The sequence below is a fragment of the Dendrobates tinctorius genome, unplaced genomic scaffold, assembly GCF_039654945.1.
Source record: "Dendrobates tinctorius isolate UK_male_01 unplaced genomic scaffold, ASM3965494v1 ptg000069l, whole genome shotgun sequence".
Taxonomy (NCBI): domain Eukaryota; kingdom Metazoa; phylum Chordata; class Amphibia; order Anura; family Dendrobatidae; genus Dendrobates; species Dendrobates tinctorius.
This window is the reverse complement of record NW_027361737.1, coordinates 23,288,512-24,260,000: the sequence shown is the minus strand read 5'-3', so window position 1 is coordinate 24,260,000 and position 971,489 is coordinate 23,288,512. Positions and strand designations below refer to the sequence as shown.

At 44.3% G+C, this 971,489-nt stretch overlaps 7 protein-coding genes and 2 long non-coding RNA genes across 25 annotated transcripts in view; 6 read left to right on the top strand and 3 right to left on the bottom strand.

Moving 5' to 3' along the window:
- Window positions 1–10,795, bottom strand: part of KIF1A (kinesin family member 1A) — a 233,028-nt gene extending 222,233 nt beyond the window's left edge. For 4 of the 5 annotated variants that reach the window (XM_073581219.1, XM_073581220.1, XM_073581221.1 and 1 more), the window contains exon 1: window positions 10,528–10,794. The gene's annotated coding sequence lies outside the window, so the exon portion shown is untranslated. Of the gene's footprint in view, window positions 1–10,527 lie in introns of all 5 variants that reach the window. The other variant, XM_073581223.1, reaches the window with a different exon arrangement.
- A 79,817-nt stretch (window positions 10,796–90,612) lies between these two features.
- Window positions 90,613–147,333, top strand: LOC141095289 (allantoinase, mitochondrial-like). Of its 3 annotated transcripts, XM_073581224.1 has the most exons (12): window positions 90,614–90,896; window positions 108,531–108,685; window positions 109,322–109,473; window positions 120,564–120,678; window positions 122,994–123,140; window positions 126,586–126,634; window positions 126,991–127,084; window positions 132,958–133,144; window positions 134,141–134,279; window positions 134,377–134,549; window positions 140,276–140,308; window positions 146,328–147,333. In XM_073581224.1, the coding sequence occupies exons 1-12, from the start codon at window positions 90,875–90,877 to the stop codon at window positions 146,487–146,489; spliced, it is 1,428 nt and encodes a 475-aa protein (XP_073437325.1). In that variant the 5' UTR covers window positions 90,614–90,874; the 3' UTR covers window positions 146,490–147,333. The 3 variants fall into 3 exon arrangements, with proteins under 3 accessions (XP_073437327.1, XP_073437325.1, XP_073437326.1); XM_073581226.1 differs by lacking the exon at window positions 134,377–134,549 and having other exon boundaries at window positions 90,613–90,896; window positions 146,328–146,518; XM_073581225.1 differs by lacking the exons at window positions 90,614–90,896; window positions 108,531–108,685; window positions 109,322–109,473 and adding an exon at window positions 109,966–110,064.
- Window positions 147,334–231,094: 83,761 nt separating this feature from the next.
- On the top strand, window positions 231,095–276,753 carry AGXT (alanine--glyoxylate aminotransferase). Its single transcript, XM_073581218.1, has 11 exons — window positions 231,095–231,475; window positions 247,233–247,425; window positions 248,209–248,273; window positions 253,128–253,228; window positions 256,908–256,978; window positions 258,180–258,264; window positions 258,566–258,661; window positions 260,213–260,282; window positions 264,274–264,369; window positions 275,059–275,187; window positions 276,480–276,753. The coding sequence occupies exons 1-11, from the start codon at window positions 231,245–231,247 to the stop codon at window positions 276,585–276,587; spliced, it is 1,245 nt and encodes a 414-aa protein (XP_073437319.1). The 5' UTR covers window positions 231,095–231,244; the 3' UTR covers window positions 276,588–276,753.
- An 11,424-nt stretch (window positions 276,754–288,177) lies between these two features.
- LOC141095286 (uncharacterized) lies at window positions 288,178–292,054 on the top strand. Its single transcript, XM_073581217.1, has 5 exons — window positions 288,178–289,960; window positions 290,035–290,106; window positions 290,225–290,602; window positions 290,679–290,835; window positions 290,958–292,054. Exons 3-5 carry the CDS (start codon window positions 290,365–290,367, stop codon window positions 291,427–291,429), a joined length of 867 nt encoding a protein of 288 aa, XP_073437318.1. The 5' UTR covers window positions 288,178–289,960; window positions 290,035–290,106; window positions 290,225–290,364; the 3' UTR covers window positions 291,430–292,054.
- A 2,611-nt stretch (window positions 292,055–294,665) lies between these two features.
- Window positions 294,666–568,744, top strand: CROCC2 (ciliary rootlet coiled-coil, rootletin family member 2). 2 transcript variants are annotated; one of them, XM_073581213.1, is made up of 36 exons: window positions 294,666–294,887; window positions 351,467–351,620; window positions 357,099–357,244; window positions 366,936–367,094; window positions 376,013–376,096; window positions 405,599–405,705; window positions 407,661–407,826; window positions 410,462–410,568; window positions 411,098–411,310; window positions 415,117–415,192; window positions 423,883–423,972; window positions 440,241–440,429; window positions 447,916–448,106; window positions 452,017–452,199; window positions 461,196–461,340; window positions 463,530–463,676; window positions 466,886–467,116; window positions 467,740–467,933; window positions 468,014–468,141; window positions 485,588–485,757; window positions 485,883–486,062; window positions 491,548–491,682; window positions 491,932–492,075; window positions 493,868–494,106; window positions 512,425–512,584; window positions 512,754–512,921; window positions 514,853–515,204; window positions 516,323–516,489; window positions 522,190–522,310; window positions 551,218–551,381; window positions 552,003–552,443; window positions 552,633–552,782; window positions 553,245–553,424; window positions 553,865–553,996; window positions 563,384–563,563; window positions 566,293–568,744. In XM_073581213.1, exons 1-36 carry the CDS (start codon window positions 294,840–294,842, stop codon window positions 566,362–566,364), a joined length of 5,913 nt encoding a protein of 1,970 aa, XP_073437314.1. In that variant the 5' UTR covers window positions 294,666–294,839; the 3' UTR covers window positions 566,365–568,744. The 2 variants fall into 2 exon arrangements, with proteins under 2 accessions (XP_073437314.1, XP_073437313.1); XM_073581212.1 differs by having other exon boundaries at window positions 516,320–516,489.
- Window positions 524,903–624,278, bottom strand: LOC141095284 (uncharacterized). 2 transcript variants are annotated; one of them, XR_012233351.1, is made up of 4 exons: window positions 623,754–624,278; window positions 618,689–618,791; window positions 552,504–552,815; window positions 552,335–552,414 (listed from the first exon to the last, which is right to left on the bottom strand). It is a non-coding gene; the product is annotated as an uncharacterized lncRNA (long non-coding RNA). The 2 variants fall into 2 exon arrangements; XR_012233350.1 differs by lacking the exons at window positions 552,335–552,414; window positions 552,504–552,815 and adding an exon at window positions 524,903–525,077 and having other exon boundaries at window positions 623,754–624,273.
- An 18-nt stretch (window positions 624,279–624,296) lies between these two features.
- On the top strand, window positions 624,297–898,478 carry SNED1 (sushi, nidogen and EGF like domains 1). 3 transcript variants are annotated; one of them, XM_073581214.1, is made up of 42 exons: window positions 624,297–625,006; window positions 686,641–686,928; window positions 687,233–687,373; window positions 690,529–690,691; window positions 706,464–706,589; window positions 706,742–706,855; window positions 707,021–707,134; window positions 716,717–716,830; window positions 726,874–726,987; window positions 727,080–727,193; window positions 727,920–728,033; window positions 739,481–739,594; window positions 742,887–743,000; window positions 745,003–745,116; window positions 745,250–745,363; window positions 746,555–746,668; window positions 757,210–757,323; window positions 765,094–765,207; window positions 767,408–767,521; window positions 801,406–801,522; window positions 812,361–812,462; window positions 819,551–819,667; window positions 826,282–826,398; window positions 846,399–846,515; window positions 850,028–850,144; window positions 855,755–855,931; window positions 856,025–856,138; window positions 856,880–856,993; window positions 871,147–871,260; window positions 874,918–875,034; window positions 878,730–879,017; window positions 879,125–879,305; window positions 881,683–881,795; window positions 881,950–882,228; window positions 882,312–882,450; window positions 883,388–883,470; window positions 883,562–883,660; window positions 885,947–886,054; window positions 887,356–887,443; window positions 889,183–889,259; window positions 895,908–895,945; window positions 897,420–898,478. In XM_073581214.1, exons 1-41 carry the CDS (start codon window positions 624,809–624,811, stop codon window positions 895,931–895,933), a joined length of 5,316 nt encoding a protein of 1,771 aa, XP_073437315.1. In that variant the 5' UTR covers window positions 624,297–624,808; the 3' UTR covers window positions 895,934–895,945; window positions 897,420–898,478. The 3 variants fall into 3 exon arrangements, with proteins under 3 accessions (XP_073437315.1, XP_073437317.1, XP_073437316.1); XM_073581216.1 differs by lacking the exon at window positions 716,717–716,830; XM_073581215.1 differs by lacking the exon at window positions 812,361–812,462.
- Window positions 898,479–909,656: 11,178 nt separating this feature from the next.
- Window positions 909,657–940,471, bottom strand: MTERF4 (mitochondrial transcription termination factor 4). Of its 7 annotated transcripts, XR_012233348.1 has the most exons (7): window positions 940,245–940,471; window positions 939,996–940,041; window positions 931,798–931,912; window positions 930,759–931,546; window positions 927,812–928,002; window positions 927,640–927,725; window positions 925,803–925,976 (listed from the first exon to the last, which is right to left on the bottom strand). XR_012233348.1 is itself a non-coding variant. In XM_073581207.1 (6 exons), exons 4-6 carry the CDS (start codon window positions 931,516–931,518, stop codon window positions 925,972–925,974), a joined length of 1,128 nt encoding a protein of 375 aa, XP_073437308.1. In that variant the 5' UTR covers window positions 931,519–931,546; window positions 931,798–931,912; window positions 939,996–940,068; window positions 940,245–940,470; the 3' UTR covers window positions 925,803–925,971. The 7 variants fall into 7 exon arrangements, 6 of the variants coding, with proteins under 6 accessions (XP_073437311.1, XP_073437310.1, XP_073437312.1 ...); XM_073581207.1 differs by having other exon boundaries at window positions 927,640–928,002; window positions 939,996–940,068; window positions 940,245–940,470; XM_073581206.1 differs by having other exon boundaries at window positions 927,640–928,002; window positions 940,245–940,470.
- LOC141095281 (uncharacterized) lies at window positions 940,453–965,295 on the top strand. Its single transcript, XR_012233349.1, has 3 exons — window positions 940,453–940,546; window positions 956,046–956,185; window positions 964,931–965,295. It is a non-coding gene; the product is annotated as an uncharacterized lncRNA (long non-coding RNA).
- Window positions 965,296–971,489: the final 6,194 nt, after the last annotated feature.

Sequence of the window (971,489 nt, the reverse complement as noted above, 5' to 3'; positions counted from 1 at the left end):
CTAACAATTCTTCAGACTTGTTATAAGATATGCAATGTGAAAAATGTGATAAATACTGGGGACTCCAAATACAGTAAAGTCATATACATCAGTGATGTCAAAAACATAAGGAGGGTGGTAGTAGCAGTGGAAATGGCAGTAACTACACCTAGGTCCAGGACTGGTATTGGGCTACCACCTCCCTCAGGTGCTTCTCCTGCACTTAATTTCCTTATTAAGGTGCACATGGCTGCATTGTCCCCATAGACCCTTATGGGCTATGATCGGCTGCATTGTCCCCATAGACCCTTATGGGCTATGATCGGCTGCATTGTCCCCATAGACCCTTATGGGCTATGATCGGCTGCATTGTCCCCATAGACCCTTATGGGCTGTGATCGGCTGCATTGTCCCCATAGACCTTAATGGGCTGTGATCGGCTGCATTGTCCCCATAGACCCTTATGGGCTATGATCGGCTGCATTGTCCCCATAGACCTTTATGGGCTATGATCGGCTGCATTGTCCCCATAGACCCTTATGGGCTATGATCGGCTGCATTGTCCCCATAGACCCTTATGGGCTATGATCGGCTGCATTGTCCCCATAGACCTTTATGGCCTATGATCGGCTGCATTGTCCCCATAGACCCTTATGGGCTATGATCGGCTGCATTGTCCCCATAGACCCTTATGGGCTATGATCGGCTGCATTGGCCTCTTTTGCAGCACATCTATGAACATCTTTATTTACTCTTGAGTCCCCTGTCCCAACAATCTGTCCTCCTGCTTTCTCTCACATTGCGTGCAGGTCTCTTTGATGTGTGAGTCATTATGTCATTTATCCTGTGCACTGCCTTTGTGCTCAGCGGCCCAAGTGTATTACTTTGCATTTTTATTGCCTTGTTGAGTCAATTACCTGATTCGAGAGTAAACATAACTGCTTCATTTACTTGATTAGAGGAGAAAGTCGCTTTTCTAATGTGAGACACTTCTTGCTATACAATCACTTTTTTACGTAACGTTAATAATACATAAAAAATCATGGATCAATAATGTTTGTTATAAAAATTGAAGGCATTTTAAGGTGTACTTATTAATGTCAAAGAAGAATTAGGGAATTTAGTGCAATTCTATGGGGACGGCTCTCCTGGATACACGTCACAGTATACTGATCATGCAACAGTAATATCACAACATATGGATAATGTACACAGTGATGTTATAACAGATAATATACACCTCTCACAGTATGGGGATAATGCACACAGTGATGTCACAGTATGGGGATAATGCACACAGTGATGTTACAATATATGTATAATGTACACAGTGATGTCATAACAGTTAATATACACGTGTCACAGTATGGGGATAATGCACACAGTGAGGCTATGTGCCCACGTAGCGTTTTATTCCGGACACTAAAAACCGGACTCCTTCCCAGAAATCGCGCGTTTTTTTCCGCGATTATGATCGCGATTTTGCAGCGATTTTCGCGTGCAATATTCAAGCACTTTCCAAGCGATTTGAAGCATCGCTTGGAAAGTGATTGACAGGTTGGTCACACTCGTCAAATATAGTGTTTGACAAGTGTGAGTAGCTTTTTACTATTGAGGCCGCCTATGCAGCATCAATAGTAAAAGAAAGAATGTTAAAATGCTAAAAAAAATAAAAAATCGGTGTATATTTACCTTCCGACGTCCCGCGCTGCCATCCCGGGCCTCAGCGTTCCCAGTAATGCCTTGCGAGACCTGTGATGACGTAGTCTCGCGTTACTATAGTGATCTCGCGAGACCACGTCATCACTGGACCGTGCCGCAAGGCATTACTGGGAACGCTTAGGCCGGGAATGCAGCGCGGGACGCCGGAAGGTAAATATACCCCGATTTTTTTTTACAGGGGTATGGTACCCAGGGCCTGGAGGACAGTCTCCTCTCCTCCACCCCGTGGGTACCAACCGCACATGAGACGCTTAACTTCCCGCATGGTGGGCATAGCCACATGCGGGAAGTAAGCGATTCTCATGCATTCCTATGGGTGCGGAATCGCGGCAATTCTTTGCGATTCCGCACAAAAGAATGATCATGCTGCGATTTTTTTTTCCGCAATGCGATTCCGCCGCGGAAAAAAGCGCAGCATTAGCACAGCATGTGCGGAATGCCATAGGAATGCATGGGGGGCGTTCTGTACACGATTTTTAAACGTTTTCGCAGCGTTTTCGTGCCGAAAATCGCGGCAAAAACGCTTAAAAATCGCTATGTGGGCACACAGCCTGATGTGACAATGTGTGCATAATGTACTCAGTGATGTCATAACAGTTAGATAACGTACACATGTCACAGTATGGGTATAATGCACACAAAGATGTCACAATATATGTTTAATGTATACAGTGATGTCATAACAGATAATATACACCGGCCACAATATTGGGATAATGTACACAGTGATATCATAATATATGCATAATGTACTCAGTGATGTCATACCAGATAATGCACATATGTCACAGTATGGGAATAATGCACACAGTGATGTCACAATATATGTATAATATACACAGTGAGGTCATAACAGATAATATACACCTGTCACAGTATGGTGATAATACACACAGTGATATCACAATATATGCATAATGTACTCAATGATGTCATAACAGTTAGATAATGTACACATGTCACAGTATGGTGATAACGTACACAATGATGTCACAATATATGTATGATGCACACAGTGATGTCAAGACAGTTTATATACACCTGTCACAGTATGGGGATAATGCACACAGTGATGTCACAATACTGTATATGCATAATGCACTCAGTGATGTCATAATAATTAATGTACTCACATCACAGTATCTGGATAATGCACACAGTGATATCACAGTATAGGGAGGATGCATATAGTGATGTCACAATATTAGATAGTGTACACATGTCACAGTAGACTGCTGATGCATATAGTGATGTCATAATGATGGAATAATGTGTGCATGTTATTATAGTATAGGGGTAAGGAATATATTTAAGTCATAACATTGAGGCGATGTACTCATGTCACAGTACAGGGATAATGCACACAGTGATGTCACGATACTTTGATAATGTACACGTCACATTATAGAGATAGTGCACAATACTGGCATCGTCCACCTAATTATACCACAGTGCAGGGATATCTGCACAGTATACAGTGAAGTTTCAGTGTACGGATAGTGCATACAAGAAATGTCACGCCATTTCAACTGTGCAATCACAATATTGGAAAACCAATAATGATATCACAAGCAGCCAGGGGCGGACATATCATTAGTGCCTATGTATCCGCACAGGGGCCCGAGAGATAAGGGGGCCGCTACCACCTCCAAAGCAGCAAGCAACTTCTGTCATTAACAAAACTACTGGACGGCAAGTGGATTACATATTGTTCGAGCACCGGGGTTCCTTTCTGCGTCCGTGACTGCATGCGATGTCATAGCACAGATGTGATCCCAAAAGTGGTAAAGCAGAGAAGGGATCATGTACACAGCAGAGGTAACATTGTGGCTCAATGCTAAAATGTAGAATGGTGCAACATCCAATTTCCATTCTTTAGTTCCTTTCATTGCTCTTATGGAATTGATATGTCAGTTTGTGAATATCAACCATACTGGAAACCCACATCCAGTGCCAGACTGGGGTGCCAGGGGCATTGACTATGGGGAGCCACTTTTCACCTGCATACAAATATTACATTACCCTCGTTCACAAATTTACCTAAACCTATAATAATAAACTGGGTAGTTTGGTTAATGAATGATGAGATGCTGCATTTTTTCTGTACAGAGTGAATCAAGTGAATAATGCCAAGTACAGTGGGGTTGGGATTCCATATCTGCACTGGAGCCCACCGGGGGATTCCCCTGTTCCCCTATGGGCCAGTCCGAGCCTGACAACATCTATAGGTGTACTACTTGCATTAGAAACACTACACATCTCTCCTTATCCAGGAGCTACGTGACATTATCAGCAGGATTGTGCTCAGTAACCTACACACAGTGTCAGGTCGGCGCTGTTATACTGATTACAATGATCCTTGGGTGATGAAATCCGTCTTGTGGTTGTTGTTTAATCTTTATTTTCAGTTTTGAGTTAATGATATGCTCGTGCCCCAGGGCGGCTTGTGGGGGTCTTCATGTGGTGCTCTGATTAGGTATTCATAATGCAGACTGCTGACAGGTCACTGATTCCTCACTGACCTGCCCCCGAGTTTACATAATGTATATCTGTATATACGGTACTTAAAAAAATCAAAAACCTTCTGCAGGCGGGTGCTGGCCGTGACACCTGCTCTGCAGCATAATCACATGTTTTATGTCCCAATAATACATGATCTTGATGTTATTCAGCTAGAAAAAAAATCTATTTGAAAATTGCACCCGCTGCACCTGCGCAGTAGCCGCCATCGGTGTATCTAGCTGTGATCCGATAGCTACTATTGCACATGCGCCTGCGGCGCCATCTTACTGGAGAAGAGAGAAAACATTGCTCCTCCAAGATGGCACCGCCTATGCAGTAGCAGCTCTCGGAAATAGAGAGACTCATAAAAATATAATAAATACTATATAAATATGCAGGGTGCATTTGCAATATGTGAAGGGAACTCCATTTAGGAGAAATTTAGACCAGGGTAATTGTTATCAACTCCAACTTGTTGCAAGGAAAAAAAATCCCAAATATGAAGTCTCAATTCAAGAAGTGTCATAGTAATGTATCAAATAATCTCCAAATACATACTTTTGTTAGCCATTGATGTGGGACCTGACACCAGTACTAATAAATGAAGACTGACACCTATGCAGATATAAGTACCCTATATACTCGCGTATAAGCCGAGATTTTCAGCCCATTTTTTTGGGCTGAAAGTCCCCCCTCTTGGCTTATACGCGAGTCATATACACCTGGGGGTCGGCGGGGGAGGGGAGCGGAGATGTTGGATAATACTGACCCCCCCGGTGCGTCTCTGCAGCCCCCCTGCTTCTCCCACAGTCTCGGGCTCCTTCCTTCAGGTGGTACCGCTCATTAAAGACATGAATATGCGCATATTCCTGACTTTAGTGAGTGGTACAACATGACCGCTGAAGGAAGGGAGACCATGGGAGAAGCGGGGCTGCAGAGACCATGCCAGGAGGGGGTAAGTATATGCGATATTCACCTGTCCCCAGTCCAACACTGCTCGCCGCTGTCTGCCGCGTCCTCTGTCAGTGACATTCAGGCAGCAGAGGGTGCGGTGAGGTGGTTAGTGCACGCCGCGCCCTCTGCTGCCTGAACGTCACTGACAGAGGATGCGGCAGACAGCGGCGAGCAGCGATGGAACGGGGACAGGTGAATATCTCAGGTGCTGGGTCCTGAGCCAGCGGTGACACCGGCATCTGTCTCCCAGCGACAGAGAGGTAAGTATGTCTTTTTTTTATTTGCAGCAGCATATGGGGGCATAATCTATGGCACCTCTTATGGGGCAGCATATCGGGGCATAATCTATGGAGCACCTTATGGGGGCAGCATATGGTGGCATAATCTTTGGAGCATCTTATGGGGGCAGCATATGGGGGCATAATCTATGGAGCATCTTATGGGGCAGCATATAAGTCAAAATCTATGGAGCATTTTATGGGTCCATAACCTTTATGGAGCATCTTATGGGGCCATTATTAGCCTTTGTGCAGCATTATATGGGGCATATTTTGTATGGAGCATCTTATGGGGCCCATCATGAACTGTATGGATATTCAAAAACATTTAACCTACTGATGTCTCAATTAATTTTACTTTTACTGGTATCTATTTTTATTTTTGAAATTTACCAGTAGCTGCTTCATTTTCCACCCTAAGCTTATACGCGAGTCAATAAGTTTTCCCAGTTTTTAGAGGCCAAGTTAGGGGGGTCGGCTTATAATCGGGTCGACTTATACACGAGTATATTAGTTGTATGTAAAAAAAAAAAAAGGATGCGGCAGCTTAAAAGCTGACATGCCTAATCCCCCTTTCCCAAAACATCTACAGCTATACTTTAGATAGAAGACACATTACATAGTCTTCTGGTCCCTCCAAAATAAGCCCAAAATAAGGTTCAACCCACTATCACCTAATGCATAAGGACACCTTTAGGCTATGTGCACACGTTGCGGATTCTGCTGCGTTTCCGCAGGGGTTTTGGCCCTGCGGAAACGCAGCAGTTCCGCAGACCAAGTACAATACAATGAAACCCTATGGGTTTTCAAAAACGCTGTGCTTACGGTGCGTTTTTTTCCGCGCGGTTTTGCTGCAGTTTACAAACCGCAGCATGTCAATTGTTTGGGCGGTTTCCGCAGCGGTTTCACATCTTTAACATAGTAGATGTGTGAAACCGCAGGGCAAAACCGCAGACCAAACAGCAGGAAAACCACAGGTCACTTTACCTGTGGTTTTACCTGCGGTTCCGCGCGGAAAAACCCGCAGGTGATTCTGCACCGTGTGCACATAGCCTTAAAGTTAATAATATATAAACCTGAACTAGAAGCTGTACTGTGGCATTAACGTGGCTACTGAAAACCCAATTGCTATGTAGAGATTGCACAATCTAGTACATAAAACTTTAGATGATATATTTATCAGAAAAAAAACAGAACCCTTTTAAACTCCACTACCTATAAAAACCATGAAGTGGAAGAAAGTTTCATATTTTCTCTGCTCTTATAGTAAGGAATCCTCATCAATGATGAAAGTCAAACCTTCATATTTGTAGAATTAGTGGATGCCAGGCCTAAATATAAAGGATCATGATTATCTTTGTAATGTCCAATTATACAGTGAAGGAAATAAGTATTAGATCCCTTGCTGATTTTGTAAGTTTGCCCACTGACAAAGACATGAACAGTCTATAATTTTAAGGGTAGATTATTTTAACATTGAGAGAATATTGAAAATAAAATCCAAAAAATCATATTGTATAAATTATATAAATTTATTTGCATTTTTCAGTTAGAATATGTATTTGATCCCTCCAGATGATTTTTGTAGTTGATGAGGTTTGCGCACATGTCAGGAAAAATTTTGGTCCACTCCTTTTTGCAGATCATCTCTAAATCATTAAAATTTTGAGGCTGTCGCTTAGCCACTTGGAGCTTCAACTCCCTCCTTAGGTTTTGCTATGGAATTTAGGTCTGCAGACTGGCTAGGCCACTCCATGACCTTAATGTGCTTTTTTTTAGCCACTCCTTTATTGCCTTGGATGAATGTTTTGGGTCATTGTCTTGCTGGATAACCCAGCCACGACCCATTTTTAATGTCCTGGCGGAGGGAAGGAGGTTGTCACTCAGGATGGCTCCATCCATTCTCCCATTGATGCGGTAAAGTAGTCCTGTGCCCTTAGCAGAGAAACACGCCCAAAACATAATATTTCCACCTCCATGCTTGACAGTGGGGATGGTGTTCTTTGGGTCATAGGCAGCATTTCTCTTCCGTCAAACACGACAAGTTGAGTTAATGCCGTAGAGCTCAATTTTTGCCTCATCTGACTACAGCACTTTCTCCCAATCACTCACAGAATCATCGAGGTATTCATTGGCAAACTTCAGACGGGCCTGCACATGTGTCTTCTTGAGCAGGAGGACCTTACGGGGACTGCAGGATTTCAAACTTTTACGGCGTAATGTGTTACCAATGGTTTTCTTGGTGACTGTGGTTCCAGCTGCCTTGAGATCATGAACAAGTTCACCCTGTGTTGTTTAAGGCTGATCTCTCACCTTCCTCATCTTCAAGGATACCGCACGAGATGAGATTTTGCATAGTGCCCCAGATCGATCTCGATTGACAGTCATTTTGTATTTCTTCCATTTTCTTACTATTGCACCAACAGTTCTCTCCTTCTCACCTATCACCTTACGTATGGTTTTGTAGCCCATTCCAGCTTTGTGCAGGTGTATGATCTTGTCCCTGACATCCTTATAAAGCTCTTTCGTCTTGCCCATGTTGTAGAGGTTAGAGTCTGACTGATTGAGTCTGTGGACAGGAGTCTTTTATAAAGGTGACTATGTAAGACAGCTGTCTTTAATGCAGATAACAAGCTGATTAGGAGCGTCTAACTGGTCTGTAGGAGTCAGAACTCTTAATGGCTGCTAGGGGATCAAATACTTATTTCTCATTGCAAAATGCAAATAAATTTATATAATTTATACAATGTCATTTTCTGGATTTTTTTTTTGATATTCTAATTCTCAATGTTAAAAATTAACCTACCCTTAAAATTATAGACTATTCATGTCTTTGTTGGTGGGCAAACTTACAAAATCAGCAAGGGATCAAATACTTACTTCCTCCACTGTATATCTGTACAAGCTGTGTTTTTTTTTCCAAACTGAATGACACCAAAATCCCCTAATTCCTTTGGTGGCTCTTCTTTACACCTGTTTCAGTTCAACTATGCCCATCCTATATACAAGATCTGAAAACTGTATCTAGTGTTAGATATAGTCTTACTACAGATTTGTATAGAGGCAAATTTCTATTTTCCTCGGGTCCATTTTTGCCTGTTTTGTGACACCCTTTGTTGAATTTGCTTTGGCAGCAGCTGCCTGGCACTGGTTGCTAAAGTTAAGCTGGCAATACACATTAGATGGCTGTTGGCCGAATGATGCTGCAGCCGATCAATCAGCCGACAGCCATCTCAGCTGACTCTCCCATACACAGGGGGCGCTTGCTCAGCTGAGCGCTCCTGTGTTCTCTATGAGAAAGTTGACATGTCTGACGTCGGTTTATTTTCAGGCGAACAATGTGATTGGCTGTCGAAAATCAGACATATGCCATCGACATTCCCCCTATTAGACCATCAGCCAAATTCTTCAATACCTGAGGGTTCGGCTGATATTAGTCCACTGTTTATGGGGGTCTTTAGTGTGTTTTAGTCTTTGTTTAACCTTCAGCTTTTTTTACTTTAGGCTATGCTTCAAATATGCATCATAGGCCAATTATTTCATCTTATCTATCAGGGCTACTAAAATTATTTGTTGCCCAGGGCACAGTCATCACAGAATAGCGCTGTGCCATTTTATGGTTTATTTGAATTTTAATCAATTTTTTTTGGCTTCTCCAAAGAAGATTTTACATGTATATTTTTCATGTTTTCAAAGTATGACTTTACATATAACATCCCCACTGCTCCATGCTATGCCACTGAATTATCTGAGTAATTATCAGGCACAGTCATGGCCGCAGAGTACTTCACCAGTGATAGGTATCGGTGGCAAACATTGCAGGAGATTGCACCAGTCATCTAGATCTAGAAGCAGAATATTGCTTCCTTGTTAGAATGTGATTCATTGTACAGCTCCCTACCGAAGCTTCCAGCCATAACCGCTCGGCCAAACATCCACATATAATTTATCCCGGAACCTCTCCCCGTGATGTCTGTAAACACTATCTGCCAGAAACGAGAAGCAAGCGCAATGGGCGGGCTGATCTCCGGAGTTCGCAGTGTCATACCCCTATCGGATGGTTACTACCCCACCTTGTCCCACCCAGCTATGCACAGTTTATATTCATTCTGACCACACTGTTGGCCCAGGTCCGACGCCGCTTCATATTGTTACCAGCCTGAGATCAGCAAAAAATGGCGGGTGGGGACCAAGAAAAAAAAGGTGGTAACGTCAGCTGTTTGACAGGATACGTCACATAGACATCACCGCAGACACAAAGGCAAACACCTCATCTTTAAACATAAAATAGCATAAAACATCACATAAATATACATGTTATACATGGTAAGAAAAGCTGGATTCAGATCCTAGACAGAAAATATCAGTCTTTTGTTATTACGCTGTGCTACGAATGTAGAAGACAATATAGATGAGAATGTGCTAAAGGCATAAATTGATTAAGCTACATAAAAAGGCTAAAAAAGAATAATGCAAAAATCATCAGAAAATGTATCATGCAAAAACACGCAGCCAATTGCCCACCAACAACATCTGTACATGACCTACAAAGGCCTACTGTATTTATGATCCGTCACTTGGAATAATGACAGTCATCCATCAACGCATCCCCATAAGCTTGGGTTAATAACATTTTGGCCAGACATCATAGACACGAAGAGGTAGTAAATTCATAGACGGCAAATGGTGCACCAAGGGCCCATGCGATGGCGAATGGGTTAAATGCCTGGTGCAGGAATGTCCCATGGGAATGAGAGAAGGGAGGGAGACGGAGTAAAGAAGACGGAGGAAGGGAGGGCTATGGAAGAAGAAAAATAAGGACAGAGGAAGGAAAGATGAAGGTGAAGATCTCAGAAACAGGACGGAGGGATAATCCATTGGATACATAGAACGAAGTACAGAGAGGAAATGAAGGACATGCAAAGGATCAAGGATGGAAAAATATCTATGTATGATATCTATCACTGATGTGGTAATGATACCGGAGAGATACATGGATCTATAATGATGGAAGACAGAGGCATACATATAAAAAGATCAATGAGTATGTGACAGACAAGGGTGAAGGAGCCACAGCGGAGTAGGGCGGTACCTGGCTGTCTTGTCACTGCTTCCCTCTGCGGTAGAGCATCAAGACAGATTCTCTGGACTGACAGCTAGTGGGAATGCTCTACTGCTGTGTCACCGCTCCCAGTGTGGATGTGTGTGATGCTGTCCTGTGTCTCCTGGTTGTCCCTCCGGGTCCCTGCCCTGCCTGTCAGTGCTGGTTGGCTGAAGCGGTGTGGTGGGGGAGGAGGGATGGTCCGGCTGCTGAAGCTGGAATGCATAGAGCAGCAGAGATGGAGAAAAGAACAGGGAGGAGGAGGAGGAGGACGAGCAGGTGGGGAGAGGGAGGCATGCTGGAGCAGGAGGAGCAACGCTGCTGTCGCTGGTGGTGCTGATGAGAGCTGTGACGTCTGTGCAGATACTACACCATCACCCAACATAGACCATGATAAACACACTGGCTGAGAGATAGATAGCTAGATAGATAGATAGATAGATCAGCAGCACAGTGTATGCTGTAAAATGTATGAAAACAGTGACTGTGTGCTATAAATGCTCAGAGCCCCATCAGAGAAAGGTACACTTGTTTGGTGTTTGTTATGAGCCTCCTAATATAGCCTAACAGGAAGAAGATGAAATGCTGCAACAAATTAAAAAGGCAGCATATATTAATAGGGTCCTTATTATGGGGGATTGTAACTATCCAGACATTCAATGGAATATAGAATCTTCTGGTTTTGCTAAAAGCTGCAAGTTCTTATCTGCAGTTCAGGACAATGACCTCTCTCAGTGGATAAAGCATACAAGCCCTGGATCTGGTTCTGTCCAATAGACCAGATACAATTTCAGATCTACAGGTCAGGGAGCATTTGAGGTGCAGCGACCATAATATGGTAAGTTTCAATGTAATATTCAATAAAACATTTCAAAGGGAAATAGAAAAACCTGGAACTTTAGGAAAGCTGATTTCAATCAATTAAGGGAAGAGCTTAGGCCTGTTTCACACTTCCGTTTGTTTCCATCAGTCAAAATCCGCAGTTTTGCCAAAAAAAGGATCCGCCATTCTTTTTGGCAGATCCGTTTTTTCCCATTGACTTGCATTAGCGGCGGATTTTGACGGATGGTCATCCATTGGATCTGTTTTTTGATGGATCCGCCAAAATTTTGGCGTCCGCTGACTTGAGTGGACGGACAATGAAACGTTTTTTGTCTGCACGGATCCGCTTTTTTACACTGAGCATGCTCGGAAGAATTTGCTTGCCAGAAATTTAACCCCAAATCCCGTTCTAGCAGCAGGAAAAATGCTCTCTCTCTCCCTTTCTCTCTCTCTCTCTCCCTCTCTCCATTTTCCAGGCTGCGGTTCCTTTAAATTTCCGACTTCAGCGGATCTGTCAAAACAACAGTCCGATGGTATACGTTGGTGTCACCACGGAAACGGATCCGTCTTTTGCATTTTTTTACGGATTGCAACTGACCAAAAAAACGGAAGTGTGAAAGAGGCCTTAATTGTGTGGATTGGGAGGGATCATGTCATGAATGATAACTCGGATAGCCAACATAAATCGGGCATGTTTAAGGATATGCTACAAGAATCCTGTAGAAAATGTATACCCTCTGTTAATAAAATGTCCAGGAAAAAAAAGAAACCATTATGGTTAAATTAGACATTACAAAGCATAAAAGACAAAAAAAATAAAAATTACAGAATACATAAATAGCACTTCAGGAGAATAAAGATCTCAATAGGAAATGTGAAAAAGAAAATGAAGTTAGCAAAGGTAGCTACAGAGAAACAAATCGCAAGCAACATTAAAATAAATCCGTCAAAATTTTATAAATATATTAATGTGAAAAAGACAAACACTGATGACATCAGCACTTTAATTGGCAGCATTTCTCTTCTTCCAAACACAGTGAGTTGAGTTAATGCCAAAGAGCTCAATTTTTGTCTCATGTGACCACAGCACCTTCTCCCAATCACTCACAGAATCATCCAGGTGTTCATTGGCAAACTTCAAACAGACCTGCACATGTGCCTTCTTGAGCAGGGGGACCTTGCAGGCACTGCAGGATTTTAAACCTTTACAGCGTAATGTGTTACCAATGGTTTTCTTGGTGACTGTGGTCCCAGCTGCCTTGAGATCATTAACAGTTGTTTTCTTCTCACCTAGCATCTTACTTTGGTTTTTTAGCTAATTCCAGCTTTGTGCAGGTCTATGATCTTGTCTTTGACATCTTTATAAAGCTCTTTGGTCTTGCCCATGTTGTAGAGGTTAGAGTCTGACTGATTATTTGAGTCTGTGGACAGGAATCTTTTATAAAGGTGACTATGTAAGACAGCTGTCTTTAATGCAGATAACAAGCTGATTAGGAGCCAGAACTCTTAATGGTTGGTAGGGGATCAAATACTTATTTCTCAGAGCAAAATGCAAATAAATTTATATAATTTATACAATGTGATTTTCTGGATTTTATTTTTGATATTCTATTTCTCAATGTTAAAATTAACCTACCCTTAGAAATATAGACTGTTCATGTCTTTGTCAGTGGGCGAACTTACAAAATCAGCAAGGGATCAAAAACTTATTTCCCCCACTGTACGTCCCTCAGTACTCAATCCCGATCTGACACAATTTTTGCATTGTTCCATCTTCACCTTACACCAGCATGTGTCTCATATCATAACAAGACGCGTGCCTTGACCAACGCAGTTACTGTGAATGTCCACATGTGGACAAGTGTTTGTGGACAGGGACGTTTCTTTTACAACCAAATTATTATACACACAAGGATGGACAAAGCAGGGGAGATATAACCAAAGGACCCTAAACAGGCTGAGTAGCCTAAACCTGACCCTTATTTGTCCCTGCCTGATAGAGGGGGTTGCTTCCATAAATTTGCGTAATAGCGCCCACACTGAATGTCAGTGTGGTAGGGGCTGGGATTGGGGGGTGGACCACTGCTTACCCTGTCCGGATGACACAGATACCAGGCGATGCAAGGACGAGGTGGAGACAGATTTCAGTTGTAACAGTTCCGGATTTATTCGTCGTCCTCCTGACGACCACAACCACGCACCGTAGCCTCTTTACAGTTCTCTGTCTCCAGGCCTGGGTACCTGCACCTTTGCTCCAGTCGAAGTAACGTCCCTCGCGGATCTTTCGCTGGGGCTGTCCTAGACCAATCTACCGCCAGCGCTTCACCTGCCCGAGGTCGCCGTCCAATCGGTACCCCCGGGGCCTCGTCTGTCCTGCGGTCCATCGGGTCAGGGCCACCCCCCTGACTGTCTCTTTCCTGTCAGTCCCCTCGCCAAGCTCTTCGCTGTTCTCCGTCTTCTGCTGAGCTCCTCCCAGGACTAACCTAACCTGGAACCCCAACCAGTTCTATTTATCCCCTTTCTCACCGGGAATTCCCCTCCTGGGTTCCTATCTCCCCGCCTCCATGAATAAGCGTTTCTCAAGCCCTAAGCTGCTGTTGAGTCATGAACTACTCCCCCCTCCCATCTTGTGGATATTTCTCGGTACTGCACTCTCCTATCTACCTTTCCTAGCTGTCACCCTTCTATCCTGTCAATCTCCGTCCCTTGTGCACAAACCGTCCCCTCCTTACACCAGTCACGTCTGTCCGTCAAGTCACCTTCCCCACATCAGCTGGCCCATAAATTTAGGAGGGCCATCAGGTTGCCCACAACCAGAACTTTTGGTGGGCCATTAGGTGGCCCTCTACCATACATTTGAGAGGGCCCTCAGGTGGCCCTATACCAATAATTTTTATAGGACCCTTAGGCAGCCCTTTACCATTAATTTGGCCTTCAGTCTATTTTGGGTGGGCCTTTTTTTAAACAAAAATGTAAAAAGTTTCCCAGTGTTGCAATTATTATCGGCTTCATAGGCTTTTTGAAAAATGTTTAAACGTTTTGAGCCAACGACAAGACTGAAATGTTAGGAGGGGGAGATGGAGGGTCCTCCTCATTATAGGGACAGTGAAGACTTGACCCTTGGGACTCTACAGGACATGGCTAACTTCATGTACTGCTGCATTCCACGTGACCCACATGTTATATACAGTTTGTACAATATTGATTTCTGGTTGTTCACCCTTCTCTATTCACGCTCCGAGGAGAGCTCAAAAATAAATTCATAAAATTTGGTGGGCCAGTAGCCGGCATTTTTGCTGCATTTCTGCTTTATTTTTGCACTTTCTCATTGTTCTAACTGGTGAAAAACCCATCTCCCGGTAAATACAATTTTAACATTTTACTACCCTTTCTGGGCATTTGGTGTGTGTGACATGATGAGATACATCCTTTTTAATTTATGAAGGAGGGACTGTGACACACCACCAAATACATGCAGACAATGCAAGAACTGGCAAAAATTAGAAGGAGGATGACTCCGATACACCTTGTATTAGACATAAAGGAGGTCCTCACAGACATTCTGTTAAAATTGTTTAAACAGTCACAGACACCAGTCCAGTCCAGTCCCAGAAGAAGAAGTAAGCAGGCTCCTTGCATCTTCTCGCCCAACCACTTGCACCAGTGACCCATTTCCGTCACATCTCCTCCAGTCCCTTTCCCCTGCTGTCACCCCTCACCTAACCAAAATATTTAACCTCTCTCTCTCTTCTGGTATCTTTCCCTCCTCATTTAAGCATGCCATCATACAACCACTACTTAAAAAACCATCCTTCGACCAAAACTGTGCCGCTAACTATAGACCTGTCTCTAATCTTCCCTTCATCTCTAAACTCCTGGAATGCCTGGTCAACTCCCGTCTTATCCGCTATCTCTTCGATAGCTCTTCTTTCGACCCTCTCCAATCCGGTTTCCGCTCTTTACACTCTACTGAAACTGCCCTCACTAAAGTCTCTAATGATCTACTAACAGCTAAATCAAATGGTCATTACTCCATGCTAATTCTTTTGGATCTCTCTGCAGCATTCGACACTGTGGATCATCAACTCCTCCTCACTATGCTTTGTTCCATTGGCCTGAAGGACACCGTTCTCTCCTGGTTCTCCTCCTATCTCTCTGACCGCTCCTTTACTGTACATAAAATGTATTATTAAATTGTTAGGTACAGTGACTCCTCCACTCACAAAGCTGATGCACTATGTGCAAGGGCTAATAAAACATAAAAGGAGGCTCTCCAATATACCCTGCAAGACATGCAGGTGAGGGCTTCAGACGCAGTCATGTAGAGGAGGGGCTCTGAATCAATTTTGGTACAATTTTTAAAAGATTCTCCAAAACTGGCAAAGGCAATGCAGTCACTACGAGGCCTAGCTAAACTTACAAGGAGGCAAGCCAGAAAGATACGTAGAGGGGCAAATCTGAATACATTTTTTTATAATTTTAAAAAGATTGTCAATTGGATTAGGTAAAAAATACATTTTTGTGACGATCTGAAAAAGATTGTGAATTGGATTGCATTCTTTAGGGAATTTCTGTCTACACATGACCATAAATACAGGGTGGGTCATTTATATGGATACACCTGGCTGGGCCATTTATAACGTTGGATGCAAAATGGCTGACTTCAAAATGGCCGCCATGGTCACCACCCATCTTGAAAAGTTTTCCCCCTCCCATATACTAATGTGCCACAAACAGGAAGTAGATATCACCAACCATTCCCATTTTATTTAGGTGTATCCATATAAATGGACCACCCTGTAGATACAATTTGACAATGAATGCATAGGAAGAAGGCATCATACTGTGGACTGTGTAAAACAGTCCAAAACAAAGAAGGTGGTAGAACTTGCCTGTAAAAGAATATATTCTCAAGTCAGCAAATTGACCTCATCCGTTACAAAATCTATACGTAAATGTTCAAATAAAAAGTCACATACAGTTAATTACAACATCTAACTGAACTGAAAAGAAGCAAAGAATTTGCATCTGTTACAGCAAGTAAAGGTGCTGCTAACACTTTAGGATTTATGATGACCAAATTATCAAACATTTAGCAAAAAGTCTGTGAAACAGATTCCTTAAAAATCTTTACAAGACTGTAAACTAATGTGCCAGGAAAAAAAGTAAAAACTTAAAAATGTCACCCAGACAGCCTGGTGCACAGTGCCCACACAGAGGCTGTTTTACAGTGATACCCACAGAGCCTGGCACTGCCCTCACTTAAGCTGTCTCCTATCCCTACGCTAGCCAGAGTAGAATGGTGATCTGATGGTTACGCTTGACCTCCCAAAATTAGGTGTGAGAATTTTACAAACAGTAGGACTCCCTAGAGTGGTAAAACCAATGCAAAAATTAACGAAGCACTGTGATACACTCTAGAAGAGACATAGAGGACTGCCTCTGAGAAATTATTTACACAATTTGGAAATAGTGGGACTCCAAAAACTGGTAAAACCAATTGACTATGTGCCAGGGATGAAAAGCATTTACCCCTGGGGGTATACTTACTGTATATACAGGGTGGTCCAAAAGAAGGTGGACAGAAAATAACAACATTTATTTTGATTTATATATAAAATTATATTTACTAACACAAGCATAACATTGACAATTAAATTTTATTCTGAACAATAATACAAAAGCCCTTAAATTTTATTAACGCAGGTGCTCACACTGTTTTACATCACAATTTGCACAGCTTTGAAGTCTGCCTCTTACGCTTCGACAAACATTTTTGCACAAATCTCTTTGGGTATTAATTTCTTGAAATGCATCTCTTATGTAATTTTTCAAATCACTGACACTTTTTGGTTTTCGACTATAAACTTTGTCCTTGAGTACTCCACAAAAGAAAAAATCCATTGGGGTCAAGTCTGGTGAACGTGCCGGCCAATGACGTGGGCCTCTTCGGCCAATCCATTTATTAGGAAATGTTTCATCAAGATACTCGCGGACTACTCTTGAATAATGTGGAGGGGCCCCATCTTGTTGGAAATAAAGGTCATTTGAATTAGGCTGTTGCTGTAACTGGGGAACAACTTGATTCATTAGAATTTCGAGATACTTATCTCCTGTGACTGTTCCATCAAAAAAAAAGATCCAAAAACACCAAAACTTGAAATACCACCCCAAACATTGACACCAGGCTCATTTAGTTGTTGCTCTAATGTTAAATGCATGTTCTCATTATACCAGTAAATACAATTATGTCTGTTAATATGGCCAGATAATTTGAAAGAAGCTTCATCACTCCACTTAATGTTATCTAAAATTACTGGATTTTCTTCAATTTAGTTAAGCATAATCTCTCACTAAATTGCAGCCGCCTGTCTGGATCATCCTCCAATATACCATGAATTAGACGTGGACGATAAGCTTTCCACCCAATAGATTTCAGGATTCGCATGATGGAAGCTTGTGAAATTCCCAATTCTAAAGAGACTCTTCTTTCATTTTCCAAAGAGTCTGTGAAGAATGAAAAGTGGAATCTGATTGGTTGCTAAGGGCAATTGAGTCAGTTTCACTTTACACCATGTTTGATAAATCTCCCCCTTCATAACCCTATTACACATACTGTCCACATACTTTTGGACCACCCTGTATGTAAGATTATTTTACAGATATGCCATTAAAAATTATATAGTAGGCAGGTTCGGACTGGGGCTGAAATTCAGCCATGGCATTTGAATCACAAAGGCCCATACTGTCCCCTTCCCTGAGCACCAGATTGAATATATTACCCTGTATGGAGGAAAGCAAGATTTACTATAAGACCAACATTTTTAATGATACCCATGGCCTGCTGGGGTAAGTGACGGAGTCAGCAACTTTGTGCTCTGTCACACCTCTTAACAGTATGGATGTCTTGAGAACACCGATTCTGTTAACTACATAGCAGACAAGACCAAGACCAGACAGGCCCTTCTGGCATTTGTCAGAATTGCCAGATGCCTAGTCAGGCCCTGATAGTAGGACATCAGACAGACCCTTGAAAAATTAGGAGGAAGAGTCAGATCATGACCTTGTAGATATGGTGGAGGAGAAGGAGGACACTAAAAATTACCGAACCAGAAATGTATATCCTTGTTTGGGTGGGAAGGGGTACCTGGAAATACACCCTTTAAAAAGGAACATATTATTTGACTTTATGTTACACTGCTCATATCCCGTGTTGTTAAAAATTCTCGGTCAATCAATGCCTTGTTCATTTTGATGAGAGCCAATCTGTTAGCATTTTCAGTTGGCTGGCGGATGCGCCTATCAGTTATTATGCCCCCAGGAGCACTAAAAACCAGCTCTGACAAAATGCTAGCGGCAGGGAAGGACAGCATGACCAGGTCGTAGACAGACAGTTCATGCCACGTGTCCAGCTTGGACACCCAATAGTTGTACGGCACAGAGAAATCTCCGAGGATGCTGGTACCATCAGCTAGGTACTCCTTCACCATCTACATTAACTTTTCCCTCCTTGTCAGAGTACCCCTCAAATCATGGCCTGGGTGCTGGGAGGGTGTAATAAAACTTATGCAGAACTTTGACAGTGTTACCTTGCCTCTGTTGGACCTGTTGGGTGTCTTCCCCCTTTTTACTCCTTGGTTGTCTAAAGAACTTTGACCTCTGCCGCCATAGTTGTCAGATGGGAATTTTTTGACCAATTCTTCCACTAAGGCCTTCTGGTATTGCACCATTTTATTAGCCCTCTTCGCCACCGGAAGGAGAGATGAAAAGATCTCCTTGTAGCGGGGTCGAGAAGGGTAAACAATCTGTAATAGGTGGTGCCCAAAATGCGTATAACACGAGGGTCACGTGAAAGGCAGGGGAACATAAAGTCTGCCATGTGTGCAAGACTCCCAACAGTCAAGATTTCTCTATCCCCACCAGGAGGATGACTCTCCATTTCCTCATCCTCCTCCCTCTCCTCGTCTTCAGGACATCCACCTGACGGGAAGCAGGTGTTGGGCACTGGTGCTCAGGAAGGATATAATGGAACAAGAGTGTACAAAGGAGGGCAACAAAATTAATAAAGGGGATGGGGGTACTACAATACCCAGAGAGATTAGCAAAATTAGGATTATTTAGTCTAGAAAAAAGACGACTGAGGGGTGATCTAATAACCATGTATAAGTATATAAGGGGACAATACAAATATCTCTCCGAGGATCTGTTTATACCAAGGAAGGTGACGGTCACAAGGGGGCATTCTCTGCGTCTGGAGGAGAGAAGGTTTTTCCACCAACATAGAAGAGGATGCTTTACTGTTAGGGCAGTGAGAATCTGGAATTCCTTGCCTGAGGAGGAGGTGATGGCGAACTCAGTCGAGGGGTTCAAGAAAGGCCTGGAAGTCTTTCTGGAGCATAACAATATTGTATCTTACAGTTATTAGGTTCTTTAGAAGGACATTGATCTGAGGATTTATTCTGATGGAATATAGGCTGAACTGGATGGACAAATGTCTTTTTTTGGCCTTGCTATCTATGATACTAAAATGAGGTGAGGCAGGGCTGGGTAGTATCACCTTGTCTACTTTCTTCCTCCATCGCCACCTGGTCTACATGCAAAGTGTTGGGGTCATGGATGGGTTAAGCAGACTGTTACACCCAGCTATGGCAACTGTGGATTTGTGGACCCACTGTGCCACAGGAATGGGCCTACCCAGAAAGGGGCATAACTAAGCGGCTACCTTGGTGTTCACTGGAGACTCTAGTGGTGAGGTCAGGCTTGTGCAGCAGGTAGCCGCCAGGTACCACTCCTGGGCAGAACTCGATTCTGCAGCTACTGACCCCAGGGGTCAGGTATGCTGACACTGATTTAGGGTTTAGTTCAGGCATGCCAGTCTAGGATTCAGGATCAGGATTAGGCGGCCACTCGTGGACCATTGAATAGTGTCCACTGGCCGCACTGGGACCAGGGGACCTCAGGAACAGGACTGGCCGCTCCAGGACCATGGGACAATGCTCAGGCACTGTCCTTTCTGGGACCAGGGGACAAGTTTTATGCACTGGCCACTCCAGGACCAGGGAAAGAGGTTCAGGCACTGGCCACTCCAGGACCAGGGGATGAGGTTCAGGCACTGAGCACTCCGGGACCAGGTGATGAGGTTCAGGTACTGGCCACTCCAGGATCAGGGGACGAAGGTTCAGGAATTGGCCACACTGGGACCAGGGGACTACGGACACAGGTCTGGCCACACCTGAACCAGGGGATAACCTTCAGGCTATGGCCATACAGGGACCAGGGGACCTCATAATTCACTAGCAGTACACCTTAATAACTAATGATTCACTACGCTTCTTGCCAACTCCCTAGGGGAGAAGGAGTATTTTATACAAGATGCCTGAGCGATTGGCTGGGAGCCATCTTGCTAGTGTACTATTTATGCTAAATGCCTCTCAGCAACAGGCTGAGAGCATTTAGCATAATGCGCATGCTGACCCTTTAAGAATGGGGAAGCACGGGCACTTGCAGAAAGCAGGAAGTAGCAGAAAGGACATGCCAGGAGACAACGCCATGGTGCTGGAGCATCCCTGCATGGAGGGGGAAGGTAAAAGCATGCAGGGGGCTCTGGCAGCAGCAATACAGAAAGCTTCATCTTCCATTGTGAGCTGCGAGTGTGAGTACATACAGAAACTGGTCATGCTAAGATGCCGATTGTCATCACAACTTACCATCATGGTTGATTCCTTGATGTTTTGGATTACCGCACAGATGTCAGACATCCATGGCCACTCATCAGTTGTTATGTGCAGAGTCTGAGCGAAATACCCACGGGCATGTTGGAGCTGGTATTCCACTACTGCCCTCTGTTGCTCATAAAGCCTTGCCAACATGTGCAATGTAGACTTCCAGCACATGGGAAGGTGGCAAACCAGTCGGCGAGGTGGCAGTTGCAAGCTCTGTTGCAGCATTGCCAGACCGGTGGTGTCACAACTCTGTTGTCAGGTGTCCCAGGACCAGGGGCTCCTTCTGTGTCACAAATGCTAGGGACACACTGTCCCCCAGATTACTTCTGATGGAGAAGATGCAGAGACAACGTACCTTGCCTTAGCTCCTGAGTCTGCACTCAGTCTGTACCTTTCCCCCACATAGGGAAGAAGGGAGTCGTAGTGTACCATAATACAGTAACCAGACTAAAAAGGTAATACGAACAGGGATAAAGGAAAATATCAATCATACACATGTACACACAAACAATATAGGTAAACACCAGGGAGTGAAGGATAGGGTTAAAACAAAGTAGGAGAAGAAAGAGAATTATCACACACTAAAAACCTAGCAACAGTCACAGATAAATCCATCAAACCCCTTGCACAATAACAACCAACAGCCATGCACCAAAAGCTACTCTGACAATGAGTGCTAGCCACTGCCCAGATTATATAAGAAATGGCAGGGGCTAACAGTGCACACCTAAGAGCCTTAACGCAGAAAAGTGGCCAGGAGCTCTCAACTGAGCAGATTAACCCCTGCACTGCTAAACAAAACTTGCACCATTTAATATGAAGGTGAATTGATTCTAATCAGTGCAGAAATAGGAGAAATCAGACGCTGCGGTCTTCAGGCTCCTCTCTGTCGCGTCGAACCCGTGACAGGCGGCAGCTGTATTTGATTTGCAGAAATGGGTGCATAAGCAGCATACTTTAATAAGTAACTCAGGCAAATCAAGGTAGGTTTTTAGAAAGCGCTGAAGCGCTAAGTTGAACATAAGGGCCAGGCATGATACGTGTGCGAGATTACCAAGCTTCATAGCCACCAGGTTATGTCCATTATCATACACGACCATACCTGTTTGTAGGTTCAGCGACAAGTGCCAAAGATCTGTCTGGTCTGTTAGACCTTTCAACAACTCCACCGCGCTGCGCTTTGTCACCTAAACAAATTAATTTCAGCACAGCCTGTAACCGCCTTGCCGAGGCAGTGCTGCAGTGCTTCCAACATGCGACTGATATGGATGATAATTCTGAGATGGAGAATGAGGAGGAGCGGGAGGAGGTGCAGGAACTGGCATAGGAGAAAGGGGGAAACTAATGGAACTTGGGCCTGCAATTCTAGGTGTTGGTAGCACATGTGCGGTCCCAGGGTCCGACAACGTTCCGGCCTCCAAGCAGGTTCACCCAGTGTGTGAGGGAAACGTAGCGTCCCTGACCACAAGCACTTGTCCAGGTGTTGGTTGGTAACTGGACCTTCCCAGTAACTGCATTGGTCAGAGCACAGGTTATGAAATGGGGCACATGCTGGTGCAAGGCAGGGATGGCTTTCCAGGAAAAATAGTATTGGCTCGGGAATGAGTACTGAGGGACGGTTGCAGCCATGAAGTTGCGGAAATGTGGTAGTATAGTGTTTGGGCCTGTGGGTGGGTGGATGTGTGCTTCCGCGTGCGTTCCAAGGCCTGTGGTAGGGACAGCTGAACATTGCGCTCGGACAAAGAAGTGGACATGGTTGCTGATGGTGGTTGAGGACATGCAGCAATAGGTGCAGGGCGGGAGGCATCCGCGCCTGAGTCCTGGACAGTGGATTAGCAAACACGTAGCATAGCAGAAGAGGCAGTGGTGTCACCCGCAGACACTGATTGGGGACCCAGGAGTCTGCTCACTTAGTTGGGTGCTTTGATGACATGTGCCTGAACATGCTGGTGGTGGGCAGGCCCCTGCTAATCTTGGTACGGCACAGGTTGCAAATGACCGTTTTGTTTTTTTTTATAACTCTGTTTATTAAATTTTCAAAATCAAACTTAATGCAAAACATATTAGTAATACAGATAATCAGATTAATTAAAAATCTTTGCGCAGGTTTCTGGTATGATAGACACAAAAGGTCATATGTTAGATCATTCAGCCAGATATGCTGACTATATTAACGAAGAAAATTGTGATTATGAGGCCATTTTAAAATAGACAAAAAATATGCATAAATATAAGTATAAATACGTTAGAAATTACTTTAAAACATTGATAATAGATGCTCTCATAAAGTGCTGTTGTGCTTAAAGGTTGGGATGATTAATTCCAGTTAAGGGTACTTGTCAGAATTCCATAGTAGATAAGAGAAACTGGCGATTACTAGAGCATACATATAAATTACTTATGTGCAAAAAAAACTAAATGATTATAGGTCATTTCTTTCGACACTTTTTTACTTTTATAGTTTGAGCAAATAATATGAGTACTACACGTTACCTAAAATCCTATAGGTTAGATGTCCACATGCAAAGTGTCTTGTGTTTAACCCTCCGTCAGGCGCAATATAGATTCTCCTCAGTTCATGCGCAATGTGCCTGACAAGCACAGGTCAGAAAACCACCTATAGTAGCTACATATTTCAATTTCAGGACTATAGAAGTAGTCAGTGACCTTCATAGGAATGTATTAAAAGAGATTACACCAAATCAGATGCAAAAAAAAACATTTATTAACCATAAACTTATTAAAACTAAAAGTACCACTTTTCGGTAGTACCGCCAAATAGGCTCCAGTTATCTTTACTTAACTATTGCTTAAATATAAAATTATGGAAAAAAACTTAAAGGATATTGCACTTAGATGTTACTTAATTATTTTCTACTCATCTTCAGTGGTTTCAATTGCAGCAGAAGCAGCACAGGTACACTTAGAAAAGCAAGGCTGGCAGACGAAAGTTGCATGGGAAAGGCAGATTGATTCTTTACATATTTTGCAGTCATATTTAGAAAGCCTTCTGAAACCAGATACAAATGAGCAGGTAGTACAACTGCGTCTTTTAGAAGGTGGTAGAGTCGGTGTTTGTTCTGGAACGTCCTTGGGACGATATCTCTTCAACCGGTGTTGCAGGGCAAGGGGCATTCCAACCATCTTTGTACTTCTTAGGCTTAGCTCTCCACTCACCAGTTCATTAGCCAATTGTTTTAGGTACATTCTTCTGCGCATTTGTTTAAGTTCATTACCGAGGTAAATTACTTGTGAGTTGATGCCACCCACATTCAGCATTGTAAAGAAGATTACCATCGGCCAGCGTTTGGTATTTCGACTTACATTGAAATTGCCACACATTTGGTCAGCAGTGTCAACGCCGCTTTTGGTCAAATTATAAAAAGTTATGATTTCTGGTTTCCTTAGCTCCCCAGACTCTGGATCAATGGTGTAATCATTATGTAATGAAGAGACCAAAATCACATTTTTCCTCTCGCATGGGATGTAAGAAACTAAAATCTTTCCATTACTGAACCCAAACATAGTGCTATACTGTTGTTTGCCTTTTGTATATAGAAAATCTGGCGGCAACTGCCTTTTGTTTTTTCTAACAGTTCCCACATATGACAGCTTTTTCGTTTTTAAAAAATCATTCAGATCAAAGTCAGTAAACCAGTTGTCAGCAGTGATATTTCGACCAGATCCAAACATTGGCTCAGCAATTCTCTTTACCACATCACTAGGCTTGTTGCTCACATTGAAAGGACCTGGTGGCTGTCTTCCACAATAAACTTCCATGTTCATAGTGTACATCATCCTTGCATCAACCATGGCAAAAATTTTAATTCCATATTTGTTTGGCTTTGATGGTATATATTGCCGAAAACCACATCTTCCACGGAAACCTGGAAGCATCTCATCAATAGTGAGGTTTTGCCCCGGGCAATAGCTTTTTTGACAATTCATAATAAATTGTTGAAATACGTCCCGAATTGGTGCAAGCCGGTCATAACCTTTTCGTTCTGTCCGGGTACTTCGATCATCGAAACGGAGGCAACGGATCAGGACTTTGAATCGTTTCAGATTCATCACAAGGCTGAATTTTTCGATGCCATCACCGTCTGTCCCCCACAGCTCCTCCAAACTTTGCCTATTTGCTCTGAAAGCACCAGCTAGGTATAACAAGCCAATAAATGCCTTGAGTTCAATCACATCAGTGTTTTTGATGTCCCTCTCTCTGGAGAATTGCTCTTTGTGTCAATATACTGGTTAGTGAACCGAACAATAGTTTCCAACATGCTATCTGTAATTAGATTACTCCAACATTCCACTGCAGTTTTAGCTTTTCTAGCACTTCCAATAACTCCAGGAAGGTGTGTAATAATATTGTGGGATTCTCTGCGCTGTTTGTTCTTGGGTGCCTTTTTGTTCCACTTTGTATTTTTATCTTTGCCCAAATAATAAGCTAGATCTGTGTCTGTTTCCTCTGTATCAGTGTCATCACCATCCTGCTCTGTTCCAGAATCAGTGTTACATTCTGCTACCTCATCTTCAGATGAAATGTCACTAGATTCCTCTAAATCCTCAGTTACTGCTGGTTCTTCCTCATCATCTTCTAACAAAAAAATCTTCATTTCTTCTAAATGAAGGGGTTTAGATGAATCATACTGTTTTCTGGCCATTGCAGCAGAAAATCTGAAGCAAGAGAGAAAGAGTATGTGTTAGGGCGCAATGTGCCTTAGAAGCCACCCTCCTTTTGTCTAAGAAAACAGTACATATGTACACTAACTTAGCATTAATCCTTCACAAAACAAGCTAAATACACAATCGTGATGAATAAAAAAAGAAAATACTAACCTTTCAATTTGTGTTGAAATCAGGCGCAATGTGCCTGAGAAGACAAAGTGTTGATATCTGCTCACTAGAAGGTCTGCTGAGTCACTGTGATATCAGGTTTCACAGAGCCTGTAGAGTCAGGAGATAACTAGGAGGGTTGGGGTTTTCTGATAAGTGGGCAAGGAGAGAGAAGTGAAACTAATTACTGTGTGCCTGTCAGATCTATTGCGCCTGACGGAGGGGATAGGAATCAGCGGTTCCTTTTAGGTGCTTATCCAAGATAGCCAGAGGGAGAGGAATCCATTTATCTAATAGAACGTATTACAATTAATTATAAGGAGACCCTATGGGATAAATTCCACAGCTCCAGTGCCGAGCACTCCTGCATAAATTAAAACCTGGAGGTTGCTGCAAACGTTGGTCAGTCTTCTGGTGATATTGGTCAGTCTCCGGCACCTTCCACTGCCCCTTGTCCATATATTAACGTGGCTAATTAAAGGCACGGGCCACAGTCCTGTATGGGCCCAAGGTGGCTCCTCAACTATTTCCACTAGTAACGTCCGGTCAAAAATGTCAGGGCAACTATCTACTGACCCAGTCAGGGCGCAAGTGTCAGTCTGGTATACGGTCTCTCTTGTGCAGCACGTGTGCAGTACTCACGGTCACGTAGGGCATAGTCACTGGCCACACACTGTATGTCCCGCTGTTGGTGGCTGGTGATGGCGGACGCTGGTCCGAGTGGCACTGCTCCGTGTGCACAGCTCTGCACTCTCTGGCTCGGCTTCACATGGCTCTACACTCTCTGGCCCGGCTTCACACGGCTCTGCACTCTCTGGCTCGGCTTTACATGGCTCTGCACTCTCTGCACAGCAGTCCCTGTCTCTGTCGCTCTCATTGGGTGCAGCACTGCCTGTCACTGCCCCGGAACTCTCCTGTGGGAAAGGCAGGGCGTGCCGCTCACCGTTCTCCCGGCTGCTCTCAGCGCAGCCTTCTGTGCTCTACTCTGCCGGCGCCAGGCTCTGCAACTTTGTGCACTTTTTCCCTTTATCCTGTTGACACTGCATGCTCTTTTCAGCTTTCCCCCGCCCTCTTGTCACTCAAGGAAGCTCCGTCTCCCTCAAAATTCCCCCAGACTGCAGGGGAAGCTCCGCCTCCCTAATCCTTCCTCTCGGGGACAGAGGATGCAGCCTCTCAAGTTCCGGATCCAGCATGCAGGTACCTGTGGTCCGGTCCACCTCCCTACATTCCCCCTCTCTTTTAACTCGCCATTCCATGGGCGAGGTTTTGTCGTCCTCTCCGCTGTTCTTCTGAGTGCCGACAACTGCCCACAGTTTCCGCAACTCTTCCTGCCTCTCTGGCTCCATCTTCTCCCTGTACGGCCTGTAGAGGTCACTCCACCCCGAAGTGGTGGGAAAAAAAGGTTCATCCAGCTTCTCTGCAACTTCAATCACTTTCACCCCTTTCTTCTTCTTCTTGGCTTTGTTGTCAGCAGAAATCTGAGCAGTCGGCTCATCCTTTCCTTTGTCTTTTTTGGAAAAATTAGGGGCTTCTTGAGCAGACTCCTCAGCTTCCGGGGAGATCTCTAGTTTGGTCTCCATCACTCCCATGACTCCTTCCACCTCTGCAGCATCACCTTCAGCCTGGTCTTGGACATCGGCAGCAACATCTTCTCTGGAGTCTCTTTTGCAGCACCATTAGTTTCTGGAGCTTCACCTTCAGCCTTGTCCTGGATCTCAGCAGCAGCAGCCACTTCAGCCTCACTCGCTGTTTCACACAGCTGCTTCGCCTCTTCCAACCGGTCAAGATCTCCGGGGCTGTCAGGCGGTGAATCTTCCACTTCAGGGAACGAAGCCAATGGCTCTCCTTCGCAGTTCACCGCTTCCAGCAGGAGTACCTCAGGGGCATCTTGAAACTCTTCCAATGGATCAGGGTTCCTTGAGCTGACAGACAGCAAACTTTCCACATCAGAGAATGGAGCAAGTGATTGTTCCTCTTCACCGTCTGGTACCTCAGGAACGAGTGTCACTAGATCACCTGACGCTCTCTCCCCTTCTTCAGGACCTTGTGGTCGCAGAATACATAGATGGTATTCTCTGGGGTACATCCCTTCCTTCCCTTCAGACCAATGCTCACAGACAGAACCTTCGGACTCAAGTGGGAGCTCGACCAGACTCGCCTCCATGCGTTTAGCCACGCAATTGTCTCATCGTAGTCAGCGGTCACCTTCTCCACCTCTCCCTGGTGTCGAATGTCGTGGCTTCTCCTGGCTCTGGATGTAACTCTTCTCCTTCCGCTGTACCACTCACTCCAAGGACGACGCTCTCCAATTAGCTGAGACTTTGAAGGAATGAGCTAACTTTCCCCATCGTTTGTTTTGTGTGGGGCAATTTCTGGACAAGTGTCCCATCCTTCCACATGTCCAACACCCTCGCCTGCACCTGTCTGGTGGGCGCTTTGGCCTGGACCGTCGACCTCAGCGGAAAGCAAGTCTCACTTGCCTTTGCTCTTCACTCAGCGAACTGGGAGTAAATCATGGGACGACTGCTGGGACACTTCTGATACTCCGCACCTGTTCTCTGACTTCCTTTGGGCTTTGCTGTGAGTCACCTTGGGGTATCACATGGGACTCCAAGACACCCATAAGAGCCTCCTCCAGCTTTTCAACCTTTTCCCATATGTTCCGCATTCCCTGCCGTAATTCGCAGGACCACGTGGGCTCTTCCTCGTTCGGGCTACGTACTCAGCAACACCGGACCATCCCTATCGAGACTGCAATCTCCTGCTCCTGCTCGCCTATACACGCCTCTTCCCCAACTTCTGAAAAGTCATGTGTGGGTTAGCTCGCAGGCGCTCACGCAACGCCCGCCACAGCAGCACACCTCTCAGTCACTAACTGGTCTCGCAGCACGGTGTCTGGGGTTCCTATGCCTATGCAGTCTTTCCTCAGAATCACGGTGTTTAACTTCTGTAGCACGTTCACAGTCTCCCCCTCTCTTTGCATGTGGCTAAAGAAACGCGTCCTCAATTCCCCTACGTCAGTGGGGTCTCCATGGGTCTCCTCAAGTATTTTCAGTATATTGTCAAAGTGTCTCCATCTAGGGCCATCATGGCAACTTCCGCCTCTATCGCAGGAGTCGTGGGGTATATCCTCATCATCCCACTGACCAGCTCAGTCTAGCTCCATAACCGAACATTGCCGCCCTGAGAACTTGGGGAGACTACTTAAAATTGTCCCCAGTGGTATACTGGCCCTTAGAGCACCCGCAACCGCCTGGTCTGCAACCCCTGCGCCTGTAGACTAAATCCTGCCAACTACGCCAAGTGTAAGATAGCAAGCAGGAACGCGGGATGCAGTGACGGGAAGCAGGCAGAGCAAGGGGTAACAGGTTTATTTACAGGGGAAATTACTCCACGCAGGAAGATAAAAGAGTTAAACGGTATTTAAAGCACAACACGATGATAACGGTATGCATACACGACAATTTGCGCAAGAGGTATTTCAGGAAGTCCTTACTCTGCAGCTTCTGCTGTGTACTCAGTAGCGCCGACAACGGCAGGAGATGCGCCTCCTCCTGGAGGTCGCTGCAAACGTTGGTCTGTCTTCTGATGACAGTGGTCAGTCTCCGGCACCTTCCACTGCTCCTTGTCCATATATTAACGTGGCTAATTAACGGCACGGGCCACAATCAGGTGGCTCCTCAACTATTTTCACTAGTAAGGTCCAGTCAAAAATGTCAGGGCAACTATCTACTGACCCAGTCAAGGCGCAAGTGTCAGTCTGGTATATGGTCTCTCTTGTGCAGCACGTGTGCGGTGCTCACAGTAGCGTAGGGCACAGCAGTCGGTACTCTGGCAGTCACTGGCTCACACTGTACGTCCCGCTCTCCCTGGTCCCCGCTGTTGGTGGCGGATGCTGGTATGCATGGCACTGCTCTGTGTGCACGGCTCTGCATGGCTCCGCACTCTCTGGCTCGGCTTTACGCGGCTCTGCACTCTCTGGTCCGGCTTCACACAGCTCTGCACTCTCCGGCTCGGCTTCACATGGCTCTGCACTCTCTAGCCCGACTTCACATGGCTCTGCATTCTCTGGTTCGGCTTCACATGGCTCTGCACTCTCTGCACAGAGGTTCCTGTCTCTGTCTCTCTCATCAGGTGCAGCACTGCCTGTCACCGCCCCGGAACTCTCTTGGGGAAAGGCAGGGCGCGCCGCTCACCATTCTCCCGGCTGCTCTCAGAGCAGCCCTCTGCACTCCAGTCTGCCGGCGCCAGGCTCTGCAGCTTCGCGCGATTTTTCCCTTTATCCTGCCAAGGCTCCATGCTCTTTTCAGCTCCCCCCCGCCCTCCTGTCACTCCAGGAAGCTCCGTGTCCCTAAAGCTTCCCCCAGACTGGAGGGGAAGCTCCGCCTCCCTAATCCTTCCTCCCGGGGACTGAGGATGCAGCCTCTCAAGTTCTGGGCCCAGCATACAGGTACCTGTGGTCCAGTCCACCTCCCTAAACATACTGCTGATCTGTGACTTGTAATGCAGTCCGGGGGACCTACATTCTTGTTTTGAGACACATCCAAGGCGCATGCTTTAACAAAACATTTATACTCTTCCCCTTAGTGGTATCGAATGTGCTATATCTTAACAATTTCAAAACTAGAGAAATTAATATTAAGAATTTCCTCATGGTTACTGTATGGGGGCTTGTTATACTAATACTCGTAAAAGATCAAGCTAGTAAGTATAAAAAGCGACCTAAATACCCAACTCCAGCCTCCCCAGAGAGCAACTGTTATTTGTAATGGAGTGCATATAATCTCATAACAAAACAATATAATAATCAGCCCCCCAGTGTCCTGTCGCCCCTCACCCACCTCCACTTCAGTCCCCACAATACTCCCTTGGTCTCACTTTCACCCCCCAGTGCCCTGTTCCCCTCCCTCATCTCCATTTCAGCCCCCACAATACCCCTATGGTTTCACATTCACTCCCACTCCCTCACTTCAGACTTCACAATACCCCCATGGTCTCACATTCACCTCCCCATTGCCCTGTCTCCCCTCCCCCACTTTAGCCCACACAATACCCCCATCCTCTCACATTCACCCCACAGTGACCATGACATACCTGAATTTATTAAACCTAATGAATTCCATCCCCACTTACTGATTAAGTTTGCAGGCAGTGAGGCAGGACAGAACATGTCTGAGAAAAATGCAAGGTGGGCACTAGGACCCAGCGTGCCTGCCCTGAGTCAATCCAAGCATGCTCAGAGTGAAACAAACTGCAACCCGGGACAAGCTCCATCATCATGTCAGACAGCGCTGTATACTGCAGTAGTGAGACTCTGCAACTGGCCACTGTGCTAGCCAGCGTGCAGTCTCCGTTAGACAAGAGCAAGCATTTTAATGCTCTCCCCTCATGTGCTGTATTCTGCATCATCACATAAGTGGCAATGGCTCTCTGTGGGCCCCTTCATTTGACAGGGCACAGGGTGATGGACCCCTCTGCCCCCCAGTAGCTACGCTACTGGTGTGATTCCTTTATTCCTTAGGGAACATCTACTCTAACAATCCTATAAACGGCAAAGGACATTCAGGGTAAGACGCTGTTGAGTGGGAGTACTATTGCATTACCTTAGGATGACAACCTCCACGGTCAGGCAGGGACAGACCAGGGTCAGAAAAGGGCTTTTCCTAGCCTGAATAAGTACCTGTCTGGTTCAGGTATTTCTCTTCCTGGTTTGTACCTGTGTGAATGTGCTTTGGCAGTCATAACATTATCACCAGCCTACTCCATTTGTTGTGTGCCAAAAAGTCATCATGGATGCCCTGACCGCATAATTGCGGACTTTGTGTTTGGAAGTGGCAGTCATCAAGCAGCTACAATATCCTAATCAGTAATCTGCGCCTAAGGTAAAATTATTGGACTATTTTGATGGGTACCGAAATAAGTTTTCCATTTTTTTTGCTACATGTAAATTGTATTTTGGTCCTCGTCCTACCTTGTCCAGGGGAACAAGTCAACGCGTGAGTATTGTTTTGTCTTTGTTTCTTGGCATTTTCTTTGCCAGAAGATCTCCTGTTTTCCTGTGTTGACATTTTTTTTCTCTGCTCTGGGGCTCATTTATGACAACCCAGAAAAAAAATGGTGGTTGCTGAATCGATGATCCATAGGTTCGTTCAGGGAAATCTGTTGTGAATTCGCTTTCTGGCCTCCCTCTTGTTATTACTGAAGGTAGTGGAGCTGGTCAAATTGACAGAGGGGTTGCGAGTTCTCTTTCTGGGCTCCCTCTGGTGGTTACCGGAGGTAATGGAGCTGATCTGATTAACAGTGGCTTGCCATCTGATAATGAGGACGACAATTGGAGATCTGGGGTTTCAGATTGGGATTTAAGACAGCCGACTCCCTCTATCCCTGCTGGTGATTTTCTTCCTGGCTCCTCAGGTCTTTATTTCCAACTCAGTCCCTGCATGTTCAGCTAAGTGTCCATTTGCTATTCTGTTTACTTTTGATCTGGTTTTGTCTATCTCAGTTTTGTGTGGGTCAGCCAGCTCCTGCTGGGGTTGTGCTGAATCACCGTCCATATGTTACTGCTTGTGCCAGTTTGTTTTTGTCCCTTATTAGATTGGCCTCTTTTGCTCTGCTTTCAGAATATACCAGAGTGCTGATATAGTGGGCGAAGTCGTGCTACTTCAGTATTATTTGCATCATACGTGTTGGACATTTTGCAGGGTTTTTTGCGTGATTACAGACAGTGCCTTTCCTTTCCTGTCCTGTCTAGTCAGTGTGGGCCCCATCATTTACTCAGTCTATTTTCTTGCCTGCGTTTGTGTTTTCATCTTGTCTCACCGACAATATATATTTGGGGGCTATCTATTCCTTTGGGGTCTGCTCTGGGGCAGTTTAGATTTCCCCTTTCTTGTTTTAGACTTAGTTAGCACTCCGACTGTGCCGAGGCGTCTAGGATCATCGTAGGTACGCTCCACGGCTACTGCTAGTTGTGTGTATAGGATCAGGGGTCTGCAATGCACTTACTTACCAACCTCTCTGGTTTTCTGTGGCTTATCCTGGGCCTGCTATCCTCCTCGTTGACCCAATCATAACCGAAATCGTAAAATGGAGGACTACTGTTCTCAGTTCAGACACTGGACAGTGGAGACTTCCTAGCATGACCCAGCTTTCTGCAGTCAAATCTGCCAGTGTCTCTAGTAAAATATGTGATATGATGGTTTTTATTCCTTCTCCATTGTCCTTGGATGAGGCCATGTCTCTGGCGGTGTGCCTGGTCTGACATCTTAGGGATAATGACACATTTGAGACGGTTTCTGTGTTTACTCCCTGCAATCCTAGTGAGGCAGTTGAAACCATGCAAATTGGGCATGCAGAGAGTCCAAAGAGCGTGAAACTTCTGCTCGTTTCTGCTTATACTGCAGTCAAACGGGTCATGTAATGAATCAGTGTTTCAAATACAACAACAAATTTCTTAAATTAAAGAGGATATCTAAAAAAAAAAGCATTAAGATTGAAAGACACTGGAGATGGGGGGGGAGGTGAAGTTGGTTATAGTTATAATACACTGTCTAATGTCCAAAGTACTGTGAAAATCTGTTGGATCTTTTCTGATGTTTTTGTACAACTTTTGTACTCTTTGTTTATTGTTCAATAAAGACGGTTTATAAAAATAAAAAGAAAAAGAAAGATTGAAGGACACTCATCCTAACAGTTTGAAGTTATCTCTCATTCATACTGCTGGTTGTTTTTTACAAATATCTTTAGTTACCAAATCTACAGTTGTTGTTACCGTTGCATTTTTTGACTTAGGTTTCGCCTTAGATCTTATTGAAAGTGATTTTGCTATCGAGTGTGGGTACACAGTGTCAACTCTCAGTTATCCTATTCATGTATCAGCAATTGATAATTCTCCTCTTACCCAAAGTCATGTTACTTATAAGGTTGAGAATGTGTGCATCAGGGTAGGCGTGTAAAGCAGGGTGACACCTGCTGGCATATTGGCCAGCAGCTGCTTAGGGCCCCCACTGCTCCAGGGGCCCCCCAGCCAGTGGCGTGTTGCTATTAGCAGCACACCCCGCTGCTATGGGGCCCCTGAGTCAAGGGGGGCCCTCCCAGCCTGTCCCCGCTGCTAAAGAGAAAGTAATATTCACGTGTGGAGAGGTGAGTGAGTGCTGTGTGTGTGTCTGCCTGCCTGCGTGTGTGCGTATGTGGTGCGGTGCTATGTGTGTGTGTATGTGTGTGTGTGAGTGAGAGAGAGTGGTGTGGTTCTGTATGTCATGTCCGCCATGTCCGCCATGTCTGTTTTGCCTAAAGAACCCCTGGAGCGGTGTGCACGCGCATCTCGTGTCTGCTATCTTGCATGTTCCCTAGAGCAGTGTGCACACTCACCTCATGTCTGTTGAGCTGCAGGATGCCTGCATTTCTGCTCTGCCTTCTGTGATCATCTCGTCATGTCAAGAATCCCTGATCATGTGTCCTTCCTATGTTCCAGCATAGGCTGGTTCTGCATTCGTCTCTGCACGTCTGAAACCCTGATCATGTGACCTTTCCTAGGATCCTGCATTGTCCGGTTTTGCAATCGTTTCTGCATGTCTGAAACCCTCATCATGTGACCTGCCTAGGTTTCGGCACTGGTTCTGCAATCATCTCTGCATGTCTGGAACCCTGATCATGTGACTGCTCCCTGTGATCCTGGAGGATCTGAACTGGAAGTTCTCCGCTGGCCCTGAACCGGAAGTGGAGGTGCTATGCCCTATATCAGACCGCCTCTTCCTATGCTCAGGGCCTGAGTATTGTGTTGCTTCCCTGCATGGCTGCTTGGTCGCTCCCTCTATTCTGTGCTCTTGCACTTTGCTCTGTCGTGCGTCTCTGCACACGCTCCGTGCTCGTATTCCATCTCTTGTCTTGTGCTTTGTCTTGTGTTGTCCTCCGTGCTCTGTTTGTCCTCGCTATGTCTTCTTGTTATGTTTGCTCTGTCCCTGTCCCTGACGTGTCTGTCTACACGTGCAGGCCTCCATTCTGTACCCTGTCCCTGGTGTGTCTCCCTAAACGTGCAGGCCTCTGCTCTGTACCCTGTCCAGTCCCAAGGCTCTCCCTTGACCCGGCTCTGGGCTTCAGCCTACGCTCCGCTGCTAGACTCTGTCCTTGTCCCTGACGTGTCTGTCTACACGTGCTGGCCTCCGTTCTGTGCTCTGTCCCTGGCGTGCCCCTCGGTACACGCAGGCCTCGCCCTGTACCTTTCCCCTGGCATGTTCTTTGAATGCGCAGGGTCCTGTCTACTACTCTATGCCTTGTCGTGCGCTCTTGCACTTTTCGTACTAGGCTTTGCTATGCTGTCTGCACGCGTCTCTGTCCTGTATCTTTGCCTAGCCCTGCCTTGTGGCTCCGTGCCTCCGTGCACGTGCCTGGTCGCCTGTGCCTGCCTGGTGTGCCTCAGCCGTGCCGCCTCTAGCTGTGCTCGCCTGTGTGCCTCAGCCATGCCCCCGTCCAGTGCTATAGTGGTTACTGGCTGCGTGAGCCGCAGCGGTGCCGCCTGCTTATGCCACCGTCGATACCACCTGCCAGTGCCCCAGTCATGGTTTCCGTGCTCCCTTGTACGCACGCTGGTTCTCGCACTGTGCCTTTTCGTGCTTCTCTTGCACAAAGCTTTTTGCCTCTTTGCTCTGCTCTAAACCCTAGTTTGCCTGCCGGATTCCATAACCTGCCGACCGCTGCCAGAGGTCTGGACCTAGATGACTGCGGCCTGATGTCCGGAGCTGATGTCCGTAGCCTGATTCCTGGACCCTGTCGGTCGATGCCTGGACCCCGGATTCCGATGCCAATGTACCTGTCCCTGGCGTGCCCTCGCACGCGCAGGCCACCGTCCTTGTGCTTCTCCCTGGTGTGTCCTCACACGTGTAGGCCTCTGTCCTTGTACCCGTTCCTGGCATGCCCCTCGGCATGCGCAGGTCTCCGTTCTGTGAATCTGATCCTGGCGTGTCTCCTTGCACGCACCCTGTTTTGTCTCCTAGTTTGTCTCCCGGATTCCTGAAGCCTGCTGACCGCTGCCGGAGGTTTGAAGCCAGATGCCTGGACCCTGTCAGTCCTTGCCAGCCTTCTGGAGTCCGATGCCTCGCACCCTGCCTTGGACTTTGGCATGCCCTGGCACGCACCTTGTTATATAGATTCTGTGTGTTCACGTTTTGCACCTGTGTTACCTAGAAGAGTTCCTCATGCCTTGGACCTCGGCGTGCCCTTGCATGCATCTTGCTTTATGTTCTTTGTGTGTTCACCTTTGCACCTGTTGTACCCTGAAGTGTTCCTGAATGAAGTTTACTTGAACTAATGCCTTGTCTCATCTTGTCTTGCTTCCTGAGCCGGCCGTCTGGTCCAGCTGCCGTGGTGGCTCACCCCCTTGGTCTTGCCCCTGACACTCCCTGTAAAGGGGGTGGTTCCTCACTAGGTCAACTCGCCCTAGGTGGGAGGGTGCAAAGGCACAGAGGGTCCACTCATTCAAAAGGAAAACGACTCAGCTTAAGCTGACGCTCGTCACACTGTATGTGTGATATAGTGGTGTTGTATATGTGTATTGGAGATTGGCAATGATGTGGGTGATGGAGAGAGCAGTGATGGGGAGAAGGCAATGTTGTTGGTGGTGGAAAGGATGATGGGGAAGGATGCAATGATGGAGGTGGTGGGGGAGAAGGCAATGATGGTGGTGCGGGGAGGCAATGATGGTGGTGGTGGAGGGAGGCGATGATGGTGGTGTGGGAGGCAATGATGATGGTGGTGGGGGAGCAATGATGATGGTGGGGGAGGCAATGATGGAGGTAGTGGAATGGGCAATGATGGGGTGGTGGGGGAGAAGGCAATGATGATGGTGGTGGGGGTAGGCAATGATGGAGGTGTTGGAATGGGCAATGATGGGGGTGGTGGGGGAGAAAGCAAGGATGGTTGTGGTGTAAAGGACAATGATGATAGTTGTGGAAAGGACAAAAGTGGTGGGGAGGAGGCAATGATGGAGGTGGTGGGTGAGAAGGCAATTATGGAGGTGGTGATGAGGACAATCATGGGGGTGGAGAGGGAGAACAATGATGGAGGTGGAGGGGGGCTGCATTATACCCTTTTAGGGGGGCTGCGTTATACCCTATGAGGGGGCTACAATATATTCTGTGGGGGGCTGCATTATTCTCTCAGAGGACTACCTCATACTATATGAGGGGAGCTGCATTATGCCCTATGAGGAGGCTACAGTATATTCTATGGGGGGCTGCCTTATGAGGGGGTTGCATTATACTCTGAGGGGGCTACATTATACTCTCTGGAGGGGCTGCATTGCTATATCATACTATATGAGGGAAGCTGCATTATGCCCTATGAGGGGGCTACAGTATATTCTATGGGGGCTGCCTTTTGAGGGGGTTGCATTATACTCTGAGGGGGCTACAATGTATTCTGTGGAGGGGCTGCATTATACTATATGAGGGGGACTGCATTATATTCTGTGTTTAGGCTGCATTATTCTCTCAGGGGGCAACCTCATACTATATGAGGGGAGCTGCATTATGCCCTATGAGGGGGTTACAGTATATTCTATGGGGGGCTGCCTTATGAGGTGGATGCATTATACTCAAGGGGGCTACATTATATTCTGTGGAGGGGCTGCATTATACTATATGAAGGGGGCTGCATTATGCCATATGAGGGTGCTACATTATATTCTATGGGTGGCTGCATTATACCTTATGAGGGGATTGCATTATATTTTGTGGGGTGCTGATTTATACCCTATGAGGGGGGCTGCATTATATTCGATGAGGGGGCTGCATTATATTCGATGAGGGGGCTACCCCAACCCCTGCTACATAATTAAGACGTGTACTACCTTATATTATACCCTGATATTAGCGCGTTTTACCACACAATTAGTGGTCTTGAATTTATTTCTATGTAGCTGCATAGTGGGCCCCAAGAATGATTTTCTCTGTGGGTCCAAGGTGCTGAAGTCCGGAGCTGGTGTAAGGCTACATTCACACGTTCAGTATTTTACCTCAGTATTTGCAAGCCAAAACCAGGAGAGGGTGATAAATACAGAAGTGGTGACGTCTTTCTATTGTACTTTTCCTCTGATTGTTCGACTCCGGGTTTTGGCATACAAATACTGATGTAAAATACCGACCAAATACTGAAGGTGGGAACGTGGCCATACACAGAGAATCTATGTCTTTCATGGCCTTTTCATTTCAGCTAAAGTTAGTTGGTGAAGCACAATCCTTCCATCAATTGGAAGAGTGGCGTGTTTAAGTGCTGGGAGAACTTTTGATTTTCCAATTGTTTGTCTAAATCTCAAGTTTCTATGAAATCTCTTCTTACTGATTCCATTCAAGATTTTCATTATGTTTTTTTCTGAGACTGAATGCGAAGCCCCCCCCCCCCCGGCATAGCCTATATGATTGTGCTATTGAATTTATTCAAGGGGCCAAATTGCCTAAATCTCGTCTGTTTAATCTTTCTTCCAGATAGAGATACCTTGAAAGAGTACACTAACAGGGTCTCTCAAAGGGTCACATAAGGCCTTCCACCTCACCAGTTGCTGTGGAATTTTTCTTTGTTAAGAAAAAAGATGAAGGTTTAAGTCCTTGTTTGGACTTTATTTATTTTTATTTATATTACTCATTTATATAGCGCCATTAATTCCACAGCGCTTTACATACTTTATCAGCACAGTCCCCAACGGGGCTCACAATCTAGAATCCCTATCAGAATGTCTTTGGAATGTGGGAGAGAACCGGAGAACCTGGAGGAAACCCACGCAAACATGGGGAGAACATACAAACTCCTCGCAGATGTTGTCCTTGGTGGAATTTGAACCCAGGCTCCCAGTGCTGCAAGGCTGCAGTGCTAACCACTGAGAGACATTAATATGATTTCTGTACGTAATCCATACCTGTTACCTCTTGTTCCTGACCTGTTTAATCTACTAGCGGGGGCCAAGTGGTTTTCTAAAGAGGCATATAACCTTATAGGTGTTCACTAAGGTGATGAGTAGAAGACTGCCTTCAATAGTCCCAATGGTCACTTTGAGAATTTAGTGATGCCATTCGGTTTGGCCAATGCTCCTGCAGTATTTCAGAACTTCATAAATGATATTTTTCCTCTTTGGTTGGTAGATTTGGGGTGATACCCTTGAATGATATTTTGATCTACTCAGAATCTTGTGAGGAGCATAGGGAGCATGTTTGAAAAGTGCTTCAGGTTCTTTGTGACAATGATTTGTTTGACAAACTAGAGTGTCAGTTTGAGGTGCAGGAGATTCAGTTTTTGGATCATTTGATTTCTGCTGAAGTTTTTCAAATGGATCCTATTAAGGTACAGGCCGTCCTTGATTGGGTGTAACCTGTTAACCTTATAGCTTTACAGAGGTTCTTAGGCTTCACTAATTATCATTGTAAATTAATTAAAAACTTCTCAGTCATAGTCAGACCTCCTTCGGATAAGATGCTGACTTTACCTCTTGGTATTCATAGGCTGTTGATACTTTTACTGCTCTCAAGTTAGCCTTTTCAAAAACTCCAGTCCTCAGTCAACCCGATGTTGATTTGCATTTTGTGGTTGAGTTAGACACCTCTTCTGTTGGGATGGGTGCTGTTCTTTCAAAGTACAAAGATTCTTTCATCAGTGCTTTTTTTTCTCTGAAATCCTCACAAGCAGAGTCCAGCTATGATATAGGATATCATTTTGTTGCGGTCGGTGCAGTGGGCGGGGCTTAATGGAGGAACTACGCAGCCCTCCGCAGCTATGCCCTACGCAAATGTGAACCTAGCCTAAGAGAGCTTTCGAGGAATGCAGACATTGCCTTGAGAGGAGGCTAGGCACAGAGTAACAGTCTTTACTGATCACAAAAATTGTATGTTGACGCTGCTAAGTGCCTGAATACTAGACAGTGCCGGTGGGCTTTCTTTTTTGTTTGGTTTGATTTTTCTGTGACATATCTTTCTAGTACTAAGAGTGTTACGGCAGCTGCCTTATCACATAGTTTCGTTCTGGAATTGAGGGCCAAAAATCCAGTCAAAATTCTTAGTGAAGGGGTGATGGTGGGTGCTTTGAGCATTAATCTCAGACAACGCATTATGGAAGCTTAGGATGGGGCACTGGAGGGCTTGCCACTCGGCAAGTTTTTTGTGCCTTCCTCCCTTCGCATTGATCATCTTAACGAAGTTCATGACTTGGTGTTGGCTTGACATCCTGATTCCTCTGCCACCTGGAGAGCTGTTTCCATGTCCTTTTGGTGTCAGTGTGCACGAAAAGATGTGGGTGAGTTTTTCCATAAGTGCAGGATTTGTGCCAGGTCTAAAGCCTCTCGCCATGACCTGTCAGGGTTGCTTTTGCCTAATGAGGTTCCGTTTTGACCTTGAATCCACTTGTTTATGGATTTGCCTAATTTTAGTGGTAATACTGTGGTGTGGGTGGTGGTTGACCATTTTACCAAGATGGTTCACTTGGTTCCTCTGCCAAAATTGCCTACTGCTAAAGGTTTAGCTACTTTGTTTATCTACCACGTCGTTAAACTACATTATGTTTATAAAAACATTATTTCCGAAAGAGGGGTTCAGTTTATGGCTAGCTTTTGGCATAGCTTTTGCTCAAGATTGGAAACTAAGCTATTATTCTCTCTGGTTATCATCCTGATACTAATGGTCAGTCGGAGATAATGAACAAGGAATTGGAACAATATTTAAGATGTTGTCTCTCATCTAATCTAAGGGGATTGGTTGATTGTCTTCCCCTGGCTGAGTTTGCACTCAATAGCCATACCTCTACTGCTACCTCGCCTTTGTTCTATATGTGACGTCAGCAGTTGGGAAGCTCAGTGGGCGCAATGACTCTTCCATGAAGGGGTGGTACTGTCATACTTCTGGATTAGAACCCTTGGTTATGCGCTCTGTGGTCAGTGTCTTTCTGCTAAACCTCAACTGATACACCTTTTCTTTGTGTGTTTTAGTTATGTTATCTTTGTTTCTGTCCATTTTTGGTAACAAGTGTTTTTAATTTGCTCTGTTTGTCTGTCCTATCACCTTTCAGGTGGAGCTTTGTTGGATTGATTCACTGTGCTACTAAGTACATTCAAGGTAAGCCGTTGTGGGCGCCATTGCGCTACCTTAAAGGGAAGGTGCCGCAATTTTATATAATTTGCAAAAAAAGAGTAAGTAACAAAACATGTTGTTTCAGCAAATGTACTAACTAGGATTTATGGTTTGTTTGTAATAATGTTTTAATGTAGCCACTGGGCGCTGCCATCTTGATTTGCAGATCTGTGGAGGACTCATACAATCTGCAAATATGGCCGTCCCTGGACATAGGAGACTGCGGTCGGCTCCCGACCCCACATTGCAGCCTCATTAGCAGTGAACCGGGCACGCCCCTGTGGGCTGCACCATTCACTGCTGTAGGTGTGGCTGGGCGCCATTTTACTGTAGCTCAGTGCTATCTGCTGAGCTCCACTTTCTGCACCGTGCTTCCTGCTCCAGCTCCACTGTCCTCCTGCTCTGTCTCCACCTCCTCACTCACACACAGCCCCAGTGATCTCCGGTAATCTGACACCTTTGCTTTTATGACAGCTTTTATGGCTGTCTGAGGAGGACACTGACATATACAGCCCATAGTCTAGTGTATAATTGGGGGGGGGCAGTTACACCAGTGTGGGCATATCTGTAATACTGTCTCCTGTGATACTGCCTGCTGAGCCGTGTATCTAATCCTCTCCTGTGTGATACTGCCTGCTGAGCCGTGTATCTAATCCTCTCCTGTGTGATACTGACTGCTGAGCCATGTATCTAATGCTCTCCTGTGTGATACTGACTGCTGAACCGTGTATCTAATCCTCTCCTGTGTGATACTGACTGCTGAACCGTGTATCTAATCCTCTCCTGTGTGATACTGACTGCTGAACCGTGTATCTAATCCTCTCCTGTGTGATACTGACTGCTGAACCGTGTATCTAATGCTCTCCTTTGTGATACTGACTGCTGAGCCGTGTATCTAATCCCCTCCTGTGTGATACTGCCTGCTGAGCCGTGTATCTAATCCTCTCCTGTGTGATACTGCCTGCTGAGCCGGGTATCTAATCCTCTCCTGTGTGATACTGACTGCTGAGCCGGGTATCTAATCCTCTCCTGTGTGATACTGACTGCTGAGCCGTGTATCTAATGCTCTCCTGTGTGATACTGACTGCTGAACCGTGTATCTAATCCTCTCCTGTGTGATACTGACTGCTGAACCGTGTATCTAATCCTCTCCTGTGTGATACTGACTGCTGAACCGTGTATCTAATCCTCTCCTGTGTGATACTGACTGCTGAACCGTGTATCTAATCCTCTCCTGTGTGATACTGACTGCTGAACCGTGTATCTAATCCTCTCCTGTGTGATACTGACTGCTGAACCGTGTATCTAATGCTCTCCTGTGTGATACTGACTGCTGAACCGTGTATCTAATCCTCTCCTGTGTGATACTGTCTGCTGAGCCATGTATCTAATCCTCTCCTGTGTGATACTGTCTGCTGAGCCGTGTATCTAATCCTATCCCGTGTGATACTGTCTGCTGAGCCGTGTATCTAATTCTCTGCCGTGTGATACTGCTCTCCTGAAATACTCTGTGCTGCTGTCACCCTGCTGGTTTTATGTGTGATCTACATGGTGGTATTGTGTATGATCTATATGGCGGCATTGTGTGTGAAGTATATGGCGGTATTATTTGTGATCTGCTAAAAGGGGACCCATTCTGGGGTGGTTCTGGCTGAGCACCTGCACACGGGTCAGGGGTAATAGGTGCAGTCAGAGGAGGGCTGGGGAGGCAGCTGAAGAGAGGGGTCTCATTTTTATCGTTACTGTATGGCTCCATTCCCCCCCAGCCTGCTTCCCAGCGTCACCCTGGACTGCGCCTGTCGCCTCGCTTTAACACATCGCCAGGACAGAATCTGAGGAGGGGAATGGGGTCTTTGCATGCAAAGTCTGGATCAGAACAGGCCATCAATCAGCAGAAATGTTTCCTGGATTTCTGTGCTGCTGTCTCCCTGCTCCTCCCCCATATATCTCCCTCTGTGCCCCCCATAGACCAGCGCACTGCTCTCCTGAAATACTCTGTGCTGCTGTCACCCTGCTCCTCCACCATATATCTCCCTCTGTGCCCCCCATAGACCAGCACACTGCTCTCCTGAAATACTCTGTGCTGCTGTCACCCTGCTCCCAGAATCCTTGCTGCCTGCCATCCTCGGTGACCGAAGACCCCATTCCTCTCCTCAGATCCTGTCCTGGCGATGTGTGAAAGCGAGGCGACAGGGGCCTGATATATGGAGGAAGGAGCAGGGTGACAGCAGCACAGAGTATTTCAGGAGAGCAGTGTGCTGGTCTGTGGGGGGGCACCCTGTTCAGTGCCAGGGATTGTACATAGAGCGCTGTGTTTTATACACATGGATGGACCATCTTCTTGTCTGCTCCACAGAAATCCAGGAAACATTTCTGCTGATTGGTGACCTGTTCTGATCCAGACTTTACATGAAAAGACAGTCAGTAACTTTGCAGGCCCCATCAAAATGGCTGCTCACTGTGTTCCTAGATGTCATCCTCTCTTTTCCCTTAGCAAACACCCAGAAGGGGAGGAGAGGAGTGACACCACACCCATGTCAGCAGATTCCGCCCATACAGTGTCCATTTTAGGGCATGATCATATATCAAAATCAAACATCATGGACACTGTATGCCCATAATTACTGCAGGACAGTAATGTGAGCTAGTTGTACACTAGGTTTTTGTGCCAAATTTCAGTATCTGCTCCCCCTAGTGTTAACAAGTGGAAATGCCAAACTTTTTAAAATTATTTTTCATATTTTACAAAATTAAAAACAAATGATAATATTTTTTAAGAAAATGTAAACATTAATTCTTTACATTTTTTCAATTGCTGAAAAAATTTTTTGGGATGGCACCTTCCCTTTAAGGCAGGAACAGAGCAAGATCAGAGAAGGGCTCCTAGTCTGAAGAGGGACTTGCCAGGTTCAGGTTTTTGCCTTCCTGGTTTGTAAATTACTCGTGTGAATGTGCTTTGGCACCCATAATAGGTAGTAGCTACAGGTTGTGTGGAACCCCGCCCTGCAGTCAGCAGGTCATGGGTGTGTGTTACAGCCAGGACCTGCTTCTAACAATCGGGTGGTGGTGCGAAGCACCTCTCATGATTGCTAACTTGTTAAATGCTGCTGTCACACTCTGGCAGTGGCATTTAACATGTGTTGGCATGAGAGCGTGTCATTCTAATCTCCGTTTGGCACTCCCTTGACAAGATAACGGGTCGTAGATGGGTTGCTATGACATCAGGGGTCTGTTGAAGACCTCCATGCTTGTCATTACAGAGCTCCTTTGAAATCCAGTCTATGATTTTTACTATATACAGCAATGCTGTGGTATCAGACGATTGCAGCTTCAAGTCCGCTAAGGGGACTAACAAGAACAGTGAAAAGTAAAAAAATACTGTAAAAAATCTGAAAAAAAAAATAAATTAAAGTTCAAGTCATCCTCCTCTTCCATTGTGACAAATTATGAACCATAGGGATGGTCCTATCCTGTCTCTAGTAGTAAAATCTTTCCATGTGACAGCCGACCTCAATATAGATAACGGCAGAGCCAGTATTACCAACTTGACTTTTTATTTTTTCCGGACTACTTATCAAAAAATCAGGGACAGACCATATTTTTTTGAACACATTGTAAAACCATAAAAAATCATTGTGATTATTAGTGATATATGTCTGCAGCCCATAACTATGATATGAAGACATCAGCTACATTCACTGTGAACCGTAAAATGATCATTACAGTAAAAAAAAAATCTATATTAGTTTCTTCAGCTTAAAAAAAAAAAATCACGGACACATTAAACTTTTTTTCCACTAGGGTAAAAAAGTGCCCTATTTTTATGGATTGTCCTGGAGTATCTGGACTGTTGTTAACCCAGGGCAGGACAGATGAAAAGTCGTGCTCAAAAGGGGGGCTACATCCCTGATTGTACAAAGTACAAGAAGCTAGAGCAAAACCAAAGAAATTAGCCAAAACTTAAGTTGATATACATGCAATGTGTAGGAGCCTGTTCACATTATGGGCATTTCACAGACAAAACCCAAGAAAAATACAAAATGGCCTAATGTAATGACCAAAGTCAACTCCTTGCTTATACAGTTGTGGCCAAAAGTATTGACACCCCTGCAATTCTGTCAGATAATACTCAGTTTTTTCCTGAAAATGATTGCAAACACAAATTCTTTGGTATTATTATCTTCATTTAATTTGTCTTAAATGAAAAAACACAAAAAGAATTGTCCTAAAGCCAAATTGCATATAATTCCACACCAAACATAAAAAAGAGGGTGGACAAAAGTATTGGCACTGTTCGAAAAATCATGTGATGCTTCTCTAATTTGTGTAATTAACAGCACCTGTAACTTACCTGTGGCACCTAACAGGTGTTGGCAATAACTAAATCACACTTGCAGCCAGTTGATATGGATTAAAGTTGACTCAACCTCTGTCCTGTGTCCTTGTGTGTACCACATTGAGCATAGAGAAAAGAAAGACCAAAGAACTGTCTGAGGACTTGAGAAACCAAATTGTGAGGAAGCATGAGCAATCTCAAGGCTACAAGTCCATCTCCAAAGACCTGAATGTTCCTGTGTCTACCGTGCGCAGTGTCATCAAGAAGTTTAAAGCCCATGGCACTGTGGCTAACCTCCCTAGATGTGGACGGAAAAGAAAAAATGACAAGAGATTTCAACGCAAGATTGTGCGGATGTTGGATAAAGAACCTCGACTAACATCCAAACAAGTTCAAGCTGCCCTGCAGTCCGAGGGTACAACAGTGTCAACCCGTACTATCTGTCGGCGTCTGAATGAAAAGGGACTGTATGGTAGGAGACCCAGGAAGACCCCACTTCTTACCCCGAGACATAAAAAAGCCAGGCTGGAGTTTGCCAAAACTTACCTGAAAAAGCCTAAAACGTTTTGGAAGAATGTTCTCTGGTCAGATGAGACAAAAGTAGAGCTTTTTGGGCAAAGGCATCAACATAGAGTTTACAGGAGAAAAAAAAAAGAGGCATTCAAAGAAAAGAGCACGGTCCCTACAGTCAAACATGGCGGAGGTTCACTGATGTTTTGGGGTTGCTTTGCTGCCTCTGGCACTGGACTGATTGACCGTGTGCATGGCATTATGAAGTCAGAAGACTACCAACAAATTTTGCATAATGTAGGGCCCAGTGTGAGAAAGCTGGGTCTCCCTCAGAGGTCATGGGTCTTCCAGCAGGACAATGACCCAAAACACACTTCAAAAAGCACTAGAAAATGGTTTGAGAGAAAGCACTGGAGACTTCTAAGGTGGCCAGCAATGAGTCCAGACCTGAATCCCATAGAACACCTGTGGAGAGATCTAAAAATGGCAGTTTGGAGAAGGCACCCTTCAAATATCTGGGACCTGGAGCAGTTTGCCAAAGAAGAATGGTCTAAAATTCCAGCAGAGCATTGTAAGAAACTCATTGATGGTTACCGGAAGCGGTTGGTCGCAGTTATTTTGGCTAAAGGTTGTGCAACCAAGTATTAGGCTGAGGGTGCCAATACTTTTGTCTGGCCCATTCTTGGAGTTTTGTGTGAAATGATCAATGTTTTGCTTTTTGCTTCATTCTCTTTTGTGTTTTTTCATTTAAGACAAATTAAATGAAGATAATAATACCAAAGAATTTGTGTTTGCAATCATTTTCAGTATTATCTGACAGAATTTCAGGGGTGTCAATACTTTTGGCCACAACTGTACCTTTCAGCCTCCTTCACTCTGTGCACACAGTGACTCTGTCCAGCATTGATGTGTGCCAGGACAGCCTCTATCATGTCAGAGGGAGGGCACCCTACTAGCACTGATTTTATTGGGGTACAGCGTCTTCGCTCCACTTGTAACCAAATTGGTTCCTGTGTCTCAGGAATCCTGCTCATCCACCAGCTGCTGGACAGCCTACCCATGCGTCAAACTACATGGGGAGAAAAAACACTTACAGCTGGGCCAACAGAAGGGAGAGAGATCAAGATAGAAACAAGGTAGACAGTAGAGCAGAGATACACGGGAAGGGGCATATGTAGAGGCAGTATGCATATGTGACTGTGACACCCTTACTTACAAATTTTACTTACAAATTCGCTTCTAAACTCATTACACAATCTTTTTTTGGCTCTGTAGTGTGGGCAGTAGCCATGGGCAAGGTACTCTTCTCTTACGCCCTGGAAAGTTACATTTAGGTGGGGGGTCCTGGCGGGGTCTGTGGACTTGTGCTATGGGGTCTCTACGCCTTTGTAGGCCCAATGTAACCAATTACTTGGGTTGGCCAGGACCAGATGTTGGACAGTTCAATGAGTGAGAACGCCAGTCCAGAATAAACGTTTTACTAGGTTATAACTTGGAGGGGATTATATACAGTAGATAGCGGGCACACAACTTTATGAATGTTTCCTTCACAATACAGAGCATTTTCCACACACAATTTCAATTCCTTCCTCTTTAATTACTTGTCCTGTATCTTCACTGGTCCTCTCTACTTCACCACAACCCATCTCAGTACAACAGTCCAGTTAGAAATAGTCCTTTATTCAACCCGCAGTTCCACGTCCTCTATCCCCTCTAGGGAACTATATTGCCAGTATGACCGGTACTTATCTTCTCTGTCCCTGATGCTCTTGAACTGCCCGGGGAACTCTCTGCACCTCACATACTCTGTCTCCTCTTGGCCTTTACCTCTTGGAGTTATAAACTCCGGGCGTTTCTGCTAGGAGTCCTCTCCCTGGATCTGTCTCCAAATTATCAGTCTGTCTTTTGGTCACTTATCTCTACTTAATGCTACAATCTTGCGATCCACTGCCTTGGTCTCCTCTCACGCTATGGACACCCAAGTCATGCGGCACTGCTCACATCAGATCTTAGGTCCGCTTTCTATGCACACTAGGCCCTAACTGACCTTCTGACAGGAAACCATCTCTGTCCCTTCACCTTAGTCACTCCCCCTCTGGACTAGTTCCAAACAATAGCCCTAACTTTCCCTACTGTCGGGCAACACACATTATAACCAATAACATGTCATAATTGACATTACACAATGCAACAATACATTTGCTCTTCAAGAGGGAACGTAGGCATTATGTCCATCCACTTACAGCTCAAAGACACATTTCTGCATTATACTACTCCCCAGAGTCCTAAACTGACTGTATATTCCATAATATATGATAAATAAATGTTTTTTTTATCTCTAGGAATTTCCCTTATTAGCAGTCAAGGTGGACACACACCCAACGATCTCCATTGTAATGTATGAGCTTTACATATACAACCCAATGTTTCACATCATTCATAAACTACAATGAAGAGTGACACATTCGTGCATAGGCATCTTTTGCTCTCTGAAATACTGAATGAAGAGGAATCTTAAATATGGGAATATCTAAGATGGCTGGTGCTAAAAAAAAGACGTATGCGGAGGCATCTGCATTCATCGGCACGGCCTGCGTAACTAATGCTAAAGATAGGGTACGCAGGCCGACAGAGGCGGAGCAGAACGGAGGAGGCGCGGCCGGGGGCGGAGCTTCTCGGAGGAAGCCCGCAGCCCTCTGCACCTTGGCCATACGCTAGTGTAAAACTAGCCTTAATTCAAATTCAAAACTTGCATTATGCGTCTGCCTGCACCCAATACCAGAGAATCCTGACAGCGTGCACAGTGCGTATGAGGATTTCCAAGACTGCATGTCATGGTTTATTTAGAATTCAGGGCAGGTGGTGTAGGAGTTAATGGGGAGAGCCTCTCTTTGGAGCTGGGGAGGGTTTTTATAGCTTCTGGAGAGTGCCGTCCCCTGTCGTTTATACTCCTAGTTTGAGTGTGCCCGACCCTACTCCATTTGTGCTTCTCGCCTGTCCCTGTACGCTTGTTTGGTGTGTGATCTGGTTTGGCCACGGTTAACGTCTCTTGGATTCCGATTCTGTACCTGTATGCCCATCCTGTGTATGACCCCCTGGCTTTGTCTTGACCTCCCTGTTATCGCCCCTCTTGTACCTTTGCTGCCATCCTGTGTATGATCTTCTGCTACGTCTGACCCTTCTCTGATACTCGTTCCTGTACTTTATTGCCTGCCCCGTGTATGACTCCCGGTTCATCTGACTGCTGCGATTTCCTTAAACGCTGCTCTGTCTCCAACTCAATGACCGGCGCTGCTACAGCTCGGTGGTGAGCTCCACCCACCCCTCTGATGCGCGGTCACGTGGTTTCAGGTCCTGCGGACATCGAGCGCTTCTCTGTCGCTCCTCCCCTCCCGCAGGTCCTAGAGCAGGATTCCCTGTACCAACGCTGCGCTCCTGCCAGGCAACACTGTGAGTAAGGAGCCACTTAATTCTTACTGTCAAGGTCAGGGGCTGCTGGGTACCTGTCAGTCAAGCTGTCCCTGACTATTGTCGCCCGGAGTGTGACATTATAAACGACCCTTACCGTTATTTTCCTCTCCCTCTGAAGGATAGGGGTGTGAGTGTGAGAGGTTCCGCTGTCATCATGGACCCCATGCAGGCACTATCAGAGCAAGTAAAACAGTTGTCACAGATGTTCCAAAAGTTAAACGTGGAACAGCGTTCAATGGCCCTCACCCAGCAACAGCTAGTTAATACTGTACATGGGGCTATCGGTCCCGAGAACAGGGACGTGTCTCTCACTTTCCCTGAGTCTCCGGTTAAATTGCCGGACTCTTTTTCTGGGGACAAAAGGGAGTTCAGGGCTTTCCGGGAAGGGTGTAAATTGTTCTTTTCCCTGAGGCCCCGTACTTCTGGGGGAGAATTTCAAAGGGTGGAGGTGGTTATTTCCCTACTGCGGGGTGCCCCACAGGCCTGGGTGCATTCTCTAGCCCCTACAGCCCCAGAACGTATGACTGTGGATGCGTTTTTTGAGGCCTTGGGCCGCATTTATGACGAACCCGACAGGGTTCGCTTGGCTGAGGACATGGTGATGAGTGCACGGCAGGGTCGGCACTCTGCGGAGTGGTTTTGCTCGGAGTTCTGACGGTGGTCAGCAGAAGTCTCCTGGGATGATGATGCTCTCCGGGGACTTTTTCGCAGGGGCCTGTCGGAACGCCTTCAGGACGCTCTGGCCCTGCATCCGCCTCCTGACACTTTGGAGGAAGCCATGACCCAAGCTGTGCGAATGGATCGCCGGCTGAGAGCCAGAGGGGTTATGCACTCCGAAACGTCCTTGTTTTCTGGCAGCAAAGAGGTGGAGGCCAGTTCTGTTCCCATGGAAATTGGCGCCACCTCGGTCAGATAGAAAGAGAGGAAACGCCGCCGAGAAAAGCAACTCTGCTTCTACTGTGGGGAATCAGGACACTGGAGGAGAGACTGTCCATCATGTCCAGCATCTTCCAAGTCGACAGGAATCTACTAGGTCTGGGTAGTGATCGAGGAGGCTGCCCAGACCTCCAGGTACTTTTTTCCTCATGCCCTAAATTTCTGCTTAATGTCGAACTGGTAGTAGACAACTATCATTTTGTTTCTACAGCCTTGGTGGACTGTGGTTCGTCTCTTAACCTGGTCAGTTCCAGTACCGTCTCCAGGGTCAAGATAATGACAGTCAGGTTGGAGACCTCTCTGAAAATCGTGGCCATTGACTCTTCCCCTCTCATCCGTTCGGGGATTCATTACGTTACTAACAGTTTTGTTTTGCATGTTGGTTCCTCCCATGTTGAAGAGATGAAATGTTTCATCATGGACAACCTGTCCGAAGGGCTGGTATTGGGTATGCCGTGGCTTCAATGGCACAATCCAGTTATTGATTGGGAGAAAAGAGAAATTGTTAAGTGGGGCTCTAAATGTATTACCTGTTCCCATAAACCTGTGTTCTGTGTTACACCCGCAAAATATGTCTATGAGTCTTCTGTTGGTCTGGAGGGTATTCCGGAGTACCTTAAGGACTTTGAGGACATGTTCTCCGAAAGCAAGGCCGAGGCATTACCCCCACATAGGCCATTCAACTGCACAATTGACCTGATCCCTGGGGCCAAATTGGCCAAAACCCGTTTATTTAATTTGTCAGGACCTGAGTGTCTGGCGATGAAGGAATACATAACAGAAAGCCTCTGTAAGGGGCATATAAGACCCTCAGTTTCTCCGGTAGCAGCGGGGTTTTTCTTTGTCAAAAAAAAAAAAAAGATGGTGGCCTGCCTCCCTGCCTCGACTTCCGAGAACTCAATAAAATTACCGTCAGGAATACGTACCCCTGATTCCAGATTTGTGTAACCAACTCTCGGGGGCAAAATGGTTCTCCAAATTGGATCTTAGGGGGGCTTATAATTTGATAAGAATTAAAGAGGGGGACGAATGGAAAACTGCTTTTCTCACGACAGAGGGGTTATTTGAAAACTTAGTGATATCGTTTGGCCTCACTAATGCACCAGCAGTCTTTCAAAATTTCATCAATGTGGTATTCACGGACCTAATCGGCCGCTTTGTTGTCATCTATCTGGATGATATTCTGATTTACTCGACTGACGAGGATTCTCATTTGTTACATGTGAAAACCGTTCTTCAAAGACTCAGGGAAAATCAATTATTTGTCAAACTGGAAAAATGTACATTTTTTGTCCAGGAACTAACCTTTTTAGGGCTCATAATTTCACCACAGGGGTTTCGGATGGATCCCAAGAAAGTGCAAGCCATTGCGGAGTGTGTTCAACCTCAGGACCTAAAAGAACTCCAGCGCTTGTTGGGATTCGCAAAGTATTATCGGAGGTTTATCAAGGGCTTTTCACAGATAGTGAAGCCTCTCACCGACCTCACGTGCAAAGGGGCCAATATTAAAAATTGGTCTCTCCCGGCAAAACAATCCTTTTAAGTCTTGAAGAATTGCTTTAAGTCTGCTCCGATACTTGTGCAACCTGACCCATCCTTGCCATTTGTTGTTGAAGTCGATGATTCCGAGGTGGGGGTGGGGGCCGTATTGTCTCAGGGGCCAGCTACTCTGACTAACCTTAGACCCTGTGCCTTTTTTTCTAAAAAATTTTCTCCGGCAGAGAGAAATTACGATGTTGGGAATAGAGAGCTTCTGGCAATTAAGCTGGCATTTGAAGAATGGAGACATTTTTTGGAAGGGGCAGAGCATTCGATTACGGTCATCATGGCTCACAAAAATCTGGAATACATCAAAACAGCTAAAAGATTGACTCCGAGAGAGGCCTGGTGGTCACTTTTTTTCTCTCGGTTTCAATTCTCTATTATGTTCCGTCCTGGATCTAAGAACGTGAAAGCAGATGCTTTATCACGTAGTTTTGAACCATTGTCTGCCCCTGATCCGCCGTCATCCATTCTTCAACCTGGGGTGGTTATAGCGGAGCTCTCATCGGAATTGGAGCGGGAGATTGTGGGGGCTCAATCTTTAGCTCCAAGGTCCAAACCTGCTCATAAATTGTTTGTCCCGCAACACTTACGTTCTGATCTCCTGCGAGAATTTCACAACTCTAAATTGGGCGCTCACCCTGGTATTGCAGCCACGTGTGAGGCAGTGAAAAGAGTCTTTTGGTGGCCATTAATGTCTGCAGAGATTAAGAAACATGTCACAGCATGTGGGGTTTGTGCCCGTTCAAAGAGCTCTCATTGCCGGCCGGCCGGGGAATTGGTACCTTTGCCAATTCCGAGAGGACTTTGGACTCATCTGTCCATGGACTTCATCACCAATCTCCCTCCATCCCGGGTAACACGGTAGTTTAGGTAATTGTGGATAGATTTTCTAAGTTGGCACATTTCGTACCCATGGCCAAGTTACCGTCAGCTGAGGTTCTTTCGAAACACTTCCTTTCCCAAATTGTTCGCCTCCATGGTGTACCTACTAATATTGTATCTGATAGGGGGACACAATTTGTAGCGAAATTTTGGCAGGCTTTTTGCAGGAAGTTGGGGATATCTCTATCTTTCTCCTCAGCGTACCACCCAGAGAGCAATGGACAAACGAAGTGCACCAATCAGTCACTAGAACAGATCCTCCGGTGTTTGACTTCGACGTTGCAGGATGACTGGTGCAATGCCTTGCCATTGGCGGAATTCGCTTTCAACAACCAAATTAACCAATCCACTGGTAGGTCACCGTTTTTTATTAATTACAGATTGAACCCTCATTTTGGTGAGTTTTCACGTCTGGATTCAAACTGTCCGGGGGCCGAGGACTCTGTCAGCAGGATAAGTGATCTATGGTCAAAGGTTCGTGCAAACATTGGCAAAGCACAAGGGAAATATAAACACTTTGCAGATATTTGGAGGGACCCGGGTCAGACACTACAGTGTGGGGACAAGGTGTGGCTCTCGACATGAAACATAAGTTTAAAATTGCCCTCCGCCAAGTTGGGTCCCAAATTCATTGGCCCCTATGTGATAACTGAAGTGATTAACCCGGTGGCCTATCGATTACTCCTTCCCTCATCATAACTAGAGTTGAGCGATACCGTCCGATACTTCAAAATATCGGATCGGAATGGATCGGCCGATCTTTAAAAAAAGTATCGGTATCGCCGATGCCGATACCGGAAGTCCCATTCAAGTCTATGAGACTTCCGGTATCGGAATTGGAAAAACCCTTTCCTGCCCTTGTACAGCCTCTCGGGGGTCTGTACGGGCCTTCCGGGGGTCTCTGTCGGCCTGCCGGGGGGCTGTGCGGACTGCCCGGGGTCTGTACCGGCCTGCCGGGGGGCTGTGCCGTCCTGCCGGGGGGCTGTGCACCCTGTGGGGGTCTGTACCGGCCTGCCGGGGGGCTGTGCCGGCCTGCCGGGGGGCTGCGCTGATGTCCGGGGGTCCGTGCAGGCATCGTCCGATGGGACTACAAGTCCCATCGGGCGATGCCTGCTACCATGACAGTGATTGACACATTAGCCAATGATGGGACAGTAGTAGTCCCATCATCCGGCTAATGTGTTAAATGTAAAAAAAAATAATAAAAAAATAAAAAAAAAAAATACTACATACATACTACATACATGCTACATACATACTGCATGCTACATACATAGTACATATATACTACATGCATGCTACATACATACCACATATATACTACATGCATGCTACATACATGCTACATACTACATATATACTACATGCATGCTACATACATACCACATATATACTACATGCATGCTACATACTACATGCTACATACATACCACATATATACTACATACATACTACATGCATGCTACATACATACTACATGCTACATATATACTACATACCTACTACATGCATGCTACATGCATGCTACATGCATGCTACATACAATACATTCATACAATACATACATAGACATACAGTACATATAACAAAGTAACATACTTACCAATACTTGTCACATTGTTCCCCGAAACCATTGTCTTTTACGGAATAAATATTAACATAACAAACCACAAAAATACTCACCCATGATCCGAAGCAGTCCACGAGTGTGTCCCACGACGATCTTGGGTAGAGAACTGCAGCATCAGCTGATGCTGCCGCTCTCTACGGGCTGCAGGAATCCAATGACGGAAGGTAGGTATCCTACCGCACTGTATTCCTCCGCCACTTAAAAAAAAAAAAGTCCCTAGTCTCACTTTATGGTAAAAGCTGTGTGGGAAATTCCCACACAGCTTTTACCATAAAGTGAGACTAGGGACTTTTTTTTTTAAAGTGGCGGAGGAATACAGTGCGGAAGGATACCTACCTTCCGTCATTGGATTCCTGCAGCCCGTAGAGAGCGGCAGCATCAGCTGATGCTGCAGTTCTCTACCCAAGATCGTCGTGGGACACACTCGTGGACTGCTTCGGATCATGGGTGAGTATTTTTGTGGTTTGTTATGTTAATATTTATTCCGTAAAAGACAATGGCTTCGGGGAACAATGTGACAAGTATTGGTAAGTATGTTACTCTATGTTATATGTACTGTATGTCTATGTATGTATTGTATGAATGTATTGTATGTAGCATGCATGTAGTATGTATGTAGTATGTAGTATGTATGTAGCATGCATGTAGTATGTATGTAGCATGCATGTAGCATGTAGTATGTATGTAGCATGCATGTAGTATGTATGTAGCATGCATGTAGCATGTATGTAGCATGCATGTAGCATGTATGTAGCATGCATGTAGTATATATGTAGCATGTAGTATGTATGTAGCATGCATGTAGTATGTATGTAGCATGCATGTAGTATGTATGTAGTATGTAGTATATATGTAGTATGTATGTAGCATGCATGTAGTATGTATGTAGTATGTATGTAGCATGTATATTAGCATGTAGTATGTATGTAGCATGCATGTAGTATATATGTAGTATATATGTAGCATGTAGTATGTATGTAACATGCATGTAGTATGTATGTAGCATATATGTGGTATGTATGTAGCATGTAGTATGTAGCATGCATGTAGTATATATGTAGTATGTATGTAGCATGTAGTATGTATGTAGCATGTAGTATGTATGTAGCATGCATGTAGTATGTATGTAGTATGTATGTAGCATGCATGTAGTATGTATGTAGTATGTATGTAGCATGCATGTAGTATGTATGTAGCATGTAGTATGTATGTAGCATGCATGTAGTATATATGTGGTATGTATGTAGCATGTAGTATGTATGTAGTATGTATGTAGTATTTTTTTTTTTTTTTTTTTAAACATTTAACACATTAGCCGGATGATGGGACTACTACTGTCCCATCATTGGCTAATGTGTCAATCACTGTCATGGTAGCAGGCATCGCCAGATGGGACTTGTAGTCCCATCAGACGATGCTTGCACAGACCCCCGGACATCAGCACAGCCCCCCGGCAGGCCGGCACAGCCCCCCGGCAGGCCGGTACAGACCCCCACAGGGTGCACAGACCACCGGCAGGCCAGCACAGCCCCCCGGCAGGCCGGTACAGACCCTGGGCAGTCCACACAGCCCCCCGGCAGGCCGGCACAGCCCCCCGGCAGGCCGGCAGAGACCCCCGGAAGGCCCGAAATGACGGCGCATCATGATGCGCACACACCGCGCATCATGATGACGTCATTTCGGCTGTCAATCAACTTTGAACTTCCGATTCCGATGCCGATGCCCGATATTGAAAAAATATCGGATGTCGGTATCGGAATTCCGATACAGCAAGTATCGGCCGATACCCGATACTTGCGGTATCGGAATGCTCAACACTAATCATAACGTTTTCCGGAGGATCGGTCGTGGGTACCGGCCAGGTTGGTGCACGCGGATCGCCTGGTCAGAGCGTACCATGCACGATACCCGGAGAGACCTGGGGGTCCTGGGGCCCCCCGTTGAAGGAGGGGTACTGTCATGGCTTATTTAGAATTCAGGGCAGGTGGTGTAGGAGTTAATGGGGAGAGCCTCTCTTTGGAGCTGGGGAGGGTTTTTATAGCTTCAAGAGAGTGCCGTCCCTTGTCGTTTATACTCCTAGTTTGAGTGTGCCCGACCCTGCTCCATTTGTGCTTCTCGCCTGTCCCTGTATGCTTGTTTGGTGTGTGATCTGGTTTGGCCACGGTTAACGTCTCTTGGATTCCGATTCTGTACCTGTATGCCCGTCCTGTGTATGACCCCCTGGCTTTGTCTTGACCTCCCTGTTATCGCCCCTCTTGTACCTTTGCTGCCATCCTGTGTATGACCTTCTGCTACGTCTGACCCTTCTCTGATACTCGTTCCTGTACTTTATTGCCTGCCCCGTGTATGACTCCCGGTTTGTCTGACTGCTGCGATTTCCTTAAACGCTGATCTGTCTCCAACTCTGTGACCGGCGCTGCTACAGCTCGGTGGTGAGCTCCACCCACCCCTCTGACGCACGGTCACGTGGTTTCAGGTCCTGCGGACATCGAGCGCTTCTCTGTCGCTCCTCCCCTCCCGCAGGTCCTAGAGCAGGATTCCCTGTACCAACGCTGCGCTCATGCCAGGCGACACTATGAGTAAGGAGCCACTTAATTCTTATTGTCAAGGTCAGGGGCTGCTGGGTACCTGTCAGTCAAGCTGTCCCTGACTATTGTCACCCGGAGTGTGACACTGCAATAACAGAATAACTGCAGACTTGAGCCCCAAGCCAACACATCCTTTAACTTATTTTGCTTTTGCCATGTATTCTGTGTATAACTAAATGATAGTTTACTATAAATTTGCTCTTTTAAATGAGCTTTAGTAATCAAAGAGACTACACCATAAACTGGTCAACAAACGTATCTCCTAGAATTAGTGGGCAGGGTCATCTAGGGACAACTGGGATGACTTTCCTGTAATGTCTTCTGCTGCAAGGAGTGGTTAGGTGCTGCAGTTACTGAATTTTGAGTACGGTCTACAGGGAACATACAAAATAATAATAGTAGCCTTTATAATAATAAACTACCGTATTTTGCGGACTGTACGACGCACCCCAAATTTTCAGAAGGAAATTAGGGAAAAAAATTAAATGTCAAATGGGGGTACATCATACAGTACAAATTCAGGGGTGGGGATTGGCAGTGCTGGTGGTGCAGGGTCACAGGAGGTGTTCGGTGAATCAGAGATGATCTGACTCCCATACCAGGTTGGTGCAGTAGGTTCGGTAGTGCGAGGATTCCGCCGACATTTTGTGTTTTTCCTTAGTCAACAGTATTGAAGCAATAGAAGTGCGGGGGCTCTGGGCTTTCACAAAATGTTGGCGGAGCCCCCGCACGACTGAGCACTGCTGAATACTGCCGCACCAGCGTGGGATGGGTGTCAGATCATGACTCTGCAGCGTCGGACTGCCACAATTTTGGTAAGTACATTCGCACTATAAGACGTACCCCCGTTTTCCCCAAAAAATTTGGGAAGAAAAAGGTGCGTCTTATAGTCCGAAAAAAATATGGTAATTATTATAGGCTAATTATTATCTGGTAGGCTCTGGGCACATACAGATTTTTTTTTTGCATTTGTTTTGGCACAGGGTCTTACTTATTCTACTGCTATATTTATCATAAATCTGATATACTCAGAAAACTGTGTATATACAGAAGATACAGTGCTGAATACACAATGCCGAGCAGTGATTTATACAGCTGCAGATGCCAAGTCTGATAGAAGATTGATACCCAACATAGAAAAGATGAAGAAGCAGCATATAAGTAATGAGAAAGGGAGAACTGCTTACGATGATCGTTTCTTTTTTCTCCCATCAGTTCTAACACAGCAGATGGAAAAAAATAAAATCCTGCAGCGCTCGGCTTCAATGAGAACAAATGCAGAATTCTAACACAACGAGGCTATAATTAGTACATGCCTACTATTGTGTCTGGCCTGCAGGTGAGACATGCTGCCTAAGGCTGGAGTCAGACACAACGTATAAAAAAACGGACCGTATTTTACGGTCGTAATACGCAGAAATGTTCCCTGAACAGTGATCCATATGTCATCCGCTGGCGAGGCGTGGCTGTGTTTTTTGCACATGTAAGCATCCGTATGCTGAGATTTTCTCACAGGCTTGCAAAATGGACATATAATGGAGCCCAATGACAGGTTAAACCACAAACGAAAGAATAGATATATACACATAGAATACATACATAGGTATGTGCGACAGGAGACAACCAGGAGGCACGTTTCTTTTAAAAGTTCACAGGGTTTATTGCTTCATAACCCATAAAGCAGCACATAACACAAGGAATAGCCTTTAGCTCAGGCGAAAGCACGCATAAGTGTCCATGATTTCAGGCTCAGTCCTGGAGCCTCAGCAAAACACAGGAGGCTTATCCCTCCTCACATACGCCAATATACATAGGCCTCCCCGGGTCAGCAGCCTCAGCACATGGTCTACAGGGAGGTAGAACACCTTCTTCCACCTAGGCCTGCCGGGACCTTCCACATGGCTCAATCAGATCCATGCGCTCTCTCTCATGTGACTTACTCTGGTTACCTTATATGGTCCGTAGCCACGCCCCCCCGGGTCACATGGCTATGACCTTATCACAGGTCCTTCAAGCATTCATACACATATACTTTATTATGACACTCTTAAACACACCCCTGGGTGGGTTTGTAGGCAACTGGCCCGCCCATCTCCCTAGTTACCTGGAGACTTCTCTCTGACACATTAAAGCAGCACCTCAGCAGTATCACTGCTGATCAACACATAAGTCTCCATCTCAAAGCCACCCACTTTGAGATACATAACGGCTATTCAGTATTCTGCCATTCATCCATTCTCCTGGGACATCCACACAGCGCCCCCTAGCGGACACAGTGGTTACTACACCACAATGTATACATACATACATACATACAAATGTCATTGAGACACATATATACATTTACATTTCATAGAGTTCTACATAGCAGAATAGCCGCTAAATCAATTGCTGGCTTCAGTAAAAATCATTCCAAAACCCGACATGAAATGGCACATGGTTTACATACAGTAAACCATTTCATTTCATTTATTTTTTTATATGTCTCTGACTAATAATTAGATTATGGTTTGTGTGTAAAATTTGGAACATGTAAGTGTTAAATAAAGGGGTTAATTCATTGAAAAAAATTGTGTGGGCTCCCACGGTAAATTTGCAACCAGAGAGGGAAAGCCAGTGAGTGAGGGCAGATATTAATAGCCTTGAGAGAGATCATTGTTTTTGCCCCCCCTCCCAGCTACAAAAATCTGCCCCCAGACACCCCAGAAAAGGCACATCTATAAGATGCGCCTTTTCCAGCACTTAGCCTCTCTATTCCCATTGCCCTGTAGCGGTAGCTAATGGGTTAATAAGAATGGATTAATGTCACCTTGCTATTGGAAGGTGACATTAAGCTGGATTAATAATGGAGAGGTGTCAATAAGACACATATCCATTAGTAACCCTAGACTAGTAAAGGGTTAAAAAAAAACACAGATATTAATTAAAAATTATTTTAATGAAATAAAGACACCAAGTTTTTGACCAAATTTATTACTCTGCTAATCCATAAATAAACCATAGACCTGTAAAAAAAATAAATAAAACAAAAACCAACAATATCCTTACCTCTCCGCTGGTCAGTCAGGTCCCCCGCTGCAATCCATCAGAAGGGGTTAAGTGGTTTACAACGGGATCAGTGCTAATGCAACCAGCTCGCTGTAAAACACTGCCAGAAAGAATTATTTCATCTCTGCGCAGCCTCCCCGGCTGACCGGAGATGAACTAATGAGCATGGGAAAGTTTCTGCATTTTTTCCCATGCTCATCAGTTCACCTCAGGTCAGCCAGGGGACTCCACGTAGCCTCACTGATGTCCCTGGCTGACCTGTAAACCACTTAGCCCCTTCTGATGGATTGCAGTGGGAGACCTGCCTGAACAGTGGAGAGGTAAGGATATTGTTGCTTTTTTGCTTTATTTTTGTTACAGGACCATGGTTTATTTGTGGATTAGCAGAGGAATAAATATGGTCAAAAACTTGGTGCCTTTATTTAATTAATGTCTGTGTCTGTTTTTTTTAACCCTTTACTACTATAGGATTAATAATGGATAGGTGTCTTATTGACACCTCTCCATTATTAATCAGCCTCATGTCACCTTCCAATAGCAAGGTGACATTAACCCATTATTATTAACCCACTAGCCACCACTACAGGGCAATGGGAATAGAGAGGCTAAGTGCCAGAAAAGGCAACGGGGGGGGGCAAAAAACAATGGTCCCCCTCAAGGCTATTAATATCTGCACTCACTCACTGGCTTTCCCCTCTCTCTGGTTGATAATTTACTGTGGGAGCCCATGCATTTTTTTTCAACGAATTAACCCCTTAATTGAACACCTACATGACCCAAATTTTACACACATATCCTAATCTAATTATTAGTCAAAGACATATAAAAAAAGTAAAGGAAATGAAATGGTTTACTGTATGTAAACCATGTGTAATTTTATGTCGGGTTTTAGAATGATTTTACAGAAGCCGGCAATTGAATTAGCGGCCATTCTGCTATGTAGAACTCTATGAAATGTAAATGTAAATATATATATACAGTATATATGTCTCAATGACATGTGTGTATATACAGTATATATATATATATATATATATATATATATATATTCTATGTGTATATATCTATTCTTTCTATTTATTAAACATGTCAGTGTGATTTTACTGTATCGCAAAATGAATTGCCAGCTTTTGTTAAAGGACGCCGATGCGTATTTCTCGCAAGTCACACGTGTGGTCCGTGTGTCATCCGTTTTTCTCTCGCACCCATAGACTTGCATTGGCGTATTTCGGCCGAAATATGATGACAATCGCAGCACGCTGCGATTGTCTCGGCCCGTAAACTACAGATGAGAAATATACGGCTGATGGGAGCTGCCCCACAGAGAAACATTGGTCCTTGTGCAGGGCGTTGTTTTTACGCCTCTCACTCGTCCGTATTTTTCTCTAGTGTGACGCCTGCCTAATACTGAGGAACTGGCCATACAAGAAATAAAGAATGTGGTGTCTTTTATGCGTCATTAATACATAGGAAATATTACATCGTTACCACTCCTGCTGCTACAAACAGCATAGTCCCCAGGGGTGCAGCCAGGGTCAGCACCAGGTTTTCATGGGCCCCGGGCGAAAGAGTCTCAGTGGGCCCTTTAACACATACCACGATTCATGATGCAAAGATACAGCAGAGAAATATAGGTATAGTACAATGCCAAAGATTTCACTTCTTACATTACATGAGTGATATCTATTGTAAATTCTACAATAGGTTAGAAATCAGCGAATCCTCACAGTGCACAGTGCGTGCCCTCGGGGGGATTCAAAAGTGAGAGTGACTGCAGACTTATTTTAGACCAGACAGTATAGGCCTCCATGACGTGATGAAAAACAAGGGAGTATTACTGGAAAATTATAAATTACTCTTTATTAAATATTTTCAGCAAAAAACCTTAGGCACTAATTGATGCAATAATTTTTATTCATATTTTCAATATGGTGTACGCTTGGTGTAAGCAAAAAATCAATGTTTCGGCCATGCAAGGCCTTGATCACGATTTATCTAAACCAAAAACAATATATCAGTCACCATTTTAACACATATAATGCATATAGTTCAGCATCACAAGACAAAACACTAATATAATAATCTTACAGACAATTAATGTTCAAAGAGAAAAATCCTCAGTTCAGGTTTAACCCCTTCCTGACATCAGACGTACTATCCCGTCCATGGGAGCCGGGCCCCTATGCCCATGGACGGGATAGTACGTCTAGCGCGATCAGCGGCGCCCACGTGGTGAGCGCCGCTGATCGCGGCCGGGTGTCAGCTGATTATCACAGCTGACACCCGGCACTATGTGTCAGGGGCGGTCACGGACCGCCCCCGACACGTTAACCCCTTGCACACCGCGATCAAACACGATCACGGTGTACCGGGGGTTAAAGGGAAGCATCGGCAGGGAGGGGGCTCCCTCCTTGCCTCCCTGAGCCCCCCACGGCAGCGCAATGTGCAGCGCTGCTGCGGGGGACTCCTTTCCTCCAGGCCCCCGAATCCAAGATGGCGACGGGGGCCTTCGGGGGCCTGCAGGAAGCTGGCTTCCTCAGTGCCTGCAAAGCGCAGGCATGAGGAAGCCTTCTGCAGTGCCTGTGTCAGATCGCTGATCTGTCACAGTGATCTGTTATGTGGCAGATCAGCGATCTGTCACAGGACAGTGATGTCCCACCTGGGACTATTTAATAAAGTAAAAAAAAAATAAAAAAAAGTGTAAAAATAATTTAAAAAAAATCGCCAAATATATTAGAAAAAAAAAAAAATATTCCCCCAATAAATCCATTTTTTGGAAATAATAAAAAAAAAAACAATAAAAGTACACATATTAGGTATCGCCGCGTCCGTAACGACCCGCCCTATAAAACTGTCCCATTAGTTAACCCCTTTAGCGAACCCCTTAAAAAATAAAAATAAAAAACGAAGCAAAAAATAATGATTTATTATCATACCGCCAAACAAAAAGTGTAATAACGCGCGATCAAAAAGACGCATATAAATATCCATGGTACCGCTGAAAACGTCATCTTGTCCCGCAAAAAACAAGCTGCCACACAGCATCATCAGTGAAAAAATAAAAAAGTTATAGCTCACTGAATAAAGCGATGCAAAAATAATTATTTTTTATATAAAATAGTTTTCATTGCATAAAACCGACAAAAACATAAAAAAAGACCTAAATGAGGTATCGCTGTAACCGTACTGACCCGAAGAATAAAACCGCTTTATCAATTTTACCGCACGCGGAACGGTGTAAACGCACCCCCCCAAAAGAAATTCATGAAACGCTGGTTTTTGTTCATTCTGCGTCCCAAAAATCGGAATAAAAAGCGATCAAAAAATTTCATGTGCCCGAAAATGGTACCAATAAAAACGTCAACTCGTCCCGCAAAAAATAAGACCTCACATGACTCGGTGGGTCAAAATACGGAAAAATTATAGCTCTCAATATGTGGTGATGCAAAAACTATTTTTACAATTAAAAGCGTCTTTTAGCGTGCGACAGCCGCCAAACATAAAAACCGCCATAAATAGTAAATCAAACCCCCCGTTATCACCCCCTTAGTTAGGGAAAAATAATAAAATAAAAAAAATGTATTTATTTCCATTTTTCCATTAGGGTTAGGGCTAGGGTTAGGGCTAGGGGTGTGTTGGGGTAGGGTTAGGGCTAGGGTTAGGGGCGTGTTGGGGTTCAGGTTGGAGTTAGAATTGGGGGTTTCCACTGTTTGGGCACATCAGGGGCTCTCCAAATGCAACATGGCGTCTGATCTCAATTCCAGCCAATTCTGAGTTGAAAAAGTCAAATGGTGCTCCTTCCCTTCCAAGCTCTGCTATGCGCCCAAACAGTGTTTTACCCCCACATGTAGGGTATCAGCCTACTCAGGACAAATTGCAAAACAATTTTTGGGGTCCAATTTCTCCTGTTACCCTTAGGAAAATAAAAAATTGGGGGCAAAAATATCATTTTTGTGGAAAAAAATGATTTTTTTATTTTCACGTCCGAGTGTTATAAACTTCTGTGAAGCACTTGGGGGTTCAAAGTGCTCACCACACATCTAGATAAGTTCCGTGGGGGGTCTAGTGTCCAAAATGGGGTCACTTGTGGGGAGTTTCAATAGTTTAGGTACATCAGGGGCTCTCCAAACGCACATGACACCCGCAGACCATTCCATCAAAGTCTGCATTCCAAAACGTCACTGCTTCCCTTCCGAGCCCCGACGTGTGTCCATACAGTAGTTTTCTCCCACATATGGGGTGTCAGCGTACTCAGGACAAATTGGACAACAACTTTTGGGGGTCCAATTTCTCCAGTTACCCTTGGGAAAATAAAAAAATTGGGGACTAATTGATCATGTTTGTGGAAAAAATACGATTTTTTTATTTTCATGCCCTGGCATTATAAACTTCTGTGAAGCCCTTGGGGGTTCAAAGTGCTCACCACACATCTAGATAAGTTCCTTGGGGGGTCTAGTTCACAAAATGGTGTCATTTGTGGGGGGTTTCCACTGTTTAGGTACATTAGGGGCTCTCCAAAGGCAACATGACACCCGCAGACCATTCCATCAAAGTCTGCATTCCAAAACGTCACTACTTCCCTTCCGAGCCCCGACTTGTGCCCATACAGTAGTTTTCTCCCACATATGGGGTATCAGCATACTCAGGACAAATTGGACAACAACTTTTGGGGTCCAATTTCTCCTGGTACCCTTGGGAAAATAAAAAAATGGTGACTAAAAGATCATGTTTGTGGAAAAAATACGAATTTTTTTATTTTCACGCCCGGGCGTTGTAAACTTCTGTGAAGCACTAGGGGGGTCAAAGTGCTCACCACACATCTAGATAAGTTCCTTAGGGGGTCTAGTTTCCAAAATGGTGTCATTTGTGGGGGGGTTCCACTGTTTTGGTACATCAGGAGTTTTCCAAACGCGACATGGTGTCCGATCTCAATTCCAGCCAAAAACGTCAAATGGCGCTGCTTCCCTTCCGAGCTCTGCCATGCGCCCAAATAGTGGTTTACCCCCACATGTGGGGGTATCAGCGTACTCAGGACAAATTGCACAATAACTTTTAGGGTCCTGTTACCCTTGGAAAAATAAGAATTGAGAGTGAAAAGATCATTTTTGTGGAAAAAATATGATTTTTTAATTGTATGGCTTTATGTTATAAACTTCTGTGAAGCCCATGGGGGTTCAAAGTTCTCACCACACATCTAGATAAGTTCCTTAGGGGGTCTAGTTTCCAAAATTGTGTCATTTGTGGGGGGTTTCCACTGTTTTGGTACATCAGGAGTTTTCCAAACGCGACATGGTGTCCGATCTCAATTCCAGCCAAAAACGTCAAATGGCGCTGCTTCCCTTCCGAGCTCTGCCATGCGCCCAAATAGTGGTTTACCCCCACATGTGGGGTATCAGCGTACTCAGGACAAATTGCACAATAACTTTTAGGGTCCTGTTACCCTTGGGAAAATAAAAATTGGGGTGAAAAGATCATTTTTGTGGAAAAAATATGATTTTTTAATTGTACCGCTGTACGTTATAAACTTCTGTAAAGCCCTTGTGGGTTCAAAGTTCTCACCACATATCTAGATAAGTTCCTTGGGGGGTCTAGTTTCCAAAATGGGGTCACTTGTAGGGGGTTTCCACTGTTTAGGTACATCAGGGACTCTCCAAACGTGACATGGCGTCCAATCTGAATTCCAGCCAATTTTGCATTGAAAAAGTCAAACGGCGCTCCTTCCATTCTGAGCTCTGCCATGCACAGAAACAGTCGTTCCCCCCCACATATCAGGTATCTGCGTACTCAGGACAAATTGCACAATAACTTTTGCAGTTCAATTTCTCCTGTTACCCTTGGTAAAATAAAAAAAATTGAACCTGAAGTATTTTTTTTATGAAAAAAAGTTAGATGTTCATTTTTTTTTAAATATTCAAAAAAATTCCTGTGACGCACCTAAAGGGTTAATAAACTTCTTGAATGTGGTTTTGAGCACCTTAAAGGGTGCAGTTTTTAGAATGGTGTCACTTTTGGGTATTTTCTATCATATAGACCAGGGTTTCCCAACTCCAGTCCTCAAGGCACACCAACAGATCATGTTTTCAGGATTTCCTTAGTATTGCTCAGGTGATAATTGCTTCACCTGTGCAATACAAAGGAAATCCTGAAAACATGATCTGTTGGTGTGCCTTGAGGACTGGAGTTGGGAAACCCTGATATAGACCCCTCAAAGTGGCTTCAAATGTGATGTGGTCCTAAAAATAAAATGGTGTTGTAAAAATGAGAAATCGCTGGTCAACTTTTAACCCTTATAACTTCCTAACAAAAAAAAATTTTGGTTCCAAAATTGTGCTGATGTAAAGTAAACATGTGGGAAATGTTAGTTATCAAGTTTTTTGTGTGCCGTATCTCTGTGATTTAAGGGCATAAAAATTCAAAGTTGGAAAATTGCGAAATTTTCAAAATTTTTGCCAAATTTCCATTTTTTTCACAAATAAACGCAAGTTATTTGAATGAAATTTTACCACTAACATGAAGTACAATATGTCACAAGAAAACAATTTCAGAATCACCGGGATCCATAGAAGCGTTCCAGAGTTATGACCTCATAAAGGTACAGTGGTCAGAATTGTAAAAATTGGCCCGGTCATGAACGTGAAAACCACCCTTGGGGGTGAAGGGGTTAATATACCTCTAAAAAATTAAAGAAACAAAGTTAGAAAAAAGTTAGAAAAAAATCAAACTGTCTTATGTATTTGGATAAATGTATCTCTATATAATAACCAGCATTTAATTGGTAGAATATTTCAATCTATAAGGAGTAGGTACATCTATACGTAGGATCTTTATATAATACACTGAAACACAATCATGTGTTCAAAAAAGGAGGTCAGACAGGCAGCAGGTATGGCAGCTATAAGAGTAAGTGATATAAAGGTAAATTACCTTATAGTGAAAGCGAAAGTGATGAGAAACTGTGAATAAAATAAAGAAAAAACAAACCCACAGTATAAGTGGCAGCTATTATAAATATGCATACATACACCACCCAAAGATCGGGTGAAACAGAGAATAAAGGGTAAAATTATCAGTTTACCTATTTCTCAGGGAAATGTGTGCCGCCAGCGTGGTGTTGCAGAATGTGCAGGGCATGTGAATGTGTGTCTCTTTATAATAAGATAAATAGGATGCAGCTGTGGTGGGTATTGCGGTATGAGTAATTCAGGCATGCGCTGTAAGAGCCAAGGGTGGTCTTAAAGAATAAAGCTGAAGTGACTGACGCGGTGATGCCGAATGGCGCATGCGCTAATGGGCTAAGTGGCGCCTGCTGTGTTCAGTGAAAGTTGTCATAGAAACACTGAACTCACGCAGAGAACTGAGATAAATCACGCGATATAACAGTATCACGCAAGCATAATCGGGCTAGCAAATGTGTACTATGTGAGACAGGTAGTAATGAAAACTTAGAATAAGCGCAAAGATCCGAGAAGCCACCTTAAATATAAGGGAATAAAAATAAGTATACCAAGAATATAGGTCTGCGACTAAAAAGCTGTTTGATTATTTTCATCTAATTTCCATGTATTTTGGTGTGCTGAAAACAAAAAAAATATTGAAAAAAATCCTGGACGTAAGGATTTGCCACAAAATGCAAAATTCTCTTCAAATTTAGTAAATTTTTCTCAATTTTTTTTTTTTATCTTAGGGTTTTAAAAGTCAAAATTACTATTAATTCACATCAATGCATTGAAGATATACAATGCCAAAAAAATATAACTTTCACAGAAAAGAACTTGCAGAGTGAGCTAATGAAACCAGCATCAACATGTTGCAAGCTGAACGAGCGGGCTCTGACATGCCCGGGCTTGTTTCAATTGTTTTATCTTGGTTCTCGCCTGTTCACACTTTTTAATCTCAGTTCGTGTTAGCTTGTCATATCCAACCGTATTTCCCAAAATTAGCATTATGGCTCAGTGGAAGTGTATTAATTCGCTTGACAATTTCTATTACATTTGTGATGAATTTACAGTGTTGAAGCAACAGCTGAATATCACAGACTTTGTGAAAAAAGTATACTTTGCATATTTCGGACTAAAGCTTGGAGATCAAGATAAAGCTTGGGCGCCTCATAAAGTGTGCAAACGGTGTGTTGAGGACCTCCGAAATTGGTTCAAGGGTAAGAAAAAAGCTTTCCGTTATGGGATTCCTATGGTATGGCGAGAGCAAAAGAACCATAGTGACGATTGTTACTTTTGTTCATGCGATGCGAAAGGGTATAATTCAAAATGGAAGCATTCCATTTCATACCCCAATATTCACTCAGCAATTCGGCCCATCCCCTATGGCACAGATATACCAGTACCCAAGGCCCCTGCTACCTTGGAAGACATAACTAGCTCCGATGAAGGTGGAGTCATACCTGAACCAGAAGATGAATCAAGTCCTGACTTTGAAGATGATACAAGACCAAAATTGTTTTCCCAGGAGGAGATGAATGATTTGGTAAGAGACTTGAAACTTCCCAAAGATGCCGCTGAGTTACTCGGATCAAGGCTCAAAAGCAAGAATTTATTGTTGCCAGGAGTGTCTTTTTCATGGTTCAGACATCGTGAAGACGAGTTCGTTCCTTACTTTGCCCAGGAAGATAAGTTGGTTTATTGCATCGATGTTGAAGGTTTGATGGGTCATTTCAAAATCCAATATGATTCAGCGCAATGGCGTCTTTTTATAGATTCTTCAAAAAGAAGTCTCAAAGTAGTTTTACTCCACAACGGCGTTTTTTATGCTTCCATCCCTGTAGGTCATTCCGTACACCTCAAGGAAACCTACGAGAACTTGGAATTGGTTCTTCGTAAACTTAAATATGAAGACCACGGTTGGCAAGTGTGCGGGGATTTGAAAGTCTTGTGCATGCTGCTCGGGCAACAAGCTGGGTATACCAAATACCCTTGTTGTCTATGGGACAGTCGAGACCGACAAAATCACTGGACCAAGAAGAATTGGCAGCCGAGGGTGCTCACAGTTGGTGAAAAAAAATGTCCTCCGAGAAACTTTGGTTCCTCCCCATAAAGTTCTTCTACCACCTCTCCACATCAAATTGGGATTGATGAAGCAATTCGTAAAATCACTTCCAAAAGATGGAGAATGCTTCAAATACTTGGTCACCAAGTTTCCAGGCCTCTCGGAGGCAAAATTGAAGGAAGGTGCGTTCGTCGGACCAGACATTAGAAGGCTTACAGCTGATCAAGAATTTATCAATACCATGACGCATCCTCAAAAAGTAGGGTGGATTGCATTTAAAGAGGTTGTAGAGAAATTTTTAGGCAATAACAAAGACCCTGACTACAAAAATATCGTCGTGCGAATGCTGAAAGCATTTCAAGCTTTAGGTTGCCTGATGAGTTTGAAAGTGCATTTCCTCCATTACCACCTTGACAACTTTCCTGAAAATTTGGGAGCTGTGAGTGAAGAGCAAGGTGAACGATTCCACCAGGACATTAAAGAGATGGAAAGAAGATACCAGGGAAGATGGAGCATTATCATGATGGCAGACTACTGTTGGACGCTTCAGAGAGACATTACAGATGCTACTCACAAGCGTAAATGTACCAAGAGACGCCTCACAGGGAAGAAGAATCGATTTTAGTGTGTGTTAGTGAGCTCACTGCAGTTAAAAAAAATGATTTTCATGAAACATTTGTAATAAAAAATTAATTTTATGAGTCTATTTTCATTTATTTTGAGGTATTGTCTTATTTAACATAGTTGCTTAAATTGTCAGAAAACGTGATGTTCTATGACAAAATGGAGGTCATTTTCTGATTCAGAGCATTCAAAAACATAAAGATTACGTGGAATAACCAAAACAGCTCTTGAAAAATTTTTTTTTGCAGACCTGTGAATTGATAGTCATAGAAACTAGAGGATATAAGTTACAAAAGTCCAATTTATCAGAAAAAAGTGTTGGTTTCAATTACACTTGTAATCCCCTGGGGATTCTCTGGACCTTATGGTATTCCACCAAAGTAACATAATGTAATTCAAGTGCTGTTTTCTTGAGATTTTTTACGTGCGATTCCTCGTACGTGGTGTATATTATTACGTGTCCATGTGGTCTCGGTTATGTTGGGGAGACTACTCAGCATATCTGAGACCGTCCTCGATTCGTTGTAAAAAGGTTATGTTACCTATTCCGGCACATTTAATTGCGGCGCCTCATAATGTAGCCCAGTTGCGTTTTCAAATTATTGAGTCTGTACCCTTGCCTAGAAGATGTGGAAATAGGATATTAAAGTTGAAACAACGAGAGGCTTTTTGGATATATACCCTTAATACCATGGAACCATATGGCCTTAACCGGGAATATGAAGTGTTCCATTAAATTTCTTTTGAATATAGATCTATGTAAATTTCTTTGCTTAATATGATTATATATAGATATATTTATATGCATCTTTTGGACAGAGATTTGTCCTCTATCTGCTCATCATGTTTATTTGATTATTAAGAAGATTTTTCTTTTTTCATTTTATTTTAGGTCAATTAACAGTCCAACAGGTATACAGCAGCTCACGAGCGGACTTTATGGGTATTCTGTTTTTCTCTCTTTGTCCCTTTCTCCCCTTTTTTTCCCCTCAATATGTTTTTCATATCATTTGCGCACCTGTTACTTCTGGATAAGAGATAGGCATACAAAATGTGTTTTTTTTTTATCTGATCATAGGAGGTCCTTATCTGCCAGTTTTGGGCCATCTATGATATCTATATACTTAGTGCGCATATATTTATCTCCTTATATCTTCTAGTTTCTATGACTATCAATTATTTATATTCTTGGTATGTTTATTTCTATTCCCTTATATTTACCGCCACTTTCCAGATCTTTGCGCTTATTCTAAGTTTTCATTACTACCTGTCTCACATAGTACACATTTGCTAGCCCGATTATGCTTGCACGATACTGTTATATCGCGTGATTTATCTCAGTTCTCTGCGTGAGTTCAGTGTTTCTATGACAACTTTCACTAAACACAGCAGGCGCCGCTTAGCCCATTTGCGCATGCGCCATTCGGCATCACCGCGTCAGTCACTTCAGCTTTATTCTTTAAGACCACCCTTGGCTCTTACAGCGCATGCCTGAATTACTCATACCGCGATACCCACCACAGCTGCGTCCTATTTATCTTATTATAAAGAGACGCACATTCACATGCCCTGCACACTCTGCAACACCACGCTGGCGGCACACATTTCCCTGAGACATAGGCAAACTGATAATTTTACCCTTTATTCTCTGTTTCACCCGATCTTTGGTTGGTGTATGTATGCATATTTATAATAGCTGCCTCTTATACTGTGGGTTTGTTTTTTCTTTATTTTATTCACAGTTTCTCATCGCTTTCACTGTAAGGTAATTTACCTTTATATCACTTACTCTTATAGCTGCCATACCTGCTGCCTGTCTGACCTCCTTTTTTGAACACATGATATAGTGTTTCAGTGTATTATATAAAGATCCTACGTATAGATGTACCTACTCCTTATAGATTGAAATATTCTACCAATTAAATGCTGGTTATTATATAGAGATACATTTATCCATATACATAAGACAGTTTGATTTTTTTCTAACTGTTTTCTAACTTTGTTTCTTTAATTTTTTAGAGGTATATTAAACCTGAACTGAGGTTTTTTTTCTTCGAACATTAATTGTCTGTAAGATTAACATATTAGTGTTTTGTCTTGTGATGCTGAACTATATGTATTATATGTATTAGATGTGTTAAAATGGTGACTGATATACTGTTTTTGGTTTAGATAAATCGTGATCAAGGCCTTGCATGGCCGAAACGTTGATTTTTCGCTTACGCCAAGCGTTCACCATATTGAAAATATGAATAAAAATTATTGCATCAAGTAGTGCCTAAGCTTTTTTGCTGAGACTATTTGAAAACGTTACCTTAGTGGCATTCCTTTTTTTGCTATACACCCCTTTATCTACATTATTTATTCTTTATTAAATATAAACTATAAAATTGCATATAAAGACAAACATGGAAAACAGCATGACAGAGAACCAAACAAATCCCCAGTGGCATGTAATAGTATCCAACAACAGTGAGTCCTACCATAGAAAAGTAGGAATACCAAATCTATCGAGGGTAAAACACAGGTCAATAGAGTGTGATATAAAGATAATTGTCATAATGGACACAAAGTCATCTTTACCCAAAGTGCCTATACAGTATTTAAAGGGGTTGTCTGGGCTTTTCACATAATCTCAGTGCATATCTGGGCTGCAGAATGGTGACAATAAGTAATTTACCTTCTGTCACCAGTTTGCAGGGTTTTCTAGATATCACTCTCTTGCTTCTGATCAGAATGTCCAAGGGGGGGTGTGTTCTGGCATTGAAATGAGAACTGGTCGTTTCTTCCTACTCTACTAAAAACCTAAATCCTACCCTCTATAGCAACAACCCCACCCTCCATAGCAACAGGCCCTCCCCGTCAACATGAACAAGCCCTCCTCACACAGTAACAAATCCTCCCCCTCTAGCAGCCTCAGTGCAGAGAGCAGAACCACCCAGCTGCTCCTCCCCCAGACACTCACTGAACAGTGATCTATGGAAAGTGAAACTCTAGTGAGGAGGGAAAATCGTCCTGTATTCTGGGCCGCTCAATGATTACAATACATAACTCACTCATTATCAGTGATTCCTTCCCTCAGTGTCCCAGGCTGCTGGCAATGATGGGGCTCGGCTTCTGGCAGCAGTGAGAACAGACTGTGTGATGGCCAGTGATGGGGGTCTGCAGCTTCTAATCTGTAAAGGGGATGGCAGTCACTGATGTAATCTGTTCTGTGACAAAGCTTCTGCTGTGTGAATGAGACAGCTTTGTGTCACTGATGTCTTCACACAGCAGCAGATTTGGTGCAGTGTATGTGTGAGCATGTCTATTTGGTATACAGCCTGCAGCAGCCATCTATTGTGTATACATCCTGCAGCAGACATCTATTCTGTATACAGCCTGCAGCAGCCATCTATTGTGTATACAGCCTGCAGCAGACATCTATTGTGTATACAGCCTGCAGCAGCCGTATATTGTGTATACAGCCTGCAGCAGCCGTCTATTGGGTATACAGCCTGCAGCAGTCCCTATAGTTTATACAGCCAGCAACAATCTTTATTGTGTGTGTGTATGTGTAATATATATATACTATGCTGGAATGGAGGGAGAGCTGGAGTGGAGGATGGCGGCATCTCCAGGGGACCCGAATATGTTGTCAGTAAGGGACCCTGAAATTTCGAGTGTCAGCCCTGCAGGGGTGAGAGCATAGATGGAAGAAGACATCAAGGTGGAGAGAGCACAGAGGAAGAGCACACTGGGGGAGACAGCACAAAGGAGAGAGCACATGAGGGGAGAAGACAGCACAGGAAGAAGAGAGAGCGGACAGGGTGAAAGACAACTCCACAGAGCTCACCCCATCGTGACATCACTGCCCTCCTGATGCAATAGCATCGGGCCCACATCTAGTATATATATTATACACATATATCTATAGACTTGCATTAGGTGCTATACAGTTGTGGCCAAAAGTATTGACACCCCTGCAATTCTGTCAGCTAATACTCTGTTTCTTCCTGAAAATGATTGCAAACACAAATTCTTTGGTATTATTATCTTCATTTAATTTGTCTTAAATGAAAAAACACAAACAGAATTGTCCTAAATCCAAATTGGATATAATTCCACACCAAACATAAAAAAGAGGGTGGACAAAAGTATTGGCACTGTTCGAAAAATCATGTGATGCATCTCTAGTTTGTGTAATGAACAGCACCTGTAACTTACCTGTGGCACCTAACAGGTGTTGGCAATAACCAAATCACACTTGCAGCCAGTTGACATGGATTAAAGTTGACTCAACCTCTGTCCTGTGTCCTTGTGTGTACCACATTGAGCATGGAGAAAAGAAAGAAGGCCAAAGAACTGTCTGAGGACTTGAGAAACCAAATTGTGAGGAAGCATGAGCAATCTCAAAGCTACAAGTCCATCTTCAAAGACCTGAATGTTCCTGTGTCTACCGTGTGCAGTGTCATCAAGAAGTTTAAAGCCCATGGCACTGTGGCTAACCTCCCTAGATGTGGACGGAAAAGAAAAATTGACAAGAGATTTATCAGGAACCTGACAGCGCCGGCGTACAGCCTCCGCTGAGCAGGGACTCACCCGCACTGTAGGGACCCCTGGGGACCAGAATAGCCAGAAAGTATAGGTGCACAGGACCTTAGTGATGAAGTTTAGCAAGCTGGCACGGGACCTACGGTCATGTGACTGCAAGGTGGGGGGGCTTAGCGTCCTGCTTTCACAAAAGACAGCAAACTCAGAGTCAGGCAAAACGGAGGTCGTTCACAGTACGGACAGCGAGGTACAGAAGGGGTAAACAGACGGGAGGTCAGACAAAGCCAAAGGTCATACACAAGAGGGCGACACGGTACCAAGGGGACGAGCAGAGAGAAGTCGGGTCACAAGCAGAGAGTCATACACGAGAGCTAGCGCAGTACAAGAGGGACAGGCAGAACTCGTAACAGGGACAGAACCGAATCAAAAACCAAACAAGCAAGCAAGATATCAGGCACAAGGCACACGTACGCAGACGGTCAACTAACTCAGCTGAGGACAGGAGTATAACTGACACCGGACCTAGGTCCAGTGAGCATTAAATAGCCGCCCTCTGCCAGGGAGAGGCGGAATAATTAACCCCCAATCAGACCAGGACGGGCCAAAGCGAAACCCCGTCCTGGATCATGACAGTACCCTCCTCTCAATGGGGGGCCACTGGACCCTCGGGTCTCTCAGGGTACTTGGCGTGAAAGGCCCGGACCAACCGATCTGCATGAACCGATCGAGCAGGAACCCACGAGCGTTCTTCAGGACCATAGCCTTTCCAATGTATCAGATATTGAAGGGCACGAGGGACCAACCTGGAGTCGACAATTCGTTCCACCTCGTACTCCGACTGCCCATCTACCAAAACCGGTGTTGGGGAAGCTGATGATCCCCCCCAGCGGACCTCACAGGTTTCAAAAGGGCCTTATGAAAAACATTTGGGATCCGCAGAGATGGCGGGAGACGCAACCGAAAAGCCACCGGGTTAACTGCCTCGGTAATTTCATAAGGACCGATAAACTTGGGTCCAAGCTTCGCAGAGGGGACCTTGAGTCTTATATTCTTGGTGGACAACCATACCTTATCCCCAATCTGCAATACCGGTCCCGCGGATCGTTTTTTGTCCGCAAAAAATTTAAACTTGTCCTAGGCCTTCGTAATATTACTCTGGACCTCTCGCCATACCTCTCCCAACCGCTGGATCGTCTCATCCGCCCCAGGACACCCAGAATTCAAAGGGGAAAATTCTCCAAAATGAGGATGAAACCCATAATTGCAAAAAAAAAAAAGGAGATGTACCCGTAGACTGGTTAACACGGTTGTTAAATGCAAACTCAGCCACCGGTAACACAGAACACCAATCATCTTGTCGGTCTGGAGTCAAGCAACGCAGAATTTGCTCCAGAGACTGATTGGTCCGCTCGGTCTGCCCATTAGTCTCTGGATGATAAGCGGATGAAGGACAGACCAATACCCAACCTTTTACAAAAAGCCCTCCAAAATCTGGAAACAAATTGCACTCCTCTATCAGACACCACATTCAAGGTTACCCCATGCAATCGCACCACATGCTCAACAAACAATCTGGACAATGTTTCCGCATTAGGTAGAGCTGCCAAAGGTACAAAATGTGCCTGCTTACTAAACCTGTCCACCACAACCCAGACGATGGTATTACCCTTGGAGGGGGGAAGGTTGGTGATGAAATCCATGGACAAATGCGTCCATGGTCTCTCAGGAATTGGCAGTGGTACCAATTCCCCGGCCGGCCCGTTAGGGGGGGTTTTTGCACGGGCACAAACATAACAAGCAGACACATATTTCCCAACATCAGAGGCTAAAGCAGACCAACAGAATACTCTAGCAATGGCCTTCCGGGTAGCCGAGATCCCTGAATGTCCACCCAGAACTGAGTCATTGAACTCCCGGAGGACCTTAAGGCGAGGCTGAGTTGGCACAAAAAGTTTGTCCACCGGCTTAGCCGGCGGTGCAAGAGACTGGGCTTCCCGAATCTCTCATTCCAACATATTCGAAATACCTGCCACCACCACCCCAGGCTGAAGAATGGAGGATGGAGGTTCCGGGGGGGGACACAGGAACTAGACTGCGTGACAAGGCATCTGCTCTGCCATTTTTAGATCCTGGCCGAAAAGTGATCGAGAAGTTGAATCGGGGAAAAAAAAGTGACCATCTAGCCTGTCTAGGAGTCAACCTCTTAGCTGACTCAATATAAGCTAGGTTTTTGTGGTCTGTAATTACAGTTATAGGATGGACAGCCCCCTCCAAAAAATGCCTCCATTCTTCAAAGGCCAACTTAACGGCCAGAAGTTCTCGATTTCCCACATTATAGTTTCTCTCCGCAGGAGAGAATTTCTTTGAGAAAAAGGCACAAGGTCTTAAACTGGTCAAAGTGGCGGGTCCTTGGGACAATACCGCCCCCACCCCCACCTCTGAGGCATCTACCTCAGCAATAAATGGTTCAGACGGGTCCGGTTGAACAAGAACCAGGGCCGACATGAAACATGTTTTCAAAAACTGAAATGCCGCTACCGCTGTGGTTGACCAATTCTTGATATCGGCCCCCTTTTGAGTCATGTCTGTGAGGGGTTTAACCACCTGTGAGAACCCCTTTATGAATTTGCGATAGTAATTGGCAAATCCTAGGAAACGCTGCAGAGCCTTCAAATCACAAGGTTGAACCCACTCGACAATGGCCTGCACCTTATTAGGATCCATGCGATACCCTTCAGCAGACACGATGATCCCTAGAAACGACAGTTCCTGAACAAAAAACAAACATTTTTCCAGTTTAGCAAAGAGACAGTTCTCCCGGAGCCTTTGGAGAACTGCCCAAACATGACCAATGTGAGTCTGTTTATCAGGAGAATAGATCAATATGTCATCCAAATATACCACCAAAAAACGTCCAATAAAATCAGAGAACACGTGATTTATGAAGTTTTGGAAGACCGCTGAAGCATTCGTCAAGCCAAAAGGCATGACCGGATTTTCAAACAACCCTTCAGTAGTGAGAAAAGCGGTTTTCCATTCATCTCCGTCTCGGACTCAGATAAGGTTATACTCTCCCCTTAGATCTAATTTCGAAAACCACTTAGCTCCAGACAATTGGTTGTATAAATCAGGAATAAGTGGAAGGGGATACGTATTCCTCACAGTTATCTTATTTAACTCACGATAATCAAGGCATGGGCGTAAACCACCATCTTTTTTCTTTACAAAAAAGAACCCCGCCGCCACAGGAGAAACAGAAGGACAAATGTGTCCCTTACGGAGGCTCTCGGAAATATACTCCTTCATCGCAGCCCGTTCTGGACCCAAAAGGTTATACAAGTGGGCCTTGGGCAATTTAGCACCTGGAACCAGGTCAATGGCACAATCAAATGGGCGGTGTGGTGGTAAAACCTCAGCCTCTTTTTCGGAGAAAACGTCCGTATAGTCTATCAGGCACTCTGGAATACCTTCCAGACCCACGGACGACACAGACACAGTATCAAGACATTTCTCAGAACAATAAGGACCCCATTTAACAATGTCCCAAAATTCCCAATTAATTACAGGATTATGCAATTGTAACCAGGGGAACCTCAACACCAGTCCCGCTGGCAGGTTGTCCATCACAAAACATGAAATACATTCCTGGTGCAAGGAACTCACTTTAAGGAGAAACTCTTCAGTACGAAACATAATGTCATTTTTTACCAGTGGTGTTTTGTCAATGGCGACAAGGTGAATAGGAGTCTCCAACCTAACTGTCCCTAAATTACACCTGGATACCAAATCAGAGTCAATAAAGTTAAATACTGATCCGCAATCCACGAAGGCAGAAGTGGATGTGGAGACACTCCCACAACAAAGTTCCACCTGCAACATTTTAGAGAAGGCAGAAAAAGGTACCTGAGAGCCTGGGTGACCTCCACGACAATCACCCGGGCTCAGTCGCTTGGTTAGTGGACGGGAGGGGCACACCTTTCTCCAATGTCCAGAATCGCCACAGTGAAAACAGTCTTTTCCCATGCGCCGTGGTCTCCTTTCATTTTCCTTGAGGTCGATGGTTCCCATCTCCGCGATCTCCAAAATAGGACTGGGTCCCCTTCCTTGGGAGAATAATAGTCTTTCACTTTGCATCACTCCCCTCGCCCATAGCCGGCGATCCATTCGGACGGCCTGTGTCATAGCCTCCTCCAGGGAATCAGGCGGAGGGTGGAGAGCCAAGGCATCTTTCAGATATTCAGACAGGCCTCTACGGAACAAACCCCGAAGGGCGGCATCATTCCAACAGACCTCCGCTGCCCAGCGTCTGAATTCTGTACAAAACCACTCGGCTGAGTGCTTTCCCTGGCACACATTCATCACCATGTCCTCAGCCATACGCATGCGATCAGGCTCATCATAAATATGCCCCAGGGCCTTAAAAAATGCATCTACCGTCATACGCTCAGGGGCCGTGGTCGGAAGGGAGAAAGCCCAAGCTTGGGGGGCTCCCCTTAATAGAGACATAATGACCCCCACTCTCTGACTTTCATCCCCAGAAGAGTGTGGTCTTAAGGAAAAAAAAAGCTTACAGCCCTCCTTGAAAACTCTGAACTCTTTTTTATTTCCAGAAAAGGTATCTGGTAACTTCACTGGAGACTCAGGGGAAACTAATGTAATATCCCGAGCCCCCGATGAAAAAGCCCCCTGCACAGTGTCAGCGATCAGCTGCTGAGTCTGAGCCAGGACTCGTTGTTCTCCAAGGAGTTTCTGAGACATCTGAGTTAGGCGTTTAACCTGCTCAGAAAGAGTGTGCATAGGATCCATCACACGCACAGGTGAATGGAAGCAGAGAAAAAAAAAATGGTATCGGTCAGTTATAATATCAGGATCCTGACAGCGCCGGCGTACAGCCTCCGCTGAGCAGGGACTCACCCGCACTGTAGGGACCCCTGGGAACCAGAATAGCCAGAAAGTATAGGTCACAGGACCTTAGTGATGAAGTTTAGCAAGCCGGCACGGGACCTATGGTCATGTGACTGCAAGGGGGCGGGGCTTACCATCCTGCTTTGACAGAAGACAGCAAACTCAGAGTCAGGCAAAACGGAGGTTGTTCACAGTACAGACAGCGAGGTACAGAAGGGGTAAACAGACGGGAGGTCAGACAAAGCCAAAGGTCATACACAAGAGGGCGACGCGGTACCAAGGGGACGAGCAGAGAGAAGTCGGGTCACAAGCAGAGAGTCCTACACGAGAGGTAGCACAGTACAAGAGGGACAGGCAGAACTCGTAACAGGGAGAGAACCGAATCAAAAACCAAACAAGCAAGCAAGATATCAGGCACAAGTACGCACAAGGTCAACTAACTCAGCCGAGGGCAGGCGTATAACTGACACGGGACCTAGGTCCAGTGAGCATTAAATAGCCGCCCTCTGCCAGGGAGAGGCGGAATAATTAACCCCCAATCAGACCAGGACGGGCCAAAGCGAAACCCCGTCCTGGATCATGACAAGATTTCAATGCAAGATTGTGCGGATGTTGGATAAAGAACCTCGACTAACATCCAAACAAGTTCAAGCTGCCCTGCAGTCCGAGGGTACAACAGTATCAACCCGTACTATCCGTCGGCGTCTGAATGAAAACGGACTGTATGGTAGGAGACCCAGGAAGACCCCACTTCTTACCCCGACACATAAAAAAGCCAGGCTGGAGTTTGCCAAAACTTACCTGAAAAAAGCCTAAAACGTTTTGGAAGAATGTTCTCTGGTCAGATGAGACAAAAGTAGAGCTTTTTGGGCAAAGGCATCAACATACAGTTTACAGGAGAAAAAAAGAGGCATTCAAAGAAAAAAACACGGTCCCTACAGTCAAACATGGCGGAGGTTCCCTGATGTTTTGGGGTTGCTTTGCTGCCTCTGGCACTGGACTGCTTGACCGTGTGTATGGCTTTATGAAGTCTGAAGACTACCAACAAATTTTGCAGCATAATGTAGGGCCCAGTGTGAGAAAGCTGGGTCTCCCTCAGAGGTCATGGGTCTTCCAGCAGGACAATGACCCAAAACACACTTCAAAAAGCACTAGAAAATGGTTTGAGAGAAAGCACTGGAGACTTCTAAGGTGGCCAGCAATGAGTCCAGACCTGAATCCCATAGAACACCTGTGGAGAGATCTAAAAATAGCAGTTTGGAGAAGGCACCCTTCAAATATCAGAGACCTGGAGCAGTTTGCCAAAGAAGAATGGTCTAAAATTCCAGCAGAGCATTGTAAGAAACTCATTGATGGTTACCGGAAGCGGTTGGTCGCAGTTATTTTGGCTAAAGGTTGTGCAACCAAGTATTAGGCAGAGGGTGCCAATACTTTTGTCTGGCCCATTTTTGGAGTTTTGTGTGAAATGATCAATGTTTTGCTTTTTGCTTCATTCTCTTTTGTGTTTTTACATTTAAGACAAATTAAATGAAGATAATAATACCAAAGAATTTGTAATTGCAATCATTTTCAGGAAGAAACTGAGTACTATCTGACAGAATTACAGGGGTGTCAATACTTTTGCCCACAATTGTATATAGTTGTCATTACACAATATACAATTATCTACAAGGAGTATGGCATGGAACATGTAATGGCCATATCTATTACCATTGTGGATGTGATGTAGATTGTGCTTCTTTCACAAATACAGGATCACTGCTGTGTTCTTTCCAATGCTGGAATGATGATAAAGATGAGTGCTGGTGCAGTTTACTAACAGCCAATGAGTGGGCAGTGGGTGGTGCTGGTCACTGGAGCTTGGTGGGAGTTTGGTGGAGCTTCACACATACACTGCACCAAATCTGCTGCTGTGTGAAGACATCAGTGACATAGAGCTGTCTCATTCACACAGCAGAGGCTTTGTCACAGAACAGATTACATCAGTGACTGCCATCCCCTGTGCAGATTAGGAGCTGCAGACCCCCATCACTGGCCATCACACAGTCTGTTCTCACTGCTGCCAGCAGCCAAGCCCCATCACTGCCAGCAGCCTGGGACACTGAAGGAAGGAATCACTGATAATGAGTGAGTTATGTATTGTAATCATGGAGTGGCCCAGAATACAGGACGATTTTCCCTCCTCACTAGAGTTTCACTTTCCATAGATCACTGTTCAGTGTGTGTCTGGGGGAGGAGCAGCTGGGTGGTTCTGCACTCTGCACTGAGGCTGCTAGAGGGGGAGGATTTGTTACTGTGTGAGGAGGGCTTGTTCATGTGGACGGGGAGGGCCTGTTGCTATGGAGGGTGGGGTTGTTGCTATAGAGGGCAGGTTTTTAGTAGAGTAGGAGGAAACAACCAGTTCTCATTTCAATGCCAGAACACACCCCCCTTCTGCTCAGAAGCAAGAGAGTGATATCTAGAAAACCCTGCAAACTGGTGACAGAAGGTAAATTACTTATTGTCACCATTCTGCAGCCCAGATATGTACTGAGATTATGTGGAAAGCCCGGACAACCCCTTTAAGTTATTGCACCCTTACCCATGATGGATCAGATAGCGGCCACAGTATTATGGGCACCACATAGTCCTCCATACAGTATTATGGGCACCACATAGTGCACCATACAGTATTATGGGCACTACATAGTGCTCCATACAGTATTATGGGCACCACATAGTCTTCCATACAGTATTATGGGCACCACATAGTTCTCCATAAAGTTTTATGGCACCACATATTCCTCAATACAGTATTATGGGCCCCATATAGTGCTCCATACAGTATACTGGGCCCCACATATTGCGCCTTTCAGTATAATGTGCCCTATATTGCTTCATTGTGCTCCATACAATATAATAGGTCCCATATAGTACTCCATACAATATAATGGGCCACATACAGTGCTTCATATAGTATAATGGGCCCCATATAATGCTCCATACAGTATAACGGGCCCTGTATAATGCTCCAAACAATATCATGGGCCCCATATTTTACTCCATACACTACAATGGTCCCATAATTTATTACTACTTACAGTATAATGGGTCCCATATACTGTATACTCCAAACATAAAAAACAAATACTCACCTCTCCTCATTCCCTGACTGCTCTGTTCTCCTCAGTGTCGTCTCAGCCTCTGCACTGCTCCACACAGAGGGCACGCTATAGTGATGTCATCATGACCTCTGTGCTGAGTGAGATGTCATAGAGCTCAGACGCAGAGTAGGAGTGATGGGAGAGGGAGCATCAGCAGACAGGTGTTTCTCCCATCATTATTTTTCAAATGCATCGGCATCCAGGATGCTGAAACAGTTGACTCACGGGCCCTATAGTGTGCCGTGTCCCCGACAACGAGTGGGCCCCCCGTTTATCCAGGGCCTCTGCACTTGTCCAGGTATGCTGAGTGGTGATGCTGGCCCTGGGTGCGACCCAAGATCTACAAAAGTAACAGTCACACTAATTAATTGCACCCTTCTCTTCATATACTACTACTACAACGTTATAATAAATGGAAAACACCAAAAGAGCAAAGTGATCCGCACCGCCAATACACTATTAGTAATGTGACCCGTTGAAGTGCGTTTGTGCACGAAACGACTGTCATCATCTTTGCACCGCTGTACCCATTCTCCCGTTGAAGATTCTTCAATAAAGTTGTATTTCCCGATCGGTGAGTGCCGTCCACCCTCCTTTATACGCTATAATAAATGGCACAATGTACAGTAGGTGAAGGGCTCTGTTACAGGTTTTGATTTTGGGCACAAGTACTTCTAGCTTTGGTCCTGATATTCAACCAACTTCTCTAAAAGTCTCATGAATAATTTCTACTGCTATGAAAGCTGTCTGTTGCCAGTGCTAGAGAAATAAGGCTTAGGTAAATATTCTTTATTTCTTATGACTGCTCTTTGGTGGAGGGAAGATTATGAGCATTGGGAGAAACAGTTTTTTCCATCAACCATTTTTAGGGTATGTTGGTCAGGATTGGCTCAGTATTTGCTCAGGATTTGACGCAGGTGAAATCTGCATCTGAGGTCACTGGCAGGTCACCTGCGTTTTTTATGCGTTTTTTACATGCGTTCTTGATGCGTTTTTTTCCGCATGCATTTTTTCATTACATGCGGGGTTTTTTGTCACTTGTAATAAAGCTTATTGAAATTTGGCTTTTGGGAAGAGAAAAAAGTGATTTCCTGTTTGCAGATAGGATATGTGCACACAGTCAGTAAACGCTGCAGGTTGGACGCTGTGTACAGCTGCAGCGTCCAACCCGCAGCGCCCAGATGTTACAGCATAGTGGATGGGATTTCAAGAAATCCCATGTCCACTATGAGTTCAAGGACACAGGTGGCAGACCCGTGTAAACGGACATGCGACGCGTCTTTCCAGACCGCAGCATGTCTATTTACGATGCGGAGACGCTCAGTCCCCGCAGCGTAAATTTCCCATAGACTATCATAAAACAGCATCTAATTATTAGTCACATGTGTAATAACTGCGGGAACGCAGCTTACTATGCATATGTACTAATTTACAAATGTTGAATCTTGTGTCACATCCGGAAGTACGGGACAGGCCAGTGTCACACTTGCGAGTGTCATGTGAAAAACTCGCGTAAGTCTCTCGCATCAACACCCGGCACACGGACCGGCGTGTGCGGCTGCATAGAAGTACATACAGCCGCACACTCCGTTCCTGAGTGCCAGATGCTGATGTGAGAGACTTGCACGAGTTTCTCACATCACACTGGCAAGTGTGACACCGGCCACACAGGAAGTTCCTGAAAGCAAAGAGAGGAATACGTAATGTCCTTTCCTTTTTTTTTTAACTAAATAAATATTTTTTTTTTTTTAAAAATGGCGTGGACTCCCGCGCAATTTTCTGGGCCAGAGAGGGAAAGCCAGTGATGGGGGGCTGATGTTTATTGCCTGGTAAGGGGGTAGTACCCATGGAACTTCCCAGGTTATTAATATCAGCCCGCAGCTGTCTGCATAGCCTGTACTGGCTATTAAAATAGGGGGACCCCACCAAAAAAATGACGTGGGGTTACCCCTATAATTAATAGCCAGAAAAGGCTATGCAGACAGCTTCGGGCTGATATTGATAGCCTAGGAAGGGACCATGGACATTGGCCCTCCCTTGCTACAAACACCACCTCACAGCCGCCCCAGAAATGGCGCATCTCTGGGATAAGCCAATTCGGGCACTTTGCCTCTCTCTCCACTGCCCTGTAGCGGTGGCATATGGGGTAATAGTTGAGGGGTTGATGTCACCTTTGTATTGTAAGGTGACATCAAGCCCGGCTTAGTAATGGAGAGGCGTCTATAAGATACCTATCCATTACTAATTCTAGAGTTATTAATGGGCTAAAAAAGGCACAGCCATAAAAAAAAGTATTTTAATGAAATAAAACGCAAAACACAGTTTCCCATCTTTATGGTTCTGCTTATCCATGTTAAGCCATCGTTCTCCTGTAAATAAAAATAAAGTAATAAACTAACACAAATACTTCCTGTTCCAAAGTAGTCCTTAATAATGAGTGTCCCACGACGAGTTCATCTCTGCTACATCTGGATGCATGACATCCAGAAATAGCAGAGCTTGCAGATGACCACCGGAGATTTTTCCAGCCATCACCTGCACTGTAGTTCTCGCGGTCAGCGGTTTACCGCATCTACTAATGATAGTCTATGGGAAATTTACGCTGCGGGGACTGAGCATCTTGGCATCGTAAGTAGACATGCTGCAGTCTATAAAGATGCGCCGCATGTCTGTTTACGCCTCTGAACGCATAGAGAGCATGGGATTTTTTGAAATCCCCTCCACTATGCTGTAACACCTGGACGCTGCGGATGTACGCAGCGTTAAACCCGCAGTGTTTACTGACTGTGGAAACATACCCTTAGAATTACTACTACCGTAAGTACTTTAGTTGCCAATTTTTTGAACTGTCCCAATTTTCTCAAATATAATCTTTGAAAAATTGCCAGAAATGGGCTAAGGAATATAATCCTACACTGGAAAGGGTGCACAATTTCAGAATAGGCTTCACTCCTCATTGTGGTAGCAGCAGGTAGCATAATTATTAACCCCTTTACCTCCAAGGGTGTTTTGCACGTTAATGACCGGGCCAATTTTTACAATTCTGACCACTGTCCCTTTATGAGGTAATAAATCTGGAACGCTTCCATGGATCCTGGTGATTCTGACAACGTTTTCTTGTACATATTGTACTTCATGTTAGTGGTAAAATTTCTTTGATATAACTTGTGTTTATTTGTGAAAAAAACAGAAATTTGGCAAAAATTTTGAAAATTTCGAAAATTTTCCAACTTTGAATTTTCATGCCCTTAAATCACAGAGATATGGCACACAAAATACTTAAGTGACATTTGCCACATGTTTACTTTACATCAGCACAATTTTGGAACCCAAATTTTTTTTTGTTAGGAAGTTATAAGGGTTAAAAGTTGACCATCGATTTTGCATTTTTACAACACCATTTGAAGTCACTTTGAGAGGTCTATATGATAGAAAATACCCAAAAGTGACACCGTTCTAAAAACTGCACCCCTCATGGTGCTCAAAACCACATTCAAGAAGTATATTAACCCTTCAGGTGCTTCACAGGAATTTTTTGAATGTTTAAAAAAAGTTGTCCAATTTGTCCTGAGTACGCTGATACCCCATATGTGGGAGAAAACTACTGTATGGGCACACGTTGGAGCTCAGAAGGGAAGTAGTGTTGTTTTGGAATGCAGACTTTGATGGAATGGTCTGCGGGTGTCATGTTGTGTTTGGAGAGACCCTGATGTGCCTAAACAGTGGAAACCCCCACATGTGACCCCATTTTGGAAACTAGACTCCCCAGGGAACTTATCTAGATGTGTGGTGAGCACTTTGAACCCCAAAGTTCTTCACAGAAGTTTATAACGTAGAGCCATAAAAATAAAAAAATCATATTTTTTTCCACAAAAATGAAATTTTGCCCCCAATTTTTTATTTTCCCAAGGGTAACGGGAGAAATTGGATCCCAAAAGGTGTTGTTGTGCAATTTGTCCTGAGTAGGTTGATACCCCATATGTGGGGGTAAACCACTGTTAGGGCGCATAGCAGAGCTTGGAAGGGAAGGAGCACCGTTTGACTTTTTCAATGCAGAATTGGCTGGAATTGAGATCAGACACCATGTAGCGCTTGGAGAGCCCCTGATGTGCCTTAACAGTGGAAACCCCCCAATTCTAACTCCAACCCTACCACCAACACACCCCAAACCCTAATCCCAACCCTAACCCTATCCCTAATGGGAAAATGGGGATAAATAATTTTCTTTTAATTTTATTATTTTTCCCTAACTAAGGGGGTGATAAAGGGGGGTTTGATTTACTATTTATAGCGGGTTTTTATGTTTGTCAGCTGTCACACGCTAAAAGACGCTTTTTATTGCTAAAAACAGTGTTTGCATCACCACATTTTGAGAGCTATAATTTTTCCATACTTTGACCTACAGAGTCATGTGAGGTCTTATTTTTTGCAGGACGAGTTGATGTTTTTATTGGTACCATTTTTTGGGCACATGACTTTTTTATCGCTCTTTATTTCGATTTTTGGGCAAAAAGAGGCACTGTGGACGCCGTCTGTCCTGGGTTCCAGCTGTGTCTGTCTTTTTAGGAGTACATAAAAGTTGCATTGGCCACAGTTTTGTGCACTTCTGAACAGACGGACACCATGGAACAGAGGCCAGATGGAGTCCAGAGTAACTCTGCTGCCTCATAGTGAATGGATCTCTCGGGGGTTTCATCTAAATCGCGTCACTCCTCAGAGATTTAGATGGAAACCCCAAAGTAAGTGGTCAGCGTAAAGTGCCAGATAAATGTGATCCCAAACGTTATGTAAAATGTTCCCAATAAAAGCTTCAACTCAATCCACAAAAAAAGCAAGTCCTGTCTCTGATCAGTTATCTGTTAACGGAAATATGGGGTGCTTCCACGTTGCTGGTAGTACAAAGTCTCTGGAAAAGCGAAATGGCTCCTCATCCGCCAAAAGAAATTCAGCAAATTCTGTGCTCCCAAATCCAAATACCCCCCTCTCTTCTGATCCCCAACAGTGTACCTAAACCACACAATGCGTCCACATTTGGCATTTCTGAAGCGATGAGAGCACACTTAACTTACAGGTGCATGGATTCAGGAGCACGGACTGGGCATAACATATTGGTGACTGCAATGTACTGGTCAGCAGCGGTTTACAATTTTCACTTGGCAACATTCATTGCTGCGTGTTTCTGGAAAATACCCATGGAGTCAAAATTGTTATGATCCAGGTTGGATATGACAGAGAAAATGCACAAGTAACCTTTTTTTCTGTGAGCTGTTTGCTCAGGGTTGGTTTTGCCCCCCGGTGGCCATTAAGGGTTATTACACAGTGGTGTCTTTTTCTTAGTTTTACCCCCGGTGGCCATTAGGGTCATTGCACTTTTGTAGTTTCAGGTTAGTTTGCCCCCGGTGGTGGTAAGTGTCATTGCACATGATAATTAAGCAGGTGTGATTCCTCTGGCTTACTATAAAGGTGTGTCATGTGCTCTCACTGATTGTTGGTGATAATGTCATGGTCACGCGTGGCTGGACACAGCGCCTCCAGCAGGGCGGATTTAGATGACACACGTGACCCTGGATACACCGCCTCCAGTTGGGCGAATTTAAATAAAACGTGCAGCTGGATACGCCGCCTCCAACAGGCGAATTTCAGAAATACACATATGTCTGGAAACCCCTCCTCCAGTAAGGCGAATTTAAACAATAAAAGGGAAAACCTGGGTAGCAATAACAATGGTGGCCCTGCGATAGGGAACGGGGAAGTGGAGACCTCCTGCACTCCCCTGAGTCAGTGTCTCTACACTCCTAACGTTCCCTAGGCCGGTTCCCCACCGGGCGCTGCTCAGGATACCTTTAAACCCTAGCTCGCCCTCCACCTACCCCTTTCTAGTGTAATGGCTGGTGCAGAAACTAATCCCACCACTGCACTAAACACACATAAGGAAAAGAGACAAAACAGGGAAAGACCACTTAGCTTTGATCTGTTGCTTACGCTCCCAGCAACAGAGCCCACCACCTGCGTGCATCTTTTCCTCCGACCGGATCCAACACCATAGTGCAGCCTTGGAGCAAACAGAGTCCACCATATGCGTGCAGCTGTCCAGAAACAAAGTCCAGCATATGAGTCCAGCTTTCCAGCAAAAGAGTCCAGCATCTTGAGTCCAGCTTTCCAGCAACCGAGTCCAGCATCATGAGTGCAGCTCTACACCATAGCTACCACTCCACCAAGCCATGCAAGAACTCCTTGCTGACACCACAGCTGCAACTCCACCAAGCCATGCCAGCCCTCCTCGCAGACACCATAGCTGCCACTCCAGGACTCTCACTGAGCTGCCCAGGACTCTCCTTCAGCTCCATCCTTCACCAAGGCTTGCTTGTAACTGAGGACTATCACCAACAATCAGTGAGAGAACATGACACACCTTTATAGTAAGCCAGAGGAATCACACCTGCTTAATTATCATGTGCAATGACACCACCACCGGGGGAAAACTAACCTGAAACTACAAAAGTGCAATGACCCTAATGGCCACCGGGGGTAAAATTAAAAAAAAGACACCACTGTGTAATAACCCTTAATGGCCACTGGGGCAAAACCAACCCTGAGCAAACAGCTCACAGAAAGAAAAGGTTACTTGTGCATTTTCTCTGTCATATCCAACCTGGATCATGACAAAAATCAGCACTAAGCCTGTAGATAAATTCCCAAAGGGGTATAATTTCCAAAATGGGGTCACTTGAGGGGGGCTTCTGCTCTTCTAGCAATTAGGGGTTCTGTATATGGAGTCTGGAAACTGTTCTAGGAAAATGTGTGCTCCGTTCCTCCCGAGTCTCTCCGTATGGCTAAGTAGTACTGTTCAGCCACATTCAGAAAGTCAAATGATGCTCTTTCCCTTCTGAGCCCTGCCCTGGACCCAAACAGTAGTTTTCTCCCTTACATGAGGTATCGGCGTACTCAGGAGAAATTGCACAACAAATGGTGTGGTACAATTTCTCCTGTTACCCTCATGAAAATGCACTATTTTATGCTGAAAACATACAGTGCTGTGCAAATTAATTGAGACAAAGCATTTTTTAAGTAAAATCGTAAGTTGGTTACCAGTCAGTGATTCAAACCAGTTTTATCTGGTTTGAACAGGTGTGAGTGCCTGTTCAAAGCAGTTAAAACTGCTTTGAATTCCTGACTGGTAACTAACTTACGATTTTACTTAAAAAAATGCTTTGTCCCAATTAATTTGCACAGCACTGTATTTGTGGGGAAAATTAGATTTTTTTTTATTTTTACTGCTCAACGTTATAAACTTCTGTGAAGCACCTGAGGAATCAATGTGCTCACCACACATCTAGATCAGTTCCCTGCGGGGTCTAGTTTCCAAAATAGTGTCACTTGTAGGGGATTTTCACTGTTTAGGCACACCAGAGACTTTTCAAATGCAACATGGCGTCCGCCAATTGTTGCAGCAAATTTTGCATTCAAAAACTCCATCCCTTCCGAGCTCTGCCGTGCGCCCAATCAGTGGTTTTCTCACTCATATGGGGTATCAGCGTACTCAAGAGAAATTGCACAACACATTTTGGGGTCCTTTTTTTCTGTTACCCTTGTCAAAATAAAAAATGTTGGATCTGAAGTAAATTTTTTGGGAAAAAAAAGTTAAATGTTAATTTTTTTCCACATTCCAAAAATTCCTGTAAAGCATCTGAAGGGTTAATAAACTTCTTGTATGTGGTTTTGAGCAACTTGAGGGGTGCAGTTTTTAGAATGGTGTCACTTTTGGGTATCTTCTATCATATAGACCCCTCAAAGTGACTTCAACTGTGATGTGGTCCCTAAAAAAAAGATGTTGCAAAAATGAGAAATCTCTGGCCAAATTTTAACCCTTATAACTTCCTAACGAAAAAAAATTTGGGTTTCAAAATTGTGCTGATGTAAAGTAGACATGAGAAATATTATTTATTAAGTATATTGTGTGACATAGCTCTGTGATTTAAGGGCATGAAAATTCAAAGTTGGAAAATTGCGACATTTTTGCCAAATTTCCATTTTTTTCACAAATAAACGCAAGTCATATCAAAGAAATTTTACCACTATGATGAAGTAAAATATGTCACGAAAAAAAAAAAACAGTCTCAAAATCACCAGGATCCATGGAAGCGTTCTAGAGTTATTACCTCAGAAAGGGACAGTGGCCAGAATTGTAAAAATTGGCCCGGTCATTAACGTGCAAACCACGCTCGGGGGTAAAGGGGTTAGCTCTATTCTTTAAATGTCACAGCATAGCAGGGAATCTGACAGCCGAGTATAAATGATTTTATAGATTGTAGTGTCATTGCAAATTGTAAGTGATAGGTTTATTACAGTAAATTAAATTATGCTCCAGATTGTAATGTCCATGGTGGCCTTTGCTTCTGAAGTCAATTATTAATCTTTACAAAGGGAGAAAGAGCGGAGCGGGAGGGAATGAATATTGCAACAATTATTAGGGTCAGCAAACAGGACAGAACAAAGAAAAACTTTAAAAGAACTGACACAGAGAGCAAAGATTACAGGGGGAGTCTGTGGAACAAGAGTGGCACTGGCACGGTCAAAAGGTAGTCAGAAATCAGAGGAGAAAACACTCTCACTGGGGAAAAGTACGTGAGTTATCACACACACCTAAATATAGCAAAGAAATCAAGGGACACGGATGAAAGTGAACAGCGCTGAGAGATCACTATGTCTATGAGCACAAACCCAGGTAATAGCAGAGAATGGCTGCAGCTGCTAATCTAAGCAATCTATATGTACTTTTTCTCTATGTATCACTTTTCCATGTATTTCTCTATGTATATTTGTTTATTACATTGTATAAATCAGTAACACAATAATTATACAAATTCTCATGTATTTTTTTTAGTTATGTAAACATTACAAATCCATAAAGAGGTATCCCTATCTCATACAATGACATATCCACAAGATATACCATAAATGTGTAATAGATGTAGGACCCTCCAATGTGACCCCTGTTTATCTCATTGCGTGCTGATGTCAGTGGAGAATTTCCACAAATGAAGGGAAATTCTGACCCCCTCGACACTGATAGTGGCAAACCTTGGAGTCTGTTTCTTGAGATAAGGGCTCATACTCACATACGAGAAACTCGGACGAGTCTCGCACGTCAATCCCCGGCACTCGGATCGGAGCGTTCAGCTGCATGTATTTCTATGCAGCTGAACGCTCCAATCCGAGTGCTGGCGGCAGTGCCGGGTATTGACGTGCGAGACTCGTCCGAGTTTCTCGCATGTGAGTATGAGCCCTAAGGGTGGGACGTGCATCTACCTTCCAGTTAGCGAGTATCCTGTGCATATGTTCTAAATGGACGAGATTGGAATATCCCTTTCATGAGGAGAAATGAGTATTAGCTTAGGTTCACATTTGAACGTCTGTAAACATGTAATTTATGTGTCAGACATACATGGGAAAACCAAATGCAAGTGTGTGTGTGTGTGGTGCAGACAAGAAAATATACAGTATATCATTTAAGTGTATTTAAAACATTTCAACATTCCTCTTATTGAGAATAATTATTAAACAACTTTATTTGTCTTTTATAGTTTCTTGGGGACCAAAAGAAATTGGTCAATTATATTTCTTGTATGTCCAAAAAAACCGCCAAATTTGCCCATTATAGGCTCTGGATTGTAAGGTTTCTAGTAACTCTGTTGTGTTTGAGGTAGGCACAGGAAGGGGTTTCAGTAAAAAAAAAGTCTATGCTGGTTTACTAAAAAAATAAGAATGTTTGAGTTGGAAGGGACCTCAAGGGTCATCGTGTCCAACCCGCTGCTCAATGCAGGATTCACTGAACCATCTAAGACAGATGTCTGTTCAGTCTCTGTTTGAAGACTTCCATTGAATTAGCACTCACCACATCTCATGGCAGCCTGTTCCAATCATATCACCCTCAATGTAGAAAAGGTTTTCTAATATCTAATTTGCATCTTCTCAATTTCAGTTTAATTCCATTGCTTCTCGTGTTTCCATGTGCAAATGAGAATAATGATGATCCCTCTACACTGTGACAGCCCTTCAGATCTTTGATGACAGCTATTAAGTCTCCTCTTAGCCCTCTTTTTTGCAAGCTAAACATTCCCAGATCCTTTAACCGTTCCTTTTAGGACATACTTGGCAGTCTGCTCACCATCCTGGTAGCTCTTCTTTGAACTTGCTCCAGTTTTTCAATGTTGTTTTTAGAATGTGATGCCAAAAACTGTACAAAGTATTCCAGGTATTCCAGAGGAGGCCTGATCAAGAAGGACTAGAGAAGGATAATTACTTCACATTATCTAGACTCTATGCTTCTTTTAATACATCCTAGAACTGTGTTTGCCTTTATTGCTGCTGCATTACACTGTTGTGATCTATTAGTATACTCAAGTCTTTTTCACTTGTGCTGTTGCTTAGTTCTATTCCTCCCATTCTGTAGATGTAATTTCCATTTTTCTTGCCCAGATGTAGAATCTTAAATTTCTCTCTGATAAATACCATTCTATTAGTCTCTGCACATTGTTCAATCTTATCTAGATCCTTCTGAATCCTTTCTCTGTCTTCTCTAGTGTTAGATATCCCTCTTTAACTTTGCATCATCTGTAAATTTGATTAGTCTACCTTCAGTTCCCTTATCTAGATCATTTAAAAAATGTTGAACAACACTGGGGCCAGGACAGAGCCTTGTGGTACCCAACTTGAAACAATCTTCTAATTGAATGTGCAACCATTTATTGTGACTTGTAAGATCGCTACTACCAACAGATGGCGCTATAGAGTTCAAGTCCTCTTTTTCTCTGAAGAGGCAATTTGCAACCATTTATTACCACTCTTTAAATATGATTACTGAGCCACTTATGAATCCACCTAACTTAGCCTTGTCAATTCAATACTGGGTCATTTTTTCAATAAGGATAGTATGAGATAATTTATCAAATGCTTTGCTGAAGTCGAGATATACTATATCTACCACATCTACCTGATCAGTCAGTGATTCCATTGTTGAAAGAAATTAGGTAAGTCTGGTAAGACTTGTTTGCTACAAACCCTTGCTGGCACTGGTTCATTACTGTATTCTTATCCAAGTACTTACATACATGCTGTTTAATAATTTGTTCAAAGACCTTTACAGGTATAGAAGTAAGGCTCCAGAGGTTCTACTGATCCAGTTATCACGGAGAAATCTTTAACTATTGTAGGTCCTTTCCCACCTACCAGCTGACCTTCATAGCCCGTTAGTGCCGTTGCCCATCATTGAGGTTCCTTTTGATTGCATATCCATGGATTTAGTGGGACTCCTGGTCAAGTCCGCCAGAGGACATTGGTATATCCTGGTGATCCTGGACTATGCTATCTGGTATCACTACGAAACTCCTCCACCAAATGCATAGGTCGGGAGATTTGGGCCATATCTTTTCCAGTACAGAGTTGCCAAAGGAGATCCTAATGGACCATGGGACTCTGTTCATGTCAAAGGTGCAAATCACACATTCGGGACCTCAGTCTACCATCCCTAGATGGACAGTTTGGTGGAAAGGTTTAATAAACCTTGAAGGCCATATTAAATAAGATCGTAGAGAATGATGGACAAGACTGGGATTGTCTACTGCCGTACATATTCTCCATCAGAGAAGTCCCACAAGCTGCTACTGGTTTTTGGTTTTTCCCCTTTTGAGCTGTTATATTACCACCACCCCCCGTGGACTCAGAGACCTGTTCTCATAATCAACGGGTTGTACTCAGGTCATAGAGAATGAGGTTCTCACAGAGCCTCATGTTAGGAAGAACTTAAAGCCGTATTGGATTCCAGAAACCCGCCAAGAGGTGATCTCGAAAGAGGCGAACCAGATGCTGAGCCTGGGAGTCTTTGAAGAGTCCAAAAGTGGCTGGTCTAGTCTTGGTGCTGAAACAAGATGTAGAATGGCGGTTTTGCAATGACTATAGGAAGCTGAATGAGGTCTCTAAGTTCGATACATATCCAATGTCCTGTGTCGATGAACTGATTTGAAAGGTTAGGTCTAGCCTGGTACATTACCACCCTTGACTTCACGAAAGGGTATTGGCAAATTCCTGTGCCACAAGATGCCAAGGAGAAGACAGCCTACTTCCCACCAGATGGTTGTTTCCATTACACAAGGATGCAGTTTGGGCTGCAAGGAGCTCCGGCCACCTTCCAGAGAGCCATGGACCAGATTGTAGCTCCCCACAAGAAGTACACAGCGGCCTACCTGGATAACATCGTGATCTTCAGCCTGGATTGGAGAAGCCATCTGAGCGAAGTACAGGTGATACTTGATGCTCTACAGAAGGTGGTGTTTTCCATAACCCTGAAGAAATGTACCATGGGCATGGAAGAAGCTAAATACTTTTGCTATGTCATAGACTGGCGCGAAATAGATCCACAAATAAATAAAGTTGACCCAATCCAGAGTTGGCCATAACCTCTCAAAGAAGCAGATCAGGGCATTCCTAGGCATCATGGGCTAATACCGACAGTTCATCCCTAACTTCGCCATGATAGCTGCCCCTCTGGCGGACCTCATTAAAGGGACAAAGTCAGCATTGGCTAAGTGGTCTCCAGAACCTGGAACAGCCTTCCAGGAACTGAAACTAGCCCTGTGTAAACGGCCAGTGTTGATGGCACTGGATTTCTCTAAGGACTTTGTGGTCTAGATGGACGAGTCAAATGTTGGGCTTGGCGCTGTCTTATTACAAGAGGTGAATAGGGGAGAGCAGCCCATAATGTAATCTAAGTCGGAAGCTGTAATCCTGCTAGAAATACTCCATAGTGGAGAAAGAATGTTTGCCCATCAAGTGGGTCGGCCACTCTAAGGAACTACCTCTTAGGCAGGAAATTCAGGCTAGTCTCAGACCATGCCCCATTGAGGTGGATGAGGGAGAAGAAGGGGAACAATGTGCGAGCGACTAGGTGGTTCCTAGCACTTCAGGATTTTAGCTTACATGCAGAGCATAGGTCCGGGAAACTGCATTGCAATGCTGATGCACTGTTTGGGGTCCACTGTTTGATGGCGGAAGGTGCCAAGCCCTCCGTCTTTGGGCAGAGGGGGTTTATGTACGATGGCCACCAGACAGGTCCTTGAGGGGAGATAAGTATCACTGAGGTTGGTAGCCCTGGAAAGCAGGCTCCTGCATGTATAGTGCTGAGAGAGTTAATAGGGCGTATCAGGGCCGGGTTTATGAGCAGTCAAAGAGATGGGCAAGTTTGATTGCTCACATATTTCCCTGGGAGCATGGTATGGTAAATAAAATAGAGATCAGTTGTCTCATTCAGTGTCTGTGACTGGAGGTGTGCAGAACTCCAGTGTTTTGGTCCTTGCTAAGGACTCTAGTACTGGATGCTAATCCAAATGGGCATATTCGCAATACTGTATGGACTTTGTTTTCTCACTTTATGCTGGAAAAGGCTGTCTTTTTGTTTGGTTTACTGAGTGGTTTATAAAGTCTGCTATTAGAAACAGAAATAAATAACAGAAACAACAAACTGAATGAAAAAAGAGGAGCAAAAGATACCAACTACAAACTAAAAAGTGTCTATACAAATGCACAGAACATGAGAAATAATCAAGGAAAATTGGATCTGCTAACAGGAAGAGAGAGAGGTGTGATGTCATAGGCATCACTGAAACTTGGTGGGATAATACACATGATTGGAATACAAACCTTGAAGGCTACAACTTGGTATTTCATTGCATGTTGTTAAAAAAGTGTATCTCCACTGAGATCCAAGCTTCAGAGACTGGTAGCTCTGTAGAAAATGTTTGGGTAAGAATACAAGGAGAGAAGAACAGAAAGGACACTCTTGTAATTGTTTACTATAGGCCACCAGATCAGACTGAATATATGGATGAACTCTTTTTACATCAGATATCTCTGTTTTAAAAAAAAAGTACAACATAGTGATCGTGGGAGATTTTAACTATTCAGATATTTGTTGGGAATCTCGCTCAGGCAAAAGTAATAGGTCCAGAAAATTATTATCTTCTCTTGCTGACAACTTTAACTTTCAAAAGGTAGAAGAGAGAACAAGAGGATATACAATCTTGGACATAGGGGAGGAAATAGCTGAGGAAATAATGGTGCCTGGGAATTTAAGGGGCAGCAATTTTGGATTGCAAGACGAGAAAGACCAGCGAGCACTCAGACTGCAAAGTTGGATTTCAGAAAGGCAGATTTTAATTGACTCAGAAAGAGGGTAGGAAAGTTCCAATGACTGGATGTTCTAAAGGACAAAAATGTCCAAGAACGATTGGAGATTTTTCTAAATTAAATTCTCATTACACAATCGGTGACAATTACGAAAAGAAGGAAGAACTGGAAACATTTAAAGACAGCAGGATGGATGAACACAGGACTTAATCAATTGCTAAAAAGGAAAAAAATGTATATCAAATGGAAAGGGGGGGGCATATTTAAAGAAGATTTTAACGCTGTTTGCAGGGAATACAGGGCAAGCAATAGAAAAGCTAAAGCTAGTACTGAAATGAGGCTTGCAAGGGAAACGTAGAAGTAGTGAAAAATAATTTTGGGGGTATGTCAAAAGCAAAAGAAAAGTCAAAGATGCTATAAGATTTTTACAGGATGAAAAGGGTGAAGTGGTCAAAAATGATGTTAAGTAGTCTGAACTTTTAAAATCCTATTTTGCATCTGTGTTCTGTAAGAAAGCAATTATAACATCAACTGATCTTTATGTGCCATCGAAGGAATAAAAGAATCCACACTATCAATAAACAGAGAGATGGTGAGGGAACACTTAGCTAATTTAAATGAATTTAAATCTCCTAGTCCAGATGAATTACATCCTAGGATTCTGAAAGAGATAACAGAAGAAATTGCAGAACCATTAGAATCAGAATCCAATCAGAATCTTTGAAAAAGCCTGGAAAACAGAAGTCCCAGAAGATTGGATAAGGGTAAATGTTGTCCCTAGCTTCAAAAAAGGAAATTACAGGCCAGTGAGGATACATTTTTGAGTTCTCTCGACCCCCAGGCTCCAACAGGCACAACAAAGGGAAACCCATCAGCTGCAGTTTACAACAAGGGTTTTGGTTTTTTTTTTAGGAGCGACCTGGCTGTCGTCTGGAGAACCAGGCATCCTCCTTTTCCTCCACAAGTGCCAAAACAATGCAAAGTTCCACCCTATTATAGAAGGGTGTAATACAGTAGGTCCTTGACTACACCAACCTTATGGGATTTGGTGCCACAGTTTTTGTCTATGACCACTCAGGCCCCAGGGTAGTCTTTAGCACCCACCATATTCCCAGGAATCAGCCTGTAAGGAATTGTGGACCATAGTTAGGTTAACAAGCTACCCGAGTCCAACAGACCAGTCATTTGCACTCCGTTTATTGATTCGGGTAATGTTTGCAGTCCCTCACTTGGTTAAGGGACAGCACTGCAGTCAGGGTATACAAAATATTAGCAGCACTGTCCTACACCGCAATCCATTGGCTCAGTGGTCATGGAGCAATGGGTGGCAATGTGACAGCTTCAACAAAACACGTTGGGTGGGACCTTTGGCAACAGCTGAAACACCTCCTGGGCTCTTGGATTCTCACTAAATGTGGCTTTAGTTTCCCTCTTTTGGGTGTCAGTCCCCCTTTGAGGACCCTAGTATGAAGAAGCTAAGACCCCTTTCTTGCCCAAGGAACTCTTGACCGCCTGGAACCTTTCCACCAGGCCCACTAGGTAATCAGCATTCCGGAGATCTCTTTGGGCAATCCAGGATTCACTGGCTCAGAAAGGAGTGTATGAGCCTGTCCATAATGACCCTGCCCACCATCTGTGCTGGGGAGGAAGATTCAGGTTGCAACCACTTATGGACCAGGTTTAGAAGGTTGAACATGTGGGACTGGGAGGTTGTCACCGCAATAGGCCCAGTGGTGCACCTGTTGCGCCAGTCAGAGTCACTTTTAAGAACGCCAAGATCAAAATCTTCAACTTGGCATATTCTTTTGTGTTCTGCAACGCCAGGTCATAACAGGCCTTCTGCGGTTCTCTTGTTAGGTATGGCGCCAGAACCTGTGCCCACTGCTCCGGAGACAATTTTGCCACCTTTTCGAAAACCGTCCGGAATGCCTCAACATCATCACATGGGGTCATCTTTTGAAAGGCTCTCCTTACCGTCTTCCTCACTTGTGAGTCATCACCTTGACTTTGAGGTGGGGCCGTTGCCCTGCCACAGATCACCTCAGCTAGGAATTCCATCTGCTGCCTGTGCTGCTGCATCTGCTGCTTTTGCAACTGCTTCAGCTTCTGTTGCTGCTGCTGCCATCGCTGTTGCTGCTGGAGATAAGCCTGCAGCATTTGCTTTATCAACTCCTCCATGTTGTCAGCTTTCGCTCCTGCAGTAGCTTTTATACAGGGCATGCTGTACCTCTGGGGCAGTTACACTGCCTCTTAGGATTCATGGCTTTGCTTCTGGCACCAATTGTAAGGTTTCTACTCACTGATTTGAGAAAGATCTGTAATAGATCAAAACATGTCGCTTGCTCTCATATTTTCACACTGTCTGTGGAGTTTTTAATCGTGTGAAAACTTTTTTGGAATCATTAAAGGATTACATTTTTTAAAGGAAAAACTTTTTTTTTTCTCTTTCTACTTACTCAGTTGCAGTTTCAGTAAAATTTCCAGACTGGTTTATTAAGACTTCATAAACCTCTCTGGAAACCAAACAAAAACCCATCCTTTTCCCACACAAAGTGAGAACACAAAGTAAATAGTCATTACAGCGGGTTCACTTGCTTGGATTAGTGTCCAGTTCTTGAGTCCTTAGCAAGGACCAACACACTGGGGGTCTACCCACCTCCACTGAATGAGACAACTGATCTCCATTTTATTTGCCATACCACGCCCCAGGGGTGGGGATATGTGAGCAACCATTCCTACCCATCTCTTTGACTGCTCATAAACCCGGGAATGATACACCCAATTAACTCTCTTAGCACTATATGTACTGGAGCCAGCTTTCCCAGAGTACATCACTAAAGCTACCAACCTCAATGATATATATCTCCCCTCAAGGACCTGTCTGGCAGCCATCTTACAGGATACATTGGCATTTACATTTGAATAGAGTTTTTTGCAACTCAGGCATATATATGTTCAGCAGAATGTACTGTACAAACGTAAACATAGTCTAAGGCTGTGTTCCCGTGAGGAATTTTTGGTGAGTTTTTGACGCTGCTTCTTACAGGTCCAGCAAAGTGAATGGTATTTATAGAAATCTCCTGCCCACTGTGATTTTTTTTTACTAAGAGTAAATTGACCGGGGGTGCATGCTTCAAATTCACAACATGTCAATTTCTCTTGCAGGTACGCTGAGCTTTCTATGTACCATACATACTCGAGTATAAGCTGAGATTTTCAGCCTATTTTTTAAGGCTGAAAGTGCCCCTCTTGGCTTATACTTGAGTCATATACCAGGGGGTCGGGGGGGGTGCAGGTGTCAGATCATTCTCACCTCCTCCTGGCACGGTCTCTGCAGCCCCTGCTTGTCCCATGGTCTTCGGGGCCTGTGTTCAGCGGTCACGTGGTACCGCTCCTTAAAGTCATGAATATGCGCATATTCATGACTTTAATGAGCGGTACCACGTGACCGTTGAACACAGGTGCCGGAGACCATGGGAGAAGCAGGGGCTGCAGAGACTGTGCCAGGAGGGGGTGAGTATGACGAGGACAGGGGGAGCCATGCTATATTCACCTGTCCCCATTCCACCACCGCGTCCCGCTCTGTCCTCCGCGTCCCCTGGCGGTGACGTTCAGGTCAGAGGGCGCAATGACATAGCGTAGTTAGTGTGCGCCCTCTGCCTGAACAGTCACTGACAGAGGACCCGGAAGACAGAGCGGCGCGTGGTGGTAGAACAGGGACAGGTTTATATCGCCGGGGCCCTGAGTCAGCGGCAACACCGGCACCTGGCCCCCATAGCACGCCGGTGTCCCCACCTGCTCAGAACACCAGCACCTGGCCCCCAGCGATGAGAGGTAAGTATGTCAATTTTTTTATTTGCAGCAGCAGCAAATGGGGCATATATGGAGCATTTTATGAGGCCATAACCTTCATGGAGCATATTATGGGGCCATAACCTTTATGGAGCAGCATATGGGGCATATTATCCTATGGAGCATCTAATGGAGCCATAACCTTTATGGAGCAGCATATGGGGCATATTATTCTATGGAGCATCTTATGGGGCCATTATTAACCTTTGTGCAGCATTATATGGGGCGTATTTTGTATGGAGCATTTAATGGGGCCATCATGAACTGTATGGAGCATTATATGGGGCTCCTGATTCAATATGGATATTCAAAAACATTTAACCTACTGATGTCTCAATTAATTTTACTTTTATTGGTATCTATTCTTCTTTTTGAAATTTACCAGTAGTTGCAGCATTTTCCACCCTAGGCTTATACTCGAGTCAATAAGTTTTTCCAAGTTTTTTGTGGCAAAATTAGAGGCCTCGGCTTATACTCGGGTCGGCTTATACTCAAGTATATACGGTAGATTTTTCTCATACACTTACATTAGATACAGAAAATCCACAGGTAAAAAAACGCACATGAGTTTTTAGTGCTTTTCCATAGCGGACATGCATTAAAAACGCATGTAATCTGCACTTGACTATATCAATAATATTTTGTCAAAGCCAAAAACCAGGAAGTATCAAAAACAAAGCAGCTTTATTGGAAACATAACACACCAAGAGGCAAAAAATATGCAGCATCAAAAATGCTATAAAATCGCATGTAAAAAATGCAATTAAAAAAACGCAAGTAATCAAATTTACTTAATAGGTGCAGAAATGCTGCAGAAATAGATTTTCGACACCATTTCTGCACCTATTACACTGCGCAACAAATTTCAGGGAAGTTCTTGTCCCCTGAGAAAATTTTATTGTATCTTATAGATTTTGATATGCTGAACACGAATATGTGCTCCAAAAGTCGGAATCATGTAAGGTTTTTAACCCCTTCATGACCGGAGCTTTTTTCGATTTTCCATTTATCGCTCCCCATCTTTCCAGAGCCATAACTTTTTTATTTTTCCCATCAATATGGCCATATGAGGGCTTTTTTTTTGCGGGACGAGTTGTACTCTTGAATGACACCATTGGTTTTACCATGTCGTGGACTCAAAAATGGTAAAAAAATTCCAAGTGTGGTGAAATTGCAAAGAAAGTGCAATCCCACACTTGTTTTTTGTTTGGCTTTTTTGCTAGGTTCACTAAATGCTAAAACTGACCCACCATATGATTCTCCAGGTCATTATGAGTTCATAGGCACCAAACATGTCTAGGTTCTCTTTTATCTAAGTGGTGTAAAAAAATTCCAAAGTTTGCTAGAAAAAAAAATTGCGCAATTTTCCCAGACCCGTAGCGTCTCCATTTTTTGTGATCTTGGGTTGGGTGTAGGCTTATTTTTTGCATGCCGGGCTCATGTTTTTACTGATACCACTTTTGTGCAGATATGTTCTTTTGATTGCCCATTATTGCATTTTAATGCAATGTCGCGGTGACCAAAAAAACGTAATTATGGAGTTTTGATTTTTTTTTTCGTTACGCCGTTTAGAAATCAGGTTATTTCTTTTTTTTAATCGATAGATCGGGCGATTCTGAATGCGGCGATACCAAATATGTGTAGGTTTGAATTTTTTTTAATTGTTTTATTTTGTTTAGGGCGAAAGGGGGGGGTGATTTGAACTTTTATTTATTTATTTTTTTTTATATTTTTAAACACTTTTTTTTACTTTTGGCATACTTCAATAGCCTCCGTAGGAGGCTAGAAGCTGCCATAGCATGATTGCCTCTGCTACATAAAGGTGATGCTCTGATCACCTCTATGCAGCAGAATTACAGGTTTTCTATGAGCACCGACCACAGGGTGGCGCTCATAGCAATACGCCATCAACAACTATAGAGGTCTCGAGGAGACCTCTGGTTGTGATGGCAACGCATCGATTACCCCCGATCACGTGACGGGGGTCGTCGCTGCGCGTATTTACGGACCGACGTCCGGAAGTACATTTAAATGCCCGCTGTCAAAATTTGACAGCGGCATTTAACTACTTATAGGCGCGGGCGGATCGCGATTCCGCTCGCACCTATTGCGGGCACATGTCAGCTGTTAAAAACATCTGACATGTTGCGGCTTTGAGGTGGGCTCACCGACGGAGCCCACCTCAAAGCGGGGAATACTGCCAACTGACGTACTATTCCGTCAGCTGGCTGTAAGAGGTTAAGAAACAATAGTTTATAGTCTACATTATGACGTCCGAGACACTACATACATGTGCATCGATGTCAGTAGCAAAAGCAATTGTTCAAAAGTGTTTTGCAGATGACTTTCGTTTATAATCAGTGTCAGATGCTTCTCGAATAAGATTCCAGCAATAGTCAGCCAGCATTGACGTACTCCACTTTCCCTGGTACCTTTTCTCCATCAGCTTAATGTATTGGTGAAATCTTTCACAGTGTTCATAACGGCACCAAGATTGGCTGGAAAAAAGTCCAAGTGAGAATGCAGAAAATGCATTTTTAGTGACATAATGCATTTCATCAAATGATACGCTGTGAGCATGTTGTCCACGAGTTGTTCAAAGTTCGGCGCTCTTCTGGTGCCAAGGAAGTTGAAGGTCACATCTTTAAAGGCTCTCCATGCCACTTGTTCAGCACCTTGCAAAATACCATCAAAGCTACTGTCATTCATTATATCTCTGATCTGTGGGCCAATAAAAATACCTTCTTTAAACTTTGCATCACTTATTCTTGGAAATTTCTGTCGCAAGTAAGAAAAGGCTTCTGATTCTTTGTTCATTACTTCGACAAAATTCTTCATAAGCCCAAGTTTAATATGCAAAGGAAGGAGAAATATCATTCTTCTGTCCAGCAAGCAGGTTTTTACGGAGTGGCCCGTCCTTTCTGAAATAGTGCCTTTCTCGTACACGACTGTCCCACTCACAAATAAAACAACAACACTTGGTATATCCAAGCTGCAGTCCAAGAAGAAGTGCAACAACTTTTAGATCACCACATACTGTTCCAGTTATAATTGCTATTAATGTGGGTCAACAGTAACGCCATATTCTCATACGTTTCTTTCATGTGTAGTTCATTTTCCTCGTCCTCCATTGTCCATACTTTGGGCGACTTTGAAACACGAAGACTCATCGTGCAGCACTGGTCTTATGGCTTAAGGAAAATTAAGATATTCTATTGATTTCTTGTTCTTTGCTGAATATCCTGTTACATTTGTGAGGCAGAAATAGCAATCTGTTACATGATCTCTCTGCACTCTCCATACATTGGGACAGCGAACGGCATTGAAGGTCGTGATCCATTCAGCCATGCTCTAAGTATGTCAGTATTGTCTTTTGATTCCTCCCCTGCCCAGGAGATGCGGTATTCTCCGTACACGGTCAGCCGAATGATTCACTGCACCAGCGTGGAATTTGCAAAATAAATGCTTGCATATGTGTAGATCAGCGATTTTTGTTATTTCAGTGCAAAATTCAGAATATACGGTTTCAGAAAAAGTTCATATATGAGTTTTTTAGAATTATAACAGAATATTATGTTTCATATCATTTCTCAAAAACCTTAGGTGATAGGAAAAATCTGAAGTCATTTCTGAAATCAGCATGAAAAAAATCTATCAAGAACACTCAAAATTGTCCAAGGGACAAAACCTTGGTAACACAGTGTTATTTAAATTAGATTATCTGCGGTTTTTCACTGCTTTTTTTAACAGGCATTTTTATTGTATTTTTGACACAGCGTTTTTTGTCTCTTGTTGCTATGTCATGCTCTAAATAAGCTGCTTTGTTTTTGATACTTCTTGGTATTTTGCTTTGACAAAACTTTATTGATATTCTTAGGTGCCGATTACATGCATGCGTGTTTCCGCTGCAGAAATGCACTAGAAACGCATGTGTGTTTTTTTTCCTGTGGATTTTCCACAACTAGTGCTAGAAAACAATAAAAGCAAATGGTCAAGGTACAAAATTAAATAGTTCTAGACAAATAAATAATTCATTTGAAAAAAATTGTACCATCTACTGTACACTACCACTAAATAAGGTTCTACATATATAGATATGAACAAAACTGAACCAAAATCATGCACGATAAACCAAATAATGTTTATTACACATAAAGATAAAACATCGTGCAAAAATTCAAGTATTACATATACCAGAAAAATTTGAAGCAGCCAACTTGAAAGCATACATCACACAGTACAAAAACTAGCAAAAGCAACAATCCCTAAGTATGTTTGGATCGCCCGCCAGGGCAGTGGGGATACTTGGTACCGGGCCGCTTCTCAAAGGGGAAGTGTCACAGCGGCAGTGACCCGGTCCGTGGCCCTGGGCGTCCAATAAAACGGATAGTGAAAAAGGGATAATAGAGTTTATAATAAAGTGTTCGTAATGCCACCCGTGGTATTCGGTCAGGGGACAGACACTGCAATACAGGTCCTCTGGGGTGATGATAGGGTAGCAAGGATGTTAAGCTCTCCACGGTTAGAGCTGTGTCCCAGGGTAGTTAGGATGATAAAGTTGTTGTTGCTGGTGAGTGTGGTGTACGGCAGGAGACACAGGAATGATTCAGGTGACACAGGAATGATTCAGAAGACACAGCAGGGTGCAGTTTCCTTTACCTTTTACTGAGCAGTGTAAGTACAGTCCGGGGCTCAGGTTACAGATGGTCCTGGAGCCGGTCGGCCTGGAAGCAATTTGGGAATTTACTTTGTCAGGTGAGTTGTGAGGCCTACTTTCTAGCGCTATTCTCTGAGGTACTTGCTGCTGCTGTAAACTCTATTCAAGTCCCTCTTTCTGTCTGATGCTTAGGTAGAACTCCACTCGCATGACAGGCAGCTGGAGCCTGCTTCAGGCATCGCTCCTGTCTGGCATCCCCAGCTCACACGTGCTGCTGTGTCATCGAGTATCAGTAGGGGACAGAGGATCTGCAGTGCCCGGTCACTGGTGCTCAAGCCTGGGGTGAGCTCAGATGAAGCTCCTATCCCCAGCTCCTCTCCACTTGTCCCTTCTAAACCTTGTTCAGGCTCTAACACTCTCCACTAACTTCCTCCTCCTGACCAGAGAGAGCAGCTCCCCTGAAGTCGGGTTTAGAGCTCCCCCTGCTGGCCTGGAGCAGGAACTGTGTTGTATGCTGGAACTAACTGATAAGGGGATTCCTTCTTTGCTTCCAGGCATGACATCACTCCCCCCTGGAGGGAGGCAAGGCCATTGTGGCAACTGAACTTCTGGGGTGCCACATGATGGTTCTGCTAAAAGCTAAATGAGAAAACTAAAGCATCTAAGCAACACATTGTAGTTAAAGTTATGTATTTACTTAAGTGTGGGGTAAAGCCAAGGGTCCCCAAAATGTAATAATGTGCAGTAAGTAGGAGGTCATTTGTATGTACTTCTTCCTAGGAACCCCCTTTTTTGCATTTTGCTAGTTTTTATACTGTGTGGTGTATGTTTTCGAGTTGGCTGCTTCCCACATTGTTATTCTGGCATGTGTAACATTTGTATTTTTGTACTATGTTTTATCTTTATATGTACTGTAATAAACATTATTTGGTTCATATTGCCTTATTTTGGTTCATTTTTGTTCACATCTAATACAAGTCTATGGGGAAAATCTGCACCCAACAGTCAGCCTACCTGCAAGAGAAACTGATGTGTTTACACTGAGCAAAAAAGAAGCACTGTGGGCATGTGGTTTCTATAAATCCTGTCCACTCTGCTGGAACTGTAAAATGCTGCGTTTTTGACTCATACACAGCGTCAAAAACTCATCGTGGATACACAGCCTAAGAACTGTCTTTGGCAATAGTTGGGTTATCTGCAGGTCCTGTAAGCGCTACATTTAGGCAGGGATCACACTACCGTGTCTGATGCGAGAAACTCGCACAAGTCTCTCGCATCAACACCAGGCACTACCGCCGGCACTCAGGACCGAAGTTCTGGCTGCATAGAAATACATGCAGCATCAGCTCTGGTCCTAAGTATCCTAAGTCATGTAACAAGGCTCGTTAAAGGATCGACATTGACTTTTAGAATTGCTACTTCCAATAGGTGGTACTAGAGTTCTAGTCCTCTTCCTCTCTGAAGAGACAATTTGCATAATTAGCATATTTCCCAGAGGAGCATTGCGGCTTTAAGTCTCATCTCGATATGATTAGCATGTCATTCTCCGTAAGGAGAAATGATACTTCTTGGATATCGGTCAGACGCCTCTCTCACAGCCAAACCAGATATCACACTTTGCACTGATGATAGGCAGTACCCCGAAACACAGTGTCTGCAAATTGAGATTCTGGCTTGGCTTTTATCCTAAGTCATGCAACAAGGCTCGTTAAAGGGTCGACATTGACTTTTAGGATTGCTACTTGCAATAGGTGGCACTAGAGTTCTAGTCCTCTTCCTGTCTGAAGAGACAATTTACATAATTAGCATAGAATCATAGAGTTGGAAGGGACCTCCTGGGCCATCCGGTCCAACCCCCTGCTCAAAGCAGGATTAGCTAAATCATCCCAGTCAGATGTCTGTCCAGCCTCTGTTTGAAGACTTCTATTGAAGGAGAACTCACCACTTCTCGTGGCAGCCTGTTCCACTCTTTGATCACTCTAAGCATAGACAAAAGAAAAAACAGGCAATCAAAAAAAGTCCAAAAAACTAAATAAATTCAAAAGATAAAACATTGAATCTTTATTGTAATATGACCAAGGTATAAGGAGGATGAAAACAAGTCAAACATGACCATGAAAGGCCATTTGCCGAAACGTGCGTTGGGGGGTCATACCTGGGTGGACCTCCATTTACCATTCCAACAGGTAAAGATGTTTTCATCATGATATAGTGTTATCTTTATACTTGTATATCCTGTTGGGTTATGTATTTAATATGTATAATTTGGGGATGGGAGCTATACTTCCAATGTTATTAGCATAATTATGTTTAAGCAACCTGCTCTCCCCTACATTGTCCATAAGCCCTGTGTATGCCCCACTTGGTCGCCCTCGTGCTACCATGGTCATGTTTGACTTGTTTTCATCCTCCTTATACCTTGGTCATATTACAATAAAGATTCAATGTTTTATCTTTTGAATTTATTTAGTTTTTTGGACTTTTTTTGATCGCCTGTTTTTTCTTGTGTCTATGCTTATGCTGTTTGCGATTGTCCATATTTTCCTTTTGCATATCAACCCTCTACTTAATAGTACATATTAGTGTATATGGGTTTCTTATCCTTAATTTGGTTATTCTTTGATCACTCTGTCAAAAAGTTTTTTCTAATATCTAATCTGTGTCTCCTCTCAATCAGTTTCATCCCATTGCTTCTAGTCTTTCCTTGTGCAAATGAGAATAAAGATGATCCTTCTACAATGTGACAGCCCAGGAGATATTTGTAGACAGCTATTAAGTCTCCTCTCAGTCTTCTCTTTTGCAAGCTAAACATTCCCAAATCCTGCAACCTTTCCTCATAAGACAGGGTTTGCAGACCGGTCACCATTCTGGTCGCTCTTTTCTGAACTTGCTCCAGTTTGTTGATGTCTTTTTTAAAATGTGGCGCCCAAAACTGGACACAGTATTGCAGATAAGGTCTGACCAAAGAAGAGTAGAGGGCAATAATGACTTCACGTGATCTAGACCAGGGTTCCCCAACTCCAGTCCTCAAGGCCCACCAACAGGTCATGTTTTCTGGATTTCCTTTGTATTGCTCAGGTGAAGCAATTATCACCTGAGCAATACAAAGGAAATCCTGAAAACATTACCTGTTGGTGGGCCTTGAGGACTGGAGTTGGGGAACCCTGATCTAGACTGTATGCTTCTGTTAATGCATCCTAGAATTGCATTTGCCTTTTTTTCTGCTGCATCACACTGTTGACTCATATTCAGTCTGTGATCTATTAGTATACCCAAGTCTTTTTCACATGTGCTGTTGCTTAGCCCTATTCCTCCCATTCTGTATATGCTTTTTTCATTTTTATTGCCCAGATGTAGTACTTTGCATTTTTCCCTGTTAAAAACCATTCTGTTAGTTGCTGCCCACTGCTCCAGTTTATTTATATCTTTTTGAATCCTCTCTCTTCTCTAGTATTAGGTATATTTCCCAGAGGAGCATTGCAGCTTTAAGTCTCCTCATCTCGACATGCTTAGCATGTCATTCTCCGCAAGGAGAAATGATACTTCTTTCTCGCATTACACATGGTAGTGTGATCCCAGCCTTATAATGAAAGATTAAATACAATGCTTTAGGTAGGCAGGAGATATTAAACTTATGGTATTAAACAATCTGTAATTGTTTTGCCATAGGAAAAATGAACACGACATTAGGGTCAAAACTGAACATCATAAGAAGTAAAAGAGTGGTAATCGGTAACGCCATATCTGCTGCTGACATCATCATCACTGATGGCAAGATTAGTAATATTCTGCCTTGGGGAAAACTACAGTCATCTGAATCACAGGTAACACCCAGGATGTCTATGTCTAGGAAGTATTGATTGGGAGTAAATTTTGGGGGTACACAGCACATATAAACAGAACGGCAAAATTAACACAATACAGAGCAATACCAAAAACACATTTCTGTGCACACATTCTGTTTATGTCTCTTCTTTTAACTTCTTCAGGGTTTGGAAACCCTGAAGCAGTTAATAGAATTGACAGACGGCTTTTGCCCAGAATCCATCTGCTCTCTAAGGCCGGGTTCACACTTGCGTTTGGCTGGTCTGCGTAGGGCTGTGTACTTCTTCCCTTAAGCTGCGCCTACGCTCCGCCTACTTCCACATTCCATTCCATTTTTTTTTTTCCATCAATCGTTTTTTGAAAACCTGAAATGGGGAAAGAAAACCTCAAACCTCACGATATGGACAACAAAGTGGATTTCCCATAGAAATGAATAGTAAGCTTTTTCCAAGTTTTTTTAGGAAGATTTTGGAACAGCTCCAAAAACTCTTAAAAAAAACTCTGTGAACACAGCACAACTTAAAAATCCCCATATAAAATTATGAACCTTGAACAAAATAGTTTGTGAGTTGGTTGGCCTGAAGATATACAAAACCTTGAATGATCCGTATAACCTCCTACTTTTTCCTTAACAGCTCCTGGATGTTGGTGAACTTGTTGTCATGGCTGGCATCATAGATCCTCATGTTCACGTTAATGAGCCAGGGCGCACCACCTGGGAGGGTTACCGGACCGCCACATTGTCAGCAGCTGCCGGAGGAATTACAACGATTGTGGATATGCCACTGTAAGGAAACTACAAGCATGCTAAGAACAGCTTGCTGTCAGTGAAGGGAAAAATACAGGTTTAATATTTTTCACATTTCCGAGCTTGTTAAGTATGGGGGCATGGCAACAGCTTATTCCTCCTCTTAAAGGGATTCTGTCCCCCCCCTTTTTTGGCCTATGAGATGCGGCCACCACCATCAGGTGCTTATCTACATCATTCTGTAGATAAGCCCCCGATGTAACCTGAAAGATAAGAAAAACAAGCTAGATTATACTCACCCGGGGGTCCGGTCCAATGTGTGTCACGGTCTGGTCCAGCACCTCCCATCTTCATACAATGCCGTCCACCTACTTGCTTCTCCCTCGGCTCCTGTGCAGGCGTACTATATCTGCCCTGTTGAGGGCAGAGTAAAGTACTGCAGTGCGCAGGTGCCGGACCTCTCTGACCTTTCCCGGCGCCTGTGCACTGCAGTACTTAACTCTGCCCTCAACAGGGCAGATAAAGTACGCCTGCGCAGGAGCCAAGGGAGAAGCAAGGAGGAGGACATCATCGTATGAAGATGGGAGGCGCCGGACCGGATCACGAAACCCACCGCACCCGACTCCCCAGGTGAGTATAATCTAACGTGTTTTTCAGGTTTCATCGGGGGCATATCTACAGCATTACAGAATGCTGAAGATAAGCCCCTGGTGGCGGTGGCCGCAGCTTAAAGGCCGAAAATGAGGTGACAGATTCCTTGTAAAATAATCCACATTTGATCAAAACGCTGCTGGAAATATGACCCATATTATTGCATAATTTCCTCCCAATTATTGAGAGCGATGACATACAGAATAATATATAATAAACTTCCACCATTCCAATTTCAGATTCCAAATACTGCAATAATATTATTAAATTATATAGAAAAGCCCTAGATTTAAAATGTAATGAATTATATTATTCTATCGGCATACAGCCACCACTAGGAGGCGCTAACTACATTCTTATTTTTTCAGCTAGTACTGAACTGCACAGGAGCTGTATTTTATGTATGCAGTAAGCACCCCCTAGTGGTGGCTACATATATTCACTATGTTAGAGTCACACCAAGCAAGAGAGGCAATACAGTGCTGGGCCCCAGCATGTACAATCACAAAAGTTAATTGCTTGTCTTAGCCTCTTTTTTTCCCCGAAATGAATAGTCTAGGTCCACCAAGATTGTGGACAGATTAGACCCCATTTACATAGTCACAGCGTCTCATGTACGTGTTCTACAAAGAAGTGGGTTTTTGTTTGTGGATAGAGCACATGCCCATTATAATCTATGGGCCTTTTCACATTGCCATGGGACCATCAGTCCACAAAAAAAAAAAAAAATAGCAATATGGCATTTTAATACAACTTGCGGCTCAATCTCATCCTTACAAGCGAAGGTGTCAGAGGAGCTCTCGCCAGGGCAGTGGGGAATACTCGGTACCATGCCGCTTCTTAAAGAGGTGGTGTCACGGCAGCAGTGACCCGGTCTGTGGCCCTGGGTGTCCAATAAAAAGGGAATATTTACAGGGGAAAAATAAGAGAGTATGTTATAAAGTGTTCGTGATGCCACCTGTGGTATCTGGTCATAGGTGACCAGCGCTGTAGTGAAGATCCTCTGGGACTGATGGTGTGATGCAGCAGAGTTGGAATAGCTCTCCACAGGCAGAGCTGTTGTCCCAGGGCAGTAGTTTAAATAAAGATGTTGTGTTTGATAATGATGATAGATGTAGCAGTGCCGAGTGAGTGTTGTAGGAAGAATTCAGAGGACACAGCTGGGTGTAGTTCCAAAGCTTTACTCACAGTTCTGGTGCACACAGATGCCCGTTTGGTGCTGCTTCCTCCAGGTGAGGGGCCCAGTCAACTCCCAGGCAGATGTCTCACTGTGCTAGCTTTTCTACTCCTCTTCCTTCCCAGCACCTCACAGTCAGTGTTCCAGGCCAGCAGCCGCGGACCTTGTTGGATAACGTACTCTCTGCATTTCCTTGCTCCCTTATGGCTGCCTTTCCAGAGAAGATACAGTAACTGTGGTTCGTGGCTGAGGTACCTAAAGGTGCCTCTACATTCGGCTTACTAGTTGAGTCTGATAATATCACCACTAAACCAAAGGAAAAAACAATGTGGGTATATACCCTAATGAAAATAAATAAATAAAAAAGCAAGTGCATTAACTAACATAGGGTACTTGGTAAACACTATTTTGATCAAAAAAGTATAAAGCTGTCCCACCACGGCAAGGTGTACCCATTTGAGACAGTAACTACACTAACGGTTAAAATCTACCTAGTGTGAATAGTGGCAGAGTCTCTGGGTCCCAAACGGACACCCAGCTTCAGAGGGACTATAAGTTAACTACACAGCTCAGTAGAAAGGAGGCCACACCCTATTTGTACTAAATACAAAAATGCTGAAGAAAAAACAAAAAAAACTGAACTGGAGTAGAATTGAGTGACATGCATGATGTAAAAGCATATTCACACTGGCCATAAAAGCAAGCAAAACCAAAGGAAAAAACAATGTGTGTATATACCCTAATGAAAATAAATAAGTAAAAAAGCAAGTGCATAAAATACTTATTTATTTTCATTAGGGTATATACACACGTTGCTTTTTCCTTTGGTTTTGCTTGCTTTTATGGCCAGTGTGAACATGCGTCTACATCATGCATGTCATTCAATTCTACTCCAGTTCAGTTTTTTTGTTTTTTTTAATATCACCACTAGGCTAGGGGGCCGATACCCCTCTGCGACCTGATCCCTTCACCCGACGTCTGCTGGCATGGCACAAGCCCCACTGGCAGCATGGTCGCTGCACCGTGCCTCTAGCACCTTTTCCCACTACAGGGAGCTTCCTTCTATCTCTTTCCTTCCAGCAGCTCCTCCTTAATAGGAGCTGCTCCAGTACACATTTGTTACCTTCTTCCCCTATGGGAAGGCTGTTCACCAGGGTCGGCGTCAGTACCCGGCGCACCCGAGCAAGTGCCGGAGCCCTGGTGAGACGGGGGGCCCACTCACGTTGTCTGGGATACCATACATAGCTCCCCAGTCACAACCAGCAATGAGTCATCGCTACGGCTGTTCTCTTGTGTGCGGCATAGGACCTGTGATGAGGTCACAGGAGGGGAGGAGTCAGGGGTCACATGATCAGGGGCCTCTGTGTCTGCAGGACTCTGCTGTGCTGGTCGTCATCATGCTGTGTGTGTGTACAAGTTGTATGGAGCGGAGCTGGGTGTGTACAAGGTGTACAGAGAGGAGCCGTGTGTACGAAGTGTACGGAGCGCAGCCGTGTGTGTACGAGATGTACAGAGTGGAGCCATGTGTGTACGAGTTGTGCAGAGCGGAGCCCAAAGCCGTGTGTGTACGAGGTATGCGGAGCGGAGCCGTGTGTGTACGAGGTGTACGGAGCGGAGCCGTGTGTGTACGAGGTGTACAGAGCGGAGCCGTGTGTGTACGAGGTGTACAGAGCGGAGCCGTGTGTGTACAAGGTGTACAGAGCGGAGCCGTGTGTGTACGAGGTGTACGGAGTGGAGCCGTGTGTGTACGAGGTGTACGGAGCGGAGCCGTGTGTGTACGAGGTGTACAGAGCGGAGCCGTGTGTGTACGAGGTGTACGGAGCGGAGCCGTGTGTGTACGAGGTGTACAGAGCGCAGCCGTGTGTGTACGAGGTGTACGGAGCAGAGCCGTGTGTGTACGAGGTGTACGGAGCGAAGCCGTGTGTATACGAGGTGTACAGTGCGGAGCCTGGAGCTGTGTGTGTATGAGGTATGCGGAGCAGAGCCACATGTGTACGGTGTGGAGCCCGGAGCCATGTGTGTACGAGGTGTACGGAGCAGAGCTGTGTGTGTATGAGGTGTGCGGAGCGGAGCCGCATGTTTATGAGGTGTGCGGAGCCGCATGTGTAAGAGGGGTATGGAGCGGAGCCGGATGTGTATGAGGTGTATGGAGTGGAGTCGTGTGTGTACGAGGTGTACGGAACGGAGCCCTGTGTACGGAGCTGATCCGTGTGTTTACAGAGTGGAGCAGAGCCGGGTGTGTACGGAGTGAATCTGCATGGGTATGGAGCAGAGCCGCGTGTGTACAAGGTGTATGGAGCGGAGCCGTGTATGGACGAGGCATACAAAGCGGAGCTGTGCGTGTACGAGGTGTATGTTGGGGAGCATTCATATCTCCCAACTGTCCTGGATCCAGCAGGACAGTCCTGATTTTGAGAGAGAGACTGCCCCAGCAGGGAGCTTACATTTCCCGCGGACACAGGAATACACGGCGGAGCCCCAAGGAGCACTTTAACCGTGACGCACGTGACGTTCTACCGGAAGTGACGTGCTGGAAGCTGACCAGAAATGAGGTAATTTCGGGAGGAGAATGTGACGGAACCATGGAGGCACTTCAGGGAATGCTTCAGATCCATTACCGTGTCCTCCTCTCACAGCGCGGACAGCCGGATCGCCTTGGAATCCATGTGAGCGGATTATGATATGTCCTGCACCAGGAGGCTCAGGTGGGCACTACAATGGGAGTCGGGCTGCTATGGTATCTTTATAGAATCTTTCTTTCTTTCCCCTCCTTCTTTTTCTCTCTCTCACTGTTCTTTTTTTCTGTCCACTCTCTTTCTCTCTCTGTTCTTTCTTTCTCCGTTCTTTCATTCTTTCCCCTCTTTCTTTCTTTCTCCCTCTGTTCTTTTTCCTGCTCTTCCTTTCTTTTTTTCTGTCCACTTTCTTTCTCTGTTCTTTTTCTTTCTCTCTATTCCTTCTTTTCTCGCTTTCTTTCTTTCCCCTCTTTCTTTCTTTCTTTCCCCTCTTTCTTTCTTTCCCCTCTTTCTTTCTTTCTTTCTTTCTATCTCTGTTCTTTCCCCTCTTTCATTTTCTCTCTACCTCTCTGTTCTTTCTTTCTTTCCCCTCCTTCTTTTTCTCTCTCTCACTGTTCTTTTTTTCTGTCCACTCTCTCTCTCTCTGTTCTTTCTTTCTCCGTTCTTTCTTTCCCCTCTTTCTTTCTCTCTCCCTCTGTTCTTTCTTCTCCTCTTTCTTTTTTCTGTCCACTTTCTCTCTGTTCTTTTTTCTTTCTTTTTTCTTTCTCTCTATTCCTTCTTTCCCCTCTTTTTCTCTCTCTCTGTTCTTTCTTTCTTTCCCCTCTTTCTTTCTCTCTCTCTCTGTTCTTTCTTTCCCCTCTTTCTTTCTCTTTCTCTCTATTCTCTTCTTTCTCTCTCTAATCTTTCTTTCTCTCTCTTTTCTTTTTCTTTCTCTCTCTGTTTTTCCTTTCTTTCTCTCTTCTTTCTTTCTCTCTGTTCTTTCTTTCTTTCTCTCTTTCTGTTCTCTCTCTCTGTTCTTTCATTCTCTCTCTGCTCTTTCTTACGTACACTACTAATCAATAGCCTCCTTCACATGAAAGTGTTTTGCCACAGACCGAGTGTCCATGTGGATCGCATGCGTGTCTGTGTGATCCTCACGAGAGAAGTCCGTTTTTGGCCGGCACCAGTTTTTGGCTGGCACCACGGATGTCACACGGCATGAATCGTGGTATGTGTTAAAGGTGGGCCCACTGAGACTCTTTTGCCCGGGGTCCTCAAGAAACTGGAGCCGGCCCTGCTGTTCACACACGTCCTTCCACTTCTTCCCCTCCGGGAAGACTGACTTAACTCCCACTCTATTCTCCCGCTCTGAACCCTCTAGCTCCACCCACCTCCCAACCCCTTTACTACCAGGCAGGGTTGAAATCCTCCTTCCTTGGGGTCCTTCCAGGGTGCCCTGCTGCTATAGGGTGTGTGTTGGGTGCAGATGTTAGAGTGCTGTTAAGTGTCCCCAACTTACCTGGGAAGTGGGATACCACACCTCTGGTTGAGGTCCAGTAACCTCTGTGGTGACTGAACCCTCAGGGGTGCCACATCAGCTAAACAATAGACAGCCCTCTGATGCAGCCCACTGCTGTTGCTTTTTTACACCAAGATTTTGAAATATCCATCAGATTTATTTTATATGAGAAAAATGGATGACAGCAAAAATGGATGAAAATCAGATCCAACACACTTCCGAAAAGTTGTCCCTTTTTGTTGGAAATGGGAATAAAAACAGCCATGCAAATGAGGATAGAGACTTATGTATCCGGTATCCACTCTACTTGTCTTCCCTTAGATTACTGTGAAATCGTATTTTTCGAATCACAGATACTTTTGTTCTCTTGGTGCATACGCCACCCATTCACAGGTTTATTCCCCCCAAAATTGCCATTTTGCTCTGCTTTTGCAGATTTTTTTTTTTATTTTTATCCCTATACTAGCTGAAGAGTCTGGCGTTGCCCGTGCATAGTAAGTAACTAACTGCGGTTAGTTATAACAAATTATAATGATTATATCTATCTACTATATAATTGTCTAATTCTGTCTGTCTGTCTGTTTGTAACGGAAATCCCGTGTCTCTGATTGGTCGCAGTCTGGCCGCGAATTGTCGCGGAATTCGAACGACGCACGCCACCCCTACCGTCGGGATATCTGCGGCGCTAGCCGATCTCCCGACGGTTGCCACAGGTCATCTGCCACACGGAGGTCAGCGGCGACGCAGCCAGGAAATGACTGGCGCTAGCCTGATTGGTCGGCAATTCGCAGGCGGACTCCGCCCGCGAATTGCCGCGGCATTTGAACCACGCTTTTCTGATTGGTCGCGCCCAGTGACCAATCAGCGATATTGTCACGGAATTTAACCCTCACCCTCAGTGTGACACTCATCTTTACTGAATAAGTTCTGTCCGTCACAGTGTGATGTAGTTCAGTCACGTTTACTGAACAAGTTCTGTCAGTCACAGTGCCACATAGTTCAGTCACGTTTATATGTTATCTGGAAAATCCTGTTTATTCATTTCATTATTCTTAAATCTTCATAAATAAACTACATACATATTCTAGAATACCCGATGCGTTAGAATCGGGCCACCATCTAGTACATTTATATATATATATATATATATATATATATATATATATATATTTGAGTGTATAGCCACGCCCACTCCGCACAGCCACTTTCACTATAATATCCCACATCATCCCGTCAGCCAGAGCCACCGGACTACTACCCCTAATATCCCACATCGTCCCGTCAGCCAGAGCTACCGGACTACTACCTCTAATATCCCACATCATCCCATCAGCCAGAGCCACCGGACTACTACCCCTAATATCCCACATCATCCCGTCAGAGCCACCAGACTACTACCCCTAATATTCCACATCATCCCGTCAGCCAAAGTCATAGGACTACTACCCCTAATATCCAACATCATCCCTTCAGCCAGAGCCACCGGACTACTACCACTAATATCCCACATCCCGTCACAGCCTCTGGACTACTACCCCTAATATCCCACATCATCCTGCCAGCCAGAGCCACCAGAATATTACCCCTAATATTCCACATCATCCCGTCAGAGCCACCGGACTACTACCCCTAATATCCCACATCATCCCGTCAGCCAGAGCCACCAGACTATTACCCCTAATATTCCACATCATCCCGTCAGAGCCACCGGACTACTACCCCTAATATCCCACATAATCCCATCAGCCAGAGCCATCGGACTACTACCCCTAATATCCCACATCCTAACTTCCATACCGGGTATCCATTTAAGAGGGAAGATGTGCCTACGAGTTGGAGGATGTGTGATGGAGATATGGGCACGGGAGTGGGGATTCATTTCTGTCATGTGCTCTCTGATCCTTTCTAGGGACAGACAATGGCTGGGAGCTTATGTTCCCGGGGATATTAGATCTCTCCCACCATGGCAGTGTCTGCTGAGGTGTTGTCATGGAGTGAGAAAACTATTGCTCATAGCAACCAATCACAGCTCAGCTTCTTTGCTTAGTGATTGGTTGCAAGGAAAACTGTTGCTCATAGCAACTAATCACAGCTCAGCTTCTTTTAAACAGCTCTGGTGAAATTAAAGATGCTTCGTGATTGGTTGGTGATACACACACACATACATAATAACTTTTATATATATAGATGAAACACACTGTTCCAAAATATGCTGCTTTTTTTGTTGCTATCAGGGGCTTCCATAGCGGCAGCCCACATGGCAGCTATGGGGCCTCTCCCATCCCCCTTGTCACCACAATTTCAGAGGTATTCACATCCCAAGGATTCAGATACCATTGAATAGAGTGGTGTATCAGGGAGCTGAAGGTATCTTTAGTAGCATCATACTCTACAATGGCCATAAAAGAGGTATCGCTGGTGAGAACACTAAGGGGTTTCAATAGGGACATAATTTCTGTATACGGGCAGTAAGGGTGGTGGAATGTGCTATAGTGTTCCTACCTCTGAAGACTCTAATCGCATCATATATATTGTGTAATTGTGTTATGCGTCTTTGTATATATTGTGGTGTGGTTATGTACTAATATAGTAGTATTACCAGATGGGGAGTATGGGAATAGGTAGTTGATTGTAGTATATTGTAGGATGTGATAGGATATAGTTAATGTTTGGGACTAGCCCATAGTTGGACGGGCTTGGTGTTAGTACAAGTGACTGCTTCCTGTAGTTTTTCAGATAGGGTTTGGAGTGTGAAGAGAGCGGTGCTGCCATGGGATGATCTACAGTAGGGAAAACATAAGGACAGGAATAGAGACATCCTGAGGGGAAGTGACGGACTAGTCATAGTGGCCTCCCGGAGATGGGTCCTTGGAGAGGACGCTGAATCACAAGACCCCAGAGCTTGCAAAGCAGAAGATAATGGGCTTAAACAGGACTGAGTTTTAGTGGGACTAGTTGGGGTCACGAGTGGTAGATTCCAGTGGAAGAAATAGAACACGGAACTGCTGAGAGAGTAGAGACTCGCTGATCAGAACTGTGGTGTTGAACCTGGGTTGTGGTGAAGTAGGGCAAAATAGTGTGTCTCACTAGCCCTAGACTACACTAAAGAGGAAGGATACTGTGTGAAGGAGAATGCTGTATGCTTTATAGGAAACGACCTATATACATTTTATATAACTTATACAATGTGATTTTCTGGATTTTATTTTTAGTATTCTATCTCTCAATGTTAAAATTAACCTACTCTTAAAATTATAGACTGTTCATGTCTTTGTCAGTGGGCAAACTTACAAAATCAGCAAGGGATCCAATACTTATTTCCTCCACTGTATATACACATACATTCATTTTTGGGGGGTGAGCTAGAACTATGGGCCCCTGTGATTTCTATGTTCACCGCTGGACATATGCCCTAAAAGGCTGACACAATGGCATTTATTGCAGCTTTCCTCCCAACATATGATGAACTTGGCCTAATGTGTAAAACAATATTAATATTAGATAATACGCCTAGAAGAAACGTGCCAATTTCTGCCATCACAGCCTCAGCTCCTTTTGTAAAGACATTACCCTGTCCAGAATTCTCGGATACATTGATAATACTGCTATTTCCCCCGCTCATAGTCATTGGTCTGAATGCAGGCAGATCTCGAAGGCAGAGATTAGTATGATGGCGACTGCTGTGTGGGGGCAGTTTTATTTATGCCTCGGGCCTCATTGTATGATAATCAGTCTACAGAAAAGGCTGTATTATGAATATCTACAAAAGCTGTGACAAAGATCTAGATCTACAGATGATGTAACCGGATGAAAACCTATTCAGAGGCGATGGAAAATTCACATGTGCTGCAACAAAAAATAGCTGCTGCTTTCAGCCTAAATGTTAATTAAGGTCCAGTAATACACAGATCATATTTCCTATTGTCTCATTATAAAATAATAAAAGAAGTTTGTGCCCTCAATATGGATTTGGACAAGGATCTAACGGTAGTGAATGCCGAGGTTGTAATTGCACCTATGCTCAGGCCCTGGAGATTAAGGGTTGGACTAAGGGTGGGGGCAAATGGTCCCTTTGGGTTTTATGAGACCAGTGCTATCAAAAACCTGTGATAGTTGGGGTCTGTTGAAGATTTTGCATTTGGCCCTATGGACTTCAGATTTTGCACCTGGGTGTGGGTGGAGCATCAGACATCACAAACTGGTAACACCCAATTGTCACTTTATTCATAAATTTCTAGGAGGGATAACAGAGGAACAGCACAATGCAGAGTTCCCCTTCTAAGATCAGAGCAGGACAACATCTTTACATGTGTAGGAAACTACAGCTTGCCCAATTCACTTGAATGCTAGGTGACTAAGTGGTTAGTACTGCACTGTGGATCATTGGTTAGCACCGTTGCTTTGCAGCACTGGGGTCTTGCGTTCAAATCCCATCAAGGACAAGATCTGCAAGGAGTTTGTATGTTCTCCCCATGTTTGCAAAGGTTTCCTTCAGTTTCCTCCTACACTCCAAAGACATACAGATAAAAAACTTAGATTGTGAGCCACATTGGGGACAGTGATGATAATGTCTGTAAAGCGCTGCAGAATATGATGGTGTTATATAAGTGAGTAAAACAAATCAATTAAATACTGTAGATTGTCCAGGACTTTAGCATTGGTGAACTATCCTTAGGCTAGGTCCTCAGTATCTGATCTGTAGGGGTGCAACTCCCGACACCCCACCAATTGGCTGTTCACGGTATTGACTGGAACTGCATAGCACAGCCCCGTTGACTGTATAGTTGCCATGATGGGGTACTCTACATCCAACTACTATTCAAGTCAATAAGGGGTGGATGTGCAGTAGCCGGCCGTGGCTGTGGATCCGCTGGGAACAGGTGATCAGGGTTGGCACCAGGTTTTGCACCCCTCACCGATCAGACATTGATGACCTATCCTAGATACTATTCTGCTTGAACATTTATTTCTAGGTTAGGGTGCACAATTTTTTGCTTCTGTATTTCTATCGCCAATACTATGTACTGATTTTTGTGACCTTGTGATTTATTGCTTTTATGTATTGATGAATTTCTGTATTCAGTACATTTTCATATTTTTTTGAGATGATGGATTCTATTGATTCTTCTTGATCTGTGTAGTAGGTTACATGCAGTTACCATAAAATAGGCACGAGAGCCAAGTCTTAGCCAGTTGGAGAGTATGTGAGCACATCTAGGATTTAAGGAGAAATTGTTGGGATCCGGAGTCATACAGCACCGTAGATATAACATATATTTTGTATTGGCAGGAACAGTCTCCCTCCTACTACAACTGTGAGCAATTTCCATACAAAACTGGAGGCAGCTCAGGGACAATGCTATGTGGATGTGGCATTTTGGGGAGGAGTGATTCCCAATAATCAGGTAAGAATAGTATCATGTTGAAAAATTAATATATTTATGGGATTTTTTTTTTCTTGGGCTTGATTTACTTGAATAAATGTGCTTGAATTTTGGCCCAATTTGCAACCAAAATTGTGGAACGTTTTAGGTGTTTTAGACACTATTTTGTACTTTACTCTACAAGTGGACATTGGTTATCATAAAAACAGAGTGGCGTAGTGGAGAAGGGTGATGTCTTAATGTGACAAAATGCTCCAGAATGGTGTCAACATTTTGGCACAAAACATGGAAAGCAATAGGTGGTACAAAAAAAAAAAAACAAGTGTCTAAAGATGCAGCAAATTTCTCGTACAGCATGAGCCATGGTGATAAATTTGGTACACTTAGTTTACTAAGTTTAAACGTAACCTGACAGCTGATTCTTGCTACCCGAGCCATGGGCAACGTATACCAGACATTGGCTGTATCATTTCAGACAGTTGTGTTTTTCTTCTAAACACTGCCAGGTACAATTAAAAGCTGGCCAGGAACCAAGAAGCTCGGCTGACAAGTGCAAGAGGCCGATTCCTGGTGGCTTCTACACACCCAGATCCCCCTGAGTGAGCTGCAACGTTTCAGAATAAAGCATACCTCGCTGAAATGATACAGCCAGTGGCTGATCCATGCTCAGCATGTATTAACTGTCAACTTCCCTTTAAATATTAAACCAGATTGCAAAATCAACCCCAATATGTACAATTATCCAATAATATGTTAGACTATAACTTTCAAAATGTAATAACATAAAAGTGGCACCAAGCATAGCAAGGATGTCCATCCCTGGATACCATTTTTTTTTCCAAAGCCCAAAATTTTGTAATAATGAATTTATTTTAGCTTTAAAGAGGTCACATCTCTTTTTTTATTCTTTTATGCCTTAATCCCAATCTCTATATCGATTTAGAATAAAGGTTAACCAGTGATGGCAGCAGGAAAAAAAATTGATATTATAATTACAATAGAAGGGAATTTGGAGCACAGTGTCTGCAAAACAGAACTCTGAATCCTAGGGCGCCGTTAGACAGCAGTACAACATGGCCGTCGGCTTTCCTCACCCAAGCATGTATTTCTATGCAGCTGTCATGCTCAGTTCAGGAAAGCCGCCAGCCAGTCCATGCACTGTGATGTAATCATCGTCCATGTTATATGGCCGTCTGACTGCGCCCTTATAAAGAATGTTGGAACTATTTAGAATAGAATTATGTCTAAAGAGAATAAATATACACTTATTAACCCCTGTACCATCTTAAAGGGAATCTGACAGTAGGATCATCCTTCCTAAGCCATCTATATGGGCATAAAGGTCATAGGAAGCTGAATAAAATGATATCTTAATATCTGCGATCCGATGTCTTATTCCAGCGAAATCCATGTTTTTCTTATATGTAAGTAAGCTGTTAAGATCTATGGACCGGACACTGATCTCTTCAAGAATCTGCCTTCAGAGATTATTGTAAATGAAAATGGAAGATATCAGTGTGAGACATGTAACTAACACAGAACAGGAGAATTGAACTTAGTCTTCTTACAAACACATTCGGAGCTGGAGCTCTCACAGCTCTGCTGTATTGCAGCTCTGTCTGCCTGTGAGATGGAAGCTGAAGCTGAGGGGAACCTGCAGATGTGTCAAGTATAATCACACAAAGCTCTTCAGTGAGATCAAGAGAGCAAACTGTCGGTCATTACATGTCTCACTTTGGTAACACCTTCTTTCATTTAAAATAATACCTGGAGGCAGATTCTCAGGGAGATCTGTGTCCGGCTCATAGATCTGAACAGCTCAGTTACATATAAGAAAAACATGGATTTCTCTGGAATAAGACATCGGATATCAATGTATTATTTTATTCAGCTTCCTGAGGCCTACTTTACCATATAGATGGTTTAGAAGGATTGATCCTACTGACAGCTTGCCTTTGTTCAAAGTAAATTTCTAAATTACCTCTATAACATGAGAGGTTAATTTGCTGTCATCATTGTGGGTATTAATATGCTTGAAATCCCCTATAAAAGTCTGTGACTTCCCCAGCAATTTAAACAAGCTGATACTGTATATAGGGTTCATGTGGGCATCATTGCCCACTGAGAGGCGCTGTCCTCACGAATCAGACAAAGCAGGATGTTACACAAGATCATTGGTTTGTGAATTTCTTTATTATAGCTATATGGGTAAACTAACACAGCAATACGGTAATTATGTAAAAAGTCATTTGCCTTTGAACGTATATTGAAGATTCTTATTCTTTTTTTTGGTAAAATTATACATTTTTAATAATTTACCTCTGACTCTGTTGAAGGTGGAGTTGATCCCTATGCTACAGGCAGGTGTTGCAGGCTTCAAATGCTTCCTTATAAACAGTGGGGTGCCAGAATTTCCTCATGTCAATTTAATGGATCTACACTCAGCTATGTCTGAACTACAGGGGACCAACAGTGTCCTGCTGGTTAGTATACAATATTAAGGCTCTAGTAACGTATCAATTAACGTGAAAAGCAATGTATCCCAAATTTGATGATTCTGATTCTCGATCTGTCCTGCATCACTGCAAAATTAAAACAAATATTTGCTAGAGACGTCTTCAATATTTTATTGGTGGAGGTCAAAACCTAGCACCCCCACTGATCAGCTGTTTCCAGCTCCATTGATGGTCAGATGTAAACAATGAAAGTGTCCAAACAGCATAGCTTGGTTCACTGTGTAGGGTTCTTTCCCAGGATCTTGGGGTTTAGTTCCCATTTACTTCAATAATACCTGCAATTTTCAAACATTGATTCGAGAGCTTAAACGGAACTTGTCACCAGGTTTTTGCTCCCTAATCTGAGAGCAGCATAATGTAGGGACAGATACCTGGGTTCCAGCAATGTGTCACTTACTTTACTGATTGCTTCAGGTCGCCGACCCTACATCATGCTGCTCTCAGGTGGGGTAACAAAAGAATAGTGGCAGATTCCTTTAAGGTAAGACATTGGAACGCCTTTTAAACTATAGAATGCTTCCTATTTGTAGATTTATTGGTGGCTTTTGAGGATACAATTTTTATGGACAAAAAGAACTGAAGGAATTATAGACTAAGAGTTCTGTTGGCTTCTCCATGATTTATAAATACTTTCATTACCCAAAGGAAAAACAAACTAAGTGTCCAGTGGCAGACATATCATTGGTGCAACATGTCCGGCGGCACATGGGCCCAAGAGATAAGGGGGTCCACTTCTACCTCTACAGCAGATGGAAATTTGCATTATGAGGAGCTATTGGAATAGAAATGACCCATACATTGTTCTTGCACAGGGGCCCTCTTCTGTATGTGTCCGTTCCTGTAGGTGTCAATCACGTTAGCGTTTTTGACGCCAGAGGAGAAGACATGATGGGACAAGGTGTAGTCAATAAACTGGCTACATTGCAAACAATAATGCGGGTTTATGCCAAGTGATAGCATTGATATACACATGATTAGGGCCAGAGAAGAACATGTTCTGCAGAAGACGGGCGGCCTCTCCTCTAGTACAGAGTTCCCCAACTCCAGTCCTCAAGGCCCACCAACAGATCATGTTTTCAGGATTTCCTTTGTATTGTACAGGTGATGCAATTATCACCTGGGCAATACTAAGGAAATCCTGAAAACATGACCTGTTGGTGGGCCTTGAGGACCGGAGTTGGGGAACCCTGCTCTAGTACATGCCATCTGGCATTTAGGAAATCTAAACTGAGGAAGACAAAAGGGTCTTCACCTTTTATCTCGGGATTCTTTGCCAGTGGGCACAGTCCCTCATGGGTAAGCCGAAGAGTGCATAGTGTGTTTCTCACCTGCTTTGTTAGAATGTATTTTGGTAAAAATATGATTAAGAAGAAAATGTCTCCCATACTACAGTCTGTGTGTTTATCACATGCAGGATTTCACCAAGAGATGACAGCGATCCACTTGCATGCATATTAATGATCTCCAGACAATGCTTCTGTCACCGACTCCACAGCTGTCATGTAAATATAGAGCCTCATACCAAACTGTGAGAAGCCGTATATCCTCATTTATCAGCCGCATGTCACTGTCACATTCCCGCTGCATTTCTTGAATACTTACTCGTTACTTACACCCAGATGCTTATATTTTCATATCAAAGACAATTAGGGATTTTTGTGTCTATTTTTTGAATGTCTTATGGCACTAGTGTAAGAAATAAGATATTCTGTTCTACTGATACGAAAAAAAAACTTGTTTATCTCTTCTGTCATGAATGAAGGCACAATATCAGCCAAAGCAGTTGCAGGAAAAAGGGGTTAGGGGGAGACACAGGACCCTCACTGCTTTGAGCCACATAGCCAGAGACATACATGATACATTTCTCTTTTCTCCCTTGTCCCTAAGAGAACTCTTTACATTTAGTTTTAAAGTGGTATTCATAAATTACACAGGATATGTCATAAATGTCTGATAGACGTGGGACCAGTGCCGGACTGGCCATCTGGCAATTCTGGCAAATGCAAGAAGGGCCTGTCTGCTCATGGGCTGCCTTGTCTGCTACGTTGTTAACAGAATCAGTGTTCTCAAGACAGCCATACTGTTAAGAGTTGTGACAGAGCACAAAGCTGGTGACTTCGTCACTTACCCCAGCAGACCATGGGTATCATTAGAAATATTGGTCATGTAGTAAATCTTCCTTTCTGCCATCCAGGGTAATACTAATAGTAATATATCCCATCTGGTGCTTGGGGATGGTGACAGCATGGGCCTGTGTGATTTTAAATGCCAGGGGTGAATTTCAGCCCCAGTCCATACCTGCATGGGTCCTACACAGAGCGAAGGTCCCCTGATTCCTGTCCCGTCAGATGAGGCAGTCTCTGCATCCAGGCAGAGAAATAAAGGAGAGGTGGTCTCTAAGGGTCTTGATCCATTTCTATGGAGATTACAGAAACAGCCAAGCATGCTGTGTCTCACCAGGTGGGACGGTGGTTAAGGGATCCCCATTGTGGAGATGGATGCAACTACCACTTGCTGAAACCTCCTGAATAAATATATACTCACTTTTAAACGGCTGGACAGTAAAGTAATACGCTGCCAACATCCGCTGCGTTTTGTCATATATTGTGTTATACTTTATTCTTCTTAGTGTTTGTCTGATGAAGGTCTGTATTGTCACACGTTGATACACTGTTAGACCTCACTCACAGGTCCATGTTTCCAGTACGCGTCCTATCAGTTTTTTTTTTCACTGATGCCACACGTACTCATTATAATCTATGGGTCTATTCACATGTCCGTGTATTTTCATGGACTAAAATTAAATATGCAAATTGCCTCTTCAGAGAGGAAGAGGACTAGAACTCTAGTTCCACCTATGGTAGCAATCCTAAATGTCAATATTGAAACTTTGATTTTGCAGAGGAGCATGCATTGTGTAGAAGTCTCCTCACTCTGACACGACAGGTCAAGCTTATCACTCACCATAATGACAAATATTACCCCTAAGATCCCATTCTTAAGCCTCTCACCTAAACAAATCACATCTCATACTTTGCACTGACGAGGGGCAATGCCGCAAAACACTGTCTGCAAATTGAGATTCTGGTTTGGCTTTTTTCCTAAGTCATATGGCAAGGCTCGTTAAAGGGTCGATAGTAACCTTATCGATTACTATAACAAATAAATGTAGTTATTAGTGTGTGCAATTGGTGAAAGAAGGATTAAAACGTTAATGTTGGGGGTAGCAGAAATTTCCTAGAATCACAGCCTCAAATAGCGGTCAACTTCCAGCAATAACCCTCATAAACTGCCGTGTCTTTATACAACATTTGTGAGCAGGGAAAATAGTGAGGATTTGTCCCTCTGTATGAATAATCTCCTAATCTCCACATATATAGGTTTCTTATGAATAATTCTTTTGTTTTTAAAGTTTCATGCTGAACTTGAAGATACAAGAAGTGATTCACCAGTCACTGGAGGTAAGGAGCTATCATTGACATGCAATTAATAAATAAAAAATGTACTGAAAAGTAGTAAAAAAAAATTTTTAGCATGTCACTTTTTTAATGCAGCATACTCTGGGTATGCCATTTTTTACATAGGAATCTCTATTAAATTTAAAAAATAAGTCACTAAAGATGCACCTTATGTTTTCTACAATTAATTTCAACATAGTAATAAAATAGCCTCCACTAGTAAACCAAAGTGATAGTAAAAAAAGCCACTACTCTGTCTTGTAAAAGTTGCAGGAAGGTACAAAAGTCATGAAATGAAACAAAACCATTGTATTAATAATGTTATTAATAGTATTGTTCAATATGCTAATCTTTTTTAGATCCTACACAGTATGAAACATTTCTGAACTCTCGTTTAGATCACATGGAAGTTTCTGCGGTTGAGATGGTGGCTGATCTTTGTCTACAGTACAAGTTAGTATTTGGTAAATACGTTGAAAAAACAGATAAAACAATATATTTGGTGTTTTTCAAACTCCACATAGGAAACAAAGATGGTAAAGCATTTCTCCCTAAAAAAATGTGTATTGTAAACTTTTAATTTGGAGTGCTCTTGCCAGCGGCCCTGTACAGTGTCCCCTTCTCCCTCCATTCAGGGACATTGGCTTACTCACTGTCCCGGCATCTCCTGTCGCTGTGCACGCCGCACTGTTTCTCGGAGGCGTGCCTAGTGTACACACTCCCGTTCTTAAAAGGGTAGTACGCGCACATGGTAAATGCCTTCAGCTAACAGCTGGGTGGAATTTCGTAATGTGTTCACCTGCAAGGTGGCTCTCAGCCAATAGCTGAGAGATATCTTGTATATAAGGCACCCTCCCCATTAGAAAGGTGCCTGGGCAGCCCCTATAGTTTGTGTTAGGTGGTTTACAATGTGCAACTGTAAGTTTCCAGGTCCCTGTCCCGTGTATTATTACTATTCCTGAGTTTATTACAAAGTTATTTATGTTAATGCCCAAAATTCAAGCTCAAACAAATAATGTAGTGAAAAAATATGTACACTTTATTGAAACATATGCATGAAAAAATGAAGTGTATAAAAAATACAATAATATGATCAGGTTGCGGAGGCGACACAAAAGGAAGACTGATAGCAGCATCAATAAAATATTGAGCCTTGGTTCATAAAATAACCAACAAATCCCCAGCACAGCAATGACTCACTAGATAAATTGTGCCACAGTGCATTCAATCTGAATTCTAAGTAATAAGGTGCAAAACAGCGTACCATCTCATGGATACTGTGCAGGGCACAAGGAGACATGCATATCAAGGGTTAAAATGCTTAATGCAAAAAATGAGGGAAATGCTGTAATGATCATGCTTACCCGTGTGGGGCATACATCAGCTGCGTGTCAAGTCCCAAGCCCCAATGCACGTTTTGAGCTGGGCTTCGTCGGGGGGCTTGTGTGTGTTGCTGCTTGATGCACAGGATTTAAAAACATCCATCACAGCTGGCCGTAATTATCGCCACTCAAAAGGGCGCATGAGAGGCAGACCCCCGGTTACAGGTACGTCACGTCCGGCTGTCTCAGTCTGCGGGAGGGACAAGGAGAAAACGCTCTTCTCCTGATGTCACTGACCTACCCCAGACTGTGATGCCACCTTCAGGAATGCTCACAAGACCGTGAGTCTACCGCGCATGCGCGCACCGCAGTGGCCATCTTAGATACTGGCCAGAATAAGGGAATGGGTGAACATCATACAAATATAGGGAACATTGTAATCTAAAAGATAATTTGCAGTATATCTCATGAACCGCCATGTCACAAACCCTTCCTAAGACCCCATACAGATCTATGGGTCCATTATTCATCTATAAGTATATATATATACAGTATATATATATATAGCGGTAGCCATTTTAGATACTGGCACATGTGTGGGCAGGAACAAGGGGAGGGACACAAACAAAAAGGGAGACATATACATTTTATATATCAGTAAGTAAACATTAAGTATACAGTCCTCCTTATCCCATCCCCAGATTTATAATACTGAATATGTAGTGTGTTCCACTTCGTGGAAGAAAATACAGATATTCCGCTGGCTCATTTTTCGATATTAGTGTTCACAATGTCAAGCTCACACAGGTCCAGAAGATCAATATAGAGCACCAGTGATGGATGGATAGCCGAAGTGCACATTCGAAACATATCATGCCAAGTATGTTCTAAAAATAATGAATTAAAAACAGCAAAAATTAAAAACAAGAAAACAAACAACAAAGAACAAAACAGAAGAATGAGGCCAAAGGACATCCCAAAACCATTTTTCTCATTATATCTACCCAAACACTAACATCACACCTGCATCAAGGGGTGAGCTTACAGAAAGGGGGCGAAGGAAAGTTTTTCATTGAGTCCATGAGGTACCATGGAACCCAAAGAAACAATCCAGCGGCACTCAAGCTGGGCTAAAGTTTATTTGAGGTCACCACCCCTAATACCGGAATGCATTCTATCAATGCCCCGAATCTTAAGTGCACTAGGGTCACAGTTATGAAATTGCCTGAAGTGCCGCGGGATAGTCTTGAGAGTGGTAATATCAATAATATCCTTTGCTGCTTTAATGTCCCTCTTGTGCTCCCTAACCCTGATGCGAAGTTCTCTGGAGGTTAGGCCCACATAAATCAAATTACAAGTACAAATTGCATAATACACCACGTAAGTGGTACTACAGGATATATAACTTTTATTGCACAAAAAGGTCCTTAAGCAACCCCAGATAAATTAGTCCACTCAGAACAATTTATGTAACAAAATCAGATGCTTCAAAAAACTATCCATTTGTTTTTTTTGAAGAAAAGAGAGTGAGACATATATGATATAAAAATATAAATCTAAATCTTTATTAATCCATCCATATACATGTTAAAAATAAGAAAGGTTTAGGAACAAAAAGAAGAGGGACAATGGGTCTAAGATAATTTATGCCACCTGGTAAGTGCCATGTTCAAAAATAGTTCCATGAGTTCTAATTAGTATGTAAAGTAGCCATAGAGTAAATTTAAAGCAAAGTGACACATTTACCATTTAAAAATCTATAACAGATTAACATTAATCAGGTATCTCAATGCCTTGAAATATATTATACCAAAAATTGCATCATCGCACACTATTGGATGTCCATTTCTACTGTGCATTTAAATAAATTACTAAGACTCATGACTAACCGCTGTATCTCTCTTATAAACTAGCACATAAACGCTCCCATAAGCATGGGGGAATTAATGATCACGGACACATTACCTGGATCCTGGTGGCTAAATAATTGTAAACGAAAGCCCAGTCCCTCTGCCCCGACGCGCACGTTTCGCCCAGCTTCATCGGGGGGCGTGTCTGGGCAGAGGGTGAATAGCCCTTAAATAACAGTCAGAGGCTCTTAATTAGCGGTTTTAATTGTTCACCGGGTGTACATGATGTTCTATGGCGCAGGCGCAGATCACGCAACGCTCTTGTAAAAAGACACAAGCGCGCGGCCCGGTGGGTTACCCACAATCCACCTCACCAATCAGGTGATCAGTGGGCGGGCACACCAACGTTCTTGGCCGCGCGTTATGTATCGGGAGCGAGCGCGACACAGCACATGCGCACTTCAACAGTACACCCGTGAAGTAACATCAAACAACTTGCACAGAGGTAAGTACACCGCGATATCGCAATCAATACATATGACAATTAAAGCAACCATAGGAAACACAGGAAATACACAAATCATACCCTCCCAAAATCATGTAGTGTTATCCATAACAATATACATCATGCACAAATGCACAAAGTCAGCAACAATACAGTAACAATTTTCATCATAAATACAAACTACACTTATCATTATTACTGTGCAAAAAGTGACAAATTCCAATGTTTACATTTATTTATAGAAAAATATATTAATGTAAAAATTCTACATACAAAAATAAAAATAAAAAATATTAAATAATAATTTGCAAGTGTCATATACAGTGAACACTGTCCGATACCAAACGAAGGCCAGGCATCAGACCGTGTCCCCTATGCCCTAAACTTAGTATACATCAAAAATTACGTGATATAAGCAAATGAAAAATAAATTAACAAATAGTGTATTATACTCACATATACAGTCACATAATGGTCATATTTCCATGTATATTATTTTTTCAATCAATTTTTTAATCAATTTTTTTAAAAAACAGTGTCTAACATATGAAAGTTCATCTACTGAATTTCTTCATCTTCCATTGATATCTTTCCTCCGATCATTCTCCTTCCATATGTATATGATACAATCTTTCGCCCTTTATTTCTTCCTCTTGTGACCGCCAAACGAACAGCAGAAAAACTCCAATTGCTATGCAGAAGCAATACTCCAACTGCTAAAGGGCTTTCAAATTAATATATTTTTCTATAAATAAATGTAAACATTGGAATTTGTCACTTTTTGCACAGTAATAATGATAAGTGTAGTTTGTATTTATGATGAAAATTGTTACTGTATTGTTGCTGACTTTGTGCATTTGTGCATGATGTATATTGTTATGGATAACACTACATGATTTTGGGAGGGTATGATTTGTGTATTTCCTGTGTTTCCTATGGTTGCTTTAATTGTCATATGTATTGATTGCGATATCGCGGTGTACTTACCTCTGTGCAAGTTGTTTGATGTTACTTCACGGGTGTACTGTTGAAGTGCGCATGTGCTGTGTCGCGCTCGCTCCCGATACATAACGCGCGGCCAAGAACGTTGGTGTGCCCGCCCACTGATCACCTGATTGGTGAGGTGGATTGTGGGTAACCCACCGGGCCGCGCGCTTGTGTCTTTTTACAAGAGCGTTGCGTGATCTGCGCCTGCGCCATAGAACATCATGTACACCCGGTGAACAATTAAAACCGCTAATTAAGAGCCTCTGACTGTTATTTAAGGGCTATTCACCCTCTGCCCAGACACGCCCCCCGATGAAGCTGGGCGAAACGTGCGCGTCGGGGCAGAGGGACTGGGCTTTCGTTTACAATTATTTAGCCACCAGGATCCAGGTAATGTGTCCGTGATCATTAATTCCCCCATGCTTATGGGAGCGTTTATGTGCTAGTTTATAAGAGAGATACAGCGGTTAGTCATGAGTCTTAGTAATTTATTTAAATGCACAGTAGAAATGGACATCCAATAGTGTGCGATGATGCAATTTTTGGTATAATATATTTCAAGGCATTGAGATACCTGATTAATGTTAATCTGTTATAGATTTTTAAATGGTAAATGTGTCACTTTGCTTTAAATTTACTCTATGGCTACTTTACATACTAATTAGAACTCATGGAACTATTTTTGAACATGGCACTTACCAGGTGGCATAAATTATCTTAGACCCATTGTCCCTCTTCTTTTTGTTCCTAAACCTTTCTTATTTTTAACATGTATATGGATGGATTAATAAAGATTTAGATTTATATTTTTATATCATATATGTCTCACTCTCTTTTCTTCAAAAAAAACAAATGGATAGTTTTTTGAAGCATCTGATTTTGTTACATAGGATATATAACTTGTGATCCGGTAGTCCCTACTACCATATGCCGTTGTGAAAGTGGTTGCTCTGACAATATTGTTGCAAGCCATGCAAGAACCACATGATAACATCCCCATCTTTGAGGTCCTGCACCAAATGGATTTGTTGGTTTAGCCACATAGTGACTTCTCACAAGCAAGTCTTTTAGATTTTTTCCCCTCCTTGCCGTGAGGAGGAGTCTATCTGGCAATATTATTTGCAACACAGACCAGTGTTTATCCATGATTTCTCTGATTTTCTTCCACTGGTTGTTATATGTCGTAATACATCTAAGTGGTGGGTCCCTAGAGATGTTATGTTTTTTTGCCTCAAGGAGTTGATGACGTGGAGTCCTCCTCGCACGATAGCAACCCAGCCTAATGTTCCTCATGCTGTATCCCCGATCCCGGAATCGCTGGCCCAGGTCCCGGCCCAGTCCTCAAAGACCAAATCCGTGGAACAAATTCGTTTCATCCTCAAAAATTGACCTATTGGAATGGCACGAATAGTTGTTGGCGTGTGTGCAGATGTTACATGAAGTAATGAATTGACTGATGTTTCTTTACGAAACACATCAGTTTGAATAGTACTGCATATTTGACTGCAAAACACTAAAGAATAAAGTTCCAGAAATGTTATAGGGTAAATAAGTACTAACTCACACAGACATGGAAGAAGAGGGCAACTGCTCTTTAAAAATTAAAGTGATACTTTGCTTGATGTTTAAATATGTAACAAAACACTACAATTGTTTACCCAGAGTTCGCTGTCACATTGTACACCTTTCATCAGCACGATCACTCCCCGTTATCAGGAAGGCAAAAAAAGCAGGGGCGCCTATCACAGTAGAGACCACTCACCATTATCTGACCCTAAGTGCTGAAAACATTCCCCCTGGAGCTACATACTATAAGTGTTGCCCACCTGTGAGAGGACACTGCAATAAGGTATGCTTATTCTTTCTGAAATATCATTAGTTAACTGATAGACATATCATTTTCCTTTTATAAATAAAAATTAATCCAGTCTTGGTTCATCTCTAGTGTCACTTGCCAGTTACTTGATTTTATAATTTGCATATAGCCTCTGTAGAGAGGAAAGCAAGTTCAGCCTGCTAGATATAACAATACTAAGTCAAAATCGGCTCTTTAAAGAAGAGCTTTAGCCATATTTTTACATAATGTGTTAGTGGCTGCAGAGTCTGAATAAAACCTGCCTCTCAATACTTTAGAGCAGGTTTCTTAGTGTGTGAGCTGTAATGACAAGCAGCTCTGATCTCTTGGTCTAACCTCCTACATGATTAGAAAGTGATATGAGAGGAGAAGAGTGGATAGAAGGGTTTGTAATGTGACACTGCTAAACTCAGTTGACTCTCACTTCCACACTGCCAGGACCTTAACTGAAAGATGTTGGTCATCTGTGCTAAACTTCCAGCACTTTCTAATCATGCAGGAGGTTAGACCAGGAGATCAGAGCTGTATTATTAGATCTCACACACTGAGAAACTGACTCTAAGCTTTGTTGGGGGAGCGTTCATCTTTCTCTTGAGTGTTGCTACCTGCTTATGAATGGTCAGAATCATACAAGAGGAGTACACACCCCCAGTGAAAATTCTCTGACAACACCCACTTGGACTTAACAAAAATTAACTCATTAGGTGCCAAATATTGTGATTGCTATTATCTCCACCACGAAGAGGCAAAATAAAATAAATATATTTTCTGCTCTGCAGCCACTATTACATTGTATGTCCAGTTCAACGTGAAATATATGGTGAAAAGTCATCTTTAACAAGCCTTGCCACATGACCTAAGATATGGCATTAAAATTTAGTAAGTATGAATAAATAGTTTCAGTCGTCTCAGCGATTTGGTTTCATATTGTCAATAATTGACTAGTGTGTGCAAATAATAACTATATGGAATTCCTAACCTTACCACTAGGAGGCGCTGTGGAATGCACTTTTGCAGGGCAACATAGACATGGTGGTATCTGATCACTCACCATGCACACCAGACCTCAAGCATCTACAAGATGGAGATTTCCTAAAGGCCTGGGGAGGGATTTCATCTCTACAACTAGGTGAGAAGATATGTTATGGTGGAAGGTGGGGGTTGAAGAATACTCTACAGGTACAGTGAATAGCTTTAGATTTCTTATTTCACTGTGATGTACACAGGATTGTCCCTTTTTTGGACTTCTGCAAGGATCCGTGGGTTTTCATTGCCAGACGTATCTCGTATAATGAGCAGCAACCCAGCCAAATTATGTAGCATGGAAGATCGCAAGGGAACCATTAAAATAGGGTGTGATGCTGACCTGGTCATTTGGGATCCTGATAGTAATTTTCAGGTAAGTAAAATGGTGGGCACTAAAGACATTTCTGCATTTTCTGTATACAGTGGGGCAAAAAAGTATTTAGTCAGTCAGCAATAGTGCAAGTTCCACCACTTAAAAAGATGAGAGGCATCTGTAATTTACATCATAGGTAGACCTCAACTATGGGAGACAAACTGAGAAAAAAAAATCCAGAAAATCACATTGTCTGTTTTTTTTTCATTTTATTTGCATATTATGGTGGAAAATAAGTATTTGGTCAGAAACAAAATTTCATCTCAATACTTTGTGATATATCCTTTGTTGGCAATGACAGAGGTCAAACGTTTTCTGTAAGTCTTCACAAGGTTGCCACACACTGTTGTTGGTATGTTGGCCCATTCCTCCATGCAGATCTCCTCTAGAGCAGTGATGTTTTTGGCTTTTCGCTTGGCAACACGGACTTTCAACTCCCTCCAAAGGTTTTCTATAGGGTTGAGATCTGGAGACTGGCTAGGCCACTCCAGGACCTTGAAATGCTTCTTACGAAGCCACTCCTTCGTTGCCCTGGCGGTGTGCTTTGGATCATTGTCATGTTGAAAGACCCAGCCACGTTTCATATTCAATGCCCTTGCTGATGGAAGGAGGTTTGCACTCAAAATCTCACGATACATGGCCCCATTCATTCTTTCATGTACCCGGATCAGTCGTCCTGGCCCCTTTGCAGAGAAACAGCCCCAAAGCATGATGTTTCCACCACCATGCTTTACAGTAGGTATGGTGTTTGATGGATGCAACTCAGTATTCTTTTTCCTCCAAACACGACAAGTTGTGTTTCTACCAAACAGTTCCAGTTTGGTTTCATCAGACCATAGGACATTCTCCAAAACTCCTCTGGATCATCCAAATGCTCTCTAGCAAACTTCAGATGGGCCCGGACATGTACAGGCTTAAGCAGTGGGATACGTCTGGCATTGCAGGATCTGAGTCCATGGTGGCGTAGTGTGTTACTTATGGTAGGCCTTGTTACATTGGTCCCAGCTCTCTGCAGTTCATTCACTAGGTCCCCCCGCGTGGTTCTGGGATTTTTTCTCACCGTTCTTGTGATCATTCTGACCCCACGGGGTGGGATTTTGCGTGGAGCACCAGATCGAGGGAGATTATCAGTGGTCTTGTATGTCTTCCATTTTCTAATTATTGCTCCCACAGTTGATTTCTTCACTCCAAGCTGGTTGGCTATTGCAGATTCAGTCTTCCCAGCCTGGTGCAGGGCTACAATTTTGTTTTTGGTGTCCTTTGACAGCTCTTTGGTCTTCACCATAGTGGAGTTTGGAGTCAGACTGTTTGAGGGTGTGCACAGGTGTCTTTTTATACTGATAACAAGTTTAAACAGGTGCCATTACTACAGGTAATGATTGGAGGAAAGAGGAGACTCTTAAAGAAGAAGTTACAGGTCTGTGAGAGCCAGAAATCTTGATTGCTTGTTTCTGACCAAATACTTATTTTCCACCATAATATGCAAATAAAATGAAAAAAAAACAGACAATGTGATTTTCTGGATTTTTTTTTCTCAGTTTGTCTCCCATAGTTGAGGTCTACCTATGATGTAAATTACAGACGCCTCTCATCTTTTTAAGTGGTGGAACTTGCACTATTGCTGACTGACTAAATACTTTTTTGCCCCACTGTATGCCGCAATAATGTCACGATGACCCGTCCTGTGTGACGCGACCAGCAGGCCGGTAACTAAAACAACAAGATGTGGCACGTGATACAGTCCTGTGTGACATGGCCCGCAGGCCGGTAACTAAAACAACAAGACACGGGGAAAGGGGAAACAGTTACAACGGTGGGCCCTGTGATAGGGAAAGGGGATGTGGAGACCTCCTGCACTCCCCTGAGTCAGTGTCCCTAACGCTCCTAACGTTCCCTATGCCGGTTCCGCACCGGGCACCGCTCAGGATACCTGTCACCCTAGCACACCCTACACCTATCCCTTGCTAGGGAGCTGGGTGGCGCAGGCACTGGCCCCACCGCTGTACTAATACACACTAAGGAAAAACACAAACAGGGAAACACCACTTAGCTTTACTCTGTTGCTCTTGCTCCTGGCAACAGAGTCCACCACCAGAATTCAGCTCTCCTCCTGAATTGCTGCCACCAAGCTCTGTCAGAGTTACAAGGAAATCCCCTATGACTCCTTCCACAACAGGGCTAAGACAGTGCTGCAAGCAACGCTCTCCAGCTCCTTCCTCCACCAAGGATGGTTGAAATGAACACTATCACCAGCACTGATTGCAACACCTGTGACTCTTTTATAGCAGAGCCACACCTGCATTATAATCATGTGCACTTAACTAAAGAAACAAGAGTGCAATGACGCTCACCACCACCGAGGGCAAACTTAGAACAAACCACACCACAGTGCAATAATCCTAATGGCCACCAGGGGCAAAAACCAAACCTAAGCACAGCTTTAGAAAAAAGGGTTACCTGTGCTTTTTATCAGTCCTGATCCAGCATGGATCATGACAGTGCCCTCCCCTTAATGAGGGGCCTCCGGACCCTCAAGACCGCTCCTCATCAGGGAACCACCTACAGCGGGGACGCCCAGACCCAGAGTTCACCCCAGCAACTACCTGCACGTCAGGTTGATGACAAACGAGCCCGCTGGTATTGGCAACGTATGTTCTGGAGGCACCACACATCTCCGAAGCGCTGACCTGGGGAACGAGTTGTGTATGTGTATGTTTGGTATGAGCTGGTAACACTCCACAACACACATCCACTGGATGTTTTTTGGTGGCCACCCATACACGCTCATTCACACACAGGTCCGGACCTGAACGTTTATTGCCACTCGCTCGTTTGTCACCATTTGGAGAACTCTTTCTGGGATTGACAACAGAGGCGTCCCCCTGTGTCTCCACACTCACACCCCCGCACTTCACCAAGGGGTACACCACCCTCCAACCCCTTCCACCACGAGGTCTGCGCCTCCCAGGGTTGGCCAATGGCCAGGGTTGAGACTTGCCCCTACTCTGCTGCAGCACATCTGCTGCTCTCACCAGAGAGGAAGGGGTCCGTTGAAGAGAGACGGCAGAGACAGTAGTTCCTAGGCAGCAGCCCTCACACGAGTGCCCCCAGCTGACCACTTCCCTCGCCCGCCAATCTGTTACCGGGTTGTGTCTTTTCAGCCAAGGAAGTTCTAAAACAATAGGTACTGGCATTCCCACCAAGATGTAGCATGACAAGGACTCCTTATGATGTCCTATATGCAGATGGATACTCTCTATGACTTGGGTCAAGCTCCCCTGGCTCAGTGGAGCAGAGTTTATGGCCTGGACGCTTATAGGCTGAGCTAGCGTCCTACACCTCAGACCATGAGTCTGGAAAAAGCGAGCATCCACCAGACTGACTCCTGCTCCACTGTCCACAAGCACCGGTATCACCTCCGGTACCCTGCCAGACAAGACCTCTGCTGACATGGTACCTTGGGAGGGCAAAATTGAGGAAATGTATACTCCCTGGTCGCCTCCCTCCCAGCGACCAGGGGAATGCGGCTTCTCAGATGGCACAGATAATTTGGCGCGCAATGGGCAAGCCTTCAGGACATGACCAGTCTGCCACAGTACAAACATGCCGACACCACTCCCCGAACCGTAGGCAGCTCCGAATACACACTAGCTCCTCCTACTTGCATAGGTTTGTCTGGAGACTTGGCATGAACTGGACAGGCTCTCATAAAATGGCCAGGCTTCCCACAGGAAAAGCATACCCCACCACCACGACGAGCTGCAGACACCCCCTTTTTTGTATCAACAACACCGGGCTGTCTGGGTTCCTCCATCCGCACTGGTGTGTCCTCCTCCCTAGCGAGGACATCAGGGGGCACTTTTTGTATATGTCTTTCCCTAAGGCATCTATCCACCCGGATGGCAAGGGACATGGCGGCCTCCAGCAACCTGGGGCGTCATACTGCACCAGAGTATCCTGCAACTTTGGAGACAAACCCTGTACAAATTGACTCCTAAGTGCAGGGTCATTCCACTGAGTGTTAGTGGCCCATCTCCTAAACTCTGAGCAGTACTCTTCAGCAACCCGGGCTCCTTGTTTACAGATACGGATTCGGGATTCCGCCAGGGCGACACCATCAGGATCCCCATACACAAGCGCCAAAGCCGCAAAAAACTCATCCACGGACACCAATGATGGAGAATCGTCCGGTAGAGAGAAGGCCCAGGATTGGGGATCCCCTTTAAGAAGGGACTTAATGATTCCCACCCGTTGCTCTTCACTCCCTGATGAACGAGGGCGCAGCCTTAAATATAATTTACAGGCTTGTTGAAACACCAAGAATTGATCTCTCCCTCCAGAAAATCTCTGGGCAAAGGCCTGAACTGGGTCCATGGCTCAGCAGAAAAAAAAAAGTTATGGGTTGGTGATAATGTCACAATGACCCGTCCTGTGTGACGCAACCAGCAGGCCGGTAACTAAAACAACAAGAAGCGGCACATGATACAGTCCTGTGTGACACGGCCCGCAGGCCAGTAACTAAAACAACAAGACACGGGGAAAGGGGAAACAGTTACAATGGTGGGCCCTGTGATAGGGAAAGGGGATGTGGAGACCTCCTGCACTCCCCTGAGTCAGTGTCCCTAACGCTCCTAACGTTCCCTATGCCGGTTCCGCACCGGACGCCGCTCAGGATACCTGTCACCCTAGCACACCCTACACCTATCCCTTGCTAGGGAGATGGGTGGTGCAGGCACTGGCCCCACCGCTGTACTAATGCACACTAAGGAAAAACACAAACAGGGAAACACCACTTAGCTTTACCCTGTTGCTCTTGCTCCTGGCAACAGGGTCCACCACCAGAATGCAGCTCTCCTCCTGAATCGCTGCCACCAAGCTCTGTCAGAGCTACAAGGAAATCCCCTATGACTCCTTCCACAACAGGGCTAAGACAGTGCTGCAAGGAACGCTCTCCAGCTCCTTCCTCCACCAAGGATGGTTGAAAGGAACACTATCACCAACACTGGTTGCAACACCTGTGACTCTTTTATAGCAGAGCCACACCTGCATTATAATCATGTGCACTTAACTAAAGAAAAAAGAGTGCAATGATGCTCACCACCACAACCGGGGGCAAACTTAGAACAAACGACACCACAGTGCAATAATCCTAATGGCCACCAGGGGCAAAAACCAAACCTAAGCACAGCTTAAGAAAAAAAGGTTACCTGTGCTTTTTATCAGTCCTGATCCAGCATGGAGCATGACAAGTAATATGTCGGGAATTAGGACGTGCAAAACTGCTATTCTATAGAGCATTTAATATTAATAAAAAATGCAACTAGATGGAAAGACCAGCAACTCCACTAGGCTTTATTACATACACAGCAAACTATTTTTTTTTTTATTAATGAGATTTTTTTATCATTTAGGCCTATTAGAAGCTTACATCTATCTCAAGTATTTACGTAGCCCTTATCTGTCATCTGGAGAAATAGTCCTGTCCCATTCATTATTACCTGTTGACAACCTGCAAAGGACTCTATACACACTGTAACATGAGCAAACAAGGATGGAGTACTCATGGAAAAAGATAGGAACAACAAACTTCTGTCCTGATTGGAAGCACCCAACACTATTACCAGAGGCCCTCCCATTCCTAATATGGGGCTTACTTTGCTCCTTATCTATGCTCCTGATCTATCTGCATGTATATTGTCTTAGTGTAATTCTCGGTTGTTTTCTAGGTGCAAGAGAAGAATATTCATCATAAAAACAAGGTATTAATGTATGACCTTAGTCTCTACCCCAAAATGTCATCTAACAGATTCCTAGACTATGTTATTCATATGCTCTGTGCTGTAGTAAGGCCTCATTCAGGTCTCTATTTTTCAATGCATACAAGAAAAAAAATCATATACTGTAATTTTCCATCTTTGAATTTTCCACAAGCAAAAAAATTTCAAAGCTCCAGCTACCCATTATACATGTGGACATTGGGCACTCAGACCATCCTTATGGAGTCGGTTTCTAACCGTTTGTGCAGGCACATGCACATTTGTGGCCTGCTGGAGGTCATTTTGCAGGGCTCTGGCAGTGCTCCTCCTGTTCCTCCTTGCACAAAGGCAGAGGTAGTGGTCCTGCTGCTGGGTTGTTGCCCTCCTACGCCCCCCTCCACATCTCCTGGTGTACTGGCCTGTCTCCTGGTAGCGCCTCCAGCCTCTGGACACTATGCTGACAGACACAGCAAACCTTCTTGCCACAACTCGCATTGATATGCCATCCTGGATGAGCTGCACTACCTGAGCGACTTGTGTGGGTTGTAGAGTCTGTCTCATGCTACCACGAGTGTAAAAGCACAACCAACATTCAAAAGTGACCAAAACATCAGCCAGAATGCATTGGTACTGAGATGTGGTCTGTGGTCCCCACCTGCAGAACCACTGCTTTATTAAGAGTGTCTTGATAATTGCCAGTAATTTCCATCTGTTGTCTATTCCATTTGCACAACTGCATGTGAAATTGATTGTCAATCAGTGTTGCTTCCTAAGTGGACAGTTTGATTTCACAGAAGTTTGATTTACTTGGCGTTATATTCTGTTGTTTAAGTGTTCCCTTTAATTTTTTGAGCAGTGTATACAGTTGTGGCCAAAAGTATTGACACCCCTGCAATTTTGTCAGATAATACTCAGTTTCTTCCTGAAAATGATTGCAATCACAAATTCTTTGGTATTATTATCTTCATTTAATTTGTCTTAAATGAAAAAACACAAAAGAGAATGAAGCAAAAAGCAAAACATTGATCATTTCACACAAAACTCCAAAAATGGGCCAGATAAAAGTATTGGCAGCCTCAGCCTAATACTTGGTTGCACAACCTTTAGCCAAAATAACTGCGACCAACCGCTTCAGCTAACCATCAAGGAGTTTCTTACAATGCTCTGCTGGAATTTTAGACCATTCTTCTTTGGCAAACTGCTTCAGGTCCCTGATATTAGAAGGGTGCCTTCTCCAAACTGCCATTTTTAGATCTCTCCACAGGTGTTCTATGGGATTCAGGTCTGGACTCATTGCTGGCCACCTTAAAAGTCTCCAGTGCTTTCTCTCAAACCATTTTCTAGTGCTTTTTGAAGTGTGGTTTGGTTATTGTCCTGCTGGAAGACCCATGACCTCTGAGGGAGAGCCAGCTTTCTCACACTGGGCCCTACATTATGCTGCAAAATTTGTTGGTAGTCTTCAGACTTCATAATGCCATGCACACGATCAAGCAGTCCAGTGCCAGAGGCAGCAAAGCAACCCCAAAACATCAGGGAACCTCCGCCATGTTTGACTGTAGGGACCGTGATTTTTTCTTTGAATGTCTCTTTTTTCTCCTGTAAACTCTATGTTGATGCCTTTGCCCAAAAAGCTCTACTTTTGTCTCATCTGACCAGAGAACATTCTTCCAAAACGTTTTAGGCTATTTCAGGTAAGTTTTGGCAAACTCCAGCCTGGCTTTTTTATGTCTCGGGGTAAAAAGTGGGGTCTTCCTGGGTCTCCTACCATACAGTCCCTTTTCATTCAGATGCTGACGGATAGTATGGGTTGACACTGTTGTACCCTCGGACTGCAGGGCAGCTTGAACTTGTTTGGATGTTAGTCGAGGTTCTTTATCCAACATCCGCACAATCTTGCGTTGAAATCTCTTGTCAATTTTTCTTTTCCGTCCACATCTAGGGAGGTTAGCCACAGTGCCATGGGCTTTAAACTTCTTGATGACACTGCGCATGGTAGACACAGGAACATTCAGGTCTTTGGAGATGGACTTGTAGCCTTGAGATTGCTCATGCTTCCTCACAAGTTGGTTTCTCAAGTCCTCAGACAGTTCTTTGGTCTTCTTTCTTTTCTCCATGCTCAATGTGGTACACACAAGGACACAGGACAGAGGTTGAGTCAACTTTAATCCATGTCAACTGGCTGCAAGTGTGATTTAGTTATTGCCAACACCTGTTAGGTGCCACAGGTAAGTTACAGGTGCTGTTAATTACACAAATTAGAGAAGCATCACATGATTTTTCAAACAGTGCCAATACTTTTGTCCACCCTCTTTTTTATGTTTGGTGTGGAATTATATCCAATTTGGCTTTAGGACAATTCTTTTTGTGATTTTTCATGTAAGACAAATTAAATGAAGATAATAATAACAAAGAATTTGTGTTTGCAATAATTTTCAGGAAGAAACTGAGTTTTATCTGACAAAATTGCAGGGGTGTCAATACTTTTGGCCACAACTGTATATATTTGATACCACTGCGTTCAGAATCGCCAGATCTATTAAAATAATAAAATTTAACCCAATTGCTAAACGGCGTAGCGACAAAAAAATTAAAACCGCCAGAATTAAGGTTTTTTTGTTGCAACTACATTGTAATAAAATGCAATAACAGGCAATCAAAGCATTATATCTACACTAAAATGGTATCAATAAAAATGTCAGTTCAGCACACAAAAAATAAGCCCTCATGCAGCACCAAATCACGAAAAATGGAGACACTTCAGGTCTCGGAAAATGGTGCCTCTTTTTTTTTTATTTTTTTACAAATTTTGAATTTTTTTCACCACTTATAAAAAAGAACCTAAACATGTTTGGTGTCTGTGAACTCATAATGACCTTGAGAATCATAATGGCAGGTCAGTTTTAGCATTTAGTGAACATGGTAAAAAGCAAAACAAAAAACAACTGTGGAATTGCACTTTTTTTGCAATTTCACCACACTTGGAATTTTTTTCCCGTTTTCCAGTACACGATATGTTAAAACCAACAGATCATTGAAAAGTACAACTTTCCCCACAAAAGAACAAGAACTCACATGGCCATATTGACTGAAAAATAAAAAAGTTATGGCTCTGGGAAGGAGGGGAGCAAAAAACGTAAACGCAAAACCGGAAAATGGCACTGGGGTTAAGAGGTTAAAATGTTCTCAATAAAAGCTTCAACTCAATCCACAAAAAAGCAAGTTACTGGTAATACAAAGGATCTGGAAAAGTGAAATGGCTCCTCACCTTCCAAAAGAAATCCAGCAAATATTGCACTCCTAAATAATGTCCCCTCCCTTCTGAGCCCACAGTGTACCTAACCACAGTTGGCATCCATGTTTGGAATTTCTGTAGGGAAGAGAGCCCACTTTATTTATGCTTTCAATGTCTCCTGAACCACAAGCTGGGCACAGTGTATGGGCACTACAATGTATGGGCACTACAGCATGTGGGCACTACAACGGCAAACTTGCAATTTTCACTCTGCAACATCCACTGCTGTTTGTTTCTGGAAAACACCCATGGAGCCAAAATTGTCACTACATCTGTGGATAAATACCTAGAGGGTTGTAACTTACAAAATGTGGTCACTTAAGGGGGGATTCTGCTCTTCTAGCACTTAGTGGTTTTGTATATGGAGTTCGCAAACTATTCTACAAAAATTTGTTCTACAAGGGTCAAATAGAGCTCCGTCCCTCCCAAGTCTCGCTGTGTGGCTAAGCAGTACTGTACAGCCACATTTGAGGTATTGCCACGTTTAACAGAAATTGTGTGACGCATTTTGCTGCCATTTTTATTCACTTCCTCATGTGAAAATGTAAAATCTGGGGATAAAACAAAATTGTTGTGATAAAAATGTCATTATTTTTTCTTCAATGCCCAATGGTATAATATTCTGTAACACCTGTGGTGTCAATATGATCACTGCACCCCTAGATGAATTCATTGAGAAGTGTAGTTTGTAAAATGCGGTCACTTATTGAGGGTTTCTGCCATTCTGGCACCTCATGGGCTCTGGCAATGTGACATGGCACCCAGAAACCATAACAACAAAAATTGAGGGGTGCAGCTTTTAAAATGGTGTCACTTTTGTGCATTTTCTGTCACATAGGCCTGTCAAAGTGACTTCAAATGTGATATGGTACCTAAAAAAAAAAATTGGTTTTGTAAATTATATTGGAAAAATTATACATTTCCGATCAAATTTTAACCCTTCTAACTTCCTAACAAAATCAAATTATATTTAAAAAAAAATGATGCAGATGTAAAGTAGACATGTGGTAAATGTTATTTATTAACCATTTTTGTGTGATATACAGTAACTATCTGGTTTAAGGGCATAAAAATTAAAAGTTTAAAAATTGCAAAATTGTACAACCCTTGTATAATCAAGAAACATGATTGTGTAATAGTTTGAAAGATAAAACATTCAATGTCTTTATTACCACAAAGAGCTGCTCCATCAGCGAGAAATCATATTTTGAAGTTATGTCCGGCAGTGCATTGAGGCGTGATGATGCTCTCCTAGCTTCTCATTTACGAACTATCAACACCTTCCTAAGGCTGATTGAATGGCTGTTTTCAAAGATACAGGGCCACTGACCTGTCAGTCAGCCAGGAAAGAGTGCTGCTAGATAGAAAATGATGTGAGATAAAGGTTTCTGACAGGCTCCCTTGAGGTTTACAGGTTATCAATAGGTCTGAGATCCTTGAATCTCCAAACTGGCCACACTATGGCTCAGTGGTTAGCACTGTTGTTTTACAGTGCTGGGATCATATTTGCATGAGTTTCCATCGAGTACTGCAGTATACTCCTACACTCCAAATACATGGTGATAGGGAATCTAGATTGTTTGGCCCAATAGGGACAGCAGTGACAATATCTGTATGGCAATGTGGAATATGATGGCGCTATATAAGTAAGCATGATAAATAACTAGATATAACTAAGGCTGGGTTCACACAAGCATATTTCATGATCAGTATACAGACCATAATGCCCAGACTTACAGTGGGTCTCCGGAAGTGAGCTTACCACCTCATAGACACTTGGTATTGTTTTCTGTAAACGGACCATGAAATACGCTTTTATGAACTTGGCCTGAGGGTGGAATGGGACTGTACATGGTCACTTAAATGCCATGACTGGAGTTAGAATAATACAGTTAGGTCCATATATATTTGGACAGAGACAACATTTTTCTAATTTTGGTTCTAGACATTACCACAATGAATTTTAAACAAAACAATTCAGATGCAGTTGAAGTTCAGACTTTCAGCTTTCATTTGAGGGTATCCACATTAAAGGTGAATGAAGGGTTCAGGAGTTTCAGCTCCTTAACATGTGCCACCCTGTTTTTAAAGGGACCAAAAGTAATTGGACAATTGACTCCAAGGCTATTTCATGGACAGGTGTGGGCAATCCCTTTGTTATGTCATTCTCAATTAAGCAGATAAAAGGCCTGGAGTTGATTTGAGGTGTGGTGCTTGCATTTGGAAGGTTTTGCTGTGAAGGAAACCAGCGGTCAAAGGAGCTCTCCATGCAGGTGACACAAGCCATCCTTAAGCTGCAAAAACAGAAAAAACCCCTCCGAGAAATTGCTACAACATTAGGAGTGGCAAAATCTACAGTTTGGTACATCCTGAGAGAGAAAGAAAGAAAGCACTGGTGAACTCATCAATGCACATGTTAAGGAGCTGAAACTCCTGAACCCTTCAACCAATTTTAATGTGGATACCCTCAAACGAAAGCTGAAAGTCTGAACTTCAACTGCATCTGAATTGTTTTGTTTAAAATTCATTGTGGTAATGTCTAGAACCAAAATTAGAAAAATGTTGTCTCTGTCCAAATATGTATGGACCTAACTGTAGATGTAAATTGCACCCAGAGAAGAGACCTGAGCAAGCACATCCATTATGGTTCCATTGTCCTAGCCCTGTGATTTTTGTAACCTTAGTGGTCATAAGTCTGTCCAACTCTTATACTGCTTCTGTGTTTTTCAGCTCACACCTTACCTGGGATTCCTACTTTGGGGACAAGTTGTGGCAACTGTTATTCAGGGAACTCTGGTCTATTACAAAGGCAAACATGTCCCCCAACCTACAGGACAGCTGATTCTCATTCACACTGTGGACCTGCAAGAATCTAGTTCGCGATATTACTAAATGAACCACATATAAACTTGTGACTAGTTTATTAGTTGTTGGATCAATTATTGCATGTCCATCTACTTTGTAGTATCCACCATTTCACTATACATTGAGATGCCGACTTCAGAATATCTGTTATATGTTAACATTTGTCTACGCCATCTTCTAACAGTCATTTATCAGCATGGACATTTTGCTTGGTCTGTGATTTCTATCTTCTGGTCAAATGCTGAAAATCTTCAAAGGAATTTTCTAGATTCACAATATTGATGGCTCGTTTTTAGGATAGGCCATCAATATCTGATCATATAGTGTTCAACTCTTGGCAGCCTCACTGATCAACTGTTATCGGCGCCGTCTGAAGTTCTTGGATGTTGCCAGAACAAGGCAGAGCTGCCAAAACTATAGTAGCCGGCTGGGTACTATAGATCCACTCCTAGTACAAGGCCGCGACCACTATAGAAATGACAGAGCTGCTGTGTTCTGGCAACATCCAAGAACTTCAGACGGCGCTGGTGTCAGCGGATTGGCAGGACTGCCAGGTGTCGCACACCCACTGATCAGATATTGATGACCTATCCTAACGATAGGCCATCAAAAACAAAAGTAATGCTCAACCCTTTTAATACTTTGATCTTCTTATACCTCCCAGTGATTTGACCTTAGTAATATCAGCAACATAACCACTTTACCAAAAAATGAATTATTGATCTTAATAAATTGGCCGCTAAGAGTAATCTTGAACCTTATTGTTATCATAAGTCTCTAATGGTAATACATATACTATGTTATCAGTGTTGTACATTATTAAACAGAAATCCAACATATATTAAAAGAATTGTTATAATTTGCACTGTAACCTACAAACGAGGGAATTTCTTTACTACTGATTTACGAAACTAACTCTAAAGATATACAAATTCTTCACTGGATAATTTTGACAAAGCACCGAAACCAATCTGAATCGCTGTCCTCCTGAATAATGGAGTATGTACTAATACAATCCTGATTATGACCTTGTAACACAAAGTTTCATCTTGTGTAATCTCAATAGAGGAAGCACCCACTTTGTCGTTCTCTTTTATATCCTATTGAAAAGTATACAAATTTGTGCTCGGATGTGGACATAGTGTGCACGACAGTTACAATATTGGATAAAAATGATCACAGAGCGTCTAGTTCCTTATGCTGAATGTCATTAGTAAGGTTCAGTGCAGTGTGATCTTCACTGTGAGCAGAGCCCATGCCCCATAAGTACTGGGGGTCACAGTACTGGAGAGATACACATTACAGGTGAAGAAGAAATCTTTGTCCTAAAATTAAGCAGAAAAATAGAAACCCTACCTCATGATGGGAGTCCTCATCCTCACAGATTTGTACACCTGTTGAAGTAGCCATGACAGTGTGTGACTAATCCACACGTGACTACATCTATCAACGTGGAGCACACACGGGGCTTTCGTAATAACAATGGAAAATACAACACTGAAAACTTTCACATGGCCAGCAATAAAGAAAAGCTCTAATGTTACAATGAACAGAGATATAAAAAAACAATTATAGTTTAAATGGGTTTTACTTACCTTTAGCGCACAGAGATATTGTCTTTTTTTTGTTTTATTGCATCAACAATTTTGGTAAAAGTGACAGCAGGACATAGAGCTAAATGGGTAATCAACAATTCTAAAATAATTGAGTATCATTTTTGTAAATTTCTGAGGATATAAAATAAAGCTGACAATATATTTGCATGCACACCCTGTTATCCAGTATGTCTGTAAGTAATATAATTACGGTATTACCAAACTACTACTGCTATGTGGAGTCTGAAAGAAGTTGACCTATTAATAATACAACATGTTTCTCCACTCTTCAACATTGAAATTGCATCAAGGAAAAGATGTGGCATTCTGGAAATTCCAGGATTGATAGACATGTTATTGATATGCAAATCATGAAAAATGGAAACAAATTTTTAAAACCTGACCATTGGGTCTCCAGACCAAGCTCCGGCTACCACTCTATCAAAGACAAACACGGGACTTATCGCTGAAGAGGACAGACCTCCATTCCAGCCTCCAGTGCCATTTTGCGTTGCAGCATGATAGATTTTCAGGGAGATTGCATAAGGTCAATGAGCATGTGGCCAACACCAAGAGATTGCCTTCACCAAGTAATATCACTCCTGTCATTCTAACTGGATTATGGTGTGGGGCGGCATAATGTACAGTATCCAGAACCCTTTATTCCAGATAATCCAACAGCTCGACTTTACATTGATTTGGTCATGGAACTAGTTGTACAGACATAATAATGTTAGCATTTGGGTCTCATTTTAAACTTTTGCCTAGGGCCCCACTTTGCCTAAAACCGGCCCTGACTATGAGGAAGCCCAAAGAGTTGTCGAAGGACACCAGAAACAAAATTTTAGCCCTGCACCAGGCTGGGAAGACTAAATCTGCAATAGGCAAGCAGCTTGGTGTGATGAAATCAACTGTGGGAGCAATAATAAGAAAATGAAAGACATACAAAACCACTGATAATCTCCCTCAATCTGGAGCTCCACCCAAGATCTCACCCTCTGGGATCAAAATGATCAAAAGAACAGTGAGCAAAAATCCCAGAACCACACGGGGGGACCTAGTGAATGACCTGCATAGAGCTGGGACCACCATAACAAAGGCTATCATCAGTAACACACTACGCCACCAGGGACTCAGATCCTGCAGTGCCAGACTAGTCCCCCTGCTTAAGCCAGTATTGGGAGAATGTCATATGGTCTGATGAAACCAAAGTAGAACTGTTTGGTAGAAACAAAACTCGTCGTGTTTGGAGGATTCAGAATGCTGAGTTGCATCCAAAGAACACCATACCTACTGTGAAGCACGGGGGTGGCAACATCATGCTTTGGGGCTTCTCTGCAAAGGGACCAGCACGACTGATCTGTGTACGTGAAAGAATGAATGGGGCCATGTATCGTGAGATTTTGAGTGCAAACCTCCTTCTATTAGCAATGGCATTGAAGAAGAAACATGGATGGATCTTTCAGCATGATAATGATCCCAAGCACACCACCAGGGCAATGAAAGAGTGGCTTCGTAAGAAGCATGTGAAGGTCCTGGAGTGGCCTAGCCAGTCTCCAGATCTCAACCCCATAGAAAACCTTTGGAGGGATTTGAAGGACCGTGTTGCCCAGCGACAGGCCCAAAACATCACTGCTCTAGAGGAGATCTGCATGGAGGAATGGGCCAACATACCACAAACAGTGTGTGCCAACCTTGTGAAGACTTACAGAAAACATTTGACCTTTATCATTGCCAATAAAGGATATATAACAAAATATTGAGATGAACTTTTGTTAATGACCAAATACTTATTTTCCACCATATTTTTCCCCCACTGTAGACTGATGATACTAATGTGAAATATGGCAGCATGCACTACTTCGATCCGTATTCCAGATCAGACTTGCCCATTATAAGTCAATGAGTACTGTAGTACAGCGCTTACCGCATGTTTTGGGGGACACTCACTTAGTTGCGATATGCAGGCACACAGGAACGATCTTTCATTTAAAACAGTCTAGGCAGTTTATTATGCCATCATAAACCACTGAGGGACATGTTATACATCACATGGTCCATAGTATTTTACAAGATATGGCTTTAACTCACAGTCCCTAAACCCGCTGGACCTCTCTGTCCAGCTACCGGGGCGACCGCATGTCAAACAGTTCCTTAACGTTCTTGGAACATAACAAGCGCCAACGCCGACTCCTTGTCAGTTCTCTCTCTCGGGGAAGCTGCCTTGCTGGGATCACTGTCCTTGTGACCAGGGCACTCCTAACAGTCCAGACCCTCAGAAGGTCGGTATCTCCCCCCCAATGCAGGGCCGTCACATATTCTGCTCACCCATGGCCTCTCCCGGTACTATTCAGGACGTCCATCCCCCCTGGGACTGTCCAACACACAGGCCTCTAACACATGGCCTCTCCAGGTGCTATTCAGGACATCTGTCCCCACTTAGGACCATCTAACACACAGGCCTCCAGGTCCAAGGTCTCACCATGTGCTCTTCAGGAAGTTAGCAACTTCCAACACACAGGCCTTCCAGGACCTTGCACTCTGACCACTCAGGTTCAGACACTCCCCCATGTGACCAGACCTCAGTCACATTATATATCCAAAACCACCCATATATGTGGGCGGTGTATGTGGCTAGCAGATCCCGCCCAGCCCTCCGATCCCGCCTAGCTCTCCGACTAGCCCTATAAGCCCCCTTATAGGTAAATAAACTCATGGAACTACAAGTCCCAGCACAACAACATCATTTTTCGGCCTACAGCGCAGAGGGCCTCTGCGACACATACCGGCCTTTTACAATCATGCTGGTCACTGTTTCACCATGACAATCAAGGAAACGCCTACATGCATATTCTGAAGAGCACATACAGCGCCCCCTAGCTGTAACAGGGGTCACTGCATCAGTGCATAAAAAGCAGGTCACACATGAGTTAGCATCCACATGTCATGCACATTTCACAGAGGCATTATAATTCTTAACATAGGAAACTGTAATTGGTTTTGATTATTTAGTAAATTGTTCATGCAAAAAAAACGGATGCCACAAGGATATACTAAATAGGCATAAAAATAGTATTGGTACAAAAAAACAGACACATCAATTACATATGGATGACAATTGGGATGAAAAATTGTCAATTTTTGGGGAGATGTAAAGCGGATGATTTTGCAAACACTCATGTTAACCGGCCTAATGGTTGCAAACATTGTAAGTACAGTACTTGATGGTTATATGTCAACAATGTTGGGCAGCCATAAGTTGGATATCCACTGTGTAGAAACAAAGGAAAGAAAAAAAGATGGAAGAAATAGAAAACAAAGTGCTATGTAGGTGTAGTTTGTCAAATGGTGCATGACGGCAAAAAATAAAATTAAAACATGAATGTGTAAAGACTTACCGGAAGGAGTTTGTGGAAGCCCGAGGCACAACTTCATGTACATCGATATCAGAGTCAGATATTATTGCCTGCAGCAAAGACCATCCAATCTCGACATAAAAAAAACCAAACTAGCAATAAGGTTTCTCAAAGGATAAAACTTGAGGACACATTTTCATAACAATGCTCAATGTTATAATCCAACCTGAACCTAGTGGCCGGTATAGTGAAATATGTGATGAAGGCTATAACTAAAAACCAAAACGTTGTACAGTATATCCAATAAATAAGACTTTTATTTCACAATATCGGACATTTTAGTTAAGCTTTGGATCATAACATTAGCGAGCAACATCACAAAAAGATGTCCATTTTTTTTCTTTGTAAACGACAATATTTCAGCACAACCTTGGAAGTTACACAAGATCGGTGGTTATATTGCTCGAAAACATAGTGCTGCAGAATGACAAGAACAATCTTTTTGCACACAACAAACACAAATACCAGCAGTTGTGGAATTTGTAGACAGATATAACTGTATACCAACAATTCCCAATATTTTTTTGGTCCAAGGGCCACATTGCCATACTGAACAAATCCTAAAACCACAAAAAAAGTAATGGGGTAATTACGTGAATACATCACCAGAACGACCATTAGTACATTAATACATCACCAGAACAGAATTTAGAGTATTTGAGGAGGATTTGGAGAATTTCTGCTAAAACAAAATCAGTGTGAACATAGATTAACCCCTTCCTGACATGAGACGTACTATCCCGTCCATGGGACCTGGGCCCCTATGCCCATGGACGGGATAGTACGTCTAGCGCGATCAGCGGCGCCCACGTGGTGAGCGCCGCTGATCGCGGCCGGGTGTCAGCTGATTATCACAGCTGACACCCGGCACAATGTGTCAGGGGCGGTCACGGACCGCCCCCGACACGTTAACCCCTTCCACACCGCGATCAAACATGATCGCGGTGTATCGGGGGTTAAAGGGAAGCATCGGCAGGGAGGGGGCTCCCTCCGTGCTTCCCTGAGCCCCCCACGGCAGCGCAATGTGCAGCGCTGCTGCGGGGGGCTCCTTTCCTCCAGGCCCCCGAATCCAAGATGGCGACGGGGGCCTTCGCTGGCTTCCTCAGTGCCTGCAAAGCGCAGGCATGAGGAAGCCTTCTGCAGTGCCTGTGTCAGATCGCTGATCTGTCACAGTGATCTGTGATGTGACAGATCAGCGATCTGTCACAGGACAGTGATGTCCCACCTGGGACTATTTAATAAAGTAAAAAAAAAAAAAAAGTGTTAAAATAATTAAAAAAAAAAATCGCCAAATAAATTAGAAAAAAAAAAAAAATATTCCCCCAATAAATCCATTTTTTGGAAATAATAAAAAAAAAACAATAAAAGTACACATATTAGGTATCGCCGCGTCCGTAATGACCCGCCCTATAAAACTGTCCCATTAGTTAACCCCTTTAGCGAACCCCTTAAAAAATAAAAATAAAAAACGAAGCAAAAATAATGATTTATTATCATACCACCAAACAAAAAGTGTAATAACACGCGATCAAAAAGATGCATATAAATATCCATGGTACTGCTGAAAATGTCATCTTGTCCCGCAAAAAACGAGCCACCACACAGCATCATCAGCGAAAAAATAAAAAAGTTATAGCTCGCAGAATAAAGCGATGCAAAAATAATTATTTTTTATATATTTATATATTTATATTTATATATTTATATATTTTTTATATAAAATAGTTTTCATTGCATAAAACCGGCAAAAACATAAAAAAATGACATAAATGAGGTATCGCTGTAACCGTACTGACCCGAAGAATAAAACCGCTTTATCAATTTTACCGCACGCGAAACGGTGTAAACGCACCCCCCAAAAGAAATTCATGAAACGCTGGTTTTTGTTCATTCTGTGTCCCAAAAATAGGAATAAAAAGCGATCAAAAAATGTCATGTGTCCGAAAATGGTACCAATAAAAATGTCAACTCGTCCCGCAAAAAATAAGACCTCACATGACTCGGTGGGTCAAAATACGGAAAAATTATAGCTCTCAATATGTGGTGATGCAAAAACTATTTTTACAATAAAAAGCGTCTTTTAGCGTGCGACAGCTGCCAAATATAAAAACCGCCATAAATAGTAAATCAAACCCCCCGTCATCACCCCCTTAGTTAGGGAAAAATAATAAAATTAAAAAAAAAGTATTTATCTCCATTTTCCCATTAGGGTTAGGGTTAGGGCTAGGGTTAGGGCTAGGGTTAGGGTTAGGGCTAGGGTTAGGGCTAGGGTTAGGGCTAGGGCTAGGGTTAGGGCTAGGGTTAGGGCTCAGATTAGGGTTAGGGGTGTGTTGGGGTTAGGGTTGGAGTTATAATTGGGGGGTTTCCACTGTTTGGGCACATCAGGGGCTCTCCAAATGCAACATGGCGTCTGATCTCAATTCCAGCCAATTCTGAGTTGAAAAAGTCGAATGTTGCTCCTTCCCTTCCAAGCTCTGCCATGCGCCCAAACAGTGTTTTACCCCACATGTAGGGTATCAACCTACTCAGGACAAATTGCAAAACAATTTTTGGGGTCCAATTTCTCCTGTTACCCTTAGGAAAATAAAAAATTGGGGGCAAAAATATCATTTTTGTGGAAAAAAATGATTTTTTTATTTTCACATCCGAGTGTTATAAACTTCTGTGAAGCACTTGGGGGTTCAAAGTGCTCACCACACATCTAGATAAGTTCCGTGGGGGGTCTAGTGTCCAAAATGGGGTCACTTGTGGGGAGTTTCAATAGTTTAGGTACATCAGGGGCTCTCCAAACGCACATGACACCCGCAGACCATTCCATCAAAGTCTGCATTCCAAAACGTCACTGCTTCCCTTCCGGGCCCCGACGTGTGTCCATACAGTAGTTTTCTCCCACATATGGGGTGTCAGCGTACTCAGGCCAAATTGGACAACAACTTTTGGGGGTCCAATTTCTCCTGTTACCCTTGGGAAAATGAAAAAATTGGGGACTAATTGATCATGTTTCTGGAAAAAATACGATTTTTTTATTTTCATGCCCTGGCATTATAAACTTCTGTGAAGCTCTTGGGGGTTCAAAGTGCTCACCTCACATCTAGATAAGTTCCTTAGTGGGTCTAGTTTTCAAAATGGGGTCATTTGTGGGGGGTTTCCACTGTTTAGGTACATTAGGGGCTCTCCAAAGGCAACATGACACCCGCAGACCATTCCATCAAAGTGTCATGGTATGCCTAGGTTACTTTAGGCAAAACCCCTGCGATGTCCCTCAGACTAGGGGAACCCTGTCTGTCCCTCTACCCAGGGTTTACACTGAAGGTGTGCCTGCCTGAGCCTCCACCCTGTCCCTGTCTCCTGTCCAGCCCTAAGCTGAACCCACCACCCTCCACCCAGTGAGGGGACCAGACACCAGACCCCACAAATACGTATGGACAGGGGTAAAAGAAACACCACACAGTTAATACACAAGGGAATACAATAATGTGCAAGGGCAACCAAATATATATATAACAGATTGGAGAAAGAACCACTGAGGGATATACTGCACCAGATATCAGACGCTCCAACACCACCACTGCTGACCGGTATTGCTAGCACTAGGCTAAAGCTATAGTCGGCGACGCCCATAGTCAGGACGAACTATTTAAAGACCAAGGGCGTGGCCCAGCCCTCAGCCAGCATGACAACCTGGTTAACCCTATCCCGACTGGAACAGAATACCCAACAGGGTATTACCGCTGTCTGCCGGACACCCTGGTGTGAACAGTGTCCGACATGACAGTACCCCGCCTTCTACGAGGGACCTCCGGAACCTCACCATGTCGAGGACCTGGCTTGTCTGGATGGCGACGATGGAACATAGTAACCAGTCGATCAGCATGAATGTCAGAGGCCGGCACCCATGTCCTCTCCTCAGGACCATAGCCACGCCAGTGGACCAGGTACTGTAGAGTGCGACGCACAACCCTAGAGTCCACCACTTTGGACACCTCAAATTCCAACGCGCCATCCACCAAGATGGGAGGTGGTGGCCTGGGGGAACCATCCACCAAACCCACGACCTTCTTTAGCAATGCTTTGTGAAATACATTATGAATCTTATACACAGCCGGCAACTCCAAACGAAATGCCACGGGGTTGATCACTGCGGAGATTCTAAATGGGCCAATAAACCTGGGACCCAACTTAAGTGACGGTATCTTGAGCTTAATGTTCCTAGTAGATAACCACACCCAATCACCCACACACAGGTCCGGACCTGGCACACGTCTGCAGTCAGCCACCCGTTTGTACCTGGAACCCACCTTCAACAAGCGCTGCTTGACTCTCCTCCAAACAGACGACAATTGAGCTCCCAACTGGTCCTCCTCAGGGACGCCAACTGAGCACCCCTGACGCAAGGTGCAAAATTGAGGATGTTGACCATACACACAAAAAAAAGGAGATTCCCCAGACGATTCCTGGCAATGGTTGTTTATTGCGAATTCTGCCAGAGGAAGAAACGCTGACCACTCTTCCTGATTGTCGGAAATAAAGCAGCGCAAGTATTGCTCCAGGTTTTGGTTCATCCGCTCAGTCTGTCCATTCGACTGAGGGTGGAAAGCCGATGAATGAGATAATTTGATTCCAAGGCGAGAACAAAAAGCTCTCCAAAACTTTGCCACAAACTGCGTACCTCGATCAGACACAATGTCAGACGGGACACCATGAAGTCTGACCACCTCGCGAATAAATATCTGAGCAAGAGTCTTAGCATTGGGCAAAGACAGTAAAGCAACGAAATGTGACATTTTGGAGAACCTATCAACAATTACCAAAATGACCGAGTTCCCTGCCGAGGCGGGCAAGTCAGTAATAAAATCCATGGAAATCTCAGTCCATGGCTTACTGGGCACCCCGAGAGGCTGCAAGCTACCCGCGGGACGGGAACGAGGAGTCTTGGCCCGTGCGCACGTGGTACAGGCAGCCACATATGAGGCCACATCCTGCCGGATTTTAGGCCACCAAAAACGACGCGATACCAGTTCCAGAGTGCTCTTAACCCCTGGATGACCTGCCAGTACCGTGTCGTGATGTTCGCCCAACACTCTAGAGCGTAGATGTAGCGGCACAAAAGATTTATTAGCAGGCAACCCCGGCGGTACCACCTCCTGAGCCTCCGCAATCTCTGCCTCAATCTCTGTCGTGATGGCAGATACCACCACACCCTTTTGGAGAATAGGCACCGGCTCTTCACATAACTCTCCACCAGGAAAACACCTGGATAAAGCGTCTGCCGTAACATTCTTCGACCCAGGTCGATAGGTAACAATGAAGTTGAACCGGGTGAAGAATAATGCCCAGCGAGCCTGTCTGGAGGACAGGCGCTTAGCAGATTCTAAATAAAGCAAATTCTTATGGTCGGTTATCACAGTAATCTGATGAACAGCCCCCTCCAAGAAGTGTCGCCACTCCTCAAATGCCAATTTGATGGCCAATAGTTCCCTGTTGCCAATATCATAATTACGCTCCGCAGGCGACAGCTTCTTGGAGAAGAAGGCACACGGATGCAACTTGGCCCAAGAAGGGCCCTGAGACAGTACAGCCCCCACTCCAACCTCCGACGCATCCACCTCCACGACAAACGGTAAGGAGACATCGGGCTGCACCAGAATGGGCGCTGAGGCAAAACTATTCTTGAGGAATTCAAACGCCTGTACCGCAGGCTCAGACCAGTCAGAAAAGTCGGTACCCTTCTTAGTCATGTCAGTCAGTGGTTTGGCAATCATAGAGAAGTTCTTAATAAATTTCCTATAGTAATTGGAGAAGCCAAGAAATCGCTGAAGCGCCTTAAGATTATCAGGCCGATCCCAATGTAGTACCGCCTGCACCTTTGCGGTGTCCATCTTAAAACCTGAGGCGGAGATTATATAACCCAAGAACGGTAGCTCCTGTACAAAAAACACACATTTTTCAAGCTTGACATAGAGCCTGTTCTCTCTGAGCAACTGCAGAACCTGTCTAACATGCTCTATATGTGTATCATGGTCGCGAGAGAAAATGAGGATGTCGTCAAGATAAATTATAACGAACCTCCCCAACAACTGAGAGAAGACATCATTAATGAAGTGTTGAAAGACCGCCGGTGCCATAGTCAACCCAAACGGCATTACCAAACTCTCAAAGTGACCCTCAGGGGTATTGAACGCTGTCTTCCACTCATCCCCCTGACGGACTCTTATAAGATTGTACGCCCCCTGAGGTCCAGTTTGGAGAACCACCTGGCACCAACCACTTGGTTGAATAAATCGGGTATAAGTGGCATAGGGTAAGGATCATGGACCGTAATCTGGTTGAGTTCTCTGAAATCCAGACACGGGCGTAAACCGCCATCCTTCTTTTTAACAAAGAAGAAGCCAGCAGCCAGAGGAGAAGAGGAAGGTCTAATATGACCCTTGCTCAGGCTATCCGCAATGTATTCCTTGAGAGCTAGCCTCTCGGGACCTGAGATATTAAACATTCTAGCTTTAGGTAACTTGGCCCCTGGTTTCAACCTAATAGCACAGTCATAGGGGCGATGCGGTGGTAGTTCCGAACAACCCTTCTCAGAAAATACATCCGCATAATCCAGCAACGGCTCCGGGATACTGGGGGTCAAAGCGGAAATACATGTAGCCAGGCACCTCTCCTGACACTCCCTGCTCCACTGAATTATGTCCTGGGTCTTCCAATCAATAACAGGATTATGCATTGACAACCATGGAAAGCCCAGAACCATCTGAGCCGGTAAGTTACTAAGCACCTTACAGGTTACCCGCTCTGAGTGTAATACTCCGATGTGGAGTTGTATATCCAACACACACTCTGTGATCTCCCCTTGAGACAACGGGGAAGCATTGATGGTAACCACCCGGATGGGGTTCGGCATTTTCTCCACCGGAAATCCCGCTGTATGCGCGAACCTCTCATCAATGAGATTGGCAGCTGAGCCACTATCAATAAATACTGTAATAGAGAGCATTTGCCCCCCAAGTACCACCCTAGCAGGGAGCATACACTGGGAAACCATGACGGAGGATACACAAAGGCTCAGACTAGACTCCTCCAAACCCTCTGAGCCTATCAGTTTTCCGCCGGCGCGCCCTTCTTAGGTACCAGGGGGCAAGCGTTAATAAAATGTCCTCCTTTGCCACAAAAAAAACAGAGCCCCTGCCTTCTGTGCCAAGGACGTTTAGGCTTGTTACTCGGTGACTGTGCTATACCAGCGATCTGCATGGGTTCCACGGATTCACCCGCGGCAACCTCACCGACCACTCCCCCACCTCCCGGAGGCAACGAAACCAGCGCCCCCTGACGGAGACGTCGGTCTATGCGTACTACAAGTGCCATCGCAGCCTCCAGAGAGGCGGGAGTCTCGTACATCAGGAGAGTCTGTTTAACCCTTCCAGAAACCCCATGCAAAAATTGACTTCTAAGCGCAGGGTCATTCCACTGCGTGTCCACCGCCCAGCGCCGGAATTCCGTGCAGTAATCCTCAGCTGGTCGATCACCCTGTAGCAGTGAGCGTATCTTAGACTCTGCTAAGTTTAATCTATCCGGATCGTCATAGATCAAACCCAGAGCAGAGAAAAAAAAATCTACAGATTCAAATGCCGGTGAGTCTGAAGGGAGTGAAAAGGCCCAGGCCTGTGGGTCACCACTCAGCAAAGAAATCACCAAGCCCACGCGTTGAGCCTCATTACCTGAGGAATGTGGACGCATACGGAAATACAATTTGCATGATTCACGAAACACCGTGAACTTACCACGATCACCAGCAAATCGTTCAGGAAGGGGAAACTTGGGCTCAGCTGCCCTGGCTGCAGCCTCAGCAGGTACTGCAGGAGCTGACAGGCCTTGTTGCTGGACCGCCCCCCTGAGTTCAGTGACCTGTATGGATAGAGCCTCCAGCTGCTTGGTTAGGGAAAGTATAGGATCCATAGTAAGTAACCCCTATATTCCCTATCTATACCTTTTTTTTTTTTTTTGTCTCTCACTTTATTATTTGCGCCGACTATAATGTCATGGTATGCCTAGGTTACTTTAGGCAAAAACCCCGGGACCCCTGCGATGTCCCTCAGACTAGGGGAACCCCGTCTGTCCCTCTACCCAGGGTTTACACTGAAGGTGTGCCTGCCTGAGCCTCCACCCTGTCCCTGTCTCCTGTCCAGCCCTAAGCTGAACCCACCACCCTCCACCCAGTGAGGGGACCAGACACCAGACCCCACAAATACGTATGGACAGGGGTAAAAGAAACACCACACAGTTAATACACAAGGGAATACAATAATGTGCAAGGGCAACCAAATATATATATAACAGATTGGAGAAAGAACCACTGAGGGATATACTGCACCAGATATCAGACGCTCCAACACCACCACTGCTGACCGGTATTGCTAGCACTAGGCTAAAGCTATAGTCGGCGACGCCCATAGTCAGGACGACCTATTTAAAGACCAAGGGCGAGGCCCAGCCCTCAGCCAGCATGACAACCTGGTTAACCCTATCCCGACTGGAACAGAATACCCAACAGGGTATTACCGCTGTCTGCCGGACACCCTGGTGTGAACAGTGTCCGACATGACACAAAGTCTGCATTCCAAAACGTCACTACTTCCCTTCCGAGCCCCGACGTGTGCCCATACAGTAGTTTTCTCCCACATATGGGGTATCAGCATACTCAGGACAAATTGGACAACAACTTTTGGGGTCCAATTTCTCCTGTTACCCTTGGGAAAATAAAAAAATGGGGACTAAAAGATCATGTTTGTGGAAAAAATACGAATTTTTTATTTTCACGCCCGGGCATTATAAACTTCTGTGAAGCACTTGGGGGGTCAAAAGATCATTTTTGTGGAAAAAATATGATTTTTTAATTGTATGGCTTTATGTTATAAACTTCTGTGAAGCCCATGGGGGTTCAAAGTTCTCACCACGCATCTAGATAAGTTCCTTAGGGGGTCTAGTTTCCAAAATGGTGTCATTTGTGGGGGGTTTCCACTGTTTTGGTACATCAGGGGTTTTCCAAACGTGACATGGTGTCCGATCTCAATTCCAGCCAAAAACGTCAAATGGCGCTGCTTCCCTTCCGAGCTCTGCCATGCGCCCAAATAGTGGTTTCCCCCCACATGTGGGGTATCAGCGTACTCAGGACAAATTGCACAATAACTTTTAGGGTCCTGTTACCCTTGGGAAAATAAAAATTGGGGTGAAAAGATCATTTTTGTGGAAAAAATATGATTTTTTAATTGTACCGCTGTACGTTATAAACTTCTGTAAAGCCCTTGTGGGTTCAAAGTTCTCACCACATATCTAGGTATGTTCCTTGGGGGGTCTAGTTTCCAAAATGGGGTCACTTGTAGGGGGTTTCCACTGTTTAGGTACATCAGGGACTCTCCAAACGTGACATGGCGTCCAATCTGAATTCCAGCCAATTTTGCATTGAAAAAGTCAAACGGCGCTCCTTCCATTCTGAGCTCTGCCATGCACCGAAACAGTGGTTCCCCCCACATATCAGGTATCTGCATACTCAGGACAAATTGCACAATAACTTTTGCAGTCCAATTTCTCCTGTTACCCTTGGTAAAATAAAAAAAATTGAACCTGAAGTATTTTTTTAATGAAAAAAGTTAGATGTTCATTTTTTTTTAAATATTCAAAAAAATTCCTGTGACGCACCTAAAGGGTTAATAAACTTCTTGAATGTGGTTTTGAGCACTTTAAGGGGTGCAGTTTTTAGAATGGTGTCACTTTTGGGTATTTTCTATCATATAGACCCCTCAAAGTGGCTTCAAATGTGATGTGGTCCTAAAAATAAAATGGTGTTGTAAAAATGAGAAATCGCTGGTCAACTTTTAACCCTTATAAGTTCCTAACAAAAAAAAATTTTGGTTCCAAAATTGTGCTGATGTAAAGTAAACATGTGGGAAATGTTAGTTATCAAGTTTTTTGTGTGCCGTATCTCTGTGATTTAAGGGCATAAAAATTCAAAGTTGGAAAATTGCAAAATTTTCAAAATTTTCGCCAAATTTCCGTTTTTCTCACAAATAAACGCAAGTTATTTGAATGAAATTTTACCACTAACATGAAGTACAATATGTCACGAGAAAACAATGTCAGAATCCCCGGGATCCATGGAAGCATTCCAGAGTTATGACCTCATAAAAGTACAGTGGTCAGAATTGTAAAAATTGGCCCGGTCATGAACGTGCTAACCACCCTTGGGGGTGAAGGGGTTAACTTAAACTGTGTTTTTGGAGCAGAAACTCGCTAAATCATCATCATAATCTCAAATCTCTAAGAATTGAGGATTTTTACATTTTAACATAGCCATGATGCATGTTTTGGATTGCTATATTTGAAGATCAGAATCATCGTCAGCTCATGTGTATGGCACCAAAACCACTATTAGCTCATGAATGCAGTGCAAGTACCACCATCAATATATGAAACAAGATTTTAGGATGTATAAAAAAAGAGATAAAATACAACGATCCCAACATATTAATTCCACTTTAGAGATCACTGCTGAGGCCACATCTAGACTATGGGATGAAGTTTGGGGCTCCACATTATAAAAAGGATATTCAGAAGTTATAGTCAGTCAACTAAATTATTACAAGGGATGGAAAGCCTCCCATATGATGAGAGGTTTGAAAAGTTTACATTATATACAGTGGGGCAAAAAAGTATTTAGTCAGTCAGCAATAGTGCAAGTTCCACCACTTAAAAAGATGAGAGGCGTCTGTAATTTACATCATAGGTAGACCTCAACTATGGGAGACAAACTGAGAAAAAAAAATCCAGAAAATCACATTGTCTGTTTTTTTTTCATTTTATTTGCATATTATGGTGGAAAATAAGTATTTGGTCAGAATAGTTGAGGTCTACCTATGATGTAAATTACAGACGTGGTGGAACTTGCACTATTGCTGACTGACTAAATACTTTTTTGCCCCACTGTATGTGTGGTCAGTACAAAGGACTGGCACATGACTTATTCCATCCAAAGACCATACTAAGTACCAGGGGGCACTCATTACGGTTGGAAGAAAGGTGATTCACACAGCTAAATAAGGAAGAGTTAGAGCAATCAGAATGTAGAATGCCATACCTAAAGAGATAGTAATGGCAGACACTATAACAGTTTTTAAAAAAAGTGATTCACATAACATTGTGGGTTATAGCTAAATAACCCGACAAAATGTACAATTGGTGGAGGAAGATTTAACTTGTTGGACCTCGGTCTTTTTTCAACCTATGTAATTATGTAACTATATAATGTATGCTACAATGTTCTCCTGTAATGATACTGTACGAAATGATATAAGGTTCCCTGAGCATTACACTACAGATGAGACTTCTACCTGTCACACAGCTGCGACCCCTCCCTTCCTCACCCACAGCTCACACACACTGCAGCTCTGTGCCTGCATCTGTAACTGGATGCCAGGCACTTTCTGTGCCAACATTACCCTCTCCCCAGCTAAGGAATGTTAATTAGCTAAGTGGAAAGAATGTTCTTTGTTCTCTACCATGCGGCGATATGGGAGATATTAGCGAAGCCATATCTCGGACCTCGCTCGTGACAGAAAAATGAAATGAACTTTTCTGCGACGTGCTCCAATCCGGCTTCACTACAGTGGTTCTTGCTAAGGTCTAGCCCCGACGGAATCCGAGAAATGGATTTCTCCTAAATGGTGTGACATGATTACTGCATGTTTGGTTTTGAATTATGGCCTTCGACAGGCTAAAGAAAATTATACTATTGGCATGTTTATATGAGGTACCCTCTGCGAGATATAGTTATAATAAGTTTAGTCGTCAGATTCTAACTTCAAGAGCAGGGGGAGGACCATCACCCGCCCACCACTTTTATGATGTCAGGACCCAGGACTATAGAGTACACTCACTCAGTTGGGAGGTCATTCTTGCTGGAGATCCCATGCTGCTAGGATCCCAGATGCAGGGAGACATCTGGCCCCGCCTCTACACATGGTTAGCCTAAGTCCATCCAAGCAAATGTAAGTGTTAATCTCTATTTTAATCCCGTTTATTTTATATTTGCATTGTACATATCCAATGTCTCAATGTGTGAACAGAGCCCTGTTGTGAGTTCATTTTCCCCTTCACCGTTGACATCTGATGAACTCCCTCTGCTGGTGAAGAGAGGTAGTGAAATTGATTGGGTTGAGAAGAACCTGTCATCTGAACAGTTGGAGCCTGATTGGACACCCGGAATCACTGAGTGGATGTAAGGCAGTCGACGCCCTACAGGGGTGCTGGTGATCCTTTCTGCTCTGAGCTCTTGCAACCAGTTAGTCCTGTCTACTGAAAGCTAAGTTTTTGCTCTCTTATCTTTCCATGAGATTTTGTCTGTTTGCTTCGTGTTTTGTGTTCAGCCTACCTTTGTTGGGACGGGCTGAGCTCCATTTTTGTCTCTGATCAGTTTATCTCTTTGCTCTGTTTTCAGAATATACCAGAGTGCTGATATAGTGATTTTGAAGTCTAGCGACTTCAGGGCCTTTTTCCCTATCAGACGATTGGGACATTTTTGGTAGGGTTTTTTGCGGATTGCAGCCAGCATCTTTTCTGTCCTTTCCTATTTAGTTAGTTGGGCCCCATCATTTGCTCAACCTGTCTTTCTGTCTGTGTTTGTGTTTTCATCTGCTTTTCACCGACAATACATGTTGGGGGGCTGTCTATTGCTTTGGGGTCTGCTCTGGGGCAGTTTAGATTTCCCCTTTCTTTCTTTAGGCTTATTTAGTTCTCCGGCTGTGAAGGAGGGGTCTAGGACACCGTAGGAACCCCCCACGGCTACTGTTAGTTGTGGTGAATAGGATCAGGGGTCTGCAATCCGATAGCTACCAACCTCTCCGGTTTTCTGGACTTAGCTTGTATTTTTGTTTTTTCCTCCTTCGGTGACTCATTCATAACAGAGCCCGCTCTGCGCACTTCGGGTGAAGTTGAACCCGTACGCATTAAGTTGCCATATTGCTCGTCTGCCATTACTCAGCAGTGGTTGTAACACCTACTGCACGGTGGACCCCGAGCGGCGAACGCACTTTATTATTATTTTTATTTAGTGCATTCCGCCGTTCCTAACAGAAGGTCTCAGCGCGCTTCCTGAAGTACACGTGTGAAGGCTGTGTATAATGGCTGCATGTGTCTGACAGTTACCAGGAGGGAATTAACATCTGGAGTATGAAGCACATAAGAGGTAACCCAGACAGGGGAGATTAACTGAGAGACTGTATAGCCTGATGGCTGGATAAAGCACTGCCTGTGTGACCACAGGGCTGAGGAAGCAGAGCTCCACTGTGAAGATTCATTGTTATCTGCTGTAAAGACTGTTTTGTTTTCCTCATGCTGCTATGGCTTATGCTGCCTAAATAAACTTTGAACTTTGTTTATGCTGAAAAGCCTGTGCCGGACCTGGTTTTCTGCAGCAAAAATGAGTATCTTTAACCTGAATAACAAGCACTACCTTACATATGGTGGAGAATGCAAAGGGCAGTGTTGTAGCCTTGTTACTAGGGGCAACGGACGAGGACTGCAAAATTTGGTTGCTAAGGGCATTGGTTTCCAAAAGCACATGTTGCAGTGCTGGCAACGCTGAGCCAGGAGGGCGGACGGTCTTGAAAACTGTGTGATATGCTGACCGGGGTCAGAGTAAAGAGACTGTGGATAAATTGTGGATACCTCTGAGGAGAAGAGGCGTCCGAGAACCTGTGTGGCCGATATCAACAGGAACAGACAGGAGTCTGTGTTGTATTGACCGGGGTCAGTGAGAAAGACTGTCTACCTGGAGGGTTCAGTGTGCAAGGTCCTGGAGGATCAGTGTTGGGAGGTTCTGGGAGAAGAATCGGATCCCTGGAGCACGTGCTGTGACCTTGGACCTGGTGAGGTGTGAGTGTTGGACAGTCTCAGGTGGTGACGGATGTCCTGAATAGCACCCACTGAGCCCCTGGACCTGGTGAGGCCAGTATGTTGGGAAACCCTGGGAGGAGGGGCGGCTCCCTGAATAGCTCCCAGTGCGCACTGTGTGTTGGATGGTCTCAGGAGGAGACGGACATCCTGAATAGCACACAGACAGGACCCGTGAGTTTTGTGTTGTGAGTGTGTGTTTTTTTCTTTTCCCTCTCAAGTTAGCTTGCGGTGGCTCAGTGGGGTCAAGAAGGTGACAAGCGGCTTGCTGTAACCCGGCGGGGTTACGAAGGTGACAAGCGGCTTGCTGTAACTCGACGGGGTTATGAAGGTGACAAGCGGCTTGCTGTAACTCGGCGGGGTTACGAAGGTGACACCAGCAGCTGTGTGTGAGTGGCACCCGGAGATGTCAGTGATCGGTGACAGCAGGAGCTGTGGCAGTGCCAGCAGGAGCTGGTGTGGTATCGTAAAAGACATAAACTGTTTTGGTGTGAACTGTGGTCTAAGAAGGCTGAAAGGACATGGGGAAATACCGAAAGGGGGCGGTGACCCAAATCGGGGTGGTGACCCAAAAAGGGGTGGAGTCCCAGAGGGAGGTGGTAACCCAAAAGGGTGTGGAGTCCCAGGGGGAGACCAAGTCCAAAAAGGGGATAGTGGTCCAAAAAAGGGGCAGAGTTTTCAGAAGGGGCAACACTGGTTACCTCAGGGAACATGTCTGGGGAACAGCCGTGTGTGTGTATGACTTTTCCTGAGTGCAGGACATGCTTTCCGGATGACGATGTGCCGAAGGTGTGTACTGTGATGCTACACCATGTAGGAGTCTCTGGACGGCTGGATTCAAAGAGTCAGGTGACTCTGACAGGAACTCCTCTCAATGTCAATGATGTGAGGGAACAGTTTAGTAAGCTGGTCATGGGTAAAGCAGCAGGGCCTGATGGTATCTGTCCACGTGTCCTCAGAGTGTGTGCGAATCAGTTGTGCACTGTCTTCCAGCACCTGTTTAACTGGAGCTTACAATCACAGAGAGTACCAGTTCTATGGAAGACTTCTTGCCTGGTGCCGGTTCTCAAGACTACCTTCCCGAGCTCCCATAATGACTATAGACCGGTGGCCTTAACATCGCATGTGATGAAGTCCTTGGAGAGAATTGTACTTGCCTACTTGCGTCCGAGGGTGTCTGCTTTTACGGACCCCCTTCAGTTTGCGTATCGGCAGAGTCTGGGGGTGGACGATGCTGTAGCGTATCTACTACAAACAGTACATTCCTTTTTGGACAATGATAGAACCACTGTGCGTGCCATGTTCTTCGATTTCTCCAGTGCATTCAACACCTTACAGCCACTATTATTACGTAAAAAGCTGGTTGAAATGGCGGTTGATGAGGGACTAGTGAATTGGATCATTGATTATCTGTCGGACAGGCCACAGTTTGTGAGGTTGGGGGCGGCCGTATCGGATAGTGTGCGGAGTAGTGTTGGAGCCCCTCAGGGAACGGTGCTGTCGCCATTCCTTTTTACGTTATACACAGCTGATTTTCAGTATAAATCAGACCTTTGTCACCTTCAGAAGTACTCTGATGACTCAGTGATAGTCGGAGGTATTGAGAGAGACCGGGGGGAGGAGGAATACAGAAGGGTGGTTTTGGACTTTGTTGACTGGTGCCAGGCTAACCATTTAGAACTCAACGTAAAGAAAACCAGGGAGCTGGTGTTGAGTTATGGAAGGTGCATGAAGGATTGCTTACCTATCACTATTGATGGTCAGGATGTGGAGATGGTGGAGAATTTCAAATATTTGGGGGTTCACCTGGACAGCAAGCTTGATTGGAGGTGCCATATGGAGAAGGTTTGCAAGAAAGGGATGAGTAGACTTTACTTCCTAAGGAAGTTAAGGTCGTTTAATGTGTGTAGCAAAATGCTTGAAATGTTCTACCAATCCATTGTGGCGAGTGCAATCTTTGATGCAATTATATGCTGGGGTAGTAGTGTGCGCACAGCTGACGCGAATAAGCTGAATAAACTTATCAAGAAGGCTAGTGCGGCGGTGGGTCTACAACTCAGGACTTTCGAGGAGGTATTAGAGGATAGAATTACTAAGAAATGCAAGGCTATAATGAGCAACAATACACACCCGCTCTATGAACTGTTTGCGAAGCAAAAGAGCACATTCAGCAAGCGTCTACTCCAACTAATGTGTAAAAAGGAAAGATATAGAAAATCGTTTGTTCCGACAGCTGTGGGGATGTTTAACAAATGTATAAGTGTAAAGCATCCCAAGACTAAATGAAGTTCAAAGTGTATGGGGGGGAATTGGTGAGTTACAAGTACCAGTCTATCCGCATCTGCTGTCCATATAGACTTATTTTGTAAAGTGTGTATTGTTCTTGTAATGTTCTTGATCTTTGTTCTGCTGCTGTAATACTGTAATTTCCTCCGGGATCAATAAAGTTTATCTAATCTAATCTAATCTAATCTAATCTAATGTCTGTCTGACCGAGAAAAAGATCAAGGTTCGCTGCCACCATGGGGTCACTGTGGACTATACGGTGGACAGAGTGGTAATTGAGGGGTCCAAAAGGATTGAGTGCCAAGGTGGCAGTATCCCACCAAATTTAGTGTATCCCTTTGAGAGGGGCTGGGACTTTATCTTGTTGGAAGAGGCAGGGGATGGAAACTGTTCTACTGTTGAGCTAGCAGACATTGAGACGGTGATGCCTCCTAAAGTGGACAGGTCAGATGTAGAAGGGACCGGAAGAGGGGGTGCATCTTCCCAACCTACGGACCTGACGTCTCATGACATGACTGATGGTGAGCTGGTAGATGAGACGACTGGAGCAGACACACAGTCAGACGATGACTGGAGGGTTCACTTGGCTGATGGGGCTGACCCCGTGGTACCCGTTAAAAATATAATTAAAGCAGTAGTGGTGCGACACCTGCTGGCCAAAAGGGAACAGGACCATGAGATACAGCTGATAAAAGAGACAGTGGAAGAACATGTCGAAGGAGAAAGGGTCCTGAGACAAACGGCCGAGCACAGGGTGGAGGAGCTCGAGAAAGAAGTCTTGAAGCTCAGGAGTCACCTGTCCACCTGGCAAAGCGTGAACAAGACCCTTAGGGAAGAGATGGAAGAGCTCAGAGGCGCAGTAAGAGGTCTTCTGCCGGAGAAGTGGGTGGACGAAGACTTACAGAGGCCGAGCACGAGTGATAACTGTCACGTCTGCCATGTCTGTTTGTCTCAAGAACTCCTGGAGCGATGTGCATGCGCATGTTTTGTCTGCTGTCCTGCATGTTCGCTAGAGCTGTGTGCAGACTCGCCTCATGTCTGAGCTGCAGGATCCCTGCGTTTCTGCTCTGCCTTCTGTGATCTTCTCGTCATGTCTGGAGTCCTTGATCATGTGATGTTTCTTAAGATCCTGCACTGTCTGGTTCTGCAATCATCTCGTCATGTCTAGAATCCCGGATCATGTGTTCTTCCTAGGATCCTGCACTGGTTGGTTCGGTGATCATCTCGTCATGTCTGAAACCCTGATCATGTGACGTTTCCTAAGATCCTGCACTGTCTGGTTCTGCTATCATCTCGTCATGTCTAGAATCCCGGAAGTTCTCCCCTGGTCCTGACCTGGAGGAGGAGGTGCTATGCCCTATATCAGGCCGCCTCTTCCTATGCTCAGGGCCTGATTATTGTGTTGCTTCCCTGCAAGGCTCTGGGTCTGTGGGGTTGCTCCCTCTATTCTGTGCCCTTGCACTTTGCTCTGTAGTGCGTCTCTGCACACGCTCCGTGCTCGTATTCCGCCTCTTGTCTTGTGCCATGTCTTGTGTTGTCTCTCGTGCCATGTTTGTCTTTGCCTTGCTTTGCCTTGTAGTCCTTCTGCTGTTCTTTGTCTTAGTCTGTTTTGCTATGTCTCGCCTTAGCTATGCTTTGACTTGTAGTCCTTCCTGTGTTCTCTGCCTCGCCTGTTTTGCTATGTCTTGCTTTTGCTATGCTTTGACTTGTAGTCCTCCCTGTGTTCTCTGCCTTGCTATTCCTTGCTTTGTGTTCCTCCCTATGGTCTCAGTCTTTGCTTGCTCTGCCTCGCTCTCTCCTATGGTGCTCTGTAGTGCTCCCTGGCACACGCACCATTTCTCCTCTCCTTAGTGCTCGTTTCTTTGTCTAGTCCCAAGGTCTTCCCTTGGCCCGGCTCTGGGCTTCTGCCTACGCTCCGCTGCTAGACTCTGTCCTCTCTCTGACCTGGCTCTGTTTCTGCCTGTATTCCTTGCCTTGTTCCCTGCCTTGTCCTTGCATTGAACCCCGGCGTGGGTTCCCCTTGGCCGTCTCCTGTGCCGTGGTAAGTGCCACGTGTTTGTGTACAGCCGTGTGTACTGGCCAGTGTGGCGTGCCCCCTGCGTGGCTCCTAGCACGCAGCCCTTCCTTGTGCTTTGGCGTGGCTCCTAGCACGCACCCTGCCTTGAACCCTGGCGTGGCTACTAGCACGCACCCTGCCCTGAACCTGGCGTAGCTCCTAGCACGCAGCCCTGCTCTGAACCCTGGCGTGTCTCTACACGCACCCTGTCTTGTGCCTTGGCGTGTCTCTACACGCACTCTGTCTTGTGCCTTGGCGTGTCTCTACACGCACTCTGTCTTGTGCCTTGGCGTGTCTCTACACGCACTCTGTCTTGTGCCTTGGCGTGTCTCTGCACGCACTCTGTCTTGTGCCTTGGCGTGTCTCTACACGCACTCTGTCTTGTACCTTGGCGTGTCTCTACACGCACTCTGTCTTGTACCTTGGCGTGTCTCTACACGCACTCTGTCTTGTACCTTGGCGTGTCTCTACACGCACTCTGTCTTGTACCTTGAACCTTGGCGTGTCTCTACACGCACTCTGTCTTATACCTTGTACCTTGGCGTGTCTCTACACGCACTGTCTTATTCTATGCTTTGGCGTGGCTACACACGCACCCTGTCTCGTTTGCGAACCTTGGCGTGTCCCCTACACACGCACCTCGCTTTGAACCCTGGCGTGTCCCCTACACACGCACCTTGCCTTGCACCTAGCCTTGAACCCTGGTGTGTCCCCTACACACGCACCTAGCCTTGGACCCTGGCGTGTCCCCTACACACGCACCTAGCCTTGGACCTTGGCGTGTTCCCTAAACACGCACCCTGCTTGGATATCTGTCGTGCCTCCTTGCCTGAACCCTGGTTTGCCTGCCGGATGCCCGGAACCTGCCGACCGTTGCCAGAGGTCCGGAACCAGATGACTACGGCCTGATGTCCGGAGCTGACGTCCGCAGCCTGATCCCTGGACCCTGTCGGTTTGCCAGCAGTCCGGAGTCCGATGCCATCTTGCCATTACCTGTGCCTAGGCGTGCCATCTGGCACGTACCATGTTATGGACCTTGGCGTGCCCACGCGCGCACCTTGCACGTTTTGCTTGTTTTCTCTGTATGTGATCTTGTGTTATTCTAATGAAGATACCTTGCACCTACGTCTAGTCTCGTCTTGCTTCCTGCTTGTCGTCAGACACTCGTCTAGTGTCCCCTGAGCCGGCCGTCTGGTCCCAGCAGTCGTGGTGGCTCACCCCCTTGGTCTTGCCCCTGACACTCCCTGTATAGGGGGTGGATTCTCACAAGGTCAGCTCGCCCTCGGTGGGTGGGTGCCACGACCCAGAGGGTCCACTCAAAAAATGGGCTCAGCAGGAGCTGAGTCCGTCACAGTTAATCAGGCCATGGACTCCGCTGGTACCTCGGCTACCCGTCTGATGACCCGTCTGTTATAGAATCTGATCTGCTCTGTCTCCTGGACTCTCCTGAATATGGCGGTACCCCGGCCACTCTTCTGATGTAAATCAGACCTGGCCCTTGACCTCTGGACTCATTTGGAAATGATGGCAGCCAGAGTAAGAAGACTTGCTTGTCTAACCGCAGTCCTCCCCACTGGATCTTCATGTCTCGTTAGCGGCTCCTGTATCTTGACCGATGCAGGTGTCCGTTTCAGATGTCGGATCAACATTGTTGGAGTGGTTTGTACTAAACTCTGGTTTCTGCCGAAGAAAATTTTTTTTTTTTTTCTTCTTTCCAGCCCCGGTGAGAGGGGGCTTAAAGAGGGGGGTACTGTCACGTCTGCCATGTCTGTTTGTCTCAAGAACTCCTGGAGCGATGTGCATGCGCATGTTTTGTCTGCTGTCCTGCATGTTCGCTAGAGCTGTGTGCAGACTCGCCTCATGTCTGAGCTGCAGGATCCCTGCGTTTCTGCTCTGCCTTCTGTGATCTTCTCGTCATGTCTGGAGTCCTTGATCATGTGATGTTTCTTAAGATCCTGCACTGTCTGGTTCTGCAATCATCTCGTCATGTCTAGAATCCCGGATCATGTGTTCTTCCTAGGATCCTGCACTGGTTGGTTCGGTGATCATCTCGTCATGTCTGAAACCCTGATCATGTGACGTTTCCTAAGATCCTGCACTGTCTGGTTCTGCTATCATCTCGTCATGTCTAGAATCCCGGAAGTTCTCCCCTGGTCCTGACCTGGAGGAGGAGGTGCTATGCCCTATATCAGGCCGCCTCTTCCTATGCTCAGGGCCTGATTATTGTGTTGCTTCCCTGCAAGGCTCTGGGTCTGTGGGGTTGCTCCCTCTATTCTGTGCCCTTGCACTTTGCTCTGTAGTGCGTCTCTGCACATGCTCCGTGCTCGTATTCCGCCTCTTGTCTTGTGCCATGTCTTGTGTTGTCTCTCGTGCCATGTTTGTCTTTGCCTTGCTTTGCCTTGTAGTCCTTCTGCTGTTCTTTGTCTTAGTCTGTTTTGCTATGTCTCGCCTTAGCTATGCTTTGACTTGTAGTCCTTCCTGTGTTCTCTGCCTCGCCTGTTTTGCTATGTCTTGCTTTTGCTATGCTTTGACTTGTAGTTCTCCCTGTGTTCTCTGCCTTGCTATTCCTTGCTTTGTGTTCCTCCCTATGGTCTCAGTCTTTGCTTGCTCTGCCTCGCTCTCTCCTATGGTGCTCTGTAGTGCTCCCTGGCACACGCACCATTTCTCCTCTCCTTAGTGCTCGTTTCTTTGTCTAGTCCCAAGGTCTTCCCTTGGCCCGGCTCTGGGCTTCTGCCTACGCTCCGCTGCTAGACTCTGTCCTCTCTCTGACCTGGCTCTGTTTCTGCCTGTATTCCTTGCCTTGTTCCCTGCCTTGTCCTTGCATTGAACCCCGGCGTGGGTTCCCCTTGGCCGTCTCCTGTGCCGTGGTAAGTGCCACGTGTTTGTGTACAGCCGTGTGTACTGGCCAGTGTGGCGTGCCCCCTGCGTGGCTCCTAGCACGCAGCCCTTCCTTGTGCTTTGGCGTGGCTCCTAGCACGCACCCTGCCTTGAACCCTGGCGCGGCTACTAGCACGCACCCTGCCCTGAACCTGGCGTAGCTCCTAGCACGCAGCCCTGCTCTGAACCCTGGCGTGTCTCTACACGCACCCTGTCTTGTGCCTTGGCGTGTCTCTACACGCACTCTGTCTTGTGCCTTGGCGTGTCTCTACACGCACTCTGTCTTGTGCCTTGGCGTGTCTCTACACGCACTCTGTCTTGTGCCTTGGCGTGTCTCTGCACGCACTCTGTCTTGTGCCTTGGCGTGTCTCTACACGCACTCTGTCTTGTACCTTGGCGTGTCTCTACACGCACTCTGTCTTGTACCTTGGCGTGTCTCTACACGCACTCTGTCTTGTACCTTGGCGTGTCTCTACACGCACTCTGTCTTGTACCTTGAACCTTGGCGTGTCTCTACACGCACTCTGTCTTATACCTTGTACCTTGGCGTGTCTCTACACGCACTGTCTTATTCTATGCTTTGGCGTGGCTACACACGCACCCTGTCTCGTTTGCGAACCTTGGCGTGTCCCCTACACACGCACCTCGCTTTGAACCCTGGCGTGTCCCCTACACACGCACCTTGCCTTGCACCTAGCCTTGAACCCTGGTGTGTCCCCTACACACGCACCTAGCCTTGGACCCTGGCGTGTCCCCTACACACGCACCTAGCCTTGGACCTTGGCGTGTTCCCTAAACACGCACCCTGCTTGGATATCTGTCGTGCCTCCTTGCCTGAACCCTGGTTTGCCTGCCGGATGCCCGGAACCTGCCGACCGTTGCCAGAGGTCCGGAACCAGATGACTACGGCCTGATGTCCGGAGCTGACGTCCGCAGCCTGATCCCTGGACCCTGTCGGTTTGCCAGCAGTCCGGAGTCCGATGCCATCTTGCCATTACCTGTGCCTAGGCGTGCCATCTGGCACGTACCATGTTATGGACCTTGGCGTGCCCACGCGCGCACCTTGCACGTTTTGCTTGTTTTCTCTGTATGTGATCTTGTGTTATTCTAATGAAGATACCTTGCACCTACGTCTAGTCTCGTCTTGCTTCCTGCTTGTCGTCAGACACTCGTCTAGTGTCCCCTGAGCCGGCCGTCTGGTCCCAGCAGTCGTGGTGGCTCACCCCCTTGGTCTTGCCCCTGACACTCCCTGTATAGGGGGTGGATTCTCACAAGGTCAGCTCGCCCTCGGTGGGTGGGTGCCACGACCCAGAGGGTCCACTCAAAAAATGGGCTCAGCAGGAGCTGAGTCCGTCACAGTTAATCAGGCCATGGACTCCGCTGGTACCTCGGCTACCCGTCTGATGACCCGTCTGTTATAGAATCTGATCTGCTCTGTCTCCTGGACTCTCCTGAATATGGCGGTACCCCGGCCACTCTTCTGATGTAAATCAGACCTGGCCCTTGACCTCTGGACTCATTTGGAAATGATGGCAGCCAGAGTAAGAAGACTTGCTTGTCTAACCGCAGTCCTCCCCACTGGATCTTCATGTCTCGTTAGCGGCTCCTGTATCTTGACCGATGCAGGTGTCCGTTTCAGATGTCGGATCAACATTGTTGGAGTGGTTTGTACTAAACTCTGGTTTCTGCCGAAGAAAATTTTTTTTTTTTTTCTTCTTTCCAGCCCCGGTGAGAGGGGGCTTAAAGAGGGGGGTACTGTCACGTCTGCCATGTCTGTTTGTCTCAAGAACTCCTGGAGCGATGTGCATGCGCATGTTTTGTCTGCTGTCCTGCATGTTCGCTAGAGCTGTGTGCAGACTCGCCTCATGTCTGAGCTGCAGGATCCCTGCGTTTCTGCTCTGCCTTCTGTGATCTTCTCGTCATGTCTGGAGTCCTTGATCATGTGATGTTTCTTAAGATCCTGCACTGTCTGGTTCTGCAATCATCTCGTCATGTCTAGAATCCCGGATCATGTGTTCTTCCTAGGATCCTGCACTGGTTGGTTCGGTGATCATCTCGTCATGTCTGAAACCCTGATCATGTGACGTTTCCTAAGATCCTGCACTGTCTGGTTCTGCTATCATCTCGTCATGTCTAGAATCCCGGAAGTTCTCCCCTGGTCCTGACCTGGAGGAGGAGGTGCTATGCCCTATATCAGGCCGCCTCTTCCTATGCTCAGGGCCTGATTATTGTGTTGCTTCCCTGCAAGGCTCTGGGTCTGTGGGGTTGCTCCCTCTATTCTGTGCCCTTGCACTTTGCTCTGTAGTGCGTCTCTGCACATGCTCCGTGCTCGTATTCCGCCTCTTGTCTTGTGCCATGTCTTGTGTTGTCTCTCGTGCCATGTTTGTCTTTGCCTTGCTTTGCCTTGTAGTCCTTCTGCTGTTCTTTGTCTTAGTCTGTTTTGCTATGTCTCGCCTTAGCTATGCTTTGACTTGTAGTCCTTCCTGTGTTCTCTGCCTCGCCTGTTTTGCTATGTCTTGCTTTTGCTATGCTTTGACTTGTAGTTCTCCCTGTGTTCTCTGCCTTGCTATTCCTTGCTTTGTGTTCCTCCCTATGGTCTCAGTCTTTGCTTGCTCTGCCTCGCTCTCTCCTATGGTGCTCTGTAGTGCTCCCTGGCACACGCACCATTTCTCCTCTCCTTAGTGCTCGTTTCTTTGTCTAGTCCCAAGGTCTTCCCTTGGCCCGGCTCTGGGCTTCTGCCTACGCTCCGCTGCTAGACTCTGTCCTCTCTCTGACCTGGCTCTGTTTCTGCCTGTATTCCTTGCCTTGTTCCCTGCCTTGTCCTTGCATTGAACCCCGGCGTGGGTTCCCCTTGGCCGTCTCCTGTGCCGTGGTAAGTGCCACGTGTTTGTGTACAGCCGTGTGTACTGGCCAGTGTGGCGTGCCCCCTGCGTGGCTCCTAGCACGCAGCCCTTCCTTGTGCTTTGGCGTGGCTCCTAGCACGCACCCTGCCTTGAACCCTGGCGCGGCTACTAGCACGCACCCTGCCCTGAACCTGGCGTAGCTCCTAGCACGCAGCCCTGCTCTGAACCCTGGCGTGTCTCTACACGCACCCTGTCTTGTGCCTTGGCGTGTCTCTACACGCACTCTGTCTTGTGCCTTGGCGTGTCTCTACACGCACTCTGTCTTGTGCCTTGGCGTGTCTCTACACGCACTCTGTCTTGTGCCTTGGCGTGTCTCTACACGCACTCTGTCTTGTGCCTTGGCGTGTCTCTACACGCACTCTGTCTTGTACCTTGGCGTGTCTCTACACGCACTCTGTCTTGTGCCTTGGCGTGTCTCTACACGCACTCTGTCTTGTACCTTGGCGTGTCTCTACACGCACTCTGTCTTGTACCTTGAACCTTGGCGTGTCTCTACACGCACTCTGTCTTATACCTTGTACCTTGGCGTGTCTCTACACGCACTGTCTTATTCTATGCTTTGGCGTGGCTACACACGCACCCTGTCTCGTTTGCGAACCTTGGCGTGTCCCCTACACACGCACCTCGCTTTGAACCCTGGCGTGTCCCCTACACACGCACCTTGCCTTGCACCTAGCCTTGAACCCTGGTGTGTCCCCTACACACGCACCTAGCCTTGGACCCTGGCGTGTCCCCTACACACGCACCTAGCCTTGGACCTTGGCGTGTTCCCTAAACACGCACCCTGCTTGGATATCTGTCGTGCCTCCTTGCCTGAACCCTGGTTTGCCTGCCGGATGCCCGGAACCTGCCGACCGTTGCCAGAGGTCCGGAACCAGATGACTACGGCCTGATGTCCGGAGCTGACGTCCGCAGCCTGATCCCTGGACCCTGTCGGTTTGCCAGCAGTCCGGAGTCCGATGCCATCTTGCCATTACCTGTGCCTAGGCGTGCCATCTGATGAATCCAAAGGGAGTTTGTAGCTATATTCCGCGCTGCCGCTTTAGACAAATTCCAGGAGAATGCTGTATAATTGCAGTGGTTTTATTCTACGCGTTTCCTGATGAAGGGGGCATGAGACCCCTGAAACGCGTAGAATAAAACCACTGCAATTATACAGCATTCTCCTGGAATTTGTCTAAAGCGGCAGCGCGGAATATAGCTACAAACTCCCTTTGGATTCATCATTTCTTTGGTCACTGAAGACCTGTGGATCTGCAGCAGCCGCTACCTACACGCTCTTATCTCATCCTAACCAGGTGAGCATATTTCATGATATACTGTCTTTTGTAACGTGGATAAGACCCTATTGCGCTTTTTTGTCTCCCCCTTTTTTTGCAATAGGCGTGCCATCTGGCACGTACCATGTTATGGACCTTGGCGTGCCCACGCGCGCACCTTGCACGTTTTGCTTGTTTTCTCTGTATGTGATCTTGTGTTATTCTAATGAAGATACCTTGCACCTACGTCTAGTCTCGTCTTGCTTCCTGCTTGTCGTCAGACACTCGTCTAGTGTCCCCTGAGCCGGCCGTCTGGTCCCAGCAGTCGTGGTGGCTCACCCCCTTGGTCTTGCCCCTGACACTCCCTGTATAGGGGGTGGATTCTCACAAGGTCAGCTCGCCCTCGGTGGGTGGGTGCCACGACCCAGAGGGTCCACTCAAAAAATGGGCTCAGCAGGAGCTGAGTCCGTCACAATAACATGACAGAACTGCCAGTATCCATCTTGGCAAAGGATCTTGCAGAGGCTAAATCTCATAAAGATTTGGAGCCAGGAGCTGAAGAAGACAGTCACCCGGTCAGGACAACTGTAGTGAGGGAAGTGTCCGTGGTAAACCCAGAGCCTTCTGTCCAAGAAGAAAGCAAGAACACGACCTTCAAGTGTGTGATTGACGTACCCGAAGACATGCCAGAAGCCTGTGCTGAGGAAGGTGTGCATGATGCTTTCAAGGAGGCGGTCAAGGCGTGTAAGGTGCACTGGGCATCTGAGACTCGGCAGTTGGTGATAATATCAGTCAGGGAAGACACAGCAAAGCGGGTAGCTGTCCAGATAAACATGCATCTGCAATGTGTTCACGCCAAACAGTTGTTCAGGCAGAGTAATATAAAAGCTGCTCGATGCCTAGAGATAGCAAGGGAAGTGAAGAAACTGCTGGGCTTGGGGGAAGATATACCTGTACCCAAACATCTGATTGGGAGAATCATTGGAAGACTCGGGAAGGTAATGCAAGACCTTGTAAATATCTCCGGTGTGGCAAGGGTGAGGATCCCTCTGGATGATGAAGTCCAGGTATCAGCTGATGAGGACATGATTGCTGTCACGGTGGTTGGCTCCATGAAGAGTCTGAGGAACTTTTGGATGCTCTTGGAGTATCAGGTGAGGCACCTGCAAGAAATTGAGCAGTTGAGGCTGGACCGACTGCAGATCAACAAAGAGGTGCGGAACATCAGGTGGCGGCCGCCTTCAACCAACCCAAGATGTAAGGGTCCCTCCAAGAAGTGACATGGCAGGTGGCCGAAAACTAACAGCAAGGCAAAGATATCAAAAGGCTGCAAGTGGCAGTTCGACGGGCAGTACGAGGCTGAGAGACCTTAGTTCCTGTGAGACACTGAATGGGTCAGACTCAGGCCAGACAGTAGGCTCGACTAAGACTTATGACCGCACCAACCGGGAGAGCCGATCGGGGAACGGATAAACAGGGAGAGGATGGAGACTAAACAGTAAAAAAAATTTTGGCAACTTTTTGTCATAAGTGAACAGTTTTATTTGCAGTCACATATGTTATGAATGAGTCACCGTAGGAGGCAAAAACAGAAATACTAGCTAAGTCCAGAAAACCAGAGAAGTTGGCAGCTATCGGATTGCAGACCCCTGAACCTATCAACAACAACTAGCAGTAGCCGTGGGGGGTTCCTACGGTGCCCTAGACCCCTCGATCACAGCCGGAGAACTAAATAGCCTAAAGACAGAAAGGGAAATCTAAACTGCCCCAGAGCAGACCCCAAAGCAATAGGCAGCCCCCAACATATAATGACGGTGAAGCAAGATGAAAAAACACTAACACAGATAGAAAGATAGGCTGAGCAAATGATGGGGCCCAAGCTAACTAAATAGGACAGGATAGAAAAGCTGCTGTCTGCAATCCGCAAAAACCCTATCAAAACAAGAGCCAACAGACTGATAGGGAAAAAAGCCCTGAAGACGCTAGGCTTCAAAAAGACTATATCAGTGCTCAGGTATTTTCTGAAGACAGAGCAAAAAGGCAAAAAGGAATTCAGCTCACCCCAGCAGGGAATGGCAGAAATCCAGAAAAACAAGGCAAAACAAAACCAAAACACAAATGCAAAAAGCAGAGAAGAAAACTTAGCTTTTGAGGAGCAGGAAACAGACTGGTCTCCTAGAATCCCTCAGAGAAATCACCAGCAAGGCAGAAGGGCGTCGGCTGCCTTATATCCAGTCAGCAATTCCCGTCACCCAGTCATCATCATCCTGCTCAGGTGCTTGGTAATCAGCCTCACTACCTTCCTTCACCAAAATGAACTCACAACACACATATAAACGTTTCGGCTGTAACAGTAAGCCTTCATCAGTACACTGCAAGGTCAATAAAAATATATACAGACAAATCAGATGTTATAAATAGGATAAGTAACCAAATGAAAAACAAAACAAAAGAAAAAACTTTAATCAGTGCACAGTGCAGTAGTGCTTGGGAGGATGGGTTAAACAATAAAAGGTGAGGTTTGGACAAAGTAAGAGAAAGAGCAAAGTGGACCTACCAAGACTGCTCTTGTTCACTAAACTGCTGAACGTCTGAAAATAAATGTCAGCACAAATGTATCAAATATTTATGTCATCATATCTGAGATTTTTCATTTCTCCCGTGCCATTGCCTATGCTTTATTAATATGAAATAAAGTGAATCATTTCAAGAGAATGGTGAGTGCCATCCTGCTGTCTTTTTCTACTATCACATTAAGGATTTACCCACACATTTCTTACACTCAGGTCTCTAGGCCTCGTAATCCAGTGTGGATGGCACATTACTTACTCATCACTCCTATTACAGTGGCTCCCTATCTTAGTGAGTATATGTTGGCTTACCTCTGTATGAGCCTCATCCATAATCTCAGATATGATGACATAAATATTTGATACATTTGTGCTGACATTTATTTTCAGACGTTCAGCAGTTTAGTGAACAAGAGCAGTCTTGGTAGGACCTCACCTTTTATTGTTTAACCCATCCTCCCAAGCACTAATGCACTGTGCACTGATTAAAGATTTTTCTTTTGTTTTGTTTTTCATTTTGTTACTGATCCTATTTGTAGGACCTGATTTGTCTGTATATATTTTTATTGACCTTGCAGTGTACTGATGAAGGCTTAGGCTACTTTCACACATCAGGCGCGTTCCGGCGTCGTGCCGGAGCGCCGGATCCGGCAAATGTTTAGTAAAACTGGATGTGACGGATCCGGTTTTCTGCCGGATCCGTCTTCCGCTTGACAGCCAAAACCGGATCCGTCTCATCCGGTTCATCCGGTTTTCGATCCGTTTTTCGACGGATTACGCCGGATCTGGTTTTTAAAATCGCCCCTTGTGGCCTTCCGAAAGGATTGGCTACTGAAAAACTATATATAGCGTGTTCCTACAGCCCTTCTTTGACAGGTTGTAGAGGAGAAAGTGCAGGTTGGAGAGAAGAGCAAGTTACTGGCGAAGATGGATGTTGTGATTGGAAATATTTTGAAGAATTTGGCGGATTTTACAGCGGAGGCGAATCGTTTGAGGGTGATTGTTCTGGAGTAGGAGAGAGCGAGACAGCAGCGCATCAGGCATCGTAGACGACGTTTGTGGATCCACCCCATCACAGCCAAGAGAATGACGCGTGGGGTCTATTCTACACTCTGCATGGACCTTCGACGAAACCCAGATACATTTTTTGGCTATATTCGGATGAAAATGGAGAATTTTGATTACTTGGTGGAGCGCATTGTACACCTCATAAGAAAATCGGACACCTATTGCCGCTTCTCTGTTTCACCCGCAGAGCGTCTGATGGTGACTTTAAGGTAAGCCACATTTATTGTATGTGCTCGCATCAGAGCACACTTTCACTGCAATCTTGTTGGTGGAAGTTTGCATCTCCAAGTGTTAGAGCTGACTTTTGGTATGTAATGCTGTGATTTTAAACTAATTGATTGTTTTTTAATTCCCCACAGATTTCTTGCAACTGGAGAATCCCTTTCGTAACTGCGTTTCCAGTACAGACTCGGGATTTCCACCATATCTGGAATAGTGAAGTACACATGCCGTGCACTGTGGGACTCCTTAGCTGAAGAGTTTTTACCAGAGCCCACAACAGAGAGGTGGATTGAAATTTCAGAAAAGTTTCAACAGATATGTCAGTTTCTGAACTGCTTGGGCACTGTGGACGGGAAACATATCCGCATTGTAAAGCCAGCCGGATCGGGATCGGAATATTTCAATTACAAGAAATATTTTTCAATTGTCCTCATGGCCATCGCTGACGCGGAATACAAATTTATTGCTGTTGATATTGGGGCCTATGGCCGCTCCAATGACTCTCAAGTTTTCAAACTGTCTGCCATGGGGCGTAAACTGTATGGAAACACCTTCCAGTTCCCACCCCCTAGACCGCTGCCGCAAACATCTGGCCTACCTATGCCATTTGTCTGTGTAGGGGATGAAGCCTTCCAGCTGTCAGAACACCTTTTGAAACCGTACGGTAGCAGAGGATTGTCAAGAACAAAACGCATTTTTAATTACCGCCTCACAAGAGCAAGAAAAATGGTTGAATGTACCTTTGGTATTCTGACAGCCAAATGGCGGGTCCTATTGACTGCGATCAACCTCAAGACAGAAACTGTGGACGAGGTGATCAAAGCTTGCGTGGTAGTCCACAATTTTGTTATCTGCAAGGAACCCATTTCCATTGAGGACACCTCTGAAGAAACCACCTTGCAAGATTACCATGACATTACCACTAGAAGTTCTGTGACGGTTTCAGTAATGAGGGACAATTTTGCACTATACTTTATGTCACCTCAAGGCAGAGTACACTGGCAGGATGACAGAGTGTGAAAGATTTGTGCCCTTAACCAAACTTGTGTACCTTCTGTACCAACAGTATATACCTTTGCCAACCAAACTTGGCTATCTTGTCATGGTCTTACTATTTTTACCTTTAGGCCACAGGTGTGTACCTGGTTGTGTTTTATGCAAAGTATTTCACCTTTTAACAAAAGTTGTGTACATTGTTAGGAAATCACCAAGAATAAACACAACTTTTTAGGTGAAATACTTTGCTTCAAACACAACCAGGAACACAACTGTGGCAAAAAGCTATCATTTACCCACAGTTATACAGTGGGGGAAAAAAAGTATTTAGTCAGTCAGCAATAGTGCAAGTTCCACCACTTAAAAAGATGAGAGGCGTCTGTAATTTACATCATAGGTAGACCTCAACTATGGGAGACAAACTGAGAAAAAAAAATCCAGAAAATCACATTGTCTGTTTTTGTTTCATTTTATTTGCATATTATGGTGGAAAATAAGTATTTGGTCAGAAACAAAATTTCATCTCAATACTTTGTGATATATCCTTTGTTGGCAATGACAGAGGTCAAACGTTTTCTGTAAGTCTTCACAAGGTTGCCACACACTGTTGTTGGTATGTTGGCCCATTCCTCCATGCAGATCTCCTCTAGAGCAGTGATGTTTTTGGCTTTTCGCTTGGCAACACGGACTTTCAACTCCCTCCAAAGGTTTTCTATAGGGTTGAGATCTGGAGACTGGCTAGGCCACTCCAGGACCTTGAAATGCTTCTTACGAAGCCACTCCTTCATTGCCCTGGCGGTGTGCTTTGGATCATTTTCATGTTGAAAGACCCAGCCACGTTTCATTTTCAATGCCCTTGCTGATGGAAGGAGGTTTGCACTCAAAATCTCACGATACATGGCCCCATTCATTCTTTCATGTACTCGGATCAGTCGTCCTGGCCCCTTTGCAGAGAAACAGCCCCAAAGCATGATGTTTCCACCACCATGCTTTACAGTAGGTATGGTGTTTGATGGATGCAACTCAGTATTCTTTTTCCTCCAAACACGACAAGTTGTGTTTCTACCAAACAGTTCCAGTTTGGTTTCATCAGACCATAGGACATTCTCCCAAAACTCCTCTGGATCATCCAAATGCTCTCTAGCAAACTTCAGACGGGCCCAGACATGTACAGGCTTATGCAGTGGGACACGTCTGGCACTGCAGGATCTGAGTCCATGGTGGCGTAGTGTGTTACTTATGGTAGGCCTTGTTACATTGGTCCCAGCTCTCTGCAGTTCATTCACTAGGTCCCCCCGCGTGGTTCTGGGATTTTTGCTCACCGTTCTTGTGATCATTCTGACCCCACGGGGTGGGATTTTGTGTGGAGCACCAGATCGAGGGAGATTATCAGTGGTCTTGTATGTCTTCCATTTTCTAATTATTGCTCCCACAGTTGATTTCTTCACTCCAAGCTGGTTGGCTATTGCAGATTCAGTCTTCCCAGCCTGGTGCAGGGCTACAATTTTGTTTCTGGTGTCCTTTGACAGCTCTTTGGTCTTCACCATAGTGGAGTTTGGAGTCAGACTGTTTGAGGGTGTGCACAGGTGTCTTTTTATACTGATAACAAGTTTAAACAGGTGCCATTACTACAGGTAATGAGTGGAGGAAAGAGGAGACTCTTAAAGAAGAAGTTACAGGTCTGTGAGAGCCAGAAATCTTGATTGCTTGTTTCTGACCAAATACTTATTTTCCACCATAATATGCAAAGAAAATGAAAAAAAACAGACAATGTGATTTTCTGGATTTTTTTTTCTCAGTTTGTCTCCCATAGTTGAGGTCTACCTATGATGTAAATTACAGACGCCTCTCATCTTTTTAAGTGGTGGAACTTGCACTATTGCTGACTGACTAAACACTTTTTTTCCCCACTGTATACCTGGTTTTGAATACCTTTGAAATACCCTGTATTTAACCTTTTTTTTAAACATAGTTCGCCGCAGAAAGAAATGACAGACAACCATTGTAAAACGATAATTTAACTTTTATTTAAAATATTTTTTTTTTGTAAGATGTTTTTAAAGTGAAAAAAACTTTTTTAATAAATGTTTTAAACCAAATGACCATTTTTATTAAAAAACACATTAGAAATCTGTGTAGTGTGGGGTGGAAATACTGCTGGAGGGGCTGCGGGACACTTCGACACTGGGAGTGTGGAGAGAGGACTGGGATCGTGGTGGGGAAGGAACATTTAGAGGTGAAGGTGTGGAAAAAGCTACAGAATGGGTGGACATGTGGGAGGCAGAAGAGGTGGTGGGCAGTGGAGTGGAGGGTTGGGCAGGGACTGTAGGAGCAGATGATGTTGATGGAAAGTTGTATGGGGAAGGAGTTTGGTACGGGGCAGGTTGCTGGAAGTGGGGAGGTTGCTGGTACTGGGGAGGTTGCTGGTACTGGGGAGGTTGCTGGTATGTAATAGGAGGGGGAGGATGGAAAGTGGCTGGAGGGGGTGCAGGTGGAGGAACTACTGGGGTGGAGGAGGAGGTTGGGAGGTAACGTGCTGTAGAGCACCGTGGCACGAATGCATTACATGCATCTGCTGGGTAGGAGAGAGCGTTGCCATGCGCTCCACAACAGACCTGAAAAAGGTGTGGTTTGGCGAAGATCTTGCTTCTGAATGCATGGTTTGCAGAAGTGTCTTCACCTCCAGAATGCTGGAGTTGATCTGCTGAAAGCCTGCGGAGACTTGCTCTGACAAGACTTTTAGACAGTTCTGGAAAGATACATTCAGATGCAAGAACTCTGGCGCATAAGTCTTTTCCTGACCCCTCTGCCGCTGCTGCCCAGTACCCGCAGGTGTACTAGAGGTGGCAGGGGCAGAAGGGTGGGGTAAAGGGAAAGCGATCTCCTCACCAGCAGCTTCATGTAATGTAGGCGGCCATGATGCTCCTGTGCTGGTGGATGGGACAGATGGGTCGAATGTGTGGGAAGGCTGGGAAGGTGCAGATGTACCGGGGCGGTCGAAGTGTCCCTCGGTGCCGGTCTCCTCAGGGATCGCCTCAGAAGGGTCCAATCGTGCAGGCTCCCGAGTGCTGCTCACCGTGCTGTGGAATAAAGAGAAAAAAAAACAATTAAAATAGTGACATGGCATGGCCCTGGCTGAAAAAAAATTGTTACATCTAAACTTTTTTTTTCACATGTGGTGTGTAATATTTACCTTCTGGTGACCATTGTATCCCGGAGGAACGACAGGGCTCTTGCGTACTTGTACTTGCTCCTGCGTCCTCCAGATCCACTCGGGGCCCGCATCTCTTTATTGAACTCCTTCTTGAAACGATCCCTCACAGACCGCCACCGCTTCACAATTCTGTCCCCTGAAATGAGAAAGGACAAAGTGGTTAGTATACAACATCAGTGTTTCCCAAACTCCAGTCCTCATGGTCCCCAGGGGTCATATTTTCAGGATTTCCATAGTAAATAGAAATCCTGAACACATGATCCGTGGGGACCACGAGGACTGGAGTTCGGGAAACACTGGTTTACATCAAGCAACCGGTACTGTATATACTTACACTCTTTAATCTGGGCCCGAGCATCGAGGTCCTCCCAGCGGGCCACAAGGAACGAACAGATTTCCTCCCAGAGTCGTCGGGTAACGATCAGGTCAGCATGGCGGCGGTCAGCCATATTCCATAGCGGCTCCCTTTCTCTGACGAGATCGATGAGGTGGTCCACATCTATTCCTCCATCCTCACCGTCTGAGTCGGGAGCACGCTGTGAAGGCTGTTAAAGTAAAAGAGAAAAATAGAAAAATTAGTCACCACACTTAAGACATGAAATAAAAAGTGTACCAAAATTTCACTTAAATATTATACTTACACGCTGGTGACCGCCGCGTTGCTGTCGCCGACGACCCTGGGAGGCACTGCGAGGACCTCTTGGCCGAGCACCAGATTGGGAAGACTAGAGAAGAAAAGAAAAAAATGTATGTGTTTGGATGTAGGCATTTGTTTGCTGTGTGTGGTCTGCATAACATTGTTTTCTAGGTGTTGTGTGTAGTGTGATGTTGTGTTTCTGCGTTTGATGCAAAAAACTTACCAATTGTGAGCCCACTCCAGGTGTCTGTCCACCCCTTCCTTCTTCTTCTGGGAGCTCCTCTTCAGCTTGTGAATCCTGTTTTGAAATAAAAGGCAATGAATATACATATATTTCACAGATGATGGATTTTGGAAATAAAAACTTACCGTCAAACGCTGACGATGCGAGGGAGGGCTCCCAGAAGAAGATGTGCTGTCCTCTTGCTGGCCAGACTCCATGGCTGTGGGTGGTGCTGTTGCTGCTGCCAGTGCTGCCAGTGCTGCCACTGCTGCATCTCTTGGGCGGCTGTTGAATAAAGAGAAACAAAGGGCCAATGAATATCTTGATATTCAATGGCCCTAGTTTTGAGGAATGGGGGATTTGATAATTACCTTCTCTCATCTGCTGCTGGACTCCCCTCCCGTTGTTCAGCATGCTGCTCCATTTGGGGTGGTGGTGGTGGTGCTGATGGCGCTGCAGTGGTCTCCTGCCTTCTCCTGCGCCTGGTTGCTGTCTTGGGTGGCATGTTGGGTGTGGCTGAGGGTCCCACTGTCATGCTTTTATATATGTGGCTTGTGGGCAGAGCTACTGAGCATGCTCAGACCCAAAAAACCGGATCCGACGCATTGCGGCGCTTATAGGCTTTCATTGTGTGAAAAAGCTGGATACGCCGGATCCGGCGTGTCCGGCTTTTTCGCCGGAGACAAAAAACGTTACAGAAGCCGTTTTTTCCAGACGCCGGATTTCGACAGATTGCCGGATCCGGCGAAAATCGGATGAAACGCAGGGCCATCCGGCCCGATCCGGCGCTAATGCAATTCAATGGGGGGGAAACCGGATCCGGCATTGCATTTCGCCGGATCCGGTTTTTGTCAAAAGTGCCGGATCGCGCCTGACGGCGAAAACCTGATGTGTGAAAGAGGCCTTACTGTTACAGCCGAAACGTTTATATGTGACTGCAAACAAAACTCTTCACTTATGACAAAAAGTTGAGTGCCAAAAAATTTTTTCTGGTATCTATTCTGGTGTAGGAATCTTCTTTTGTGCACCAACACAGTTGTGCCACGATATACTTATAGGAGACTAAACAGTGTCTGATGACGCAGACGGACTGTGACTGGAAGGCCAAAGACCAAGGCCGATATTCTGACCGCTGGGGGTGGCCTACCGTAGATATGAGGCCATATGACAGACAAAACAGATGGAGACGGTTCTCTCGACCTGTGGGGCAAGGTGACATGGGAACCTGGTCTTGAGATCCTGGGGTGATGTTGTGTGTTCAACCCCACAAGCTTGAACAGAGGGGGGAGGTATGTGGTGTAGTGACCACTGTGTCCACTAGGGGGCGCTGTGTGGGTGTCCCAGGACGAGTGTACAGGCACATCCAGTGTGGTAACAGGAGTAGGGTGCTAAAGGACCGTTATGTATCCCAAGGTGGGTGGCCTTGGGATGAAAGCTTGATTATGTGCTGTTCAGCAGAGCTACTGCTGATGTTTTGCTCCAATGTGTTAGGGAGAAGCCTTCAGGTGATTGGTGAGATGGGTGGGATCAATCACCTACAAATCCACCCAGGGTGGGTGTTTAAAACACCATAGTAAAGCGTATGTGTATGAATCATAGAATCATAGAATCGCAGAGTTGGAAGGGACCTCCTGGGCCATCTGGTCCAACCCCCTGCTCGAAGCAGGAATCGCTAAATCATCCCAGTCAGATGTCTGTCCAGCCTCTGTTTGAAGACTTCCATTGAAGGAGAACTCACCACTTCTCGTGGCAGCCTGTTCCACTCATTGATCACTCTAACTGTCAAAAAGTTTTTTCTAATATCTAATCTGTCTCCTCCCATTCAGTTTCATCCCATTGCTTCTAGTCTTTCCTTGTGCAAATGAGAATAAAGTTGATCCTTCTACAATGTGACAGCCCTTTAGATATTTGTAGACAGCTATTAAGTCTCCTCTGTCTTCTCTTTTGCAAACTAAACATTCCCAAATCCTGCAACCTTTCCTCATAAGACAGGGTTTGCAGACCGGTCACCATTCTGGTCGCTCTTTTCTGAACTTGCTCCAGTTTGTTGATGTCTTTTTTAAAATGTGGTGCCCAAAACTGGACACAATATTCCAGATGAGGTCTGACCAAAGAGGAGTAGAGGGAAATAATGACTTCACGTGATCTAGACTGTATGCTTCTGTTAATACATCCTAGAATTGCATTTTCCTTTTTTGCTGCTGCATCACACTGTTGACTCATATTCATTCTGTGATCTATTAGTATACCCAAGTCTTTTTCACACGTGCTGTCACTTAGCCCTATTCCTCCCATTCTGTATATGATTTTTTCATTTTTATTGCCCAGATGTAGTACTTTGCATTTCTCCCTGTTAAAAACCATTCTGTTAGTTGCTGCCCACTTCTCCAGTTTATTTATATCTTTTTGAATCCTCCCTCTCTCTTCTCTAGTATTAGCTATCCCTCCTAGCTTTGTGTCATCAGCAATTTTAATTAGTTTACCCTCAATTCCTTCATCTAAATCGTTGATAAAGATGTTGAACAATACAGGGCCCAGGACAGAGCCCTGTGGTACCCCACTTGAGACATTCTTCCAACTGGATGTGCAGCCATTTACGACCACTCTTTGGGTCCAATCACTAAGCCAGTTATGAATCCACCTAACAGTTGCCTTGTCCATTCCATACTTAGTCATTTTTTCAATAAGGATTGTATGAGAGACTTTGTCAAATGCTTTGCTGAAGTCAAGATATACTATATCTACAGCATTTCCTTGATCCACCCAATCAGTGATTCCATCATAGAAGGAAATTAAGTTAGTCTGACATGACTTATTAGTTACAAACCCATGCTGACTCTGTTTAATCACTTCATTCTTATCCAGGTACTGACATACATGTTGTTTAATAATTTGTTCAAAGATCTTTCCTGGTATAGAAGTCAGACTCACCGGCCTATAGTTGCCTGGGTCCACCTTCTTCCCCTTTTTGAAGATAGGAACAACATTTGCTCTTCTCCAGTCTTCTGGCACTTCTCCTGTTCTCCAAGAATTTTCAAAGATTATGGAGAGGAGTTCAAAAATTTCTTCTGCTATCTCCTTCAGTACTCTGGGGTGTAATTCATCTGGACCTGGAGACTTGAATTCATTTAGGTTAGCTAAGTGTTTCCTCACTATCTTTCTGTTTATAGATATCCTGGATTCTTCTATTCCCTTAATAGGACAGTGAAGAACAGTTGATGTTACATTTCCTTTCTGAGAGAAAACAGATGCAAAATAGGAATTTAAAAGTTCAGCCTTCTCAACATCCTGTCTTACCATTTCATCATTTTCATCCTGTAAAAATCCTATAGCATCTTTGACTTTTCTTTTACTTTTGACATATCCCCAAAATCCTTTAATATTGCTTTTGACATCTCTTGCAAGCCTCAATTCATTTTCAGCTTTAGCTAATCTGATTTGTGCTCTGCAGGTTCTGCAGACAGCATTATATTCTTCTTTAGATATGCCTCCTTCTTTCCATTTCATAAACATTTTTTTCTTCCTTTTTAGCATGTGCTTAAGTTCTGTGTTCATCCATCCTGGTTTCCTTAAATGCTTCCTATTCTTCCCTCTTTTCGGAATTGTTAACAACTGTGCTTTGAGAATTTCATTTTTCAAGATTTCCCATCCTTCCTGGACATTTTTTTCTTTAAGGATATCCAACCATTGGATCCCTCCAATTCTCTTTCTGAATCCCTTAAAATCTGCCTTTCTGAAATCTAACCTTGACGTCTGAGTCTTCACAGGTCTTCCGCCTCTAGTTATCCAAAATTCTAAAATAGCATGGTCGCTACCTCCTAGGGTCCCAGCCACTTTTACCTCCTCAACCATTTCCTCCCTGTTTATAAGGATTAGATCCAAGGTAGCAGATCCCCTTGTTTTCTCCCCTACCTTTTGAAAGATAAAGTTGTCAGCAAGAGAGGATAAGAATTTCCTTGACTTGTTAGTTTTGCCTGAGAGAGATTCCCAACAAATGTCTGGATAGTTGAAATCTCCCATGACAACCATGTCATATTTTTTGGAGAACTTGGCCATTTGATGCATAAAGAGTTCATCAATATCTTCAGCTTGCACAGGCGGCCTGTAGTAAATACCTACAATGGTGTCCTTTCCATTGTTCTGTCCTTGTATTCTTACCCAAACAGTTTCCACAGAACTCCCAGTCTCTGAAGCTTCAATCTCTGTGCAGATATACGCGTTTCTAACATACAATGCGACACCTCCTCGTTTATCAAGTCTGTTTCTTGCAAATAAGTTGTATCCTTCTAGTCTTGTATTCCAATCATGTGTATTGTCCCACCAAGTTTCAGTGATTCCAATGACATCATATTTCTTTTCCTGTGTTAGTAGTTCCAATTCTCCTTGTTTGTTGCCCATGCTTTGTGCATTAGTATAGAAACATTTTAGTTTGTGATAGGTTTCTCTTTCTCCAATATTTTTATTAATTAGATTCTTTTGTCTTTGTTCTTCCTTTCCACTTCTAATAGCAGAGTTCTCAATAGCATTTGTCAGGTGTATGGCTTTTTCTGGTCTTTTGCTTCCCTTCCCATGTTGTTCTAGTTTAAAGCTCTCCTTACAAGTGTAGCAAGGCGACTTCCAAATACATGCTTTCCAGTCTTCGTAAGGTGCACCCCATCTCTAGCAAGTAGTCCATCGTATAAGTAATTCACTCCGTGATCCAGAAATCCAAATCTTTGCTGACGGCACCATCGACGAAGCTAGTTGTTCACCTGCAGAATCTTATTCCACCTCCTTGTTCCATGGCCATCCACTGGGAGGATGGAAGAGAAGACCACCTGCTCTCCCAGTTCTTTCACTTTCTTGCCTAAGTCTTCAAAGTCTCTGCAGATGGTTTCCAGGTCATTTCTTGCGGTGTCATTTGTCCCCACATGTAGTAGCAGGAATGGGTAGTCATCTGTAGGTCTGAAGAGTCCTGATATCCTGTCAGACACATCTTTAATTTTTGCACCTGGAAGACAGCACATTTCTCTTGAGGTTATTTCTCTTGAATGAATGGCTGTAGGACCTGCGATGAGGTCATAGCCATGTGATCCGGTGGGCGTGGCTATGGACCATATAAGGTGTCCAGGGTAGGTCACATGAGGGAATGCCTGGATCTGGTTGGTCCGTATGGAAGGTCTCGGCACGCTTCCTGAAGTACACGTGTGAAGGCTGTGGATAATTGCTGCATGTGTCTGACAGTTCCCAGGAGGGAATTGACGTCTGGAGTATGAAGCAGATAAGAGGCAACCCGGACAGGAGAGATTAACTGAGACACTGTATAGCCTGATGGCTGGATAAAGCACAGCCTGTGTGACCACAGGGCTGAGGGAGCAGAGCTCCACTGTGAAGATTCATTGATATCTGCTGTAAAGACTGTTTTGTTTTCCTCATGCTGCTATGGCTAATGCTGCCTAAATAAACTTTGGACTTTGTTTATGTTGAAAAGCCTGTGCCGGACCTGGTTTTCTGCAGCAAAGCAAGTATCCCTAACCTGAATAACAAACGCTACATATACTGTATATACTGCTCAAAAAAATAAAGAAAACACTTTTCCATTTGCAAGAGGCTGTTTGTGCTCCTCTTATTTCTTTGAGCAGTATATCTATATATATATATATATATATATATATATATATATATATATATATATACACAGTCATATGTTAAAGTTTGGGCACCCCTATTAATGTTAACCTTTTTTCTTTATATCAATTTTGGTTTTTGCAACAGCTATTTCAGTTTCATATATCTAATAACTGATGGACTCAGTTATATTTCTGGATTCAAATGAGGTTTATTATACTAACAGAAAATGTGCAATCTGCATTTAAACAAAATTTGACCGGTGCAAAAGTATGGGCACCTCAACATAAAAGTGACATTAATATTTCGTAGATCCTCCTTTTGCAAAAATAACAGCCTCTAGTCGCTTCCTGTAGCTATTAATGAGTTCCTGGATCCTGGATGAAGGTATTTGTGACCATTCCTGTTTACAAAACAATTCCAGTTCAGTTAAGTTTGATGGTCGCCGAGCATGGACAGCCCGCTTCAAATCATCCCACAGATGTTCAATGATATTCAGGTCTGGGGACTGGGATGGCCATTCCAGAACATTGTAATTGTTCCTCTGCATGAATGCCTGAGTAGATTTGGAGCGGTGTTTTGGATCATTGTCTTGCTGAAATATCCATCCCCTGCGTAACTTCAACTTCGTCACTGATTCTTGCACATTATTGTCAAGAATCTGCTGATACTGAGTTGAATCCATGCGACCCTCAACTTTAACAAGATTCCCGGTGCCAGCATTGGCTACACAGCCCCAAAGCATGATGGAACCTCCACCAAATTTTACTGTGGGTAGCAAGTGTTTTTCTTGGAATGCTGTGTTTTTTAGCCTCCATGCATAATGCCTTTTTGTATGACCAAACAACTCAATCTTTGTTTCATCAGTCCACAGGACCTTCTTCCAAAATGTAACTGGCTTGTCCAAATGTGCTTTTGCATACCTCAGGCAACTCTGTTTGTGGCGTGCTTGCAGAAACGGCTTCTTTCGCATCACTCTCCCATACAGCTTCTCCTTGTGCAAAGTGCACTGTATTGTTGACCGATGCACAGTGACACCATCTGCAGCAAGATGATGCTGCAGGTCTTTGGAGGTGGTCTGTGGATTGTCCTTGACTGTTCTCACCATTCTTCTTCTCTGCCTTTCTGATATTTTTCTTGGCCTGCCACTTCTGGGCTTAACAAGAACTGTACCTGTGTTCTTCCATTTCCTTACTATGTTCCTCACAGTGGAAACTGACAGGTTAAATCTCTGAGACAACTTTTTGTATCCTTCCCCTGAAAAGCTATGTTGAATAATCTTTGTTTTCAGATCATTTGAGAGTTGTTTTGAGGAGCCCATGATGCCACTCTTCATAGGAGAATCAAATAGGAGAACTACTTGCAAGTGGCCACCTTAAATACCTTTTCTCATGATTCGAAACACCTGGCTATGAAGTTCAAAGCTCAATGAGGTTACAAAGCCAATTTAGTGCTTCAGGAAGTAAGTAAAAAGTAGCTAGGAGTGTTCAAATCAAGAAAATGATAACGGTGCCCATACTTTTGCACCAGTCAAATTTTGTTTAAATGCAGATTGCACATTTTCTGTTAGTACAATAAACCTCATTTGAATCCAGAAATATAACTGAGTCCATCAGTTATTAGATATATGAAACTGAAATAGCTGTTGCAAAAACCAAAATTGTTATAAAGAAAAAAGGTTAACATTAATAGGGGTGCCCAAACTTTAACATATGACTGTATATATAATATATATTATATATGAGGGTAATAGACCCCTGCCAGATTCATCCTAGGGTGAATAAAGAAGCGGGTATGCTAAAATACCGGGTTCAGAAAGCTTTGATCAATTTTGAGTCCAGCTACAGAACGTACAGCCATTAGAAGCAAATATTGTTTTGTGTTCAGTGGTTAGCACTGCAGCCTTGAATCGCTTGGGTCTCGGCTTAACCCCTTCACCCCCAAGGGTGGTTTGCACGTTCATGACCGAGCCAATCTTTACAATTCTGACCACTGTCCCTTTATGAGGTAATAACTCTGGAACGCTTCCATGGATCCCGGTGATTCTGACAATGTTTTCTCATGACATATTGTACTTCATGTCAGTGATAAAATTTCATTGATATAACTTGCGTTTATTTGTGAAAAAAACGGAAATTTGGCGAAAATTTTGAAAATTTTCCAACTTTGAATTTTTATGCCCTTAAATCACAGCGATATGGCACACAAAAAACTTAATACATAACATTTCCCATATGTTTACTTTACATCAGCACAATTTTGGAGCCAACATTTTTTTTTGTTAGGGAATTATAAGGGTTAAAAGTTGACCAGCGATTTCTCATTTTTGCAACACCATTTTATTTTTACGGACCACATCACATTTGAAGTCACTTTGAGGGGTCTATATGATAGAAAATACCCAAAAGTGATACCATTCTAAAAACTGCACCCCTCAAGGTGCTCAAAACCACATTCAAGAAGTTTATTAACCCTTCAGGTACTTCACAGGAATGTCTTGAATGTTTAAAAAAAATGAACATTTAACTTTTTTTCATAAAAAAATTACTTCAGGTCAAATTTGTTTTATTTTACCAAGGGTAACAGGAGAAATTGGACTGCAAAAGTTATTGTGCAATTTGTCTTGAGTACGCTGATACCTGATATGTGGGGGGGAACCACTGTTTCAGTGCATGGCAGAGCTCAGAAGGGAAGGAGCGCCGTTTGACTTTTTCAATGCAAAATTGGCTGGAATTGAGATCGGACGCCATGGCACGTTTGGAGAGCCCCTGATGTGCCTAAACAGTGGAAATCGCCCACAAGTGACCCCATTTTGGAAACTAGACCCTCCAAGGAACTTATCTAGATATGTGGTGAGAATTTTTAACCCCCAAGGGCTTCACAGAAGTTTATAACGTACAGCCATACAAATAAAAAATCATATTTTTTACAAAAAAATGATCTTTTCACCCTCCATTTTTATTTTTTCAAGGGTAATATGACCCCAAAAGTTATTATGCAATTTTTACTGAGTACGCTGATACCCCATATGTAGGGGTAAAAAACTATTTGGGCGCATGGCAGAGCTCGGATGCGAAGCAGCGCCATTTGACATTTATGGCTGGAATGGAGATCGGACGCCATGTCGCGTTTGGAAAGCACCTGATGTGCCAAAACAGTAGAAACCCCCCACAAATGACACCATTTTGGAAACTAGACCCCCCAAGGAACTTATCTAGATGTGTGGTGATAACATTGAACCTCTCAGGGCTTCACAAAAGTTTATAACGTACAGCCGTAAAATTAAAAAATCATATTTTTTCCACAAAAATGATCTTTTCACCCCCAATTTTTTTATTTTGCCAAGGGTAACAGGAGAAATTGGACCATAAAAATTGTTGTCCAATTTATCCTGAGTACGCTGATACCCCATATGTTGGAGAAAACTACTGTATGGGCACAGGTCAGGGCTCGGAAGTGAAGTAGTGAGGTTTTGGAATGCAGACTTTGATGGAATGGTCTGCGGGTGTCATGTTGCCTTTGGAGAGCCCCTGATGTACCTAAAATGTGGAAACCCCCCACAAGTGACCCCATTCTGGAAACTAGACCCCCCCAAGGAACTTCTCTAGATGTGTGGTAAGCACTTTGAACCCCCCCCAGGGCTTCACAGAAGTTTGTAACTCCCGGGCATGAAAAGAACAAAATCATATTTTTTTCACAAACATGATCTTTTAGTCCCCAATTTTTTTTTATTTTCCCAAGGGTAACATGAGAAATTGGACCCCAAAAGTTGTTGTCCAATTTGTCTTAAGTTTGTTGATACCCCATATGTGGGAGAAAACTACTGTATGGGCACATGTCAGGGCTTGGAAGGGAAGTAGTGACGTTTTAGAATGCAGACTTTGATGGAATGGTCTGCGGGTGTTATGTCGCGTTTGGAGATCCTCTGATGTGCCTAAACTGTTGAAACTCCCCACAAGTGACCCTATTTTAGAAACTAAACCCCCAAGGAACTTATCCAGATGTGTGATGAGCACTTTGAACCCCAAAGTACTTCACAGAAGTTTATAACGCCCGGGCGTGAAAATAAAAAAATCATATTTTTTCCACAAAAATGATATTTTTGCACCCATACGGATATTGCAGCAACCTCCTAAAGGTCGGACCGAATAATCAGACCATACAGAGCCCGCCATTATCCACGCAGAGCCGACAAAGGGATATCACAGTGGTCGCCTAACTGTTGAATCATGTCTCAAGGACGAGCATCCTCTTTCAAGACGAGATCGCGAGTTGGTTCCTCCAAGACATCATCCATCAACAATGCCGCCGCTATTGCCCGCGCAAAAGCTGAAGCGGCAAAAGCAAGAAGCACCTTTGCTGAGCAAGAGATAGAATTGAAATTACAACAAGCATGCCTGGATGCAGAAAAAGCATGCCAACAAGCATGCCTGGATGCAGAAAAAACACACCAACAAGCATGCCTGGATGCAGAGAAAGCACGCCTTGAAGCAACATTACAGAAACTTGCTACTGAAAAAGAAACAGCAGCTGCCATAGCAGAAGCAGAAGCCTTAGAAGCTGCCATATATTCTGACGACAAACACAGCAGACGCAGCAGTGTGCTAGGCCTACAACAAGTTACTGTCATGATCTGAAGTGGATCTGACAGTTTTAAAAGCACAGGGTGAACGTTTTTTCCTTTGGCAAGGTGACGTGATTGCCCTCGGTGGCCTTTGGAATTATCACATGTGGTGTCATTCATTCTGAGTTGCCCCGGTGGTGGTTAGTGGTATCGCACGATAGTTTGGGTTTAATATGTACGTAATTATGAATCGGGTGTGGGGCTCTATAAATGAGTCTCAAGGTGTGCAATCACTGCTGGTGATAATGTCACGGTCACGCGTGTCTGGATGCAGATGTTACCGCAAGGCGAACCCAAATCACACGTGACCCAGGATACAGCGCCTCCAGTGGCGAATTTAAATAATAAGGGGGAACCTGGGAAACATTAACAATGGTGGGCCCTGCGATAGGGAATGGGGACATGGAGACCTCCTGCACTCCACTGAGCCAGTGTCCCTGCACTCCTCACATTCCCTATACAGGCTCCGCACCTGTCGCCGCATGCGAACCTTAAACCCTTGCTCGCCCTGACCCTAAACCCTCACTAGGGAATTGGGCGGTGCGGAGACTAATCCCACCACTGCACTAGAGACACACATGAGGGAAAGAGACAATACAGGGGGACACCACTTAGCTTTATGCTCTGTGCTTATGCTCCTGCAACAGAGCCCTCCACCTGCGTGCGTCTTCTCCTCCACCCGGATCCTTCACCATAACAGGATCCTTCACCATAGTGCAGCCTTGGGGCAGAGTCCACCACCAGTTGCTGCTGCTTAGTAACAGAGTCCCAAAGATGAGTTCAGCTTCTGCCACGAAGTCAAGCATGCTTGAGTCCAGCTCAGCAGCCAAGTCCCACATGGTGAGTGCTACTCTCCATAGTCGCCACTCCACCAGTCCATGCAGAGACTTCCTGCCGACACCATCACTGCGACTCCTCCACGCCATGCCAGCAATTCCTGCAGACACCATCACTGACACACGTCCCCCCTGGCTAAGCTGCACAGGACTCCTCCTCAGCTCCATCCTTCCACCAGGCTCTCACCAATTCAGAATCAATCAATGAATGAATATCACCAGCAGTGATTGCACACCCTGAGACTCATTTATAGAGCCCCACACCTGATTCATAATTACGTACATATTAAACCCAAACTATCGTGCGATACCACTAACCCCCACCGGGGCAACTCAGAATGAATGACACCACATGTGATAATTCCAAAGGCCACCGGGGGGCAATCACGTCACCTTGCCAAAGGAAAAAACGTTCACCCTGTGCTTTTAAAACTGTCAGATCAACTTCAGATCATGACAGTTACTCACGATCCATTGCAGCGTACTGCAGAGTACGTCCATCAGCATTCCAAATCAAATGGCGATCCAGACCCACAGGCGAAGACAGATCATTTTGTCAACAAGCCAACCAGATAATTCGGACCCCGAGAAAGCCAACTATCAGTCTCCCTACCAAAAGCAAGGAAATACACATTGGGATGATACTGACTACAATAATCTTTCTCCAGAACAGAAGATCAAGAATCTGTCCCGGCTTAAAGGGAAACCCTTCGCTTCAGAAAGGTACTACAGCAGTTGGACCAAACCAGAGACATCTAACAGGTATGATCGCACAGCACACATGTACTCTGACAACACTCCATCAGCTGGCAACAGTGCCAATCAAGCCACGATGGACTTTGGCAAGTTCCTTGCTCGACTTGAGTTGGTCACTAAGGGACTTGTAAAGTTCAGCGATTGCGCTGAAATCTACAGGGCTTGGCGAGCCTCCTTCAAAAATACCATAAGAGACATAGGTCTATCATGTAGTGAAGAAGTGGATCTCTTGGTAAAATGGCTAGGAAGTGAGTCTGCCAAACACGCAAAGAGAATCAGAGACATTAATGTAAATTGTCCAGATGTCGGCCTCAAAAGAATTTGGAATAGACTTGATGAATGCTATGGCTCAGTAGAGGTTATAGAAAGTGCCTTGTTTAAAAGAATAGAGGACTTTCCTAGAATAGCGAACAAGGATTATTCAAAGCGCAGAGAATTAACTGACTTGTTAATGGAGTTGTGTGTAGCAAAAGCAGAAGGAGATCTTGTGGGGTTGACATACCTCGACACTGCTAGAGGTGTGAACCCCATAGTTCAAAAACTCCCATATAACCTGCAAGACAAATGGGTTACATATGGTTCTAGGTATAAACAGACTTACAATGTACCATTTCCTCTATTCAATGTGTTTGTAGATTTTGTCTCAGAACAAGCAAAAATTAGAAGTGATCCTAGCTTTGATTTCATGCTGTCATGTGCCAATAACTCTGTTAGTAAACCTCGTAGAACAACTGTAGAGGTCCACAAAACTAACATTTCTTCCACAGGTTCAGTTCGCAAAGAGTTCAGCTCCGGTCAAGGAGAAGACAAATCCAAGGACCCAAGCAGGCAGTGTTCCTTACACAAGAAGCCACATTCCTTACTTAAGTGCAGAGCTTTCAGAGAAAAGTCATTGGAAGAAAGGAAGGCCTTCCTTAAGGAGAACCGCATCTGCTACAAATGCTGCTCTTCAACATCCCACTTCGCCAGGGACTGTGAGGTTAGTGCAAGGTGTACCGAATGTGACAGCACCGAACATAACGCAGTTCTACACCCTGGACCACCATTGGATGCTTTGCCCCAAGAGCATAGCGGGGACTGAATGACTCAAATACTGACACTCCAGCCATTACTTCTAAGTGTACAAAAGTTTGTGGAAACCTCACAGGAGTCAAGTCCTGCTCTAAAATTTCCCTAGTGAGAGTCTACCCGGCAGACGAAAAGGACAAAGCCATCAAAGTATGCGCGATTTTAGATGATCAGAGTAACAGGTCATTAGCCAAGTCTGCCTTCTTTGATAGCTTTAACGTCAGAGGACCCAGTGCCCCCTACTCTTTGAAAACTTGTGCCGGTATAGTAGAGACAGCTGGTAGGAGAGCAACAGGCTACGTAGTCGAGTCTATAGATGGCCAAATGCGTCTGCCCTTACCAACCATATTGGAATGTAACCAGATTCCTGACAACAGGTCAGAGATACCTACTCCTGAAGTGGCATCGTATCATCCTCTGAAGCGTATGGAACGCCTGATTCCTAACCTTGACCCAGAGGCTCAAATTATCTTGCTCCTAGGGAGAGATATTCTACAAGTTCACATGGTTAGACAACAAATCAATGGCTCACACAATGCTCCATATGCTCAGAGACTCAACCTTGGGTGGGTCATTGTAGGAGAGGTCTGTTTAGGAGGTGCACACAAACCGACAGTGGTTAACAACATGTTTACCAGGACTCTCAAGAATGGATGTCCATCTCTCCTTCAACCATGTGAAAATCACTACTTCATAAAGGAGTTGCTATACAGCACTTCAGCACCAGGTATCTTAGCAAGTCGTGCCAATGATGATTGCATTCAGAATTGCGACCAAGATCACCTTGGGTGTACGGTCTTCCACAAGACCAAAGAAGATAATCGTATAGCAATGTCATTTGAAGATAGACTGTTCCTAGAGATTATGGAGCAAGGAATGGTGCAGGACAAAACGAAGAGCTGGATTGCACCTCTACCCTTCAAGCCTCAAAGACAACGCTTGCCTAACAACAGAGAACAAGTTTACAAATGATTTGTCTCCCTCAAGCACAGCTTCCATAATAAACCAGAGATGAAAGATCATTTCTTTACCTTCATGGAGAAAATATTTAAAAACGGTCATGCAGAGTTAGCACCTACACTTCAAGACTCTGAAGAACGCTGGTACCTGCCTCTGTTTGGAGTGTATCACCCGAAAAAGCCAGGTCAAATCAGAGTAGTATTTGATTCGAGTGCTAAGTATGAAGGTGTTTCTTTGAATGATGTCTTGTTATCAGGCCCGGATCTGAACAACAAACTTTTACGCGTGCTTATCCGTTTTTGTAGAGATTCTATTGCATTCACAGCAGACATCCAACAGATGTTCCATTGCTTCTTTGTTAAAGAGGAACACAGGAATTTTTTGAGATTCTTGTGGTTCAAAGATAACGATCCTTCCAAAGAGATTATGGAGAATCGTATGAAAGTACATATTTTTGGTAATAGTCCTTCTCCTGCAGTAGCCATCTACGGGCTGAGACGCACGGCTCAAGAGGTTGAAGTACGGAACAGATGCCAGACTGTTTATAGAGAAAGATTTCTAGGTGGATGACTGTTTGAAATCGATGCCAACAAATGAGACCGCGATTAGTCTTCTGATAAGAGCCAAAGAAATCGACTGTGTAACCAATCAAAAACCAATACCAAAAGATAGTGTTCTGAGGAAACTCGACCCAGTCATGGATGGAGACGGTCTCATAAGAATAGGAGGATGCCTTAAAGAGGCAAAAATAGGTTCTGCAGAGAAACATCCCATGATAGTTCCTGGACAACATCACATAGCTACGCTGCTTGTTCAACATTATAACGAGTGGACAAAACACCAAGGTCGTATGTTCACAGAGGGAGCCTTAAGAACATCTGGTCGGTGGATAGTTGGAGGTAAGAGATGTGTGTGCAGATTCATCTTTAACTGTGTTACTTGCAAGAAACTTCGTGGTATGTCACAGATTCCGAAGATGGCAGATCTTCCATATGACCGATTTAGCACAGATCCACCTTTCACCAACATTTGTCTAGATGTGTTTGGTCCTTGGTCTGTGGTTCTCCGACAAACCAGAGGAGGCCACACAAATGGGAAATGATGGGCGATTATGTTCACTTGTCTATCCATTAGAGCTGTCCACATAGAGGTAATTCAATCTATGGTCACTTCATGCTTCATAAATGCTCTCCGGTGTTTCTTTGCCATCAGAGGACCCGTCAAACATATTCGTTCAGACCGAGGCACGAACTTTGTCGGAGCAGCAGAGAACTGCAACTCTCTTCTAACTTGGATATGAAGGACGTAGAAAAATACCTAAGTGTACATGGGTGTACTTTGACTTTTAACCCACCACATTCTTCACACATGGGAGGTGTATGGGAGAGAATGATAGGTGTCGCAAGGAGAATCCTCGATTCAATCTTCTTACAGGAAGGATCTGGAAGACTGACACACGAAAGCTTGACAACATTCATGGCCGAAGTGTCAGCCATCATAAACGCCAGACCGTTGACTCCAATTTCCAGTGATCCTGGTGACCCAACTGTTCTCACCCCAGCCCTGCTGCTTATGCAGAAGACCGACACTAATTGCTCTCCACCTGGAGAATTTAATGTTAAAGACCGTTACAGGAGTCGATGGAGACAAGTACAGAGACTTTCCAATACCTTTTGGGGCAAGTGGAAAAAACAGTACCTGCCTACTCTGCAACAGAGGAGAAAGTGGCAAACCAGCAAGCCTAACCTCCAGCCTGGCGATATAGAACTAATGAAAGACTGTCAGTCTCAGAGAAATGAATGGCCATTAGGTCTCATTACCCAGACATTCCCAAGTAAAGATGGAATCATACGTAAGGTGGAAGTAAAAATAGGAAAACAAGGCGAGACCAAATTGTTCCTCAGGCCAGTAGAGGAACTCATTCTGCTGTTCTCGTCCAATAAACACAATAGTGACGTCGGCTGACGTCAAGCGGGGAGTGTTCTGTCCAGCCATATAATTGCTGTTTAGAAAGTCTAGTCATTTTTTTTATGTCTCCGATTATCACAGACATGGTATTTTTGTGTGTATTAATCCTTCATATATTTCATATTGTAAGGTAACAGCACCACCTGCTGGCCGTTTAATGCATAGATTCTAGTTTAATTTGCAATGTCTTGTGGGAAGTTCCTAGGGCATTGTGGGATTGTTCCTGTTGCATCATGGTCTTATTTATGACACTGTGAAGGGAACAGCAGCCATTAATCCTCCATGTGTCTTAGGAGAAACTACACCATTCGTGTTCTTCATGCTCCTTAAACAGCCTGCTCTAAGCATAGTTGGTAAGCACTATCTAGGTGTTATAATCCTGTGTTTATCAATACGTTTGTTGTGCTAAGTAGGTAATCAATTTGTATATTACCTCATGTTACCTGTGTATTGCAGACTATTTGTGATTCATGCTCTGTGCAGTTATATATTCTGAAATGCTCCTGTTATTGCATTCTATAGTTTCACCCTTTCCTGTCACATCTGCAATCAATAAAAGAAGGTTACAATTTTACAGCCTCTTTTCTTAAAGAAGACAGGGGGTTTAGCTACATGTCTCATTGCACACCCTGCTAACGTGTATGAGGACAGTATAAGTAGTGTGTATGAGAGTTAGGCTGGAGTCACATCAGTGTATGGCATCTGGTACAAGAGCATTGAATGCGAGATGCTAATGACTCTCAGCTCCAGCTCTGCTGCAAGTGGGAGCAGAGTGTCCTGCTACTGTGCGCCGATCCTCTCGCATGACAGGATCACAGCACAGCTGCGGAGGAGGCGTAGAAAATAATTTCTCTCCTGTACTGGCGTCGGCGTATATTGCAGTGCACTTGGGTGATATGAGTGCAGTACAGTGTTTCACTTGCACTAGGGATGGGCGAATCCTGAAATACTCGGAATCGCTAGACTGTAACGAGTCCGAGTCGGAAACTCGCTGCTCGTTGCAAGTCTAGCGAGTCCAATGTTAATGAATGGGGATGCGAGTATTGCAGCGATTCCTGTGCTGGGGAGAGAGAGAGAGAGAGAGATATTACTACAAGCAATTCTAGTTTCTTAGCGATTTTGTGTCCCCCTGCTGACACAAAATCGCTAAGAAACTAGAATTGCTTGTATTAAACTCTGGAAAAAAAAAAAAATAGGAGTCTTAGCGATTTTGTGTCCCCCTGCTGACTAGTGTTGAGCTTTCCGATTGGCTGCCGAAATGATGTCATCATGATGCGCTGTCTGTGCGCATTCTTTCTGTTTTCTCAGTGATTGATCTAGGCTGCTGTTCACATTAAACGGCAGCCCTGCCCTGCCCTAGGCTTTATTTGATTACGCACCTGTATCTGGGCCTGGATCGTCCTTTATCATGTGGTGCTGGACAGGCAGTGTGGAGGTTGGACCTGAAATGTCTGCATGGACCTGGCTAATCTTTATCTGCGCTTGTCCTCTCTGGTGCCATAGGAGCGATTCTGAAATGCTTGAGGTACAGTGTGCATGTAATGAGGTCTTGCTTTTATACATTTAGGAGGCCGTAATGGCACAGCGAATATAAAAAACGTAGAGTAGGACTCCCCATACGAGACTGCCTTGACATGGCGGGGTAGCTCAAACAATTGATCAATTTTTTGCTAAATGTCTCATTTTTGAATACAGATTGAAACCTATGTGTGTTTTCACACTTCTTGTATTACGTTCTGACCACAAGCAGCGCTGGCTTCTCCCCCTCTTTTTTAATGACGGAAGGTAGGTATCCTTCCGCACTGTATTCCTCCACCACTGTAAAAAAAAAAAAAGTCCCTAGTCTCACTTTATGCCATTGCTGCGTGGGAATTTCCCACGCAGCAATGGCATAAAGTGAGACTAGGGACTTTTTTTTTTTTTTTTTAAAAGTGGTGGAGGAATACAGTGCGGAAGGATACCTACCTTCCGTCATTGTATTCCTGGAGCTGGTAGAGAATGGTAGCATCAGCTGATGCTGCTGTTCTCCACGCAAGATGGACGTAGGACCCTCGTGGACTTCTGTGGATCGGGGTAAGTATATTGGTGTTTTTTTATTTTGATATTTAACCCTCAGGTGACAATGGCTTCGGGGATCAAAGTGACAAGTGACGGTAAGTATGTACTCTATGTTATATGTACTGTATGTCTATATGTATGTATTGTATGTAGTATATATGTATGTTGCATGCATGTAGTATATATGCAGTATATATGTAGTATGCATGTTGCATGCATGTAGTGTATGTATGTAGTATGCATGTAGCATGTATGTAGTATGTATGTTGCATGTAGTATATATGTAGTATGTATGTTACATGTAGTATATATAGTATATATGTAGTATATATGTTGTATGTATGTAGTATGCATGTAGTATGTAGCATGTATGTTGCATGTATGTAGCATGTAGTATGTATGTAGTATGTATGTTACATGTAGTATATATGTTGTATGTATGTAGTATGCATGTAGTATGTATGTTGCATGTAGTATATATGTAGTATGCATGTTGTATGTATGTAGCATGTATGTAGCATGTAATTTTTTTCTTTTTTTACATTCAACACATTAGCCGGATGATGGGACTACTACTGTCCCATCATTGGCTAATGTGTCAATCACTGTCATGGTAGCAGGCATCGCCCGATGGGACTTGTAGTCCCATCGGACGATGCCTGCACAGACCACCGGAGCCTGCACAGACCACCGGCAGGCCGGCACAGCCCCCCGGCAGGCCGGCACAGCCCCCCGGCAGGCCGGCACAGCCCCCCGGCAGGCCGGCACAGACCACTGGCAGGCCAGCACAGCCCCCTGGCAGGCCGGCAAAGACCACCGGAGCCTGCATAGACCACCGGCAGGCCGGCACAGCCCCCCGGCAGGCCGGCACAGACCACCAGAGCCTGCACAGACCACCGGCAGGCCGGCACAGACCACCAGCAGGCCGGTACAGACCCCCGGACAGTTGGCACAGCCCCCCCGAAGGCCCGAACTGACGGCGCATCATGATGCGCACAGACAGCGCATCATGATGACGTCATTTCGGCAGCCAATCGGAAAGCTCAACACTAGTCAGCAGGGGGACACAAAATCGCATAGACTCCTATTTTTTTTTTTTTTTCAGAGTTTAACCCCTTCCTGACATGAGACGTACTATCCCGTCCACGGTACCCGGGCCCGTATGACCGGGGACGGGATAGTACGTCTACCGCGATCAGCGGCGCCCACGTGGTGAGCGCCGCTGATCGCGGCCGGGTGTCAGCTGATTATCACAGCTGACACCCGGCACAATGTGTCAGGGGCGGTCACGGACCGCCCCCGACACATTAACCCCTTGCACACCGCGATCAAACGCGATCGCGGTGTACCGGGAGTTAAAGGGAAGCATCGGCAGGGAGGGGGCTCCCTCCGTGCTTCCCTGAGCCCCCCACGGCAGCGCAATGTGCAGCGCTGCTGCGGGGGGCTCCTATCCTCCAGGCCCCCGAATCCAAGATGGCGACGGGGGCCTTCGGGGGCCTGGGGAAGCTGGCTTCCTCAGTGCCTGCAAAGCGCAGGCATGAGGAAGCCTTGTGCACTGCCTGTGACAGATTGCTGATCTGTCACAGTGATCTGTGATGTGACAGATCAGCGATCTGTCACAGGACAGTGATGTCCCACCTGGGACTATGTAATAAAGTAAAAAAAAATTAAAAAAAAAAGTGTAAAAATAAATTAAAAAAAATCGCCAAATAAATTAGTAAAAAAAAAAAAAATATTCCCCAATAAATTCATTTTTTTAAAATAATAAAAAAAAAAAACAATAAATGTACACATATTAGGTATCGCCGCGTCCGTAACGACCTGCCCTATAAAACTGTCCCATTAGTTAACCCCTTTAGCGAACCCCTTAAAAAATAAAAATAAAAAACGAAGCAAAAAATAATGATTTATTATCATACCGCCAAACAAAAAGTGCAATAACGCGAGATCAAAAAGACGCATATAAATATCCATGGTACCGCTGAAAACGTCATCTTGTCCCGCAAAAAACAAGCCGCCACACAGCATCATCAGCAAAAAAATAAAAAAGTTATAACTCGCAGAATAAAGCGATGCAAAAATAATTATTTTTTATATAAAATAGTTTTCATTGCATAAAACCGACAAAAACATAAAAAAACGACCTAAATGAGGTATCGCTGTAACCGTACTGACCCGAAGAATAAAAGCGCTTTATCAATTTTACCGCACGCGGGACGGTGTAAATGCCCCCCCCAAAAGAAATTCATGAAACGCTGGTTTTTGTTCATTCTGCGTCCCAAAAATCGGAATAAAAAGCGATCAAAAAATTTCACATGCCCGAAAATGGTACCAATAAAAACGTCAACTCGTCCCGCAAAAAATAAGACCTCACATGACTCGGTGAGTCAAAATACGGAAAAATTATAGCTCTCAATATGTGGTGATGCAAAAACTATTTTTACAATAAAAAGCATCTTTTAGCGTGCGACAGCCGCCAAACATAAAAACCGCCATAAATAGTAAATCAAACCCCCCGTTATCACCCCTTTAGTTAGGGAAAAATAATAAAATAAAAAAAATGTATTTATTTCCATTTTTCCATTAGGGTTAGGGCTAGGGTTAGGGCTAGGGGTGTGTTGGGGTAGGGTTAGGTTAGGGTTAGGGTTAGGGTTAGGGCTAGGGCTAGGGTTAGGGCTAGGGTTAGGGTTAGGGCTAGGGCTAGGGTTAGGGCTAGGGTTAGGGCTAGGGTTAGGGCTAGGGTTAGGGGCGTGTTGGGGTTCGGGTTGGAGTTAGAATTGGGGGTTTCCACTGTTTGGGCACATCAGGGGCTCTCCAAATGCAACATGGCGTCTGATCTCAATTCCAGCCAATTCTGAGTTGAAAAAGTCAAATGGTGCTCCTTCCCTTCCAAGCTCTGCTATGCGCCCAAACAGTGTTTTACCCCCTCATGTAGGGTATCAGCCTACTCAGGACAAATTGCAAAACAATTTTTGGGGTCCAATTTCTCCTGTTACCCTTAGGAAAATAAAAAATTGGGGGCAAAAATATCATTTTTGTGGAAAAAAAATGATTTTTTTATTTTCACGTCCGAGTGTTATAAACTTCTGTGAAGCACTTGGGGGTTCAAAGTGCTCACCACACATCTAGATAAGTTCCGTGGGGGGTCTAGTGTCCAAAATGGGGTCACTTGTGGGGAGTTTCAATAGTTTAGGTACATCAGGGGCTCTCCAAACGCACATGACACCCGCAGACCATTCCATCAAAGTCTGCGTTCCAAAACGTCACTGCTTCCCTTCCGAGCCCAGACGTGTGTCCATACAGTAGTTTTCTCCCACATATGGGGTGTCAGCGTACTCAGGACAAATTGGACAACAACTTTTGGGGTCCAATTTCTCCTGGTACCCTTGGGAAAATAAAAAAAATGGTGACTAAAAGATCATGTTTGTGGAAAAAATACGAATTTTTTATTTTCACGCCCGGGCGTTGTAAACTTCTGTGAAGCACTGGGGGGGTCAAAGTGCTCACCACACATCTAGATAAGTTCCTTGGGGGGTCTAGTTTACAAAATGGTGTCATTTGTGGGGGGTTTCCACTGTTTAGGTACATTAGGGGCTCTCCAAAGGCAACATGACACCCGCAGACCATTCCATCAAAGTCTGCATTCCAAAACGTCACTACTTCCCTTCCGAGCCCTGACGTGTGCCCATACAGTAGTTTTCTCCCACATATGGGGTAGCAGCGTACTCAGGACAAATTGGAAAACAACTTTTGGGGTCCAATTTCTCCTGGTACCCTTGGGAAAATAAAAAAATGGTGACTAAAAGATCATGTTTGTGGAAAAAATACGAATTTTTTATTTTCACGCCCGGGCGTTGTAAACTTCTGTGAAGCACTGGGGGGGTCAAAGTGCTCACCACACATCTAGATAAGTTCCTTGGGGGGTCTAGTTTACAAAATGGTGTCATTTGTGGGGGGTTTCCACTGTTTAGGTACATTAGGGGCTCTCCAAAGGCAATATCACACCCGCAGACCATTCCATCAAAGTCTGCATTCCAAAACGTCACTACTTCCCTTCCGAGCCCTGACGTGTGCCCATACAGTAGTTTTCTCCCACATATGGGGTAGCAGCGTACTCAGGACAAATTGGAAAACAACTTTTGGGGTCCAATTTCTCCTGGTACCCTTGGGAAAATAAAAAAATGGTGACTAAAAGATCATGTTTGTGGAAAAAATACGAATTTTTTATTTTCACGCCCGGGCGTTGTAAACTTCTGTGAAGCACTGGGGGGGTCAAAGTGCTCACCACACATCTAGATAAGTTCCTTAGGGGGTCTAGTTTCCAAAATGGTGTCATTTGTGGGGGGTTCCACTGTTTTGGTACATCAGGAGTTTTCCAAACGCGACATGGTGTCCGATCTCAATTCCAGCCAAAAACGTCAAATGGCGCTGCTTCCCTTCCGAGCTCTGCCATGCCCCCAAATAGTGGTTTACCCCCACATGTGGGGTATCAGCGTACTCAGGACAAATTGCACAATAACTTTTAGGGTCCTGTTACCCTTGGAAAAATAAGAATTGAGGGTGAAAAGATCATTTTTGTGGAAAAAATATGATTTTTTAATTGTATGGCTTTATGTTATAAACTTCTGTGAAGCCCATGGGGGTTCAAAGTTCTCACCACACATCTAGATAAGTTCCTTAGGGTGTCTAGTTTCCAAAATGGTGTCATTTGTGGGGGTTTCCACTGTTTTGGTACATCAGGGGTTTTCCAAACGCGACATGGTGTCCGATCTCAATTCCAGCCAAAAACGTCAAATGGCGCTGCTTCCCTTCCGAGCTCTGCCATGCGCCCAAATAGTGGTTTACCCCCACATGTGGGGTATCAGCGTACTCAGGACAAATTGCACAATAACTTTTAGGGTCCTGTTACCCTTGGAAAAATAAGAATTGAGGGTGAAAAGATCATTTTTGTTGAAAAAATATGATTTTTTAATTGTATGGCTTTATGTTATAAACTTCTGTGAAGCCCATGGGGGTTCAAAGTTCTCACCACACATCTAGATAAGTTCCTTAGGGGGTCTAGTTTCCAAAATGGTGTCATTTGTGGGGGGTTTCCACTGTTTTGGTACATCAGGGGTTTTCCAAACGCGACATGGTGTCCGATCTCAATTCCAGCCAAAAACGTCAAATGGCGCTGCTTCCCTTCCGAGCTCTGCCATGCGCCCAAATAGTGGTTTACCCCCACATGTGGGGTATCAGCGTACTCAGGACAAATTGCACAATAACTTTTAGGGTCCTGTTACCCTTGGGAAAATAAAAATTGGGGTGAAAAGATCATTTTTGTGGAAAAAATATGATTTTTTAATTGTACCGCTGTACGTTATAAACTTCTGTAAAGCCCTTGTGGGTTCAAAGTTCTCACCACATATCTAGATAAGTTCCTTGGGGGGTCTAGTTTCCAAAATGGGGTCACTTGTAGGGGGTTTCCACTGTTTAGGTACATCAGGGACTCTCCAAACGTGACATGGCGTCCAATCTGAATTCCAGCCAATTTTGCATTGAAAAAGTCAAACGGCGCTCCTTCCATTCTGAGCTCTGCCATGCGCCGAAACAGTCGTTCCCCCCCACATATCAGGTATCTGCGTACTCAGGACAAATTGCACAATAACTTTTGCAGTTCAATTTCTCCTGTTACCCTTGGTAAAATAAAAAAAATTGAACCTGAAGTATTTTTTTTATGAAAAAAAGTTAGATGTTCATTTTTTTTTAAATAGTCAAAAAAATTCCTGTGACGCACCTAAAGGGTTAATAAACTTCTTGAATGTGGTTTTGAGCACCTTAAGGGGTGCAGTTTTTAGAATGGTGTCACTTTTGTGTATTTTCTATCATATAGACCCCTCAAAGTGGCTTCAAATGTGATGTGGTCCTAAAAATAAAATGGTGTTGTAAAAATGAGAAATCGCTGGTCAACTTTTAACCCTTATAACTTCCTAACAAAAAAAAATTTTGGTTCCAAAATTGTGCTGATGTAAAGTAAACATGTGGGAAATGTTAGTTATCAAGTTTTTTGTGTGCCTTATCTCTGTGATTTAAGGGCATAAAAATTCAAAGTTGGAAAATTGCGAAATTTTCAAAATTTTCGCCAAATTTCCGTTTTTCTCACAAATAAACGCAAGTTATTTGAATGAAATTTTACCACTAACATGAAGTACAATATGTCACGAGAAAACAATGTCAGAATCACCGGGATCCATGGAAGCGTTCGAGAGTTATGACCTCATAAAGGTACAGTGGTCAGAATTGTAAAAATTGGCCCGGTCATGAACGTGCAAACCACCCTTGGGGGTGAAGGGGTTAATACAAGCAATTCTAGTTTCTTAGCGATTTTGTGTCAGCAGGGGGACACAAAATCGCTAAGAAACTAGGATTGCTTGTATTAAACTCTGAAAAAACTAGGATTGCCATTGATTTGTATTGGACTCGTTACTGTGCGAGTAATCGCTTGGAAACTCGCAGAGTACCGACTCCTGCGAGTCCCCTACTACTCGCAGAGTAACGAGTCCTAACGAGTAGATTCGCCCATCCCTAACTCGCACCCATAGACTTGTATGGGTGTGAGTGAGCCGAGTCTCGCTGCCAATCGCAGCACGCTGCCTTTGTCTCATACCGAACTGGCCTGAGAAAATAATTGCAGACCTGAGCTACCCCATGCAATAACACTGGGCAGAGTGCTATGTGATGTTTTATCGCATAACACTTGGCCGTGTTATACAGTAGTGTGACTCCGGCCTTAAAAATGTGTCCAGCATCCTCTGTTCCAGGGCTACAGAATAGCTTGTAAAGAGTACATTGTGTATTATACCAATTTATTGCTGAAACCAACACGATTGTTGCCTTTTGTAACTCTGTAACCACCAAGCTATTTACCTCTTCATAAAGTTTTTCTTGAACTGTCTCCTGTGTACTACTCTACCACAAAGGGCCACTGTATCCTATTAATTTAAAGGTGAAGGGGGAACAACATCAAACAAAACATTTGCACTTTCTCACAAATGGTCTGTTACAGCAGGATATTGTCTCCAAATATTTGGCCTCCAAATGTGGTAAGGGGCTAGGTAATTATTTTTAAAATGATATAGAATTATATGGGAAGGATTCAGAGGTGTAGCTAGGGGTTCAGCTCGGGGGGAAGCGAAACATTTGAATGGGCCCCTAACCAGTAACCTTATTACAACTAAATGGTTGCCATATGTTGACACATAGTGGTAGATAGATACCAGTGTTGTAGAGCATACAATTGATTACAGTACAGTTATATATAGTAACCTACAGATGACATTCTTTCGGATGGAGTCATTCATTTGCCCTGTCTTTTCCTACTTGTCCAGACCTACATGGCAACTTCTTCCAGCCAGGATTCATCTGCAGAGATTACAACAAAGACACATTTGACTTCTCACATTTCCAGCAACATGTCCATCTATTCCTCATCCTACTGATACCATAAGGCTGGGGTCAGACTTGCGTGTGCAATACGAGAAACTCGCAGGAGTCTCTCACATCAATATCTGGCACTGCCACCGGCACTCAGAACGGAGTGTGCGGCTGCATGTATTTCTATTCAGCAGCACACTCCAGTCCAGAGTGCCGGCAGCAGTGCCAGTTTTAATGTGAGAGACTCGCGCAAGTTTCTCGCATCACACTCGCAAGTGTGACCCCGGCCTAATAGTGAGCCACTGCTGTGATTATGTGTCCTTATCACTGCAACTGCTTTTAGGCAAAATAACAGCGCTCCTCTTACTGCCCCATATAATAATGCCCACCATAGTGCCTATTACAATCACATAGTAATAATGCATCATTTGTGCCCTCTAGATGGTGGAATTGCCCCTTAGAAAATATTAATGCCCTGTTTAAATGCCCTAGAAAACAGTCCCACATTTTGCCCCTTTAACAGCAACAGTACTGTGACTGCCCCTATAAGACAAATGCTTCCAAAATTCTCACTTAAAGGCATACTGCAGAGAGATTAAAAAGTGTTGCACTGTCCCGGCCTATACACTAGAAAGATGAGATGCCCAGTGCACTTCTATTAATTTTAAAACACTTGTAATTCTGTGTAACAGGAGCTGCTCCTCACTGCTCCCCCCTCCATCTGGGAAGTTAAGTCACACACCAGTGTGCAGCTCCCCCCTGTGAGAAACAGTCAGCCTGAGAAGAGGGAGTGTGACGTCCCTGAGGGTTCAGTCACCACAGAGGTACTGCACCTCATCCAGTGGTGTGGTACCCCACTCTCAGGTAAGGAGGGAGCGCCACCCTGGACTCTAACACCTGCACCCAACACACACAACAGTAGCAGGGCACCCTGGACGTACCCTAAGGGAGGATGGTCTCATCCCTGGCTGGGTAGTAAAGGGTGTTGAGAGGTGGGTGGAGTTGGTAGGAAGAGAGCGGGACAGAACAGTTCAGAGAGGGGAAGGAGAGTGAGAAGATGTGTGGTGAAGTAGCTCCCTCTCAGGAGGAGCTGCAGAAGGAAAGAAACAGACAGATAGAAGCTCCTGGAGAGCAGAAGGGGTCTTAGGGGCACAGGAATTGCGGATGCCACCCGTGGGGCGCGATCCAGTATTGGAGAGACCAGGTCGTAAGGGGGTACCGGCCCCCGAGCCTAGTGAGAAATCACCGGACTCAACTAGCAAGCCGGAGGCAGAGGCAACGGTAGGTGCTTCAGCCACAAGCCACAGTTATCTTCGCTGGAAAGGCAGCCAAAAGGGAGCAAGGGGACACAGAGAGGACGTCACCCGACAAGGTCTGCAGCTGCTGGCCTGGAACACTGACTGTGAGGTGTTGAGTAGGAGAGGCAGAAAGCCAACACAGTGAGACGGCCAGGATAGGCATATACTGAGAGGAGTCCTGGGAAGGTGTATCCTGATCTACCTGGGAGTTTGCTGGACCCCTCACTTGGAGGACGCAGCACCAAGCGGGTATATGCGCATCAGAACAGTGAGTGAAGCTTTGGGACTGCACCTCACTTGTGTCCTCTGATCATTCCTGCATCACCTGCCCTGCATCATATCTACCAACATCACCTTTAATATCCTAACTGCCCTGGGATACAGCTCTACTCATGGAGAGCCAAACCATCTCTGCTGCCTTATCATCATCCCAGAGGATCTGCATTGCAGCATCGGTCCCCTGACCGAATACCACGGGTGGCGTCACAAACACTTTAGAAACTTTATTTCCCTGTAAATATCCCTTTAATTGGACGCCCAGGGCCACGGACAGGGTCACAGCTGCCGTGACACATCCCCTTTAAATACTGGCCCAGTACCGAGTATCCCCACTGCCCTGGCGGGCGATCCAGGAGCGTGGCCACACCCCCTATTCTGTGCAGAGAAACAGCTATTATCAGGAGACTGGCATACTGCTGTAATATCCCGGATGGGAGGGGTGAACAATGCAGTGAAGAGTAGCTCCAGCCTCCTAATAATGTCTCCTTGTCTGCAGTTCCAGTTGAGAGAGCATGAAGGGGGTGTGGCCATGCAGTGAAGTAGACATTATCAGGGGGCTGGCTGCTGCTACAAAATGCCATGAGATGGCTTCGCTCCCTGTTGTGAGTTCATTTTCCTCTTCATTACTGAGGCCCGAGGAACTCCCTCTTCTGGTAAAGAAAGGTAGTGAGCCTGATTATCAAACACCTGAGGCTGATGATGATGACTGGCTGAGTGGAGTTACTGACTGGATATAAGGCTGCCGACGCCCTTCTGCCCTGCGGGTGATTTCTCTGTGGGATCCTTGGAGACCAGTCTGAATTCCTGCTCCTCTAAAGCTAAGTTTGCTGCTCGGCCTTTTGCATTGGTGCTTGATTTTGTTTTGCTTTGTTTTTCTGGATTTCTGCCATTCCCTGCTGGGGTGTGCTGAATTCCTTTAGCTCTGAAAATACCTGAGTGCTGATTTAGTTTTTGAAGCCTAGCTGCTTCAGGGCCTTTTTCATATCAGCTTGTTGGCTTATGTCTTTGATAGGGTTTTGGCAGATTGCAGACAGCAGCCTTCCTGTCCTTTCCTATCTAGGTAGTTTTGGGCCCCGTCTTTGCTCAGTCTATCTTTCTGTCTGTGTTAGTGTTTTCATCTTGCTTCACCGTCATTATATGTTGGGGGCTGCCTATTGCTTTGGGGTCTGCTCTGGGGCAGTTTAGATTTCCCCTTTCTTTCTTTAGGCCTAGTTAATTCTCCGGCCGTGATCGAGGGGTCTAGGGCATCGTAGGAACCCCCCACGGCTACTGCTAGTTGTGTTGATAGGTTCAGGGGTCTGCAATCTGATAGTTGCCAACTTTTCTGGCTTTCTGGACTTAGCTTGTATTTCTGTTTTTGCCTCCTACGGTGACTCAATCATAACAGAATCACCCGCCATACCGCAGATCCTATGGTACTCAATAGCAGGAAAGAATTTAAAAAAAAAAAATAAAAAGTGTGTATATTTTTTCCTCTATATCTCTGAGGCCGTAGGGGGAATTTTTTTTTCTCTCAATGGAGAAAAAGCAATTGTCTGATCGTGTGGAGCAGCTCGCTGCGGAAGTGCGGGGAATTTCCACCTACCTTGCTCATTCACATGCTGCTGAACCAAAGATTCCTACACCTGATGTATTTTTTGGGGATCGGTCTAAATTTTTGAATTTCAAAAATAATTGTAAATTATTTTTTGCCTTGAAGCCTAACGCGTCAGGGAGCTCCGCGCAGCAGGTTAAAATTGTCATCTCCTTGCTGCGTGGCGATCCCCAGGATTGAGCGTTTTCTTTGAAACCAGATGATCCTATTCTGACTAATGTGAACGCATTTTTTCAGGCCTTGGGGTTGTTGTATGACGAACCTAATGCCATTGATCAGGCTGAAAAGACCCTGCTGGCATTGAACCAGGGTCGTGATTCTGCAGAATTGTACTGTCAAAAATTCCGAAAGTGGGCAGTACTTACTACCTGGAATGATAATGCCTTGGCTGCTCTCTTTCGGAAGGGGTTGTCAGAAGCCGTAAAAGATACTATGGTGGGATTTCCTGTTCCCTCTGGTCTTGACGATTCTATGTCATTAGCCATTCAGGTTGATCGGCGTTTGCGCGAACGCAAAGCTGCACGAGAGGTGTTGCCACCTGTTGAACAAATGTCTGAACCTATGCAATGTGATAGAGTTTTTTCCAGAGAGCAGCGTCAGGAGTTCAGAAGGCGTAATAAGTTGTGTTTTTTCTGTGGAGATGCCTCGCATATTATTTCTGCCTGTCCTAAACGAGAGAAACGCTTTGCACACACGTTTTCTGTTGGGGGTGTTCAACCTAAGTTTCTTCTGGCTATTACTCTGATCTGCTCCCTGTCCACCTTTTCCGCCAAGGCTTTTGTGGATTCGGGAGCAGCCCTAAACCTAATGGACTTGGATTTTGCTAAGCGTTGTGGATTTCCGATGACGCCTCTGCAGACGCCTATCCCTTTGAGGAGGATTGATGCTACTCCTTTGGCTAAAAATAAACCTCAGTTTTGGACCCAGGTGGTAATGCGGGTCGCCCCAGACCATCAAGAAAATTGCAGATTTTTGGTGTTGCATAATCTGCATGATACTATTGTTCTGGGGTTTCCCTGGTTACAAATTCATAATCCAGTTTTGGATTGGAAATCTGTGTCTGTGGTGAGTTGGGGTTGTCGGTGTGCCGTTAGTGAGGCTCCGGTGTTTTCCACCTCTCCTCAGTCGCATGATGTTCCTGATTATTTGGCGGACTTTGATGATGTATTTAGCGAGAATGAGTCTGCGTCTCTGCCTCCTCATAGGAGTTATGACTGTGCAATTGAACTGAGCCCGGGGTGTAAATTTCCCAAGGGTCGGCTCTTCAATTTATCTGTACCCGAGCACGAGGCTATGCGATCCTATATTAAGGAGGCGTTGGAGAAGGGTCATATTAGACCATCCTCGTCACCCTTAGGTGCCGGGTTTTTTTTTGTAGCCAAAAAGGATGGATCATTAAGACCTTGTATTGATTATCGTGCCCTCAACAAAATTACTGTTAAATATCAGTATCCATTACCCCTGATTTCTGATCTATTCTCCAGAGTTAAAGGTGCTTGCTGGTTTACCAAGCTTGACCTCAGGGGGGCGTATAATCTTATTCGCATTAAGCATGGGGATGAATGGAAGACAGCGTTTAATACTCCGGAGGGACATTTTGAGTACCTGGTGATGCCTTTTGGGCTCACTAATGCCCCTTCTGTCTTCCAGTGCTTCATGAACGATATTTTCCGAGATTTTGTCGATAAATTTTTGATTATCTATCTGGATGATATTTTGATCTTCTCCAAGGATTGGGATTCTCATGTGGAACATATTCGGACTGTGTTCCGGATCTTGAGGGAGAATTCCCTGTATGTCAAAGGATCTAAATGCCTTTTTGGAGTACAGAGGATTTCTTTTTTGGGATTTATTTTGTCCCCGTCAACTATTGAAATGGACCCGGCCAAGGTACAGGCCATTTACGATTGGGTTCAGCCCACTTCTTTGAAGGCCCTCCAGAAGTTTTTGGGTTTTGCTAATTTTTATCGGAAATTTATAGCAAAATTTTCTAGTATTGCCAAGCCATTGACTGATTTGACTAAGAAGGGTGCTGATGTGTTAAATTGGTCTCCGGAGACTGTTTCTTCCTTTCAGGAGCTGAAGCGAAGATTCACCTCTGCCCCGGTTTTGCAGCAACCTGATGTCTCACTTCCATTCCAGGTAGAGGTGGATGCTTCTGAGATTGGTGCAGGAGCTGTTTTTATGAATCCCTGTGCTTTCTTTTCCCGAAAGTTCTCTCCATCTGAACGTATCTATGATGTGGGGAATAGGGAACTGTTGGCCATGTAATGGGCATTTGAGGAGTGGAGACATTGGTTGGAGGGAGCTAAGCATCAAGTCGTGGTCCTCACTGACCACAAGAATTTGATTTACCTAGAGTCGGCTAAGCGCTTGAACCCTAGATAGGCTAGGTGGGCCTTGTTTTTTACACGTTTTGATTTTGCGGTTTCTTTTCTTCCTGGAATGAAGAATGTCAAGGCAGACGCCCTCTCTAGGAGCTTCTTTGCTGATTCTCCTGTGGTGACCAAGCCTGCTACCATCTTAGGCGAAGGGGTAGTTCTTTCTGCCATCTCGCCCGATTTGAGACGTGCTCTGGAAGAGTTCCAGGAGGACAAACCTGAGCGTTGTCCCAGTGGAAAGTTGTATGTTCCTGACCAGTGGAAGAAGAGAGTGATGTCTGAAGTTCATTGCTCTACTTTGGCTGGTCATCCAGGTATTTTTGGTACTAGAGATCTGGTGAGTCGGTTTTTTTGGTGGCCCTCCTTGTCTCGTGATGTCAGGAATTTTGTGCAGTCCTGTGGGACGTGCTCCCGGTCTAAATCGTGTTCTCGCTCTAGTAGGTTGTTGATGCCTTTGCCTGTCCCCAAGAGGCCATGGACCCATATTTCAATGGATTTCATCTCTGATATGCCTGTCTCTCAAAGGATGACTGTTATTTGGGTGATTTGTGATAGGTTCTCTAAGATGGTTCATCTTGTACCACTCCCTAAGTTGCCGTCTTCCTCTGAGTTGGTGCCCCTGTTTTTACAACAGGTGGTTCGTTTGCACGGGATTCCTGAGAACATTGTATCTGACAGAGGAGTCCAGTTTGTGTCTAGATTTTGGAGAACTTTCTGTTCCAGGCTGGGAATTCAGTTGTCCTTCTCCTCTGCTTTTCACCCTCAGACCAATGGGCAGACAGAGAGAACAAACCAGACCTTGGAGTCATATTTGAGATGTTTTATTTCTGCTGATCAGGATGATTGGGTTTCATTTTTGCCCTTGGCTGAATTTGCTTTAAATAATAGAGCTAGTTCTGCCACTTTGATGTCACCTTTTTTTTGTAACTTTGGGTTTCATCCTCGATTTTCTTCAGGGCAGGTGGAGCCCTCTGCCTGCCCAGGTGTTGACACTGTGGTGGAGAGAATGCACCAGATCTGGGACCAAGTGGTGGATAAGTTATCTCTCTCCCAGGAAAAGGCCCAGCGGTTTTCCAACCGACATAGGACCATTTGTCCCCAGTTTAAGGTTGGTGATATGGTGTGGTTATCATCAAAAAATATTGCTATGAAGGTGGCTTCTCCTAAGTTTAAGCCTAGATTTATTGGACCTCACAAGATTGTGGAGATTATTAATCCTGTCTCTTTTCGTTTGGCTCTTCCTGTCACATTTAAAATCCATAATGTGTTCCATAAATCTTTGTTGAAGAGATTTGTTGAACCTGTTTTTCCGGGGGTGGCACCTCCAGACCCTGTATTGGTTGAAGGTAACATGGAATATGAGGTAGAGAAAGTACTGGATTCCCGTCTGGCTAGACGGAGACTCCAGTATTTAGTTAAGTGGAAGGGTTATGGTCAGGAGGATAATTCCTGGGTCTCTGCCTCTGATATCCATGCCAAAAGATTGGTGCGTGGCTTTCATCGGGCTCACCCTGATCACCCTGGTGGCGTAGTTGAGGGTTCGGTGACCCCTCCTCAAGGGGGAGGTACTGTTGTGAGTTCATTTTCCCCTTCATTACTGAGGCCTGAGGAACTCCCTCTTCTGGTAAAGAAAGGTAGTGAGCCTGATTATCAAACACCTGAGGCTGATGATGATGACTGGCTGAGTGGAGTTACTGACTGGATATAAGGCTGCCGACGCCCTTCTGCCCTGCGGGTGATTTCTCTGTGGGATCCTTGGAGACCAGTCTGAATTCCTGCTCCTCTAAAGCTAAGTTTGCTGCTCGGCCTTTTGCATTGGTGCTTGACTTTGTTTTGCTTTGTTTTTCTGGATTTCTGCCATTCCCTGCTGGGGTGTGCTGAATTCCTTTAGCTCTGTCTTCTGAAAATAACTGAGTGCTGATTTAGTTTTTGAAGCCTAGCTGCTTCAGGGCCTTTTTCATATCAGCTTGTTGGCTTATGTCTTTGATAGGGTTTTGGCAGATTGCAGACAGCAGCCTTCCTGTCCTTTCCTATCTAGGTAGTTTTGGGCCCCGTCTTTGCTCAGTCTATCTTTCTGTCTGTGTTAGTGTTTTCATCTTGCTTCACCGTCATTATATGTTGGGGGCTGCCTATTGCTTTGGGGTCTGCTCTGGGGCAGTTTAGATTTCCCCTTTCTTTCTTTAGACCTAGATAATTCTCCGGCCGTGATCGAGGGGTCTAGGGCATCGTAGGAACCCCCCACGGCTACTGCTAGTTGTGTTGATAGGTTCAGGGGTCTGCAATCTGATAGTTGCCAACTTCTCTGGTTTTCTGGACTTAGCTTGTATTTCTGTTTTTGCCTCCTATGGTGACTCAATCATAACAGCTCCCTCTTCTCGGATAGGCTGTTACTCACAGGGGGTAGCTGCACACTGGTGTGTAATGTATTGTCCCAGAGGGGAGGAGAGAGCAGTGAGGAGCATCTCCTGTTACACTAAATTACCAGGGTTATAAAGATAACGGTACTGCACTGGTCATCTCATCTTTATAGTTTATGAGGGCAGGGACAGTATAATTTTTTTTATCTCCCCGCAGTAACCCTTAAACATTTAATAATGTTCACGGAGTCCTCCAATGTACAGCTTCTCTATACACAGTATGGTGGGCCCACACCTCCCTTATACAGAGTATGATGCCCCCACAGCTCCCCGATACATAATATGATGGGCCCACAGTTCAACCATATACAGTTTTATGGGCCCACAGATCCCCTATATACAGTATGATATCCCTGCTGCTGCCCCAAAACACAGTATAATGACCCCACAAAAACCGTCGCTGTATAACTACCTCCACAGTAATCCCCACACTAGCCCCCAAACTGTATAATGTCCCACTTTAGCTCTCACACTGTATAATGGCCCCCACAGTAAGCCCCAAACTATATAATGGCCTCAACATGATATCCAATGCAGTATAATTGACAGAAAAAACTGACGGCACATCCTAGTCTGAATAGGTGCATACCAAAAAGCAGCTTACATATCAAAATAAGGAAATGGTTGCACTCAATTGCATTAAGGCATATCAAATATGAAATGTGAATAGCATAATGGCTTTTGGAATTTAGAAAAAGCATAATTTTCTGTCATTTGTATACCAGCTTTATCTTGTTATTAGCCAGTAGTTCACATGAGGCAGTTAGAATAGGGACCCGTTCAATGAGATCACCTTGACGTTGGTGAATGGGCTCACATCTTTTGGCCAAATTTTGTGCTAAGTATCTCATATGTTTTTTCTAAATTCCAAAAGCCATTATGCTATTCACACTTCATATGTTTCATATTTGATATGCCTTAATGCAATTGAGTGCAACCAATGTTGTATAATGTCTCCCACACTTTATGAGATCCTACAACAGTAGACCCCAAACTGTATAATTGCCCCCACCTTAGCCCCCAAACAATATAATTGCCCCAGCATTAGCCCCAAACTGTATAATGGCCACAGCATTAGTTTTCAAACTGTACATTAGCTTCCACACTATATAATGGCCTCAGTATTAGCCCCAAAACGGTATAATGGCCCTCACATAAGCCCCAAACTGTATAATGTCCACTGCAATATCGCCGACACTATATAATTGCTCCAGCATTACCTCCTAAAGTGCAAAATGTTACCCGCATTAGCCCCCAAACTGTATAATTGCCCCCCACATTAGCTTCCACACTGCATAATAGCCACATTAGCCCCCAAACTGTACAATGGCCCTCATATTAGCCAGAAACTATATAATGGCCCTCACATTAGCCCCAAAACTGTATAACGCTACTGCATTATCCCCCAAAATGTATAATGGCCCTCACATTAGCCCCCAAACTATATAATGACCCTCACATTAGCCCCCAAACTATTTAATGGCCCATACATTACCCCCAAACTGTATAATGGCCCATACATTAGCGCCCACGCTGTATAATTGGCACTTCATTCGCACCCAAATGATTTAATTTCCCCCTCCACTTTATAAGGGCCCCCACAGTAGTCCCTATAATGTATGAGCTGCCCCCTCCCTGTATTAGGGTCCCCCATTGTTTATGATGCCCGCACAAGTTTTAATCAAAATAAAAAACATCATATACTCGCCTAAACCAGGATCATGACGATTCCATCGGTAAGGCTTGGACAGACCAACACGCTGTCACAGCGCCCACGCTTGTGCAGAATGTCAGAGACCGGGCGTGTGTGCGTCAGCACCTGGGCCCTTCTGTAGACCAGAGGCTTAAAGCAACCTGCGGTGTACAGAACGAAAAGCAGTAAGGCAGGGAGACCATGTCTCCCTGCCCTACCACAGGGATTACCTGCATGGTACACCGATACAGTTAAGGGTAGCGTAGCTCCAAGTAAGTGGTCACATATTAGTTTTCCATGGTGCCCATACTTTGTTTAAGTGATCTCTATTGTCAGGCCTTTCATGTTTGCTGTCTGATGGAAGTGTGAAAGCTGCAGACCATCAGTGGCCATTGATAGACTGCAGTGCTAACATGAAATAAACAATATCATGAGATAGCTGAGAGACTCAACACCCGGAGTGAATTAACGGCACCAGTCCAAGAAGCAAGTACTCTTTTATGTAATTTTACTGGGCACATTAGGGACAATGAAAAGGGGTTGTTTGGTAAATTTAAGTTTGAAAGAAAGTACAAATCCATCGAGTTAAACTTACAGACTATTACTATGTATGCTCGTAGTCTCACTGTCATGTTCCATAGTCTCATTCATATAGTAAAGAATCGCAGTCTGTGATAATGATGACATTTTCTTTCCACTAGATGTAAAGTAGGGGTGGGCTATTAATTTTCCCAAGGGGCCACATGAGAGACCTGACTGTAGTGAAGGGCCGAATCAACCAACCAAACTTTCTGCACATTATTACTTTTATATTATTTTTTATCTCTTATCCCCTTTAACCCCGAAGGTGGTTTGTATGTTAATGACCGGGCCATTTTTACAATTCTGACCACTGTCACTTTACGAGGTAATAACTCTGGAAAGCTTCAACGGATTCTCGTGATTCTCAAAATGTTTTTTTGTGACATATTGTACTTCATGAGAGTGGTAAAATTTCTTCAGTAAGACATGCGTTTATTTGTGAAAAAAACGGAAATTTGGCAAAAATTTGGAAAATTTAGCAATTTTCCAACTTTGAATTTTTATGCCCTTAAATCACAGAGATATGTCACATAAAATGCTGGCCTCTTTCACACATCAGGTTTTCGCCGTCAGGCGCGATCCGGCGCTTTTGACAGAAACCGGATCCGGCGAAATGCAATGCCGGATCCGGTTTCCCCCCAATTGACTTGCATTTGCGCCGGATCGCGCCGGATGGCCATGCGTTTCATCCGGTTTTCGCCGGATCCGGCAATGTGTCGCGATCCGGCGTCTGGAAAAAACAGCTACTGTAACGTTTTTTGTCTCCGGCGAAAAAGCCGGACACGCCGGATCCGGCACGTCCGGCTTTTTCACACAATGAAAGCCTATGAGCGCCGCAATGCGCCGGATCCGGCGAAAGCCGGATCAGGCGGCCGGATCCGGTTTTTTGGTCTGAGCATGCTCAGTAGCTCTGCCCACAGGAGATATATAAAAGCAAGACAATGGGACCCTCAGCCACACCCAACATGCCACCCAAGCCAAGAACCAGGAGCAGGAGAAGGCAGCAGACATCTGCAGCAGCAGCACCATCAGCACCACCACAAATGGAGCAGCAAATGGAACATGCTGAGGAGGGGAGTCCAGCAGCAGATGAGAGACGGTAATTATCAAATCCCCCATTCCTCCAAACTAGGGCCATGGAATATCAAGATATTCATTGGCCCTTTGTTTCTCTTTATTCAACAGCCGCCAAAGAGATGCAGCAGCAGCAGCAGAAATGGCATCACTGGCAGCAGCAACAGCAGCAGCAATACCCACAGCCATGGAGTCTGGCCATCAACAGGACAGCACATCTTCTTCTGGGAGCCCTCCCTCGCATCGTCAGCGTTTGACGGTAAGTTTTTATTTCCAAAATCCATCATCTCTGTAATATATGTCTATTCATTGCCTTTTATTTCAAAACAGGAATCACAAGATGAAGAGGAGCTCCCAGAAGAAGAAGGAAGGGGTGGACAGACACCTGGAGTGGGCTTACAATTGGTAAGTTTTTTGCATCAAACGCAGAAACACAACATCACACTACACACAACACATAGAAAACAACGTTCTGCAGACCACACACAGCAAACAAATGCCTACATCCAAAGACATAACATTTTTTGTTTTTTTCTCTAGTCTTCCCAATCTGGTGCTCGGCCAAGAGGTCCTCGCAGTGCCTCCCAGGGTCGTCGGCGACAGCAACGCGGCGGTCACCAGCGTGTAAGTATAAATATTTTTGCTTTGTTTTTTTTGCACTTTTTATTTCATTTCTTTTGTGGAGGCTAATTATGTTATTTTTGTCTTTTTCTTTAACAGCCTTCACAGCGTGCTCCCGACTCTGACGGTGAGGATGGAGGGATTGATGTGGACCGCCTCATCGATCTCGTCAGAGAAAGGGAGCCGCTCTGGAATATGGCTGACCGCCGCCACGCTGACCTGATCGTTACCCGACGACTCTGGGAGGAAATCTGTTCGCTCCTTGTGGGCCGCTGGGAGGACCTCGATGTTCGGGCCCAGATTAAAGAGCGTAAGTATATACAGTACCGGTTGCTTGATGTAAATCAGTGTTTCCCGAACTCCAGTCCTCGTGGTCCCCACGGATCATGTGTTCAGGATTTCTATTTACTATGGAAATCCTGAAAACATGACCCCTGGGGACCATGAGGACTGGAGTTTGTGAAACACTGATGTTGTATAATAACCACTCCTTTCTCGTTTCAGGGAACAGAATTGTGAATCGGTGGCGGTCTGTGAGGGATCGTTTCAAGAAGGAGTTCAATAAAGAGATGCGGGCCCCGAGTGGATCTGGAGGACGCAGGAGCAAGTACAAGTACGCACAAGCCCTGTCGTTCCTCCGGGAAACAATGCTCACCAGAAGGTAAATATTACACACCACATGTGAAAAAAAATGTTAGATGTAACTTTTTTTTTTCAGCCAGGGCCATACCATGTCAGTATTTTAATTGTTTTTTTTTCTCTTTATTCCACAGCACGGTGAGCAGCACTCGGGAGCCTGCACGATTGGACCCTTCTGAGGCGATCCCTGAGGAGACCGGCACCGAGGGACACTTCGACCGCCCCAGTACATCTGCACCTTCCCAGCCTTCCCACACATTCGACCCATCTGTCCCATCCACCAGCACAGGAGCATCGTGGCCGCCTACATTACATGAAGCTGCTGGTGAGGAGATCGCTTTCCCTTTACCCCACCCTTCTGCCCCTGCCACCTCTAGTACACCTGCGGGTACTGGGCGGCAGCGGCAGAGGGATCAGGAAAAGAGTTATGCGCAAGAGTTCTTGCATCTGAATGCATCTTTCCAGAACTGTCTAAAAGTCTTGTCAGAGCAAATCTCCGCAGGCTTTCAGCAGATCAACTCCAGCATTCTGGAGGTGAAGACACTTCTGCAAACCATGCATTCAGAAGCAAGATCTTCGCCAAACCACACCTTTTTCAGGTCTGTTGTGGAGCGCATGGCAACACTATCTCCTACCCAGCAGATGCATGTAATGCATTCGTGCCACGGTGCTCTACAGCAGGTTACCTCCCAACCTCCACCTCCCACCACTGTAGTTCCTCCACCTGCACCCCCTCCAGCCACTTTCCATCCTCCCCCTCCTATTACATCTGCACCCCCTCCAGCCACTTTCCATCCTCCCCCTCCTATTACATACCAGCAACCTCACCAGTACCAGCAACCTCCCCAGTACCAGACATCTCCCCACTTCCAGCAACCTGCCCCGTACCAAACTCCTTCCCCGTACCAAACTCCTTCCCCGTACCAAACTCCTTCCCCGTACCAAACTCCTTCCCCATACAACTTTCCATCAACATCATCTGCTCCTACAGTCCCTGCCCAACCCTCCACTCCACCGCCCACCACCTCTTCTGCCTCCAACATGTCCACCCATTCTGTAGCTTTTTCCACACCTTCACCTCTAACTGTTCCTTCCTCACCACGATCCCAGTCCTCTCTCCACACACCCAGTGTCGAAGTGTCCCGCAGCCCCTCCAGCAGTATTTCCACCCCACACTACACAGATTTGTAATTTTTTTTTTTTTAATAAAAATGCCCATTGGGTTTAAAACCTTTATTAAAAAAGTTTTTTGCACTTTAAAAACATTTTACAAAAAAAAAAAAATTTTAAATAAAAGTTAAATTATCGTTTCACAATGATTGTCTGTCTTTTCTTTCTGCGGCGAACTATGTTTAAAAAAAAAGGTTAAATACAGGGTATTTCAAAGGTAAAAAGGTATTCAAAACCAGGTATATAACTGTGGGTAAATTTTAGCTTTTTGCCACAGTTGTGTTCCTGGTTGTGTTTGAAGCAAAGTATTTCACCTAAAAAGTTGTGTTTATTGTTGGTGATTTCCTAACAATGTACACAACTTTTGTTAAAAGGTGAAATACTTTGCATAAAACACAACCAGGTACACACCTGTGGCCTAAAGCTAAAAATAGTAGACCATGACAAGATAGCCAACTTTGGTTGGCAAAGGTATATACTGTTGGTCCAGAAGGTACACAAGTTTGGTTAGGGCACAAATCTTTCACACTCTGTCATCCTGCCAGTGTACTCTGCCTTGAGGGTCAATTTTAAAAACCGGATCCGGCGTAATCCGTCGAAAAACGGATAGAAAAACGGATGAACCGGATGAGACGGATCCGGTTTTGTCTGTCAAGAACAAGACGGATCCGGCAGAAAACCGGATCCGGCACATCAGGTTTTACAAAACATTTGCCGGATCCGGCATTCCGGCACGACGCCGGATCGCGCCTGACGCCGAAAACCTGATGTGTGAAAGTAGCCTTATAAGTAACATTTCCCACATGTCTACTTTACATCAGCACAATTTTTGAACCTTTTTTTGCTGGGTTCTAAGGGTTAAAAGTTGACTTTTAATTTTTCCAACCAAATTTACAAAAACATTTTTTTAGGGACCACATCACATTTGAAGTCACTTTTTAGGTTCTATATGATAGAAGATACCCAAAAGTGACACCATTTTCCAAAATGCACACCTCAAGGTGCTCAAAAACGCATTCAAGAAGTTTATTAACCCTTCAGGTGCCTCACAGGAATTTTTGGGAAAAAATAATTAACATTTAATTTTTTTTTCACCAAAAATTGAATTCAGATCTAACTTTTTTTATTTTGACAAGGGTAACAGGAAAAAATGGACCCCAAAATGTGTTGTGTAATTTCTCGTGAGCCTGCTGATACCCCATATGAGGGAGAAAACCACTGTTTGGGAGCACAAAAAAGCTTGGAATGGAAGGAGCACCATTTGACTTTTTGAATGCAAAATTTTCTGGAACAATTGGCAGACGCCATGTCGCATTTGGAGAGCCCCTGATGTGCCTAAACAGGGAAAATCCCCTACAAGTGACACCATTTTTGAAACTAGTTCCCTCAGGGAACTGATCTAGATGTGTGGAGAGCACATTAAACCCCCAGGTGCTTCACAGAATTTCAAAATGTTGAGCTGTAAAAATAAAAAATCAAATTTTCCCCACAAATATGTTTTTACCACAAAATATTGCATTTTGCAGAATGGTTACAGGAGAAATTGCACCATTCAACTTGTTGCACAATTTAACCTGAGTATGCCGATACCCAATATGAGGGAGAAAACTGCTGTTTGGGTGCACGGCAGGGCTCGGAAGGGAAGGAGCGTCATTTGACTTTTTGAATGTGAAATTTCTTGGAATCATTAGTGGATGTCATGTTCTATTTGAAGAGTCCTGATGTGCCTAAACAGTGAAAATCCCTACAAGTGACCCCATTTTGGAAACTAGACCCCTCAAGGAATGTATTTAGATGCATGGTGAGAACCTTGAACCCCCCAGGTGCGTGCTTCACAGAAGTTTATATCACATTTTCCTCACAAGAATGTTATATTAGCCGCAAATTTTGCATTTTCAGAAGGACAAGAGAAGAAATTGCACCATTCAATTAGTAGTACATTTGCTCCTGAGTGCACCAATACCCCATATGAGTGAGAAAACTACTGTTTGGGCGCATGACAGGGCTCGGAAGAGAAGGAGCGCCATTTGATTTTTTGAATGTAAAATTTCCTGGAATCATTAGAGGATGTCATGTCCCTTTTGACGGTTATAACGTTGAGCCATGAAAATAATAAAATCACATTTTCCTCACAAAATGTTGTTTCAGACCCAAGTTTTTAATTTTTCTAAGGGTTAATAGAAATTTTTTTTACGACAAACTGAGGTCCAGTTTTTTCCCCGAGTGCACCTATACCCTATATGTACCGTAATCGGGAAATATTTTTCAGGCACAGTGCAAAGCTCAGAAGGCAAGGAGCGCTAGATTTTACAATTATGGTTTGCAGATGCCATGACCCACTGGGAGAGCCCATGAGGTGCCAGAACAACAGAACCCCCCATAAGTGACCCCATTTCACAAACTACACCTCTCACTTAATTCATTTAAGGGTGCAGTGATCATATTGACACCTTGGGTGTGTTACAGATTTTATTTTACGGTCACACAATTTCTACTGAACGTGGCAATACCCCATATGTGGCTATACAGTGCTACTTATCTATAAGGAGAGACTCAGGAGTAACTGAGCACTATTTGCCTCTTGGAGTGGACTCCACTTAGGCTACTTTCACACTAGTGTTTCCTGGAGCTGTGGAGGGATGCTCACGGCTGCCGTGAAGCTCCGCCCATGGCCGCACCTCCTCCGGTCAGCTCCGCCTATGGGCACATGACGCTGCATGCGACCTGCGTACCCTATCTTTAGCATTGGGTACGCAAGCCGTGCACAGGTATGCGTTTGACGGTGCATGCGTCCTTTTGACGGTGCGCCGTGTGCACCAAAATGCAACACGGTGCGATTGGCACAGGACGGCGCACCGTCAAAAGGACGCATGCGCCGGCAAATGCATACCTGCACACGGCCTGCATACCCAATGCTAAAGATAGGGTACGCAGGTCGCATGCAGCGTCATGCGCCCATAGGCGGAGCTGACCGGAGGTGCAGCCATGGGCGGAGCTTCACGGCGGCCGTGCACATCCCTCTGCAACTCCAGGAAACGCTAGTGTGAAAGTAGCCATACAGAGCCCCTAATTGCTAGAAGAGCAGAATCCCCCCTCAAGTGACCCCATTTTGAATATTATACCTCTTTTAGGAATTTATCTACAGATGTAGTGCTGATTTTGACTCCATGGGTATTTTCCAGAAACAAGCACCAGTACAGTACATTGCAGTCACCAGTACTTTATGCCCAGGCCGTGCTTCTGGAGGCATTCTCCCCTATGTTAGATGGGCTCTCATCGCTTCAGAAATGCCAAAAATGTGGACACATTATGTGGTTTAGGTACACTGTGGGGTTCAGAAGGGAGGGGGGTATTTGGATTTGGGAGTACAGAATTTTCTACATTTCTTTTGGAGGGTTATGGAGCCATTTCGCTTTTCCAGAGCCTTTGTGCTACCAGAAACCAGAAACATAGAAGCCCTTTATATTTCCGTTAACAGATGACAAACCTGAGTGGGGACTTGCTTTTTTTGTGGATTGAGTTGAAGCTTTTATTGGGCACATTGTACGTAACGTTTTGGATCACAGCTATCTGGCGCTCTACGCTGAGCACTTACATTGGGGTTTCCATCTAACTCTGAGTGATGTGATTCAGATGAAACCCCCGAGCGATCAATTCACTATAATGAGGCAGCAGAATTACTATGGACTCCATCTGGCCTCTGTTCAGTCGTGTCTTTCCTTTCAGAAGTGCACAAAACTGTGATCAACAGCACTTTTATGCAATCCTAAAAAGACGGACAATGCCGGATCACAGGTCAGACAGCGTCCACAGTGCCTCCATCTGCTTCATTGAAGGGAATCTTCCCCATGCTGTACAAACTGTCAGCTCTGCACTGACAGGGAAAGTTGGTGATCATGCACTGCACATGATCAGCATGCTTCCTAGCTATGGTGACCCGGATGTTGTCATGACGACATCCGGTCACCATGGCAACCATCGGAACCCTGCGTCACTACGCGAGGTCTCTGATCCAAAGGCAGAGGGGCTGTCAGCACTCTGCCAGCTCCCGGAATGCTGTGATTGTGTTCGATCGCAACATTTCGAGGGTTAAAGTGCTGGGAGCTGTGCGTGACCGCTCCTGACACCTAGTGCCAGGTGTCAGCTGTCAGAATCAGCTAACACCAGGCGGCAATTGCCAGCACACCACTCTTGTGCGCGGGCGATCGCACAGACGTAATAATCCATCCGTGGTCAAATAGGCCCAGGTCACATGGATAGATTATTACATCTGATGTCAGAAAGGGGTTAATATTGAGCAGAAATAAGTCTGCTGACTTGCTTGTACTGCTAATACATGTCATGAAAGAGCTTATTGCAACCTGTATTCTTACCTGTAGCGGCAAATCAAAACCATGTAATTTACTGCTTTTTATAAAGTTATCAATAACAGTAAATCATACTGATCTGATTCTTCAGCCCTTGTACCTTGATAAACAACTCCCAACACAATGATTGCCTCACAATCCCCACACAAAGTATGATGCCATGTCCCCACACAGTTTCTCAAACAGCATGATGTCTCCACGCAGTGCTTCAAACAGTATGATGGCCCCTCACAGTATGATATCCCACGAAGCAGCCCCACAGAGTATGATGTCCCCACAAAGCCCAACACAGCATGACGTCCCCACAAAGCCTCCTCACATAGTAAGTTGTCCCCACAAAGCACCTCACACAGTATGATGTCCCCCACACAGTATGGTGTCCCTACAAAGTATGTCTCTCCACAGAGTATGATACACCCCCACATCCCCCCACCACCACAAAGTATGATGTCAACACACAGATACCCACACAGCATAATGTCCCCACAAAGTATTATGGCCCAGCACACAGTATGATGTCTCTACGTTTCTTCACACATTGTATGATGTCCCTAAAAAGCCACCTCATGCAGTATGATGTCCCCACAGTCTCCCATGCAGTATGATATCCCCATACAACTCCACATGCAGATTGATGACCCCGCATAGCCCAACACACAGTAGGACGTACCCACAAAGCCCCACATGCAGTATGATGCCTTCACAATCCACCCACACTGTATGATGTCCCCACACAGCCTTGCATGCAATATGATGTTCCCACAAAGTAACCCATGCAGTATGATGGCCTCCCACAGCCCTTCATGCAGTATGATGTCCTGAAACATTCCCACAAATACTGACAATTTAAGAAAATAAAACTACTCACCCAACCTTGTTCCCCCACTGATCTGGTCTGTGCTATACACTGAGGCTATGCACAACTGGCAAGATATAGTGCCGGCATGGTACTTGCTGCGCTCTCAAACGCTCAGGCTCAATGGTAGAAGGGCAATCTAACAACTCCCTCTTTCATCATTGTATTTACCATCCCCATGGTGCAGATACTGGTGAAATTGCGATTGAGGGCCGCTTTGTGGTGCAGGATTCCACTGTCTCCAGTCCTTTGGTTGTCCAAACTGAATAATCTCAAGTTTTATGTGCTATGTTTATATTTATTATTATTGACTTTAATAGGGAAAGACAGATTTTTTATGAATTTGTTTATTTTACATGAAGAATTTTTTCATACTTGGATTGCGTAATCAAAAGGCTTATTTCTTCTAGGACAGTTGTGGAACATGCACCGGGTATTCCATAATACCCTGTTAGATTTGTGTGGCTCCACTAGGGCCCACCTCTATCTCGAGAACACGGCTAAGTGACGCAGGCCAGCAATGGACAGGTGGGTGCGTATGAGCAGGTCCATCAGTTCATCTTTATGACACTTCAAAACATTGGCAAGCACACTTGCTCTTGAGGATAAATATTTCATAGCTGGATATCATGTATCCAAAGCAAGAAAATATCATTTTTCTTTGGCTTTGGCTCAGGCCTAAGGACATTGGTTACCAATCTAACCACCTACCTCGTCAGCAGTCAGTGATGCTTCACCTAGAACGCACTACTGTATAATAAGTAACTTGTTATTTGTCTGTTTTTATCTATTACCAAACCTCACACCCTGTCCTTTCAAATAACACATTTGGGGACATCATGGTGGTCCATGTCACCTACGCTTCTAGCTAAAACTAATATGTCTATTATCCAGGAATACAGATATTTTATCAGCAGCTTGGAGATAAGACTGATTTTCTCAGTCACTTATCAAATATTTTGGCTCACGAGTCCTTGGCATAAAATTCACTGTGACTGCACATTTCACAGTTTAAACAGTCTCAGCGTAGAAGATGCTTTGTTAGATGTGGTCAGGTGTAATGTCCCTAGTGTTACCGTGTACGGGTCAGACACCTGTGACACCGGGGTTAGTGGGAGTTACAGTGTGTGACAAATCCAGCGAGAGGGTGGGAGGAGGAAAGGTAGCATTCATGTGATGACTGAGCTGCGGAGACACAGAGACTGGGTGAAGGTTCACTGTGCGTCATCTTCCTCCGTCCAGTCAATGGTTAATAAAGATGCATGGGACAGTTAGAAGTATATCCTATTCTCTGCTTTATGCGGCCCGGCTGTCAGGCTCTGTCAGGATGTCTACTCATACAATCATACCTCCATCTCTTGCCCTACAGCAGCCTCTACATGTCCCTCAACGCCTAATGCTGGGTCCTGGCCCTTCAAATGTTCCTCCACGAGTACAAGCTGCTGGAGCTCAACAGGTCATTGGTCACATGCACCCAGAAATGTTCCAGGTAAGTCACTTAGTTAAGACTAGTAATCAATGACAACTTGCAATTCATCCTGTAATCATCGCTCCTTAGGGAAGTGTCAGACGGCCATGCAAATCATATAGTAGTAAGCATAAAACCTATCACTCAACTTAATGGCGTGGAAAGAAAATTTATCGTAGGACAGGAAAAAAGTTTCGGTCTAATGTGACCTTCTTCACTTACGTGCTGTACTACATGCCAAGCGACAATATAGTTACATCTGAAAAGGTACTGGGTAAAACTTCCCAAGTATTACAGAAATCCATATTGAAGCCTGAAGATCAGGTATGTTGCTTAATGCACATAGAAATAGGGCATACGTTCCACTGGACGCGGTGTCCACCGCTAGTCCAGTGGCACGTATGCCCAATTTCTATGCGCATTAAGCAACATACCTGATCTTCAGGCATCAACACGGATTTCTGAGCTCACACCAAAGTCAGAGAGCCGCCGAGCTGGCTTGTGATGTACCAGTACCTTTTGATGGCACCTTTTTGGGATGCATACAACTAATTGTGGACTATTTTTTTATGCTTTCTACAATTCTGACATTGTTTTTTTTACGTCATATGTTTTTCTGCACCTTAACATGCAGTAAAAAATATCACTAACTTAATTTCAAGTAAGGCAGCGATTATAGTTTACTATATGTTTTACAACTTTTGCGGAATAAAAGCACTTTGTCATGAAAAAAATTCTTATTTGACTTACAGACATGTTGAGTAAAGGCTTGCTTTTTGTAGGATGAATTGATGTGTTAATTGGTACAATTTTGAGGTACCTGAGACTTTTGATTGCTTCTTTATTCCTTTTTTAGCAGAATAAACAAAAAAACAGCAATACTGACGTTGCTTTTTGTGTGTGTTTTTTATATGTCATCTACTATGCAATGTAAATGGCATGTTGTGTAGGAGAAGCTGTAGTTTTTCTTGTATATTTTAAGGGTACATAAGACATTTTTTCACTTTTTATGTACGGTACCGTATTTTTCGGACTATAAGACGCACCGGACCATAAGACGCACCCCAATTTTCAGAAGGAAAACAGGGAAAAAAAAATAATAATGTGTCAAATGGGGGTCCGTCTTACAGTCCAAGATTTGAATCTCGTCCCCCGAGATCTCGGGACGAGATCTGAACCTGCGCTGCGCCGTCCCCGGACCGGCGGCCATCTTTCCGGCGTCGATGCTCCCGGAGGCCACCGCAACATGGCGGCGGCCAGCAAGGGATGTGCGGGGGCCTCCGGGCTTGGAGGAAATGCCGGCGGAGCCGCCGCCCCTGCACCAGAGCACAGAGAGCCGCTACCCCTGCACCAGAGCATAGCCCGCTGCCACCACCGCACTACAGATCCCCGCTGCACCTGCACCAGCCTCGGAGGTAGGAACATGGCGACCATAAGACGCACCCCCACTTTCCCCCAAAGTTTTGGGGGGAAAAAGTGCGTCTTATGGTCCGAAAAATACGGTAATTTTTAAATAAGGCAGTACAACTAAAATTGATATATATATATATATATATATACTGTATATATATATATATATATATATATATATATATATATATATATATATATATATAGGAAAAAGTTTCTATTGTTATGTATATAGATAGATAGACAGATAGACTGCAAAAAAGTGGAACAGCACAATACCATCGCAAACTCATCACATTTTTTGATTCATTCTCATACTTGCATTTCATTTCTATAACAGACGGTGTCTTCAAAAAGGTAGCATCTAGTGATGAGCGAGTATACTCGTTGCTCTGGTTTTCCCGAGCATGCTTGGGTGTCCTCTGAGTATTCTGGCGTGCTCGGAGATTTAGTTTGTGTCGTCTCACTGCATGATTTGCAGCTGCTAGACAGCCTGAATACATGTGGGGATTGCCTGTTTGTTGGAATTCCCTTATGTATTCAGGCTGTCTGGCAGCCGCAAATCATGCAGCTGCTTCGACACAAACTAAATCTCCGAGCACGCCAAAATACTCGGAGGACCCCTGAGCATCCTCGGGAAAACCCGAGTATACTCGCTCATCACCAGTTGCATCCCCTTCAGTACCTCCAAGTATCCGTTCCTCATCCTCTGTAATATAATTAAATATGCCCGGCTCCATATTGTTTTCATTCATGGTCCGAAAAAAGATGTTACAAACACAATTGTTGAATAAACATAGAAAAAAGTGAAAAAAATGAAAAAAGTTTTTCACATGCAAAAAATTTCTGGATATAAATATATTGCAAAAAAGTGGAACAGCACAATACCATTTGGCAGGTGTCCAGGCCTCCTCAGCAATGCATCCAATACTTGCCCCAATCCAGACAAAATCAAAATGGAAGGCAGCACTCCATTGATTAAAAGTGGATTTTATTCAGACTCACATAGCATGGCAACGTTTTGGCTCACACTGAGCCTTTCTCAAGCAGTGAGTCTCACACACACAGGTGAGTATATATACACATTACTTAACAGTCAATAATCATTCATAGTTATAATATAAAGTGCAAAAATGTACATAATTATTTCCAATTCATAGAGTTCATTTAATTGTGCGACAACCATATGTTGTATGTGACCATAAATAAGTGCTTTAGTGCATAAAGTGCCTTGTGATAACGTTCATAATAGTCCAAAATCATTATACAGATAATTATTATCAACAAGATGAGTGCAGCTGTGTTCATATTTACTAAATTAACTCAGGCAGGATTATTATTTAGCACATGGAGGACGCCATGAACACCGCATCCAGCATTCTAAGATACCAACTGCGCATGTACTGTACAAGCGCCTCATTACACATACAGAAGCTGCCGGCCAATGCTAGAATGTGTGTGGCACATTCTTTGCGCATGCGCACATCTCCATTTCCGGACGTCCCAATGCCATCTTGGATGCGGCGCAGATCAGTATATTGCATATCTTCCGTTCATGCACACAACTGACATATCAGCGCCATTTTGGATGGGATGCAATTTCAGAGAACCTCCTACAAATGCCAGCCAACCGCCCATTATCAGCCAGTTCTTCCCATCTACTTCTCTCATCTCTGGGAAGCATCAATGCCATAATATATGTGGCCAACTAACTCCATTGTAGTGTATTTCCATCAAGCCAACAATATATTCACAATGGTCTATTAATATTCTTATATTCTATAGTCATATTTTTTAATAAATATTTTTCCATATTATTCTGTGGCTTAGAATCAATAAGGGGACATTATATGCCTAGGGTGTATGAGACTCACTGCTTGAGAAAGGCTCAGTGTGAGCCGAAACGTTGCCATGCTATGCGGGTCTGAATAAAATGCACTTTTTTTTCACTTTTAATCAATGGAGTGCTTCCTTCCTTTTTGTCTAGATAGATAGATAGTTAAACATACACACACACACATTTCATCAGCACCACAGATTCCAGCACTTCTCACAACCTTCCTGATACGCCACTTTCCATTTCTTTCTTTGATATGTATATTAGCAATTGTTTATATTGACTACTCTCTATTTATACATCTTTTTCTCATTGCTTCTCTGACCTATCTCATATATTCCTCCCACACTCTTGTTCACACCTGGTAACTTTCAAGAGCAACTGAAGTAGTGTAAATTTGCAGCTTTGCAGCCACAGGTCCGTTCTGACCTTGGTCTATTTGTACACATTATAAATATATCAGAAATATATCAGATATGCACAGAGGGTAAAAGCAACTAAGTAAAATAACAGGACCTCTTATTTTTATAAAAAATCCACAAAAAAATACTTCCTTTAAGGAACTCTGTCACCCAGTTTTTCTACTCCTTCTGAGGAAAGTATAATGTGTGGGCAGAGAGGCAGAGAAACTGATTTCAGTGATGTGTCACTTACTAAGCTGTTTTGGTTACAGACTCAATGCTGAGCTCTGTATAGCCCCATCCTCACCACTGTGCATAGGCAGAAAGCTGCCAATCGATAATGGGAGTGTGGTTGGGCTACCTGGCATACTAGTCTTCTACTGATAATCTCCTGCTGATAAAACACTGATTTTATAAAAACTACACTAAGTAGCCTAGTAAGTGACATAACGCTGGAATCAGGGTCTCTGTCCCTACATTATGCTGCTTCCAGATTAGGTAGCAAAAACTTGGCGACAGATTCCCTTTAAAATGTTAATATATGTCCTCACAGTTATTGCTCCCTTAGTCCTTAAAGGCGTTTTTACACAAACAAAAGTTCCTTTTAACAGTCAGATCTTGGAATAATAGCAATTTCCACAATTGGATGTGTTTAAATAAAATGTTCCTGTGCTGAGATAATCTTATAAATGTGCCCCTGCTGTGTACTGTGTAATGGCAGTGTCTGACCGTGCAGGGACATGGTCTGATCATACCACAGCTCCTGGGCAGGGGAGGAAGTAAGAGAGAATACAGACATTACAGCATGGAATCACAGCTGATTCTTTCTTTGAAGTAAAACATTGTTTAAAAACAGGAAATGTTTTAATTCAAAGAATCATCAGTGATCCCGTGCTGTCCTGTCTGTATCCTCTTTTGCATCCTCCCCTGCCCAGGAGCTGTGGTGTGATCAGACCATGTTCCAGCAGGGGTGCATTTATAAGATTATCTCAGCACAGGAACATTTTATTTAAACACATCCAATTGTGGAAATTATTATCATTCCAAGAATTATTGATTAATATGATATTGTGTTCATGGGAAAACCCCTTTAATCGCCTTCACTTTTTTCAAACTCTGCAAATAAATACTGATCTCTTCATCCCTTTTAGCCTCTCATCTGACTTCATCCGTAGATCTGCTCCTAAAATTGAAGTGCCCAAATTATCATTGCATTTGCGTCTGTTATTCTGTTGAGCTTTTGGTGTTTTTTTTTTATTTTCTTCACCAAAATCATTTTTCCATTTGCACCTTTTTGACGTTTAATTAATACGTGATCAACTGTTTCTGTTTTTCTTGGTTTTTTTTTTAGTTTGCTATTGTGCATGTGGTTTAGAGTTTTCATTTGTTTTCTCCTGATTTATTATTTGCGACTAGTCAAAAAGTAGCAAAATTTAATGCAAATGTACTCCAGCCTTCTACTGGAATTATTTTATACACACCAGCATTTATTTGTGGCATTTTGCTAAACTTTTTACTCTAAAAAAATCACAAAAATAAAGACAAAAAAAAGACCAAAAGATCATGCACCTTGTGCTCCATTTTCAGCAATTTGGCACAAAAACATGCGAATTCCAGAAGATAATAAAGAGCATTTAAAAAAACACAAATGATGACTAGAGTCCTAAATCCTTCCTATTAAGACAAAACCAAACATGCATTCTCCTCCTAGTTATTCATCCTCTGCTTCTCCTCACTGCTGGTGATGTGTCTCCCAGTCCTGGTTCTCCTCGGCTAATGCCTACTATTATTTCCCCTTCAACAACCACCAGAAATCCCTGCAATCTCTCTAACCTAATACCCATTCTAATACCCCTCACTCCCTTTCTATGGAGCACTATGGAAGGCCAGTTCCATCTGTAACAAACTCTGTGTTATTCATGACCTCTATATGCAAGCTTATCTTCCTGGGTCTAACAGAAACATGGCGAACACCCTGTAACACAGCCTTCCCTGCTTCACAGCGTTATGGTGGCCATCACTTCACCCACACTCCTTGCCCTGGCGATAAACAGGGTGTAGCCTTCTCCTCTCCAGCAGTAGCTCTTTCAGCACCATCCCACTTCCAGTCTCTGTTATTCTTTTGAAGTGCACTCTGTCCATGGTCATCATATACTGACCGCGGGTGCGGCCATGGCCCTAATTGATCACTTCTCCATCTGGCTACTACACTGGCTGTCTGCTGACATTCCCACCATCATCATGAGTGATTTTAAACCACTAGTTAGCTGCCTTCAAACACTTGGCGCTCACTTCATCCTTTGGTCTCCACAATCACCCATAAAGATGGACATACACTAGAACTCATCGTCCCCCACCTCTGTTCCCATCTAAACTCAAATCCTCACCTCTCCCCCTATCTGACCACCATCTTACATTTTCAATCCTTCATTTCTTCAACTCATCTTCATCTGCCTAAAGACCCCTTTACACATAGCGAGATTGCTAGCGATATCGCTAAAGCGTCACTGATTTTGTGGCGCAACAGCGATATCGCTAGAGATCTCGCTACATGTGACACCTACCTCCGACCCGGCTCCCCGCTGGATATCACTGATCATGCGAGATCGTTCTGGTCCATTTCTCGTCGTCGGCTTCCTGCTGACGCCGACAAGTGGCTCCATGGACGCAGGAGGAAGCCGTCACCACAGCTGCCGTCTGACAGGTAAGTAACGACCGCCAACCACTGCTACGTCGCTGGTGAGATCTGCCTGTTTGGTAGCTCACTAGTGACCATTTAGCGATGCACCAGCGATCTTGACCAGGTCGTATCGTTGTCGGGATCGCTGGTGCATCGCTAAATGTAACGGGACCCTAAGTCCAGCAATTTGTACTCCCCGTAGAGACATCTGATACCTACACATTCACACACTCTCTGACACACCACAATCTCCTCGTTTCTTGACTCTACGGCCCACCATGTGCATGGCACAATGTGCTGAATAAGTATACCCTGGCATAACAGCGTCACTAAAAATCTGCGGGTATTGACGAAGATCAATGCAGGAAGAAAACACAACTGTAACAGAATGAATTTATCACATTCAAGCAAACGGTTTACAAATTCAAGCCATCCATAACATATTTCTTGACAATGAACTGCATTTTGTCTGAGCGTGATCCATTTTCCACAAGCACAGTGCCCTGACCAAAAATACGTTTGTGCGAACACAGCCTGACTGTGATTAGTTCTATTTATCCGAACATTTTTTGCTATGTATGAATAGGACAGTTGCAGAACTTACAATGGCTAATAGATGAGGGTCCTCAACATGAGCCCCCTGTTATAATTCAAAATCGTGATTCTAAACCAGACAGTGCCTTATTTTCTTGAATGAAAGCTACTTATAGAATAGATTTAATGTTCTAGAATGCTGCAAAGTAGCACACCGTTTTAATAATAACCAACGATTTATTATAGTCCACCAGATTGGTTGTCATGGTAGATCTTTGACTTTTTTAGAAACTACAAAATTGGTCTGTTATGTGATTCATCTGCTCATAATAGCTCGGATATGAACAGTTTGACCACTTAGAAAACATACCTGACTCATCAAATCCCTCGGCTCACTGTGAATAAATAATTAAACGTTTGTAGAATATGTTTCTAAGAAGTAGGTGTCAAGGCAGGATAGTCTTGATTGGAAGGCGCAGAAGGCTTGGTGAACCAAGATATGGTTCATTAGTTAACACAGGAAATTAACAGAAGGTATAAGAGACAGTCAGTCACTTCAGCTTGTTTTAGATTCTGGTACTTGAAAAGAAACATGACTTTCTTGCTATCTGTGAGCAGTCCAGAATCCCTACAGCTGCCTTTACATGTCCCTCAAAATCTCCTTCTGGGACCAGGTCCCGCAAACGTGCCACCTCGAATCCTGGCGGCAGGAGGGCAGGCAGTAATCAGTCCCTTACATTCTGAGATGTACAAGGTAAGGCCAAAAAAAGATCATTATCTCCATAATATACTGCATATTACAGAGTCCAAAGCTTTACCATTAGACTACAATATAAGCACAATTGTCTTTTCGAATGATCTTGGTCTTCTGTATAAGGTGGATGAGATAGTGTCAGTCTATTCATGACTTTTAGAAATATTTTACAGTACAATTTTGCAGTTCATAATTTATGGATACTATGGGTCGCCAACCTCTATCGCTAATCAGAGTATCACTAGGGAAACCACTGGAAGAGATATGCATTCAGTGGACCTTATAATAATTGCAGAAGAAGGCTTTCTGGAAAAAGAGAAGCGAGAATTCGGGAGAAGCTGTTATTATACTGTCTTGTAACCGTTAGTTAGCAATTAGAACAAATAGCTAAAGTAAATATTTACTATGGGGAATGGAGTCACGTCCAAACATTTCGCAATCCCCCTGTACATTATATAGAGCAGGCTTTTTCCAGCTAGTTCCTAAATGTACACCCCACCTCTTCATGACATTGGGTATTAAGGTCAAGTGGCTTCTCTATATCAACTCTGTGATTAATAATTTTTTTAGTACATCCTTTATGTATGGGCAAGGGGTCATATATAAGGTGATGTCTAATTAACAAAATCCAAAATTTACTGGTACCCCGCCACTACCCCAGCTATTATCAAGGCGCAGGATTTAGCGCAAGTTCTAACCCATCCGGCAATAATGGGTGTCAGTACAACCACGCAGTGTGCGCCCAATCATCTGCTACACATCATATAAGTTCCTATCTGGCCATTTTATTCTGAGCACATTTTTTTAATAAAATGGCATTAGAATAAATTAAAAATGGTCCACATTTTTACAGAAACCTTGCCACATTGTCTGGTAGGATGAAAATAAGCTGCAACATCAGACATAGCCCATAGATAAGAGTGGTGCTGTTTCTTAAACAATAGTTAACCCTTTATTCTTATCCTGGACAATTCATTGCTTTTATCTGTCTCTTTATGATGAAATAACTAATGTTGTACTGTGTGATGGGAGGATGACATGTGATTTATAAGAAAAAAATGTTTCAGCTCACCCCTTAGCGTCCTCCGGATAGCAGGAACCACACCGTCGCACGGAGCCGTCCTGGCAGGCGGATACAAGTCCAAACACACAGTAATCTCCAGCGATCTCAGGCAGGAAGGTAGTTATAAAAAATATTCTGTTATTTCTTTTAGTTAAAAGAACATGTTACAGGTAGTGGATACCCCAGTGGATGGTAAAAAAAATCAATTTTTTTTACCATCCACTGGGGTATCCACTACCTGTAACATGGTCTGTTAACGAAAAGAAATAAAGGAATATTTTTTATAACTACCTTCCTGCCTGAGATCACTGGAGATTACTGTGTGTGATAAGATAATAAGATAAGATAATCCTTGACATGACATGTGATATAGCCACTAATGCAGATTATTTGTTGTGTGACTGTAATGGCTCGTTCAGACAAATGTATAATAGGCCATGTACATTACGGACCATACACGGAGAGCACAAGGCCCTACTATAACTAGTATGCCAGTGCACATGGCCGATACTGCACGTGGACTGATAGAATGGTCTGCATAGAAAAGAAACAAAGCATGCAATAGTTTAGTCTATTTTATATTCCAGAAAACTGCATACAATTGTAAAGGCAGCTACAGTGGGGAAAAAAAGTATTTAGTCAGTCAGCAATAGTGCAAGTTCCACCACTTAAAAAGATGAGAGGCGTCTGTAATTTACATCATAGGTAGACCTCAACTATGGGAGACAAACTGAGAAAAAAAAATCCAGAAAATCACATTGTCTGTTTTTTTTTCATTTTATTTGCATATTATGGTGGAAAATAAGTATTTGGTCAGAAACAAGCAATCAAGATTTCTGGCTCTCACAGACCTGTAACTTCTTCTTTAAGAGTCTCCTCTTTCCTCCACTCATTACCTGTAGTAATGGCACCTGTTTAAACTTGTTATCAGTATAAAAAGACACCTGTGCACACCCTCAAACAGTCTGACTCCAAACTCCACTATGGTGAAGACCAAAGAGCTGTCAAAGGACACCAGAAACAAAATTGTAGCTCTGCACCAGGCTGGGAAGACTGAATCTGCAATAGCCAACCAGCTTGGAGTGAAGAAATCAACTGTGGGAGCAATAATTAGAAAATGGAAGACATACAAGACCACTGATAATCTCCCTCGATCTGGTGCTCCACGCAAAATCCCACCCCGTGGGGTCAGAATGATCACAAGAACGGTGAGCAAAAATCCCAGAACCACGCGGGGGGACCTAGTGAATGAACTGCAGAGAGCTGGGACCAATGTAACAAGGCCTACCATAAGTAACACACTACGCCACCATGGACTCAGATCCTGCAGTGCCAGACGTGTCCCACTGCTTAAGCCTGTACATGTCCGGGCCCGTCTGAAGTTTGCTAGAGAGCATTTGGATGATCCAGAGGAGTTTTGGGAGAATGTCCTGTAGTCTGATGAAACCAAACTGGAACTGTTTGGTAGAAACACAACTTGTCGTGTTTGGAGGAAAAAGAATACTGAGTTGCATCCATCAAACACCATACCTACTGTAAAGCATGGTGGTGGAAACATCATGCTTTGGGGCTGTTTCTCTGCAAAGGGGCCAGGACGACTGATCCGGGTACATGAAAGAATGAATGGGGCCATGTATCGTGAGATTTTGAGTGCAAACCTCCTTCCATCAGCAAGGGCATTGAAGATGAAACGTGGCTGGGTCTTTCAACATGACAATGATCCAAAGCACACCGCCAGGGCAACGAAGGAGTGGCTTCGTAAGAAGCATTTCAAGGTCCTGGAGTGGCCTAGCCAGTCTCCAGATCTCAACCCTATAGAAAACCTTTGGAGGGAGTTGAAAGTCCGTGTTGCCAAGCGAAAAGCCAAAAACATCACTGCTCTAGAGGAGATCTGCATGGAGGAATGGGCCAACATACCAACAACAGTGTGTGGCAACCTTGTGAAGACTTACAGAAAACGTTTGACCTCTGTCATTGCCAACAAAGGATATATCACAAAGTATTGAGATGAAATTTTGTTTCTGACCAAATACTTATTTTCCACCATAATATGCAAATAAAATGAAAAAAAAACAGACAATGTGATTTTCTGGATTTTTTTTTCTCAGTTTGTCTCCCATAGTTGAGGTCTACCTATGATGTAAATTACAGACGCCTCTCATCTTTTTAAATGGTGGAACTTGCACTATTGCTGACTGACTAAATACTTTTTTTCCCCACTGTACTTCACCTACATCTACACCCATGAGCAATCAGGACAAGCACCCGGAATCGGTCATGTCTGCAATGTGCGGACACAACTGGCACGATTTCAAATACGGCCATCTGAATCCGAGCTTCATGTTCATCCTCGTTACTTATGCTTTATTCTGCCTTGGAGCAAGTCGCAACTCAAGTGCAGCCATTTTGCTTCTGCTCACACCAGCGCTTCCCCTACTGTCACCCCATATTATTAGTTTAGGACAACCCTTTGTTGTACACTTTTTGGATTATACCAATGACTCATTAACTTTCTTATAATTCCATTGATCTGACATCAGTAATATCTGCAGAATTATCAATTCACATAAAGCAAAAAGGATGAATTTCTGATGCCTAATAACATTTCCTGCTTGCCATAAATGTGTACTTAAGGCTGGTTTTACACTTGCCGTGTTTTTTTGTGGCCCGTTTTTGCGGTCATTTTTTGCGGGCCCTATGGCCGTGATTTTTGCGGTATCCCACAAAAACTTGCCGCAAAAAACCTTCACGGATCGCCTTTTTCCCTGTTATAACAAATAGCAGGGAAAAAAACGGCGTTCCACAAATACGGTGTACCGCAAAAACAAGCAAACATTGTTTTTGCAGTACCATTGAAATGCATTGTGGCCGTGTCCATAAGCCGTGAAAAATATATTGTTTCATAGCCGCAAATATGGTTCTCACGGCCATACGGAGCAAGGCCCTCCTACTAATTTTTGCGGGCCAGCAAAAATACAGCAAGTGTAAAACCAGCCTAATACTAGGCAAGACTAAAGGCCCTTTTACATTTAGCGATGCACCAGCGATCCGACCAGCGATCCGACCCGGTCAGGATCGCTGGTGCATCGCTAAATGATTGCTAGTGAGCTTTCATACAGAAAGATCTCACAGCGATGCAGCAGCGACGCAGCGCACGATACTCACCTTTCACACACAGCGATCCTGGCATCCTCCCGCCCGCCTCCACGTGTCGCTCGTCTCACACAGCAGGAAGCCCAGCAGGAAGGAGACGACGAGAAATGGAGCTGCCCGATCTCGCGCGATGAGCGACAGACAGCGGGGGAGCCGGTCGGAGGTAAGTATCACACATAGCGATATCGCTAGCGATATCGCTATAACGTCACAAAATCGGTGACGTTATAGCGATATCGCTATGCATAAAACCCCCTTAAGGGTAGCTATGTTGAAGCCACCGATTTCGGTAAGACCAGCCAACCATCTTTTTTCTAAATGTCTGGTCGTTCTGCAATCAACAAATGTCAAGAAAAAAAAAAAGGTTTGGCATGTTGAACAAGAACGATAAAATGCCGCCAAAGAAATCTGGCAGTGGATTACCGTACATCCTTCTCCTCGCTCAGAACACATGCATGCTCAGCCGAAGTATGTGGGCACACGGGAGTCAGGAAGAATAGTGGCCAACTAAACAATGGTTCACCGACATCTTTTCAATCTACTCAATGTGCATGACCCCTTTTTCGAAGGACTATATATAGTCTGGTATCTTACCTTTCAACTATAACAATATTATTTCATGACTATAAAAAACTTCTTGGTCATCAAGAAAGACAAATCAGAACAATACGTTTGTAAGTCTCTTCTGAGGGCACATTTACACAGGGCACAAACACATTTTTCCATTTCTGGAATGCAGGCCCTTTAGTTTTGCACAAACCTAGACAACAGTAATGCTGGTAAATGTTAACTGGCAGAGGTTCATACAGTTGTGGCCAAAAGTATTGACACCCCTGCAATTCTGTCAGATAATACTCAGTTTCTTCCTGAAAATGATTGCAAACACAAATTCTTTGGTATTATTATCTTCATTTAATTTGTCTTAAAAGAAAAAACACAAAAGAGAATGCAGCAAAAAGCAAAACATTGATCATTTCACACAAAACTCCAAAAATGGGCCAGACAAAAGTATTGGAACCCTCAGTCTAATACTTGGTTGCACAACCTTTAGCCAAAATAACTGCGACCAACCGCTTCCGGTAACCATCAATGAGTTTCTTACAATGCTCTGCTGGAATTTTAGACCATTCTTCTTTGGCAAACTTCTCCAGGTCCCTGATATTAGAAGGGTGCGTTCTCCAAACTGCCATTTTTAGATCTCTCCACAGGTGTTCTATGGGATTCAGGTCTGGACTCATTGCTGGCCACCTTAGAAGTCTCCAGTGCTTTCTCTCAAACCATTTTCTAGTGCTTTTTGAAGTGTGTTTTGGGTCATTGTCCTGCTGGAAGACCCTTGAACTCTGAGGGAGACCCAGCTTTCTCACACTGGGCCCTACATTATGCTGCAAAATTTGTTGGTAGTCTTCAGACTTCATAATGCAATGCACACTGTCAAGCAGTCCAGTGCCAGAGGCAGCAAAGCAACCCCAAAACATCAGGGAACCTCCACCATGTTTGACTGTAGGGACCATGTTCTTTTCTTTGAATGCCTCTTTTTTTCTCCTGTAAACTCTATGTTGATGCCTTTGCCCAAAAAGCTCTACTTTTGTCTCATCTGACCAGAGAACATTCTTGCAAAACGTTTTAGGCTTTTTCAGGTAAGTTTTGGCAAACTCCAGCCTGGCTTTTTTAAGTCTCAGGGTAAAAAGAGAGGTCTTCCTGGGTCTCCTACCATACAGTCCCTTTTTAGTCAGACGCCGACGGATAGTATGGGTTGACACTGTTGTACCCTCGGACTGCAGGGCAGCTTGAACTTGTTTGGATGTTAGTCGAGGTTCTTTATCCAACATCCGCACAATCTTGCGTTGAAATCTCTTGTCAATTTTTCTTTTCCGTCCACATCTAGGGAGGTTAGCCACAGTGCCATGGGCTTTAAACTTCTTGATGACACTGCGCACGGTAGACACAGGAACATTCAGGTCTTTGGAGATGGACTTGTAGCCTTGAGATTGCTCATGGTTCCTCAAGTCCTCAGACAGTTCTTTGGTCTTCTTGCTTTTCTCCATGCTCAATGTGGTACACACAAGGATACAGGACAGAGGTTGAGTCAACTTTAATCCATGTCAACTAGCTGCAAGTGTGATTTAGTTAATGCCAACACCTGTTAGGTGCCACAGGTAAGTTACAGGCGCTGTTAATTACACAAATTAGAGAAGCATCACATGATTTTTCGAACAGTGCCAATACTTTTGTCCACCCTCTTTTTTATGTTTGGTGTGGAATTATATCCAATTTGGCTTTAGGACAATTCTTTTTGTGTTTTTTCATTTAAGACAAATTAAATGAAGATAATAATACCAAAGAATTTGTGTTTGCAATCATTTTCAGGAAGAAACTGAGTATTATCTGACAGAATTGCTGTGGTGTCAATACTTTTAGCCACAACTGTAGCTCCCAGCACCCCTGTCCAGAGAATGGCACCGTTAGGACGTCTGCAGTGATTGCTGTAAAAGCGAAAACAGCAAATGGCTGAAAATAGGATATCAGAAAAGCCTATTTGATTAAAGAGGATTATCACCCCAGACATATCGCTTTTTAGGAAATACCATACTTCCCATGAACAGAAATTTTGTGGTGTTTTTTTTGCATGGATAACTTAATAATTGGGTGTTACCAGATAGGAGTGTGTGCAGAGTCTGACACTGTCTAATCAATGTTGCTAATGTCAAAATGTTTAGGAACCTGCCCCTTCAAAATTGGGAAGGGTAACAACCAACGCTCATTTTTTTTCAGGACCTTAAAGGTGGAATAATAAAGGAATGGCACAACACAGAGTTATGAGAAAAGATGATCTAGAATTGATAGTTAATGGGGGAAACAGATGCTATGTCATCTTTTAAGTATCAAGATGGCAGAATAAGTCAAGGACATACATGTAGGCCCAAAGACAAACTCAATTATTAAAGAGTCCTATACAACAATAGAAGTAGTGATCTCTAATAACAGGAATAGCATAACATAGAACTGTGATAAAAGGTCCTACAAGCATTTAGTAAAACAGACGTATAACTGCTAAATAGTATTTTCATAGGTTTTGTCCAGTGGAAATATGTTCATACCTATCCACAGGATAGGTGATACCTAATAGATCAGTGGGGGTCCAACTGGTCTCACCAGCACCGATCGGCAGAACTTGGCACTGTTATCCCTTTTATACTGGAAGGGCAGTCTACATGCCCAACTGATGCTCCAGTCATTCTGTATGGGGCTGTAGCGCTCAGATTATTCTAGCAGTCCTACAGAGTATGAATGAAGCAACATATTTTGGCACCACCGCAATTGTCACAGCTCATAGATTAAAGCTTAATTATCAGTTATACCAAACAGTTCTGTTGAAAGTAAAAAAAAAAAAGTGGCAATTTTTTTCCCTCCAAACACCTCCCTCTGTCAAAAAATACCCAAATCTGTCAATACATTGTAAGTACCCAAAAATGACGTCAATAAAATCTAATACCTGAGATAATAAAAAAAAGAATGCATGTATCTACATTGGAGAAAAAAATTAAAAAAAGTTCTGGCCCTTGGGTGCATTAACACAAAAAACCTCAAAGAACAACACTAGAATGGTCAGTTTTCTTTTACATTCTGTCTCCCCAAAAATGTATAAAAACTAATCAATAAAATATATCTGCCCCAAAATGGTGAAAATAAAAAAATAGAACTCATTCAATAAAAAAACAAGCCATCGTACAGATTTATCAAGAGAAGAATGAAATGGCTCTTTGAATGCAAGAATGAAAAAAATGGAAAAAAAACCTTTTTTTTCTAATATTAACTTGGCTATTAATCAAAAGAACCCGTTCATTAAAGGGTTAATGCTATTTTAAAAGGGTAAAACAAATATGTCGGATGTATGTGACTGGGATTATGCACCATATGGTCATTTATGCATCTTTCTCCCCTGCAGATAATGGATGACATAAAACTTGGGATACAGTATGCCTTCCAGACACGGAACGCATTGACCCTGGCAGTGAGCGGTTCCGGACACTGTGCTATGGAGACCGCCATTTTTAATGTGGTGGAAAAAGGCGATGTAGTCCTTGTGGCTTCAAAGGGCATTTGGGGGGAAAGAGCTGCTGACATTGCTCAGAGGATAGGTAAGAAGGATGGACAAGTCAACTCGGTGCTGTGAGATGGTCAAATCCTATAGATCATAGACGCTGAAGTGCGTATCACCATGATCACATAAAAACCAGGAAGGTTTGGACTACGCTCCATACATGCCTCTGTCCTCACAAGAGGCTTGCTGCAATAAAATATTGCTACCAATGTATGATCACGAGCTCGTATTGGCCATGTTATAACTTATATCAGGTATATATCCAAAGTGACCCGAACCTGTAATTCTGTGCCCGGGTTAATTATTGCCATCTTCCTGTTGTCTAACACTTGCATCTGCTCTGTTCTCAGCACTGTTCATGTGGACTCTGCCCTTGCTGTTGTCCCTGCATTCTGCCAAATATTCACGATAAAATTTAACACTTTCGTAGCTTCATTCTGAACCAAAATAATATCTTTTTCAAACACAGAACAATGCGATGCAGAGTTTACCCCATAACACCTTATTTTAATCATGATAGACTAAAAGTTAATGATGGGATTATCTCTGCACTGCCGGGCTTTTTCTATGTCTGGGATTGAAAAGTCTGTGGATGCCGGTAGATGTCCGAGCAACCTAGAAACCTCAACACACTATCGGTGAACTGATTTTTGGCAGATTTTCATAAAATTATACCACTGTAATATACAAGTGCACCAGTTAGAAAATCTGTACCTTGGCGGCATTTCCCATTGGCTTGTGAGAACTTTATGTAAAATGTAATTATGGAAACAGAAATTGAAAGTCACAAGTACACTCATTTTTTTTTTGTGTAAATCAGGAGCTGATGTTCGTCTCTTGACAAAGCCACCTGGTGAGGGGTTCACCTTAAAAGAAATAGAAAAGGTAATGTAAATCCAGCACAATATTTTACAATGAGCAAAACGCCAGACAGCAGAAATCTGATTATCTTCATAGGTCCCTCAAATAGCAACTTCTGCAGAGGAACTTACCTAAAAGTGTAGTGTTCCACATTTCCACAGATAAGGGGACTATGACACAATATATTGTTGTATGTCTCTCTCATATTGGGTTAGGTCAGTGTTATACAAAATATCTTGTTTTGCTCTCCTACCCATCGCCCTGGTCTTCCATCTCTTTATAGGAGTTGCCTCTTGAAGTAAACCCACTAGAGCTAAGCAAAAAGGATTTGCAGGACCTCAGTCCAGTGGCCACATAGGTAGTCTGTGGCTGCTTTCTCAGAGCCCTGCGAACTTCATACCTGTCAGCATGATGATGCCCTGGGTCTAATTATCAACAAAGGCACTGGGATGCCGGCGGATAGTAGGAAGTTTGCTTTCATCTGGCAGTAAAAATCTAGCAACTTGGCCACCGCACAAGGGTCTTGCAAATCTTTTTACTCAACTTTAAAGCCTACTATAAGGACCTATGGATATCATAGAGGGAGGTCACCTATCAATTTGCACGATCCAGGCCATCAGCCATGTGAGTAATCTGTGGCCTCTGGATGAGACCCCGAGAACCTGTTACCTGATGGCATCCCAGGCTTCTCTGTTGATTAGCCGGCCTGGCACGACATCATCATTGCTGCATCATGTACAGATAATATCGCACCAGGCTGGCTAATCAAAAGAAAAGCTTTACATGCTATCAGGTAAAAGTGGTTCTCCAGGACCCTGTTCAGCAATCACAAATTACTGAAGTGGCCAATGTATCGGGTCTTGTAAGCCGATTTGCATCAACTCTATCCCCCTCCCTGAGAACAGAGAGACGCTCCATTAGAAATGGTCTGAAATTGGACATGTTGGGCTTTTGGGTTGGGTTTAATGCTTTTTTTTTGCAAAGCGCACCAAAGGGCAGCAGCATCTGACACTTAATTGTAGGGTCTGGGACCTAGGGTCATCTTTTGGGTAATTATTAAGGGATTTTGTGCTGAGCCTGAAGATAATCTTTTTTCTGTTGTTGCTAATATGCAGATTAAAGGGTGTCCTGCTCTTAGGATCCTCAGAAATCAGCAGTAATCTGTGGGGGGTACAGAGCAGCAAGTGCTCAGTTTTTATACATCTGCACTCCAATAATGGCCCCGATACATCACAGAATTTATGCCAGAAAACTGGAGTAAACCACAATTTTTTTTAGCACCTCTCAGTATGACCGGGACAGGCTGGAGTAAGATTTCTAGTGAGGATCACAGAGGTGAACACCACTTGTAAGATGCACATGATTCATTAAGTGGCATGCGTTTCTTAATGAACCAGGCACTTCTTGCGCCACCATGTGCCTTCATTAAGATCAGTGTGTACAAGGCCAGCATTAATGAATGAGGGCCAATTAATCACTACACAATTCTTATTTACTTCAGTGTGCTCTCCGTATACAGTTGAAACCAGAAGTTTCCATACACTATATAAAAAACACATCTGCACGTTTTTCTCAATATCTGACATGAAATCGGAATAAACCTTTCCAGTTTTAGGTTAATTAGGATTACCACAATTATTAATATTTGCCAAATGCCAGAATTGTGAGAGAATGTTTTAAGGCATTTTTATTACTTATTGCAAAGTCAAAAGCTTACATACACTAAGAACATTATGCCTTTAAACAATTCTGGACTGCCATATGACGATATCATGTGTTTCGAAGCTTCTCTTTTTTGGCAACATCTGAGTTAATTGGAGAAACACCTGTGGATGTCTTTTAATGCACACCTGAAACACATTGCTTCTTTGTGTAGCATCATCGGAAAGTCTCAATAAATCAGCCAAGATATCAGGAAGAGAACTGTGGACTTGCAAAAGTCTGGCTCATCCTTGGGTACAATTTCAAGATACTTGAAGGTGCCTCGTTCATCTGTACTAGCAAGTACAAACAAGATGGGAATGTCCAGCCATCATACTGCTCAGGAAGGAGACGAGTTCTCTGTCCCAGAGATGAACGTGCTTTTGTCCGAAATGTGCATATCAACCCAAGGACAAAAGTGACCTTGTGAAGATGATGGCAGAAGCTGGTAAGATTGTATAAATATCCACAGTGAAACGAGTACTGCACCAACATGGGCTGAAAGGCCACTCTGCTAGGAATCATAGAATCGTAGAGTTGGAAGGGACCTCCTGGGCCATCTTGTCCAACCCCCTGGTCAAAGCAGGATTCGCTAAATCATCCCAAACAGATGTCTGTCCAGCCTCTGTTTGAAGTCTTCTATTGAAGGAGAACTCACAACCTCTCGTGACAGCCTGTTCCACTCATTGATCACTCTGTCAAAAAGCTTTTTTCTATTATCTAATCTGTGTCTCCACCCATTCAGTTTCATCCCATTGCTTCTAGTCTTTCCTTGCGCAAATGAGAATAAAGTTGATCCTTCTACAATGTGACAGCCCTTGAGATATTTGTAGACAGCTATTAAGTCTCCTCTCAGTCTTCTCTTCTGCAAGCTAAACATTCCCAAATCCTGCAACCTTTCCTCATAAGACAGGGTTTGCAGACCGGTCACCATTCTGGTCGCTCTTTTCTGAACTTGCTCCAGTTTGTTGATGTCTTTTTTAAAATGTGGCACCCAAAACTGGACACAGTATTCCAGATGAGGTCTGACCAAAGAGGAGTAGAGGGCAATAATTAAGAAGCCATTACTCCAAAAGAAACATTAAAAAGGCAGATTAATGTTTGCAATTGCACACAGGAACAAAAACCTTAATTTGTAGAGACATGTCCTGTGGTCTGATGAAACTAAAATTTAACTTTTTGGGCATAACAACCATCGTTACATTTGGAGGAAAAAGGGAGAAGCTTGGAAGCCTAAGAACAACATCCCAACTGTGAAACACGATGGTGGCAGCATCATGTTATGGGGTTGTTTTGCTGCAGGAGGGACTGGTGTACTTCACAAAATAGATGGCATCATGAGAAAAGAAGACTGTGTGACAATACTGAAGCAACATCTCAAGACATTGTAACAACGTGCAGGAGTTGGAAATGTCACCACGGAACAAACGGACCAACAGTTAAAGGGGGTTTATTTACAAGGATTAACACTGGTAATATAACAGTGCCAGTATTGGAAATGTGAAAACAAGATCTTAAACAGGCAAACAGCATAAACAGTATTAAACGATATTTCATGGAATTAACTTAACAGTCTGAAGGGTACTTGCTTGTAGGGTCAACCTTCTCCCACGTAGGCACCAAACAACAGCGGCACTTGTCGTCTATAGTCTCTGTGAACTCTGTGGTCTTTAACAATCCCCAGCCAGCGTTTCAGGGGTTACTGTGAGAGTCAGAGGGGATGTGAGGCAAACGGGGTCCCCTCTGCCCTGAGTCCTTTGTTCCAACACTACAGTCTCTCCTGCAGAAGCAAAGTTCTGTATACAATTACGTCCCTCCGCCAGAATCAGGGGCTTTGCACTGACACCGTGGGTACCAGAACTTCGCGCGGGGGTCACTGTCTCTGTACGGGTCACAGTCTCAGCATGGGCCACAGTCTCAGCACGGGACACAGTCTCTGCACGGGAGTCAGAAAGCAACTTTACTGTTACTGCTGACTCCGGCTCCACATAGTCATGAGGTGCAGTCTCTCTGTGCAGTCCCCCGGTATTTGTCCTGAGAACGAGAGTTCTCTGTCCTCCCCGATGCACAACTGCGTCTTCACCTGATCACTGCCCAGACTGCTCTGCGTGCTGCGTGCATGCTTTTCCCCCTCTCTGCTCGGCTTCCTTCCTGTCCCAGCCCTTTTGTCTGTCCCCTGGGAACCTACTGTGCTGCTCAATGGTTCTGGGCATGGGGCAGAGGAGGCAACCCCGCCCCCCGGCTCTTCCTGTGTTTCACCCCCTTACATTATCGGCCAGGAAGTTAAAGCTTGGGCGGAAATGGGTCTTCCAAATGGACAATGACCTGAAGCATACTTCCAAAATGGTAACAAAGTGGCTTAAGAATAACAAAGTCAATGTTTTTGAGCGGCCATCACAATGCCCTGATCTCAATCCTATTGAAAATTTTTGGGCAAAGCTGAAAAGGCCGAAGCAAGCAAGGCGACCTGCAAATCTCTATCAGTTACACCAGTTTTGTCAGGAGGAATGCGCCCAAATTCTGACCAACTATTGTGAGAAGCTTGTGGAAGGATATCACAAACATTTTACCCAAGTCATTCAGTTTAAGGGCAATGGTACCAAATACTAATGAAATTTATGTAAACTTTTGACTTTGCAATAAGTAATAAAAATGCCTAAAAACATTCTCTCTCTCGTTATTCTGGCATTTGGCAAATATTAATAATTATGGTAATCCTAATTGACCTAAAACGGGAAAGGTTTATTCTGATTTCATGTCAGAAATTGAGAAAATCATGCAGATGTGTCTTATTATATGTATGTAAACTTCTGGTTTCAACTGTAATTAGTGGAAATGTTGCATCCTTGAGGAGCTCGTTTATACCTGTTCTCCAATCTGTTTTATAACTCTTAGAAAGTAGGACTCATTTGTTAACACAGATCTGCCCAACCCCTTTAAATCACCCCATGGTTACTAAATACGACATATGGAAAGGGATGACCCTTTTAATGTATCTCAAATAGAATTATCAATCTTTGGCTACAGTTTCTATTGACAACTTGCTGAATCCATGTTTTAGCTACACATGAGCACTCAACAAGAGAGAGTACTAGATCAATAGTTTTGATTTGATGCAAAGATCATGGTGACAAATACTCATTACCCAAGGTCATGTGTTTCCTCCTATTAATCCAGGGTCTAGCTGAACACAAGCCTTCTCTCTTCTTCATCACTCATGGAGAGTCATCCAGTGGAGTAGTACAGCCATTAAATGGCATAGGAGACCTTTGTCACCGGTACGTGTATTTGGAAAAAAAATCAAGCCCAAAAAAAAACAAAACTAGACAGGCTTTTATCATTTAACTGGAATTTCATGAAAGTTGTCTAACATTGGCACTGTGATAACCATAACTCACATTTTAATACCTACATTGCTCCAGTGCCGTCGCTCTGGTGGTCCACAGTAATGATTTGCACCCGTCGCTTCAGCAATAAATTTGACATCACCTCTGCAGCAAAAATAACAAGAGCAACAAAATGGGAAAGGCCGGGATTTTGAAAGCTGAATTTTGTCAGTAAGATCACCCCTCCTAAGCCATCTATATGGGAATTCAGAGCATAGCGAAAAAACGATACCTTGATATCTGCGATCTGATGAATAGTTACCGAGAAATCCACGTTTTTTTATTAATATGTAAATGAGCTACTAAGATTAAGATCTCTGGGCCGGTCAAAGATCTCCCTTGGAATCTGCATCCAGAGCGTATTTGAACGCCTTAAGAACCAAGCAAGTTTTCATTTTTACTCTTTGATTTTCCCTCTGCTTCCATGATCCATAACTTTATTTTCCTGCTGGCAAAGCCATGTGGGGGCTTGTTTTTTGAGGGATAAGGCTGGTTTCACATTTGCGTTTTTTTTCGCGGTAATTTAGCCCTAAATAGCGCATGCGGTTTTTTTTCCTATACTTTGCATGGGATGCGCTTATGTGCGCATACACATGCGTTTGTACGCGTTTTACCGCGCATGCGTTTTTTTGCGGTATGCGCTCGGGCGCACAAAATGCAACACGCAATGCGTTTTTTTACAGCAAGACACCCATTATAAGTCTATGGTGAGCATATGTGCGCATTGGCATGCTTATGTATGCGTTTTTTTGCACATGCGTTTTTTTTTTACCATTAGTTTAGACAATGGAATTTAGGGGTTTGGGTAAAGTTAGGGTTAGTTAAGGGGGTTTAGGGTTAGGGTTAGGGTCAGGGTTAGGGTTAGGGTTAAGTATGGTTTGGTTAAGGGTTAGGGTCAGGGTTAGGGTTAGGGTTAAGTATGGTTTGGTTAAGGGTTAGGGTCAGTGTTAGGGTTAGGGTCAGGGTTAGGGTTAGGGTTAAGTATGGTTTGGTTAAGGGTTAGGGTCAGGGTTAGGGTTAGGGTCAGGGTTAGGGTTAAGGTTAAGTATGGTTTGGTTAAGGGTTAGGGTCAGGGTTAGGGTTAGGGTCAGGGTTAGGGTCAGGGTTAGGGTTAAGTATGGTTTGGTTAAGGGTTAGGGTCAGGGTTAGGGTTAGGGTCAGGGTTAGGGTTAAGTATGGTTTGGTTAAGGGTTAGGGTCAGGGTTAGGGTTAGGGTCAGGGTTAGGGTTAGTAAAGTCATGGTTTGGGTTAGTGTGAGTGGCCACCTAATGTTGGAAAAAAACGCAAACGCGGTAAAAACGCATACAAACGCTTAAAAACGCTGCGTTTTTTTCATGCATGCTCATAAAAATGCTTGAAAAAAACGCAGCAGTTGTATGCTTTTGTATGCGTTTTTCAATGCGTTTTTTTGCGGGAAAAACACGCTGCAAAAAAAAGCAAGTGTGAAACAGGCCTTAGTTGTATTTTTCAATAACTTCATCCATTTTCTCATACAGCTTACTGGAAAATGAGAAACAAAAATCCAAGTGAAATGAAATAGCAGAAAAAAATGCAATTCCACAATTGTTTTCTTGACATTTATTCTCCTGTAAAAATTACCTGTAAATATGATTGTCCGGATCAGTACTATTCCGACGATGTCAAACTTACATTTGATGTTTCACTACAAGTAGTGAAAAAAAATTCTGAAATTCATTAACAAAAATGATCTTGAGTCATCATTTTCCAAAATCCATAATGTTTACTTTTTGGTTAAGAGCTCATTGTTTGCGAGGTAACCTGATGTTTTCATGTATACTATTTTGGAGTATAGACAACGCTTTGATCACTTCCTATTGCATTCTTTCTGGAGTTGCGGCAACCGAAAACCTGCAATTTGGGCATTTAAATTTTTTTCTCTCTTTACAGTTTTTACAGATTGGGTTAATTCATTTTACATTTTCACAGAGCGGACATTTCTGAACACCTTGATACTATACATAATTTATTTATTTTTTTTACACTTGCTTATTGGTAACTGGAAAAAAAGGCGGTGATTTGAACTTTTATATATTTTTTTGGAACTTTTTATAAAACCTTTTTCCTTACTTTTTACTCTATTTTTTAGTTCCCTTTGGAAACCTGAACCTGCAATTGTCTAACTGCTTCTGCTATACACAACAATACCACAGCATCGACGGGAAGGCCAACCCCTGATGTTAGAGGCAGATGTCAGCTTTATAATATAACTGGCTCCTGCACAATATCTACCACTCAGTCCCTGGTAATTGTTTTAGAGGGTGCACGGATAGTGGGGATACCCTCCACATATGGTGGACATGCCCAATAGTAAAGTCTCTCTGGAAAAATGTGGTAACACTAATTGACAATTTACTGAGTAAGAAATTGCCTCTGTCGCCGTCAGTACTACTGCTGGGAGACAGACCAATCAATGCTAATAATGGGACTTGCCGTCTTATTGACTTTATTGCAATGGCAACGAGAAACCACATAGCTAGCAGATGGAAGACTAGTACGCTATCAATAACGCAGGTGAAGAGAAGGGTTAATTTGATAATGTTATACGAGAAAATAGAAGCCATCAGATCTGATTCTCTCGACATTTTTCGAAATATCTGGGACCCCTGGATTCAGGCCCATGGGGGTGGCGACCTCTCCAGGATGATATCCTTATCCACATAGCGGGCTGACATGGTAATTGACTCTTACAGTTATGGTCTCTAAAACAAACTCTCTAGTACCCCACGTCTATTCATCTTTATTATCAACACTCATCATACACTCCCCTCTTTCCCTCCCCATTCTGTTAAGACTAGATTAGTCATGTTATATTTGTTTTTCTACAAATAATTAAAAATTAAGATAATGAAGTCAAGGATAACGTATGACATATTGTGTCTTTTCCTATGTACTTCCCCCCTGCGAGGGAATCCTTGTACTCTAATGTGAATGTATTTCATGGTTAATGATGCTTCCTTTTCAATAAAACCATTGAAACTATAATGTAACTGGCATCTGCTCTCTATGGAGCGGGCTTTGTTTCTGAGTCAGCTCCAAAGTCGCCAATATGTTCCGTGATAGATATATCTATCATATGGCTTTAGGAGTTGAATAAAAGGGGACATTTCCAGTGTGAGACATGCAGATCAGGAGAGCAGACTGTTTAGTCATTACATGTCTCACACTGGTAATGCCTCTTTTTCATTTAGAATAAGCTCTGGAGGCAGATTCTCAGGGAGATCAGTGTCCGGCCCATAGATCTTAACAGCTCATTAACATATTAAGGAAAACGTGGATTTCTATGGAATAAGCCATCGGATCACAGATATAAAGGTGTCATTTCATTCAGCTTCCTATGACCTTCATGCCCATATAGACGGCTTACCAGGGTTAATCCTACTGACAGATTCCCTTTAATGTTACTTTTATATGCCTAATGTTAGACTACTTTCATAAATTCTAGGACACGCCTTTTATCCAAATGACTAATCTGAGGATTTGGAAAACTGGAGATCCAACCTGCTGTAAATTAGCTTTGAATGTTGATATTTGATATCTGTCCTGTATTCAGGTATAACTGCCTCCTCCTGGTAGACTCAGTGGCATCTCTAGGAGGTGCGCCTATCTACATGGACCAGCAGGGTAAGCAATTTATCACGTATGTCTTCCTGTCAATCATTCTTTTCCAGCACTGTATCACTCCTGTGCCCTTCTATAAGGACATATATGGCTAGATTTCTTTAGATTACATAGGTGAGATCAGTGCAATATTAATCTTAAACACACCGTCACACAATATCTGATATTTCAAAGTACTAAATCATAACACAGAACAATTATGTCCCTTTATAAGATGACGCATGCTAAGGAATTCAACCATGTCAATAGCCCCCGGTTCAAATCCAATTCTGGTCTAATCATAAAAACACTGAAATCTCAAGACTTTAAAGGGGTTTTCCAAAATCCAAATTAATTTCCTTCCCAAATCCCTTTCTATACATACATTTTTATGACCTTTAGGGTAGGTTGACCTGAACATATAAATATCGTTCAGAGTTTCATCCAGAAAAGTGGGGAAAAACGTTTTCTCCCTTGTTATCTATGTGCAATATGCTTTCTTACAGCAGCATAATATAATAATACACAGGACCATTTATAGTTTCCTATGTTTCGGAATTGCAATGTATCCGTAAAAAACAGGTATTATACTGTGGTTCCTTATGACATCCAATTTTTTTTTACGCACTCATGGACTTGAATGGACGAGTCTCATCTGATATATGGAAGAAACCGCTGCAGGTTCTTATTTTTTCTACACCCACATATTCACTCAGTGAAAAAAAATCACTCACCTGCACTGCCCCATTGAATACCATTGGCCTGAGTGCGGTCCGTTTTTTCCATGTACAGTACTCGGACCGAAAATATGGTCGTATAAATAAGGCCTTACCGAGAGGGCATTGCTCACAGGGTAATAATGTAGTGCAGACTAAAAATGTGCCCCAGAGAATCAGGTGAACCCCACCCTTTTGGAAAAAAAATATCACTAAATGAAAATGCCCACATCTCCGAAACCATATGGCGGAATGCAAAAAAAAAATTACTCAGGGAAGCAGCAGGAATAACATAAGTGAAAAAAAATGGACATTGTTGTCCTAGTGACAGGTCCTCTTTAAATTATGTTTGTACTTGGTGGAGATGGTGCTCTTATAGTGCCACCTACAGGATAGATAGAGTTATTACACTATAAAGACAGTAATTTTCCAAAATAGAACTCCCGTATGACGGCGTTCATTGTTGCTTGCCCACTGTACATCTGTCCTTTCTATTGTGTCTCTGATAGGAATTGACATCCTTTACTCTGGTTCTCAGAAGGTATTAAATGCTCCTCCGGGAACTGCGCCCATCTCGTTTAGTGACGCTGCAAGGTAAGTGGTAAAACAAGTGCATGCATATAGATGTATTGTACAAAACAGTATTCCATCCATCCTCACAGGTTCGGCAATGTCCCTTGTTGGACAGGAAAGCGTTTGTGCTTCAATATTCTTGCTAGTTATGCCCAACATGGTTATGTACAGTAACTTACTCTAACTAGAAGTTTCCTTTTCTTGCCCTGCAAATAGTAAGTATGGATTGTAAACTGTAACATGAAGTGTATATGGATAAAAAGCTCAGATGTAACTAGGACATTTCCTGCTAACAGAGATGTTGACTTGTTTTCTTGGACAGTAAGAAGATATTCAGCCGTAAGACAAAACCGCCATCTCTATACATAGACCTGACCTGGCTTTCCAACTACTGGGGCTGTGATGGAAAGCCAAGGATGTAAGTTACAACCCAGCTTGCACCAGTTACCCTACATCAGCTGGACTAAAACTATGATAAAAGTGCTTTTCACAATCATGGAATACTGAGAACCCCCAACCCATTGCCCTAACATCAAAGGAGGCACAAGTGGCAGTAAGTAAGAGCTCTCACTCTGCGACTGACCCTGAGTGGAAACCACCAGCCCCTAAATAATCTACGCCAAACCATCTCCAGCTAATTGGGCTACTGCAGTGTTGGTATTACTTGATGGAATTGCTAATATAAAGAGTTGATTTATTTTTATTTTTCTTCAAGAAGCACTCCTCCGCCTCCCATCAAAATTTGTATCCTCTTAATATATTGCAGTCATCATATTATGTTTCGCTGTGCTTTTACAATTGCTCATTTTTCCTTTCTACCAACTTAATTCTTCTCTTTTCCATGAGGTCTATGACATCATATGATTAAAAACTGACTAACTGAATCTATCTAAGCTTCATGTAGAAACAGGAGGTCAATTTTCCCTGCACAAATCATGAGTCACTGCAAAAGTCTATGGCGGGGGGAGGGGAACGCAGCTCGGTCAGGAATTAAAGAGAGGAACGATTTATGAAGGGACAAGAAATCTCTTTCTACAAAGAAGAGAAACAATGAAAAATAACTTTGTGGAAAGGCAAAATTAGCAAATGTAAGTACACAGTGCTGTATAATATGATAAATGCAATATATTAAGAGGATAAAAACTGTGATGGAGGATGAGTGCTTCTTAAACTAAATTTATAGTGCACATGAATATAATATATCTTATTAAAGATACCTGATTTTTTCCCTCCTGAACTTATCAATCATTTTCAAAATCCTCAGTTCAATGCAGTGCAGTGAATATAGATTTTTCCACTACTCAGATAGGAAATGACAGTTGGTGCTCCTAAAGTTCTATGGAGAACTGTAACTGTCGTTTCAGGAGAACTTTCAGTAGAATGTCTGTGTCTTCCTATTCCTCCCCTCTCCCTAAATTGTTAAAAGCCTCAACTGCCATCTCCTATTTCAGTAATAGAAAAAAAATCTGCATTCTCTAAATACAGATATTCAACCTGAATTGATACGTTTGAGATTGACTGATCAATCCTGGAGGAGAAAGAAGCAAATTTCTCTGATAAGATATGTTACAAAGTTACTTATTTTCATGGAGACCAAATATTATGAAGGTTTCTTTTTAAGAAAAGTTAACTAGATTCACCTTTTTTTTTTTAGAACGCTAAATCAGCAGGTGGTACAGTAACTATAAAGCCTTATTTGGCTTCACAACAGGATCCCAAAAGGGAGACACCAGAAGAGAGAACCTGCATGACCAAAACTATCCTCTAATTTGGTGTACTATGTTTGGAATGTTGGGAGATAGAAATTGTGAGGTCCTTGCATACAGCAGCCTATATCTCTGCTTCCTGGACACTTGCCTCTTTATGGTGCCATATGATACGTGCCCAAAAATCAACTTTTTAGACGAGTTATAAATATGTGTCAAATTTGCGGTATATTGAATGAATTGTGAATGCTGCCGTTTTTCAGATACCATCACACAGGACCGGTGACCAATTTCTACACCCTGAGGGAAGGACTAGCAATCCTGGCTGAGAAGGTGATGTTTTATAACTCACATGTAATGGCGCATAATTGTCACATTGTACTGTTGTGTTCAGACCACAGTAGGGCAAGTTCACACCAGCAGAATAAAAAAATTGTTCCGTTTCATGCAGAAAAGTGGGACGATTTTTTTTCTCACTCGTCATCCGTGTATATTCCGTTTTTTTTTTGTTTGTTTGTTTTTTTATAGCAGCAGCTATTAATCATTTTCAGGACCATTTACAGTCTCCGTTGTTGCAGAACTGCAATGTATCCGTAAAACTCAGATTCTATACTGTGGCTCTATATGGCACCCAATTTTTTTCATGCACCCATACACTTAAATGGGCGAGTCTCAACTGATTTACGGAAGAAGCTCGTGCATGCTGCGGTTTTTTTCAAACGCAGATTCGGTCAATGAAAAAATCTCTCATCTGCACGGCCTCATAGAATAACATTGGTCCAAGTGCTGTCAGTTTTTTCACGGACAGCAGTCGGACTAAAAATACAGTCGTGTGAATGTGCCCTAAGTCTTTTTTGTTTATGATGCACGTCTAATGTATATGCCGTTGAGACTCCCGCCTTTGGCTTTTCTCAGAAAGGCAAGGTTAATTATGTACTGACACTTAGGGTATGTTCACCCAAGGAGTTTTTGCAGCGTTTTTTTTCTGCAGCCAAAACCATCACTCTTCGCAGGAAAAGCGCTGAGAATAATACGGAGCTACTTGCTGCCTTTTCAGGCTGATTACATGTGCGATTTGTCTATAGTACATGTGAATAAAGTCAGTTATATCCACCAAAAACCATGCCAAAAAAGCAGAACAAATGTTAGGCCTCTTTCACACTTCAGTGGCTCCGGTACGTGTAGTGACAGTTTTCTCAAGTACCGGAGACCAGAGGCGTATCTAGGCTCTCTGGCACCCGGGGCAAGAATTCGGTTCGGCGCCCCCCCAAGTACATATGCGATTTGCACACTTAGCCATGTACCCACGAGCTGCTCCTCCTAATGCTCTCAATGTTCAGTAAAAAACTGAGAGAAGCAGGAAGAGAAGCTCGTTGTCAAGTATGAAAATCGCACATGAGTGAAGTGTCCATGTGATGACTACTGGAACCTGCAGAGCTGAATCCTGACATTGCAGCTTCTGAATTCTCACAACGAATGCACTGCACACATTTAGGATTCTCCCTTGCCGATATACAGTCATGTCAGCACAAGTATGTGATTTATATACTTCTGGCCACATTCCGACTAGACGTACCCGGCCTCGCTCCGTTCACTTTCATTGAGTGAGGCCACACATGTCTAGTCAGCATGTGACCGCATGGATGTAAATTACCGGCATGAGAGAATCCTAACAGCGTTCAGTGAGCACTGTGAGAATTCAGACGTCTGCAGTCACATAGAATGACTGCAGACTCCGTACAAACCTGGACAACCCCTTTAATGTTCCTAACAAATAAAAACATGAGAATTAGTCAGTATCACAAATAACATTTACATCCAAGTACCTTATAGATGACGTCGTCTCTGCAGTCAGTCTCCTTTTCTTCTAGACCCCATGATGAGTTTTCTCATCCACAGCCGTCTCTGTAGACTTCCATCTTCTCCGGTCTTCTGCAGCAAATCTCCACACGACGCCCTAAAAGATAGAAGTGTCATTATATTGCTCCTAAATAAAAAATGTCTGCAATATACTGTCCCCTCACACTATTCCCCTCCCTCCTCATACTGTCTCCTCTAACATCCCCCCTGTTCACCATACTGTCTCCTCATATATTTACCCCCTCACTCTCTATACTGTCTGCTCACACATATCTCCGACTCCCCATACTGTGTCCACTTACATTAACCCATTCGCTCCCCATACTGTCTGCACCAATCCCCCATACTGTTTCCTCATACATACTCTTTATTTTGTGTCCTCAAATCTCCCCACACATTAAATCCCCCCATCCCCAATCCCCCACATACATTAAGTACCCCCATCCCCATTCCAAATCCCCCCACACATTAACCCCAACCCCACTCATTAACGCCCGCATACATTAACCTCCATCCCCATTCATTAACCCCCGCACACATTAACCCAATCCCCACTCATTAACCCCACCACTCCAAATCCCCCCACACATTAAATAACCATCTGCACTCCAAATACCCCCACACATTAACCCCCATCCCCATTCATTAACCCCCACACACATTAACCCCCATCCCCACTCATTAATGCCCCCACACATTAATCCCCATCCCCATTCATTAACCCCCCGCACACATTAACCCAATCCCCACTCATTAACCCCCGCACACATTAACCCAATCCCCACTCATTAACCCCCATCTCCACTCCAAATCCCCCCACACATTAACCCCATGGCATCCCCACTCATTAACCCCCATCCCCACTCTAAATACCCCCACACATTAACCCCATGGCATCCCCACTCATTAACCCCCATCCCCACTCTAAATACCCCCACACATTAACCCCATGGCATCCCCACTCAATAACCCCCATCCCCACTCTAAATACCCCCACACATTAACCGCCATCCCCTCTACAAATCCCCCCCATCTCCACTCATTAACTCCCCCTCATCTCCCATCTTCGGTGGTTCTTCAGCTCCACAGAGGAGCACACTTACCACCAGCGTTTGCTTTGGGAGCCGGGGAGTGACGTCAGCAGCGTGATCACATGACATGATCACGCTGCTGACGTCGCTCTGGCCCGGCGGTCAGAGCTTCAATTGTACAGGCGTCTGTATAGACGCCAGTACAATTGCTCCCTGGGAGCCGGCACGGCCTCCTTCTCTGCGCCGGCTGTCAGCTTGACAGCCGACACAGAGAACCGCCGACTCTCAGGCCGGGGGGGCGGCAGAACGCAGCCGCCGGGGGGAGACACTGCGGACCGCTGCATTAGGCGGCCCGACTGCGCCCCCCTGCTGGCTGCGCCCGGGGCAACTGCCCCGGCTGCCCCCCCCCAGATACGGCCCTGCCGGAGACACTGACACACGTAGACCCATTAACATGATTGGGTCTATGCACATGTCAGCGTGTTTTCACGGGCCGTGTGTCCGTATGCACAATACGCTGACATGTCTGTTTTAACACGGACACACGGGCCGCAACACGTGCTGCACATGAGAACAGTTCACACAGTCCTCCGTGCTCACGGATGGCCACCGGGAAGAAGCACTACTGTAAGCCGATATTGCCCGGCGGCTGGTGCTGAACGCCGCTGTCATTCCGCTCTCCTGCTCTGCCGGCAACAGCGAGCAGGAGAGAAAGAATGAATGAAAACCCAACGTGGGGTCCCTCTATATTTGTGAACCAACCGGACGAAACTTACAGCTGGGGGCTGCCTCCCTCAGCTGTCAGCTTCATCAAGGTTGGTTCTCAAGAATAGAGGGGTCCTCACGTTGTTTTTTAAATTATTTATTGACATGCTGCAGATTTACAAAAATGCTGCAGTACTCAAATTCAGTCAGAAATAATAATAAAAAAAAAAAGCTACGTGTTCACGAGATTTCTGAAATCTCCTTGCATTTTCTGGTACTCTAAAATGCAGCTTCTTTCCCGCAAGAAAAAAAAATGCCACATGTGAACATACCCTTAGACTTCTATCAGCCTGCATACTGCTAACCGTGTCTATAGTAATTCATTAAAGTTTTCAAAATCTCTGCTTGCTGTCATTGAGCAGGAGCCCGAGCCGCCGATCACTATCCAATCCGCACTACACTCATGTGATCACGATATAAGCAAAGATTTTGTATCCTCTGGGAATAAACAATGTTCCCATGTATGACAGAAAGGAGAGAACTGGTTTTCGTTTACTTAAACATTGCATACATTTTTTTAATATATCCAAAATAACACTAATTTAATCAGCATCCTACACATAAGAGGTTGAGGATTTTCTACTGCGGCACAATTCCTTTTATCTTTACGAGCTCGGGTATTGATTGAACAAAGCCGGCACTGCATATTAATTCGTGCCTATTTCCAGGGTCTAGAGCACTCTTGGGAAATCCACCGTGAGAATGCGCTGAAACTTTACAAAGGATTAGAAGATCTAGGACTAAAACTTTTTGTGAAGGATCCAGTAAGTAATACCATGTAACCCTTTTCTCTGAAGTCTTTACAATCAATGTCAACACTTTGTCAGTACTTACTGTGAGTGAAAATGAAGGACATGAACACATTTGGGTAGCAAATTTTATTGTATAATTGATTGATATAGCGCTGCAATAACTACAGAAATTCTGTACATTTAGTCAGGTGATTGATGGTAAAATCTAAAATACCATACATAGATAATATACATACTTAGAACTTCCAGAAGAACAAAAGGAGCGGCTTCTTGAAGGCCAAAGTGACTGTTTCCCCCATATTTCTGATGAGGGTCAGTCTAGGATGGCATATATGTTATCCACCCACATTAATCTAATGTCGATTGCCAGTCTGAGGAAATATGGAAGTAAAGAAATAAATGGGGTTTCTACATATTAAATGATTATACTGGTTTAAAGAGGTATTTGACTACAAGTGTGTAGTCACTATATGTGACTGCAAACTTGTGGATCTTCACAGTGCACACACTGCACGCTGTGAGGGTTTTCTGTTGCTGGGAGAGGGAGGTCATGTGACTGCAACTATGCGATTTGCATACTTCCGTCCACATTCCAACTAGATATGTCCGGCCTCGCTCAATACACTAGTCAGCATGTGATCACATGCATGCATATCACATAATTGCAGTCACGCACACGCCGCCGCCTCCAGAGAATCTCCACAGCACACAGTGCCTGCGATGTGAGGATTCATATGTCTGAAGTCACATAAAAATGACTGTAGACTTGTAACCTATGGCCGAACAACACCTTTAACCTGTTACTTCAGTGGACAACCCCTATAACCTGTTACTTCTGCGGGGGTAAAGTGATCTTCACATCTTAGTAACTGATGGCATATTGCTAGGATACACTAGCACTTAATTATTGGTTATTAAGGATCTGTGTGGTCCCTGAGGTTGGGCACTGGTTTTTAACTGATGCCTTATCCCTACTATATTTATTCTGTCCTTAGCTAAATGCACGGGGTTCATATAGCTTATAAGGGTAGCTAAACCGCTATACCGGGGGACCAATAAGAAGACTGTAGGTTGAATCTGTGTTTTATTGAACGTGATGGAATATAGATGCGCGGTGAATCTACAAATAAACACATAATACAATCAATGAGTATGGGTAAATAAAATACATTATACATTATACACATTACCTGTGCTAATAACTAGCCAGGGGAGAGCTAACTAAGGGGTGATCTAAGACAGGGATAAATGTGGGAGCGTGGTTACTCACCATCGATGCTGACGCAGGGGGAGAAGAGGGATGAGGTGTTTCCAGTATGCAAGCCTGATAGAAAATGGAAGGGAAAATGGTGGACTGGAGGGAAATGGGCTGAGCTAAGCCACAATCCCTTGCAAACCTACCCAGGATGCATTGGGAATTGGAGGGAAATCAAAGAAACCAGAAACAGAATAACACTGCAGTTATTAGTTTGGCCACTAGATGGAGCTGGAAACAATAAACATTAAAATGTATGGCAAACTGAGCATTATAACTGAATTTATGTTATTAAAATTAAACAGTTAAGAGTCATTAATTATGTCGGACACAGAACACTCCTCGTCTGGCATTGAACAGATGCCAACATTCTTATCCTCCAAAGATAACAACAGAACGAGCTCAGTCACTGGTCTGGAGAATGTCTTAGGTCCATCTCCTTTGGCCATCCTGAGTTCAACTTTGCGAACATTGTCATCTTTACTCGGAAATGTAGTAGTCACTAGTCCAAGTGACCACTGGTTCCGATGGGCCTGGCAGTCTTTAACAAGGACAAGGTCACCAATCCGAAGATTAGGCCTGGTAGATTGCCACTTTGTCCGTGGCTGCAGGGTAGACAAATATTGTTTGCGCCACCTGTCCCAGAATGTATTTGCAAGCCTTTGTACCTGTCTCCATTGGCGCTTGTAGAGGTCCTTGGCGTCGAATCCTTCTGGAGCGGCACAGGATAGTCCTGTTTTCTGGGTGAGGAGAGTAGCTGGAGTCAATAACAAGGGCTCCTCAGGGTTATTAGGAACTGGAACCAAGGGCCTTGCGTTGATTATAGCTGTGGCTTCTGCCATGAAGGTGGTTAGACTTTCATGGGTAAGTCTTGCTGCTCCCTCCTGAAGAAGAGTAGAGTCAAGAATTCTTCGTACTAGACCAATCATTCATCCCCAAGATCCACCCCTGTGTGAGGAGTGAGGTGGGTTGAATGACCATGTGCAACTTTGGTCACTGAGGAACCTCTCAAGAGTCTTATGGTCTAGATTTGAAGGTATGCCCAATTCCTTTGCTGCACCAATGAAGTTGGTACCTCTGTCTGAACGTATATATTTGATAGCACCACGGATGGCAATGAAACGTCTCAAAGCATTGATGAAGCTTGAAGTGTCAAGTGACTCAATGAGCTCTATGTGGACAGCTCTGATCGACAAACAGGTAAACTTAATGGCCCAACGTTTACTATTGGCTTGTCCGCCTCTCGTGTGACGAGTAACAACTGACCAAGGTCCAAACACATCGAGACCAACGTTGGTAAAAGGAGGGTCTAGGCTGAGTCTGTCCGCTGGTAGGTCAGCCATCTTTTGGGTTTGAGTGGAACCACGAAGCTTACGACAGGTAATACATTTGTAGATGACACTACAGATGAGTTTCTTTGCCCCGACAATCCACAGGCCAGCAGTTCTGATGGCTCCCTCCGTGAATAGTCTTCCTTGGTGTTTGACCAGATTGTGGTAGTGTTGTACGATTAAGTAAGCAACGTGACATTTTCCAGGAATGATAAGAGGGAATTTCTCCTCAAACTCCATGTTAGCTTCTTTGAGCCGACCTCCTACTCTCAGCAGGCCGTTGTTGTCGATGAATGGGTCGAGTTTTCTCAAAGAGCTGCTCGCTGGTATTGGAGCTTTGTTAATGAGACATTGGATTTCCACAGAGTAGGTTTCTCTCTGAACTGTGGAGATGATGTGGTTTCTGGAGGATTCCAAGTCAGAGGCAACATAGGTACTTTTGTAGAGATGCCAACCTTTACATTTTTCTGTGTCACGAGCTCTGGCGGTCTTGAATGAGCGAGCTATATGAGTCAGGTAGGTAATGGCTCGAGTAAAGGGCCTGTCACACTAAGCGATATCGCTAGCAATGTCGCTATAACGTCACTGGTTTTGTGACGTTATAGCGATATTGCTAGCGATATCGCTATGTCTGATACTTGCCTCCGACTGGCTCCCCCGCTGGTTATTGCTGATCGCGCGAGAACGTCCTGGGCCGTTTCTCGTCGTCAGCTTCCTGTGGCGCCGACAAGCGACGCGTGGACGCGGGCGGGAGGATGTCAGGATCGCCGCGTCTGACAGGTAAGTAACGACCCCCGACCACTGCTATGTCGCTGGTGAGATCTGCCTGTGTGGCAGCTCACTAGCGACCACTTAGCGATGCACCAGTGATCCTGACCGCGTCATATCGCTGGTCGGGATCGCTGGTGCATCGCTAAGTGTGACAGTACCTTAAGTGACTTCCAACTTGAGAATTTGTCAAATCTGTGGGATCCAAGCTGAATAACAGAAGTCATTGTATGAAATGTGGACACCTGAGGGCGGATTTCAGAATATGAGTCCTCTCCTATCAGTTCAAAGGTGTCTAGACAACGTTCCTCAGTGTACAATAGTTTTGGTCCTGAGAGCCATGTTGTGCTCTCTAGTCGACTTGCGTCAACTGCTCTAGTTGCATGATGTGCAGGGTTTTGGTCCGTGGGGATGTAATGCCACTGTTTTGGATGTACTGACCTCCTAATTCGTACCACTCTGTTGTTGACATAAACATAGAATCACCTGGTTTCATTGTGGATGTATCCCAGGACTACTTTGCTGTGTGAGTAGAACTTGGCTTGTGTCAGGTCGATATCCATCTCGGATGCGATGAACTCTGCTAACTCGACGGCTAAGACTGCAGCACAAAGTTCTAACCTCGGTATGGTGTGCTCTGGTTGTGGAGCAAGTTTGGCTTTCCCCATGACAAATCCAATGTGGCTTTGACACTTGGAGTCCACAGTTTTGAGATAAGCAACAGCAGCAATTGCTTTGACAGAAGCATCTGCAAATACATACAGTCTTTGGCTCTGTATCTCTGTAGACGGCACAGGGGTGTATGGCCTTGGCACAGTTAGGTTGGAAAGAGCTGCTAAAGAGTTCTTCCATGCTTCCCACTGGGTTTTCTTATCAGGTGGCAGAGGTGCATCCCAGTCCGAAGTCTCCTTGCTTAAGTCTCTTAGTATGGCTTTGCCTTGTATAGTAACAGGAGCTGCAAAACCTAAGGGATCGTACAGACTGTTGATGGTAGACAGGACACCTCTGCGTGTGAAAGGCTTTTCTTCCTGGCTGACCTGAAAGGTGAAAGTGTCTTACTGCAGATTCCAGAGAAGCCCAAGGCTGTGTTGCATTGGTGTGGGGTCTGACCCCAGGTCCAGGTCTCTGAGACCATTACACAAGTCTTGTGAAGGGAATGCTTTCATGAGTTCTTGGCTGTTTGAGGCTATTTTGTGAAGCCTGAGGTTGGAGCAAGCAAGCATCTCTTGGGCTCTCATAAGAAGACTGATGGCAGTCTCATTTGAGGGCATGGCTTTCAGACAGTCATCAACATAAAAGTTTTTTTCTATGAATTGTCTGACATCTGATCCGTATTCTGGTTCTCCTTCTTGAGCTGACCTTTTGAGTCCATAGATGGCGACTGCAGGAGAATGGCTATTGCCAAAGATGTGCACTCTCATGCGGGACTCTGTGACCTCTTTAGTAGGATCATTGTCTCTGTACCCGAAGAATCTTAGGAAGTTCCTGTCTCTCTCTCTCTCACAAGGAAACAATGGAACATTTGCTGGATGTCAGCGATGAAGGCAATGGAATCCTTACGGAAGCGTATAAGTACTCCTAGCAGTTTGTTATTGAGATCTGATCCTGTCAGTAGAACATCATTCAGGGAGACATCTTCAAACTTAGCACTGGAGTCAAACACCACTCTAATCTGGCCTGGTTTCTTAGGGTGCTATACTCCAAACATGGGTAGGAACCAGCATTCTTCAGAGTCTTTGAGAGTGCGAGCTAGTTCTGCATGGCAGTTCATAAATATCTTTGACTTGAAGGAGAAGAAGTGATCTCTCATCTCTGGCTTCTTTTGCAGATCTCTCTATGTTTGAGAGAGGAGAAATGTTTGAATGCCTGATCTCTGTTGTTTGGTAGACGTGGTCTGTGGGTTCTGAAAGTGAGAGGTGCGACCCAGCTGTTGGTCTCATCTTTTACAAGTCCTTTGTCCATTACCTCTAAGAACAACTTATCCTCTACCAACATTGCTACTTGGTTGTCTTGCTTAGTTCTTTGGAAGACTGTGCACCCCAACTGATCATCATAGCTTCCTGACATCATACTGCTGTCATGAGTAAAGTCTATTAAATGGTTGGGTAGTTGGATGCTGTGTGGCAGTTCCTTGACATGGAGCTCGTTGTTGCAAGGTTGAAAGAGAGATGGGCGCCCTTTCTCCAATGTGTTAGTTAGCATACTTCTCACGGAAGATGGGGCGTGCATGTGTCCCAAGCATACGTTTCCTATTATGACCCATCCTAGGTCTAGCTTTTGGGCATAGGGAGCATTATTGAGTCCATTGATATGACTTCTCACTTTATGAACCTGTAGGATATCTCTTCCCAACAGCAGTATTATGTGGGCCTGATGGTCGAGTTCCGGTATAAGGTGTGCTTTGCGTTTCAAGTGAGCATGATGGATTGCCACATCTGGTGTTGGGATTTCAGATCTATTGTCTGGGATCTGGTTACACTCGATGATTGTAGGTAGTGGCAGGCAGAATTTTCCGACAAGGGACTCAATTTGGTAGTCAGTGGCTTTCCTGCCCGCTGTTGTCACAGTGCCTGCACATGTCTTTAATGAGTAAGGAGTGCTTGGTCCTTTAATGTTGAATAGGTCAAAGAATGTTGATCTAGCCAGCAATTACTTTGATCATCCAAGATCGCATACAGTCTCACAGCTTTGTCTCTATGGCCCTTTGGGTACACTCTGACGAGGCATATTTTTGAACAAGACCTACTGTCTATTGTCCCTTTACAGACTTCAGTACATTGTGAAGTGATCTCTGGCATAGCTGCATCAGTGCTCTTTTCCTCCCCGTCATGCTCACTGTCGGCTGGCGTGTTCTGTGCACTCCATGGAGCTGGGCCAGGGTGTTAGGCAGTGTTGTGATCTGTGGTGCCACATTCTGTGCATTTTACACTGACCTTACAGTCCTTGGCGAGATGGGTGGTGGATGAGCAGCACTTGTAGCAGATACCGTTCTCTTTCAGGAAACTTCTGCGATCCGGCATAGATTTTCCTCTGAAGGCTCTGCATTTCAGGAGAGGATGAGGCTTCTGATGAAGCGGGCACTGCTTGTCAGGTTCTTGTACCTTTGTCTCTGAGAGCGGCCAGCAGACCTGTAATAGGAACTTGGAGAAGAAACATTAGTCTTGTGCACTGCCACAGATGTTCTGCGTGGGTTTGCAGCTGGTGGTGGTGCAGCATATGACATTGCAAAGTCAATGCTGGGATCATTTCTGAATGTCGCTTGTTCGTGTATAAAGTCGACAAAAACGGAGAAGGGAGGGAATGAAACACTGTGTTTGTATTTGTAAGTGGAACCACTTACGAGCCACCTCTCCTGTAGATTGTAGGGCAACTTTTGTACTATAGGGATAACACCTTTGGCTGTGTCAAGGTATGCAAGTCCTGGTAGGTCACCTTCAAATTTGGCAACTAGAACCTCTTGTAGCAGGTCACATAGCTCTCTAAGTTTTGGCAGACCTTTGTTAGATATTTTAGGAAAGTCCTCTATTCTTTTGAACAAGGCTCTCTCTATGACCTCTGCAGAGCCGTAACACTCATTTAGCCTCTTCCAGATCTCTTTAAGGTCAATTTGAGGGTGATTTATGTTAATGTCTCTGATCCTTACTGCATGTTTGACTGACTCTTCTCCCAGGTATTTGACTAAGAGGTCTATCTCTTCCCTGTATTGTAGCCCCAAGTCTCTAGTAACATTTTGGAAGGAAGCTTTCCAAGCTCTGTAACCTTCAGCACGGTCAGTGAATTTCATGAGTCCCTTAGTAACCAGATCACGTCGTGTGAAGATCCTAGCAAGTTCTGATGTGAACCGGTTGTCAGCAGAGTATACTGGTGATGGGTCACCCTGATAGTGATGTGAGGTGCGTTCATACCTGCTAGTATCCTCAGGGTGGCACCAGCCGGTGTCATATTGCTTCGGTCTGACGTGTGGTGTGTCAACTAGGTGATTCACGTTGGTTACCTGGTGAGGAGCATGGTAGACAGGAGAGTTCCTTTGCTTCACGTTTTCCTGGAGCTGGGCCTCATGATGACTCTCACTCGTTTCACTGGATGTGTTGTTATCTTGGTTATAGTTTGGATCAGGAAGTTCATTAACATATTGAGCTGTGCGTTGCGGTGAATCTTGCAGCGGCAACTTCAGACTTGACGCACTGCTACGGCTATGCAGCTCAGGGTTGTGCGCGGCTTCTAGTGCTTCTGCCTCCGCTAGTGCTGCAGCAGCCTACTTTTTTGCAGCTTGGCTATCTAAGGCTGCATCCACTCGTGCCTTTTCTAACTTAAGTTGCATCTCTTCTTCAGCATACTTTGCTCGCATTTTTGCAGCCTCAGCATTTGCGCGGGCAATGGCGACCGCGCTGCTAATGGATACAGTCTTTGAGGAGACGGATGTAGCAGATTTTGTCCTGTGTGATTTGTGGGGCATGGTATCTTGGAGGGATGCTTGGCTGTGCAGAGATTGCTGTAGCTGTGTTAGTCTCTATGTAGATGGTGACTTGAATCTCACTAGATGGATTTCTGCAGCATCACTAGTTCCTGCAAGCTGGATGAAGGGCTGTCTTTTCCCTGAATTGCACTAGCTGGATAGTTGCTGTTTACTGCGGTCTTGCAAGATGGAAGGCTCTTCTCTCTGTATTCCCACTAGCTGGAGAGCTGTCGTTTCACTACGGTCGTGCAAGATGGAAAGCTTTTCTCTCTGTATTCCCACTAGCTGGAAAGCCATCGTTTCACTATTCCGTCCTTAGCTAAATGCACGGGGTTCATATAGCTTATACGAGTAGCTAAACCGCTATACCGGGGGTCCAATAAGAAGACTGTAGGTTGAATCTGTGTTTTATTGAACATGATGGTATATAGATGCGTGATGAAACTACAAATAAACACATAATACAATCAATGAGTATGGGTAAATAAAATACATTATACAGATTACCTATGCTAATAACTAGCCAGGGAAGAGCTAACTAAGGGGTGATCTAAGACAGGGATAAATGTGGGAGCGTGGTTACTCACCGACGATGCAGACGCAGGGGGAGAAGAGGGATGAGGTGTTTCCAGTATGCAAGCCTGATAGAAAATGGAAGGGAAAATGGGCTGAGCTAACCCACAATCCCTTGCAAACCTACCCAGGATGCATTGGGAATTGGAGGGAAATCAAGGAAACAAGAAACAAAATAACACTGCAGTTATTAGTTTGGCCACTAGATGGAGCTGGAAACAATGAACATTAAAATGTATGGCAAACTGAGCATTATAACTGAATTTATGTTATGAAAATTAAACAGTTAAGAGTCATTAATTATGTTGGAGACAGAACAATATTCATTAAAAAATTATTAACCGGGTTTTCCACTTTTACAAAAGTGGTTCCCTAAATAATAGAACTTGCTTAAAATAACTTGTACTCACCCTCCTGAGGTCTGGAACCGGGTCTATGCTGCTGTTTCTGTCTCAGTGCTTTGGTGTCATATTAACTGCTCACATCAACAATGCCAATTGCCAATCATTGGGCTCAACTGCTCTAGACAGCGTAAATCGCTTGGCTCCGTGATTGGCTGGAGCGATGATGTACAATGTCGACATGATGTCCCTGCTGCAGACAAAACAAAGACAGAAACAGTGGCGGAGACCCGAAGTCAGACCAGGGGAGGGTGAGTACTATCCGATTTTGTTATTTTACACAAGACCTATCATTTGGGAACCACTTTTTTAAAGTGGAAAACCTATTTAAGCTTCATGAATGTAAGACTGGAAAATTCATTTAAAAGACATTTTATGCTAGAGCATTCATGAACTTTGTTGTGTTGAAAAAGAAATCTAAAAATTGGTGTTAGTGACACAAAGATTTTACATATTGACAATTGAGCACATCCGATTGATCGTTGCTAGACATCATCTGAATCTATCATACTAGGGAATAAAATCAAACTGTGTCCACAAGGCCTCACAACAAAATTCTGGATAATGTAATGTTCAACTTCACCAGCTTTTTGTCATAACTAATTTTCTTAAAAGGGTTATTCTCAAAAGAAATAGTGGATACCTTATTGACCGCTGGGGATCTGACCAATGGCATACCCAGCAATCTTCAGAAATGGACCCTGGAACCCAAGAATCTGGCTGTGAATGGAGCGGAGGTGCACATACTAGATCTCCACCCAATTCATTGTCTAGGAGACTGGCAGAAATAATGGAGCAGTCTACTTGGTTATCTCCGTCTGTCTCATAGACAATGAATGGAGAGAAGGTCAAGCATATGCACATCCGCTCCATTTAAAACGGGGCCTCTGTTGAGTCTGCTTCTTAGAATTGCTGATGGTCGCATTGGTCCCACCGCCAGTGATTGGTAAATTATCCCCTATCCTATGGGGTATTTCTTCACCTGTGATTAGAGGTAAAATCACAGCATCCCTGTAATGAACAATGATCGTGATTCTTGTAATTGCCACATAATTTACTATTCCCATATGGGGAAAAAAGTTAAGTAAATGTGTGAGTAATAGTATTGCATCCCGCAGATGACCACCTCCCAAATGTGTCCAATCACAGCTCAGCAGCTGATCTACCAGTCTGCCATTCTCAGAGGCTGCCGAGCTATGACTAGCAGGATCTGGGAAGGAGGAGTGAATGTGCACGTCCCCCAGGGGAGACTCTGAGGAAATCCACAGTTGCAATACAAGCAGAGATTTCACATACTGCGCTCCAAAAAGAAACAAATGTGAATATCTCTGCAATGGAGCAACACAGCGAAAAACTGAAAAGAGTGGCATAATCAGGGGAAACTGGTGATTTTTATAAGGTATTTAACTCAATATCTGTTGAGTAACTGACAAGTACACTTTACTTACAATCCTCTAATAAGCTCTGCAATGGTCCCACACTGTCCTACAAAAACATTAAAACCACAAAAAAAGACTGTACGTAAAATGATTTCCATTTTGCTTTTCCAAACTCCAGTACACTTATTTATGGATGATGCCATATTTCATGTCATTTCACATAGCTGGAACAGCTTTTACAATTACTAGTAATGATTATTTTGTGTCTTGACACTTCTACACAAGCTGGCTAGTGAAATGTGGCGCTAGTATGGCATAAAAATCTTCTGCCGTTCCATTATATGTTTAAAAGTTCAAAAGGAAATTGGTGTTATATTACCTAACAGTTCAGCTTAGCTTTTGTTCGCTAAGCGACTTTTCTATTATTTGACACCATTTACCAAGTTTGAACATGCCCCAGATTGACCATGTGAGAAATATTATTTGCTGCTCTGCTAAGCACTATAGCTTGTCAGCATTAACAAAGTATTCTTTGCAGGCTCTACGACTCCCCACTGTGACAACAATCTGCGTGCCCGACGGATATGACTGGAAAGATATTACCACGTATATAATGAAGAATCACAACATTGAAATCACCGGGGGGCTGGGGCCCTCTTCCGGAAAGGTATTTCCATAAAGTAAATGTAGGAAAATAGCACCTGCAGAATAGGTGCAGAATAGGTGATAAATGTCTGATGACAGGACAGACTCCTACGTCACTAGATTGAACAGAGCAACAGTCGCCACAGAATAAGTGATAAATCACTGGGGTCCCCAATCTCATGTGCCCCCATTTTGAATGGAGCATGCACACAAATAATAGTGGGGCACCAAACATACATGACCATTACTCCATTCGAACAAGGGTTCCTTTTCGATAGGGTGTCTGCACATATATCATACATTTATCACTGATTCTGTAGACACGTGATACATTATGTTACAAAGCTCCCACTAACAATAATCTACAAGTGAACATTAAGGGGGTTTTCCACAAAAAAAAAATGATTGCCAAATGATAGAACCTGTGTAAAATAACAAAATCAGAACAAACTCACCCTGCTTGGGCCATTTCTCGATCACAGCTTTGGTCTCAAGGTTTCAGTGAAAATAAAATTGAGAGGCCACATCACCGCTGCAGCCAATCACTGAACTAAACAGCTCTACCAATGTACAGTAGACAGTACAAGCCGCTGTGCTCAGTTATGGGCTGTAGCGGCAATGTGCGCTGTTAAAGAGAAGTGTTACTGCTGTAGCCAAAACACAGAACCAGTGGCAGAGACCTGGCTCAATAATATCTGATTGTGTGCCATCTACATCAGAGCCACTGAGTTCAGTGATTGGCTGAAGTGGTGATGTGCGCTGTCAACGTGACGTCACCATCAAACATTGAGACAGAAGTAGCCCTGTAGCAGTGAACAACTACTCAGTAATCAGTTATTTTTGACCTTGCAGTTGGACATCATGTAATTCCTAATTGCTCAGTTACCAACTAGTTCCCCAGTGACAAAAGCTTTTTGTCCCCCACCCATCTGCCATATAATTATTATTCAGGGGGTCTATCATAGACCAGGTTTAGATGTATTCGCAGCCCGTATATGGACTGCAATGCCCAGACTGACCGCAGGTCTCCTGACCCGAGCGAACAGTCTGATATGTGTCTATGAGGCTGTATGTTCTGGTCGGGACATCCACGGTCAGTCTGGGCATTGGGGATCATATCCAGACCGTGAAATATGCTCACCTGCCATACAGAAAGGAATCATCCAAACCTGCTCACTTCTTCAAAGTCTGAATCTGGGTTGTACCCCAGAGTTTTGTAACCTATCATGGATGAAATATTTACATGGCACGGCCAACCTTTGAAGGACAACCTGTGCATATACCTAATTCTCTCAATCTCCTCCAAAATTTCAGGTTCTGCGGATCGGTCTTATGGGATACAACTCAACAAAAGCAAATGTAGATCGTGTCTTGAACGCTCTGCGTGATGCTCTGCAGCGCTGCCCAAAAAACAAAATGTAAAAGCTCGCTACTGTACAACTGACAAGGAAACTCACTGCCAATGAAGCATCAAGATTTTTCACCTCCTTCACATTGTTACAATGCAACTATCCGTAATGGGACCTTATATATAACACATGTGATCATTTCTATCAAATATACCTGAATAAAGACATTTACACTATGATTACCGCCATCATTCAGAGTATGACATCTAAGCCAGAAGAGCATGTGACCCCCCTTGGCAGCGCTGTACTTCTTGTTATAGCTATGGACACCACAGGGGTCCAATAAGTTCTTGGCAGTATCCTCTATACCTTCATACCATGGATCCAACACCGCATTAAGGCTTCCATTATATAATGGAGTCATGATGCAGATACAGAAAAAATATATATGTACCGTGTTATCCGGTAGATAGAAAAATATTAAAATTTGAGAGTCCTCAGTGGTTGATAGCCATTAAAAGGTAACTGAAAAGATGTTAACAAATTGAAAGCTCTTAAAAGGAATCTGTCACCTCATTTTTGGCCTATGAGATGCGGCCACCGCCATCAGGGGCTTATCTACAGCATTCTGTAATGCTGTAGATAAGTCCCCAATATAACCTGAAAGATAAGAAAAACGAGGTAGATTATACTCACTCCGAGGTCTGGTCCGGTCCGATGGGTGTCGCAGTACGGGTCCGGTGCCTCCCATCTTCTAGCGATGACGTCCTCCTTCTTACTTCTGCCGCGGCTCCTGCGCAGGCGTACTTAATCTGCCCTGTTAATGGCAGAGTAAAGTACTGCAGTGCGCAGGCGCCAGACCTCTCCCCCATCTGCACAGCCCATTAATCCACCTCATCTGCACAGCCCCTCATTTTATTCCCCCATCTGCACAGCCCCTCATTTTACTCCCCCATCTGTACAGCCCCTCATTTTATTCCCCACATTTGCACAGCTCCTCATTTTATCCCCACCCCTCTGCACAGCCTGTGGGTTAATCCCCCATCAGCACAGCCCTTCAGTTTATTCCCCTCATATGCACGGCCCCTCACATCATTTTATTTCACTCATCTGCACAGCCCCTCAGTTTATTCTCCCATCTGCACAGCTCCTCACCTTATTTTATCCCCCCATCAGCATAGACCCTCACCTCATTTTATTACCCCCATCTGCACAGTCCCTTGTAAAGGGGTGAAGAGGAGGAACTTAAATGGGGTTACCTCTCCTGCTCCGTGTCCAGAACCACCTGGCCAGGCAGCAGCATTTCCTGGGGGAAGGTTATCGGACCTGGACTGACCTTTCCATGTGACAGCAGGGGGCGGTGACCTGTTAGAAGGGGCTGCACGCAGGAAGCAGAGCAGAGTCAGGGCGGGAAAGTACATTGCGCAGGAGAGAGCGCTGTCAGCTGCACCGCATTCCCAGAGCGTGAGGGCCCTCTGGCTGAGACAGACAGGCAGTACGCGGTGAGCGCCCTTTGTGTGAACGTGGACCCGCCAGCCTCCGTGACCGGCGGAGACTCCCCTGACAGGTCAGAGACAGTCGCTAGTGTGTGCAGGCCCAGCGTGCGCAGTGACAGACCTGAGCCCCTAAGTAGCTGGACTGACCGAGGAGCGCAGCATCGTTCCTGCGGTGACACGTTCTAAGTGTAATCTTGTGACTAAGAGTAATGAGAGCAGGACCCACTCTCATCGCCCAGCATCCTGTTTTCCCCGGAGGCCATTTCTTCATCGTGGGCAGAGACTTGAGTCTGCACATGCTTATGTTGACGGTGCCAACGTTGGAGAATTAGACCCTTCAATCAAGCCTTCTACAGACTGATTCGTTTATTCCTGCCTTCGTTTATCTCTTTAACTACCACATTACCGTTTACTTGTTGTAATTATCCCCTTTGTTGCCCCTCCCTGAATGTAGTGAATATCCCTGTAAATAAATCCTTAACTCTTGGTCTACCTCAGATCCGTGGCAGCATCCTCCGTACCTGCAGGTTATTACACCCTTTCCTCATTTTATGCCCCTCTACCAGTAGCATAGCTACCGGGGGGGCAGAGGGGACAGTCGCCCCGGGCCCCGCGCTGTGAGGGGGCCCACCCAGATTTACTTAACTGTATCTGCGGCAGAGAGGGAGAATCAATCATCTCCCTGCTGTGCCCCTATGTCCTCTTCTCGGCCACAGGACCTGTGATGAGGTCACAGGAGGGGAGAAGTCGAGGTCACATGATCAGGGGCCTCACTGACTGTATGCACTATGCAGGACTCTGCTGTTCTGGTTGTCATGGAGGGTTGGAATTGGAGCAGTAGTGTAGCTCTAATATCTCCTGGGTGCACAGGACCTGTGATATATAGTATCTTTATAGAATCTTTCTTTCTTTCTCTGTTTCTTTATCTCTCAGTTCTTTCTTTCTCTCTCTGTTTCTCTCTCTTTTCTTTCTTTCTTTCCCCTCTTCCTTTCTCTCTGTCTGTTCTTTCTTTTGCTCTGTTCTTTCTTTCTTTCCCCTCTTTCTTTCTCTCTCTCTGTTCTTTCTCTCTCTCTGTTCTTTCTTTCTCTCTGTTCTTTCATTCTCTCTCTCTATGTTCTTTCTTTCCTCTCTTTCTATCTCTCTGTTCTTTTTATCCCCTCTTTCTTTCTTTCTCTCTAATCTTTTTTCTTTCTCCCTCTAATCTTTCTTTCTCTCTCAGTTACTTCTTTCTTTCTCTCTGTTCTTCCTTTCTCTCTGTTCTTTCTTTCTGTTCTTTCTTTCTCTCTCTCTCTGTTCTTTCTTTCCTCTTTCTCTCTCTCTGTTCTTTCTTGCTTTCTCTATCATGTTGCCCCCTTCATATGGTATAATACAGCCCCCCCAAAAAATAGAATGTAGCCCCTTCAGAATATAATGCAGCCCCCCTCATAGAGTATCATGCTGCCCCCCTCATGGGGTATCGTGCTGCCCCCCTCATGTGGGGTATCATACTACCCCCCTCATACGGGGTATATCATGCTGCCCCCTCATACGGGTATTATGCTGCCCCCCCCATACGGGGTATCATAATCATGCAACCAGGACACTATATAAATTAAAAAAAAAAACTATACTCACCTCTCCTCACTCCCACGCTAATTTTGGCGGCGGCTCTGCTCTGATGTCAGGAGCTGCGTGGCTGTCAGACCTGCACACATCGGGGACACGATTAAGTGACGTCTTCGCACACCCGCTCTGATGTCAGGAGCTGCGTGGCTGTCAGACCGGCACACATCGGGGACACGATTAAGTGACGTCATCGCACACCCGCTGTGTGTCAGAGGAAGAGGGCAATGATGGGAGAGGGCGCGTCATGTGACGCTCTCTCTTCCATTATTGCGGTGCGCACTGGGGGGCTGCGCTGACTCCGCAATAAAGGAATATATATATATATTATTTTTGGCAACAGCGCGGTCATCTGCTGAGGTTCTCTGGTTAGGGGCCCACTCAGACGTTTCGCCCCCCCTGAACCAAAACCCTAGCTACGCCTCTGCCCTCTACACATTAATATAAGAATATAAATGCTCATACTCATATAATCCAGGCTCCTAGTCCACCGTCTCCTCTTCTATGAAGTGCAGCAGTGGAGACTGAATTCGTGATGACGTCACTTCACTACACTATCCAATGTCCCCTGCGTGCGCCTTCTCCAGCAAGGCGCAGGATGGATTGGGCCTGTGTCTTGCTGGATAGCCCGACTGAGCATGGGAGATAACAGCTCCTCTGCTCCTGTCCTGGACAGGGGCACACAGCAATTGTATTCACGTCTGGCAGACTTGAATACAATTGAGTGTGGGGAGGGAGGGACGGCCGGGGTGCAGGCAGAGAGAGGGGCGAGTGGTATCTGTGACTGACATTGGTCTCCTGTATGCATGCGCCCCAGCCATCACTGTGCCGAGTGTCTGCGGCTGCAGGAAGATGTCAAGCGACCGCAGACATTCAGAATTTTTTTTTTTCAAAGTGTGCCCCCTCAGATGGGCAGGAGGTGACATCCTAGGCAGGTTCCTACCCTGACTACCCCTCGTCCCAGCCCTGGCTCCAATATTTACTGCTACAAAGGTTTTTCCCCTTCCCATATTGATAGTTCTGCTTCACGTCACTTGTCTTAATAACTGTAACACTCCACGTCCTGTCGTGTACAAATATGTGACTCTTCAGATTTTATACTGAGCCTAATGAAGAGACCTACATTAAGTAGTCTGGAAAGCTTGCTATTTGTTACCAACTTTCCAGATAGTCATTAAAAGGTATAAACCACTAAGGACTCTCAAATTTTAATATTTTAATAGGAGGGAGATGTGCACTGGGCAGTTCTGCGTTCTGTCATTGGTTGTTGCATAGGACTGATATATATATACTGTATATATGTACTTTTTAAACTTTTATTTAGGTCATTGGAAGATAAATGTTAAAAAAATACTATGAAGTCTGATGCCGACTGTCAATTTATCAGTTTCCTCAGCATAACCAATGGTATTCAGTCTAGAGCTTACTGACTCATATGCAGGAATTATGCTGTCAGTTTGGGTCAGGAGACCCTGGTCAGGCACAGAACTCAAACTGTAAAATATGGCCACAGTGCAGTCGTTTGAGTAAGCCCTTAGGATTTCTTCACACCCATTTAAAGCTCCAGAAGCAGTTCATTCACTTATGACAGAAGGGACAAGGCAATATCCAGCACTATTAGCCCCTTCATGACCTATCATGCATAGGTACTAGGTACGAACACAAAAATTGAGCTTGGTTTGAGATGATACACATGCAACGTATAAATGCATGTTGACATTGGCCATAAAACATAAAACCTGCAAAAGACAAAGTGAGCAAAAACCCTGCTGTAACTAAATAAGTAAAAGCAAAAGTGCATCTAAATAATACAGAGTTTTTAGTAATACTGTTTTTGATCAAAAGTAGCATGAAAGCCATCCCACCACGACAAGGTAACTCTGTTCGGGATAGTCCTACACTGTCTAATATTAAAAACCTTGCTTTGTGTCAAAGTTGACCTCAATGTGTGAACAAGGGCAGACAAAAGGACTGGGTCCCAAACAGTACACACCAGTCTGGGGAAGCCTTATATACAATTTCCAGCTCAGGAGAGGGAGGCCACACCCCAGCTTGCACAGAATGCAAAAAATACAAAGAAAAAACACAAAAATTGAGCTTGGTTTGAGATGATACACATGCAGCGTATAAATGCATGTTGACATTGGCTATAAAACATAAAACCTGCAAAAGACAAAGTGAGCAAAAACCCTGCTGTAACTAAATAAGTAAAAGCAAAAGTGCATCTAAATAATACAGAGTTTTTAGTAATACTGTTTTTGATCAAAAGTAGCATGAAAGCCATCCCACCACGACAAGGTAACTCTGTTCGGGATAGTCCTACACTGTCTAATATTAAAAACCTTGCTTTGTGTCAAAGTTGACCTCAATGTGTGAACAAGGGCAGACAAAAGGACTGGGTCCCAAACAGTAGACACCAGTCTGGGGAAGCCTTATATACAATTTCCAGCTCAGGAGAGGGAGGCCACACCCCAGCTTGCACAGAATGCAAAAAATACAAAGAAAAAACACAAAAATTGAGCTTGGTTTGAGATGATACACATGCAGCGTATAAATGCATGTTGACATTGGCTATAAAACATAAAACCTGCAAAAGACAAAGTGAGCAAAAACCCTGCTGTAACTAAATAAGTAAAAGCAAAAGTGCATCTAAATAATACAGAGTTTTTAGTAATACTGTTTTTGATCAAAAGTAGCATGAAAGCCATCCCACCACGACAAGGTAACTCTGTTCGGGATAGTCCTACACTGTCTAATATTAAAAACCTTGCTTTGTGTCAAAGTTGACCTCAATGTGTGAACAAGGGCAGACAAAAGGACTGGGTCCCAAACAGTAGACACCAGTCTGGGGAAGCCTTATATACAATTTCCAGCTCAGGAGAGGGAGGCCACACCCCAGCTTGCACAGAAGGAAAAAAATGCAAAGAAAAAACACAAAAATTGAGCTTGGATTGAGATGATACACATGCAGCGTATAAATGCATGTTGACATTGGCCATAAAACATAAAACCTGCAAAAGACAAAGTGAGCAAAAACCCTGCTGTAACTAAATAAGTAAAAGCAAAAGTGCATCTAAATAATACAGAGTTTTTAGTAATACTGTTTTTGATCAAAAGTAGCATGAAAGCCATCCCACCACGACAAGGTAACTCTGTTCGGGATAGTCCTACACTGTCTAATATTAAAAACCTTGCTTTGTGTCAAAGTTGACCTCAATGTGTGAACAAGGGCAGACAAAAGGACTGGGTCCCAAACAGTAGACACCAGTCTGGGGAAGCCTTATATACAATTTCCAGCTCAGGGGAGGGAGGCCACACCCCAGCTTGCACAGAATGCAAAAAATACAAAGAAAAAAACACAAAAATTGAGCTTGGTTTGAGATGATACACATGCAGCGTATAAATGCATGTTGACATTGGCTATAAAACATAAAACCTGCAAAAGACAAAGTGAGCAAAAACCCTGCTGTAACTAAATAAGTAAAAGCAAAAGTGCATCTAAATAATACAGAGTTTTTAGTAATACTGTTTTTGATCAAAAGTAGCATGAAAGCCATCCCACCACGACAAGGTAACTCTGTTCGGGATAGTCCTACACTGTCTAATATTAAAAACCTTGCTTTGTGTCAAAGTTGACCTCAATGTGTGAACAAGGGCAGACAAAAGGACTGGGTCCCAAACAGTAGACACCAGTCTGGGGAAGCCTTATATACAATTTCCAGCTCAGGAGAGGGAGGCCACACCCCAGCTTGCACAGAATGCAAAAAATACAAAGAAAAAACACAAAAATTGAGCTTGGTTTGAGATGATACACATGCAGCGTATAAATGCATGTTGACATTGGCCATAAAACATAAAACCTGCAAAAGACAAAGTGAGCAAAAACCCTGCTGTAACTAAATAAGTAAAAGCAAAAGTGCATCTAAATAATACAGAGTTTTTAGTAATACTGTTTTTGATCAAAAGTAGTATGAAAGCCATCCCACCACGACAAGGTAACTCTGTTCGGGATAGTCCTACACTGTCTAATATTAAAAACCTTGCTTTGTGTCAAAGTTGACCTCAATGTGTGAACAAGGGCAGACAAAAGGACTGGGTCCCAAACAGTAGACACCAGTCTGGGGAAGCCTTATATACAATTTCCAGCTCAGGAGAGGGAGGCCACACCCCAGCTTGCACAGAATGCAAAAAATACAAAGAAAAAACACAAAAATTGAGCTTGGTTTGAGATGATACACATGCAGCGTATAAATGCATGTTGACATTGGCCATAAAACATAAAACCTGCAAAAGACAAAGTGAGCAAAAACCCTGCTGTAACTAAATAAGTAAAAGCAAAAGTGCATCTAAATAATACAGAGTTTTTAGTAATACTGTTTTTGATCAAAAGTAGCATGAAAGCCATCCCACCACGACAAGGTAACTCTGTTCGGGATAGTCCTACACTGTCTAATATTAAAAACCTTGCTTTGTGTCAAAGTTGACCTCAATGTGTGAACAAGGGCAGACAAAAGATCTGCCTGCCCTGCTCAGGATACGATTCCTGGGCCCCGAGCTGGAGAAAGTGAGAAAGTTGTGCACACTCTGCAGCTGGCAATAAGAGATAGTCTGCAAGAGTGACATGCTGGAAGTCTCATTGGAAAAGTGAGGATATTGGTTATTGCCGCCAGAACCCCTAAAATTGATTCCATCTTGAAGAGACGTCCTGTGAAGGGGCAATTGTCGATCAAGCCACTCAGTGGGGCAGTACTTATTTAATGATTGAGCGATTGCTTGAACTAAAACCTTTTTTTTACAGATATGGCAAACCCTCAGGTAACCCTAAATGAAGGTCAATGGACACAGGTGGCTGAATTGAAGGAAGTGCTTAATCATCCATTTACTGTGACTAAAAAATTACAAGCTGAGGATTTAACTCCTGGCATTTTCATAAGGGAGTGGAAGAACTTGCTATTTTGCCTGTCCCAAAGAGGAGGTTTAATCGCAGATGGCATTTCTGCTTCAATGAAACGGAGAAACAGCTATTGGAAAATAAAATTTTTCTGGCAGCTGTTTATGTGGACCCAAGTCATCGTATATTGCTTGATGATCAACAGCTTACTAAAGGAAAAGAAGCTCTGACTGAGGTAGCAGTTAGGATGAGTGGCCTACAGGAGGACTGCCAGGCGCAAGAAGACTTGGGTCCTGACAGTGCTACTGCTGCTATATTTTCATCCTCATCAGATGAGAAGTTTGACTTTGACAAGTATTTGGATGACATGGAGCAGGCAAAGCGTTGCCGCAAGGAAAACGATTTCACTCCGTCTCCTATAGCAAGCAGATTGACCATATTTCAGCAAAATGTTTCACTTGCTCTCAATTGAAATAGAAAAATTCAACCGTACATCAAAACTGACTGTGCATGAGGCAATTCCTTTATACCCGGAAATTGTTAGAGATGTTCCAATGTGGTTACGGCTTTGCCTCCAACCCAAGTTAGTGTAGAGAGGTTGTTCTCTGGCCTTAAAATTATTAGGTCAGATTTGAGGAGGATCTGATGGAGGCAATTCTATTTCTTAGAACAAATTCATAGACTGCACAAATGTTATTTAGTATGTTTTTGTTGAAAACTGTTTTTTTGCCACTTACATAGTTTATTACATAGTGTTATATATATATATATATATATATATACACACATATAATATATATATATATATGTATGTATAATATATATATATGTGTAATCGATATTACATAGTGTATTACATATTTACAATTTATTACAGTTTTTTGTGTTCTAAAGTTGTATTCCAATAAATATATATTATGTTCTAAATATCTTGATTATTGTTTCATAAAAATGATTAAACGTCTGATGTTCCCATAGTACTACAATAAATTTTTCACTTAAATATAAGCAATATATGTGGGAGTCGGAGTTGGTGTAAGGGAAATTGAGGAGTCGGAGTCGCAGGTTTGGCTGTTGTGAGTTCATTCTCTGGTTCCCCTTCTGAACTCCCTCTGGTGGTGTCGGGAGGTGGTGCGGCTGGTTTGATCGGTGGAGATCTGCCACCTGAGGATGGGGATGATGATTGGATCTCGGGATTCTCAGATTGGATTTAAGACAGCCGACGCCCTATTCAGTTGCTGGTGATTCCTTCTAGCTTGTCAGCTCTTGGTTTTCAGCTCTGTTCCAGTCATCTAAAGCTAAGTTTTTCTGCTAATGTTCACACTTGATTTTGTTCGTCTATTCAGTTTTTTGGTGTAGTCAGCCAGCCCCTGCTGGGGGCTGAGCTGAATTTCCACTCTTATTTATCAGTATTTTGCCAATTGGCTTTTTGTCCCTTACTAGTTCGGTCTCTTTTTGCTCTGTCTCAGAATATTTCAGAGTGCTGATATAGTGGGAGAAGTCTAGTGACTTCAGGGTTAATTTTGATATCAGAAGTGTTGGACATGATTTTTGTAGGGTTTTTTGCAGGTTGCAGTGTCTTTCCTTTCTAGTTAGTTTGGGCCCCATCATTTGCTCAGCCTATTTTCCTGCCTGTGTTTGTACCTTCATCTTGTTTTACCGTCAATACATGTGTGGGGGCTATCTATTCCTTTGGGGTCTGCTCTGGGGCAGTTAGTCTTCCCTCTTCTTGCTTTAGGCTCATGTAGTTCTCCGGCCGTAACGAGGCATCTAGGAACATTGTAGGCACACTCCACGGCTACTGCTAGTTGTGTGGTAAGATCAGGGTTCTGCAATCTGCATAGTTACCAACCTCTCTGGTTTTCTGGGGCCTAGCTTGTTTTGCTTTTTTTCTCCTCGGTGACCCATTCATAACATTTGGCTTACCGACTCCACAGCCCTGGTTGTCATGACAGCCGGGGGTCTGCAGAAGACCTCAGTGCTGTGCACCTCTTATGAACACTGGTGCGTGGCCGAAGTTCATAGGAGATTTCTGCTACACATAGCAGCGCTGAAGCCTTGCTATATGTAGCACAAGCGATCAGATGTTGGCAGCTTCAAGTCTCCTAAAGGTGCTATTGAAGCAAGTAAAATGCAGAAAAAAAGTTTTAAAACATTAAGGCTATGTGCCCACGTATGCAGAAAATTTCTGCATGAAAACCGGACTCCTTCCCAGAAAACACGTGGTTTTTTTCGGCGAGGTTTGCTTAAAAAACACGCGTTTTTTTCCGGAGCATCCCCAGTCTCATAGAAAATAGTTAGAAATGGGGATTTTTCCGCAAAATTAATGAGTATGCTGCATTTTTTACCGCGATGCGTTTTTTCGCAGAAAAAAAGGTATCAATTTGCACAAAAAAGTGCAGAATTCATTTGGGATGCTTCTTTTAAGCATTTTTGCCGGTAAAAACGTTTAAAAAACGTGGAAAAAACGCTTACATGCACACACCCCAAAAAAATATATAAGATGTTCAAATCACCCCCCTTTTCAACATTCAAAATAACAATAAAAAAACACATATTTGGTTTTGTTGTGTTCAGAAATGCCATTCGACCAATATATGTAAAGTAATCTGAACAGTAAATGGCGTTAACTGCAAGAAAAATCAAAATGCCAGAATTGTCTTTTTTGGTCACTGCAACATTGCAATAAAATGCAATAACAGGTGATCAAATCATTGAAGCTACCATAAATGGAATCAGTAAAAACGTCAGCTCGGTGTGCAGAAAATAAGCCCTCACCCGGCCTCAGATCATGAAAAATAGAGACAAATGGAGGCTTCAGGTCTCTTAAATGGTGCCTTTGTTTTTTACTTGAGAAACCGGAGCGCTCAGGCTAGTTTCAGACTAGCGTATCTTCACGCAGCGCACAGCGCCGCTAAGCCCCTGTGGTCATCTCCTCCCTACTATCGCACAGCGCTGCATGCGATCTGCGCACCCTGTGTTTAGCATAGGATGCGCAGACCGTGCGCTAGTAGGATTTTTGCGTGTGCTGCGCACTTTTGAAGTTGCGCCGTGCGCACCAAAATGCTACATGATGCGTTCATGGCACATCTTCAAAAGTGCGCAGTAGTGATGTGGCGGTCGCGAACGATCCGACACAAAGAGCCGGCTCTCTGCTGTGAATGATGGGAGCCGGCACCCCAGTGAGAGCCACTAAAATCCTTGACTGTCTCTCACTGGGAGTAAAATCCCGGCATTTGGCAGGCGTAACTCCGCCCACCCGAACAAAACTATGCCCACTCAGCAATGTATTTGGGTATTAGAAAGTGGGCTGGGCTTAAACGGCAGGTGGGCGGAGTTATGGACGCCTGAGCATGTAAGCAATAGGGATCCATAAAAAGCAGGCTTTTTGGTGAGCGGAGCTGTGAGAGCCAGATCACCAAAAAGAGCCGGACTGCCCATCACTAGTGCGCAGCGCACGCAAAAATCCTACTAGCGCACGGCCAGCGCACCCTATGCTAAAGATAGGGTGCGCAGATCGCATGCAGCACTGTATGATAGTAGGGAGATGACCGGAGGGGGTGCGGTGCGCTGCGTGGCGATACGCTAGTGTGAAACTAGCCTTAGGCTACTTTCACACATCAGTTTTTGTGCATCAGGCGCGATGCGGCGAAAAGTGTGAAAACCGGATCCGGCGCCTGTTGCCACCGGATCCGGTTTTTTCCCCATAGAGTTTCATTATTGCCGCATTGCGCCGGATGCCTATGCGGCGTATCCGGTTTTTGCTGGATCCGGCAAAAACAGCCAGTCCGGCGTCTGGAAAAAACGTTACATGTAACGTTTTTTGTCTGCGGTAAAAAACCGGGAGACGCCGGATCCGGCGACATACGGTTTTTTTTATAATGGTAGTCTATGTTTGCCGGATCCGGCGGCATCCGGTTTTTGCCTGATTCCGGCGCCGGATCCGGTTTTTGCACTGAGCATGCTCCAAAAAGTATCAAATTTGGGGAAAAACACCTGCCAATCTCCACCCACCCTATAGCAAAGGTAGAGAGAGGGCATTAATCACCCTTAATACAGAGGAGAAAGAGCTACTGGAGACACACACAGCCACTGGATTCTGCCACATATACACCAGCTAGACAGACATCCAGCAACCAACTGGATTTTTGACAGCCATCCACTATTGGACCTCCAGCGAGCAGGAGTTTGAGTGTGAGTATAAAAATTTTCTTGCAAGCATAGGTTTTCGTTTTGTCTGTGTGACTGCCGATACCTGCGCACCCATCCCCGTCACAGCCAGCGACTGTCTTGCCGCCTTCCCAGATAAACTTGTCACCACCATGACCCCCACAACCGCCACTTGAACCCTCTGCCGCAGAACCCCCATCACTGCTGTCACTGCTAGCCACCACGCTGGAGTCCCATGCTGTACCTGCTGCTGCCTGCCCAGCATGTATATGTATATATACACACACACACATGTATGTTGTTCATACATTGTACTATTGTTTTTAAAAAGTTTCAGGTGTGGTCATCAGTGTGGGGGGGATTCTAATTATGAAGGACAGTGTGAAGTAGTTTGCGTGGGTGGGTGTGTGAATTTATGTGTAAATACTGTAGGGGGAGGTACTGTATATACTCGTGTATATGCCAAGATGTTAGGCCCATTTTTGGTGCTAAAAGTCCCCCTCTTGGCTTATACACGGGTCATCTCCCTGTGGGTCAGAGGGGGAGCAGGGGTGTCACAGATCATCCTGCTGTCATATCTGTAGCCTTGCTTGCTTCTCCACTGTCTCCCTTCCTGTCTTCAGTGGTAACGTTACCATTCCTGAATCTGTGCGTTGCAAGCATAGTGATATCCACCTTTCCTGGGTCCATTGCTGCTCCCTGCGGTCTCTGCTGCATCCTCAGTGGGTGCGTTGATGTGAGAAGTGCGTGTCCCCCTCTGCTGGATGAACAGTCACTGACACAAGAAGTGGCAGACAGGGGCGATGGACCCACAATAGGTTTTTTTTTTTTTTTGGCATATGGGGGCATATTCTATGGAACAGCATATGGGGCCATAGTGTATGGGTTACACACTGGGCTTATGTGTTCCCAATTTTTGGGCCGGTGCGGCTTATACACGAGTATATACATAGTAATTTTGCGATGGTTTGTTGTCCAAGCTGCATTTTATAGCATGGTGAGAGTGGAATTCAAAAAATCTTATTTTTTACTATTTTTGTTGTTTTGTTTGATTGTAAAAATAAATGTTGCACACAGCACAAATCTAAACTACATCGTGCTTTTTTCATGCAGGAACTTGCCCAGGACACAGCTGCAAAATCCTAATTTGCAACCCATATTGTAAGTATACAGGCCTGAAAGCTTTGAATATGGTTAGTGTTGTAGGTAACAATTGTTTTCATTACAGAATTTCAGCCAGACATGTCTTCTTCTGGGAGCCCTCCCTCACATCGCCAGCGAAATGAGGTATTTTTTTTTTTTTATTATTGCCAGAACATTCTTGGTACACATAACCCTATATATGCATTCTTGTTTAATAGGAAGCTGAACCAGAGGGTCTCTCAGAAGGAGACGGGCGTAGCGGAGAAATGCCTGGAGTGGGCTCCCCGCATGTAAGTATCTTTGCATTAATTGCACTAAAACATGTTCTTACACATCACTGGACCTAAAAACAAGATCAACATAACAGCATTTAATTTTCCTTTTCTTCTTTTTTTTTTTTCATTATAGGCTTCTGAATCTGTGGCTCGTCCGAGAGTTCCTCAAAGTGCCTCCCAGAGTCGTCGGCAACCACGCCGGGGCGGTCGCCATAGAGTAAGGTTTTTTTTTTTAGGACTTTTATAAGGTTTGTACATAATGCTGTGATTGTTATGTTTACCTTTTTTGTCTTTAAACAGGCTTCACAGCGTGCTCACGATTCCGACAGTGAGGATGTGGCTATTGATGTGGACCTCTTGATTGATATGGTGAGAGATCGTGAGCCGCTCTGGAATATGGCGGACCGCTTCCATGCAGATGCTTGTGTTACTAGACGACTCTGGGAGGAAGTGTGCCAGGCTGTGCTATCTAACTGGGAGGAACTCCATTCTCGGGCACAGAAAGAACAGCGTAAGTATTCACATTTCAGTAATGTTTCCGGATGTATTGTGCTTGATCCTAATCATTTTGTGTTTTCAATTTTCAGGGGAAAGAGTTCAGTTGCGGTGGCGGTCAATGCGGGATCGCTTCAAGAAGGAGTTCAACAAAGAGATGCAGGCTCCCAGCGGATCAAGAGGACGCAGGAGCCGCTATAAGTATTCTGAGGCCCTGTCATTCCTGAAATCAACTATGGTGACAAGAAGGTAAACATTCCTACCAGAAGTGACTAAATAAAAAATGGTTAAATGTGTAATCTTTTTTTTGGCAGCCAGGGCTAATGAATATCATGATATTAATGTCTATTTTTTTCTACTTTTTTCAATAGCACCTTCAGCAGCACGCGGGAGCCTGCATTGAACCCTTCTGGAGCGATCCCCCAGGAGGCCGCCACCATGGACCACAACATACCCAACCCCTCTGCACCCTCCCTGCCTTCCCTTGTGTGTGATCCCTCAGCCCCATCCACCTCTGCTGGAGCATCTGTGCAGGCTTCATTACATGAAGCTGCTGTTGACGAGGTAGGCTTTCCTTTACCTCACCCCTCTGACACAGCTGCCCTCTATAGAACACCTTTGAGTTCTGGGCGGCTGCGTCAGCGGGGTCAGGAAAAGCAGTTGGCTGCAGAGTTTATGAATCTACATGCATCCTTTCAAAACACTATGAAAGTCATGACCCAGCAAATGTCTGCTGGGTTCAATCTTGTTACTAGAGAGGTGCTTGATTTAGGCACGCGTGTTGAAAGGATGCATCTAGATGCAAATAAAGCGCCGCATCATTCTTTTTTCAAAGCTGATTGAGCGGCTGGACAACCTAACTCCTGAACAGCAGCTACATGTAATGCAAGCCTGCCAGGTGGCCTTAGCACAGGTGACATCAGCAGCCCCTCCAACAGGCCCAGTAGTTGCTCCAGGCCCGGTCCTTCCTACCCCTCCTGTACCATACCATTTTACCCAGTACCAACCTCCTGCCCCTTTCCAGTCTGCTTCCCCGTACCAGTTCCCAACTGCATCCGTGCCTACACTCCCTTCCCAACCTACACTCCCTTCCCAACCTACACTCCCTTCCCAATACATCCAGTCTCCTTCCACATCCCAAATTCAAGCGTCCTTCACCCACAGTTTAGTTTCCCCCCGTCTATTGTTTTCTCCACCCCTTCATCAGCTTTATCCACCCCTTCACCTTCTTTCTCCATTCCTATACCTTGTCCTTTGCTATCTGACCCCTCACAAACTACATCCTCCCACAACACCCCTGTTGAAGTGGTCCAAACTGAGAGCCCCTCCAATACTATTTCCGCTACACATTACACCAATCTTTAATGTGTTTTGTTGTTACCAATAAAAAAGTTTTATTACAAAAATATAAAAGAAAAAATTCCAGCTAAAGCTGATAAAAATAAAAAAAAATTTTCAGTCTGTCAAATGTTTTTGTTTGTTTTACTGTTAATATAACATGTCGATGTATAAAACTCAATGAGTGTGTGTGAGTGATTGTGCGAGAGTAGGTGTGTGTGAGTATGTGAATGTATGGGAGTGTGTGTACAAGAACATGTATGAGTAATTACGTATGTGTGTGGCGGTGGGGGGAGGCCTGCTGGTGGGCAGTACTGTGGAAGGTCCTTGGATACCGCTTTATAGCCCCTATATTATTTTCTACACACCACACTACATGATTTAGTAGAAAGTTTTTAACTAAATGATCATTTTTGTTCAATTTTAAAAGAGCTTTGTCAGGAATTTAAAAAATGGGAATATTTTGGTACAAAAAATAGGTAGTAAAACAATATAGAATACTGATACAAAGGTACTAATACTTTACCAAAATTGAAGGGTACAGTAACTTAAACCACAGAAATGGTTTGGTACAACAAGGTTAAAAATTGGTTTTAACATCTCAGACCATGTCATCCTGCCATTCAACTCTACCTTCAGGTGACATAAAGTACTCGGCAAATGTGTCCCTCATTCTGGACACTGCTAGAGTACTTCGCACATTAACACTGCGATAATCATGCAATGTGGTTTCAACATCATTGTCTTCCTTGGCAATCTGTTCCTTACTAATAACCAAATTGTGTAGCACAACACATGCTTTTACCACCTCATCCACATTTTCTGTTTTCAAGTTAATTGCGGTCAACAGTACTCTCCATTTAGCGGTAAGAATTCCAAACGAACATTCCACCATCCGCCGTGCTCGTGTCAGGCGATAGTTGAACACTCTTTTTGTTGGTGTCAAGTCTCTGCTTGCGTACGGCTTCAGCAGGTGTTCTGACAGCTGAAACGCTTCATCACCTACGCAGACAAATGGCAGTGGTGGCCCAGAAGTTTGAGGAAGCGGTCTTGGAGGTGGGAATTGGAATGTGTTTCCGTACAAATTACGTCCCATTGCTGAAATTTTAAAAACTTGTGAGTCATTGGAGCGTCCATAGGCCCCAATATCCACCGCAATGAATTTGTACTTGGCGTCTGCAATCGCCATCAGGACTATTGAGAAATATTTTTTATAATTAAAAAACTCAGATCCCGATCCTGCTGGTTTAGTGATCCTGATGTGCTTGCCATCAACTGCACCCAGGCAATTCGGAAACTGACAGATGCTGTAAAATTGGTCAGATATTTCGAGCCACCTCTCTGTTGTGGGCTGTGGGATAAACTCTTCATGTAGACTGTCCCACAATGCGCGGCATGTATACTTGATGATACCTGATAATGTTGAAATCCCAATCCTATACTGGTACTGTAGCGACGAAAGCGATTCGCCTGTTGCAAGGAATCTGTGGGAAAAGTTAAAAAAATAATTAATGCAAAATAACTGCAACAACAGGAGGAGACACATTTCCAGTATACTGAAGTCTGCTTTGAAGGACAAAGAATAACAATTGCTTACCGGAGAGTGACCATCAAACGCTCCGGTGGTGAGATGGAGAAGCGGCAGTAGGTGTCACGTCTCCGGATCAGTTCTCCAACCCTGTCCAGCAAAAAATCAAAAGTTTCCACTTTCATCCTCGTATACTGAAAAAACTTCTCTGGATTTCCTCGCAACGACAGATATAACGTTGCAAACACTCCCAGTGTCAGCCTCTGTGCAGTTATAGGGTGAATCCAGAAACGACGTCGGCGCAGACGCATGATACGCTGCCTTTGTCGCTCCTTCGCCATGACAATTGCTGCCAAAGAATTGGCCTCAAAAGTGAAATCAATGTAAGCCTGAGCGATGTTCCCAATAATGGCTTCCATCTTGCTCCAAAACAACAACCTCTCAACAGGGTGTATACCAAGGTATATATAGGATTTTCTGTAAATGCCAGTAGCCAATGGTGGCTTTTGGGCGTTTTTTTAAAAACCGGATCCGGCAAAAAAACGGACAAAACGGATGGAAAAACTGATAAAAACTGATGCACCGGTTCCGGTTTTTTGCCGGATCCGGCATAATCCGTTGACCGGATCCGGTAAAAAAACGGAACCGGTGCATCAGTTTTTTCACGTTATGCCGGATCCGGCACGGCGCCGCATCGCGCCTGATGCACAAAAACTGATGTGTGAAAGTAGCCTTAGCTGCATAGAAATACATGCAGCCGCACACACCGGTCCGAGTGTCAGGTATTGAGGCGTGAGACTCCTTCGAGTTTCTCACAAGTGTGACCCCGGCCTAACAACAAACATAAAGTGTGGCCAGGAGAACATGGCCGTATTAAGCCGGGGTCCTAGGAAATGGGCCAATGTCCCATTGGTGCCAATGACAGCCCCTAACCATGGCACTGTAATGTGTCTACAATGGTGCGTTATTACTGCGGTTTTTTAGTCATGAAACGTTTGAGTTGCAGTCGCAGCACGTTCCCGGCCTTTTCCTCTAGTGTTGCAATGAGTTATCCGCCCGCAGACATGGTGGCCGCATCCTCTCCCTCCTTATCTCGGCCCTTTCCCGCGCTCTCCTTACGCCCCGCCCACCAGCGCTCGCCAGTTCCAGTATTATACACAACCACGCCCAGAGCTGCCATCGCCTTGGTTACAGCTGGAAAACCCCGCCCATAACTGCCAATCACTGGTCGCTTCCCTAGCCCACCGCTGCCGCCGCTTTCTGTTACCAGGGGAACGGCCGGATCCGCGGCGTCCGCTATTGCCATGGTAACGGTAAGATCAGGCTTCTTGGCCCACAGCAGACGGACAGAAGGTGCCGGATCGCGGGAACGTGCGGAGCGGACACTATGGCCAGCGAGGAGGGCTCCGCTATGAAGCTGGAGGCAGTGATTCAGGTGAGGGCCACGTCCTGCGCCATGCTGTCAGGAGTTCCTGCAGCCTCCTGGTGCTCGGTGTGTGGAGGTGCCGGCAGCAGAACTACAAATGCCAGCCTGACATTTCATTGTTATCACAGATAAATCACTTAGGATTTGTTAGATTGAACTTTTTCACTTTTAAAAAACTTTTTTACTTTTATTAGCTCCTAGGGGACCAGCGATCACTGGTTCTGTATCGTGCAGAGCCCCAGTATCCGGCATATAGCCTATAACTGAGCTTCACGGGACCAATATGGCAGCCATGGGGGGGCGTCAGCAGGACCCCGACTGTCAGCGGCCATGGCAGCCCATCAGCATCACAACTGATTCTTGGGAACGCTTGGTGCAAGAAAATGGGCTTCTTAATTGCCCCTTACTAGAGGCGCATGCTCCATATACCAGCCGCTGTGTGCGGAGGGGGCACCAAACATAGGTACCTGATGTATGACCTTTGTGTAGGTCACATGTTGTAAAGGGGTTAATATTGTCCAGACTACAGATGTGATCAGTGATGGGGACTTTGCCTGGACCCTCATCACTGCCTCCATCCCCACCAGCACTGTGGTGCTCCATAAACAGACCAGTGCCCAGGGCTGGCTCTAGGTTTTCATGGGCCCCGGGTGAAAGAGTCTCAGTGGCCCTTTTAACACAAACCACGATTCATGATGCACAGATACAGCAGAGAAATATAGGTATACAATGTCAAAGATTTCACTTCTTACATTACATGAGTGATATCTATTGTAAGTTCTACAACAGCTCTGAAACCAGACAGTATAGTCCTTCATACAGTATTATGAGCCTCATATAATGCTCCATACAGCATGAGCCCCATATAATGCTCCATACAGTATAATGAGCCCCATATATTGCTGCATACAGTATAACGAGCCCCATATGCTGCTCAAACAGTATAATGAGCCCCATATAATGCTCCATACGTAAGTGGTCAAATATAATGCTGTATACACTATATGATGGGCCCCATATAATGCTCCAAACATAATGTGCCCCATATAATGTTCCATACAGTATATTATGGGCCCCATATATGATGCTCCATTGTATGATGGGCCCCATATAATTCTCCATATATAATGGGCCCCATATGTTGCTCTAAACATAAAAAAATAAAATCCTCTCCTCGCTGGCTGCTGCTCTGCTCCGTACACGTTGGCGTCTTCCAGCTCTTGGCACTGTGACTGTTCAGGCAGGGGGTACACCCTAGTGACTTCATTGCGCCCTCTGACCTAAAACGTCACAGTCAGGAGACATGAAAGAAACTGCAGCGGTGGAATAGGGAGGGGTAAGTATCGCAGGTGCTGGGGCCTGAGCATGCGGGTGGGAGGCGGGCACTTGCACAGGGCCCCCATAGCTCGCTGGTGTCCCCAATGGCAAGTGGGCCCCCCTCCTGCTCAAGGAACAAAAACCGTTGGCACAACCCTGAAGGTTAAAGGTGGTGCCCAAGTAGGATCCCAATCCGTGAATCTGATATATGTAAGAACTTGGCACACACCAAGAGCTCTGATGCAGAAAGGTGATTTTTAATAGATAACAGTACATACATACACAGACGTTTCGGTCTAGGACCTTCATCAATGTACGATATATTGCACTGTGAGATTCTTAGTGACTGGGCTCTGTGAAATGGATCAGTCCTATGAGGAGGCACATATAGCTGTCCCACGTGGTAGTATGCAGAGTGTGGACGCGGTATCCGCCGCGTCCACACTCTGCATACTACCACGTGGGACGGCTATATGTGCCTCCTCATAGGACTGATCCATTTCACAGAGCCCAGTCACTAAGAATCTCACAGTGCAATATATCGTACATTGATGAAGGTCCTAGACCGAAACGTCTGTGTATGTATGTACTGTTTATTAAAAATCACCTTTCTGCATCAGAGCTCTTGGTGTGTGCCAAGTTCTTACATATACCCCTCCTGCTCAAGGCACCGGCAATTGCCCGGTGCTGACGCCAGCCCTGCCAGCGCCCATACAAGTAGCTGGAGCACTGTGACCCTCTTAGGGCTCAAGCAGACGTCCGTGCAAATTGGTCGCTGCCCTCCCAACTCCAATATGACAGCCTCATATGTTTCTGTGAGGCCATCACATTCGAGTTGGGAGGCTCGCAGCCAGTCTTTGAGTTAATGGTTCGTGCATGGACATCTGCATGAGCCCTAGCAGACCCTGTGCCAAGCATCCAACCGATGTTTAAGTCAGTGATTTCCATCGTTTGCCTCTCCAACCATCACAAAACTCAGCATGGCTCTCGGTAGGCTGTCCAGGCATGCTGGGAGTTGTAGTTTTGCAATAGTTGAAGAGCCACAGGTTCAGGTCATTGGATCATAGCAGCAGGACTCCAACCATCAGAACACGGCTTCAACTAGAGAATGCAAACTTATGTTCTGTACGGTGAACAGTGTTTATTCCCCCAAAAAACTACTTGTCCCCTAGCCTAGTTGTTGCAAAGGAGAAGGGATAACTTTCCAATCACTGGGACCCCCAGAGACCCAGAAGACAGGACTTGAATGAAGTAGAGGTGCCCATGCTCAGCCCCTTCTCCACTCATTGTCTATGGGACTGCCTTGTACAGCTCCTCCCTTCTCACGATCTTTGGGAGTCTGAGCAGCTGGACTGACAGTGATCAGCAAGTAACCTCCATCCCATAGGGACTCACTTGCTTATTTTTAATATCCCTTCATCTCTTTAACAATTTAGTAGAATATACGTGTTATTCACCTTGAAACACTATTACAATAAATATAAATATTTTAATACCAGTGTGAGTCATTTTGGATTGCTTTATATTTATGCTTGCACTGTTCCTAAGTTACAGTCATTTTATGTAGTCCAGCGTCACAATGGTGCTGGTTGCTATTGAAAATAGACAGGACAAGCAGATTTTGACAAAACTGTACGCGTGAGAATGTCCCTTTGGGCTTCCTGTATACGTCATACATCAGTGGTGAATGAGGACTTGCACACCCGTTCCTTCTGTGCGAAGGTGCTGTATACAGACAATGCCATTATCGTAGCTTCAGGCTCTAGATTTGGAAACCTTATTGCTATATGTGTAGACAAACAGCGTTGATAATCCGTCCTACAGACATTGAATGGAGGCATGGGTGCATTCTCACTGCGATCAATGGGCTCCTATCAATAAGATACTTGCCACCTATCCACAGTAGATTTATTAAATGCCTTTTGTGGGACAACAACAAAAATGTTAAATTTAGAAAATTTAAAGCATTCATGTTTATTTTTTTAACTTTCATGGTATAAAATGTTTAAAAATGTTTTTATTTTTTCAACTTTTGTTCCCATCGGGAAACAGTTGGTAACATTTGTCATGAAAACTTAGTGTAGTGCCAGCTCGCATTACGACTGCAGTAAAAAGAAGGGGGGAGGAGAAAGTTTAGGATACCAGAGTGTCGCCCTCTTCCTGGTGACTGCAATGTGATCCTGACCTGAGATAGAGACAGTTTTTTGGAAAAAATAAATATGTGGTCAATTTAAGGAGCGCTATGGCTATTGAGCACACTGCAATGGATTAGTGGTAAACAAACCTTTTATTAGACCACTACCTTCCTCAGGTGGATTTACAGACAGTGTAGGAAGTGACACATTAAAGGGAATCTGTCACCTATTTTTTCGTATATAAGATGCGGCCACCTCCATCAGGGGCTTATCTACAGCATTCTGTAATGCCGTAGATAAGCGCCCGATGTAACCTGAAAGATAAGAAAAACAAGTTAGATTATACTCACGGGGGGAGCGGACCGGTCCGGGTCCGATGGATGTCACGGTCCGGCGCCTCCCATCTTCTAGCAATGACGTCCTCTTTGCTTTCTGTCGCAGCTCCTGCGCAGGCGTACTTTATCTGCCCTGTTGAGGGCACAGCAGAGTACTACAGTGAGCAGGCGCTGGACCTCTCTGACCTCTCCCGGCGCCTGCGCACTGCAGTACTTTGCACTGCCCTCAAAAGGGAGAGTAGTGCACCTGCGTCAGAGCCGCGATGGGAAGCAGAGAAGAGGATGTCATCGCTAGAAGATGGGAGGACACGGACCGCGACACCCGTCGGACCGGACCGGACCGACCCCCCCCCCCCCCCCCTGAGTATAATCTAACTTGTTTTTTTTCTTTCAGGTTACATCGGGGGCTTATCTACAGCATTACAGAATGCTGTAGATAAGCCCCTGATGGCGGTGGCCGCATCCTATATGCAAAAAAAATAGGTGACAGATTCCGTTTAAATAGGGGTAGTGACCAATAGGATGGAAGCAGTCAATGATGTTGATTAACCCTTTGTATACAAGCGGTCAGCTATCAGGAATGCAGCCGTTAAAACCAAAAAACTAAAATGAAAAAATCCAAAAAATGAAAAAATAATCAAAAAATGACCCACAAGTAAAATGATATAAAATACAATCTAGAAATATAAAAATATGTAAAATATAGCGTATCACGATAAACTGAAATATAATACTTGACCTATAGATAATATATTTCATAGTGATTCAACCACCTAATCGCCTACAAAACTGTTTTTGCAAAATATTTATAAAACACAAGCTACAAACAATAATAACAGAGTAGACAATAGCATATAAAATTCTTATTTAAAAACTGTAAGACCACAAAGGGCATAGGGATTGGTCCCTTTTATTTCTTTATTAACGTCATAATCAGGGATTCCCAGCCCATCTCCCATGCCGGGGCTAACCTAGCCTCAACCTGCTGAGCAGCTATAATCTGACGAGGAAATGCACATTCAGTCAGGTAGATGAGGCGACCGAAAAATGGCAGTTTGGTCATTTTCTGGTCATAGTTTATCAGTTTTATATTTTGATAGATCAGACCTGTATGGATGTAGTGAAACAAGCTATGGGTTTTTTTTTCTTTTATTTTTAATGATGAAATGAGTGTGATTTAAATTTTTTCTTTATTTTTTATATTTTTACGGACTATACTGAATTCAGCAGTCAGATCATCACCGGCTGCTGGGCTCTGCTTTATCAGTGTAACTGCTGCCTCTGCAGATCGCAGTAGATGGGCTGACTTTGTCAGTGGCTGCTCTCTGTACACTGCAATCAAACTTGCAGAGCACAGGAGCCAGTGACAGAGTCATCGCGTCTCCTGCGCTCTGCAGAGGCAGCAGCTAGATGAGGGCTACATGGCAACATGTGTCAAGTGAAAAGGGATTCCCGTGGCGACATTGCGTCTAATGATTTAGGGACAGCGATGACGATGGGTGTAAAGCGCTGTGCAATTAATGGTGCCGTATAAGAGAGTAAAATCAATTAATAAATTTAAAAATCACACATACAGCAGTAGGTGCAGTTTTTTTTTTTTTTAACTAAAGCCAAGAGCCGGTGCAAAAAGCAGGAATTGTTTAAAGGGAATCACCAGGTTTTTGCTAAATAATCTGAGAGGAACATGGTGAGACAGAGACCCTGATTCCAACGATTTGTCAATTACTGGGTTGCTTGCTGTAGTTATGATAAAATCACAATCAGCATGTCATTATCATTAGAGAACTAGAAAACCTGCTACCAGGCAGCCCTCCATATTCATGAGCTATGTATAACCCTGCCCCCCACAACTGACTGTCAGATTTTGTCATTTTTATCAGGACATATAGCCAAGCATAGCGCCATAGTGACAGACCCCCATTATAGGTCAATGGAGTCCATCATGTACTGTAACAGATCTGTCCCTGCTATGAATTCATACAACTGTCCTAACAATGTGTCACCATATATTTAAAAAATGTAGCAGGGGCGGCATTATGTAACTTTAATGACAATACAATTACTTTTTTTATCCTGTCATTTTATGGCTCAGTCATATTCTTGTGCTGTGGGCAGCAGAAGTGACCTTCATCATGCCAGGCCCCACTTCCACCAGTAGATGGCGGTATTATCTTTGAATTGCTGCTGCCTGTGCCGCACTCTCCATCACATAAGCTGCCAGCTTTAGTTTTGCATTTAGCCATGTATCTATTATATAACTGGGGTTTATTTCTCATCATTGTAACTGTGCAGTCTACATATGTCAGACATTTCAGAGCCAGGTCTGTTGGCCTTCCAGTCCAATACAAACAGCTGTCCTCGTCTTGTTTTGTCATCAGTTAATCACTCATCTTGTAGATATAGAACTCCATTGCTATAAATACTTTTTCCTAAAAAATGATTTTTTTTTTAGGAAATTGAACTCCATTGTATATAATTACTAGTGGGCATTCTTGTTCTTATCCTAAAGTGTTTGCTGGGGCGTTGATTCCCTAAACCTAAAGGACTTTTCAACTCTTTTCCAAAAGTGGTCTGGAACTGATGACATCCTGTCCATAGAATGCAGTGACCGCGGAGGCCATTGATCTGCTGCAGGGTCAGGTCACTGATAGATGGCATGTCATTCCCCCATAAGTGATGCTGTTTAGTCCATCAGTCACCTGACCCTGTAGCTAATCTATGGTCAGGTAACTGTATGGACGGGATGTGATCACTTTCAGTCCTGGCGAAAACTACTGGCGCTGGAGTGTCAATGATCCCTTTCCTCTGACCACTTTTAAAATATGGAGTATTTGCACATTTAACTTTACTTATGAATTTTTGGAGAAGAAACAGCGAAAACTCCTCAAAACTCCTCCAGATACTTGTGGAGTTTCTGCTCCAAAAAAATATCAAAAAGACTTAGACTCAGGGATAGACCACCATTTTTACTTAGGTTTGCTCTCCAGTCCTGCCTATGATTATCCCTATGTAGAAACCGCATGACCGCCTTTGTTAACACAAGCACCACAGCTCCCCCCCATGTAGGTGGCTGTGCCCGGTACTGCAACTTGTCCCAGTCAGTCTAATTTCACTAACAGCTGTTATCTGCTGGCTTGATTACCGTAAAAGTAAAGTGTAAGGGTCCATTTACACTGCACGATTATCGTGAACAAGCTTTCATTTCTCAATAATCTCGCAGTCTAAACAAACTGCGACGAGCGAGCAGAACGTTTGCGCTTCTGGTAAAATGATCTTTTGCGCAGCACAAAAGGTCATCTTTCTCGGCAGCACACTATCCTTTGTAAAGAACTGTGCTGCCGAGAACAATGGCGGCCAGTGCGCACTGAACAATCTATTGCGGATCGTCCAGTGCGCATTGCTTAGAGTGGTCACTCTGGGTGAACATGTTGCTGATTGGCGGCCGTATGGTGTAAACTAACCTGATTTAACTATTTTAATCCTGGTGTATTATTAAATGTTACGCCCACACCTCCTTCCTTTTTATCCCCTTTGCAATAGAGTAGATTTAAACAATCAACACTGATTTCCTAAATTTCTCCCGATGTACCAGAATTATTTGTTGGTCAGTCCTCCCGGGATGCTGACGACAAGCTGCCACTTTGGTTCTGTGTCACTCGGGTGGTCCAATTGCGGTAACAATTGTGAACTTTTGGAGCACAGATGTTAGTGTCTATACACAACTGGAGTATTAGTTGGATTCCGGGCCACTGATCTGCGGTTTTTGTGATCTGATTGTGTGTGACCATGGACAGAAGCATTTGTCCTCTGTCCTGCACCGCCTGTAGTAATCTGGACCCTCTCCTGTTTGTACTATTCCCTTTGACCATTTCCTCTTGTAGGGTATTCATCCCTCCTCTCTCCCACTCGGCGTCTCCTTCCTCTCCCTCCTCCCAGCTCTCGCTCGCTCTTTTCCTCGTATACTGCCTCTCTTGTTCCTGGGCTGGCACCTGCCCAGACTGTTAAGGGAAAGAAAACAGCCCAGGAACCTGCCAAATCTTTGAGCTAGGCTCCAGAGCTTGCCTGGAAGGGGTGGGGTGGCCTCTTGAGTCAACAACAGCCACCGACAGGTGCGGAAGCGATTCCGGCTAAAGTGGGGGGGGGCAGAACCCCGAGAATGGAGTGAACGCCAGTACTGGGTTCCGGCCTGTAGCCGCTGCCTGCTCCCTAGGGATAGAGGAAGCTGGTGTAATTTATACATCGCTGAGTGCACACAGCGGATACACACGTCACAGGATAAATATACAGTAACACCTGCAGACAAGGTCATGCAAGAATGTAACCCCTGGGTGTACTGGGCAATTTACCACAGCAGCAGCTCCAGTCCCTTCACCCCAACATCTCCTTCCGCCAGGAGTAACACTAGTGCTGATTCTGGATTTAGAAGTGTGCAGCTCAATACATGACCGGCCTCCCGGCTGTGGTAAACCCGTGTGAATGGAATATGGTTCTCACAGAAACGACACAAACTGCTCTGAGGTAAAGCTAAGCAGAGCTCGACCTGATCCATGAACGTCAGCCCCGAGAACCTAGCAGTGAAGACAGGACATGACCTTGAGTCAACTGTGACCAAAGAAGTCCTGTCAATTTTATTAATATTTTATATACAATGGGGATGTTCACAATGAGTTTTTCATGTGGAGTTTTCTGACAGGATTTACCATGGCATGAAAAAAAATCACAATAAAGCGCCATTTATTGGTATGGTGAATTATTTGTGCACATTACAGTGGATTCAATGATAATTTTTGGTGCTTTTTCTCCCCAAGAATGGACAAAAACACTTTTTTCACTTGTTGAAAAAAAAAAAATGAACGGGAAAGTCACAGTATGTTCATTACAGACATGTTTTTTTATTATTATTATTATTATTATTATTATTATTATTAAAAATAATCTTTATTTTTACAATTGAAATCATTATGAAGCTTATTCAGAGATAATTTTAAGGCTAGGTTCCTGCACCGTTTTTGAGGATGATTTTGAAGTGCCTTCTCAGGGATTCTTTAATTACATTTTGAATACTATTCCTAGTCATTTAAATATATCAATTTTTTGAGCATTTTTACTGATGTTTTATAAAAAACATTTCTGGAGAAAAATAAGCGGCATGTCCAGTGAATCATAGAATCGTAGAGTTGGAAGGGACCTCCTGGGCCATCTGGTCCAACCCCCTGCTCAAAGCAGGATTCGCTAAATCATCCCAGTCAGATGTCTGTCCAGCCTCTGTTTGAAGACTTCCATTGAAGGAGAACTCACCAGTTCTCGTGGCAGCCTGTTCCACTCATTGATCACTCTAACTGTCAAAAAGTTTTTTCTAATATCTAACCTGTCTCCTCCCATTCAGTTTCATCCCATTGCTTCTAGTCTTTCCTTGTGCAAATGAGAATAAAGTTGATCCTTCTACAATGTGACAGCCCTTTAGATATTTGTAGACAGCTATTAAGTCTCCTCTCAGTCTTCTCTTTTGCAAACTAAACATTCCCAAATCCTGCAACCTTTCCTCATAAGACAGGGTTTGCAGACCGGTCACCATTCTGGTCGCTCTTTTCTGAACTTGCTCCAGTTTGTTGATGTCTTTTTTAAAATGTGGTGCCCAAAACTGGACACAATATTCCAGATGAGGTCTGACCAAAGAAGAGTAGAGGGAAATAATGACTTCACGTGATCTAGACTGTATGCTTCTGTTAATACATCCTAGAATTGCATTTGCCTTTTTTGCTGCTGCATCACACTGTTGACTCATATTCAGTCTGTGATCTATTAGTATACCCAAGTCTTTTTCACAAGTGCTGTTGCTTAGCCCTATTCCTCCCATTCTGTATATGCTTTTTTCATTTTTATTGCCCAGATGTAGTACTTTGCATTTCTCCCTGTTAAAAACCATTCTGTTAGTTGCTGCCCACTTCTCCAGTTTATTTAAATCTTTTTGAAACCTCTCTCTCTCTCTTCTCTAGTATTAGCTATCCCTCCTAGCTTTGTGTCATAAGCAAATTTAATCAGTTTACCCTCAATTCCTTCATCTAAATCGTTGATAAAGATGTTGAACAATACAGGGCCCAGGACCGAGCCCTGTGGTACCCCACTTGAGACATTCTTCCAACTGGATGTGCAGCCATTTACGACCACTCTTTGGGTCCGATCACTAAGCCAGTTATGAATCCACCTAACAGTTGCCTTGTCCATTCCATACTTAGTCATTTTTTCAATAAGGATTGTATGAGAGACTTTGTCAAATACTTTGCTGAAGTCAAGATATACTATATCTACAGCATTTCCTTGATCCACCCAATCAGTGATACCGTCATAGAAGGAAATTAAGTTAGTCTGACATGACTTATTAGTTACAAACCCATGCTGACTCTGTTTAATCACTTCATTCTTATCCAGGTATTGACATACATGTTGTTTAATAATTTGTTCAAGGATCTTTCCTGGTATAGTCAGACTCACCTGCCTATAGTTGCCTGGGTCCACCTTCTTCCCCTTTTTGAAGATAGGAACAACATTTGCTGTTCTCCAGTCTTCTGGCACTTCTCCTGTTCTCCAAGAATTTTCAAAGATTATGGAGAGGGGTTCAAAAATTTCTTCTGCTATCTCCTTCAGTACTCTGGGGTGTAATTCATCTGGACCTGGAGACTTGAATTCATTTAGGTTAGCTAAGTGTTTCCTCACTATCTTTCTGTTTATACATATTCTGGATTCTTCTATTCCCTTAATAGGACAGTGAATAACAGTTGATGTTACATTTCCTTTCTGAGAGAAAACAGATGCAAAATAGGAATTTAAAAGTTCAGCCTTCTCAACATCCTGTCTTACCATTTCATCATTTTCATCCTGTAAAAATCCTATAGCATCTTTGACTTTTCTTTTACTTTTGACATATCCCCAAAATCCTTTATTATTGCTTTTGACATCTCTTGCAAGCCTCAATTCATTTTCAGCTTTAGTTAATCTGATTTGTGCCCTGCAGGTTCTGCAGACAGCATTATATTCTTCTTTAGATATGCCTCCCTCTTTCCATTTTATAAACATTTTTTCTTCCTTTTTAGCATGTGCTTAAGTTCTGTGTTCATCCATCCTGGTTTCCTTAAATGCTTCCTATTCTTCCCTCTTTTCGGAATTGTTAACAACTGTGCTTTGAGAATTTCATTTTTCAAGATTTCCCATCCTTCCTGGACATTTTTGTCTTTAAGGATATCCAGCCATTGGATCCCTCCAATTCTCTTTCTGAATCCCTTAAAATCTGCCTTTCTGAAATCTAACCTTGACGTCTGAGTCTTCACAGGTCTTCCTCCTCTAGTTATCCAAAATTCTAAAATAGCATGGTCGCTACCTCCTAGGGTCCCAGCCACTTTTACCTCCTCAACCATTTCCTCCCTGTTTATAAGGATTAGATCCAAGGTAGCAGTTCCCCTTGTTTTTTCCCTTACCTTTTGGAAGATAAAGTTGTCAGCAAGAGAGGATAAGAATTTCCTTGACCTGTTAGTTTTGCCTGAGAGAGATTCCCAACAAGTGTCTGGATAGTTGAAATCTCCCATGACAACTATGTCATATTTTTTGGAGAACTTGGCCATTTGATGCATAAAGAGTTCATCCATATCTTCAGCTTGCACAGGCGGCCTGTAGTAAATGCCTACAATGGTGTCCTTTCCATTGTTCTGTCCTTGTATTCTTACCCAAACAGTTTCCTCAGAACTCCAAGTCTCTGAAGCTTCAATCTCTGTGCAGATATACGCGTTTCTAACATACAATGCGACACCCCCTCCTCGTTTATCAAGTCTGTTTCTTGCAAATAAGTTGTATCCTTCTAGTCTTGTATTCCAATCGTGTATTGTCCCACCAAGTTTCAGTGATTCCAATGACATCACATCTTTTCCTGTGTTAGTAGTTCCAATTCTCCTTGTTTGTGCCCATGCTTTGTGCATTAGTATAGAAACATTTTAGTTTGTGATTGGTTTCTCTTTCTCCAATATTTTTATTAATTAGATTCTTTCGTCTTTGTTCTTCCTTTCCACTTCTAATAGCAGAGTTCTCAATAGCATTTGTCAGGTGTATGGCTTTTTCTGGTCTTTTGCTTCCCTTCCCATGTTGTTCTAGTTTAAAGCTCTCCTTACAAGTGTAGCAAGGCGACTTCCAAATACATGTTTTCCAGTCTTCGTAAGGTGCACCTCATCTCTAGCAAGTAGTCCATCGTATAAGTAGTTCACTCCGTGATCCAGAAATCCAAATCGTTGCTGACGGCACCATCGATGTAGCCAGTTGTTCACCTGCAGAATCTTATTCCACCTCCTTGTTCCATGGCCATCCACTGGGAGGATGGAAGAGAAGACCACATGCGCTCCCAGTTCTTTCACTTTCTTGCCTAAGTCTTCAAAGTCTCTGCAGATGGTTTCCAGGTCGTTTCTTGTGGTGTCATTTGTCCCCACATGTAGTAGCAGGAATGGGTAGTCATCTGTAGGTCAGAAGAGTCCTGATATCCTGTCAGACACATCTTTAATTTTTGCACCTGGAAGACAGCACATTTCTCTTGAAGTTATATCCGGTCTGCAGATAGCGGCCTCTGTTCCTCTCATCAGGGAATCCCCCATGACCACCACTCTCCGTTTCTTCTTCACAACATTTTTCTTTCTCCATCCAGGAGGACTCTGAAGGCGTACAAGGTTGCTGTTTGTTGGCAAAGTCTTATCCTGATGTATTTCTTCATCGTTCTCCTGCGTGAGAGCCTGGTACTGGTTTCTGAGCAGTATGGGTGCTGACTGCCTCCTGATCCTCCTGCTTCTCTGGGTGACATGTCTCCATTCCTCTGTTTCTTCAGGTGCACTTCGAATTTCTTCTCTTTCTGTAACATGAAGAGATAATTCTGCTCTGTCCAAGAACTCTTCACCTTCCTTAATGATCTTCAACGTAGCTAACCTCTCTTCGAGATTTTGCAACTTTTCCTCCAACAGGGACACAAGCTTGTATTTGTGGCATGTGAAGTTTGGCTTTTCCACTGGTAAATCTGTGAACATGTAGCAAGAAATGCAGCTCACCAAATGGCTCCTGGCCTCTTCCATCTTGAGATTTCTTAAAAATGATGAAAGATGAGCCAAGGCACTGGGAATATGCAAATGATCTCCTCAAGACTCTTCCCCTGGTTTTTCCGATTTCCTCTTTTCAGCTGCAACGGCCAAAACCCAGTGATCGTTGAGCTCGCGGAGACTCTTCACTTATCCCAGAAGGCACTGGGAATATGCAAATGATCTCCTCAAGACTCTTCCCCTGGTTTTCCGATTTGCTCTTTTCAGCTGCAACGGCCAAAACCCAGTGATCGTTGAGCTCGTGGAGACTCTTCACTTATCCCAGAAGGCACTGGGAATATGCAAATGATCTCCTCAAGACTCTTCCCCTGGTCTTACTAGAGTCTGATGGGCCCCAGTGCAAGGTTTGGACCAGGTCCCCTTATCCTGATATATATGTCCCTCATCCTGGTATATATGTCCCCCATCCTAGGCCCAATTCTAGTATATATGTCCCTCACCCTAGCCCTCTCTTGGTATATATGTCCCTCGTCTTGACCCGATTCTGGTATATATGCCCCCCCATCCTGGTATATATGTTCATTATCCCTTATCATGAGCCTCAGCCTGGTATAGCTATCCCCATCCTGGTTTATGTCCTTTATGCTGGGCACCATTCTGGTATATATATCCTCCATCCTGGTATATAAGTCCCTTATCATGGGCCTCAGCCTGGTATATATATTTTCCATCCTGGTATATGTCCCTTATCCTGTGCCGCATCCTGATATATAGATTTCCCATTCTGATATATGTCCATTATCCTGGGCTCCTTCCTGGTGTATATATCCCCCATTCTGGTATACAGGTACTTCTCACAAAATTAGAATATCAATTTATTTCAGTTCTTCAATACAAAAAGTGAAACACATATATTATATGGAGTCATCACAAACAGAGTGATCTATTTCAAGTGTTTATTTCTGTTGATGATTATGGCTTACAGCCAATGTAAACCCAAAAGTCATTATCTCAGTAAATTAGAATACTTTATAACACCAGCTTGTAAAATGATTTTAAAATCTGAAATGTTGGCCTACTGAAATGTATGCTCAGTAAATGGATTCAGTACTTTGTCGGGGCTCCTTTGTCATCAATTACTGCATCAATGTGGCGTGGCATGGAGGCGATCAGCCTGTGGCACTGCTGAGGTGTTATGGAAACCCAGGTTGCTTTGATAGCAGCCTTCAGCTCTTCTGCATTGTTGGGTCTGGTGTCTCTCATCTTCCTCTTGACAATACCCCATAGATTCTCTATGGAGTTAGGGTCAGGCGAGTTTTCTGGCCAATCAAGCACAGTGATGCTGTTATTTGTAAACCTGGTATTGGTACTTTTGGCAGTGTGGACAGGTGCAAAGTCCTGCTGGAGAATGAAATTTCCATCTCCAAAAAGCTTGTTGGCAGAGGGAAGCATGAAGTGCTCTAAAACTTCCTGGTAGACGGCTACGATGTCTTTGGTCTTGAGAAAACACAGTGGACCTACACCAGCAGATGACATGGCTGCTCAAACCATCACTGACTGTGGAAATTTCTCACTAGACGTCAAGCAGCTTGGATTGTGTGTCTCTCCACTCTTCCTCCAGACTCTGGCACCATGATTTCCAAATGAAATGCAAAATTTACTTTCATCTGAAAACAGGACCTTGGACCACTGAGCAACAGTCCAGTTCTTTTTCTCCTTGGCCCAGGTAAGACGCTTCTGGCATTGTCTTTTGTTCATGAGTGGCTTGACACAAGGAATGCGACACTTGTAGCCCATGTCCTGGATACGTCTCTGTGTGGTGGCTCTTGAAGCAATGACTCCAGCAGCAGTCCTCTCCTTGTGAATCTCCCCCAAAATTTTGAATGGCCTTTTCTTAACAATCCTTTCAAGGCCGCGGTTATCCTGGTTGCTTGTGCACCTTTTTCTACTACACTTTTTCCTTCCACTCAACTTTCCATTAATATGTTTGGATACAGCACTCTGTGAACAGCCAGCTTCTTTAGCAATGACCTTTTGTGGCTCAGGCCTCTTTCACACATCAGTTTTTTAGAATCAGTTGCAATCCGTCAAAGTGTGCAAAAAGCGGTTCCTGTGCAGACTGTAAAAAACTGATGCACCGGATCCGTTTTTTTTTATGGATCCGTCGCAGCAGCTGTAGGAATTAAAGGACTAGAATTCTGGAGAGAGAGATTTTTGTTATATGTGTCAGAATGGAAAATATGTGCACATACCCTTAAAAACGGAATCCGTTGCCGGATTCGGTCTTTTGACGGACAGCGACGGATCCTGCGCCCATGGGCTTCCATTATAGCCAACGACGGACGGCGCTGGATCCATCGCTGTCCGATGTACACAAAAAACGTTCCTTTGTCCGTCGTCTCCGCCCGACGAACAAAGATTTTCCAACGGATGAAACGTGCGCCCATCCGTCACAATCCGTCGCTAATACAAGTCTATGAGAAAAAAACAGATCCAGCGGCATTATTTGCTGGATTTGTTTTTTTCCAAAAACGACGGATTGTGACTGATGGTAAAAAACAGATGTGTGAAAGAGGCCTTACCCTCCTTGTGGAGTGTGTCAGTGACTGCCTTCTGGACATCTGTCAAGTCTGCAGTCTTTCCCAAGATTGTGGAGCCTACTGAAGCAGACTAAGGAAACGTTTTACACACTTAGGAAGCCTTTGCTGGTGTTTTTTGTTAATTATTCTAATTTACTGAGATAATGACTTTTGGGTTTTTATTGGCTGTAAGCCATAATCATCAACATTAACAGAGGAACATTTGAAATAGATCACTCTGTAATGACTCTATGTAATATATGAGTTTTACTTTTTGTATTGAAGAACTTTTTGATATTCTACTTTTGTGATAAGCACCTGTAAAGTATGTCTCCCGTTCTGCCGCTGTTTTTAATGTATAGAAAAAAACAAACATTATACTCGCCTTCCCTCCTCTCCCCTGTCGTGCTTCGTCCTCTTGCGAAGCTGGCAGCTGACTTCAGCGTGCGAATGATGTCACTGCCATGTGCCCCAGTCACGTGCATGCTGACAGCTGCTGGCACACAGACCGACCAGTCAATGCACCGCAATGCACGTCAGCTGAATGTACATCCGAGGACACACATCCAGCTGAAGTATTTGCTGGCGTCCAGCAGATGAAGGTCTCAGTGACGACCTCTAAGGGTGGTTTCACATTAGCGTTTAAGGCCGCAGCGACGGCCTGTGCACGGCCACCGCTAAGCCCCGCCCCTGCCGTGCCTCCGTCGGTAGCTCCGCCTACAGGCGCATGACGCTGCATGCGTCCCCTATCTTTAGCACTGGGGACGCAGGCTGTGCACCAAATTGCACCAACTTGCGCATGGCCTGCGTCCCCAGTTCTAAAGATAGGGGACGCAGGACGCATGCAGAGTCATGCGCCTGTATTCGGAGCTGCCGGCGGAGGCGCGACAGGGCTTAGCGGCGGCCGTGCGCAGGCCGACGCTGCGGCCTTAAACGCTAATGTGAAACCACCCTAAGACTGCTGCAGTTACTCCCCTACGCATGTCATTACTTGGAGGATAATTTAAAGCTAGTTCTACAAGACCTTGGCTGTTTGAGGTCATTGTCTTGCTGCAGAATAAATTTGGTGTCAATCAGACGCTTCCCTGATGGTATTTTATGATGAGTAAATATCTGCAATCCTAAATGGAAAAGTCATGTAATTTTGAAAATGACAGGATAGACAGACATGTTATTATGCAAATTATGAAAAATGGAAGCAAGCGGTTCAAAACATTTATTATGAGTTTAAAATTGAGTTATTCAGTATCAGACATGTGCCACACATGCAAAAATCTCTGCACTTACAGCCTCGTCCGATAACTATGAGGTTGATAATTGTTGTCTGAGGAACGTTCTCCCACTCTGAATGCACATGTTCACAAATCATCCAAATCTGCTGCTGACAGCTATGTTTGAAGTTGATGACCAATGACGTCCCTGATATTCTCATTGTAATACAAGTTCCGAAGACACTGGAGGCCATGCCCGGGAAGGAGAGAGAGAGAGAAATTGACGGATTCGCAAAAAACGGATGGCCATCCGTCAAGATCCGCCGCTAATGCAAATCAATGGGGAAAAAACGGATCCGCCAAAAAAAATAGCAGATCCGTTATATTGCAAAAACGGCGGATTTTGACTGATGGTCAAAAACGGAAGTGTGATACAGGCCTTAGATGTAACATACCAAGCCTAAGACATCAAACAGTATCTATACAAATCATCAGAAGAGGTTTGCACAATGTTAGGCTACTAGCCAGATGTCTAGTTACAGTAGGGCCATTGACCTCACACCACCACTCTCAAAGGCTATAATGGTGCAGAGCAAGACAGCAGTGGAGGCTGGAATGGATGTTTATCTTCTGAGGCGATAAGGTTAGTTTCCCTGCGTACCTAAACTCTGGACGTAGGCGGAGCGTGGGCAGAGCTTCACGGAGGAAGAAAGGAGCAAGTGGCTGCCATCCTCAGCCCTCCTGAATGCTAGTGTGAAACTAGCCTAAGTCCCTTTTTTTTGTTGAATGCAATGATGATCAGAGATGAATCTGGAGTCCACATGGACCTTTAAGTCAAGAGGTGTTCACAAGGGTATGTGAAAGTGTCCTAGGAGCTATTTTTCAACATTGCAACACCAGGCACATGTCACTTGTGCTACTGTGAGCAGCCTGGGTGGGTTAAATGTACTACAATGGCCTGCAGTGTCTCTAGAATTGTCTCCGAACGAGTATATCTGGGACATCAGCAAATACACAGGAGTTGCCACCAGGGGATCTTGGTGATTTGCCCAAGTGCAATCATCGTGGCAGAATATTCCTCAGGCAACCATTAATAACCTCAATGATAGCAGTCAAGGCATATACGTGAGGGGATTCCTGCATGTGGTGCTCAAACTCTTTACTGAATACACTGAGATGTTTTAAAAATTTGGGTTCCATTTTTTCATCATTTGTATATCATTAATATGTCTATTCTGTAATTTCCATAATGCCGCTGCTTTTCTTTGTTGGTGTTGCAATTTCAATGTTGTGGAGTGTATATAATAACTATTTGGCCCGTGCAAAATTTTCGCACAGGGGTGCAGGCAATTTCAGAAAAAGCGAGCTGGTCAAATGTAAATGTATTTCATGAGATGATGAACACAGACAGGTATTTATATATGTAGATTGGTAATACAATGAATTGGTTTGATAAGTAGAGGCCAAAAAATGTCTACCGGTTGAGGTGCCACCTGCAGGTCATTGTTTCTCTCTTCAGGTTTATGAAAATGAATGTTTAAACTGTATTTAGTGATAAAACCATGAATGTGTGGTTTGTTTGGCTCTTTTCTTGCTGAAGGGGGCAAGTTTACTTTTCAAATGATGTATCATTTGTGTATGTGGGGCGAAGTAATCAGCGAAAAAGCAGTGCATATTTACAAATGTGTTTGCATATGTGACTCACCATTCGGGTTCGTGGGGTGAAGTAATCACCGAAAAAGCAGTGCATGTTTACAAATGTGTTTTCATATGTGACTCACCTGCATTGAAGTGTGCAATCCTCCAATGTGCCTGAAATAGACTGGGAAAGCACTTGAGCAAGCTGGAAGGACCCCAAGGCAAATGTTTGGATTTGTTTGTGATGTCTAAGCAGCTTTGTGGTAGTATGCTTTGGGGTAGTGTGCTGCCACCTGCAAGTCATTTGACCTTTCAAATGGTGTATCATTTGTTTGTGTGGGTGGAGTATGAATGGAGCAAGTGTGCAATTCAATAGGCAGTGCATGTTTACAAATGTGTTTGCATATGTGACTCACCTGCAGTGAAGTGTGCAATCCTCCAATTTGCCTGAAATAGGCTGGGCAAGCAGCTCGGCAAGCTGGAAAGCCCCCAAGGCAAATGTTTGGATGTTTCTGTGATGTCTGTAAGCAGCTTTGTGGTAGTGTGCTTTAGGGTAGTGTGGTGCCACCTGCAGGTCATTTTTCCTTACTGCAGGGTTATGAAAATTAATGTTTAAACTTTATTTTGTGATCAAATTGTGGATGTGTGGTTTGTTTGGCTTTTTTCTTGCTGAAGGGGGCAAGTTTACCTTTCAAATGGTGTATCATTTGTGTGTGGGGGTGGAGTATGAATGAAGATACAAAGTAATCACCGAAAAACAGTGTTTAGAAATCATAGAACAGATGGATGCAGTTTGTATTGTGAAGTTTACATCTATGGACGCAGACAGTTGGCCATATAACACGGACGACAATTGCATTGCAATGCTTGGACTGGCTGGCGGCTCTCCTGACCCTAACATGGCAGCTGCATAGACATAGATTCTGTCACGCTCAGTTCAGGAGAGCCGCTGGTCAGTCCAAGTATTGCAATGCGATCACCATATGTGTTATTTGGCCGGCCATCTGACTGCGCCCTATCTAGCAATACACAAATTAAACACACATCTACAGGCAGGCATTGTTCCTGGGATTAGCAGTTCAGGACATTTTGACCTGTACACATGTATACTACAATACTACCACCTGATAGTGTCCTGTCTATGAGGCCACAAACCATTTTGCTACGCTGCGTGTTTCCTGCACTTTGTGTTTCTTTACGAAGGCGTTATTAATTTTAGAAGCCAAATCAACATATCTCAGGGTCATGTTGGGTAAAGTTCTCTGCCGGGTGAATGGATGAAATTGTGTGAAACTAGAAACACCTCAAGATGAATTATCAGCAACACATGAAGTGCAGGAATGAACTTTTCCTTGTGAATTATAGTTGAGCACGTTTAGCTTTCATCACGGGAACTGGTATGGCCTATGCTGGGAATAAATTATGCTGCGGCTCTTTTTGTGATAAAGATGTACTTGGTTGACTCATAACCTAACCACATCCCCCTGATTCCATGATAAATAACATGTATAAAGTGCAGTACAGCTCTGCTGCTTAGCATATTGGATGCCTATTAATCTATGCACATAGGTATTATCTTTATACTCTACAACTGAATTATTTCTATCTTAAGTAAAATCATTTTTCTAGTTTTGTATTCACTGTTTAGGAGGAAACTCATGATAGGGGTCTCACACAGGCCTCATTCAAACCTCGCTTTTTTTTCACGTACAAGAAAAACGGACCAATTTTTCTGATCAGAGTTTGATCAAAGTGTGGTCTGATTGTCATCCCTTTGTCTCGTATGTGGAGAAATGAAAAAAAAATCTTCACCTCCTTTATTCTGACAGTTCATGGAAATCGGACCAATATCATTCGAGTGAAGTCAAATTTTTTTCAAAGACCAATTGACTTGCATTGCCAATTTTGATCCGACCCTTGCACGTCTCTACGATTTTCCGCGGTCCAAGCTTCAAGAACATGTAAATGGCCCCATAAACTAACACTGGAACAAGTGCTATCCATGGAAAAACATGGCTAGCACTTCTACACAAAAGTAACACATCTGACTGAGCCCTTAGGTTGGTTGTTTTTTTTTTTTTTTTTAAATTGCCAGTTTTCACCCAGAAAAAAATAGCAGATGATTTTTTTTCTTTATGGTGTTCTGTATGTCCCTTTTTAAATCCATACAAATGGTGTTAGTACGACATGTTTTTTATTTATATACCCATTGAGAAGTATGGTTGAGTATCCGAGAAATAAAAGAGGCTTCTGCATGCAGCGTTCCTTTTTCACACCGATGCTCGGTCTGTGTAGAAAAACGTTCATCTGAGTGAATCCATTCACTTAGGCTACTTTCACACTAGCGTCGTGTGACGTACGTCACAATGCATCGGGCCGACGTACCGATGCACGTTGTGAAAGATTTGCACAACGGGGGCAGCGGATGCAGTTTTTCAACGCATCCGCTGCCCCATTGTAATGTCCGGGGAGGAGGGGGGCGGAGTTTCGGGCGTGCATGCGCGGTCGAAAATGTCGGACACGACGCACAAAAAAGTTACATGTTACATGGATGCGACGTGTGGCCATACGTCGCAATGCGTCGCTAATGCAAGTCTATGGAGAAAAAACGCATCCTGCGGGCAACTTTGCAGGATGAGTTTTTTCTCCAGAACGACGCATTGCGACGTACGTCACACGACGCTAGTGTGAAAGTAGCCTTACTCATCTGTGTGCTGTCTGTTCACTATCTGTTTTAGGCCGGGGTCACACTAGAGAGGAATACGGATGAGTGAGAGGCGTTAAAAGCACGCATTACACACGGACAAATGATTCTCTGTGGGGCAGCTGCCAACAGCCATATAATTCTCGCCCGTATTCTACGGTCCGTGCCAATCGCAGCATGCTGCGATTGTTAGCATACTACGCCCGTAGTACGCCAATGCATGTCTATGGGTGCCACGCAAAAAAAACCGGATTACACACGGACCACACGTGTGACTTGCGACAAATACGCAGGTCTTTTGGCAGGTGACAGGAAATGGGCCAATCCATCATCAGGAAGCTTAGACAAGCAAATGAGCTCAAAAAGCGCTCCAGACATCCAGGAAGTACGCCTCCACGGAGTCCTGCAGCGTCATGGAGCCATATTTTCTCAATGTGGAGATGCTGATTGCCTTAGTGCAGGAGCGGCCAGAAATCTGGGACCAACGTGATGCCTATTATGCCAACCGGGCAAGAAAGGAGGCGTCATGGAGGCGCATATGTCGCCAGATGTTCCACGATTTTAGTGATCGGATCGGCCACGTGAGGAGCAGCAGCAACTGAGTAAGTACAACCCAAAAACTGTTTAGAATTACCTCACTTCAAAAAAATGCATTTAGAATCAGCCCCCCCCCCCCTTCCTGTGCTTGTACTTTTGGCCTCATGAGGCGGGTAGATTTTGATGTGACCCATGGTTTTACACTGCCACATTTTGGCCCAGCCCACAAGCTCCTCATCCTCCTAGCCAACTAAGGTATTAAGTGTAGTTACTTGATACATGAACTATTGTGACCCTGTGTATCTGGCCTGGATGCCCCACTTATATATGCCACCCTGGGTAGAAAGCACACGCCAGAATGCCACATGCCTAGGCTACTGGTAACAAATTTGACCTATCAAATATGTGAAATTGAGAATATTTCCTGTCACATTGCAGTGGAAGCTGTGATGAGACGCTGGCGCAGCATCCGCGACCAATACAGGCAGGAACGTCAGCAGCGGTCCAGGAGTGGTGATGCGGGCCTCATAAAGAGGAAATACATCTATTATGACTGCCTCTCCTTCCTCGCTCCTATTCTGCATCTGAGACCGTAAGTAGATACCTCACACCACATTACACAGATACTTTACAGGGCCAAAAAACTTGTTTTATTTTTGGCTCTGTTCTATTTCATAACAGAACTCAATCCAACCTTACGGAGAGAGGAACTGGCTCAGATACCGAGCCCATCATAGATCCTGGGTCTGTAGGGGATGAGGTGGCTGGCCCATCTTCTCCCCCTCCAAGAAGCATGGGTGAAGATTCCTCTCAGGAAAACCCAGTGCCTGCGCCATAAACCCCACCACCAGGACCACATCCACAAGCAGGACCGTCTGCTGCTGCACCATCAGCCATACAGGAGGAGCAGGGCAACATGAGCAGCAGGCCAACTGGCCAGATCCGGGGCTCCCCACAGCCTGCTGGACCATCCCGGCGAGGAAGAAGGCGCCATATCCCTGCCCAAGATACCCGTACCAATGTGGACACAGGGGTACTGAACTATGTGGCTAGAGTCAATAATGATGATGGCGAGGAGGCATACTCGCACAGCCTGGCCCTTTATCTTCGTGCCCTTTCCTGTGAGGTGAGGCTCCGTATTTGAGGATGTTTTCAGATCCTGCTTGATGCAAGCACACACCCCAATACCCCATATGAGTTATTTGAATATCTGGAGAGGTGGCAGCTTTCACCCAGAAATCTAATGCGCCTTAGACACCCCACACACATGCTTGCTCAAGCAGGCTCTGAGGATCCTCAAATACGTGGACCTACACCTCACCCCCTTCCTCCCCCTACCCAACCTTTCCAACAGCAGCCACATATTTCTGGCTCTAGCCAACCTCACCAATATGGCCACTTGTTCCCACCCAGTGTTGGAGGCTGGTCCCAACCTGGTTGGGGACAACATGGCTATATTGGTGGGTATGAGACACGGGCCTACCAGACCCAACAAGAGGCCCCTCTCCAGTATCACTCTGGCCAGTACCAAGCACAATTCCAGGAGGCAGTACACTACCCACATCATGGGCAACAGTATGCCTCCACACAGGGCGATGGCCAAGTTGGGCAAAGTAGCCAGCAGCAAACAGGCTGGTCTTCCGCCTTCTCCTCCCCCGACCTACCAAAATTTATAATATTGCCATTTTGTTATTGCCCAATGGTATTTTGTTTGTTTTATATGTCCGAAAATGTTAGTTGTACCCAATTTTCACATCTGCACAAAGGCCAATTTGGCCCATTGCCACATTTCTCATATGGCAATAATATGTTTTACTTAAAAAAAAAAAAAAAAAAAAGGCAAAAGTAAACATTTGTCTACTACATTTTACGTCTCTGTCTCAATTAAAAAAAACACGGTGTCAGCATACTAACATACGCTTACCAATGCAGTTAAACAGTCATAGAATCATATGGGGTTTAAATATATATATTTAGACAGACATAAACCAAATAATTATAACATAGACACAGCATGCTCTTGCCAAGAAGTTTCCCCCTCAGGTGACATAAAGTAATTTGTGAAAATATCACGCACTTTGAGCCCAGAGAGCGGTCTACGTTGAGGGTTGATAGGTGGTCTCGCCCTACGCACATTGTCCGACCCACGCACAACACCAGCAGAGGAGGAACAATCTTGTATCCTGGTGAAGTTATGAAGAACGACACATGCTTTAATTACTTCATTAACATTTTGTTCACTCAGCTGAATGGCAGACTGGAATACCCGCCATTTGGCACAAAGAATGCCAAAGGAACACTCCACCAGTCGCCGAGCACGTGATAGGCGCAAGTTAAAAATTCTGCGCTGGTGGTCCAGGTTGCGCCTGGGATATAGCCTCATGACATTCCACATTAACTGAAACGCCTCATCTGCCACAAGGACATAAGGGACTGATTCTTGAGTGGAGCCTGGTAGCTGGCGTGGTGGTGGTAGATCCAACTGGTTGGTGCGTAGCCGCCGACCCATAATGGAAGTATTGAAGACTCTAGAGTCTCCCGTCCTTCCATAGACCCCAATGTCAACAATTATAAACTTGCATTGAGGGTCGACCAGAGCCAACAATACAACAGAAAAGTATTGTTTATAATTGAAGAATTGGGAGCCAGAGTTCGGCGGCTTACGCACCCGGATATGTTTGCCATCTCCGTCAACAATTAGGAAACTGTCAATCCTCAAAGTCCCTTGATATCCTCAACCAGTCTTCCATCCTGGGCTCGGGCATGACGACTTGATGGAGTCTTGACCATATTTCACTACATGTCGACCAGACTATGCCAGAAATGGTAGATCTTCCAATGAGAAACTCGTGGAGGGCGGCATAAGACAGGCCAGTGGACAGGAAGCTGAAGAACAACAGAAATGTAACATTTTAGAATGCACAAATTAACTAAAAACCTGGTACATACATACCAAACTTGTTAATAATTCAGATCTACTAACACACATATATTTGGTCGCACAATGAATAAGTTATATTCAGTACATATTACACATAACATTCTGGTCTGTAAGTTTAAATATATCTGGAATAAGATGAGGGCATTAAACTTAGTCCAAGAAGCAAAAAATACATACTTTGGGTAACACATCATGAACATAGAGAATGTGGTTGTGTAGTACATACTGTAATGTGAGTAGAAGTCGCTCATCTGCAGATATAGCTTTGCGCATCCTTGTGTCCTGAAAGGTTATCCCAGGGCGCACTGTCTCCAAGAGTAGATCAAATGTTGCAAGTCTCATGCGACAGTATTGGTAGAATTTTTCCGGATGCTCCCGCAGAGAAGAATAGAGGCGGTGAAAATGACCTCTTCTGAGTCGTTGCCTCAAAAGTGGATGGACCCACATGTGTCTCCTCCTCCGCGGATCCACTATCACTGGGTATGGTTGACCAAAGCGGCGTGACAAAAGCCAGTTGAAGAGAACCTGCTCAGTTGTGTTGAAACTCAGACTGTCTGCCATGTTGCACATATAACAGCAACACACCTAGCCAAGGCAAGGTCACAAATGGACAGAATGGGGGCAGCCACCTGTTCCTGAGCCAATAAATAGGGTGCAGGCTAATGATTTAAATCGCAAGCCTCAAAACCGTTAAATGTCCATTTTGCAAGCCTGCGAAAAAATCTCGCCATACGGATTACATACAGATGCTGACATGCGCAAAATACGCGACCACACCTTGCTTACGGATGACATACGGAGCACTATTTAGGGGTCATTCATCCGTATTACGCATGTAAACTACGGACCGTATTTTGCATCGGTTAGTGTGACCCCGGCCTCACACAGACTGAAAATCGTAGGGTTTTTTGAGTAGCCTAAAACCTAGACAGTGTCGGTCTCAACTACTTAGAGCCCACCAGTAACAAAGAATACCAGGGGCCCACCCTATCATTGTATGTAAATATTTTTTACTATTCTTCAGGGCATGGCGTACTCAGAAGAACCATAATGTCATGACCAGGGGCTCCTTCCCTGTCCCTAACTCTAGGGTGCCCTAGCTTGCCCTGCTCCTCAGATTACTTCTGATGGTGAAGACGCCGGGGCCACTTACCTTGCCTTAGCTCCTGAATCCACCCTCAGTCGGTGACCTTCCCCCACCCAGGGAAGAGGGGAGTAGTAGTATACCGTGGTACACCAACCAGACTAACAAGGTAATACGTACAGGGGTAATGAAAAATGCCAAACATACAAATATACTCACACATTTAAAAGAGGCATCGGAGAGTGGAGGATGGGGTTAAACCAAAGTAGGAGAAAGGAAATTATCACACACTCAAAACCTAGCAACAGTCACAGATAAATCCACCAAACTCCTCCAATAATAACCAACAACAATGCAGCATAAGCTACCTCTGACAATGAGTGCCAGCCAGGGCCCAGATTATATAGGAGATGGGAGTGGCTAACAGTGCACAGCTGAGACCTGTACCACTCTAGGAAATCTCAACAGAGCAGATTAACCCCTGCACTGCCCAAAGAAATTTACATCGTTTAATATGAATGTGAAGTGCTTCTAATCAGTGCAGGATTAGGAGAAATCAGACGCTGCAGTCTTCTGGTTCCTCTCTGTCACACTAAACCTGTGACACAATTTTTATTAGCATCATTTTGAAATACATATTGACTGATTTCTAATTAAAGGGAATCCGTCAAAGTTTTTTTTTGCTCTGTAATCTATCAACAGCATGATGTAGGTGCATAGACCCTCATTCCAGTGATGTGTCACTTACTTTACAGGGTATAGCAGTTGAGATACAATCACTGTTTTCTCTGCTGCAGATCTAGCAGTGCTCGCAGTGCTGAGCCCTGTATAACTCCACCCACACCACTGATTGGCAGCTTTCTATGTACACTGTATACTGTATATACTCCAGTATAAGCTGATATTTTCAGCCCATTTTTTAAGGCTGAAAGTGCCCCTCTCGGCTTATACTCGAGCCATTGTCCCGGGGGTCATTGGGGGAGGGGGAGCGTGGTTGTCAGATCATACTCACCCCTTCCTGGCGCAGTCTCTGCAGTCCCTGCTTCTCAGATGGTCTCGGCGCCGCAACTCTTCCTGTGTTCAGCGGTCACGTGGTACCGCTCATTAAAGTAATGAATATGCGCATATTCATTACTTTAATGATCAGTACCACGTGACCGCTGAACACTGGAAGGAGCTGCCGGAGACCATCGGAGAAGCAGGGACTGCATAGATGCGCCAGGAGGGGTTGAGTATGACGGAGAGGACGGGGGCAGCCATGCGATATTCACCTGTCCCCGTTCCACCGCCGCGCGCCGCTCTGTCCTCCGGAACCTCTGGCTGTGACGTTCAGAGGGCACGATGACGTGGTTAGTGCGCACCCTCTGCCTGAAGATAGAGCGGCGCGCGGTGGTGGAACGAGGACAGGTGGATATCGCAGGTGCCGGGGCCCTGAGCCAGTGGCGACACCGGCACCTGGCCCCAATAGCGCTGGTGTACCCACCTGCTCAGGACACCGGCACCTGGCCTCCAGCGACGAAAGGTGAGTGTAATTTTTTTTTCTTTTATTCAGAGCAGCATATGGGGCATATTATTCTATGGAGCATCTTATGGGGCCATCAACCTTTATGGAGCAGCATATGGGGCATATTATTCTATGGAGCATCTTATGGGGACATTATTAACCTTTGATCAGCATTATATGGGGCGTATTTTGTATGGAGCATTATATGTGGCTCCTGATTCAATATGGATATTCAAAAACATTTAACCTACTGATATCTCAATTAATTTTACTTATATTGGTATCCATTTTTATTTTTGAAATTTACCAGTAGCTGCTGCATTTTCCACACTAGGCTTATACGCGAGTCAATAAGTTTTCCCAGTTTCTTGTGGCAAAATTAGGGGTCTTGGCTTATACTCGTCGGCTTATACTCGAGTATATACGGTATTAACTTAAAGCTGACAATAATAATATTAATGAAAACCTCAAAAAGAGGAAAAAATCCTCCAAAAAATTCAGATACAAACCAGAAAGGCCTAAATGCATCTGCACTAATACAGGGTGCAGCGGTCCCAAGTAAAATAGCAGCTGCACAGGTGCATAAATACCAAATTAAACTGCCAGCCTACAATCAGGGATTGGCCGTGTGGTACACCAGTGCAGAAGAAATAATCCGCATGTGGCAGTGTTCACACAGGGAATGCAGGGCTTCTGGTTCACAACCTCTTAGTAACACCATATAGGGGGGCTGCCCAGTGCCAACTAGAATGCATCCCGTGTGAACAGAGGCCACAAGTTTGCAGAATCATTTGGGCCCAACTGCACCCTGAAAGAAATATAAAAAGTGCACAAAAAACATATCAATATATGTAAGGTATTGGTTGATATTAAGGCCTTAATACGAAAGCTGGTAAACTGCGTCAAAGTTCCTTACACTTGCCAGTCCTACTCTAACATGAAAACCTCAAAAAGAGGAAAAAATCCTCAAAAAAATTCAGATACCAACCAGACAGGCCTAAATGCATCTGCACTAATACAGGGTGCAGCGGACCCAAGTAAAATGGCAGCTGCACAGGTGCATAAATACCAAATGAAACAGCCAGCCTACAATCAGGGATTGGCCGTGTGGTACACCAGTGCAGAAGAAAAAATCTGCATGTGGCAGTGTTCACACAGGGAATGCAGGGCTTCTGGTTCACAACTTCTTAGTAACACCATATAGTGGGGCTGCCCAGTGCCAACTAGAATGCATCCTGTGTGAACAGAGGCCACAAGTTTGCAGAACCATTTGGGCCCAACTGCACCCTGAAAGAAATATAAAAAGTGCACAAAAAACATATCAATATATGTAAGGTATTGCAGAAGAAATAATCCGCTGCACTCTGTATTATTGCAGATGCATTTAGGCCTGTCTGGTTTGTAATAATAATATTAATGTTGTACTAAGATATAATACAACATTATTTACTATTTATTACGTAAATTCCCTTCTGTTTACCATATAAGTACAATTTTATTTTTTATTACTTGCAGCTGTTTGCATAGGGTACTATCTACTATGGCCATATAGCAGCGGTGGTCAAACATACAGTGTTAGGCCACTTTCACATGTCAGTGTCTCCGTTACGTGTAATGACAGTTTTCTCACGTACCGGAGACACTGACACACGAAGACCCATTCAAATGAATGGGTCTATGCAGATGTCAGCGGGTTTTCACAAGCCGTGTGTCCGTGTGCAAAACACGGAGACATGTCCGTTTTAATACGGACACACGGCCCGCAACACGTGCTGCACACGGAGAACTGTTCACACAGTCCTCCGTGCTCAAGGACGGCCGCCGGAAAGAAGCTGGTGCTGACCGCGGCTGTGATTCTGCTCACCTGCTCTGCCAGCAGGAGAGCAGAATCAATGAAAACCCGACGTGGGGTTCCCCTCATTATCATAACCAACAAGACGAAACTTACAGCTGGGGGCTGTTAGGGTTGGAGCTAGGGTTAGGGTTGGGGCTAAAGTTAGGGTTAGGGTTGGGATTAGGGTTAGGGGTGTGTTAGGGTTAGGTTTGTGGTTAGGGTCATGGTTAGGGTTAGGACTAGGGTTAGGGGTGTGTTGAGGTTAGGGTTGGAATTAGAATTGGGGGTTTCCACTGTTTAGGCATATCGGGGGGTCTCCAAACGCGACATGGCGTCCAATCTGAATTCCAGCCAGTTCTGCATTGAAAAAGTCAAACGGTGCTCCTTTCCTTCCGAGCTCTGCCATGTGCCAAAACAGTGGTTTACCCCCACATATGGGGTATCAGTATGCTCAGGACAAACTGCACAATAACTCTTGGGGTCCAATTTCTTCTGTTACCCTTGGAAAAATACAAAATTGGGGGCGAAAATATCATTTTTGTGGAAAAAAATATGATTTTTTATTTTTGTGGCTCTACGTTATAAACTTCTGTGAAGCACTTGGGGGTTTAAAGTTCTCACCACACATCTAGATAAGTTTCTTGGGGGTCTAGTTTCCAAAATGGGGTCACTTGTGGGGGTTTCCACTGTTTAGGCACATCAGGGGCTCTCCAAACGCGACATGACGCCCGCAGACATTCCATCACAGTCTGCAATCCAAAACGTCACTACTTCCCTTCTGAGCCCAGATGTGTGCCCATACAATACAGTTTTCTCCCACATATGAGGTATCAGCATTCTCAGAACAAATTGAACAACAACTTTTGGGGTCCAATTTCTCCTGTTACCCTTGGGAAAATAAAAAATTGGGGACTAAAAGATCATGTTTGTGGAAAAAATATGATTTTTTTTTTTCACGCTCGGGCATTATAAACTTTAGTGAAACACCTGGGGGTTCAAAGTTGTCACCACACATCTAGACAAGTTCCTTGGGGGGTCTAGTTTCCAAAATGGGGTCACTTGTGGGGGGTTTCCACTGTTCAGGCACATCAGGGGCTCTCCAAATACGACATGGCAGCCAATCTCAATTCTAGCCAATTTTGCGTTGAAAAAGTCAAATGGTGCTCCTTCCCTTCCGAGCTCTGCCATGAGCCCAAACAGTGGTTTACCCCCTCATATGGAGTATCATCGTACTCAGGACAAATTGCACAATAACTTTTGGGGTCCAATTTCTCCTGTTACCCTTGGTCCTGAAGTAATTATTTTGTGAAACAAAGTTAAATGTTCATTTTTTTAAACATTCAAAAAATTCCTGTGAAGCACCTGAAGGGTTAATAAACTTCTTGAATGTAGTTTTGAGCACATAATCCCTTACACGGCTGTATCCATGAAAAAATAATAAAAAGTTATCCCTCTCGGGAGAGGGAAAAAGACGAAAGTTCAAAATAAAAATAAAAAATCACCTGGTCCTTTAGGAGTTTACAATAAACAAATAATTTGACATTCTTTTTTTGCAGCCACGCTTCTCACGTGTGCTACACACGCTCTATATGTAATGTAGAATCTTAACCTCTGGCATTTTATGTGCATTTTTTTCTGCCCACGCAAGACTTTTTTTTTTTGCATATTTTTACACACACAGGCACACTATCTTATATAAATACATCTACACAACGGTAAACAATGCCATACAAATACTTTCAAGACACATGCACACTTTCCCATAGAATACACATACCTCAACAAACACAGGCACACATTGCCAAACACACATTGCCATATACTGTATATACTTTGGCTGGGATCACACATGTGAGGAATACGGCCGAGTCTCGCATGTTAATACCCGGCACTGGCGCTGGCACTCAGTAGTGGAGCGTGCGGACGCATAGCAATACATGGAGTCGCACGCTCCGCTCCTGAGTGCCAGTGGCAGTGCCGGGTATTCATATGCGAGACTCGGTCGTATTCCTCGCATGTGTGATCCTGGCCTTCTACAGACACTACACACACACAGGCACACTATCCCTTACACTTACTTCTACACACACAGGCACACTTTCCCATACACATACTTCTACACACACAGGCACACTTTGCCATATACATATTTCTACACACAAACGCACTGGGAGGGGTTGACTCACTCCACTGCTTGACAAGGTAGTCACAGGAACAGTTCTGGTAGTAAGTTACCTGTTGGTTTATTGTAGACAGCATAAACCTTAGCAAAGTTCAGAAAAATAAACAGAGCCGTTCTGGCATAATGGTAAAACAAAGATAAAGTCTATCAGAGTCCTTGTTCTGCAGGCTTCACTGCAGGTAATGAACACAGCATCCTTAGCTCCTATTGGAGCCGTGTGGGAGTTCCACCTCTCTCCCAGTACACCACCCAGACTGAACCACAGGTTCTGGTATATATCACATGCATTAGTTGCGTGATCCTGACATCACTGCAGGTCCTCAAACACCTGCAGGTAAAAGGGGTACGGTGACCACCGTCTCACCCGCACTGCGGTTGCTCACATAAAACTGGCCCATTGAACTCTGTAACATGGTCTCTCAGCACCTAGTGTGCTGGAAACACAAAAACACTCCAGTTTCACATCACTAACCGCTGCATGCACAGTGACACATACCTCCCTTCCTCTATAAAGCCAGTGTCACTGCAGAAATACACATACCTCTACTCACACAAGCACACATTGCTATACACATTGTCATGCTCGCGCCTTGGCAGATTTGCGCGAGCGAGGGAGTTGTGGACCCACTGTGCCACCGACCAGACTACCCTGGAAGGGGCGTAACTAATACAGCTACCTTGGTCTTCTCTGGAACCTCTGATGGTGAGGTCAGGCTTGTGCGACAGGTAGCTGCCAGGTACCACTCCAGGGTGGTGTCTGGCTGTGGCTGCTGATCCCACTGGGGAACAGAATGCTAGGACAGTTGCGACTGACAGACAGGCAGGAGAGCACGGCAGGCACTCTGGCAGGCGGGCACAGCTGAGACACTGGCAGGCGGGCACGGCTGAGACACTGGTAGGCGGGCTCAGCTGAGACACTGGCAGGTGGGCACGGGTGAGACACTGGCAGTCGGGCATGGCTAAGACACTGGCAGGCGGGCACGGCTTACTGGGAAGGCACAGGGACTCGGGCAGGAAGGAGTGGTGTATGGAATAGGTAGAGACTTGTTCAGACAGGAGTTGCAGGTACCGGTACGGGAAAGCTGGAAATATAGATGGGTTCGAAGGCACAGGTTTGGACCTGTTCATACTAGAGAAGAACCGCAAGGTTCGGAGAGGAGCTGCAGTTAGCAGCAAGAGGTTCTGCAGCAGCAGAAGCAGAACAAAGCAGAACAACAGGAGTGCAGAGCACCGGCAGAGCCGCAAGAGTGCGGAACACAAGCAGAGCCGCAAGAGTGCGGAGCACAAGTAGAGCCGCAAGAGTGCGGAGCACAGGCAGAGCCGCAAGAGTACGGAGCATAGGCAGAGTCACAAGAGTACGGAGCAGGCAGAGCCGCAAGAGTGCTGCTTAGCATGTTAATCTCCACAAGGAGAAACGATACTTCTTGGAAGTTGAAGGTGAAATGCTCATAGTCATAAAGACATTTCATTGTCAGAAATGCATCAGGATTTTAACGCCTTCACGCCCGCAGGCCTTTTTTGTTTTTGCGTTTCTGTTTTTCGCTCCCCCTTCTTCTCCGAGCCATAGCTTTTTTATTTTTCCGTCAATATGTCCATGTGAGGGCTTGTTTTTTACCAGCCAATTTGTACTATTGAACGAACCATTGGTTTTACCAGATCATGTACTCGAAAACAGGAAAAAAAATTCCAAGTGAGGTGAAAGTGCAAAAAAAAAGTGCAATTCCACAACTGTTTCTTGGATTTTGTTTTACCTTCTTCACCAAATGCTAAAACTGACCTGCCATTATGATTCTCCAGGTCATTAAGAGTTCATAGACACCAAACATGTATAGGTTGTTTTTAATTAAATGATAAAAAAAAGCAAAGTTTGTTAAAAAAAATTGCGTTATATTCCGAGACCCATAGCGTCTCCATTTTTTGTGATCTTGGGCTGGGTGAGGGCTTATTTTTTGCGTGATGAGCTGACGTTTTTATTGATACCATTTTGGTGTGGATTTGATCTTTAGATTGCCGTTATTGTTATTGCAATTTAATGCAATGTTGCGGCGACAAAAAAAACGTAATTCTGGCATTTTGGCTTTTATTTTTGCTACGCTGTTTACCGATCAGATTCATTATTTTTATAACTTGATAGCTCGGGCGATCCTGAACTCAGCGATACCAAATATGTGTATGTTTGATTTTTTTAATTTTGAATGGGGTGAATAGTGGGTGATTTGAACTTTTAAATATTTTTAATTATTTTAATATTTGTAAACATTTTTTTACTTTTTGCTTGCTTCAATAGTCTCTATGGGAGACTAGAAGCTGCAGTTGAATGATTGCTTCTGCGCACAGTCGATGATCAGATCGCCTGTGTGCAGCACAAATACTTGCTATGAGCGCCGACTGCTGGGCGTCGCTCATAGCAATCCAGCAATGACAGCCACAAGGGTCTTCTGCAGAACCCGTGTTGTCATGCCATCCCATCGGCGACCTGCGGTCATATGACACAGGACCGGATTAGTGACGTGCTTCTGGTGCGATCACATTAAATGCCGCTATCAGAGATTGACAGCGGCATTTAACAGGTTAACAGCCGCAGGTGGATCACTATTTCACTCGTGGCTGCTAGAGGCACATTTCAGCTGTTCAAAACAGCTGACATGTGCCAGAAAAGATGTGGGCTCAGCGCCGGAGCCCACTTGAAAGTGAGCAACACGACATGCGCAGTACATGTGTGGTGCATGTTGTGAAGGGGTTAATCTATTTTTGATGAATCCACTCATTTTTAAAATGTCTCAATAAGTATTCCATTTTAATTAACAGATTACCTGGTGACTTTAACTTCCAATTGTGCATACACTGTTTGTTGTGCTTCAACAGTGGGATGGGCACCCACTGGCTACAGATCTCGTGGCCTCGAATATTAAGCAAATGTGGTGAGCTTCCATTTTTTTCTGTCCTAGTACTGTATATGTAGTGGAGGAAATTTGTGACCACTTGGTTGCCCCTCCATTGATGATTTGAGTGTGCATCACTCACCCTCTTGAAACACTGGAGCAAGAAGACTCTATCTATACAGGACAAGAAAAGAAAAATACATAAATCTGAGTTGCCACTGTCCTTGTCACTAAACTATAGTAAAAAAAAGTATATTATACTCATTTGAGCAAAAAGATTCACAGGAGCCTGGTTCAGCGGCCACTTGGGCAGTCTATGGCTATTGTGCCAGACATCCTTCCTGCCAACCTTCTCCTACCTGCCTACATTGCTGGCACCTTTGCTGACTATGACTAGTGCATTGTGCCATGCCAAAACAACTAAACCTGAAATTGAGCCTTCAATGCAGATATGCACAGAGCCTTACAACTTCCCTCCACCCCCACTCTACATTTGATTGCCTTTGAAATAATTTGACTACTATTGTCTACTTTAATGTTCCCCAGTGGCTGGGTGCCATATGTATACATTTAATAGCCTGCAAATGACTGCCTCGGTGGTGGCAGGTGGAGATATTAGTGAACACTAGGAAGTCCACACAAAACATTACTAGAGTTTGGTACTAGATTTAAAAAAAAAAGATTCTCTGATCTGGCACTATACAAAGAATAATGAATCTAGTAGCAAATGAGTATAATTCATTCTCCACTCTAAGTCACACTTGGGATCCTGCTGAACAGACAAAAGGTGACATATTGTACAATGATACATAATCTAACAATCCATCTGGTAATAATAATAATAAATTGTGTTTCTATAGCGCCGACATATTCCGCAGCACTTTACATTTCAGAGGGGACTTGTACAGACAATCGACATTACAGCATAACAATAATCACATAGATCATAACAGATAGATCATTGTGGGTGAGGGTAATAAGTTTGTACTGGATTCTGGAGTGGATGGGTAGCCAGTGTAATGACTGGCACAAGGTAGAGGCGTCGGTGTAACGATTGGCGAGGAATATGATCCTGGCTGCAGCATTCAAGACAGATTGGAGGGGGAGAGTTTGGTAAGAGGGAGACTGATTAGAAGAGAGTTACAATAGTCGAGACGAGAATGAATAAGAGAAACAGTAAGAGTTTTTGCGGAGTCAAAAGTAAGAAAAGGTCGAATTCTAGAAATGTTTTTGAGGTGCAGATAACAAGAGCGAGCCAGTGATCGTATGTGGGGGGCAAAGGAAAGCTCGGAGTCAAGTATGACCCCAAGAAAGCGGGCATGTTGCTGGGGAGTAATAGTGGAACCACACACGGAAATGGCAATGTCGGGTGTAGGTACATTAGTAGTGGAAGGAAACACAAGGAGTTCAGTCTTTGTTAGGTTCAGTTTCAGATATAGTGAGGACATGATGTTAGACACAGCGTTTAGACAATCGCTGGTGTTTTCTAGAAAGGCAGGCGTGATGTCAGGAGAAGAAGCGTATAATTGGGTGTCGTCAGCATAGAGATGGTACTGGAAACCAAATCTACTGATTGTTTGACCAATAGGGGCAGTGTACAAAGAGAAGAGGAGGGGGCCTAGGACTGATCCTTGAGGAACCCCAACAGTAAGGGGAAGATGAGAGGAGGAAGAACCAGAAAAAGATAGAGTAAAGGAGCAGTCAGAGAGATAGGAGGAGAACCAGGAGAGAGCAGTATCCTTGAGGCCAATGGAACAGAGCATAGTGAGGAGGAGCTGATGATTCACAGTGTCGAATGCTGCAGAGAGATCCAAGAGAATTAGCATGGAGTAATGACCATTTGATTAAGCTGTTAGTAGATCATTAGAGACTTTAGTGAGGGCAGTTTCAGTAGAGTGTTGTGATGTAGTGACCACTGTATCCGCTAGGGGGCGCTGTGTGGGTGTCCCAGTACGAACGGATAGCCTTGTCGAGAGTGGTAACAGGAGCAGGGTGCTAAAGGATCGTTATGTATCTCAAGGTGGGTGGCCTTGGGATGGAGGCTTGCTTATGTGCTGATCAGCAGAGCTGATCTTTCGTTCCAGTGTGTGAGGGAGAAGTCTCCAGGTAGCTGGTGAGACGGGCAGATACCTACAAACTCACCCAGGGGGTGTGTTTAAGAACGCTATTATAAAGTGTGTATGATTGGTTGAAGGACCTGTGATGAGGTCATAGCCATGTGACCCGGTGGGCGTGGCTACGGACCATATAAGGTGGCCAGGGTAGGTCACATGGAGTGAATGCTGGGACCTGATTGGTCCGTTTTGGAAGGTCCCGTCTGAGAGAGATGGGGCTGTTCCTGACAGCAAATGAGCGCTGTGTTTAATGGCTGCACATGCCTGATAGTTCCCTGGAGGGAATGGACGTCTGCAGCGTGGTGAAGCGGCCATGAGGTAAACCGTGAGAGGGGATAAAACTGTGAGGCTAAGAAGAGCCTGCATATGGCATAACCTGTGTGACCGCAGGGATAACAGAGGGAAGCTCTGTCATGGATGCTATGCTGTTAATATGAACTTTATGTTGCTGGTCATGGTTTATGATGCCTAAATAAACCGCATGGACTGTGATTGTTTTTATGGAAAACCTGTGCCGGATGTGATTTATTGGCTGCCAAGCAAGTATCCCCTACCCGAATGACAGCACTACCTTACAGTGTAAAGAGCGGAAACCGGATTGGAGAGGGTCGAGAAGAGAGTTATCTGAGATATAGTGATAAGACGGGAGTGGACCAGGCGTTCCAGGAGTTTAGAGATGAAGGGAAGATTAGAGACAGGTCTATAGATAGCGGCACAGTTTTGGTCAAGGGATGGTTTTTTAAGTAGTGGATGTATGATGGCATGCTTAAATGAGGAGGGAAAGCTACCAGAAGAGAGAGAGAGGTTAAATATTTTAGTTAGGTGAGCGGTGACAGCAGGGGAAAGGGACTGTAGTAGATGTGACGGAAATGGGTCACTGGTGCAAGTGGCTGAGTGAGAAGATGCAAGGAGCCTTCTTACTTCTTCTTCTGTGACTGGTTCAAAATCAGAGAGTGAGTTCGATGCAGTGGGGGAGGGAGGACAGTGCATGGTATGAGGTGATTGGGAAATAATTTCCTGTCGGATCTGGTCAATTTTTTCTTTGAAGTAATTCGCCAGATCGTCAGCTCGAAGCTCCGTGGTTGGGGCCTGTACTCTTGGTACTCTGGTCTTCTTGGCTTCCCATATGGACAACAGTATTAATTACACTTGTCTAGTCCCAGAAGTTGAGCTACTTTTCATAGTCATTCTTTTAGTTAGTCTAGTCTTCTAATACTCAGCACAAGTTCGGAGTCTGATTTATTGACACAGTTAAAAATTATTGAAAGACAAATTGGTTCCAAGCATTTTTTCAGATTGTAGTTATTAGCTTATCTTTCAGCATTCTCATAAAACATTTCTCTGGAACTAGTTAACTTTCCATACATCTCAGCTGTAAACTGAGCCAGTTCTTCCACTGACTTCTGCCTATCTTCTGCAGAAAGTAATGCATAATGTAAATGTAGGAACATATGGATTACAGATGCTATATATATTGTGGCAGGGCTGAGGGTCGTGTAATCGATGGGAGATATGTGTCTCATAAATGGCTTGTCTCCATAATGTAAGGCATAACAAATATTATTATTATTATTGTTTGAAGCACCTGTGGTGAGGTCACAGTCATGTGACCAGTCAGCTGCTGGGTTCGTGGGTGTGGCTACACCCTTATTATGTGGCCTGCTCTTGAACCAGGCAGCTGTGTGTGAGGGGGGTATACACCTCCTGTGTGCGCTGAGGCTCGCGGAGTGAGCCTGAAGGAAAAGACATTTGATGTTACTTTGTCTCCTGAACTGAAGGCTGTTTATTTTGGTGACGTGCTGTTTGGTTTATGACGTAATAAACCGCATGAACTTTAAGGAAACCTGCCTCCTGACTGTCTCCCGTCGCACCTAAGCGAGTAGAATCCCTACAGTATACACTGCTCAAAAAAATAAAGGGAACACTTAAACAACAGAATATAACTCCAATTAAATCAAACTTCTGTGAAATCAAACTGTCCACTTAGGAAGCAACACTGATTGACAATCACTTTCACATGCTGTTGTGCAAATGGAATAGACAACAGATGAAAATTATTGGCAATTACCAAGACACCCTCAGTAAAGGAGTGGTTCTGCAGATGGGGACCACAGACCACATCTCAGGACCAATGCTTTCTGGCTGATGTTTTGGTTACTTTTGAATGTTGGTTGTGCTTTCACACTCGTGGTAGCATGAGACGGACTCTACAACCCACACAAGTGGCTCAGGTAGTGCAGCTCATCCAGGATGGCACATCAATGCGAACTGTGGCAAGAAGGTTTACTGTGTCTGTCAGCGTAGTGTCCAGAGGCTGGGGGCGCTACCAGAAGACAGGCTCAACAGGACTGGATTTTCCAAATTTTGTTTTGCTGGTGCACGTATTAGTGTGGTGGTATGTCTAAGTTGAGCGGAGTACATCATGCTATAAATGGGTGCTGTGTTAACAGGGTAAAATCAAATTTTATCAATTCATGGGCGTGTGGTATGCTTTGAAGCAATCCTTGATGCAAGGGCCAGGTTTCTGGGGGCAGGTTTCAGAATTGTAAATTGTGTCCTTTCATATTCCCCTTTTGGAGCATACACTACTTGTCATGCCTTGATTTGGGTATTTGATCCAGTGACCTCTTGCTTCATGGTTGGTTCTCCTATATGCTAAGATATTGCCCTTTTATTCCTTGTTCTGATGCTGTTGGTTCCTATTGCCTGTATTTTTCCTTTCTGGGTTTTCTCCATGTGCCAAGACTAAGAATGCTATAGTGTTTGAGAATCTAGTGCATGATGGTATACTCAGACCAATTGTCATCTGCTGGCAGAAACTGCTGACTCCCCTTTCCGCCCTGAAATGAAGTGTCATCTGAGGGAGGGTGAGCTGGGATATCCCAATACTCCCCTTTATCTGTTGCCCTGAAACAAAGAGTCATCAGTGACTCTTGTTTCATGGGGCTGGTCTCTGCACTGTCTCCCTTGTGCATTGTCTACCCCAGTGCCCTGTGCCATGAGTGCAGAATTCGGTCTGTTGTCTCTTTAGATGAGTAGTAAGAAGCTGTCAGCAGAGCAGTGTTGCTGTACAAAGTGTGTAGGAAGACTTGCGCTGCCCCCGCAGGTGATGTCAATGGTCTCTGTTGGGTATAGTGACACCGCTCTGCTGCCGACTTATTAGTATTCATCTAAGCAGACAGCAGAACGGATGCTGCTTTCACAAGGGGGAGACACTGCACAAGACATGCAGGGACAGAATCCCCGAAAAGAGCTTCACTGATAACGCTTTGTTTCTTCATCTCAGGTCTGAAATGGGAGTGACAGCAGTTTTAGCCAGCAGATGGCGATTCGTTTAAGTATTCCATCATACACTGGGGATTCTTAAACGAATCATCATAGGAAGTGGGTAATACAAACTGAACTCTAAGGCTGCGTTCACACGTTCAGGTTTTTTCGCTGCGGTTTTTACTGCACGATTTTGCCGTGAAAACGCAAAAAAACAGCATCCCATGCATTCCTATGGGATTCCGCAATGCTGTGCTAATGCTGCGGTTTTTCCCACGGTGGAATCGCATCATGGAAAAATCCGCAGCATGCTCATTAATTTGCGATATCGCGGCGATCCCGCACCCATAAGAATGCATTGTTCTGCTTACTTTCCGCCTGTGGCTGTGCCCACCAAAGTAAGCAGAACATTTGCGGATGGTACCCACGGTCCGGAGGAGAGGAGACTGTCCTCCGGGCTCTGGGTACCATATCCCTGTAAAAAATAGAATTAAAATAAAAAAATGTGGTTATATTCATCTTCCAACGTCCCACGCAGCGTCCCCAGGCTTCAGCGATACATGCGGCAGCTCCCGTTCCCAGTAATGCATTGTGCTGACCTTTGCTGACGTCGCATCTCGCGATGCTATATTGGTCTCGCGAGACGCGACATCATCAAAGGTCATTGCCGCAATGCATCACTGGGAACGGGACCTGTCGGAGCATCGCGGAGGCCTGGGGACGCTGCGCGGGACGTCGGAAGGTGAATATAACCCGATTTTTTATTTTTAGATTTTTTTTACTACTAATGCTGCATAGGCAGCCTCAATAGTAAAAAGTTGGTCACACTGGTCAAACACTATGTTTGACCAGTGTGACCAACCTGTCAATCAGTTCTCCAAGCGATGCTACAGATCGCTTGGAAAACGCTAGCATTCTGCATGCTAATTACTTTTACAAATCGCTAGTTTTTCCGCGGGAAAATCGCGGGAATTTAAAATGCGATTTTCCCGCGGAATGCAATTACAGAATTCTCGCGGTAACTTCCGCGGGAATTCCACTAGGTGTGAACTTAGCCTAAGTAAGAAACTTTACCATAACTTCAATTCCAAAAGTTATTAGTTTTTAAAGGTTTATTAATAGAAATTTACTTTTGGGTTTCGGACTAACCCTTGAAAAAAAACACTCATTTATAGCTCGCCAATAGTGAAGCCAAACCCTATAACAGCCGGACATATTCTAAGGGGTACTTCACACTAAGAGAGATCGCAGATGCGACACCGATTTTTGTGACGCAACAGCGATCTCACCAGCGATCTCACTGTGTGTGGCACGCATCAACGACCGGCCCCCCCGCCGGGTATCACTGATCGTGCAGGAATGACCTGGGCCATTTTTTGATCGTTGGTCTCCCGCTGGCCAGCGCGCATCGCTGCGTGTGGCAGCGGGAGACCAACGATCAGCGAGCTCCCAGCGCTGTAAGCAGACGCTGGGAGCTGGTATCCAAGGTAAACAGCGGGTAACTAAGCGCCGCGCGTTTAGTTACCCGCTATTTACCCTGGATACCAGCGTCCTCGCTGGTTCTGATGGCTGATGAGTCTGCCTGTTTGACAGCTCACCAGCGATCATGTAGCGACACACCAGCGATGCTGACCAGGTCGTATCGTTGTCGGCATCGCTGTTGCGTCGTTTAGTGTAACGGGACCTTTACACAAGGAAAGGGCCCTTGTTAGTAAGAGATTGCGGACAAGATTACATTTCACCCTGTAGAAGAGACAAATTGATGATAAAAGGTCAGTTTAAAGACTTATTATTAATTGTTTAAAACTAGTTCATATTTTATTTTATAGCCTGATGATTTAACTATTGCACTATTCTTTTTAACTGTGACGTAATAATAAAAAAATTGTTACTTGTATATTCAAAAAGGTGTTAAAAAATAGACTTTTAATTTAGTATTAAACATATATGATTAGGATGAGACAGTATTCTGAAAATCACGCTTCAAATTATGATCCTACCGAGAATCCCAGCTTAAATCCCTGAACAAATGTAACCAAAATCACAAGTAACACATATGCATTTTTTGAAAAATTATGTACAATATAGTATTTCTGAAATCGCCCATCAAAATTTAGAATTTTACTCCTCAAAAACAAAATATCAACAAACATAGCTTGTAACATATCTAAGTCTGTACAATTCTGAACAAAATGGTGCTCCTCCCATCTCTTTATGTTAATTACAGCCCAAGATATGATAAAACAATGTAAGGTCATACAAGCACAAAATTCTCAGACTTTATCAAAACTTTAGAAATCTATACAAAATTAACTATTGAAGATACAAATTCAAAACTTATTATTTCTAATTCACTAAAGTACCACTTAAAAAAAATCATGAAAAAAATACCCTAAGATGTCAGGTAAAAAAAAATATTCAGACTTTGATCACTTGAAATGGAAAGACCCATTTGCAAATTCATGAAACCATCAATTAAATATTTCTTACCCGACACCAGCAGCATTCACAGTCCCACATATGGACACTGTCACCACCATGTTTCACTGCAGCCACCATGTTTTCTTTGTTCTCACCTTTGCGATGTCATACAGTTTTGAATCCATCAGTTCCAAAAACATTTATCTTGGTCTTATCACTCTAGAGTATAGAGTCCCAGTAATCATCATATTTTTTCCGCATTGGCCCTGGTAAATTGAAAGCGCGGTACTGCCAATTATCAGCTATAATAGCTGTTAAACTTACCGGAACGGGACAAAACAATAACCAGGTGATGTCTTAACAAGCATGTAAATCAAGAGCCGCGGAGACACCATCACATGTTTCTCAACGCAAGCAATGACTAGCCAGGTCTTTCACCGGGAAGGAACAACCACGGGAAGGGCAGTCTCCAATGAAGGAAACCACCTATGCCAAAACATGGTATCCATCCACTGACAGCTGTTTCGGGGTATTGCCCCTCATCAGTGTGGAGTAGGAAACTGGCTAGTAGGATGAACTCATGGAGATCAACATCCAACGTGGATGGATACCATGTTTTGGCATAGGTGGTTTCCTTCATTGGAGACTGCCCTTCCCGTGGTTGTTCCTTCCCGGTGAAAGACCTGGCTAGTCATTGCTTGCGTTGAGAAACATGTGATGGTGTCTCCGCGGCTCTTGATTTACATGTTTTTGCATATTTCCCATAAGGGATAGGGGCAATGCTCTAGCATCACTGCGTTGAGAAACGTGTGATGGTGTCTCCGCAGTGTTGGATGTTGATTTCCATGAGTTCATTCATCCTCATTTTTCACAGTCTTTTACTAGGCATTGCTCCTACTAGCCAGTTTCCTACTCCACACTGATGAGGGGCAATACCCCGAAACAGCTGTCTGTGGATGGATACCATGTTTTAGCATAGGTGGTTTCCTTCATTGGAGACTGCCCTTCCCGTGGTTGTTCCTTCCCGGTGAAAGACCTAGCTAGTCATTGCTTGCGTTGAGAAACATGTGAAGGTGTCTACGCGGCTCTTGATTTACATGTTTTTGCATATTTCCCATAAGGGATGGGGGCAGTGCTCTAGCATCACTGCGTCTTAACAAGCATCCCTTCACCGAAAGATCTGTCCCAGTTGGAAGCAGCATGCCGAAGAAAGGTAGCGTGAAGCTGCAAAGCAGCAGGTATCCGAGTACCCAAGATGCCTTCCGGAAACTCTAACGAAACAGGAGGTAAAAGGAGAGACACAGAAGCAAGGCTGCAGAAGTTTGCCCGGAAACAGGGAGCTGAGGCAAGTGAAATACTGGCTGATGATCAGGGCCAGAGAAGGGACGGACGGGCGACATGACAGCGGAGGAGCGGGAAAACACCATGAAAAAGTTGCAGCTAAAGATAAAGGACCCACTATGAGGGACTTATGATCGCTCTATCACATGGCAACCGGTCTATTAATGCAATGTCCTTGCAAGTGGGCAAAATAAGAGAGGCCTTCAATATTATCAGGCTAGATCTACAAAAAGTGTGCAAAAGAGTCAGTGCTATGGAAATCAGGATCTCAACTCTAGAAGATGATCTATATAAGGGGAGGAAAGCAGCTATGACATCTACTGGAAAGGTGACTGAGTTAGGGCCCTATCACACATAGCGACTCACCAGCGATCCCGACAACGATATGAACTTGTCAGGATCTCTGGTGTGTCGCTACATGATCGCTGGTGAGCTGCCAAACAGGCAGCTTCACCAGCGATCAGCACCAGCGACGACGAGCGCGCACATCGCTGTCTACCTTAGATACCAGCACGCTGGTGCAGGGAGCTGGTAACCAAGGTAAACATTGGGTTTCTAAGCGCCGTGCGGCACTTAGAAACTCGCTGTTTACCTTGGTTACCAGCTCCCTGCACCAGCGCGCTGGTATCTAAAGTACAATGCGGGTTTCTAAGCTCCGCGCAGCGCTTAGAAACCCACTGTTTACCTTGAATACGAGCTGGGAGCTTGCTGATCATTGCTCTCCCACCTGCCACACGCAGCGATGCATGCTGGCCAGTGGGAAACCAACGATCAAAAAAGTCCAGGGCTTTTGAGCACGATCACCGATACCCGGTAGGGGGGCCGGTCTCTGATACCTGTCACACAGCGATATCGCTGGTGAGATCGCTGTTGCATCACAAAACTTGTGTCACTGTGTGTGACGGGGGCTTTAGGTTCCAAAACAGACCACCTAGAAAGTAGGCTTTGCCGCAATAAAATAGGTGTATAAGAGGTGTATCCGACTACACAGAATTTATACCGATATGGTTAAACGTTAGATCTCGCGGAACTAGCTAAGCTGGAAGACCTAGTACACTGGAAAAATAAGGGTATAATAAACTTAATTCATCTCCTGACAGACAACACTCAAACTATTTAGCCAATAACAGGAGGAATATCGGTTATCAATAAGGTATTCTACCAATATCTACAGATACGATATGCTATAGAGGCTCAACACAGGCACAGTCCTATTAGAATACATAAAGATATCATGCTTTCTGTTATAGCAGCTAAAGGGCATAGGACTGATCTTATCTCAGATTTATGTAAACTATTGATTTGCAAATCTATAGTAAATATGCAGACAGTAAATAGGAAAGAGACATAGACCATATAGCATCTGACCAATGCAGTGATATTCTAGGGCCTCTTCAATCAGTATCTTTAAGTGAAAGTACGAGACTTTCCCAATTTATACATATTACACAGCGTTTAGAAAACCCTGGAGATTTGAAGAAAATTGGAATTAGACAAGATGCCACATGTCCCAGGTCTGGTATGGATCAAGCTGACACGTGATCCATATGCAGTAATCCTGTACGAAACTTCATCGGTTCTGGTCTACGATACTAGACCATCTAGATAATGTGTTTGATATTAAAGTATCCACACACCCTCAGACATGTATACTAAACTATGTAGAAGAATTAACAGTAGACTTGTTAGGTAAAACAACTATTGGACGTTTATAATATATATAGCACGTAAACTGATAGCTTAGCATGGGATTCAACCATTCCACCTACCGAGAGAGTTTATGAAGAAGGTCAATTCGGTTATAATATGTGAAAATGTTTCTCAAGAGAAGAGTGTATGGTAAATATGAAAAATTGTGGTCAATGTGGCTTTAATTTCCAGGCGTAGCACCATGTTTTAGGTTTTAGAACTGGGATAAAATAATAACACTAATTATTTCTGATACAAGATGTAGTGTGAAGTGTTCCAAATAATAGAGATAATTATAACATGAACACTTATATGTTAATTTGATGAGTCTTTCCATATCATGGCTTCACGACCACGTCCATGCAACCTTTTACGTATTGATTGTATTGGGCAGTGGGAATGGGTGTTATATAACTAGCTTTTCATCTTCAACTCTGCATTATTGTAAATTTATTTTCTGTAAATGTTTTATCTTGTGGAAAATTTATAAAAAATATTTTGAAAAAAAATTGAAAGCATGCTTTTTTGTGCATGGGCTTCAACCCTTCACGAATGCATCGTACATGTACTGCGCTTATCGTGTCCCTCCCTTTGTTGTACTCTCCGGCGCTGAGCTCACATCTTTCCCGAAACATGTCAGCTGTTTTGAACAGCTGACATGTGCTCCTAACCGCCGCGGGTGGAATTGCGATCCACCCGCAGCTGTTAACCCATTAAATGCCGCTGTCAATCTCATAATGTGTCAAATTAATGTGATCGCGCCGGAATTGTGACACTAATCCCACCCATAAACGCTCATGTCACATGACCACGGGTCTGGGTTGGCCAGAATTACGGTTTTTTTTGTTGCCGCAGCATTGCATTAAAATGCAATAATGGGCGATCAAAAGATCGTATCTAAATCAAAATGGCATTATTTAAAACGATAGCTCGGCACCCAAAAATAAGCCCACACCCAGTCCCACATCACAAAAAAAATGGAGACCCTATGGGTCTCGGAAAATGATGCAATTTTTTTTTTTTAAACAAACTTTGGATTTATTTTTCACCATTTAAATAAAAAACAACCTATACATGTTTGGTATCTACAAACTTGTAATGACCTGGAGAATCATAATGGCAGGTCAGTTTTAGCATTTGGTGACATTGTAAAAAAAAATCCAAAAACAGTTGTGGAATTGCACTTTTTTTGCACTTTCACCACACTTGGAATTTTTTTCCCGTTTTCGAGTACTCATGGTGTCATTCAAAAGTACAACTCTTCCTTCAAAAAACAAGCCCTCACATGGCCATATTGATGGAAAAATAAAAAAGGTTTGGCTCTGGGAAGAAGGGGAGCGAAAAACGGAAAAGAAAAAATGAAAAAAGGGCTGCAGTGTAAAAGGGTCAGTGTTCGCCATATTTTGTCTTCGGAAACACTCAACCCAGGTTAGCTTTCTACTTTAGCTAACTGCAGTGAATTTGTTTGTCTATTTTCTTCAACTCTTCTCATAAGAAAACGCTCCTGTTTGTGTTAACTTCCATGGTCGGCCTGAACGTCTCAATGACATTGTTGTTAAATTTTTGCTACAGTATTCTGACTTATAATATTTTGCTGATCTTGTAGCCATCACCTTTCTTGTGTACAGGAATTATTTACGTTCTCCGGTTTTGTGACTTTTGTATTCCATGCGGTGTCATTGCTGGCGGCATGAAATAGGAAGGTGTTTTCTTATACCCCTTTGTGACGGAGCTAATTTTTACCTTAATGACCAGGACACATTCTTAAAATGTTTTATCAATATGATTGGAGTATATTTATGAAAATATGGAAAATTTGACAAAAAATGAAAATATTGCACTTTTCAAAATTTACATTTTTATGCTCTTAAATCAGATAGTTATACCACACAATATAATTAATAACATTTCTATATGTGTACTTTACATCTGCATCATTTTTGAAACATAATTTTTTCAGTAAGTATAGAAGGGTTCAAAGCTGATCAGCAATTTCATTTTTGCAACAAAATTTACAAAAAAAATTATTTTAGTGACCACATCACATTTGAAGTGAATTTGAGGAGTCTATATGACAGAAAATATCCAAATGTGATACCATTCTAAAAACAACACTCATCATGGTGCTCAAAACCACATTCAAGACATTTATTAACCCTTCAGGTGCTTCACAGGAATTAATGGAATGCGGAAGAAAAATGAACATTTTATTTTTTCCACAAAAATATTGCTTTAGACCCAATTTTTTTTATTTTCACAAGAGTAACAGGAAAAATAAATGCACAAAATTTGTTGTGCAATTTCTAATGAGTACATCGATAGCCCATATGTTGGAGAAAACTACTGTTTCGGTGCACGGCGTACGGCGGGGCCCAGAAGGGAAGGAGCACCTTTTGACTTTCTGAACGCAAAAATAGCTGGAATCGAGGGCAGATGCCTTGTCGTGTTTTGAGAGCCCCTGTTGTGCCTAAACAGTGGAAACCCCCCCACAACAAGTGACCCCATTTTGGAAACTAGACCCCCTCATGGAATGTATTTAGATGTGTGGTGAGAACCTTGAACCCCTAGGTGCTTCACAGAAGTTTATAATGTAGAGCTGTGAAAATAAAAAAATCACATTTTTCCCTCAAAAATGTTCTTTTAGCCCCAAATTTTGCATTTTCATAAGGGTAACCAGAAAAAATGGACCATACTGTTTGCTGTGCAACTTCTCATGTGCATGCCGATAAGCCATATGTGGGAAAAAAATACTGTTTGGGCGCATGGCAGGGATCAGAAGGGAAGGATCGCCATTTGACTTTTTGAACGCAAAATTTGCTGGAATTATTAGTGGATGCTATGTCATGTTTGGCGAGCCTATGCTGTGCCTAAGCAATCGAAACCCCCCACAAATGACCCCATTTTGGAAAGAAGACCCCTCACGTAATGTATCAGGATGTGTAGTGAGCACCATGAACGCACAGTTGCTGCACAGAAGTTTATAACGTTGAACTGTGAAATTGAAAAAATACATTTTTCCCACAAAAATGTTGCTTTTACCCCAAATGTTTTCATTTTCACAAGGGTAACGGAGCATAGCGAACCATACAATTTGTTGTGTAATTTCTCCTGAGTACACCAATACTCCATATGTGGTTGAAAACTTCTTTTGAGGCACAGTTCAAAAACTCAGAAGGGAAGAAGTGCCATATTGGAGTTCAGATTTTGCTGGAATGGTTTGAGGGTACTATGTCACATTGGCAGGGCCCCTGAGGTGTCAGAACAACAGAAACCCCCCCCATATGTGATGTAGTTTTACAAACTGCACCTCTACATGAATTCTTATAGAAGTGCAATGAGCATGTTGGAACCACATGTGCCTCACAGAAATGTATACCATTGGGTGGTAAAGAAAGAATAATTACATTTTTACCACTAAAATGTTGTTTTAGCTCCAAATTTTTAATTTTTATAAGGGCAAATAGGAAAAAATGGACTTCTCAGTGTTAAGGACGGCGGAACGCACCAAATATAAATAATAGGAGGTGCGTTCGCCGCCCGGGGTCCACCGTGCGGTAGGTGACTAGACCGCTGCTGGACAATGGCAGATGCACCAGTAGGAGAAGTAGTGCGCACGGGTTAACGTCACCCGAACGCTAGGAGCGGCTCTGTTCAGACACAGAGTCGCTGGGCATACGTAAACGTAACGCCGCTAGCCCTGTTAACCCCACAGGAGCCGGCATGTGGCGTCGCAGCCGCGAACACCAATAGCTGCTGTTACTGCAGCGTAGCGGCAACTATAGCGGTCGGAGGAGAATGGGAGACCGCTGGATGTCTGGCTCTGGATTCCTGCTGTGCAGTGTCAGGAATCCGACGCCTAACATTACCCCCCTCCTAAGGCTCCCTCCCCTCTGCGCTTCACTGCGCTCAAAAGCCGCGATCAGGAGCGGTGCGTGGATATTCTCCACGTGCTCCCAGGTTCGAGCCTCGGGCCCATGACCCTTCCAATCCACTAAAAATAAATTTTTGCCACGGACAAGCCTGCGCCCTACGATGGCATTAACCTCAAACTCGTCAGATGATAAGTCTGACGACCCGGCCGATGACTCAGAAAACCGGGCCATGTGAACTGGTTTGAGGAGGGACACATGAAACACGTCCGAAATGGCTAAATGCGGAGGAAGAGCCAGGCGGTAGACCACTGAGCTAATTCGCTCAAGGACCTTGAATGGTCCAATATATCGCGGCGCGAACTTAGGGGACTCGACCCGTAGTTTGATGTTTTGGGTGGAGAGCCACACCATGTCGCCAGGGGAGAAGCTTGGAGCGGGTCGCCGATATGTGTCGGCGGACGCCCTCATCCTTTCCTTAGAAGCACGAATAGCATCCTGAGTGCGATCCCAAATGTCCCGGGCCTCCACTGCCCAGTCTGCCACCCTGGAGTCAGTGGAGGACACTGGCATCGGAACAGGAACGCGTGGATGTTGACCTTAGTTTAGGAGGAAGGGCGTCTGACCAGTGGAATCAGCCACCGCATTGTTTAGGGCAAATTCAGCCCAAGGTAGCAAGGATGCCCAGTCATCCTGCCTGGCCGAGACAAAATGCCGCAGGTAGGTAACCAAGGTCTGATTGGCTCTTTCGACCAAGCCGTTCGTCTCGGGATGGTAGGCGGAGGACAGATTTAGCTCGATGCTGAGTAAGCTGCAGAGCTCCCTCCAGAACCGAGACGCAAACTGGGGACCTCGGTCACTCACGATTTTGTCCGACATGCCATGTAGATGGAACACGTGTTTTATGAACAAAGTGGCAAGACCATGGGCGGAAGGCAGCCGTGCAAGTGGCACCAGATGCACCATTTTGGAAAAATGGTCGGTGACCACCCAGATGACCGTACTGCCACAAGACTTGGGCAGGCCAACTATGAAATCCATGCCAACCATCTCCCACGGTCTATCCGCCACTGGCAGGGGATATAACAGCCCCGCCGGCCTCTGTCTAGAGGGTCTGTTCCGAGCACACGAAATGCATGCCTGCACGTATTCCTTAACGTCTCGAGCCATATGTGGCCACCAATATGACCTTGCCAGGAGTTTGGTGGTCCGTTTATTGCCAAAATGACCACCTACCCTGGAGGCGTGTGCCCAGGCGAGGACCTCCGGCCGTAGCTGAGGAGGAACCAAGGTCTTGCCCGGTGGCACTGACTCGAGTGAAACTGGAGCCACGGTTGTAAAACTCTCCGAGGGGAGAATAAGCCGAGGCTCAGCCTCTCCCTCTTCCGCCGAAACCACCGAGCGTGAAAGAGCATCCGCACGGACGTTCCTCTCTCCGGAGAGATAATGCAGGGTGAAGCGGAAGCGGGAAAAGAAAAGCGACCACCTAGCCTGACGGGAGTTCAGGCGCTGGGCCGTTTGCAAATAGATCAGATTCTTATGGTCCGTGTATACCTGGAAGGGAAACCGAGCCCCCTCCAGGAGATGTCTCCACTCAGAAAAGGCCAACTTCATGGCCAGCAGCTCCCTGTCACCGATGGAGTAATTCTTCTCCGCCGGTGAGAAGGTCTTTGAGAAAAAGAAGCAAGGATGCTTCCGACCTTGAGCATCCCTCTGGACCGACGGAAGAGGCATCTACCTCCAGAATAAATGGCTTGTTCACATCGGGACGATGCAAGATGGGAGCGCCAGCAAAGTGGGATTTGATAGACAAGAAGGCCTTGGAGACCTGTTCTGACCAAGCATTAGGGTTAGCTCCTTTCTTGGTGAGAGCAACCAAAGGAGCCACCAATGTGGAGAAGTGCGGTATAAACTGGCGGTAATAATTTACGATCCCTAAGAAGCGCTGCACCGCTTTGAGTGAATGGGGTTCTTGCTAGTCCATCACCGCTTGAAGTTTGGCCGGATCCATAGCCAATCCCTGGGCCGAGATGATATAGCCCATGAACGGCAAGGACTCCTGCTCAAACTGGCACTTCTCCAGCTTGGCGTATAGAGAGTTCGCCCGTAAATGGTCGAAGACCCTGCATACGTCTCTCCGGTGAGTGGTCAAATCTGGCGAGAAGATGAGTATATCATCCAGATAGACCACCACCGAAGTAGGCAGCATATCGCGGAAGACGTCATTGACGAAGTCTTGGAAGACAGCTGGCGCATTACATAGGCCAAAGGGCATGACCAGATATTCATAGTGGCCATCCCTGGTGTTAAAGGCTGTCTTCCACTCGTCTCCCTCGCGAATGCGGATCAGGTTGTATGCCCCCCCGTAGATCTAGTTTTGTAAAGATCCGGGCCCCTCGCAACCTGTCAAACAGTTCAGAGATCAAGGGAAGAGGGTACTTGTTCTTCACTGTTATGGCATTGAGACCTCTGTAATCAATGCAGGGACGTAACTCTCCGCTCTTTTTCTGAACGAAAAAGAACCCTGCACCAGCCGGCGACACCGACTTCCTGATAAAACCTCTAGCCAGGTTCTCCCGGATGTATTGTGACATAGCTTCTGTCTCAGGGAGTGATAATGGGTACACACAGCCTCTAGGAGGTTCTGTGCCTGGCATGAGATCTATCGGGCAATCATATGGGCGGTGTGGCGGAAGCGTCTCCGCAGATCTTTTGGAGAAGACGCGTACTGATGGTAGGGTTTAGGAAGTGCGGAGAGATCCGCAGGCACTTCAGTGGAAGCCACCTGAAGACTGCCCTTCAGACACTTTCCCTCACAACTTTTGCTCCAGGCCAGTATTTTCCCTGATGCCCACTCAATATGAGGAGAGTGGCAACGGAGCCAGGGAAGACCAAGTAGCACCTGGTCAATACCATCTGGCAAAATGAGCAGGGATAGGATCTCTCGATGGGACGGAGAGATAGAGAGCCCGAGTGGGACTGTCTGATGGGTCACCTGGGTAGGCAAACGCGCCCCATTAACCACCATGATGGTCAGTGGTTGAGGCAGCAACACCTGAGGGATAGCGTGTCTCTGGGCGAAGGTTGAGGACATAAAATTCCCTTCGGCCCCAGAATCCACGATAACATCCGCCTCCCAGGTGAGGGGACCACTGTCTAAAGTACCCCGGAATACCGGTTTGGGTGAGAAGGGTTCCATGCTGGACTGACCACCTCCTATGTCCACCGGACGTGGGCGTTTTTTCCCCCGCAAAGGACACGTGCTGGCCGAGTGTCCAAGTTGTCGACACTGGTAGCAGCGTACATAACTACGCACCGGTGGTGACTTGGAGTCGGTGCGGGACACCTCCATAGGTTCGGAGGGTACAGGCTCCTGTGCGGGGTATCTCAGCGGCTCGGTGAAGGTGGGAGCCAAATTAACCCTTCGTCTGGATTGTGCACGTTCCAGCCCGCGCTCCGTAAACCGGAGGTCAATGCGTGTGGAGACTGCAATCAATTCCTCCAGACTTGTGTGAACCTCCCTGGTAGCTAGAGCGTCTTTAACGTGCTCAGACAACCCTCTCCAAAACACCAGGACTAAAGCTTTGTCCGGCCACTCTAATTCGGAAGCCAATGTCCGGAACCGGACGGCATAATGGCTGACCGAGAGTGACCCCAGTGTTAGGGAGAGTAATTGTAAAGAGGTGTCGTGCGTGATCCGCGGTCCTAAAAAGACCTGCTTCAGAGCTGCGAGGAACTGGGCAGCACCCTGAACCACCGGATCATCACGTTCCCACAAAGGTGTAGCCCACTGTAATGCCCGGCCAGACAAGAGTGACACAATAAAGCCCACCTTAGCCCGCTCTGTAGGGAACCGTGCAGCCAGCAGTTCGAGCTGAATTGAGCACTGGCTCACGAATCCCCTACAGGTGGCGCTGTCACCCGAAAACTTGTCGGGAAGCGGGAGGCGGGACAGTGTCGGCGTGGGCAAAAGAGTAGGCACACGTGAGACAGCCTCTGCGACTGTCTGAGCAGCAGCCAGCGTGGTATTCGCAGCTGAGTTGGCGCTCTCAATAGCCACCAACCTGCTCTCCAACTGCCGAATATAGCGCTGCAACTGCTGCACGTCAGCCATTACCAGCCAGACCCTGGCGCTAGTGTAATGTTAAGGACGGCGGAACGCACCAAATATAAATAATAGGAGGTGCGTTCGCCGCCCGGGGTCCACCGTGCGGTAGGTGACTAGACCGCTGCTGGACAATGGCAGATGCACCAGTAGGAGAAGTAGTGCGCACGGGTTAACGTCACCCGAATGCTAGGAGCGGCTCTGTTCAGACACAGAGTCGCTGGGCATACGTAAACGTAACGCCGCTAGCCCTGTTGACCCCACAGGAGCCGGCATGTGGCGTCGCAGCCGCGAACACCAATAGCTGCTGTTACTGCAGCGTAGCGGCAACTATAGCCGCAAGCGTCGGCGCCGAGAACCAGGCACTGACGGACGCTAGAGTAAGCGTGGAAAGCACAGTGGCGTGTAGCTTGCCACAATCTGGAGCTGACTAACCCAACACACAGTCACCATTCGTAATATCCAAGGGAAGGGGTTTCATAATAAGTCAGACACCAGTCCATGCATCCATCACCATACACACACAGCATAATATGCTACACTAGCGCATGGCCGAGCCGCCATGCGGGCTTTTTATAGCCATGCGCTTCCGGGACCTTCCAGTACCCTGGAAAGGACCAATCAGATCCGACGCAGGACCTGAGCATGTGACCCCTGCTCTCCAGTGAGAGGTCACCTTGCGGGCATGCCCAGTAGCACGGCATGAGGACAGCCTCTGGAGCGGTTCCCTGCAGAACAGGATGCGCTACCATTGCTGCACCAGAGGTGGCAGCAACATCCAGGCTGTCAGAGCAAGTCTGAGTAGCACGCCTGGCTCGCTGTGATTGCTGAGCAGCACCCGGAGCGGTCGGAGGAGAATGGGAGACCGCTGGATGTCTGGCTCTGGATTCCCACTGTGCAGTGTCAGGAATCCGACGCCTAACACTCAGTTTGTTGTGAAATTTCTCCTGCGTACGCCAATACCCTACATGTAATTGAGAACTACTTTTGGGGCACAGTGCAAAACTTAAAGGAGAAATTTATATCATTTTAAAAACCACGCCTCTCAAATACTTTAAAACTGTTGTCAGGAAATTTTTTAACCCTTCAGTTGCTACACAGGAATTAATGCAAAGTGGAATTAAAAACAAAATAATTTTACCTCTAATATCTTGCTTTAACCCCAAATTTCTAACTTTTGGAAGAGGTAAGACCAAAAAGTGAACCCCACAGTTTGTTACCCACTTTCTTACAACCATGGCAATACCCCACATGTAGTCAAAAGATTCTGCTTAGACAATCGGCAGGAGCAATATTTGAATTTTGGAACACAAATTTGGCTGAAAGATGGCAGGCAACATGTCCCATTTGCAGGGCCCCTAAGGTTGCTAAACAGCAGATAGCCCCCACAACTGACTCCATTTTGGAAACTACACCCATCAAGGATTTTTTTCCAGGGGTACAGTGAGCATTTTAAACCCAAAGGTACGACACAGAATTTGATAACATTAAGTCATTATATTGAATATGTCATCATTAATGTTGAGTTTGCACTGGATGGTTTGCATAGTGACATGCTCGAGTCCCCAACCTGCATGCTTCACGGCTGTTAGACACCCCCCAAAAAATGTGGGCATTGCCCATGTATGGCAAGCAATCCCCATATGTTTTTCTTGGCTGTCTATCAGCAGCAAAATATGCGGGGTGAGAACTCGAGCATGTCACTCGAGCACTGGAGATATTCATCGCATCTCCGAGCACCCAATGCAAACACGAGTAGCGAGCACTTTTGAAAAAGCTCCAATCCTGAGCCCAACCCAAACACTTAGCCCAACCCTAACCCTTTGCCCAACCTTAACCCGGACATTAGATTTTGGCGGGCACACTGTGTCCGCCATTTTTTTCAGGAAAACCAAATGAAGGGCACTCTCTCCTCTTACATGTATATCATGTTATAAAAGAAAGAAATTATTTTAATAGCGGACATACTTTTTTTTAATTGATCGCCATTATTCATTTAATAACGGCAATCACGTGATCGGGAACCAGAAAATTTGGCCCTGATCGTATTCTCCTGGGTCTAAGCTACCCTCTGTAGCTGAGTCCACGGAGGTTTTTGGACTCCGGGGGCTATACCCTTATTACCGATCAGGGAATATGGCACTTTAGTGGCCGTCGTTCTAATGCGTATTGGCAATCGTTAGGGGGTTAGGCTAGTTTCACACTTGCTTTTTTTTGCAGCGCGTTTTTCCCGCAAAAAAACGCATTGAAAAAACGCATACAAAAGCATACAACTGCTGCGTTTTTTTCAAGCATTTTTATGAGCATGCATGAAAAAAACGCAGCGTTTTTATGCGTTTGTATGCGTTTTTAGTGCGTTTTTACCGCGTTTGCGTTTTTTTCCAACATTAGGTGGCCCCTCACACTAACCCAAACCATGACTTTACTAACCCTAACCCTGACCCTAACCCTTAACCAAATCATACTTAACCCTAACCCAAACCCTAAACCCTAACTAACCCTAACCCTAACCCTGACCCTAACCCTGACCCTAACCCTAACCCTAACCCTTAACAAAACCATACTTAACCCTAACCCTGACCCTAACCCTTAACCAAACCATACTTAACCCTAATCCTGACCCTAACCCTGACCCTAACACTTAACAAAACCATACTTAACCCTGACCCTAACCCTGACCCTAACCCTAACCCTGACCCTAACCCTTAACCAAACCATACTTAACCCTAATCCTGACCCTAACCCTGACCCTAACCCTTAACAAAACCATACTTAACCCTAACCCTGACCCTAACCCTTAACCAAACCATACTTAACCCTAATCCTGACCCTAACCCTGACCCTAACCCTTAACCAAACCATACTTAACCCTAACCCTGACCCAAACCCTAACCCTGACCCTAACCCTAACCCTAAACCCCCTTAACTAACCCTAACTCTAACCCAAACCCCTAAATTCCATGGTTAAAAAAAAAAAACGCATATGCAAAAAAACGCATACATGAGCATGCCAGTGCGCACATATGCGCATCCATAGGCTATAATGGCCATTTTTAGCGCAAAACGTGCGCATATGTGCGCATGCGCTTTTTTGCAGGGCCAAAAAATGCAACATGCTGCGTCTGGAAAATACAAACGCACACCCCAAAAAAACGCAGCGCAAGAAAATCGCATACATGCGCTTACAAGCGCGCAGGTATGCGCACCCATGTTAAATATAGAGGAAAAAACGCATGCGCACATATGCGTTTTTTTCCAGCGCTAAAAAACGCAAATGTGAAACCAGCCTTAAGTAAAACTCTTTTATAATCAACTTTCTGCTGGACACTGGATTAATGAATATTTAGACTTACCTGTTTTTGAATGTTGTTGTTTATTACAATTTTGTAGTATAACGTTTAGCTTTGCTCCTACGACCTTCATTGGGGTGTACTTATTTTTGCACGGTCTTGAATTAATTTATTAGGAAAATTACTTTTTTGGGTGTTCAAAATAATAAATCTTATTTGCAGTCAGTGACCCACTTTTGCGGTTTTGAAGTATGGCATCCCATAGACAATGTTGATTCTGCGTGGAGACTATAGGTTTCCTTACCAATCTGTTGGGGTGTACTAATTTATGCTGAACACTGTATGAGTAGCTGATGACGTCACTGAAGAACTCATTTAAGTTAACCAAGTATTTTCAAGCTATTGATGAGGGGGCCTTTATTAAAGATTCTTTGCCAATGAGTCTTGTTCAACTTGATTTGGCCCAGCGGACTCCTAATCACTTAGCTATCTGAATATGGTGGGTTTCAACTAAGTTCAACTTTTCCTATTCTGTGTATTACTTCAGCGCCTGGAAGATACAGTCCTGAATCCAGAAATTGCAGCTGAAGACAGAATTTTGAGTGTTCGCAGTGTGGAGGGCGAGAGGGACACGCTCACTCCAGTGCCTGCTCGTATCCGAGAAATTATCACCCAGAATCTGAACGAAGACCCAAGCCAAAGTAAGTTTATCCTGTCATCTGAATTTGGACTGTGTATTCAGTCCCTGGAGGTTTTAGGGACACTTTTAAGAGAACCTCTCATCACTCCTGACATGTCTCTTATACTTGTATAACTCATGAAGTATGATTTCTGGAGCATCTTTTCTTAGAACACTGCTTTGAGCCATTCCTCTATTATTCCTCCAAAAAAATGTATTTATGGCGCCCCTGAGGCTTGGTCGCCACAGAGGTACTGCACCTTCTCCTATGGTGTAGTGCCCCACCATCCAGGTAAGGTGGGAACTCCTTTCCACGCTCCAACACTCGCACCCCACACAACAGGGTAGTTCTGCACAACCACATTGCGGCTCAGTGCTTAGAGAGTAGCAGAGCACCTCTGGTGGTTCCCTGCTGGGAACACTGGATGTGTTGGGAGGTGGGTGGAGTTGAGATATATAAAAGAGTGGGAAAGTGTAGGATTACAGGTTCAGTCTTGCGGAAGGTCAGGCGGGTAAGAAGTCACTAAGACAGGAGTGAGGATCCCTGGAAGAAGGGATGGAGGAAGGAGTGCTGCAGCTGCCTTAGTGATCTGAGCTAGCTGGCACGGGAAAGGAAAAGAAGGAGAAAGACATAGAACTGCCACTTAAGCTTCCATAAGAGAGAGAAAGATCAGTACGGAACGAAGGAGTAAGGAGAACAGAGAGGACGTGGGTTGGAAGAGGAACCCTGCCTATAGGTTCTCAGCGCAAGGCCGGGGCCCGGTCCCCGAGGTTGTATGGACACTTATGGTTCTGCAGCAGACACCGGTGGAGTAGTAGGCTGTAAATGCACTACTCCCATTTAAGACTTGGGGCACAACAGCAACTGATTAGAGAGCCGGGACTCAGGAGAAGGGAGTCCCCGAAGCAGGCTACAGCTGTCTGCCATACGAGTAGAGTTCTTGGGAACATCTGACAAGAGGAACTCCAGAGTACCACGGTACTGGAGCTCTTCACACTTTAAGGCGCAATAGAGGAGTCGTTCAGGAAAGGTACATGTTGGCGGAGTGTTGGAGAGGAGCTTTCTATCTGGCCTGGAGGTTGGCTGAGTCTCTGACTCGGAGGAGACGGCCTGGAGGCAGGCACCCTTGTGTACCGCAGACTGTGAGTAAAGTTTTGGAACTGCAAGCCTCGGTGTCCTCCATTCATTCTCGTGCCAACCCGCTCAGCACCACTACATCTGGGTACCATCCTTTACACTGCCTGCGCCTCTTGACAACCATTACAACTACACTGCCCTGGGACATCAGCCCTGCCTGTGGAGGGCTATACCATCACTGCTGCACCATACCATCTGTCCCAGAGGATCTGCATGCAGCGTCGGCTTAACACCTCCTTTGCCGAGCACCACAGGTGGCGTCACAAACTATTCCATTCCATAAACTACATTCATCCCCATTACTTGGGCGCCCAGGGCCACGGTCTGGGTCACCGCCGCTGTGACACATCCCACTGACACCGGCCCGGTACTGAGTACCCCACGGCCCTGGGAGGGCGACCCAACTTGGCGTCACGAACAGGATGACGAGACCCGATGCCATCGGGTTCTGTGTGCCTCAGATTTGTTGGACTTTGAACTTTTGAAAATGTGCAGAAGACCCAATTTAATAGACTGTGACATGGATATTGAAAATGGCCGCTGGCGCGGAGAAGAAGGGCGTGAAGAGATAGGAGGTCCTAGGAAAAGACCACGAAGAGTCTTGGGCCTCCCCTGCCTGAATTACTACGTGACAGCTACATGGCCCCCCCCCGAGGGGTTCGTATACTGGCTTGGTATGGAGGCGCTGGAAGAAGACGCTGCCCCCGGAAGGAGGGGCAGAAGAAGCCAGTGGCGGGAAAGGGGCTGAGGCAGGAAGAAGAACGCCAGAACACCATTTTGGAGAGTGAGGGAAGGAGGCCTGTAGAGCGCGCGGAGGTTAAGTCGGATCTCCCCGGCGCCATGGCTGAAGGCTCCGACCCCGTCTCTGAGATGAGCCACCAGCAGCTAGAAGATGACATCGTCCAGCTGACGTGCCGTCTGCGACTGAGGTAGGAGGCCTTATGGAGGCTGAGCAGGCCGCATGCCCAGGAGGGGCCTACACCACCGGCACCTCTGGACCTGGTACCTGCGACACCGGTATCTGCCACCGCTGAACCGGACTGTCCCCAGGCAGCGCCAGTGTATACCTCCACGCTGTCCATACAGCTAGTCGCGGCCTGCCCGGAGGAGTCACCGGAGACCCCGGGAGCCAAGGACGTGCTCTCGCCTGGACCTGACGCGGCTGCGCAGGTCCCATCGGAGGCCCCTGCGGACCCGAAGTCATCACCCGTTCCACCACCGCCAGCACCCGGACCCGGCATTCCGGTGGATATCCCTGCAGCGGCCCACCGTCTCAGGCCTGTACCGGAGCACCGCCAGGAGGTCCCAGGTATGACTGCAGCCCCTGCACCTGGGAAGGCCCTGGGGTGTACGCCCGTAGTAGCGGCAGGACATGTCGTGCTGGACCTTGTCTGGGACCGGGATGCTAGTCCCAAGGGGGAGATATCTGAACCCCTAACGGTGGTGCCGCAGGCCCCAGTGGGTAGGAGCAGGTCCCAGGAGGAAGAAGAGAGGACTGAGGCCTACTGTCAGCGGACCATTCGACAACTGGCAGCCTAACACCGGGAGAGGGAGCAGCGCCGGCTAGCGATATTAGGCCCAGATCTGGATGGGAAGGAGAAGGCCCGCGCAGGTCGCTACGGTCCCCGGGACTCGGCTGGATGGGGACAGGTCCTCAACGTGAACCGGGAACGGGGGTTTGGATTCATTGCAGACCCCCAGAGGATTTCAGATTTATTTTTCAGCCGGAGGGATGTGGAGTCTCACCTCCGGAAGGGACACCCAGTGCGAGACCTGCAGCCAGGGGAATATGTCACCTACACCCGGCATGAAGGACTCTGCGGCTGGTACGCGTTAAACATCCGCCGCATACCAGAGGACTTACTGTCCACCTACCTGAAGGAGAAAGCGCGTGTTCCTTCCCTGGTACCTGTTGCCGCCCCTGTTGTACCTCCGGCAGCAGTGAATCGGAAAGTCATCAACCCACCAGGAGGTGGTAACCCAAAGCATCTCCCCTGGAAGCAGCCTAAGCCAAAGGTACAGAAAACAACAGGCTTCACCCCACTAGAGGAAGAATATTTAAGGACTGTAAATGCCTTCTTTGCATCTGGTAGCGGTACCCAATCAGCTTCCAGAACCCCAGGAGGGGACCAGCACTAATGACTTGCAGTAACTCTCGTTACCCAGGAGGGTTTGTTTAGCACCGTTGTGCCTTTTTGTTTGCTCATCATGGTTTAATTTTTGGTTTTCCCAGAGTTGCCCTGTTTGATTGGCAGCGTTTCTACACTTGGAACTGAGGAGATCATGAACGCTGTATGATCCAAAACTTTTATTGTAAATTGTTGCACCTCTTTAGGTGCCCTCTCTTGGTTTTACATATTGACATTTTGCGAAGATGATGTCAAGATTTTACATAAGGACACTTTGCGAAGATGATATCTACCTCAAAGGACACTGCAAGAGATCCCGGCTGAGAGCGGTGTCCAGCACTTACAAGAATAATTGTTTAAAGTATTAATGCAAAGTATTTTTGATAATGATGTATCTTATGAGAGTATTAGTAACTAGGATCCATACATGCAACACAGTTTCACTCCAGGCCAGCAGGGGGAGCTCTGAACCACAATTCAGGGGAGGAGGGCTCTCTGAGGGCCAAGAGGAAGGAGTGGGCAGTTAGTAAATGGCTTTTATATAGAGTGAGAAATGTTTTGATATGAGAGATTTAAATAAAGAGTTGAAAATCTGAATGGTGAACCAGGTATCACGGTTGTCACTTGAAAGAAAGTAGAAAATGTGCACTAGAAAGAGAAGAAGAAATGTGTGCTAGAGAAAGAAAGATGAAGAATATTGAAGTGATAGTGAGTCACAGATAACAGCACTTAGAATTACGTAAAGTATGAACAATTGCACTTTTGACTTGAAATTTAGATAGTTAAGAATTGTTTGCAACGTTCAAGAAACAATGCCTCCTATATTAGGAAGTTTAGTATAAGAAATGTTTATGCAGCATTATAAAATTTTATATGTTCCTGTACGGTCAGTTTTGTTGTCTTGCAGCCCGCGGACGTGCTGTGTTTAACGGGGGGGTATGTGGCGCCCCTGAGGCTCGGTCGCCACAGAGGTACTGCACCTTCTCCTAAGGTGTAATGCCCCACCATCCAGGTAAGGTGGGAACTCCTTTCCTGGCTCCAACACTCGCACCCCACACAACAGGGTAGTTCTACACAACCACATTGCGGCTCAGTGCTTAGAGAGTAACAGAGCACCTCTGGTGGTTCCCTGCTTGGAACACTGGATGTGTTGGGAGGTGGGTGGAGTTGAGATATATAAAAGAGTGGGAAAGTGTAGGATTACAGGTTCAGTCTGGCGGAAGGTCCCACTCCTCTCCGAGTGGCTTCCTCTCTCAGACTCCCATCTGACTGACTCCAAATCCTAAAACCTTCCCGCTCTTTTATATATATTCTCAACTCCACCCACCTCCCAGCACGTTTAGTGTTCCAAGCAGGGAACCACCAAAGGTGCTCTGCTTCTCTCTAAGCAAGGAGCCGCAATGTGATTTTGCTGAACTACTCTATTGTGTGGGGTGCGAGAGTTGGAGCGTGGTCAGGAGCCTCCAACTTACCTGGATGGTGGGGCACCACACCTTAGGAGAAGGTGCAGTACCTCTGTGGCGACTGAGCCTCAAGGGCGCCACACATCCATCACCATTCACACAGTAGCAACTAGAGACTATACTAGCGCATGGCCGAGCGGCCATGCAAACCTTTTATAGCCAGGACCTTCCGGAAGCTTCCAGATCCCTGGGATGGACCAATCAGATCAGGAGAAGGATCTGGCCATGTGGCTCCCGATCTCCAATTGGAGATCGTCTCGTGAGCATGCTCAGTGGAGCGACAGAAGGACTTAGCCTCTGGAGCGATTTGCTGCTGAGCAGCCTGCATTGCCATTGCTGTCCCAAAGGTGGCAGCAATAGCCAGCCCCACAGAGCAGGTCTGGGTAGAGCGTCTGGGAAAGCGGGATTGCTGAGCAATCTCCTCTGCGGTTGAAAGACAATGGGACACCGCAGAATGTGAGGCTCTGGATTCCTGTTGAACCGCTGCAGGAACCCGACGCCTAACAAGTTTGTATCTAGTTTCTACGTTGTATGAACTTAGTGTGACATTTACATGACATATGTTCCCTCACCTGGAAATATTTTTTTTTTACATTTCCGTGCAAAGGTCTATATTGTCATGTGACAGCAAAGATCATTTGCAATTATGCATGACATGGCCTAGCTAAGATAAGAAATGAATATATTTTCTCTCTACAATTATTAAGATCGGTTATCACTGTGTGTCTTTAATGGTCTCCTTCACTCCTAAATGTTTTCTCATTTCCCAGGCTACTCTGGCTCATATGCTGATGTCAGCTTGACAGAGGAAAACAGATCTCTACAAGATGAACTGTTCCGTATGAAAGCCTTACTGGCACTAACCCGTGCTGATCGAGATGACCTGGCCATCAAGAACCATGCCTTGAGTGAGAAGGTAATGAGGATATACATATGTTTATATGGTCTGCACCACACTAAACCTTTGACAAGAAATAACTACATGTATCTGCCATTTCTCCTGACTCCACCATAAACATGGAAGTTTGACCAAGAATTAACAAGGTTTAAGTAATTAAAACTTCCTGATATCATGAAAGAGTCTTAATCTGAACCTTTTCTTTTTTACTTTTGTTTCAATACCTCACCATGGGTGATGGTGAAGGGGTTGCCGTCACTCCCGGGCCTTGGAGCCCAAAAGTTCCCTTTGTTCCATATGAAAAGACCAGTGCTAATTAAAGACCTGTTATAGTTAAGGGCCTTGTTGCCGATTTTGAATAGGGGCCTACAAGCTTCAAGTTATGCCACTGCTCCGAGTCCTCACCATTATCAGTGTTTGCTGTAATTGAGTGAAACATTTTTCTCACATCTATTCATGAAAATCACATACATCCAATCATTCACACTGCTGAAATTAGCTACAGTGGCATCCAATCCTTTGTGATTTAATCAGGATTGACTTGAGGCAGAAAAAGCCACCATAAACATTGGGAGGATTGGCCATCAGTCTTATGTTTGTGAGGTCCTACCGACTGTCACCTACAGAGGCGGAATGATCCTTCAGCCTACTGCTATCTCTCCCTAGTTCTCCATACGCAGAAACCCTCCGCTCAGTCCTGTTTTCTCTGAGAGGGTCACTGTCCGTGTCCTCTGGCAGCAACTTTTCTCCCCACAGAACAAAACAAAAGGATCGGCTTTTGAAATTTCAATGGGTGATCCTTTTGTTCTGCAGGGAGATAAACCTCTGCCAGATGGAACTGATAGCAGCTGTCAAATAGAGGAGACAGGAGAGCTCAGGCCAAGCAGCGCATTTTGGATACCGAGAAGTCAGGAGAGGTAGCTACCAAAATAAGCTATCTATTGTGTATGGGGGCTTTAAATGGTAAGAAGCAATTGCTATTTAAAAGCCAAAATCTATCAATACAAATTGATTAATGCATAATCACAAATCTGAAGAAAATATATAAAAAAAAATTACAAATGATATTGTAAACTAAAAAACTCCATAAAAAATACATCAATCTGTGTGATTTTTGCCCATTAATTTCTCCATCCACAGATTGATTGACAGTAGAGCAAAGGCATTATTACCCAACCATCATAGATCTCTACCTTTATTTCTGAGATCCTCTAGTGTCAGAATAAAGCCTAATGCTGTTCTGATGATCTGTCACATAGAAAATCTCTGCCTCTCGAAGTCGGAGAGGGGGGAGCAGTTGAGTCACCGCTCTTTGGATTAAACATTAGTCCAATAATAACTCTCTGATGTTTTAACGAGACTGGCACAACTCTTTGTAAGTTCCAAACTTCTCCCATAATGCCATCTGCTTGTAATACACATTAAGCTGGGGCTCAAATCTCTGATTGTGTGCTGTGTCAGTCTTTTGGCAGTCTACCATAAGCCTAGCACACTGACAACAGGGCCCTTGACTGCTTTGTGACCTTGTCCCTCACACCAGATCTCGCATCATCCCCTCCAGCTGCACCTCTCGGTTCCCCCCAGGGGACCAGATTCCCACCTTTCCGAGCAGAATTAACGCTCTCTCATAACAGCACTAAATAAACTGTCTGGCTGTTAACAACCCAGTGGGAACCGCTGCCCTCCCCACAAACACTTTCCCAGGGACGTGTGATCTCCGACTCCCAACCCTTCCCCCCACAGCTCCCCTCAAGCAACACAGGAGACGTCAAGACTTCACACTTTCAAGCAGAAATGCTTATATAGTGACACGTTTTATTGGACAACATAAATATTTCTCTACGGATTTGGTTCAACATGAATGTTTTATATCAGATTGAAAGCTGTCAAGCTAATAATTATTTCCAAATAGTTTTAGTGCCATTTAGCCACTAATTGACCCCCGCGGCAATGTTTTTGTATCCTCTGGCACAAAAAGGTTGCTGTATATGGCTCCTTTTGCGGGCATTTCTCTTAAAGTGGAATTTTTGCTGTAAATTGCCCAAAAGGGAGGTGGGGGTGGGGAGTTAAGGTATGATTCACTAAATATAAAAGTAACTATTGAGATCAGATTGTCTCTATGTGAGCATTAAGGAACGGCACAACGTCTGGTCCATGGCGCCAGCGAGTTACTGGGAAACAGCAAAATGGACCCTGATGGGTCTAAATTTATATGTAAAGAGAAACAAACCAACAGAGGTGTCCTGATGGGGTGTATTGAGGTGAGAGAGACATTGTAGACATAGATGCCAGAGATCGGAAAAAGAGTCATGTGGGATACACATCGAGCTAACATACAGATATGAATGAAAGTTTCCCCCTATTTGAAGGGTACAAGCTCTCATTTACATACCTCATGGATAATTGTTGGGAAACATTGGTGCCCTTTTTTGCTCTCAGCATATAATGGAAAAAGACACCTGACCTGACCTGTCGGGATTCCCGAGCTTTGTTTCCTTCATCTCGGTCCGCTGCCCTCTGTTGTCCCCCACATTGGGTTTTGCAGGTTTCCCAGAATGGCTCAGTGATATAATCTCCCTAATCCTATTTAAGTCCCATTAGGACACATATGTCATGTTGGACACTGTTCACACCAGGGTGTCTGGCAGACAGCGGTAACACCCCATCCTACCACTTTGTTCTCAGCGGCGCTGGTTGGTCTTCTGATCCGGCTTGGATTGGGTTAACCAGGTTGTCATTCTGGCTGAGGGCTTAGCCATGCCCTCTGTCTTTAAATTGTCCTGTGTGACTATGGGTGTCGCCGACTATAGCTCTTGCCTTGTGCTAGCGATACCGGTCTGGAGTGGTGGTCTAAGGAGCATACTGTTTCTGGTGTAGTATATTCCGTTGTTGCCATTTTGCCTCCCTGTGTTGTATTTTTTGGTTGCCCTTGCACATTATTGTATTCTCCTGTGTGTACGCGGTGTGGTGCGTTTCTTTTATCCCTGTCCATACTTATTTGTGGGGTCTGGTGTTTGGTCTCCTCACTGTGTGGAGGGTGGTGGGTTCAGCTTAGGGCTGGACAGGAGATAAGGACAGGGTGGAGTCCCAGGCAGGCACACCTTCAGTGTAAACCCTGGGTTGAGGGACAGACAGGGTTTCCCCTAGTCTGAGGGACACCGCAGGGGCCCCGGGGTTTTAGCCTATAGTTACCTAGGCTTCCCATGACAACATACCTGTGTTTTAGGATTGATACTCAAGCTTTCTTTGGTTTACTCCACCTTCAGTGCAACACCGTGCTTTAACTTGGTCCAATTTTTGCTGGGTTCAACTTGATCTGTCCTGCTGCTCACAAGATTCTTGAGTGGGTCAAGTCCTCCCTTCCTTCATACCTTCCTGCTTGCTGCACCAATGCTTGGGGTCGGTGTTCCCACCTGGATGTGAGGCTTACAGGATCCACCTCACCAGATGAGCCCAACAAGTACATTGCCGTAGGCCTCATACAGAAGGTTTATGTTCTTACTATGGACAAGTAGGCACTCCTTATTTTTTTGTATGGTGCTCAGTGGTGCACTACGTTGTGAAGTTGTTCCTCAATAAAACTTGTAGAAGAATCCCATGCACCACTACTGGATCTCTGTGCTTACTTGGTTCAGCTTCAAACCAGTTCAGTCAGAGATTTGTATTAAAAAATGATACGCACCAGAATCTCAAGAAAACTTAAATGTTTGGGCGAGATATGGCTTTTATGAAGCACAAAAATAAAATAAAAGGTAAAATACTATATTTTATTTTGTTTGTTATTTTTGTGCTTGATGAAGGCCATATGTTGCCATATCATTGCAATGCATTTTTAACTATTTCCAGACTGCCCATAGTCTAAAACCATCCAGGCAGTCCGAGTTCTACGCTCTCTCTTCAGTGATGTTCTAAAATTTCACTACATACATGGGGTAAGAAAGTATTTAGTCAGCCACCAATTTTGTCTTCCTTTATCTTATTATTGCTCCCACAGTTAATTTCATCACACCAAGCTGCTTGCCTATTGCAGATTCAATCTTCCCAGCCTGGTGCAGGGCTATAATTTTGTTTCTGGTGTCCTTCTCTTTGGTCTTCACCATAGTGGAGTTTGGAGTGTGACTGTTTGAGGTTGTGGACAGGTGTCTTTTATACTGATAACAAGTTCTAACAGGTGCCAATACTACAGGTAATGAGTGGAGGACAGAGGAGCCTCTTAAAGAAGAAGTTACAGGTCTGTGAGAGTCAGAAATCTTGTATGTTTTTAGGTAACCAAATGCTTATTTTCCACCATAATTTGCAAAATAAATCTTGCCAAACCAGACAAGATGATTTTCTGGATTTGTTTTATCATTTTGACTCTCATAGTTGTGGTCTACCTATGATGTCAATTACAGGCCGCTCTCATCTTTTTAAGTGGGAGAACTTGCACAATTGGTGGCTGACTAAATACTTGTTTTCCCCACTGTAGTAAAGAAGCTGCAGAAGCACAGAGGTTTGCATGTAAGTCAGATACAGCCGGACTCCTTATATAAAAAGGCAGAAGGAGTTTATTACTGTCTCTGCCTTCATCGCTGTGTACACACAGCTGAAAAAGTACTGTGTATACACTATAGGAAGTGCGGACAGCACTATCATATCCTATGGATATGATAATTAAGTGATCGCTGGGTGTAGGGCCGGAGCATAATCTGCTTGGTTCTAGGAGATCCAGTCAACTCTGCTATGGAGCCTGGAGGCTTAATTTTCACTTTAACTGGGGCTAACATACCAGCCCCACTTACAGGAAAAATTAGATAAAAAAAAAAATTAAAAAATTAAATGTTGAAATTCCCCCCCCCTCCAAATTTTTATTACTTTATGGGGGCACGATGGGGAAAAAAATAAATGGAAAACATGTAAAACGCAGACAAAAAAATACAAAAGTCAATCCATATCGCTGGTACTAGTCCCTCTCCCACTGAAAATAAAAACGTCCAATATATGAAAATGATTATTGCAGAAAAGGAAACACATTTTTAAATTTATTTTAGTGGTGCTTTGTGGTAAAAAAAAAAAAAAAAAAAGAGGAAATGTAAAAAACAGACATGCATCTCCATTATTTTCCCACAAATATCACCCAATAACTTCAAACATTTTTTACCACTTAACGAGTGCCGTAAAAGCAAAACCCCCCAAAAAACTATGGCGGAATTGCTTTTTTTCACCATTTTGGCACAACTGCATTTTTTTCCTATTTTTCCGTACATTTCATGGTAAAGTAAGTGGTTTCATTCAAAACTACAGCTTGACCCATAAAAATCAAGCTCTTGTATGGCTATATTGACAGACAAATAAAGTCACAGTTGTTGGAAGAAGGGGAATAACAAAAAAAAAGAACATGCAAAAACGGAAAATTACTCTAATGGGGTTAAAGAAATCTCCATATGCCACTATATAAAATGTAAGACCTGCTGATATACAGTAGTGCCCCATAAAAATATTGTCCTCTTTAAAGCTTAGACAGAACCATAATATGGCCATACACATGAGCCCGTACTGTCATTTACTGTCAGAACATCTACAGAGAAGCCTGAAGATTATAAGGAGAAGAATCTAGTGCAGATAATCTAAATCACTAAAGACAAATCCTGCCACAGAACTACCACCAGTGAATAGAAAACTCTTTGTAGAAGAGTGCTAAAAGAGGAAGGAACTCTAATATTGGGATACAAGTGGGTATAAGTATTTACTATGATTGCTCACTTGGTGGTTATTGCTCACCTGGCAGGTGAACCTTTTGCTTTGCCCAGCTATAGATCTGGATGAGCAGCATGACCCTAATATATTTGTTCAGCAAGGTACAGCAGAGTAGGGTAAGCCGGATGGCACATGGAACTGCAGACTTGAATATGCAGGTTGGCACCTGGAGCAATGTGAACAGTGGAGTTGGATAGGTTAATTGGCACCTGTAGTGGCATGGAACAGTGGAGAATGCAGAACTGAATATCCTTGAAGGCACATGGAACAGTGGAGCTAGATATGATAGAGAGCACGTGGAACAGAGGAGTTGAAAATCCTGGATGGCACATGAAACAATCGAGTCTGAAGGCAGACACTTAGGAACAGTCGAGTTGAGTGTGTGGACAGGCGCCCTGGAAAAGCATAGCTTGAGTTTATCAGGAAAGATACTTTGAGAGATATGTAGAAGACTGAGTTTGCCTTGTGGTAAACTGGGTTCAGGGATGTGGTAGGCAGCAAGGATGCTGAACTACCTGAATACTCAGGCCATGTACTGATTGAGCTGGCTTAAAAAGGCCCAGGGGAGTGACATCAAAGGCGTGTTCCGAGCTACCATGACAACATGATAAGTGCTTTAGAGTAGTGGAGGTCAGCCACCAGGGAATGAGGGAGCAGAGCGTGGACAAAAGTTTTTGTTGTGTTTTTTTAATTGAAAGATAACATGTTCTTTTACTCTGTATTTGACATGAACAGTCAGTATTTAATCCAGATATATAGCAAAGCTGTATACAACTGTGTGCATATCACTGCTTTTGCAAATGCCCCTTGGGAAAAGCAACATTTTACAGGAACAGTTCTGGTACACATGGTACAAGGTTGCTAGAGTATATTACACTCGTCTCAAATAAACCTGCCTGTCTGATCATTCTAAAGGCCCTTATCGTTTTTTCCTGTCTATTTCATGTCACATACTGTACACAATTATGTCTCATTTCTCTTAGGGTGTGTGCACACGTTGCAGATTCGTGTGCGGATTTTTCCTGCAGAATCTGCAAAATCCACAGGTCAAAATACCCACGCTTTTAGACTATGAGCACACGTCTGGAATTCCCGCAGAAATTTCCGCGGGAATTCCATGCCACGGGAAATATGCGAGAAATCCGCATTGTAAACTTCCGCATATTTCCCATGGAAAAACTAGCGTTTTGCAAGCATAATTAGCTTGCAGAATGCTAGCGTTTTCCAAGCGATCTGTAGCATCGGTACCCAGAGCCTGGAGGAGAATCTCCTCTCCTCCAGACTGTGGGTGCCATCTGCAAATTTTCCGCATGCGGAAAGTAAGCGAAACAATGCATTCCTATGTGTGCAGATTTTCCCGCGATTCCGCACAAAGAATGAACATGCTGCATATTTTTCCGCGATGCAATTCCGGAATGCCATAGGATTGCATGGGATGCTTTTTTTTTTTGAGTTTTCGCTGCAAAATTGTGCTTTTAAAAACGCAGCAAAAGCGCAAAAAAAGCGCTACGTGTGCACACAGCCTTACTGGGGATTTCCTGCAGATTTTCTGCGGTTTTTATGCGGATTTGCCCTGCGTTTTTACACCTGCGGATTCCTATAATGGAATGGGTTTGAAAGCGCTGTGGAATCCACACAAAGAATTGACATTCTGCGGAAAATAAACCGCTGCGTTTCCGCACTGATTTTTCCTCAGTATGTGCACAGCGTTTTTTTTCCCATAGGATAACATAGTACTGTACATCACTAGCGAATCTGCCGTGGATCCACAGGGCCAAATCTGCTGCGGATCCGCACACGAATCCGCAACGTGTGCACATACCCTAAAGCCTAAACATCCGTTTCCTTGTCTCAGTCATTTCAGTCCTTCAAATCTTTGCTTAACCTGTTTAATTCCCTTCATTTTCAGTGATTGAAGTGGATTACATAGGGAAAACAACTTTGTATTTAATAGTTTTCATCAGTCTATTGTATGCACAACATTGTCTTCATACATTGTAGGAAAGAAAACCGGCAAAATGTGCATCATAGAACATAGCGTAAGTTGAGTGTTAAAAGAAAAATATATAACCTACATTGGAAGAAAATACGAATAATATTTCCAAATTTTCAACAACAAATGCCACGGAATACAATATGAATATAGACCAAATAATATATTACAAGAAAAAGCAAAAACAATAAATATATATTCCAAAACTGAATTTTATTAATGAAAAAAATTAAATAAAAGACATGATAAATATTAAAAATGAGAGGAACTAGCTAAGCCATGAATGTATTAATCTAAATTAAATATCAAAATAATTAAATGGAGTCCTTGCGAACAATGCAATTGATTAAAAAAGGGGGAGGGGCAGAATAAAAATGTGCTGGCAGTAAAGTAATAACCCTTTTAAATACAATCAGTATTATAAAAAAATAGACACACTAAATATTGTAGCAAATCACCGATTTAAATCGGTGATTTGCTACAATATTTAGTGTGTACCATATCTACAATTTACAAATATAAAACATACCCTTTATTTATTAAAAGGTTATAAATCAGGTCAATTTCAGAATTCTTCTTAAAAAAAAAAAATATATATGTTTGACTCAAGTCTTAATTTTGTCTGCATTTCAAAGAGGGAAAGGTTTCCCCCTAACAGGTTACGTACTAGTGTCTCCCTGCTTGGCTGCGGAGGTTGGCACCCTTAACCTGCGCAGTGGCGCCCCCGCTCATTGTCGACTAACCCTCCCTCACCCTAAATGGCCCTATTTAAAGGATAGAGGGAATAGGAAAATGGAATAGTATGTGTCATATGGTTCATAGAGTTTGGGTAATATGGTATGTCTGATATATCATATGGTAAGTGAACTATATCAGACAAAAAAGCACCATATGTTGCAAACAACAGACAAAAAGGAAAATCACTCAAGTGTGCAGTTATACTGAAAAGAATACATACACTTCTTACTCCCAATGAATATAGGAGTTTGTTTTTAGGTTCAACGGTGTCGAAAATAATGATAAACTGTATAAATATAAAGATTTTGTCTCATTGTTCACTATATATTGATGCTATAATTATCCTCAATTTCAGTATACTACAACCCCAAACATTTTAGAGGTATAGGCAGGATGTCCTGATATCAGGATCTATTATTGCACATTTTCCCAAAAGCAATAAATAAAATATTCAAGTTCATACATCAAAGAATGTGGTCATATTCACACCAGATATTTGTGCACATAAGCAGCCAAAGATGCATATCCTCAATGTGTTTACCCGCCAGTCGGTTCGTCAGGAGAACATATTAGATTATCCCTCACATTAGAAGGAAAAGCATACCCCTTGGATCCTGGTCAGACACCTCTCACACAGCCAAACCAGATCTCACACTTTGCGCTGACGAGGGGCAATAGCCCCGAAACAGTGTCTGCAAATTGAGATTCTGGTTCGGCTTTTATCCTAAGTCAAGTGAGAAGGCTTATTAAAGGGTCGACATTGACTTTCAGGATTGCTACTTCCTATAGGTGGCGCTAGAGTTCTAGTCCTCTTCCTCTCTGAAGAGACAATTTGCATTTTTCCCAGAGGAGCATTGAGGCTTAAAAGTCTCCTTATCTAGGCACACATGACATGCCACTCTCCGCATGGAGATACAATACCCCTTGGATCCCGTTGTTTCACAAGTAAAATAGATGCTCAAATGCTGATCGTAGGTCATCTAGCGTCTGCCATTTTTAATATTTTATTATCGTATGTATTTTTGTGTCTTTTTTTTATTGTAGCCTTTTTCATTAATAAAATTATTTTTTGAAATATATAGTTATTGTTTTTACCTTTTCTTGAAACATATTTTTTGGTGACAAAATCAATAATTATCTGAAGAGGTTCATATCCAATGATATGAGATGGAGGCTTCATACAATTTTTTCTATATAGTATGTTTTCTTTTTATCCTTAACATATTTTATTAAACATTACAGCTGGAAAAACGTGAGATGCAAAGATCAGGAGAAAGCGAAGCCATGCTGGATTTAAAACATCGCTTCCAAGAGGAGGAGATGGCATATAAACGTAAATTATCTGCTTACCAAGAGGGGCAGCAGCGCCAGGCCCAGTTGGTGCAAAGATTACAGAATAAGGTGAGTTACACTGTGTATACCATATTTTTCGGATTATAAGATGCTCTTCTTTCCCCCAAATTTGGGGGGGGGGGATGTGGGTGATTCTTATAATGCGGATATACCTTACCGGCCATGGTGAAGCAGGGTCCCAGGGTCGCTGCTGAAGGAGGCAAGAGTGGCGCGTTGCTGCAGGCCGCAGGCTGGGATGAGGGGGTGTTCCGATATGCACCGCTGCTGGTGAAAACGGCTGCGGTGCTCTTCGGTGCCGGGGGGGGCTCCCCCGGCATTTTGTGAAAGCCCGGAGGCTCGCCCCCCCCCGCATATCCATCACTGCGATGCGGTGGCCTGGCCGCTAGGGCGGCGCATGCTCAGATTGAGATCTCGGCCCCCCACACCACAGAGCACTGCAGCCATTTTCACCCGCAGCAGAACACCCCCTCATCCCAGCCTGCAGCAATGCGCTACTCTTGCGTCCTCCATCAGCGACTGTGGGACCCTGCTTCACAGCAGCCACCACCCCCAGTAACCAATAAGATGCAGGGATTATAAGAGGCACCACCATTTTATTACAAAAAGTTTTTTTTCCTATTTTTCTCCAAAATTTTGGGTGCGTATTATAATCCAGTGGCATGTAAAAGTTTGGGCACCCCTGGTCAAAATTACTCTTGTGAACAGTTAAGCAAGTTGAAGATGAAATGGTCTCTAAAAGTCCTAAAGTTAAAGATGACAAATTTCGTTTGTATTTTAGGTCAAACAATAATATAAAAAAAACTTCCTTCTCACCCCTCAATGGGGGTGGTCTTTGTTGTCCTTTCTCATTCTTGGGTCTTCTACCAGAGGCCTGGGAGTTTGAGGGTTCTACGCAGGATCTTGGTTGTTCCCAGCATTGCACTTTTCTGGACAGAACTCAGATGTTGCTCCTGGGATCTGTTGTAGCCATTCTTCCAATTTAGGAGTCACTGTTCCAAGTGCTCCTATCACCACTGGAATCACTGTTGCCTTCACCTTCCACATTTTCTACAGTTCTCCTTTGAGGCGCTGGTATTTCTCCAGATTCTCATATTCCTTTTTCCTGATGTTGCTGTCACTTGGCACTGCCACATCTATTATCATTGCTGTCTTCTGATCCTTGTCTACTATGACAATGTCTGGTTGGTTAGCCAACACCTGCTTATCTGTCTGGAACTTGAAGTCCCACAGGATTTTAGCCCTTTCATTCTCCACCACTTTTTCTGGGGTCACCCACCTGGACTTTGGGGGGCTTAGCCCATATGCTACACAGATGTTCCTGTATACAATTCCCGCTACTTGGTTGTGGCGTTCAGTAAACGCTGCTCCTGCTTGCATTTTGCATCCTGCCACTATGTGTTGGACTGTTTCTGAGGTTTCTTCGCATAGTCTGCATCTTGGGTCTTGTCTTGTTTGGTAGATTCCTGCTTCTTTGGATCTTGAACTTAGTGCTTGCTCTTGTGCCGCTATGATTACTGCCTCTGTGCTGTCTTGGAGTCCAGCTTTCTCCAGCCATTGGTAGGATTTCTCCATGTCAGCCACTTCCATTATCTGTCGGTGATACATCCCATGCAGCGGCTTGTCTTGCCATGGCACTTCCTGTTCTTCCTTCCAGATCTGTTATTGTTGCTGCCTTAGGCTTTCTCTCAGCATCTCATCTTTTGGCGCCATTCTTCTGATGTATTCCTGGATACTCCTTGTTTCATCCATGATGGTGGCTTGGATGCTTATCAAGCCTCGACCACCCTCCTTTCTGTTGGTATACAATCTTTCGGTGCTAGACTAAGGGTGGAGACCTCCATGCATTTTGAGGAGCTTTCGTGTCTTCACATCTGCAGCTTCCATCTCTTCTTTTGGCCAGCACACTATGCCAGCAGGGTCAGGGCTGTGGAGTCGGAGTCGGAGTCGTGGAGTCGGTGCTCATTTTGGTGGAGTCGGAATAAAATGGACTGACTCGACTCCTAAAATATAGAATAAATTGGGTACAGTAGTTCAATGCAGAATGTGCTGAATATTTTTTCATAGGAATTTGGGAAAGTTATGAAATGTCCTATAAATGGCTGTTCTATTCCTGATTTAAGGCTACATTCACACACAGCGTTTTTGCTGCGTTTTTTGAGGATACTGTTTTCAGCTGCAAAAGCCGATCAGCTTTTTAAAAAACCGCATCACCTGAAAGGTTTTTGAGCTCATCGATAATGTTTTCAATAGCAAAAGCAGATTAGAAATCTGCTCAATCTATCCATTGGTGTTTCTCTGGAAAGAGAAAGTATTAGAAAATTAGTGATTGAAAAAGCCCTTAAACAAAAGGAAGATCTTAAAAAGACTCTCAAAAGACGCTTCATGTTTCTTAAAATGGATGCCTGCACACGTCACAGAGAGAACTATTTTGCCATCAATATTCGATATGTTTGTGACAACAAAGAAATTGTTACCAAGACACTGGCAGTAAAAGATACTAAAGCTCATCACAGCAGCCAGTTTCTCCAGGCTTTAGTGGAAAAAGTTCTGCAAGATTACGAATTCAAAAAAGAACAGGTTCTTGCTATTGTAACGGACAATGCTTCAAACATGATAAGTACAATTAAACTGATGAATGAGAGTAATGAACAACAACCAGAAGAAAATTTAGGATTCAGTATGCTGGAGATGGAAGGCCACAGTGCTGTTCATGTAACTGAGGAACAAACAGATATTACAACAGAAGAACAGAAAACTATACTGTAGAAATAGATGATCTTGTTGAGGCTGCTTCAAAACACTTTCATATTCATCACATGCGCTGTGTTGTGCACACGTTGCAGCTGGCAATAAGAGATAGTCTGCAAGAGGGACATGCTGGAAATCTGACTGGAAAAGTGAGGACATTGATTATTGCCGCCAGAACCCCTAAAATTGATTCCATCTTGAAGAGACGCGCTGGGAAAGGGGCAATTGTCGATCAAGCCACTGGGTGGGGCAGCACTTATTTAATGATTGAGCGATTGCTTGAACTAAAACTGTTTCTTATAGATGTGGTGAACCCTCAGGTAACCCTAAATGAAGCTCAATGGACACAGGTGGCTGAATTGAAGGAATTGCTTAATCACCCATTTACCGGTGACTAAAAAATTACAAGCTGAGGATTTAACTCCTGGCATTTTCATAAGGGAGTGGAAGAACTTGCTATTTTGCCTGTCCCAAAGAGGAGGTTTAATCGCAGATGGCATATCTGCTTCAATGAAACGGAGAGAGACACAGCTACTGGAAAATAAAAATTTTCTGGCAGCTGTTTATGTGGACCCAAGTCATCATATATACTGCTTGATGATCAACGGCTTACTAAAGGAAAAGAAGCTCTGACTGAGGTAGCAGTTAGGATAAGTGGCCTACAGGAGGACTGCCAGGCGCAAGAGGATTTGGGTCCTGATAGTGCTACTGCTGCCATATCTTCATCCTCATCAGATGAGGAGTTTGACTTTGACAAGTATTTGGATGACATGGAGCAGGCAAAGCGTTGCCGCAAGGAAAAAGATTTCACTCCGTCTCCAATAGCAAGCAGATTGACCATATTTCAGCAAAATGTTTCACTTGCTCTCAAAGAAATAGAAAAATTCAACCGTTCATCAAAACTGACTGTGCATGAGGCAAGTCCTTTATACCCGGAAATTGTTAGAGATGTTGCCCATGTGGTTACGGCTTTGCCTCCAACCCAAGTTAGTGTAGAGAGGTTGTTCTCTAGCCTTAAAATTATTAGGTCAGATTTGAGGTCATCTATGAAGGAGGATCTCATGGAGGCAATTCTATTTCTTAGAACAAATTCATAGACTGCACAAATGTTATTTAGTATGTTTTTGTTGAAAACTTTTTTTTTGCCACTTACATAGTTTATTACATAGTGTGTGTGTGTGTGTGTGTGTGTGTGTGTGTGTATATATATATATATATATCACACACACACACACAATATATATATATACACAGAATATGTAATCAGTATTACATAGTGTATTACATATTTACAATTTTACATATTTTTGTGTTCTAAAGTTGTATTCCAATAAATATATATTGTGTTCTATTTAAATATCTTGTTTAAGTAGCATAAAAATGATTAAATGTCTGATGTTCACATTGTACTACAATAAATTTTTCACTTAAATATAAGCAATATATGTGGGAGTCGGAGTCGTGGAGACGGAGTCGGAGTCGGTGTAAGGGAAATTGAGGAGTCGGAGTCGCAGATTTGGCTTACCGACTCTACAGCCCTGAGCAGGGTATCTGATAACTGGCAGGGCATATGTATTGATGGCATGGATTTTATTCTTCCCATTGAGCTGGCTCTTCAGGTCCTGTCTTACCCTTTGATGATATTTGGATGTTGCTGCTTTCCTAGCCTCCTCATCATGGTTACCGTATCCCTGTGGGATGCCGAGGTACTTGTAGCATGTCTGTACATCTGCTATATGCCCTGCTGGTATTCCACTCCATCGGTCTTGACTACCTTGCCTCTATTACCAACCTGCTGCACTTCTCCAGTCCAAAGGACATCCTAATGTCTTCACTGTATATCCTTGTCAGGTGGATCAGTGAATCGGTGTCTCGTTCGTTTTTCGTATACAGCTTGATGTCATCCATGTAGAGGAGGTTGCTGATGGTGCTTCCACCCTTGAACTTGTATCCATAGCCAGACTCTATAATTATCTGACTGAGGGGGTTCAAGCCTTTGCCTAACAGCAATGGGGACAGTGCATCACCTTGGTATATGCCGTATTTGATGGTCACTTGTGCTAGTTGTATGAATTGACTTTCAATGTTGTTCTCCATAGCCCCATTGAGTTTCTGAGGAAGGTTCTTAATTTACTGTTGACATTGTAGAGAGCCAAGCATTCACAGATCCATGTGTGTGGCATTGAGTCATAGGCTTTCCTGTAGTCAATCCAGGATGTGCTTAGATTGGTCTGTCTGGATCTTGAGTGTTGAGCGACTGCTCTAGCTACTAGGAGCTGGTGCTTAGAGCCTCTGGTGTCGGTCCCAATGCCTTTCTGAGCTGGATTCATGTACTCGTTCATATGGTTCTGTAGCTTGGTGGCTATGATGCCTGACAGGAGTTTTCATGTTGTTGTAAGGCAGGTTATTGGGCGGTAGTTGGATGGAACTGTTCCTTTATGATGATCCTTCATGATCAGCACTGTTCTACCTTGTGTTAGCCAAGCTGGATGGTGGCCTTCTTCTAGCAGTTGGTTCATCTGCTTTGTCATGCGTTCATGCACAGCTGTTAATTTCTGTAGCCAATAGGTGTGGATCATGTGTGGTCCAGGTGCTGTCCAGCTCTTCATGTTCTTGACCTGATGTTGGATCTCTGCTTCTGTAATGGTGACTGGTTCTTGCTCTAGGTGGTTGCTGTGTTTCATTATCAGGTCTTGCAGCCACATTGCACTGGTGTTGTGTGTTTTTTCCTTCTCCCATATGTCCCCCCCCAGTATTGTTCAGTCTCTGCTATTGGTGGAGTTGCTGCTTTTGTGCTGTTGTACTGTAGTTGGGAGTACACTTTGGATGGTTCTTTGGAGAACAGGGCATTTATCTTCTTGGCCTCAGCTTCTCTAGTGTATCTCCCTAGTCTTGCAGCGAGTACTGGGAACCTTTGCTTAGCAGTCTCTAGGGCTTCAGCTGGGGTCATGTCTTTGTACTTGTCCAGCTTGGTCTTATTCTTGATCTTTACAATGTATTTCTGTTGGCTGGTTGACTTCCATTCATGTCACCTTGATTTTTGTCTCCAGCCTTCTTTTCCAAGGGGGGCAAATACCCCTGTTGTTCTTGCTTGTTGTATAACCAAGCATTTCCATGATTCAAGCATTTGCATGATTCAAGCATTCAAGAAGATGCCAATGCAGTGCTTGCATCGATACCAACCTCCACTATATATATATATATATATATATATATATATATATATACACACACAATGCTCAAAAAGAATACAGGAAACACTCAAATATCACATCCTAGATTTGAATGAATGAAATATTCTCATTGAATACTTTGTTCTGTACAGTTGAATGTGCTGACAACAAAATCACACAAAAATCACAAATGGAAATCAAATTTATTAACCAATCAATGGAAGCCTGGATTTGGAGTCACAAACAAAGTTAAAGTGGAATGTAATGTCCTTAAAAAAAGTCATAATGAGGCTCAGTATTGTGTGTGGCCTCCATGTGCCTGTATGACCTCCTTACAGTACAATGCCTGGGCATGCTCCTGATGAGGCGGCGGATGGTCTTCTGAGGGATCTCCTCCGAGACCTGGACTAAAGCATCTGCCAACTCCTGGGCAGTCTGTGGTGCAACGTGACGTTGGTGGATGGAGCGAGACATGATGTCCCAGATGTGCTCAATCGGATTCAGGTCTGGAGAACGGGTGGGCCAATCCATAGCTTCAATGCCTTCATCTTGCAGGAACTGCTGACACACTCCAGCCACATGAGGTCTGGCATTGTCCTGCATTAGGAGGAACCCAGGACCAACCGCACCAGCATATGGTCTCACAAGGGGTCTGAGGATCTTATCTTGGTACCTAATGGCAGTCAGGCTACCTTTGTCGAGCACATGGAGGGCTGTGTGGCCCTCCAAAGAAATGCCACCCCACAGGCTCCTAGAGGGAGGGCTCAAGTCATGTAAAGCTATAAAAAAGCTTTTCATCAATGAGAAGCAAAGGAGAGCCAGGATGAAGTTTGCCAAAGACCATAAGGATTGGACCATAGAGGACTGGATTGGACACACAGCTAGGTCAATCAATGTGTGGATGAAGGACCACTACATCAAATCCCTGTCATGGCCAGCCCAATCTCCAGACCTGAACCCCATTGAAAACTACTGGAACGTAATCAAGAGGAAGATGGATAGTCACAAACCGTCAAAGAAGAACTGCTTAGATTTTTGTACTAGGAGTGGCATAAGGTCACCCAAAAGCAGTGTGAAAGACTGGTGGAAAGCATGCCAAGGAGCATGGAATCTGTGATTAAAAATCATGGTTATTCCACAAAATATTGATTTCTGAACTCTTTCTGAGTTAAAACATTACTATTATTATTACTATTATGAACTTGTTTTCTTAGCATTATTTGAGGGCTACAAACACTGCATTTTTTTGTTAATTTGACCATTTCTCATTTTCTGAAAATAAATACAAAATTCAGTGCTTCGAAATTTGAAGACATGTAGTTAGTAGTTTATAGAATAAAAAAGCAATTTATATTTTAGTCAAAAATATACCTTTAAAGAGAAAAATCAGACAAACCGAAAATTTTGCAGTGGTCTCTTCTGGTCGTCTTGCATGCACTGCTATTTTGAGGTCTAGCCACAGATTTTCAATGATGTTCAGATCAGGGGACTGTGAGGGCTATTATAAAACTTTCAGCTTGTGTCTTTTGAGGTAGTCTTTTGTGGATTTTGACATGTGTTTTCGATCATTATCCATTTATAGAAGTCATCATCTTTTCAACTTCAGCTTTTCTACAGATGGTGTTATGATTGCATCAAGAATTTGTTCAAATTTATTTGAATCTATTCTTCCTTTTTCCCTGTGAAACCTTCCCCTGTGAAATTGGCTGCAACACAACCCTGAACCATGATTAATTCACTCCCAATGCTTAATGGTTGGCAAGATTTTCTTTTTAGATCATTGTGGCCATAGAGTTCTGTTTTAACCTCTTTGGTCCACATGACTCATTTCCAATATGCATCATGTTTGTTTAGACGTTCTTTTGCACACTTCTGATGCTGAATTTTATGGTGAGGACACATAAGAGGTTTTCTTCTGATGACTCTTCCAAAACAGTCGGTATCTCTGAAAAGTAGAACAATGTACCACGACTCCAAAGTCTGCTAAATTTTTCTGAAGGTCTTTTGCAGTCAAGCAAGAGTTCTGTTTTGGGTCTCTAGCAATCCTACAAGCAGCTCTCACTGCAAATTTGCTTGGTCTTCCAGATTTTATCTTGACCTCCCCGTTAGCTGCAATTTTTTAATTACATTTCGAACTGAGGGAAGGGCAACTTGAAAACACTTTTCAATCTTCTTATAGCCTTCTCCTGCTTTGTGGACCTCCACCATTTTCATTTTCAGAGTGCTAGGCAGCTGCGTATACGAACTCATGGCTGCTGTTTTTTTTTGGCACAAGGTTAGATGAGGCAATGTTTTTATAAAGCTGGGTAATTTGCATCACCTGGCCTTTATTATAGTGAATTATAGCGATTATAGTGAACAAGCCATAACAGGCTAACTAAGGTCTAAAAATTTGGTCAAAGTTATCTGTGCACACAATTCTCCAAGGGTGCCCAAACTTTTGCATCAGCCCATTTTTCTTTTTTTTATTTTTAAAATGTAAAAGGCATGTGTCATATTTAACTTTAGCCCTGTTAGAGACCATTTAATCGTCAACTTGATTACCTGTTCACAGTAACAGCAATTTGACCAGGGGTGCACAAACTTTTACATACCATTGTGTGTGTGTATATATATATATATATATATATATATATATATGTATATATATATGTATAATATAATATTCAATGACCTGTCAGAAGCCATACTGGTGAATACCTAATCAGAGCATCACATGAAGACCCCCCACGGGGATAAAATGGAGAGGTGGCCTCTTATGTAGACAGCTCTTTCATTTCAGATCTTTGGGAGTTTCTTACTGTTACTTGCCTCATTAGGAATAGTCCGGGTTAGTGGATCTATATTCTCTACATAGGTGGGTTTCAGTGATATGAAATTCCGTCAGACATTTATGACATATACTGCAAATATATCATAACTCTAAAGTAGAAAACCCCCTAATATTTAATTAGTAAAATTTGCAAAGATGTTTGTCTAAAATATGCAATCTCTTTAACACTGTCTTATCCATCACTGTGTCTAAGCCATGTGCTTGTTCTGCAGGTCCTACAATATAAGAGTAGATGTGGGGAACTGGAGAAACAACTCCTAGAGAAAACTTCAGAAAGTGAGAAGCAGAAATTATTGGTGAGTGAGGGGCAGCCTCCACTGGAAAGAGTGTGGATCGCGTTGTTTGATTAAAAAAAAAACAACTTTAGACATTAGTCTAAAATATCATATCAAATTTCTCCTCCAGTAGATCCTTTGATATATTTAATTGTTTCACACACTAAAGACCGAGTGATAGGTTTGCCGTGACGTGCCAGTGGACTTCATACAGGACCCACTGAGAAGTTTGCCTTGAATTGCCAGTGGGCTTCATACAGGACCCACTGAGAGGTTTGCCATGACGTGGCACTGGGCTTCATACAGTCTGATCAGAATTTTAATGTCACGATTCTATTGTCGGGTGTCTCGGGACCAGTGGCGCCTTCCCTGTCCCTAACACTAGGAGTGCCCTAGCTCACCCTGTTCCCTGGATTACTTCTAATGGTGAAGACGCCGGGGCCATGTACCTTGCCTTAGGTCCTGAATCTGCCCTCAGACTGTATCCTTCCCCCACCCAGGGAAAAGGGGAGTAGTAAAGTACCACAATACACCAACCAGACTAACAAGATAATACGAATAGGGATAGCGAAAAATACCAAACATACAAATATACTCACACAGACAACAGAGGAATGCATTGGGGAGTAGAGGATGGGATTAAACCAAAGTAGGAGAAGAAAGGGAATTATCACACACTCTAAAGCAACAGTCACAGTTACAAGGTAATACAAACTGGGATAAAGGAAAATACCAATAATACAAATATACTCACATAAACAACAGAGGTAAACACCGGAGAGTGGAGAATGTGGTAAAAAAAAAAGTAGAAGAAGGAAGGGAATTGGCACACAATCAAAACCTAGCAGCAGTCTTAGATAAATCCACCAAATGCCCTCTCAAACAACAAACCACCTAACCATTCACCATGAAGCTACTCTGGAAATGAGTGCTTACCAGGGCCCAGAATATATAGGAGAGGGGAGTGGTCAACAGTGAACAGCTGAGAGCCTTAATGCAGGAAAGCTTGCAAGAGCTCTCAACTGAGTAGATTAACCCCTGCACCGCTAAAAGAAACCTGCACCATTTAATATGAAGGTGAAGTGCTTCTAAACAGTGCAGGAGTAGGGGAAATCAGACACTGCAATCTTCTGGCTCCTCTCTGTCACTCGTTTCTGGCTCCTCTCTGTCACTCGTAAACTCGTGACAGTTAAACTAAGAATCTCACGTTCAGTATTATATATTTTTGCCTAGCGGCATTAGATCAATGTATAATTTTTTGGAGGTGGGGGCTATGGTCTTTTTTTTAGCTTAACATAAAGACAACCTACTTTAAAAGAAACCTCAAACACCCCTATTCACCCTTAATGATATAAAGTGAAGTACAAAAAACATGATTTTATTAAACATGATTAAAAATGAGGAAAGAGTGCTAGGACAAGAAAAAGAGGGAACTAATTCCACCATGTGCAACAAAACCAACAGCAGTATGGCAGCTGAAATACCTCCTATACACAGATTTGATAAAAGAAACGTCTCTAAATAACACAACCAAAAACAAAATGCTATGAGATTTAATATCCCCAAGATCTGGATGGAAAGGTCAGCAAACCAAACCTGCAAAACACAAGCCGCGGAGACACCATCACATGTTTCTCAACGCAAGCAATAACTAGCCAGGTCTTTCCCCGGGAAGGAACAACCACGGGAAGGGCAGTCTCCAATGATGGAAACCACCTATGCCAAAACATGGTATCCATCCACAGACAGCAGTTTCAGGGTATTGCCCCTCATCAGTGTGGAGTAGGAAACTGGCCAGTAGGAGCAATGCTTAGTAGAAGACTGTGAAAAATGAGGATGAAGACCTGGCTAGTGATTGCTTGCGTTGAGAAACATGTGATGGTGTCTCCGCGGCTTGTGTTTTGCATGTTTTTACATATTTCCCATAAGGGATGGGGGCATTGCTCTAGAATCACTGCGTTGAGAAACATGTGATGGTGTCTCCGCAGTGTTGGATGTTGATCTCCATGAGTTCATTCATCCTCATTTTTCACAGCAAACCAAGCCTGACAGGACTTTACAACCTAGTTGAATAATAGATCTAAAGAACTCCCTATTGCAATACCCATAACCCTGTGACTGACAAAAGTCATAAGGAAGGGTGCGGGATAACAAGCTATATATTAACAAATTGCACATTCAATTCCTGTCTTGGCAGTGCTGCGGTGTCACACAAAGGGTGTCCCTCTGCCCCGACACGCATTTCGCTTCACTTCTTCACTTTGATTCTCCAGGTCATAACAATCTGGGGATGGATAAGGACTTATTTTTTGTGCACCAATCTGACGTATTGATTGATACCATTTTAGGGTATATATGATGTTTTGATTGCCTCTTATTGTACTTTATTTCAATGTTGCGCCAATTTTGCAGCGACCAAGAAAACTAATTCTGGCGGTTTGATTTTTTTTCTCATCATTCCATTTACCGATCTGATTAATTATTTTTTTATGTTATTTTTATATTTTGCGACGTGCATCCAGTTTTCTCGATTTAAATGCAGCTGTCAGAGATTAACAGCGGCATTTAACATGTTAACAGCCGCAGGTGGATAAAGATTCCACCCACAGCTGTTAGGGGCACACATGATAACAGATCAAATGTCATGTGCTGGGAAAGATGCAGGCTCTGGCCCAAGGGAAAGACACGTCCTATGATGTACCTCTACATCATAGGTCGTGAAAGGGTTAAAGTAAACAAGTAGCATGTTCAGGTTCTCTAATAGCTAATAGTACATCTGGATAGATAGATTTTTGAGAGTTCAGTGCAATAAACTGGGCCTGCCATTACTTAAAGAGGACCTGTCACTTGCCATAAGTACAGCTCTGGCAAAAATTAAGAGACCACCACATCAAAAGCCTGTCATGGGCAGCCCATTCTCCAGACCTGAACCCCATTGAAAACCTCTGGAATGTAATCAAGATGATGGTGGATAGTCACAAGCCATCAAACAAAGAAGAACTGCTTAAATTTTTGCGCCAGAAGCAGTGTGTTAGACTGGTGGAAAGCATGCCAAGACACATGAAAGCGGTTTTTAAAAATCATGGTTATTCCACAAAATATTGATTTCTGAACTCTTCCTGAGTTAAAACATTAGTATTGTTGTTTCTAAATTATTATGAACTTGTTTTCTTAGCATTACTTGAGGTCTGAAAGCACTGTTTTGTTTTTTTTAATTATGACCATTTTTCTTTGTCAGAAAAAAATTTAAAATGTATTGCTTGGAAATTCAGAGACATGTTGTCAGAAGTTTATAGACTAAAAGAACAATTTTCATTTTACTCACAAATATACCTAATAAAGAGAAAAACCAGACAAACTGAACATTTGAAAGTGGTCTCTTAATTTTTGCCTGAGCTGCATGTTATTTTTTTTTTAACCTGGAGTAAACGCCACTTTTCTCCTGAATCAGCCAATGTGTTTCTTTTGTTCCTGCATCTATGTGTTCCAGAGATATGGCTCACCCTTCACTATATATGAATATAGTCTTCATATCCAAGTGGGTGTTGTTCTTAACTCTTTACATCTTGAAGACCATGCCCAATTGGAAAAAAAGACTAGGAATATATGGAGAGAAGAGAGGGCCATATCTCAGGAACAAAGAGGCACGGAAACAAAAGAGAGAATATGCCAGATTCAGGAAAATGCTGTAGATGCCTTTACATAAGGTAACATTTACGTGAAGTAAAAATTAGATATTTATGACAAGTGAAAGGTCCTCTTTAAAAAGAATTTGTCACCAGGTCAAAAATGGCGACCTCTTGAAAGCCACATTACGTATTAACTCTATGTTACCGTATGATAGCTACACAACCATGACTCTCATGATATTCCACAGAGCATATATCTCCCCAGAGATCTAAAATGTCCCCCTCAGGTAATTTTCCTGCCCTAAATGCTTACATTCTCCTGCGGATATTTTTCATTGTTTATGGGACTGTCCAAAAATACGGGAGGTTTGGGATACACTCTCGGAGCATCTCAGTAATACCTTTGGTGTATCAATCTCTCTTTCACAAGATCAGTTGGTGAGGCTTTCTGCTCAGCAGCTCCACATTTTATTTGTTTAGGCGGCTGCCACCCGCAAAGGTATTTTACATCTATGAGCACAGGGTAATACTCGCTCTTTGAGTTTAATTACTAAGAAGGTAGCCGATCTCTTTAAGATGGACTGGATAGAGTCCATTTTGAATAAAGAGAAATACACTAAACGTTTTCTCCTTACTTGGTCTTCTTTGATTAATACCCAGACATTGTCGATACGTCAGGTGATTCGTGGTTGCTTCCAACTTACAGACTGGTACATGAGAGAGCATGATGGCAGAACTCCTGTTAGGCTTGATTGATGTTACTTTATGAAGATATGGATGTCTACCAGGGTGGGGTGGGGGGAGGGGGGAGGTTCAATAAAGATGGTTTATAAAAAAAAAAAAAACGACCAGTTGCTCCAGCAGCACACCTGAGTATTCTGTTTTCTCTATAGCAGAGGTCTCAAACACGCGGCCCACAGGCCGCATGCGGCCCCTCAGGCAGGCATCTGCGGCCCGCGGTGCACCACATGTCTCACTCCCTGAGGCAGGTGGAAGGCACGCATTCAGGAGCGTGCGATGGCTGTCAGTGTTCAGTGTGCACACACTGCACAGGACCTGGGATGAGGTTACAGGAGGGGGAGGAGTTAGGGCTCACATCATCAGGAGCCTCCGTGTATGGCTATGCAGGTTGTCATGGTGCTGGATGAAGGTAAGTTTATGTGTGGGATCAGCAGGGATTTACAGGGTGGATGTAGCAGTGCCGTGTGTGTGTGTGTGTACGTACGAGGTGTGCGGAGCTGTGTATGTGTGTGTGTATGAAGTGTACAGAGCGGGATGTACAGAGCGGAGCCGCGTGTGTACGAGGGGTACGGAGCGCAGCTGTGTGTGTATGAGGTGTACAGAGCAGAGCCGCGTGTGTACTAGGTGTACGGAGCGGAGCCTTGTGTGTACGAAGTGTACGGAGCATGAGCCGCTTGTGTACGTGGTGTATGGAGCGGAGCCGCGTGTGTACGAGGTGTGCGGAGCCGCAGGTGTACGGAGCGGAGCTGCGTGTGAACGAGGTTTACGGAGCGGAGCCGCATGTGTACAACGATGTGCCGAGCGGAGCCACATGTGTACAAGGTGTACGAAGCGCAGCTGTGTGTGTATGAGGTGTACAGAGCGGAGCCGCTTGTGTACTAGGTGTACGGAGCCACGTGTGTACAAGGTATATGGTGCGGAGCCGCATGTGTACAAGGTGTACGGAGCATGACCCGCTTGTGTGCATGGTGTGCGGAGCATAGCCGCGTGTGTATGGAGTAGAGCCGCTTGTGTACGAGGTGTATGGAGCGGAGCCGCGTGTGTGTGCGAGGTGCATGGAGCAGAGCCACGTGTGTACGAAGTGGACGGAGCAGAGCCGTGTGTGTACGAGGTGTATTAAGTCTGAAAGGAATGCGGTCCGCCAGCTCAATTTTTTTTAATGTGCGGCGCAGTTACTCTGCCGAGTTTGAGACCCTGCTCTATAGCATCATTGAGGGACACAGAAGACCATTGGTGTATGCTGTTGTCACTAGGAGGCTGACACTAGGCAAAAAAGTTGGCTCTTCCTCAGCAAGTTATGTAGGGGATTGAGTAGAATATCCCTTTAATGCCACCTCCCCTTTAAGGAGTTCTAAAATTAATATATTGTAAATGTTGTGCAGATATTATTATGCTTCGGTACTGCTGCACTACGGTGTATTACCTCTTGTCCATTGGTACTGCCACATTATGTTCTACCATGTTGTAGTATATTGTATTATATTGTATTGTATGCCGTATATTAATGTTTAGCTTAGGGTAAGCCAGTGCATACTTCGGGTTCAATAGTGGACGTTAGTATAGAGTTCATAGAAATGGGTAAGCATAGTGCTTTTGTGGGCCACTAGATGGGGGTATACTAGTGGGCTTTGTTAGGTATAGTTGATAGGTAGTTCACATAGGGGTTAACTGTAGGAGGAGGTGCTATGGGTTAAGCAAGTGTAGATTATAGGAATAAGTGAGAAGAAGAGCACGCCCGACAAGTCCACAAGGGCGCTAAGCCCAGGATGCCATAGCAGCTACGCAATATTGTTGAAAAGCAGAAAAGCACGAGCACAGTCAGACGGGTGCTGGATAAGACCGGAGTACCCGGGTAAATTGCAGTTTATGACAGCAGCAGAAACGGAAAGGAAGAAGTGGTCCAAAAGTCGTGCAGGGCGCAAAGTATTCACTATGTGGCAGATCTTAAATAGGGCTGAAGCCTGCAAGTCTGAGGCGAAGCGGATGAATGGGTTCCCCTATGTTCTGAGGTCAAACAGGAGTGATGCTGCGGTACCGCCAAGGGCGCTACTACCCCGTAATGCGTGTGAGGATACAGAAAGTAAGAAAGGGAAAGTGCAGGAGGAATGCTGTGTAGACTGTAATGTAACTGATGTGTCTGGGACCATTGAAGAAGAAAGAAAAGTCGTTGACTTGGTATCAGAACCAGTATCTGTGTCCGTTATTTCAACCCTAAGCACTGGAACCAAGTGTGCAGGAGCTGGGTTGCATCGCAGTGGAATCCTTGTCCGTGGGCCAGCACCCCAAACAGGTACGCTGGTAGAAGCTGATGGTTTTTCTGTGGGAGGTGGTCAGGACACCAGAGGCCTGGTGTCCTCGGCTGCGACTACCGTCCTGGACCCCTCTTACAGTTACAACCACTAACTGGCACGAAACTAATCAGATTTAGCTTAGCGCCATTAGGAGGCAGATTTTCCACTTTAGGTTTTGTGTGTTTTGTTAAGTATTTTCCCTTTTCTTTCAGATACAGCTTGTGACTAGGGTAACAGAGTGTAGTGTGAAAATTGTCACACAGTACCCTCTCTGGTCTCCCCAGCAGATCTCTAACCCCTATGTGTTTTGTTGACCAGACGGACGGTCCTTGCCTTCCCCCTCCTGCCCATTCGTCCTCCATATCAAGATATGGAATAAGGACGGTCCACGATGTCCCAGGAAGCGTCTCCAGAGGTTGTCGATATCTGTCTGCATTTTCTGTGTAGTAGAGCCAGACTTCATCCTCAGGGAGTTCAAGTTACTTGTCCCTGTCCCCTTGGGTTCCGTGGGCAGTGAGGGCTCTGGGTCCATTCCCTAGGACTTTCCGACTGAGCTCTGTTGATCCACATCACCCTGCTCCCACTCCGGCCTTCCAGAGTAATTTAGGCACCAACCTTGCCACTGCCTTGCCATTCGGTGTTGCCACACCCACCCTTCCCTTTCTCCAATCAACAGCACACGCGTTCTTCTCACGTGTTTTCTCAGCTCCGCCCCTGTAATCTTCCTATCAGCTTGCCTCTTATTACCGGCCAATGAGATTTGCGAGGACTAATCATGTGCCTTTTCTCAGCCCTGCCTCTTTAGTCTCTTGTCACCTTTGTTTTTGAAAACCGCACACTATGTCGCCTCACCGGGTCTTTCTGCAACTTGCCATGGATCCCCTCTTTGTTCCCGGATAGGATAATCTCTTCCTGCAGCTGTCATGGCTCTCTTCTTCAGAAGCTTGTTTTCCTCCAGGTCTTCTATTCCCTATCATGCCTAACTCTAAAGGTGAGCACTCTCGCCCCCCCCTGTTCCTCTTATAATGCATTTAGCTTGTGCGTCATGTAAATGCAAGATTTCTTAGGGTCAGTCATCTCCCCTTTGCCCCTATTGCAGTCCCTCATGCATGCTTCCCAGGAGCTTCCCACTGCCCATGAGGAGAATGCTCTCTCTCCCCTAATGTGGACCATGTTTCTTTCTCAGTCCATCGCTGACTTATCCAGAGTCTCAGACTTTGTCCTCCATTTTGGACTGTCTTCTTAACATGCATTTCAATACGGGAACTCTGATCACCCCTCAGTTTAAGTCGGACCCCTCTCCCACTCCTCATCTTTCCTTCAGGTGTCATAAGAGTTCCAAGAAGCAGACCTGTTTAAGTTCTTCTTATAAATCTCCCTCTCCTCCTCTAGGCTGGTCTCCACTTCTCGTTCCCTTCTCCTGAGCCACTCGCAGCTCAAGTCTGATCACGGTTCCGAATCTGATTCTGATCTGGACTCCAACCAGGCTTCAAAACTGAAGGACATGGTCAAAAGTCTAATTCTGTCCGTTAACCAGTCCTTGAATGTCACGGACATTGATTTCTCCTTCGTCTCATTGGGGGACACAGAGACTGTGGGTGTGTGCTTCTGCCGTCTGGAGGCCGACACTAAGTGTACAAAAAAAGAGTTAGCTCCTCCTCCGCCGCATACACCCTCGCCCCTAGGCCGGGCGTAACTCAGTTTTTGCTTAGTGTCTGATGGAGGCACACGCAGTCTGGAGTTCCAGACTAGATTTTTTTTTTTTTTTTTTTCCTCCCTTTTTTCTAATGAAGATAAGATAGGGGCGACGGATCCTATAGAGAGGATCCGATCTCCCCAAATCACCAACGGGCGACCACGTGTGAGTAACCCTCCACGTGTCCTCTCCCGCACCGAGGGACACATCTGGGACTTTTTTTCCAGACATCTATTTTTTAACGAAAGAGGGGCAACGCGTCCTGATTAGAGGACTCGGTTTCCCCACAACTTCATCAGGAGCACGTGTGAGCAGAACCAGGGGTCAGCCTCCGCGTTGCTACTCTCCTACAAACAGCAGTGTATGGAGGACCCGTCCACCCCTTGGTAGTGAGTCCAGGGGGTTGAATCGGAGGTGCAGGTGAGAGCGTACAGGGGGAAGAGGCCGCGAGTAAGACCGACAGAGCCCCCCCCCCCCCCCCCGCGCGCGCCTGCACGGCGGATGGCCCTGCTCACCTGTTTAGTATATGGGGGATCCGCTCCTGGAGCGCACCGCAAGTTGGCGCTGGGCGGTAGCCAGGGCGTTGCACCCGGGCTCCGCACGCCGCGTGTATCGCGGCCGGAAGCCCGCCGGCGGCCGCGGCCCCACTGCAGGAGGGCGCGAGTATCGCGCGAGGCCGCGCGCCGACTTCCGGTGGTAGCCGGAAGTCCCGCCCGCTGACTTCCGGTGGTAGCCGGAAGTCCCGCCCGCTGACGCGGCGGTGACAGCGGCGATGGTGGAGACGCGCGATATAGGGCAGGAGGTCAGAGGCGCAGATCCCGGAGAGACTTCCGCCCTAACACATCGCATCCACGCAAGGAGCCGGTGGGTGAGTGTAACTCCGTTTGGAGAACCACGCTGCTTGTCAGGGAAGAGGTTACCCTCCTCCTCCTTCTACTCTGCCTTCAGCCTGTGCAAGTATGTCTGCAAAAGGAAAAGCTCACTCTTTCCTTTACGCGGTTTGCGTGTCCTGTCGGGTCAGGCTGCCAAAGGCACAGGCGGGTAAATATTGTGAAGCCTGTGAGTCGGAGCGCGCCCAGGAGCCCCCCACTGTTTCTGAACCAAGGGGTCAGGACCCCCCGGAATGGGCGGTGTCCTTATCGCAGTCTATGCTGTCCCTTACAAGGGCAATTGAATCCCTTCAGGGCCCGGGCGGGAGCAGGGAGGGGGGTCTGCCAGCGGAAGAGAGCTCGTCCTCGTCTCAGGACCCTCCAACCATTAGAGGTCGCTCCAGTACCAGGCAAGCTCATATCAAGAGGGTTCGTTCTCCGTCGGCCGGACCCTCCGGGGCTTCGGCGGCGGGTATTAGGGCATCCCGTTCCCCGTCACTGAGCTCTGGGAGCGATCAGGATGAAGGAGAGGAGGAAGGAGCCTGGAATCTAGAAAGTCTGGGGTTCCAGGATTCGGTGGACAGTCTCATTGAGGCAGTCAACCAGACATTAGAGATCGAGGACGATGTGCCCACAGCCTCAGGTCACAAGGTCTCTTTTAAGAAATCCAGGCGACCACATAGAAGATTTGCCACGCATCCGGAGTTTGAGGAGCTAGTCCAGAAACATAGAGATCACCCGGATAAGCGCTTTGCAATGCAAAAAGCGCTACAGGCAAAGTATCCGTTTCCTCCTGAGCTCCATAAGGCTTGGGTAGAGTCGCCAGTAGTGGACCCTCCCGTGTCACGTTTAGCATCTAGGTCGCTATTGTCAATACCCAGTGTTTCCTCTATTAAGGACCCAACTGATCGCCTCATGGACGGGCTTGCCCGCTCGGTATATGAGGCAGCAGGGTCGGCTCTGGCCCCCTCCTTTGCGGCGACTTGGGTGGCTAAAGCCATGGTTTCGTGGGGGGAAGCTCTGTATAAGGCCCTCCAGGACAGGGATCTGCCCGCGGAGGTCTTAGAAGTGGCAAATCAGATGTCAGGGGCAAGTGATTATCTTGTCAGCGCCTCACTGGACGCGGCCGAGTGTTCGGCGGTGGCAGCGGCGAATGCGATCGCCATTAGGCGTGCATTATGGCTGAGGCTGTGGAAAGCGGATTCTATCTCTAAAAAATCCTTGACCTCATTGCCTTTTCAGGGCAATCGATTGTTCGGTGAGAAGCTGGATAGGCTTATCTCAGAAGCCACAGGGGGGAAGAGTAGTTTCCTTCCGCAGCAGAGAAGTTGTCCGGCATTCAGGCAAACGCAAAGGCGTTTTCGACCCTTTCGTAGCCCCTGGGGGGGGACTCCGGCCAGGACATACTCCTCCGCAAACGATGGCCAGAGTAGGGAAAAACAAGTCTCTTACAGGGCCAATCCGCTGGGTAGAGGCCGAGGCCATTTACCCAGAGCGAAGGGGCCCAAGCCCCAAAAGCCTCCAGCTAAATGACTGGAGGCGCTCCGTACCTACGGACGACAGGGTGGGCGGACGCCTACTAAGGTTCAGCCACGTTTGGGTCGCAGTGACACGCGACACTTGGGTGGCAGAACTTGTATCGTCCGGGTACAAGATAGAGTTTGTCGGACGGCCACCACAGCGATTCTTCCGTTCGCGACTTTCCAAGACAGATTCGCAGGCGGAGAGTTTGTTACAGGCTGTAACGACGCTAGAGCACAAAGGGGTTATCGCCCCAGTGCCGCAGGGCGAAGAGTCGCAGGGGTTTTACTCCAATCTTTTTTCGGTCCCCAAAAAGGACGGGACTGTGAGGCCGGTTCTGGATCTAAAGATCCTAAACAGATTCATCAGGGTCAGGCGATTCCGGATGGAATCCCTCCGCTCGGTCATTGCAGCCATGGATCCAGGGGAATTCCTGGCCTCAATCGATGTGCAGGATGCATATCTGCATATTCCGATATTCCCCCCACACCAGAGGTTCCTGCGATTTGCGATCGGAGGACGTCACTTCCAATTCGTGGCTCTGCCCTTTGGTCTGGCCACTGCCCCCAGAGTCTTTACAAAGATAATGGCGGTGGTTATGGCCATCCTGCATGCACGGGGCATAACGGTGTTACCTTACCTGGACGACCTTTTGGTAAAGGGGCCGTCGTTTCAGGAGTGCCAGGACAATGTCAATATTACCCTGGATACCCTGGCCCGTCTGGGCTGGCTGATCAATTGGAGCAAGTCGTCCTTGATTCCAGCCCAAAAAATCGTGTTCCTGGGCATGATTTTCGACACCTCCCGGGGGCTGGTGATCCTCCCTCAGGACAAGGCGCAAAAAATCAAGCAAGGGATACGGAACCTTCTACAGCCGGGCTCCAGATCCATCCGGTATGGCATGAGTGTGTTGGGCAGAATGGTGGCGGCGATAGAAGCAATCCCGTTTGCCCAGTTCCATCTCCGTCCGCTTCAGCATGCGCTCTTGACAGCATGGGACCGGAGGCTGCTGTCTCTCAGTCATCGGTGCAAATTGTCTCCGCTAGTACGGGGTTCACTCCGGTGGTGGACTCGCGACTCGTCTCTGGTCCAGGGGAAGCCCTTTCCCCCGGAACAATGGTTGGTGGTGACGACCGATGCAAGCCTGCAGGGTTGGGGAGCAGTTTTCCAGAGTCACATAGCCCAGGGGCGATGGTCGGTTCAGGAGGTAATTCTCCCGATCAACATTCTGGAGATACGGGCAATACGATTGGCCCTACGACATTTCCAGTGTTTCCTGAGACACCGGCCGGTGCGCATCCAGACGGACAATGCTACAGCAGTAGCATATGTCAACCATCAAGGGGGCACGCGCAGCCAGGCAGCTATGCGCGAGGTCGGACTGGTACTACGTTGGGCGGAGAAGAACCGCGTGGTAATTTCAGCGGTGCACATTCCAGGAGTCGAAAACTGGGCGGCAGATTTTCTCAGCCGACAGGGGGTCGCGGCAGGGGAATGGTCCCTGCACCCCGAGATCTTTCAGCAGATCTGCCAACGGTGGGGGACACCAGACGTGGACCTTATGGCATCCAGAGAAAATGCCAAGGTACTAAGGTTTGTCGCTCGATCCCTCGATCCGCAGGCAATCGCAGCAGACGCACTGGTGCTCCCGTGGAGCCAGTTTCGTCTCCCGTACTTGTTCCCCCCGCTGCCGCTGCTTCCAAGAGTTATCAGGAAAATAAGGAGAGAGAAGGTTCCAGCAATTCTGCTGGCCCCAGACTGGCCCCGGCGGGCCTGGTACGCAGATCTGGTCCAACTAGTGGTGGACGTACCCTGGCGTCTTCCAGATCGGCCGGACTTACTGTCCCAAGGGCCGATCTGCCATCCGAACTTAGGGGCCCTGTGTTTGACGGCGTGGCCATTGAATCTTGGCTGTTAACACAGGCAGGATTCAGACGCGATGTGGCGGCCACGATGGTGAGTGCCCGAAAGCCTTCCTCGGCGAGGGTGTATCATCGGACTTGGGAAGTATTCTTCCGTTGGTGTAGGGATCGTGAAGTGGCTCCTCTGGTTTTTTCGATCCCCAACGTACTGGCTTTTCTACAGGCAGGGCTGGACGCAGGGTTGGCCCCGAGTTCCCTCAGAACGCAAATCTCGGCCCTGTCGGTACTTTTCCAACGAAAAGTCGCTTCCGTCTGGCAGGTTAGGACGTTTATGCAGGGGGTCACACATTTAGTACCCCCCTATAAGGCACCGACGGAATCATGGGACCTGAATTTGGTGCTCAGAGCCCTTCAGGAGGCCCCTTTCGAACCATTGCAAGAGGTCTCCTTACCTTACCTGTCCAGAAAGGTCGTTTTTCTAGTAGCCATAACGTCTATTAGGCGGGTTTCGGAATTGGCGGCCTTATCTTGTAGACCACCGTTCCTAACCTTTTATAAGGATAAGGTAGTTTTAAGGCCAGCTCCCCCCTTCTTGCCGAAGGTTGTGTCTGCATTTCATATCAACGAAGACATCGTCTTACCCTCGTTTTGCCCGGCACCGGTGCACAGGGTAGAGAAGGCTTTGCACACTCTGGATCTGGTAAGAGCTCTTAGGAGGTATGTGGCGAGGACGGCGCCATTCCGCCAGACAGACTCTCTATTCGTGGTTCCAGAGGGACGGCGGAAGGGGCTCGCTGCGTCCAGAGCGACTTTGGCCAGATGGGTTCGCCTGACGGTCCAAGAAGCTTATCAAATCAGTGGCACGCCAGTTCCGGCAGGGATCAAGGCTCACTCGGCACGGGCAGTGGGTGCCTCATGGGCTCTACGACACCAGGCTTCAGCGGAGCAGGTATGCAAAGCAGCTACCTGGTCCAGTTTACATACGTTTGTCAAGCATTATAACGTACATACCCAGGCATCCTCGGATGCAAGCCTGGGAAGAAAGATTCTCCAGGCAGCAGTTGCGCACCTCTAATCAGGGGCGCAAATTAGCATGGATTGGGTGAGTTAAGATCCCGCCCAGAGGACTGCTTTAGGACGTCCCACAGTCTCTGTGTCCCCCAATGAGACGAAGGAGAAACATGGATTTTTGTGAGTACTCACCGTAAAATCCTTTTCTCCGAGACGCTCATTGGGGGACACAGCACCCACCCTATCAGCCAGTTGGCTTTTACTTATTTTGAGTTTTACAAATCCTTGTACAAGGTTTAGGGTGGCCCCTTTTTCAGACATATAGTTTCTTGCCTGAGTTTAAGGCGCGTTCTCCTACTGCTTATGCACTAAACTGAGTTACGCCCGGCCTAGGGGCGAGGGTGTATGCGGCGGAGGAGGAGCTAACTCTTTTTTTGTACACTTAGTGTCGGCCTCCAGACGGCAGAAGCACACACCCACAGTCTCTGTGTCCCCCAATGAGCGTCTCGGAGAAAAGGATTTTACGGTGAGTACTCACAAAAATCCATGTTTCCCTCCATCGGACCAGTCAGTCTCTTTTAAAAAGGTTAAGCAAGTCCCCAGATTTTTTGCTAACCATAAGGAATTTGATGGTGTCCAATCAAAGTAGTATGAGCACCCAGACAAACGGTACCAGAGATGGAAGCGTTTGATTATTTTGTATCCCTTCCCTCCCAGGCACCTCAATAACTGGACTGAATCTCTTGCTGTGGATCTCCTGGAATCCACATTATCCTGAAAACTATTCTCCTGAAAACTATTCTCCCTCTATCTAATGGAGCATCTCTTAAGGATCCCACCGACAGACACATGGAATTTCTGGCTAAGTCCACCTTCGAATTTGCGGGCTCAGTCCTGTGCCCAACTTTTGCCACTACATGGGAGTCACAATCGATTTTCGGACTGGGCTAAACAATTCTTGCTGGTGCTCCTCCTGGCAATATGGCAGACCTGACTGACCATATTGCGCAGACTGGAAAATATCTCCTTTCGGCTTCCCTTGATGCTGCCAGTTGTTGTGCTCAAGCCTCCAGCAACTTAGTAGCCATTCGCATGGTTATATCGCTCAAAGCATGACACGTGGATTCGACATCTAAAAAGTCACTCACCAGCCTTCCCTTTCAAGGTTCTTACCTATTCGGAACCAAATTAGACCAGATCATATCGAGGGTTACTAACTGGAAAAATACCATGCTTCCCCAGCCCAAACTCATGCACCATCCTGCTAGACATAGGACTTTTCCTTTTTGTTCCTTTCACCAATTTCCCTCGTATGAAGGATCGCACTGTTAGGGCAAACCATCCACTCCACAAGTAATGAAGAGACCTTCTTGCAAACCACCTCCCATTTGGAGACAGTACAGAACAGATTATCCATAAATAGATCCAAACAGATTTTCTTCCGCATGACGGGTCGCTTCCACCTGTTATCTCTATTAGAGTAGGTGGATGTCACCTTCTTTTTCAGGTCATGTGGCTTTCCACAGTCGAAGACACTTGGGTCAGAGAGATTGTCTCCTCCGGAGAGAAAATAGAATTTACCTCTCTGCCCTAGGACCACTTTTTGAGTCCCACCTCTCCCTCCTCCAAAGAGATCTCTCTTCATCTCAGAGTTTTTCAAGGCCATATCATCGTTTCTCCAAATAGGTATTATTATTCCCGTTCCTCCAGAAGAGCGCTTTATGGGGTTTTATTCAAATCTTTTTGTTGTCCCCAAGAAGGATGGCTCTGTCTGGCACATCCTGGATCTCAAGCTACTAAACAAATGAGTCCTTCTATGTAATTTAACAGTAATAGCCTCCATGAAACCCAAGGAATTCCTCTAGTAGGTGGATATTCAGGAGACCTATATCCACATTCCCATCTTTCTGGGTCATCAGATGTTCCTTTGTGTCACAGTTCACCAGGCTCATTTTCAGTTTGTGGTCTTTCCCTTTGGGTTGGCTACTGCACCCACGGTATTCATGAAGATCACTTGGACTATAATGGCCATCCTGTGGGACATGGGAATCCTAGCCATCCCTCATCTAGACGATATGTTCTTCACATCAAGGCTCCTACATGCTCATCAACTTTAGAGTGTCTGCAGATCACTCTCAATACCCTCTCCTGCCTCGGGAGGATTATGGACAAACCAAAGCCATCTCCAGTCCAGTTTCAGTGCTTGGACTTCCTGTAAATGTTCTTTGACAGGAGGCTAACAAGATTGTTTCTTCCTGAGGACAGTATCTCTGCCTTTCATCTCAGTATTTGCTCCTTAAGACATTCTCCTACACACTCTACATTTTTGCATATTTGTTCTGGACAAGATGGTGGCCACCTCCGAGGCGATACCCTTTGCACACTTTCATTCCAGACCTCTGTAGCATGCTCTGTTGTCCCAGTGGGACAAGACAGTCCCCTCCCTGGATTAGCTGATCTCCCTTCCGCTTTGAGTCAAACAATCTCTTGCCTGGTGCTGTTGTCCCCTCTCACCAACTGCAAACGGATTCATCCACCTTCCCCCTGATTCATTGGCAGGTCTTGATGCTAGATGCCAGTCTCCTCAGCTGGGTAGCAGTCTCTCAGAATATCACAGTCCATGGTCAATGGATCAAATAGGAATCCTCTCTCTTCTTCATCAACATTATTGAGTACAGCCATCCTTCTGTCTCTATTTCATTGGCAGGACCTTTTGTAGGGCCTTTCTGTCAATAACCAGTAGGAGAACCCCACAGCAGTAGCATGCATCAACCACCAAGGAGGAAATCGAATTCGAACAGACATGGCGGAAGTGTCTTGAATCCTCACCTGGGTAGATACCAGAGTCCAAGCCTTATCTGCAGTTTATATACCCAGGGTTGACAACTGGGCCACCAATTGTCTAAGTAGCGGGAGAGTGGTCTCTACACCCATCCATAGTTGATCAGATCTGTAGTCAGTTTGGTACCCAAGACTTCGACATGATGGAATCCAGAATGAACAACAAGGTTCTTGTGTTTCAAGGGCTCGCACTCAACTCTGATGCCCTGGCGATCCCCTAGTCCCAGTTTGTTCTCCCTTATCTTTGTTCCCCGCTCCCTCTACTCACCAGACTGGTCAAGAAGATCAAAGCAGAAGGCGTTACCAGTCATCCCCCGGACTGGTCAGAAGATCCTGGTAAGTGGAGGTAGTCAACCTGCTCACAGACATTCTGTGGAAAGTCCTAGACCATCCAGAACTAATTTCTTAGGGTCCTCTCTTCCACCCGAATTTGTGGTCTCTCAATATAGCAGCATGGCTGTTGAGGCCACAATGTTGAGAGCCTCAGTTTTTTCTGATCAGGTCATCAAAACGATGATCAACACTCGGAATCCTTCCTCTTCCCGTTTCTACCGTCGTACCTAAAAGGCCTTTTTCTGTTGATGCAAATCTAATCACACCACTCCCAAGTCCTTTTCTCTCCCATCACTGCCTGCTGGTCTTTCTGCAATTGGGCCTTGAGTACGATCTTGCCCTCTGCTCTCTCACGGGTCTGGTTTCTGCTCTGTCCATCCAGTTCCATTCGGTCCCTCCTTACCAGCCCCTGTGGACTCTTTGGACCTCAATCTTTTGGGCCCTCCTTTGAGCCTCTTCGGGAGATCTCTCCGCTTCTTCTCTCCTCAAAAGTTTCTCTTCTGATGGCCATCACGTCCATTAGTCGGGTTTCTGAACTGACAGCACTTTCTTGCCATCCTCCCTTCCTCATTCTCCATCAAGACAAGGTGGTCCTGCATCAAGCCCTTTCCTATCTTCCTAGTGGTATCGGCTTTCCATCCTAATGAGGACATTTTTCTGTCCTTCTCTCTCTCATCCTTTGGAACAATCCTTAAATAATTTGGATCTTGTTAGAGTGGTTCGCACTTAGCGCTTCAGAACAGCTCCATTCATTCTCCCTAACTTTTTAGTCATCATCCCTGAGGGTGCCAGCAAGGGCCTTCAGGCCTCTAAAGCTACTATTGATCATTGCATCCATTCTGCAACTTTGGACAAAGAACAGAACGCCTCCCCCTGGTGTTACGGCTCATTTCACTCTAGCAGTGGGGGCTTCTGCGGGTTTGCAAGACAGCTACCTGGTCTTCCGTTCACATGTTCTCCAAGTTCTTCAGTGTTCATACCCATGCCTCAGAAGATGCTAGCCTAAGCAGATGGTTTTACAGGCAGCAGTTTTATGGTTCCCGACCTGAAGGAAATTTGCATATGGCTATGTTCACACCTTGTGTTTTTTTTTCTCTGTGTGTTTTTCCACAGGCAAAACCTGCTCTCTTGGCAGTAAAAAAGCTGCTTACAAAAAGCAGGTTTTGCTGATTTTTTGCTGCATTTTTGCTGCAATCTTAGTATTGCATTTTTGTTGTCTCTTGTGCATGTTGATAAGGTTTAGAGTCCCAAAAAAGCATGATTTAACTTCCTTTGGTTTTGCACAAAAAGTGCAGCAAAAACTGCTACCTGCGTTTTTTGCTGCATTTTTGCACTTACAGTACTCATTGTTTCCTATGGGTGAAAAAACGCTGCAAAAACGCTGAAAGAAGTGATATGCTGCAGTTTTGAAAAACGTATCCGTTTTACAAATCAGTCAGGAAAATAAAACCAATCCGTGTGCATGAGATTTCTGCAATCTCATAGACTTTGCTGGTACTGTAAAATGCACCTTAAAATTTGCATTAAAAAGCGCTGCAGAAAAGCAACTTGTGAACATAACCTATATTTCTTTTTTTCTGGTTTTTATTTCTTCTCCCACCCTTGGGACTGCTTTTAGATGTCCCATTGTTTCCTGTTTCCCCTAGTGAAGCGATAGGGAGGCTGCTGTGTGCTCCTTCATTGGGGGACACAGCACCCTTCCTTTCTATGGCTTTGATGGTGTACTCTTTTATTTGTTGCTTCTACTGCTTTCTCACTAACTGATTAGCTTTGTGCCAGTTGGTGGGTGTAACCTGCTGCAGAGGAGCCAAATTTTTGTCTAGTGGCAGCCTCCTAGTGGCAGCAGCATACACCCTTGGTCTACTGTGTCCCCCAGTGACGGCTCCCAGAATAAGATTTTCCAGTGAGTAACCAAAATCCTCTTTCTTTCTTTTTTTAAACCCGTCATACAATTCAAGAGAATTGAGCCTTTGTATTTAGTAGACTTTCTATATATACATAATACTTAGGGAGCAGCAGGGATAAATTATGAGCAAAAACTACCAACTTTTGACCTTGTGACAAGTCTTAAAATTCTCAATCAGGAATACAGAATAATGTACAAAATAGCCATGATTATAATAGAGCTTAAAGAAATACTCAACGTGGAACATGGCCTATGGCATCACATGATTAAAGTGAACCTGTCAGTGGTTTTGGCCGATATAAGATGCGGCCACTGTCTTTCAGGACTTATCTACAGCATTCCATAATGCTGTAGATAAGCCCCCGGTCCGACCTGAAAGATAAGAAAAATAACTTTTATTATACTCACCTGGGGGGTGGGGTGGCGGTCTGGTCGAATGGGTGTCACAGGTCCAGTCTCGGCACCTCCCATCTTATGATCGCCTCCCTCCTGTTGAGGGCAGACCAAAGTACTGCAGTGCGCAGGCATCGGGAAAGGTTAGAGAGGCCTGTTGTCTGCGCACTGCAGTACATTGCTGTTCCCTCAACAGGGCAGATAAGTACACCTGCGCAGGAGCGTGATGCCGGGAAGCCTGTGAAGCAAGCAGGAGGGCGGCGCCGGACTCGGACCTGTGTCACCCATCGTAACGGACCGCCCCCCAGGTGAGTATAATAAAAGTTATTTTTCATATCTTTCAGGTCAGATCGGGGGCTTATCTACAGCATTATAGAATGCTGTATAGAATGCTGTAGATAAGCCCTGAAAGGCGGTGGCCTTATCTTATATCGGCAAAACTTGGTCACCGGTTCCCTTTAAAAACTGACTAGCTGAATCCTTCTAAGCTCTATGTAGAAACAGGAGGTTAGTTTTCTCTGCACAAGTCATGAGTCACTGCAAAAGTCCATGGTAGGGCCCACAGGCTTGGACTGGCCCACAGGAAAACAGGAGAATCCTCCGGTGGGCCCCTGTGCAAGAGTGATCCACTACCCCTACCCTCTTATATGAGTAGTACTTGGCACAATGTACTTGAAAAGTGGGGCCCTGGAGTTTGTTACTGATGGGCCCTTGGCACCCAGTTCTGACACTGGGCAGGGGGCAGGAGAAGAACAGCTGGGTCAGGAGTTGAAGAGGGGAATGAGCCATGCAGGAACAAGAGACTTCATTTTTCTACATAAAGCAGAGAAAAGAGAAGAATTAACTGGGTAGAAGAGAAAAATGAGCAAGTGTAAGATAGTAATACTATATAATATGATGATTGCAATATACTAGGAGCATAAAAATGTAAAGGTTTTTTCGTACATGAGCAAGTTATCACCGATCAACAAGGCAATTATTGGGCTCTGTAATTGTGACGACTCCTGAAGTGGACTCTCTGGGTCGTGGCACCAACCCTCCCAGGGCGAGCTGACCTAGTGAGGACCACCCCCTATACAGGGAGTGTCAGGGGCAAGCCCAAGGGGGTAAGGTACCACGACTGCTGGCACCAGGTGGCCGGCTCACAGGAGACACGAATGAGTGTGTCTGCAGGAACGTGTAAAGCGTGGACACAGGGACACGTGTACAGGACGATACAGGGTGTACTCGGGAACACAAGGCGTGTACACGGGAGTGCACTAGGTGCAGGATAGTGCAAGACGAGTACGTATGGCGTGCAGCGACTGGTACGTCCGGGTGTGAGCAAAGCAGGACGCGTGCAAAGGAGCACGTCAGAGTACTGAGTTAGGCAGCAGGTGTGCCAGGAGGTGTAACAGAGCACAGGAACAGAGTGTGTGCCAGGAGGCACAACTGAGCATAAGACAGAGTACAGGATCCGAGCGTGTGCCAGGAGGCACAACTGAGCATAAGACTGAGCACAGGATCAGAGCGTGTGCCAGGAGGCACAACTGAGTATAAGACAGAGTACAGGATGCGAGCATGTGCCAGGAGGCACAACTGAGCATAAGACTGAGCACAGGATCAGAGCGCATGCCAGGAGGCACAACTGAGTATAAGACAGAGCACAGGATCAGAGTGTGTGCCAGGAAGCACAACTGAGCATAAGGCTGAGTGCAGGTTCAGAGCATGTGCCAAGAGGCACAGCAGAGTACAAGGCAGAGTACAGGTTCAAAGCGTGTGCCAAGAGGCACAATACAGTACAAGGCAGAGTACAGGTTCAGAGCGTGTGCCAAGAGGCACAGCAGAGTACAAGGCAGAGTACAGGTTCAGAGTGTGTGCCAAGAGACACAATAGAGTACAAGGCAGAGGACCCGAATACAGCGCACAGCCAGGCAGGGACACGGCAGACCAAGCCAGGAAGTACAACAATAATCAGGCACCTCCCATAGGAAGAGGTAGCCTGATGTAGCACATGATCACTAGGGCTTCCGGGTCAAGTCCTCCAATACCATAAAGAGGACAGGCCTGGAGACAGAACTGAGAAGAGCGCGCGTGCGCACACAGAACCTAAGCACGAGAGGTGCGCACCCGACGGGACCCCCGGAGCGGCCGTGGCTCCGGAAGAGGTGACGTCGGGGCCGAGTTCCCGCCCCCAGGTGAGCGCGGCGTGACAGTACCAGCCCCTTTACGCCCCCTCTTTCTAAAGCTGGAGAGGAACTTAGACAAAATCTGGGGTGCGTGGATATTCTCCCTAGGTTCCCATGACCTTTCCTCAGGGCCAAAACCCTTCCAATCAATCAAGAACATGGTTCTCCCTCTTACCTTCTTCATGGCCAAAATGTCATTCACCTCAATCTCGTCCCCCATGCCAACAGGCTGGGGTGTGTGGCCTGGAGAAGGATGAAACCGGTTAAGTACCACAGGTTTTAGGAGTGACACATGGACATGGAAGGAATTGGGAATACGGAGCGAAGGAGGTAACTTCAGTTTGTATGCAACATCATTAATACGCCTGAGGACCTCAAAAGGACCAATGTAACGGGGACCCAGTTTGTAAGATGGTACCTTAAGGCGGATGTAATTGGAGGAAAGCCACACCTTGTCACCAGGGAGATATGGAGGAACATCCAGGCGTCTCTTGTCAGCTTGTAGTTTCATTCTGTTCCGTGCTTTCTCGAGAACGGTTTTGGTCTCCTGCCATACCCTGGAGAACTCCACAGACAGGGAATCGGCAGCAGGTACCACCGAGACAGGAAGTATCTATAGAGGCACACTGGGATGCTGTCCAAAGATGACGAAGAAAGGAGACTTGGAGGACGATTCACTGGAGTGGTTATTGTAGGCGAACTCAGCCCAAGGGAGTAGGCTGACCCAGTCATTCTGATGAGTATTTGAAAAGTGCCGAAGATAGGATGCAAGGATCTGGTTTGTACGTTCCACCTGCCCATTGGTTTGGGGGTGATAGGCGGAAGAGAAATCCAATGACACTTTTATGAGTCCGCATAGAGCTCTCCAGAACCGGGAGGTGCCCCTCTGTCTGACACGATGTGCAGAGGGAAGCCGTGAATTCTGAAGATATGGGAAATGAAGCTCTTCGCCAAGTCAGGAGCAGAGGGTAGTCCGGGAAGAGGAATGAAGTGGGCCATCTTCGAGAATCGGTCTACGACCACAGTACAACCGGAAGACCGAGGCAGATCCGTAATGAAATCCATGGCTATGTGCTGCCATGGAGCCGATGGTACGGGAAGCGGGAGCATAAGACCGGAGGGTGGTTGTCTGGGTATCTTGTTCTGGGCACAGGAAGGGCAAGATGCCAAAAAGTCTTTAACGTCCTGGGAAAGGGAAGGCCACCAATAGTAGCGAGAGATTAAGCCAAAACTCTTTTTGACACCAACGTGGCCGGCAATCTTGGACAAATGTCCCCAGTTTAACACTCGTTTTCGGTTATTCTCAGCCACAAAGGTTCTTCCCGGAGGTAACGTGGTTAACTTGATAGGAGCCACGTTAATTACTTTGGATGGGTCAATGATATGAGAAGGTTCCTCTTCTGTATCAGATGACAGGAATGATCTTGACAACGCATCCGCTCTAACGTTTTTATCGCCAGGCCGAAAATGTAGTTCAAAGTCAAAGCGGGCGAAGAATAAGGACCACCTGGCTTGCCGAGGGTTGAGCCTCTGTGCGGACTGGATGTACGCCAGGTTCTTATGGTCCGTGAAGACTTTGAATGGATGTATGGCACCTTCCAGTAAGTACCTCCACTCCTCCAAGGCCAATAGCTCTTTGTCGCCAATGGAGTAGTTCTGCTCGGTGGAGAAAAAAACTTTAGAAAAGAAGCCACAGGTACAAAACATCCAGAAGAAGATTTCTGCAGAAGGACTGCGCCAGCCCCGGTAGAGGATGCGTCCACCTCGAGAGTGAAAGGTCTACTATCCTCAGGACAATGAAGCGCCGAAGCAGAGGCGAAGGCTTGTTTCAACGACTGGAAGGCGTCTTCAGCCTCAGGGGGCCAAGCCTTTGGGTTAGCTCCTTTGCGGATAAGGGACGAGATGGGGCGAACCAACGAGGAGAAATGGGGAACGAACTGTCGGTAGTAGTTCGCAAAACCAAGGAAACGTTGGATTGCCTTCACCCCATTGGGCCGTGGCCAGTCGAGAACGGCGGACACCTTTGCCGGATCCATGCGAAGACCAGAGTCCAAGATAATGTACCCCAAGAATGGCAAGGACGTTTACTCGAAGGCACATTTCTCGAGCTTGGCATAAAGGCGGTTCTCCCTCAGGCACTGGAGGACTTGACGCACGTTCTTTCTGTGGGCAGAGAGGTCTGGAGAAAAAAACGAGGATGTCATCCAAATAGACTACCACGCAGAAGTGCAGCATATCCCGGAAGATATCATTCACAAACTCCTGGAACACCGCTGGGGCATTGCAGAGGCTGAAGGGCATGACCAAGTACCGTAGTGACCGTCTCGGGTGTTGAAGGCAGTCTTCCACTCAACACCGGAACGAATGCGGATCAAGTTGTAGGCCCCACGAAGATCCAGTTTGGTGAAAATTCGAGCTCCCACTAAGCCGATCAAAGAGCTCCGGAATCAATGGCAATAGGTACTTGCTCTTGACCGTGATATCATTCAGCCCTCGGTAGTCTATGCAGGGACGGAGGGAGCCATCCTTCTTTTTGACAAAGAAAAATCCCGCTCCTGCGGGTGAGGAGGACTTATGGATAAAACCTTTAGCAAGGTTCTCCTGGATATACTCAGACATTGCTTGGTTTTCAGCAGGGGTTAGCGGATATATTCTACCCCTGGGTGTCGTAGAACCAGGAACGAGGTCAATCGGACAGTCGTATGGCCGATGGAGGGGCAGAGTCTCGGCCTCCTTCTTGTCGAAGACGTCTGCAAAGGATCAGTAAGCCGACGGCAGACCTGTAGGTGCCGAGGACGGACAGGCAGATTTCATCGGATGGACGGGCAACAGGCATTTCTCTTGACAGAACGGTCCCCAGCGGAGTATATCGCATGACCGCCAGTCCAGGGTTGGCTCATGAGTCCGTAGCCAAGGGAGACCTAGAAGAAGCGTGTGAGACATGGTAGACATGACGTGGAAGGAGATCTTCTCCCGGTGCAGGGCTCCGACCTGCAGCTCGATCTCTTCGGTGGCCTGGGTAACGATCTCCTGCAAGGATGTACCATTGACCGAAACTATTGACCGAGGAGTCTCCAGGGATCTGACAGGAATCCGGTATTTTTTAACCGCCTCGAGTGTGATAAAATTCCCAGCCACGCCAGAATCTAGAAAAGCCTCCTCTGAATAACGCTTGGTACCAAGATTCAGTAACACGGACACGACCAGGGAGGGAGAGGAGTCACGTACACCTAGGGAGGCCTCTCCTAACGATCCTAGGCGGAGAAGTTTACCGGCTTCTTGGGACAGGAACGAAGGAGATGAGAGGAACTCCCACAGTAAAGGCAGAGACCAAGAGTAAGTCTTTCCTCGTGATGCTGTTCGGCCGACTTGCAACGGTCCACCTCCATAGGCTCTGAGACAGAGGTCGCAGAAGGCAAAGGGCGCGAGTGGAGAGGTCTGTGGGTAGTCGACAGGAGACGAGAAGGCCTTCTCTCACTGGCTGATTCACGGGCATGCTCCTGGAACCGCAGGTCTATGCGTGTCGCCAGAGAGATCAGATCCTCTAAAGAGGTGGTAGTATCCCGACCTGCCAGTTCATCTTTGATCCGACCGGACAGACCATGCCAAAAGATCCCTACGAGGGCCTCGTTGTTCCAACCGAGTTCAGAGGACAAGGTACGAAAGCGGATGGCATACTGTCCCACCGATAGGGTACCCTGATGGAGGTTAAAGAAGGACTCGGTGGTAGAAGCCAGACGACCCGGCTCATCGAACACCTTGCGGAAGGTGTCCAAAAAGGTGGAAAGCTGAGAGACGAGTGGATCATTGCGCTCCCAGAGGGGATTCACCCATGCTAATGACTCCCCCTCTAAGTGGGAAACAATAAAGGCAATTTTGGCACGCTCGGTGGTATAGTGTTGCGGCAAAAGCTCAAAATGTAACCGGCATTGGTTCAAAAATCCTCGACAAAACTTAGGGTCACCGCTATATCAGGGTGGCTTGCATAAGCGCAGCAGCAGGTGCGGGGCCGAGGACTGGGCAGAAACGGATTGTATGGAAAGGAGCCGATTATCTACCGATGCCATACAGTTGAGGATATGGGCCTGGGTGTCTCGTTGCTGCGTGAGTTCTTGCTGGAGGCTGGCCAACTGGGAAGCATTCCCAGGGTCAAAGGACTGGAAGGCAGATAAACGGGACTCCATGGACTTAAGAAATGACATAATCCTAGTCTGGTTTTCCCAGAGGAGCTCCTTTTGGACGGGAGCCGCGGTACCAGCGGGGTCCATGGCCTGATTATACTGTGACGACTCCTGGAGTGGACCCTCTGGGTCGTGGCACCAACCCTCCCAGGGCGAGCTGACCTAGTGAGGACCACCCCCTATAAAGGGAGTGTTGGGCAAGCCCAAGGGGGTAAGGTACCACGACTGCTGACACCAGGTGGCCGGCACACAGGAGAAACGAATGAGTGTGTCTGCAGGAATGTGTAAAGCGTGGACACAGGGACACGTGGTGTACAGGACGGTACAGTGTGTACTCGGGAACACAAGGCGTGTACACGGGAGTGCGCTAGATACAGGATAGTGCAAGACGGGTACACGAGAGTACGTATGGCGTGCAGCGACTGGTACATCCGGGTGTGAGCAAAGCAGGACGCGTGCAAAGGAGCACGTCAGAGTACTGAGTTAGGCAGCAGGTGTGCCAGGAGGTGTAACAGAGTACAGGAACAGAATGTGTGCCAGGAGGCACAACTGAGGATAAGACAGAGTACAGGATCCGAGCGTGTGTCAGGAGGCACAACTGAGCATAAGACTGAGCACAGGATCAGAGCGCGTGCCAGGAGGCACAACTGAGTATAAGACAGAGCACAGGATCAGAGTGTGTGCCAGGAAGCACAACTGAGCATAAGGCTGAGTGCAGGTTCAGAGCATGTGCCAAGAGGCACAGCAGAGTACAAGGCAGAGTACAGGATCCGAGCGTGTGCCAGGAGGCACAACTGAGCATAAGACAGAGCACAGAATCAGAGTGTGTGCCAGGAGGCACAACTGATCATAAGGCAGAGTGCACGTTCAGAGCGTGTGCCAAGAGGCACAGCAGAGTACAAGGCAGAGTGCACGTTCAGAGCGTGTGCCAAGAGGCACAATAGAGTACAAGGCAGAGGACCCGAATACAGCGCACAGCCAGGCAGGGACACGGCAGACCAAGCCAGGAAGTACAACAATAATCAGGCACCTCCTATACCGCAGCTCTGTTCATTGTCTGTGGGACTGACAGTGATACCGGAGTCCTTTAATAGTTCAGATAAGGGCTTGTATATATGACCGACTTTGGCCTTACATTTGGTGGGGTAAGAACAGGATTGGATCCAGTGCATAGGATTCAATAATGCCTTTCCCTGGAAAGTGTTTTCCTAGTCTCCTAGAACAGGATCCTATCCCATCTTTGGCGCTATATCCGGCTCTTCCATAGAGCTGTAGCATGAATCGTAACGGTTGTGTATTTGTAAACATGGCCACTTCCTGTTCTGACAACAATGAAGCAGCTAGTTCCCGTTGTCAGCTGTACGATTAGGGTATCAGTGAGAGGTGCAAGAGAATATTGTACTAGAAGTCTGTTCCACGGAGATTGCTGAGCTTATGTTTGCAAAATGCTTGGAATGTGAAAAATATTTAGCAATATTGTGCTAAGCAAGTCTGAATAGGTTTGTTAGCCAGTCAATTACCAGGTTAAAAACTATGTTTACGATTAGGCTTACACGTCTCTGGCACTGCGATCCTGCTCCGCCAGCTGCAGAAACATCAATGACTTTGCTTAAATCCTATCTCGCCTGTTCCACCGAGCACCTGCGGTGACTGAGGCCGTCCATCTTTTGTCTTCTCCTGTATTGTATATTCAGTTTGAATACCTGACTCCCCCCGCTAGACTACAGGTGCGCTCCACTTGTGTTTTTTGGCAGCCAAAAAAAAAATTGTCCAAGGTGTTTTCAAGTAAAGAATTTTCAGTTTGCAGCAGGAAATACGTGTTAGCACAAACATTTATTTAAAAGCCTTCCCACTCCAAAGTTAATTAATAGATTTAAAGAGGATCTGTCACCAGATCCTCAATATGTTTTTACTGTAGCACATACAGTGTTGCGGAACAAAAAGTATTTGCTCCCTTCCAGATGTCTTCCATTGTAGTACATTTGTCACGCTGAATGGTTTCTCGTCTTTAGACATAATGCAATATTACATAAAGTGATTGAAAAGATATGCTCAACAATTGTGAAGTATTGCTGAATTTAGTCATCAAAAGACGCAATTATTTGATCCCTTGCTGATTTTGTAAGTTTGCCCATTGACAAAGACATGAACAGTCTATAATTTTAAGGGTAGGTTAATTTTAACATTGAGAGATAGAATACCAAAAATAAAATCCAGAAATATCACGTTGTATAAATTATATAAATTTATTTGCATTTTGCAGTGGGAAAAAAGTGTTTGATCCCTCTAGCAAACAAGACATAATACTTGGTGCTTCTGATCAGTGGTAAAATCATCACCGCTGGTTAGACAGCCGCGGTTCCTGCAGCTATGATCGGAGGTATAAAGTTTACCTCCGGTCATTGGTATCGGCTGATGGGACTACTGCTCCCATTAGCCGACACCTGCTACCGCTAATAACAGTGAGAGTAGGCGGCGGCTGATAGGAGGATTCATCAGCTGGCGCCTGCGCTGTAAATAAATATTTTTTTTTTTAAAAACGGCATGGGTTCTCCTGTATATTTGATTACCAGCAAGGAAAAACTGACCCTCAAGGCTGGTAATCAAGAATAGAAGTGTCCTCACACAATAAATAATTTTAAAAAACCGGTGTGGGTCCCCCCCATTTTTGACAACCAGCCAAGTTAAAGCAGACATCTGGGGCCTGGTATTCTCAGGCTGCTAAGAGGCCATGGATATTACCCCCCAACCTTAAAAATAGCAGCAGGCAGCCACCCACAAAAGGTGCATCTATTAGATGCGCCAATTCTGGAGCTTTGCCCGGCTCTTCCCACTTGTCCTGTAGCGGTGGCAAGAGAGGTTCATATTTGTGGGGATGATGTCACAATATCCCTCACCTGTTCGTTGTTCTGTCCCACGCCGTAATACATGTTTGGGCGATAAACAGTTTTCAACTTGGATGGTGCCAAGATGCAACAGTCCAGGCTGAGAACCATTGAGGAATGAGCTGCTGCGAGCATCAGTGACTAGCGGTGACATCATTGAGGTTACTGCTGGTCACTGAGGTTGCATTCCCAGTCAGGCTGAACTGCGGTGACCTCAGTGACATCTCCGCTGGCATGGTGAGAAAGTCTCACAGTGCAGCGCTGTGCTCAGAGAGTTCACTGTGAGAAATTTCTCTCAATGAACTGCAGTGAACTCGATTAGCTCAGCGCTGCACCGTGAGACTTTAAATAAATTAATAATTTAAAAAACTGACGTGAGTTTCCTTGTTTTTTGATAACTAGCCAGGCAAAATTCAAAGCTGAGTGCAAACCCTCAGTTGTCAGCTTCAGCTAGGGGTAGAGGGGTGCCCACGCTTTTTTTTTAAATTTAAATAATTTAAAAAGAAACGACATGAGGTCCCCCCCCCTCCAGACAAGTTAAAGCAGACAGCTGGGGCTTGTATTCTCTGGCTGGTAAGGGGCCATGGATATTGTTCTCCCCCAGCCTAAAATAGCAGCCCATAGCCTTACAGAAAAGGCGCATCTACTAGATGCGCCAAATCTGGTGCTTTGCCCAGCTCTTCCCACTTGCCCTGTAGCGGTGGCAAGTGGGGTAATATTTGTGGGGTTGATGTCACCTCTGTATTGTCAGTAATGGAGAATCGTCTATAAGACACGTATCCCCCTTCTCAGACTATAAACATAATCAGCGCTGTGAATTTACTGTACATGGTTGAAGAAATGTTGGGTTTCCTATGAGATGGGTGCACATGGTCCATGTGCTGTGCGATTCTTTTTTCCTTGCACCCATTGACTTGCATTGGTGGGTTTTGGCTGTTTTACATGGACATACCCAGCATGCTGCAAATTTTTCCTCACCCCAATTGCAGGTGAGGAAAAGCTCACAGATGAACACTACCTCATTGACTAACATTGTAGAGGTTTTCCCTCATTGCACTCTCCGAGTTTAAACACAGATGTGATTGCACCCTTAAGTTTATTTTTAGAACATTGTTGATCAGAATCAATCTTACGATCTTGGTAAGTACTTTAGAAGGATTAACGTTTAACAGTATTTTTTACTGTGTTTTTATTAGTTAAAGTCACAACTAGATTCAGCAGAGTCTACTCTCCACAGAATGGATAAGGATCACAGCACAGAGGTTAAGAGCACCATGACAAGGCTGGAGGAAGAGCAGCAGAGGTATGGCCAGGAACAATTCACACTTCACTGCTACTCCCAAACAATGTAAAGATAAAAACTAGTTAGTCCAGGCTAATTATATTGATGATCTATACATGGTATAAATCAGTTTGTGTCTGACATCCAATGAGGTTGCTATACTTAAGTAAATGTCAGAATATCTGTATAATCCAGTATAAATCCTAATTTGTTTTCAGGATTAGAAAGCCATTCTGACATGGATTTTTACAGTATGTACATTAGCCTCATCAGGTCTTAGATTTCTATTTAGAAACTGCTGGTTACATTCATGATGGATCCTGGATATGTGAAGGCATTTTTAATTTGGAGTGTAACAGTGAGAAAAAACTAATTGGTGTGTGGCCAAAGCCAGATTCTGTTTTGGCTTTTATCCTAAGTCATGTGACAAGGCTCGTTAAAGGGTCGACATTGACTTTTAGGATTGCTTGATCCAATAGGTGTCACTAGAGTTCTAGTCCTCTTCCCCTCTGAAGAGACAATTGGCCAAAGCCATAAGGGCATTTAAGGGGCCGTAGCTGAAAGTGAGTCAGATCAACTTTGAATCTTGTCTTGGATGGTGGAATTATGGTACTATTTACTGTCCTAGTAGTGAACTGGCTACAAGTAAGGGCAAAAAGAGCTGATTGGCAATCCCAGGTGGGGCAGAGAGACAGTCATGCTCCCAGCCAGTAGGCCTAGGCACTGTTAAGCATAGGTTCAGGTTTGCTTTATGTTTGAAATAAACCAATTAAAATACACCACCACCATTTGCCACTGGTTTGTTTGCTGTGAGGATCTAGGATTAAGGCCGGGGTCACACTGGCGAGGAATACGGCCGAGTGAGAGGCGCTAAAAGCACGCATTAGACACGGACCAATGATTCTCTATGGGGCAGCTCCCAACAGCCGTATATTTCTCATCCGTATTCTACGGTCCGTGCCAATCGCAGCATGCTGCAATTGTCAGCGTACTACAGCCGTAATACGCCAATGCAAGTCTATGGGTGCGCAAAAAATACGCATTACACACGGACCACACATGTGACTTGCGAGAAATACGCACCAGGTGTCTTTTAGCAATGCCGGCAATTCAGTGCGCTATACAGTAAACTCACACTGACAGTTTTAATAAAGAAACAAAAGAATAGATGTAGACACATAGAATACACAAATATATATATATATATATATTCTATGTGTCTATATCTATTCTTTGGTTTCGGTTAGAAAACCTGTCATAGGGCTCCATTATATGTCCATTTTGCAAGCCTGCGAGAAAATCTCGGCATACGGATTCCATACGGATGCTTACATGCGCAAAATACGCGACCACACCTTGATTACGGATGACATAGGGAGCACTGTTTAGGGGACATTCATCCGTATTACGCATGTAAAATACTGACCGTATTTTGCGCTGGTTAGTGTGACCCCGGCCTAAGACTAAAGTCAGAACTAAAGATTAAAACTACAGTTAGGGTTAAATCTAGGGTTAGAATTAGAACTAGGATTAAAGTAAGGACTAGGTTTAGGGTTTGGGATAGGGTTAGGTTTAGGGCTAGGCTAATAAAATATTACATTAAAAAATATACAAAAATGTATTAAAATTATTAAAAAGAAATAAATCAGAAAGCATCTAAAGGGTTAAAGGGCAAACTATAATCTCATCAGTATTTTTTTTTTAATATACACATGTTTGGGGGACAAGGGATTCAATACTGAACTGGTGGAAAGGAATCAGGGACATACTTGTCTTTCCCCAGGAACTGGCAACTCACGCTATGCCATTGTATGTACAATAGAATTTCTGACAGAAACAAATCTGAAAAAAAAAACACATATTAACGTACTCATTACATGTTCGAGAAATCTAAATTTATTACATAGCCTAAACATGTTACACACATATTAGATGGACCTGATATATATGTCTAATTTGGGCCCACATTTTTACAGGAGCAACAGCCTAGCGGAGGTTAATAATTCCCTGCGGGAGCAGATGGACCAGCTAAAGCTAACAAATGAAAAATTGAGCGATCAGATGAGGAAACTGACCGCCGACCTGCACAGATCACAGGACGAGATGGAGCAGCAAGAGGCTGAGTTCAGGAAAGACAGAGAGGTGATTTTCCATTTAATTCTATCACCAGATCTCACGACACATTGTTAATTAGCCAAGTACAGTAAATTCACAGCCCGAACCATTAGAATAGATAGAATAGAACTATAGAATAGTATCAAGGATGACACAGGATAGATTACACAGATCCCACCGCTGCCACTGATTTGTCAAAGATCGCAGCCGGTGGTGAGGGGTCACGCTGAACCCACCTACGCTGTTACCTTGTTATATATATCTACCTTGGTGCAGGAGCCTCTGGTTTCAAAAGGAACTTGAATGGTTAGCTCTTTGTGTCTTAATTATTTTCTCTCACTACACCATATGTTCAATGTGGTTCACCTTCCAAAAGAGTTTTAGATTGTAAGCTCTTTCTCCTTCTGCAGAATTCTGTGTGAGGGGGAAGGGGAAAGCCCCCTCCATAAAGATTCCTTATGGATTTTATTTTTCTATGACAAATAGGTAGGTCAGATAGATACAATAGATAGATAGTTAGATATCATGTAGAAGTTTAATGTCAGAAGCTCTCTACATATAATAAACCAGCCCCCCTTAGTGCCTTTCATGTGCCACTAAAGGTTGTTTAGCTTATTTAACCTATTAAATAAATACATTACTGATAAAAAAACGACGTGGGATTCCCCATATTTTTAATAACTAGCTAAGGGAAAGCAGGCAGCTTCGTGCTTATATTATCAGACTGGAAAAGGCCCAATAACCATGGAGCTTCCCAGCCTAACATCAGCTCACAGCTGTCGGCTTAGCCTTTGCTGGTTATTAAAAAAGGTGGACCCTAAAAAAAATGACGTGGGGTCACCCTATTTTTAATAACCAGCAAAGGATAAGCAGTGGGCTGATACTAATAAGCTGGGAAGGTCCATGGACATTGGTCCCTTCCCAGCCTAATAAGACTAGCCATCTCAGAAATCATGCATCTATTAGATGCACCAATTTTGGCGCTTGGCCTCGGCTTTTCCCGATTGTCCTTGTGCGCTGGCAATCAGGGTAATGGGTTTGTGGGGTTGATGTCAGCAGCTGTCGCTGACATCAAGCCCTAGTCTGTCAGACATCCCCGTTACTAACCCCATAGTCAAATAAACACACACATTTTTTTTTTTTTTTTTATAAAAATCACTCCTCGACAATTTGCCTCTTTCACTCATTTATAAAAAAAATAATAATCCAGAGCAGTCTGCCATAACCCAAAAAATGAAGGTCCCATATCGATCCCCATCTTCTTTGTCCAGTTTATGGAGCCCTGTTCAGAGAACTAAGCTCCATAGACAGGAGCAGTAGCCAATGCTGTTTCACATGCTGTGCTCAGCGAGAACCCGGCTGCTGTGATGAGCGGTGACATCAGTAAGGTTACCGCAGTTCACAGCTGCCGGGCCACACAGAGGGCAGCGCGTTACCGCTCATCATTCCGGCTCTCACACAGCTTGAGACCCAACAGCTGTGAACTGCAGTAACCTTACTAACGGCACTGCTGAAACTTTGAGCAATTTTAAATAGCCTTTAGGCCAATACAGACAAGGATTTATTCTCTCATCCTAAGAAATCAGGTTCATTATGCAAATTACACTATGATCAAACTGTGATTAGAGTGTCAGCTCAATGTGATCCGATTCTCTTGCATGAGGAGAAGATAGAGAGGAAAATGTCTTCATCTTCTCCATTCTGTCAAACCGTGAAAATCAGACTGCACTCAGACATCATCCAAGTTCAGTCCGATGTTTTTCACAAAGTCATTGACTTGTATCGCCGAGTGCATTCCGAATATCAAATCAAGTTTGGCCACGCCGAGATTGTTTTCTCAGACAGTCTCTGTCCAAGGAAAAAATCGGAAATGTACACGTTCCCATAGACCAACATTGGTCCTAGTGCGATCTGATGATTTCTCAGATCACCCTTGGACCAATATTACGGTCAAGTGCACGAGCCCGTTTATAAATGTGGTAACATGTTGTAGCTTTCTACCATGTAAAGTATATATAACCCTCCGTCGCAGATCTAATCAAAAATACTGGACTTAAATAAAAAAAAAGCATAATTTTTTTCTGTAACAGACACCATGACAGAAACACTTTTGTTACACCAGTGTGTAGACCAGACGAGTGCTATCCGATTTTTTTGTGTTATTCATTGGGGCAGTGCTGATGCACATTTTTTTCAGTGACCGAATCTGTTGGTGACAAAAGTCTCACGTTACGCACTCGGATGACATCTGTGTGTAGTCGAATTTCTACGGACTCACAAAATGGAGAAATTTTATTCTCCATCTTCTCCTCACAGTGTGTTCTGATTCGCTCACCTGGGAGAATCTGATCACACTATGCTGACACTCAAATAAAACTCTGCTCAGAGTTTGATTGGAGTGTCATTTGCATTTTCGGACCGATTCACTTGGATGAGAGAATCTACGGCCTTCTGACCCTAGCCTTGAACCCTATTGCTCTCACTGCAGTTTTTTAAGCACCGATGGTGTCCATTATATGAAGTATCTGGTACTACCATTATTATCGTTATTCTGCTGCTATGACCAAGCAGAATAATGGAATTTGGAAACGCTGGTGTGAACAGAGCCATAGATGGGGCATTATTAGTGGTTCTCACTTTTTCCTTTTTTTTATGCTTTCAGACTTATACCTCATATCTGGGAAATGAACAGAACAGTATCCTGACCTTGTGGCGGCAGACGGCAACACTGCGCAGTCAGTTTCTGGACATGCGTTCCATGGCTGTGAGGTAAAGAACTTGCTGCGCTGGCACAACATAGAGGTGTACAGTGTTAGAGAATCGTTCTGACAGTGGATCATGGCACAATATAGTTTACACAGCATAATATTAAAGGGTTATTCCCAAAGTATGGTGGGTGTATCTACAGGAAAGGTGATAACTTACTGATTGCTGGCGGTCTGACCGCTCTGGCTGTCCACAATCCTAAGAATTGGGCCCTGTTGCCCCTTCTTGAATGGAGTAGAGTTGTCTATGCTTAACGTCACTGTCTATAAGACTGCAGGAGAAAACGGAGCACAAGAGTCCGCTGTTTGCCGTACTCCAATGGAAGCTGAATGGAGGGGAGGTCGAGCATGCATATTCAAGAACGGGCTGTATAGCCCTGTATGTTCTCTCCTTCCAGAACTCCATTCTTAGGATCCCTGAGGGTCCCATTGGTCAGATCCCTAATGGTTAATAAGTGATCATATTTTTTGTATAACCCTTTAAAGTATTGATATAATTCATTTTTTGTGCAATATTTATTTGCATATTTCAGGGCTCTTGCTGAGACGAAGACAGACATTTCCCGTAGCTCACGTCGTATGCATACAGCCTGTCTGAATTTGGACTCAAACCTCCGCCTTTCCCAAAATGCCGCTGGGGCATCTCTCCATACAGCGCGCCTGGAGCAGCAACTCCGAGACAAAGTGAGACAGATGATTCAGCTGCAGAGTCAGTGGGATGCTGAGAAAGTGGAGCTGAACTCCAGGTAGTAGCACCCGGTGACCAGACCTTCAGTAGAATATTGCAGGGCTCCTTGGTGATGTCCAGGCTGTATGGGGACCAGTTCTTAACGCTCACAATTAGAATTTAGCCAATTTTGAAAAACTCGGTTACAATTATGATCGATGGCGGCGAATATTGTTTTTGCATTATTCGCCGAACACAGCCGAATGTCATTGGAGTTAATGGGAGTAGAAATGACCGAATATGTTCGGAACCGATCTTCAGACATAAACTCGGCATTAATAGGGTACCAATATGGCATAAATATGGCAAATTCAGATTCGGTGACCAATTCCAAACATATTCACTCAATTGACAGTCTTAAAGGGAACCTGTTACTCTATCCATGCAGCCTAAACCACGGTCAGCATGAATCAGATACATATAGAGCATCTGCAACCTTATTGTTTTAGATCGGATAACCCCTTTAAAGAACCCTGAACAAGAATAATGTGACTAATCAGTACATCTATAGCCGTGTCTGTTACCCCCGCCCATCTTCATCATACTTTTTCAAATTTATAGGCATATTTCTGATTAAAGGCATCGTCCAGTACTTTTATTTTGATGGCCTATCCTTAGGATAGATCATCAATATTGGATCGGTGGCTGTGCGAGCCAGGCACTCCCACCAATCATCTGTTTCCATTGCCAGCAGCAGCCAGATGTGATCAATTTTGGAGCACAGCTCTGTCAACTGTATAGTGTCTGCAGCCGGGGGATGCCGAGCGACCCCCAATCATTGCACCCCCAGCAATCTCATATTGATGACCTATTCTGAGACTAGGCCATCAATATAAACGTACTGGACAATGCCTTCAATATAGAAAAAGTTGTACAATAGGACCTATATGTGTCCAGTAGACAAATCCAGTGATATAGGGGTCGGCGTTCCATATATTTCCATGCTTATTACTTTCCCAATATTAAAAAAGCAAAAATCTGAAAAAAAAAAGCTTTGTCGTAAAGTTATAATTTATAATCAGTGGCCCAAGGGCTCATGCACAACCTTATTTTTGGTCCGGGTGCGATCCAACAAAACACCTGATCACACTGGAACCAATGTTATTTTATTTTATTCCATTTTTTCCTTGTACCTTGTCTGTCCTAAGAAAAAAATCTCACCATTTGCATCTGTAAATCGGATCCACTCGGCCATTCAAGTCAATGGGTCCGTCAAAAAAAATCAGATCATGCTCAGATGACATTCGAGTGTGGTCCAGTGCTCACGGACTGACAGAATGGAGAAGATGGAGACCTTTTTTTTTTTTTACAATTTCCAAGAAAATCGGATCACACTTTGATCACACTCCGAATAGAATGTGATCAGCGTGAAATGTCAAAGAGGATTTGGGATCACTTTCTATTTAATTTATCTGGTAATCTGCACAATCCGACCACGGGCACACGGCAGTATTTTGGGGAATTTTTTACTTAAGTATTTGTTGTATGCCAAACCCATGAGTGGGTGATAAATCCTGAAGTGGGGACGTGTTTCTATTACACTTTTCCTCTGATCGTTCCACTCCTCGTTTTGTCTTACAAATACTGATGTAAAATACTGACCAGATACTGACGTGTGAACATATTATCAGTTTTCCATACTTTGACTTTTTGCTGAGCTTGTGTTGGGTTTGTGATAATACATAATAATCTTTCTGCAGTGTACAGCATGGTCGGGAGGCAGGACACCAGAAAGGCGATCTGAAGAGACGAATTAAATATGGCACCAGAAATGACACAGCTCCATACATTGAATAGTGGCAGTTCACATGTATAGGAGGGAGCTTGCATTACCCCTCATGGCCACTGCACATTGTATGGCGCTGTGGCACTTCAATCAGTCGATCGGAGGTTACAAAGCCTCTTTGCTATGTAAGAAATCCAAGAATAATTGCTTAGCTTTGACCTATATCTCTGTATAGCAGAAATGTTTATTATTTTCAGTATTAAGCATGACGTAAGGAATGGCTAGGTGATCTATTGCGTGTGACAAAGTAAGCTGTAATCCTTAGTTAGCAGCCAGGGGATTTGCCTTGTATAAGTAACAGCATTGATACTCACCTCCTGAACCCTACTGAGTGATGAAGACGGATACAGATGGGAGCATGAAGCCTTTACACATGTCTCAGCAATGGGATAAATAGATCCCTTTGTGCCCTAATCATAAACTGCGCTCCGAATCCAAGAGATGGTATTATGGTCTGGTGATTCATTGCTTTAGACTGTGATTTCCACGTCACCATCATTTGTTTAGCAAGTAGACCAAGCTTCTTAATCAGAGGAGGTTAATGCCGTCTTAGGCATTTTATTTCACCGGATGCTTGAAATGAGCAAAAAAATGTAGACAATGTGTTGGCGTCTGACATTCCACAAATACTTCTGTGCTACATACTACATTTCTATAGCCCCCGACACCTGCCACCTCTCCCTGTCCCCACAAGCCGTGGAAACTGAGAGGTATGAAAGTTATGCATGATGGTGAGTGGAGGTTATACGGTCACATATGGATGGAGATGACTTGGATCACCAGTGCAACAGCGGGCAGGTGAGCCCTCCAAGAAGTAAGAAACCCTTACATGGATTTAGTAAAGGGGTTGTCCACTATTCGCCAGCGTAAAGTAAATAAAGATGACCTCCTCTTCCGTTCCAGCAATGTTAGCTCCGGGTCTCATAGGAAATTGTTATGTCACATGTCACCCGTTGTTGCAATTTTTTTTACTTGTGAGTGGCTCACTTAAAAGATGCGCGGCCCCGCTGCTGCCCAACAGCTTTACTGTCACTTAGGCCAGAAGCTGACACATATCTACACTAGCTAGTAGAGATTTTGGTTTCTTGTGCACGGGCAGTCCAAAAATTCTGCTACCAGCATGCACCCCTTAATACATTTGGCACATCCAACTCTAGCAGGCATTTAATGAAGACTGGCATATGATGAATTCCCCCTTATGTCGTGGTGGAGTATCTGGATGCTAAACATTCCAAGTATAAAGAGGATGTCTAGTTTTAGTGCAGTGGCTTGCAAAAGTATTTCACCCCCTTTGGCTTTTTACCTATTCTGTTACATTACAACCCATGTTTAATATTTTTGTAATCCAATTTGTGTGTGATGCATCAGCGCTAAATAGTCTAAGTTGGTGAAGTGAGACAAATATTAAATTTATGGGATCAAATATCTAAAAATTGTCACGTGCATATGTATTCACCCCTAAGTCACATGCTTAGTGACAGGACGTCCCCCTGTGTGCAATCTAAGTGTCACTTGGTCTGTCAGTATATACACTTTACCTTATCTGAGAGGCCACAGAGGCATTAAGCAAGAGGCACCACTAACCAAACACCCCGAAGACCAAGGAGATCTCCAAACAAAGTGGGTGAGGAGAACAAGTCAGGATAGGGTTATACAAAATATCCCAATCTCTAATGATAAAACCCTGGGTCCGGTAATTGAGCGATTTATTTCCTTCCAAAAAGCGGAAATGAAAACTGACATGTGAACACAGCCTTAGGCCGGGGTCACACTACCGTGTGTGATGTGAGTCTCTTGCATCAACACCCGGCACTGCCGCTGACACTCAGGACCGGAGGTGTGGCTGCATAGAAATACATAGAAATACATGCAGCCGCATGCTCCGGTACTGAGTGCCGGCGGCAGCGCCGGGTGTGGATGCGAGAGACTCGTGCGAGTTTCTTGCATCACACACAGTAGTGTGACCCCGGCCTTACACAGCAAACACTACATATATAGGGTCATATGAACTGAATCCATTTCACTCTGTTTTCGGACAGAATCATGGAGCTGTCTACGAAGGTCGACAAGTTGAAAGAAGAGAACAGTAAGATGGAAAAGGAAAAGCAAAGACTGGTAAGCTTTTTGGGTCCAAAGTAAAACGTTTAGACATTTAACAGATTTTTTATTTCTTAGGCTGGATTCACACAATTTTCTTTTCTGTTCTGTAACGAAATTAAAAAAAAAAACCCACTCCAATAGTACATGTATCATACTGTAGTTATATTGCTAAACTTTATATCGTGAAGACCGCTCTTCTCTTCACTAATCCCAGGGATCATCTGTTTTCGTGGGTGCAATCCTCCTCTGACTGCAACCAAGGAGTAGTTGTCCATGTAATCCAGCGCAGGAGGCATTTTTACAGATTGGCTCTATGTTCCTGTTATAAGGGATTTCCTGAAACGGTGACCCCACTTTTTGACATTCGTTAGCTCCGATGGGGCATAAGACAAGGGTTACCTTCATAAAACAAAACCTTTAGGAATGATTACTATAAAATATTCATATGTTTCTTTTCTTTGCCATTTGTGCAGTCGCTTCACCCTACAGTCAGCAGTTAGGGGGTTAAGCACAAACGTATTTCATATACAGAACTTTTTACTATGTACCAGGCCATTAAGTTTCACCCCGTCAGATGCTTGCAGGTGTGTTCAGGACCCCTCATGGAGGGATCAGCTTATCCATAATACAGCACTTCACACACGCTCTAATGAAGCAGGAACCTCAAGATGGATTCCCTGTGACGTCCTGGGAGCGATCCTCAGAGAGCCTCGGTTTTCACAGAGCCATTACTTTCTTTTGACTGACACTTTCCAACATCACTCTCCAGGGATTTTCTGTTAACACTGTCACTTGCAGACACTTAATAAAAAGGTCATAAATCTAAGGCTGTGAGTGAGACGAGGTTTTCTGTGTAACATTAAGTCACTCAGAGCTGACATTTCTTTCCAGATGAAGTTGTACATGGTGACTTATTAGAATCTAACGCTGGCGAAAAAGGGGGGTCATGGGTCTTTATAGCCAAACTAAGGCCTGTTTCACACTTGCTTTTTTTTGCAGCGCGTTTTTCCCGCAAAAAAACGCATTGAAAAACGCATACAAAAGCATACAACTGCTGCGTTTTTTTCAAGCATTTTTATGAGCATGCATGAAAAAAACGCAGCGTTTCTAAGCGTTTGTATGCGTTTTTAGTGCGTTTTTACCGCGTTTGCGTTTTTTTCCAACATTAGGTGGCCACTCACACTAACCCAAACCATGACTTTACTAACCCTAACCCTGACCCTAACCCTGACCCTAACCCTAACCCTTAACCAAACCATACTTAACCCTGACCCTAACCCTTAACCAAACCATACTTAACCCTAACCCTGACCCTAACCCTTAACCAAACCATACTTAACCCTAACCCTGACCCTAACCCTTAACCAAACCATACTTAACCTTAACCCTATCCCTGACCCTAACCCTGACCCTAACCCTGACCCTAACCCTAACCCTTAACCAAACCATACTTAACCCTAACCCTGACCCTAACCCTTAACCAAACCATACTTAACCTTAACCCTAACCCTGACCCTAACCCTTAACCAAACCATACTTAACCCTAACCCTGACCCTAACCCTGACCCTAACCCTTAACCAAACCATACTTAACCCTGACCCTAACCCTGACCCTAACCCTAAACCCCCTTAACTAACCCTAACTTTACCCAAACCCCTAAATTCCATTGTCTAAACTAATGGTAAAAAAAAAAACGCATGTGCAAAAAAACGCATACATAAGCATGCCAATGCGCACATATGCTCACCATAGACTTATAATGGGTGTCTTGCTGTAAAAAAACGCATTGCGCGCATGCGTTTTTTTGAGGCAAATCGGACGCACTTTGCATTTTGTGCGCCCGAGCACATACCGCAAAAAAACGCATGCGCGGTAAAACGCGTACAAACGCATGTGTATGCGCACATAAGCGCATCCCATGCAAAGTATAGGAAAAAAAAACGCATGCGCTATTTAGCGCTAAATTACCGCGAAAAAAAACGCAAATGTGAAACCAGCCTAAGAGTACAAAAAAGAGCTATGTAAAAGATATTTAGATACATTCGTAAATGAAAAACACTGTAGTAAAATAATCTTAATCCTCTGGAAACTACAAAACAGAAAAGGATAAATGTCTGATTTCTTCTAAATCAGTGGACATTTGGACTACAGCTGTAACCCTTGTAAATTGGAAAGTTAAAGCAGTACCTGATATCATTTAGTTGTCTTTCCCAAAAACTATTTATAGAAAATATTTTCACCTTATTCACCATGTTCATCATTTGGGTTTCCTCTTACCAGTCAAAGAATTTAACCCCATTACACAGCCAAGTACATGTTCTATCTATTTTTTCATGGATAGGCCAAGTACCCATTTTAGTTTGCGGCCCTTTTCACATGTCCATTTTTTTTATTTTGCTAACAATGGGACTAAATTAAAAAAAGACATGTTTAAATTTTGTCCGACCAAACTCCCCCCATTCAAGTGGATAACTGAATGGGTCCAGGAAAAAAATAGCCAGCACATGGATGGCATTCATGTTCCATCTTAGTTCTGCCTGTTTTTCACTGAGAGATGGGCAGACACCTGGATGTTTGGGTCCGGAGGGTTCAGCCAAACACTTATAAAAACATCTGGTTCGGGTACCAGAACAGTACCTGGACCCGAACCTAAACCTAGACCCTATTCACTTAAATAGCGGGCCTGAACATCCAGTGTTTGCAATGCTGTAATGTATACGACAGTGTGGCAAACACCACTTCTGATCGGCGGTAAAATCATCACCGCCGGTCAAACAGCCACGGTTCCCACGCTGTCAAAAGACTGCGTGAGTGTGCAGCTGCGATCGGAGGTATAAAGTTTACCTGCGGTCACTGGTGTCAGCTGATGGGACTACTGCTCCCATCAACTGCCGCTAATAACAGTGGAAATATTCATCAGCTGGCGCTTGCGCTGTAAATAAATAATTTTAAAAAAAACGGCGTGGGTTCCCCTGTATTTTTGATAACCAGCCCGGCAAAACTCACAGCTGGGGGCTGCAACCCTCAGCTGTCAGCTTCAGCAAGGCTGGTTATCAAGAATAGAGGGGTGCCCATGCTGTTTTTTAAATTATTTAAATAAATCATTTTAAAAAAGTGGCTTAGGGTCACTACCATTTTTGACAAGTTCACCGCAGTTCACCAGAATTTCACTGTGGTGAATTTGAACTGCGGTGAACTCGCCTCTGCACCAGGGATCTCACCGAGGTCACTGCAGTTCAGCCTGAATGGGAACGCAGTTTCAGTGATTGGCAGTAACCTCGATGAGGTCACCGTTATTCACTGATGCTGCAAGCTCATTTCCCAGTGGTTCTCAGCCTGGACGGTCACATCTTGGCGCTGTCCAGGTTGAAAACTGTTTATCCTACAGACATGGATTTCGATGTGGGACAGAACGACAGAGACGTGAGGGATATTGTTGTTTTTTATTTTTGTTTTATTACAGGAGACGAGGGATTCAGTGGAATTAGGCGCTTGGTGAGTAGAACTGTGTTTGTTATTTTTAAATAAAAAAGTAAAAGTGTGTTTTGTTTTATTTCTAATAAAGGACTTTGTTCTGGCTGTGTCTTTATTTACCATATAACTATAGGATTAGTAATGGATAGGTGTCTTATAGACGCCTCTCCATTAGTAATCCGTGGGCTTGATGTCACCTGACAATACAAAGGTGATATCAACCCCACAAATGTGAACCCTATTTGCCACTGCTACAGGGCAAGTGGGAAGAGCCGGGCAAAGCACCAGAAACTAATAGATGCACTTTTTCTGGATGGCTGCGGACTGCTATCTTTAGGCTGGTGGGGGAGAGTGGCAATATTCTTGATAACCAGCGTTGCTGACAGCTGAGGGTTGCAGCCCCCAGCGTGAGTTTTGACTGCCTGGATATCAAAAATACAGGAGAACCGACACTGGTTTTTTTTTTTCATTATTTATTTACAGCGCTGATGCCAGCTGATGAATACTCCAATGAGCCGCTCCTGCTCTCGCAGTTATTAGCAGCAGCAGGCGTTGGCTGATGGGAGCAGTAGTCCCATCAGCTGACACCAGTGACCAGAGGTAAACTTTAAACCTCCGATCACAGCTGAGTACTCACGCTGTATTTTGACTGCTTGGTAACCGCTGCTGTCTGGCTAGCGGTGATGATTTTTACTGCTGATCAGAAGCGGTGTTTGCCACGCTGCCATGCACAAATAGTAACATGGAATTCCTGGTGAAGTTCATGTATGGTGTCTGTGGCCGTGCTAGGTGTTTGGTATGGATGCCGAACTTTACTGTTTGGGTTCACCCATCTCTACTGATAATTCTAGGAGTGCCTTGGGAAACCTTCATCAATTGTTTTTTTTTTACAAGAGCAATTGATGACACACAGATAATAAAAACAGACATACGGACCAAAAATGTGTGACAATTGGATCCTGCACACTGATAAAAATTGGTCAGATTTTTCTTGCATGCTAGTAAAAGAAACTGACTTCTAAAATTCGACCTCTTACAGTAAGATTTTTGGAAATTGGTGGCATAATTTTGTGGGAGCAAACTGCATTAGGATTTACACAGCTCCATTTGACTATAGTAGAATCTTTATATGGCTCAGTGTTTATAAACAGCCAAAATACAGTGACGAGCAAAAGGGTACCAATGTTTTGAACTTTTGACTTTCAGGCTTCATATCTAACCATCCACTACTACAGTACTTTGATCATGAGACTACCATCATTTTATAGACAATTATCTTGGCTATCTCATAAATTTGACTTGCACCTATTTAGCATATGATTTGTTATGCAGATTCTTGTCATGTCACTGTATTGTTATTGTTTTGCTCCTAAAAATCACTTGACTGTTGCAAGTCAATCAGTGGTCACTAGGGTGACCGCAAAAAATCGATGTCGGAATTTTGTCCGTCTGGACCCCACAAAACGATTCCCCTTTCCAGATATTGAGATAGCCAAAATTTGAGCTCGATCAAACGACGTTAACCCGTGCCGCTCGTCGCTCAAAGTTTGAAAAAATCCAAATTGAGGTTTTTTTAAGATTTAGGTATTTTGCATAGTCTGTTAGACTATAAAGAATGTGACAACAACATTGCAGAAATAGCCCTGACCAAATTTTCGAACCATTTTTGGTATTTGAATGCAGAGTTGGTGGGATTATCGTTTTTTGATCCCACCATTACAGACAATGAAAAGTTGTTAATGGCTAATAAATTGCTCAGTAGCACAGATGAACCATCAGAGCACGCTAGGGTTGTAAATCCAAAAGTTAGGAAAGAAAAATTAAAAGAGGTAGGAAGTAACCGACTTTAACAACCTTCTGACAAAAGATGAAGAACAAAAGCAATATGTCCTGCAAGTTGTAAGCAAATGCCGAGCATTATATTCTGATGTTTCAAAAACTACTTTAACAAAAGCTCTAGAATAGATTAGATAACTATGTAAAATTATCAACTCATGTAGGTTAGCGTGCTCTGATGGTTCATCTGTGCTACTGAGCAATTTATTAGCCATTAACAACTTTTCATTGTCTGTAATGGTGGGATCAAAAAACGATAATCCCACCAACTCTGCATTCAAATACCAAAAATGGTTCGAAAATTTGGTCAGGGCTATTTCTGCAATGTTGTTGTCACATTCTTTATAGTCTAACAGACTATGCAAAATACCTAAATCTTAAAATACCTCAATTTGGATTTTTTCAAACTTTGAGCGACGAGCGGCACGGGTTAACGTCGTTTGATCGAGCTCAAATTTTGGCTATCTCAATATCTGGAAAGGGGAATCGTTTTGTGGGGTCCAGACGGACAAGATTCCAACATTTTTCCCCCCCATATGAGATCCGGTCACCCTAGTGGTCACTGACTAGCTGCAGCCGTGATTACTGACATATTGCTCAGCAGCCGCACAATAATGTCACGTCACCCGCAGTGAACAGTGGCGCCAACATTGCAGGTGAGTATACGTTGTTTTAATTTAAAAAAAAAAAAAAAACACAAATTGAGCTTGTTTGAGTTGGTACACATGCAGCATATAAATGCATGTTCACATGGCCAAAAAGCATACAAAACCTACAAAAGACAAAATGAATAAAAACCCTGCTATAATTAAATTAGTAAAAAGCAAAAGTGCATTTAAATCATACATAGTCCTTAGTAATACTGTAATTGATCAAACATAGCATAAAAGCCGTCCCACCATCGACAAGGTGACTCTGTGGTCAGGGCGGTCCTACACTGTCTAGTATTAGTAACCTTATCATGTGTCAAAGTTGACATCTGTGTGAATAAGGGCAGACAAGGACCCATCCCAACCACTGGACACCAGGCAGGGGAAGCCTTTAAATACAATTTCCAGCTCAGGAGAGGGAGGCCACACCCCAGCTTGCACAGAATGCAAAAATACAAAGAAAAAACACAAAAATTGAGCTTGGTTTGAGTTGGTACACATGCAGCATATAAATGCATGTTCACATGGCCAAAAAGCATACAAAACCTACAAAAGACAAAATGAAAAAAACCCTGCTATAATTAAATAAGTAAAAAGCAAAAGTGCATTTAAATCATACAGAGTTCTTAGTAATACTGTATTTGATCAAACATAGCATAAAAGCCGTCCCACCATCGACAAGGTGACTCTGTGGTCGGGGCGGTCCTACACTGTCTAGTATTAGTAACCTTATCATGTGTCAAAGTTGACTTCTGTGTGAATAAGGGCAGACAAGGACCGGACACCAGTCAGGGGAGGCCTTTATGTGCACACGTAGTTTTTTGGGTGTGCGGATTTTGGAGAGAAAACCGCAGGTAAATCTGCAGGACAAAAGTCCTGCGGTTTTACACCTCATAATGGATGAGGTGTAAAACTGCAGTGTTTCTGCACAAAACAATTGACATGCTGCGGATTGTAAACCGCAGCAAAACCGCACGGAAAAATCCGCAGCATGTGCACAGCGTTTTTAATTTCCATAGGAAATAAAGGTACTGTACAACGCAGCAGAATCCGCACCGTGTGCACATACCCTTAAATACAATTTCCAGCTCAGGAGAGGAAGGCCACACCCCAGCTTGCACAGAATGCAAAAATACAAAGAAAAAACACAGAAATTGAGCTTGGTTTGAGTTGGTACACATGCAGCATATAAATGCATGTTCACATGGCCAAAAAGCATACAAAACCTACAAAAGACAAAATGAAAAAAACCCTGCTGTAATCAAATAAGTAAAAAGCAAAAGTGCATTTAAATCATACAGAGTTCTTAGTAATACTGTATTTGATCAAACATAGCATAAAAGCCGTCTCACCATCGACAAGGTGACTCTGTGGTTTTTATTTTCTATAGTGCCCTGAATTGATAAGGCAGGGGTTGCTCAATGGCAATGATCGTGGTAGACATGTCTATAAGCAACCTTAGTAAAGATATTTATATATGAAAGTAAAGATGGAATCACTGATTCAATTACAAAGGAAGCTGCAGAGATGACGGAATATTACAAGGAAGTTGTTGTTTGTCCTTTATTGGACATCCCATTATGGCCCCAAGGTACTGGGTCCGATTAGTAAGGGTCCCAGCGTTCTGCAGAAATTTAAAAGAATCTATAATTACTTTACGGACTGGCTCTGTCCTCTTCTCTCAGCCCTGTGTCCCCATTAGTCTCCTGACATAATGTCACAGGAACACTTCAGCCTTCACAGTTACGAACAGGTGGAAAAACATTGTTTCCTCCGCTTTGTATAGAATGTGAAGGCTGCAGCCGAAAAGCAGCCACTGTATGGCTGCAGTGGTCACATAACAATATTTCTGCTCAGGAAAAACGGGTCAAATTGAAGATGCGACTCCAAAAGGTAAGATTTTTTTCATTTATGCAGGTCCCCAGGGGCCAATAATAATCTATTTATGGCCAGCGGATGTACCCTTAGCTTTTTCTTTACATTGAGCTTTTGAATCTTGTTTGGGTCTTCCTAGTAGGCTATGTGTACACGTTGCGGGTTCTGCTGCGGATCCGCAGCGTTTTTGGCCCTGCGGATCCGCAGCAGTTTCTGCTGCAGTGTACAGTACCACTATAGTCAATGGAAAATGAAAAATGCAGTGCACATGCTGTGGATTTTTCCGCGCGGATTTGCTGCAGTTTTAAATCCGCAGCATGTCAATTCTTTGTGCGGAATCCGCAGCGGTTTTACACCTGCTCCATTGTAGAGTTGTCAAACTGCAGGGGAAAACCACAGGCTAATCCGCAGATAAACCGCAGGTCTTTTGACCTGTGGATTTACCTGCGGATTTTTCCAAATCCGTGCGGAAAAATCCGCAGCACAATCCGCAACGTGTGCACATAGCCGTACAATCAATTAAGATGATCCAAATATATGAGCTCCTAATAAAAGAACAGGACATAATGCATATTTTAATAGTGAAGGATATTCATTTATTAGAAAATACTATAATGTAAAAAGCAAGAACCTGTGCTGCTCCCTAGTACTAAGCCACCCAGGTATGCACTGCCATACTAGCTTTATAAGATTACTCTAGAGTCTAGACAGAATCTGTCTGGAAAACTGTATTCTTCCATTTGAAAACTGAGGTACAATGGCGGTCCGAGGCCCCCCGAGCCAATATATGGCTGCATGAATAGAGTGGACTATGAATTGTACTACAAGATGTCACCATATAACAGAAGTGATCTATGTCCTACTTACAGGAAAACACAGGCTGTGACACCTGGCAAGAGCTGGAAGGTGTCAGAGAGGAATGTGAGTCGCTGCAGCAAATCTTAAACACCATTACTCAGGTATGTCGCATTATGATGCATAATGTGCCAGATGCATTGTGCACAAAGACTCGGCAGATTTTAGCAAATAAGTCTTACAGAGGATCTGTCACCACTCTTGACATGTCTCTTTTACTAAATACTTGCACTCCCTATAATATAATCATTCTGGGGCACCATTTCTTAGAACTCTGTTATGTCATTCCTCTGTTATTCTTCCTGTAAATAAATTGGCAGGGGGTAAATTTTATTGCACTTTTCACTGTCCCCTCCATTCTCTGGCACTGATTGGACAGTGTAAGAGGGTGTAGGGTCAGACCCCAACTGTGTTTTAAATAACCATTATAATTTGAGTTCCTCTTTAAAGGGAATCTGTCAACAGATATTTAATCTGAGAGCAACATGAAGTAGAGAAAGAGACCCTGATTCCAGCGATGTGTCACTTACTGGGCTGCATCTTGTTGTTTCAATAAAATCACTGTTATCTCAGAAGGAGATTATTATTAGAGGACTAGTTGTCTTCTCTCATGTAGTCATCATGTTCTGCTTAAGCCCAGACCAATACTGATTAGCAGCTTTCTGCCTATGCTCCCTCTCCCTGCCGCTCCCTCTCCTCGGGCATTTTCCCATCCTCCTTCAAACACTCTATTGTTACTCCATTACTAAAGGAACCAGCTCTCGACCCATCCTGCACAAATAAATACAGACCAGTCTCCAATCTCCCCTTCATCTCTAAACTCTTGGAGCGCCTGGTCCACATCTGCCTTACCCGTTACCTCTCCACTCACTCCCTCCTAGACCCTTCACAGTTCGGCATCTGCCCCCTACATTCGACAGAAACTGCATTCATCAAAGTGACTAATGACCTTCTGACAGCAAGTTTAACGGTGACCACTCTCTGCTCATTCTTCTCGACCTTTCTGCAGCTTTCGACACTGTTGACCACCATCTCCTACTCTAAGCTCCATTCACTAGGCATTATTACACTGCTCTCTCCTGGTTCTCTTCCTATCTTTCTGACCGCTCCTTCAGTGTTTTGTTCTCTGGCTCCACGTCATCTCCTCTTCCACTCGCTGTCGGGGTACCTCAGGGCTCAGTCCTTGGCTCCCTTCTATTCTCTCTTTACACGGCCCCAATTGGACAGACCATCAGCAGATTTAGCTTTCAGTACCATATTTATGAGGATGACACACAACTATACACATTATCCCTCGACCTTACCCCCGCTGTACTACCGAACGCCATTGATTGTCTGTCCGCAGTCTCCAACATTATGTCCGCTCTCTATCTGAAACTCAGCCTCTCCAAAACTGAACGTCTTCTGCTCCCGCCGTATACTAACCTCCCTAAATCTGACATTTCCCTCTCCGTGGGTGGCATCATAATAACACCCCGGCAGCAGGTACACTGTCTGGGTGTTATGTTTGACACCAATCTCTCCTTCACATCCCATATACAATCTCTTGCCCGCTCTTGCTGCTTACACCTAAAGAACATCTCTAGAATCCGCCCTCTTCTCACCATGGAAACAACAAAAACCCTCACTGTCACATTGATCCACTCCCGCCTGGACTACTGCAACGCTCTATTAATTGTCCTCCCCATTACTCGACTTTCCCCTCTACAGTCCATACTTAATGCAGCAGCCAGGGTCATCCATCTGGCTAATCGGTACTCGGACGCATCCGCTCTTCGCCAGTCCTTACATTGGCTGCCCATTCATTATAGGATCCAATTCAAAGTATTTGTTCTCACCCACAAACCTCTCCACAATGCGGCACCCCCCTACATCTCCTCCCTCATTTCTGTCTATTGGCCTAACTGACAGCTGCGCTCTGCAAATGACTTTCGACTAACCCCTGCACTAATCCGTACCTCCCACTCCCGACTCCAAGACTTCTCCCGCGCTGCGCCATTCCTCTGGAATGCTCTACCCCAAGAAATTAGGACTATCCACAATTTGCATAGTTGTAGGCGCGCCCTCAAAACGCATTTGATCAGAGTGGCCTATCACATTCACTAATCTAAGTCATTTTATGTGTAAGTGTGCGTGTGTAGCCCATTCACCAGCTCCATCCATCCCTCAAGATGGCTGGACCATTATTGTAAATACACACCTGTACTTTGTATCTCCCCCACCTCGTTGTAGATTGTAAGCTCTCACGAGGAGGGTCGTCTTAGGCCTCTTTCACACTTCAGATTTTTACAATCAGTCACAATCCACCAAGTTTTGAAAAAAACGGATCCTCAATTTTCTTTTGAGGATCCGTTTTTTTTCCCCATTGACTTCCATTAATGGCGGATTGTGACGGATTGCCGTCCGTTGCATCCGTTTTTTTTGCGGATCCGCCAAAAGTTGCTGTCCGTCACCATCCTCAAAGATTTCAAAACGGAGCTTGCAACGTTTTTTTCTTTCTTTGGCGGATATCTCTCTCTCTCTTTTTCCAGGCTGCGATTCCTTTAAAATTCTTCATTTGTCGGATCCGTCAAAAAAACGGACAGGTGGCATCCGTTGTCATCAGTACTAAAACGGATCCGCCATCCGTCCTTTTGGCGGATTTTGACTGATGCAAAAAACTGAAGTGTGAAAGAGGCCTTATTTTGCTTTAATGATTGTATTGTTAACATTGTTAATTATGACTTGTGTTTTGAAACTGTTAACCTGTAAAGTGCTGCGGAATATGTTGGTGCTATTTAAATAAAGATTTATTATTGTTATTAATAAACACAGTGTACACCGAAAGCTGTCAATCAGTGTTGTGGGTCGGGGTTATACAGAGCTCAGCATTCAAAGAACTGGGGGATCTGCAGTAGAGAGAACTTTTATCAAAACTGGGACAAGCAACCCTATAAGTTAAGATATACATTGCTGGAATCGGATCTATGCCCTACATCATGCTGCTTTAAGATTACATGACAAAAACCTGGAGACAGATACCCTTTAAAAGCCGGGGTCACACTAGCAATGAATACGGACAAGTGCTATGCGATAAAACATCACATAGCACTCGGATAAGTATTCATCTATGGGGCAGCTCCCATCAGCGGTTTTTTTTCTTGGCCGTTTTCAGTGTCTTGGCTCACTCTCACCCATTTAAGTCTATGGGTGCGAGTGACAGCGCACATCACTCTAATGTCATCCGAGTGCTGTGCGATATACGCTGACCCTGGCAATGGAGGAGATGGAGAAATTAGTTTCTCTGCCTCCTCCGTAGCTGTGCTCCTATTCTCTCTGTGCGAGATGCTCGGAGCACAGACGCATGACACTCGGCTCCTGCTTGCAGCAGAGCAGGAGCCGAGGGTCAATAGCATATTGCATCCCATGCTCTCGCATCGGATGCCATACGCTAGTCTGACCCTGGCCAAAGTGTTATTCTCATCTTCCATCTTCAAGAATGCAATTGAAAGTTGACAGTTCAGAACTGCGACATTGCTCTATGTAAAACGAGTCGCTGTTCATTTGTTCAGTTTTTTCAGTGTCTTTTAACCTCTTCAGAATTCCAAAACGCCAAGCAGTTTTGGTAAAAACTTCCATGAATCGGGCATATGAGTCCAATTAAAAGGCATCGTCTTGATTTCAGCACATCTTATTCCTGCACACTTCTCATTAAGACTGGAGAGGGAAACATCAGCCTTAAAGAATCGGGCCCACAGCGCTGTTCTCTATTAAACAAACCGTGAAGTCCTATTGGTAGACATGTTACAGGAGAGGAGGACCTGAGTTATACAACGTTACTGTATCTGGATCTAAGTTGCTGATAGTTTGGGTCGGGAATCTTGCAGTTGGGCCTTGGTCACATATTCAGGATTTTGTCAGTATTTTACTTCAGTATTTATAAGCCAAAATCATGGTAACACAAGCCCCACTCATTGATAAATAATTACACATGACACCAATAAAATATGGAATAAAATGGCGGTGGCCTTTATTTTTGAGTTACTTTAGAATTCAGATTTAATCAACCATAACAGGTAAACCATTTAGATTCCGTAAAATGAATTAAATCATAACCAGCTCATCCAAATCCGCCCGGAAGCCGGGTGATTTTCCCACAAAATAAACGACACAACATCAATAAAGAAAACAGGGGAGGGAGGGATCTTCAGTCTTCTTGGGATGAATGAGAGGTAAATCCTACGAACAGCTGGTATTTATAGCATCAATCGTGCCGCACTTTTTGACAGGAGCCAATCAAATTGACAGAAAAAAGCGGGAAGAGGAACCAGACCAAACCAGTTTTAACCTGCTCATGCATAGCGCAGCTTACACAGGTCCCTTAACCCTTTGGATACCCAACCAATGATAAACACCTTACATAACCTATAACCAGAAAATGGGGGCTGTGTTATGCGACCCCCCTCATATACATTCAAGAGGAGGGCGTTCAGGAGTGAAACAATCAGAGCAAAAGTATAATAGAAACACGTCACCACTTATGTATTTATCACCCACTCCTGGTTGTTTTGGCTTACAAATACTGAGGTAAAAAACTGACCAAATACTGACCGTGTGAACATGGCCTGAGGCCAAGACTTGAAGTCGTCATACAAATGCTAAAATGCAGCCACATTTTTGTCTGAATAAGGCCTTGCTCATCTATCACTATATGTGCACTCATACATGGAAAGCTACTGCTTACTCCTACATGGAAGCTCCTTGAAGTGACTGCAGGAAGTCTGCTGGTATCCATCAAGTTTGGTCTCTGGTTCTATTTTGGTCTCCGTCAATAATTGCTTGCAAATAACCTGACAAGATACAGTGAGGGATGAAAGTGTTGGCACCATTGAAATTGTTCCAGAAAGTGAATTTCCGTATCTTGCGGACTACAAGATGCATCGGTCCATAAGATGCACCCCAAACTTTGAGTAGGAAAATAGGAAAAAAAAAAGTTTAGTGAGTCAGAAGGGGGTCCGTCATCTAGTTTGAATGTACCCTACCTGGGAGGTGGCAGCAGCGATGGAGCACGGTCACAGGAGGTAGGGTCACCACTGTAGGAAGTCGGCGGTGGCAGGAGTGGGGCAATGAGTCAAGCTCTCAGTCTGTTCATGCGCCGCCTCTGGTGTCCATTTTCCTGAAGCCCACCGCCAGGAGAGCATGCACTGCCGACATTTTGTTGAAAAAAAAAAAAAAAACAGAAAAAAAAGGCAAATTTGACATAATGTCACTCAAAACCCCCAAAATGGGCAGGGCAAAATTGCTGTCACTTTTCCAAAATTATGGCTAAACAACTTTGTTTCAAGTTCATGTGATGCTCGTTCAAACTCACCTTGGGCAAGTAACAGGTGTGAGCAATATGAAAATCACCTATTGTGCCCTAAATAGTAACACCGAGGACCGTGAAAGACTAATAACCGATAAGGAAAAAAAGGATCCTCCAAACACAAATAGTGTCTAAAAAGTATTGATTTTTATTTAACTATTTAATTATTTACTGTAATTATTTAAAAAAAAAAGGACATACCGGTAATTAAAAAAGGAGATGGCACCACATGCAAACAGAAAACAAAAAATACACTGTGCAGAGGTTATATTAAGAATCACTCCATTTATAGGGGTTTATACATATAGAGCGTGTACTCTAGTAAGACCCCAATATCGATGATGGAAATACACAGTATGCTGCAGTCCTAATCACACTAATGAACATCCAAGACAGTAAGGGTTAATATCCAGGATATCTATAAACAGAAAGATAGTGAGGAAACACTTAGCTAACCTAAATGAATTCAAGTCTCCAGGTCCAGATGAATTACACCCCAGAGTACTGAAGGAGATAGCAGAAGAAATTTTTGAACCCCTCTCCTTAATCTTTGAAAATTCTTGGAGAACAGGAGAGGTGCCAGAAGACTGGAGAAGAGCAAATGTTGTTCCTATCTTCAAAAAGGGGAAGAAGGTGGACGCAGGCAACTATAGGCCGGTGAGTCTGACTTCTATACCAGGAAAGATCTTTGAACAAATTATTAAACAACATGTATGTCAGTACCTGGATAAGAATGAAGTGATTAAACAGAGTCAGCATGGGTTTGTAACTAATAAGTCATGTCAGACTAACTTAATGTCCTTCTATGACGGAATCACTGATTGGGTGGATCAAGGAAATGCTGTAGATATAGTATATCTTGACTTCAGTAAAGCATTTGACAAAGTCTCTCATACAATCCTTATTGAAAAAATGACTAAGTATGGAATGGACAAGGCAACTGTTAGGTGGATTCATAACTGGCTTAGTGATCGGACCCAAAGAGTGGTCGTAAATGGCTGCACATCCAGTTGGAAGAATGTCTCAAGTGGGGTACCACAGGGCTCTGTCCTGGGCCCTGTATTGTTCAACATCTTTATCAACGATTTAGATGAAGGAATTGAGGGTAAACTGATTAAATTTGCTGATGACACAAAGCTAGGAGGGATAGCTAATACTAGAGAAGAGAGAGAGAGGATTCAAAAAGATATAAATAAACTGGAGAAGTGGGCAGCAACTAACAGAATGGTTTTTAACAGGGAGAAATGCAAAGTACTACATCTGGGCAATAAAAATGAAAAAAGCATATACTGAATGGGAGGAATAGGGCTAAGTGACAGCACATGTGAAAAAGACTTGGGTATACTAATAGATCACAGACTGAATATGAGTCAACAGTGTGATGCAGCAGCAAAAAAGGCAAATGCAATTCTAGGATGTATTAACAGAAGCATACAGTCTAGATCACGTGAAGTCATTATTTCCCTCTACTCCTCTCTGGTCAGACCTCATCTGGAATATTGTGTCCAGTTTTGGGCACCATATTTTAAAAAAGACATCAACAAACTGGAGCAAGTTCAGAAAAGAGCGACCAGAATGGTGACCGGTCTGCAAACCCTGTCTTATGAGGAAATGTTGCAGGATTTGGGAATGTTTAGTTTGCAAAAGAGAAGACTGAGAGGAGACTTAATAGCTGTCTACAAATATCTAAAGGGCTGTCACATTGTAGAAGGATCAACTTTATTCTCATTTGCACAAGGAAAGACTAGAAGCAATGGGATGAAACTGAATGGGAGGAGATTAGGTATTAGAAAAAACTTTTTGACAGTTAGAGTGATCAATGAGCGGAACAGTCTGCCACGAGAAGTGGTGAGTTCTCCTTCAATGGAAGTCTTCAAACAGAGGCTGGACAGACATCTGACTGGGATGATTTAGCGAATCCTGCTTTGAGCAGGGGGTTGGACCAGATGGCCCAGGAGGTCCCTTCCAACTCTATGATTCTATGCAATAAACAAAGTGCCGAGTGCTTAATACATGTACATGAAGCTGGAAGATGCTGGAAGGGATGCTATTACAGCCAGGGGTGAACCTAGCCTCTCTGCTGCCTGAGGCGAACAGCAAAATGAGCCCCCCCCGCACACAAAGTAGATTTTTATATCTATCCTGTAAAACTGAGTACAATAGTGGACATTTTGATTTAGATAGAAAAAAAGGTGTCCAAACACAAGGATGTCAGCGCCATCACACGCACATACAAGAACAACACAGAAGTATCCAGAACAAGGGTCATTAATTGCAATGGTAGGCCTGGCACAGGGCTGCACTGGGACAAAAAAGCAGCCCTGCCACACAAATCCCACCAGCCCACAAACTTTAACACTCCTCACCCCGATCAGTGAATTTTTGCTATATTTTGTCGTTCCCCTCATCACTCTCTTAAAGGAGTTATTTGAAGAGCCACATGTGAATGGCACCACAGAGCGTATGACTGACCACAGCTCCAGTTACATGGTGCTCTTCAAAGCTACGTGTCCCAGGATCTTGGGGGTCCCAGGGGTCAGATCCACAACAAACAGAAAGTCATCCCCTATCCCCACATAATTCTCCATACAGTATTATGGTCCCCATATATTACTGCATACAGTATTATGGGCCCCATATAATGCTCCATACAGTATAATGGGCCCCATATATTACTTCGTTACAGTATAATGGGCCCCATATATTACTTCATACAGTATAATGGGCCCCATATATTACTTCATACAGTATAATGGGCCCCATATATTACTTCATACAGTATAATGGGCCCCATATATTCATACAGTATAATGGGCCCCATATATTACTTCATACAGTATAATGGGCACCATATATTCCTTCATACAGTATAATGGGCACCATATAATTCTTCTCCCCATACCTTGCTGCTCTTGTTTCCTCCGTTCATTCTGATCCTCCGCACTGCTTGGCACTTTACGTATATAATTGTCCACTTGGAGTGATAGTAATAGTGATTTGTTTGTACCCTGTTGTCTGGGGCTGGCCCACTTTATGGGGGTGCTCAGAGCATATGATTATACACCAGTAAAAAGTATGAGAGGCTCAATGTGACCAGTGCCACCTAGTTTCCTACCCCTCTTATTCTACTGGTACTGTGGGCACACTGACTGGTACTGAGGAAAAAAATGAAAGAACAGAGACAGAGAGAAAAAATAAAACAGAGAGAAAGAAAGAACAGAGCGAAAGAAAGAAAGAAAGGAGAGAGAAAGAGAGGAAAGAAAGATCAGTGAAGAGAGAAAGAAAAAAAAGATTAGAGAAAGAAAGATTCTACAGTTGTGGCCAAAAGTATTGACACCCCTGCAATTCTGTCAGATAATGCTCAGTTTCTTCCTGAAAATGATTGCAAGCACAAATTCTTTGGTATTCATTTCATTTGTCTTAAATGAAAAAAACACAAAAGAGAATGAAGCAAAAAAACAAAACATTGATTATTTCACACAAAACTCCAAAAATGGGCCAGACAAAAGTATTGGCACCCTCAGCCTAATACTTGGTTGCACAACCTTTAGCCAAAATAACTGCGACCAACCGCTTCCGGTAACCATCAATGAGTTTCTTACAATGCTCTGCTGGAATTTTAGACCATTCTTCTCTGGCAAACTGCTCCAGGTCCCTGATATTTGAAGGGTGCCTTCTCCAAACTGCCATTTTTAGATCTCTCCACAGGTGTTCTATGGGATTCAGGTCTGGACTCATTGCTGGCCACCTTAGAAGTCTCCAGTGCTTTCTCTCAAACCATTTTCTAGTGCTTTTTGAAGTGTGTTTTGGGTCATTGTCCTGCTGGAAGACCCATGACCTCTGAGGGAGACCCAGCTTTCTCACACTGGGCCCTACATTATGCTGCAAAATTTGTTGGTAATCTTCAGACTTCATAATGCCATGCACACGGTCAAGCAGTCCAGTGCCAGAGGCAGCAAAGCAACCCCAAAACATCAGGGAACCTCCGCCATGTTTGACTGTAGGGACCGTGTTCTTTTCATTGAATGCCTCTTTTTTTCTCCTGTAAACTCTATGTTGATGCCTTTGCCCAAAAAGCTCTACTTTTGTCTCATCTGACCAGTGAACATTCTTCCAAAACGTTTTAGGCTTTTTCAGGTAAGCTTTGGCAAACTCCAGCCTGGCTTTTTTATGTCTCGGGGTAAGAAGTGGGGTCTTCCTGGGTCTCCTACCATACAATCCCTTTTCATTCAGACACCGATGGATAGAACAGGTTGACACTGTTGTACCCTCGGACTGCAGGGCAGCTTGAACTTGTTTGGATGTTAGTCGAGGTTCTTTATCCAACATCCGCACAATCTTACGTTGAAATCTCTTGTCAATTTTTCTTTTCTGTCCACATCTAGGGAGGTTACCCACAGTGCCATGGGCTTTCAACTTCTTGATGACACTGCGCACGGTAGATACAGGAACATTCTGGTCTTTGGAGATGGACTTATAGCCTTGAGATTGCTCATGCTTCCTCACAATTTGGTTTCTCAAGTCCGCAGACAGTTCTTTGGTCTTCTTTCTTTTCTCCATGCTCAATGTGGTACACACATGGACACAGGACAGCGGTTGAGTCAACTTTAATCCATGTCAACTGGCTGCAAGTGTGATTTAGTTATTGCCAACACCTGTTAGGTGCCACAGGTAAGTTACAGGTGCTGTTAATTACACAAATTAGAGAAGCATCACATGATTTTCGAAACAGTGCCAATACTTTTGTCCACTCTCTTTTTTATGTTTGGTGTGGAATTATATCCAATTTGGCTTTAGGACAATTCTTTTTGTGTTTTTTCATTTAAGACAAATTAAATGAAGATAATAATACGTAAGAATTTGTGTTTGCAATCATTTTCAGGAAGATACTGAGTATTATCTGACAGAATTTCAGGGGTGTCAATACTTTTGACCACAACTGTATAAAGATACTATAGCAGCCCAGCTCCCATTGTAATGCCCACCTGAGCCTCCCGATGAAGTACATATCATGATCCGCTCACATGGCTGTCATCCCCGAGTCCAAGGCAATCCGCTGTCCGTGCTGTTGGAGGAGGACACGGTGATGGATCTGAAGCATTCCCTGAAGTGCCTCTATGGGTCCGTCACAATCTCCTCCCGAAATTACCTCTTTTCCGGTCAGCTTCTATCACGTCACTTCCGGTGGAACCTCACGTGCAAATTTTAAAGTGATCCTCTGGGCTCCACCGTGTACTCCTGTGTCCGTCGGAAAAGTGAGCTCCCAGCTGGGGCAGACTCTCTCTCAAAATCGGGACTGTCCCGCTGGGAGGTATGAATGCTCCCCACCATACACCTTGTACACACATGGTTCCGCTTTTTATGCCTCGTACACACATGGCTCCGCACACACACAGCTCCACTCAGTACACACATGGCTCCACTCCGTAAACCTTGTACACATGCGGCTCTGCTCCATACACCTTCTACACACGTGGCCACGCTCTGTACACCTTGTACACACATGGCTCCACTCCGAAAACCTTGTACACATGCGGCTTTGCTCAATACACCTCGTACACAAGCGACTCCGCTCTGTACACACACGGCTCTGCTCCACTCCGTACACACACGGCTCAGCTCCGTACACTTCGTACACACAGGGCTCCGTTTTGTACGCCTCATACACGCGGCTCCGCTCCGTACACCTGTGGCTCCGCTCCATACACCTCGTACACACGTGGCTCCGCATGCACGCAGCTCGTACACATCTCTGCTCCATACACCTCACACACAAGCGGCTCCGCTCTGTAGACCTCGCACACGCGCGGCACGGCTCTATACACCTTGTACACACATGGCTCTGCTCCATACACCTCGCACACGCGCGGCTCCGCTCCATACACCCTGTACACACATGGCTCTGTTTCGTACACCTCGCACACGTGGCTCTGCTCCATATACCTTGTACACACATGGCTCCGCTCCGTACACCTCACACACAAGCGACTCTGCTCTGTGCACCTTGTACACACATGGCTCTACTCTATACATCTTGCACACGTGGCTCTGCTCCGTACGCCTCCTACACACACAGCTCCGCACCATACACCTCGTACACACATGGCTCTGCTCCATACACCTCGCACACACGGCTCTGCTACATCCACCCTGTAAAAACCCCCCTGACCCCACACATAAACTTACTCATCCAGCACCATGACAACCCGCACATCAGAGTCCTCCACACACCGAGAACTGTGCCACAGGACCTGTGATGAGGTCACAGGAGGGAAGAAGTCAGGGTTCACATGATCAGGGGGCCCTGACTCCTTCCCTCCTGTGACCTCATCAATTACAAGGCTCTGCACACTACCGCAGCACCAGTGTGCGGAGGCTAAATTATAGGTGCTGCTGGTAGCAGAGCGCATATTGCCACCCACTGAGCACAGCAGCTGGATGCCGCCTGAGCCACAGGCTCAACTCACCTCATTCTAGGTGTGGCCCTGATTACAGCCCTTTTTCTAATGTCCAAGCCGTCTGGTCTGCACCACACACCTGGGACAGTCTCCATCATCTCCCAGCATTATATACATGTGTTAAGCACTCCACACTTTGTTTATTGCATATTAACCCTTACTGTCTTGGATGGTCGTTTTGATGTATATTGCATTGCTAGTGTGATTAGGACTGCAACATATATTTCCATCATCAACATTAGGTTCTTACTAGTTTACAGGCTCTATATGTATAAACCCCTATAAATGGAGTGATTCTTAATATACTGTAACCTCTGCACAGTGTATTTTTTGTTTTCTGTATGCATGTGTTGCCATCTCCTTTTTTCAATATGTCCTTTTTTTAAGATAAATAAATAGTTAAATAAAAATTAATACTTTTTAGACACTATTTTGCGTTTGGAGGATCCTTTTTTTCCGTATGGGTTCTTAATATGAAAATCACACCTGAAACCAGATAAAATGGGGAGAAGTTGACTCAATCTTTGCGTTGTTTGTCTGTGTGTGCCACACTAAGAATGACGAACAGAAAGAAGAGAAGAGGATTGTTTGAGGACTTTGGAACCAAAATTGTTGAAAATTATCAACAATCTAAAGGATACAAGTAGAGATGAGCTAATTTGTTTGGATTTTGTCCCCGAATCCGATTTTGACATATTCGGGCCATATTCGAACACTATTTGTGCCGAATGTATGTCTTATGATGAGTTCCGAACTTATTAGGTAATTTCTACTCTCATTGACTCTAATGACGTTCGGCTGTATTCGATATTGCAAAAACAATATTCAATTCCTATCGTATTCAGAACCGAATCTGAACAAATTCGCTCATCTCTCTAGTTACAAGTCCATCTCCAGAAATCTTGATGTTCCATTTTCCATCGTCCGCAACGTAATCAAGAAGTTTTCAATTCATGGCACTGTAGCTAATCTCTGTGGACGTGGATGGCAGAGAAAAATTGATGAAAGTTTGCAACACAGGATAGTTCAGATGGTGGATAAGAAGCCTCAATCAAGTTCCAAAGAAATTCAAGCTGTCCTGTAGGCTCAGGATGCATCAGTGTCAGTGCAAACTATCTGTTGACATTGGGAGTTAAATAAACGCTATGGCAGGAGACCCAGGAGGGCCCCACTGATGACACGGAGACATAAATAAAGAAGCTAGATTGCAATTTGCCAAAATGTACGTGAGTAAGCCAAATTCCTTATTTGAAAGCATCTTTTGGACACATCAGACCAAGATAGAAATTTTTGTAAGGCACATCAATCTACTTTTTACCAAAAACAGATTGAGGCCTACAAAGAATATAATACTGTACATACAATCAAATAAGGTGAGGTTGTTTCGCTGCGTGTGGCACTGGGTGCCTTGACTGTGCCAGTGTCACGTCGGAACAAGGAAATTCCTGGCGTGTGGCACAAACGAGGGAAAGAAGGTAGAAGGGTGCCCTGACGGTAGGTAAAGGGGAGAAGAGACACCTGAGACTGCACCCTGCTCTCCCTATCTTTTCTAAACAGGTTCCCCCCCTTCCCATGCGCGATCACGTGCCTAAGCCCTGGCTGGCTCTGAGCTAGCTCTAACTAGTGAGTAGGGCAGCAAGATTCTTGTCTTATTACTAAAGTAAGGAAACACATAAAAGGGCTACCTACAGGGAGAAATCAAACAGCAACTGGAACTCGACAAGTTCACAACTCCACAAATCAGTCAGAACCACTCAAGTTAAACGCCGGTTGACTCCAAAGAGGACTTGCGATCTGCCAATCGCTGCAGGATCAGCAGGATGCAACACACTCGTGACAGCAATGCATCATGAAATCTGAAGATTACCAAAGGATTTTGGGTTGCAATGCAGTGCTCTGTGTCAGAAAGCTGGATTTGCGTCCTAGGTCATGGGTCTACCAGACAGACAATAACCCCAAAGATACTTCAAGAAGCACCTAGAAATGGATGGAAACAAAGTGCTGGAGAGTTCTGAAACGGCCATCAATGAGTCCGGATCTAAAACCCCTTTGAACAACTGTGGAGAGATCTTAAAATTGCTGTTGGGAGAAGGCACCTTCAAATATGGGAGACCTGGAGCAGTTAGTGGGTCGCCCCTCACACCCAGGGCAGCGTGGTACCCGGTACCGGGCCGGTGTCAGGGGGATGTGTCACAGCAGCAGTGACCCGGTCCGTGGCCCTGAGCGCCCAATATCAATGGCGGTGATGTTAATAGTGTAATAATAGTTCGTGACGCCACCCGTGGTGTTTGGCAAGGGAGATGGTAAGCCAACGCTGCTTGCAGATCCGCTGGGACTGATGGTGTGGTGCAGCAAAGATGGTGTAGCTCCCCACAGGTGGAGCTGTAGTCCCAGGGCAGTGTAGGTGCAATGGATGAGGAGAGGCGCAGAATGGTATAGATGCTGGTACCCAGATGTAGCGGTGCTGAAGGTGTTAACGGCGAAAGAATGGAGGACACCAGGGCTTGCAGTTTCAAAGCTTTACTCACAGTTCGTGGTACCCACTGGTGCCTGCCTCCGTGCCGTGTCCTCCGGGGTAGAAACTCAGTCAACCTCCCGGGCAAGTCAGGTTTCTCCTCTCCAACACTCCGCCAACATGTGCCTTTCCTGAACGACTCCTCTATTGCGCCTTTTAGTGTGAAGAACTCCAGTACCGTAGTTCTCTGGAATTCCTCCTGTCAGATGTTCCTAGAACCTCACTTGTATGACAGACAGCTGTAGCCTCTATCGGGGACTCCTCTCAGAGTCCTGGCTCGCGAATCGGTTGCTGTTGTGTCCCAAGTCTTGGATGGGAGTAGTGCATTTACAACCAACTACTCCACCGGTGTCTGCTGCAGAACCATAAGTGTCCATACAACCTCGGGGACCGGGCCCCGGCCTTGCGCTGAAAACCTATAGGCAGGGTTCCTCTTCCAACCCACAACTCCTCTCTGTTCTCCTACTCCTTCGTTCCGCACTGTTCCTTCTCTCTTATGGAAGCTTAGGTTGCAGTTCTACGTCTTTCTCCTTCTCTTTCTTTCCTAGTGCCAGCTGACTCAGATCACAGAGACAGCTGTAGCACTCTCTCTTCTATCTCTCTTCTAGGGAGCTCGTTCCACTAAGACCAGTCCTCAGCCTCTCCTGACTGCCTTCCTCCGCCTTGAGTTCCCCTCAAGCTGACCTCCTGTCAGCCTGCTCTCCTCCAGACTGATCTGTAATTCTAAACCTTCCCCCTCTTTTATACTAACTCCACCCACCTCCCAGCACATCTCGTGTTACGAAGCAGGGTTCAACGAAGGGTGCTCTGCTACTCCCAGCCTGAAGCTGTTAGGTGGACCTACTGAACTATCCTGTGTGTGGGATGCAGGTGTTGGAGTGTGGAAAGGAGTTCCCAACTTACCTAGTTGGTGGGGCACTACACCTTAGGAGAAGGTGCAGTACCTCTGTGGCGACTGAGTCTCAGGGGCCCCACATTAGCAAGGGAAGAGTGGTCCAAAATTCCAGATGAGAAGTGTAAGAAGCTTGTTGATCATTATAGGAAGCGATTGATTGCAGTCTTTTATTCCAAAGGGTGTGCAACCAAGTTGAGGGTTTGAACAATTTTGTCTAGCCAATTTTTGGAGTTGTGTTTGAAATTGTGTCAAATTTGCCTTTTTTTCCCCAGTTTTTTTGTGTTGTTCTAATACACACAAAGGAAATAAACATGTGTATAACAAAGGGCAGCTACCGGACACATAGTTGATGGGAGGTATGTATCACAGAGATGGTTGTCATCTGTGATGTAATCCTAGAGTGCACATAGCACTAAGAGGATTGTTTGGTGCATCTAGGCCAGGTTTTACAGACAGCCTGAGAGATGGGTGGGTCTGGTTGTCCACACACTCCATCTCTGGGTGTGGCTAATATGTTAAGATGAAGTCTGTTGTTTGACACATGGTCTGTGTGTGGAGGATGAAGGCCTCCTCTGTGTTATATCCAGACTGAGTAGGTGTACTAGTGCTATCCAGTCTGTGTGACCAACACTGGTTCTCAAGAGACTTTGTCAAAAGAACTGTTTACTTTGTTTTGCCTGCACTTATGGCTGTTTATTTTTACTTTTGCTTATGGCTGGTTTATGAAGCACCAATAAACCTGCCTGGACATTTAAATTGAAACGCTTCCTGTTTTTTTGCCTCTCGACGCACCTGAGTAGAAGTCCCACAGTGTGTAATTGCAATAGTTTTCTGGGAAATATGCTTCATTTTCTGGAACAATTTCAAGGGTGCCAACACTTTTAGCCATGATTGTATATGCAGACTTTGAATATTTTATTAGCTATAATTTGAGGTGCTGCCATATTTGTGAGACCATAAATGTGTTCAGATTATGTGCTCCAGGTATAGAGGAGCCCTGAAGCCCATTAATTACGGTACCATTAAAACACAAAGAGTCAGTGCTTAGACACCTCCTTCAGTGCGTTTTTTGCCGTGGTTTTCCAAAACACACCGCATCCGCAAAACGTGAATCCAGCTGTAATTGCTATAGTTTTTTTGTGTGTTTCTTTTTTTTTCAGGCTTGTCAAGCTGATACATGGCCTGGTACTGTGAATGCTGAAGGAGGCGGAAAATCGGCTGATGAATTGAGGCGTTCTATATCTCCATCCAGCAGAAGATCTCCAACTCATCTACGTTCACCTCATACACAAGACACAGCCCTTAAAGCTGTACAGAATGCTTTGCAGAGGCGCCAGGACAGAGAAAAAGTAAGGAGGATCATATACAAATTAATTATGGGGCAGTTTTACAAGAAAGCATTTTTGGTGAATAGAGATTTTGTTAATATAATTTCTTACAAACATAGATATGTCAGAGCATCATAAATGTGCAACCTTAAATGGCCATCTACCCTATGCTTATGTCTTAAATCCATTATTATACTGTATAATAAATATAAATCCACTAGTATATATTATATTAATATACTGGTCAGCAAACCTATGCCGAAAATACATGAGGCGTAGTCAAAGCAACAGAAAGTGTAAGAATTGTAATGTCAACCATATAATCACTGTAGCAACCATTCTCGGTGGTTTGATCATCTAGGGCAGGGGTCTCAAACATGCGGCCCCTCAGGCTGCTTCATGTGGGCTGCAGGCACTGAAGAAAGACCCCTTGAAGATCGTAGCCCGTTCCAGGTGTCCACCGACGTCAGCGCTTTATTTCAGTTGAATGTGCATCCTTGAACGTACATTCAATTGAAATGTATTGCTGGGCAGAGACATGGCCGCCGGCCATTCAGAGGCCAGCAGTTGACATCGGCGTGGCAGCACATGGTAGTAACGTCACAAGCCGCTGTGTCGACATGCCAATAGAATGAGAGAAAATCTCCAAAAAACTTAATTAGGCAAAATAAATGGCTTAGTAAAGATGAGGCTGGTTCAAGCTAACAGGAAGTTGACAGTAATTTAAACTGGACTCTGCCACATTCAAGAAGAAAATGCAAATGACATACTTGGAAGTGTATGTGTCAGCTAAAACTGGAATCTGGCCTGTGCACAAGTTCCAAAAACTGGACAGATGATGATTGGAAAAATATTGCCTCTGAAACATCTTATTTTCTGCTTCACCTCGTAGATAGTAAAGTCAGAATTTAGCATAAACCCCCAAAATACTTCTTCTGTAAATGATACTGGGGATGAAGCTGAAACTGTTACTAGAGAAATAGACTTAAAGAGGTACCCATAAGGGTCAAAAAGTATTCCACCAGTCATTACAATGCCCTCTTCCGTACTGAATGAATAATGGTATCTTACTCTGTCGCCTCATTGGGGGACACAGAACCATGGGTGTTATGCTGCTGTCCACTAGGAGGCGACACTGCATAATCTGAAAAAGATTAACTATGGCTCCTCCTCTGCAGTATACACCCCTGGACGGCGTCGGCCTTCTGCAGTTTTTGCTTAGTGTCGCATAGGAGGCACACCTAAAGATTTTTTTCCCTTTTTTATTTTTTTCCGTTTTTTTCCTGACGGACTACAGCTGAAGAAAAGCGGGTCTCCTGGCAGACCCCCCGGCATGGCTCCTTCCTCGGCCCCTAGTATAGGGTGCCCGGTTGAAGTTGAGGTGGCTATTCCCCATGTCGCTCCTTCCCCAGTCCCTCGGGTACTGGTTCGAAGTCGAGACCCCCCTCCTTCCCCAATTCCCTTGGGTTCTGGGTTGAGGTCGAGGCAAGGATGAAGCCCCCTGATGGTGACAGCAGCACCCTCCCTAATCCCCCTCTGTGGGCATTAGGTTGAGACCCCTCAGGTAGGGCCTGTACAAGGCAGCATTCTGCGGCTCCAAAGCCAGGGACCTCCAGCCCAGCTGCGGGCCCCTGTAGGGGCCGGGAGAGAGTGCACGCAGGCATAGCACACACAGACACAGGGCTCCTGTGCCTCTGTCTCTGGGGCAGCGCCAGCTCCATAGCGCTTCAGGGGGACCCCTCACAGGGCCCCGCTCCTGTTACTAGCCCAACCGCTATCCTGCCTTTAGATCCGGGGGGGGTCTGGTTCAGATCTGACCCCCTCCCGGACATCCACGCAGGTCTGGAGCCCTTCTGGGCATCAGACTTCAAATTTAGACCGAGGCTTCGGCCTAGCTGAAGCCGTCGCCTCCTCCCCACCCCCCGGATGACAAATATGACACCTTACAGTGTCATAGAAGCGGCGGATCGAGACAGAAAGGGCGCGTTTTTACATAGCTCTGCGCGCCCTTTTTAGCTCCACCCCCTTCCTCTTCCTCCTCGTCCTCTCAGCAGCCATTTCTGGGCAGAATTGCTGCAGGAGAAGGCATTGTGACATCAGCAGCACGTCAGCCAGTCTCCGTGGGCACAGGACTGTGAATCTACGGCGCTGGACCTAGGGGCACACTGGTGGGGTAAGATCACAGCTGGGTTTTCTTACTCGGCTGTGAATCCATATTCCCTATAAGGCTCCCCTATAAGTTTCCTCTGCATAGCCACCCCTGTAGGGCCCTCTACATAGCCAGCCCTTCTGCACTCGGTGCACTATGCCGGGCTCAAGGTACAAGAGAAACAGGCAGGACTGCTTTTAGGCATTCTGCACAGCCTGTAAAACCACTCTCTCCAGTGGCAGCACACACCCGCACTGCCGGGATTGTATCCAAAATACTGGGTCAGAACCCCAAGAGGCTCCTACCAATGCTTCAGCATCTGCTACCACGCCGGAATGGGCTACTAAAATGTCGCAGTCTATGACGCAGTCCATAGATAACCTGACCTCCACATTACTCCAGGCTCTGCAGGGTCATGTCTCGGCTATGAACGTTACCCAGCAAAGGGACAGCTCCACTCAGGGAGAGGCCGTTTCTGGTTCTCCCAGACGTAAGCGGACCCACAGGTCGCGTTCATCTGCGTCATCCCATAGCACACGGTCATCCCCCTCTAGGGAGAGACACCGTAGTTCCAGGTCACCTAGACCGTCCCCTACTAGGGACAGACAACGCAGATCTCCACAGCGATCCCCGACCACAGGAGACCTCCGCCCCAGTTCGCCCACCAGGGAACGCCTCAGCGATACGCAGGATTCGGAAGGCATCTGTGACTCCGACTCAGACAACGAAATGAAGAGGTCTCTGGTCCCCGGTACCCCTAGCAATGCAGCGCTAGTTGAGGACATTATCTCTTCCATCCATTTGGTGCTGGACATTTCTGATCCACCACCGGAAGCCCCAGAACACAAGATTTGCTTTCAAAGTATTCTGAAACCGCCTAAGGTCTTCTCTAATCACCCGGAATTTCAGACGATACTTACTAAGCAGTTTTCGCAGCCCGAGAAGAAATTCACCAATCGCAAAAATTTGGAGGCAAGGTACCCTTTCCCACAGAAGGACACCAAGGAGTGGACAGATCCGCCCGAAGTGGACCCTCCAGTCTCTAGGCTAGCAGCACAGACCCTCCTGTCACTGCCAGATAGCTCAACCCTTAGAGACGCAGCAGACCGGCAGGTAGAACGCATGGCTCGTTCAATTTCCGAAGTGGCAGGGGCCTCCCTGGCTCCCGCATTTGCTTCAGTCTGGGCGGCCAAAGCCATTCTGGCTTGGGCCAAAAATTTGCAGGATGGCCTCCAAGCTTCCAATCCTGAGCTGTTGGACGAAGCGCTTCAAATAGCAGTGGTAGCAGATTACATGCTTCATGCAGCTCTGGATTCCGCAAGAGGTGTAGCGGGAATAGCATCAAACGCCATCACAATCCGGCGTATCCTTTGGCTACGTGAATGGAAAGCGGACGCGGCCTCGAAAAAGTCCCTCACACACCTCCCGTACCTCATTGGGCGACTTTTCGTTGAAAAGTTGGACACAATGATATCCAATGTCACTGGGGGGAAGAGTACCTCTCTACCTCAACTAAAACCTAAACGCACGTTCAAAAGGCGTAACCAAACATGATTCCGATCCTTTCGGAATTCTTCAGGCTGGTCCATCTCGCGTCCAGCACAAAATCGTAACCGCTCTCCACGCAGGGACAACCCACGGGCGGCGCAGAGGCCAGACAGGACCTGGCAGCCGAAAGCAGGCCAGGCAAAGCCCAAAGGTGGAAAACCTCAGACTTTCTCCTCATCATGACTCGCGAACTCCGGAAGACACTCCACCCGTAGGCGGACGACTTTTACTCTTTCAGCAAGTCTGGCTGCCTATTACAGAAGACAGGTGGGTCACGGAAATAGTGTCTTCCGGATACAAGATAGAGTTCAGTTCCAGCCCACTGAACCGGTTCTTCCTTTCTGTTCCGCCAAAGCTGCCAGACAAGGCTCGTGCCTTCCGCCACGTGGTTTCCTCCCTCCTTCAAGCAGGAGTCATAGTACCGGTTCCCGCAACCGAGCGCTTCTGAGGGTTCTACTCCAATCTATTTGTAGTCCCCAAAAAAAGAGGCAGCGTACGGCCCATACTGGACCTGAAACAACTCAACAAATATGTACGGGTTCGTCATTTCCGCATGGAGTCCATTCGGTCCATCACTGCGTCCATGGAGCAGTGAGAATTTCTCGCCTCCATAGACATACAGGACGCATACCTGCACATACCGATTGCTCCCGCCCATCAGAGATTTCTCAGGTTCGCTATCGACCAGGATCACTACCAGTTCATGGCTCTCCCGTTCGAACTCGCCACGGCTCCCAGGACGTTTACAAAAATCATGGCAGCCACCATGGACCTTCTACACTACAGAGGCATAGTAGTCATTCCATACCTGGACGACCTTCTTATCAAGGCTCCCAACTTCAAGGACTGCAAAGTCAGCGTCTCAATCACAATCAACACTCTGAGTCGCCTGGGCTGGTTAGTCAACTTGCAAAAGTCATTGACTACCCCGAGTCAGTCTCTGACATTCCTGGGGATGCTATTCGACACCTCCAGGGGTCTGGTGCTCCTACCCAGGGACAAGGCACTGGCTCTCCATCTGGGAGTTCGCATACTCCTCCGCAATCCCCCCCGATCTATCCGGTTTGCCATGAGAGTCCTCGTCAGGATGGCAGCAGCAATGGAGGCGGTACCGTTTGCCCAGTTTCACCTCAGACCCCTTCAACTAGCCATCCTCAAGTCCTGGGACAGGAATCCTTTCTCACTCGACAGGGAGTTCCGGCTAACATCGAAAACCAGAAGGTCCCTGCACTGGTGGCTCAAGCCAACCTCGCTTGCAAGGGGAAAATCCTTTCTCTCAGGTCAATGGAAGGTTCTGACCACCGACGCAAGCCTGACAGGTTGGGGTGCGGTGCACCTACATCACAGGGAACAAGGCAAGTGGTCAACACTGGAAGCGACCATGCCCATCAGCGTCCTGGAGATTCAAGCCATCTTCCTGGCACTGAGAGCCTTTCATCACTTGCTGGCAGCCTCTCATATCAGAATACAGTCGGACAATGCCATGGCGGTGGCATATGTGAATCACCAAGGCGGAACCCGCAGTACCCAGGAGATGAGGGAAGTGGCACATATCCTCCACTGGGCGGAAGACACGAGGTTGGTACTCTCTGCGGTCCACATTCCGGGTGTGGACAACTGGGAAGCCGACTTCCTCAGCAGACAAGGAATGGACTCGGGGGAGTGGTTTCTTCATCCCGAAATTTTTCACCAGATCTGTCGTCGCTGGGGGACCCCGGACGTGGACCTAATGGCATCCCATCTCAATGCCAAGGTCTCCAACTTCATGGCCAGGACACGGGATCCGCGGTCGCTCGGAGCAGATGCCCTGGTTCAGGACTGGACCCAGTTCTAGCTTCTGTACATTTTTCCACCCCTCCCTCTGATCTCCAGAGTCGTGAGGAAGATCAAACAAGAGGGAGTTCCAACCATCCAGACTGGCCCAGACGTACATGGTACGCCGACATTGTACAACTTACAGCAGACGCCCCTTGACATCTCCCCGACCGTCCCGATCTTCTGTCACAAGGCCCGTTCTACCACCAGAACTCAGGGGCCCTCAATTTGACGGCGTGGCCCTTGAGACCTGGGTTCTAACCCAGGCAGGGCTCTCACCGGACGTCATTAAGACCATGATCAGGGCACGGAAGCCAGCCTCTGCCAAGATTTATTACCCTACCTGGAGAGCTTTCTTTACCTGGTGCGAATCTCACGGCCAGATTCCACACCCTTATTCCCTCCCAAAGGTACTTGGTTTTCTTCAATCGGGCCTGGACGCCAGGCTATCCCTAGGCTCGCTTAAGAGCCAGGTGTCAGCGCTCTCAGTGCTTTTCCAGAGGCGCATTGCTAACAAGCCTCAAGTAAGGACTCTTCTCCAGGGAGTTTCCCGATTAGTTCCCCCCTACAAACGTCCACGGGAAACGTGGGACCTCAACCTGGTCCTGACAGCATTGCAGGCACCACCTTTCGAACCCCTTAAGGAAGTCCCACTCCGCATTCTATCACAGAAGGTGGTTTTTCTGGTGGCAATCACCTCGCTACGCAGGGTGTCTGAATTGTCAGCACTCTCCTGCAGACCGCCCTTCCTAGCCTTTCACCAGGACAAGGTGGTTCTCCGTACAGTCCCATCCTTCCTTCCGAAGGTTGTGTCCAACTTCCACCTCAATGAGGAAATTTCACTGCCATCCCTTTGCCCGGTTCCGGTGCATAGAGTGGAGAAGGCTCTGCATACGCTTGACCTTGTCAGGGCATTGCGCATATACGTGTCTAGGACTGCACCCTTCCGGAAGTCTGATTCCCTTTTCCTTCTTCCGGAAGGCGTTCGCAAGGGTTTGCCGGCTTCCAAAGCTACCCTTGCCAGGTGGATCAAGTCCACCATACAAGAGGCTTACCGCCTTAACAATTCTCCTATTCCGGCCGGTATCTCGGCACACTCTATGCGGGCGGTAGGGGCCTCCTGGGCCATTCGGCACCAGGCTTCGGCACAACAGGTGTGTAAGGCAGCCACTTGGACTAGCCTACACACGTTTACGAAACACTACAGAGTTCATACCCAGTGCTCAGCGGACGCGAGCCTGGGTAGACGGGTTCTGCAGGCGGCAGTGCCCCAAGTTTAGGGACCTGTCAGCCCAATATTCGTCCATTGCTTCCCACCCAGGGACTGCTTTGGGATGTCCCATGGTTCTGTGTCCCCCAATGAGGCGACAGAGTAAAGGAGATTTTTGTGTACTCACCGTAAAATCTCTTTCTCTTAGCCTCTAATTAGGGGGCACAGCTCCCACCCTTTTGCCCTTACGAGCCGATGTTATGGTTGAGTTCTCATATTGTTCTTTGAGCTCGTACATAGTGGCCTTCTTACAGGCATGGTTATGTTGTTTCTGTTACGTTCCTCCTAATGCTTTTGCACAAAACTGGAGAAGGCTGACGCCGTCCAGGGGTGTATACTGCAGAGGAGGAGCCATAGTTAATCTTTTTCAGATTATGCATAGTGTCGCCTCCTAGTGGACAGGAGCATAACACTCATGGTTCTGTGTCCCATGGTTCTGTGTCCCCCAATTAGAGGCTAAGAGAAAGAGATATTACGGTGAGTACACAAAAATCTCCTTTTTTCCATTTTCCCAGTTATTTGTCAGCTGTCTCTATGTCGTTTATAATATATATATATACTAATATACTAATATATACTGTATATATATATAATAGTATTTTTAGTGATGTGTATATATACTGTATCTACATTTTTAAATGATTGATATGTGTTCACGTCAATATGATTTTTTTTTTAATAAAATTAGTGATTACATACAATTCACCAGACTTTCTCTTGTGTAGGAGCTGGTCTCTGAATTGGTGAGTGCTCTACAGTCTGTGGAGGAAACCAAGAGGGAACTGCTGGAGAGTATGGAAGACTCGGAGAGAAGAGGGCATGAATTAAAGAGGGAGAAGGATGAGATCAGCAATCTACTAGAAGGCATAAAACTAGAATCTCAGAAGTGTCAGTCCAGTCTGGAATCTCTAAACAGGTACATCGTGTTACGCTTCTACCGAAATCAAGAAGGCACAGATATCTCATAAAACAGCTCCAAATGCCTGCTCCTTTCCCAGCTCACTTTTCCAGCTCCAAACCAGGTAGTTGAAAGCATTCACTGGCAACAACTGAAGCTTAGCGGAGAGTATTTTAACTAGAGTGAAGTGATTAACTCTCCACAGCTGAGACATCTCAGGACAGAGCGCTTAACCCTTAACCCTTAATTTAACCCTTGCAATAACAGAGCAAGGAAAACCTGAACTGCTAATAGGAAAGTGAAGCAGGTCTAACCAGCGCAGATGTACGTGTAACCAGATGCCGCAATCTACTGGTCTTACTCTGTCGCGGCATCTCCGTGATACATTGGTTTGGGTTTGTGATTTTTTTTGTGTGTCTGATGTTCCCTTTGAATGAAGACTTTCTTTTTTACTTAATTGCATCATGGTTTTATGGGGTAAAGTTTCTCCTCGTGGAGAGCTCAAAGTTGACATAGGGACACTTATAGGGAATACAATGCTTCCCTGGCAATTAAAAAATTCAGAGAGGAAGAAAACTCGTGCCAACTATTGATAGTAGCAATAAAAGTCAATCTCGACTCTGTAAAGGCCCTTGCCACATTGCTTAGGATAGAGAAAACAAACCAGAAACTACATTTGCAGACAAATGTTTCAGAGTGTTTGCCCCTCATCAGTGGAAAGCGGGAGAACTGGTTTGGTTGTGTGAGAGGCTTTTGACCTGTTATAATGGGCAAACTTTCTCGTAGTGCAGAGTGCCAAATTGGCATACAGATACTTATAGGCCATTAAATATTATCCTAAATCATGTTGCAAGTTCCCTTAAAGTTTATCTTTCAGAAGGTTTTTGTTATTTAATCTGAGAGCAGCATACTATAGAGCAAGAGGTCCTTATTCCAGAGATGTCACATATTAGGCTGTGTGTTGTAGTTTCAATGCAATCAGTGTTTTATCAGCAGGTTATCACTGGCTGACTAGGTCTCATGTGCAAGCCAGTCCAGCTAATGTGTGTAACTTTGCTCCCACCATTGGTTGGCAGCTTGCCGACAATGCACAGTGTACACACGAAGCTGCTAATGAGGGGTGTAGGTTGGGTTATACACAGCTCAGCATTGTGACCACTGCTACATCTACTATCTACAACAGAAAAATCAGGGATTCTATTAAAACTGTACCAGTCGCCGGTGGAAGCTGTTGCTGGCTGGGCTGTGCAGTTTCTCTGTAGTGGCCACAGTAGAATAAATGGGGGAGTAAATGCCAACTATTCATATGAATGGCTGCCCAAGAAATATATGTGCAGGTCACATGCGCTGTGGCTCACAGAGTGGTCACGGACGATACCGTGTAGGACATATGGAATAGAGTTGTCAAGATGAAACAACAATTTTTATCTTCACGAAATCGGATGAGCTGGACACTTTTCTCCTTTTGGATTATACACGCTTGGACACAGCGGGTCCGTGCTCCTGAAGCTTATGAAATGCATTGAAGCGTGAGCTAGCAATATATTTTTCTTCTAAAAATGAAACAACCCAATTAGTGGCCGCTCGTCAGCTGCAGCTCATCAATATTTCATTAGACTGTATGTCCGCTCTGATGAAATGGTAAAGGCAGCAGCTGACGAGTGGCCTCACGCTGGCTGCAGCGTGCATGCGACACAACAATGTCACATCACTGACAGAAACAGCGGCACCAACAGAAGGTGAGTGTACTGTAGATTGTTTTTATTTCACAGGGGTTCCCCATTGTAGTAAACTGGAGCTGTCTGGTATTGGATAACTGGCATAAGTCTATTACTGCTGTGCCCATTTTATTTTCCTGACTGTACATTTTTTCTTATTATATGCTGAAAAAGGAAATAAAAGAGGTAAAATAAATGCAGTAAGAAAAAGAAATGCATTAAAGAAGAGGAACTATTGCTGGGGAAGAAAGGAATGTAGTGCAAGACTGGGAATATAGAAAATCCGATATCATGCTTTGCACTGAGGAGGGGCAACACCCCAAAACACGTGTCTGCAAATTGAGATTCTGATTTGACTTATATCCTAAGTCATGAGGCAAGACTCATTAAAAGATCAATATTGACTTTTAGAATTGCTACTTCCAATAGGTGGCACTAGAGTACAGGTCTTCTGTCTTCTCTGAAGAGGCCATTTGCATGTTTAATTTCCCAGAGGAGCTTTGCATGGCCTTTAAGTCTCCTTACACTGGCATGTCACTCTCCACAAGAAGAAATGTTACCCCTTAGACCTCAAGCTAGGAATATGGGATTTGGTCTGTCTGCTTGATAAAAGCCATGGTGTGAGAGCTTATTGTGAAACATTGCCTCTTGGAATTGATCAAAACTGAATTGTGGGATAGATTTGGAACAGTTTACGTTGTCAGTAGGTGGATGAGAGGAGAACTATGGAAAGAGTCCACTGAATGATGAGCACGTCTTATCCATAGTTTGTGTAAGCTTAAAGTGATATTGGATCGGGTCTAGTACCGGGTGCCAGAACTGATACATGATGCTTCCAGAGTGTATAGATAGAATTCTAGCTGCTGTAGAGACAGACTCGGTGTCTGCGTTTCTACTATATTGTTTGAGTCTCCATTCAGCCGTCCCTGAAGGAAGGAATGGTTATCTCGCTACATTGTTTCATTGTAAGTGCACTTTATTGTACAGCAGTACACATACCGTATATACATACGGCACAACGTGTTATCTTTAAAGTTAACACCACCAAAATGATTCTATGATACCAAAAACAACTGTCGTGAATAGGGAAATGTGCTTTTCTGTTTCGTGAGAGTTTGGTGACACATCTGCTTGTGTGTCCTGATTATATGATGAAGGAATGGTGACGGACTGTGATTGGTGTGATATATTAGCAGGGAAATATCATATTATTGAGTTCTTTATATGTAGAAATTGTGTATATTTTATTGTAGATGCACCGTATTCACGGGCAATCATTAACCAAGTTATAGTATGACCCATACGTTGACTGTGCTGCTTGTTCTGTCTTGTCAGCCTGGACCATGGGTACAGGCTACTGAAAATAGGAGGTAGACACTAAGCAAAAAGTATTAGCACCTCCTGCATTGGCCATTCCCCTCCTGGAGACTTTTTCCTTAGCACGTCAGAAAAGTGAGGCCTATCGCTGTGACCTCCATACACATGAGATAAAAGTTGGGATCGCCAACCATCTAATGTATGTGGGTGATTCCCAACTGTCCATAGACAGGTCATCTCTTCGGCGGAGAGATAAGCTGCTGTCAGATTATTCCGGTAATCCCATGTACCTACTGTACCTTTTTTACATTTCCATGTCCATTTATTTAAACATTGCAGAAGATTATTAAGCTAAATTTTTCAGAAATATGGTGCAATTTTATAAAAAAAAGCAAAAAACAAACTGGCCTTCATGATTTGCTAAATATTTATGTGCTTTAAGGTGCTTTCACACTGTGTTTTGGAACCCGTTTGTTGGTCCTGTAACGGCTTACGTCCATACCCCCTGCAAAACGGGATTCAGACATATGCGCCAACGGGGCCATAGACTATAATAGTGACGATAGAATGAATTTGTGCTCTGTCGGGCATCATTTTTGGGCGTATACGCCTACTGGAGGAGGACACTCAGATGTAGTCACTTAGAAAATGGCACACAGTCAATAGAGATGGTCCTCAGTTTCTTTGTCATTGTCATCCATATGGCGTATTCTCTGCTGACCACGACCCTATAAACATCATGTCGGCCTATTTCATGCTGTCAGCTGCAGTTCCCTTTTTTTAAGGCACCTTAATTTTTGTATTTTTATTTCATGCATTTTACACTTTGGTGCAATTTGAAAGAAGTTGTTAACTATAAGAAAGATTCATTATATGCACTCTTGACCTCTCAGAGAAAAGGAAGCCATAGAAGAGTCATTAGAGACAGCAAAACAGAGGGCCGAGGCATCCCTGATGGAGACTGAAAGGCTGAAGGCCGTGAATACAGAGTTACTGCGGCAGAGGGAGATCCTGGAAGAGCAAAAGGAAGAACTGAACCAGGAGCGAGATCGCAACCAGAAGGAGCTGGAGAGAGGGTAAGAAAAAGCAGCAATGTCTTCTTCTCCGTCAGTATTAGGTTCTAAGGGCTCATACTGGCGAAAAATACGGATGAGTGCAACCCGATAAAAAATCGGATTGCATTCGGACCAATGTTATTCAATAGCTGACATCTCATTTGCGATTTTTTTTCTCAGCCGAAAATCGGACTGAGAAAAAAACTGCAGCATGCTGCGTATTGCTGCTATTCTCGGACGAGACTCGCCAATGCAAGTCAATGGGTGCGAGAACAAAATCAGACAGCACTCGCACCATACAATTCTTATGCGGCTATACAGTAAATTCACACTGACATGTTAGAATACAAAAGATAGAATACATGTATGCACATAGAATAGGTGTGTGTATATATATATATATATATAATGTCAGTGACACACATATAAATATATGTTTATATTTCATAGAGAGATACATAGTAGAATACGTGATAATTCATTTCTCGGCTTTTGTAAAATCATTGCAGGACCCAACAGGATATGAGACATGGTTTACATACAGTAAAACCATTGTATGTCCGTTAGATTCATATATCTATGTCCCTCACTAATAATGTTAGTACTGTGTGTGTGTAAAATTTTGGAGCTGTAAGAGTTAAATTAAAGGATTAATTCACGGAAAAAACTTGCGTGGGCTCCCGCACAGTTTTCTCCGTCAGAGAGGACAAGCCTATGACTGAGGGCAGATAATAATAGCCTAGAGAGGGACCATGGTTCTTGGCCAGCCACCCCAGAAATAGCACATCTATAAGATGCGCCAATTTCGGCACTTACCCTCTCTCTTCCCATTGCCCTGTAGTGGGTGGCATATAAGGTAATAAGGGGTTAATGTCACCTTGCTGTTGTAAGGTGACATTAAGCCTAATTAATAATGGAGAGGTGTCAATAAGAAACCTATCCATTATTTATCCATTAGTCTGTGGTTAATAAAACCACACAGACATTAAGAATAAATACTTTTAATGAAATAAATAAACATACATTTTTTCCATCTTTATTTAACTCCCAATTCAATCGAAGCCATCGTTCTCCTGTAAAAAATCCAAAATAAAAAAGCAACAATATCCTATAGCTGTCCAGAGTACAGTCAAGTCCCACGCTGCAATACATCTGAAGAAGTTAAATAGTTTTCAATTGGGAGTGGTGCTAATGCAACCGGCCCTGCTGTAAACCACGGAAGAATGAAGGAAAAGCTGCCTGCGCAACCTCCCCGCCTGACCTGAGATGAACTCATTAGCGTGGGAAAGTTTCTGAACATTTTCTCACGCTGTCAGTTCACCACAAGTCAGGCGGGGAGTCTGCGCAGCCTCAGTGACTACTGCTGACGTCACTTAGGCTTCGCTGACTCTCCGCCTGACCCGCGCTGAACAAACAGCGTGGGAAAATGTTCAGAAACTTTCCCACGCTAACGGGTGGATTAAGAGTAGACAGGGCCCCGGGCTGTTCAGACTCTGTGGGCCCCCCGGTCATGTGATGGGGTCATGTGACGGGGTCGGGAAGTCACTAGTTTTCATGACGCATACGGTGCATCAAGGGGCGGGAAGGGGTTAAATACTGAGGTAAAAAGCTCAGCAAATACACAACGTGTGCACAAGCCCTCACAAATACTGAGGTAAAAAACACCAAGTACTCAGCGTGTCCATGAGGCCTTAAAAATACTGAGCGAAAAACTCACCAAATACTCAGCGTGTGCACGAGGCCTTATAAATACTGAGGTAAAAACTCACCAAATACTCAGCCTGTGCACGAGGCCTTATAAATACTGAGGTAAAAACTCACCAAACACTCAGCGTGTGCACGAGGCCTTATAAATACTGAGGTAAAAACTCACCAAATACTCAGCGTGTGCACGAGGCCTTACAAAGACCGGAAGGCTTCCACCCAATATCCAGTCCTGACTCACCTGTACCTAACATCGAAACCAGCTAATAGTCTGCAATCACCTGCTTACCTGGACCCATGACCTGTCAGACAAGTTACTTCACATGAGTCACACAGAGGCTTCTGCTTCATGAACTTCCCCAGATAGAAGAAGCAGCCTCCGGTGTGCTGCCTGTGGTCGGATACACAGCTCAACATGGCAGCAGAGGGGTTAACGCCACATACAATTCCCATCTCCTCACACACTTGACACGACGCTGCATCTGGCGACGAACAAGCGCACATTGCGCAGTGTTAGTCATGTCCCAGATGTTCAGCATGTGAAGGACCAAGGAGGGACAAAAAGACACCAGGATTGGAACAGGAGCATGGGAAAGTTGATGGCAGTCAGAGGGGCAGGGTTTATATAGAGGTTGGAGTAAGTAAATATAAACACACACACACATATTGCTACATGCGGGCAGCTCACACATGCACAATCCTCAGGTTGTATAACTTTCAACTGGTCAAAACATTTCTCTCAGTGGCCAAGAAAGAAATGTGGCAGGAATAAAGTACACCTCATAGTAACTTATGTGTGAGGCAGAGGTGACAAGACCCGCCATCTCGTGCCCACCTTACTAGAGGTGCCCACTGCCCACATATAACAAAGTTGATGGAAACAGACGACTTCCACTATGATGATTGGTTACCGGCCCCACCCATTTTCACAATTAGTCACACCCATGTCCATGCCCCAACCACACCCATTTAGCACTGCGGATCACACTGACTGGTACTGAGGGCACAGTGGCTGGCATTATGGGCAAAGAGGCTTGCATTGTGGGCACAGTGTCTGGTACTGAGGAAAAGAAAGAACAGAGAGAGAAAAAAGAAAACAGAGAGAGAGAAAGAAAGGAGAGAGAATGAAAGGAGAGAAAGAAAGAACGGAGAGAAAGAAAGAACAGAGAGAAAGAAAGAAGAAAGAAAAGAGAGAAAGAAAGGGGACAAAAAAAGAACAGAGAGAAAAAAATAAAGAGGGAAAAGAAAGAACAGAGAGGGGGAGAGAAAGAAAGAGGGGAAAGAAAGAACAGAGAGGGAGAGAGAATGAGGGGAAAGAAAGAACAGAGAGGGAGAGAGAAAGAGGGGAAAGAAAGAACAGAGAGAGAAAGAAAGAGGGGATAGAAAGAACAGAGAGAGAAAAAAAGGGGAAAGAAAGAACAGAGAGCGAGAGAGAAAGAAAGAGGGGAAAGAAAGGACAGAGAGCGAAAGAAAAAGAAAGAACAGAGAAAGAAAGAAAGAGGGGAAAGAAAGAAAAGAGAGGAAGAAATAAAGATTCTATAAAGATACTATAGCAGCCCAGCTCCCATTGTAATGCCCACCTGAGCCTCCTGGTGCAGGACATATCATGATCCACTCACATGGCCGACATCCCCGAGTCCAACGCGATCCCGCTGTCCGCGCTGTTGGAGGACATGGTGATGGATCTGAAGCATTCCCTGAAGTGCCTCCATGGTTCCGTCACAATCTCCTCCTGAAATTACCTAATTTCCGGTCAGCTTCCAGCACGTCACTTCCGATGGAATGTCACGTGCGATTTTTCAAGTGCTCCTCGGAGCTCCGCCGTGTACTCCTGTGTCCGCGGGAAAAGTATGCTCCCGGTCGGCGCAGTGGGGCCGGCTCTCAAAATCTGGGACGGTTGGGAGGTATGAATGCTCCCCATCATACACTTTGTAACCGCATGGCTCCGCACACCTCATACACACACGGTTCCGCTTTGTATGCCTCGTACACACACTGCTCCGCTCCGTACACCTCGCGCCCACAAGGCTCCACTCAGTACACACGGCTCCACTCCTTAAACCTTGTACACATGTGGCTCTGCCCGTACACCTTGTACACACGCGGCCACGCTCTGTACACCTTGTACACACATGGCTCCGCTCCGTAAACCTTGAACACATGCGGCTTTGCGCCATACACCTCATACACACGCGACTCCGCTCCGTAAACACACGGCTCAGCTCCGTACACTTCGTACACACGAGGCTCCGCTCCGTAGACCTCGTACACACACGGCTCTGCTCCACACACGTCGCACACGCGCGGCTCCGCTCACCTCGTACACATGCGGCTCCGCTCCACACACCTCGTACATACTCACCTCATACACACGCGGCTCCGCACACCTCGCACACGCTCCGCACACATCGTACACGTTCCGCTCTGCACAACTTGCGCACGCGCGGCTCTGCTCCATACACCTCACGCACGCTCCGCTCCGTACACCTCGTGCACGCTCCGCTCCGTACACCTCGCGCACACTCCGCTCCGTACACCTCGCGCACGCTCCGCTCCGTACACCTCGCGTACACACGCGGCTCGAGTCCTGCATACAATACTCGAAGGCTGTGCACACAGGACCTGTGATGAGGTCACAGGAGGGGAGGAGTCAGGGGTCACATGATCTGGGAACTCAGACTGAAGCCTCTGATCATGTGACCCCTGACTCCTCCCCTCCTGTGACCTCATCACAGGTCCTGTGCTCACAGAGCGGGGATTTATGAGTGAGGGGCAGCGGCTGCAGTGGCGCCGGTGGGCTTGTCTGGGAGGGCGAGGATGGCGTCGGTACATGGGTGGCCGTGGCGCTATGGTGGCGGATTATAATGGGGCAATTTTCCCTGGGCTGGTGGGCCCCCCCACACCAGTGGGCCCTGGGCTACCGTACAGATTGACCTCATTATAATCCGCCACTGCACGCTAATGAGTTCATCTCCAGTCAGGCTGGGAGGCTGCACTGGAAGCTTTTCCTTCATTCCTCTGTGGTTTACAGCCAGGCCGGTCACATTAGCACCGCTCTCGGTTGTAATCTATTTAACCCCTTCAGATGGATTGCAGCGTGGGACTTGACTGTACGGCGGACAGGTATGGGATATTGCTGCTTTTTTATTTTGGATTTTTTACAGGAGAACAATGGCTTCGAATGGATTGGGAGTGTAATAAAGATGGAAAAAATGTGTGTTTATTTATTTAAAAATCTTTAGTCTTAATGTCTGTGTGGTTTTTTTAACCCTTTCAGACTCGTGGATTAATAATGGATAGGTGTCTTATTGACACCTCTCCATTATTATCCAGGCTTAATGTTACCTTACAATAGCATGGTGACATTAACCCCTTATTACCCCATATGCCACACGCTACAGGGCAATGAGAAGAGAGAGGGTAAGAGCCAGAATTGGCACATCTTACAGATGCGCCTTTTCTGGGGTGGCTGGGGGCAGATTTTTTTTATCCAGGGGGGCAAAAACAATGGTCCCTCTCTAGGCTATTAATTTCTGCCCTCAGTCACTGGCTTGCCGTCTCTGGCGGAGAAAATTACGCGGGAGCCCATGCAAGTGTTTTCTGTGAATTAATCCTTTAGTTTAACACCTACAGTTCCAAAATTTTACACACACACTACTAACATTATTAGTGAGGGACATATAAAAATCTAACGGATATGCAATAGTTTGCTGTATGTAAACCATGTTTCATATCCCGTCGGGTTCTGTAATGATTTTACAGAAGCTGACAATTGAATTATCGGCTATTCTGATATCTAGCACTGTATGAAATAAAAAAAAAAAAATATATATATATATATATATTGTGGGAATAGATAGCTCAGCTGGGATCTTTGCTTTGGCACAAGCGTGTGGCTATGGAGTCACTACAGCAGACTAGCAAGTTCCACATGGATATGGACACGGCATATTTATTGTGCACACTTGTTATTCAATGTTACACATGCCAAACATGAAATAAAACATCTAAGCCCGTCTGGCCACTAGCTAACAATAGCAGGCTAACTACAAAATAAACCTATATAACAGCAAAGAAGTCCATGTAATCTTACTGTGTCAGCTCCCAGCTCAGCAGATGAGATAGACTGAGAGATCCCAGCTCATCCTGATTATATCAGCTGGACCAGTCAGGAAACCAAAACCTGGATTGAATTAGTGGAGGGGGAACTACCAGTCCTTTCCATGCTGATCACTAAGGAAACCAGGACTGGTTTACAGTGAAATAAACTGGCTTCATCATCAGTACAGGGAGACATATGAAATGAAACGGGGAGAAATATACCTGTTTTCTAGTACCTCTCCCCTTGGCACCTCAGAATATATGTACACACACACCTCATATATACAGTGGGGCAAAAAAGTATTTAGTCAGTCAGCAATAGTGCAAGTTCCACCACTTAAAAAGATGAGAGGCGTCTGTAATTTACATCATAGGTAGACCTCAACTATGGGAGACAAACTGAGAAAAAAAAATCCAGAAAATCACATTGTCTGTTTTTTTTTTCATTTTATTTGCATATTATGGTGGAAAATAAGTATTTGGTCAGAAACAAGCAATCAAGATTTCTGGCTCTCACAGACCTGTAACTTCTTTTTTAAGAGTCTCCTCTTTCCTCCACTCATTACCTGTAGTAATGGAACCTGTTTAAACTTGTTATCAGTATAAAAAGACACCTGTGCACACCCTCAAACAGTCTGACTCCAAACTCCACTATGGTGAAGACCAAAGAGCTGTCAAAGGACACCAGAAACAAAATTGTAGCCCTGCACCAGGCTGGGAAGACTGAATCTGCAATAGCCAACCAGCTTGGAGTGAAGAAATCAACTGTGGGAGCAATAATTAGAAAATGGAAGACATACAAGACCACTGATAATCTCCCTCGATCTGGTGCTCCACGCAAAATCCCACCCCGTGGGGTCAGAATGATCACAAGAACGGTGAGCAAAAATCCCAGAACCACGCGGGGGGACCTAGTGAATGAACTGCAGAGAGCTGGGACCAATGTAACAAGGCCTACCATAAGTAACACACTACGCCACCATGGACTCAGATCCTGCAGTGCCAGACGTGTCCCACTGCTTAAGCCTGTACATGTCCGGGCCCGTCTGAAGTTTGCTAGAGAGCATTTGGATGATCCAGAGGAGTTTTGGGAGAATGTCCTATGGTCTGATGAAACCAAACTGGAACTGTTTGGTAGAAACACAACTTGTCGTGTTTGGAGGAAAAAGAATACTGAGTTGTATCCATCAAACACCATACCTACTGTAAAGCATGGTGGTGGAAACATCATGCTTTGGGGCTGTTTCTCTGCAAAGGGGCCAGGACGACTGATCCGGGTACATGAAAGAATGAATGGGGCCATGTATCGTGAGATTTTGAGTGCAAACCTCCTTCCATCAGCAAGGGCATTGAAGATGAAACGTGGCTGGGTCTTTCAACATGACAATGATCCAAAGCACACCGCCAGGGCAACGAAGGAGTGGCTTCGTAAGAAGCATTTCAAGGTCCTGGAGTGGCCTAGCCAGTCTCCAGATCTCAACCCTATAGAAAACCTTTGGAGGGAGTTGAAAGTCCGTGTTGCCTAGCGAAAAGCCAAAAACATCACTGCTCTAGAGGAGATCTGCATGGAGGAATGGGCCAACATACCAACAACAGTGTGTGGCAACCTTGTGAAGACTTACAGAAAACGTTTGACCTCTGTCATTGCCAACAAAGGATATATCACAAAGTATTGAGATTAAATTTTGTTTCTGACCAAATACTTATTTTCCACCATAATATGCAAATAAAATGAAAAAAAAACAGACAATGTGATTTTCTGGATTTTTTTTCTCAGTTTGTCTCCCATAGTTGAGGTCTACCTATGATGTAAATTACAGACGCCTCTCATCTTTTTAAGTGGTGGAACTTGCACTATTGCTGACTGACTAAATACTTTTTTGCCCCACTGTATATATTATGTGTGTGTGTCAATGATATATATATATATATATATATATATATACACACACACATCTATTCTACTCGCTATTCTACTCACTCGCATGACACTCGCATAGCACTTGTCCGTTTTTTCGGTCCGGAAATCGGACCGTTTTTTTCTCGCAAATGGGTATGTGCCCTAAGAATGACATCATTATTCCTCACGTGGCACTAAGATTACTATGATGAAGTAAATATAAGCTGCAGAGAATATGCGGAGCGTCATGTGGCCTACCATGATTACATATGGATCTTGTGGTTGCAGTTTGTCATTTTCTCCATTTGCTGTCGGTATTGTAAATGTTACTCAAAACTGTGGCAAGTACCATGTACTGTTTTGTTGCACTTTTCTCAGGAGTTTAACATGACCTGGAACCTGAGCCATAAGACTGGAGTCACACTTGGCATTCATCTGATATTTTTTGTTTTGTTTTCGTTTTATGTTTAACTGCGTATTTTAATTATATTTTTAAGCTAGGTTTTACTTGAAATATTAAACACTTTACATAACATACAATGCAGCTCGATTTGTGGTGTTTTGGGGTTCAGTGGCATTTTTTTTTTAACGTAGCATGCTTTGGGTTTGGATTTTTTTTTTGTCTTTTTCCCCAATAGTTTAGAGAAGAAAACATAATGTAACATATTTATAAGTAGAACAGGGGTGGACAGAAATAGGTAAGGGGGCTCACTTTCATATCCAAAAAAGCAAACCGCTTCTATCACAGAGTAAACTATTATGAATTGGAGACCCTTCTCTCTGCTAACTCAGATTCATTAAAGGGTTATTCTCATATTGTTCAATTGGTGTGGTATGTTAGACAGCACTAAAATAAGCAAACTTTAAACTGACTTGCTTTTACTGTCTGCTGTCGTTCTCCTGCTAAGGGAACTTTTATCTTTCATTGTTTATTGCTCGTTAACAAGGGGATGACCACTAGAACCTGGCGAATATGTGACATTCTTTCCCGACCATTCATTTCTAAGCAGTTTTACACTGCTGCTCACTTCACCCTCCCTCTCTGCTCCTGACCCACAGCTATTATCAGCCCTGCAAAATCACAAGCTCCCAGCCTCCACCCGTCTATTGTTTAGAATGATCCATTCTGTCATCACTGCTCACTTTCCCTATGAGCCGCTGAGCAGTGCAAAGGCACTGTTATCTCTATATCTAAATGTAGAGATAACAGTGCAGACTTGCCAGTATCTTTTCAGTAGTGATTGCAATAAACAGTTTAGCTCTACCTTGGCTCAAGAGACCTCCTAATATTTAATGCTGTATACCAATATAGGCAAAGGACTCAGGAAAAGTTGGAAGAAAAAGTCTCACTGCTGAAGAAAGACCTGGTTACTGTCAGAGAGAGCTTAAGTCAGACGGTACTTGAAAGAGACGTTCTGCAAGGCGAGAAAGATGCTGTATCCAGTGCTCTCAGAAAGGTACTTGTGGATAGAAAAAGGACATGTTTTTAAAGTTATCTGTCATGCACTGTCACTTATACTATCTAGGCAAATATTATTTTTTGTAACTGTGTGCAGAAAAAAGTCAACAGGGACATAAACATGGTGTGTAACACTAGATGGTGTTGAGAATACAGTCATACCTAAGCTGGTTTTTGATGGCACTCCAATGGTTCCTCTGCCACATATGAGGACAGCTGCTTTATAAATGATGTTTGGTGCCCTGATACAGAAGCGTCAGGACAGAACAGAGTGCAATAAATTATTATATATGTAACATCTTGTGAATTTTGGCATTTTTGCGTCAGCTTCAGACAGCTGCAACAAAATGGGCACAGCTGGGGAAGAGTCATGGTGGACTGGGGCATGGTAACGCCCACCCAACAAATTAATTAAAAGTGATGGCGTTCCCTGATTAGAGTAACATTCCTGGGGACATGCTTGCTACTTAAAGGGGGTTGTCTACTACTAGGACAACCCATTCTCATTCCCCATGTTTAGCCCCTTAAAAATAAAAACATCTACACTCACCTCTGATGCCCGCGCTGTTCCAGCAGTGGCGGTACTTGCGTTCCCGGGGCTCTCGTGCTGTTGTTATGAGATATGTGAGCCTGGCGCCCAATCAGCTTTGGCCTCGCTGGCCCCACCTTCAGACAAATCGAATATCAAGAGGAAGTCACTCTCTCTCTTCCTCTTGATGTTCTAAGGTGGAGACAGTAACGTCCGCTCTGATTGGGCGCGGGGCTCTCGTGCAGTTGTCAATTGCAAGTACCGACACCGCTGGAACGGTGTCGATACCTGAGGGGAGTATAAGGTTTTTTGTTATGAATGAGTCACCGTAGGAGGCAAAAACAGAAATACTAGCTAAGTCCAGAAAACCAGAGAAGTTGGCAGCTATCGGATTGCAGACCCCTGAACCTATCAACAACAACTAGCAGTAGCCGTGGGGGGTTCCTACGGTGCCCTAGCTGTCAGTACTTTGATGGATAGCTTGGCCATCCAATCTGGTACAGAGGCTTGCTGAGCTGTCGGTGTTATGATGAGTCACCAAAGGAGGAAAAAACAAAATACCAGCTAAGTCCAGAAAAACCAGAGAGGTTGGCAGCTATCGGACTGCAGACCCCTGGACCTATCCACAACAACTAGCAGTAGCCGTGGGGGGTTCCTACGGTGCCCTAGACCCCTCGATCACAGCCGGAAAACTACATAGCCTAAAGACAGAAAGGGAAATCTAAACTGCCCCAGAGCAGACCCCAAAGCAATAGGCAGCCCCCAACATATAATGACGGTGAAGCAAGATGAAAAAACACTCACACAGATAGAAAGATAGGCTGAGCAAATGATGGGGCCCAAGCTAACTACATAGGACAGGAAAGAAAAGCTGCTGTCTGCAATCCGCCAAAAACCCTATCAAAACAAGGGCCAACAGGCTGATAGGGAAAAAGGCCCTGAAGACGCTAGGCTTCAAAAAGACTATATCAGCACTCAGGTATTTTCTGAAGACAGAGCAAAAAGGAATTCAACTCACCCCAGCAGGGAATGGCAGAAATTCAAAAAAACAAGGCAAAGCAAAACACAAATACAAAAAGCAGTGCAGAAAACTTAGCTTTTGAGGAGCAGGAATCAGACTGGTCTCCTAGAATCCCTCAGAGAGATCACCAGCAAGGCAGAAGGGCGTCGGCTGCCTTATATCCAGTCAGCAATTCCCGTCACCCAGTCATCATCATCATACCCAGGTGCTTGGTAATCAGCCTCACTACCTTCCTTCACCAGAAGAGGGAGTTCATCAGACCTCTATGGTGAAGGGGAAAATGAACTCACAACAGTTTTTTATTTTATTGACCCCAAACATTTAGATCAAGGAGAGGTTGTCCTAGTAGTGGACAACCCCTTTAAAACAAAACAGCAGTCTTAATGAATCGGAACCATAGTGTTCCCATTAAAGTATCCCTAATTAATAGAACAATGTGAATAAAAAAGGCTTGGTATTAGTGCTAGCGAATCTGTTATTAAGTGTTAATCCAAGAAGAGTTTTCACCAGGCCATCCCACATAGACTATCATTCTTGGTCCAAGAACTCTGCATGAGTTGCAAAATATTGATCTAAGCACAGTACACAGTGTATCTGGTGTTAATTGTGTGTTTTTTAACATGGATTTCCATGCCAGGCTGAGTCTAGCAGAGCAGAACTAGAGCTGGCAATGAACCAGATGCGCAGTGAACGGGCGGCTCTAAACGACTCGTTGGCCAAAATGGGTGCATTGAACGAAGGTTTAGCACAAGACAAAGTGGCCCTGAATCGGCTGATTTTACAGGTATTTCTTGCTCTTAAATAGTTTGCTTTAAACTTACATTCACTATGTTGCTTCTATAATATTTTATGCGATTGTATTGATTTATCATCCACATGTTTATACACTGAGTATAGAAAAGTCTACACACCCCCCTGTTAAAATGACAAATTTTCGTCATGTAAAAATCATATGAAGAAGAATCATTTCAGAACTTTTCCATCTTTAATGTAACCCATAATGTGTACGAATCCATTGAGAAACAAGCTGAAATCATTTTGAGGTGGAAAATAAAAATAACAAAACTAATTTAATGTTGTTAGTTATATGTGAGCACCCTCTTAAAAGCGGGGATGTGGTTGTGCTCAGAATCAACCGATCACATTTAGGGCTTGTGCACACAGCAGTTTTAATTGGATGAGTGCTATCTGTCGTTTTGACTGATAACACTCATACCCATGTTATTCTATGGGGCTGTGGATATGACTGAGTGGTCCGAGGAAAAAAATCACAGAATGGACGATTTGCCTCCAAGAATCCGATGTCAGTCGCCCATTCATGTCTATGGGTCACTGAGCAAAATCAGACCGCACTCAGATGACAAACTTTTTTTCTTCTCTCCACCTCGAAGAAAATTGGATCCCACTCTGATCACACTCTGATAACAGATATCGAAGTCTGATCAGAGTGTGAGTAGCACAGTTTGACCGATTTTCTCTGTTGGAGAGAAAATGTCCTTGTGACCCCAGCCTTAAACTCATGCTAAAGCGATCCACTCATATGTACCTATCATGCAATCATGGGATCTTGTGTTCAAGTCTTCTTGGGAGACTAATAAGTATTGTAAAAATAAAAAGGTTTTTAAGTGTTAAAAAGAAAGAAATTACCACCCCCCAAAATCCCAGTTTTCCCAGTAAAAAATTATTTAATCTGAAAAAAACAATCATCCCTAAACAAGACACATATTTGGTATCATTGGGTCCATAATCACCCACTCTATAAAACAATGTCATTATTTATCTCTCATGGCGAAAACCGTAAGTAAATCCGAGAAACAATACCAGATTTGCTGGCCGAAAAACTTCCTCTTGATTACTTATACATCCTAAGGTGGGGACGCCAGCGCTGATTGAGCTCAGGGCTCACTTGTCATAACAACCTCATGTAAACGCGAGCGCTGTCACCGCTGGAAAGTGTCAGGGTCCTGTCAGCACCAGCGTGCAGCCACCGCTGAGCAGGGACTCACCCGCACTGTAGGGGGGCCCAGGGTCAGGTACGGCCGGAAAGTACAAACAGGACCTGGGGACGCTGAAGTTTAGCAAGCAGTGAAGGACCTACGGTCATGTGACTGCAAGGGGCGGGGCTTAGCATCCTGCTCCCAGAGATGGCAGGACACTAAACAGAAATACTCAGAGTCAGGCAAAACGGTGGTCATACACAGAGATAGCAGTAAAGTACCAGGGATGAGACAGAACGGATAGTCGGGGTCAAAACCAAACAGACATAGAAGGTACCAACCAGAATCCAACAAGCAATGTCCAGAGAACAGACCGAGTCGTACACAGAGTATCAAGCAACCAGAACACAGCACCAACACACTCAGGGGTCACCACACTATGACAAGTGCGAAAGTATAACTGCCTAGGCATTGCTCCTGCTAGCCAGTTTCCTACTCCACACTGATGAGGGGAAATACCCCGAAACAGCGGTCTGTGGATGGATACCATGTTTTGGCATAGGTGGTTTCCTTCATTGGAGACTGCCCTTCCCGTGGTTGTTCCTTCCCGGGGAAAGACCTGGCTAGCCATTGCTTGCGTTGAGAAACATGTGATGGTGTCTCCGCGGCTTGTGTTTTGCATGTTTTTGCATATTTCCCATAAGGGATGGGAGCATTACTCTAGAATCACTGCGTTGAGAAACATGTGATGGTGTCTCCGCAGTGTTGGATGTTGATCTCCATGAGTTCATTCATCCTCATTTTACTCCTTGGTTTAATTGACATCCTCTCTCTTTCCATGTTATCTGTTTGTTGCAGGAAATCTCTTACATGTGAAACTAATAATTCCTGTCTGGGCAAATGCTCTGAATCCAGGTGTACTCTTCCTGGCTCCTGTGTTGCACTGTGCATGCCCAGGAGGAGTAGTGAGCATGATTCTGGATGTCAGTCATGCCCAGGAGGGCCTAGTGAGCCTGATTCTGGATGTCAGTCATGCCAAGAAGGGCCTAGTGAGCCTGATTCTGGATGTCACTCATGCCAAGAAGGGCCTAGTGAGCCTTATTCTGGATGTCAGTCATGCCCAGGAGGACCTAGTGAGCCTGATTCTGGATGGCAGTCATGCCAAGAAGGCCCTAGTGAGCCTTATTCTGGATGTCAGTCATGCCCAGGAGGGCCTAGTGAGCTTGATTCTGGATGTTAGTCATGCCAAGAAGGGCCTAGTGAGCCTGATTCTGGATGTCAGTCATCGTGTTTTTTTTTTTTGTCTGAAAGACAAGGTTAGTTGAAATCTTCCTCATTGAATATAACCATCGTTATCTGAAGCTATAAAATATTAGATTTAGACAATGAAATAGTCAGTGTAGGTATCTACTACTAGCACCCATTCCTATAAGGCTTATGAACAATCATCTTTTTCTTCTGAATTTTTATATACGCTTTTTACATAACTATGGCCATCTGTATATCAGCTAATCTAAAATTTGCAAGACCAAATACAGTTTTCTATGTAAAGAATTGTAAGGTATCCATAAAAATCAAATGCCATTTGGATGGATCCATATGGAATCCATTTTTTTTTTTGCACATCCATGCATTTGAATAGATGAGTGTCATCCGAAATATGGAAGAAAAATGTACATGCTGCAAATGGTCATCTGAATAGCTAAATAGAAGAGCTTAAGGCCAAATACTGTCCGTGTGACGTCAGTTTTCACGATGGTCAGCACTCGGACCGTAAATACAGTTTTGTGAAACAGTCCTAAAAGATTGAAGTAGCGCACACATAATTCTCAGCAAACCTTTCCAAAAGACTCTTCTTTGACAAGACCACCCCCTTATCTTATTTCACTTCCCTCTTACTTTAAGCATACTGGTTATTTTCATTGAGAAGACCATTCCATAGAAGACCACTTCCCAATACAATGTTCGGTGGTCATTGCACTGTATCATGTCAGAATGTTGGAAATATGTGGAACAAGAAGGATTTATTGTGCTCCCTTTATACCTCCTGATACAGCTGGAGGCTGAGCGCAGCTCGCTGCAGGAGGACAGGCGGGTGAACGAGGCTAGCTGCGCGGCATTGAGGGAGCAGCGGGAAGCACTGGAACTCGAGGTATCTCAGCTCCAGACAGAAAGAGCCGGACTGGAGCGGAGGTGCCGGGAAACGGATGAGAAGCAGCAAAGGATTGAGGAGCAGCTGCTCATTGTGCACAGGGAAAGAGCTAAACTGAAAGAGCAGCTCGCACAGGTAAAGGTGGACTTATTGCTACTGGAGCATAGCCATTGCAAATTAACTTTTGTCGTTTCTCTAGTTACAACATGTTGCTATATTATGACTAGTGCTTCAATCCGCAGTGTCAACCAATAAATCAATCTGAAAATTCAAAGGCTATACCTCAAAAACTTTAATAGTGGTAAATAGCGGGAATGCATAATAAACTCATTGCAAACATTGTTTTGGAGTTTGATATATACAGTACGTAGAACCTGGCACACAAAGCCCTTCCGCATTTGATTCTCCATACACTTTAATCTCTACACTCCCTGATTGTGAACCATCAAACCAGCCTCCCCCAGATTTGTAACATAATGGGAGGATGCTTTGGGCATCACTATTCCCATAGAACAGAGGGATAAGGTGCTTCTCCTAACAGTAGATATGGGGCCTTCTATAAAACTTGGTTCTATTGGATGGAGTTCCAGCACTCTCTGAATAAGGAAGTCTCTCTGACTCTCAGACATGATTGCCCTTGGGGTCTTGATAGCCTCATAGTTGTATTCTCATCACGAAGAGAAAACTGTAATTTGTTCACTCAGCTTTATGTCTGTATTCCTATTTTCTTTTTGCTCTGTCCTTCCGCGATCCATAAGGCCAATACAGTCATGCAGACACTTCAGGATCAATTGCAAGAAAATCGAAGGGAGTTGGACGTACAGGCTTCAGCCTTGCAGCACGCGGGGAAGCACATTGAGGAGCTGACCAATCAAAATGCAGAGTTTGGCGTTCAGGTAGCCGCCCTGGTGGCTGAAAGACAGGAACAAGAAGATGAAGTTGCTGAGTTGCGGTAAGACTATTTTTGCTGTTGGTCATTACGTCTTTCTACTTTTTCTCTGTTCTTTATATTTTCTTCTCCTGGTTGCTTAGGGGACAAAAGGAATCTCTAGAGAGCAGCTTGTACGATACACAGCGGAGAGCGGCACAACTGGAAGATCGCAGAGAACAACTGGAAGGAGAGATGCACACGCTAATGCTTGCTAAACAAAACCTTCAAGGTATAAATCACCGCCTGACCTGTCTGGATACCCCAGTAATGACTGTTATATGGGCACAACTACGGCTTGGACTGGATTCTTATTTTCATATAGTTTGCAGAGTAACCAAACTTTTTGCATGATTTTCATATTGTTGCATTTTAATTGCTTGCAGATCGGTGGCGGTCCAGTACCCTGAGACCCCCCACGATCGCTCAATAGACCACCGAGAAGTGCACGGTTCAGGAGACAGGAGAGCGCAGCTTGCACACAGAGCGGGGTATGGATTATGTAGAAGTATAGATTACAAAACCTATACTTTCTACTTAATCCATACTCCACTCTGTGTACAAGCTGCGCTCTCCTGTCTCCTGAACCGTGCACTTCTCGGTGGTCTATTGAGCGTTCAGTGGGGGTCTCACAACCCAGGACCTCCACTGACCTGCAGGCAGTTGAAGTACCTGATATACACTCACTGGCCACTTTATTAGGTACACCTGTCCAACTGTGTGTTAAGACTTAATTTCTAATCAGCCAATCACATGGCGGCAACTCAGTGCATTTAGGCATGTAGACATGGTCAAGACAATCTCCTGCAGTTCAAACCGAGCATCAGTATGGGGAAGAAAGGTGATTTGAGTGCCTTTGAACGTGGCATGATTGTTGGTGCCAGAAGGGCTGGTCTGAGAATTTCAGAAACTGCTGATCTACTGGGATTTTCACGCACAACCATCTCTAGGGTTTACAGAGAATGGTCCGAAAAAGAAAAAAAATCCAGTGAGCGGCAGTTCTGTGGCCGGAAATGCCATGTTGATGCCAGAGGTCAGAGGAGAATGGGCAGACTGGTTCGAGCTGATAGAAAGGCAACAGTGACTCAAATTGCCACCCGTTACAACCAAGGTAGGCAGAAGAGCATCTCTGAACGCACAGTGCGTCGAACTTTGAGGCAGATGGGCTACAGCAGCAGAAGACCACACTGGGTACCACTCCTCTCAGCTAAGAACAGGAAACTGAGGCTACAATTTGCACAAGCTCATCGAAATTGGACAGTAGAAGATTGGAAAAACGTTGCCTGGTCTGATGAGTCTCGATTTCTGCTGCGACATTCGGATGGTAGGGTCAGAATTTGGCGTAAACAACATGAAAGCATGGATCCATCCTGCCTTGTATCAACGGTTCAGGCTGGTGGTGGTGGTGTCATGGTGTGGGGAATTTTTTCTGGGCACTCTTTGGGCCCCTTGGTACAAATTGAGCATCGTTGCAACGCCACAGCCTACCTGAGTATTGTTGCTGACCATGTCCATCCCTTTATGACCACAATGTACCCAACATCTGATGGCTACTTTCAGCAGGATAATGCGCCATGTCATAAAGCTCGAATCATCTCAGATTGGTTTCTTGAACATGACAATGAGTTTACTGTACTCAAATGGCCTCCTCAGTCACCAGATCTCAATCCAATAGAGCATCTTTGGGATGTGGTGGAACGGGAGATTCGCATCAGGGATGTGCAGCCGACAAATCTGCGCCAACTGTGTGATGCCATCATGTCAATATGGTCCAAAATCTCTGAGGAATGCTTCCAGCACCTTGTTGAATCTCTGCCACGAAGAATTGAGGCAGTTCTGAAGGCAAAAGGGGGTCCAACCCATTACTAGCATGGTGTACCTAATAAAGTGGCCAGTGAGTGTAGATGAAAAAACATTCAAAAAGTTTAGTTTCCTTTTAAAGAATAACTATCATTTTTATTTATTTTTTCTTTCATTAATGAATAGTACACATGAAAATAAGAAACTTTGTAACATATCTTATCAGATAAATCCGCTTCTTTATCTTCTTCTTAAACTGATATTTAATTCTCAAATTTCTCAATTCATGGGTGAAAGCTGCATTAATTGAATACAGACTTTCCCGTTACTGAGATGTCAGTTGGAGCTCATAAAGTTCTATGGAGAACGGTAACTGTCAACTATTGTTTAATGACAACTTGTGTTGTGTCTGTCTGTAGCTCCTCCTTCCTTCATAGAATGTTATGAGCACCAACAGTCATCTCACTAATGGGTACATCTTTCTTCAATGAATATGGATTTTACCCATGATTTGAAAATGAAAGATTAATCCAGGAGGGGATAGAAGCAGATTTTTATGATAAGTTGCTTATTTTCATAGGTACTATTGATTTTTTTTTAAATAAAAATGACAAGGACGGTTATTCTTTAAATATATGTACCTCTGGTTTATAAAATCACTAAGGATGATTCCCATATTAGCGACTTACAGGAGCCACAGTGTGTACATATATTTATGGGAAAGGCTTTTAACAGGCCGGGCTCACCTATTGTCTGGCGGACAAACACAGCTATACACGCAAGTCTTTATAAATGCAGAATGGTCTCCAGGAAGGGTCATGTCGGGTGGACAGCCTGGCACAATTTTACTACATATTCTTGAGGATCCATTTACAGTGTTAAGCATAAGAGGTCATAAATTCTACAATAGATTCTCATAAAATCAGCCAGCAAAATATTACTGCATGCAAAATAAAAGGTTTTATATTCTAGACACAACATTAATATGAACTACAGTATGCTGTAAGACAGATAATCCGCTGAGTAGTTGGTGTAACACGATGACATGGTGCTGATAAGTCTGACATAAGCACAAATATACTCTAGCGTATCTGTCTGTATGGGCTGACATAGGCTTAGGAGTTTTTGGACAGTTATTTTAATGGATCATTTATGAGCTGCATAAAAGTTGCTGATAAGAGCTACCAAAGAATTGTCTAGATGAAGCCGCGCTAGCATTTTCTCTTAAAGTGTTTTTAAGCCCAATTTACTTTTTAATAGGTGTGGTTTTTGGTGTAGTTATTCTTGTAAAATTGTGAATGTCTCTAAGGAAGAGACGCATAAAGCCGGGTTCACACTTGAGTTTGAATGACATTTATTCTTTCCTTCTTAACATCAGAGAAAAAAGAATGTCAGTTTTATATTAAATGTCATTAAAGGAGGTATGATCACTTCTAGCCATGTACATCCCCTGCAGCATTAGATAGTAGCATTATATTGCCTTGAAAAAGTATTCATACCCCGTGAACTTTTCCACATTTTTTCACATTACACCCAAAAAACTGAAATGTATTTTGTTGGGATTTTATGTGCTATACCAACACTAAGTAGCAAGTATTTGTGAAGTGTAAAGGAAATGAGATATGTTTTTTTAAAATTATTTAAAAAATCTAAATCTGAAAATTGCGACGTACATTTGTATTCAGCCCCTTGAGTAAATACTTTGTAGGACCACCTCTCACTGCAAGAACTCAAGCAAGTCTTTTGGGGTATGTCTCTACCAGATTTGCACATCTAGAGGCTGGAGTTTTTGCCCTTTCTTCTTTGCAAACTAATAGCTCAATAAGACTGGATGGAGACGTCTGCAAACAGCAATTTTCACGTCTTGCCACAGATTCTCAATGGGATTTAGGTCTGGTCTGTGACGGGGCCATTCACCCACATAGATATGCTTTAGTCTAAACTGAATGGGTTAAATGTATTTTTTTTCATGTAGGCTATGGTTTTTCAGTCTATATTGAAAGTAAAAGTTACAAATCTTACAATTTTCTCAGAGGCCACTGGGGCTTTTTAAGACGCTAACTTCCTGTTGTTTCAGGAAATCCACATGTACATGAGCAGCAATGAATGACCCTATCTTTTGTACTGAATCATTTAAAGAGAATCTGTCATTAGGATCAACCCTCCTAAGCTGTCTATATGGGCATACAAGCCCTAGGAAATTGAATAAAATGATACTTTGATATCTGCGATCTGATGTCTTATTCCAGAGAAATCCTTGTTTTTTTCTTAATATGTAAATTAGCTGTTACGATCTATCATAGAGACATAGATCTCCCTGAGCATCTGCCTCCAGAGCTTATTTTAAATGAATGTGTTGTTACCAGTGAGAGACATGAAATGACTGACAGTCTGCTGTAATGATCTACATGTCTCACACTGGATTAAAAACACATGTGACATGCACACATATGAACAAGTCGGTAGGACACTGTTCATACCACCCACTGACTCAAACACAAACAGAGAGCACAGAATGACATTTGTGCAGAAATATCCTGCAATAAAACATATAACAGTAGTCAGCAAGTGCTGATGTAAAGATGATAACAAATACAGGGTATTTAGTCGATACGTTTTTTTGCAAAAAAAGTATACCAAGCTGCTTCACCGCGTCAAGGTAACCCTATCGAAGCAGTCCCTATCTAATGTATTTAAAACCTGAACATGTGAACAGTGTTTAAATGAACAGGATGAAGATAGGCCGCTTCCTAGTATGGGCACGTGGTGTAAGCCAGCTCCTTATGTGCATGTCACACAAGAGAGGGGTGGGGTTTCTCAAATCATGCATAGGCACAGAAAAACTGGATTAAAAACACATGTGACATGCACACATATGAACAAGTCGGTAGGACACTGTTCATACCACCCACTGACTCAAACACAAACAGAGAGCACAGAATGACAATTGTGCAGAAATATCCTGCAGTAAAACATATAACAGTAGTCAGCAAGACAGTGTTTAGACACTGTTCACATGTTCAGGTTTTAAATACATTAGATAGGGACTGCTTCAATAGGGTTACCTTGACGCGGTGAAGCAGCTTGGTATACATTTTTTTGCAAAAAAAGTATCGACTAAATACCCTGTATTTGTTATCATCTTTTCATCAGCACTTGCTGACTACTGTTACATGGTCCGTCCAGGCATCTCGGCGGACGCCAAAAAATTGACGGATCCGCAAAAAAACGGATCCAACGGATGGCCATCCGTCAAGATCCGCCAGTAATGCAAGTCAATGGGGAAAAAAATGGATCCGCCAAAAAAATGGCGGATCCGTTTTTTTGCAAAAACGGCGGATTTTGACTGATGGTGAAACAGGCCTAAGCTGGCTGGATCACTGGATCTGGCCAGTGTCAGTGACCCTGCACTCCTCTGATGCTACAGAGGCGGAGCTGCATTTATTTGAAGAGTGCACATTTCACTCGCACAACGCTCCCCTACCAGCAGAAAGCCAAGAGGCAGGGGAGTAGTGCACTCCTCAAACTAAATTGTGAGACAACCCATATAAATGTCACGTCACAGCTGTTGGGTGACCCAGGACCAGGGGCTCCTTCCCTGTCCCTAACACTAGGGGGAACTGTTATGATGAGTCACCGAAGGAGCAAAAAAACAAAATACTAGCTAAGTCCAGAAAAACCAGAGAGGTTGGCAGCTATCGGATTGCAGACCCCTGAACCTATCCACAACAACTAGCAGTAGCCGTAGGGGGTTCCTACGGTGCCCTAGACCCCTCGATCACAGCCGGAGAACTATATAGCCTAAAGACAGAAAGGGGAAAAACTAAACTGCCCCAGAGCAGACCCCAAAGCAATAGGCAGCCCCCAACATATAATGACGATGAAGCAAGATGAAAACACTAACACAGATAGAAAGATAGGTTGAGCAAATGATGGAGCCCAAGCTAACTACATAGGACAGGATAGGAAAGCTGCTGTCTGCCATCCGCAAAAACCCTATCAAAATGAGCCAACCGACTGATAGGAAAAACAGGCCCTGAAGTCGCTAGGCTTCAAAAGACTATATCAGCACTCAGGTATATCCTGAAGACAGAGCAAAATATCAACAGATCAGAGACAAAATTGGAGTTCAGCTCACCCCCGGCCGGAGATATCAGAACTCCCAAAAAACAAGGCAAAACAAAAACAAAACTGAAGAGTACAAAGAAGAGCAGAAAAACTTAGCTTTCAGATGCAGGAATCAGACTGGTCTCCAAGAATCCAGCAGGAAAATCACCAGCCAGGAAGAAGGGAAAAATGAACTCACAACAGTACCTCCCCCTTGAGGAGGGGTCTCCGAACCCTCATCCATGCCACCAGGGCGATCCGGGTGAGCCCGATGAAAGGCACGCACCAATCTTTCGGCATGAATATCAGAGGCAGAGACCCAGGAATTATCCTCCTGACCATAACCCTTCCACTTAACCAAATACTGGAGTCTCCGTCTAGCCAGACGGAAATCCAGTATCTTCTCTACCTCATATTCCATGTTACCTTCAACCAATATAGGGTCAGGAGGTGCCACCACAGGAACTACTGGTTCAACAAACCTCTTCAACAAGGACTTATGAAACACATTATGAATTTTAAATGTGACAGGAAGAGCCAACCGAAAAGAGACCGGATTAATAATCTCCAAAATCTTGTAAGGTCCAATAAATCTATGCTTAAACTTAGGAGAAGCCACCTTCATAGCGATATTTTTTGATGACAACCAAACCATATCACCCACCTTAAACTGGGGACCAACGGTCCTACGCCGGTTGGAAAACCGCTGGGCCTTTTCCTGGGAGAGAAACAACTTATCCACAACTTGGTCCCAGATCTGGTGCATTCTCTCCACCACAGTGTCAACACCTGGGCAGGCAGAAGGCTCCACCTGCCCTGAAGAAAATCGAGGGTGAAAACCAAAGTTACAAAAAAAAGGTGACATCAAAGTGGCAGAACTAGCTCTATTATTTAAAGCAAATTCGGCCAAGGGCAAAAATGAAACCCAATCATCCTGATCGGCAGAAATAAAACATCTCAAATACGACTCCAAAGTCTGGTTTGTTCTCTCCGTCTGCCCATTGGTCTGAGGGTGAAACGCAGAGGAGAAGGACAACTGAATTCCCAGCTTGGAACAGAAAGTCCTCCAAAATCTAGACACAAACTGAACTCCTCTGTCAGATACAATGTTCTCAGGAATCCCGTGCAAGCGAACCACCTGTTGCAAAAACAAGGGCACCAACTCAGAGGAAGATGGCAACTTAGGGAGTGGTACAAGATGGACCATCTTAGAGAATCTATCACAAATCACCCAAATAACAGTCATTCTCTGAGAGACAGGCATATCAGAGATAAAATCCATTGAAATATGGGTCCATGGCCTCCTGGGCACCAACAAGCCACTAGAGCGAGAACAAGGTTTAGACCGGGAGCAAGTCCCACAGGACTGCACAAAATTCCTGACATCATGAGACAAGGCGGGCCACCAAAAAGACCGACTCACCAGATCTCTAGTACCAAAAATACCTGGATGACCAGCCAATGCAGAGCAATGAACTTCAGACATCACTCTCTTCCTCCACTGGTCAGGAACATACAACTTTCCACTGGGACAACGCTCAGGTTTGTCCTCCTGAAACTCTTCCAGAGCACGTCTCAAATCGGGCCAGATGGCAGAAAGAACTACCCCCTCGCATAAGATGGTAGCAGGCTTAGTCACAACAGGAGAATCAGCAAGGAAACTCCTAGAGAGGGCATCTGCCTTGACATTCTTAGTGCCCGGAAGAAAAGAGACCACAAAATCTCGGAATATATCGTTCATGAAGCACTGGAAGACAGAAGGGGCATTAGTGAGCCCAAAAGGCATCACCAGGTACTCAAAATGTCCCCCCGGAGTATTAAACGCCATCTTCCATTCATCCCCATGCTTAATGCGAATAAGATTATACGCCCCCCTGAGGTCAAGCTTGGTAAACCAGCAAGCACCTTTAACTCTGGAGAATAGATCAGAAATCAGGGGTAACGGATACTGATATTTAACAGTAATTTTGTTGAGGGCGCGATAGTCAATACAAGGCCTTAATGAACCATCCTTTTTAGCCACGAAAAAAAAAAAAACAGCACCTAAGGGTGAAGAGGATGGTCTAATATGACCCTTCTCCAATGCCTCCTTAATATAGGATCGCATAGCCTCATGCTCGGGTACAGATAAATTGAAAAGCCGACCCTTGGGGAATTTACACCCCGGGTTCAGCTCAATTGCACAGTCATAACTCCAATGAGGAGGCAAAGACGCAGACTCATTCTCACTAAATACATCATAAAAGTCAGCCAAATAGTCAGGAACATCATGCGACTGGGGAGAGGTGGAGAAAAACAGGAGCATCACTAAGGGCACACCGACAACCCCAACTCACCACAGACAAAGATTTCCAATCCAGAACTGGATTATGGATTGCAACCAGGGAAACCCCAGAACAATGGTATCATGCAAATTATGCAACACCAAAAATCTGCAATTTTCTTGATGGTCTGGGGCGACCCGCATTACCACCTGGGTCCAAAACTGAGGTTTATTCTTCGCCAAAGGAGTAGCATCAATACCCCTCAAAGGGATAGGCGTCCGCAGAGGTGTCATAGGAAATCCACAACGTTTAGCAAAATCCAAGTCCATCAGGTTCAGAGCTGCTCCTGAATCCACAAAAGCCTTGGCGGAAAATGTGGACAGGGAGCAGATCAGAGTAATTGCCAGAAGAAACTTAGGTTGAACACCACCCACAGAAAACGTGTGTGCACAACGTTTCTCTCGTTTAGGGCAGACAGAAATAATATGCGAGGCATCTCCACAAAAGAAACACAGCTTATTACGCCTTCTGAACTCCTGACGTTGTGCCCTAGACAAAACTCTATCACATTGCATAGGTTCAGACATTTGTTCAACAGGTGGCAACATCTCTCGTGTAGTTTTGCGTTCACGTAAACGCCGATCCACCTGAATGGCTAATCACATAGAATCGTCAAGACCAGAGGGAACAGGAAATCCCACCATAGTATCTTTTACAGTTTCTGACAAACCCTTCCGAAAGAGTGCTGCCAAGGCACCATCATTCCAGGTAGTAAGGACCGCCCACTTTCGGAATTTTTGACAGTACAACTCTGCCGAATCCCGACCCTGGCTTAATGCCAACAGGGTCTTTTCAGCCTGATCAATAGCATTAGGTTCATCATACAACAACCCCAAGGCTTGAAAAAATGCGTTCACATTATTCAGAATAGGATCATCAGGTTTCAAAGAAAACGCCCAATCCTGGGGATCGCCGCGCAGGAAAGATGACAATTTTAACCTGCTGCGCGGAGTTTCCGACGAGTTAGGCTTCAAGGCAAAAAATAATTTACAATTATTCTTGAAATTCAAGAATTTAGACCGATCCCCCAAAAATACATCAGGAGTAGGAATCTTTGGTTCAGCAGCATGTGAATGAGCAAGATAGACGGAAATTCCCCGCACTTCAGCAGCGAGCTGCTCCACATGATCAGATAATTGCTTCATCTCCATTGAGAGAAAAATTCCCCCTACGGCCTCAGAGATATAGAGGAAAAAAATATGCACACAAAAAAAAAATAAAAAAAAATTCTGACACTTTTTTTTTTTTTTTCTTTTTAACAATTCTCTCCTGCTATTGAGTACCCTAGGATCTGCGGTATGGCTGGTGATTCTGTTATGATGAGTCACCGAAGGAGGAAAAAACAAAATACCAGCTAAGTCCAGAAAAAACAGAGAGGTTGGCAGCTATCGGATTGCAGACCCCTGAACCTATCCACAACAACTAGCAGTAGCCGTGGGGGGTTCCTACGGTGCCCTAGACCCCTCGATCACAGCCGGAGAACTATATAGCCTAAAGACAGAAAGGGGAAAAACTAAACTGCCCCAGAGCAGACCCCAAAGCAATAGGCAGCCCCCAACATATAATGACAGTGAAGCAAGATGAAAACACACAGATAGAAAGATAGGTTGAGCAAATGATGGGGCCCAAGCTAACTACATAGGACAGGATAAGAAAGCTGCTGTCTGCCATCCGCAAAAACCCTATCAAAATGAACCAAATGACTGATAGGAAAAACAGGCCCTGAAGTCGCTAGTCTTCAAAAGACTATATCAGCACTCAGGTATATTCTGAAGACAGAGCAAAATATCAACAGGTCAGAGACAAAAATGGAGTTCAGCTCACCCCCGGCCGGGGATGGCAGAACTCCCAAAAAACAAGGCAAAGCAAAAACAAAACTGAAGAGTACAAAGAAGAGCAGAAAAACTTAGCTTTGAGATGCAGGAATCAGACTGGTCTCCAAGAATCCAGCTGGAAAATCACCAGCCAGGAAGAAGGGAAAAATGAACTCACAACAGGGAACCCTATCTTGCCCTACTCCCCGGGATACGTCTCAAGGTGAAGATGCCAGGGTCTCCATCCTTGCCTTATCTCCTGAGTTCGCCCTCCATCTGTTCTCTTCCCCTACCCAGGGAAGAGGGTCGCTACTGTGCACTGTAGTACGCCAACCGAACAAACAAGGCAACACAAACAAGGGTTAACAGAAAACGCCAGGCATACAAAATATTCACTCACATATAACAGATTAATGCACCAGGGAGAGGAGGTAGGGGAATAAACCAAAATAGAGAAAGCTAGGGAAATGCCACACATGCAAACCAAACAACAGTCACAGATAACTCCTCCAACTCTCCTTCTCATATGAATTCCTCTCCCTCCATTAGCCATGAAGCAAATGCTATCTCTGACAAGGAATTGCATTAGAGCCCAGCTTATAAAGGGGAAAGGAGTGGCTGACCGAGCTCAGTGTCTAACCGAGCACAGGGATTTCCAACATGGCCGATTAACCCCTGTTCTGCCAGAAGAAATAAGCACATTTAAAATGAAGGAGAAGTGCTTATTAGCTCCGGAGTAGGAGCAATCAAACACTGCAGTCTTCAGGCTCTACTATCGCGGTAACCCTGTGACAAAAAGACTATGTTCGCATTGCGTTTTTTGTTGTTTTTTTTCTAGTGGTCACTATGCATAATCTGAAAAAGATTAACTATGGCTCCTCCTCTGCAGTATACGCCCCTGGACGGCGTCAGCCTTCTCCAGTTTTTGCTTACAGTAGTGTCGCAAGGAGGCACACCTAAAGAATTTTTCTTTTTTCCGTTTTTTTCTTCCTGATGACAGATGAAGAAAAGTGGGTCTCCTAAGTGAGACTCCCGGCATGGCTCCTTCCTCAGCCCCCTATTATGAGGTGCCCAGTTGAAGTTGAGATGGCGGTTCCCCATGTCGCTTCTTCCCCAGGCCTGCGGGTGCTGGTTCGAAATTGAGACCCCCTTCCTTCCCCAATTCCTTTTGGTCTTGGGTTGAGGTCGAGGCGAGGAAGAAGCCCCCTGACGGTGACAGCAGCACCCTCCCTAATCCCCCTCTGGGGGTATTAGGTTGAGACGCCTCAGGTAGGATCTGTTCCATGGCAACCTGCACAGTATCCAGGGACCCCAGCCAGCTGCGGGCTCCTGTCGGGGCCGGGGGGAGTGCGGCCAGGCATAGCACATGCAGACACAGGGCTCCCTGCGCCCCTGTCGCTGCGGCAGCATCAGTCTATAGCGCCTCAGGGGGACCCATCACAGGGCCCCGCTTCAGATTGTGGCCCCACTGGTAGCCTGCCTTTCAATCCGGGGGGTCCGGTTAAAATACGACCCCCTCCCGGGCTACCGCGCCGGCCTGGAGCCCTTTCTGGGCATAGATATCTAATTTAGGTCGAGGTCGCCGCCTCCTCTCCACCCCCCGGCCTACCCCCCGGATGACAAATATGACACTCCACAGTGTCATAGAAGGGGCGGATCGAGGCAGAAAGGGCGCGTTTTTACATAGCCTTGTGCGCTCTTTTCAGCTCTCCGCCCCCTTCCTCCTCGTCTTCTCGGCGGCCATCTTCGCTGCAGCAGACGCCGTCTGGTACATCAGCAGCAATGCCAGCAGTCTCCGGGGGCACAGGACTGTGAATTGGCGGCGCTGGACCTAGGGGCACACTGGTGGGGTAAGATCACAGCCGGGTTCTCTTTACTCGGCTGTGAATCCATATTACCTAGAAGGCGGTCCTCCGCTAGCCACCCTCTGTGCACTATGCCGGGCTCAAGGAAGAGAACCAGGCAGGACTGCTTTTATGCTTTCTGCACAGCCTGCAAAACCACTCTCCCCAGTGGCAGCACGTACCAGCACTGCAGGGATTGTATCCAAGATACTGGGTCAGAGCCCCAGGAAGCCCCTACCATTGCTTCAGCGGCCGCTACCACGCCGGAATGGGCTACCCAGATGTCGCAGTCTATGACACAGTCCATAGATAACCTAACCTCCACATTACTCCAGGCTCTGCAGGGTCATGTCTCAGCTATGAGCGTTACCCAGCAAAGGGACAGCTCCACTCAGGGACAGGCCATTTCTGGCTCTCCCAGACGTAAGCGGACCCACACGTCGCGTTCCTCTGCGTCATCCCATAGAACACGGTTATCCCCTTCCAGGGAGAGACACCGTAGTTCCAGGTCGCCTAGACCGTCCCCTACCAGAGACAGACAATGCAAATCTCCGCAAGAAGACCTCCGCCCCAGCTCACCCACCAGGAAACGCCTGAGCGATACGCAGGATTCAGAAGGCATCTGTGACTCCGACTCAGACAATGAGACGGAGAGGTCTCTGGTCTCTTATCCCCCTAGCAATACAGCGCTAGTTGAGGACATAATCTCTTCCATCCAACGGGTGCTGGACATTTCCGATCCAACCCCGGAAGTCCCAGAACACAAGATTTGCTTTGAAGGTGTTCTGAAACCACCTAAAGTTTTCACTAACCACCCGGAATTTCAGACGATCCTTACTGAGCAGTTTTCGCAGCCTGAGAAGAAATTCACCAATCGCAAATATTTGGAGGCTAGGTACCCCTTCCCACAAAAGGACACCAAGCAGTGGAGAGATCCACCCGAAGTGGACCCCCCAGTCTCTCGACTAGCAGCACAGACCCTCCTCTCACTGCCAGATAGCTCAACCCTCAGGGACAGCAGACCGGCAGGTAGAACGCATGGCTCGTTCAGTTTTCGAAGAGGCAGGGGCCTCCCTGGCCCCCGCGGTCGCTTCAGTTTGGGCGGCCAAGGCCATTCTGGCTTGGGCCAAAACATTGCAAAATGGTCTCCACACTTCAAATCCTGAGCTGTCGGACCAAGCGGTTCAAATAGCAGTAGTAGCAGATTACATGCTTCATGCAGCCCTTGACTCCGCAAGAGGTGTAGCGGGGATAGCAGCAAATGCCATCACAATTCGGCGTATCCTCTGGCTGCGGGAATGGAAAGCGGATGCGGCCTCAAAGAAGCCCCTCACGCATCTCCCGTACCTCAGTGGACGGCTTTTCAGTGAAAAGTTGGACACAATGATATCCAACGCCACTGGGGGTAAGAGTACCTCTCTCCCTCATCTAAAACCTAAACGCACGTTTAAACAGCGTAACCAAACACGATTCCGATCCTTTTGGAATTCTTCGGGATGGTCAGTCTCACGCCCAGCACAAAATCGTAACCGCTCTCCACGCAGTGACAACCCACGGTCGGCGCAGAGGCCGGACAGGACCTGGCAGTTGAAAGCAGGCCAGGCGAAGCCCAAAGGAGAAAAACCTCAGAATTTCACCTCATCATGACTCCGGACGAACTCCGGAAGACACCCCACCAGTAGGCGGACAACTTCTACTCTTTCAGCAAGTCTGGCTGCCTATTACAGAAGACAGGTGGGTCAGGGAAATAGTGTCTTCCGGATACAAGATAGAGTTCACTTCCAGTCCACCGAACCGATTCTACCTCTCTGTTCCACCGAAACCGCCAGACAAGGCTCGTGCCTTCCACCAAGCGGTCTCCTCTCTCCTTCAAGCAGGATTCATAGTACCGGTTCCCGCGGCCGAACGCTTCAGAGGGTTCTACTCCAATCTATTCGCAGTCCCCAAGAAAGGAGGCAGCGTCCGGCCCATATTAGACCTAAAACAGCTCAACAAATATGTACGGGTTCGTCATTTTCGCATGGAGTCCCTTCGGTTCATCATTGCGTCCATGGAGCAGGGAGAATATCTCGCCTCCATAGACATACAAGACGCATACCTGCATATACCAATTGCTCCCGCCCATCAAAGATTTCTCAGGTTCGCGATCAACCAGGACCACTACCAGTTCGTGGCTCTCCCTTTCGGACTCGCGACGGATCCCAGAGCGTTTACCAAGATCATGGCAGCCACCATGGACGTTCTACATTCCAGAGGCATTGTAGTCGTTCCATACCTGGACGACCTTCTCATCAAGGCTTCCACCTTCATGGACTGCGAGGTCAGCGTCTCAATAACAATCGACACTCTGAGTTGCTTGGGCTGGTTAGTCAACTTACAAAAGTCATCGACTACCCCAAGTCAGTCCCTGACCTTCCTGGGGATGCTATTCGACACCTCCAGGGGTCTGGTGCTCCTTCCCAGGGACAAGGCACTGGCTCTCCGTCTGGGAGTTCGCATACCCCTCTGCAATCCTCCACGATCTCTCCGGTTTCCATGAGAGTACTCGGCAGGATGGCACCAGCAATAGAGGTGGTACCATTTGCCCAGTTTCACCTCAGGCCTCTTCAACTAGCCATCCTCAAGTCATGAGACAGGAATCCTTTCTCCCTCGACAGGGAGTTCTGGCTCACAGAGGGAACCAGGAGGTCCCTACTCTGGTGGCTCAAGCCAACCTCACTTGCAGCGGGAAAATCCTTTCTCCCTGGTCAATGGAAGGTCCTGACCACCGACGCGAGCCTAACAGGTTGGGGTGCGGTGCACCTACATCACAAAGCACAGGGCAAGTGGTCACCAGTGGAAGCGAACATGCCCATCAACATCCTGGAAATTCAGGCCATCTTCCTGGCATTGAGACCTTTTCGTCAATTACTGGCAGCCTTTCATATCAGAGTACAGTCGGACAATGCCACGGCGGTGGCATATGTGAATCACCAAGGCGGGACCCGCAGTACCCAGGCGATGAGAGAACTGGCGCATATCCTCCAATGGGCGGAAGACACGAGGTCGTTACTCTCTGCGGTCCACATCCCGGGTGTGGACAACTGGGAAGCCGACTTCCTCAGCAGGCAAGGAATGGACTCGGGGGAGTGGTCTCTCCACCCCGAAATTTTTCGCCAGATCTGCCATCGCTGGGGGACCCCGGACATGGACCTAATGGCATCCCATCTCAATGCAAAGGTCCCCAATTTCATGGCCAGGACACACGATACGGTCGCTCGGAGCAGATGCCCTAGTTCAGGACAGCTTCTGTACATTTTTCCACCTCTTCCCCTGATATTCAGAGTCGTGAGGAATTTCAAACAAGAGGGAGTTCCAACTATCCTGATCGTACCAGACTGGTCCAGATGTACATGGTACGCCGACGTCGTACAACTTGCAGCAGACGCCCCCTGGCATCTCCCCGATCGTCACGACCTTCTGTCACAAGGTCCATTCTACCATCAGAACTCAGGGGCTCTCAATTTGACGGCGTGGCCCTTGAAACCTGGGTTCTAACCCAGGCAGGGCTCTCACAGGATTTCATTATGACCATGATCAGGGCAAGGAAGCCAGCCTACGCCAAGATTTATTACCGTACCTGGAGAGCTTTCTTTACCTGGTGCGAATCTCGCGAACAGGTCCCACTCCCGTATTCCCTCCCGAAGGTACTCGGTTTTCTTCAATCGGGCCTGGACGCCAGGCTATCACTAGGCTCGCTTAAAAGCCAGGTGTCAGTGCTTTCAGTGCTTTTCCAAAGGCGTATTGCTAACAAGCCGCAAGTAAGGACTTTTTTCCAGGGAGTTTCCCGATTAGTTCCCCCCTACAGACGTCCACTGGAAACGTGGGACCTCAACCTGGTCCTGACAGCATTGCAGGCACCACCTTTCGAGCCCCTTAAGGAAGTCCCACTCCGCATTCTGTCGCAGAAGGTGGTTTTTCTGGTGGCAATCACCTCGCTGCGCATCGTGTCTGAATTGTCAGCACTCTCCTGCAGACGGCCTTTCCTAGCCTTCCACCAGGACAAGGTGGTTCTCCGTACAGTACCATCTTTCCTTCCGAAGGTTGTGTCCAACTTCCACCTCAATGAGGACATTTCTCTGCCATCCCTTTGCCCGGTTCCTGTTCATAGAGTGGAGAAGGCTCTGCATACGCTTGACCTCGTCAGGGCATTGCGTATATACGTGTCTAGGACTGCACCCTTCCGGAAGTCCGATTCCCTTTTCCTTCTTCCGGAGGGCGTTCGCAAAGGTCTGCCGGCTTCCAAAGCTACCCTTGCCAGGTGGATCAAGTCCACCATACAAGAGGCTTACCGACTTAACAATTCTCCTCTTCCAGCCGGTATCACGGCACACTACACAGGCAGTAGGGGCCTCCTGGGCCATTCGGCACAACAAGTGTGTAAGGCGGCCACTTTGACTAGCCTACACACGTTTACGAAACACTACAGTGTTCATACCCAGTCCTCAGCGGATGCGAGCCTGGGTAGACGGGTTCTGTAGGCGGCAGTGCCCCAAGTTTAGGGACCAGCTAGCACAATATTCATCCATTGCTCCCACCCAGGGACTGCTTTGGGATGACCCATGGTTCTGTGTCCCCCAATAAGGCGACAGAGTAAAGGAGATTTTTGTGTACTCACCGTAAAATCTCTTTCTCTTAGCCTCTAATTTGGGGACATAGCTCCCACCCTGTTGCCCTTACGGGCCGTTGTTACGGTTGAGTTCTCATATTGTTCTTTGAGCTCGTACATGTAGCCTTCTTACAGGCAGGGTTATGTTGTTTCTGTTACGTTCCTACTAATGCTTTTGCACAAAACTGGAGAAGGCTGATGCCGTCCAGGGATGTATACTGCAGAGAAGGAGCCATAGTTTAATCTTTTTCAGATTATGCATAGTGTCGCCTCCTAGTGGACAGCAGCATAACACCCATGGTTCTGTGTCCCCCAATTAGAGGCTAAGAGAAAGAGATTTTACGGTGAGTACACAAAAATCTCCTTTTTCTTCTGGAGTTCTATAATCCTGAAGTGTCTTTTCCTAGCATTTTTTTTTGGCGTCTCATGAGTGCTTTTTCAACATTTTTTTTTTCAGCTGTTTTGTGAGCATTGTTTCGGCATCTTCTTAGTGGAGTTTTGAAATCCATAAAGCAATGACAAAAGCGCTTGCAGTTTTTGCAGTAATAACTCAGACAAAACCCAGGCATTTTGCATTGTTTGCTTTCCTAGCAGAAAACAGCTGGAAAATGTGCGTAACTTCTTGCAGTTGCTTGGCATCTTTAAAAGTCTCAAATGTTTAAAATGTTCAAAAGCCTGCACGTATGACCAAGAAGTCTTTTTCCCATACAAATTAATAGGATCATTTTATTAGCATTTTTTTCTGAGTGAGACCATTTAAAAAGAAAAAGATGCATTGTGTGAAGAGTGAGATCACATGGTGGAGCCGGCTGTAACTCTGCAAACGACAGTCACAAAATCGTTCATTCATTGGTCACCAGGGGGAGTTTTGGTTGCATGGTCAGCAACACCGTGTGATCTCATCCTTAGGACCTGGATGTCAATTTTTCTAAATTGACCTTATTACCCATCCGTCCCAAACCTCCTGAATTGAAATATCACTAGCCATGGAGTAATGTGTTCCACCTGCTGCCATATAGCTACAGTATTGCTATAGGGTCTAGAACCCATCACCCAAATACCGACCCCACTGTTGTGATTTCTGTTACTTTTTATGTACCATTCTAATGAATTGCTGAGATCATTTGATCTTCTATGATAGCTGAGGCTCAACACCAAGCCCTGGATGCTGAAGAAGCCATGGCTGAGCTGCGGCAGCAAAAGGTCAAGGTGGAGCTGCAACTAGCAAAAACGGAGCAAACAGCACAGATTTCCCTCAATAACCAGACCCAGCAGCACCAAGATACTTTAGAGCGGCTCAAGAGGGAGAAGGTGGGTGCAGACATTAGCTGCTGATCACTTTGGTGAAGTTAGTTCCCATATAGATTGTCCTGAGCATTCCTCTGAACACTCTACTACATGGTCTATTACTTCTCCTGCCATGTTTAACTTTTTAGGAGGCCCTGCTGCTGGCCTTGATGGAGGAGAAGCAGGAGGCAGTCCAACGTATGGAGAAGGAGAAAGAGGAGCTTTTGTCCGAGTGTGAGAACATCAAGCAGAAGCTGAGTATGGAGATTGTTCGCTTGCAGGAAGAGAGGGAAGAAAGTTTGCTACGAGTGGAAAATGAGAAACAAAAGGCAAGAAGATAAAGCCATACCAATTTTAATGTTGCCTCATGCTGTTGGGTCCGGGGTTGCTTATTGTATTGTAACAGCGCTATAAACCTCTTAATGACCAGTCAAGTTTTAAGAGCCATACCTTTTTGTTATTTTTCCATCCATATAGCCGTATGAGGGTACGTTTATTACGGAATAACTTGTAGTTTTTGAATGATACCAATCATTTAACCATGTAATCAACTTAAAAAATGGGGGGAAAAATACCAAGTGAGATGTAACGAGGAAAAGAAAATGTGCAAATTGTTTTTGGGTTTGGTTCTTACGGCGTTCATTGTGCAATTTGATTTTCTAGGTCAGTACAATTACAGTAATAGCAAACTTGTATAGTTTTTATATATTATACAGTTGTGGCCAAAAGTATTGACACCCCTGCTATTCTGTCAGATAATACTCAGTTTCTTCCTGAAAATGATTGCAAACACAAATTCTTTGGTATTATTATCTTCATTTAATTTGTCTTAAATGAAAAAAACACAAAAGAGAATGAAGCAAAAAGCAAAACATTGATCATTTCACACAAAACTCCAAAAATGGGCCAGACAAAAGTATTGGCACCCTCGGCCTAATACTTGGTTGCACAACCTTTAGCCAAAATAACTGCGACCAACCGCTTCCGGTAACCATCAATGAGTTTCTTACAATGCTCTGCTGGAATTTTAGACCATTCTTCTTTGGCAAACTGCTCCAGGTCCCTGATATTTGAAGGGTGCCTTCTCCAAACTGCCATTTTTAGATCTCTCCACAGGTGTTCTATGGGATTCAGGTCTGGGCTTATTGCTGGCCACCTTAGAAGTCTCCAGTGCTTTCTCTCAAACCATTTTCTAGTGCTTTTTGAAGTGTGTTTTGGGTCATTGTCCTGCTGGAAGACCCATGACCTCTGAGAGAGACCCAGCTTTCTCACACTGGGCCCTACATTATGCTGCAAAATTTGTTGATAGTCTTCAGACTTCATTACGCCATGCACACGGTCAAGCAGTCCAGTGCCAGAGGCAGCAAAGCAACCCCAAAACATCAGGGAACCTCCGCCATGTTTGACTGTAGGGACCGTGTTCTTTTCTTTGAATGCCTCTTTTTTTCTCCTGTAAACTCTATGTTGATGCCTTTGCCCAAAAAGCTCTACTTTTGTCTCATCTGACCAGAGAACATTCTTCCAAAACGTTTTAGGCTTTTTCAGGTAAGTTTTGGCAAACTGCAGCCTGGCTTTTTTATGTCTCGGGGTAAGAAGTGGGGTCTTCCTGGGTCTCCGACCATACAGTCCCTTTTCATTCAGACGCCGACGGATAGTACGGGTTGACACTGTTGTACCCTCGGACTGCAGGGCAGCTTGAACTTGTTTGGATGTTAGTCGAGGTTCTTTATCCAACATCCGCACAATCTTGCGTTGAAATCTCTTGTCAATTTTTCTTTTCCGTCCACATCTAGGGAGGTTAGCCACAGTTCCATGGGCTTTAAACTTCTTGATGACACTGCGCACGGTAGACACAGGAACATTCTGGTCTTTGGAGATGGACTTGTAGCCTTGAGATTGCTCATGCTTCCTCACAATTTGGTTTCTCATGTCCTCAGACAGTTCTTTGGTCTTCTTTCTTTTCTCCATGGTCAATGTGGTACACACAAGGACACAGGACAGAGGTTGAGTCAACTTTAATCCATGTCAACTGGCTGCAAGTGTGATTTAGTTATTGCCAACACCTGTTAGGTGCCACAGGTAAGTTACAGGTGCTGTTAATTACACAAATTAGAGAAGCATCACATGATTTTTCGAACAGTGCCAATACTTTTGTCCACACTCTTTTTTATGTTTGGTGTGGAATTATATCCAATTTGGCTTTAGGACAATTCTTTTTGTGTTTTTTCATTAAGACAAATTAAATGAAGATAATAATACCAAAGAATTTGTGTTTGCAATCATTTTCAGGAAGAAACTGAGTATTATCTGACAGAATTGAAGGGGGTGTCAATACTTTTGGCCACAACTGTACCATATATAACCACCCTCTGCTTTCTATCACTAAGCCAGTTACTTACCCACTTACACACATTTTCCCCCAGACCCAGCATTCTCATTTTGTGTACCAACCTCTTGTGTGGCACAGTATCAAACGCTTTGGAAAAATCAAGATATACCACATCCAATGACTCACCTTGGTCCAGTCTATAGCTTACCTCTTCATAAAAGCTGATTAGATTGGTTTTACAGAGGCGATTCTTCATAAACCCATGCTGATAAGGAGTTAAACAGTTATTCTCATTGAGATAATCCAGAATAACATCCCTCTGGAACCCTTCAAATATTTTACCAACATTAGAGGTTAGACTTACTGGCCTATAATTTCCAGGTTCACTTTTAGAGCCCTTTTTGAATATTGGTACCACATTTGCTTTGCGCCAGTCCTGTGGACCAGACCCTGTCGCTATAGAGTCCCTAAATATAAGAAATAATGGTTTGTCTATTACATTACTTTGTTCTCTTCGTACTCGTGGGTGTATGCCATCCGGACCCGGAGATTTATCTATTTTAATCTTATTTAGCCGGTTTCGCACCTCTTCTTGGTTTAGATTGGTGACCCTTAATATAAGGTTTTCTTTGTTCTCGGCATTTCATCTAGCATTTCATTTTCCACCGTGAATACCGTGTGGAAGAAGGTGTTTAATATATTAGCTTTTTACTCGTCATCTACAACCATTCTTTCCTCACAATTTTTTAAGGGGCCTACACTTTCACTTCTGATTCTTTTACTACAGTATTGATATAGTTGAAAAACAGTTTGGGATTAGTTTTACTCTCCTTAGCAATGTGCTTCTCTGTTTCCTTTTTGGCAGCTTTAGTTTTTTAGATAAAGTATTTTTCTCCCAATAGTTTTTTAGACCTTCAGCAGTGCCATCCTGCTTTAGTAGTTTAAATGCTTTCTTTTTACTGTTAATTTCCCCTCTTACTTCTTTGTTTAGCCACATTGGGTTTTTCCTATTTCTTGTCCTTTTATTCCCACAAGGTATAAACCGCTTACAGTGCCTATTTAGGATGTTCTTAAACATTTCCCATTTATTACCTGTATTCTTATTTCTGAGGACATAGTCCCAGTCAACCAGATTAAGGGCATCTCTAAGCTGGTCAAACTTCCACAAAATTCAGTGTTTTTGTGACTCCCTGACAAGTCCCCCTTGTGAAAGACAGTGAAACTGTACAATATTGTGGTCGCTATTTCCTAGATGCCCAACAACCTTCAGATTTGTTATTCTGTCAGGTCTATTACATATTAGGTCTAAAAGGGCTGTTCCTCTGGTTGGATTCTGCACCAATTGTGAAAGATAATTTTTCTTGGCTATTAGCAGAAACCTGTTGCCTTTATGGGTTTCGCAGGTCTCTGTTTCCCAGTTACTATCCGGGTAGTTAAAGTCCCCTATAACAAGGACCCCATAGATGAAGCTGCAACTCATTATCTGCCTTAGTAGTAAACTTTCCATGATTTCTGTTATATTTGGGGGTTTGTAACACACCCCAATAAGAATTTTGTTACTATTTTTCGCTCCATGTATTTCGACCCATATGGACTCAACATCCTCATTCCCTTAGCTAATATCCAACCTTAAAGTGGACTTTAGACAAGACTTTACATAAAGACAAACCCCTCCTCCTCTCCGATTTTTACGATCCTTTCTAAACAGACTGTAACCCTGTAATTTAACTGCCCAGTCATAGCTTTCATCTAACCATGTCTCGGTTATTCCCACTATGTCATAGTTACCTGTAGATATTTCTGCTTCTAGTTCTTCCATCTTGTTTGTCAGGCTTCTGGCGTTTGCGAGCATGCAGTTTAGAGGATTTTGTTTTGTTCCAATCTCCTCCATGTGGATTTTTTTAGGAATTTTACCTCCCTTCGGAGTACCGGTCTTGGGTCTTTTTTGCCGCACCTCATATCCTTCATCAGTATATTTTCTGGCTTCATGTTAGTGTCTAACATTTTTCTTCCCGTCCCCTCTTCTTCTAGTTTAACGCCCTCCTGATGAGTGAGAGACCAGGATGGGGACATTACTATAAGATGGGACCAGGATGGGAACATTACTTTAAGATGGGACCAGGTTGTGGACATTACTACAGGACAGAGGAAAATATTATTGGCTTAGGGATATTATTTCAGGACAGGTAGACTATTACAGGTTTGGGGACATTATTACAGGCTGAGGGACATTATTACAGCACAGGGGATATTATTACAGGATTGGGGACATCATTACAGAATGGAGTCCAGAATCACTATATGGGTCTAATTGTAAAACTAAATTACGTTATTGGGCCATTTTTGGGTCATAAAGAAGGAAAACATAAAAAAATAAATGTAAAATAAGAAAGAAAAAATTATGGAATAATATTTGGCCACTAAAAATGCTTTATGTTAAAACTGAAGTAAAAGCGAAGACCTGTACAATAATCTATATGATAAACACTGGAGTTGAGCAAGTCAATGGGAAATAAAAGTCGGCATTGAGTGGATGACATTCATCCACTCAATGCCGACTTTTATTCCCCATTGACTTGCATTGGGGTCGGGTTTCGGACGAAACTCCAAATTTTTTTTGCCCTAGTCGGACCAGTTTCATCTAAAACAAATTTTGTTTCATGAAACCCGATCTGACCAAAGTCGCTCAACTCTAAAAAACACCATTAACAAGAATAAAAACACACCCCAAAATAAGATGATGATCAAAAAGGCTTATGGACCACTTTGATTATAATGGGGTCCCTTGGGTATCCATCACAGTGGACAAAACTGAAGCAGAGGTTTCCTTCACCTGAACGGTATCATTCTGTCTAAATGCCTTGGACCCGAGAGAGGGTTGTAAGTGCCATCTCCCTGAAAGCCAGCAAATGCCTAGTTTTGCCCCTGTGGTGCGCTGTCAATTTAACTGGTATAATACTATGCTAATTTGTTCACCATTTTGGTGGAGTTTGTGAAAGAGGCTGCATACTGAATCTTGAAGAACATCTACCCATTTTTTGCCTCCGAGCCCCCGACACATAGCTATTAGTGACGAGTGAGTATACTCGTGCTCGGGTTTTCCCCGAGCATGCCCGGGTGTCCTCCAAGTATTTTGGCGTGCTCAGAGATTTAGTTTGTGTTGCCGTAGCTGCATGATTTGCGGCTGCTAGAAAGCCTGAATACATGTGTGGAATGCCTGTTTGTTAGGGAATCCCCACATGTATTCAGGCTGTCTAGCAGCCGCAAATCATTCAGCTGCGTCGACAAAAACTAAATCTCCGAACACGCCAAAATACTCAGATCACCCGAGCAACGAGTATACTCGCTCATCACTACTAGCTATAAAAGTGTAATTTTACCGCACTCATGATAAATAAGTAAATGTGGTGCATTTGCATGCTTGTGTCTATTTTTGAGAATTGAACTCTCTTGGTAATGACTCATCTTTATTTTTTTTTGTTCAGGCTCTCCTCCAAAAGGAAACCGAGAAGAATACTGTGAGTGAGCGGCTGATGCAGACCCAGAGGGAGCTTTCTGACACCAAGCTGGAGGCTGAGAGGTTTAGACGGGAAGCTCAGATCAGGACAGACCAGGACAAGGTCCATATTTGTAGCGCACACAGTACACAATTACTAATTGTATTCCAAAAAGATTATGAGCGCTCATATAATGGATGTGATGTATAGATGATTACAGCATAGTCGTGTGATATTATTTTTTTTTTGATACATTATACACTGGAAATATATTGCAGCAGTCTTGGCACATGTTACTGGGCATATTATAGTACGGGGTGAATAATAGGATAATGCTTCAAAACTGAATCCGTGTCTTTGTAAATCGAGCAGGCAATGGTGGACGGGGTCTCCTCGGAGCTGAAAGCTTTGCAGGCTGAGTTTGAAGATGCTGTGTCAGCTCACGCTAAAGAGAACAAGGCTCTATGTGAGCGTGTCAAACAATTGAGTCAAGACAGGGAAAACTTGACCAAAGAGGTAAGCTAGAGTCTTTGCACTTAATGAATCAGGTATTTATTTCCATTACCGCTGTGCAAAATGATATCAACTGTAGTCATTGGATTTAATCGCCATTACCTCATCTATTAATGATGTGAGGGACAAAAACAACTAAAGACATTTTGGACTTATTCTAAGGTTGGTTTCACATGTCTGGACATTACAGTCCAGTTACAGACCGCAATGTTTGAACCCGCCATAGATCTCCTGACCTGAACCTAAAAGACTCATATATGCTTATTCGGGCAGGGGCAGAAGAACGTATTTCCAGCCCGAATGTGATCTGACAAAACATCGGATTATTCTCAAACCAATGTTAGTCTATGGGGCCATGAACATGTCCGATTTTTATCCTTAGACAGGGACAGTCTAGGAAGAAATTGCTGAACACCTGAGTTTGATCCAATATTCAGATCACTCTTGACCATGCAAGTCAATGGCTGTGTGGGTAACATCGCACAGTAGCGTAATTGATCTGATTTTCTTAGATTACAAAAAATATGTTCATCTGCACCAACCCTTAGGTTGTTGAGTTTGGGTCAGGACTCAGAGGAGACCCGCTGCCAGTTCAAAGCATGCACTGTGAATGTCAGATGTCGGCCTTCCTCCTTTTTCTTTATATAGAACGTTAGACAAGACCTATAAGAACACAGAAACACAAAGCTAATGAGTTGGATGCTTAGGCACCTAGGTATCGATACATTTAAACTAGGCTATTCAGAAGCACATCAAAAATATTAATGTGCAATAAATAATTCTAGAGCAGTCACATATAAAGGGATACATGGCATCCAGCCAAACAGTGGTGGACAGCATCAAGGTTTAGCATCAGTGAAGGTCACTTTCTGCATAGGGCAGCAACATGTGAAAGTTGCAGGATTATAGTTTCTGCACCAAAATTGTGTTACCTATATAATGTTGTAGCCTGGACTCAGCAACCCCACAATATTACATGTGTGACAAGCAGGAGCTTTGGCTATTACAGACTACAGATTTTGTTCCTATTCTTTTACTCCTTCTCCGTTGAGTATTCTTTTTCTTGTCTGTTTGTTTGTTTTTTACCCATCTTATGGTTTTAGTTTTTATTTTGTGCACCCAAGCTAACTTTTATGGTCTCTACCAATGGGACGTTAATCACTGGATTCTCTGGGGACGTGTCTTTCGGTTGCTCCGCATTATTACCCTGTGAACAACACCCCCTTAAAAACCAGAAAAAAATTGTGTAGTAATATAAAAAGACCCATATCTCTAAATCTGTATGGCGGGTTTCAAAAAATAAACAGAAGCAAATAATTAAAAAAATATTCAGGGGAGAACGGGAATAAAATAAGAGCAAATATTAGAAGATATTCTGTAAGCCAACTATATGAGACCCGTGTGTTGCAGCCACGCTACTCATCTTTCACACTTGGTGTTACATTTGTGGTGTGTAATTATTCAACCCCACACATTAAAGATGTTCAGTTCTCCAAGTACTGAATCACCTTTCCAGGGTGGGATGATATGTGCAGGGTCAGTAGGGTATTTGCCAGCATGTGGACTGGAGTAAGTGATCCCTGTTACCTGCTGCCCAGAATCTGCTCGATCGCCTTACCTGGTGCCCAACCATTTTGTTGCTAATGTTCCAGACTCATATCTGCCCATGTTTTCACCTCTAATCATTGGTAATTATACACATTTTGGGACCTTGAGCAGCATTTCCGGTTGCTTGCTAATTATTAATGATAACAAAGAGAAACCAATTTTTGATAAATAGTTTTTCGCCATGCAGGTGGAAGAACTGAGAACGCAGCTGCGGTTGGCAGAGGACGCCAGAGATGGGTTGCGAAGGGATATCATTGAAGTTCAGCGCCTGCTGCGGGAGACAGAGGAGACATGTGAATTGCAGAGGAAGGAAGCTTTAGAGTTGCGGCGAGATCTTGGCGATCTGACACGTGAGAGAGAAACTCTGCAGCGATCGAACACTGAACTGAGAGCATCATTCAAGAAAACAGAGACAGACAGGAGCAGGTGGGTTTCCAACAGTGCAGTAGATTGCTGTTGTCCACCATCAAACGCTAATTTGTTTTCTTACGTTAAGTAAATCAAAAATTCTGTGCTGTTTAACTTCCTAATATACTGTATCTTTGTATACAGATTTTATTATATAAGAGCTTGTCCTGCATGCACAAAAATGACAAAATTCTTGTTGCCATCAGCCACTATTAGGACTTATTCGCACGCTGCGTTTTTGCCTTGTTTTTTTCTGAGCGATTTTCAAGAGTAAAAACACTGCAAAGTACCAATAAAGTGGATGAAATTTCCGAACTCTCATGCACATGCAGCTTATTTTTTCTTGCAGATTTGAACCATCAAAGCATTTTTTTTATTCAAATCTGCAGCACATTGATGGTTTCAGTGTTTTTGCAGCGTTTTCTTCTATTCAAATGAATAGAAAAAAAAAACGCGTAAAAAATGCACACAAACAAAACATATCTAACATGATATATTTCCTGCCTCGATTTTTCTGCAAGCACTGTTTTTTTTAATGCAGATAGATCTGTTGCAAATACTGAACGTGTGCAGATACCTTTAAGATATTTTTAGGAGCTTACTGTATACTGCTTATACTGGCGGTCCGCTTGGAAAAAAAAACATGTTTAGTTGTTTTTGAAATATAAATATCTAGAAATTACTAACTGTACATGTAATAACGACGGTGCCCCAGTCTTCAGATGTCAGCGTTGGTCACAGGAGAGGGCTTCATGTGTCAATCCATCTATGATGTGTGTGAAGGGGGCTGGCTGACTCGCTAATTTAAATAAATAAGACACACTGTCATCTCTCCAAACTTTCCTTTTATTTTAATTTTGCCTCTCTGTTGCAGAGATAATATATGTATTTGGCACCTAGCCAGTAATTTTTTTTTAAGTCCTATTAGGCATTACCAGAGCAATTTCACTGGGGGCGTGTAATTCTTCCTATTTCTAATGCTGACCAGTCATAAGCAGGCAGCAAAACTCTTGGGAAAGAAGTACATGCCCCCATAATAGCCCTACTAAATAGTCTCTAATTACATGTGCTGGAGCACAGCAGATCTGAGTATGATTAACTAACATCTCTCAGCTCCCATCTCTAGCAGTCAGTGTTTAGGGGCAGTGTGCAGCAGTTGAGTCTCATTACAAACACTTATAGTAGAATTCCTCTAAAACTCAAATAAGGTTTATTATCAGGACGAAACAGAGATCAGCATTGTCAAAGCAAGTGTAGTGCTGCCGTCTCTGCTGCACTGCACCTCCCCCCATACTGACTGTTCAAGATGAAAGATGTTAGCCACAATCATGTCTGCTGTTCTGCAGCACATGTCAACTCTCTGCAGTGAAGAGAGCGAACTTTGTCAGTAACTCTCACACAGAGCCAGGGTCTTCTGGTTCTTCTTGAAGGTTTCCGTTTTTGGTGAGAGTCTGATGTGTTGCGGCAGAGAGTTCCAGAGTATGGGGGAAGCACGGGAGAAGTCTTGTATGCGGTTGTGGGAAGAAGAGATAAGGGGGAGTAGAGAAGGAGATCTTGAGAGGATCGAAGGTTGCGTGTGGGTAAGTACCAGGAGACCATGTCACAGATGTATGGAGGAGACAGGTTGTAGATGGCTTTGTATGTCATGGTTAGGGTTTTGAACTGGAGCCTCTGGGCAATAGGAAGCCAGTGAAGGGCCTGGCATAGGGGGAGGTTGGGGAATAGCAGGGAGACAGATGGATTAGTCTGGCAGCAGAGTGTAGGATGGACTGGAGCGGTGCCAGTGTGTTAGAGGAAAGGCCAGAAAGTAGGAGGTTGCAGTAGTCGAGGCGGGAGATGATAAGGGCGTGCACTAGTATTTTTGTGGTTTCATGGTTGAGGAATGCGTGGATCCTGGAAATATTTTTGAGTTTGAGGCGGCAGGAGGCAAGGGCTTGGATATGTGGTTTGAAAGAGAGGGCAGAATCGAGTATCACCCCAAGACACCGAGCGTGCGGGATTGGGGAACGCGAGCAGCCATTGACATTGATGGATAGGTCTGGTGGAGGGGTAGAGTGACATGGGGGAAAGATGATGAATTCTGTTTTCTCCATGTTCAGTTTGAGAAAGCGAGTAGAAAAGAAGGATGAGATAGTAGACAAACATTGTGGGATTTTGGTCAGTAAGGAGGTGAGGTCAGGTCCAGATAGTTAGTTAGATCTGCGTGTCATCAGCGTAGAGGTGATACTGCAAACTCTGGGATTCTATGAGCTGTCCCAGGCCGAAAACACGTTACATGCACAAAAGTGAACAGGTTGGTTGGACAGTGTTCACACCACCCAAAGACTGAAACACAAAGAAAAAACACAGTATAACAAAACTGCAAAAATACTCTGCTATAAAAAAATATAAAAGCAGACAGCAAGTGCTAGTAAAAAATTGATAACAAAAACAGGGAATTTAGTTGATACGTTTTTTGCAAAAAATGTATACTAAGCCACTTCCACCAATGTCATGGTATACCCAACTCGGAGCAGTCCTATCTAATGTATTTAAAACCTGATCATGTGAACAGTACCTATATGAGCAGGATTCAGAAAGGCGCTTCTTGATGTGGGCACACTGCGCAAGACTGCTTTTTATGCATGTCACACAAGAGAGGGGCGGGAATCTCCCAAACCTTGCTGAGCAAGAAACTAATAGATTAAAAACACATGTGACATGCACAAAAGTGAACCGGTCGGTTAGACAGTGTTCACACCACCCAAAGACTGAAACACAAAGAAAAAACACAGTATAACAAACGTACAAAAATACTCTGCGATAAAAAATATAACAGTAGACAGCAAGTGCTAGTAAAAAAAACCGACCTGTTCACTTTTGTGCATGTCACATGTGTTTTTAATCTATTAATTTCTTGCCCCTCTCTTGTGTGATATGCATAAAAAGCTGTCTTGCGCAATGTGTCCACATCAAGAAGCGCCTTTCTGAATCCTGCTCATATAGGTATTGTTCACATGATCTGGTTTTAAATACATAAGATAGGACTGCTCCGAGATGGGTATAGCAGGACGTTGGTGGAGAGGCTTAGTATACATTTTTTACAAAAAATGTATCAACTAAATACCCTGTTTTTGTTATCTTTTTTTTCTTACTAGCACTGGCTGTCTACTGTTATATTTTTTATAGCAGAGTATTTTTGCACGTTTGTTATACTGTGTTTTTTCTTTGTGTCCCAGGCCGAAGGTGTAGATTGAGAAGAATAGGGGTCCTAGGACTGAGCCTTGAGGAACACCGACAGACAGGGGACGAGGTGAGGAGGTGGTGTGTGAGAGGGAGACACTAAATGTTCAGTCTGTTAGGTATGATGAGATCCAGGATAGGGCCAAGTATGTGATGCCAAGAGATGAGAGAATCTGTAGCAAGAGGGAATGGTCCATGGTGTCGAAGGCAGAAGAGAGGTCCAGCAGAAGGAGGACAGAGTAGTGTCGCTTGCTCTTGGCGGTTAGTAGGTCGTTAGTGACTTTAGTTAGGGCAGGTTCAGTTGAGTGATGTGGTCGGAATCCAGACTGTAACTGGTCAAAGAGGGAACAGGAGGAGAGGTGGGAGGACAGTTCAAGATATACATGCTGTTCCAGTCGTTTTGAGGCATAAGGGAGAAGAGACATTGGGCGATAGTTAGACACAGAGGATGGGTCGAGGGAGGGCTTTTTGAGGATGGGTGTGATTGAGGCATGTTTGAAGGATGAGCGAAAAACACCATTTGTAAGTGAAAGGTTGAAGAGGTGTGTAAGAGTTGGGTTGAAGACTATGGCAAAGTTAGGGATGAGGTGAGACGGGAGTGGATCGAGGGCACAAGTGGTGAGGTGTGATCTTGACAGAAGGGTGGAGAGCTGATGTTCTGTCATGGTGGAGAAGCTGGTTTTGGAAGAACAGGGCTGAGCGGCTAAGAGGGGCATTGGGGGCTGCGAGCCGAAGCTTTCTCTGATCGTATTGATCTTCTGCTTAAAGAAGGAGGCAAAGTATTCAGCAGAAATGAGCGGAGAGGGAGGAGGTGCTGTGGGACGGAGTAGAGAATTGAAAGTGTTGAAGAGCTGTTTAGGGTTGTGAGACAGGGAGGATATGAGAGATGAGAAGTAGGTTTGTTTTGCGGCAGAGAGCGTGGACTTGAAGCTGGCAAGGGACTGCTTGTATGCATTGAAATGCTCTGTAGAATGAGTTCTCTTTCATCTCTGTTCAGCAGCCCTGGAAGCCCATCTTAGTTCTTTGGTTAGACTGGTCAGCCAGGGCTGCCTGTTGATTGTACGAGTTTTGCTCTGTGTGAGGGGGGTGGCCGAATCAAGTGTTGCTGTTATTGTGGTGTTATAAAAAGTAGCAGCAGCATCTGTGTCATGAAAGGAAGCTATGTCTGTAAGGGGGAGAAGGGACTCAGAGAGTGATTGTAAATTGAAGTGTTTGAGATTTCTGCGAGGGTGAGCGAGTTTGTGGAGTGGGGATTGCAAAGTAGGAGAGGAGAGGGAAGAGAATGTCAGTAGGTTGTGGTCAGACAGGGGGAGGGGTGAGCTAGTGAGATCAGTGAGGGAACAGAGACGGGTGAAGATAAGGTCCAGCATGTGACCATCTTTGTGAGTGGCCGCAGAGGACCATTGAGTGACGCCAAGGGAAGCCGTGAGCGATAGAAGTTTAGAGGCAGCCGGGGTGGAGGCATCAATGGGGATGTTGAAGTCACCCATGATGATAGAGGGGATGTCAGCAGAGAGGAAATGGAGTAGCCAGGTGGTGAAGTGGTCGAGAAAGATGGAGATGGCTAGTTCTCGGGGGCGGTAGATGACAGCCAGTTGGAGGTTGGAGGGGGAGTAGATGCGAACGGAGTGCACCTCGAATGAAGGAAGAGTAGCGGAGGGTGGGAGTGGAATAGGGGTAAAGGAGCTGGTATCAGACAGGAGCAAGCCAACTCCTCCACCACATTTGTTGCTGGGGCGAGGGGTGTGAGAGAGATGGAATCCGCCATAGGAAAGCGCAGCTGGAGAGGCTGCGTCAGAGGGAGTGAGTCAGGTTTCAGTGATGGCAAGGAAGGAGTTTGTTGGTGATAATTTTATTTATTATTTTTTTATAAAGAGGTCATGGATAAGCGACAGCTTGTTGCAGACAGAGCGTGGTGTGTTCCATAGTGCTCCAGGTAAGGGGACCAGAGGAGTGGGGGCTGGATGAATAGGTATGAGGTTGTTATGGTTGCAAAAACGCATAGAGGATCGTGGCAGGATGTTAGAAATGAGTGTGAGGATGTGTTGCGGAAGGCCAGGATTTGGGGAGACGTCGCCAGCAATGAGGAGTAGCAGACAGAGCTTTAGAAGGTGGGAGCAGGATAGGACATGATGTGGCCGTGTGTGTCTGGAGAGAAAGGATTTTATGTGGAGGAACAGTTCTGAGGATGAAGTGAGATGGCTGGGGAGGATGGAGGGGGAAATGACTAGTGCCTTACTAGGTGAAGGGATGGCCGGAGTTTCGGAAAAATATAGTATGGGGGTGATAGTGAAAAGAAGCTGAAACATTGTGGTGGTGTTATAGTCTGTTACCTTGCAGTCAAATTCCAATCCAATTCTAGTCTAATTCACAGTAGTGTAATTATAAATTTTAGTCTAACTCACAGTAGTGTAGTGTAATTAGAAATTCTAGTCTAATTCACAGTAGTGTAATTAGAAATTCTAGTCTAATTCACAGTAGTGTAATTAGAAATCTGTAATTTGAAATATGGATTTTGAAATAGATGGAGCAGACTTCGTCTAGGGCAAACCCATGGAAATGAATATATGTGCAACTAAGGACAATCAGGTGTGAATGAAAAGTGGGGTGTGACTGCCCAGGCCAGATGTACCGAATTAAGCTAAGGTCATTAAAGGGGGAAGGGTTACACAGACCACTCAGATGTGTGGTACAGTTAACAAGAATGGAGTACAATTATGGGTGCAAGAAGGTGGGTACTGCAGTGCATACCAGAAGACAATGCAATTCATATGGTGCATTCTGGAGCATGGGAAAGCAGTGGAAAGACAGCAGTGCATACCAGAAGACAATGCAATTCACATGGGGCATTAAGGAGCATGGGAAAGCAGTGGAAAGACAGCAGTGCATACCAGAAGACAATGCAATTCGCTTGGGGCATTCAGGAGCATGGGAAAGCAGTGGAAAAACAGCAGTGCATACCGGCCTGCGCGTACAGCGCTCCTCTTCCACACTGCCATAAACTGGCGACCACACTCATGCTGCAAAGCCTTCCAAAATGCTCCATAATTGTTTTTCACGAGAAATACAAATATTGTACTTACTAAATCAGTAATGTGAGGTGAATGGACAGGTCTACATGTCATTGCTGCATGCTTGTTATGGCACCTCCTGCTTTAATTTCTTAGGGCTTATACTCACTTGGGAGCTGGTATCAGACAGGAGCAAGCCAACTCCTCCACCACATTTGTTGCTGGGGCGAGGGGTGTGAGAGAGATGGAATCCGCCATAGGAAAGCGCAGCTGGAGAGGCTGCGTCAGAGGGGGTGAGTCAGGTTTCAGTGATGGCAAGGAAGGAGTTTGTTGGTGATAATTTTATTTATTATTTTTTTATAAAGAGGTCATGGATAAGCGACAGCTTGTTGCAGACAGAGCGTGGTGTGTTCCATAGTGCTCCAGGTAAGGGGACCAGAGGAGTGGGGGCTGGATGAATAGGTATGAGGTTGTTATGGTTGCAAAAACGCATAGAGGATCGTGGCAGGATGTTAGAAATGAGTGTGAGGATGTGTTGCGGAAGGCCAGGATTTGGGGAGACGTCGCCAGCAATGAGGAGTAGCAGACAGAGCTTTAGAAGGTGGGAGCAGGATAGGACATGATGTGGCCGTGTGTGTCTGGAGAGAAAGGATTTTATGTGGAGGAACAGTTCTGAGGATGAAGTGAGATGGCTGGGGAGGATGGAGGGGGAAATGACTAGTGCCTTACTAGGTGAAGGGATGGCCGGAGTTTCGGAAAAATATAGTATGGGGGTGATAGTGAAAAGAAGCTGAAACATTGTGGTGGTGTTATAGTCTGTTACCTTGCAGTCAAATTCCAATCCAATTCTAGTCTAATTCACAGTAGTGTAATTATAAATTTTAGTCTAACTCACAGTAGTGTAGTGTAATTAGAAATTCTAGTCTAATTCACAGTAGTGTAATTAGAAATTCTAGTCTAATTCACAGTAGTGTAATTAGAAATCTGTAATTTGAAATATGGATTTTGAAATAGATGGAGCAGACTTCGTCTAGGGCAAACCCATGGAAATGAATATATGTGCAACTAAGGACAATCAGGTGTGAATGAAAAGTGGGGTGTGACTGCCCAGGCCAGATGTACCGAATTAAGCTAAGGTCATTAAAGGGGGAAGGGTTACACAGACCACTCAGATGTGTGGTACAGTTAACAAGAATGGAGTACAATTATGGGTGCAAGAAGGTGGGTACTGCAGTGCATACCAGAAGACAATGCAATTCATATGGTGCATTCTGGAGCATGGGAAAGCAGTGGAAAGACAGCAGTGCATACCAGAAGACAATGCAATTCACATGGGGCATTAAGGAGCATGGGAAAGCAGTGGAAAGACAGCAGTGCATACCAGAAGACAATGCAATTCGCTTGGGGCATTCAGGAGCATGGGAAAGCAGTGGAAAAACAGCAGTGCATACCGGCCTGCGCGTACAGCGCTCCTCTTCCACACTGCCATAAACTGGCGACCACACTCATGCTGCAAAGCCTTCCAAAATGCTCCATAATTGTTTTTCACGAGAAATACAAATATTGTACTTACTAAATCAGTAATGTGAGGTGAATGGACAGGTCTACATGTCATTGCTGCATGCTTGTTATGGCACCTCCTGCTTTAATTTCTTAGGGCTTATACTCACTTGGGAGAGACTCGCCCGATTCTCGGGCGAGTCTCTCGCATGAAAACCTGGCACTGCCACCAGCACTCGGAGCGGAGTGTGCGGCTGCATAGAAATACATGTAACCGCACGCTCCTGTCCGAGTGCCGGCGGCAGTGCCAGGTTTTCATGCGAGAGACTCGCCCGAGAATCGGGCGAGTCTCTCCCAAGTGAGTATGAGCCCTTAAGAGGATGTTCAGCTAACGTCTCCAGAGCAGAAGAAGCGCCATTTAATGTGCTGGTGATAATGGCTGGCCTACACAATCGTAGAAATCACACACCACCCGTGTACACAAGGACCTTGGTGCTTGGATGGACCTATTGTACATGTGCTGCCACTATTACTGGACACATTGGGTGGATGTTCTAAAAGTGTGTAAAAGCAATATCTAGGCTCAAGAACATTTTTTTTAACAATGACAGATACATTTTGCATGATTTGAAAGATTAATTTAATGGTGAACTAAAAATTGTATTTTTTATAATTTTGCCCAGCATAAAAAGTGGTGAAACTTTGCAATAACTTTGTTAAGACATTTGTCTTCATTTCAGTAAAAAGACTACACTTAAGTGACTTCCACAACCCCACTTTTCCTAGTCAATTTGCCTGTCTTAGCTGCATTGAATGAAAACATCACAGTGTACTCAATTGAAGTACAGATGATGGCAGTGATGGGTTAGCACCTACCTCCTCCTCCCTCAGCACCTGCCTCCTCCTCTGATTGTTGTTTATCAGAACAATCTCCTGCCACAGCTTATCCCCAGAGATGGTCAGCAGCTGTGTCTCACTATCACTGCTGTGTTCTGTACTCCATGATTTGTACATCTATTATATAAAGCTCAATGTGTGTATGTATGTATGTGTGTATATCCGGGATTGGCTTCTGCACTGTCGCAGCTGCAGCCACAAAATTTTAGTAGAACAAAGCAGCAGAGGATTATATATAAAAATGGAAAATTATATATACATATAAAAAATTCAAATGAGATTGATATTCCTTTAAATAAAATATTCTTCTGCTACAATAATTGAATGGCAAACCATTCGGTAATCATATATAAAAAAGAGCTAAATCCATAGGGGTGAAGGTTTAAAAAATGGGACGTGAATCATAATATTGATAAAAGGCCTTTATTAGTAAATGGTTAAATAACACTGTATCCACAAAACGACACCAAAGTATAAAACGGATATAGAATAAATAAAGATTCATTGGACCCACTATAATAATAAATATTTCTCCTGTTAAGTTCCTATTCACTGTATAACGCACAAGCATGACATATGAAAAAAATAAATAAAAATGAAAAAATCAGCAGAAAGCAAAAAAAAAAATTAAATTTAAAAAAATTCAAAAATATATATGTCAATAATGTACAAGTATAAAGTGCTAAGTGCTAATTTATACCAAGTGAATACATGCCAAAAAATAATAAAAAATTCATCAAATATAAATGACCGATCAGAAAACAGTAATCAAGGTGCAAAACATATAAAGTGCAACGTGAAAAAAGCTGCTCCCAGCTGACATAAATAAAGAATCACTCCAAATGGGAGAAAAATAAATATACAATATATAATATACTCCCAGCTGGAAAAAAGAAAAAATCACTCCAAATATGTATTATTTAAAGTGCTATTGTGCAATGTACTTGCCAACACAGGCATTAGGGGCGCATACGGCACCATTATCATCTGTGACCCACTATCCAGGTACTATTGTGGACTAAATTTAATTATTTTTTATTTTTTTTGCTTTCTGCTGATTTTTTCATTTTTATTTATTTTTTTCAATTTTTTTCATATGTCATGCTTGTGCGTTATACAGTGAATAGGAACTTAACAGGATAAATATTTATTATTATAGTGGGTCCAATAACTTTATTTATTCTCTGTCCGTTTTTATACTTTGGTGTCGTTTTGTGGATACAGTGTTATTTAACCATTTACTAATAAAGGTCTTTTATCAATATTATGATTCACGTCCCATTTTTTAAACCTTCACCCCTATGGATTTAGCTCTTTTTTATAGCCACAACATTTTGGACAGTCACACATCTGGACCCCGAGAGCGTCATAGGCTATGTTGTGAGGTGAAATTTTAACCTCGCGCATTCCAATTCACCAAACAATTTTGCCTATTATTCTTATCATTTCTATGGTGTTATCGTCCTTCTGTAAAGCTGGAAATAACACAATTTATTACCGTGCCAACACAGACCACCCTCTTACACAGACTGCAGCCTAGTATCACACAGGATAGGATTAGATACACGGCTCAGCAGTCAGTATCACACAGGATAGGATTAGATACACAGCTCAGCAGTCAGTATCACACAGGAGTGGATTAGATACACGGCTCAGCAGTCAGTATCCCACAGGATAGGATTAGATACACGGCTCAGCAGTCAGTATCACACAGGAGAGGATTAGATGCACAGCTCAACAGTCTGTATCATACAGGATAGGATTAGATACACAGCTCAGCAGTCAGTATCACACAGGATAGGATTAGATACACAGCTCAGCATACAGTATCACACAGAATAGTATTAGATACATGGCTCAGCAGACAGTATCACACAGAATAGAATTAGATACACGGCTCAGCAGTCAGTATCACACAGGATAGGATTAGATACACAGCTCAGCAGTCAGTATCACACAGGAGAGGATTAGGTACACAGCTCAGGAGACATTATCACACAGGATGGGGTTAGATACACAGATACACATGTTGTTTATCAAAAGGCTTTTGAATGAGTTGAAAATAAAATACTACCAATACTTGGGTAATCATTTACGGTAGTTAATGTGTGTTACAAATCTGTAGTGTTAAATATATGATGTGAAATGTTTTTATGTGCAATATAATCATTATAATTTGTTATAACTAACCACAATTGGTTACTATGCCCGGGCAACGCCGGGCTCTTCAGCTAGTTCTGATATAAATGCAGCTGAAGACAGGTAACTAGAGGGGAGAAAAGCAGGGGTGTGGAAGACATGTGTATGCAATAAAGTGATTTGGAAAGTTTCTCAACTTTCAATGCTGGACAAAATTATTAAAAAGAAAGTAGTTACTCTTTAAAGGGGTTATCTCTGGTGCCGGCGCCAGGAGCAGCAGGCACGTGGCTTCAAGTATGTGATCTGCATACATGCAATCATGTGCCGACTAGATGGGTGCGGCCATCACAACTCCGCCATACTGTGTAGCGGCCGCTGTTGGTTACTGCAGATCAGCTCCTATTCAAACAATGACAGAAATCAAGGACTGAATTTTTTTTTTTTTAATTCGTTTATTAAACTTCAAACAAGAAAAGGATGTAATGTACAACATACTGTACATATTTGCTTGTGGTTGTGAACATTGTACAGAGCATACACATTACCATCTTTTTATTAAATACTAAACAAAGATAAAACACTCTTATTAATATACGAGTAATCTATGCATAATTCCACAATCATATACAATGAACAGTAGGCTATACATTATGAGCATGTGCATCAATCATATCTCACAGGCCTTTATTATATTGTTCATATAACGTAGATTGATTAATTATGAGTTTCTAAACTAAACTACAACTACGTCAACTATCTACTAATTCGCAGCCTACTACCTTGCACTATATAGTCTCATATGCAATGTCTCCATTCTACAAAGTGAGATGAGAAGAATTCCACTTCTCCCAGATTTTTTCAAATTTACCCGGGCATCCCCTGTTCTGATATAATGTGCGCTCGTATGGGACAATCGTGTTTACCAAATCAATCCAAGTTCTAAGAGAAGGACGTGAATTCCCCATCCACCGTAATGCCAATACTTTCCGTGCCATAAACAGTGTCTCACGTAGAAAGATCCCAACGTGGTGACCCCATATCTCCTCCTCCCATACCCCAAACAAGCAGACCAATGGTTCAAGAGGGACAGGAGCTTGCACCAGTGATGACAAGAATAGCGTCACCTCTTTACAGTACTGTAGGATAGTGGGACACTGCCATATCATGTGGATAAAGTCTGCATCTGGTGAATGATATCGCAAGCATTCCGACGACTGGAATCGACCCATCCTAAAAAGTCGTATCGGAGTCAAATATGATTGGTTTATTATATACAACTGTATCATTCTATTATTAATAGATGGTGATACTCCGATCGGAGACTCCAGGATCTCTTCCCACTCCTCTCCCTGCATATTAGGGATGAGTCGTTCCCACTTCCTTTTAACAGAACTTATGGCAGATTCCTCTCCCACCGACAGCATGTACGTATATAAAGAGGAAATGAGGGCTTGGGGACCCTGTGAGTTAAGGACGAAATGTCATGACCCCCACCTGTACTCCTTATGTGTGACTGAAGAGCAGATCTTAGTTGCAAATAGCGGAAAAATTGAGATCTCGGGACATTATGTCTAGCCTGTATCTGCTCAAAAGACATTAAAGTCCCATGATCATACAAGTCTCCTATCAAGGAGACATTATGTTGAGTCCAAAATTCAGTGGACGGGTGACTTAGTAATACCGAAAAATATACATTTTTCCATAGGGGCATTTCAGCTATAATGTCCCTATATCCAATCACTTTCTTAATTTGCCTCCATACTAATCGTGCCAGACGGTACAGTAGTTCAGTGCAGAATGTGCTGAATATTTTTTCATAGGAATTTGGGAAAGTTATGAAATGTCCTATAAATGGCTGTTCTATTCCTGATCTAAGGCTACATTCACACACAGCGTTTTTCCTGCGTTTTTTGAAGATACGTTTTTCAGTTGCAAAAGCAGATCAGCTTTTTAAAAAACCGCATCACCTGAAAGGTTTTTGAGCTCATAGGTAATGTTTTCAATAGCAAAAGCAGATTAGAAATCTGCTCTATCTATCCATTTATCCATATCTGTCTATCCATATCATATCTGTACCAAAAAGAATGAAAGCCGGATAGCATACAGACTAACACTCCTTTTTTTAGCACCAGTCAGGTACACCTCATAGCTGCCCAAAAGGATGCCCAGGACAGGCATTGCTCGTCTTCAGTAACATCAATATCAGCTGATAGTTGGAATAAATAGACTGCATTCATCACCACATCTTCTTAAGGTGCAGGCCTTATTTTCAAGTGTAGGGGTGTGAAGTATAAGGTTCTGCAGCAGCTGAGGTGTGCAGTATGAAATTCTGCCGAACAGTACGAGATTCTGCCCCCCCCAGGTTTGATCCTGGCCACGCCCATAGTGTGAATGTAGCCTGAGGATCTAGGCTTTATGTTAGCCGAGATAAGTCATAGTGTGTGTGTATGTGTATATATTATATATATATATAATATATATATACACACAGTACAGACCAAAAGTTTGGACACACCTCAATCAAAGCGTTTTCTTTATTTTCATGACTATGAAAATTGTAGATTCACTCTGAAGTCATCAAAACTATGAATTAACACGTGGAATTATATAATTAACAAAAAAGTGTGAAACAACTGGAAATATTGTATGTCTTATATTCTAGGTTCTTTAAAGTAGCCACCTTTTGCTTCGATTTCTGCTTTGCACACTCTTGGCATTCTCTTGATGAGCTTCAAGAGGTAGTCACCGGAAATGGTTTTCACTTCACAGGTGTGCCCTGTCAGGTTTAATAAATGGGATTTCTTGCCTTATAAATGAGGTTGGGACAATCAGTTGTGTTGTGCAGAAGTCTGGTGGATACACAGGTGAGAGTCCTACTGAATAGACTGTTAGAATTTGTATTATGGCAAGAAAAAAGCAGCTGAGTAAAGAAAAACGAGTGGCCATCATTACTTTAAGAAATGAAGGTCAGTCAGTCTGAAAAATTGGGAAAACTTTGAAAGTGTCCCCAAGTGCATTGGCAAAAACCATCAAGCGCTACAAAGAAACTGGCTCACATGAGGACCGCCCCAGGAAAGGAAGACCAAGAGTCACCTCTGCTGCGGAGGATAAGTTCATCCTAGTCACCAGCCTCAGATATCGCAGGTTAACAGCAGCTCAGAATAGAGACCAGGTCAATGCCACACAGAGTTCTAGCAGCAGACACATCTCTACAACAACTGTTAAGAGGAGACTTTGTGCAGCAGGCCTTCATGGTAAAATAGCTGCTAGGAAACCACTGCTAAGGACCGGCAACAAGCAGAAGAGACTTGTTTGGGCTAGAGAACACAAGGAATGGACATTAGACCAGTGGAAATCTGTGCTTTGGTCTGATGAGTCCAAATTTGAGATCTTTGGTTCCAACCACGATGTCTTTGTGCGACACAGAAAAGGTGAACGGATGGACTCTACATGCCTGGTTCCCACCGTGAAGCATGGAGGAGGTGTGATGGTGTGGGGGTGCTTTGCTGGTGACACTGTTGGGGATTTATTCAAAATTGAAGGCATACTGAACCAGCATGGCTACCACAGCATCTTGCAGCGGCATGCTATTCCATCCGGTTTGTGTTTAGTTGGACCATCATTTATTTTTCAACAGGACAATGGCCTCAAACACACCTCCAGGCTGTGTAAGGGCTATTTGACCAAGAAGGAGAGTGATGGGGTGCTACGCCAGATGACCTGGCCTCCACAGTCACCAGACCTGAACCCAATCGAGATGGTTTGGGGTGAGCTGGACCGCAGAGTGAAGGCAAAAGGGCCAACAAGTGCTAAGCATCTCTGGGAACTCCTTCAAGACTGTTGGAAGACCATTTCTGGTGACTACCACTTGAAGCTCATCAAGAGAATGCCAAGAGTGTGCAAAGCAGTAATCAAAGCAAAAGGTCGCTACTTTGAAGAATCTAGAATATAAGACATATTTTCAGTTGTTTCAAACTTTAATTATAAATTCCTCATGTGTTAATTCATTGTTTTGATGCCTTCAGAATGAATCTACAATTTTCATAGTCATGAAAATAAAGAAAACTCTTTGAATGAGGTGTGTCCAAACTTTGGTCTGTACCGTATACATGTACATGTATACAGTGTATTACATATTTACAATTTATTAGTTTTTTGTGTTCTAAAGTTGTATTCTAATAAATAGATATTATGTTCTATCTAAATATCTTGATTATTGGATCATAGAAATGATTAAATGTCTGATGTTCACATTGTACTACAATACATTTTTCACTTAAATATAAGCAATATATGTCGGAGTCATGGAGTCGGAGTCGGTGTAAGGGAAATTGAGGAGTCGGAGTCGCAGGTTTGGCTTAAAGATTCCACAGCCCTGCATATAACGACTTATAATAATCATAGAAGCAGCCAAGAATCTCCTCAGTTGAAGACACCAACGAATCATCCGACTTACGGATCTGTAATATAGTATTAGAAGTATTATGTTGGCGCACCAGATAGGCCAATAGCTTACTTGCTTGGTTTCCCAGTTCAAAATAAGACTGGCGAGCAAAGAATAATTTGCGCTTAGACTTAGTGTCTATGTGCTGGGTGTATAATCGTTGGGCAGCCAACCACTCAATTCTATTGCCATTGGTTTGGTTAGATATGTACGCAGCCTCTGAATCCTTCAATTGCCGTTCCATCACATCATCCTCTCTTGAGGTTACCCGTTTAATATAAGAAATTGTGGAGGACAAGCAGCCCCTCAGATATGCCTTAAGGGCATCACAAAATAAAATAATATCTTGAGGTTCCTGATGGGACAAAATGAAACAACGCAATTGATCGATTGTTCTATCGGGGGTCACTATTAGTTTTAGCCAGAAAGGGTTCAACTTCCAAACTATCCTATTATTTAATTGCCCGAACTTAAGTTTGAGGATGACCGGGCTATGGTCTGAGATCCCTCTATTGCCATGCTCTACACTATCCACCCACATTGCCAGACCACTGGTTCCGAATATGTAATCTATCCGCGACAGGGAGCGCCTAGTGGACGAGTGGCAGGTATACTCTCTCAACTCAGGGTGACGTACTCTGCACAAATCTAGCCACCCACTACCCCCCATAAATAGCGACAGTTGGGTTGCCGTCGGCGAAGGAACCCCCCAGCCACTCCATCATCCAGTCTCAATTTATCAAGATGATTGTTCATGACCATATTGAAGTCCCCCATACAGATAACATCCGCATCCAGATAATTTAGAGCGAAACTCAACGCCTTCTGGAGAATGGACATATTAGCCAGAGGTGGATTATAGACACATAAAATCACATATTTCCTGGCATTTATTAATGCATAGACAAAGACAAAACGACCCTCAGGATCCCTCCGGGTCTCCCTGGCTTCCCATCTGACATCTCTATGCACCAACAGTGAGACCCCCCTCGAGTAACTACAGTAGTATGGAATGCGTGAACAGACCATTGTACCCAAGGCTTCTGCACGCACCGAGCTGTATCCCTGGTCAGGTGCGTCTCCACCAGGGCCACAATGTGAGGGCGGTAATGTCTAATCTGCGAGAAAACTTTGATCTTTTTCCGGGGGGTTTTTATATCTCTCACATTCCATGTCATACATGTCATCTCAGACCCAATATTTATTCCGCTGGATATGGCCTACATCAGTATCCGGGGAAAATTTAGAGACACCACACGTAAACCGAAATTGCTGTTGGCTGCGAATTATACCTAAAAAAAAATAAAACCAAAACCACTATAAAAAAACATCAAAGTGGAGAAACAAACAATACGGGAGCAAAGACCTGCTCTCCCATCATGGAATAAACACAGGGATACCATCACTGAGCTCAGTGTCCGGTATTGTTGGTAATCCAGGCGTCCGTGGAAATGGCTCCAATCAAACCATCAATGGAAAAAAAAAAATTCTGATTAATAGTAGAAACATTAGGATTCCTTCTCAGCAGACCCTTTGCCGGACCGCAGCCACTCAGCCGCCTCCGCCGGATCCGTAAAAAATATGGAAGAACCCCCGTGGACCACCTGGAGTCGGGCCGGATAGATCATTGAGTACACGATATTCCTCTCCCGGAACCGCTTCTTGACCTCCATGAATTGTGCTCGTTGTTTCTCAAGTTCCATGGAAAAGTCTGGAAAAATTGAGATCGTGGCATTGTTGAACTTAATGGGACTCTTATGTCGAGCTAGACGTAGAATCCTATCCCTGTCCCTGCAGTTGAGGAGACGCGCCAAAAAAGGTCTGGGTGGGGCTCCAGGAGGAAGAGGTCTTGTAGGGACCCTATGGGCCCTTTCCACAGCAAATGTTGGGGAAAATTCGTCTCCCAGAGAGGTTTTGAGCCAATCTTCTAGAAACTGTTCCGGATGTTGACCTTCTGAGCATTCCGGCAGACCAATAACACGGACGTTATTCCGACGCATTCTATTCTCCAGGTCATCTGCTTTTTGCCTCCATGTGTTTACCGAGCCCGCCGCTCTCGTAAGCTTGGCTTCCATGGGTGCGATGGTATCCTCCACCTTGGAGACCCTTGTCTCCACCTCCGTAATGCGCCCTCTCATGGCCTGCATATCTTGTCGAAGACGCCCCACCTCAGTATACACGTCCTCTATTTTCCCCGTCAGTGATGTTCTGGTTAAAGAGATGGCCTGCATCAGTTGTTCATATGCTTGCTTGAGGGTTAATTCCTCCTGCTCACTCTCCTCTCCACCCTCAGAAGGGCGGTTTTTACGCTGAACCTGTGAGGGGTTATTCCTGAGGGACCGTGCGGTGTGAGAATTGTCAGGTCTAGCATACTCTTTCAATTTTTCGGCCGCTCCTGCCCCCTTGGAGCGATTCATTTTTAATAGCAATATGGCACAGCTGGGCAACTGAAGTAATATATCCAGGAGTTTCCCAGGTCCAAAATATAAGCGCAGCAGCGCTATAATATGAAGTTGACAAGTGTCCCAGGGGCAACACAGAGCAGAAGGGTCACCCGGGAGGACAAGATTCGGCTCTGTATAATAACCGAGAGGACCACAGAGACAGCAGCCTTATAATAGCACTGACCAGCTGGGTGACTTAACAGAGGGGATTGCGGGGCCCAATTTTCCAGAGCACTCACCGTTTCTCCCTGCCAGATCCACAGAATAGGTGATCACTGTCCTGTCAGCGCTGTGAGGAGAGGACGAGCCCCGCGTCTCTCACAGCCAGAGCGCGCGCTTGTGAAAATGGCTGCCGCCCCCTGTAGGCCCCGCCAGCCGCCGCAGCCTGTACCGCTGTCTGTACGCCAAGATTCGGCCTCCCACGGGGTTCCAGAGGTGCTCCACGGTCCAGGGGGTCCAGTACCGCCAGGTATGTCACGGCACCACGGGCCCACTGACAGGATTGATGTCAGGATGCGAGGAGCTCTCCCTAAAGGCGTCCTCTCACCGCCGCTACATAGCCACGCCCCCAAGGACTGAATTTTTAGTTTGTTTTTTTCTATTTTTTTTCTAATGAGTATATTTCATCACACCGGAATTAATATATAATATAATCATTTCATAACCATTACTCCTCCAGCCTCCAGGTGGCAATAGAGGAGAAACAGCAGCGCTTAGCCGTGCTACTGGAGGCCAAATCATGCGCTGAGCGGGAAGCAGCACAACTGAGAAGCAGTCTGCGTGAGGTGGAGCGTTCACACATTGAGGCTCGTAGGCAACTGCAAGAGCTGCGCAGACAGGTACACGTCATCTGGCCCAGTTTCTACATTTTACTAATTCTATCAGATATTGTGCACGTTTAACGGTGAAGTCGGTAAGTCTACAATAACTAAACAGTGTAAGCATAAAAAATACCGTATAATAATGTGTTCTCTGCCAGTAACTCATTCTCCCTTCACATGTACACAGGTAAAAACACTCGGAGGAGAAAGCAGTCAGAAGGAACAAGAAGTGGCGGAGCTTCAAGCTCGGATACAACAGGAGGAGCAGAGGGAGCAGCAGAGTCGCAGGGAGTCGCTAGAACTGAGACAGCGCATAACAGAGAGTGAGGCTGAGCGAGAGGCCGCCCGCCGAGAGGTGTGTATCACCAATGAGATCACGGGGTGAGATTGTTCAACACCAGTGGAAAGGAAAAGTGGCAGCAAAAGTGCATCTTGTGAGCTGGAGTCAAATTGCTTGTCAAGGGAATTTCTTGCTCGAAATCTCTCCTATGCTAGGGCTACGTTGGGATTTTGGTGGCGAAACAGTCAAACAGTGCTGTATACCAATGCTGCATCGCAACTTAAAGGGGTTCTCGGGGAAAAAAATAGTTATCACCTATCCACATGATCGTTGACGGAGGGAAGACTGCTGGGAACCAATCGGCAGAGCAGGACACTTTTATCCCTATTAAAATGGAGCGGCAGTGCACATTTACAATCACTGCTCCTTTCATTCCCCATGTGGATGCTGAGTGCTATGCTAGACTTTTTCCGACAGCCTCATAGAGAATCAATGGAGTGGTGTTCGGGCGTCCAACCTGCTCCTCCATTTTGTAAAGGGGATAAAAATGCCCTAACCAGGATAAAAATTCTCAAGTCTGCTGATCGGTGCAGGTCCCAGTGCTCAAACCCGCAAAATTCAGCAAGTTTTCACCTATCTGGCAGATGGCTGATAACTTGATTTTACTGGACAACCCCTTTGAAGGGGTTGTCTGGGACTTTAACTTTGATGGTGTATCCTTAGGAAAGGTCATCAGTGTCTGAACGGCACCCCCGCCCGTCGATAAGCTGTTCCCGGTATTGGCAGTGGCCAGAACTGCTCAGTTATTGAACTTTACGCACACCTCCGTCAACTGTATAGTGGTCACAGCCAGGTACTGCAAATGCTTCCCCTATTCCGTCAGTAGTGGGCAGATGTGCAGAACCTGGACATGGCCGCTATTCCATTGACAGAGCTGTGTAACTGAGGAATTCCACCTGCCACCAACACAGAGAACAGCTGATCAGCAGGGGGGCCTATTTTCGTAGGATACTTTAATCAAAAGTGGTTTGTCCATCGTGGACGTCCCCTGTTCCTGTCATCTGAGCTGTCACGATGCCCGATGGTAACAGGAAACCAGCAGAATGCTGAATGCAGCTGTGGATGTGAATAGAGCAGGTAATCAAAGGACAGTTACTCAACAGTGCAAACAATAGATTACATGTCAGTACTATCTCCATAGTACATAATAAAAATGATAATTTCTTGTATTCCCCCCCATGACATGGTCCTTCAGTGGTAGGTTCTTTCATCTTTTATACAAAATAAATGCATATATTTAGGGCTTCTTTCCATATGTTGCAGGTAGCCCTTTCCAACAAATAGTTTATATATGATTCATGAATAGTCTGTGTCCTTTAAAGAAGCACTCCTACTCCGGTCAAAGTTTTGATCCTCGTATATTGTAATCATCATATTATATAGCACTGTGTAGTTACAATTGCTAATTTTGCCTTTCTACCCAGATTATCCTTATCTTTTCTTGGCTGTATATAGAATCAGGAAATCTCTTTTCTCTGCATGAGTCATTCCCCTCTTCAACTCCTGACTCCGCTGCTCTGCCCTTCCACCCTGCCAGGGACTTTTGCAGTGACTGATGGCTCATGCATGGAAAATATACCTCCTATTTCTACATAGAGCTTAGAAGGATTCAGCTATAGTCAGTTTTTAATCACATTATGTCATAGACCTAATGGAAAAGAGAAGAATTAACTGGGTATGGTGCTGTATAGTATGATAACTGAAATTTATTAAGAGGATAAAAAAATTTAATGGGATGAGGAGGAGGGCTTCTTTAAATTCAGTTTACTCCAGTGGACACCATTGGTGTTACATAGTCATTTGGGAAGTTAGTAAGAAGGAGTAGCCCCAACTACTAAACTATACAAAGCAGTAAAATCCACACTGTGCTTCAAATGTCAACCAATAGCAATGGCAGATTTCTATAAACTGAGGGAATACGCCTAAAGCACGTCCACTTTTCTCAGATTGTGTCTCTGCAGCAGCGTCTTTCAGCTTTAGAGTCATCATTTCGCCAGCGTGAGAGAGAGTTTGAGCAGAGGCTAAGTGAGAGCCGAGCAGGAGAGCAACGGCTGCAGGAAGGATGCAAGACACTTCAGGAGCAACTGCAGCGGGGAATCACGGAGGCGGCTGATCTTAAACTTCAACTGGGAGCTTGTGAAACTCGGGTGCGAGCGCTAGAAACTGAACTGAATCGGATCCAGGCAGCACGTAGGGAGGCGGAAACCCAGCTAAATAGCCTGCACTCCGCTTTAAGGCGAACTTTAGGGATCAGAGGCCGCAGCCCCTCACCTCTCAGAGGCAGGTCTCCCAGTAAAGGTGAGAAAGTAACCCTCAGCATTTACACTTCATATTAACAATTTAGCTGTAAAAATAAATACGAATATTTTACATTCAGTTCTATTCTCATATGACATTACTGGGTTTGGATTTCTGCAGCATTGAATCTTAATGATGTTTATTTTAGGTATTATTGAGTGGAGTCTGTAAGCCTACAGCTTGGTAAATGTGTAGAGAGTGTCTGTGGTTTTAATTTTTATTTGGTAAATCAATAGTACACACAGTAAGAAACATTATAATATATATGAGAAATCTGCTTCTTTCCCCTCCTGTCTTCAGTGAATACAGATTCTCCCAATTCTGAGAGAGAAGATTGCAATTGGTGCTTATGAAATTCTATGGAGATGGGAAGGGGAGGAGCTAGAGGCAGACACAGACATTCTGCTGCAAGTTCTCCTAAAACTTCAGTTACAGTTCACCAGAACTTTATGAGCACCAACTGTTATCTGTCTCAGTAATGGGAATATCTGTACTCAACTAAAGACAGATTTTACCTATGAATTGAGAATGACAGATCAGTCCAAGAGGAGAAAGAAGCAGATTTATCTAATACTGTATATTACACAGTACCTTATTTTCAACTATCAGACAAAATTATGATGCCCCTCTGAGTTCAACGATATCTGGGCTCCTTCATGCATAGGGAGAAATCGGACAATCAGTGTTTTGGGGACGTCGAATATTATGAATAGTATTGAACTTCTTGCTGCAACGCAGCCTGTGCATTAGGCCGGGGTCACTTTTGTGAGAATCTCGCACAAGTCTCGCACTTCAATACCCGGCACTGCCGCCGGCACTAGGGACCGGAGTGTGCGGCTGCATGTATTTCTATGTAGCTGAGCGCTCTGGCCCCGAGTGCCGGCGGCAGTGCCGGGTATTGAAGTGCGAGACTCGTGCGAGTTTCTCGCAAGTGTGACCCCGGCCTTACACTGTTTTACATGCAAGTTCTCAAAAATGACCTCACATTGACTCCTAAGTGACAGACACCTTTATCTTTAATATGGTCATAATGTTTTCATGTGTATATATATATATATATATATATATATATATAACTGAGTCATTTCTAAAGCAACACACATTGTCATGTACAGTAGGTTTGGACGGCTCCATAAGTGCCTTACTAGATGGAAGAAGGACACCATGTTCGCGAGGAGGGTCTCCTGATCGCGGTCGTTCCCCATACCCAGAAATCGAACCTGAAGGAGTGGCTGTAGCTCTTAAAGATTTTCTGAAGGAACTAAGAGAAACTCAGAGGGAGAGGGTGAGGATCTAAGGGCATCGTCTCTGCTACAGTCTGTATCCGTTTTCCTATCATGTCATAAAGGTGGAACTCTCAAGAAATTAACTTGCGGAATATGTTTTGCAAGATTACTGGGAATTTTTATTGTTCAGTAGAGCACAAAGAAAGTGTACTTAAATAAATTGCAGTTGAGCGATAAACACTTTCTATAAGGTTAATAAATAATAATTCTCCCTAATATTTCCTGTAAGGAGTAAAAAATTAGATTTAACATGCTGGTATACAGCTATTTATTACTAAGTAGTTTATTTAAATGGCTATTCCTTAAATAGTAAGGGATGACCCTGGAATAGGGGATCTGCAGCAATACTGAGAGCAGGGCTCTGTGACCCGGTCTTGAATAGAGGGAAGTGCGCATTCTCCACCTCTGCTCCATTATTGTCCATGGCACTGCTGAAGATAATATATACAGTAAATGTGCATGCCCGACCTCTGCTCCATTATTGTCCATGGGACTGCTGAAGATAATATATACAGTAAATGTGCATGCCCGACCTCTGCTCCATTATTGTTCATGGAACTTCTGAAGATAATATATAAATGTGCCTGCTCTACCTCTGCTCCATTATTGTCCATGGGACTGCTGAAGATAATATATAGATACGCGTGGTCCACCTCTGCTTCATTCATTTTCCATGGAACTGCTGAAGACAAATGGGCAAGCTCAACCTCTGGTCCATTATTGTCCATGGGACTGCTGAAGATAATATATAAATGTGCCTGCTCTACCTCTGCTCCATTATTGTCCATGGGACTGCTGAAGATCTCTATACAGTTGTGGCCAAAAGTATTGACACCCCTGCAATTTTGTCAGATAATACTCAGTTTCTTCCTGAAAATGATTGCAACTTCACAAATTCTTTGGTATTATTATCTTCATTTAATTTGTCTTAAATGAAAAAACACAAAAGAGAATGAAGAAAAAGCAAAACATTGATCATTTCACACAAAACTCCAAAAATGGGCCAGACAAAAGTATTGGCACCCTCAGCCTAATACTTGGTTGCACAACCTTTAGCCAAAATAACTGCGACCAACCGCTTCCGGTAACCATCAATGAGTTTCTTACAATGCTCTGCTGGAATTTTAGACCATTCTTCTTTGGCAAACTGCTCCAGGTCCCTGATATTTGAAGGGTGCCTTCTTCAAACTGCCATTTTTAGATCTCTCCATAGGTGTTCTATGGGATTCAGGTCTGGACTCATTGCTGGCCACCTTAGAAGTCTCCAGTGCTTTCTCTCAAACCATTTTCTAGTGCTTTTTGAAGTGTGTTTTGGGTCATTGTCCTGCTGGAAGACCCATGACCTCTGAGGGAGACCCAGCTTTCTCACACTGGGCCCTACATTATGCTGCAAAATTTGTTGGTAGTCTTCTGACTTCATAATGCCATGTACACGGTCAAGCAGTCCAGTGCCAGAGGCAGCAAAGCAACCCCAAAACATCAGGGAACCTCCGCCATGTTTGACTGTAGGGACCGAGTTTTTTTCTTTGAATGCCTCTTTTTTTCTCCTGAAAACTCTATGTTGATGCCTTTGCCCAAAAAGCTCTACTTTTGTCTCATCTGACCAGAGAACATTCTTCTAAAACATTTTAGGCTTTTTCAGGTAAGTTTTGGCAAACTCCAGCCTGGCTTTTTTATGTCTCGGGTAAGAAGTGGGGTCTTCCTGGGTCTCCTACCATACAGTCCCTTTTCATTCAGACGCCGACGGATAGTACGGGTTGACACTGTTGTACCCTCGGACTGCAGGGCAGCTTGAACTTGTTTGGATGTTAGTCGAGGTTCTTTATCCAACATCCGCACAATCTTGCGTTGAAATCTCTTGTCAATTTTTCTTTTCCGTCCACATCTAGGGAGGTTAGCCACAGTGCCATGTGCTTTAAACTTCTTGATGACACTGCGCACGGTAGACACAGGAACATTCAGGTCTTTGGAGATGGACTTGTAGCCTTGAGATTGCTCATTCTTCCTCACAATTTGGTTTCTCAAGTCCTCAGACAGTTCTTTGGTCTTCTTTCTTTTCTCCGTGCTCAATGTGGTACACACAAGGACACAGGACAGAGGTTGAGTCAACTTTAATCCATGTCAACTGGCTGCAAGTGTGATTTAGTTATTGCCAACACCTGTTAGGTGCCACAGGTAAGTTGCAGGTGCTGTTAATTACACAAATTAGAGAAGCATCACATGATTTTTCGAACAATGCCAATACTTTTGTCCACCCTCTTTTATATGTTTGGTGTGGAATTATATCCAATTTGGCTTTAGGACAATTCTTTTTGTGTTTTTTTCATTTAAGGCAAATTAAATGAAGATAATAATAACAAAGAATTTGTGTTTGCAATAATTTTCAGGAAGAAACTGAGTATTATTGGACAAAATCGCAGGGGTGTCAATACTTTTGGCCACAACTGTATATAAAAATGTGTGTGTGTGTATCACCAACCAATCATGAAGCATCTTTCATTTCACCAGAGCTGTTTAAAGAAGCTGAGCTGTGGTTGGTTGCTATGAACAACAGTTTTCCCACTCTAGAAAACACCTCAGCAGACACTGACATGGTGAGAGAAAGCTAGCATCCCTGGGAACATAAGCTCCCAGCCATTGTCTGCCCCCAGAAAGGAGCAGAGAGCACGACAGAAATGAATCCCCCCCTCCCGTACCCATATACACATCACACATCCTCCATCCAATAAGCCCATCTTCCCTCTTAAAGGGATCATTGATATTCGAAGTCAGTGCAAATCCATCCAGCGCTTTGGTTCTAACCCCAGGTCTCTCTTAAAGGTATGGAAGTTAGGGCAGTTCCACTCAGCGTTCTGGTTCTGACACCAGGCTCTCTTAAAGGGATCCCCGGTATGGAAGTCAGGGCAATTGCCTTCAAATGCTCTGGTACTGACCCCAGGTTCTCTTAAAGGGATCTCCTGTATGGAAGTTAGGGAAAATCCCTCAGCGCTCTGAATCTGACTCCAGGATTCTATTAAAAGGATCATTGGTATGGAAGTCAGGGCAAATCCACTCAGCGCTCTGGTTCTGATCCCAGGCTCTCTTAAATGGATCCCCGGTATGGAAGTGAGGGCAAATCCACTCTGTGCTTTGTACAGACCCCAGGCCTCTCTTAAAGGGATCGCCAGTATGGAAGTTAGGGTAAATCCCTCAGCCCTCTGATTCTCACCCCAGGCTTCTATTAAAGGGATCCCTGGTATGGAAGTTAGGGCCATTCCTCTCAGCACTCTGGTTCTGACTCCAGGCTGATGGGATGATGTGGAATATTAGGGGCAGTAGTCCGGTGGCTCTGGCTGATATTAGGGGTAGTAGTCCGGCGGCTGTGACGGGATGATGTGGGATATTAGGGGTAGTTGTCCAATGGCTATGGCTGACGGGATGATGTGGGATATTAGCAGTCCGGTGGCTCTGGCTGACGGGACGATGTGGGTTATAAGGGGTAGTAGTCCGGCGGCTGTGACGGGATGATGTGGGATATTAGGGGTAGTAGTCCGGTGGCTCTGGCTGACGGGATGATGTGGGATATTAGGGGTAGTAGTCCGGTGGCTCTGGCTTATGGGATGATGTGGGATATTAGGGGTAGTAGTCCGGTGGCTCTGGCTGACAGGATGATGTGGGATATTAGGGGTAGTAGTCCGGTGGCTCTGGCTGACGGGATGATGTGGGATATTAGGGGTAGTAGTCCGGTGGCTCTGGCTGACGGGATGATGTGGGATATTAGGGGTAGTAGTCCGGTGGCTCTGACTGACAGGATGATGTTGGATATTAGGGGTAGTAGTCCGGTGGCTCTGGCTGACGGGATGATGTGGAATATTAGGGGTAGTAGTCCAGCGGCTGTGAAGGGATAATGTGGGATATTAGGGGTAGTAGTCCGGTGGCTCTGGCTGACGGGATGATATGGGATATTAGGGGTAGTAGTCCAGTAGCTCTGATGTGGGATATTATAATGAATGTGGCTATGCGGAGTGGGCGGGGCTATACACTCAGCTTTATATATATAGATATAGTCATTATAATTTGTTATAACTAACCATAGTTAGTTACTATGCCCGGGCAGCGCCGGGCTCTTCAGCTAGTAATATATAAATGTGCATGCTCGACCTCTGCTTCATTAATTTTCCATAGAACGCTGAAGACAAAATTCATAGATAACATCTTCAGCAAGTCAGGACAATGAATCAATGAATGAGGTTGAGCATGCACGCTTCCTTCTATTCAAATTAGAGATAGATAGTACATATTAACATTTTAATTTCTCTCTGCCATGTCAATGAGGCTTTAAGGCCCCATCTCACATAGCGAGATCGCTAGCGAGATCGCTGATGCGTCACCGATTTTGTGACGCAACAGCGATCTCGTCAGTCATCTCGCTACGTGTGACACGCCGCAGCGACCACCCCCCCAATCCCCCCCCCCCCCCCGCTGGATATCGCTGATCGTGCTCGAATGTCCTGGGCCATTTTTTCATCGTCGGCGTCCCGCTGGCCAGCATGCATCGCTGTGTTTGACAACGATGAGCGACCACGTTGGCGATGCAGAACTCAGGGACGCAGGCGTGAGTCGTCAGAATAGCTGCTGTGTGACAACGCACCAGCGATCCTTACCAGGTCGTATATCGCTGTCGGGATCGCTGGTGCGTCGCTATGTGAACCGGGACCCTTACAGGGAATATGTCAGCATGATCAACCCTCCTAAGCCATCTATATGGGCATGTAGGTCATAGAAACCTGAATAAAAGGATACCTTGATATCTGTGATCTGATGTCTTATAAGAAAAATGTAGATTTCTCTGGAATATGTAAATGAGCTGTTAAGGAATATGTAAATGAGCTGTTAAGATCAATGGGCTGGTCATAGATCTCCCTGAGAATCTGCCTCTAGAGCTTATTGGAAATATAAATGGGGCATTACCAGTGTGAGACATGGAATGACTGACAGTCTGCTCTCCTGAGCTGCATGTCTCCCTCTGGTAATGCCCATTCCATTTAACATGGTTGCCCGATACTTTTAAATTGATGGCCAATCCTTAAGATAGGTGATCAATATCTGATCGATGAGGGTGCAACCAGCACCTCCGCCAATCAGCAGTTCCTGGTACCGGCTGGATGTGCTGAGTTGCAGAGCTGCACAGCTTCATCATCTGCATAGCAGCCATGGACAGTTACTACACATCGCTCCCTATTGATTCAAATAAGAAGTGGATCTGCAGTAGCGGGCCGCTGCCACTACTGCGTTGACAGAGCTGTGCTGTGCAGTTCCGCAACTCGGCACATCCGGCCGACATTGGGAACAACTGATCGGCATGGATATCTCTGGAAAAAGACATCGCCTTGCAGATATCATTTTATTCTACTTCCTATGACCTACTGTACATGCTCATATAGACGGCTTCGGAGGGGTGATCCTACTGACAGATACCCTTTAAGGTAAATGTTCCTAATATAGAAGTTACTTTATCACTTTAATCTTCATTATCTATGTTGCAGAAATGAAAACAAGTTTAATACAGATAATTTCATATAATGGCTAAGTAATGCCAAAGATTTAGTAACCTTTGAAGACACAAATGCCCCTTGTTCTGTCAGCGATCTACACGTCATCTTACTATTTCCTCCTGCGTATTTTTACCAAGCACTAACATTTTTTTTTTCCATTTTCAGGATGAAGCTGGCATACAAATTGTGTCTCTACGCAGACAACTAGATGACAGCTCTAACCATACTGAGAGATTGCAGAACCAGCTGCAGAAGCTGCAGAGACAGCTGACCGAGCTCCAGGAAGGTATCGCTGTTGTCCAAACCTAACATTACAACACGGGATTGGCTGCCGGTCATGAATGAAACTGCTGCTTTCATACAAGACTAAGTGATTGTACAGAAGAGCAGTAAATAGTCTGCAGCCGCAGCATGGCCGCTATGTGTGACCGCAGCCTTAGGCTTGGGTCACACCAACGTATTTTTTCTCAGCCAAGAGAATTGGGGTGATTATGCTAATCACACTTTGAGTTTGATCAGAATGTGATCTGATTTTCTCGAATGTGGTGAAGGTGTGTGAACATCTGTCCAATTTGTTGGACAGACCCATTGACTTGCATGGCCTAGTGCCAGGTATGGGCTGGGCATTTGAAATCACACAGGACCATGTTGTCCCTGTCCCCAAGTACCAGATGGGATGTATTACTAATATTACCCTGGATGGAGGAAAGCAGGATTTATTACAAGACCAATATTGCTAATGATTCCTGTGGCCTGCTGGGATAAGTGAGGGATTTGGCGACTTTGTGCTCCGTCACAGCTCTTGACAGTATGGCTGTCTTGAGAACACCAATTCTGTTAACAACATAGCAGACAAAGCAGCCCATGACTAGACAGGCACTTCTGGCATTTGCCAGAATTGCCAGTCAGGCCCTGCCTAGTGCGATCCGATTTATGGATGCAAATCATGCATACTGCGATTCATTACTCGGATAGACAAGGTCCAATGAAAAATTGGACATGTGCACGGCCCATAGAAAAACATTGTTCCAAGTGCGATCCGATGCTGTGTCGGATCACACTTTGACCGAAAATATGGTCATTTGTCCAAGCCCTTAATTTTAGTAATATTTGCCCAGAAAATAATTTACACAATATGGGTTAAAGAGAATTAAAGTGTAAAAAAAAAATAATTTCTATGTCGTTTTACATGAGCAGTAGAAAAGTAAATGCAGGTCATACATAGAAAGAGGAACCAAAAGTAAAACACAAACACTTAAAGGGAATCTGTCACCAGGTTTTTGCTCCCTCATCTGAGCAGTATAATGTAGGTAAAGAAACCCTTATTCCAGTGATGTATCACTGGGTTTACTGGGTGAAAAGGTTGTGGCACAATCAAAGTTCTCAGATGAAGCATGTAGCGGAGCTGAGACAGCTAACACCACCCACACCACAGCTTTCTCTGTACATTGTCTATTTACAGTGAGCTGCTTATCAGAGGAGGGGGTGGAGTCGAGCAATTTGTTAGTTTGGTCAGGATAATCTCCTAGTGATGAAACCTTCATTGTATGTAAACAGGTCACAACCTAATAAATGACACATTACTGAAATCTGTGTTTCAGCCTTTACACTGTGCTGTTCACAGATTGCATAGCAAAAACCTGCTGACAGATTTCCTTTAATTTAATATAAAGCTATGAAGACCTCCTCCACATGTAATATCTTGAAAAGAAATCTGACATGAGAAAATACAGCCAAATTTCATAATTGTTTATGGACAGATTTTGGAGAAAAGAAGGATTAGCTATGTTGCATTTAAGCATACCTAAGGCTATGTGCACACGCTGCGGTTTCACCTGCGGGTTTTTTCCCGCGGAACCGCAGGTAAAGTGACCTGCGGTTTTCCTGCGGTTTGGTCTGCGGTTTTGCCATGCGGTTTCACACCTCTACTATGTTAAAGGTGTGAAACTGTAGCGGAATCCACAGAAACAATTGACATGCTGCGGGAAAAAAAACGCAGCAAAACCGTGCGGAAAAAACCGCAGCGTGAGCACTGCGGTTTTGAAAACCCATAGGGTTACATGGTACTGTACCATGTCTGCGGAACTGCTGCGGTTCTGCAGGGCCGGAACCGCAGCAAAAAACGCAGCGTGTGCACATAGCCTAATTTGTTGCCATCTCAGGTACAATGGGAAGGGAATCTGTCCCCCTGCCTCGGGAGGTTGGAGCTAAGTCTCGTCTTTCATTCTCTGTGTCTGTCTTGTCTTCTGCTGTGTAGACTTCACTGCATGTGTTACTGAGTCCATTGCTTAATAGTTCCTCTCTCTGTGCTGTTCATACATTCATTTAATTTACTCATTCTTCTCTTGAAGTGTGTTCTTATTTCTTTTCTTTTTTTTTACTTGCTTATATAGCACCATTAATAACACAGTGCTTTACACACGTCATCTTTACGGTCCCCACTGGGGCTCATAATCTAAATTTCCTATAGTAGAAACAACCAAGGCACTCAAATATAGCAAAGTCCGTAAAGGTGCTCAAGTACGGTCTCCAGCCCGTATTACAAATGAGAAGAAACTTGGCACTCAAAATTTGTGAAAAAGATGATTCTGTGTTTATTTGGCATCCAGATGGATCCAACATTGGATCTTCATCAGAGAATCTCTAAAAGTTTGCTGAAAGAACATGTATAAAGAGAACAATAATTAATCTCAATATTGTAAGAATTACAATCACAGAGAATTCAATATCACATGATGTATGAAGAAAATAACAGCGCATAATTGAAATGAACATGGTCCGTCGATTCAGTGTGTTATTAGCCGGAATTCTAGAGATTGATCCATAAGTGCACGTGATCTGGGAGGAAATATTTCAAACGTATATGGATAAATCAGTGTCAAGGAACAATAACCTGTGGTTAATCTTTAGTGATGAACTGAGGAAAAAGAAGATCTCCATGAAATAAAGGATACTAATGCTCCCAACCATTAGGTGTAGATAGTGCCTGGAAGATATATAGTGTGCTTATAATATATGTAGTTCTTATACGTAGTTTGAGTACGTTGGTCCTCCTAGGAGGAAACAAAGAGAGGGTAGCATGAGATTACATATAACATTGCTGTATATCTAGTGATTCCATGTGTGAAGTTGATGCCCAGAAGAAAGAAAATGAGAGGTTGGTGAGAGTTTCAGAACGGGTCCTCATTTCCTATCAGTATATCTTTGGAGGGTGGGAAGAAACACATACAATGGGGAGAACATACAAACTCCTTGCAGATATTGTCTTTGCTGAGATTTGATCCCAGGTCCCCAGCGCTGCAAAGCTGCAGTGCTAATGCTAACTATCATTCTTCTCTGGATTATGAACACCCAACATTTCGCATTTGAGGCAGCAGCAATTGGTATGAACCACAGGTTGCACTGCATACTTCATATGGGAGAATTTTATGTAACTGAATGTATACTGGTAAATAGAGCTAAATCTCTATATACGTGTGCATTTCTATATACCTGTATTCTAGGGGTAAAATAAATGTCAGATTTTTTTCTTCCTATATAAAGTTACTAAAAAATATGAAGAACAAATACAATAATACAATTTTTAATACACTTATAGAAAAAGCACAAATTGTTAAAAATAACATAGATATATTATGTATCCCTTTATTCACAACAAGCCTTATGCTATGTGCCCATGTTGCAGAAATGCTGCGGAAATGTCCACAACATTTCCGCAACTCCCTGCCGCGGGTAAAACGCATGCGGAATTCACATGTGTTTTCCCGCAAAACACAAGCGTTTTGCAAGTGTTTTTAGCTTGCAGAATTCTTGCGCTTTTGTCACACTTCTCAAGCATAGCGCTTGACAAGTGTGACCAACTTTTTACTAATGATGCCACCTATGCAGCATCAACAGTAAAAGATAGAATGTTAAAAATAAGAAGAAAAAAAAATAGAGATATACTTAACCTCCGTCGACCCCCGCACTCGTCTCTCCCCTCATCGGCGCTGCCGTCAACTTCTGTTCCCTGGGATTTCTTGCGACAATGACCTCTGATGACGTAGCCTCATGCGGGACTGCTTTGTCATCAGAGGTCATTCACGCAATGCATCCCTGGGAACGGAAGATGCTGGCAACGTGGCTGAGAGGCGGGAGAACTCCGGGGGCCATCAGAAGGTGAGTATATCCCTACTTTATATTTTAATTCTATTTTTTACAGGATTATGGTACCCAGGGCATGGAGGAGAGTCTCCTCTCCTCCAGACCCTGGGTACCATCCGCACATGAAGCGCTCACTTTACGCATGGTGGGCATAGCCATATGTGTAAAGTGAGCATTTCAATGCAATCCTATGGCGCCGCGATTCCGCAGAAATAATGGACATGCTGCGGATTTTACCACTATGCGATTCCACAGCGATAAAATCCGCAGCATGGGCACAGCAACTGCGGAATCCCATAGCATTGCATGGGGGTGCGTTTTATTAGCGTTTTGTAAGCGTTTCCGCTGCGGCAAAAAACGCATAAAAACACAATGTGGGCACACAGCCTAAATATACGATGAACTGAGTATGGTGATCCGTAAAAAAATGGCGTAATTGATTTTTACATCTGCACTCCATGTCTTCTGCAGGTATCCGCACCACACTACGTAATAACAATCGTCATCATTAATGTGTTTTTGGTACAGATTTGATGCAGCGTTTTTAATAGTACACTATAACTTTGATTCTGCACTTGTAGAAAAAAAAAAAAAACAGTTGTGTTTGTGTTTTTTTTTTATTTTTTATTTTTTTCATTTCAACCGCATGAATTCCCACACAGCATGAACTCCGTGAGGTTTTTTTTCGCTTTTTTTGTGCAGAAAATCTACTTCATGTACGGCCTCTTTCACAAATCAGTATTTTTGATCAGTATTTCATCAGTATTTGTATGCCAAAACCAAGAATGTCTCCAAAATAAGGAACAGGAGTCAGTCTTTCAATTATATTTTTTTCTCGGTAAGTTCTATTCCTGGCTTTGGCATACAAACACTGATGCAAAATACTGACCAAATACTGACGTGTGAATGAGCCTTAGGCCGGGGTCACACTAACCAACGCAAAATACGGTCAGTATTTTACATGCGTAATACGGATCAATTGCCCCTAAACAGTGCTCCCTATGTCATCCGTAATCAAGGTGTGGTCGCGTATTTTGCGCATGTAAGCATCCATATGTAATCCGTATGGCATCCGTATGGCGAGATTTTCTCGCAGGTTTGCAAAATGGACATATAATGGAGCCCTATGACAGGTTTTATAACACAAACCAAAGAATAGATATATACTCATAGAATGCATATATATATATATATATATATATATGTATTATATGTGTATATATCTATTCTTTCATTTCTTTATTAAACCTGTCAGTGTGAGTTTACTGTATCGCACACTGAATTGCCGGCTTTGCTAAAAGACACCTGGTGCGTATTTCTCGCAAGTCACATGTGTGGTCCGTGTGTAATCCGTATTTTTTGCGCACCCATAGACTTGCATTGGCGTATTACGGCCGTAGTACGCTGACAATCGCAGCATGCTGCGAGTGGCACGGAGCGTAGGATACTGAGGAGAAATATACGGCTGGTGCGAGGGACCCCATAGAGAATCATTGGTCCGTGTCTAATGCGTGCTTTTAGCGCCTCTCACTCGGCCGTATTCCTCGCCAGTGTGACCCCGGCCTTACCTGTGCAAGCAAAGTGGATGGGATTTCATGAAAACTCCTGTCAACTGTGCATCTAAAGACTTTGTGGAACTGTGTAGTTTTGTTGTTTTTTTTATTCCTTTTTAGGTTACTATGGGAGCCTGAAAAAATGCATATTAATAAAAAACAGTTGTTTTTTTAAGTGCAGAAAAAAAAATTCTGTACCATGAAAACCACATTAAAAACGCCACTCCAATTCAGCAATCATCAAATAAGGGGAAAAACAATGAAAAATGCAGTAACTAGAAATGATTGTTAGTGTAGTTTAATGTGGACACCTGTAGAAAACATGCAGATATAACGCACGGCCTTACAGATTTAATTAGCAAAATAGCGCTATGTGCACATTAAGGGCGTATTTTTCGTCCGAGAATCGCATCGTAAAACTCGCACTGGCTGTCGGCTCTCCTGACCTGAGCTTGACAGCTGCATAGTAATCCATCATGCTGTCATGCTCAGGTCAGGAGAGGTGCCGGCCAGTCCGTTCAGTGCTATGCGAGATTATCGCATGAGAGTGTGACTCCAGCCTAAGGCTGCTACAAATATGAATGAATGAACAAAAAATAAATCAATAGGTCCAAACTGTCCCAGACACAGCTGGACAGTCCTGGATTTGGGTCTATGCCCTGCTGTTTCGGGCAGTCTGCTGAATGTCCCTTACTGCCTTCATGCCCCTTTGCTAGTATTGCTTCCTGCCTGAGTAGATTGGAATGGTAAATGAGTGTAGCTAGGTGTGGTTAGAGGCTAAAATTTGCTGCTGTGCATTACGCACTCCAAATATACTATCCCTCTTTCTGTTCTATAAAAATTGGGAGGTATGTGTAAGCTATTGTAAAAGATGTATTGAAACAGTTTTTTTTCTCCTGTCACTATTAAAAAAAAGGAACAAACAGGCAACGCCTAATCAGCTATTTAAAGGGTATCTGTCACCAGGTTTTTGCTATCCTGAGGTTTTTGTTACCTAATATGTGAACAGGTTAATGGGGGCACAATTATAATATAGCTCTTAAATATGGATTACTAGTCCTTTAGTGATAATCTAACGCTGACAAACAGTGATTTTATCAAAACTATAGCAAGCAGCCTAGTAACTGATACATCGCTGGAATCAGGGTCTCTGTCTCTATATTATACTGCTTTCAGATTAGGTGACAAAAATTTGGTGACAGATTCCCTTTAAGGCTTAAAGTGAACTTGTCAGCAGGATTTTGCTCAGGAAACTACAGATACTGTCAAGTTGGCACCGTTATACTATTTAAAATGATACCTTGGTTGATGAAATCCGTCTTGTGGTTGTTGTTTAATCTTTGTAGTTTTCAGTTAATGATATGGTCGTGCTCCGCGGCTGCCTGTGTGGGGGTCTTCAAGTGGTGCTCTGCTTACACATATTGATCTTTATGGCTTATGATAGGTCACTGATCCCTCAGTAACCTGCCCCAAATATTACATAATACATATACTATGGTGTTGTAAAAAAAAAAAAAATAACATTGATCAAAATGGCGCATGCGCTGTAGCATGATGCAATGGCTAATATGCATATATGCATTTATGATTTAGCCATATAGTGTAGGGGGGAATGATCTTCATACTGTAGGTCATACACATGAATACCTTATCAGAGCACCACATGAAGACCCCCACAGGCCGCCCCAGAGCACGAGCATATCATTAACTGAAAATAAAGATTAAACAACAACCAAAAGACGGATTTCACCAACCAAGGTATCATTTTAATCAGTAAATCACTGTCTGTAGTTTACTGAGCAAAATCCTGCTGACAGGTTCCATTTAATGCCACCTTTAGTCACAGAGAAACCTTTTGTACATTGTACTCTGCCAGATGTAAGCTTTTGATATATTTTAAAGGAAACTGTTACAGCCGATGCCTCCCAGTCTCAGATTGGATAGTCGACCTGTCAATCAACACACTGACAGCTCAGCACGCCCCTCTACCAGATTTGATGGATAGTGACAGCTTCAGCACCCCCCTGTACTGGAATGGATGGCCGAGCTGTCAGTAACTGTATTTCAGACACACTGAGGGGTGGAACCGTGCCAGTACCCCCACTTCTAGGGGGGGCCACCCGACCCCCAACAAATTTTAGATTGAAGGCCCTGACTAACCGATTGGCCTTCACATCTTGAGAAGGGACCCAGGATCTCTCCTCTGGTCTGTATCCCTTCCAGTGGATAAGGTATTGGAGGGAATTATGGACCCTCCAAAAATCCACAACCCTCTGAACCTCATACTCCAGGCCACCACCTACTGAAAGCGGAGGAGGCGGGGATGAGGGAGACAACGCAGAAGGGACATACTCCTTTAATAGGGATTTATGGAATACATTAGGGATGGAGGAAGCTTTAATCTAAATGCCACAGGATTGAGCACTTCTAGGATCTCATATGGACCAATAAACTTTGGATCCAACTTCGCCGACGGCACTTTAAGTTTAATGTATCTCCAACAAAGTTTTAATCCGCACAGCCGGGAAGCTCATTCATTGCACAAATAGCTGCGTAAGCTGGTACTGCAAATATGCGTACTATGGGAAGTGCTCCATAAACCGGGGTGCCACTCCAAAGCAATTAGTCACAGCGGCTACACCAAAAAAGAAAACGGATGGCACTCACCGGTTAAAATCTTCCTTATTCCAATGCTTTAAAACATCGGCATAGGGAGGATGGCAGCGGGAGTGGAAATGACGACAGCAGTTTCGCGCTGTAGTAGCGCTTCTACTGGTCTCACTAAACCTTATCACTAATCTTAAAAATAGGACCCACTGAACGTCTTCTATCGGCCTTTTGTTTTTTGCGAATTTACGCAGTCCCAATATTCTTTTGAACCTCCCTCCAGACATCCCCAAGTCTCTGCACGGCGACCTCCACCCCAGGGCATTCAGAACTAATTCTAGAAAATTCACCAAAAAACCATAATTACAGAAGAACGTTGAGGTTCTGGTAGATTTACTCTACTGTTAAAAGCAAATTCAGCGAGAGGTAAAAACGAAGTCCAATACTCCTGTCGTGCTGCCACAAAGCACCTTAAAATTTATTCCAAAGATTGATTTGTCCTCTCAGTCTGACCATTGGTTTCAGGGTTATAAGCAGATGAAAATGACAAGTCAATCCTTAGTTTATTGCAAAAAGCTCTCCAAAATTTAGAGACAAATTGTACTCCCATATCAGACACAATGTTAAGAGGGATCCCATGTAACTTTATAATATGAGAAATAAACAATTTGGAGAGTGTTTCTGCATTAGGTAATCCTGACAAAGGAGCAAAACGAGCTTGTTTGCTGAATCGATCAACTACCACCCAGATAGCTGTCTTCCCATCAGACAGAAGCAAATCTGTAATGAAATCCATGGACAAATGAGTCCATGGTCTTTCTGGAATTGGCAATGGAGCCAATTCTTCAGCCGGCCGGCTATGACTGACTTTGGTGCATGTGCAGACTTCACAAGCAAATACAGAATCTTTAATATCTTCACTATCATTATGAATGGATGACCACCAAAAAAAGTGTTGCAATGGCATTTCTTGTGGCAGTAACCCCAGGATGGCCACTTAAAATGGAATTATAAAATTCCTGTAACACTCTCAGTCTTGGGTACACAGGCACAAATAATTTGAACCCTGGGAAAGCGGAAGGAGCCAACGACTCGACTTTACGAATCTCCTCTTCCAATTCCAAGGTTACCATAGACCCCACAATACCCCGAGGAATAATGGAGAATGAATGTTCTGGAGGAGAAATGGAATCTAGACTACGACATAAAGCATCAGCTTTCACATTCTTAGAACCTGGTGTGAATGTAATAGAAAAATTAAACCGAGAGAAAAACAAGGACCATGTGGCCTGTCTAGGAGTTAACCTTTTAGCCGATTCAATGTAAGCTAAATTCTTGTGATCCGTGATCACCGTAAACTGGATGAACCGCTCCGCTCCCTCCCAAAAATGCCTCCATTCCTCAAAGAAAAATCCAGCAGCTATAGGGGAGGAGGAAGGACGGATATGACCCTTCTGTAAACTTTCGTTAACATATTCTTTCATGGTGGTCCATTCAGACCCCGACAAATTGTAATGGCAAGCTTTTGGAAACTTGGCGATAGGAATAAGATCAATAGCACAATCATAGGGACAATTGGGGCTCCATTTCACAATCTTCTTATACCAATCAATAACTGGATTGTGAATCTGCAGCCATGGAAAGCCCAGTATCAATCCAGCAGCTAAATTATCCAACACAAAACAGGAGATGGATTCAGAGTGCTCCCACTTGGAGAGTGAAATCCATTGTTGCTCTCTTGTGAGCTAACGTTGTCTTGTCAAGGGCGATGACTTGAATGGGTCTTCCTTAACTAACTGTCCCTATCCCTAACTTCAGAACCAGTCCCAAATCAATAAAGTTATCAACAGACCCACAGTCAATGAATGCCAATGTTGATCACCTGGTTCTTGAAAGAAATCATCGTATTAATCAGTACTTTATCAGAGGAAGAAAAAGGTACCTGGAAGTCTGGGTGACCTCCTCGGCCGTCACCTAGACTCAGACATTCTCCTGATGGTTTGATAACTTAAGGACGAGGTGGGCAATTCTTAAAAAATCTACAGAGAGACCACAATATAGACAGAATTCGAGATCTTATCTCCGTCTTCTCTCCGCAACAAGAAGACTGGCAACTCTAACCTCGGGTAAATGGACCTGCTCTGGGCAAGTATAACATGTGGCCTGCTGTTCACCATGCCTGTCAAGAATTCTGCGGTCCATTCGTATGGCCTGAGTCATGGTCTCCATCAGAGAGCAAGGAGCGTCATGGAGTACCAGAGCATCAATGAATGTCTTGGAAAGGTCTCTTTGGAACTGGCACCTGAGAGCAGCATCGTTTCATAGAACTTCGGTGGACCACTGCCAGAACTCAGTACAGTAGTCCTTAGCTGTTTGACCCTTCACCCCCCCCCCCCCCGTGCCAGGTTCATGATCTTAACCCTCAGTGACCTGAATACTGTTGGGTTTGTCGTATATCAGACCTAAACTGTTAAAAAAGGCATCAACAGAAAACCGTCCTGGGGCTTGTGTGGACAAAGAAAATGCCCAGGTCTGAGGATCCCCTCGCAGTAGGGACATGATTATTCCCACCTGTTGAAACTCCTCCCTGACAACCGCGATTGCAGGGTAAAAAATAACTTACATCTCCCCCTAAATACTCTAAACTGGTCTTTATCTGCAGAAAATTTTTCAAGGAGGGATATCACAGGTTCCGGAGAGACCAACTGTACATCATAGGGTACTGACGTTACCGCCACTGCCGGCAGTGGGGGGGCTATGGGGGGGTGTTCATCAAGTTATTTATCTGACCTTGCAACTGATATTGTGATGAGTCCAGACTCTGGCAATCCTTCAAGAGTGGTCGTAAGAGTAAGAGTGGTCGTAAATGGCTGCACATCCAGTTGGAAGAATGTCTCAAGTGGGGTAACACAGGGCTCTGTCCTGGGTCCTGTATTGTTCAACATCTTTATCAACGATTTAGATGAAGGAATTGAGGGTAAACTGATTAAATTTGCAGATGACACAAAGCTAGGAGGGATAGCTAATAAAAGAGAAGAGAGAGAGAGGATTCAAAAAGATATAAATAAACTGGAGAAGTGGGCAGCAACTAACAGAATGGTTTTTAACAGGGAGAAATGCAAAGTACTACATCTGGGCAATAAAAATGAAAAAAGCATATACAGAATGGGAGGAATAGGGCTAAGTGACAGCACATGTGAAAAAGACTTGGGTATACTAATAGATCACAGACTGAATATGAGTCAACAGTGTGATGCAGCAGCAAAAAAGGCAAATGCAATTCTAGGATGCATTAACAGAAACATACAGTCTAGATCACGTGAAGTCATTATTTCCCTCTACTCCTCTTTGGTCAGGCCTCATCTGGAATATTGTGTCCAGTTTTGGGCACCACATTTTAAAAAAGACATCAACAAACTGGAGCAAGTTCAGAAAAGAGTGACCAGAATGGTGACCGGTCTGCAAACCCTGTCTTATGAGGAAAGGTTGCAGGATTTGGGAATGTTTAGTTTGCAAAAGAGAAGACTGAGAGGAGACTTAATAGCTGTCTACAAATATCTAAAGGGCTGTCACATTGTAGAAGGATCATCTTTATTCTCATTTGCACAAGGAAAGACTAGAAGCAATGGGATGAAACTGAATGGGAGGAGACACAGATTAGATATTAGAAAAACTTTTTGACAGTTAGAGTGATCAATGAGTGGAACAGGCTGCCACAAGAAGTGGTGAGTTCTCCTTCAATGGAAGTCTTCAAACAGAGGCTGGACTGACATCTGACTGGGATGATTTAACAAATCCTGCTTTGAGCAGGGGGTTGGACCAGATGGCCCAGGAGGTCCCTTCCAACTCTACGATTCTATGATTCTATGATTCACCAGATCCTGAGTCATCTAAGTCAAATACGCCACCTGGTCACAAAGCGTGTGAACAGGATCCATTCTGACGAAAAAGAAAAATGTATCGGCCAAACGTAATGTGACGCTAGTCACTTCTTACGGCCAAGTTGTGAGTCAGAGTGATCAAGGAGTCCAAGGTCAGAAGCCAGGAGGGTACATCATAAACAGAAGGAAGAGACAAAATCGTAGTCAGGTAACCTTCCGAGGTCAACGTACCGAGAGGATAACGGATCAGAGCTGAATGAGTTAAACAGGGGGATGGTCAGAACAAAGTCCAAGGTCAGGCAACAGATCAAGCATATAGAATTCAAGGCACAGGAGAGCAAACCTCACAGGCTGAGTGTACGTCTTTCAGAGTTCTGAGAGACACAGCTCAGTTAAGAAGTATGGCAATTACCTGGAATAATGAACACTTGGAGACAGCCGATGTCTTCCAGTCTCAATCAATCAACACACTGACAGCTCAGCAAGCCTCTGTACCAGATTGAATGGCCAAGCTATCCATCAAAGTAACTGTATTCCAGACACACTGAGGGGTGGAACCTATCTTGTTGAGCATGTATTCAGGTCTGCCAGCAGAATGTGATAGAATAGGATACAGTGAGAAGGTTGATATATAGTTTTGTGGGAATTATTTATAAATGGTTAATTATCCAGGTTTTGGCTTTAGGAGTCCAGTGGGTGGTCTTATTTGATGACATCAACCCAGGGGACACTGTTGTAAGTAAAGATCCCTGCTAAGTTTCCACAAACAGCTTGCCCTTACACAGTCATTGAGTGGGACTGCTAACTGGCCACCACGAAGGGATTTAAATCAATAAATGTAATTTTATATGGAAGTTTTCACAAAGCTATTACTATTCCTAACTCCTCCTGCTCTGTGCCATATAAATGGCAGGTTGAATTATATGTTCATTGTGACAGGTTGTCTTTAAAGGGAACCTGACAGCTGATACAGGCTTCCCGATCCACCGGCAGCATGTATAAGACAGTAGCTGCACAATTCCAGCCATACATGTTTGCCTCTGAAGCTGTGCAGAGTTTCAAAGAAAAATATAGTTTATTAGTTGCTGGGGACCGAGCCGTGCTAGAGACTAGTAGGACAGCATAGTCTCTGGTGGCTTCCACCGTCCGCTGCCCTGGATTGACAGGTCTTTGCCTATATGCGCACATAGTCAGACATTTGTCAGTCCAGGGCACTGGGCAAGAAGAAGCCGGGAACTCGCCTGTACAACTAGTCTTTAGCGGTCCCAAAGTATGTTTTTCTATGAAACGCTGCAGCGTTTGAGTCAAACATATACTGTATGTCTAAGATAATACAGCCAGGGTCTGATACAAGTCCACTAATTGGGCAGCAATTATCACCTATCAGGTTTACTTTAAGGCCGGGATCACACTTGCGAGAAACTCTCACGAGTCTCATGTCTCAATTCCCGGCACTGCCGCCGGCACTCGGACCAGAGCGCTCAGCTGCATAGAAATACATACAGCCGCACACTCTGGTCCCGAGTGTCGGCGGCAGTGCCAGGTATTGTGATGAGAGACTCGCGCGAGTTTCTCCCAAGTGTGACCCAGGCCTAATATGATAAATGGCAAATGAGACAAATAACAGGAAAAAGGGGAAAAGGAAAAGGTCAGCTCACCAGTCTTCAGTATATATCCATACCTTCCAAAGCGCTCAGAGTCACCTGAATCACGGCGTTGTAAAAGCAAAGGTATGAGGAAAAGTTCATGAATAAGACCTGGTGAGGTCAAAACGCGTTGGCTATATCACCTGTGATACCACTTGCTATTATGTCCATTTATTTTTCAAATATGTGTTTTTTAGTACATTTTGTAGTTTTTATGAAAAAACTTTTTTCAATAAAAGTTTGTATTTTAACATTCATCCAGCACTGGAGATCCTTTTCCTCAAATGGCAAATGAGGGAACTTCTTACGCTACACTGATAAAGCAATGTGTGAAAAGTCTTCTAGATTTAGAAATCATTTCATGTCACCTCTTCTGTGCTCTCGTTTGTGAAGTGTTCACAGCCTGGAGCTATGTTTTAGAAGGGTGTGACCCTACAGCCATAACAAGGAGTTAGGAAGGGAGGGAACTTTATCCTATTTTCTGTGCGAGAAGCTTCACAAGCTGTAACATAATGGCCCGGATTATCACATAAATGGGGAACATCACTTTTTGTTCTTTAAAATCCATCTTCACTAATGAACTGTGTGAAATAAAAGACGCGATGACAGCTTTTTACATTTCATGCTCACACAAGGATGACAATTCATTTAGGTCAGCAAGCAACACCCGGCCTCTGGGAAAACTCATGCCGAGTCACACAAGGTGATTTTTTGGGGGGCACAATTCTTGGTGTTCTTAGTTTAGCAAAGGATACAAGGAGACGTATGTCTCTCAAACATAAAGTATATTAGCATGTTTGTAAATAATGTCATGTTTCAGTGTGTAGAGTAATGGTCCATTTACTCTGCATGATTATCCTGATCGCGCGTTCCTAGGAATGCTTGTTTTCCCGATATGTGTAGTCTAAACGGGCTGTCAGTCACCCGACAAACAATCAAAACGACATGTGAAATGATCATAATTCTCGGCAGCATGTCCTATAAACAGGACTTGCGCTGCCTATATTAAGGCCAACCTTTGCGTTCTGATCAGTGTATTACAGATCATTGAGTGTGCATCTGAAGAATGGTGGGCCCGTGTACACAGGCTGTTGCTGGTCTCCAGTCATTTAGCACTGCGTATTGCACGTTATACAGTATTCACTGCCTTCAAATCTGTACGGTGTAGGGTTTCAGTTCTCTGGTAGCCACTTGGATATGCACATGCACAGGGGGGTTTATATCAAAACAGCATAAGGTTTATTGTCTATCATAAACTTTTTAGCTCCAAAACGAAAACAGCCTTCCTTCAGTACAAATGCATTACATAATTAGTCCTTTCTTCAGGTACAATGAACAAAGTAAATGTAGCAACCTCACTAATCTTGGTTTTCCAGGCAGAATTAGCCCAAGTAGTATTAAACGCGGTCACCAAATACCTCTTTTCAGCTCCAGCACAAACTCCACTCTGATGAGCTAACCCAGCTGCTGTTATTAGGCCTGTAAACCCTGGGCTGGATTTTGGGAACCAGCCTCTTTTCATTGCTCCTAAATCGCGGGTCCCAATATCCAGTCAAATTAACCCTCTCAGAAACTTGTGTCTGCTACAGATTGTTACATTACCGAGGTCAACCACCTCTGTAACACATACTGCCATTCAGGACATTACCTCCTGCTTTCTTAAAGGGGATAGTTAAATCATGGCAGAAAGTATGTGCATCTTTCTGGTCATATGGGTGTTATATTGCACTTTCATTATATATACTGTATATAAAACATATACAACAAGAACTACATCTGAAAAATACCAGTATTATACCAAGAATTTAAGCATTTAAGCATTTGAACTTGCTCTCGGTGACATATCAATCTGAGCAGACCCTCTGGGAACTTTGATTCTGTTCTGGAGCCATTGGAGGTATACAAAGGAACAATATTGGCCCATATAATATTATGTGCTGCTTATCAAGGATGGCTACATGGATACCTTAGACTGTCCATACCTTATAAAACTTAACTCTCTCTTTTTCCCCGGCGCAACAAAAACACTGTCAAACACAATTCAAAAGTAAACAATTTTATTGGAGAATAACCAGTTACAAACAACTCTCATCTTTTTTTTTATAACACCCATTGTTGGAGGGGTAAGGTCGCAGCTCTCATATTAACCATCGGAAGATTATGGGGATATGCCACCGGACTCCCGGCACATGTTACCCAGCCTTGCTCTTCCGCCACGGAGTAGCGACGACTTCAAGGAGCTGCAACGACTTCAAGAAGCTACGACCCCCCACCCAAAGAAAAAATTACCTCCTCAATACCATCCTGCAATAATGACAGGAAAATATCCAACCCAACATCCGTTGGATGCACCCCATCCGGACGTAAGAGCCTGGCATTATTATCCTCTAACTGCTTGTGCCTCACAACAATACCACCCTTAAAGTGCACAAAATGAGATAATCGTTGATTTACGGCTCTACATGCCCTTTCAATCCCAGCCCAATCCCTCGCCCCACACCACACCAATTTGAAAATTATTTCAGACCAAACCATAGCCATGCGAGATAAAAGACCAGAAAACTTATCCATATCTGCCCGCATTAACGGTAGGAAAAAATTAACTAATTCATGGAAATTTGAAAAAAACTGTGTGTACAGACAAATCCCCTTAAAATATGCAATTTATTACAATAGTCATTAAAAACACCTTCCCAGTGAAAAAATGACAAATGTCAAAAATAGAAAAAGACCTAGTCTAAAGTGCTGCACAGCCCTGTACTAAGGCCTAGCTGATACCTTCCTGACCGTGGAGGTTGGCACCCTAATAGTACGATATTGGCGCCCCCACTCAACGAGGACTATCCCTCGCTTCCCTAATGATCCCTATTATCACAGAGGGGAAAACAATTTTCAAATAGTACAGAGATTAAAAAATCAGAATGCCCTAGGACTCGTGCAGAGCAGACAAAAAAATCAAAAAATACAACGATAAAAAATGCATTTCAACCATATCATGATATCATGTGACCTATATGATATATTAACCTCAAAAAGGCAGGATCAGCAGCTATTCTCACTTACAGAGATAAACACAGTCATATACAATTATCAGATAATGAGTGGTCACTTAAGATAAGATAATCCTTTAATCGTCCCACCATGGGGAAATTCATGTCTATGGGGAACCCTCAACGCGTTTCCCCGCCGTGGCGGTTCATCAGGAGGTATAACCGATGCTTTCAAAGATGTTGTTGCTGCTTCATGCCTGATACCACAATGATGATGGATTAACGTTAGCAGTTCTGTTAGTTGTGGTGACCCCAAATCATTTCCCCCCGCATGTCCTACTAAGATGATGGGCAAAGCCACTACTCTTGATAGTTGAACCACTTCAAGAAGCACCTGCGACCACATCAATCCCCGAATACCTCTCCAATTTACTTCCACATTGTAAAAACCCAAAGACCTCCCGCCTGGGCGCAACTCAGCTCTCTGCTGAGCCCAAAAGACGTATGAATGTCCCAGGATCCAAACACTTGGTCTGGAGTGACCTAAAACGAAAAGAGAGTTAGAATTACATAACACTTAACTTGCTATACAGTTAACAATTCAGGCCTAATATACCGGAAAAAACACGCAGAACGCCACCTGCCTATCCTCATTATTTCCTCGTCTCTAAGGCCCGTGCAAGCTGATTCTGTCGCTGCGCCAATTCTGAATGAATGCGTGCCGAAGTCCCCCGGAGGGAGACCCGAAAAGAATAGAATACGACGCAGCAATGCCGAGAACTGAAATCTAGTTAACGGGGACCCGTCAGCATGCGCAAAAAACAAGGGACTATTTGGCCTTACTTCCAAGTACCGCGATACCAGAGCAATGGGGCATACAGGGCCAGGAATAGAAAACAGTGGAAACCATAACCCCGCTACTCATAGGATCAGTTTTTGACCACCGAATACGAACTCCCCCATTGCACAAGGTTACATCATTGTGTTGCAGACCACCAGGTACCCGGGACGACGGGGTCACCAGCTCACTGACGTGCAAAGCCCCAAAAAAGGCCACACCAAACGCCGCTGAAAGCAGTGTTGATTCAAAAGAAGAGCAACAGACTCCATTTGTGCCGTCAATATTTCTGGCCAATAGGGAAAAAGAAATAGGCCGCTTTGCTTGATTCGGTATACACAATTTTTTCCAACCTTTTAAGGCTTTTGGCAAAATAAAACATTTTGTAACATCCTCCCAACCCCGGAGATTAAAATGAAAAGCCAAACCTGATAACCTTTTTCTTGAGAGCGTTGCAGACGAACCATTGGCATGCAAATGTTGAATGTAAGCCAAAGTCACCTTCAACCTTGACTCGGTAGAAGAACCCACTGAAAGATTTCCCACCAATCGTGCCATGCCTTACCAAATTCGCCCGTACTAATGGCATTAGGAGGTTTCAGTTATTTTCCAAAGGTATCCTGGGCACCGCGTTCCTATCTGATTGACGGCTGGAGCGAGCTCCCGAAACTTCTGAAATTCAAAACGTGACAATGCATCAGCCATAGCGTTTTCAATACCTGGCACGTGCCGAGAGCGGAACCAAATATTCCAATGCTGACATTTTAATACAAGGAACCGAATCGGCTTTCTAACCGGAATGGAAGATGACGACAAGTGATTAAGCGCGTGAACCACACTTTCATTGTCGGTCCAAAAGCAGATGTGAGAGTTCCGCAACTGTTCCCCCCATATACCCACAGCCACAACCAATGGAAAAAGCTCCAGCAGAGTAAGATTTTTTGTCCACTCATTTTTCACCCATTTCCTTGGCCATCTTTCAGCGCACCACTGGCTACGAAATATGACCCCAAAACCTGTAGAACCAGCCGCATCAGCAAACAATGATATGTCTTGACATGACTTCTCTTCATCTTGAAAACAGGTGCAACCATTATATTTGAACAAGAAGCTCCTCCAGACCCGTAAATCTTCCAACAAGGGAAGGCCCAAACGAACCCTGTGGTGAGGAAGCTTGACACCCCGCGTAGCCATTGCCAAACGCCGAGAAAAAATTCTGTCCATCGGCATTACCCTACTTGCAAAAGCCAACAAACCCAGAAGAGATTGCATCTGAACCAACGTCACATTTTTCTGTGATAGAAAACCATCAATCAAATCCAATAATTTTGAAATTTTTTCCATAGGTAATCGAAAAGCCATCTCAACCATGTCAATCTCTATGCCTAGAAAAGAGAGGCAGGTAACCAGACCGACCGGTTTCTCTTCACTTAGCGGAACTCCAAAAATGCTCATGAGCTCCCGAAACTTAGCCAGAACTTTGCCGGAGTCATCCGACTCGGCTGGACCTACAAACAAAAAAATCATCCAAATAATGCGTAATCCACTGCGACTCAGCTTCCACCTTCGTAACCCATTCCAAAAAGCTGCTGAATAGCTCAAAATACCTGCATGAAATGGCACAACCCATGGGAAGACAAGTATCATAATAATAAGCACCATCCACAAAACAACCCAATAAATGGTGGCAGTCAGGGTGAACAGGTAAAAGACGAAAAGCAGACGCAATGTCCGACTTGGCCAATAAAGCCCCACGCCCTGCCTGGCGTACCAACACTACCGCCTGATCAAAAGACGCATATAACACTGAAGACTTCAGCACTAATTCCGTCATTTACTGACGAACCTTTGGGGTGCAATAGGTGATGGATCAGCCTGAATTCTCTGGGCTCTTTTTTGGGGACAATTCCTAAGGTGGAGACCCTGAAATTTGAAAAGGGGGGCAAAACAAACGGCCCCCTCATTCGGCCTAGTGACACTTCCTTCTCTATTTTTTTTTTGCCAAAACCAGCGGAAGCTCCCTGGCCGATTTCAAATTTGACGAAAACGATGAGAGTTTGGAAAACTTGACTGGTATGAAAAACCCATACTTGAAACCCACTCTTAACTGTGCCGCAGACACCTCATTGGGGTTCCTGCTAAACCATGGCTCCATCGCTGTGATTTTCACCGGAGTCTGTTATGATTGGGTCACCGAGGAGGAAAGCAAGACCAAGCTAAGCCACAGAAAACCAGAGAGGTTGGTAACTAAGCAGATTGCAGACCCCTGATCCTATCCACACAACTAGCAGTAGCCGTGGAGCGTACCTACAATGATCCTAGACACAGCCGGAGAACAAATAAGCCTAAAGCAAGAAAGGGGAAATCTAAACTGCCCCAGAGCAGACCCCAAAGGAATAGATAGCCCCCAAACATATATTGTCGGTGAGACAAGATGAAAACACAAACGCAGGTAGGAAAATAGACTGAGCAAACGATGGAGCCCACACTAACTAGACAGGACAGGAAAGGAAAGACTTTGTCTGCAATCACGCAAAAAAACCCTGCAAAAAATGCCCAACACGTCTGATAGAAAAATACTGAAGTCACTAGACTTCGCCCACTATATCAGCACTCTGGTATTCTGAAAGAGCAAAAAGAGGCCAATCTAATAAGGGACAAAAACAAACTGGCACAAGCAGTAACATAAGGATCGAAATTCAGCACAGCCCCAGCCGGAGCTGGCTGAACACACAAAACTGAAATAGACAAAACCAGATCAAATGTGAACAATAGCAAAAGAACACTTAGCTGAGCATGCAGGGACTGAGCTGGAAACTAAGACCTCAGGAGGCAGGAAAAAATCACCAGCAGGGATAGAGGGAGTCGGCTGTCTTAAATCCAGATCTCCAGTCTTCCTCATTATCAGGTGGCAGGCCTCTGTTAATTAGATCAGCTCCATTACCTCCAGTAATCACCAGAGGGAGCCCAGAAAGAGAACTCGCAACCCCTCTGTCAATATAACCAGCTCCACTACCTTCACTCCACATTGCCTTTAACCAATACAGGGTCAGGAGGCGCCACCATAGAAACTACTGGCTCCACAAACCTCTTCAACAGAGATTTATGAAACACGTTATGGATCTTAAACGTAACTGGAGGAGCCAATCGAAAAGAAACAGGATTAAGAATCTCCAAAATCTTATAAGGTCCAATGAATCTTGGCTTGAACTTTGGAGACGCAACCTTCATAGGAATATTCTTTGACGACAACCAAACCATATCATCCACTTTAAACCGGGGACCAATGGTCCTATGCCGGTTGGAAAACCGTTGGGCCTTTTCCTGAGAGAGGGACAACTTTAATGGCTAACGACATAGAATCATCAAGACCAGAGGGAGGCCAGAAAGCGAATTCACAACAGGAGTCTTTGCTATCTTGTTGTGTTCTTGTCCTGGCAAATGCACCTTTTGTGTTAATACGTGGGCATTTTGTGGCTGCATGCGACCCACCGCATGATGAGCACTTGTGCTTATACTTGCATAACCCATAAAGCCTGCAGTGACCGTCGTTGAACAACCAACACGTTCCCGGTCTACGTATGACGACTGGCCCCTGACCAAGCTGCTGGCTAGGGGCCCCGGAATGAAAGGACTTACTGCTCTTCTGAGACAACATGAGCCTCAACCAAGAATCCGTAGCTTTTACCCCCCAACCCAACTGCGGGTTGATGGCTAAACGCCGTCGAAAATCCTCGTCATATCTCCACCACGCAGCCCCACCATGCGTCTTATATGAGTTATAAATAGTATCCATGTAGAGAAACAACTCCGAGCAACGCTCAGGATGCTTCTTACCCATAACACAACCTAATACGAAAAAGGCTTGAAGCCAATTATTAATCGTTTTCACAACTTTCGGTCTCCGCTCATACGGCCTGTCGGTCTGCCGCCGCTCACGATCAACTGTGCTTTGTTCCATAGCCAAAAGTGACCAAATATCTACGTAATCATTTGCCCAAATTTTTTCTATAGTCTCCTGTTCTAAATGGGAACCTAACGGAGCTACACCGCAATAAAACACATCCCTATGAATATCTGATCTCAGAGATGGAGAAGGATGCTTGGGCATCTCGGCTTCGGTTCACAATTTTGGGTTCAGTACCAATTTTTTTCCTTCCAAAATACTCCTCAAATTATCCATGGTCACAAATCTTTCCCCTGAGCCCCCCCAGGCTCCCGCATAAGTAAATTCAACACTCGTTACCTCAGGAACGGGAATCGTCGATTGACCTGTAGCCTCTTCTGCATCGTGGACCCTCTGCTGCTCCTGCCGGATACGATCTGACTGACGAGTCGATGCCCAACTCCGGCCTCGAGACCCCGATGAAGATGACGAATGATGACGTGAGGATCTTGACCTGCGACTGCACCTGGACCCAGATCTCCTCCTCCTACGATGGCTGTGGTGACTATGACATCTAGGCGACCCTTTCCATGAGTCAGATGAAGAGGACGAAGACCTTCTACATCTCCTTCTTACCCCACCCCTTCGGCTCAGTGGTTCAACAGAAATTTCCCTAGTAGCAACACCTGCAGGAACTAAACCCACTGAGGGGGCAGCCAGCACACCCTGCTGTTGTGGGAGACCCCATGCTCCCAAATTACTAACAAAAGCTGAATTGACTGCTATATCCGCTACCGATAAGCCCAATTGTGACTGATTTTGCGCCGGGGACAACACCACCCCAGCTGCTTGTGAGGTAATGCCGGAACCCGCCGCAATTGAAGGTGCCACCATTGTTGGCGGGAGGGTGGCGGCCCGTGAGGTAATGGACATAGGGGGCAATGTCTGCGGTTGTACATTTAGCAGCATTTGTGATTGAGCAGGCTGCACAGTTACTGTGTCCAGCAAGGGAGGCCTAAGAACCATTTGCTGATTATTTATTACTTGGTTCTTTTTATTAGATGTATCTTCTGTGAATTGTTCTCCCCTTTGCTGCTGCGCAGCACTATATTGTCCCTCATCCGCCCTATTGTGCCTCACCTCATCACTAGCAGAGGAATTAGCACTTTGATTATCCCCCATTTCCGCGGCTATTATAGTCCCACCGGGTATTGTGGTGTGAGCTGACAATAACCCCGCTCCCTCACTATGCATAGTAACAACTGGTGGCTGCTGTGTGGTCAGGCAGCCCTTCAGCACCGAGCGGCGAGACGTAGGGCGGCCGCGCTTTGATATTTTCCCGCCCCTTTTCTTTCTCACTCATGGGGGGCGGGACCGCAGGCAACCCTCCCGTCTCCTCAGTAATTGCCTGCTTTGTTCCAACAGACGCGGCTGTGCCGAGCGCGCGACCAGGCTGAGCAGACACCTGGCTCCACCGCTCCAGGGGGCGGGGCCTGCGCACCGACCGCCGGCAGCTGCATTTTGCAGCGGTGAAACTGCCGCTGGCTCCTGCATCATCGCCGCTATCCACCCAAAACCCTCCCTACCTATTCTCTCCCGAATCTCGGCCTCCCATGCCGCCATCCCTGCACACACCTCACAGTGGCACCTTCCACTCTCGATCCAGGGGGGTCAAAGAGGCTGAGAGACCTCCAGCCCCGCAATTTATACCCCTGATAGGAGAACACCTGGAACCGGAAGGGACCTATCAACCAATGAAAAAACTTCCCCTGAATGTAAGGGAACCAGCTATTAACCCTTCTGTAGCTCCCCAAGGAAAAAGAGAAGGCAATCTGCCACCACCTTCACAATAGCTGGCCAGTCAGTGTCCCCCCGCAGATAAAGCCGGGTTCCCTCATATGCATATACCCTGGCACTGATAATAGTTCTGGAGCTTCCTCTGGTACATACAGTACATGAAATGTTATTTACTACCTTTGATCAATACACAAGAAAAAAAAGTCAAATGCAGGCAGTACTAAAGGAAATTATATAACTGTGGATCATGCCATAAACTTATCTTTATAGAGAGCTACAATATCAGGCCTCATTCACTCGTACATGTTTAACCACGTACGTGAAAAAATGGTATAATCAGTAACGGTAATGATGTAATGTGTTCTGGATTAGTGTGTCATCAGTGTTTCGTCCCTGAGACCATTTTTACCATCAGTGTGGGTCATCAGTGTTTTTCACAGAAGGATAAATAAATTGCTAAGCTATTTTTGTGCTGTCCATACTTTGCAATGTTAAATATGTCAACACACGGATGCCATCCATGTGCTGTATGTGATTTTCACAGACCCATAGACTTTGTGAGGCAACGGAAACACCGTACGCAGTGAAGAGGCAGTGACCCAGAAAATTCAAATGCAAAAAAGTCTTTTTAATGTGTTGTCTTCACACGTAAAAGTCCAAGTACGCACAATTGCATCTAACTTCAGTGCATATAACTTCAGTGCATATTATCAGTGTTCAGTTCATAGCACTTCATAGTACACAGCATCCTTTATATTGCAGACACTACACATGCTAGTCCTCCTCTGACTAGTTCCTGTGGGTGTCCTGCACCGCTTGTATCACAGTCTCTACTCACAGCTGTACACAGTCCAGGATATCCTCCGGATCGCAGCTGGGCACCATATCCACCTGTTTTGCAATCGTTACAGAGTAGTTTTCTTTCAGACTCAGGACATCCACCTCCGGGCACAGGACTGTCCACATCCGAGACCAGTTACCGTGGATGACTTGCATCCCTGTGTACGCTGTCAGTTCCAGACATATTGGCTCCTCTCTGTCCTGCACACCAACTGCTCTGCACAGCAAAAAACACCAACTCACTCTGGCCCTGACACACCTGAGACTCACTCAGAACTCCTCAGATCTCTCTAACCCTTTCCTACAGGGCTTTCATCACAAAAACCTCTGGCTTTCAGCCACATGGAAAACCTGGGTCCAGAATGGAACAGACCGCACAAACTACTTTCCTGCAGTCTGCTTAAAACACAACATCCAGAGCAGGTTTTCCCTACCTCTGTCTTGGATACTAAAATGTCCAAGACAAACACTTTTATTATCAGTTTGCATTGCAGTCACAGCTACGCCCGTGACTGCCATGCACACCTATGGCCTTCATACGCCTCCGTGCATATCCTGGGGAGACAACGCTGCGACCTCTACCTGTGACATCGGTCACTGCTTCACCATTGCAATCCCAGCTACGCCTGTGACCTGTCATGATACCAGTGCTGGGTGACCGGCACTTCTGGGGTTAATGTTCTGATCTCAGTGCAGACTCTCACCTGCACACCTGGGACCTATTATGGTGGCCTCTCATTGGTTCTGGGGACGCTTCTTATAGCCTCAGGAAGCTCCCATCCCCCATCAGTTATACTTTCGCCCTTGGCATTGTGTGGTGACCCCTGAGTGTGTTAGTGCTGTGTTCTGGTTGCATGATTCTCTGTGTATGACTCGGTCTGTTCTCTGGATATTGCTTTGGATTCTGCTTGGTATCTTCTACGTCTGTTTGGTTTTGATCTCTACTTGGCCCTGACTATCCGTTCTGTCTCATCCCTGGTACTTTATTGATATCTTGTGTATGACCTTTGGCTTTGTCTGACCTCCCGTCTGTTTATCCCTCATGTACCTCGCTTGCCTGTATTGTGCATGACCTCCGCTTTGCCCGACTCTGAGTTTTCTACCTTTTCTGAAAGCAGGACGCTAAGCCCCGCCCCCTTGCAGTCACATGACCGTAGGTCCTGTGCCGGCTTGCTAAACTTCTACATTCAGGTCCTGTGCATCTTTATTTTCCGGCTGTTCTTGTCCCCAGGGGTCCCTACAGTGCGGGTGAGTCCCTGCTTAGCGGAGGCTGTACGCCGGCGCTGTCAGGACCCTGACATGACCGCAATGCATTCCCATAGCCTCCATACTTCTCCGTGCTTATTCTGGAGAGAACATACAGCGCCCTCTAGCTGCAACAGGGGTCACTGCCTCACAACTTGTATTGACCCTTTTAATCTGCGAAACCTTAATGAAAACAAACAGGTCTCCATTAGTTCTGCATGGACACGTGGTCCATGATTAAACACAGACAAGTGAATATCACCAAAGAATACAATGGGTACATGTTGCATCCGTGAAAAAAAAAACAAATGGAACATGAAACAAAGACATCTAAATGAGGTCTAAAATGTATAGCCACAATTCATTATGGCTGTGTAACGCTGGGTGATGGATAGGTAAGTGCACAACAATGAGAAAAGGAAAGGGGGAGCCCAAACACTAGGGAAGAGGGGTGTGGAGACCCCTAGGCAGATCTGAAATCACCCTGTCTGCCATAAAGGTCCCTATATAGGTTCTGCACCTGTCGCCGAGCAGGAACCTAATCCCTGCCTGACCCTAGCGATATGCCATACATAGATAGGGGATGGGGTAGGCACTAGTCAGTCCCCACTAAAACTAAAAAAACAGAGGTTAGACGGATGGGGGGGGACACTTATCTTGAGAAGACAACCTAGATGTCACACCAGCAATCCTCCAAGGGTCCTCAGGGAAGACACTAACTGACTGTTGGAACTTACAACAAGACTGAGGCATATATGAGCTACCACCTGCACCATGCTGCAGCAATTGAATGTATTTAAACCTTCAATAATAATAATAATCTTTATAATAATCTTTATTTTTATATAGCGCTAACATATTCCGCAGCGCTTTACAGTTTTGCACACATTATCATCACTGTCCCCAATGGGCTCACAATCTAAATTCCCTATCAGTATGTCTTTAGCACAGGTGTGCAATTAGTAGCAGAAGGTTAAGGTAACTATTGGGTCCTAGAGGGAGAAGGATATTGTTCCATAACAGAGATGCAAAAATCAAGAAGGTGCTTGAGCTAATCACAAAGATCTTCTAGAACCGGATCCAGGATGACTGTCTGTCACACCTGACTCACCCTTGACAAGCTGGCGATGAAAATGCCATCCTTAAAAACTGGGTAATGACAGAGTAAGAGGATCTGATTCATTAATAGGTGCACACCATTTATTGAATCAGGCTATCTTATAAGTGGTGTGCTCTGCTCCTCCATGCGTCTTCTGGTGTAAGATACTCCACAAATTGATTTATCCATGTGAATTATTATCCACTATACTATATTAGTTGGATTGCCATTATTGATGACCGAGTGTGCTCGTTACTCTAGTTTTCCGAGCATGCTCAGGTGTTCTCAGAGTATTTTGGACATGCTCGTAAATTATGTCTGAATCCTCGCAGCTGCATGATTTGCGGCTGCTACACAGCCTGAATACATGCAGGGATTGCCTGTTTGTTAGGCAATCCCTGCATGTATTCAGGCTGTCTAGCAGCTGCAAATTATGCAGCTGCGGGGACTCGGACATAATTTACAAGCACGACCAAAATACTCGGAGAACACCCGAGCATGCTCGGAAAACTCGAGTAACGAGCACACTCGGTCATCACTAATTTCCATGCATCCTGCCCCAGCTTCACCTATTTTGATGGAGTTGAATGGAACACATGTGAAAACGCCCTAAGTCACAATATGTTTGTGCAAATTTATGTAGCACAAAAATGTTGCAACTTTTCAGTGTTTTACTCCAGAAAACTAGCGTAAACACTTTAATGAATCAGGGCCTGTAATTCTAGTTTTTTGAACATGACTCATGAAGACAGCTGCTGTCCATAAGCCCTATTAGAGCGTGCAGTTATTATGGAGGCAGCTATCTGTTCATTGAGCTAGAACAGGGAGCCACTGTATGAGAGCAGCTCTCGTTCTGACGGACTTGATCCATCCTTGTATTACATTGACAGACATTCATCTAAACAACATCCAAGTAATATTACACTTTCTTTACTCTGCAATCTTTGAAGAATTAACTGTTATTCAGCAGTGTCGCATATGCTAGTGAGGCAGGACTAGTCCAGAGGGATGTCTCTTCTCCCAGACTAGTAGGGCCCTTCTAATCAGGCTCCTTGGGGTGATTAATGTCACTTTATGGTAACCAAACAAGTGAAAATGAAATCTGGTACCACACAATGGTATATAGTTAATAAAACCACATCTTTATTGCCATAAAACACACAAGTACAAAAAAAGTACAAAAAGAAAGGTGTCAAACAATAGGTAAGGGACTAAAAAAGTCCATGGGAAATCCCACCACAGCAACTTGTCAGCGACATTTTAGCACACCCCTATAATATGCCAAAAGTATAATAATGAAAAAGAGGGACTGGAAACATAACCAATTATGAAATATAATAAATATAATTGTCTGTGACGCCTCCGGAAGAAAGTGCAAAACGCGCATCAGGGCAGAAGGAACATCCAGGGATCCTCACTAGCTGATACTCAGGTATTTTACCATTTACCGCTCACCCTTCTTGCGGTTAGCGCCATTTTGGAGAAATAATATAAGAGGGGATTGTTACATTTGGTCAATTGATCTATATATGTCTGTCATGGACAATTATATTTATTATATTTCATTATTGGTTATGTTTCCAGTCCCTCTTTTTCATTATTATACTTTTGGCATATTATAGGGGTGTGCTAAAATGTCGCTGACAAGTTGCTGTGGTGGGATTTCCCATGGACTTTTTTAGTCCTTTACCTATTGTCTGACACCTTTCTTTTTGTACTTTTTTGTATTTGTGTGTTTTATGTCAATAAAGATGTGGTTTTATTAACTATATACCATTGTGTGGTACCAGATTTCATTTTCACTTCTTTGGTTACCATAAAGTGACATTGATTATTGGTGGTATATTACCCTTAATTGGGATTTTGTGATTATTGGGCAATTTTTGTGATTACTTCCTTGGAGTGATTGACAGACTGCATACAATACTGCATTATGGTAGGACCATTATGCAGGCTGCCAGTTATGCCCATGGAAGTGTAATGAGACGAACCGGGACAGGACTAGTCAGGCGGAAAAGGCACTAGGGAATAATAATCCATTCAACAAAGATTACAACATTACTAACACACATCACACATGTTATCACAATAAATAAATCTGCATGCATACCTCTACACTAGCAGTTGAGGACAGTCATGTGACATTACTGGTTCCCTTTAGGCTAGTTTCACATTTGCGGTTGAGTCCGCAGCATATCGTCCAGTTGCGTTCGATAGGACAATGCTTTTTCCACTGGAATATCCCGGACACAAGCCATGCTCAATGGGCGTGTCTTTTGTAAATTCTGGCGTACACTTGCGTACGCAAATCGTACGCATGTCGTTGCGTACCCTTGCGTTCTCGTAGACAGTAATGTGGTTTTTTTCGCTCTTCATCCTCAGTTATCTGCATGCGGATGACAGCGGATATTTGATGCCGAAAAAATGCAACCTGATGCGTTTGCCGCACCCTGCCGCACACCACGAAACGACGCACCCATACACAAACGCAGACGAACGCATGCAAACACATGTCCCTGCTTACACCGTGTTAAAGATAGGTACGCGTGACGCATGTGGATGTATGCGGATGGAACACTGCGGACACAACCGCAGATGTGAAACCGGCCTTAGTTTAACCTTGAACCTGATCCTTTTAAACCATTACAATATTTTTGTTCAATTAAAGGGCAACAAAAATCAGAGGAGCGTCTGGGCACCGCTCATACAGAAATGCGTCTGCTGCAGGACAACTTGCGTCAAGTGGAGATAGAACGACAAGCCGCAGGAGAGCGTGCCATAAAACTGGAGCACAGTTTACGTGTCAGTGAAGATGAGAAGAGGGACATCCAGGTATGCAGTAGGGAATAGAGCCCTAATAATATGCCTAGTAAAGCAAAGGTTGGGCAGGCTCCCAAGCAACGTGTTATACCTAGTGTATCTCATTCCAATTCTAATGCTGTAACCTTAAGCTGGTTGTATGCTCACACCTACGGTTTTATGTTACCTGTACTGGGTTTGTCCGTAAACAGGAATGTCTACTCCACCCATTGGTTGGATGTGTTCTCCTACAGTAGAAGTTTGTTGGGATAGCCCCCTCAGGATCCCCGTGTGACCTTTTCTTCTGCTGTTCCCCACAGTACCTACAGTTTAGTCGGGAAGGTATACTTAAAAATATTAAAAATCTGGAAACGCTACAAATATTCTGATAAGGCATCCAAGGTCTTACAGAAGTTTAAAAATATATGTCCACTTTTGCAAAAGGTTGTGTGAATTGGTTCTGTAATACAAGTCATAACCTATAGATAAGAGTGGAATTTAACCTCTATATCACAGTTTTATTAAAGGACCATTGTATCTGAAATCAAACTACTTTTCTGCCGAGTCCAAAATTTATGCTAACACTTAAAGAAATTTGTTCTTTTAGTCATACCGCAGTTGTTCTTACGGGTGATTGCTCATTGATTCTTTCAGGAGCGACTGTGCCGGTCTCGTAATGATGAAGGAAGACATGAGCTTGAGAGCAAGAGCCTAAGAGAAGTGCTTGAAGCCTCTGAGAACCGTGGCACGGATCTGGAGCTAAGACGCCGCTCTTTGGAGGGGGAACTGGAAAGGACACGTCTTTGTCTTGCAGAGAGAGAAGCAGAAGTGCAGTCATTGCAGGACAGAGCTCATTCCTTGCAGGACCACCTGAAGGAGAGCGAGGAAAGGGAGGCCACCCTGCAGCGGGAGGTTCAGCGGTTAAGCCTTGCCTTGTCCAGGGCACAGGATGGTGAGAGGCAGCTGCAAGAGAAGTCACAGGGGCTGGCACAAGCACTTGGAGAAGCAGCAGCTGGTAGAGGGAACTTGCAAGATGATGTGACCAGACTACAAGGAGCATTGACAGCTGCTGAGCAAGACAGACGAGTGTTACAGGTAACAGGCACACTAAGGAATATCAGTTCAGTAAAATGAATCATGTGAACAGATGCATACCTGGACGTCTTCCCAGGTGTCATGGGACAGGACTGGGTGTGCAGTAATTTGTTTAATTTGGAATGCTGGCAAGTGTCCTAATGGTTTTCTTTTCATTTGTTCACAACATGTTATTTATGTCTTCTCCAGGAGCGGCTGGACTCAGTGCGGCAGGCATTGAGTGACAGCAAGAGACAGAATCTGCGTCTTTCACAGACAGTACAGGAACACCAACAGCAGCTGGGAGAACTGCAGCTAGCCTGCAGGGAATACCAGGCACGGTCAGAGGAGCTTCAGCAGGTGAGATGTTGTGCACGTCAAAAACACTGAGAGCTAGAATACAAAAATAGCCATTTTACAAACCTAGTTATAATTCCCTTTAAAAGTGGAAGTGTGTAGTTAATAAAGCAGGGAATCTGCTGTCAGCCACAGTCATCTGCTGATAGATTGACAGGGTACCTGCGAATGCCACCATCGAAAAGAAGATAATAAAACCATATTAGAAAATGGTTGATATAAATCTATGCTTCAAAGAAAACCGCCATCTAGATATGATGAAGTCCTACCTCTTCAGGTCCGTATTACTGACCTTACATGACTACTTTATAATGAACAGATAGGGTTGGAGTTTACAAGGCCAGCAGTCTATTGAACGGCAAGTACATACATAACAAAATTTATTTTGCCTAAATTAGAAGTTTTTGATAAAGGCAGAGTTTCTCTATGCTTTCTGTTTGGTTGAATCTCTTTTTATTCCTTCAGGCTCTTCTCAAACACCAGCACAGGGAGAAGGAACAGGGTGTTGTACTTGTTGACCTGCAAGAAAGAGTAAAGGCGCTTCATGGGGACAAGACACAGGTTGAGATTGATAAACAGGACATTCAGCATTCCGCCACCCTTCTAGAGAAGGGGAACAACACATTGAGAGCTGCTCTGGAAAAGGTAATGCCATTCTACAGTCATGAACACACCTAAAGCTTTATTCAGGTGTCCGTGAAAGACAGTCCTTGCATACTGGCCGCAGGTCTCCCGATCCCAACTCAACATCCTTGGATATACCTATGAGGATGTCAGTTTTGGGTTAGTAGACCTGTGGCCAGTCCGTACATCACAATCCATACATGGACAATGTTTCACAGACTCCTGAATGAGGTTTTAAAGGTGTTGTCCGGCCTTAGGCCTCAAGTCTACAGTCATATAGAGTGACTGCAAATTTGCAGACTAAGGCTGGACAATCTCTTTAAAGAAACAATGCTTAGTGCAACATATAGAGACTATGAGCATCAAATCCAGTTGTTTACATTTAATTGTTCTGAAATTCTGGAATCTAGAGATTATAGGTTTGTGAGAGTCCTGATGTTTTTCACATTGCTCCCTTATAGATGAAGCGTGAACAGCTGCGTTTGGAAAATGAAACACAACGGCTCAACATAGAGAAGGAGCAACTAAACCAATTGGTGATATCCTTGAAAAAAGATCTGACTGAGGCACAGAGAAACAATCAATATTCGGAGGTAGGTTTTAACTATTTGCCACTATTGAATCTAATTAGAGGGCTGTGTTGATATGCTCTAGTATTAATCTACAAAATACTCGGGCTTTAACAGGCTGTAAGTTCAATCATCTCCTGTGTATACCGAGAAGAGGCTAAAGCCATTGTTAAGGATGATACCGGAAAGATCACGCAGATCCCACCGCTGCCACCAATTGTCAAAGATCACAGCCAGGGGAGTCACGCTGAACCATCCCGCTGTTACCTTTTTTTTCAGAAACAGCCCTCTGCTGCCCCCACCATCAGGACAATTGCACAATTGGCTGTCGATTAATTGATGAGGCTGTGGCTGTTACAACTAATAGGCCAATTATTGGAGAACAAACAATGAGGGCATGGTATATACACCTCCGATTCCAACGCATGGAATATACATGTATATGTATGTACAGTTGTGGCCAAAAGTATTGACGCCCCTGCAATTCTGTCAGATAATACTCAGTTTCTTCCTGAAAATGATTGCAAACACAAATTCTTTGGTATTATTATCTTCATTTAATTTGTCTTAAATGAAAAAACACAAAAAGTATTGTCCTAAAGCCACATTGGATATAATTCCACACCAAACATAAAAAAGAGGGTGGACAAAAGTATTGGCACTGTTCGAAAAATCATGTGATGCTTTTTATTATTATTATTATTATTATTATTTATTTATATAGCACCATTGATTCCATGGTGCTGTACATGAGAAGGGGTTACAGATATCACTTACAGTAAACAAACTAACAATGACAGACTGATACAGAGTGGAGAGAGGACCCTGCCCTTTCGGGCTTACATGCTACAGGATGGTGGGGAAGGAGACAGTAGGTTGGTAGGTTGCAGCAGTTCCGGTGTTGGTTGAGGTGATATCACCGGTAGTGGTGAGAGAGAAGGAGGTAGTGGGGTCATTGCAGGCTGTAGGCTTTCTTGAAGAGGTGGGTTTTCAGGTTCCGTCTGAAGGATCCAAATGTGGTTGATAGTCGGACTTGTTGTGGCAAAGAATTCCAGAGAATAGGGGCTATTCGGGAGAAGTCTTGGAGGCGGTTGGGTGAGGAGCGAATAAGTGTGGAAGAGAGAAGGAGGTCTTGGGAGGACCGGAGATTACGTGAGGGAAGGTATCGGGAGATTAGTTCAGAGACATATGGGGGAGACAGGTTATAGATGGCCTTGTAGGTCAGAATTAGTAATTTGAACTGGATACGCTGAGGGAATGGGAGCCAGTGAAGAGATTTGCAGAGGGGAGAAGCGGAGGAGTAGCGAGGAGAGAGATGAATTAGTCGGGCAGCAGAGTTAAGGATGGACTGGAGAGGTGCGAGGGTGTTAGCAGGGAGACCACAGAAAGAAGGATGTTGCAGTAGTCGAGGCGGGAGATGGTGAGGGCATGCACAAGCATTTTAGTAGATTGAGGGTTGAGGAAAGGACGGATTCTGGAAATATTTTTGAGCTGGAGGCGACAGGAGGTAGAAAGAGCTTGGATGTGCGGTTTGAAGGACAGGGCAGAGTCAAAGGTTACTCCGAGGCAGCGGACTTCTGGTACTGGGGAAAGTGTAATGTCATTAATTGTTATAGCTAGGTCGGGTAAAGATCTGTGAGATGGAGGAAAGATGATGAGTTCAGATTTGTCTATATTGAGTTTGAGGAAGTGAGAGGAGAAGAAGGAGGATATGGCTGATAGACACTCTGGGATTCTGGACAGCAGAGAGGTGACGTCTGGGCCAGAGAGGTGGATCTGAGTGTCATCAGCATAAAGGTGGTAGTGGAATCCGTGGGACTTTATGAGTTGCCCCAGACCAAGTGTATAGATTGAGAAGAGTAGGGGTCCTAAAACAGAGCCTTGGGTGACTCCAACAGAGAGAGGGTGGGATGAGGAGGTGGTGTGGGAGTGGGAGACGCTGAATGTGCGGTTGGAAAGGTATGAGGAGATCCAGGATAGGGCAAGGCCTTTGATGCCGAAGGAGGAGAGGATCTGTAGTAGGAGGCAGTGGTCAACTGTGTCAAATGCAGCGGACAGGTCTAGAAGCAGGAGTATAGAGTATTGTCCATTTGATTTGGCTGTAAGTAGGTCATTAGCAATTTTGGTCAGGGCTGTCTCAGTGGAGTGATGGGGGCGGAAACCAGATTGTAGATTGTCAAAGAGCGAGTTAGATGATAGGTGGGAGGAAAGTTCAGCGTGGACATGATGTTCCAGGAGTTTGAAAGCGAATGGGAGCAACGATATTGGGCGATAGCTGGACACAGCGGTTGGGTCGAGGGTTGGCTTTTTAAGGATAGGCATGATTGTGGCATGCTTGAAAGCAGAAGGGAAGGTACCGGATGTTAGTGATAGGTTGAAGAGGTGGGTTAGGGATGGGATAAGTGTGGTGGTGAGGTTGGGGAGGAGGTGGGATGGGATGGGGTCAAGTGCACAGGTTGTGAAGTGCGATTTGGAGAAGAGGCGATTAAGTTTCCCTTCAGTGATGTTGGAGAGTGAGGTTATGGGGTTTGGGCATTGGTCTGGCATACAAAGGGGTTGTGGTGGTTGAGTGATGAAGACTTGCCTTGTTTGGTCATTCTTGTTTTTGAAGTGTGTGGCAAAGTCCTCGTCAGAGATGAGGGAGGTTGGAGGAGGCAGTGGTGGGCAGAGGAGGGAGTTAAAAGTTTCTAATAACTGTTTTGGGTTGTAAGATAGGGAAGATACAAGGGTTGTGAAGTAGGCCTGTTTAGCAGAGGTGAGGGCAGGTTTGAAATCGAGTGTTGCCTGTTTGAATGTGGTGAAGTCATCTTGCAAATTTGTTTTCTTCCAGCGCCGTTCTGTAATCCTTGACACTTGCCGGAGCTTTTTAGTGGAGTAATTGTGCCAGGGTTGTAGCAAGAAATGCAGCTCACCAAATGGCTCCTGGCCTCTTCCATCTTGAGATTTCTTAAAAATGATGAAAGATGATGAAAGATGAGCCAAAATTCGCGCGCCGATCGGCGCGCGGTTTTTCCGATTTCCTCTTTTCAGCTGCAACGGCCAAAACCCAGTGATCGTTGAGCTCGTGGAGACTCTTCACTTATCCCAGAAGGCACTGGGAATATGCAAATGATCTCCTCAAGACTCCTCAAGACTCTTCCCCTTTGTCTGTTGATACGTCGCATTCTGCCATGAACGAGAGGGGCAACCGTGTCAATAGCTGAGTGGCATTGTAGAAACCAGTGGCACTGTCTGTGTCATGGAGTGAGGATATGGATGCCAGTGGTAGAATAGAGTCAGAGAGCGCGTGGGTGTCTAGGTGTGCAAGGTTTCTGCAGGGGTGTGCATGTTGCTGGACATGGATGCCAGGTGAGGAGGACAGGGATGAGAAAGTGAGTAGATGATGATCAGACAGAGGGAGAGGGGAGTTGGTGAAGTTAGAAAGAGAGCAGAGACGGGTGAAGACCAGGTCTAATGTGTGTCCATCTGTGTGGGTGGCTGAGGAGGACCACTGAGTAAGTCCAAAGGATGAAGTAAGGGACAGGAGTTTGGAGGCTGCTGACTGAAGGGTATCAGTGGGGATGTTGAAGTCACCCATGATGATAGTGGGGGTGTCAGTTAAAAGAAAATGAAGAAGCCAGGTAGAGAATTGGTCAATGAAGGCAGTGGTCAGGCCTGGAGGTCGGTATATGACGGCCACTTGGAGGTTGGAGGGAGAGTAGATGCGGACAGAGTGGACTTCAAAAGAGGGGAGGATTAGGGAGGGAAGAGGTGGGATTGGGTTGAAGGTGCAGTTGGAAGAAAGGAGAAGACCCACTCCTCCACCGTGTCTGTTGCCAGGGCGAGGAGTGTGGGTAAAGTGGAGGCCGCCGTAACACAGCGCAGCAGGGGAGGCGGTGTCAGAGGGTGTCAGCCATGTTTCTGTGAGGCCGAGGAAGGCAAGATTGTGAGAGAGAAAGAGGTCATGAATCACATGGAGCTTATTGCATATGGAGCGGGCATTCCAAAGTGCTCCCAAGAGAGGGAGCAGGGGATTGGGTGTCAATGGCACAGGTTTTAAGTTGGAAAGGTTGTGGTAGTTCTTATTAAAAAGGGAGCGGTAGGAAGGGGAAGTAGTGGGGGGTGAGAGCTGTGGGGGTCCAGGATTGGGAGTTATGTCGCCAGCAGTGGGGAGAAGCAGAGAAAAGGAGAGCAGATGGGAGAAGGAGAGTGGGCAGCTTGTTTTATGTTTCATTTGGACAGATTTGAGGTTGAGGAGCAGTTCAGCAGAGGAGGTCAGGTGGGGAGGAAAGAGGGAAGGGGAGATGATTATTTGGTTAGAGGGTGCTGGGGTTTGGGAATAGCGAAGGAGAGTGAGTACTAAAGGAGCAAACACTGTGAGGGCATATGTAAACATGGTGAAGAAATAAGATAGGTTGAGAGAAGCTAGGTCCAAGTAATAAGAAGGGCTTACTCAGCAGACATACCCAAAAGAGACAGGTAGATAGTGTGGGGTCCTGACTCCTGCCGAGACTAACTGCCGTAGTAATAACTGCATTTTCGAGATACTTTTGCTGCCGTGATACTTATGCTGCAGGGAGACACACGTGCCCCCTAGAAGGCATCTGAATATATAAGACTGCGTAGAGGATCAGGTGAGAGGGATTGTGGGAACTGATTTGGGATAAATTACCAATTGCCTAGCACACCAGGGGATGTTAGACAATCAAAGGCACAGGGCCTGGCTACATCCATATACTAGTAACACCTTACACCTGATAACATCTCTACTGGCCCCTCTGCTTCTCTAATTTGTGTAATTAACAGCACCTGTAACTTACCTGCGGCACCTAACAGGTGTTGGCAAAAACTAAATCACACTTGCAGCCAGTTGACATGGATTAAAGTTGACTCAACCTCTGTCCTGTGTCCTTGTGTGTACCACATTGAGCATGGAGAAAAGAAAGAAGACCAAAGAACTGTCTGAGGACTTGAGAAACCAAATTGTGAGGAAGCATGAGCAATCTCAAGGCTACAAGTCCATCTCCAAAGACCTGAATGTTCCTGTGTCTACCGTGCGCAGTGTCATCAAGAAGTTTAAAGCCCATGGCACTGTGGCTAACCTCCCTAGATGTGGACGGAAAAGAAAAATTGACAAGAGATTTCAATGCAAGATTGTGCGTATGTTGGATAAAGAACCTCGACTAACATCCAAACAAGTTCAAGCTGCCCTGCAGTCCGAGGGTACGACAGTATCAACCCGTACTATCCGTCGGCGTCTGAATGAAAAGAGACTGTATGGTAGGAGACCCAGGAAGACCCCACTTCTTACCCCGAGACATAAAAAAGCCAGGCTGGAGTTTGCTAAAACTTACCTGAAAAAGCCTAAAAGGTTTTGGAAGAATGTTCTCTGGTCAGATGAGACAAAAGTAGAGCTTTTCGGGCAAAGGCATCAACATAGAGTTTACAGGAGAAAAAAAGAGGCATTCAAAGAAAAGAACACGGTCCCTACAGTCAAACATGGCGGAGGTTCCCTGATGTTTTGGGGTTGCTTTGCTGCCTCTAGCACTGGACTGTTTGACCGTGTGCATGGCTATATGAAGTCAGAGGACTACCACCAAATTTTGCAGCATAATGTAGGGCCCAGTGTGAGAAAGCTGGGTCTCCCTCAGAGGTCATGGGTCTTCCAGCAGGACAATGATCCAAAACACACTTCAAAAAGCACTAGAAAATGGTTTGAGAGAAAGCACTGGAGACTTCTAAGGGTGGTTTCACATTAGCGCTTTTTAAGCGCACGCACGGCCGGGGGTAGCTCCGCCCCCGAGCCGGCTCTCTGCCCGGCGTGCCCGCCCCTTGCTTGCGCGCCAAAATCAAACTTTTCGGATTTTGGCGCGCACGGCGCACCGTCGAAAGTGCGCAGCGCAGGTCAAAGCGCAACTAGCGCACGGCCTGCGCACGATCTGCGCACCCTATGCTAAAGATAGGGTGCGCCGATCGCAGGCGCCGCTGTGCGCTAGGAGGCGGCGCTACAAGCAAGGGGCGGGCACGCCGGGCGGAGAGCCGGCTCGGGGGCGGAGCTACCCCCGGCCGTGCGTGCGCTTAAAAAGCGCTAATGTGAAACCACCCTTAGGTGGTCAGCAATGAGTCCAAACCTGAATCCCATAGAACACCTGTGGAGAGATCTAAAAATGGCAGTTTGGAGAAGGCACCCTTCAAATATCAGGGACCTGGAGCAGTTTGCCAGAGAAGAATGGTCTAAAATTCCAGCAGAGCATTGTAAGAAACTCCATTGATGGTTACCGGAAGTGGTTGGTCGCAGTTATTTTGGCTAAAGGTTGTGCAACCAAGTATTAGGCTGAGGGTGCCAATACTTTTGTCTGGCCCATTTTTGGAGTTTTGTGTGAAATGATCAATGTTTCGCTTTTTGCTTCATTCTCTTTTGTGTTTTTTCATTTAAGACAAATTAAATGAAGATAATACCAAAGAACTTGTGTTTGCAATCATTTTCAGGAAGAAACTGAGTATTATCTGTCAGAATTGCAGGGGCGTCAATACTTTTGGCCACAACGGTGTATATATATATATATATATATATATATATATATATATATATATGAGAACAAAAAGGAAATCCAGCAAGAACTCAGCAAACCAGGATTGGAGTAAAGTGATGCTATTCTTTATTTCTTCAATAAGGTTAAAAAGACGACCCACAAGGATCAGGAACCAGAGTGCATGGCAGAAATAAACGCAAATGGGATATATATACCCCAGTACGGTCATTGCTAATCCCACACCACCAGTCGTTTATACAGGCCAACTGGATGCCTGATTTCTGGTAGCTAATGGCTTTCATGAGCGTGGTTTACAGAACAAAAGGAACAGACCGCTTAAATTTTATATTTAATCCAGTATAATAGGTAGTGTTTATAAAAAACACACAAAATATATTACAAAGGGGACAAAACAATACAGCATACACAGTTACATAAAGCAAAAAGGTTTACCCGTCCAGGCCTCCAGACAAATACACTATCAGAATGCAGTGGACCCATATAATTAAGATGGCAACACAGGTGCAAGAATACCGATGAAACAACCGCTCACAACCTACCAATACATGGAGGGGGCGGTTGCCTAGTATGTTAATGCACAATAAAAATCTTGTATGCGGCGCTGTTCACACTATAGCCATGCACAGCATCCAGGCCAGCCTAGTAGTGACACCCTTCTATTAGCTCAGGCGGGCTGCCCAGCGCTATCAAAATGCATGCCATGTGAACAAACACCGCAGTTTACAAGACCAAATGGGCCCAACTGCACCCTGAATAAAAAGTGCAAAAAACACATTAAAAAATGTGGAGTATTAGTTGATATTTTGGCCAAAATACGTCAGCCCGTAACCTGCGCCAAAGGTCTCCACGTTTACAGGTACCTAACACTAAATCCTAACATCCTAATGATAGTGCATTTGTCTGGAAGCCTGGACGGGTAAACCTTTTTGCTCTTTTGCTGTTTTCTAAGATTGGAGGATTTTTAAGTATTCTTTCTGTGCTATTTCAGTGTTAACGTGGATCAAACCCTACAATGAGGTGTATCTTTCTTATCATTGAACAAAGATCATAATTTGCCTTGTCCTTTCATCAGCACCTAAGTTGCACCCACACACCTCCCCTTGATAACTCACAAGGCTGGTTATGGCATGTGGCTTCAGTCTCTGATCATTTATATTTCTAACATTCACAATATCTTTACTCCTAACAAACACAGACATTCGATATCGATGTCAAATTTTTTATCGTGATTTTACCTTTTCATAGATAGCTGACGGCAGCCATGCCATGTTTTCTATCTGGCCACTGTTAATTTGGAGCTTATAGGAAGGTGTCAGTTATGAAAAAATTGCATATTCTTCCCCGATTAGTCCTGAAATTGAAGATGTGTGTTCCATCAATATCGGATCTATACAAACCCCAATATTCATAACTGTCCACTGCTGCCTAAATATCAAGTTATAGATGTAAAGGTTCCTTTAACGGTGTTAAATTTCCTGCTCCAATCTTCAAATCTCAGTCTTCCTAACGGTAGACATCCTGCTGGGCACTGCAGAGAGCCTCTGCTTCAAAGGGAATATTTATTGGTTTTGTCGTTTCTCAGCTATATGTATTTTCCTCACTTCCCTATGTTATACATTTGATTCTACTACCAGGAGACTTCTAGATTGTAAGTTCTTTCTATTAGGGTACGTGCACACGCTGCGGATTCTGCTGCGGATTGATCCGCGCGGATTTAGCAAGATCCGCAGGTCAAAAGACCTGCGGTTTACATCTGCGGATTAGCCTGCGGTTCTGCCCTGCGGTTTATAACCTCTACAATGGAGGAGATGGTAAACCGCAGCGGAATCCGCAGAAAAGAATTGACATGTCAATTCTTTCTGCGGATTAGAAACCGCAGCAAATCCGCACGGAAAAATCCGCACCGTCTGCGCTGCGGTTTCCATTTCCCATAGGATATTATGGTACTGTACACCGCAGCAAAAACTGCTGCGGAGCCACAGGACCAAAACCGCTTGGGATCCGCAGCAGAATCCGCAGCGTGTGCACACACCCTTACTGCAATTCTGGAGAGTGCTGAAAGCCTCCTCACTCGAGTGTGTTATGGATTTTAATGTTTTCCATGACAGCCACGTTCAGTATTTGGTGAATTTTTTACGTCAGTATTTATAAGCCAAAACCAAGAGGAGAACAATCAGAGGAAAAGTATAATAGAAACACGTCACCACTTCAGCATTTTTCACTCATTCCTGATTTTTGCTTGCAAATATTGATGTAAATTACTGACTAAATACTAAACAAGTGAATGTGGCCTAAGAAGGTAAAGGTAATCCATCCACTCATCCCACACACATTACTGTTCAAACCCCACATTGCATTCACTACTTGTATATGACCCATATTTCCATGTTTTGGAGGATCACTATCACTTGTAAAAAGGTTAGGCAGCCACTTTTTACCCTGGAACAGAACACAATAGAGCTTTCTGTTTGTCTGATCTACCACATGAGCTGCATGGATTGATCCGTTTATCTTGTAGGTGTCATAGTTTCATAAATACCTCTAGGCTGGGACTACACGGCGACTTTGTCCGCCATACAGATCACTTCCAGATTGCTGCATGCTGTTGTTTTATTGCATCATAGTTCAGGTGAATGGGTTTTTTTTTGTGACCCACAAAGTACTACAGCAAGCAAGTCGAAATAAATCTAACTGGCTACTACTTTTTACTATTTGTTTATCGCGGTCACAGTAACTTGCGGGTCAAGGACCCCCCAATCACTTGCATTATGCGGCGATGTAGCAGTGGCATACTGGGATCTTTGGTCGGCGTGTAGCCTAGCCCTATAGTTAGCGTATGTAGCCAAATCTTGTATAATGTCTTATTTTATTTAAATAGACACAGATGACGGAGCTGGAACGTGCTCATTCTCAGCGACTTATGGAACTCAGCATGAGACATCGTCAGGAGCTGGACACAGAGAGTGAAAGACTGCGGATTGCTCAGCAGCAGGCGGAAAGTACCCTGGAGTCTAGAGAAAGGGCTCATAGACAGAGGGTCAGGGGGCTGGAGGAGCAGGTAAATACTTCTCGGTATGAAATAACTTTGTTGCAATGGTGGGTACTGTGTAAATGCCATAAACTTAACATGCCATTCCTATTGTCACACCATTGCTGAAGGGTATGCGAAGATTTGGCATATATTTGGCAGTATACAAAATCAACCCAATTATTACATCTCCTGACATTTAATTTTCCAATGCTTTTCAGAAAATGTTGTCCATTTAAATTTATGCAGTTTTTGTTCCCTTTTATATTTTTTATTTTATATTCTTTTTATATTTTTTTTATATTCTTTATTTTTTTAACATTCAGATATCACTTACAAAACTGAAGTATTAAAAGGGCTAAAAACTGTTGTCAATTTAATACTAGAGAATTTTATTAATAGGAGCCCCCCAAATCTAAAGCCTCATAAAATAGCAAAAGCAGAAAACGAGTCCAAAGAGATTCTCTCACTGATTATGGAAAGCCTATTGATTTTATTGGAATCAGATTGCTGCTCAAGGCTGACAGCCAGACCTCGTTACCAGCTTATTCTAAGAGAACCTTTTTAACCCCTTCCTGTCATGGCTATTTTCCGTTTTTGTGTTTTCTTTTTTTTTCATTTTTCTTCCAAAAGCCATAGCGTTTGAGAGCTCTTTTTTGCAGGACAATTTGTACTAAACAATAACACCATTCATTTTATCATATGATGTACTGGAAAGAGGGGAAAAAATTCCAAGTGTGGGAAAATTTCAAAAAATAATGCATTGGGGTTTTTTTAATTTAAGTAATAAAAATAAATTCAAAAATTTGTGGAAAAAAATTTGCTTGTGTTGCCATTTTCCAAAACCCATAACATTTTACATTTTTGGTCGATGGAGCTATGTGATGGCTTGTTTTTTTGCCCCCTGAGCTACATTTTTACTGATACCATTGTGGAATAGATACGATGTTTTGATCTCCTCATATTGCATGTCTTTGCAGTGTTGTGGCTGCCCAAAAAAAACTAATTCTGGCATTTAGATTTTTTTTCTGATTATGCCATTTACTGATAAGGTTAATTAATATATTTAGTTAAATCAGATTCTTATTAATGTAACAATACCAAATATGTTTATTTTTTATTTCTATATTTTTAATGGGTAAAATTTTGGGAAAACTGAACTCTCATATATTTTTAAAAACCTTTTTTATGTTCAATTTATTTGTTTATCCCCTTAAGGCATCCCATGCATTCCTATGGCATTCCGCGCATGCTGTGCTAATACTGCGTATTTTTCCGAGGCGGAATTGCATCGCGGAAAAATTTGCAGCATGTTCATTCTTTGTGCGGAATCGTGGAAAAATCCGCACACATAGGAATGCATTGTTCTGCTTACTTTCCGCATGTGGCTGTGCCCACCATGCGAAAAGTAAGCAGAACATTTGCGGATGGTACCCACGGGCTGGAGGAGAGGAGACTGTCCTCCGGGCTCTGGGTACCATATCCCTGTAAAAAATAGAATTAAAATAAAAAAATCGTCATATTCTCACCTTCCAACGTCCCTCGCAGCGTCCCCAGGCCGCAGTGATGCTCCCGGCACGTCCTGTTCCCAGTGATGCCTTGCGACAATGACCTTTGATGACGTCGCGGTCTCGCGAGACAGCGACGTCATCAAAGGTCATTGTCGCAAGGCATCGCTGGGAACGGGACCTGCCGGGAGCATCGCGATGATCGGGAACGCTGCGTGGGATGCCGGAAGGTGAGAAAAACACCATACTTTTTTTATTATTTTTAACATTATATCTTTTTACTACTGATGCTGCATAGGCAGCATCAATAGTAAAAAGTTTGTCACACTTGTTGACGAGTGTGACCAACCTGTCAATCAGTTTTCCAAGCGATGCTACAGATCACTTGGAAAACGCTAGCATTCTGCAAGCTAATTACGATTGCAAATCGCTAGTTTTTCCCGTGGGAAATAGGCGTGAATTTAAAATGCGGTTTTCCCGCATATTTCCTGCGGAATGGAATTTCTGAATTCCCGCGGAAATTTCTGCAGCAATTCTGCAAAGTGTGCACATAGCCTTAAGGATTTAAACCTGCAATCATCCGATCATTTGTGCTCTGTAGCAATACCACAGTACCACTACATGTAGGAAAATTCAAGGTCTCCTATAAACACCAGCCAGAAGCTAGTGTTCAAAGGAGAACCCTCATGACAGGCACAGCTATCATGGCAACTCAGGGGCGCATAACATTTCATTCGCCCATAGGCACCCCTGTGACATGATTGTGGGGTGTAGATGAGGGCATGGAATGATGCGTGCCCCACCGGTGCATTATAAATGCCGCTGTCAGACATTAACAGCAGCACTTAATAAGTTATCAGCTGGGGGAGGAGCTCCTGTCCATGTGCGGCTGTTAGAGCCATCATCTTCCGGTAAACATGCGGGCACAGTTCCTGAGCCTGCATCAAAGTCAAGAAGCTGGCATATGATGTAACTGTACATCATTAGTCAGTAAGAGCTTAATAAAAGGGGACTGTATAAAGTGAAGAGCAGCTTTAAAGAATATTTGTCACCAGATTTCACAATTATTTGGGGGTACGAGCTTGTAAGTTCTCTCTGCCGGGCTGAGTAGGCTGAAATATAGATGGGGCACAGCATTTGGTTTTATAAATATGTTTTATATATAATATTTATCTCATCTTCTAGCGAAAGAAAACCATTCTATATAATGTATAAATAAATATATATAAAAATATATTTTTGTCCTCACAGGTAACCACACTACAAGAGCAGCTCGTTCTGGAGGGGAAACGTAGGCAACAGACGTTGCGTTCTGCTCATTAACCTCTTCATGAATTAAGCAAGGAAGGATGGTTAAAATTGTTAAGAACATTATAGTCTGTGAAAAAAAAGTCTATAGAGAGCAAAAGGTAGACTACCTTTTTTGAGAAACAGTTGGCTCCCCTTTTACAATTGGAATAAATATTTTTCAGAAAATACATTTATGGAAAATTATTTTTTTTTCTCTTTGGGTGGGTGGTGAAGGGTTGGGAGAAGTACGGTAATACATTTATGTTTTTGTATGTTTTTATTTATATTTTTTGTATGGATATATCTTGAAATAAAAGGATAAAAAGAGAACTTTTTACGGCTACAGAGAAAAAAAGGACGTGCTGGAACTACTGTACTTGTGGCTGGGATAGTCATCACTCTTCTATCATACACATAGTAAAGTCACTTCAAGACTGGTCATGGCAGCTCCAAAGCATTGTCAGCTACACAGATAAATGCGCATTTAGTTTTTGATCTGTTGTCATAAAACATATTTATGTGCACTACGGCCATAAATTTATTACAGGAGGATGTTTTCTTATGGGACAGATTAATCATTACATGAAAGCATTTTTATTCCCAGCTATAAAATTCTATCTTGTTTGATTGATGTACTTCTTTGATTCAACCCATGAAATATTACTGCAAATAACATTTTTAATACAAATTACACTTTGCTGGTAGGCAAACCCACAGTACTCGGCCTACAACCACAAGAGATATTTCTATAGGGGGAACAGAACAAACCACACCTTATGGGAAGAGTCAGATGGCCGTATAACTCGGATGGGGATCACAGTGCAATGCTCGAACTGGCCTCTTCCCTAAATAAAGACCATTACTATTAGAACTCCTCAGGGAATGTAGTGAATTGGATAGGAACTGATCTGCAGAAACCAGGAGCAGCCACTAAACAGCATGACGGAGTGGCGATATTGCACTATTTACCCCCGGCCACTGCTGGCGCTGGGATCAGCTGCCTAGGGAGGGTATCAGATGGTGGACCCCACCGATCAGATATTGATGACGTTTCCTACGGATAGCTCATCAATATAATTGTATTGGAAAACCACTGTAGTCATGTTAGAAACATTATTATTTCATTGTAACAGAATAGTTCAAGGAAAAAAACAGATTCTGGCTTTCAATTGCAGATAGAATTGTGATTTTATTGTTAATCCATTAAATAGATAGACACATTGCAAACATAAAATTAATAACCAGGGAGACCTCCGTGAAAACCTACGCATTTCAAACGCAAACGTTCTTCATCCTGGATTAAGAATGTTTAGCTTTTTAGTTTCCGCTTTATTTTTGCAATGTGTATATCTTTTTAATGGATTTGCAATAAAACCACAATTTTATCTGCAATTGGATCTGAAAGCTGCAGCCCTTTTATTCTCTGAGTGTGCAACTACAGACGCTGAGCAGTGGCGTGGCCTCATGCTTACTCATTATTCGGAACAGTTAGGGTGAGCTGGTGTTTTTTCTTTATATTTTGAACTGCAGTGATAATCTCCTGCTGATAAAAAAAAAAAAACACATTGATTGTCAGCAAAACCCAGCCCAGTAAATGTCACATCACTGAAATCTGGGTCTCTGCTCCTACATTATGGTGCTCTCAGATTACATAGCAAAAAATGATAACAGAATCCGTTGAATAATTGGTTGCTACTGGGAAAACAACTGTTTCTATTTGCACTATTTTTTTAAATGTTTATTTTGTTTTAAACCAAAGCTACTGTATAGGCACTAAGCTGGCTAATATGACCTAAACATACTGTATGCTGATTGCCTGAGCCTCTGGAAAGACAACTATAGATCATCAATTTCTGAATTTTTAGATACCACATGAATACTTTTGAATTTCTACAATATAGTTTGTTTTTGAACAATTTTAAAAACAATGCCGAATATCCACTACAGGACAACTTGCCTCTTATAGTCCATCCACTCCCCCAACACTGATTAGCAGCTGACTGTCACTATACATTGTACACAGAAAGCTGTGGTGTGGATGCAGTTATACACAGCTCAACAACTGACACATCGCCAGAATCAGGGTCTCTGTCCCTACCTCACACTGCTGTCAAATCACATAGCAGTCTCTTTAAGGTTCTTACCTTTCTACTGTAGATTACACCAACCCTGGATGCTACCTGATTGGTTGCTATGGTATCATTTATTCCTTGTATCAGTTTTATTGTGCTATCATTTGCAAGTATACTACCTTTATTACATGTGTTCAAGAATCAATGAACGTTTATGATAAGGTAACAAGATCTGAAATATATATGAATATTTTAGGAGAGATACTAGATTATATATTTTCTTATATATTTTCATATAACTTTTTTACCAGAATAAATGAAAGTTTTTTCATATGCAAAAAGTGTTCTGTTATTTTTTATCTGCAACCACTTAGAAAACCCATTTTCAAATACCCTGTTGAGGAATTCTGAGTTTGTTGTCCGAACTTGGTCTGCAAGTCTGCAGTGACTGTGTGACAGCAGATTTCTGAATCCTCACAGCGTGAGCACTATTAGGATTGTGTGGTTGTGATTGTGGGGATTTTCATACATGCAGTCATGTGCCGAATAGACGTGGTGTGGCCTCGCTCAATGCAAGTGTACGGAGCGAGGCCGGATATGAGGCCGGAAGTATGCAGATCGCACATGATCGTCCGGCACCAGAGAATCCTCACAGGGCACATGGAGAGACTGCAGACTTGTATCCGGGTAACCCCTTTAATAGAGGGGGTTTATGGGTCGCCCTCACACCCAGGGCTGTGGGGTACTCGGTGCCGGGCCGGTGTCAGGAGGATGTGTCACAGCAGCGGTGACCGGGTCCATGGCCCTGGGCGCCCAATATCGATGGCGGTGATGTTAATAGTGTAGTTTATATGGATAGTTCATGACGCCACCCGTGGTGTTTGGCAAGTAAGATGTTGAGCCAACGCTGCATGCAGATCCACTGAGACTGATGGTGTGGTGCAGCAAAGATGGTGTAGCTCCCCACAGGTGGAGCTGTAGTCCCAGGGCAGTGTAGGTGCAATGAATGAGGAGAGGCGCAGAATGGTATAGATGCGGTTACCCAGATGTAGCGGTGCTGAAGGTGTTAGCGGCGAATGAATGGAGGACACCAGGGCTTGCAGTTTCAAAGCTTTACTCACAGTTTGTGGTACCAACTGGTGCCTGCCTCCGTGCCGTGTCCTCCAGGGTAGAGACTCAATCAACCTCCCGGGCAAGACAGGGTTCGCCTCTCCAACACTCCGCCAACATGTGCCTTTCCTGAACGACTCCTCTATTGCGCCTTTTAGTGTGAAGAACTCCAGTATCGTGGTTACTCTGAAGTTCCTCCTGTCAGATGTTCCTAGAACCTTACTTGCATCACAGACAGCTGTAGCCCGATAAGGGACCTCCTGGATCCCGGCTCTCTATCCGTGTTGCTGTTGTGTCCCAAGTTTTAGATGGGAGTAGTGCATTTACAGCCAATTACTCCACCGGTGTCTGCTGCAAAACCATAAGTGTCCATACAACCTCGGGGACCGGGCCCCGGCCTTGCGCTGAGAACCTATAGGCAGGGTTCCTCTTCCAACCCACAACTCCTCTCTGTTCTCCTACTCCTTTGTTCCGCGCTGTTCCTTCTCTCTCTTATGGAAGCTTAGGTTGCGGTTCTACGTCTTTCTCCTTCTCTTCTCTTTCCCGTGCCAGCTGGCTCAGATCACTGAGGCAGCTGCAGCACTCTTTCTAAACTGAACTCAAACTGAACTCAAAACTAACTTCAGAACTGAACTCCTCTTGCCTGACCTCCTGTCAGACTGACCTTCTGTCAGCCTGCTCTCCTTCTCTGGGACTCAACCCAGACTGACCTGCAATTCTAAACCTTCCCACTCTTTTTTATGGATCTCCACTCCACCCACCTCCCAGCACATCTCGTGTTACGAAGCAAGGAATCACCAGAGGTGCTCTGCTACCTTCTAAGCATGAGCCACAGTGTGATCAGTGGTGAACTATCCTGTGTGTGGGATGCAGGTGTTGGAGTGTGGAAAGGAGCTCCCAACTTACCTAGTTGGTGGGGCACTACACCTTAGGAGAAGGTGCGGTACCTCTGTGGCGACTGAGCCTCAGGGGCGCCACATACGCCCCCGTTAAACACAGCACGTCCGCGGGCTGCAAGATAACAAAGTAGACAGCAAAGAAACATACAAAAATTTTGAAATGCATGACAAACTTTTCTTATACTAATTTTCCTAGCATAGGAGGTACTCATCTTGAACGTTACAAGCAATTCTATCTAAATTTTTAATTCTAAGTACAATTCCCAATTCAAAGTGCTATTCTCTGTAACACATTTTCTCTCATTTTCCTGCTCTAGTACACATTTATTTCTCTACTTTCACTGTCTCTTCTAGACGCAAGACGCTGACCGCAAGTACCTGGTCCGTCACCTGTCTACTTTCAATTCTTTATTCACATCACTCATCTCTAGATCAGACATTCCTAATTCTTCTATAAAAGCCATTTCTCAGTTACTAATACTCATAAAACACATTACACAGGTCAACGAAAAAAAATTTTTTTTCTGGTGTCCAAAATATTTTAATGAATTTGGGGTATTTTTGGGGTGCTGATTCTGAATATGTCATCAGTTTTGCCAGATTGGCTCAAGTTTTTGAGATTTTTGGTATCTTATTTATAGCACTTGTTGGTAAATGCGACGCATCATCTCATTAATTTCTTTGGATTAGTACTTGAACTGAGCAGTTCTCAATATAGTTTTGTGTTAATTAGTGTTCTAAAAGTTTGTTCATAGCTTGATTTTTGCACTAACTTTATGTTGTTGTCTGTTTTCCAGTGAAAAGCATGAACTCATCATGAAGAAGTTGTCTTAACGATCCAGACTCATTCTGTTACATTTGTGGTGAATATACACTGCCAAAACATAGAAGAAACATAACAGACTTCGTAAAAAAAGTGTATTTTGCCTATTTTGGGGTTATGCTTGGGGACCAAGACAAGTTTTGGGCACCACACATAGTGTGCAAAGCATGTATCGAATTATTACGAAAATGGAGCAAAGGACAAAGAAAAAGCTTCAAATTTGGTGTTCCAATGGTGTGGAGAGAGCCAAAAAATCATCATGATGACTGTTATTTCTGTGCAGTGCAAGTGCAAGGATTCAATAAGCATAAGAAACGAAAATGGGAGTAACATGGAATCTGCAAGAAGGCCTGTCCCTCATTGTGAAGATGTGCCTGTACCTGTGTTTACCATAAATAACAGTCATCATGATGATTTTTTGGCTCTCTCCACACCATTGGAACACCAAATTTGAAGCTTTTTCTTTGTCCTTTGCTCCATTTTCGTAATAATTCGATACATGCTTTGCACACTATGTGTGGTGCCCAAAACTTGTCTTGGTCCCCAAGCATAACCCCAAAATAGGCAAAATACACTTTTTTTACGAAGTCTGTTATGTTTCTTCTATGTTTTGGCAGTGTATATTCACCACAAATGTAACAGAATGAGTCTGGATCGTTAAGACAACTTCTTCATGATGAGTTCATGCTTTTCACTGGAAAACAGACAACAACATAAAGTTAGTGCAAAAATCAAGCTATGAACAAACTTTTAGAACACTAATTAACACAAAACTATATTGAGAACTGCTCAGTTCAAGTACTAATCCAAAGAAATTAATGAGATGATGCGTCGCATTTACCAACAAGTGCTATAAATAAGATACCAAAAATCTCAAAAACTTGAGCCAATCTGGCAAAACTGATGACATATTCAGAATCAGCACCCCAAAAATACCCTAAATTCGATGAAATATCTTTGGCACCAAAAATGCTGTTGACCAGTGTTATCAAATACTTCACAGTAAAACATTCAACAGTTAGTCTTGTAAGGTGCTGGACACCGCTCCCAGCCGGGATCCCTTGCAGTGTCCTTTGAGGTAGACATCATCTTCAAAAAGCGTCCATGCAAAAACATTATCTTCGCAAAGTGTCTCTATATGTAAAACCAAGAAAGGGCACCTAAAGAGGCGCAACTATTTACAATAAAATTTTTTGGATCACTCCAAGTTCATGATCGCTAGTTCAAGTGGTGAAAACGCTGCCAATCAAACAGGGCAACAAAGTGCTACCAGAAAAACAAAAACATGATAGCAAAAAGGCACAACTGGTGCAAACAAACCCTCCTGGGTAACGAGATTTGGAAAAGTATTTCTTAATGGCTACCAGATTCAAAGTAGTCATTGGCAATCCGTAAGTACTCCTCTTCTCACGGTGTCAAGCCAGGGATCTTTGGTTTAAGTTGCCGGGCTGGAGCTGATGCAAGAGCAGCCTGGTTCCTAGGATCGGGTACCTGAGCAGTCTGAGTGGCAACGGTAGTTGGAGGGGCAGCAATAGGTCTCTTTGGCTTGTACCTTTCAAGAAACTCAGGAATACAGCGGATATTCAGGGCGTACCACCCCTGGAGTCCCTCATGCCGGGTGAAGGTCACATACTCCCCAGGCTGCAGGTCTCTATCAGGATGCCCCCTCCTCAGATGGGGCTCCACGTCCCGCCGGTTAAAGAACAGGTTGCTGATTCTTTTGGGTCCGCAATAAATCCGAACCCCTTCTCTCGGTTTACATTCGGCACCTGCCCCCATCCAGCTGCATCCCGGGGACCATGATGCCCAGCACGGGCCCTCTCCTTCCGGGCCAGATCCGGGCCCAGCACAGCCTTCTTTCTCTGCTCCCGATATTCCGCTGCCAGCTGTCGAATGGTGTCCCGACGTCCTGCCCAATTCTCTTCTTCCTCCCGCTCTTCCCGGGACCTGCTCTCACTCACGGCACTAGCATCCCGGTCCCAGACCAGTTCCAGGACGACCTGGCCAGTCGCTGCAACTGCGGTACACCCCAGGGCCTTCCCAGGTGGAGGAACATCCGACATACCTGGGGCCTCCTGGCGGCGCGACCTCTGCTCCGGTGCAGGTGGTGATGGAGCAGATGGTGGCTCCGGATCCGCAGGGGTCTCTGCGGGGACCTGTGCAGCCTCGTCAGGTCCGGGCAAGAGCTCCGCTTCCACTCCCGGGTCCTCCGGTAACTCCTTCAGGCAGGCGGCACCTAGCCGTACAGTCAGGGTAGAAGTATAGATCAGCGCTGCCCGGGGACAGTCCGGTGTGGTAGCGGCAGGTACCGATGGAGAGGGTACCGCTGGTGTAGGCCCCACCGGGGAGCGCTGCCGTATCAGCTTCTCTAAGGCTTCCTTTCTCAGCTGCAGACTGGCTGTCAATTCAGCTATTTCAGCTTCTAATTGCTGACGGTTCATTCCGGAGTTTGGGTTGGCGCCGTCAGCCATGGCGCCAGGGAGATCCATTTCCCCGCGCTCTGCAGGCCTCCTTACCTCACTCTCCAAAATGGCGTTTTGGCGTTCTTCCTGCCTCGGCCCCTTTCCCACCACTGGCTTCTTCTGCCCCTCCTTTCGGGGGGCGGCGTCTTCTTCCAGCGCCTCCATACCAAGCCAGTATACGAACCCCTTGGGGGGTGGGCCATGTCGCTGTCACATAGTAATTCAGGCAGGGAAGGCCCAATAGTCTTTGCGGTCTTTTCTTAGTACCTCCCAGCTCTACACGCCCTTCTTCTCCGCGCCAGCGGCCATTTCTAATGTCCATTTTACAGTCTATTAAATCAGGTCTTCTGCACATTTTCAAAAGTTCAAAGTCTCACAAATTTCAGGCGCACAGAACCCGATGGCATCGGGTCTCGTCATCCTGTTCGTGACGCCAAAATTGGGTCACCCTCACACCCAGGGCTGTGGGGTACTCGGTACCGCGCCGGTGTCAGGGGGAGGTGTCACAGCAGCGGTGACCCGGTCCGTGGCCCTGGGCGCCCAGTATCGATGGCGGTGATGTTAATAGTGTAGTTTATATGGATAGTTCGTGACGCCACCTGTGGTGTTTGGCAAGTAAGATGTTGAGCCAACGCTGCATGCAGATCCACTGAGACTGATGGTGTAGTGCAGCAAAGATGGTGTAGCTCCCCACAGGTGGAGCTGTAGTCCCAGGGCAGTGTAGGTGCAATGGATGAGGAGAGGCGCAGAATGGTATAGATGCGGTTACCCAGATGTAGCGGTGCTGAAGGTGTTAGCGGCAAATGTATGGAGGACACCAGGGCTTGCAGTTTCAAAGCTTTACTCACAGTTCGTGGTACCAACTGGTGCCTGCCTCCGTGCCGTGTCCTCCGGTGTAGAGACTCAATCAACCTCCCGGGCAAGTCAGGGTTCTCCTCTCCAACACTTCGCCAACATGTGCCTTTCCTGAACGACTCCTCTATTGCGCCTTTTAGTGTGAAGAACTCCAGTGCCGTGGTTACTCTGAAGTTCCTCCTGTCAGATGTTCCTAGAACCTTACTTGTATTACAGACAGCTGTAGCCCGATCAGGGACCTCCTGGATTCCGGCTCTCTATCCGTGTTGCTGTTGTGTCCCAAGTCTTAGATGGGAGTAGTGCATTTACAGCCAACTACTCCACCGGTGTCTGCTGCAGAACCATAAGTGTCCATACAACCTCAGGGACCGGGCCCCGGCCTTGCGCTGAGAACCTATAGGCAGGGTTCCTCTTCCAACCCACAACTTCTCTCTGTTCTCTTACTCCTTCGTTCCGCGCTGTTCCTTCTCTCTCTTATGGAAGCTTATGTTGGAGTTCTACGTCTTTCTCCTTTTCTTCTCTTCTTCTCTTTCCTGTGCCAGCTGGCTCAGATTACTGAGGCAGCTGCAGCACTTTCTAAACTGAACTCAAACTGAACAAAAAACTAACTTCAGAACTGAACTCCTCTTGCCTGACCTCCTGTCAGACTGACCTTCTGTCAGCCTGCTCTCCTTCTCTGGGACTCACCCCAGACTGACCTGTAATTCTAAACCTTCCCACTCTTTTATATGGATCTCCACTCCACCCACCTCCCAGCACATCTCGTGTTACGAAGCAAGGAATCACCAGAGGTGCTCTGCTACTCTCTAAGCATGAGCCACAATGTGATCAGTGCTGAACTATCCTGTGTGTGGGATGCAGGTGTTGGAGTGTGGAAAGGAGCTCCCAACTTACCTAGTTGGTGGGGCACTACACCTTAGAAGGTGCAGTACCTCTGTGGCGACTGAGCCTCAGGGGCGCCACATTTACCCAGCCTTGTTTTTTAGCCAGCTTAAACAGCATCAATAAAGATAATTTCTCACTCTAGTTTCTGTGCAAAATACACCAGCTGTATAGACAAATCATACATTTTACAGTAGTGCGCTTACAAATCAAAATGTTCCATCTGGAATGGATTATATTTATTGCATCAATCATGTGAATCATATTAAATATTGCACATATTTCAGGATAATACTTGATAAACAAAACGCTGTCCACTGCTCCCCTGGTCTTTGTTCACATGGCTGCAACAATGATGACATATCTCCAGTAAGCGACCGCTGCAGCCAATCATGGACTGCCCACTATATGTGTTGATGAGAATGTGTGATGCTGACATTGTTTTTCTCCTGTATCGACGGTTGGTGAATGTGTTCATCTGTACAGTGTGTGCATTACATGAACACCACATTAACACCATATCTGCAAGTTTAAAGCGTTTTTTCACATGACAGGTCCCCTTTTTATTTCCATTCTCTTTTGTTATAAGAACAGAAAAACAAAAATGTGGCCCAGTGATAATAATATCGTCAATTGGGTTTCTGTCATACTGGGCACAATTTTATGTTAAAAAAAATACATGCTGCTCTATTTGTTCTATGTTTTTGATGTAATCTGTTCTTGAGGCTCCGATGTAGATGTGAACAAAAGCCTAAGGCCTCATACTCACTGGCGATTAAAAAAACGGTCAGATTTCTGGACTTTAAAAAAGGGTGCAGTGTTATGCGAGTGTCATGCGATTTCTAATCTTTCCATCCGTTTTCTATCCGTTATCCTTCCGTTTTACCTCCGTTTTCCATCCATTTTTTTTCCCAGCAACTATTTTTCTACAGTCATTTACACAACCATTTATAGTGTTCTATACCACAGAATGGTGATGTATCCGTTTAAAACGGATGGTCCATTTTTGGTCCTTTTTTTAATCGCACCCGTTGACTTGTATTGGCGCAAATCGCAGCATGCTGCGATTTTTTTTCTCAGACCGATTTTGGATGAGAAAAAAATCGCAAGTGAGATGTCACCCATTCACTAACAGTGGTCACAGTGCAATCCAATTTAAAATCGGATTGCAATTGTCTGATTTTATCGCCAGTGAGTATGAGGCCTAAGGCCGGGATCACACATGCGGGAAACTTGGATGAGTCTCGGATGTTAATACCCGGCACTGCCGTCGACACTCGGGAGCGGAGTGCGCGGCTCCATGTATTGCTATGCAGCCGCACGCTCTGATCCGAGTGCCGGCGGCAGTGCCAGGTATTAGCATGCAAGACTCAGACAAGTTTCTCGCATGTGTGATCCCGGCCTTACACTGAATATTTTACTATCAGCTGAAATAATTCCCTTATATCTGACCGGTGTCTATGCAAATATTATTTACAGGATGTAATTATGGGAAACAATGCTAAAAGTTTCTGCACATAACAAGTTTTAGAGCCAAGATGATAGCAGCAATAAACCTTGACCGGAAATACTCTGATGGTTTATGTGTCATTGGTCCCTCTCTTCCAGGCTATCAGTAAGCAGGAAACTCAAGCCCTTAAATATGTTTGACATGTTTACAACATGCAACAAAAACCCAAATCCACTGTTAAATAGTCAGAAATCCCTCTTGTTGCAGTGAATGGCTGTGGTATGTGAAGATGATTTAAGGAATAGCACTGCTGTGCAAACATTGACCTCGGTGCTTTACACAGTTCACACATACACAGCACTACAAAGTTGATGAGAGCTGTCAGAGACACCTTGAATAAGTCACTCTACTCACCTTCCAAAATAACACACTGCTCTATTCTATTCAGCCAAAGTTCACAGCAAGGTACACTTCACATCCCATCATTTACCCTCAATGGATTTTATAGTGAATGTTGAAAAATATTTTTTCCTTATGCCATTGTGGCATAAAGTGCCTAAACACGATATCAGTAAATTATTACCAGTTTTATATTTATATAATAGTGTGAGTGATTTACACTTCAGGATAACAAGTACTACATAAAGAGCTCCTTCAGCCATGTACGGTAGTTACGGTATTTTTATATATAGACATAGTTCGTTCATGTCATGTACAGTATATACACTGCTGAGAACATTGTACTTGAATGGTGGGGATTCAACAGGACCAACGCAAAACAACTCTGCTACATTCAGGCTTTGGGATTGAAGGGAATCTGTCACCACTCATCAGATTTCTGCTATGCCATAAGAAAGCAGCTTGATGTAGGGGCAAACATCCTGATTCCAGCAATTTGCGCTGAACTTCTTGCTGCAGTTTTGATAAAATCACTGTTTTATCTGCTGCAGATATACCAGTTCTCTGAATGCTGAGCTTTGTATAACCCATCCACACCACTGATTGGCAGCTTTTTGCCTATGAAAGGGGTACATAGACAAAGTTGCCAATAAGTGGAGGGGTCTGGGTTATACAGAGCTTATGAATATGGAGGACTACATAGCAGAAGATTTACTAGTCCTCTAGTAGTGATAATCTGCTGATAAAATAGTGATTTTATCGAAACTACAGCAAGCAACCCAATAAGTGAAACATCATTGGAATCGAGTCTCTGTGTCACAACCCTGTAGTCAAATTCCCAGGGCCAGGGGCTCCTTCACTATCTATAATGTGCCCTAGCTATCCCTGCTCCCTGGATTACTTCTGATGGTGAAGACACCGGTGCCACCTTGCTGAACTTCTGAATCATCCCTATATCTGTCCCCCTACCCCACCCAGGGAAGTGGGGAGTAATAGTGTACAGTTGTGTGAAAAAGAGTTTGCCCAATTCCTGATTTCCTATTCTTTTGCATGTTTGTCACACTTACATTTTTTCAGATCAACAAACAAATTTAAATGTTAGACAAAGATAATACAAGAAAACACAAACTGCAGTTTTTAAATGATGGTCTTTATTAAGGGAAAAAGAAATCCAAACCGACAGAGCCCGATGTGAAAAAGATATGCCCCACTTAAAACATAAATTAACTGTGGTTTATCAAAATTTTGGAAAGCTAAGTTCAAATTCCCTAGCCACACCCAGGCCTGATTACTGCCACACCTGTTCTCAATCAAGAAATCACTTAAATAAGACCAGTGGGACAAAAGTGAAGTAGACCAAAAGCTAGACATCATGGTGCGATCCTAAAAAAATTCTGAAACAAATGAGAAACAAAGTATTCGAGATGTATCACTCTGGAAAATATTATAAAGCTATTTCTAAATCTTTGGGACTCCAGCGAACCACAGTGAGAGCTATTATCCACAAATGGTGCAAACATGAAACAGTGGTGAACCTTCCCAGGAGTGGCTGGCCGACCAAAATTACCCTAAGATCGCAGCGACGACTCATCCAAGAGGTCACAAAAGACCCCACAACAACATCCAAAGCACTGCAGGCTTCACTTGCCTCCGATAAGGTCAGTGTTCATGACTCCATCATAAGAAAGAGACTGGGCACAAATGGCCTTCATGGCAGAGTAACAAGATGAAATCCTCTGCTGAGCAATAAAACATAAATGCTCCTCTCAGGTTTGCCAGAAAACATCTTGGCGATCCCCAAGACTTTTGGGAAAATACTATATGGACTGATGGGACAAAAGTTAAACTTTTTGGAAGGTGATGTTCAGCATTTCAGAAAAGGAACGTCATATGAACAGTAAAATATGGTGGTAGTGTGATGGTTTGGTGCTGTTTTGCTTCTTTTGGGACCTGCAAGACTTGCTGTGGTAAATGGAACCTTGAATTCTGCTGTCTACTAGTGATGGGTGAGTAGCATTGTTGTTTGTGTTTCCCTGAGCAGGCTCGGGTGTCATCCGAGTATTTTGTCGTGCTCGGAGATTTAGTTTTCGTCATCTCAGCTGCATGATTTGCGACTTGTAGACAGGTTGAATACATGTGGGAATTCCCTAAAAAACAGGCATTTCACACATGTATTCAAGCTGTCTAACAGTCGCAAATCATGCAGCTGAGGCGACGAAAACTAAGGCTGTGTGCACACGCTGCGGATTAGGTGCAGATTCATCCGCGCGGATTTCGTAAAATCAGCAGGTGAAACCGTAGGTCAAAATACCTGCGGATTGCTCTGCGGTTTTGCCCTGCGGTTTTTCATCTCCTCAATGGAGGAGATGGCAAACCGCAGCAGAATCCGCAGAAAGAATTGACATGTCAATTCTTTCTGCGGATTGAAAACCGCAGATAATCCGCGCGGAAAATTCCGCACTGTCTGCATTGCGGTTTTTGATTCCCATAGGGAATCATGGTTCTGTACACCTCAGCAAAAACTGCTGCGGGTCCGCAGCGGCCAAAACCGCTGCGGAACCGCAGCAAAATCCGCAGCGTGTGCACACAGCCTTAATCTCCGAGCATGCGAGTATACTCGCTCATCACTACTGTCTACTGAAAAATCCTGAAGGAGAATGTCCAGCCATCTGTTCGTGACCTCAAGCTGAAAAACACTTGATTTATGCAGCAGGACAATGATCTAAACCACACCATCAAATCCACTGCTGAATTAATTAATAAAAACAAAATTAAGACATTGGAGTGGCATAGTCAAAGTCCTCACCTTAATCTGATTGAGATGCTGACCTTAAACCCTCCACTGTGGCTGAATTACAACAGTTCTGCAAAGATGAGTGGGTCAGAATTCCTCCAGAGCACTGTAAAAGACTCATTGCCAGTTATCGCAAACGCTTGATAGCAGTTGTTGCGGCTCAGGGTGGCCCATCCAGTTAATAGGTTCAGGGGGCAATTACTTTTTCACACAAGGTCCTGGAGCTTTGGATTTTTTTTCTTAATTATAAAGACTTTCATCTAAAAACTGCATTTTATATTTGCTTGTGTTAACTTTGTGTAATATTTAAATTTGTTTGTTGATCTGAAACATTTAAATGTGACAAACATGCAAAAGAATAGGAAATCAATGAAGAGGGCAAACACTTTCACACATCTTTATTATATACACAAACAAGACAAACAATGGAGGACATACAGGGATAAATGAAAATACCAAAGATACGAATATGCACTCACAGGCAACAGAGAGGAACACCTGGGAGAAAGGTAAACCAAATAGGAGAGGATGAGGATTTGTACAAGACAAAACACCAAGCAACAATAACAGAACAATACTCCAAAAGACTCTACCAACAACCGACACCTCCACTCCACACCAAGCAGTACAAGACTAACACTGGCAATCCAGATTGCCAAAGGCGAGTATACATAGCAGAAGGGAGTGGCCAATACTGCAGTGAGAGATCATCCAAGCAGGGAGGCTTCAGAGACTCTAGCTGACCAGTCAATGCAACATTTCCTATGAAGAAGTACTTCTAATCAGTGCAGGAGTGCAGGAAATCAGACGCTACGATCTTTTGGCCCCACTCTAAACCCATAATACTCGGTCATTATGCTGCTCTTAGATTAGGTGGTCAAAAACCTAGTTGCAGATTCCATTTAAACTATCCAATACCTGTACATATGCCATATTTCTATTGTGCTGCAGTTACCTTGATGGTTAAGATCAAGTCAAGGGTGAACTGATTAAGCACCAAGGAACTGTCCAGTGGCTCACACCATAAGGAAGCTAACTACAGCACATACAGTTAGGGCCATATATATTTGGACAGAGACAACATTTTTCCAATTTTGGTTCTAGACATTACCACAATGAATTTTAAACAAAACAATTCAGATGCAGTTGAAGTTCAGACTTTCAGCTTTCATTTGAGGGTATCCACATTAAAATTGTTTCAGCTCCTTAACATGTGCCACCCTGTTTTTAAAGGGACCAAAAGTAATTGGACAATTGACTCCAAGGCTATTTCATGGACAGGTGTGGGCAATCCCTTCGTTATGTCATTCTCAATTATGTAAATGTGTTAGGTTCATGGTCATGTGTCCTTCACTATGTTAGTTATTATTATTTTTATGGAAATAAATATATGTTTATAGAGGAATTTTTTGAAAAATATTTTTATAATTTTTTATTGATAATAATTAATAAAAATAATATTTTATATGGGTATCTGAACTCCTTTTTCTTCTGGTTGCATATGGTAGTTGGAGTATACCTTTTATTGGTGAGTTTTATTGGTGTAACCCCTTCTTTTCTGGATTTTTATTCATATATGGATAGTATATGGCATAATTCATTTGATTAAGTTCGTACAGAAAAAAACAGCATCTCATCATTTATTAATCAAACTACCTAGCTTATTATTTAGAGATATAGGTACATTTGTGAATGAGGGGAGTGTAATATTTGTATGCAGGTGAAAAGTGGGCCCCTCAAAGTCAATGTTACTGGTGGGCCCTTGGCACCCCAGTCCGACACTGGGTGTATGGATCTGAGCCACGTGTGTGCGAAGTGTGCAAAGCGGAGCCACACGTGTACGAGCTGTGCGGAGCTGAGCTGCGCATCTACGAGGTATACAGAGCGGAGCAGCGCGTGTGCGAGGTGTACGGAGCTGATCCAGCCGCGCGTGTACGAGGTGTGCGTAGCTGAGCCGCGCATGTACGAGGTGTGCGGAGCGGAGCCGCACGTCTACAAGGTATACGGAGCGGAGCCATGTGTGTACGAGGTGTGTGGCGCAGAGCCGCACATCTACAAGGTGTACGAAGCGGAGCCGCGCGTGTACAAGGTGTACGGAGCGGAGCCGCGCGTCTACGAGGTGTACGGAGCGGATCCACACATGTACGACGTGTACGGAACGGAGCCCTGTGTATGCACAGTGTACGGCGATGAGCCGTGTGTACGGCGATTAGCTGTGTGTATGGAGCGGAGCCGCACGTGTGCGAGGTGTACAAAGTGGTGCTGAGCCGTGTGTTTACAGAGCGGAGCCACGTGTGTACGAGGTGTATGGAGCTAAGCCGCATGTGTACAAGGTTTACAGAGCGGAGCCATGTGTGTATGGAGCGTGGCCGCGTGTGTACAAGGTGTACGGAGCAGAGCCGCATGTGTACGAGGTTTACAGAGTGGAGCCATGTGTGTACTGAGTGGAGCCGTGTGTGTGCGAGGTGTACGGAGTGGAGCCGTGTGTGTGTAAGAGGCATGCAAAGCGGAACCGTGTGTGTATGAGGTGTGCGGAGCTATGTGTGTACAAGATGTATGATGGGGAACACAGGGGTACATGGCGGAGCCCCGAGGAGCACTTGAAAACTCCATCGGAAGTGACGTGCTGGAAGCTGACAGGAAATTAGGTAATTTCGGGAGGAGATTGTGACGGAACCATGGAGGCATTTCAGGGAATGCTTCAGATCATCACCATGTCCTCCTCCGACAGCGGGATCGCCTTGGACTCTGGGATGCCGGCCATGTGAGTGGATCATGATATGTCCTGCACCACGAGGCTCAGTTGGGCAATACAATGTGAGCCGGACTGGTATAGTATCTTTATAGAATCTTTCTCTCTCTCTCTGTTTCTTTCTCTCTCTCTGTTCTTTCTTTCTCTCTATGTTCATTCTTTCCCCTCTTTCTTTCTCTCTCCCTCTCTGTTCTTTCTTTCTCTTTTTTTCTGTCTCTGTTCTTTCTTTCCCCTCTTTCTCTTTTTCTCTCTCTCTGTTCTTTTTTCTGTCCCCTCTTTCTCTCTGTTCTTTCTCTCTCTGTTTCTCTTTCTTTCTTCTTTCTTTCTCTGTTTTTTTTTCTCTCTCCTTTCTTTCTCTCTCTGTTTCTCTTTCTTCCTTCCTTTCTCTCTGTTTTTTTCTCTCTCCTTTCTTTCTCTTCTTTCTTTCTCTCTCTGTTTTCTTTTTTCTCTCTCTGATCTTTCTTTCTTTTCCTCAGTACCAGCCACTGTGCCCACAGTACCAGCCACTGTGCCCACAATGCCAGCCACTGTGCCCATAATGCCAGCCACTGTGCCCTCAGTACCAGTCAGTGTGATCAGCAGTGATAAATGGGTGTGGTTGGGGTGTGGACATGGGTGTGACTAGTTGTGAAATGGGTGTGGTCGGGCGGCCGGCAACCAATCATCATAGTGGAAGTCATCTGTTTCCATCAACTTTGTTATATGTGGGCAGTGGGCACCTCTAGTAAAGTGGGCACGAGATTGCGGGTCTTGTCACCTCTGCCTCACACACAAGTTACTATGAGGTGTACTTTATTCCTGCCACATTTTTCTTGGCCTACTGGGAGAAATGTTTTGACCAGTTGAAAGTTATACAACTATATAACCTGAGGATTGTGCATGTGTGCGCTGCCCGCATGTGTGTGTATATATATGTGTATATGTGTGTGTATATATATATATATATTTACTTACTCTGACCCCTATATAAACCCTGCCCCTCCGACCGCTGTCTACTTTCCCATGCTCCTGTTCCAATCCTGGGGTCTCTTTTGGTCCCCCCTTGGTCCTCCACATGCTGAACATCTAGGATATGACTAACATTGCGCAATGTGCGCTTGTTCGTCGCCAGATGCAGCATCCTGTCCAGTGTGTGAGGAGACGGTGATTTGTCTCTGGCGTTAACCCCTCTGCTGCCATGTTGGGCACAGCCTGTGACGAGGAGCATCTCTTCCTGTGTATCTGGCCACAGGCTGCACACCGAAGGCTGCTTCTTCTATCTGGGGAAGTTCATGAAGCAGAAGCCTCTGTGTGACTCATGTGAAGTAACTTGTCTGACAGGTCATTGGTCCAGGTCAGCAGGTGATTGCAGACTATTAGCTGGTTTCGATGTTAGGTACAGGTGAGTCAGGACTAGATGTTGGGTGGAAGCCTTCCAGTATTTTTAAGGCCTCGTGCACAAGCTGGGTATTTTGTGAGTTTTTACCTCAGTATTTATAAAGCCTCGTGCACACGCTGAGTATTTGGTGAGTTTTTACCTCAATATAAGGCCTCGTGCACACGCTGAGTATTTGGTGAGTTTTTACCTCAGTATAAGGCCTCGTGCACATGCTTATTTGGTCAGTTTTTCACTCAGTATTTGTAAGGCCTCATGGATATGCTGAGTATTTGGTGTTTTTTACCTCAGTATTTGTGAGGCCTAGTGCACACGTTGTGTATTTGCTGAGTTTTTTACCTCAGTATTTAAGTATTTTAGTGACTTCCCGACCCTGTCACATGACCGGGGGGCCCACAGAGTCTGAACAGCCCAGGAACCTGGCTACCCTTAATCCACCCCTGGTTATAGGTTTATAAAACTAATCCGAAACACTATGGACCGTAAAGGCCCCTTTACATTTAGTGATGCACCAGTGATCCCGACCACTATACGACCCGGTCAGCATCGCTGGTGCATCGCTAAATGGTCGCTAGTGAGCTGCCAAACAGGCAGATCTCACAGCGACGTAGCGATGCAGCAGCGGTCGTTACTTACCTTTCAGACGCGGCGATCCTGACGTCCTCCCGCACGCGACCACGCGTCGCTCGTCGGCGCCAGCAGGAAGCGCATGACGAGAAATGGAGCTGCACGATCTCGCGCGATCAGCGACAGACAGCGGGGGAGCCGGTCGGAGGTAAGTATCACACATAGCGATATCGCTAGCAATATCGCTGCTGCGTCACAAAATCGGTGATGCTTTAGCGATATTGCTAGCTATATCGCTATGTGTAAAGCCCCCTTAATTGAAAGTGCATCATGGAAGAGGTAATACTTTTCAATAATAATAATAAAAAACAAAACAAAAAAAACTTTTGTATTATTTTGGGGTTTTATTTGTTTTTTTTGGGTGGAGAGCAATACCTACATGTATGTCATTCACATTCCATGCATGATCAATCAATTAGAGCTCATTAACCCCTTCACGACCTTAGGTTTTTCCGTTTTTTTGCTCCCCTTCTTCCCAGAGCCATAACTTTTTTATTTTTCTTTCAATATGGGGGCATAAGGACTTGTTTTTTGTGGGACGAGTTGTACTTTTGAACACCATCATTAATTATATCATATCATATACTGGTAAACAGGAACAACATTTATTGATTATACCATATCGTGTACTGGAAAAAGAGGTTCTTTTTTATTTAAGTGGTGAAAAAAATCCACACTTTGTAAAAAAAAAAATTAATTAAAAGAGCACCATTTTCAGAGCCCTCCATTTTTCGGGATCTGGGACTGGGTGAGGGCTTATTTTCTGTGTGCCGAGCTTCCATTTTTATTGATACCATTTTGGAGTAGATGCGATCTTTTGATCGCTTGTTATTGCATTTTATTCCCATGTTGCAGAGACCAAAATACTGTAATTCTGGCAAATTGATTTTTTTATTGTTACGCCGTTTACTGATCTGATGAATTTAGTTGATATTTTAATAGATCAGGTGTTTCCGAAGGCAGCAATACCCAACATGTATATTTTTTTTATTTATTTTTTATTGATTTATTTTGAATGGGGCAAAAGGGGCTTAATTTGAACTTTTATTTTTTTTCTAAAGTTTTAATACCTTTTAAAACATTTTTTTTCTACTTTTTACTTCCTTCAATAGTCCCCTGAGGAGATTTGAAGCTGTGGTCATCTATGAACGCCAGCCACGGGCCACGATCCACGATCATAGGAGATCTGCAATGACAAGCAAAGAGGTTCTTCTGATACCCTCGGGCTGTCATGATAACCCATAAGTGCCACGCAATCATGTGACACGGGCACCAATGGGTGGAGTTTGTGACATGCTTCTGGCGCAACCGTGTTAAATGCTGCTGCAAGAGATTGATAGCGGCATTTAACCTCTTAACAGCCGCAGATGGATCGCGATCAAATCAGCTGTTTTGTGCCAGAAAAGATGCGGGCACAGTGCCGGAGCCAGCATCAAATGCCGGGACACGACCTATGACGCATCTACACTCACTGGCCACTTTATTAGGTACACCATGCTAGTAACGGGTTGGACCCCCTTTTGCCTTCAGAACTGCCTCAATTCTTCGTGGCAGAGATTCAACAAGGTGCTGGAAGCATTCCTCAGAGATTTTGGACCATATTGACATGATGGCATCACACAGTTGGCGCAGATTTGTCGGCTGCACATCCCTGATGCGAATCTCCCGTTCCACCACATCCCAAAGATGCTCTATTGGATTGAGATCTGGTGACTGAGGAGGCCATTTGAGTACAGTGAACTCATTGTCATGTTCAAGAAACCAATCTGAGATGATTCGAGCTTTATGACATGGCGCATTATCCTGCTGAAAGTAGCCATCAGATGCCTGTTCTTAGCTGAGAGGAGTGGTACCCAGTGTGGTCTTCTGCTGCTGTAGCCCATCTGCCTCAAAGTTCGACGCACTGTGCGTTCAGAGATGCTCTTCTGCCTACCTTGGTTGTAACGGGTGGCAATTTGAGTCACTGTTGCCTTTCTATCAGCTCGAACCAGTATGCCCATTCTCCTCTGACCTCTGGCATCAACAAGGCATTTCCGGCCACAGAACTGCCGCTCACTGGATTTTTTTTCTTTTTCGGACCATTCTCTGTAAACCCTAGAGATGGTTGTGCGTGAAAATCCCAGTAGATCAGCAGTTTCTGAAATACTCAGACCAGCCCTTCTGGCACCAACAATCATGCCACGTTCAAAGGCACTCAAATCACCTTTCTTTCCCATACTGATGCTCGGTTTGAACTGCAGGAGATTGTCTTGACCATGTCTACATGCCTAAATGCACTGAGTTGCCGCCATGTGATTGGCTGATTAGAAATTAAGTCTTAACACACAGTTGGACAGGTGTACCTAATAAAGTGGCCAGTGAGTGTATATGTCATGGGTCGTGAAGGAGTTAAAACTGGAATCGATCCCAAGACAAGATCCCACTTTTTATTTGGGAATCTCTTTATCCCAGTGGTGTTCTGCTCCCAGGATGTTTTAAAACCCTAGCAATGACCCATAGAAAATTTTTCCCGTGATTGAAAATATGATTTTCTGTAGTCAAAAGCATAAAGAAAATTATTAGTTCACTTGTGGGATTGGGTGGGGAATTCTTATGGCCAGCTCCAGTCTTTATGCATTTATATGTATTTGTACAGAAAAAAAAAACTATAGGAAATATTCAGGGTGATGAATCCCACACTCAGTTGGCATGAGAGATTGTAAAGTGTTTTACAAGTGTATGCAGAGCACATGTTTTCTACTTTGCAAATAACTATAGTGCTTTTCTGACTTTCTCCTTTGCCTTCAGCTTTTCAGTTTGAAAGAAGACAATTTTGAAACGAGAGTTTGATTTTAATTCCCGATAATTTTCTGAAATTCATGTCCTTTCTTTGCATGGCTTTATCTTAGCTTGGTCACTTTTACAGGTTTCCTGTGCTTACCATTTTTATGCAACAATCTGTTTTTCTATAGTGTTCATTACTAACCTAATAGATTAAGCAGTATTATACATTGTAATTTCCATGTTCTACCTTTGTATTTATCTTTTAGTTACCGGTATCCTATCAGCAGATCCTGCCCTACAGTATTTTGGCCACGTATCTGAGCAGTAGTATATCTACCTAGATGGAATGGCTCTGTGAGGTAGCGCTGTCATTTACTTAGGGGATTCAAACGTGCAGCGAACAAAAACCAGTTCCGGCACGGATTTTCCATCAAATCATACAGTCCTTGCGGTTTCTTCACGCCTCATAAACCACAGCAGCAACAGAAAGTTCACTTAATAGCATTACCAGCATAGCGTCCATTATAATTCTTCACTCTTATTATCAATGTCCAGTACGCAGGCTCACTTAGCCTCACAATGATCTCACCCACGTCAGGGTTCCTCATGCGGCTGCAGCATTCAGCACACGTTTGTTCCGTCCAGGGAACTCTCAGGCACCCATCGCCATTGCTCCCAGCCACTTCACACGTACTGTCTGGGAGGAAGCTTCATCTCTGCAGGACCTTCCACACTGGACCAACCAGTTCCCAGCATTCACTACTTGTGACTCACCCTGGCCACATTATTTCGTTCATAGCCACGCCCCCTGGGTCACATGACTGACCTCATCACATGTCCTTCAGGCATTCACATAGCCTTTTACAACAGGCGTTTTCAGACACACCCCTGGGTGGGTTTGTAGGTAACTGGCCCGCCCAACTCCCAAGTTACCTAGAGACTTCTCCCTTATACCTTGAAATAACACCTCAGCAATACCATAGCTGATCAATACGCATAACTAAGTCTCCATCTCAAAGCCACCCCCTTTGAGATACACAACCATCCTTCAGGATTCTGCCACTCATCCTCTCCCTTGGAACCTCCACACAGCGCCCCCTAGCGGACATAGTGGTTGCTACACCACATACCTCGCCCCTCTGTTCAAACTTGTGGGGTTGAACACACAACATTACATCAGGCTCTCGAGACCGGGCACTCATCACACCTTGCCCTACAGGTCAAGAGAACCTTTTCCACCTGTCATACGGCCTCCTCTCTACGTTAGGCCTCCCCCGCCCCCAACGGTCAGAATATCGGTCCTGCTCTTTGACCCTCCAGTTACAGTGCATCATCAGACACGGTCCAGTCACCATCTTCATCTCTCTGTTTGTTCCCTTCCCCGACCAGCTCCCCCGGTTGGTACGGTCATCAGTCCTAATCAGGCCTACTGTCTGGCATGAGTCTGATTCATTCAGGGTCTCACAGGAACTACGGTCTCTCAACGTCATCCTGCCAGTCGAGCTACCACTTGCTGACACTCTTCGGCCCTCTGCCCTGTCACTTCTTGGCGGAACTCTTCGGGTCCTTACACCTTGTTGGGTTGCAGGTGGCCGCCACCTGGTATTCCGTACTTCTTTATTAATTCGCCGGCGGTCCTGCCTCAACTGCTCAATCTCTTGCAGGTACCTCACTCGATACTCCAAGAGCAACCGAAAGTCTCTCAGGCTCTCCCCGGAGCCAATCACCAGGATGGGAATCCTACCCATTTCACTAGATACTTGATCTTCTTCATCAGGAGGGATCCTCACTCTCACCACACCAGAGATATTTACAAGGTCTTGCATTACCTTCCCGGATCTTCCAATAATTCTCCCAACCAGAGCTTTGGGTACCGGCACCACATCTTTCCGCAAACCCAGCTGATCCATAGCCTCCCTTGCTAACTCTAGGCGTCGAGCAGCCTTCACATTACTTTGCCTGACCTGCTGTTTTGTGTAGAGACATTGTAGATGCATCTCTTTTAGGACCGCTACTCGGGTAAATGTATCTTCTCTGTCCGATACTATCACCAACTGCCGAGTCTCAGGTGCCCAGTGCACCTTACACGCTTTGACCGCCTCTTTGAAAGCCTCATGCACACCTTCCTCCGCACAGGCCTCTTGCATGTCCTCTGGTACATCAATCACAAACTGGAAGGTTGTGGTCTTGCTCTCTTCCTGGACCGAAGGCTCTAGCTTTACCACGGACACTTCCCTCACTACAGCTGACCCGCCCGGGTGACCGTCTTCTTCCGTTCTTAACTCATCAACTTCACATGACTTGGTCCCTTCATGACCCTTTGCCCCGAGGGCTACTGGCCGTTCTGTCCTGTTATCACTTGCGCTCACCCACGGTAAGTGTTCATCCAACTTCTCCTGCAGAAGACTTTTAACTACTCCTCTGAGTTCTTCCATTTCTTCTGTAAGGGTCTTGTTCACATTTTGCCACGTTGACAGGTGACTTCTGAGCTTCAAGACTTCTTTCTCGAGCTCCTTCACTCTGTGCTCGGCCGTTTGTCTCATCACACTTTCACGTTCGAGATGATCCCTTACTGTCTCTTTTATTGACTGTATCTTCTGCTCTAGTTCTCTTTTGGCCAGTATGTGTTGCACTACTACTTCTTTAATCATATCGTCAAAAGGTACCCCTGGGTTAGTCCCGTCAGTCGAGTGAACCTCCCAGTTACCCTCTGACTGTGTCTCTACTCCCGTTATCTTCTCGACCAGGTTACCATCAGTCCTGTCACAAGTTTCAGTCAGCACAGCACTAGATTCTGTCCTAGGGGTGGCTACTGGCAATGACATGTCACACCACACCGTACGGTAAACCCCCAAGACACTCTCTATCCGTGTGTCAGCTCCGCTCTTTTTGTTTACCACACCCTTCTCATTCACACTGATGTACTCTTCAGGTGACGTCAGGTCAGTAAATTTGTCCGACGCCATTCTTTCTCCGGTCGCCCCTACGTCTGGTCTGTCCATGTTGGGAGGCGTCAGCGTCTCAGTGTCTGCTAGCCCTACAGTAGAAACGTCTCTGTTCTCCTCCCCTACATCATCAAATATGACAAAGTCTCGGCACTTCTCAAAGGTATGTACTAAGTTTGGTGGCATCCTACCGCCTTGGCACTCCCCCTTTTTCATCTCAATCAGGACTCTGTCCACCTTATAGTTAACAATGCCCCCGTGGACGCAGCGAACTCTGACGTTTTTCTCGGTCAGAGACAAAACGAGCGGAGTTCCTGTCAGAGTCACCTGACTCTTGGAGTCCAGCCTACCAGAGACTCCTTCCTGGTACAGCATCACGGTACACACCTGCGGCCCATCGTTACTATCCAGAAAGGATAGCCCACATTCCTCCCAAGACATATACATACACTGCGGTACTCCAGACATACCCACTGAGTCAACCAGTGCTGCCACTTCCTGAACCACCCCAATTTGGGTTACCGCCCCCTCCCGGGACTCCACCCCTTTTTGGGTTACCACCCCGATTTTGGCCACCGCCCCCTTTCGGGATTTCCCAATGTCCGTTTTACCGGTCTTTTCAGACCACAGTTCACACAACACAGTTTATGTCTTAACAATACCACACAAGTCCTTGTTGGCACCACCACAGCTCCTGCTGTCACCGATCACCGACACCACCGGCTGCTGTACACACAGCGACTGGAGTCACTGCAGCTCCTGCTGCGCCGTCTTCGTGGACCCGCCGATCCACCGGAAGCCGCTTGTCACCTTCGTAACCCTGCCGAGTTACCGGAAGCCGCTTGTCACCTTCGTGACCCCACTGAGCCACATCAAGCCGCTTGTCACCTTCTTGACTCCCACTGAGCCACCGCAGGCTGAGTTGAGAAAAGAAAAACACCACACAAAAAAACTCATGTGTCCTTTCTGTGTGCTATTCAGGATGTACCGTCTCCGCCTGAGACCTTCCAACACACAGGGCGCACCGGGTGCTATTCAGGGAGCCGACCCTCTTTCCAGGGTTTCCCAACACACCGGCCTCACCAGGTCCAGGGGCTTAGCGGGTGCTATTCAGGACATCCGTCTCGGCTTGAGACTGCCCAACACTTACGCCTCACCAGGTCCAAGGTCATACCACGTGCTCCAGGGCTCTTCCCAACACTGACCCTCCAGGACCTTGCTCACTGAACCCTCCAGGAACACAGTCTTTACCACTGACCCAGGTCAGTACACCATGAACACCAGTCTGTTACCTGTGTCGGCCACACAGGTAGTCGGATACCTCTTCTCCTCAGAGGCACCCTATAGCAATCACCAGTCTCTTGCTCACTGAGCCCGGTCAGTAAAACACTTTTTTTTTTTTTTCTCTTTCACGACCGTCACCTGCTGGCCGCGCAGGTTCTCGGACCCCTCTACCGCAGAGGTGCCCTATCAGTCTCTTTCTCCTGGGGAAATGGCCGCACTGGGCTCACCGATCCGGACAGTGTCTTACTCACTAGGCCGCCCCACGGTTCCAGAACCATAGCCGGGCAGTGGCTTCCCCAACCGTCAGCCTTCCTGGCTCAGTGTTGCCAGCACTGCAACATGCACTTTTTGGAAACCGTTGCCCTTAGCAACCGACTTTGCAGTCCTCTTCCGTTGCTCCCAGCAACAAGGCTACAACATTGCCCATAGCTTTCTCCACCAAATATGAGGTAGCGCTGTCATTTACTTAGGGGATTCTCGCTTGCAGCGAATAAAAACCAGTTCCGGCACGGATTTTCCATCAAATCATACAGTCCTTGCGGGTTTATTCATGCCTCATAAACCACAGCAGCAACAGAAAGTTCACTTAATAGCATTACCAGCATAGCGTCCATTATAATGCTTCACTCGGGTTATCAATGTCCAGTACGCAGGCTCACTTAGCCTCACAATTATCTCACCCACGTCAGGGTTCCTCATGCGGCTGCAGCATTCCGCACACGTTCGTTCCCTCCAGGGAACTCTCAGGCACACATCACCATTGCTCCCAGCCACTTCACACGTACTGTCTGGGAGGAAGCTCCATCTCTGCAGGACCTTCCACACTGGACCAATCAGGTCCCAGCATTCCTCACATGTGACCTACCCTGGCCACATTATAAGGTATATAGCCACGCCCACCGAGTCACGTGACTATGACCTCATCACAGGTCCTTCACACACTCACATAGCTTTTTTAATACAGGCGTTTTCAGACACACCCCTGGGTGGGTTTGTAGGTAACTGGCCCGCCCAACTCCCAAGTTACCTAGAGACTTCTCCCTTATACCTTGAAATAACACCTCAGCAATACCATAGCTGATCAATACGCATAACTAAGTCTCCATCTCAAAGCCACCCCCTTTGAGATACACAACCATCCTTCAGGATTCTGCCACTCATCCTCTCCCTTGGAACCTCCACACAGCACCCCCTAGCGGACATAGTGGTTACTACACCACAGCTCCTAAACTCTTCTAGTGCAATTTAGCATTTGGTAGCCTAAAGGGGCATTTACATTGCAAGATAATTGTGAATGAATGTTGTCTAAAATGTTTGGGTTTTTTTAACATTATCTTGCTGTGTAAAGAGGCTGCCGATCATGTCGATGCATTTTGCTCGTTCATTGGATAAAAAGATCTTTTATGCAGCGTAAAAAAAAACATTGTTCTTTGCAGTGCATTGTTCTGTCTAATCAAAACTTAGGCAGCCGAGAACCATTGCAGTGCAGACAGGCATTCAAATGATCACTGGTTGGTAAAAGCTAACTAATCGGCAGTCATAGTGGGCCACCGGTGGGTCCGTATAAACAGACTCTTGGCTATGTGTCCACGATCAGGATACACAGCAGCGCTTTGGATGCAGTGTATTTCGCAGCATCGGAAAAGCTGCGTTCTAATCACGCAAGTAAATCCGCATGTGTTCAATGAACCATGCAGACTTAGGGTGTTGTGAGTTCATTCTCTGGTTCACCAGTTGTGAGTTCCCCATCTGGACTCCCTCTGATGGTGACGGGAGGTGGTGCGGCTGGTTTGATCGGTGGAGCTCTGCCACCTGAGAATGAGGATGACGATTGGATCTCAGGATTCTCAGATTGGATTTAACACAGCTGACGCCCTATTCAGTTGCTGGTGATTCCTTCTGGCTTGTCAGCTCTTGGTTTTCAGCTCTGCTCCAGTCATCCAAAGCTAAGTTTTTCTGCTAATGTTCACACTTGATTTTGTTGGTCTATTCAGTTTTTTGTGTGCCCCAGGCTGGGGCTTCGGGATTCTAAAGAAAAAAAAAAAGATATTGCAAAAAATCTGACTGTAAAGACACCAGAAAACATGCTTCAGAAAAACGTTTTCCTGAAGTCTGCTGGCATCTTACATACGTTGTGTGCACATACCCAAATGTATTTGCTTCAGAATCCAGGACAAATATCCACGGTAGACCGTCAGGTTTCTAAAATAGATTTGCATGTCACTTTAAACAAGGTGTGTGTGTTTTGAAAACCACAAAATAAAAAAATTAACATATCACTATTAGTTTCATCCATCACCAGTGTAATTTTCTGTTTGAACTCTCATTGTCACAGTGTTGCTTTTTGTGTAATCACATACTGTACATGCTAGCCAATTAAAGGGAATCTGTCACCCCTTTTTTCGAATATGAGCTCTACATCTTAATATAAATAAAACTTTTTTTTCATAAACTAGTTTATTTATTAATTGAGAACAGCATAATATCGTTACAACATTTCTAAATACAACCAAATAGGTAGTTTTCATTATAGTGGTACAGACCATAATGATACTGTCAAAAGTTTTCAAAAATATCAAGATAATATGTAAACGTCAAATCACATATCAGAATAAACCTTTTTTTTTAAAGAAAAGTATGACATATTAACAAATTGTTCACTAACTTCTTGCAATCAAGTTGGGCTTTGTCAAGCCTGACAAAGGAAAGAAAAGAACTTTTAGTAAAAAATTATCACAAAATAGAAAAGTCAAGAAGAGATCCAAAGGGGAGAGGAAGAAATGAGCAAGGTTTATGAATACACCCAGATTCAGGTATGTACAAGTACAATATATGATGTCTTCATCACGACAGAAGTATTGAAGAGTACTCCAGGGAATCTGAATAAAATCCATCCTTGCCAAGTACGGAAAAAGTTATCTGAGCTATTTTTATTATGAGCAGAGAGTCTTTCCATTCTACACAAAAAATCCATTTCAAGAGATCATTCTTGGATAGATGGAGTGATTCTAGAACGACAGTGTATGGGAATGACTGTTCTAGTGGTTAATATACAGTGTCTCAGCAATCCTCTTTTGATTGATTTAAAAGACCCTGGTATCATAGAAAGAAGTCCGATCTGGAGAGTTCTAGATGATGATTCAACTGTAATGTCTTTGTGAACATCAAAGACTTTGCTTCAGAGGCCACTTATTTGAGTGCATTCCCACCAGATGTGAAGCATAGTGACTTCAGCATTTTCACATCTCCAGCATTTATTGGAGACAGAGGGAAATATCTTATGAAGATCTGCTGGGCAACGGCACCATCTAGTTATGATTTTGTAATTTTTTTCTTGAGCTTTTCAAGCCAATGGAAGACTGTGTGTGCAAAAGAAAGTTTTGTTCGATTGGTCCTTCCGAGAAGGTCATCCCAATCTCTCCCACTCTTTGTTGAACCATAGAAGCGCTGAATTATTCTGAGACAACAAAATATAATATATTTGGGAGATTGTACAGTTGTGGCCAAACGTATTGACACCCCTGCAGTTTTGTCAGATAATACTCAGTTTCTTCCTGAAAATGATTGCAAACACAAATTCTTTGGTATTATTATCTTCATTTAATTTGTCTTAAATGAAAAAACACAAAAGAGAATGAAGCAAAAAGCAAAACATTGATCATTTCACACAAAACTCCACAAATGGGCCAGACAAAAGTATTGGCACCCTCAGCCTAATACTTGGTTGCACAACCTTTAGTCAAAATAACTGCGACCAACCGCTTCCGGTAACCATCAATGAGTTTCTTACAATGCTCTGCTGGAATTTTAGACCATTCTTCTTTGGCAAACTGCTCCAGGTCCCTGATATTTGAAGGGTGCCTTCTCCAAACTGCCATTTTTAGATCTCTCCACAGGTGTTCTATGGGATTCAGGTCTGGACTCATTACTGGCTACCTTAGAAGTCTCCAGTGCTTTCTCTCAAATCATTTTCTAGTGCTTTTTGAAGTGTGTTTTGGGTCATTGTCCTGCTGGAAGACCCATGACCTCTGAGGGAGACCCAGCTTTCTCACACTGGGCCCTACATTATGCTGCAAAATTTGTTGGTAGTCTTCTGACTTTATAATGCCATGCACACGGTCAAGCAGTCCAGTGCCAGAGGCAGCAAAGCAACCCCAAAACATCAGGGAACCTCCGTAATGTTTGACTGTAGGGACCGTGTTCTTTTCTTGAATGCCTCTTTTTTTCTCCTGTAAACTGTATGTTGATGCCTTTGCCCAAAAAGCTCTACTTTTGTCTCATCTGACCAGAGAACATTCTTCCAAAACGTTTTAGGCTTTTTCAGGTAAGTTTTGGCAAACTCCAGCCTGGCTTTTTTATATCTTGGGGTAAGAAGTGGGGTCTTCCTGGGTCTCCTACCATACAGTCCCTTTTCATTCAGACGCCGACGGATAGTACGGGTTGACACTGTTGTACTCTCGGACTGCAGGGCAGCTTGAACTTGTTTGGATGTTAGTCGAGGTTCTTTATCCAACATCCGCACAATCTTGCGTTGAAATCTCTTGTCAATTTTTCTTTTCCGTCCACATCTAGGGAGGTTAGCCACAGTGCCATGTGCTTTAAGCTTCTTGATGACCCTGCGCACGGTAGACACAGGAAGATTGCTCATGCTTCCTCACAATTTGGTTTCTCAAGTTCTCAGACAGTTCTTTGGTCTTCTTTCTTTTCTCCATGCTCAATGTGGTACACACGAGGACACAGGACAGAGGTTGAGTCAACTTTAATCCATGTCAACTGGCTGCAAGTGTGATTTAGTTATTGCCAACGCCTGTTAGGTGCCACAGGTAAGTTACAGGTGCCGTTAATTACACAAATTAGAGAAGCATCACATGATTTTTCGAACAGTGCCAATACTTTTGTCCACCCTCTTTTTTATGTTTGGTGTGGAATTATATCCAATTTGGCTTTAGGACGATTGTTTTTTCATTTAACACAAATTAAATGAAGATAATAATACCAAAGAATTTGTGTTTGCAATCATTTTCAGGAAGAAACTGAGTATTATCTGACAAAATTGCAGGGGTGTTAATACTTTTGCCCACAACTGTATGCTTGGGTGTAACTTCTCCGATCAGCAACAAATCAAACTAAGAAGAGTCAGACTTGAGTACCAAGAACGGCTGAAGGGAATCAATGAATGATCGGAACTGGAGGTATGAAAACCAAGATATGGTTTGATCGGGGTAGAGAGCTTTAAGCTAGTTTAGCAATGGTATATTTCTGAAATTTGCAAGGACCTGATGGAGTCTAGTTTTATAGTTGAAGACCAGGAATTTATTCACTCCAACTCCAGGGGAGAATTCTGGATTGTCAATGATCGGTGCCATAGGTCCTGGCATCTTAGAAACCTTAACATCAGATGGATTAAATTGGTATGAATGCAATCCAATTTTTAATCAGAATGCATTAGTCCAATTTAATCACAAGTGGGAGCGAGCCCATATGAGGACAATCACAGAATGCTGCGATTTTTTTCTCACCCCAATCTGAGCTAAGAAAAAAATTGCAGATGAGCAGAAACTCATAAATTAAGATTGGTAATTTTTTTTATCAGGTGGCATTCGTTCATTTTTCTCACAAATGAGAATGAGCTCTTACATACAGTATATTTAGTCGTACCTAAAGATTGGCATTTATCAGTCACGGGTGGGGCTTCTTCATTTTGGAGAGGGTTTGTATTTGACCATTTTATATAAGCGAGTTTTTTTGTGTGGCATGCTGCATTATTTTTGTTACCCTTGAGTAAAAGGGCACAGTCTTGGGCTTTCCAAAAATTTGTGAATTTTTTTCCAGAATGTTTCGATGCTGTGCTAAAGCTCCAGTAGTATTTCTCTATTCCTTATTGCTGTGCATGTTTTTCTTTCATTGACTTTCCTTTCATCTCTTAGAATTTCCCAGTGCAGCCTTACTACTGTCTTGGCTATGCAAATTAGGTATCCTCCAAGAAGAATAAAATTGACTCTAGAGTGCCATCTGTTTATGGTCGCTACCCCATGACAGTGTCTGATTTATCACGTCTTGTAACATGAATTATGATTAGTGTTGAGCGATACCTTCCGATATCGGGAAATATCGGATCGGACAGATACCCAAAAAGTATCGGATATCGCCGATTCCGATACCGGAAATCAATGCATGTCAATGGGACAGAAATATCGGAATTAAAATAAACCCTTTCTTTCCTTGTAGGTTAATTCTACATGAAGGAGAACAACTAATAATAATGTAGAATGTATTGGGGGAGGTGGAGGAGACATTAAAGGCATAGAGGTTTAGCCCAATTAAATGGAATAGCAGGAATTAATTATTTTTTAAAGACGTTCGGACTTACAAAGATATTGACTATGTTAAAGGGGTTGTGTAGCAATAGAGGGAGACGTTCAGAAAAGGCACATGTTGGCGGAGTGTTGGAACGGAGTGCTTCATCTAGCTTGGAGGTTGACTGAGCCCCTGACCCAGAGGATGCGGCACGGATGCGGGCACCTGTATGCACAACAGACTGTGAGTAAAGCTTTGGAACTACATGCCCTGGTGTCCTCCAGTTATTCCTGCGCCAACACACTCTGCACTGCTACATCTCTGTGCCTGGCACTGCACCATCTACGTCTCTTCACTACCTCTCCATCTACACTGCCCTGGGACTACAGCCCTACCTGTGGAGGGCCACAACATCATTGCTGCACCACACCATCTGTCCCAGAGGATCTGTCTGCAGCGTCGGCTTAACATTTTCATTGCCGAACGCCACAGGTGGCGTCACGAATCATTCACTCATAAACTTTAATCATCATCCACACGTTCAACGTTTCCCTTTTACAATGGACGCCCAGGGCCACGGACTGGGTCACAGCTACCGTGACATCTCCCATTGAAACCAACGGGCCTGGTACCGAGTACCCCACGAGCCCTGGCGGGCGATCCAACTTGGCGGAAATACATTACAGAACAGGTTGTCCGGGCTTTTCACATAATCTCAGTGCATATCTAGGCTGCAGAATGCTGACAATAAGTAATTTACCTTCTGTGGCTAGTCTGCACGGTTTCTAAGATATCATCTCTTGCTTCTAAGATAAACGTCCGGGGGGGGTGTTCTGGCATTGAAATGAGAACTTGTCGTTTCCTCCTCCCTCACTAGTTTCACATTCCATAGATCACTGTTCAGCGTGTGTCTGGGGGAGGAGCAGCTGGGTGGTCTGCTCACAGCCAATCACAGCCATGCCATTAGTTAACATGCCTACATGCCTAACAGGATGTGCCCACACTTCTTAGGATTCCTCATTGGCTGAATCAAATCAAACTGGCTCATAGCATTATGGGAACTTCCGATTCCGGTATTCGATATGCAAAAAGTATCAGAACTCAGTATCGGAATTCCGATACCGCGAATATCGGCCGATACCCGATATTTGCAGTATCGGAATCCTCAACACTAATTATGATATATAACCAAACCAGGGATTTCTTTGAAAGGTATTTACCACCTGTAGAATGCTGTTTCAGTGCCAAGTAACTGCTAGTCTAGGGGGTGCTGCCTCTCCTTATGGATGATATAGGGTATCAAGGACGTGGTTTGTGGAACCACTGTGCCACGGACCGCGGAGAGCCTGATGGGGTGTGACTAAGCGAGCACCGGACTCTGTTTAATAGAGCCTCTGATGGTGAGGGTAGACTTGGCTCCCAATGAGCACCAGGTGCCATTCCAGGACAGACAAACAGACGCGCAGAAGCTGGACCCAGTAGGACAGGTTGGATGGTGCAGTAGACAGAGTTCGTATCAGAGTGCAGCAGGCAGAGTTTGTATCAGAGTACAGCAGGCAGAGTTCGTATCAGAGTGCAGCAGACAGGATCTGCCCCAGAGTGCAGCAAGCAGGATCTGCACCAGAGTGCAGAAGGGACTGGTATGCAACTAGACTGCAGAACAGAAAGGTTGCTCAGACACCTCCCCAGTGAGGAGGAAGCAATATATACATAATGTCCCACAGCCTTTGGTTGTGGAGGAAATAGCAAGTGCACGCACTGGCCCTTTAAGAGGGCGGGAGCGTGCTAGCACTCTAAGGACATGGCTGGAGGCCCGGCTGGAAGCTCTGCTGGAAGAATGCAGAGCATGAGGAAGGGAAGAACCAACTGCAGCGTGGCTGAGTGGAGTGACACACCGGAGACCCTCCCTATCAGAGCAGGTATCGGGCGTGGTGCTATCAGTACCCCCTCCTTTACGCACCTTCCTCTTCAGACCATCAAGGAAGTTCTGGAGGTGAATCGAAGCGTGAATGTTCTCCTTAGGCTCCCAGGATCTCTCTTTAGGACCAAATCCCTTCCAGTCGACAAGGAAGAAAGTCTTGCCTCTTACCTTCTTCATGGCCAAGATGTTCTCCACCTAAAACACATCATCCGAGGCAGTTGGCATGGGCGTGGTACTGGGATCCTTGAAGAAGGGGCTCAGGATGACCGGCTTCAGCAGAGACACATGGAAAGAATTCGGAATCCGTAATGAAGAAGGCAACTTCAGTTTATAGGAGACCTCGTTGATCCGCATCAGCGCTTCGAAAGGCCCGATAAAACGAGGACTCAACTTGTAAGAGGGAACCTTCAGCCGGATGTACCTGGACGAGAGCCATACCTTGTCACCGGGGTGGAAGTACGAAGGATCCAGATGCCTTCTGTCTGCACGTCTTTTCATACGGGCAGAGGATGCTTCTAAAGTGGCTTTGGTGTCCTCCCACAACTTTACGAAATCCTTGGAGAGGACATCTGCCGCAGGAACATCAGAAGAAACTGTCACCGGGAGGGGAACCTCGGGTTGCCGACCGAACACAATGTAGAAATGAGACCCTCCCAAGGCTTCACCAATGTGATTTTTGTACGAGAACTTAGCCCAGGGCATTTCACCCAATCATTGTGGTGGACATTGACAAAGTGTCGCAGGTAGTTGCCCAGTACCTGGTTGACACGCTCCACTAATACCCTATATCTTTTTATCTTTTTGCACTTTTTATTATTTTTGCAGGATGCAGATAGACCTCTTCATGTTGGCTTGTTTTTTTTCTGTGTGATGCATATATACAGTGCTGAGCAGCCCGCCTGCTGATGCTATGGGCGTCATTAATAGGCTGTTCAGACACTTTGCACCACACTTATCTGTGTAACTGATGTCCTATGCAAGCCCTATTTGTGTGCATTTTTTTTTTACCACTAGGCAGCCAAACCATATTGGGTTACTGGCTGTTCTCATCAGTGGTTTGCACCTGTGCTGCCCCAGCCTTTATCAATGGAGGTCTGCTGCATCCTGCTAGTGCATTAGTCAGGGTTTTGGTGAGTTAACCTTTCAAATGTGTTTTTTTTTACACGCTCCACTTGCCCATTGGACTGAGGGTGATAGGCCGAGGAGAAATCCAAGACTATATCCAGATGTTTACAAAGAGTTCGCCAGAATCTGGAAGTGAACTACGAACCTCGATCGGACACAATATGACGAGGAAATCCGTGCAGGCGGAAAATATGTTTGATGAAGCTGTCAGTCAGTTCAGGAGCGGACGGAAGAGCAGACAATGGGGCAAAACGCGCCATTTTGGAGAAGTGATCCACGACTACCTAGATGACGGTGCAACCCTCGAATATTGGCAAAACTGTAATGAAGTCCATTGCTATGTGCTGCCATGGACCAGATGGCACGGGTAACGGCAGTAGAGAACCAGTAGGAAATCGTCTAGGGACTTTACTGCGGTCACAAATCGGACAGGCAGCCACGTAAGCATACAGTCATATGTAAAAGTTTGGGCACCCCTATTAATGTTAACCTTTTTTCTTTATAACAATTTTGGTTTTTGCAACAGGTATTTCAGTTTCATATATCTAATAACTGATGAACTCAGTTATATTTCTGGATTCAAATGAGGTTTATTGTACTAACAGAAAATGTGCAATCTGCATTTAAACAAAATTTGACCGGTGCAAAAGTATGGGCACCCTTATCATTTTCTTGATTTGAACACTCCTAACTACTTTTTACTGACTTCCTGAAGCACTAAATTGGTTTTGTAACCTCATTGAGCTTTGAACTACATAGCCAGGTGTATCAAATCATGAGAAAAGGTATTGTGGGGATGTGACTCACTAAGGTGCAGCGGGAGACAATCAGGAGACCGGTTCTTCCACAGTTCATGAGGTTTATTTCGGTCATAAACCATAAAACAGCGTATCACCAAAAATAGCCTCTAGCTTAGGCAAACAAAACATAAACCTTCGTGGTTGCAGACTCAGACCGCGAGTCTCAGCACATGCTGGGAGGTGTAGTCCTCCTCACATACAGCTCTCTGGTTCAGGAGCAGGTCACATTATAAGGCTGTAGCCACACCCACGTTCCCAGCAGCTGACTGGTCACATGACTGTGACCTCACCACAGGTCCTTCAAACAAAAACAATAACAATATCTGGTATGCTTTACTTCTGCCTTACATTATGGAGATAAGCCATTTATGAGACACATATCTCCCATCAATTACACGACCCTTAGCCCTGCCACATACCTCCCCCCTCTGCCTAAAGCCGTGGGGCTTGGCACTTTCACCTACCAGGCAAGGGATTCTGGAGAGGGCATCGGCATTCCCATGTAGCTTCCCGGCCCTATGCTCTACATGGAAGCTGAAGTCTTGTAGGGCTAAGAACCAGCGGGTGACCCTAGCATTCTTGCCCTTGGTTTCCCTCATCCACCTGAGTGGGGCATGGTCGGATATTAACCTAAACTTCCGTCCCACCAGGTAGTACCGTAATGTGTCCACTGCCCATTTTATGGCCAAACACTCCTTCTCTACAACTGAGTAATTTCTCTCACAAGAAGTCAACTTCCTACTCAAGTAGAGAACAGGATGCTCCTCCCCACGTATCTCTTGGGAAAGGACAGCTCCTACCCCGACATCTGAGGCATCTGTCTGGAGGACAAATTCACGTTTAAAGTCTGGGGCCACCAAAATGGGCTGCTTACAAAGAGCTCCCTTCATTTCTTGGAAGGCTGACTCTGCTTCTTCGGACCAGCTGACCATCACTGACTTTGTCCCTTTAAGCAGATCAGTTAGAGGTGCAGCCATTGTGGCGAAGTTTGGGATAAACCTCCTGTAATATCCCACAATCCCCAGGAAGGCTTTAACTTGCTTCTTTGACAGAAGTTTCGGCCATGTTTGAATTGCCTCCACTTTATTGATTTGGGGTTTGATCTCGCCACGCCCCACTACATATCCGAGGTACTTGGCTTCTTCTCTCCCCAAGGCACACTTCTTCTGTAAACCCCGCCTCTCTTAGAGCGTCAAACACTGCTTGGACCTTTTCCAGGTGAGTCTCCCAGTCCGGGGTAAAGATGACGATATCATCCAGGTATGCGGCAGCGTATAGCTTATGAGGTGCAAGGATTCTATCCATCGCCCTCTGGAAGGTTGCTGGAGCTCCCTGTAGGCCAAACGGCATCCGGACATACTGGAAGCACCCGTCTGGTGTGGAGAATGCCATCTTCTCCTTGGCTTCTTGTGCCATGGGGATCTGCCAATATCCCTTGGTCAGATCCAAAGTGGTTATGTACCTGGCAGGTCCAAGTCTCTCGATGAGCTCATCAACGCGTGGCATGGGATAAGCGTCGAACTTGGAGACCTCATTCAGCTTCCGGTAATCGTTGCAGAACCTCCATTCACCATCAGGTTTTGGGACCAGGACAATCGGGCTCGACCAGCCGCTCTTGGATTCCTCAATGACCCCGAGCTTCAACATACGCTGCACCTCCTTGGAGATTACCTCTCGCCGGGCCTCAGGAATACGATATGGTTTCACGTTCACCCGCACATGTGGCTCGGTCAGAATTTCGTGCTCCACCACCTTCGTGCACCCCGGCAACTCTGAGAACAGGTCGCGGTTTTTCTGGAGTAACTCCCGGCACTGCTGCTTCTGGGCCTTCGATAGTCTCCGCTATGGTAACGGCTCCAACCTCCCCTTCTAGGTTGCCCAGCAAGCACGGAGTTACCGCTGGCTCTCTATCTTGCCACGGCTTGATAAGGTTAACATGGTAAACCTGGTATGGCTTCCGTCTTCCGGGTTGGTGGATCTTGTAGTTTACGTCTCCCAGTTTCTCCACCACCTCATATGGCCCTTGCCACTTGGCCAAGAACTTACTTTCCACCGTCGGGATTAGCACGAGAACTCGGTCTCCCGGATTGAACTGCCTCACTCTGGCTGACCGGTTGTAGACCCTGGCCTGAGCCTCTTGTGCCTGGCGGAGATGTTCTTTAACAATGGGCATCACATTCGCAACCCTCTGCTGCATCAGTGCCACATGCTCAATGACACTTCTGTGGGGCGTGACTTCGGCTTCCCAGGTTTCCTTGGCTATATCTAGGAGACCTCGCGGATGCCGGCCGTACAGAAGCTCGAAGGGGGAGAACCCCCGTGGAGGCCTGGGGAACTTCACGGATAGAAAACAGTAAATACGGTAAGAGACAATCCCAGTCTCTACCATCTTCCTCTATGACTTTTCTCAGCATGCTCTTCAGGGTCTTGTTAAACCTCTCAACAAGGCCATCTGACTGCGGATGGTACACTGAAGTCCTCAGCTGGGAAATTTGCAAGACTCTGCACAATTCTCTCATCACCTTGCTCATAAAAGGTGTCCCCTGGTCGGTCAGGATCTCCTTCGGCAAACCCGTCCGGGAAAACACATGGACCAGCTCACGGGCTATACTCTTCGCAGAGGAGTTTCTCAGGGGAATGGCCTCAGGATAGCGTGTGGCATAGTCCAGGATGACTAATATATACTGATGGCCCCGAGCTGATTTAACTAAGGGACCGACCAAGTCCATGGCAATTCTCTCAAATGGCACCTCAACAATGGGCAGTGGCACAAGAGGGTTCCGAAAATGAGATGTGGGGGCAGTTAACTGACATGTCGGGCAGGACCTGCAATAGTTTGCTATTTCCCGGTGACACCCAGGCCAATAAAACCTCTGTACAATCCGTTCCTGGGTTTTTTCCACCCCCAGGTGTCCCCCCAAGATGTGTGAATGGGCCATGTCCAACACTTTTCGTCTATAGGGGCCTGGTACTATTAACTGCTCTGCCACCTCCTCCCTTATTTTCGTGACCCGGTACAACAATTCCCCACTCAACATAAAATGGGGAAACCTTGTGTCTGCTCCCGGCTCTTGTGCAACCCCATTAATGACGGTCACATTGTTAAAGGCTTCCCTTAGTGTGGGGTCCCTATGTTGGGCCGTCCCAAAATTCTCCCCGGCCACCCCTAACTCCGGGATGTCAGGTACAGGGGACCCTTCCTCTTCATCCCCAACAAGGACACATAAAGGAAACTCGTCTGCCTCTGGTGGTGGCGATACCTCAGTGGGGTGGATTGGTTCCCTGCTCTTGCTAGCACACTCAGAACCCATCCCCCACAGATCCCAAAACAGACAGAAATCCCGGCCAATAATTATGGGATGCAACAAGTCTCGAACAACGCCAACTTCATGCGACTCGGTGCCATGCGCCGTTTCAATCTTCACCCTAGCCATAGGGTAGTCCTTTGCATCGCCATGTATGCACCGAACACCAATCTTTTTACCCGGGAGTATGTTTAGAGGAAAACTGGCCCTCACAAGGGTCACCAAGCTCCCGGAGTCCAGAAGCGCCATTACTGCTCGACCGTTCACCTTCACGGGACACGCTTGTGGCCCCTTGTTAGGTAGCGAGTTCACACTGCAAGCTGGATATGCGTAGTATGAACTACGGCGTCTGGTGGTCTGGGGACAACGGGCCGCTATATGTCCTGGCCCATGACACTTCCAGCAAATAACACCCGAGGGGACCTTGGGCACCGCCTCCCCCGCCCCTTTTGACCTTGGACGCACCACCCCTTTTTGGACTCCGCCCCCTGCTGGGACCCCCAATATGGAATGGGCTGCTTCCCCAAGGAACCTTCCATTCCCTGGTATCTCTCGACCAGCCCAACCAGTTCATCAGCATTTTGGGGATCACCCTGGGCAACCCAAGTCTGTAGAGGTCTCGGCAGAGAATGCACAAACCGATCCATCACAACTCGCTCTACCATCTGTGCAGGGGAAGCCGACTCTGGCTGCAGCCATTTCTGGACCAGGTGCAACAGGTCAAACATTTGGGAGCGCGGGGGTTTGTCCCGGTGATAGGCCCAGCGATGAACTCGCTGTGCCCTGGTAGTCATTGTTACCCCCAAGCGTGCGAGAATTTCCGCTTTTAATTTGGGATACTCTCTGGCATCTTGTACCGTCAGGTCAAAGTACGCCTTCTGGGGCTCCCCCGTTAGGTAAGGGGCCAGTACCTCCACCCACCGCTCTGGCGGAAGTTTTTCCCTCTCAGCCACCCTCTCAAACACCGTCAGGAAGGCCTCCACATCATCCTCATGGGTCATTTTTTGTAATGCGCGTCTTACCGCCTTCTCGACGTCGGTGGCATCAGCCCGACCTGTGGTTGGGGCGCTCGTCCTGCCCTCCTGGATGGCGGTTGCCAGAAGCTGCATCTGCTGCCGTTGTTCCTGCTGGCTCTGCTGGAACTGCTGCCGCTGCTCCTGCTGGCTTTGCTGGATCTGCTGTAACAACAGCTTGTTGGTTTCCTGCTGCAGTGCCTGGGACTGGACCAGGTGTTTCATGAGGTCCTCCATTATTCCAGGCAATGCTTGTTGCCCCGCTGCAAACATCACCCAGGACATGCAGCAACTGTCTCAAGTCTCTGCTGGGACTGCTGCCCGCACGTGTACCACCAATTGTGGGGATGTGACTCACTAAGGTGCAGCGGGAGACAATCAGGAGACCGGTTCTTCCACAGTTCATGAGGTTTATTTCGGTCATAAACCATAAAACAGCGTATCACCAAAAATAGCCTCTAGCTTAGGCAAACAAAACATAAACCTTTGTGGTTGCAGACTCAGACCGCGAGTCTCAGCACATGCTGGGAGGTATAGTCCTCCTCACATACAGCTCTCTGGTTCAGGAGCAGGTCACATTATAAGGCTGTAGCCACACCCACGTTCCCAGCAGCTGACTGGTCACATGACTGTGACCTCACCACAGGTCCTTCAAACAAAAACAATAACAATATCTGGTATGCTTTACTTCTGCCTTACATTATGGAGATAAGCCATTTATGAGACACATATCTCCCATCAATTACACGACCCTTAGCCACAGTATTTAAAGTGGCCACTTGCAAGTAGTTCTCCTATTTGATTCTCCTATGAAGAGTGGCATCATGGGATCCTCAAAACAACTCTCAAATGATCTGAAAACAAAGATTATTCAACATAGCTTTTCAGGGGAAGGATAAAAAAAGTTGTCTCAGAGATTTAACCAGTCAGTTTCCACTGTGAGGAACATAGTAAGGAAATGGAAGAACACAGGTACAATTCTTGTTAAGCCCAGAAGTGGCAGGCCAAGAAAAATATCAGAAAGGCAGAGAAGAAGAATGGTGAGAACAGTCAAGGACAATCCACAGACCACCTCCAAAGACCTGCAGCATCATCTTGCTGCAGATGGTGTCACTGTGCATCGGTCAACAATACAGCGCACTTTGCACAAGGAGAAGCTGTATGGGAGAGTGATGCGAAAGAAGCCGTTTCTGCAAGCACGCCACAAACAGAGTCGCCTGAGGTATGCAAAAGCACATTTGGACAAGCCAGTTACATTTTGGAAGAAGGTCCTGTGAACTGATGAAACAAAGATTGAGTTGTTTGGTCATACAAAAAGGCGTTATGCATGCGCTGTATTGTTGACCGATGCACAGTGACACCATCTGCAGCAAGATGATGCTGCAGGTCTTTGGAGGTGGTCTGTGGATTGTCCTTGACTGTTCTCACCATTCTTCTTCTCTGCCTTTCTGATATTTTTCTTGGCCTGCCACTTCTGGGCTTAACAAGAACTGTACCTGTGTTCTTCCATTTCCTTACTATGTTCCTCACAGTGGAAACTGACTGGTTAAATCTCTGAGACAACTTTTTGTATCCTTCCCCTGAAAAGCTATGTTGAATAATCTTTGTTTTCAGATCATTTGAGAGTTGTTTTGAGGAGCCCATGATGCCACTCTTCATAGGAGAATCAAATAGGAGAACTACTTGCAAGTGGCCACTTTAAATACCTTTTCTCATGATTTGATACACCTGGCTATGAAGTTCAAAGCTCAATGAGGTTACAAAACCAATTTAGTGCTTCAGGAAGTCAGTAAAAAGTAGTTAGGAGTGTTCAAATCAAGAAAATGATAAGGGTGCCCATACTTTTGCACCGGTCAAATTTTGTTTAAATGCAAATTGCACATTTTCTGTTAGTACAATAAACCTCATTTGAATCCAGAAATATAACTGAGTCCATCAGTTATTAGATATATGAAACTGAAATACCTGTTGCAAAAACCAAAATTGTTATAAAGAAAAAAGGTTAACATTAATAGGGGTGCCCAAACTTTTACATATGACTGTAAATCTCCCTCCTCATGGATGGCCACCAGTAGTGGCGAGAAATCAATTGTAGTGTCTTCCTTTGTCACTCGTGACCAGCCACCTTGGACGAGTGGCTCAAATGACAAAACTCGCTCCTTCAAGGATTCAGCCACAAGGGTTTTTCCTGGGGGAATTTCTGACAGACTGACTGGAGCGACAGTAACTATCTTGGACGGTGCAATGATAAATTGAGGATACGCCTCTTGGTTCCCAGACAGAAATGAGCGAGAGAGGGCATCAGCTCTGACATTCTTGTGATCGGCCCTGAAAAGTAATAAAAAGTTAAAGTGGGCAAAAACAAAGACCACCTGGCATGGCGTGGATTAAGTCTCTGAGGAGGTATGCCAAGTTCTTATATTCTGTGTAGATGACCAAGGATAGACTATGCCCTCCAGCAGGTATCGCCACTCCTCCAAAGCCATCTTTATGATGAGTAACTCCCGGTTACCAATGAAGTAGTTACGCTCTGGAGCGAAGAAGGCCTTAGAGAAGAAACCGCAGGACACGTGGCAACTCGAGGAAGATTTCTGAGTGAGCACAGCTCCAGCCCCTAACGAGGATGCGTCCACCTCTAGGAATAACTGTTTGCTCAAATTCGGACAATGCAGAACGGGAGCGGTGAAGAAGGACTGTTTAAGAGAGAGGAAGGCTTCCTCAGCCTTGGAGGACCAGATCTTTGCATCGGCTCCTTTTCGGGTCATAGCAGAGATGAGAGCAGTCAGAGTTGAGAAATGAGGAATGAATTTTCGATAATAGTTATCAAAGCCAAGGAATTTCTGTATTGCTTTGACTCCAATGGGCAGCAGCCATTTAAGAATCTAAGAGACTTTCTCAGGATCCATCCTGAGTCCGAAATATGAGATAATGTAACCCAAGAAGGGAAGGGCGGATGGTTCAAAACCACAATTCTCATACTTGTGGTAGAGTCGATTCTCCCTAAAACGCTGAAGAACTTACCAAACTGCTTGTCTGTGGGAGGCCAGATCTGGGAAAAATATCGTCCAGATACTCAACAATGCAGGAATAAAGCAGGTCCCGGAAGATATCATTGATGAGCTCTTGAAAAACTGCCGGTGCATTACTGAGAACAAAAGGGCATCACTCGGTATTCATAATGTCCGTCCCTTGTATTGAAGCCATTTTCCATTCATCTCCCCGGCGAATGCAGATTAGATTGTAGGCGCCTCTTAAATATAATTTGGTGAAGATCCTGGCACCTCTTAATCGGTCACACAGCTCAGGGATCAGTGGGATAGGGTATTTATTTTTCAACGTCATCTTGTTGAGACCCAGATAGTCTATACAAGGTCGAAGTGATCAATCTTTCTTTTTAACAAAGAAAAACTCGGCCCCAGCAGGAGAGGAGGACTTCTGAATGAACCTTCTGGCCAAATTCTCCTGAATGTAGTTCGACATAGCTTGAGTCTCAGCTGGGGACAGAGGATAAATTCGGCCTCTAGGGGGTGTAGATCCGGGAATCAATTCGATAGGGCAGTCATACAGAGTGTGGGGCGGCAAAGTTTCTTCTTCTTTTTTGACAAATACATTGGAAAAGGACCAATAGGCAGACAGCATACTGGGCAGCAATGCTGGAGAAGACGGGGCCTTAGCCCGATGTACGGGAGACAGACACTTCTCATGACAGGAACGTCCCCAGCGGAGCACCTCTCCAGTTCTCCAGTCCAACACAGGTTCGTGCTGTCGTAGCCATGGTAGGCCTAAGAGAAAGGCGTGAGAAATGTGGGAAAGAACATAGAAGACTATCTTCTCAGTATGAAGCATCCCAATATGGACCTCAAGCCGCTCAGTAGCCAGAAGAACCGTCTCCCGAAGAGTTTTCCCATCAACAGATGTTATTGCCAGAAGGTTTTGGAGTGAATGAACTGGGATTTGGAACCGATCCACTACAGCCTAGAGGATAAAATTTCCAGCTGCCCCGGAATCCAAATACACTGACGCAATAAACTGGGATTCACCGGTTGTCACGGCCACAGTAAGGGTCGGGGTAGAGAGATTTATTTTCCGTCTAGGGAGGCCTCTCCTACCGACCCTAGATGCTGGAGTTTCTCCGGCTTCACCGGACATGCTCGAATGGAGTGACCCATGTCTCCACAATACAGGCACTGGCCTTTAGCGCGGCGATCCCTCTGTCATTGACTGGCAAGGGTAAAGCGGTCAACCTGTATGGATTCAGGTGAGACCTCGACAAAGGAGGGTGAAGGAACAAGCGGCCTTTGAAAAGACGGAGCCAGGCGCTGCAGTCCTCTTTCATGTGCCACCTCACAGACATGCTCTTGGAAATGAGATATGGATGGCGAGGGAGAACAGGTCGTCGAAGGTAGATGGTAGGTCTCGACCGGTGAGCTCATCCTTAATGTCTCCGGAAACCCCTCCCAGAAATTCGCTACCAAAGCTTTGTTATTCCATCCAAGTTCGGATGCCAGAGTGCAGAAGCGTAAGGCATATTGTCCCACAGATTAATTGGACTGACGTAAATGGAGAAGAGCGGAAGCTGGAGAGGTGGTTCACAGGGGTTCATCGAATGCTTTGCGAAAAGCCTCCAAGAATGCAGGCAAATTGGAGATGATTGGGCCCTCTTTCTCCCATAATGGGTTCAACCACGCCAGGGCCTCGCCTCCAAGGTGCGACATAAGGAATGCCTCCTTTACTCGGTCCAACGGGAAATGGTAAGGAAGAAGTTCAAAATGTAGCCAGCACTGATTGATGAATCCGCGGCAGAGCTTCAGATTGCTGTCAAAACGTGGTGAAGCTGCGAGTCAGGGACCTGGACCTCGAACTAAACAAACAGTCTGAAAGGTTTCCGGAGAAGACATGGCTGCTTCAACATGCGGGAACTCTGGAGAGATGTTTAAGGCCTCCAACTTGGTAGTCATGGACTGCAACTGCACGGACAGCTCCTCCTGCTAGTCTTTCTGTCGGCAGAGCTCCTTGTACGTGGTCCGAACCGGCAAAGTCCGGGGTCCAGCATGGTCCATAGCCTGAGCAAACTGTCAAGGACGTGGTTTGTGGAACCACTGTGTCAGAGACTGTGGAGAGCCTGGAGGGGCGTGACTAAGCGAGCACAGGACTGTTCACTAGAGGATCTGATGGTGAGGTTAGACTTGGCTCCCGATGAACACCAGGTGCCACTCCAGGACAGACCAAGGCTGACACAAATTAATTTTAAGGTCTGCATATGGACTACAATGCCCGGTCTGGAAGCAGGTTTCCCAACCTAAACTTACAGCTTTGTGTGCGTCTATGAGGCTGTAAATTCAGGTTAGGAGACCTACGGTCAGTCTGGGTATTGCGGTCTGTATACAGACATACACTTATGTGAACCAGGTTTTATAAGTTATAAGCTATGCAGTGTTACCAGGGAAAGGATTATACATATTAGCACTTTTGCAAGGGTATGCTCGCATCTGCGTATAAAAAATAGCTGAAATTCTCAGCCAGAAAAGTTGAAGGGTGTCATGCAAGTGTCACACGTTTCTTTCTCACCTAGTCACACCTAGCATCAGTATGCCTTGCGAGTGCTATGTGTGTTTTTGTTCACTCACCATACGATTTTAACATCAGCTTTTACATACAATAATTCTGTCATTTAAAGCTAGTTAATTATCTAATAAAACAATCTGATATACAGATATAGATAGATGTAATTGAGTAGCTTATGCTTGTGTAGCTTACTGTACAGGTATTTAGCTAATAATTAAATAAATAAAATTAAAAATTCCAACTGCTCAGCAAAGCATTCAGTTGTAGATGAGTTGGGCTCATCGTAGGACAAATGGATTATCGGTGGACAGGTGAGGATTTCTTTGTTTAATTTTTCTTTGGATATTAATAAATGGGTAAAAGAAGGTCAGGAAGTTTTTATTTCAAATAAATGACTTTGTGTGCTTATTTAAATTAACCCCTTAATGTCCAATAGTCCATCATTGGACGCCTCCCCCCGTGTTTGGTTCAGGTTCCGGCAACGAGCCCGCACCTTTTCCGGGACGTGATAGCTGATCTGATCAGTTGACATGTGCCCGGAACAGCCACGGGTGAAATTGTGATTCAACCGCGGCTGTTAACATGTTAAATAACGATGTCAAACTCTGACAGCGGCATTTAACAAGCACGTGCAAGAAGCGCGTCGTTACCTCCTCCCATCTGCGCCCGTGTCACATGACCGCTGGTCGCTGACAGGTTGGCATGACAACCCAGGTTCAGGAGAAGACCCCTGTGGTTGTTATTGGTGGATCGCTACGAGCGCCGCCTGTAGCCCTGCCGTATGTAGCAGAGGCGATTCGACAACTTCAGCTTAAAGTCTCCCATGGCGATTATTGAAGCAAGTAAAAAGTAAAAGAAAAAGTTTTTAAAATATTAAAAAAATAAAAAATATATAAAAGTTGAAATCACCCCCCTTTGGCCCCCTTCAAAATAAAACAATAAAAAATCAAATATACACATATTTGGCATCGCTGCATTCATAATCGCCCGATCTATCAATATATAAAAATAATTAATCCAATTCGAAAACGGTGTAGTGAGAAAAAAAATCAAAACGCCAGAATTACGTTTTTTTGGTTGCTGCAACAATGCAATAAAATGCAATAACGGGCGATTAAAGAAACGTATCTGCACCAAAATGGTATCAATAAAAACGTCAGATTGGCACGCAAAAAATAAGCCCTCACCCAGCCCCAGATCCCAAAAAACTGAGATGCTATGGGTCTCGGAAAATAAAATGGCAACTTTTTTTTTTTTTTTCTTTTTTACAGACTTTGGAATTTTTTTTCACCATGTTTGCTGTCTATGAACTCATAATTACCTGGAAAATCATAATGTCAGGTCAATTTTAGCATTTAGTTAACCTAGTAAAAAAGCCAAACAAAAAACAAGTGTAAGATTGCACTTTTTTTGCAATTTCACCACACTTGGAATTTTTTTTCCTGTTTTCTGTTACATGACATGGTAAAACCAATGGTGGCGCTCAAAAGCACACCTTATCCCGCAAAAAAACAAGCCCTCACATGGCCATTTTGACCAAAAAAACAAAAAAGTTATTGCTCTGGGAAGAAGGGGCTCAAGAAATAAAAATGAAAAACCAAAAATACCCCTGGTTGTTAAGGGGTTAAAGGACTTTACTCTGTCTATGTCTTTATTACATTTTATTATGGGGTTAGTAAAAGGAGTGTATTATAGATGCCTCTCCATTACTAACCCCTAACTTGATGTCAGCTGACATTATAAAGCTGACAACAACCCCAAAAATAAAACCCCACTTGCCATCGCACAAGGGTGGAGTCTAATGGATGCGCCAATTCTAGGGTGACTGAGGGCTGATGTTCTTAGTCTGGGAGGGGGACAATATCCATGGCCCCTTATTTGGCTGTTAATATCAGCCCGCAGTTGTCTTCCTAGTCTTTGCTGGTTATCAATAATAGGGGGTGACCCCACATCATATTTTTTCCCTTGTTAGGGTGGTTTCACATTAGCGTTTCAGGGCGCAGCGACGGCCTGCGCACGGCCGTCGCTAAGCCCCACCCCTGCCGCGCCTCCTCCGGTAGCTCCGCCTACGGGCACATGACGCTGCATGCGTCCTGCGTCCTCTATCTTTATCACTGGGGATGCAAGCCGTGCGCAGTATGCGGTGCATGCGTCCTTTTGGTCCTTTTGACGGTGCGCCGACCAGCGCCAAACGCAACCTGTTGCAATTTGGTTGCGCTCGGCGCACCATCAAAAGGACGCATGCGCCGCCAAACGCATACTGCGCACGGCCTGCGTCCCCAGTGATAAAGATAGGGGATGCAGGACGCAAGCAGCGTCATGCACCCGTAGGCGGAGCTACCGGAGGAGGCGCGGCAGGGGGCGGGGCTTAGTGGCGGCCATGCGCAGGCCGTCGCTGCGCCCTGAAACGCTAATGTGAAACCACCCTTAATAACCAGTAAAGGCTATGCAGACAGGTCTAAGTTGATATTAATAGCCTGGGAAGCTCCATGGTTATTACCCCCTCCCCAGACTATAAACATCAGACCCCAGCTGTTGACTTTCCCTCAGCTGGTTAGGAATAATCTGAGGGACTTTATGCCATTTTTTTTCTTTTATTCTATCTATATTTCTCATCTATTGTATTCTAACGGTTCACGCTGTCAATTTTCTGCACTTGACTGTTGAAATGTCTGGTTTTCTATGAGTTGGTTGCGTAAAAATCACACGGAACACGCACAGGATTTTAGTTTTGCACCCATTGACTTTCATTGGCGAGTCTCAGCTGTTTCATGCGGCCATACGCAGCATGCTGCCAATTTTTCCTCACCCCAATTCCAGGTGAGGAAAAACTTGCAGATGAGAGCTGCCTCATTGGCTAACATTGTAGTGAGTGCAATGAGAGGTTTTCTCACATTGAACTCGCTGGAGTTTAAACACTGATGTTAGTGAACCCTAAGGACGGGGTCACACTTGCGAGAAACTCGCACGAGTCTTGCGTGACGTCTCAATACCCGGCACTGCCGCCGGCACTCGGACCGGCGCTCAGCTGCATAGAAATACTTTGAGCCGCACACTCCAGTCCCGAGTGCCGGCGGCAATGCCTGGTATTGAGACGCGAGACTCGTGCGAGTTTCTTGCCAGTGTGACCCCGGCCTAATAGTAAGACACTGGCTGCCATATAAGCCTTGCATTGTGACTAGACCCTATAAAGCCTTTAGTTATAATAAATAATAAAAATTGGTTGTGGGTTTTCAAACTTTCTGTACTACAGCCTAAAAAAAACCTTTTAATTGTATTTGTGGACTTATGTATATTCCCGTCATGTTATTCTTCATTTTTATTGTTTAGCTGGTTTTTAAAAAATGCATGCACATACTGTATATTCACATAGACTGAGCCTTTTGTGGCACAATTGCTGTCCTGCTACTCTTACATAGGATAGCGTTCATTTTTTGTGAAGACCAATTGTACAGCTTCTACAAACAGGTGTAACTATGTAATCTAAATTTAGTCCCTTTGTGTTGTGCCTGTTGGTTTGTTATCCTAGATTTGGCCTCAGCACATTCATTACTACATTCTCTTGAAAGTTTGCAACAGATTTCCACAATTCATGAAATCTGCTGGTAAGTGCATTGGAGGTTGGAAAAATAACAAATTAATTTCTAGAATAACAAGATAACATGGAGCAACATAAGGCATTCTCACCTTTAACAAAAGAGAACACCTAAGGAACAGGAGGAAAGTCTTTAAACAAACATGAACTGTTGTCCAAGCTAACAATATCAGAACATGAAATAGTTCACAGATTATTTCAGATCGTATGGAAGTAAAATATAATTGTATTATCCCTTAGGCACAGCTGACCTCTCAGAGGCCTTGTGTCTGGATTAGAAGGGTCCTAACAGGTCACCTGCCTATGGTGGATAATAACATTTTATGTTGTTTCCAGTGTAGAAGAAGAGCTCCGTAAAATAAGTTACTGACATGATGCATGAAAACCGGGCCTGGGGAATACCAGCAGAAGAACTCAAAAGATGAATTGAAAACAGATGAACTGACTGGACACTGCAGGAAGAAGGACTTGTGCTCACAGCAGATCCCATACAAAGTCTGTATGGTTAAGTTCAAACAGAACATTTTTAGGTGGAAAAATATGCCGTGGTTTAAAAAAAAAACCAAAAAACAAACAACAACCTAATTTTTTAACAAGGTTTACAGTCCTGACATGGATTTTGAAACATTTTTCTCCCTGCAGTTTTTATAGATTTTTACTCCAATGATAAATATGGTGTGGATTCCAAGAGGAAACCACATCAAGGAAGAGACATGACACTACTTTTTTCTGCTGCACTTTCAACACCTCAGGGGTAAATAAAACTTGCTATATTAGACCAGTTTCACACTTCCGTTTTTTGGCGTCATTCAAAATCCGCCATTTGGGGAAAAAAACAGATCTGACGGATTTGCCTGGCGGATCCGTCTTTTTCCCAAAAACTTGTATTGGCGGCGGATTGTGACGGATGGCCTTCCGTTGGGTCTGTTGTGCGTCGGATCCGTCATAAAATTGGCGTCCGTCAGCCAGAAAAAACGTCCCTAGGAACATTTTTTGTCTGCATTGAAAAGACGGCTGGTGACGGATCCTTCGCCGTCTGTTGTCCGTTATAATGGACGCCTATGGGCGGCGGACCCGTCACAGGACAGAATTCGTTGACGGATTCCGTTTTTCCATACTGAGCATGCCCGGAAGAATTTCCCTTCCATAACTTTAACCCCAAAATCTCACAGAAAAGTCTCTCTCTCTCTCTTTATTCAAAGAGTATTTGAAGCGGTTTTTTTTATGTGGATTTTGGGGAGGATATACTGTTCATGTTGTATACATCTTTTTCATGGCTACAGCATGCACCCGTAATAATCTATGGTGCTCTTCACATGTCTATGTTTTTCACATCTGTATGCCATCCATGTGGTGTCTGTGTTTCAGGCTATGTGCACACAGTGCGGATCCTCCCCGGATTTTACTAAATCCGCAGGTCAAATGACCTGCATTTTTCCTGCGGATTTCTTCCTTTTTTTGCGGTTTTACTGCGGTTTTTGTGCGGTTTTCCACCTGCGGATTTGTAGAATGGAGCTGGTGGAAAACTGCAGCAAAACCGCACAAAAGAAGTGACATGCATTTCTTTCAAATCCGCAGCAATTCCGCACTGATTTTTCTGCACCATCTGCACAGCTTTTTTTTTTTGCCATTGATTTACATTGTACTGTAAATCACAGTGCGGATCTGCAGTGTTTCTGCGCGGAAAAATCCGCTGCGGATCCGCAGCAAATCTGCATCGTGTGCACATAGCCTAACATTGCAAAATACACTACTTGAACAACTTCTTGTCATACTCCTCACTTGGCCAGCACAAAATAATGAAGCCTATACTCACCTGACGTGCCCGCGCTGTTCCCGCGGTGTCGGTACTCGCTCTACCTGGGGCTGTGATGTGGTGTTGTGACACATGATGCTGGTGCCCAATCAGCGTTCGCATTAATGTTCCCACCTTCGTACAAATTGAACATGAAGAGGAAGTCCGGCATCAGCTGTAGCCCAGACTTCCTCTTCATGCTCAGTTTGTCAAAAGGCGAGGACAGTGATGCCAGCGCTGACTGGGCTTCAGGGTCACATGTCACAACACAACACGAGAGCCCCAGGACCAGGAGTGCCGACACAGCTGGGATAGCACCGGCACGGGAGGTTAGTATAGGTTTTATTATTTTATCGTGGCCAAATTATTTTGATCAAGAAGGGGTTGTCCTAGTAGTGGACAACCCTTTTCATTTATTTATTTCTTTGCAAAAAGTACTGATTACCACACTGATGGTAAAAAGGGAAACACAAATGCAAAACACCAATGACACCTGTAACATTTTTTTACAGAGGTGTGAATGAGCTCTTAGCTAGCAGTCGTCCAGCAGCTAATGTCTAGTTGCTCCAAATCGTTCCATGTCTTTTCAAATGAGAGCGCAGAATAAACCGATGTCAGATGACACCTTCCATTGGCTTATCTTCTACAGGAGAAAGAAATAAAGCACTAAAGGACACTCGTACAACCTCTTCTCAATTAATATGCTTCTCCAAAGCAAAATAATAACAGCTATATAATCACCTCCGGTGTTGGAGTCATGCCAGCGATGTCGGCATTGGCTCTCCCAGGGCTTCCGTGACATAATGTTCAATCAGCGACTGCTTCATTGTCCCCTCCTTCGGACGTAACTGATATCCAGAGGAGGTGAGCCTGCAGCCGCCGGCTCTTACTTCCTCCAGATGTCTGATTTGTCCAAAGAAGGGGACAGTGAAGCGGCAGCTGATTGGATGCAGGGATCATGTAACATAACAATGTGATGCAAGCCCTGGGAGAGCCAGTGCGAACACCGTTGGAACCGCTCTGGCACGAGAGGTGAATATACCTAATATTATTTTACTTGGAGTGACCATAGTGATTTAAAAGGGGTTATCTGGGTAGTGGACAACCCAAGGGAGACTAGGAAGAATCACATTAGATGATCAGCCAGTCCCAATGAATTAGGTTACATCCAGTTGCGGTGGGAGCTGCAAACAGGTGGGGTGCTTGGTGTCTGACCCAAACTGATCTGATATTCATAATCTATCCTATATATAGGTTATTAATATATAAGTCCTATTCAAAAAAAATTCTGAAATACATTGCTCTTAAATGTACGTATTTTCAAATAAGGTTTGGAATAAATTCACAATTTTGACTCCATACAGTTTATTTTTCTGTATACCCTCTTATAGATATTCTTAGGGTTTAAGGCCCTTAGGGGCTTATCTCTCCACTATATACAGTAATTACCTACTATCAGCTGCATTTTTTTTCTTCTCCAATGCCAGTAGAAACCAAATGGAAACTTTTATCACAGTCAGAGAAAGATTGGCCAAAAGTCACAATGTCCTGCCTGCAATAAATAGTAACTTGATTAAACTACGTATATATATTATATAAAAAACATATTTCATGTCTAAATTTACAAATGTAGAATGCCTTCTACAGAGTGTCATCACTGTCCCACCCCAGATGATCAATCTTAACATTTAATTTGGCATAAACTAACATCTTCTTTTTGGAATTAAGTATTTACATTAATATCCTCTTTAAATTGCTTTTTCTTTTCATCAGTGGCGTCATGTTAAGAGTGCTGCTGCCAATCACTGGGCTGAAGGTGTGTTCTGTATTCATTCTGAGGAGTTAAATTTCGTAGGTAAGGCAAAGCATAAGTAGGACAAATCTACACATGCCACTCTTGATCCAAACTGTTATTTACTTCCAATCCAGCACCTGTGCAACTGTGTGTTTGTCAAGTGATGTGTCACCTGACACGTGACCTTCTGTAACCGGTGACCCGTCACATGACACATGAGGAATGGATTTTGGTTGTCAGTTGTGGCTTGGATGGATGGTGCTCAGTGGTAGGACATCAATCCATGAAGTAACTACTAGGAAACCACGGTACTTAGGTTGCAGATAACGTGGACACTCAGGTGGGAGATAAGTATATATCAATTGTCCAGAATGGTTATAACAGCCATTTTGGTCCTTCCCAGAAGTTTCTCATGGCCTGTCTCAAGACTGAATTATACATATCTACAAAGGACATTACATAACAATGGAACATGCTGTATATAATAAAGAAGGGCACTATGTAATAAGGGAAAGTGCTGCACGTAATAAGAGACTACACTGTGTAATAATGGTATGGTTATATATAATAGGAGAGGACACTAATATCAACAGGAGAAAGCAGGAATCCAAAGAAGCTAAATAAAAACATTTTGTATTTGAATAAATTAAAAAAGAGTATTAAAAAAAAAATATGAGTGTTTCAGAGGTTGATCACTGGTGAATTAGTGGTGTGAAAGCTCTCCACCGACAAATCTCCTTATTAGGTCAGGACATATACTGTAAATACATATGTCTAAACCATATATATCCAATTACAGAATCTGATGTGTATATTGTCATACCAACAGTATGTCATACATGATTTTAATTGTAATGCAGGAGGAACAGAGATAACGACGTATTACAGTCAAAGATGTTTAGTAACAATATGTGTAAACTGTTCCTTACGAAATAAAAGAAATAAGCAAGAGCTATATCATAAATATATATGTACAACATTAGAAAAGGAAGGGATTACACGTCCAATACTATAAAAATGCAATTTTATTTACCATATACTTGGTATAAAATAGTACTGACATAACGATACATATATATTAACAAGAAGGATCAGGTAATTTAAGCTGCTATTGTCCTGAACAAACAACATACAAAGTGCTAAGTGCTTTTTATAATGATGGGCCACAAGTAAGGGACTCCATAATAGGAGGGGGTCATAAACAGGTGCGCATCCTGAAAGAAAATTTCATTACCTGACGCAATAGTGCTTACCCATCAACATTCAATCGGGACAAATGCAGCGCCGCCACCGACGGTCCCTTACTTGTGGCCCATCATTATAAAAAGCACTTAGCACTTTGTATGTTGTTTGTTCAGGACAATAGCAGCTTAAATTACCTGATCTTTCTTGTTTATATATATGTATCGTTATGTCAGTACTATTTTATACCAAGTATATGGAAAATAAATTGCATTTTTATAGTATTGGACGTGTACTCCCTTCCTTTTCTGATGTTGTACATGCTGTACAGGAGTGTCCTTTCAAGATCCCCGTGGGGTCGGAACTACATAGTGCTTGACTCACTTGTGGTTTATACGTTTTTGTTCTATATGGTCTTGTTTTATATCATAAATATATATACAGTATACAGGTATTACTTTGTTAAATACCATTTATCAAAAGATATAATGTATGAAATGGTCCAAAAGGCTATCAGTCTATAAGTGCCCAAAATGAATAGTAATATACCATATGCCAACATTTTTGTGGGAAAAATATTTCTTTTTAATTTGCACAGATCAACGTTGTAAAATTCTGTGAAGCACTTGTGTTTTCAAGGTGCTCACCACACATCTAGATAAACTACTTGAGAGGTCTAGTTTCCAAAATGGGGTCACTTGTGGGGGTTTTCCACTGTATAGGTACATCAGGGGCTCTCCAAACGCGACATGACACCCGCAGACCATTCCATCAAAGTCTGTGTTTCAAAATGTCATTCCTTCTTTCCTGACCCTGTTGTACGCCTAAACAGTAGTTTATCATGACATGTGGGGTATCTGCATACTCAGGAGAAATTGTGCAACAAATTTTGGGTTCCATTTTATCCTGTTATCCTTGTAAAAATAAAAAACCTTGAAGCTAAAAGAATATTTTTGTGGGAAAATTTGATTTTTTTTTTAATTTTACATTCCTACATTCCAATTAGTTTCCAAAATGGGGTCACTTGTGGGGAGTTTCTACTGTTTAGGCACATAAGGGGCTCTCCAAACGCGACATGGCGGCTGCTAATTATTCCAGTAAATTTTGCATAGAAAAGTCAAATGGTGCTCCTTCCCTTTCAAGACCTGCTGTGCGCCCAAACAGTAGTTTTACACCACCTATTGAAAATTGGCATGCTCAGGAGACATTGCATAACAAATTGTACGGTGTGATTTCTCCTGCTAACCTTATGAAAATGCAAAATTTGGGGCTAAAAAACATTTTTTGTGGGAAAATGTAATTTTTTTTATTGTAATGGCTAAATGTTATAAACTTCTGTGAAGCAAATGGGGGTTCAAGGTGCTCACAATACATCTAGATAAGTTCCCTGAGGGGTTTAATTTCCAAAATGGTGTAACTTGTGAGCGGTTTCCACTGTTTAGGCACATCAGGGGCTCGCCAAACATGACACGGCGTCTGCTAATTATTCCAGCAAATTTTGCATTCAAAAAGTCAAATGGCGATCTTTCCATTCCAAGCCCTGCTGTGCAGCCAAACAGTAGTTTTCCACCACACATTGGCTATTGGCATACTCAGGAAAAATTGCACAACAAATAGTATGAAGCAATTTCTCCTGTTACCCTTGTGAAAATGCAAAATTTTGGGCTAAAAAACATTTTTGTGGGAAAAATGTTATTTTTTTTTTATTTTCACAGCTCAATGTTATAAACTTCTGTGTAGCATCTGGGGATTCAAGGGGCACACCACACATCTAGATAAGTTCCTTGAGTGGTCTAGATTCCAAAATGGTGTCACTTGTGGGCGGTTTCCATTGTTTGGGCACATCTGGTGCTCTCTAAACGCGATTTTTTTCTTGTTACTCTTGTGAAAATGAAAAAAAAAATTGTCTAAAGTAAAATTTTTGTGAAAAAAGTTCAATGTTCATTTTTTTCCTTCCACATTCCATTAATTCTTGTGAAGCACCTGAATGGTTAATAAACTTCTTGAATGTGGTTTTGCGCACCATGAGGGGTGCAGTTTTTAGAATGGTGTCACTTTTGGGTATTTTTTGTTATATAGGCCCCTCAAAATCACTTCAAATGTGATGTGGTGCCTAAAAAAAAATGGTTTTGTAAATTTTGTTGAAAAAATGAGAAATCAACTTTTAACTATTATAACTTCCTAACAAAAACAAATTATGTTTCAAAAATTGTGCTGATGTAAAGTAGACATGTGGGAAATGTTATTTATTAACTATTTTGTGTGACCTAACTCTCTAATGTAAGGGCATAAGAATTCAGAGTTTGAAAATTTGCCATTCGTCATATCGCACAAATTTCACCGCTATCAGCAATTTTGCAGCGTTGTCTTCACCAATTGAAAGCAATGGGTAGTGCAAAAACTCTGCAAAAATGCAGGTATCAGGCTTTGGTGCCAAAACCTAATGAAGTTGAATGAGAATTTTTTTAAAAAAGCAGTAAACTTTATCAGTATGCACACCACACAAATGTACCCTGACAAAAACGCACCGAAAACCTAAGCAAAAAGCTCATCAAAAACTAAGCAAAACCTGCTTTTCGTAAGCAGCTTAAAAAAATGCAGCAAAAACGCAGCGTGTGAACATAGCCTAAGGGTCTTTGCACACAATGGGCCCGATGCATCAAGGCTTTTACATCAGAAGCCTGGCATAAAAGCTGGAAAATATAGGTGCATTTCGGAGCTGTGATTTCTGACATCTTCACGCCAGATTCTCCCAACTCCATCAAATTGGGTTCTGTAGGGGCGTGACAACCGCCGGTAGACAAATTCATAACAAGCGGCGGCATTCATCACGCCACAAACCCTGCTCCTAGGGGGCTGGACTAGGATTTGTGGTGAGGCGCACACCGCTCGCCCGACGCTCCCGAGTCGTACGCCTCTTCATGAATCAGGAACCAAAGAGGTTTTTCACCGCAGCCCAATGTCATTTTTACTGGGCATAATCTGCCTGAAAAAGTCACACGAAACCGCCCCATAAAACGACCGTGCCCCCTCTTATGTCACTTCACAGGTTAGACCAGGTGACGTGCTCATTCCTCGAGCGACCTCTGCTCGGACGCCGCCTGCGCTCTTTAGGCCTGTCTCACTCATCAGTTTTTTTGGTCAGTCAAAATCCGCTAAAATGGCGGATAACGGATCCGTTCCTGTACTGACCACAACGTTTGGCACCGGACCGTTATTTTAACGGATTCGTCAAAGGAAGAATTTTAAAGGAACCGCTGCCTGGGGAAGGGAGGGAGAATTTTTCAGCCGCCAGAACAGAATTTAGGGTTAAATTTGCGGGCATGCGCAATGAGAAATGCGGATCCGGCCGCCCGAAAAAACGTTGCACGGTCCGTTCGGGTATGTCAGCGGACGTCAAAATTTTGGCGGATCCGCCGGTAATGCAACTCAATAGAAAAAAAACGGATCCGCCAAGAAAAATGGCGTTTGTTTTTTTTTAGCAAAACGGCGGATTTTGACTGATGGACACAAACGGATGTGTGAAACAGGCCTTACCTCAGAGTAATAAGAAACGCTGGCGAAGAACCACTTCAGGAATAAGATGCGCTGTGCACTTGCCTTAGTGATTTCTGCTGGAAAAACCTTTTTATTTCCCCGGTATGTTAAAAACCTCAGTGTGCACACAGCCTTATAGTTTACACAGGGGATGCCAACCAGCATAGTGGTGCTGAGTGCTCAATGGCAGGTGTGCCCAGGTACCCAGAGCAGCCATAGCCCCCACGTTCTGAGCTGAGGCGCCGGCTGCGCACTGCTCAGCGCTTCACAACCTCTGTAGCTGCAGGGCATGCTGGGACCTGCAGTCCCTCACTGCTGGAGACACAGCTGCTGATACGTCCTTAGCTACGGTGACCACCATTGTCGTGCACGGATGTTAGAACACAGCCCCGGACTACGAGTCCCAGGTTGCTTTGCGGAAGGACCGACACATTCCAGAACTCCAGTCCAAAAACTTCTGCCTTTACTTCCCGGGCTCTTTAAGAGACGGCGTCATGACGAGCGGGGTGCCTCCTGATTGGTAGGGGCCCCCACCTCTCATTCCGGGGGGGTGGGGGTTAGATATTGGGGGAGGGGACGACAGACCCCCCCGAGTCACAGTTGTGAACAGAGGGAGAATTCAGTGTCAGTGAGCTGCAGCCTGCACGGGAGACGCTCAGAGACCGGGAGCCCCAGTGCAGGGGCTGCAGCATGGGCATCTCAGGAGTAGGGGGGTGGTAGAGTGGGGGCATGCTGGCATACAGGGGCACTGCTGGCAGAGGAGACGTGTAGTGACTGACTGCTGCAGAGCAGCGATGGAGGGCACCTCTGCATAGTGCAGACGCCACCCTCACATCCATTCTGCCCTGAGAGCAGGGAGCTGGCACTGACCTGCAGAGGACTGGCACAGGCAGAGGACTGGCACAGGCAGTGGGATGAGGGGCTTGCACTCGTAAGACCTCCAGGGTCCCTGCTGGTGGGCATCAGGCGCGCTGTGACTAACCCCAGGACACCCTTAGTCTTCAGGGTGCTGTATAGTGCCACCCTGGGCAGTGCCAGATTCGCCACATTTGGGGATGGGGTCATTGCTCCAGTTTTGGTTCCTGTGGCATGTGTTTTCTGGTGCCCGTGGTTTGGTACCTTTGTCAGATTTTTACCCATTTGGTCCACAACAAGGAGACGCTGTGACCCGCAGGCAGGACGACGGTGGATCTGGACTACTACCCATCTCCAGAGCCTTCACCTTCTTTGGAGACAAGCACAGCGGGCTTTATGTGAGTATAGCATGGCTTTTAGGCGGATCTGTCTCCAGATTTAACGATACAAACTGCGTACACTGTAAAATAGATCTGTTGGACCTAAAGAGGATGGTGTACTTACTTTGAAAATCTGAGTAACAATGAACAATGGCTGTATAATCCTTTGTGAAAGTTTCTTCTTTATTAAACTAGGCATCTCGTAAAATAGTCATTTTCATTTGGGGAATATACAGCCAGGGATTTTCAGTGTAAGTACACCAGTCTCACCAGGTGTAAGAGCTAATTAAAAATGTATTTGGTTTGTATTGTGAAATTTGGCGTAGGATCATTAATGTAATTGTCAAAATCAAAGTCAGTGATCTGCAACTGGCGGCAATCCAGCTTTTCTGAGACTACAACTCTCAGCTGCAGACTGGAAGCATTCTGGAGGTTGTAGTTTCCCAACAGCTGGAGAGCGGAGAGCCATCAGTCATTGCTGACATGTATAAAAATCTGTAATCAACAATAGTGATCTGTTATTTGTGTTCTTCTATACTCCAATCTGTATTTACATGACGTAGGTCAGATCTCTAGAAGTTTTTCTAATTGAAATGTGTGAACAGGAACCAAACAATTGGCTAAAAACAAACCTGATGTCACGACACGCTGAATTGAATGGTGCAAATGAATATACACTGCTCAAAAAAATAAAGGGAACCCTTAAACAACAGAATATAACTCCAAGTAAATCAAACTGTCCACTTAGGAAGCAACACTGACAATCAATTTCACATGCTGTTGTGCGAATGGAATAGACAACAGATGGAAATTATTGGCAATTATCTAGACACCCTCAATAAAGGAGTGGTTCTGCAGGTGGGGACCACAGACCACCTCTCAGTACCAATGCTTTCTGGCTGATGTTTTGGTCACTTTTGAATGTTGGTTGTGCTTTCACACTCGTGGTAGCATGAGACGGACTCGACAATCCACACAAGTGGCTCAGGTAGTGCAGCTCATCCAGGATGGCACATCAATGCGAGCTGTGGCAAGCTGCTTTCATCTGTGAAGAGCACAGGGCGCCAGTGGCGAACTTGCCAGTCCTGGTGTTCTGTGGCTCTGGCAGTGTTCCTCCTTGCACAAAGGCTGAGGTAGCGGTTCTGCTGCTGGGTTGTTGCCCTCCTACAGCCCCCTCCACATCTCCTGGTAGCGCCTCCAGCCTCTGGACACTACGCTGCAGGAGGGCAACAACCCAGCAGCAGAACCGCTACCTCAGCCTTTGTGCAAGGGGGAACAGGAGGAACACTGCCAGAGCCCTGCAAAATGACCTCCAGCAGGCCACAAATGTGCATGTGTCTGCACAAACGGTTAGAAACCAACTTCATGAGGATGGTCTGAGTGCCCAACGTCCACAGATGAGGGATGTGCTCACATCCCAACACCGTGCAAGACGCTTGGCATTTGCCACAGAACACCAGGATTGGCAAATTTGCCACTGGCGCCCTGTGCTCTTCACAGATGAAAGCAGCTTGCCACAGCTCGCATTGATGTGCCATGCTGGATGAGCTGCACTACCTGAGCCACTTGTGTGGGTTGTAGAGTCCGTCTCATGCTACCACTAGTGTGAAAGCACAACCAACATTCAAAAGTGACCAAAACATCAGCCAGAAAGCATTGGTCCTGAGATGTGGTCTGTGGTCCCCATCTGCAGAACCACTCCTTTACTGAGGGTGTCTTGATAATTGCCAATAATTTCCATCTGCTGTCTATTCCATTTGCAGAACAGCATGTGAAATTGATTGTCAATCAGTGTCGCTTCCTAAGTGGACAGTTTGATTTCACAGAAGTTTGATTTACTTGGAACTATATGCTGTTGTTTAAGTGTTCCCGTTATTTTTTTGAGCAGTGTATATGTAGCCAACAGTCTCTGTCTCAGGATTTGCCAAAATGTCTTGAAATGAGCAGTAAGATAATAAGGAGTTCTCTGGGAATTAAGATCACTCGAATCAGAAATCAGTTAAACGTGCTCCAGTGGTTTTAAAATTTGCATGTTTTGTAAAATGGCAGATTTTTCCTAAAGTTTTTCTCATGTTTTTTATTTTTTTGCAAAACTTTGGCCAACTGTTAGTGGAAATATTAAACATGCTACAAATAGTGCTTTTTTGTTTGTACTATTTGTCTTCACCTTTGGAGCTACCACCTATACGACTTGTAAAAGGAACAGAAAACACCCTCGACTTTAAAATTGCCACCCCAAAAAAACTTTTGTAAAAAAAATGCAAAAAAACATTCAATATTAATTTTGTTTAAAGGAACCTTAGTACAAACATTGTCTTCTTCCTTCCCTCTGACAAACGTGGCCACTGTTTCTGTACCATTTTTTACCAGAGACCCCTATAAGCTAGCAGCTGCTTATAAGTATTCACAGAGACATTACAACCTTTTAAGAGGAAGATCAATATTTTCTTCATCCTCTATAAACACATACGCTGCGTGATTGAATGGAAAGGAAGAAAAATGATTTTACAGCATGACCTTGAGATTTTGGCTAAACACTGTTAAGATGAGATAACCCTGACAGTGATGGAGTCAGTTTTGAAATCAGCACTTCTGCCAACATAAAGGTAATACGGTAGTTTACTTAGTGAGGGATTTCTACTTTTATTCATATGTCATCCTACATGTAATATACTTATTTCTCACAAATCACAGAGAATATTCTGGCATTGAGTTTTTGTCTAACTTGAAAAAGACTCTACAGTAGACGTACAGCGGGAAAAAAGTATTTAGTCAGCCACCAATTGTGCAAGTTCTCCCACTCAAAAATATGAGAGGCCTGTAATTGACATCATAGGTAGACCACAACTATGAGAGTCAAAATGAGAAAACAAATCCAGAAAATCACCTTGTCTGATTTGGCAAGATTTATTTTTCAAATTATGGAGGAAAATAAGTATTTGGTCATTAACAAAAGTTCATCTCAATATTTTGTTATATATCCTTTGTTGGCATTGACGGAGGTCAAATGATTTCTGTAAGTCTTCACAAGGTTGGCACACACTGTTGGTGGTATGTTGGCACATTCCTCAATGCAGATCTCCTCTAGAGCAGTGATGTTTTGGGCCTGTCGCTGGGCAAAACTGATTTTCAAATCCCTCCAAAGGTTTTCTATGGGGTTGAGATCTGGAGACTGGCTAGGCCTCTCCAGGACCTTCATATGCTTCTTATGAAGCCACTCCTTTGTTGCCCTGGCGGTGTGCTTGGGATCATTATCATACTGAAAGACCCATCCACATTTCATCTTCAATGCCCTTGCTGATGGAAGGAGGTCTGCACTCAAAATCTGACGATACATGGCCCCATTCATTCTTTCATGTACACAGATCAGTCATCCTGTTCCCTTTACAGAGAAACAGCCCCAAAGCATGATGTTGCCACCCCCATGCTTCACAGTAGGTATGGTGTTTTTTTGGATGCAACTCAGCATTCTGTCTCTGCCAAACATGACGAGTTTTGTTTCTACCAAACAGTTCTCCTTTGGTTTCATAAGACCATATGACATTCTCCCAATACTCTTCTGGATAATCCAAATGCTGTCTAGCAAACTTCAGACGGGCCCGGACATGTGCCGGCTTAAGCAGGCGGAAACGTCTGGCACTGCAGGAACTGAGTCCCTGGTGGCGTAATGTGTTACTGATGGTAGCCTTTATTACGGTGGCCTCAGCTCTCTGCAGGTCATTCACTAGGTCCTTCCGTGTGGTTCTGGGATTTTTGCTCACCGTTCTTGTGATCATTTTGACCTCACGGGGTGAGATCTTGCATGGAGCCCCAGATCGAGGGAGATTATCAGTGGTCTTGTATGTCTTCCATTTTCTTATTATTGCTCCCACAGTTGAATTCATCACACCAAGCTGCTTGTCTATTGCAGATTCAGTCTTCCCAGCCTGGTGCAGGGTTATAATTTTGTTTCTGGTGTCCTTCAACAGCTCTTTGGTCTTCACCATTGTGGAGTTTGGAGTGTGACTGTTAGAGGTTGTGGACAGGTGTCTTTTATGCTGATAACAAGTTCAAACAGGTGCCATTACTACAGGTAAGGAAAGAGGAGCCTCTTAAAGAGGAAGTTACAGGTCTGTGAGAGCCAGAAATCTTGAATATTTTTAGGTGACCAAATACTTATTTTCCACCATAATTTGTAAAATAAATCTTGCCAAATCAGAAAAGGTGAGTTTCTGGATTTGTTTTCTCATTTTGACTCTCATAGTTGTGATCTACCCATGATGTCAATTACAGGCCTCTCATCTTTTTAAGTGGGAGAACTTGCACAATTCGTGGCTGACTAAATACTTTTTTCCCCACTGTAAGAGCAAGATCAAGAATATCGACTCTGTGATGGAATGGTGCCCTCTAAGTTTACTTTTTTTTGGGGTTGCTGAGTGAGGACCAATCTTGTTTTATGGGGTTTGCAAAATTCATGGTGATATTAGTTCAATGTTTTGTTGCCATTCCAATTGTATGTTTGTGCTGTTAGCTGGGTTCTCACTTTGCACCTACAAATAGATAACTCAACCTAAAGATATGAAGATGAATTAGTTAAGAAAGATCCTTAAGACCCTTGCCTTTGGTGTTCTTTACAAATTTCTATAACTGAATTGCAGACTGACATCTTCTTTAGAAGTATAGTGTCTGGAAGAAACGCTGTCAGAAGTACCGATCTGCTGTAAACTTTTATTATGAAACACTTTAGTCCCATTGCTAATTGGTGGTCATACCTCATGGACCTCCACTATATCTTCTGAAATATCTCGGTCATATGGCACCTAAAAGTGATATCCTTTGTGAAACATGTTACATAAAAAATGTAAGCTGTCAAATATGTTCTTTAGAACCCCTGCCTACAAAATTCACATCCATAAGTGATACTATTTATTTTGAATCCATGAATTCATGAAGCATTGTTCAAACGTTTTATTTAAGTGTCTGAAACTCTACAAGATACTGGAAGTAATATGAATCAATGCAAAAACAAAATGGGTTGTCTCATTATATATCTTCAGGAGCACCCTGCTCCCCAGCTTTCCAGCTTCCTACTGGCTGGGAGCCGTTTGCTTGATTTAAAGCTGCACCACTGGCCAAAACTGAGTGCTGTCCAATGCTGCAAGCAGAAGCAGCTTTGCCTCTGCCACATTGGAGTATGCAGGGAGACTGAAGCTGGACAGATCTGGCCAGCTTCATAGCGATGGTTGGCAAGATTTTGTAATCATTGCAGTTCTTACTTAGGAGACCGGCCACTGGATATTTTGCTGGCCAATGTTGTATCAGAAAACATCTGCCCTTTCTGATAATGATTGTTTCGGAATGAAAAGGGCGCATAGCTGACTGCTGAGCGCTAAGTCGGTTTATGACTGCAAGCTGGACATACAACCAAATGATGACTGTACTTATAGACAACTTTCTCTCATTTGAGAATGTGATAAATCGTCAAATCACTTTATTCAGTAATTGTACACTCCCTGACAGAAGTTATGTCGCTTATCCATGTTATGTAAATAAAAGCTTATAACCTGATGTTAAATTCATCCATTGGTTGTATAAATTATTCTTTTGAAAGCTGAAACCCTCCGAAATATGTTTTCAGTTAAGAAAATAAATTGGCATCAATGCAGAAATATTGATCATTTAATGGACACAGAATGGTCAGATTTTGGCAAGACAAAAGTTTTGTCGCCTGGTCATATAATGCACCCAATCCTAGTTTACATCCTCACCTGTGCTCAGTAAATGATCGTTTAATGAGTGGGTGTGTATAAAAAGAAACCCAGCACTCCAGACCTTCACTTGAGCTGCAACTTGAGCTCTGACAACATGCCAAAAATCCACCCTGCGACCAAAGCCTGGATTATCAAGAGGCTGAAGACCAGATCCACTGCAGAGGTGGCTGGCACTTTTAATGTGTCTCAGCGTCAAGTACAAAGAATTAAAAAAAAAAAAGATCGAAGAAACTGGAGATGTGTTTGATAAGCCCAGGTCCGGCAGACCCCACAAGACAACTGCCCAGGAGGAACGTTTGTTGGTTAGAAAATCCAAAGCAAGCCCCTCTTCCACTGCAGCAGAGCTCCAACAGGCCTGGTCACCTCAAGTCCCTGTGTCAACTAGAACAGTTTGTAGGATTCTGTCTCGAAATGGCCTCCATGGGCGAATCAGTGCCCAGAAGCCAGCACTAAACAAAAGGCAAATAAAAAAAGTGTGGCATTTGCAAAGTCCCACAGGCTGCTAAACAGATGGACGCTGGAAACGTGGCAGAAGGTGGATTTCTCTGATGAATCTTCAGTAGAATTACAGCACAGCTGCCACAAATACTGCAGGAGACCTACTGTGGCCCATATGGATCCAAAATATACCCAGGAAACAGTTAAATTTGGTGGTGGAAAGATCATGGTCTGTGGTTACATTCAGTATGGGGGTGTGCGAAACATTTGCAAGGTGGAAAGCAATATCAATAGCCTAAAATATCAAGAAGTATTAGCTACCTCTTATTTTCCAAATCATAACAGGGGTCAAATTCTGCAGCAGGATAGTGCTCCATCTCATCCATCCATCTCTACAACAGAGTTCCTCCAGGCAAAAAAGATCAAGGTGCTCAAGGACTGGCCAGCCCAGTCACCAGACATGAACATCATTGAGCATGTTTGGGGTGGGATGAAAGAGGAAGCTTGGAAGACAAAACCAAAGAATCTAGATGAACTCTGGGAGGCATGTAAGACTGCATTCTTTGCCATTCCTGATGACTTCATTAATAAGTTGTATGAATCATTGTTGAACCGCATGGATGCAGTCCTTCAAGCTCATGGAAGTCCCACAAAATATTAAATATGACTCTAATAGCACCACAACTTCATTCACCAATGTTATGCAACATATATTTGTATTTTAAGTTAATTATTTATTTGAATATCACATTACTTTCTGTGGGCGACAACAATTTTGTCTTGCCAAAATCTGACCATTCTATGTCCATTAAATGATCAATATTTCTGCATTGATGCCAATTTATTTTCTTAACCTAAACCACATTTCGGAGGGTTTCAGCTTTCAAAAAAAATAATTTATACAACCAATGGATGAATTTAACGTCAGGTTATAAGCTTTTATTTCCATAACATGGATAAGGGATATAACTTCTGTCAGGGAGTGTATTGTCATATGATGGAAAAATCACCACAAAGTTCAAGCCATTATATGTTTTCACTGTATGTCACATGCTGTTCACTGTTGTCAAGTGTAATCCATCGTTATCAGCAGAGAAGACGAGACAGATTACAGGAAGTAAGAACATGACTGACTCTCTGCTCTTGCTCTCCTATCTGTCAAAGTGCATACTCTTGAGAGGTGGGTGTTGGGTTCATGGCAGGCAAGTCAATGAATAATGGAAATGGCAGGTGCAATGCTTTCTGAAAAGTAAGGAAAAGAAGGTTCCTTTATGGTGGAGAATTGCTGATGAACGGAAACCACCTCCTGAAAAAAGTGAGTGTGCAGTTGCGTATGAGAATAGGTATAGTTCGTGGATATAATAGACTGGTGTGTGTGCCACAAACTGTTTGAACCTCTTGGCAGTATTACCATGCTTTTCAACAGTATTTGGGGGAAAAACATGCACACTGTAGATTAAGAATTGGTCTCAGTGTGGCCAAACAAATGTACATTGTACATCCTATCGACGATCCACCATCAGCTTGCCAGAATGAACTAATAGATCAGGTAGATGAACTAAAAGTTTAAAACGGCAGAATGCCCTTCTGCAAAGTGAGGACTCAATAGCCATATTTGGCTGATTGTGCGATAAACAACTGTCTTCAGCCATAGAAGGCCGAAAGATTTGTGTCGCATCACTTTTTGATAGTCTATTCTAGGCAATTGTGAACGTTGTATCATTTATTTTTAATGTAAGCAAGTTTTGTTTGAGACCATAGAACAATCTACATAGTATCCGGCAGTATATGTATAGAAGAACAGACATAATGTAACAATGTAGAAGATTGATGGCATGAACTGATAGAGAACGATTCTTTCCCAGATGCCGTGGGCCAATAGTCTGTATCGTGCCTTCTGAATAGCGAAGAGAAACTTGTTTTAGTACGCTTGTCTTTTCAGTCTTCCTTATCTATTGTGGTCATATTTTTGGATATTTTTTAATGCAATGGTCATAGACTCTCATCTTATTTGTTTGGAAAGGTTGATCCAGCTTCTCAATGATGAAACTAGAAAGCTATCGATTCCTGTTAAATTGTGTTTAAAAGGAATGTTTCATCAGGAAATGATCTATTTTTTTAAATAAAGTTTTTGTGTTAAATGTATTTTTCCAGGACGTCCACCTGACAGCACCATGGAGGACGTCCTCCTCCTCCTTACAGGGACAGGAAAGCACACGAGAGGTTAAAAGGCCCCATCCCACCCCTTTGCCTCAGTGTCTTTCCTCTCCCTGCACGGAGGGACATACGAGAGGAGCAGGAAGCTTGCCGGAGGGCGCAGGGGGATTGGGCGGCCGGTCCAATCCTTCCCCCTCTCAGGATGCCCAGGGCCGACACTTCCCGGTGGGGAGTCCCTCTGCCCCAAAGCCAGGAGCAGGACGTCGCTCCTGGAGGGAGCCGCTCCTCCCGGTGGGAGGCTCTTGGCTCCAGGCCGCGCGGCAGTCAGAAGCCGGGTCCCCGCAGGCAGCGAGCGATGCCGGCGCGATAATTTACAGACCGCGCGGCAGTTGCGGCTGGAAGCCGGGCCCCGCACGCAGCGGGCGGTGTGGGCGCCGGCGATAGAGATCCCGGGGCAACTAGAAGCCGGGTCCCCGCAGAAAGCCGGATGGGCTCCGCCATTGCAGGACGCTCGGTGGGAAGAGGTGGTCCTCTCCATAACGGCAATCCACCTAGAGGGTTCTCAGAACGTAGTAGCGGACTATCTAAGCAGACAGAGGGTGTTACATCACCCGCTGCCACGCTCCTCGCTGCTCCCGCTGTGCCGCTCATGGCCGTGTCCTCTGCCCCGCCTCCCGAGCGCCGGCTCGCTCGCCTCTCCCGGCGCGCTCCCGGAGGGCGCACGCATCGTCCTGCGTCCTCTCCTCCACCGCCGCTGCCGGCCTTCCGTGCCCGTCGGGTGCGCCTGCGCACTGCGCGCTAGTATTCTGTTTCCACTGCTCCACCTCCTGGCCCCTCCTGACCCGGAAGCGCTGCCTGCAGCCCTATATCTGGCAGTCTCGCCTCCTGCCCGGTGCCTGACTATCCATTGTGCCTAGCTCTGCTTATTCAGGTACACTCTGCTCTGCACTTCTCCAGCCTAGCGCCCTGTCCTGCTTTCCCTGGGTCCCAGTGTCCTCTTGTGATTGCTCCCTCTGTTTTTTCCCTAGTGTCTGCTTTGCCTCCGGTCTCCAGCCTGCCGCCGCAGGGCCTACCTCTGTCTACCTGGATCCGTACCTGCCTAGCGTAACCCTTGTGGCTATCCCTGGTCTCTCCCTACTGTGTCCCCGGGTATCAGCCTCCGCGGCGATAGTCTCTCTGAGGCTTGCCCCAGACACTCCCTGTATAGGGGGTGGTCCACTTGGCCAGCTCGCCTCAAGGAGGTTCGTCGTCGCGGTCCTGCGGGTTCACTTCCGGTTCCCCTCAGTCCTACAGCATAACATAGGGTCAGCCCGACAGAGTGGGAACTAAACGAAGAAATCTTCCATCAGCTTTGTCAGCGTTGGGGGACCCCCAGTATAGACCTGTTTGCAAACCGGAAGAACTCAAAGGTCGCCAGATTCTACTCCTTGAACCCAGCAGGCCACGCAGCATCTTCGCCCCACAATTAGGCAGCTCACCCCGCCCTGGGACCTCGGCCTGGTACTCAGATCTTTATGTAGGGACCCCTACATGCCTAGTGATAGAATGACCATTTCGACTCTCTCTCGGAAGACGGCTTTCCTGGTAGCCATTACCACGGCCAAAAGAATAGGGGAGATCCAGGCCCTGTCCACCAAGGATCCATATCTCCAGATCAGAGACGATCATATAACCTTAAGATTAGATCCGGCTTTTATCCCCAAGGTAGCCTCTTACCAAAATATAAATCAGGAGATAGTGCTACCATCCTTCTGCAGCAATCCCCGCAATGAGAAAGAACAGCATCTCCACTCCCTAGACGTAAGATGGGCAGTTATAAGCTATCTAGAGGCCACCAATGACTGGCGTATTGACTCAAACCTGTTCATCCTCTTCGGGGGTAAAAATAGGGGGAGAAAAGCCTCTAAGGCGTCCATCGCAAGATGGATCACGTCAGTAATTTCAGACGCCTACCAGTCGGAAGGCGCCAACCCACCAGATACCTTAAGGGCCCACTCTACTAGGGCAGTTTCAGCCTCCTGGGCCGAGCGCGCAGGCGCCTCAGTCGAGCAGATTTGTAGAGCGGCAACTTGGGCCAGCCTGAATACATTTTGCAAGCACTACAAACTTGATGTGCTATCAGGCCAACATACCGCATTTGGGAGAAAAGTTCTCCAGGCGGTGATCCCACCCTGAGGAGGTGCTTTGGTACTCTCCATGGTGCTGTCAGGTGGACGTCCTGGAAAATAGGTATTAGACCTACCGGTAATGATGTTTCCAGGAGTCCATCCTGACAGCACGGGTAGTTCCCTCCCTGATAGGTTATGCTATGTTAAGTTATGTCATATGATGTAATATGATGATACCATTAAAAGAGTTATAGCATTATCCACGCTGTGGTACTTGTTAAGTCACTGAGGGAAAGGGGTGGGACGGGGCCTTTTAACCTCTCGTGTACTTTCCTGTCCCTGTAAGGAGGAGGAGGACGTCATCCATGGTGCTGTCAGGATGGACTCCTGGAAACATCATTACCGGTAGGTCTAATACCTATTTTTGGCAATATTTTTTGTTTTCATTCACAATCTTTATTAAACATAAAAGTTCTAAATCTTAAAATTTTCACTATTGTCACAGGTGCTTTTTTTAGACTTTTACTTTCTTGTTGCTTCAGGAATTAACACATGAACTTAGCCACAATGGTCAGGCCTAGATACTCTGTCTTTTGGATGTTGTGAAGGGAGGGGTTGCAGTGTCAGGTGTGACATCTCCTATTGGATTGGTGGATCCTGTGTTATCAGCTGTATATAGAGGTGTTACCTGTCATTGTTATCCTGCCTCTACTGATAAGTAGTCTGCTGAAAACTACCCTATTCCTGAAAGGACAGGAAGGATGAGTTTAAAAAAGTTCTAGTGGCCAGTGTGAAAATTGCAAGATTTCTTCTGTATATTTTTGTATAAATCAAGGTTATTAAATTGAATATACAATATAGAAGTACAATCATTTATAATACACAAGAGTATAATCACACATTTGTGATCAAGTTAATGACATATCATTTTCAGTAAGTTTGTTTAGTGTCAAAGGTTACCACAGCTTCCACTCATTATTGATTTTATTGATATTAGCAATCAACATTAAAGAGATTTATGTGATGACAACAATAGCTATGCTGCACATAATTATGCATAAAGAATCATAAAAAGTAGAGTTCTAGATAGGAAAGAGAAGGTGAATAGGAAAAAGAGTAAGAAAGAAGGGGGGATGAGGACAGAGTAGGGGAGAAGGTTGCGTGGGAAAGGGAACAAGGATTTCAAATCTCTCCATCGAGCAGGCCCATGCCTTCCAACCTGCAGGAGGAGGGGGTGAGGATCTAATTTATTGGCTCTAAGTTCTAGGTAGACAGGACAAGCCACATGTATATTGTCAATGTTGTAAAGACTTCTAATTTAATCGTAAGTGTGGCTTAAGATCCAGATAACCAGAAGTCTAAGGGCCCCGTCACACATATCGACTCACCAGCGATCCCGACAACGATGTGAAATTGTCAGGATCGCTGGTGTGTCGCTACATGATCACTGGTGAGCTGCCAAACAGGCAGCTTCACCAGCGATCAGGACAGCGGCACGCGGGTAACAAGCGACGCACGTCGCTTAGTTACCCACTGTGTACCTTAGTTACCAGCGTGCTGGTGCAGGGAGCTGGTAACCAAGGTACACATTGGGTTTCTAAGCGCCGCGCCAGCTTGAAAAATGATTTTAAAATCCAAAATGTTGGCCTACTGAAATGTATGTTCAATAAATGCATTCAATACTTGGTCGAGGCTCCTTTTGCATCAATTACTGCATCAATGCGGCGTGGCATGGAGGCGATCAGCCTGTAGCACTGCTGAGGTGCAGATGTATTGAGGCCTGTTTATACAGGTAAGAATCTTTGCCTGTTTTGGGGATTTTCCTGAATATTGGAGGATTTTTTCCTCTTTCTGTGGTTTTCATGTTAGAGTAGGACTGGCAAGTGTAAGGAACCTTGGCACGGTTTGCCAGCTTACGTATTATGGCCAGAATATCAACCAATACCTTACATATATTTATACAGTTAGGTCCATATATATTTGGACAGAGACAACATTTTTCTAATTTTGGTTCTAGACATTACCATAATGAATTTTAAACCAAACAATTCAGATGCAGTTGAAGTTCAGACTTTCAGCTTTCATTTGACGGTATCCACATTAAAATTGGATGAAGGGTTTAGGAGTTTCAGCTCCTTAACATGTGCCACCCTGTTTTTAAAGGGACCAAAAGTAATTGGACAATTGACTCCAAGGCTATTTCATGGACAGGTGTGGGCAATCCCTTCGTTATGTCATTCTCAATTAAGCAGATAAAAGGCCTGGAGTTGATTTGAGATGTGGTGCTTGCACTTGGAAGGTTTTGCTGTGAAGGAAACAAGCGGTCAAAGGAGCTCTCCATGCAGGTGAAACAAGCCATCCTTAAGCTGCAAAAACAGAAAAAACCCATCCGAGAAATTGCTACAATGTTAGGAGTGGCAAAATATACAGTTTGGTACATCCTGAGAAAGAAAGAAAACACTGGTGAACTCATCAATGCAAAAAGACCTGGGTGCCTACGGAAGACAACAGTGGTGGATGATCGCAGAATAATCTCCATGGTGAAGAGAAACCCCTTCACAACAGCCAACCAAGTGACCAACACTCTCCAGGAGGTAGGCGTATCAATATCCAAATCTACCATAAAGAGAAGACTGCATGAAAATAAATACAGAGGGTTCACTGCATGGTGCAAGCCACTCATAAGCATCAAGAATCAAAAGGCTAGACTGGACTTTGCCAAAAAACATCTAAAAAAGCCAGCACAGTTCTGGAAGAACATTCTGTGGACAGATGAAACCAAGATCAACCTCTACCAGAATGATGGAAAGAGAAAAGTATGGCGAAGGTGTGGTACAGCTCATGATCCAGAGCTTACCACATCATCTGTAAAACACGGCAGAGGCAGTGTGATGGCTTGGGCATGCATGGCTGCCAGTGGCACTGGGTCACTAGTGTTTATTGATGATGTGACACAGGACAGAAGCAGCCGAATGAATTCTGAGGTATTCAGAGCCATACTGTGTGCTCAGATGCAGCCAAACTGATTGGTCGTCGTTTCATACTACAGATGGACAATGACCCAAAACATAAAGCCAAAGCAACCCAGGAGTTTATTAAAACAAAGAAGTGGAATATTCTTGAATGGCCAAGTCAGTCACCTGATCTCAACCCAATTGAGCATGCATTTCACTTGTTAAAGACTAAACTTCAGACAGAAAGGCCCACAAACAAACAGCAACTGAAAACCACCGCAGTGAAGGCCTGGCAGAGCATCAAAAAGGAGGAAACACAGCGTCTGGTGATGTCCATGAGTTCAAGACTTCATGCAGTCATTGCCAACAAAGGGTTTTCAACCAAGTACTAGAAATGAACATTTTATTTACAATTATTTAATCTGTCCAATTACTTTTGGTCTCTTTAAAAACAGGGTGTCACATGTTAAGGAGCTGAAACTCCTAAATCCTTCATCCAATTTTAATGTGGATACCCTCAAATGAAAGCTGAAAGTCTGAACTTCAACTTCATCTGAATTGTTTTGTTTAAAATTCATTGTGGTAATGTCTAGAACAAAAATTAGAAAAATGTTGTCTCTGTCCAAATATATATGGACCTAACTGTATGTTTTTATGCACTTTATATCTTTTTCAGGGTGCAGTTGGACCCAAATGGTTCTGTAAACTGTGGCCTCTGTTCACACGTGATGCATTATAGTTAGCACTGGGCAGCCCCCCTATATGGTGTTACTGAGAGGCTGTGAACCTGATGCTCTGCATTCCCTGTGTGAACACTGTCACACACAGATTATTTTTTTGCACTGGTGTGCCACACGGCCAATCCTTGATTGTAGGCTGGCTGTCTCATTTGGTATATTGCACCTGTGCAGTTGCCATTTTACTTGGGTCCGCTGCACCCTGTTTAGTGCAGATGTATTGAACATCTATGCCTGTTTTTGGTGTTTTCCTGGATATTGGAGGATTTTTTTCCTCTTTCTGTGGTTTTCGTGTTATGGAAGCCCAGGTTGCTTTGATAGCAGCCTTCAGCTCGTCTTCATTGTTGGGTCTGGTGTCTCTCATCTTCCTCTTGACAATACCCCATAGATTCTCTATGGAGTTAAGGTCGGGCCAGTTTGCTGGCCAATCAAGCACGGTGATACTGTTGTTTTTAAACCAGGTATTGGTACTTTTGGCAGTGTGGACAGGTGCCAAGTCCTGCTGGAGAATGAAATTTCCATCTCCAAAAGCTTGTCGGTAGAGGGAATCATGAAGTGCTCTAAAATTTCCTGGTAGATGGCTACGCTGACTTTGGTCTTGATACAACACAGTGGACCTACACCAGCAGATGACATGGCTCCCCAAACCATCACTGATTGCGGAAACTTCACACTAGACCTCAAGCAACTTGGATTGTGGACTCTCCACTCTTCCTCCAGACTCTGGGACCTTGATTTCCAAATGAAATGCGAAACTTACTTTCATCTGAAAACAACACCTTGGGCCACTGAGCAACAGTCCAGTTCTTTTTCTCCTTGGCCCAGGTAAGACGCTTCTGGCGTTGTCTATTGGTCATGAGTGGCTTGACACAAGGAATGTGACACTTGTAGCCCATGTCCTGGATACCTCTGTGTGTGATGGGCCTTGAAGCAATGACTCCAGCAGCAGTCCACTCCTTGTGAATCTCCCCCAAATTTTTGAATGGCCTTTTCTTAACAATCCTTTCAAGGCTGCTGTTATGCCGGTTGCCTTTTTCTACCACACTCTTTCGTTTCACTAAACGTTCCATTAGTATGCTTGGATACAGCACTCCGTGAACAGCTAGCTTCTTTAGCAATGACCTTTTGTGGCTTACGCTCCTTGTGGAGTGTGTCAGTGACTGCCTTCTGGACATCTGTCAAGTCTGCAGTCTTCCCCATGATTGTGGAGCCTACTGAAACAGACTAAGGGACCTTTTTAAACACTTAGGCAGCCTTTGCAGGTGTTTTTTTGTTAATTATTCTAATTTACTGAGATAATGCCTTTTGGGTTTTCATTGGCTGTAAGCCATAATCATCAACATTAACAGAAATAAACACATGAAATACATCACTCTGTTTGTAATGACTCTCTATAATATGAAATTCACTTTTGGTATTGAAGAACTGAAATAAATTTAACTTTTTTGGATGATATTCTAATTTAGTGAGAAGCACTACATATACAGCTGGTGAAATAAGTATTGAACATGTCTCCAGTTTTCTAAGTAAATACATTTTAAAGTTGCTATTGACATGAAATGTTACCCCTTAGAACCTAATCAGAGGCCTCTCATACAGGCAAATCAGATCTTGTGCTTTGTACTAAGGAGGAGTCTGAAATACATGTTTGCAAATTGAAAATAGGGTAAAAGTCAAAGTAAGGTAGAAAGGCTCGTTAAAGAGTCGATATTGACTTTTAGGATTGCTACATCCAATAGGTGGCTCTAGAGTTCAAGTCCTCATCCTCTCTGAAAAGACATGTGCACTGAATTTATTGTAACAGCAAAACACAGCCTAGTAAGTAACACATCACTGTAAGCATGATCTTTGTCCCTACATTATGCTCCTCTCAGATTACATAGCAAAAACCTGCTGACAGGTTTCCTTTAGAGGACAAAATACCATATATATATATATATATATATATATATAGAGTGTTTTGGGGTTGCTACACTAATGATAACTCCAACTTTGGTGAGTTATATTGTTAATTTTGTCCTTTCTTTAGACCTCCTGTGAAATAAAGGTAATTTGATCATTAATGAATGAATAAAGATGCTGATGAAGTGCCCCACTCTATTCTTATAGAGTATGACTTATGTGCAGTCCTCTCCCGGGCTGTACTCCAGGGACTCTAGACAGAAGTGGTGTCACAATGTACAAGATGTGATTTGGAGGTATGGTAACATTCAGGGAATCTTGGACAATATACTTGTACAGCAGCTGCTGAGCTAAACATTGAGGATTAGCGGTGTGGAGTGACTTGTAAATTTTCAACAAATCCCAAATCAAAGAGTTTATAGTTTGTTGCAACATCCTGACATGCAGTAATTTTTTTTATTATTACTTTATTTCTTCTGTTATGTTCAAGTCGTGACTCAAACAATCATGTTCAATTTGTGCACAATGGAGTAGTACGCTGGGGAGCTGATGGGTTAAAGCTTCTGTGCCAGAAAAGAGAGGGAGATGGAGGATAGTGGGTGGAGGGGAGCAGGGTCTTCTCCATGCGACCTTGCTGTAAAACAATTTATAAGCTTATGCAACAATGTATAAAACAAACTGGTCTACTGAAAACAATTTGTACTGATTATGCAACTCAAGTCCCTACAGTTTTTCCTTTACTGCTTTTTTTTTTTAATTTATTTTATTTATTTTTTTTTTTACAAATTGACTAATTCCTTGGAGTGGTAGAACTCAATCCAGATGTAAATGACTGGATATTGAGGATCTTCTTACCAATTCATAGATTAGAAACACATATACATTTTAATCTTCAAAGCCAAGATTTTCTCTAGCTGTACACACAGAGAACGTTATGTATACAGAAGCGTTTATATACATCCCAGAGACTAGGGTTAAATGAACTGTTAGTCTACATTTCTCTACCAATTGTGTATGCAGGATTTATGGAATGTTTCTGCAAAAGCAATGTTGAAACATGAATTTATCTGTGGAAATAATTTTTTGCATATATCTCATACACTGTAGAAGACATGACACACAACAGTCTTGATGTAGTCATACACATTATACTGACAGCCACACACACTAATTTTGGCCAAACTGGCAGACCATTTCATATGTATGGGGTGTCCTGATTTCCTGATTGATGTTAGATTCTGTGAACCACAACGATCAGGTATGGTGGATGTCAACCTACACCCTACATGTGTGATAGAAACTCATATCTTTCTCTGCCAATTTATGACCAGATGAAAGTTCAGCTGAACTTTGAGTTCAGAAGAAAAAAAAATCGCCAACACCTTAAGTTTTATTTTTCTAGGCAAGAGTGAAGGTTTTAGAACTTTGTCAAGACTTTATTCTGTTTGGCTGTGATTCCGTGATTGGTTATACTCTTCCAGTTAGTAAACATTCACCCTTGAATTCCATTTTTATTTAAAACTTATAGCTCCAATATTTTGCACTGATCAAATGCTTAGTAAATTTTAGTATTTTTTTTTTCCAAAGCTTTAAATTCTTTGCATAGACATAGATTTATATAGTTTTCAAGTTCTTTTGAATTGGTGCGTTCTTTAACATAAGCCGTCAATATTAGATTGGCGGTGGTAGGAAGGGTTTTCCAATTCTTTACAATGAATGCCTATCCGGGAACCTGTCAGGCTATTCATTCTTCCCAAACCTCAGGCGGCATGAATCACGCCATGACTGCAAAATTGCATCCAGCTATATTATGCTCTAAAACTTTGGAGATCTGGCCAGGGACTATAGCTGGAAAACTAGACTAGTCTAGCACCACCCTCGCCCAGCTCTTCTCGGTTCCGCTGTAGGTGATTGACAAGTCTCTTCTTCATGTGTACATGTCATGGAAGGAAGGAACGCAGCTTAGCTTACTAGCTTACACTCTCTCGCAGCCAGGCCACAACGACGTTGGGCGTGCGTCCCAGGTGGTAATGGAATGTGGACCCACTGGACCACAGAGGGGGACTCAGGCCTACTCGGACTAGGGAAGGGCATCGACCAGGGTCTGTGGCAGCTGAGCATGTGGGCAAAGTGGTGACACGCAGGACTAATGACACCGCACAACTTCAGGTATGAAGAAACATAGAGTTTACTTAGACAAAGTCATCATACAGATCACAAGACATAATGTAGGCTCCCGATTCCGCACATCACGGGTCAGCAGACGTCAGACGATGGCAAGAGGTCATCACGGGTTGATACAGTCCAAGGTCATCTGGCACGGGCATATCAGGAGAACCTCTCTCTCAGGCACAGCAGGAGAACATCAGACACCGACCTCGGAGAGACATCATCACAGGAAGGACCCCAGGTTAGAGGCAGGACATCGGGACACAGGCAAAACATGGACAGAACGGATCCAGGAATACAGACATGGAAGCTCAAGATATCGGCTGGTCAGATCAAAGACACACAGGCAGAGCCGTCACCGAGAAACTAGCGGTATGGCGCAAGCACCGCAGGATCAGGCCTGGACGGAGCTAGCACCGCATAATAAGCTGAGCACAGCGTAGTTTACGCTCAGCAGGAACACTGGACTCCATCTTCAGAAGACGAACACAGGTTAATCTTCAAGACACAGGTCTCTAGTAACTCAGTCACTGGGTACAGAGGCGTATCTAGGCTTTCTGGCACCCGGGGCAAGAATTTGGTTCGGTGCCCCCCCCCCCCAAGTACATATGCGACTTGCACACTTAGCCATGTAGCCACGTGCCGCTCTCCCTAATGCTCTCAATGTTCAGTAAAAAGCTGAAAGCAGGATGAGAAGCTCGTCACAAGACCATAACTATGAAAATCGCATATGAGTGAAGTGTCCATGTGATGACTACTGGAACCTGCAGAGCTGAATCCTGACATTGCAGCTTCTGAATTCTCACAATGAATGCACCTGCACACTTGGGATTCTCCTTTGCCGATATACAGTCATGTCAGCACAAGCATGTGATTTATATAATTCTGGCCACATTCCGACTAGACATGCCCGGCCTCTTTCAGTTCATTTTCATTGAGTGAGGCCACACATGTCTAGTCAGCATGTGACCACATGTATGTAAATTACCGGCACGACAGAATCCTGACAGCGTTCAGTGTGCACTGTGAGAATTCAGAAGTCTGCAGTCACATAGAATGACTGCAGACTCAGCACAAACCTGGACAACCCCTTTAATGTTCCTAACAAATAAAAACATGAGAATTAGACAGTATCACAAATAATATTTACATCCAGGTACCTTATAGATGACGTCGTCTCTGGAGTCGGTCTCCTTTTCTTCTTCTTGTCCAGACCCCATGATGAGTTTTCTCATCCACAGCCGTCTCTGCAGACTTCCATCTTCTCCGGTCTTCTGCAGCAAATCTCCACACGATGCCCTTAAAGATAGAAGTGTCATTATAATGCTCCTAAATAAAAATATCTGCAATATACTGTCACCTCACACTATTCCCCTCCCTCCTCATACTGTCTCCACTAACATCTCTCTGTTCACCTCATATATTTACCCCCTCACTCTCTATACTGTCTTCTCACACATACCCCCGACTCCCCATACTGTGTCTGCACACATGCCATCACCCTCACTCACCATACTGTGTCCACATAAATTCACCCGTTCGCACCCCTTACTGTCTGCACCCATCCCCCATACTGTTTCCTCATACATGCCCTCATACATACATACTCTTCATTTTGTGTCCTCAAATCTCCCCACACACATTAAATACCATCCCCACTCCAAATCCCCCCATCCCCAATCCCCCACACACATTAAGTACCCCCCATCCCCACTCCAAATCCCCCCACACATTAAGTATCCCCCATCCCCACTCAATAACCCCTCGTCCCTACTCCCAAATCCCCACACACATTATGTACCCCCACTCCAAATCCCCCCAAACATTAACCCCTCCACTCATTAACCCCCATCTCCACTCATTAACCCCCATTCCCACTCATTAACCCCCCCACACATAAACCCCCATCCCCACTCATTAACCCCCTTCTCCACTCATTAACCCCCACACATTAACCCCCATCCCCACTAATTAACCACATCTTCACTCATTAACCCCATCTCCACTCATTAACCCCCTACACATTAACCCCCATCTCCACTCATTAACCCCCCACACTCATTAACCCCCATCTCTACTCATTAACACCCCACTTATTAACCCCCATCCCCACACATTAACACCCACACATTAACCCCCATCTCCACTCATTAACCCCCACACTCATTAACCCCCATCTCCACTCATTAACACCCATCCCCACATTAAACCCCATCTCCACTCATTAACCCCCCAGTCATTAACACCCCCCCATCTCCCATCTTCGGTGGTTCTTCAGCTCCACAGAGGAGCACACTTACCACCAGCGTTTGCTCTGGGCGCTGGGGAGTGACGTCAGCAGCGTGATCACATGACCTGATCACGCTGCTGACGTCGCTCTGACCCGGCGGTCAGAGCTTCAATTGTACTTGGCGTCTGTATAGACGCCAAGTACAATTGCCTGGGAGCCAGCGCGGCCTCCTCTGCGCCGTCTGTCAGCTTGACAGCCGTCACAGAGAACAGCCGACACACAGGGGAGCGGCAGAACGCAGCCGCCGGGGGAGACACTGCGGACTGCTGCATTAGGCGGCCCGACTGCGTCCCCCTGCTGGCTGCGCCCAGGGCAACTGCCCCCCCCCGGATACGCCTCTGACTGGGTACATGGTACAAGACACAGAAGGACTTCAAGAATATCAAACAGCAGGAATCCATATTCAAGGGCAAGGACTTTGGTACCAACACAGAGAGGACGGTTCCAGGGACAAGCACATCAGCTTTCCTAGAACTGATAGCAGGCAGAACAGGAGTTGAAGACCAGGCAGCCCAAGAGCAACATGGCGGACCAAGCACACAAGGCTAGGGTCAGAAATCTAATGAGAAGTTCTGGCCATGCCCAACAGGAAAGATGAACTTTAAATAGGAGCTGCCCCTCAGCAATAGGCTGGGGACAGCAATTCAAGCACACACACTGACCTTAATAAAAGCAAGGAAGGTGTAGCCACGCACACCCTAAGCACAGACAGAAACCAGTACAGCATAGCCAGCACAGGAACTGAGGCATAAGGCACGTGGCAGCGGCTGCAAGCCTGGACACATGTGGAAAGTCATGCACCAGCTGCAAAGGACCTCGCAACCTGCGGATAGCTCCTGCAGCGGCTGCCGGGGACCGCATACGCGAATGGTTGTGCAGCGGAGCAAAGACATTACAACACATGTACGGCTACGCAGCAGAGCAGGGAACTGAGCAGCATCCAAACAGATAACAGACAACAGTATCCCAGCTGATTGGGGGAAAGGAACAAAGGGTAAGAGCACAGACATGCAGAGTAACGATGGGGAAACAAAGCACAAACACACCGGCGTTACAGTGCATAGTAATAATATACTAATACAGTAATATAGCTGCCTGCAATTGTACAGCTGGGCTGCGATTCATGCTGCCTACGGTTTGGGCAGCATGAACCACATGAGAGGTTCCCTTTAATACAGGCCTTCAGAATTCGATTGGCATTTCTTCTAGGCAGCTCCATCAATCAGATGCTTGATGTTATGAATGAGTCACTGGAGGAGGAAAAAACAAAAAAACAAGCTAAGTCCAGAAAACCGGAGAGGTTGGTAGCTAGCGGATTGCAGACCCCTGATCCTATTCACAACAACTAACAGTAGCCGTGGGGTGTTCCTACGGTGGTCCTAGACACCTCGTTCACAGCCGGAGAACTAAATAAACCTAAAGAAAGAAAGGGGAAATCTAAACTGCCCCAGAGCAGACCCCAAAGCAATAGACAGCCCCCAACATGTATTGACGGTGAAAACAGATGAAAACACAAGCACAGACAGAAAGACAGGCTGAGCAAACGATGGGGCCCTCACTAACTAGATAGCACAGCACAGGAAAGAAAAGCAACTGTCTGCAATCACGCAAAAACCCTGCCAAAAATAATATCCAACACGTCTGATAGAAAAGGCCCTGAAGTCACTAGACTTCAAAATCACTATATCAGCACTCAGGTATATTCTGAAAACAGAGCAAGGAGATCAACTAATCAGAGACAAAAATGGAGTTCAGCCAGTCCCAACCAGGGCTGGCTGAACACAAACACTAAGTAAACCAGACAAAATCTCATGGAACAAAAGCAGAGCAAAAACTTAGCTTTAGTAGACAGGACTAAACTGGAGGCCAGAGCTCAGAGCAGAGAGGATCACCAGCAACCCAGCAGGGCGTCGGCGGCCTTATTTCCACTCAGAGATTCCGGATGTCCAATCACACTCCACCTGTTCAGATGACAGGTTTTTCCCATCCAAATCAATTTCACTACCTCCTTTCACCAGCAGAGGGAGTTAATCGGACATCAAAGGTGAAGGAGAAAATGAGCTCATAACACTTGAATGGACTGGTCCTTCATGAAGTTTTAGTAGCAAATTGCTTGGCATTGTAATCACTAGAACATAAGCAGCTGTAATGCCAGGCACAACCGCCACAGAATGGCATCATGCTTGATAAATTCGACCCTTTTAAACAGCTGTACATTGGGGTGTGCTGAGAATCGGACCCTTGCCAATCTAAAATTGATGGTCTATCATTATGTTTAAAAGGAAGGAGCTTTAGTCTATGTGCACACGTATGCATAAAAACCGGACTCCTTCCCAGAAAAAGTGCTTTTTTGCCGTGATTTTTTCCGCGCGTCCCCAGACACATAGAAAATAGCTAGAAATGCGGAATTTTCAGCGAAATTAATGAGCATGCTGCGTTTTTTACCGCAAGGCGGTTTTTCCGTGGAAAAAAATGCATCAATATGCACAAAAAGTGCAAAATGTATTAAAATGAATGGGAAGCTTTTAAGCGGATTTTTTGGTAAATCCACGGGAAAAACGCGAAAAAAACGCTGTGTGTGAATACAGCCTTAGAGTCACACAAAAAATTACGTTGCTGGCTCATAAAAGACAAGTTCAATGCTGAATCAATGTAATGTATTTTTATCTGCTTAGCATTGGTTCCCTATACTCATTGACATCTCTTCTAATTAGTCTTGTCTATTCTCCGCTGTCACATATTAAAAAACACAGCTAAGCTATTTGATCATAGCTCCAACCAGAGCTAAAAACCAACTAACATACTACGGACAAGTGCTGTATGTAATAAACGTATTGCAGTGGTCCCCCAGACTTTTATAATCCGTTTGGCTGAGTTTAGTACTTTGTATTACATGTTGATTTGTTAAAGTTATACAAGCAAACTCATCAAACAGTTTTCACCAGAATTCTGCCAGAAAACTGTTTGCAATGTTGCAAAATTTTTGTGCAACTCATCATTGCGCAAAAATGTTGTGACTTTTAATGTTTTTAGTCCATTCCTGGCCAGCTCCGCCAACGTTTTAAAAAGTGAGTGTAGTTTCACCATGGAGGCATGGCCAAGCACTGCCGACAAATTCATCGTAACTTATCCCACGAAGGTGCCGTTAATTAGGACAAACGTACGCCAATCACTGACTTGTGTATTGCTCTTGTGGTTGCACACAACAGCTGACTTATGCCAAAAATTAATTAAAATGTGCACAGAATTTGTCACCTCTTATCTCAAAATGCCAGTTTTTATTAATTGTGGGTCAAAGTTTTACTAGTGAATTGGTACACTATGTCCCGAACAGCACAATTCTTAGTGGTTGTGACTCGTAATGCTACTGGCCAGTGTTCCTACGTGTCCCCTCTTCTTCCTCCTGTCAGGGACGCTGACATACCGCCCTGGGTGCGTGGCGGTGTCTCCGCTCCCTGCTGTGCTTCCTGCAGCCATGGTTTCCCCTGGGCCTGGGTACACCGTGCAGATGTCCCAGCTCGCTCCCCAGTTCTTAATGGGGCAGCGCATGCACTTTGGGAATGCCCCCAGCCAATAGCTGGGAGGCATCAAGTATACCCAGTAGGGAGGTGTCTGAGTAACCCGTGCAGTTCCCCTACTGTGTGTGTGCAACTAGTATGTTGCTAGGTCGCTGTTGTTGAGTCAGTTGGTGTTTGATCCTGTACCTGTTTCTAGAGACCCGTGTTATACCTGAAAGTGAAACCTCATCGGAGGCCCCTGTAATTGAAGGCACATCGGCGGTCCCTGAATCTGAAGCCGCATCAGCGGTCCCTGAACCTGAAGCCGCATCAGCGGTCCCTGAACCTGAAGCTGTATCGGCGGTCGTTGAACCTTAAACAGCATCGGCAGTCACTGAACCGGAAGCTGAAACTGCACCTGAAATTGCACCTGTGGTAGATGAACACTGACAACGCTCCTGCGGTACCTGATCGTGAAGCCGAACCAGTGGTACCTGAACCATGAAGCTGCACCGGCAGTAAATGAACCCTGAAACCGTTCTGGCAGTACTTGATTCAGGACCAGTGTCTGTCCTGGTTAGCTTTCCAGAGCCTGTGACTGTGAGTCAATGTCCAGTCTGTCCCGTAACCCAGAACCCATGTTGTCTGAACAGTGTCTGAATCCTGTTATGCCAGTGACTCAGAGCCTGTGTACGTGTCTGCGACCCTAACCCCTGGGGTCAGCAGCTGCAGTACCGGGGACTACCTAGGAGTGGTACCTGGCTCTTACCTGCTACTCAAGTCTGACTCCACCATCAGAGGTGGAAAACCACTCTAATAAAAACCAGGTGATCTAGGTAATTGCGGCACAGTGGGTCCAAGATCCACATGTGTGACAGTGATCTTTTGTGCAATCGATGGGAGTATCAAGGCCAATCCCTCCTCCAAGGTATGCAGACAATAAAGTGCCTGAAAATGTAAAAAAAAAACATTAGTTATCTGCAGTCTAAGAGCACATTAACACAACAGTACATGGATCGCAAACTATTCATGCAACCTTATTTTTTAACAGATTCTTGTATCAAATAAAAGTCTGTTAAAACTGAATCACACACGGAAACCATCCATTTTTAGGATATCTTTTTTTCATGGACGCAAAAAATAATAGTCATGTGAATGTCCTGAAAAGAATAGCTCTGAATTTACAGCTGTGTCACATGCGTATAAATAGACAAACTTGTTAAAAGTTTTGTTGTCTCATGTTCCTAACTTTAGGCCACTTACACATTTTCAGTATGTGGTCAGTATTTTACCTCAGTAAAGCCAAAATCAGGAGTGGGTGTTTCTATTATACTTTTCCTCTGATGGTTCCACTCCTGGTTTTTTCTTATAAATGAGGCAAAATACTGAATGTGGGAATGTGGTCTAAGAGTATATTCACGTGTGTTTTACAGCTCTAGCAATGTGAAAGTAATTTAAAAAATCTCACTACATGCATGTTTTTTTTTCTTTTGTTGCGGTTTTTAAAATTTGCAGTATGTGGGGGGTTTTTTTCAGCGTATTTGCTGCATTTTTCAGCCTCTCTAAGGTCCCCTTCACATGTCCTAATATTTCCAGTACAGGAAAAAAACAGTATCATTGCCATCCTTGTCTGTGTGTACAATCCATATGGCATTCATGTACACCATCTGTGTGAAACCCGCTGGAATAGAATGCAGAATAGAAATGACAGATGTTTAGGTGCCAGATGTGCAAAGATCTCTATCTAGATAGCTAGAGATGTAGATAGGGGAAGATAGATAGCAAGATAATTATTTGTGAGATACATAATTAGTGCTGTCCATGTGTATTTTTCTGTCCTTGTATTATGCTAATAAACAAATATTTGAAAAAAAGCTATGTGGGGTCCCCACTAGTTTTGATAACCAGCACAGGTAAAGCAGACAGCTGAGGTCTGATATTCAAAGTTCCATGGTTATTGGGCCCTTCCCAGACTAAAAATACAAGCTAGCAGCTGCCCCAGAATTGGCGTATCCCATCAGATGCCCCATTGCACCACACATATAACACACACTGATGTGTTAATTGTGCCTAATGAATAAGAAAAAAATGCAAATGAAAAAGCACCAAAGAGGCGATTATTTTACACAGCATTTTTTTACTACCAGCAAAAGAAAACATTCTGCAAAGACACTGCAGGTGAATGTATCATTACAGACTTAAATGGAAATTTCTGTGAATTTGGGGTTTTCTTCTCACATTTTTCCTTTTTTTTTTTTTTTTTTTTTGCGTATAATTTTAATTTTTACTCATTTAATTTGTGGGAAATGAGAGTATTTATAAATGTGTTCTGTGTCAAGGATGGATGTACATGTCTTTACCGTTTTGTGCAAGTTTAGTTGAAATAACTTTCTTAAAGTTTTTTTTAAACTTTTTAAAAGTCTTTCTCTTTCAGCAGAAATATGTTCCTCACATAAGTCAGTGTTTTATTATGTAAATGTATGAGGGCTCTGTTATTTAGCATCATTGCTATTTTTGTATACTGATGCCCCTGTACACAACCTATAAGTCAAACTCTATGATTTTGTTTACATGCAAATTCTTTCCAGGCTAGAATACGCTTTTTTTTTCACATACTTTAACATAAACATGTTTACTTAAAGGTGGTCTACCGAAAATCATAATTACGCCTTTCATGTTTAAGATATGGCGAGATACTGAACACATTCCTTGTTATAAAGTGTTTTCTGTTCATTATTTATATATGAAATAGATTGCCAACACTGCAGAACATTTCATCTGCACGTAATGAATGAGGTTTTAAAAGCTGTGTAAAATGACCCAACATGAAAAAGAACTCAGTGGATGTACACTTTTGCTGTAGAAGAAATATATTCTAAGATATGTCTCGGAGAACTAGGGGACGTTGAAGTTGCGCTAATTTGTTTCATGATTTCTGTATCCCTTTACAACAGGGCAACTGGTACCACCCACCTTTCGTGTCTACCTCTTTCCTCATAGACTGTAAGCTTGCGAGCAGGGCCCTCATTCCTCTTGGTATTTGTTATAATCTACTGTATGTGATTATTGTTATGCTGTAATGTCTATTGTCTGTACAAATCCCCTCTGAAATGTAAAGTGCTGCGGAATATGTCGGCGCTATAAAAATAAAATTTATTATTATTCTCTGACAAACCTGCTTGTGAAGCTGCAAGTTTAGAGCTCAGTGGGTGTTCTCTCTCACTTTCTTCAGTGCTATAGTCTAGTGGTGGACAACAACGCACATTACCATGAAGAAGTGGTCACATATGGTCACTCTATAATCTAGGGAAGATGGGTAAGGCCGAAGTCACACTGGCGACAAAAACGGACGATTGCAATGCGATAAAAAATTGCATTGCAATCTTTCCAATGTTATTATGGGGCAGCTCCCATCATTCGATTTTTCCTTGGCCGTTTTCCTCGGGCCGAGACAATCGCAGCATGCTGCGATTGTCACCGATTGCAAGTCTATGGGTGCAAGAAAAAATAGGATTACAAACGGACCACAAGTGTGACTTGCGATAAAATCTCACCCGGTGTCCTTTAACAAAAGCCGGTAAAAACACACTGACAAGGAATCTCCATGCAGCCTCAGTGACGTCACTGGCTGACCTGAGGTGAACTGATGAGCGTGGGAAAAAGTTCAGAAACTTTCCCACGCTCATTAGTTCATCTCCGGTCAGCCACGGAGGCTGCACAGAGATTAACTAATTCATTCTGGCAGTGGCTTAAAGCGGGATGGTCGCATTAGCACCGGTCCCATTCTAAACCTCTTAACTCCTTCTGATGGATTGCAGCAGGGTCCCTGATTGAGCAGCGGATAGGTAAGGATATTGTTGTTTTTTTGTTTTACTTTTGTTACAAGTCGATGGTTTATTTTTGGATTAGCAGAGGAATAAATCTTGTCAAAAACTTGGTGTCTTTATTTCATTAAAAGTATTTTTAATTAATATCTGTGTGTGTTTTTTAACCCTTTAATATTCTAGGGTTAATAATGGATTGGTGTCTTATTGACACCTCTCCGTTATTAATCGGCTTAATGTCACCTTCCAATAGCAAGGTGACATTAACCCATTAGCCACCACTACAGGGCAATGGGAATAGAGAGGCTAAGTGCCAGAAAAGGCGCATCTTATAGATGCACCTTTTCTGGGGTGTCTGGGGGGAGATTTTTGTAGCCGGGGTGGCCAAAACAATGGTCCCTCTCATGGCTATTAAAATATGCCTTCACTCACTGGCTTTCCCTCTCTGGTTGCGCATTTACCGCGGGAGCCAACACAATTTTTTTTCAACAAAACCCCTTCATTTAACACCTAGATCTCCCAAATTTGGCACACAAACCCTAATCTAATTATTAGTCAGGGACATATAAAAAAAATACATCTCATGTCGGGTTTTAGAATGATTTTACAAAAGCCGGCAATTGTATTAGCGCCTATTCTGCTATGTAGAACTCTATGAAATATATACAGTACAGACGAAAAGTTTGGACACACCTTATTCAAAGATTTTTCTTTATTTTCATGACTATGAAAATTGTACATTCGCTCCGAAGGCATCAAAACTATGAGTTTACACATGTGGAATTATATAATTAACAAAAAAGTGTGAGACAACTGAAAATACTGTTTGTCTTATATTCTAGGTTCTTCAAAGTAGCCACCTTTTGCTTTGCACACTCTTGGCATTCTCTTGATGAGCTTCAAGAGGTAGTCACCGGAAATGGTTTTCGCTTCACAGGTGTGCCCTGTCAGGTTTAATAAGTGGCATTTCTTTCCTTTTTAAATGGGGTTGGGACCATCAGTTGTGTTGTGCAGAAGACTGGTAGATACACAGCTGATAGTCCTACTGAATAGACTGTTAGCTGCTTTTTTCTTGCCATAATACAAATTCTAAGTAAAGAAAAACGAGTGTCCATCATTACTTTAAGAAATGAAGGTCAGTCAGTCCGAAAAATTGGGAAAATTTTGAAAGTGTCCCCAAGTGCAGTGGCAAAAACCATCAAGCGCTACAAAGAAACTGGCTCACATGAGGACCGCCCCAGGAAAGGAAGACCATGAGTCACCTCTGCTGCGGAGGATAAGTTCATCCGAGTCACCAGCCTCAGAAATCGCAGGTTAACAGCAGCTCAGATTAGAGACCAGGTCCATGCCACACAGAGTTCTAGCAGCAGACACATCTCTACAACAACTGTTAAGAGGAGACTTTGTGCAGCAGGCCTTCATGGTAAAATAGCTGCTAGGAAACCACTGCTAAAGACAGGCAACAAGCAGAAGAGACTTGTTTGGGCTAAAGAACACAAGGAATGGACATTAGACCAGTGGAAATCTGTGCTTTGGTCTGATGAGTCCAAATTTGAGATCTTTGGTTCCAACCACCGTGTCTTTGTGCGACCCAGAAAAGGTGAACGGATGGACTCTACATGCCTGGTTCCCACCGTGAAACATGGAGGAGGAGGTGTGATGGTGTGTGGGTGCTTTGCTGGTGACACTGTTGGGGATTTATTCAAAATTGAAGGCATACAGAACCAGCATGGCTACCACAGCATCTTGCAGCGGCATGCTATTCCATCCGGTTTGCGTTTAGTTGGACCATCATTTATTTTTCAACAGGACAGTGACCCCAAACACACCTCCCGGCTGTGTAAGGGCTATTTGACCAAGAAGGAGAGTGATGGGGTGCTACGCCAGATGTTATGATTGAGTCACCGTAGGAGGCAAAAACAGAAATGCTAGCTAAGTCCTGAAAACCAGAGAAGTTGGCAACTATCAGATTGCAGACCCCTGAACCTATCAACACAACTAGCAGTAGCCGTGGGGGGTTCCTACGATGACCTAGACCCCTCGATCACAGCCGGAGAGATACATAGGCCTAAAGAAGGAAAGGGGAAATCTAACTGCCCCAGAGCAGACCCCAAAGCAATAGGCAGCCCCCCACATATAATGACGGTGAAGCAAGATGAAAACACTTACACAGACAGAAAGACAGGCTGAGCAAAGACGGGGCCCAAAAACTACCTAGATAGGAACGGATAGGAAGGCTGCTGTCTGCAATCTGCCAAAACCCTATCAGAGACAAAAGCCAACAAGCTGATATAAAAATGGCCCTGAAGCAACTAAGCTTCAAAAACTAAATCAGCACTCAGGTACTTTCAGAAGACAGAGCTCAAGGAACACTGCACACTCCAGCAGGGAGTGGCAGAATCCAAAAAGCAAGAAAAACAAAAACAAATCTTAGGTGCAAAAAAGGCAAAACAGAAAACTTAGCTTTAGGAGAGCAGGAATCAGACTGGTGTCCAAGAGTCCACAGAGAAATCACCCGCAGGGCAGAAAGGGCGTAGGCTGCCTTAAATCCAGTCAGTGACTCCACTCAGCCAATCGTCTTCATTAGTCCCAGGTGCCTGATAATCAGGCTCACTACCTTCCTTCACTAGAATAGGGAGTTCACCAGGCCTCAGTGACGGAGGGGAAAATGAACTCACAATAGCCAGATGACCTGGCCTCCACAGTCACCAGACCTGAACCCAGACCTGAACCCAATCGAGATGGTTTGGGGTGAGCTAGACCGCAGAGTGAAGGCAAAAGGGCCAACAAGTGCGAAGCATCTCTGGGAACTCCTTCAAGACTGTTGGAAGACCATTTCCGGTGACTACCTCTTGAAGCTCATCAAGAGAATGCCAAGAGTGTGCAAAGCAGTAATCAAAGCAACAGGTGGCTACTTTGAAGAACCTAGAATATAAGACACATTTTCAGTTGTTTCACACTTTTTTGTTAATTATATAATTCCACATGTGCTAATTCATAGTTTTTATGCCTTCAGAGTGAATCTACAATTTTCATAGACGTGAAAATAAAGAAAACTCTTTGAATGAGAAGGTGTGTCCAAACTTTTGGTCTGTACTCTATGTATATTATATATATATATACAGTCATATGTAAAAGTTTGGGCACCCCTATTAATGTTAACCTTTTTTCTTTATAACAATTTTGGTTTTTGCAACAGGTATTTCAGTTTCATATATCTAATAACTGATGGACTCAGTTATATTTCTGGATTCAAATGAGGTTTATTGTACTAACAGAAAATGTGCAATCTGCATTTAAACAAAATTTGACCGGTGCAAAAGTATGGGCACCCTTATCATTTTCTTGATTTCAACACTCCTAACTACTTTTTACTGACTTCCTGAAGCACTAAATTGGTTTTGTAACCTCATTGAGCTTTGAACTTCATAGCCAGGTGTATCAAATCATGAGAAAAGGTATTTAAAGTGGCCACTTGCAAGTAGTTCTCCTATTTGATTCTCCTATGAAGAGTGGCATCATGGGCTCCTCAAAACAACTCTCAAATGATCTGAAAACAAAGATTATTCAACATAGCTTTTCAGGGGAAGGATACAAAAAGTTGTCTCAGAGATTTAACCTGTCAGTTTCCACTGTGAGGAACATAGTAAGGAAATGGAAGAACACAGGTACAGTTCTTGTTAAGCCCAGAAGTGGCAGGCCAAGAAAAATATCAGAAAGGCAGAGAAGAAGAATGGTGAGAACAGTCAAGGACAATCCACAGACCACCTCCAAAGACCGGCAGCATCATCTTGCTGCAGATCGTGTCACTGTGCATCGGTCAACAATACAGCGCACTTTGCACAAGGAGAAGCTGTATGGGAGAGTGATGCGAAAGAAGCCGTTTCTGCAAGCACGCCACAAAGAGAGTCGCCTGAGGTATGCAAAAGTACATTTGGACAAGCCAGTTACATTTTGGAAGAAGGTCCTGTGGACTGATGAAACAAAGATTGAGTTGTTTGGTCATACAAAAAGGCGTTATGCATGCGCTGTATTGTTGACCGATGCACAGTGACACCATCTGCAGCAAGATGATGCTGCAGGTCTTTGGAGGTGGTCTGTGGATTGTCCTTGACTGTTCTCACCATTCTTCTTCTCTGCCTTTCTGATATTTTTCTTGGCCTGCCACTTCTGGGCTTAACAAGAACTGTACCTGTGTTCTTCCATTTCCTTACTATGTTCCTCACAGTGGAAACTGACAGGATAAATCTCTGAGACAACTTTTTGTATCCTTCCCCTGAAAAGCTATGTTGAATAATCTTTGTTTTCAGATCATTTGAGAGTTGTTTTGAGGAGCCCATGATGCCACTCTTCATAGGAGAATCAAATAGGAGAACTACTTGCAAGTGGCCACCTTAAATACCTTTTCTCATGATTTGATACACCTGGCTATGAAGTTCAAAGCTCAATGAGGTTACAAAACCAATTTAGTGCTTCAGGAAGTCTGTAAAAAGTAGTTAGGAGTGTTCAAATCAAGAAAACGATAAGGGTGCCCATACTTTTGCACCGGTCAAATTTTGTTTAAATGCAGATTGCACATTTTCTGTTAGTACAATAAACCTCATTTGAATCCAGAAATATAACTGAGTCCATCAGTTATTAGATATATGAAACTGAAATAGCTGTTGCAAAAAACAAAATTGTTATAAAGAAAAAAGGTTAACATTAATAGGGGTGCCCAAACTTTTACATATGACTGTATAATGTGTGTATTCTATGTGGATATATCTATTCTTTCTTTTCTATTTTAACCTGTCATTGGGATCCATTATATGTCCATTTTGCAAGCCACCGACAAAATCTCGCCAGACGGATGTCAGACGGATGCTTAGATGTGACAAAATCGCATCCTCGCACGAAAATCGGATGTCAGACGGATCACTGTTCATGAAACATTTGTGCGATTGTGGTCTGTCAAAATTGGACTGATTTTTTGGAGGTTGTGTGTGACTCCAGCCTAAGTTGCATAGTCAGCTCTCTCAGCTACTCCCGTATCTCCTGTTCACTATACGGGGGAGGCTGATCATCTGCAGCTAGTTCTCTCCTGCATGTCCAAATACAGAGAAAATGCTTGAAATCTGGAATCCTACAAAGAAATTGGAACATGTACATAATTGCTGAGATGAGAAACACTGTGCAGCTCTGGCAAAAAAGTAAGAGACCACTTTAAATGTTCAGTTTTTGTCTGATTTTTCTCATCATAGGTATATTTTTTAGTAAATTGTTCTTTTAGTCTATAAACTTCTGACAACGTCTCTGAATTTCCAAGCAATAAATTTTGTATTTTTTTTCTGACAAAGATAAATGGTCAAAATTACCCCCCCCCCAGTGCTTTTAGACCTAAAATAATGCAAAGAAAACAAGTTAATAATAATTTAGAAACAACAATACTAATGTTTTATCTCAGGAAGAGTTCAGAAATCAATATTTTGTGGAATAACCATGATTTTTAAAAACAGCTTTCATGCGTCTTGGCATGCTTGCCACCAGTCTTTCACACTGCTCCTGGTGAAAAAATTTAAGCAGTTCTTTGTTTGACGGCTTGTGAATATCGATCATCCTCCTAATTACGTTCCATAGGTTTTCAATGGGGTTCAGGTCTGGAGAATGGGCTGCCCATGACAGGGTTTTGATCTGGTGGTCTCTTAATTTTTACCAGAGCTGTATGTGTTTATCAGTATTCAAAAGTTTATTAAGTTCTCATTCATATACAGTGCCTTGCGAAAGTATTCGGCCCCCTGCAACTTTTCAACCTATTCCCACATATCATGCTTCAAACATAAAGTTACCAAATGTAAATTTTTGGTGAAGAATCAACAACAAGTGGAACACAATTGTGAAGTTGAACGAAATTTATTCAAAAACTGAAAATTGGGGCGTGCAATATTATTCGGTCCCTTTAACTTAATACTTTGTTGTGCCACCTTTTGCTGCGATTACAGCTGCAAGTCGCTTGGGGTGTGTCTCTATCAGTTTTGTACATCGAGAGACTGAAATTCTTGCCCATTCTTCCTTGGCAAACAGATCGAGCTCAGTGAGGTTTGATGGAGATCATTTGTGAACAGCAGTTTTCAGCTCTTTCCACAGATTCTCGATTGGATTCAGGTCTGGACTTTGACTTGGCCATTCTAACACCTGGATATGTTTATTTATGAACCATTCCATTGTAGATTTTGCTCTGTGTTTGGGTTCATTGTCTTGTTGGAAGACAAATCTCCGTCCCAGTCTCAGGTCTTTTGCAGACTCCCAACAGGTTTTCTTCAAGAATGGTCCTGTATTTGGCTCCATCCATCTTCCCATCAATTTTAACCATCTTCCCTGTCCCTGCTGAAGAAAAGCAGGCTTAAACCATGATGCTGCCACCACCATGTTTGTCAGTGGGGATGGTGTGTTCAGGGTGATGAGCTGTGTTGCCTTTACGCTAAACATATCGTTTGGCATTGTTGCCAAAAAGGTCGATTTTGGTTTCATCTGACCAGAGCACCTTCTTCCACATGTTTGGTGTGTCTCCCAGGTGGCTTGTTGCAAACTTTAAATGACACTTTTTATGGATATCTTTGAGAAATGGCTTTCTTCATGCCACTCTTCCATAAAGGCCAGATTTGTGCAGTGTACGACTGATTGTTGTCCTATGGACAGATTGTCCCACCTCAGCTGTAGATCTCTGCAGTTCACAGTGATCATGGGCCTCTTGGCTGCATCTCTGATCAGTCTTCTTGTTTGAGATGAAAGTATAGAGGGACGGCTGGGTCTTGGTAGATTTGCAGTGGTATAATACTCCTTTCATTTCAATATGATCGCTTGAACAGTTCTCCTTGGGATGTTTAAAGTTTTGGAAGTCATTTTGTATCCAAATCTGGCTTTAAACTTCTCCACAACAGTGTCACGGACCTGCCTGTTGTGTTCCTTGGTCTTCATGATGCTCTCTGTGCATCAAACAGAACCCTGAGACTATCACAGAGCAGGTGCATTTATACAGAGACTTGATTACACACAGGTGGATTATATTTATCATCATTAGTCATTTAGGACAACATTGGATCATTCAGAGATCCACAATGAACTTCTGGAGTGAGTTTGCTGCACTCGAAGTAAAGGGGCCGAATAATATTGCCCGCCCCACTTTTCAGTTTTTGAATTTCCAAAAAAATTTAAAATAACCAATAAATTTCGATCAACTTCACATCTGTGTCCCACTTATTGTTGATTCTTCACCAAAAATTTACATTTGGTATCTTTATGTTTGAACCATGTGATATGTGCAAAAAGGTTGAAAAGTACCAGGGAGCCGAATACTTTCGCAAGGCTCTGTAGCAAAAATAAGTACATGTAATAAAAAGATGGGTTGACATGGTGAAGACAAGGTAAGCAAACACTACATCATAGATAGCAAATATAAAAAATTAGACCTTGTCAAGATTATGAGGAAAATGTAAATGATATATCAGTATGTCATGGTATGATGTCTCCCTACAGAGTGTAGGGGAAAAGTCCAGCAGACTATAGCCCTCATACTAATGTTATGCCCGGGTAGCAGACCAGGACTGTTGCTATACATAAAGTGCCATAGATAGTGCTACCATAAAATGTTTACCCATGTGGGATGACGAGCATTTGTTGCCGTGGCCCCGATCCGCGTTTTCCGTGGGCGGCTTCCTCGAGGAACTGTGTGGACTGCTCAATAAGCTATTGTCTTATATGGCACCCCCCAGGTGTGTTATATGAATGCTGCAATCAGGTGGGAGCATGAGAAGAGGCTGCTGACACGTCGCTTCCGGTGATCCAAAATGCTTGAAATATGTATGGTTGGGGAACATTTTTAGCATTAATAATGCACATGTAATAATTTCAGTGTAGAAAACTATAAGAACAATGACTTACACATTTTATCTGCACTTTGTTTCACAATGTTTCCGGTCTCTGTCCTTACACTTGTACAAAGATGGCAGCGATAGGGTACTACACCAAGACCCCAGGTGCCATAGCAACCCATCGGCAATCCACCACTCATGTGGGGGAAACGGTTGATGAGTGCATGAGCTGTGGACTATTCCCTGGAATCATGCTCTTTGAATTCATCGCCTGTTTCAGACATAATTTTTTTTTGTCAGTCAAAATCCGCTAAAATGGCGGATAGCGGATCCGTTCCTGTAATGACCACAATGTTTGTCACTGGACCGTTCCGTCAAAGGAAGAATTTTAAGGGAACCGCTGCCTGGGGAAAGAGAGAGAGAGAGAGAATAGTGCTTGACAAGTGTGACCAACTTTTTACTATTGATGCTGCCTATGCACCATCAATAGTAAAAGAATGTTAAAATTAATTAAAAAAATATAGAGATATACTTACCCTCCGTTGGCCCCTGGAGACGACCCGCCCCTCATTGGAGCTGCCGGCAGCTTCCGTTCCCAGGGATGCCTTGCGACAATGACCTCTGATGACGTGGCATCACGCGAGACCTCTATGTCATCAGAGGTCATTCGCGCAATGCATCCCTGGGAACAAAAGATGCTGGCAGCGTGGCTGAGAGGCGGGAAGGACTCCGGGGGGGCGACAGAAGGTAAGTATATCCCAATTTTTTATTTTAATACTTTTATTTTACATGGTGGGCATAGCCACATGTGTAAAGTGAGCTTTTCAATGCAATCCTATAGCGCCGGAATCGCGGCGGTTCAGCAGAAATAATGAACATGCTGCGGATTTTACCGCTATGCGATTCCGCAGCCGTAAAATCCGCAGCATGGGCACAGCAACTGCGGAATCCCATAGGATTGCGTTTTATTAGCGTTTTTTAATCGTTTCCTCTGCGGCAAAAACGCGATGGAAACGCATAGAAAACACAACGTGGGCACATAACCTTAAAGCAGAGCATTATATCAAGCAAAATAGTTAAGCAAAATAGTTAATAAATAACATTTCCCACATGTCAACTTTAGAAGAACACAATTTTGGAAACATTATTTTTTATGTTGGGAAGTTATTTCTCATTTTTCAAACAAAATTTACAAAAACATTTTTTTAGGGACCACGTCACATTTGAAGTTACTTTGAAGAGTTTACATGACAGAAAATATGTTGTTCAAAACAGCATTAAAGAAGGGTATTAACCCTTCAGGTGCTTCACAGGAACTAATGGTATGTGGAAGGAAAAAATAAACATTTAACTTTTTTTCACAAAAAATTTACTTTAGAACCAAACTTTTTTATTTTCACAAGGGAAACCGGAGAAATTGCACAACAAATTTTGTGGTCCATTTTCTCTTGAGTACGTCGATACCCCATTTGTGGGGTTATTCTACTGTTTTGGGTGCATGGCAGGGCTTGGAAGGGAAGGAGCACCGTTTGACTTTTTGAACGCTAAATTGGCTGGAATCGAGAGCCAAAATTTTGGAAACCACACCCCTCAAGGATTTCATCCAGGGGTATAGTGAGCATTTTGAACCGACAGGTGCCATACAGAATTTGATAACATTTGATTGTCATATTGAAGATGTTGTCATTAGTGCTGAGTGCAAGTGCTCGCTATTACAGTTTGCATCGGGTGCTCGGGTGTGCACCGAATATTGTGGGTGCTCGAATCCCTGCCCTGGATATTTTACGACTGTTAGACACCCAAAAGAACATTCTGGGATCTGCAATACTCCGTGCATACCAAAGCACTCGATGCAAGCTACAGTAGCGAATACTTGCGCTCAGCTCTAGCTGTCACATTGGTTTTTTTTTCTTACTTTTGAAACCCCCCCCCCCAATTCCAACCCTAACCCCAACACAAACACAACCCTAACCCTAAGGCTGGGGTCACACTGTGTTAAGGCAGTCCGTTTAATGGATTGCGTTACACAGCGGCATAACGTGGTGTAACACAATCCGTTAACACTGCCATTAACCCCCATTATCGAGAGCATCGCCAACGTATGTCATAATCGGCATGCACTAGCAATATGCCATAATTCTGTGATGGAGCCTCGGACGCGGGCTGCAGCGTCCGAGGGTCCGTCACCGCTAGCGCAGATGAAGCATCTGCGCTAGCGGTATAGCAGAACGCGATCGCGTTATGCTACAGCATTAACGCATCCCGTCAATGCTATGCATTGAATGGGCTGCCTTAACGCAGTATGAACCTGGCCTAACACAACCCTAACAGCAGACAATGGTAAAATATATATATATTAGAATTTTTATGTAACTAAAGGGGTGACCCCATTTCTCTCTTTGATATGTTAGACCATATCAGAGGAAAGATAAATTAATTTTAATTCAGACTTTTTTTGTGTGATCACTGTTTTTCGCTGAATAACAGCGATCATATGACAGGGGACCGTAAAAAACGGCTCTGATCATGTTCTCCAGGGTCTCAGCTAACCCCGGTAGCTGAGAGCCTTGGGATTTTCTGACGCTAAGGGCGCTATACCCTTACTTCTCAGTTAAAAAGCGGCGCTGAGGAATAGGTACCCTTAACTGCCCCTAGTGTGTTGATAGTGATGCAATGTGCACCACTGAAATTGTTTTCTCAAAGAAAGTAGATTGCATCATATACGTTTAGATTCAGTCATATGGGTCATGCTTTTTACTGGTTCAGCCACGGTCAGTCATGATCCTTTTCAAAATTATTCACACTCTCATGTGATTCATTGTCATGATTGGCCTGACGTCACGTTATGAATGCCTGCCCTTGCGCACTGCCCATTGGCTCCCTGGACATGCGCACTGAATCATGGTGTACGTCCCCAGCATCTTTTCATATGTGCACATGCTCCGCGTAGGCGAGCAGGAAGGCAGTGGCGCCAATACGCTCACAAACTATGTGGCCCCTGACTCACAGCAGCTGCGGTGCATGTGCACATGTGAAAAGAAGCTGGAGACGGACATCCAGATTCAGTGCACATGCCCCGGGAGCTGGTGGGCAGTGCGCAAATACGGTATTTCAGAGGGCATTGCCATGACGTCAGGCCAGACAAGACAATCACAACGTGGTGGGTGTGAATAATTTTGAACAGGACCGTGACTGAACCAGTAAAAAGCACCTCCACGATGACTGAAACGTAAGGTATGTGATGTAATCTACTAACAATAAAAAATGATTTTACACATATAAACTGGGAGCTTTTCTTTGAGAAAACAATGCTAGTGATGCACATTGTATCACTAACAACACCGTAGAAGCAGTTTAAAACACAAAAAGGACATGACCGGTTCCCTTTAAATAACTTTCCAAATAGTCTTCATTATCAGTGTTATACGTTTTTTGCTATAGAGGAGGTTACATAAGTCAAAGCTTTATCTATATGCCACTCTTTGCAAAAATGTTACCAATCTGTCAGAGCACCTGCTTCTATTCTAATGGCTCTTTCTGCTCAACTTCCCTTCTCTCAGTGTTAGGGTTAGCAGACAGGGGAAAGAAGGGATTGTGCACAGATCTGTAGAACCGAAAGGATAAGGTACCGTAAGTTAGGGAGGACAGATGCGACCGATAAAGAGGAAAGTACATGGAGAAAAACTTTCAAAGAGGAAAGTACATGGAGAGAAACTTTCAATATCAGAGCTGTGCCAATACGTGAAAGCATGTGATCACAGCAGACTCTGGATACACATTGAACTCACATACAGCATGTATTACAGGGAGAGACACTCCCACAAGAGAAAAATATGAAATTTGGATTAGGCAGCAAAATGCATATCAGAGGTCTGAATAAATGAAGATGCAAATATTGTAAACTAGGTGAATTTTTTTTAGCTAAAGCTGACTAGCATGCCATTTTTGCATTTCAAAGGTGTCCATAGCCTTTAATAATAATAATAATAATAATAATCTTTATTTATATAGCGCCAACATATTCCGCAGCGCTTTACAGTTGAACAGTTTCAAACACAACAGTCATAAGTAACAACGTTAACAATACAATAATTAAAGCGAAATAAGACAACCCTGCTCGTGGGAGCTTACAATCTACAATGAGGTGGGGGAGATACATAGCACAGGTTTGTATTTACAATGATGTATTTACAATGATGGTCCAGCCATCTTCAGGGGGTGGGGGTTAGATGGAGATAGTGAATGGGCTACACACACACACACAAACATAACATGACTTTGATTACTGAATGTGATAGGCCGCTCTGAACAAATGTGTTTTGAGCGAGCGCCTAAAACTATGCAAATTGTGGATGGTCCTAATATCTTGGGGTAGAGCATTCCAGAGAATTGGCGCAGCACGGGAGAAGTCTTGGAGTCGGGAGTGGGAGGTGCGGATTAGGGCAGAGGTTAGTCGAAAGTCATTTGCAGAGCGCAGCGGTCGGTTAGGCCTATAGACAGAAATGAGGGAGGAGATGTAAGGGGGTGCCGCACTGTGGAGAGCTTTGTGGGTGAGAACAAGTACTTTGAATTGTACCCTGTAATGAATTGGCAGCCAGTGTAACGACTGGCGAAGAGCGGACGCGTCTGAGTAACGATTAGCCAGATGGACAACCCTGGCTGCTGCATTAAGGATAGACTGGAGAGGGGAGAGTCGAGTGAGAGGGAGGCCAATTAATAGAGCATTACAGTAGTCCAGGCGGGAGTGGATCAGGGCGACAGTGAGAGTTTTTGTTGTTTCCATGGTGAGAAAAGGGCGGATTCTAGAGATGTTCTTTAGGTGTAAGCGGCACGAGCGGGCAAGAGATTGTATATGGGAGGTGAAGGAGAGATCGGAGTCAAACATAACACCCAGACAGCGCGCCTGCTGTCGGGGTGTTATTATGGTGCCACCCACAGAGAGGGAAATGTCAGATTTAGGGAGGTTGGTAGATGGTGGGAGCAGAAGAAGTTCAGTTTTGGAGAGGTTGAGTTTCAGATAGAGAGCAGACATGATGTTGGAGACTGCAGACAGACAGTCAGTGGCGTTCTGTAGTACAGCGGAGGTAAGGTCAGGGGATGATGTGTACAGTTGTGTGTCATCAGCATAAAGATGGTACTGAAAGCCAAATCTGCTGATGGTCTGTCCAATTGGGGCCGTGTAGAGAGAGAAGAGAAGGGGCCAAGGACTGAGCCCTGAGGTACCCCAACAGCGAGAGGAAGAGGAGATGAAGTGGAGCCAGAAAACAGAACACTGAAGGAGCGGTCGGAAAGATAGGAGGAGAACCAGGAAAGAGCAGTGTCCTTAATGCCTAGTGACTGGAGCCTAGAGAGTAGGAGAGGATGGTCAACAGTGTCGAAAGCTGCAGAAAGGTCGAGAAGAATGAGCAGAGAGTGGTCACCATTACGTTTTGCTGTCAGAAGGTCATTGGTCACTTTGATGAGTGCAGTTTCTGTCGAATGTAGGGGGCGGAAACCGGACTGTGAAGGGTCTAGGAGGGAGTGAGTGGAGAGGTAACGGGTAAGGCAGGAGTATATCAGGCGCTCCAAGAGTTTAGAGATGAAGGGGAGATTGGAGACTGGTCTGTAGTTGTTTGTGCAGGATGGGTCGAGGGTGGGTTTCTTTAGTAATGGAGTAATGATAGTGTTTGAAGGAGGAGGGGAAGATGCCAGAGGAGAGGGAGAGATTAAAGATTGTAGTTAGGTGAGTTGTGACGACTGGAGAGAGAGACTGGAGGAGATGTGAGGGAATGGGGTCGGTTGTGCATGTAGTCGGACGAGAAGAGGAGAGGAGCCTGGAGACTACTTCTTCTGTGATGGGATCGAATGTGGAGAGTGAGCCAGGGGAAATGCAGGGAGGGATGGGAGTCACTGAATTTGGTGATTGGGAGCTGATTTCCTGACGGATATTGTCTATTTTCTCTATAAAGTGGGAGGCAAGGTCATCAGCGCAAATGTCTGTGATAGGGGCTTGTGCTTTTGGCCTGAGGAGGGAGTGAAAGGTGTCAAAGAGTTTCTTGGGGTTGTTGGATAGTGAGGAGATCAGGGTGGTGAAGTAGGTCTGTTTGGCGAGGTGAAGGGCAGAGTTATATGTCCTTAACATAAATTTGAAGTGTATGAAGTCTTCTGGTGTGCGTGTTTTCCTCCATAAGAGTTCAGCACACCTAGAGCATCGCTGGAGAAATCGGGTTTGCGATGTGAGCCAGGGCTGTTTCACTCTGTGTTTGGAGGTTCTGAGGGTGAGGGGAGCTACTTGGTCAAGGGTGCTTCTAAGAGTGTCATTGAAGTGATGTACAGCCAGATCAGGACAGGACAAAGAAGAGATTGGGGACAATGATGAGTGTAGGGAGTCTGAAAGTGTATGAGGGTTAATGGCTTGTAGATTTCTGACTGAATGGTAGGTAGGAGGGTGCTGGGGTGAGCGAGGATTTGTGAGTGTAAAGGAGAGAATGTTGTGGTCAGAGAGGGGAAGCGGTGAGTTATCTAGGTAGGAGATTGAGCAGAGCCGGGCGAAAACCAGGTCCAGGGTGTTACCGTCTTTGTGTGTTTCAGAGGTTGAGAGCTGAGAGAGGCCTAGAGAAGTGGTTAGTGATAGAAGCTGGGATGCAGATGTGGAAGTGGGGCTGTTAATGGGGATATTGAAGTCTCCCAGGATAAGGGTTGGTAGTTCTGAGGACATGAAGTGCGGCAGCCAGGCAGAGAAATGGTCCAGGAAGTGGGTGGGTGAGCCTGGGGGCCGGTATATGACCGCTACTCTGAGGGAGAGGGGACGAAAGAGCCTGATGGTGTGGACTTCAAAAGAAGGGAATGAGAGTGATGGAACTGGGGGGATGACCTGGAAAGTGCATTGTGGGGACAGGAGTATGCCGACTCCACCACCAGGTCTGTTTGTCGGTCTCGGGGAATGGGAGAATTGTAAGCCACCATGGGAAATGGCAGCAGGAGAGACAGTGTCAGAATCCTGAATCCAGGTTTCCGTGAGGGCCAACAGATTCAGAGAGTTTTTCAGAAAGTAATTGTGTAGGAAAGGAAGCTTGTTGCATACATACCGTGGATTCCAAAGGACACAATTGAAAGAAGGAGATGAAGGAGTGCAAATAATATTAGTAAGATTATTAAGGTTTCGATGTGAGGTAGGGTAGGGGTTGAGGTTAGGGGAGATGTCCCCTGAAATCAGTAGGAGCAGGAAGATAAAGCAAGTATTTTTTGGAATTGTATGAAGATTTATTGTGCAGTGTGTTTGGGCAAGATGGGCTGAGGTTTTTTAAGAAGGTGAGAAGTGCATGGGAGCTGTACATGGGAGAAGGAAAGAGAGAGGAGCTGATGTATATGAGTTGTGATGGAGGGGGGATTGGTCGGTGAAAGTGGATTGCAATAGAACATAGGAGGATAGTAATAAAGCACATTGATAAAAGGGACAGCAGAGTGTGGGTTACCTGACTCCTGCCCTGACTAACTGCCATGTAATAACTGCTGTATCCCGACGCTTATCTTCGTGACGCTTTGCTTCTGTGATGCGTGCACCCCTATGGATGGTTCTAAATTTATAGTCCAGACTGCAGGGTCAGAAGAGATGGATTGTGGGAACTGGTTGAGGATAATTTGGCAGCTGGGGTCAGCACACCAGGGTTTTTTTTTTTTTTTTTTGGATGATCAAAGACATTCAGCCTTTAGACCATGTATAGGCATATCAGCCTATGAAGTCACAAAATAGAAGTGAGTATGTGGTACTTTCAGCCAACACCAACTAGACTACAGTTTGCCAATGTGGCCATATGAAAAAATGGCCATTGCCTGAAAGGAGCTCAAACAGAATCCAAAGTCTCATATTTTGGATGTAATTTTTGCCATTGCAGTCAATAGCTCTATCGATGACACTTCTAAATCTCGTTTTTTGGTGATTTAGAAAGAAGCCAACAACAAAGTCATGGAGAGGTAGTATAACGCTATGTGGACCCAAACAGGCAACACCTGCCCTCCAAGAAAACTACAACTGCAGCATGTTCCCTCTCTGTGCTGGCTTGGAGAGCTCCCAGCCTGTCATCCTGTCTCGTATAACTGAGACTGAGCTATTTCCCAAAACAGTAACCCACCTGGGAAACGTGTGCTGGAAAGATCCAGGTGACAGCTGTCAGCTTGGCAAACCAACAAAACAAACCATGAATAATATCTAGGAACCCAAAATTTTGAAAATATATGAATGTGGGATTTGCAATTATTCTCTTACAGAATCATGGTAAACTATTTTTTTTCACTTAGATACACCAGAATCTGATCATTGCAACAGATATTTGAAACTACAAGAAAAAACTGTTTTGGGTTGCTTTAAGAAAGCAAAATCATTGTTTTGAAAGGTCACTGTTCGATTTACACTACTGATTTTTTTTCCTGCAAAATGTGACAAGGATTGCATGAAAATGTATTTTCTTAGACAGCAGTTTTCTTTTCCATTTGCAATTATTAGGTGGAAAATCCCCTGCATTTTAGCTGCTGAGAGCATACCCTAATGATAAGTTCCCACGATAAGTTTTTGGTGAGTTTTTGTCGCTGTGTACTTTTGCTGTGCCAAAAATGTAGCGTCTTAGGGAGTGTGCACACGTTGCAGATTCTCCTGCGGATCCACAGAGGATTTGGCCCTGCGTATCCGCAACAGATTCTCCTGCGGTGTACAGTACCATTCTAATCTATGTAAAACCAAAAACACAGTGTACATGCTGCGGATTTTCTGGGGATTTGAATCCGCAGCATGTCAATTCTTTGTGCAGGAGCCGAAGCGTTTTTACACCTGCTCCATTATAGAAATCCGCAGGTGTAAAAACGCAGGGGAAATCCGCACAAAATCTGCAGAAAATCCACAGGAAATCTGCACTCAATTCGCAGGTAAAACGCAGGTAATTTTACCTGCGGATTTAGCAAAATCCGCGCTGAAAAATCCGCAGCAGAATCCGCAACGTGTGTACACACCCTAACAATTCCAGCAAAGCGGATTTAACCCCTTAGCGACAGAGCCAGTTTGCAGCTTAATGACCAGGCCAATTTTTACAATTCTGACCACTGTCCCTTTATGAAGTTATAACTCTGGAAAGCTTTAATGGATCCCGCTGATTCTGAGATTGTTTTTTCGTGACATATTGTACTTCATGTTAGTGGTAAAATTTCTTCAATAAGTCTTGTGTTTATTTATGAAAAATACGGAAATATGGCGAAAATTTTGCAATTTTAAAACTTTTAATTTTTATGCCCTTAAATCAGAGAGATGTGTCACACAAATTTCCCACATGTCTACTTTACATCAGCACAATTTTGGAAGCAAAATTTTTTTTTTTGTTAGGAAGTTATAAGGGTTAAAAGTTGACCAGCGATTTCTCATTTTTACAACAAAATTTACAAAACCATTTTTTTTAGAGACCACATCATATTTAGTCATTTTGAGGGGTGTACATGACAGAAAATACCCAAAAGTGGCACCATTCTAAAAACTAGACCCCTCAAGGTACTCAAAACCACATTCAAGAAGTTTATTAACACTTTAAGTGCTTCACAGGAACTAAAGCAATGTGGAAGGAAAAAATTAACATTTAACTTTTTTTTGCAAAAAAATTTAATTCAGAACCAATTTTTTTTATTTTCACAAGTGTTAAAAGAGAAAATCAACCACAAAATGTGTTGTACAATTTCTCCTGAATACACCGATACCCCATATGTGGGGGTAAACCACTTTTTCAGCACACGACAGAGCTCGCAAGGGATGGAGCGCCGTTTGACTTTTTCAACTCAGAATTGGCCGGAATTGAGATCGGATGCCATGTTGCGTTCGGAGAGCCCTTAATGTGCCTAAACAGTGGAAAACTCCAACAAGTGACCCCATTTTGTAAACTAGACCCATTAAGGAACTTATCTAGATGTGTGGTGAGCACTTTGAACCTTCAAGTGCTTCACAGAAGTTTATAACGTAGAGCTGTGAAAATCCATTTTTTTTCCACAAAAATGATCTTTTCGCCCCCAAATTTTTATTTTTACAAGGGTAACAGGAGAAATCATACCCCCACAGTTGTTGTGCGATTTGTCCTGAGTACGCCGATACCCTATATGTGGGAGGGAACCACTTTTTGGGCGCATGGGAGAGCTTGGAAGGGAAGGAGTGCCATTTTGGAATGCAGACTTTGATGGAATGGTCTGCGGGCATCATGGTGCATTTGCAGAGCCCCTGATGGGCCTAAACAGTGGAAACCTCCAACAAGTGACCCCATTTTGGAAACTAGACTCATTAAGGAACTTATCTAGATGTGTGGTGAGCACTTTGAACCTTCAAGTGCTTCACAGAAGTTTATAACGTAGAGCCGTGAAAATAAAGTCTTTTTTATTTCCACAAAAGTGATTTTTTTAGACCCCCAAAGTTGGTAAATAGTGGAAACCCCTCAATTCTTGCCCCAACCCGAACCCCAACACACCCCTAACCCTAATCTCAATCCTAATTCTAACCCTAGTTCGCCCTAACCCTAATTCTAACCCGAGCCCTAACCCTAGCCCAACCCTAACCCTAGCCCAACCCTAGCCCTAACCCTAATGGAAAGCTGCCTATATAAGGGGGTGATAAACGGGGGGGGGGGGTTATGTACTATTTTTTTTTTATTTTGATCACTATGATCGTTTATCATAGTAATCAAAATAATGAATGGAATCTGCCAGCCGGAGCTGGCAGATTCCTGGCGGGCGCACTCCGCATGCGCCCGCCATTTTCAAGATGGCGGCGCCCATCGGAGGACGCCGGCGGGACGTGGGACCACCGGGAGGGGACGGAGGACCACGGAGAGGTACCAGGGGGGATCGGGGACCCTATTTCTCTCTACTCTGATGTGTGATCACATCAGAGGAAAGAGAAATTTAATGCATAATCGCGGCTTTTTTTTTTTTTGCGGTCACCGTTATAGGGTTAATAACGGCGATCGCAAAAGCGGGGTCAATAAAAACCGAACAATTCATGTTCTCTGGGGTCTCGGCTACCCCTGACAGCCGAGACCCCGGAGAAAATCCGACACGGGGGGGCGCTATGTACTTTCTCCACTTCGCCGTGAATTAACGGCGCTGTGGTTTTAGTACCCTTAACTACCGCCGGTAAGAGGCGTATCGGCGGTCGTTAAGGGGTTAAAGAAATCGCATGCCTACTTGTGCCTTTGTAAAATGACTTGCAGTGCATTTTTTAAATCTGTAGCATGTCAATTTATTTTGTGGGTGCTTCGTAGAATTGCATTAGATGCATAAAATCCATGAGTAAAACAAAACCTTTTTGTTGCCTTTCCGCTACGGAAGCACATTTGCATCCACACATGATTGTATCAATAAAGCCAAATATCAGTAAGTATTAAAAATTAAGAAGCTTTATTTAAAACATGACATATAAAGAAAAAACACATAAACCTCAGCGTCAAAAACACATGTAAAAAAATGCACTCAAAAACACAATAAAAAACAACCTAATTTAGCGCAATGCATCCCTGGGACCGGAAGATGCTGGCAGCGTGGCTGAGAGGCAGGAGAACTCCGGAGGCCATCATGAGGTGAGTATATCACTATTTTTTTATTTTAATTCTATTTTTTACAGGAATATGGTACCCAGGGCATGGAGGAGAGTCTCCTCTCCTCCAGACCCTGGGTACCATCCGCACATGAAGCGCTCACTTTACGCATGGTGGGCTTAGCCATATGCGTAAAGTGAGCATTTCAATGCAATCCTATGACTGCGGAATCGTCGGGATTCCGCAAAATTAATGGACAGGCTGCGGATTTTACCGCTATGCGATTCCGCAGCGGTAAAATCCTCAGCATGGGCACAGCAACTGCGGAATCCCATAGGATTGCATGGGATGCGTTTTGTTAGCGTCTTTTAAGCGTTTCCGCTGCAGAAAATAAGTGGCAAAAACTCTTAAAAAATGCAACGTGGGCACACAGCCTTTTAGTGGTGAACTAGTTGGGATAATGTCTGCTTTCTACCTTCTTAACTATGGAGATAGGCTTTCTACTGTTGTAAATCATACTTGTTTTTCCATGTGTGAGTGGGCACTGTGGTTTGCATACAAAGAATTCAGAATGCAGAATTTAAAAGCCTTTGTTCTACATGTAACTTTTTATGTGGGCTGCTAATAAAATTTCATTATCCCACAAAGAATTTAGCATCCCCAGGGGTTTATAATACTTCCATGGTACCAGCTGTTCACAGAGATATAGAAGTTAGAAAACAAAACACTATTCTGCTGTTACTCAACAAAGCAATTGTTTTTTATTAGTATGCATATTTAGTGTGGATTTCACACCAGGAGTACTATAGTAAAAGGAACAAGACTTTTAAACTCCATTCACGTACTGAAGATTTTTGTGCAGGAATTACCGTAGATCGTACCGTGTCCGATGTTTTGTGGATTTCTACTGGAAACTCATCTGATTTCATCGCACAGTTCAACTGGGGAAGTACACGGACTACAAAACATAAGTACCGTAAATTTAGAATTTTGCAGGGATTCTCTGCATTCTGCATAGTTTTCACTTACAGCACATACTGTACTTAAGTTTACGTTCCTGACCCACACATTGGTAAAATGATAATTCCCTGTCTATATTATATATTTTTTGCTCTTCCTAGATATCTCTTAGCATGCATGGGGTTGATATTGGGACTTGGGAACTGGAACAAGGTGGAGCAATTACATTGATAACACTGTAAGGAATACCTACCGTGGACGCAATCGTCCTGCTCAGGTTTCCAGACTGCTCCACCGGTGTCTCTGCACTGGAGCAAAGCTATTGTGCACTTGGGTGGTGCGACTACACACGGTGATGCTTCGTGTCTGGAAGTGGTAAGCGATGTGGGAACACGAGATGACTCTCTTCCCACTTGTTTTGCTGCATGGAGACATGGGTCGCTGTGTCTTCCGGTTGCCAGGCAACGCAGGACACTACCTTGCCTGGTGTTAGCTGGTGTTTATGTGTGCACCTTGCTGTGTACGTGAGCAGAGAGTGGCTCCCTGGACATGACTGGGAGGAATGCATCACCTGATTCTTATCTTTAGATTTGGGCTGGCTATTTAAGGCCCACTACTAATCCAGACCAGTGCTGTTTATTCAGTTCCCTTGCATAGTCATATGCTGAGTGCTTCGTGGATGGGTTCTGGTTGATTTTCAGCAGTCGCTAATGGTCTTTACTGGTTCTTCTTCATTAGCTATTGTCCCGGTGTTTACCTTTGGTTTTCATTTTAATTTTTTTGCTGCTATCTTTGGATTCACTCTTAGGGTTGGGATTAGGGTTAGGGATTAGGTTTGGGATTAGGGTTAGGGGTGTGTTGGGGTTAGGTTTGTGGTTAGGGTTGTGGTTAGAGTTGGGATTAAGGTTAGGGTTGGGATTAGGTTAGGGGTGTGTTAGGGTTGGAGTTAGAAACGGGGGGTTTCCACTATTTAGGCACATCAGGGGGTCTTCAAACGTGACATGTTGCCATCATTGATTCCAGCCAATTTTGCATTCCCAAAAAAGTCAAACGGTGCTCCCTCCCTTCCGAGCCCCGATGTGTGCCCAAACAGTGGTTTACCCCAACATATGGGGCATCAGCGTACTCAGGACAAATTGCACAACAACTTTTGTGGTCCAATTTTTCCTTTTACCCTTGTAAAAATAAAAATATCGGGCTAAAAAATCATTTTTTAGGAAAAAAAAATGATTTTTTATTTTCACGGCTCTGCGTTATAAACTTCTGTGAAGCACTTGGGGGGTTCAAAGTGCTCACCACACATCTAGATAAGCTCCTTGGGGGGTCTAGTCTCCAAAATGGGGTCATTTGTGGGGGGTTTCTAATGTTTAGGCACATCAGGGGCTCTGTAAACGCAGCATGATGCCCGCAGAACATTCCATCAAAGTCTGCATTCCAAAACGGTGCTCCTTCCCTTCCGAGCTCTGCCATGCACTCAAACATTGGTTCCTCCCCACTTATGAGGTATCAGCATACTCAGAACAAATTGCAAAACAACTTTTATGGTCCAATTTCTCCTGTTAACCTTGTAAAAATAAAAAATAGCGCACTAAAAAATCCTTTTTGAGGAAAAAAAAGATTTTTTTCTCATCACGGCTCTGGGGGTTCAACGTGCTCACCACACATCTAGAGAAGTTCCTTAAGGGGTCTAGTTTCCAAAATGGTGTCACTTGGGGGTTTCCACTGTTTAAGCACATCAGTGGCTCTCCAAACGCGAAGTGGCATCCGATCTCAATTCCATCCAATTCTGCATTGAAAAAGTCAAACGGCACTCCTTCCCTTCTGAGCTTTGCTGTGCGCCCAAACAGTGTTTTTTTCCCCACATAAGGGTATCGGCATATTCAGAACCAATTGCACAATTTTGGGGTCTAATTTCTCCTGTTACCCTTGTGAAAATAAAAATTTGGGGGCGAAAAGATCATTTTTTTGTGGAAAAAATGATTTTTTATTTTCTTGGCTCTACGTTATAAACTTCTGTGAAGCACTTGGAGGTTCAAAGTGCTCACCACACATCTAGATAAGCTCTTTGGGGGGGTCTGGTTTCCAAAATGGTGTCACTTGTGGGGTGTTTCCACTGTTTAGGCACATCAGGGGCTCTCCAAACGTGACATGGCATCCGATCTCAACAAATTTTGTGGTTCATTTTCTCTCTTTACAATTGTGAAAATTAAATAAAAAAAAATTGGTTCTGAAGTAAATTGTTTGTAAAAAAAAAAAAAAAAAAGTTAAATGTTAATTTTTTCCTTCCACATTGCTTCAATTCCTGTGAAGCACGTAAATTGTTAATAAACTTCTTGAATGTGGTTTTGAGCACTTTGAGGTGTGCAGTTTTTAGAATGGTGTCAGTTTTGGGTATTTTCAGCCATATAGACCCCTCAAAGTGACTTCAAATGTGATGTGGTCCCCCCAAAAAATGGTTTTGTAAATTTTGTTGTAAAAATGAGAAATCACTGGTCTACTTTTAACCCTTATAATGTCCTAACAAAAAAAAATAGTTTCCAAAATTGTGCTGATTTAAAGTAGACGTGTGAAATGTTATTTTTTAAGTATTTTGTGTGACATATCTCTCTGATTTAAGGGCATACAAATTAAAAGTTTGAAAATTGCAAAATTTTAAAAATTTTCACCATATTTCAATTTTTTTCAGAAATAATCGCAAGTCTTATTAAAGAAAATTTACCACTAACATGGAGTAAAATATGTCACGAAAAAACATTCTCAGAATCAGCGAGATTGGTTAAATCGTACCAGTTATAACCTCGTAAAGTGACAGTGGTCAGAATTGTAAAAATTGGCCTGGTCATTAAGCTGCAAATTGGCTCCACTAAGGGGTTAAGGAATTTTCTTAATGCATATGCTTGGATGTACAGGTTAAGTGGATGCTTCAGACACTCAGCAGCATCTTGTCACCATAAGAGTTAATTGTAAAAAGATAGAAGGTTAAAAAGAATATGTTTAAAGCACCACTCCAGCTGTTTTTTTATTGTGATGCTGTAAGGCTATGTGCACACGTGTGGAATTGCCGCGGAAATTTCCGCGGCAATTCCGCAACTCCCTGCCGTTGGAAATTCGCATGCGGAAGCTCGACGTCATCAGAGGTCGTTCGCACAAAGCATTACTGGGACCGGAAGATGCCGGGAGCATGGTAAGAGGCGGGAAGGACTCCGGTGGCCGTCAGAAGGTGAGAATAACAATATTTTTTATTTTTATTCTATTTTTTACAGGATTTTGGTACCCAGGGCCTGGAGGAGAGTCTCCCCTCCTCCAGACCCTGGGTACCATCCGCACATGAAGCCGCTCTCTTCATGCATGGTGGGCATATCCACATGCGTAAAGTGAGCGTTTCAATGCAATGCAATCCTATGGGTGCGGAATCACCGCGATTCTGCAAAAAGAATGAGCATGCTGCGTATTTTTCCGCTATGCAATTCTGCAGCGGAAAAATCCGCAGCATTAGCACAGCATTGCGGAATCCCATAGGATTGCATGTGATGCGTTTTTTTGCATTGTCGCGGCAGTTCCGCACGTAAAAAAAGCCGCGAAAACGCCAAAAAAAAGCAACGTGTGCACACAGCCTAATAGTGCTACTAATCTAAGTTCCCTGTCCCTAGTCGTTTACTTACCAGCCGCCATCTTTGTCTGTTCCCGACGCCGCTGCAGACAGTCTTCTTCAGTTTGTGACCTTCTAGATTGCTGTAGTGTTTCTGGGGCGATCCGGAAGCCATAACTCTTTGAGATCCAGAATGAGGCACCATAGACTTACATTGAGAGCTTGCGACAGTTACCTCTGACTTCCGGTCAGTCAGAAGTTGCGGTCACAAGATGGTGACGTGAAACCAGATCAGCACTGGGGAGAACTGAAGAATGCGACTAGTGAGTATAATTCTAGGGTCAGGGAACTTAGATTTTTAGCACCACTCCTGCGCTGAAATTAAAAAAAACCCTGGAGTGGTGCTTTAAGTAGTTTAAGAGTTGTTCTTACTGGGTGCTGTTCTTTGGAATAGCGTTGTTGACTGCATTTTTCTCAACAATAATATCTGATAAAAAGAGTATTCAATAAATTTGTGGGTTTTTTAGCACAGGATTCCTATATCAAAACATGCATTTCACATTTATATCAAGCAAAAAAAAAAGATGTGTACATAGCGTTAGATTACAGAGGGATGGGATAAATCTACCATAAAACATAAAACTATTAGTAGGGTTCTATAATCTTCTAAATTTGACCCAAAATGCAAGTATTTAGTAAAATATCCATGTCAGGATTGCTGATGGGTCCCCTTTGTTAATCTTCCATTTTAACGGGAATATGTCCCAGTAAAAATGTTATCTGATCTGCAGGCAGGATGCTATAGAGCAGGAGGATCTGATCAGGTTGATAGATATTTTTGTAGGAAAGTTTCAGTAAAACTTGCATTTTATTTTCTATCCCTGCAATTTCCATGATTATGGTCGAGTGGGCAGTCCCACTCAGTGACTGACAGTCTTCCCTGTATGATGTGCGTGATAACTGTCAATCACTGAGCAGAACCGCCCACTGGGCTCGTGTGTGTGTATGTATGTGTATATATATATATATATATAACACCAGGGATTTCAATGTAAAATATCACATATACTTAATCTTTTTCAGTAAACCTGTATATCTTTCTGCTGAACTTCTCCTTCTCTATACCATGCTGTCCACAGATCAAACTGCATGTACAGCATGACAGGTTCCCTTTAAGGTGAGTTTCAGAACTTCGTGTTTGGAAGGCCGGTGTCATTCCAGATATTGTCCACTGTTGAGTAAACACAGCAATGACCGGGAAGATATCTAATCCAGCAAATGTTTTTTATGGGTCAATCTTCCTTATTATTTGAGATAATACCAGGATGTCCAATTTATTGGACTCTTACCTATTAGCTAAAGCCATTCTACAAATCATTTCATTAAATCAAACGATACTGTGATTCCATTTATTTTAATGGTTGTTTTGTAATGTTTAAGTGCCATACAAGCTCTTCAAGTAGGAGAGCCCTCCACAAAGCATTTTAGCAGTTTTGAGCTGCAAGACCACCAGCAAATACGGTAGTTTGTGTTTGGAGGGCAGCCCCTTCAAATAAAATGTTCATGAAGCATCCTTTGTTCAGACTTAAGAGTTTGGGTAAGGTTTCCTAAAAGGACTATTTTATGTGAATCAATGAGTCACTAGTAATTGAAATAAGCTTTAATAGAGGTGATATATATATATATATATATATATATATATATATATATATATATATAGATAGATAGATAAATTGTTATGATTTCTATTCCAATTTTCATTTTGCAATAGGACACATTAAAAATATTAAAAAGAAGTGCAAACAGTGTCCCTTTCCACATTCACTTACTCTTTAACCCATGTTTAGCCCACATCTTGGAAGCTTTAATAATGAGCCATGTATCCCTGATTTTTATAAAATATGGGCCTAGGATAATCCATCATCCTGTAAAATAATAAGACTTCCATACTAAGTTACTTCCATATGGACATAGTGTGAAGGGCTACTCCTCTCAGCAAGAGAAACATGCCCTTGACATAACTCACGAGAATCCTTTGATGTTTACTAAGAACTGTACTATAGTAGGATGACACCCACAGAGAGTAGTTCTTGGAAAACTGTACAGCTACAGGACATACTGTGTTACATAAATGACCATTACATTTAAAGTACAATATCTACTAGCTAGCTATACTCGTGTGTAAAAGAGACTTGGTAGAGACCAATGTGCCTTATATTTAGTTAGGTTACCCATCTCGGTAACAGTACCATCTACTACGTGCCTACCGTAAACTAAAGAAACATAAAATGAAACGCCACATACTCCATTTAGATAAAAACAAAATTAAATCCCGTGAAAGGTCTTTAAATGGTAAAATACCTTTCATCCTGCAGCAACCACTAGATCCATTCTATTTATACATTGATCTGAGTGTCCATCTAGTAATAGTCAAACTCTGTAATAGATTCTCCCTGTTGAGTTGCATGCAGCTTAGTTCACTCCACATGTCACTTACTTAAAATGAGAAAGGCTTGCCACAAAATGTATGCTTGTTGCCCCAGCTTTAAGCTGGAGTCATACTCAACATATAAAAAATCGGTCTGATTTTGTCGGCCGAGAATCACACAATGTTCTCCATACGGTTGTAGGGAAGGTGACCTGACAGACGGACTTGTCTGTTGAGAGAAGGGATGGTTTGTGCACTGTAGACGGATGGTTGTAATGACAGAAGGGAAACAGCTGGGGAAAATGGAATAGGAGTGCAGTACCTAAGTTTGACCACAAGATGACAGGGGGAGCGTGAGTACAGGACTTGACAGCAGCTTATGGCTTTAGAAACCGCTTAGTCATGGGGGGCGGGGAGACAGGAACCCAGGAGGGGATTTCCCGAGGAGGGAGATAAATAGGACAGGAGAGGGTTACAGTCCTGGGAGGATCTCAGGAGGAGAAGAGATAGTGAAGGAGAACAAACAGCAGTGGGGAGCTCGACCAGGGGACTGAGGAGAAAAGAAGTCAGGGGGGTGGCCCCGACACGAAGAACCGCAGAACAGACGAGGCCCCGGGAGTACCAAATTGACGACGACCTCGGACTGGTGAAGCGCTGGCGATAGATAGGCCTAGGGCAGCCCCAGTGCAAGAGCCGCGAGGAACGTCACTACGACAGAAGGAAGGTGCAAATACCCGGGCCTGAATACGGAGAGCTGTAAAAGTGCTGCGGTGTATGGCTATGGTCGTCAGGACGTCGGCCAATAAACTCGGACCTGTTGTACCCGAAAATCTGCCTCCGTCTCGTCTCTGTGTCGTCTGTGCACGGTAAGCAGTGGACCACCCACCAATCCGGGCCATTACTACACGGTGATCCGTGTGTAATCCGTTTGCAATGCGAGGATGCGATTTCCTCGCATCTAAGTATCTGTGTGACATCTGTATGGCATCCATATGTAATGCCTATGCCATGATGTTATTGCAGACTTGCAAAATGGACATATAACGGATCCATGGCCTGAAAATGATTTAAATCCTAATTAGCAACCCTATTTATTTGATCTACAACAGGTTTCACCCTCCAATCTTTGCATTACAGTCCGGGCTTTTGTTGTGATAATTTCCACTGGGTTTTGTCCTGACGTTTTGGGGAGCCTTACCCAGTGATTGTGGATCCAAGGAGGCGTAGACGAATGTGGGTACATCCGCTTTTGAGGCGACGGGTGACTAAAGGCCATTTCCACCATCTGTATGCTTCTGTACGCAGCCATCCTGACAAGATCTACAATATTGTCAGATGAGCCTGTCCACATTTGACATTCTGCTTGAGACTGTGCGCCCTGGCCCTTCAAGGACACCAAGATGCGCAAGTGTATTTCCGCAGAGGAGTGCCTTTTACTTACTTTACGGTATGTATTCCTCCTCTATGTTTATGATGTTTTTACTTGGGTTTGAAAGGAAATACACTCAGCCATTCCTTTTGTAGTAGTGGTTTGTTTCAATTTTGTTTCCTCAATTTTTGTATCACAATTTGCCTTTGACATTATATGCTGTTTGTAATAGGACCTAAAGTCATGGTTTATTTTCAAATGCCCATAACTTTTATGGAGTCCTAAAATGTTTATTTGAGCCATGTATATATAAATTTACACTTTTTTTTTCTCTTCATTTATAGATTCTTATCCATTGGGCTCTCCTATGCGGCTCTTCATCTTGAATTTTTAATTGGTAAATCCACCATCTCTGGCATTGTTCATTCTACGTGTTCTGAAATATAGTCCCGCCTACATCAATCGGTAATGCCTGAGCCCAAAAAACAAGACTGGCTGCGGATAGCCCGTGGCTTTGAGGAAACGTGCCAGTTTCTAAATTGCATTGGATCCCTGGATATGAAGCACATCCGTGTGCGTAAGCCTCCAAACTCAGGGTCCCAATATGATAATTATAAGCAGTTTTTTTTCTGTAGTGCTGTTTGGTCCTGGTCGACAGTGACTACAGGTTTATAATTTTAGATATTGGGGCCTATGGAAGAACCGGAGACTCCAGTGTCTTCAATTCTTCCCTAATGGGTCAGCAGCTGTGCAATAATGAGTTAGATGTCCAACCCCCACTTTAGATACCAGGGTCTACTATGGAAGCGGTGCCTTATGTGATGGTTGCTGATGAGGCCTTTCAATTAACACACTATGTCATGAGGCCCTTTTCATGTAGAGGCCTGGACCACCGGCGCAGAATCTTTAATTTCCGCCTATCCTGCGCACGACGACTGGTGGAGTGTGCCTTTGGCATTTTCTGTGCCAAATGGCGGGTCCTACATTCAGTCATTCATCTTAGTGAAGGAAATGTGAATGAGGTTATTAAAGTCTGAGTGATACTTCACAACTTCACCAGAATCCATGATTGTACATCAAATGATGGTGATGAAGTGGCAGATGGAAATAATGGCTTGGCTGCTACACATGTTCTTCATCCACATCGTCAGCCCTCTGGACTTAAAGTGCGGGCTGTGTTTGCTAATTATTTTGTTTCACCAGAGGGATATACTCCATGGCAAGACAATGCAGTCTCTATGTTGTGATTTTTTTTTGGTGAACAAAAATAAAGTAATGTTAATGTTTGAAGTGTATGTTGTGTTGGCCTAATAATCTTTACAATATGTAAATCAACTCATCATCTATCTCGTCATAACATCACAAAACACTCATTTTGATTAAGCTTGGTTTAATCGAAACATTTTTTTATCATAGCCAAAAAAACCTATTTGTAACATATGGCATATTTGGCCAATAACACTGGGCCTTTATAAAAATTATAAAATTAGCAACATACAGTATATGTGACATTTACACTTTAGCTTACAAGTTATGGTAGCTTGGGGGTGGTGATGACGGGAGGCCAGCATGTGAGGTTTGACTATTTTGGGGCCCAACCTGACTTTCACCCTGTGGAATGGCTGATGCTGACCCAGGATTATGGACCTAGGTAGGATCCTGTTGGTGAGCATAGTAGTGGGAAGTATGGTATTGATGTTGGTACTCATGGGTATTGGTGTGTCCCATTTCTTCATACTCCCCAGTATGCCCATGTCGAGCATACCCATGTTGGGACCAGCCTCCAACAGTGAGTCTGCTCAAGTGGCCATATTGGGCAGGTGCAGCAGTATCATAAAATGGTACCTGTGTTGGCCGATGTTGGGTTGGGGGGTGCTGTGGCTGAGGTGTAGACATACGTGGGAGAAGTGGCTCAGCAACTGATCGATTCTGCTCTTCTTGTATTCCTGGCATTTGCAGTTGGTTACTGTTTGACAATTGCCACCTTTCTAGAAAAGCAAATACCGGGTTGGGATTGTTTGGGGGTGTGCAAGCATCTATTGAGATTTGAATTGCCCCTCTGGCCCGCAGCCTGACCTCACGGGAAATTGGACGCAGGTAGCGTGCCAGACTGCGTGCATAAGCTTCCTCCCCATCGTCATTGACAGTCCGTGCCAAATAGTCCAACAGCCCAATGTCCACTTGCCTCCTGTTGCCTGTGGTGGAAAGCTTCCTCCTGCGCCGGCTACGGTGTGGGATGGTGGCAGCTGGGGATGAGGTATCCAGTGGCAGGGTTGGGCTGCTACTGTGGCCCCGGTCCTCATCCTCTGAATTGGCCTGTGGGGCAGAAGGCACTGCTGGTGGTGGTGGTTGGGTGCTGCATGATGGTGCCGAAGATGGGCCAGCCACTTCTTCACCTCCCCAACTAGATCAATGTATACCTCTGAGTCGGAAGCAATTTCCCTCTCGGAAAGGTTAGAGTTAGTTCTGTATTTACGCACAAAGTAGAAAAAAAATAATTGAGATTTGCCCATAAGAGCATGTGCAAAATGTGGTGTCATGCATGCAGTTATGGTCCGAGATCCATAAGGGGAGCCAGAAAATTCAGTCTATCATAATAGATATATTTTCTTTTTTTGGATGCTGCATCACCACTCCTGCCCCGCTTCTGTCGCTCCCACTGGTACTGGCCTCGGCAGCTGAGCCACCATCTTGTGACATCATTGACTGCAAAGTAACACAAAAAATGTTTTAACTTTCAACCACAGTGTTTGGCTTGCAAAATGTAGGTTTCACTGTAATGTGGCCTGCTACTTGGCAAGTGCAAAGTCTGAAATAGGCCACAGATTACAAACAACATCACATATGATGATGTTATGTTCATTTTTTTATTCATGTGGAACTTTTAATATTAGTTTTTTATGATTGTACTTACTGTACTAATTTCTTACTGGACCTCACGAGGTCTTTCCTCAAAATCTGGGAAGATTTGGGTGCAGATTCGCCTCCATGCTGCATCCTTACGTATGCGGTACGAATAATGTGCGTCACGTTGGTCCCACAGTTCTGTCCTCTCCTGAACCAGAACTATTAGCATCTCCACATTGATGTGTCTAGTCATGCTGCTGGACTCCGCGGAGGTGTGTTCGGAGGTTGCCAGGGAAATTAGCATGCCAAAGCTTCCTGATAATGAGGCAATTTCCTGTCATCTGGAAAATGCTTGCGTATTTCTCGCAAGTCACACGGATGGTCCGTGTGGTGTCTGTTTTTTTCTCGCACCCATAGACTTGCATTGACCGATATACGCTGCGTGCTGCGATTTCACTCGCACGTATAATACGGCTGAGAAAAAAAAACAGTGATGGGAGCTGGCCCATAGATTAACAGCGGTCTGAGTGCTATGCAATGTTTTATCCCTTAGCACTCGTCCGTAAGCCTCTCTAGTGTGACTCCGGCCTTAGGGTGAGATTAGATAGTATGGCTGAATACATGCTACCCATCCTCGGTAGCTTGTAGGCACACTATTTTGGCAGCAAATCATATGGCCACTGGCCACAATGGGTAGGCGTCATTTAGCAGCACACGTTCAGGCACACAATCTGATTTTATCCCAGTGGTGTTTTCTCATTTAGATAGCCCCTTTTTCAACTAAACCTCCATAATCCGCTTCAGAAGGCCATGCATTCCTCCTACTTGTGGCCAACGAAGGAGAAATGAAGCGCTACACTGGTGAGTAAATCGCTGACCAGTATAATACATGGATGTAATGGTTTGTTAAAGATTTATCATGATTTGATGGTAGATGGTGATAAATCATAGGAAGTGCTCTTATGTCAAGGACGTAACATTGACCGGTTCCACTACAAGAACATGGGAGACTTGCATTGATGGTCTGACATTTTATGCACATATAGACTTGCACTTTTCTATTTCTCTGTTTGCCCTTGGATAGAAAGTGCTTGCATTGCATTTAATTTTAGGTTTTACGTTGAGAAAATTGACTCTGCAGTTTTAATGGTGAGATTGCTCTCCAGTATGTCACTGATAATGTCCCAAAACGCTGACTTTTATTACTGTCAGATGAAAGATTCAGATCTCTCCTAAATACATGCAGCTGCATGGGGGAAGGGGAGCTAAAGGTACTTTTCAACATAAACATGAGCAAATCATCTTGCTGAGTCTGTACCTTTAAAGACAGCTTTCCCACCAATCTGAGTGTGAATAACCAGACCATGCCTAAGGGAAGCACAATGAGTGTACTGGGGCATCATGTAAATATTAATGTTAGCTGTCTGAGGCCGACCTCACGTAACCCCATGGTGTCAGAGCCATGGAAATCTGGGAATGGTTAATCAAGGTCAGAAGGAATGAGTAAAGATTAAATTGTTTACATGATAGAGACGGCATGGTATATAATATTTGTTTATTCAAATAAAAGGAGGGGGATCCCGCTGAGTATACAGATCTCTGTGACTTATTAGGCTCTTCCTCCCGTTACAGAAAAATCTCTGGTCATAAAATTTTTGCAAACAGCGATTGTGATGTGCAAACGAGCATCAAAGTAATGTGTGGTTCGTTATGTTCTAGGGGTTCTGTACTCAGGGTAAGTTCTTGGGCTGCCCTGTTTTATAAAGAAGCGTTCCCATGAGTCTAAAGTATGGCTGGATTACATTATCCACGCAGAACTCTCCCAAGAAGGACAAGATGTAACCTCGCTTAACTGAATACAGAAAGCAAGAATCTTTTCTATTTTTAATGATTATATGTTTCTAATGATTGGGTTATGCTGTGCTCATCCCCCACAACAAGCTAAACCTGCTTCTACTACACAGAGTGACTGCAGTTTTGTAGTTTTGGACCAGTACTTCCACCACAAAGACTTAAATCAAATGGCTGGGTGCATGTGTTAACTGCTGTACCATTCTACTACTCCTGGCCATGGTCTTGTGACCAGGAGAATGAGCCAGGAACAGAAGTACCCTGTTTTACTAATTTGGGGTTTTTCAGTGGGCCCACACCAATCTAAGGGTAGAGTCACACAACTGTTTTCTACATATCCAAGAAAAATGGTCCAATTATTCTGATCAGACTTGGATCAAAGTTTGATCAGAGTGGCATCAGGTTTTTCTCGAACGTGGAGAGGAAAAAAAAAAGTTTCTACACCTTCTCCATTCTGTGAGTCCGTGAAAATCTCGGATATCATCTCGGATCAAAATTGAACATGTCACAATTTGGTCTATGGAAAGAAATTGAACTTGTACGCAGCCCCATCAAGCAACTTGGATTGTGTATCTCTCCACTCTTCCTCCAGATTCTGGGACCTTGATTTCAAAATGAAATACAAAATTTACTTTGATCTGAAAACAACACCTTAGAGTTCTTTTTCTCCTTGGCCCATCTGTCAAGTGAGCAGTCTTCCCCATGATTGTGGAGCCTACTGAAACAGACTAAGGGACTTTTTTAAATGCTTAGGAAGCCTTTGCAGGTGTTTTTTGTTAATTATTCTAATTTACTGAATTAATGACTTTTGGCTTTTCATTGGTTGTAAGCCATAATCATCAACATTAACAGAAATAAACACTTGAAATAGATCACTCTGTAATGACTCTTTATATGTGTTTCACGTTTTGTACTGAAGAACTGAAATACATTAACTTTTTGATGATATTCTAATTTTGTGAGAAGCACCTGTATATCCATAGCAGAATCTGTTTAATTACATGATGTATCCAAGAAAAGTCTCTCTAGCATCATACTTTAGTTGATGTAGCGGCCATTTCATTGGGTGGGAGAGATGGAGCGTATAGTTTCTCAGTCGCTTCATTGGTGGACACAGGAGACCATGGGTGAACGCTGCTGCCGCCAGAAGGCTGACATTAAGAATTACAACTAATAAAAAAGTTGGCTACTCCCCAGCAGGCTACACCCTCCTACTGTCAACCAAGCTATTCAGTTTACCTTAGTGCCCCTAGGAGGCAGACATGGGTCTAGAGCTCCAGACCAATTTCCTCCAAAAGTTGAATTTATGCTGAGGTCAGATGTACCTTTGTATAAAGTGAATGTTTTTAACTGTAACCTTTAATGTGTGTGTTTTTTTTTTTTGTTTTTTTTTTTTAGGTAAATAATAATGGGGTTGTGTCTTTCCTTCGTGAGGTGTCACAGTTTACTCCTGTGGCATTTCCTATTTCTGGTGACCGCAGAGTTGTGGCAGCGTTTTGGGCTGATGTCGATAACCGTAGAGGTGGAGATGTATTCTATCAGGAGACTGAGGAACCGAGTGTCTTGAGACGTGCCAACCATGATGTACATACTTACTTTCCTGAATTATCTGATTTCAATGCCACCTGGGTCTTCATTGCAACTTGGTACCGAGTCACTTTTTATGGTGGAGATTCCAGTTCACCAGTGAGTTCATTATGTTAATAAATATTTACGGTACTTGTTATGTCTCTCTGAAGAATGGTGCTGAGGGAGGGTGCTTCTGAAATTTTTAGCAATTTATAATATTTCAACATTTTAATACCTCTGAGTCTTCAATCTCATTTAAATCCATGGACCATTTGTTCAGCCAGAATGCTACCTGATTGTCCATATTCTAGAATTTGCCATATTTGCCATGTCAATGAGGTTTATTGCATTTATTTTTTTGCTTTGCAGTTAGAGCCTCAGGTAAGTTATGCGCCTAAACAATGGTATTCTGATTTTACAGGTCAACAGCTTCCAGATTGTCTTGATTACAGATGGACTTCGAGCCTTCACTATTTTCAACTATGAGACAATACAATGGACCACAGGTCGACATGCAAGCAGTGGAGGGGACAGTTTGGGTCGAGGTGGCATTGCTGCCCAGGTACGGTACTTTATCAGCATACCCCCTGCATACATTCAAGGGGAATTTTATCAATGGGTTGGCTATCCTTTTCTGCCATCCAAAATGCCATTTTGGCGTAAATCATATTTTCACTAAAATTTATGAAAAACTTCTTACTCCTTTGACCACTTTTGAAAAGTTGGAGGTTTTAAAATGGAGCAGGTGGAACCACCATTGGTCCAATATCTTTAAACGTTCCAGAAACTGGAGCAAATTGTAGCTGACAGAGCAGGTCTAGATTTTCTTGCTCAAAACTTGCCGCTCATATAGGTGTTTCCATGAACTCTCTTCCAAGGATCTTCAAACCTGTGTAGGACATTATCAGTGTCGACTTTTCTGGATGTGGACACCAGTGTTTCTATCTACTGACATCAAGAAGAGAGTTGAATGGTTACAAAATATATTGCAAATCTGTTTACAGTTTCCTATTTTGTTGGCTTTTCGAAAACCAGAAAATACTTGAGTCTTTTATCAGTGATATACTGTACATTGGGAAGGTTTTTCAATATATATGTCTATACGCCTATTGTCATACATTGGAATACCTTTTCCGTAGGATCCCATTGCAAAAGAACATTGGGTGAATGGAGCCCTATGTATACATTGGACATATACAGTACAGACCAAAAGTTTGGACACACCTTCTCATTCAAAGAGTTTTCTTTATTTTCATGACTATGAAAATTGTAGATTCACTCTGAAGGCATCAAAACTCTGAATTGACACATGTGGAATTATATAATTAACAAGAAAGTGTGAAACAACTCAAAATATGTCTTATATTCTAGGTTCTTCAAAGTAGCCACCTTTTGCTTAGATTACTGCTTTGCACACTCTTGCCATTCTCTTGATGAGCTTCAAGAGGTAGTCACCGGAAATGGTTTTCACAGGTGTGCCCTGTCAGGTTTAATAAGTGGGATTTCTTGCCTTATAAATGGGGTTTGGACCATCAGTTGTGTTGTGCAGAAGTCTGGTGGATACACAGCTGATAGTCCTACTGAATAGACTGTTAGAATTTGTATTATGGCAAGAGAAAAGCAGCTAAGTAAAGAAAAACGAGTGGCCATCATTACTTTAAGAAATGAAGGTCAGTCAGTCCGAAAAATTGGGAAAACTTTGAAAGTGTTCCCAAGTGCAGTGGCAAAAACCATCAAGCGCTACAAGAAACTAGCTCACATGATGACCGCCCCAGGAAAGGAAGACCAAGAGTCACCTCTGCTGCGGAGGATAAGTTCATCCGAGTCACTAGCCTCAGAAATCGCAGGTTAACAGCAGCTCAGATTAGAGACCAGGTCCATGCCACACAGAGTTCTAGTAGCAGACACATCTCTACAACAACTGTTGAGGAGACTTTATGCAGCAGGCCTTCATGGTAAAATAGCTGCTAGGAAACCACTGCTAAGGACAGGCAACAAGCAGAAGAGACTTGTTTGGGCTAAAGAACACAAGGAATGGACATTAGACCAGTGGAAATCTGTGTTTTGGTCTGATGAGCCCAAATTTGAGATCTTTAGTTCCAACCACCGTGTCTTTGTGCGACGCAGAAAAGGTGAACGGATGGACTCTACATGCCTGGTTCCCACCGTGAAGCATGGAGGAGGAGGTGTGATGGTGTGGGGGGTGCTTTGCTGGTGACACTGTTGGGGATTTATTCAAAATTGAAGGCATACTGAACCAGCATGGCTACCACAGCATCTTGCAGCTGCATGCTATTTCATCCGGTTTGTATTTAGTTGGACCATCATTTATTTTTCAACAGGACAATGACCCCAAACACACCTCCAGGTTGTGTAAGGGCTATTTGACCAAGAAGGAGAGTGATGGGGTGCTATGCCAGATGACCTGGCCTCCACAGTCACCCGACCTGAACCCAATCGAGATGGTTTGCGGTGAGCTGGACCCCAGAGTGAAGGCAAAAGGGCCAACAAGTGCTACGCATCTCTGGGAACTCCTTCAAGACTGTTGGAAGACCATTTCCAGTGACTACCTCTTGAAGCTCATCAAGAGAATTCCAAAAGTGTGCAAAGCAGTATTCAAAGCAAAAGGTGGCTACTTTGAAGAATCTAGAATATAAGACATATTTTCAGTTGTTTCACACTTTTTTGTTAATTATATAATTCCACGTGTTAATTCATTGTTTTGATGCCTTCAGAGTGAGTCTACAATTTTCATAGTCATGAAAATAAAGAAAACTCTTTGAATGAGAAGGTGTGTCCAAACTTTTGGTCTGTACTGTACATTGGAAACTTTTTCTGGAATAACCATATAGGCTTAAGGGGGTTTTACACATAGCGATATCGCTAGCGATATCGTTATAACGTCACTGATTTTGTGACGTGCTAGCGATATCGCTATGTGTGATACTTACCTCCGACCGGCTCCCCCGCTGTCCATCGCTGATCGCACGAGATTGGGTGGCTCCATTTCTCGTCGTCAGCTTCCTGCTGGGCTTCCTGCTGTGTGAGACGAGCGACGCGTGGAGGCGGGTGGGAGGACGTCAGGATCGCTGTGTGTGAAAGGTAAGTATCGTGCGCTGCGTCGCTGCTGCATCGCTGTGAGATCTTTCTGTATGAAAGCTCACTAGCGATCATTTAGCGATGCACCAGCGATCCTGACCGGGTCGGATCGCTCGTCGGATCGCTGGTGCATCGCTAAATGTAAAAGGGCCTTTAGAGGCAGTGTGCACTGACCTGATGGGCTATAAGAAGAAGGACCACATGGAGGTTTCACAGTGGGAAAATTCTTGATGTAGTAGTCAGTAATTTTTTCAGAGTATTGTACTTTTCTTCATTCTGCGGGCAGCAGACTGGGATAGAAAAGTGTTTTATGATTTGAGTTTTTGAGAGAGGATGCGGTCCTACGTGATAGGTAAATAAAACTTGGGGATATGAAATATAGAGAATGTAATGCAACCACTCTAGAAATTTAGTGCAGGAAAGACCAGACAGGCAGTCATACCACCAAGAGGCCAATATTTAAAGCTTAGTATAGCTAATATAATTGATTGATAGAAACCATAAATAATCTTGTATTGGGAGAAGGCTTTAATGTGGTGGATTTCCAAGCTGAGATCCCGCTTATTTTTCCCTGATTTCTTTATTGTATCTCTTATTTGACACGTCTTTGTCTCCTAGGCAGGCTTCAATGCAGGAGATGGCTGGAGGTACTTTAATATTCCAGGCTCTCGCACAGATGACATTGCAGGGATTGCGAACACCACTAATGTAGGAATTCCTGGACGATGGGTTTTTCGCATCGACAACAACCACGTGCAGGTTGGGGGATGCAGTAATGCAAGTACGTGGCACCAGAACTGAGGCTTTTAGTCATGCCTCAGCCTTCTCCGTAAAACTATTTTGTAATAGTATTGCAAATCAGCAGATATTTGTGCTGGTTTGCTTTTTGTCTGCTTCTGTTACCTAGTGACGAGAACAATTGTAATACATTACATTCAAGCTCTTTTTGTAATCCTTTAATATTTATTCTGTGATTCTACTCGATCATTGCATCTTGGGGAAAAAAAGGGCGTGATTCGCCAAGATTGGTGTTTTTACAAAAGTTGCAAAGTTTTTGAGTACCTAAGCATTGCACCAAATTTTTCAACTTTTACATGCCAGTTTTCTGACGTAAAATTTTGATGAAACACTCCTTAAGTCATTAAGTTTTCTTTCTTCTTCTTTTTTATGACTTTTCAGTTTTGATTCTTAGAGAGCTAGTTGATTACCATTATGAAATTGCATCCTTAATACATTTTCCTTAAATCACCACTGCAACCTTTTTTTATCCCATTGTTAGGTATCAGGTATATAAGTGTAATGCATGTAGTTAAATAGTCACCGATTGGCACCTACATCTGTTTTTAGCCCCACTCTGCTTACTTCGGCACCACATAGTGGCTTTTGTAAGCTACCGGATCACTGTGTTCCGGAAGTCACTTTTTTCGATACAATTCTATGGGACTCAGAACGAGACTTTTTGATACGGTGCCACACAAAAGGTTGATACATAAAATGAGAACAATGGGGATAGGGGAAAATATGTGTAGGTGGGTTAAGAGCTGGCTCAGGGATAGGAAACAAAGGGTGGTTATTAATGGAGCACACTCGGACTGGGTCACGGTTAGCAGTGGGGTACCATAGGGGTCAGTTTTGGGCCCGCTTCTTTTTAACATATTTATTAATGACCTTGTAGGGGGCATAGAGAGTAGAATTTCAATATTTGCAGATGACACTAAACTCTGCAGGATAATTAATACAGAGGAGGACAATTTTATATTACAGGAGGATTTATGTAAACTAGAAGCTTGGGCTGATAAATGGCAAATGAGCTTTAATGGGGATAAATGTAAGGTCATGCACTTGGGTAGAACGAACAAGTTGTATAATTATGTGCTTAATTGTAAAACACTGGGCAAAACAGTCTCTGAAAAAGACCTGGGTGTATGGGTGGACGACAAACTCACATTTAGTGGCCAGAGTCAAGCAGCTGCTGCAAAGGCAAATAAAATAATGGGATGCATTAAAAGAGGCATAGATGCTCATGAGGAGAACATAATTTTACCTCTATATAAGTCACTAGTGCGACCACACTTAGAATACTGTGTACAGTTCTGGTCTCCGGTGTATAAGAAAGACATAGCTGAACTGGAGCGGGTGCAGAGAAGAGCGACCAAGGTTATTAGGGAACTAGGGGGTCTGCAATACCAAGACAGGTTATTACACTTGGGGTTATTTAGTTTGGAGAATCGAAGGCTTAGGGGTGATCTTATTACAATGTATAAATATATGTGGGGACAATACAAAGACCTTTCTAATGTTCTTTTTACTCTTAGACCTGTGACGGGGACAAGGGGGCATCCTCTACGTCTGGAGGAAAGAAGGTTTAAGCATACTCACAGACGCGGATTCTGTACTGTAAGAGCAGTGAGACTATGGAACTCTCTGCCATATGATGTTGTAATGAGTGATTCACTACTAAAATTTAAGAAGGGACTGGATGCCTTTCTTAAAAAGTATAATATTACAGGGTATATACACTAGTCTCCTTAATATTGCGTTGATCCAGGGAGCTAGTCTGATTGCCGTATGTGGAGTCAGGAAGGAATTTTTTTCCCCAATGTGAAGCTTACTGTTGCCACATGGGTTTTTTTTGCCTTCCTCTGGATCAACATATTAGGGCAAGTTAGGATAGGATATGGGTTGAACTAGATGGACTTAAAGTCTCCCTTCAACCTTAATAACTATGTTACTATGTTACTATGTTACTATGGAGCTTTTTTCTGACTTGCCATTGGAAGATGTTAAAAAGTGTCCTCCGCTTCATGCAGCAAGCATTGCGTGATATAGTAGGTCAAAACTCACGTGGTATCTGAGTGGAGCTGAAAGTGGGTAAAGACGGCTACTGGTGAATATGAGGCTATATAAGTAATCACTAACGGTAATTTAAAGAAAATGCTGGGGTGGTGCTTTAAAGCAAACCTGTCGGCAGGATTTTGCTAGGTAAACTACGGGCATTGTCATGTTTCCGCTATTACACTGATTAAAATGATACCTGGGGTGAATAAATCTGTGTTATAGTTCTTATGTAATCAGTGTTAGAAGTTTGCAGTTAATGATATGCCCATGCTTCGGGGCAGGACTGTAGGCAGTGTCATATCTTCCTGCTCTAAAGCCAGAAAACCCAAGGAAAGACCTACCCACAGGTCACCCTGAAGCACAAACATGTTCCTTATCATAGAGACAGACTGTTTGTGCTTCGGGGCGGCCTGTGGGCAGGTCTTTCCTTGGTTTCTCTGGCTTAGAGCAGGCAGATAAGACTCTAGCTACAATCTTGCACCAGAGTATGGACATGTCATTAGCTGAAAACTTCTAAGGGTATGTTCCCACATTCAGTATTAGGCAGCGCTTTGGATGCAGCACATGTCAGCTCTGTCCAAAGCTCTGCCGGCTTTTGAACGCAGGTGATTCCGCATGTATTCATTGAACCATGCGGAATCACCGCGTCCCATTACATTGTACGGGTGACTTTATTACAGAGACTGAGTGTCTCCGCAAGATAAATGGACATGTTTGGTCGGTAAAAATGCGCCACATGTGCGTCAACGCAGGGAAGCCGGAGGCGTCTCATTACAGCAAGGTGGTTGGGATTTCATAACATCCCATCTCCACTATGCGTCCTATCTGGCCGCTGCGGGTTGGACGCTGCGGATGTACGCAACGTCCAACCTGCATAGTTTACTGACCGTGGGAACATACCCTTACATTAATTACACAAGAACTACAAGATGGATTTTTTCACCCCAGGTATAATTTTAAGCAGTTTAACACTGCCAACCTGACTTTGTCTATAGTTTACTTAGCAAAATCCTGCTCACAGATTCACTTAATGGTGTGGGCATGGTAAAGAATGTAGAGATCTAGGGATGATGTGTAAGTGGAAGAGTTGCTCTTTAGTAGTCTGGACATTGCTGAGACACAATTCCTGGTGGACTTTTAAAGGGCTTTTCCTGTATTAAAATGTAATGGCATATTGCTAGTATATGCCATGCCTTTATGATTGGTGGGAGTCTGACATCTGAGCCCACCACGATCCTGACTGAAAAGGGGACACAGATCTGGATTAGCATTGCATCCTCTTCTACTGTATATTTTCCTAGTACAACACAGCGTTGAATCAACTTAATTCTGAGGATCAGAGTGTGTCCTAGAGGAAAGACTCCCATTGATCATGCTAGCGATATGCCGTCACTTTACAAGATGGGAAAAACATAAATTGAGTTGGATATCACTCAACTTTCCCATGCACAGGAAGAACTAAATACCCCTTTTAACAATATGAGAGGAAAGAAGAACTATAGTTACTGTTGATTTATTTAATTTGGAAGGGAAATTGTGAGGTTGATTTGAGTTAATAAATAAATGAGGATTGCCTGCACTCTCCTGGAAGAAATTCTATAATATGTTAAGCTTTGCTTTATTTCATTTTGACATTTATATTTTAAAAACAACATTTATAATGTGGGTCAGTGTAAATGATATTCTCCCACATTAAATAAACCCTTCAGGAAGTGCAACTTCTAGGCAGATTAAAATGGTTGACACTGAACTGAGCTACATTCAAACAATTTATTAGCTGCAAAGTAGAATAGAGGAAGCCTTATACAGCCCCAGAACAGCAGTCTGACATGCCAGGTTAAAAACTTGCTAATCCTTTAAATGCCAACACATCTGGGCAACACATTTCTGCCCATTGAAATGGAGTGTTGTGTTCCATTGTTGGGAGAACTGGAACCCACCAATGGGCAAATATTGACTCCCACCCATGCCAAGGAACCGGCTTCTGTATGAAAATATTTGACTTTGAATTCAAGGAAAAACAAATATATGTACAAGAATCAAAGCGCCCTTTCTCTGCTGGCATTGTATAACCCAGAATTAGAAGAATCAGATTTTATAATGATGTATGAATTCTCAATTTTCAGCTGTTTTCAACCGAAGGTTATATCTAACTTGTGTATTGAATTGTTCCTGTGAGTAAACATAGCAGATATGGAAGGGACAACTGGCACTGCAGTGTGGGATTTAAAAGACAGTAAAAATGGATAAATAGAAACTTAAGTGGTTCAGATCACACTGAAATCATCAAATTTTGGCCAATGTGAAAGGCCACTAATATATGTGACTAGCTGAAGAGCCCGGTGTTGCCAGGGCATAGTAACTAACTGTGGTTAGTTATAACAAATTATAATGATTATCCTCCATCCCATAGTCCAGTGCATAAATACCCACCCATCACACATCCTCCATCCCATAGTCCAATGCCCATAAACCCATCATACATATCCTCCATCCCATAGTCCAGTGCCCATATACCCATCACACATCCTGCATCCCATAGTCCAGTGCCCATGTACCTGTCATACACATCCTGTATCCCATAGTCCCGTGCCCATATACCCATCATATATATCCTCCATCCCATAGTCCCATGCCCATATACCCATCATACATATTCTCCATCCCATAGTCACGTGCCCATATACCCATCATACATATCCTGCATCCCATAGTCCCATGCCCACATTCCCATCACACATGCTCCATCCCATAGTCTCATGCCAATATACCCATCACACATCCTCCATTTCATAGTCCCATACCCATATACCCATCATACATATGCTCCATCCCATAGTCCCGTGCCCATATACCCATCACACATCCTCCATCCCATAGTCCCATGCCCATATACCTATCATACATATCCTCCGTCCAATGCCCATATACCCATCACGCATCCTCTATCCCATAGTCCCGTGCCGAGATACCTGGAGCGCCCCGCAGGGCCTTAGGGTACTCGGTACCGGGCCGTTAACTTCAGTGGGGGATGTCACGGTGGCAGTGACCCGGTCTATGGCCCTTGGCGTCCAGTAATAAAATTGAGGAAAGTTGTGTGATGTTGAAGTGTGATGCCACCCGTGGTGTTCGGCAATGAGTGGCCGACGCTGTGGTTTTGGTTTTTGGTTTGCTGAAGACTCGTTCAAATTCTCGAGCCACCCGGTAAGCCCCATGTTTTTGGTGCAAATGGGTGGAGTCAGTGCCTACGTGTAGCTGCTGACACCAATCCTCCTGCTGCCCTTCAGAGCCATTCTCTTCCACCTTGTCAGACAGAAGCAAGGGTTCTAGTGCCTCTATTGCATTGATACTGACAGTGAACAGCTTAGCAAGGGTGGTATACCGGGGTAACTGAACCTCTCTCTCCCCACAATTTAAGATGCGTATTGGTACTCTCCCAAGTATCCCTCTGGCTGTCAGGATAGTGGGCCTACTATCAGAGTACATGGGTTCTACCAGGGCTTGGTAATCTTGACCCCTGAGGCCTATTGCTGCCCAACACCAAATTAACATTTCACTTCTGGGAGGTACTGCAATGGGGAAAGGATCACTTACTCTGATACTGCCGACTTCTCCACCAGACAGCTTTACCTGTTATCTCTGCATCAGGGCTCTGATCTCCTTTTGCAGGACCGCTGCTGACTGGAGCTGGCGGTCTCGGCTACCTGTTGTAACAAAACATTTTCTCCAAGACAATTTTCAATTACATTAGTGCCTAAAGTGATCATAGGATGGCATTCTCGTTTGTCAATATCAACTATAATCAAACCTTGCGATTGCAATTCTACTCGGCCAATCTTGATGGTCACCTCTTTGTATCCCATCTGAGGCAAGGGCTGACCATTGCTGGCAAGGATGGCAAGGTTTTTATCTGGACTGTGAGTAATGTCTGAATCAGCCCAGTACTGCTTAAAGAGAGCATATGGCATCATTGTCACCTGGGAGCCGGTGTCCAGTAAAGCGTTCATCGGAAAGCCGTCAATCACGACGGGCATGACCGGCCGTCCTCCTACGTACTTATCTCGCCAATTTGGTGGGCCTGGTCGTCTTACTCCTGAGGGTTGGCCCTTTGCCCCAGGGGTTGCTTGTTTAAATGACAGAATCTTGCTAGGTGACCCGCCTTGTTGCAGCGGCGACAGATGAGCCCGGCTGTCCATCCTCGTCGTAACAATCGCTATCTCTCCCTCTGGTCGGTGAGATCCTCCTCTTTTGTCGCCATGGGACGTCAACTGGACTGGAGGCAAGCTGGATCTTTTTCTTTGGAGCCACTTGTAGGGACTGCACAGTTTTTGTGAGTGCAGCCACACTTTTAGTTAGTTCCTTGACTTGGAGACGTAAGTCTGCAGCAGAGTCATCATCTTGGGACGGCGTGTCAGTCTCAATAGGGGTCTTTGGAAAGGATGCTGCCTCCTGCTGGTATGTAATTGCAGGATGCTTAGAGGGCTCTGTGCTGCTAGGATTTGGTTCACGCAGTACCCGGAAGGCTCTATCCTTAAAGTGTGCAAAGTCCAATTCAGGATTTTGTAGGGCCATTATGCGCAGCTGTGTCCTTTGATTGTTAGACTGGAGTCCCTCTATAAACTGCTCCGTTAGTCATCTATCTGCATCTTGCACGCTCTCTGGGTCAACCTGCTTTACAGCCCGTAGCGCCTCCTGGAGGTTAAGAGCATAGTCCCATATACTGTCCTGCACCCTCTGTTTGGACCCAAAGTATCTCATTTTTATCTCTGTTGCAGTGCGGGTATCAAAAGTGTTCTTCAGTCTGGCCAAGATTTGTTTGACAGTTCTTTATCAGTGTCCGGCCAGGACTTTACTTCCCTCTGGGCCGCACCAGTTAACTGGCCAATGAGGATACTGACTGACTGACTCTCAGACAGGGGGTACACTTTGAACAAACTACATAGTCTTTCCTTAAAATCGCTCAGGGTGTGCGACTCTCCTGAGTACAGTGGTAACCAGGCCGCTCCTGGTATATGTGGCATTGATAGCAGCATTATGGAGGCTGCGTCTGCGACCGCCGCTGAATCTTCACCCGAGTTGGCATTTTCTTCCTGCTTTTCACTTGCTCACAATAGAGCGCAGCTCCAGCTTCACTTTGCCCACTAACGTCAGAGTGCGGGCAGGGCTTCGCGTCGTACTTTATTTCTGGCTCCGCCCACAATGGCATGCACCTCTCTGCTCGCACGCACTGTGTGACAAAGTTATGGCTGTTATTTGAAAGCTCATTAAAGTCTCTAGCACTCAATTTAATAAAGTCTTTGGCACACAGTACCCAGCTTTGCCAGGCTCCTTGTACCCAGCTTTGCTAGGCTCGATAAATCCTGTTCGTGACGCCAGTTGGAGTACCCCTCAGGTTAACTTCAGTGGGGGATGTCGCGGTGGCAGTGACCCGGTTCGTGGCCCTGGGCGTCCAGTAATAAAATTGAGGAAAGTTGTGTGATGTTGAAGTGTGACACCACCCGTGGTGTTCGGCAATGAGCGGCTGACGCTGCGGTTTTGGTCCTCTGGGGCTGATGGTGATGAAGCAAGGAATGGTTCAGCTCCCCACGGGTAGAGCGGGGGCCCCAGGGCAAATATATTTGATTAATTGTTCAGATGGCAGTGAACGTTGGGGTGCAGAGAAATAAGAGGACACAGAAAGGTGCAGGTTTCTTTACCTTTTACTTGCAAGTGGTTGCAATCCGGGGTACCACATACAGGTGATGGATTTAGTCGGCTTGCCTGGAGGCATTCAGGGGATCCACCCTGCCAGGTGGGGTTTGGGACCTTCCTTCTGTGCTTTGTTTTCAGGTCCCTGCTGTTTGTATCTAAGCTGCGACCCTCTCTTGCGTGATGGTTTCTAACCTGTATGCAGGGCCGGTTTTAGGGAAAGTGGGGCTCTAGGCAAAGTTTAAAATGGGGCCCCAAATGCTAACATACTGCACATCACACAGAAGCATTTCGATTGTATTTACATGCGCTGAGTTCAGGCCGCTAAATGATAGACAAAATTGAAGATGTCGTTCAATACTTGTTTCCCGGCCTCTTTCCACCGTCTGAGAAAGCATGATGGGGACAGAGCGATCACTAATGGATCACTAAGGGTGTGTGCACACGTTGCAGTTTTTGCTGCGGATCCGTAGCGGATTTGGTCCTGCGGATCCGCAGCAGTTTCCATGCGGTTTACAGTACCATGTAAACCTATGGAAAACCAAATCCGCCATGCACATGCTGCGGAAAATTCCGCGCAGATTTGCTGCGGTTTATTTTCCGCAGCATGTTACTTCTTTTTTGCGGAACCGCAGCTGCAGTGTACGTTCTGGGACATACAAATCAATCAATCTCTCTCTCATCCACACTGCCAAACCGCACTAGAACCTGCATCAAATCCGCTGTACACATGCTAGGAATCCGCAGTAAAAATGCATGTGTTTTACCCTGCGGTTTCTGCCAAGAGATATGGATTCTCTGCAGAAAAAGCTGCAGACTAAACCGCAACGTGTGCACACACCCTAACAGATCACCATACAGTATCATGTTATCAGCAGCACATCTACATTTTACACCCCATAGTCGTCCATATAATATAATCTGCCCCATAGTCCTCCATATAGTATAATACACTCCTCAGTCCTCCTTATAGTATAATACACTCCTTATAGCCCTCCATATATTCAAATACACTGCTCAGTCCTCCATATAGTATAATACACTCCCCATAGTCCTCCATATAGTATAATACACTCCTCAGTCCTCCATATAGTATAATACACTCCTCATAGCCCTCTATATATTAAAATACACTTCTCAGTCCTCCATATAGTATAATACACTCTTCATAGTTCTCCATATAGTATAATGCACCGCCATAGTCACCCATGTAGTACAATTCACTTCCCATAGCATAATGCACCCTATAGTTCTTCATATAATATATTCCCCATAGTCCTCGATACAGTATAATGTAGCCCACATATAGTATAATGCAGCCACCCAATAAAGCATAATGCAGCCACCCCACAGAGTATAATGCAGCCCCGCCATACAATATAATGTAACCCCGATAGAATATAATGCAGACCCCCTCTTATAATATAATGCAGCCACCCCTTAAAGAATAATGCAGCTACCCCAGAGTATAATGCAGCCACTCCACAGAATATAATGTAACCCCCCATAGAATATAATGCAGCCCCACCCGCCATATAGTATAATGCAGCCCCTCCATAGAATATATGGCAATCCCCTCATAGGATATAATGCAGCCCCTTATATAGTGTAATGTAGCCCCTCCATAGAATACAATGTAGCCCTCCTCATATAGTATAATGCAGCCCCCATCGAATATAATATAATACAGCCCCCCCATAGAATATAATGTAGCCCCAAATAGAATATAATACAGCCCACCTCCCCATAGTATATAATGTAGCCCCCCATATTATATAACACAGCCTCCCCCTATAGAATATAATGTAAAATGTACCCCCCATGGCATATAACACAGCCGCATAGTATATAGCCCAGCACCACATGGTATACAGCCCAGCCCACCATGGTATACAGCCCAGCATGGTATAATACAGCCCACCATGGTATACAGGCTGTATACCATACTGGGCTGTATACCATGGTGGACTGTATAATACAGCCCACCATGTTATAATACAGCCCAGCATGGTATATAGCCCCCCAGAATGGTATAATACAGCCCAGCATTGTCTAATACAGCAAAGCATGGTATAATACAGCCCAGCATGGTATATAGCACCCCAGAATGGAATAATACAGCCCAGCATGGTATAATACAGCCCAGCATGGTATATAGCCCCCCAGAATGGTATAATACAGCCCAGCATGGTATATAGCCCCCCCCAGAATGGTATAATACAGCCCAGCATGGTATATAGCCCCCCCCAGCGTGGTATAATACAGCCCAGCATGGTATATAGCACCCCAGAATGGAATAATACAGCCCAGTATGGTATAATACAGATCAGCATGGTATATAGCCCCCCCAGCATGGTATAATACATCCCAGCATGGTATATAGCACAACCCCAGAATGGTGTAATACAGGCCAGCATGGTATAATACAGCCCAGCATGGTATATAGCCCCCCAGAATGGTATAATACAGCCCAGCATGGTATATAGCCCCCCCAAGATGGTATATTACAGCCCAGCATGGTATATTTCAGCCCAGCATGGTATATAGCCCCCCCAGAATAGTATAATACAGCCCAGCACGGTATAATACAGCCCAGCATGGTATATAGCCCCCCCAGAATGGTATAATACAGCCCAGCATGGTATATAGCCCCCCAGCATGGTATAATACAGCCCAGCATGGTATATAGCCCCCCAGCATGGTATAATACAGCCCAGCATGGTATATAGCCCCCCCAGCATGGTATAATACAGCCCAGTATGGTATATAGCCCCCCTAGCATGGTATGATACAGCCCAGCATGGTATATAGCCCCCGCAGAATGGTATGATACAGCCCAGCATGGTATATAGCCCCCCAGAATGGTGTAATACAGCCCAGCATGGTATATAGCCCCCCAGCATGGTATGAAACAGCCAAGCATGGTGTATAGCCCCCCCAGAATGGTGCAATACAGGCCAGCATGGTATAATACAGCCCAGTATGGTATATAGCCCCCCAGGATGGTATATTACAGCCCAGCATGGTATAATACAGCCCAGAATGGTATATAGCCCCCCCCAGAATGGTATAATACAGCCCAGCATGGTATATAGCCCCCCCATGAATGTTGTAATACAGCCCAGCATGGTATAATACAGCCCAGCATGGTATATAGCCCCCCCCAGCATGGTATAGTACAGCCCAGCATGGTATATAGCCCCCCCCAGCATGGTATAATACAGCCCAGCATGGTATAATACAGCCCGGCATGGTATATAGCCCCCCCAGCATGGTATGATGCAGCCCAGCATGGTATATAGCCCCCCCAGAATGGTGTAATACAGCCAAGCATGGTATATAGCCCCCCCAGCATGGTATGATGCAGCCCAGCATGGTATATAGTCCCCCCCAGAGTGGCTCCACAGTCCAGTACTCACACTGATTTAAAAAAAAAAAAAAAAACTCTCCTCACCTTCTCCTCGTGCCTGTGCTGCTGGCTGCTCCTGTCTCCTCCTCCTCTGTCTGGCACACAGTGAGAGCGCGATGAGGTCATCGCGCTCCTGCTGTGTCAGAGGCAGAGCAGGGAATGATGGGAGAGGGAGCGTCAGCTGACGCTCTCTCCTCCGTCACTGCCTCCTTCAGTTCGGCGGCGGCGGGAGTCGGCGCTGGGGGCAGGCGGGCCCCCCTGCCTTACAGGGGCCCCATAGCAGCTGTGTGATGTGCCGCTGGCTGGGGGCCCCTGGAGGAGAGGGGGCCCTAGGCAGCTGCCTGGTCTGTCTGCCCATAACGCCGGCCCTGCCTGCATGGCTGACAGCGTGAGCCTATATCACAGGTACTGTCCTTTTCACCGTCAGACTCGGGCTCTTGATCTACTGCCGTGCCTTCAGGTGTTCAATGTCGCCCAGGAACTTGCAGTCCCCTGTACTTCCAGATTCGGTAGTCAGGGCATACAGCTCTTGTTCAGCCTATGACTCTGGCGTCCTCTTTCTATATCAGCGCTTCGCTCTGGGGTCAGCTATACACAATTTTAGCTTCCCCAGAGCCTCTTGTCTCAGCTCCTATCCTTTCCCTCTTCACAGATCAGCTCCCCGTCTCCAACTGACTGGATCTTCCAGAAAGATCCTTTACCTCAGGCTTAACTGTCTTGTCACGAGCTCAGGCTGCTCTCGTTTCCATGACAACTCCCTTGTTCACTCTCAGCTGACTCCTTGCTGACTCACTAACCCCATCTGCTGGCCAGAATTTATAAGGCAGCTCCACTTTCTGACCTGCAGCAGGAATTGTCATGTAATCTATGTTACCTGGCATGGGGGCCCCCCTCCTGCCTCCAGGCATGACCTTACCCCTTAGAGGGAGGCAATGTCACTGTGACAACCGGACTCTGGGGTGTCACATACCCACCACGCATTCTCCATCCCATAGTCCCGAGCTGGGTGGAGCTGAGCAGGAAGTTCTTGGAGATGTGCTGTTATGTAACCTGGCAGTGTGGCTCTGTGTGCGGCCGCTGATGTGATTTTCTACGCCGGTAACAATAGAACGTGGCAGTAATAGAGGAGGGGGGATTTATTTCTATCATGTGCGCTCTGCTCCTTTCTAGGGGCAGACAGTGGCTGAGAGCTTATGTTCCAGGATATGCTAGATTTCTCCCACCCGGTCAGTGTCTGCTGAGGAGTTGTGGAGTGGGAAAACTGTTGCTCATAGCAACCAATCACAGCTCAGCTTTCATCTTTTAAACATCTCGTGTGAAACAAAAGTTGCTTAGTTAATGGTTACTATGGGCAACACAGGCAAGTGCAACCCGTTGTGGTCAAGAAGATGTGCCTATAAAATATATACATTAGATATTTATTATATATATGTTAGATATTATACGGGGTTTTGCGTGTGGAGTGGGTGGGGCTATGTGGAGTGGACGTGGCCTGATAAACACATATACATACATACATACATACATACATACACTCATTTTTATATACATAGATTAATAACTAAAGGCATGTTCAAATAGGTTTTTTTTTTTTTACTTTTTTTAACATTCATTGTTTGTAAAAAGTTTACAGCGTGTTTTGTGATTTTTTTTTTCTCTATATTCTCTTTACAATACAGTTGTAGTCAAAAAACTTTACATACTCCAGCAGAATTTTTGCTTTCTTCGCCTTTTTTCAGAGAATATGAATCAGAACTTTTTCTCCACTCATGGTTAGTGGTTGGGTAAAGCTATTTATTGTCAAATTACTGTGTTTTCTCGTTTTAAATCATAACAACCCAAACATCCAAATGACCCTGATCAAAAGTTCACATACCCTAGTGATTTTGGCCTGCTAATATATACAGAAGTTGACACAAATGGGTTTGAATGGCTACTAAAGGTAACATCCTCACCTCTGACCTGTTTGCTTGTAATCAGTGTGTGTACATAAAAGCTGAGTGAGTTTCTGGGATCCAAACAGACTCTTGCATCTTTCATCCAGCCACTAACATTTATGGATTGTGAGTCATGGGGAAAGCAAAAGCATTGTCAACTGATCTATGGGAAAAGGTAGTTGAACTGTATAAAGCAGGAAATGGATATAAAAAGATATCCAATGAATTGATAGTTCCAGTCAGCAGCGTTCAAACTGTGATTAACAAATAGAAAATCGGGCTCTGTAAAAACAAAACCACGGTCAGGTAGACAAACAAAAATTTGCCAACTGCCAGGAAAATTGTTCAGGATGCAAAGAAAAACCCACAAATAACATCAGCTGAAATACAGGACTCTCTGAAAACTAGCAATGTGGCTGTTTCAAGATGCACAATAAGGAGGCACTTGAAGAAAAATGGGCTCAATGGTCGAGTCGCCAGAAGAAAGCCATTATTGCACGAATGTCACAAAGTATCTCGCCTACAATATGCAAAATAGCACAGAGACAAGCCTCAAATCTTCTGGAACAAGGTAATTTGGAGTGATGAGACCAAAATTGAACTTTTTGGCCACAACCATAAACGTTGTATTTGGTGAGAGGTCTACAAGGCCTATGATGGAAGGAACACCATTCCTACTGTAAAGCAAGGAGGTGGATCACTGATGTTTTGAGGATGTGTGAGCTACAAAGGCACAGGAAACTTGTTACAAGTTGAAGGAAAGATGAATGCAGCACGTTATCAGCAAATACTGGAGCCAAATTTGTAATCATCAGCCTGGAAGCTGCGCATGGGACGTACTTGGACGTTCCAACATGACAACGATCCAAAAAACAAGACCAAGTCGACTTGTCATTGGCTACAGCAGAACAAAGTGAAGGTTCTGGAGTGACCATCTCAGTCTCCTGACCTAAATATCATTGAGCCACTCTGGGGAGATCTCAAGCACGCAGTTCATGCTAGACAGCCCAGGAATTTACAGGAACTGGAGACTTTTTGCCAAGAATAGTGGGCAGCTTTACCATCTGAGAAAATAAAGAACCTCATCCGTAATTACCATAAAAGACTTCAAGCTGTCATTGATGTTAGAGGGGGCAATACACTGTATTAAGAAATGGGGTATATGAACTTTTGATCAGGGTCATTTGGATGTTTTGAGTTGTCATTATGATTTAAAAAGAGAGAACACAGTAGTTTCACAATAAATGGCTTCACCCAACCACTAATCATGACTGGAGAAAAATGTTGGCGTTATCATTAATATTCTATGAGAAAAAGCCAAGAAAGCAAACATTTTGCCGAGGTATGTAAACTTTGAGCAGAACTATATATTGTCCTTTGGTAGAAAAAGGGCAGGGATGCAACTTTAGTGGTTGCAAGGTTTGCAGTCACACTTGTTGCCTATATGAACTCAAATTCCCTTTAGTGCACATGAGAAGACCAATATTATTTCAGACTTGTGTTAGTTGGGGGCCCTCTCAGAGATTTGTTATTAGGGCCCAAGGTTTAAGCTACTCCACAGTAAGTATGCTTCCGTATTTAAAAAGTAGTTAATAAGCATTCTAAACAGTATTCATAAATCACAATATATTTTGTCTGGTTGAGAACATGTCCCGAGAAGTATAGGAAGTTCTCTCTATTATTAATTCTAACAAATAAGGATGGTGGAGTAGCCATAAACCACCAAAAAGATAAAAATGAGGATGCAACTTTATTAGAAAGGAAATTTATAATAAAACGAATATACGACATGTAAAACTATCAAGGTTTATATATAAAGAGAAGGCATGGAAAAACATGCAAAGAGAGGTTCAGTCAAATGATGAGTGTGGGAACAGCACTCAGACTACAGAGGAAGGAGTGTCAGCCATTATATGGAATACATCCCCAGCAAAGGTCATGCTATCAGAAACAGCCTTCAAGCCATAGCCAGATATATGAATCAATACAAATGCTCAATATAAATTAAAGTTGCTTACCCAAAGTATGCCAGGACCGCAAACAATTCTCTCCTTGCAGCCCCTGACGCGCGTTTCGCGTAGCTGCTTTCTCAACCCTAGACCTCTTCTTGCCCTTTTTTTTTCCATGTCTCCTCTTTATATATAAACCTTGATAGTTTTACATGTCGTATATATGTTTTATTATACATTTCTTTGCTAATAAAGTTACATTATCGTTTTATCTTTTTGGTTGTTTATGGCTACTCTAATTGTCAGTGCAGTTTGTTCCTTTCTTTTCTAATAAAGTTGCATATACCACATTGTATGTTGTTGTTTTTCAAAGGAAATCTATGGGCAACTTTTTCCCCTGTGTTCCTATACAGAGGGATATTTTTAAGCCTTCAATTGGAGATTCTTACCTAACTGTATCTATGATAGAAGACCTTGTGTCCACAGCTTATCTCTAGACCAATTTCTCTTTATGGTAACAGAATGTGGTCAGTTGCTATAATGTGCATTGCTTCCTGCTAAATGTATGGAATTAAAGTATACACTGTTTGCTTTATATTGAGAAACATATTGGTCTGCACAGGCGCTGTAGACACAAAACTATAGGATCCTTTAAGTTATGACTCTACTAATTTTTTTTTATTTTTGATGCATTTGAGCAATGCAAATTGACTTTGATGGGTTTTCTTTCAGCCTCTGTTTGCTGGACTTTACGCCCCTGTCGCAATGGGGGCAGATGTATTGATGACTGTGTCACAGGGAACCCTTCATACACATGTTCCTGTCTAAGCGGCTTCACCGGAAAACACTGCCAGATCGGTAACAGATGTCACTGTCTACATTCTTGATAATATTTTGTCATTTATGATCCTCACTAGAGGATGAAACATAACTATATACTGTAATAAATGTACAAAAAAGACTGTACATATCTTCCACGTTCTTATCGGTGTGTCCAATCTGTCTTGCAGATATGGGAAGGTGCTTCTCCCAGCCATGTCAGAATGGTGGCACCTGTGTGGAGAAACCCAGATCCTTCTCTTGTATATGTTCAACAGATTTTACTGGACCATTGTGCGAGACCGGTAATTCAGAACTGGTTCTTTAGTTAAAGGCATGTTCCACACTGTATCTTAGAGCTGTTACCTTTTTAGATATTCTATGTTTTGCCGTTTGTAGTAGTGCTTTCCGTGTACTGACATTAAAGGGATTTATGGCAGTTTAGTTCCTGCCTGTTGTTTTTATCCTAGAGGTATCGCCCTGCACTGGCAAAGAATGCTGGAATGGAGGAGTCTGCCATGTTTACAATAGGATTGCAGTGTGTCAGTGTCACCCAAGATATACAGGCGAGCAGTGTGAGACAGGTAAGCAAAGTGAAGCTGTCAATGAGCAGTGCTATATTAATGTTGCCGTAAAACATGATGGACAACGACTTGGGGGAAATCCATGTTGGGTTAACTGCTTGGTGCATAATGGTTTACGCTATTCTGATATTTAACCATACTAGTTTTATTTTGCTCCCCTCTCCCTTTTAAAACACCTGCACACTCAGGCCATGTTCAATAGCAAGACATGGCTTTACACCCAGGAGGATGCCTGAATGTAGGTGAAACATGTCTAGGATTGATTGTCATTTACCTATGCAAACCATATGAGACTTAACCAGTTTGGTATTAATCACTGAATGAATTATTGGTCCATATATGCATATAAAAATTTATTTCATCCATTGTGAAAATTTCATGGGTAGCGGGAAGAATAGATTCAATGAATTGTCAACAAATTCTTGATGGAAACATATCACTACTTAAAGACTCTTGGCTCGCTAGAAAAACCATTTACAAGCGACGATACTTTCAAAAGGGGGTGTTACTAGGTACTAACCAAACTTTTGCATCATTCCATTTTCCTTTTTGTAATTCTTAAAATGTAAAAGATGACAATTATATATATAGATAGATATTACAAAGGAAATGTGTCATCTTTAACTTTAGGCCTTTTAGAGATCATTTAATCTTCAACTTGCTTAACTGTTCGCAATAACAGTAATTTTTAAATGCGACTGTGTTTAAAAAAATGCATGCATTTAGATCACAACTACAATGCCTATGTGAATGCCACCTAATTCTTCTCTATATATATATCGTATGGATTCACTCTCTTTGGTAGGCATTATGCTTTGGATGGCATTCACATAGACATTTTTTTATTGTTTTCCACAGGTTAAACTGCACCAAAATAAACTTATAAATCCTTAGCCTAGTCCAGGCACTAACTAAACAAAACAGACCCTGGCTACTTGTCCATGGCTGAGGTAGCCCAGACTTGGTCAAACAAAACAGCAGTTGTCCATAGCAATCACTGATATTTGCGGTTCTTTGCACATGGTCTGTGCAGACTCTTCTTAAAAAGAGGTATTCTGGCCTGTGTCTCTATACGGCTCCAAGGCACATCCAGTCTGGTCAGCTTCCCTGATTTGACTGACTAATGAGAACAGCTCGCCAGATTATATGCAGGGCCAGCCAGGTGATCTAATCAGAACCTGTAGGCTAGGCATGTACAGAGAGAAAGCAAAAACTCCTCAGCATCACCCCAGGGATGGAGAGATTCTTTGTAACCTAAAGAATGATAGATTTTTCTAAAAAAGCTGTGCTAATACATTAGAGCTAGTCAACACAGCAGTATGCTCGACACACAGATCTCACATCTAAGGCTGGTGTCAGACTTGCGTGTGCAATGCGAGAAACTCGCATCAATACCACTCGGGACCGGATTGTGCGGCTGCATGTATTTCTATGCAGCTGAACGCTCCGGTCCCAAGTGCCGGCGGCAGTGCCAGGTATTGATGCGAGAGGCTCGTGCGAGGGACAAACTCAGAGAAGTCTGAAACTAGGGCAAGCTTCATTTAAGGAGGTCTGAAACGTAGTAATAAATTAAGCTTTCAGCCTGAAATGATGTGATTTTTTTCTCATGGTGAAGCTATTTTATTCTGTATTATGTAGTTAACCTTTAAGAGAGGGTCTAGCATTTTAAAATCTTAAAGACTAAATTCGCACAATGAGTGTTTGGTAAATTTCTCTAACGTATTTTTACTTCTCAAAAAACACCCCGTATTACATTTCTGCAACGTGAATGAGATTTACTAGAACTCTTTTGCCCACTAGGTTTTTTTTTCATGCTGTGGAAACTGATCTGTGGAGTAAGTTTGTAATCTGCAAAATGTCAAAATATGTGTTTTATATTCAGATTTCCCTCATAGACTTGAATGAGATGAAGAAAATCCAAAAGAACAAAATGCACATGAATTTTTATTCCATATCCGCAGAGTAAAAGCATTAAAAACATGACTATCAATAATGTTTTTACAAAGCTAAGTAATAGGAAGTATCCAAAAAAAGCAGATTTATTTTTCATATGACATAGCAAAAAAAAGACAAATACTGTGGCTGAAAAAAAAAAATGCAATAATTACTCAATGAAAAAAACACAAGGAACCTAATTTAGCTAACTGGTGTAAATATGCTGCAGAAAATCTGCAACATCAAGCATGGAGTTTTGGAGCGGAAACTGGCAATGTGCACACAGCATTTTTTGTAGGCGAATTACTTCCGGAATCCACCTTAAAACCGTTGCAACACCGCCGCAAAAAATGTACAAATGTACACATGTTCAGTACTTTGCTACTTTTAACCGATGCAAGGTTTAGAAACCCTGGACATGTTTAAAGGAGCAACATGTTCATTCTTTGCGCATCTACTGCTTGGAAGCCGCCTCCTCTCTTAAGGAAGATTTAGGCCGGCATCACACTAGAGAGAAATACGGACGAGTGAGAGGCGTTAAAACCAGGCATTGCACACGGACCAATGATTCTCTATGGGGCAGCTCCCATCAGCCGTATGTTTCTTGCGTATATTTTACGGGCCATGCCAATTGCAGCATGCTGGATTGTCAGCGTATTCCGGACGAAATACGCCAATGCAAGTCTATGGGTGCGCAAAAACAGCGCATTACACACGGACCAGATGTGTGACTTGCGAGAAATACGCACCCGGTGTCCTTTAGAAAAGCCGTGGGAAAGTTTCTGCATTTTTTCCCATGCTCATTAGTTCACCTCAGGTCAGCCAGGGGACTCCGCGCAGCCTCAGTGACGTCAGCGGGAGTCCACGGCTGACCTGAGGTGAACTGATGAGCATGGGAAAAAAGTCAGAAACTTTCCCACGCTAATTAGTTCATCTCCAGGCAGCCAGTGAGGCTGCGCAGAGCTGAATTAATTCATTCTGAAGTAGTTTACAGTGGGGCTGGTCGCATTAGCACCGGTCCTCATTGTAAACTATTTAACCCCTTGTGAATGATTACAGCGTGGGACATGACTGAACGGTGTAGAGGTAAGGATATTGTTGCTTTTTTATGTTTTTTTTTTGTTTTTTTTTGCAGGTCATGATTTTATTTTGGAATATCAGAGTAATAAAAATTTGTCAAAAACTTGGTGTCTTTCATTAAAAGACTTTTTAATTAATGTCTGTGTGGTTTTTTTAACCCTTTCATAGTCTAGGGTTAATAATGGATCGGTGTCTTATTGACACCTCTCCATTATTAATCGGCTTAATGTCACCTTCCAATCGAATGGTGACATTAACCCTTTGTTATTAACCCATTAGCCACCGCTACAGGGCAATGGGAATAGAGAGGATAAGTGCCAGAAAAGGTGCATCTTATAAATGCGCCTTTTCTGGGGTGTCTGGGGGCATATTTTTGTAGCCAAGGGGGGGCCAAAAACAATGGTCTCTCTCAAGGCTATTAAAATCTGCCCTGACTCACCTGCTTTACCTCTCTGGTTGTGATTTTGCCACGGGAGCCCACGCATTTTATTCCAAATAATTAACCCCTTAATTTAACACCTAGACGTCCCAAATTTTACACACGAACCCTAATTTAATTATTAGTCAGGGACATATAAAAAAATACATGACGTGAAATGGTTTACTGTATGTAAACTATGTGTGATTTCATGTCGGGTTGGGGAATGATTTTACAGGAGCCGGCAATTGATTTTGCGGCTATTCTGCTATGTAGAACTGTATGAAATATATAATCTCAATGACGTGTGTTATGAATGAGTCACCGGAGGAGGAAAAAACAAAAATGCAAGCTAAGTCCAGAAAACCGGAGAGGTTGGTAGCTAGCGGATTGCAGACCCCTGATCCTATTCACAACAACTAACAGTAGCCGTGGAGCGTTCCTACGGTGGTCCTAGACGCCTCTTCACAGCCGGAGAACTAAATAAGCCTAAAGAAAGAGAGGGGAAATCTAAACTGCCCCAGAGCAGACCCCAAAGCAAAAGACAGCCCCCAACATGTATTGCCGGTGAAAACAGATGAAAACACAGACAGAAAGACAGGCAGAGCAAGCGATGGGGCCCGGCTAACTAGATAGGAAAGGACAGAAAAGATGCTGGCTGCAATCCGTAAAAACTCTACCAAAAAATGTCCCAACACGTCTGATAGGAAAAGCGGCCCTGAAGTCACTAGACTTCAAAATCCCTATATCAGCACTCCGATATATTCTGAAGACAGAGCAAAAGAGATTTAACCGATCAGGGACAAAAACTGGAAATTCAGCAGAGCCCCAGCCGGGGCTGGCAGAATACAAAACTAAGCAAATCAGACAAAATCTCATGGAACAATAGCAGAGCAAAACTGAGCTTTAGAAGACAGGAACTGAACTGGAGGCCAGAGCTCAAAGCAGAGAAATCACCAGCAACCCTACAGGGTGTCGGCTGCCTTATATCCATTCTGGATGTCCAATCTCAATCCACCTGTTCAGGTGACAGGTTTCTTCCATCCAAATCAGTTTCACCACCTCCTTTCACCAGCAGAGGGAGTTCATCGGACATCAAAGGTGAACGATAAAATGAGCTCGCAACAGATGTGTGTGTGTGTGTATGTATGTATATATATATATATATATTGTAAGGTAGCGCTGTCATTCAGATAGGGGACACTCGCTTGGCAGCCAAATAATCAGATCGGCACAGGTTTTCTATAAAACAATCTCAGTCCATGCATTTTATTCATGCATCATAAACCATCAACACAATAGAAAACAGCATAGCGCCCATGACAGAGCTTCACTGTGTCCAGCCTGTGGTCACACAGGTTATGCAATGTTCCATACACAGGCTCTTCAGCTTCACAGTTATCTCACCCATCAGGGTTCCCTCATGGCTGCTTCAGCTCACTGCAGACATCCATTCCTTCCAGGGAACTATCAGGCACGTGCAGCCATTAAACACAGCATTCACTTGCTGTCAGGAAGACAGCCCCATCTCTCTCAGACGGGACCTTCCAAAACAGACCAACCAGGTCCTAGCATTCACCTCATGTGACCTACCCTGGCCACCTTATATGGTCCGTAGCCACGCCCAACGGGTCACATGGCTATGACATCATCACAGGTCCTTCAACCACTCATACACATTTTACAATAGCGTTCTTAACCACACCACTGGGTGGATTTGTAGGTAACTAGTTCCGCCCGTCTCACCAGCTACCTAGAGACTTCACAAACACATTGAAACAGCACCTCAGCAGTATCACTGCTGATCAACATACACACAAGTCTCCATCCCAAGGCCACCCACCTTGAGGTACATAACGGTCATTCAGTATTCTGCCACTCATCCTCTCTCATGGAACATCCACACAGCGCCCCCTAGCGGACACAGTGGTCACTACACCACATAATAAATATACGGTATGTATATATATATATATATGTATATATACTATATGTATATAGCTATTCTTTTGTTTCTTTATTAAACCTGTCAGTGTGATTTTACTGTATCGCGCACTGAATTGTCGGCTTTTCTAATCCATACGGATTACATACAGATGCTTACATGGGAAAAATATGCGGCCACACCCTGACAACGGATGACATGCGGATCACTATTTAGGGACCATTTCTGCGTATTACGGCCGTAAAATACGGACCGTATTTTTATACATTGTGTGTGACTCCAGCCATAGGAAAAAGATGCAGTGGAGGAGCTATCGCGAAAATGACGGCAAAACTGCTGATGGAGCGGCATCAGGAAAAAAATGTTGGCTTTTTCCTGAAGTAGCTTCACCTGGGGAAACAAGCAGGGCTGTGGAGTCGGAGTTGGTGCTCATTTTGGTGGAGTCGGAATTGGAGTCGGCATAAAATGGACCGACTCCGACTCCTAAAATATATAATAAATTGGGTACAGTAGTTCAATGCAGAATGTGCTGAATATTTTTTCATAGGAATTTGGGAAAGTTATGAAATGTCCTATAAATGACTGTTCTATTCCTGATCTAAGGCTACATTCACGTTTTTTGAGGATACGTTTTTCAGTTGCAAAAGCAGATCAGCTAAAAAACTGCATCACCTGAAAGGTTTTTGAGCTCATAGATGGTTTCAATAGCAAATCTTCTCTATCCATTTATCCATATCCGTCTATCCATATCATATCTGTACCAAAAAGAATGAAAGCCGGATATCACACAGACTAACACTCCTTTTTTTTTTTAGCTCCAGTCAGGTACACCTCACAGCTGCCCAAAAGGACGCCCAGGACAGGCATTGCTCGTCTTCAGTAACACATCAACATCAATTGATAGTTGGAATAAATAGACTGCATTCATCACCACATCTTCTTAAGGTGCAGGCTTTATTTTCAAGTGTAGGGGTGTGCAGAATGAGGTTCTGCAGCAGCTGAGGTGTGCAGTATGAAATTCTGCGGAACAGTATGAGGTTCTGCCCCCCCTCCTCTAGGTCTGATCCTGGCTACTCCCATAGTGTGAATGTAGCCTGAGGATCTAGGCTTTATCTTAGCCGAGATAAGCCATAGTGTGTGTGTATGTATGTATGTATGTATGTATGTATGTGTGTGTGTATATATATATATATATATATATATATATATATATATATATATATATATATATATATATATATATATATATATATACACACACATATACACAGTACAGACCAAAAGTTTGGACACACCTCATTCAAAGCGTTTTCATTGTTTTCTTGACTATGAAAATTGTAGATTCACTCTGAAGTCATCGAAACTATGAATTAACACATGTGGAATTTTATAATTAACAAAAAAGTGTGAAACAACTGAAAATACTGTATGTCTTATATTTTAGGTTCTTCAAAGTAGCCACCTTTTGCTTTGATTTCTGCTTTGCACACTCTTGGCATTCTCTTGATGGGCTTCAAGAGGTAGTCACCAGAAATGGTTTTCACTTCACAGATGTGCCCTGTCAGGTTTAATAAGTGGGATTTCTTGCCTTATAAATGGGGTTGGGACCATCAGTTGTGTTCTGCAGAAGTCTGGTGAATACACAGCTGATACTCCTACTGATAGTCCTACTGAATAGACTGTTAGAATTTGTATTATGGCAAGAAAAAAGCAGCTGAATAAAGAAAACGAGTGGCCATCATTACTTTAAGAAATGAAGGTCAGTCAGTCCGAAAAATTGGGAAAACTTTGAAAGTGTCCCCAAGTGCATTGGCAAAAACCATCAAGCGCTACAAAGAAACTGGCTCACATGAGGACCGCCCCAGGAAAGGAAGACCAAGAGTCACCTCTGCTGCGGAGGATAAGTTCATCCTAGTCACCAGCCTCAGAAATCGCAGGTTAACAGCAGCTCAGATTAGAGACCAGGTCAATGCCACACAGAGTTCTAGCAGCAGACACATCTCTACAACAACTGTTAAGAGGAGACTTTATGCAGCAGGCCTTCATGGTAAAATAGCTGCTAGGAAACCACTGCTAAGGGCAGGCAACAAGCAGAAGAGACTTGTTTGGGCTAAAGAACACAAGGAATGGACATTAGACCAGTGGAAATCTGTGCTTTGGTCTGATGAGTCCAGATTTGAGATCTTTGGTTCCAACCACCATGTCTTTGTGTGACGCAGAAAAGGTGAACGGATGGACTCTACATGCCTGGTTCCCACCGTGAAGCATGGAGGAGGTGTGATGGTGTGGGGGGTGCTTTGCTGGTGACACTGTTGGGGATTTATTCAAAATTGAAGGCATACTGAACCAGCATGGCTACCACAGCATCTTGCAGCGGCATGCTATTCCATTCGGTTTGTGTTTAGTTGGACCATCATTTATTTTTTAACAGGATAATGACCTCAAACACACCTCCAGGCTGTGTAAGGGCTATTTGACCAAGAAGGAGAGTGATGGGGTGCTACGCCAGATGACCTGGCCTCCACAGTCACCAGACCTGAACCCAATTGAGATGGTTTGGGGTGAGCTGGACCGCAGAGTGAAGGCAAAAGGGCCAACAAGTGCTAAGCATCTCTGGGAACGCCTTCAAGACTTTTGGAAGACCATTTCCAGTGACTATCTCTTGAAGCTCATCAAGAGAATGCCAAGAGTGTGCAAAGCAGTAATCAAAGCAAAAGGTGGCTACTTTGAAGAACCTAGAATATAAGACATATTTTCAGTTGTTTCACACATTTTTGTTAATTATATAATTCCACATGTGTTAATTCATTGTTTTGATGCCTTCAGAGTGAATCTACAATTTTCATAGTCATGAAAATAAAGAAAACTCTTTGAATGAGAAGGGGTGTCCAAACTTTGGTCTGTACCGTATGTATGTAATCGATATTATACAGTGTATTACATATTTACAATTTATTACAGTTTTTTTGTGTTCTAAACTTGTATTCCAATAAATAGATATTATGTTCTATCTAAATATCTTGATTATTGGATCATAGAAATGATTAAATGTCTGATATTCACATTGTACTACAATAAATTTTTCACTTAAATATAAGCAATATATGTGGGAGTCTGAGTCGGAGTCGTGGAGTCGGAGTTGGAGTCTGAGTTGGTGTAAGGGAAATTGAGGAGTCGGAGTCGCAGGTTTGGCTTACCGACTCCACAGCCCTGGAAACAAGGCATCTGTGCCGGCGTCTAAAATACAACGTGTGCATATTCCACTGAGTGGAAACTTCAGGTTTTTGAGGAAATTTTGAGTTTTTAGGGAGGATTTAAAGAGTTTCTGCTCCATAGTATAATTGAATTGCATATACTGTATGACTTGAATATTTCATATTTAAAAGGAAGACAGTCAGTACTCATTCAGACGTTAATGGTTTCTCTTGCACACAAAAAAGGACCGATTTCCATCAGTGTTTTGAATCAAATTTTCACTAGAATTTGGTCAGTGTTAATTTTTACCATCATTGTTTCGTAAGTTTTTTTGTGTACTAAAAGTTTTTTCAATCTTCTATCGAATATGAAACTCTGATTTTTTTTCTAGCACCTATAGGCTTGCATTGGCGAGTTTATTTCATGACTCGGATCAAAAGGACATGTCTCCGTGCTTTATTGCAGACCACTCAATCCACAAAAAAACACGGATATGAGAACTGACTTATAAACTAGAGTATAATGGGTAGGCGTTCTAGCGTTGAAAAACAGAGGTAGAACTGGTATGTGAAATACTGACATCTGAACGAGCCTTAAGCGGATGTGCACCTGCAAAACCAACGCAAAAAATGAACATAATATACAAAAAGGTAAAATGTCTTTTGTTACTACTTTTAACTGTTTCAGGGATCAGAAAATGTGCATCGGTTAAAAGAAGTAGCTTGTGCAATGTCCACGTGGCTTCCGCTAGAAAGCTCCTCACTAGTTGTAGTTCAAATTATAGAAAAAAGATGCCGCAAAAACATCCAGCAGACTGTCAGTGAGGACATCTTTATCTAGAAAATCTCAGCGGGTCACAAGTGGAAATAAGGATGCTGTGTGCATATACCCTAATATTCTGACTAGTGTATAAATGTCTAATTCTGTCAGAACAAAATAGACAAATGCCAATATTTCTGAAAGATCAAATCTCCTTTATCATAAACGACTTTTCTAATGATGTTTTCAGAGATAAGACCCTGCTCTTCTTCTCCTTGTGTAAATGGAGGAATTTGTGAAGATTTTGGGACAACATACCGCTGTCGATGCAGTGTGGGATTCACAGGGGCAAATTGTGAAAGCGGTAAGCCTGCAGTACTTGGCGTACACGTGCAAGTATTATAATTGAACTGTCAGGTTAGGAGGATATGTACTAAAGTACCAAAGTAAAATAAAATTAAATATTGCAAGCAGATCTGAAGATGTATCAATGAGGAGACCCGATTCAATCTGTGAGTGTAATACCTCTGTGTTAGAAGACGTCCTCGGAATAGACGTCGGTGAATAGCCATGGATTTCTCCGCACCAGGCTGTAATTAGATCTGAAGGTGCACGTCCAAAGAGTCCCGTACCAAACTGTTAGCGTAATGACTCTGTGATTGGAGACGTCCTTGAAATAAATGTCAATACATGACTTGAATATGTCACATTTAAAAAGAAGACCCATCAGTGCTCATTCATAGGCAGTTCGTGCTGTTGGTATATTCTGCTTTCGTTTATCGAATATTCACATATTGATAGTGGGAGCGCTGGTATACACCCATTCAAGTATTATAATTGGCTATGGAAAATTCAGCAAGTATTTACCAGAGGATCTGCAACAGAAATTTGATGGTTTATACATGGATTTCTGGTGTCGATGTGCATTGACTGAGACATATAGATCTACACAAGGATTATTTGCATTCGGTGAGGCTATTGTGCGGATTTTTCTTGTGCGTAATTTCAGCCTATGCATGTAAATGGATAATAATTTAAAAAAAAAAAAAAACTGAAATGTAACCCCTTAGGTTTCACTTCTGATAGAGGCTGTGGCATCTAAGTTCTTAGAGAAAAGGAAGGTTGACTTTTTGTCATTCATTTAGTTTCCCTGCCATGCGTTTGCAGTTATTATGATAATCTGTGGGCCTTATTAGTGCTCTTTGGTCTGACATCTTTGTGCTCCTATTATGCCCTTCCATAGGATAATGCTAAGGCCGGCGTCACACTAGAGAGAAATACGGACGAGTGAGAGACGCTAAAACCACGCATTGCACACGGACCCATGATTCTCTGTGGGGCAGCTCCCATCAGCCGTATATTTTTCGGCCATATTTTACGGGCCGAGACAATCGCAGCATGCTGCGATTGTCAGCGTATTCCGGCCGAAATACGCCAATGCAAATCTATGGGGGCGCAAAAAATACGGATTACACACGGACCAGATGTGTGACTTGCAAGAAATACGCACCCGATGTCCTTTAACAAAAGCCGGCAATTCATCTTGCAAGATCGTAAAATCACACTGACATGTTTAATAAAGAAACAAAAGAATAGATATATACACATAGAATACAAAAGATATATACATACACAAACATGTCATTGAGACACATATACCGTATATACTCGTGTATAAGCCGACCCCCCCCCGCCACAAAAAACTGGGAAAACTTATTGACTCGCGTATAAGCCTAGGGTTAAATGGTAGTCCGAGAAGATGCTCCATAGATAAACCCCCCCATACGCTGCTACACAAGGGTTAGTGCTGGCCCAAGAAGATGCTCCATAAATACCCTCCATATGCTGATGCACAAGGCTTAATTCTGCCCCATAAATACCCCCCCATATGCTGCTCCACAAGGGTTAATGCTGGCCCAAGAAGATGCTCTATAAATACCCCCCATATTCTGCTGCACAAGGGTTAATGCTGCCCCATAAATACCCCCCATATGCTGCTCCACAAGGGTTAATGCTGCCCCATAAATACCCCCCATATGCTGCTCCACAAGGGTTAATGCTGCCCCATAAATATCCCCATATGCTGCTCCACAAGGGTTAATGCTGCCCCATAAATACCCCCCATATGCTGCTCCACAAGGGTTAATGCTGCCCCATAAGATGCTCCATATATACCCCTTATTTGCTGCTGCAATACAAAAAATGACATACTCACCTCTCCGTCCCTGGGGGCCAGGTGCCGGTGTCCTGAGCCCCTGGCAGTGGCGATATTCACCTATCCCCGTTCCAAGCCGTGCACCGCTGTCTCCCGGATCTCTGCATTGACAGCAGAGGGCGCGTACTGACTACGTCATCGCGTCCTCTGCCATCACAGCAGGTGGACCCGGAGACACAGCGGTGCACGGCTTGGATTGGGGACAGGTTAATATCACTCTGCCCCTGTCATACTCAACCCTCCTAGTGAAAGGTCTTCTCTGCAGCGGCAGCCCCTGCTTCTCCCTCTGCCGTCTGCTTCCTGCCTTCAGCTGGTCACGTGGTACCGCTCATTAAATATGCACATATTCATGAGTTTAATGAGCGGTACCATGTGACCGCTGAATGCAGGAAGCAGGCGGCAGAGGGAGACGCAGAGGTTGCAGAGATGTGCCAGGAGAGGTGAGTATGAGCTCTGACAACCCCGCACCCCCCGATATATGACTCGCGTATAAGCCGAGGGGGACTTTCAGCCCAAAAAAATGGGCTGAAAATCTCGGCTTATTCACGAGTATATACGGTATATACTGTATATATGTTTACATTTCATAGAGTTCTACATAGCAGAATAGCCGCTAAATCAATTGCCAGCTTCTGTAAAATCAATGCAAAACCCGACATGAAATGACACATGGTTTACATACAGTAAACCATTTCATTACATGTATTTTTTTATGTGTCCCTGACTAATAATTAAATTAGAGTTTGTGTGTAAAATTTGGGACATCTAGGTGTTAAATTAAGGGGTTAATTCGTTGTAAAAAAAAAATGTGTGGGCTCCCACGGGAAAATCGCAATTAGAGAGGTAAAGCAGGTGAGTGAGAGCAGATTTGAATAACCTTGAGAGGGACCATTGTTTTTGCCCCCCCCCCCCCACCCCGGTTACAAAAATCTGCCCCCAGACTCCCCAGAAAAGGCGCATCTATGAGATGCGCCTTTTCTGGCACTTATCCTCTCTATTCCCATTGCCCTGTGGTGGTGGCTAATGGGTTAATATTAATGGGTCACCTTGCTATTGGAAGTTGACATTAAGCCGATTAATAATGGAGAGGTGTCAATAAGACGCCGATTCATTATTAACCGTAGACTATTAAACGGTTAAAAAACACACAGACATTAATGAAAAATTATTTTAATGAAATAGACACCTAGTTTTTGAACAGATTTATTCCGCTGCTAATCCAAAAATAAACCATTGACCTGTAACAAAAATAAAACAAAAAAACAACAATATCCTTACCTCTCTGCTGGTCAGTCAGGTCCCTCTCTGCAATCCATCAGAAGGGGTTAAGTGCTTTGGAACGGGATCGGTGCTAATGTGACCAGCCCACTCTAAACCACTGCCAGAATGAATTAGTTAATCTCTGTGCAGCCTCTCTGGCTGCCCGGAGATGAACTAATGAGCGTGGGAATGTTTCTGCATTTTTTCCCACGCTTATCAGTTCACCTCAGGTCAGCCAGGGACATCAGTGAGGCTGCGCGGAGTCCCCTGGCTGACCTGAGGTGAACTGATGATATTCTGCTATGTAGAACTCTATGAAATATATATATATATATATATATATATATATATATGAAAAAAAATAGGCAGCACTCAAATTAAATGTGAAAAAAGTGGATACTTTACTGATTTTCAGGTGGCAACGTTTCAACGGTGACCCGTCTTTGTTTGGCTTGCCTATTTTTTTTCCTTTTGTCATTTTGACTGTTTGGACACTGCTGAATAGGTTTTTCACCTGCTGTATTATTTTGGTAGTGCTGCCCTTTTTCTTGATATAGATAGATATATATATATTAGTACAGACCAAGAGTTTGGACACACCTCAAATTGTAGATTCACTCTGAAGGCATCAAAACTATGAATTTACACATGTGGGATTATATAATTAACAAAAAAGTGTGAAACTGAAAATACTGTCTGTCTTATATTCTAGGTTCTTCAAAGTAGCCACCTTTTCCTTTTATTACTGCCTTGCACACTCTTGGCATTCTCTTGATGAGCTTCAAGAGCTAGTCACCGGAAATGGTTTTCACTTCACAGGTGTGCCCTGTCAGGTTTAATAAGTGCGATTTCTTGCCTTCTAAATGGGGTTGGGACCATCAGTTGTGTTGTGCAGAAGTCTGGTGATAACTGCTTCACCTGAGCCAAAAAAAGGAAATCTTTAAAACATGATCTGTTGGTGGGCCTTGAGGACTGGAGTTGGGGAACCCGGCTCGATTCAGTCTGTGTAATATTGGAAGACTGAAGAGACTGTGGTGAAAATACAAGTCATATAGATTTGTTTTTTTGACACCACATATCTCCAAGACTGACACAAGAAACATGTCTCGGTAATGGAGATATCTGGTGTCAATAACACTAATCTATATGACTTGTATTTTCCAAACCAGTCTCTATATTCTTCTAATATTGCACAGACTGAATCGAGCAGGGTTCCCCAACTCCAGTCCTCAAGGCCCACCAACAGATCATGTTTTAAGGAATTCCATTGCTCCGGTTATAACTGCTTCACCTGACCCAAAAAAAAGGAGATCCTTAAAACATGATCTGTTGTTGGGCCTTGAGGACTAGAGTTTGGGAACCCTGGAATAGAGGATGGTGTTGAGTGCAAGGCATATCTATTGTTACCTTGCCTATTTTTTTTTTTTTTTATTACCATCATCATTTAACTATTTTTTAGACAAGGCAAGGGGATTGTAGATATACCTTGTAATTAACCACATACTCTATTAAGTGTGTTTTGAATAAACTGATGACATGATGGTGAAAATAAATGTTATATTTACTTCACCAATACCCTGGCCTTGTACCATAAATATCACACATGGGCAGGTGAATACACATGAGTTTTAACCTGCAGCATTGCTTCAGTCTCCATATATTTGAAGCAGACTGTAGCGATGCTGCAGTTTAAGTCATATGTGTATTCTCCTGCCCATGTGTGACAACTTTGTGAAGTATGCGTTAGTTTGTGCATCCTCACTTCAGCATGACACCAGGCCTGGGTATTGTAGAAGTTGTATAAAATTTATTATGTCTCCAGTGTGCGTTCAAACTCAAGCCACAGTGCTGATCCTACAAATAATATTTATAGTCACATGTTTAGGGGTCATAAAAAGTGAAGGATGCCAGTGCGTCCCCAACTCACTATTTGTAAAATCGGCCCATGTGACACAAATATTATTTGTATTATCTCCACCGTCACTGCTAATTGAACACACACTGTAGAGATGATAAAGGTCATACAACTTGTGTGTGTATGTATAGTCTCCTGGTCAGGAGTACTAGTAAATTCATGATGCACAAAACACAGCATCATAAATTCACTGGTACACCTGGCCAGTTGATAATAGTATTGGGAGTGTAAAAAGACATAATGCACTCAGTACTGCTATCAAAACAGTTTTTTTATTAACCTACCAACAAGATAAATTTTTTACACCATTTGCTCTTGCCATTCCACCCGTCCTACATCTGAGTTGAAGTAGGCCGCAATTGGTCCCTCATTTGGCCAACTTCAACCGATGACCTGAGAGGGTGCTGAGTAAATTCAGGCAGTGGGTTAGGAGCAACATCATCAAGATCTAAGTTCGGGTGCTCTCTAGCCATAACAAAATTATGTAATACCACACAGGCCTTCACCACCTCATCCACTGTTTCCAGTTTCAGATTAATGACTGTGCCGAGAATGCGCCATCTGGATACAAGTATACCAAATGCACACTCAACAGTTCTTCTGGCCCTGGTCAGCCTGTAATTAAAAATTCTTTTGGTGTGGTCCAAGTCCCGGCTGCAGTAGGGCTTGAGCAGGTTTTGGCACATCTGGAATGCCTCATCCCCAACCATTACAAAGGGCTGTGGGGGACCGTCAGTGTTGAGAAGAGGCCGTGGTATGGGGAAATTTAACTGGTTGCCATACAATCTCCGGCCCATGTTCATGTTCTTAAAGGCCTGGGAGTCATTCTCACGGCCAAATGCACCAATGTCCACTGTAATAAACAGTCTGCATCCGCAATGGCCATGAATACAGTAGAAAAGTACTTTTTATAGTTGTAGTACTCAGATTCAGTTCTTTTTGGCTTGATAATCCGGATGTGTTTCCCATCAACTGCTCCCAAACAGTTGGGGAAATTGCAGACTGTCCAGAATCTTTTGGCGATTTCCAACCACTTTTCTGCGGTGGGCAGGGGCATGAATTCTGGACAGAGAACATTCCATAAAGCCCGGCAGGTGTCCGCTACAATTCCAGACAACGTAGATATTCCAATACGGTACTGGAAGTGGAGTGAAGAGAGGGTCTCTCCAAAAGCCAGGAATCTGGGAAACCAAGAAAAAACAAAAATTATTATCTATGTATATGGATTTTTAAAACACCAAAAATTAAAATAAAAAAAATTCATAAAAATACATCTGCAACCTTTTGTTCACTACATGCCATAAAAAAAATATCGCAGCCTTTTGTTAACTACATGGCAGAACTATAATTCTGCCAGATTTGGAAGAGTACATGTCACAACAAAGAGAAAATTCTGCAGGCATTGGTTTTGCAATACTACGTACCGTAATGTAACCAGGAGCCGTTCCTCAGGAGGAATCGCACGACGGAGCTGCGTGTCCTGTCTCCGGATGGCTTCTTGTACACGACCAAGCAAATTGTTAAAGGTTTGTTGGGACATCCGGGTATAATCCGGAAATTTCTCCGGGTTTGCCTGTAGCTCACTGTAGTGGGTGTGGGACGCTCCACGGCTCTCCCGGAGTTCAATAATGGGATGTATCCACAAACGCTGCCGTCTTCGCTGCCTCTCTCTCTCCCTTTGTTGATGGCAAGCAACTGCATAAGCCTGAGCCATCCTCATGTCCAGATCCAAGTCAAAGTAAAAACTCTTCCAGCGCAGATCCATCTTTCACAAAGGAAGATGCAAGCAAATGTGAAGAATTCAGCTGTAAACAGGGTTAATATAAAGAATTCTCATAACACACGCCCACTGATGTCTCATTGGTGGAGTCTGTTGCAAGAATTTTTCAAGGATTTTCCTCCTGTGAAGTGACACCATTGCGCATAAAAAGCGCAAACGCATGTAAAAACGCTTACAAACGCATAAAAACGCTGCGATTTTTTTTGTCGCAATGCGCACAATAATGCTACAAAAAAATGCAGCGTTTACAAGCGTTTGCATGCGTTTTTGACATGCATTTCATGTGTGCTCGATACGCTGCGCAAAAAGGCGCAAGTGTGAAACTAGCCTTACATGCGCAAAATACGCGGCCACACCTTGACAATGGATGACATACGGATCACTGTTCAGGGAACATTTCTGCATATTACGACCGTACAATACGGTCCGTATTTTTATACGTTAAGTGTGACTCCAGCCTAACTGGAGAATACACTGCAATTCATAAGTATTGTGCCATGTATTGTACAAGCGTTCCATTGATCATTGTTCGAGTTTTTCTAGAGGGAGTAAACAAAGTAAAAAAAAAAAAATTAAAAAAATCCCCAAAATATCCAAAACATTGAAAAATGCAAAGAATGTTGTTGTTTTTTTTACAATTTCTTACCTAAAAGTATAGGTAGTAAAATATTCGGTAAATATAATTGATATTGCCATGGGTGTAACAATCTAAACTAAAATATCACGTCATGTATCCAAAGTGCTGAATTCATAAATCAAATATAAATTATTTTGTAAAACAAAGAAACAAAAACTATATAAATTTTATATTGCTGTATAAAAAGTTAACATGTCATTTTTTCCACTCAGTAAATGAAATAAAAATAAAATGCCCCAAGTTGCAGTATTTTTTTCCACTCCACCTTCAAAGTATTTGGAAGATTTTCAATACATTATATGGTATATTAATGGTGTCAAATGATCGGAAATATCAAGCCCTCTTACAGCTACATCAATGAAAACAAATATGTGGCACTTCAAAAAGCAAGGAAAAAAGTTAAAATAATAAAATATCTGTTCGACAACAAGTTCTTTAGGAGTATGTTTATACATAGTGGGGTTTTTTTTGCATGAAAAATGCAGACTATTGATGGAAAAACCGTAGTGAACAACCTGTGAATTTTTATGTATTTTTCATGCATTTTTCTCAAAGGGTGAAAAACACATCAAAAACACAGGAATTGGCATGCTGCAGTTTAAAAAAAAAAAAATACACATCACAGCTCAAAAGATGCTGGGGGAAGAAAAGGCATCAAAACCGCTAGATGGGATCAAGCTCTAAACCAGTATTGTAGCACAAAACATTTGTAGAAAGCGGAGTAAGGGCTCATACTCACTTGCAAGAGACTCGCACGATTCCCGTGCGAGTCTCTCACATGAAAGCCTGGCACTGCAGCCGGCACTCGTACCGGAGCGTGCGGCTGCACAGAAATACATGTAGCCGCAAGCTCCGGTCCGAGTGCCGGCGGCATTGCCAGGTTTTAATGCGAGAGAATCGTGCGAGTCTCTTGCAAGTGAGTATGAGCCCTAAGGCTCCCTTCACAGGTCCGCATAATACTGGTATTGGAAAAATTGGTTCTCTGTCATCAGTGTTTTGGATCAGTGTGCCATCTATTTTTTTTCTGGTATGGCTTAAGAAAAATACATTCTACAGCTTCTCCTATACTTGGCATTGTTAAACATGTACAATACACAGATGACCCGTCGATGCCATCTGTGTGCTGTACGTGTTTTTCACGGACCATAGATTTGTATTGGCCTTTGTCATCTATGCTCCCAGAAAAAAATGGACATGTCTCCGTGTGCTTTATACGGACACTCGGTCCATGCAAACACACGATCATGTGCATAGCTCCTTAGGATATAATGGGTACATGTGGTATCCGTGAAAAAAACAGATGCCACGCATACCTGAAACACAGACTAAGGCCTCATTCACACATCAGTATTTTTGATCAGTATTTGTATTCCAAAAACAAACTCTGTGGCATACAAACGCTTTTGCAAAAATACTGACATGTGAATGAGGCCTTACCATTCATGCCACACTTGACCCTTTAGATGTGGTTAAGAAGAGTCTTGAGTTTTTGACAAGTATATTATTGCCTCATCAAGGTATCCATTGTTCTTGTATGAATGCTGTCCATGTTTTTCACAGATAGCACTCATGCCTCTCAAAGTCCATGGGGCTGTTCACATGTTCATGATTTTTTACTGACCGAGTGGTCCATGCAAAATTGAAGAGACATGCACGATATTGATCTGTCGGATCAAAATCTGCAATGTAAGTCTTTGGGTCTGAGAGAAAATTAGAAAACACTCAGATGCCAATCAAGTGTTGTCAGTTTTCACAGACTGATAGAAGTAGCTGGGAAACCTTATTTTCTTATCCGAGAAAAACTAATGAAACTTGGATCAGACTCTGACATGCTTCTGAAACTCGTATGAAACTCGGATCGAAAATACTGATGAAACTCGGTCCGTTTTTCTTCTTTGGAAAAAAAAATGGACGTCTGAATGAGGCCTAGGAGTTTCCGTAGGTAAGAGAAAGCTTCTAGCACAATGCGCCAAATTAGTGAATATCTATGTGATATATCTGTCACATCTTCAGACTGCTTGTACGATGTTTACATGGTTTAACTATTAGGCAGCATTAGTATATGTGGTAGCCGGATAACGGTACAATGACCAATGTTATGGCCCCCAGATTGTTAGGGTACCGTTACACTTAGCGATGCATCAGCGATCCCGACAACGATATGGATCGCTGGTGCATCGCTAAGTGGTCGCTAGTGAGCTGCCACACAGGCAGATCTCACCAGCGACATCGCAGGGGTCGGGGGTCGCTACTTACCTGTCAGACGAGGCGATCCTGACGTCCTCCCGCCCGCATCCACGCGTCGCTCGTCGGCGCCACAGGAAGTCCAGCAGGAAGCGACCGACGAGAAATGATCCAGGACGTTCTCGGGGGAGCGGTCAGAGGTAAGTATCAGACATAGCGATATTGCTAGCGATATCGCTATGTGTAAAACCCCCTTTACTCTGTTTTCCTGCACTCATAGATGACAGTCCAGATGAGTTATCAGCAGTAAGTCTCCTGCCTCCATATTGCTGCATAAGTAGACACATTTGCTGTTTAAGTTGGCTGATACCACTATAAGCTTTGCATATGTGATTCTTTTATTTTTCCCCTCCCAGAAATCAGACCTTGCTCCTCTGGACCCTGTTTGAATGGAGGGAGCTGTGTAGAGTTGGGCTTGAGTTACACCTGTTTTTGCTCGTCATGGTTTAATGGAAAATTCTGTGAGAATGGTTCGTATCTATGATTTAACAGTATGTTTGCATTATAGTACAAAAAAGTATTTCTACCCAACTAACAATATTATCAATGCCTCTGTTTCCAGAGATCCGACCGTGCTCTTCAGCTCCATGTGTGAATGGGGCAACCTGTGAAGATCTAGGGAATACCTACTCTTGCCTCTGTGCAACTGGATTTACTGGTCTGAACTGCGAGACAGGTGAGTGTCGGGAGAATATAGTGGTGGTATGAGATGATGATGATTCAATGGTCCTGATCTGCCTTGAATCTTTTGTTCATCTTGTAGTAAAGTGTAATCTAAAATAGTATAGACGCTACCAGTTAGTAAATGATAGCATCTCTAGTAAGGGCCAGTAAGTTCTTTTTCATGTATGAGAAAAAGCAAGACCAAGTTTCATCAGTGATTTTCATCAAATTGTTATCACTGATTTTCATCAGAGTTTCATTAGTTGGTTTGATTTTTATCAGTTTCTCACAAATGTGAAAAAAAAGTTTCTCCACTTTCTCCTGCTAAACATTGCATTGAAATCGGACCACACTCAGATGGTATCTGAGTTCTGTCCAATTTTTTTTCACAGACCCAAAGACTTGCCAATTTTGATCTGACACTCGGATCAAGATCAGACATGTCTTTTCGATTTTGCGTGGAACGAAAAATGACCCCATTCACTATTATAAATAGGAATACTGTCAATGAAAATCATGGATAGACCTCATACAAGAAAAGTAGATGTGTGAATTGGGGCGAACGCTGCTTCTATATACACATGACTGTATATACATTTTTTTTATATACCCCTTGAATGCATTATCTTTGAATCGGACGTTTTAATTGCGACTACTTATTTAAATTTATATTACTCAGCACTTTGGATAATTTTGCATTTTTTACACCATTGTTTAGCTGTTTCTTTTTTCCTACCAGAGTTAAAACCCTGCTCTTCCTCTCCGTGTTTTAATGGTGGCCTGTGTGAAAATGTAGGCTCTAGTTACAGCTGCTTGTGTCTGCAGAGATTCACTGGAAGAAGATGTGAGACAGGTGATGCTTGCACTCTTTTCCTGTCACTTTCAATTAGGCCTAAGGTGTGACCACACAGTATGATGGGGCAATGGCTAGACTATTTTATTTTATAATTGTTTGGCCATTGTCTGCCATGGTCGTGTGGAGTTTCAGCTCCTGGCGAGCTATGGCCTCATTCAGACATTCATGTGTTTTTGGGTTTTTTTGTGTATGAGATAAAACAAGATGATTTTCATCAGTGTGCTGGATACAATTTTTTTCACTTTGGGTTTCTGTGTCCATTTCTACCTTCAGTGTGGCATCCTTATTTTCTCATATGCAGAAAAAAATATATCTTTTTCTTAATTTTTCCTATCTATTAAACAGTAAAAAACTGACAGCATTTGGATGAAACATTTCAGATGGCATCCTAGTATTATCCGTTTTTCTTCTTGAACACATTCACTTGAGTGGGAGAATTTGATCTGCAAAATTAATCAAAAATGTACTTGTCTCCATTTTTTTTGTGGACAATCAAGTGAACATGTCCGTAGACTTTACTGTAATTAATCAGATTAAATGATTAAATGCATGTGTGAAACACTGATGTCTGAACGAGACCTAAGTGTTTCTTATACAATATACTTCATTACTTTAATACCCCATTACATTGTCTGCTTACCGACTTTCTTTGAAGCCCAGCCATAGGTATGGACACTGGCATCTAAGTGGTTAAACAGCTTGTGATCACAGCTACAAATGCTTCTCACTAAATTAGAATATCATCAAAAAGTTAATTTCTCTGTCGCTTCATTGTTGGACACAGGAACCATGGGTGTATGCTGCTGCCACTAGGAGGCTGACACTATGCGCTTAAAAAGTTAGCTCCTCCTCTGCAGTATACACCCCACCGACTGACACCAAGATAATCAGTTTTAGCCTAGTGTCAGTTATTGTCAGTAGGAGGTGGACACGGGTCTTTCTTAGACCCTTTTCTACCTCAATGTGCGTCGTTCCTTTTCAGGTACCCGGAGGAATACAGTGTGAAAAGTCACTACTGTAATCCCACGTAGAGACTATGAGTATGGAGTGTACTGCCACCCCGTATTCTCATAGGTCTAGTCGGCAGGACCCATATCCCTAGCACAGAAGCGTGCTTAGGTGATCCGGATCCGGTCCTAGCCCATCGTCTCCCACCCACTCGCCCACCAGAGCCTGTTGGCTGGAGGAGACGCGGACGTCCTTCAGCAAGCTTCCGGACGTCCCTAGGATGGAGAGGTACTCTTCCCTCTTTTCCCTAGGTTTTCTTCAGGGCAAGCTACATAAGGAAGAGGACAGAGGGAGAAGATGAGGTTTTTTATTGGGGTCCTCTTCAAGTTAGGATAACCTTTCCCCTTACCTTTTATAGTACGGAGCATCAGGCTATGTGAGCGCCTTTCACTGTCTCTGATTTAATCCGGGCTCCGGCTTACTGTGGGGGCCTAGTTCCTACTCAACTTCCGGCACCGTGTTACCTCCTTTCATGAATACGGCGGATAGCTCTGCGGTTTTCAAGACCTCCACGCCCCCTCTGTCGGCGGTCACCGATTTTTAATTTAGGCCCTGGCTTCTACTACGACCTAGTCCTACTTAGCTTCGCCCACCGTCGTTTCAGTTTTCGGGCAGGCTTTTCTCCCGCTTGTGTCTCCTCACTTCCGCTTCCTGCATCCGGCGCAAGCTCCGCCCACTCCACCCAGCCTCACAAGCGGCCCATGGAAAGTAGCGATCGCCACCATCTTTCTGCCCCCAGAGCTGGTGGTAGCTCCGCCCACTTTCCGGATGTACAGACGGGCTTTTTCACAGTATGCCCACTCTTCTGCATTGCAAAAATTCTTACATGGACCTCGGCATCCTCCCTGCGTTCGCCATCTTCCAGCGCGTGGACCCTGATGGTGCCTTCTCCCGGCAGGACCAGCTCTTCTCTGCCTGTTTTCGCTCAGCAGCCGCTACAGCCTGGAAGCAGACTACAGGACAGGATACTGTGAATAGCTCTGCTCTGCAGACTGACACTCTCCTCTACATCTTTTCTGTCCCCTAATCTTCTGGCATCAGTTAATAGGTCTGCTCATCATGCCTAAGCACAAAGGAGAGCCTTCTCACCCTACGGCTTCTTCTTCCTCTTCTTCCTTTACTCTGGTCACACACTTTTGTGTGCTCTTCTTGCCAAAGCAGACTCCCTTCAGGTCAGTCCTCTCCCCTCTGTCAGGGATGCAGCAACACTACAGTATCCACTGCCCAGGAGTCCCTTCCCACCCCAGGTGAGAACGAGACCCCTATCCCAGGGTGGGCTTCCTCTCTGTCGCAGTCTGTGGTGGACCTCACCAGGGTGTCACAGACCCTGGTGTCCGTGCTTGACAGATTGCCCTTTCCGCCACCCGCAGTCACTAGCGGGTCAAAGGATTCTCCGTCTGGTCCTTCCAACACAGGCCGTAAGAGACCCAGACAGGAGCACTGTTCTAGGTCATCTTCCTGCTCCAGCTCACCATCCGGTCCTTCACAGCAAGAGCCATCTTCCGGATCCTCCTCTCCTGAGACAGGCGAGGTGTCCTTGGACGCGCTTTCAGAAGATGAGTCGGACCTAGATTCAGAACAGGCCTCCAACATGAGAGATATGGTGCAGAGCCTGATTGTCGCGGCCAACCAGACATTAGGCATCAAGGATACCTCTGCGGAACCCGCAGATGATGCGGTTTCGTTTAGACCAGGGTTCCCCAACTCCAGTCCTCAAGGCCCAACAACAGGTCTTGTTTTCAGGATTTCCTTTGTATTGCACAGGTGATGGAATTATCACCTGGGCAATACTAAGGAAATACTAAAGAAATCCTGAAAACATGACCTGTTGGTGGGCCTTGAGGACTGGAGTTGGGGAACCCTGGTTTAGACGGTCAAAACCACCTGCCAAGGTATTTGCCCCACACAGTGAATTTGTGGAGGTACTTAGAAGGGAACTGGAGAATCCAACCAGACGCTTTCAAAGAGGGAAGCGCCTCGGCATCCTATATCCCTTCTCCCCGGAGCTCACCGCTAACTGGATGACTTCCCCTGCTGTAGACCCGCCAGTCTCTAGACTGTCCACCAACATGGTCCCTCCCGCTGGCTAACGCAGCATCCCTCACAGACTACAACGATAGGATTATAGAATCGTTGGCAAAGTCAAGTTTTGAAGTGGCCACTTCTACATTATGCCCAGCCTTCGCCTCTACCTGGGTCTCAAAGGCCATAGCCAGATGGGCCAAAAAACTTCGTAAAGGCATCCTTGCGGGAGCTCTTCTGAAGGAGCTAGCCGACCTTGCAGACCAAATTTCCTATGCAGGGAAATACTTGGTATCTGTCATGATCCAGTGTTGGATCTGGCGGTATTAAATTGCACTGGGTGAACTTTTTTTACTTTGGAAAGTTCCAAGGTGTCTTGACTGTCCCCGGTGGTGGTTAGCAGTATTGCACTTTAGGTTTTTGTGCACTTAATTAGGGATCAGGTGTTACACCCTATAAAGGTGTGCTAGAGGTGTGCAATCACTGCCTGTGATATTGTGAGTTTGTGTTCACTCTGTTTTTGGAGAGCCTGGAGGAAGGATGGAGCTGGTGAGGAGTCCTGCGCAGCTTAGCCAGGGGGGTGTGTGTCAGCTATGGTGTCTGGACGAAGGGCTGGCATGGCGTGGTGGAGTCGCAGTGATGGTGTCAGCGGGAAGTGTCTGCATGGTCTGGTGGAGTGGCTACTATGGAGAGTGGCACTCACCATGTGGGACTTGGCCGCTGAGCTGGACTCAAGCATGCTTGACTTCGTGGCAGAAACTGAACACTTCCTTGGGACTCTGGTGCTGAGCAGCTGCAACTGGTGTTGGACTCTGCTCCAGGGTTGCACTAGGGTGAGGGATCCTGTTATGGTGATGGATCCGGGTGGAGGAGAAGATGCACTCAGGTAGAGGGCTCTGTTGCTAGGAGCGCACGCAACAGAGCAAAGCTAAGTGGTGTTTCCCCTGTATTGTCTCTTTCCTCATGTGTGTTATTAGTGCAGTGGTGGGATTAGTTTCCGCACCGACCTATTCCCTAGTGAGGGTTTAGGGTCAGGGCGAGCTAGGGCGTTGAGGTACGCGTGCGGCGCCCGGTGCGAAACCGGCATAGGGAACGTTAGGAGTGCAGGGACACTGGCTCAGGGGAGCTCAGGAGGTCTCCAATTCCCTTTTCCCTATTGCAGGGCCCACCATTGTTAAAGTTACCCAGGTTCCCCCCTTTATTATTTAAATGCGCCTTACTGGAGGCGGTGTTTCCAGATATTGTATGTATAACGTGTAATACCTAAATTCGCCAGGTGGAGGCGGCGTATCCACCTGCACGTTTTTATTATTTAAATGCGCCCCACTGGAGGCGGTGTATCCAGGGTCACGTGTGTTATGGGTTCGCCTTGCGGCATCATCTGCGTCCTGACACACGTGACCATGACAGAATCTGCCTCCCTGGATGCCGCTTCCTGCGCTGCTCAGGCGTCCAGCAATATGGTAGCCATCCGGAGGAACATTTGGCTCAAAGCATGGCAGGCGGATCTATCGTCAAAGAAATAGCTTACCAGCCTCCCTTTTCAGGGGGACCACCTGTTTGACTCCATGTTGGACCAGATTATTAAAGAGGCCACAGGAAGCACGAGGTTCTCTCCTTCCCTAGTCCAGGCCTCGCTGGCCTTCCTGGAAGCGGCAATTCTGCTCCTTTCAGCCCTTTTGCCTTTTCTCGGCGACAGAGGATTCTTCTGGCCAACGCAGGCCGCAGTCCCACCAGGTCAGGAAAAAAGCTTCCTTCAAGCCCACTCCTTCCTGGCATCCTCAAAGCTCCCACATTAGATCCACCACGTCCAGGTCTGACAGATCTTCCTCGGCATGACTTGTGTCCAGATCCCAGCATATCTCCCAGGCTAGGAGGTTGTCTCCTGTTTTTCAGGGATGTTTGGCTAGCATCGGTGGAGGACACATGGGTCAGGGAGATAGTATCCTCAGGATACAAAATAGAATTCGCTTTGCATACCCGAGATCGATTCTTCGAATCCCGTCCTCCAAAAGATCCTGCTCTGGTTCCGGGTTTCTTTGCTTCCATCGCCTCACTTCTCAGTTCGGGAGTTATCGTCCCAGACCAAGACCGCTTCACAGGTTTCTATTCAAACCTGTTTGTAGTGCCCAAGAAGGGCGGTGCAGTTCGGCCCATTCTGGATCTGAAGTTACTGAACAGAAGAATCCGCCTGCGCTATTTCAGGATGGAGTCCCTCCGCTCAGTAATTGCTTAAATGGAGGTGCAGGAATTCCAGTGCTCCATAGACATCTTAGACACCTACCTCCACATTCCGATTATTCCAGCTCATCAGAGGTTCCTGCGTTTCACGGTGAGGCGGAATCATTTCCTGTTTGTCGCACTTCTGTTCGGTCTCGCGACCACCCCCTGGGTCTTCACAAAGATCATGGCATTGATGGCCATTTTGAGGATCAGGGGCCTAGTGCTTATCCCGTACCTCGACAACATCCTCATCAAGGCGCCGTCTCTCTCTCAGGCCCAGGAAAGTCTGCCAATCGTCCTCGTTTCCCTAGCCCGGTTCGGGTGGCTAGTCAACAGGAAAATGTCCTGCCTTGTTCCCACTCAGTGCCTTGTCTTCCTAGGGATGCTGTTCAAAAGGCGAGGGTTTTTCTCCCCGAAGAGAAGAGAGCAATTCTCCAGCAAGTAGTTCGCTCTCTGCAAAGCTTTCGGCTTCCTTCCTCACGTACAGCAATGAAGGTCCTGGGCAGAATGGTGGCAGCCTCGGAAGCAATCCCCTTTGTGCAATTTCCATCGAGACCCCTTCAGCGGGCCATCCTTTCGCCCTGGCACAGGTCTGTCCTGTCGCTGGATCGTCCGCTTCGTCTCTCTTCCCGAGTCAAGCGATCTCTCGACTGGTGGTTGTCATCCCCTCTCATCCTGCAGGGCTGGTCCTTTCTTCCCGTCTATTGGCAGGTGGTGACGACGGACGCCAGCCTTCTCAGCTGGGGAGCGGTTTTTCACCATCTTGATGGTTCAGGGGCGTTGGTCGGCGCAGGAATCCTCTCTACCATTCTTCTGGCCCTCCGTCACTGGGAAAGACTTCTCAAGGTTCTGCCAATCAGAATTCAGACGGGCAATGCCTCAGCAGTGGCATACGTCAATCACCAGGGAGGGACCGAGGTATCCAGGATCTTCCTCTGGGCGGAGACAACGGTCCCGGCAATATCTGCAGTGCATATTCCTAGCGTGGACAACTGGGCCGCCGATTTTCTCAGCCGCATTAGGAGGTCTTCCATCAGATTTGCCTTCGATGGGGAACTCCAGATGTGGACCTCATGGCGTCCCTGCTGAACAGGAAGGTTCCACGGTTTGTCTTCAGGTCTTGCGACCCTCTCACGGTGGGCACCGATGCTCTGGCCATTCCCTGGTCGCAATTCGCGCTTCCCTACCTGTCTCCTCCTCTTCTTCCCAGGCTGTTGAAGAAGATCAAAGCGGAAGGGAATACCTGTCATTCTGATTGAACCAGATTGGCCCAGAAGGTATTGGTTCGCAGAGATCGTCAATCTTCTGGCGGAGCCCCTTGGAGGCTCCCAGACAGGCCAGATCTTTGGTCACAAGGACCAATCTGCCACCAGAGTTCTCGGTCGCTCAATTTGACAGTGTGGTTGTTAAAACTGCGGTTCTGAGAGAGTCCGGTTTCTCCGATCGGGTGATATGCACCATGATCCAGGCTAGGAAGCAGTCGTCTTCCAGGGTCTATTATTGGACCTGGAAAGCCAATTTCCGCTGGTGTGAGACCAATGACATTCCGCCGATGACTTTGTTGCTTCCTTCGATTTTGGCTTTTCTCCAAACGGGACTTGATGCTGGTCTTGCCCTTAGTTCTTTAAAGGGTCAGGTATCAGCCCTCTCCATCCTCTTTCAGTAGTCCTTACCCTCCCACTCTCAGGTCAAAACTTTCCTTCAAGGAGTGACGCATGCAGCTCCCCCGTACTGGAATCCTGTGGACCCCTGGGACCTCATTCTTGTTCTGGAGGTCATGAGAGGTTCTCCCTTCGAACCTCTCAGAGAGGTCTCCCTGTCCGTTCTGTCCTGGAAGGTGGCGTTTCTTGTGGCTATCACCTCCATTAGACATGTCTCAGAGTTGGTGGCTCTTTCCTGTCACCCCCTCTTCTTAGTTCTTCACCAGGATAAGGTGGTGTTGCGGCCTCCGCCTTCTTTCCGTCCCAAGGTGGTATCCACTTTTCTCTTGAATGAGGATATTGTCCTCCCTTCCTTCTGTCCTGCCCTGACTCATTCTCTGGAGCGTTCATTGGACAGGCTAGACCTGGTCAGGGCGGTAAGGAACTATCTGGCTAGGACCACTTCCTTTAGGAAAATGGATCTCCTATTCGTCATTCCAGATGGTGCGCAAAAAGACCTGCCGGCCTCCAAGGCTACGATTGCTCGCTGGATCAGAACTGCAATTTTGGAGGCTTACCGGGTTAAGAACAGACTGCTTTCTCCGGGATTAAGACTCACTCTGCCCGGGCAGTGGGCGCCTCCTGGGCGGTACGCCATGGGGCATCTGCCCTACAACTTGGCAAAGCGGCAACCTGGTCTTCCATCCACACGTTTGCCAAATTTTACAAGGTCCATACCTACGCTTCGGCGGACGCCAGACTAGGCAGAAGGATCTTGCAGGCGGCAGTCGTGAGTTCTCCCACCTGAATGGAGTTTTCTGCTGTTTCCCTCCCCAGGGACTGCTTTGGGACGTCCCATGGTTCCTGTGTTCCCCAATGAAGCAATAGAGAAAGCGTTGCTCTCCGTAAAATCTGTTTCCCGGATCCTACATTGGGGGACATAGCACCCTCCCATGTCTTACAACTCCTGTTCTTTCTTCTGTGTGCTATTGTTACAGTTGAGTTGTCTGTTCTTTCTATTTTGTTATTTCTCCTACTGCTTTCTCACTAACTGATTAACTTAGTGCCAGTCGGTGGGGTGTATAGTATACTGCAGAGGAGTATGTGCATAGTCGCAGCCTCCTGGTGGCAGCAGCATACACCCATGGTTCCGGTGTCCCCCAATGAAGGCTCAGAGAAACAGATTTTACAGTAAGCAACCAAAATCCTGTTTCAGTTCTTTAATACAAAAAGTGAAACTCATATATTATATAGAGTCATTACAAACAGAGTGATCTATTTCAAGTGTTTATTTCTGTTACTATTGATGATTATGGCTTACAGCCAATGAAAACCCAAAAGTCATTGTCTCAGTAAATTAGAATAATTAAGAAAAAACACCTGCAAAGGCTTCCCAAGCTTTTAAAGGGAATCTGTCACCCCATTTTTCGAGTATCAGCTGCCAGCACTGCCATCAGGGGCTTATCTGCAGCATTCTGTAATGCTGTAGATAAGCCCCCAATGTAACCTGAAAGATGATAAAAACGAGTTATATTATACTCACCCGGGGGTGGTCCGGTCTTGGTCTGATGGGTGTTGCGGTCCGGCGCCTCCCATCTTCTAATGGTGACGTCCTCTTCTTTGCTGCCTGTCGTGGTTCCTGTGCAGCCGTACTGCTCTGCCCTGTTGAGCTGTTTTGCACTATAGGAACGGACAAAAGCGCAAATAGGGTCTTATCCAATAATCCACTCCTAAGGGTCCTCGGGTTCCTAAGGCAGGAGCCACGTTCAGTTTGAATTGCTCTATTTATAGCGATCTTATTGTGTGATAGGAGGCATGTCATATGTGGTTTTATTTCAGTGGTTTTTGTGAGAGGGGATAGATCTGTATTTTATCTTATGGCAAGATTAAGTCCAGTTTACTCATTTAAATTCTGTCTTTTTTTCGTGAAAAGATATTTTCATGGGAGTTAGTGAGATTTTGGTTAATCAGGCAATATACAGTCTCTCAGAATAATATATACGGTACATTTTATTAAGATGCATTTTTAACAAGATAGATTATATATATATACACACATTTTTTACAAATATTTAGTTTGGGATAAATATATATATTTTTTATTATATATAATTTGCTTCCTTTGGGGCAGTGAGGATTTCTTTGGGGATCTGTTCAGCTGTTTGCGATCTGGTCCGATGGTTAGAGTGTCCTGTTGGTTCTCCTTTTTTGAGCTTTTCCGACTGGTTCGTGATTTTTTTCTTATGATTTTTTTTTTTCTTCTTTTTTTTTACATATTTTATCTGTGAATTAAATAAAGAAATATTGTTGTTTTATACAGAAATCAATGATCGATTTTAATCATGTGATAAATTCATACGTCACAGTGTGAACTTTGACTTTCTTTCAAAAAACGTGACTATTGGCGCCAGTTTTTTTCAAATGTGAAGTGTATTTAATTTGGAAGCAATGCTGCTTTTTCATTTATGTCATCCCCTGAGGAAGAAGTAGTTTATACTTCGAAACGCATTGGGAAAAATACTAAAATATCGATCCTTTAATGCACTAGTATTTGTGTATTATGTCAAGCAGCGCACGAAATCCAAAAAAAGTTCCATTAAAGTTGATGATCTGCCCTGTTGAGAGTAGAGAATAATACTGCAATGCGCAGGCGCCGAACCTCTCCCGGCGCTTGCGCACTGCAGGACTCTGCTCTGCCCTCAACAGGGCAGAGCAGTGCTCCTGCGCAGAAGCCACGACAGGCAGCAAAGAATAGGACGTCACCGTTAGAAGATGGGAGGTGCCCGATCAGACCGCAACACCCATCGGACCAAAACCGGACCCGGACCACCTCTGGGTGAGTATAATCTAACTCACTTTTCTTATCTTTCAGGTTACATTGGGGGCTTATTACAGAATGCTGTAGATAAGCCCCTGATGGCGGTGCCGGCAGCTGATACTCGAAGAATGGGGTGACAGATTCCCTTTAAAAAGGTCCCTTAGTCTATTTCAGTAGGCTCCACAGTCATGGGGAAGACTGCTGACTTGACAGATGTCCAGTAGGCAGTCAATGACATACTCTACAAGGAGGGTAAGCCACAAAACGTCATTGCTAAAGAAGCTGGCTGTTCACAGAATGCTGTATCCAAGAATATTAATGGAAAGTTGAGTGGAAGGAAAATGTGTGGTAGAAAAAGGTGCACAAGCAACCTGGATAACCGCTAGGATTGTAAAGAAAAGACCATACATTTGGGGGAGATTCATAAGAAGTGGATTTCTGCTGCAGTCATTGCGTCAAGAGCCATCACACACAGACGTATCCAGGACATGGGCTACAAGTGTTGCATTTCCTTGTGTCAAGCCACTCATGAGTCATGACCAATAGACAACGCCAGAAGCGTCTTAGCTGGGCCAAGGAGAAAATGAACTGGACTGTGGCTCTGTGGTCCAAGGTGTTGTTTTCAGATGAAAGTAAATTTTGCATTTCTTTTGGAAATCATGGTCCCAGAGTCTGGAGGAAGAGTGGAGAGGCCACAATCCAAGCTGCTTGAGGTCTAGTGTGAAGTTTCCACAATCAGTGATGGTTTGGGGAGCCATGTCATCTGCTGGTGTAGGTCCACTGTGTTTTAACAAGACCAAAGTCAGCGCAGCCGTCTACCCGGAAATTTTAGAGCACTTCATGCTTCCCTCGGCCGACAAGCTTTTTGGAGATGGAAATTTCCTTCTCCAGCAGGACTTGGCACACTGCCAAAAGTACCAATACCTGTTTTACAAACCACAGTATCATTGTGCTTGATTGGCCAGCAAACTCTCCTTACCTTAACCCCCACAGAGAATCTATGGGGTATTGTCAAGCGGAAGATGAGAGACACCAGACCCCACAATGCAGAGTAGCTGAAGGCTGCTATGAAAGCATCCTGGGCTTCCTTAACACCTCAGCAGTGGCACAGGCTGATCGCCTCCATGCCACGCCTCATTGATGCAGTAATTGATGCAAAAGGAGCCCCGACCAAGTATTGCGTGCATTTCAGTAGGCCAACAGGCCAACATTTCAGATCTTAAAATAATTTTTCAAGCTGGTGTTCTAAATTATTCTAATTTACTGAGATAAGGACTTTTGGGTTTTCATTCATACATTTCATTCATCATCATTAACAGAAATAAACACTTGAAATAGATCACTCTGATTGTAATGACTCTATATAATATGAGTTTCACTTTTTGTATTGAAGAACTGAAATAAATTAACTTTTTGTTTGTATTCTAATTTTGTGAGAAGCACCTGTATATGTCTTTTTTAAATTGAAATAATAAATGCATGTAAAAGCTAAGATATCTTTAATTGGAATAATCTGTGCCATTTTCTTGATCTTTTTATATAATTAGTTTTAGTTTAGGCTTAAATATTATGCATAAAATGTGCCCAATTGTGTCTTTTATATGTGTTATTTTTACAAATGGCTAGCAGTTTACTGAACATTTTTCCTGATGCATAGAGTCAGGAACAGCTAAGATTATTTTCTTTTGGTTGCTATCAGCCTCTATAATGTTGTCTTTTTACTCTTCGCCCAGAGATCAGGCCATGCTTCTCTGATCCGTGTCTCAATGGTGGTACATGTGAAGAGGATGGAAATCACTACATCTGTTTGTGCAGGCAGGGCTTCATAGGGAAACACTGTGAGACAGGTAATATTCACATTTACTGTGTCTGTATTGCATACGCTTATCTTATGAGCATAGTTCACATAATTTTTTTTTATTCACATCACCATTTGCCTTACTTGAAACTCAGGGTTGAAGACAGAGAACCTGTTATACTATGTCATAAATTTATAGTGTGGTGTGTGGGCGACATGTTTTAGCGAAAGAAGGACAGAACAGATTGATATATGGGTTTGTGAAAAAAATTCAGCAATTTTGTACTCCCCTTAGGGTATATGTGCACGCCGTGTGATTCCGCTACAAAATCCACCTGAAAAAAACGCTAACTAAACTCCCAAAGGAATCAAAATAAATTTCTTTGTAAAAACGACTTGCCGTTCATACGTTCAGTATTTTGAGCGTCCTTTAACCTCTAAGTTTCCGCTCTGAAGTTTCTCTAAGGCTGGTTTCACATTAGCGTTTTTGTGCGCAGCGCATCCATGCGCATGTGTCATGTGTACCTGTTTTTAACATGGCGTATGCATGGTGTTGTGTTTTGCATGCGTTCGTCTGCGTTTTCGTGCACATGCGTTTTTTTCCAGGTGTCCGTCTAGATGTGCCGGACACAACATGTTGCATTTTTGGGTCCGTCCAAAGTCGGCAAAAAAACGCATGCATACGCTTGCGCACGGATTGCGTTAAAACAACGCATTACAGTCTATGGGAACGCAGGCGTGCGCATGGACATGCGTACGCCTGTGTTTTAAGAGTAAACATGTTTAGACACAGTCCGTCATCAGACATTTCCCCTGCTATGATGACGGCTCCGGCGCTGAGCCTGCATCAAAGCCGGGACATGTCAGCTGTTATGAACAGCTGACATGTGCCCGCAATAGGCGCGAGCGGAATCGCCGTCCGCCCGCGCCTATTAACTAGTTAAATGCCGCTGTCAAAGCTGACAGCGGGCATTTAAATAGAATTTCCGGCCGCCGGGCCGGAAATGACGTCATCGCCGACCCCCGTCACGTGATCGGGGGTCGGCGTCACGTTGCCTGGACAACCAGAGGTCTCTGAGACCTCTATGGTTGTTCCAGGCATAAGGCTTTCAGCGCCACCCGGTGGTCGGCGCTGAAAGCACAGCAGTAAATCTGCTACATATGGGCGATCTGCTCATCGCCCATATGTAGCAGAGCCAATCGGGTTGCGCATGCTTCTAGCCCCCTATGGAGGCTATTGAAGCATGCCAAAAGTAAAAAAAAAAAAATGTTTAAAAATAAAAAAAAATTAAAAAAACCTAAAAGTTCAAATCACCCCCCTTTCGCCCCAATCAAAATAAAACAGTAAAAAAAAATCCCACATACACATATTAGGTATCGCCGCATTCAGAATCGCCCGATCTATCAATAAAAAAAAAAAGCATTAACCCGATCGCTAAACGGCGTAGCGAGAAAAAAATTCAAAACGCCAGAATTACGTTTTTTTGGTCACCAAGACATTGCAATAAATGCAATAACGGGCGATCAAAAGAACGTATCTGCACAAAAGTGGTGTCATTAAAAACGTCAGTCCGGCACGGAAAAAATAAGCCCTCACCCGACCCCAGATCATGAAAAATGGAGACGCTACGGGTCTCGGAAAATTGCGCACATTTTTTTTTTTTTTTTTAGCAAACTTTGGAATTTTTTTTCACCACTTAGATAAAAGAGGACATAGACATGTTTGGTGTCTATGAACTCGTAATGACCTGGAGAATCATAATGGTAGGTCAGATTTAGCATCTAGTGAACCTAACAAAAAAGCCAAGCAAAAAACAAGTGTGGGATTGCCCTTTTTTGCAATTTCACCGCACTTGGAATTTTTTTCCCGTTTTCGAGTACACGATATGGTAAAACCAATGATGTCATTTAAAAGTACAACTCGTCCCGCAAAAAATAAGCCCTCACATGGCCATATAAACGGAAAATTAAAAAAGTTATGGCTCTGGAAAGAAGGGGAGGGAAAAATGAAAATGTAAAACCAAAAATACCCCTGGTCGTTAAGGGGTTAAACCACCCCCTTCGCATGACATATGCCCACTGGTGTCCCATTGGTGGAGTCTGTTTCAAGGATTTTCCTCCTGTGAAATGTGACTCCTAGAGAACGCATGCGCATAAAAAACGCAAACGCATGCAAAAACCGCATGCACGTTTTTGCATGCGTTTCTACTTGCGCACAATGCTGCGCACAAAGACGCAAATGTGAAACTAGCCTTACATAGAAGTCAATGGGAAGGCTCAAAAGCTGCCCAGGTATGTCTTTTGCATTTTGCCAGCATATTGGCTTGAAAACAGTTTCTTAATTCTTCACTCAATAGTTAAAAAAAAAAAAGTGATCAAAAAGCACCAATAAAGAAGATGCTTTCATTATGCTCAAAAATGCTTAAAAAAAAAACAAACAAAAAACATTTGCGGGCAAACCCGTTGAAATCGTGCCCAGGAAACAACAAACAAAAGTGAAAAAACTCTGGAGTTTCTTAGAGTGGCTTTCTCTTCAAAAATTCTGTAGGGACGTCCGTCTGAAAATCACGTCATGTGCACATACCCTTAGGTTAATACTTGTGGAGCATCTTTTCCCTTAGTTCTCTGATGTACCACTACTGTTATTCCTCCTGGAAACTTATCAATAAATTGATAACTTTGTGTTCCCATCCCCTTGGTCAATGGTACGAGTCCCTATACACTCTGTCAGTGCATTTAGTGATGCCACGCTTTCTCCCAAGTGAAAGTGTCTGGCATTTTGTTTCAACTGGCTATTATATGCATGTATTGTGGGCTTAACATTTTTTTACAATTAAGTTTTATTATAAATGTTGTACCATTTGGCTTCTAGAGCCTCTGAGTCACACTATGTATTGCTGGCTGCAGAATGAGTCACCTGAGAAACCATCATTGAGCGTTTTCTGATGGGAGATGTTCTTTTATCTTCCTAACTCAGCTGAGTTATGACCACTGACCACGTCAAAGTTGAGCTGAACTTTGTGGTCATGAATCAGCTTAGAGGAGCTTAGAAAAACGCAGAACAAAAGAATTGCAAACAAACTGTCAGAAGAGCTCACTGAGAAATTCTCAGTCAGCTCATTCAGCAGCCAGCAATGTGCCGAGAAACAAAATTCCTGTAAAAGACAAATTGTGCAAAACTTTTAGCGGAACCCAAATGCAAAATTTATTTTTGCCCAAATACACGTATTGAAGTAAAAAAAAATGTTCCCACTGCTGTCCTCATCTTTTTAGTATAAGAATTTAAACTTTTCTCATTCTGTACTTATGGACTAGTTCCATGCTTGTTTTTTTTTTTTCAGAGATTAGACCTTGCTACTCAACGCCTTGCTTGAATGGTGGGACCTGTACAGACCTAGCAGCTGGTTACAAATGTCTGTGTAGTCAGAGCTTTACAGGCAGAAACTGCGAGACAGGTGCGTATTTAAATTATTTTTAAACATTGGGGAGAATTACTAAGAAAGTCTCACGTAATTTTGCACCAAAACAAAGATGGCATACATGTCACGTGCTCTGCTACTTCTTAAATCTTTCTTTTTAGATCACATTGTTAGAAATGGCCATGTTTTAAATGGTTTAATGCGTAAATAGACTTCATAGTGCCCAAGGGTGCCCAGTTTACAGAGAGTAAGCGTATGTTCACACACTGCATTTCTTTGCAGCATTTTTCTCAACATGGAAAGCGCAGTGTGCTGGCAGGTAATATGCTGCATATGTGTCACACGTTTTCAGCTCAGGTTTTCTTATGCGTTTTCTATGCATTCAAGCTAATGTATTAAAAAATACTGCAAAAGTGCTGCAAGAACTCTCAAAAATACACTGTAGCTCAAAAAAATGCAAGAAAAAAAAAAAGCATTGTGTGACTGAGATTTTAGAAATCTTATTTATTGTGCTGCTGCTATAAAATGCTGTGTGCTTTCTACATGGAAAACCCATGGCAAAAACCACTATGTGAACAAGCAGTACTACACTTACATTTCTCGCATGACTTTTTGACTGTTTGTTAGTGTTTTTTTGGCAGGCTTGCATAGACAAATATACGTCAATGACGTCTTTCTGATTGTATTACCAGTTTGATTATATCAGATAAATTAGGGCTCGTATGGCTCCTATACAGACTATGGTAATGATGCCTATTTGCAGAGTCCTGTTAAGGTACTGTCACACTTAGCGATGCACCAGCGATCCCGAACAGCGATATGAAGCGGTCAGGATCGCCGGTGCATCGCTAGTGAGCTGCCACACAGGCAGATCTCCCCAGCGACAGCAGGGGTCGGGGGTCGCTACTTACCTGTCAGACGAGGCGATCCTGACGTCCTTCCGCCCGCGTCCACACGTCGCTCGTCGGTGCCACAGGAAACCCAGCAGGAAGCTGACGACGAGAAACGGCCCAGGACGTTCTCGCACGATCAGCGATAACCAGCGGGGGAGCCGGTCGGAGGTAAGTATCACACATAGCGATATCGCTAGCAATATCGCTATAACGTCACAAAACCAGTGAAGTAATAGCGATATTGCTAGCGATATCGCTTAGTGTGACAGGCCCTTTAGGTCATTATAGAACAAGCATCTTGACAGTGCTTTAGAAAGATTGGACCAGAATGTGACAGAAGACATTTAAAGTAGTGCTGGGCAGCCACCGATCCATCATCAGGATATAAGGAATAGAAATAGTCCTATCCTATACCATTTTGCTCTGACATCAGGGATAGATTTGCAAACCCAGGGATATAAATATCTTAAAAAGAAAACTCTACTTAAGATGGAAAAATCGGTCTTATATGGTCAGATTGTTTAGTAATTTGACAGAGGAGAACAAAACATTGAAACTCATTAAATGGTGGTCTTTTTTTTTTTTTAGTCAAAATGCATGTTAAAGTTAACTTATGAGAAAACCCACTAGAAAAGCAACTTTGTGTAATTTAACTCATGTAATATATATACACACAAAGAAATGGTTAAATAAATAACCATGGAGTATATAAAGTTAAGTTATTAGCATATTTGTGTTATTTAACCTGAGAGCATAATAGAGGGCAATCGAGCCTGATTTCATGGGCTGTGTGTTGTAGTTTCCATAAAATCAGTATTTTATCAGGAGGAGATAATCACCGCCTGACTAGGTCTAACATGCACAGCAATCCAGCTAATCTGAGTAACTCCGCCCCACCACTGATTGGCAGCTTGCTGACACTGTGTGCATGGTGTTGTGGGTGGAGTTATACACAGTTCAGCCTTCTAAGCACTGCTACATTTGCTACAGAGAAAACAGGGATCCTATCAAAACTGCACCAAGCAGCCCAGTAAGTGACACATTGCTGGAATCAGGCTATTTGCCTCTACATCATGCTGTTCTCAGATTACATAGTAAAAATTTTCTGACATGGTCCCTTTAAAAATATTTTTACTTTTTTCTAGAGGTCCGACCCTGTTGGTCAACTCCTTGTCTTAATGGGGCAAAGTGCAAAGACCTGGTTGATGGGTATAGCTGTATTTGTACGAGGGGGTTCACTGGTGACCAATGTGAAATAGGTGAGATGATGTTTGCTAAATTACAGACAGATATTGTTATTCAGTGTATGTCTACAAACCAGCAGTAAATGACAATACTTCCAAAGTGTTATCATCTATTTCCTTTCATTTATTTTCTGCCTTATGCTTTTAGAGATCCGGCCATGTTCTTCTTCTCCTTGCCAGAATGGTGGATTATGTAAGGACCTCGGCGCTGAATATAGTTGTTTGTGTCCAAGAGGATTCACTGGAGAACATTGTGAAACAGGTGACAGGATTAAAGCTTGCCGGTATTGATGGACTAGTAATGGGGTGGGAGTTGTTGGAGGTGTGTTGGGAAAATATATGTACTGTAATCATCAGTTACATAAAATGACAATCTTATTAACGTTCTGCTGGTTGTGCTGGCACTGACTGAGCACACTGCTGTATCTGCAGAAATGTTGAACAGCTTGTCTGTCTTGTATAAAGATTTATCATAATCCAATTCATATTCCTCTTGGCCGCATACAACATAGACATTTCTCCGCTGTTTTTCCAATGAGTGGTAGAATTAAAAAGTGGATGAGATGCCTGTACAAGCAAAATGGCGATTCTGGTAAAATGTCGAAAATTAAAAAAGGAGAATCATTTTTGGAATGGTCTGTTCTTTCTATACTATAAAGGATAGATCCAGATTCCTTATTTCCTTCCTTGAACAGAGATTCATAAGGCCTGTTTCACACTTCAGTTTTTTGTGTCAGTTAAAATCTGCCAAAAAGGCGGAAAAGCGGATCCGTTCGTAACTGATGTGAACGGATGCCAGCGGATCCATGAAGAATTTTAAAGGAACCGCTGCGAGAGAGAGAGAGAATTTTTTACATGGTCCGTCCAGGCATCTCGGCGGACGCAAAAAAAATTGACGGATCCGCAAAAAAACGGATCCAACGGATGGCCATCCGTCAAGATCCGCCAGTAGTGCAAGTCAATGGGGAAAAAAACGGATCCGCCAAAAAAAAAAGGCGGATCCGTTTTTTTGCAAAAAACGGCGGATTTTGACTGATGCTCAAAAACGGAAGTGTGAAACAGGCCTAAGGGGGCTGGTGACTACTGATATTGAGCCATTGAATTGGTCATCATTATATCAAGTCCAACACCTGGCACCCCCATCGATCCACTGTTACGATGTCCGATTTGGAGTTTTTTGGAGCAGAACCCCAATAATCCTTACAATTTGTGCTGGCTGCTTCCAGATACTGCACATTCATAGGAGCCGATTGTCAGTATCCGGCAGCAGCCAGCATGACCTTCTAATCTGAAAATATGGCTGCGACAAGAATTGGTAAGTGGACTTGCATGTTGGTCCATTAACGATTTAGATATCAAGACAACGGGAACAGAAATGTCTCTAATAGTTTCTTTAAAAAACAGCCTACACTCAACCAGAAAGACCCTAAATCTTTTTATTTCCTGCTCCTAGAAATAAGACCCTGCTCATCCTTTCCATGTCTGAATGGAGGCATCTGTGAGGATACAGCCGAAGGATACATCTGTGTGTGTAAACAGGGATTCACTGGGAACCACTGCCAGACAGGTAAGTCCATATCACACTCATCCAGGTAACTTCCAACTAGGTCAGAGCTTTATTACAGAAGCTTTACAACAAATATTGGGTACCGTATATACTCAAGTATAAGCCGACTCGAGTATAAGCTGAGGCACCTAATTTTGACATGAAAAACTGGGTAAGCTTATTGACTCGAGTATAAGCCGGGTATGTATTGTACCCTCATCCCTATCCTGGTATGCGTGGCTCCCCCGTCCCTATCCTGGTATGCGTGGCTCCCCGTCCCTATCCTGATATGCATGGCATACCCTTCCCTGTCCTGGTATGCATGGCTCCCCCGTCCCTGTCCTGGTGTGCATGGCTCCCCCGTCCCTGTCCTGGTATGCATGGCTCCTCCGTCCCTGTCCTGATATGCATGGCTTCCTCGTCCCTATCCTGATATGCATGGCTTACCCTTCCCTGTCCTGGTGTGCATGGCTCCCCCGTCCCTGTCCTGGTATGCATGACTCCCTCGTCCCTATCCTGATGTGCATGGCTTACCCTTCCCTGTCCTGGTGTGCATGGCTCCCCCATCCCTGTCCTGGTATGCATGGCTCCCCCGTCCCTGTCCTGGTATGCATGGCTCCTTATCCCCTATCCTTGTATGTATGGTTCCTATTAAAAAAAAGAAAATGACATCACATCTTATTTTCCTGCCTGCGCGCCCTGGCCGGTACTGCATCTAGTTCTGGTGCCAGCATCTCTTCTGGCGAGCGATCACATGGCCCTGCTCATTAAGGTAATGAATATGCACTCCATGCCTATGGGAGTGGAGACGCGTGCATATTCATTACCTTAATGAGAAGGGCCACGTGATTCCTTGGTCGGAAGAGCTGCCAGCGCCGGAACCTACCAGATGCAATGCCAGCGAGGGCGCGTAGGTAGATGAATAGGATGTGTGCTGGAAGCCGGCGGCTGGCACTGTGTGCTATTACAGCAGAGGCTCCTGCCTCTGTGACCTGCTGCTCCACCGCTCCCCCTCCCCCGCTGGCTTCCTGGGACCGTGACTCGTGTATAAGCAGAGGGTGGCGTTTTCAGCACAAAAAAATGTGCTGAAAAACTCAGCATATACACGAGAATATACGGTAATTGTATAATAGCTGTGATATAACCACACAGTGATTGTATAGATTATACAGCCGGTAACATTTTCACACTTTACAAAAGTATTATTCATTTAGCAGAAATGTTATCCCATTATACCAAACGGTTCCGGAATTTTTCCATTACTAAATGTGTTATAAATTGAAAGATATAAGTCTAATCTGTAATAATCTAATAAACTGAATATTTAATCTTGGTAATAATTGTTCACAATGGCGCACATGTTCGTCTCTCTCACTGTTCAGATGGGGGACTTCAGCAGCCTAATGTGTCAATTGGTGGGGGCAGTCACAGTCGGACCCCGAGTAATCCTTAACTTATCACATATCCAGTAGATAGGTACTAAATAGTCATGGTGGACTATCTCTGGTGGTCTTCTAGAGAATGATTGGAGCAATGGCGTGCTTGCTCAACCTCACTTTGCAAAGCCTATTTTTGGAACTGATGGGGTCCCAGCAATTGAACCCTAAGTAATTAGCAAGGTGTCTTCAATCCTTGGCAAAACTTGGCACAAAATCTTTAAGTTTTACTCACTCTTTATGCACTTTTTACACTTTGGGAGGAATTTCCTGACACATTGGCCAAACAGTCTTCTGTTTCTCAAAGGTAGCCTTGGAAAATAGACAACTGTTCTTCTGACATATGCTTTGCCAGTATATTTTGATATACCTTGTATTTTAATGCTATTGAACAGAATATTGAAATAAACAGTCTAATCCAACTGGGATCCACATACCTGTATGTTTTATTTATTTATTTTTTTTTACCATTGGAGTCAATGGCGAATGTCTGTAAATTTAATAACGAATAGTTTGTGTCCTCCGAGCATATTGCAAGGAACAAATTATTCCATATGTATATGTAATTAAAACCTCCCACCTTTCTCTCTAATAGGTGTGATCTGACTATGTCTAATAGTTATTATTTATGTATTTCTTTATTTTTGTTTATTAATTTACATAAGAAACAACCAATACCTGAGGCACTGAGTGTGCCACATTCGTAGAGGACTGTAGTAACTTAGTACAATGTCCAAATAGGTGATCGTAAGAAATATAACATAACATCTTGACATTGAGGTCATTAGTCATACTAAATTCTTAATAACAGTTACACAATAAAATAACCTAATAACAAGTTTATAACATCCACTAAATATAATATGTAAGTCAAGAGAAAAGCAGATAAAAGGAGAGAAAATAAGAAAGCAGAGAGGAAGAAAGACAGGGAAGGAGGCGGATTGTTATTCAGTCTAAGGGTCCTGTGTTCGGTGATTCTCGCTGTATGGCTGGGGTCACACATGCGAGTGCAATGTGAGAAACTTGCGCGAGTCTCTCTCTTCAATACTCAGCATTGTCGCTGGCACTCGGGACCGGAGTGTGCGGCTGCATGTATTTCTGTGCAGCTGAACGTTCCGGTCCCGAGTGCCAGCGACAGTGCCGGGTATTGAAGAGAGAGACTTGCTCGAGTTTCTGACATTGCACTCGCATGTGTGACCCGGCCTATGCCCGATACTTGGCAGAAAATCTATACTCGAACCAATAAAATCAAGTTTTATAAAAATGGTTGTAGGAGTTGTTGGCTGTAGCAGTCAATTCTTCCATCAACATCACATCATTAATTTTAGAAAACCAAATAGCGATTGTCGGAGTGGTATCTTTATTCCAGAGTAGGGGGATGCACGCCCAAGCCGTCACAATTAGATGCCTCACTATAGAATGCCTTTATGTTTTTAGCAGGATGTTGCAGTGATGGAGAAGGACCAGAGCAGGAGTCAAGTAAGTCACAAGGTCAGTGAGCCTTCGTATCACTGATTGGGCTTTGTGATTAGCTTGCATGACCCAAAAATGTGTAGGAGATCCACTTCCTCACTGCCACATCTCCAAAACATGGGACTCATCTCAGGGAAAATGAAATGTAGGTGAGACGGGACGCTATACCATCAAAATAGCAACTTATAACTGGCTTCATGGACACGAGAACAAAACAACATTTTCTGCGTTAAAATAAAAATTTGCCTTCCTTGGTCTTTTGAAAGAGAGAAGCCTAAATTTCCTTCCTAACTGTGTCTGAAACCTGGCAAGCGGGTGGTCCGGAGGGTTAATCAGTAGAGAGTATGAAAATAATAAGGTGTGAATTAGAGGTCCTGTACTTGAGCAAACTGTCTTGAAAGTCATTTTCTCACTATTAACGATGGCTCTAGGAGGGAGCGACTGAAAAAAAATTCAACAGTTTGCCTATTCTCCAAGCATCTAGGGTGGATGGTCAATAAATATCAAGGAGATAATCTTTTAAAGGCTAAAGGTGTTCTGCTCCAAGTGACAAACTCTGAAATGGCGGGGGCGTGGCTATGCCGTGAACGGGAGAGGACGCTGGCAAGGAGAGCTCCTCATCATGCTGCTGGATCCTGGGCCCTGGACCCCTTCCTGGTGGCTTACCTAACGCTGGCTGGATCCCCTTAGACGTCGGGACCCCCTGGGTACCCCGCGGCAGGTCGGGAGGCAACTTCTGAGAGCGGGCGGCGCGGGCGGCTGGCTCCCCACGAGGCGGCGGCCATCTTGGGCGCGCAGTTCAGTTACTGAGAGCTGCAGCGCCGGCTTACATTGCTGCACCACTGCCGGGCAGGGAAGAAACCGGCTGACAATCTGAGGGAGCGCGTGGTGAGTGCCCTGAAAAAGTGGGCCCTGCGTTGTATCCCTCTTCTATTATCTGCTCACTGCGCCGGCTGGCGCCATTACTAAGGGACGCTCTGTACACCCTCCCCCATTGCAGCTATCTCTGTGGGGCCCCCTCTCCCTCCCCGGCCATAAGGAACTGTACTGAACGAGGCTGGTTGCCTTCCTCATAATCCCTGAGGTATCCCTCTGTAGCCTGATCTACAATTAACTGTTACCAGCCCTGCTGTAACCTTCATCTGTGGTGGGCGATACCTGGGCCACACGTTTTCAGCTGTTTTATTAGACCGCACTGCAGATAACCATGAGCCGACTTAAAGGGACAGGAGCGGCTGAAAAATTGAAGGAGTTTGTCAGACCTGACCCCGCTGAAAGTGCACGACATAATAGGAGCACTTCCTCTCAAGTTCATCACAAAAATCGCCCTTCTGGGGGTGAAGAGGAGATGGAGCAGGAGGAATTGACCCTTAGGCTGAGTTCACACGTGGCGTTTTTTTCGCGTTTCCGCGGCGGTTTTAACCTCGCGATTTTGCCGCGAAAACGCGAAAAATAAGCATCCCATGCATTCCTATGGGATTCCGCAATGCTGTGCTAATGCTGCGGTTTTTACCGCGGCGGAATCGCTTTGCGGTAAAAAACGCAGCATGCTCATTAATTTGCGGAATCGCGGCGATCCCGCACCCATAGGAATGCATTGTTCCGCTTACTTTCCGCATGTGGCTGTGCACACCATGCGGAAAGTAAGCAGAACATTTGCGGATAGTACCCACGGTCCGGAGGAGAGGAGACTGTCCTCCGGGCTTTGGGTACCATATCCCTGTAAAAAATAGAATTTTAAAATAAAAAATATTGATATTCTTACCTTCCGGCGTCCCGCGCAGCATTCCCGCCTCTTTCCACGCTCCTGTTCCCAGTAATCCTTTGCGAAAATGCCCGCGATGGCGTCCGTTCTCGCGGGATCGCGAAGTCTCGCGGTCATTCGCACGACGTCATCGCGAATTACCGCGAGACATCGCGATCCCGCGAGAACGGACGTCATCGCGGGCATTTTCGCAAAGGATTACTGGGAACGCCGCCTGCGAGGGACGTCGGAAGGCAAGAATAACACCATTTTTTATTTTTTTTTACATTCTATCTTTTACTACTGATGCCGCATAGGCGGCTTCAGTAGTAAAAAGTTGGTCACACTCGTCAAACACTATGTTTGATGAGTGTGACCAACCTGTCAATCAGTTCTCCAAGCGATGCTACAGATCGCTTGGAAAACGCTAGCATTCTGCAAGCTAATTACGCTTGCAAAATGCTAGTTTTTCCGAGGGAAAATCGCAGGAATTTAAAATGCGATTTTCCCGCGGAATGGAATTCCGGAACTCTAGCGGGAATTTCCGCGAGAGATCCGGTACGTGTGCACTTAGCCTTAAACAGGCATCTGAGCAATTGATACAGGCTATCTCTTTGACCAGGACATCCCTGACGGAGAAAATTGAGGATGTTTACACGGAGGTGGGGAGGCTTCGTCAAGATATGCAGGCCATGAAGGGACACATTACGGAGGTGGAGACGAGGGTGTCCAAGGTGGAGGATACCATTACACCTATGGAGGCTAAATTAACGAAGGTGGCGGGCTCCATGAATGCTCGGAAGCAGAAGGCGGATGATTTAGAAAACAATGCGCCAGAATAATATCCGTATCGTTGGTCTGCCTGAACGATCGGAAGGTCAACATCCGGAGTAGTTTTTGGAGGATTGGCTTAAGACCTCCCTGGGAGATGAATTCTCCTCAATGTTCGCTGTTGAAAGAGCTCACAGAGTCCCTACAAGACCCTTACCTCCGGGGGCCCCACCTCGACGTTTCCTGGCACGCTTGCTCAATTGTAAGGACAGAGATACCATTCTGCGTCTTGCACAACTGAAAAGTCCTATTAAGTTCAGCAATGCTGTCGTTTCAATCTTTCCGGATTTTTCCATGGAACAGCAGAAGCAGCGAGCACAATTCATCGAGGTCAATGAGGGACAGAAACATTGTATACTCTGATATATCCGGCCCGACGTCAGGTTGTTCATGAAGGTTCCTCCTTATTTTTCACGGATCCGGCGGAGGCGACTGAGTGGCTGCGGATCCATGGGGGATCCCCTGCGAAGGAATCCTAATATGGCGGCTGTTATTTCGGATCCTTTCAATCAAAGGTCTAATTGGAGCTTTCGGCGAATTCCCAAATATCAACAATACCGGACGCTGTGCTCAGTGCTGGTATCCCCTTGTTTATTTTTTGATGGGGGCGTGAGACTGTGCTCCTATGTTACTAGGTTCCTGTTTTGTTTTTTCTTTTTCAAACGTTTTAGTTTTTATAGTTGTTTAGGTAAATGCCGCAGCCGACGCCAATTTTGCTATCTGGGTGGGATCTCTGCACTTGGTTCGGGCACCATTATGCATCATATTCAGATGGACGGGAATGGGTTCTGAGGTGATTTGTATGACTTGGAACGTAAGAGGCATAAAAATCCCTCGAAAGAAAATTAAGGTATTCTCACAAATTAGACATTACAGTCCTCACATTGTGGCTCTGGTGGAGACGCACCTGACCAGGGGTACGGTTCGGTGGGTACAGAAACTGTGGGTGCAATGGTTTATACATGCTTTTCACACCAGCTATTCAAGGGGAGTTTCACTGTTAATTCATAAAGATGTTCGGTGGGAGGCCAGGGAGGCCCGGAAAGACCCTGAGGGACGATTTGTGTTTGTACATGCGCTGATTAACTCTCAGAAATATGTTATTCTTTGTATTTATAATCCCCCTCCGGCCAGTATGTCAATTATTCAGAAGGCATTGAGCTTCGCTTTGAATTACCCAGATGCACATGTCATTTGTATGGGAGATTTTAATTTGGTCATGAACGGCCATCTTGATAAATTGAGATTAGATGATGGAGTACAGGGTGGGGTTCCCCCCCCCCCGGGCACATCCCAACTGTCACAATTCATGGCGGGTAGTGGGTGGCTGGATCTTTGGAGAGTGCGCCATCCAGAGACAAGGGAATATACTTGCCATTCCTCCACTAAACGCTCTGTCTCGCATAGACTACATTTTTGGATCGCGCAGTCTGGCGACGTGGGTAGATGATATTAAACATGGAGGTAGGGGGATTTTGGATCATAGCCCAGTTATTCTTAAGCTTAAATACGGGCCATCGACTAATAGGATAACATGGAAATTGAACCCTTTTTGGCTGAAGTTGATAACATTCCCTGATAGAACGATAGATCAGTTGCCTTGCTTCGTCTCGTCCCACCCTGAAACCCGAAATATTAATGTATTTTGGGATGCTCTTAAAGCTTATTTACGGGGTTGTTTATCCTCTACGATCTCTTACATTAAATGGGTGACATCGGAGGAGGATTGCGAGATGGAGCGACGTCTGAAAGATTCGGAGGCAGCTTATGTATCTGATCAAACTAACAGTAATAGGGTAGAGTGGCTGACTGCTCAGAGGTTATATGCTCAGTACACTGACACCAAGACGAAACGTTAATTATTTTTTGCCCGGCAGTCTTATTTTGAGATGGGGAATCAGGCAAGCAAATTTTTGGCTTACTTAGTACGACAGCATAATGCGACTAACACAATTCTACAGATTCGTGATTCGGGTGGTACTTTGGTTTCCTCAACTGAGGAGATACTGAAATGCTTTTCTGACTATTATGGTTCACTATACAATTCTAAGACTGATGTGGATGGCCCGGAGTGTCTAAATTATTTGTCAGACATAGAGTTTCCTATGCTAAGTCCTTCCCAGCAGGCCTTTATGGATGCTGAGTTTACTCTGGAGGAAGTAGAGGATGCCATAAAAGACATGGCTTCCGGGAAGGCCCCTGGGCCGGATGGATTTCCTGTGGAATTATATAGGAAATACCAGGATATACTGGCGCCCCTTTTGTTGACAGTGTTTCGTGGGATTTGGGAGGGGGGATGCATGCCGGAGTCCTTTTATGAGGCCAATATAATAGTTCTTAAAAAGGAGGGGAAGGACCCTTTAGATTGTGGATCTTATAGGCCCATATCGCTAGTAAATGTGGATTATAAAATTTTTACGAAAATTTTGGCCAAAAGAGTGAATTCAGTCATATTAGATCTTGTACACTCTGACCAAACTGGTTTTATGCCTGGTAATATCCAGCCTCCATTAATATCAGACGAATCCAGTCAGTGGTCCAATATAGCTCTCTGGTACCAGATAATGAATGGGCATTGGCATCGCTGGATGCGGCCAAGGCCTTTGACTCTCTTGAATGGCCTTTTCTCCGTGCATGTTTGCAGAGGTATGGATTTGGTGATAGATTCCAAAAATGGGTCAGTGTTTTATACATGAAGCCTAAGGCCCGGGTCATCGTAAATAACTCCATATCTGAACCATTTTCACTGCATAGGGGAACTCGTCAGGGCTGTCCCCTTTCCCCGGCCCTTTTTGCTCTTGCTATTGAGGCATTGGCAATTCGTATAAGATCTTCCCCTAATGTTGCTGATATAGAAATAGCAGGTTGGACGGACACCATAGGCCTATATGCTGACGATATGGTGATATTTATGGACAAAGCGGAGGAGACTCTGACAGGAGTTATCACTACTATAAATAAATTCAGTAAATATTCTGGCCTATATATAAATTGAGAGAAATCTGCTTTGATGCCTCTTTCCCACACTCCAATGCCACGACTTGAGACTCTCTCCTTACTGCCCATTGTATCCAGTTTTAAATATCTGGGTATTCATATTTCTCAGAGTAGTAAGTTTGATCTACAACTCAATATACAACCATTGCTGGAGATGGTCAAAGGTAAATTTGCAATCTGGGGTAAACTTCCACTGTCTGTAGCCGGACTTATTAATTTAATTAAAATGATATTACTCCCCAAGCTTAACTACTTTCTTCAACATAGTGCGGTAGTGGTGCCCAAATCCTTTTTTGCTAATCTGAATTCCCAAACCACATCCTTTATTTGGGGGAAAGCCATGCCTAAACTTAAGCTAACCACTTTACAGAGGCCCAAGAGGGGAGGGGGGGCAGCGTTACCCGATTTCTTCTTATATTATTTGGCTGGACAGGCCAAGGCCATAAGTACATGGATGCCTGGAGGTCATCTTCCAAATTCTGAGAGTCATCTACTTCATGCTGCACGGATTAGTTGCCCACTGGGTTTTTTAGAAATGAGGAAAATAAATGTCTCGAGACTGTTACCTCTGCTTCGTCTGGCACGATCGATATGGAGACAGATTAATGGGGTGGTTGGATTTGGGGATATTATTGCTGAAATGCCCCTATGGAATAATGACTACCTCCCGATGCTACTTGAACATCCATCCGCCGAGTTTTGGGCTCAGTATAGTATCTCTACGATAGGTGATCTGTATGATCATGGAACTTTGGTGTCCTTTGAGCAATTACAAGTTAATCGCAGTGTCCCGAGATCCCAATTTTTCCGTTATTTACAACTAAGATCAGCTTTTCAATCACACATGAGATGTATAGGTATAGATAATGCCATTTCGTCTCTACCCTTGATAGGGATCCTCAAATCACAGGGCCTTCAAGGTCTCAGCTCCTCTCTATATACATATATGTTGTCAGTGGGGACAGAATGTGCCTTAGATTCCGTTAAGAAGAAATGGGGGGGGATCATCCCGGATACACAGAGTGAGGAATGGGAAGAAATCCTGGAGTCGCCAATCTGGGTGTCTCCGTCTGCCAACAACAGGATGATACAATTGTATATTATTAATCAATCATATTTATCTCCGATTCGACTCTTTAAGATGGGCCGATACCCATCATCGGAATGTTTGAGATGTCACTCAATAGATGCAGACTTTATCCATATGATCTGGTGCTGTCCTGTTGTTGCGCAATACTGGAGGGAGGTGACATCATTATTGACATCTTTGGTACACACCCCTGTTCCCCTTGAGCCACTGATCTGTCTATTTGGAGTGTGGGATGAGGAGGCATGGCGTCATTATGTTGGGATTTTTTAACATCATATACTAAATGTGTGTATTGTATAACTGCTTATGGTTTAATAAACAAATTTAAAAAAAACAACTCTGAAATGGCCCCTATTTACTGTATACAAACTCGGAAAACACTATCATCGAGACCCGGGAAAAAAAGTGGATTGCCCAAAATCGGAAGCATGTAAGAGTATTGTGGTATGATATGGACACGCACTACAGGAAGGGAACAGCAATCCAGAGTAGCCCCAATTGTGTCCAACCAGGGGGCTGATATGAGAGGGACATTTGTAAAACCTTGTTCAATCCCAACCCATGCTTTTCCCGGGCCATTTCTACACCAATCCAGTATCCTAGACAGGTGGGAAGCAATATAGTAGGATCTGAAGTCGGGAAGCGCTATACCCCATGAAGATTTGGAACAATATGATATAGTTCTTCTAATATGAGGAAGTTTGCCGGCCCAAATAAACTTGGTTTATACTGATGCTAAACATCTGAAGAAGGACAAGGAAATTCTAATAGGGAGAGCTTGTATGACATATAAAATTCAGGGTCAAATGTTCATTTTGAAAATTGCACTTCTTCCGAACCCTGTAAAGGCTCTTCTCATCCATCTTGAGCAGTTATCTCTCACCTAATAGTTATTATTGATCAATGACCAGCATTGATCTGTTGTGCTATTCGTACAGTAAAAGTGTTATGCCAGTAAGAATGTTATTTTGTTTATCATTTATCTTTCTAGAAATCAGACCTTGTTCTTCATCTCCTTGTCTTAACGGGGGTGTGTGCAGAGACGTGGGGACCACTTATACATGTGTTTGTACTCAAGGCTTCACTGGAACCAACTGTGAAAGAGGTAAAGTCCAATATAACTATAATTTTGGATGTCATCTATATCCCAAAAACTCAATTTAAACTATTAAAATAGTCATGTTGAGGAATTAGCCTGTATAAAAAATCGTCCCCTTGTTATAATTGTTACCTCCTTAGTTTTTCAGAAAAAGCGTTTTGTTACATATGCAAATGATGAAGTTCCGGTGCACCACTCTGTCTCATCAATCACCATGCCACGCACCTCGCCTTATAATGACTGGTAGCACTTGCTTGCTCAAAGTGATTGTTGCCTGAACTTAATACTCCGTTCTGTAGTCGAGAACACACAGTGTCAGGCCTCATTCAGACATGGGTCTTTTTTCTCATACGCAAAAATGGTCTGAGTTTCATCAGTGTTTTTTGAACATTGAAAAACTTTAGAAATTCAGTTTGATCTGTAACTGTGGTACATATCTACACTAGAATGTTTACCCTTTAGAATTACCTATGTCCCTTTATGAGTCCCTTTTATGTCTCAATAGCCTGCTCCGCTGTACAAAGTCTGCTCCTCTCTATGCTTATTCTAAACCCAATTAGATTAACCCCTAGAAGATAGTTGCCTGTTGACTCAATGTATGGAGAGTTATATCCTTGCTAAGGCTTTGTTCACACTTCTTTCTGTTTGTCTGTTTCGTTTTGTAGAACAAACAAATTTAATATATGTCTAAAATAGATTCTTTGCAAAATTGATGCAAATGGAAGCAGAGGGCCCTATTGATTATCATGCGGTGTGTCTGGTTTCCATTATGTGTTCATTTTTAGAATAGAAGAATAAGCGCATCATGCAGAATTTTGTCTTCCATTTTAAAAACAGATACGTAGCAGAAACCAGATGAACCTCCCGATAATCAACAGTGCCCTCTGATTCCATTTGCAGCAGTTATGTAACAGATTCATTTTGGATATGGATTGTTTGTCTGGTCCTCAAAACAAATAAGAAAAATGGAAAGGGCAAACCGATATTTCAACAGCCGTACCCCAATAAGTAATGAATCCTGTGCATTCAGTATTTTCCTGTTACTGTATTTGCCCTTTTCACAATACAGTCAAGTGAGACCACATATTCATTGCCAACCAAACCTGGTGCCAGTGTTCAACTCATAAACTGGTTTAAAGTGGGTAATCCCAGGTCAAGCATTCTTTGAATAATGCTAGAATATGCCATTAATGCCTGATTTACAAACAAAAGAATACAGCAGCCTCTGCAAGCGCGAATAAGTATGCAAACATTCAATATATGGAATTTGAACTGTTTTATAGAATATGTTTATAAAATGAAGGTACTTAGAGCATAAATTGGCGAATTCATGAGAGCCCACCAGCCAGGACAAGGCATAGCTTTCTTTGATGGTACCCTAATTTCTCCTTTGCCTCAATGGGGGGACACAGGACCATGGGTGTATGCTGTTGCCACTAGGAGGCTGACACTAAGTGAATACAAAAAAAGTTATCTCCTCCTCTGCAGTATACACCTACCAATGGCTTCAGCCTGAACCAGTTCATGCTTAGTGTCCGTAGGAGGCACATGGGTCTGACCATAATTTTTTATTTTATTTTTTACTTTTTACCTTTTACATACACTATCGTTCAAAACTTTGGGGTCACCCAGACAATTTTGTGTTTTCCATGAAAACTCATACTTTTATTAATCAAATGAGTTGCCAAATGAATTTAAAATCTAGCACAGACATTGACAAGGTTCCAAAAAAAGATTTTTATTTGAAATAATAATTTTCTCCTTCAAACTTTGGTTTCGTCAAAGAATGCTCCATTTGCAGCAAATACAGCATTGCAGACCTTTGGCATTCTAGCAGTTAATTTGCTGAGGTAATCTGGAGAAATTTCACCCCATGCTTCCAGAAGCTCCTCCTACAATTTTGTTTGGCTTGATGGGCACTTTCTGTGTACCATACGGTCAAGCTGCTCCCACAACAGCTCAATGGGGTTGAGATCTGGTGACTACGCTGGTCACTCCATTACAGATAGAATATCAGCTACCTGCTTCTTCCCTTAATAGTTCTTGCATAATTTGGAGGTGTGCTTTGGGTCATTGTCCTGTTGTAGGATGAAAGTGGCTCCAATGAAGCGCAGTACACAGGGTATGGCATGACGTTGCAAAATGGAGTGATAGCTTTCCTAAATCCCTTTTACCTTGTACAAATCTCCCACTTTACCAGGACCAAAGCAACCCCAGACCACATTACCCCCACCTTGCTTGACAGATGGCGTCAGGCACTCTTCCAGCATCTTTTCTGTTGTTCTGCGTCTCACAAATGTTCTTCTGTGTGATCCAAACACCTCAAACTTGGATTTGTCTGTCCAGAACACTTTTTTCCAATCTTCTTCTGTCCAATGTCTGTGTTCTTTTGCCCATATTAATCTCTTCCTTTTATTAGCTAGTCTCAGATATGGCTTTTTCTTGGCCTCTCTGCCGTGAAGGCCAGCATCCTGGAGTCGCCTCTTCACTGTAGACGTAGACACTGGCGTTTTGCGTGTACTATTTAATGAAACTGGCAGTTGAGGACCTGTGAGGGGTCGATTTCTCAAACTACAGACTCTAATGTACTTGTCTTGTTGCTCAGTTGTGCAGCGGGGCCTCCCACTTCTCTTTCTACTCTGGTTAGAGCCTGTTTGTGCTATCCTCTGAAGGGAGTAGTAAACACCGTTGTAGGAAATCTTCAGTTTCTTGGCAATTTCTCGCATGGAATAGCCTTCTTTTCTAAGAACAAGAATAGACTGTCGAGTTTCACATGAAAGTTCTTTTTTTCTGGCCATTTTGAGAGTTTAATGGAACCAATAAATGTAATGCTCCAGATTCTCAACTAGCTCAAAGGAAGATCAAGTTTATAGCTTCTCTAATCAGCCAAACTGTTTGCAGCTGTGCGAACATACTTGCACAAGGGTTTTCAAGGGTATTCTAACCATCCATTAGCCTTCTTACACAGTTGGCAAACACAAAGTACCATAAGAACACTGAAGTGATGGTTGTTGGAAATGGGCCTCTATACACCTATGAAGACATTGCATTACAAACCAGACTTTTGCAGCTAGAATAGTCATTTACCACATTAGCAATGTATAGAGTGTATTTTTGAATCCTTTAATGTTAGATTCATTGGAGAAAACGGTGCTTTTCTTTAAAAAATAAGTACATTTCTTAATTACCCTAAACTTTTGAACGGTAGTGTATTTTCTACAAAGAATATAGGGCCGATGGATCCTTTCAAGGGTCCAATCTCCCCAAATCAACAACAGACGGGAACGTCGAGTGTCGCCTCCACATGCCCCCTCCTGCACCGTTGAAAGCCATGCCTGAGCTGATTATAGGGGCGACAGGTCCCTTCAAGGCACCGATCTCCCTGCACCAACAACAGACGGGAACATGGAGTGTCGCCTCCATGGTACCCCCTTCTGCAGCCAGGCTTACAGCCGGACAATAGCCCTGTCCCATCCTCAGGGAATGAACCTCTAGGATGTACAGAAGCGTCAATGGCATCCGTGTGACCCCCACTGCATCACCACTGATAGAACAGCGGTGATAGGAGGCGAACGGTCCTTCTTCACCTCCCTAACAAAGGGATGGTGGATGGAGGGTTGCTGCCCCATCCACGCTGCAGCACCTGACCTGCAAGCAGAACAATCGAGCTCTGCACTTTTTTCAATGGGCCTCCGGATCCTGCGAGTAGGTGCCCAGATCAGGCTTGACGTGCGCGCCCTCTCTGTCGTTTACGACAAATGGGTCTGAGACCTGGTGTCTTCTGGATATAAAATCCTTCCCTTCTCGTTCCAGAAAACAAAAAGTTCCAGGGGTGATACTCGAACCTGTCCGTGCTCCCAAGAAAGGGACGGGTCAGTGCGGCCCATCCTGGACCTCAAACTTCTAAGCAAGTTTTGGCCAGGTTCAGCTCTTCAGGACGGAGTCCTTCCATACCGTCATAACCCCTATGGAGACGGGGGAGTTGCTAGCATCCATCGACATCCGGGATGCTTGTCTTCATTTCCCCATCTTTACCCCTCACCTGACGTTTCTGTGCTTTGCTGTTCTCGAGGAACACTTCCAGTTCACAGCATGGCCCTTCAGTCTCTCCACCGCTCCCAGAGTGCTCACGAAGGTCATGGTGGCTGTCATGTCCATTCTCCACTCTCGTGACATGGTCATGTTGCCATACTTATGCAACTTTCTAATAAAGGGACCATCCTTCCAAAACTGCACGGAGCGCATGTGTATTCCTTTGGATACTCTTTGACGGCAGAGTTGGTTGATGATGAAAAAAAAAAAGCCTTCCCTAGATCCAGCTCAGCGGATATTTTTTATTTTTTTTTTAACAGATGATCCTGGACACCTCCCAAGGGTCAGTGTTTCTCCCTCGAGACACGGACTCTTTATTGTCCATCCCCTCATTCCATCTGTTTCTTCATGGAGGCACTGGAGAAAATGGTGGCAGCAATGGAAGCTGTTCCCTTCACCCAGCTACACCTCAGTCCTCTGCAGCATGCGCTTCAAGCAGCCTCAGACAGGAGTCCATTCCCTCTCGACCGGCTGTGCCTCTTGCCCCTGCGGGTCAAGCAGGCGCTCAGGTGGTGGACGTTGCAGTCTTCCCTCATCCAGGAGAGAGATCTTTTCTCCCGGTCCATTGGCTAATGGTCACTCCGATGCCAGCCTTTTAGGTTGGGAGCTATCTTCCGTCATCACACTGTCCAGGGGCGTTGGTTGGCTCAGGAGTCTCGCCTTCTGATCAACGTCCTGGAGATCGGGTGTTTGGGTTATCCCATACATCAATCATCAAGGAGGTACTCCCAGCAGTGCAGCAATGCATGAGGTGGTTCATATCCTCCACTGGTGGAACCACTCAGTCATTTTAGCAAATCACATTCCGGACATGGAAAACTGGGCGGTAGTCTCCCTCAGCCACCAGGGTCTCACCTTGGGAGAGTGTGCTCTTAACCCGGAGGTCTTCCAGCAGATCTATTATCGCTGGGGGATCCCGGCTGTGGATCTGATGACTTCAAGATTAAACGCCAAAGCTCCCGAGTACATTGCTCGGTCTCGGGATCCAGAAGTTTTTGGAGCGGATGCACTGGGTTTCGTCTTCCGTACGTGTTATCCTCTGCTTCCGTTACTTCCGAGGGTCGTCAGGAAGATCACAGCAGAAGGAGTGCCAGTGATCCTAGTCGCTCCAGATTGTCCACAGCTTTTCGCCGACGTCCCTTGGCGACTACTGGATCGACCAGATCTGCTCTCTCAGATTCCGATTTGCCACCAGAATGCAGGGGTCCTGTGTTTAACGGTTTGGCCTTTGAATCCTGGCTCCTAACATCACGTGGTTTCGACCATGATGAGCATCTATTACCACACCTGGAAAAGCTTTTTCACAGGGTGCAGAAACCAGATGTCCTTCCCTCATCTTCTTCATTCTTACCACTTCAGAGTTCTTCCAAGCTGGCCTGGAGTCAGGCCTGGCGCTTAGGTCCCTCGATGGTCAGCTCTCGGCTTTATGGATTTTATTCAAGCGCAGGATTGCTTCCAATCTGCCAGTGACTACTTTCATTCAGGGGGTCTATCATGTGATCCCCCCCATAGGATGCCGTTAGATGCGCGAGACCTTAACCTGGTCCTGGGTGTTCTTCAGGAGACACCTATTCCAATCTTCCACCAGGACAATGTGGTTTTCAGGCCGTCCCCGGCTTTCTGGACGATGGTGGTATCTTCTTTCCACCTCAACAAGGATATTGTTCTGCACTTGTGTTGTCCGGCACAGGTACATTGTATTGAGAGTGCTATTCAAGCTCCACATAGTGAGGGCTCTCAGAAGGTATGTCTTGTGGACGGCGTCCTTCCATAAGATGGACGCCTTGTTTGTGTTTCCTGAGGGTCACAGGTAGTGCTTAGCCACTTCAAAGTCCATTATAGCCAGGTGGATTCCCTCAGCTATTCATGAATCCTACTGTGTTGGAGGCAAGCCTATCCCAGAGGGGATTAGGGCACACTCCACTCGGTTGGTGGACGTTGCTTGGGCCATTCGGGACCAGGCGTCAGCAGAACAGGTCTGCAGGGCTGCAACTCGGTCCAGTCTGCACATATTCTCGAAGCACTACCATATCCACACTCTGGTTTCCACGGATGCAGGTCTGGGCAGACGGTGTCTGCAACCGGCAGTTGCGCCCCTTTGGTCAGTTGATTATGAGGCTTGATCTGTCATATTGTTCCCCAACCAGGACTGCTTTAGGATGTCCCATGGTCCTGTGTCCCCCAATGAGGCGAAGGAGAAACAGGGATTTTTGTGTACTCGCTGTAAAATCCTTTTCTTCGAGCCATTCATTGGGGGACACAGCACCCACCCTGTTGACCTGATGGCTATGTTTGTTCTTTTGTTTCACATGTTGTTCCTCTATTTGATGGTTATGTTTTCCTACTGCTTTGTCACTGAACTGGTTCGGGCTGGAGCCAGTGGTAGGAGCTAACTTTTTTTTGTTTTCACTTAGTCTCAAGCCTCCTAGTGGCAGCAGCATACACCTATGGTTCTGTGTCCCCCAATGAGTGGCTCAGAGAAAAGGATTTTACGTTGAGTGCACAAAAATCCCTATATTTATCAAATGTGCCTCTCCAGGGCTAAAACCTCACAAATTTGGTCTACATTTCCACGATGAGCTTTTGGTGAGTCTTTGATGCTCATTGCAGTTTTTTACATGCATTTTTATTGCATTTTAGACACTGCATTTTGTCTCTTCTTGGTGTGTCATGTTTCAAAGCTGCTGTGTTTTGATACTTCCTGGTATGTGACTCTGACAAAACTTTATTGATATGGTCATATGCAGATTGCATGCGTTTTTTTAATGCATTTTCGCCAAGGAAATGCTCTAAAAACACATGTGCGTTTTGAACTTGCGGATTTCCAACATCTAAAGCAAGTTTATGGGGAAAATTTGCACATAAAACTCTGTAAGAGAAATTGATATGCTGTGGATGTGAAACGCTCACTGCAGGTCAGTTTATGCTGCAAATAAAAAGCACATCGGCTATGAGATGTCTATAAAGCCCATTCAATTTGCTGGAACTGTAAGACGCTGCATTTTCGATGCAGTGAAAATATGGATCATCGAAAACTCACCAAAATCTCATGGTGGGTATGTAGGATCCAGCACTAGTTAAAACCGCTTCAGGTTTCTTAACGTCTGTGTTTCCTTTTTTCACGCATACGACATGTACCCATTATAACCTATGGTGTTATGCACATGTCTGTGTTTTAACATGGCCTGTGTGCCCGTGCAAAAGACGGAGACGTCCGTTTTTTCCGACAACACGGATGACAAGGGCCAATATAAGTCTATCGGTCCGTGAAAAACACGTACAACACACCGATGGCATCCATGAATCATCCATGTGCCATCCGTGTTTGACATTTCAGAATATAGAAGGTTTGAACTTTTCTTTATCAATACCAGCAAAACACTGATGACCACAGTGATGTTAAGGACAGACACACGGATAGCCATAGTCCGTGGCAGGCCATGTGGTTTTCAGATCAAGCTTTATTGGTACAGTAAAATATGCAGAAGCATCCCATTTTTTAGCCTAGTGATTTGCCATCAATGCGCATTCAGAGACAACCCTTTCAAATCTCATCACTATTTTTTTATCTTTTTCACCTTTTTTCCCATAAATTGTGTATCTTGTATAATATTTCTACAATAGGAAACATATTTTAGAGTTTTTAAACATTCCTCGTTAACCTTTTCCTCCATGTATTTCTAGAAGTCAGACCGTGCTCCTCATCTCCATGTCTGAATGGAGGATTGTGCAAGGATAGAGATGACAGTTACAGTTGTCTGTGTACATGGGGATTCACCGGGAAAAACTGCGAGACCGGTGAGTGAAAGCCATTTTATTTTTTCCTTTTACTTACTTTGCAGCAAAACATTAATAGTGGCAGGTGATTAGTTTACAGCAATTAGATTTGAAAAAAAAAATCAGTTATTTTTTAAGTTTTTATTTTTATTAGTTACTAGCTGAAGAGCCTGGCATTGCCTGGGCATAGTAACTAACTGTGGTTAGTTAAAACAAATTATACTGATTATCCTCCATCCAATAGTCCCGTGCCCATATAGCCATCATACATATCCTCCATCCCATAGTCCAGATCTTACTGACCCCCCCGGCGCGGTCTCTGCAGTCCCCCCTGCTTGTCCCACGGTCTCAGGCACCCTCCTTCAGCGGTCCCGGGGTACCACTCATATTCATGTCTTTAATGAGCGGTACCACGTGACCGCTGAAGGAAGGAGCCTGAGATCGCGCCAGGAGGGGGTAAGTATATGCGATATTCACCTGTCCCCGTTCCTCCGCTGCGGCCGCTCTGTCCTCCGCGTCCTCTGGCTGTGATGTTCAGGTCAGAGGGCGTGATGACGTAGTCGGTGCGCGCCGTGCCCTCTGCCTGAACGTCACTGACAGAGGGACCCGGAAGACAGAGCGGGTGCAGCGATGGACCGGGGTCAGGTAAATATCGCCAGTTCGGGGGTCCTGAGCCAGCGGTGACACCGGCACCTGGCCCCCATAGCGTACCGGTGTCTCCGCCTGCTCAGGACACTGGGCCAGGTGAGTGTCATTTTTTTTTTCTATTTGCAGCAGCAGCATATGGGGCCTATTCTATGGAGCATCTTATGGGCCAGCATATGGGGGCATAATGTATGGAGCCTCTTATGGGGGCATAATGTATGGAGCATCTTATGGGGGCATAATCTATGGAGCATCTTATGCGGACATAATCTATGGACCATCTTATGGGGGCAAAATCTATGGAGCATTTTATGGGGGCAGCATATGGGGCATATTATTCTATGGAGCAGCATATGGTGCATAATCTATGGAACATGTTATGGGGCCATAACCTTTATGGTGCAGCATATTATTCTATGGAGCATCTTATGGGGCCATTATTAACCTTTGTGCAGCATTATATGGGGTGTATTTTGTATGGAGCATCTTATGGGGCTCATCATGAACTGTATGGAGCATTATATGGGGCTCCTGATTCAAGATGGATATTCAAAACATTTAACCTACTGATGTCTCAATTCATTTTACTTTTATTGGTATCTATTTTTATTTTTGAAATTTACCAGTAGCTTCTGCATTTTCCACCCTAGGCTTATACACGAGTCAATAAGTTTTTCCCATTTTTTGTGGCAAAATTAGGGGGGTCGGCTTATACACGGGTCGGGTTATACACAAGTATATACGGTAATACAAAAAATGTTATTATGATTTCAGAATTGTTTCAACTGTCTGTAGAGAGAAATTAAAAATATGTTTGATGGATGTATCCTGTGTTGGATGTGGCTGTATTTCAATCACCCCTTTTTCCACAAAATAAAAAATAAAGAAGGTTGCCTTTCTACTCAGATAATTCTTCTCTTTTCCATTCACTTTGATTCGTGATTAAAAACTGACTAGTTGAATCCTTCTAAGCTCTATGTAGAAACAGGAGTTCAGTTTTCCTTGTACGAGTCATGAGTTGCTGCAAAATACCCTGGCAGGGGAGAGAAGGGAGAAGCTGGGTCAGAAGGTGAAGAGAGCAATGATTTTTGCAGAGAAAAGAGAATTAGCTCAGTAGAAAGGAAAAATGAGCAGTTTTAAGTACACAGTGCTATATAATATGATTACTGCAATATATTAAGAGGATAAAAACTTTGAGATGAGGAGGAATGCTCCTTTAATACCAATCCTAAAAAAAACAATGGTGGATTTGCATTTTTATTCTACCATAACCACACCACTTGAAACTTTTTTTCCATTTTTACTACATTTTATGATAACATGGATTGAAAACATGTTATCATTCAAAATTACAACACGTCAAGCAAAAATACACATACAGATTTGTCTCTTACAAGAAGGGGAGGAAAAAAACAGTACAGCAAAAAAAAAATTCAGCCGAAAAGGAAGGAGTTAACTACATATGTAGCAATAAGTTTTTCACTAGTTGCTGTTAAGTAAGTAATAATCTCATGATTTTACCCACCAGACTTCTGTTGTAATGAGCTGTTTTGTGTTGTTTTCCCTCTAAACCCAGAGTTCAGGCCATGCTTATCATCACCTTGTGTCAATGGCGGTACCTGCGAGGATATGGGAGATGGTTATATCTGTGTGTGCACCCCTGAATTCAATGGCGTGCATTGTGAGACAGGTGAGAATCTACTAGTTCTGTATATCATTGCCTTTGTACCTTTTTTTTTGTCTAGTTAGGGTTAGGGTTCCATTTGCGCATATGAGCAGGATTTAGTAATTCTAGATTTCAGCTGATTCATCAATTGCAACATCTTAACCTCTTCACACCGTGGCCAATTTCCGTTTTTGATTTTCGTTTTCTCATCCCCTCCTTCCAAGAGTGATAACTTTTTTATTTTTCCGTACATGTAGCCATATTAAAGCTTGTTTTTTTGCTGGACAGTCTAGGGTGACCGGATCTCATATGGGGGGGGAAAAATGTCAGAATCTTGTTCGTCTGGACCCCACAAAACGATTCCCCTTTCCAGATATTGAGATAGCCAAAATTTGAGCTCGATCAAACGACGTTAACCCGTGCCGCTCGTCGCTCAAAGTTTGAAAAAATCCAAATTGAGGTATTTTAAGATTTAGGTATTTTGCATAGTCTGTTAGACTATAAAGAATGTGACAACAACATTCGAGGAAATAGCCCTGACCAAATTTTCGAACCATTTGTGGTATTTAAATGCAGAGTTGGTGGGATTATCGTTTTTTGATCCCACCATTACAGACAATGAAAAGTTGTTAATGGCTAATAAATTGCTCAGTAGCACAGATGAACCATCAGAGCACGCTAACCTACATGAGTTGATAATTTTACATAGTTATCTAATCTATTCTAGAGCTTTTGTTAAAGTAGTTTTTGAAACGTCAGAATATAATGCTCAGCATTTGCTTACAACTTGCAGGACATATTGCTTTTGTTCTTCATCTTTTGTCAGAAGGTCGTTAAAGTCGGTCACTTCCTACCTCTTTTAATTTTTCTTTCCTAACTTTTGGATTTACAACCCTAGCGTGCTCTGATGGTTCATCTGTGCTACTGAGCAATTTATTAGCCATTAATAACTTTTCATTGTCTGTAATGGTGGGATCAAAAAACGATAATCCCACCAACTCTGCATTCAAATACCACAAATGGTTCGAAAATTTGGTCAGGGCTATTTCTGCAATGTTGTTGTCACATTCTTTATAGTCTAACAGACTATGCAAAATACCTAAATCTTAAAATACCTCAATTTGGATTTTTTCAAACTTTGAGCGACGAGCGGCACGGGTTAACGTCGTTTGATCGAGCTCAAATTTTGGTTATCTCAATATCTGGAAAGGGGAATCGTTTTGTGGGGTCCAGACGGACAAAATTTCGACATCGATTTTTTGCGGTCACCCTACTGGACACATTGTACTTTTGAATGACACCATTAATCTTATCTTAAGCGTGGAAAAAATTCCAAGTGCATCAAAATTGTAAAAAAAAAAAGTGCAATTCCACAATTGGTTTTTGGATTTTTTAGTTACCAGATTCACTGAAATTAAAAACTGATCTGACAATATGATGCTAATAATAATAATAATAATAATGTGAAAAAAAAATATAAAATTCTTATAAAAAAATATACTTCAATTGCCATATTCCGAGTACCGTAACGTTTTTCATTTTTGGGATTTGGAGCTTGATCCACCCTGAGCTGATGTTTTTACTGATACAATTTTGGAGTAGATATAATGTTTTGATAGCCTTTTATTTTATTTTATTTTTATTGCAATGTTGCTACAGCCAGAAGAACGTAATTCTTCCATTTCAATTTTTTTTCTCGTTACGCCATTTACCGATCAGATTAATTTATTTTATATTTTCATAGGTCGGAATTTTACGAACGCAGCAATACCAGATAGTGTATGTGTATTTTTAGTTTCAATAAGTTTTATTTGAAACATCATATGAAACCACAAAAAACAATAACCAATCTCCCATGCAAGGCAGCATATATTATTATATTTATAATAACAAATTAGACATACAAGAAAGAAGACAAGACAGGTAGGGGAAGGATAGATAGCAGGAGTTCAGCCATACAGTGCTTAATATTAATATGAAGAACCAATTTGAAACGTTCTTCTCAAGTAAATACCCAGTGTTTGATATTAGTTCTGGTAAGGCCTTTTCTATAAGTCTTAAACGGTTAAGGGGAAAGCCGCAAAGCCAAATCTAGTTGTGTATTTGGATGTAATTCTATCCAAGAATTCCAGACCTTGAGAAATAGGTTCCACGTATCAGATCTAGTAGATTCTATCCGCTCATATAACATGATGGTATTCATTCTTTCTTTTACCAATTATATCGACAGTGAAGGGGTTTTCCATCTTGCTGCTATGTGAATCTTTGTTGCCATACACAAGTAATTCACCAATTTATGAAAACTTTTAGAGAACCTCGGCGGCTTAGTACCCAATAAAAAGACAGAGGGTTCTAAATCGATTTGTTCTACCAGACGATTCACTTTCTTCCAGAGCTCCGAGACCACTGTACAAGACCACCAAATGTGTTTCATATCCCCTGATACCCCACAACCCCTGAAACAATCACCCGAGACACTAGGGAACATAATATGAATTCTTTCTGGTACATAGTAGGATCTATGTGGAACCTTCAAAGAAGTCTCTACCAATGAAGTTTGATAACTACCTTTAGATAATGTCTCACTACTACGGTACCAGTCATCAATCGACATGACGAATCCTAAATCTTCCTCCTATTGTAACATATAATCTAATTTTCTTTCATCATGAGGTGGACTAATAGTAGAGTAAATCAAAGAAATCATTCCTTTCCCCAATGGCTCTTGTAAGCATTTGTTCTCAAAACTCGTTATCCAGAGAGGAGTTTTTCCTGGGAGAATTTGCTTAGCAAAGTGAAATACCTGGTTTATACGCATTATTTCCCTTGCAGGAGGTGTGAATTTTTGAATAAATTCTTGTCTGTTCCACATTACATTAAATGGAGAGCAGAGGTGCTTGAGTAAGTAGATCCCCTTAGTGAACCACCACGAAAAAAGGTGTGGTTCCAGCCCTTGTTGGAACATAGGGTTATGAAAAATATTGATCAGTGGTGAAGGGTTGGATTGCATCTCATATTTAAACCTATCTTTCCTCCAGAGCGTTAGTGAATGGACCATGTAAGGGGCCATATTTATCAAATTCTGTGGCAAATGTTTTGTGGACCACATTAAGCCTGAAAATGAGTACGGTCTGGATAGAATGGATTCCAGGAGAACCCATCTAGGTGTATTCCCGTGTGGACAGGTGTTGACTAATTGGGCAATCTGGGCTGATTTGTAGTAAAGTGCGAAATTAGGTAAGGACAAACCTCCCAATTTCCTATGGAGGAACATGGTCTTCTGCGCAATTCTAGGCCTTTTCCCCAACCAAAGAAATTTAGATATCATAGAATGTAAATGGGTGAATGTTCTGGTTGGTACCAATAATGGGAGGGATCTGAAAAGATATAAGAAACGAGGAAGGGGGACCATCTTTATTGTGTGTATCCTACCCAGTCAAGATAAATTTGCCGAAGGCCATCTATTTAAGTCTGCTTGGAAATTCTGGATTAATGGGGCATAATTCCATTTAAATAGTGTTGTCCTATCGGAAATGTTCATTACATATAAATCCAAATTGAGATGTTATATTGTTTTGCTCCACTTTTGGTAAGTTGACAAATAACGCTTCGGACTTTTCTACATTTATTTTGCGTCCACAAATTTTTTCAAGTTCGTGCAGAAGTGGAAATAGATGGGGGAGTGAGGTATGAGGGCTATTTAATGTTAGAAGAAGGTCGTCTGCATATAGACTGACCTTATTATATTGCTCTCCCAAATCCTCAGGGCCCAGTATGTTTTGGTTTTTCCTTATAGCCTCTGCTATAGGTTCCATTGTGAGGGTAAAGAGGGCAGGAGACAACGGGCAGCCTTGCCTGGTACCTCTTTTAATGCTTATTGGGGAAGGATGCATCGCAGGAAGCTTTAAAAAGGCTATAAGTTTATCATATAATAACTTGAGGCACCTGATTAATTTAGAGGAAAACCCAAATTTAGATAATACCTTAAAAAGGTATGTCCACAAGACCGTGTCAAAGGCTTTTGCAATATCGAGGGCAAGCAGTAGAAGTCGCTTTCGGCAGATATTTGTTGTGTGAATGATATTTAACGCCCTCCTTATGTTATCTGGTGCCTGTCTCGTAGGTATAAAACCTACCTGGTCTCGATGGATAAGTTGGGGAAGAATACTATTAATCCTTTCAGTTACAATAGATGTGAAAATTTTTAAATCTATATTTAAAAGTGATATGGGTCGATAGTTTTTAGTTAGAAGGTGATCTCTTTTGCGTTTCAGGATTAGTTACATGTGCTATATAAAACTCTGGGGGCATTTGTACACCGTGTAAAAGTGAATTACAGAAACCTTTTATAAAGGGTGTAAGCGTCTCACTAAATTTTTTATAATAAATTGCTGAAAGGCCATCCGGTCCGGGTGCTTTACCTTTTTTTTTAATTTTTTAATTACTGCGGCAATTTCTTCCTCTGAGATATCACAATGAAGATGTTGATCTGTAGAGTTGGGTTCTTTTAGGGAGGTTGAGGTTATTGAGGAAGGACTCTAGTAGCAACGGAGGGGGAGGTTGTGGGGCAGAATACAGGCTTTGGTAATAGGCATGAAAGGTATCATAAATTGTATCAGGGTGGGCCGGAATTTGTCCATTAGGTTTTTTATAGCCGAGATGATATTGAGTGACTCTCTTGCCCTAAGCTTCCGAGCTAACATTCTATTAGGTTTGTTAGCATATTTGTAGAATTTAGCCTTAGTCCAGATCAGGGCCCTCTCCGTTTTAGTGGTGAGGATAGCGTCTAGCTGTAATTTAGTATCATACATTTGTTTAGTTAAATATATATCTGGAGAAAGCTGGTTAGCCATTTCTAATTTAAACAACTTATTTTTAAATCTAGTCTGGCGTTCCGACCTTTCCTTTTTTTCACTAGTTGCAAGCTTAATTAAGGAACCAGTGATATATTTTTTATGTGTTAGCCATAATATTCCAGGGAAGGGGTCTCCTGTTTTATTAGTTTCAAAAAAATTTGCTAGATCCTCCTTAATTAATGTAATGTTAACCGGGTCTACCAAAAGAGATTCGCTCAATCGCCATCTATATAACCTGGACATGGTGATATTAAATTTGAAAACAGAAAGGACCGCATCATGGTCTGACCATGAGGACGGGATATGACGTGTGTTATCAGATGCATATCAATCCTAGAGTGCGTTTTGTGTGCTGGAGAAAAATACGTAAAACTTTTCAACAATACTCTTTCATAAGACTAAGAATTCTTTTCCTCTCCACCTTTGAGACATCAGATCGCCTCGCCGCACTACTATCCAAAGAAAGGTTGATAGTAAAATTGAAATCTCCACACCAAATCAGGTGATGGTATGAGAGCGCGGTGAGCCTTGACAGAATCAGCTTAAAGACTGAGAATTGAGCAGAGGCAGGGAGGTAACTGTTAACAATGCAAATATTTTGTCCTTGTAGTGTTCCTTGTAGGATAAAGAATCTACCCTCATTATCTGCATATGATTGGACGGGTTGTAATGGGAAACTGTTTTTGACAAAAATGGCCACACCTCTCGTCTTATGCTCCCAGGTGGACAGGAAAAAATGTGAATAAGCAGAGTCAAAATACCTCGGGTGGGATGAATCAGAAAAATGGGTCTCCTGGAGACAAATAACGGGCAGGGCTATTTTTCCGGTAGTCTAAAAAGACCTTTTTTTGTTTTAAAGGGGAGTTAAAACCCCTTACATTATGTGACAAAATCTTACACATAGTAAATTAACTTTTTAATGCTAGATAATAACTCACCCCAAACCTTCCCACCACAAGGGTGGAAATGTAGACCGAAATCAGTGTGTGTAGAAGGCCTTTAGAGCAATCAAGATGAAAAGTATAGCTACTCCTGTGGGGGGACAAATAGGAAAAACAAGAGGGAGGGTAGACGAGGACACATAACAAATAATAAACAATTAACCTTAAATGGACTATCAGTCCAGTTTGCATAGTGATCTGGAGCTCCGCAATAGTTGGAGCAAACTAACAATCACTAAAAATAGGCAACATGAATCATTCCTGCAGGCAACGCTCCTGCTTATATTAAATTTCCATGTCAATTTAATCTAACCCAAATGGACTTCGCAAACTCCTAGCCAGCCTGGAAGGTAAAGCTGTCTTCAAAATGGAACAGCAAAAGCTAACGGATGTGAAAGGTCAACCGGGTACAGTCTCTGATCAAAAGTCTTCCTCAGACCTCCACATTTGCTGTAACCCAAGTAGGGTCCTATAAAGGACTCTCAGGCACACAAGGGAGGGGGGAAATCAAAAATTACACTTCAATGTAAAGCCAATATCAAATGTCACAATTCAGGTAACTTTTCGTTGTTGTCGGCTCAATGTTCGGACTTCTGTCCATTCTCTCGTGGGTCTCGATTTTCGAGGTGGTAATGGCTGAGGGATTTCTAGCTCTGGTATGCCAGCTTGGTTTAAGGCTAACTGGCCTTCTTCTAAAGTCTTGCACATATAGGATTTGATGTTTGTTGAAAAAAGTACAACAAAGGGGAAACCCCATCTATATTTGATTTGTGCAGCTTGTAGTGCGGTAGTCACTGGTCTCAAGTTTCTCCTTCGTATGAGGGTGGCTGGGGCTATATCTGCAAAAATATGGACTGTATCTGGGAGGCCAGGCAGCGTAGACAGTCCTCTCGTCGCCGAGAGTATTAGGTCCCGGGTCTCCTCATGTAATAGTTTAAGAATACCGTCTCTAGGGTTCTTATCTGAGCGGGGCTTTCCCAGGGCTCTGTGTATTCTAGTAATATGAAGCAGAGCCGGGTCTGTTTGTGGGAGTAATGCAGCAAAAAGTGTAGCTGCCGTGTCTTTGAGTGCTGAAATCTCCTCAGGTAGTCCCCTGATACATAAATTGCCCCTGCGGGATCTGTTTTCCATGTCCTCACACTTTAATTCAAGGTCAGTTATACGGTCCATATGCTGCCTAAGCTCTCCCTGGTCCTCTTCTAATGAATCACACAACATCCATTTTTTCTTCTAGTGCTGATGTTCTTTGTGCAATGTCCTGTAATTGTGCAGAGACCTTCTGCATAGCTGAGGTGAGCTCTGCCTTAGAAGTGTCTTGCAGAGCCTTTATCAGCTCTGCTGTGTGGATTGTAGGGTCCCCCTGGGGGGAGAGAGCACCTGGGCTAACTGTATTGTTTACTGACATGGGGGCAGCAGACAGGGCAGGAGACGCTACAGCAGTAACGGCGGCCATCTTGGGAATGCTGCTTCCAGCAAAAAGGTCAGTGATTGATCTATTCACCTTCTGTGCAGGGCCACCCTTCTTTCGCATCACGCTCCGGTGATCTCTGGTATGTGTCTCCTGTGCCAATGTCCCATCCATAGGGTCCCTGGTGCTGAGAGGAGCTAAAAATAGCCTGCAGGAGAGTGGATCTCAGAGGCCCACGTCTGTCCTCATCAAGTACCACGCAAGCGCCCGTATGTGTATTTTTTTATTTATTTTCATTGCTTTCATTTTAGTTGGGCAAAAGGTGGATGATTTTTACTTTTCTATATTTTTTTTTATTATTATTTTCAAAAACTTTTTTTTTCACTTTCTACTGTATTTTTTTCTTTAGTCCCCTTTGGGGACTTGACAGACTCCTATGAATGCCAGACTGGCTTTCACAGGAATACCATAATGACAGGCACAGAAGTCTTCAGTAGACCCCCAGCTTTCATGGCAACCCAACGGCAACTTGCGATCACGTCAAAGGGCGTGTCAATGGGTGCATAAAATGACGTGCCACCTTGCGGGAGCGCGTTACATGTCGCTGTCAGTGATTTAAAGCGGTGTTTAATAGGTTAACAGCCCCGGGCATAGCTCCGCCTGCAGCTATCAGAGGCAGATGATGGTTGAATAATTTAGTCATCATCTACAGGGAAAAATGCGGACTTGGCTTGCAAGCCTTCATCAATTCATGGACCAGTCATACGACTCAATTGTATGTCATATGTTGGGAAGGAGTTAAAAAGTAGCATATTTTGGCACAGCTCCACACCAGTCCTCATCCCTCCCATGTGTTCTTGAGTATGCTAGCATTTTTGTGACATTTGCAAAAGATGTGACTTTTTTTGCAAATATAACAGAAAAGAAAAAAACACATTTTTTTGCTTTCTACTGAATTAATTGCTGGCGCCATTTTGAAGAATGTTGTGCTAAAAAGGTAACTAATTCCAGAAAACAATAAAGGAAAGTGACTTAACAGACCCCACGAATGATGAGTTGGGGCTGGAGTGTCTGATGTAATGGGATAAGGTGCTGTTGTGGATGCCATTGTGCCGGTTGTACTGTGCAGTCTATGCCGGGGTGTAGCCTCATATCATAAACTAAACTCCATCTATTGAAACATATAAATGCAACTAACTGATTATAAATTGTGACAGGTAAATGAATGCTTATGTTGTCACTTTAGGACAAACACAGTCTCATTTGTATTAATAGAGCAATCATAGCGAAATAGCAAAACACTCAAGTGAAAAAACAAAGTTCAATTGCTAAACTTTGGCTGTTACTGTACCTTCTGATTTATGGCATATGCTCCTTTCTCGTTTGTGTGGAAATACTCTTTAATGAGTTACGGTTTAATGAGTGACTAATGACACATTGGCAAAATGTAAAAAGTTACTTCAATGCACAGTAATTTATAATATACTTATTTTTTTGTAGTTTTGAAATGCATTGGAAGTTATTTATTCTTGGCTGGGAATTTAGTTTGTTACAACATGCTGGTATTGTCACTTCACACTATATAAATGCCAGCGTATTAAATAGATGTTGTCATCATTTTGCACTTTTAACTTTTTTTTTTTTATTTCGTAGCTTTAATGTAAGTGGAAAAAAAAATCAGAATGGAAATATATATTGTTCAAAATATTTGTCTTTTTATTCGTTAGATTGTTATATATTAAACTAGATGGTGGCCTGATTCTATCGCATCAGGTATTCTAGAGTCTCTATTAACCCCTTCACGACCCATGACGCCTACGTAGGCGTCATGAAAAGTCGTGCCCAAACGACCTATGATGCCTACGTAGGCGTCATGCTATAAATAGCCCCCCTGCGGGTCGGGTGACCGGGGTCACTGAAAGGTCACCCGACCCGCACACAGAGGACACTCTACAGTTAATCCCTGGGGGCGTGGATTAGCCCCCACGTGCCTACGATCGCTCTGATTGGCTGTTAAAAGTGAAACAGCCAATCAGCGATTTGTAATATTTCACCAATGAAATTTGGTGAAATATTACAATCCAGCCATGGCCGATGCTGCAATAGCATCGGACGTGGCTGGACACCGACACCCGACCCCCCCCACACACCGACTGGCGGGGCCGATCAGCCCCTGCCACCGATGGACAGCTGCGATCGGTCGCCGCCGTCATCATCTGCTCCCCCTCCCCTTCCTATCGCTCCCTCCCACCTTCCGATCCCACCGGGACCTCCGATCGTGCTCCCGGTGTCCCGTGGCTCCCGGCGTCCGGATCATGGGCGCCGCCATCTTGCAAAATGGCGGGCGCATGCGCAGTGCGCCTGCCATTGTCCAAGATGGCGGCGCCCATGAATTTGCCGGTTGCCCGTTCATTTTTCATTTTGATCACTGTGATACACTCTTACAGTGATCAAAATGAAAAAAAAGTAAATACACCCCCCTTTTATCACCCCGATAGCCAGGCGCAAATAATAAAATAAAAAAAATATTTCTTTTTTCCATTTAGGGCTCGAACTAGGGTTAGGGTTGGAATTAGGGTTAGGGTTGGAATTAGGGTTACAGATAGGGTTAGGGTTAGAAATAGGGTTAGGGCTAGAATTAGGGTTAGGGTTGGAATTAGGGTTAGGGTTAAAATTAGGGTTAAAATTAGGGTTAGGGTTGGAATTAGGGTTAGGGCTAGAATTAGGGTTAGGGTTGGAATTAGGGTTAGGGCTGGAATTAGGGTTAGGGTTGGAATTAGGGTTAGGGCTGGAATTAGGGTTAGGGCTGGAATTAGGGTTAGGGGTGGGTTGGGATTAGGGTTAGGCTTGTAGTTAGGGTTAGAGTTGGGATTAGGGTTAGGGGTGTGTTGGCGTTAGGGTTGTGGTTAGGGTTATTATTAGGGTTGGGTTAGGGTTAGGGGTGTGTTGGGGTTAGAGTTGGAGTTAGAACTGAGGGGTTTCCACTGTTTACATCACGGGGTCTCCGAACGCGACATGGCGCCACGATTTATTCCAGCCAATTTTGCGTTCAAAATGTCAAACAGCACTCTCTGCATTCCGAGCCCCTATGTGTGCCCAAACAGTGGTTTACCCCCACATATGGGGTATGAGCGTACTCAGGAAAAATTGCACAACAACTTTGGGAGTCTAATTTCTCCTGTTACCCTTGGGAAAATAAAAAATTGGGGGCTAAAAAAATTATTTTTGTGAAAAAAAATTATTTTTTTTGTTTTCACGGCTCTGAGTTATAAACTTCGGTGAAGCACTTGGGGGTTCAAAGTGCTCATCAAACATCTAGATAAGTTCCTTGGGGGGTCTAGTTTCCAAAATGGGGTCACTTGTGGGGGGTTTCCACTGTTTAGGCACATCAGAGGCTCTGCAAACGTAACATGACGCCCGCAGACCATTCCATCAAGTTGGTATTTCAAAACGTCACTACTTCCCTTCTGAGCCCCGATGTGTTCCCAAACAGTGGTCCCCCCCACATATGGGGTACCAGCGTACTCAAGACAAACTGGACAACAACTTTTGGGGTCGAATTTATCCTGTTAACCTTGTGAAAATAAAAAATTGCAGGCTAAAAAATCATTTTTTGAGGAAAAAAATTGATTTCTTATTTTCACGGTTCTGCGTTATAAACTTCTGTGAAGCACTTGGGGGTTCAAAGTGCTCACCACACATCTAGATAAGTTCCTTGGGTGGTCTAGTTTCCAAACTGGGATCACTTGTGGGGGGTTTCCACTGTTTAGCCACATCAGGGGCTCTGCAAACGTAACATGAAGGCCGCAGACCATTCCATCAAGTCGGTATTACAAAACATCACTACTTCCCTTCCGAGCCCCGACGTGTGCCCAAACAGTGGTCCCTCCCCACATATTGTGTACCAGCGTACTCAGGCCAAACTGGACAACAACTTTTGGGGTCAAATTTCTCCTGTTACTATTGTGAAAATAAAAAATAGCAGGCTAAAAAAATAATTTTTTAAGGAAAAAAAAATATTTTTATTTTCACAGCTCTGCGTTATACACTTCTGTAAAGCACCTGGGGGTTCAAAGTGCTCACTATGCATCTAGATAACTTCCTTAGGGGGTCTAGTTTCCAAAATGGGGTGATATGTGGGGGAGCTGTGTAGGCAGACAGGGCCTCTCCAAACACGACATGGTGTCCGCTAACGATTGGAGCTAATTTTCCATTCAAAAAGTCAAATGGCGCTCCTTCCCTTCTGAGCCCTGCCGTGCGCCCAAACAGTGGTTCCCCCCCACATATGGGGTGCCAGCGTACTCAGGACAAACTGAACAGCAACTTTAGGGGTCCAATTTATCCTGTTACCCTTGTGAAAATAAAAAATAGCGGGCTAAAAAATCATTTTTGAGGAAAAGAAATGATTTTTTATTTTCATGGCTCTGGGTTTATAAACTTCTGTGAAGCACTTGGGGGTTCAAAGTGCTCACTACACATCTAGATAAGCTCCTTGGGGGGTCTAGTTTCCAAAATGGGGTCACTTGTGGGGGTTTTCTACTGTTTAGGCACATCAGGGGCTCTGCAAACGCAACATGATGCCCGCAGAACATCACATCAGTCTGCATTCCAAAATCGCGCTCCTTCCCTTCTGAGCTCTCCCATGCGCCCAAACAGTGCTTTCCCCTGACATATGGGGTATCGGTGTACTCAGGACAAATTACACAACAACTTTTGTGGTCCAATTTCTCCTGTTAGCCTTGTGAAAATAAAAAACAGCGGGCTAAAAAATCATTTTTGCGGAAAAAAAATTATTTTTTTATTTTCACTGCTCTGCGTCATAAACTTCTGTGAAGCACTTGGGGGTTCAAAGTCCTCACCACACATCTAGATAAGTTCCTTGGGTGGTGTAGTTTCCAAAATGGGGTCACTTGTGGGGGAGCTCCAATGTTTAGGCACACAGGGGCTCTCCAAACACGACATGGTGTCCGCTAACGATTGGAGCTAATTTTCCATTCAAAAAGTCAAATGGTGCTCCTTCCCTTCGGGACCCTGCCGTGTGCCCAAACAGTGGTTTATGACCACATATGAGGTATCTGTGCACTCAGGAGAAATTGCCCAACAAATTTTAGGATCCATTTTATCCCATTGCCCATGTGAAAATGAAAAAACTGAGGCTAAAAGAAAATTTTTGTGAAAAAAAAGTCCTTTTTTTTTTACGGATCAATTTGTGAAGCACCTGGCGGTTCAAAGTGCTCACTATGCATCTAAATAAGTTCCTTGGAGGGTCTAGTTTCCAAAATGGGGTCACTTGTGGGGGAGCTCCAATGTTTAGGCGCACAGGGACTCTCCAAACGCGACATGGCAACCGTTAAATATTCCAGCATATTTTCCATTCAAAAAGTCAAATGGCGCTCCTTCCCTTCTGAGCCCTGCCGTGCGCCCAAACAGTGGTTTATGACCACATATGAGGTATCGGTGTACTCAGGAGAAATTGCCCAACAAATTTTAGGATCCATTTTATCCTGTTGCCCATGTGAAAATGAAAAAATTGATGCCAAAAGAAAATTTTTATTGGAAAAATTAAAATGTTCATTTTTTCCTTCCACATTGCTTTAGTTGCTGTGAAGCACCTGAAGGGTTAATAATCTTCTTGAATGTAGTTTTGAGTAGCTAGAGGGGTGCAATTTTTAGAATGGTGTCACTTTTGGGTATTTTCTGCCGTATAGACCCCTCAAAGTGACTTCAAATGTGAGGTGGTCCCTAAAAAAATGGTTTTGTAAATTTTGTTGTAAAAATGAGAAATCGCTGGTCAACTTTTAACCCTTATAACTTCCCAACAAAAAAAAAATTTTGTTTCTAAAATTGTGCTGATGTAAAGTAGACTTGTGGGAAATGTTATTTATTAATTATTTTGTGTCACATAACTCTCTGGTTTAACGGAATAAAAATTCAAAATGTGAAAATTGCGAAACTTTCAAAATTTTCGCCAAATTTCCGTTTTTTTCACAAATAAATGGAAACATTATTGACCTAAGTTTACCACTAACATGAAGCCAAATATGTCACGAAAAGACAGTCTCAGAATCGCTAGGATCCGTTGAAGCGTTCCTGAGTTATTACCTCATAAAGGGACACTGGTCAATATTGCCAAAAATGGCCAGGTCATTAAGGTCAAAATAGGCTGGGTCATGAAGGGGTTAAAATAAAAAATAGTGATATACTCACCTCCCGACGGCCCCCGGACTCTGTCCCTCCTCTCACCACGCTCCTGGCATCTTCTGATCCCAGTAATGGTTAGCGCGAAACACAGCTGATGACGCTAAGCATTAGATGCCGGGAGCGTGGTGAGAGGCGGGACAGAGTTCGGGTGCCGTCAGAAGGTGAGTATATAACTATTTTTATTTTAACAGAGACTCTAGAATACCCGATGCGATAGAATCGTGCCACCATCTAGTCTATTATACTCCTGTTACACCCGGAGCTGCTGTCACTGTTCTGCTGTTGCCTAATGCATTGTACTCCAGTTACACCCAGAGCTGCATTCACTTTTCTGCTGTCACCTAATGTATTGTACTCCAGTTACACCCAGAGCTGCAGTCACTGTTCTGCTGTTACCTAATGTATTGTACTCCAGAATATGTACATGACTGTGCCTGTGTAATGAGCGACGCAGCAGTGATGCCTTTAACGGCTGTAATGTGCCTGTACAATAAGCAATGCAGCCGTGTTGCCACGACGACTAAGCAACTGTCGCTGATTCGGCCGCGACCAATCAGCGAGGTGGGATTTCCATTACAGACAGACAGACAGAATTAGACAATTATATAGTAGATGTTTCTTATTTTTATGTGATCCTGGAAAAAAGTGATATCACAATTACAGTACATACAGTCATGTCCAAAAGTATTGACACCCCTGCAATTCTGTCAGATAATATTCAGTTTCTTCCTGAAAATGATTGTAAACACAAATTCTTTGGTATTATTATCTTCATTTAATTTGTCTTAAATGAAAAAACACAAAAGAGAATGAAGCAAAAAGCAAAACATTGATCATTTCACACAAAACTCCAAAAATGGGCCGGACAAAAGTATTGGCACCATCAGCCTAATACTTGATTGCACAACCTTTATCCAAAATAACTGCGACCAACCGCTTCCGGTAACCATCAATGAGTTTCTTACAATGCTCTGCTGGAATTTTAGACCATTCTTCTTTGGCAAACTACTCCAGGTCCCTGATATTTGAAGGGTGCCTTCTCCAAACTGCCATTTTTAGATCTCTCCACAGGTGTTCTATGGGATTCAGGTCTGGACTCATTGCTGGCCACCTTAGAAGTATCCAGTGCTTTCTCTCAAACCATTTTCTAGTGCTTTTTGAAGTGTGTTTTGGGTTATTGTCCTGCTGGAAGACCAATGACCTCTGAGGTAGACCCAGCTTTCTCACACTGGGCTCTAAATTATGCTGCAAAATTTGTTGGTAGTCTTCTGACTTCATAATGCCATTCACACGGTCAAGCAGTCCAGTGCCAGAGGCAGCAAAGCAACCCCAAAACATCAGGGAACCTCCGCCATGTTTGACTGTAGGGACCGTGTTCTTTTCTTTGAATGCCTCTTTTTTCTCCTGTAAACTCTATGTTGATGCTTTTGCCCTAAAAGCTCTACTTTTGTCTCATCTGACCAGAGAACATTCTTCCAAAATGTTTTAGGCTTTTTCAGGTAAGTTTTGGCAAACTCCAGCCTGGCTTTTTTATGTCTCGGGGTAAGAAGTGGAGTCTTCCTGGGTCTCCTACCATACAGTCCCTTTTCATTCAGATGCCGACGGATAGTACGGGTTGACACCGTTGTACCCTCGGACTGCAGGGCAGCTTGGACTTGTTTGGATGTTAGTGGAGGTTCTTTATCCAACATCCGCACAATCTTGCGTTGAAATCTCTTGTCAGTTTTTCTTTTCCGGCCACATCTAGGGAGGTTAGCCTCAGTGCCATGGGCTTTAAACTTCTTGATGACACTGCGCACGGTAGACACAGGAACATTCAGGTCTTTGGAGATGGACTTGTAGCCTTGAGATTGCTCATGCTTCCTCACAATTTGGTTTCTCAAGTCCTCAGACAGTTCTTTGGTCTTCTTTCTTTTCTCCATGCTCAATGTGGTACACACAAGGACACAGGACAGAGGTTGAGTCAACTTTAATCCATGTCAACTGGCTGCAAGTGTGATTTAGTTATTGCCAACACCTGTTAGGTGCCACAGGTAAGTTATAGGTGCTGTTAATTACACAAATTAGAGAAGCATCACATGATTTTTCGAACAGTGCCAATACTTTTGTCCACCCTCTTTGTTATGTTTGGTGTGGAATTATATCCAATTTGGCTTTAGGACAATTCTTTTTGTGTTTTTTCATTTAAGACAAATTAAATGAAGATAATAATACCAAAGAATTTGTGTTTGCAATCATTTTCAGGAAGAAACTGACTATTATCTGACAGAATTGCAGGGGTGTCAATACTTTTGGCCATGACTGTAAGGGCGAAGTCAAACGTACATAGAACATGGATAAGGATCGCAACGCAGTACTCGGACTGGCTGGCAGCTCTGCTGACCCAAACATGACAGCTGCATAGAAATACATGCTGCCACGCTTGGGTCAGAAGAGCCACCAGCCAGTCCGAGCATTGCGACTTAATCGTCATCTGTGTGATACAATCATCTGACTGTGCCCTCAGGAGGTTATCCATCTTTGGGGATAATTTTCTTTTCTTACATAAGACTGCAAAATGAATTAGGGCCCCGTCACACATAGCGATCTCGCTAGCGAGATTGCTGCTGAGTCACAATTTTTGTGACGCAACAGCGATCTCATCAGCGAGATCGCTGTGTGTGACAGCGATCAGCGACCGGCCCCCCTGCCGGGATCGCTGTAGGAAAGCCCTGGACATTTTTTTGGGTCGCTGGTCTCCCGCTGGCCAGCACGCATCGCTGCGTGTGACAGGCGGGAGACCAGCGATCAGCTGGTAACTAAGGTAAACGCAGGGTTTCTAAGCACGTCCCTTAGAAACCCGATGTGTACCTTAGTTACCAGCTCCCTGCATCAGCTCGCTGGTAACTAAGTACACAGCGACGCCCAGCGTCGCTGTCCTGATCGCTGGTGAAGCTATCTGTCTGACAGCTCACCAGCGATCATGTAGCGACTCACCAGCGATCCTGACACGTTGATATCATTGTCGGGATCGCTCGTGAGTCGCTGTGTGTGACGGGGCCCTAAACTGATGGTCAGACAGGAGAGTTTGTAACTTTATCTTTTTTTCTGAGCTCCTCGCAGTTGATTTATGACCATAGATTACATCAAAGATGGGCATGCCAAGAAACAAAGAGCCTATAAAAGCCAAAGAATGCAAAATTTTGAATGTTGCAAGAGGAGAGTATATGTTTTCTTTATTTTACATGGGTGTCTATAGCATTTAAGAATGAATTGTCAAATTAGTGGAGGACCCTCTTTTTATTACAGATATTTTTTTTTTTATTTTCACATTTTAGGAGCCCTAACTTATTTCTATTTTTCAGCGACACAGTCGTATTAGGGCTTGTTTTTTTCCGGGGTTGGATGTACCGTATCTGTCAGTGGGATCCTTGTGGTGTACATATAACTTATTCTCTTTATGTGAAGGAATATAAACAAAACATCAATTCTACCACTGTTATTTAACATTTTAAAATTGTGGTGCAGTAAAGAAGTGGTAACTTTTCTTTGTAGGTCAGTATTAATGGGGCAATACTAAACTGGAACAAAAAGACATGTATGCCCCTGCAAAATATAAAATGTGCAAGGTGCCAGGCAGTACCATAAAATTTATCAGTCCGTAATGAAACCCATAATATACTGACACACAAAAGTAAAACTGCAAAATGTCATTGTAAATAATGATCCCTGGTGGCAGTCGTGATGATGAAAGATGCATTAAGTGAAACATATGCACATGCAATAGATAATCAATACCATAATACCAACAAAAAAAATTGCCCAGCCAACCTCATGTGCGTTTCGCACAATGTGCTTCATCAGCGAAATGCTGCCACTTAGTGAAAAATAATATCAGCTGGATCAACTTATGACCTATAAAAGTGTCTCACTACTAAGAAGAAACATCTCATTATGGGTAAAATCAGTGAGCTGTCACAAGACCTTTGTAACCTTATTGTTGCAAAACATACTGATGGCATCGGTTGCAGAATAACTTCTAAATTACTGAATGTTCGTGTGAGCACTGTTGGGGTCATAATCCAGAATGGAAAGAACACATTTTCATCATAAACCGGCCACGACCAGGTGCTTCCTGCATGATTTCAGACAGAGGAGTAGAGCTACAGCAAATCCTGGAATCAGCATGTACAATTGTTTCACAGAAAGTGATAAGTAAAAATGCCATTGCAAGCATGCCCAAGTACATTTAAAGCTTACTGAATAACATTTAGACAAGCCTGTAAAATACAGGGAGAATATAGTTTTGTCAGATTAGAACAAAATTGAACTCTTTGGATGCCATACTACACACCATGTTTGGAGGCCAAAAGGCACTGCATATCACCCCCAAAACATCATACCAACAGTGAAGATTGGAGGTGGGAACATCATGATGTACGGTGTTTTTCAAAATACAGCACTGGACTACTTAATATAATTGAAGAAAGGATGAATGGACAAATGTACTGAGACATTCTTCATAAAAATCTGGTGTCATCTATCAGGATGAAAAAGATGGAATGAGGGTGGACATTTCAGTAAGACAATCCTCTCAAACACGCAGCCAAGGAAACTCTCATTTGTTATCAGAGAAAGAAAATAAAGCTGCTAGATTTGACCAGCCAATCACCTGACCTGAGTCCAGTAGAAACTGTCATGATCCAGCATGGATCTGACAGATTAAATGGATAAGTGAACTTTTTTTCCTTTGGCTAGGTGCCAAAGTGATGTGATTGCCCCTGGTGGCCATTAGAATTATTACATGTGGTGTCGTTCATGCTAAGTTGCCCCGGTGGTGGTGAGTGGTATCGCACTTTAGTTCTTTGGTTAAGTGCACGTGATTAGGTAACAGGTGTGTTCAATCACGGTTGGTGATATTGTGTGTGAGTCATTCACAAGGAAGCCTGGGTGAAAGAAGGAGCTGAACATGAGTCCTGTGCAGCCCAGCCAGAGGGGACGAGTGGCAGCTATGTGGTCTGCAAGAAGGGCTGGCATGGCTGGCATGGCGTGGTGGAGTCACAGTTAATGGTGTTGGCAGGAAGTGCTTGCATGGCTTGGTGGAGTGACGACTATGGAGAGAGTTGCACTCAGCATGCGGGACTTGGTTGCTGAGAGCTGGACTCAAGCATGCTTGACTTTTTGGGCAGGAGCTGAACTCATCTTTGGGACTCTGTTACTGGACTTCTGCAATTGGTGGTGGACTCTGCTCCAAGGCTGCACTATGGTGAAGTTATGGTGATGGATCCGGATGGAGGAGAAGATGCACACAGGTGGTGGGCTCTGTTGCTAGGAGCGTACGCAACAAGCAAAGCTAAGTGGTGTTTCCCCTGTTTTGTCATCTTTCCTCATGTGTGTTTTAGTGCAGTAGTGGGATTAGTTTCCGCACTGACCAATTCCCTAGTGAGGGTTTAGGTCAGGACGAGCTAGGGTTTTTAGGTTCCTGTTGCGCGCCCGGTGCGGAACCGGTATAGGGAACGTTAGGAGTGCAGGGACACTGGCTCAGGGGAGCTCAGGAGGTCTCCACTTCCCTATTCCCTATCGCAGGGCCCACCATTGTTAATGTTTCCCAGGTTTCCCTTATTGTTTAAGGTCGCCTTACTGGAGGTGGGGTTTCCAGACTTGTGTATACGTGTAATGTCTAAATTCGCCAGTTGGAGGTGGTGTATCCAGCTGCACGTGTTTATTATTTAAATTCGCTCCACTGGAGGCGGTGTATCCAGGGTCACGTGCGTCACATGGGTTCGCCTTGCGGTAGTCGCTGCGTCCAGACACATGTGACCGTGACAGAAACTTTATGGAAGAATCTAAAGCTCAGAGTTCAAATCCTGAAGGTTCCATGGGCTTCTTCCATGAAGAGTGTTTGTGTGCAAAAATGGACCAAAATCACACCTAGGCAATGCATGGGACTAGTTTCTGCATACAGGAGGTGACTTGATGCTGCCATTATCAACAGTGTGCAATCTGACATACAGCTTAAACCTTCTTTGTGCTCCAAAATAAGCATACCGTTCTCTGTAGTCTAACTTATTTATTTGTATTGGTACAGGTTGATGTACAGTACAGACCAAACGTTTGGACACACCTTCTCATTCAAAGAGTTTTCTTTATTTTCATGACTATGAAAATTGTAGATTCACTCTGAAGGCATCAAAACTATGAATTAACACATGTGGAATTATATAATTAACAAAAAAGTGTGAAACAACTGAAAGTATGTCTTATGTTCAAGGTTCTTCAAAGTAGCCACCTTTTGCTTTGATTACTGCTTTGCACACTCTTGGCATTCTTTTGATGAGCTTCAAGAGGTAGTCACTGGAAATGGTCTTCCAACAGTCTTGAAGGAGTTCCCAGAGATGCTTAGCACTTGTTGGCCCTTTTGCCTTCACTCTGCAGTCCAGCTCACCCCAAACCATCTCGATTGGGTTCAGGTCTGGTTACTGTGGAGGCCAGGTCATCTGGCGTAGCACCCCATCACTCTCCTTCTTGGCCAAATAGCCCTTACACAGCCTGGAGGTGTGTTTGGGGTCATTGTCCTGTTGAAAAATAAATGATGGTCCAACTAAACGCAAACCGGGTGGAATAGCATGCCGCTGCAAGATGCTGTGGTAGCCAAGCTGGTTCAGTATGCCTTCAATTTTGAATAAATCCCCAACAGTGTCACCAGCAAAGCACCCCCCACACCATCACACCTCCTCCTCCATGTTTCACGGTGGGAACCAGGCATGTAGAGTCCATCCGTTCACCTTTTCTGCGTCGCACAAGGACACGGTGGTTGGAACCAAAGATCTCAAATTTGGAGTCATCAGACCAAAGCACAGATTTCCACTGGTCTAATGTCCATTCCTTGTGTTCTTTAGCCCAAACAAGTCTCTTCTGCTTGTTGCCTGTCCTTAGCAATGGTTTCCTAGCAGCTATTTTACCATGAAGGCCTGCTGCACAAAGTCTCCTCTTAACAGTTGTTGTAGAGATGTGTCTGCTGCTAGAACTCTGTGTGGCATTGACCTGGTCTCTAATCTGAGCTGCTGTTAATCTGCGATTTTTGAGGCTGGTGACTCGGATGAACTTATCCTCCGCAGCAGAGGTGACTCTTGGTCTTGCTTTCCTGGGGCGGTCCTCATGTGAGCCAGTTTCTTTGTAGCGCTTGATGGTTTTTTCCACTGCACTTGGGGACACTTTCAAAGTTTTCCCAATTTTTCGGTCTGAATGACCTTCATTTCTTAAAGTAAATGATGGCCACTTGTTTTTCCTTATTTAGCTGCTTTTCTCTTGCCATAATACAAATTCTAACAGTCTATTCAGTAGGACTATCAGCTGTGTATCCACCAGACTTCTGCACAACACAACTGATGGTCCCAACCCCATTTATAAGGCAAGAAATCCCACTTATTAAACCTGACAGGGCACACTTGTGAAGTGAAAACCATTGCCGGTGACTACCTCTTGAAGCTCATCAAGAGAATGCCAAGAGTGTGCAAAGCAGTAATCAAAGCAAAAGGTGGCTACTTTGAAGAACCTAGAATATAAGACATATTTTCAGTTGTTTCGCACTTTTTTTGTTAATTACATAATTCCACATGTGCTAATTCATAGTGTTGATGCCTTCAGAGTGAATCTACAATTTACATAGTCATGAAAATAAAGAAAACTCTTTGAATGAGAAGGTGTGTCCAAACTTTTGGTCTGTACTGTATATGAATCGAAATGTATATGGTAAAACTACAAAAGTACAAATAACAGGTATAAGTATTGAGCTTAGACTATCACATAGCTATGACCTTTACGATTAACAGTGAAAGCACACAGCAAGATGGAGCTTGTACATGTGAACACATGACCTAGTAACAATCACCGTCTGATTTAACAACAGTTCTGAATGCACATTACCACAGAATATAGATAGTTCCTTTGCCAGATATACTTTATCCAGGATAATGGAGTTTTAGTAACATAATGCAGGAGAAAGTTTTACACAACTATTCTGCTGGACTGCTTTTCATAAACTGACTGCTTCACCAGGACCTTCTTACCCAAAATGCATTGGTTTCTCCTACAATGCAATTGACAGGTCTCAATGAAGAGATATCCAGCTCATCGTTGAGCTGGATATCTCTTCATTGGAATTCTACACGCCAAGACACGGCGGTTCCGTGCTCCGAGCTGTATGATGTCTTGATCGGTGAGCTGGATTGTTTTATATTAATTGACAGGTCTACAGAAAAAAAACGTGCAATACAATTGAATTTCACCAGATAGTGCTATTACCACATTAGACATCACTAACAGAGTATTACAGTTTATTAAAGTGACAACATTAATTTTCACCTCGTCTTTTACACTGGAAAGAACATGAAGTGTTAAATAAATTTCAGTTTGCTTGTTCAATACTTTTTCCCTGTGTCATTTCTCATTATTACACATAACTTAATTTATGGACAGCTATGGTTTCATTTCTTTGCCTTGCGTTGTTACCAACATCTGGTGAGAATTTCATGTCAATAAAACCTTTACAAATATATTTACTTAGAAAATTTGTGACTTGTTCAATACTTATTTCACCCGCTAAATATATGCATGAGTCCCATACTAAGATTTTTTGTGGGGGACTTTATTGTTATTACTAGTTAGGTATGTATAATTGTCATGTTATATTTATTGTACAGGTCGATAAGATAACAGCAATTCCAAATGTATATAGGTTTTTTATGCTTTGCTAGTTTTAAAAACAACAAAGACAACAGCAGTCACTAAAGGCCCTTTTACATTTAGCGATGCACCAGCAATCCGACCAGCGATCCGACCCGGTCAGGATCGCTGGTGCATCGCTAAATGATCGCTAGTGAGCTTTCATACAGAAAGACCTCACAGCGATGCAGCAGCGACGCAGCGCACGATACTTACCATTCACACACAGCGATCCTGCGTCCTTCCGCCCGCCTCCACGCGTCGCTCGTCGTCACAGCAGGAAGTCTCAGCAGGAAGCGCCCGACGAGAAATGGAGCCGGACATTCTCGCGCGATCAGCGATGGACAGCGGGGGAGCCGGTCGCTGGTAAGTATCACACATAGCGATATCGCTAGCAATATCGCTATAACGTCACAAAACCAGTGACGTTTTAGCGATATTGCTAGCGATATCGCTTAGTGTAAAACCCCCTTTAGTCCAAAAAAGAGGTTAGAAAATATCTTTTATTAAACAAATATACATAAAAGACAGACTAACTGCACAGATGAGGCTAAAGATGGAATAAGCTGCACTCCAGTATAAAATTGCCCAAGGAGGGCTAAACCCTAGTGCAAGAAGACACTCATAGAACATGTGTCAAAGTGTTGCTAATTGTAACAAACATTAAATGCTTATGGGTGGAAAATATATTGCATTTTAAGGCTACAATGGCCATCCCTCTAACAGTGTTAAATTAATTCAACACGGCTAGGGCAAAAAACAAAACAAAAATGGTATCCCCATAATGCATGGTAAGAAGGAAACACCCACATGAAAAAGCAGAGTCATAGAAAACACTTCAAAACATACCCTCAGCAGAGTGAGATGTTGCACAGGATCAGCCCGCCTACCCCGACGCGCGTTTCGGCCAGTAACGCCTTCCTCAAGGGGCATACAGCTAGGGCAAAATACGTGGCTTTAAATAATCAGTCACCCGGAAACATAATGCGATGACGTCAACCCGGTATCCGCCGCGTCACACCGCCCACGCTCCAGCAAGCCGCCGGGAGCCGGAAACACGGGCCCCACGTGATCCGGAGGCCGGCGCACAGCTGAGACACAAGGTAGCAGACACAGCGACCCCAGAGCGCATGCACCCTCTGCAAAGAATCTAAAGCGGCCATTACAATTACTGGCACATACTTATGTATAACAATGTGGACACAGGGCGCATGTATATATCACAGGAAGTCAAGAAGGACACTCAAAATGCTGGCACATATAAATTATACTGTTTCGGATCATCACATTATGCCAACAGTGGCACTAAAAACGCATCAATATACAGAAGGGTGCATAAGTATATGGACATAGGAACAAATACGGACTCTAATAAGACACATATATAATCTTATATGTATACATATACGTAATACATATTGGTAGATCTAGGGATGGAAGTAAAGTGTGTAACAACAATACAAAACACACACCACCCCCAGATGAAAACAATCTAAATGGTTTGTAGACTCATGTAATAGCGGTGCCTATGGAAGCAAATAATATATAGGTCATACAGTATAGTACAAAAATTCCTAATGTATACCAATAAAAAAGTATATATCGCAGCACATATAAAGGCACACTATCCTAAACCAAATGTTCATATTGTAGAAATCCATATATACATCAACCTAAATAGTACAAAGACCAACATATAATAAAGAGATTAAACCCACATGAAGGGTCAAAAAATGACATTATAATCCCTAAACTAATGCGCATAACCAGCATGCATAAAAATGCGTACAAAAAACACATAAAGAAAAAATGTATAATGTCCATTATGTCGCTGGTGGTCATGGTCCTCCGTCGATCCAGAACAAGAAGACAGGACGGTACACGAAAAACACTAATAGTCTCGAACATCCATAGATCCGGGACAGAAAACGATGAGTGTAACAGCACGCGTAACTAAATAGCAAGAAGAAAAAACAATTAAAATCAAATAAAAGCAAAAGATGCGGGATAGCATCAAAACACAATGCACAGGTGACTATAGGAATGGCGCAAAACTTCTATTTTCATTGAGTCCCAAAGGTTGGGTGGTCTCCAAGGTCCAGATCCACCGAGATTCCAACTGCCCAAGGCATTTAGAGAGATTACCACCCCTAATGTTAATATTCAGGGCATCGATCCCCCTAAGAAGGGTGCTATCACAACAGTGGAAAGCTTTAAAATGTCTAGGGATTGTTTTGAGGGTGGCCTCATCCGTGTGGCTCGCAGCGGCTTGAATACCCAAGACATGTTCACGATTGCGAATCTTAGACTGTCTCGCGTCATCCCAACGTAGATCAGCCCACAGGGGCAAGTTGCATAGTATATTACATAACGAGTGGTACACGTAATCAGCTTTTTAATTTTGAATTTTCTTGTGTCACTCGAATTATGAAAGTCACTGCATCTATCTACGTTGGGACACGCAACGTAGCGACCACACGGAGTGCAACCACCCTCAACAGGGATATTATCCAAAAATGTCCTAGATTGCTGTCCCACATAATGGCTTTTAGATAGAAAATCCCGTAAATTCCTGGCACGTCTAAACGTGATCAGGGGACGTTTGGGGAGAAATTTCCCAACAACCGGATCCACCTGCAGGATGGGCCAGGCCTTAGTCAGTGCAGATCGCACCCTATCAGCATACGGATGAAAAGTAGTGATAAATGTACACTGATTCCCACCCCCCGGTTTATCATGATGTTGGTTATATAGCAAACGATTTTGTATAGAGTATTTTGCTCTATGATAAGCCTTTTTCACGACTCGTCTGCTATAACCACGTTCATAAAACTGCATTCTCAGTTCCTCCGCCGGCCTCTCAAAATGAATACCATTGGAACATATTCTGCGGAGATGGAGAAACTGTCCCACTGGTATTGAAGACACCATATGGCGGGGATGACAGGAGGAAGCATGTAGCAGTGTATTTGTGGAGGTGGGCTTACGGAAAATAACCGTATATACATTCCCACTGCCATCCTTACAGATGGTAACATCCAAGAAATTAATCTTGGTCGTATTACATTCAAATGTGAGTGTAATGTTTAAATCACTACTGTTGAGGCAACCAATAAATTGCGCAAGGTCGACAGCCGTGCCTTGCCAGACAAACAGGATGTCATCGATATCCAAAAGGGACGCGGTCTATCGACAACAGCCGGCCTGACAGAAAGAGGTCCCTCTCCCACAGCCCCAGGAACAGATTAGCATAGGCCGGCGCAAAGGCCGCCCCCATGGCTGTTCCCTGGAGCTGCAGGAAGAAGGACCCCTTAAACACAAAAAAATTGTGTGTGAGGGTGAATTTAAAATAGCTCCAGCAGGAGTCCCCTCAGGCCAGCGATAAATTAGATGTCTGAAGAAAGAATTGGACCACAGCAATGCCATCTTTATGTTTGATATTTGTATATAGGGACTCCACATCTGCTGAAACTAAAAGGGATTCACCCTCAAGGCATAGGCCGTCGACCTTGCGCAATAGATTCCCCATATCCTTCAGTTTGCTAGTTTTAAGCAAAAAAAATTCTCTTTTTAAAATCGATTTTATGATGCACATAACCATTTTATTTTTCTGTAGCCAAAGTTCTTTAAGGGGTTGTTTTCTTGCAGGACAAGCTGTAGTTTTCACTGATTATATTTCTAGGTATATTTGGCTTTTTGAACACCTTTTAATTCATTGTTTTTTCCTAAGAGACATGAAAAAAAAGTGAAATAGTTTTTACTTGTGGATTTCACCGCGCCATATATAATTGACATGTACTATCTACAGTATATCTCATTTGGTGCGTATCAGCTGCCACTGTTTACACAGGATGATGCGCTGCCAAGAACGCTGTCTTTTGTACTACACAAAGTCGTCTATTTGAGACAAAAATTGGTTAGGTCCTTAAGGGGTTAAACTTTTCCACAGACCAGATACTACAGACATGAAATAGCCTTTAATCTTAGTGTCATGGATCTCAATCAAAAGATTTCCTGAAATAACATCTAATAAACTGCCTGGAGCTGTGGCCCATGAATTGCGACTGGAGTTGACCTTTACAGTTTTGGTTGTTCTATGACTCACCAAATCAAGAACTATTTTCTCATCTTGAACTTCCAGTAAATATTAAGATTTCGGGTTTTTATTCCAATATATTTCACTGTTGTAATATGATAGATGTGTTTATTGGATTGTTACATTCTTCCTAATAACTCTATAAGATTGTGGGGTATAGAAATACTTATTCTCCATTCCTTCTCTTGTCTTTCCCTTTGATTTTTTTAAAGAGTAACAAAACTTCTACTGATTTTATATAATTGTGTCCAGCATGGAAAATGTTGCAAATCACTTTATTAGGGAATTTGTCTCCATTACTGTTAAAAATGGCATGTAAATGGGCTCTAAAACCCTGCTGTTCCCCGGTCTATTTGACTGCCTCTAATAACTGATGGACTCAGTTATATTTCTGGATTACAAAACCAATTTAGTGCTTCAGGAAGTCAGTAAAAAGTAGTTAGGAGTGTTCAAATCAAGAAAATGATAAGGGTGCCTATACTTTTGCACCGGTCAAATTTTGTTTAAATGCAGATTGCACATTTTCTGTTAGTACAATAAACCTCATTTGAATCCAGAAATATAACTGAGTCCATCAATTATAAGATATATGAAACTGAAATAGCTGTTGCAAAAACCAAAATTGTTATAAAGAAAAAAGGTTAACATTAATAGGGGTGCCCAAACTTTAACATATGACTGTACATTTGACCATATAACATTAACCAAAATATAGAAAAGGAGGCTACAGTGTTACGCCAGTAGCATCTGGCTTCTTCAGGAGTGATATTTATAATGTACTCATTTGGAGGACAGATGATGGTAGTGAAAGGTTCAGCTCAGCATCTGTGTCTCTCACAAACTCTGCGGGTCACACAAGCGTATATTCTCTCATGCAAGAGAGTTTGAGCCAAGTGTGTCCCAGTTCTCTCTCGTGAGAGGATCGTATCACCGTTGTGGAAAAGAAGGAGAACTTAATTTCTCCATGTTCATTGTCTGAGTCCGGGGATGTTGGACATCCGAGTGCAGTCCAATATTTCACACGCTCCTATAGATATGTATCCGAATTCAGGAGCCTCTCTCGGCACGCTGCAATTATTATTTACTATTATAGCGCCATTTATTCCATGGCGCTTTACATGTGAGGAGGGGTATACATAATAAATACAAATACAGTAATCTTAAACAATACAAGTCATAACTGGCACAGGATGAGCGAGGACCCTGCCCGCGAGGGCTCACAATCTATAAGGGATGGGTGAAGATACAGTAGGCGAGAGTAGAGCTGGTCGTGCAGCGGTTTGGTGGATCGGTGGTTACTGCAGGTTATAGGCTTGTCGGAAGAGGTAGGTCTTCAGGTTCTTTTTGAAGGTTTCCATGGTAGGCGAGATTCTGATATGTTGTGGTAAAGAGTTCCAGAGTAAGGGGGATGCATGGGAGAAGTCTTGTATGCGATTGTGGGAAGAGGAGATAAGAGGGGAGTAGAGAAGCAGATCTTGTGAGGATCGGAGGTTTCGTGCAGGTAAGTACCGGGAGACGAGGTCACAGACGTATGGAGGACTCAGGTTGTGGATGGCTTTGTATGTCATGGTTAGGGTTTTGAACTGGAGTCTTTGGGTAATGGGGAGCCAATGCAGGGATTGACAGAGGGGAGAGGCCGGGATATAGCCCGGGGGACAGGTGGATTAGTCGGGCAGCAGAGTTTAGAATAGATTGGAGGGGTGCAAGAGTGTTAGAGGGGAGACCACAGAGCAGGAGGTTGCAGTAGTCAAGGCGGGAGATGATGAGGGCATGGACTAGGGTTTTTGCAGATTCTTGGTTCTGCGATTGTTTTCTTGTGTCGAATTGATATAAAAAAAAAATTGCATATCTGCACTGCCCCATAGTATAATAATAGGCCAAGTGCTATCCGTTAAAAGATCAGATAGCAATCGGCCGTGTTATATGCCAGTGTGAGCGAGCCCTTAAGGTCTGTGTACATGGACACAGTATTTATTTATACAGTTATTTACTAGCCCTTGTATTCAGGCAGACCGCGGCAAACATTGCGCACTGTACAGTCTATAATAGATCGCTTGGTGCATATCTGCTGCCATTGATAATAGAGGATGATGCGCTGCCAATAACGATTATCTTATGTACTACACAAAATATTAATTCACTAGAAGAACAAGCTTTATGCGATAATTCACGATAACTATGGTGACAGTTCTGCTGCAGGAGGTCTGATGAGCACAACACTGATTTTGAGTACTGCCAGCATCAGTACTCCAATTGAGTATATTTTGGTATCAATTCATGTGATCCAGGCAAATAGTCTTGAGAAAAACAGGGGTGTGGATGCTACTTGCATAAAAAAAATTTAACTTGAAGACAAATCCCCTAATAAAGTGATTTGCAAAGTTTCCACGCTGGACTAAATGATTGAATAAAAAAGAACATTGCTCTTTAAAGAGAAACTGTAAGGCTCGCACAGTCCCCAAAACTGCCACCATTTTGTTATATAGCCCTATTCCTGATTTTGAGTAAAGTCCTTTTATGTCCCAAACAGATCTTCACTTCTGCAATAAAACAACTTTTAGGGTTCTCTCCCACTGGCGTGTAACCAGCATATAACTCGGACGAGTGCTCTCCAATGTTTCATTGGATAGCACTCGTTCCAATGTTACAGTATCGAGCAGTGCCGACTAGCGTTTATTTTATCCTGACAAATCGGCTTGAGAAAAAAATTGCTACATACTGCGATTGGCAGCGTATAGAATCATAGAATCATAGAATCGTAGAGTTGGAAGGGACCTCCTGGGCCATCTGGTCCAACCCCCTGCTCAAAGCAGGATTCGCTAAATCATCCCAGTCAGATGTCTGTCCAGCCTCTGTTTGAAGACTTCCATTGAAGGAGAACTCACCACTTCTCGTGGCAGCCTGTTCCACTCATTGATCACTCTAACTGTCAAAAAGTTTTTTCTAATATCTAATCTGTGTCTCCTCCCATTCAGTTTCATCCCATTGCTTCTAGTCTTTCCTTGTGCAAATGAGAATAAAGTTGATCCTTCTACAATGTGACAGCCCTTTAGATATTTGTAGACAGCTATTAAGTCTCCTCTCAGTCTTCTCTTTTGCAAACTAAACATTCCCAAATCCTGCAACCTTTCCTCATAAGACAGGGTTTGCAGACCGGTCACCATTCTGGTCGCTCTTTTCTGAACTTGCTCCAGTTTGTTGATGTCTTTTTTAAAATGTGGTGCCCAAAACTGGACACAATATTCCAGATGAGGTCTGACCAAAGAGGAGTAGAGGGAAATAATGACTTCACGTGATCTAGACTGTATGCTTCTGTTAATACATCCTAGAATTGCATTTGCCTTTTTTGCTGCTGCATCACACTGTTGACTCATATTCAGTCTGTGATCTATTAGTATACCCAAGTCTTTTTCACATGTGCTGTCACTTAGCCCTATTCCTCCCATTCTATATATGCTTTTTTCATTTTTATTGCCCAGATGTAGTACTTTGCATTTCTCCCTGTTAAAAACCATTCTGTTAGTTGCTGCCCACTTCTCCAGTTTATTTAAATCTTTTTGAATCCTCTCTCTCTCTTCTCTAGTATTAGCTATCCCTCCTAGCTTTGTGTCATCAGCAAATTTAATCAGTTTACCCTCAATTCCTTCATCTAAATCGTTGATAAAGATGTTGAACAATACAGGGCCCAGGACAGAGCCCTGTGGTACCCCACTTGAGACATTCTTCCAACTGGATGTGCAGCCATTTACGACCACTCTTTGGGTCCGATCACTAAGCCAGTTATGAATCCACCTAACAGTTGCCTTGTCCATTCCATACTTAATCATTTTTTCAATAAGGATTGTATGAGAGACTTTGTCAAATGCTTTGCTGAAGTCAAGATATACTATATCTACAGCATTTCCTTGATCCACCCAATCAGTGATACCGTCATAGAAGGAAATTAAGTTAGTCTGACATGACTTATTAGTTACAAACCCATGCTGACTCTGTTTAATCACTTCATTCTTATCCAGGTATTGACATACATGTTGTTTAATAATTTGTTCAAAGATCTTTCCTGGTATAGAAGTCAGACTCACCGGCCTATAGTTACCTGGGTCCACCTTCTTCCCCTTTTTGAAGATAGGAACAACATTTGCTCTTCTCCAGTCTTCTGGCACTTCTCCTGTTCTCCAAGAATTTTCAAAGATTATAGAGAGGGGTTCAAAAATTTCTTCTGCTATCTCCTTCAGTACTCTGGGGTGTAATTCATCTGGACCTGGAGACTTGAATTCATTTAGGCTAGCTAAGTGTTTCCTCACTATCTTTCTGTTTATAGATATCCTGGATTCTTCTATTCCCTTAATAGGACAGTGAATAACAGTTGATGTTACATTTCCTTTCTGAGAGAAAACAGATGCAAAATAGGAATTTAAAAGTTCAGCCTTCTCAACATCCTGTCTTACCATTTCATCATTTTCATCCTGTAAAAATCCTATAGCATCTTTGACTTTTCTTTTACTTTTGACATATCCCCAAAATCCTTTATTATTGCTTTTGACATCTCTTGCAAGCCTCAATTCATTTTCAGCTTTAGCTAATCTGATTTGTGCCCTGCAGGTTCTGCAGACAGCATTATATTCTTCTTTAGATATGCCTCCCTCTTTCCATTTTATAAACATTTTTTTCTTCCTTTTTAGCATGTGCTTAAGTTCTGTGTTCATCCATCCTGGTTTCCTTAACTGCTTCCTATTCTTCCCTCTTTTCGGAATTGTTAACAACTGTGCTTTGAGAATTTCATTTTTCAAGATTTCCCATCCTTCCTGGACATTTTTGTCTTTAAGGATATCCAGCCATTGGATCCCTCCAATTCTCTTTCTGAATCCCTTAAAATCTGCCTTTCTGAAATCTAACCTTGACGTCTGAGTCTTCACAGGTCTTCCGCCTCTAGTTATCCAAAATTCTAAAATAGCATGGTCGCTACCTCCTAGGGTCCCAGCCACTTTTACCTCCTCAACCATTTCCTCCCTGTTTATAAGGATTAGATCCAAGGTAGCAGTTCCCCTTGTTTTCTCCCTTACCTTTTGGAAGATAAAGTTGTCAGCAAGAGAGGATAAGAATTTCCTTGACCTGTTAGTTTTGCCTGAGAGAGATTCCCAACAAATGTCTGGATAGTTGAAATCTCCCATGACAACTATGTCATATTTTTTGGAGAACTTGGCCATTTGATGCATAAAGAGTTCATCCATAGCTTCAGCTTGCACAGGCGGCCTGTAGTAAATGCCTACAATGGTGTCCTTTCCATTGTTCTGTCCTTGTATTCTTACCCAAACAGTTTCCACAGAACTCCCAGTCTCTGAAGCTTCAATCTCTGTGCAGATATACGCGTTTCTAACATACAATGCGACACCCCCTCCTCGTTTATCAAGTCTGTTTCTTGCAAATAAGTTGTATCCTTCTAGTCTTGTATTCCAATCATGTGTATTGTCCCACCAAGTTTCAGTGATTCCAATGACATCATATTTCTTTTCCTGTGTTAGTAGTTCCAATTCTCCTTGTTTGTTGCCCATGCTTTGTGCATTAGTATAGAAACATTTTAGTTTGTGATTGGTTTCTCTTTCTCCAATATTTTTATTAATTAGATTCTTTCGTCTTTGTTCTTCCTTTCCACTTCTAATAGCAGAGTTCTCAATAGCATTTGTCAGGTGTATGGCTTTTTCTGGTCTTTTGCTTCCCTTCCCATGTTGTTCTAGTTTAAAGCTCTCCTTACAAGTGTAGCAAGGCGACTTCCAAATACATGCTTACCAGTCTTCGTAAGGTGCACCCCATCTCTAGCAAGTAGTCCATCGTATAAGTAGTTCACTCCGTGATCCAGAAATCCAAATCGTTGCTGACGGCACCATCGACGTAGCCAGTTGTTCACCTGCAGAATCTTATTCCACCTCCTTGTTCCATGGCCATCCACTGGGAGGATGGAAGAAAAGACCACCTGCGCTCCCAGTTCTTTCACTTTCTTGCCTAAGTCTTCAAAGTCTCTGCAGATGGTTTCCAGGTCGTTTCTTGCAGTGTCATTTGTCCCCACATGTAGTAGCAGGAATGGGTAGTCATCTGTAGGTCTGAAGAGTTCTGATATCCTGTCAGACACATCTTTAATTTTTGCACCTGGAAGACAACACATTTCTCTTGAAGTTATATCCGGTCTGCAGATAGCGGCCTCAGTTCCTCTCAACAGGGAATCCCCCATGACCACCACTCTCCGTTTCTTCTTCACAACATTTTTCTTTCTCCATCCAGGAGGACTCTGAAGGCGTACAAGGTTGCTGCTTGTTGGCAAAGTCTTATCCTGATGTATTTCTTCATTGTTTTCCTGCGTGAGAGCCTGGTACTGGTTTCTGAGCCGTATGGGTGCTGACTGCCTTCTGATCCTCCTGCTTCTCTGGGTCACATGTCTCCATTCCTCTGTTTCTTCAGGTGCACTTCGAATTTCTTCTCTTTCTGTAACATGAAGAGATAATTCTGCTGTGTCCAAGAACTCTTCACCTTCCTTAATGATCTTCAACATAGCTAACCTCTCTTCGAGATTTTGCAACTTTTCCTCCAACAGGGACACAAGCTTGCATTTGTGGCATATGAAGTTTGGCTTTTCCACTGGTAAGTCTGTGAACATGTAGCAAGAAATGCAGCTCACCAAATGGCTCCTGGCCTCTTCCATCTTGAGATTTCTTAAAAACGATGAAAGATGAGCCCAAATTCTCGCGCCGATAGGCGCGCGGTTTTTCCGATTTCCTCTTTTCAGCTGCAACGGCCAAAACCCAGTGATCGTTGAGCTCGCGGAGACTCTTCACTTATCCCAGAAGGCACTGGGAATATGCAAATGATCTCCTCAAGACTCTTCCCCTGGTTTTCCGATTTCCTCTTTTCAGCTGCAACGGCCAAAACCCAGTGATCGTTGAGCTCGCGGAGACTCTTCACTTATCCCAGAAGGCACTGGGAATATGCAAACGATCTCCTCAAGACTCTTCCCCTGGTTTTCCGATTTCCTCTTTTCAGCTGCAACGGCCAAAACCCAGTGATCGTTGAGCTCGCGGAGACTCTTCACTTATCCCAGAAGGCACTGGGAATATGCAATATGTATATCGGATGGCGTGCAGCCATACGAATCTGTGGGTCCGTTCACAACGTTGGACTGCACTTGGATGTCACCCGAGTGCAGTATGAACTATACCTCGACTCGCACAATGCAGAAATTAAGTTCTTCATCTTCTCCGCACCTGTGATCTGATTCTCGCATGCGAGCGAACCGGATCACAGTAAAATGACACTCGGCTCACGCTCGCAGCAGAGTTTGCGCCGTGGGTAAATTGCATATGGCATCCGATTCCCTCCTATGAATCATCGGATGCTACTCGCCAGTTTGAGCGAGCCCTTAATATACCACTCGAAATATGCTAACTAGGTAAGACTAATCCAGGTGGGCTTCACTTCACGCATTCTAATCCAATTCTGATGCAGTAATTACGTCTCTCTGAGTGTGATTTCCTTCCCATCTTAGGAATGGTATCGCTATGTCTTACTGAGCGCAGTTACTATCCCCGCCTCCTCAGCGCACTGCATGTTAAAGGATATGATTAGTTGTTTTTATCCATTTTATATTCGTGTTATTATAGTATCAGGTTGATCGTGTTGATTCTATACATTATCTTCTGTCCTTTCTGTTCTAGAGATCTTGGGACCGTGCTCTTCTTCTCCCTGTCAGAACAATGGAGTATGCCGAGAATCAGACAATACATATATATGTGACTGTCCGGCTGCATACACTGGGATCCTTTGTGAGAACCGTGAGTATCCTCTAGGTTTTTATACAGCTAGTCATAGACTGGACTCTCGATTCCAATTAAAACTTTGAGGGTAAGTTTCTCTAAGCTGCCAATCTAATTCCTATTGAATCTGAATACATTCCAGCTATTCTACGGAAGCAGAGTTTCTATTTTCTTTGCTTTGTTCATAGCCCTTACAGTGACCGGATATTTTGGACACAGTTTTTTCTTTTTTAAGTCAAAGTTTTACTTTAGAAACATGAATACCATGAAGGTAAAAAAGAAATAAGCAATGAAAAGAGCGCGTGGAAAAAAAAATTACAAAAGCGAGATCAAAACTTGTCAGTCAGTAATACTACTCCCCCAGCTGATGGCACTTCTCGAATCATCTTGTCTGTTTTGGCTGCGTTCACATGATGAGTATTTGATGTTGCACATTTTCTGCAGCATTTCTGCATCTATTGGGGGTGCATTAAATTACTTTTTACACCTGTTTTCAGCATGATTTTGACCCTGCGTTTTTTTTTCTCTTTTTCGTGTGTCATGTTTTAAGTAAAGCTGCTTTGTTTTGGACACTTCTTGGTATTTTTTCCCTGCAGATTTTCCGCATCTAATGCAAGCCTATGGGAAAAATCTGCACATAAAACTCAGCATGCCCGCAAGGGAGATTGACATATTGGGGATTTCAAACACGCACCGCAGTTAGTCTACACTGTGGTAAAAAAAAAAAAAGCCCAGGGGCTTGACATTTCTATGAATCCCATCCACTTTGTTGAAAGTGTAAGATGCTGCGTTTTTGTGCAGTGAAAATACTCAATGTCAAAAACTCATCTTGGGAACTTAACCTTAAGGGAAGATGTTAAAAACATGAGTATCAAGATTCCTATACATTTTTTGCTCGACTAGGAATTTTGGGTAAAGGAAGAAACGTGGTTCCCGTTCCTAGCTGTCGTAAATCTTCTGTGCAAACTTGGGTATGTTTACCATACTTTGAGTTTTATGTTGGGTGGAGCATTACCTTAAATTGGTTGTCCACTACTAGAACAACCCTTTCTCATTTCCCATGTTTGGCCCTGTTAAGACAAAAACAAGTATACTCACCTCCGGTGCCGGTGCCTTTCCAGCGGCGCTGTTCCAGCGGTGTCAGCACTTACGTTTCCAGGGCTCACATTTGTTTGTTGTGACATGTGCACCCTGCATCACTGTTCCCATCTTCAGACAAATTGAACACGGAGAGGAAATCAGAGAGCAGCCGTAGCCCTGGCTTCCTGTTGATATTCAATACGTCCGAAGGAGGAGACAGTGACGCCAGCGCTGATTGACGCAGGGCTCATGTGATGTAACAGCCTCACGAAAGCCCTGCCAACGGTATTGCCGACACCGCTGGAATGGCACTGACATCGGAGGTGAGTATAGGCTTTTTTATTTTAACGGGGTCAAACATGGGTAATGAGAGGGGGTTGTCCTAGTAGTGGACAACCCCTTTAAAGATATTTTAAAACACCAGATTTCCAGTAAGGTTTGACTTTGCCATAAAATTGCTCAGGTTTGAGCAATGAGCGTTGACCATAGTCTGACCGTCTGTATGGCATTAAATATCAGTGCGGACTGAGCCTAAGTGCAGTATAATGTTAATGTGATTGTGGTACCAATGAAGGAGAATGATAACGAGGTTTTCTCAGAAAGACAATCCTTCTTTAATATGAGCGGCTGATTGTCAGGGTCCAGATTCTCTTGCTCTTAGCGATTAGCTGTTATTGCTGATGCAACAAGGTTTGACATATTTAGCAGTACCTGCTTCCCTACAGCAGGGTTCCCCAACTCCAGTCCTCAAGGCCCACCAACAGGTCATGTTGTCAGGATTTCATTAGTATTGCCCAGGTGATAATTGCTTCACCTGTGCAATACAAAGGAAATCCTGATCTGTTGGTGGGCCTTGAGGACTGGAGTTGGGGAACCCTGCCCTGCAGTACACTATACAGCAGGTCTTGTGTGCACAAAGCACAGAAATAAACCAATACAAATATAGACCGGGTGTACATCAGACTTAATAGAGAAGCATTCATAAAGCCAATGAGTGTTGTCTGGAGACTTAGGTTTTGGGTTCAATTTGGAAACTCCCCTAGTGGTAGCCCAAGTGCATATTTAATAGCGGTTATTTTTTATCTGTCCCTGTAGTCCTGCAGATGTTCGCCTGAAAACTACCACCCTAGGAAATGTAGATTAGGCATATTTTGCACTTTCTGTCTTAATTTTTGTTTCCCCAGTAGGTCAGCAGGTAGAGGTGCCCTGATGTTAAAAAAAAAAAAAAAAAAGTCAGCCTGTTACATGAGACAAATGACCATGTACACAAAGGAGAAATAATGTGTGTATGGACTATAATAACCCTGCTTAGACCAAGACTGATGTGCCCAGAGTCTGCTATAACGCCTCTGACGCCCCTCCGGCATAGATTTCCTGGGACTGTAAGGCCTCATTCAGATGTCCATGTTGTACGTACGTGCTCTGTGTTTTTCAAAGATACAGTATGTACCCATTATAATCCATGGTGCTACTCACATGTCTGTTTTTTCATGTTCATGAAAACATGTCCGCTTTTTTTTCCAGTATCACTGATAAAAAGGGCCAATATATGTCAATGGGCCCATGAAAAACTTGTACCGCTTAAAGATGTCCTCCGTGTGTTGCCCGTATTTAACATCCCAAAGATTAGGAGACGTTTTGCAATATATTTATTTATCTATCCATCCATTAAAATACTGATGAAACACTGACACCAGTACCATTTTTTTTAAAAAATACTGACGTCTGAATGAGGCCTAAAGCAAAGTACTTTCCTGTCTCTGAGCCTCCTGAGCCCTCTAAGTGATACAAATGGCTGAACATTGCGAGTGTACCAGTAATTAATGCCCAGATATTGAAACAATCCAATGTGCAGATTGATCAATAGGGGACATTGCCCTGATGTCATACCGATGTCTGGTCTGTAGTAGACCCATTGTAAAACACTGTAAGAGGGCACATAGAGGACACAGGAGAGACCCACGATCAGCTCTGCTACTAAACTGGTAGCCATTAAAGTCAATGGATGCCTGCTGATTTAGTTGAGTGTCATGTAATATTTTATTTTTCATGTTGCAATTTTCATGTCAATAATCACCGATCACTTGGGTCTCACTGGATAATGTCCAGCTTTTATGCATATCTGTAATGCTAGGTTCACATTTCAGTAGTGCTGTCCACTGAGCACTACATCAGGGTCTCTATCGGAATCCCCGAAAATCCATATTCCAATTGGAATTCCATAGGAGCCATTGAATTGAATGAAGCTGATGGAGTTACTGTGGAGACTGACCGCCGTCCTAGCAGTAATTGTCTTTTTCCTACATGCACAGAATCGTTGTTTGTTGTGTTTTTGTGCATTTGTGAAAAAGATGAATACTGCCAGGACGGCTTGATTCAAGTGAATGGCCCCGTTGGGGTTCCCGACAAAACACAGTTGTTCAGGAGCCACCGTATAAATGTGAACCTAGCCTTAACATACTGTTCGTTTCAAAGTGAAGCAAATGTGAAATCTTGCAATTTTGTAATATATCCTTAGTATCTTTTTTTTTCTGTTTTCTTTTAATTTGATTGCTGATAAATCTGTTTTTCCTTTTACATGTTTAGGCTTGATGATGTTTGGTATTTATTGATTGTGCATCTTATTGGCAGTGCTGGGACTAAATCACAAACCTGTGTGCCAAATTTGCAGCACAGTCTGGCAGAACCTAGTTGACCAAAGTAAACCAACTAATAGATGGTGTAAATTAGTGCTTAGGTACATTTTTTTTGTTTTTTTGTAAAGTCCCAGATACCCCCTTTAAGAGAGAAATTCCTCCATTTTTGGCAGTTAGATTAGTCCATGGATCAATATCACATCACGGAATCTAGTATCCATAACTAGCATTATTAGATTTTTCAAGAAAGGCATCCTGGCCCTCCTTGCACTTTTTAGTGACTCAATCATTACGACATCATGCGTCAGAGAGCTCCATAGTCTCACTGCTCTTGCAATCAAGAATCTCCATCTGTGGTTATCATTGAACCTTCTTTCCTCTAGACAATCTGGATGCCCCCTTGTCCCTGTCGTAGTCCTGTGTGTAAAAAGATCATTAGAAGGATCTCTGTATTGTCCTTTCATATATTTGTACATAATAACAAGATCACCCCTAGACCTTTCATTTTTTCAAACTGTGATAGGCTAGTTTCACACTAGCGTTCTTGGGCGCAGTGCAGGGCCGCCACTAAGCCGCGCCCCCTCCGGTCATTTTCTCCTCTGATCGCATGAGGTTGCATGCGATCAGCGTATCCTATATTTAGCGTTGGATATGCTGATCGTGCGCTGACTGTGCGCTGGTCTGATTTTGCTGGCGCTGCGCCCAGTGCACAAAAACACGCTGTGTTGCATTTTTGTGCTCTGGGCGCAGCTCCAGCAAAATCAGACCAGCGCACGATCAGCGTATCCAACGCTAAATATAGGATACGCTGATCGCATGCAGCCTCATGCGATCAGAGGAGGATCTGACCGGAGGGGGCGCAACCGGGGGCTGGGCTTAGCGGCGGCCCTGTGCTGCGCCCAAGAACGCTAGTGTGAAACTAGCCTGACATCAAGTGTTATAACCTGTCTGGGTATTGCAGTTCACTCTTTCCCTTACTAATAATAATCTTTATTTATATAGCGCCAACATATTCCGCAGCGCTTTACAGTTTAACAGTTTCAGAACACAAGTCATAAGACTAACCTTGATCACTCTTCTCTCCACCCCCTGAAATTCACCTATGTTCTCCTTATACACCAGAGACCAAAATTGTGCACAGTATTCTAAGTGTGGCCACACTAGCGACTTGTACAGAGGCAAAACTATATTCTTGCCATAATCATCTACGCCTCTTTTAATGCATCCCATTATTTTATTAGCTTTGGCGGCAGCTGCTAAGTATAATAATAAATAATTAGCTGTCTGGCACTGGTCACTAAAATTGAACTTGCCATCCACCCATGCAACCTAGTTTTTTTTTTTAGTAACAGTTTTACCCAGTGTTTTACCATTTAGTACATAAACTAATTTTGCAGAGCTGTTAACCAGCAAGGCGTTAAGGCATTGACATATATATGGAACAGAAAAATATGCCAGACAGAGAACGTAAAAACAATTACGGTAATCTTTATTGTGATTATGTATTACCTGTATAATGTATTAAATATATAAATATCAGCTAAAAAGAAGATCCAAACAGACATGGTGGGATGACATACAGAAAAGGTGGGTAAGGATGCAAGTAGTGGCTACATTACAATAACCTACTCAAGAAATGAATACACCAAACGGAGTCCAAAATATTAAGACTCAAATAAATGTATTACATAATTACAGATGAGTATACAGAACAAGACATAGTAAAATACCATAATATATAATTACAGCAAAATACATATAAAAAAGACATAGTGACCACTATAAATAGATAATCATACAAAAAATGATAAGGATAATAATACTAATAAAGTGCATAATATATATGGGCTGAAAAATCAGCTATTCATAAAGTGCATAGAAAATATATAGTATATAAATCCAAATCATATATACCCGTAATGTGTGGCTCAATGTGTCCAGGCTCCCTCCAACGTACGTTTCGCCCACCGTGGCTTTTTCAAGGAGTGTCTACATTAGTTAAAATGTATGTAACAATACAATATGTCACCCTGGATGAAATTCTGGCGAAACGTGCGTCAGCTGTGCTGCTGTTGGTGGATATGTGCTTTTTATGCAATATGGCTATTTGTTCATAGGTATTTGCTCTATTTCTGGCTGCTAGGATGTCCATGGCTTAAACTAACCTTCTAATTATACCTCCTATGTTTTCTCAAAGTGAAATATTATACTTGGCAAAATATCCCATAATTTTGATTTAAAAAAGGCTGCCATGAGAGGTGGTGAGTTCTCCTCTAATGGAAGTCTTCAAACAGAGGCTGGACAGACATCTGTCTGAGATGGTTTAGTGAATCGTGCATTGAGCAGGGGGTTGGACACTATTATCCTGGAGGTCCCTTCCAACTCTAACATTCTATGATTCTATGATATGTCCCTGAATCTTGATGCATTTTGAGTGTTATCTATGTCTCTTTATCCCTAGGAAGTTGAGTGTTACAATCTGTAAATGTTTTTTAACATCAGGGTCTGATTTAATTTGATGTTGCATCCGCTTATTATGTAACATATATTTAGTTATGCCTACTTACGGTTGGTTATTCCTACATACAGTAGTGTGAAAAACGGTTTGCCGCCTTCCTGATTTCCTATTCTTTTTCATGTTTGTCAAACTTAAATATTTTCTGATCACCAAACAAGTTTAAATGTTAGGCAAAGAAAATACAAGTAATCACAATATGCAATTTTTAAATGAAGGTCTTTATTATTAAGGGAAAAAGAAATCCAAACCTACAGGGCCCTGAAAAAATTAAATTGATGTGGATTATCACATCTATAGTATCACAATATTTAAATTTGTTTTGTGGTCTGAAACATTTAAGCATGACAAACAAGCAAATAATAGGATATCAGGAAGGGGGCAAACACTTTTTCACACAACTATACACTTTAACTATTGTAGCCACTACTTACGCCCTTATTTTCTTTTTTTATGTCATCACATGGCTGTTTGGATCTCTTTTTTATCTGATACTTTTTCTATATTTAATAAATTTTCACAATAAAGATTGTTTTTATATTCACTGTATGTCATTTTTCTTTTTGTGTTCATTTAGTACATAAATATACATTTAATTTTCTCTGCCCAATTGTCATTTATCAGTCCAAATGCCTATTCAATATTAATTTATCCTCCTCTGTATTGATTACCTTTGAAGAGTTTAGCATCCACTGCAAATATTGATATTTTACTTTGAATAAGTAAGGAAATCTTACTTTGCTGAGGTCATTTTGGGACAAATTGTGAGGGAGAATTCACTTTGGTGGTATCATATTGTATAGGGGGGATTATGGGGAGCATCATACGCTATGAGAGGCATGATGAAAGTGGTATTGTAGTATGTGAAAATCTTAAGGAACATGAATAGTGGCACAATTACGTGTATATGCTGCATCACATGTCCCTCTCCCTGTCTATAAAAGGTGGGAGGTATGCCTTAAAGGGAATCTGTCGCCCCTTTTTCGAATATAAACTGCGGCCACCGCCATCAGGGGCTTATCTACAGCATTCTGTAATGCTGTAGATAAGCCCCCGATGTAACCAGAAATAAGAAAAACACGTTAGATTATACTCACCCAGGGGAGGTCGCGATCCGGTCCGGCGCCTCCCATCTTCTAACGGTGACGTTCTCTTCTTTCCTTCCTGTTGTGGCTCCTGCGCAGGCTCACTGCTCTGCCCTTTTGAGGGCAGAGCAGAGTCCAGCAGTGCGCAGGCTCCGGGAAAGGTCAGAGAGGTCCGGGCAGCAAAGAAGAAGACGACACTGTATGAAGATGGGTGGCGTCAGACTGGACCGCGACACCCATCGGACCAGACCGACCCCCCAGGTGAGTATAATCTAACTCTTTTTTTCATATCTTTCAGGTTACATCGGGGGCTTATCTACAGCATTATAGAATGTTGTAGATAAGCCCCTGATGGCGGTGCTGGCAGCTCATATTCGAAAAAAAGGGTGACAGATTCCCTTTAAGGCATACCTCCCACCTTTTATAGACAGGGAGAGGGACATGTGATGCAGCATATACATGTAATTGTGCCACTATTCATGTTCCTTAGCATTTTCACCTACTACAATACCACTTGCCTCTCATAGCGTATGATGCTCCCCATAATCCTCCCCTATACAATATGATACCACCAAAGTGAATTCTCCCTCACAATTTGTCCCAAAATGACCTCCGCAAAGTATGATGCCCAAACACATTATGATGTCTTTACAGTTCCCCACACAGTATAATGTCCCCACAGGGAGTATCCATAGAATGATGTTGTCACTTCCCCCCCCCCTAGGATGATGCCACCACTGGACCACCCACACAATATGATGCCCCCAAAACTCCATACACACAGTATAATGACCACACAGCCCCCAAATACAGTATGATGCCTACATGATCAATGGTCCACTTTATGACGTGATTGCGTCATAGCCCCCGCACATTATGATGGCCCTGCAGCCCTTCTATGTACAGAATGAAGGCCCCACAACCTTCCTATACAATGTATGATGGCCCAACGACCCCTTTTATACATGTGATGTCCCTACAGCCCCCAAAGTATAATGGCCTCATTGTCCCCCTATACAGAGCATGATGGTCCCACAGCCCCCTTATACACAGTATGATGGACCACACAGCTCTACTACACACAATATGATGGCCCTGTAGCCCCACATACACATGAGGCCCCCACAGCCTCCACAAGTATTGACTGACAAAATAATAATTAAAACAAACAATAAAACTACTCATCTATTTGCATTCACTTGATTTACTGTTCCACTTTGTGCGGCGTGCAGTCGTAGGCTCCATGCAGCAGGCTCAATTTATTGACGTCGTGTCTGATGTGCTGAGCTTCAGACACACAGGATGACCGGTGAAAGAGAAAGCCATCAGCTCTCTTCTCCACCATTATTTTAAAGGGAAGATACAGATACTGTAGAAATTCAGATCCAAGGCTTCATGTGGTATGTCTCTATGGATGGTTTACAACTGCTCATGAGCAGATGTATACTCCTAGTCATAAGTTTGTGTATTCAAACTCATAAGCACATGTATACCTGTACTTATTATCACATGTATACTTGTATCTTTACTCATGAGCACATTTATACCTCTTGTCATAAGTTTACATATACCACTACTCATAAGAACATGTATATCCCTACTCATAAGTTCACGTATACTCGTGCTCATAAGCACATATATACCCCTACCCATAAACCTATATATGTAAGCCCTTAATTATGAGAACTGTTGCAAAGCCAGGTAGGATAGGCTTAAATCCTAGCTCTACGGGCTCTGATTATATGCACCAGGCTAGCTCTGCATATATCCAGGCTAAGTAGGCTAAGCTTAAATCCTAGCTCTACAAGCTCTGATTATTTGCACCTGGCTAGCTCTGCATATACCCAGGCTACGTAGGCTAGGTTTAAATCCTAGCTCTACAGGCTCTGATTATTTGCACCTGGCTATCTCTGCATATACCCAGACTAGGTAGGCTAGGCTTAAACCTAGCTCTTCCGGCTCTGATTATTTGCCCCTGGCTAGCTCTGTATATACCCAGGCTATGTAAGCTAGGCTTAAATCCTAGCTCTACAGGCTCTGATTACTTGCACCTGGCTAGCTCTGCATATACCCAGGCTAAGTAGGCTAGGCAAAAATCGTAGCTCTATAGGCTTTGATTATTTGCCCCTGGCTAGCTCTGCATACATCCAGGCTAGGTGTTGACTTCAGTCTGCTGCAGGAAACTGACCAGACAGAATTGGATTCAAGATGGAAAGAGACAAGCCAGAATCTCTCTGAGAAGAGACTGCACAGTCTGCGTGCACCAATCTGCCAGTATCACTGGTTGCTGGTGACAATAGCTGTTGTGTTTGACCAGACTGGGACTAGCTCAGCGGTGTGTGAGTAGCCAGGGTCTGTTCTGTTTAGTTGGCGCCTGGAATAGGCTTGTGATTTTGTGTTGATGGTCTTCTTTTGGTAATGTCCAACCAGGCTAGCTCTGCATATATCCAGGCTAAGTAGGCTAAGCTTAAATCCTAGCTCTACAAACTCTGATTATTTGCACCTGGCTAGCTCTGCATATACCCAGGCTACGTAGGCTAGGTTTAAATCCTAGCTCTACAGGCTCTGATTATTTGCACCTGGCTTTCTCTGCATATACCCAGACTAGGTAGGCTAGGCTTAAACCTAGCTCTACCGGCTCTGATTATTTGCCCCTGGCTAGCTCTGTATATACCCAGGCTATGTAAGCTAGGCTTAAATCCTAGCTCTACAGGCTCTGATTACTTGCACCTGGCTAGCTCTGCATATACCCAGGCTAAGTAGGCTAGGCAAAAATCGTATCTCTATAGGCTTTGATTATTTGCCCCTGGCTAGCTCTGCATACATCCAGGCTAGGTATTGACTTCAGTCTGCTGCAGGAAACTGACCAGACAGAATTGGATTCAAGATGGAAAGAGACAAGCCAGAATCTCTCTGAGAAGAGACTGCACAGTCTGCGTGCACCACTCTGCCAGTATCACTGGTTGCTGGTGACAATAGCTGTTGTGTTTGACCAGACTGGGACTAGCTCAGCGGTGTGTGAGTAGCCAGGGTCTGTTCTGTTTAGTTGGCGCCTGGAATAGGCTTGTGATTTTGTGTTGATGGTCTTCTTTTGGTAATGTCCAACCAGTGGAAATAAACATCACATTGTTTGACCCAAGAATCCAGCGCCTGTGTGAACGCTCCCTACTGCCTACCTGAGAGCGTGAATCCCTACAGCACACATAAGCCCCTAGTCATGAGCCCACGTATACCCCTTCTCATAAGCTCCCATATACCAGTCCTGTAAAAAAGCAATTCAAAAAGCTATATGATTCATGAATTCCAGCCAGCTTACTTGTTGATGGTCTCCTTAGAGTAACACATTTTTTTCTTTACAGCACAATGGAAAAATGAACAAGAAAATTAATGAAAACAGAAAAAATAGTAATAAAGTTATATTACAACTATATTAGATTTTACATGTGCTCTTTGTTATAGCCACTGTTAATGAAAAGTGACGCTTCACTTTGTCTGTGATGACACTCTAGTGATCTGCCCTCTCTCATGAGTTTGCCCCAGATTTGTCCGATGGCTGTGCCTGTAGGAATGGGGGGCGCTGTGCTGATGGAAACAACACCTGCCATTGCCTGCCGGGGTTCTTCGGTCTTCATTGTGAATACGGTAAAATTGAAGTGCATGTTGAACTTACTTTGATATTATTTTTGTTTTTAGTATGAAACAACTTGTTTTATTGCTTGTGGTGATCTGTTTATATTGCTCTCATTTGATTGGTTTATTGCAAACAGCTGAAAGTTTGTAAATTTTGCTAATAAACCAAATTTGCAATGGAGAACCATTATTAGGCTACTTTTAGATTTGCGTTTGGAGGCGATCAGCGTACCCTATAGTTAGCGTTGGGTAAGCTGGCCGTGCGCTGGGCTGATTTTGCCGGCTCCATACTTCAACTTTATTTCTGGACCTAATTACTAATGGACTCAGGTGTAGAGGGATATAATCTTTTGTCTCTCTTGTAATATATATGCCGAGATATTTAAATTTTGAGACTATTGGGACCATGAAAGAACTATTTAGTCCTGAGATATCTTTGTCCTCCAGCGCAGACTTTGACCAATTAATGGTCAATCCCGAGAAGGCCCCAAATCTCTTTAGATACCATTGTAATTGGAAGTAAAATGTTTATATTTTTGACAAATAATAAGAGATCATCTGCATATGGAGCAATCTTTTCTACCTGATTCGATTATTTAAAACCCTCCATTCCATTTTGTTGTCTAATAATATAATGGCTCAATTGCTATAGCAAAAAGTAAGGGTGACATTGGACCGCCCTATCTTGTTCCCCTGTGAAGCTCAAGGTTTTCAGAAACATATCCATTTGTCCTTATTTTATTTTATTTCACTATTGAATGCTTTGGTGGCATCCAAAGATAAGACACCATTCCGACTAGCATCTACCTGTGCCGCTTGCAAATTCAAAAAAAGCATATTTAGGTATATGGCAGTTGACTTAAAGGACATAAAGCCAGCCTGGTGTGGATGAATTACTGATTCAATAACTGTACTCAGTCAGGAGGCCAGAATTTTAGCCAATATCTTAACATCTGTTGTCAGCAATGAGATTGGCCTGTAAGAATCAGGTAGTTCGCTATCTTTTCCTTCCTTAGGCAAAACAACTATTTCTACCTTATATAATGAATTTGCTAACTCCCCTGATAAAAATGCATTATTAATCATTTCTAGGTAGTTCGGTAATATTTCTTCCTCAAATAGTTTATAGATTTCTATCGGAAACCCATCTGATCTGAGGTCCTTATCATTAGTCGTTTTCCCAACAGCCTGGCTAACTTGTTCCAAGGGAATTGGCTAATCTAAAAAGCCTCTATCTTTATTTTCCAGACAAGGGAGAATTATTTCCGAGAGGCAATCCGACAAATATCTTTCGAGTAATTGACCTTAGACAAATATAGATTGGAATAGAAGCTATATAAGATCTTTAGTATATCCGGGATCCTAACGGCAATATTGTCCTCTACATAGCGTCCCCCATACATAAAAACATTTTTTGGGCCTTGGCCATCTTTGTAAATAACCGACCCGCAGTCTCATAGAATTACTGTTTTAATAACATATACGTTTGTTATCGGCCTGTTCTAGTCAATTCCTTCCACTCTGATGGATTTTTAGGGCTATTGTTTTGAATAAACAGCAATTCAGTATCCCGAACTCTGTTTTCCAGGTTTACCCCCCTCCTTTGTGAGTTATCCTTAGCAGACTTTATTTCTTTTATTAACACGCCCCTTAAGAAGGCCTTTATTGCATCCCATACCACGCTTACAGTATGTATGCTGATCCCAAATTAGTGGAAAAAAATGCCGATAGTTTCCCCTGAAATTGTTACAGTCAATAATTTTAAGCCAAAGTAAGCCTCCACCTTTGAGAGAACCTAGACCTCATCAGATTCAACTGTTGCTTAAACCATAGGGGAGAGTGATCTGATGACGACCAAGGAGAATATTCTATATTAATAAGCCCTGGGATCATAGAAGGATTACATAGTACCAAATCAATTCTTGAGAGGGACTGAAAAATATTCAGGATTGAGAGTCCTCAGTAGTTGATACCTTTTAATGGCTAACTGAAAAGATGGTAATACATTGCAAGCTTTCGAGACTACTCAGGTCTCTTCATCAGGCTAGACTAATACAAAATCTGAAGTCACATATTTATGCACAATACAGCCTAGAAAAAATGCAATAGATAAGACAAGTGACGTGAAGCAGAACTATCAATATGGGAGAGGGAGAAACGTCACTTGTCTTATCTATTGCATTTTTTCTAGGCTGTATTGTGCATAAATATGTGACTTCAGATTTTGTATTAGTCTAGCCTGATGAAGAGACCTGAGTAGTCTCGAAAGCTTGCAATGTATTACCATCTTTTCAGTTAGCCATTAAAAGGTATCAACTACTGAGGACTCTCAATCCTGAATATTTTTCTATCTACTGGCTAACACGGTACAAAGATATACATCTTTCCTGTATCAAAATGAGAGGGACTGATATTTTGATGAAGCACAGGAGTAGACCTTTGAGTTGGGAAGCCTCTCCAGATAACAACCAGGCCCACCTCTTTAATAAGGGGCTAAAGGGGTACCGAGAATTCTCTCTGAACTCTCTTGTGCAGGAAATTTGTCTCAAAATGGTTTACATATATTGTAAAGTCTCCCATAATTATTAAATGGATATCTACCCAGTCTGCTAGCTTCATCAGGATTTTGTTTAGTGGAATGTTAGAGTAAGTAGGGGTAACATATACTACAACAATGGCACATTCAAAATGAGAAATTAAGCAACAGACACTTACAAACCCCCCTTCATGATCTTTGAAGGTGCTTATGCATTTAAAGGGAATACTTTTACACATGTGGTCAAAATTGTTGGTTCCCCTCGTTTAATGACAGAAAAACCCACAATGCTCACAGAAATAACTTGAATCTGACAAAAGTTATAATAAATCAAAAATCTATGAAAATAAACAAATTAAAGTCAGACATTGCTTTTCAACCATGCTTCCACAGAATTTTTAAAAAAAATAAAACTCCTAAAATAGGCCTGGACAGAAATGATGGTACCCCTGAAAATGTGACAAAAGGGACATTTTAAATCAAGGTGTGTCCACTAATTAGCATCACAGGTGTCTACAAACTTGGAATCAGTGAGTGGACTGTATAGAGGCCTACAGATACTCACTGTGCTGTTTGGAGACATGGTGTGTATCACACTCAGCATGGACCAGAGGAAGCGAAGGAAAGAGATGTCTCAGGAGATTAGAAAGAAAATTATAGACAGACATGGTAAATGTAAAAGTTATAAGACCCTCTCCAAGCAGCTTGATGTTCCTGTGACTACAGTTGTACATATTATTCAGAAATTTAAGCTCCATGGGTCTGTAGCCAACCTCCCTGGACGTGGCTGCAGGAGGAAAATTGATGACAAATCAATGAGACGGATAATTCGAATGGTAACAAAAGAGCACTGAAAACCTAAACAGATTAAACGTGAACTTCACGCTCAAGGAGCATTAGTGTCAGATCGCACCATCCGTTGTTGTATGAGCCAAAGTAGACTTCTTGGGAGATGACCAAGGAGGACACCATTGTTGAAATAAATCATTAAAAGCCAGACTGGAATTTGCCAAACTACATGTTGACAAGCCACAAAGCTTCTGGGAGAATGACCTATGGACAAATGAGACAAAATGGAACTTTTTAGCAAGGCACATCAGCTCTATGTTCACAGACAGAAAAATGAAGCATATCAAGAAAAGGACACTGTCCCTACTGTGAAACATGGAGGAGGCTCTGTTATGTTCTGGGGCTGCGTTGCTGCATCAGGCACAGGGTGTCTAGAATCTGTGCAGGGTACAATGAAATCTCAAGACTATCAAGGGATTCTAGAGAGAAATGTGCTGCCTAGTGTCAGAAAGCTTAAGGCCCTTTTACATTTAGCGATGCATCAGCAATCCGACGAGCGATCCGACCCGGTCAGGATCGCTGGTGCATCGCTAAATGATCGCTACTGAGCTTTCATACAGAAAGATCTCACAGTGATGCAGCAGCGACGCAGCGCACGATACTCACCTTTCACACACAGCGATCCTGACGTCCTCCCGCCCGCGTCCAGCGTCGCTCGTCGTCACAGCAGGAAGTCTCAGCAGGAAGCAGACGACGAGAAATGGAGCCGGACATTCTCGCGCGATCAGCGATGGACAGCGGGGGAGCCGGTCGTTGGTAAGTATCACACATAGCGATATCGCTAGCAATATCGCTATAGCGTCACAAAACCGGTGACGTTTTAGCGATATTGCTAGCGATATCGCTTAGTGTAAAACCCCCTTTAGTCTCAGTCGTGGCTTGGTCATGGGTCTTATAACAGGATAATGACCAAAAAAACACATAACTAAAAACACCCAAGAATTGGTAAGAGGAAAACATTGGACTATTCTGAAGTGGCCTTCTGTGAGCCCTGACCTAAATCCTATTGAGCATCTTTGGAAAGAGCTGAAACATGCTGTTTGGAAAAGGAAACCTTCAAACACGAGACACCTGGAGCAGTTTGCTCTTGAGTAGTGGGCCAAAATACCTGTCGAGAGGAACAGAAGTCTCATTGACAGTTACAGGAATGGTTTGATTGCAGTGATTGCCTCAAAAGGTTGTGCAACAAAATATTACGTTAAGGCTACCATCATTTCTGTCCAGGCGTATTTCATGAGTTTTATTTATAAAAAAAAAAATCTGTGGAAGCATGGTTGAAAAGCAATGCCTGACTTTCATTTGTTCATTTTCATAGATTTTTTATTTATTATTAATTTTGTCAGATTTCAAGTTATTTCTGTCACCATTGTGGGTTTTTCTGTCATTTAACGAGGGGTACCAACAATTTTGACCGTGTGTATGCTCTATAAAACTAACTCCCCTAGATTAGTTAGAATAGAAAGAGCTGAGGTCACACCGCATCCAAGACCTGTGCATTAAATTAATAAGATCCTTTGTCATGTACATCTCCCATAGCCCTGTTATTGTCAGGTTGATCTTTTTGACATATTCAAATATTGCATGTCTTTTGGAATTGACCCTGAAAAATCTTATATTCCAAGATATAAGATTACCTGTTACCCATTTACTAAAGTAGTGAATAAATACAACTATCCTTGTCAATGTTACCCATTTCAGATATTTTACCATAGAATCCAGACTTCAGCAGGTTTGCCCAGCAGATAGGCTCCCCCTTCACCCCCAACCCAACTAACATACACCCTCCTACCCTCCCTCAAACAGTATGAACTTACCCTTACCAGTAAGGGATGGAGCGAAAAGCCGCTCACAACCAATTAGCGGATGCTTCACAATAAAAAAATACAGAAATAAAATATACTTTCAGTTGTCTCCTACATAGAGCCCTCCGCACAAAAGATAAACCACATAACTTGCATATATGCATTATTAACCATAACACACTATTACTCACAACTTCCACATTGAACCTGTCAGGGAGCGAGCATATGTGACATAGACTTCAATCACCCCACATTTTAGTCTCCAAACCACTAGTGCTCTTAAGAATTTGAAAAATTTGCGGAGCCTCCTGTTGGATCTGTGGTTCATGAGCCCAACCGTCTCCGAGCGTATTTAGGGGATTGAAAGAAAAAGGTGGAACCCAGAGCAATCACTCTCAGGTTCGCTGGGTAAATCTTGTAATATTGCAGCCCAAGTGACCCAATTCTTCATTTAATGTCTCTGTATATGGCTCTTTTACGCTGGACTTCCACAAAGAAGTCTGAAAAAAAGCATGCTCTCTGCCCTCCCAATGATATGTCCTGTTTCTCCCATGCCTTCCTCAGTATTATATCCCGGTCTCTAGAATGTAAGATTTTAATCAGGAAAGGCCTAGGAGGTCTGCCCACTGGGCCGAGTCTCTTGGAGCCTTGTGGATCCTTTCCACTGCAATCAGAGGAGAGAGGACTTCTTTGCTGAAGGTATCTTCCAGCCACTTTTCAAAAATGCCCTCCAGGTCTCTCCCTTCCACCTTTTCAGGGACACCCACGTGCCTGATATTACGCCACAGGCAGTTTTCCAGATCATCAGTCATGGCCATTAAAGCAGCAACTGCTTGCTTGTGACTCTGAATGTCTCTGTGGACAGGGAGCTGGGCATCCTCCATCCAGTTCACTGACTCGCCCTTCACAGCAGTTGTGCGCTTTGCCGTTTTTTGCGCATCGTGCTGGATTTTCAGAATGTTCTCCTGTATATAACCTACCTGGTATGTTAGTGTGAAATTACATATGTTAGCAGCGTTCAAAACATCCATTAAAGGTTGGGGTTTCCCTAAGGATTTTACACCAGGGGTGCTCTCTGTGTGCTTGGAAATCAGTTATTCATCATTGTGCACCAGGGAGTTTGATGCTGTGTCATGGGGACATCCTCCCCTTCCTCATCATGAACTAATAGAGCAAATCTTGATTCTCCTAGGGACATTATGTTTTTCCCCTGTGTTGCAATCACTGAGCTCCATTTCTGTGGGCTGTGGGTGAATGCTCTATGAGCATATTGCTCCAGTCTGGCCTCTACCTCTCCTCCTATATATCTTCTGCCTCTGGCCACAGGACGCTTGGGCACCATCTTGGATGTCTAATGGCGCCGCTCCATCCTTCCTGCTGATCTTTCTTCTTTGGGTCCTCTTCACCACCACATACTGGAAAAAGCACCTCCAGCTTCCAGGAACTGCCAGCCACCGGGTAGGAGTCATTACTCTCCGAAATTGCTCCTCAGGATGTGCCTTACAGGATGAGTGCAGTGGGAGCTCTCCGGTGACGCATCCTAACCCCAATCACACTAGGCCACAACCCTAGGTGGTTTTAGAGACCCAGCCAATGCTAAAAGGCCCATATTTAACATGAATATCCTGAAACCCCATACAAAATCTATATCATTGTGGTCACAGATAACAACTATGGAAATAGAAACATAAATTATCTATATGTCTGACATTTACAGCAACTTAAAAGGTTTTACTGAAATTTTTATTTTTTACTTGTTTGTTTACTTGTATATTTGCTTTTCTACTGCAAGTTTTTATCACTTGCCTTTATTTCTGTCACCAAATTAAACATTGCTATTCAAATGAGGAAAAGTCCTGTTACATCCTGTAATAATTTATTGTATTTTTTAATACTCTTTTTCTTCTTTTCAGAGGTCACCTCGCTGCCCTGCAGTATGGGCTCTAAGTGCCCAGATGGAGGCTCCTGCATGGAATATGGGGGCAGCTACCGGTGTGTGTGTCACACAGATTATATCATCAGCAACCACTGTAAGCGATTCTGCATATATATTATTTCAGTGAATATAATTAGAGACCAGCGGATTGACTTGCGGGACTCCGATCCATTGGCCAGGTTAGTTGTCTCTGGCCATGGAGTCCTGCGAATCTATCCACCCATCTCTAATGATAATACTTTTTGCTCCAAAAAAGCAGAGATGCTCTTATCCATATGTGTGTGTCTTCTATTGCTACCAGAATATTCCCATATGACCACATACATCACTGATACACCAAGTGCCTCTTGCTGTGATACAAGAGTCATAAATATGAAGAGTCGCTAAGCGGGCTCCTCAAATATCGCCTGTTCAAGCCTGATTTTAGCCTGCAAAAACATTCTTGTGGCACGTTCAAAAGAGAATTGCCTAAGCAACTTTATAGATAAAAGATTTTACCTATCTCAGATTTCTGTACAATTTTGAGCTTGACAAAGTAAAGCTGGCTATTGACATTAGATAGCTGTGACCTGAATGATTATTGCTCCGACAGTTACAAGTTCTGCCCCCAATACATGTAACACATTAATGTGGTCTCAGTTGGAAGAGGGAAGTAAGGTTTCCAAATAACTCTGGTTGTGACCTGTGTCCGCAATGAGTAAAAAGATTGGGTTGTTTAATTTCAACATTCCGTTTTTCGCCATCTGCTGATGGAACACATTTACACTCATTAGATAGTCCGATGGCCCTGCTGATATTGTCAGATTTGCAACTACTGCAGAAGTCGATACTTGAATTTACTGCAGTCACCACAGTGCTGTCAGGTTTAGATAAGCTTTTTTCTACATTACTATACAAATATATGCGTCAGAGTGGTATAAAAAGTCCCGCTATTGGACTATGGATCAGTGGAAACTTGTCATGTGGAGAGATCAATCACGCTTCTCTCTGGCAGTTTAAAGCTCGACTCCAGCATTTTTTTATTGCAGCGCTGGTGTGGACTAACTAATCAAAGTTCCCTGCCCCTAGTATTATACTCACCAGCCCCTATCTTCATATTTTATTGTCACCGCTCTGGACGGTCTTCTGGAGCTTGTGACCATTACCTCCGAATTCTGGTGAGTCAGAAGTTGTGGTCACAAGATGGTGGTATGGGAAAAGAATGGCCCCAAGAACAGCTAAAGGCCGGTGTCCCACTTGCAACTGCAATTTGAAAAACTTGCACTAGTCTCTTGCCGGCACTCGGGAGCGGAGTGTGCGGCTGCATGTATTTCTATGCAGCTGAACACTCCGGTCCGAACTGCCGGCGACAGTGCCGGGTATTGAGGCAAGAGACTCACGCTGCATTTGCAAGTGGGACAGCGGCCAAACATGGCGGCTGGTGAGTATAATGCTACATTCAGGGAACTTAGATTAGTTGCAACACTCCAGAGCTGAAATAAAAAAACACGCTGAAGTGATGCTCTAATGGACATGTTTCGGTGTGGCTAATGCTGGCATTGTGCCAGCTATAAAGTTGAATATGATGAGAATGTAAAGTGTTAAAGTCATACCTGGTGAGGATAAGAGGCAACCCGCCTCTTTCTCAAGGCATTTCACGCCGAAACGCGCGTCGGGGGGGGACACACACCAGGCGGGTTGCCTCTTATCCTTACCAGGTATGACTTTAACACTTTACATTCTCATCATATTTTGCTACTTATTATGGATATATGTCTGGTGATGTGGACTCTATGAGGCCTATTGGGGGATGTGCAATTTTGCTACGAGCAAGTATAATTATATTTATCTTTGCTGACAGGCACTACATATGTGCTTTACACTCTTTTTTCCCCCTCCCGCTGTATGTGTGTCCTTTGGTGTTTTCTGCATGCACAAGCAGACTTGGATTTCCCATGTCACTGTGTTTTTCACATGCTCTGGTCTTATTGATTGTTCAATAAATTATATTTTGTATTATCATATATTCTTTTGTGAGATTTTTTTGTCGTTTGTTTTCTCTCTATATTCAGTTTCTAGTGCGACTTTCTCAACATTGTCCTATTCCACATATATCTCTTTGCTCCAGCCTTACAATGCTATTAAGTGATTGTATTTTGATTCTAGCTGTATATATTTGAGCAAGTGATTTTATCCATGAAGTGTACATGCCAGCTATAAAGTTGTGGAATAACGCTATGGGGTTGTTTTTCTGGTCTTGAGATGAGTGTAGGTTGTTGTGAACCCAGGGAAATATTCAGTTTAGCGATTTTGTTTTTTTTATTATTATTATTTTTTGCCTGGATAAAACCTTTATTATTTTTCCACATTTTAAAAAAATAATTAAAAATGTCAAAATGGTACTGACAATACCACCTATGCTCACCATACAGGCACTAACCAGCAAAATCAACTATACTAAGGGTATCTGCACACAGCGTGCCAACTGACTGTTTCTGTTTAATAAACCTTTCATGAAAAAGCTGAAAGTTTTTATCTTTTTTTCTAATGTCGCCAGCATTTTTCTTTTGAAATTGTTGTAAGCTGCAATAGAAATGTTGAGGTCACATCTTTTAAAAGCTTTGCAGCTTTGGAAACCTGAAGAAGTTAAAGACATTCAAAAGACTGAACATGTGAACAGCAAGTTGTTTTTACATTGCTATGCATATGTGCATTCTGTTTTACTTTTTTTTAGTGCTTTTTCAAGTGGGTTACAGGTGGAATCCACCTGAAAAGGGCAGATGATGCACGTACCCTAACAATATAAAAAAAAAAGCAACTTTACAGTAGGTAACAACAGTACCAACAATACAGGCAATGTTCTCAGAGCTGCCTGATTTTTTATTTTTTTGCAGGAGAGAAGAATGCCAGCAACATTAATGGACCTCCTTATTAGGGTATCCTGGAAGTTATAGAAATTGGCATAACGGGATGTGAATATAAAATTGACCATTACTCACCTGTTAAATCCACCGCCACTTCAGCATTGATACTCTAATGATCTCTTAGGTCTTTATGTGACACAAAACAGTTGAGGCTAGTGATTGTCAGCAGCGGTCACGATGGAAGTACACAGAAACAAAGATTGTTGAGGACTACTGGAGCATCAGTGCTGGAAGTGGAGTCTGACAGGAGGGTAATGGTAATTTTCTTCAATTATCACATTTTCTATTGTTATCCTAGCCTGAAAAATCACTGGAAAGAGTGGTTTAAAAAAAGTCTGCTTGCAGGCTCGATTACTTATAAAAAACAAACTAAGCTTTACTCAACAGTTCTACAGCCAATCACTGCGCTCAGTAGCTCTTTCCATGTAAAGCTACATGAGCCACTCATACCCACTGAGCTCAGTGATTGTCTACAGCACTGTCGACTTGACATCACCACTGCAGCCCCCCCAACAAAATAATTAGGGTTGCAGCATAGACACATCACTTGACCAATGACATATAAGTAAAGCTCAGTTTATTTTTTGACACCTATCTGGGCCTGGAGATAGAATGTTTTTTTTAAAGTGCTCAACGTATTTAAACGTAACCAAGGGCTCCGTGCAGCCTACAGCCCCCTTAGTTCCCCTTAGCTTGATAGCCAGAGCTTGCTGCGCCCAAGATGGCACAGTAGTCGGCGGCACCTTAGTTCCAGCAAAAATAAATGTTAATACTTCTGCATAACAAGACAATTGTGGCCTCCAATTTTGTTGGAAAAGTTTGTATAAGGCACTTTTTTCTTTCAGCATGACTGTGCATTAGTGCACAAAGCATGGTCCATAGAACTAGACTGACCACACAGAGCCCTGACCACAACACCATTGAATACCTTTGGCTTGAACTTGAATAGAGATTGCGATCCAGACCCTCTCATCCAATATCAGTGTCTGACCTTATAAATGCTCTTCTGGATGAATGGGCACACGTTCCCACAGGCACTCCAAAATTGCAGAGAAAGCCTACCAACAGGGAGTGTAAGGCTATGTTCGCACGTCCAGTAGTCATCTGATAGCACGGATCCAGCAGCAATATGTTGGCAAAAAATTTTGAAACGAATCCTTCTCAAATTAAGGAAAAACGGATAGACTTCAATGTTGAAAAAAAAAAAACAGATTCAGCTGAAATCATTTTTTTTTTTTAAACAGACAAAAAAGTTGTGTCTGCACAATTTTTTTGGTCAAAGAAATTCTACTGGATCCATTCTAATGGATCATTACTGTAAATGTGAACATAGCCTAAGTTGTTGTAGCTACAAAGAGGAACCAACTTCATGTTGATGTCTATTGTCTATGTATTTAGAATGGGAGTTCATAACCCCTGTACTTTTTAATGCGGAAGTTTCCAATGCTTTTGTTCATATAGTGTGTACTTATACAGCTCTGGAAAAAATTAAGAGACCACCACATCAAAACCCTGCCATTGGCAGCCCATTCTCCAGACCTGAGCCCCATTGAAAACCTCTGGAATGTAATCAAGAGGATGGTGGATAGTCACAAGCCATCAAACAAAGAAGAACTGATTACATTTTTGCACCAGAAGCTGTGTGAAAGGCTGGTGGAAAGCATGCCAAGCCGCATGAAAGCTGTGATTAAAAATCATGGTTATTCCACAAAATATTGATTTCTGAACTCTTCCTGAGTTAAAACATTAGTATTGTTTCTAAATGATTATGAACTTGTTTTCTTTGCATTATTTTAAGTCTGAAAGTACTGTTTTGTTTTGTTTTTTTCATTTTGACCATTTTTCTTTGTCAGAAATAAAAAAGACAAAATGTATTGCTTGGAAATTCGGAGACATGTTGTCAGAAGTTTATAGACTAAAACAACAATTTGCATTTTGCTCAAACATATTCCTATAAAGAGAAAAATCAGACAAACTAAACATTTGAAAGTGGTCTCTTAGTTTTTGCCAGAGCTGTATATACACTGTGTGCAGAATTATTAGGCAAGTTGTATTTGAGAGGATTCTTTTTATTACTGAATAACAACTATGTTCTCAATCTACCCAAAAGACTCATAAATATCAAAGCTTAATATTTTTGGAAGTTGGAGTGGGTTTCCTTTTTAGATTTGGCTATCTTAGGAGGATATCTGTTTGTGCAGGTCACTATTACTGTGGAGAAATATTAGGCAACTTCATAAAAACCAAATATATATCCATCTCACTTGTTTATTTCCACCAGGTAAACCAATATAGCAACAAAAAATGTAGAAATAAACATTTCTGACATTCAAAAAGAAAACAAAAACAATCAGTGACCAATATAGCCACCTTTCTTTACAATGACACTCAAAAGCCTTCCATCCATAGATTCTGTCAGTTGCTTGATCTGTTTACAATCAACATTGCGTGCCGCAGCCACCACAGCCTCCCAGACACTGTTCCGAGAGGTGTACTGTTTTCCCTCCCTGTGGATCTCACATTTTATGAGGGACCACAGGTTCTCTATGGGGTTCAGATCAGGGGAACAAGGGGGCCATGTCATTATTTTTTCTTCTTTTAGACCTTTACTGGCCAGCCACGCTGTGGAGTAGTTGGATGCATGCGATGGAGCATTGTCCTGCATGAAAATCATGTTTATCTTGGACGATACCGACTTCGTCCTGTACCACTGCTTGAAGAAGGTGTCTTCCAGAAACTGGTAGTAGGTCTGGGAGTTGAGCTTCACTCCATCCTCAACCCAAAAAGGTCCCACAAGTTCATCTTTGATGATACCAGCCCATACCAGTACCCCACCTCCACCTTGCTGGCGTCTGAGTCGGAGTGGAGCTCTCTGCCCTTTACTGATCCAGCCTCGGGCCCATCCATCTGGCCCATCAAAAGTCACTCTCATTTCATCAGTCCATAAAACCTTAGAAAAATCAGTCTTAAGATATTTCTTGACCCAGGCTTGACGTTTTATCTTATGTTTCTTCTTCAAAGGTGATCATTTTCCAGCCTTCCTTACCTTGGCCATGTCCCTGAATATGGCACACCTTGTGCTTTTTGATACTCCAGTAACATTGCAGCTCTGAAATATGGCAAAACTGGTGGCAAATGGCATCTTGGCAGCTTCACGCTTGATTTTCCTCAATTCATGGGCAGTTATTTTGCGCCTTTTTTATCAACACGCTTCTTGTGACCCTGTTGGGTATTTGCCATGAAACGCTTGATTGTTCGGTGATCACGCTTCAAAAGTTTGGCAGTTTCAAGACTGCTGCATCCCTCTGCAAGACATCTCACAATTTTTTACTTTTCAGAGTCTGTCAAATCTTTCTTCTGACCCATTTTGCCAAAGGAAAGGAAGTTGCCTAATAATTAAGCACACCTTATATAGGGTGTTGATGTCATTAGACCACACCCCTCCTCATTACAGAGATGCAAATCACCTGATTTACTTAATTGGCAGTTGGCTTTCAAGCCTATACAGCTTGGCGTAGGACAACATGTATAAAATGGATGATGTGATCAAAATACTCATTTGCCTAATAATTCTGCACACAGCGTAGAGTCCTGACTGCACTCTCTTGGATATTTTCCCTTTTCTACTGCTTTTTCTTAAATTTATTGGCCTATAAATTGTATTACTTGAAATCGGACAATGCTCCATTCTGGTGGGTCGTTTCATAGCCGTGTACTCAGTATTGATGGGTGGTCCCTGTGGATAGGTGACATCTTTTAAAGTCGGGAATAAACCTTAATCACCCATTCTGCTGTGTTTTACTAGCACTGCCGTCTCCTTGTGACTCTGACCCCTGCTTGAATGGAGGAAGATGTGAATCTCAGGATGATAACTATTCCTGTGTGTGTCCCCGTGGATTCATTGGAAAAATGTGTGAGAGGGGTAAGAGAACTTTAGTAATGTTTGTTTTCATGTAGAAAAAAAAATGAAGAACAAAATATAATTTCTCTTTTTGTAAATTTAGACTTTTAACGAGTGTTGAAGATCAAGTCAGCAATCATTTTTCGTAATTATTGCGCTTTTCACTCAATCTTAAGGAAAAAATGCATGTGTATGTATATATTGTCTATTGAGAATACTGAAAACCAGTAATAACGCTTTGACTTTATACTGCTATTTCCACAGTGCTCTACATATGAAAAAGGTGCAAACAGTAATCCAGTACATACAGTTGCAGTCATCAGTCGAAATTATTCAACCCCCTTTGCAAAATAGCTTTACTAGCAAAATTTGCACACTTACTGCTGTTTACAGTAAAACATGTGGTTTCTCCAAATTCAACACAAATTTCCTGATTCATCAAAATGTTTTGGCCTGAAATTTGATAAGTCACAAAATTTTTTGTGCAGCTCGAGGTTGAGCGAAAATATTATGACTTGTGATGTTTTGATGCCAGTTTTGTCCAGCTGCGGAAAAATGCATCTAGCTGGGGTGTAACGGTGGCGTGATGCGACAGCTAGTCTGATTCATGATAAACTGTGGTATGCTTTACACCAAAAGTCCTACTCCAGTCACTCCAGTCCCTGATTGGAGTAAGATTTGTAGCTCGGGGCACAGCACTTCTCAGACCCACCAGATCCATTACGAATCAGACATGCCATTCCCATTTAAAGGCATGCACCTCTTAATGTACCAGGCACGTCTGAGCTTTCTCCTGATCCAGTCCCGGCCTCCTCCTCCCCCTCCCTAGCAACAGGGTCACCTGGCTCCCCGCAAAGAGAAAGGGGATGTGACCACACTACCACCAGAAGTGTCACGGAGCATCTCCTCATCATTGAAGCATTCAGCTGTACATACCCCAAACATTGGACCCGTATTCTACATGTGGCCTCACAAGTGATTTCTAAAGGGCTAACAATATGTTGGGATCATGGGAACCACACTACGTGTTTTCCAGCCGCCACTACTTTTCCAGATGGGCCATCGCTGCCCTATACAAACATCTTGTGGACAAAATCAGTTGTGCATTGCATAACGCCATCAGTGTAAAGGTCCACATAAAGACCGATACATGGACCAGCAAGCACTGGCAGGGACTTTACAGTTGTGTGAAAAAGTGTTTGCCTCCTTTGTGATTTCCCATTCTTTTGCAGGTTTGTCACACTTAAATGTTTGAGATTACCAAACAAATGTAAAATTAGACAAAGATAACACAAGCAAACATAAAATGCAGTTTTTCGATGAAAGTCTTTAATATTAAAGGAAAAAGAAATCAAACCTAAAGAGCTCTTTGTGAAAAAGTGAACCTAATTGGGGAAATTAGCGGCAACAATTGCAATCAAGCGTTTGCGATAACTGGCAATGAGACTTTTACAATTCTCTGGAGGAATTTTGGCACACACTTCTTTGCAGAATTGTTATAATGCAGCCACATTTGAGGTTTTTCAAGTATGAACCGCCTTTTTAAGGTCATGCCACAGCATCTCAGTCGGATTAAGATCAGGACTTTGACTAGGCCACTCCAAAGTCTTAATTTTGTTTTTCTTAAGCCATTCAGAGGTGGAATTGCTGATGTGTTTTGGATCATTGTCCTGCAGCATATCCCACACAACTCGCAGGAGCTGTGGATGGGGATCAAAGAACAGACAGATATGTGGTTGGTGCCCTTAAGCCTCAAGCCTGGCCTGGTGATGTGCGATAACGGGTCAAATCTCATAGCAGCTCTGGCCTAGCCAGTTTGACGCACATCCCTTGCCTGGTGCATGTGCTGAATTTGGTGGTGCAGAGTTTCCTTAGTTACACAGAAATGTAAGTCTTGATGATGCCATCATCAACGTTACTAGCCAGAGACTTTTTGGCACAGTACTCCCATAGGCTTTTTGGCACAGTACACCCAGAGGCTATGCAGCACAGTACTCCCACAGGCTTTTTTTAATCAATAAACTTTTATTGAAAACCAAATAACATAGTTATTATAGCAGAATAATTATTATACATGTCGTCATACAGTACATGTACAGGAATAGAACTAACATCCATTCTGACCGCCCTCTCCCACAGTGTGAATTACAATTGAACCATACTCATACTCAAATATCTGTTACTCTTAGGCCTCTTTCATACTTCAGTTGTTTGACGTCAGTCAAAATCCGCCGTTTTTAGAAAAAAACGGATCCGCCATTTTTTTGGCGGATCCGTTTTTCCCATAGACTTGCATTAGCGGCGGATTATGACTGATGGTCGTCCATTGCATCTGTTATTTGACGGATCCATTTGAATTTGAGCATCCGCCGTCTGGAGTAGATGGAGAAAGGAGCGTTTTTTTCAGCGGCAGAACCGTTATTTTAAACTGTGCATGCCTAGAAGATCTTTCCTTTAATGCATTTTAATTTTAACCCTGAATGTCGGACTGGCAGCGGCAAAAAAAATCTCTATCTCTCTCTTTTTCTCTCTCTTTTTCTCTCTCTTTCTCTCTCTTTCTCTCTCTTTCTGTCTCTCTGTTTCTCTGTCTCTCTCTCTTTCTCTCTCTCGCATTCTCTCTCTTTCCAGAATTTCATGCACTTAGCGGCTGCAGCCTCTCTCCTTTTCGAGACCTCTGTTCCTTTCAATTTCATGCACTTAGCGGCTGCAGCGGATCCATCCAAAAAACGGATCCGGTGCATCTGTTTTTGGCAAAATGGATCCATTTTTTCACACTTTGACGGTTTGCGACTTACGGCAAACAACTGAAGTGTGAAACAGGCCTTAGACAATTAGTCAAGTACATCATCAAACTATCCAGACAGGTGATAATAATTTACAGGATCAGTAAATTAAATAAGACATCTCTAGCCAGCTCCTCCGAAACCAGGGCTTTGCACCTAATCTAGTCTACCTATGCTTTATCAAATTTACTAACCGCCACCCTCTTGACATAAACCTTTTTTTCCCATTAAGATAGTAGAGTTGGGAGCTTGGACCAATTATTCTACATAGGGAGGTCTGGTTGTCAGCCATTGTGTGGCTATACATTTTCTTGTATGGTAGAGTATCTTAGCCAACCCCCCAAAGCCTCACCAGTCTTGGGTATGACCAAATTGTGCATAATGTCCGCATTTTCTTCCTATCACGGCATTTTCTTCCCAACAGGAACAATAGTCTCTGTCTTTAGACACATTCTATACAATACCTTGGGGGTCCTATAAACTCAATGAACTAGAAACAGTTGGAAAAATATTCAGAATTGAGAGTCCTCAGTGGTTGATACCTTTTTTCTATCTACTGGCTTACACGGTACAAAGATATACATCTTTCCTGTGTAGAAACAGTTGAGAATTTATTTGCGTCATGTTGCGTCATTGAAAGCAACCCTAGAGATTCCAGCTCCTCTTCCCATTCCTCTGACGAAATAGTACCCTCATCCTCCTCCCACTTACTCTGCACCTGGGCCACTGGGTCACCTAAATCCCTCTGGTATTACAATAATTCCAGAGAGATGATTCCCTAGTTGATTTTTCCCTGTACTACGAAGTTTAACAGCCCATTAGAGGATATAGTAAGATCAGAGATGACTTCCTGAGCCTGTATTGCGTGTTTTAGTTGCCAGTATTTAAGGAATTCAGATTTACGCCAATTAAACTCTTGTTTCAGCTGTTTGAATGACTTAAGATTTGTTATACGAGTATAGCTGATGCACGTACCTTGAGCAGTCTGTTATCCCAAACAGTCTTTTACATGTCCACCAAATTTTATGGAACTGTGAGGTGTATATGCTTGGGCTACTTACAAATTTTTATGATTCCAGTATCTCCATTAAATTCTCCCTCCCTTCTAAGTATTTTAGTACTATCGATCCTACTTCCTGGGCCTACTCCAGTGCTCAGCCTCAGAAGTGCTGAAATTGGGGAGCTAAGTAGCAACCTCATACAGTTGTGGCCAAAAGTATTGACACCCCTGCAATTCTGTCAGATAATACTCAGTTTCTTCCTAAAAATGATTGCAAACACAAATTCTTTGGTATTATTATCTTCATTTAATTTGTCTTAAATGAAAAAACACAAAAGAGAATGAAGCCAAAATCAAAACATTGATCATTTCACACAAAACTCCAAAAATGGGCCAGACAAAAGTATTGGCACCCTCAGCCTAATACTTGGTTGCACAACCTTTAGCCAAAATAACTGCGACCAACCGCTTCCGGTAACCATCAATGAGTTTCTTACAATGCTCTGCTGGAATTTTAGACCATTCTTCTTTGGCAAACTGCTCCAGGTCCCTGATATTTGAAGGGTGCCTTCTCCAAACTGCCATTTTTAGATCTCTCCACAGGTGTTCTATGGGATTCAGGTCTGGACTCATTGCAGGCCACCTTAGAAGTCTCCAGTGCTTTCTCTCAAACCATTTTCTAGTGCTTTTTGAAGTGTGTTTTGGGTCATTGTCCTGCTGGAAGACCCATGACCTCTGAGGGAGACCCAGCTTTCTTACACTGGGCCCTACATTATGCTGCAAAATTTGTTGGTAGTCTTCAGACTTCATAATGCCATGCACACGGTCAAGCAGTCCAGTGCCAGAGGCAGCAAAGCAACCCCAAAACATCAGGGAACCTCCGCCATGTTTGACTGTAGGGACCGTGTTTTTTTCTTTGAATGCCTCTTCTTTTCTCCTGTAAACTCTATGTTGATGCCTTTGCCCAAAAAGCTCTACTTTTGTCTCATCTGACCAGAGAACATTCTTCCTAAACGTTTTAGGCTTTTTCAGGTAAGTTTTGGAAAACTCCAGCCTGGCTTTTTTATGTTTCGGGGTAAGAAATGGGGTCTTCCTGGGTCTCCTACCATACAGTCCCTTTTCATTCAGACGCTGACGGATAGTACGGGTTGACACTGTTGTACCCTTGGACTGTAGGGCAGCTTGAACTTGTTTGGATGTTAGTCGAGGTTCTTTATCCAACATCCGCACAATCTTGCGTTGAAATCTCTTGTCAATTTTTCTTTTCCGTCCACATCTAGGGAGGTTTGCTACAGTGCCATGGGCTTTAAACTTCTTGATGACACTGCGCACGGTAGACACAGGAACATTCAGGTCTTTGGAGATGGACTTGTAGCCTTGAGATTGCTCATGCTTCCTCACAATTTGGTTTCTCAAGTCCTCAGACAGTTCTTTGGTCTTCTTTCTTTTCTCCATGCTCAATGTGGTACACACAAGGACACAGGAGAGAGGTTGAGTCAACTTTAATCCATGTCAACTGGCTGCAAGTGTGATTTAGTTATTGCCAACACCTGTTAGGTGCCACTGGTAAGTTACAGGTGCTGTTAATTACACAAATTAGAGAAGCATCACATGATTTTTTGAACAGTGCCAATACTTTTGTCCACCCTCTTTTTTATGTTTGGTGTGGAATTATATCCAATTTGGCTTTAGGACAATTCTTTTTGTGTTTTTTCATTTAAGACAAACTAAATGAAGATAATAATACCAAAGAATTTGTGTTTGCAATCATTTTCAGGAAGAAACTGAGTATTATCTGACAGAATTGCAGGGGTGTCAATACTTTTGGCCACAACTGTATATGAGGCAAAGCTAATCCCCCCCCTTGATTTTTTTTTTTATTTCCAGTTTTATTCTGGGGTTCCCTCTTTTCCACACCAAATCTCTAAATATGTTGTGCATTTTCCTAAACCAGTATTTAGGAATCCAGGAAGGTGAGTTATGTACAATGTACAGAATGCATGGCACTAAGCAGATCTTAATGAAGTATACTTTACCCAAGGCTGACAGAGAGAGTTTTTTTTTCCCATGTACACACTATGTTCCTCATTTTACTAACCAGTGGATTTAGATTTAAAGGGAATCTGTCACCCTTTTTTTTTTGACTATCAGCTGCCGGCATTGACATCAGAGGCTTATCTACAGCATTCTGTAAAGCTGTAGATAAGCCCTCGACAGAGGCGTATCTGGGCTTTCTGGCACCCGGGGCAAGAATTTGGTTCGCCCCCCCCCCCCACCACCTCCAAGTACATATGCGACTTGCACAGTTAGTCATGTACCTACGAGCTGCTCTCCCTAATCCTCTCAATGTTCAGTAAAAAACTGAAATCAGGAAGAGAAGCTCGTTGTCACAAAACCATAACTATGAAAATCGCATATGTGTGAAGTGTCCATGTGATGACTACTGGAACCTGCAGAGCTGAATCCTGACATTGCAGCTTCTGAATTCTCATAACGAATGCACTGCACACTTTTAGGATTCTCCCTTGTCGATATACAGTCATGTCAGCACAAGTATGTGATTTGTATACTTCTGGCCATATTCCAACTAGACGTGCCCGGCCTCGCTCCGTTCATTATCATTGAGTGAGGCCACACATGTCTAGTCAGCATGTGACCGCATGTATGTAAATTACCGGCATGAGAGAATCCTGACAGCGATCAGTGAGCACTGTGAGAATTCAGAAGTCTACAGTCACCTAGAATGACTGCAGACTCAGCACAAACCTGGAGAACCCCTTTAATGTTCCTAACATAAATAAAAACAAGAGAATTAGTCAGTATCACAAATAACATTTACATCTAGGTACCTTATAGATGACGTCGTCTCTGGAGTCGTTCTCCTTTTCTTCTTCTTGTCCAGACCCCATGATGAGTTTTCTCATCCACATCTCGTCTCTACAGACTTCCATCTTCTCCGGTCTTCTGCAGCAAATCTCCACACGATGCCCTTAAAGATAGAAGTGTCATTATAATGCCCCTGAATAAAAATATCTGCAGTACACTGTCGCCTCACACTATTCCCCTCCCTCCTCATACTGTCTCCTCTAACATCCCTCTGTTCACCATACTGTCTCCTCATATATTTACCCCCTCACTCTCTATACTGTCTGCTCACACGTACCTCTGACTCCCCATAATGTGTCTGCACACATCCCATCACGCTCATTCCCCATATTGTGTCCACATACATTTACCCGTTCGCTCCCCATACTGTCTACACCCATCTCCCATACTGTTTCCTCATACATACTCTTCATTTTGTGTCCTCAAATCTCCCCACACACATTAAATCCCCCATCCCCACTCAAAATCCCTCACACACATTAAATAACCCCCCATCCCCACTCCAAATCCCCCCACACATTAAATATCCCCCCATCCCCACTCCAAATCCCCCCCACACATTAAATAACCCCCCATCCCCACTCCAAATCCCCCCACACATTAAATAACCCCCCATCCCCACTCCAAATCCCCCCCCACATTAAATAATCCCCCTTCCCCACTCCAAATCCCTCACACACATTAAATAACCCCCCCGTCCCCACTCTAAATCCCTCACACACATTAAATAACCCCCATCCCCACTCCAAATCCCTCACACACATTAAATAACGCCCCATCCCCACTCCCAAATCCCCCACACATTATTTACCCCCCACTCCAAATCCCTCCACATATTAAATAACCCCCCATCCCCACTCCAAATCCCCCCACACAGTAACCACCCATCCCCACTCCCAAATCCACCCACACATTATGTACCCCCCACTCCAAATCCCCACACACATTAACCCCATCCCCACTCCAAATCCCCCCACACATTAAGTATCCCCCATTCCCACTCATTAACCCCCCCACACAATAACCCCCATCTGCAGTCATTAACCCCCCCACACATTATCCCCTATCCCCACTCATTAACCCCCCACACACAATAACCCCCATCCCCACTCATTAACCCCCCATCCCCACATTAACACCCCCCATCTTCGGTGTCTTCAGCTCCACAGTGGAGCACTTACCACCAGCCTTCGCTCTGGGCGCCGGGGAGTGACGTCAGCAGCGTGATCACATGACATGTCACGCTGCTGACGTCGCTCTGGCCCGGCGGTCAGAGGTTCAATTGTACTGGCGTCTGTATAGTCGCCAGTACAATTGTTACCTGGGAGCCGGCACGCGCACCTTCTCTGCGCCAGCTGTCAGCTTGACAGCTGACACAGAGAACCGCCGACACTAAGGCCGGGGGGGCAGCAGAACGCAGCCGCCAGGGAGGACACTGCGGACCGCTGCATTAGGCGGCCCGACTGCGCCCCCTGCCGGCTGCCCCCGGGGCAACTGCCCTGGTTGCCCCCCCAGATACGCCCCTGGCCCCCGATGTAACCTGAAAGATAAGAAAAACACGTTGGATTATACTCACCGGAGGGGGCGGTCCTGTCCAATTGGTGTCGCAGTCCAGTCCGACGCCTCCCATCTTCATACGATGCCGTCCTCTTCCCTTCCTTGTAGTGGATCCGGCGCAGTTGCACTGCTCTGCACAGTTGAGGGCAGAGCAGAATACTGCAGTGCGCAGGCGCCAGACCTCTCCCGACGCCTGCGCACTGCAGGACTCTCCTCTGCCCTCAACAAGGCAGAGCAGTGCGCCTGCGCCGGAGCCACTACAGGAAGGGAAGAAGAGGACGGCATCGTATGAAGATGGGAGGCGTCAGACTGGACCGCGACACCCATCGGACCGGACCGCCCCCTCTGGTGAGTATAATAGAACTCTTATTTCTTATCTTTCAATTGTGTCCATTATGTTTGGAATAGTTATCCGAGTTATTAATGAATTAAATAATCGTTTCTTTTGTTCCCATACTTAAAATCCTCTATCCCCGGGTGTCTTCTAATAATACAAGCTAAAGGTTCTACTGCAATGGTTAAGAGAAGGGCTATAGCTGGCAGCCTTGTCTAGTTGCCCTGAAAAGTCCCAGAGGCTTTTTGGCACAGTGCTCCCAGAGGCTTTTATGGCACAGTACTCCCAAATGGTTTTTGGCGCAGCACTCAAAAGAGGCTTTTTGGCACAGCACTCCCAGAAGCTTTTTGGCACAATACTCCCATAGGCAGGGTTGCACAGTACACACCGATGCTTTTTTGCACAGTACAAACAGAGGCTTTTTGGCACTGTACAAACAGAGGCTTTGGAAGTCGCATGGCTGTAATGGCTCTGGAACATCCTAAAAGTTTGTTGATATGCTGCAGTGCAGCCAATCAACAAATTTTATTAGGCATCTGAACCCGAACAGAAAAACTGACATCCTGTTAAAAGTCTGTGTTCGGAATCCGGTATTGGACACTTACAGTTTACTTTACAGTTTTGGTTCGCTCATCCCTAATCAGGGTCAAAATGCCATGTTTAATGACTACTGCAGTCTCAGAATTATTCAACCCTCTGGATCAGCTTTGTCTCAAAACCACCTGATGCAACTAATTAAGGGCTTATATTCAAATAAAGCAATGCCTAGTGGCAACTTCCAAATACAATTACAAACCAAAAAAGAGAGAGAAAGGGAAGCTATATGCCATAAAATCACAAGATTTTTATTGAGACATTTAAAAAAAACAATTAAAAAAGTAGCATAGAGTAGGGACAAAATATGCAAAATAAGCCACTCATTAATGGTAATGTTCTCTTAATAGCAGAAATAGAAATTCCCAATTCTATACAATAATTAGGCCTGAATAAGAACAATAAATATATAGGAGTTAAAAAAAACTTCCTTAAATATAATCAGCCAAATAGAATTTATTGGACGATTCAAAAAGAGTTAAAGAAAAAATAATAGCATAAAGCTTCCTACCTAAAAAATATGTATGGTATAAATGACCCTATATTTGTCCTTATGTTCAAACAAATATAAAACTCAAATCAGCAAAAACATGTGAACAGGCTAATGATTACAATGCACAAAATATAAGCAGTAAGTAAGGAAGTTTTTTAACTGTACTTTTAACTCTATGCTACTTTTCTAATAGGTTTTTTTAAATGTCTTTAATAAAAATCTTGTGATTTTATGGAATTTAGCTTCCCTTTCTCTTTTTTTAGTTTGCAATCAAGGGCTTAATTGATTGTATCAGGTGTACTTGTGATAAAACACATCAGATACCTGGGCTGACAAGGAGTTTGTTGACTGTGAATTTTGATTGCGTGTTAGTTGTCTCTTCTTAGAGGAAGAGGACTAGAACTTTAGAGCCAACCACTGATGAGTTCTATTCCTCTTCCTCTCTGAAGAGACAATTTGCATATTTCCCAGAGAAGCATTGCAGCTTAAAAGTCTCTATTTCTCCTTGCTTAACATATCACTCTCCACAAGGAGAAATGTTACCTCTTGGATTGCATGTTAGAGAAGTGAAGAAAGTAGACAAAAAAGTTAAGAGAAATGATCATCGACTTGTGCAAACAAGGAAAAGAGTGCAAAATAAAAGCAAACGCATTGAATGTTTCTGAAGACATAGCTGAAAGCAGAGTTCAAAAGTTTGAAAAAGTACACCTCCAAAAGCACAAGAAAAGTTGGCTCAAATATCTTCAAAATCATATAAATAAGCCACAGATGTTTGGGGATTATGTTTTGTGGAGTGATGAAATAAAACTGGAACTTTTCAGGCCTGTGTCTGTAGAAGGAAAAATGAAACATACACTGAAAAGTATACCCAGCCTATACTGTAGCATGGCGGTGGCGTGGTAATGCTCTGGGGCTGCTTTTCTGGAGTCAGCACTGGAAAGTTGCAGTGTATGGAGATCAAGATGGATTGAACCAGGTATCTGGAAATCTTAGTAGAAAACATCATGCCTTCTGTAAGGAAAATAAATCTTAGGCATCATTATACCTCCAATATGGCAATGATCCAAAGCTTTCCTCAAAGTTCAAGGATTTGTTTTGGAAGACGTCCTGGCAGATTCTGGAGTGGTCATCAGTCACCTGACTTGAACCCCATAGAAAATCTTTGGTTGGCTTTGAAGAAAGCATTAGTAACTTGCAAACCCAAGAATATTAGTGAAGTAGAGGACATTACCACTGAGAAATTGGCTAAGATTCCTCAGGATCGCTGCCAGAAGCTGGTGTCTAGTTATGCATCACCTTTGTAGCAGGTCAGAACAGCCAAAATGCTCTATTAATTACAAAGGATGCCTTTCATGAAGCACTTAATTAATTCTGAGATTGCAGTGGTCATTGAAAGAGCCATTTTAAAATTAAACAATAACAATACGACCACTGGCCTCAAGCGATGGATGATGGACAGACATTATACTATCCATAGACATGCCACTACGTTAACCTCACTGGAATATGCACACAAAACTCTCCTCCACTCACAGAACAGAGATGACCCTCTGGGTCCTGCATAGGTCATACATTTCCTCGAATAGTGTTTTTGATGGGAATATATGCCAAGGACCAATACCCAAAAACTGGATTGCAAAAATCTCTGCTTGTGGGGATGTCTTCAGATTTAAGCTTTTTCTTAAGCTAGTACATGTTTTTACCATATCTCATTTGGGAATTTTTTTACGATTTGAACCCTCCTGTGCGATTTTTGAAAGGATATACTGGAACTAAATGTCTTAGAGTTAGTAGAAACATACTCCATTGTTTAGTAGCCACAGCAAAAAAAAAAGCTGTATTGTATTTCTGGATTTCTCCTCATCCACGTTCCCAAAAACTTATTTTTTAGGGAAAATGGTTCATCTACAGTATTTCATATTTTTTTCTGTAAAGAGAAAAAGTCAGAAACTTTATACTTCTTAGGGTTGTCATGATCTCAGTGCGGGTTTGACTCGCACACGTGGGGTTAATGTTTGGAACCAGTGCTCATGACTGGCATTTCTGGGGTTAAAGGTTGTGATCCCGGTGCAGGCTTACCTGCACACCTGGGGCTATGATTGTGGCCTCTCCCTGGTTCTGGGGGAGGCTTCTTATAGCCTCAGGACGCTCCCATCCCTGTCAGTTATACTCTTGCCCTTGGCATTGTGTGGTGACCCCTGAGTGTGTCTGTGCTGTGTTCTGGTTACTTGATTCTCTGTGTATGACTCGGTCTGTTCCCTGGATATCGCTTTGGATTCTGCCTGGTACCTTATATGTCTGTTTGGTTTTGATCTCTGCTTGGCCCTGATTATCCGCTCTGTCTCCTCCCTGGTACTGTACTGTGATCCTGTGTATGACCTTTGGCTTTGTCTGACCTCCCATCTGTTTATCTCTCCTGTACCTCGCTTGTCTGTACTGTGCATAACCTCTGCTTTGCTTGGACTCTGAGTTCTCTTCCTTCTCTGTGTGCAGGATGCTAAGCCCCGCCCCCTTGCAGTCACATGACCATTCACATGACCATAGGTCCTATGCTGGCTTCCTAAACTTCAGCATCCACAGGTCCTGTGCATCGGTACTTTCTGGCTGTACCTGACCCCGGTACCCCTACATTGCGGGTGAGTCACTGCTCAGCGGAGGCTGCACACCGGCGCTGACACTCAGGACACGCGCACTGGCTCAGTGAGCAAGTACAGTGCGGTGTTCCTGACATTATAACTGACCATTTTAGTTTTTTTTTTTTCTTCAGAAAAAAAAAAAAGGTGTGTGTTATCCTCATGGATCCCATACAAGCCTTGTCTGATCAGGTCAAGCACCTGACCCAAATGTTCCATAAGCTCAATGTGGAACAACGCAGGATGGCCCAGACCCAGCAACAGTTGGTTACTGTGCAGGGGGCTGTCGATGCAGGGGCTTCTAGTTCTGGGGGTAGGGATGTGTCATTAGCGTCCCCCGAATCTCCGGTCAAATTGACAGACTTTTTCTCAGGGGACAAAAAGGAGTTCAGGTCTTTCAGAGAAGGATGCAAGCTTTTTTTTTTCTCTAAGGCCCCGCTCCTCCGGGGATGAGTTCCAGAGGGTGGGGGTCATTATTTCCCTACTTCGGGGGGCTCCGCAAGCATGGGCTTTCTCTCTGTCTTCCTCTGCTCCTGAACGTATGTCAGTGAACGCATTCTTTGAGGCCCTCGGGCACATTTATGATGAACCTGACCGAGTGCGATTGGCAGAGGACATGGTGATGAGTGTCTGTCAGGGGAAACATTCAGCTGAGTGGTTTTGTTCTGAGTTCCGCCTCTGGGCGGCAGAGGTCTCTTGGAGCGACGCCGCACTCCGAGGACTCTTTCGCAGAGGCTTGTCCGAGCGGCTGCAGGATGCCTTGGCGTTACATCCCCCACCTAACTCTCGAGGACGCCATGACCCAGGCCGTCCGGATGGACCGCAGGCTGCGGGCCAGAGGGGTGATGCAGGTGGATACTCCATTATTCCCCAGTGGAAAAGAGACTGCCCCTGAGCCCATGGATGTAGGCGTCCTCTCCCTGAAGGATACGGAGAGGAAACGCCGGAAGGACAAGCAGTTATGCTTTTACTGCGGTAAAACGGGACATTGGAAAAGGGAGTGCCCGAATTGCCCGTCTTCAAACCCGGTCGGCGGGAAACGACTAGGTCTGGGTAGTCAACGGGGAGGCTGCTCAGACCCTCAGGTACCATTTTCCTCGTTTTCTAAAGTATTACTGCCTGTGGAACTATTTGTGGACGGTAGTTCTTTTTCCTCTACAGCCTTCGTCGACTGCGGATCATCTATTAACCTAATTGACTCCCAATTGGTCACACACTGCAAGATAGGGACAGTTAGGCTCAAGGTTCCGATCAAGGTGATGGCCATTGACTTCATCTCCCCTCACTAAGGAGGGAATTCGCTTTATGTCTGATGTGTTTTCGCTCAGAGTGGGCGCTATTCATGTGGAAAACATAAGTTGTTTTGTGCTGGACAATCTACCTGCAGGGTTGGTGTTGGGCATGCCCTGGTTACAACGCCATAACCCAGTTATTAACTGGAAAACAGGGGAGATTGTTCAATGGGGGTTTAATGATTTTGAGTTATGTGATAAATCCGCACTGCTGGTTGAACCAGTTAAATCTGTGTCTGTATCATCTGTCGAGCTGGAAGGTATTCTGGAATGCCTGAAGGACTTCGAAGATGTATTCTCCGAAAGCGAGGCCGAGACGTTACCGCCACATAGACCCTTTGACTGCGCTATTGAGCTGGTCCCGGGGGCTAAATTACCCAAAGCCCGTCTGTTTAATTTGTCTGGTCCTGAGCGCTTGGCAATGAAGGAGTACATTACTGAAAGTCTGCGCAAAGGACACATACGTCCTTCAGTCTCACCTGTAGCGGCAGGTTTCTTTTTTGTAAAGAAAAAAGATGGCGGGTTACGTCCCTGTCTCGACTTCCAGGAGCTTAATCAAATTACTGTACGGAATACGTACCCCCTTCCGTTGATTCCCGATTTATGTAACTAGCTATCAGGGGCAAAGTGGTTTTCTAAACTTGACCTTCGGGGGGCATATAATTTGATAAGGGTCCGGGAGGGGGATGAATGGAAAACCGTGTTCCTCACGACCGAGGGACTATTTGAAAATTTAGTCATGCCGTTTGGTCTTACCAACGCCCCTGCCATATTTCAGAATTTCATCAACGTGGTATTCTCGGATCTCATTGGTCGTTTTGTCGTTATCTACTTAGATGATATTTTGATATATTCCCCCGACAAGTATTCTCATTTGGAACATGTACGAACTGTGCTCCAAAGGCTTAGAGAAAATCATTTGTATGCCAAATTGGAGAAATGTGTATTCTGTGTACAAGAGTTGTCCTTTTTGGGGTTAATTGTATCCGGTGAGGGTTTTCGCATGGACCCCAAGAAGGTGCAGGCCATTGCGGATTGGGTGCAACCCCGAGATCTTAAGGGTCTTCAGCGCTTCTTGGGGTTCGCCAATTATTACCGCAAATTTATCCGGGGGTTTTCGCAAGTGGTCAAACCTCTCACGGATCTAACATGCAAAGGTGCGGATGTGAGAAATTGGTCCTCGCTCGCAAAAGAGGCCTTTGCAACGCTGAAAAAATGTTTTATGTCTGCTCCTGTGTTAGTGCAGCCAGATCCGTCCAAACCATTCGTCGTGGAAGTGGACGCCTCTGAGGTGGGGGTGGGGGCGGTGTTGTCCCAAGGGCCTGCCACTCTAACCAACCTCAGGCCATGTGCTTTCTTTTCCAAGAAGTTCTCTGCTGCGGAAAGAAATTACGACGTAGGCAATAGAGAGCTTCTTGCGGTCAAATTAGCGTTTGAAGAATGGAGGCACTTTTTGGAGGGGGCCAGTCACCCGGTTACGGTGATCACGGATCACAAAAATCTGTCGTACATTGAGTCTGCTAAAAGACTAACGCCCAGACAGGCCCGTTGGTCACTTTTTTTTTCCCGTTTTCAGTTTACGATTACATTTCGTCCAGGGTCTAAGAATGTCAAGGCTGACGCCTTATCACGCAGTTTTCAGCCGGTGTCGCCCCCTGAGCCACCGTCCTCCATTCTTCACCCTGGGGTTGTGATAGCAGAGGTCTCATCTGAATTGGAACGGGAGATTCTGGGAGCCCAGTCGCAGGCCTCGGCGGCCAAGCCGGAGGGGAAGTTGTTTGTCCCAGAGCGACTTCGCCTGAAACTCTTGCAGGAGTTCCATGAATCCAAGCTGAGTGCTCACCCTGGTATTTCAGCCACACGTCTGGCGGTGGCTAGGATCTTTTGGTGGCCTACCCTTGGTTCGGACATAAAAAAATTCATTGCTGGTTGTGGGGTCTGCGCTCGTTCTAAAAGCTCTCATAGCCGGCCGGCAGGGGAGCTGATACCCTTGGCAGTGCCCGAAAGGCCATGGACTCATTTATCCATGGATTTTGTTACCAATCTCCCTCCATCTAAGGGTAATACAGTGGTATGGGTAGTGGTGGACAGGTTTTCTAAGCAGGCTCATTTCGTACCCCTGTCCGCACTACCGTCAGCTGAGACGTTGTCCAGGTTGTTTGTGCAGCATGTGATCCGGTTGCATGGGGTACCCCTGAATGTGGTGTCTGATCGTGGTGTGCAGTTTGTGGCTAAGTTTTGGCGTGCTTTCTGCAAAAAATTAGGTATGTCTCTGTCCTTTTCGTCTGCATACCATCCTGAGAGCAATGGGCAGACGGAGCGCACTAACCAGTCCCTGGAACAGATCCTCAGGTGTCTAACCTCTGCTAGACAGAATGACTGGTGCGATGCACTGCCGTTGGCTGAATTTGCCTTCAATAGTCGGGTGAGTCAATCCACTGGTAGGTCCCCTTTCTTGATTAACTATGGGTTCAGTCCTCATTTTGGTGAGTTTTCTCGTCTGGATTCGGGGTGTCCCGGGGCTGAGGATTCTGTTCAGCGGTTAAAAGATACATGGGCAGAAGTCCAGCGGCGTATATCTAGGTCTCAAGGCAGGTATAAGTTTTTCGCGGACAGGAAACGAACACCTGGTCCCATGTTTCGGGTGGGAGAGAGAGTTTGGCTCTCCACGCGAAACATTAAGTTAAAGATTCCGTCAGCCAAGTTGGGACCCAAATTCATTGGCCCGTACAAGATTGTGGAAAAAATCAATCCAGTGGCGTATAGGCTGTGCCTTCCACCCTCTTTCAAGATCCCTAACGTCTTCCACAAATCTCTACTGAAACCTTTTGAAGCAGTACGGGGAGACTCCGAGTCTGCTGCTCCTCCGGTTTTGGTCGAGGGGCAGGTGGAGTACGAGGTTGGTCATATCGTAGATTCCAGGTTGGTACGGCGGTCGGTACAGTACCTGGTTCATTGGAAGGGGTATGTACCGGAGGACAGGTCCTGGGTACCAGCCCGGTTGATGCATGCTGATCGCCTGGTGCGGGCTTTCCATGCTAAGTACCCGGGCAAGCCTGGGGGTCCAGAGGCCCCCCGTTGAGAGGGGGGTACTGTCATGATCTCAGTGCGGGTTTGACTCGCACACGTGGGGTTAATGTTTGGAACCAGTGCTGATGACTGGCATTTCTGGGGTTAAAGGTTGTGATCCCGGTGCAGGCTTACCTGCACACCTGGGGCTATGATTGTGGCCTCTCCCTGGTTCTGGGGGAGGCTTCTTATAGCCTCAGGACGCTCCCATCCCTGTCAGTTATACTCTTGCCCTTGGCATTGTGTGGTGACCCCTGAGTGTGTCTGTGCTGTGTTCTGGTTACTTGATTCTCTGTGTATGACTCGGTCTGTTCCCTGGATATCGCTTTGGATTCTGCCTGGTACCTTATATGTCTGTTTGGTTTTGATCTCTGCTTGGCCCTGATTATCCGCTCTGTCTCCTCCCTGGTACTGTACTGTGATCCTGTGTATGACCTTTGGCTTTGTCTGACCTCCCATCTGTTTATCTCTCCTGTACCTCGCTGGTCTGTACTGTGCATAACCTCTGCTTTGCTTGGACTCTGAGTTCTCTTCCTTCTCTGTGTGCAGGACGCTAAGCCCCGCCCCCTTGCAGTCACATGACCATTCACATGACCATAGGTCCTATGCTGGCTTCCTAAACTTCAGCATCCACAGGTCCTGTGCATCGGTACTTTCTGGCTGTACCTGACCTCGGTACCCCTACATTGCGGGTGAGTCACTGCTCAGTGGAGGCTGCACGCCGGCGCTGACACTCAGGACACGCGCACTGGCTCAGTGAGCAAGTACAGTGCGGTGTTCCTGACAGGGTGTTTTCACATTTTGTTCTTGTTTCACATTCGTTGGTCCTGTTGGGGCTTACGACCGAACCCTCCCCCCCTTCATAAAACTGGATTCGGGTGTATGTGCCGACGAGGCCATAGACTATAATGGTGCAGACAGAGTGAACGTGCGCTCTGATGTGCATCATTTTCAGGCGTAAATGCCTCACGGAGGCAGGCACTCAGAAGTAGTCGACTGCATATGAGTGTCTCCAGTAGGCCTATATGCCCGAAAATAAGGCACATCAAAACACACAGGCACATCAAAACACACGTTCAAGCTGTCTGCACCATTATAGTCTATGGCCTTGTTGGCACATATGCAAGAATCCAGTTTTGCGAGGGGGGGGGGGTTGGTATGTAAGCCTCAACGGAATCAAAGAACAAAACGCAACCCTTATTCTTCCAAGATGAATACAACTGAAAAGAAAAGCCATTGTTTTCACATAGTACTCGTGGGCCCACCTATGTCTTTATCTGATCCTATGGCTGCACAAATCCATCTGGCAACTAAGGCTGCATTCACAGATCCACGATACACGTACGAGTCCTGTTTGTTATTTCTCAGATAGCACATGGACCCATAGAGTTTCATCGGTCTAAACACACATTCATGTTTTAAAAATGAGTCCATGTCTCTGGACTATGAGACTCAAAACACGTTATAGTCTCATCCGTTTTGAGAATGAGACTCTGGATTTTAAGTTTTTTGGGGATCCATATAAGATGGATGAAACACAGAAGACAGACTTTGTACTTCATAGATCCATTTTAGTTTGATCCATTTTTAACTGATCATTTTCAAGAATCCGCAAAAAAAAAGAATTCAGATTTCCTACTGTAGTGCGGCGGTAACACCGTATGCAGTGATGAGGCAGTGACCCCACAAAGTTCAAAGCAAAATTCTCTTTAATGTTTAACTCACAAATAATGCACAGCACACGATGTCCTTCAGATCGCAGAGGGGAACCATATCCTATGGATTACAGCCAATAAACCTGCCAGGCCGCCTCCTGAGACTTGTTGCTGTGGGCGACTGTACCGCTTTGTATGCTGTGGGTGCCAGGCTTTCCAGCTGCCTTGTCTGTTTGTCTCCGCTTGCATGTGTTGCCTCACAGGTGAAGCTATGCAGAGCTAACTGCTCTGCACTTTCGCAAACACCAGACTGAAATTGACCCTGAACCTGACACACCCAAACCCTATACTGCAGGGCTTTTAACTAGCAACCTGTGGCCTTCAGCCACATGGTCAACCCGGCCAGGAATGAAGCAAACTGCACCACTACCATCTGTAGTCTGTTTCAAACACAAAAGCCCAGAGCAGGTTCCCCTAAATCTGCCTTGGACAACCAGCATGTCCAAGACCTATACTCACTTTAGTCTGCATTGCAACCACAGCTACGCCTGTGACTGCAATGCCCTCTCATGGCCTCAGTATGCCTCCGTGCGCATCCTGGGGGGAACATACAGTGACCCTCACATGTTACACCAGTCACTGCCTCACACTACTTTGGCTTCAGTGAGAAAAAAAAAGCGGATGAGAAAAAAACTGATTCAGCTAGGATAACCCTTGAGAAAAAAAAATGTTCTATTGGATGGTAACACACGGGAGTGTGAATGCAGCCTAATACCTGTACAATCAATAATGAGCTGCTGGCTACCCACCCCCCACCTTCCTCATTTTCATATTTTTTTTCTAAGCTTTTATTTGTGATTTCTTTTATATAGATTATTTGTCTTTTTACATATAGAATTATGTCTCATATTACTGTAATGTAAAATGTACATATTAATATTATGTGTTGAGAACCCACATGAAGGAGATGAGGTATTGTAAGTCTTGAAATTATGAAATATAGGATTAATATATTGCATTCAAAATGAATCCAGTACAGATGCATTAGTACATTATCTCTTCTCAATGAATGTAGAACATTGCCAAGTCATCACAATACAATATTAGTATTGCGATCCATCTCATGGTAAAAATATGTTGGTTTTATGAAACAAAATTGTTTTATTTTGCCTACTCCTACTCATGGTAATGAGATGTACTATAAAGTTTGTTACTTTTCTTGTTTGTTTATATTTTTATGGTAAATCTCAATAAATAAATAAATATATATATATATATATATATATATATATATATATATATATATATATATATATATATAAATAATCAACTTGCCCCAAATTTGAAGAAACCACTTTTTATATTAGTTGTTAAGCTATATATTTTTTTTGGTCCTGTTTCATTGGTGTATTGCAAATAGAAGAATGTTTGTACATTTTTCTAGTAAAACTAATTTGCAGTTTGAGTTGAATAAGTTAGATTGCAATTGGAACATAAGTGATATTACATAATAATACATTGCATAGGTACATAGCGTAAGCCCAAATATCCAGTACAAGAAGTAAGTGAGTGACTTGTACAGAGGAAGTTACGGCCGCAATGGTTTACAATTTAGAAGATCCACTAGTGACTATAATATTCAGTGACAACACATGTGTATAAGGAAGTTTGCTCACTGGTTATTTAATATTTTCTTCCCTCTCTACCTACTTCTGTCTCTCTCAGTAAAGCCGGCTCTGTGCAGTTTACTACCTTGTCGAAATGGAGGAACATGTAAGGAGTCGCATGATGATTATTACTGCCTGTGCCCATATCCTTTCACTGGAAAACACTGTGAGACAGGTGAGATTATATTTTTTATTTTTAATGGGTTGATGTTTTTTCTTGTTTGTCAGGTTCGATAATGCTATTAACCTGCAGATACTGTATAAGGTTAATCTGCAGATTAATAGCGTTGTGAAGGTGTCTGGCCACACTACTAGTGCAGCATCCAGGAGAAAATTAATTTTATTTCTCCCAGGAGTCGCCGGCTTTTAGTTATGTAGGTGTGCCCCGAGCAATTATGGGGTGATGCTTCCTAAATATAAGCCAACTAAATCAAATTAGAGTTTTTGAAATGGAGAGGCGGTGGGAATGTTCCCTTCGTTAACTGGAGGCCGGCTGGTGGAGGTGTAAATTGTGTCCATGTAGTGTGAGTCATAAATCCAGGTGTTAAATTGAATCCTATTGTCAAAGAATTGAACATCCTAATCAGCTTGAATTCTCAAGTTCTTCTGTTTTTGTCATCCTTAAAATGACCTTTTGGTAAATACAGTTGTGGCCAAAAGTATTGACACCCCTGCAATTCTGTCAGATAAGGGCCCCGTCACACATAGCAATCTCGCTTGCGAGATTGCTGCTGAGTCACAACTTTTGACCGCGAGACTTCGCGATCCCGCGAGAACAGACGTCATCGCGGTAATTCTCGCAAAGGATTACTGGGACCAGACCGTGGAGAGAGGCGGGAATGCTGCGCAGGACGTCGGAAGGTGAGAATAACTATATTTTTTATTTTAATTCTATTTTTGACATGAATATGGCATCAGTGCTAACGAACACAGCGATGCCGCGCGCGGCGTCGCTGTGCTAATCGCTGGTGAAACTGTCTGTTTGACAGCTCACCAGCGATCACATAGCGACTTACCAGCGATCCTGACACGTTGATATCATTGTCGGGATCGCTGGTAAGTCGCTATGTGTGACTCCAGCTTAATACTCAGTTTCTTCCTGAAAATGATTGCAAACACAAATTCTTTGGTATTATTTTCTTCATTTAATTTGTCTTAAATGAAAAAAACACAAAAGAGAATGAAGCAAAAAGCAAAACATTGATCATTTCACACAAAACTCCAAAAATGGGCCAGACAAAAGTATTGGCACCCTCAGGCTAATACTTGGTTGCACAACCTTTAGCCAAAATAACTGCGACCAACCGCTTCCGGTAATCATCAATGAGTTTCTTACAATGCTCTGCTGGAATTTTAGACCATTCTTCTTTGGCAAACTGCTCCAAGTCCCTGATATTTGAAGGGTGCCTTCTCCAAACTGCCATTTTTAGATCTCTCCACAGGTGTTCTATGGGATTCAGGTCTGGACTCAGTGCTGGCCACCTTAGAAGTCTCCAGTGCTTTCTCTCAAACCATTTTCTAGTGCTTTTTGACGTGTGTTTTGGGTCATTGTCCTGCTGGAAGACCCATGACCTCTGAGGGAGTCCCAGCTTTCTCACACTGGGCCCTACATTATGCTGCAAAATTTGTTGGTAGTCTTCAGACTTCATAATGCCATGCACACGGTCAAGCAGTCCAGTGCCAGAGGCAGCAAAGCAACACCAAAACATCAGGGAACCTCCGCCATGTTTGACTGTAGGGACCGTGTTTTTTTTCTTTGAATGCCTCTGTTTTTCTCCTGTAAACTCTATGTTGATGCCTTTGCCCAAATAGCTCTACTTTTGTCTCATCTGACCAGAGAACATTCTTCCAAAACATTTTAGGCTTTTTCAGGTAAGTTTTGGCAAACTCCAGCCTGGCTTTTTTATGTCTCGGGGTAAGAAGTGGGGTCTTCCTGGGTCTCCTACCATACAGTCCCTTTTCATTTAGACGCTGACTGATAGTACGGGTTGACACTGTTGTACCCTCGGACTGCAGGGCAGCTTGAACTTGTTTGGATGTTAGTCGAGGTTCTTTATCCAACATCCGCACAATCTTGCGTTGAAATCGCTTGTCAATTTTTCTTTTCCGTCCACATCTAGGGAGGTTAGCCACAGTGCCATGGGCTTTAAACTTCTTGATGACACTGCGCACGGTAGACACAGGAACATTCAGGTCTTTGGAGATGGACTTGTAGCCTTGAGATTGCTCATGCTTCCTCACAATTTGGTTTCTCAAGTCCTCAGACAGTTCTTTGGTCTTCTTTCTTTTCTCCATGCTCAATGTGGTACACACAAGGACACAGGATAGAGGTTGAGTCAACTTTAATCCATGTCAACTGGCTGCAAGTGTGATTTAGTTATTGCCAACACCTGTTAGGTGCCACAGGTAAGTTACAGGTGCTGTTAATTACACAAATTAGAGAAGCATCACATGATTTTTCGAACAGTGCCAATACTTTTGTCCACCCTCTTTTTTATGTTTGGTGTGGAATTATATCCAATTTGGCTTTACGACAATTCTTTTTGTGTTTTTTCATTTAAGACAAATTAAATGAAGATAATAATACCAAAGAATTTGTGTTTGCAATCATTTTCAGGAAGAAACTGAGTATTATCTGACAGAATTGCAGGGGTGTCAATACTTTTGGCCACAACTGTATTAAGACTTTTATATCTGTCATACAGTGTCCAGGTCCAGAGAAATGTTTTCCCACAGGTGTGTCCAGTTCATTCCTGATTGTGTGTCTGTGTAGATTCAACCTTGTTTGTAGTTTTTGCATGGATTCCCCAATATAGATACTTCCAGGGCACCTTGTACATTGTATCATGTACTCCACATTGGTTTATGTACATGATAAAGCAATTTGGGTCCAATTTATACCAACAGAGTATGGGCAGCGCCATGTGAAGCAGTCAGACACACAATCCGGAACGAATGGGACACACCTGTGAGAAAACATTTCTCTGGACCTGGCCTGGAAAAAATGTATCATGGATTTAAAAGTCTTAATACTAAAAGGTCATTTTAAGGATGACCTAGAGAGAAGAATTTGGGAATTCAAGCTGATTAGGATGTTTAATTCTTTGACAGTGGGACTCAATCTAACACCTGGATTTATGACTCACTACATGGACACAACTCACTTTTCCACAAGATGGCCTCCAGATAACTAAGGGAAAATCCCACCGCATCTATATTTCAAAAACCCTAATTTTATTTCCTTGGGTTATCATCTTTAGGAAGCATCACCCTTACACCTTATGATCAAATGTCCTGTTGTAATATCTCTTTAATGTTGTGCTCTTGTCTTATTAATTCATTTGTAAACTTGCCTGAAGAAGGAACCTCTGTACTCTAAAAGCTTGCAAATATATTTTTTCTGGTTGGTCAGTATAGGTATCACTCCCAGAATACTTTTGTCATCTTTGGGCATAAAAGTATTTATATTGACTTTCCTGGCTAACATGGTACCACAATATAATTTTTAAATGTATATCATGGTAAATACAGGTAATTACTAAAATAGACCCGGAGAGGGGTCAGATCTTCTGGAGGTGTCTGTAGAGGCTCCAGTGGATTCTATGCCTCATCGTACTTTGCTATCTTTTATTTGGATAGACAAATGAGAGAGATATAACTAACAGAGATCTATGTCTTTCAACCCAGGAATGAGAGGCCCTTGCTCCTCTGGTCCATGTCACAACGGAGGCACATGTTTTCACTATCTCGGGAAATACAAATGTGATTGTCTACCGCACTTCTCTGGACGACACTGTGAGAAAGGTAAGTGACAGCTATGATCATTTTGTTTCTCTTTATTTGTTCACATTTTTAGTTTAGGTCATCACAAACCGAGTATAAAATATTTTATCTCTAAAATCGTAGCTCATACAGGGTGTCTTTGCCAGTTCGCCCAGTGTATGCTTCTCTTGAATTTCTTAAAGGGAATCTGTCACCTCATTTTGGTGGGCTATGTAAATGCCTTGTGTCCGGTCCGATGGGCAGTGTTTCGTCTCCTTTCCTCAACCCCTCCTTGGCCGCTGTCCGCAATAATTCCGGGAATTTCAGTAGTTGTCCTCCATAATACGCGCATGTGCAATGCAATCTTGACTCGTGCACGCGCAGTATGCTTTGCCCAACTGCGGGTAAAGCCAAAAAGCATTAGTTTGCTTGCGCCGGTGAACTATGTCCCGGAATTATTTTGCTGTGTTCCGGCACATAGTTCACCGGTGCATGCGCACTAATGCTTTTCGGCTTTGCCCGTAGTTGGGCAAAGCATACTGCACGTGCGCGAATCATGATTGCATTGCGCACACGCATACTATGGAGGACAACTACTGAAATTCCCGGAATTATTGCGGACAGCGGCCAAGGAAGGGTGGAGGAAAGGAGACGAAACACCGCCCATCTGACAGGACAGAAGGCATTTACATAGTCCGCCAAAATGAGGTGACAGATTTCCTTTAAGAGGCCATGTAGATGGCCGACTGGACAGATACTTGATGATTGGACATTGATGGCATAGCCTAGCAATATGGCACCATTACCGTCTTGAAATAACCCATTTGATACTCAGAGAACTTTAACGAAGATCATCAGATTCCTGCTGGATAAAAGAAAAGAATTGACCATGTACCACTACAAGAAAATCCATGATGGAAGTGCTTACACACAGTGGTGTAAGCACAAAAATAGGGCATTGACAGAAAGCCTGAGGCTGCCAGGAAGATTAAAGTTCAATTCCTCCTGGAAGCAAGGCTTTCAAAGAGTCTTCCACACAGCTTCAGAATTCTATTAACCTGCAGATTAATCTCATACATGCAAGTTGATAGCGTTTTTTCACATGACAGGTTCCTTTTAAAGTTATGGCCATTAGGTATTTTACTTCTGAGCAACTTGCTGTTCACTGCTTGTTGTCAAGACTGATCTGTCTATAGCTACAAACAAGCCTAATGTGGCAGGTTTTTTGCAGCAGTGTATCAGTGCAATTCTAACCTCATCTATATTCCCAGGCTTGTTTACGATGTATTCTGATTGCTTTTTCACATTTGTTAAACTTGCTTCCTTGTATTCTCTTATCTTTTGTGTTTTGTGCAGTTAGAAAGTTGAGGTACAGCTGTACGCACTCTGAAACAAACACTGTGAAGCAGCTTTCCCACTGATTTCTATACTAGTTGTCATGTCTGCTATGTACAGTCATGGTCGAAAGAGTTGGCACCATTTGAATTTGTTCCAAAAAATTTAGTATTTCTCCCAGAAAATTATTGCAATTCCACATGTTCTGCTATACACTTGTTTATTTCCTTTGTATATATTGGAACAATATAAAAAAAACTGAGAAAAACGGCAAATTGGACATAATTTCACACAAAACCTCAAAAATGGGCCAAACAAAATTGTTGGCACCCACATCTTAATATTTGGTTGCACACCCTTTGGAATAAATGACTGCAATCAACCACTTCCTATAACCATCAACAAGCTTCTTACACCTCTCAACTGGAGTTTTGGACCATTCTTCTTTTGCAAACTGCTCCAGGTCTCTCATATTTGAAGGGTACCTTCTCTCAACAGCAATTTTATGATCTCTCCACAGGTGTTCAATGGGATTTAGATCCAGATTCATTGCTGCTACTTCTGAACTCTCCAGCATGTTGTTTACATCCATTTCTGGGTGATTCTTGAAGTATGTTTGGGGTCATTGTCCTGCTGGAGGATCCATGACCTCAGATGCAAATCCAGCTTTCTGACACTGGGCACTACATTGCAACCAAAATCCTTTGGTAATCTTCTGATTTATGATGCCTTGCACACAGTCAAGGCACCCAGTGCCAGAGGCAGCAAAACAACCCCAAAACATCTTTGGACCTCCACCATATATGACTGTATGTGATGTGTTCTTTTCTTTGTAGGCCTCATTCCATTTTCTGTAAACAGTAGAATGATGTGCTTTACCACTAAGCTCTCTTGGCTTTGTCTCATCTGCCCTCAAGACGCTTTCACAGAAGGATTTTGGCTTTCTCACGTACATTTTGGCAAGATGCAGTCTAGTTTTTTATGTCTGTGTGTCAACAGTGGGGTCCACCTGGATCTCCTGGCATAGCATTTCATTTCATTCAAATGTCGATGGATAGCTGACACTAATGCAATCTGAGCCTGCAAGACAGCTTGAATGTCTTTGGAACTTGATTGGGGCAGCTTACCACCATCCCAACTATCCTGTGTTGCAGTCTTTCATCAATTTTTCTCTGCCATCCACATCCAGGAAGAATAGCTACAGTGCCATGGGTTGTAAATTTCTTGATTATATTGCGCACCGTGGACAAAGGAACATCAAGATCTCTGGAGATGGACTTGTAACCTTGAGATTGTTGATATTTTTAAACAGTGGTTCTCAAGTCCTCAGACAGTTCCATTCTCCTCTTTCTGTTCTGCATGCTTAGTGTGGAACACACAGACACGCAATGCAAAGATTGAGTCAACTTCTCTCCTCTTTATCTGGTATCATATTGGTATTTCATATTGCCAACACCTGTTACTTGCCACAGGTGAGTTTGAATGAGCATCATATGCTTGAAACAAAGTTGTTTACCCACAATTTTGGAAAGGTGCCAACAATTTTGTCCTGCCCATTTTTGTGATTTTGTGTGAAATGATGTCCAATTTGCCTTTTTTTTCTCATTTTTTATGTGTTTTTCCAATACACACAAAAGAAATAAACGTATGTAAACGTATGTAAAACAAAATGTGCAATTGCAATAATTTTCTGGGAGAAACACTTCATTTTTTTGAACAATATTAAGTGTGCCAACACTTTCGGCCATGATTATATATGCAATAGATAGATACTTCTCCAAAATCGGCAGCAGTCTAAATCCAAAAATCAAGTGTATTGAACCTTATACAGTCAATATAGAGATGTTTTGAGTCAATATATCAGATTGTTTCTCCAGGAATCAGAAATCAAGTGTCATAGACTTTATTCAGCTCTCATATCAACATTTTGGCTGTAGTCTTGAGAAAGGCTTTGATGTATTGTACCGATACGTCGCCATGTAGGAAGATTAGTCTGTTACAATTGATTTTAGGTTGTTGGTGGAATCTTGTAAGGCTTTCATGGCACTGACAGTAATTCTTCTTCATTGTTTTTGTAAAAAGAGAGAGAGATTTAGAGTACTGTGCAAAAGTTTTAGGCAGGTGTAGGAATAAGGAAGCAAAGTATTAATACTTTAAAAAATGCAAGTGTTAATATTTTAAAATGCTAAGTGATTGAACAAAAGAGAAATGTGACCGCCCTTTGCCTTCGAAAGAGCATCAATTCCTGTAGGTACACTTTTCACTTGCACACAGTTTTTGAAAGAACTCAGCAGGGATTTTGTTCCAGACATCTTGGAGAATTAACCTCAGATCTTTTGTCGATGTCGGCTTGTGCAATTTCTTCTCTCGCTTTATGTAATCCCAGATGGACTGATGATGTTGAAATCAGGGCTCTGAGAGCACTTATCACTTCCAGGACTCTTTGTTATGCTAGAGATAGTTTTTATTAACATTAAGTGTTTGTTTATGGTCATTGTCCCACTGCAGAATTAGTTAAGTCGCTTTGCCTTGTTTAAATGTAAAAGGTATGGCTTTTTGGCTGCAATTCTTAAATTAAATCTGTCAGTACCATGAATCCACCTATGCCATCTATATGGGCATGTAGGTCATAGGAAGCTGAATAAAGGCCCCTTTACATTTAGCGATGCACCAGCGATCCCGACCACGATATGACCCGGTCAGGATCGCTGGTGCATCGCTAAATGGTCGCTAGTGAGCTGCCAAACAGGCAGATCTCACCAGTGATGTAGCGATGCTTGGCGGTCGTACTTACCTTTCTGACGAAGCGATGACCGCCGTCTTCCGCCCGCGTCCATAGGTCGCTTGTCGGCGCCAGCAGGAAGCCGACGACGAGAAATGGACGTGGACGATCTCGCGCGATCAGCGATAACCAGCGGGGGAGCCGGTCGGAGGTGAGTGTCACATGTAGCGATATCGCTGCTGCGTCACAAAATCGGTGACGCTTTAACGATATCGCTATGTGTAAAGCCCCCTTAAGATGATAGTTTGATATTTGCGATCCAATGTCTTATTCCAGAGAAATCCACATTCTTCTTATGATGCAAATGAGCTGGTAAGATCTATGGGCCAGACATAGCACTTCCTGAGAATCTGCCTCCAGGGATTACTGAAAAAGAAAGGGGGCCATTACTAGTGTGAGACATGTAGATCAGGAGAGCAGACTGTCAGTCAATACATAATTACCAACAAATAATTGGTGCCCTGAATTCTCGTAAAAGATAGCTCTTATTGAAATGATGAATTTAAAAATACTAAAGGTAAAAAGCAGAGTATCACAATGGAGGACCACATGTGTAGACGTACGCTAAAGAATATACAGTATATATTGCTTGGTAGCAGAATATGCTTTCCGGTGCCTATACAATTGTATATGGAATACAAAACTAATGACTTTGTGCATACCCTAGTGAGGAGATAAGAATAAACAACAATAGTGAAGTACTTACATGTTATAGTAGGAAAGACTCTAGTGACATGTGGTCTTGGCGCCACAACGCGCGTTTCACCCTAGCTTCGTCATGGGGCGCAATGTGTCACACTGGTTGCTTCCAGTTCTGAGCTTGTAGCACTGCTGGACGCCTTCCCTTTTTTAAGGGAAGTAATCAATAATGTGTCTTTTATCTGCTGGTCCTCATTGTTGCCTATTTCTTTGTTTCCTCAATGCTGGGAAATAGAGATAACCTTACCTATCAATGCAATACCATCAGGAAGGCATCCGATTAGCTACAAATTTATTCTGCAGCAGGACAATGATCCCAAACATACAGTCTATACTATTAAGATCTATCTTCAGCGTAAAGCAGTCCTAAAAGCTTTGTGATTGGCACTTCGGCAAGTCTGTCTGAAATAATATGAAGAAACAGGTTTTCGCAAGCCTACATTCACAGAACATCTGTCGTTAGTTCTCCAAGATGTTTGGAACAACCTCCTTGCCGAGTTCCATCAAAAACTGTGTGTAATTAATTGTAACTAGAAAAATTGATTTGGTTTTGAAGGGAAAGGGTGGTCACACCAAATTGATTTAGATTTCTATTTAGTTCATTCACTTTGCTGGTTGATAAAAATAAACTATTCGCACTTCTAGTTTTGAAAACATTCATTATTAACAGCATTTTTTTCCACACCTGCCTAAAACTTTTGCACAGTACTGCATATTACATTGTAATATCATTGAAAGGCACACTTAGTTTGTTTTAGTAGTGTTGTGTGGATTTTAAGAAGAATAATATTTTTTTGCGGAGCTGACCCTCTTCCATTGCATTAACCATTTTATAGCTGAATTGGACTGTGGACCTCCAGAACATGTAAAATATGCAAAAGTAATTGTAACCTCTACGTGGCCTGGTGGGAAAGCAGAATACCATTGTAACGAGGGGTACGTAATGAGTAGCCCGAACAGTACCCGCTTATGCAACGAGGAGGGCATGTGGACAGAAGCACCACAGTGCGAGGGTACGTGTTTTCCTCTATTGCCATTGGATGGAGACTGAAGAGTCTGATAACGTAAAGATTTGTTCATGTAAAGACTTTCTCTTCTGACTGTAGAAATCGATGAGTGTCAGTCACAGCCATGCCAAAATGGTGCAGTGTGCAAGGATCGAGTATCCCACTTTCTATGTGATTGTCAAGAAGGATACAGTGGAAAACATTGTGAATTGGGTAAGACCACTTTTATGAGATATGCATGTTGCGTGGTGTATGGTGTCAAATAATTTGATGAATGGATTAACGGGTATAATTGTGCATCAGAACTATGACATGCTTCTTATTTTTGTACTATTGGGTCGGTTGCACGAGGCTATTACACTGTTCTATATAACCTCCATGTAAAATCATATAATTCTGCACATGTCCATCAAATAAAAACATGTGTCCCAATTCTATGTGCTAGAAGTATTGTGTCTATAGAATACCACTGTATTAGTGATGAGCAAACGAGCTCTGATAAGGTGTTATCCAAGCATGCTCATGTGTTAACCGAGTGCCTTCGTCATGCTCAAAAAATATGTTCGAGTCCACGTGGTTGCATGTCTCGCAGCTATTAGACAGCTGCAACACATGCAGGGATTACCTGTTTGTTAGGCAATTTGTGAATGTGTTGTGGCTGTCTAACAGCTGTGAGCCATGCAGGCGCAGGGACTCGAACATATTTTTCGAGCACGCCGAAGTCACTCGGTTAGCACACTAGCACTCTCACTCATCACTGTGCTGTTTGTATACTCTACAGACTCGGTTTGCTTTGCGCAGTGTATATAAAAGCGTGAAATTGGGGATGCTCACTTATTCTTAGTGGAGTGTAGGATTACAGAGGCAGATCCTGGGGGCCTATACTTTCCAAAAAAATGTGCCGGGTCATGTTTATGCACTTTGATTAACTGCTGTTTTATTGTTAAATTTCAGACGTGAATGAATGCTCCTCGGATCCATGTAAAAATGGAGGAACTTGCCAGAATGTACATGGCGCCTACCTTTGTACCTGTCCTGAGGGCTTTGTTGGTACCCACTGTGAGACTGGTAAAAAAAAAATGCAATATGTTATTACTTACTTGCTTGAGATTAGAAAAAGATGTAACTGAGCAGATGTTAGAAATTATAGTGATGTACTGAACCCTGCATGATCATCAAAGAAGTGGACCACATAGAAAAGTAACAGAAGTGTGTTTTTTTTATTATTTCCTGTAGTCTTACAATTCCAAGGAACAGGAGAATCTTTTGTTTTCTAGATAAAATTGTTTGTGAATATGATTGGAAACTTGGTTGACTTTGTCTGACAACTAGAACTACTACATGGTAGATATCCAAAGTTTAATAATTAGTAGATTTATATTAGAGAATAAGCCTATATAGTCATTTTAGTTGCACGGCCATCTTCCCCAGGAATGTGCCAATACTGGCAGCTCTTGAAGCAGCTCTAGAATGGTACTGACATTTGGAAACCTATTGCACAGAAGTATGTCCTGATTAAATATCCCATAAAAATGTTGGACCTCTCTAGTATTCACCGAAAGACTCATGTCTTCTACCAACATAAATGTAATAATGACGTTTGTGAATGGAAATCATAGAATCATAGAATCGTAGAGTTGGAAGGGACCTCCTGGGTCATCTGGTCCAACCCCCTGCTCAAAGCAGGATTCACTAAATCATCCCAGTCATATGTCTGTCCAGCCTCTGTTTGAAGACTTCCATTGAAGGAGAACTCACCACTTCTCGTGGCAGCGTGTTCCACCCATTGATCACTCTAACTGTCAAAAAGTTTTTTCTAATATCTAATCTGTGTCTCCTCCCATTCAGTTTCATCCCATTGCTTCTAGTCTTTCCTTGTGCAAATGAGAATAAAGTTGATCCTTCTACAATGTGACAGCCCTTTAGATATTTGTAGACCGCTATTAAGTCTCCTCTCAGTCTTCTCTTTTGCAAACTAAACATTCCCAAATCCTGCAACCTTTCCTCATAAGACAGGGTTTGCAGACCGGTCACCATTCTGGTCGCTCTTTTCTGAATTTGCTCCAGTTTGTTGATGTCTTTTTTAAAATGTGGTGCCCAAAACTGGACACAATATTCCAGATGAGGTCTGACCAAAGAGGAGTAGAGGGAAATAATGACTTCACGTGATCTAGACTGTATGCTTCTGTTAATACATCCTAGAATAGCATTTGCCTTTTTTGCTGCTGCATCACACTGTTGACTCATATTCAGTCTGTGATCTATTAGTATACCCAAGTCTTTTTCACATGCGCTGTCACTTAGCCCTATTCCTCCCATTCTGTATATGCTTTTTTCATTTTTATTGCCCAGATGTAGTACTTTGCATTTCTCCCTGTTAAAAACCATTCTGTTAGTTGCTGCCCACTTCTCCAGTTTATTTATATCTTTTTGAATCCTCTCTCTCTCTTCTCTAGTATTAGCTATCCCTCCTAGCTTTGTGTCATCAGCAAATTTAATCAGTTTACCCTCAATTCCTTCATCTAAATCGTTGATAAAGATGTTGAACAATACAGGGCCCAGGACAGAGCCCTGTGGTACCCCACTTGAGACATTCTTCCAACTGGATGTGCAGCCATTTACGACCACTCTTTGGGTCCGATCACTAAGCCAGTTATGAATCCACCTAACAGTTGCCTTGTCCATTCCATACTTAGTCATTTTTTCAATAAGGATTGTATGAGATACTTTGTCAAATTCTTTGCTGAAGTCAAGATATACTATATCTACAGCATTTCCTTGATCCACCCAATCAGTGATTCCGTCATAGAAGGACATTAAGTTAGTCTGACATGACTTATTAGTTACAAACCCATGCTGACTCTGTTTAATCACTTCATTCTTATCCAGGTACTGACATACATGTTGTTTAATAATTTGTTCAAAGATCTTTCCTGGTATAGAAGTCAGACTCACCGGCCTATAGTTGCCTGGGTCCACCTTCTTCCCCTTTTTGAAGATAGGAACAACATTTGCTCTTCTCCAGTCTTCTGGCACTTCTCCTGTTCTCCAACAATTTTCAAAGATTATGGAGAGGGGTTCAAAAATTTCTTCTGCTATCTCCTTCAGTACTCTGAGGTGTAATTCATCTGGACCTGGAGACTTGAATTCATTTAGGTTAGCTAAGTGTTTCCTCACTGTCTTTCTGTTAATAGATATCCTGGATTCTTCTATTCCCTTAATAGGACAGTGAAGAACAGTTGATGTTACATTTCCTTTCTGAGAGAAAACAGATGCAAAATAGGAATTTAAAAGTTCAACATCATGTCTTACCATTTCATTATTTTCATCCTGTAAAAATCCTATAGCATCTTTGACTTTTCTTTTACTTTTGACATATCCCCAAAATCCTTTATTATTGCTTTTGACATCTCTTGCAAGCCTCAATTCATTGTCAGCTTTAGATAATCTGATTTGTGCCCTGCAGGTTCTGCAGACAGCATTATATTCTTCTTTTAGATATGCCTCCCTCTTTCCATTTTATAAACATTTTTTTCTTCCTTTTTAGCATGTGCTTAAGTTCTGTGTTCATCCATCCTGGCTTCCTTAAATGCTTCCTATTCTTCCCTCTTTTCGGAATTGTTAACAATTGTGCTTTGAGAATTTCATTTTTCAAGATTTCCCATCCTTCCTGGACATTTTTGTCTTTAAGGATATCCAGCCATTGGATCCCTCCAATTCTCTTTCTGAATCCCTTAAAATCTGCCTTTCTGAAATCTAACCTTGACGTCTGAGTCTTCACAGGTCTTCCTCCTCTAGTTATCCAAAATTCTAAAATAGCATGGTCTGTTGTGAGTTCATTTTTCCCTTCACCGTTGAGGTCTGATGAACTCCCTCCTCTGGTGAAGGAAGGTAGTGAGGCTGATTACCAAACACCTGGGCAGCTTGATGATGACTGGGTGGCTGGAATTGAGGACTGGATATAAGGCAGTCGACGCCCTTCTGCCTTGCTGGTGATCCTGCTGGATTCTTGGAGACCAGTCTGATTCCTGCGTCTCAAAGCTACGTTTTTCTGCTCTGCTTTGTACACTTCAGTTTTGTTTTTGTTTTGCCTTGTTTTTTTGGGAGTTCTGCCATCCCCGGCCGGGGGTGAGCTGAATTCCAGTTTTGTCTCTGATCTGTTGATCTTTTGCTCTGTCTTCAGAATATACCTGAGTGCTGATTTAGTCTTTTGAAGCCTAGCGACTTCAGGGCCTGTTTTTCCTATCAGTCGGTTGGCACATTTTGGATAGGGTTTTTGCGAATGGCAGACAGCAGCTTTCCTATCCTGTCCTATTTTAGTTAGCTTGGGCCCCATCATTTGCTCAACCTATCTTTCTATCTGTGTTAGTGTTTTCATCTTGCTTCACCGTCATTATATGTTGGGGGCTGCCTATTGCTTTGGGGTCTGCTCTGGGGCAGTTTAGTTTTTCCCCTCTCTGTCTTTAGGCTATGTAGTTCTCTGGCTGTGATTGAGGGGTCTAGGGCACCGTAGGAACCCCCCACAGCTACTGCTAGTTGTTGTGGATAGGTTCAGGGGTCTGCAATCCGATAGCTGCCAACCTCTCTGGTTTTTCTGGACTTAGCTAGTATTTTTTTTTTTCCTCCTTCGGTGACTCATCATAACAATGGTCGCTAGCTCCTAGGGTCCCAGCCACTTTTACCTCCTCAGCCATTTCCTCCCTGTTTATAAGGATTAGATCCAAGGTAGCAGTTCCCCTTGTTTTCTCCCCTACCTTTTGGAAGATAAAGTTGTCAGCAAGAGAGGATAAGAATTTCCTTGACCTGTTAGTTTTGCCTGAGAGAGATTCCCAACAAATGTCTGGATAGTTGAAATCTCCCATGACAACTATGTCATATTTTTTGGAGAACTTGGCCATTTGATGAATAAAGAGTTCATCCATATCTTCAGCTTGCACAGGCGGCCTGTAGTAAATGCCTACAATGGTGTCCTTTCCATTGTTCTGTCCTTGTTTTCTTACCCAAACAGTTTCCACAGAACTCCCAGTCTCTGAAGTTTCGATCTCTGTGCAGATATACGCGTTTCTAACATACAATGCAACACCTCCTCCTCGTTTATCAAGTCTGTTTCTTGCAAATAAGTTGTATCCTTCTAGTCTTGTATTCCAATCATGTGTATTGTCCCACCAAGTTTCAGTGATTCCAATGACATCATATTTCTTTTCCTGTGTTAGTAGTTCCAATTCTCCTTGTTTGTTGCCCATGCTTTGTGCATTAGTATAGAAACATTTTAGTTTGTGATAGGTTTCTCTTTCTCCAATATTTTTATTAATTAGATTCTTTTGTCTTTGTTCTTCCTTTCCACTTCTAATAGCAGAGTTCTCAATAGCATTTGTCAGGTGTATGGCTTTTTCTGGCGTTTTGCTTCCCTTCCCATGCTGTTCTAGTTTAAAGCTCTCCTTAAAAGCGTTGCAAGGCGACTTCCAAATACATGTTTTCCAGTCTTAGTAAGGTGCACCCCATCTCTAGCAAGTAGTCCATCGTATAAGTAATTCACTCCGTGATCCATAAATCCAAATCGTTGCTGACGGCACCATCGACTTAGCCAGTTGTTCACCTGCAGAATCTTATTCCACCTCCTTGTTCCATGGCCATCCACTGGGAGGATGGAAGAGAAGACCACCTGCGCTTCCAGTTCTTTCACTTTCTTGCCTAAGTCTTCAAAGTCTCTGCAGATGGTTTCCAGGTCGTTTCTTGCGGTGTCATTTGTCCCCACATGTAGTAGCAGGAATGGGTAGTCATCTGTAGGTCTGAAGAGTCCTGATATCCTGTCAGACACATCTTTAATTTTTGCACCTGGAAGACAGCACATTTCTATTGAGAAAGTGATAATCAATAATTTCCACAATATTCCAAATCCCTTTACATGCAGGACCTGAACATTTTTAACTTAGTAATTTGGATTTGGGTTAAATTAATGACATACGCCAAAAACACTTAATGCACAAGACCTGTACCACTATTGTGGGTCCTGCACCTGAGGGGCTTCTTAAGTAGCACTCCAATTATTTTTTTCATTCTTTAAACCTGTGTAAATGTTACAAAACCTACAAAAAACAAAATGAAAAAAACCCTGCTGTAATTAAATAAGTAAAAAGCAAAAGTGCATTTAAATCATACAGAGTTCTTAGTATTAATATTAGACAGTGTAGGACCGCCCCGACCACAGAGTCACCTTGTCGATGGTGGGACGGCTTTTATGCTATATTTGATCAAATACAGTATTACTAAGAACTCTGTATGATTTAAATGCACTTTTGCTTTTTACTTATTTAATTACAGCAGGGTTTTTTTCATTTTGTCTTTTGTAGGTTTTGTATGCTTTTTGGCCATGTGAACATGCATTTATATGCTGCATGTGTACCAACTCAAACCAAGCTCAATTTCTGTGTAAATGTTAGTGTAGTGTAAGTGTGAAAATATAGTCACTGATTGCCAACGTCCCTGATTTCCCAGCTCCCATCATTTTTTGAGTCAAGTGAAAGGTATTCTGACACTCCGAGTCACGCTGGTTCTATGTGTGAGCCAGAAGTCTCTTTTACAATGTAAGTCTATGAAGCATCAGAATAAGGCTTCTTGGACTTACATTGTGCTACCCCTGATCTAGCAATTGTTATAACTTGTATCCGCTTATTTCCTTCTTCCACATTTTACTCAAGTTACTTAATGCTTACCAATAATTACAACCCCTTTATATATGCCCAATAAGGCCTCCTTCACATCCTGGTGATTCCTGTACAGGAAAAACCAGTACTGGTGAGATCCTGTGGTCGGTGTGTCATCCGCATGTACGTATGTGACATCTGTGTGTCTGTTTGCTGTTCGTGTCCTTGTTTCACATTCGCTTGACAAGTACTGGTGTCTGGTAAAAGCAGTGCAGTTTGCGTTGATCCCAGGCGCCAGCTGTTGAAGTCAGCTCTCATCATTGCCTCTTGGTCTCCCTGAGATCAGCGTGACCAGGACACAATGATGGGAGTTGTATTCAGCAGCAGGTGTGTCCCTCCTGTGTAAAATAAAGAATTAAATAACAAAATGGTGTGGGCTCCCGCGTTAATTTCATAACCAGCAGAGGGAAAGCCCAAGGCTGGGTGCTGATGTTAATAATCTGGGAAAAGGGATAAGATCCCAAAAGGTTCCCAGGCTATTAATTACAGCTCACAGCTGTTTGCTTAGCCTTTCTTGGTGAATTTATGGTATACCCCAGAAAAAAATGACGTAGGGTCCCCCTATAAATTCAATCCAGCAAAAGCTAAACAAACAACTGTAGATTGATATTAATAGACTGGGCAGAGGTGCGAGATATTGCCCCCCTTTTCAAGCTGCCAACATCAGCCCTCAGCCACCTCAGAAATGGTGCAACCATATGGTGCGTTAAATCTGTCACTTAGCCTTGCACTTCCCACTTGCTCTGTGGTGGTGGCAAGTGGGGTAATAGGGTTCGGATTGATGTCATCATTGCATTGTCTGGTGGCATCAAACCCAGGGGTTAGTAATTGAGATGCCATGGCTCAGGACGAGGTTTCCTTCTCTGCCCTGGGTTTGTTGAGGCTAACTCTGCATTGCCTCCCTTTAGTTTGGGGAGGACTATTTGTACTCGCTCTGGTGCTGGGCTCTTTGTCAGTGATGCTTCCGTTCTAGGCTGAGTAGCTGATCTAGTGACTCTGGTGTATACTGTTTGTTCCTCTGTGTGCTTGTTCTGTGTATGATTTGGCTTGTCCCATGTTCTGTGTCGCTTGGTGATTCTGTACTGCTGTTATATCTCCGGTTCTGACCCTTGGCTAAGTTCTTTGTCTTCCCTCCTGTCTATGCCCCTGGTTACCACGTTCCTGTCTGGTTTCTGACTTCGTCTTGTACTGCACCATCCTTCTGTCTCATCCCTTGGCACCTGCGTTCCCCTCCGGTTACTGATCTCGGCTTGTCTGACCTTGCTCCTGACTCCGCCGGCTTCCGCTTTTATTCTCTCTCCCGTACGGGAGCTAGCTCCACCTCCGGCCACTTCCCCGGTGGTCACATGTCTCAGGTCCTGCTGTCGTGCGGCTCGCACTTAGCTGCAGTGGCACGCTCTGACTCTACACTACTGCTCCCTCCCTGCTCGCCCTGGTGTTCGTCACAGGAGATGCGTCTATAAGACGCTCCCAAAACTAATTCCATAGTAAGTATTGAAATTAACACACAGTGTTTTACACAATTTATTTAAAAATAAAAAAAATGCCCCTCTAAAAAGCCAACGCGAAACAGGTGTCGGGGTTCTCCTTCCTGCACCACTGAGGTAATATGCATTCATTACACTGTTTACTTATGGCACTTTAGCCTCTTACCTTCTTTGTCTACTCTGATGTCTCAGCATGCATCCCGTGGGTAATTAACCCTATACACTGCACTAGCAAGCATTATTGACTTTATTTACTTACTGTTTACATATCCTTGCACTCTGCACATTTTTTACACCTTCATATTTTAAAGCTCACACAATGAATACTGTTGAATGCTGTCATGGTATCTTTATTTAAATCACAGGATTTTTTGATATACATGTGGAAATAAACCTCTGCTTTTTTCACAGTATTTTTGGGGCATATTTTATGTATATGTAAATATCAATTCATATCAATTGGGATGTTTATTTTCTTCAGTCATTTATGCTATTTACCGTCATGGTGCAGTGGTACTTTTTCTTGTTGCAGTGTCCTCATGTTTTATGTACTAATTGATTTTCATATTTAATGAAAAAAATTTTTAAATGATACCATAATAAAAATTTGAGATTTTTTAAGACTTGGCTTCCATTTGCCCTTTTTTGGATGGTTTACAAACTAGATGGTGCCTTGATGCGACCGCCCAGGTTTAAAACCAAGAGACAGTGATGTGCTGCGAGCACAGCTTCAGTGACATCATAGAGTTTACCACCGGTCACTGAAGGTGCATTCCCATTGACAGATAACTGTGAGCCAGGACGATGAACTGTGGTGACCTCAATGAGATCACCACAAGCACCTTGAGAATTTTCTAAAGCTGGGCCCTGTGTGGGCTAAAAATAAACACCTATGTCCATGTAATGTGCCCCAGCAGTTTTCCATGGTGATGCCCGGGATTAGCTGTCTCTTTTTCTTCCTCTTCCACCAAGGGGATGGGCATATGACTGTTAAAAACCAGTTAATGGCTGTAGTGTTAACCAACGTGTCACATGTCTTTATAACTAGAAGAGAACGTACAGACACCAGTTCTAAAATTCCCCCCAAATTACAGTGCCTTGCGAAAGTATTCGGCCCCATGGAATTTTCAACCTTTTCCCACATATCATGCTTCAAACATAAAAATACCAAATATAAGAATCAACAACAAGTGGGATACATTTGTGAAGTTGAACAAAATTCATTGGTTATTTTAAATTTTTGTGGAAATTCAAAAACTGAAAAGTGGGGTGTGCAATATTATTCGGCCCCTTTACCTTAATACTTTGCTGCGCCACCTTTTGCTGCGATTACAGCTGCAAGTCGCTTGGGGTATGTCTCTATCAGTTTTGTACATCGAGAGACTGAAATTCTTGCCCACTCTTCCTTGGCAAACAGCTCGAGCTCAGTGAGGTTTGATGGAGATCGTTTGTGAACAGCAGTTTTCAGCTCTATCCACAAATTCTCGATTGGATTCAGGTCTGGACATTGACTTGGCCATTCTAACACCTGGATACGTTTATTTGTGAACCATTCCATTGTAGATTTTGCTTTATGTTTGTGATAATTGTCTTGTTGGAAGACAAATCTCCGTCCCAGTCTCAGGTCTTTTGCAGACTCCAACAGGTTTTCTTCAAGAATGGTCCTGTATTTGGCTCCATCCATCTTCCCATCAATTTTAACGATCTTCCCTGTGCCTGCTGAAGAAAAGCAGGCCCAAACCATGATACTGCCACCACCATGGTTGACAGTGGGGATGGTGTGTTCAGGGTGATGAGCTGTGTTGCCTGTACGCCAAACATATCGTTTGGCATTGTTGCTAAAAAGTTTGATTTTGGTTTCATCTGACCAGAGCACCTTCTTCCACATGTTTGGTGTGTCTCCCAGGTGGCTTGTTGCAAACTTTAAACAACACTTTTTATGGATATCTTTGAGAAATGGTTTTCTTCTTGCCACTCTTCCATAAAGGCCAGATTTGTGCAGTGTACGACTGATTGTTGTCCTATGGACAGACTGTCCTACCTCAGCTGTAGATCTCTGCATTTCATCCAGAGTGATCATGGGCCTCTCGTCTGCATCTCTGATCAGTCTTCTCCTTGTTTGAGATAAAGTTTAGGGGGATGGCGGGGTCTTGGTAGATTTGAAGTGGTATGATACTCCTTCCATTTCAATATGATCGCTTGCACAGTGCTCCTTGGGATGTTTAACGTTTTGGAAATCATTTTGTATCCAAATCCGGCTTTAAACTTCTCCACAACAGTATCATGGACCTGCCTGTTGTGTTCCTTGATCTTCATGATGCTCTCTGTGCTTCAAACAGAACCCTGAGACTATCACAGAGCAGGTGCATTTATACTGAGACTTGATTACCCACAGGTGGATTATATTTATCATCATTAGTCATTTAGGACAACGTTGGATCATTCAGAGATCCACAATGAACTTCTGGAGTGAGTTTACTGCACTGAAAGTAAAGGGGCCGAATAATATTGCACTCCCCACTATTCAGTTTTTGACTTTTCACAAAAATGTAAAATAACAAATAAATTTTGTTCAACTTCACAATTGTGTCCCACTTGTTGATTCTTCACCAAAAATTTACATTTGGTATCTTTATGTTTGAAGCATGATATGTGCGAAAAGGTTGAAAAGTTCCAGGGGGCTGAATAATTTCGCAAAGCATTGTAATTTGTAGGTTTATGTTTTTACTTTGCTAATAGTTTATAAAGGGAATCTGTCAGCATTTTTTGCTATGTAATCTGACAGTAGCATGATAAAGGGATAGACTCTGATTCCTGCAATGTATCACTTAGTTTACTGAGTGCAGCAGTTGTAATAGAAAGTTTTCTCTGCTGCAGATCTAGCAGAGCTGGGAAATGCTGAGCTGTGTATAACCCTGCCCACACCACTGATTGGCAGCTTTCTGTCAATATGAAATGCACACAGAAAGCTGCCAATGAGTGCTGGGGGGGGGTTGAACCAGGAGGCACGAGACACCTAGTCCTGTAGTGATAATCTCATGGTGATAAAACAGTGTTTTAGCACCACATCGGATCCCTGCTGTGACAGGCATGGTTTCCGGTGTGTCACTTCACTCACCCGTGCTGCGGACAGTTCTTCCCTTCCCCATGCTCTGCATGCTTCTAGCCAGTCCTCTAGTCATGTCCTTAGGGCATGCGTGCGTGCACTCCCGCCCTCTTAAAGGGTCAGCGCGTGCACTTGCTATTTCCTGCCCAGCCAATGGCTGTGGGACATTCTGTATATATTGCTTCCTCCCCACTGGGGAGGTGCCTGAGCAACCTTCCTGTTTTGCAGTCTGTGTTGTGTAAGGTTGCATACCAGTTCCTGCTGCACTCAGGTGCAAATCCTGCCTGCTGTATTCTGATGCACATCCTGTCTGCTGCACTCTGGTGCAAATCCTGCCTGCTGCACTTTGATACAAACTCTGTCTGCTGCACTCTGGTGCTAACTCTGTCTGCTGCACTCTGATTCACACTGCATGCTTCTCCATCCAGTCTGTCCTATGGGTCCAGCTCCTGCACGTCCATTGGCCTGTCCTGGAGTGCCTCCTGGCATTCGAGTGCCACCTGGCGTTCATCGGGAGCCAGGTCTAACCTCACAGTCAGAGGCTCTAGTGAATAGTCAGGTGATCGCTTAGTCACACCCCTCCAGGCTCCCCGCGGTCCGTGGCACAGTGGTTACGCAAACCACGTCCGTGACAGTGATTTTATTAAAACAGCGAAACACAGTCTAGTAAAGAGACACATCTTAGCGCCTTTTAGAGCCCACTCTAAATTAGAATAATATGAATTAAATATAAATTGCAATCCAACCCCTCCCTGCTGATTTCCATATTACATAAGCCAATGTTTTTACCTGGCCTTGAGCTCCACCTCTTCTCATGGTGGAAGCTAAAGGGGATTTCTATATTAAAACACCTCTGTTCCCCATTCAACACATTACTCGACAGGCAAGAGTTTATTCAGAAATATGAACCCCCAGCCAGGGAAGCCATGCGCATTAACCAGATTCTTCATTTTGCCAACAAATTTTCCCAAATAAAACCCCTCTCCATACTTCAAGCTTTGAACAAAAATGTCTAAATGACCCAATGGGAAGTGGAACAATATCCTTGTTCTATTCAACCATCAATCCCCCACATGATGAGAAAAAACTAAAATACATGGTACAATGGGAGGAAGATTTGGGATTTGCTATGTCGGTGGAAGATTGGCAGCATTGCTGTGATACACTGTCAAGAGGCAGCCACTAAACATCCCTTGTGGAGACTTCTCTGAAAGTTCTTCACAGAACATATCATGTCCCGGCTAAACGCCATAGCATTTACCCAAATGTTTCTGATGAATGTTTTAGAGGATGCAATTTGCCGGGAGACATGAAACACATTTGGTGGACTTGTCCAGCAGTATCAGATCCGTGGCAAAGGGTGAAACTTCTAGTGGAACAAATGTATGGTGGGACAATTCATTTTGAACCCTCTATCTTTTTACCAGGACCAAAACATCCGAGATTCTCTAATAATTTTCACAGATTGGTAAATTTTCTATTTATGGCCGCCGAGATCCACATAGCGGCAAAGTGGAAGTCCCCTTCACTTTCTGTATCTCTAGTAAGAGAGAGGATGAATGCTATTATGCTATATGAATGTATCGAAGCTACCAGAGCTGACATGTGGGACTCCTTCTTTAAGATATGTAATCTGTGGATAGAATTAAATCCGAACGCGCAACTAAATCAGGCCCTACGTTTGTCTCCTTGATGGGGAAGGGCCTAAAGATCTATGGAGGGAAGACCAGTGCACAATATTGGGGATATAAACACGTTTCTGAAAGAGTAGACTTGATATTAAAGTGTACTCTCCCTCTGCTTATTTTAACTTTGCATCTCATGTATGACCTGACCCGAATATATTATGTTATGTTTTTGACATTGCGGGCAATTGTCAATTGTAGATATTTATACTGATATAAAACACACTGTGAATTACCTGTTTGTTTCCCTTTCGTACTATCCTACCTTCACCTCTGTCCTGTCTCCCCGTATGTAAGATTTATATTTGTTCATTGTTATGGAAATTCGCATCTCCCCTGCGCGGGAGAATATTTTCAAGTAGTTGTGTATTCTCAATATCACATCTATTTATATAATTGCCTTGTAATGTTTTCATTTCCTGTTCTGTCCCGATGTCACCGTATCTCAGAATTCCAAGCAGAGGAAGTTCACTGACCCCCATATTGGGACACCCAAGTGATGGGTGTCTCAATATGGAAACTGCTGCTGGTACCAACCTATTGCACGGTACCACCAGCGGATCACCGTCGCACCACACACACCCGCACTCAGACTCTCGCACTCTCACACACACACACACTCACTCTCACACTCACGCAGCCTCTTGCGTGGTACCACCACGGAATTCGCACAGGCGCAGTGAATTCGTCTGATCCCGGCGGCAGATGCGCAACATGTCTACAGGTCACATTTTCCCACGAGCGAAAGCTCATTTTAAAAATTGTCTGTGTCTGACCGTGTACGGAGCATACCACATCTCCTGGGCAGGGGAGAAAGCAAAATACAATACTGACATTTCAGCAGGGTATCACAGAGGATTCATTTTGTGAGGTAAAATATTTCACTGACTCTATTTAAACAATATTTTACCTCACAAAATGTATCCTCTGCAATTTCCTGCTGTAATGTCAGTATTGTCTTTTGCTTCCTCCCCTGCCCAGGAGCTGTGGTATGGTCTGTACATGGTCATACACAGGGGTGAGAGAGACAGAGCACAGGGGGAGACAGCTCAAACGGGACAACACATGAGGGGAGAACACAGCACAGGAAGGAAAGAGATAGCAGACAAGGGGGATAGCACATGGGGTAGACAGGTCAAATAAGATAGCACAGAGAGGAGAAGTCAGCACATGGGGAAATAGAGAGTGGATAGGTGGGTAAGCACATGGGGGGGGATTCTTAACGCCGCAAAGCCTGCCCCCATCGTGACGTTACCGCCCTCCCGCCTCCCGATGCGATAGCTTTAGGCCTCCATCTAGTTTCTAAATAAAAATCTATTGAAACTAGTAAAGTGACACATCACTGAAATTAGGATCTCTGCCCCTACACTATGCAACTCTCAGATGACACAGCAAAACCTTCTGACAGATTCCCTTTAAAAGCTCAAATTGGACTTGGTGTCCGTGCCTGACTGCCTTGGATGTAATTTGAATTTTGAAAAAGAGAGCCTTTAAATAGTGTTTATATTGAACCTTTCTCTCTTGCACCACTCCAGTCTGTCCTCAATTCTGCTGCCCGACTAATCCACCTCTCTCCTCGCTACTCCCCTGTCTCCCCCCTCTGCAAATCCCTCCATTGGCTCCCAACGAATCCAATTGAAACTACTTACACTGACCTACAAAGCCATCCACATCCTTTCCCCTCCCTATATCTCTGAACTAATCTCCCAATATCTTCCCTCACGTAATCTTCGATCCTCCCAAAACCTCCTACTCTCCTCCACACTTATTCGTTCCTCACACAACCGCCTCCAAGATTTCTCCCGAATATCCCCTATCCTCTGAAATGCCATGCCTCAACATGTCCGATTATCCACCACCCTCGGATCCTTCAAACGGAACCTGAAAACCCATCTCTTCAGGAAAGCTTACAGACTGCAATAACCATTCTGCCGCCTCACCACCGCCTGAGCTGCCGCCTCACCACCGCCTGAGCTGCTGCACCCCCGACCTTCTGTCTCTTCCCCACTATCCCGTAGAATGTAAGTCCGCAAGGACAGGGTCCTCTCCCCTCTGTACCAGTCTGTCATTGTAAATTTGTTTACTGTTAACGATATCTATAACTTTGTATGTAACGATATCTATAACTTTGTATGTAACCCCCCTTCCCATGTACAGCACCATGGAATTAATGGCGCTATATAAATAAATAATAATAATAACCTTTCTACGTTTTAATTCACTTTTCTTTCGTTTTCAGAGCTGGATGGTTGTCAGTCTTCTCCGTGTCAGAATGGGGGCAAGTGTGAAAATCTTGCAGGTTCTTATCTGTGTGTGTGTCCTAGAGGTTTCTATGGCTATCATTGTCAGACAGGTGAGTGTTGATAATGTGGCTAAAATAAGGGTACAGTGGGGTACCAACATTGTCTAGTTGTCTAGGATTAGTAAAATTGTAAATGCAGATCCGCTCTTGTCTATGGGACATGTCTGGTATTGCAGGCTGCAGCTCATACCCATTACAGCTGTTTGTGAATTAACAAAATAGATGAAGATGTACGGGCCGATTCATTATAACTGGCGTTGTACACACTAGTCTTAATGAAGGTGTGTAGTGTATTAAGCCACGAATTGATTAAGAGGCCAATGCTACTTATGATTAATGATGAGCGAGCATTCTCGTTGCTCGGGTTTTCCCTGGCATGCTCGGGTGTCCTCCGAGTATTTGGGCATGCTCGGAGATTTAGTTTGTGTCGCCGTAGCTGCATGATTTGTGGCTGCTAGACAGCCTGAATACATGTGGTGATTGCCTGTTTGTTTGGAAATCCCCACATGTATTCAGCCTTTCAAGTAGCCGCAAATCATGCAGCTACGGCGACACAAACTAAATCTCCGAGCATGCCCAAATACTCGGAGTACACCCGAGCATGCCAGGGAAAACCTGAGCAACGAGTATACTCGCTCATCACTACTTATGATGAATTTGGTGGGCTGGTCTTGTCACACCACGTCTCGCCCATGCTCCACCAACTTTGGCAGATCTGGCTAAGACTGGCGTAAAAAAACAGCCAAATTTTTGTGCAGCTTCACGTTGCGTAAAGATTTTTGCGACTACTCAAAGTGGAGTAAACAGTTTGATGAATTGGCGAACTGGCCCCTTAGTTTTAACATTTTAAATAGATAATTATCAATTTAGTTGTGAAATATTAAAATTGCTGATAGGCTTCATTCACATGCATCAGTCACGCTGCAGCTTTTAACCCCAGCAGCCCTTTTACACTGCAGTTGTTTGTCTGCACATTCACTTACGGTAATCTTGCGGAAAAACAGCAGTGTCACCAGCAAAGCCACCATTATGTTCAACTGTGTCGTCTTGCGAGTGATAGTGCAGGGAAACAATAAAAAGATCACAGAGGCATAGGGCTGTTGTAATTAACCCCTTCGCGCCGGAGACCATTTTTGTTTTTGCGTTTGTTTTTCACTCCCCTTCTCCCCAAAGCCATAACTTTTTTATTTTCCGTCAATATGGCCATGTTGTTTTTTGCATTACAAGTTTTAGTTTTGAATGACACCATTGGTTTAACCATATCATGTACTCAAAAATGATATGGAAAAAATCCAAGTGCAGTGAAATTGCAAAAAAAAAGTACAATTCCACAAAGTTTTTTTGGATTTTTTTTACCATGTTCACCAAATGCCAAAACTGACCTGCCATTATGGTTCTCCAGGTCATTACGAGTTCATAGAGACCAAACATGTCTAGGTTCTTTTTTATTTAACCCCTTCCTTATCGATGACAGAATAGTACATCATCGGTAAGGATCCACTGCTTTGAGTTGGGCTCCGGCGGTGAGCCCACCTCAAAGCCGCGACATGTCAGCTGTTATGAACAGCTGACATGTGCTCGCAATAGGCGCGAGCGGAATCACCATCCGCCCGCGCCTATTAACTAGTTAAATCCCACTGTCAAAGCTGACAGCGGGCATTTAAATAGCACTTCCGGCTGCCGGGCCGAAAGTGAGCTCATCGCCGACCCCCGTCACGTGATCGGGGGTCAGCGATGCATTGCCCTGACAACCAGAGGTCTCTTAGTGAACTCTATGGTTGTTGCAGGCAGATCGCTTTGAGTGCCGCCCCGTGGCCGGCGCTCAAAGCACAGCAGTAAATCTGCTACATGTGGGTGATCTGCTCATCACCCGTATGTAGCACAGAGCCGATCGAGAAAAAAATGTTTAAAAATAAAAAACCCTAAAAGTTCAAATCACACCCCTTTCACCCCAATCAAAATAAAACAATAAAAAAATTAACAAAAAACACACACATATTATCGCCGCATTCAGAATCGCCTAATCTATCAATAAAAAAAAGCATTAACCCGATCGCTAAAACGGCGTAGCAAGAAAAAAATTAAAACCGTCAGAATTACGTTTTTTTAGTCGCCGCGACATTGCATTAAAATGCAATAACGGGCAATCAAAAGAACGTATTTGCACAAAAGTGGTATAATTAAAAATGTCACCTCGGCCCGCAAAAAATAAGCCCTCACCTGACCCCAGATCACAAAAAATAGTGACGCTACGGGTCTCAGAAAATTGCGCAATTTTTTTTTTTTTTTTTCAGACTTTGGAATTTTTTTCACCACTTAGATAAAAGAGAACATAGACATGTTTGGTGTCTATGAACTCGTAATGACCTGGAGAATCATAATGGCAGGTTAGATTTAGCAATTAGTCAACCTATCAAAAAAGCCAAGCAAGAAACAAATGTGGAATTGCACTTTTTTTTTTGCAATTTCACCGCACTTGGAATTTTTTTCCCGTTATCGAGTACACGACATTGTAAAACCAATGGTGCCGTTTAAAAGTGCAACTCGTCCCGCAAAAAATAAGCCCTCACATGGCCATATTTACGGAAAAACAAAAAGTTATGGCTCTGGAAAGAAGGGGAGCGAAAATCGAAAAAAGCTCCGGGAGTTAAGTGGTGAAAAAAAAATCCAAAGTTTGTTTAAAAAAAAAAAATGGCGCCATTTTCCTATACCTGTAACGTTTCTATTTTTCGTGATCGCAGATTGGGTGAGGGCTTATTTTTTGCGTGCTGGGCTGGCGTTTTTATTGATAACATTTTGGTGCGGATACGATCTTTTGATCGCCCGTTATAGCCTTTTAATGTAATGTCACTGCGACCAAAAAAAAGTAATTCTTTTTTTCTCGCTACGCTGTTTAACGATCAGGTTAATCCTTTTTTTTATTGATAGATCAGGCAATTCTGAATGCGCGATACCAAATATGTGAATGTTTGATTTTTTTTTTTGTTTTATTTTGAATGGGGCAAAGGGGGGTGATTTAAACTTTTATATTTTTTTTAATTCTTTAAATATTTTTAAAAACTTTTTTTTTACTTTTGGCATGCTTCAATAGTCTCCATGGGAGGCTAAAAGCTGCCATAACCTGATCGGCTCTGCTACATACAGGCGATAATCAGATCACCTGTATATAGCAGAATACTTCAATTGCTATGAGTGCCGACCACCGGTTGGCACTCACAACAAGCCGGCAGTGACAACCATAAAGGTCTCCAGGAGACCTCTGGTTGTCATGCCAACCCATCGGTGACCCGCGATCACGTGACGGGGGGTCACCGATGGGCAGATTTCCAGCCCGATGGCCGGAAGCGCACATTAAATGCTGCTGTCAGAGTTTGACAGCAGCATTTAGCAGGTTAATAGCTGTGGGTGGATCGCGATTCCACCTGTAGTTGTGTCGGGCACATGTCAGCTGTTCAAAACAGCTGACATGTACTGGGAAAGATGTGGGCTCACCGCCGAAGCCCACAACAAAAGAGAGAGAAGCGACATGCTCTGTGCTAGTACGATGCATGTCGCAAAGTGGTTAAAATCCGCATCATGACCAATGCGTGTGAACACAGACTTAAAATTATTTGTAGCGAACCTAAATGGTGACGTCTATAAACAGTCCTGTTGTGTGTTGTTATCCTAAGGTATTATCTGATGCTTTGCATTAATTGTGTTTTGTAGTAAGTGACTTATGCCTGCTTAATCCATGTGGCAGCCGTGGTGTCTGTGTGTCCAGTGCAGAGGGTGCAGTTAGCTGTAATTGCCGAACTGGCTATACCGGCATCACGTGTGAAAGAGGTAACATTAGGTTATAAAGCGTGTTCAGTGTGTCCTGTTACGCAGAACATCATGCCACATCTTAGGCAAGTCTAAAGGCCTCCATATCTACGAGACTACACATACTAAATTATGAGTCAGTATAATGTTCAAATCAATAACCGTTAGAGTATAAATCAAATTTTATTTGACAAACTTCCCAATCATAACGGTATTTTTTAACTAAAAAAGTCAAAATGCACTGTTCCAAATTATTATGATCAACAGAGTTTTCAAATATTTTATAGGCCGCAAAGAACTGAAAATGGTTATTTGTTCAATTTGCAGCATTACGAGGTCACATTTACTGAAATAAAAAGCTTTTTAATTGAAAAACATCTTAACAGGCCAAGGTACATGTAACATAGGACCCTTCTTTGATGTCACCTTCACAATTCTTGCATCCATTGATCTTGTGAGTTTTGAATATTTTCTGCTTGCATTTCTTTGCAGGATGTCAGAATAGCCTCCAGGAGCTGCTGTTCTGATATGAACTGTCTCATAGATATTATGTTTGAGGATACTCCAAAGGTTTTCAATAGGGTTGAGATCAGGGGAGTATGCTTCTTTTATGCCCTAGAAGCCAATGACTCAGATGTATTCTCTGCAGTATGAGTTGGTGCATTGTATGCATGAAGATGATTTTGCTATGGATGGCACAAGTCTTCTTTTTGTACCATGTAAGAAAGTGGTCAGTCAGAAGCTCTATATACTTTGCTGAGTTCATTTTGACATAGTCAGACACTCTAAAGGGGTCTACCAGCTCTATTCCCATGATTTCGATCCAAAACATGACTCCGCCATGACATCACAGTCTTGTTGGGTCATGGTGGCCATCCTCCAGTCATCCACTTCTCCATCCATCTGGATCAGCCAGGGTTGCACATCACTCATAAGTAAACAAGACTGTTTTAAAATTAGCATTCATGGACGTCTGGGCTGACTGCAACAATTTCTGCTTGTGAGCACTGTTTAGGGGTGCCTGAATAGCAGGCTTATGCACAACTGCAGCCTCTGGAGGATCCTACACCTTGAGGTTCACAGGATTCCAGAGGCACCAGAAGCTTCAATTACCTGTTTGCTGCTTTGTAGTGGTAGCTTAGCAGTTGCTCTATTCATCCGATGAATTTGTCTGGCAGAAGCCTGCTTTATAATGCCTTTATCTAAACAAACCCGTATGTGCTCTGTATAAGCCACACATCTCTTCACAATACGATGATCACGTTTAAAAGAGTTGTCCGGTCTAAATCGATAAGTCGTCAATCTGTGTGACTGCAGACTTATGAAATCCCCCAGTGCACGCACTGTGCGCTGCAGGGATTTCACAGTTTCTGAACCGGGACGTGAGGCTATGTCCTTATGCTTCCGGCCAGTGGGCATGATGTGGTCAACTAGAGGGTGCGACCTCACTCCCGCACCCTCTGGCTGGGAGTAAGCATAACTTATACAGTGGGGAAAAAAAGTATTTCCTCAGCCACCAATTGTGCAAGTTCTCACACTTAAAAAGATGAGAGAGGCCTGTAATTCACATCATAGGCATTGATGATGAAACGTGGATGGGTCTTTCAGAATGATAATGATCCCAAGCACACGACCAGGGCAACGAAGGAGTGGCTTCGCAAGAAGCATATGAAGGTCCTGGAGTTGCCTAACCAGTCTCCAGATCTCAACCCCATAGAAAACCTTTGGAGGGATTTTAAAGTCCGTGTTGCCCAGCGACAGGCCGAAAACATCACTGCCCTAGAGGAGATCTGCATGGAGGAATGGGCCATCATACCACCAACAATGGGTGCCAACCTTGTGAAGACTTACAGAAAACGTTTGACCTCTGTCATTGCCAACAAAGGATATATAACAAAATATTGAGATGAACTTTTGTTAATGACCAAATATTTATTTTTCCACCATAATTTGCAAAATAAATCTTGCCAAATCAGACAAGGTGATTTTCTGGATTTGTTTTCTCATTTTGACTCTCATAGTTGTGGTCTACCTATGATGTCAATTACAGGCCTCTCATCTTTTTAAATGTGAGAACTTGCATATTTGGTGGCTGACTAAATACTTTTTTTCCCCCACTGTACATATCCTCCGGTCTAGGGTCAAAAAACGGTTTATCCCCACAGCGCACAGTGTGTGCATTGGGGGCATTCATAAGGATGCAGTCACACAGAGTGACTGCAGACTTAAAGAGGTTGTCCAGTCCAAATCATTACGTTTCCATGAAATATCTAATGTTTTTATACCTTGTACAAGGCATTGCACTATTTGTCGCTTTTTGGTAGCAGAGAGATCCTTTTTCTTTCCCATATTGCTGGATGCCTGTGGCCTGCTTAATAACGTAGAACATCCATCTCAAGTAGTTTTCTTTTAATTGGTCTCACCTGGCAAACTATTTATCACAGGTGTTTGATATTGATTTCAGTGATCCAAAGAACCCTGAGACACAACACCATCCATGAGTTGATTTTCAAAACAAAAAATTGCATCTTTATGACACTTAAATTCAATTTTTATAACAATTTGCAACGCGTTGTAAAGTTGGAGAAACCCACCAATATTGGCACGATTGGCCGTCAAGCTAATGTTTATGGTGCCTTCCAATGGTCACCCGACATCATCTGGCCAGGCAGTTTAAATTTTAACACCTGACCCTTTTGTTATTTAGAAGATAAGCCGCTGTCAGAGCTGTCTGGCAGTGTCTTTCTCCACTCTCCTGGTAAAGAATACATAAACTGAGCCGAATGCTCTGGTTTATAGGGGATTCTCCCCATTGCAGAGGTGAACACTCCTGTGTATGAGGGAACCGAGTGCACATTCTGCTGTCAGCTATCCAATGTATATGAGCGCCTTAGGCTATGTGCACATGTATGCAGAAATTTCCTGAGAAAAAAACGAACTCCTTCCCAGGAAATCCGCAATTTTTGTTTCTCCCTTTTAGCGCATTTTTTGTGCACTTTTTTTGCGGATTTTTCGCGTTTTTTTCCGGAGCATCCTAATACAATGAAATCCGCAGATTTTCTGCAAAATTAATGAATTTTTCTGTGGAAAAAACGCATCATGGGCAGAAAAATTGCGGATTTCATTCTAATAATAGGATGCTTAATGTATGTGTTTTTTAAGCGTTTTTGCAGGGGAAAAACGCTAACAAAAACGTGAAAAAAACGTGAAAAATCCTGAACATGTGAACATAACCTTAAAAGTAAGCTCCAAAACTAAGAGACAACAGCTCCCTTAGTAGACCACTCTCCAACATACCCAGTGGTCACAGCGAGCACCATTCCACCTTCCTTAGGCTAGTTTCACACTAGCGTTCTTGGGCGCACGGCCGCCGCTAAGCCCCGCCCTCGGTCGCCTCTCCTCCGGTCAGTTCCTCCTCTGATCGCATGAGGCTGCATGCGATCAACGTATCCTATATTTAGCGTTGGATACGCTGATCGTGCGCTGGTCTGATTTTGCTGGTGCTGCGCCCTTTTGGCGCTGCGCCAAGCGCACAAAAACGCACGTCTGATTTCTTTCAGAAACAGCGCCACACTTCTCCATTGATTGCACTGTGTATTTCAGCTCTATTACAGTGAAGAGGAAACTCTCCAATATCACACACAGACTATGGACAGGTGTGGGGCACTGATTTTGGAACATAGTTAAGACCTATTTCTTTCTCCTTCATTGTACAGATCTGCTGCCTCCTCTGTCTTTGTCACTGGGTGCCATGGGAGAGAACAGTGTGTGGATCTTCTGGACACCACCTGAGGAAGGGGCTGGACACTCATCAGATGGTTTTGCTGTGAGCTACACGGCCCCAGATGGCTCCTCAAGGACAGACTTCGTGGAGAGAGGTCAAACTGAGCATGAGTTACGAGGCCTCAGCCCAGGACGCTCTTATAACGTCACTATTGTCACTGTGAAACGCAACCTACGCCACAATGATATCAGCCGCCCACTGACGCTCTCTGCCCGCACAAGTGAGAGATCGTCAATTCATGTGCATGCCTCTATAACCCCCAAATTCATTATGTCTGTGTATCTGAGACTCTTACATACATGCTAAAGTAAAAAATGTATGTTGCAGGACCACCTACAGTGGACAGACCGCGGGTCAGTTCAGTGACAGAAACTTCTCTTACTGTTTCTTGGTCACTCAGCCCGCACAGACACTTTCCAGTGGCGCATGTTAGACTGTCCTTGCTGCACCCAAATGAGAGGATACAGCAGGCAGAGCAGGAGCCTTCAGCAGGAGAATATACTTTCAGGTGAGTATAAGGAGTACATAATAGATTACACCTGGTTTAAGAGGTGTGTCGAATTGAGAAAAATATATTAATCTTTAATTATATAGCGCCATCATATACTACATCACTTAGGTTATGTGCCCACCATCAGTAATTGCTGCGGGTTTGACGGCTGGCCAGCTAGAAATCCCATGTTCACTATTTGTGCACATATGCCTGCGGATCACCCGTGGAGACTGACGTGTGGCGCGTCTCTCCAGACCGCAGCATGTCAATCTCTCTTGTGGAGACGCTAGTCTCCGCTAGAGAAATTGCATCAATAGAAATGTAATGGACGCGGTGAATCCGCACGGTTCAGGGAACACATGTGGATTTACCTGCGTTCAATAGAAGCAAGCGCTTTAGATATGGCGATCATACGCTGCATCCATAGTGCTGCTAGTTCCAGATCGTGGCCACCCGGCCTTAGAAAAGTGTCACACATATTATGTATGCGGTGCAGATTTTCTGCAAGGGTATGCATCCGCAGAATCTACAGCGTAATACTGTACTAGCAAAATAAATGAGATTTCAACAAATCTCATGTCCACATTGATGAAAATTCATGCAGAAATTCTTCCTGCAGAGCCAGGGCGGATTTAACCCTTTACAAAGGATATTTAAATATCAAATCCTATGAATAAATTCTGTGGTTACATAGAGACTACAGCCAAATAGAATACCATAAAAAACCATGTTAGCAACATGTTACCAATAAACCAGATTCAAAAAGTATGAACCACAAGACCCCTTTCCTGGTATGATATCACCTGGTTTCTGAGGACAAGCAGGCCAATGGCTAACTTACATGGGACCCCCAAACCCACGCGTATCGACACAGTAATGTGTCTTTCTCAAGGTCAGTGTTATGCTCTGTTGCGGTCCTTAATATATACACATAAAGCTAATGATAACTCTTACCAGCTGAGCTTTTTTTTGTGTAGAGAGGAAAATCAATCCTGGACTTAATGAGTCGGCGTCCTATCACTGCCAATGCGCAGGCGCCTGGGTGTACCGGCGGAAGTTGCATGAATATGCCCTCACTAGGCCTCAATTCCCAATGCGCAAGCGCCTGAATGTGTTGCCAGTTCAATTCTTACTCCATCAGAAGGCGCCAGACAGGTGTAAATGCGCAAGCGCAATGATCTCCAATGCGCGGGCGCCAAGATGTAACTACAAATGTCATCAGACATCAATACCAGGAAAGGGGTCTTGTGGTTCATACTTTTTGAATCTGGTTTATTGGTAACATGTTGCTCACATGGTTTTTATGGCATTCTATTTGGCTGTATTCTCTATGTAACCACAGAATTTATTCATAGGATTTGATATTTAAATATCCTGGTATAGTTGCAAACAGCACTATGATATTATGATTATAATTATGAATGCAATTGTTGACCCTAGACTATGAAATCAGCAGGTATTTGTTATTTGATTGAACGGTTAAAGTATTTAGCTATTCATTAATATGACCCATTGTCTTTGTTTTGCCATGTGTGTCTGTTTGTTCAGACTTTTTTAATTGTTTTTAAACACAGTGTTTGCTTGTTGTGTTACTACAATAAAACTGATATTTTTTTATCACATTATTGTGTGGTGATCCCTATTTGTGTGCATATACTTTTTTTCTCTATGTGCTTCTATATAAGTCTGAATAAAATGTAGCAGATATGCTGTGGAAAACTCTGCAACATGTGCACAGACTTAACTTCTATCTAAAAGAGGATCAACCATCAAAACCTATGATTAGCAGCGTTATGATGATCTTACAGGGTGTCATGTCTCAGGATGCGAGGGGATGTGTAGTCACGTTTTGAAAATAATGATGCTTGCTCATTTCTACAACTCATCTATGGCAATGTGTAACACTTAGTGAAGCAAGATTCTTTTTTTTTTTTTTACGTTAACTTCTTGATCAGTATAGTGAGTTTATTATGGTGATCAGTCAAAGGTTATACCCACTGGTGACTGGTGGTGCCACTTTGACCTACGCCACTCGCCTAAAACCTTTTACAACGTCTTTTGCCGTTTCATATGGTCTAATTTCTAACCTTATTTCAGCCCTCTCCAATAGCACATCCCAGCCATATGTATTTCTTTCTGCCCACGTGATCTACATGCTGGTCACATATTCTATGATAATTGCAGTAGTGTAACAACGTCGGCCCACAGCCCCAATATGATCTCCACTTTTGGACCAATCTGTCCATAGACCAGGGTGACATTAGCTAGGTGTTGGACCAAGCCCAATATGACAACTTTACATTATATATGCATTATGCACGTTATTTATTGTTGGCTTTAGAACAAGAATTTGTAACAGAATAAAATGTATAACTTAATCTTCTCTCCACAGAGATTTACTGCCTGGCGAAAAATATTCCATTCAAATCAGTACTTTAAGCACTTCTGACCCTGGCAACCCATCTTCAGAAAGCCTGCCCAGTGTACCCCTGACAGCCTGGACACGTAAGACAATAAAAGCATTTACTAATGTTCGAATAATATGGAATGTTGGGAATGTTTATGTACAGTATATATTATTAGTAAAGTGAACATGTAAATTATTATACTTTCCAAACATCAGCCATGTCAGTAACAGTGTCCGCCTCCTGCTCACCAGGACCACTTCCTCCCAGTAACTTCTCGGCTGTTCTGGTCACTACAAGCACTGTGCACTTAAACTGGGATTCACCCCCTGACGGCTCTGTTGATGGATACATATTCAATGTAACACAAAATCACAGCACCAAGAGTCGATATATGCCTAACGGAAAGCTGACATCATATACTGTACGAGACCTACAGCCCGGCCAGAGATACCGTATTACTGCGACTACTCTGCGTAATACTCCACAAGGCCCTGTGAATAGTGAGCCAAAGACTCTACGGATACAGACATGTAAGGATGAAACTATGGGAGGAGACAATAATGATCTGCTAATATGGAGCTCTGGCACATATTATTTACTCTATTTTCTGCAGTGCAGAGGGAGGGACCTCAGGAGCCCAGGTGGACACCTCCTAGGATTTTACGGAACAGACCTCCACCACAGACTCCTCCAGAAATACGCATGCTAACAGAAAGGGGTCCTCCTCCAGTCGAGACTCCACAAGCCCACAGGTAAACATGAGAGTGAGTTGAGGTCCACCAATATGGAAAGTACGGCTGACAAGATGTGAGTTATTGTGTTTCTTATTATTGTGGTTTGTCCTGAGGAAGAAGTAAATGTGGTTTGAAACGCGTTGATTAATAAAAACTGCATTTACATCTCTACGGTCTCCTACTGCATCTTATACCTTTGGCAGCTTTGATTTACCTCCACCTTTGTCCAGTTTCCATATGGTATACCATTTGTGGATAAGCAACAGCCAAGTTTTTCAAGCTAACACAGGAGTTCCACAACCTTATCAGTTGAACATTTTTCTCTGCCTCTGTTCCTCATTTTAACCTAGAGAAGACCCTATTGCACTCATTATGTTTGCAATTTTTATTACAATCGTAATGGTCCACCTGCACATTTTCCAAGAGCACTCCGTCGGGATCAGAAAAATCTGACTTCTCCCCCGACAGATGGTGTGATTTCAAACAACCATCTTGTTTTCCCTAGAAGTGAGGTGTCTCTCAGTATCTTAATGTCAGCCAAAGCCATAAATATCGTTGGGTTGAGCCAACTGTCTAATGTGTGTGGGGTCACCGGAGATGTGATCATCGGGGGAGTCAGTGATCCAGCATGTCCGATGTTGGACTACCGATTCTTTTGTTCTCCTTGAGATAAGCCATTACCAGAGATGTCTGGCAGAGGCTCTCTCATAGTGAATACATTAGCGCCTGGCTGAACAAGCGTTTCTGTGTATGGGAGAGATTGCCCAGATCATATGACCGACACCTGTGTATGGTGGGTTTTACGCTCCTGTCCCCAAAAAAACACACGTGCACGCTGTGCCAGGCTGAGCTTTCATGTGTATTAGGGGTTCAGGAAAGAGCTGTTCATCTGATATTTGATGTGAATGGTCACCTTTAAAGTCTATGACATATTCCTCTGTTCTTCTCATTATAGGTTCACGGAACTGACAGATGGCCGAAAACGTATCACTGCCAAATTTAGTCATCAAGGCAATAGGTCCATCAATATCACTAAAGGTGATAAGAATTTTACACAGAACCAGTCACATATGCAAAAGAACATATGAGAAAACCCTTTTTTATTGTTTTAATGATTTTTTTCTTTAAGAACCTGAAGCTCCTATCAGAGTAGAAAATTCTGATGAATCCCCCATCCCCGTTAGACAAGCACTTCAACTGCAAGACGCTGAGCAAAGCAGTAGAGATGGTATGTAACAGGCAGCTCGAGCCCAGGTGACTAGTAAAAATACTTAAGAAACAAAAAAAAAAAAATTTAAAAGCCCAAAATAGATGAAAAAATTACAACTTTATTCCTATTACAAGAAACATTAAAATGAGGTAGAGGTGGGAAAGAATGACCAGTGAAAAAGCAGACGCAGCACACAAGGGACAAGGCAAATATTAATATGTATAAATAATAGCAGCAGAGTTAATGGACACATCATAAATTGTAAATGCAAATTTAGAAAGTGCATATGTCACAATCCATTTTTGGATCTGTGACAGATTTGGCGTTTCATATTAAAACTTTTTCCTTTCAGGCCATTGGGGGTTAATGTCAAAAAGGATAATTATTGTGTAGGTAACCTGCTGCTGTATGAAGTGCTGATGTAAATATTACCTGATACAAGTGAGGACCGTCCCTTGGATACATCCACCCTGACGTGCGTTTCAGTGTCTGCCTTCATCAGGCTATACACTGCTTCACCCATTATCAGAACATAGAGCAGCTCCTCAATTGAGCAGTGGCTGTTGCAGCCACTGGCTCCAAAATCAGCTGGTCAGCATTGGTAGTGGGTGTCGGACCATGACCTAAGGATAGGTCATCTAATATATAAAGCTCAAGTGTGTGTATGTATATAGAGTATGTATGTATGTGTGTGTGTATGTCCGGGATTGGCATCTGCACCGTCGCAGCTACAGCCACAAAATTTGGCACAGTCACACTTCTGGACCCCGAGAGTGTCCTAGGCTATGTTGTGAGGCGAAATTTTAACTCCGCGCGTTCCAATTCACCAAACAATTTTGCCCCTATCTACATAATGGGGAAAAAGTGTGTGTGTATCAAGCCCTGCCCCTCATTATGATGTCATAATGGTTGCCATGGCGATGCTGATGTCATAGGTTGCAAGCCCCACCGCTGATTATGATGTCATAATGGTTGACTATGGGATGGAGGATGTGTGATGGGTATAGGGGCACTGGACTATGGGATGGAGGATATGTATGACGGGTATATGAGCACGGGACTATGGGATGGAGGATGTGTGATGGGTATATGGGCACTGGACTGTGGGATGGAGGATATGTATGACGGGTATATGGGCACCGGACTATGGGATGGCGGATATGTATGATGGGTATATGGGCACGGGACTACGGGATGGAGGATATGTATGACGGGTATATGGGCATGGGACGGAGGATATGTATGATGGGTATATGGGCACGGGCCTATGGGATCGTGGATATGTATGATGGGTACATGGGCACGGGCCTATGGGATCGTGGATATGTATGATGGGTATATGGGCACAGGACTATGGGATGGAGGATAATTATAATTTGCTATAACTAACCACAGTTAGTTACTATGCCCGGGCAGCGGCGGGCTCTTCAGCTAGTTTCTGATAAAGTGGTGGACAATCTCTTTATAGGAAACGCTTTTTCCCAGCAGAAATGTATTTTTAAATAATAAACTGGGCTTTACGCACCTTCCTTGTGTCCAGCGCTGAGTTTCCACCGCTGCCCCTGGTGTCTGTTATTTTCTGGAGCGCTGACATCACAGTAGCCAATAACTGAGCTCAGTGGGTAACAGAGGAGGAAAGCTGCAGTCGGGAGATAGGGGTTTCCTAAAACTGGAAAGCCCCTTTAAATCAATAGTCAGTGTAATGCAGCGATAGACACACTTTGTAGCCCAGAGTTACGGTACATATTCTTAAAACAAGACCCCCTCTATTAACTCTGAATTCCTGATCGGGTGTATAAAAATAGGTTTTCTACACTGGAGAACCCCTTTAATGTTTGGGTTAATGGAACAGATGTGTTATGTTATGGCCACATGATAAACTAAAACTGATGAACGAAAAGGAAGCCAGCTCACCAGTAAGCAGACGCAGTAACATGGAGCTCCGTACAGACCAACGTCGACAATTAGGAAAAGAGAAAGTTCAGCTCCAGCTGCTTAAAATTCTTCTTTATTGAATCGGTTTAAAATGGACACATCATGAATCTCTCCATATTACCAAACCAGGTTAGAACGAGATGAGGCTACGCGTTTCGACCTACATGGTCTTTGTCACATGGCTGTGACAAAGACCATGTAGGTCGAAACGCGTAGCCTCATCTCGTTCTAACCTGGTTTGGTAATATGGAGAGATTCATGATGTGTCCATTTTAAACCAATTCAATAAAGAAGAATTTTAAGCAGCTGGAGATAAAATAAAACCCTTGCAAACACTTACACATAGCATATGTGATTCTTGTCTCACAGGTACCCGGAGAGGCTGCTTGGAAACTCCGTGTAGTAATGGAGGAACCTGTGTGAATGGAGAAATCTGTGACTGCCCACCTGGATATAAAGGGCAGCAATGTCAGCTAGGTATGTACTTTATGTATGTACAGAAACAGACATGACTGAAGCTCGTCATCTCATTTCAGTAAGTCGGGCAGATGCTACTTCTATATGGTTTAATAACCTACTTATGCTTTGTGATTCTGGTACACAACCCAATATCATTATAGATGTATTAGTGGCAATCACAGGAACCAGTATCAACAGTGTTAAAGGGTTATTCTTATCCCCTATTCATATGATTGTCTATGGGACTGCTCTTAATAGTGGCGCATTGTGCTTGGCTTTCTCCAGTGGTACCATAAACAATGAATGGAGCAGAGGTCCAGCATGTGCGTCAACACACTCCCTTTAAAGGCACTCTGTCAGCATTTTTTTTATATTTAATCTGAGAGCAGCATCATGTGGGGTGTCACTCGCTCATCAGTTTCTATGCAGTTTCCATCCAATCAGTATTTTATCATCAGGACTAGGTGTCGCATGCTAGGAAGTCCAGATAATCTGTGCAACCCTGTCCTCACCACTGATTGGCAGCTTTCTGCCTATGTAAACAGGAATGTCAATCAGAGGTGTGGGCGGGGTTATACAGAGCTCATCTTTCATAGCACTGCTACATCTACAGCAGAGAAAACAGGGATTCTATCAAAACTGTTACAAGCAGACCAATAAGTGATACATCACTGGAATCAGGCTCAATGCCCCTACATCATGCTGCTCTCAGACTCCATTGCAACAATAAACTCACAGAAATATGGGGAGAACATACAAACTTCTGGCAGATGTTGCCCAGTGCTAATCACTGAGCCACCATGCTACCCTATCCACTGTATATGTGCCCTGTGTGCATGTACTATAAAAAAAAAAAAAGCTTTACAACTTTATAAAGCACAATAAGGGACAGCGCAGATAAACTGCAAGCGACAGCGAGTATACAGGTTGTTTCACACCTGTTGTAGACGTGACATGAATCCCTAACCTCTCCCGCTGAGTCTCCCTGTATCTGGAGTGGCTCACAGCACTGTCGATATATTGCGTGACTGTGTATCGCATCTGCAGCTGCAGGAATAAAAGACCTCAAACGATTTTTATTGAGAATATTCCGATGATTGACTTCAATTCTCCAGTATAAGTCTCCGGGCTGCTCCCCGCTGGTGAGGTCCAGCCGCGAGGGCAGTGATGTTACACAGTGTGGATATGGATGGGTCACTGGAGACGTTGTGAGTCATTTGGCTGCCAGGGCCGTAATGCGATTGTGTGGGCCGCAGCTTTGTGTGTTGGAACATGTAAGTGTGCGAGCGGTTACAGGGGCTGACATCTTTGTTCTCCAGCCTGCAGGAAAGAATCGTTTGCCTGCACAAGACTCTACTCGGAAACGCTGTCACATCCGGTGTGGGAGGGAGGCGTGTGCCACCACCTGTAAGTAATTAACCCCCCACTACATCATTGCACCCTCCTGTCATCACATGTAAGGTGTGGAACGGACTGTTCCATTAAAAGCACAGCGCGGGGAGTGTGGATTCTCTCCAGGGCCTTTGTCTAAGTTGGCCGGAGACGTTGCACACTACACAAATGGCTAACAAATATGAATGTTTCTGGGATCAAAGAGATTTATCATGCCAATATTTACTCGCCTCGTGCTCTTCAAACTAAGAACCTAAATTTACTGCTTTGTTTAGTATCAAACAGATTTTATTTGCAGGCATGAGAAACTATGACAACAGTATAAAGTGACGTGGTCCATAGAGACGGGGGGCTACAGAAAGTACAGAAATCTGTGAGCAATGACTAGAGCTTATATTATCAAACAGACATAAAGAGGATGGGCAGAAAGACTGCCCACATACCCGACAGATAGCAAAGCCCCCACACCCGACAGATAGCAAAGCCCCCACACCCGACAGATAGCTGTCAGAGGAACCATTGCTCGGCCGGAAGCCATGGTGATTGCCTCTGCCGTACACAGGAGCGCATGTGTTCTGTATGAGACACGCTGACAGACATCTCTGATGGCGGCCTATCTCCTAGAGAACAAGGGGATCAGCAGTCTGAAATGGGACATGCCTGGTCCTTGGGAGCTCTTCCGACGTCATCTGTCATAGACCCCATACACATTAGCCTGAACCCCTCGTCATCGGTGGGTTTGGCTGACGTTAGTCTAATATGTATGGGGGACCTTTACGTTAATATGCCAATAAGATTGTTGTGCCCCATATTTAGTGCTCGTTATTGGCAGAACGTCACCTCCTTACAGGCGGACATGTGCTGACGATGATGACTTGATTTAAAGCCGCATAAAATCATTGTTATCTGATGAACGAGCGTTTTGGTAATTCCTTGGGTGATTGTCCAAATGTTTACACAGGGAAACAATCAGGAACAAGCGTGCCAGAAAATGAGATGGAAAAGGCGCTCTGAAGTGCATTATCTGACATAGTTTTCCAAAGTTGCCAAACAGTAAAATTTTCTAGAATGGCTTCCAGATTTTTCAGAAATTATTACATTCACAGCTTTAAATAGTTCTGAATTCTGACGGGGCAGGCTGGAGTCAGACGCTCCTGATTCATGGAGATATGTCTGGGGCGCCTGACGAGTGGTCTGTCTCCGTGAGATCTCTTGCTTACTGAACGCCACAGCTTGTCAGGAATTAGGCTGTTCTGCCCCCTTCGCACCTTAGCATGACCCATTTTAGCAGAGCTGGGAGAAACTGATGTTAAGGCGCCAAAAGTCACAAAATCTAGGCCCAACTTCACCTTTTCAAAGCTTTTATACCAGAATTCTGGGGTGAAAGCTTTGATGAATCGGGCCCACAGTCAATTTGCGTAGTAATGTGGATCTCGGTTGCCATGCCAATATGTTGGACCTGTTTTTGCATTGTGAAATCACCCAATGATATGGCCGTGGGGGATGAAGGCTTGTGAGCTATGATGGTGACTTGACTTGTTTCCATAGTGCAGTCACCACTGTCCATGCCATCAGATGTGGAGGTGATACCCCGTATTAGGACATCCCCTCAATTAGGAAGTAGAAGTAGTGGATTAAAAGGTGTATGGCATTATGCGCGAACAGATTTCTTTCCAAAATCGGAAATCAGCCCTACTATTTCCCTGTTTATAGTCTTATATGGATTGAAGATATGTTTTTACTTTCTTTTGCAGGTACAGGCGGGTGTATAAGGTTCAACATGATGTATGTTCCAGAGAGATCTGCGAAGGCACCGTCAGAGGCCGACCAAGTGGGTAAAATGTAAACTACACTCACTGGCCACTTTATTAGGTACACCATGCTAGTAAGGGGTTGGACCCCCTTTTGCCTTCAGAACTGCCTCAATTCTTCGTGGCAGAGATTCAACAAGGTGCTGGAAGCATTCCTCAGAGATTTTGGACCATATTGACATGATGGCATCACACAGTTGGCGCAGATTTGTCGGCTGCACATCCCTGATGCGAATCTCCCGTTCCACCACATCCCAAAGATGCTCTATTGGATTGAGATCTGGTGACTGAGGAGGCCATTTGAGTACAGTAAACTCATTGTCATGTTCAAGAAACCAATCTGAGATGATTCGAGCTTTATGACATGGCGCATTATCCTGCTGAAAGTAGCCATCAGATGTTGGGTACATTGTGGTCATAAAGGGATGGACATGGTCAGCAACAATACTCAGGTAGGCTGTGGCGTTGCAACGATGCTCAATTGGTACCAAGGGGCCCAAAGAGTGCCCAGAAAAAATTCCCCACACCATGACACCACCACCACCAGCCTGAACCGTTGATACAAGGCAGGATGGATCCATGCTTTCATGTTGTTTACGCCAAATTCTGACCCTACCATCCGAATGTCGCAGCAGAAATCGAGACTCATCAGACCAGGCAACGTTTTTCCAATCTTCTACTGTCCAATTTCGATGAGCTTGTGCAAATTGTAGCCTCAGTTTCCTGTTCTTAGCTGAGAGGAGTGGTACCCAGTGTGGTCTTCTGCTGCTGTAGCCCATCTGCCTCAAAGTTCGACGCACTGTGCGTTCAGAGATGCTCTTCTGCCTACCTTGGTTGTAACGGGTGGCAATTTGAGTCACTGTTGCCTTTCTATCAGCTCGAACCAGTCTGCCCATTCTCCTCTGACCTCTGGCATCAACATGGCATTTCTGGCCACAGAACTGCCGCTCACTGGATTTTTTTTCTTTTTCGGACCATTCTCTGTAAACCCTAGAGATGGTTGTGCGTGAAAATCCCAGTAGATCAGCAGTTTCTGAAATTCTCAGACCAGCCCTTCTGGCACCAACAATCATGCCACGTTCAAAGGCACTCAAATCACCTTTCTTCCCCTTACTGATGCTCGGTTTGAACTGCAGGAGATTGTCTTGACCATGTCTACATGCCTAAATGCACTGAGTTGCCGCCATGTGATTGGCTGATTAGAAATTAAGTCTTAACACACAGTTGGACAGGTGTACCTAATAAAGTGGCCAGTGAGTGTATAGTTGCTGCTAAATGCTCATCCTGGTTATTATTATTATTATTATGCATTTATACAGCGCCATTTATTCCATGGCGCTTTACATGTCAAAAGGGGAATTATAGACAAGTGTAATATATACAAGAATAATAAACAAGTGTAAGACAAGGGACGCACAAGTACATAAGGAGAGGGGACACTGCCCGCAAGTGCTCACAGTCTACAGGGATGGGTGAGGATACAGTAGGAGGGGGTAGAGCAGGTCGTGCGGTGGTAGACCGAGGATAATTGCAGGCTGTAGGCTTGCCGGAACAGGTGGGTCTTCAGGTTCTTCTTGAAGGTTTCCGTTGATGGTGAGAGTCTGATGTGTTGCGGCAGGGAGTTCCAGAGTATGGGGGAAGCACGGGAGAAGTCTTGTATGCGGTTGTGGGAAGAGGAGATAAGGGGGGAGTAGAGAAGGAGATCTTGAGATGATCGAAGGTTGCGTGCGGGTAGGTACCTAGAGACCATGTCACAGATGTATGGAGGAGACAGGTTGTGGATGGCTTTGTATGTCATGGTTAGTGTTTTGAATTGGATCCTCTGGGCGATAGGAAGCCAGTGAAGGGCCTGGCATAGGGGGGGAGGCTGGGGAGTAGCGGGGAGACAGGTGGATTAGTCGGGCAGCAGAGTGTAGGATGGACTGGAGTGGTGCCACAGTGCTAGAGGGGAGGCCAGAGAGTAGGAGGTTGCAGTAGTCGAGGCGGGAGATAAGAGCGTGCACTAGTGTTTTTGTCGTTTCGTGTTTGAGGAATGAGCGGATCCGGGAAATATTTTTGAGTTTGAGGCGGCAGGAGGAGACGAGGGCTTGGATATGTGGTTTGAAAGAGAGCGCAGAGTCGAGGATCACCCCAAGGCACCGAGCGTGCGGGACTGGGGAAAGAGAACAGCCGTTGACATTGATGGATAGGTCTGGTGGAGGGGTAGAGTGAGATGGGGGAAAGATGATGAATTCTGTTTTGTCCATGTTCAGTTTGAGAAAGCGAGCAGAGAAGAAGGCTGAGATAGCAGACAGACATTGTGGGATTTCAGTCAGTAAGGAGGCGAGGTCGGGTCCAGATAGGTAGATCTGCGTGTCATCGGCGTAGAGGTGATACTGCAAACCGTGGGATTCTATGAGCTGTCCCAAGCCGAAGGTATAGATGGAGAATAGTAGGGGTCCTAGGACGGAGCCTTGGGGAACACCGACAGACAGGGTGCGAGGTGAGGAGGTGTGTGAGAGGGAGACAGTGAATGTTCTGTCCGTTAGGTATGATGAGATCCAGGATAGGGCCAGGTCTGTGATGCCAAGAGATGAGAGAATCTGTAGCAGGAAGGAATAGTCTACGGTGTCGAAGGCAGAGGACAGGTCCAGGAGGAGGACAGAGTAGTGTCGCTTGCTCTTGGCGGTTGGTAAGTCGTTAGTGACTTTAGTTAGGGCAGTTTCAGTTGAGTGATGCGGTCGGAAGCCAGATTGTAACCGGTCAAAGAGGGAACAGGAGGAGAGGTGGGAGGACAGTTCAAGATATACATGCTGTTCCAGTAGTTTTGAGGCATAAGGGAGAAGAGATATTAGGCGATAGTTAGACACAGAGGATGGGTCAAGGGAGGGCTTTTTGAGGATGGGTGTGATTGAGGCATGTTTGAAGGATGAGGGAAAGACACCATTTGTAAATGAAAGGTTGAAAAGGTGTGTTAGAGATGGGATGAGGACTGTGGCCAAGTTAGGGATGAGGTGAGACGGGAGTGGGTCGAGAGCACAAGTGGTGAGGTGTGATTTTGACAGAAGGGTGGAGCGCTGATCTTCTGTCATGGTGGAGAAGCTGGCTTTTGCAGAACAGGGCTGAGAGGGGCATTGGGGGGTGCGGGCCAAAGTTTTGTCTGATTGTATCGATCTTCTTCTTAAAGAAGGAGGCAAAGTCTTCAGCAGAGATGAGAGGAAGGGGAGGACGTGCTGTGGGACGGAGTAGAGAATTGAAAGTGTTGAAGACCTGTTTAGGGTTATGAGACAGGGAGGATATGAGAGATGTGAAGTAAGTTTGTTTTGCGGCAGAGAGCGTGGACTTAAAGCTGGCAAGGGACTGCTTGTATGCATTGAAGTGCTCAGTAGAATGGGTTCTCTTCCATCTCCGCTCAGCGGCCCTAGAAACCCGTCGCAGTTCTTTGGTCAGGCTGGTCAGCCAGGGCTGCCTGTTGATTGTTCAAGTTTTGCTCTGCATGAGGGGGGCGGCCGAATCAAGTGTTGCTGTTATTGTGGTGTTATAAAAAGTGGCAGCAGCACCTGTGTCATGAAGGAAAGCTATGTCTGTAAGAGGGAGAAGGGATTCAGAGAGTGATTGTAAATTGAGGTGTTTGAGATTCCTGCGAGGGTGAGCGATATTATGGAGCGGGGGTTGCGCAGCAGGAGAGGAGAGGGAAGAGAATGTCAGTAGGTTGTGGTCAGACAGGGGGAGGGGTGAGTTATTGAGATTAGTGAGGGAACAGAGACGGGTGAAGATAAGGTCCAGCGTGTGACCATCTTTGTGAGTGGCCGCAGAGGACCATTGAGTGAGGCCAAGGGAAGCCGTGAGTGATAGGAGTTTAGAGGCAGTCGGGGTGGAAGTGTCAATAGGGATGTTGAAGTCGCCCATGATGATGGTGGGGATGTCAGCAGAAAGGAAATGGAGTAGCCAGGTGTTGAAGTGGTCGAGATAGGTGGAGATGGCTAGTTTTGGGGGGCGGTAGATGACAGCCAGTTGGAGGGGGAATGGATGCGGACGGAGTGCACCTCGAACGAGGGAAGAGTAGCGGAGGGTGGCAGAGGAATTGGGGTAAAAGAGCAAGTATCAGACAGGAGCAAGCCAACTCCTCCACCACGTTTATTGCTGGGGCGAGGGGTGTGAGAGAGATGGAGTCCGCCATAGGAGAGCGCAGCTGGTGAGGCTGTGTCAGAGGGAGTGAGCCAGGTTTCAGTGATGGCGAGGAAGGAGAGTTTGTTGGTGATAAAGAGGTCATGGATAAATGATAGCTTGTTGCAGAAAGAGCGTGCGTTCCATTGGGCTCCAGGTAAGGGGGTTGGGGGAGTGGGGGCTGGATGAATAGGTATGAGGTTGTCATGGTTGCGAAGACGTGTAGAGGATCGTGGCAGGGTGGTAGAAGTGAGTGTAGGGATGTGTTGAGGGGGGCCAGGATTTGGGGATATGTCGCCAGCAATGAGGAGTAGTAAACGGAGCATTAGAAGGTGGGAGGATAGGACATGATGTGGCCGTGCATGTCTGGAGAAAAAGGATTGTATGGGGAGGAACAGTTGTGAGGAGAAGGTTAGGTGGCTGGGGAGAATGGAGGGGGAGATGAATAGTTCCTTACTAGAAGGGGGGATTGCAGGAGTTAGGGAGAAATAGAGTAGTATGGGGGTGATAGTAAAAAGAGGGCGAAACATTGTTGTGGTGTTATAGTCCGTTACCTTCCAGTCAATTCCTGTCCAATTCTAGTCTAATTCAACAGTACTTAGAAATAGTACTTTGAAATAGGATTTTGAATTGGATGGAGCCGACTACGTCTGGAGCAGACCCATGGTGCTGAATATATATGCAGCTAAACACAATCAGGTGTGAGTGAAAGTGGGGTGTGACTGCCAGGCCAAATGCACAGAGTTAAGCAGAGGTCATAAAAGGGGGAAGGGGTTATACAGACCACTTAGATGTGTGGTAAAGATAACAAGATGGAGTACAATTATGGATACTAGAAGATGGGTAAGCTATGCATACCATGTAAAATACAATGCAGTTCACATGGGGCATGGTTATTTGTCATTTATACAATAAATAATAATAATTGAAACAACAACAGGAAAAGAAAGAAAACAAAGAATTTAACATCTTTTAACATGTAATTTTTTGATTCAAGATTCTGGCCTCGATTCATCAAATCTTTTACACGTAAAAAAAGTGATGTAAAAGCTTTGATGTCATAGCTCAGAGTTGCACCAAAATTTTTTCAATTTTTTTCTGCGTTTTCACGTCAAAATTGGTATAGCTGGGGCGTGACACCACAGCTCGTGTAATTCATGAGAGCTGTAGCATTTCATACGCCAAATAACTCACTGGAGTAAGATGTGTGGTGTGGTGCACACCGCTCATCAGACACTCTAGATTCATGAAGAAGCACTTCTTCATGAATCAGGAACGTCTGTCTCTACTACGCCCCCACATTTGTCACGATTCATTTTTGGATCTGTGGCAGATCTGGATTCTCGCATATAAACTTTTTCTTTCAGGCCATTGGGGGTTAATGCAGGTTTTCCCCCGCTGGTCTGCTGGTGTAACTACATTTCTGCTGGGTTAGCTGATGTGGGTGGTGATCACTCCCACCATCCTTCAAGAGGTCACCTGATGCAGCTTACCGTCGTGTTAGAGTTCATGCTACAGCGACCTAGCTGCAGGAAGGAGTAGTGGTTCCTCAGCTGTTTATGGTTTATCTGGTATCGTGATCCTGCTGTGTGGTGCTTTACAGCAGAAAACTAAGTGTTGTATTTTTGTTACCGTTTCTTTTGCTGTCTGTCTATCCTTACCTTATGTTGTATTAGTGCAGCGGTGGTACCAGTGTCCTCACTTGCCAATTCCCTACTTAGGGATAGGTGCAGGGCAAGCGAGGGCTAAGCTATCCTGTTCGGCAACAGTTTGAAAAAACCTGTATAGGGAGATCAGGGCACATCCTTAGGAGATTGCAGGAGTTGTCCGTTTCCCCGTTCTCTGTCGCAGGGCCCACCGTTGCAATTGTGTCCACAGTGTTCCCTTGTATGTTTTGCGGTTTCGTGACCGACCAATTGTTTGGTCGTGTCGCACTGGTCAGTCACTCTGTGACATTATCATAATCAGCGAGTAAATCCCCAATCTTGAAGAATCGGCACTCATGTATTGATTACATTTTCATATATCTTTGGTAAAGTGCTTAGAGATGCATTTACCTATTAAAAAAAAAAAGGGGCGGCACGGTGGCTCAGTGGTTAGTGCTGCAGCCTTGCAGCCTCTACTGCATAGAGTAAAATGATAAACACTTTCCGGCAGCCTCCAGTAGAGCTGGTTAGGTACACATGTAAAAACCAGTGTTTTATGACATGGCTGCTTGGTAGCCAGGATTTCTTCACTGCGTCTGTGCAGAAGATATGGAACTCTAGTCGTATTGAATTGGACCCCAGTTATGTAAGCCAGTTTCAATGAAGGGGGATTTTAGAGTAGGATGTATGTTTTCTCAGTGGCCTTAGCCTCCTTGCTAGAAAAGCTACTCCAGTAAAGTATTGGAGTAACATTTTTACTATGGATGAACTTCCCACGTTGCGCAAAAAAATTGTGACTTTTCAAAGTGTTTTACGGACATTTTCTTGCTTAGAGTACAGGAGACCAACTAAAATTCAATCTTTATTTCTTTGTAGAAAAGAGAGTCCCAAGTAAACCTTGAAGAGCAGATTTGGTAAGTTTTTGAGATCTACAGCCATGACTTATCTTTTTAACGACCGCTGATTCGCTCTTAACGGCAGCAGTTAAAGGTACTTAAAAAACAGTGCCATTAATTACTTAATTAATGGCGCTGAGGAATAAGGGTATAGCACCCCCCAGAGTTGGAATTTCTCCAGGGTCTTGGCTGCTGGGGGTAGCTGAGACCCCAGAGAACATGATTCACAGAGATAAAGCGGAAAAACTGACCCGGTGTTGCGATCGCTGTTAACGGTATAACCGCGAACGCAAAAGAAAAGTCTGATTTCCCATTTAATTTCTATCTCCTCTGATGTGATTTCACATCAGAGGAGATAGAAATAGGGTCCAACGATCACCCTGCATGCCCCCGTGAAGTCCCCCAAGCCGCCTGCGTCTTTTTCCAGGAGAAAACGGCAGGCACATGCGCCCGCAGAGATCTGTCGGCCGGAACCCAGCAACAATAGGAAATTTTGCTGGTTCATTTTGATCACTGTAATAGCCCCTATCATAGTGATCAAAATAAAAAAAAAAATAGTAAATCAAATCCCCCTTAGTTAGGTAAAAATAATAAAAAATGTATGTAGTTACATTTTCCCATTAAGGTTAGCGTTGCGGCTGAAGTTAGGATTTAGGGTTGGAGTTATAATTGCAGGGTTTCCACTGTTAGGTACATCAGAGGATCTCCAAACGTGACATGGCGCCACCATTGATTCCAGCCAATTTTGTGTTCAAAAAGTCTAAAGGTGCCCCCTCCCTTCTGAGCCCTACTATGCATCCAAACAGTGGCTTTCCCCGACATACGGGGTATCGGCGTACTCAGGAGAAATTGCACAACAAATTTTGTGGTCCATTTTCTCATTCTCTTGTGAAAATAAAATAATGGTTCCAAAGTAATTTTTTCATGAAAAAAAGTAAAATGTTCATTCTTTCCTTCCACATTGCTTTAGTTCTCGTGAATCACCTGAAGGGTTAATAAACTTCTTGAATGTGGTTTTGTGGCACTTTGAGGGGTGCAGTTTTTAGAAAGGTGCCACTTTTGAGTATTTTCTGTTATATTGGCCCCCAAACTCACTTCAAATGTGAGGTGGTCTCTAAAAAAAAAAAAAAATGGTTTTGGAAATTGTTGGAAAAATAAGAAATCGCTGGTCAACTTTTAACCCTTGTAATGTCCTAACAAAAAAAATTGTTTCCAAAATTGTGGTTATGTAAAGCAGACATGTGGGAAGTGTTATTTAATAACTATTTTGAGCGACAGCACTATCTGATTTTTAAGTGTACAAAAATTAAGTTTGAAAATTGCAAAATTTTCTACATTTTTGCCAAATTTCCGTTTTTTTTTTAATCTTATGCCCAACTTGCCCAAATAACACATAGCAATTGAGAATTTGTAATGAAAATGCAATTAAGAGAAAGACATAAAAGCTATGTGTGATAAAATCCCTTTCTGACCGTTCTTCATCCTTTCACAGACACAGAAGCACTAGCCACTGCTGGGGATGGATTCATAAATCACATGGCCCCATGTGAGGCACTGAGCTTGTCTGCCCCTCTCTCAAACTTCATGGGACCCTACAACTTCTGTCCACGTGCAACGGCAAAGCTGGCATCGGCCATGTAATTCCATCACCAAGTGACCAAAGGAGAAACTCTTCCCCCTGGCCTCCTCTACGGAGGTCCATTGGGGTGGCATTCCGCTTTCTCTTAAGCCAAAGATCTGCAAGACCATTATTCCCTCTGCCTACATTTCTGGTGACACTTGGACTATCTAATACGAGAGTCAGGCAGATCACCAAATTGCCACCTCTGTTACCAAACTCCACGAAATTACTCAGATCATCTCGTCACACCTCATGACCCAAACTGGCCCAGTGCTGGCCCCAATATTGGAAATGTAGCACCAGCTGCCTTCTGTCCATGTCCGTTTTATTAGCTCCAATGCTGGAATGATCTGCAGATTTCTACGCTGTCATGCTCCTATGAACTGGCACAGGTAAACCGGATTAGTACGTGGGAGATAGAAACCTCTCTACTCTGATGACCACAGATACGTCTCTGCTGCTGTTTCGTCACTGCATTTGCAAGAACAGTTTGAAATGGTAAAACTTTATCAATTATTCTGTAGCTTAGTGATTGATAGCGCCAGACAAATCAAGACGCTCTTAAGCAATTTCTCAGTCGTTTTTATTGTTTTTTGAGACTCTAAAGCATTTTGTGTATGTGGGATGTACCATCAGTCTGTGTCACAAGAAGATGTGTGCAGGATTGTTTCTTTCGAGATTCTAAAGCCTTATCTGGAAATCCCTGCGTCCCACATATGCCGTAGCAGCAGCAGCAATAGAGCGTCGTATACAGGACATTTTACCAGCTCAGGTGGCGGCAGTCAGGCTGGACCTCCAGGTGAGGGATCGACAGCTCTCAGCGCTGCACCTAAGAAGATTGGGCTCTAACAGTGTGTGTTACGTTTTGCCGTCAGACCTGGCGCTTCGTGTTTTTATTTTGTTTTTATAATAAAACATTTTACAAAAGAAGTGCATGCGTTCTCTTATTAATCCAGCGAGTGTATTCACCTGGTAGATTACATATATGCAATTGCTGGCTAGCGCAAAGGTCTGTTTCACACCACATTTTTGTGGTTTATTTGATAAATCAGCTTATACTGAAAAAAAAAACAAAAACATTTAAACGTATACGTCTGCATTTACATAAAATACAATAGGAAAACAGATCAAGATGGATATTCGCACAAACACACGTAAAACTTCATACCCATTTGTGGACATATCCGTTTTGTGTTTTTTCATCCTTTGAAAAAACGAATCTGTTATTATAAAATTACAGTCTGTGGAAGATATTGTCATACATGTTCACCCATATTTAAAACCATTTGTTTCATGTTTCCCCCCCCTTATTCCTTACTTCGAAACGCGTTGGGAATAAATGATTAATCTTTCACCGTAAGTGGGATTCTGTATTTTGCCAAGCAGCGCATGGAAGTCCATAAATTATTTCCATAAGAATTGATGTATCAGCGGTCACTCGGTTTGACCTTTGGATGTGCAGCAGCTGACCACGAATCCTATGTGCTTGATCTCTCCTACAAATAGGTGAGTGAATTTCTTTTAATATTAACTCGGATAAGACCCTATTGCGCTTTTCTGTTCCTTTAGTATATTGCATATCTGGTCAATTGACACTCCAGATCTCTCCGCCCAAGATGACGCCATGGCACGAGTAGAATGCGCCCTCAGATTCTGTGGAGCCGGACCGCCCCCTGTTGTGTAAGCAAGAGAGAGAGCCTCTCTAATCCACTTTGCCAACGTGCGTTTTGATACCCTAAACCCTTTCTTAGGACCTTAGAAGGATAAAAATAATGCGTTCTCTTTCCTCCAAGGATCAGTAGCCGATATATATTTTAGTAGGCATCTTTTAACATCTAACGCATGAAGCTTCTGCTCTTTAGGGTTGGTAGGATTAGGGAGGAAGGAAGGAAGCACTATCTTGTGTCCTGTGAAAGTGTGACGCTACCTTGGGCAAGTATGCTGGGTCTGGTTTTAGGATTACTCAATCATGTAAAAACTCTGTATAAGGGGGCAACCTAGAAAGAGCCTGTATATCACTTATCCTACGTGCAGATGTTATTGCTACCAAAAAAGCTGTCTTAGGCCTCTTTCACACATCAGGTTTTCGCCGTCAGGCGCGATCCGGCGCTTTTGACAGAAACCGGATCTGGCGAAATGCAATGCCGGATCCGGTTTCCCCCCCCATTGACTTGCATTTGCGCCAGATGGCCATGCGTTTCATCCGGTTATCGCCGGATCCGGCAATGTGTCGCAATCCGGTGTCTGGAAAAAACGTCTACTGTAGCGTTTTTTGTCTCCGGCGAAAAAGCCGGACACGCCGGATCCGGCGCGTCCGGCTTTTTCACACAATGAAAGCCTATGAGCGCTGCAATGCGCCGGATCCAGCGAAAGCCGGATCCGGTGGCCGGATCCGTTTTTTTTGGTCTGAGCATGCTCAGTAGCTCTGCCCACAGGAGATATATAAAAGCAAGACAATGGGACCCTCAGCCACACCCAACATGCCACCCAAGACAGCAACCAGGCGCAGGAGAAGGCAGCAGACATCTGCAGCAGCAGCACCATCAGCAACACCCCAAATGGAGCAGCATGCTGAACGGGAGGGGAGTCCAGAAGCAGATGAGAGACGGTAATTATCAAATCCCCCATTCCTCCAAACTAGGGCCATGGAATATCAAGATATTCATTGGCCCTTTGTTTCTCTTTATTCAACAGCCGCCAAAGAGATGCAGCAGCAGCACCATCAGCAACACCCCAAATGGAGCAGCATGATGAACGGGAGGGGAGTCCAGAAGCAGATGAGAGACGGTAATTATCAAATCCCCCATTCCTCCAAACTAGGGCCATGGAATATCAAGATATTCATTGGCCCTTTGTTTCTCTTTATTCAACAGCCGCCAAAGAGATGCAGCAGCAGCAGCAGCAGAAATGGCATCACTGGCAGCAGCAATACCCACAGCCATGGAGTCTGGCCATCAACAGGACAGCACATCTTCTTCTGGGAGCCCTCCCTCGCATCGTCAGCGTTTGACGGTAAGTTTTTATTTCCAAAATCCATCATCTCTGTAATATATGTCTATTCATTGCCTTTTATTTCAAAACAGGAATCACAAGATGAAGAGGAGCTCCCAGAAGAAGGAAGGGGTGGACAGACGCTTGGAGTGGGCTCACAATTCGTAAGTTTTTTGCATCAAACGCAGAAACACAACATCACACTACACACAACACATAGAAAACAATGTTCTGCAGACCACACACAGCAAACAAATGCCTACATCCAAACTCATAACATTTTTTGTTTTCTTCTCTAGTCTTCCCAATCTGGTGCTCGGCCAAGAGGTCCTCGCAGTGCCTCCCAGGGTCGTCGGCGACAGCAACGCGGCGGTCACCAGCGTGTAAGTATAAATATTTTTGCTTTGTTTTTTGGCACTTTTTATTTCATTTCTTTTGTGGAGGCTAATTATGTTATTTTTGTCTTTTTCTTTAACAGCCTTCACAGCGTGCTCCCGACTCTGACGGTGAGGATGGAGGGATTGATGTGGACCGCCTCATCGATCTCGTCAGAGAAAGGGAGCCGCTCTGGAATATGGCTGACCGCCGCCACGCTGACCTGATCATTACCCGACGACTCTGGGAGGAAATCTGTTCTCTCCTTGTGGGCCGCTGGGAGGACCTCGAAGCTCGGGACCAGATTAAAGAGCGTAAGTATATACAGTAACGGTTGCTTGATGTAAACCAGTGTTTCCCGAACTCCAGTCCTCGTGGTCCCCACGGATCATGTGTTCAGGATTTCTATTTACTATTGAAATCCTGAAAACATGACCCCTGGGGACCATGAGGACTGGAGTTTGTGAAACACTGATGTTGTATACTAACCACTCCTTTCTCGTTTCAGGGAACAGAATTGTGAATCGGTGGCGGTCTGTGAGGGATCGTTTCAAGAAGGAGTTCAATAAAGAGATGCGGGCCCCGAGTGGATCTGGAGGACGCAGGAGCAAGTACAAGTACGCACAAGCCCTGTCGTTCCTCCGGGAAACAATGCTCACCAGAAGGTAAATATTACACACCACATGTGAAAAAGATGTAACTTTTTTTTTTCAGCCAGGGCCATACCATGTCAGTATTTTAATTGTTTTTTTTTCTCTTTATTCCACAGCACGGTGAGCAGCACTCGGGAGCCGGCACGATTGGACCCTTCTGAGGCGATCCCTGAGGAGACCGGCACCGAGGGACACTTCGACCGCCCCGGTACATCTGCACCTTCCCTGCCTTCCCACACATTCGACCCATCTGTCCCATCCACCAGCACAGGAGCATCGTGGCCGCCTACATTACATGAAGCTGCTGGTGAGGAGATCGCTTTCCCTTTACCCCACCCTTCTGCCCCTGCCGCCTCTAGTACACCTGCGGGTACTGGGCGGCAGCGGCAGAGGGGTCAGGAAAAGAGTTATGCGCAAGAGTTATTGCATCTGAATGCATCTTTCCAGAACTGTCTCAAAGTCTTGTCAGAGCAAATCTCCGCAGGCTTTCTGCAGATCAACTCCAGCATTCTGGAGGTGAAGACACTTCTGCAAACCATGCATTCAGAAGCAAGATCTTCGCCAAACCACACCTTTTTCAGGTCTGTTGTGGAGCGCATGGAAACGCTCTCTCCTGTCCAGCAGATGCATGTAATGCATTCGTGCCACGGTGCTCTACAGCAGGTTACCTCCCAACCTCCACCTCCCACCACTGTAGTTCCTCCACCTGCACCCCCTCCAGCCACTTTCCATCCTCCCCCTCCTACTACATACCAGCAACCTGCCCAGTACCAGCAACCTCCCCAGTACCAGCAACCTCCCCAGTACCAGTCATCTCCCCAGTACCAGTCATCTCCCCACTTCCAGCAACCTGCCCCGTACCAAACTCCTGCCCCGTACCAAACTCCTTCCCCATACAACTTTCCATCAACATCATCTGCTCCTACAGTCCCTGCCCAACCCTCCACTCCACCACCCACCACCTCTTCTGCTTCCCACATGTCCACCCATTCTGTAGTTTTTTCCACACCTTCACCTCTAACTGTTCCTTCCCCACCACGATCCCAGTCCTCTCTCCACACACCCAGTGTCGAAGTGTCCCGCAGCCCCTCCAGCAGTATTTCCACCCCACAATACACAGATTTGTAATGTGTGTTTTTTAATAAAAATGCCCATTGGGTTTAAAACCTTTATTAAAAAAGTTTTTTGCACTTTAAAAACATTTTACAAAAAAAAAAAATTTTTAAATAAAAGTTAAATTATCGTTTCACAATGGTTGTCTGTCTTTTCTTTCTGCGGCGAACTATGTTTAAAAAAAAGGTTAAATACAGGGTATTTCAAAGGTAAAAAGGTATTCAAAACCAGGTATAACTGTGGGTAAATTTTAGCTTTTTGCCACAGTTGTGTTCCTGGTTGTGTTTGAAGCAAAGTATTTCACCTAAAAAGTTGTGTTTATTGTTGGTGATTTCCTAACAATGTACACAACTTTTGTTAAAAGGTGAAATACTTTGCATAAAACACAACCAGGTACACACCTGTGGCCTAAAGCTAAAAATAGTAAGACCATGACAAGATAGCCAACTTTGGTTGGCAAAGGTATATACTGTTGGTCCAGAAGGTACACAAGTTTGGTTAGGGCACAAATCTTTCACACTCTGTCATCCTGCCAGTGTACTCTGCCTTGAGGGGCCACAAGGGTCAATTTTAAAAACCGGATCCGGCGTAATCCGTCGAAAAAACGGATAGAAAAACGGATGAACCGGATGAGACGGATCCGGTTTTGTCTGTCAAGAACAAGACGGATCCGGCAGAAAACCGGATCCGGCACATCAGGTTTTACAAAACATTTGCCGGATCCGGCATTCCGGCACGACGCCGGATCGCGCCTGACGCCGAAAACCTGATGTGTGAAAGTAGCCTTAAGGGATATAGTCTTTAACGAGGCTGAATTCAGAGATTCGAATGGCTTCCCTGTCATAGCTGTAAGGACTAAATTCAAGTCCCATGGTATACCTTTATCCCTGTGTATGGGTCTAGATCTACTAGCAGCTTTGATGAATCTAGTCACCCAATAGTTGCTGGCAATATCACAGGTAAATAGGGCCCCCAAGGCTGAAACCTGCACTTTTTAAGGTACTTGTGGAAAGACCCAACTCGAGACCTCTGTGAAGGAATTCTAGAATCTGTTTTGTGGGTATTCCATCCCTGAGATTAAACTCACAGGTAGACAGGAATCGCCTCCAGGTTCTAGCATATATATTTGTAGTAATCTGCTTCCTGCTCTTCAGGAGGGTATTAATTAAATTTTGGGAGAAATCTCTATTCTTCAACAGTGCCCTCTCAAACTCCATGCCGTCAAATGGAGTCCTGCTACTTGTGGATGGTTGACTGGCCCCTGGTAGAGAAGATTCGGAAGGTTCGGCAGTACCCAGGGATCGCATACTGACATGGTCCTCAACCATGCAAACCAGGTCCTCCTGGGCCAGAATGGGGCAATTAATATGACCCTTGCTCAATCTTCCCTGATCTTTCTCACCACCAGAGGTAAGAGGGCTAACGGTGGAAAGGCATATGCCAGAGAGAAGTCCCATTTTATCAGGAAGGCATCCACTGCCAGTGGATTTTCACTGGGGTTCAGAGGGCAGAACTTTTTTACTTTTCTGTTTTCTTTGCTGGCAAAGAGATCTACCTCCGGCTGACCCAGTGTTTAAAGTCCATTCTCCTTGCCTTAAGACCCTGTGGCTTAGAAAGTCTGCCTTCATTTTGTCTTTCCCTCTCATATGGAGCGCAGTTAAAGATTGAAAATTTCTCTCGGCTATTTGAAATAGATGTTCTGTTATCCGCATCAGGGCCTCAGAGCGTGTTCCACCTTGGTGGTTGATATAGGCTACTGCTACCTGGTTGTCCGAGAGGATCCTCACATGATGACCCTGTAGGTAGTTTTTTAACTGCCAACTCAATCGCCAATAGCTCCCTCTGGTTCGATGAGGTCTCAGCTTTGGAGTTCCAATGTCCCTGGACCACTATGTCCCCCATATGGGCCCCCCAACCTGATGGGCTAGCATCTGTGGTTATTATGCGGGTTATCTGCGTCACCCAGGGCACCCCTGAGGATAAGTTGTTCTTATCAAGCCACCATCTGAGATGTAAGAGTCAAGGGGCTCAAAGATATCTGACTTTGTAGAGACCCCTCTAAGGCCCTGTCGCTAACTAGGACGTCCCTCCGAAGGGATCTAGTGTGAAACTGTGCCCACCTGACTGCTGGCATACATGAGGTCTGAGAGACTAACAAAGACATGGCTTGCCTGAGGGTCATGGAAGGTTTATCAATTGCCCAAAGTACCTGCTGTTGTATATATATTCTAACTTATCTGATGGCAGAAGACACTGCTGGGTTTCTGAATTTAACAGTAAGCCTAGGAACTTTTGGACTCATAGGGGCTGAAATCGGAATTTCTCGTAATTTATTATCCATCTGAGGTGCTCTAGTCTGGACTTAACCCTTTCTATCTGGGATAGACAATGGTCCACCGAATTCCCTACAATCAAAAAATCGTCTAGGTACGGGACAATCAGGATATCAGCCTCCCGTAGATGAGCCATGACTTCAGCCACTATCTTCGTAAATACCCGGGGCGCTGCTGAGAGACCAAAAGGGAGAGCCCTAAACTGAAAATGATGGATTAGACCGTCCATTGAAACCGCCACTCTCAGAAACTGCTGGAAGTCTGCGTGGATAGGCACATGATAGTACACGTCTTTCAAATCCACGACTGCCATAAAACACCCTTTAAACAACATCTTTATTGCTGAACTTATGGACTCCATCTTAAAGGTTCGGTTAACCAAGAATTCATTAAGGGAACGTAAATTAATAATGATCCTAAATGATTTATCTGGCTTTTGGATCAGGAACAGGGGAGAGTAGAAGCCTCTACCTCTCTGATTCTGGAACCTCCACCAGGACCTTCTTTAAGCATAGGACTCAAGACTTCTGCTTCTAAAGCAGTTTGTTCAAGTGGCGAAGATCGTAAGGGAGTTAGTTTAAAGGTATCCCGAGGAACATAACTAAACTCCAGCTTGAGTCTGGTGGATATTACGTTCCGCACCCAGTCACTATTGGTGATCTGCAGCCATGCTGGGAGGAAGGCTGACAGTCTACCCTCCACAGGAAACGCTAGTCATTGGCCAGGTTTCTTTTGCTCTCTTGAAGAACGCCTGAACATAAAGCCTGTACCTCTCCTCCTTCTATCCTCCCATCTGGGACGGTCTCTATTAGGTGATGGGTTGCGCCTTCTTCCCTGACCGAATTTCCTTCTATTGAACGAACATCGGTAGGATGCGGACCACAGATTAGGGAACTTCTTGTCATCCCCGGCTTTCTCAAGCAACTCATCCAGGACTGTTCCGAACAAATATTCCTCTTCACACGGAATAGTGCAGAGTTTCCACCTGGATTGAATGTCTCCCGGCCAGCACTTTAGCCACAGGGCTCTACGAGCCTCATTGGAAAGTCCTGCTGCCCTAGCAGCCACTCTAACTGCATTAGCTGAGGCGTCCACTAGGAAGTCTGCGGCCCCCTGGATTACTGGTAGGGCCCCTAAAATTGTCTGTCTAGGTGTCCCTTGTTTTAATTGAGACTCCAGTTGGTCTAACTAGATCATCATGGACCTGGCCGTACATGTTGAGGCTACTGCTGGTCTTAAGGAACCGGCTGCCATCTCCCAAGTTCCTTTAAGGAAGGTATCTGCCTTCCTGTCTAGGGGGTCTTTAAGGGTCCCCATGTCCTCGAAGGCTAGTGAGGATCTTTTTGATGCCTTGGCGATTGCCGCATCTAATTTAGGGGCTTTGGCCCAAGTGTTGACCGCAGGATCATCAAAGGGGTATCTACGTTTGAGGGCTGGTGGTAGCGAACCCCTCTTATATTTTTTTCCATTCTCTACGAATTAGATCCTGAATCTTTTCGTTCAAAAGGAAGACCCTTCGCTTTTTCTGATCCAGCCCCCTGAACATGACATCCTGCATGGACAATTGTGGTTTAGGCTCCTCCACTTCCATTTTCCCTCTCACCGCCTTTACCAATTTATCCACCCGGTCTAGCGGCAGACAAAACCATCCGGAATCCTCTTCCTCCTCCGAGGAGGGGGGTGAACAAGGGGAGTCCTTACTTCTCCATTCCATCGAGGAATCTGACTCCAAAGGGTCCCTAACCCTCGAGCCCCCCCCCGGTTGGGACAGGGATTTCAGGGTTTCTCTCATCCCTGCCCTATGTCTTTTAGGTTTGCAGCTGTTTTAGGCGATTCTTCCGCCACCGTCTGCTGGATACAGTGGGGACACAACTTTTTTGGGCATGAGTCCGGTAATGGGCATGCACAGAGAGCACATTCCCTGTGTTTTGTCTTACTCATGGACTTCTTCCCCTGAGAATAAAAACATAGACGGAGGCCCCGTCACTGAGTGAACATTCACATAGATCACTTACCAGTGCAGCAATTAAGTACCGGAGAATGAGGGGGATCTTTTTCAGTCTGTCTGGAGCTTTCATGACTGGATAAGTCACTCCGTTTGGCACGCTCCTTACTGTCCCGGGATTCTTTCTTCTTTTGCTTGACCTGCCGAAGGTCGTCTAGGGGCGGCAGTGATGATTGTCGCTGCTGCTCTTGTTCGCTCTCCATCATTGCATGCAATAATGTGGCCAGAAGCATGGAACCCCCCTTGGGCCCTGCTTAAATACCCCTCCTCCGGTCAGCAGACATGCCGCGACCCCCCCCCGATTGGTCTCCCCTTCCCAGCTGGCGCCGCTATCCGCCGGTAGGCCAGCGCTTCCCGGGCGCCTGTTCCGATGGGCGCCACCATCTTGGAATCTTCGTGCCTGCACAGTGTCCCCGCTGACCTGGAAGCACCCCGAGGCTCCGCCCCCGACATCACCATGGCCCCGCACACGCTTCCTGTGTAACCGGAAGTCACGCGGGACGCCCGGGCGTCCTCCTACAGCGCTTCCCGGTCCCGGACACCATGCAGCTGCACCGGCCACACCAACCCCAGCCACCGCTCCGCCGGAGCATGGAGACCCCCGGGGACATACTCACCGGCGGCGTCTTTTTCCCACGGAGGCGGATATCCTCCGGACACCGCTCCCTGCTGTAAACGCCACTGCCATGCAGCCCAGCTAGGACCACCGTGGTGTCTCCAGGAGCTCCGCACCTCGCCGAGGTAGGAGACCCCCCCGCTACATGTACCGGCCGGTCGGCCTGGGATCCATCCGGATTCCATTTGTAGGATCCCATCTGTAGGATCCCGTCCTCTCTGGAACAGGAAACTAACTGATGCGTGGGAGAGGTGCTGCCCTTTTGTACTGTAGGTTTCCTGTTCCTGAAGGGCGGATCCCCTCTCTTGTGGTGCTGTCATGGGAGTCCGAATAAAAACCTTTTTAAATGACACGTTCAAGTATAGCTAATCTGTTTTAACATTTTTGTTAAAGGAGTTTTCGGCAAACTTGTCCCCAGGTGCAGTTCAATGTAAATAAACAAAGTTTTACTTACACTCCTCAGGTCCAGTGCTCTGTCTCATTTGTCTGCAGTGCTGACACCATGTTGACAGCACTGCAGCCAATCACTGAACTCAGCGGCTTGCGTAATCTATATCAGCAGAGCCACTGATTGTATGCAGTGACATCAACACTGTAGACAAACTACTGAGACCAGGAGAGTGGCAGAAACATAGCGCTACAAACAGGACAGGTAAGTAACGCTCCGATTGTATGTTTTACACTAAACTGTGTTGGGGATGCTTGTCTTTATGAAGAGTGTGCTGGAGGAAGATGCGCCAAATTCATAAGGAGGCATGCACCTGTTAATGAATTTGGCACATTTTTCAGCTGCCACGCAACACAGCAAGAAGCGTATGCCAGTCAGTACATTTCTGACATAATTTAGGGTATGTGCACACACTGCAGATTCACCTGCGGGTTTTTTCCTGCGGAACCACAGGTAAAACCGCAGGTAAAGTGACCTGCGGTTTTGCTGCGGTTTCACACCTCTACTATGTTAAAGGTGTGAAACCGCAGCAGAATCCGCAGAAACAATTGTCATGCTGCGGAAAAAAACCGCAGCGTGAGCACTGCGGTTTTTAAAACCCATAGGCTAACATGGTAAAGTACCATGTCTGCGGAAATGCTGCAGTTCTGCAGGGCCAAAACCGCAGCGTGTGCACATGGCCTTACACTTTTTCATGTTAATGATGATTTGTCGGCTTAGTCCCTTTCCGGTCTGACACCTCTCTCTCTGTTCAATAAGTAGATGGAGTTGACCGGGACTTTCATAAAAATGACAAAGGTCGTAAAATGTTTGTGCAGCCACAAAACGAACAAAAATGAATGAATGAGGACAGAGAAATCATTATTTTAGTGTCAAAGACCCAACTAGTGGTTTAGTAGTGCATGTTTTATCATTATGCCCCTGCTGTAATAGAAAAAAAATCAGCTCTCTAGAATCAACACAGCATCTAACTAGCCAGAGTTACAGGTAAATGGAGAGAGAAGCCGTCTGAACCAATAATAAGACAGGAGGCACGTCTCAGACTACGGCCGGGATCACACATGCGAGAAACACGGCCAAGTCTCGCATGTTAATACCCGGCACTCAGGAGCGGAGCGTGCGGCTCCATGTATTGTTATGCGGCTGCACGCTCCTGTCCGAGTGCCGGCGGCAGTGCCAGGTATTAACATGCGAGACTCGGCCGTGTTTCTCGCATGTGTGACCCCGGCCTACCACAGACTCCCTGTAGACACTGTAGATAAGCTGTAGTCACAGATCACAGCATTGCCACAATAAAGCAGAATCACTGCAGAAATGTGAGACGAAAAGCCTGATTGTGGTTGTTTCTGCAGCATGTTCTTGGATTTCTACAGGCCGCGTTCTGAAGCAGAAATTATTATTGTAAAAAATATGTATATTTCAGAATATATGATGGGTCATTTGCTTCAAAATTAAATTGATACAACAGTATATGCATTGGTCAATTTCAAAGTATAACCTCACCACCCTATGGCCACAACCACATACCAAATCTTCCTTCTGAGCAGGATTGTGTGAGACGACACGCAATCATCTAGTAGCAGAAATTTATGGAATTTATTTAAAAAACCACAATGCTTTCTTTAAAGTTCTGTAAGGAACAGCATTTAAATATTTAGCATGATGAAAACACATCATAGCAACAATAGCTATTATTTTATTTTTTTCTTATGGTGGTACTTTGGTTTTTCATCAAGAACATTCTCCTTGTAGTCTTCGCCCTCGGAGTCATCGTCACTATCAGAATTGGTCTCATCATCGTCCTCATCATTACTCAGCTCATCGTCAGTATCCTCTTTGTCCTGTTCACCTTCCTGCTCTTCTCGTTCCAGAATCTTACGGAAAGTGTTGAATTCTTCAACTGAGGAACGTGCTGTTTTGGATAGGAAGTCCTCCTCTGAGAGCTGGATGACTTCCTTCAGCTTAGGGTTGGAAGGAGGACACTCTCTCTTCTTGTTAGGGGGCTGGAATCTACCGAGACGTTCTAAGAACTGGTGACGAACTCTGATCTCATCGAATGATGTTTGGAAAACTTGAGAAGAAACTATCTCTCTGTGGCTTCCACCCATTCGAAAATATACGTACTATAGGTGTAAAAAAAAATATATATAAATATAAGCTAAGAGCGAGCAATATATTATTATTTTGCCTTACATTTTTTGCATCATCGTCTCAAATCCATTGTAGTTCTGATAAATATTGCACAGGCAGCAGGATTTCATGTGGAAAAATATCAGCAGTTCCGAACAGCAGAATTAAATTTCCACTCAAAGACCCTTTTAACCCCTTCCTATACAGAGATCATCCATGGCGAGTGGCGGCTGTGTGGCCTCTAACCTCAGCTATACGTGCCATCTCCTGATCGCTGTGATTTACTCACTGTAAATGCCGCTCTCAATTTGTTACAGAGGCATTTAAGTGGAACAATCGTGTCATGTGACTGTTCCTGCTCAAAAATGCAAAGCACGAAAGAAAAAAAATGTCAGGATGGCGATAAGTAAGCAGGTACTATTGCACTCATATATTAAATCCCTAAAACGATACTTTATTGTTTAAAAACCACAAATGTGGTACACACCAGAAAAAATGTGACAGAAGTTGAAAATTAGTGTTCAAACATAGCCCACACTCAGGTAACCCCTACGAGTCCCTAATTCGTTACTAAGCTGTACCCTGCCTGGCTGCGGAGGTTGGCACCCTAAGGGGGGAACGTTGTGGCGCCCCCGCTCACGATGGCTATCCCTGGGGGCCCTAACAAACCCTACAGCCACTAGTGGTCCCTTCTACCAAGGGAACCCCTAATTCTAAACAGAGATCAAACCTACTCTATAGAGGACCCTGTGTCCCAAGAAAAGAGGTTAAAATAAATTTAGAACACACATGGCATTAGGTGGTCATATTGAAGTCCCACAAAAAAGCAGACAGCCATAAGGCAACCCAGTGGGATAACTCAGTTCAGATAATGCCTAAATCTTGTACAAAAGATTCATAACCAAGAGAGGCATCTTTTACATTGACTCAATAATAAGCCATAGCCCAAAAAGATGATTGAAAAATGACTATAAAGGCCATCAACAGTCTCCCACTGTTAGAAATATATAGGGAACGCAGAGCTGCAACAGCGGTACTTATCTGCGTTTGTCGCCACCTGCCATCAAATAGTTAATGCCTCAACGCGTTTCGCCTTCCAGGGCTCATCAGGAGGCCTGATGCTGCGATAATTCGTGTCCCATAAAGGTGCAAATAGCTTACCGATGTTCCATACTGCTCCACTCTTTAAGCCTGCCGCGCAGAGCCTAAGCTCCGCCCACTCCAATCCCATTGCATCTCTGAGCACCACCCATTTACTGCTGCCCCAATCGGCTAACGGATCTCTAATGCACCGTCATGATGACCAATCACGTGTCCTCACACACAGGGTTCCCCAGAGCTCTCCAGTCATCCTGGCTTAGATTGGTTACTGCACCTGGCGTGCATACAGCGTCACTGCTGACCCACCAGTCACATGTCCTTAGACAGAGAGTCTCACGGCAATCACCAATCACTGCACCCCAGACATATTGTCATCTCTGAGGTTTAACCCCATACACACAGTAAACGCTCCACTGACCAGGCATATATAACCACATCGCTATATTTGACCTAAAGAGCTCATGCCTGACGATCTCATTTAATATGTTACCTACATTACATTGATAGTTAGCGTTTTGCTCGGTATATAAAACCGCATCATAACCTTCAGCAATGTGAGCAGGCGTCTATAAATAGCTACCTCGATATATGTAATCAACATATGACATATAATCCCATGTTAGACAGTCTGCTTATGATATGGTAACTGTATTAAACTCATACTTCGCACAGAGCTAGATATAAATCGCGTCATAACCTTTAATAATGTGAACAGGCGTCGATATGCAACTACCACATCAAATTCAAGGTATCCGCTCTCCCAGAATAGTCACTGTGAGAAATATGTGTATAAATATCTTACTTCTTACTATCTTCAGACAGTATACGCATTCTAAAGATGATCCAAACCATAGATCACTTAAATATTATAAATATGCGACTGCCCCATCAGAGTAATGTAGTGAGGACCTCATTAATAGGCAACAGGGGTTCAAATTAAAAAAGCTCATAAATCCTATAGGGATATATATCTACGGCAGTAAAGAGGGACTTTCTATATATTCAATATTCCACGACAATACATAGAGATTCCACTATAGCAGGGAACCAACAGAACAAAACCCAGGAGGCTGGTATCCTCCAGAAAAGGAGCATATAATTCAACTGTGGCTCATAAGAAACAGGCATATGACAGTTGCTCATTCAGCCCTCTCGGTTCGAGTGACTCCATCCTGAATATCCATTCACACTCTCTCCTAAGAATCACTTTATCCACATTCCCTCCTCTTGGGTTCACATGGACAACCTCTACAACACAGAATTTTATGTCACCGGGGTCACCTTTATGACACATCCACATGTGCTTAGCAAGCGGGGTTTCTCTTTTGTGTCTGATGTCTCCAAGATGTTCTCCCACTCTTCTTCTGAATTCTCTCCTGGTCTTACCTATATAATTTTTTGGGCATGAACATGTAGCCATATAGATGACCCCTGCAGTTTTGCAATTTGAGAAGTCACGTTGAAAAAACACCCTACCAGTGCTCGCACTGCAGAAAGACTTCCCCGGTCTCATATATTTGCAAAAACTACAGTCCCCGCATTTAAAGAAACCACATGGTCTCCTGTCTAGCCAGGTACCACCAACCAATGGTCTCCTATATTGGCTGTGGACCAACATGTCCCTAATTGATTTACCCTTTCTGAAGGTAATATTGGGACGCTCGCCAATTATATTTTTCAAATCTGGATCCAACCTGAGAACATCCCAATGCTTAGATAGGACCTTTCTGACCTCCTGATGGTTAACATCAAATGTCCCAATCACTCTTATTAATTCTGTCGAGTCTTCAGTCTCACGTTTCTGCAGCAATTTAGCCCTGTCTGCTTTTCTTGCAAAGTCATACGCAGTGTCTAGAACATGTTGCGGATACCCCTTGTTCTTAAACCGACAAAACATATCCCCAGCCTGTTTTTGGAACAGGTCATTCCTGGAACAATTCCTCCTCAACCGTAGGAACTGTCCCTTCGGAATGCCTCTCTTAAGGGGGACTGGATGGTGGCTCTGCCAATGTAGCAGACTATTTGTACTCGTAGGTTTCCGAAATATACTTGTAGAGATGCCTCCCATCCGATCTTTTTGGATTTTAATGTCCAGGAATGGTATTTCCGTTTTCTGAATTTCTGAGGTAAATCTCAAGTTAACACTATTTTGATTCAACTCTCTCACAAATTCTTCAAATTGATCTTTATCCCCTGTCCATACCATAAAGACATCATCTATGAACCTGTACCACATAGAGATCAAGCAGTGCCACCACTTCTCCTCTCCTCCAAAAACAATGGTCTCCTCCCACCAGCCCAGGAACAAATTTGCATACGAAGGGGCACAGGGGCACCCCATCGCGGTGCCCCTGAGCTGGTGGTAGAATTTGCCATCAAAACAGAATGCATTGTGGGTCAATATATACTGCAAAAGAGAGGACAAAAAATTATTGTGCCCTCTACAGGCTATTGACCTCTGACTAAGAAAGTGTCCCACACCTTTAATGCCTACATCATGTGGTATATTACTGTAAAGTGCTTCTATGTCAATGGAAGCCAACCAAGCATTCCCTTCCAGATGCACGCCCTCCAATTTTAGCAGTAGATCTGAAGTATCCCTCAAGTATGACGGCATACAAACCACAAAGGGGCGTAGTATCTGGTCAATGTACAGGCCACTATTTTGTGTCAACGAATCCACTCCTGATACAATCGGCCTCCCCTTCAAGGGATTCAGGCCCTTATGTATCTTTGGTAATGCATAAAACGTGGCCACCAATGGGAACTTAGGAAGAATAAAATCAAATTCTGTCTTTGAGACCACACCCTCTGCTAAGGCCCCATTGAGGATCAACTGCAGTTCCTCTTTATAAGAGGCCATAGGGTTCTCTTTTAACACCTCATATGTTGAATTGTCCTGCAAAATAGCATAACACATTTCACGATATTCAATGTGGTTCAAAATTACCATATTACCCCCTTTGTCGGAGGGTTTTACCACTATTTGATCATTTTTCTTTAAGTCCTCAAGTGCTGATCTCTCACTGGCCAACAGATTATCATTATTTTCCCACTCTGGTCCTGTTAATTTCTTAAGGTCCCTCTCCACCAAGCTGGCAAAAATATCGATATTTCCCATATCACCTAAAGGCGGCATCTTTTCACTTTTATTTCTTAAAGTAGTGAAGGGGCCCTTCCCAGCAGTGGGAACTCTATCATTTTCATTCAAAAGTCCAATGAGCGCCTCATATCCTTCAATATCTTCCTCATTGAGGCCCTGTTGTCTACAAGCCTCACGGCTATTGTGTCTAAAAAACTTTTTCCACTTGAGTTTTCTGCAAAACAGATTCAAATCTTTGACCCATTCAAAACAGTTGAACCTGTTCACTGGCACGAAGTTTAGGCCTCTAGAGAGGACACTCAGCTCATTCCTAGTGAGGACGTGCGAGGACAGGTTCAAAATCTGACCTTTTATTGGTTGAACCGAGTTCTTAATTGGTAACCTGTTCTCGCACCTTGTTCCAAAAAAGAGGTAGAGGAGACAGTTGGAGTATAAGGCTGAGCAGAACCAGAACCAGATATCGAATTGGGGCCTAAAAAGGGAGTTGACACTCGTGTACCTCCCCTGTGCGGCCCTCTTCCCTTTCTCATGGATCTGCCTCTCCCACCTTGCCATCTCTGTTTCGACAGCGTATCTCTATACTGATGTATACCCCCTGGTGCCCTCTCCGTCCTTTCTGTGTCGGAGGTATCAATATCAGATGACGAAGCCTCAGACTGTCTTTCTTTCTGGTAATTGAACACCTGATTATCACTAAAGTCCCTCAAATCTCTATGGAACTGGAGGTGCTTTCGCTCTTTTAATAATTTTTTGGAACAAGGTGCGAGAACGGGTTACCAATTAAGAACTCGGTTCAACCAATAAAAGGTCAGATTTTGAACCTGTCCTCGCACGTCCTCACTAGGGATGAGCTGAGTGTCCTCTCTAGAGGCCTAAACTTCGTGCCAGTGAACAGGTTCAACTGTTTTGAATGGGTCAAAGATTTGAATCTGTTTTGCAGAAAACTCAAGTGGAAAAAGTTTTTTAGACACAATAGCCGTGAGGCTTGTAGACAACAGGGCCTCAATGAGGAAGATATTGAAGGATATGAGGCGCTCATTGGACTTTTGAATGAAAATGATAGAGTTCCCACTGCTGGGAAGAGCCCCTTCACTACTTTAAGAAATAAAAGTGAAAAGATGCCGCCTTTAGGTGATATGGGAAATATCGATATTTTTGCCAGCTTGGTGGAGAGGGACCTTAAGAAATTAACAGGACCAGAGTGGGAAAATAATGATAATCTGTTGGCCAGTGAGAGATCAGCACTTGAGGCCTTAAAGAAAAATGATCAAATAGTGGTAAAACCCTCCGACAAAGGGGGTAATATGGTAATTTTGAACCACATTGAATATCGTGAAATGTGTTATGCTATTTTGCAGGACAATTCAACATATGAGGTGTTAAAAGAGAACCCTATGGCCTCTTATAAAGAGGAACTGCAGTTGATCCTCAATGGGGCCTTAGCAGAGGGTGTGGTCTCAAAGACAGAATTTGATTTTATTCTTCCTAAGTTCCCATTGGTGGCCACGTTTTATGCATTACCAAAGATACATAAGGGCCTGAATCCCTTGAAGGGGAGGCCGATTGTATCAGGAGTGGATTCGTTGACACAAAATAGTGGCCTGTACATTGACCAGATACTACGCCCCTTTGTGGTTTGTATGCCGTCATACTTGAGGGATACTTCAGATCTACTGCTAAAATTGGAGGGCGTGCATCTGGAAGGGAATGCTTGGTTGGCTTCCATTGACATAGAAGCACTTTACAGTAATATACCACATGATGTAGGCATTAAAGGTGTGGGACACTTTCTTAGTCAGAGGTCAATAGCCTGTAGAGGGCACAATAATTTTTTGTCCTCTCTTTTGCAGTATATATTGACCCACAATGCATTCTGTTTTGATGGCAAATTCTACCACCAGCTCAGGGGCACCGCGATGGGGTGCCCCTGTGCCCCTTCGTATGCAAATTTGTTCCTGGGCTGGTGGGAGGAGACCATTGTTTTTGGAGGAGAGGAGAAGTGGTGGCACTGCTTGATCTCTATGTGGTACAGGTTCATAGATGATGTCTTTATGGTATGGACAGGGGATAAAGATCAATTTGAAGAATTTGTGAGAGAGTTGAATCAAAATAGTGTTAACTTGAGATTTACCTCAGAAATTCAGAAAACGGAAATACCATTCCTGGACATTAAAATCCAAAAAGATCGGATGGGAGGCATCTCTACAAGTATATTTCGGAAACCTACGAGTACAAATAGTCTGCTACATTGGCAGAGCCACCATCCAGTCCCCCTTAAGAGAGGCATTCCGAAGGGACAGTTCCTACGGTTGAGGAGGAATTGTTCCAGGAATGACCTGTTCCAAAAACAGGCTGGGGATATGTTTTGTCGGTTTAAGAACAAGGGGTATCCGCAACATGTTCTAGACACTGCGTATGACTTTGCAAGAAAAGCAGACAGGGCTAAATTGCTGCAGAAACGTGAGACTGAAGACTCGACAGAATTAATAAGAGTGATTGGGACATTTGATGTTAACCATCAGGAGGTCAGAAAGGTCCTATCTAAGCATTGGGATGTTCTCAGGTTGGATCCAGATTTGAAAAATATAATTGGCGAGCGTCCCAATATTACCTTCAGAAAGGGTAAATCAATTAGGGACATGTTGGTCCACAGCCAATATAGGAGACCATTGGTTGGTGGTACCTGGCTAGACAGGAGACCATGTGGTTTCTTTAAATGCGGGGACTGTAGTTTTTGCAAATATATGAGACCGGGGAAGTCTTTCTGCAGTGCGAGCACTGGTAGGGTGTTTTTTCAACGTGACTTCTCAAATTGCAAAACTGCAGGGGTCATCTATATGGCTACATGTTCATGCCCAAAAAATTATATAGGTAAGACCAGGAGAGAATTCAGAAGTAGAGTGGGAGAACATCTTGGAGACATCAGACACAAAAGAGAAACCCCGCTTGCTAAGCACATGTGGATGTGTCATAAAGGTGACCCCGGTGACATAAAATTCTGTGTTGTAGAGGTTGTCCATGTGAACCCAAGAGGAGGGAATGTGGATAAAGTGATTCTTAGGAGAGAGTGTGAATGGATATTCAGGATGGAGTCACTCGAACCGAGAGGGCTGAATGAGCAACTGTCATATGCCTGTTTCTTATGAGCCACAGTTGAATTATATGCTCCTTTTCTGGAGGATACCAGCCTCCTGGGTTTTGTTCTGTTGGTTCCCTGCTATAGTGGAATCTCTATGTATTGTCGTGGAATATTGAATATATAGAAAGTCCCTCTTTACTGCCGTAGATATATATCCCTATAGGATTTATGAGCTTTTTTAATTTGAACCCCTGTTGCCTATTAATAAGGTCCTCACTACATTACTCTGATGGGGCAGTCGCATATTTATAATATTTAAGTGATCTATGGTTTGGATCATCTTTAGAATGCGTATACTGTCTGAAGATAGTAAGAAGTAAGATATTTATACACATATTTCTCACAGTGACTATTCTGGGAGAGCGGATACCTTGAATTTGATGTGGTAGTTGCATATCGACGCCTGTTCACATTATTAAAGGTTATGACGCGATTTATATCTAGCTCTGTGCGAAGTATGAGTTTAATACAGTTACCATATCATAAGCAGACTGTCTAACATGGGATTATATGTCATATGTTGATTACATATATCGAGGTAGCTATTTATAGACGCCTGCTCACATTGCTGAAGGTTATGATGCGGTTTTATATACCGAGCAAAACGCTAACTATCAATGTAATGTAGGTAACATATTAAATGAGATCGTCAGGCATGAGCTCTTTAGGTCAAATATAGCGATGTGGTTATATATGCCTGGTCAGTGGAGCGTTTACTGTGTGTATGGGGTTAAACCTCAGAGATGACAATATGTCTGGGGTGCAGTGATTGGTGATTGCCGTGAGACTCTCTGTCTAAGGACATGTGACTGGTGGGTCAGCAGTGACGCTGTATGCACGCCAGGTGCAGTAACCAATCTAAGCCAGGATGACTGGAGAGCTCTGGGGAACCCTGTGTGTGAGGACACGTGATTGGTCATCATGACGGTGTATTAGAGATCCGTTAGCCGATTGGGGCAGCAGTAAATGGGTGGTGCTCAGAGATGCAATGGGATTGGAGTGGGCGGAGCTTAGGCTCTGCGCGGCAGGCTTAAAGAGTGGAGCAGTATGGAACATCGGTAAGCTATTTGCACCTTTATGGGACACGAATTATCGCAGCATCAGGCCTCCTGATGAGCCCTGGAAGGCGAAACGCGTTGAGGCATTAACTATTTGATGGCAGGTGGCGACAAACGCAGATAAGTACCGCTGTTGCAGCTCTGCGTTCCCTATATATTTCTAACAGTGGGAGACTGTTGATGGCCTTTATAGTCATTTTTCAATCATCTTTTTGGGCTATGGCTTATTATTGAGTCAATGTAAAAGATGCCTCTCTTGGTTATGAATCTTTTGTACAAGATTTAGGCATTATCTGAACTGAGTTATCCCACTGGGTTGCCTTATGGCTGTCTGCTTTTTTGTGGGACTTCAATATGACCACCTAATGCCATGTGTGTTCTAAATTTATTTTAACCTCTTTTCTTGGGACACAGGGTCCTCTATAGAGTAGGTTTGATCTCTGTTTAGAATTAGGGGTTCCCTTGTATCGGGTAGAAGGGACCACTAGTGGCTGTAGGGTTTGTTAGGGCCCCCAGGGATAGCCATCGTGAGCGGGGGCGCCACAACGTTCCCCCCTTAGGGTGCCAACCTCCGCAGCCAGGCAGGGTACAGCTTAGTAACGAATTAGGGACTCGTAGGGGTTACCTGAGTGTGGGCTATGTTTGAACACTAATTTTCAACTTCTGTCACATTTTTTCTGGTGTGTACCACATTTGTGGTTTTTAAACAATAAAGTATCGTTTTAGGGATTTAATATATGAGTTTATTTGAGAACCCTTGAAGGATTATATTTCAGATTGCAGGTACTATTGCACCCACCAATCTGTGTCACCAAGTCAGGCCAAAAGTGAATAAAATGTAGTCTCTCTTATCCTCTTGCCACTGGCTGAAAACAGAACATATGGCAACAAAAAGGCTGTGTGCACACGCTGCGGATTCTGCTGCGGTTCCGCAGTGGATTTGGCCTCTGCGGGTCCGCATCAGTTTTTGCTGCGGTGTACAGTACCATTATTCCCTATGGGAATAAAAAACCTCAGTGCAGACTTTTCCGCGCGGTTTTGAAACCGCAGAAAGAATTGACATGTCAATTCTTTCTGCGGATTCCTATCTCCACCATTGTGGAGATGGTGAAACCGCAGGATAATCCGCAGATAAACCGCAGGTCTTTTGATCTGCGGATTTACCTGCAGATTTTACAAAATCCGCGCAGCCAAATCCGCACCCCAATCCGCAGCGTGTGCACGTACCCTAAAGGTATAGTTGCGGAGGGAAATCCATCATGGGGACAGATGTTCTGCTCACAGGGTAAAATATTTGCACCAAAAAGAGACACTGATCAGTGATTTCACTTGTATCCACTTCCACGTTTCTCTCGAGTATTTTTTTAATGGATGCTCTTAGTTCATCTTCAGCCATCAACAGAACATTGCCCTTTAACCCCTTCACCCCGTGCCATTTTTGGCTTTTTGCTCCCCTTCTTCCCAGAGCCATAACTGTTTGGTTTTTCAATCAATATGGCCGTATGAAGGCTTGTTTTTTTGTGGGACTTGTTGCACTTTTGAACACCACCATTGATTTTACCATATAATGTACTGGGAAACGGGAAACACATTTAAATTGCAGTGAAATTGCAAAAGAAAGTGCAATTCCACAGTTTATTTGTTTAACATGATCACTAAATGCTAAAACTGATCTGGCAATATTATTTTCCAAGTCATTATGAGTTTGCAGATACCAAACATGTATAAGTTGTTCCTCTCATAGCAAATCAGCAATGACAACCACGAGGGTCTCCTGCAAACCCCAGGTTATCATTCCAACCCATTGGCGCCCACTGATCAAGTGACAGGGCGTCGATGGGAGGTGCTAGTGACGCGCTTCTGGAGCGATCATGTTAAGTGCCACTGTCAGAGATTGACAGCTGCGGGAGGATCGCGATCAACTCAGCTGATGTGCCGGAAAAGATGCTGACTCAGCTCTGGAGCCCACATCAGAGGGGGAGACACGACATATGACGTATTTAATACCATACTGCCATGCTAACAAGTAGTGCACTACAGAGGGTTTGTTAGCAATGAGACTATAAAAATAATGTTTGCAAATATAAATATAATCTTAAAAAGACTTTTAGACTAATAATACTTCATCAGATCTGTTCACTCACCTGAAACACATCTTCCACATGACTGGGATCTTGGGTCAGGATTTCAGGAGTAGAGTTTAAGATTTTCAGTACCTGCTCTGATGTAAAATGACACCGGCTCTTGAGACACTGTATTGCAGCTGTTACACGGGAGCGGGACAGAGACAAAAGAGCCGGGCATCTCGACAGAATGTTTTGCATAGAACCTGTATGGAAATGCATCATAAAACAGAAGAAAACTATTAGTTTAAAAAATACCATTCAGATTCAGAATTTTATAGAGCACTATGTGGGGGCCATCATACTGTATGGAGCACTATGTGGGGCCATCATACTGTATGGATGGACTATGATGGGCCCACTATACTGTATGCAGCACTTTTTGTGACCATTATACTATACGGAGGACGGTGTGGAGAGTGTCTACGCTTTTAATTTTGACCCTGTGTGTACTTGATTTTGACATCCATGGTCTAAGGTCAAATACTTGCAAGATGATTCGTCAGATTACCTCTCAAGAATACCTCTCCCTTGTCTGGGGAATAAAGATAAAGGTCTTTTAGATTAGCCAATTTCCTTGAAAGAAGTTATTCAGGCTGTTGGAAAAATGGCTAATGATTAGAGTTGAGCGAATTTATTATGGTTTCCTCTTATTAGGCAAGCAATAGCGCTTACCGAATAAGCTGCAGAGGGATCGCGCCGGCTGACCGGCGCCGTAGCTGCATGTATCACGATCGAGTCACAGCACATGCACGGAGAGCCCAACACACAGGCTCTCCATGCATGTGCTGTGACACAGCCACGACACATGCAGCTGCGGCGCCGATCAGCCGGTGAGATCCCGCTGCAGCTTATTCGGTAAGCGCTATAGCTTGCCGAATAAGAGGAAACCAGAATAAATTCGCTCAACTCTACTAATCATAAGGACCCCGGATCAGATGGGTTTCCGATAGAAATCTATAAACATTTTGAGGAATAAATATTACCAAACTACCTGGAAATGATTAATAATGTATTTTTATCAGGGGAGTTTATCAAAGTATACCATTATATGAGGTGGTAATAGTTATTCTGCCTTAGGAAGGAAAAGAGAGAACTACCTTATTCTTACAGGCCTCTCTCATTGCTGACAACAGATGTTAAGATATTGGCTAAAATTCTGGCCTCCTGACTGAGTACAGTTATTGAATCAGTAATTCATCCACACCAGGCTGCCTTTATGTTCTTTAAGTCAACTGTTATAAAGTCACCTAGACTTTTTTTTTTTTTTTTAATTTGCAAGCAGCACAGGAGGATCCTAGTCGGAAGGGCGTCTTGTCGTTGGATGCCACCAAAGCATTCGATAGTGTCCAATGGGGTTATATTTGGGAAGTGCTAAAAAGAAAACGAGTTATGCTGATGTATAAGCACCAACTGCTAAAATAAGAGTAAGTCGAGAGGTTTCTGGAGTTTCACAGAGGAACAAGACAGAGCTGCCCACTGTCACCCAGCAATTGAACTGCTAGCTTGCATTACTAAAAATAAATGACCATATATATATATATATAATTGATAAGATTATCATAATTTTCCAGATCATTTGTGGAAAAAAAAAAATCCAGCAGATTTGGGTACAGGGAGTCTAATAATTCAGCATACATTTCTCCAACTAAAACCATTGTGTCATGCACATCTCCTAGATTTCCCTCACATTCCCTATGATCCACAGAAAAGGAAAGAAAACAGATTCAACATAAAAACAAACAACCATGAAGTGTATGAGAAAAATGGAAAAAATAAATAAAAATGCTACTAGGGCCAGAACAGAGTTTAGAAATAGGTTGGAAAATTAAGGGAATAGTACATTACATTCCTACTGGACTGGCTGATTGAAGCTACTTTCGTAGTACCCCCATCCATGAGCATCATCAGTTTACGAGGAACAATGGTCAAGCACACACACTATATTTAAAATCCCTGGCACTAACCATAAATGATTATGGGGGGGGTCTCAGTGGTCAGACCCCACGATATAGCATGTGTTGCCTGTCTCCATCAGGCTTTGCTATATCTCTATGCAATTAAGTTGGCGGAAGTTTTTGGCTGCACAAACCACAAAAAAAAAAATCACAACCTGTATCATTTATTTAAGGGGTTGTCCACGACTAGGACAACCACTTCTCAATCTGAATGTTTGCCCTTGTTAAAATAAAAATACTCACGTCCAGTGCCTGCGTTGTTTCAGTGGTGTCAGCAGTCGCGTTCCCGGCGCTCACATGAGGCCGTTACGTCACCGATGTATCGGTGCCGTTCTAGGAGGTGAGAATAAGTTTTTATTTTAACGGGGAAAACCGTTTGTATTGAGCTGTCCTAGTAGAGGACAACCCCTTTAAGATTTATCTTACCTTCTCCCAGGCCAAGGGCCCTCAGTGCGTCTACCCTGTCTCTCACAGCCTTGTCTGTAGTCTTTAGAAGCTCTGGAGTTTCTTCGAGCATTCTCAGTACAGTCTTGTTACTCAGTCCAATGAGACATAGCTCCTTGATGTTGGCTGTCTTGTGTGGAGGGCATCTCATACTCTGGATCTTTTCACTTTGCTCCTCAGAGAAACCAAGTTCGAGAAGTGCCCGTCTAGTATCAGGATTACTGGACACACTCCTCAAAAACAGACGGGTCCGACTGAAAGCAAAAATGTGTCTGAGACGCAGGGACACCTGTGAAGGTCATAAGACAATAGTCAGATCATGTATGAAACATTTTAAATCCTGCAAAAAGGTACAAAACTAGGAAACTTAGCAAAGCTACTCTAGGTAATTTATCTGCCCAGTGAAAGTCATAGAGGAAATGTTGATAATTAAGGTTGACCTTTCTGATGCCAGCTAAGAAAGGAGACATTGGTTTGTGCCAATGTTTTTCAAAAGGCACACGCCTCTTAAAGTTTATTGCATTTGGGATTATCTCCAAATAAGAAAATGAAATCTGTGCCTGCTAGAACTGGGCAAGGGAACTAGGCTTTATTCAGGCCTGAAACCTAATTTGTATTAAAATTCAGAGACCACACCACTTTTTATATAATGTGCTAATTTTGGCAGGTACAATATAAAAGCTTAAACCTTGATTTGTGATAACGTTTGACTCAGTTTACACACAAAGCTGAAACAAACCTTTGATTAAATGTGAGTTCATATAACACATAGTGGAGCCAAGCCTGCCAGAGGAAGAGCCACCCTAACAAATCCGCTCTAAACCAGGGTGCACAACATGATCCCCCGGCATCTCGGACTCCTCTGTTCAGTCAATCCCAAACTATAGGGATAGCTGTGCTCATATTATGGTCACCTTGACTTTTTTCTGGACTGCTAAATAGGGAAGCAGGGGACCCTCTGTTTAGAATTGAGAACGTTCCTGATATAGAACCCCAATTTTAGATTATGGCATATACTGTATACTACTGTGGATATATACCTAGGATCAGAACACGTCTCCAAATTTTCAGCGGCCCTTGGGTGATGTACGATCACAAAATTTGATGACCGCCTCTTTGATATATAGGGTCATCCCGGGCATATGAGCAGACTATAATGGTGCAGAGGGAGTCACCCTGAGCTGTCGAGCATCATTTTCGGATGTATACACCTATTGTAGGTGGGGAGCAAGACACAGACTACTTATGGCCCACTCGATGTATATGACCGAATCCCGTTTTGTGGGGGTTTCAAATGTAAGCCCCAATGGGGCCACTGAACGCAGGAGAAAGCACAGTGTGAAAGGTGTATACCATAGTACACGTCTCTGCCATGTCATCACAAATACTAAAGGGAACACACAAGGGTCCAAATATTAGTACCCTAGTAGTGTCCAGTATAGACTAGTTATAGAGGGTTGACTTTGTAAACTCACTTCCTTTATGGTTTCTCAAAAGCTGGCAAAGTAAAAAGAGGTGAAAAAAAAAAAAAAGGTTTCTGCTCCATCAGTCTGCAATGTGCGAATCAGACGACTGCAGACTATTATGGCGCCTTATAAGTGTGGCCACTTCTGGGAATCCAGATTTTAATAAAGTATGTGTGTCAAGTGCACGTTATTATGGATCATTAGAGGAACTGACACCAGATCCAATCCTATTATTTCTAATGTGTGTATGCTATACAGAGCAAGAACCACCGGTACAATGACTGCATGACAACGGTTCACCAGCCGGGACGGTGTCCATATACCCATATGGTTGGCATATTCCGATTAATTATCAGCATTTGCGTTTGGAGGCTTGCCCAGAAATAAACAATTTTGTTAAAATTTACGTTTGTTTGTTGTTGTTTTTTTTGCTACAAACAATAATGGTCGCTTGGACTCAGCCAAAAAACAGAGACTGGCGACAGCAATGCAAACAGAGGGCGAGCTTATAACTGCGACTCACAGTCGGCTGATAACCGGCTTCAGAATATTGGCATTAGGGCAGCTCACAAAAATGATAGCTGCAACGGTGAACATAAAGGGTCCACTTAAAGGGGCATAGTCTACATTTGGTGCTCCATAAAGCGATTCAGAAAAGTTGTACAAAATTCTGTTCATAAGCATTTATTCACTTTAAAATGCCATTTTCGCTCCCATGTGGCAGCTATGAGAACGTGGCCTTACACAGGGTTTCTCATTTCTGGCTTACAGAAAGCAGTCTGAGCAGAGAACTCCCTTCACGACGTCCATAAGCCTTAGACTACCTTCACACATCCGTTCCCTTTTTTTTTTTTTTTTAACATCTACACTGTTTTCTCTCGTGCGTCATTCCTATTGCCTCCATTTGCTTCTCCTCTGTTTTTAAATTTGAAGATAGAAGTTTAGTCTATTTATCCAATGACTTTTAACAATGAATCCTGTGTAAGTGATCCCCATATACGGTAAATAGCGTTTGCTCCACGAAGCTGATGAGAACAGGACGCGCTCCGATTCTCACACATTGGACTCACGGATTCAATTCTTTTAAAATGAACGTATGTATAGATCCATGAGAGGGAGTCCGTGTGCTGTCCAAGAAAAGAAACGGACATCACATAGACGTGTACAAGGAATAACACTTTGTAATACGGCACAAATATTCAGGTTCTAGAAAAACAAATTTTATTTACACCAATAAAACAATAGTAGCAGATAAATGCAAAGTGTGACAACTGCTTCAATAATACAAAAGAAAGGACAAGTTACAGGTGGAGAGCGTGCATGTATATAGGTGATGATTTGGAGATGTGTGCGGCGTTCTTATCAGTTCAACCTGGAACATAAAAAGAAAAAAAAAAAAAAAAACAGTTACACAAAGTACAAGTCACTCCACATCTAGAACATGTGCAATTTCCTTTTGTTCCAAAAGCACCGTGTTCACACTGCAGGCACAGTGCGGCTACAGGAAGCTTTATAGGATGGATGCAATCACGGCAATTTGCTAAATTTTCATTGCCCTTTACTCACTTTTTTCAGGACAAATCTCATGTGACTAGATGTTAATCTACAATATACTGAACAAAAGCCAACAAACACAAAGCTATTACATTTTGTGCGTCATTTTAGTGGTTTTATTTCATTTTTTCGGGTATATTCTATTTCCTAGGGAAATACATTTCTCAATAATACAATACCAATCAATAGCCATGACAGGTGCAAGTCTGCCAAAGCGGCCTGGGAAGGTGATCATGTGAAAACCCCCTTCAAAAGTGACAATCGGGCACAACAGCATTTATATATTGCCTTGTGTTGTATACCGCAGGTACCAATGCTATAATGCCGCTATTCAGAGGAGGCGGCCAGGTCTTGATTTTTAGCTCCAAATCCACAGTTTAACGTGGGTTTTGCTGGAGATTCATTCTGGGTTTTCCTCCCTTTGCTACAATGAAAGGAATTAAATCTGCAACAAAATATAATGTGCTACAAATTTTAAAAGCTGCACCCCATGTTATCTTTTCATATAGCATGAGTATGGAATTTGTTAAAATGGCAACCACTTGCCTGCTACTGTATTTTACCTATAAGTAAAATCCGCAGCTTACTTGTTCCATGCAGACATATGTTAAGGCTGTTTTTTTATGTTGCATGTGGACTCACCAATAAAATTTCACATCAACTATGAATCTCAAAAAAAATATTTGCAATTTACATGTTAAAAAAAAAACGAGGACCCAATGAAGAGTTGTGACATTTTCTTACATAAACTGGCGCCATCTGGTGTTCATTGTGTAGATCACTGTACATGTCTAATGAGCTGAGTGCTGGGGGACACACATGCTCAGTCACTCTCTGCATAGGAATCCTCTGTTCACTATTTCTATTGGGTGTTCAGCAGTGAACAGAGGATCACTATTCGGAGAGTGACTGGGCATGTGTGTCCCTGGCATTAAAGGGAATCTGTCACACCTTTTGTGAGATATCATATAATGATATCATTCAATTGTGTGTCACATAAGGATTCTCTTAGTACTTCTGCTTCCCCCTGCCCCCCTCACCTATCATGCATAAATACCTTTTTTATATCGGTTCAGATGTATGTAAACTGCCACGGTCCGGTCCGCTGGGCGGGGCTTATTCACCTGCTCCCCCCTCCCTGTCTTGCTCTACACAAGAAGAAATGCTTAGAGCAAGACAGTGGGGGGGGAGCAGGTAAATAAGCCCCGCCCAGCGGACCGGACAGTGGCAGTTTACATACATCTGAACAGATATAAAAAAGGTATTTATGCATGAAAGGTGCGGGGTCAGGGGGAAGCAAAAGTACTAAGAGAATCCTTATGTGACACACAATTGAATGATATTATAGGATATCTCAAAAAAGGGGTGACAGATTCCCTTTAATTAATTCGCGTTACATATTGACACCGCTGATAACCCACACTAAAGGCTTCAGTGGAGGTAATACAGCCCACTGTAGGCTACTGCCGTTGTATCCTTACCTGAGAAGCATTCTGCCACCACTGCATCCCTCTGCGCCGTGCCCTCCATTGTGTCATCCTCCGCTGACTCATCTTTGATTGGAGGTCTGAGATCCAGTGCAAGGTCAGCATCAATATTTTTTAGCACTGCAATATTGTGTATTATACAGCACACAAGAATAATTTTACTGACTTTCTCGGGGTTATAGAGGAGAACCCCATTGGGATTGTCCAAACAGCGGAAGCGGCTTTTCAGCACATCAATAGTTCGCTCCACTACAGAATACGTTGCGTTGTGTGATAAGTTGTATCGCACTTCAGATGCCGTAGCCGGGTTCTCGAAAGGGGTGAGAAGCCACGGTTTAACACCATATCCTGCATCTCCTAAAAGACAGGCGAGATCATGTAATCATTCCAAACTCTTGTCCACAGCACTCAAACTATTTGTTTATATACGCAGGATGGAACTAACGAGTGTGCACGCAGCATTGAAGGGTTTGTGTAGTACAATTAAAAGGGGTTGTCCACTATTGAATAACCCCTGCTTAATTACTTCAGAGCCCCAAAGAAAATGAAAACAATTTATCCCTACGTCCTGCAGCAGCAATGTCGGTGCTGCTATTTCAGGAGGGTGACATATGACAGCTGCACCTTGCTCATTCGCTGCCGTGGTCAAGTGACTCAATAATGCCGCGTCACCCCCAGAATCGCAGGGCCAACATTAGTGGAGCAACCCTACAGCAGGAGGCAGGTGTATCCGAAAAAAAGCACATAGGAACCCAATTAAGCAAAATAGAAATTCTTTATTGGTAAAAGATACACACATCACATACAATTAAAAGGTGGGAAACCCAAGTAAAGATACCACCCCCCACATACAAGCTACTGAGAGGTTGCACATATCAAAAACACCCCACTAGTCGCTTTTCAATAGCAAATGGTAGAGAGTGACAAGCATTAACTACAAAACAGAAAAATGCTACTACAAACGCTAGTCACATGAACATTATCTAAGTGCAAGACAAACTTTTACCTCCTGTGGATGGTGATATTTACCCCTACGCACGTTTCGGCAATCAGCCTTCTTCCGGGGGTTAACATCACACCAGCAGGAGCATATCTTATATAAGAATTCATCTAATCAGAGATCCCCTAACAAATCATCGTTCACTATGTTGTAATCCCATAGGTCACCCAGTTCTGTGTGGACAAATACGTAGCCTATCATAGTTCATAGGTCAACTAGAGGGACGTGTTAAAGCAAAAGAGGCGGCATAAATTATTAATCCGACCAATCAAGAAAGGAGACCTCCCACCATAAGCCGTCCCACCGTGCTTCTACCGCTGTCCATACACTAAATATATCTACAAATCTCTATTATAAGAGTATTCGGCTGCCCGGGATGCACACTGTGCACATGCGCCCGCCGGGCGGTCTGGGGGCATCACCTGACACGGCGTTTGACTCCGTGTCCTGGTCACGTGAGCCGTCCCGCCTACGTCAGACATGGGCGGGACTTTGGCCCGGGGCTCGGCGTTTTGCCGCATCGCGCGGATCTCCGGGTCCGTCTGTCGGTGTGACATGCACCGTTATAGTGGGGCACCCTAGGGCACCTGTTATATTAGAGATATGTAGATATATTTAGTGTATGGACAGCGGTAGCACGGTGGGACGGCTTATGGTGGGAGGTCTCCTTTCTTGATTGGTCGGATTAATAATTTATGCCGCCTCTTTTGCTTTAACACGTCCCTCTAGTGGACCTATGAACTATGATAGGCTACGTATTTGTCCACACAGAACTGGGTGACCTATGGGATTACAACATAGTAAACAATGATTTGTTAGGGGATCTCTGATTGGATGAATTCTTATATAAAGATATGCTCCTGCTGGTGTGATGTTAACCCCCGGAAGAAGGCTGATTGCTGAAACGTGCGTAGGGGTGGATATCACCATCCACAGGAGGTAAGTTTGTCTTGCACTTCATGTGACTAGCGTTTGTAGTAGCATTACTCTGTTTTGTAGTTAATGCTTGTCACTCTCTACCATTTGCTATTGAAAAGCGACTAGTGGGGTGTTTTTGATATGTGCAACCTCTCAGTAGCTTGTATGTGGGGGGTGGTATCTTTACTTGGGTTTCCCACCTTTTAATTTTATGTGATGTGTGTATCTTTTACCAATAAAGATTTTCTACTTTGCTTAACTGGGTTCCTATGTGCTTTTTTTCGGATATATTTAACTTTTGTGAACCCAGTAATGGGTCCTTTCTCTAGTAAGGAGCTAATTAATTGGATTTGATATAGGAGGTGTTTTAAAATGCTCCGTTGTTGGACTTCAACACTTTTGTTAAGCAGGAGCTAGGTATAAACTTTTTTTTTTTTTTATACGAGGCCTTGAAGTGATTAAGCAGGGGTTGTCCAGTATGGAGAACCCCATTGAACATTTTAAAAATAGGCCCATGGTGGTGCTAAAATGAAGGAAAAAAAAAACAAAACAAAACATATTAAAGCATATTCACTCCTCAATAGTGCTATTAGAACAATGTGGACTGCACACCCTAGCCCAAATAAATAAAAAATATTCAGAAGGATCCTCATTCCTCAGAAGCAAACCATATGCCATTTAATTCATGTACTATCCTCAATATTGCTGTCAGTGTCCCCTGCCGGTCTCTTGGCTTCACCTTGTGTCGAGGGAATCAGGAGACCGGTGTAGTGGTTACGTTGTGTCTGAACCAGATGAAAGTCTCAGGGCGGGTGCTGATCGGCTGCAGCAGTCTTCTGACTGACACAGAATGTGACTGTTTCAGCCAATCAATGGCTGCTGAATGGCAAAAGCTGTCACCCAATATTCCCCACAGCAAAGGGAAACTGAGGTCAGAGGACAGGCAGGGAACACTTGCAGTAGTACAGCGTAGTGGTGGGGCTCCAGAAGGCGCAGATTTTAATAGTAGTGGACAAAAAAAAAAAAAAATGTTCTACCTGATTTAAAGATGGGATTAGTAATATCAAATATCTACAAAGAGCTGAAGCAGATTTTAATCATTGTCAAACATGATGGTGCTGAGCCCATCCAATCTGTATTAGCTACAGAACTTCTCTTACAGGGGTGATTACTACTGGAGCTCCATAATACTCACCTAACAACCACCCACTAAATTCTCCTTTGTCAAATCTTTCCTGAATCTCAGATTGTTTCAGGACAGACGAGTCATCTGTTGACCCAGGACACTGTGAAACTACATCCAAGATCCTCATGTCGGAGTCACAGATGACCTGCACATTGATGGAGTGATAGTGCTTCTGGTTCCGATACATCTGCTCCATCTCGGAGGGGGGAGAGATGGCTATATGTGTGCATCCCACGGCACCCAAGACATCTGGGAATCCGTCGATGCTCTGGAAGCCTTGCTTTATGAGATGTAAGCCAGCAGGGTCGCTGGGGAACTTTATGAATTGGTCGGCGAGTTTTAGAATAGCAGATATGACCTCCGACAGGGCACGGCTGAAGGTGCTCTGGGTTATGCCGCCAGCTTCAGCCACAGTGCTCTGTAACGACCCACTGGTGAAATAATGAAGGGCACAGAGTAACTTTACAATCCCAGGAACGGCATTACTTCTCTTTGTAGTGGAGATTAAGTCTTTCTTAATGAGTTCATACAGAGACATTATAGCATCTGAATTAAGGCGGTAACGTTCTTTAATGTCCTGCTCATCGATCTCAGATAGATCAATTCTCGCAGGGAATATTCTCCTCCGTCGTCGCCGTCTTAAGAACTGTCTTCTGTTAATATTGCTTGCTCTGTACTGCCGTGGCGGGGGCTCGTAGCGAACTTCTTCATCTAATTCATGCCTGGCTCTCAATCTTCTCAGGATCAGATATGGCACCGTCAGGAACATGATGAACCAAGAAGTGGATACTGCAGAGCTGGGGATGACAAATACAATATAATGAACCCAAGCAAAAATACAACAAAAGGTTATAGTGCACGAGATCCCCAGTATTCAGCTTAGGGATACACAAGATGCATGGACCTTCCTGGCAATAAAGAGGAGACACATTGGTCCAGGACTGCAGAGAACATATCCACCATGTAAGGCTGCAGCACCGGACAAGTCTCCATGATATCACTGTACTGTGATACATGCCCCATTTAATAGAAGTGTAAAATTACTTACTATTTATAGAAGTGATGAGATCCTTAATGGTGGCAAAGAGCGAGCATCCAAGTAGAGTGTCTGGACTGAAGACAGTGGATCCAGGCGGAGTCCTTCATCCACAAGTGTCGCCGTTCTAAGGAAAGAGAGACACTTCCGGGAGTAACACCCTGGTGTGCATCCATATGGAATAAGGACGCAATGACACAATTGCAATTCTTTTATTTTCTTACTAATGTAATATGGTCAAAATGAGTATTGAAAGTGTGTACACCCATAAAGGTAAAAAATATTCTAATTCTGTAGGTTATACAGGGAAAGGCGTCCAAGGTGGGACATAAATACATACCCGGATTTTATCAGATATACAGGAGCCTGTGTATAAAACACACATGACTTCTGATACACCAAACTAATCACAATGTGCCTTGGTTTGCATCATCTCCTACCCCCGATAATGTATCACCTTGTCCATTTAAAGCCACACACAATGGGGACAAGAGATGTGAGACCTACCTATACTCCCGTATAAGCCGAGATTTTTTTCAGCCCATTTTTGGGGGCTGAAAGTGCCCCTCTCGGCTTATACGCGAGTCATATACGTCAGGGGGTTGGCGGGGGAGGGGAGCGGGGGTGTCAGATCATACTGACCCCCCTTGGCGCATCTTTGCAGCCCCCCTGCTTGTCCCACGGTCTCCGGCAGCTTCCGTCAGCAGTCACGAGGTACCGCTCAATAAAGACATGAATATGCGTATATTCATGTCTTTAATGAGCGGTATCACGTGACCGCTGAAGGCAGGCGCCGGAGACCGTGGGAGAACGGTGCTGCAGAGACGCACCGAGGGGGGGGGGGGGGGGGGGCGAGTATATACTATATTCACCTGTCGCCGTTTCCACGCTGCCTGCCGCATCCTCTGTCAGTGATGTTCAGGTCAGAGGGCGCGGCGATGTAGTTAGAGCGCGCCGCACTCTCTGCTGCTTGAACGTCACTGACAGACGATGTGGCAGACAGCAGCGTGGGAACGGTGATGGTGAATATCTCAGGTGCCGGGTCCTGAGCCAGCAGCGACACCGGCACCTGACCCCCAGCGACGGAGAGGTGAGTATGTAATCTTTTTTTATTTGCAGCATCAGCGGCATATGGGGCCTATTCCATGGAGCATCTTATGGGAGGGGGGGGCCTATTCCATGGAGCATCTTATGGGAGGGGGGGGCCTATTCCATGGAGCATCTTATGGGAGGGGGGGGCCTATTCCATGGAGCATCTTATGGGAGGGGGGGGCCTATTCCATGGAGCATCTTATGGGAGGGGGGGGCCTATTCCATGGAGCATCTTATGGGAGGGGGGGGCCTATTCCATGGAGCATCTTATGGGAGGGGGGGGCCTATTCCATGGAGCATCTTATGGGAGGGGGGGGCCTATTCCATGGAGCATCTTATGGGAGGGGGGGGCCTATTCCATGGAGCATCTTATGGGAGGGGGGGGCCTATTCCATGGAGCATCTTATGGGAGGGGGGGGCCTATTCCATGAAGCATCTTATGGGAGGGGGGGGCCTATTCCATGGAGCATCTTATGGGAGGGGGGGGCCTATTCCATGGAGCATCTTATGGGAGGGGGGGGCCTATTCCATGGAGCATCTTATGGGAGGGGGGGGCCTATTCCATGGAGCATCTTATGGGAGGGGGGGGTCTATTCCATGGAGCATCTTATGGGAGGGGGGGGCCTATTCCATGGAGCATCTTATGGGAGGGGGGGGCCTATTCCATGGAGCATCTTATGGGAGGGGGGGCCTATTCCATGGAGCATCTTATGGGAGGGGGGGCCTATTCCATGGAGCATCTTATGGGAGGGGGGGCCTATTCCATGGAGCATCTTATGGGAGGGGGGGCCTATTCCATGGAGCATCTTATGGGAGGGGGGGCCTATTCCATGGAGCATCTTATGGGAGGGGGGGCCTATTCCATGGAGCATCTTATGGGAGGGGGGGCCTATTCCATGGAGCATCTTATGGGAGGGGGGGCCTATTCCATGGAGCATCTTATGGGGGGGGCCTATTCCAGGGAGCATCTTATGAGGGGGGCCTATTCCAGGGAGCATCTTATGGGGGGGGCCTATTCCATGGAGCATCTTATGGGGGGGGGCCTATTCCATGGAGCATCTTATGGGGGGGGCCTATTCCATGGAGCATCTTATGGGGGGGGGGCCTATTCCATGGAGCATCTTATGGGGGGAGCCTATTCCATGGAGCATCTTATGGGGGGAGCCTATTCCATGGAGCATCTTATGGGGGGAGCCTATTCCATGGAGCATCTTATGGGGGGAGCCTATTCCATGGTGCATCTTAGGGGGGGGAGCCTATTCCATGGTGCATCTTAGGGGGGGGAGCCTATTCCATGGTGCATCTTAGGGGGGGGGAGCCTATTCCATGGTGCATCTTAGGGGGGGGGAGCCTATTCCATGGTGCATCTTAGGGGGGGAGCCTACTCCATGGTGCATCTTAGGGGGGGAGCCTACTCCATGGTGCATCTCATGGGGGCATATTCTATGGAGCATCTTATTGGGCCATAACCTTTATGGAGCATTATATGGGGTGTATTTTGTATGGAGCATCTTATAGGGCCACCATTATCCTATGTGCAGCATTATATGGGGTGTATTTTGTATGGAGCATATTATGGGGCCATTATGAACTGTATGGAGCATTATATGGGGCTCCTGATTCAATATGGATATTCAAAAACATTTAACCTATTGATGTCTCAATTCATTTTACTTTTATTGGTATCAATTTTTATTTTTGAAATTTACCAGTAGCTGCTGCATTTTCCACCCTAGGCTTATACTCGAGTCAATACGTTTTCCCAGTTTTTTGTGGCAAAATTAGGGGGGGGGTCGGCTTATACACAAGTATATACGGTACTATGCACACATGAGATCCACGAGTTCAGGACTGACACATATTTAGAAACAGTATGCCTTAGTATGGGGCTATAAGACGACATCTGTTGCCAACAGCAAGTCTCAAACAAGTCATGAGGACCAAAAACATCTGAGCAACTTATCTGCAACTTGCTGTCGCAAGAAAAATTTAGAACTGAGATTTTGAATTAGAAAGAAAAAAAAAAAAGAGTGGCCAAGTCACAAATAAGTCGCAGTCATCTGCCTTGTAGTCTATGTGAAGCGAGTCGCGTGCGAAACCACTAGCAGAAAATCCAACACATTTGGAAACAACTGAACCTTTGTCTTCCAGCTACAACCAGACTGTCTTACAGCTGTAGGAAGTCGCAGGATCTGACTTGTACGTGACGCATGTCAGCAGAAAGGTGATATGGGCATCAATGCCAGCTGCTATCACAGCAGAACTTTTACAATTGTCTAAACAGTCTTTGAAGCGCCAATTTCTACCAGAAGAACCCAGCCTTTAACTTGCTAACAAGGCTGTGTTCACACTTGGCTTTTTTGTAGCACTTTTTTTTTTTTTTAAATCTGCAGCATATCAATTCCTTCAGTGTTTTCGCAGCATAGTTTACACATTGAAATAAAAGTGTGCCAAAGACGTGCATACTTTACACTGCATTCTTCTTGCCAGCGCTCTGGAATTTGGTGCAATTAACAATGGGATGAGATGGGCACGTCCAGTACAGCGCTGCCTAGGGTAACACACCCCTGTGCACTGACCCCATCTTTGGTCCTAAAACCAAGGGCAGCAATTTATTCTGCTCTTTCTGTTTTTTTTTTGAAAACTGGAATTGATTCCATACAAATTATTGCAGAGGTTTTCCTTCACCAGGACAAAGAGCTAATTTATCATCATACCCTATAATCTATGGGTTCAGTCACCCAGGTTTTTTATGTGCTAATACTTTTCCGCTAGAAATTATTATTTTTTTAATTCGACATATCTTGAGACCTATAACTTTTCCATTTTCTCCTTTACAGAGCTCCACAATAGATTATTTTTTTCTGGAACGTCCTGTAGTTCTTACTGTTACCACTTTGGGGTACAGGCAACTTTTGATTTCATTTTATGTAAGGAAAGATGAACAAAAAAGATATCCTAAAAGATTCTTTATTTATGACATTCCTCTTGCAAAATAGATAAATAATTTTATACTATGTGTCGTTATGGAAACCGCAATACAAAATAAGGTGTTTTTTATTTTAGGTTACTTTTTCTCACGATGTTTATTTGTCATGCAATCCTTAGATAATGCACTGCACTACTAATGTAAAAAAAAAAAGAAACCCCAGAATGTCAGTGTTAGGGCTCATGCCGATGTCCATGGACCTCAGGTCGATCAAGGACCACCTGTGGCTCTCCCGACAGGAGCGTGACAGTTTCATATATTTCTAAGAGGCTGTCACACTCAGGTCAGGAGACCCATGGCCAGTCCGTGATCTGACCCAAATCTACAAATGTCGCCATTAGCGCTTATACTAACAGGACTACTAGATCTTACTTCTGGCATGATCTAATAGGCTTCCACACTTAGTAACTGGAACGTCTTTGTTACCATGGCAGCCCACTGACACGCTGCAGGGGGCCGACCGGGTGACAGAGGGAACATCCTCCCAAAGTCAGACTCCCTACTGGCATCTAAGGAAACAGCTGGCTCCCACTGTGTACGGCCGTGCACCATGGTGCGGTAACAAACGCAACACACAGATTTAGTGTGGTGATAGAAAAGTTTACATTTTTCCATTCCGTACGCAATAAAGACACGGCAAGTGACACAGCAATGGCAGCATAAGATCGAGGGGAAGGCTAAAGGGAGCGGACCTCATTTTGCATGAGAGCAGAACCACGTGGCTGACTAATGGTCCCGCAGTTTTGATGGGGTGAAACATCTGTTCCCCTGAAAAGTGAAGTCAATGATTAATGATCATTTTGAAAACCATAGCAGATGTTGGCGGCTTAGTATTTGGGACGTGACACGCCGCCCTACATCTCTAGTTACACATCAGTAGTTGTCGGAACTGTGCTGACATTATGGTCTGCAGAAAACAGCGGCTGTTCCTCTGATCTGTTCATGCGACCTCGCCGTGTGAGTGTATGATCAGTACAAAAGAAACGAGCAGCACAGACGAGCGGATAACAAAAAACAGATCCAAACAGTCTGATTTTTTGCTGACCTGAAAAAAGTCACTGGGGTGTTACATAAATTACACATTGGCTGAGTAAGGTATGTCCAAGGGGTAGAGTGACATGTCAAGCCTGATATGCCGTGGTGAGGAGACTTTTAAGCTGCAATGCTCCTCTGGGAAATATGCAGATTGTCTCTTCAGAGAGGAAGAGGACTAGAATTCTAGCGCCACCTACTGGAAGTAGCAAATGTCAACCCTCTAATGAGCCTTGTCACATAACTTAGAATAAAAGCCGAACTCTCAATTTGACTTTTTGGATCGCTACTTCCAATAGGTGGCGCTAGAGTTCCAGTCCTCTTCCTCTCTGAAGAAACAATTTGCATTTATGCAGGTATGTTACTGCTTCATATATAAGGGGCATTAACCCGAGACCTTCTTGTCTGAGTGTATATCTGTGGTCATGTGCGGTTTTGTTGTGGAGCTAACTACGGTACGTGTGCACGGCATAAGGCTCCAGTTATATCTGAACGTCTCACTATACAGGATATGAAAACATATGTAACGGTGCACTGACAACACTGTGATCACCGCGCTGATGGAAACATTGGAGACACAGGTATTAATGAAAGCGTTTTCACCTCCAGCCATTTCCATCACTGAGAACGTCAGAGCGGTTTTCGGTCACTGCATGAACTATGTATAAGAGCACACAGGGTTACAGGGAACGGCCTGATCACAGGACCCCCAGGACTTCCCCATCACACAGGTGAGCACCGTCATGTCTACTGCTAGGATGGGAGCACTGGGGTAATGTCTGATGGTATTGTGTGCGCGCACAGAACGGGGCAGAGACTGGGAATGGGCTACAGTTATTGCAGGCGTTATGGTACTGGAAAGCACCGATACTGGGGGACGGCGTACAGTGACTGCTAAGATTATGGTAATAGGGAGTCCTAGTATGGGGGTACAGTGGTTGCTGGTGTTAGGCCTCCAGAATGGGGGGGCTGCGCCTGCTGTACTATAGTATTGGTAACACTGATATGGGGAATGCTATGTTGGCGAGACTGTAGCTGATGCATTATGGTACTGAGGCACTAGTATCGGGGTTCTCATGCTGCTGGTATTGGGGGACAGTGTACTGGGGGTGCTATGACTGCTATATTAGGGTATTGGGTCACTGTTCAGGGGGTGCTGACTGTTGTATTAAGGGCACTGCTCGGGGGGCGCTCTGACTGACGGTGTTCGGTAGCGGGGGGCGCTCTGACTGACGGTGTTCGGTAGCGGGGGGCGCGCTGACTGACGGTGTTCGGTAGCGGGGGGCGCGCTGACTGACGGTGTTCGGTAGCGGGGGGCGCGCTGACTGACGGTGTTCGGTAGCGGGGGGCGCGCTGACTGACGGTGTTCGGTAGCGGGGGGCGCGCTGACTGACGGTGTTCGGTAGCGGGGGGCGCGCTGACTGACGGTGTTCGGTAGCGGGGGGCGCGCTGACTGACGGTGTTCGGTAGCGGGGGGCGCGCTGACTGACGGTGTTCGGTAGCGGGGGGCGCTCTGACTGACGGTGTTCGGTAGCGGGGGGCGCTCTGACTGACGGTGTTCGGTAGCGGGGGGCGCTCTGACTGACGGTGTTCGGTAGCGGGGGGCGCTCTGACTGACGGTGTTCGGTAGCGGGGGGCGCTCTGACTGACGGTGTTCGGTAGCGGGGGGCGCTCTGACTGACGGTGTTCGGTAGCGGGGGGCGCTCTGACTGACGGTGTTCGGTAGCGGGGGGCGCTCTGACTGACGGTGTTCGGTAGCGGGGGGCGCTCTGACTGACGGTGTTCGGTAGCGGGGGGCGCTCTGACTGACGGTGTTCGGTAGCGGGGGGCGCTCTGACTGACGGTGTTCGGTAGCGGGGGGGGGGCGCTCTGACTGACGGTGTTCGGTAGCGGGGGGGGGGCGCTCTGACTGACGGTGTTCGGTAGCGGGGGGGGGGCGCTCTGACTGACGGTGTTCGGTAGCGGGGGGGGGGCGCTCTGACTGACGGTGTTCGGTAGCGGGGGGGGGGCGCTCTGACTGACGGTCTCGGTAGCGGGGGGGGGGCGCTCTGACTGCCGGTCTCGGTAGCGGGGGGGGGGGCGCTCTGACTGCCGGTCTCGGTAGCGGGGGGGGGGGGCGCTCTGACTGCCGGTCTCGGTAGCGGGGGGGGGGGCGCTCTGACTGCCGGTCTCGGTAGCGGGGGGGGGGCGCTCTGACTGCCGGTCTCGGTAGCGGGGGGGGGGCGCTCTGACTGCCGGTCTCGGTAGCGGGGGGGGGGCGCTCTGACTGCCGGTCTCGGTAGCGGGGGGGGGGCGCTCTGACTGCCGGTCTCGGCAGCGGGGGGGGGGGCGCTCTGACTGCCGGTCTCGGTAGCGGGGGGGGGCGCTCTGACTGCCGGTCTCGGTAGCGGGGGGGGGGGGCGCTCTGACTGCCGGTCTCGGTAGCGGGGGGGGGGGGCGCTCTGACTGCCGGTCTCGGCAGCGGGGGGGGGGGGCGCTCTGACTGCCGGTCTCGGTAGCGGGGGGGGGCGCTCTGACTGCCGGTCTCGGTAGCGGGGGGGGGGCGCTCTGACTGCCGGTCTCGGTAGCGGGGGGGGGGCGCTCTGACTGCCGGTCTCGGTAGCGGGGGGGGGGGCGCTCTGACTGCCGGTCTCGGTAGCGGGGGGGGGGCGCTCTGACTGCCGGTCTCGGTAGCGGGGGGGGGGCGCTCTGACTGCCGGTCTCGGTAGCGGGGGGGGGCGCTCTGACTGCCGGTCTCGGTAGCGGGGGGGGGCGCTCTGACTGCCGGTCTCGGTAGCGGGGGCGCTGTGACTGCCGGTCTCGGTAGTGGTGGCAGTAGTATAAGGGCACTATGTCTGCTGTTAGGTATTGGGCACTGATATGGCGGTACAGTGGCTGCTGGTGTTATGGCACTGGGGGACACTGTAGTAGCTGAACACTTTCCCCTTTATAGAGCTGGAGGTGAGGCTCCATATAACCAGCAGAAAGTACATCACTAATGACACAAACACGTGACCTCCACACGGGAGAGGGCCATGTAATTTTTCCCCTATACACAAGGAAGAGATTAGTCAACCCGGTGAGGAACTACAAGTCCCAGCACCTGCCTACTACTCACCATTGTCACAGTGCTGCTGCTGCCGTCCTGCGCGTCTTTATCCACACTGTGATCATAGAAAACAAAATAGGAGCTTTGATGACGTCACGCCATGTAATCAATCACGTGTCTGGGAGGAGCCAGTGTTCGGGCTGTGCCGTATAGCGTGTAGGGGGCGGTGTAGGCCGGTTACACGACTATAGTAAGTCAGGGCAACCATCATGGCATTACAGCCCTTACTGGCGTATGGCGCCCCTCACTTCTGCTCACCTGGTACTAAGCCGTGCAGAGAGTTCCCGCCGGCTGCAGTGTGAGACGAGTGTAGCAGGGACGCGCAGTGACACACGCTGGGACACTCCTCACCCCGCCCACCGGCAGTCAGCAGCAGCGCCAGGAGCAGAGCATCCGGATCCCTCCCCTCCAGTAGCGTCACAGACTGTGGAGAAACATGGGGGCGGGGCTGAATGTAGGGGGTGGAGCCACAGACAACCAGGGAGAAGGAGGCAGAGGGAACTCAGGGAAATAACAGCAGGAGAGAAAAAAAAGGAGAGGACAGAAAACACAAGAGAGAGGTGAGAAGATTATATATATAGCAACACAACCAGAAACAGGAATAACTCGCATATAAACATAAGCACCAGAGAGCAAACACAGTCTAGTTCCAAAGAAAACCAACACGTTATTCAAAAAGTATTTTTTTAATCAATATCAATACAGAGGCCACAAAGCACACCAAGTGGAGCCCACTATTACCAATACATGGCAGACCAGATAAAATGTCAAATTCCCCAAAATCTACGGGTCACCGTGAGTCATTAATGTAGCCTAACTTCCATCATCTGGAAATCCAGTGTAGATAATGGCCAGTCACACAGCGACTAATATATGAATTGCTACAAGAACGGAATTATACTGGTCCAAAGCCCATAAGTGCCCATTAGCAATAGCAAAAATGGCATTAGAATAAAGCGCATGATACTGACAAAGTTATAAAGAGCATTAGCGTGCTCCACCTCACCCCAACGCGCGTTTCGTTTAGTACTTCATCAGGAGACGCTGCTCTATGCTCTTTATTCTAATGCCATTTCTGCTATTGCAGTTTTCAACTAAATGTCCATCTGAGGAGGCACGTTCAGTTGCAATATATTGCGGTATAGAAAGCCACCAGCTTTCTGCACAGCAATAGTTAATAGCTGCCAGCCAATCACAGGCCAGCAACTGATATCAGCGCGCACGTCGCCGGTGTATGACTTCACTGGCATGTGTTGGGGCGTCTGCGCCTCAAATAAATGAGGGAGAGGACACTGGGCCGTGGCCAGGTAAGGAGAATTTTTTTTTATTATCTCATATGGGGACAGGATGGGAGGTCATATGGGGGCAGGATGGCAGCTCATATGGGGGCAGGATGGATAGGAGCTCATATGGGGGCAGGATGGATGGGAGCTCACATGGCGGCAGGATGGATGGGAGCTCATATGGGGGCAGGATGGGAGCTCGTATGGGGGCAGGATGGGAGCTCATATGGGGGAAGGATGGGAGCTCATATGGGGGCAGGATGGATGGGAGCTCATATGGGGGCAGGATGGATGGGAGCTCATATGGGGGCAGGATGGGAGCTCATATGGGAGAAGGATGGGAGCTCATATGGGGGCAGGATGGGAGTTCATATGGGGGAAAGATGGGAGCTTACATGGGAGAAGGATGGGAGCTCATAAGAGAGAAGGATGGGAACTCATAAGGGAGAAGGCTGGGAGATCATATGGGAGCAGAATGGGCGCTCATGGGGGCAAGATGGGCGCTCATGGGGGCAGGATGGGAGCTCATATGCAGCAGATGGGAGCTTGTTATGAATGAGTCACCGTAGGAGGCAAAAGCAGAAATACAAGCTAAGTCCAGAAAACTAGAGAAGTTGGCAACTATCAGATTGCAGACCCCTGAACCTATCAACACAACTAGCAGTAGCCGTGGGGGGTTCCTACGATGCCCTAGACCCCTCGATCACAGCCGGAGAATTACATAGGCCGAAAGAAAGGGGAAATCTAAACTGCCCCAGAGCAGACCCCAAAGCAATAGGCATCCCCCAACATATAATGACGGTGAAGCAAGATGAAAATACTAACACAGACAGAAAGATAGACTGAGCAAAGACGGGGCCCAAAACTACCTAGATAGGAAAGGACAGGAAGGCTGCTGTCTGCAATCTGCCAAAACCCTATCAAAGACATAAGCCAACAAGCTGACATGAAAAAGGCCCTGAAGCAGCTAGGCTTCAAAAACTAAATCAGCACTCAGGTATTTTCAGAAGACAGAGCTAAATGAATTCAGCACACCCCAGCAGGGAATGGCAGAAATCCAGGAAAACAAAGTCAAAGCATAAAAGCAAAAGGCCGAGCAGCAAACTTAGCTTTAGAGGAGCAGGAATTCAGACTGGTCTCCAAGGATCCCACAGAGAAATCACCCGCAGGGCAGAAGGGTGTCGGTAGCCTTATATCCAGTCAGTAACTCCACTCAGCCAGTCATCATCATCAGCCTCAGGTGTTTGATAATCAGGCTTACTACCTTTCTTTACCAGAAGAGGGAGTTCCTCGGGCCTCAGTAATGAAGGGGAAAATGAACTCACAACAGTACCTCCCCCTTGAGGAGTGGTCACCGAACCCTCAACTACGCCATCAGGGTGAGCCCGATGAAAGGCACGCACCAATCTTTTGGCATGAATATCAGAGGCAGAGACCCAGGAATTATCCTCCTGACCATAACCCTTCCACTTAACCAAATACTGGAGTCTCCGTCTAGCCAGACGGGAATCCAGTACTTTCTCTACCTCATATTCCATGTTACCTTCAACCAATACAGGGTCTGGAGGTGCCACTCCCGGAACAACAGGTTCCACAAACCTCTTCAACAAAGATTTATGGAACACATTATGGATTTTAAATGTGACAGGAAGAGCCAAACGAAAAGAGACCGGATTAATGATCTCCACAATCTTGTAAGGTCCAATAAATCTAGGCTTAAACTTAGGAGAAGCCACCTTCATAGCAATATTTTTTGATGACAACCACACCATATCACCAACCTTAAACTGGGGACCAATGGTCCTATGTCGGTTGGAAAACCGCTGGGCTTTTTCCTGGGAGAGAGATAACTTATCCACCACTTGGTCCCAGATCTGGTGCATTCTCTCCACCACAGTGTCAACACCTGGGCAGGCAGAGGGCTCCACCTGCCCTGAAGAAAATCGAGGATGAAACCCAAAGTTACAAAAAAAGGTGACATCAAAGTGGCAGAACTAGCTCTATTATTTAAAGCAAATTCGGCCAAGGGCAAAAATGAAACCCAATCATCCTGATCAGCAGAAATAAAACATCTCAAATATGACTCCAAGGTCTGGTTTGTTCTCTCTGTCTGCCCATTGGTCTGAGGGTGAAAAGCAGAGGAGAAGGACAACTGAATTCCCAGCCTGGAACAGAAAGTTCTCCAAAATCTAGACACAAACTGGACTCCTCTTGTCAGTTACAATGTTCTCAGGAATCCCGTGCAAACGAACCACCTGTTGTAAAAACAGGGGCACCAACTCAGAGGAAGACGGCAACTTAGGGAGTGGTACAAGATGAACCATCTTAGAGAACCTATCACAAATCACCCAAATAACAGTCATCCTCTGAGAGACAGGCATATCAGAGATGAAATCCATTGAAATATGGGTCCATGGCCTCTTGGGGACAGGCAAAGGCATCAACAACCCACTAGAGCAAGAACACGATTTAGACCGGGAGCACGTCCCACAGGACTGCACAAAATTCCTGACATCACGAGACAAGGAGGGCCACCAAAAAAAACGACTCACCAGATCTCTAGTACCAAAAATACCTGGATGACCAGCCAAAGCAGAGCAATGAACTTCAGACATCACTCTCTTCTTCCACTGGTCAGGAACATACAACTTTCCACTGGGACAACGCTCAGGTTTGTCCTCCTGGAACTCTTCCAGAGCACGTCTCAAATCGGGCGAGATGACAGAAAGAACTACCCCTTCGCCTAAGATGGTATCAGGCTTGGTCACCACAGGAGAATCAGCAAAGAAGCTCCTAGAGAGGGCGTCTGCCTTGACATTCTTTGTTCCAGGAAGAAAAGAAACCACAAAATCAAAACATGTAAAAAACAAGGCCCACCTAGCCTGTCTAGGGTTCAAGCGCTTAGCCGACTCTAGGTAAATCAAATTCTTGTGGTCAGTGAGGACCACGACTTGATGCTTAGCTCCCTCCAACCAATGTCTCCACTCCTCAAATGCCCATTTCATGGCCAACAGTTCCCTATTCCCCACATCATAGTTACGTTCAGATGGAAAGAACTTTCGGGAAAAGAAAGCACAGGGATTCATTTTAGATGTTACAGGATCCTTTTGGGACAAAACAGCTCCTGCACCAATCTCAGAAGCATCCACCTCTACCTGGAATGGAAGTGAGACATCAGGTTGCCGCAAAACCGGGGCGGAGGTGAATCTTCGCTTCAGCTCCTGAAAGGAAGAAACAGCCTCCGGAGACCAATTTAACACATCAGCACCCTTTTTAGTCAAATCAGTCAATGGCTTGGCAATACTAGAAAATTTTGCTATAAATTTCCGATAAAAATTAGCAAAACCCCAAAACTACTGGAGGGCCTTCAAAGAAGTGGGCTGAACCCAATCGTGAATGGCCTGTACCTTGGCCGGGTCCATTTCAATAGTTGACGGGGACAAAATAAATCCCAAAAAAGAAATCCTCTGTACTCCAAAAAGGCATTTAGATCCTTTGACATACAGGGAATTCTCCCTCAAGATCCGGAACACAGTCCGAATATGTTCCACATGAAAATCCCAATCCTTGGAGAAGATCAAAATATCATCCAGATAGATAATCAAAAATTTATCGACAAAATCTCGGAAAATATCGTTCATGAAGCACTGGAAGACAGAAGGGGCATTAGTGAGCCCAAAAGGCATCACCAGGTACTCAAAATGTCCCTCCGGAGTATTAAACGCCGTCTTCCATTCATCCCCATGCTTAATGCGAATAAGATTATACGCCCCCCTGAGGTCAAGCTTGGTAAACCAGCAAGCACCTTTAACTCTGGAGAATAGATCAGAAATCAGGGGTAACGGATACTGATATTTAACAGTAATTTTGTTGAGGGCACGATAGTCAATACAAGGCCTTAATGAACCATCCTTTTTAGCCACGAAAAAAAACCCAGCACCTAAGGGTGAAGAGGATGGTCTAATATGACCCTTCTCCAATGCCTCCTTAATATAGGATCGCATAGCCTCGTGCTCGGGTACAGATAAATTGAAAATCCGACCCTTGGGGAATTTACACCCCGGGTTCAGCTCAATTGCACAGTCATAACTCCTATGAGGAGGCAAAGACGCAGACTCATTCTCACTAAATACATCATAAAAGTCAGCCAAATAGTCAGGAACATCATGCGACTGGGGAGAGGTGGAGAAAACAGGAGCATCACTAAGGGCACACCGACAACCCCAACTCACCACAGACAAAGATTTCCAATCCAGAACTGGATTATGGATTTGCAACCAGGGGAACCCTAGAACAATGGTATCATGCAAACTATGCAACACCAAAAATCTGCAATTTTCTTGAAGTTCTGGGGCGACCCGCATTACCACCTGGGTCCAAAACTGAGGTTTATTCTTCGCCAAAGGAGTAGCATCAATACCCCTCAAAGGGATAGGCGTCCGCAGAGGTGTCATAGGAAATCCACAACGTTTAGCAAAATCCAAGTCCATCAGGTTAAGAGCTGCTCCTGAATCCACAAAAGCCTTGGCGGAAAATGTGGACAGGGAGCAGATCAGAGTAATTGCCAGAAGAAACTTAGGTTGAACACCACCCACAGAAAATGTGTGTGCAAAACGTTTCTCTCGTTTAGGGCAGACAGAAATAATATGCGAGACATCTCCACAAAAAAAACACAGCTTATTACGCCTTCTGAACTCCTCATGTTTCGCCCTAGACAAAACTCTATCACATTGCATAGGTTCAGCCATTTGTTCAACAGGTGGCAACATCTCTCGTGTAGTTTTGCGTTCACGTAAACGCCGATCCACCTGAATGGCTAATGACATAGAATCGTCAAGACCAGAGGGAACAGGAAATCCCACCATAGTATCTTTTACAGTTTCTGACAAACCCTTCCGAAAGAGGGCTGCCAAGGCACCATCATTCCAGGTAGTAAGGACCGCCCACTTTCAGAATTTTTGACAGTACAACTCTGCCGAATCCCGACCCTGGCTTAATGCCAACAGGGTCTTTTCAGCCTGATCAATAGCATTAGGTTCATCATACAACAACCCCAAGGCTTGAAAAAATGCGTTCACATTATTCAGAATAGGATCATCAGGTTTCAAAGAAAATGCCCATTCCTGGGGATCGCCGCGCAGCAAAGAGATGACAATTTTAACCTGCTGCGCGGAGTTCCTCGACAAGTTAGGCTTCAAGGCAAAAAATAATTTACAATTATTCTTGAAATTCAAGAATTTAGACCGATCCCCAAAAAACACATCAGGAGTGGGAATCTTTGGTTCAGCAGCATGTGAATGAGCAAGATAGGCGGAAATTCCCCGCACTTCAGCAGCGAGCTGCTCCACACGATCAGACAATTGCTTCATCTCCATTGAGAGAAAAATTCCCCCTACGGCCTCAGAGATATAGAGGAAAAAATATGCACACAAAAAAAAAAAAAATTCTGACACTTTTTTTTTTTCTTTTTACAATTCTCTCCTGCTATTGAGTACCCTAGGATCTGCGGTATGGCTGGTGATTCTGTTGTGATGAGTTACCGAAGGAGGAAAAAACAAAATACCAGCTAAGTCCAGAAAAAACAGAGAGGTTGGCAGCTATCGGATTTCAGACCCCTGGACCTATCCACAACAACTAGCAGTAGCCGTGGGGGGTTCCTACGGTGCCCTAGACCCCTCGATCACAGCTGGAGAACTAAATAGCCTAAAGACAGAAAGGGGAAAAAACTAAACTGCCCCAGAGCAGACCCCAAAGCAATAGGCAGCCCCCAACATATAATGACGGTGAAGCAAGATGAAAACACTAACACAGATAGAAAGATAGGTTGAGCAAATGATGGGGCCCAAGCTAACTACATAGGACAGGATAGGAAAGCTGCTGTCTGCCATCCGCAAAAACCCTATCAAAATGAGCCAACCGACTGATAGGAAAAACAAGCCCTGAAGTCGCTAGGCTTCAAAAGACTATATCAGCACTCAGGTATATTCTGAAGACAGAGCAAAAGTTCAACAGATCAGAGACAAAAATGGAATTCAGCTCACCCCCGGCGGGGATGGCAGAACTCCCAAAAAACAAGGCAAAACAAAACAAAACTGAAGAGTACAAAGCAGAGCCGAAAAACTTAGCTTTGAGATGCAGGAATCAGACTGGTCTCCAAGAATCCAGCAGGAAAATCACCAGCCAGGAAGAAGGGCGTCGGCAGCCTTATATCCAGTCCTCAATTCCAGCCACCCAGTCATCATCTAGCTTCCCAGGTGTTTGATAATCAGCCTCACTACCTTCCTTCACAAGAGGAGGGAGTTCATCAGACCTCAATGGTGAAGGGAAAAATGAACTCACAACAGTCAACTTTCTTTCATGGAATGTTCGCAGTCTGGGGGATGCTACTAAAAGGGTGGCAGTTATGGATTATATTAGACCCCATTTTCCTGCAATAGTGTGCCTAAAGGAAACTCATCTGGAACAAGATAAAATATCATTCTTGACTCGTGCATGCATGAGCTGTGGATATCACTCAACATGTTTGGGTTATTCTAGAGGAGTCAGTATTTTGGTCCATAGGTCTATCCCTTTTATATTGATTGCATCTACAATAGATCAAAACGGTAGATATGTAAGTATTCACTGTAAAGTTTTTAAAACGAAATTGTTATTGATAATAGTATATATTCCTCCCCCTTTCAATAATACTGTCATAAATATTATAGCTGGTATTATTGGAAGGACCCCTGGGGTTCCGGTGATGTGCATGGGGGATTTTAATAATATCATTCACCCATATCTGGATAAGCACAATGCGGATGCAAGCCTACAACATCACCCTATTTCTAGATTTGGGGAGATGGTGGCGGAGCTCTCATTGTTGTATCTGTGGAGAATTAAATATCCTAAGTCTAAGCAGTTCTCGTGCTATTCTAAAACGCATAATACTCTATCTAGAATAGACTTGGTCCTGGGTTCGGAAGAAATATTGCACGATGGACAAAATTGCATACTTACCCAGAGTACAATCTGATCACTCTCCCATACTAACTAGTCTTAACCTCCTACCGGGTTTGAGTCTTTCTTGTAATTTGTGGTCATTCAACCCTTTTTGGTTACAGATTGTAGACATAGAGCCGATCTCGCTTGCCCTCAAACATTATTTTCGTGAACTGGTGAGGTATCGCTTAATATGATATGGGATGCTATGAAAGCCTGTTTGAAGGGGACTTTAATTCAGGGGGTCAGCAGGTCCAAGACTAAATCTAACCAGTTTGAAGTATTTCTTAGGGAAGGTGTCCAGGCGACAGAGCATAAATTCATATCTACAGGGGAATCACGAGATTTGTTGGAGTGGAAGGAGACACCAAAGGCGTATGACTCTCACATTAAAGAAAGAGCTAATACCAAAAGATTATTTTCACAGCACAGATTTTTTGAAGAAGGGGAGAAGGCAGGCCACCTCTTAGCAGTAATTTCTAGGGCACAGAGAGGGAATTCATTTATTGGAGCACTCAGGGAACAAAATGGAGTATTGGTTAATTGTCCTGACAAAATTTTAACAATTTTTTCTGAATTTTATAAAGAGCTTTACAGCTCTAAGTTACAATATAACAAAGAACAAATAATGTCTTACATGGATGGTATTTCATTGCCCACACTTTCAGACACGGACAGGATTTATTTAAATAGTCCAATAGTATTACAGTTGGAAAAATTACAAGATGTGGTTGCATCTATGCCCAATAATAAATCACCGGGTTCAGATGGCATACCTGCGGAAATTTATAAACAGTTTGGAGATGTTTTACTTCCCCAGCTCCTTAAGACCTTTCAGGGGGCGACTGGGACTGGCTCTCTACCCCCATCAATGCAGGAGGCTCTAGTTGTAGTTATCCTTAAACCAGACAAAGATCCTTTATTGCCTGATTCTTACAGACCTACGTATCTCTCTGTTGCCTACAGATGTTAAAATTATTGCCAAAGTATTAGCCACCAGACTGAACAACGTGATATCTTCCCTAATCCATACAGATCAATCTGGATTCTTGCCCTCCAGATCAACAGCGGTAAATATTCGACAGTTATATCTTAATTTACAATTACCGGCCGGCAACTCGGGAGACAGGGTGTTCTGCTCTCTTTATGCAGCCAAGACCTTTGATTCTGTTGAGTGGGAATTTCTCTGGGCTGCACTAGATAAATTTGGGCTGGGGGATTCATTTATCTCTTGGGTAAAGCTCCTATATTACTCTCCTAAAGCAAGAATTAAGGTTAATGGCCGTCTCACTACTCCATTTCACATGGGCAGGGGTACGCGACAGGGATGTCCCTTGTCTCCATTGTTATTCACTATGACCATTGAACCCATGGCAGCAATGATTAGATCTAATCCAAAAATAACGGGGTTTCAACGAGGAGGACTAGAGGAAAAGGTTGCCTTATATGCCGATGACACATTGCTTTTTCTGGCTAATGCATCTCATGTGCTGCCAGAGGCCATGAGGGTGATTCAGGAATTTGGGCAATATTCTGGGTTGAGGATCAACTGGGGCAAATCAGCACTTCTACCAGTGGATAATACGGCTAATACATCCAATTATAATTTTTCAGACCTACGGGTGGTCTCACAATTTAAATATTTGGGGGTACAAATTACACCGCTGGTCAGTGATTATGAGAGCCTTAATCTCCTTCCCATTCTTTTTAAGCTTAAGAAAGATATCTGGCTACGTTTGCCTTTATCGGTGGTGGGACGAACTAACCTAATCAAAATGATCTGGATACCTCAATTACTATACATGCTACACAATTCACCACAATGGATCCCGCAGAGATTTTTCCATAAGATAAATTCACTATTTAGAGAGCTAATATTGGGTAAAGGACCTCCACGGATCAGATTGGAACTTTTGCAAAGAGAAAAAAGCAATGGGGGTTTGGCTGTCCCTAACCCATGGGTTTACTACATGGCAGCACAGTTACAACACATATGCGGTTGGGATGATACTGGGGGAGGAGGAGCTCAGCGTCAACTTTTGCAACAATTGTTATGACTCGGATAGTCTCTATGAGGTATTGGAAACGGGGGGGATTTGGTACAAAAACACATGAATTCCCTACTCCGCTGTTAATACACAAGCTATGGGAAAGAGTTAAAAAAAATGCAGGATATCCATGGGGTGTCTCAGTATACTTCTATATGGAATACCCCTTCCCTTTCTAATTTCAGTCACTTGGAGGGTTTTGAGAGCTGGGCCCGAAGAGGGATGCGTAGATTTGAACATATATTGGAGGGAGATAGAATTAGAGATTTTACTTATTTGCGTATGGAATTTGGGATCCAGAATTCAGAATTTTACAAGTATTTACAACTTAGACACGCGTACCAAGCAGAAAGCCTCATTGTAGGAAAACCCATGCAACAGAATAAGATTATAAGAGCGTATTGAAAAATCCACAGGAACAGCTGGGATGATTTCTCAGTTATATTGGGATATACTGCATTTGGTGCTTATGAATCATCCTGTACGTGCGAAGGAGAGGTGGGAGCGAGATATTGGTCCTATTGAGGACAATTTATGGTCAGAAATATTAGAAAGAGTTCCTGGATTCTCGCTGGGAGAAACCCATCATTTGTCACATTTATACGTAATTCATCAAGTTTATCGCACTCCCAAGTTTTTGTTCGGTATTGGAGTTAGGCCCAATCCTCTTTGTCAGGGGTGAACCTAGCCTCTCTGCTGCCTGAGGCGAACAGCAAAATGACGCCCCCCCCCACACAAAGTAAATTTTCATATCTATCCTGGAAAACTGAGTACAATAGTGGACATTTTGATTTAGATAAATAAAAAAAAAAGGTGTCCAAACACAAGGATGTCAGTGCCATCACACGCACATACAAGAACAACACAGAAGTATCCAGAACAAGGGCCATTAATGGCAATGGTAGGCCTGGCACTGGGCCGGACTGGAACAAAAATGCAGCCCTGCCACACAAATCCCACCAGCCCACAAACTATAGCACTCCTCACCCCGATCAGTGAATTTTTGCTATACTTTGTCATCCCCATATCACTCTCTTTAAGGAGTTATTTGAAGAGCCACATGTGAATGGCACCACAGTGCGTATGATTGACCACAGCTCCATTTACATGGTGCTCTTCAAAGCTACGTTTCCTAGGATCATGGGTGTCCCAGCGGTCAGATCCACAACAAACAGAAAGTCATCCCTTATCCCCACATAATGCTCCATACAGTATTATGGGCCCCATATATTACTGCATACAGTATAATGGGCACCATATACTACTTCATACAGCATAATGGGCACGATATATTACTTCATACAGTGTAATGGGCCCCATATAATGCTCCAGACAGTATAATGGGCCCCATATAATTCTTCTATTCTCCCCAAACCCCACTGCTCTGGTCTCCTCAGTGTATTCTGATCCTCCTCACTGCTTGGCACAGGGACATCATTACCTTTACGTATATAATTGTCCACTTGGACTGATAGTAATAGTGATTTGTTTGTACCCTGTTGTCTGGGGCTGGCCCTCTTTAAGGCTGAGTGCACACGTACTTTTTTACCCTGCGGATTTTTCCACGCAGAATTGAAGAAATCCGCAGGTCAAATGACCTGCATTTTTCCTGCGTATTTCTTCCATTTTAATGCGGTTTTCTTGCGGTTTTTGTGCGGTTTTCCACTGCGATTTGGTGACTGGGGAGGTGGAAAACCACACAAAAGAGGTGACATGCTGCGGATTTTGAACTGCAGGAAAACCGCGCGGAAAAATCCGCAGCATCTGCACAGCGTTTTTTTTTTAACATTGATTTACGTTATACTGTAAATCACACTGCGGATCCACAGCATTTCTGCGCGGTAAAATCCGCTGCGGACCCGCAGGAATTCTGCATCGTGTGCACACAGCCTAAGGGGTGCTCAGGGCATATGATTATACACCAATAAAAAGTATGAGAGGCTCAAAGTGACCAGTGCCACCTAGTTTCCTACCCCCCTTATTCTACTGGTACTGTGGGCACGCTGACTGGTACTGAGGAAAAGAAACAAAGAACAGAGAGAAAAAAGAAAACAGAGAAAGAAAGAACAGAGAGAGAGAAAGAAAGAACAGAGAAAGAAAGAAGAAAGAAAGAATAGAGAAAGAAAGAAAAAGAAAAAATATAACAGAGAGAGAAAGAAAAAAAGAAAGATTAGAGAGATAAAGAAACAGAGAGAAAGAAAGATTCTATAAAGATACTATAGCAGCCCGGTTCCCACTGTAGTGCCCACCTGAGCCTCCCGATACAGGACATATCATGATCCACTCACATGGCCGGCATCCCCGAGTTCAAGGCGATCCTGCTGTCCGCGCTGTTGGAGGAGGACACGGTGATGGACCTGAAGCATTCCTTGAAGTGCCTCCATGGTTCCGTCACAATCTCCTCCCGAAATTACCTCATTTCCAGTCAGCTTCTAGCACATCACTTCCGGTGGAACGTCACTTGCAAATTTTAAATTGCTCCTCGGGGCTCCGTCGTGTACTCCTGTGTCCGCTGGAAAAGTAAGCTCCCAGCCGGGGCAGTATCTCTCTCAAAATCGGGACTGTCCCGCTGGGAGGTAGGAATGCTCCCCACCATACACCTTGTACACGTATTTCTCCGTATACATCATACACACACGGTTCTGCTTTTTATGCCTCGTACACACGGCTCCGTTCTGTACACCTTGCACACACACGGCTACACTCAGTACACACATGGCTCCACTCCATATACCTCATACACATGCGACTCTGCTCCGTATACCTTATAGGCACGTGGCCACGCTCTGTAAACCTTGTACACAAATGGCTCCACTCCGTAAACCTTGTACACATGCGGTTCTGCTCCATACACCTCACACACACACACGGCGCTGCTCCATACACCTCACACACACGCGGCGCCGCTCCATACACACACGTGCGACTGCTCTGTACAATTCACACACTCGCGGCTCTGCTCCGTACACCTCGTACACACACAGCTCTTCTCCGTACACCTCGCACACACGGCTCTGCTACATCCACACTAAACCCTCCCTGACCCCACACATAAACTTCACCTCATCCAGGACGATGAGAACCAGCACAGACAGCAGAGTCCTGCATAAACCAAGGGCTGATACTGGGTACTGGGGGAACATTATACTGTGTATGGGGGGGTGGCGGTACTGGGGGAACATTATACTGTGTGGGGGGGTGACGGTAGTGGGGAACATTATACTGCCTGTGGGGGATGGCGGTACTGGGGGAACATTATACTGTGTGGGGGATGGCAGTACTATGGGAATATTATACTGTGTGGGGGCGTGTCGGCAGTGGGGAACATTATACTGCGTGTGGGGGATGGCGGTACTGGGGGGACATTATACTGCATGTGGAGGATGGCAGTACTGGGGGAACATTATACTGTATGTGGGGGGATGGTGATACTGTGGGAACATTATACTGTGTGTGGGGACAGGAAAGGGACATTGTAATATGTGTTTTGTTACTTCCTGTCTTCCATACTTGGGTCATATGCATCTATCAGAGGAAAAGGAACAAAATGCTATGATTCTTAGAAAGTGACAACAAAAAAGCACCAAGATAGTCTCAGCTCTGAAAAGGTTACTGCCCCCTGTGCCCAGTAATGGGGAATCTCCAGCACCTACCTCCACCCGCAGAGCCACACTCCACATGGAGGCCCCATTATTCTCTATGTGGATTGTGGCTCTGCGGGTGGAGGATGGCCAGTACAATTGAAGCTCTGACCGCCGGGTCAGAACGACGTCAGCAGCGTGATGATGTCATGTGATCACGCTGCTGACGTCACTCCCCGGCGCCCAGAGCAAACGCTGGTGGTAAGTGTGCTCCTCTGTGGAGCTGAAGAACCACCGAAGATGGGAGATGGGGGGGTGTTAATGAGTGGCGATGGTGGTTAATGAGTGGAGATGGGGGTTAATGAGTGGAGATGGGGGTTATTGTGGGGATGGGGTTAATGTGTGGGGGTTAATGTGTGGGGGTTAATGTGGGGATGGGGGTTTATGAGTAGAGATGGGGTTAATGAGTGGAGATGGGGGTTAATGTGTGGGGGTTAATGAGTGGAGACGGGGTTAATGTGGGGATGGGGGTTAATGTGTGGGGATGGGGGTTAACGAGTGGGGGGTTAATGAGTGGGGATGGAGGTTAATGTATGGGGGTTAATGAGTGGAGATGGGGTTAATGTGGGGATGGGGTTAATGTGTGGGGATGGGGGTTAATGAGTGGGGATGGGGTTAATGTGTGGGGGTTAATGAGTGGAGATGGGGTTAATGTGGGGATGGGGGTTAATGAGTGGAGATGGGGTTAATGAGTGTGGGGGTTAATGAGTGGAGATGGGGGGTTAATGTGTGGGGGTTAATGAGTGGAGATGGGGGTTAATGTGTGGGGGTTAATGAGTGGAGATGGGGGTTAATGTGGGGATGGGGGTTAATGAGTGGAGATGGGGTTAATGAGTGTGGGGGTTAATGAGTGGAGATGGGGGTTAATGTGTGGGGGTTAATGAGTGGAGATGGGGGTTGTGTGGAGCTTAATGAGTGGAGATGGGGGTTAATGTGTGGGGGTTAATGAGTGGGGGTTAATGAGTGGGGGGGTTACTGAGTGGAGATGAGGTTAATGTGGGGAAGGGGGTTAATGTGTGGGGATGGGGGTTAATGAGTGGGGGGTTAATGAGTGGGGATGGAGGTTAATGAGTGGAGATGGGGGTTAATGAGTGGAGATGGGGGTTAATGAGTGGAGATGGGGTTAATGAGTGGAGATGGGGGTTAATGTGTGGGGGTTAATGAGTGGAGATGGGGTTAATGTGGAGATGGGGATGTGTGGGGGTTAATGTGGGGATGGGGTTAATGAGTGGAGATGGGGTTAATGAGTGGGGATGGGGGTTAATGTGAGGGGGTTAAGGAGTGGAGATGGGGTTAATGTGGGGATGGGGGTTAATGAGTGGGGATGGGGGTTAATGTGTGGGGGTTAATGAGTGGAGATGGGGGTTAATGAGTGGGGGGGTTAATGAGTGGGGGGGTTAATGAGTGGAGATGGGGTTAATGAGTGTGGGGGTTAATGAGTGGGGGGTTAAAGAGTGGGGGGTTAATGAGTGTGGGGGTTAATGAGTGGAGATGGGGGTTAATGAGTGTGGGGGGTTAATGAGTGGAGATGGGGGTTAATGTGTGGAGGGGTTAATGAGTGGGGATGGGGGTTAATGTATGGGGGGATTTGGAGTGGGGGTACATAATGTGTGGGGAGATTTGGAGTGGGGGTACATAATGTGTGGGGGGATTTGGGAGTAGGGACGAGGGGTTATTGAGTGGGGATGGGGGATACTTAATGTGTGGGGGGATTTGGAGTGGGGATGGGGGTACTTAATGTGTGTGGGAGATTGGGGATGGGGGGATTTGGAGTAGGGATGGTATTTAATGTGTGTGGGGAAATTTGAGGACACAAAATGAAGAGTATGTATGTATGAGGGCATGTATGAGGAAATAGTATGGGTGATGGGTGCAGACAGTAAGGGGTGCGAACAGGTGAATGTATGTGGACACAGTATGGGGAGTCGGGGGTATGTGTGAGCAGACAGTATAGAGAGTGAGGGGGTAAATATATGAGGAGACAGTATGGTGAACAGAGGGGATGTTAGAGGAGACAGTATGAGGAGGGAGGGGAATAGTGTGAGGCGACAGTATATTGCAGATATTTTTATTTAAGAGCATTATAATGACACTTCTATCTTTAAGGGGATCGTGTGGAGATTTGCTGCAGAAGACCGGAGAAGATGGAAGTCTGCAGAGACGAGATGTGGATGAGAAAACTCATCATGGGGTCTGGACAAGAATAAGAAAAGGAGAACGACTTCAGAGACGACGTCATCTATAAGGTACCTGGATGTAAATGTTATTTGTGATACTGACTAATTCTCATGTTTTTATTTGTTAGGAACATTAAAGGGGTTGTCCAGGTTTGTACGGAGTCTGCAGTCATTCTATGTGACTGCAGACTTCTGAATTCTCACAGTGCTTACTGAACGTTGTCAGGATTCTCTCGTGCCGGTAATTTACATACATACGGTCACATGCTGACTAGACATGTGTGGTCTCACTCAATGATAATGTACTGAGTGAGGCCGGGCACGTCTAGTTGGAATGTGGCCAGAAGTATATAAATCACATACTTGTGCTGACATGACTGTACATCGCCAAGGGAGAATCCTAAAAGTGTGCAGGTGCATTCATTGTGAGAATTCAGAAGCCTGCAATGTCAGGATTCAGCTCTGCAGGTTCCAGCAGTCATCACATGGACACTTCACTCACTATGCGATTGTCATACTTATGGTCCTGTGACAACGAGCTTCTCATCCTGCTTTCAGTTTTTTACTGAACATGGAGAGCAGCTCGCAGGTACATGGCGAAGGCCGGTTTCACATTCGCGCTTTTGAGCGCAGCGACGGCCTGCGCACGGCCGCCGCTAAGCCCCGCCCCCTGCCCCGCCTCCACCAGTATCTCCGCCTCCGGGCGCATGACGTTGCATGCGTCATGCGTCCCCTATCTTCATCACAGAGGGCGCAAGCCGTGCGCAGTCTGCGCACAGTCTGCGTTTGGCGGCGCATGCGTCCTTTTGACGGTGCGCCGAGGACAACCAAAATGCAACCGGTTGCGTTTGACGCTGCTCGGCGCACCGTCAAAAGGACGCATGCGCCGCCAAACGCAGACTTTGCGCAGACTGCGCACGGCCTGCGCCCTCTGTGATGAAGATAGGGGACGCATGACGCATGCAACGTCATGCGCCCGGAGGCGGAGATACCGGTGGAGGCGGGGCAGGGGGCGGGGCTTAGCGCGCCGTCCGCGCGTCGTTTAAACGCTAGTGTGAAACTAGCCTAAGTGTGCAAGTCGCATATGTACTTGGGGGGGGGCGCCGAACCAAATTCTTGCCCTGGGTGCCAGAAAGCCTAGATGCAACTCTGTCACACAGTCACACAAACACAAGTGACTCACCTATCACCTCAAACAGCATTGCAGCCAGGAGCACGGCGTCAGCTTATCTGATTGCAGGGGACAAAGCTGCTCTGCCACCCCCTCTCTTCAGAGACTCTGTGCCGCCTGAGCTGACTTCTCACCTTGGCTCATGGATGATGCGGCCCTGTGCATATGTGTTGAGGCAAATGTGCATGTACATGTTATGGTGTATGTGTGCTGAGGAGAGTTTGTGTGCTGAGGAGAGTATGTGTTGAGGTGTGTTTACGTGTTGTGGTGTAGTTACCACTATGTCAGCTAGGGGGCGCTGTGTGGGTGTCCCAGGACGGGTGTACAGGCACATTCAGTGTGGTAACAGGAGCAGGGTCCTAAATGACCATTATGGGTCTCAAGGTGGGTGGCCTTGGGATGCAGGCTCCAGGGTGTATTGATCAGCAGAGGTACTGCTGATCTTTCTGTTACACTGTGTCAGGGAAACCTGTGTGTGTCTGTTCAACCTTTAGTGATGTCATAGCCATGTGATCACCTGTGGGTGTGGTTACAGGGCTATGTAATTGAGGTGTTTGGCACATGTGAGAGAGAGTGGAGGGAGTCTGTGAGAGTGTGGACAGACTTCCCTGTGTCCAGGGGGGACACTACAGAGAGGGGCCTGTGTGCTAAGGAAGGAGAAGCCTTCCTGGGTCTGCGGCTGCAGATAGAGCGCTGCTCTGGACATTGCCCTGAGCTGGGTATATTAGTGTATATGGGGAGGACTACACCTCCCAGCATGTGCTGAGACTCTCGGTCCGAGTCTGAAGCCACGGACGTTTATGTTCTTTTGTGCCAAAGCTAGAGGCTATTTTGGTGATATGCTGATTTATGGTTTATGGAGCAAATAAACCTCATGAACTTTGGGAAGAACCTGCCTCATGATTGTCTCCCGCTGCACCTGAGCGAGTCACATCCCTACAATTGGTGACAGACTGCGGGCAGCCATTCCCAGAAGCACGTGTGGCAGTGCTGGCGATTCTGAGCCAGGAGAGCAGACGGTCTGACAACCGTGAGTAATACTGACCGAGGTCAGAGAAAGTGACTATTAATATTTGTGGGATACCTCTGAGGAGAAGAGGCGTCCAGGAACCTGTGGGGCCGACACAGGTAACAGACAGGAGTCTGTGTTGCACTGACCAGGGTCAATTAGAGACTGTGTACCTGGAGGGTCAGTGTTGGGAGGTTCTGGGAGAGGAATCGGATCCCTGGAACACGTGAGATGACCTTGGACCTGGTGAGGCCGGTGTGTTGGGAGACCCTGGGAGGAGGGTCGGCTCCCTGAATAGCACCCGATGTGCCCTGTGTGTTGGACGGTCTCAGGCGGAGACGGTACGTCCTGAGTGGCACACGAACAGGACACGTGAGAGACTGTGCATGTGGTTTTTTTTTTTTTCCTTTTCCTTGTTTTCTCTGCAAAAACTTGAAAGTGTTTGCTGTGGCTCAGTGGGGTCACGAAGGTCTCGCAGCACAGGGCCCTGGTGTTTTTCCTGGGAGCATTGGTAGCAGACGCTGTCTGTCTACACCATCCTGCTGCAGCTTTATTGCATGTGACTAAGGCTGGTTTCACATTTGCGTTTTTTTTCGCGCTAATTTAGCGCTAAATAGCGCATGCGGTTTTTTTTTCCTATACTTTGCATGGGATGCGCTTATGTGCGCATACACATGCGTTTGTACGCGTTTTACCGCGCATGCGTTTTTTTGCGGTATGCGCTCGGGCGCACAAAATGCAACTTGTTGCATTTTTTATGCGTCCGATTTGCCTCAAAAAAACGCATGCGCGCGCAATGCGTTTTTTTACAGCAAGACACCCATTATAAGTCTATGGTGAGCATATGTGCGCATTGGCATGCTTATGTATGCGTTTTTTTGCACATGCGTTTTTTTTTTTACCATTAGTTTAGGCAATGGAATTTAGGGGTTTGGGTAAAGTTAGGGTTAGTTAAGGGGGTTTAGGGTTAGGGTTAGGGTCAGGGTTAGGGTTAGGGTCAGGGTTAGGGTTAAGTATGGTTTGGGTTAGGGTCAGGGTTAGGGTTAGGGTCAGGGTTAGGGTTAAGGTTAAGTATGGTTTGGTTCAGGGTTAGGGTTAAGGTTAAGTATGGTTTGGTTAGGGTCAGGGTTAGGGTTAGGGTTAGGGTTAAGGTTAAGTATGGTTTGGTTAAGGGTTAGGGTCAGGATTAAGTATGGTTTGGTTAAGGGTTAGGGTCAGGGTTAGGGTCAGGGTTAGGGTTAAGTATGGTTTGGTTAAGGGTTAGGGTCAGGGTTAGGGTTAAGTATGGTTTGGTTAAGGGTCAGGGTTAGGGTCAGGGTTAAGGTTAGTTAGGGTTTGGGTTAGGGTTAAGTATGGTTTGGTTAAGGGTCAGGGTTAGTAAAGTCATGGTTTGGGTTAGTGTGAGGGGCCACCTAATGTTGGAAAAAAACGCAAACGCGGTAAAAACGCACTAAAAACGCATACAAACGCATAAAAACGCTGCGTTTTTTTTCATGCATGCTCATAAAAATGCTTGAAAAAAACGCAGCAGTTGTATGCTTTTGTATGCGTTTTTCAATGCGTTTTTTTGCGGGAAAAACGCGCTGCAAAAAAAAGCAAGTGTGAAACAGGCCTAAGCGGATACAGTAGTTGTGGCTTTACACAACTATTAAGGGTGAGTACCCTGTATTATTGCTGCATAACCCATTATACCTGCACTGGTAAGGCCCTATGGGCGCACTTTTGTGGCTTTTTTATCTTTGAGGGTGACAAGCGGCTTCCAGTAACCCGGCAGGGTTATGAAGGTGACAAGCGGCTTCCGGTGGATTGGCGGGTCCACGAAGATGGCGCAGCAGGAGCTGCAGTGACACCAGCCGCTGTGTGTGTGTGAACAGCAGCCGGAGGTGCCGGTGATCAGTGACAGCAGGAGCTGTGGTGGTGCCAGCAAAGACTTGTGTGGTATCGTTAAAAGACGAACTGTACTGTGTGAACTGTGGCCTAAGAGGTTCTGCAGGACGGACATGGGGAAATCCCAAAAGGGGGCGGTGACCAAAATTGGGGTGGCAACCCAAAGCGGGGTGGTGGTCCAGAAAGGGGCCAAGTGTGAAGTGACAGCACTGGGTGACTCAGTAGGTATGTCTGGAGTACCGCAGTGTATGTGCAGGTCTTTTTCAGAATGTGGAATATCCTTTCCGGGTAGTAATGACGGGCCACAGATGTGTACAGTGATGCTGCACCGGGAAGGAGCCTTTGGTCGGCTGGACTCAGAGAGTCAGGTGACTCTGACAGGAACGCCTCTCGTTTTCTCTCTGACCGAGAAAAACGTCAGGGTTCGCTGTAAACACGGGGTCACGGTGAACTACGCAGTAGACACAGTAGTGTTTGAGGGGACCAAAGGTGGTGAGTGCCAAGGTAGAGGGATACCACGGGACTTAGTCTATGCCTGGGAGAGGGGCCGGGACTTTCTTTTGTTTGATGACGTTTGGTCGGACGGTGGAGATGCTTCGACTGTGGGGCAAGCAGACACTGAGACAGTGACGGCTCCTGACATGGACAGGTCAGAGGTAGAACTGACCAGAGGAAGAAGTACATCTGCCCAACTGACGGACCTGACGTCTCGTGATAAGACAGATGGTGGGCTGGGAGATGAGACTACTGGACTAGACACATTGGTGCTGGACGGTAACTGGAGGGTTCACTCGACTGGTGTGACTGACCCAGTGGTACCCTTTGATGATATAATTAAAGAGGTAGTGGTGAGACACGTGCTGGCCAAAAGAGAACAAGATCATGAGATACAGCTGATAAAGGAGACTGTAACAGAACATGTCGAACGGGAAAGAGTCCTAAGGCAAGCAGCTGAGCACAGAGTGGATGAGCTGGAGAAGGAAGTCTCTGAGCTCAGAGGTCACCTGTCAGCATGTAAAACCATGAACAAGACCCTGTTGGAAGATATGGAGGTGCTCAGAGAGGCCCAAGAGAAGCATCAACAGGAGATTCTCAGGAGAGAGGATCAGCATCGCTACCTGGCAGAGGAGCGAGATAAAGTTCTGCAAGAACTCAGTGGAGTAGTAAAAGGTCTTCTGCAGAAGAAGTGGATGGGCGAAGACGTACAGCGGCCGTGCCCGACTGATAGCAAGGCAGAACTGCCAAAGCCCATCTTGGAAAAGGGTCCTGAAGACTGTAAATCGCAGGAAGATGGTGAGCCAAGAGCTGCACAAGACAGTCACCCGGTCTTGGCAGATACCTTGAGGGAAGTGTCCGTGGGGAACCCAGAGCCATCTGTCCAGGATGAGAGCAAGTCCATGACCTTCAAGTGCGTGATGGAGGTACCCGAAGACGTGCAAGAAGCGTGTGCCAGCGAAGGTGTGCATGAGACCTTTAAAAAGGCAGTAAAGGCCTATAGTGTGAGCTGGGCACCAGAAACAGACCAGTTGGTGATACTGGCAGAAACGGAAGACACAGAGAGAAGGGTGGCTATCCTGAAGGAGATGCACCTACAATGTCTCCGCACGAAACAGATGCTCGTGGAGCGTAATAGGAAAGCCGCTCGACGTCTGGAGCTTGCAAGGGAAGCACAAAGTCGGCTGGGCTTTGTGGAAGACATAATTCCGGTACCCAGAAATCTGGTGGGGAAAGTCGTTGGCAGACTTGGAAAGGTGATGCAGGAGATGGTGAATCGATCCTGTGTGAAGAGAGTGAGGATCCCACCTGCTGGTGAAATCCAAGTCGTTATTGAAGATGACATGGTTCCTGTCATTGTGGTTGGTTCGGTGGAAAGCATTGGGAAGCTTCGCTTGCTCCTGGAATATCGGGTAGCGTACCTGAAGGAGATTGAGCAGCTAAGACAGGATCGGCTGCAGATGAATAAGCAGATACAGAACGTCAGGTGGCGTCCACCTCCAACCCAAGTTGTAAAGACCCGAAGGGATCCTCCAAAGAATGAAAGGACAGGTAGTCGAAGACAAGAACGTCGAGAGTCCGCAAGTGGCAGTTCTAATCTTAGTAGCATAGGCACGAGACCCGGTGGTGGACGTAGCGACAGAGGGTCAGACTCATACCAGCCAGTTAGCTCAACTGGACGTGGGACTCATGACCGTATGAACCGGGAGAGTCAGCTAGTGAGAGAAAGGTCGGGTGATGGAGCGCACTGCAGACAGATGGAGACTAAAGAGTGCCTGGTCACCCTGACGGACTTTGACGGGAAGGCCAAAGCCCAAGGCCGAGATACTGACCGCTGGGGGCGGGGGAGGCCTAACGTAAATATGATGCAGTATGACTGCCAAAACAGATGGAGACGGTCCTCTCGATTGGTAGGGCAAGGTGACATGAGTGCCCGGTCTCAAGATCCCTGGGTGATGTCATGTGTTCAACCCCACAAGTTTGAACAGAGGGGGGAGGTATGTGGTGTAGTTACCACTGTCAGCTAGGGGGCGCTGTGTGGGTGTCCCAGGACGGGTGTACAGGCACATTCAGTGTGGTAACAGGAGCAGGGTCCTAAATGACCATTATGGGTCTCAAGGTGGGTGGCCTTGGGATGCAGGCTCCAGGGTGTATTGATCAGCAGAGGTACTGCTGATCTTTCTGTTACACTGTGTCAGGGAAACCTGTGTGTGTCTATACAACCTTTAGTGATGTCATAGCCATGTGATCACCTGTGGGTGTGGTTACAGGGCTATGTAATTGAGGTGTTTGGCACATGTGAGAGAGAGTGGAGGGAGTCTGTGAGAGTGTGGACAGACTTCCCTGTGTCCAGGTGGGACACTACAGAGAGGGGCCTGTGTGCTAAGGAAGGAGAAGCCTTCCTGGGTCTGTGGCTGCAGATAGAGCGCTGCTCTGGACATTGCCGAGCTGGGTATATTAGTGTATATGGGGAGGACTACACCTCCCAGCATGTGCTGAGACTCTCGGTCCGAGTCTGAAGCCACGGACGTTTATGTTCTTTTGTGCCTAAGCTAGAGGCTATTTTGGTGATATGCTGATTTATGGTTTATGGAGCAAATAAACCTCATGAACTTTGGGAAGAACCTGCCTCATGATTGTCTCCCGCTGCACCTGAGCGAGTCACATCCCTACAGTGTGTGTGTGTTGAGGTTTGTGTGTGTGTTGATGTGAGCGTGTGCGTTGAGATGTGTGTGTCGGTTGAGGTCTGTGTGTATTGAGTGTTTGTTGAGGTGATTGTGAACTGTGTCCTCATCATGCCCATGATTTGTGCAGATGATTTTTAACTACATTGTTTTCCTCTTTACTGACCCTTCTCCAATGCTTTACTGAGAATTGTGGCGTGAGTATCATAAGACCTGCATTTATTATGGGAGAAAACGTTTCAAGATCCAGCACAGAAGGTGCGTGTGAGTGCATGTGCCTGTGTATGTATGTTTGTGTGTGTGTGGGTGTGTCTAGAACTGCAGTATTTTAGCGGTTTGTGTGATGACCCTGCAATAAAAGAATGTGTGTGTGTGATGGTTTGTTTATCCCAGCGCTAAAGGAGAGTGTGTTTGTGTTCCCAGCACTGCAGCACTGAAAGGGTGATGGAAAGTATACGTGTTTGTGTTGAGTGAGCATGCTTGTGTTTAAATTAATGCGCATTTGTGTGTGGTTGATGTGACTATGCATGGGTTTGTATTATGTGTATGTGTCTTGAGGTGAGTATGCCTATGTGTGTGTTGAGGTAAATGTGCATGTGTGTGCATGTGTTATGGTGTATGTGGGTTGAGGTGAATGCCTGTGTGTTGAAGTTAGTGTGTGACTTTGTTGTGAGTGTCTGTGTGTAGGTGAGTTTGTGTTGAGAATTTGTGTGTTAAAGTGAGTTTGTGTGTGTTGAGGTTTGTATACGTACGTGTATGTATGGGTGTGTGTGAGCCGAGTTTCGCAGCCACTCGCAGCGTGCTGTGACCGAATCGGCATGAGAAAGTAATGGCCGATCTGAGCTGCCCCATAATACAACACTGTGCCGAGTGCTGTGCGATACAACATCAGATAGCAGTCAGCCATGTTATACGTGTGAGTATAACACACACAGTATGTGTCAGTGTGGGATTTGATAGTGTGGCAGTCAAAACCCCGAGCAGTTTTTGCTGGAGAAAGTAGCGACCTCTAAAGGACACTTGCGGTATTACATGTTGTTCTATCAAAAGAATGGCGGGGCTCCATTGGGGCATTTAGACTAGAGTTGATCAAATTTTTTAAAATTCGGTTCTGATTTCGATCACCGGCGAATATTGTTTTTGCATTATTCACCGAACACAGCTGAACGTCATTGGAGTCAATGGGAGTAGAACATAAATTCGGCACAAATAGAGTACAAACATGTCAAATTCAGATTTGTCGACATATTCGCTCAACTCTAGTTTAGACCTAGGGGGCACATGGTATCACAGCCCCATTAGGCCTGTGTTTTATTGGCCATCTCACTTACTACATTTACAGTGTCTTTATTCATATTATTCTCTTTTCTTCCATTATTTCTGATATCTACACAATGGCTACGGGTTTCATTTTAATATGAGGTGTTTTTCGTTACGTGGTTGTGCTGGTAACTAGGTAAGATTTCGGAACCCGATTTTATTGGTGGCTCAGATGGGTTAGCGGTGCATAAGCTCGAGCATGTACTAATTTTAGCTATTGGTAGCAGGGCGGATGTTTTTTCTTACAGATATTTCTGATTGGACAATGAAAATTGGCGGGAAGGAGTGTTCCTGATAAATACCTGGTGCTGAATGTCTTTCTTGTCACTTTGAAGAAAGAAGAGGAAGATCAGCGCCCGCCTTCCCTTTCCCTAATCTGTTATTTTTCTGTCGCAATGTTGGCAGATGGGGGGGGTTATGTCTCCCAACTGTGCCAGCTGCACTTGGTGATTGGTTCATAGTTAGGTTATTTTAACTATTGATTAAAGTTTGATATTTATTCATGTCAGTTATTCATTGGGTAACTTCATCAATAAACTTTGTGGCTTATTGAATCCAAAATCCCAGTGTCTGTCATCTTATGTTGAAAGGTGCTATGGGTATTTGGGATTACGGCTTGTGATACCAAGAGTCTCTATGTAATACATGATATCTCGGAGTCTTGCAGAACAAAATATTGGAAGACAGGTTATGATTTATTACCTATCAGTCATTTTCTCCTTTACCATTGACTAGTCCTTATACACATTTGGCTGGTTTCATTCTAGAGATTTGATAGAAAAATAATAACACGACCTGTAACGCTATTTTTTCTGTCAAAACAATGGAAATTGTGGCCGAACTTCCAACCGAGTGTGCATGGGTACGTGAGTGTCAGGAGGAACGCCTGTCGGCCTAATGATTGTTCAGCCAACAGCTCCAGATTCAGACGTCTCATGGAAGATTGCAATATTTCCCACTGTGTGATACAGAGGGTTATGCTGCTGATAGTCTTCCTTGTGAAAAAAACAAATATTCTGAACACCTTTATATGGAATAGTGTAGATGACTGCCCTGTGTCTTACTTAAGAGCTCGCTCACTTGAGTGTATAACATGGCCGAGATGTTTTATCAGACGGCACTCGGCCCAGTTTTATTCTAGTGTAGGAGAGAGAGCCCCCGCTGTGTAACCGGGCCGGAACCAAGGGGGCTGTCAACAAGGTTCCTAGGGGGTTTCTTTCCAGGGGACGTGATTAGAGGACGGACCAGAAACTCTTCTAGAAAGCGTGGGGGCGGAGCGGTTATAAAAGGAGCACAGGGAACCAGCAGGGGGCACTCGACGGAGAGAGGAGCAGTAAGCAGGAACCTAGGTGGCGCTGGAGGAAGTCAGCGTCTTCTAGGGAGACAGGACGGAGGCTCACCTGACCCAAGGGGAGGACGGCACCGAGCAGCGCGAGGGAGTGACACAGACCTGACACCCGCGGCTGCGCCCCAGAGAGACCTGCAACCGCCATAGCCTTGCTCCAGCTTGTGGCTGCCACCCGCGGCCATCACTGCCCCTCTCCAGGCTGCGGCCTGCCCGCTGCCACCCGTGGCTGCCCCCATACCACGGCTGGGGCCTGCTCACTGCCAACCGCGGCTGAGGCCTGTACGCTGCCAGCCGCGGCCACCACTGTCCCGATCCACACCGCGGCTGCGGCCTGTACGCTGCACTCCACGGCAGCCACTGCCCCGTTCCAGACCATGGCTGTGGCCTATACGTTCAGGCCTGCGGCTGCCACCACCTCGCCTCCGAAAGGGGGCTCCACGCTGAGGAACTCTCCTGGGGCCTGTTGTGACCCCTCTACATCCGGGCGTAGGAACGCCAGAAGCCTGCGACAGCTTATAGTTGGCTGGGCCCAGTGGCTGAGATGCCGAACGGACACCGCCCGGACAACAACTCTGCAGAACGTCAGAGAAGGATAAGTGACATTCTGTTGTTAGCCAGTTATAATTCAGGACTCGTAGTTGGCCATACCGCAGCCATCCAGTTACCGGCACTGGATGGGTAGTTGATATCGTGTTGCTTGTGTGTATTATTGTCCAAATCCCTGCAGGGATATACATATAACCCCTATATAAAGGTTAAATTTAAGCTTGCTCCATCTCCGTCTCGTCACTGCATCCTGCGTACCTGCGAGTACCACATTATGAGGCAGTGCAGAACTGGGGTTTTTTTCATGCTGATGCGGCATGAGAAGAAAATAGCAGCATGCTGCAAGTGGCTTCGTAAATCAGACCTCATGCACCCAGTCTGTCTATGGATGCGTGTGAAATATCAGACTGCACTAGGATGCCATTCGAGTACAATTTCACAGACTAATCCAATTGAAGTAAACAATTACATTTAAACCTTTATTTATATATTAGCCACAAAATATCCTTTCAAGTGATAATGGCACTCCAAAAAGATATGTAAAACAAAATATAAACTGCATAGGAATCCAGCAAAAAAGGAAAAAAACGCGGCACTCACCAGATTGCAGCGTAACCTGAGTCCTTTATTTTACCATATTCGGCATTTACAGCGGTTTATAGGGCAGGTGAAGAGAGGCATGCGGGGAACAAAGACGGACGACAGCCGTTTCGAGTCAGAGACTCTTCCATGGGTCCAGTAGACTAGACTAGTTTGACTAGTGGACCCGTGGAAGAGTCTCTGACTCAAAATGGCCTTCATTCGTCTTTGTTCCCCGCATGCCTCTGTTCACCTGCCCTAAAAACCGCTGTCCATACCGAATATGGTAAAATAAAGGACTCTGGTTACACTGCAATCTGGTGAGTGCCGCATTTTTTCCTTTTTTTGCTGGATTCCCATGTTTATTTCATTCTGAGCACCAACTTTTGATTGCGAATTTTTACCGCCACTTGGTCTGTTAAGGGGTCAGTTTTGGGCCCGCTTCTTTTTAACATATTTATTAATGACCTTGTAGGGGGCATAGAGAGTAGAATTTCAATATTTGCAGATGACACTAAACTCTGCAGGGTAATCAATACAGAGGAGGACAATTTTATATTACAGGAGGATTTATGTAAACTAGAAGCTTGGGCTGATAAATGGCAAATGAGCTTTAATGGGGATAAATGTAAGGTCATGCACTTGGGTAGAAGAAACAAGATGTATAATTATGTGCTTAATTGTAAAACACTGGGCAAAACAGTCACTGAAAAAGACCTGGGTGTATGGGTGGACGACAAACTCACATTTAGCGGCCAGTGTCAGGCAGCTGCTGCAAAGGCAAATAAAATAATGGGATGCATTAAAAGAGGCATAGATGCTCATGAGGAGAACATAATTTTACCTCTATATAAGTCACTAGTGCGACCACACTTAGAATACTGTGTACAGTTCTGGTCTCCGGTGTATAAGAAAGACATAGCTGACCTGGAGCGGGTGCAGAGAAGAGCGACCAAGGTTATTAGGGAACTAGGGGGTCTGCAATACCAAGATAGGTTATTACACTTGGGGTTATTTTGTTTGGAGAATCGAAGGCTTAGGGGTGATCTTATTACAATGTATAAATATATGCGGGGACAATACCAAGACCTTTCTAATGATCTTTTTACTCTTAGACCTGTGACGGGGACAAGGGGGCATCCTCTACGTCTGGAGGAAAGAAGGTTTAAGCATACTCACAGACGCGGATTCTTTACTGTAAGAGCAGTGAGACTATGGAACTCTCTGCCATATGATGTTGTAATGAGTGATTCCCTACTAAAATTTAAGAAGGGACCTGGATGCCTTTCTAGAAAAGTATAATATTACAGGGTATATACACTAGTTTCCTTAATATTGCGTTGATCCAGGGAGCTAGTCTGATTGCCGTATGTGGAGTCGGGAAGGAATTTTTTTCCCCAATGTGAAGCTTACTGTTTGCCACATGGGTTTTTTTTGCCTTCCTCTGGATCAACATGTTAGGGCAAATTAGGATAGGATATGGGTTGAACGAGATGGACTTAAAGTCTCCCTTCAACCTTAATAACTATGTAACTATGTAAGAATGGACGTGATCAGGACACAGCCAGACGAGAAGTACCCGAGTGCCTTTCTTTGTTATCCTACATTTGCAGACAAAATATAAACTGCAACGACAAATTCAAAATAAAGGGTCCAGTGTTGAGAAGAGATCCTTGTTAAAATTCCATTTTATTGATACAGAAATGTAAAAACATAATTGTAAGCAGAAAATATCATGTAGGGGACGCTGTATTGGCGAACAAAGTGGATAGGGAGGCGGAGAAATCAATAAACCTTTTTCAGTAATATTATACTGTTTTATATATGGATCTCTTCTCAAAACTGGACCCTTTTGTTTTGAATTGGTGGTTGCAGTTTATATTGTGTTTTACTTTATTTATATATGATTAAAACATCAAAGTTTTTTTTTAATTGTTCACTAATTAGCTCCGTGTCTTGGGAACCACAATGTAGCTAGTAGCATCAGAGAGTATAGACTCTCCAAACTTTTAATTTTCCAATGATTCTTGAATCAATGTGTAGAATTTATCACCGTGTCAAATATCAGCACGTTAGGTCAAACAAACTATTTAGTAATTTTGGAAAGGTGCGCTTCTAGAATCAGAATACCTACACCTGGCTATTTCAGCTACAGTTGTTGTATCAATATAAATGATTACTGATCTCTTTACAGAGACTAACACACCATTAATGTTAGTCTCCGCCCATTACGTTTATTACCCTGTGCTTATATACTCAATTCACCCATTGGCACAGTGATTGTTTAGTTCCTTATGGAGAATTTTTATAACTCTATAATTGAGATCACATTATCTAAGAGCCAGTAGGTCCTCAGTACTAGTATGTGTCCACTGTGCTGATAGATTAGATCAATGATGTAGTGACACAATGGCTATTTGATTCTGTTAGATTACTTGTGTAATGGCACAGTGACTATTTGATTCCTTTGTAGTATTATATTTGATTTCCTTGATTGGTATTATATCCTAATATAGCCCTGTTGGACTCGGTTCGCACAACAGCTCAGTGGCTGCCTGATTCCCACAGAGTATGATATCTCTCTTCCTAATAGTATTTTCCTTAAGGTACTGTCACACTTAGCGATATCGCTAGCAATATCGCTATAACTTGTGACGTTATAGCGATATTGCTAGCGATATCGCTGTGTCTGATACTTATCTACGACCGGCTCCCCCGCTGGTTATCACTGATCGCGCGAGAACGTCCTGGACCGTTTCTCGTCGTCAGCTTCCTGTGGAGAGACGAGCGACGAGCCGGGCGGGAGGACGCAGGATCGCCTAGTGTGACAGGTAAGCAGCGACCCCCGACCGCTGCTATGTCGCTGGTGAGATCTGCCTGTGTGGCAGCTCACTAGCGACCACTTAGCGATGTACCAGCGATCCTGACCGCGTCATATCTCTGGTCGGGATCGCTGGTACATTGCTAAGTGTGACAGCACCTTTAGGCCATTTCATCATACATCCCTACACGTTTCATCATTCTCTATATGATTGCCATGATCATCAGGGGCTAGCAGTCTTTATAGGGGCATGCATGTCTTTGAGTAACCGCAAACCGCCGCTTTCCTCCCCATTCATTTGTTGACCAATCACAGATCTGTAAGATGCATGTATGTATACGCCCCTCACCAATCATCAAGCCCGGCAACACAAGTAAGTAGCTGCCCTAACCAATTACTGTACCCGACTCATACGCATGCTCATTTGTCTCATCCAATCAACGTTTCTTGGAGACGACATGATGTAATCTTATTGCTTGATGTCCGTGCTTGTCTACTACATACCCATCACTAATCTCCATACACTAATCAGGTTAAAGCACTTGCGGATCTTTCAGTTACCTGTCCTTGGAATCAAGGTGTTGTAATTTATTCCCAGAGTATCCTCCCCTTAATTAGTTTTATGCTGTTGGAATATGTTTGGTGCAACAACTCCATTCCTGTCTGAGTGTTTACATGTAGTTGCTAGAGTTGTATACTGTTTATAAAGTAAAAAAAAAAAAAACCCTCACACAGGGAGAGCTTGTGACTGTATTTCCTGTGTCTGTGTATGAGCGAAGCAGCCTGCTGTGCTGCAGAAATAAAGAAAATATTTTTATTTTCATTTTTCCATTAGGGATAGATATAGGCTAAAGTTAGGGGTGTGTTGGGGTTAGGTTTGTGGATAGGGTTATGGTTAGGGTTAGGCTAGGTTCATACTGCATTAGGGCAGTCCATTCAACGCATGCGTTAAACGGACTGCGCTAACGCTACTTATTTTTGATCATGTTATGCGATTGCGCTAGCGCAGATGCTCCATCTGTGCTAGCAGTGACACTCTCGAACACTGCAGACTGCGTCCGAGGGTCCGTAAAAGAATGACGGTACATCGCTAACGCATGCCGATTATGACATGCATTAGCGATGCGCTACGTTATGGCAGTCAATGGGTGCGTTAACGCATCCGTTACGTAGCAGCATTAACGCTATGTAACGGAAGCGTTAAAAGCAGAGCCATAACGCAGTATGAAATCAGCCTTAGGGTTGAGATTAGGGTTAGGGTTGTGGTTAGGATTAGGGGTGTGTTGGGGTTAGGTTTGTGTTTAGTTATGTTTATGGGTGTGTTGGGGTTATATGTGATGATTCCTGCAGTGAACCCTCTGGGTCGTAGCACCAACCCTCCCAGGGCGAGCTGACTTAGTGAGGACCACCCCCTATACAGGGAGTGTCAGGGGCAAGCCCAAGGGGGTAAGGTACCACGACTGCTGGCACCAGGTCGCTGGCTCACAGGAGACACGAGTGAGTGAGTCTGCAG

Coding starts and splice junctions, on each gene's coding strand:
- CROCC2 (XM_073581212.1), top strand. CDS start 294,840: ATGGCCAGCGAGGAGGGCTCCGCTATGAAGCTGGAGGCAGTGATTCAG. Junction 376,097..405,598: donor GTGAGAAGCAGAAATTATTG/GTGAGTGAGGGG, acceptor TGTTTTTATTAG/TTAAAGTCACAACTAGATTC. Junction 522,311..551,217: donor GCTGACCGAGCTCCAGGAAG/GTATCGCTGTTG, acceptor GTTCAATTAAAG/GGCAACAAAAATCAGAGGAG.
- AGXT (XM_073581218.1), top strand. CDS start 231,245: ATGCATGGGACAGTTAGAAGTATATCCTATTCTCTGCTTTATGCGGCC. Junction 256,979..258,179: donor TATCTACATGGACCAGCAGG/GTAAGCAATTTA, acceptor TGTCTCTGATAG/GAATTGACATCCTTTACTCT. Junction 264,370..275,058: donor AACTTTTTGTGAAGGATCCA/GTAAGTAATACC, acceptor TATTCTTTGCAG/GCTCTACGACTCCCCACTGT.
- LOC141095289 (XM_073581224.1), top strand. CDS start 90,875: ATGTCTATGAGCACAAACCCAG. Junction 108,686..109,321: donor TACAGTCATCTGAATCACAG/GTAACACCCAGG, acceptor TTTCCTTAACAG/CTCCTGGATGTTGGTGAACT. Junction 134,280..134,376: donor GATTTCATCTCTACAACTAG/GTGAGAAGATAT, acceptor TGATGTACACAG/GATTGTCCCTTTTTTGGACT.
- SNED1 (XM_073581214.1), top strand. CDS start 624,809: ATGGGGTCATTGCTCCAGTTTTGGTTCCTGTGGCATGTGTTTTCTGGT. Junction 765,208..767,407: donor CGGGAAAAACTGCGAGACCG/GTGAGTGAAAGC, acceptor CTCTAAACCCAG/AGTTCAGGCCATGCTTATCA. Junction 883,471..883,561: donor GTCCATCAATATCACTAAAG/GTGATAAGAATT, acceptor TTTTTCTTTAAG/AACCTGAAGCTCCTATCAGA.
- MTERF4 (XM_073581207.1), bottom strand. CDS start 931,518: ATGTTCCTGACGGTGCCATATCTGATCCTGAGAAGATTGAGAGCCAGG. Junction 928,003..930,758: donor ATTTAGTGGGTGGTTGTTAG/GTGAGTATTATG, acceptor CCTGTCTTTTAG/GAGATGCAGGATATGGTGTT.
- LOC141095286 (XM_073581217.1), top strand. CDS start 290,365: ATGTTTACCTTTTTTGTCTTTAAACAGGCTTCACAGCGTGCTCACGAT. Junction 290,603..290,678: donor TCGGGCACAGAAAGAACAGC/GTAAGTATTCAC, acceptor TTCAATTTTCAG/GGGAAAGAGTTCAGTTGCGG. Junction 290,836..290,957: donor TCAACTATGGTGACAAGAAG/GTAAACATTCCT, acceptor TTTTTTCAATAG/CACCTTCAGCAGCACGCGGG.